The sequence below is a fragment of the Stegodyphus dumicola genome, chromosome X1, assembly GCF_044657685.1.
Source record: "Stegodyphus dumicola isolate Sdum_Otavi_A_Nest chromosome X1, ASM4465768v1".
NCBI classification, from domain to species: domain Eukaryota; kingdom Metazoa; phylum Arthropoda; class Arachnida; order Araneae; family Eresidae; genus Stegodyphus; species Stegodyphus dumicola.
Genome location: NC_140780.1, coordinates 140,634,292 through 141,787,724, shown reverse-complemented (window position 1 = coordinate 141,787,724; position 1,153,433 = coordinate 140,634,292). Strand labels below are relative to the sequence as shown.

The 1,153,433-nt window shown below is 32.6% G+C and overlaps 1 protein-coding gene and 1 long non-coding RNA gene across 3 annotated transcripts; both read left to right on the top strand.

The window, feature by feature from the left end:
- The first annotated feature begins 203,857 nt into the window (after nt 1-203,857).
- Nucleotides 203,858-1,061,605, top strand: LOC118196261 (carbonic anhydrase-related protein 10-like). Of its 2 annotated transcripts, XM_085807265.1 has the most exons (10): nt 203,858-204,322; nt 662,047-662,094; nt 887,460-887,596; nt 895,962-896,150; nt 900,878-900,973; nt 919,121-919,187; nt 947,288-947,442; nt 1,025,732-1,025,863; nt 1,041,514-1,041,553; nt 1,057,220-1,061,605. In XM_085807265.1, exons 1-10 carry the CDS (start codon nt 204,268-204,270, stop codon nt 1,057,249-1,057,251), a joined length of 951 nt encoding a protein of 316 aa, XP_085663391.1. In that variant the 5' UTR covers nt 203,858-204,267; the 3' UTR covers nt 1,057,252-1,061,605. The 2 variants fall into 2 exon arrangements, with proteins under 2 accessions (XP_085663391.1, XP_085663393.1); XM_085807267.1 differs by lacking the exon at nt 900,878-900,973.
- Nucleotides 370,206-381,993, top strand: LOC146993281 (uncharacterized). The gene is made up of 2 exons (XR_015038804.1): nt 370,206-370,246; nt 381,833-381,993. It is a non-coding gene; the product is annotated as an uncharacterized LOC146993281 (long non-coding RNA).
- Nucleotides 1,061,606-1,153,433: the final 91,828 nt, after the last annotated feature.

Sequence of the window (1,153,433 nt, the reverse complement as noted above, 5' to 3'; positions counted from 1 at the left end):
CACCGTCGGAATTAAATACTGGAGAGCTTCAATACAGAAAGTGAACGGCGTGCAAAAATTCATATATCATTCATATTAATCCAGTACAAAAATTCGTATATACTTCATATTAATCGATTATTGTGTTCATGATACAGGTTGGTGCTCAGACTTCTTCTCATATGATCGAAAAAATAGTCTTAAGGAAACAATAGCATTACTATGAAATATTGTAATCTATAATTATGCCATACTTAATTGTATAATATTGAAAAACATTAAATTTTTTTTATTGATTGCAAATTGCAGTTTCATTACTTGTCGTTTGGTATCCATTCTTTCAAACACTGTGTAATTCTCGTTTTTTTAAATATTGTCGTTATGTATGTCTATTAGATTATCTCAATAAATGAAAGTTGGAAATTAGGTTTTGTTCTTTGTTAAATTTAAGTATATAGTGTGCTTACTTTAATAAGTAAGTCATTTAAGTTTATTATATTCATAATTTAAGTATATTCATTAAGTATATTCTTCGCTTACATTTTATCTGCTTGTGATAACAAAAAAATTCATAATAAAAATAAAATGGGACAGTCCTATATCTCCTGATCTACTGGGCCGATTGACAAAATTCAAACTGCGTTCTTCATGTCTCGAAAGCGCGACTTAGGATATATATTAGATTTATATATAGCACTATTCTAACATAGGTATTTTGACACAAAATCGGACCTTTTTCTGAATTAACATACCAATTTTTTTACATATTTCAATTCTACGACTCAAATTACGCCTAAATATGAAATTTTGTAAATTTTGGAGCAAAATTTACGGAGAAATTCACAAATTTATGTTGGCACTTTTTTGTCAGTTTGCGCCAAGAATAGTTCACTTGGCGAACTTCTTAATATATGGCAACCTAGTTTCCTTTCCCGTGAAAGGAAAAAAAGTCACCATCGTTCCTTTTTTCCAAATAATGTTCTTTATATTATATTTTTAATTATAACTTATTAAGTAATTTTTTCTTTTTCGAATTTCATTTTAATTGTTTAAGTTGCACTTTTTTTTTTTTTTTTTTTTTTTTCCGAATAACTGTTTTAAAAATTTCTATTTACCTATTCGAACTGCGTAAATAAAGGTGCAACGTTTATTCTTTTTCAAATAGTTTTCTTTATATATTTTTTCGTCATAGTTATTATTTTAGGTAATTTTTAAATTTTTATACTTTTATTTTAATTGGTTGTGTTGCATTGTCTCTTCAGATAATTGTTTTAAAATTTTCTATTTATTCCTTCGAATTGAGCATTTTTAATATATTTATTATTATAAATTTTCCAGAATTTGATTTTATTTATTTGAATTGCGTTTCTTTCGGAGGAATACTTTGTAACCCGGACTACGATGCGTTTGAAAACTGCATATATTAAAAGAGAAAATACAGTAAAGCACAATTAACACGTCTTTCAATGTTCCGTTCAGAAAAGATATATATAAATAAGAGAGATGTATAACCGACATTTTAACTTAGGATGAATTGCATACACTGCTTTAAACAGTTTTATCATTGTGCCCATTGCTTTACACAATTTTATCCTACATTTGGCTTCTTAAATATTATTCACATTTTAGTCAAATATTTTATTTTTGAAATCGTAAGAATCAAATATCATAAGATTAAAAAGTTTTAAATTAAAAAAAATACAAATACTAAATTTTACCCAAAAATTTATTTTTTCTTCTCTTTTTCTTCAGGCATTCTACTTTATTCTTGCTCTTTTTCTTTAGGCATTCCGCAACTATATTAAAAAGCATCCAAATTTTCGGAATATCTTGATATTTTTACAATCATTTTAAATAAAGTTATCGCCTTCCATTTCATAAAGGCCCACACACGGCCGAGCGGTAAAGTCGCTGAACACTGGTAGTTCACTCCGGGGTTCGAATCCCGGTAAACGGGCTGGTTGCATGAGCGTTTTCGTGGATTTTCTCATGTGTACCGTGTATGCCAGCTGGTTTCCCTTAGAAAGTTCTTCACAAAGGCATCCTTCCTTTTCCAAAGCCCTGCTTTGACGTAACTTAATAATCCAATTCAATCCATTTCATCAATATTTGGTCAGAGCCTTTATCAGTCTTTAGAGGCTAAACATTTTGAAGGTATGAGATGAAAGGAAAGACTGGTTTCATAAAGAGGTTTTGGTTTATTTAATTATGACAAAGCACACTAGGGCTATCTGCCTAAGGGGAGGAATGCCTTCGTGGAGGACTTTTTAAAGTAAACTGGCTCACATACACGTTACAAATGGGGAAAACCACGAAAATGCCCATGCAGCCAGCCCGTTCGCGCGATTCGGACCTCGGACTGAACTACCAGCGTTCAGCGACTTTACCGCTCGGCCGCTGTTTCATCAGGAAGGAAAAAAAAAAAAAAAAAAAAAAAAAAAAAACGTCTTTAGGTGACATCCACATACATCACTCGATAAACTCCTGAATATTCAAATAATTCGAATGAGAAAATCATGGGACTCTCAATTTATGATACGATATGATGTTCTATAACGTAATTTAAATTTATACAACCATATAGTCTAAAACCAGTCGCTCTTCACTTTAATCTGCAATGATATCGTTTTTGTCTTTTCTGTTAACCACAAGCTCAATTGATGGTATTTGCTGGTGTACACGTTCAAGTGCTTTTTCTTTAAGCACCTAAATTCTTTGAAATATCCTGAAAGTATATTCAAAAGCGTCCAACTTTTTGAAACATCTTGGTATGTCTGACAGCCAAATTTCCCTGCAAATTTTTGCTTACTTTTCTCCCTAATTTTTTTCTTTCCTTCTACAGTTATTTTCAGTGCACACACAAGAAAATTAAGATTTTTCGATTGCTAGACTTCCATAAATTTTGCATTCTTGTCAATTTTTAAAAATATCAATTACATGAATTGCGTTTCAGCTGAAGACAGCTTTTCATTTTCTAGTCATTTTAACTATAAATAAAGTTTAAAGCGAAGTCCAAAGGATAAATATTTTAATTAAAAAATTTTTGCTAAATGACAAAGAAATAAAACAGTCCAGCAGGGTTTATTCTGTACCACCGAGTAACCCGATTCTTATATCAGCTGAAACAATCTAAATCATATTAAAGATCATGTTTTTTTATACAATCTATAACGCGAGAGAAAAATTAGCTTCTTAAAAAAAACATTCTTTCTAAGAGGATTAATATAAAAGATTATATTTATATATATATTTTTAAAGCTGGGACTTGAACCAAACTGTCAAATTTTTAAAGTTTAATTTACATGGTGGTTATAATTAAAGTTCCAATTTGAAATGGCCATAAAAGGAAAATTACCGTACCAAATGTTATCAAACTTGGGAATCGTGTAAAGGAGGTTACGAGAATTTATTTTCCGCGGAAAATAAAGAGTTCAAAAACTCACCACCAGGGGGAAAATGGCGCTGTATACAAGATTGATAAATGAAATAAGACACGAAAACATCTGTTTAAAATATGTTTAATATTTTCCGAAACGTGTTACAAAGCATGTTCAATGTAGCGTCCAGCATTTTCCGAAAGCAAGTTAAATCCTGTTACTGCATTCTCAACAGCAGCTCTTAGCATATCAGGAGGAATGTTACGGATACGTCAGTGTATCACATTTTTCATTTCTGCCAAATTATTTAGATTATCACCATAAACAGTGCTTTTGAGAAAACCCCATAGCTAAAAGCCACAGAGGTTGAGGACTGGTGGGAAGAGGGGAAGTGTTGGCGGTTATAACAGTAGCTGTCATTCAACACTAAACAGTGTGGAATGACTGCTATGCAATCGAATGCAGTAGGAGAATGCAATGGAACTAGATATATAACATGAGGGATTTCTTTGGCCCAAATCGATTAAAAGCGTTCTGAATCAGTATCTTTATGTTTTAGGGCCAAATTCAGGCTTCAAAAATTACAAATTAGCGATCTGTAAGAAAATGATTTCCAGATTGTACGGACTTGTGCGAGTGATTTGCGATCTCACATTTTCTAATCGCTAATTCGTGGTTTTCACGGATGAATTTCTCACTTACACGGATGGCGCACTCAACGTTTATCGAATTTAACGCCTTTAAATGGTAATTTGCTTACTTCAAAGTTTCTTAAGGGTCATATTAAACCCGTGTAACAAAAGGTTAAGTTAGATTCCGACCCATATTTCTATTAACAATATTGCATACAGCGCCATTTTCCCCCTGGTGGTGAGGTTTCGAACTTCCTTTTTTTCCCGGAAAATAAATTCCTATGACCTCCTTTACACGATTACCAAGCTTGATAACATTTGATCCAGTAATTTTCGTTTTCTGACCGTTTAAATGTAACACTTTAATTATAACCACTCCGTATATTATTAAATTTTCATTTGAAGCTATGCGTTATATGTATACCATACGTAAATTTTTCGCTTTTATGGAAAAATAAAGAATCAAAGCAAATATACTTAGGATAATGGACCAAAACTGAAAAAATTTCTCCTTCCTTCGAAAATAAAATTTTGAAATTCGACCTTGAATTTATTGGGTTATCGAAATATTTAATTTGACTTATCTTCTAAGTCCTAGTTCCGACAAGAATTCCGTCAAAAATTCCGAATTACTTAAGCTGAAGTAAAAGATTTAGTATATATTCACTGTATGTTAGTAAAGTAATCAGAGTGTAATAAAAAAGATTATAGAATTTACGCTGATGCAACATTTTGTCTGACTGCACAACATGTAATGGAAGAGAAGGCTTGTAGAGATTTGTTTTTGACATGCCTCTAAAAGTAGATGTCATACTCCTTTTGTCTCTTCAATATCAAAAAACTTTCCTTTGAGAGGCAACTTTAGTTTTTGGGAAAGAAAAAAAATCACAAGAAGACAAATTTGAAAAACATGCAGGACGATTGAGTACACATACTTATTTTCGGAACACAAGCGGTTCTCCGACTGGTTATTGAATAATGAAAAGACGCATTGTCATGCAATACAAAACATTTGGAATACGTTGTCTGACTGAAAACGTAAGATTAAAAGTCATCCGCTTAATTCACAACCATTTACAAGTCAACTACTGGGGCAATTGCAGAATCGTTTTGATCCTGAGCTTCTAAGACAAACCTTATATCACTGGATTTAAACACTTCTTTAATCTTCCGAGAACGTTCCTTCTTTAGCTCATATTCCAAGAATATTAAGTGAATACAATTATTGCAAAAGAAATTGAATATTCATTTGCACTACGGCTTGGTAGTTTATTAACGAGTTAACAAAACTTAAATTCTGCTTTTTGTGTCTAAGTATACAACAATATTTTAAATATTTACAAAGGAAATATTAAATTGGAGATTTAATTGAAGCCTCACCAGTTGCCTAGCATTTGAAGATTGTTAAATACTAATTGTTTGTTGCGAAGTCTAACCCAGGCTGCATGGTTGGTTTCGTAGTTTTCTAGGCTCTCTTTACAAAGGTTCTCTATGAAAGCATCTTAACCAAATAGCTCCCATGTTCTCTCTATGTTCAAATAACCAACTAACCTAGTTTAAGCGCGATTTCCAAATGAAGTTACTAGCAAAACCCGAATACTCATTAAAAATCATGTAGCTTGCCAATCGGAAGTAACATGAAAGATGCGGCGCCAGTACTTGACTTGCTGTTACGGTACGCTGTTTCTAAATTTAGAGGGTCGTTCCTTAATTAAATAGCCCACCAGCGGCCGAGCGGCAAAGCCGCTGAACACTGGTAGTTCGGTCTGAAGTTCGAATCCCGCGAACGGGCTGGCTGCTTGGGCGTTTTCGTGGTTTTCCCCATGTGTAACGTGTATACGAGCCAGTTCACCTTAGAAAGTCTTCCACGAAGGCATCCCTCCCTTTAGGCTTATAGCCCTCGTGTGCTTTGCCATCATTAAATAATCCAATCCAATCCTTAATTAAATATAATTGATTTGTAACTTCTACTAGAGCTGACGGTAAAAATTGAAGTGCAAATAAATAATATCGTGCGCAATCTTGATTAATATAAAATTTAAAATTTTGCATAGAAAAATATTTGCATTCAGAGAGAAAGTTTTTTGAAATATTTGCAATTACTTTATAAGAAGGATTATTAATAACCGCAATGATTACTTATTATATTACTGATGATTAGGATTCAGTTCTTGACAATTACATTCTAAATTTGAATTTTAAGGATATAATGAAAATACGCTGCGAACAAAAATACATTTTAGGATAAAAAATGAGTTGGTTTTTTTATGTGTTAAAACTTCTTAAATTAATTTAATAAACATCGTATCCTCGTTGTTAATTGAATCCAGAATGTTGTGTGTCGTTTATATAATTATTCTTACTTGTCCACAGAAGCTGCTGACTTATCCAGCCATTATATAGCTGCAGATCATTTCTACATAACCATTGAACTTCCACTAATTCAGTCTGTAGAGGGTTGTATGTTTATATCATAATTTGACTTATATAAATGATTATTCTAAATCTTATGTTTCTATAAAAATATACTGTGCTTTAAAAATATGGATGGTAGTATCTGCCGCTCTTTCAGCCACTTCAAAAGCAACAGTTTGTTTAGAAATAAATTATGCAGTTAATGTCATAAAATTCAAATAAACATTAAACGAAAATTCTCAGTTTTAGACAATTGGATTTAAACGAATTAAAGTAGCAGACGATAAAACTCCGAAGGTAAAAATTTACTCTTAGAAAAATGTACTCTTATTTTTTTTAAAAAAGGAAGAAAGAGAGAAATTTAAAAAAAATTTAAAAAATTTTAATAATACCATCTATAATTAAAAAAAATAGCTTTTCATATAATATTAATAAATATTTATTACGCCTTATTGAGGGGAAAAAATTCATATAATTAATTCTCCGTAAAATTTTACTTGAAATTTAAGGTTAAAAATAGCTGTGGCAATTCAGTGTAACAAAAATCCATAGACCACATTTGGCGTTATTATCGCTCAAAAAAAAGATGCCAAATTTCAAAACGCGAAAATATGTAAATTCGTGTATATCTTAGAAAATTTTGAATAAAAAAGTCTAATTTTTTGCAGATATGCTTAAAAATACACCTACTTTATGATGATGGTAAAAATTTTATAGGTTATAATTCAAAATTTTTTCGAAAAATTTATAAAAATTATTTAAAAATAGAAATTTAAAAAATGGGTAAATTTCATTTGGAATGAACCTAAATTTCGAAATGTGAGAGAAAAAATCAAAAAAGTTTAATAAAAAAAGAGATATTAATAGATATTTGCGAAATTCAATTAACATTGAGGAACTAAAATTTTGAGAGCTAATATTTTAAAAACTAGTCGTACGATTTTTACAAAACTTGGTATTCTGCCATAATTTGAGTCGTAGAATCGAAATATGGAAAAAAATTGGTATGTTATTTCAGAAAAAGTCCGATTTTGTGTCAAAATACCTATGTTAGAATAGTGCTATATATAAATCTAATATATATCCTAAGTCGCGCTTTCGAGACATGAAAAACGCAGTTTGAATTTTGTCGATCGGCCCAGTAGAACGGGAGATATAGCACTGTCCCATTTTTTTTTTTTTTTTGAGCAGTGTACATTTACATATCGAAAGAAATGGTGTCAAGAAACATCAGCATTACTAATAAATACTGAAATCCATAATTTTGCTTACTGTTTAAAAAACACAAATATTTTTTTATGAATTGGAAATTTTAGTTCTGTTACCTTCCTTCTGCTATTTATACTTTCAAACACTGCTAGTTCAGTCTTTTTCTTAAATAGTGCTGTCATGTATGTTGTTTGTTAGGTTATTATTTCATTTTAGATATGAATATGGGACATTTTTTTTGGTTATTAGGTTTAGATATATTTTTGTATGAAATACTTTTAATCACATTTATTAACTACTTTCTCATTGTTTTATTTGGATATCTCGGAGATATAGAAGTTAATATTTATATTTTTACAATAAAACGCGAATAAATTTATACTTGAGTTCAGGTAAAATACTGATTAAGAACCGCTTCCTAATTTATCATGACGGACAATTTTCAATATCTCTGAGATTTAACAGAAATAAATGTGATAATGCTGTTATTATCAGAAACGCTCTTTTTTTACCCACATATATATCTTTACTTATATTTATGTCTAATTGAGTTTTAGTTACTTAAAACCTACTATTAATGTTATATATTTATAATAACCACTTTCATAATTACTCTCACTTAAGGGAAAAATGATGAAATCTTAAATAATTGTAACTTAGAATTTTAGTTACTTAAAAAATATAGTTTAAAGTACTGAAAATAATTAAAGCTATTATTAGTTATGCATATTTAATCTAAAGAGAAATTTAAAAACTATAGTTAACATAAGGTACTGAAAACAATTAAAGCTATTATTAATTATGCATATTTAGTCTAAAGAGAAAAAATTGTATTATCTTCTGGTTTTCAGGAAATGATAAAATATTTAAACTTTAGATAAATATAAGGAATACAAAATTAAAAAAAAGAAAAAATATTAATTATTAAGCTTATTTTTCTGCATAAATCAATATGTAACACAGGGACATAATAACGACATTTTCACAACTGTTGCAAAAAGGTGGAATTTTGCGAACATTTAGGCGTCGTTAAGACGTGGTGATACGATGCTTTCAGAAACAAAATATTACCTGCGAAAGACGTAATAACGATGTCTATGCGACAAAAACATCATCTGCAAAGACGTAATAAAGACGTTTTTGCGACGGTTGCAAAACAGTGGAGTTTCGCGGACATCTGGGTGTCTTAAAGACGACATATTGCAACGTTTTTGGAACGACATCTGCGACGCGTTTTTCAACGTCGTTACGACGATGCTGTGCTACTTGGGTTCTTAGTGAGTATTTGATTTACTACGCCTTTCGACTCGTAAACTGTACAAAGTTTCTCCCGAGGTTAGCAGACGAACACTGTTAAGCGGATGCCATACAAAAGCAACCAACATTATAGTAATATTGTACTCTCTCATATTTTTTTTTTTTTTTCTGAGCGCACCACAGATATAGCGGTAAAGTTATTAAACTTTAGTAGTTCGACCTCGGCTCGAATCCCGGCATACGGGTTGCCCGCATAGGGTGTTTCAAGGTTTTTGCCACGTGTAATAATTTATCCTCATCTAATTAAAGTTAATAAAAAATTATTCTAAAATTTAATTTGAAATAAAATAAAAAGCATACAGCCTGCAAAAAATAATAAAATTAAAAAAAAGCCTTAAAGAAATTTGAAAAAGAATTATTTATGATTTTTTTTTTTTAAATTTAAATGCAAAATAGAACAGTTTGTTCCCTTTGTAAAATATTAACATGATTTTGGGTTTCGGCATTTGTATTGCTTCCTGTACTTTTATAATTTGTCAAATGAAAATTTTTAATTTAAATTTTATTCATTTAAAGCATTTTTCCTTTTGACGTTTTAAATTTATTTTCTCTTTTTAATACTGAAACTTCAACTCTCAACTTCGGAAGAAAGTGCTATCATAGTTTGAATATATTGCTATTATAGTTTGAAAAAGCCCAAAATATCTTATATTTATTTCTCTGTGTAACACACATTTTAATTTCATACTATTTGAGTGCAGTTTCAAATGGTGAAAAATTAAAATGCTAGAATATGCTCAGATTTTTTTATAATATTTGAAATAACTCTGAATATTTGAAACATTTTTAAATGATTAGTTTTGCAAAAGTTGAAAACAGTTTCGTACATATTCGATATGTTATTAATCCCAGTTATTAAAAAGTCAAAATTTTAGGACATTATTTATTGAGTTACTACTCTACTTTCCTGAAACATAATGCACAAGCGACTTTTAATTAATTAATTTATTGACTTTTACTTAAATCTTAAGTCTCAGTACTCCAAACTCTCTATGAATTGCCATTTGCGGTGTCTTCTAAAATAATGTTTTTTCCCTCCCGCAGATTTTGCTAACTTTTCTATTTGGTGTTTGGGAATTTAATATTAAATTTGAAATAGTTTTTTGAAAAGTTACACGTAATATTACACTAACGTATTTATTTTATAACCCTTAACAATATTTGAAATAAACAAATACTTATAGCCTTTTTTAGGTGATGGTTCTTTAATGCTTATTTTAGAATCAATTTATCATTCAATAGAAAATAATGATATCAAGCCTCTGACAAAACACCACACTTAGCAGTTAGTTACTGTGTTCGAGAAATATTTTTCTTTTTTCCAATGGCAGATTACATGAATACAATGAGCAATTACAAATGTAACCCAGTCCATTAATCTATACAAGACCGGATGGGGTGGACTTTTTATTATGGAGTCACCTAATAGGTGGGTTACCATCGCCTTTCCTATGAAAGGACGGGCAGTTTCAACCATGCCTTCTCCGGGATTCGAACCCACGCCCTTCGGCATTGCAGTCAGCTTGCCTGACCAACATGCCGACTCGGCGGCGTGCTCAAGAAATCTATCGGTATAAAACACGGGATGAACCAGAAAATCTGTGGTGCCGGAGTGCCGAGAGTGTTGTTCTTTAAATTTTTGGGAAAGTTCCTCGAAAACGTGAGATCAAATACAATTCTTCTGGTTTGAATGATTAAAATTTGATTGTTATTTTAACCCATGAAGCTGTGCGAATGAAATGTCGACATGGACATAATAATAATACAAGTAAATACCAGAAGGATTTCTTTTCTTGATTGTTTGAAATGAGATTTTATAAAGTTATTTCATTATTTAAATTGAAATCTTAAGACATTAAATTTCTATGCTTTTGATGATATGTAAAAGTTTCTGCTCTTTGGAAAGGAATACAAAATTGTCGTCCCTGCTTTCAGTCAAATATTTGACAAATATAATTTGTTGTTGTGATTTATCTCACTTGTGTGACAGCAACATCAGAACAAGCCCACGAATTTCATCGCAACAAGGAATGCAAGACTGAACCTGTCGTTGGCAAGACCCTTAAAGGATCATACAGGCGACAGTACGATTTTGCTCAATTCCATCCGCAGTTTTAAAGAAGAGCATCCCAGGGGACGGTCCGAGGGTCTCTCACACCTCTTCCCCTACGTACTTTCGGCTCGCCGCATATTTAGAATACCCCATGCCGCACATACACTACACATTTACAAACATCCACGTCTTCTCCGCGATTCGAGCAAGACCCTTAGGTACTGCTGTCAGAGTAACTAACCACTATCTCGGTTGGACGGCCCATAAATATAATTTAAAGAGCTGAATGGAATTGGATGAGGTCTTTCAGTTTACAAATTATGAGTCTATGAACGATACAATGTTTGTATTCGTGTAGGATTTTGTTATAATTACGAGAGTTCGATGTCACTGTAGATGGCAAGCATGCAGGCAGGAAATTTAGAGAAACATCTGTAGTAAAACATATGTTAAAGAATTGGAAAACGCTGAAAAATCATTGTTTGGCATCAAATAAAACTTAAGAACTCCTTCGTTTGAGCAACTTTTATGTGAAAACACAGGTTTCAATTAGAGGATAAATCAAAATGCTTTCTTTCTGCATAGAACAGAGAGTTAGTAAAAACTGTCAGTGATTTTAAAATGAACACTGCTGTTTTTTTAGTATAATTAAAGGACTTAATTAAAAAGCAAAAAGAGCAAATATTTCCTGTTTTCATTTTGTACCAATTTTTTTTTCTGCCTCTTTCTGTTTTTTCACCCCTCATTAAAACAAGTTTTTTTTCCTTTTTTTAATTAAACACTAATTTCTTTTTAGATTCTCGAGATTTTTCGAAACGGAATTTCGAATCTTGGGAAATAAATTAATTATTTATTTAAAATTTCTAAATCTCGAGAAAGGAAAACTTCGGGAGAACTTAATCTCACTATGGTAGGAAACAGGAATAGCGAAAATGCGAACATGCTCGGCTATCTTCCATGTGGTTAAAATCTGTCCATGTACCTCTTTTTTTTTTTTTAATCTGCTGAAATGTTGCAAAATTTGATCTACGACCTACTGCATGAAAAACAATGATAATCCTTCTTATTTCGTTTAATTTCAAACATTTTTCATTCAGCAACTTCTGTAGTGTTTAACAAGGATGTTATTATTATAATTTTTAACTGATGAATGAATAGATAGTTTATGCTATGCATGTAATTCGTAACCAAGTTTATAATAATTACTTTTTTATATTCTCTTCTAATAACTAAACAAGTAATAATTTTTTAAAAAGTGCTCAATGAATGACTATTATCAACCGGGTAATCAATTAATAGTCTCAGTTAAGGTAATAAAATGGAAGGATTTTTTGCATACATAGCTGCATTTCCAGTAACGACCTGATAAATACCTTTTGGCTAAATTTCGCGTACGATTGATGTAGAAATAGAATATACAGACAAAATATCAGAGTATAGTTTAATATAAAATTCAGGAGATCTCTTAATGTTAATTAGTACATCAACTAAATTATTAATTTAAGTTACTGTGGAAACGCAGTCCCACAAGCAAGTACAAATGTACAATATTTGTACAAATAATGTACAAATGTACAAGTACAATATTTTGTGAGAGTAACTTTAACTGCAACTTGTGAGAAGTAAATTAAAATATTACAAAACAAAATTAAGTGTCCTTGAGTTTACAGCAATTAGCTAGAACCTATGATAGAACTGGGTACAGTATAAGTAGTTTTTTGAAGGCTGTAACTCCTTTAATTTGGATAACCTAACCTAAATCATGACGAACTCACCCATTTGGATTAATGTCCTGTAAAATCTCTCAATCTAGCAACGGCTTTGATGGAAGGCAAGCGGGACGACCGTTATACAACCAAACGTCGGTTACTGCAACACATACAGCTATGATTCTTTCTCTCACTTTATGCATTTTCATTCGTCAAACAAATCTGCATAATCTCCGAACGAGACGAAACTAGGCACAAAGAAATGATGCAAATTAAACTTTTAGTTAAACGCAAATGGAGTAACCCTTACTGGAAAATACTTTGGTGTACAAATCCTCAAAAAGTCTTTATGAAAAGCTAACTCTAACTTTTTGATTCCAATTAGATTGTAGCCTTGCGACAAATTCGAAGTTTAGCTCGTTGTCCTTCCACATCCTTCCAGTTAGACGTAGAAGGAAGAAACGTCATGTTTCATTTTACTACAGCACATTAATTCTACTGCAAGCTACTTATATAAAATCTTCCCTGACCTTCTCTGTGACCGTTGTGTTTGTGCTGAAGACACTGAGGTGTACATATTGTGGTTTGTGTGCAACTATTCCTAATTCACTTTATATAGCATAGTAAAACTGAGCAGCTAATCTCAGTACAACTTAATGCTGCATACTATTGAAATGCCTCAAAACAAGCAAAATTTTACTTAATGAGTGTTTGTCGTGTCTCACCCTCTATATTTTCACCCTTCCGGAGTATCTTGAGGTCTTTTGGTCCTACAGACTGTTTCATCGACGTCTGTATTGTCTTAAGCTAAATTTTCGTGGACCGGATTTGGAACCGGAGTGCTAGACTTATTTCTTATCATGGTCTACGAATGGTAGATACGCTCGCTTTGGCCACCGCACCTGCATCTCGTCTCTGGCCTGCTTCCGCTTTTATCCACAGCCTTGTTACCCAACGTTTTTTCACCATTGGCACTTGCATTTTGTGAACTCCCGCCAGACCTTACAGTTAGCCTATAAGCCGTTTTTCCTAAATTTCCTTCTCGGGGACGCCTTGCTGCCATTGCCCTATTACCGCGATTTATCCGATTCTTACGATACGTTTGACTATGATTCTCGACTCCTAATACCTTTCGTCTTTTTGCCACTGGAACCTGTCCACTGACATCTTGCTGCTCATTTTTCTTATTGCCATTTGCAATGTATGTTTTACTTTTAAATATCTTGTCCCTAATTTTTATATCAGCATCTCTGCACCTTTTATCGTAACACAAAATTTGCTTCACTCTAGCCTTACCGCCCGGGGCTAGACGCAGAGGACTCTGGGAAGCTATTCGCTAGGATCTGTACTGGGTAGTCTCGGCCACGGGGTATACAAATTACGAACCTAGTGATTATAAAGGCCCCAGAAAGATCACCTATTAGTCGGCCTATGAGTATACCACGTCTAGAGATCTAGTAGCCAGGGGTGGCGTCTTGGGCGTCCTGGGTGGCGACCTGGAGCTGGCGCCTCGGGTACGCTGGGTGATGTCCTTGAAAGACGGGCAGCCCGTGCTACTGGCAGGTAGCATCATTGACAGCGATCAGTGTTGCAAAAGCGATGCGCCTTTCTCTCCATGGTGCGAGGGCAGGGGTTAAACCCCTGTGCCTGGTAAGGCAGGGCGAGGGAACTCATACTGTCATTCACTTGACCAAATGAGGAATCTCTATATTTTTGTTATGTTACCCTGACCTTGCCCGACGTTTTGAATGCCTCAGTAGTAAACGTTTGAATACTTTTCTGTTTAATTCCACCTCTCTTTCATGAATACAAAATAACTTATCTAAGGGTGTCATGACATTTTTGCCTCAAAATATTTGCTAATGTTTTATCAATCGTATCGTATTTAGCTGACAACAATGCGTATCCAAATTTTTCATTGGATATGGGCAATGCAAATTCTTCAATGTGAGCACTCCAGCTGTTGTGATACTTTTTAACACAACAGCGAATTATCTGAACTATTTTTTTTATTCACGCCCTCAGAGATATCGAATTGAGAACTGTACGAAGCCATTTTCAAAAGTTTTTAAAAATATTACTGACAAATTGAGGTCCATTATACGATATTATTTTCAGTGAAGTCTCGAACTCTAAAATTTTCTTTTATAAAAGTGCATCCGAACAGCATTAACTAATACGTGATTCTATAGTATTACTTTCCTCCATTTTTAAGAACGATCTAGGATCACTAACGGAAAACGCGCTTTATTAAGTTGGCTTCTTGGATAAGGGCTTAAAAAATCTATATCGAGAATTCCATTTAGAAACCTAGATCTTGCGCTATTGAAATAGTCGGAATGTGCAAAATTTACATGTTTATACATCTAGCATGTGACATAGCTCTGGACATACCAGTAGTTTGTTGTAACATAGGGAAGGGAAACAGCCTCCCGAACCCTTTCTATTGTCTTCCGCGCAGCCGGATCCGCCGAAATCAAGATACCATGTAATTCGCTCAATACTTCTAATCTCGAAACAGCTGGATCTTAATTCTATATTATCATTCACATTTTTCTTATGACATAGAATTTCGTCAATAACTTGATAATGTTTAGTTCTACCCTTAGCTGCTACCTCCTCTATTTTCTTGACATTCTCTTGATCCTTTCAGTGCGCATAGATTTCCCGATACTGGTTTTATGTTCTTATTGTACAAATTTCTTTAATGTATTCAGCTTGAATCACTTGCCCCGTTATACAACTTGAATAGTATATAATTTAGGAAAAAAAGGAAATCAGTTAATAGATAAATAATCAACAATCCATTATGATGCAGAAAGCTGAGCATCCCTCCATTACGTGGTTTTTCAAAATGGTAGGAAATGGAGCAAGATGAGGAAATATGAATAGTTTTTGTGGATTTTATGACAGGTCTAGATATGTATTTTTTGTTTTAATTTGTAATTTCTTTTGAAGATTTCGATCATTCTGACGACATTTCTTTCCTTCAATTATTGTTCAAAGCAAATATTAATCCCTCTAACCGTTTCCATACTTCGTTCAAGTTCTGAATCATAAAATATTTATGAATAGTCGCTATAGAAAGAATATGAGGGTTCTATTTCATCTTTAGGGTCAGAAATAGAAACGCTGACTCTTTGCAAAGAAATCAGTAAACTAACAAAGCTCTGTTAAGTAACTGGAATACCACAAACAGTATGTTGTGATGAATCATGTAAAAATTCTGATTAAGTTTCAATTAATATAAAGCAGGAAATTAAAGTCCTGTTAATTCATTATCTATGAATGACTCATAATAAATCCTGTTATGAGACATAGTATTAGTTGGATTATAGTTGTTATTGTGAAGAAATTCAGTTACTCTTTAAAGTTATCCCTCAGTAGTTCAGTAAAATATATCAAAGCAACTCATCTTTTTACCAGAAAAATATAATATCCAGTCCTGTGAAAGATTTTTTACCACTCCTTTCGATTTGTGCATTAAACCGTAAAAAATGTCTTGCTTCCTTATCTCGTGTAGAATTTACGTAGATTTTTAAATAATGTTAATAAACTTTAGCTCTAATTAAATTTAATATCTACTTTTGAATTTATTTTAATGCAGAGCTTTCCTGTCTTGGAGGGTTCTGTTAATTCAAGTGACAGTTGATATTTGGGTTGCGGCAGTATCTGAGGGTTTTTATTCGGCAGTTCCGATTCTGAACTCACTCAAAGAGTCAGAGTTTGTTATAGTTCAAACTCGACTAAAAACAGTGCGTTTAAGAATAATTAATCCTCACACGCGATCAAACAAATAAGAAAAGGAACCTAACCCAGATAACCGTATTACAAGGGTGAAGATAGCTTCGCTTTGCTAGCTTAGGAGATGAATTCTATGCTGCGAACTGAAGTAGAAAAATCATGATCGCAACGTAGTACAGAGAACTGGTTACTGCTTTAAAACTGAAAATTTGATGATCTGCGTGTGTCCGAGTAAGTGAAGTCTTGCTGATGGCTGTGATGAGGGTTCTTAGTGCCCACTTACACGTACTGCGATGTGCGACATCTTCTCAAATTGCCTTATTTGCCATTTACTGTGTCGTTAGCCTATAACTTCTTCTTACTTAATGCCGTTTTCAACATATTTTTGACGTTAGACGTAGTGATTTGAGAAGTGATGGTGTATTTAAAGAGGATATGAATAAGAACAATACCGCTGAGCGAAGTGGAAATGTTGTTATTGTTACTTTAAATTTCTGTTTAAAAGCTAAGAAAAAGAGAAATGCAATTTATTTTTAAAAATAATTTAAAATTTATGAATCCTATAACACGTTACATCACCTAAACAATTTATCTAAAACATATTTAACTGATAACTTATAAATGTGTGTTTATTTACACACATTTTTATAAATTTGTAGTACTGGCTAGAGTCGAAATTTGAAAAAAAAAAAAAAAAAAAAAAAAAGTGTCTAAATAAAGATTGGAATCCTAACCAACTTGCATTGATCATGAAAATAATGACTTTGTATGACATTTATATAATACGACGAACGTGTTGCTATTATAAGGTTTTAGATTAATTACCTAGTTTTAGTTCACATTTGTGTTTTCCCTTCGGTTCTTTTACTTCCACTCAATCATCGCCCGCAGAGTATTTAAATGGTAAGAGAGTTTAAGGAGTATGTAGTTAAAGAAAGAATCAAGAAAACGCGGGCTATCGGCTAGATATGCAACAATTCAGGTTTTTGCGGTGTATAAGTGTTGAATTTTCTCGGAATCTGAATGTATTTAGTAAGATGAATTTGTTTCATATTGGTAAAGATTCAAACAGCAGTAAGTGGACATTGTTCACAAACATATACGCGCGCGCGCACACACACACACAAAAAAAAAAAGAAAAAAAAAAAAAAAAAAAGGTTTGACAAATTTTCAGAACGTAAATATGTGATTTTTATTTGAAATCTTGCAAGAATAAGTGGCAATTTGAGTTGAATTTTGGGTTGTTTTGTATTTTTTCAGAGAAGGGAGAACGTTTAACGTTTTCGATTTAATTTATACTCTATTTTTTTGTCTCGTCAACATCGCAGCTGCAGAATATAAAAGCATAACTGTATCAGTAATTCTTGGATTCTAACCATTTAATTTAATAGAACTAGTTTTAACTAACTTTTGAAGTCATTTATAACCCCACATACCAATTTGAGAAAAATAAAGCACATTCATTGATACAACAATTAAACTTTAAAGAACAAACTGCAGGCGCAGTCTTGCACTCCTTGCCGCAATGAATTTCGTGGGTTTGTTCTGATGTTACTGTCAGACAAATGAGATAATTCACAACCAAAACAAGATACGTTGAGAAAAAGCATGCACTAGAATATTTCTGACAATGTAATATTACATCCAAGCGTCCTGGGCTGTCTAGCTGTTAGTAAAAATTCACTATTAGTCCAATATCTAGGCTGCAGGTTCAACCTTTCATAAGCTTAGTCGGTTTTATGTGTTTTCCGGTCTTTTTCGGCGATGAGAAACTAAGAAACCGACGGTTGCCCCTTCACGACGAATTGTTCCCTAGCAAGCATTCGGCCGTTTGGGGGCAGGGTGATATTATAGCCCTTGTCACATAGTAGAGATGAAAATTCCATATATTTTAACCGCATCTAAGGCCTCATGTTGAAATTTTGTTAGATGTGTTGGTAAGTGTTTCAGGATAATTCCTTGTCAGGAGATAAGTTTAGATGCTTTGACTGAGAAAGATTATTGATATCAAACCAACTCACAACTTACATTCAAGATTTGAAACAGGTCTTTAATTTTACCTTATTAGGGAGATAATTTAGGTGAGAGATTTAATTGGGACATGTGCTTACTATTTGCTGTCTCTATCTAATTTAATTTACTTTATTCTAAGTTAAATTCTTAAACTGAAGTTGATTAAAATATAACTTTCAGAATCATGTTAAGTGCAATCGTTCTACTGAAGCGAAATGTTAATTTTTTTTTGTAACCGTTATCCATAAGTAAGATTTTTTTTTCACATTTAAACCTTAACTCCTGCTGTTTATATTTTATATAGGAATTGATTATTTTCTGCATTAAGTCAAACAAAATAATATCAAATAATACTTTACATATTTTGCTACGATATGAAAAATAAGCTTTCTGTTTAATTCATGATGATTATACGAGTAAGAAAAGGAGAAGAACAGTAAATGACCTCATACTGCGTTAAAAGTAATTTTATTGGATTAAAAGGTTATTCTATTGATTAAAAGTAATTCTATTGGATTAAAAGGTTATTCTGTTGGTTAAAAGTAATTCTATTGGTTTTGATCCTCAAAGATACAATAGATTATTGATGTTTCAAGGAAAAGTTTTCCACCCTATTTTCTGTTACTCAGAATTAGACTTAAAAGACTAACGAGTGTGTTCTTACAGCTATACAGATCATTATATCATATAAATTGGAACCTGCAATATTTGTACTGCTGATTGTCTTACGTACAGACATAGCATTACAAAACAGAAGAAGCTTCTTGTAATGAAAATATTTCTCCCAAAATAATAGAGTCGAAGTTGAAATGAAGTATTTCCTAAGAATCAATTACCGATATGTAGACAAGTATAAAAAACTAAGAATTACTTTTGAAAACAAAGTGTGTGAAATATGAAGTTTAATTTTAAGAAATTATACCATTCGTCTGGTCGTCCTTTCGTGGTGTAATAAGTAGCATCTCCAGCTAGTAAGTAGAAGATATGTGGCTTATATCTGGTGACTGCACAGCTAAAGTTTCATTCTTCTTGCTTTAAAAAAATGATGTTTCTACAGTAGCGAGCAAACTAAAAATATGATGGACTCTACCACTGGATCTCTTGCCTTTCTCTCTAGCTACACACTTTATGTGGGGGCCAATATAGAAATCATCGCCTTTCACCCTTCCGTACGCAAAGCCGTGAGTGATGGGATTAGTTAATACGTTCAACTAGTATCCAAGATCCATTGTTCGACTTCCGGCGCCACCCTAATCGGTATACCGCTTAGCGACGCTGACAGTCATATCGTTCTGCTCGGGTTGGGAGTCTGAAAGAAGGCATAGATGTTTGTATGTGCATAATGTCTACGCAGCATGAGAGCACTTAAAATACTAGTGATTCGAAGAATGTCTGGAATAGTTTGATGGGAGACCATCTGATCCGCTCTCCCGTATAATTAATTAAAAAAAGGCCGTTAAAAACACTGACTGCCGCACCGATCGGCCTGGGTTTGAATCCCGAATAAGGCACGGATATTTGTAAGCGTATAGTATTTGCGCGGCAAGAAGTCACTCAAGTTACAAAAACAGCCCAAAGTCCTCTGTGGTTGGAGGTAGGGAAAGACGAGTAGAAGACCCTCAGGTCCACCCGGTGTGTTCTTCATCGAATTTTGGGGGGAAATTTATCTGTCCGACTAATGATGAAATTCTGATGTCCTGCTTACTTCTTTCCCGTGTTTCCTGTTTAGAAAAAAAGTTACCTAATGCATCTATAGAACTTTTGATTCATTTATAAATTCGCAGCGCGTACTAAGAAAGGATCTGATGAAGGGAAACAGAAGAACACTTTTAGCGCCATCATCCATTCATCATTTTCTTTTATGTTCATTTCCATAATACAATTCTAACTTAATGGAACAGAATGTAAATTAAATATACATTAAATGTGTAAAGCTCTTTGTTTCTTTCTTTTCTTAAGTTATGCAAAAGAGAAGAGCATGTCTAAGAAGACATCTGTATTAACTTGGTTTATATTTATTTTAACTAACATTTATTTTAAGCTATCTTTCCTGTCAAGCCTTTACTTTTCCCTAGAATTGCCAATGCCAGAGTATGTAAATCGTAGTAGAACGCGCAGAGTATTCAAATTTTAGCAGAAGTAAGTTGAGTTTAAATAGAAGGGAAACGAGATTGTAAGTGTGCTTCTTGAATCGCGAGCGTGAAGGTTGCTAGGTAGAAATTTAAGAACCGCGCGTTTCGTCCTGTGTGCCTATTTCGGCAGTTCGTTGAATCTTTCAACTTCTTAAACAGTAAGTTTGTTGAATCTCAGCTGTATCTTAGAACGCGATTAAGTTAGTTACGATTATAGAGCCTCGTAGGTAGTGACTTCGTTATTTATTCATCCTGTCATTTATTTTTAGTAGTACTTTTCTATTTGGTTTAACCGCCGGGTCGGCGTAGTTTGTGAGCGTCAAGTGAACGCAACTGTGATTTCTAAAGTTAAATAAAAAGGGATTTAAACCTTTCTTACGAGTTTGTATAATTTACAGTTCATAGCAGTCACTACTACTGTTGCTGGCAAGTTGGGGCCACGCAACATAATAAACTTAGGAAAGTGAAACTTTAATTTTTAGAACGTAATTTAATAATATTCGTCTGAATTCGTTAATCACTGATAAGAAATTTTCATAATTTAAAAAATATTTCAGAAATCTGGTATCACATAAAATTTTATGATGAACGGCACGCAATCTCTTTTAAGATTTCAAAAGACTAATCAGTATTCTGTGATTACGCATTAGAACGTTAAGTACAATAAAGTCTAGCGTAGAGAATCATCGAATCTTAGAAAATCATTCGATTATTTTTTTCTGAAATCTTAATTCATTATCCAGTGTTAATCAAATTTCAGATCTTAATTTTCAGAAAACTGCGAAAAGCAATTACTTTACAAAATGTTACTATTAGTAGTATTTAACTCCTTGCAAAATTACGAAAAAATAACTAGTACTTCGTGTATGAACAGAGCGATTGTAGCTACTTATAATTTTTTTTTCTGTGAAAGAAAAAATTATAAGTAGCTACAAAAGAAAAGAAAAGAAAGGAAAAGAAAAAAAAAAAAAGAGTTCCATCATTAATTTTATTTATGTTCTCCCCGTTAAAAGATAATCTGCATTAGATATGAAATTCTTTAAATTATAAAAAATAATCTGCATTAGATATGAAATTCTTTAAATTATAAAAAATAATCTGCATTAGATATGAAATTCTTTGAATTATAAAAAATAATCTGCATTAGATATGAAATTCTTTAAATTATAATTAATGATTTTTAATTACAAAAAATTTCATTATTTTTCTTGTCCTGTAGAAATTAATTAAATTGCGTCTTAAAATCTTATATTTTTTTCATGAAAATAATGAATGATTTTCTTTAAATTTCCATAACATGAAAACAATTATATTTTTGACATTATATATTATATTTCACTATTGTGATAATATACAAAGCCAGTAACAACTTAAGTATCATTTGAAAGCTTTCTACTGTAATCTGATTAAAAAAGAACTCCGTAGCTCTATTACCTATCATAAAATTAAAACTATGGCGAATATCCTGCAAAGACGTTTCACTGCAACTCATCGAAGACTTAAAATAACTACGAATATATTTTACAACACATTTTCCAACCTAAAACTAATCACAAAACCTAAATTTCACTAAACGCCAGTCAAATCTCCATTTATAGCTAACGTCACCAGAAATTACATGAAAGAAATAGACTGCCGTTTTACTAAAATACTTAAAAAGTTCTCTACTTTATTAAAGATGCACAAATGGAAAACCATAATTCCAACTGGATAATAAGTAATAACGAACCGATACTAGAAGCGCTTCGCACTTTAAGGATTAAAAATATTTTCTGTTACGACTTTGAGAATTTATAGACGGCTCTTCCGTTATAAGAAGGTTTTGACAGTCTTCTAATTCTGCCAGATTTTTTTCCACAAATTATTACGTTTATATTCAAAGAAGAATGACTGCTTTATTCAAAACGTACTCTTTTTAACAACTACATTGCATTTAATAATGCTTTTTCTACACAAATCAACGGTATCCCGATGGGAACTAGCACAATTTCAGCGATTTGTAATTTGTACCTTTTCTCCAAGGAGCTTCATTTCCAACAAGAGTTATCTCAAGCACAGCGTTCATATTACTCTAATATTTACAGATACATCGATGATATTATTGCAATCAACAACTTCAATAAAATAGAATACAATCACATTTATCCTCCATGTTTTAAACTCAATAAAACTAACTTTTAACAAGGATATATTAATTACCTAGATGTGCAAATTATCAATTTTAAAGATATCAAAATTTATGACAAAAGAAGAGATTTTGATTTCACTACTGTAAAATTCATCCATTGGCATTCCAATATTTCCAAAAGAGTAATACTTAATACCATACATACTCAACTCCTTAGAATAAAAAATATTTGCAACAATGTCGATTATTTACAAGAAGAAACACTTAATCAAAATTCCTTAGAAAATAAAATACCTCTATTCAAAATTTCTATAACTCTAAAGAAAGCTGGTATTAACTACTTTTTTAAAATTTCTCATCTAAAGTGATATGATAATTATTACTTAAACCTTAATCAGAGGTAATAGTTGGATGACTACGATAAGAAATTTAGTGTAAATATGTACACTGCTCAAAAAAAAAAAGGGGGGGGTCAGTTTTATATCTCCCGTTCTACTGGGCCGATTGACGAAATTCAAATTGCGTTCTTCATGTCTCGAAAGCGCGACTTAGGATATATATTAGATTTATATATAGCTCTACTCTAACATAGTTATTTTGACACGAAATGGGACTTTTTCTGAAATAACATACCAATGTTTTTCCATATTTCGATTCTACGACTCAAATTATGCCTAAATATTAAATTTTGTAAAATTGGTGAGAAATTTACGGAGAAATTCAACAATTTATGTTGGCGCTTTTTATTCAGTTTGCACCAAAATTAGTTCACTTGGCGAACTTCTTAGTATATGGCAACCTATTTTCATTTCCATTTTACATAGTGCGTGAGAGGAAAAAAAGACCCAATCCTTCTTTCTTTCAAATAATGTTCTTTATATTATATTTTTAATTATAATTGTTATTAATTTTAAGCATTTTTTTTTCTTTTTCGAATTTCATTTTAATTGTTTAAGTTGCATGGTTTCTTTCGAATAACTATTTTAAAAATTTCTATTTACTCATTCGAACTGCGTAGTTTAAATCAAAGGTGCATCGTTTATTTATTTATTTATTTTTTTGAATAGTTTTCTTTATACTGTATTTTTAGTCATAGATACTATTTTAGGTAATTTTTAAATTTTTAGACTTTTATTTTAACTGTTAGTGTTGCATTGTCTCTTCAGATAATTATTTTGAAATTTTCTATTTATTCATTCGAACTGAGCATTTTAAATATATTTATTAATATAAATTTTCCATAATTTGATTTTATTTATTTGAATTGCGTTTCTTTCGGAAGAATACCTTTTTGTAACCCAGACTACGATGTGTTTGAAAACTGCATATATTAAAAGAGAAAATACAGTAAAACACAGTTAACACGTCTTTCAATGTTCCGTTCAGAAAAGATATATATAAATAAGAGAGATGTATAACCGACATTTTAACTTAGGATGAATTGCACACACTGCTTTAAACAGTTTTATCATTGTGCCCATTGCTTTATACAGTTTTATCCTACATTTGGTTTCTTAAAATGTTATTCATATTTTAATCAAATATTTTATTTTTGAAATCGCAAGAATCAAATATCATAAGATTAAAAAGTTTTAAATTAAAAAAAATACAAATACTAAATTTTAAGCAAAAATGTATTTTTTCTTCACTTTTTCTTCAGATATACTGCTTCATTCTTTCTTTTTTTTCTTTAGGCATTATGCAAGTATATTAAAAAACATCCAACTTTTCGAAACATCTTGATATTTCTGATAATTATTTTAAATAAAGTTATCGCCTTACATTTCATAAAACCCACAAACGGCCGAGCGGTAAAGTCGCTGAACACTGGTAGTTCACTCCGGGGTTCGAATCCCGGTAAACGGGCTGGTTGCATGAGCGTTTTCGTGGATTTTCTCATGTGTAACGTGTATGCCAACTGGTTTCCCTTAGAAAATTCTTCACGAAGGCATCCTTCCTTTTAGGCAGATAGCCCTGCTTTGCCGTAACTTAATAATCCAATTTATCAGTATTTGGTCAGAGCCTTTATCAGTCTTTAGCAGCTAAGCATTTTGAACGTATGAGATGAAAGGAAAGACTGGTTTCATCAAGAGGTTTTGGTTTATTTAATTATGATAAAGCACACTAGGGCTATCTGCCTAAGGGGAGGGATGCCTTCGTGGAGGACTTTCTAAGGGAAACTGGCTCGTATACACGTTACACATGGGGAATACCACGAAAACGAGCAGCCAGCCCGTTCGCGAGATTCAAACCGCGGATCGAACTACCAATGTTCAGCGACTTTATCGCTCGGCCGCTGTTTCATCAGGAGGGGAAAAAAAAACGTCTTTAGGTGACATCCACATACATCACTGGATAAACTCCTGAATCTTCAAATAATTCGACTGAGAAATCAAGGGATTCTCAGTTTATGATACGATATGATTCCAAGAATGGAAAACATTTCATTCTAATATTTGTAGCAACAATTTGGCGCCCCCTGGATGCTGCGCCTGGGGACAGATGTCCCCCCCTTGACCCACCCAAGCTACGCCACTGGGCCCAGCCCTGCATAAAAATCGTAGTATCTAAAATACCACGTTACTGCAGTTCATGTATCACGAAACATTTTAACATTGATTGACTCTAAGCGAGCTGCAATCACATTGGTCCAGCTGGCGACTGCTCTTCAGAGAAAAATGGTTCAGTTATGAAACTAGCTGTCATTCTACACCAAAGGGTGGGGAATGATTTCTGTGCAATGTAATGCAATGGAACTAGGTAGATAACATGAGAGATTTTTCTTTTGACTAAATCGATTAAAAGCGTTTTGAATCGGTATCTTCATATTTTAGGGCCGAATTCATGTTTCAAAAATTACAAATTAGCGATCTGTAAGAAAACGATTTCCAGATTCTACGCACTTGTGCGAGTGATTTGCGATTTCACATTTTCTAACTGCTAATTCGTGGTTTTCACAATTGAATTTCTCCCTTACACGAATGGCGCACTCGACTTTTATCGAATTTAACGCCTTTAAATCGTAATTTGCTTACTTCAAAGTTTCTTAAGGATATACAACATATTAAACCCGTGTAACACAAGGTTAAGTTAGATTCCGACCCATATTTCGTTTAACAATATTGCATACAGCGCCATTTCTTCCCTGGTGGTGTGGTTTCGAACTTTCTTTTTTTCGCGGAAAATAAATTCCCATGACCTCCTTTACACGGTTACCAAGTTTGATAACATTTGATCCAGTAGTTTTCCTTTTATGACCGTTTTAAAGTGGAACTTTAATTATAACCACCCTGTGTATTATTAAATTTTAATTTCAAGCTATGCGCTATATGTATACCATGCGTAAGATTTTCGCTTTTATGGAAAAAATAAAGAATCAAAGCAAATATACTTAGGATATTAGACCAAAACTGAAAAAATTTCCCCTCCCTCCGAAAATAAAATATTGAAAGTTCGACCATGAATTTATTGAATTATAAAAATATTCAATTTGACTTATCTGCCAAGTCCTAGTTCCGACAACAATTCCGTCAAAAATTCCGAATTACGGAAGCTGAAGTAAAAGGTTTAGTATATATTCACTGTATGTTAATATAGTAATCAGAGTGTAATAAAAATAGATTATAGAATTTACGCTGATGCAACGTTTTGTCTGAATGCACAACATGTAATGGAAGAGAAGGCTTGTAGAGATCTGTTTTAACATGCCGCTAAAAGTAGATGTCATACTCCTTTTGTCTCTTCAATGTCAAAAAAAACTTTCCTTTGAGAGGTAACTTTAGTTTTGGGAAAGAAAAAAAATCACAAGAAGACAAATTTGAAGATCATGCAGGACGATTGAGTACACATACTTATTCTCGGAACACAAGCGGTTCTCCGATTGGTTATTGCATAATGAAAAGATGCATTGTCATGCAATACAAAACATTTGGAATACGCTTTCTGACTGACTAAAGTAAGATTAAAAGTCATCTGCTTAATTCACAGTCATTTACAAGTCAACTACTCGGGCAATTGCAGAATCGTTTTGATCCTGAGCTTGTAAGACAAACTTAATATCACTGGATATAAACACTTCTTTAATCTTCCGAGAACATTCCTTCTTTAGCTCATATTCCAAGAATATTAAGTGAATACAATTACTGCAAAAGAAATTGATTATTCATTTGCACTACGGCTTGGTAGTTTACTTGTAGCTTGGAGTTAACAAAACTTAAATTCTGCTTTTTACTTAAATTCTGTCTAAGAATACAACAATATTTAAAACTTAAATTCTGTCTAAGAATGCAACAATATTTTAAATATTTACAAATAAAATATTAAATTGGAGATTTAATTGGAGCCTCACCAGTTGCCTAGCATTTGAAGATTGTTAAATGCTAATTGTTTGTTGCGAAGTCTAACCCAGGCTTTTGCATGGTTGGTTTTCGTAGTTTTTTAGGTTATCTTTATAAAGGTTTTCTATGATAGCATCTTAACCAAATAGCTCCCACGTTCTTTCTATGTTCAAATAACCAACTAATCTAGTTTAAGCGTGATTTCCAAGTGAAGGTACTAGCAAAACTCGAATACTCATTAAAAATCATGTAGCTTGCCAATCGGGAGTAACATGAAAGATACGGCGCCAATAATTGAATTGCTGTTAACGGTACGCTGTTTTCAAACTTAGATGGTCATTCCTTAATTATGTAAGGTGAGTGAGTGAGCGCCACCAAGGAAGACCACTGACCTGGCCTTAGCCTCACAGTGTGTTATCTTCCTGGCAGAAACCATCTACTCTCTGCTCCATCCTGCTCCGGGAACGCAGCCGAATAGACGGCTAAGAGCCTCATAAAGTCTACATATACCCCCATAACACAAGACATCCTCAGGATATCCTATTTAAGTCGCAATCTCCTGGGAAGCAGTTAGGATATCCTGAGGATGTTGATTCTCAGATATCCTGAGGACTTCTTAAGTCAACATCCTGAGGATATCCTATTCAAGTCTCAATGTCCCGGGATATATGAAGATCTCCTCAGGATGTTGATTTTCAGATATCCTGAGGACATCGTAAATCAACATCTTAAGGATGTCCTGTTCAAGTCGTAATGTCCCGGGATATATGAAGATCTCCTGAGAATGTTGTTTCTCAGATATCTTCAGTACTTACTTTTTATGGAAGCTCATATCTGAAACTATTAAAGTAACCTTGTACCACACGCAAGTCATGTTATAAGAATCGAAATCTTACTCTATGCATTACCTATTCTGCATATGAAAATTTAATTGTTATGCTTACACTGGATTTCGTCTTGTATATATTGGCTGTAAATATTAAGTAATAATATTTTCAAATTTTTGTTGTTGTTTCACAGTGCCTATTGATCAGAGAACTTTCTTACAAGTTATAGGCACGTGTTTTCATTCGTTTTTGAGTTTTATATTGAAAGTGTGTTTACGATTAAATTCTAATTGCTACATAATATATTTTGTAAACATTATTTTAGATACTTTTCTAATATCTTTGAACACAAATATTATGTACGTTACAGGTTAACTCAGAAAATCTTTTACGAAGACATTTATCCTATGAACAGATGGGCATGATGTGCATCCATGCCTTATATGGCATTCGAACTTGAGCTCTTCTGTACGGCAATCGGTCAATATAATCACTTACCCGTCTCTGAGGCACTAATCAGAAATATCAAGTTATAAACGTATTCTATTAAATCCGTCGATAGTTCTTAGCATAGAAATAACTATACTTTGAAACTGCAAAAGAAAAAAAAATACTTTTTGATCTGTTACACTATTATATTAGTAATGAATGATGTTTAGTGCTGTGCAGTAATAAGTAACAATATTTTTTTTTTTTTTTTTTTTAACAAACGAAATTTTAGTTTACAGACGCAGTTAAAAACTAGTCTGTACGAGGTTTAACTTGCTTTAATTTGAATTTATAAACAGAAGAATAATTTTATTGGGCTAAAAAATTCATTGCAGTTTCTTCGTTCATTTTCTGGTAAGTTCTTTAATAATGAGAATTAGTTTTTCAAAGCAACTGAGGTAAGAAGTAACTTATTTTTTACCTCTCTGTAATAGGAAAATAAGGTTTGAGAATGGAAAGAACTAACATTAAGTTCTTACTCTCCTCAAACCTCACTTTGCTACCTCTTTAACCATACAAATATTCGGTCTCTGCTAAACAAAGCGAGAAAAAAATATACCCAGCGCTCTGCAGTCTTATACGTTATGCCGACAATGCTACATGACTCCTCATAATTTAACAATAATTGCTGCTTTATTAATTTATTTGTAACATCCAGAAAATGCAGTAAACACGTTTCTTCAAGGTATATAACACAAAGTTAAATGTTGTTATGAAAACTCAAAATTAGATAACGGATTAAATAGATGTTCAAACTTTAAATTAAAATGATTTAATTTTTAAATTAAACGCGTTCTTTAAACTCAGCAGTTTTATTACTTTATTTTATACTATAAATAACAATTGAAGTTGAAAATCTTAAAGTTTTGATCATCATTATCATTGGTCGTAAAACCGCTTTTCAAATTTTCTTTGCTTTTGAGAAACCGAGCTCTGCTCAGAATGTAACACCTCTGAGCACTTTTTCTGTAGCCGATGCCCCAAGAAGATTTCTCTTTTGTTAACGTGGCAGATTTATGTGTCAGACCTTCCCTTCTTTTGTATCCCCCTACAAGGGAAACATCCCTTCACATCCCTTCCCCCTTCACAACAAAGTCGCAAAACGCCCCCAACGGTTTTAATTGCTCCGCAATAGTGATATCCTTGAAGAACCCCACAAAGTGGAAAGTACACGTACTTACTTTCTGATTTCCAGAATTCAGTTATTCTGCTAAACGTTAATAGCCGTCGTTCCAAATTCTCTTTCAGTTACGAACTGACTTGCTGACGCTTGCAAGCGTTACATTGACAGAGTGTGAAAAGTAAGTTTCTAAATGTTTCCTTTATTCTACAAAAATGATTAGAAATAAAAAAAAATTATCTCAGATATCTAAAAGACGGATTTACAGCAGAATAAATCAACGTATATTATCGGATTCGTCAGAAGATGAAGTAGTATTTAATTATGAAAAAGGACTGTGTCGAATTTTCGCGCTAGCAAATATTCTTTAAGTTCCATTTCAAACTGTGATTCGGAATATGAACTTTTATGTCTCAAGAAGAACTGACTGATGACGATTACCAAAACGATTATCCCATTTTAAGGAATATTCCAAATATAGGACTAATAAATATTCCGTTAGACTTTATGTTCCTTGTGTGCTTAGGAGTAGTACAAAAAATCATTACTATTAGGATAGGCGGAGGCACCTTACAAGCACGATTACCACATAAAAATGTTGAACTAATTTTTTTTTTTAAATGACCAGTTTTTAAAGCCTTATGTACCAATTGAATTTGCAAGAAAACCAAAGAACCAACTCAAAGAATTGAAACGCTGAAAAGCTACAGAATACCGTCAGTTTTTACTGTACACTAGCCCACTTTTTTTTTTTTTTTTTTTTTTTTTATTTAACAAAAAGCTACATGATCATTTTTTACTACTTCATATTTCGATTAGACTCTTATGTAAAATACAGAATCAGACGGCAATTGAAGAATACGCACAATCTCTATTAAAATTCTTCGTAGTAAATTTTGGGCTTTATTATGAAAAACAGTATATTGCTCATAATGTTCACGGCCTACTGCATATTTGCGAAGATGTAAAAATGTTTGGGCCGTTAGATAATTACAGTGCATTTAAATTTGAAAGCTATATATCTTCTATTAAAAAATTGATTAGAAAATCTTCCGCTCCATTACAGCAAATAGCAAGACGAACTCATGAACTGTTTAATCATATTGTAGCCATGAATAATGATTCAATTAACATAACCGACTTAAGTTCAGAATTTCAAAATTTACAAACATCTGGTCCACTACTTAAAGGTTATTAAATGCTTAATTTTATTATTGAATTTTGAATACAAATTAACTGAAGTCAGAACTGAATTTGTAGAATAATTTAATTATTAATATATCGAAGAATTCAGTTTTGGGCTATTGAATGGTTAAAAATGATCGAAAGATTTTTAATACTTTAAAGCAAAATTTTCTCTTATAATATTTTGTATTAATAATTCATTTCAAGTCTCTTGCTCAGTTTTAGATATATTTACAAATTATTAAATAAATTGAAATTCAAATTAGAAAATAAATTGTATAAATATTCTTAACATTTCTTATTTTTCCATAGTAACCACAGATGGAGGACCTGAGACTGTCTGTGGAAAATAAGCAAGTTTCAGGTTATCACAACACCTTCACACACTTTCACTGGAATATAAAGAAGATTTCTGGGGATATACTGGATGTAACATTAAGCAGTTGAGAGTATGTATTTAAGAGGTTAAAGGGATATTGTAACTAGTATTTCAAATCCTGATAACATCCCATACGCTATCGGTGGGACCTAGATAGGATGTCCTAAGGATATACTGGGATGTGACATTAAGCACTAGGGAGGATGAGTTTAGGAGGAAACTGGGTTATTACGGGATGTCCTGAGGATGTAGTAAGTAGGACTTTAAATCCTAATAACATCCCATACGCTGTCGATGGGACATAGATAGGATGTTTTTAGGATATAATGGGATGTGTTTAGGAGGTTAGTGGGATATCCCGGGATGTCCTGAGGATGTAGTAAGTAGGAGTTCATATCCTAATAACATCCCACACGCTGTCAATGGGACTTAGTTAGGATGTCCTGAGGATATCCCGGGATGTGACATTAAGCACTCGGGAGGAGGTGTTTAGGAGGTTCGCGGGATATTCCGGGATGTCCTGAGGATGTGCGCATATCCCGCGAGCAACATCCTCGGGATATCCTAAGGATGTTTTTGTGCTATGTGGGTAAGCTTGGATGTTGTTGTACGGGGAAAGAGTATCCTGTTAGGAACTACTTAAAATTAAGCAAAGAAGCAATCAAAATACTGTTAAGAATCGCTGTTAGAATAGACTTCTGTCTATTATTAGACTATACTTGTGTTAGATAAAGTAAAGATAGGAGGACTCTGCCTGAAAAATTAACTGCCGTGGATTTTCTGGACTTGCTAAATGTCTACATGCGGGTGCTTATCCTGACACAACTGTCATATATTTATGGGGCTTTTGTGAATCGTTGGTCCTGCATGGTGGAAGGTTGTAACCTATTAAATTATTGCACATAGTAAACTTTAAAAAAAATAAAAAATAAAAAAAAAATAAATGGAGAGATTAAAAGATGATTAAAAAAATCCTAGCGCCCAAACATAATTTAACTCAGTTTACTTTCCATGTGCCTGACTCTTATGTAAGAACATTTAAAAGAATGTGTACCTGTTATCACTAAGATAACAAATTCCTGCATAATTTAGTTCTTTGCGCATACTAAAACTGTAGTTGTTTTACAAATTGAACCATTCACCTACATTTTCTTTCGTAGTACTTGCAGACAGGATAATACATACATAAGTACAAAACTGAATATTAAAGTGAAAAACTAACATGATACTGAGTACAGAAATACAGAAAGCTGATCCCTAATGCCTGCATACATAAATAACACTTAAAAATGCATACATAATACATGAAAACTAAAAAGAATTCTGATAAGCATAATACATAAAACTGATCATTAAGTAATGCTATGTAGTCTAAATCCTAGCCAAGTACGAACTGACCTTCATAGTACATGCAGAGAAGGAATAAATACAGACTTGAGTACTTTAAAGTGAACTTAAACTGAAAAGTACAGCACCATACTCAGTAAAGCTGATATCTGATTCCAAACACTTGAATACATAATGCTGATACATAATTACAAAGAGAAACTTACCTACATTAATTCCATAGTTAGTTTTATCACCTTAGAACATGCACATAATTTATACAAAACATAATTAAGTACGTAATGCTGATCACTAGGAAAGAGATTCAAACTTGCAATTGATCACATAAATACAGATATTTCTTCCCTAAAATTTACATAAAAAGTTGAATATTTATTAAAATTAAGAAGGCAAAAATGCCATACCAATAATAATATCATTCATAAACTTAAGTTGAGGTGATAACATAAGTTGACCTTGCGCTTCTTGAACCTATTTATCACAAACTTGTAATTTAAATACACGATTAGTAAGTGTAGGAAAAACTCATTGCTGTTGAAGATTTTACTGCCACGATCTGGTCTTGCGAGTCCTAGACCTGTACATTAATTGCAAAAGTAAAAATTTTAAAGAATATAGGCAGGTTGTTGCCATAGTCCTAATTATCTGAGTTAGTCTTGGGTTGAGAGGTTCGAGGTGTGTGCCCAGATTGATTTAGTGTGATTTATACATTTTATGATTCAGAGCGGTAAGCGCTTGATCATTTCTATTTGGGGACACTTATCGTCGTATTAGAGAATACTTTCTCTGACAATGGCTGATAACCGCTTGTAGCTTTTTATTTGCTGTTTTGTTTGTTCTCATATTTGCCGCCCATTGTGACCAGTAAGCTTGACTTGGCTTTCTTATATGGTACTGTGCCGTGTTTGTGCAGTGGAAGACGTAGTGGTCTGGATCCCTCACCTCTCCACATTGACATCTTTCTGTGTCACTCAGGCTGAATCTATGCAGATAGGTCAGGAATGGGCCATGACCTGTATAAAACTGTGTCTGACTACCACTATTGCAATTTAACTCTAGCGTTGTTTTTGGAAAGAACATATATGTTCTCCTTCCTGTATCTGCTGTGTCCCATCTGGCTTGCCATCTGTCTATCAGTTGTTTTAGAGTGATCTTTTTGAGATGAGACCTAGGTAATTTATCTGGCAGTTCTGTTCTTGAGACCTCCTTTGCCGCTTCTTTTGCCAGGGTGTCTGCTTCCTCATTGCTTTCAATGCCCACGTGAGCCGGAACCCACGCGAGGCATGGCCTTTCTGATGGTAGAAGACTGAAGAGGATTTTTCTAAGTCCTTGGACATACTGGCTTCTGCTTTTGTAACCTTTGATTGCGTCAAGGCTAGAGGCAGAGTCACTGTAAATAGTAATGTGGGTAAGTCTGTTCCTCTTCACATAATTAATTGCTGCTTTAACCCGCGAGCACACGCACCGATCCGACGAACACGAGAACACGCGCCGGGTATGTCATACCCGAATAAAAAAATTGTAAATAAAAATTTGCCGAAAAAAATTAATCGGATTTTTAAAAGAAATTAAAATGTAAAACCAAGTTAATACTTCATTTTAGACAAAATAGGAAACAATAAGGTGAGGAAAAATTATTTACTTACAATTTTTTTAACATTGTTTACAAAATGAGGTTATATGTTCCATACATATACTTTTGCTACAATTTTCACAAATGAATCTAGTCTTTCTATCTTGTAGGGTTTATATTTATTTTAACTAACATTTATTTTAAGTTTAAACTATCTTTCCTGTCAAGCCTTACTTTCCCCTGGAACTGCCAATGCCAGAATATGTAAATTTTAGTAGAACGCGCAAGGATTCAAATTATCAGCGGAAGTATTATGATTTAAATAGAAGGAAACGAGTTCGGTGTGATATTCTTACTTAGCGAGCGCGGAGGTAGTTAGCGAGAATTTGAAGGACCCCGCGTTTCGGCCTATGTGCTTGGCGGGAAGTAGTGTTAATCGTTCCAGTGAGCTTCAAGTCTGCTGAATTAGCAGCGGTATTGTAAAACGCGGTGAGTTACTTATTTTAGAGAGCCTCGTAGTTAGAATCTTGTCTTTAGTTTCTTTTCAGGTTATTATTTTTATTTGACTGCCGAGTTGGCACCGTCTGTAAGCGTCAAGAGGACGCAATTGTAATTTATTACGTTGAATAAAAAGGGACTTAAACCCTTTACAAGACTCTGTGTTTTATACAGCTTTCACAGTCACCTCTTGGTTGCGTGCAAGTTGGAGGCGCGCAACGTTATATTGGCGCCCGAACAATTATCGAACTGAAATGGCCGAAAACTGGATGGAAGCCGCTGGACAACACCAAGAAATGACAAGTCAGTTAGAAGGATTTGGATACCTGGTCCAGACTTTGAGAGCGTCAATCAAGCCAAACGTCTATTTCGACGGAAAAAATTCGGTGTCGGTATTTCTAGAAGGTCTAGAAAACCACTTTCAGCTCTACCCTGTGCCTGAAAGACAAAAAGTTGCCATCGCCACATCAGCACTAAGAGGACAGGCCGCGCTATGGTGGAAAACATAGGCAAATTTTTACTAGGTGAATTTGGAAGCCAGACATATACATTTGAAAATTTCAAAAAATCGTTAGTAAAGGCCTTCCCCATAGTGAAAGATCGCGCACGGCTAGAAGCCGAGCTATATAGTTTCTATCAACGGGATACAGCAGAATTGACGGACTTTATTCTACGAAAAATCAAGCGCTGGGATGGCTACATAAATGAATTAGCTTATGCTTTAAGAACGGCACATCATGATACTACGGGAAAAACTCCAGCAGAATTATTTTTAGGCAGAAAGTTAATTACGCCTTTAGATAAATTATTCTTTGTGCAACAAAGAGAGCAGGAGTTTAAACAAAAAGATGTGCAAAAGTTGATTGATCAGGCGCTTAAAACCTCGGATACGGCAAGAAATAGGCAGAAACTATATTACGATAGAAAACGCCGTGAAGCAGATTTTAAAGTTGGGGATAAAGTATTGAAGCGGAAATTTTCTTTATCAAGTGCCCCAGACAATTTTATAGCAAAGCTAGCTCCAAAGTTTGAAGGCCCCTATGTAATTCAGGAAATCAAAGGAGTAGTCTTATATCTTAAGAACGAGAGAGGGGAAATCTGTAAAGCAAGTCCCGACCAGGTGAAAAAATACTATAATCCAAATGATTTTGAAATCCATAAAAGTTTCTTGCAGGACTCAAGTCTAAACGAAATAGAAGGTCCAGAGACAACAACAACTATTCCACCACCCAAGAAACAGAGAACTGAAGAGAGACCTAGCACTTCTACAACCCGGACGTCGGTATCAAAAAGAAAAAATAATTTTCAAACTCCAGCGTTTAAGAAAAACAAAAATACAGATGCACCGGGTAAAGAAACCGTGGTAAAGAGAAAAACACCACCTACAAAGGATAGCAGGAGAAATTACACATCAAGGAGAACGCGCACACGGCCACAGAGTCAGGTGCCAGCAAGGCCGCCGTTCCGGAAACTGAAACGCCAACAGGAGGCACAAAAATACGAGGAACAGAAGAAATTCAAGAAGGACTCCAGACCGGAGGACGTCAAGACCAGCCGTCCCAGGGAGAAACGGAAAGGCCAACAACCAGACGATTACTCCGTCAAGAGGCCAGCATGTAGAGGACGCAAAAGAAAAAGTCAGGTGGACGACACTCGGAGGGCAGTAAGGAGAAGATTAACATCCCTGAAACCTCTAACTTGGGACCAGTTCTGCCAAAAACGAATGACGGAGTTTCAAGCATCGAAAACTCAAAGATAAGTTAAAACCTTCTATAATTTTTTTTTCTCTTTTGTTCCGAAATGTTATGCATAAGTACGAAGTTCTATGTTTTGACGAAAGTCAATATGTCTCGGTTGAGACTTAGTTTTGTTTTACTTTATTTAGCTAAGGCAAAAGTATTATTTTCTTTAAGTGTAAAAGCTAAAAACAAGCATTTTCTGTTGGTCGAAAGACTAATTCTGTTATGTTAAAGCCAAAATTTGGCCGAAGATAAAAATAACTTCGTATTCTTGTACTAATAAGAATTTTAGTTTCAGTGCCGCCAGCTTGGCGAAGAATGAGTAAAGTAAAAATTTATTTTCTCTTATTCATTTTATGGTAAATTGTAAAAAGCATATGTATTAAAATTTTGTAAATGTATGTAAATACTTGAATGTTATGTAAAAGTAGAATTTAGTCTAGAAGCATAAAATTGTAGATGCTAAAAGTGAATGCTTAAAAGCAATGAAGTCAAAATTTAAGTATTACATTGTAGATAAACTCATGCTTTAGAGCGAAAGCCTGCATGTTTAAAGATGAATGAGGGGGAAGTTAGAATGAATGTGTTTTGTAGGGTTCTCCACCTACATTTGAATTTTTAAGACTATTAAAGTAGCTCATTGAGTTGTAGAATGTCGAGTAAGGTGTGTCTATTTGGTCGTTGAATTCTAACAAATCATGGTGGTTAGGGGAAGTGTTGTAAGACTAAAACACGAATATTTCCGTTTGACACCACACACGGTGGAGAGCCAGGGTAAAGTTAAATTAATGCTTGAAAAATTGAATGAATGTGAAGTAAGCAATAAATAAGAAAAACGAATCGTTTAAAAACAAAAATTTATTGTGTCAAGAAAGTGTAAATTATAATGTATGTAGAAAGATACTGATACTTATTCCTTCCAGATGCTGGAAGGAAAGACCAAGATTGATTGATGAAGTCCAGGAAAAGTTGCTGTAAGAAGAGAGCTTTGTAACGATCAACAGAATTTTAGTATACAAATGGTTACATAAGATATTCTTTTTTTTGTGTAAACGAGGTTCTCGCCAATTAGTTCAGAATTAGAGAAACTTACAACAGGTCGTTTGTAGGACCTGCTTCCAAGTTTTCCAAATTCTGGCAGCGGCAAATGTAGGGTTTATATTTATTTTAACTAACATTTATTTTAAGTTTAAACTATCTTTCCTGTCAAGCCTTACTTTCCCTGGAACTGCCAATGCCAGAATATGTAAATTTGAGTAGAACGCGCAAGGATTCAAATTATCAGCGGAAGTATTATGATTTAAATAGAAGGAAACGAGTTCGGTGTGATATTCTTACTTAGCGAGCGCGGAGGTAGTTAGCGAGAATTTGAAGGACCCCGCGTTTCGGCCTATGTGCTTGGCGGGAAGTAGTGTTAATCGTTCCAGTGAGCTTCAAGTCTGCTGAATTAGCAGCGGTATTGTAAAACGCGGTGAGTTAGTTATTTTAGAGAGCCTCGTAGTTAGAATCTTGTCTTTAGTTTCTTTTCAGGTTATTATTTTTATTTGACTGCCGAGTTGGCACCGTCTGTAAGCGTCAAGAGGACGCAATTGTAATTTATTACGTTGAATAAAAAGGGACTTAAACCCTTTACAAGACTCTGTGTTTTATACATTTTTCACAGTCACCTCTTGGTTGCGTGCAAGTTGGAGGCGCGCAACGTTATAATCTTTTTACTTGGAGCACTCTGTACACCTCTTGTAAGTCATTTTAGGTTTTTTGGAGGGCGGTCCATTGTTAACATGTTCATCGGTGGTCAGTGTTCGTCCAGAATCAGGAACCACAGATGCTCGTCGTCGTTCATTTCGAACATTTTCTATTAGCTGCATCCCTAAGGCTTTGAGAAAAGTACACTTCCCGTTCACGTGTGAAATTTTCTCGTATTGAATAAATATAAATATCTGTATTGTCAACTACATGTTTTAACAGATATTCATCGATAAGCAATGACAAGGACTATAAAGGTGTTGAGACGTCTTTAGAATACTTTGTATTTCCAGAGAGTTTAGTTATAATATTTTGGCGCCAATTCTAACATTAGTCTGGAATTTATTTTTGTTCCATTTTACTCCATTTTTTTCCCAACATAGAACTCATTGCTACATTCCAGAGTTTCATTTTCTGTTTCTGTATCTGAATCACTACTGTATATGGATGAATCATTATTACTAATTCTATTCTTCGTCATCAACATCTTCCTCTTCTTCACTAAATGAATCCTCAGCAGAAGAAACTGTTTCAAGGAGATTTCTCAATCTTTTCATCGTAAGGAATATACGGCGCCATGCTTACAACTCAAGAAAAACTTATACTAAAAGCTTGAAAACGAGAAGGGCGAAGTTACTCACTGAGAAACGCCAGTACACGCGCGGGTATGACATGCCCGAACAATGCTGGTCCTAAAAAACCGTTGCACTTGCCACCTCAGGAATTTCCCCCATTTAAGTATGTGACCTTGAACTCAGCTACACTAAGTTTCGTCCTTTTATGAAAGAATGGGCGAGAAATATAGAAAAAGAAAAATGTACATGGGTATGACATACCCGCCGAGTGTGCTCGCGGGTTAAGTGCTGCCAGCTCAGCTTGGAATACTGAGTTCCTACTGCCAAGTCTTCTTTTCCATTTATACACAACTGTATTACCTTTTAGAACGCAGAAGGCACTGCCAGTACCCGTCTCGGTTTTTGAGCCATCTGTAAATATAGCTGTGTGATTATCTTTTGGTGTCACATAGTGGCCTAGAATACACTTTTTTAGATGTGTTTCAGCCGGATGTCCTTGCGTCACTGGCTTGTGTTTTTCAAAGTCTTCAGCAAAGTGGTGTTGTTCCCATAGAACTCCATCCTCACCTAGCCTTAACACTCTTGCAATTAACGACTCCCTTTCCGCTTGCAGGTCTAGCGGAGGAATTCCTGCTAGAACCTGCAGAGCTGTCGTTGAAGTAGTTCTGTAGTCCTTGCAGATGAGCAAGAGTTGCAGCCTTTGCATGGACAGGAGTAATCTACGCATGCTTACGTTGAGTGTATTTCCCCAGATCGCTACGCCGTAGAGAACAATGCTTTCTGTTATTGCTTGGTACCACCTCTTAAGCACCCATGGTGGTGCTCCCCACTGCAGTCCTGTTGTGCGTAACATTGTGTTTGTGAGTGCGATACATCTTTTCCTGAGTTCTTTTAAGTGGGGAATCCAAGAGAGATTATTGTTGAGGATAAATCCTAGGTATTTTATGTTTGGAGAGCATTTTATTGAGCTACCGTTGAGTCTAATGGTAGGATTTCTTTTCATTACTCTTTTACGCCCTATAAATAGTGTTGTGTAGAGAATTGTCTGATCGCGTTATAAAAACTAGGTGAATGATTTTCTGATTTAAGAAAATTTTAATTTTAATTGATTTTGAATTATTTATTTTAATGCTTTAATTTTGGGGAAAAACAGATGCTTCTAAGAATATTATTTAGTTTCAATGAATATTATTTATTTTCCTTTTATTTGCAATTTTTGTCCAAGCTTTGATTCATTGTGAAAAGAAGCAGGGAAAGGAGGCGATTTTGCTAAGTCATGATTTCGCGCGCTTTGTCCTTTAGAATGTTCTAGAAGAAATTTCATTGTGCAATTGACCTTAGGACAGGAAGTACGTGACAGAAGGGTCAGAGGTTGCCACTTAACCTTCGATGTAAGTCATTCAGGTTTGGCGATCGGGGGGGTCCGGTTGTTGGCTAACTGAAATAGGGCGCGCATGCGCGATCACCCTTATTTCCTCATTCAGGGGTTGAAACGCAAATTTTGCCCAAATTCAGGGGGCGGTAATTGAAGCCATTGTGGGAGCCCGCGTTTGTGAAGGAGACTAAGAAAATTCGAGTTTGAATCACTTACTTTCTAGACTTACTGTGTCGGCTTACTTACCTTCGACTAAGGCTGTAACTTCGAGCTTGCTCTTGGGTTGAGCGATAGAAAAAGAGATGTAATTTCTCGTGAGACGTGTTTTCCGGCGGGGAGCGGCAAATATGCTCCACGGCCGCGTTTTGGCTAAGAGGCGAGATTGAAGATGGACGAGTTTTACTGAAATATTTAAAGAGACTTTTTGCCCGACTTTCGAAGGTGAGGTGAGAGTTAAGCTTCTGGTGATGAATAAAGGAGGCTAGTTATCCATCCAGTTCAAACGCAAATTTTGGCCAAATTCAGGCGGCGATAATTGAAGCCATTGTGGGAGCCCGCGTTTGTGAAGGAGACTAAGAAAATTCGAGTTTGAATCACTTACTTTCTAGACTTACTGTGTGAACTTACTCTTAAGACTTACTTTTGAAACTTGCTCTTGTGTTGAGCGATAGAAAGGAGGAGATGTAATTGACGGCGTGAGATGTGTTTCCGGCGGGAAGCGGCAAATATGCTCCCCGGCCGCGCTTTGGCTAAGAGGCGAGATTGATGAGTGGGCGAGTTTTACTGAAATATTTAAAGAGACTTTTTGGCCCGACTTTCGAAGGTGAGAGGTGTGAGCTAAGTTTCTGGTGATGAAATAAGGAGGATAGTTAACCATCCAGTTGTGCTTTCGACAGTGAACGTCAGTTATGCTATCCAGCCGCTGATTTTGCTTTATGCCATTATCTAAAAAGCCGAGGACAAGGTCCTTCGGTCTTATATGAGAAATACCTCGCTTCATAGTCTATGATGTCCTGTTGTAGCAGGAAGACCAGGCAGACAGCCGTGCTGGGCAGCAGTGCTCTTGTTTTCCAGAGTGAAAATGCTTCGTCGTTAGAAAAACCAGTTACCGGCCGTGTGTGTTTCGCCAATAGTGCCAGGACAGGACGATGTCCTCTTAATCTTCGATTTGTAACCGAGGGTCAGTGCCGTCGACGTCAGCTTGGTATTAGGATACGAGTTCTCCACTTCAAGATGTCCACCCAAGATAAGTCTTTTTCTGTGTTTGAAGGTTTCAGAAACTTCCTTGGAATTTAAAAACAACTTCGAATCTTTACATTAATTCTAAAGGACTAAATTGCCTCCCTTTTCCCCTTCTTAATTTACCGAGACAAACTTGAAGGTCCTCATAGGAAATAGGTTGTAAAAATATAATTTGTTTGTGTAATCTTCCTTAGAACAGATGTTGAATTGCAGATAATATGTTTCCTTTAACCTCTTAGAAGTTACTGCACGGGTACCTGTTAAATTAAAAGAGTTATGTAATGGATTTGCAAATCATGGATTTTAATGTAACAAAAAGGAAAATGATCAACTGAAGAATTTACCTGTGTCTAAAATATGAAAATTGAACTGTAACTAAAATAAAAAATTTAAGTCTCTGATTAGGATAAGATTTAATTTTAATTGTTGAGGAATTTGAATAAACTTGTATTTAATCTGGAACCTATTACTTATGTTTCCTTTATATCTTTTATGTGTTTTTCTCATATATATATAGATTGATTTACATCTTGTTTATTCGATCCTCTCACGGCACGGTCCCGGATGCATTTTCACAACGCAATGTACAAATATTTCACTTATACGATCACTAAAAATGTGCAAATTAGCTAACTCTTAAGAGTTTAGTTCTCAGTAGATATTTAGTTAGTTACGGTTTCACCTGTCGGTTTCTGCATTAGTTTCCTCCCTAAGAGGAAGTAGTAACACAGCATTGGTGCCCTGATATCACGGCACGGTAAAGAAACAGAACATTCGTGGCCGTGAACTCAACAATAGCATGGTAGTTTTTTCTGCTGAGATCGTAAGTTTATGTGTTTGTGCCCACTCTAAGAACCTATTTAGTGCATTTTGTGTAATTTTCTCGATATTCTTTCTTCCCGAAGTTACTAGAAGGAAATCATCCGCAAAAGCTTGCAAATGTACTCCGCTCTCCATCTCAAAAATTTGGAACGCTGAATTAGCTACTAGGTTCCACAGGGTTGGCCCTAGACAGGAACCCTGGGGACAGCCTCTCTCCAGTTTATTCTGGATTATTCCATTGTTTGTAGTTACTTGAACTTGTCTTCAAGGTAGCTCCTTATCAACTTTAAGATATGAATTGGGCAGTTGATTGAATCTAATTCTTTTGTTACATCAGGCGACCAGACATTATCGAAGGCTCCCTTTATTGAAATAGATATTACTATTGAGTGATTGTCTTCCTATCTGTACTTTTTCAGCACTTTCAGGAGATCTGCTACTACCTGTTCCGTAGATATTCCTTCACGGAAGCCATACTGTTTTTTATTAATTACTGAACTTTATTCAGGAAATAATTTAGCCTCATTAGAATGATTTTTTCTAGAACTTTGCTAATTGTGGGAAGGAGACTTACCGGGCGGTAGGAGGTCGGATCCGAGGGATCTTTCCCCTTTTTGTGAAACAGAGCGATCTCTGCCAGCTTCATATCTTTCGGAAAGTGCCCTACTTTCCAGCATGCTTATTATATAAAGTATTTCTCCCACTTTCCCCCACAATTATGTAAGTTATTTCTCCCACTTTCATAGCGTCCTTCGTGGTGTAGTAGTTCTGCACGCTGAGCCGGTACTCCAGAGGTCCGTGGTTCGATTCCCGGCGAAGGCGTTTGCTATTTTTCATCTTGTCTGCTTTCAAAAAAGTACCTTATGTCTCTACAATTAAATGTAACTTATTTATAACTTCTACTAGAGCTGACGGTAAGAATTGAAGTGGAAATAAACAATATCGTGTACAATCTTGGTTAATTTAAAATTAGAAATATTTGCATAGAAAAATATTTGCATTCAGACAGAAAACTTTTTGAAATATTTACAATTACTTTATAAGAAGGATTTATTAATAACCGTAATAATTACTTATTATATTACTGATGATTAGAATTCAGTTCTTGAGAATTACATTCTAAATTAGAATTTTAAGGATATAATGGAAAGACGCTAAGCATAAAAATACATTTTAGGTTAAAAAATGAGTTGAATTTTTTATGTTTAAAAACTTCTTAAATTCATTTAATAAACATCGTACCTTCGTTGTTAATTGAATCCAGAATGTTGTGTGTCGTTTATATAATTATTCTTACTTGTCCACAGAACATGATGACTTATTCAGCCATTAAGTAGCTGCAGATCATTTCTACATAATCATTGAACTTCCATTAATTCGGTCTCTAGAGGGTTGTATGTTTATATCGTAATTTGACTTTTATAAAAATGATTATTCTAAATCTTATGTTTCTATAAAAATATACTGTCCTTTAATTATATGGATGATAGTATCAGCCGTTCTTTGAGCCACTTCATAAGCAGCAGCTTGTTTAGAAATAAATTATGCTGTTAATGTCATAAAATATTTTCATAAAATTCAAATAAACATCAAACGAAAGTTCTTAGTTTTAGACAATTTGATTTAAACGAAGTTAAAGTAAAGTAGCAGACGATAAAACGCCGAAGATAAAAATTTACTCTTACAAATATTTTTTTTTAAAAAAAAGGAAGAAAAAGAGAAATTAAAAAAAAATAGTTAAAAATTTGAATAATATCATTTATAATTTAAAAAAATAGCTTTTCATATAGTATTAATAAATATTTATTACGCATCATTGAGGGGAAAAATTTCATATAATTAATTCTTCGTAAAATTTTATTTGAAATGTAAGGTTAAAAATAGCTGTGGCAATTCACTGTAACAAAAATCCATATACCACATTTGGCGTTATTATCGCTCAAAAAAAATATGCCAAATTTCAAAACGCGAAAATATGTAAATTCGTGTATATCTTAGAAAATTTTGAATAAAATGTCTAATTTTTTGCAGGTATGCTTAGAAATACACTTACTTTAAGATGATGGTAAAAATTTTATAGGTTATAATACAAAATTTTTTTCGAAAAATTTAAAAAAATTATTTAAAAATAGAAATTTAAGAAATAAAACACAAAAAATGGGTAAATTTTATTTAGAATGAACCTAAACTTCGAAATGTGATAGGAAAAATCAAAAAGTTTAATAAAAAAAAGAGATATTAATAAATATTTTCCAAATTCAATTAACATTGAGGAGCTAAAATTTTGAGAGCTAATATTTTAAAAACTACTCTTACGATTTTTACAAAACTTGGCATTCTGGCATAATTTGAGTCGTAGAATCGAAATATGAAAAGTTGGTGTATTTAATTATAGCAAAGCACACTAGGGCTATCTGCCTAAGGGGAGGGATGCCTTCGTGGAGGACTTTCTAAGGGAAACTGGCTCGTATACACGTTACACATGGGGAAAACCACGAAAACGCCCATACAGCCAGCCCGTTCGCGGGATTCGAACCTCGGACCGAACTACCAGTGTTCAGCGACTTTACCGCTCGGCCGCTGGTGGGCCTTCGAAATACGGAAAAAAAAAGTGGTATGTTATTTCAGAAAAAGTCCGATTTTGTGTCAAAATACCTATGTTAGAATAGTGCTATATATAAATTATATATATATTCTAAGTCGCGCTTTCGAGACATGAGAAACGCAGTTTGAATTTTGTCAATCGGCCCTTGTAAATTTAATAACTGACAAATCTTCTAGCTTTTACTAAAAGAAATGGGGCTTCTAGTTTCAAAGACTTATTGTACCTGGATTACGTGAAGACTTTTATTTTTCATAACATACATTTTTCCTTTTCCTCAACTTTGTGCCAGGACTGCTTTCGCATTTTAAGATTTTACAGAAGACAGCATCTTTTAGAAGTTTCTTACGCCGCCATTTTGGAGTCAACGATCACCCTCCTCGTACGTAATAATTGTTTCGAACCGCACCTACGTTTGGCACCTCCACACACAAAGTTTAACAGGATAGGACATTTTGAACACATGCTTAAATACTTAGTTCTGCTATTGGACACTTTGAACCTTATTGCATACTTTTTCCAAGAACTACAATTTTTTGCTTCTCTAGAGCAGCTTTGAATTCTACAAAGAACTTAGTTTGGTCGTTTGAAGAATTCAGTAAATTTTCGTTTAGAAGATTGGCTTAAGATTTCAGTAAGTTTGCGTTTCTTACAATTTTTGTTTCTAAATAGGTTTTCAGGTTTTAACTGATTTAGGGTCAAATTTGATTTTATTATTTAAAGAAATCTCCATGAAAAGTTTTTCGTCTTCTTGGCATTAAAAGTTTAGTTTAGCATAATCGGGGACCACCCGATTTTTGAGTGTTGTTTAAATGAGAATTTGGCTTAAAGTATGTATGATTTGCTCTTTATTTGTATTCGTTTTGTTCTTTATTTGTATTTGTTTTACTATTTATTTGTATTTGTTTTGCTGTTTATTTGCATTTGCTTTTGAATTTAGGATTTGCATATAATAGTTTTAGACCAGTTTGTTTTGTATGAATGATCATTCTACATAATGTAAAGTTTTATGGTTTTTATATTTTAAGTAGTCAATTTGGCCCAACGCTATGTTTTATTTTTTTTCCAAGTATTTTGAAGGAGTGTAGAGAAAATTCTGGTACATTTGAGATTCAATTTTTCAGTTTTATAGGAATTTTAATGTCTTAAATGAAACTTTAGTTGATTCATTTTTTGGTTTTTGATCTCAAATGAACCAGGAGAAAGAAACACGTTTTCGAAATATATTAATCGACTTTAATTCATTTTTCCCTGATGACTTCTGAATTGGAGTTTCAGTAAAAAGTTTTATCTTGTATATTTTTTTCCTATTTTGCATTTATGTTTTTTGAGTTTGTACTACTATGAATTCTTATTTTAATTTTGATTTGTTTAGATATTGTGTTAAACCTCTTATACATGGTGACAATTATTAATATTCTTGAGGAATTACCTTGCGTTGACTCCAATTTACTTTTAAAAATGTACTAGAATGTTACTAGGTTCTTTACACATATTTTTTAACAATGTTCATGACATCAGAATTATAAATACTATAAAATAAACAATTAAAAATACCAAAACAAATAAATAATGCACTTTAAATTTCAAATTGGGAGTATACTATAAATAAAAAATTATAAATAAGAATAATTTTAGGAAACAGTACGTATTTAAATTGTAGTCTATAAAGCATGTGTGGATTATGCTAGTAGACTTTCACATGCGTGGGGGGGGGTGAGGCAATATCTGACTTCTCCTCTGAAGACTCGTTCACAAATAAAGGGGAAAATTTATGATAAGAATATTGTATGAAAGTTGGAAGGAGTTGAATAGCCTTATTAATTTCTGTAGTGCCTTTCTTAAGAAAATAATTGCCTAACTTTGCCTAAACAAGTTATTATTTTTCTTTCGAAAGTAAATAAGACATGATAATCGCCGCACACACACTAACAAAAATCGCTGCTTTCTCCGAAATTCGAACCGGGGCATTTCGGTATGGCAGACACCATCACTAAGTACTACCCCGTCCGGGCGGCTAGTTATAAGTTTCTGGTACATAGTACAAAGTCTCTGGCATAACAGATAACTAAACTTTCCTTTTCATGAGCGCTGTTTTACAATCTGTTAGGTTTTTTGAGGCAGGATATATGAGAAACCCCACTGTATTTTAGGTGGTATTCGAATCAGGAATCTTCCAATTTCTGAGCTTATAAGGTATTTCCTTGCGTCCTTCGTGGTGCAGTGGTTCTGCACGCTGGGCTGGTATTCCAGAGGTCCGTGGTTCGATTCCCGGCGAAGGCGGTTGCTAATTTTTCATCTCGCTGGCTTCCAAAAAAGAATCCTAATGCCTCTACAGTGGCACCCGAACTAAAAGGGTTGTGGGTGATGATTCTCCACACCCAGGATTTGGCGACTAGGTTCTCTAAAACTCTAGTCGCCCTTTTAAAAGGGGAGTACATAAAGTATTTCTCCCACTTTCCTAGCGTCCTTCGACCGGTATTCCAGAGGTCCGTGGTTCGATTCCCGGCGAAGGCGGTTGCTAATTTTTCATCTCGCTGGCTTCAAAAAAAAAGAATCCAAATGTCTCTACAAGCTTGCTAAGTTCATACGCATGATAACATGCGTGGAGAAGTGCGTTAGTTTTGTATTAACATAGCTGAATTACTATGTACTCGAAAGAAAAGTTTAGAATGATTTACTTTTTGTGAAATTGTAGGTCTTAGTGTACAAACAGAAGTTTTCCTTATAAGATTAGTTATCTATTATGTCAGTTTAGCGTAACTTTTCTAATCTTTTTAGGACTATAGGAAACTTTTAACAGATCATGCCTCCCTTTTTTCTCTGTAAGCTCAATACAGGGAAAATTAATAAGGTTTAGTTTCATTTTCAAAAATTCTCTTAAAGGATTTCCACGTTTTATATTGAGAATCATTCTTTAGAAATGCCAAAGTGTGATATATGACGTTCTTCCATAATTCTTTCGAGAGCCTCCAGAAAGAAATGGACCTTTTCCGGGAACTCGTTTTCAGTATTCATTACCTCATCCTCTACCGCGCCATGTGTAAGAGAGTGTCTCAGTAGGTGTTGCTTCGTGATTAGCTTCTGTTAGCATCACTCGGTTTGATTAGCTCTCTCCTAACAAAATATTTTATCATTCATTATTTCTTTGTTTCATTTAAATAGAAATTGATGGCAGTATATTTTAACAGGTGCGTTTCCACTTTGAACTATTGTGTAGCTTTTCTGTACGAAGGAAAATGTATGGGGAAGTACAAGTGTCTGAATAATAATCGGTGCTCTGATGTTGATTATGATCCTCATGTCTAAAACTTGAACGGTAATTAAGATAAATTAAAATTAACAAGAACTGGTCAATAGTTTTGGAAAAAAAAATTTTTTTTTGAAATCCTAAGCCTTTTAACTAATTTACACAGGGAAAAGAAACATTTGCGAAATATGCTCAGGATTTTACCAAAGATTACAGTATTAAATATCGCTTGAATGATTGATTTTAAATACAAGGTTTAAGAGATGAATTAAATAAAGAAGGCTCTTCAGACTGTGGCAGTTTTGCTCATGCGACGTATTTCTTTAAACTAGTTAAGTTATGTTAAGTTTCTCTGTAGGCTTCTGAAAGAAAATTACTAAAATTGCATTTTAACGTTAGAAGCAATTTCATATAAAAGAGTAGGATTCAAATTTTTATTTGCAGAAAAGCTGAAATTTGTAATTATTACATCTAATAAATTCAGATTTTATGCGATATTTAAAAATGAATACTTTATAAATTTCTTTCAACAGGTGAAAATGATTTAAACTATACCATTTTGGAAAAGTTTTTCCCAGAATCAGTTTTACACAGAAATTTTAAATACATTTAGTAGAATATGAAGTTAATGACTAGACCTTTATATCAAGAACACTAAGAACAAGAAAGTTTTCTATCAAGAACACTTTTATAAAAATCAAAATCTCATATATTTTTATTAAAAGGCATTACAGAAGAAAAATTCATTTGATACATTTTTTGATCTGTAACAATGCGCTTTCTACAAATTGTTCAGGTACAATAGTCTTGAATTACCCTACATAAGTATATTTATGAATAATAAAACTTTATGCGATGTTAAAATACTTATTAACAAGAATACAACGAAACATGCGCAGTGTAAATTGAACTAAATATCGTAGAGAAGGTACAATACTGCTGCGTACACAAGGTATAATATTAAAAAAAATAGTTATCTCAAAGATCTCTAAGGGAAATATACGAGAAGTCTATAGACATGACCTTAAAAAATTAGCAAAATTACGCTTTAATTCGCTTCTGACTTTGCACAAAAGCCGTATTTTAAGATATTTTTACTGAATGTAGGCACAGAGTGCTTACGTTCTTATAGGTCCTCTGACATTCCTGCAAGACAGACACACCCTAAAACTTATCTTTCACATAGTCTGAAGAATATTATTGTAATATATATTTCATATAGTCTGCTAAATTCACATGACCAAATCATCCATCAACATAAGCGGAGAAAAGTCAAAATCCATGAAGATAATCACGAAGGGAAATAGCTTCAACTAAAGCAAGAAATAACAAAGACATCAAGTGCAACATGAAATTCTACTTTAAGTAATGTGGAAATAGCAAATGCTACAATAATACTGCGAAAATCCATTAATAATAATAACAAAGGCAATTGTCACATGTGTTTCGCATTTGCCAAATATGACAACTTTGCGGCATATAACCTGATTTGTAGTTTACGCTATACTATGATGAAATGACATAATAGGATTCTTCTCTGATGCAAACAAAGCAAATTTTATGGCTAAGTTCTTGATTTCTGAAACTTGTAAAAATATGAATGAATTCTAAAGGAATTTTGATTTTAATTACTTACGAATTTAGTAAGTTGTCGAAAGTAGTTTTATCATTTACCTTGTCACCTAAAGTTATGACATAATAATTTTGTTTCTGCATTTCCGAAAATTTAATGTATAGTACAGGCTAGCTGTATCTTATAACTAGACAATCAAAGAAACTTGTTTTTCAGTACGCTATGGTATTATTGTCAGACAGCTAATATTGGGATTAGAAGCACAGACACTCACTCCCAACTCGAATCAATTTATTTATGAAATAAGGTAGATGGATGTGATTTTCTATGTTTAATTTTTAGTCTAAAGGGGCTTTGTTCCTGAAGGACTATTGTTTCCGTTTTGCGATTTTGCGTTGAATTACTATAAATGTCCGTTTCACTTTTCATACTGTGGCCACCAAATATTAGAGCCTTGCATTATATTTGAAGAATTAAATAATGAAAAATCTGCATAAACGTATATCTATTTCTCGTATTATGACAAAACAACGGTACATAGAGCCATCGAATTTTGAATGACGTAACCCTCCTACGAATATGGGGATGTGGACGACCAAATTTGAAATTTGGAATTTGTTTTATTATCGATTTCATATTTCGTAAAACTTTAACGAATTTTGAGTAACAAACTCAACGATTTAAAAGCGAGTAATTGCAACACTCTACATCGGGGGGGGGGCAGGAACCTTTTTATCTCGAGCGGACGCGGAACTGTGTATCGGAAATTCTAAAGATATTCTCATTTTAAAATTATTTTGCGACATTGCTACTGAACTGAATTTTATGGTTTACGTGCAAAGAACATGATATTTAATAAATAAAGGTAACACACAAAACGTTAAAAAAACGCCCTTTTGGACGTAATTTAAAATCTGAAACCTTTCAGGGTTTTTTTTTTTTTTTTTTTTTTTTGAGTACATTTAAGAAATCATAAAGTTTTCAGAATATTTGTATAACTTGGCGAAAGTTGAGATAAGATTATTCTCGCATTCTGTATCTTTCTAGGTTACACTTTAGACAAAGTTATTCTAGTTGACAGCTTAGATTTTTGTGAGCTTGTCAGCTAGGGTCATGCTATTCGTCAAGCAGTATGTAACTGGTATTTTACCTTTACTGGCATTGATAATATCAAATAAAAATAAAGTATTTCAGCAAAATTAATAAGTAAAAATACAAGTAGATTTTGGAAATTTGTATGAAAGAATAAGTATTTTGTGCACAAGAATATTTCTTTCAAAATTTCTTTTATATACAATAATAACTATGTAAGTAAATACATTCATTATTCAGCAAAGGTATATAAAACGTCTAATTGTTTAAAACAGTATTAAAATTTGTATTTCAAGTTTCAGAATAAAGGTAACATTTTAAATACTACCTCCGAGAGGTAAAAAGATGCAATTTTTATTCGCTTAGCTTTCTTTTCTGGAAAAAAAGCTAAGCTTCAGGTAAATTTAAAAAAAAATCTAAGTCTTGTAGCGTACACTCACACCTGTTTTTGTACGGTCTTTCTTTTGTACGATTATGCGGTCCTTATTCACTTTGTAAAACCAGGTTTGAGGGCAGCTATAGAAAATAGATTTCGCAATACAATTAAAAAGTATTTTTTATGCAGTGAATGGGGACTACGTAATCGCACAAAAACAGGTTCCAGTGTACTGGGAGCAGGGTTATTCTGGGGATTTTAGTTCCAAATTTGCTTCAAAAACCTCATGAGTTGAAACATACGTTAAGTCTAAATTTTAAATAAATTATCAGGATAAATATCTTCAGCCTTAAATTATGACGTCATACATCGTTTGCATCTGAGTGAACTTTCAACTGTAAGTGGTTTCGCCAGAGCTTTGGAATCTCTTAAGTTTCAGAGATAGTATTAATTTATACGCTTTGAATGCTTAATCTTCAAATTTTAGAACTGAATTTTCATTAAATGTGCACATAGTTTTACCCCTCCAATATTTTGGATAGATGAATGAAGATGCTATATAATTCGCTAATGATTGCTCTAATTTCTGAAACTGCCTTGTTATTGACTCTTAGAATTATGGATGGGAATATTCTTTCTAGAAATTCAGAAATTTTTGAACTTCGTAAAATCCAAGTATTATTGATGTTCACTTATAAACAACAGAAACTGGATGATTATTCAAGAATTACTTCCTCCCCGTTAAACTGGAGGATACAAATCAAAGCACAGGAAATGCCATTCGTCCTTATATCATCTAATTCTATCAAGTCAATAAATAAACTGGTGCAATCATGTCACAACCAGAAATCGTTCCATAGATATGAAAGATTAATGTAAGTTTCTGATTAAGGGGATGTTGCTTCATCAAAGATTTATGATACTTTAAATTGGAGTTATGATTTTGCGGACAAAGTTCGTTCGCATTTGCAACCAAAGTGATTGATAATATTGACGCAATCATTTGTAATGTATTCGACTCATTTGAGTGCTATTCAGCTTTAGCCGTTCATCTTCAATTTCACATAAATCGAAATCAAACAATTTCATAAGCAAAGAATTGGTGTTTTTGTAAGTTTGGTGTAGGTTATTTTAAGTATTTTATAAAGTCTATTTTCTATAAGAATGCTATCACGCAACATTTGTTTAGCAGTTTTTTACTCGCCAATTCTAAGAAGTTCAACGGCAATTTTGCGACCAGTACTTCTTTACGTTTATGTGTTCTAAGCCCATGGTCTGAAACAGGTGGTCTCTAAAGAAATTTAAAGTAGCCTGCAAATTTGTCTATCTACTTGTGCATTTTAAATTCGGTGCCAAATTTTCCAGATGGATATGGCTATTGAAACAATAACTAAAGTTTTTTCATAAACGACTTTTGAATCAGCGAGTTTGTTGCAGTGCTTGAAGATATTAAATTATTTAATATAACGAGGGATAGAGATTATTTAGTATGACGATGTAAGGTGACATTGACATTGAAAAGCTGTATCAAAAAAGGTTTTTGATTAATATGTAGAGACATCAAGTATTTTTTGGAATCAGGAAAGATGAAAAATTAGCAACGCCTTCGCCGAGAATCGAACCGCGGACCTCTCAGTTACGAGCTAAGCGTGCAGACCACTACACCACGAAGGCTCGTTAAGAAGGCGGAAGAAATACCTTATAAATAAATGAAATGAAATTTTCATGGCACATGAATAAACTATCGAAGAGCTAGGTAATGATACTTTAATTACGGATTTAGCACCTCTTTTGGATTTAAGAGAACATTTAAATATATATCATTGACATGTATGCTTGTATTAAAACTTCTAAAGTTAAATTGCATTTGCGAGAAACACAACATGAATTAAAATGTTTGGTACCTCTCCTATATCTTAAATCCTGCCCTACTAAATGAAATGAAAAATATGAAAAAAAATAGCACTTTTACATCAAGAGTTTGAAGGTAGATGTACTGATTTTAATAATTTGCAGTGAAATTTTATAATATTTTCATACAGCAAAAACGAACGTGAATAATGCACCAGAAAATCTACAAATGAAGCTAATTAATTTACCAGTGTAATACGAATCTTATTCAAGGATTTAAAGGATGCGGAAAATACAGATTTGGTTAACTTTTAATGATACTAATCAAAAGACTCTCAGTTACAAATTTTTATAATAAAAATAATCGCCTTGTTTTAAAATGCAGTTATATATAAACAGTGTTTTTAGCAATTAAAAATTAATAAATCTGAGAAGAAAAAAATAGACTGACAGATAAACGTCTTCAATTCGTGATGAAAATAGTTTCTAGTAATTTTTCTCCAAGGCTACAAATTTTATCAGAATCGTATGCCATCAACTACCAAAGTGTAGTAAGAAATAAAAGTTTATACTTGGTTGAAAACAAATACATGCATATTTTTTCTGCATGTTTCGAAGAAAAATTTAATAAATAAAAGAAAGAGGTGTTTCAGTACTTATTCTGACGTTCTGTCCATCTTAGAACGTTTTAGCTAGGAGTTTGGGGAAATTTCGTAAAATTCACTTATTTTTAGTAAGTCATTTAGTGATTAATATGTCATATCAGAATATTTGAAATAATTGTCAGTTTGAAAATATAACATTTAGCTGTCAGTACGTTTGAACTGTAGAGTGTAACCAAGAGAATTTGCAGGTACCAAAATTTAACTTTCAGATAGAAAATAACTATATTTTTTAATTTTCTCCTTTTTTTATTATGATTATTGTTTAATATGTTTTGATAAATATCTGCTATGGATAAGGCGCCTAAAAATAGAAAAAGAATTTAACGGAACGAAATAATCTCATATATTTAGCGACACAGAGAAGGAAAAAATTATAAGTTTGATAAACAAACAGCAGGTATAGAGAAAGACTTTGTAGAATATAAGAACTAATATTCTTGAAATAATGTATCAATTAAAATCTGTTTGAGAAAAATTAAATTAAAGAATAAAATTTTCAAATATGTGATCAACTTAAGCGCAGCGCAGTGTACTAATACACTTGTCACGTGTGATATCAGGTTATGAAGGGGTGATATCCAAAATCGAGCCAAGATAAATTTTAACCTTAGAGGTAAAATGCGCCAATGCGCAGCCGCTATATACCGCCGCTATTAAATTATCTGTACCTGTATACCTTTATATTAAATAAAGTTAATTATACTAAATCATACCGTAAATTTTAGGATTTTTTTAAATATAACTTTATGTATACGGAAAATTAATACGAATAATAATTTGTAATATGTAAAAGTACCTTTCTGATAAATAGAAAATAACGCTGAAATAATATAGATTATTACTCTAATTAACATAAGTATTAGATTAATATAAAACTTTTTTATAATTTATTGTTTTCCCAAACAAGAGAAAATTGACAATAATCTTTTTAAAAATTTACTCGATAATTTAATTTATGTTTAATACAGAAAATGGCGATATTTAAAAGTTTTCAGGTCAAGAGAAGATTTTCCTCAATTTTTGGCATTATAAAATTTTCTAAACTTCTTTCATCTTAACATTAGAAGTTGGAAACTTTAAAAGTACTCTTAGCGTTATTTACCAATTCAGATATGCTTGAATAAAACGTATTCCTGAATTATCTTAAACAAATCTGATTTTGCTTCAGCGACCAGAGTTATTTAAATAGCTTTGGTTTTAAAACTAGATATTCGTGATAAAATATCTGGATCATTTACATCGTTTGGGCAATTACGCGCTAAGTTAAAAACTGCTCCCTTTTACAATACTTAAATCAAATTACATTAATTTTTCACTTAGTAGAAACAGAAAATCGGAAGCTATATCGTTTAATTTCTTTACCTCCAGTTTTGTGGTGATACTAAGTATCTATCTGTTATTTCATTTATGCAATGAAAAAATATTTTCTGCAAATTTTTGCAAATTCAATTTCTGTAATTCTTTTATCAATTAATTCTTTACACCTGGATTTATTAAGCTTTCCTTTTTTTCCCTCTTTATATTCTGTTTATATACTTATCTCAGAGTTTATTTATAATTTTTTAAGGGTATTGGTTCTTATTTTCAATAAAAAAAGCGATATTCCTTCTATTATGTTTAAGTCAGTATGACAAAGCATACGAGGGCTATCTGTCTAAGAGGTAAAATACCTTCTTGTAGGGAGTTTCTGAGGGAAACTGATTTCTACTTACGTTGCAGTGGGAAATCACGAAAGAATCTACGCAACCAACTCATTTTCTGGGATTGGATTTTAAGTCAATTCCTACAGTTTACGGACGTACAGGTTTATGTATCTTTAATTATATTTGAATGCAAGCTTTTATTTACCTGTGCTTTGCCTTGCAATACCAAATTCTTCAAAAAGAAGCGAAAATTACATACGTAGGTATGTGTGTATGCATATACACTGTGGGAAAAAAAAAAAAAAAAAAAAAAAAAAGAGGAAGGTTCTATATGTATAAAGAGGTTCTATACAGTTTATATCTCCCGTTCTTATGGGCCGATTGACGAAATTCAAGTTGCGTTTTTCATGTTTCAAAAGCGCAACTTAGAATATGTATTAGATTTATATATAGCTTTGTTATAACATAGATATTTTGACACAAAATTGGATTTTTTTTCTGAAATAACATGCCATTTTTTTTTCAATATTTCGATTCTACGACTCAAATTATGCCTAATTTTGTAATTTTTGGTGAGAAATTTATGGAGAAATTTAAAAATTTATCTTGGCAAATTTTTTTCAGTTTGCGGCAAGAAAAATTCACTTGGCGAACTTCTTAGATTAAAGCAACTTATTTTCCTTTCCTTTTTCTTCATTGTCCACGAGCGAAAAAAAAGTCATCGTTCATACTTTCAAATAATTTTAACAAAGTGCATAAACCACATTTTCATTATTATCATTTATAAAAAATTCGCCAAATTTCAAAACGCGCCAAAATGTAAATTTACGTATATCTTAGGAAAATTTGAATAAAAGACTCTAATTTTTTGCAGGTATGCTTATAAGTACATCTGCTTTAAGATGATGGTAAAACGTTTATAGGTATTTTTTGTAATTTGAGGTAAATATCTAGAATTAATATTTAGGAAACTTAAGTCTTTAGCTACCATTTTATAACAACCTGTGTGTTCTGTTCATTATATTTTCTTCCAGATGCTTTCAAAGCTGTAATATGCAGCAAGAGAGAAAAATAAATTTATAGTTATTAAATTTAAACTTATTTCTCTTAAATGGAAATGCATTTTATCAGATTTCTCTAGCTGATGTTGATCATTTTGAAAAACAGGATTATCACAATCTTTCTGATTTGATTTTTAATATATTTTTCTGGCAGTGGTACAAAGGAACAAAAACAACAGTAAAACGTCAACAACAATACAAATAACAACTTTGTAAAGCTTACTAAACATTGCTACAATTCGAATAATCACAACTTCCATTGGTGGCAAAAATAGTCCTTAGAATTATTTCTAACTATTACGATTGTCACTTGCCTTTGAATTTGATATTTAAATATTATAAATATATTTATATTTAAAGGAAGGTGATTTAACCCTACCGTAGTTCCCGTACCTTGTGCAAGGTTAAACTTTAAAAACGAAATGCTTACGGCATTGCTATTAATATTAGAAGTTCTCAGTAATAAAATTTTGATATAATGTCTATACAATGTTTTGGATACACTTCGCCGACGAGGCTAAACTCAGAATGCTTCATAACCGTTGTTTTAAATATAGCGCACTGAATAGCAGTCTAGCCCACTGAATAACTGCATGGGCAAATTGGAGTTTATCTGTGAATTCGTGTTTCATTCCTTGTGCTAAAAACAACACTTCCGTTTCATGCATCCGTTTCATTTTACTGCAGTCACACTCTAAATCTATAAATTCTAATTGAAGTTTAGGTGGAACACTTCCAACGTCTACTGAAAATGGCGAGGAGAACATTCTGAAAAAATTTCATTTTCGCGAAAATCGGAAAATCTTCTTTTGAAGTCCTTTTTCAAATTCGAAATGCATTATACATAATTATTTGAATTTCATGTTGTAGAAATGACCTTCACACACTGCATCAATTTTGGAAAGTGAGTGGAATTCTTATTTAGCAACTGACTTTCCAACAGGATTAACTTTGTCTCAAAAGCTTTCACAAAGTAATAAAAATTATGAACAAGTAGATCTTTTCCCAGTAAGCGGCAGTTCAATTCATTGAGATGACCTGTAATATCGGCAAGAAATGAAAAGTATCTCAACCATTTCTCATCACTGAACTCGTGAATAGATTTCTCTTTAGATTCCATGAAATGTTGAACTTCACTCTTCAAAGAAAACAGACGCTGAAGCATCTTTTCTCGGCTCAACCAACGTACTTCCGCGTAATACACAACATGGCCATATTCAGCTTCCAAATCACTCAAGAACTGTTGAAATTTTCTTCCATTAATTCCTTTTACAACAACATTCATCACATGTTCAAAGTTTGAGAAGGACTTCTTGCGCAAATTTTCTTGGTGGATGATGCAGTGGAAAGTCATCATAGTATTATTTCTACTTGTCTTCACATCACATTGGAATAATGTTGTTACTCCTATTATCTCCAGTCACAGATTTAGCTCCATCCGTGGTTATAGGAGATATATTACTGAAGTTTAATTCACATTTATCCAAAGTTTGTGTCAGACTCGAGTACAAATCTCTTCCTCGTGTTGTACCTTTAAGTGCAACAACACTGGCTAATTCCTCTGCAATTGTCTCTATCAACGCCACTTATAAAAATGGCTACTTGTGCAGTATCTGTTGCATATGTTGATTCATCCATCGCTACAGAATAAAACTCAAATATTTGCATTTGGGTTTTAATTTACTGAACATATCTGTTGCGAGATCCTCTCTGCGTCTCGCTACTGTCACGCCAGACAAGCTAATATTCGATATGACTTAAGCATGTGATTGACAAAGTATATCAACTGCACTCTGAAGACATTCTTTTGCAAATTATCCATAATCAAAGGTTTCTCCAGGCTTTTTTCTGCTATCATGTAACTAACACGAACACTATTTTCAGATTCTTTATTCGCTGTGGTGAAGAAAGTCTGCTGAAAATTTAGTTTTGATTTTAATTCACTCACCTTATCACTTCGAAAATGACCTTCCAATGCAAAATATTTCTCACTGTGCTTAGTATCATAATATCTCTTAATGTTGTATTCCTTCATCACAGCTACACTGTCACTGCAAATAAAGCAAAAATTCTCCATTTTTAGAAAGTTCTATCTCAAATAATATCAGGCATGTCAATAAAATGTTTTAAATATCAAGAATAAGAGAAAAAAATTTCTTTTTACCACAAAAAGATGAAAAGGCAATTTTTCTTGAAAACAAAATTTCTTAAAATTCTTCAACTTTTCTTAAATTCAAACGGGGGGGGGGCACTAAAATGCCTTCAGCGGGCCACTCATGGGCCACGGGTTGAAGACCCCTAGCTTAAAGGAAGCCTCCCAGCTTAATGCAATTGTTAAACTGAGTGAGTATTATAAAAACGGAATGGTTCTCAAGTGTACCATTTGGATAAAAAGCCTCAAGTGACGTACATATTTGATCATTCTAGTTCTAATTTACTTTTAATGAATTATAGAAACACCGTATATATTGAAAAAATCCAATTTGATTTGAATGCTTCCACATTTACATTCTTTATCTAATATAATTGCAAGAAAGTAGCACATTTTATATCACTGCAAAAAGAGCATACTGAAGATAAAGATTCTTGATAAGTATGTTCTGTTTGTGAAAACTGCTTCTCAATTCTATCTATCTAAGAATCCCATTCAGGTGATCCCTGGTGCCCATTCAGATATTTGACAAAAATTTAAAAATAACTAAAAAAGGGGTATATTCACACAATGTAAGGTATTGTGTAATAAATATTTGATTTATTAATGAAGAAAATCAATTTATACTTTTTTATTATTGAAAAATTAAGTACTAATATAAAAGTTCGTTATAAATAGTTATACATATGAATTTAAGAAGCAATAAATTTACAGCTGGAAATTTTTAATAATATTTAATAACTATTTCATTCTAACTTTACGCGTGAAAAGTTACAAAAATAACCATGAATTTGGAAGAAGAAAACGTAGACGGAGAAACGTGTTTCGTCCATTACGAGCGCAATATAATTTCAGCAAAATAAATAGGTGAGAAACGTAGTTTTAATTCTAAGAAACTCCACTGTAATTAAAATTCTCTCTTTATTGAAAATAAAATAGAAAAAAAAAAATAAGCGTCGGAGGTGAAAACACAAGAATTCACTTAACGATGTACAACAGGAGTGGGTACCCACATTTATGTTGCGGAAAGGAAACACTTAACAAAAAAAGCAAGTTAGTGGAATGTTATAAGGTATACAAGCCAAGCTAATTGAATAAACTCAATTGCCACAGAAATGCCAGTATATTTAAATGGGATGCCTGATATTCAAATCCGGATAAAACATGCAAGCATGTAACAAGAAAATAAAAGAAATATGTTAAGTATAATTATTGTCAACTTGACAGATTTCTTTTCCCTAGAATATTATTTGAGAATTTATGGACGAATTTAAAAGATGGGCTCATAATATATCTTATACAAAATAATTTATTTTCTAGCTGATTTTTGAATATAAAGTAGTTTGAAAATAAAGTAGTTTAGTTATAATTCTATTCAAATAGATTTACTCATCAGCATACTTATATATATATATATATATATATATATATATCATATATTTTACATATATATATATATACATATATATATAATATAAAAAAAGGACGGCTTTGCTCTATGCGAACCAGCAACCTTTAATTAACTTTCTGCAATTCAGGATCTTCCCCCTAGACCAGTACTTTCCAGAACATTCGAGCTTATTACGTAACCGTTTATAGGATCTTATTTGAGATATATGTTAAGATTGTACAAATTCAAATACCAAATTACTTCTGCATATTTTAATACTTATAAACGACTGAATAAACATTTATTGGTCAAAATAATCTAAAGTCCTACATGATTTGAAATTAACGAGCTTCGAGAAACTATTAATTATGAAAATGAAAAAGGAACCTGAATGGTATAGTTTCTATTGCCATAATACCCTAATCATGGCAATAGAAACTTTGCATATAAAAAACCGGGTGTTACTAAATTTAAAAAAATAACATTTATAGCTTTCTAAAGTTAAGACACAATAACACGCCGAATAAATACTAATTCAGAAGTCAAACAACATTGCGGTTTTGCAGCTGAAGATGATGGTTCGGAACCATCGAAACTAGTCCTGTGAAAATTTTGTAGGTATAACGCTGATTTTTGTTGTTTGACTTCTGAATTAGCTTTCTAAAGGTTAAAAAGAAGTTGTAGAGTCTTTTAGGATTTTTTGCAGTCAGGAAACAGAAAGAACTGAGCAACGTCCTCCGCGAGATTCGAACTCTGGACCTTTAGATGCTAACCGGTGTATATTTAACACGTGGAGGCACTCGTTAAAGAGGGAGAAAAACCTTACATTCTCTCCCACTTAACTCTCTGACCGGCCCGAGTTTTCACTAAGAAATCACATACTTTCCGAAACTACCCTGAGAAAGATTTATTTCTTGATTCTAATTCAAAATGTCTCCTGTTACCTTATACCTAGACTTATGTACTTTTAATACATTACCTTAATTTCTTGGATATGTTGTAAGATGCACGTATACATACGTTCTTACAGGCATCACAAAATGTATTCTAGATCTGGCGGGCCAGCGGGTTAAAAAGTGAATAAGGTGTATGGGACCCAATCACCAAATCATCGTATTAACGAATTATCGTATATCCCATTTTTTAGTTCGGGCGCCAACTGTAGAATCTTTTAGAATTATTTGGAGTCAAGAAACAGAAGAAACTGAGCAACACCCTCGCCGGGATACGAGCTCCGGATTTTCTGATGCCAGTTGGAAGTTATACACTACAAAGGCAACGAGGTAAGAAAGAAAATTCTTAGAAAGTAGATTCCGTTATAAAAGGATTACAAAATTTTAGCAATGCAATTAATGCGCATTTCAGGTAAATTTCTTACCTAAAAATAAGATCTAGATTCCATACAGATGCAATAACAGATACCAGTGGATGTAATCCTTGTCTAATAAATGACATTTGAAGCTGAATTCCAGAAAATGAAAATTTCAAATATAAAGTTTAAAAGTTTAAATAAAAATTAACGGAGGCATTCAGACTTTCTCCATATTTTAAATATTACTTTTAATAACCCTTATTTTTTATCTCACAGTTGACTCATTGTTTACAAAGTAACTGCTCTGCCCATGAAACTGTGTTAGAGATAGGGTCTTAATATATTTCTTACTGATTAGTCTTTTTTGTTAATATCATGTCTCAAAAGATACAAGTAGCTATCCAACTGTAAAATAGAAAGCTGTTTTAAACTGAAATTATTGAAACATTTTCAAAGCGTATTTTCAAACTCAGATTAGCGTATTGCACAATGTACATAAAATATCCTGTTTTGTTACTTCTTTTGTTGCGAAGTAATGTTTTCAGTGACAAATACTTTAAAGACAATATTTCGCAACTAATGCCTTCGAGTTACAAATTTTATAAGATTTTCAAACACATTATGCCCGAACTAACTGATGTCGCAATTTAAATTTCTTTCACCATCTTTTCAACAGTTATTAGAAACTCATTGTTACATATTTCCCAATCACTGCATTTCATAGTAATGCTAGACAGAAATAAGGTATTGAAATATGTCCTTAATTAGGTGTAGATTTTAATGGAGATATTAAAATAAAGCTCTTGCATAAAGTTAATTCAGAATGTAAAAGCAATGAAATAGAAAAAACATGTTTTTAAAGATATCTCAGAGTTATTGAAATATAGTCTTGTAAGCATATATTTATTTAAAAAAATACACTTGCTTATTTATTTTGTTATTAAGAGGTCTTTCTTCTATTTAAAGTTCTCCGCTGTTGATTATTCAGGAATACTTCATTGCAACATAACCAGTTTAACGATATTCACAACTCTTCATGCGTACCTTTCATCTTTACGTTATTTTATCGTCATATAAAAAATTTAGGTCACTAAGAATTACTTTTTAATAACCATTATCTATTTTTAAAAAAACTGTACTGGTATAAACCCTTTAAATAATAATATTCTTCAAATATCTGCTTCAGATGTTCAAATAAATTTATAACCAATCATAGAAATTTAATACCTTTGACGAAACAAAACATTATAGAACTTGCATTACTATTTTACACAGTAGCCTCATCTGAAATGTCTGTGTAGAGGGATACGCTGTCTAGACAAATAACGATTTAACGTTTCTTAAAAAAAATAATCTCACGCTAATAGTGGAATAAGTTTGGTCTATAAATCAACCCTTCAGAAAATGACACTAAATATATAAAAAGAGAACACAACAGAAATCAGACAGCATAGTCAAGAAATTGTTTATTTTTATCTAAACTTTCTAGTTGTGCTACATATTCGTAAGTCTCAGCCAACTTTATCTGCAAAGAAATCTAATTTCTATCACTGCCAGTAGCAACTATAGACCATCTGTTTCTGACATTATTCTTCAAGTGGTGCTAAAAGTCATTGAGATGACAGGAGATTTCGTTAGGAAACCGTGACAACAGAAAATAGACTGAAGGACGGCCCCAAGGTTTTCTAAAGTCTTAGACTTCGGCAGCTGCACCTACAATGAGGTAAGAAGGATCATTCTTCTGAAATAAAAGAGCACTGTTAGGCGAAGAAGGCAAAAAATAACCTATGCTATCCACGTTATTGAGCTATTGTCTTCTGCGCAGAATGTTAATGAGCGATTTTTGTACTATTATTGCACTTATTGCAGGTGTCTCTCGAGGTCTTAACCTGCCTTGTGATCTTTTATAGGATATAAAGTAAAGGCATCGCGAGAGAGTGAACTGAGGAAAAAGAACTGAGGAAATGGTTTTTTCTCCAGAATTGGCTGTTACACTATTATGTTCCTTTTTATATTTCCAGAATATTTCCACGCTTTGAATTGTATTTATTTACTTGCCCATGATTTTTTTTCAGTAGAATTATGCCAACTTTCCTCGTAATAAGAGAAATCAATTCAGAATTAATATAAGTCTGGGGGTGGGAGGAAATTGCTCTTATTAGCTTAATTTTGATAAATATGATTTTTTCCCTCCAGAAAATACATCCATCACTACCTTTTTTTTTTTTTTTTTTTTTTTTTTTTGGTGACATCTCTACGTACTGATAGAATAAAGAACACTTTTTTCTAAAAGGGTTTATAAAATGGATTTAAAATGTATTCAAAAGCGATGTTTTCGTGACATCTGAACATATGTATCTATGTATGGATGCATGTATTATATACGTATGTATCTGGCATAACTCAAAAAAGATTAGATGTAGAACTTTGAAATTTTGTATATGGGACTGCTATAACATCCTTCTTCCTGCATTTTCCATTCAGCCATGATGACTAAACACTTAAAATATTATGTATATGTATATATTTAAAGGCATTTATTTTTGCAATCATTTGCCTTAGTCATATATTTCCAATTACAGGATTGTTTGAAATGACGAAAATATTCATGTTTTGGCAAGTCAAAAGTTTTTAAAAATTAATTTTGAATAAATAATGAAATCTAAATTTTAATGCGGTCTCCTGGCTCCTATACTTTTATTTAGATGAGTTTTATACTCGTTATGAAAAAATAAAATTAGAAGAAGTTTGACACCCGTATGAAAGAATTTGACGGGGTATTTCATTTCAGATTTTGCAGTTTTTGATCTTGTTTTCACTTTGCCTTGAGTGATCGTCTAAGTAAGTTAGAATAATTCGAGGAAATAAATTTCAATCAAGTGCAGGAAAATATGTGTATAATTTAATTCAAAAAATTACCGTGATTGGCCTTAGGGTATTAAACTAAATTCACTAGTAAAATCTCACAATAGTTGCAGCTAGTAGCAAAGTGATGATCTGTGATCCGTGAGGGGGTCATGCATTTTTCACATCGGACATTTTTTTGTTCCGAAAACTGAAGGTGAACTTAATCTTCAACAGAGCAAGTCCTGTTGTGCATGCATTCGCGTTAATGTACTACTTTAACGTGAATGCATGCACATCAGTAGTAGATATGTAGCGTCACCTACAAATTGACATTTGTAGAAAATAAAAAATGCAGAATACTGCGTAGAAAAACGTTTCAGATGTGAGGTTTTAAATTTGAATTATCAACTAAATTAGTTAAATGAGAAACTCAATAAAATGAAACACTTTGCTTGAAGGCGTTTTGAATGCTTTGATCAAGGAAAAACTGAAAGAATACTTGAGAACGCAACAACAGTGGAAGATTTGTTACTATCTTTATTTGTTCCAAGTTTTCTGATCTTTCACGCGCTTTTTCAAATCAGTCTTGCTTTTAACGATACACATCAAACTGCTACGGCAAAAGAGATTAACAGTTTCGAAGAATTCAGTTTCTTCCAGATTATTTAAACACTCATTCCACAGCATTAACAGAAGAAACCTAACATATGGATGCTTGTTCATATATGTGTGGCACGGAGGCACTTAGCATACTAGCAAACCGAAAGTCCTTTTGAAAGGTTTTGCTGGTAGGTAAAAGAGGAGTAACGTTCTTGATGATGAGACTGCTAAATGACTGATAGGTATTGAACATTACTGACGAATGCATCAAATTCCATGCGTCCGAACATTTGAAGCAACAAGAACATATTTTATTCTCAGAATTGTTTTATAGCTTAATGAAGTTTTTCGTAATGCGAATATAATCAGATTTAAATCCTAGTGCCTGCTTAATTGAATTTGCAGAAAAAAAAAAAAAATTATTCACACCATAGGTGGCATTAGTTTTTAGCTTTCCTTTTTGTCCGCGTCACTTTTCAAATAAAAGGAAGTAATCACCAAATATTTTCGCCATGTAATATTTTTAAAGAAATAATATAGCGAATATTTAAAAAGGAATGAAAAAAGTATGGAAACACAAATAAAAGAATGTTGCTAGCAAAAGTACCGTTCTGTGTTAATTTTAAGGAAATAATACAGCGAATATATGAAAAAAGTGCGTAGAAACACTTAACACTGAATCGGAAATTCTAAAGATATGTTCTTTTGAAATTTTTTTTTAATTCTACTGTTGAATTCTTTTGGTGTAAGTGCGAAGAAAGAGGTGTGTAATAAATAAAGTTATAAAGACAAAAAGTTAACAATAAAAAGATTAAACAAAATGAGTAATCGTATGATTAAGAAAACTTAGATATAATGAGCCGAGAAAGACTGAAAAAAGAATTAATGACAACACTTAAAAATGTATCGGCAATTTCAAACATATGTTGCTTTTAAACATTTTGTGATATTTTTTTGAATTTTTGTAGCATAAGTGTGAATAAAGCAGCGTTTAACAGTATAGTTAAAAAGAGGAAGAAACAAATGTGTTAAGAGGAGTAAGTCTCCTCAGTTTGGCAAAACTGCAAATTCAGCAAGAGCATCAAAACCCTTAACAAACCCTCTGGCGCGATGTTAAAATCTGAACTACTTAAGAGATTTATATAATTATAAGATTTTATACAAATATTCTTTATAAAACACTACAAAATGACACGTAGCTCTACAATTTCATATAACTCACGTTTCTCAAAACATCCAATTCATTTAATAGCAGTCTACAAAAATTCAATTTATATTCCGGTTATACGTGTATACAAATAAAATATAGCGGACATAAGAAAACTAAAATGGGTTGTAATTTGCCATGAAGGCGCTCGAAGTTAATAAAAGTGCAACAAAAATTCGGATACGGTTTCACTCTAAATTAATAAGTCAAAGGGTAAGTCTTATTGGTTAAGTACAACTTATGAAACGGTTATGGGCCAGCTGTCGCCTATGTGTTCAAAAAATACGGAGTATTGAAATTTGTGACTCAAGCCAACATTAAAGACAAAGTGCATTTCTTCTAATCCCTTAAGTCATTGTTTTACTTTCTCTAGAGAGATTCTAGTCTTTTACTTTAATATTATATAGTAAAAAAGTTTAGGATTTAAAACTGAGTAATATTTTTTTTTCCATTTTGAGCATACAGTTTTTTTTCCATCATTAAATTAGCCAACTGTGCATGCAATTTGTTGTGGTTCAGAGAAATTTAGAACTGGCAGATTACAAAATGGTATTTGACTCTATCATGATAAAAAGAAACTTATTTCATAAGGAGAATTATGAAGAAATTGCTTTTCTCATACTAAATATATTATATTCCTCTGTGATGGTTTTATAATTTTTCGAGAACGCTGCAATATTTACTTAAATGTTTGAGCAGTCGTAATGTTTAAACAAACCTGCTCATAATGCATAATTCCCACTGAAGTGATGTTTCAAATTTGTAAGTGAATATTCAGCGTCATTATTTGGTTCACACTAGCCTCTCATTTCTTCCGCATTTCCAAATATTTTGCTTCCTAAATGAAATGTGACTAATCCATTTTATGTATTCAAATAAAGACTTTATTTTTATGATAAGTTTGCTTAAAGGGACGTACTTTAGTTTCGCTTGCATTTCTACTTATCTTAGTAAATCTAAAAGCAATAGCTTCAGTGTTCATTCCTAACAAACACTGCATAACACTTATATAAAGAATAGTAAGCTGATAGAGTTCTAGGCGTCATTTTTAAAATATTAATATTTTGGAACTACAAATCACTTGATTTTGAAGTTATCAGAGATCAAAGCTCATATGTATCTAATTGCAACCTGGAAAATTCAAATACATATTCAGAGATAGGTATCTGATATGTAAGTGTTAAAATATAGTAAACCAATATTAAATTATTTCAAACAGTTTCATCTCAGAGCCGACATCGATCCACTTTTCACTTTGCATTTCAATACATAGATGTTTTCTTTCTACGACATGGATTAATGTAAGATCCTGTGAAAGTTATTAAACTTTAAGAGTAATGCAACTAGTAACTGAGCTATAATTGCAATAAACGTTATTAATTGTAATATGTTTACCATTCTTACTGTTTATTAGCACGTAGTAACCATACTACACAGGAATAATTTAATAATAATTCAGCACATTATTATACATAATGAAAGCTAGTCACTGTAAAATTCAGCTATTATTCTTAACAAAATTAAACAATTTAGTAGTTACTGCTGCTTTCTTGTTGTAAATACACTGCAGTCATACTGTGCCACTACTTTTTAAATACAAAATATTGCTTTAAAAAACTGAAATATATCTTAAACTTTCAAAATTTGAATTTGAAAAGAAACAGTCTTAAAAGTAGAATATATGCAGCTCATGCAGAAATTTCTTTAAAGAAGTATATTATAAGTGCAGTAACAAACTCTTTTGATATAAGTTCTTACTTTTGCGAAAATTTCCAGCTTACTAGAGGTTCTGGATTAAGATGAAGGTTTATGTATTCAATTATTCTCTTTTTTTAAAAAAAAGCGTGTAAATATTTTTATTTAGGAATACCTGAAGTATTTAAAAAAAAAAAAAAAAAACCTGTGATGGAAAATAGCTTAAAATGCTTGCGAAAGGAGTTAGAATTTAAATCACAAGAATACTGTATTTATATTATATAAAATACTTACGCATGGTTGCTTTTATTTTATAAATAAAATGGAAAAATGGCTAATAATATTTACATTTTATAACCAAACTATTAGATTAAAATATTTCATTCCTGAGTTATATTGCTTAAATTTGACATTTTTTAATTAATAAATTAAATGATTTTATTTCTGCCATTTAACTAAGAGCTTGAATAACTATCTAAGCTAATGTAAAATAAATTATTTAAACGGCTGTTTCTATAAGCTTTTTAATATACATGACCGATTTGTATTGCTGCGTTAAAAAACATTTCCTTATAACATAACTTCGCTAGCTATGTTTCATTTATTGGGTTAGTTTAATGAATTAAATAACTGCGTAATCATATTTGAAGGAAAAAAAATGGCCTGAAACTTTCGTAGAAATATAATCAAACATTAAGAATAAATTTTTAAATCTTTATAAAATAGTATCTTTTTATTTATTTATGTATTTGTTACCTTGCGGTTTTACACACCATACACAATACACCTATATTTACAACTATATCAAGGTGCTTTAGTTCAATTATATTAAATAATATGCTTAGTAGATGAAGGTTGTTATAACGTAGTCCAGGGAGATTCACTTTCGCGATTTGGAAATATACAATTTTTTTGCGCTTGTTCTTCCGACACGTGTGGAAAGAAATATAAGAGGAAGGATGCTTCAGATTCTAATTTCAAGCACTGTAAAGTAGCTGGCTAAAAATTTGCGTGTGGAAGGTGTCGTTAAGAATGCGTTTAACAGATATTGAAAAACAGGTGTGATTAGGCGAATAGAAGCAGGACAGGCATTAACAGAAATCTCTAAAAAGATTAAAGTAATCAAAAGATCGTGATATAAATCTGGAAATAGTTTGATGATGTACGGACATGTTAGGAGATGTATGAAGACATTTGGATCCAGGTCGAAAACGTGCCACATCAGACTTTCGGAATCGTTATTAGACAGCGATTGGTTAATAAAATAGACAGCTGATATCAGCTCAAATTGCAAGAGAGTTTGCTGCAGTTACAAGAGCTCGACTATCCATGTATATCGCTAGTGACGGGGCGGCATAAGAGAGGGTTATATGAAAAGAGACCCTTTGCAATGTGTCTTACAGCCCTGGTTGCAAAATGCTTCTAAATGCAATGGTGAGATCATCATGATAGGAATACCACGGACTGCAGCGCAGTTCTCTTTACCGATGAGTCTTGTTTTTACTTGAAGAATAATTCCAGACGTGTTGAGTAATTCCAGACTATAGGGGGTGAAACACGCAATAAACCTGAAACCATCACTGGAAGGCATTGGTGCTAAGGTGGTTAAATCATGATCATGAAGGAATCATTTGGATTTCCAGCACTGACCTACAGACTGTTGTCAGTTGCACTGGCAAAAATTATATGTCTCACCAAATCTCCTCACTTAATTAACAAAATTTTAATTTTAGAGTTTAAACATTTCAGCTTTTATAGAAACTGCACAATTTTACCTTTTATTTGTTTTTGGATTCCGTATTTGTTAGTGGCTTTTGGATTTCCATGTTACTTTTACAATTTACTGTTTAAAAAAAAAATCAGTTTTCCTGTTGATCAAAGAATTTATAATTGGGTTCTGATGTTATACTGTGTAATTAATTTCAAGTCATGTTGGTACAGATTATATTTTAGAGAATTAATTTTTAAAAAAATATAAATTTTTTCATTATAATATTTTAGTTTCTTATTGGCGTTTTATTTTACATTAATTTATTAACGCTTAATTTACTTTAATTTAATTAAATTTGCTTAAATTACTGAACTTTAATGTTACTACATAATTTTTAATTTCTTCCTGATTTATTTTTAATGAATTAGCTTTGATTCTGATCTAGGTATAATCCCAAAACGGGCCTGTACTGAAAGTTCTTTCAGCAGCTCCGCGAAAAAGACCAAAGAATTTTTAACAATTATTTTATTATTTAATATTGTGTGAACTTCATTATATTTGTTTCTGATTTTGTTTTGATTTTTAAAACTTCGTTTTTCTCTTTTTAATACGTTTGCCACTACGAAAAGATTTTAATTTTGTGTTTGTTATCTCTCAGTTTCTCAGTTTTTAAGTATACATAACAAAAGTCCTTATCCGGACTTTACCCTATACTCCCTCCCGGGGTCGAAACAGAGAACTCTGCAAAACTACTGGCTAGGATCTGTACCTCGGCAGTCTCGGCCAAGGGGGTATAATATCACGAACTTTGCGGTTGGTGTGACGCGCTGCCCGCGTAGTACTGACGGGAGCAATTAACGTTCAGTCAAGTCCATCAGGGTATTCAGGTAACGCCTTCGCCGAGAGCATGAAGAGGTGACCCCTCGTGCCCGGCCTAATAAGCCGAGCATTTTTGGAGTTATCTCGTCTGTGGCTAAGAGCCGGTGTGAAACCCAGTTCTCCAGACATAAGTGAATTAGTTCAAAACTCCTAAGTTGAATTCGATAAAAGGGCTGTGGCTAAGTTTTGGAGTTTGTCGCCCAGTACTCCAGCCCAACGAGAGCGTTCATTTGTGACTCACCTGCTGTTGACCTGCCACCTGCCTAATATGGGGGAATCTCAGTAAGGCGATAACAGTTCCCTCAGTTGCGTAACTGATCGTAGGAGAGGTGTATACATTTTGATTGATATTAACTATACTATGTCCACTTTACATCGGTCCTTATAAACTTACATAGCTAAAACTTTTGTACTCCTTTTTTAAAAAAAAAACTTTGATTGCTGTACGACGAAAAACGAGCGAAATCTGAAATGTTTGGAGGTCAGTTTTAATTTACGTTGACGGGGTCAGGTAATAAATAAATTAGACTAGTTCGAGTTTGATTTTCCCCCTTAATACCCGTTCAATTATATTCTATTGTGATTTACTGCTCTTTTTATTTCTAATTTTGTTACATTTGCTATGCCGAAAGAATTATCACCCGAGTTATTTATGTGTTTTCAAAGTTTAAATTTACGTTATTAAAAGTCTCATGAAATTTTATTACTTTAGAATCGTAATCTCGAGAATCATAAAAAAATTCAGTCAAGTTCAAATATTTTGCATGCAAATAATATTAGAGTTGGCTACGTGCCAATACCGAAGTCTGCCAACGAATTGTATTTTGTGAATAGAATCACTCTTTTGAACAAAAATTATATTGATAAATATTTTTAAAGATAATCTGCATACAAATGCTTGTCACCTAAACCCTTAGTATCAGAAACATTTCTCTAAAGGACATTTTATTTTTAGCTACATACAAATACACGTATTTTGCTGTTGAACTTATATACGGCTTCTAAATATGATTTCAGATTTCCGATACCCTGATCAAATGTTATTACGGGAGTCAAACGTTTTGCATTTTTTTAATAATAAGTATAAAATGTTTCTAAACGTAATACCGGAAGAACATGCGAAAAGTTATTTTTTTTTATTTTTACACAATTGATTTATTTAAATTTTAAAATGCTAAAACATGAATCTTTGCGCCATTCAAAACATTTTTTGTAACTGAAAGTACATACTTTTGCGGATGCGATGTACATATATATATATATATATATGTGTGTGTGTGTGTGTGTGTGTGTGTGTGTATTAGAATGTGTCATATAAGTAACCTAGCAATTATTAATGTTCATAAATTATTAATGTTCATTTTTACTATATTATAATGCATTTTTGGATTACTTTTAGGATGCTGTTTGATTCTTTTAGAATTTAAATTTAAATTGCAATTTAGAATTGTTTCTTATTTTTAGGATTCAAATCTTTGCGATACAAACAATTTATGTAGGATTATTGCTTCTGGCATATCGCTGAAGGGCTATCTGCCGTAATAGGAAGGCCTTTGTGGAAGACTTTCTCGAGCGAAACTAAATAAAAAAAACGAAATATTGTTTGCTTCTATTTTTTCATATAAAACAAATTACAGCATATTTAAAGCATTTTTATTAGAAGTTTCTTAAGGCAATAAGAATATATATTAAACAATGATTACTAAGGATCCACAAACGAGTAAGCGTTACATTTGTTTACAGAATTCTCTCGAAAGTTCCTCAAAATTATTCAACAGGCAAATTGCTTGTTAAAATACGTAATCTTACTTGGCTCAAATAATTAGAGAAGCTCACCCTTTTTTTAACAATCGTTTAACATGTTTGATCATGTTCGTTTTATTTAATCCCATGTGAAATGTGTATCTTCCATTTGTTGCAGCTGAATATTTTAAAATAACGCCAGATAAAAATAGGTCTTTTAAAAACTCAAATAGTCTCGTCTTTCGCAGTTTACATCTATTTTTAAACGCATGTAACTTGCCATCTGCCTAGCAAAAAGTTTTGTTCAAACGAAGTTCGCAGGTGTTAAAACAAAGGCAAGAGCGTTTAAGATAATCTTCCCACCCTGACAAAACGGACCCACCCATTTCAGTATGTATTCGGCAATGTGATTACATATGCTTCGCAAAAGCAATGGAAGACAGAAAGTGAGAGAGAAAAAAGGATGTCATGTCGGCTCTTTTCTGGCGTTTATTATGGGCCTTGAAGACAAAGATTCTTGACTTAAAAGCACCCTTGGGTTGTTTGAGGGCTTTTCACCTCTGCTTATTGAACTCCAGAAAGTATCTCCGTTTCTATAATAACAAGAAAAGAAACGTTTTCTCACACAGTTGAATTTCGAGGAATAAAGAAACTGCAATAATGAATACGTATAGGAAACGACTTTTATTTCGTCACAATGACATATTATTGCAGGGAAACATAGTTCAAAGCATTCAAACGTATAGTTAATGTGGCTGATGTATCTTCTGTAAAATGAGCCGAATTGTTTTCTTGAATGCTGTGCTTAAGTGTTATCCGAAGAACTTTTGTTTTCTTTTATTGAACCGTTATGATACGACCATTTTACAAAGGGAGTAACGAAAAATTTCCGAGGTTGTGAAGAAAACGGTTTTAGAAAGAAAAATTATTGGTAGTGTTTTAATTCATGCAAGAAAAAAAAATATTCGGTTACTGCGTTATTTCGTTGCGGTGAAAGAAATTTAAAATTCTCTTTTTTTCCAGTAACTGAATACTTAATACCTTATATTAGAAGCTAAATTTTCACTCTGCTCAACTTTCTTTTTATCTCTTTTTATTGAGCCATTGAGCCATAGAAATTATCGTAGCTTCTTTTAACGCTAAAAATTGAAAATTTCTGTACTGTTGTGAAACTTCAGGATTTGAAGAATAAGTAAAGTAATAATGAAGTCATACAGAGAAAGAAATTTTAATTTCACTCTTAATAAATTTGGCTATAGGAAAATGTTATTTATAAATTTGAGGTATCTGATTTTATTATAAGTTTCTAAAACATTTGGAATGTAAATTGAATTAGGGAGTGTATTGCAAAAGTTTAACTTTTATTTGTACGAAACTGTGGTGTACGTTGCGAGTAAAACCAAAGAATTTAACACGTTTTTTTTTAAAATCTGATATTACCCTCCTTGCAAAAGTTTTACAGTGCTGCAACCATTTACTAAATCTAACAGCATTATTATAGTTAAATCCCTTTTCTTTAAAAATCACGTGTTCAGGAAATAATCACCTATTTCTTTTCCTTTGTAAGTTTTCTATTATTTTTCATTAACCACTTATTTATAATTTCATCATTTATCATCACTTCCCTTGCTACGCCGGAGAGAAGTTGCAAGCCAAATTATAGTTTAAAATTAGTTGTGTAGTCTGTGACTAACTACTATGCTTAGTTAAAGTCTTGAATTTAGTTGTTACTTTAAGTTGCATCAACAAAAGTGGTGACTGATCAGTGAAAGCTAAAGATCAGTGAAAGATCATCGAGATATGCAAGTTCATTTGACTTATTAGTAAATGAAAAGAGGTTTCCTAAAATTGTGATTTTTAATGTTTCTGGTTATGATTTAATCTGGAATGGGGCTGAAAAATGACATTTTTTATAAATCCGTGGCTTCGGGCAGAAAGAGCGATACCCCAGGTAAAGAAAATTGGGAACCTTAATAAGGTTATTCTCCCGCTTTCCTGCCATGCCTTCGTGGCGTAGTGATTCTGCACTCTGGACCGGTATTCCAGAGATCCGTGGTTCGATTCCCGACGAACGAAGGCGGTTGCGAATTTTTCATCTTGCCTGCTTCCAAAAAATCCTAATGTCTCTACAGTGGCGCCCGAACTAAAAGGGTGTTGGATGAGGATTTTCCACACCCAGGAATTGGCGACTAGATTCCCTAAAACCCTAGTCGCCCTTTAACAAGGGGAGTATATAAGGTTATTCTCCCGCTTTCCTAGCATGCCTTCGTGGTGTAGTGGTTCTGCACACTGGGTCGGTATTCCATAGGTCGTGGTTCGAATTCCCGGCAATGGCGGTTGCTAATTTTTCATCTCTCCGGCTTTAAAAATAATAACCTAATGTCCCTACAACTTATTAATATTTTGATTAATGCAGCGACCAGTAAAAATAACTACCCTATTAAATGGCGTCTGTTCTGCTGTTATGGGTACGAGCAGCCAATTGTTAATTCAGACTTCTTTTCATTTTTAGGGTATTTCCGCCTGACAAAAACGGGCCACTTATATATTGTTAACTGCGAAAAACTTCAAATTTTTGGAACACATGTATGTTGCATTTTAAAATATGAAATATCTTTTGACAAATAACTTCTTCTTTTATAATTTTTGGTATAACTTCGCATTCGAAAAAATGGAATATGTTTTGCAATTCAATTTTCAGTTAGTAAAATCCTGCATCAAATTTGTGAAAAATATAGGATGCCTGCTTTCCCAATGACAGAAAAGGCTTTAATAAGCTAAAAATTATTTCCTCAAAAACTATTTTGCCCAGAGGTTTATTAAGGTTTCCTCTTTTTGTAACTGATAAAATAAAAAGATAGGAAAAAGATACTATCAGATTCTCATAGTGAAGGACTTTTTTTAAAAATTGAAACATAAAGGCAGCAAATCTGTGTGACACTCTTTCCTAATTTAAATAAAAAACTAATTTAAATGAGCGTAACTAAAGAATATAATGTGTATTTGAAAGGTAACAGATGTTTGATGTAAGCAATTAAAAGTTTTATGATAAATTGATTAATCGCCTTTTGACAGCAATTTAAATAGTTTAAATAATTAGGGTAAGGTTACTATCGATAGGCCGGCTCCTGCGTTTAGCCGCCTCCTTTATTTTGTAGTTATTGACAGCATGCGTTATGTGTAGCAGTCACATAAGTAGCTTATAATCTTAATGATAATAGTTTTACTTTGTTTCATATTATTTCAGTACTTTTATTTCTATTTTTTGGTTTATTATTTATGTATTATTTAGTTTGTTATTTTATTGGTTTATTATTTATTTATTATTTAGTTTGTTATTTTATTGGTTTATTATTTATTTATTATTTAGTTTATTATTTTATTAGTTTTATTTTTATTTTTGTAACATTATTTGATTTTATTAAATAATATCTCTAATTTGTTTTAATTTTCTCGTAATTTAAAAAAATACTCCACTAATAACTCTGCTCATTAACTTTTCATTACTCTTGGTAAAATTTGGCATTTTTTTTCAAATATTAATAAAATTTCACATTCTTTTGTTTTATTTGAAATCTAGCAGGACATCAAGGACCACTTATGATCCGAGCGGGTGATACATTGAGAAAAGTTGATCTAAAATAACTGATTGTAAATTGAAAGAAATTACATTTATAATTATTTCTCCTGATCTTTGTATTATTACTGAAGATCCCTCCTTGCACTTTAATTTCTAATATTTATTCATTTGCACATATAATTAGCTTCAAATACAAAATCCAGTTGCTCAGTGATTTATTGAATATTTAGTCACGAAGGATAATCCGTTTAAAAATTTTATAAGATAACAACTCGCTAATGAATTTTACTCTGACCTAGAGTTATAAATTGTCGATGCGATACCTTAAGCATTTTTAACAACTTGTTATTTCATTAATTGAAATTATATTAGAGTAACTGTAAATAATTTCCAACTGTGCAACATTTCGGGATTACAGTACCGATCCTCATTTAAAATGGTAAAAGCTATCAAGAAAGCAGAAAAGGCACATGCTGTTTTACCTAGTGTACCTCTAATCTTATTGAATGGTGCTACGAACATATATTCGTGTGTAAAATTAAGATAATTTGTAAATCATATCTATTTTTCGAAAAGTATTGAACCAAAGGTACTAATAGTTCCGCCGAAGAATATGCAAATATTCCGCGTCTACTTTATAAGCGTACACTTGTGTGTCAGTAGAGCTGTGACTGTGGAGGGGATATAAGCGCACGAGGGTTTTCGGTGATTTGTCTGATCGTACTCCGCGATAATCAGTGTATTTCTCCCAAGAGCTGGGTTTATTTAGTCAAGTATAAGGTAAAATGAATAGCTATGAAAGTATGAATGTTGGAAGGAGATGGATTAAATAGATTGGAGGCAGGCCAGTCAGAAGCGCAGGTGGCTATAAAGCTCAGTGTAACGCCCAGTGTCATCTGAAGTTTGTGAAAGCAGTTTCAAGACACTGGATCCAAGACCTGGACAAGTTCAACCAAGATCCAAAACAACAAATGAGGATCGTTATTTGACACTTTCGGGCGGGGACACAGAACTACCTCAGCTTCACAGCTCTCACTTGAGCTGTATGTTGCTATTGGAAATGTAAATCGAGAAGTCTATAGTTGCCCGAAGGCTTCATAAGGTAAGGTTGTATGCTTGAAGAGCGTGCTCACTGCAGCACATAAGAAAGTGCGTTCAGCTTGGTGCACATAACATGCGGCTTGGACCAGACTCCAGTGAAGCACCGTGCCTTTTACAGATAAGTCGAGATTCAGCCTGAATCCTGATTCTCGATGTTACCTGTATCTAGAATACTATACTATTTCTCCCTCATCAGGAAGAAGGATCCTTACGGTGGTGGAGGTGTAATGGTATGGGCAGACGTTAGACGGCCGTAAACCGCTGCATGTGTTTGAAAAAGCCTTCCTGATTACTACAGGTAAAAAGAATAGATCTTAGAGCCCTTTGCTCTACTTTTCAGGCCATTTTTCCTGGGTTCCTGTTAATGGACGGCAACGCTTTTCCACATAGGTTTTAGTTGATCGGCAGTTACCTGGAAAGTGACGAGGATGGATTCACCGCATGAATTAGCAAACCAGATCTCCTGACCTTAGAGATGTATAGCGTATCTGGGAAGCTCTTGGAAAATTAATTTCATCTCGCTATCCCTCTCCGAGAAGCATCCTGAATTTGAAATCCACCCTACTGCAGGAATGGGATTAAAAGCCCAGAGTCTCCGCAACAGTTTCCTGTCCAGTTTACCGACATACTCCGCGACCTGTCTGACTGGTGAGAGGGGATCATGCCTCATATTATATTCATTTTCAATTCAAAATCACAACGTATATTTTGGACTTCCTGCATTGTGTACTTTACTATAATCATGGATACATAAAAGGAGTTTTGAAACGTACATCTCTTTCTCTGTTATAAATGTATAGTCATACAAAATGTCATTAAAATCTGTCCATTAGTGCTTCAGGAATTTGACGTAATGGGCAAATTCTCTTAATTTTGCCCATGAGTGTATTTAGTAATAAATGCACCGGATAGAAAAGAACATATCTTATGGCCCAGTTTTTTTAATGACTTATTTAACTAAATGTGATTAATTATATCAGAAGAATAAGCTAATATCTTCTGTTGAAAAACAGTGATTAATTGACAATCTATTTAAAAAAGTGTTTGGGTTTGGTACATAGAATTGTAGTTCCTCCGTAAAATGCTCTTTTGTCTCTCGCTTGTTTTAGTGTTAAGAGTAAAGAAAGAAATCCTAGTCCTGTTCTTGAAAACCCTGCATTATTCAGCACTTTAAATGAAACGTTTTGTATTTATAAAAACCACTATGTCATATATTTTTAATTTTCTTTCAGAAAACTCAGTTGACAATTACAATCAGAATCAGAGAAAAAAACTTGAAACCGAAACAAATGTTTTATTTTCTCTTTGAAAAAAATGAGTTAAAATTTGTATGTCGTGGGACCGTACTTTGCCGAATATCGCAACAGCGATTATTTATTTATAGTTAAAGTAAATAACTTCATTAAATTAAATATGTGATTCAGAGATAAATTACATGAAAATTTTTTTAAAATTCGAAAACTGTTTCATTTCGTAAAATGATGCAAATATCTAGCTAGTTCAATTTTCTTGAGATTTGAAAAACGGCTTCTACTGATACAAACTTTAGCCATTCCCAGTCAAACTATTTTTACGATCTAGTCTTTTCTAAAGTATGCTACTTTTAATGGTCTTTATAATAATAACAGCTGAAAAGAAATAACATTGGAATTAATTTAGAGATTATTAAAAGTAATGCAGACTGGCTGTATGTTTATTGCTTAGTAATTATAATATAATCTAGAAATTAAAATAAGTATTAAAGTCTAAATTTACAAATTTAGAATTTCATCTTTAAAACATTGTTTTGCATTTGATATTAATATTATAGATCAATTATAAATAACAGTTAATAACAATGAAATTAAAATATATGATAATTAAAAAGCGGCACATAATTGCTATTTTTCCAGACACGAAAAGAAAATTATGATGCATAGAATTTTAAGTTTTCTATTTTTATTATAAATTTAAAAGAAATGAATTATACATATCTTTTTGCTCATGTGATATATCTGGTTCTGATGAAATTTCTAAAGCATCTCTATGAAACGATAGGCAGATAATCCACGTTTGGTTTGTGGTAATAAAAAAAAAAAAACAAGCCAAACAGTGAAACGAAAAACTGCAGTCGCCCTCAGGTTCATTTAACAATCAACATTTAAAAGCACCTCTGCTGCTCTGTGACTTCAAATGCTAGGAAGATGTTTCACACATATTATATAGAAAGAAGAAAAGAAATACTCAAAGCTTTCTAGAAGCGCAAGGTATGCATTTTAAAGAGAAATCCGAAATTTTTATTTCAGAACCATCTCAGTAGAAATTCCGATTAACTCTTTTCTCTCTACATATGCTAGATCCCACGCTATGTTTGTATCATTCTTACCAGGAAACTGGAAGTTGCGAAAAACTAGACCTTCCTGTTCTAGTTGTCGAAACAAAGAGTATAATTCAACTCTCTTATGTACTCTACAAAACTTCTGCTGCAATAACTCCCTTTTTGAATTCGTAAGCACCGGTTAAAAACAGAACAATTACAGAACTTAAGTAACTGTATTAATAGAAATTTTTCTTCTCAATGGAAGCGGAAACGAAAGCTCTCCCTTTTGCCCAAGAATTATGCAAACATTTCTTTAAGAACTTTCAATTACCAATTTAAAATGCTGTTAACAGCAATTTGTTCTTGAAATCTTGAAGTAGAATAAAAAAAAGTTAAGCTTATGAGCTATTTGAGGAATTAGCCTTAGTTCGTAAAATAGAAAAAGCAAAAGTAAAAACAATTTTTACTTTAAAATTTAATCACACTACTGCCAGACAGATGAAAGCCTCAGATGAAATTGAAGAATAAAAGTGTGTGAATAAAAGTGGAAATATTTTTATCTTAATATAAATGCACGAAAATATATTAAAATAATTAACGTATAATAAATAAAAATGAAAAAATATTGTTTCAACTTTTTGTTCAATTTTCTTCGTAATTACATTGCAGAGATATTACGTTATTTTGAAGCAAGAGATCTGAAATTGAGCAATGCCCTCACCGAGACTCGAACCTGGACCTCTCGAATACAGGTCGAGTGTGCTACCGTTACACTACGAAGCCATGCAAAAAGCAGGGAGAAAATACCATATATACGTTCTCTTTTTAATGAGCGACTGAGGATTAGGGAATCCATTCGCCAAATCCTGGTACTGAAGAATCATCATCCACCACCTTTTAGTTCGGGCGCAACTGTGGAGACATTAGATTATTCTGAAGTAAGAGACATGAAAAATGAGCAGTGGCCTCACAGGGACTCGAACCTGGATTTCTCGCATATGCGCCGAGTGTGCTACAGTTACACCACGAAGGCATGCAGATAGGAGAAAGAAGATACCTTATAACATATTTAGTTGCAAGTAGGAAAACAGGTTATGTTTTATTAAGTAACTAATACATTATAAGACATCCTCTGTTGCCAGTTGCTGACAAGAGATTCAATAGTAGCATACCTAAATCAATAGATTTATAAGGTATTTTCTCTCTCCTTCCAGCATTCTTTTGTGGTGTAACGGTAGCACACTCGGCGCGTATTAGAGATATCCAGGTTCGAGTCTCAGAGAAGGCATTGTACACTTTTTTAATTTCCTGCTTCAAAATAACCTAATGACTCTACAGCTTCTTCAAGCGGAATACCTCAACGTATGCAAAATCAAAAGGTATGCAGCGTTTTCTACATGCCTTTTCAAAACAGGAATTTTTTTTCTAATTTTCATTGAAGTTTGTTAATTTTGTTTTATTTTTCATTATTTTGAAAAGTCATGAAGGATAGGGTTTACACAGTTTTTTGACTCAATTTGTCATTATTAATTACTTACGCTTCGTTCTTTTCTGAATTACGTAAAGCTCGAGCTGTGCATTCAGAAACGCAACTGATAAACGTTAATTGCATGTCCATCGTGCAACTCTTTATGAGACACAGCACGATACACCATTTTTCTTATGAATGAGTTTTTACATGTATCCGTTATTGTGTATTCATTTTTGCCATATTCAGTTCTTCATTTGCTTCACATTCCGACGGTTATTTTGCTATCGGCTTAAGCGTATATTTCCAGCTGTTAAAATAGTTCTTAAACTGCTTTATTTACATTCGTTTATGACATTTCTCGTTCTACGAAAAAATCTATTTATCTATCTAGCTTTACATATGCATGTGTGTGTTTATGCATGGTTATTGAAATAAGATTTATAATTACGAGTTGCAAATTGCAGAGTAGACCAACTAACCTTAGAATTAAGTTACAATTAGGTATTAAGCAATTGTTTACCGCTGTAGAAAGGAAGATACAGGTACTGCTAATTTTCATCCGTATGCTACCAAAAAGGGTTCTTTGCTGGCAATAAGGTGCAGATATAGAATCTGACAACCGTTTGTCACACTCTATGCTGCTGATTTCAAAGAATTATTTCTTTTTAGTTGCAAGTCCATAAAAAAAGAGTGAGACAGATTGCATGCATTCATACTTAAAAGATATTTGTTGAACGTACGGGCTAGATAGCATGTAAAGTGTATATAAATCCAGTTACTTGCGCGCAAGGCCTTGTAAATTTCTTGATGTTGAGCACCAAATGCCTGTACGGTGTTTTACTGACTATGCGCTGCAGCGAGAGTAAATATTTCTCAGACTCTGAGGTAATGTTTTCTCCACCTAGGCCGCGCAGATATACTATGACTAGAACTGATGACGAGGATCATGAATCCTCTCCAACAATTCGAAACACCTATATTAAGATCCATCCTACAATACACTTTATACTGCTTTATTTTTTCCTGCTTTTATATGTTTTAACTCATCTCCGAAAATTTAGCAGTTACACACAACTGTAAAACGACTATTATTTTTAACTGCAGTGATAGTATTTTTTATAATAATTCATATTTTTTGTTCTTTTCTTGGTGTCCCAAATAACTAATTTTAAGTGAATCACCAGTCATTTGTTGGTTTATCTCATATTTCATTACTCTGTAGTTTTATTGACCAGTATATCCATATGTAGATAAAAAAGAGGAAATAAGTACCTGTATAGTTTTATTAGAAGTTTTCACTTACGCTAACCGTAAGGGATCTAAAATAATGTGCTGATTTTTCTTAAGACATTGGAAGACTTGTAGAACTTTTTTAGGAAAGGGGTCTCTACATATGACAAGTGAGAGCATGTCCGGACACCCGGGCGGCTTACAAGGACTATTTGGTACAGTCCGGAATACGCAAATGTACACCGAAAGAACTCTCTCACGCCTTCGGAAACGCAGGACTTAATAGAAACTTTTGCAGATACTGTACACTGAAATTTGAGAATCCTCTACCGATTCTGAAACATTTTACACTTATATCTTTACACAATACAGTAATTTTATTCTGATTCATACACTGCAGCTTTTACCTAAATATTATGCACTGATAATTAAACATTTACACTGATGATACGCTGATACACATACAGATTCTACTCTGGTGGGCATATTATAGACATAAAATGCAATGGTGAGTTTTATGAGCACATGTGTTTAAAAAACTGGGGGTACAGTGATACGATAACGTCTGTTTTGCACTGATGCGTACATTATTGCATCTCTATAAATCCTACACTGATATGTTTTCACTGTTTTTAAGCATTTTATACTGATTTTGGTGTTACGCATATATAGTCTACGCTATAAACATAAATTACCCTAATGTCTTTTATGTGCACATAGATTAAGACAGAAAAGTGTCTCTACAGTTAAATATGCATACCTAAACTTGCCGATATATATTGTCTAAGAATTAATAACGGTAAATTGGTCTATAACAGTAATCTCAAACCAGTATCCCCCGAAGAAATTTTATGCTGCTCCCGAAGACCTTTCAATATATATGTTGCAAAAACGGCGTTGAACATTTATATATTTATATATTTATTTATTTGAACATATATATATTTATTTTAAATCTTTTACATTATTTCCCTTTCTATTAAAAGCGAACACGATTAACGAACTCGAAAATCTATAAATCGAGACAATTAATTTACATTGTGATATAAATCTTATTCAAGACTTTTTGATTAACTTTTATTCGTAATTTCATTCATACTAGGTTGTTAAAAATAAATAAGCTCAGTTATGAATTTTGACACTAAGAATAATCACTTTGTATGGGAATACCTTTGCATGTGAACAAGCTTTTTTCACTGTTGAAAATTACGAAGGAAAAAAAACGCAGATTGTCAGATGAACATCTACATTCCATGATGAAGATACATTCTATCCAAGGCTACAAACTTTATCAGAATCGAAAGGCCATCCAGTCTCAAGCAATAGTAAGAAAGGAAGAGTTTGAAATTATTTTCATACCAACATATGCATTTTTATTTATGCGTCGAATAATAATTTAATGAATAAGAGAAAGAGACTAGGTTTTTTTTTATTTATTCTCAAGTTCTGCACCAGTTTGTAAATTTTCCCTCAAAATTTATTAAGTTCTCATAACGTTGTTTGCTTTTAGTTTAAATTAAAGTAAGTTATTTAATGATTAACAAACACGTTAAAAATATTTGAAAGAAATGTCAATCAAAGACTTTAGCATTTAGTGTCAATATATCTGAATTACAGAAAATCCAAAAAAATAACTTACAGGCACCAAATTTTACATTTCAGATAAAAATTACATAAAAATTTGAATTTTTTTGTTATATTATATAACTTCTAGAGTTATTTTTTTAAATTTCTTTTTGAACGTGATCATCTATTACAATGTAAAATTTACATCTTTTGATTCACATACCTGCACTGACTATTACAGATGAAAATTCTTTTATGTTATTTAAACGTCAGATCTCAGCCTGTAAAATACAAACAAATTTCATATAGCTGAAGTTAAATGCGGAAGATAGAGTTTACTGCTTATTATTTCTTTAATCTCTACAAAATGGAGAAGTAAGTAATTTTTCCATTTTTCAAATTTTATTTTGATAATTATGTTCTGATACTCATGATATGTATACAACTGTTTCTTAACAGTTAACGTCTAGCTTATTATGTAATTCTGCTTCCACATACATTACAGGATTATTTAATCGCAAAACTTAGTAAATTTCTGCATGACGTTTTAAGTGAGGTATGCCTGAAAAGAGACTGAGAGAACTGTAGATTCCACAGATCTTTGGTCTTCATACTGTGTTCCGAGGAACCCCGGGGTTCCGCGAGTCAATTCCCAGGGTTCCACGATTCAAAATAAAAATTAGAAAAGAAAATTATAAAGCACTCCCATTAGATGACTAGTGCTTATTAATTAAAAATATGTAAATAAGTAGATATGTAGATAGTGTTATAGATTAGTTTTAAAACTTAACACGTTTCAAACAGAAGACGTGCAATGCTGTGCAAAACTAAACAGTTTACTTATGGAAAATGAATTAATTTAGATGACATTATTAACAATTGTACAACAGAGCACCTTTTTTCTATTTAAGAAAAATTTAAAAGATTACTTTCCAGAAGCAAAAACTATGTATAACTGGAAGATAATCCGTTCGATTAATACGATAAGGAAACAACCTATCTGCAGATTTGTAAATAATACCTAGAAATTTCTCAACATAACATTATAACTATAAACATTTTAACGCCGTTTGGAACAACGTATTTTAGTAAAAAAACTTTCTCAATTTATGTGGCCACGAATTAAATGCAGAATATGAAATGCGATTGCAGATAGACTAGTTTGTGTAAATAAATGCAAGCAGAGCCCCAAACCAAATATGAATACACTCTTAGACAGAAAAACGACGCACCAAGGAGTTATCCAAATGGGACGAAAATCAGTAGAAGTGATGTACACGTACACAAAAACAAATGATTACAGTTTGAGAAAAACTGGATGAGTTATTGAAGTGATAGAGCTTCACAAAGTGAAAAAGTCAGTAACGCGTTTGTCTACCTCTGGCCTTTATGAAAGCAGTTATTCGGCTTGGCATCGATTGATAGAGGTTGCGGATTGAGGGATATCGCGCCAAATTCTGTCCAACTGGCACGTTAGATAGAGCTGGTTCGAGGGACCTGCCCATAATGCTGCAAATGTACTCAATAGGAGAGAGATCCGGCGATCTTGCTGGCCAAGGTAATGTTCGGCAAGCAGTAGAAACATGTGCAGTGGGGGGGCGGGCATTATCTTGTTGAAATGAAAGCCCAGGGTGGCGTGACATGAAGCGCAACACAACGGGCCTTAAAACTTCGACGACGTATCGCTGTGCTGTAAGGTTACGACGGAGGACAACCAAAGGAGTCCTACTATGAAATGAAATGGCACCCCAGACCATCACTGCAACCGGGCTTGATGTTGTACAGAGGTGAATGGTAGTCGGCGCAAAGGGCGCCGTGACCTCAGCCCCCTTTCTGTGAGCCGTCTATGAATGGTCCTTGCGGTCACTGAAGCACTAGTTGCATGTACAATCGATGATAATGATGCATCGGGGGCTGTGAGTGCCGATCTGACAATTGCTTGGTCTTCACGTTCTGTCGTTTCTCTAGGCCTACCGCTTCCTTCTTGACGCTGTGTGCTGCCATGGTTCACCCATTCCTGCAAACATCGTCTAATTAGTGACATCGCTCCTGCTCAAATGTCGAGCTATTCGCCGATGAGACCAACCGGCTTCTTTGAGTCCAACTACACGACCTCTCTCAAATTCTGACATCTGCGCATATCTTTCGCGCACCTGTATGCGACGCATAGCTACTGTCTACTAGAGTACACAGAATGAAATTCGTGAAGAATTTATGACCTGGAATCGTAATTTCTCCTCTTAAATATCCTGCCAATTGCGCAGATCAGAGGCGCTGTAGCGACAACCGTTCATTCATTGGCAGCGAAAATGTAAAATTTTTCATTTTCTGTCGAAACCTGTATTCATATCAATTTGTCTCCAATTTGCTTTATATTTTCTCGTCTTTTTTTTTTTTTTTTTTTTTTTTTTTTTTTTTTTTTGTCTAAGAGTGTATAATGCAAGGGTAGGTGAAACCTGGAGCACGTGATAATGCTATTAATAGTAAATTACACTAATTTTATGTTAAAATACTTTAATAAAAATACAATGCTTTTAATTATTTTTACATAAAGTACCTGTAATAATACTTTAAATATTATTTTATGATTTATTTTTCTAATGATGGGATGGGAGTCCCTGAAAATACCTTACATTTCTAAGAGCTCCTTGAATCGACAGAGTTTGAAGACTACTTGCCACTGTCTATTAGCAAAGATCGAGATTCCGAAACTGAGCGAGCCGAGTGCAGTCGAGTTGAAATTACATAATAAAAGATTCCTAGCCCCATTCACAAGTACGCTAAGCAACCCATTTTTTTAATAGATCGTAAATGCACTGATTACTTTTTTGGAAAATGAGTACCGTAACAATACTGCTTAAGAGCACTTTCATTAGTAAAATTGCATACCATATTCCTAGCGTACTTCCCCTATTTTTTCACCAATTTATCACCCGAAAATCTAAAGGAGAAAATTATGCAAATAATTAAATTATCGACCGATGCGTTTACCATGAGAATATAAGAAACGAAAACTAATCATGGATAAACTACGGGTTACTGTCACAATATTATTTCTTTAAAAGAAACCTGCACTAGATTAAGAATATAGAGTAATATGAGTATTAGAGTAACCTTAAGATATCTTCATTTCTATAAATACTTCTCTGTAACTTGAATCTCTAACTTCACTTAACTTGTGTCTAATGTAAAGATAAAGACAGCGCGCGACAGCGGGCTTTTACTCTGCATAAGACAAAAGACTGTCTGGAACAACAAAAGGATGAGAAGAAGAATCGAGATGGTAGAATGGGATATTTCACTTAGCCGCCATCAGTCAGCGAAGAAAGATGTAATGAATGAAAATAGACATGCAATGTGAAAAAAAAAGTTGGATCAGTAAGGTAGTAAGTACTTCAAATAATTAACAAAATGTTAGGTAAGAATATCTGAAAGATATTTGTGTTTTTTCTTTAGGAAAAGGTGAGCATCGCAAAGAACTGATACAGCTGTTTGGATGTAATGGCACAGAAAGGAAAAATTTGTTGCAAGTTTTTGGACATAATTTTGTATAGTATCAATTTGAAGATCTCTGTGAATATATGAATTTGGGATGAACCAGGGTGCATTAATTATTTCACGAAGGGTTTTATTTTGAATAACTTGGATCTTTTTCATGTGGGTTTTAGTGGGGTGTCCCCATACCGGACTGGCGTAAAGTAGGTCTTATAAAACAATGGTCTTGTATAAAATATTGGTTTTTACACAGTTTCGTGTAAATGTTGCCGAAAAGTGATTTTTTTTGTGAAGTGTGACTCCGAGATACTTCACTTGATCCGTCCACTTAATATCGTCGTCAAAGAAGATGGGTTTAAGGCGGCAGGAAGTTTGTTTGTCCTTTTCAGAAAATAATGGCTTTGTTTTTGTCAGTGTTAACAGCAGTTCTCCACAGCGTCATCCAGTTTTCAAGAAGCTCCAAGTAGTTTTGTAGAAACATTTTTACAGTATTGATTGTTGAAGCTTGAGTTAGGATAGCGGTATCGTCGGCAAATAAGGCGATAGTAATATGAGATTCTTTTGGAATATCTTGAGTATAAATATTGTAAAGAAAAGGAGAGAGAACGGAGCTTTGAGGGATACCTGCAGTAATATTTCTTGTACTTGAGAGGGTGTTTCCAATTTTGACAGAAAAAGTGCGATTTCTGAGGTAAGAGGCAATAAGTCGAATAAAGTGGTTCGGAAAATTTAGCTGAATTAGTTTGAATATAAGTTCTTGGTGCCACACTCTGTCAAAGGCTTTGGCAATATCTAAGAAAATTGCGCTGGTAGGAAATTTGCAATTGAATCCATCAGTAATGTAATTGATAATGCGGAGAAGCTGATGATTGGTGCTGTGCAGATGTCTGAATCCAAATTGTTCATCAGGTGTATAAGAGCTAGGAGGCATGATTCGATTAATATATAAAACAGAATAATTTTTTCAGCAATTTTATAAATTTGACTAAGTAAACTGATAGGCCGATAATTTTGAGGCAACTTAGAACTTTGATGAGGCTTAGGAAAGAGAACAACAACTGCATATTTCCATACTTTTGAGAAGTAAGAGAACTTGATAACTGAGTTAATTATTTTAGTAAGGCACGTAATTGCATTAATGGAAAGATGCTTGAGTGCTTTGGAAGAAATGCCATTACATCCAGCAGCTTTTTTAGTTTTTAAAGAGCTAATAAAATCCGCTGGAGAAGCGAGAAAGGTGAAATTAAGTGGTGCAGGGCTATTAAGGAAAGAAGATACTGTGCTATTGACTTTGGTGATATGATCATTATCATATGGGGAAGCATTGGGAGTAAAGGTATCTTCAAGAATCTCAGCGAAAGTATTGGCTTTATCTTCATCAGAGTAAACAAGTCCATTGTAACCATGAAGTGGAGGAATCTGCTTGAAAGGCTTTTTGAATTTACGAGCAATGTCATAGAGGGAATTCGTCAAAGAAGTCCACCGTTGAGATTTCAATTTCCTGATATCTTTTTAATGGTTCTTTGAAGAGCGTTTATGTGAGCTTTAATTCTTGGGTCTCTAGTAGATTGCCATAATTTCCGGATTGCCATAATTTCTGGATTTTTATATTTAATATTTTGCCTGATGTTATTCGGAAGAGGAAGAAAATGATGATTACTGATGAATTTATTGGTAGCAGAACTTAAAGCTTGTTCAACACTGTTGGCAAAGTTTTGAATTTCTGTGTCTTAGGCTTCTTCACCGCTAATGCAAGGATTTCCTGGTATATTTTCAGTCAGAATTTGAGAATATTTATTCCAATTAGTAATTTCAACGCTGCGACCTAATACAGGACGGAAGCAGTTGATATTAATTTCAAGCAAGATACGATTATGATCAGAAGATAAAGCAGAAATAACAGAATAACAATTGTAACCGAGGTTATTTGAAAGAAAAAAGTCAATGATGGAGGAGCTATGGCAACCAAAATGTGTTGGTTCATCAGGAGCATGTATAACATAATTTTTATCTTGGATCAAATTGAAAATTTCAGTGCCTTTCCTATTGCTTGCACCAAGATTGCAACATTGATGTTTCGCATTAAAATCACCACCTACAAGAGAGGGATAATTAGAGTCCAAAAGATGTTCAATTTCAGACATAATTGGTCTATGATTCGGTGGAATATAAATATTGGAGAGTATGAATTTTTTAAATTCAATTTCAATAGAATTACTCTCAAAAGAAGTAGATTGGTTTTGTTTAAGTTGATGCTGTATACTCCTCTTAACGAAAGTAATAATTCCACCTTCTCACCCTGTAGTTATATCAGATCTGAAAGTAGCATAATTTGCATAAAGTACTTTGTTTGCAGGTTGTAAGTGAGTCTCTTGTATTAACAGAACATCCGGTTCTAATTCAAGAATAAGATCGCCCAATTCATCCTTTTTGTTATTTAAGCCATTTGCAATCTAGAAAATTATTTTAAAGCTTCTCATTTTGACGTTTTTAGGCATATTAAATGTAACTGCAGATTTTATCAATGATATTAAATATGATGCCGTTTTTGTCAATAGCAGATTTTTGTTTTTTAAATTTATTTTAGGCCTTCGGTTATTGTAGTCCATATAGTTTTTAAATATCCAAGATTGAAAATTTCTGAGAACGAATTATTTGCTTCTTGGGGTTCAGCGACGTGCGCATTTTGATTATTTTCTGGATTTGTGCTGAGAGGAGGGAAATTTTCTTTATGCAGATTGCATGGATTTTAAATCTGATTTCTGATAGGCTGGGAGTAAATTTAGATCTATTTTGTTGAGGTCTTGCTGGGCACTGAGAGAAACTTGCCGAATGTGTCTCTTTGCAGTGATAACACGTTGCAGGTTTATTCTTGTCAACACGACAATTTTTAGATTCATGGTTATCTCCACAACGTACGCAAACCCAGTCTCTAGTACACACAAACGAACCATGGAAACATTGCTGACAAACAACAGCTTTTGTCACGTTATCCACTACAATGGGTGAGACTTTATTTCTATTACAAGATTGTCTTTCTGTTGATTGTTTTTTTTCTGATGGTTTCTTTTTCTTTATTTTTGGATGTAGAAGCACTTGTACCTTGCTGACTGATAGTTGGTTCCACATTATCCACAGGTTCTTCAAGTTGCATGGTATCATCATTTGATTCCAAGTGTTTAAATTTATTTTTAATTTTCAAATTACTGTCTTCATTTTCACTATCTGAAGAGTCGGTAGATCGTTTATGATGTCCTTTTCTTTGTTTAGAAATTTTAAGCTCGTTGATAGTTTGAGCAGCTTGTGCATTTTCTTGTTCACGAAGTTGATTAATTGCTTTTGCAAATAAAAGATGAAGCTCGTTTGTAGTCTCAGATGGACGTTCAGAAGATGTTTATTTCAGAGCATTTTCGATATTAATGACAATATGTCTGGTTGAAGTGGCATCATTAGATAGAGTAATTTTATTACTCAAATATCAGTTGCGGTTTAGAAATCATAATTGTGGAATTGTTGTTGGAAGTATCAGGTGACATAGTAGAGGTGTTCATGTTCGCTGCATGCGTAAACGCAGAACCTATCTTAACAGAAGATCTGACATCCCTAGATATCATACGCACATATGAAAATGAGAGAGCTAAAAGAAACTGGAAGCTATTAAAAACCCTGAATCTTTTCTATAGACTTACAAAAGCAAGGAAGAGATCTAGCGAGTTATGCTTGCCGGTTTACAGGCACAGCAGCTGTAATCCAAACGTAGAACGGCAGGTATGATGCTGATATCCCCCAGTCGTATAAACGCAGGTGTGCGCTGAATCATCCTCAAGGGAGCAGCAAGCGATACAAAAAGCAAACTCCTCGAATGACAGTAACTTGAATTTCATTCGTTCTTATTGCTGTCTCTGCCGCATCAAATCATCGATAAATAACTAGAGAAGGTGAATCTGCAGCTGACTCATAGACTATACAGCAGTTCGTGTTTGCTTCGCTGTAATTGGTCGGTTCTTGTATTTACGCTGGCCAAAATTTCAGCAATTAGAAGTGACATTCTTTTATCTGATGCAGAGTAAAAGCGCGCTGTCCCTCTCTTTCCATTCGACAGAAGTCAAGTCAAGTCAAGTCAGAAGTGAAAAGGCCGGCGCGACCTTGGTAGGCAGTTTTCGAGGGTTTGTGTTTATTGGTAAGACGAAAACAATCACTACAATCCAATTTTAAGTTTAGGAAAAGTCGTTCCCTGAAAGAATTGAGGAAGCAGAAAATTGCGCGAATATTTTTTTAATTTTTAAAACCTGGTGCTAGAAGAAGCTAATGGGGATGATACCCGAAGAAATACGGTATTTATTTAAAAATGAATTTTCTTTTGTCTCACTTCCAAATCAAATTTACATCAGCTAATAAAAGTGGAAGTAGGTTAACTTTATTTTAAAATAAGTATTAAATAACAAGTTATTGTTATATGGCAGATATATTAGAACAAAAGACTGTAGCGACAATCTAACTGATAATGCAAATCTATACAACATGCATTTATTTTAGAGCCTTTCTATTTCCTGAAGAAATTGTGAGAATTCGGGATTTTGAAACAGTTCATCTAAATCTACCTCTTAATATGAAATGAAAATCTTTGGTTGCGATCATTTTCTAATTATCATGCCAACATAGCAAGGCAAGTTAGAAAAATAAAAACCCTTGCAATGAGCTCTGTTTGTTCTTTGAGGACACCAGGTCCTGCTAGCTAGAAAGATTTCACTCAACATGTTGCTTACAGAAACTGCTGTTCCCATTACAGACATTACATCATTGGCATTTTGCTGGAAAAATAAAAGGAACTATAGTTAATATAACATAAATAAATAAATTGTCAAGAGTGTAATAACATCAAGTAGCAGAAGAAGATCCCTGCCAACATCATGTTTGTCCGCAACTGGATTATTTGACAACGGAAAAACACATTAGATATATTTTCTTATCAGGAGAGATGCCTTCATGAAAGACTCTAAAGAGAATTTGGCTTACGTTACACATGACGGAAACGTTATCCTTCTAATTTGCTCAGTCATCGCTAACAAACCCCGGACTGAGCTACTAGAGTTTTATGAGCATCGAGATACTGTCTCTCTCAATTTTCCATAGCAAAGACTCATTTTCAAGAATGATGCCATTTAACGTACATGAAAGCCACAAGTTTTGATTTAATTAGCTGCTTCTCTTGGTTAAGACACTGTCAGTTTTCAACACGAAGTAAATTTCCAGTCTTCGCTACATTATTCTGCTGCGGCTATCTGTGCGTATGCTTTAGAAAGAGAGCCAAAACTTTAGGCGCATTTAATACTATATGTTCACAATCAAAACAAGGAAGAAAAGTATCTTAAATATTGAAGTTCTTACATATAAATGTTCCTATGTATAAAAGAATCTTATATATAAATGTTCTTATGTATAAATGAATCTTATACATAAATGTTCTTATGTATAAATGAATTATGTGTAACTGAATATAAATATATCTTATGTATAAATGAATATGAAGGAGAATCTGTTGCTACTTTTACTACGGTTTAATAACAAAAAACATAATCATCTCTTAACTCCACGTTACGGCTTCACGGTAAGGAGCCTAAACATTATTATGAGTATCCACAGTACGGCTAACAGCGAGCGAATCTCAATAATTTCATTCTCGCAACTCTCGGCATTATGGTTAGGTGATACCCGAACTTAATTGAACCGATTATGGCATTAAAGCCACTAAAATCTTCTGTAAGCTAATCTGAATCAAGCCCATTTATCGGAATAGGACTCAGCGATCTTTTGATCAATCAGAATTGGCTATCAGTATTGTCCTGACAGAAATGATATCGGTATAATCTCCGCACCTTATTGTCATGAACTCTAGGTTAGCATGAAAAGGTTCCGCTCCCCTCTCTGAAGACTTTATTAAAGAAAAGATATTAGACGAAAAACAGAATCTTGCAAAATTAACAACAAAAGCCAATGTTCATTGTCTCAGTGACCTTTTAGCAGAAAATAAGAGGGGGAAAGCTGAGATCAGTATATCATTAATGAAACGGAGAAGGGATATTTCGGATGTTGAACGACACGCCTTTTAGAAGGGGATGAAAAAAGAAAGAATGAAATGCGACATCCACTCTTGTAAGCTGCTTCTATTCTTTCTCTCTCTGTTTTTTTTTTTCTAATGGTTTTTAGAAGTTGCGATAATGTACTAGAGCTTGAAACTGCTTGGAACACATCTGATAGCCTTTGTGAGATGCCTAATAAAGTCAAATTAAAGAACTTCGATTCTTTGAGAAGTTTCCAGATTTTTTAAACAATCAATTTCTTCTAATTATTGTCTTTCGTTTTTAGTTTTTGTAACAATTTTTATTCATTTTGATTCTGTATAACAATTTCCTTTCATTTTGATTTATTATCGCAAGTTCTTTCATTTTGATTTGTTGTTATAACTGCGTTTCATTTGCTTCTGAAAGTTTTATAAATATTCCAAGTCAATTAAATTATATTCAAAACAGTTTGCTTTATATGGTGAACATCTAACAAATATTAACAGATGTAAAGTTGCAAAACAAAATTCTGTTTTGCTTCGAAAGCAAGCTTGCTGAATTTTATATGATTCTATTCGATTATATTATATTTTTACATAAAGTTTTTGAATTTGCGTTGTAACCACATACATAATTCACTTACGATTTGTGACACAAAGTTAAGTCCTCTTCTAAGAACTTAAGTTAATTTAGAAAACAAACTATTTTCAAAGATCAATAAATATTTCTATCTAAGGAATTTTCTGCTACGTTTTTCAGTCGATAAATGACATTTATTGCTTCTGAAATTTTGAATGTAACTTTATGTGACATAATCATTTATTCCCTTCCACCGAAAACAAAAGAAATCAACAAAGCATTAGTAAGGTTATAAGGTATTTCTCCCACTTCCCTAGCGTGCCTTCTTGGTGTAACGGTAGCACGCTGGGCCGGTATTCCAGAGGTCCGTGGTTCGATTCCCGGCGAAGGCGGTTGCTATTTTTCATCTTTTCTGCCTCAAAAAAATCCTAATGACTCTACAAGGTAATTCTCATTTTGAGAATGAGGAGATTAGTAATACATAAAAATTCGTATGATATCACTATAGAGTTATTTAATTAGTCCATAGGCGCTGTTATTCATGAGCTGTAATTTTGAAGAATCGGCATTAATTTATCGCTAAAATAATTAATTCAAAAAGAAATAATGCAGCATTTTCTCTGGTATTAAAATATTTGAGTACTGATATTTTGATATAAATGCTATTTAATTTTTCATAATAATTGCATAAAAGTACAGAAGCAAATGCGTACTCAATGTATGTCCTTTACAATGTTAAATCCTGGATCTGTGATGAGAGTCAGGTCACTTATAGGCGATTTATTGCTTGTAGCATCTAAAGTAACTGTAACACAAGAGAAGGTTTAAAATTATCTTTATGTTAGGTCCAAGAGAAGGTTTAAAATTATCTTTATGTTAGGTCATCAGCCTAACAATTACTCTATTTGAGTAATAATAAAAATTGTCAGGGCAGCTTGTGGGAATAAAAAAAAGCATTAAATTAAAATTTAAGACATTAAAATATGAGATTTATAAGACAAACTGTGCCTGCAAACTTTATTTCAGCCCTCAATTTACGCAAGCAGTTACGACTAATAAAGCTAAAACTGATTTAAGTAATTCAGAGGATGGAAGAAATAGTACAGAATCGAACAGCAACAGGTATGTATTATCTAGAACGAGCTCTTTCTAGCACAAACACTGTCGGGAACTCTGTACTTAAATATACTAGCTAAATTGCATCCTCGTGGGAGCGGAAGAAAGCAGAAGTGACACTAAAGGCAAAATGACAAGACAACTAGTTAATAAATATAAAACTCTACAAATGATACTAGCCGAATATCATTAAAATATTGCATAAGTAAACATTAAAGGTTTTATTAAATTACTCGTCTTTCCGGGAGGACCTAATCTGGACCTCTTGTTGGAATCCCTCCTAGATGACATCTACTGCTTCTTTCACACTCTCGTGTAGAGCATATTAAACAATTTCCAGATTTCCAGAAATGATCTGTCGTTATATGAATGATATAGACCAATGTGGTCCAACCTTTAGATATCTGAGGGCCAATCAAACGTTAGTATAGGAGAGTGAGGGCCAGAGACATTAAAGGAAGAAAATGAATTACATATAAATCACTATTTAATATATAACTTTATTTTACAGTTTAGAAGTCAATGTAATAATTGGCACTGCTTTTTTCATACAAGTTTATCAATGTTCCCTGCAATTTCAGTAGAGCAAAGTCACAGGCTCGATTTCAGTGAAGCACTTTCAATGCGATTTCTCGTTTTTATTTAATTTGTTTGAATACCGAAAAAGCACTTTCACACAAATATGTATTGCCAAACAGCGATAACATCTGCAAAGAGAATTTATTGCGGTTTGGGAAAACGTTCTTTAAAAAATCAGTTTCCAAAAAAGTTCAACGACATCACACACTTTTTAGTCTGGTAGAATGGATCTGCCTGAAGATTACAAATTTCCATTTGAAGGTCACAAGACACCTCACTTACTTCAGTCTCCATGGGGTTGTTTAACAATGAAAGTTTTTTTTAGGAGTCAAAATCCAGGAATCTGTCCTAGAATTCTTTCTTGATTCATTAATTCATGAAACATGCTAAAATTTGTGTCATTTTCTTTTTTCAGCCGCTGACAAAATGGGAAGTGTGCCGTATTATTTACCTTCAGTGCAATTTGCATTACCTTCAGTTTTTTGCGAAAGCCTTCAATATTTCCATAAAGCTGGGATATACTTTGTTTTCTGCCTTTAGTTTCAAGTTTAAAGCATTTAGATGGGATGTTAAATCTGTCAGAAAAACAAGATTATTTAAAAACTGGATTTCTTCCAATTTTTCTTGATACTCATGCTCGATGAGTACAATAAAATGTGACCATACTCAGCATTCAACCTGTCCACAAGTACAATAAATGCTCTGTGTCTCTAGACCTTTCCTTCCCCTTATTAAATTTACAATATTTACAACAGTTTTCATTGTCTCACTGAGCCTTACAATTTTTTTCACAGAGAGACGGATAATGCAGGGGAAAAACAATCTATTCCTTTTTCTTTCCACAGTCCTACTAACCCAGTTCTATGACCAACCATTGCTTTAGCTCTATCTGTTGCAATGCCAGAGCACTTCCCGAAACCTCTATTTAGAAATGGCATTATCCAGTGCATATATCAGTACTCTTGGTGCTAGTTTCTAATGATTTTAACTCCAGCAGTTCTTTATGAATTTCAAATTCTTTATTTATTGCTTTGACAAAGATAAGGAGCTGGCTGATGGCGCCTATATCTGTATGAGCTAGAGAGTAAAATTCACATTTTCCCGAAATGCCCTTGAGAGTACGTCACTGCCCACATCATTAATTCTTCTTTTTACTGTCTGATGTGAAAAGGACACTATTTCAAAATTTCTAGCTATCTTATTATGTCTAAATGAAGATGCCATTTTTATAGTATATCTTTTAATAAACTCATCATTCCTTAAAAACATTTTACTTCATAATTTTTACTTATAATTGCTTTTTACTTTACAGTTTATTCTGTTTATTAAAGCAATAAGAAGGGTATTTTGTTTTTCTAAATGTTTAACTAACATTTTGTTTCCAGTAAGAAGGGCAAGTGCCAACAAAATGAATAAGAGGGTCGTGAGTTGGAACACGCTGATATAGACTATTACGTATAGTGTTAAGAATAATTTAATTCACGATGTTATTCTCCTTTTTGACAGCTTTAATAAGGACAGTTTTTAAACTAGCAGATAGTTGTTCAAATGTTTTGAGCAAAGAACTTTGTCAAAGTTTCGGATGAATCATTAGTAAATTATTTTGGAAAGCTTCTTGAATTCTTAAAAAACAGTATAATCAGTATAAGGCTATAAAGTCCTCAAAGCGTGTTTGATAAAAGAGAAAATTAGTGCTACTTGTGACTGATCTGTGATTATGAAGGAGTTCGATTATCAAATATTGGAAAGCTTTCGTGTAAAAATATAAAAAGTCCAATAATGAGCCAGTACCGTACTTTAACCTTGAGTAGTAACACATTTTCTTGCATAAAAGAGGTCCAGCCAAAAGAAGCTCAAAATGCAATGCCAAATTAATACTGATTTTCTAAATTCTTTGAGACTCAAAACCTAAACTCACAGCAAATTAAAATATAAATGCTGCAGTAAGCAAAGGAGAATAAAGAATTATGAAATATTTTCATAACAGTAAAATATTTTAATTTATATTTTGATAGCGTCTCAAAACATTCGAATTTTAAGTTATTTTGAAGTTAACTAATTTATTTCCTTAAACATAATCTGCATTTCACTTACTTTTAGTATGCCTTATTCTGCACATTGCCTGCTATTTACAGTGTTTACATACATATAGCATAGCTTTTTGGATACCTTGTTGAATAATAAGTTTAGCATTCTAGAGTGCGGTATAATAATCTGGAGCTTTAAAATTATGTTGCCTATTTAATTTGAATTTCGTCACACTGTATTAAATACGTCTGCAGTTTTTACATTGTCAAGTTTTCTGAATTTTACTACTTCCAGTTTGCTGGAGAGACGAGAATAGTAGATGTTTGATGATGAGATTCTGAGATGGTTGTGTACGTCTTGGGACGTATGCTTTCATCCATCCCAGCAGCAAACTACAAGCTGAGTGTAAGAGTCATTATTTGAGTTACAAATAGGCACGTCATTATGTTTGTTCTAGTGTTGTCCTCTGGAAGATAGAACTGGCTTCTTCTTTGGGACGAACCAGAGTGATGATCCGCTTTCCTTAGTTCAATTTTCAGCTGTGGGATCGCTTATGAGAGACAGATAAATTTAGCAAACGACATGGTGCAAGGACTGGTAGAGACTATATTGCAATATGCGTTTGTACAGCAACAGAAGCTATTCTCGTATAAGCTGTTTCAGACTTAACTGTAGATCCTTTCATTGTTGCGCTGAAGTGGTTTGCCGTACGTCGAGGCGTAGCCCGACGACGCATTTTTAGCAATTATGCGACTAACGCTATGAGAGGTTAAGTTAATTGAATATAACAAAGCATACGAGAGCTGTCTTACTATGGACTGGAATGCCTTCCTGGAGGACATTATCATGGGAACTGGTACGTATTTACATTACACATGGGAAAAAACACGCAAACTAGTCTTGAAGCCAGCCCCTTTAGGTGAGGTCTAACACTAATCGAATCCCTTAGTTTTCATCGGTTTCAACAATTCGGCCCTTAATGGGCCCTGGAGCGAAGTGAAAATTACAGAAAGTTGAAATGGCTTTGAAAGAAGTAATCAAGACAGAAGAATTCAATTGCTTTCTTACACATTTTCCTATTCTGTGATACCTGTCTTTCCACATTTCGGCGGTATATTGGAAAGCGGAATTAAATCAGTAAAATTCATCTCTGAAGAGATATAGAAGAGAGATCAGTTGCATTCGAACAATCGGTTATTTTGCTTTCGGAAATATATAAAAGCTATATTGACTTCAAGATCTCTAACCCGTCTTATTTCTGAGGCAACTAGTTTAGATGTACTAGCTCTTTCTTATTTTATTTTGGAGAAATTATTACTAGTGTTTCTAAAAGTGGTTATAACGGTCATCATTAAGACCTTCGCTCCATGGGATCTTTGTTGTAGAAAATAAAATATGAATTTGGACGTGATGGCACAGGAAACGCTTTCACAGTGTCTTTTGCTGTATATTCAAGACATGATGGATACTTTCATATCGTTAAGGTTCAGACAGCGGAATCTTTATTTCAGCTTTCGGTGAACAAATTAATCCTCTTGCGTAGGTTTTAAAAATGCAGTTGTTGAGACAGGGAGTGATAGTTTTTGCTGCCGAGATCTGAGTTTTCATCCTTCTCAGAAAAGACTGCAAGCTGAGTTAAAACCTCATTACTTGCATTACAAATAACCATGTCAGTCTGGCTATTCAGTTGTTCTGGAACATCTGCTGACTTGTATTTCGGAATGCGCTATGCTGCTGACTTTCTTTGGTTTGAATTTCTAATTCAGATGCATTCATGACAGAAAATGTTAACTTCCACTAGTAGTGTGGAAAAAGAAAATCACATGGATTTGAAACCTGTCTAAGTTTAATAGGAATAAATTCAAAACCATTTAAGCAATACCGTATTGAATGTTCTAAAATATTACTTGTTTGAAACATATAATAGATTAAGTCCGCTTGATAAGTATTGATTTGCCTTTTAAATCTATCAAATTTTAAATCTATCCAAATCAAAATTTTATTTTTTATTATTTATTTATTTAACACTCATACACAGAGAATACTTATATTAACGTACTTTCCGATTATTTAATTAAATTATCTCACAAAATTTACCGCCATATTTTTACTCTAATTCATTTAAGGTTTTTTATGAATTAGAGTATAAACATGGCGGTAAATTTGTGGTTTCATAAGATATCTTCTAGATTTCTTTCACAAAGTGACGAATACATTCTATTAAGATTTTTCAGGTTACAGTGTGTAATTCGTTTATTGTTTTCTAAACTGTTCGGTATCATTCTTTTTTCTGATCTCTCAATTAGAAGGCATTAACGGCAGCGTCCTTTACAGCAACTAAATTTTACCAATAAAAACCTGGATTTTCCTTCCATTAATTTTATAATGGTATCAGTATTATATGAGTACAAATTCGTAAATAGAATTTGCAGCTTTTAGATTAGCCTTGATGAGAACTATAAGCTTTTGCTGCATGGGTTGTATTTAAGTTAGATTGTCAGTGGCATTTGGAGATCTAATTTCCAAAATTCAGCATAATTTTAATTTAATATTTTATGAAAGAGAAATATTTACAAAAAATATATTTCTCTTAAGTTTTTATAACATAATCGGACGTGGTTTAGATTAAGACACGAGATAAGCAGATAGTAAGTAATCCTTTCCTAATCTTATATATATATATATATATATATATATTTCAGTCGCTTTTAGTTTTCATAAATGAAATTCGGAAAACGCATTAAAAGTGTACATATCATAAATGACTGCTTGGAATTCACCTTATTGTCTTCTGCAATATTATAGCAATTTGATTCTATGCACATCTGTAAGATTCCTTTCCTAACGATGGCTTCCCTTAAATGCAATTTCCGTATCGTCTCCCGATTGAAATGGCTGTCCCGGTTTGGAAGAGGGGGGGGGGAAGAACATCTCTTGCTAAATGAGAGCCAAAAGGAGAGCCACGAGAACCGAAGCGGCTATTCTAAGGGACTATCGAATATAAATTAACTGATAATGGGAGAAATATTATGTTGGGATGTTATGATGTGGTAATTGTTACAGGAATTTATGCAGAGCATTACCATTCACGATGGGGAACCTTTGAAGTTCCTATCATGAGGAATTTGCTATCTGAAACGTCATTGCTCAGGTTATCATAAACATTTTCAATAAAAGTCTGCAGAATGTCATGAATGAATGTTCTCAAGCTGAAATTAATGAAAATTTGCAGTAAAATATGCTTCATTTATGTTACATCGCTTTTCAGAGTGTTACTGAATAGCGCAGTTACGTATTCAGAATTTTAAACGATATTTTTGAATTCATTCTTCAGCATTTTCAGGAAAATGGATATTGTACAATTTATTATGTCAAATTTTTGAGAGAAATATTGCAGAATCATCATAAATTCTTATAAGTATTTAATGGCGTTTAGTTGCTAACTCGTTCAAAAGCTTTGTGAACTATTAATTTCAAATTTTATTTGTATATTCGTAATATCACTTGAATACTATTCATTGAGGCTGTACGTATTCTGAGTACTTTTTCTTTGAAATGTTCTTTGATTAAAAAATTGAGCCATAATAAGTGTACAGCTGAGTTTGTTTATTATAGCTGTTAAAAGGTTGTGCAGATTATTTTTCAGAATTAAATTCTTGGAATTACCGTATATGTAAATTCACTTTCAACAAGTGTCGTTCATTATTATTTAAACTGAATAATACTTATTTAAACTACTGAAACGATACTTATTTAAACTGAATTTCTTTAATGAAACACCTCTCAAAACCTTTGCTGCCATCTTAACAGCTCAGATTCTGCGTTAGAATTTTTTAATAGTAGAATTTTATTCAAAACCTTTACACTTCTCACTGCTGTCTTTCTCAGAGAATTGCACAGTTTAAAATAAATTTCCTTTTGAATTTATTTCTTTTATTTTTAGGAATGCTTTTCTTCTACTCTTAAATTTAATTTATTATTTTCGTCAAATGCGATATTTTGCAATCTAGATAAAAATTTGCACCTAACTATTGAGCATTTCCTCATTCGGTCTAATTTTGTAATCATCATTTCACCATCATTTGTTCAATGCAATACATCTTTTCATTCTTTGATAATTTAACCATATATATATATATATATATATATTCTCCGCAGAAAATACTGTTTAATTGTAAAGCATCACGTGATGCAAGCGTTTATTGCTACTTAAATTAATATAATACGCTTTGAAAAATCAATAGTTTTAAAGCGAAAGAGAACAATTATGCAGATACTCTCAAGATTTGAGAATATGGATAAAGAAAATTTACAGTTTAAAACTCATACAAGTGATTATTCTACATCAGTTAGCTCTTTCACTATTTGTTGTTTGTTTGGTAAATCTAATTTCACTTTCTGGTTAAAATATGTTTCTCCCCGTTGTTCTTTGAAGACCTTAAATTTTTATACATTTCCACTTGTAGTTGGTTCTAGTAAATTTACGGTACAGATATTCATACTGAAATATGCAGCAAAGATAAGAACGTATTAGTGTATTACCTATTCAAGGTATAACCAGTGGGTCTCTCTTTCGGGCATTAAGAAAGAATTTCCGTTTTAATAAAATTTAAGGAACTTTGCTTGAGTATTAAACTCATTCTATTAGAAAGACTTTCCTAAAGCTCAGACTTCTTCTAATATCTTTATAGCTCAAGTTTTTTTATACAGTTAAGCACAAGAGATCCCATTTTTGAAGTTATTAAGCATTAAGAACTCACTCGATATGTATTCTAAGCTTCTTCGTCAGCAGTGACATGGAGTAAACGCTTTTAGGAAATTGTGACGCCTATTATAAATAATGTCAAACATTTGATTATTTGAATCGAAGAATCTATGAATTTAGTTGCTGTAACAATTAACCTTTCGTTATCTGTCAACATCAGACAGTGGAAGATTTACAGAAAGCACTGCCTAAGTCAGCATTTGTTGGAAATTATTTTGAAACTATGATATTTTCATAAGTCAGATTACCGTCATTTATAAATATGCCGTTACAAATTTTAAGAAACCTTTTTTAAAATCTTCCTACTCAGTTTCATCACATATTGTCTGATAATTTTAAAACTTCGACTGAATGTTCAAAAAGGAACACTAACTGAAAGCACGGATTTATAAAATATCTTGCTGCTTTACATTTGAAACTTAATAATAATAATAATAAATCATATGGTATTCCGAAAACGTCGTTTCTCAAAAAGATACGCGCTAGTTTGTAGTCACATTTTTTCGAGTACATTACCTTCAAGTACCATTAAGTGGCTGCATTTATTAATACGTGGAGTTGTGTATTCTTATGTTACTCTAAGAATCAATCACCTGTCATGTATCATGCTTTAAGACTTCCTAAAATTTTGCCGAGGATATAAATGCTTGAAATTTTCATGACTGATTGCAGCTTATTAGAGATATACAAGTTGATACGCTGTTATAAGCTGGTATCACTCGCAATTTCAAACATAATTATGATGGAAGCCATTCTGAAATGCTGTTGCCAAACTTTATATTAATTACTTTGTTGAAATTTCGTTTGGTGGCAATTGTTTATTGGCGATTGTTATTGAGTAAAGATTCGGATTGCCAAAAGGGTAAACCAACAGGTCAGAAATTAACGAAAAATATCCTGTTTTTCTAAGAATATTTTAAATGTATAACGCAGCAGCATTTGCCAATTACTCTATCAATACATACTGGCGGACTTCCAGCTTCATATGGCTTGTAGTATGCCTATTTAATACTATACTCTCTTCTTCCATCCTTCTTTCTTTCTGTATATAAATGTATGGAATTATATCAATTAAAATAGATTATTACTAAAAGAGATTTTCGTGTTAGAAACTGCCCATTAAAGACAGTTGTGATGCAAATAAACTCGGCTTCTTCGTTATCTTTTTATATAGTAACAAATGCAATCAAATTAAAAAAGTATATACTTTTTATAAAGAAATTAATCATGGTCGCTGTATTGAAGGAAGAGGCTTTGGAGCAATTCAATAAAACTGTGAAATAATTATTATCAGGTGATTTCTCTGTATAAGCATCTCTGCTAATTAATACAATTATTGCAGACATTCAGGGGGCTAGATTAAGGCCATTACAAACTCATTTTATAACGTATACTCGCACAGACACGCAGCTTGACGAGCTAAAAGTCTAAAAGAGTAAAATTTCATATATTTATTAAGTGTTGTTTGAAATCTGGGGACAGACAGCGTTATTGGAGTGTAATGTAAATTTTTTGTAATTCTAGAGTTTTCTCGTAAAAGGTGGTTCATTAGCACTAATATAATTTTTTTTATAAATAATCAAGGCAAATAGGAATTTTTGGCCTTTTTAACTATATCTGTATATGATATTTGATGCGGCATGTTTGGACAAATTGACAAATATCGCAGAAAGATGGATAGTTTACTATGGAAGTGTTGTAAATGAATTTTCCCTTATTGAGCTATTAAAAGATTTACTATTCAATGGCTTCAAAACTATGGATAAAATCCACTAAGTCTTCCCTTACTTTTTTGTTAATTTTTATGTATATATATATTTATTTCAATATCCCGACTTACCCGAGCTCGAAGATTCGTGGTTCCTGATTTTTCTAATTTTATTTTACACATTTAAGCTTGAATTTAAAACTAATGATAATTTAGAAGGTGCATGTAAACAAAAAATACTCTGCTTGTATATTAAAATTAATTCTAGAGAAATATTTTATGTTGAATGCTCTAAAATAGCACGCCCCTCTTCAAAACCTGCACTTAAGTTTTAACTGCGTTAATTGACAAAGCAAACACAGGTATAGTCACTGTTTCATTCTCGGGTACTGAAAAAGCAAAAAACGACATTCTTTATTTCTTCTTTATATTCGGCTATATTATTGATTCTTCAAAATAGTTTGTTAAATTTTATGAAGCCATTGCCTTCGAAATAACACTATTTCTATGTATGAGTTTTTTAATACTCTCTTGTATTGATACGTATGAAACATACATTCTTTGTTTTACACCTTTCTTTTAAACAAGTATTTTTAGCCCTTGGCCCAGTTTAATTAAAACAGGGCCAAGGACAAGAGTGTGAATACACTGTACAGCTGATTATTGGAAAAAAAATAACTAAATCAAGCATTGTAAGGTTTAGCCATAAAACTAACATACACCTTTACATGGCAATATTATTGCTTAAATTATAAAATTTAATTATTTCATTTGAGTTATGTATTTTTATCCGGTTTCGTTTATGAATCAAATGTAATAAATATGAGAAAAAAATGTCTATTATTTAATCTTGATATTGATTTATTTAGTACTAAGTTTTACACGGCTTATAATTTTAAGTTTGTACTGAAATACTATTTTCCACTTTGAATTCTTTTGTGGAAGTATTTTTGAAATACTCAGAAAAACAAAATGTACAAAGTAGTAACAGCATCATATCCTATAATTCTGGATTGTAACCGAACCAATAATTTTGTTAAAGATTCTGCAATTAGAATGACGTTTTCAATTTCCACTTTCTTTCTATCTTGTTTGAACTAAGCTCAACAGTGGCCGAGCGGTAAAATCGCTTAACACATGGTCCGAGGTTCGAATCCCGCGAACGGGCTGGCTGCATGGGCGTTTTCGTAGTTTTCCCCATGTGTACTAACGTGTATACGAGCCAGTTTCCCCTAGAAAGTCCTCCACGAAGGCATCCCTCCTCTTAGGCAGATAACCCTCGAGGCTTTGCCATAATCACACACACACTTGTTTGAACTAAATCTTCAGTAACTATCACATGCTTTATTTATGCTCGTAGTTCCTCAGTTTCGAAATATATCGAATCTAACTGTTAAATGCCATAGTGTTACACCTTAGTTTAATTAATGTTTTAATTAAATTTTTGGAAACTGATTTGCATCATCTATCATAATAAATGACCATGTAGTTGTGTTTACAAAAGAATTTTCAATTTATCAAAGCATGCCGATATGAATATAATGGTCACCACTCTATTTTTATATGTATATTATTGGTTTCTTTTTCTTTCTTTTTTCTTTCTTTCTTTTTTTTTTTAAGTTTTCAAAACAGATTTAGTGCAGTGTTCACTGGAGTACAGTAAACTTAGCCTACCATTAATGGCAGCTGTTTAGGAAGTAAAGGAGAAAGAAATGATCATGCTAAATGCCAATAACGAAATGAAGAATGATGACCTTGTTACAAAAAGACCTATATGGAAATGCAAAATGGAAAACAACAAGAAATGAATTTGCTATATCGAAATACCGAAGGGAAGAAAATGAAGAAGTGAGGGGGTTTTAAGAATTAATTAAATTTTAATGTTTCGTATGTTTTCACTCACATTACCCATCATTTGTACTTCATCATTGTTCAGTTAGAAATCTAGAGATTGATAACAACGAATTTAAATAAATGAAAGAACAAGCAGGAAAAATTTTTCAGCGGTACTCTTCGAACTGTAAATTGCAATGCCTTACTTTGTTTTGAATGGAAATTGAAGTTTCTATGTTCTAGCATCATATATAAAGGGCTTTATATGTGTGCGTGTGCCATAATTATTAATTTCATCGTGAAAACTATCAAAGAGAGTTCAGGCTCTTAGTTCGCTAGGGGTTAGTATTAACACTACTTGCCGTTTGCAAGAAACAAACATTTTCAATCACTATTACAGAAAGCCACGCAGCGTTTTATATAAACTGCGAAATTTGCTGGAACAGAACCGGAGAAATTAAAAATGACGATTACAACGCAGCTTGTAATTTAAAATAACCGGCAGCTCAATCCAAGTTTTTCTTAAAGGCAGTGAATGTTTATTCAGTATTAAACCGACAAAGAAATACTGATTGTTGTTTTCTTTTCTTTTCATCCCTCCAAGACCAGTAGGACTGGTTTTGTATGGCAACAGCATGAATTCGCGCCTTATCCCTTTTTACATTCACGGCGGCTACTTTAATAAATTTGAGCTGCAAACACCAAACAACCAACAAACAAAACGCTTAAGTCTTTTCAATGTCTCTCTGATTTCGAACGGAAAGTTTTGATAATCCATCGTGTCATCATAAGCAAATAAATCTAATACTGTCTTCAGAAGGAACGCTCACACGTGTTGTTTTGATTCTGATACATTATATGTATGAAAAATGATTGTGTTTGATCCGCTTATAAAAGCACTGAATCGCCGCAGATATCAGCAGCTAATTAAATGCGTAATAATGAAATGTTTCTTAAAAAAAAAAGATTCTTTTAATTAATTTCAAATCTAGTAGATGTAAAAGGCGCACACATTTTTCAATCAGGCAAAATTTGCACTTCAATTGTTATTGGCTTTGTAGATGTATTTGGAGTGGGACGCTTTTCTTCAATGATTAAAAATAATTCCACGTTTAATTATTAAAAATAATTCCACGTAATAATTCCATGTTTAAGTTATTTATTGCGTCAAAAATTCAGAATTAGAGAGCTAAATTTAATGTACTGCACAAACACGAATTGGAGGTTCTGCATATCAAATAGCATTAGCATTGTGCGAATTAAAGAAGTACATTGATTTAACAAAACATGTAAAGCTTGAAAGAAAGCTTGTTCATTCTAGCAAGATGGCAGTAGAATCTAAATTATTCATTTACTGTACATTCCTACCTCAACCTCCATAAATATCTGAAACTAACTATTTAACACTGTTCGCAAAATTCACGTATTTCTCTAAAAAGGGAGCAACAAGATAATCCATCCACACTATCATTAAGTGATGTAAATTCTAAAGGAGTTTACACGTATAGTTAGTTATCCACACATCATTTGTTTTCTCCTCACGTTTTACTTTATACTTCCCCAGCTATAAAACTGGCCATCTCTATCAAGATCTCCTTCACATTCAACTCTTACTAGGACTCTAAATATCAGTCTAAGTTGAAGAAGATTAAATCCTGGCATGTCTTATGCATGTTTGAGGTATAATAACACGTTTCAAAGGTTACACCATTTAAGTGGGAAGCACGTAGAGAGCTGGAATAGACCTTCAGAATTTTACTAAGTGCAGTTTTCGTATCTTTTCTGTTGGAAGCTATGCCCGTAGGATTCTAGTAATTTTGAAAGAGCTTAGGTATAAAATAACTAAAGGACTCTCTATTGAAGAGTTTTTAGATGATGATTTAATAAACTGTAAATTACGGGGAATGAAGTGAAATATTTTAAATGAAGATGGGTACACTTTAGAAAGTAGTAACTGATGAGGTTACTAACAGTAAATGTTACCTTAAATGAAACCTTTCAAGATATTTTTTAATACATCTTGATTAAAATGTGATTGCCATTAAATGTTCTGGCAATTTCGAATAAACTGCTAAACAAAATTTAAAGCAGTTAAAAATAGATTCATTAATAAATGTTTCTACTGAGATATGAAATGTTTAACAGGTGTGTAACAAGCGGTTCTCTTGTAGATGTGTTTTTTATTATTGTGTTAAATTCAAGAAGCCCATATTTGATTTCTATACTGTACACTCTATGTAGTATGTTCTTTTAAATTCAAAACATGTGTCATATTTATCTTGTTTTTATGTGACAGATTTATATCTCATTATATTCTCATTTAATTTCCACTCTGCTGTTGTCTTGAAAAGTAAAAGTAAGTAAAGTCATGAAAAGCTGAAGAGTTTCAAACTAGAAGTTGCAGGAGACTGTAATATAAGAGAGAAAACATGATAAACATTTTGATAAACATAATAAATTTGAGTACAGTAATACGAAAATAAAAATAGGAAATTTAAGTATTAACCTTTGAATCTTAAACGGGGTAAGCATGAATATCAGAAAATAATACACATAATCCTTCTATTACGTGTACATAATAATAAATGAATGTAAAATACGTAAGGAAATACATGCAGGTTTTAACCTCAAATTAATCCTAACGCCTTTTCCCACGCTACGTAATGTGATTACCTCATTAAATAGATACTTGAGCTAAGTTTTAAGCATTTAGAATGGAGCTTCGGAAGCTAGCATAGCTAAATGTTATTTAAGCACAAAAGTACGTAAAATTCTCTTTTTTGACAAGATGCTGTTAATTATCTATTGTTTGAATGATTTTAATTTATTTATGCAATCATCTAAAGTAGACTTCAGAGCTGCGGTGCATGATAGACCGTAATATAGAAATATGGTTTTTCTAAAGCCCTCTAATCGTCCAGGCCGTATATATCCGTCCAAAAATACTTTTTAAGGCCTTTAAGTATATATACGTACATCTTGAAATATATATCCAAGAAATTAAGATGGTATGTTAAAAGGAAACCAATCTATTTATACAAAGACTTATACTAGGTATTACAGTCAAGAAAATATTTCTTCCTCATGGTAGCTTTTGGAAATATGGAATTTAAGGGTCAAAGTATTAGTCGGTTAGAGGTTTTAAAGCTGTAAACAGATTTTTCATTTAAAAGTAATTATCAGTATCAATAAAATATATTAACATAATAATATGTATGGCTAACTAATTTTAAATATCATAATTTTTCAGTTATCGAGGGATTCTAATTTTTTATTTTTATTATTTCTTTCTTTATATTTTTTAAGTCACCACTGTACTGTTTACCTTATGAGTATATGATAGCAAACGGAAATTTCTTCTCATAAATTGTACAGAGGGTAATTATACATTTTAAAATAATTTAGAGGCCGTTTAATTAATCATTAAAACTCAAAGAGTATCTTGTAAATATTCGAGCTGATAGCTGTTTTTCTGAACTACAAATCTGCATCGTGATTTCCGTCAAAGAACGGTTTTCATAAAATTTACCAGGGGTACTGATTTCCATTTTTTTCAGTTGATTTTCGCTTGAAAAGGGTATATGTATGCAGTACCCGTATAAGTCATCAGTTTTTCAAAGAATGCGGTGGTTTCGAAGTATGATTTGTTGCTTTGGCTTGGTGGTTTCATTCTTTTAAACACTGGCAAATTCTTCAATGAATATCGGACATGAAACATTCTCTTGATAGTATACTGGAATGATTTTAATACATTTTCTACTCTTTTTATTTTTAATTTTCCGTTGTAAGAAGGTTGTTTGACAATCATAAATCTTTGCAGACTTCCTTTGCATTGACAGAAAGCGGTTTGTATAAACTTTCGCTTCGTTTTAGATAACAAATTTACATTTTATTGATGCACTCAGTTACGTTCATCAAGGATCACAATGTATTCCCATATCTTCAATTCACGTAAACTACATACTCATCAATACTATAGTTAAATCAAGAGCAACTATGTTCAATTTCATTAATTCAAAACCTCACAAACACCAGAAAAGAAATATTCATATTTCAATCAATCATTTCTCCAAAAATAATTAAAAAAAGTTTAAATACATTTCTGGCACCCAAAATCTTTTAAATTTATCCAAAAAACATTCAAATAATTATATTAAGTGTGTAGTACATTACATTAAAGAACCTGCTGTGAAACCCTGTACTCATAAAAAATAACAATAACTCCAAGTTAAGTTTCCATGTTTCCTTAAAAGCGTTACGGCTGAAAAACACGGACTGACTGGACAGACCAACAATTAAAATAACTCAAAATAAACAAATGAAACATGAAATATACAAATCAAACACATTTATTAAATTCCTAGAATATCATAAATTCAGATACCTGGATTAACTGATCAGTTCCCTACAAAATTAACCTAAAGATGTATTTTGCAACATATGTCATTCTGCAATATAACGTACACTCATTATTCATATTAAACACACGTTTAAAATTTTTTGAAAAATTCCGCAACTTGCAAATTGAGTTGGTGAAACAGATCTTTTTTTTTTTTTTTTCCAATCGCAGATTGTGAACAATTACAAATGTAACTCAGTGAATTAATCTACATAAGGCCGGATGTGGTGGTCTCTTTATTATGGAGGCACCTAATAGGTGGGCCACCATCGCCTTTCCTATGAAGGGCGGACAGCTACAACCATGCCTTCTCCGGAATTCGAACCCAGGCCCTTCGGCATTGCAGTCAGCTTCCCTGACTACCATACCGACTGGGCGGCGTGAAACAGATCTTTAATCCTTCATTTACAGAACTTAAAATACCTGGTCATTACTTAACATTTTCTAATCGCTTGATTTACCTGTGCATTAAAATAAATGATTATTAGTTCACTATGGAACTAGAGAAGACAGAAGAAAAAATAAATCATCACTCACAGGAGAGTCCATTCTGCACACTAACTGCCGGAAAAGGGGTGAAGACCTTTTTTAAAACTAACTGCCGGAACAGGGATAAGTTCGTTCTTCAGTAACATATTTCTGTGTGGAATGTCTATGTGTTAGGAACCACAGGGGCCGGATAGTAAAAACAGATACTTCTATCTGGAATGTTTATGTGTCTGGAACCACAGGTTCCGGATACTAATAACAAATACTTCTATCTGGAATTTCCATGTGTCAGAAAACGCAGGTGTCGGATATTAATGACAAATACTTCAGTCTAAATCGTCCATGTGTCAGGAACCACAGGTGCTGGATACTAATAACAATACTTGTATCTGGAATACCTGTGTACAAAATATACAAATACCTATGTCAGGAATAGTCACTTCGGGAATGTCAATTTTTCGGTTTTGAGAGAGATTATCCGGAGATTTGGGTAAAGAGGGAAAATCTGTGTTAAATTTTAGTAAAATGCTCTTTACATCACGTACTAAATTTTTAATCATCTCGCAGTAAAATGCTCTTTGCAGCTCGCACAATGTTTTTAGAAATCTCTCAGAAAAATGTTCCTTTCATCTCGCACAAAATGTTTAATCATCTCACAGAAAAATGTTCTTTGCATCTCGCACAAAATTTTTAATCATCTCGCAGAAAAATGTTCTTTGCATCTAGCACAAAATTTTTAATCATCTCGCATGAAAATGCACCTTCTGGAGTATAGAAAACGCAGCTAAAGCCCGCTTGTTCAGGCTGTCTGCAGCAGGGCAAACGCCCCTTCCGATCCCTTTAAACGAAACTTCACAACTCCAAAACTCCAAGGTATCTGATTTAAGCACTTGTACAAGCCACGAAGAAAATTCGATTTCTCCACTTACAAAATTCTACAGGCCGAAAATATACGTATAAAATTAAACTTGACCAACCCGAGAATTTCTCTTTTTATTTTGTTGATAAAACTTAACTCTCTTCAACAAATAGAAATGCAGACGCTGCACATAGAATAGTGTAATCGCCATTGCCTAGAAGTTGGACCTTCTCTACGTGGAAGAGATGCATGTTTTCTGCACACAGAACCTCCCACACCATTTTGTGTCGAATACCCAGTTCTGTTGCAAATGATCGTGTACTGGTTAACAGGGACAGGGCAATAATTTGCGATACTCAGTTTTTTGTTTCAGGTGTACACACACTGATTTCTTGACCTTTTTATTTGGAAGGGTCCCATCTCCCGCAACCGCCGTTCGATGTTCGTGAAGGTGGTATGATACGGACAACGCCTGGTCGCATCTTGGCACTCTCTAGAGCTCTTGATATTGCTCTCTATTAGGGGTACATTGCCACCTGCTCGGCAGTAAATCAGACGCATATCCACATATTCTTCGTTCGTGAAACCTGACATATTTTTTCCGAACTAAATTTAACAAACACCAATTCTGCAATGCCCACAAGGAATACTGGCTCGCTGCTTTTATTTTTCTCATACGCATAGGAAATTTTCATACGAAACGGTTTCTGCTCCTAATCCTTGCGTTTGTTTGGCCAGTCCTTTAGTCAGGCTCATTGTCCTCTTGATATTTATTTTTGCGATTTTCACCCATTAAATATAGTTTGGAACCCCGTGGTCTTTGGTAATTTTTCATCTACTTAATACCTACTATCATCCCTCTGAATTTGTCAGTCAAATCCGGAATTATCTTTCATATAGTCAAATTCGGAAATATCTTTTATATAGTCAAATTCGGAAATATCTTTTATACAGCCTTGGCCAGTGATGAGCACGTGACGTTCTCCGCAGAAACAAACCTTAGAGACATCATTGTATTAAGCTGATCCAGGTCTGCGACCTGAATAATGTAAAGGCAACTTGCCTATGCATATATTGTATACAGTTACTTTTCCTTATTCTTTTTTTATTATATTACTAACAGCTTATAATTTTAACTAACATAACATCTTCAGTGTGAGTTGGTTCTATACTATCAAAACACGACTAATGTATTAAAGCGCATTTAAATAAAAGAAGGTTGAAAAGCAGCCAGAAGATTCTAGTCTAATGACCAGGATGATATGTCCGACCTTGTAATTAACTATTATTATATAGCCTTACTGGTTAAGTTGCTGTAGGAAGTTACATTTTGCGCAAATTTAAATCCTCTATTTTATTGTAGGGCCTGGAATGCAAATTTGCGTAACCGGTGTGTACAATGTTATTCTCAAGGTAATGGAGGTATTACTCAACTGTAGAATTCTTATAAAACTGTATCTCTTTGATTATTAGGGAAAGCGCAGGAAGTCTGGCTAGACCGCTGAAAGTGTCATCGAGATATGATGCTAATTGTTTAATAGATTGACGGATATTACCACAATGGACTGCTTAATTAATGCATGCATTTTTAACATTTAATGCAAAGTAAAATTCATCGTCATTGTTCTTGGCTCATATTCCCTTAAATTTAATCCTGCAGGAAGTAAAATGACTGCCGAGAATTAAAGAGGGCGGCAGAAGCACGCTTAATTCTCCTATCTCTCTATGCAATACTTTGATCTACGTTTCTATTACTAGTGCTATACAAAGAAAATAAAAATTAAAGGCAGCTATGAAATGGAAAGACATAAATTCTTGAAAACAATTTATACATTGTGAGAAAAAGGATTCCTTCAGAAAAAACTATTTACATTTTAAGTTTTCTGACTAGATGTTTTAGAGTTGAAAGATTCTGCTACTTCTGAATTTGATATAAGAAAATGCGAGTTAAAATTGTGCTTCATGAAGTTCAATGAGTTTGTAGCTTTTTGTTTTATTAATAAAGAAAACACTTGTTTCTGATATTTCTCATCTGAATTAAAACATTGTTTCTTTAATATGAGTGAAGACACTTTTAACGTATTGAAGATGGAACAAAAGAGAAAAAATTATTTTCTAACCAAAAAAAAAAAAAAAAAAAAAAAAAAAAAATGCTGAGATATTAATAAATTTGTTAATTCTGAAGGATTTTTTTTTACCGGAATACATGTTACATTTTCATACGTATATGATGAAACGCAGAGTCTCGTTACTGCAGTACAGTAAAGAGGCATTGAAATTACTGAAAATGTTAAATAGGTGTTTCGTAAAGAAAACTTGTTATTCAACTTTGTCATTAATAATATAAACATCTTTAATGAAAAATTCTTGTCTAACGGCATGCAAGTTTTTCTCAACAATTTTAGATCTGATTACAATTAAATGATTGAGTTGTTACGACGATGTTTTTATTTCTCTTCCAATTTTAATAATTTTCCCAGAAATTTCATTGTATTGTATAACTTTCATTGTATTCGCTTAGTAGTAATAAAATATAGATAATTTTTTTAGAGATGAAAATTTAAGAATCGTCATAAAAATACCCACCTTAATATTTTCTCTTTATTTTAATATTCTTATTCTTTCTTTTTATATTCATTGTCTAAAAGAAGTTTTGATTATTTATTACAGAATAGAAATGTTTAATAATGCCTAGAAAAGATTTGAATTATTTTGCGGGATGTATCCATATGTCTGTAAGTGTTTGAGAGTATTCTGAGTTAACGCTTAAAAAACGTAAGTAGAGGAAAACGTACGAACGTAAACTGCAAACATATTCTTAAACTATGAAATTGCTTTAACATTTCCGAAAATTTAAAAAATAATAAAGAATAAAAAGAATAAAAAAAATCTTCATCTGATCATATTTTGAATACGAGTTTCCGAAATTAACGGATATATTAAATGTATATAATTATTATTTGAAACTAATTAAACTGTACCTTTCAAAATGTGAATGTCATTTTTAAAACTCTGTCGTCATAAATACTTAAAATGTGAAAATAACCGCTTTATAAGGTAATCAACAATCGTTTAGCAATTTAGCTTATTGCGTTCGCAAATTTCAATGTGCTATCTATAAACTCTGCTTTTACTATTCATATTAAGAAAACAATATTTTACCACAAATGGAATCCCTTACATTCACTGTCTAAAAGAATTATTATGACCGCAAATATCAAGGGCTTACCTTAATATGATACAAGTGTTTTTATCTACAGAATTAATTTACATATTTTGATACGTCAATTAAAACCAGAAATAAGGTTACATTAAATATTTGAATTTATAGATACAATTAATTAAATCACAGTACTTTATATTCGCATATTATTGCTTTATCCAATTGTATCCTAGGCTGCTACAAAATACGCAGCTATAAAATTTTCGAGCACGGAACTATTGCAGTTGTTTGAAAGCAGAGAAACGGACTCAGAAACCAAGCCTCCTAAAACCATATTTATTTTTATAAGATGCTTTGCGACGAAAGTCTATGGGGAGAGTTAGAAAGAGGTACTTTAGAAAAATTGGTTCATCTTTTGGAACTAAGCAACATATTTTACACGTGACATTTTGAGTGTTGAGTATTATCGCCTACTGTTAGGGGGCTGGCTATAACTGCTACTTTGGTATAGTTTCAAAGAAACGAATTCTTCAGGGAAAAACATTTATTTGTATACTTGCTTACTTTAATCGTACGTTATTGGGATATCCATTATATGCTACTGAAAATGAGAAAAATCGAAACAAATCAGATGAGTTGATGCATAGATTAATATAGTTTTAGGATCTTTGCTTATGAAATCAAGCATTAGTTCAAACATTTAAGGAATGCTACATGCTTATTTTTAAGAATGTTATTGCGCATATATGATTTTATTGTGTACGCGCGTGTGGATGTGTGTGATTGTACAGAAGAGGTTGGCAGCTAATTTAGATATTTCATCTACGTATTTAAATCTTCTCTTATTATTAATTACATGTATTGCATTTCCCATGTTATTATGTTGAGTGCTACAATGGCTTTATAATTTTACACTATTTCACTACATGAACGCTCATTTTGAATGTACATTAAGTACACTAATACGTATTGCATATTGTTAAATTCTACTAGGCATTAGAATCATTACACAATTAAGTCATGTCTACAATTGCCTGGAATTTCGAGGTTACATGCCATTATACAATTCAGAAAAGACTTGCCAATATAACAATATATATATATATATATATATATATATATGTGTGTGTGTGTGTGTGTGTGTGTGTGTGTATGTATGTATGCATATGATTCGTTAATGTGAAATGACTGTGAAACCAAAAACATGACAATACTCTGAGCATTAGAGAAAGTAAAAAAGCTAATGCTCGAAAGCAGTTCATTTTTAAAAATTCCTTAACCTGAAACTTTTTTGTTTAGTTCAAAATCTGTTCAAAAGGCAATCGATTCATAGTCTAAAGAATGAAAGAAACTAGCAGCTTATTTCTTTAAAAGCATATCATGTGTACGTGTAATACGGGTTTTAAACTACCATTAGGCTGGGAGAGTGCACTGAAAAATGACTTCTTTGTTACCTATATCGTAACTTTAAAAGCATATTTTAGATAATCTCTAAACATTCCTTTGAACTAAGTTGCAGCTTTTGTACTAAATAAATCAAGCCCATTTATGAAGAACGATAATAATTCTTTTCCTTGAAAATCCTAAAATATGGAAACAATTCTAAATATAGAAGAAATATTAAGCCACAATAGTTCTGACTTTAAACATGTTTTAGTGTTGATGCCAAACAGTTATTAATTTAGTGATTGTTACCTAAAATACATAAGCATTTATATAATATTTATTACAAATAAAAAATGGCAGTGCGTTTGCTATGTATTACTTTCGCAGCACTGAGAAATATCCTCCAAATACACTACGAGATATTTCTGATTAATGACTATTTATGTTTCTTCCTTTGAATTTGACAGACTTCTTCAAAATCGTTTTATTAAGCTATATAAACCACTAGGCGTGTTTGGTCAAGAAACATGACAGATCAACTGTATCCTCGTCGTGATTCAAATTACGTATCTTTAGTTGCTAGCTTGACGTGCTAAACATTTACATCGCGAAAGCACCGCGCAAGGAATGTGGCAAATTTTTACAAAGCAAGCGAAAAAGTTAAACAACAATAATTTCTTTTATTTGTGGTTTCAAAAGAAGTTTTGTTGATTTTCCATTTCCAAACCTGAGGCGTAGTTTTTCATTTTATCTCTTTTCCTCTCTCCAAAAAATGTCTGCGTACTACTTCATACAGCTAATGTTTTATTAAAGTAGCATTCTGAAACAGAAATGATATATTGCTTCGTTAAGGTACTTTCACTTGCTTTCGACGTGAATATTTTTTTCACAAATCTAAGCAAAGTTGAAGATTGCAAAATTCGGTTCGATTATCATCTTGTGGTTTGAAAGAAGTAATCATTCAAAGAATGTGCAATAATTTTACCAAAGAAATAAACTTTTTGATCACGTGTATTAATTAAAAAATGTGATTTAAAACGCTTAACGCTGTCTGAGATCTATTCTAAAGAAGATAAATGTAGTATGTTAACTTGTATAAGAAATATGTCTAAAGTAACAACTTCACATTTTCTGAGAATTTAGAAGAAAATAATTTTCAAGCCAACTTAAAAAGAAATAAAAAAGCAATAATTCAAGGGAATTCAGAAAAACCTTTAATATGAAATTGAGAAAATGACATAACTCTCATCGGATTCGTTGCCATAACACAGTTTTGAATTACACTGCATTATGAGAATTTGGAACTTATTGATTTATAAATTAATCTTCGCAAAATTTCTAGGATTTTGTTTAGCCTTCCTGTAAGTCTGCCTTGCATTTTGACAGTCTGACGTGCTCAGAAATCTGTGTAGTAATACTGACTTGAATCAGTGTCTCTTAGAAATCGTTTCACTCATGTTCTCTCTCTGGGCAGAAAACCTTCACGACCTTTGGCACATAATTAATGACCCATTAATATTCGTATTTCGGTTAACGTTACTAAATTTCTTTCCTTAAGCAGTTAGATAATTTCAGAGCTGTCATACTGCTTTCCTCTTATAAAGCCTGGGGGCCGCTAGAGAATTATAAATGAATATGCAGTGCAAAAACTTAATTAGTAATCCATTACATTGTAGATGGGTAAGTGCCCTGTAGTAATTTATGGGAAGCAAATCGTGCTTTATTATTATATTTAAAATTTTATTTGAAATTGAAGCTGGTATTTTATGTATGCAGCAATGTACATATCTTTTATGTTTGGAAGTTTCTCCACTATATTTTCCTTTTTTAGCATAAAATATTATCAAATGATTATTACAAACCTAAATCAAGGTATATAATACGCACTTTGAATGATAATCTTAAGTAAATAGTTTTTGATTGCTGTATATATCTATGTTCTTTCAGTAATTTAATGAGAAGAAATTTATTTTAATATTTTTAAGTAAATTTTTGAAATATGTGTTATACTCAAAACGCTCTTAAAATTATATCATTTATTTTTATCGGTACTACAATTAAGAAATCTCAGCGAAGAATTTCATAAAATATTTTGTTTATATTATCTGTAACATTTTTACATTGTAAAGTAAAACATTCTCGTTCTTGATATTTCTCCCATAAGTGAAAACAATAAGGAAGTGAAATATTAAGCATGCTACTTACCAACCGAATGAATTACATAATTCTAAACATGGGGACATGCATAGAAATTCTAATCTCTAACCGAACCATCTGTTTTTTGCATAGTTTTGTGCTATGATTACAGCCTTATTTCGAGGAAGAATCTGTTGTATCGAATCGACATATTTCATTGAAGAATATCGATAATACGATATGAATCCTGAACACTATTTCTTCCTTTTTAGTGCAAAGCTTGCCAGCTCATGTCGTTATAAACATTATTGATAGTGGCATATTGTATTATCGATATTCATGGATTTTAGACATATGTCTTTGGGGAACCACTGCAATCGTTTGAATGCGTAATACACATTTTGATTGTCTGTCTGTTATTTCAACAATTATTGGTCAAATTCGGAGACATAAATCTTAATCGAAAACTGCTATTCATATTTGTTTTTGGGTGAAATTCGTTAATTATGTAACTAAAACATTTGTAAAAGAGTAGTTTAATAAGCGGAGATAAATTATGCAAACTAGAATTTAATTGACACTGAACTTGATCTTACTCTGAACTATCGGATAGATCATTTGCGAAAATCTGAAGCAAGAAGAAATCAACAAAATAAAACTTTTATGTAGTAAATTTCCCACAGCCAAGGAAAAATATATATTTATATATATACTCCGCTTACGGTATATACTCCGGTTTACGTTGCAGCGTTTGACGCTGATTCGTTATAATGCCTTTTAAAAATAAATTCATGAAAATTCAAAATTTCATATTTTTCGTATCAGAAAGCAAGGAATTGCTACTTTTTAAATAGAATATTTAAAAAACATACCTCTGTAGAATTGAATTGCACATTATTAGGCCACGGATACGATACGAGCGATGAGAGGATGAAAGGTATTGCGATGAGCGGTGATTTTTGCTGGCTACTACAGAGTACGTTTCCGCAGTAGTTTCCAACACCTGGTATCTCACCGCTCATCATTGGTTTCGTTTATTTGATTACGGCAAAGCCTCAAGTGCTCTCTGCCTAAGGGAAAGGATGCCTTCGAAAAGGACTTTCTAAGGGAAACTGGCTTGTATAGACGTTACACATGATGAAATCCACGAAAACGCCCATGCAGCCAGTCCGTTCGCGGTATTCGAACCTCGGACGAACTACCAGTGTTCAGCAACTTTAACGCTCTGGCCGCTGGTGGGCTCCTCTCTGCTCATCCCCTTTCATGGCTTGGTTTCAGCTAAAAGACTTTTTTTTTTTTTTTTTTTTTTTTTTTTTTTTTACATAGTAAGCCGCTTCGGCGATTTGTGGATGATTTTCCGTCTTCATGGCAAAAAATGGAAAAAGTATTTTTTATTCGTTACGTTACGTTACTTGAGGTAGATTCTTCTAATAAGAGATTAGGTTAGGTTATTTAATTACGGCAAGGGCTCGAGGGCTATCTGCCTGCGGGGAGGGATGTCTTCGTGGAGGAATTTCTAAGGGAAACTGGCTCGTATACACGTTACTCATGGGGAAAAACACGACTTCTTATAAGAAGAAAGCTTTTTCATCGGAAGTAAACCTGGAAGTGATATGTCAATTCAGCGACAAACTGACTTCATCAAATAAGTGAGCAAAGAATGTGATATAATGCAGAAACTCTGTTTTCGAAGAGACGGAATGACAGTTCAACATTTGGATCGGTCTCAAAACACAAGATAAGATTCCCTTATTTTAAACCATTATGGCAAAAGCGAAAAGAGTTTTTTTTACCTTTTATACAAGATAAAGCGGGTAGCACAACCGAATATTTTAGTTATAGTCCAGGATGGTCTGCGAAGCAACTTCACAATTTGAAGATTACCAGAGAAGCAGCTTGTGCTGAGAGTCACACTGTAGAGTCATTAGGTTTTTCCGAAACAGGAGAGGTGAAAAATGAGCAATGCCCTCGCCGAGATTCTAACTTGGAACTCTAAAATACGCGCCGAGTGTGCTGCCGTTACACCAGAAAGGCATGCCTGAAGGAGGGAGAAAATACTTTATATAGCCCCCTTTTAAAGAGCAAAACGGGATTAGGGCACCCAATAGTCAAATCTTGGTGGAGAAGAATCATCATCCACCACATTTTAGTTCGGGTGCTACTGTAGAGACATTAGGATATTTTAAGCAAAAGACATGAAAAATGAGCAACGCCTTCGGTGAGACTCGAACCTGGACCTATAGAATGCGCGCCGAGTGTGCTAACCGTTACACCACAGAGGCATGATGGAAGGAAGGAGAAAATATAACACTGCGGAAGAATTTCCACAAATTTTGAAGAAAATTATTAGTGATGGTAACTTTTCACCGCAAGTTTTGTTTAATATGGAAGAAACTGGTTTATTTCGGAAGAGAATAAAATTCGTACAGGAAGAGAATAAAATTCTTACATATATTTCACGAGACGAAAAACGTATTCCTGAATTTAAAGCATCAAATGACAGACTCACCTTGCTTTTAGGATGTAATACAAAAAGTGTATTTAAACCCAAGCCTTTACCTGTATATCATTCTGAAACACCATGGCCATTAAAAGGAATGGCCAAATTAACACTTTCCGTGATTTGGTGATCGAACAAAAGAGCTTGGCTTGCTACGGAAATATTTTAAAACTGGTTTATGAACACATGTTGTTCGTCGGTAACGCAGTTACCATGAAAACAATATTAATTCAAAAGGCCTTTCTTTTCATGGATAACGCTCCTAGCCAACCCCCCTCCAAATCTCTCTAAACTTGTATTCTAGTGAAAGTTGTCTATCTGCCGCGAATACAGCCTGTGGATCAAGGTGTGATATCCAACTTTAAAGCGTACTGCTTTTGCGACCAACATTTTAACATTTAATTGACAAAACTGATTCTAAGGAAGTAAACGCAGTACAATTTTGGAAAAATTAACTTAGATGTTTAATGTAATATGAAGCTTATATGGAGTAAAATGACTTCATACTGTATGAATAAAGTTTAGAAAGGCGTTTGGCAAGAAATTTGTGAAAATGTTGGTGAAACTATGGAGAAAAATTAAATCGTTACTGCAATTAAGGCTTTGGCTCATGAAGCAGGAAATGAACGAAGTTGATAAAAAAGATGTTGAGAATTTGCTGGAATCTCATGAAGAAACTTATAAAATGAAGAGCTGAAAGATTTGTTGTTATTGTTGTGGCTTATCTCACTTGTCTAAAAGTAATATCAGGACAAGCCCACGGAGTGAAAATTTGCGCCTGTCATTGGCATGAGCCTTGAGCACCATACAGGTGACGATACGACTTTGTTCAGTTCAGCCCCCAATTTTGATGGAGATCACCCCAAAGCGATGCGTCCGAGAGACTTCCATCTTCCCCTACCATCAATTTCTCGAGAGGACTTTCGGCTTGTCTCATATTTAGAGTGCCCCCATGCTGTACAGACACTATATATATTTACAAACATGAATACCTTCTCCTGGATTCGAACTCGGGCCCTTCGGTACAACAATCAGCGTCGCTAATCGCTATCCTTTTGGGCGGCACTGACTGAATACATCAGAAAGCAGCTTATGTTTTAATAATTTTTAAAAGTTGTTGTAAAGAAAAACGGAAATATTTATCAGCATACTTATTAAAGTATAACATTGTAACTCATACGAAAGTAATGGATGAGTTTCTGAAGAGTGATCCAAATCATTCTTCAGATCGCATTTTAAAGTCAAGATGACGAGTTCTACACCCATTTGTTGTTATGAAGAAATGCTGACTCAAAGGCAACATACAAAAAGCAATAAACTTTGCATAGTTTCTTTATAAAAAATAATATTTATAATATACATATATATGTATATAATGTACCAACCCCGCCTATTTTTAAATCTGATATATGTAACCTATAATGAATAATGTAATTAATAAAATTAATATCTTACTTTAATTTATTTATGATTTAAAAGGAGGTATTTAACTACTAAATACTGTTCTTACTCTTGCATTTTTTTATTTAAAATGCTTGAAATGGCAATAAAAAAACTTATTGACCCCTTTTACGTTTAATTCGCTTAGAAATCTTTCATTTTCAGGTGTTTAAAAATGTAAGCAACCGTGCTAGTGAATATGTATATGTTTTATGTAACATAAAAAATATATATAAAGCAAAATTCTAACTACAATTTGCAATATTCTCTTAACTATCATTTGAATTTGGCATTTCTTCTTTCTGTTAAAAAATAGTAAATGCTGATAACAAACCTCCGTGGACTAAGTCATTTCTAGATTAATCCACATCGTAAGACTTTTACGCAATAGTGACGTTTTGTGAAACCAAATGTCATCAAGCCAATAATAACTTTAGAGAATTATTAATTAGCCAATCAAATGATATCGGAATCGAAATTTTTTCACGCTGAATTATGATTTCACCTTGAACACATAGCAGTAATGTTTTCTGCTCCTCCGCCTGACTAGACTGCTGTTTGCTATCTTGGAAAGTGCGAAAAGTTCCTACACAGTCGGATGTACTGCGACTAGCTTATTTATGTTAGCTTTAAACCTGTGTGTTAACCAAAATAAAAAGGAATATTTAAATTGCAAGTTTCTTCTTCGACGTGTACTTCAACAATTGCCAGACTATTACAAGGAATAAACAAGGATGAGAGTGCCTGTGCTACGCCTAGAAATTTTGATTAGGTCTGCTAATCATTGGGAGACACATACCTTATGTCAAATATTCTAATTTCCAATAACAAAAAGTTCCTATCATCGCTCTGTTCTGGATGCTAAAAATATTAACAATTTAAGAAATTATATTAGTTGTAACAAAATTGGCTACGAGTAAATGTAATTTAATATTAGGGTGAATGAATATTAAGCTATTAGTTAGACTTTTACGCAATAGTGACGCAATAGACTTTTACGCAATAATTAGACTTTTACGCAATAGTGACGTTTTGTGAAACCAAATGTCATCAAGCCAATAATAACTTTAGAGAATTATTAATTAGCCAATCAAATGATATCGGAATCGAAATTTTTTCACGCTGAATTATGATTTCACCTTGAACACATAGCAGTAATGTTTTCTGCTCCTCCGCCTGACTAGACTGCTGTTTGCTATCTTGGAAAGTGCGAAAAGTTCCTACACAGTCGGATGTACTGCGACTAGCTTATTTATGTTAGCTTTAAACCTGTGTGTTAACCAAAATAAAAAGGAATATTTAAATTGCAAGTTTCTTCTTCGACGTGTACTTCAACAATTGCCAGACTATTACAAGGAATAAACAAGGATGAGAGTGCCTGTGCTACGCCTAGAAATTTTGATTAGGTCTGCTAATCATTGGGAGACACATACCTTATGTCAAATATTCTAATTTCCAATAACAAAAAGTTCCTATCATCGCTCTGTTCTGGATGCTAAAAATATTAACAATTTAAGAAATTATATTAGTTGTAACAAAATTGGCTACGAGTAAATGTAATTTAATATTAGGGTGAATGAATATTAAGCTATTAGTTATTGTATGTTAAGTATAGAGTATGTTGAGGGAGGACTACTAGTTCAGGAACATATGCCTATTTTTACCTCTGTGCATTTGTTCCTATCGTTTGATATTAGGAAAAGCTGAAGGCTATCATTTTATGATAGAGTATAATTTTTTAATACATGGAAATATTATTTTATTATTATTGTAACGGACTGTTTTAGTGCATTTAGTGCAGTTTACAAACCTTATGTAGGGAACGGATGCGTTTTATAGGTAACTGCCGAGCACATCTTTAACAACTGGTGAATTAACATATTAGTCAGTTAATGGGGACATGGACCAATTAGTTAATTTTTGAAGAATATTGCGGAAATCCAATTTACTAAAATAATGAATTAGAAATGAATTAGAAATGAAATAAAATAACAATGAAATCTTTCAAAATTTAATTTAGAAGTATTCAAAAATTAGTGTTGTAAATTTTTTATATTTGTTGTATTTTATCAAGATTAATAAATGATATATCAAAGCTTTTCTTTCTGATATTCTATGAAAGCAAAAGCCTCTTCTAAAGCATTATGATTATATGACTCTAAGAAACAAGCGTTTTATCAGATTCGACTGAAATATTTAAATCTGAATAAGACTCTAAAAAATACTTTTGAGAAAATAGAACGTTTTCCATACTGGGCTTATTTCTTAATAGAACTCTAAAAAATCACATTACTTCTAAACAATATAGTGCTCGATATTTATGTTTTGCAATATTTAAAAAGTTATTCAACTGATGTATTGAACTATAGATAAGAATCTAAAAATGACTTTCGAAAAAAAAAAAGAACGTTTTCTATTTTCGACTCAAATCTTAATAGAACTATAAAAATTACATTAATTCTCACAAATATAGTGCTCAAGATTTATATTCTATAGTATTGAAAAAGTGTAGAGACATTAGGATTTTTTGGAAGCAGGCAAGATGAAAAAAAAGGAACCGCCTTAGCCTGGAATCAAACCACGGCCCAGCGTGCAGAAATACTACAACACGAAGGCACGCTAAGAAAGTGGGAGAAATACCTTATAAAAGTAGTAAAAATTATGTTTTGTATTTTACATATTATGTTCCTCTCATTTTGTTGCTCTGATACATTTTCTGTAAAAAACAAGTTTCTCTTGCCACGTCTTTTTCTCTTTATAGGGTATATGTAACATAAAAAACACGTAAAAGAAAATTTGAAACTGTAATTTGCACTAGTCTCTTAATTCTTAATTTTAATTCGGGTAATTCCCCCTTCTGATCTGAAAATAGTAATTGCTTGTAATATACCTCTCTGAACTGCGCCATTTTTAGGTTAATACATATTATATGGCTTTTGCATAATGCTAATGACGTTTTGCGAACTAAACCCTGTCTAGCCAAAAATAATTTGGCAATAAAATTCGTATCATTTGATTGATTGGGTAATTCTATATCATTTGATTGACAATTATTTACACCACGTGGTGTAAGCTAGTTAAATGATGTCTAACTCATTCTAAATTAAGATTTTGTCTTGGGTACATTGCGGTTGCTTTCTGCTTTTCGGCTTAGCAAGACTGATGTTTGTTATCTTTCCAGACGTAAAAGCTCTTAAGCAGATTGCAGAAAATTCTTTATGTTGGCCTTTTGCGCAACCAAAATAAAAGGAATATTTAAATTTGCCACGACTACAATATTTTTCGTCAAAGTATGCCTCAATATCTATCTTCAAATATGACCAACTAATTACATGTATTTATTGATTAGTTAGTTATTTAAATTGTCGCAAGGATTTTCTATTTAATGGTTTTTGTGTTTCAGTCTTTTTTAGCCCGGGTGTTAATGTGACGGGCAGCTATGACCCTACAATGAGTGGGTTTAACTAATTAATAATTTTTATACCAACTGAAATGCTGGCTAGCATCAATGAAAATATCGACAGTTTGCTTTATACTTAACTGTGAAAAAGAATTCTAAAGTGTTCCTATATTTTTTTTGCACTTTAGCATTATGCACTGTCTTAAGAAGAGAAAACATTGTAACAGTTTAGAAACAGGGGGTATTCACCAAGATATAATAAGAACGTAGAACTTTATATGAATGTTTTCTTTAAATATTTAAAAACATATCATAAAAAATGGCGTTTTGTTTCTAACATTTTTGGCTGCTTCTTGAAAAAGAACATGATGAGTTTCAGTTTGTTTTTGTATTTAATCAGTTAGTTAAATTTTTATTAAATTATCGCTTATTATTTATTCATCCACTTCCAAATTTAATACACCGGATTATGCACTATGATGTCTTCATTTGATTTTAGTGCTTTATTCAATTTTCTTTAATATTACACTACAGCTTGCTAAAACGTTATATTTGCATAAAATTTAAATTTTTATGGACATTAATTCCTCATCAATCGCTCATTATTTAATCAATTTAATTTTTATATATTTATTTTTCACTTTCTTTTCTGTAAGCAAAAAAAAAAAATGTAAATGGACTTTAAAGGCAAAAATCTAGCGTTACCGCTGCTAAGATTGTAAATTTAAATTTACTTATTAATTTTTTACTTATGATTACCTCAGGAAAGGAAGAACAAAAAATATTGTAAATTTAATATATAAAAAAAAATTCAGAAGTTTGAGTTTAAATCTTTGAAATAACATGTAAAAGTCGTAGTGGTATTTTATAACTGGAAAAATGAAAAGAACGTAAAGTAAAAAAAATCAGCTGTACACATTAAAATAAAGTAATACAGATTAAAATAAAAATAAATTAATGTAATTATCGCTAATATTGTGGAAAAAAGCTGACTTATCAAGGGTAATTAGCTCTTTTCCGAAAAACCCACAAATTACTAATTTAAGTACATTTTTTACATCTTAGATTTTTGCAAATTTCAAAGAACACGTTAAAGCATACGCAGGGGACGAAAACGATCATTCCCTAATTATTGTAGATTTTTCGGAAAAGGGCCAATTTTCCCTGATAAGTTAGCTTTTTTACACAAAATTAGCAATAATTAAATTGTATTATTTTTATGTTAAAATATTTAATTTTATCTTGGTTTGTAAACTGTACTTTAAGTTTTTTGACTTTTCCAGTTTTAAAATATCACTAGGACATTTACATGCATTTCAAGAGTTTAATCTCTGACCTAATTATACATTTAAATTACAATATTTTTCCCTTGCTTTCCTAAAATAATCATAAAATTATTAATTAGCTCTCCAATATATATGCATATATAATATATATTTTTTTTTCCAATGTCAGGTTCTAGCCATTATACTCATTGACCACTACTAAGGCCCGAAGCGGTGGGCACAATCTTCTATATATGTACGTATATACTATATAATTTGTTATTGAATTTTAACTTAGGATCGACAACAACAGTTTAATACTGCAATTTAGTTCATGTTTCATAACAGCAATTTAATCTTTCAGTTTATTTCTGTGCTGATCTTTAGATTTAAATGATGTTTTAAGCGCATCAAGGCGATAGTTATTTGTTTTTGATTAAAACAAGTTACTGCTTTTGCATTAAGTTTTTTGCTTTTATATGTCAGCATGCTCACAAGAAATACATACAAATATATGCTGCAGTAATGTTACTCGTATACTATACAGAGAATCGGATGATTGGACAGCATGAATATACGTACATGCATGCACGTCTCTTCCTAACGATTTGCGGTCATTGCATTTAAAATCATTTCCTGCCTTGTATGCAGTGACCAATACCATCTTCTAAAAGGTAAATCTACAATTGACATACACATACAGATCCTCCAAAATACCTTCATTTCGTCAATTGTGATTGAATTTATTTTTTCTAAGATTTTGTAACCTGCATCGAATGGATTCACATGTCAGATGTTCTAGAAATTCCTTGCCGAACACAGTTTTAAACATTTCCAGTGATGTTTCGGCTTGACAAGCAGTACCTTTGAGTTTCAATTCACTCTTTTCGGTAAAGTGTTGAGGAAGATCTTTATCTACCCATTACCAAGGAATTTTCCTTTTCTCCTGCAAACAAGATTTCTTGTTTTGCGCAGGTGATTTTATAAGTGAAATTTCTGTTTTTTCATTTATTTTCTGACTCATCATCAGAGTCATCATGGAAGAATATCGGTATGTATTCCTTTTCCTCGTCACCACTTTCCAAATGTTCGTCATCATTGCTAAGAGGAAATCCTCATTCATGATCTTCTCAGTTTCATCTGCACTCAAAAACATTTTCCGTTTGAGATTTCTAATAAAATGTGAACTAAAATTAGAGATACCTTTGTTTTTTTATCTTTGTTGTGTTGTTTTAATAGCATGCTTAAATCAAATTAATTATTTAAAATAAAGTGTTGCAGCCAAGAGACCCCACCCTGTTTGAAGCTTGGAATTTTTGCAAAATTCCTCTTGTCATAATGTCATAAAAAGTGTTATATTTAGTTTATGATGTCCATTACAGCAGACAGAGTAAAATTAGCTTGTATCTATGACGTCTACTGTACTGGACAAACGAAAAATCCCCTCTTATTTCAATAAAAATTAGCTTCTCAACAATTTTTTCAAACTCATATTTAAAATAATATGTCCAAAATTACTAATAATGAATAAAAGATGGGAGTGTAAGAAATTGTAAGCCATATTACATAATGTTTACCATAAGAAAGCTTACTAACCTGAAAGTAGAAGCCATTTTCCAAAGAGCAATGCTTTGCTTAGTGATGCTATGCTGCCATCTATGATTGATAGTTGAAAAGTTCTAATTATATAGAATAAATAAACGCAGGAATGGAATCTGTTAAAGCATTTACAGAAGAGTAAAAAAATTAAACTTTTGTCTACTAGAGTGGACATGATGCAAGAAAGGGAGAAAATCTTTCAGCAACTCAAAAAGGAAAACTAGTGTAAGCAGCTAGTAGCCGGAAGCACACAAAATGAGGCTTCATTTTATTTCTCATCGTTTTTGCTCCTAACCCTTCCCAACACGATTTCAGGTCTTTTTATAATCTTTTAATTATTAAAGTAAACTATTCTTTCGGAAGACTAATATGACGGAATTATGTACAGTATCATCATTTTCATTTTTACAAAGACAACATAATAAGTTAATTATTTAAAGATTTTGTGTGATTGATACCTATAATCAATACTAAAAATTCCAAATTTTACGATGTTACAACAGAAAGATCAGAATTAAAAGCAATACATTTCATTCAAGCGAGATTATTTGTAAAAAATCAAAATTTTGGATATGGCGTCTTCTGAGGAATATTCGGAGACTAAATATTTTTAATTATTATTATGTTTGTTCGTTATAATGCTTATTTATTGTTTTAAAAGTAAATTAACATTACAACACGCAAAACGAAAATTCAGTTAATGTTTCTTGATGATCTCAATAATATTAATTGATAATGACTGATTGAACAATTAAATTATAACGCTTTTAGGGAACATTAATGCAGTTACAATTACATTTCATAAGCAGGTTGGGAATAATATGTAGTAGAAAGAAAAGAAATCTGAATTATTTGGCGTTTCTCTTGGTCACGAAGGTTATAGAATTTTGTGAGAAGTATTTCATTTATTTTCTAAACGTAACAATTTTCAGCTTCAATTTTTAGCATGTGCTTTTATCTCACACGATTATTATGTTTTCTTTACGTAAGTTGTTAAAAGGAAAGCATATTCAGTTTTCTCTTAACCATGCGTATAACTAATATTCGAAATCTAGTGAAAAAAAATTTAAGGCGAGATAAAAAGCTCCAAACAAACAGTTTTATTTTTTGCGTGTTGTAATGTTAATTTACTTTTAAAACAATAAATAAGCATTATAACGAACAAACATAATAATAATTAACAATTTTGAGTCTCCGAATATTCCTCAGAAGACGCCATATCCAAAATTTTGATTTTTTACAATTAATCTCGCTTGAATGAAATGTATTGCTTTTAATTCTGATCTTTCTGTTGCATGTGTAACATTTTTGGTTTTATTTTTAGAAAACTGATTATTAGATTTATAAATTTAGAACCAATATTTAACAAAATAAAGCCTATGTAATGGTTCTTTCGAACACTATGAGCATATAATAGAAGCCAAACAAAACATTTAAAAGTTTAGAAATTTGTATTTTAGAGAATGATGTGTAATAAAGCAGTTGGGGCAGAGACTGATAAAATTACAGATTTTTTTATGTAAACATTTCAACTCCAATTATATTTATTAAAGAGCACATTATAATTCTGAATTTGTATCTCAGCATTTGAGCGGTTACCATCAAAATCATTGTTAGCCTGATCTTTTGGGAAACATTTCCATTTCCAATTTGCAAGAAAGACAAGCACTGAAATTTTAGGACACTCGAGTTGTATAAAGCATCATCCGATATTAATTTTCTTGAAAAACTTCAAAATTGAAAAAAATTCAGTAAGAAACTTTCACTGTTAGCATGCATGGTATTCATATATTGAGTGGCCACATACCTCTACATATAAGTACACAATACTGGGTGTTATATATTTTAGAATGATACAAAGCATCTGTCATAATTCTACGTTCAATTATGCTGCAAAACATGTATGATTCTTTGAAGATCTACCTACTTAAGTACTTACTCGGTATGTAACTTTCATTTATTGTAAAATAACCTATAGGTGAACTAAAATTGCAGTGTCCACGTAACTGGATTTCAGCTGTATAATTCTCATCTATATGTGAATGCACTGATTTAAAAGCGAAACGGTGTGAACTATTAAGATATTTTTAGACAAACTAACAGTACCATCACTGCTAAAATTCCTGTTATAGTTTTGACAAGGATAAACGTAAGAATTAAATAAGAATTAAAATAAATGAAATAAATCAGAATAAAAAACAAGTAATAATCACCATTTATGAAATTGGTCAATAGTATGCTTCATACATATTTTATTCTGATTTTTTATACATTTTGTATCCCGATTATAAAACTGATGTTATTTTTCTTGTATACCTCAGTTATTTTGTATTATGAAATTATTTTTCTGCATAATAACGGTTATTGTTTCATGCTCTCATGCGATCTCTAGCTGATGTATAGGTTTTTTTTTATTAGTGTATATATTTAACTCATTATCAATTTCAAAGTAAAAAAAAAAAAAGTTGAATTTTGTTGGACACTGTATACATTTACAAATCAAAAGTTCAACATTTAACAAAAATTAGCAGTTTGCTTGTTAAATGGAAGTGAAAGGGTGTCTCTTACTAAATTTTATCCGCTTATTGCGAATTTTTTAATAAAACTCTAAATTCTAACACTCAGGATACTTGGGTAATTGGATGAAGAAAGGTAACGATTAATACGGGAAAATGTAATTCCCTGTAAATATAATAAGATAAATAGTAATAATGTGATATAAAAATTGAATTTTTTTTAATCCGCCTGTACGTTCCGTCGTTTAAAAATAGTGGACTGTAAATTGACTTGATATTCCATCAGTGTAGATCCCAAGAAACCTCAGAGTCATAATGTTGACCGAAACTTCTTTATTGGCTTTCAAACATTAAGTTGGTTGAGGAACGGCAAAGACCACATTGAAACCTCCGACTTCAATAGCGGCTTACCAAGCAAACTCAGAAGAACCTCTGCTTAGTTGAAACTCCAGTAATTCACAGCAACCTCAAAGCTCTAAACGCGAGCTTTTAAAATCCTAACAAATTTGCGTCTGCGCCGTTCCTCGGTACAAAGAAAGAAATGCAATTTGCATAACATCAAACACCGCCTACAAAAGTATATCAGAATTAATAGTTACGTATCTAAGTAAAATCACTGTTTGCCAGAGTTTTCTTAAGAATAAGTAAGCCAGTGTTATGTCCTTAAGTATCAAATTAAAATATGGGCTTCTGGTACTTTTGAGTCAGGACATCGTAGATAATACAATAATCGAATTCCATTCGGGCATTTTTGCGAAGATTTTAGTACTTGAATTAATATATTTGATAATTAATGCCATCATTTGTATACCGTGCAATTAATCTCAGGCAGTAATTTGAGATGATAATAATCTTACTATGTGGATGTTAAACCTAATTTTCACATTGTGACTCGTACAGCCATGTATTTTTGTACACATTTTGGGCCTCAATATGTCAGTTAACAGAACTTAATTTTTGCTCTTATTTATAGGGCATTTAGACGTTGTATAATTTTATGATGAGTAAACTGAAGTATAAATAGTAAGCAAGCGTAGTTAAAAGCATAAAATAACGTTTACGAAACAAAAACCCTTTTTTTTACGATTTACGGAAAACAGAGTGTTATCCTACTTTAGAAGCCATTAAATACTTTCAAATGTTTTAAAAGTAGGATAAAAATAGAATGCTAGATTACATAAAATTAAAACACGTTATTGTATTTTTCACGTATTTAAATATCAAAAAAAAAAGTTTGCTTTCCCTATCACATCTAAACTGCTTGCTAATTAGTTCCTGAAAGAATAATATCAGAGTTCTACTTGTGATCTTATGAAGCATAATATTTCAAAACACACCATCTTATTCAGCATCAGAAACACTGCAGTTAATTATTAGTTATAAAAGTGCAATTACCTATCACTAATATTGCAGCTATGACTGCAGTTTTATAGTATTAAAGGAAAGTACGAAAATATAGTTATTATTGACTTTGTATCGACAAATTAGGAGCTATGAACTAGCGTCAGATTCAAAGTTCCCTTTTTAGAGGAAATCTGCAGCTGAGGTACCAGAAATCTATACACCTTTTTGGCTTTACTTTCTCTTTGAAATATTCTCTGAATGTCCCCTAGTTCTTTCTTTTCTTTTTTCTTTCTTTCTGTCTTTTTTTTTTTTTTTTTTTTTTGTTTCCATCATTCTAAAGACGGCTTTCATGCAAGCACGGCTGTGCAAAGGAGTGGGAAGAAACAAAATAAAATAGAGGGGTATTAGGTTTCACTTAATACCTTTTATGCTCCGGAAATGGGAAATTTCAACTTTCCAATTTCTGACTTCCTCTACTACAAATTTCCACTTCGAATGAGGAATTCATTTCATGTTTCCTGCTCTTTCAAATGGGAGATGGAAAGAAGAATTTTTTTTTTTTTTTTTTTTTTTTTTTTTTTTTGCCTGAATTTGGTTTTCAGTACTGATTCTTTGACTACGTTAAAACAATAAGCACTTCTTTTCACACAGTGCTACATGAAACTGAAAGGAGGACTGAAAACGAGTAACTCTCCTGTTTTATGAATGAAGGAAAAAAAAGTATTTTGATGCTGTAAAATATTAGAACCCATATTTTGTCTAATTCTACGAAGTTCTGTATCACTTTGTAGAGACATTAAGATTTTTTTGAAAGCCAGAGAGATGAACCACGGACCTCTGGAATACCGGCAGAACTACTACACCACGAAAGCACGCTAGAAGGCGGGAGAAATTCCTTATATACTCCCCCTTTTGAAGGGCGACTGGGATTTTTAGGGGAACCAGTCACCAAATCTTAGGTGTGGAGAATCCTCATCCAACAAACTTTTAGATCGGGCGCAAGTGTAGAGACATTAGGATTTCTTTTTTTGGAAGCAAGAGAGATGAAAAATGAGCAATCGCCTTCGCCGGGAATCGAACCACGGACCTCTGAAATACCGGCTCAGTGTGCTGACCACTACATCACGAAGGCACACTAGAAGGCGAGAGAAATACCTTATAACCTGATGAATAATTATTGATATCATACAAATTCCGTGGAGAAATATTTCAAGTATTTAGTTCTTAAAACTATATCTTTTTAATCTCCTTTCGGTCGTACATAGAAAACAAGAGTGCACATGTCTAAATTAAGGCTATTTTCTTATCCGTTTTAAACATTTTCTCGTAACTCACGTTCAGTAATCATTTAATGAAATACAGTGGCTGGCGTATGAGGTATATGGAAAATAGTTTACATGGAATAATGAATCATACATGGTTACAATGAATCATATCTTTACATGGAATTCTAGGATAACAAAGGGAATGCATACAACATAGATTGCAAATGTTCACAAAACAAGAAATTGGAAATAAAATCGCCAGAATCAGACTTTTGAAAGTCTTCAAGAGTTTTTAAAAATTTATCGAAAATGTATAATGGGTATAGCATTTAGATAACATTTAAAAAATTTAGATAACATTTGGAACTTGTAATAACATTTGGAACGAATAACACTCGATCTCCGATATCTCAAGAATATTAACAAGTCATGTTTCTTCTTTGTAAAATTTCGTTCATTTACTTTTTGTGATTATTCATTATTGTACTGATCAATAAATGTATTTGATATGGCACTACTTATAAAAAATAACTTCTTTTAGCACTTTTTGTTGCTAAAAGAAAAAAATAAAATTATTAATATTATATATTGTTGCCAAGCTCAGAAAGTTATCTTAACATAAAACTCTAGTAATAATTTCAGAATTCATAATATTAAGAATTAATCTCTAAACATAAAAACTGCAAACTAATAACATAAGCATCTCAAGAAAGTTTCGTATAATTTGATCCATTCCTTTTTCTCAGCATATCTGAGCAAAATAGATTTATTGCTCTTATTTATGGTATTAACGGTAACTCTAATTTAAGAGTGTTATCTGGCTATCCAACCTAAGAACGTCTGTGTATTTATAAAACAAAAACTAGAAATGAGATAATTGTATTTGGAATACATGGAACTTACATCGTGCGCTTTTATCTTCTCGGCAGTAGTTTTTATTACTGGAAATATCTCCTTCTTTAGCTGGGCCTCAGTAGAAGGTGAAATGATAAAATTCACAGTCCAAAATAATCCAGACACCTTGCAAAGTGTAAGTCACCGAGGATTCTATTGTCGATAGAAAGCGATCTTATTTGGGTATTTTCATTTCATTTCCCAAGAATATTGTAAATATGAAGCATTGTTCTTTGAAAGTCCTACTGGAAAGATAAAACGATTTGAAACAATTAATTTGCTTCTTATTTTGCTGTAAATAATTGCCATTCATCACAGATATTCTGTGATGAATAGCTTACTACTAAGTAAAAAAGCACATGAACTCTTGATTAATATTCATTTTTTTTACAGCGATAATCGACTTTCTGTGTTGAATAGTTAGCTCCAAGTAAAACACCAAATAAGCTCATCTAGAATTACATCTCATTTTTAACACTGCATCTTGACAACAAATATTCTGCGCAGGAAAGACTGCTTTAGAATTTTTCAGTTCCGATTTTCTGTGATGAGTATTGGCTTCTATGTAAGAAAGCATGTATATACCTTTGATTATATTTCATATCAACACTTTTATAGTAGATTTCATTTGAAGTCTAGATTTTGAGTCCAATTATTATCTTAATTGGTTTCAAATTCAATAATAACTGAAAAGACTGTTGATTATTCGTTTCAAATTGGCTTCCTGAGTATTAGACAGACTGGATTTGTGAATTTTTTCTAGAGTAATGTGAATATCAGGCGTTTTCCTTAAAATGATTTCCTCCTAATCATTCCGCACTGGGCAGATAACCATTGACAGTTTTGTCGCTATAATGACGTTAACTAAGACAGCGGTAAACATTAGATTATATTTTATTCTCTTTAACGTGTTTATATGTTTTAAACTGCTTTTGTGATAAGGTTTTAAACACGTTTCAGTTATTCGTTTAGTTGAATCTCTGACATTCCCCCTAATAAATCAAATAACGCTATTAATAATAGTCTCAAATAAATTGAATTAATGTATGCTAAGGAAGAAGAGTTCGAAATTTAATATTAAAAGATAATTACCTCAATTATATTCAAGAACTTCTATCAATCATATAGTTTTTTATTCGAAACTTGCTGGTGTTTGAATAAGAAATTCTTTTCTGCTAATGTAATAAGGTTTTCTTAATAGATCCCATTACAGATAACTCAAAAACGAGTCGAAACCTCCTTTAAGAACTGCATGTAGCCAGTACCTAAATTCATGAAGTGTGCGTCTGTTTAACAACAATTTCAGGAATTCGTTAAAAATGTGGTGAACTATGAACTGTTACACTCATAATTTATATCATAAGCAAAATACAATAAGGTGTATAACATATGAGTTCTAGCCGATGCTTGCTTAATTTCTTAGGCAACATTAACAATAAGTCATTGCAATAAATATTATTAACATCATCCTTAATTATAAGGGCTGCTTTTGAACTTTCGTCTTAGATTACGAGAGAAATTGAACAGTTATTTGAGGAATTTGATTCAAAGAACATCAAGAAACTTTTAAGTTTTAGGTTCATTAGGTTATTTTGAATCAGGAATGTGAAAAATGTGCAATGCTCTCGCGGGGCTTGAACCTGGACCTCTTGAATACGCGTCTAGTGTGCTATCGTTATACTACGAAGGCATGCTGGAGGGAGGGAGAAAATACCTTATAAGATAAGTTATAGGAATGATTTTGAAAGACATAAAAAATTCTGTAGAAACTTTATGTGCACTGAATTAAAAATTTCTAAAAATAGAAAAATTTTCAAGTAAGGTTTGATTTAATTGGTATAAAATTTCCACAGTTAATTTCCAACGCGGAATACCTTGGTATTAAACGCAGATGACTGCAGAATTTTTAAATTATCACCAAAATAATAATTCGATCGTTTTACGTTTCGAGGCTTGCTGAGATAATTTGTGTCTTACGTACTTTGAAGATTACTCGGCATTTAGGAAGAGGTATTCTTTAGGGAAAAAAGTGTATATTTAGACGCAACATTTAGGAAACATTTGTTTTTCTATACTGTATTTTATTGCTATACGGTTTGTCTTTAGAAACGGAGAACGCTGAACTCTTGAGTTTTCCCCCATTATATCTACACTGGTGTGCAAAAATTAAGGACGAAGTCGAAGAATTAGTATATCAGCTGAACGAAGAGGCAGAGTGGACAGAAAGACCAATCAGGAGATTAAGTAAGGTGATGTACGGTAGCACATGCGCAGATATGCAGGTAAGACGTAATGGGGGAGTGTCTGAGTAGTATAAAGCATGTTGTCGGTGTAAGATCAGTATTTCTGGCAAAGAGATTGCACGCCGTATAGCAGTTAAAATCACACCGAGTTGCTGCCTCAGCGAGAAATGGCGAATAATCAATCTCTTAGACAACATTTGGATGCTTTTACCAGAGGTCGAATCATTGGGAAGTTGGAGGAAGGCCGCAGTGTGACAAGTGTGGCTGCAGAGTTCGGAATTGCTCACAGCATCGTTTCACGACTTGGAGACAATTTCAAACTACAGGAACAGCTATCCGGGGAGTTTAGTAGTGGTCGTCCACGAGGAACCATACCCGCAGATGACCGGTATATTGCCTTACAGGCCAGAAGAAAAAGGCGGCAGACAGCGGGAGAAATCGCTAGACACACGACACAGGCGACTGGACGACCGATATCGCGTTTTACCGTGGCCAGAAGACTGCACGGTGGTGGTCAGTTTGCACGACGCCCTGTACGGTGTGTACCTCTAACGCCTGCCCATCGGAGAAGGCGTTCTCTGTGGTGCCGGGAACACCGGAATTGGAGAGACAATGAATGGGGACGAGTACTTTTTACAAATGAGAGCAGATTCAGTCTGAGTAGCGATTCTCATCGCATACTCATCTGGAGAGCGGGGAAGCCGCAATCATCCCTCGAACATCATTGAGAGGGACAGGTATGGAGGTGGCGGTGTTCTCGTTTGGGGAGGCATCATGCTTGGTAGTCGTACAGACCTTCACATCTGCGACGCAGGTTCAGTCAACGGGACCCGTTATTGTAACGAGATTCTTCTTCCATATATGCGTCTTTTTAGAGGCACTATGGGTCCGCAGTTCCTTTTCATGGACGACAATGCACCATGTCATCGCACAGTAGCTGCCGAACAGCTCTTAGAGAGTGAGGATATTGAACGTATGGATTGGCCGGCACGATCTCCGGATCTCAATCCCATCGAGCATGTATGGGATTTTCTAGGCAGACGCTTGGCAGCTCGTACTTTACCACCAGTAACGATTCCGGAGCTTCGATTGGCGCTGCAAAACGAATGGGCAGCAATGCCTCAACAACTCATTGACACCCTCATTCTCAGCATGGGCAGACGCTGTGAAACCTGCCTAGCAGTCAGGGGAGATCATATCCCCTATTAAAGACCGGATATTTCTTGCTGGACACCCATCACAGGGATGTTTCGGCCTTCAGTCGCATTGCGCTCCATGCTACTTTTTCAATAAAGCTTCTTTTTATCCCTCTGATTTCTCTTTTAGTAAGTGTTGCTTACATTACTCATGTCCTTACGTATTGGGGATCTTACGGTATTAAATGTGTTGATTTGGAAAGCTTTTGTACAAAGTTATATTGAAAAAACCGTCTCGTCCTTAATTTTTGCACACCAGTGTAGTATAAGAACTAAATCACGATTAGTAATTTCATAGTTTTTAATGAATTTCATTAGTCAGCTATTTTACATATTCCTTGAAGATGTAAAACTGAATTAGGCTCCTGAAGTCTATAATAACAAGTGTCAAGATATTTTAATGTTAACCAATTAATGTCCACACAGAATGCGCCAATTTCACGTTTTTTTAACCTGCAAAGTATTTTGCGTTACAATTGTAAATGATTATGTTTTTATTTCGCATGTACCATTTTTGCAATTTCCTGTTGCAGTGCAATCCACTTTATTAGAAGGCTCTTCATTTTAAACACTTGACATTAGGAACACATTTATTTGCTTTTTTGCTCTAAAGTAACCTTTGATATCTTAAAATGAATGCATCTACTGAAAATGCTTAAAAAAAAAAAAAAAAAAAAAAAAGAATGCATGACAAACGTCGAAGCGTATAACTTTTCTTCAATTGTAGCAATTCATAGGAGCTAGATGCAACCGGAAGTTAGCAGAATCCGGAAGCTCTGCAGAAGCAAACTGAAATGTCAGCTATGTTGAGTTGAAGTATTGGTTTTGTAAATCTTGTTGATTTTTTTTAAACTACGCCTCTTTTTTTTTTTTTTTTTTTTTTCCTTTTTTTCACGTCGTTCACGTCTCAGAGCTGGAAAGTTAATTAAACGAATTACAAACGAAATAAATGTTTTTTTAAAGAGCGCGCTTAATTTTCTTAAAGTAAATAATTTTTGCACTCGCACATTTTATTTCTTCTTTCTTTTTTACGTGATCCTCTTTTCCGTCCTTTGGCATTCAGATATCAAATACCAATGTAATGAAAATACAGAAGGTATTCTACGGTCGTTGTGTAAAAACTTTTAATTAAAAGTTTGCTGCGGTGTGAGAGCAAGAATCTGAGCCAAATGCTTAAAAAATTTAAAATGTCGGTGCAAATATTTTCAGATGAATGCTCTGACATTGAAATCTTGCTATCCTCGAAGTAGCTAATTCTTATTAAAGTTGTTCTCATAGTAATATGAATGCTTTTGAAATATACGAGTATATCAAGAGTTTTCACTCAAAATCAGGTATTTTAACATCTCCAAGGATGTAGAGTCATTAGGTTAATTGGAAGCAGGAAGAAGTGAAAAGTGAGCAACGCCTTCGCCAGGAATCGAAACACGGACCTCTGGAATACAAGCCCTGCGTGCTGACCACTACACTACAGAGGCCTGCTAAGAAGGCGAGAGAAATACCTTTTAAATGCCTGGGCAAAATATTTATCATAACACAAATTAATGAAGACCTGACAAATATTTCTCAAAATTGCTATTATATGTTATAGAAGACTATTACAGACATTAGGCTTATGGAAATAAACTAAACATTTGGAGTAAAACATATTTTCTTTATTATGTCCTGTTTCTGTAAAAATGCAAATAATTCAAGTGTACAAGAAATAAAACATGCAAGTTTTAAAGAAATAATTAAACAAAATGTTAGTCTGTATGATAAGTACTAAATTTTCTGTAAATTTCCCAGGGTGTATCCTTACTAAATTTTTTAGTTCATATACGAAAATAATTCTTATCTGCATCACAAGCCATTGAGGTAAGTTATCTGCGTACCTTGTTGACTCCGAACAACATTTCAAGTTGATATATTTTGTAGAGCAAAAGTCCAGATTTGATGTCTAAACGATTTCAGTGTATAATTTGTAGAGAACGATAAAGAATAACGATCAGCACTCTCAATTCATTTTTGCTAACCTAGGACACGCAAAAATCGAGAGATGTTTTCAGAAATCAGGAGAATTTTCTCAATGACGACAATTTTTTAAAATAATAAAAGTATGTGGAAAGAAATAATATTTTTAATAATGAATTAATTTTAACTAGTAGCTAATAATATCTAAAAGTTCAATATTATTTCTTAAACGCAAAAAAGGCAAAAATACTTACGTGTAAACAAACAGTTTTATCACTTGTACTCCGTGCCCCCCCCAAAAAAATAAATAAATAAATAAATAAATAATAATAATGATAATAATAATAATAATAATAATAATAATAATAATGGAACAGTTTTATATCTCCCGTTCGCGTAATGGCAGACCGCACATTGAGTTGAACAGTGTTAAGCGAATTTCGCTTACATGATGGTGTACCTTTGGCGCGGGGAGAAATATTGGCGACTAAGCAACCCTACGTTAGCTTATTCGTGATCTCCATGGCTGTCGAGTGTGTTCGAGTGATGTTTAAAATTGCAATGTTGTGGAACTTTGCTTATTAGTTATTTTAACGTCCATGCCGATTGCACTTGCTTATTTTTCTAATATATGTTTCATTTTAATTTGTCAATAACAGTGCATTTAATATTTGTTAACATATGTTCGTAATAATTCGTTATTTAAATGTAATTTGTTTACATGTTATAATTCAGTAATTGTAAACTGGAGTATCTCTCTTAGTTTGTTAGCGTATATTCGCGCTTTTATTTTCTCATTTCAAAGAATTTAATAACTAGCATTAAAGAACTGTAAAATTTCTTCAGTGTTATTTGCAAGCACTTGTTATATTCCTCAGTGTTTCTTTATGTATGTACGAATGGAGCGTATGGTAAATCCTGAATTGTTTTTATTGCTTAAAATTATAATGAATAAATTTTCAACTAAGGAATGTGCAGAATTTCATAAGTATTATATTTTACATTTTGAATGTAAACACTGCTTCACATTACTTCGCAATAATTTCAGCTTTCTAGTTGTTTGTGCAGTACAGCAAAAAATAGTATTTTAACACAGTAATTAATTTACATTTACATTATATTCTACGAAGATTTAAACGCCAGATTTGTTTACAATTAGATGGCGATACATCTACCGTATACCGTATTTATCTTCTTTTCAAATCGCACCAACATAGTAATTACGCCAAATTGTTTTCTGGGCATGCGCAGTATGCCACATTCGTTTAACACTGTTCAACTCAATGTGCGGTCTGCCATTACGTCTCCCGTTCTAATGGGCCGATTGACGAAATTCAACTTGCATTTTTCATACCGCGAAACGACTTAGGATATGTATTAGATTTATATATAGCATTATTCTAATAGAGGTATTTTGACACAAAATCGGACTTTTTCTGAAATGACATGCCATTTTTTTCCATATTTCGATTCTACGACTCAAATTATGCCAAACTGCCATGTTTTGTGAAAAGTCGCAAGAGTACTCTAAAAAAAATAGCTCTCAAAATTATAGCTCCTCAATGTTAATTGAATTTGATTTATATTTATTAATATTCTTTTTATATTTAACTTACTTGATTCTTCCTTTCATATTTCAAAATTTAGGTTCATTCCGAATAAAATTCGCCCATTTTTTATGATTTATATTAAAAAATTTGTATTTTAAAATAATTTTTATAATTTTTTTGAAAACCATTTGAATTATAACTTCTAAAATTTTTGCCATCATTTTAAAGTAGATGTATTTCTAAGCATACCTGAAAAAAGTTAGAGCTTTTTTATTCAAAATTTCTTAAGATGTACGTGAATTTACATTTTATAGCGTTTTAGAATTTGCCATATTTATTATAAGCGATAATAACGGAAATGTGGTGTACACACTTTGTTTAAATTAATAGGGGGACCGAAAAGTAATGTTGCTTTCTTACATTAAATTCAAACGAATGCATTTTTAACACGTTTTTATTTTTAATCAATAATATAACCACCCTCGTAATCAACAACCTTTTGCCATCTAGTGCGCAGATTTTCAATCCCGGACTGATAAAAATCAATTGGTTTTTGAGTAAAATATCTCGAGAGGACATTTTGGACATCATCCAAATTTTAAAATTTTTTGCCACTAAAAAAATATTGTAGGGATCCGAATAAATGGAAATCCATCGGGATGTAAACCCTTTTTAACCCCTATTAAAACTGCCTTTTGAGTTCTGGATTATCATATAGGACTTGTGTTTTTGTCTCCACTAATCAAACGATCAAAAAACGGTTCTGTATGGTGCCGTTGAAGCAATACGTTGCATGTGATGGATAGTTTGGCTTTGTTCTTTTCGGACAGATTATGGGGGACTTAAACACCTGCTTTGCTTATTTTCTCATTCTGCTTTAACTGTTCTTGGATGGTCGACCAAGGTTGGTTAAGAATGTTTGACATTTGTTTGACAATGGATTTGCTTCCACTTCTGCCCTTAGCATGTTGTTGTCGACATGCGCAGAAACGACATTACTTTCCGGTCCCCCTATTATTTGGAAGTGTGAAACGATGACCTTCCCCCAGCCCCGCTCGTGCACAAAGAAAAAAGGCAAAGGAAAACAGGTTGTTATAAATTAAGAAGTTCGCCAAGTGAATTATTCTAGGTGCAAACTTAAAAAAATTCTCCAAGATAAATTTTTAACTTCTCCATAAATTTCTCATCAAAAATTTAATATCTAGGCATAATTTGAGTCGTAGAACAGAAATGTGGAAAAAAACGGGTACGTTATTTCAGAAAAAGTCCGATTTTGTGTTAAATTACTGAAGTTAGAACAATTGCTATGTATAAATCTTATATATATCTTGTCGTGCTTTCGATACATGGAAAACGAAATTTGAATTTCGTCAATCGACCCAGTAGAACACGAGATATAGAACTGTTCCCCCTTTTTCTTGCGTAATGCATCTTCCAATAATAAAAAAATAATTTAATGAATTTCCCTAATCATTAAATAATACTTTAATTAAGAATATCTAATGGTTGCAAAATGAAGCGTACAGGAAGGTAAAAAAACTTTGTAAGACCTGAAGGCAAAAATGTTAATATTCGTTCTTCACAAGATTAATATACAATAATCGGAAAATATGCCTCCTGTCAAGCGATTTTTTATTTTGGTAGAAATTTGTATTGAGAGAATGTTATGCTTATATTTTGTAGTATTATTTTGAGAAATGCCATCTGCTTACAGGTGCCGAAATTACTTAATTTTTCTCACACCTATTTTCAAGAGTGGAAGTAGTAATTACTTCTCCATTTACTTAACGTATTATGTAACTTTCAACAGAACCTTTTATCTTAACTTTAGAAGCATATACTTCTTTCTTAAAAAATCTAAGAGTTGGTTCCGCTGGTCGAGGATTTTAGATAATTCGGATTTTTTTTCTTATTTCAATATTGTGCAGCTGTTGGAATTTTTTCCCTTTTTCCTTCCTTTTAGCAATTTTTCCAAGATAATGATAAATATAAAAAATATGTTCATTCACACTTATTGGCAAAGAAGCTGACCCTTTTCAACTGCTAAATTTAAGAGGTGCATTTAAAATTCGCAAATATGAATTTTCTTTTTTTTAACATGCCTGTAATATCAATCTTCAAGTCTACCATTCCTGGTGCATTATCAGCAATAAGCGCTAAGCAGTTTTCCTGAAGAAAATGCAATTTCTTTTTAGCTGTGCTTTATATTAAATTCTATCGAATCTCCTTTCAAAGTGGAGACAGAAAGTAAACAACGGTCAATTTCTAAAGACTGGATTAAAAAAAAAAAAAAAAAAAAAAAAAAAAAAAAAATTGGATACAGTTTTGCATCGGTATTATTGCTTCCATGCGTAGGGGGTAGAGTGGAACTGTTTTAATGCAATCAATGATTGAAGATTTATTTTTCAAACCTCCAAAATTAGGCAAACGTGGCGACCATTTGGCGGCATTTGCATCCAGTCCCTGTATCACCGTAATAGGTATTGTAATCAAATATCTGTAATTGATTTCATTATGTAGCTGTAACCGTGATTCGGCCCTCACATGCCTTCTAGTAATTTTAAAGTAGAAAGTACTAGAAATATCTCGGCGGCCTGGTGAAAACTGTATAGAGACGGAAAGAGCATTGAAAAGTTGTATGACTATTTTTATGGAAAGTTCCAGAACTCTGAAGTGTTCCTTTCGATGAAATAAGTCTTATCAACCTATCCTCGGAGATGCTTGCATTCAATCTACTATGAACGCGTACGCACGCAACAGTATTAAAAGATGGATGGAAAAACAATTTTATAGAAGCTAATCACATTGCATGCTTAATTATAATAAACCATAACATTATTTTAAAATTTTCTTTTCATGAAAGCCCTTAAAAATGTTTACTAATAAATGGAAGGATTCAGTAGTCTCGGATATTATCCTAAAACTTTAATAAAAGGGAAAGATTTAGAGCACGAGAGACATAATCTGCTGTTATTGAGAAAAATTTCAAACTAAGTATGGAGATCCATATATTGTAAAAATAGAACTAGATGAAGAAGAAAAAGTGTTCTTTCTTATGGAAAAATTTCCGATAATACAATCAAGAAAATTAATCAGAGAAATTGCATATTCAATTATAAAGGTATGGTAGATGGAGAATAACCGTAGGATTTAGGAAAACTTTAGAATATCATTATATATTCATGCCATTTTTAATACTTAAGATATTTGTGTATTTTCATAGAAAGCATACTTTTTTATGCCATTTTATTCCAAAACTTAAAATTTTTTTTATTAATTTTTGCCCCTCCTCATGACAGGGGTGTCATGATAGAAATCTTCAGAAAGTACATTATATTTATTAACTTTTTGGTATAATTTGATAGTTATTTTTTATTCCAAAGACTTGACATTTTTCCTCGAAATTTTTTAGAGTCTGTCATATGTAAAATGCATACATTTTTACGTAAATTCTTTCATTTTGTTAATACTTATATTTTATCCCAAGAAATTTCAGATTTTTGTGTAATTTTAGAGCATTTTTCATATCTAAAAATATATAAAAAACATATATATTTCGTTAAGATAACTTGAAAAATAGAGTCATTCAGGTTTTTGACAAAGTAGTCTAGAAAATTCATTTTGACTCTATCTCACGTGATATTTTCATCTTAGGCCAAGAGACTACTGAGAAAATTTCGGAACAGTCTCAGAATAGATATTAACAACTTATGCATATTGTGATGTAAAGGGCAAGTGGGTAATCTTTTTAATATAAATGAATTTTAAATGTTTTTTTGTGAAGTATTTTTGTTAATTAATTTGTAAATGTGAAGTCTTCTGTTAACTATTTTGTAAAAGTTCAGTGGTCCTAAATTGTGTGTGATAAATATAAAGCTAGCAATTGATAATGATTTGAAGCAAAGTAAAAGCCAGCATAGTGAATTTTAGTGCTCATAATTGAAGGTGTGCACTCAAGTTCATTAGTAAATGTCTACTATAAGATTTATTGAAAATTAAGCTTAGAACATTAGGTACAATCTTGATGTGTCTAAGTTATTAACACGTAACGTTTTGGCTAGCAAGATTTTAGATTTCCGTTAGTTGTTGAAAATTCTGAGCATTTTTACACACGCTTGTATAAATCACAATGCTGGAGAACAGGGATCAGAAATTGAGTTAAAGGAAACAAAAGATTTAAACCTTTTTTTTTTTTTTTTTTTTTTTTTTTTTTGGAAAAGGGCTAGTTGAAATGTATAAATGTTAAATAACTGCTTACTCTACTATTTTTTCTTCTAGATGCCTGGAAAGAGATGAATTTTTAATAAATTGAGATGACATGAAGTTATTTACAATGAAATTGAAATATCTGTTAAAATTAAATTTAGTTTTAGCCATTTAACTTCTTGATTATAAAAGTTTTCTCACGTTATAGGTTTAGAATTTAAAATGCAAGCAATATCGTTAAAGACCTCCGCTGAGATTATTTAATTTCTGGTGGAGGGAAATGCCAAGAATTTTATGTTAATTAACTAGTTATTTGTTATTTCAGTTTTTATTATAATTTCTCGTTTCCATGCTCCTCACTAAAATGCAAATGAGTACTAAGTATTTAAAGTGAGTTTCTTTGAATTTGAGACAGACAGTGTTTCTGGCCTCGCGTGCACTCATCGTGGCTAGTTTCCTGCCAGCTATGATAGTTGTAATTATTCGGCTTTATGCTCCCTTACTGCTGCCTCATTAATTCTACACTGCGGCAGAGTTTTATGATCCAGCTTTTTATAGTATTTAATGTGTAGTCATTGACTACTTTTCAGTGTGGGAATTAATCTATTCTACTCTACTTTATTCTGCATCCCCACGAGTTGTGGAAATTGTAGCACACGAGCGCGCCTTTGTGTTATTAATTCTGTTTAAATAAAACGGTTATTTTAACCTTCGTAAGACTTCGTTGTTGTCGGACATAACGAATAATTCGCTTTGCGTTTATTATAGTTATTATACTAAAATAACATTACCAGATCAAGAGTAACCCTATATATACAAGAAACTGCGTAGGTCACCTTGTAAAGGGAACTGAACATTGTTATAATGAACTTTGAAAAGACAGAATAGCATATAAAAAAGTGCATGGCAACGTTTAACACTATATCCGGAATTCTAATAATATACTGCTGTTAAAGCTTTGAAAATTTTGTGATTTTATTGTTGAGTTTTATATAGCGGAAGTGCGAAAAATATGACATTTAATTATAAAAATGAAAAGACAGAAAAGGTTATGCCAGCAGGTCTAAGTCCGAGAGTAGACAGATAAACTGCGAGTACAACGAGAGCATTAGAAAAGTTTAACAAACCCCATGGTTCCTTTGCATGATTTCCGTTGCAAAAAACATGAAGTTAAGCTGATGACTTGACTACTATATTGCATTCTCACATTTTGTACAGGAGAGAAAAAAAGTAAGACATGTAATTAACGAAGAATCACATTTATCGAGAATTCTACTTGTTTTCCCTCAGTCTCGATTATGAAAGAGCGTATTCATATTGGGAAACGTAAAATGACATTTAACAGATTCCTTGAAATTTTAAAATCTAAATATTTGTGAAATTGCACTAAAATGTACTTAAAATGTTTTAACGAAATTAATAGTGCTTAAAACGGGAATTTGGAATATCTGATCAAACAACAAACTTTCATACTTATCTTTGAATCAGAAATAGGTAATGAAATCTTTTTTTTTTTTTTTTTTTTTCTGTGAACGAAATATTTTATTTGTTAAGTTGATAAATTCATCCTCACTGCCCAGAACCTAAAACTTTTGCTAAGCAATAAACATCGTTCATGTATAAAATGATGCAATTATTTGCAGTTAAAAGTAGGAAAATATATTTTAAGCTTGCGCGCATCAAAATGCTTTGCCTTTCCAGGAATTGAAGTAATTTTATGCACAGAAAGGTTTTAGAAATGTTTTAAAATAAAATTATATTAAATGGTTCTTCACAGACCTATGATTTCGAGTTAAGCTATAGGTTGATTAAAGTATGTATTCATAATATGGTATTATTTTTGACTTGACATCATTTAGTTAAACTTTACAAAATTTAAATATTTACAAGAGTTCGTTTTGAAGAATGTTTCAATTTGCAAATCGTTACTTATCCTACTGGTTTTTGAGCGAAAAAATATTTTATAACATGCAAAATTATTTCTAAAGAAAAAAATTAAAAAATACGTGAGTTATAACTTTTTTACCGGACTAACTGCAGCATTTCTACAAATGATAATTGAAAGCAAGACCTTCTAAACTTAGATTTTTCTGACTTAGAATATATCTTTTAGCTTTACAATCTAAAAGTTACCTTCGGTACTTCTCTTTATAAAAACATCTGCACACTGTTCCAGAAAAGTTTGATTAAAATGATATATCCGGGAAATGTGATCTTGTGTAGACGGATATTTTTAATCAGCTAATTCGGCTGTAGAAAAATATTTTATTGATATTTTATCAGAAAGAGCCTGGATAAAAATGTAAGTTTCTATTATTTTTACTGCAGGTATCACGCGACCAAAATTAAAGGAGTCTAATGCTTATTTTACTCGTACTGATTTAATAAATTAAAATTGCGGGACTACGAGCAGTTGCTGGTATCACAGAAATGGTTAGTGAATCCCAATGATCTTTAATAAATTATAAAACGTCTAAAGTTGGATATTCCATGTCCGTTATATAGAGCTGAAATTAGAAATTCGTTGTGCATTAATATATCCGAATATGGAATAACAGAAAATGGATTTTCATTTTTCAAGTGTTGAGATGAAACTGGGAAACTATTTAATAAAGATTATAACTAACTTCAATCACTTGAACTAGGAAAGCATTATTTGAGAATTTATTCGCTATCAGAAATTCTATCAATAGTTATGTGTCCACACTCGAAAGACGCTCAAAGTTTGTGGAATAGTTTTGAAATATTTTAGTCTCCGTAACATTTGCACTAATTATTCTAATTAGTAAATAATCATTTTCAAATTACATATAAAGTGATTTTAACAAGTTTTCTTTCCGCTAAAATATGTACTATTATATATATAGCTTTAAGGCTTATACAAAGAGTAATAAATGCATAAATGCTAATCATAGTCCATCATCACATATGCCGTAATTGTTAATTTTAATTTTAAAAGAGATTCTGTAAGTAGATGACTCTGCTTTACTATTGAACTATATTTATAGAATGACAAGTATATGAATGCATGCGAAGATTAAGTTGCTGAATCCTGAGCTTTAGACTTTCTATCAAGAACACTTAAGGATTTGAATGCTATCTGCTCTTGCATTCAGGTCTAGCTTTGATATTAAATCCCTTACTAAAGCGAATGTCTCAGTATCCAATTGTGAGAACTGCTTCCGCATTCAAACTTTATTGGAGAACGCAACATATCCAATAAGATTAGATTTAGCGCTTAAGGTGGTTTTCCCAATTATTACAGACCTTCTGATATAGACAAGGTCTAAGATTTACAGTCCTTGTAGCAAGAGGATAGAAAGCTCTGCACTCGTACGTTATGTTTAGAGTACGGTATAGTTTTCTCTCTCGAGGGAATAATACGAATTGTGGTACTGCTGAAACGTGCATAATTTCAGAACATGTATTCACTTGTTATGCTGATAGGTTCTTACTAGAGAAACGGTGGGTTTTAAGTAGTGATTTATTGTTGAGGATCTGCTGTGACGCCATAGAATCATATTTAGTGTACCCTCAAAGATAAATTTAATTGCCTTTACATATTGATTTGTATACTTCTGTCTTCTGTATAATTGTATGCTTGTGTATTGCACATTATTTTAACTTTTGAGTACATATATAAAATTTCATCTTTAATAACGAAAACGGTGAATTTTTTAAATGTTAACAAATCTGTTTTAGCCCTAACCTTAATATCATGTTTTATTTTAAATCATCCTTCACTACTAAAAATTTTCCTTTCATATACAAAATGAGTATTATTTAAGTTAACGGTCATTATAGAGATAATTTAACTATTTCATGGCGAAAGGGTTTCTATTCAAAGTAGCAAAACAAAGAGAAATTTAATTATCAAAGATTTTACATGCTGCTTAATCATTATGAACATGTCCATTAAACATTAGTTTCCTTCAGTAGTTTTACAGTTTTGAATAGCAAATAATACAGTAGATAAACAGAAAGAATCAACCTATAGATTCACACGTATAAACGTGAAAGTGATAGTTGATTGCAGTCTCATCGGAACTTTGTGTACCTTTCTAGAAATCTATTAATTGCTGCTGCTAGTTACCTCTTGTTTTCCATCAAGCATTTAAATTTTATGGCTCAGCTATATAATGTTCTGCTGCAAGAGCTAGTCGTAACAAAAGCGATTCGATAATGTTGAATAAGTTCAAAAGAAACAGCCAGCAATCAACAAAAAATTTCAAAACATTCTTTCAGCAACCGTTAAAAATATTCACTAAGAAAGGTCAGTTAACTTCAGCGATTTCTTTCAATGCGTGTCTTAGAAAATTTTGAGTGGTACAATTATAAATTGCTGTAGTGTTTGATAAACAAATCTGTTCAATCTAGCTTAAACGTTATTTATAATTTACAATAATTTTATAGTTTTACTATTTGCTAATTTCAGAATGTCTTTGATAAGATCATAAAAAGTGCTTCGTGCATCATGTTAAAAACTTTGAATCATTGAAACGTATCAGCTTAGTATTTCAAAGCATATCCAAAATAAATTTTGCATGTATTTTGAAAAAGCTCCGAATTAAATAATGGTACTGACTATGCATAAATGATGTATATCTAAATGAGTGTTAAATAAATCTAACACTATCCTCAGAATGCATGAATTTCAAAGAAAACAGCAAACATAGATATCGCTATAACCAGCTGAAATGCTACAAAACACTTAGTATGAAATTGAATATCGACTGGATATTTTGCGTGCCACAAATGGAGCTCATGCGGAAATTACGTCATGTTTAAAATTTTGTTGCGTAAAACTGTTTTAAATTGCCTTTCCAAGAAAACAATAAACATCTACGGACTTCATTTTGTACTTTTTTTCAGACATGAAATGCGCTCAGTAATATTGGACCACCATGTTTACTAGTATGAGTGCTTTGTTTTTACAGTGATGTTTTGAAATCACAGTACGTTTTTCAATTCTTTTTACCATGTTTTGTAAATCGATTATTATCTTCTCATTGTGTTCACCACAATGAGTTCACCAACGATGTTTCCAAGTGATAGTTTACTATAAAATAGATCAAAATTCGGAAACGTATGTCTTTTTTCCATTGCTTAATGGTATTTTTTTTTGCTCATATGCGATAATAAAGCTTTAAACACTTAAATTTGTTACATATCAGAAACAACAGGCAGTCAGTCTTGCGCAATTGCAAAATTCCGTAGTTTGTTTTTTGCAGTAACCAGTGTATGCACAAGCTTAATACTGTAATGTAATTTTTTTTATTTTTTGAGTAGAGATAATTATATCTAATTATATTAAATGCTCAAACAAAGGGAGAAATATTTTTAAAAAAACTTCAAAGTAAGTATTAAACATTATATTCTTAGTTATTCTTCATAACGCAGGAAAAAAAATCCGCAACCATAAAATCATTCAATTAGGATTTGTGTTGACACATCTGTCGTTTTGAAGCCCCCAAGTTGCGTTCAAAACACATTTTTTTAATATTTCTTCTCTGCATATTTCCCGATCAATTTATACTGTGACAAAATTCCAAATTTACTGAAAAATACGTTATTTTGATTGAAAGTCTCCTCTTGACCTAATAAGCTACTATATGGTCAGTAACAGCACTTGAAAAATAGTCTGTATCATAAATTTAACGTATATGGTTTTGTTTATATTGGTTTGAGGAGCACCAACATTTCCGAAATACAGTTTCTGAAATCCAGCCTTTCAATGCGATATCGAAGCACATTGGAGACCATAACACGTAATCAATGCTACTCAGAAATTTACTAAAATATGAAAAGTAGTGAATCAACTAGTATTTTTACAAGGCATTCCTTGCTCTGACTTGGCATCCCTTGCTCAAAACAGAGTGATAATTCATGTAAAAATAATGCGGACTTCATCAAACATGCCCACGTTATCAGCACATTGTCAGGGTTTCAGGAATATTTTTAAGTAAAATTCATTTAATAAAAGATTGTGCTAAACAGCCAATTCTAGTTTAGGAACTGCCAAATATAGGACAATAGCTTAACCCCTTCGCGCCGACTGTCACGTCTACGTGCCAGCAACGAACACACTCACCTCCCGGCCGACACGCAGGCGTGCCAGAGAATTTTCCCGTTCACTACCGACTGTCACGTATTTGTGCCAGCGTCCTAGAACGTTTGAAAAACTATAATTTCTGCCACAAGATGGCACTGTATGTCCATATGGTTTCAGATACATGTACATTAGACCTTCTACTCGAAATGAGAGAAGCATGACTCACATACACGTGTTTTTGATTATATAAACAAACGGGGAAATAAATGTTTCCGAATGGCGTGATTTATGACGTCTCTTTAAATCGCACTTTATTCGCACGTGGTAGTTGTTTACTGTAAAAAGAGAAGTTTTATTTGCGCTAAAGCTTTGGGTATTTCGGTTTGCAGTTCAGTTTCTAGAAAATAATTAGATCTTTTTAGACGTGAATTCTTTCTGTTTTTACCGTTGCAATGTCGAAGCGTCGAAAATGTTTAACAGAGCATGAAATAGCAGACATGATGCAAAATAGTTCAGATATTGATTCTGAAATTCTGATATTCTGATATTGATTCTGAAAGATTAACTGAAAGACATTTTCCAAAACTTTGTTCAGAAGAGACTGATAAGAAAATGAGACGACGATGCTTCGTTTGTTCACATTCCCGGAAAAATCCTCCAAAACGGCAAATGAGTTATTACGAGTGCAAGGAATGTAACGTAGGACTGTGTGTAGATCCCTGTTTTCAAATTTTTCATACGAAAAGAGAATTTTAAATAATATATTTAGTTTTTCAGATGTATAATGTTAAAAGTCATAAAATGTGTAAAATATGCATTTAAACAAGAAATAAGGTAATTAAAGTATATAGTATAAAAATACCTATAAAACATAAGCCGTTTAAATACTCTATAGAGCATTATTAAACAATGCGTTGATACTTCGGAAATTTCATGGATTTAGGCTTAGTAGCAAAAAAGCCCCCGGCCCTGGACAGACGCTCGCGTAAGACCCTGCCGCGTAAGCGCTCGTTTGCGCTACCCGGCGCGAAGGGGTTCTTAACAAAGGTCACTGAGTAATCTATGGAAACAGTGGAATTTATTTTTAGACTATGAAATTAATTTTTTTGTAAAGAACATACGTTTTCAAATATCTAATAACAGAGGCTTAGAGTTACGGCAGCTGTTCGAAATCGATTAACTGCGCAAAATATAGAGCATCGTCAACTACTCCATTAAATGTCTCTCTTGCAAAATCAGTGGAAACATTGTTTTTACTTCTACAATGCGCAAAAAGGACTGCAGCCTGTTCAAGACGGAACTCTTAAACTCGCGTCAAAGAAGAGAATTGTTAAACTGAGTACCAATGCATTTTAACTGGAGAGGGAAGTAACGGAGATGAGCGTTTTTCATGATTGAGGCACTTTCTCGCCTTCTTAAAGTGCGACTGGGCTATCAGATTCCACTGAAGAACTAACTGTTCAACATATTTTAGTTCAGGAGCCTTTTGTATAGCCATTATATATTTAATAGAGCATAAAACATGAAAAAACAGCAATGCGCTCGCTGGACTAGAATTCTGGACCTCCCATTTGCTATCCGGATGGGCTTCCAATCACACTGCGAAGGCACGTGGTAAGTAAAAAGAAAATTTTGACACATTATTTAAATCTTTATGCGTGATTTAATAAGTCCTACTGCCAGGGAAAAGAATGATTTAAATACTTTCGATAAAGAATATCAGATTTTTATTTGAAGTGAAGTTTCAATAGAGTTTTGCTATATTATCTAGACCAGTAGTTCTCAATCTATTGACTAACGCGTACCATCTAAACAAAAAATGAAACCGTTTTGTACTACCATTACATTTTACAATGATTATTTTTCAATTTCTCAGAACAAATATTAAAAAAAAAAATACACTGGTGAAATAAATTAAGAGAATTTTCATATTTGATCTACGATCTCCAGAACTACTGGACAGATTTCAATAAAATTTGGTGTGAATATAGGTTGATATATTAAAAACAAAATAAACATCCAACAGTTACAATAGACAGACATGTTCGTGTGTAACACTCCTGGGAGTCTGAAGGTCTGAAACAGAGGTTGCAGAAGACACAAAAGAAATGAGTTAATAGGGGGTATGGTCTCCTCTTACAGCCATACAGGCCTTGCAGCGTGATGTCATACTGGAAATAAGCCAGTTTATCAGTGTCTGTGGCGATTGGTCCCACTCATTCAGCAACGCTGTTTTCAGTTCCTGGATGGTTCCCTGAGGGGGGTTGCGACTTGCAATTGCCCTCCCCAGAGCGTCCCAGACATGCTTTATAGGGTTGAGGTCTGAAGACCGGGCTGGCCAATCCATCCGGCGACTATCTCACTCTCGAGAAATTCGTCGACCAGATGAGCTCTACGTGGCCTCGCGTTATCGTCCTGTAAGATGAACTCGGGGCCCACTGTACCCCGGAAAAGGCTAACATAGGGCTCCAAGACATCATCCCTATACCTCACACCAATCACACAGCCTCTGTCAAAGACGTGGAGAGTCGTGCGGCTATCCAACATGATGCCTGCCCAGATCATTACACCGCCATATTTGTTGATTTCGCACACATTGGAGGGTAGGTAGCGGGTCGCTGGCTCTCTCCATATGAAAGTACGGCAAGTATCCTTGTTTAGGTTAGAACGGGACTCGTTGGGGAACAGAAAGGTTGTCCATTGCTCCGTACTCCAATCACTATGCTGCCTGCACCATGCTGATCGGACTCTCCTGTCCGTAGACGTGAGCGGAACGCAAACAGCCGGTCTTCTGGCAAACAACCCTCTCTCATTCAGTCTTTTGGAAACAGTCACCCTTGTTACACGTGTTCCTGTGGCTGCATACAGGTCCCGAGAGACCTGAAAAGCTGTATACCCTCTGTTGCGCATCGCTAAAATGGACAAATAGCGATCTTCTCTGGCCGTCTTGGCTCTTGGACGACCTTGCCCAGGCTTTCTCTCGATGGATCCAGTATCCTGAAACTATTTCCATATGTTACGCACGATGCTGTGTGTTACATTAAACTCTCTCCATATCTGGACTTGCGATTGGCCTGCCTCAAGCCTCCCCAGAATTCGCCACCTCATTCCATCATCTAAACGTTGGTGGTTACTAATTTTTACTGTTCCGATGAGAATTTAACCGATTGCTGCAAGATAACACCAAGAAATTCGCCGAAGTGTGCTAGCGAACGCAATTCTTCTTACCCTCCACGCGCTTATAAAGCCTGTTTTTCTGTTGGCTGCGCCTACACACACGTGTACTCTTACGTATTTGCCGTACAAGATTGCCATTTTTATCTAGAAGCAGTGGTTTTTCCTTCATGCAATTCGATAAAATATGCAAATTATCTTAATTTATTTCACCAGTGTATATTTTGCCATTTGCACAACCTATTCACTATTTGTTTAAATATGCACATATAAAAAATATTAGATTAAACATTGGTTACCATTTTAATTATCAAAATTTAAGTTATAATACCTTCACTGCGCAAAATATAGAGCATCGTCCCCGACTCCATTAAATGTCTCTTCTGCAGTTCTAAAATTCCTGCAATTCTAAAATTTAGTGCTAAATTTGGATCTGTTTAAAAGTGATCAATTTCCTTATATCTGGTTTTATTTCACTTAGTTTTAACCCTAAATTACATTGCTGGCCATTAAAATTGTAACATCAGAAAGGAATGAACTGATGAACGTCAAAATCACATTAAAGGAAGACGAATTTGAGATATGAAAACGATTAGTATTTCAGCGCATTTAGACGACGCAGTAGGGAGAAACGCCATCTGAAGCACTGCATAAAAGAAAAGTTGTGTAGTGGATTTCTTATGTGCTTTGTAAGGTTGGGGTTTGCTCAAAATATCGTGTTATGCCTCGAATAAGAAGAGGAAACTAGCTTACTAGCAGGTTTCGAAATTCGGTAGAGGTAGGATCTTTGCCTATCGAAAGTGTGGATTATCGTTCCGTAATATCGCCGGTCGCACTGGTCGACATCTAAACACTGTTATGTGAATATGGAATCAATGGGTTGCTGAGTTTCATACTGAACAAAATCTCAACGTCCTCCCATGACTAACGCCAGAATGGTAAGTCCTGCAAAACCTTACGATCACATCACGGACCATTAGTCAGGAAATGGGCATGTTTGCAGCACGCCCGGTATCAGCTCGTAAGGTGCGTCGAAGCTCCGTAAGGTTTGCAGCAGCGTGTTCAATCAGAAGGGTGACTATTATTTCGTCTTCCCTTGACAATGCAGCATAAAGAGAGACGGCGCACGACAAAGCTGGGTACAGGAGTGGCACAATGTCGCCTTTTCAAACGAGTCCCGGTTACGTGCAGTATTCTGATGGCCGTATACGTGTCTGGAGTGTCCGAGGAGACCGTACGTCACCTGCTTGCCTTTGATATCGGCATAGGGGCCCTGTACCTGGTGTGATGGTTTGGGAAGCTATTGGGTACACGATACGCACATCTCTAGTACGGATCGACGGTAATTTGAACGCAGATGGGTACATTTCTGACATTTTTAGTCCGATAGTTGTACCTTATTTTCGAGCCTCCAAACGTCATGTTCCAGCAAGATAATGAAAGACCACATGTTGGACATTGTGTTCTGACATTCCTCGATAGTCAGGGTCATAAACATGGGCACAGCCCCAGCCCACCTAGCTGACAAAGTCGGCTTTATGGCTCGATAGACAGGGTATTCGATTGCTGTCCTGGCCTGCACGATCTCCAGATCTGTCACCCATTGAAAACATCTGTTCACAGGTTGCTGAGAGACTGGCCCTCCACCCCTCTCCAGCTAATACAGTTCATGAAGTGTGGCATAGACTTGGAGCAGCACGGAATGAGTTGCCTATTTCTGTCATCCAAGCCCAGTTTGATTCCATGCCTATTGGGGTAAGGGTTGTTTTAGCTGCCAGGGCTGGCAGCTGTTTCCATTAATTCCGCACCCTTGTAATCCTCCAAAATGCTTTCATATTTAATCATTTTGTCTTTATGCCATACAGTTTACGTGCAATAAATATCTTTTTGTATTTCCTTTCCTTCATGGGGTTCCAATTTTAATGGCCAGCAGTGTAGGATCCAATTTTAATTCTGTTCTGGATTAATTTTTTGTTAATATAACATGAAAAAAACTCCTTGTTCATATAAATAAGTTCTGCAAAAAGGCAATAAAAATGTAATAGCTTTTTATTTGAAATTACTTAATTTTTTTTTTTTTTTCTATTCAGCCATAATTAGCAGGTGTGTTATTTTTAAAATCTTCCGTTAGATTTCGATCACAAGAAATTTCTGTCAATAATTCTTTACTTCACGAGATAAAATTCTAGGTACATTTGAACAAAATTGATTTCTAATTCAATTTTAGTTTTCATAATCCTCGGGAAAATACATATTAAAATTATTTATCGACGGACGGAAAACAATGATTTTTAATGTCTGAGGATAATTCTTCTTTTATTTTCAAATTATTATTGGTTAGAAAACTTTTTAAAAGTGGTAAAAAGCTTGAAATATTATTATCCAATTCTTGAATTATTAGCTTAAGTTTTTTTTTTCATTGCATTTATGTTTTCTCCAATAGTAAACAAATTAAAAATTTATTCTTGTAATCCTAAATTTAATTCATTTAACTTTCCGAAAATATCATCTAAATATGCTAAACGCGCCAACCATAATTCACTAAATAAACATTTTTGCAATTTAAATTTTGAATCACAGAGGAAAATTTGAATTTCTCATCGAAGTTCAAAAAGACGATTTAAGACTTTCCCTCTGAATAACCATCTTACTTAGGAATATAAACAAAAGCATTTCTTGTTCATTGCCTATCTCTTGGCATAATATCGCAAATATCTTGAATTTAAAGCTCGGCTTTTAATAAAATTAACAATTTTCACAGCTTGTATCAAAACTATTTTTAGGTTTTCGGGGATTGTTTTGTCTACTAAAGCTTCGCGATGAATATTTGATAGTTAGAACAAAATATAGGGCTTTATATTACAACTGTCTTAAATATTCTTTTGAATATTGTTTCTACATATGTTATTCTTTCATAAAATTGTTTTCCATAGATTTCTATATTCTTTATGGAAGAAGAAGCTTTCTAAGTCTTTCTATAACTCGCTGTAATTACAAAGATATTATCATTCATCTTTACCGACAGACACATGCAGTATCCTCTATGTTTTACTCTGCCTGTCAGATAACTGCAGAAATGTGCTTTATATACTTTACAATTTACTTGCATGAGCATTAAAAGATTTCCTTCATTATTTCTCTATTTACTGGCCTTTTCTGGATACATTCTACTAGAACAGTACTTTGATTTAAGGTACAAACACGCACATTAACACAATTATATTTTGTTTAAGTAATATTCCCAGGTTAAATAAAACAGACAAATGTGGACTTCAAATATTTACAGTGAGTTATCCGTTTGGAAAGTGCAACATATTGTAATATGATTTTCCTATCCAAGGAAAAACCTGAGGAAAAAAAAACAGGTAAGAGTGACTTTTAGTTAATGTGTTCTTTTAGAACATAAAATTTAAATACCGGATTTTCTAAAAGGTAAAGCCAGTGTAAATTGGAATGAAATAGAGAATCGTGTGATTCGAGCGGATTATCTCCGATTCAGAGGGAAAAAGAGAAAAATTAGATTTTGTCTCAATATTTAATAAGCCGAAACACATACATCCGAGAACGAAAGAATGTTTTTCTCAGTTGTAGAACAAATGAAAATTTTAAAAAGTATGTATTTCTTCGTTTACGTGTCATGTTATTTACTTAAGATTCATCAGCTTCCATTAGTAATTTAATATTGTTTAAAAGGGGTTTATTCATAATTTATTTAATAATTTATTTTTAATTTCTTAACTTAGCCTTCTGCTTAATCACTTTGTAGAAAATAGTAGCATTTGGTGAAATGTTTGCATTAGGAAAAGAGCATTTAAATTTTTAAAACGTGCTCGAGTATTCTCCTTTGAATTCAATAAACATTTAACACAACTTTTTAAAGTGTTTTCTTAAATGAATATTAGACAAGCGATAGAATAAATAGTATGATTTAATTAAAATTTAATCTCATCTGTAAGCATACGGTCTACCTCAAAATAGGCAATATATTATTCAGTCCTACGCAATATATGCAAATATACCGTATTACTGAAGTTAGGTACATTTATTAAATATCATTTAAATCGTGTACATTAGAGGCTGCGCGCAATAATTCCAAGATCATGGACAAAATTTGCTTAAATAGAATAAAGAACAAGCAATTCATTTTTTATTATAAAAGTGGTAATTATATTAAATTTTATATTCGCACTGACTAGAACAAACACGGGAAACTTTCATTTAGAAAATTCTTAAGAGACACAACTCTAACGAAGAAAATCTTTCCATTGACAACAGTCCTTGCACTTTCTGCACTCAGTAACCAAATTGCCTCGACTATCATAAAGTTACTAAAATTCTTACTTCTAAGGCATAGGACAATATTGGAATACTCTCGAAACATTAATACTGGAATTATGTTCGGTGAGTATGTTTTTCATAATATGTACTCAAGTTAGTGTTTCAATTGGATTTTGGTGCAAAATATTTAAATTTTACATTTTACCTGAAATGTAAAATGCAAAGTGAACTTTAAATTTATTAGTTTATATTTATAAAATATTTCCTCAAGTATTCTCAAAACAATCTAATAATTGTTAGTACACATGAGTACTTAAAATTACTGCAAATTTGTAGTGGGAAGTACTCTTTAAATATTTTCATCATTTTCCATCTCCTTTGCCCGTAATCTTTAATATGAATTCCTGAATCACCATTTGTGTGAAAGTTAAACTACTGCTTCTTCCTAGTGAAAAGCATGGGCAAATATAGAATATTAAATGAGTTAGGCAGTTTCTTACGGCCTAATATGCTCTAAAATAGTTTCGGGTCTTTTAAAGCTGTTATTATTAAATGTATTTTAAGGTAAAGTAATTAAGTAATACATATAATTTTTTGGATAATATATGCGAGATCTTCGTGAGTAATTGGTTTTCATTAAGATTCTATATGCATTATATGAAGTGGACTGAAAGAGCTTTTATTTAATTCTGTCGCTTAAGACGATTATGTGTGTATAACTATGAAACCATAGTCCATGTCAATGACTGCGTAAATCAATCGTTACTGTTATCCGATTTGGGCTTCTGAAAGCGCTTGAGGGACACATAACAAAATCGATGTTCTCCTAAGGTCAGTGTGTTACGTGACCTTATGTGTACTTGGACATACAGCAAGCTTTTTTTGCTTACTCAAATCGAGCAAACGGAAATGAAATATACTAGTATTAACATGTACCTGCTTTTAACAAGATCGAGCACAGTCTCACTTTGTGAATCATCTGCAGGATTTCTAAGACGATGGATTCCATGTGCATTATTCCAAAATAATGTGCAGGATTTGCATTTGTTTTCAAGGTCGTGAATTTGTTGTGGACTTGTTCCATGGCGTCAACAGTCCCTCTCCTTACCCCACTAGATTTATTTCCACAAGCTGCTTGCTAAAAACAACATAGCGAAAGCCGCTTGCTGAAAGCCCACAAGCTGCTTGCTGAAAGCAACATACTAGTTTACAATGATAGCGTTGATAGCTCGAGAACAAGTCGCAAAGAGCAAATGCAAGCTTTACATTTAATGTCTTGCCAGAGTACGGACTGAAAATGAATAATGCTACTTCTGTCGTGCTACTAATCATATACATGTTGAAACTTATTAATTTTGCATGGCAGCTTTGTGTGTTAATTAGATGCACTTTGCGCCTATTTCAGTTATGCGTGCTTCTAAGAGACTTCATGAAATCCAGAGGCTCATTCTCATGAATCCCGTTCCTGATGAACTGCAGACATTCAAATGTTCATTCAAATGTCTAGTGAAATACATTTGTCGAGACTTAGGTTAACTGAAGCAATAGAAGTGAAAAATGAGCATTGCCCTCGTCGAGACTCGAGCCACAGACCTCTCGAATTCGCATCGAGCGCGCTGACCACTACACTACGAAGGCATGCTAAGAAGGCGGGATAAATACCTTATATACTTTCCCTTTTAAAGGGTGACTGGTTATTAGGGGACAAATTAGCTAAATCCGGGCGTTGGAGAATCATCATCCACCACATTTTTTAGTTAGGGCGCCACTGTAGAGACATTAGGTTATTTGGAAGCAAGAGAGAGGAAAAATGAGCAATGCCCTCGCCAGGACTTGAACCACGGACCTCTCGAATTCGCGTCGAGCGTGCTGACCACTACACTACGAAGACATGCTAAGAAGGCGGGAGAAATACGTTATACACTATGAAAACTGATAAGTATGCCAAGACTTATCATCAGAAATTTTAATCTACTGCCAATGTTTTTTGTAAAATTTAATTATTGTCATTGTTGCTGAAAAATACTAAATTATTTAGCAATAATTCATAACAATAAACAGTGTAAATTGTTTTTTGCTAAATAGTTAAGTGTATTTTTATGCCATCATTTACATTTTTTTTTATCTTTTATCGGCATTTGTAACTGATATAATTTGAAATATATTTAGTTTATGATATGTTAAACTGGCATTTTCTGCTACACGGGAATTAAAGACTAGTTTCTAGCATTATACGTTGTGTACAGAGGTAAGAAATCGTTTCTTTTGTTTCATAATATATCCAGTTTATAAATAAGTGCCGCATCATAAAATTTTTAAAAAGAGTTTCTAATGCTTTACTTTACATATGTGTATTACCAATGCAATTTCAATTATGATATCTTTCATATTTGTTTAGTTATTATGCTTGGAGTTTCAAAGCGGAAATTTCCTCGCATTTGATGGTTTTTGGATGGAAATATATCGGAAGAGAATGTTTTCTTTTACAAAGAACAGTATTAGTTATTTGGCAACAAAAGGGCATTGTCTATTGACATTTTTCATAACAAAATGTTGAACAACATATCTGATAATAATTATTTTGAATCTTATTACTAGCATATAACATACAAATAATATTGCATTAATGTATGTTTATATACATGTACACATATGCATATTAAAATGATTTTATATATTTTCCATTGTAGGAAAATTTTACATAAAGAAATGTTTTTATGTATTTTGCTCTGAAATAAATTAAACATATTGTTGCGTGCCTACGGGTTCGCGACGAAATGAATGCACAAGTCCGATGAAAAATGAACAAAAATTTATTATTATCACAAAATGCTTAAATTTCCTCAGATATTCGTACAGTATTACAATATCTCACAGTAGATATCTTTTAATTACTCAAATGTTCAACAGAACTTAATTCAAAACAGCTAAAAAAAGCTAATCCGCGAATTCGCTACAGTCAACAAGAGCAGTTTTCAAAGCAAACTCTTAAAACAACAACTAACTTAATATAGCTTTCTTAATATAAGCTTAATATAGGCTTTTCTAAATGCGCAAGAATTTTCTGGAACTTTCTCGAAATCAAAAGAGATATTTATTTATTAAATGTTAAATGCACGTGCTCTTGCATTTTTAATTTTCCGGCTTAGCTTTCCTTTAATATTCGTCACGCGTTGCACTGCATGGGGAATAAAACAATTTAATTTATAATTCAACTAACATTAGCTATTTAAATACCAAATCCGTAACACTGCCCCCTTCCCAAGGACTGCACGTTCCGGGCTGTACAATCCCTGGACAGGAAGCCAAACTTACAACTAAGGCACAAATACAATAATAAGCATTACATTACAATAATAAACAACATGAACAATAAATGCAAAAAATAAAACAAATCAAATACTGTTAAATACAAATACAAATTAAATACTAAATACACATTTAGAAACAAAAAGGACCATGGTCTTACACTATTTACAATTATTTACACTAAGTACTATGGCCATAGTAATGAACTAACCTGTCGTAATGAACGACTTTAGGTTTAGAGTTCGAAGACTTACGGATCCGAACCACGACGTCATTCAGCCTGTTTAGGACTGTGTACGGACCATCCCAAGGTGACTGTAATTTCGGAGAGTCCCTTCCGTCGAGTCGGATTCCACAACCCCACCATGTCTCCTTCGTGAAATTGATGTTCAGGAGCTCTTGTGTCGTATCGGGTCTTCATCTTCTCCGTCACCAAGTTGACTCTCTCTCGTGCAAAGTTGTGCATCACTTCAAACCGGACCTGAAGATCTTGAATATATTCCTCAGGCGATGAAGGAGCATCCGGAAGGCGACCAAACAAGAGATCACAAGGCAGGCGAAGGTCACGACCGAAGAGCATCTGAGATGGAGAGTAGGCGATAGTCTGGTGTTTCTCTCCGACCCTAGTATGATTTCGACAGCTTTCTGAGTAGGGTCTTTTACATGAGACGTCGGCGTTGCCAGGCGATGATCCCTTTTGAAGATGGATCGTCATGTCCTCAGATGCTGAGAACAGCTTATTGTTTTTGAAGTCTAAGGAAAAGATATATTTCCTTAAAAAGTCCAATCCGAGTATACTAACTCCGAGTATAATCCGAGTATAATATTCGAGTATAATCCGTAACAATATTTGCCATCTGATTAAAACTATGCACTTTTTAAAAATGGGATTATTTTTTGCCATTGGTATTTTTCACATTAATATTTGTAAAAAGAATTTTGCTTATTGGATATAAATGCTTTGGTGTACTGCACCTTCATGATTTGCATATTAAACTAGAAAGAAAATTTATTTTAAACATAAATTAGTTATTTATGTGTTGAAAACACATATCATATTATTATGTATTTGTCCGAACCCTAGATTTTTGTATTTTGAAAGTACTCTCCTAACTAAAAAAGAATCATTCGTGTCATCATCCGTGTTTGACGAACACGGATGGTGACACGGATCAAACGAAATTGATAATTTACTCAAGGAATGTAAAAGTAATATCAGGGTTTTATTTCAAATATTTCTTTTTAATTAATTTATTTAAAAATTTGTGCTTTAAATATTTTCAGATTTTCTTTGATAGGTCTATTATGAAGCTACACATGCACTACAAATTCTAGTGTTTATAAGTTTAGAAACTGCCATAATGTTAATTTTTTAAAATACAATAAGAAAAATTTTAAAGTCTTGTAAAACTCAAGCTATTGTAAGATATTAAAATACATCCTCAAAAGTAAACTGCATCTAGATTAAACATTTTGAAGAAAATCTAATAAAGCTCATATTTCCCGTTTAGTGTTTGGTAGCCCGTATTTGGTAGCTGGTGCACATTAAATCTTACTTCATTATTTTATATTATAATTTTTATTGTATGTTTATTTTTTTTAAAGTAGTTTTAGGTTGCCAACTAATAACGAAATTGGTTACAATTTATGCTATAAACTGGGCATTCTAAATTTGAATTTCCTGAAAATAGTGTGTATTAATGCCAGTATTATTAGCTACATACGATATGATAAATAGGAATTCTATTTTCGGTGCTTATAAAGGAAATCTAAAAGATTTATCAGAAAGCATATTTAAAGTTTGCTGCTGAAGATTTTGTAAATCAGTTTATAAGAAAGAACATGCTAATTAATCTGAATTTTATAAATTGCATATTTAATTTTATACGATTTTTATATTAATTAAAAATATTTTTCATAATTAAAGATCAATTTTAATTTGTAAACTATGACTAGAAGATTTCTGATTTAGGAACTTTCTCGTGGATTTTGGACTTAATAAATTTTTTATAGAAAATCTGAAACGCTGGACTACTCTGGAGTTTGTAATAACGTTTAATGTCACGTAACAGCGGCATTAAAACTTTTTCTTTCGCACTAAAATTCAGTAAAGATTACTCAATTAAATTCAATTAAAGGTTATTCATGCACATTAAAATTAACAGAAAGAATCCTTCTGTAGTATTGGTGTTAGAAAGATTTAGGAAAGTACTGCAAAGAGGAAAAACATAATTGGAAATGTTAATTAAGACTGTTATTTATATAATATAATATGTGAATATAAGTTGCAGAAATTAACAACAAAAACTGTGGAATTCGAATATTTTTGTTTTTCAAATGAATATTTTCTATGTACCATTAACTTATGAAAATCTGGTGCATTTCAAAATGACACAAATTGACAATTTATATAAAGTTCGCATAGAAGAAGGTAATTAAAATAAAGAATGCTGCAGGTAATTTATATTGTGAGAAAACGCGAGCGAAATGGACAGTGAATTCAAATAACAGTTAAAATATAGTGCTTGATGAAATGAAAAATATTTAAAACTTAACATGTAAAAGCAAAGCAATGCTTGTTCAGCGGAAACAGATTAGGATATTTTGATATTCTTTGATTTATCAGATGAATATTTTGATATAAATATGTAAACAAACTTCAAATTTAGAATGTATATTAATTTACAGAATTTTTGTTTCATATCAGATTGTTGAAAGAAAGAGAATTCATGCAAAATATGTTTCCTAAACTTTATAAGGTATTTCTCTCGCCTTCGTGGTGTAGTGGTCTGCACGCTCAGCGCGTTATTGAGAGGTCCGCGGTTCGATTCCCAGCGAAGGCGTTGCTGATTTTTCATCTTTCCTGCTTCCTAAATACCTATTGTCTCTACAGTTGCTCCCAAACTAAAAGGGTGTTGGATGATGATTTTCCTTACCCAGGATTTGGCGATTGGGTCCCCTAAAACCCCAGTCGCTCTTTAAGAAGGGGAGTATATAAGGTATTTCTCCCGCCTTCTTAGCGAGCCTTCGTGGTGTAGTGGTGTGCACGCTCAGCGCGTAATTCAGAGGAACGCGGTTTGATTCCGGGCGAAGTCGTTGCATATTTTTCATCTTGCCTGCTCCCAAAAAATAACCTAATGTCTCTGCAAATTAATAAGGTTTTGTTATACACAAATAATTAAAATCAAGTACTAAAACGTTCTTCATAATAATGCTTAAATTGTATGCAGAAAGATCTGAATATGACTGAAATCCATTATTTTATTAAGTCTTTCCTATCTAATTAATAGTTTGTTAAAATTTGTAATTTTATAATAAATTTGCATTTTTATTCAGATATTTGGAGTAACCAGGAAGTAGATACATATCATAATTTAGAAAAAAAAGTGAATTAAAAATTAAATAATATTTTATTAAACACAAAATTTACGAAAACGGACTATATTTACAAAAATTTATGGAAATGGACTGTCGTTACAAAAACCTCGTCAAGATGAGCTTTCAATAATCTCGAAAAAGTAATTTACAGGTTTAATAATGTATTAGTTTTGTAGTTTACTGTTTTAACACGCGTAAGTCGCAAATGAGATAGATTCAGTAAGGCGCCATCAAAACGTCGCTATAGGACGTCATATCTTACGTTTCTACGACGAGAATGTGGCTTGCAAAGACGCGAAATCGACGGCTTAGCATAAGAAGAAATGAAGGTAAAAATGTCAAATCGATGTCTTTGCGACTATCGCAAAAGCGCGGAATTTCGCGGACATCTTGGCATCTTAAAGAAGACATAATGCGACGTCTTTGCAACATCATGAGTGACGAGATTGCTTTGTCATTGCGACGTCATCGTGTTACTTGGATCGTTTTACTAATTTTAAAAATGCATTAAATTCAGATATACATCTATTACTATAACATTCTATGAGTAACAGCAAATTTTTAGTCTTCAAACTGCGTTTCTGTTTATTATTTGAGTATTTCTGTGGTAGATATGCTTGAGAAATCTCTGAAAGTTGTAAAGTAAAAAGGAATAACTGGATGACCTTCACACACATTTTAAAGAAAAAAATTGAAAAATTTCTGGGGGGGGTGATTAAAGTTTTCTCTAACAATGGCTGATTTCATGTGGTAGCATTACCAGTATTTTTTCAGTTGCCCGATTTTTATTTAAGGATTTCTTTTTTGGGAGAAAGCTTCCTTTCGGCAGCAGAAAACAAAAAGTTTAAGTAGAGAAAGACTAATTTTTTTCTTCTCTGAAACTATGAAACTATGCTTGATAAAGCAAAACATTTCAAAGAAAAAAATCTTACACAAAAGAGTTTGTAACTTAGTTATCACCATATATGCATAGAGGCGGAAATATACATGGTGCACTTTTGACTAACGAGTTTCCGCCCTATACCATTTTTAAATTCATCAATGGTAGTAAATGAATATCGTGACTGACCCACGGATAATTAAGAAAAAGCAGTTCATACTTTGCTTAAGTGTGAAATATATTTTGCTTAAGTGACTTCCTCTGAAATACTTCGAATAATGCACAAAATTTCAGTAAATTCATTTTATCTCTGGAGAAAAAAATTAATTATCAAAGTTTAACTGTGCCACTCATGCACTCATGGGTGTTTGTTTATTAAAACCTTAGATGCGCAAATGCGTTTTCCTGCAGTCGAGAATATTTAGACGGGAGTATGCATAACAAAATTTCGTAACAAGCGGTAATACAAATTTAGCATTCTACCAAGAAGTTAATGAAGTGCTCTGTGCTAAACAGAAGCAGAAGCTTCATTTGTATGAATTGTATAACTTTGTCAGTTCCTGTAAATTAAGTGTAATCAAGGCTTTTACGAAGATATCAAAGTGAAATGCGACCACCTATAAATTTAATGGTCTTGGTGAATACATGGCAACAACTCCCAGTAACTCACTGAGTCGATGCCAAGGAAGTTACATGACCACTACCAAAGCAGAAAGCAATTTTATCAAATAACAGGCGAGTAGTTACAATCAGTGTATAATAGCACGGCGTCAAATGATTATTACGTACATATCTTAACGAGGGCAATATTAACATTCACAACGTATTAGTACTGCATCCCAGCTTTCCATAAATTTCTCTTATAATTAACTACATCCAGAACCAAAATATATAAACAGTGTTTTCAAACTAAATATTTTGAATTATACAGCAAATTTAAACTAAATGATGTACTAATAGATATATCGAAACTATGAATCGGATAAGTCCGTTGACGGTAGAAGTTCACGTGTGTGTTTACTCACCTATTCTTGATACTGCGCCGTGTACCTAAACTAATTGGATACAAGCTCGGTGATTTCATTGAATGAATTTCGAAACTCATTACGCGTGAGAATTACGCATCTTCTATGATTTGCATCAATATAAATTGAGGAATATGCCTTGAATATAATTTAATGTATTCAATGCAGATTTGGAGAGATTTAGTGTATTCAGGACCTATCGTCGATATCGCTGTACTCAAAACAAGAATTCTTAATTGCGCGAATAAAAAATAATGACTGTATTTTTACGTGCGCAGTCAAAAGTGTGTTTCATAACTGGTTGATAAAACCCATAATATATTACTCCAAATGATTAAATATCTAACCTAATTCATTAGCATACAAACAAGTCTGGATATACTTGCTTATATATTTAATGATCAAAAACATTTCACTTTAATAATAACATTAGAATATTGTAGAGTAATTAGGTTATATCGGTGCTGGAACGTGAAAAATGTGCAATACCCTTACCGAGATTCGAACGCCTGATTGCGCGTGAAGCATGCTTCCAGTTACACCACGAAGGACGGAAAAAATGCCTTACATACTCCCCGTTTTAAGGAACACATTCTCTAAATCATTGTAATGACAAATTACCGTTGTTTTTTAGTTCGAGTGCCACTGTAAAACATTTTAGAATTTTTGGATGTCAGGGAACTGTTGAAATTCGCAATGGTCCCTCCATGATTTTGAATTCCGGACCTCCTGAATTCTCGTTGAGCATACTTCTACTTATACTACGAAGGCTACTTATACTAAAAAGTGGAAGAAAATACCTTATATATTCCTCCTGTTGAAAGGCGGCTGACAAACTACCGTCCACCACCTTTTAATTCGGGCGCCACTGTAGAGTCTTTTAAAATTTTTTCGAAGTCAGGAAACTGAAGAAATCCTCAATGCCCTCACGGAAATTCAAACTCTGGACATCCCGAATACGTGTAGAGCATGCTTCCACTAACACCACGATGGCATTCGGAAAGGGGGAGAAAACATCTTGCAAGGTATTCTTTTAACGTCCAAGTATCATTTAAAGGAAATACACATATTTTTTTACTTTACTATCAAAACCCATTTCACAATGCAAATATTCTGGCAAAATCAAGGATTTAATAGTAAGATTAAAAAATAAATAAAATATAACAATTAGACAAAGATAAACAGAAACATTTGTTTGAATGCATAAGTATTAGGGAAAGGAAAACGAAGAAAGACGCAGTTTATAGCCTTACAAAGATTTATTCGATTTTAATGTTGAAGGAAAACAAATATTTGTTACGATAAGACCGTTTTTAATAATAAAACTTGCTCTCATTCCAGTTTTAGAGCTTGGCGAGGGAAATGCACTTGGTACTGTAATTCATTAAATTCATGATCTAGACCAATAGCTAGTAAAGTAATTTTTGAACCTTGGTGTAAATTTAATTCAGAGGAAATTTAAAGTTTTCTGTAAACTGATGTTTATAATTGTACTCCCAATTAAAACATTCCAGCCGAACATTTACATACAAAAATTTAACTAATCTGTCCTTGTACACATTCAAATTGTTTAAGAATTGTAGTATGGGTTTGGAAGACTTTTAGGTATTCTTTGGAACGTCTAAAATACTTAAGAGACTATATTTGCACCCACTGTTTAGTATGCTATATTATTACTTTTAACTGTGACAGTTAAAAGTATTTAGTAAGATAGTTTCTTACTTTCTCATGTTTAAGTTCATTCAGTTTTCTATAGTAGAAATATGTTTAAAGTTTTAATTCTTATTGTGATTAATCTCTTATAGGTTTTCTTAAATTTGTGTAGATTTATGAGGCATAAACTTCCCGATTATAATATTCCAGACCTACGGCTTATTTCTTATGCGAAGCTTACGTCATGCTCTATTGGAAGGAAGGTTCTCTTTGATTAAAACCCAAGGAATTTTATTGCAGTAGAGAAGCTTTATAATAGAAAGAGCACTGCACATCATTCATTTTTCCTGACGTAAGTTTACGGATTTGAGGACCATGGGGTCTATGAATTTGGTAATTCTTGCTTGCTCATAGGAAGACGAGTTTTTAATTTTTTGGAGATTGCGGAATTTCTCTTTATAAGAAGAGTACGCTGTTTTCTAAACCTTTTGTGGAGGTTTTGCTATCCAGCTATATGTGAAGACTCTTCCTACGGTATTCCTTAATGTCAAGAATCTACGTCACGGAAACAAGCTTTTTCTTTCTTTTTCGCTTGGATTCATTTTGATATTTCTGCATTCCGATATTTTTTCGCTCTCAGACCTTGACTCTGCCGTGAAATTTGATCAATTCTGCTTTTCATCACCGCTCCGATAGCATCCTTTTCTGTTTCAGGGAATGTTCAAGAAATTCAGATGTTACAAGGAAAATCCGTAATTCAGATCAGGATTGTTCATGTTATCAGGTTCAATGTTTCTTCTAACTTTCTTCGGAAACATACAATGACCTGACTAGAACAGAGAGCTTACTAAAGCTATGTTCACTAATTGTAGTAAGTGGACAGGATACAGACGAAGGGTATACAAAACCCTTTATTTTTTTCTTTATATACAATGACTTCCGTACTTCGGAATACAATGACCCTCCACTCGGGGTCTAACTTAAAAGATATCAAAATAAAACTAAACTCTAATTTAACTTTAGAATAAGATTGGCCTTATAATAACAGAAAGCGTATGTAGCACAGAGACTGTGAACACTACAATACGTTTAATTTATCAAGAGGATTAAAACCTCTGGCCTGGAAGGCAAAGTAGCAACTGCGTAACTTCTAAGGTAAGCGGCCTGCTTCGAACTCACGGCTTCCTCTCTTCTGCTTGGCAAAAAGGCCACACTTAAATACTTGGCGTTCGCCAGACAACTTTGCATAAACTCCTTCACGCTTATAATTCTGGCCGGAAGTAGAAAATAAGAAGTGATAGTAAAGATTTAAAATAAAATAAACGTTAGTAAAACTTAAGATCCTTACATACTTCCCGCCAGAGTTAATTAGTTTGAAACTGAGGTCTAAAACGACCTTGTTGAAAACTTTTAGCTCTAGAAACTAACGCGAGGCCAAACTTTTACAAACATAACTTAGCTAGAAACTAGAAAATTTTAAAAGAAAGAAATTTGTTACAATAGCAGCTCCCGGAATATACAACAATCTTTTTTCTTTTTCATCTGTACTGCATCAAAACAGGAGCTTTATTCAATTCTGGTTCCTTCCAGAGATCTGGAAGGAAAACTAGTTTAATGAAATGTTACAGAATGACATTGTAAATAACATATAGAATATACTTTTCTTAACATTCTTATTTCATTCATGACTATTTTAATTATCTCTCCCCGTGCTCTCTGACATGTGTTGTAAAAACACCAAACACGAATGTGTTTCTGTCTATGTGTTCAACACTTCCTCCTACAATCAAAACACTAACGTGTTAAAATTCAACATACGAGACCTCTTAACACACCCTAATTTCAACTCTAGACCCTGAGGTACTATTCTGAAAGTGGCTAACTCTAAAGTGTAGCGTCAGAGAGCCTAACTACATCATTCAACCTTTAACACATATTCAGCATGATTTAATCTTTACAGTCACACGAATAACAAAATTTTTTAACATTACTTTCACTTTTACCATATCACGGTATTTCTAAACATTCAAAATAACAGTTCACATGTATACAAGAACATATGAAGATGCCGTTAATTTTACACATTTGAAAACATACATTAGTAGTACATTGTTAACTTCTATTCTTTTCAAAGCAAGTGCCAATTCTTTCTACATTGAAATAATACTACATTTCAAAAAGTCTTTCAGACTAAAACTTCTTTCTTGTTAGAATGTTTTAAATAAAATTTATACAATTTAAGTCTTTATACAACGCTATTATACATCAACTTTAGTTTTACGCGCGAGTAATTGAAAAACATAATAAGAAAATCGGTCACAACTCATTTCTCGCCCTTTTGGCGATAAAGGTAGACCTCGCATGAGGTAAAACTTCTTCAAATCTGCCACTTGCAGTAAGAATGAAAGATTAACTTAAGTTTGTAAAGTAACACAAAATTTTACTTATCTTTGTAATATTCAGACATCCTTTTCTGGGCCCAGTCTTTAAAGGTGCTGCAGACCGTTGCTTGGTTGATCCTCCTTCTTGTACGGGCTCGCCCTTCAGTGCTTTCCTCTGGAAGCTTCCGTTTTTCACCACTACGGCCACCCTTGAACATCTTCCTTCTGTCCTCTGCTTGTGGTCTTGGCCGCTTGAAGGCAGCTGGTCTTGGTGGAACCGGGAAACTTCTGTCGTGATCCTGCTTGGACCTCGTTGTTGGCCGTTCAAATTTTTCTTGTACTTTTTCCTCCGCCGCTGATGGCCCTTCCGCAGTTCGGCGACTTTTGCTGCGGAGAGTTCTGTCGGATGAGTCAATCTTCCGTTTCACAGCCGGGTTATAGTTGCCGTCCTTTCTCCCGGTCTTTTCCACATACGTCGTCCTTCTCCCTTCTTCATTCTGGGGGTGTTCGTGAACTCTGTTTTTTGGACGGTGGAACGACTTCTTTTTCTTTGTACCTTCAATTTTTCCGCGGGGCAATTTTCTTTTCACTTGCTTCTGTCTCTCATTGGCTTGCCCTTGTACTTGTCGTTTTCCCACCTCTGGAACTTGTACCTGCGGTGTCTGCCGTACCGGATCCTGCAAAAGATCTGAAAAGATTTGCATTTTATTACGGTCATAGAATGGTTTTATCTGGTCAATGTTTGCGGAACAGGTTTCGCCATTTCTTGCCTTTAATACTACAACAGCGTGAGTTATTTTTTCTATAACATATGGTCCTTCAAAGCGTGGGAAAAATTTGGCAGTTTTATCTTCTGGTGCTGAAGAAAGTGAATGCTTAATTTTTAGTACTTCATCCCCTACTTTATAAGTTACTCCCCGTCGTTTCAAATCATAATAGAGCTTCTGTTTTCTTTGTGCTACTTCCGTATTCTTCTTTGCTTCCTTAATTAGTTTTTCTATATCACCCATTTTAAATTCTGGGGCTCTTTGTTGCACATAAAATAATTTATCTAACGGTGTTATAATCTTTCTGCCTAGAAATAACTCAGCAGGAGTTTTGCCCGTTGTATCATGTTTTGCGGTCCTAAGGGCGAAAGCAAATTCATTGACATAGTTATCCCAGCTTTTATGAAAATTTTTAACATAACTACGGATAATTTTCACTATATTTCTGTTGACCCGTTCCGCTATATTTGATTGCGGCCGATACGGGACCATTTTTAAATGACGTATGCCCAGTTTTTGGCACATGTCTTCAAATATATTACTTACAAATTGAGGACCATTATCCGATATAACTTTTAGGGGCGCCCCGTATTTTAAAATATATTTATTTAAAATAGAATCGGTAACTAATTTCGCGGAGGCTCGTTTTAAGGGAACAATTTCGGTCCATTTACTAAAATGATCAACTATAACAAGGAGATAGCGACTTTTGTTTAACTGACTTTTTGGGAAAGGGCCCAATAAATCGATACCGATTATTTCATTTGGAAATTCGGATTTAATACTATTTAGAAACCCGGCCGGGCGGAAATTAATATAATTAACGGCTTGACATGTTGGGCAGGACTGGACATACGCCCTTGTTAACTTTTGCAGTTCAGGAAAGTAGACTGCCTCGCGTACGCGTTGAGTAGTTTTTCGAATACCAGCATGAGAAGCTAAAGGGCTGTCATGGAGCTCTTGCAGGATATTTAATCTAAGACTAGCTGGGATAACAGGTCGAAATTCGTTGTTGGAATTCGTAGTTTTTGTATAAAATAATAGATTATCTATTAGTTCGTAATGGGCCGCCCTATTTCTTATCGCCACAATATCTTGGTGGCTAAAATTTTCAGGATCCTTCAAATACTCATAAATACTTCCAAACTCAGGATCCTTACCCAGTTCGGTTATTACAGTTTCTCGGGAATTTATTGTACACGCTGTCAGCATTGCAACTTTTACGGTATTACCCTGTTCGTCTAATTTAATTCGTGACAGGGCATCTGCTACGATATTTTCCTTTCCGGGGGTATGCTTGATTACCAGATTATATTCTTGCAGCTTGAGTGCCCATCTTATTAACCTTGGGGATAAATTTTTTCCAGAGTACAATCTAGTTACCGCCGCATGATCAGAATATACTGTTATCGGCGCCTTTCCAAAATAGACTCGGAACTTTTGCACTGCTAACAGAACTGCAAGTGCCTCTCTCTCGGTCGCGGAATAGTTTCTTTGTGTTTGATTTAAAGTTCGGCTAAAAAATGCTACTGGCTGCTGATTTTGCGAAAGTACCGCTCCTACCGCATAATCCGAAGCATCCGCTGAAATTTCTAAATTTTCATCCTTTTCAGGAAATTTCAACACAGGGGCTTGCGTTAATGCTTGTTTTAATTTTTCGAAAGCACTATTGGCTTCGGCCGTCCACGAGAATCTTGCCTTTTTCCTTTTTAATTTTAACAATGGCTCAGCGATAGCCGCAAAATCTTTTATAAAGGACCTATAATATGAACAAAGTCCTAGAAAAGAAGAGAGCTTCTTTGCCGTGTTTGGAGTCGGATACTTTTGTACAGCGATTATTTTTGATTCATCTGTCTCGATCCCTTTTTGCGATATTTTGTAACCTAAATATTTTAATTCAGGGGCTGCAAATTTGCATTTTTCGACATTAACTTTTAGACCGGCCTCATTTAATAAAGAAAACACCTGTCTTAAATCCTGTACATGTTGGTCTAGATTATCACTAGTAATAATGATATCGTCTAAATAGATAAATGTGGACTTTCCGAGAACAGGTCTTAACACAATGTCCATGCATCGCTGAAATGTTGCTGGGGCGCCTGAAAGGCCAAACGGCATTCGCAAAAATGCATAAGTGCCAGACTTGGTTATAAAAGCAGTCTTAGGCACGTCCTCAGGCCTGATCCCTATTTGAAAATAACCATTCGTTAAGTCTAAAGTTGTCATAAATTTGGTTGATTTTATGTTCCTTAAAATTTCTTCTATAATCGGTAACGGATATACCGGATATTTCGTTATGGAATTTAATTTACGGTAATCAATAGCGAATCTCCACCTTTTTGGATGCTCCAAAGGATAATCATTATTTTTCTTACATAAAACCACCGGACTAGCATAACTACTTGAGATAGGCGTTACGATCTTTTTACGTAGCATATCGGTAATATGCCATTCTATAATTTTTTCCTTATTCTTATCATACCGGTATGGTTTTTGACGAACCGGCAATGCATCTCCGGTGTCAATACTATGGTTAGTAACCTGGGTAAATCCTGGAATATCACTAAATAAGGAAGCAAATTCACTTACCACTTGTCGGATTCTATCTTGCTCGTCATTAGGCAGGTGGTCGAGATTTACCCTTGGCGGTTCAACCTTTTCTACACGCACTGGCTTCATCGTCAGCTTAAGAGACGCTTCATTAAAATCCAGTGTAGCTTGTGCGTCTGAAAGAAAGTCTATTCCTAGTATTAAGTGTGCTTGCAAATTCTTTACTATAAAAAACATCACCTTTACTTGTTCGTCCTTGATACGGATGTACAAAGGTACTTTACCTACGCACTTACATTGTTCTCCTTGCGCCGCTAATACTGTTGTATTATCCGCATTATATATGCGGTATTTGCGAAAATACTTTCTAAAAAAGACTTCTGCCACACAGGAACACTGCGCGCCGGTATCCAGGAGTGCGGTGGCCGGGATATTATTTACCAAGACTTCAATCTTCGGAAGAGTTAAATTTTTCACCATTACTGTATTTAACTTGTAGGAAGAGGGGTTTTCGTGGCCTTCGGATTTCCGCACCCTCTCGTCAGCAGAAATCCGTTTTAGTTTAAATTATTTTTTCTTTCGGTGCTTTCCTTCTTTCTCCACTGGCCTTGAGACTTTTTTCCTGGGTTGCTATTGAACTGTCGACGTTCGCCGGCTGTTTTTGAATGCTCGGGTTTCCTTGCCCACTGATTCGCTTTTTCTCCGTAGCCATGTGCTTGAGTTTGCTGTAGTCTTGGCGTACCAAATTGGTTTCGCTGTTGATATTGGCGTCTTCTTTCGACGTCCGCCGTTCTTCTACTTTCAAACTGGATTGCTAGCTCAAATAATTTTTCCAGTGTAGTCGGATTTCTCAATTCAATAAAGTCTTGCACTTGGGGTAGTAACCTCGGCAAAATCACTTGAATTATTTCAGGATCCGGACGGTTTCCATACAAGAGCTTGAAAACGTGAATTTTTCTTAAAATAAACCTGGAGAGGTTTTCCATTCTTTGTTGATATATACTGAAAAGTTCTGTTTCTAATTTCGCACGATCCCTTACAACAGGGAAGGCTTTTAGTAGGGCAGTCTTGAAATTTTCGTAGGTATAGGTGGGACTTCCTGCTTGACCCAAGAGACTTCTGCCGATACATTTGAACCAGTTAAGCGCTTGGCCCCTCAAAGCGCTGGTAGCTAAGGTAACTTTTTGAAACTCGTGCACGGGGTAGAGCATGAAGTGGTCATCCAATTTTTCCAAAAAACTGGTTACCTGTGAGTTTCCATTAAACGTTGCTTCTGGTTTTATCGAAGCGCGCATGGTCTGGACAATATACCCAAATCCTTCCAGGGCGGCAGCTGGCATTTCTGGATTCTGAGCTGTTTCTGCAGGCAGCACAGGTTCTTCTTGAAACTCGGCCATGGTTATTCTTCGTCGGGCGCCACTATCAGGTTCAATGTTTCTTCTAACTTTCTTCGGAAACATACAATGACCTGACTAGAACAGAGAGCTTACTAAAGCTATGTTCACTAATTGTAGTAAGTGGACAGGATACAGACGAAGGGTATACAAAACCCTTTATTTTTTTCTTTATATACAATGACTTCCGTACTTCGGAATACAATGACCCTCCACTCGGGGTCTAACTTAAAAGATATCAAAATAAAACTAAACTCTAATTTAACTTTAGAATAAGATTGGCCTTATAATAACAGAAAGCGTATGTAGCACAGAGACTGTGAACACTACAATACGTTTAATTTATCAAGAGGATTAAAACCTCTGGCCTGGAAGGCAAAGTAGCAACTGCGTAACTTCTAAGGTAAGCGGCCTGCTTCGAACTCACGGCTTCCTCTCTTCTGCTTGGCAAAAAGGCCACACTTAAATACTTGGCGTTCGCCAGACAACTTTGCATAAACTCCTTCACGCTTATAATTCTGGCCGGAAGTAGAAAATAAGAAGTGATAGTAAAGATTTAAAATAAAATAAACGTTAGTAAAACTTAAGATCCTTACAATGTTACAAGATATCCTATCGAAAGAAATTGTCAAGTAGCTTACGAGTTGCTTAAGCACTGGATGAAGAAGGGAGGACAAGGTAATTGTGAATGTAACATATGAGCGAGCTGCATGTAATGTTAAACCATTAATTTTAAAGCATATACCACTGTTCGTAATGTATGTATTAACATCTAAATTATTACCAATTTATTAATCATTAGTTAGATGTACAAGATATTTCTCCCGCCTTCTTAGCATGCTTTCGTGGTGTAATGGTCAGCACGCTCGGTGTGCATTCGAGAGGTCCCTGGTTCGAGTCTCGGCGAGGGCACTGCATATTTTTCATCTCTCCTGTTACAAAATAATCTAATGTCATTACAGTGGCACTCGAATTAAAAAAGGTGATGGTGGATGATGATTCTCCACCACCAGGATTTTGCGATTGGGCTTCCTAATCCCCAGTCGCCCTTTAAAAGGGAGAGTTTATAAAGCATTTCTCCCGTCTTTTTAACATGTCTTCGTGGGGTAATGGTCAGCACGCTCGGGGCGTATTTGAGAGGTCTGTGGTTCGAGCGCGGCGAGGGCTTTGCACATTCTTCATCTCTACTACTTTAAAAAAATACCTAATGTCTCTACAGGTTTTCTCAATAAACAATTTCGTTTCTAGATTTCAGTCTTTCTTGTCTTCTGTCATATCAATGATCAGCAAATTGCTAACATTTTGTAGGTGGCGAAAATTTCCTAATTAGGTCAAAGAGACAATTGAACTATCAAGACAAATTGATATATGCAGCGCTACAGCGAAACCTAACTTTTACTTCAAGTAAATCTATCATGCAAAGTAATTATTTCAAACTCTTACTAAAAGGTATTCTAATAAATCTTGACGAATTTTAATCTTAAAGTTATATCTTCTTAAAGGTTTTCGTTCTTTTATTTCTTTCCTATCACACAACTCTAACTATAATAATTTCCTAAAGAAATTTTCCTGGTTATCTATTTGCAACGTTTTGGATCCCCTTCGAGTATGCATCACTTTTACCTTTGGCTTAGAAAGTACACATTTCTAGGTATTTTGTTATACTCCAAGAAATTGCATTGAGTACTAACGCTCTCTCAGGATGTAAAATTTTAGCCATCCCGACAGGAACTGTATTTCATGTAGTATTATTTTCATTCTCAAGAGATGCTGAAGAACATGCTGCTGAGTAATGGAATACGTTTAAAAATTATATGCGTTATGCGTTATAAAGCTTCTTTCTGATGCTAAATTGCGCTATTGAGCTTTGAATATTTAAAATAATAACTTACTTACTATTAGTTGAATTTATTCTAGCGAGGTGAGAAAGACAGGAAATTATAAATAAGAAAGTGATTCAGCCGCAGTTCTTGGGGGGAAAAGGATTATTAATTGTTAGATTGTTACAATATTCTACAATTTAATTCTCAGTTCTGTTAGAGACGCAAGTACCTACTTTAATGTCTTCCAATACATTATCATCTTTCTTTTTTTGTTACCCAAATAAACTCCTAATCTTTCATGATTCCTTATGAAACAAGCAAGTCTTTCACAGCATTTTAAATGTAACCTTGTAGGCAGCTATAAAACGGACAAGCTAGGTTACCTTCTTAATCTCTTTTACGCACATGTAAAACTAAAAAATGTCTGAATTTTTTTATTCAGACATCTGAATAATGTCTAAAAGATTTAGTGAATTATTCCTCATGGAATGCAAATCAATGTTTTTATATCAATCATAAATTGATTACAGTACACATAAATCTTCAAGAAAAGAATCTGTTATTTGATTTCTTGGGTCATTTACCTTTTTGACTTAATTTTTTTCTTACAGTTTATGTGAGCCTTCAGGCTCCGTGTCATTTTTAAGATAAGACACCATGCTTTAGGATATCAGGATTAATGCAAGAACATCTTCTGCAATTATTTAGAGCAGCACTCGCAGGTGCCGTACAAGGGCTGCATCGGGAGTTTGTTGAATTTATATTCTACATAGCCTTTGACATCATTAGTTAATAAAATCAAACGGGCATTTAAATATGATACATTAATACAACAAAAACAAATGAAACACATAATACAAATTACATATATGAATATTATACAAAATTATACTTTATAACAAAAAATACTGTTGCAATACGTGAAACATGGAATACAAAATGCTGTGTTCACAGGGTACAATATGCTATTATTCATTAAATACATTTTTCATAGTCTGTCGCACATTATATTAAGGGCAATAATTCTTTAAATGTTATTCCGTACTGGATTCGACGTGAATTATATATGATGGAGTTTGTATTAAGAACAGTTAATGCTATAAAGTATTCGATTAGGATTACTGTAGCGTTACCTAGAGTATGGATTAAAAGGTGCTACACTCAATGTGTGCAGAAATCCTATATACAGTACATATGATATACACTATATGCTTCTTCCATTACAGGTATTTGTGTGCCGTCATGATAGTCAGTAATACTGAAAGTACTACATCTATTTGTCTGAACGTACAGATGCCAAAGCAAAAAAAAATTTTCACACGGATTCGGGAAAGATATAAATGAATATTTCCGTTGAAATATGATAGCCGAAATTTTTCATGATTACAATATTCCCTTTACTTCGTACAAGGAAGTAATAAAGCTTTTATTCTTTATTTTTAAATCACAATTACATTTTAATTAAATTTTCATCATTCGCAGAGTTTAATTACAAACAGCTAGAGATTTTGATATCAATAAGTCAGTAAGTTATAAATGAATAGATGATATTTGAAGTTAATAAGGGAAAGGCCGGACCAATTAAGCATAGACCATGCGGGCAAAATATAAGAGGGTATCACATAGAAAGTACTTCAAGGTCTTTTACAGCAAATCTGACTTGCATAAAAGGCGGCTTCATGTACATGAGTTTGGTATTTTCCTAAATGTTCCACACATTTTCTTTTAGAGCATAAGGGGAAGGTGTGCTCTAAAATCATAATTTGCTTTCAGAGCAAAGTAAAAATTTAGAACTAACAATAATGCATTTTTTTAAAAAATAAAACATTTATTAGCTTCAGAAGTAAATTTTTAAGGGAGGAATGATCTATATTCGGATTGTTACTTTATGTTATTTTATCGTTCCATTTATTTTCGTTTCAAATCCATCAAACGTCCTCACGAATTTGAGGAATGTTTCACACTTTATTTATTCGCTTGATTGAAAGTTGAATTTGCCCGAAAATTTAATATATTCCCGTCATAGGAATCTTAAAATTATATGAAAGATATAAGAAATTGTTATGCTTGCCCATGTAGCGCTCATGCTAAATTTAGAAAGGGTAAAAAACACATAATCGCAAAGATCTGACAACCTTGTAATTGAACGATATCGAATTTCTCTTAAACCAGCGAGCATTCCGGATGCATGTCTATTGACACAAATTGTGAGGCTTGTTGCACCTCTTTGTCAGAAAAGAAACTGGCGTTTCTCAATAAATTGCGTCTTTTTTACTGCTTCCTCCTTTGTTAGGAATTATTTTAGTCCTTGTTTAAACTTCTCAGCGCTTTAAGCCGTGCTATTTTCTACTCTTTCAGATGCTGTATGATACGTTTGAGAAAAAAAAAATATTTGGCAACTTCAAGGCTAGAATCAATAGTACATCGTTTTAGAAAATGTGCGGGATAAATACTTTTTTTTCTTAGGACGGAAACAAAGAAGTTATTCTTTCCGGGAAAGAATCTTTGCTTATAGTGATAAACTATTTTCTAAGAACTAGAAATAAAGGTTGTGATATATATTGAGTAAAATTTAATTTTATTGGCTTTTTGCTTGGAGAAGAAATAATCTGAAGTTATTCTTTCCGTTACCTAAAGAGGAAACAAAGATGTCTTTTGCACATTTTTGGCTTCAAAACAAAATCTTCATTTCCTTTCTTTCAATTGGAAGCCGTAGATCATGCTTTAGAAATTACTTTTAGAAGTCTGCATTAAATTACAAAAGTAATTTATGTTTTTAATGTCATGCCAGGTTTATAGTTAAATGGTGTAGAAGTTTACGATATATGTCTGTATACAGATAGTGTATAGCAGGATTTGCGAGGGTTACATACCACCGTGTAAGCACAACATTTGCGAAAAAGTGTTGTAAGTTCCACTTCAGTGTTACAAATGTTTGCAGCTCGTAAATGCAGTTATATAAATTTTAGTAGCAATATATGCCCCCAATGCAAAGCCAGGCTTATAAAGAATAGCAGAAGTCTCTAAATATTTGAAAAGAAATTTCGTATTCAGACAATTGATAGTATAATATATATATGTGTGTGTGTGTGTGTGTATGCAGTTTACTTCTTGATTCTAAATCTTTGAATATGACAAGGAAGGAAGAAATGGTTGTGGATTGTTTATTTCGTACGTACATCTTTCTTTGAATAAGCAATATAACTTCAATTAGTTTCATTAATTTTACTGTACTTATATATAGGTTAATTATAGAGTACTTTTAAGCAAAATTTCAGTTTTGACCGTTGGTGTGGCTTAATGATGTTATTAACAATGCTTCGTAGTCTATTTGGTTTGTATTTATTACAATTTGATACTTAACAATGAAGCATATAACTCTTATTTAAATTATTAAATAATGATAAGTGTTTTTCGTATAAACATAAAGCTTTAATAAAACTTTAGTTCGATTTTAATTTCAATGTGCAATTTACATACAAACAATGATGTGCTTGTCTAATTTTTTCAAGCTAAGATTTTTAGCACAGATACTAGTTTAGCTAGAGAAATCAGACATTTACTGAATGTACAATGAGTGAAAGAAATATTATATATTTTGTTTCTTAACATCTTCATAAACTCTACACAAAACATTATAAATTCTGTATAGTATATCATCGTTAATATTTCTTAGTGTCCACCACGCTAATAAAATGAAGTTCAATAAATGGATGCAGAATTTAAATGTGTGTATTTGAAAATGAAAAGATCATAGAATAAAATCAGCATAAATAATGTATTAAAAGTAAGAATGAATAATGCTACTTAGGTTTTAGGAAAGAATTCCACACCATTTAGGAGATTTTTCGAGATTTCTAATGTAAATAATTCGCATTACTCTAATCAGATATTTTTGGATGAGGGCATAGGAACTATAATTATGTTTCTAGAAATGGCTGTTAAGTATCCCGTTTATGTAGATTGACTTACGAAATGATAAACTACATATTGTTATTATACGAATTTTAGACGAGGTTAAAAATCCACCTAAGAGCATTTTAAGTGCCTTGATATGAATCTTCGGTCCCTGGTATTGGTTAATATATAAATATTGGCATTACTTCGCAATAACACTAATGTATCACAGATTATTTTCACAGAAGAAATTAAATTCATGCGTTAATAATATCATTCTTCCTGTGATTGTTTTCCCTTTATTTAGAAGTTTAATGCACCTTCCCATATCCTCATGTTTCATGAATTTATGTACAAGGTAATAAGTCATCCATCAGAAGTAAAACCGTTATTTATTTCCAATAAATCGTATTGCTTACGCTAAGCCTATTTTTATTCTTCGCGCAAGTCAAAATCCTACCCATCCGCATACCTTTTCTCTATTGGGAGTTTTCTAAATCACATTAAATTATAGTTCCTGCGTTACACCTGGTGTTATTAGGGAAGCCGATTTGCTTGCGATGCCTCCACTGCTCATGAGAGCACAGACATTCTTACATTGTGAACTGTCCAACGCAATTAGATATCGGAAAACGTTGGGAACAACGGTTATCTTCAATAAACGTTCGCAAGATTGGTTACTTCTTTGATTTTTTCTTTAACGCCGCTCCACTATGTTAAATGGCAGACTCATATTACAAAAGTAAATTTCCGAGTTTCTTTCATCTGGGAGTTCAGTATTACATAAAATTAGCACTTTTTTAAAAGGAATATATATAATGATTAAGTAGAATTAAGTAAAGGGTAATTTCTGGACGCAAACTAAGAAAACATTCACCATGATTGAACTATCAGTTAAAATGATCGCACAATTAGCTAGATTTTACAGTCAAGAAAATTAAATGAATTACTTTAATAAGCATGTTTTGTTGCAAAATAACAACGAAAGAATTGACCCCCCTTTGTTTAATCCATATTTAATATTATTTAATTATTATTCAATTTGGTTTAATCTTTGTTTAGTTCTTTCGTTAAGTCTCAAAATGTATATAGAGCTTTAAAGTTGGATTTATTCTCTACTTTTGAATTATGCCATTCTCATTTCCATAAATTTCATATCGTATGGAGTTTTACGCTCTCGTTTATAGGATTCATTAGAGAATCATGGGCTTACTAGCAACAGCTGATGAAGAATAAATCAAATGATCTAAATGTAGGATGCTGCCTCGCAAATTAGAATCCAAACTGAAAATGCTCATTACTTCGGAAAAGACGGGAGAACGTTATGCTCCTTTTAGCCACTTGTGCTATTTGTATAATTTATTTTCAAGTCAATAAAGTAAGCGTAACAAAAGTGTATAACCAGAATATTTGTCTTTTGTATTCTGTGGGCATGTAATGAATCTAAATAAAATGATCATTTGCAAAAATGCATTTAGCATATGAATTTGGTATATGTGAGTGCACAGATTGTTTAGGAGTTATGATAACATGTCATACTACTTTTGAACCCTCTTTTGTAGCAAGAAAAGAAAGTTAAGAGAAAAAGCTGCTTATATTTACATTTTTCTACCTAATAGCCTCTATCCTTCCTTAATCTGCTTTTATTTTCATTGTCATTCAAACCTCGTATCATCTAATAATTTCTTACTCATACTTACATATTTGTCAACATTATTAATATATATCGGCTTATCTCTATCTCCTTATGCATTTGTTATCTGTAACTGTCAACTTCAAGTTATATTCAAGTTCAAAACGTTTTTAGTAGCTTTGAAAGCCACCATCGTTCTTTCAAAATAATCTCTTTAAGTGGGAAAACCTCCTACATGGTTTTTCATTTCTTCCACAAAGGCATAAAACTACGTATCAGAGCTCTGGATTAAAATGTGTGTCGCCAGCGTATAATTATAATTTGTCCATATTATTGCTTCTGGACCTACTGTAAATGTTTAAGCATCAATACATGCGACACTGATTATTAAGTTATCAATGGAGATGACTTTTAATAAACGTAAAATACCAACCCTATTCTTGGTAGATGACAAAGTACCCTCCCAAGCGTTTTATTACGTCACTATATAAAGAGAAAAATCCAAGATTACAGAGAGTTGATAACCTCTCAAAAGGCTGAATAATGCAAAAGAATAAATGAAAGTTTGAAAATCAAGATGTGTTATATTGGTTTCCGCTAATTTTATCTACAGGAAGCTGCATAAGTGTTGTTTACTTAGGAATAGAGACTCTTTATGGACGATTGTTACAGAAAATTGGATCGTATTTGCAATTATGGTTAAAATCACTGAAGCAAGCAGTCCATTCTCTTATAGAATAAGAATCCTGTACGGGAAAAAAACGCCCAGTGTTTTGTCTCATATAAAATTCCCAGTAGCTTGAGATGAGCTTCTGAAATAAATCATCCGAGATGAAAATATTAATATTCAGGTAACAAGTTTGGTTTATTTAATTATGACAAAGCACGCTACGGCCTAAGGGAAGGGATGCCTTTGTGAAGCCTTTTTTAAGGAAACTGACTCGTATCCACTTGCACACGAGAAAAAACTGCGAAAACACCTATGTAGCTAGCCCATTCGTCTGTCATTGAACACATGTCGAACTATCAGTATTCAGCGATTTTACCGCTCAGCCACTGATGGGCCTATTCAGGTAATAGTTTGTAATAAAACATGAGATTCAGTTTTGTAATAGACTGTAAAACAGCAATAGAGATAAATGCATATCTATTAAATTTATTAAACTGTAAGTGGATGTCTGTTGTGATAGACAGGATTTCCTTAAAGGCTTTATAGGAGATAAGGATCTACTACATGATAAAAAACAAAGTCTTTCTCATGCAATCAGGATATTTCTTTGGAAAAAGACAGAATAAAATTGAGTCTTCTTTAGCATTTTGAATTTAATATAATGGTAATTTTAATTTAAAATTGTAAGTGGATGAGTGTGAGATTCTACCTTTAAATGAGAAAACGAGTAAATTCAACAGAAGTTTATAATAAGTTAAGCTGGTTTCCCTTTGCAAACCTGTCCGGTCTTTTGTTTTTTGTACGAAGTTATAATTCTGGAAGACAGGAAAATGATAGGAAGTTTGGGGTTATTAGGAACTTGGAATAAGTCACCATCTACAGCAAGTTTTTAAATCGATCTTGTTTTCTCACTACGCTATATTCCTATAAACTCTAAAACATACTATTTATAATAGCAAACTCAAAAGAAATTTGATTTAAACGCATATGTTTTATGTGATTCCTGACCTCAAATCTCGTTCAAATATTTCGTTAAAAAGAAATATTTGATTTTATTTTTTCTCTATTTTTCCGAAAGATTTCAGCCGAAAATCGATAACAGAAGAGACACAATCAATACTCTTGCATCTTCGTGCGATAAAGACAGAAAGAAATGAAACCTTCTTAGAATGACTTCGAAAACAAAGTCCCGTTCGGCAATAAAGTGAGTGAAAGACAGCGACCCATACATGCATTTTTGAGTCTTAAATGCTATTTTTTATAATCTACGGATACTTGGTTTCCAAATCAATAAGCTTTGAGAGCATGGAATTTAACATTTTTTCTTTTAATCACGTGCATATTTGATTTCTCTTATGAATAATCTTATTAATTATCAACTTTATTGCTACTAATTAGAAGACTCTTAAAACTATATTTTTTGTTTGTTTTCATGGAGAAGAACATAAGGGTAATTGTATTTTTTAAGGCTCTAATATTACTACAAAAGAGAATGTCGGAGGGAAAATTTCTCCCTAGTTTTCAGTACCTTTAACTAATTTTTTACTCTTTTCTTTTCTTATATTTTCTTTTCCAAGCTACTAATGTAAGCCAGAAAATTACAGAAATTGAATTCTCTTGCAAAATATTTATCAAAATTTCCGCTTTTTTCCTTCTTGTGAAGTTATTAACCAAGATACATGAAAATACTAGACCCAGTGGAGTAAAATGCGAGTCTCAAAATACATTTGGGAAAACTTTGAATATTCATGACCCTTCAATGATAATTTATTTTTAAACATATTTACTGAATATATTATACGCTCCTTAACAGCATTACCTTAATTTAATGAATTTAATGCCCTACTCTCTATCAAAAAGTATAAATGGTTAGACCAATTAATAATTAAGATCACTTAAACAAATTTCGTAAAGGAGGATATTGTCTGTATTGTAAAGTTGTCTAATCTCTATTTCTATTAACACATTTTCAAATTATGCTTGTGATAATTACCTATATTTTTCAAAGCGTTGTAATCTGTATAGCTTGAATTATTCATAAGCTGAAATTTTAAAAAATATGTATCGTAAAATTAGACAGAAACATAGAAAACAAAATAAACTACGAGTATATAGAACGGACACCACTAATTATGTGACTACGGTAAAGCACTTAATGGACATCTGCATAAGGGAAAGAGTGTGGATAATCTTTGTGGAGTACTTTCTGAATGAAATTGCCCAACATTCACGCTATAAAAATTATATAGAGTTTACAGTAATGATAGTTCAAGTTAAATGATAAATCCTCTGTTCAATCTTACTTTGAATTTATGTTTCATAATTATCAAAATTATGTAAAAATACTGTCTTTCATCCAAAAAAGTGCTTTTCATCTTAATTGACTTTAAAAACCAAATAACCCTTTTGTAACTATATATGTTTTCTCAAAATTCTTTTTTACTCTTGAAAGAATACTTTATTTTTTCAAAAATATCAGTATTACATTACAAATATAACTATTTTAAATGGGATTAGTTATTAGTCATAACTAATGAACAAAAATAAAGCAGTTAGTCTCTGAATAAAAATCTGAAAATTATTTTAGAGCTGAATTCCCTTTCTTTGATATATACTAATTAATATAAATTATTTAATTTTAATATACTACTAGAATTTGAAGGCAATTAATTTTATATCTAATGTATAAAAAGCACGCAAAATATACTGAAATTTGCCATACTTTGATATTTCGCATATATCATAGCATCTTGAGTTGAGATATTTAAAAAAAAATGTTGAACTGCTTGATCTTAAATGAAAATGAATTCTCTTTGTACCATGGGCCAAAACCAGCTATTTTAAGACATGAAATCACCATAATATAAATCAGATCATTATCTGGGGCACCAAAGTTATCTGCACTTATATTCTGAATGAGGACACTTATCTAAATTGCATTTGAAGTATAATGCACTAGCCGGCACTAAAACGGTCCCCACCTACAAAATTTTGAAAGCCAGCCGCATGATTGATTTACTTGCATCAAACAATTTACATCAATGATTTCAAAAGGTTATGGATTGAAAAATGTCTTATAGTATAAGGCAAAATAGTGAGGAAGGAAATCGACTAATTTGCGAATGTTATTATAGGAAATGTATCAACATGCTTTATGGATTTTTGCTGCGTATCACTTTATCGATTACTGCTGGTAGGTTATGAAGAGGCAGAAGATATTGCAGGATGATAAAGTGAGTAAAGTTTTTATTATGATATAGAAATTCAGTTAACAATATAAATTGAAAATAATCTTGCTCAAGTCTAACTGCTAATAACAGTAATTAAGGTGATAGTTTCCATAATTCATGATTTTCCTCACTATGGCCCTGGAGGTAAATCCTGTATTCGTTTCATACTCCCTGTCATTGTCAGCCTGCTACACACGTTGAAAATTTTATTCATGACGCCTAAATATGGATGTGGTTTGTAAGTGACGACGATGCCGTGCGATTTTGACTGCGAGAAGATGCTTGCTTTACAGATTGCTCCACTATAAGTGATCTAGACAATACGATTCGGTCAGTAAAATGTAATTCAAGGAACTATAGCCATTCAGGGAAATCCGAGACGCAAAACTTTATTAATGGGTGTTTTTAGCGACTTTCCCCTAAACTGCATATTTAAACAAAGGTCACTTAATGCATGAAATTTCTTCAACAACTGGGAATCTTATTTAAATATGTTTTAATTTTAAACAAGTATGTTTTTTATTTAATTGCTCAATCAATCGATCAATGAACGCAAAGTTTCTACATTTGGGCACAAACATGTATCCTTCTCATTTCGGCTTCAGGATTGATAAAAATATTAATTAAAAAAATTTGATACAAAACAAATCCACAATTTTAGATTAATGCTTGCATTAAAACAAATATTTTCTATTTTTTTCTCTCGAAATCAAATATACTGCTATTTGGTAAGACCCATTATCTAGTAAGCTTCGAACTGTGATATTAGGGTTACAGCCGAAAACATCGCGGACGAAAACGTCGCGGAGAAAACAACGCAAGGCGAAAATGTCGTGGTACAAGACATCGTGGGAGAAATTAAGCAAAGCGAAAACCATCGCAGTTCTAAAACGTCGTGGTACAAAATACCGTCGTCAAAAATAAAGCTGTTAAAAAACTTCGCAGCTTAAAAACATCGTCGTCTAAAAAACCGTGATAAAAATAAAGTACCTACAAATCATCGCATGACGATGACATCGCAGACATGCGATTTTCAGGCTTTAATAATTCTAAATGAATATTTGCGTGATGATTTGTGAGCGCAAGATGGAAAGAAGGGTAACTGTTACTTTCATATTTTTATTAACTAATAAATTTTTAAGAAACAGAACAAGAAATAATTTTCACTATAAGAGTATCAGATTAACAATAGTGAAGAAAATAATCGCATAATTAACTTAGCAATTTTTTATATAAAAAGTCATACAGTGATTTATCTTCCTTTTTCTATTCTCTTTACTTCCTTGTACGAAGTAAACAGGAAGTATTGTAATCACGAAAAATTTCGGGTATCATATTTCGACGAAAATATCCATTTTGACCGCTATCGAATCAATTTAACGATGTTTTTGCGTTGTAGCTGTACGTAAGGACAGAATAAAGGACGTATCTCGCATAACTAAAAAACAAGTAGCCGCAGAACGTTAAAATTTTGTACATAGGACTGCTATAACATGACGATGTGCACCTCCCATATTGATTGTAATCGGCCGTATTAAAAGTATATATATCCACTCTGTTACTTGGCTCAGTGTCCTCAGTTTCTTTATTCTTATATGTTTGTAAATTGTGCATTTTTTTCTTTAAAAATGATTGAATTATGTTGCTCTCGTTCAGATTTTTATGCCTTTAGTTAACTTGCATGCAATAATTGTGGAATCGTCAGCAATTTAAAAGTTTTTTAAGTGCGGCTAAGCTTAATTTCTGATTACCATGGCAGCCATGTTTGTTTACATTTGAAACTTAGCAGAATAGTGGATTTGTTGCCAATCTAGAGAAACTAAACTTCGAAATAACAAAGTAACGTCTTCTTTTATTATTGCGAATTAAATTATGCTTAATTCATTTTGGAATTAACATTTAAATTACTAGCTTCTTTTGGCGTAAAAACTGTAATTTCAATTGTAAAAAATTTTTTTAATTGTTTTAACTGTATTTGGTGTTTTATATTTTTCTATATCTTTCAAATTTTAATGAAAATATTTTGAATTTTTATGTATTTTTGCATTGCCGCGAAATGAGAACTGAATTAATTAGTAGCGCATGCGCATTAAGTAAGCGGCGCTGAAGCGTCTGCGAAAAACTTTTCTTTTTTTTTATTATTTCTTTTATACATCGTTTTAGATTTATTATAGTATTTGAATAGAACTTGGGGTAATTCTTCAGATGATATAATTTTTGTGCACTCTGAATTATAAAATGAATGTTAATGCTGTTAAGTGAACGTAGCGCCGAAGTGTCGCTATAAATAAATATAGTGAATTTTAAAGAGTGGATTTATTCTATTGTGGTTTATGCGCTATCGACGAAGTAGAATTAATTCAAAATTCATTAACTGTTAATTCAATATGTTTAAATGAAATGCAAGAAAATTGCGTATAATTTAATATTCCGTACAAGTAAGTCATGTGGCGTACAAGTCAGATATTTTAGATTATACCTTTTATGAAAAATTACTATTAAAACTTTATAAAAATTATTTATTAATTTCCTTTGTTAGTTAACTATGTCAGTTTAAAGTTCTATTGAGTGCTATAAGTCGCATTAATTTTCTATGCTTAAGTTTCCATTTTACATTCTCGACAAATATTTATTAGTTAATAAAAAATATGAAAGTAAAAATTATCCTTTACACCTTGAGCTCACAAACCACTATACGAGTATAATTTTACAATTATTAAAGCCCGAAAAACGCATGTCTGCGATGTTATCGGCATGCTATGATTTGTAGGTACTTTATTTTTGACCACGATATTTCCGACGACGATGTTTTTAAACTGCGAAGTTTCTGAATCGCTTTATTTTCGACGATGATATTTGGTACCACAATGTTTTAGAACTGCGATATTTTCTCTTTGCTTTATTTTCTCCGACAATGTTTTCTTCCACGACGTTTTCGCCTAGCGTTGTTTTCTCCGCGATGGTTTTGACTCAATGTTTTAGGCGGACATCGATATTAGACCAACTTTTCTTTATTCGGTGCATTCGAACAACTAGAGGTCTATTGCAGGGCCGACACAGCAACTAGACAGTAACGAAACTCGTTATTCCTTTCGGTGGCCGATAATGTGTGAAAAACTCACTTGCTGGACTTGTACTCTTTCCTTATGCAATACAAATGAATTCTGGTTGTTTCTATGGGCACCTGGAAGCTTTGGACAAGTTCATCATTCATTTTTGCGGCATTCCTGTTCTATGGATGCCTTCTGGATCTTATCATTACCATATGACAGATATTTTGTTCTGCAAAAGAAGGGTGAGCACATAGAAAAATTGTGTCCATAAGGCAATGTCTGTAAATGCTGTGATGATGATGATGATGATGCAGCCAACGTTCCTGCAGCTCCACAATTTCGTTAGGATGTAGTGATACACTAAAATAATAAAGATTTCGTGACTCCTTGTAAGATCCATGTAAATGTCTTAGACGGATTTACATATATAAACCATAGGTACACACTTTGTAACTCAAAACCTAAAAAAAAGGTCCACCGGTTGTCAAAAAGATGAAGTGATTAAGTGATAGGAGTTGGTATTGGCAGGCATTCCTACCAAACTGGCTAGTTGTGCGGAAATTTCCTTGGTTTTCCTACGCATGTTGTAAATATGAAACGACACCTCTTTAAAAGGGGGATCAGAAATGCCATCCTCCCAAAGCTGATAGCCCTTGACTGCTTTATCATAAATAAATTGTTATTATAAACTGAAATCATAAAAGAATGTTCACAAACTGCTGGAACTGGGCAAATTAAATTTTAAAGAAATGCAAATTATTTTAAATTTTGGATGTGTGTTAGTTTTACGAAATCAATTTAAAGTTGTTAGGAAAAAAAATCTACTGTTTTCTTATAGTAAGCCAAAACATCAAAAAGAGTTTGTTCTTAGCCTTAACCAAGAGTCGTATAGATTCTTTTGTTTTTGGAATGGCATTATTTGGACCTCTAGAAACATTTCGCCAGCCTTCATCATTAGCTAAAGGTTTCTAAGCGCAGTCTTTTTCTATCCGCCATAGTTTTATTTATTTCCGAAACCCATTTCAGTAAGGGACCAAAAGAGAGCTACGTTAGCATTCTTTTACTTGAAGAATCAATAGTGCCCTGTTTTGTTTAGAATTGTATCTGATCTTTGGTCATTTTATCAAAAGAAATGGAAAACTTTCATTTCAATGGACGTAAAACGGTATTATTCCTAAAGGTTTTAAACTATCAGTGATTATATAACAATATGTAAATGTGCAAAATATAAACTTTGTGTGAAACTTTTGGGACAATTACAGTAAAGCGTATGAGAAATTATTTGCATAAAAATTTAAGAAATATATGTCATGGAAATTAAATTTGGTTTTAGTGGCAGATTTATGAAATAGACACCACATCTTGCTTGAAAATTTGGGGGTCTCTTCTTCTTAATACGATACTTTTCTATTGTTTTCTAAAAATTAATTAATAATGAAAGATCCTCCCTAGATCGCGGGGTTCTAGGAACTGCAACATGTACAACCTCATAAATCTACCTCTGTTTGGCTTAAGACTTATGTTAAAAAGTGTGAAATTATTTCGGAACCATTCACCAACAGACTATGAAATAGTAAGGCTTTCTCCTATCTTCTGAAACAGGAATCAGCCACAGCTTTTGTTTAGTAAACAAATATATTTTGATATCGAATGGATGGAATTTTCTTTTAATTCATTACCCTGCGAATTCAATGCAATGATAAAAATGTTAATGTGAATTTTTAATGAACAATTGTTAAAAGACTTTTCAATCAAATTTTACAGCTTTAGTTTTATCTAAATTCAGAATTTTTGAAGTTTTTCGAATATTCTAGCGATTTCTTCTTATCTCTGATATAAGACATATCGCAATATTATAGAAACTTTTAAATGAATAGTATATTATAGAATTTTTTAAATGTAATTTTACAGTACTGACATGATGATTGCTCTTGCCTTTGAGTGTTAAATGCTTTCCCTTCGAATTTTAAATTGAAATTTTATATTAAAATTCACTTAGGAGAATTTTTATCTAAATTAATGTATTAATTTGAACCTTATATAACTTAGTAATAAGCAGCAAAAAATAAGAATAACTATTCAAAAAGAGAAAAAATTTCTCAATGGATAAGAAGAGCATCTATAGATTAATGTTCTCCTCATTTACTTGACCCATAATGCTTAAATTAAATGCAAACGTTTCACATATCCTAAGAACTACGAGGTATATTTCAAACTGATGGCCTTTATTTTTAGTAATGAATGTAGATCATTGAAATTTATAAAATACCGACTTGTCTCACAAATCGCTACAAGTTCTTACTCCAACCCTTCAAATATTCTGGCTTCTTTTCTCTCCAAATAGCAGCACAAATTCGCGATTAGCTAGAAATCTTTTCTCTCCAAACAGCAGCACGAATGCGTGATTAGCTAGAAATCTTTTCTTCGCCAAATAGCAGTACGAATGCGTGATTAGCTAGAAATCTAGAATAAAACGAGATTAATCCTCTGAATGGCCCGACATTTTGTATTTGCTTACGAATGTTCTTCTTCGTTTGGTGGTTCAAATATCATATTTTAAACAATTTGAATTTTGTTTGGATTAGTTAAACTTCTCAGTTTATCAGGTACATTCAGAAATTAATTTTTTGAAGAATGTAATATTACCAAATCGTATAGCTAAAACATGAAAATAAGCGTGTCAAAGTAAAGTGAAGTAAAAAAAAAATATTTCTACTCGAGTGCGGCATGGTAAATACTAGCACCTAACTCAGCCACAGTCAGACTGTAGATTATTGATGCACAGTTAAATGTAGAATTAAGAGAATGTTCTACTTACTTTTTATATTTTTATTAATTTTCATGTTTTTATAATCTCTTTTTTATAGCAAGATTTAAAGGGAATTAATTTAAAACAAAAAGTGTCAGTAAAAAGAGTTATGTAAGGAAATAATTTATATCTGTACCCGAGTTGTTCAGTAAATGCACGTCACAAATATTTCGATACTGATCACAAATATTTCGATATAATCTGATAACAGTTGCTTTTCACTCTTGCTTCTTTTAGCTAAATTAAATTTTAGAATATTATTAGATAGTCTGAAGATAAAAAATTTATGAATACTACTATTCATGAGTTAATTTCTTAAAAATAATCCTTGAATACTAGGATTCATCAATACGCAGTATGAGAAAGAATTAACTAATTAATCTGAAATAGCAGTTCGAGAAAAAATAAATTAAATAATTCGGAAAATTATTTATGAGAGCTATTAGAGGACTTAAATCCAGCTACAATTTAAGTAATATTTCCTCGAAAAATTAGAACACTACTAACTGACTAACCGAAGGTTATTTTTTATCAAAACAACAATTACTGAAATGCAGTATTATAGGTTCAAAAACATTTGGAAAGTTACCTTATTCCAAAACGGGCTGCTTTCGTGTCTAAATAAATGCACTCTATTGATTTTAGATGCTATAAATTAGTTTCAGAAGTTTAAATATAACAGACGTAATTTAACTTGTTGAATATAAACATCCTAATTAAGTAAAACTTTTGTATGTAAAAGGTAGACTGGAATTCCGGTAATACAAAGTGACACTAGAGAATTGATAGCTCCAAGGCGAAAGTTTATGATCAACAATTACTAATGCTTACGTTAGCTTTGTAATCTACAAAATTGTTTAGTAAGTTTGTAGACTCATTAGGATTTTTTGAAGCAGGGGAGGGGAAAAAGGAGCAATGCCCTCTCCAGGACTCGAACCTGAACCTCTCAAATACGCGTCGAGTATGCTACCGTTACACCACAAAGGCGTGCTAGAAGGAGGGCGAAAATACCTTATATGCTTATTAAATGGCAGCAGAATACAGTTGAACTCTCCTATCCCGGTTTTGCAATAAGTTGTGCTTATATTGTGTCCTGTAGAAGATTACTAAGTCAGCAGGTTTCATTTATATAAAGGACATTACGATTTCGTTATTTTTACCATTATTATCAGAAATAAAATTTTCGTACATAAGCCCTTTAAAATAATTCTAAACACATAAAACTTGTATATAATTATCGTAAGCCCTATAATCACTCAAAGATTTTTTAGTTGAAATTCGGAAGATTGTTAGTAACATACAGATATTTAAAATCAAATATAGCCTTTCGATGAATTAAGCTCTAATTTTCAAGTTGGTAAAAATAGGGCCACATTTTATACCTCGAAATCAAAGACAGTTTCCTAAATACTTTGAGTATATTACAGAATACATTAACCTGAAGAGGTAGTAAGGAAATTCAATAATTTTAACGTAAAGTCAAAAATTCTGTTCTTAATTTGTTAAAATATATTGTATTTTTACATACAAAAATTTTAAATAAATTTTAAATTACCATGGTAATAGTTCTGTTTAATCTGTCTTTTAATTTGAAACTGTCTACATTTCTATTCATATTTTCAAATATGTCCATATATAATTCTTTACATGCCTACTAACTTCTAACATCTTTTCTCTAATGCCATTTAAGTGTTCATATCGACTAATATATTTGTATCAATTTTTTCCTTTTTCTAGAACAATATAGTTGTTACCAATGAATTGAAGCAGTATATATTTTAAGGTATAGAAAAATTTTAAAAGAATGCACAACATTATGGGATCCAATATAAGCTACATAAGTCGATTTTTCCGTTTAAAATATTCTTCCGAAAATCATCCTTATCTCGTAGACACAATGTAACACTTCTCCTTCACTCTTGACATTTTAATTTGAAAGAAAAATAATTATTTAGTTTTATCGCAAGACAACTTGAAAAGAGCAAGGTTGACTTACATGCGAAGCTGTTTCATACTCTGTCCAATGTAATACATCCACTTTAATAAGAAGGGAAAAGTATTATTTGAATCGAAAAACTGAGCAATACTTAACAGACACTTCTTTTCAAATATGAAAGCGTGAAATAACAGAACAGTTTTGTAATACAAGTAGATGATTAAATGGCAAAATAAAATGTAATCTGATAACAGTTGCTTTTCACTCTTGCTTCTTTTAGCTAAATTAAATTTTAGAATATTATTAGATAGTCTAAAGATAAAAAATTTATGAATGCTACTATTCATGAGTTAATTTCTTAAAAATAATCCTTGAATACTAGGATTCATGAATACGCAGTATGAGAAAGAATTAACTAATTAATCTGAAATAGCAGTTCGAGAAAAAATAAATTAAATAATTCGGAAAATTATTTATGAGAGCTATTAGAGGACTTAAATCCAGCTACAATTTAAGTAATATTTCCTCGAAAAATTAGAACACTACTAACTGACTAACCGAAGGTTATTTTTTATCAAAACAACAATTACTGAAATGCAGTATTATAGGTTCAAAAACATTTGGAAAGTTACCTTATTCTAAAACGGGCTGCTTTCGTGTCTAAATAAATGCACTCTATTGATTTTAGATGCTATAAATTAGTTTCAGAAGTTTAAATATAACAGACGTAATTTAACTTGTTGAATATAAACATCCTAATTAAGTAAAACTTTTGTATGTAAAAGGTAGACTGGAATTCCGGTAATACAAAGTGACACTAGAGAATTGATAGCTCCAAGGCGAAAGTTTATGATCAACAATTACTAATGCTTACGTTAGCTTTGTAATCTACAAAATTGTTTAGTAAGTTTGTAGACTCATTAGGATTTTTTGAAGCAGGGGAGGGGAAAAAGGAGCAATGCCCTCTCCAGGACTCGAACCTGAACCTCTCAAATACGCGTCGAGTATGCTACCGTTACACCACAAAGGCGTGCTAGAAGGAGGGCGAAAATACCTTATATGCTTATTAAATGGCAGCAGAATACAGTTGAACTCTCCTATCCCGGTTTTGCAATAAGTTGTGCTTATATTGTGTCCTGTAGAAGATTACTAAGTCAGCAGGTTTCATTTATATAAAGGACATTACGATTTCGTTATTTTTACCATTACTATCAGAAATAAAATTTTCGTACATAAGCCCTTTAAAATAATTTTAAACACATAAAACTTGTATATAATTATCGTAAGCCCTATAATCACTCAAAGATTTTTTAGTTGAAATTCGGAAGATTGTTAGTAACATACAGATATTTAAAATCAAATATAGCCTTTCGATGAATTAAGCTCTAATTTTCAAGTTGGTAAAAATAGGGCCACATTTTATACCTCGAAATCAAAGACAGTTTCCTAAATACTTTGAGTATATTACAGAATACATTAACCTGAAGAGGTAGTAAGGAAATTCAATAATTTTAACGTAAAGTCAAAAATTCTGTTCTTAATTTGTTAAAATATATTGTATTTTTACATACAAAAATTTTAAATAAATTTTAAATTACCATGGTAATAGTTCTGTTTAATCTGTCTTTTAATTTGAAACTGTCTACATTTCTATTCATATTTTCAAATATGTCCATATATAATTCTTTACATGCCTACTAACTTCTAACATCTTTTCTCTAATGCCATTTAAGTGTTCATATCGACTAATATATTTGTATTAATTTTTTCCTTTTTCTAGAACAATATAGTTGTTACCAATGAATTGAAGCAGTATATATTTTAAGGTATAGAAAAATTTTAAAAGAATGCACAACATTATGGGATCGAATATGAGCTACATAAGTCGATTTTTCCGTTTAAAATATTCTTCCGAAAATCATCCTTATCTCGTAGACACAATGTAACTCTTCTCCTTCACTCTTGACATTTTAATTTGAAAGAAAAATAATTATTTAGTTTTATCGCAAGACAACTTGAAAAGAGCAAGGTTGACTTACATGCGAAGCTGTTTCATACTCTGTCCAATGTAATACATCCACTTTAATAAGAAGGGAAAAGTTTTATTTGAATCGAAAAACTGAGCAATACTTAACAGACACTTCTTTTCAAATATGAAAGCGTGAAATAACAGAACAGTTTTGTAATACAAGTAGATGATTAAATGGCAAAATAAAATGTAATCTGATAACAGTTGCTTTTCACTCTTGCTTCTTTTAGCTAAATTAAATTTTAGAATATTATTAGATAGTCTGAAGATAAAAAATTTATGAATACTACTATTCATGAGTTAATTTCTTAAAAATAATCCTTGAATACTAGGATTCATCAATACGCAGTATGAGAAAGAATTAAATAATTAATCTGAAATAGCAGTTCGAGAAAAAATAAATTAAATAATTCGGAAAATTATTTATGAGAGCTATTAGAGGACTTAAATCCAGCTACAATTTAAGTAATATTTCCTCGAAAAATTAGAACACTACTAACTGACTAACCGAAGGTTATTTTTTATCAAAACAACAATTACTGAAATGCAGTATTATAGGTTCAAAAACATTTGGAAAGTTACCTTATTCCAAAACGGGCTGCTTTCGTGTCTAAATAAATGCACTCTATTGATTTTAGATGCTATAAATTAGTTTCAGAAGTTTAAATATAACAGACGTAATTTAACTTGTTGAATATAAACATCCTAATTAAGTAAAACTTTTGTATGTAAAAGGTAGACTGGAATTCCGGTAATACAAAGTGACACTAGAGAATTGATAGCTCCAAGGCGAAAGTTTATGATCAACAATTACTAATGCTTACGTTAGCTTTGTAATCTACAAAATTGTTTAGTAAGTTTGTAGACTCATTAGGATTTTTTGAAGCAGGGGAGGGGAAAAAGGAGCAATGCCCTCTCCAGGACTCGAACCTGAACCTCTCAAATACGCGTCGAGTATGCTACCGTTACACCACAAAGGCGTGCTAGAAGGAGGGCGAAAATACCTTATATGCTTATTAAATGGCAGCAGAATACAGTTGAACTCTCCTATCCCGGTTTTGCAATAAGTTGTGCTTATATTGTGTCCTGTAGAAGATTACTAAGTCAGCAGGTTTCATTTATATAAAGGACATTACGATTTCGTTATTTTTACCATTACTATCAGAAATAAAATTTTCGTACATAAGCCCTTTAAAATAATTCTAAACACATAAAACTTGTATATAATTATCGTAAGCCCTATAATCACTCAAAGATTTTTTAGTTGAAATTCGGAAGATTGTTAGTAACATACAGATATTTAAAATCAAATATAGCCTTTCGATGAATTAAGCTCTAATTTTCAAGTTGGTAAAAATAGGGCCACATTTTATACCTCGAAATCAAAGACAGTTTCCTAAATACTTTGAGTATATTACAGAATACATTAACCTGAAGAGGTAGTAAGGAAATTCAATAATTTTAACGTAAAGTCAAAAATTCTGTTCTTAATTTGTTAAAATATATTGTATTTTTACATACAAAAATTTTAAATAAATTTTAAATTACCATGGTAATAGTTCTGTTTAATCTGTCTTTTAATTTGAAACTGTCTACATTTCTATTCATATTTTCAAATATGTCCATATATAATTCTTTACATGCCTACTAACTTCTAACATCTTTTCTCTAATGCCATTTAAGTGTTCATATCGACTAATATATTTGTATCAATTTTTTCCTTTTTCTAGAACAATATAGTTGTTACCAATGAATTGAAGCAGTATATATTTTAAGGTATAGAAAAATTTTAAAAGAATGCACAACATTATGGGATCGAATATGAGCTACATAAGTCGATTTTTCCGTTTAAAATATTCTTCCGAAAATCATCCTTATCTCGTAGACACAATGTAACTCTTCTCCTTCACTCTTGACATTTTAATTTGAAAGAAAAATAATTATTTAGTTTTATCGCAAGACAACTTGAAAAGAGCAAGGTTGACTTACATGCGAAGCTGTTTCATACTCTGTCCAATGTAATACATCCACTTTAATAAGAAGGGAAAAGTATTATTTGAATCGAAAAACTGAGCAATACTTAACAGACACTTCTTTTCAAATATGAAAGCGTGAAATAACAGAACAGTTTTGTAATACAAGTAGATGATTAAATGGCAAAATAAAATGTAATCTGATAACAGTTGCTTTTCACTCTTGCTTCTTTTAGCTAAATTAAATTTTAGAATATTATTAGATAGTCTGAAGATAAAAAATTTATGAATACTACTATTCATGAGTTAATTTCTTAAAAATAATCCTTGAATACTAGGATTCATGAATACGCAGTATGAGAAAGAATTAACTAATTAATCTGAAATAGCAGTTCGAGAAAAAATAAATTAAATAATTCGGAAAATTATTTATGAGAGCTATTAGAGGACTTAAATCCAGCTACAATTTAAGTAATATTTCCTCGAAAAATTAGAACACTACTAACTGACTAACCGAAGGTTATTTTTTATCAAAACAACAATTACTGAAATGCAGTATTATAGGTTCAAAAACATTTGGAAAGTTACCTTATTCCAAAACGGGCTGCTTTCGTGTCTAAATAAATGCACTCTATTGATTTTAGATGCTATAAATTAGTTTCAGAAGTTTAAATATAACAGACGTAATTTAACTTGTTGAATATAAACATCCTAATTAAGTAAAACTTTTGTATGTAAAAGGTAGACTGGAATTCCGGTAATACAAAGTGACACTAGAGAATTGATAGCTCCAAGGCGAAAGTTTATGATCAACAATTACTAATGCTTACGTTAGCTTTGTAATCTACAAAATTGTTTAGTAAGTTTGTAGACTCATTAGGATTTTTTGAAGCAGGGGAGGGGAAAAAGGAGCAATGCCCTCTCCAGGACTCGAACCTGAACCTCTCAAATACGCGTCGAGTATGCTACCGTTACACCACAAAGGCGTGCTAGAAGGAGGGCGAAAATACCTTATATGCTTATTAAATGGCAGCAGAATACAGTTGAACTCTCCTATCCCGGTTTTGCAATAAGTTGTGCTTATATTGTGTCCTGTAGAAGATTACTAAGTCAGCAGGTTTCATTTATATAAAGGACATTACGATTTCGTTATTTTTACCATTACTATCAGAAATAAAATTTTCGTACATAAGCCCTTTAAAATAATTTTAAACACATAAAACTTGTATATAATTATCGTAAGCCCTATAATCACTCAAAGATTTTTTAGTTGAAATTCGGAAGATTGTTAGTAACATACAGATATTTAAAATCAAATATAGCCTTTCGATGAATTAAGCTCTAATTTTCAAGTTGGTAAAAATAGGGCCACATTTTATACCTCGAAATCAAAGACAGTTTCCTAAATACTTTGAGTATATTACAGAATACATTAACCTGAAGAGGTAGTAAGGAAATTCAATAATTTTAACGTAAAGTCAAAAATTCTGTTCTTAATTTGTTAAAATATATTGTATTTTTACATACAAAAATTTTAAATAAATTTTAAATTACCATGGTAATAGTTCTGTTTAATCTGTCTTTTAATTTGAAACTGTCTACATTTCTATTCATATTTTCAAATATGTCCATATATAATTCTTTACATGCCTACTAACTTCTAACATCTTTTCTCTAATGCCATTTAAGTGTTCATATCGACTAATATATTTGTATCAATTTTTTCCTTTTTCTAGAACAATATAGTTGTTACCAATGAATTGAAGCAGTATATATTTTAAGGTATAGAAAAATTTTAAAAGAATGCACAACATTATGGGATCGAATATGAGCTACATAAGTCGATTTTTCCGTTTAAAATATTCTTCCGAAAATCATCCTTATCTCGTAGACACAATGTAACTCTTCTCCTTCACTCTTGACATTTTAATTTGAAAGAAAAATAATTATTTAGTTTTATCGCAAGACAACTTGAAAAGAGCAAGGTTGACTTACATGCGAAGCTGTTTCATACTCTGTCCAATGTAATACATCCACTTTAATAAGAAGGGAAAAGTATTATTTGAATCGAAAAACTGAGCAATACTTAACAGACACTTCTTTTCAAATATGAAAGCGTGAAATAACAGAACAGTTTTGTAATACAAGTAGATGATTAAATGGCAAAATAAAATGTAATCTGATAACAGTTGCTTTTCACTCTTGCTTCTTTTAGCTAAATTAAATTTTAGAATATTATTAGATAGTCTGAAGATAAAAAATTTATGAATACTACTATTCATGAGTTAATTTCTTAAAAATAATCCTTGAATACTAGGATTCATGAATACGCAGTATGAGAAAGAATTAACTAATTAATCTGAAATAGCAGTTCGAGAAAAAATAAATTAAATAATTCGGAAAATTATTTATGAGAGCTATTAGAGGACTTAAATCCAGCTACAATTTAAGTAATATTTCCTCGAAAAATTAGAACACTACTAACTGACTAACCGAAGGTTATTTTTTATCAAAACAACAATTACTGAAATGCAGTATTATAGGTTCAAAAACATTTGGAAAGTTACCTTATTCCAAAACGGGCTGCTTTCGTGTCTAAATAAATGCACTCTATTGATTTTAGATGCTATAAATTAGTTTCAGAAGTTTAAATATAACAGACGTAATTTAACTTGTTGAATATAAACATCCTAATTAAGTAAAACTTTTGTATGTAAAAGGTAGACTGGAATTCCGGTAATACAAAGTGACACTAGAGAATTGATAGCTCCAAGGCGAAAGTTTATGATCAACAATTACTAATGCTTACGTTAGCTTTGTAATCTACAAAATTGTTTAGTAAGTTTGTAGACTCATTAGGATTTTTTGAAGCAGGGGAGGGGAAAAAGGAGCAATGCCCTCTCCAGGACTCGAACCTGAACCTCTCAAATACGCGTCGAGTATGCTACCGTTACACCACAAAGGCGTGCTAGAAGGAGGGCGAAAATACCTTATATGCTTATTAAATGGCAGCAGAATACAGTTGAACTCTCCTATCCCGGTTTTGCAATAAGTTGTGCTTATATTGTGTCCTGTAGAAGATTACTAAGTCAGCAGGTTTCATTTATATAAAGGACATTACGATTTCGTTATTTTTACCATTACTATCAGAAATAAAATTTTCGTACATAAGCCCTTTAAAATAATTTTAAACACATAAAACTTGTATATAATTATCGTAAGCCCTATAATCACTCAAAGATTTTTTAGTTGAAATTCGGAAGATTGTTAGTAACATACAGATATTTAAAATCAAATATAGCCTTTCGATGAATTAAGCTCTAATTTTCAAGTTGGTAAAAATAGGGCCACATTTTATACCTCGAAATCAAAGACAGTTTCCTAAATACTTTGAGTATATTACAGAATACATTAACCTGAAGAGGTAGTAAGGAAATTCAATAATTTTAACGTAAAGTCAAAAATTCTGTTCTTAATTTGTTAAAATATATTGTATTTTTACATACAAAAATTTTAAATAAATTTTAAATTACCATGGTAATAGTTCTGTTTAATCTGTCTTTTAATTTGAAACTGTCTACATTTCTATTCATATTTTCAAATATGTCCATATATAATTCTTTACATGCCTACTAACTTCTAACATCTTTTCTCTAATGCCATTTAAGTGTTCATATCGACTAATATATTTGTATCAATTTTTTCCTTTTTCTAGAACAATATAGTTGTTACCAATGAATTGAAGCAGTATATATTTTAAGGTATAGAAAAATTTTAAAAGAATGCACAACATTATGGGATCGAATATGAGCTACATAAGTCGATTTTTCCGTTTAAAATATTCTTCCGAAAATCATCCTTATCTCGTAGACACAATGTAACTCTTCTCCTTCACTCTTGACATTTTAATTTGAAAGAAAAATAATTATTTAGTTTTATCGCAAGACAACTTGAAAAGAGCAAGGTTGACTTACATGCGAAGCTGTTTCATACTCTGTCCAATGTAATACATCCACTTTAATAAGAAGGGAAAAGTATTATTTGAATCGAAAAACTGAGCAATACTTAACAGACACTTCTTTTCAAATATGAAAGCGTGAAATAACAGAACAGTTTTGTAATACAAGTAGATGATTAAATGGCAAAATAAAATGTAATCTGATAACAGTTGCTTTTCACTCTTGCTTCTTTTAGCTAAATTAAATTTTAGAATATTATTAGATAGTCTGAAGATAAAAAATTTATGAATACTACTATTCATGAGTTAATTTCTTAAAAATAATCCTTGAATACTAGGATTCATCAATACGCAGTATGAGAAAGAATTAACTAATTAATCTGAAATAGCAGTTCGAGAAAAAATAAATTAAATAATTCGGAAAATTATTTATGAGAGCTATTAGAGGACTTAAATCCAGCTACAATTTAAGTAATATTTCCTCGAAAAATTAGAACACTACTAACTGACTAACCGAAGGTTATTTTTTATCAAAACAACAATTACTGAAATGCAGTATTATAGGTTCAAAAACATTTGGAAAGTTACCTTATTCCAAAACGGGCTGCTTTCGTGTCTAAATAAATGCACTCTATTGATTTTAGATGCTATAAATTAGTTTCAGAAGTTTAAATATAACAGACGTAATTTAACTTGTTGAATATAAACATCCTAATTAAGTAAAACTTTTAGAATACTTGAAAAGTCTTCATCGTTCACAATTTGACCCATACTTATAAACAGTACATAAGATGACAAGAAATACAACATTAATATGTAAGACTGAAGATACAAAACACGAGGTGTCACTGTGATGGATTATGCGTGGTTGATATTCGCTCATTATGTATGATATCGTTTATGTCTCTTTGATTAATGCTGGCACATGCATTTTCCCAAATACTTGTTATTCAAATGGATATAAATTTAAAAGTTTAGAGCATGTTAAGTAATTGAATGAATAATACGAAATATTTGATTAATAAGAGTTGCAAGCTTGCGCAAAGCGAGTCTAAAAAGATTGTAACTTTTCGAAAGAGAAAGCTCTTGCGCAGGGCAATCGCTGTCGAAGAGGGCGCTAGAATCAATAGGTCCAGAGATGTAAAGCAGCTCACGTAAAGAGTACCGTCTCATTCGGAAGCGAGAAAGCATCGGCGCATGTTTTTCTTGAACACTAGGGAGGGTTCTCTTTTCTCCTCATGTTTAAAAAAAAGTGCATTAACTGTGTGAAATCTTTATTTTAAGTCTCAGTTTTCCCAAACATTTCGAAATAAGACAGTGTCAAAACTTTATCTTCAGTTTTCCACATAAGTGAAAGTTCCTGAGAGACCATGAAAGTACTGTTTGAGAAGTTTCTCATGCCTTTGCCCCACGTTCAGGCCAATTAGTTGAGAAACTCGAAATCATGTGTAAAGTTGTTGGCAAAAAATGTGTAGGCATGAGTTGGTGTCCAATATAACTTGACCGGTATTTTTATATTTATTTAGAAGGCATACACATTTCTTAGCGCAACCAAACTTTAATACTACTTTTGCCGTAATTTTTAAAGGATGGCAAAGCTACGATTGTTAAATTCTCTCCTGATTTTGATCGCTCATACAATAGGTAAGTTCATAAATTTGCCTGTCTTTTTAGTGCTTAATTGAGTTTTATGTGAAAACGCCTTTTAGCATATATTGTAAGAACGGAACCGAGTGGCTATAGTGAAAACCATGGCATTGTAAATTATGAAACTGACATAGAAAGTACATTTTATCTCACTATAGGGATGATTAGAAAAATTTCGGAAAACATATACTAAAAGACAAAATTGTTCCAAATTTTGAAAATTAGGTTTGACGAGTAGTTTATTCCACTAAAATATTAATAACATTTTATGACATAATCCAAATCCTTAGTGTCTACATGAGTGAATGTGGGTTTTTATTAGTTCTCCAGTATATGCTCCTTGACACGAAAACCTTCGAACTTATCTTGCCTAGCACTTGCGCATGGAATTAACAACGTTATGGTTAAAGTAATAAATTGCTTTGCATTCAAAATGGAAAATTCGCAGTGAAGAGCAGAGTGTAAAAACGACTGGAACATTCAGAATAATTCATACTTTATATCTTTATTCTATTACTAAACGTTTAAAAGAACTAATACGGTGTTACATTTAATATTGAAAGGTGGGGAAAATGTGCGCGATAAGTAAAGAGATTATTCCTTTATAAAAAGCGTAAGCGTTAAACTGATGTCTTGTATAAACTATGTCTTGTACAACGGATAAATCTTCTATGATTTGTCCGTTGTAGTAGTCCGTTGTAGTTCGTGAAATGTAGAATTTAAAAGTCGTGGAATTCAGATTTAGATCCACAAATACATATACTAGATTATGAGTTGTTTTAACTAATATGATATTATGTGCTAGGTTTTCTTATTACTTTGTTTCTTGATTTAATTCATCTCTTTTAATTAAAACCTCTTTCACAATACTATTAAATTGTTCAAAATGTGTATAAAAATTCCTCATCTATAGTATTAATTTCATGCTTAATTTCACTTGACGTTAATTTCATAAATTAACTCATATTTAAAATGCATTATATAAGCATCGCATCATTTCCATTCGATATTTCGATTGTAAGGACATTGGACTCTTGTCGGCAATTGTCTTCAATTGTAATATTTTAGTTAACAATTTTCCGAATCCTACTAAAATGTAATTTTTGTTTCCCATATCGCATGTGAATAACACATTCGAGCAAGGGCAATGTTTATTTAAACCTTTCCGCGTAGTTTTTTCTAGAGTTTATAAATCAATCTTTGTTTAATTTTTATTTGGAATTTCTTAATGCAGAGTTATTTCTTTTTAAATCATTCCTTAACTTCCATAACATAAGCATACCTAATCATCACTTTGGTAGTATTGTGAGTATGAATGGAATACAATATTCTCTTTAAAATTTATTGATGTTATGAAGATTTCAGAAATGTCTCTAGAGATTTGCTCCTTGACAAAAGACAATACAGGTAATGTTTTGCCTTTTTATTGCGTGCATTTTGAATCGCGTGTTCCGCAGTTCATCACAATATAATAAAACTTTCCTTTCTTCTTCGTCAAAGCCATTATAGCAAAACATGTGTGTTTGGTAACACACGTAATGCTAGCTTATGTGTATTAGTGCAAATGTAGTCTGTTTTCAGTAATTCTCATTTTCCTGAGAAATTTAGGGAAGATAACAGAATAATATGTCATTTTCCATAATATTTAAAATTTTACAACATTTTCCACTTTTAAAAATTATACTAAGTAAATTTGAAATCAAAGGAATCTCTATCCCCAAAATGATGAAATTATTATGAGGAATCTGAAGGAGGTAAACGTGATCATTCATAAAACCGATTTAAAATCAGCTATCGGTTATATTTAAAATTAAACAGTAATATGAACTCGATATCTTTAATTCTAAAATGTATAATAAAACAGGAATATCTGAAGAATTATTTGCTTCATACTCTTAGAACCTACACCTTCTAGTGACAAATTCATCTCCATAGTAGACTGCAATCGAAACAAAGTGGCATTTGCGGTACGTGGTAACATAACTTTACGCTACTAATAATGGTGTATTATTTTAAATATAATACAATATTGCAACAATTTCCTTTTTGGCAGAAGAGATATTCTATACCTTCGACCACAATGCCGATGTTAATTCCCTTCTGAAAATATCTGAAGCGGACGAAATGAAATATCGAGAAAAAACTAATTTAAACTTTCTATAAACTTACCTAAATACGTAAAATAAAATATTTTTCAAGTAAAGAAGACTCTTTGCTTTGAAAAAGGAAAATCCTTCAATTTAAAAATTTTTGTTAGCTTATATTTTTTTATAACGGTAAATATAATTTATTTCTCCGTAAAATCTTTAGTATGAAGCCAATAATTGTCATCAAAATTCCCAAGAGATTCTCTCTTTAAATTTTATAATCTACATTCATTCTTTGTTATAGACCCGCGAATTTTCAATTTCAAAATCAAACAAAGCAAAATACAAATTTTTCAGTAACACGTTATGAATGACCTGCTCTAAAAATTACAAAGGAATTAACATTTTTTTTGGTAAAAATCTTACCAAAAATGTGATTGTAAAAATAATTATTGTTTTTGAAATTTACATCGTATATTAAAATTTGCTTAGACCTTTTTTAATCAGCTCTGCGGGTTTACATTGGCATAGGAACTGACGAAAACAAGATAAATGAATGAAATTACTAGAAATACATTTCTCGAATTATAAAATTCACGCAATGTACAAAAGATGTTCCTTAATCTTATTATATACCACTACATTTGAGCTAATATAAAAACACAACTTTTTTTAAATTATCGGAAAATTGAAAACCGTATAACTTTGGAAAAAGTTTTTTGATAATTATATACTATAGTTATCAAAAAAATTTTTCCAAAGAAATAGATAAAGCTTTTAAAATAATATTTGAAATTCAATGATAAAATCATTTTTCTTTAAAGAATTTAGGGGCTGTTTACTTAGTTTACTAGCTTTGATGCTATTTAATGACATATGGAGAAATCTTTTTTTTTTCTGCTTCATAGTTTGCTTTCTATATATTTATATTACATAGCATAAAACGGTTATGGTATTCTAAAGAGTTGAAGTGTAGACACTAGTTTTAATATCTGCAAATATAAACTCGAATATTCCTATTTCCCTATTTCATTTATGATGAAAAATGTAAAAATATCTTGGGTTATAAAAAGTTCGCGGATATGCAGTAAATTTTACGAAGTGAATATTTTACGAGCAATAATCTGATTGAGAGCACCACGGAACGAATTAAACATTTTTCTGATGCACAGAATACACTTTAAGCGTAGAAGTTACAAAAACATGTTTTTCGAAATCTTTAATGACAATTAATGATATACTTTGTTAAATGCTACTTCTTAAAGGAAGGGCTTGAAACGGAGTCTTCTAGATAAACACACAAATAAATTTAACATTTTGTTTCCCCTACAAATTGGTTTCTTGTGTAGGTCATGCAATAACGTGAACAGCGGTCATCTCTGCAAAAATATTTATTCATATGGTAGTAAAGTTTTTATTGTTGGTATAAAAGAGAAAATAATTATATTTTTCATGATTGAATTATTAGAAGTTCCGTTTATAAAGTCACTAAAATAATTATATGAAAATAATTATACCAAATTTCTAATGCCTTGAAGACATTTTCTTTGCGTATTAAATTAGGTTGGTGAGGTGACAGATATTAAATCATAGGACTTTTTCTGACAGTAACGTTTTTTTAAAATTGTAATGTGTTAGACTAGTCATGCTTGAGTGAACTGGAACTTCTACCTTTCGATCTGAGTATCTGTACACTAACATAGGATCTGCGACTTTGGCAGGATCAGCTTATGTCTAGTCGAATACAAAAGTCTTAGATTAAACACAGTTATATTTTTACACAACCATATAGAGAAACTCATAACGCATTCAAAGAAAGAAAAGGGCAAAATATACTGGGTAGTACCTATCTAAATGTCAGTTTAAATTCCGTAGCGGAACACGGGAAGAATCAACTCTGCCCTCATCAGAATTCGAACCCCGGTTTTTCAACTTACCAAATGGACGTGATAACTATTTACAATGCAAGGTTTATATTATTTAACACATTTTGATTATGTTCAAATTATTTCTGTTGCTGCCCCTAGAATTATTTAGATGGGTTTTAAAGAGGAGTAAGAATCCAAATTATGGCATCGTTATTAGCCTTAAAACAAGTCTTCGGCTTGTACCCGAAGCAAACGGTAATTCTCTTAGATGGTGAGTTGCTGCTACGCATAACTTGTGAACTAGCTATGCTAGGGTATAAATTAGTTTGTGAACTAATTATAAATAATTAGCATTAAATATTAGCCTAATATAAACTCGAATACTCCTATTTCCCTATTTCATTTATGATAAAAAATGTAAAAATATCTTGGGTTATAAGAAGTAGCCACTTCTACCCCCCCCAGAAGAGGAAGTAAAGCTGTGTTAACCCTTTGCACTCGAGAAGTGACTCTCACTCACCATGTGATTTGATGCCGCAGCTCGAGAGGTGACTCTCACTCACCATGTGATTTGATGCCGCAACTCGAGAGGGGACTCTCGCTCACCACTTGGTTTGATGCAGAAACTCGATGCGAGGCAATAACTGTTTACGTTTAGTTTCTTCGAAGCGGGTGTCTACGCTCTTTCTGTATAATCTTATGAAGTGTAAAATTATACCTCTTAAATGGCGATCTTATCTATCAGAAAGTCTGTTCTCAGGGAAATGAACTCTGAAAAGGCATAAAACGATATATTATTATAAGATTGTTATTATTATGCCATGACAAGCCGGGCATGCACCTTGGGAAATGTTACATTAAATATAATACACAGAAAAATTACAGTTACTAATATTTAAGAAATTATGTTTGTAAAGGTGTAATGATTCCAAAAAGCTGCGAAACGTCTTGAGTTGATGGTGCTCCGCGGGATAAAGGCCTCGAGTGCATAGGGCTAAGTTTGTTCTGCACTCCAAACTGAAGTTTACAATAAATGCTAGTTTTTTTTTATTTGCTATTGTACATCTGTGTTCAGTTAGCATTCTGAGATTGTGGTAAAAACCAAAACTCTTTTGCAGGCTTAAATGTTAGACTGATGCAGATTAAGCAAAAGTAAGTTTAACTTTATGGAACTACGAAAGCATGCAAGGAGAACTGTGATAATTCCTTATAACGTTACTTTAGGTTATAAACTAAAAAGCACAAGAAAATGCCCTGGTAGTTTACACATATAATAACTTTAAGCTAACGAAAAGTTTTCAGAATAACTACAGAAAATATCTCTAAACTTAACTAAAGAGCTTTAGTTAAAACTGTTGTCAGTTTGATCATTAACAAAAATTATGACTTGTTATACAGTTGGATCTTTCCCTAATTTTTCTTTAGTTCTTTCACAGTGTTTCAATGTTTTCTGTAAACTCACAGATCATCCCGTGTATGAATCCCAGAAAACAGGTTGCTGCAAGTGACTGTTGTTACCATATAACATGAAAACAATGTAATAATCTTCATACTATCCTCTCCGAAGGCATTTCTTGTAAGACAGGTAGCCACTGTGTGCTTTGTCATAAACAACTAACTATTTACTGAATTCATACGGCACTACGTAAATAACAACTTGATGGATTTTCAGTGGCTCACTAGCTATATATTATATAAGCTAGCTTATATAATATATAGCTAGTGAGGCAAAAATTCTCAGATTTCTCTAGTCGAGATTTGTGAAGGCGAATGATTTCAACATCAATATTCCTGTTGAAAATAGCAATATACTTGTAGAGCGGCTGGAGGTTTTGGAAACACCCTTTAATTTAAAACTGTATGAAAACAGACAGAAAAGACACACTAAATATTATTCTAAAATCAAATGTCTTGTCATTATTGGACAGCCAGAATGAGTACCTGAACCAGAATTGATAAGTGCATGTACAGATGGTTCTAGAATAAATAATGTTGTTACACGTGTATATTTCAAAATGTTTTGACAGTATGCTCTAGTGGGTCAACATTTTTAAAACTTTGGTGCAGAAGTTCATGCGGTCTTTTTGGCTGTGTCTAATTTGAAATCAAGAATTGAGTTTTTTACAAACGCCGTCATTCGTGCTGATTAGAAGTCAGCCATAGAGGCACTAGATCTTCAACACCTCATTGAGGCTTTTCTTGTGTCAAAAATAAAACGAGATATGAGGAAACTAAATAGGAACGGTAAAATAGTAAAATTTCAGTGGCTACCATTCCATGTAGATATTGATGGTAATGAAAAAGCAGGTCTCTTGGCAAAAGAGAACGGTATTATCTCTTGAACAGAGCTTCATTCCTTTGGATTCCCTTAGGAGAAGTATTCGAGAAAATATTATTTCAGCGTACAACACAGAACTATCAATTAAATCGAAGAGTAATAACTCTGGGAGAGTAGCAGGAATGATTGGAATGAGTAACTGCCACGTACAGAGGCGGTGGCGAATTTCAGACACGGCACAACTGGTTAGCCGGACGTCTCAGCAGAACAAGCATACTAACTGATAGCCAAGGCCCTATCTGTAAAACAGACACTATGAATAAGCAACACTTGCTTGTCTGATCGGAACTTGACCCGAAGTTAAACAACCCTTGAACCCAGGACTTGACCCTAAGTGAAGTTCTCCAGATGTACTGAATGGCCATTCACTTAGATTATTCATTGTTTCCCATATGCCATATGATTTCTGAAGCTTCAGATAAAAAATTAAAAACGCTTCTAAATTAATGCTTTCAGAAAAAGACGATTTTTAAAGGTATTATTATCTGTCTTAGCTTTTGCTGTAAATTCACATGACTTACTCACTTGGGGCAAATATAATGAATTAAGAAATCAGGAAAATGTTTCAATATCCTTTTCATTACCGTTAATGAGATCATCAGATAAGATATATATTTATGTACATTAATATGTACATTATTGTAGTTTAATGCTTATTATGGTATTTAATGTTAATATGTTTCTAAACTAAACCTAAAATTAAATAATATTAGAGTTAATCAATTTATCAAGTCAATTAAATGTTGTGTTATAAAAGTGGGAAACTTTAAAACTATTTTCCATAAATGGTCATAATTTCTATTTTAGATATATTCATTGCTTTCTCTGTACATTAAGTGTTTTTGCTCAATCTACATTTCAGTCTAATCTAACATTCTCTCCTTAAACTTTGTCGCATATTTAAATTTAATTAAGGAATCATTAAGAACAAAAACAATGAAAATTTCAACAACTGAAATCAAGAAACAAAAACGAATATTAAGTTGGCAACTAATTTATTCTTTTTATTTTCTGTTTGTACTGAATCTTATATTTTCATTTTCGTCCTCATTTTATTCTGAAAATATAATTGTGGCTAATATACATATAACTCATTAAGGCTATGAAGTACCTTTGCATTCAATTTTCCATACACATTTGCGTATTCTACCGTTAATACTTAATTAAGTTAGTAATTAATGCCATTATTAATATTTTATTTCAATTAGTATAATTATTTTGCGTATTTCTTCTGTAAAATTACTATAAAGGTTTCTCCGCATTTCATGTGATATGTAAATTATGTGATTTATGTTTGTCAATGTTGAATATGTACATTATGTTTATTCATATTTTCAGAAATTTTGAAGCATTATGATTTTTTTTACAAAATTCTTTTTTATGTGTCGTACAGAAATCAAAAGTAGTGATTGATATAAAAATATAGGTATAATATTAGCATGCCATTTCTTTCTATAAGACTTTTTGAAATAACGTAAAAAAGTTATTACATGTCGCCGTAAAGTCTAAATCTGAAGTAATCCCATATATCCGACTATTTTCAAGGAGGAACAATAACTTTACCTCTTCCTCAATAATTGGAAATTTTTATTGCTGCTCCTTATCGTTCAAGACGAAATCGTTTGGCGAAACTTACATAATTAAAAAATATATATTTTGCAGTTACGTTTGTGATATAGGAGTTTTTAAATGGTAATGGTTTCAAACTAATATCCAGCGCATATTTGAGAAGAATGAAATAATATTTGAAATTCGTTTGGTTTAACTTACGTGTAAATTAAATAGAACTGGTTCAATGTTTTACTGAAATATATCTAGGTTACTTTAAGAAATAAATATGTGTTCAAGTAAAACGTCAGAAGCTTCTTTATCTCCATAAAGCAGTTTTCATAGTATACTTGAAACTTTAAATCTCATTTTCAAATAAATTATTATTTTTACTTTACAGATTCGAATCACCAGTTAAAATCATTTAAATAATAATGGAATGAAAATGACAATGTTGTACAGCAGTCCCTGGTGTAATTTAGCAATTTCAAATAAAATGTAATTTTCAGACATCTTTAATATTTCTTGACAAATACAGTTAAAATCAAAGGTTCAGAAATATTGCGAAATATTATGAAAGCACTGCATTGAAGTAACCTTTTCAATAAGTGATAATAACCTGGAAAGTTTTAATGTTTTAGCCTCCCTCCACGACAGCTAATTCCGATTAATTCTTACGCTTTATCTAAGGATTTGAAATGATTTACAGTCTACTGCAAGCAATAGTAATTTTCTGAATTTTAGTCTTATAATGATAAGGTTAAATGCGTTAGTCAAGTGAATAAAATGTGGATTTCGATTTGAGGATTCAATAATAGTGTACTGCAAAGTATGAGATAGATATATGATGTTTGCAAATGATGTTTATTAACTGTATTATAAAAACACTTTACGTAACACTAAAGCTTTAATCTCGAGTATTGAATCAGTGAAGATAAGCATTCAGATAAGTATTGCAGATAATTAAAGTCGAACACAACTGATAATTTCACAAATAAGTGTGCAACGAAATCTAAATTCAATGCGCAAGTTCTGTATTATGCTAAATTGTGAAAATATAACTTAAGCACTAAGCATTTTGTAATTATTTATTTATTTATTTTGTGCGAGTAAAAAATGGGAGAATTCTCTACCCGGATTAAGAAAGCATGAAATTAACGCAATAATAAAATTCCAATTGGAATAACAAACAATTTGGGTTTTAAATTTTAACGCGCTCGCTTTATTTATCAATGATACTATAAGACAGCGGTTCTCAACCTTTTGACTATCGTATACCATCTAAAAAAATTTTAAAATCCTTTGTACCACCACTACATTTTACAATCATTATTTTTCAATTTCTCAAAAAAATTCTTAAAAATATACTTTGCTATTTGCACAGCCTATTGGCTATTTGTATTAAAAGTGCACACATAAAAACATATTAGACTAAAAATTAGTTACCATCTTATTTATCAGAATTTAAGTTATAATAGTTTAATTATAAATTTAGTGTAAAATTTGGGCTGTTTAATATATATCCATTTCTTTGTCTGGTCTTATTTCACTAAGTTTTAACCGCAAGTTAAGATCCGCTTTTAATTTTGTTTTGTATTTATTTTTCAAATATAACCTGGAAGAAAATCTTTATTCACACAAATAGGTTGTATAAAATAACAAAGTGCAGAAAAGGAAATAAAAATTTAATAGTTTTATTATAGATGCCTTTAAATTCTTTTTTCGGTTCATCCAAAAGTTAACGAGTAGGTTATTTTTGGAATCTTCAGTTAGTGTTCTATCACAGAAAATTTCTACCAATTGTACTTTTTCTTCACCAGAGTTTTAAATTTAATAGTTAAAAATACTTTGTTTCTTTGGTACCATTTATTCTTCTCTGGTGTACTACCAGTGGTACGCGTACCACTGGTTGAGAATAGCTGCTATAAGGTATTGCTCTCGCCTTCTAGCATGCCTTCGTGGTATAATTGGAAACATACTCGACGCATATTCAAAAGGTCCGTTCTTCGATTCCCGGCATTGCTAATTTTTCGCGTCTTCCAGCTTCTAAATAACCTAATGTCTCTACAATACAAAAATATTTGTTGTAGAAATGGTGCATAGGTATATTTTTCTATTGAAATCTCAAAATGTTTGCGTGTATTCGATTACCATGTAAGCACAGTAGAGCTTTCACGACTATATTTAAAATAATTAGGAATATAAATTAATGTTTTCTTAATACTTGATAAAATATTCTATTAAAGGAGAATTGCCAACTGACAGCCCACGCAGTGATATTCCATTAACTTTTAAACCTTCTTTTCAGTCCTCGGTTATCTTGGTTACAGTGGCTTAAATCAAACTATGTAGTTTATTTGCAAATTAATTCAGTTATTACAAAAAAGCAAACTTAAAATTTACTGCTCTTTGTAAGTTTTGTGTCCATTAAGAATTCACTTTTCAATGGATGTAAACTGTTTTAAGAAATCAATAAGATTTTCCTTTTTTTCTTGGTAAAAATCTCACGATATCACATTACGCATTAAGCTGTTTTAGAGCTTTTGCGAAAATGAAAAATTGAAAAATCTTTTGTCAATCAGCAAAATATGAGCAGCGTTCAGAGTATGTAGATAATGCAAGCTGTCATTACTCGAGAGATATCAGATATTTTTGCCATTAGACTGAGTTGCTTCTTTTGAATACGCCAGATTAAAGATTTCTAGAAATGCTATGTAGAAGTTATTTAACCATTTTTCGCATCGCCCTATGTTAATAATCTTTGAAATAGAATACATACATTCGATTCAATTAACGTAATTGCATGCGATTCCTCTAATAAGCAAAGATACAATTTAAACTTCAAAAATATTAATTTCATAAGGAATTACTTAATATTCAAGACCTGTATTTATTTGTCCTTCAAAATTTGGGATCAAATGTTTTAAATCGTTCTTTAACACTACTACGTCTCTTCAACTAACAGATAATTTTCATTAATTGAGAACATTCAAAATCTTTGACGTGAAAATACTGTTAAGCAGAGATATAAGTTCCAAATTTTGAAATCTTGGAAAATATTGAGTCTGTCAAAATACTGCATCACTTTTCTTGCATAAAAAACAAGGTAATTTACAACCAGATGCATAATGAAAAGTTTTAGAAATAAATATTACTCAAATAAGTTTTTTTTTGTTTGAAGTCTCTTGCCAAATAAGCTCGAAATCCTTTACATCTACTTCTAACTTATTAACTGAAAACGTCCATCTATTTGAACTGGGATCAGATGCCACTTTGAAGAATGACTTTCGGGAAAAACATGTTGCTGACTTTAGTGCAGAGGTCCATAAGGAATTCTCAAACCTAGAAAACAAAGCCATAAAATATTTGATGTTTCTTGCAACGACCTGCTTCTGAGAGGTAAAATTTAGGTGCGGTGGATGTGATCGGGGAAAAGCTAGAAGTCAATCATAGTATAATTTTCGTTACAAAATGTTGATTACAAAATGTACTTTAATTTTTATAATTCATTACTTGGTGTAAGAAAATATTTTGCAATATATCCGTTTTAAAACAAATGAGCTAATAGAAGAAAATATGTGGCGACATAATTACTGCTAAAAATATGTGCAAATTATCTCTGAATATAATGCATTAATAATGTCCTTTAAATGAATTATTATACCTGAGTGCTTTACATAAATTAGCCTTATGTATATTACACATGAGAGAATAAGCTACTGAACGAAAAGAGATTTAAATTTGTAGGAAATTATTGCATTCTGTGGCATGTGTTCTCGTGCTGTAGGTGTCCGCCGATAACATCGCGGCAAAAACATCGCAGACGAAAACGTCGCGGAGAAAACAACGGAAGGCGAAAACGTCGTGCTACAAAACATCGTGGGAGAAAACACGCAAAGAGAAAACATCGCAGTTCTAAAACATCGTGGTACAAAATATCGTCATCGAAAATAAAGCGGTTCAAAAACTTCGCAGTTTAAAAACATCGTCGTCGAAAATATCTTGGTAAAAAATAAAGTATCTACAAATCATCGCATGACGATAACATCGCAGACATGCTTTATTTTTTTCAGGCTTTAATAGTAATTGTAAATGGATATTCCTATAATGATTGAGCGTAAGATGGAAAGAAGGATAATTTTTACTTTCATATTTTTTATTAACTAATACATTTTTGCTGATAAAGTAAGAAGGAAACTTAAGGGGTCACACGACCCTTGAATGAGTCGAAAGATGAATTTTTTTACCTTTTTTCAATCTTGTGCAACTTTTTTAATTCTTATCAAAAATACTCAATATTTTGTTCATTATTAATTTAATGTCTATTCTTTAATTAAATGTACTTGAAATTTGAAAATTATAATAAAAATTGTAAAAACAAATGTTAAATTATAAGACATTTTTCACATCTAATTAATCTGTACGCACACTGCGCGCACATGTACAAGAAATGTTTTGTACCAAAATGTTTAATTTTTCTTTTTTTATGCAGAAGAATGTTTGAGAATATAACTGAACTAAAAATATTACACAATTCATGCATTTTTAATTTTTTTATGATATATATATTAAATATAATTTTTTTGCTATATTTTGATTTTTACATACCTTATAAAATTGAAACATTTCATTAAAATACCAAAATTTTAGTTTAATTAATTTAGTGTAACATGATAATACTATGGTACAAATTTCAGAAAGATACATTAAAAAGTTTTTGAAATATCATGCGCGACGCATTAAAAAAATACGTTTTGAGATAAAGACCTGTAAAGTTTGCATCGCTATAAAAATGAGTAACATTGTGACTTAATGAGTCTTAACTCGTACTATTTGGTATCTAATTTGTATTTTATGCTTTTTGTTTGTGTTTTGAATAAAGTTAATGACAGAATGTATATTTATAATAAGGAAACTGCATCTGAAAAACAATTAACAATGCATTGTTTAATGAAAGTGATGACACAGTCAACCGTTATCAAGGATACATTATTGCAGATAAAGATATATTTTTCATATACATGAAAGAGAATGCAATGTGCAAACTGTGTTATAAACCTATAAATATTTCTGAGAATAAAAATATATTAATAATCAGTTTCTTGAACAAGATGTTTAAATTTTTGTCAACACACATAACTTATCACAAAATACTGTTATTTATAATATTTATATACACAAATTAAAAACCTCCAGGTTCATACATTATTCCTTCTTGATCAATTTTCTGATGTTCTAAACTTGTTTTGGATCTTTTCCTTGCTTTTCGTGCTTCTATAGTGTTTTGCATTGCTCTCTTCTTAGCAGTATTTACACGTTTCATATCACTGCGAAGTTGAGATTTTATTGCATTTATACCTGGATGGATACCCATTTGCCTCATGACAGATAGCCTACCCTTTTTGCCCATGTTAAATAAAATTGCTGCTTCATATACAGCAATTTCTGCAATTCGTTTCCCAGATCCAGAAGTTTTCGGACACATCTGCCATATGAGGGAATTAAAAGATTCATTCGGATTCTGAGTGAAGCTATCAAGGCATCGTTTCAAAAGATCTGGACTTGAAAAAGCTTTAAAAACAGGTTTTATAACATCCATGACTGAAGATGGCAAAGTCACTTTATGATGAAATTTACCCACTGAGCCATTTGAAACTGCTTGTTGATATTTACACCATGAGTCTGCACCAGCAGGACAAAATGTATGTAACGGTTCAGCATCAGTTTATCTCGTATGAAAATAAACTGCCCAAATACCCTTACGCATTTCATCAACTGACAAAGCATTTGAGCGAATTGCATTTCCATAATACTGAGTCAGCCTATTTATCATGGTGTCTGTCAGTCGTCCTTTGCCTGATAAAGGTTTACCGTCCTCCAACTTTTTACATCTATAGTCTTGTTTTAGCTTTCTCAGTCGAGTTCCCATTCTTTTTTGTACGTGACCAACACATTCAAGTTTTGAAACAGTTTTATCATCATATGGTTTGCTGTCACGTATAGCAGGGAATGTTCTAGAATCACCATCACCAATATAATTAATATATTTGAGACCTCTTTCAGCTTCTGATCTGTGAAAAATTTTTATCATACCATCGACTTCCATTTTTCCTGAAGAACCGATATGATTTTTCTGACAATTTGGCAAATGTTTCATTTGCCACTCTTCGAAAGCTTTCCCAGATTTTTTTGCTTTCCATAGATCACATCCTTTACAAGTGGACGAGAAAACTTCAACATCTAAAACCTTCCCTGTTTCAGCACCTATTACAGAACATACTCCAATATGTGAAGTATGTCCTCTCGTTTTCCATGTTCCATCACCACTTACGGTGACAGAATTTGATGCAGTTTTGCATACCTCTTCTTCTGCAGCAATTTTCATACTTTGAATGGCGACAGTTTTTGAAGCTGTATTTATATGTTTGCAGATTTTGTCATAAGCATTCTGTGTCACAGGTTTACCTAGATCCATTACACCACAAAATGTTTCCAGAGGTTCCACACCTTGACCAATGCATCCCATAGCATAAACAATTCGTCTGTTTAATTCAGGAACATTTTTGTGTTCACCAATCAACTTTGAATTATTGAATTCTGTTTTAAAACTACACTTTTCACATTTCACAGAAATTGTTGAAAATAATCCAAAGGGTTTTCTCTCAGAAATATTGACAGAATTACAGCACAATTTGCACAGTACATTCTCTTTCAAAAATGTAAACAATATGTCTTTATCCATAATTATATAGCCATGAAAACGATTCATAATGTCAGTATCACTTTCATTAAATAATGCATTGTTAAGCTTTTTCTCGGATGCACTTTTTACATGTTCAATTTGAGTATTATGGTCATCACCTGATGAAACCAAGCTTTTATCAGAAAGTTCAGATCTGATATTCGTGTAGCGGTTGCCGTGGAAGCGACGTTTTTTAGCTCGCTTCCCAGAAGTTCTTTTATTATTTGCCATCACAAATATAATATATAAATATACTTATTATTGCAGCAAAAAGACTAACGCATCAAAAATTCAATATACACCAAATAAATGCTGCAAACGTCAATACAACTTTGCAGAATCAAACAACGTAGTAATAGCTTACGGAAACACGATGTAAACATTCAGAATAAGTATTAAGTTGAGTAGAATCATTGCTACTGATTGCTGACGAAATAAAAATAAGACTTGTAGGCTAGAATGTAGCAACACTCAGTTATATAACGGCTATGACAGCTGTGAGCAAATGACGTGTCCCTTTAAATGTTTATTTACATACGTGATGAAGGTTTCTCGTGTCAGTGACCTTTACGTTTTTAATGATATCTCCTAAACTACACGGAATATTTTAACACGGTTTTTTTTAAAGTGCGCAGAAATGTTCAAACTAAAACATATATGTTTTTCAAAAAATCGATATTTTTGAAGATTTAAAGGTCGTGAGACCCCTTAAGCATAGAAAAGTAATGCAACTTGTAGCACTTAACAGAATTTTAAAACGACATAGTTAACTAACAAAGGTAATTAATAAATTACTTAAGCTTTTACTAGTAATTTTTCATGAAAAGTGTAATCTAAAAAAAGCCTGAAAAAAATAAAGCATGTCTGCGATGTTATCGTCATGCGATGATTTGTAGATACTTTATTTTTTACCACGATATTTTCGAAGACGATGTTTTCAAACTGCGAAGTTTTTGAACGGCTTTATTTTCGACGACGATATTTTGTACCACGATGTTTTAGACCTTCGATGTTTTCTCTTTGCGATGTTTTCTTCCACGATGTTTTGTAGCACGACGTTTTCGCCTTGCGTTGTTTTCTCCGCGACGTTTTCGTCCGCGATGTTTTTGCCGCGATGTTTTCAGCTGTAACCCGTGCTGTAAGAGATCATCCATTTAGAAAATGGAATATCCGTCGTTCGAATTCCGGCAAAAGAAGTTGTGTTTCCAGGTTTCTTGCTCCGAAATTACTATTGGTTTCTACAGGGTTGCCCAGAATAAAATGTTACGGATGATAATTCGTCACCACGTAGATTTGGTCAACTGCGTCTCAATCCTTTCCGCAGTCGCCTTTTAAAGTGGTCCAGAATTGTCGCCGCTTTGAGTAATCTAGGGATGTAAATTATAGAGTCATTAGATTTTTTTTGAAGCAGGAGAAGTAAAAAATGAGCAATGTCTTCGCCGGCTTTAGAACCTGGACCTCTCGAATACGGGTCGAGTGGGCTACCGTTACACCATGAAGGCGTTGCTGGAAGGAAGGATAAAATACCATATATACTCCCCCTTTAAAAAGGGATTAGAAAACCCAATCCTGGTGGTGACGGGTTATCTTCTACCACCTTTTAGTTTGAGTTCCACTGTAGAGTTATTATTTTTTTGAAGCAGGAGCAGTGAAAAATGAGCAATGCTGTTCCCGGGAGTCGAATCTGGACCTCTCGAATACGCGCCAAGTGTGCTACCGTTACACAACGAATGCATGCTGTAAAGAGTGAGAAAAAACCTTATAAAGTGATTCGCAGATCCTATTAGTAGTTGGAAGTAGCTAGGAGATACACTTCCTTCAATCGGAGAGCTGGTATTACTCAGTATTAATACATTATGAGATTAATAGTTAAGTAATAATAATTTATGAAATAAACACTAAAAGTAATTTGTTGCAGATATGCAGTACTGATAAAGTTTTTATAGAAACTTTTCAATGTTTCAACACAGGAAACAGGAAAAATCAACTATTCGCACTTAGAATTTTCTGCTGATCTCTAAGATTCGAACTAAGAATATTCCAGTTGCTAGATGGATTAGCTTACCACTTACTAGTAATTTGATATTACGTAATGTATCTAACAAGGAGCTTACTTCGAATAGCTTCCATATTTAAGTTTAATAGAGGGTTTTTTTGGGGGGTTAAAAGTTTTGTTAACCCTTTGAGGGGCGGTGGTCGCGCCCTGAAACCACCAGTTTTCGAAGTTTTTTCCGCTCTTGTTTCCAAACTGTTTGAGTGAAAACCGATTGATTACTTATCTTTTACCTCTAAATAACGCAAAATTACTGCAGAACTATACATTTTTAAGTCCTAGTATTTTAAATCGGATGCCTTTTAAAATGCATTTTCAGTGAGACAAAAATAACTTCCTTTTATTTATATTAATAACTTAAAATTTAACATTTTTTTTTATCGCACATCATTATTTCTATCATAAACAATAAAAATACAGCAATAATTAAACTGCATATATAAACAACCTGTGTATATTTATGGTATTTCCTTTGTGGTTTCAGGGCGCGACCACTGCCCCACTAGAGCATTGCGTTACAATGCTGACATTCCCCTAGAGGGTCGGTGGTCGCGCCCTGAAACTACTGCTCTTTATAGTAATGTTTGCTGCTTTGAAATAGAAGTGTTTATTTTCACCCTGATATAGATAAGAGGTTTTGAAATCACAGAGTTATTGTATTACCAAACAATACATGCACCTGCCCCCATAAAATATTTTTCGTTCCAGAGATTTTTCTCTGCTTTCAACATACTTGCTCTCTATGCTAGTACTGTGATTTTCTAAATTATTTTGTGTGGTTCCAAAAAATTGCAAATTTATTTTTCAATAATTAAAAATAGAAATCGCACAAAAATTTAATTAAATTTAAAATGTTTTGCCAATATTTTATTTTCTACTGTTGAGATTCAAAATGCATCGCAAAGGGTTAGAAATGGCTGATGCATTAGCGTTACTTGAAGAATTACCTTCAGATCCAGAATCAGTGGTCTCTGAGGATGAAAGTGAAGGAGAAGGAAATACTCCTTTACCTCCTTCCCTCCTGCTTATGGAAATATAGAAGATGAAAGTGATGATTAGTCAGAAAATGATGATATAAATTTACCAGGTCCTTCCAGAATTGCAGATGTAACATGGAATAAAATGCAGAATGTAGTGAAATCCATTCCCGAATTTTCTGAGGATTATCCCCCAACTGACGAAATTACCTCTATGGAAGATGCAAAACCCATGGATATATTTATGGCTTTTATCCATCTATTTATCCCAATTTTCATATTCTGTACGTTCTTATGTTTTCACTACTGCAGAAAAATTACATAAATTATAATTTTTTTTCTGTTGATATACTTTGTAAAATAAAGTAAAAAATTTATATTTGATGCAATTTTTAAATGCAGTTTTTTTTTTATTCGCAAATTTCGTCATTCATTGGAAATCCGTACGGAAAAAGGTAAGTTGTTTTTTCCTACTAACTCAGTAAGTTTCGAAGTCCTAGACGCGCGCTGGTTTCACAGCGAAACCACCACCCACAGATTAATGGGAGGGAGTAGATTTTTTTAATTCGTATATTATTTGTCTCTAGGATCATAATATTCGATTTCTAGTGTTTTTAGTTTAAAAAATTTTAAAAATAATATAGCGCGCGTCAAAGGGTTAACTCTTGAATTAAAATCTGTTACTGAAATAAGGTATTTGGAGAAGTTTAACTAAGTTCTTCCATTTAGGTATACCATAAAGTAAGACAAGTGGGTAAATGTCAGAATCTTTAAATACGTATGTTAACTAACATTTTATAAGTATACATATGCACACTGCGATAAAAACAATAGTCCCTCAGAGACAAAGCCCCTTTGGACTAAAAACTGACAATTCTGTAGCTACCGTTCTACTAGGACGATTGACGAAATTCAAATTGCGTTTTTCATGTCTAGAAAGCGACACTTAGGATATATGTTAGAGTTATGTATAGTATTGTGCTAATATAGGCATTTTGACACAAAATCGGACTTCTTCTGAAATAACATGCTAGTTTGTTCTCTTATTTCGATTCTACGACTCAAATGAATTCATTTATTTATTTATATTAATTTTGTAAAATTTGGTGAGAAATTTACGAAGAAATTAAAAAGATTAGCTTGATGCATTTTTTTTTTCAGTTTGCACCAAGAATATTTCACTTGGCGAACTTCTTAATATATTGCAACATATTTTCCTTTCCCATTTTACAATGCTCATGAGCGGAAAAAAAAAGGTAACATCATTCCCACTTCCACATAATTTTAACAAAGTGCCTAAACCAGATTTCATCGTGTTATCGGTTTCAACAAATATTCCAAATTTCAAAACGCGCCAATATATAAGTTCACGTATATCTTTGGAAATTTTGAAAAAAAAACCTCTAATTTTTTTGCAGGCATGCTTAGAAATACATCTACTTTAAGATGATGGTAAAAATTTTATATATTATAATTCAAATGTTTTTCAAAAAATATATAAAATTTATTTAAAAATATAAATTTTAAAGATAAACCATAAAAAATGGGCAAATTGTATTTGGATTGAACCTAAATTTCAAAATGCGAAAGGAGGAATCAAATAAGTTTAATAAAAAAAGAGAGATTAATAACTATGTACCAAATTCAATTAACATTGAGGAGCTAAAATTTTGAAAGATAATTTTTTAAAAACTACTCTTGCGATTTTTACAAAACTTGGCAGTTTGACATAACTTCAGTCGTAGAACCGAAATATGAAAAACAATTGTCATGTCATTTCAGAAAACGTCCGATTTTGTGTAAAAATACCTATATTAGCATAATGTTATATATAAATCTAATACGTATCCTAAGTCGATAAGATAGCGCTCTCGAGAAATGAAAAGCCCAAGTTGAATTTCGTCAATCGGCCTACTAGAACGGGATGTATAGAACTGCCCCTTTTTTTTTCCACAGTGTACCTATACAAAAACCCGTATTGTAGGTATTGTTTATTGTAAAATAATAATTAGAAAAATATTAGAAAGAATTAATTAGAAAGAAAAAGAAATTTCTAAGTTTTTTCATCTTTCAATTACATGAAGCAACTCTTTCAAATCCTCATTTGCATTAAAAACCATTCATTTAAAATTAATTTGTTTTCATGACACTACAAGTAGTTTTCTTTAGTACAATAGCAAAGATGAAAACTCTGTCGAGCTATTGTTCTCTTTTAGAGATCTACGTGATTCGACAAACTTCTGCAAAATTCTGCATGTAAAAATAATAAGACCTCCACATACACAAAAAAAGTAAGAGTGTGGATTATAGTAATCAGAATAAAAATAATGTTATGATGATAAAAATAATCTTATAACCTGCTGTTTTGTTGCTCTTTAGTTGTTCATTTTAGCATTATACTAGATAATTATTTTCTTTTTTCTTACATAATTAGGTATTTTATGGCTTTAGTGTATTTATTATAATTGTAGAGTAATTCGCTGTAATATAAAGCACTTCTTAATCTTAAGGTTTTAATGAAAATTTATATATAGATTTTTTTCGCATCAGCTTCTTGTCATTGAATCCCAATGCACTGCAAGTTTGAGAACTACTGAAAAATAACCGTTCACCAATACCTAAAGCTCATTGAAATGACGTCTTTTTTAACTTCAATCGACAATTAATCAAGTGCAAGGAATATTACTTTAGCCCCAGCAATTTTTTCTCTAGCAAAGTGAAGCTATGGGCAGATACATAAAAAAATATTATTTCTGTGAAGAAGATTTTCTTTCTTAAGCAATAGTCTTGCAACATCAGCTTCTTTTCTCTTTAGATGTGTATCATGTACAACTTATTGTATTGATATTCAAATCTAAAGATAGACCAAAAGTACTAAAATGAATGTAAACGGAATCTAAAGGAGCATTTTGTGAAGTTTAAAGTTTTCTTTTACAGTTTTGTTTTCTATCTAAAATTCAACATACGTCCTTTTGTCCCAATCCGTATACTTTGCTGTATAAGCATAGTAACTAACTAGATGCTTTAAAAATACGTGCAGATCGGACTTAGTAAATACCGTTTTATCTTGCTTTTATATGTGAACGTAAAATGGCTTTGAAATATGCTTATTAATTTAAAACAGATTAAAATTTAAGAGAATACTGTACTTATTTTCTAGTAAGATGTTTCAGAAAAGTCATTGAGTTCTGTGCATAGTAATGAATATTTTGTGTTAGTTCTTGTTTTGATGCAAGAAAAATTATTTGCCTCTTTAGAACTGATGTACTACTGTTAACATAAGTTGTCATTAAAACATAAGCTTTTCATCCAGCATTACTTATACAGTTTTTTTTTCTGTGTAAAATACTTAAAGTCACAGATATTAATATCATGTAATGAAAGTGTTCAGAATTTGAGAATTTAGAAAAATACAGGATTTAAAAAGTAGTCGTTTATCGGATAATATTTCATTAACCCTTACGCTTGATCAATGATCAGAGACCATAAAATTGTGTTCGAATCCGTTCATTGATCTTATATCGACAGCTAGATGAGTGACACATAACTTGTAATTCAGGGGCATCTCGCACCTCTTAGAATTGCCGTGATCCCTAGGGAGAATATAGGATTATTTTGACTATATCAAAGCATGCGAGGGATCTCTACCTAAGAAAAAGGCTGCCGTTGGGGAAACCTACTTAAGGTAAACGTCATTATATGCATATGGAAAATCACGATAGCAGCAAAACAGTCAGCAAGTTCGAGAATAGTTTGTCCCAGACATCAATCAAATAACCAAGAAAGTTCGTGCGAGTTTTGGGAACAGTTACGTTTGAGGCGTTAGTGTGCTCAAATTGATTCTGATAACGTCACATGTTTACATTCATTTCAAATCTTATTCAGTGCATCCCAGATTTCTCTATTGGTCTTATAGAAAATGGAATTTTCGAAAAAACATGCCACTGGAAAAGAAGATTTTGAAGCCTATCCTGCTTTACGAATAAAATTTCGAAAACAAAGCTGAAGAGGATGCTAGAAGAGTATGACTCGCGTTTGGAAAGGCAAAGTGAGTGAATGGACTGTTCAAAAGTGGTTCAGCTGATTTTCTTGGGATGGCTTGAAAACTAAGCAAGTGGGTTGGTTCCTCGTACCCTGCCCTATAAAAACAAGCTCCAACGGTTGAACATCTGCTTTTCGTTGCTGCCGTGCCAAAATAAAGATTCATTCCTGGACAAGTCTTGACATGTGACAAAAAATTGATAAGGTTTCATAACCTTAAGCTCGAACATTATTTGTCGACTTCTGGTTTGGTCTCATTAACCGCTAAACTGGAAATTCGCCAAAAGAAGGTAATGCTGAGTGTTTGGTGTACCAGCGTTGGCATTGTCCACTATGATTATTTAGAAAGAGGAAAAACCATAACAGCCGAGGTCTATTCGTCACAACTGCAAATAGTTTCCCATGCACTGCGCCAGAAACAGCCAGCACTAGTCATCAGAAGAGGAGTTCCCCTTCTCCACGATAATGTCAAACCTTCATACGGCTAAAGCGCCGATGGATCATCAAAATACTCGGTTAGGAAGTACTGCTTCAGCTACCCTATTCCCCGGGTATCGCCCACATTGGACTATTCTATGTTTTTGGCCATGCATAACCACCTGCGGGAACAGAAAATTTTTCTTTCAGAATAGGCATTTGTAAGCTTGACTTTTGTTGGGAACATGCAGTTAAAGCCAATGGTATATACTTCGAAGAATAAAATGAGTGTTTAAGAATTTAGTGTGCCGTTTTTGATGAGCGACGAAAACAGCAAGAAGAACTTTCTTGATTTACATAATAGAACTACTGGTTATCGCAATTTTGCCGTTCATGTTCTACCTTGAGTCAGAGCCAATATTTTATGAAAATAGTTTTAAGTTATGGAGTCGTTAGCTGTACGGCATAGTTCAAAGAAACTGTTTGAGATGAATTTCAAAACAAAAATCCTAAGTTTGAACCAAAACAGGACATTTCTGAAAATTTTTCAAGAATGCCGGGAGTTTTTGCACTATTAAATGACTGAATATTCGTTCATCATAGCAATAGTTATTTCTTTCAGCATCACTAGAAGGTTCAAACGCTACTACTAATTAATGTTTGTTTCTTTAACAGCTAGATAGGGCTAAACAGCTCTAATAGCTAGATAGGGAAGAAATTCTGTCCTGTCTTTCCTTTAAAATTAATTCTTGAGTAACTTTGTAAAAAGATTTACTTGGAGCTCAGAATTTGCCAGGTGAAAACTATGAAGATACATATCTTTAAATCTTTTTTTAAATAATGCTACAGAGAGATCAAATATTATATTGTCACTTTCGTATCATTCAAGGGTGTTCATAGTTTAATGAAAATCGGTTACCTCCGAAGCCATTTGTTTTTAATTAAGAAATTCAGTTCTTAAGATTTAACTCCTTAATTTTGATCAGTGTTTTAAACGAGAGATGTAATTTTTAAATGCACATATTTTTAATACTTTTAACGTAACGAAACGCATTTTGTAAGTAGTAGGTTTTTAACAAACAGCAATTTCGTTTTCATACTTTAAAAACGTGTGATTGAGTCCTGAAAGTTAAGAAGTGTTAGGTTTATTTTAAGTTATTCTGATACCCTTGAAAGGTATGTCTTCTGGGAGATATATAGAAAGTTTAGCTAGGATATTTCTATTTATTCTCTAAACACCAGGTTTATGGATATCGCGTGCAGTAAATTATTTATTTCACATTCTAAACTTTTCAATCATACCATTCGATACAATATTCTGTTATGAAAAGAAAGATTCTGTTTTAAGAGGTTAAGAGGTTCATTAGTAAGATGAAATATCTAAAAGCTGTAATGACACATAATTTAAACACCATTGTCACTTGATGCACTGCATTAAATACATAAGATACTCATTGGAATTTTTGCTGGAAAGACAATTTATAACAGCTTTCAAACAAAGACAAATACTTTTTATTAAGCACTAATTTTCTCAAGTCACTTACTTCCCAATAAAACCTTCTTACAAAAGAGAAGAGAAAGAATGTATAAAAAAAACAGTTGACTGCTTTCCAATTTGCCTCACGTATCCCTCACAAACCTCAAGAGAGAGGACCCAAGTACTAAGAAGGAGAGAGAAAAGGGAAGTAAAAATAATAAATAAATAAGTTAAGCATCATGTACCACTCTGTTAAGACGGACTAAAAGACGTGTACCGCTTGTCTGAAAGAATCTGCTAGTAGATGTTGATGTACCAAAGATGTAATTGAATTTATGGATGATGAAATGAAGTGAAACAGAAACTGAGTATCTTAAAAAAACGTTTTGGCATCAATTCTATCAGGAAATGCATTTTGCTTTAAAATTTCTATAAAACACTTTTCTAATAAGGTTTTAAATATAATTTGTCACTTCGCTAGTTACGCCATGAAACCGAGGCGTAAGCTGTTCGATTTCGAAAATGTGATCAGGAATTCCTTCCGCATCGCATCCACCTTATCGCCGTAGCATAAAAAATCCAGTAAATCGCTTATTAAAGAATTAAAGAACAAATGAAGTCACATTTTCTTCTAAATTTCCTAATGAGCTTATAAGGTAGTTCTCCCGCCTTCTTAGCTTGCCTTCGTGGTATAGTGGTCTGCACGCTGGGCGCGTATTGCAGAGGTCCTTGGCTCGATTCCCGGCGAGGGCAATGCTCATTTTTCACATCTCCTGCTTCCAAAAAATAACCAAATGTCTCTACAAGCTACATAAAATCGAAATATTTAAACACTTTAAATTTAAATTTCACTGAATTCTTTCTGGCCAATTTTTAAGATATTGGCCATTAAAAATGCACTTAACGATCACATTATATGACATTTAGCAATAATACCGAATTCATGTTGACTGTCTTAGAATACAAGAATATTTTTGGGAGCCATTTAAGAGAAATTAGTAAATAATTTAAAACGGCTGAAAGATTTCAGAATAAATATTTTGTAACGGTAAACTGGCATCCGAAGAAATAATGATGTGGTCTAAAGTTCTCTAATAAGTTATTTACTTCCCTTGGGTTATTATGAATCAGAATCAAATATCGTGGGAGATAAATTTGCTTTTGCACGAAAATACATGAACGTGAAAATAATTTTAAAAGATATTTTTTAATACAGTACGTTGTCATGTTTGTTGTTTAGCATACTTGCTAATATTTGTCGTATAGATTTCCACACATTTTATGCTTGCAAATGTTTATTGTGACCTGAAAAGTGTTAATGCGATATGAATTATTTCGACGAAATAGACTTGAGTAAATTCTACAGCTGTGAAACAGTATGTAGAGTGTTTCTGGCTGCAAAGGATTTGTGATTTTCCTCATGTGTAAATGGAATGAAAAAGAGTTTTCACTGGAAAATCTTCCATGAAGACATCTCTACTACAAAACAGATTGCCCTTGCGTGATCTGCCATAATCAACTAGCCATACTATTTTTTGTTTAAGTAATAATTTACAAATTTTTAATTTACAAATTTTTGTTTAAGTAAAAAATTAAAATCGATGCCAAAAATGTAAGAAATAATTGACTTCGATCATTTCCTACATTTTAGGCCTAGAAGTCATATTGAGTCTGCATGTACTACATTTTGTTGCACTATAATGTGCATGTATATGACAGATAAATTTTTAGCTAAATCATAGTTCTATCTACGTATCGTAAAGCAGAAAGTGATACTGGAGATGAATTCAAGAAAAACGAAAATATTTATTACGTAGGTTTAAATTCAACTAAAAACAGCATAATAAAAGATGCTAAATCTAAAATTTTATATTTAAATTTAATCTATAGTTAATGCGGTTCCAAAAATAATCAAAATAACTTCACTTTAAACCAAGAGAAGAGTCTTTGCTTTCGAGATTATTCACTAATTGATTCAAACTGAAAAAAATATTATTCATTTCACAAATGGAAAAGTTAATAAATGCTCAAAATGTTTTCCTTAATTTAGTAGCTCACAACGTGCAATACAGTATAAATATTTTGCCAGCAAAAGAAACTTAAAAGCTTTGATTGTTAGCTAAATTTACCTCCTACTCTCCCGCACTGCAAAAACAAAAGCAGGAGGAATTTACTTTCGTGTTTACTGCATAATTATTTGTCGCTATGAACACATAGATCCTGCAGAAATAAAATGAAAGTATACGCGTAATGTAAATTCAAGTTTATAAGGTACTTCTCTCTCCTTCTTAACTTGCCTTCGTGGTATAGTGGTCAGCACACTCGACGCGAATTTGAGAGGTCTGTGGTTCGAGACCCGGCAACGGTATTGCTCATTTTTCACATCTCCTGCTTCGAAATAACCTAATGAATCCACAGTGGCTTCCGAACTAAATGGTGGTGAATGATGATTCTTCACCGCCAGGATTTGGTGATTGGGTCCCCTAAACCCCAGTCACCCTTTAAAAGGTATATAAGGTATTTCTCCCGCCTTCTTAGCATGCTTTCATGGTGTAGGGGTTAGCGCGCTCGACGAGAATTTTAAACTATATAAGGTACTTTAGTAACCCTTTAAAAAGTATATAAGATATTTATCCCGCCTTCTTAGCATGCTTTCGTAGAGTAGTGGTCAGCGCGCTCGACGCGAATTCGAGAGGTCCATGGCTCGAGTCCCCCGAGGGTAGTGCTCATTTTTCACATCCCCTTCTTCGAAATAACCTAATGACTCTACCAAATGATTACTACAAATAATAACGAGTCCATGACATAAATAACTCAAAAAACTGGAGAGTCTTTAAGTTGCGATTAACAAAAAAGCTACCATATAAATTTTCGTTCTTTTTTATGCTAAGTATGTCTTGAAATTGTAATTTATCATTTCAGTGCAATATTGTGTAATGTTTTTAAGGATGTTTTCTATCATGCTTTCAGTGTCATATCTGAACAATTATTTTCTTTATTATTTTGTTGAAGTTTCACTTATTACAAATAATGCGATCATGCCGAAAACACATAAATATCTTCAATTTATATGCATCGAAATAAAACATAAGCAAACAAATATCTAGAGGCCTAGCCTTCGTAGATAACATCATTTTCCTTAAATAAATCTAAGTCTATTTTAATTTTTATTCACATGCCCCAATGGGATTTATATTCAATTTTACTTTATTCTGCATCAGATGGTCGTTCATGAATGGGAGGGTAAGTTTATGATACGGACGGACATCAACATCGTATTTATGTAATAATATTTTATCAGTCTTGGATGAACTGGAAGCAACTGAAACTGCACTGTTAAATAAAACACAGTTTAAGGTTTCGATCCTACGAAGTAAATGTTATTCTTACGATTAAATAAGTTTATTCTTATCACATAAAGGTAAATTTTTAAGATATATATATTATCAATACAAATAAATAAAATTCTCTTTTCAGTTTATAAGCTTGTATGCAAGATTAGGTTAAAAAAGGAGATGTTAACTTCGTAGTGTCATTGGGTTACATAGATGCTGGCACGTGAAAAATGTGCAAAGCTCCCTGAACTCGAAACCTGAACCTCTCGATTACGGATCGAGCATGCATCTAGCTACACCACGAAGCATTCGGAAAGGAGGCAGAAAATATCTTATAACTTTAATTCTTTTAGATTTTACGGTACTTTTGAGTCAGCTGGTGATTGACGTTCCTCTAAGCGAATTGTTATCACTGGGGCTAAATACTTTCATGCTTAGTATATAAAGATAAATTTAAGATATATATTTTATAACTAAAATAGATAAAATTATATTCTTAGTTTGTAAACGTTAATGTAACCTTAAATTAATAAAAGTAAAAAGAAACTTTAATCCTTTTACACACATACCTACTGAAAACTTTTCAGTAATCGAGCCTCTTCTATTTCTCACTTAAGAGACCTTTGTTCTTGTCCAAGGCATTTATACATTACGAATTTATAATTCAGAAGCTTTCGTTTTGCACGTTTCTTCATTTGCGTAAAAAATGGAATAAAATTAACGAGTTTTCTTTAGAGCTTTTCTAAGATTGAATAGAAAAATACTGAAATATTTAAAAGCAAGTAAATGCGGAACTGGGCAAAAAATGAGTGTTATTTTTTTTAATCTCAACTAAGTTAACGGCATTTAAATTATTTGAGCGATGCTGTCTTCTCTTAGAATATAAAGAGAGCTAAACATGAGACAAAAGAGAAGATGTGAGTTCCCAATTAAACAATGGTTTTGAAATAAAGGAAAATATCCAGCTAATAATTAATGAAAGCGTAGTGTGTAATGATTTTAGAAAGTTGTATCCTTAGTTGCATTAGGTCGTTTCATGAATTTTTGTAAAGATAGAAGAAATTAATTTTCTTCCTTTTTCCTAAGAATCAAATGCAACTGAAGTGTTTTGAAGGGTAATTTATGTATGAGATCACCCTTTTAGTTCGGGCGCCACTGTAGGGACATTAGGTATTTTGGAAGCAGTAAAGATGAAAACTTAACAACGCCTTCGACGGGAATCGAACCACGGACCTCTGGAATACCGGCAGAACCACTACACTACGAAGGCACGCTAGAAAGGCGGGAGAAATACCTTATAGTCAAATACCATTTTCAGAAGAATTATATTTTGAAGAAGAGACATTCATACTCCACTGTATCACAAGTATGGCGAGAATCAGTGGCCAGGCTAGTCATCTGTAAAAGTATAGTGTTTCCCTGAAGTCTGGTCCAAGGTGATGTTTTCTGCGCCATGCTTAACGCGCTCTCTTGTGAGCTGCAGGGAGAAGGGTACAAACAGCGGGTCTTCTGGCAAAGCACACTAGCGCTATCTGCCTGAGGGAAGGGATGCCTTCGTGGAGGACTTTCTAAAGTAAACTGGCTCGTATACACGTTTCATATGGGGAAAACCACGAAAACGCCCATGCAGCGAGCCAGCTTATCTGGAATGGAACCCAGATCGGAACTACCAGCGTTCAGCGACACCGCTCGGCCGCTGGTGAGCCCAGCTCACGTGAAAGCTGGAAAGCTGTAGCAATTCTGTATTGCTGCGCTGAATGTGCCAAATAAAAATCCTCATTCGTCGTTGTGGATTTTCATCGATTTTATCCAGTTTTTCTCAATATCAATCAGGTGTCCTGAAACGTTTTTCTCAAATTGCGGAAGGTACTGGGCGTTATACTGAGCTCTATAGCCACCGGCGCCTTGTGTTTGGCCTGGCTTCCCTATGCCGACAATTACACATCCCATTCCGTCATCCATTATTTCGTGGTTATTCGTATACCTTCATACTTTAAAAAATTTACCCAACTCTTGGGAGAAACAACGGTGAATGTTATGAAAGCCTACCGAGCGCACAAATAGTACGCTTATATCCCCTCCTGAATCACAGCTCGACAGATATGCAAGTGCATGCCTGCGTATTTCCGAAGGTAAAGTTAATACCTTTAGTTAATTTTCGTAAAAACAGACATAGTTTGCAAATTCTCTTAATTTTTCACATAATTGTATATGCCACTCAAACTTTATTTTATTCTGTCTAACTCACAGTATTTTATTTCGTCTCAATACCATATTAGTAAAAGAAGCTAAAAATGATTTTTAACTTTTTATATTCGTAGGTTGGGGCAAAAGTCATGGCAACTATTTTTTTCCTTGAAGATACCAGTCCGGTTGAAAAATATGATATATACAGACGAAAGGACAAGATCTTAACTACATGTGTGGACAATGAATAGCACTGAAATATCGTAACACACGAATTTATTGCGGTAGTATAGAGGGCAATATAGCCTTCACCTTGGAAAAGAATGATAACACAATACACATAAAGTTGACATGACAAACCTGGGTCTAAAGACCCTCAATCTAGTTCCCTGCTACTGTCACCACACGCTGCCAACGATGTGGGAGGCGCTAAATACCATCAGCCAGCATTTGCCGCACCATGTGTGAATCGGGTCATCTGTTGGCGCACATCATTAGCAATGTCCTCTCGTATTGCAAACCGCCTACCACATACTGATTCCTTAATCTTGGGAATGAGATCAAAGTCACAGGGCGAAAGGTCAGGAGAGCACGGTGGGTGCTCCAATTCTTCCCATCCCCAACGTCGGAGTAGCTGCCGTACACACTCTGCTTTATGTGGTCTTGCATTGTCGTGCAGCATTATTGCACTGTCCACAAGATCCGGACGTTTATCCCGAATGCCACGTCGTACCTGTCGCACCAGAAAGTCCCTCTAGTACTGTGCGGTCACTGTTCTGCCATGAGGAACAAAATGGCAAATAATGACACCCCTGACGCCATACGCGACGATCACCATCAATTTGACTGAGGAAGGATTCTGACGCTAGCTCATTACGCCATATCCTGTGGACAGTGCGTTCATCGATGCCACTTGCCCTCTTTAACTGCAGTAATGCCCATTGTCTGTCTTCATCCATGATGTGCTCGATGACGGCCCGTGCCAAGTCGGTCCGCACACTCACCGGTCGTCCCGAACGTTGCTCACCACTGGTTAACACACTTCCTTGCTGAAACTTTCCTACCCACCGTGCTACTGTACGATATGGTAGGGCATTATTCCCAAGGGCTTCTACTAATTCACTGTGACATTCCATCGCATTTTTCCCTCGGAGAACGGCTATTTTGATGTAAGCGCTATGCTCAATACGGGTTACCTCCATCTCGCACGGCACTCACCAACTGACTGATTTCAGAGCCCTCGCTACCACAGAGCCAGCTATCACAAAGCCATCTGTTGTTCTGCATACACACTATGCCTGCAGAACTTCCACACGACACATATACGTTTTATGATCCGATCACATATCTAAAAGGAAAAAAATAGTTGCCATGACTTTTGCCCCAACCCTCGTATGTATGTAACTAGATATAAAATTCAATACAAGAAATTCTACACTTAATGTTCCCCTCATATGAATGGATGGTATAAAATTATGCCTTCCGCTTTGCTTGAGTATTTAAATTGAAATAACAAAATTATCAAAAAATTAGATATTCCCAAAATTATGCAATTAAATATTAAATTTGTGGCATCGTTTCGAACTAAGAACATGTCAAATGATAATAAATGCGTCTTCAACTAATTACCAGTTTCGTCAAAAAAATGTAGTAGATTTCGTCAACAGGATAGTGCTGGAAGATAAAACAAGAGATGTAAAATTCATCTGAAAGGAGTGTGTATGCTGTAGATACTAAGGACTAGCGTTTTAGTTTAGGTGGTTTAAAATGTTACTTTCTTATAATGAAATCCCATTGACAAGTATTGCGAACAAGATACTATTTCAACGCATTTACTGTGGCTTACATAGACGAGGTGGATTCAGTTTCGGAACTTATATATCGTGATAAAAAAAGGATTACGAAAATGTCCTCGGCTTTACATAGGGGCTTTAGTATCGAGAGAAACAAAAATAGCTGGTCAGAATTTCATTTTGTGAAACTGAGGAGAAAAGCTTTAACACTTTAAGTATGTGTTAAGACGAAATAAAACAGAGTTTGAAATGTATATCTTCATGGGCTCAACCAATGTAAATAAAACAGAAAAACCGAGAAATCCCTTTATCTAGAAAACATCTCAACAATTTATGGATTACTGTGTGAATTACGGAATATTGGCCTTTACGTTACCCAGCGTTTCTTTGAGCAAGATTTATTCTGAGACTATATATTCCGAAAATGTTGGACGTTTTATTCTGATGAATATGTGAAAATTACTTATATTGTCGCCATCGCCTTTTTTTGAACTGGGAATTTATTTATCAGAAGATTAAGTACTTAATGTATTTAATGCAAAATATAACAGGCAGGTAAGTTTATCTGATATTGAAAATACGGGAAAATAACAACCCCCCGCCCGAAAAACAAAATTAAAATAGTAAAAACACCAAAATACAATGCCCTAAATGAAGCATAGCTGTAAAGGCAAGCCTCCACGTGAGATACTAACTGAAACCGGCACTGATCACGAGGCGAGTTTGAAGGACGAAACCGGTTTCTCGCTCTCTTCTGCTGCTGGAGTTCATCGAGGTAGGACGCTTTTTTGGGCTGTCCTGGCCGAGTCCTCACTTTCCGAAATGTCTTTTTCCCTGGCTGCCGTTACAAAAGAAAAAATTAAATCTACTAAGGTTGAGAACCTAAATACTTGGAATAAATTAAATAATCAATAATCGTAATTTTTCAGTTCATGTTATGGACTTAAGATAAGGTGTGTGATCTAAGTTCATTGCTACACATTTGATGTGAATTGAAATATTTTGAATATATATTTTCAGACATATGTAATATATTTAACTTATAAGTACATTTCAATAATATAACATTGGAGTGCAGTGATATTGATAAGTATATAGGTGTATCTAAATACAGATTTAAAAAATGTCTGATCTATCCATTTTGTTGTCATATTTGTGGTAAAAAATATGTTGAAGCATATGATAATTAAGAATTGATCAAAGTTTGTTATTCTCATTGATAATTGCAAAAATTATGCATATTTGATAAATGATTGATGCACATTACAATTTAGCATTAAGTACTGATAAAAATGATGTATATTTTAATGTGTTAAAATTGAATATTCTTTAAGTGAAAGATATAGCAATATAAGTAATTATCAGTAGTTAAGCTCATCTATGCCAAAATCTAAGGTAAAATCAACTACTATAATGACTACTTCCTTAGCTTCTGCTCTGCCTACTTTTAGTGGTAATGTCTCTGAAAATGTTAACTTCTTTTTAGATCAGATAAATAGTGTGGCACAGGTTGAAAAATGGCCAGATGAGAAAAAGTTAATTATTCTAAAAATCAATTGTCGGGATAAAGCTCTAGGATTCTTGGTCAATGACCCACGGGCAGCTAAAGAGAACAATTTTGATAATTTAGAAAAACTACTAAAAGAGAAATTTGCTCAAGTTGAACCTTTTCAGGTTATTCAACAAATTTTTCAAATATATCTCAAAAATGTAATCAATCAGTCAGAGAATTAGCTGAAGAGATAACGACTGCAGCCACAAAATACATTAATGAAGATTCAGTTGAAAATCCCGGCCTACACAGATTAAAAGAAAATATGAAACTCACAAAATTTTTTGAAGCTCTTAGAGCTGATATCAGAATAGAGGTTAAAAAGTTAGGTCCTTCTTCATTTGATAAGGCTGTAGAACTAGCTAGTAATGTAGAAAATGCTATATATGATCAAAAGATTTACCTTAACAGCATTAATGTTGAGCAAAATTTAAAAATTAATACTTTGCTTAAAGAAAAAATTGAACAAAATAAAATAATTCAAGAGTTAAAAGACAACATTAATGAATTATCTCAAAATATGCAGGTAAATTCCTCACATGCAAAAATTAATCAGAGTGCTTCTACATCTCAAAATATGAACAGATTTGATAATGTATCTTGTCATATATGTAGTAAAAGACACTTAACAACAGAATGTTGGTATTTTCCTAAGCATAATAGGCAGAATTATCCTAGCAGAACTTTCAGAGGTCAGAGAGGTTTTCATAATAATTGGCGCAGGCTTTATCATCCGTACAGAGGCAATAATCAGCATAAAAGAGTGTATAACAATCATTTAAACTAATTAAGGGTTCTTGCCAGAAATATGATACTAAATTTAGACCCCTTGCAAGAATCCATAAAGACTGGGGGCATAAAAAATATTTCAACAGACAAAATACATATAAAAAAATTATTGTAAGAAACAGCAATCAATTAGTAGAAAATAAGAGTAAAAAAAATAGAAATACTACCAAATTGTTAATGTCTTGTAACTCTGAAAATTCTAATTATCTGCCAATAATTAAAGTTAAAATTGGTTCTCACACTTATGAAGCTCTTCTTGATACAGGTGCTAATTTGTCTTTGGTTCAACCAGCTGTTATTGAAGAGATTAAACAGTTCTCTAAGGTTGAATTTGTTTCTCGTATGGTCAGAATAAAGACTATTGAAGACTCTTCTATTCCTTATATGTCTGCAGTTAACTTGAAATTCAAAATTCAAAATAAATGGTTTACTAATTTATTTTATGTTACTCAAAACAATTGGAATTCCACATATCAGATGATTCTAGGGTATGACTTTATTCAATGTAACAGAATTTTGTTAGCTAGTGTAAATAAGAAACTCATAATTGATAACACTCATCTAAATTTTGAAGAAAATTCTCCTAATAAAACAGTAACGAACTCAGTTAAAAATGCAAAAAAGAAAAATCACAATTTAAATGCAGTAAGAATGGTTTCTAACATAACTATCATGCCAAGTCAATCTCAGATAATTTCCTTGGTTGTACCTGAAGCCTTAAAACAATTTAAAGAAATTTTACTTTGTCCAAAGACATCAAAAAATAGATTTCACATCAATGAATCTCTGCACACAGTTGGTCTTTATAACCATATTCAGGCTATCATTGAAAATAATACCAATGAAAAATTAATCTTAAGGAAGAATTCTGTTATAGGAACTGCTGCATCATTCCATTTTGAAGATATTGTCAATCCAAAAAGTCATGAAACACTACAAATCAATACACTAAATCTGCAAGAAGTAATTAATCTCAGAAAAGAAGAATTGAATGTATCAGATTTTAAACTAGATCATTTAAATGAAAAAGCAAAAAGTGAAATGATAGAATTGTGAATGAATAACTATGCTGTATTTTCAAAATCTTATAACACTTTAGGTTCCACTGATAAAGTTGTACCAGAATTTAAACTTCTTCATAATTTTCCGATTCAGACTAGACCTTATCCCATTCCTAAAATTGCTAAACAGTATGCACAATAAGAAATTGTAAAATTATTAGAGGCTGGCATAATTTAACCATCTTCTTCTAGTTATAGTTTTCCTGTTATATTTGTCAGAAAAAAGAGTTTACCTGGTGAGGATAAAAACACACCAAAATTCCGTATGGTTGTAGACTATCGTCTATTAAACAGCATTACAGAATCATATAAAATTTGCTTACCAAAAATCTCTGAAATTTTGCACAACATTGCTAGCAGGAATTTATACTGTGTACTTGACTCGAAATCAGCTTTTTTCCAAATTAAATTACAAGATTCTGATAAAGAAAAGTTGGCATTTTGTACCGAACTTGGTAATTTTCCTCCTTGGAGACTTCCCTTTGGTTCACGCAATAGTACTTCTTATTTCCACACACTAATTTCAAAATGTTTAAATGACATTAAAGGTAGTACTGTTCAATTTTTTCTGGATGATATCATTGTTGCTGCTGATAGTGTATCTGAATTGAAAGTAATTCTTCAAAAGGTTTTTGATAGGTTAAAAGCATTTAATTTGACTTTGGACCCAGCTAAAGTGCAATTATGTAAATCTGAAATAACGTATTTAGGTTTTAACATTTCCAAAGCAGGTTTTTCTCCTTCTGAAGACAATATAGCAAAGGTTTCAAAATTTCCTATTCCTAAAGATGTTAAACAGGTTCAAGCTTTTCTTGGTATGATGAATTATTTTTGACATTTAATCCACAATTTTGCTGAGATCACTCAGTCAATAGTACACTTGACTAAAAGAAATGTACCCTTTGTTTGGAATCAAGATTGTCAAGATGCTTTTGATTTATTGCAATCAATAATGTTGGAAAAGCCAACTATCAGAAACATTAATGATAATCATGAAATATTTTTAATCACTGATGCTTCTAAAGTAGCTATTTGTGGGATTCTTTTGCAAAAAATTGATGACAAATTCTTTCCTGTAGAATTTTAGTCGAAACTACTTACTCCTGCTGAGTCTAGGTATCCATCTATTAGACGTGAGCTTTATGCGATATTTTCATCTGTGAAACATTTTCATGAACATTTATATGGTAAAAAATTCACTATTCTAACTGATGCTAAACCTCTCACTTTTCATATGCAATTGGATAAGCAACCTGATATTGTTGCTAGATGGTTATTGTATTTACAAGATTTCGATTATACTTTAAACCACATACCTGGTTTTTCTAATCCTGCTGATTTTCTTTCGAGAGTTACTGAAGAAACTCATAATGTAAACAACATCAACTTATTTCAACCAAAGAATAATCAATTAAATATCCAAAACATAGTAAATCACCAAAAAGATGATAAAACCATTAAAGATATAATAAGCAAAATTAACAGTAATGATTCTGAGACATGTAGCAAATATTTTATTGATCAGAAACATGGAGTAGTAATGATTAAGTTAAAACCTAAAGCACATCATTTAAAAACAAGGCATTTAGAAAACAAAATTCTACTTCCAAATTGTTTAGTAAAACCTTGTCTAGAGATTGCTCATGCTCCACATTTTGGTACAAATAAGACTTATGAATTCGTAAAAAAGAAATATTTCTGAAAGGGCATGTTTTTGGACACAAAAAAAGTTTGTGAAAATTGTCAAAAATGTTTGGAAAATAAACCCAAATCTTCTAGAACAGTTACAAGTAATATAAAGAAATCTAATTTGGCTCTTGGAGAGATGTTAGCAATTGACATTGTAGGTAAATTACCCAGGTCACACGATGGTAAATTTTTCATTTTAACTATTATTGATCATTATTCGAGATATTTAGAAGCTATTCCTTTGACCAATATCACTTCTGCAACAATCATTAAATGTATGAATCTGTAGTTTCCTAAATTTGGTATACTAAAAATAATATTAACTGAAAACGGGTCAAATTTTTGTTCGGCTGAATTTGAGAATTTTTTAAAAGAATTAAATATTGAACACAGGAAAAGTTCCATTTATTACCCACAATCTAATGGGATCGTAGAAAGAGTTCACAGAACTATGAAAGAAAGCATAGCTTCTTTATCTAATAAGGTTTTTGAATGGTCAGATAGATTGGCAGTTTTTAAACTGTATTACAACAATTCAAAGCACATAGCCACAGATTTCACTCCTGCACAGTTATTTTTTGGTCGAGAACTTAATACACCTTTAGACACAAATAATGAACCAGTTGTAGCAGACAATCCTTCACAGTACTTGTTGCGTCAAAAAGAACACATTAAAGCTACGAGAGAATTAGTGAAACAAAATGAAGAGAAGTATTTTCAGAATCAAGATGAAGTTGTAAAAGTTAAAGAAAGGCCTAAATTTAACATTGGGGATGAAGTATTTTTAAAAGCTTTACAACCACCTCATGTTTTACAGCCAAAATACACTGGTCCTTTCAAAGTCTTAAAAATTTTTGAAATGAAAATTATTTGATTCAAAATATCACTGACAACAAAACTCAAAAAATTCATTGTAGTAAGTTATTTAAAAGAGTTCCTCTGAGGTCTAATTTAACAAATTAATAGCATTGTTTTCATCAAGCTTGTTTTTCTTGTTCACTAAATAAGAAAAAATTCACACAAATTTTGTGTTTGATATGAATGTAGTGGATTTAATTCCAATTAATTATTTTTTTTTAGAGTTTCTTGGTTAGTACGGATGTAGGTTGGCCACCTTCATTTTACGTTTGGTCAATTGCAGGCTGGTCCGGGTTGATTAAGTCATGGAATTTCAAATAATAATAATAATAATAATAAGGGATAGAGAGAAAGAAAAAATTTCGAGAATACTTAGTGATTATTACAGGTATCTAGCTAGTAATGAAAATTTGCTATTTTAATAATTTGAGTAATTTGGAATAAATAAGTAGTAAAAGAGAATTGTAATATAATCATTCTTAGACATTTACAAAGTATGAGAAAATTGATAATATGCAAAAAAGTTAATAAAAATGTTATGGTGTAAAAACAAATTATCAAAAGATTGATAAAAATGATATGATGTTAAAAATTGTTAAAAGAATTGATAAAATGATACAATATTAAAAAATTGTTAAGTAAGATATTGTGAGTAAGAATTGTTAACAATGAAAGATTGCATGTAATGTGAGATTCACTATGTTTCAAATATAATGTGTTCACGGATTCTAGTGAAGTTGTATGCTACTTGTATGTGACACATGTATTATATGTATTAGTTCTTAGTTAATTTTAATTTTAATTCGCATGTGTAGCAGCTTACCCCAGAAAATATTTTTTTTTCATATTTATGCCAGACAATGATATGTTGATAATTTAATATTTGACCATATGTGAATTATGCCAGACAGGTATATTTAATTACGCTACTTATGATGAGTTCTAGTGTATGCCAGACAGGTATATTTAATTAAGCTATTTATGATGAGTTATAGTGTAGGCCAGACAGGTATGTGATTGAGTTTACATGTGCTATTTCATATGTGTGCCAGATCTTACAGTTTGAAGTCACGTGAATTCTAGTTATACCTAGTTACTTCTACAATTAGTGGTGCCTCATCAAGATTGTGACATTGTGAACTGTACTGTGTCATTTTTCTTCTTTGATCGGAGGGAATGTGAAGGCAAGCCTCCACGTGAGATGCTAACTGCAACCGGCACTGATCACGAGGCGAGTTTGAAGGACGAAACCGGTTTCTCGCTCTCTTCTGCTGCTGGAGTTCATCGAGGTAGGACGCTTTTTTGGGCTGTCCTGGCCGAGTCCTCACTTTCCGAGATGTCTTTTTCCCTGGCTGCGTGAGTTAACCATTTTTCATCTTTGGATTCCCATCGAATTAAATCCATATTAAAAGAACTCTTTTGGTTAATTGCCTGAAAGGTACCGTTGCAAGAACCATCCTCTGATAATGTTTTGTTACGGAAAACATTTTGCGCAGAATTTCATCGAACTCTTGTTCGTCCCAGGAAGTCAGACAGCCACGTGCTAATTCTTGAGGTATAAGTTTCCGAACTGTAATTGCATTTAAATTAATTTCATCAAAAACGTAAGCAACTTGAATGTAGCTAACTCTACTGAAATGTGCGATTCATGTAAGGACAGTATTTTCGCGGATTAATTAGGATTCCTCTGGACTTCGTCTGTTACTCACGAGCAGCTTCATGTGCGCCTTGTATTAGTTGTTTTATGTCTGGCAATGTGATATTTTTTATATATATATCTTTTACGGTCTGGCTAACTAATAAATTGTGAATTGTTTCAACGAGTCAATGTTGTCATTTTGGGGTAAGTTAAATTTTATTTTTTATTTCCTAGTTCACACATCTTGCCCTTAGTCCTTTCCAAGCATATTACAGGTTATTGCGGCACAATAACAACAAAAAAATATAACATTTATTAACAAACTCAAATATAACATTTGGTACCGTGACCTTCGGAATTTGGTGCCGAGATTTGCCGTATAACAATAGCCTAGTATGAAACTTGCACTAAAATGTTTTTAATGATATTCTTTAATAATCGAATGCAGTGAAACAGGGTACAGATGGCATTAATACGGTTTACTTAGACAATTGTTTCAAAAGTATTTACTCTTTTCTTGTTCAGATTTTTCCAATTTTACTTCTGGAATTATCTGCATTTTGTTTATCACAAGAAGTGCAACGGCATATTGGCTCTGAATTGCACTTGCATACTTTTAATTTGTAAAATTTCTTAGTTTGCGAAGGGAGAACTTCCTTATTCACATTTCGTAGCTTTTCGAGCATATAAATACATCGATACGCAGTTTCATTAATTATACATTACTCAAGTATTTATGTCGTCTTGTAAATGTTTGGGTACCAACTTTCACTATTATTTTATTTTAACTTATTTGTTTTTTACAATTTCGCTAACAGTTTCGGTAGGTAATGCATAAATCTAACCAGCCAGTTGCACATTAATGTGAACAATATAAAAACAGTTTCCTACGGAAAGAACAAATGAGCCTCTTAATTTTTCAGCGTTAGGTTCAAACACGCGTTGTATTCATCATCATAGCACATATATTACTGATATTAACAATGTCTTGGAATTTATTTCTCAAAAATTAATATAATTCGTGGTCTAAAAACCTCGTTTAGTTGAAACCGAAAATGGTACTTTCCGCAGAAAACTTGTTGAATATCACACGGATTTAAAATACTACAAAATAATCTAAACCCGTAATTTCTGCTAATTGTTAAAATACTTTAAATGGGAATTCGTGAAACGTGTGTCCGTGCTTCAATATAGGTGCAAAGTAATTCACTGTGTTTCAGACTAGCAGTTTCACAATATATAAACCAGTAAGATTTAGAATTATTTTAGCAACATTCCTTTAATTCAACAGAAGATTTATTAAAATTTTGCAAAAATGAGATCATTTTAAATTTACAGTAATTAATGTATGTAAAGTTTAGAGTACCCATACACTGACGTAACCTAAAGCAAAAACGTGTGCATAGGCACTGGCGTCTCCAATACTTACGCATAATTCTTTACTTTTACTACATTCTCAATATATTATTTCTTGCTTCTCGAAAGGTTTCTCAGTAACTGAAAGTTTCCATTGGAAGTCGTTATACGGTAAATATTTTTAAAACTGACTAACCAAATTCTTTGACAAATAACGGGCGATAATTTAAATGATTGCCTAACTACACCTTAAGTTAATTACTTTGCTGCAGAAGTTATCAGGTTCAGTGTTCCGCCTTACTTGCTTTGGGAACATTCAAGAACCTGACTTGGAACAGGGAGCTTACTAAAGCTATGTTCAATAAATGTGGGAAGTAGACAAGATACACAGGAAGGGTATACGAAACCCTTTATTTTTCACTCTTTACAATAATTTCCGGACTTCGGAATACAGAGACCAACCACTTGTGGTCTGAACGTAAGAATATAAAAATATTAACTAAACTCTAACTTAACTTTGGAGTAACAAACAAGGGCCTCCGAGAAGATTGGCCGTATATTAACAGGAAGCCGTATGTAGTACAGAGAACTGTTAACACTACAATACGTTTAAAATTATCAAGAGGATTAAACCTCTGGCCTGGAAGGCAACCAGCAACCGAGTAAAACTGCTAAGGCAAGCGGCCTGCTTCTACTAACTCCTTCCTCTCTCTTGCTTGGCAAAAAGCCACAACTTAAGTACTTGGCGTTCGCCAACAAATTTGCATAAATAAGTTAAAGCTTTTAATTCTGGCCGGAAGTAGAAAATAAGAAGTGATAGTAAAGATTTAAAATAAAATAAACGTTAGTAAAACTTAAGATCCTTACAAAGTAAGATCAGTAGACTGCAGCAACATGGTTTCAGAATTGCTTTCAAAACCTCTGCATGACTAAACGCATTTTGATAACTTGTATTAAACTCATGGTTACAGTTTAAAAAACGAATTAAATTTCTTGACAATTTAGTCATGCGATCCGTTTTAATAAAGCATTACGAAATTTAATATTTTGGATGGACCGCGTAAGAAACCACATGTCGAAAAATATCATGTTACCCAAATTCAAAAATAAAAGTAAATAAAACATCTTATGCAATCAAAAGTATCTGAGGTAATTTTATCTTAATTATTTTAAGCAATATTCTGCGTTTAGTTAACTTTTAGTAAAAGACATTTGGCAATCATAAAATGTTCCAAATTCAAGATTTTGAATGGACCTGAGTTTAATTCATTACTACATACGTAATGTAGCCTAAATGATGTGTAAATACGCCGATGTATGAATTGTAATACGTTTCATAACTCTGTATTAACTGTTCCAGAGATTAAAAGATTAGTTATTTTTGAAAACTTTTTATACTTTCAAACATTATCTTAAATATTCTACAGTGAAATCTTATATTAATTCTAATGTTAGAGCTTCATTTTTGCTATTTGTAATGATTAATGATAGGACAAATTAATACACACAACGTAATATAAATATGCAATTGAAAAGTATTCTTCCACAAGAAATTTGCGTAACTGTTTTGTTTATACATCATCATGTCTTTTCCTAAAAGCTAAATCTAGCTTACACCTTTAAATAACAATTCGAGTGAAGGAAATTTTACAACAGAAGAAAGGGTAACTACTTTGATTTGAAGAATAAAATAAAAAAAGGGGTTGAATTTACCTTTCTCAAACCTAAACCTCTATAATTAATAAAAACGGCGTTTAAAAGTAGAATTCAAAATTTAGCTACAATACTGTTTGATTAAATTTAATATATTAAAGTTTATTACCTTTTCAATTAAATTTATAACGGTTTATTTTGAACATAAAATAAACGAGTTTTATTAATTATAAGCAAAACATTTTAATGCTCACGTAGTTGCTGTTTCTTTACTTGTTTTCATTATTTCATAGTATTTTTTCAGTATTATTTTACTTAGTTTCTACATCTTTTGTAATCAATAGAACATTTTAATTATTTCTATACGCTATGTTAAAAAATGGCTGTTAAATTTTTTTAAAAATATCTTCTCTCAACTAAACGATATTATAAAGGAGATAAATTGCTTAATACATTACGCAATAATTACATCTTTAATAAAAAAGAACTAGCTCTTTCTTGTGAAAAAAAGGTGGTATTAATTCTTTTGTGTATCCAATTAAAACCCAAGTCATTACACTAAAGACTATTATTACAATTTTTCTAAAGCATTGCTTTCCGTGTTATTTAATAATGTAGGTATCTTTTGGTAGGATACGTTTTTCTTTATAACATGAGTCAACTAAATACTCGACACAATATTTTTTTCCATGTTGATTATGGCACTTTGACGTGAAAATTTTCATTGTTGCTTAAACGCAGATTTTATATAAGTAAGTTATGGTAAGTTACATATAATAGTATCAGTTTCTTTATTACTTTTGAAATCCATCTTTTTTTGCATGTTGCTTTCTTGACCTTATACTTCAACATATCATAATTAATTGAATTATTATTGCTTCCTTGACCTTATATTTTAATTTGTGAAGGTAAGAGAAGCTCGTAATAAAGATTCGTAGAAAAATTTAGTGAGACATGTGTGAAATTAAAAAATTTCTACAATTTTGCGGAAGGATATCACGTGACTAAATCTGCTGGAGTTTGAAAGCTTACATTATTCCATTTTTTGTTAATTTAGAAATAGTTACATATGGCCGGCCGTTAAAAAAACATTAAGTGGTGCTTTCATTTTAAATTTATTTGCAATGTCTGACATAAATAAAAAAATAACGAAACGACCGGTGTCGTCTATATAAATATAAACATATATATATATATATTAATATATGTATATATATATATATATATATATATATTAACACAGTTAGATGCTTAGGTAGGTCTAATAAATTTCCTGATCACGCTCGTGTTGTTGCATTAACTACATATTTAGTTGCAAAATGAAGAGATTATCTCGATTCTCGGTATCGAATTTACTGGACAAAACGAAGCTGCAGGTATACTTGGAAAGCGAAGGCTGATATTTTTTATATTACCAAAAATAGACTCCTAACCTCAGTACCCTAGAGTTTGAAGAAATGTTTTCCTGCATAATGATGCACCGATTTCGTAAAATGACAGACCCTATTTTTAGATTTAATGGTTCTCAGGAATCATGTTATTTGAGCCAAGTTATTCGATGAAAGTTAGGAACATTGCGTATTGTTTTTCTGATCTATGAATTCAAACTTTATTTCTGAACGCAAACGTTCCTTGAAATCCACTAAAAATTTATTTATAGAAGTCCAGTTCTTAGAAAATTTCTAGTTTTCTTATAGTATCCTGAAATTTTAGATATAATAAGAGTTCTTCCCTTTATTTTGTTATATGAGAGAAGAAACACTTAACAAAATACTTTCCTAGAATTCCTATTATTATCTTATAAAAACGATGCAGCCTTAAAAGAATCCAGTTTTTGTAGTACACCAAATCATTTATTTCACATTTTTCATATAACCAAAAATAGAGTTCATTTTTCATGAGCTCACTTTTCTCTAATACAATACATTACCGCCGATGGTTACTGAAATTACACAATTCTAAAATTATAAGTTACTCCCACTAGCGCAATTCATTAGTTATATGCCTAGAGAGCACCTCTCTTGAAATATTTAGCCAAATCATATTAAAAATTATTCTTACAGTCAGCAAAAGAATTATATTAGTACAAAAGATGTTTCTAAAATGTGCTACAGTAGAGAACAGCTTGGAAAATTATGTTACCCTTTTATTACTTTATAGTAATGATTGTTTTGTAGTGTAATTTTCTACTTAGACTCTAAAATTAATAACTGTTTGCCAAGATATTTTCATTAATTTATTTTCTCAAACACGTATATGGTTGCTCGATTTATATTTGCGTCGTTAAATGATGTTTAATATATCCATGTCACTCTAGCACTATTTTGTATACGGATAACTGGAGAAACGTGAGAACTTCATAGGATTTGGATTGAAGAAAATTTAAGATATGTTAAGTAAATATATAATGTTAAGTAAATATTATACTTTATTTAATTTCTTATGCATATATTACATTTATACATATATATAACACATATTAAATATATTTATGAATATGCATTGATAATTTAGAGATGGATGACATAGAACATGATGTAGCTTCTGCAATAGGAATTACTTACAGCTGGTTCTGCATTTCTTTGTTCTTGAAAACGCACTATTGACAAAAACAGCTAAATTGGAGCAATTTTCTCACCTGGTATTGAACAATTATATCTGTACTTTTCATATTTTGTAATATATACTTGGGTGAAGAATTAAGAGAATTTTCAAATTATGTCTATTTTGACGAAACGTATTTAAGCAAAGGTACTAATTATGCCACCGAAGAATTTTGCAGATATTGAGTCGAATACGAAAGCGTACGCGTGCTTGTGGAGGTGATATAAACGCAAGGCTCGATTTCGATGATTTTTGTGTTCGTACTCCTTCACGATATTCGCCTGGTTCTTGCAATGATTGTGTTGAATTTAAAAGGTATTAGATAAAGTGTGTAGTCAGGAAGATATGGATGACGGAATTAGATGGCGATCTGTCAGTAGTCTGGAGGAAGGAGATTTACAAGCCCAGCTGCCTGCAGAGCTCCGGGTAATACCCAGTGTCGTCAGCAGCTTGTAGAAACAATTTCAAGAAACTGGATCCCTGACAATGTCGAATAAGTTTCACAACGACGAACAAGGTTCGTTATTTGGCACTTTCAGCACGGCGACACAGGACTGCTGCAGCTCTCACGTGAGGTTATGTTGCCACTGGAACACTAGTTTCACAGTATACATTTTTCTAAAGGTTTAATGAGATGTTGTTAATATACCAGAAGACCCGCTGTTTGTGCCTCGCCTCCTTGCATCACTCAAAAAGAGTACGTTTTGCATGGCGCAGACAACAAGAATCTTGGACCAGATTTCAGGAGAGCATTGTGGATTTTACAGATGAATCAAGATTCAGCCTGGACACTGATTTTCGGGGTACCTGTATCTGGAAAGAGGCTGAAACACTATGTCATTCCTTTCTCACCAAGGAAATGGAAAACTACGGTGCTGGATATGTAATGGTTTGAGCAGACATTATGTTGAACGGTTGCTTTTCAGGAGTGCAGTTTGTCCTGGATTCCTGTTAATGGACGACAACTCTTGCCCATATAGGGCTCAGCTGGTGGACAGTTACCTAGAAAATGAGAAAACTAACAGCGTGGATTGACCAGCCAGTTATCCTAATCTTAACTCTATAGAGCATGCCTGGGACGCTTTGGAGAGGGAAATTTCATCTCGGCATCCTCCTCCGAGAATAATACCGGATTAAAAAACTGCCTTGCTGCAGAAGTGGAACCGACTGCCGTAGGGATACTAAAGCAGCCTGTCCAGTAGTCATTCGCTTTGCGTGACCTATCTGGCTGTGAGAGTCAACTATACCCCATATTATACTCATTTTCAGTTCCATATCGCATAGTAAATTTTGTATATCCCTGCTCTATCAGCTTTAGTAAAAATTAAACGTTAATTAAATGAGCTTTGAAAGTCTTTCTCTGTTTTTAATATATATTCATACCAATTTTCATTTAAGTCTTTCAATTAGGTTTTCAGAAATTCGACATGATGTTTAAGTTTTCTTAATTTTGTCAACGAGGGCATTCCAATTAAGGAATTTAAGAGGCGGATTTTATGTTAGCAGAAAGCAAGAGAAGAAATGCGTAGTTTCTAGTATGGATGCTCGTGAAGTTGTAGTTCTACTATATTTTGATTAACTAAAAAAATTAATTTTGTTATGAGTTAGAATAATTTTTAATTTAAAAATGCACATGCACCGTGAGAGTAATTTAATAATATGACCGGGGTTTACTTTGAAATAGCGCAGTCCATTTATCATAAGCATGCTCATATTTTTAGGAGAGAAGATTGAAAAGAACCAAATTAAGTATAAGACTTCAGAGAAAATTATTAATTTATTTTTCATGCTCTGTGTCTTTTATATATATGCAGCGTGATTCTAAAGCCTCTGATAAAAATGCAAATGTAAGTACACGGCACCGAAATTAGTTGATTTTGTAAGCAGTGTGTGTGTGCAGAAATGAAGCATGTAAGTGCTTGTTCTTAGGACGCTATGAACAGTAGGGAATTTAGGACCAGTAAAGTCAAACGATACAAAGCAATGAACCGATTTTTACTACAAATGCTCAAAGCTCTTATCACCAAAAAATAATTCAAAATTGACTAATGTGTCATATGGTGGGCGTAGTTTAACAACATTTCAGGCATTTAAGGCTATATTTCCAGCAGCAGTTGACAGCCTGGCCATTAGATATTCATCGGACGTAATGGAACTTCCGTACTTTATGCTGTTAATGTGTTCCCAGAAAAGATATCAGCGCGTGACAGATCTGGTGACCATGGTGGGCAGGGCACAGGTTCGCACCTTTCGATTCCATAGGGGACGTTAGAATCTTCCAGGTAATTTATTGCTTTAGGACTGAAGTGAGACCGCATTCGAGAGTAGAATCCCGGACCTTCGATAAGGTAGGCAACGTCACTAATCGTTATCCTGTCTGCACAGCCCCTGCTGTTTCCTCTACCAGTAATCGTTTTCTATACACCATCTGAGTAGCTGTACTGTTTCTGTCCGCAACCCCAGAGGTAAAATGATTATCGGCCAGTTATCGTTTCGTGTAGTGATGAACATCGGTCGAAATCCGTATGGGGAATAAGATTAAAGCCAGCGGACCACATTTACTTACCTGTTGCAACAGCGCCCTTTCTTAAATCAATGTGCCATTTCCTCACACACACATTATTATAAAATCGGCTTGCTTTATCTCTTCTATCTGAATTTAGGTTTTTGCCAAACATTTCATAATCACCCTGTAAATAAGATAAAAAAAGACTATATATAATACAATTTTATATATATATATATATTGAAAAAGAAAACATAAAGCTAACTATATATATATATATATATATATATATATATATATACTATGTATGTATGGTGTTTTTCTCCAATGAAAAGGAATACATATGTTTCCACACCATACATTAAACTGATTAATTAAATAGTAATAACTTATTTTAACTTATATTCTTTGTTTCAATTACCAAATTATTCAGAGTACTGGGCCTTAGTGCACAATAACAAAGTCTTCTGAGGATTATAGTCATTTCTTAAATATCCGAAATAATTTTATTTCCAGTGGATATGTCTTTTATTTTAAAACTGAAAACCATATTTATTAATAAATAATGGTAAAAATTATCCTATTATCAACAATGCTGTTAGCATATCTTTCTTTCACCAGTTCCAAAATATGTATATTTAACTTTTGAAAGTAAAGTTTGCTTTGCATTTGTTTGTTAGAATCATTAATAAAACAGCATATAGGCCTCAAGTCTGGAGATTATTTTATAATGCTGAATGCACTTGGAGAGCTTTCCTTGAAATGCAAAAGGCAAAGCTTTTCCTAGTCTTGTCATATCTGTTTATTTATATAATTGTACAGTATTTATATAATGGTATAGTAAAATGCTTCAAAAGAATCATTCTTTACTCAAAACTTGCATATCGCAAAAGAAGTATACTCGTGGTAAATATTTAGCATAAAATCTTCCAACGAAAGGAAAATAAATGGTAACACGGAAGATGTTATTTTAAAAATAATTATCGAAAGGCTCAACTAACCGCGAAAAAAAATCTGTCTTTAAAATACTAATTAAAACTAGCTCTTGCAAACTGATCCAAATAAGCCTAAGGCTAAAAGGAGCTCCCTCAGTGTTTAAAATATGTATTTTTTCTCCGCTGTCAGAAAGTTTTAAAGCAAGAACTTTCGGTTATGTTATATGCAAATATTACAAGCGTAATTTCTTAACTAGCATAATTTAATTTAAACACTTGGTTTATTTTCGTTTTTACCTAAATCAATGTGAGTTCTTTCGCTTCGCTAATGTATCGGAAACAGTTTTGGACAATATATACACTATACTTCGTGCTGGCTTTGAAAGCGGAAACTTTCATTTTCATCTAAAACTTTAATTTAAATTAATTTTACTTCCTCATAAATTAATATTTTTCTTCTTTAAGTTGCTAAAGGAATTTATAGTTTCTAAATTTTAATTGAAACAACTTAAAGAATTTACAATTAAATTACCTCCTATGATTAAATAGCTGTAATTACTATTTCTGGAATCACAAAAATCAATTATACAGTTTTTAGTAGTGAACCGTTTTTGTAACAACATGTCTAAAACTGAGATTTGTAAAATATCACGTAAATTAATTTTATAGTATCGTGTCCTAAACAAAAGACAGAAAGAATCTATTTAATTTTTCAAAAGTATAGTGGGAAAATTATGATACCAAATATATGAAGATCATGAACTTAATTTTTCGATTCATTTTTATACCACGCTTTTTAAAATCAGGACATTAAGGCACAGCATTAAAATATTTGCATTAAAAATCATATGATCACTAATTTTATCTGAGTTCCTATAAAACGTAATAACGAGTTGCTGAAATCAATAAAATATGATTAAGAAAAACTGAAATACGAAAGAAAATATCATGAACATAAGAAGTCGTTAACCTTCAGGTAAAGCAATGTACAACAGGCCTATCAAACTCAGTATCACTTCCAGGCAGACCAAACAGCTATCACTGCACAATACTGCAGGCCTCAGGGAAAAGAAAACCATTTTTATGCTTAATGGTTTACTTAAAAAATAAATAAATACATACAATACCACCTAATACTGTAATCCTTTTAAAATGGAAAGGAACATAAGGAAATAAAGTAGTAGACGGATATCTATTGCTTCTTTCTCGACACCTGGTATCTATTGCCTGTATTATTTTTCAGATGTTTATAGATTTGCTGCTCGTATAGGCAATTTTTAGAACAAAAGTAGGATGAATGCTTGTTAACATGGATAGCCGCAAGGACCTCGAATCCGAACGAAAACATGGATGTATGTAAGCGTACAATGTCTGTGCTGCAAGGGAGCACTCAAACTACACAATTGTCCGACATCCTCCTGAGAGGTTAATGGAAGGGGAATAAAGCTAGGAAGCTTTCGAATCCAGCCTTCCTGGAATTTCCTCGTCAAAATTTCGATGATTCGTCATGGGGCTTAAGCTTAGCAAGCCCTGCCGAAACTTAATATGGCTACATGGGTGCACAGGTGGCCACCTTGCTTCAATCTGTACATCTGATAGTCTTCAATCTGTATAAATCCAGATATCGGCGGGTACTAGTTCCTTTTCATAAATCAAAATCATTACTCTTACTGATACGTACTACGAACATGATAATTACATACGATGCAAATTTTCGCGCTTCTAGAAACAGCACAGGTTTTTTTTGTAAAATTCGCGAATACTCAATTCACTGAATATTTGTTGAGCTGATATGAATTTATGTTAATTCCATCTGTATAAACGGGCTCTACGTCGTTTGAAACAAAAGTTGAAAACAAGAACAGCTCATCATCTGATAACATAGAACATTTCTTCGATTGCAGTCTTCAATCGCTGAAGCTTCTCGGCATACATTTTGTAGAACACAGTATCCCTTTTGCTACTTATATAACCCAAATTTATTTATTCTCTTAGTGAACCGAGGGCGGCAGTCGCGAGTTTGGCATGCATGATGCAGAGTGAGACTTTTATTCTGAATAAGAAAAATAGAGAAAGCACATACTGTTATTTCAGAGAGTTGGGGAAAATACATAACGCTCCATAACGGAAAACGCGTTAGTGGTGAAGAGTAATAGAACTGAATCAACGTTTAAAGAGAAAAAAAAAACGAATACAAGTGAGAAATAGGAGCCCTGCAAGAACTGAAACAACATGAAAAGAGGCAAATCAAGTCGGAGAAACCCTCTGAAGAGTAAATCGCAAAAACCAAAAGCAGCAACATCAACGAAGATGCAAACTGAGATTGGGAAAGGAAGAATAGTTGAAACAAAACAAACCTCAGATAATGTCTAGGGGGGGGAAGTAAGGTCTATTGAACAGCAAAACAATAGAAGAACGTAATAAAGAAGAAGCTAGTGAGCAGAAAGAGGAGAGTAAAAATATTTTGAAATTGCATGTAATATATTTAAAGTTCTGTACATGCATAAAATTACTTGTCACACATATTAGAAGATTCCCAGTACTAAGAAAAAGGAAATTGAATTTTTCTGATAGACAAGCCCAAAGATTTCCCGAATTTAAGACGTATTTAATGAGGCAAAGACTGTAAGCACTTCTCATCCAACCGCTTTGTACTTTTTATGTGTATCCTCTGGACACATCTGACCTGCGTACCTTTTCTAGAGGTCTGAACTTCAGATTGATATCGCCTTACTCAAGGCTGTGAAAAGTGAATTCAAGATATGTATTGAATTTAACGATAAAATGGCTCTTGGAGGATAAGATGAAACATCAGCAGATAACTTTTGCTGGGAAGTGCAAGAAATGAACAGGCTAAGATATCCTTTGAAAGCGGGTACACGTTTTTGTCTGTTGAGTCAGAAGTATATAGTGAATTAGAATTTATAACATGAATTAGTTGGGGAAAACAAAGTCTTGAAGCATGCACTTTTATGAGAGGTGGAGTTACCATGTTCAGGCATCTATATACCTGTAGGCATGCGCAGATTTCCTGAAGATTTGTGAGGTGGATTCACGGTGGATGGGTTTCTCTAGTTATAATAATGACAACAACGTCAACTAGATTCTTCTCGCAAAATTTGACATTAAAATTAGTGCACGAAGTGATCATGTTTCCAGGAATCGGACTAGTACAAATAACTTGCCACTGTGTTTGAGTGTCATGGTAATGACCTAAATGTACCTAAGAAAACGGCCCTGGTCCCTTTCTTACGTAGGGAAGTGGAAATTAATTCAGAAGGATAACAAATGTGGTCCCACATAGGTACATCACATGGTCACACATTAAGGTATTTCTTCCGCCGTCTTAGAATGCCTTCTTGGTGTAGTGGTCAGCAAACTCGGCGCGTATTCGAGAGGTCCGTAGTTCGATTCCCAGCGAGGGCACTGCTCATATTTCATGACACCTGCTTCGAAATAACCTACTGTCTGTACAGTGGCGCCCGAACTATAAAAAAGGTGGTGGATGATGATTCTCCACCACCAGGATTTGGTGATTGGGTCTCCTAAACCCCAGTCGCCCTTTAAAATGGGGAGTATATAAGGTATTTCTCCTGCTTTCTTAACATGCCTTCGTGGTGTAGTGGTCAGCACTCTCAACGCGTAGTAGAGCTGTCCGTGGTTCGAGTCCCGGCGAGGTCATTGCTCATTTTTAATGACATCTGCTTCGAAATAACCTATCTCTACAAGCACGAGCTCGGCAAATGGAGTAATAGCAAAAGACACTAGAATATAAATGAACAGAAACATCATGCTGTACAAAACGCCCTCTTATCATCGATTTCAAATTAAGGGTAACAATTTACTAGATTTCTTTTAGTTCAGTTTTAGACCATTTTTGGAACTGTTTCAATTAAGCTGGTGAGTTATTTGAAGACTTGTTCCCTGTCGTCGAAGAACATTGAAGATTTGCACTGGAATCCGATATAAATGTGTACTGAAATTTCAACTGGGGTTCGATCCCAGGTGAACGAGCTGGCGTCATTGATTTTTGCAAGCTTTCCCATATGTAAGTTGAACGCTAGCCAATTTGCCTTAGAAAGCCCACCGCGAAAGCATTCTTTACCGTAAGCCTGGTACACTTTGTCATATTGAAATAACATAACGTTTTCTTAGTTTAATATTCATGTTATGTATATTTAATGCGTACTTAACGTTTGGAAAGTAGTGTACTTTGTAAAATACATTTTGTTGTGTAGAATATTAATAATGATTTTTCAGGACTTGTAAATGGAAAACCAACAAAATTTATAAAAGCAAACCAACAAAATTGTTCTCATATATTCAGAAATACAAATTTATATTTCAAACGTATGTTTAAAATACATTGAAATCTTTATCGGCTAAATCGCATTACAAAAATTAACGTTTTAATATCTGAGATGATTAGACCCGTGAAAAACATTTTGAAAAAATGTGATACCTAGTCGATGAAATGATTTCAGAAATTAAATTAGTAATGTGGATAGTGTAAATATAAGAAATCCCAACTGATTACGAATTATGTGTGTGTGTGTGTATTTAATTATGGCAAAGCACACGAGGGCTATCTGCCTAAGGGGAGGGATGCCTTTCTTGGAGGACTTTCTAAGGGAAACTGGCTCGTATACACGTTACACATGGGGAAAACCACGAAAACGCTCATTCAGCCAGCCCGTTCGCGGGATTCGAACCTCGGACCGAACTACCAGTGTTCAGCGACTTTACCGCTCGGCCGCTGGTGGGCGATTACGAATTATGAAATATATATATATATATATATATAGGAAGAAGGCTTTTCGTTTCCTGAGTATCAATTGTGATGAAACATTAAGCATTTAACAGGTGCGGTTAATAGAGGAATCCAACTCAGATCGAAGCAAATGTTTTTAACCGTACAGTTTTAATTCTCGTTTTCCTGAGAAAAGGTGTGAAGACTAAAAATGTGAAGATTTGATTAATTTAGATCATTAAAATATTTGTTTACTTATACAATTTATATCGGATCTATGGATATGACCACAGTGATAAATAGGTCTATATTTTAAACTAACAAAAACTCATTTTGAAGAAAAAGCTAAGTAACCCCAACTTTGTCATTAAGTAATGGAAAAAGGCTTGTAATTTTCTGGATATCAGTTGTGGTAAAGCATTTAAAAACTTCAGGTAATTTGAAAAACACCTACGCAGACGAAACATTGTTAACGGTAACGATTTTAATCTCGCCTTTCTGGAAAACATCTTAAAGGCTGAAAACTTGAAGATTTACTTAATTTATGCTGTTAAAATATTTATTTATATACACCATTTTACCCGATCTACCCATCCGACAACAGTGATATATAGGTCTATATTTTAAAGCAACAAATATTATTTTTAAAGGAAATAGTTTACAAAGCAATACAATTTTAAAAAATACAGTTTATGTTAACTAAATGCTGTTAAACTGTTACAGAAAATAAGTGCTTTCTTTTGCAATTAGAAATTTTACGAACAAACTGCTGTAATGCACATTTACGTTTAAGCATTCTGTCTCTAGAAATTCTAGCTTTTAAAGTATCCATAAAAGGCATGATACACAATAAAAGGGCACTTCATTTAACGTTTATTGAATGGCTGGCTGTTTATGATAGTAATTAAATTAATCACTTCATTTACGACTTCAGGTTTGAAGAGGATCTTACTCTGCATCAATATAAGCAAACGTTTCAGAATTTTTAGACCCTGATACATTTAGATAATAACTGATTTTCATAATTAGGAACACCATAAAAGGAGCTTTATAATTGATCATTAAGCCCGAAAACAAAAACTTTTCTACTACGGAATAAGCGAAAGGTAATTATACTAAATATGAAATGATATTTATCGTTAATTTAACTTAAATTTTACAGTAATCAGAGGCCCGGTTTCCTTTATATAAGGGAAATGTACGATTCTTATAATACTGAAATTAGCATTCTGAGGAAACAATAAATACACTGATAAACTGCAAAAGTGTTAAGCTTAGCTGTTTAGTACTGATTCATGGAAACCATTTTGCAGGTTCCTTGTGGACATTTGCATATTCCATTTCTTGAGAATATTAGACTAAGCTTAGAAAATAACAGACATTTTTAAAAACATGTAAAAAACATTCATCTGGGAAAAATAATATACTATAGTTCTTCACGCATTTAATGTTTTTCGAAATTCGGAGCTTATACGAAATTTAGTCGTTTAATTACCATTTCTCTCCATACATTTAAATTTATCGCACTGGATTGGGAAACTTACCCGAAATGCAATATTTTCTCTACAGTGTTCTACGTTTTGCTTAAAAATAAAAGTATATAAATTGTGTACTCTCTAAAATTACAGAGCTTTTAGAAAGACATATACATCTAATGCGGACCACTGAGATATGTCATGCCTAAATTATTGTCATGCTCTATTATTGTCATGCCCTAAAGCCGAGCACAACAGGAATTTTCGAGCAAAGTAACAACGCAAAATGTGGCAAAATCTAAACTACAATAAAAACTGTTATAGACCTTCAGATGAAAGTAGTCGTTTGAAAGTTAAACTTGTGTAAAGTTGAGGGTATCAAATTCATAATATTTGGTATCATAATATATCAAGAAATTTAATATCATAATCATAATTCATAAACTTGAACACTGCATTTTAATTGAGGTTTTCATTTATTTTTATAGATTTCTTTTTCTTTTTATGATTGAAATTTATTTTCATCTATATATTCCTTATGAAAACAGCAATAAAATCTACTGCCTTTGTTACATTTAGTCAGTTACCATCTTCGAGTAAGTAAGCAGAAATATTAGTTAGTGTGTACTAATGCCACGGATGCTTTTCAATTGATGCTACATCACTATGTTTTAAAGGATTCATTACTACTCCGTTTTATCCCCTTCCGACTTCACCTACCCCTAAATGGTTAGTCAAAACTCCTGAACATATATATGGATTCACCACTGGCTTGGAATTTTCGCAAGAAAGTCTGACGATAAGTGAGTTTTCGCCGTTTATCTTGTTTTCATACAAATATGATCTTTTCAAATTATAAAGTCTTTCACAAAAACAAGTAATTTTAGTACAGATAACTTAAAACAATTCGGTATCTAATTTGTTCTAATTAAAGATTTTGATATCTGAGCTTTTTATACATATTTGAATTAAGAGCGTTTGAAACAGCTTCCCGTTGCAAATTAGAAGGTTTGGTTTGGTTTGGTTTATTTAGTTATGGCAAAGCACGCAAGGGATATCTGCTTAAGAGAAGGAATACCCTCGTGAAGAACTTTCTAAGGGAAACATACACGTTACACATGGAGAAAACAACGAAAACGCCCGTGCAGCCAGCCCGTTCGCCAGGATTCGAACCTAAGTCGGAACTACCAATGTTAAGCGACCTTACCACTCGGTCGCTGGTGGGCCAATTGCAAGGTACAATCAGCACGGAAAAAAATGGAACTGTTCTATATCTCCCGTTCTACTGGGCCGATTGATGAAATTTAACTTGCGTTTTACATGTCTCGAACACCACCACATCACGAAAGCATGTCAAGAAGTCGGGAGAAATGACTTATACTGTTATAAGACGTAGGTTTCGACAACTAACTCAAATAAGATATTTATTTATTTAATCAGGCAGTGTAATTCTTTCTTAACCTGTACTTAAAATTCTTCATAGAATTTCATTCTCCCCGACCGACAGAGCGTTCCTTTGACATTTATCAGAACAAAAATCGAATCAGAATATGTCAAGGTAAAGAAATATACTAACCACACTTGAAAGTAGACTTTTTTTTGACAGTTTTCTAACAGATTCTGCGGAGAAGAATTATTACCAAGTGACAACTATCCGAACATTATTCTCTGACATACATTCTCTTAAACGGATGACTAAAGAGTACAAAGGACCTAATGGTGACATAGCTGATTTAAAGTAACATGCATTATAATAATATAATCCGTAAGCGAACTATTTCTAGATCTGTATTCGAAGTGGAAGGACTTGTATTAAACTAGATGATTAATGAGCTAGGATTAAGGAATAAAAAAGTAAAGAAAATTATGCCATTTGCGCATAAGCACCTATATATCGAATTCTGTCTGCTACTATTCTTTTTCCAATAGCTTAAATTTATTTTTGTTCTGGGCATGTGTCCAAAATTTTACCTCTATTCTTCGTACGTATTCATTAGAGGTTTGATCTATTAGCTATGTCACTTACTCAGTTTTATGGAAACTCAGATACTCAAAGGTATATATTCAGCACTCTGAATATCACTCTGTGAAAGCATCTTTTTCCTAAATTTAGGAAACTAATGCCTAGTTTCTTTAGCGTTCGTTAGCGAAATTACATGATATCCAATTTTTACTTCAGTGCCGAATGATTCAAATAAATATAAAATTCAAATTCAAATAAATATAAAATTCAAATAAATGTGCGTGAATTATTAGAAATATATACGTTTGATATTTACTATGTATTTGCAACTGAAAATCATATGTGCAGAGGTTAAAAAACAAAATAATGTATAAGCATTTTCCTGTGGTTATGTAAACATGCAAGCATGTCTGGTATCTGACATATTTACTCTGTCCTTCAGTGTGATGTATGGGACCTTGTAATGAGACGCAATGGCATTCTGATATGTTTACATACGAATGGAATAAATATATCATTACATCATGATGTCTCATTGCGAGATTTGCTATATATACAAGACTAAAAGGAGAAGAAACATTATATATGTTAGCATAATATTATCATGCCTTAGAACAGGATTGTTAGCATATTATAAGAAACTTCCCATTTGATTTCTAAATGAAACATCAGATTACAATTGATCTTTGTGATTTAGAATTTCAGATGCTAGATATCTAGAGCGCTTGCAATGATTTAAAAAAAAATTACCATCGCATATTGAGGATTAGGGAAACAGGGGAAAAAACAGACAGTTAGATTGGAAAATGTTGTACATGGTTCACAAAAATGAAATTCAACTCTTTTTGTATTTATATCATGCTTATACGTGTCTTCGGTTTTGGATTGTAAAATACGCGAATTATTTTCGTGATACTTTCTGTCACTCACAAAATTATTAAATTAGTAAATTATAACTCTTCAGGCATTAAATAATGCATAACATGTATACATTAAGCTGATTACAAAACGGGATCTATAATGCTAATGGCGACGTCTAATAAAAACTTTTATTTCATTTAGTGTTCACTATTTTTTAAAATTTCAGTAAGATATTTTGCTGAATGTAATCAGATATTTAAAAAAAAACAGTCAAAATCTGATTTAGTTTTTCAGCCTTCTTATTTTTTAAATTTTTTGAAGATTTGATTAATTGCTTTGTATCATTTAAAGTAAATGATAAAAAGACTTCATTCTCCTTATACTTTCAATTAAATTTTTATACTGTTATTTCGCTTTTTTCTTACGCTTGTAGATATCAGAGGTTTCTAGCACAGAATGCCAATTAGAAGAGTTCTTTTTATCAAGAAGGAAATTTCCATTAATTTATATGTTTCAAATTTCTTGGAATAATTTTTCCAAACTTGTTAACTAGTGAAAGTCAAAATAGAGAGTTAAAGTTAAATGTGATAGTACTATTGACTATCTTTGGGGGAAAAATAATAAGAAGAAGAAACATTATCTCACTTTTATGCGAAAAAATATAATTTCAGTAGTTGTCTAAATCAGATTCTATTGTTATCATTGTTGCTTAATTTTAGTGAATGAGAATTTTATTAAAGTTAGCATGTTTTGAATACTTCACATTTCGAATTCATGTAATTTTTAGTTTCAAAACCTACATATTATAGACCAAAAATTACTGACGTCCTTCCACTAGTGTAGCTAATAGAGCATGCTGCTGGCCATTAAAATTTACAACAGAAAGTTGGGTGTGTTTAATTATGGCACAAGAGGGCTACCTGCCTAAGGAGAGGAATGCCTTCGTAGAGAGAATTTAAGACGAAATGTATCTAAAAGAGCATCGAAGAGCTCTTCGTAGAGAATACCTTCTACTTTCTAAGAGGAACTGGCTCATATACACGTTACACATCGGGAAAACCATGGAACACCCATGCAGCCAGCCTGTTCCGAGATTCCAACCTCTACCCGAACTACCAGTGTTCAGCGACTTCAACAGCCGTTACAACATAAAATGGAAAATGCGATCCTCATTTAGTAGAGGTATCATCGGACCATGAGCTGTAGAAAAGTATAAGCTAAATAGAAAATTAAGATAAATTTAAATATAATTAAACTAATATCGATCTCCTTTGGCTAATTGAAAGGCTCAGGGAAGTAGTTATGATTGCTGCTGTAAATTTAAAAGCTAAATGTTTTCTGCTGCGAAAATGGCAATAATTTGAGAACTCATTATTGGCGACGGAGAGTGAACTTGCTAAGACTTACCAAGGGCTGCTTCTAATTTTTTGTCGTTTTTGTCGTCTCTCAGTTTCCTGCACGTTTATGGATTTTGTTTTGCCAAGACGAGATTTTATATATTAAATATGAACAACACACCTTTTTGGAAGAATATTAATGATACACTATATATTCTTCGACAAAGCGTCTTATTTAACAGAAAACTAGGTATCTCTTACGAAGAGTTTAATGTGTCACTTCGATAAATAATAATTAAAAAATTGTTTATATTTTCTAGTTCAGTTATAGACATTAGAGCTAAAGAAAGTATAATACCTGAAACAAACTCATCTGAAATTTTGTTTTCTTGTATAAATAAATATCTCAGCAAAAAGCAACGTTTATATTAACATATTTCATTTCAATTGTACGCGTTCTCAAAATATACTCGATAAAATGTCTCGCATATTAACATTGCCTGAATAATAAAAGCTCAACAGGAATTCAACAAATCATACTTTAATGTCTGTGGTATAACTTTTATACGGTTCGTATTATTAAGATCAAACATAATGCTCTGCCTCTAACGAGAGACAAATTTCATTTCTATTTCAACCCAAATGTTAAATTCTGACTTCGAGTAAACTGCTCTTTCAACGACCTTACCTCATTTTAACGATTCCCAGATTACCGTGAAGTGGAACTAATGATGGGATCTTTAGCAACCGTAACAACCTATTAGCCCCTTCAGAGTTCTGCAAACATTGAAAATACGTAGGGTTGTAAATTGCGAGATTCTTTTATGAAATGCTATAAATATGACACTTTGAATATTAGGTAGCATTGTAATTAACTGAATATTTGCTGCATAGTGAGCATTTTTGAGCTTATGTCTAACAAATGCTCTTACAAGGATTAAATCTGGCGTTAATAATTTGTTTCAGAGTGTATACTAATAAATGAGTATTAAAATGATAACTTACCGCAAGTATAATTATATGAAATCATTCATTCAAAAAACTATTCTTTCCTGCAAGTAATTTGGTCTTCTTCTGTTATTGGGACCGGGTTCAGAAATTTATGTATGCCTGTGCGTATATATGTATGTGTATATACACACATATATTCGCAGGATATATCAACAGATACATCCATTTTTGGGTGCATGCATATATGCATTTCTGAATCTGGTCCTGATAACAGTATTTTAACTTTAAAATAAGTTTATGTAAAGTGTGAAATATAAATGAAAAATTCAATCGAAGTTATTAATTTTAATTTCAGTTCGGTTTCTAATTTTAATTTGAGCCCACCAGCGGCCGAGCGGTAAAGTCGCTAAACACTGGTAGTTCGGTCCGAGGTTCGAATCCCGCGAACGGGCTGGCTGCATGGGTGTTTTCGTGGTTTTCCCCGTGTGTAACGTGTATACGAGCCAGTTTCCCTTAGAAAGTCCTCCAAGACGTCATCCCTCCCCTTAGGCAGATAGCCCTCGAGGCTTTACCATAATCACACACACACACACTCTAATTTTAATTTACATGCAAAAATGCATTAATCTATTTTTCATTATGTTTGGAATAAATGCATAAGCATTATTATAAATGTAACATTTGCACTCTCAGAGGAAGCGTAAAACATTCAAATATGCTGAGGAGCCGATATCTATGGAAAATGAAAGCAATTCTGTTTGTTTATTACTGTATTAATAGAGGTAAAAGTAGTTCTTTCGGCTTAATCTTTAGAAGACATTAGCTTGGAGACTGTGGTCTCGGAATCCAGTTCAAACTGCATGGGGATCGAATGGACGATATGAAAGCAGTTGACGGGCCGAAATTTTTTCCAAAATGGAAACGTTTTTTAATTAAACAAATTAACCAAATTTTATTTATTAAATATTTATCAAAATATACTTAAGCAGCAATAATAATGACGAAAAGTAAAAACTCCAATTTATATTTAGTTTCTAAAGGTTCTAAAGGTTATATTTAGTTTAATTGTAAAATCTAAAGGTTAGTATCTGCATTGAAAATCTGATGGTTACGCTTGGTAATTTAAATGTAGTGACAGCTAAATATTCAATTTTTAGACAGAAATGTATTTTAAATAATTATAATGTATTAAATAATGTATAAATACGAGTATATTAATAATAATAATAATAATAATAATTAATAAAAACTAAATTCATTTTTAACTTAAAAGTAAATAAATTACAAAAATTTTCCAAGTCGGAGAAAACTTGAAAATAAATAATTATATATATGTATTATATATATGTAATGTAATATGTTTAATTATTAATGTAATTATATATATGTAATATATGTGTGTAAGATAAAAATATGTAAATCAGCTTTATAATTTATTTTATTAATGGCTTCTTAATGATGTCTCATTTCTAATTTGGGTATTTCATTTCTCTATTTTAAAAATAGCAACATTTCTGGATTGCGCAATTTCTAGATTAATCTATGCTACAAAGCTTGCGTAACGCTGATGACGTAGTTAATTGGGAACATAAACTCCGAAAACGGAAACCTTTCTAACTTACATCAAAACCTTTCTCTTAACAGACTAACATACTGGATAGACGTGTACTTCGCTTCAACCTTTGTTGATGCCTGGGGGGGCTATTATGCTATGCTTTCTTCCTATCGCAATAATATCACAAATGTAAATGTTATAGAAATAGTCACGATTAGAGTTCCAAATGAATTGTGACCATATATGTGAATTTAAATATAATGAAATTTATTCCGCGTCGACAGTCAAGTTACCTAATCACTAAGGATTTAAAATTCTACCCAATTAGAATTCTTCCACTGCAATATGCTATCTACGTACTTCGCTATCATATATCTACGCCATCCGTATTTCTGAATTTCTGCGTTTCAGTGTTCCTAAATCAGTCCTTATAAATTTTGTTTTCATTACGCACACACACACATATATATATGTAAATAATTATTACGTCCTTTCTTTTTCACTACAAATTTCATCTACAGCACCTGATATTGTTTCAATTTTGATAAAGTTTGTAACCATGCAGAAAATTTGTTGATACTATCTTCATTCCAAACTGCACATTGTCCAGTGTTGTTAATGTTTTGGGGCTTACTAATTTTCAAATCCCCCAAAACACTTTTCGCATACAAATGTACTCGCAACAAAGCAACTATTCTTATTGCAAAAATAATGACTGAGCGCATTTATTTTCTGACAAGGGCGAGCAAATTTAACTAAATATGTATTTTAAGATTTCTGAATATCTTTTTGTCATATTATAAATTAATTAGCTGCACTTGTAGATTTTCTGTGGCGTACTCAGGTTTATTTTTCATGATAATGAACATAACGAAAATTTAAACTCCAAGTCATTAAAAATCTCAAACCTTCCTTCAAATCTTTGTAATTATAATGCCCAGTATATGTAATCAAGAGCCGTCGGTTTGAGAGCACCGTCCAAAATTATACAATTTACCATATCCATCAAAACGAAGCCTCATACAAAAGCAGAGAACTCCAAAACATGTAACCGTATTGAAGCATTTCAAGCGTTACAATAAGACAAACGAGAAGTTTTCCGTGAATTGGTGTTTTAAAGATATTACACGTGGCATAAACATGGAAATTCCATGCAGTCATCTCGTTCACCTTCAGTGAAATGGCCCACCAGCGGCCGAGCGGTAAAGTCGCTGAACACTGGTAGTTCGGTCCGAGGTTCGAATCCCGCGAACGGGCTGGCTGCATGGGCGTTTTCGTGGTTTTCCCCATGTGTAACGTATATACGAGCCAGTTTCCCTTAGAAAGTCCTCCACGAAGGCATCCCTCTCCTTAGGCAGATAGCCCTAGTGCGCTTTGCCAAAAATTAAATAAACCAAACCAAAAAAACCTTCAGTAAAATCGTGGAGAAATCATGATTGGAAGCTAGAGTTCAACAAATGAATCCACCTGACTGCAGATCGAATCTAAAGCTAAAAGGAAAAGCTTTTTTATATACTTCGTTGACAAAAATATTGCATCATTTAACATAAATGTCGGTATAACATGTAACAAACACCGTTTATTATTTAAAGTGTATTACAGAGAATAATTTATAGTAAATAATACTTAAAAAAACGACAATATTACGTATGCATTTCAATTTCTCTTAAAATATGAAAAATAAGTTAGATCACTTTAATGTATCTGGACGAAGAATCGTGTACAAAAAAAACAAAATGGCTATAAGTATGACTTTCTTCAGAAAATAAATAATACATAAATAAATAAAATGCCCTTGAGTCCGCTGTCCTCAGCCGAATTATTTCCAATCGAGAGCGGTTACATGATCTAAAAGAGACATAAGGTACAATTTACGCTCAAATAATTTATTGTAAGGAAAATCCTATTTCCATCTAGCGAGTACTGAAATAGTTGTAATGTAATTTAAAATCTGGCGATATTGAAGAAAAGGAAGAAGATATGAATGGATAGGAAATAAGCTAGAAAGAACTAGGAATAAGGAACGAAGGGAGTCTCTCCGAACGTTTATTCAGTGGAAGATCCTTGCTTCTGGCTCAAAATTGCTTCTTGCTGCGCAAGAACTTTTCACATGATATATGCAAATTGATATCGTGTTCTGAAGTTGGGGTGAGAGTTAGTCACGAAGAGTGATATAAGCTGAAGGTTTCTTAGCATTTTCTTTCTTGCCAATGATTATTCGAAGACAAAGATTCCAAAATAAAGTGAGAGACAATTTCAATTCTAATGGAGATGAATGCAAAACTAATCTGAAGAATGGTGAAAACGGCGACGGAGATGTGTTTTTATATACAAACTTTTCGTTTTTAAGAAGAATAAATGTCTTGGTTGTAAACGGAAAGCTAGCTTCTAAGAAAATAATTGAGCTAAAACCATTTAGCACGTATTATATTCTGTTATTAAACGATTCACAAAATGCCTGAAAACGGAAGAAATTTTCGAATATTAAATTAGAATCGCATTATAAAATGTAATCTTAATCATTTGTTTAATTAATTAATTAATCAAATTTGTCTAAGATTTCTATTGTCGAAGTTTTGTAAAAATTCTGTTACATATTATATTCATTTGTAAATGTTGGATTTAGGAAATACGTTATCATAATTTATAAATTAAAACTTGTATCAAACTATGCAAATTTTTTGAATTTCACGTTTGATTTCAAAATTGTTATTATTCATTTTACTTTGAAATTTTAAAACGTTTTATTCATAAAAGAGAGTTCATAATCGACAAAATCATTTCTTTGTAAAGGCTTTCCTTCTACTATTTGAAATTATTTTTACTTTTGCTGTCTGGATTTAGCTGTGAAAATGTATAGTGCGTGTACAGAGTATCCTAACGAAACGTATAACTAGACCGAACTTCAGGTATAATGCTGCTTTTATTAATTTATATCTAACATAGATCTACATATCTGCACTGTGGCAAGTATAAGTATAAAAGTATATTCTCATTAAAGAAGGGAATGAAAGTGGGCTTTGACCCTAAACGCACAACTCAGTTCTTTTTAACATATATTGGTATGTGTCCTAAAGTAAAGTTCAGGAAATTTTGCATTTCCTGTTGAGATGTTAAGATGTTAAACGATCCTTTAGCCCTCCTCATAAAAAAATCACAAACTGAGAAGTCTAGGCATCGAGGAGGCTATCGTTTTCATTCACAACACAAATAATTCATAAACTGGGTATCTCTAATAATATAAATGCAAATCAAATTAAAATTCGTTTTGTTTTTCTTTGGGTATACCTTTATTTATAATACCTTGTATTACAGCTAATGAAGCTGCATTATTTACAGACTACATCAGATATAGTTTTATTTTGGTGGAACGGGATAATTGTTCAAGTTATTAGCGATAAGGAGAGTATTGTAAGACTACAAGTCCATGGTGTCAAAACAGCTGCCCACCAAGATCCGCGAATGGACTGGCCTTATGGAGGTTTCCGTTGCTTTCCCCACATGTAACGTGGGCAGGGGTTTTCTCACAATATTTTCCACAATGGCATTCTTTCTCTTAGGCAGATCATAGTGTATTTTACCAGTATCTAATAAGGCCAAATCCAGTCGACGAAATCTTGTAACCTTAACGAGTACATGTGTAGCTCTTGGGACCTAATGCATATACAGGCAGCATTATAATGGCTCTTGGACTCAAAGTCTACCCTCATTATCAGTATTGAAATTGATCTAACTTCTGATTCATCTCAGGCAGGACTAGTTGTGAATGCACTCCACAGCATTCGAATGTGCAATCATCAGTATGTTGAAAAATCTCTGCAAGTCCAACCTATTCTCTCTCTATCGTTTTCCATGTATTACAGTTATTTACTCAATTCCTTAGGTTATTTGTAATTGCTTTCATTTTAGTTCATATTTTTGACAACAGGAATTTTTATTATTTGTAGCAATATCGGTAATGAGGAATTAGAATTCACTCAGCTGTCTATCATTATATGTTGTTAATCCTTTCATTCAATTTTTGCAATAGTTTCTTATATATTTTAGGATAAAAATAATTTTGTGTATGTATATGTATACTTTACTAACTCTCGCTTTATGAAAGATTTGTCAGGATAAACAATTTTTCTAGTCTCAGCCGTAAAATCTAGTTTGATGTATAAGCCCTGTCCACGACGTTCCAAGATTTGCTTGCTGCTTAAAACAGAGTTTCTGGAAGATTAGTTACACATCTAAAAGTACCTTGAAAGTTTTCCCTTTTCCTGAGAAACATGATAGGGATTTTGCCTATCCGTGCTTTCAGTATCGTAGTTACATTTTAAAGCATATGATGAGTTACCATGGGCACCGTTGTGAAGAAATGTATAAATTACTTGTCAAGTATGCATTTTATATTAATGCAAAGAAAGTTGACGTTGCACAAACGCAATGTACTGCATCTCTAGTCGATAATTTGTAGGTACAAAGTGTATTTGTGGAATGTTTAGGCCAGGAAATATCATTCTATTCAGACCGGTATTACACCTGCGCTTCGTTCTTGTATTTTCTGCTTGCAGTAGTTAGGTCTACTGCTTTATATCGCGTAAAGCGCAGTATTTCGTGTTTATGATAAATGACACGTAGTTAAACTACGAGGACGGAAACAAAGTACGTTGTTTCCACGGTGCGATGAATTTAAATGTAATATTGTGCTAACTCTTCTTTGATAATAAAGCCAGATTTATTTTTTAAAGCATTTGGATTCTGAAAATGTACTAATCTAAAAATTGGTGTAACGGCTTTGACAATACCTTTCTCCCATACCATATTTTATACCTACATTTTTATTCTTTCTGTATTCTTTTTTTCTTTGCTTTTGTGAATTTTGTATTTTTTTTTAAACTGTATTCCCTTTTTTCTGGTTTTTCCTGTCTCTTTTACAAGCGAGAAAAGTAATAAATAGAAAACATGTGTATGAACAAAAAATGTGGGAGAGATAGAATGTGAGACCTGCACCTTAAATATTCCATGTGTAATGATGATATAAACGCTCTTCAGAATTCTCAGAGTTTAATTTTAGAATACCTTTTTACTAATTATTGCCCTTAATAATATACGTTGCATGTATCTGATTTTGTAGAGAGGGTTAGTTTATATTTAATATATGACTACGATTTAAAATGAATATGATGCGAATTTGTTCAAAGGTAACATAAATTATTCTATAAGGTACGTAAGATATAATACACATAATTCGTAATTTAACTGCCTTCCGAATCTTTGTTGTAAGATTGAAATTTAATGCAAATTTAATCATTTAATTTAACATCACCAAGAGATGAAACTTGACATTAAGAGGGTTTCTATAACTTGTAAGGATCTTAAGTTTTACTAACGTTTATTTTATTTTAAATCTTTACTATCACTTCTCATTTTCTACTTTTCCGGCCAGAATTAAAAGCGTTAACTTATTTATGCAAAATTTGTCTGGCGAACGCCAAGTACTTAAGTTGTGGCTTTTTGCCAAGCGAGAGAGAGGAAGAAGTTAGTCGAAGCAGGCCGCTTGCCTTAGAAGTTTTACTCGGTTGCTGTTTGCCTTCCAGGCCTGAGGGTTAATCCTCGTGATAATTTTAAACGTATTGTAGTGTTAACAGTTCTCTGTACTACATACGGCTTCCTGTTAATATCCGGCCAATCTTACACGTAGGCCCTTGTTGATTATTCCAAATTTAAGTTAGAGTTTAGTTATATTTTTATATTCTTCGTTCAGACCACAAGTAGTTGGTCTCTGTATTCCGAAGTACGGAAATTATTGTAAAGAGTTAAAAATAAAGGGTTTTGTATACCCTTCCTGTGTATCTTGTCTACTTCCCACAGTTATTGAACATAGCTTTAGTAAGCTCTCTGTTCCGAGTCAGGTCCTTGCATGTTCCCAAAAAAGTAAGGCGGAACATTGAACCTGATAAACTGAACGTTTTAATATGTCGTATATTCACACAATAAAACTATAAAAGTGTGTATTTGAAATAACTATACGGCAAATATGCGTTGAGAAAAATTTAGAAAAGGTGAAAAAAACCTGAATGTTACAAGACATTCACGAAGGAAAAATTGAAAATTAAAGCAAAATATGAAAGGAAAGAACGCGTAGAAAATCTGTTAATATATGAGTGAATAAAATGTGTTCAGATTTAATGGCATCATAGCTTTATACGTCATTTGTCGTATGCCCTGCAAGGATATAGTCAACTTCACTTTTTCCAAATAAAATAATGCAGGTGGTGCAAGATTACAGTGCCGAATGAATCATCTGTTTCGTATGATTTTCACATCGTCCTTCACATTGACAGATAATTTGTATTTCGAAGTGATTTCTGCAGCCGTGCATTCATTATTCGGAGAAATCTCTCTTGAATTCAATAATATTTTACCCTACGGCCTGGAATAAAATCATTTAACAAGTTTGTTTCTCTAATTAAGTAGACCAATGTATTTATTAATCCTTAATTGTTTATATATATAAATTCAAAGTTACACATGTCATCATTATACGTATAGCTAACATAAAATCATTGTTATAAAAATGGCAAAATGTTAATGGATAAAATGATGTGTGAATATATCTTATTTTTTTAAATATCTAAGAAAATACTGTTGTGCAGTTTAATAATAATAAAGACAGTTTCTAATTGAAAATCTTATACCACAAAAGAACTGTTCTTACACAAAATATGCCTTTGCATAAAGTCTATTCAAACATTTTAATAAATAAATAAAATAAATTTCTTGCTTTGAAAGAAAAAAAATGCCGAGGGATATCGGAAAAAAGTTTTCTCGCTATACGTATCGGGAAAATATTTATTTACTATGAAGCTGTTAGTTATTTGACAGCTAAAGTCAACAAGAAGAAATGAAACAATGGGAAATCATTATACCAATGGAAAGAATATTCATTTCCAATTGGCTTGGCTGCAGAACTGCGATTTGTAAGCTAAGGTATTTAGCTAAGTTTATGTGAATGGCAAAACTACTCAGAATAATAAAATTTAGAGGAAATTAATCATTTAAAATACATCTCTTCTTACACTAAGTTGGATTCATATAATAATAAATTATAAAAATTCTATAATCCTTTTTATGCACAGAAATTAAAAATACGAAGTCACTGATATAAAATGACACTATATATTTTGCTTGTGCCCACCAGATGGTATAGTGATTAGAGGAACCTACTGTGATACCGCAAAGCCCGGGTTCGAATCCCAGAGTAGGTCTTTAGTAGAGGGCAAAGCCTAAGTCGGCTAAGTGTCCGCCAATGGGGGAAAACAATTTTTTGACAATAAATGGGATCAAATTCAGAAGTCAAACAACAAAAATCAGCGTTATGTTTTCAAAATATTTTGTTGTTTGACTTCTGAATTAGTATTTGTTCGGCGTGTTAGTGTGCCTTAATTAAATGGGATCAAGTAAACGTTGTCGAAATCTAAGTGTAAGCCACTTTAAAAGTGAATTCAAAAACGAGGGGAGGGGAGTTAGTTTTTATTTTTTAAATGATAAATTTATTAAAAATATAATTAAAAAGGTGATATTTTCAAAAGAAAAGATTTAAATATAAAATGCATGTAAAATTAGGTAACATAACATTTCATTATATCCGCTCTCGGCATGAAAATGACCCATTTTTCTTTGATACGGTAACATATTGTTAAGAAAAATAATCATAAGGCACTTCAATGCAATAGTGACTACCCTGGAGAAATTATGCCGCGAAATACAATAAATATTAATGATATTTTATCTCGCAACAAATGTGATTTTATGCAATTAAAATGCACTTATTTTTTTCACAGATTAAATACATAATTTGAATTACCAATAAACGGTTTCTTACTTATTTTAATGAATTGTATTATTGTAAAATATTTTCCTCGCTTTAATTTATAATATTTAATATCACCGCATGTATTATTATTTTTACAGAGGAGCATTGAACATTTCTTTGCTGCAAAATGGATCAATAAATCTTATAGTTGTTAAAATAAATTCAGTATAGAATTTAGCCACAATTCTCATATGAAATATGTTTAGTCATTACAATTATTATCACAATTCAGCCAAAAACGTCAATGAATAGAGAAATTATTATCAATATTCATATTTGTACTGATACACATCAAGTGTCATTAATAGAATTAAATTATACATTATGCTGCCTTCCATTTCATTCATGTCACAAGTATTAACTCAAATCTTCTTAAAGGAAGGGATGCCTTCGTGAGGAACTTCCTAAGAACACTTTGCTTGTATTCATGTTACGCATGATAAAATCAGAGAAAATGCTCACTCAGACATCCTGTTCTTTGGGTCATGCAAATACCTTTTTAGCCACCCAATGGACGTATACCGCGTTTAGAAGAAAGTTATTGTCCGAGACCGCGTCATGAATGGCATTTCAAAAAGTTAAGTAAACCCCAATTTGTATCTGCTTTGACAAGGACCAAAGTTAAAAGTTTTATTTTAACAGATTTCATTTTGATAGCTGTGAATCGAAATATTGTTAAATGGGAGCGATCTTTTAATTTTATACTTTTCTCTTTAGTTTCAAAATATAAAATAAGGACTATCTAAAGTTCATGTGTGTAAATTTTATTTTAGCCCAACGTAACTGTGTTGTGATAAATCACTGTTATTTGCTGATGTACCTCCTGACCCGTTAGGTAAACAGAAACTTAAATATAAAATTATAATGTTACATAATGTTAACATTCGCAGTATTAGTTGATATAATATTATAATAAACTAATAATTTCCAAGACATTAGGAAAAATAGAGGTATACTAATACATTTTAACCAATTGAAGATAAATCGTGCAATCAACTTCCCTTTTAAGCATTGGGGCTAAGTAATTATAAAACATGTACAAATAAAAAATTTCGCTCTTGCTGTCTGAGCTCTTTATGATGAGATCTTTAAAAATTTAGTTAAATTGATATTAGCTCTTTGATAATCAGCCCAGAGTGAGAAAATTGAAAACTATTCACTGAAAGATATTCACTGATTAATGGGAAGTAAATTAATATTTTTAAAAAGGTTGTAGGAATATATTCAGGACAATTAATACAGAAAATTTCATAATATTGAAAATTAATAAAATTAGATAGTGCTGTAAAAGTTTAAGCAACTTAATAGTATGATGAGTGACAGATAATTGCATCTGATCTCCTGAAGGAATTTAAATTTAAGTATAGAATGCAACCCTTGTATGTCATCTTTGTTGAAATAAGTATTAGTGTCTCCCAAAGGATATTATAGATACTATGCCAAGCACTACCGCAATTAGTATTTACTAGTAACCTGTGGGAACTATCCTCAGTTTTGAAAGTATAGCGCTAGAATATGTGAAAATATATGCCTACATATGTGAAATACGTGGAAGAGATAATTCTTTTCTTAATGAGTTGAAAGGAATTTATTGAACCTATTTTCATTTTCTTAAGCAATTTTGTCTCTTCATGTATAATTCAACGTCTGAATAAAATGTGAAGACAGTTTCGAACTAATGGGGTTTTTCGAACTAATGGGGATCATAAGAACATAACCTTATGACATGGTATGAGGATAATCAGAAGCATAGCTTATATTTGCAATTTCATATCATTAAGCATAAAATAATGAAACGTTTATACAGTTGACGTAAGTAGAACGATAATTTGAACTACTTTCTTCCACTTATACGTTGATTCCTATCAGTATATATATCAGAAAAATATTAAAGATAATTGTGCAAAGACTAGCAAACAAGATATATGTAGCCAATAAATCTAGAAAATATTAATAAAGTTATATATATCATGAATGCGCAAAATGCATATAAAAGTTTATATTCCGTTATGATGCAAAATTTTATAATGGCACGAAATATATAAACATTTGTCATAAAGCGTTAACATCTGTTAAGATACAATAACACGCCAAACAAATATGAATTTAGAAGTCAAACAGCACAAATCAGAGTTGTATATTCAAATTTTCACAGGACTAGTTTCGATGGTTTTACCGAACCTTCACCCTCAGCTGCAAAAGCGCAAATGAACGAGATAAAATGTAATGATTAGATAAGATAAGAAAGCCTGGACAGGAGATAAGCTACTGGCGCCATCTGTTGATGAACCAGAACTAAAACATAATTTCTTTAAAGGTCGAAGGCAAAGATGGATTGGAATTAGTGTTGTTGACTAGAACAGAAAGATTTTTTTTGGAATGTGAAATGCCTCTAGAAAATCAAGTTCACCAATGGAAGTGTTTTTGAATAATTTTGGCAGCAGAAAAATTGAAATTTTAAGGCTCTCTTAGTTTGGCCAATGTAAATTAAAACACACTGGCAAGGAATACTGTAAATGCCCCAGGAATTCATATCCAGAATGGGGATCTTGAGTATGGAACTCGGAATTTTATTGATGGAAGAATAAATGACCCGAAAGTTAAATTTCTGTAAAATACGTGGATTTTGAAAGAGACCTCGCAATTGCAACGAATTACAGTGCAAAACGGTAATGTAAGAGATTTTCCCTTAAAAAATATCTTTTCTCGAGCTTATTTCCTTGTAAAAGTTCTACATGTAATATATTACACCGTGTCCACAAATTCCTTTCCTGGCCTTGATTTCGCAACCACTGGTCGTAGACCTGTACTTCCGATTAACAAAACCTTTTTAAATAAGACAAATATTCATGTGTCTACATTTATTTATGTTAAACAAGTTACTTTTTTACATATTCCTTAGATACATACTCATTTTTATGGAACTTTCGTACTCGTTATAAAAGATAAGTGTTATATCTGTTATACCTCAAATTTTACCAAGATATTTGATACCAAAGTCAGACATGGCCTGCAGATAAAATGAAGGGCGATATGTTTGCATTTTCACATGCCTAATAATAAAATATCAGTTTAGAAAAAAGTTTTTTTCTTTCTTTTTCTTATGTTAAGGTATTAAATGGCGAGCTAACTCAGAGTTTCGTGAAAATAAAGTTATCAGTGTAAGCATTTTCACAATGGGGATCTTATTCAGAGAAACTTAGAGAATTCCCGTTTTAGAAAACACTGACATATTTTAGTATTGGGGCATAGATAACTCGTAATATTTTTTACATTAAGTAAAAGAAAAATTAAAAACCTGAAAGCTTTTATATTACGCCCAAAGGAGCGTTTTTTTAATGTTTTTTGTGTTACCCTTATACATTAAATATCATGTTCTTCGACCATAAAATTCAATTCAACAGCAATATCGCAAAATAAGTTTTTAAAAAAACATATCTTTAGAATTTCCGATACACAGACTCGCGCGCTTGAGATAAAAATGTTTTTTTTTTTTTCATACAGTGTTGCTATTGTTGTTCCCTTTGAAATCGTTGAGTATCTTAATCAAAAACTCATAAATTCTTTAAAAAATATGAAGTACATATTAAAACAAATTCCCAATTTGGGCTTCCAGATACCCGTATTCGGGTGGAGAAGTACGTTATTCAAAATTTGATGGCTCAGGGTGCTGTTGTTTTATCACAATGCGAGAAACATACATACATTTATGCAGATTCTTCATACTTAAATTTCTTTAAATATAATATACAGGGCAAACCATTTGCAATTTAACGACTTTCTGTACGATTACCATATTAAATTCTAAAGCATTAAAACTTCATGAGAATATTTATGACTGAATTTAAAAATTACTTGGGGAAAAATTCTTTCGGCATACCAAATGAAAAAATATATAAATTAAAAGTACTATTAAGTCACAAAATAATATAATTTAATGGTATTTAAGGGTAAAAATCAACATCAAATTACTCTAATTTTTGACCCTTTAATAGCAATTAAGAAGAAAGTCAAAAGTCACATGTTTTAAAACAAATATCTCGGTCAATTTTTATTTTGTGTTAGCCAAAGATTTTGCTTTTTATATTTTATAATAGGTATAATAGGTGTATTTTATAATGGGTGCATTTTCCTAGATATACAGGAAAAGGAGGAACGTATAAAAAGTTAGATATTTTATTTTATGAGAAATTAACTTATTATAATTAAAAAGTATCAAAACATGAATCTTTCCTTCATCTAAAACATTTTTGATATTGTAAATATATGTTAACGACCACCGGTTGCTAAAATAAGGGCCAGCTATGGACTTTTACAGGCACGGTGTACCTAACGTACAAAGTAAGTATTAATCAATTTTTAAGTTATTAATAAGGCTTCTGGTCAACAGCGAACTATTAACGCTTCAAGTTTTCAAGAAGTCGAAAAATGGTATTAACGGTTTAGTTTCCCTAACTTATTTAACTGTAATGGATACATAGGCTAAAATATGTTTTAAGCATGTATTTGGGAAGAAATGCTTTATGAAACATTATTTCCGAAATTAGCTATTCATTATAACGAGACTTACTAATTTAAACATCTTGTTGAACAACTGCATCAATATGATCTTTATGCAATTTTCAGCATATTTTATAACCGGTGTTAATTTAAGCCAAATATTACGACAAATTACTTCGACGTATGTTACATTATAAATATTTAAGTTAATCTTGTTCGGGTTGTTGCAAGGTTGTGTGCCATTTTAAATTAGTAGGAAACACCTAGTAGTAGGAAGGAATTTTTGACTAGTTAGTAAGAAGTTAAAATTTCGAAAGCCGATGTTAGGAAAGCTTTTAAACGTTCAAGTTTCATATGAAACATCCTTAAATTAATGCGAACCTATGCATGCTGGTAAAGTGGATCTTAATAAAACTTTTCCACTTAGAATTAGTTCATGGACTTAAGTGTGACACCTTGGGAGAAGCAAGTATCTTGAAGGGATTTAAAATAAGTGTAAAATTGGAAAATTATGCTCAAGAAAATTTATGAGAAAGTGCATCTTCCACAGTTTAATAATGCAAACACCACCTGGAATTAATAAAAGTTTGATGGTTTTTCATGTTTAAAAATTTAACAGTTATTAGAGAAGTTTAGCCTTTGCCATGCGGTAAGTTCGCAGAAATAAATGTCTTAACACCTAGTGTTTTAAAATTTGTTGTGAATCATTCTTTCAAGCATGATATACCTAATAGAAAAAGAAAGAAATCTTTTAATTGAAAACTAAGTACAATTTTCGGTGTTGAGCTTAAATCATTTGCACTGAACAAGCTTTCAAATAGAAATACACAACTTCTTAATGAAAACAATTTTTAATTATCGGAAGAAAAAATGTCTGTTGTAAGTTAGACTGGAATTTGATATCCTGAACAGCTCAGCAGGCTTATAAATTAACCGAAAGTTAATTAAGATTAACTTTGAGATATATAATAGCATTAAAACAGAAATTCCCAATGCTTTTCATTCATCTACTCCTTTTAATTGGCGCCCACCAGCGGCCGAGCGGTAAAGTCGCTGAACACTGGTAGTTCGGTTCGAGGTTTGAATCCCGCGAACGGGCTGGCTGCATGGGTGTTTTCGTGGTTTTACCCATGTGTAACGTGTACATGAGCCAGTTTCCCTCAGAAAGTCCTCCACGAAGCCATCCCTCACCTTAGGCAAATAGCCCTAGTGTGCTTTGCCATAATTAAAAATACAAATAAACCTTTTAAGTGAATGGCTTTCTTCATCGACCTCCTTACATTTTTCTCTCTAATATGCTGCATACAACATCATCATCTACATATATAAAATTAACAGTTTGTATGTGTGTGTGTGTCTTTCGTTCTTGCTGCACGTAAGCTAATAGGTCCAGGGCTACGAAATTTAGTACATAGATGCATCTAGACAAGAGTCAGAGAACCACGAAGCGATGTTTTCAAAATTCGAGTGAGATTTTTTTTTAATTTTATGTTTTTTGATGAAATCGCATAAAATCCATAATTCAACAGTAACAATGACACGCAGCCATTGTTGCTGATATCAGCACTGTATCCACTCGGAAAAAAGGTTTAATTATTTACTATTAAAAATAATGAATGATTTTTCTGTTACTATTATTTTTAATTTTACAAATAAAAACAGCGTTTCTGAAACCAAATCACAGATTCTAACTACAGAAAACTTCGATTTTAACAAATGTGACAGCTGCGCTGATGTATTGAAGCACTTTTTTCATAATTGGGAAAAAAAGTTGCTAAATTTCATTTTTAAATCATCTCGTTCAAAAGTACTCAAATCTGTTCTTTGTTTTACATTCTAATTTTGTGTACTTCTTTCTTTATATTTGTTTTGAAGTTTTAGTTTTTGATATTGCAGTTCTTGTATAAAATGTTATACATTTTTAAAATATCATTGATTTAAATTTAATAATATTAAGTAATTTTAGCGTATTTTTCAGTTATATTTATTTTATTTTATTCATTCCTTACTACGTGATACGGCCTTAAGTAAATAAACAATGATGTATTTATATTTTTTAATTATATTAATAAATGATTTAATTAATATTTTCTTCATTATAACGATGCAGTGCCGGTGAATATTCGGTTATCTATCCCCAGTAGACTCTTTGATAATCACTAACCCTTTTTAAAATTTCATCTACTCCCAAGAGGTCAATATGACACCTTGAGGAAGTTGAGAGCTTCTGCATTATGAGGTGAAACAAAGTAAATTGGCGGTTGTATTCTGCCCTAACATTGTCTTGGGTTTTGGCCTTGAGCGACCGTTAATTGATTTCAGAATTTTAACTATAAAAACACAATTCTTTTATCCTTTTATTCAAAACAAAAGTGGGGTTATAAAATTCATAGGACCAAATATACTATAAAATTGTTCATTTAAATATGGAAATAAAAGCTTACTTCAAAACTACACTACTTCTAGTGGCAAATTACGTTACTGCTTTGATTAGGTAGCAATGATATTTACTTGTTGAAGAGGTCACTTGCTCTACCTCTATTCTACATCAAATATTACGGCTTAAGACTCAGAAATATTTTATTTTTCTCTTGTAACCATATAAGTAAGTCTATATTAATTTAAAACATCACTCATGCTTCCAGTGAAAGATAATAGATGCTAATTATTGATTCAAAATTCTTTTCAGGAAACTGACCTCGCATGAAAAAGCAAATGATTGCGAAGTTTGCAGGCAATTTATGGTAGTGTAAGGAATGTACGAGTTATAATAAATTCATAAACAATTGTTATAGAAATAATTTTCTAATTAGTATACATTTTGCTTTATGTGTATTTTTTAGCTTTCTGCGGTAACGAAAGTGTGAAATTATTTAAATTTGCATGTAACTGCAATCTATTGATTTTCTCCCTAATGGCGAATTAGTTATTCTTAAAATTGCTTATTTTTATAAATAACTGCTTTGAAGTTTGGTTACAGCGAGAATTTTAAAACTTACTGAAACTTCTATACTTTTAATGAATTCTTTTTTAAAAATTTTTTTAGGATACATTTCTTAAAAGATGTAATCTTCTTTCTTTAACAGCTCATTCAGTTTTCTTTGATTATTTAGGTAATCACTCTTCTTTCTATGCACCCAATGATATATATATATATACACACACACACATATATATATACATATGTGCCTGTACTAGTTCGTATATATCTGTACTAGTGTTTTGTCACAATAATAAGCGTTAAAGAATCTCGTTTAATATTGTAAAGATATTTTTCTGCTTATATGTATATCCGTCTATGTATGAAGTGTTAAAATCAGTTAGTTCATTCAGTTCAGTCATCCATAAAATTCGGAAAATATAACCTGTATAAGTTTTGAAAAGCAATTTAAAGATTTTTAAATGATTATATTATGACTTAAATCAAATTTTAAATAACATGAAGGTAAAATTTACGTCAAAATGAAAATTGAACTTAAATTATTTTAAAGACGAGCCTAATAAATCACCAGCAAAATGTTATTTTTTTTACAATTTATAATAACCTTCTAACTTAATAATAAAAAATTAATCACTTCACAGACATATTAGGAAAATTGCATGTTATTTAAAATGCATTTTTCTTTAAAACATTTTCTTGTCTTTTACTGTTTTCTCTGTCAGTATTTTCTAAGATAAAAATAAAAGAGGGAAAAGTAGAAAAATATTTCAAGAATCAGTGCATTTTAGTGCATTTGGTTTTTGAAGAAAGATGTTGCTTTTTGCTCGACAAACAATGATTCTTCCTAGTTCTAAGATTTGTAGAAGGCTGCGTAGTGAGCGTTGAATAAATATTTTTATTGGTATATGAATAAATCTTTGCTTTGTTAGATGGTTGTCTAACTCAAATGAAAGTTCTATTACGATGTTTGTTACAAAATATATTGAAGTAGCTCTTCTGCGAAATGCTGTAAGAGTTGATAGGAAGTGCACTGTGAATTATATAGTAAATTAATGCTATTGTAGTTTAAGAAGTAAAATTACCAAATGTTTCATGTAATTAGGACCGTTTAGCTTATTTCTTAAATAAGATGTTAAGCTGAGATTCTTAAATAACTGTATTTAACGAAAGGAACGTAAAATTACGGAGCAGTACTTTGCATGAAACGTGAACATTACCTGAGTCCTTTCCCGTTTATGTTAGCTGTTCATTTTTTGATTTTACGCTCTGGGAATGATGGTTATACTCGTTTAACGACTGTAACTGTCATTACTTTTTCAAATAAATAAAGACACGGGACAGATGTATCCCATCGTGTTTTCTTCCTCTTCGTGCCTATGTTTGCGTGTGTGTTTGCGCTTACGGGATGGAGTGAATGTATGTTTAGCAAAGTGTAGCATTCGTAATGGACACACCAAAGTGTTTTTGGTCCATAAGGAATTAACAATCATTGGAAAATTTACAATTTTAATAAAAGTATAGAACACAGTTTCAGACATTCAATGATTCTAGAGACTGCAGCTGTAAAGTTTTACAAGAATACCCATTTAGTAAGAACAAGAGCAATAGTTTTGTCTCGTTGCTACTTCCTGTGCTTTAATGTCGGTATTGAGATTTTTGTAGTTTTTAAAGCTTTCAAATAATTCTCTTAAAAGGGGCCTAACTGAACTGATCGCTTTTCTTCCACATTGCCTTTAGAGTTCTAAAATGTTAATTCTTTTAAAGCTTGAAGTGTTGACTATTTAAAATCAATTGAATGTCATCTTATCTGGTGAAGAGGAGGTATTAAATTTCATGGTTTGAGGGAATACTGTGGAAAAGACTTCATTGAGTGGAAGCAGAGTCCCAATATGTGATGAAGGCGATCTGGATTCTACAACTAATGTCGGACATGTTATTACACGTTTTTTGGGCAAATTCAGAAACAAGTTAAACGGAAACTAGAAAGGTAACTAAAGTTTGCTTTGACAATGTCACTGAATATTTAAGAGATATCAACGACTTAACTGCTAATCAGAATCTCTAATCCATTGAAGATGATATAATATGTTTAAAACTTGAGAGACTGCAGTCTCAGATAAGTAAAATTAAAGGAAAGTGCTTCGAAGGCGAAACGAAAATTCTGAATTTATTTGTAAAAAGCGTATAATGCAGAACATTAAAAATATAACACATGAAATAATTTACCTAAAAGAAACCGTTGTTAATAAGTTCATGAACTTGGCAGTCAACGAAAACGATGTATTTGAACAAAATATTAGAATCATCGAGTGCAGGCACCTGAAGTTACACGTTTAGAAGAAAAAGGCAAACGAAATCTGAAAGGTAGAGTAAAAATTAGAAGAAAGTGCTGTAGTTTTCCAAGAATGATCGTTTACGGCGTTTCACGCTATGTGGACAACGGAAACCATGGCCACGGCTCTAAAGATTAAAAATTTACACACAGAAAGAACACCGAAGAATTTTGATTTACTATAACGGAAGGTTTACTTGAGATACACTGGGCAACAAAAGTGTAACTCTGAGTATTATGTTCGATAATATCATTATCAAAATAATCATGTGTGGAAATTGAGAGTGGAGCTGTAGGCTAAAAAAACCATTAAAATGTAATAAAGAAATTAGGTACAATGCAGAGAAGCTAGAGTCTGTCAGACTGTTTCAATTGAAAATTTTGCATGCTCGCCGGTGCTCCACTTCTCTCATTGCACTTTAAATATTTTTATAAGAAATTATTGATTTCCGATGGCTAACTAAATAACATTCAGTTTATTGACTATCCGACTAATAAGGGGCTATTTGATAGTATGGAAGAAAATTGTCACATCCAACAAAAATATGTGTTATATATTTCTCTACATTATTTCTTGGAATCGGTGAAACGGATATTTATGCTGAGAACTCCGCATAAAAATTTCTACTGACAAAGAGGGACTTGTACCTATTCGCCTTCAAAATCTATGATCTTAAAAATCTACGCTCAGTAAATAGTTGCTTTTTTGCCTATTTTTAAGTATGAGATGGGTATTGGCTGAGAATCTATAGTATAGTTTTATGGCTTGGAAGTCAATAGTAAACATTATATGCTTCAAAACATAAACTCTGTATGTCAAGTCGAAGTAACTGCAATACACTGTCCTCTTTATTGGATCCCCGCTTGTTTTAATGTTAAACATAGAATAAATATATATAAGGATGCACTGTTGGCATTCTTTCGGCAGTACCATTGAAATTACTTTATAAATTTCAGTAAAAAAAAATTAAAATATTAAGCAAAAGGCATAACTTAAAATTGCATTGTATTATAGCTCATGTTAAATTTTACTCCAATGAGAGATCTGAGGCACTGGAAGTTTTGGATATGGACGTTTAATTAATATTATTCCAAGATTAAAAAGAAAAAAAAAATTAACAGGAATTAAAAACGACATTATTAAAAAATGGCTTCGATGATGGATCCATGAGGCTGTCCGAGAAAAACAGGAATTATTTGAAATTCATACCAGTTTTGGCAAGAATGTGAAAATATATAAGGATATTGATTTATGCTTAATGGCTTACTTAAATATGTTTCCCCTTCAAGTTTTCTTTGTGTAAATAATGTAATATATACACTAATCCAGAAGTCAAACAACAAAAATCAGCGTTATATTTTCAAAATTTTCACAGGACTAGTTTCGATGGTTTTACCGAACCACCATCCTCAGCTGCAAACCCGCAAATGAACAAGATAGGAAATAGTGACTAGATAAGATAAGAAAGCCTGGGCAAGAATGAGTAAGTGGCGCCATCTGTTGGTGAAGCCAGAACTAAACATAATTTTTTAAAGGCCAAAGGCAAAGATGGATTGGAATTAAGATCATTAACCGGAACAGAAAGATTTTTTTGAATGTGAAATGCCACTAGAAAATCCAGTTCCCCAATGGAAGATGTTTTTTGAATAATTTTGGCAGCAGAAAAACTGAAAGTGTGATTTTCGGACAAACAATGTTGAGCAACAGAAGACTTCTGTGTTTCCTTTTTTCTAACATATGCCCCATGTTCCTTGACGCGAAAGTTTAAGGCTCTCTTAGTTTGGCCAATGTAAATTAAACCACACTGGCAAGGAATCCTATAAATACCCCAAGAATTCATATCCAGAATGGGGTCCTTGAGTATGGAACACGGAATTTTATTGATGGGAGAATAAACAACCCGAAAGTTAAATTTCTGCAAAATATGTGCAACTTTATAGCTAATTGATGGAAAGAAGGGAATTACAACAGAATTTTTATAATCTCCTAAAACAAGAGTGTGCCTTTTAGTGTGTTGAGATGAGAATTTTTTAACTGCTTGATTAATAATGTTGGGTGGAAAGCCCCTGTCAATAGCTATTGCTTTTAAATAATTTAGTTCTTCTTCATCAAGGGCTAGTTTGGAACAGCAATCTTAAAGAGTACGGAAAACATAGGAATAAAATGAAGCTAACTTTTGTTTAGTCGGATGATATGATTTAAAGTGTGGTGGAAGGCCAACCGATGAAGGTTTACGGTAAACCGTAGTACTGAAGTTGAATGTGTTACGTGTGACCATAATGTCGAGAAACGGAAGAGAATTGCAAGTCTCAAGTTCAAAAAGTGAACTGAATAGCAGGATCAATAGAATTCATTGTTGAAAGAACTTTATTTAAATCATCTTTATTACCTTCAAACAGGGTAAAAGTATCGTCTACGTAGCGGAACCATGCCGGGAAGTTTAAAGTTTCAAACAATTTTGATTCATAATAATGCATGTAGATATCAGCCAGGATGGGACTGAGGGGGCTTCCCATGGCTAATCCCTCAGTTTGCTTGTAATATTTATATTGGAAAACAAAATGTGTTTGTTTCAAACAGAGTTGAGTGAGAGAAATTAGCTCATCAATTTCGATGCAAGAGAAATGAAATTCGCGAAGTCTGGTTTCTAGACATCTTATGCACCCTCCACTGGAACATTGGTGAATAATGATTTTTCATCAAAAAAACCATGAGTAAATTTCTAGGAGAAATGTTTTAACCTTTTTTACAAGCTCTATTGAATATTTTATGGTGTAAATGTTATTGTCTAATAGAGTTGAAGACCTAGAAACTAAATATTTAGCTAAGGAGCCTCGTATCATTATTCACCAATGTTCCAGTGGAGGGTGCATTAAGATGTCTAGAAACCACACTTCGCGAATTGCATTTCTCTTGTATCGAAATTGATGAGCTAATTTCTCTCACTCAACTCTGTTTGAAACAAACACATTTTGTTTTCCAATATAAATATTACAAGCAAACTGAGGGATTAGCCATGGGAAGCCCCCTCAGTCCCATCCTGGCTGATATCTACATGCATTATTATGAATCAAAATTGTTTGAAACTTTAAACTTCCCGGCATGGTTCCGCTACGTAGACGATACTTTTACCCTGTTTGAAGGTAATAAAGATGATTTAAATAAAGTTCTTTCAACAATGAATTCTATTGATCCTGCTATTCAGTTCACTTTTTGAACTTGAGACTTGCAATTCTCTTCCGTTTCTCGACATTATGGTCACACGTAACACATTCAACTTCAGTACTACGGTTTACCGTAAACCTTCATCGGTTGGCCTTCCACCACACTTTAAATCATATCATCCGACTAAACAAAAGTTAGCTTCATTTTATTCCTATGTTTTCCGTACTCTTTAAGATTGCTGTTCCAAACTAGCCCTTGATGAAGAACTAAATTATTTAAAAGCAATAGCTATTGACAGGGGCTTTTCACCCAACATTATTAATCAAGCAGTTAAAAAATTTTCATCTCAACACGCTAAAAGGCACACTCTTGTTTTAGAAGATTATAAAAATTCTGTTGTCATTCCCTTCTTTTCATCAATTATCTATAAAGTTGCACATATTTTGCAGAAATTTAACTTTCGGGTTGTTTATTCTCCCATCAATAAAATTCCGTGTTCCATACTCAAGGACCCCATTCTGGATATGAATTCTTGGGGTATTTATAGGATTCCTTGCCAGTGTGGTTTAATTTACATTGGCCAAACTAAGAGAGCCTTAAACTTTCGCGTCAAGGAACATGGGGCATCTGTTAGAAAAAAGGAAACACAGAAGTCTTCTGTTGCTCAACATTGTTTGTCCGAAAATCACACTTTCAGTTTTTCTGCTGCCAAAATTATTCAAAAAACATCTTCCATTGGGGAACTGGATTTTCTAGTGGCATTTCACATTCAAAAAAATCTTTCTGTTCCGGTTAATGATCTTAATTCCAATCCATCTTTGCCTTTGGCCTTTAAAAAATTATGTTTAGTTCTGGTTTCACTAAGAGATGGCGCCACTTGCTCATTCTTGCCCAGACTTTCTTATCTTATCTAGTCACTATTTCCTATCTTGTTCATTTGCGGTTTTGCAGCTGAGGATGGTGGTTCGGTAAAACCATCGAAACTAGTCCTGTGAAAATTTTGAAAATATAACGTTGATTTTTGTTGTTTGACTTCTGAATTAGTATTTATTCGGCGTGTTATTGTGTCTTAATGTAATATATGTTGGAGACAGCAGACACTGCGATGAGTCATGTCTCTTAACGTAGTTTAGCAGTTATTTTTAATTTACAATATATATTGATTTATTTGCATCTTTAGATGTTTTTTCATGTATTATTTCATGTTATTATTTTAATCCGTTTTTGTTACTCGCTTTCTGCCATCGTAGTAACAAAATTTTAGGTTAATTAAATTTTAGGCATTTTACATCCCCTTACAGTTTCTGTAATATGTATAGGAAGTATGGCTAGCTTTTGTTTGTTGTAGCAAGAGGCATCACAAATACTTCCTTGGCTAAACATAGATTAGGTTAAGTGCACCGGAAACGTAGTCCTTGAATCAAATTAAGTCATTCACAGGTAGTTATTAACTTTATTATTTCGCCATCAAATTCATCGCAAAACAATTTACTGCTTTTCTTAAGGATGGAAGAGCAAACTTGCTTGAAAGTTTGCAGTCTCCACGTAGATTCCCTACTTGGAAATCTTACATAATATGAATACTGCTTGATGTTGTCAGCTTATTATGAAACATTCCATGAAGAAACATGAGTAATACAGTATAAAAGTACTAGTATTACAACCAGAAATACAATTCAAGGAGAAATCTCCAGTCAAATGAGCTAGCGTGCAACTGAGGTGATTAATATAAGTCTGATTAATGCAAAGTGATTAATGATTATTAATAGGTACTGGACAAAATATTTAAATATTTCAGATAACTGTTACTTAAAAAGTGATAAAAATTGAAACATCTGAAAGGAAAGCATAAAGCTCTTTAAAGAAGATGACAGACAAAAAATGTAAAATATTATACGCAGCAAAAGTAACAAAATTATAAAATTAAAATATATAATGAAACTTACAGTTGGAAATACTTTAAAATAAATTTAATTTTCAGCTAAACAACACTCGGACTCCTATTTATCTATCTAATAAGAGAACTCAGGTATATCTATCAACCTGCCTATCTACCTGTCTGTTTGTTTGCCTGATAACAATTTAATCCAATAATGGTCATAAATATAGAAATTAAATCACATGATAAGTCTTGATTCTTTTACAACATTTAAAACTTATAGTATTCGATGCAAAGTCTGTAAAAACTATATTACTTAAAAGTTTACTGCAAAATTGACACCGTTTCTGAAAACCAAATCATACTCAGAAATACGTGAAACTGCTTTTGTACTAACATTATGCACTACATTCTTACTATCGAAATAGAGTTTCTTAAATGTAGGCATATGTTGTCTGTAGTATATATTTTAAAATAAGCTTATTTTGTCAAACTAAAATATTCTTAAAAAATTCTGTGATTCAAACGTGATAGCGCAAGATCGTCCCACAAATCGTTTTGTTCCAGTAAATAAAAATAAGCACTTGATTTCTAGATTATTTTTCTTTAAAATTCCAAGTTACGTCTCTAACGTAGTTTGCTTACAAGGATGAAATTTTATTATCAGGAAATTGGATATTTTGAAATTTTTTTTAATTCTTTAATATTTTTACTCTGAGTTTTATTTTAAAAAATCATACGCTGGGCGCAACGCTTTTCTTAATGTAAAATGCCATTTAATATTGAACTTAGTAGCAAAAATATGTATTGACTAGGCGAGAAGCATCATACTTGGTGAAAGTGATATAAAATGAAACGCAATAAAGCTGTCAAGAGTTTCATGCTTATTTCTTCAGTAGAACAGCTCTCGAAAAATGATAACTGAGATTAAAAATGACTTTTTCGCTATTCATAGTACTTGTTTCGTACATATCAAAATACTTCTAAACGTTTATTGAGATGTAAACAAAGAAAAATATTAATAGAAAATTCCTGTAATTATCTTTACTTTTTTAAAAGAAAGGTTGTAATAGTATAGCGATCTATAAAGTTATTTTTTTTTTAATGTAACTCGGTTTTAAAATGTAATTATTGTGCGAAAAATTAGAAACGCAAGTACTTTACAGTATTATAGGTATTTAAGTAATATATTTTTACTCTCTGAGTTACAGGTATATAGTTTAAGTATTATTGCGCATTCTTCAGTTCGTGCTTCTATAGTGAAAAGTAGTTAGCACATCCAGCTAGCAACTGAGAGATCTGTGGTTCGAATCTTCGGAAAGGCACAGTTTACTCTTCACTTATATATATATATATATATAGATATAGATATAGATAAAGATAAATAGATAAATAGATACAGTGAAGATAGAAGCTGAACCATAAATAAAAGAAGCTTGCAGTCGTGGTAGATTTAAATACTTTTTTTATTTAATTGACATCTGGAGCCACAAATGTCTCGGCTTACAAATTGTACCTGTCCCATAATTTTAAGCTTGATACTGTTGCCGTCAGATGGGAGCGGTGCGGCAACGTCTAACTAGCAAGAGATGTAGAAAACAAATGCGATGTGTTCGAGGTGAATCTTAGTTCAGTGTGAATTAGTCGATATCGATATCATTTGATTTGCTAAAATTAATAACGCTGTAAAATCATTATTCGTTGTTTGAGACGCAAAACCATCTCAACCACGACATTTATTTAAAAATTACATAATATCTAATTTTGAAATAGAGTCTTATTGGTTTAGTGTAAGCAAGTACTACTTTTAGATAATAAAGGGGAATTTAGATAAGAAAGGGGAACCAATTTAAATTGGTTTATGATAAGAAAATATTACTTTTAGATAAGAAATAGGGAATAATCAGTTGAAATATAGAGTTAAGTGGTTTTTTGCAACTTAAAGTTAGAATTTTTTATTTGCATATATGTGTAAACTAAAGTATATTACAGAGAAAATGTGTCAGATCAGATTATACACTCCTGTAATTTAAAAAGTAAATCATACTAATACAGCGAATTTTAAAATATTAAAACTCTGGCATTGGTATTCTGATAATATCATACTCCTTTAATATTTACAAGTTAAGATATTAAATGCTAAGAACTTGAGAAATGAAATATGTGTTAATCCTGTACTAACGCTCGTTCTTGTGCAAATACAAATGAAACATTCACCAGGAGTTAGCACTTCAAGCAGGAAGAAATCAGAATTATTGCGTCCTGGGGCTAAGTTATCACAATTGTCTCTATAATCTCCAATTATCATACATTATTTAAAGTAGCTTAATTTGCATTTTTTATGGAGTGGACAAAATGGCAGAAGATCAAGAAAGGTTCAGCTTGTTAATTAAAATAAAACTTAAACGTTCGCTCTTTTTTATCGAAATTTCCCTAGCTTACTTTTAACTGTAAGCTGCATTTCTATTTTGCATAAGAGTATACAAAACATGTAAATAAAAACCTTGTTGTCTGAAAGCGTCAGACTACAGTTTAACACTTCAAAGAAGACGTTTAGTATTAAGAAAGGATGACATGCTTTTTGTTTGAAAGTGTTTCAAAAATTTTAAAAATGTCAAAAACTATAAAAATATTCCGCTTATTTTCTGTAATATAAAATAATATCTAATCCTGGCAAATGGAGAAGATAAATTTTGTACTGCTGAATAGAGTTAAAATTTGGCTTAAAATGAATTTCAATAGAAACTTATTTTTATTTATGAAACGCATAGTATAAACAACATTTGCTCCAAAATATTGTTAAGAATTCCAGCTAATATCACTTTTTCAAATTAATAATTTATTTTGTATTGAGTGATGCACATTTATAACATTGAATATAAATGAATCATTGTATACAATGTCGTTTGACAAGAACATCTATTCGTCGTGAAATAATATTTGTCGCAAACTCTAACCAATAGACACCTCAAAGAAGTTTTCATCAAAGTATTTAATAAACGTTGAAGATTGCACTATTTAATATATTTACTCTTTAATTTTCATTTTTGATTTCATTTTATGTCCGTTTTATTTTCCTGCAGCTTTATAGTAGTTTAGGAATGTTATAAATATTTATAGAATTATTGCCGTTGTTTGAAAAGTTCTAAATTGAAAACACATATAGTGATGAATTTTAAGGTAATCTCTTGAAAAAGGAAAAAATAATAAAGTGACTCGTAGTTATTACTACAAAATTTTGATCTGTAAGCATTACTATAAGACTTGGAACATCCTGCTGTTTAAGTTATTAACCTGCTATAACTAGTCGGTTTATGTTTCTAATTAATTCTTTTCTTCACTAATCTTACAAGAAAATCACGCTTTTTCAATTATCTGTAAACACCACGTTTAGTATTTAAGGAGACAATGAATAATAATTACAGAAAAAGGTTTTGTAACTCTATACACATGCAATTTCTTTTCAGGAAACATTAAATATTCAATAAATTTAATGCTTTGAAAAATTTAATATTTGAGAAACATTAATTTAAAATGCATTACGATGATATGCATTTTAAGATTAAAGCATTGTCAAGAAACAGTAAATGTATCAATAAATGTTTAAAAATATGTTTGATGAATCTTTTATGAACGCTTACTTACAAGTCTTATAAATAAATAAATGCTAGAACTTTATTTATGAAATCTTGCTAAAAATTGATCCCAGTGAAGGATTCTGAAATAAATGGAGCCAAAGTCTTTGTTCTTAAGTAATTCTTGAGCCCTTAGCACAAAAATAAATATTCAGACGGCTGCTATTACTAAAAAATTTGACTTTGTAAAGAAAAATGCGCTGTCGTTTCTTCCCAATTGATAAATTTGTAGGTTGTTTAACTTTTTTTACCAGTTATCTATCAAGAAATGCAGCCCAGACGTTTAGTGAATAACGGAGCCCATTAGGATACCAAAGAGCCCAAACTCAAATCTCGGAGAAGCTGTGGCTGTAACTGTCCGTCCCTTCATAGGAGGTAACGTTGGCCCACTTATTAGGTGCTTCCATAATAAAGTGGAGATCACTTCGGTACTTAATAGTGACCTAAGTTAGCCTAAGTCGGCTAAGCGCCTGCTGATGGGGGAGGGGGGGATTTGGTAATCTTGGGTGGCTAGCATTTATCTGTATGAAGCAATATAACAAGATGCAAATGCTATCAAAACCTACATGTGCAAATAATCAAATAACTGGACAGCATATTCAGCTGTGTTAGCATACACGGAAATTTAAGTTTCAGAGAGGCTTCCAAAATTCACCTAGAGTGCCATTAAAAATTTATATAGGTAACTTCTGAGTAATGTAGTCGAAAATGATGGCAATCTTTAGTCAATATGTAATTAAAACTAATAAACAAATATAAAGCTATAAACGGTATTATTTACATTCTATTTCTTCTCTTCTTCTGTTAGATCATAACGAAAGTGACAACTTCGACCAAAATCATGTTTAACGTGCATTCTTGAATATTTATTTGGATATTCCATTACAAAACGTATCGTATCCACCATTGTAGACAACTAAATATTTAATTTCATTAAATATTGCTTTATTTTATGCTCTTACAATTTAGGTAATATTGAATAATAATGAACCTTGAAATGTTATGAAGGAACGACTTTTAATAGAAGATGACGAACCATTTACTAGTGCAGCGCAGAAAGAATTCGAGTGCAGCAAAGATAAATGTGTAGAATATGGTTAATTAGGTTTAACCTAATTAGCAACTCTGATGTTGCAAATTAGCTCTTAAAGAGAGTTTTAATGCCGTTTTTGTCACAATGGAACCATGTATGCTGATTATCTCAGAATGTGTGCTCTGAAAACATTTGTTAATTGGAAGACATAAGTTTTCTCATTTTCATTTCACATAAAAGTTTTCTGAGTTGTATGAGAAGGCACTGTAATGAATGTGATTGGTCATTTTGGTTTTGAACTGATATTTAAATTTATAAGCTATATGGCAAATACGATTGTTCCTTATCGTCCTAAATTAATGTAAATATTCCAGGTATACGCTGAATATGACTTTTTTGGACCGAATTTGCTTTTGCAAAACGTATTTTACGAAAACATGAGCTTGTATTGTCCCTGGCTTACAAACATAATTTTACTGTATTTAAATATTTTCTTAAATAGATTATATATTTTTTGCTATCGATAATTAAAGTCACCTTAAAATTACTATAACATTTATGCGTGCATTTTCGGACCTGCAAGCATTTCTATATAAAAATAAAAATTCTAAACAGAACAGCGTTATATGCTAATTCAAAACGAAAGTAATTTTGTATGGAGAACTTACTGCTTTTTATTAAGTAAACGACACATTTACTTTCAGGTTTTAACAACCGATTTATTGGATAATTCTTTGTCCGATAGATTTCATAATATAAATTGATTATAATCCTGATACTTGAAGCATTAAAAACAATTCTCAGAATGTTGTAAACAACTAAGATATTGGCTTATATTATTTTCTTATTGGTAATATTAACCTGAATTCTTATTTTTATTACTATGTTTATTCTGAGACCCAGAATTTCAAAGCTACAGTTAACGTTATAGAGTTCTAGTTAATTCACTTGTCCTTGGCAAATAGAACTTCCAAGAAGAGTTTAGCGAATATTCGCTGGTTTTCTTATAACTATCAAGACAAGTTCGAGGTTGGGTTAAAATACCCTTTTATTCACTTAAAGGAGTATTTGACAAACGGCCTCTCTCGGGCTCACAAGAAAGCCTCATTTTGGGCTTTAATTTAAGATAGAAAATAAGGAAATAAATTAATTCTAACTAAAATTAGCATAGCTGTACAGGAATAACTAGCCAAATTGGCTCGTAATTAAACCTCACCAGAGAATACTGACAGCCACGTAAGACCAAACTTAGTAAGATAGGCTTAACACTTTGCGGCACAGTGTGTCCGGTCTGGACACACCTAAAAATTTCCTTCTGCACGCACAGAAAAATTGAATGAAAAAGGATTTATAGGTTACTATAGCTCACTCTGAACCTTCTTTATTTATAGTAGATGGCAACTCAACACAAATCAGTCCATATATTTTAGCCATGTTTAGTTTTTTAAGACCCTCATTTTCAAAGAAATCTTCCAGATTTTTTTTAGAGTATAAAAGGAACTGTTTGAAAAGAAATTTCTATGCTATTTATTTGGTTGTATACTAATGTCCTTATTCTATATTAGCTTTAAATCTTGCCTAAAATCAAATGGCGAACCCTAGGTGTGCCTACACCGGGCTCACCGATAATCTAGGACAACTGAGAGTCTGTATTCTTTGTTTCGCCGAATCTCATCGTTCAGTTCATTGACAACAATGCTCGTTTCAGCACTCTTTTCGAAGCTCTATTCCAATCAGTGTGCCCACTTTGGGCACACCCACAGAATTAAACGATAAGTGCTATCTTCACAAAATTTTACTTGTGTACTCCTCTAGGCCTAATTAGACTGCCTACCTTTTTTTTTTTTTTTTTTTAATCAAAATTCCAGTTTTAAACGGTAGCGTACGGGAAAGAGTTAAAGCAACGAATGTGGGCTGAAGGTAGAACACGCTCTACTGAGAACTTCTCAGCTCTTCTCCGAAGTGACTGAACTTCCCATTAAATACTGGTTCTGCCTCATTTAGGTAAAACGCGATACTGAAAATTCATTCTGGTACGGAGTTGTAGCTGGGATACAAGAATTTAAAAGTAAGGGTTTCAAAATTAAAAATAACTGTTAGAAAATTAAAATAATCCTTAGAACATTCTTTCCTGACATTAAGTTATTATAATATACTATTTTAATCCCTTATTTCCATTATCGTTACTCTCTTTATTGATATGCATTATGGACGTAAGCAGGTTACAATTATTATTTCATAAAATGTTTTGCATATCAGTTGATTTAATAATACAGTATATGAATGAGAAAAGAAATGAAGGCATTAGAGATAAGTTTTCATGACTTAAGGCAATCTCGAATTATTGCAAATGTCTCATGAAACAGTTTAGGGAAAGTTTTCTGTTTAAGTCGCCTTAAATATTCAGTTCATAGTGTTTCAACCAGTGCTATAATTGGTTTTTATATATCTTTATATTTTTTATCTGTCTGTGTATGGTCAAATGTTAGCAGTGGAAGCAGGAGAAATTTTATTTAAAAATCTTAATCGTAATTTTAGGCTCCTTTTAGTTTATGACTTAAGTCGAGAAAAACATTTCGAAAGCAAAATGTAAATGCCCCTGGCCTTTAAGATTGCTTATTGTTCTTAAATTGCTCATATTTTTCTGTTGTAACTCTTTAATTGTTTACATTTACTTTACATACGGAGAGTAAACAATGAAAATATGCATGTAACCAGTTTGCTTATGTAGTGACTGAACTTAGACAAGAATAGCATCATTCAACAATTCGGTTGAGAATTTGATTTTCAGAACTTCGAACAATTCGGTTATTAATGTTAAATCAGTTTACGGTAGTTTGTCCGCAATGTGATGAGAATATCCACATCCAATAAATCCTTAACTTGATTTTCAGACTACATGGGTCGAGAGGAAAATGCTGATAATTTGACCTGTATTTGGCTACAGAATATTTAACTAATGAATTTAGAAGAGTTTCGTGATTTATGACAATTGCAAAGTAAATACAAGACACTTTCTATTGGAAAATCCTCCACGAAATTCTTCACCTTAAGTCGCGAGGGTCTGGATTCTTGACACAATCTGGCCATGTTATAAATCTTGCTTAACTTGAGTTTGAATCGCATAAGAAATATGGTTTATCAGTCCGATTAACTTGCTTAAAGCTTAATATTTTAACGTACTCAAATGGCTCAAGCGATATGAAAGAATTTTTTACCATTTAAAATAAAAAAGTGGAAACTCATTTTGACATTACTCGGTTAATTTAAATCCTCATTAATTATTAATCTGTTTCGTCGTATTCATATCTTATAAAAATATTTTCTTACTAACTCTGTTTCAACCATGAATCTCATTAATGAAGTCATTAGTTACATCCAGGGAAAAATTGACTAAGTAGTTATTTGTTTTGAGGAGAACCTCAGTAAAATAATTATACTCAACGTCTGAATGAAAAAAGATATCATAAAAGAATTGAGTTTTCATTGAAAGCGAAGCACTGAGTGTTGTTTAAACTGCGAAGTAAAAACAATTCATAATACTAGATCCGATTTAAATTTCCACGCATATTTTTATTAGCCGAACATCCAGTTGAAGGAGTTCAAAGATGTAAAGCGTTAAGAAAATAAAATGCTTCTTGTTACGGTTTTCATCGAAGCATGAAGAAGGGGAAAAAAGCACTAACGCACGGAAAAATGACGAACATTAGCAGATGTTACAACTCAATGCAGTTTTTCTACCTCTGGATTTAACGAGAGTTAGCTAAAAGTGGGGAGGAATAAAATTTAATTCTATTCTGCAGAAGTCTGACGCCATGAACAGAAGTGACTATACAAAAAAAATCATTAATTTTTCATTTGAGAAATTCGATTTTTTTCTCCCCTTTTCTACTTAATTTTATTTTCTCGTTCTGTCGATGAAGCATTCAAGTCAAGTTCATTAACGAAACATTTTTTAGTTCGGCAATAGTTAAACATCGTTGATTTATTTACACTTATTATGCATTTTTAAATAAGAAATGAAATTAGGAGTTCTTTTATTTAAGTATTTTTCGGATTTTGCGCTAGATTATTCGTGTGCCAATTATAATTTCTCAAGTTTCCGATGAATTTCCAAAGATTAAATAAATACGCATTTTGTATTCGTTAAAGCGTTTATGCTCATCTAAAAATGCTACTGAAAGTTTTAAAAATAAAAACATTTTACGAGCACATGTTTTGTGGTAAACATACATGCTGCTTATACTTCCTGTATAACTCAAAATTCATGAGACTGTAAAGGCTATTTGATCTCTTTCATTAATCATGTAGTACAGATAATTTATTTCCTAAATGCTTGACCTAATACCTTCCTAAAGTTTTCTTTGGACTTTATAACGAGTAAGATATATTCCATGTTGCAAATTAGACTGTCATGTCAGTTTACTCATACTATAATTTTTGAATCTTTTGTTTCCTACATCAGCACAATATTCCTTGATATGAAGCATAATTGCGATACTGAATCACAAACACAAAAAATAGCATAACACGCAGACCATTAATATTGGCAAATTATCTACATATAGTTAGTTCATACACTTATTTTGAAACGGAAATACTTAGTGTTTTGCTTTTATTACTTACAAAGTACCTTTACATATCATAAATTTTTATAACTTTCTCGGTGAATGCGTACATTTTCATCATAAAACAGAAAAGATTTTCATACACAAAGAAAGTAAAAAAAGAGCAGCAGTTTCTTAGCCTGAAATGGGTTCCTTCTTCATAGCAAGAAGTCACAAAAAGGCATTTTTTTTTTCCAGTGAGAAAGATAAATTTACAAATTCTCAAGCATAAAGAGTGACACACCAAAATTAAAAATAGTCGGTGCATAATTTATGGCTCGTTTGATTGACTAATACTTGCTAATTAAATAACAAAACAAGCAAATGCGTACAAAACTGTAATAGCTATTTACAGTCTCACAGCTTTGAAAATAGCGTCGGTGAGAGCGAATATGAGAATGAATCTCATTTAGAGTCAGTTTATGATTAATTTTCAGACCTATTTCCTGGTAATTGTAAAATTAAAAGATGCACATATTTTTTAAATTTTTTAAGACTTATTTATCGTGAACAAAATGCACGCCATTTTTTAATCCGAATTTCTACGAAATGCGCAGGAACTTTGATACGAACGTGATTATGCAGGGTTTATACTGCGGCAGCACTACTTCCCTGCAACCTGTGATGTCTCCACAATGGGCATGGTGATGAGGTTTACATGAGTAGATCCGAAGATGGGATATCAGTATTCAAAAGAAAGAAAAGGACCCAAAAACATGGCTTGGGGAAGTGAAGAATCTGCTGGAGATCTTGGAAAAGACCAGTACTTTCAAAAGTCGTTACCCACTGAATATGAAATTGACGATCTGCGGATCTAGAGATCTATGCTGTATCCGTTCGGTACTCTATTGATGCTCGATTCATGTGAAAATATGAAGTGCCTAAGAAGCAGATCAGGAACTTGTGTGGAGAAAGCGTCCAAAGTCCGACGTGTGATGAAATAGTTTTAGCTGTTTTGACTTAACATATTAAAGACATGAGCTGTGAAGGGCCGAGCAAAGTAGTCGTCATCGATTACTACATAGTTCAGCACGTCAGAAAAATCAGCAAAGTGGTTATGAATGGATTTTTGATAGAAACTTTCGTTCAATTTGTTGAGGTGGGTTTTAACGTAGTCGATGTTCAGATCTCTATGAAGATTTTTGTTCCTGATAAAGTAAGGTGCTCCAGTAATTAGCCGTAAAAATTGATTTTGGATGGTTTGCAGTTTTTTAATTTCGTTGCGTTTTGCATTTGCCCAGACAGGTAGTTAGCTTGCAATTTAACATTGATAATTGTCCTCTTAAACAAATTTTTTGTACAGTTTATTTTCAAAGATTCCCGAGCTATGAAACCTTTTTTATATTTTTTCGGTTTCATATTCAGGTTACGAATCCGCTTTAGTTGCTGCTTTCACTTGCGTTTAAATTATTTCATATGTGGACATGGCCTCTTCTCTCCTATTAATCCGAATTCTTCCTCAGACAATTGCATTGCATCAAAAGGGACTCATCAAAGCATTACCTCTTCTCGTGTACCTCAACGAATGTATATCATAGTGTCAGACCAATTACGAATGAGCTCGAGTTTTGGAGGCATCTAATACTGCAAAATTTCATAATACGTTCATCAACATTGCAAAGTATATTTCGAAAAATGACCGAGACAAACATGAACGATAAATGCCATCAAGCAAGTCCTTACCTTAAAGAATGTGCTCATAAAAGGGCGAAGACCTTGTAGATTGTTACTTTGTATTAGTAACGCCTTAGGATAATACCTGTATTACTCTATACTCAGTTCCCAGTGGCCCGAATACTTTTTTCCCATCTTGTTCTATTTTCTCTTACATAGACATTCTACCATAGATTAAAGGCTTGTCGAACACCAGTAGACTTAAAATTAGGTGTTAACCACTAAGCTGACATGTGTGAATACAAAAGTACAATCCTTAAAGTTATTAAATCTGCTTTGGCAAAAAAAATGTCTTATTTTTGTATAAACAACAACACATAAACATTGCAAAATTATAATCTGTAACATTTTATTTTGTATTAACTAAAACCTTTAATGGAATTTAAGTAATGGTGTCGGTTCCCACTTCTGTATTTACATGGAAGGGATCTTAAAATACCGAAAGAAAATAATCATCACCCAAAGCTTAAAAGCACCTAAATGTCTACCATAAAATGCTTTGACAGGATAATAAATTATAACTCTTCTAACAGCTTTTGAAGACTTTACCACATCCTGTCTAGGAAGTTATTTCAAAAAGTAACGACCGTGCTTTTAATCTTCCCCCTTTTCGAAAACATAATTTTTAAATCGTTCCGAATTTATTGTCAGAAGGAATTTTATATAGGACTATCTCAGATAATGATACCAACACTGATTTTTTATCCACCTAAAACTGATTTTCAAAGGATAAGCAAAAGGAAAACATCTTTTCGTTTAGATCAAGAGGTGTCTTAACTTTCCTTCTGGGCAATTTATAAGAGACATGGTTGGCATACCCACGAGGCTTTCGCTGCTTCGATCGCAGAGAGTTAGTGACAAACACGAAATGCCGCTAAAATGTGATAATCAGAGAGAAAGGAGGTATGTGGTAAAGAGGGATGCTAGTTAGACTTACAAATTCAAAGAAAGAATATGGCTTTCCATAAATTTCAACCTTGGTAGAATTTGAAATTCTAGAGGTAGAGAATTAAAAAAAATGCATAAATTTGAAATAAAATCCAATGCAAAATATTACGATATTTGACCAAATTAATAATGGATAAAATATGCACTAATTATCCACCTGAGAAAAGAGATACCTTTGTAGAGGACTTAAGGGAAATTATTCGAATTTACTCTACACAGGAGGAAAATACACTACACAGGAGGAATAGTTACACTATTCGCCGTTATTCGGATTAGAAAACTTTGGTTAATGATTTCATTCATTCAGTCATTGGGGTAGCTTGAATTTAAATAATCACTAGCTTAAAATATAACACTAGTTTAGTAAAGCCTTGATGTATTTCACTCACGAAAAAGTCAACTTTCTGTGGTTTCTTCATACATAGACGTACAACTTTTTTTTATATATTTTACTTCTGGATGAGTTCCTCTTATGTCGTTCTGCTGCAGAAATTCATTAAATTCCGATAAGAATTTGGTGCTGAAATCAACGAATGAACATGGTTATTTGACATGACGAAATCAATAAAAGAGCTCTAGATCTTCATGACAAGGAAAAATCAAAGAATCTTATACATATACATATGCATATACATCATAGTTCCGTGGTCACTAGTTTTGATATTGTAAATGAGACTGAATTTTGTTTTTACGCCTTTACCTTTTTAAGCCCCCAAAATCCAATCCAATTAAAGTTTCCTTTATACTATCTCCAATAAGCAAATCGAAAAACGGAAACAAATCGAGTTGAACTGACAGTAGTTCAGCTTTAATATTATTTTTCTAATTTATTTTATTATAAAAATCCTTTTTTCTCCGCTCTATATGACTTTAAATTTATAATTATTTACCTTTGATGAGATTCTCTTCAACGACAAACCTCTCTTCTCTTTATGTTGCAGCATCTAACATATAGAAAACTACTGTATTTTTCTTTCTTTCTTTCTTTCTTTCTTTTTTTTTTTTTTTTTTCATTTATTGCACTTATCCCTAATGGAAAACACTTGTTCTGTGGTTTATTGTGAAACCGTAATAAAGCATGTTTTAAGTAACAACTGAAATATTACTAGCGATAAATCTTTTTTCAATAATTTTCTAATTTAATAGTGTTACGGATTTGGTATTTAAATAGCTAATGTTGGTTGAATTATAAATTAAATTGTTTTATTCCCCGTACAATGCAGCGCGTGACCAATATTAAAAGAAAGCTAAGCCGGAAAATTTTAAAAATATAAAAGCACGTGCATTTAACATTTAAATAAATATCTCTTTCGAGAAAGTACCAAAAAATTCTCGCTAAAATTTAAAAAGCTTATATAAGCGCATGAAAACTTCTCAATTCGTTATTTAGTTAGTTGTTGTTTTGAGAGTTTGTTTAGAAAACTGCTCTTGTTGACTGTAGCGAAGTCGCGGATTAGCTTTCTTTAGCTGTTTTGAATTAAGTTCTGTTGAACGTTTGATTAGTTAAAAGATAACTATTGCGAGATATTTGTAATACTGTACGAATATCTGAGAAAATTTAAGTATTTTGTTTTATTTATTTGTGATAATAATAAATCTTATTAATTTTTCATCGGACTTGTGCATTCAATTCATAACGAACCCGTACGCACGCAGCAATTTGTTAAACATATGAGCAGCTTCTCAAACGTTGCCTACTACCCTAATGTTTTATTAGTACATTTTCATATTTCCGTGGCTATTATTCATCCTGGAAGAAGAACAAAAATGCATTTTTTACTTCCTTGTAAGAAATAAAACAGAAGTATTGAAATCGCGAACATTTTTGAGTATCATATTTCAACGAAAATATACATTTTGAACGCTATCGAATTCAAATTAACAATGTTTGCGTGACATCTGTACGTAAGGACAGAATAAAGGACTCTTTTCCCAAAAGAATTATAAAACTGACTTAAAATGGATTCAGAAGAGATTTTTTAGTGGCGTCTGTACGTACGCACGTATGTTTGTATCTCGCGTAACTCAAAAACGAGTAGCCTCAGAACATTGAAATTTTGTATATAGTACTGCTATAACATGTAGATGTGTACTTCCTATTTTGGTTGCAATTGGCCCCACCGAAAGTATGCAAATATATGTATATACGAATTATTCACTCTGTTACTCGGCTCAGTGAGCTCAGTTTCTTTATTCTTATATGTTTGTACATAGTACAATTTTTGCTTTACAAATGATTGAAGTATGTTGTTCTTATCTTCTGGTTAAGGTTTTCATGCCTTTAGTTAACCTGCATGTTATAATTGTAGAATTATCAACAATTTAAAAGTTTTTTTAAGTGCGGCTAAGCCTAATTTTTGGTTACCATTGCAGCCATATTTGTTCGCATTTGAAACTTAGCAGAATAGAATTGAATTTGTTGCCAATCTAGAAAAACTAAGCTTCGCAACAAAAAATTAACGTTTTCATTTAGTATTGCAAATTAAATTATGCGTAATCCATTCTGGAATTATCATTTAAATTATTAAATTATCCCATATATTGACTCAGCATAGCGTCCACAAGAAATTAAGTTAGGTTCGACTCCTTCAGTGTCTTTTTGCCGAGTGAGACCAAAGTGAGTGAGCCGAGTGAGACTTTCTGTTGTGTAGTGGCTTAAGGGAACACCATACACAAATTAAATTTTCCGCAATCTAACCTATAAAGTACATTGCGTTGTGAGATAAATGGAACAACCCTTATTTGTAATCAAAACTAGTGAAAGTCATGTGTAATAATACATAGCAAGTAAAATATACAAATGTTATCCAATGAAATGCATGGAATTTATTCATCAATTCGAGTTCATCTAAATCATTTAAAATATTAAAAATATTCTATGGATTTAAAAAAAAGCTTACTCCTGGGAGAATAGAAATGTATAAAGAAAATGTAATTGCACATCATAGCCTTATTCAGTTTAATACTATCTTCGAACTCACTTATATCTATTATCTCAAATTTTCTTCATTACATGTATTTATAAAAGGTTAGCAGAATTAAAATATTAACCATCATATTGCACATTTAAAATAGTGACAAGGTTTATTGCAACTATTGCATTAAATTAAAATTAATATTGCACCAGAGATATGACATCAGAGCCGGTGTGATAACCACTCCACCGGTAAGCAAGTTACAATTTAGTAATTTAATCTATTTCAAATCAAATTAAATAATAATTAGAATATCCATTAGCGAAATTTTAGATGTTTAACCTCTCACTACTCCCCTTCACTAACTTTAGAAATATCAAAATTTGATCTGTAAAACATTTAACGAGTATTAAAAAAAAAAAAAAAAAAAAAAAAAAAAAAAATTAGCTACACCTTAAGGAAAATCAACGTTTAAAAGCCCTGCTACTCTTGAAGAAATTAAGCTATTAAGCTAGAGTTATAATTTTAACAAATTTAAAGAAGTAGTAAATCAAATAAGAGTAATTTTCTCCACTTAGCTGGAAAGTGTTTGGCACGGAGATAGCGAGCAGTCCATCTACTTTAGCCTAACTCCGCTTCCGGTAGGATCTGCTGGAAAACTGGACGAAACTTCTAGCTTCAGAGAAGATGGAACAGGAGAACCGGACGGTAGGAAGAACAAGTAGAACTGGAAACCGGACATCTGGAGTAACTACAGCAGATAGAATAAATAGAGCTGGAAACCAGACATCGTGTTGACTACAGCGAATAGATAAAGGACGGGCCTCTCATTCCCAAGAGAAGTGGCACATCTTGACATTTTAATGAAGTGGTAGCAACAGAATTTTAACATGGAGATATATTTCACAATCGGTGAGTGCTATCAAAGAGTAAATAACTTTTAGAAGCATCGTGATACTTTAACGGGTGACCAATCCCTTTCCGATTAGGTCACTAAAGAGGCTATCACTTCTAGGGACGCGTGCGGCTATGCGGGAAATTCCAAGAAACGAGATTCTAGTAGCACTGCTTTAAGCGGGAGGCTTCCGAGAAATGTTTCGTCTAGCTAGTCTCAGCTATGAGCAACATTTTGAAACTTTCCCGAAAATGCTCCGTCTGGAGACGTGTTCCTCGTATGTTCAACTAATCAGGCGAAAGTTCTGCATCTGAAGGATCACGGGCAACTTTCAACATGACGATAGCTCTCACTGTGAAGTCATGGACGGTGGAAATAGAAGCCGCTTTAATTATTGTTGTTTTATTGTAATGCCTGAGTCATTTTAAAAATGTTTATGTATTCATTAAATATATAATCGTGGAAATTTCAGAGTTGACAGTATTTTACGACGTTCTTGCAGTTCAGATTTGTTTACAAATTGTTCGTCGCCAAAAAATCGCCAAATTTGTCGTATTTCGTGCTGATCGTGTATTATCACTGTTATATAATAGAATTTTATTTCTTAAATTTAAGATAAATAATTTTTTAAAGTCCGTTTGTATATGAGCGGCTTTTCTCCTAATTGCTTATCTTTTAAATTGTTAATTGCATAATCAGTGACACATTTTCAACAGCATAAAAAATAAAAGCATGATTTATGTAATAATGAGAATACTCATTACATTTGTCTATTATTTTCATGTTATTAATGAAATACATTTTGAATTATAAATAAATAGGAAACTATACTTTTATTGTAAATGCTACATATTGAAACATTGGAAATTTATGGATTTATTATTATGTATGATGAAAAACATTTGTATATACATTCATTAATATAAATTTTATTCATTACATTAATACTTATAAATATATATCAACAACTTCTAAACCATTGCATCTCTCTATCTGTATGTAAATATATGACTTATTAGATGTGTTCATATGTATATATATATATATATATGTATGAATACAAAAATGAACATTGCCAAAAAGTTTATTTGAAGTTACTTCTAATTCGTATAACGATCATGTAATTGGCAGCAACTGTAGTCATCAGTTCTTTGCAAATTAATATGGATATGTAATAATCAGTTGAAAAATAATTTATGAGCATTTGAGTACTAAAGAGTGTACACATTTTGTTTTTGGGTTAATTCATAATTATACCATATGTATGATCTACGTAATATAAGCATGACTAATAAATAATAGGAAATGTAACAGCTGCGCATTTATAACATTTGATTACTTAAAACAGTGCACGACTGTTTATCACCTTCATGTGTATTTATATAATGAATTGTACTTTCCAATTATGTTCACGGGCCTACTAGTGGCCGAAGTGTCGTTGAACACTGGTAGTTCTGTCTGAGGTTAGAATGCCGCGAACGGGCTGGTTGCATGGCCGTTTTCTTGGTTTTCCCCCATTTGTAACTGGTATACGAGCCACTTTTAAAAAATCTTCTACAAAGGGATTGCTCCTGTTAGTCAGATATCCCTCGAGGCTTTACCGTAATCACATAAAACAAACTCATTATTTCTAGAGTTGGTATAATTAATGTGTTTTAGGTATATTCCGAGTGTTCTATGGGACAGTAAATAACTCGCTCATGTTTGATTGCTCATGTATTCATATATTTTATTTAATCTTCATTTTTCTGAATAATATCTGCTGGCTGTGAGGATGTAAATATCCAGCCATATAGATTTTTGTCGTAGAACGTATTTTTTTTGGGGGGAGGAGGGTGTATGTTTGTTTATATTTATGGACAGAACAGTAATTATGAGCCATAAAGTTAGTCAAGAAAATGCTTTCACCAGGTCACAGATTTTCCAGTGAGCCATCAAATATTCATTGGAATGCAGACATCAGGAAAGACACATAAGTAATGTCTGATAAATAGACTTCTCCAGCACACGTTTTAAAATAGTCTTAGCGTATACAGAATTTGGCTATTACTGATGCAATTGATTGCTATAACCAGAAGTGTGTTTATCTGTTACTTGAAGTGCCAGAGTGGAGATCAAAGGGGTTAACTTGATGCAATTACCTTTCTATTTTCTTCCATAACTAACAATAAAGTTTAAAACGAAAAGAGTGTGAGCGATACAAAACAACACGAAGAAGCAAACGTCACTTGAAAGGAAACGTCAACGGCCAATCTGAGCGATAACTGATTTTTGTTTGGCTTTCAGCCTGTTAACCAAGTGGTAACTTGATTTCGCGGAAGAGCGATTCTCAGAACTGTTCCTCCAAACGTTCTATTCCGGCAACAAATATCGTATGTGATAACAGCATAAAGACAGACCGTTCAACGAGATCCACCGCATTATAATTTTCTACCGCTACGAGACGCGGTGTAACGAGGACTCAGGGTCGAAGAGAGAGAGCAGCGGAGTTCAGCAAAAAATGTCCTTCACCAAAGACTTCACTCAGAAACATCCTCGTTTTATTAGGCAAGTTTACCACCGTCGCCCATACATGCTCGAAATTGTGACAAAATTAGTTTTTTCAACCACCGCCTTACGCGCTGTAAAATTTCTTCTTTTTCCAGGGCGTTAAATTAACCACAAATTTATGCCTTGCCAGTTCAAAACGATCTGCGAAGGCCGAATTGGCAAAGCTATTCACCCCACCCGCAGGACCAGATGTAACTCTGACCTTGTCTTCTTATCAGTGAAAAGACAGTCAAATTCTTGCTCAAAACTGTGTTTTTGCATGCTCCTTTCCCCAAATGCAAAAATGGCCCGAAATTGCAAAACTTAGTTAAATAATTTAATGTATCTTAAAATCAGTTGTAGCTACAGACGTGAAAGTAATTTTAACTTGAGGAGCTAATTTTTCTGCTTCCAGTGGTATAAGTTATGAATAGGTAAATTTAAGTTAAGTAGTATAAAATCAAGAATATTACGTAGAAAAAACACTTATTTTCATTGTCTTGTCAGCGCGTTCGCCGAATAGCGAGTGGAATGGAGCAATTCTTAAGTACCAAAAACCCCAATTAAAGTTAAACAAATTCACAGACTGATTAAAATCCCACGTTGCATAGCATAATTTAGAATATAAATAAATTAATTTTTAATAAGTCATAAATTAATTACTTAATAGACTTTCGCTACACAATACTTCAGGTTTCTGCACCGAAAGATCTGCCTTCTTGCAACGCTGGCCAAATTGCTTGTTTTTTCGTAGAAACTGTAATTTAATTATAAAAAAATTTGTTTTCAATTTTTTAACTGTATTTAGTGTTTTATGTTTATCTATATCTTTCAATTTTTAATATAGATACTTTGTGGTTTTATGTATTTTTGCCTTGTCGCAAAGTGAGAACTGAATTAATTGAATGAGAAATATATCTCTAATGGAATTCGAGGAAATAATTTTAAATGAAACAGGAAAAAGTGCATATAGTGTAATATTCCTTACAAGGAAGTCACGTCATCAGATTTTTTAATTAAGAAATTGCGCTAAGCCAACTTTGTGTATGCTTGCCTAGAGGAACACTAATTGGAATGCCAGACTGTTTTGCAGCTTCTAATGAATCGATGCTATGAATTTTGAATCTGTTTTGGAAGCTGTTGCATGGAATATCAGATCAGTGTATTCTAAACCCATTCTACGGTAGATTTGCAGACAATGCTGCAAAAATTAAAATTTACAATTCCTCTGGAGACTCTCCAAAATCATGTAGATTATTTGGCTTGACATGTGCAAGAGTTATTCACATGCGAAGGAAACTAATACGCTACAGAAGGTAAATCAGCAAACCTTTTATAGTCATTTAGTATATTAATACAGCAATTCAATTTTACTGTTTGGCATTCTGAAGAGGTTTAGAAAGAAATAAGATATAAAGATTTAGAGCAGAAACGTATACTTCTGGGCCAGAAAACCCAAAAGGGGCCAATATAAAGTTTTAGAGGTGATAATAGCGCGTTACCTGAATAAAAAAAAAAACATTCAACGGAACAATAGAGGTGAAAATTTTCCTTTTGGGTAACGGAAAATACCATACAGAATCTCATGCCTATGAACTTATTTTGTACAAACGTATATATATACACTTTGCTGCTTGACTCCCGATAGTAACACAGTTGCTATACTCACTTCGAAACACACCAAGTTACAGATAATTCTAAACTGTAAACCAATTCCAAGATGCTTCGGTTAATATAATTTCATTTCAATATTATTTTTAAATTTACATTAGAAATGCTTTCAAAAAATGAAAAATAATCTGATTTGTACACCGCATAACTACCTTGTACGGCCTATTTAATTATACATACTTTTTGCTGTACTTTATTTAAAATATTTCCTCGAATTATTCTAACTTAATTAACCTATCCCACAAAGCAACTTGAAAATGACATCAAAAACTGCAAATTTTGAATTTAAATATCCCGGTCAATTTTTGTCGTATGGAAGTCAAATTTCTCGTAATTTTATTTTTTCATAACGAGTATAAAACTTTAGCAAATATAAGTAAAGGAATCAGGAGATCGTATTGAGAGTTTGATTTCATTATTCGCCGAAAAGTAATTTTTTTTTAATTTCACATTGCCAAAGGATGAATATTTTCGTCATTTAAAACACTTACGTAATTGGAAGTATATGACTACCGCCGACGGTTGTGAAAATAAAGGCCGAGTAAACACATTTAAGCCGGATAAGGTGTTGGAAATATATATCTATGTTTGATGCTGCCGATTGAAAAAAAAAAAAAAAAAAAAGGGAGGGGCCCTACTAGATATTATAACAGTACTTTATATAAAATTTCAACATTCTACAGCTAACCGTTTTTGAATTATGGGAGATATTTGCATACATACATAGATACGTGTTTACATACATAGATACGTGCATACATACATATGTACGAAGTCACGAAACATACATATTACAGACATCGCAAAAAAAGTCCCTTTTGAATCAATTTTAAATCTATTTTATAATCCGTTTTGGAAAAATGAGTTCTTTATTCTGTCCGAACGGACAGATGTCAAACAAACAAAATTGTCTAAATGAATTCGGAAATGGTCAAAATGGATATTTCCTTTGAAATATGATACCCTAAATTTTTTATGATTATAATACCTTCTTTACTTCTTACAAGGAACTAAAAATGTTGCTATTTTTTAACTAACTATAGTTCAAAACTTATAATGAAAACATATTTTGTTAATGACATATTTCAGACTTCTATATCGCACTTTATATTTATAATGAAATGTTGCTTTAATCGTACTTTTTGACTAAACACTGAAAATCTTAGTTTTCTCTTCAAACTTGTGGTTTATTTCCAGAAAGATAAGAAACAGATAATACTTTCTGCACCATAAAACTTTTGCATATTATGCAAATCTTGCATTACCAATTGCTGCAGAGCTTCCACGCAATTCAGTTTTTCTAATAAATTTCAGATCTCTTACAATATTCGAAAAGTATTTGTAATACTCGTATTAATAAGATAAAAAAAGTTTTCAGATAATCTGTGATAAATCAAAGGAAAAACATGCATATCAATGTAGTGTAGTGCATGTAATCCATGTAAATACTCAATGTAGTGCAAGTAATACTTATTTAAATCACTGCTACGTTTCATCACGCTCTAGAATTTTATAAGCCTTACATTTTACATAAGTAAATCCACAATCTACATCACAGCACCCAAAGTGATGTTTTGAGAAAGGAATGAAACTTTAAATTCGCATTGAAGAAATTCGGTACTTTTAGAAAAATGAACTTCACTCTGTGAGCTTTTTTGTTCTTAACGTATTTCACGAAACATTTTTAATCTTTTGCTGTCACAATCTTGCACAGTCATTAATTTCTTGGAAGTCAAAGATCTTTAGAAACCTCCAGAAGACAGTATTCCCAAACGAACAAGCCCGCAAGTGTCCAAGCGTGCATGAATTGTAATGACATCCCGTAAATCACAAGCTCAAATGATCTAATGTTTTATCCGCTTTTTGGTTTGGAGTCTGTCGATGTTTTGCCCATACAACAAAGTAATTAGTTTCCGACTGGATCTAGGATCATTAAATTAAGCGCTTCTGATAACACGTGACACACTAGATAGAAAAATTGCGTTTTAAATCTGTTGCAAGGAAGCCAGTTTTTCTGTAATTTTGTGTTTAGTTTCTTTTATTTTATATAGCACAATTTCATGTAAATATATTTCAATACTTTCAATTTGTGTCTGGGATGTTTATGTATCATATTCTACATTATTCATTATGCTTTAGATCGAAAATATTTGAGTGCCTTTTGAAAAGACTATTAGAAATTTTCTTATTATGTTGAAATATTTTTATCGTTTAATCTATCATACTATTTGAATTATTATACTGCTAAGTGAGATCTTTATACAGCTGGGTGGTTTGATCAAATTTCTGTGGAAATTAAAGGCAGCAAAGTTCAAAGAGGAACATATCAATAAGATATAATAAAAGAGCTTCTGCTTATGATAAAAACATTTGCAGGTAAGTGTTACGGGTTATAACCGAATTTCTGATCTCTACTCCCTAATATTTGACTTGATCAAGACAGTAAGTAATTAGGTTCAGAGTTTGGGTTCAGGAAATGAATTTTATCATAATAGCGCATAACTGATACCGCAGATTTTGCAGCCATCTATCTCATTCTCTTTTTCTGAAACCATAAAAGATTCATTTCGTATATTTTCCCATAAACACGTTGTCTTCTACTATGCGTTAAGAAAACGGTTGGAGAAACGGATTTTTGCACTGAATCACCTCGAATATATTTTGTATAATTAAAACGAAACAAAGTCTATTATTTTATCTAAATTGACTATAATCTTAATTTTAGGTAGATGGATTTACCAAACCATGATGTAGATGTACTTAGCATTCATGAGATCTCAGGAAAACAATTGTGAGTCACAAACCATTATTAGTATGCAATAAACTATAAAAATTGCAGTTTCCAATTTATAAAACGTCAGCTCTGTTATTATATATTCAGGTTACTTTTCTCTCTGCTATGCCTATCAGATCAGAGCACACTCTGAATTCTATTGAGAAGCAGTCTTGAAATTAGAATAAAGATTGTATTCATATAGCATTTCGTGAAAACGTAAGATGATTTAAAATGTCAGTTGGAATTGCATACAAATTTTTGATTTTATGTAGTATGATTATATCGATGTAGATGTTTTCATGTATAATACAATTTTTAAGAACAATTCTGCGGATGTCTTCTGTGAATATATTTCTTTCAAAGGCGGATACTGAAATAATAAATCACACTGATTAATGTTTGAATAAAAGGTCAGTTTTAGGAAAAACTGTGTTAAATGCATTATAATTTCTCTAAAAATATCTTGGCAGAGAAATTTCTGACTTTTTAAATAACAGTATCTCTCACTCATACTACAAGCAAGATGAGAAGAATAAGAACTCTCGTACAATCGAGTATTTGTTTTAACAGACGAGCTTGCGTTATAAAGCGAAACTATAAATGAAGAAAAATTAAGATTTCTGTTGTTGCCATCGCATCTATCAGCTGTAATGATTTTGTTATTAGAATTTCAGTACAAGTAAATTAAAGTAGAAATGAAAGTAGACGCATGCTTACATATATTCATGCCGTTTCATCTGTATGCCATAAAACTTTCTTTGCAATAAAAAACTTTCGTTTACGTATTTGAATTCAGCAGCGAAAATGCTGTCAGGTTCACATGTTTTGTTTCTTCCGCCCTTCCGGAAAAAGGGGAATTTTCACACTTAATTTAATTGGAGCCGCTTATTCTACAGTATTCATTAACTCAATGCAAATCAAAATTTTCCGAAAGTTAAGTCAATGCCCAAATTTAAATCTCGGTCAATGCCAAAATTAAAATGGTCATCTAAGTCAATGCCAGGATTTAATTAATACGTAAAACTAATTTCTTAAATATATAATTGATTTACTAATATTTATAATTAATTTACGATTTTTATTGGTAAATAATAGCATATTTTAGATGTACAAATTTTAACATGAGTAAAAATTTAAATAGTAAAATATTTTAAATTATTTAAGCTATTTCTTTGCCAGCTAATTTCCCAACTCAGATAATTAAAGTGTCCAATAAAGCGATGAAAAAGAAAGACGCATGTATCCGAAATCAAAGTATACTTATTGCATTATTAATTCATGTATGAGAAACGAATTACAAAAAATGTTTTAGCCCATCTACACTTCTATGTAAGTGATATTTATATCTTGAGCTACATCTAAGCGATACTCTATCTCATTCTGTACATTCAAAAGCGTCACTTTTATGACAATATGGCATTTGATTTAAGTCTTATTAACAGTTATAGTTATGTTAATTCTATCATTTGTACCTTGTTTCTTCACATATTTTCTTATTCCAGAGGTCTGCTCAAATTTTATGACACGCAGCGCAGATAAAAATGAGAAGGAAATCGTAACTGATATGATTCCTGAATAAAGGTCGGCCATTAGTGCTGCTGCGTGTCCGAGTAGAAGAGGCCTGACATTATCATGGATGATAAACGTAGAATGCTAGTTGTGGTTTTTTTTTCTGTCCTACTAAATTAGGCATTCAACAAGAAGCTGAATGCCTGGTTTTATTACTATAAGTGGAAAACAGACAAGTTTTGAGAAATTAAGTTTTATGATAAAATTTATATTTTGTGTTGGATCTTGCGTTATTATTAGTATTAAGGAATGGTTATAACTCGTCAACACACAGAGGTAACTAATGGTTAGCAGTTAGGTACAAATAGTTCAATTAAATAGTTAAACTCTTTTATTTATTATAACTCTTGTCTACCGTCTTCGTATTTCGGGTGCGTAGATCTGCAACATCAGCTACAGGCTTTCTAAAGTTATTATATCGGTTTTACATCACTCTTTCTTGCGAAGAAAACTTTTTGAGTTCTTCATTCCAGCTATATAATCTACAATGCAATAAAAGCATTGATTTTTTATTGTATATATCATTCGTTTTCAACATCCTTTCCCACGTACACAGCATACTTCTATTATTTTGACAGAATTATTCAATTTTATGTGAAATTTTTCAATATATAAAGTATTCCAACGTTTATGAAGATGCGTTGAGATTATTGTGGCTATTAATAATTTTAATCAAGCTGTAGGCTACAACATTTTCCTATTTTAAATAAAGTCAAAAGCTAAAAAAATATTCTTGATTATATGGATATTAAATTAAAGAGTATAAAGCAATGAAAGTGTTCAAGAGAAGGATATTTAATTCCTTTATTAATTAAATGTGTTCGCTGCAATTCAAAAGTCTCCATACGAGCAAATTTAAATTAAATATTTTACTAAGGTATTAGAAAAAAAATATACAGTTCCAATTACTCAGAAAATTAAAATTCTAATTGGTGTACTAAACAGCAACAAAATAAATCTTAACTTCATAGCTATAAATTTTCACAATTTCACTTCTGGATAAACCTTTCCTTTTATATATAAGAGACAATATCTGTTTAAACAGTTTAACTCAGCAAAATCAACTTTAGACTGTCGGTGGTTTCATGAAACATACTTTTTTGTATTTTTAGAAGAGCATGACACAGACCTTTCTCTTTTCAAAAAACGTAGTGTTTTGCATATTTCTTTTAAAATTTCATCATTGTAATTAAGGAATTAATAGAAAACATATAAAGCAAAAGCACTAGTGGCTTTATTTATCAAGCAAAATGGAAAACAGAAGATTTAAGAATATGAGAATTAAGAATTTTAAACACTTTTGTAGGAATGGCCTTGAATTAAGATTTTAATCAATGCGAATACGGTTAGATTCTAATAAATTGAGAATATAAAAATCTCTTCTGCTAACTATGTTTTTATTAATTATTAGTTATTGTTATAAAATATTATTAATTATTATATACTAATTACTATTATTTATTATTAATAATAATTATTCATTATTATTTTTATTTATTTATTATTTTATTTACTATGACCTTTTTTATTAATTTTAACAGAACTAAATTTAAAAAAGATATTAAAGGAGTAAAAGTGAGAAGCGATAGGATGACTTGTTTTTTTTACTTACTTCTGGGAAAGTTCGAATCCCGCAAACGGGCTGGCTGCATGGGCGTTTTCGTGGTTTTCCCCATGTGTAACGTGTATACGAGCCAGTTTCCCTTAGAAAGTCCTCCACGAAGGCATCCCTCTCCTTAGGCAGATAGCCCTAGTGTGCTTTGCCGTAATCTCAATAAACAATAAAACTAAACTTCTGGAAAGATTTTTGCTTTTTATTGCGAACTTTTAGAATAGTTTCACCGTTTATATTAAAGCTCACTTACACGATGTGTTCCAAATTCCCTAATAATCAAAATCATAAGTGATTTGCTCAAGTATTGAGATTTTAAATGTACTAATTTGAAAAAAAAATAACATGGAAGTTGATTTTGACAAGGAATTAGGCCAATTTTACAATTAAATGAAGTGTTAAACTGAATAACAATATCACTGAAATTGTTTCCAATGGGAGAATATTTTACAGTGCTAAGCAGAGTTTCGATTTGCCAACAGTGGACAGAAAGTAATTTCTGTCAGCGTCGAATGCTTTTAAATAATTGAGTTGTGCAAAAAAAGAAGTGTAATGTTTTTAATTATTTTTATTTTATCTATCCCCCATAACACAAGACATCCTCAGGATATCCTATTTAAGTCGCATTGTCCCGGGAAGCAGTTAGGATATCCTGAGGATGTTGATTCTCAGATATCCTGAGGACGTCTTAAGTCAACATCCTGAGGATATCCTATTCAAGTCTCAATGTCCCGGGATATATGAAGATCTCCTCAGGATGTTGATTTTCAGATATCCTGAGGACTTCGTAAATCAACATCTTAAGGATGTCCTGTTCAAGTCGTAATGTCCCGGGATATATGAAGATCTCCTGAGGATGTTGTTTCTCAGATATCTTCAGTACTTACTTTTTATGGAAGCTCATATCTGAAAATATTAAAGTAACCTTGTACCACACGCAAGTCATGTTATAAGAATCGAAATCTTACTCTATGGATTACCTATTCTGCATATGAAAGTTTAATTGTTATGCTTACACTGGTTTTCGTCTTGTATATGTTGGCTGTAAGTATTAAGTAATAATATTTTCAAATTTTTGTTGTTGTTTCACAGTGCCTATTGATCAGAGTACTTTCTTACAAATTATAGGCACGTGTTTTCATCCGTTTTGAGTTTCATATTGAAAGTGTGTTTACGATTAAATTCTAATTGCTACATAATATATTTTGTAAACATTATTTTAGATACTTTTCTAATATCTTTGAACACAAATATTATTTACGTTACAGGTTAACTCAGAAAATCTTTTACGAAGACATTTATCCTATGAACAGATGGGCATGATGTGCATCCATGCCTTATATGGCATTCGAACTTGAGCCCTTCTGTACGGCAATCAGTCACTATAATCACTTAGCCGTCTCTGAGGCACTAATCAGAAATATCAAGTTATAAAAGTATTCTACTAAATTCATCGATAGTTCTTAGCATAGAAATAACTATACTTTGAAACTGCAAAAGAAAAAAATACTTTTTGATCTGTTACACTATTATATTAGTAATGAATGATGTTTAGTGCTGTGCAGTAATAAGTAACAATATATTTTTTTTTTTTTAACAAACGAAATTTTAGTTTATAGACGCAGTTAAAAACTAGTCTGTACGAGGTTTAACTTGCTTTAATTTGAATTTATAAACAGAAGAATAATTTTATTGGGATAAAAATTCATTGCAGTTTCTTCGTTCATTTTCTAGTAAGTTATTTAATAATGAGAATTAGTCTTTCAAAGCGACTGAGGTAAGAAGTAACTTATTTTTTACCTCTCTGTAATAGGAAAATAAGGTTTGAGAATGGGAAGAACTAACATTAAGTTCTCTCCTCAAACCTCACTTTGCTACCTCTTCAACCATACAAATATTCGGTCTCTGCTAAACAAAGCGAGAAAAAAATATACCCAGCGCTCTGCAGTCTTATACGTTATGCCGACAATGCTACATGACTCCTCATAATTTAACAATAATTGCTGCTTTATTAATTTATTTGTAACATCCAGAAAATGCAGTAAACACGTTTCTTCAAGGTGTATAATACAAAGTTAAATGTTGTTATGAAAACTCAAAATTAGATAACGGATTGAATAGATGTTCAAACTTTAAATTAAAATGATTTAATTTTTAAATTAAACGCGTTCTTTAAACTCAGCAGTTTTATTACTTTATTTTATACTATAAATAACAATTGAAGTTGAAAATCTTAATGTTTCGATTCCATCATTATCATTGTCCGTAAAACTGCTTCTCAAATTTTCTTTGCTTTTGAGAAACCGAGCTCCGCTCAGAATGTAACACCTCTGAGCACTTTTTCTGTAGCCGATGCCCCAAGAAGATTTCTCTTTTGTTAACGTGGCATATTTATGTGTCAGACTTTCCCTTCTTTTGCATCCCCCTACAAGGGAAACATCCCTTCACGACATCCCTTCACAACAAAGGACGCAGAACGCCCCCAACGGTTTTAATTGCTCCGTAATAGTGATATCCTTGAAGAACCCCACAAAGTGGAAAGTACACGTACTTACTTTCTGATTTCCAGAATTCAGCTATTCTGCTAAACGTTAATAGCTGTAGTTCCAAATTCTCTTTCAGTTACGAATTGACTTGCTGACGCTTGCAAGCGTTACATTGACAGAGTGTGAAAAGTAAGTTTCTAAATGTTTCTTTTATTCTACAAAAATGATCAGAACTAAAAAAAAAAATATCTCAAATATCTAAAAGACGGATTTACAGCAGAATAAATCAACGTATATTATCGGATTCGTCAGAAGATGAAGTAGTATTTAATTATGAAAAAGGACTGTGTCGAATTTTCGCGCTAGCAAATATTCTTTAAGTTCCATTTCAAACTGACTGATGACGATTACCAAAACGATTATCCCATTTTAAGGAATATTCAAATATAGGACTAATAAATATTCCATTAGATTTTATGTCCCTTGTGTGCTTAGGAGTTCAAAACCTTTATAAAAATCATATGCCAAATACCTAATTCAGGGATGGAGTTGGCTTCTGAAGGCATTATAAATAAAAGTGAAATAAATACATTGAGAATAATCCCACATAGCACAAAAACATCCTTGGGATATGCTTTTTAAATGCTTTTTAAACTTATCGCACTTAAGTTTTAGGAGTATTAGCAGTTTGCAGTAAGCATTAAACTTTTAGTAAATGCTTTTAAATACCAAAGATAGGTACAGCAGTGTAACTTAAGAGCAATTATTTCTTCAGTGTTACCTAACAGAAGAAATATAGATGAATAAAAATATAGATGAATAATTTATTTGACAGTAATAAAATTGAAATGGTACGCAGATATAACATTAATAGAGAACATATAATAACAAAAAAGTTATGGTAAACGCAATAGGCTTTTTCGGAAATCCTTCAACTGGTAAATAACCCGAAACAAAAACTGAAGAAAATAATAGATTGACTTCTGTATAATATAATAAAAGTTCTAAAATTATTTTCTGTACCTAATGAGGAAGAATAGTAAATTATTCAGTGGAACAGTATTGAATTATAACGGAAATGTGAATTTCATTAGAAATTTAAAAAGCATCACTCAACAAATAAATCACAGCAGGCATGACTAAGCCCTCAGATAAATATGTTGCATTAACATGATAACTATAAATTGTATTAAAATATTAAAAATTACTATTAACATGTATAATACGCATAGTTAAAAAGTTATGTCTTTGCTTTTCTGATATCTGCATTATAATAATTTAAAGCAGTGGCGATGTGCGGAATCCCTCAGGAAAATTTATGGATTTAAATTGTGTTAGTTTTAATGATATATAGACACATTATTTTACAGAGAAATACTACAGAAAAAGATTATTTTAAATTTACAAATTAGTAATTTCCTCAAACAGCAAAATATAAAAATGAAACTTAAAGAATTCCTTATATATAATTTTGAAAATTATTTAACTACGTTATTAAAAAGTAAAATTTCGAAATTCATTTTGTCTTAGAAATAGTAATAAAATAATTAAATGGAACTAATTTTTCAGCCGCCAAATATATATCATTATCATTTCATGATAATCATCAACTAGTGATATACCTGTAACAGAAAAATTATTCAAGTTTTCGTGCCTATAAAAATATGAATTTTAATTAATTTAACCCAAATGTGATTTGAAATAATTTAAAATTGCGTGTATAAAGTCCAACAAATTTTTATTTTCAAAATGATTTTCAAATAATCCGAATTTAACCTTGTTGTAAGATATGGTTTTACGTATATTATTCATTAAAACCTAGTTGTTTAGCGATATACAATCATGGGCAGGAGAAAGTTTCCACGTGATGTTCGTTTTATTTTTGTAGTGGGAATGTATTTCAGATGGGCTTAAATCAGTAGAATTGGGTGTAGCGAGATCACAACCTATCCTTGCAAGATCGTCAGCTATTTCATTACCATACACCCCAACATGGGACGATATCCACTGCAGATATATTGATATACGCTGTCCAAGCTAAAAAAGTTTGGATATGATATTCTGACCAGTTTTATCCATCATCTTAGGCCAGTTTTTAAGGTATTGAATGGAGGTTCGACTGTCTGCCAGAATCCATATAATGTCACTAGTCGAACAGAAAGCATAATCAAGTGCTCTCCTGATGACGATAAGTTTCTATTTGAAGACGGAGTAATGATCAGAGTTTCTGATGCTGCATCTGATATCTCCTTTAGAGGTGTTACTATAAATAACATTCCCTGTTCTACCCTTATCTGATCTCCTTCTATCTGTATATATCCCAAAGGCCTGGACAGGAATATCATTTATAATTTCAAGAGTCATTTGCTTGAGGAGTTCCGGGTGATGTTTGCCCTTGACAGTATTAGTCGACAATTTCTCACGGATGTTAACATGATTAAATGAAGCATCTGGAGCATAACGGCTAAAAGGTATATATGTTTCAACATTAAAACTGATAAAATCCGAATTCCACACATAACTAAGTGGGCTGTCTCGCTTTAAGCGTTTATTGCTTGTCCAATCTAAAATAAAAGCTGAGGTCACGTTATAAGGACCGAAACTCCTGAGCTTGTTAAAGTACTTTTAGGAATTCGCCTTAAAACGCATTGCCAAAGGCTGAATGTAACTATTTCTAAGGCCAGTGATAATTCTCGCCGCACTAAGATGTACTCTCTCCATTTGCAGAGACATTAGGTATTTTTTGAAAGTAGGAGAGATGAAAAAGGAGCAATGCCCTCTCCGGGATTCGAACCACGGACTTCTCGAATACGCATTGAGCGTGCTGGACACTGCACCACGAAGGCATGCTAAGAAGGCGGGAGAAATACCTTATATATTCCCCCCTTTTAAAGGACGACTGGGGTTTGAGGGAACCCAATTGCCAAATGGTGGTGAAAAATCATCATTCACCACCTTTTTTCAGTTCGGGCGCCGCTGTAGAGATAGTATGTATTTTTTGAAAGCAGGAGAGATGAAAAATTAACGATGCCTTAGCCGGGAAACAAACCACGGAACTCTCGAATACGCTTCGAGCGTGCTGACCACTACACCACGAAGGCATGCTAAGAAGGCGGGGGAAATACCTTATACTGTATCCTCAAGTTAGTAGTTGAGGACAATTGAAAGATTTGGTAACCATATTCAAGGACAGGGCGGACTAGGGTGATGTAGGTTATTCTGAGGGTAGAGGCACCAGAACCCCTGTCTCTACCGACATATACTTCATGATCCGAAGTCTTTTTCTTACTTTATCATTCAATTTGTTGATATATTGCTTCCGTCTAAAATGTGTAATTGAACAATATTTCTGTAAAGCAGAAACAGACAGTTCATAAGGAGGTTAGTCACTTTGTTAACTTCAATAACATTTCATTCAGGTCTAATCTTAATCCGAAATAAAGACTTAAAATCTGAAAGGTTTCATTCAGTCGCCCAAAAGTTAAATAATTTTAAGCTAATTTAAGCTAATTGTTAAAATATTTTAAGCTCACTAAGTTCGCAGTCTACATATCTGCTGTTATACTCACTCCTACTAACCATTTTTTTTTTGTCTTTTTAGCTTTATTATTAAGAAGTTCTTCGCACTTAAGCCATGTACAGTTCAACAGCAAAATTATAAAAAATTTGAAAGCAGCATAGAAGTAGACGTTTAGAATTCCCGATGCAACGTTAAGTGTTGGCATACACTTTTTTTTTTTTTTTTTTTTTTTTGTTCAGTCTTTCCTCAGTTCATCATATCAATGTTCAGTTTTCTTACTAACATGGCTTTACAAAATTTTCTTTTTTTGTCATTTTATTATTAACGTTTTGTTTGTATACTTTATTTAATAAATACCAAATTCTTGGAGCTTTCGCACATAAAATTCGATTTAGCAGTAAAATCACAAAATATGTTTAAAAATAGCATATATTTAGGATTTCGGATGGACAGGCTTACGCGCTGAAGATAAAAATGTTTTATTCTACACTGTTGCCACTGCTCTCTTTGAAATCGTTGAGTCAAAAATTCGTTAAAGATTCACAAAATATGAAATATAATAAAACAAATTCGACATTCCAAATTAAGGCTTCCAGGTACCCATTTTCTGGTGAAGAACTGCGTTATTCAAAATTTGATGGCTCTACGTACCGTTGTTTTTCACAATTCGAGAAAAATGCATACATTAATGCAAATTCATCATTATGTAATTTCTTTAAATATAATACAGGATGATAATATTTGGTGGCAACAATTTGAAAAATGATACGCCGTTTATAGTGATTCAACACAAAATGCCGTTTCGAGACTGATACTCCATTCGGGACTAACGCCCCTTTTGGGCTAAAAATAGCTGTGCTTGAATCCAAATCTGAATCCAAATTAAATCTGAAGCTGATTAAGGAAATCAAACTGTTGTCACTGACTGTACATGCATTCATAGAGCGCCGACATTTTTTTTTAATTTGGCGCCATATTTTACTGTCCCACTTGATTATTCCAAATTTAAAAGTAATTTTAAATAATTGTTTAGCTTTCTAGCTCATTACAAAATTGCTAATAGTAAATAATGTTAATTTTCTAAAATTAATGTCCGTCCTAGTATTCAAGAAACAAGCATTTTTGTTAGCCCCTGATTTCTAATGTGGAAATATATATTATATAAATATTTAGTTATTAGACTGCTATTGAACAATATCGACTCTGCACAACATTCCTTTGTTTTGTCATTTACTTAACAGAGTCTCGCTTTCTTCTGCATCACTTTCGTAGCATCCATTAAATCAAGATTCTTGTGAATAAATAAGCGAATTTTCGTTATACCTAGATAAACACCAGAACGTAAGAAAGATGTTAAAGACCCTTTTACTAAGAACTCAATATAGTTGAACAGAAGGCACTTCTTGCGCTTACAAAACCAGCCAGCATTTATGATGCCACACCAAAATAAGGAATTTCAAATTAAACAAAATCTATGTCGTAAACCTAGCCAAAAATTATACAGAAATAATTAACACTAAATTTGGCTCAAACCTATACCGTTGTGACAAGCACTTTTGGGAAAAATAAACCAACGTAGAAGACAGACTGCTATCGCAGAATTTTAACTAGAACCGTGGTCCTTCAACAGGTGGAACACGCTCTGACTAACCCTTTAAATGCTTATATGTGTAAAAACTCCCTTTAAATGATATCTCTTTCTACCTCATTTAAACACGCGCGAATAAAATTTATGTTCTGGCAGGAGAACGGAAGCGGAGAAACGATTGTATAAATACTGAATATAAAATAACTGTTTAATGAAAATAAATAAATATTTTTATAACTTATGTCTCTAAATCATGCAGCTATAGTCAAGTTTGATGGTTTCAAAATGCTTACCTTGAATATTCCCCTTTTGATGGCAAGAAAAAGGATTTAACGCAGATTTTGTCAGTTAAGCATGCCACAGATATTACGCATTGTACAGATTACGCATTCTACAGAAACGGCATTCCTGTCATTTCAGTTCAATCATATTCCTTGCCTTTCCTTGAACGTTATGAAAAGCATGCGATAAATTTATTTTGAGCAGTTTAGTGAAAAGCTTTTTATTTTTACCTTCCTTCTACTGTCAAATCTTTTCCCAAAACAAGACAGAAAATGGCTTCTTTCTAATTTCAAGTTTTTAACGCACTTTTAATGTTCATTCTTCGCAGTCTTTACTTAGTCAGTTTGATTATTTGAAAGCCATTCCTACTCACAGAGGATTCTTTCGTTCTATTATTTTGAGAATTCATAGAAAATGTGCTTTGTACCTTTACAAACAACATTCTTCCATTAAAAATCAAACAAATAAACTTGCTGCATCCCGTTCTACTATGAGATTACTTAAAAAATTCCTAGAATCCACCTAAGTTTAAATAAAAAAAATATTTTCTCTTTCATTAGCAACATTCAATGATTGTTTTATGTATTATTTGATTTCTTTGTAAATTTAGTACTACAGCAAGAAAAATGTTTTTTTTTTTTTTTTTTTTTTTTTTTTTTTTTTTTTTTTTTACTGTAGTTTACTTCACATTGATCAAACTTAGGAGGCTTTAAAATGTCTGCTTAAAGAGCATCATTCTCCCGTTAGAAAGATAGAAATTAATAATATATCTTCCATTGCTATTCATGTTTACTTCTTTAATCATCCTTTCAACTTTACTTGTATTAAAATAAGGAAGAAAAATGTTTTGGGTTACAGAATTTTATTTACATTAAACCATTTGCATTCATAAAAGGAAATTTAATAACTCGGATAAATGGTTCTTTGCAACACGCAAAGTGATTCAGGGATTTTTATGTTTGAATTTTTGAAGTTTGTCTTTTCAAGAGATAAAACTGAAGTATGCTTTATGTATTTATAAGAACAATTAATACGTGGCTTATATATGTAGAATTTGACTTAATTCACAGCATGAGAGCACGAAGTAATATTTAAATGGTTTATTTAATAGAAAGAAATAAAAGTAATTAAGAAAAGTATATAAAGATGAAGTTAACGGTATGCAGGATTAACATAATGATGCACCAACAGTCCTTTTATAAACTCTTGAAGACGTGTGAGCCGTCTCTCACGTCTGCCCTCCACTCTTGACCAGGTCTCAGCGCTGTCTGGGATGATTCTTACTGCGCTGGGCTGTGATGGTATACTGATGACGTCATAATCCTGGTATTCTAATTCAGCATTGGACGTTGATGACTCCCACAGCTTCGGCCAGCCTGAAGAGGCATCGTCCTCGATGTCTGTTGAATGGACATCACTATCATGTACCTGCAAAGATAAATAAAAAAACAAAAAAAGAAAAAAAGAAAAAGAGAGTATCAGGTCCTTAGGTTTTGAGCTGATACAAGCATTAAATCAATTTGACCATGGCTTCATATGGTCAGCCGCAGTAGATGTCAAATTTGGTCCTTCATGGCATCCTACTTTCTCGACTTCATATCTGTCATTTGATCGAACAGCTATGATTTTATACGGTCCATGAAATTTAGGTCGTAGTTTCAAACCAGTCCCATATTGAGTTCTTTGAATGGCTACCAAGTCGCCAATCTTGTACAGTTTCGGTTTCTTACGTTTCTTGTTGAATTGTTTTCGATTCTCTTCTTGAATCCTCAAAATGTTGTTTTTCGCATCTTCTCTCATTTCATCACGTTGTTGCATCAATTGCTTTAAATATTCTTCATTGAATATTTCACTAATTCTCAAATCTTCTTTATTCTTCATTTTCGTGCCTATGAGAAGCTCAAACGGTGAATATTTCGTACTTCTCGTAGTTGTACTGTTGATTATACTCTGAACATCTGGAACATACTTAAACCATTTCGTTGAATCTTCATGTGATAATTTTGACAAAACAGGAATCAAAATTCTATGAATTCGCTCAATATGTCCGTTACCTCTTGGAATACCAGTAGTAATTTTGACATGTTCTATTCCTTCTTCAGTACAATACGCTGAAAATTCTTTCGTTGTAAAGGCACTACCTCGATCTGAAATGATTCTGGTTGGATTTCCAAATACAGTCTGTTGTTGCTTCAATTTTGAAATAACTTCTTGCGTAGTTGGTGATTTCACTGGATAGAACCAAGTAAATTTCGTAAAAGCGTCGACAACAGTTAGAATGTGTTGGTATCTCTTGTTCGTCGATGGAAGAGGTCCAATAAAGTCGATATGATACGTACTCAAGGGAACGTTTTCTTTCGGTACAGGATGAAGAAATCCTTCTGCTTTTCCTTGCTTCTTGTTGTACAGTATACATTCTATACAGTTAGCAATTACTTTTTCAACTTTACATTTCAGTCTGGGAATATAGAATTCTTGCTCTACAGCATTCACAGTTTTATCTACAGCAAAGTGACCTTTTTTATGTACCTTCTGTATGATTTCGTTCTGTAAGGATTATGGCACTACTAGAAGATCTTTACCATTTTCAAATTTGTACAAAATATCATTTCTCACGAAGAATCCATTTTCTTTTCCCTTCTCAACTAAATTCTTGATTAATTTCACATGTTCATCTTCACTCTGTTCTTGTACTAACCGAATCTTCTCAGTTACATCGGATGTGTATGATGTTAAAATTAGAGCGTTTCTACTTAGAGCATCAGCATGTTTCATTTGGCTTCCTGAACGATGTACAATTTCGTAATCGAATTCTTCAATAAACATTGCCCATCTCGCAAATTTAGGAGTTAAATCTTTCTTATCTAAAGTTTTCTGAAAAGCGCTACAATCAGTTACAATTTTGAATTTAGTCCCTAACAAATAGTTTCGAAATTTCTTCAGAGCTTCTATTACTGCAAGGGCTTCTAATTCGTAACTACAGAGTTTCTGTTGCTGCGGTGAAGTCTTCTTACTCATATACTGGATTGGGTGATAATTACCATCATCAGACAATTGGAGTAATACCGCACCAAAGCCTTGACTACTAGCATCGGTATGGAGTTCTAATGGATATCCTTGCCTAAATATGTATAGAACAGGTGCCTGAGAGAGAATTTCTTTCAATCTGCAAAAAGCTTCCTGTTGTTCGGAATCGAACTTAAAACCAATACCTTTTCTAAGCAAGTCGCTAAGAGGTTTAACTATTTTAGCATACTGAGGAATGAATTTACGAAAATATCCCGTTAGTCCTAAAAAGCTTTGTAGTTGTTTACAGTTACGCGGTTGTGGAAAGTTTCGAACAGCAACAGTTTTGGAAGGTGATGGTCGAATAGTTCCGTTTTCAATTACATGTCCCAAAACTTCAATTTTACGTTTTAAGAATTGGCACTTTTTGAAATTTATTTGTAATCCATACTCGGAAGCAGTTTTGAGTACTCTTTCTAATTTGTCTAAACATTCAACTTCATCATTAGCCGGTATGACTATATCATCCATATAAATAATTAATACACCTTCATTTAACAAGTCACGAAATATTGAATAAATATATCTTTGAAAAACATTTGGACTAATACATAAACCAAAAGGAGCTTTAAGAAATTCGTAAATACCATTATGTGTTACAAATGCGGTATATTTGGTGCAATTTTCATCTATGTCTACATGGAAAAAGCCATTTTTCAAATCTAGTGTCGTGAAGACTTTTGACTGTTCTAAGCGATCAAGTACTTCCGGAATTAAAGGCAGTGGAAATTTGTCTTTAATAATCTTCTTATTCAATTTCCGATAATATATACATAAACGTTTCGAATTATTACGCTTGTTACACAAAACAATAGGCGCCGAATAATTAGAATTGCTAGGCTTTATTATGCCCTCTTTCAACCATTCCTTAATTTGATCGTCAACAATTTTTTGTTCCGCGAAAGACATGTATCTTCTATTTTGACAGACAGGAGTATCATCGCATAAATTTATTTGCATCTTGAAGTCAGATTGTCTATTTTTCCGAGGCTGGTACGAATTAATTAAATTACACAGTCTTTCTTTATGTTCTGCATTCGAAATATGCGATAAATCAATCTCGTTGACAGAAATAGCATTCACCAGATGTGAAAGGTAATTAAACGTCGAGCTACTTCCGCTTTCGGGACTTTTGTTTACATTAACAGAGACGCCAGACGATTGCGAAGGATCATAAACGTTCTTCAATGAGACAGCAATATTCAAATTTCCCATAACGCAACGCACGTTAGAATTTCGAGATGACTCAGCAGTTATCAAGTTTACATTACTTTTATTCCGATGAGAAATTATTTGAAGGCCATTCTCGGTAAAAGAGAAGTTAAACTGACTCAATACATCCAAACCTAATACAATTTGATTACATAATGACTTAACAACATAAATTTTCGTACGCAGTGAAAAACTATCAACTGAAATATCAGAAATGAAGTTTATGGCTCCGTACCAGTGGCCGAACGGTTAAAGACTGCTAAGTATTGGTAGTTCGTCTCGGCATCGAGCCCGCGCGAACGATCTGCCTTCAGGATTGGTTTCCGTGCTTTTCTCTCGTGTGTAATGTGAACACCAGCCAGGGTTTTCTAGACATCCCTCCTTTTAGACAGATATCCCTCGTGTACTTTGGCCATACACAAATAGCCTAATATTAATTTTATGCGTAACTTTCTTTTAACTATTTAATTGGAGAATACCGATCAGATTTTAAATTATTATTACGCATTGGATTTAAAGTTTAAAAGACTAGAGGTTTCGAGAGATGGAAACTAAATTACATTTCTATAGAGACTATCATATATGGAGGAAAAGGATCAGGAACGTCATTAATTCTGCCATTACCAGCACTCGAATAACCAATCTTATGGTGTCCTATTGGTTGTGCTTACACTACACACAATAAGCTCTTGCGTGAGGAATGCAATAGTTCCCTATAACGTTTGGATTAAATAATTTTTAAACAGCTTTACTTTAACTAGTTGAAGTAGTATCAAAAAGAGTTAGCAATGAGTTATCGCGGTAACAGAGAAAAATAACACCGTAAAAATATTTTTAATGCGCTATAAAGGAATATGATGAGATCGTTAAGTAGCATTTATTAGATTCATCTGTCAAAGCCCATGTTTACCTAGACAACAATGCCTCTAAAACTTTTCCTTCTTAAAAGCTTGAGATTTAACTCTGGTGCTCGAAAAAGTTCTAAATTGCTTTGCACTTTCTTTTTATAAAGACTTTACGTGAAGCTCAATGTCCTCTAAAAGAGCGGCTGGTTCAACGTCTCGGCAAATGCAAATAAGTACGAAAGAAAAGCCATTTATAAAACGGTCAGAATCTCTAGCATTTAAATCGCTCGCTCAATTGGTAATGTATGAGAGTGTAAACTCGACTCCCATAAAATACAACCATTTCTTTCCAGAAATCTTCATCACCCCTTATTTGATATTTTCGTTGGCGTAGATTAGTTTCTTACAAGACACCTGCGATCGGTATTTTGGGAGTAGTGATTATCTGTAATGTGAACTGGTATTTTTTTCTTATGAGTTTTTATTTTTAGGTTAGATTTTTTGTATGTAAGAGATCGAATTCGCCTTCATGCAGCTGAGGTTCTTGAAGAAATCAAGGTATGGAAAGCATAACATTTTGATAAATGCTTTATCGCCAAATATTTGCATGAAATTCGCATTATATGTTTATTCATTTTTTCCGGAAACTTTTATTTCACTGATTCGTTCTCTGAATCATTCTAATATTCCAATATTGATATATTTTTATTAGAAGAGGGATATACATTATAATTTTGAAATTTTGATATCGAACCATTCTGTTTTTATGTTTTTCTTTATGGTTGGTTATTGTAATAAAAGTCTTTAATTCGTATGGAATTTTAAAATTAGAGTTTTGATTAAAGTCTTATCTTTACCATGTCTAAAATTTTGTGTTATTATTTTTTTATACCAATTGTTTTTATGGATGCATTATATCCGTATTATGTGAATGTATCTGACCAATGCATGCATATGTATAGCATAGAATTTTTATGCAAATGAATAAAATTTTGTATTCAAGATATTCACCAAACGTTTAGATAGCCATATGAATTTGGAAGAAATATATTATTCTGTTTAAATATATTCATTTTTAGAAAGCATGTTTTGTTTCCTGGGAGCGATTAACAAACTATAAAACTTCTTATGAAAGCCGCTCCTCCTGTAATTCTTTTCATTGAAGTAGATAGCATTGAGGAGAATTACTTTAATATTTTGTTATGTTTTAAACAAAAATTGCATTTCACCTTTCTTTTTATTTTGTTGCCATACTTTCAATTTATTTAGCGAGAAATAAAAAATAAGCTTAATTTTAAACCACGGTCTGTCTCTCTCTTTTATTTCTGCAGAAACTGAGATAAAGAAAAGAACCGAAATAATTCTTACTGATTTTATTACAAAGCTTACTAAATTAAATTAAAGATGTGAGATCAAAAGAATGCAATTAATTTGCTTAAGAATTTAATTGCATTAGTTTGCTCTAGTATATGATCACGTTTACGATAAATAAAAGAACATCTTATTCACGAGATATCATGCCTTTCAAATGTGGTGGGGTCCCTGTAAACAGGTTTCCCGTACTCTGCAAGTTAGCTTTAGTATTTCAATTAGTCCATAGGCATCTAACCAATATTAGATGCCGATGAGAATGTAAGATTGTGGTTCAGTGCATATTTTTCGACGAAAGGCATTAAAAAATATAATTAAAGTTGTTTCTTGCTTTCAGTTTTATATTTTGCCCACCAAGGCCGAGTGGTAAGAGCCGCTTAACACTAGTAGTTCGGTCCGCGGCTCGAGTACCGGTGAACGGGCTGGATGCATGGGCGTTTTTGTTTTTTCCCTATGTGTAATGGGGATACGAGCCAGTTACCCATAAAATTCCCTTCACGGGCATCCCTCTTTTTCTGTGTTGTGTCAAATGGCGGAGCACATAGCGAATAAAAATACATTACATTTAAAATAAAAATTATGTTTTACAGGAGTCCGCCGAAGACATCACACAGGCGTAAACGTCACAGAGAAAACAACGCGAGGGGAAAACATTAACTATATAATATTTTATTACGTATTTCTATATTTCCTTACTAATCAAACAGAGAAAGGAACTTCTTAGTGGTCGTAAAAATTAATGCATACAGATTTTGTACACTACTTAGAACGATTCTGAATAAATATGAAGAAATGATTTCATTCATTTTTCTAGTATTTTAAAATGATCTATGAAGGAACACAAAAATGAACATCCTTCATTTTAGATACTTCGAATGTAAACAGATATGAAGTTCTTAAGCAAGTAATATTAAGTTGGAATAACTTAGTGATGTGCAGTTATATTTCGAACTGTTTGCTCACGAAAATGTAAATGTTTATTATAATAATAAGCTCGTCTAATACCAGCGATCTGCAGCAACGTAAGCAAAATCCTTTATTCTTGATATACACCATTTAACGCTTACTTGCAAAATTTTCAAAAAGGGAAGCCCATGCTTTTTTTGCAGCTTATACTAAAGCACATGTTTAATCAGATCATTATCAGAGCAACAAAATGATATAAGTGGCCAATCATATACTACTTTTGCACAGATATTTTATACTGGTATCCCTGATATTGGGTTTAAGAAGAAATTAATTACTTCAGCAATTTTTAATACGAAGCCGAGGCGCTGTTTTATCAAGAAATCGTAGTTTCGACTCATTTTGAGCACTTAATAACTAACTAGACCAGCTCCTAAAAGACATTATTACTTTCAGATGCTAATATCGGATGAAAACGCAAATTTTTCTTGAATTGCTGAAGTTCTATTAATCTACGTTGTCTTTTGGGACAATGTAGATTAACACTTCAATACAAGTTTTTTGAAAGAAATATTTTATTTTATCGATATTAAATCCATTTGCTAAGAACATAGTTCTTGAAGTGCACGTTTTTGTCACCTCGTATTATCATGCATTTATGGACGTCAGATATAATTTGTAGGTTACGTAAGAATTATGAAAAATAGTGAATATTTATAACCGATTTAGCATCCTTCATATTTAGAGAATGACATTTAGATTCTGTCATACTTTTAAGTGCCCACCAGCGGCCGAGCGGTAAAGTGGCTGAACACTGGTAGTTCGGTCCGAGGTTCGAATCGCGAACGGGCTGGCTACATGGGTGCTTTCGTGGTTTTTCCCATGTGTAACGTGTATACGAGCCAGTTCCCTTAGAAAGTCCTCCACGAAGGCATCCCCCCTTAGGCAGATAGCCCTAGTGTGCTTTGCCATAATTAAATACACACACATACGTTTAAGTTCAAAGTATAAACGATATTTAAATAATATTTGAAATATGCCTTCAGGCAACTAGAAGAATGCACGAAAATATTTCATATAGTGATATAATTCCTGTATATTTAAGACTAAGCTCGACATAAATTTTAATAACTGGAAGATGGTGTATTTAACTATGGCAAAGCACACGAGGGCTATCTGCCTAAAGGGAGGGATGCCTTTCGTGGATGACTTTCTAAGGGAAACTGGCTCGTATACACGTTACACATGGGGAAAACCACGAAAACGCCCATGCAGCCAGCCCGTTCGCGGGATTCGAACCTCAGACCGAACTACCAGTGTTCAGCGTCTTTACCGCTCGGCCGCTGGTGGGCTAATAACTGGAAGAAAATACTTTATGATAATTTGTATCGTGTCTGAAGTATTAAATTTCTGATAATTGGAATAATTTTCAACAACTTAAGACTCATCTATAAAGTGATGCACAGAAATAATTATAAAAATGATTCTTTATACTTAAAACTAGGAAACTTTTCTGAAATCTAAAATATCGGAAAGAGAATGTGTAGAAAATTGCCAACTAATGTTTTAAAAACTTTGGAAAGGATACAATTATAAACAACATTTTTAACTAATATTGATAGAATTCAATGAATGTATAATCTATGTCAAGGATAATATTTACATGAATACAGGTTGACGTGGTATTCTTATACTTATATTCTCTTTCAAATATTTGAAATTCCTGAATTTTATTTTTATACGCATTAAAATATTTATGTCTGTTTAGAAAATTTTAATAAGTATTTCAGATTAATATACGGGGGAAAAATAGGAAATATTTAAAAACTGTCAAAGGCAATAACAGCTTTTTTACAAGACGTAAAGCTCACAAGCAAACAAATAAATATATAAATTATACTTATTCTCTTTAAAATAATATTAAAAAAAAACTTTCTCAGTTTTTATACGTATTTTCTTTCTTTTTTTTAAGCATATGATTCAGGATATTTAAAATATCCAGAAGAAATACAAGTAAAATTTATTGATTCGTGTAATCTCCCCACAAGCATTTCTGTTTTTTAATATCTGTGTTTAACCGAATGAAAAGTGTATTTCATGTATACGTTCTTTTGTGATGATATAAACGAAAAAAATCTGTTTCATATAAAATGCCTAAAAATAGCTGTTAAAAAACTTAATGCATATGTTTCTTGCCCATTGCTAAGAAAATGATGCTACGCTGATGTGTACGTAGAAATTTCGAATTTTTGGTCAATTTGTCACATTTACACAAAATCTATGAAACTGAATGTTTTAAAATCGTATATATATATATATATATATATATATATTGCCAAGAAATGAGAAGTCAAAACAGGGATTGAACAGTCTAACAGGAAGTACATGCATTAAAAAAAAAAAAAAAAAAAAAAAAAAAAAAAAACTCTATAAAATACCATAACAAAAATGATACAAAATTCCGGAAAATTTTTTGGTCTTTTTCAAGAGGTAGACGAAGAGCCACGTTCCTGAATTATATGTGTTTGAATCTAAATTCATGAAATAATTCAAAAGAAATTTCAAAAAAAAAAAAAAAAAAAAAAAAAAAGGAAATAATTTAGATTAATTTTAGCATAAAAATCCATTATTTTTTTATTTACTGATAAAAATTGCAATTTATTTATTTAATTATGCCAAAGCACTTAACGGATATCTCCCTAAAGGGTAGGGATACCTTCGTGGAGGGCTATCTAAAGGAAACTGGCTCGTACACATTGCACATGAGGAAAACCACGAAAACACCCACGCAGCCAGCCCGTTCGCCGGGATTCGAACCTCAAACCGAATTATCATTATTCAGCGATTTTATATCTCGGCCGCAGGTGGTCTTTAAAAACCGAAATAAATTAAATTAGCTTCTAAAATGAATTAGTTTCATAAAACGAATTAGTTAATTAAATGAATTTATTTAAAATTTGGCTTTAAAATTTATTTACTTTTGCTTTACTACAGTTGTTTTTGAATTACAACATTTTTAGCAGTTTTGCATTTTCTTTGGTTTAACATTTATTTAAAATATTTATTTAGCCCATCTCTTTTAATTTGCCCAGTCAATTTTCTAGTTTCTAATTTTGAGAATTCTTATTTTATATTGTTTATTTTTACAATGGTATTTGTTTAGGGTCACGTTGAAGCAGATTATATCTTGATCAATAAATGCAAATAAAAAAAAATGCATTTTATTTTATTTAATTTCATTCTTTGTCCGTAAAAAGTTTTTAATGGCCTTAAATTTTAATTTAATTTTTCTATTTATTTATTATTTTGAACGTTCATTTGTATTATTTCATTAATTTATAATCATTTGATCTAATTCAAAAACGAGACTCCGTTAAATATTTTGCTGCTTCTTGTAAAAGACCAACGAATTTTGAACAATTTTTATACTATTTTTGTTATGTTATGTTTTAGAGTTTATTTTTTTCGTGTCAGTTTTGATATATGTACTTCCTCTTAAGCCCCATTTTATTTAGTTATTATTTTTGATATCTTAATTATTACGCAACATTCTGCGAGACTTTATAAAATTTATGATCTCAATTCTGAAATTTCCAAACTTTTGTTTATGTTTGTATATATTAAAGAAGGTAATATTTTTGGTCAATTTCCTAGAAAAATTATTTATTTATGTGCAGATGCAGCAATAATTAATTACAATAAAATATTTCAATGTATAACAATTTTTATACTATTTTAATTTAATAGTATAAAAATTACATTTATACCCTTTTTCAATGTATAAATTTGATTCAACTAACATTTATAACGTTCGATTTTTGAAGAAAACCTTTAAAACTTTTTGATACTTGTGAATTAATAATCTTTTATTAGCGAAGTAAACCTCAATTTATATTTTATCACACTTCCATAATGTTATCTAAACGTTTTCAGCGTCTATCAAATTCGTTGCGTCTGAGAGTCCACATCAAGTTTGAAGTGTACAGCGTCGTAGCATTGAATACAATTATTAAGTATAGAACGCTAGAGGGACTAAAAAAATCACATATTATACATAATCATATATATATAATTCTTTGATTATACTACAGGACACTACTACGTATAGTACACTAGATGATTTTACTTTTTATCTTTCGTCTACGTTTATTTAGTGGATTTTAAATTAAATGTATATATTTTAAATGAGCTGTGTGAAACATTTAGTATTATTTTTGAGCGCAAACATTATTGTTCTGACACATTTCACATCAAAAATGTCGATAACACCTCAAAGTTATAGCTGTGTATTCTCTTACTTTAGCATATGTACTGCAAAGCTATTTGTCCACTTCTGGATTACCTCGTAACACTAATTCGGAAGATAGCTGGGCTTTCTAATTCGCTAAAATCATTTAATCTTCTTCCGCAGAGAGATGAGGACATATGTTTCGGTAGTACATAAAGAGAGGGTCATAACGACATCGAAGTGCTTAATTTAAAGAAACAAATTATAATTATAACATGCAGATAGCCTCACTATGTATATGGAATTTATGAATCAATTTTATCCGTGGCAAAATCTTAATTCCCTTTTTTAAAATGATAGAAAATCATTCATTTACTTTGAATTGGAAATTTATTTGAAAGCAGACAGTTACCGCAGTTATCAAAAGGAAAACAAGTGTGGTTTAAAAACCATCTTAGGGAAATATTCACGGGATCATATTTAATTCAGTTAATTACAATAATTTAAATCAAACAACACGTATGATTAAATTCAAGGCATTAAACTTAAGATTGTATATTAAATAAAGCTTCAAGTAACCATAATATGTAAAATATTTACATCTAAAAAGGTGATGTAAAAATAGTTTTACTTTATTTTAGTTGAAAATAATACTAATAATAATAACAGAAAGAGCGTTAAATTTAAAATTATATAAATGACGCGTACAGTGGATGCAGTCTAGTCAGTGAAATCATGATAATAAAGTTGATTCTTAAGAAAAATATGATTCTTTTCCTTTTCTCAGTCGTTTAAATTCAGCATGTTTCATTATATGGCAAGTATTACACCCATGGGGATTTTAAAGCTTTTTCGAGTCTAACTATGCAACTGAAACTCTAAACCCCTCATACATAAACATAAATGAGAGTGATAATTGTTAGAAATTAAAAATTTTTGAATTGGCATTAATTTATACTTTTAGTTCTCAATTACAACACATAAATAATAGCAAGGAAAAGACAGAACACTGTTGATACGTAATACCCAGATAGGATAGATCGCCGATCCATATTGAAGAGGAAGAAATCTGATTTCGTAGTATGCTAATAATGTTGAGATCGTAATATCTAAGAAACTTGGCAGTCGAGGTGGTTTTAATTCCGTTTTTATTTTCCAGTGGACGTTTGTGACCACAGTTCACTTGGCGCTCTAGTTGTGCCTATTCAAGAACATTTACATTTTTGAAATTGCTGCAATAGGTACAGAGCAGAATGAAACAGCATCTAAGCAGTGCAAGAGGCAAAAGCTGAAGTGCGCAGTTATGGATGATGGAAGGATATGAAGAGAAAAGTTTGGGTTTGAGTTAAAAAGTTTCAATACATCATCAGCGTGCGTGCGCAGGCCATGCGAAATGGAATGATCTAGAAATGACGCAATCCAGGGAAGTTATTACGATTTTTAAAACAGAGAAAGAGACTGTTAGTTTAAATTATATATTGATTTACATATATTTTATCTTACATATCCCTCCTTCAAAGAGAAAATGGCTTGGCGACAGAAAACCTTTTTAGGAAAAACATTACAGAATTAGGGAAACAAGAGAAATGCAATATTGGAAAAAAATGATAAAATTTGATATAAATAATTTTTTAAAATAAAAATTCTTGTAACTATCCTTTTAACAATAAATTCAAATTGAAATTTCTGTTGAAATTTAATAGTCTTCAAGTGTAAAAACACTGTAAGGAATGTCCCAATTTTTTCAAGAAATACTGGAAAAATTCTCAGTTCTCTAAAATATTTGCTTGACTATCATAATCATAATATTTGGCAGCCCTTATCTTGAACTTCTTTCATAAAAATTGATGTTGCCAATATAAAAACAAAATTTTCTTTTATAGATTCATGAAATTTGAATTAATTATTTATAAAATATTCCACATTTTCTTAATTGTAAAGCAATGTAAAAAGGAATTTAGAACGTAATACATAGTAAGTAAAAAATTCAGTGCAATAACAAAATAAACTTCGATAAAAATAGGCAAATCTTCTACAAAGCAAATCAGCGTAACAACTTGCTGATGGTTGTGGGATGCATAAATACAATTACACATAGAAGCCTCTTCCTTAATAAAGGTAACTGGCCTCTAGTATTGTATAATTATCAAAGTTTATATCTATAACTTTGTAGATACATTAGGTATTTTTTGGAAGCAAAAAAGATGAAAAATATGCAACGCCTTCGCTGGGAATCGAACCGCGGACCTCTCAATTACGCGCTGAGCGTGCAGACCACTACACCACGAAGGCTCGCTAAAAAGGCGGGAGAAATACCTTGCAACTGATGACCATACAAATCTTCAAACAATTTTAATAAAATGAAACACAAATATACAAAAATTAAAGATATATTAAATTCTACACTACCCTACAATAATAAAATGGAGCATGTAATTTTGTAAATATAAAATAAGAAAATAAATTTCTTAATTATATCCGTTTAGGGAAGGCTTTTAAAACTTTTCAAATATAAATATTTCAAACACATCCATTAACATTGCAGAGCCCACCAGCGGCCGAGCGGTAAAGTCGCTGAACACTGGTAGTTCGGTCCGAGGTTCGAATCCCGCGAACGGGCTGGCTGCATGGGTGTTTTCGTGGTTTTCCCCATGTGTAACGTGTATACGAGCCAGTTTCCCTTAGAAAGTCCTCCACGAAGGCATCCCTCCCCTTAGGCAGATAGCCCTAGTGCGCTTTGCCATAATTAAATACACAACCATTAACATTGCAAAAAATTTCAAAATTTTATAATGTAATTAAATTTTCATTTGAAACATCATTTGAAATAGCATTGTAATTTTTAATTTACTTATTTGTACAAACTGGAAGACCCCACAGCTGTTCCCTATTACACACATATCCAGCTATTTGGGAAGTTACTTGGAAAGGCTTCCGTTCCTTTTATAAAGAAGTCTTTGTGAACTAACTGCATTATAACACTCCAGTTATAAAAAAGAATAAATAAATAAAATTTAATAAAAACCTTCACACTCCATTATACCAAATAAAAGGGGGGGAGCCTTCAAAGTTTATCTGAACATATTTTGAACCGTAAATTTTAAAATCAGTTAACATAATTCCATACTACTTATGATTCCTATAATATTACTCAAAACACTATTTGTTTACCATATTTCATACTAATGGTTTCAAAATTATTTCATAGCACTTAAAAATTCTTATCAGCAGTTCAAAATTTTCAACATAAATTAAAAAATATAATTACCTAACTTAATTATTTATAGGAAAGAATATTATTCTTTCCTATAAATAATTTAAATAGCCTAAAATTCATTACTTAATTTGCTCATACATACTTACGAAAAATTAGAAAAATTAATAAACAAGAATTCCACATTATTGCAAAACAGCACAATCAAATTGCAGAAATTTTAAGCAAAATTGAAATGAAAAGTATAGAATCCGCAGTATATTAAATAATTTTGTCTCGTTCTTGAGTTAAATTCACACGAAAATAACACTTTTTGTGTCTATTCAAGAACATTTACATTTTTGATATTGTTTTAATAGGTACAGCACTTTTAGAATGTTCTTTTTTGAAAATAATCTTGCCAGTGCATCAAGCTTTCAAGCTAAAAGTGTCAAGCGCATTTTAGGCTTTTTTTAAGCAATGTTAAGTGCGAAAAATGAAGTTCTTGAAAGTAATGTTAATTGCAATTTTAAATTATTGTGAACTGTGAAAAATGTAGGCATAGTTTCTTTTTTGTTCGTAAAAAGAAGCTCTTACTATATTCTTGTCCATACATAATATATTAAATCGTTCCATGTTCAAGTCTACACTGTATTTTATTGTTCGGTTTACATTTTTGTAATAAATTTTCAGTAATTTACATTTTACAACCCACATAAGTTTAGCGCAATAAACATAAACAAATTTGGACTAAATATTTATGTATTAATGAAAGGCTGTTCTTCTACACTAATCAGAAATTACTTTGTCATCATGACTGCTCAAAATATGCTGATTCTAAAGCTTTCGCTTCCTTAAGACGTGATGTTAATATATTAACAGCGTAAAATCATAATAAAAGTTTTTACGTTTTTAGTTTTTCCCTATTTTAAATACTATTAAAATTAAACTTTTAATTAGATTCATGTTTTTATTCTAACACACATATATTTGTTTCAAATTTAATATTTTGTTAATTACTGTTTATAATGAGCCTGTGGATGATTTCAGCGATTTGTTAACAGCATTCATTTTACTTAAATGTATTCCGCGAACACATGTTAATAAACAAATACAAAGTGCATCCAGTTTCTTAAAACATGAAGGCTCTTCTCAAAAAACTATTTTTTCAAATTCATAAAAGGATAGTCCACTGTTTAATGTTGTTTTGAAGCTAACATAATTCCCTTTTAAAAGCTGCTTGTGTAGACCATTTTATGCCTGACAAGAGTGTTACAGTTAAACGTTACAGTTGTTGTACAGTTTTCCTAACGTGTTCCATCGGTGCGTAGATGCAGAGCGAAAAACCATAAAAGTTCTTAGACAATATCAAAATTAAATAAATAAAATGCTCTATTGAATGTTTGAAGAGAAACTCCTTTTCTTTTCCTCTCGTTATTTTAAAATATTATATCTTCACTATTCAGAAACCATTTTGCAAAAGCAAAAACGAAGTTAAAATATTTTCGTAAAAAGTGAAACACATGTAAGTTTATCGATTAAGATTATCTAGATTAGATACGTATATCTATGTAATTACAAATATATATCAGTACGGTTTGAAAATAGGGAATGTGAACCCTGCTATCTTAATTCTGTATTATATCTGGATAAGGGAAGAATTTTCCGTAAGGACTATTCGTTTTCAATAGTTCTGACTCTGATATAAGCACAACTCTGCATTTTATTAAATCAAGCGAAGGACTTTTTAGATAGATTTTACATCAGAGATGCTCTAGAATGCTCTTTAGAAGTTTAACTCATAAATAATAGGCTGGCAAAAACTTTTATTTAATAAAAAGTAAAATAGCCTCCGAATTTTATTTTCGAGTGAATTTGCTCATCGCTACAAAGGTGTTTAAAAGTACAATTATATGAAATGCGCTGTATGAACCAGTTTCTGTTCTGAAAAGAATCGAATTCTACTTCGAACAAAATTCGTTTTAGAATGAAACCTATCGATAGGAAGGAAGAAATTATTTCCTTTATTTGCCGAATGGCGAAAAATTTTACATTATTCGCGCTCCGTGGAATGAATGACAGCTTGCTGAACAACTAATTTGCTTTCATTTCACCAACTGCTTTCATCACGGAATCAAGCACGCGGGTCACGTGATTTAGTGTGCTCTCCAGCAACCACTTGCCCACTAACGACACGTCTGGTCACGTCGGGACAAGCGCAAGGTACATCAGTTTTCTGATTGGAGAGCTGTAATTCAATGCAATTGAAAGCAAGGGAAGAACAATGAAGGGAGGCGGAAGGGTGGGTTTTTCAAAACGTCTAGACTTCTTACTCCTTCCCGCTCGCTCTAATTACCTTAATTGAACTTGCAAGAGCGGTTCAAGAGTATTTTATTCCTTGGAGAAACTGTACTGATAGAAGAACGACAACAGGATATTAAATGCGTTTCTGCATAGTTGTTAATAACTGTAATCTCATTCAGCGTCGAGTAATTATCTAATGAATCAATCTAATAACTAGTAATATAAATGGTGAGAGACAGATGCAATTAATAATATTCGGTTTTCTTTTTCTCAGAAGGAATATGACAGATTCCTTAAACATAAAAAAAAAAAAAGAGAAAGTGCTCGCATTGAAATTTCCAGCCTGATACAAAATGCATTTAAATCAACATTTGTTTCCCAACAATTAGTACTGTTTCATAAATTAACTTTGTTCTTTAGAACATCTTTTAATAATTACACGTATTTACCTTTGAAATATATAGTAAAATAAATTTCGAAGTACTTTCACTGAAAAGCCAATGTTGATCTTATGGCCTTTTCTTTTCACAAATGTCATTCCAAATTGTCATTTATAATCACTAGCTCTAAACAAGTGTTTCATGTAAAATATTATAATATGTATTCCTCAAAAAATTATATTTATAGATGAAAAAATTGAGTCATAATATTGACATTAAAAATTTAGTATGAAAACCGTTTCGTTTCAGAAATATAGAGAACTAGAATGTAAAATATTTGTTTTAAATTTTTCAAAAGGATATATAGTTAAAACCTTCAGCTAAAAATCATATCATAAATGGAACATTTTACTTTAAATATTTTACATTTCCGACATAAAACTAGTAGTTTTTTCCCTTGGATTACATCAAGTTTCAGTACAGTTGCTATCGCTCAACTTCCTACTATCTAATTATATCTAAAATTAATTTTTATAGATTCTTCAAATACAAATGTGATAGTTATAATTCTTTAACTTCTTCAAATTTCATTATAGTAGTTATTGAGTAATTTGTTTTTCACTAGTGAAAGATGACTGAAGTCATTTGGCATTAACTAATTGGATTCTTTTCCTTTAAGGTATTTCATTCATTAGACTACCATTTCTTTCTTCCAAAAAGAACATAGATATTATTTGTTTTTCTCAAAGTCAGTTAGCTAAATATAATACCACAAAAAATATGGAATATAATTTTCTCTGAATGTGCCATGAATATTTCTGTTTTTAGACTTTTAAAGCCTTTTTCAAGGTTTTATATTCGATTTTAATTATTTTAAGCAAGATTTTATTAGAAAAAGGAATGTTCAAAATACATTTTTTAGTTACTTTTACCGTCAAGAAGAAATCGAGTTTGTCAGCACTTCATAGATATTTGCTAACAGAAGAACTTATCTCAGTTATAAAAATACTAATTTAGGCACAGTTTTTTTTCGTCTTTTTACTAATTAAAAATATTTTCCATGCAGCATCTTTTTAGTAACAGAATATCCCAGATACTCTTTTGAAGTGTATGAAATGAATGCATCTTTTTACATCATGAACTTTTGTTAGCAGTAAAAAACTTACAAATAGTTGAAAGAAATTTATTTTTTGACTTTTCTGCATGCACCATATAACACGCGGAATCAAAAGATTTCGAAGCAAAATACCATGTCCTTTTAAGGAATAAAAATCCAGCAGAAAATATTAATTACAAACTGCTTTTCAGCCGCGTAGCATATATTTGCTTTTTGGTCTATTAATTCAATTTAACTCCCTTTTTATTAAGAAAATTGATAGGTGAAGGTTTTAATTTTTGATGCACGAATATGATAAAGTTAATTTAAAAACAGTGTGTAATGAATAATATATTATATTGATTCAGGTAATAACCATGTTTTTATTAAAACTCAGTGTCTAGAATAGGTGAAAAAACAGCATGCGGGTCCAAACTTTAAAAAAAAAACGGGTACAAACTTTAAAAGTATCTCAACTGTAATTGTCATTATTTTTCATCAAAACAATTGTGTGGTTTTGCTAAGGAATAGTAAAAAAAAAAAAGAATAAAACTGGCACAAGTGTTTCTTTTCATGATTTTCTCACTTTTATTCGTTTACTTAAGCGATATATGTCTAACAAAATAGCGCAAATAATTTTTACGTTTTGGACAAATATGCACCTATGACAGGAAGCTCATACGTTTCTCAACATACACTTGAACATACACTTGAAATACATACATAAAATATTTCTACAAGAATAACGCCATTGAAAGGAAAATTTTTTGAGTCACTGCAGCACACTGCTCGCATCAACTAACGTACTCTGCAAGGTATACAGATGCTTCCTTGGCCACCGTTCTTGTCTGATCTCTCACCAGTCGAACACATTTGGTATGTGATTGAACGCCATTTTCAGATCTTGTCGTTGCCGCATTCAGAAAACGAACTATGGCAAGTGATTGACAAGGAATGGAGAGCCAGTCTTCAGGACACCATCCGTAGTCTCTCTGATTCTGTACCTGAACATCTTGCTTCGTGTATTACCGTCCAAGTTGGTCAAACAACCCACTGAACCGATGCTGTTCTCGCTCCGTATTATGCATATCATTTCTAAATAAAGATCACTTATTGTTCATTGCTGTCTCTCTCTGCTTGCCGAGTTTCTTCCCTTTCTGGCGACTCCTCCTTGGTGTTGCATTTTCAATGTTGGGGATTGTATGATGTCAGGGTGCCTGGTTACTTTTCACACATTATCTTCACTCCAGTAGTCAACAGCAAAAGTATCTACTTTCTCAAGCATACTGTATATGCCCGATGTTAAAGTCTAATAGTGAATTCATTATGGCTAGGTACTAGACAGCTATTAGCTTATGAGGATAAAAACGTTCATAATGTTTTTAAGAGAAAATAATTGTCTTTGTGTTGCATATTTGGCAAACCCGAAAACGTGACGTAGTGGCCCTGTTCATCTCCCTAAATCTCATCTCCCTATCCCCTATCTTCTCCCCTCCTGAGAAAAACTACTAACATTCTTTCAGTGTTAGTCAGTCGTCAACTTGTTGTCGACAAGAGTATGATTCCCTTTATAACGTAGTAAGGTTATTTTATTATACAAAGCAATAGCTATCTGCCTATATATCCCTAGGGTAGGATCTCAATGCAGTCCGTGCGAGAATCGGGAGGATGTTGCTCTAGACAATTGCGGATACCAAACGTCACCCGATTAGTCATATAAAGCCGCCGGGTGTCCGGCCCCGCATTCAACTGTCACCTGCCTAAGGAGATGGATGCTTTTGTGTAGGGCTTTTTAAGGGACACTGACTCTTGTTCACTTTACACATGGACAAAACCCACCAAAAACAACCATGCAGCAATCAAGTTCGCTTGGGATCAAACTCCGGTTAAACTGCCAGTATCCAACGGTTTTAACCATTTAGCCACTGGTGGGGTTCCATTATTATCTATATATACATAAAAGAAAGAGTCTGTGTGTGTGTTTGTCGTTCGTGCTACGCGTAAGCCAATAGACCCAGGGCTACGAAATTTGGTACATAGAGTGCATCTAGACAAAAGTCAATGCACCTCGAAGCGATTTTTTTTTAATTCGAAAGAGTTTTTTTTTAATTCGAAAGAGTTTTTTTTTAATTTCATGTTTTTTTATGATATTACATCAAATCGATATTTCTCTCTCATTATAACAGCAACAATGGTACGCTGCCAGACCTCTAAAATATCATCCCAGCGTGCAGAACCACCACTAAACCACGAAAGCACGCTAGGAAGATGGGAGAAATACCTTATAAATTAATAGTTTTAAGGGATATTGCTTATTTCATTGTAATTTTTTATATGTAATGCATTTTTATTGAATTTTGTGTTTTTGTGACTTTTCTTTTATAAAGTTGTTTTGCAGAGTAAAATTATGTGCAGTTTTTTAATTTAATGCTTGGTGTTCCCTTTAGTCATTTTTCCGGTACCTTTAAAAGCCAGACGAAGGCTGGCTGCGCAGAGGCTTGTAAATTAATTAAACATCAGATCGCCATACATTGTACTTATCATTTGAAGAATGTATGTAGAAATGTATAATATGAATAATAATTCAATTTGATAGCACAATACTGTAAAAATCCGAAAAGAAAATTAGTCGTTAAGGCTTAAGATGTAGTTGGACCGCAAAGAATGAGAAAAGATAAAAAAATCAATTGCTTTTATTAAAGCAAATTGCAACATATTACAATGAATTATTACTACACCTAACAGATGATACTTTTGAAATTTTATTCAGTACTAATTTTTACTTAATTTAGAGCAATAAATTCTTAATATTTATCACCTGGCAATTCTAAATTACCACGTGATTTACAGCAGTGCTTTTAGCTACTACTCAACAACAAAAAACATCTACATTAGTTATTAGGAGAGTTACGAATCAAACGGAAACGAACTGATTCTGAAAATATTCTATGTTTTGTGATAACAACGCTTTTCATACCAATATTTCTTGTCCTTTTTCGTAATCTTTTTCCATTTGATTTATTTTTCCAGTCCTATTTTTAGCGACATATTTTCGTATATTTTTTTCGCGTAGATTTTTTCTGCTTCTTAAATATATCCGAATCAGATTTTCAAAGAAAAAATCTTTGAAAGCTTTCATTGGCAAAGAAGCCAATATAATTCCGCGTTTTTTATCTTAACCAATATTAAGAAACTAAGCTAATTTTTTCTGTGTTCTTTGATTGCTCATTGATATTTCCTTGTAAAACTGGAAATTAAGCTTCGTTTGCTTAATAAGAAATGTGGTGCTATTGTTTCGTCCGATACAGTCTAGACAGCTTAGCAATACATGTTCAAATATTTTTATAACAATGATGGCGAATAAAAAAACCATGAAAAACTCACTGGAGTTAAAAATTTCGAGCAAGCAACACATAAGTTTTATGTATATTCCTTAATCTATAAAGCAAATCATTTACACATTATTTTAATGAAGATCTTTGCGATGAGCATCAAAATCTGTTTGATAAGAAATTTATTGGATTTGTTACTTTTACGTTTAAAAGTTCCTGTATCTCTTCATTCCTTTAGTCAAACCCTAAATCTGCAGCTATTTAAATAATATTTTCTTTTTTCGATTGCTTTTATTTATTGTATTCTAAGGGATAAATAAATCGAATATTTCCGTTAGATCGAATAAGGTTTATTTTAAATAAATAATGAAAATTTATGTAAACAGGAAGCTAGATAAAATCATTGTGTTGGCGTAATAAATTGCAGCCAACAAGCATTTCCTGCTGTTAAGATAATTACTAAGATTTTCAAAGAAATAGCTACAACTGGATTATCTGCATCTTTATATATATTTATATGGCGCTCACCGAATCCACTCCTCTCGGTCTTGGTATAGTTTTCGGACTTAGAGATGAGATACGTATATTTTGAATTATACTTCATTAACTGACTAATACTATTGAAAATACGAGGTGTGGGATTACGTCCATAACAGATATAAACTAGTTTTTGAAATATTAATTACAGTGCTTAATTTCACGGCAATCTTGAAGTATGCTAAAAGCTAGTATTAAAGATTATCAATTAAATATCATTATTTTAGCATGTTCTCTACTGCGATACTATCTTGATATCTAAGGTGAAGATATTTCATCAAGACATTCTCATTTTTGTTAAACAGAGAAAAATTTTGCGTAAGCATATTACGTATATTTGTACGTTTTTCCACACTTTTAGTATTACTTTTAACTTTAAATATGTAACGCTATTTTTTATCATATACTAGCTACTTATCGCTATACTTTTTCCGAAATAACAATGAAAATATCAAAGAATATTTCGATAGTATTTTATAATTTAAAAAGTTATGAAGGTAATCAAAAATATTTTATCTGCATTCCAATTTTGTTTACCATTAGTTTATATTGGAAACCCAAAATCAAACTCAAAACATCAGTCATAAACCTTACAGGCTGAATGATAGAGTAAAGTAAAAGCTCAACTAATCTTCTCTTTTCTCTCAAATATTAGACGTGTTGAACTCTTTCCCAAGAGAGCAAAAAATAGCTGAAGAAGTGCCTCTTTCAAGTATTATTTTGATCTCTTTATTGATTTGGAGAAACTTAGAACTCTAAATTACATTATTACCCTAGGGATTATACACAGTAGCTTGCGAAATTTTAGTACATGATAGCTTTAAACAAAAGTAAAGAAAATTCATGCTTCGTTTGAAGCAGCTTATTCAGTTTACTATGAAATGCCTTCAGATAAATATGAGAATGTTTTGGACATTGCCTCTCAGCTTCGGAAGAATATGTGAATTATTTTGCGTATGACCAAAACAGGATCTATTATGGAAAACTAGTATACACTGCTGCTTATTATTTCGAGACAGGAAAAAAAGCATTTCAGTTAAATGAAATTAATATACATAGATTATGTGAGGACATATAAATCTAGTAATAATCATTAACAAATGAGTGCATATGCAAATCATGTACATCATATAAAAAAGGAGATAAAGGAGCTTCTGTTAAGAAATAAATAGTGTTTGTTTGCATTCTAGTGCAAACATGGCTTAAATTACGGCTCATCGAAGGACAGTCTTACACACAATCGTATTGTACGTACGTCTGCCCTTCGATGTCAGTACGTATTTGATCAACGTCATCCGTCTTATTGTCGTATTGGTTTCCAACTTTACTTGCGGGAGAATTGTGGGATATCGAGATGACTGTTTACTCTTCCGAGAGAATTTGGTTCATGCTGGACAAATGTGCCCATTAGGGGATCCATGGTTCTATATAAGACTCAAAAGTCTTGTCTAACAACCGAAAGTGACATGACATTTTATATTTACTTGCCAACGAACGATTCCACCTGCAGCACCATGGCAATAGTATCTATGTTCGGTGGTGTACTGGTATTGGCTCAGTGTAAAGGAAATCCTAGTACGTATTCGCCTGAGCGTAATTTCATACAGCCCATTGAGTTACAATGTTAGATGAATATCGCTAACTGCACTTGAGCTTATCGTTGTGCCTTAGCACAAGAAGCATGAACGGGACAATCAATGTTTTTCTGTTGTTCTCGGGATATTATCATACCATATATGCTTGTTATTCGCATGAAATTTTGTGTAGGTGTTAATTACATAAAATACTCTCTAATCAATAAATCTGTGAAGAAACACTCCACTTAGCACGAGGCTGCACGTCACCGTTATTGTTGTAAGATCAAGGCTTTGGTACTGTGATTATGGAATCAACAGTAAGACGGAAAAGAAAGAACGAGTTGTCAGTAAGTTAGTGGAATATTGGCTGGACGTGACAGACATTTAGCATTAGAACATTTCGAGAGTGTTCGCTTACGGCAGTTATGAGGAGATACGCAACATCTAACAATGCTTGGAGGACGATAGTCTTTTACGCCTTCCATTGCCAGCACGTCATTGAAATCTGCAGCTTGAATAAACATATCTGGTCTCTGTTTGTTCAAAAATTAGCAAACACCTCTTAGACAGTTTCTGCTTACTTGAAAAAAAGCTTGGCAACTGCACGGATATACATACCCCAAATACACAGCTAATGTATTTTTCTAGCTATGATGGGCAGCTAGGCAGCTCATATAGGGCAGCTAGGTAGCTATTTAAATACTCATTTTAATTTGGTATGTCCATTCCTATTTTAAAAATAGCACTTTCTTATAGTAAGTCTCACTAAACTGAGTCATTTCAAAACTAACAGCCGTCTTATAAGACCGGAGCGAGCATTCTGCTGTCATTTGTTAGTTGAGCGTGGATACTGAGATATCTCTGTGTTATCTTTACTCTTTAAATGCGCTTTGAATTGCGTTGTGTTCAACATTCTTAGCAGTTAGCAGTGTAACTATTGATTATACTGTGTGATACTGTGAAGAGTTATACCACTCTTTTTGTGGAAAGCTACAGAACTGTGAAGTATTTCTTTTGTCAAAATAAATTTTATCAAGCTATCATCAATTCTGTGTGCATTCAATCTATTACAAACCTGTACGCACGCAACAATATTAAGGATTAAGGAAATTATATAATTATAATGCAATTGATTATGGATAACAAATTTAAATGTGAAATGTATAGAAAAAGGTTTTTGAAATTACTGTGTATTAATATTGAATTATTAATAATTGTATGTTAACTTTAAAGTACGCAGAGAGAATAGAGGTTCAGAGACAGAGGACAATTTTTACCTCTGTATAATAGTTCCTTTTACTCTCCTCATGCGAGATAAAATTGGAGGCTATTATTTTGCGATAGAGAATACTTTTTTAATATGGAATCTTTTTAAATAATGGAATATTTTTAGTTTACATTATGTAAGGAATAGATGCCTTTAAAAGTAACTGCCGAACACCCCCCTTGTCAACTGGTACATTTAACAGATCTGTCAGCCAAAGTAGATACCTCAGATAGTTGGATATCTTTAATTCTGAATCACAACCAGAATTTGTCCAATTTTGTCTAAAATAAGGAAATTAGGAATGAAAAGTAAAAGTGAAACCATAATTTCAGTAAGAATGTTACAGTGTATATGAGGTTAAAATATAATTCATGTATATGGAAACTGGTTTCATAAATGTTTAATATTTGTTGTAATTAATCAAGATGATTAGTGGTTATGTAAATATTTTTATTTGTGATAATATGTGAGAACAAAAGCTTTTCTTGAAGAATTATAATTATGTGAAATTTAAATTACAAAGACGTATTGAAAATTTTAAAAGGACCCTCAAATTTACTTTTAAAAACAAAACCTTTTACAAACTGGACTTAACATTTTACTATCACTCTAAAACTTTTCTTTAAAAATCATTTATTCTGAAATACATCGTGTCAAAGATCATGTTCATTATTTTAAAAAGTAACATTTAGTACAAAATTTCATGATTTATATTTCGCACATTATATTTTTCTTATGCTGCTCTACTGCTGTTTTTATCAGAAAAGCTCTTCTGTTGCCAAGCCTTTTTTTCTTTGTAATAAAAGTATGTAAATTAAAATTATTTTAAATATGTACTTTTTATACTAATCCGATTCGCCCACGAACTTTGAACTGCCCGTCAAGTCCACGAAACCCTAAATTCGAAGCAATACTTGATAACCTAGTATGGATTCTTATAACATTTTCCACGCTCAGTGAACAACGAAACGAGATCAAAATCAAGTCATAGAAACTGCTTCGGTTTTGAAATTTTATTGCTCATAAATTTTCGTCGTCGATCATGTCTTTTACTATTTACCAGTCAATCAAATCATGCGAAATAAATTTTTCCAGACTAAATCGCTTGAATCATCTTAATTTCCGTAAAGTATTTATGTGGTGCAAATTATGGAAACTTTATGCAGTGCAATTATGTAGGAATATGTCCATGAGGAAACGAAGAAAATGTTTTATTACTTCTCAGGTTTTGTTCCTTTTTTATTTGTATTAAAAGAAACACGTAGATGAATTTTCAGACAAAATTCAAAACTGCACTAACATATTACTTTCTTTTCTAAAAACATTATAACAAAAACCGAGCGCACACTTCTAAAGTTTCTGTTTCCCTTGCTACTCTTAAACAAAGTTACATGAAAGTTAATGTTTTTCACATCATAGTTAGTGGTCATGTTAACTATAAGCATTCCTAAGACAAAAATGTTCTTTCCTTACCTTAGCAGCCATAAAAACTCAGACGCAACATTTACGTTCATAGCTTTTCATCTTTCTGCTAACTAATTTTTCCTTCATACAATCTACCTTGGAAAAATAAGAGAAGAAAAGCTTCTTTAATATTCTGCACAGCCACTTCGAAGGATCTGCATATTTTATAGCAATCCTAGACGTAGGAGAAGTCGAATATGTTGAGGTTGCTCCAACGATAGGAGGACTTCGTTAGCGTTTGCCTCCACTGCAGCACGTCTACGCATATTCAGCTCTCGATGTGAATGCTTTCAGTCAGGAATTTTATCTAGCATTATTTCCGTTTCATATAAGAATGTATATTTAGCATTTGTTATTTAACGGCTATTTTTGTTAAGTGATAAAGTAGTATATAATGTTTTAATTCTTTGCAATTTTTAGTCTTTCATTCTTTAAGAGAGATAACTTAAGAGAGATTTCGTTTAAGAGAACATAGATTCTTTTACAACTTATGGCCTTAAAAATTAAATTCTATATCAAACGTCTTTCATCGAAAATTTACGAAAGAGTTTTTCAGGTTGCAGAATTAAAATTTTAAAGTTTGAATGAGTAGCTTATTCAGTATTTGAAAGCTGTGTATTCTTTCAGCCTACGGTGCCCATGCGTCTGTCAGAAATATAAAGTGGATTCCATTAAAACTAAAAATATTGTTTATTCTGCTAAAATAGATCGATAAATGCATTTTATTTGAAAAGAAAAGTGATATAGCGTAAATAATATGTAAAGTTCTTTATAAAATTAGAATAGCTGAAGTATGCGAAATTAACCAGTGACCCCACTGCTACATTCTGTAAACGTGTGTGCATACAATTCAAAAAGATAAACTCGTATGTATACAATTTGCCGCCAGAATCTCCTACGGAAGCACGAAGATCATTTGAAAGAAGAGTGGACCTAAACGAACCTTTTAGCCGCTCATCATGTGAAGGTTGTAGCTGATCAGGCTGAGCAAAAAAAAATAGTTCTACATCGAGATGTATTCGCATGTATTTCAATGTGTTTAAACGAAAAGCGAGATGTTGTTTATATTACTTATAATGTTACTTTCTACGTAAATTAGACCAGCTGTGGTCAACCCTTAGAACTTCACGGACTACTACATATATAATTTTATATTTGGCGGACCGCTAATATGAATTTAAAAAAAAAAAGTTAAATACATTTAGACAATAATAATCAGCAAACTACACATATTTCGTTCACACTGAAAAATTACATGAAAAATGCAAAAATCTTACCTGCTTGTACAGAAAGCTTCACATTTCCATATCACTGAAAAGGAACTTCACAAAAAGCAAGAACAAATCGGAAAAAGTAATATAAACAACATTTTCAATATCAATAACATGATAGTGTTATGCCACCAATTTTTAATTATTGTAAACATAACAATCATCTCTTACTCAGCAATGGCGCCATCGATCAACGGTTAGACAAAACAAAAACGGAAACTTCCAGTGATGCAATTATAAACAAGAATGCAGATGGTTCTCATAAAAATCCATCAAGTTGCCCATTGATACGGAGATAAATTGTGTTATTAACGACTACAATAGCATATATTTGTAATTCAAAAGGACAGAGAATTCCATTTCGCGCTAATATTGTTAACAGCAGCATATACATGGATGCCAACTCTCACTTTCAAATGTCGCTAGATACACCTGCAAAAGTAGCTAAAAAATCGCTAAATTCAGAAGGAATTTCGCTAAAAGTAGTAGCTAAAATTTAAAAAATAGTATGATCTATATTCCATAACAGGTTTTGTTCTCGTTATTTTTTTAAGCTGAATCTTCATAAAATTATAAATAATGTCCCAATTTTTCTGTGGGCCAGCAAAAAGTTATCACGGACCACCAGTGGTTCGTGGACCATCGGTTGGCGACCACTGATTTAGACAATTTTGATTTCATTTGTGGAACAGTATACTGACCTTGGATTTTACTCATTTATGTCCATATGCTAAACTTCTCTTTACAGTTAGAAAGCGCAGTAGAGGCTTAAATTTAAGAATGCTATTACCTATTAATACGTGTTTCTGAAAAACCATATTCTTCTTATATGCGCAACGTAACTTATAAAAATATGTCAGGGTGGTTAATGACTTATTTCGCAGTTATCACTTCAAAAGAAAATGTATTTTTTATTTAAATTGACCTGGAGTTATTTAGATAGTGTTATTTAGATCGCCTTCCTTCCAGAACTCATTAGAAATATCAAGCTCACATATATAAAGCCGTGTTCACTCAAAAGCCTTTAATTCATAAGTATCATCAAAATACAAGGTCGACTTAAGTATATGTAAGGTTCAACAGCAATAATAATAATAAAAGCTGCAATAGTAACAAAAACAACAATAGTGATGAAAGTATTATTAAAAAGGACTTACTTAAAGGTATAACTTGAAAAGATATCAGAAGCTAAATAATTTCTTATTAAAATATTTGTAAAATTTTCTCAGGGATGCGCAGTGACTAGCACACCAATACGTAGAACACGTTCTTAAACACGTTACATTTGATTTGTGAAATTTCATTTTGCTATGCAGGGCTCAGGTGTTTCATCCTTAAAATTAAACTGCACATTTAAGTATTACGTTTCTTTACAGAGTATAAAATGAAAGAGTAAAATTGGTAGTTTTAACCAAAATCAGATTTTATATACTACTTTTCAATGAAGTCCTTTAAGTTTCTTTCACACAGTTGAATCTATCTTCCTTTCAGTGAGGTACTATGTATTGTTTTCACATACTATTCTCTTGTCATCATCTGTCATGCATTATTTTGTTTTGTTCTGCTGGTGCAGCGTACGTGATGTCTAGTCATGACACGTATAGGTGTGTGAGTACATGCAAATGTTTAAAAAGGGGTTTACTATGAATGATCATAATGAAAGTATAAGAGACAGCTGTAAAAAGTGTTCTTAAAGATAAAATGCATTAGTATTTGAATTAATTCTACACGAAAACCACTTCTGCAAAGACTGCAAACCATCGTTTCTAATCTACACACAACAGACAACAGCTATTTCTTTCATTTGTTAATGCTCAAGTGCTATATGGAGGTAGTAAATTATGCAAGGTAAACTAGCTAAATGAAGCAAAACTTTGAGATCGTTTACATGCAATAGATAGAACTTTAAGCAAAGAATTCATCATAAAAGCGTGCTCAAAGAATTTCCATATGACATGGAAGTAAATGGAGAAGACGAACTGAACAGCATTTTAGCCGATGACAAACGTGCTAAAATTTTGAAGAAGAGTTCCGGGTAAAACTCATTCTTATTCTATTCACAAATGATTGATACACTTTAAATATAAATATCACTGCTATATGAAACTGAACGAATCGTAAAAGAAAGGTTGCAACAACATTGTTCCTGCGTGAGATACTATTTCAAGAAACGCCCCCGTTTGATCTATAATTTCATAGGTAGTTCTTAGACTTGTATTAAAATCCTCTCAAGGCCTTTTGAATATTTTTAATGGAGTACATAAATGAAAAATCTCTAATAATAGTAGCTTCGTCGGAAAGAGATTTCTAAGATCAAGAGAAATTCTGCGATATCGCAGTAATTCAAAGTCTCGGCATAAAATACACATCCTCAGAATTTTCATAATGACGTGTAATAAATTACATATTCTTACTTAATTTACACCTCAATAAATTGCTAATATATAATGACTATAACTTCAGTATAATCGATAATTTATTTATACCTGAAAATATCCACGGTTTCCGATTTACTATATATGGAAAGTAGAATATCGTGCCTGTAATATATATATACATGGGTAATTGTCAAGTATATTTTGTGAACGAATAAAATCAAAGTGTTACTTCATTTATGACAAAGTTTACAAAAGCTATCTGCTTAGGAAGGGAATATCTTCTTGGAGGACCTTTTAATGGAAACTGGATCGTATAATATCAAAGAGTAAGCAAATTTTCAACGAATGAGATAGTAGATCGAAAGACTACATATATAATAATTATTACAGCCACATGTTCTACTGAAATTACCCCACATATGAAATAAAATGTTGATTTTCTAAAGTTTTCGAAAGTGGAAGAATATGTAAGAAAACATAATGCACTTCATTTGTTGGTATTGAACTTTATGCAAAAATATTTCATCTGACTTCTCATTAGTGTCTTTTATTAATTTTGCTATGAAAACAATATTGGGGTACTTATGTATTAACGCAATCACCTTAGCAGAAGTCGCCAAATTTTTAGAATGTGTCCAAGTCTGGCAAGCATGAGTAGACCATTCTTTCGGCAGTCATGCACGTAATAATTCTTCATGGAAGCAAAACTACGATTTCCGTATGCGTTCTTTTTTGTTACATTCCAAGTTCCAACGATCTTTATAAACAAATCGTGATATTTTTGCCTTAAATTTAGTTTTAAATATAATCTTGTGGAATTTGCCAATAACGGAAGAAAGTGCCTGCAGGTATGCAAAATTCTGCTGAAACGTTGCTAAAGGGAACAAAGAGGAAATGTGTTTCCTAAATAGCAGCTGTTGCCAAGAGTTGAACGAAGGCGAGCCTCTGGAATTCTTTGATTTTAAAGCAAAACTAAATTGCTGTACACTTCGGGAGAAGAACACCGAATAACTAATTACAGAAAAATTCGGAGAAGATTGTGTTTTATTCCTTTAATGTATCACGTAAACCTTACTCAATAATTCAAATTTGTATTTTTAATTGCTGAAGTGACTTTTTTCCATATGTTGATAATATTTACCTGCTTAAGATAAGTATCGACAGTTTCAGAATCTTTCTAAAAAAAGGACTTGCACTCTATAAAATACTTTTACATTTTCATTAATAAAAAATCGTCAAATGACGCCAAAGTGGTTGCATTAATACGTAAATACCATTTTAGTTTATTTTAAAGCAATATATGTATGCAAGTGTGATAATCATAGAGTGATCTATCAAATTTTTCAGTGCGGGTTAAAGGGTAGTTTTCCATTGTCACATTTAAAGAATTATTACTAGAATGAGAGGTGATACTTCAGAAAACATTGTATTAACAAAGCATGCTCATAGAAATTGCTAAAAAGACCTTCTGCCAACTACAATGCAGGCTTCACACCTGCGGGATGGGGATTGAAGCACATTTGCGAAGACACCGGGCATTTCCCGAATATCGCCGACAGTAACGGAAATTCCTGGGGAGTAGATCCATATTGGCTTCAGTGGGGCACTGGTAGATTAGGCTTTTTATATGGCCTGACAGGAAAAAATCCAAACACGAGAGATCCGGTGATCTTGGTGGCCAAGCTATGAGACCATCTCGACCATCGCACTGGAAATTTTGTGGTTCGCATAACCAGCAATCCATGATATAAAATGCCGTTGGGTGCGAGGACCGACCACTTTTTTATTATTTATTTACAATGCCACTTAGCGGCTCGGCATTTGCGTTCCGACCATATATTCTATGACGAATATTGCTCGTATAGCCGCCTTCTATCACCCCCTAAAGCTTTGTTCACTTGTTCAGCTTCGCTCTGTAAATATATGTATTCTAATGTTTAATACAACTAAGATTTACTCATCATGACTGCGTTTTGTAACTGTAGCTGTAAGGTCATTTGCTGCATTATATTTCTAGTTTATTTTACGCGTAATTCATATTTATTTACAAACTAAACAGTCTTTTAAACGTTTAAGACTGAATACGTTATGAATGAAAATCGTTAAGATAAAAGTAATATAAACATTAAATTTATGAAAGGTGTATAAAATGCAATCTCTTATTATAATTTATTATTCCTGTAATAAATAATGTTATAAATAATGTATAATTATATAAATCACGTTAGCATTTCGAAAAAAAATATGGAGTGATTTTTTAAAAAACTCACATCGCGTGATAAAAAGATGGAAAAAGTGTTTTATGTATATAACTGAAAATTAAAATTTAAAATATATGCTTCCTAGATGCTTAAATGTTTCTGTAATGTTCTTAAAAGTTACAGAAGTTATTTAGAAGTAAAACTCCATGCAAGTTTCATTCCAATGCAGCTCATTCAATGATCTTAGAGGATGTACACACTAGCTACCTACTTTCCTAAATGGTTTCATTAAAGTTCAATCAGATTATTGCTTGGTGATCGAACGGGTTAACCCATTTGCTGAATTACGTGATCTGTAGCTTCTCTAGGCAAATTGTTATTATTATCTATTAAAAATAAATCATATGTGACGACAGCAAGTAGTCTCACATACTGATGAAGGCTTCCATTCTGACACATCATAGTAAATTCAGAAATCCAACAGCAAGGGCATGAAGATCAGTATGCGCACTAAAGGTAATTCTTACTTAAAGCAGAATACAATCCTTTCCGTAAACATCTTTATTGAGATATCTGGGTTGGTTGTACAGTGCTGCTTTCCTCACTCTAGACAAAGACATAATTAATGTTATGTAGAAGTTTCGGCACCAAGGTTAAATAGCTTTACTTCAAGGTACCATTGTTAAATAAGAAACTACTTGCCGTGAAAGGTTTCTACTTCCTCTTAGGGAGGAAACTAAACTCTTAAGAATTTTTGCTAATTACCCAAACTTTTAGTGATCGTATAGTGAAACGGTAAAGCATTTTGCGTTGTGAAAAAATGCATCCCGGGACCGCGCCGTGAGAGGATCGAAAACATAAGAAAAACATATACAAGATATAGAGGAAAAACATATTAAATATATAAAGAAAACATACTGTAATAGGTTTCCATAAATCAGAAAATCATTCACATAGTTTTTATAACGCTATCAGACAAATTCTCTACACAACATTTCCTTTCCCCTAAGGAATTAAATTTTGGTTTACCAAAATTTAGAAGACAGACACTTCTTGAAATACCATGACTCATACTGTGCAATAAGGCTAATGGATAACATAATGTAACAATATTTCACACGACCCCTTGGTAACAGTGACGTTACTGACACATTAAATTTCAAGTCCAAAATGTGCAAGTAAAACAACAAGATTAATCAAAGCAATTACTAATTAAAATACTCAAGGAAGATCATCAAAAACATCAATTAAATCACTTAATTAATTAAACCTAGAAATACTCAGAACACATACAAAAATAAAAATAAAAAATAAGGCGTTAATCACAACCAAAATATGTCTAAGATCAAGTATTCAATAATTTTATGACAAAAAGAATTTCTCCTCTTTTTTTTTTTTTCAGTTCATTACATCATACTAGTGTTGCAGTCTCTGTGTGGCCACATTTCTGAACGTTTATTTATCTATTCATTCTTTTTCAGTCCATTAATGTAAACAATTTCACCTGAGGTCGAGCACATTCTACTATTGTGATAATTTCTGCTGAGCACAATCATGGAGTACATTAAATGAGTACGGAGTTGTTAATGCAAGCGAGGGAAAACCCTGTAGTTAGAAATCATTGTGTTAGCAACTCCCCCCTGCAGCCTTCAACGCGAGAAACTGAAAGCAACAACCCCGTAATGTAAGAACTCAGCACCACAATAGCTTTAGTAGAGAAACTTGACCTTAAAAGAAACCAGATTTCACCCTCCTACGTCTCACCTTCGACCGAGGAAGAACAATCACTCTTTCAAAGTTGAAGAAGACTTTATCTTTCAATTTTTCCCTTACGATAGATAAGCCACTGAATGTGTTCGGATACACACACCCGAAGAAAGAAATAATCTAATCCAATTGTTCACACCAAAAAAAAATGAAATAAATAAAAATAAGATAATTAACGCGCCGCAGATACATAAAATACATTCCTGAGAAAATAAACACACTAATAATTCAAACAATTCCAAATAAAATATGTCACATGAACGTATTCAAACAAAGAGTAAAGACCCCCCTAAGTACTACGAAATTGAATAACTTCCAGGAATGAATCCCAAACAATCACGTCTAAGAACAGAAGCCGCCTGATCAGGGCCAAGCATTAGAAAAGAAAAGAACGTTACAACACAAGGAACCTCGGAACCAGCCGAAAATACCCCACACAAAAAAAATCAGAAAGATAACGTGATTGCCCAAAAATTCAATCCAACCAAAATCAATTCCGAAAATAGCATCCAGAATACGCTGTGCAAATACCAATTAAAATTTTATCCAAAACACACAAAAATAATACTAATACAACCCAATGCATATACAAAATAACGTTTGGCCAAAATTTACAAACAGATACTACCAAGATACACATATACACATAAAATGAAAATACAATTAAACTGTAAAAATTTCGTACATAATTCAGATGAGCAATGAGATCAGCGCTACTTAAAAAAAAATTTAAACTGCATAACCTAGACAAATACACAAATAGTCATTACGTTAAACCATATCAAGTCAAAAAATTTCACTGTAATTCAAATCAAGCCAAAAAAAAATAAAATCAACCAGCAAAAGTGAAGTGTCGCTAAAAAATTCAAATCTCAAGATAAACACTAGTGAGTAACAACACCAAATTTAAGTCCCCTTAGTAAGACAACACCAAAAAAAATTCAGTAATTCTAAAAATCCATTAGGTTCAAAAAAAAAAAAAAAAAAAAAATTCAACTAGTCAAAGAAATCAATCAAAGCACGTTACTAGAACAATAAATAAAATATCACAAATCAAAAAGTGTTCAAAACAAACCCCTCAATTTTAGGCAAAAACTGAGATCTATACTGCATCAGACTCTTCCAAAACGTTGTATGGTAACCTAAGTAGCAGCCTTCAGCAACACCCAAACAAAAGAAACAAAGTAACTCTTTACCGCGTCCATGTAAGCTGAGAAAAGTGCTGTATTATAAATGACAGACTCAAACTTTTACGTATCAAGCAAACCTCCAGACACGTTGAAAGAGAACATAAGATCTCTAATCTCGGAAAGAAAAGTGCGCTGACTGAAACGTTACAATTCTGAACCAACACAATGAAAGAGATACAACAATAGTTTTCTCAGATAACAAGTTCCTGTTTGTCCCGGTGTAAGAGGTCAAGTGCCACCATGAAGTGCAAGTATTTACAAGAAAACGAGCTTTCAGGACATTACAACTTCACGCAAGACCTAACTGCAAGCAACAAATGCAAAGTTCTCAAAAGTGCTAAACTAAAAAAAAAAAAAAAAAAAAAAAAAAATACTCCTAACTCGTAACTCAAAAATCCCTAAAAATCACACAAATGAAATCCATAACTCAGATTCTACTATTTTCCTATGACCACAGAAATCTCAATTCTTCCACAGAAACTAAACATCAGAGAACTTACATTTTACGGACCTTGGCAGAAACCACCAAAACAAAACAAAACCTGATACAACTATCTTGATACTACCAATTCAAATACAAAACTTAAGCCAAAACAAGAATTAACCCCAAATTCAGCAACAAGTCCAACCAAGAAAGAAAATTCAATAACTCAAATCAAATCTATTACGATTCACTAGCAAATTCAAGACAAACTACTTGTAATCAACAGAAAATTCCCACACATGAGTACAGAGCAAAAGTAACTAATCTTCTCAACTTATTTCAAAAATTTCATAAAACCAATTCCCGTTGTCACCAAAATTCTCATTAAAATTCACTTTCTACAATTCACAAGACTAACTCAATTTCTACTGTTTAAACAATTCTCACCTGACAACTTTTCACAAACTTAAAACTCAGAAGATAACTAATCTCAATTACTCTGACTCATTTAACTAATCAGAACTTCCCTCAAGCTGAAGAATTCAATCCAAAAAACAAAATTAAATATGCAAACATCACTATTGCTGATCTCAGGCAAAAATTCAAATCTAACCCATGTTAACCTTAAAACAGAATTTGGCAATTGAAAAACAATCTACAATTTTTACTCATTCATTTGTATCATTATGCCTTCAGAACTTATAAAATTCATTGCTCAATACTAAATTAAATTTTCTAACACATTACACAATATACTGGAATCATATCAAAACAGTGTAATCAAAAAAATAATAAGATACTTGGTAAACTAGATAATCATGAAAACATTACATACATTTCACAAAACATTATTCAATCAATTCAAAAAAAAAATCAAAATTTCTCTAACGTTACCCCTCACAATTGCACATTTCACAAGATTCTGGGTTAAATAATTAGCAAAAACACAAAAAAAATTTCTAGCTACGCATAGCTATGGCTTGTCTCATTCAGTAAAATAATTAGAGTCTTTAATCTCTTTCTCTTAGAAGTGCTCATAAAATGAGTCCAGTTTTTAAAAACAAGCACTCGAAACTTTATACAAGGATACACAAATAGCTTAGGATTATCGTGAAATAATTCATTTTCCATCTTGTATCAGAAATCAGAAATCAAAAATAACATCCAGAAAACACTCAAGGATTTTCAACAGTAAAAATGTACAGTACCTATTCTGCTACATTAAAATATATTTTTTTCTAATTTTAAAGTTCAATTCTGTTTGCCTAACGTTAAAGTCCAAAATTCCTGAAATTCATACAAATTCTCAAAATTTATCCTCTAGTATTAACAAATAAGCAAACACAAATCAAAAACTAATTAATCCTAGCACATAGACTTAACTCCTTCATTAAAACAGTAAATTACTAAAAATAGGTAAATTCAAAATCAATTTCACACACCTTCTCAGAACATAATACTTTTGTACTAGTAAACAACCTACCATGCACAGTATGAAATCATCGAATCACACCTACCAAAACACTAACTTTTTAGTTAATTTTATACCAAAACAATTTATCTAACCTTAAATTCAATTCTTAAATTAAATTAGAGAATTAATATCCTGCAGTAACCAGTAAGCAAACATAATTCAAATCAAAACCTTAATTAGTCCTCACACATAAAATTTAACACCTTCTTAAAACAGTAAGTTATACAAAATAAATAAATTCAAAAAAATCAATTACTGATTCGATCCTTCACTAAGCAGAGGTCACGGCACCAATGTTATGTTTTTGCCGTGAGAGGTTTCTACTTCTTCTTAGGGAGGAAACTAAACTCTTAAGAATTTTTGCTAATTACCCAAACTTTTAGTGATCGTATAGTGAAACGGTAAAGCATTTTGCGTTGTGAAAAAATGCATCCCGGGACCGCGCCGTGAGAGGATCGAAAACATAAGAAAAACATATACAAGATATAGAGGAAAAACATATTAAATATATAAAGAAAACATACTGTAATAGGTTTCCATAAATCAGAAAATCATTCACATAGTTTTTATAACGCTATCAGACAAATTCTCTACACAACATTAACTCATCTCTAAACATTCCTGATGTCCACTGTTCAGTGTACGTTTTCTTGGCAAACATGATCAATGCTTCTGTGTAAACAAGTCTAGGGAATATATAAACAAGTATAATGGTAGGCTTCAGCCTGTTCGCACAAATTCCGGAGAAACGCAACCGCAAATATTTTCATTTCGGCAAAGTGGATATTAAAATTGAAATATACTGTATATTTACGCACTTTATTGCCACTTAGTTTTAATGCAATTGCTCACCAAGGCCGAGAAACTGTTTTTAAAATTTTTAAATCCTCCCAATGAAAAATATTTCTGGAAATATAAGTACTTGTACGTGAAACCTTCTCCCCAGATGTGGAACATATGCCTTTCGTCCTGCTATTATAAATGATCGACAGATTTAGGTTTAAGTAGGCGGAACACCAAAATTTCACATTTGATCTTACAGCTATAGTCCTATACTAACTGTGCAGGAGAACACCCCTGGTGGTTCCGACCATCCCGGGCGTTTTGGACTGCCGGAAAATCTCCCATTCCTCTTTCGATACTACCAAACCACTCGAGAGGGCATTTGACTCTCCAGTATTTTAAGTACCCCAATGCCGCACATACACTTACAAACGCCTATGCCTTCATCGGGGTTCTAATCCGGCTGCCAACATCGCTAGCCGTTATACCGATCAGAACGGCTAAAATGGTCGACAACTATTTGAGATCATTTTGTGGTTTCTTTCCAGTTTTCAAGTCCCTTTAGGCTAGAAAGTGATCAGCATGAAGGGTTGTAGCCAACAGACGGCCCGAGATTGCCGTTATTGAATTTACAGACTGCTTACGAACCTCATTCGGCAGACTCTCACTAGCACTATGGCTAACAATTTTCATCTTGCCTACGAAATGCTCATATCATTCCAGCTCATTATCATAGTGAATCAAGTAAAAGATAATTCTCTCACACATTGTACTAATTAGTAAATCAGACCCAATGTTTCAAAATCTATCACGCCGTTTTCAGAATCAAGGAATTTATACTCATAAATATTACGGAGGCATCCATCTCCTAAAATTAGCGCTGCCTTTACAGAAACAGTTGGTGATCACCTAGATTTACGTACATTTTTTCTCAAATGGATTTATTGTGTCAACCGTATATCCTCATTTTACATTTTTAATGCTATATAGAGAAAAAAAGGCCTGTATTTATTATTTTTTGTCTTTTAATTGCTTTAAAAGTAATCCTGATTTTTGGACTTATGACTGATAAGATTATTGATCATAAGACTTCAAAATGTCAATCTATATGCGCTTTCATAAGTACCAGTAATTATAGCTTTATTATCAAAAACGCTATATTTAATTATGCTTAAACAAGAAATAAACATTAAAATTTCCTCTAAAGCAAAAGCGGTGCCTTAGAACTTCACAACACTATTAGTTCCAGAATAAGAGAAGCCTCAAAACACCAGTAATTCCTGAAATGCAATAAAACAGTAAGCTCATTTGTTAAGGGACTAAAAATTAAGAGTGTGCAGTTCAAACAAAAATATGGAATCCATGAAGTAAGCAAATATAAGAACTATTGCTAAAGGAAATTGCCTAATCTGGCTTTTCTCGTCAGGTGACAAAATCCATTGACTGTCATTGACATGTTATTGAGCAGAAGCAAAATATCATAGATTGGTAATGATGAATCACATAATGTTAATTTAAAATTCTATTTTTCGCTTTACATTTGTCTTCAGTGGAATAGAAGACACTGCTTAAAGCAGCTCTTATTAATACAAAACAGCTTTCGCGGTGTCTTTCTCTTTATGTTAATTTCTTGACAACACAACAAGCCTTTTACGGTTTACATTATTTATGGAACACGAAATTTTTGTTAAAATCCTATACGTGAACGTGCTTCTAAAATAAGTATTCCAAATAACTATGGAGAAACACAATCGTAGAAGGGAGCTTGCGTTTCTGTTTAATTTTTATCTTAATCTGTTTTGACAAGACTTAAGACAAAATATCTCTAACCAATTACATAAGTCCATTTGTTCAGATTAAATTGTTGCTTGAAAGACTTACATCTAAACCCTTATACCGTTCTATTAACTTAATGCAAGTAATTGTTCCTGGAGTGGCAATGCTATAAACGGAGGAAAATGCGACATGAGGAAAAAAAAAGAAAGAAAACAACCTAGCTGCAGCTGAGTTCTTGGTACAGTTCGATGTGTAATTTCGATAATGCTTCATAAAGAGGCTTGAAGTAGCACAGAATGACTTTCTGCTAATTACGAAGCACTTGCAATTCAACTGGAGAAGGTGAAAGCAACAATAGTTATTCGAACATCGAAGAACTTAGCTAATAGGACAGAAGACTCCCAGAAATCATACGTTTACCAAATCTCCAGATTATCAGTCACAATAATTTATTCTTTCCCAAACGCATTGATATATAATGGCAATGAATAAATTGCTGGGAAGCCTCTTCCGGTTTTTTCCAGTTAACTAAATTAAAAAAAAAAGAATTAACTTCGTGTATGAGAAACAAAAAAAAAATGCTCACGTCAATGGGCTTCTTTTTCTTTCATCTATGCTATTGGATTCATAACAGGTATCTTTGAGCTTTCATCAGATATGAGAGATGTGTGGACAACATCATGTGAACATCACAGATAGTGACTAGTGGATAAGTTAACTAACGTTAGTGGATAAGAAATTACAAAAGAACTTAACGACAGGTACACTTGTCGTTCAGTTAAATATTTGGATACGGTATACTGTCTTGTATTTAATTATGCCAGTTAACTAGAACATTTTAAATTTCGCCATAATTATTACTGAATTGAATAAATTCACATATTTATGATTTTGTTTGTTTGTGGCTTATCCAACTCGATTGACAGTTATATATTATCAGGTCTTTGACATAAGAGCAAGCCCACAAAATTCCTCGTTGCAAAGGGGCCAAGATTGCGTCTGTCGTTGGCAAGAGGCCTTGGGCACCTTACAGGAGACAGTTCGACTTTTTTCATTTCCGGCCCCAGTGTTGAAGAAGAGCAACCCTGGGGTAGGGTTTCGGCTCCCCCCTTTACCACCAACCTCTTGAGAGGACTTTCGGCTCGCCGCATATTTAGAATGGCCACATGCCGAACAGACACTTTACATTTACCAACTTCTCCGGTATTCGAGCGCTCGCCCTTCGGTACGGCAGTCAGCGTCGCTAACAGCCATCCCGGTTCGGCGGCCCCCATTTTTATTAAAGAAAATTAACATATGTCATTGATTTAGATATGGAATTTCGAAAGTTAATAGGTGTGTTTATGCAGCATTTTTAAGAAAATTTCTATTAATACTCTTAACAATTTAAGTAGTTCGTAAAGTGCATAAAATTGTTTGGGATAATTTGTAATATTTCATAACTAATGCATATTGATCACAGTTTAAGGTATACCTTTTCACTACCTCACGAAGAACCACAAAACAGTACAAAAGCTGCGACACTTTGCAACAATATATATTTATCGGTAATAATAACTGAGAAAAGAATTTTATTTGTCGGTGTGAGAAATTAAATTCTTTGGCTTAAAACGTTTTTGGTGATAAAAGATTTATCATATAGCCGAAATTTGCAAATAATGAAGTTTGAATTAGTTGTCAAAGAATATTGTATAGATTATTAAGAACAATTTGTAAAAGATCTCTAAAATAGAATCATGGAATTATGCCAAGGTTACTGCCGTAATGGAACATGCAATAAATAATAATTTTGGTTCCTGCATGATTAACTGATAGAAAGGATGAAGTAAATGTCAATTTATTGTGTTTCGAGGCTATTATATATAAACGAGGAAAAATAATATAAACATTTCAAATTGAAACTAATTTTATTACTCCTAGTAAAATAAAATCACTAATGAGCATGTGGCAGATAAAGTAAAAAAAAATAGAATTCCCTATTTTTAACACATAACACGAACACCAAGATTATTGTACTTTGAAAAGCATAGTAAAACACTTAACACAAATAATTATTACGAACCCAGGAATAATTTGTTAGAGGTCACATACAGAAATTATAAATCGGAATTTCATGAATTTAAATTTTTAAAAGAAACAGATAGATTAATTCAATACGCTAAACAATGAGGTTATGTATTATGCCATAAAACTGTTGTCTGCTTGAGAGTTAAAATACGTATAAAATTCTTTAGATTTAGGTGGAACGTTTAAATAGTTTTGTGGATGTGGATTGTAAACTCTAATTTCAAACTTTTCTTCTTTTCTTTAATATATGTTCTATTTGTGACTAAAAATATGACATTTATATATTAAATAACATTCGGTAATAAATGAATTTTTGTTACAAAATATTTAAAATTCCAAAATTAATAATCTAGAAAATAGTCTAAAGCTTTTCATTTCTAATTTATGCGCTTAATGTATCAAGACATTCTCTTTTACAGAATAATCCAAACGCGTAAATTTCACAAAGGAAATCGGTAATAAAATAATATTTTAGTCATAAAAAGTTTTGAACTCTCAAGTATAATAATCATGAAAATACCCTGAATTTATTTTTACTCTATTCTATGCACCAATTTATTTTTATATACTAAAAAATTAATTCCTTTTTCAAGAATAAGGCAAAAGTGTTAATTTCACAAACGTACATGGTTTATGACCTGTGGTTATCTAGTGCACTTTTACTGAAATTTTATTTCATGTGCTTCATTCACTTTACTTGTTTTATGACTTTAAGAAATATTTAACTTCAGACTTGATTCGATACTTAAAGCTTGCATGCACGGATGAAAAGTTACAAGGCATTATATACACTTAAGTTAAGTTATAATAAGAAACATTTATATCCTTCATATTCGTAGATTTATTTTAACAAAGATCGAAAGCAGTTCTTTGTTACGCTTCAGCCTCATCTAGATTTCTTTTGCGTAACGCAGTCACGCGAGGTGCAAAGGAACTGCTAATCATCCTAATGTTAACACTATCACGAAATCGGTGTGTAAGGATGTCCTTGCTTCAATATTAATGTCATTAATTTTTTTTTCGCTTTAACTGATTGATACTTGGTGACGGACATGACAGATAGGAAATTTCCCCCCTGTGATTGCACATACAATGCATTTATTTCTTTGAAGAAGTAGGCTTAGAATAATGAGATATTCTTGAATGATCGATTCACTAATCTGTCACAATGTCATATATTTTGATATAGTTACGTAAATATTACTGAAGAACGCCAGTTATTCATCTCTAGGTAATTGTAAACCTGGATAATTTTTTTTTTAGTTTTCTCTCTGATTTAAATGATATAAAAGAGTAATATAGTCAAATACATATTTTATAACATGATTAAATTAGTTCAAATAAATCTGAATGAACAGTAGAAGAAAAGAGACATGGTAAAATCATCAGTAATAAGTTAGCTTCAAATTCTAAATAAGGGTTTTAAATTTTGAACTGCATTGTTAAATGTATTATTTTACACTACCTAAAAGTAGCAGATTTATTTTCATTGAACGGAAATATAACTTGTGCTTTGTTTTATGGAAATAAAAAATATTTTATCCCTTCATTTCTGTGAGGGAAAAAAAATAAAGTAAAATTAAACGATTTTGTTTCAATTGCTGTTGAAAGACATCTGCGTGTTTAAGCATATATATATATATATATATATATATATATATATATATATGTATAATTATATCATTTTATTAAAAATAGTGCTTTTTGTATTTTGTTTTACTCAATTAAATGTTTCATTCTTTTACCTCTTTCTTAATTTCAGTATTTATAACTTTATTTTAATTAATTGAAATTACTTCTTCGATAATATTAACAATTGACTCTGAATCAATGAATTTTTAATAATTTAATATTAATTGATTCACCGTGTGCACTCAAACATAAGCTTTTCTCGATAATAAACCCCTGCTTACATTTTAGGATAAATTTCCGAAATAAAATGTAGATGAATATTTGCTGAGATTATGGCTCTGATTAGAATTGATTTGTGTCTGTTTGGAATTGAAGGAAAACTACTTAATTAAATGCATTATTTTGTTGTGGTAAAGAAAGAAATTTAGGAAGCATTAATGATACATCATTACCTATTTGTTTTTTGGCATACATGAAGCAAACATAGTGAATATAGACCAAAAGTGAAAGTTCTCAACTAGAAGTTAGCTGTTTTATATATACAGTTGCTACCTGTGTTTTATTTAGCATTTAATCAGTATAATCATTCTGCGCAGTATAATAATTAAACTCTTTCTGTCATTCTGCAGTTTCATTTATCAAAATACCGGAATATAAAAGCTCCCAAATTTTAGAACTGAAAGTACTGTAAAATAGGACATCTTATTTTTGAATAAATATGTAAAATAGTATGCATGAAAAATTAGCACTCTTTCATTATATTCTTGCATTATGTTAAATCTGTGCGCAGAAATATGTATCAAATTATCTGGATTTTTCAAATATCCGGCTAGGTTCTGATCTCCGATGGTCCAAATATTTGGAGCTCTTAGAATGAGGAGAAAAGAAGAGATGCTTTTCATTTTAAATTAATTCACACACGTGATTAATTTTTTAGAATTTTTGTTATCGAATTCTCTTAGTGAATTGCAAAAACATATACCTGCTTTTCTTTATTCATTACATTTGAGAACAAGAAAAGCCATCCACTATCGTTTTTAGTTTGGTGGCATAGTCAACTGATTACGAAAGCTACAAAATCGCACGGCTTGAAATGGCTTAATATGAGAAAGCGTGCAAGGGCCACATTTTTGTGAGATGGCATACTTTCGTGCAGATAATTATAAAGGAAACTGTTTCTTGCTTTTATTTAGTTGATATTTTGAGTTTTATATATTATTTTTTATGGTTTAGTAGTCTTTTTTCTGAAGCATTCAAATACTTTATAGCATATATTAACAGTAATTACTTCTACGCTTAACTCCATTTTGGCTTGTGAACAGATTTATAAATTCGCCATGTATTCGGATAACCATTGAAATATGCTTCATATGTATGTGTTATACATATATATACTCACACAACATGTCCCTGAAATTTCATGTATCATAAATAATCAGTTAAACTGTAAGGTAGTAAGACTCTTTGGTTATAATTTAAAAGAGATATCAATCATTTTCATTATTATGACTTTCAACGATTTGTTACGAGTTTAACGACTGTCCAGCTGGCAATTACGCTAACTAAAGCATGGAAAAACATTACCTGTGACACATTGGTAGACCTATATGAATCGATACCAAATACCATTTTTAAACTTATATAGTGCTGAGGTGGTCAGATATATTCCACTTCTTTCCCTCTCCAGTTTAAGTTATCTAACTTATATTGCTTTAGATTAGTGGTTTATTTATTATTCTACTACTGTATCAGCAAATCCTTTCAAACGTTTTTACGTCTCATAAATTTATCTAATATTGTAAGTATATAATCTAAAACTAATATGAAAAACGCACACAGCGAATTAAGAAGGCATTTGTCGAAACTTTATTTTGTATTCTTTAGGATAATGAAATGTGACTTGTAACTTTTGGCGTGGTAACTGGAACACTGGATGCCATAGTATAGGGACCCTGACACTAATCGTGGACGTGGAGAAGGCTAAGTGAATTCGTCCTTGCTCCTCCTTGCGGACTTCTTGCCATTGTATCCCAGTGACGAGTTTTGGACAACACTCTCTATCATGAGACGGTTGAAAAGCCGGCCATTCCCGAAAAATGCTTGAGGAGCAAGTTTCCGGCTGTTTGGACGGGGAAGGAGGCATTATTATAATATATAGTACAGAAATAAGATTAGAGTTTCAATAGAAACATGAAAGTATTTAAAAATATAATTTTCTACTTAATATAATTTACATAAACTGTGAATAGATCTTATGTTTTAAAATTTATTAAAATGTTAAGTTTATACGACTGAAAAGTTAATAATGAATACAAATTTTTATTTGCTAAACCCGCATACATTTCAGTTAAGAAATATTCGGAGTGATATTTTTTGCATAAAGCTATGTTGTGATTTTCATAGGAAAGATCAAAGAAATCAGGAGCAAGTTTACAGGCTGTGAATGGCAGAATTATTTAAATTGATTTCTAAATCAGAAGTGTTCAAATATATGCATGTCTTTGAAATCCAATAACAGGTATAAAGCAAAAATCGAGGAATTTCGGAGGAAATAGCGAATGTAGAACATATTGCTAATCACTTCAGCCTCAAACAACAACAGGTTAATTAATTTTGTTTACTGAATAATGCAAATTAGAGGAAAACTATTCAACCGTAAAATGTGCCACCCACATGGAATGCATCATGAGATAACTAAGCAAAGAATGTCTGCAACTTCTGGAGGGCATTCAAATACACGAGAATAGAATATTCAAAGTTCTCTAGCCTGAAGTTTAATCATATCCGACCACACAAACTTTGGTATAGGATTAATTTTTAATCTAAATAAAGAATTTTCATACGGGTAATCACAAAACTTCACGCTAGTTCTGCCTAGCAAATGATTACGATTGCCATGGATATTCTGACATTTATTGGGTTAAGCTAAAAACTTCTCTATTTGTAATTAAATACGTCGATATCAGCTGATTGTAGAAAACTCTAGAATCATAACTTTTCGCCTCTGTTAAGTGGATATGCTAATTATCCAAATCTTTGTTTTAAAGTTTATGATAAATTAAAACATCTCTTGTAAACTAAATTATTTATGCAAATGAATTTGATAGAGAAGTAGAAGGAATGATGCATTTCATAAACATTTGGGGCAAAATACATTCTTCTTTCTTCTCTTCATTAAACTTATAATGCTCAGTGACAATTTTGTATACCCATTTCATACTGGAAACAATGCATTTTAATTCTCTTAAAACAAAAAAAAAAAAAAAAATTTTTTTGAAAATATAATGCTTAAGATTTTAGAAATGTCTTTAAAGACAACATTGACAAATATTCATATTCATCTATATTATACTTAAATATTATTATCTAAAATATATGTGCAATGTATTCTGGCGAGCTGTTGTAACTGAATGAGCAGAATCGTAATAGGTGTCTACTATGAGATATAATCGCAACTGCTCACTGTAGTTTTAGATATTTTCGTAATGACTCTTTCAAGTTCAAATATCAGGTCATCAGACTCTTCAATGAAATTTTTGTCCTGAAAATTTCACACAATGTTTTAGCGATTTCATCGTCATATTTTTCTATAATTTTATAGCACCTAACATTAATTTCAGTACCTTAGTAATTTGTGTTTTCATATCAATTTTGAAATCGATCGAGAGGTTCAGTAATTTCTATTATTTCTCTGGACAAAGTTTAAAACTGCACAATAAAATAAACCTTTTTGTATTTTTGAGCAAGCTCATTTAGCGTCTTAAAGCTCATTTAGCGTCGATTATCTGCAAATATAGAGAATATCTTAAGAGAAACGAAAGTTGCTCGTGAGTCCTTATTATTGCAGTACTGACTTATGTAAAGCATAGGGATTTATAGCACATTACTTAACAATCGAACAATTGATTTTTTAATCATTTCTTAACATGTTAAACTTAAATTTAGTATATTTTTCTCAATATATGGCTTTCTTAGAGCTTGAGAAATTTATCTGATTGCAGAATAGGGATGCATCTGGTTTGCTGGAATAAAACGGAGTTGTTTCATTAGCATTTTAAATATCCATACAAAATCCCTGATGTTATATACATTTTATGCATGGAGAACCTCTGTAATTTAGTACATTTTTTAGAGGTATGATATTTTCGTAGCTTGGAGTTTTCAAAAGTGATATCATATTTCTTCACAACACGTTTCTAAAATTGGAGCAACGTAGTTGAAGACAATAGTAATATCTCAGGATGAGATCTAATAGAATGTTAGTTTATGGTTTTTCCTTAACTGATCTTCATCGAATTATAGCTTAAACATTCTCTCCCTAGAATATTTTACAAACGGAATTTGCAGGATGGAATTATGAGGCCATGAATGAACGTAGCGAAAGTTAGCAGCATTGGCTTAACTTGATTATTGTGAAAATTTATTTGCATAACTTAACTGTTTCAGATATTCAATGCATACTTTAAAATTTAAAAAGTAAAAAATTACTTTTAAGAGTGTTAGGAAAAATACGTGCGAATAATCTTAGACATTAGGATGAAATTGTTGGTTTTTCGGATTTTAAATCCATAAAGCATTTGGTTGCTTCCAGATAGAACGGCAAAGCTTCCAGCCGTTTTCGACGCAGAAATTTTAAATGTAAATATTGAATAAATATGAAACTAATTTTTATTCAGATATATTGAACATCATTTACAGAAATAAAATTTTAATCTTTTATGATTACAAATTACTTAAATATAAAATAACAGATTACTATTACTTTTAAAACTTTTCTTACCATTATTTGTTTTTCAATTTTCAGACAGATCTTTCCTTTTTGCGTTTATAATATACCTAAAATGGAATGAGCATTCCAAATTTATACGCATTTTAGAGTACTTATAGAAAAGTAGTTCATAATGTAAATATATGTACTTCTCTGAAATGACCAAATAAAAGGCGATCATTTTAGCAAATACTATTACATAAAAATTATACCGAAGGAGAAATATTTTTCATAAAAATCCAAAGAATTTACTTATTTTCTTTGCCAATATCATTTTAGGTCGGTAGAAATTCTTACAGCTTTATTCACATTTAAGTGCTATATGCACTGTAAAAAAAAAGTTCGCTCTTTACAGGCAAAAGTTTTGTAAAGTTACAGAAATCAAAAAGTTACACAAGAATTTCCTGTAATGGTAACAGGTTGAAAGCAAACTGTGGCTGGTACAGCTAATTTGCCTGTAACATTACAGATAATGTTTCAGTAGCCGCGCGGAAGAATCACGTGACTGACTGGAAATCAGCCAATCAGAAGAAAAGTGTTTGAAAGCTAGTTGCAGAAAAAAACATGGCTGAATGCATGTTGGTTGTATAGCGCAGGTAAGTAAGAAAATGTTTACAATTACGTTTGAAATATTTTTTGTTCATTTTATGCAGATTATTCTCATGCACTTTGCACTGTTATATGTAGTGAGTAAGTATTTAAACGTTTAAGCTTTGCGATTAATTAATATCAGTGTTCGTAATGAGTTGAAAGAGTGCAGAATATTTATTCCAAATGCAGATTTAATAGTAGTATTTTGTCATTGCGCATCCGATAAATTACGCCTTAAATTGCCCGTATTATTATTTATAACTAATTATTCCAAAATTTAATCACTGTTGTGGTATTTAATTGAAACGGTAATGTGGTTGTTGAAAACAAAATTAATCATGTTAGCGTTCGTTTGTAATCGTCTGACCAAAGAACGTTTGACATCTTTTTCCCGGCAGGCCTTGCGAGAAAAGTTTATGTAAACATTTAGAATTCTGAATGTAATGTATATATTTTTTTTGCTTACTAGGTTTAGTTTATTCTTTTTCTAGGATTGCCTAATTAATTATACTTGGTTTATAATTCAGTCTAATATGTTTATATACGAGTGTGTTATGAAGTAAAATTACAAAAACTTGAACAATGCGGTTTATTCTTTAGTGTAATAATATTATTTTTTCAATGGTATTAATTTCTTACGAATATGTTATAATTCCAAAATGAAGTAATTATATTGATTAAAAATATGTCGCATCATACTTTTCGTAATGTTTTGGTTTACTAACTAGATGCAACTTAATTATTCCATATATTTTAATATACCAATATCAACAGGGAAAAGATGGAAATGACCTAAAATATTTTTCTAAAAATTCGTTAAACTAGTTATAAAAGAAAACTAAAATTTTGTACATTATTTCCAAAAATATTCCATTAATATTTTATAAGTTACAAAATTTATTATATTGTATATATAACTTTAAACATTTAATGTAGAATTTATGTTGATTTTATTTTGCCCAATTTTAATACAGTTTTGAAGTATGATAGTCTTGTTACTAGGATAGCATGAATCTGCTAATACAAGTTTAATATATTTCTTGACCAATGTTTCTCTTATTCATGTAATATAATATATAAATCATAAAATAAGTTTTTTTAAATAAATTATGATTGTATATTAGAATTTAACACAATTCTGTATCTGTATGTTAGTATTAAAAATAAAATAATAATAAATTTTTAATGAAGCATTGATTTTAGGATTAACAACTGTAAATATATATATATATACTCACACATGAATAAATGGAAATGCAAGTTACTTTTCCTTACAAAGCCGTCCATGAATATATACTTCCCTTTAGACTGATAGCCTTTGCATGCTTTGCCATATTCTATCAATCCAAATGATGCAAATATGCAGAAAATTTTACTTTCTTTGAAAGTTAATGCAGGAAATAAAATTCAGTGCATTTGTAAACTACATTAGTTCTCTTATAGCTTGGTATTTAATTGTCCAATGATTTAGTAGTCCAAACTAATGCAGAATTCAGATATTGTTCAAATAAAAGAAAATTAATAAGGTCTGATTGTTAGACGTATATATGAAGATTTATTTTTTTAAATATTATTTTAATTCAACTAAATTAATTTCAAATTTAAGTAAGTATTCATGCCTTTCAGTAGCATTATTTTTGGAAATCTTAAATTAAATAACTGAATGCAATATTTTTTGTTAATAAAAGAAAAGCAATGTTATGAAAGACTAGCGAAGTGGATTTGCAAGTTCTAATTACGAAAGGTCCCATGCTCTAAGGAGTCATTTTTAAAAATACTTAATTAAAAAAAAGTATTTAACGTAAAACTTCCAGCTTCACACATGTGCAATATTAATTCTATATATTTTATCTCATTTTATTGATTAATTTCATAGCATTTCGTGTGACACTAGTAGAAATTATTTATTAAATTTTATGCAGTTTCTGATCTACGTTTTGATTTTGTTATTAATTACGTTAGGTTACATAAGATTTAAAATTATGTAAGGTACAAAAACCTTCTGCATCTATTAATATATGCTGAAGTGAATGAAATTATGCCAGTGAAATTTTTTAAAATCAAAAACAAATTTCTGTGGAAAATTAAAGTTATAAATTCTAAATGCAAACAAAGGAGTGAATTTGAAAATTATCAAATAAGCCAAAGTGTTGGTAATTTTTGCAGTTTTGCAGAAGAATTTTTATACTGTGCAGAATGGGAATATGATGTTTGGTTTTGTTAGTACAGTCAAAAGTCGTTAATCCGGACTCGTTGGGACTTCGGCTATTCCGGATTATCAATTTTTCCGGATTACAGATCATCAGTTTAAATCTGATAAGATGGCATGCAGAAATTTTAAAATTAAAAATATGAAACCGTAATTTATGAAATAAAGAACAAATATGATCTAAAGGGTATCAAAATTTACAAAAAAAAAAAAAAAAAAAAAAAAAAAAGCTTTATATTTATTTGTTTACTTTATTAAACATTTCTTTCAATGTAAGTTGTTTAAGTTGCTTCGTTTTATGTGATAATACGTTCTCTTTAATTCTATAAACAGCCATAATTTCTTCTTCAGTTACAACGTTCCGCTGTTGAAGTCCTATAATTGCTGTGTCGAGAATACCGACTAATTTGTCAATCGAAATTTTTTCGTTTTCAATAACCTCTGTATCACTTTCTTCACTATCGGAAGCGAATTATATTGACGAGGAATTTGATTTAAATCATAAACAAGACGGAGTACATCGAGATGAAATACTACATTTAGTAAGGAATTATAAGCCAAATAAAATAAAAACATCTGCCCTGAAGATAAGGATTGCTGACAGATGAACATCCAATACATTGCGCGCCGCAGCGTTCCCCCCCCCCGCCGCCGCACAGTAGCGTGAAATTGATAAACAGCAGATTTCTGAATGGTTAGATAAACAAAGGATTATGCCTTTATCCATTTTTTTGCAACAATTCCACTTTTTGTTTAATGGACTTCGAAACATGCTTTCGCTTTGTAGATCCTTTACATATTAGTAAATATATATCGGAAATTCTATTTGACATAATTGAAAGTTCAAGCTTACTTTTATAAAATTGCTCTAACAGTCTTCAAAAAATAATAAGCCGGATCTAATTCGAAGATTAAGGAACAACGCAATCTGTAACATTAATTGAATTAGATAATTTTAGCTTAGCTTATACCGTCCGTTATACATTAAACGCACATGTGTAAACGTATTATGCGCATGCGCACACGCATATTCGCAGCCGTAAAAGTCTTACGCGCATGCCTCAACGCGACGCATGCGCAGAAAGTTTGTAGCTTTGAGGTCCGGATTATAGATCAAACTGAAGTATTGCAACTTAAACACGTAATTTAGCTTAAAATTTATTTGAACTTAATTTTCTAATTTATTTTGATCATGTATATTTCATGTGTCATAAGTCTTTAAAATGAACTTAATTCTTATCCTATTTATTAACACAAATTTTTTAAAGAAGAAAAAGTCACATTTGTTTTGCTTAGTTGCCCACGAAAATTTAAAAAAAAAAAAAATATTTGCATAATTATCCCGCTTTTAATGCATTTAGGAAATGAATATCCCAAGATTTTAAAATGGATTTATCGACATAATGATATATAGAGAGGAGTTATGTTTACTTGCAGACTTTTTTCCTCCTTTTTACTAATACTATAGTATGAAAATCAAGGGAGAAATTAAGCAATAATTTAATTTTGAAGGATGTGATTACAGTAAGACCATAACCAATCAAAAATATTCATGAATGAACTACTGGTAACTATCATAGTATTATTTTATAAAAGAAACCTACATTCCAATAAGAATGTTTAGTAACATTAACATTTCAGTATCTGATAATAATAATCTTCATTCCTACTTCCCTATACCTTGAATTTCATTCTTATTATTGCCCAATGCTATTCCCTAGACCTCAAAGCATTTAATGCATCTGGAACTGCAATTTGTGCCGTCTTCTACAGCATGTAATCACCACTCCGTTTGTACTACCACGAGCAATGATCTTCAAAATTACCATATTGCGTTGCATATTCCATCCCACCCAGCTTTAGAACCAGATTTTGAAAATTAAAAAAAATATTTGCATAATTTTGCCCCTTTTAATGCATTTAGAAAATGAATATCCCAAGATTTTAAAATGGATTTATCGACATACTGATTGTTTTCGTCATACTAACAAAGGCAAACTTTAGTACACTAAAGGCCCCGTTGAATCTTTCTCTTCTAACTGTTGAATATTATGTCAGCCTAATACAAAAAATGATCTATGATAGTGAAAGGAAATACCAACTGCCATTCACTGTGCAATTTTGCCATATCAGCTGCATATTCATCTTCTCTAATTATTTATGTATGATCTGAGGCTTAAGGAATTGCAAGAACAACAATGAGAATGAGAGAAATTCAAATTATAAAGAAATGAGATAACTTATTGATGTTGCAATTATGTGTATTCATATTGAAATAGAGGTTTCTTTTAAAGAAATAATATTGTGATAGTAGTAGTTTATACATGATTACTTTTCATTTGTTATATTCCTACTGTGACTGTGTCCTTTGGAAATTAAATTATTCGTTTAATTTTTCCCTCTCAATTTTCGGAAGATAAAATTAGTAAAAATAAGTGGGAATATAGCATCAAGAGCATTAGATATCCCCATTTTCTTGAAGCTGTTCACTATTATTGTTTCATAAATAATAGGCCATGTGACGAACCTGCATTTATCCATGGCGGCCCGTAGAGCAATCACAAAACATCCGATGGTTCAGTTTTCTAATGCTATTTATTATTCGTTATATTTACATATTTACAACTGTCCTATTGTTAGGTGGACTACCTTCACAGAAATCATGTTGCCTAATCAAACGACATTTCGTTTCTACTTACATGCGTTGCCAAGCAGCGCCCTCTACTTCTCTCTTTACAACACTCCCCACCTGTGAACTCTTTAAGTTCACACAAACCGAATACAAAATAAACCATAATTTCTAAATCAAACACAACATTTGAATACTATATAAACTACATCAAATTACAAATAACAATTAAGTAATGTTTAAACACGTTAAATCAACTTATAAAGTAATTACTAAATAAAAAACATTATACTAAATCAAAATTCGCAAGAATTATATAAACTAAACTACATTTAGCAACAATTAATAAAGATACTCTGAAGATGACATAAGTGCAAACAACAAATCAGATTATTACACTGTAACTCTTTACTACTAATTATGCACTTCAAGGTTGTACAGCAATTGTACTGGTCTCTTTACATTACCTGTTTGAGTTTTAATGAAACAAGAACGAACCTGACCATCTCTGCCAGGATAAGTTTCTATTATCTTACCTAGTGTCCACAAATTCCTAGGTAGACGGTCGTCATGTACAAGGACTACATCATTAACATTAAACTGACCAGACACTTTAGTAGGTGGACATAAATTCACAGATCTTAAAGAAAGCAAGTAATCCTTCCTCCACCTATTCCAAAAGTGGTTTAACAAGGTTTGTTGATGTTTATACCTTTTGATCAAGGAATGTCTATACCCAATCAAGTCTTCTCTGCAGACTCTTGTAACTGGAAGAGAAAGTAAACGTTTACCAATTAAAAAATGAGCAGGAGTTAGCGGTGAGGGTTCTGAAGGGTCATTGTACACATACGTTATGGGTCTTGAATTAATTATGGCTTCGATTTCTACGAAGACTGTTTCTAGCTCATTCAAAGAGAGACTAGAACGTCCAACTATTTTCCTTAAACAAGTTTTGATCGTTTTAAAATGCCTTTCCCAGAACCCTCCCCACCATGCTCCTTTTTCCACAATAAACTTCCATGTTATACCGTGGGAAGAAAACAAATTTTGTACAGATGGATGTTGAATACACTTCCAAATTTTTCGCAACTCGAGATCAGCACATTTGAATGTCTTGGCATTGTCCGAATATATCGTTGAGCACAATCCAATAAATAAATAAACCTGCGAAACGCAAGCATGAAATTCTCCACGCTCATAGAAGGGACAAGTTCTAGATGTAAAGCTCGAGTTGTAGCACATGTAAACAAAAGCAGATAATGTTTATTCTTGCTGTCCTTTGTAAAAAAGGGACCAGCATAATCCAGCCCTGTTACAGAAAATGGAGATGATTGAAGAACACGATCAGGTGGTAAAGGAGCGGTTTCCTGTGTACCGGCACGCACCTTGTATCGTTTACACAAAAAGCACTTACTTAACGTGGACTTGACGAATTGGCGTCCTTTTATGATCCAGAACTTTTCTCTAATATCAGCTAAGGTAGCTTCGACTCCAGCATGAAACAATTTGTTATGAGACTCAAAAATTACTAGTTCACTGTATCTATCCTTATAAGGTAACAGCCATGGGTGTTTTTCTTCGAAAGCAAAGTCGGAAAATTGAAGTCTGCCCTTTAAACGCAGAAGATCATGGGTATCCAATTCTGCGTTAAGTGAATAAATCGACGATGTCTTTTCTAAGCATTTTCCACTTGATAGATCTAGAATCTCTTTCGCAAAGTATTTTCGCTGTGTAACTTTTACCCAATAGAGCTCAGCTCGCGAAATCTCAACAGAGCTTAATGGACCTTTGACTTTCACTGAATTTCGTTTTATATTGTTGGTAAACCGCATAACATAAGCCGTAATTTGATACACCTTCAGCAGCCTGCTGAATCGCGTTAACTCTAGTAATGCCGAAGATTCTACGTCTTGAACAGAAACATGAAGAGATGTTTGCACCCTTGCTTCGTTCTGAACGCTCTCCTCGTCGATGTTGGTCTGTTGATTTACTGGCCAAACACTTTCAGGTTGAGACAGCCAGCTAGGTCCCTGTAACCAAAGGGAACTTCTCACAAGATTAAAGGCATTTTCTCCTCGAGATAAAAGGTCAGCAGGGTTTTCACTCCCACTGCAGTGAAACCAGCATTCAGGATCCGTGAGTGACTGAATATCAGAAACTCGGTTTGATACAAAGGGTTTCCAGTTTCTTGCACATCCCTTTATCCAGTAGATAGTTATTTGGCTATCACTCCAAAGAAACTTTTGATGACACAGTTCAGGAAACAGCTTTGTCAAATACATAGACAATTTGGCGGCTACTAAAGCAGCCATCAACTCCAAACGAGGTAAAGTCATAGTCTTGAGTGGAGCTACGCGACCCTTTGCGGTAATGAAACTGGTGCAAATAATGTTTTCTGAATCAAGGTATCTAAAGTATGCTACTGCGCCGTACGCTTTAGGGCTAGCGTCAGCAAATACATGAAGACTAACATTAGATTTTTCACTACTACCAAAATATTTTCTCGGAAGAGAAAAATCCTCCAACACCTGTAATTCAGCTTGCCAGCGACTCCAGTCCTTAACTATTTCTAATGGAAGCGTATCATCCCAGTCCACACCTAATGTCCAAATTTTTTGTAACAGAATTTTCATTTTCATCACAAAGGGTTGAAACACACCAATTGGATCGTAAACTTTGGCCATCATTTGGAGAATAGTCCTTTTTGTGGCCTCAGCACTGTCATGGGATAAATTTCCTAAAAATTCGCAATTCAACTTGATCTTATCTGCTTCAGAGTTCCAGATCATGCCCAAAAATTTTGACTCTTTAGCTGGTTCTATGTTATAACCTTTTCCAATCCACCAGGAATTAAGTTCCTCGGAATTTGACCTTAATTTTCTCAAATTCATCTCAGCGTCTTTAAAAATCTTAACCGCGTCTGAGGATAATCGACATGCATCTTCAATAGTGTCTGCACCGTAGTATAAATCGTCTACATATAACGAGGAATCTAACATATCATAACTTTCTGGATTTGTGCTTTTATATTTTTTAATGTGGAATTTTATCGTCATCGCTAAAATTGCTGGACTACAGCAAAGTCCAAATGGAAGACGTTTAAACCTTAAAACTTTATATTTTTCCTCACTATTCCCGAACCATAGAAATTTTAAATATTCCCTATCCTTTTCTAAGATTCCTATCATTAAAAAGGCCTTAGCTAAATCTCCGCTGAAAGCAATTTCATATTTCCGAAATTTTAAAATTATGTCCAAAACCACGGGGATCAAGCTAGGTCCAATGTCTAAAAAATCATTTAAGGACTTTACACCTTTAGTTCTAGAAGAGCTCGCGTCGTAAACAATCCTACACCTTGTGGTTTCCTTAGGTTTTATTATTTCCCTGTGCGGCATAAAATACGATGCCTCCGTTATTTCCTGTGAACACTTCTCAACTATACCCTCCTTCATTTGCTCTTCAATTACAGATTTATACTGCTGATAAATCTCATGATTTCTAATAAGTCTATTTTTAAGACTTTCAAATCGTCTTAATGCTACTCCGAAATTATTTTCTAATTGCCCTGCTTCCGATTTCCATACTAAACTGACATAGTACCTATTACCTTCTACCCGTATTTCCTTTTCAAAGCTTTGAATCATTTCTCTCACCTCGTTAGAAATCGCTGAATCATCGGTAAGGCCCATCAAATCTAAAGTCCATAACGATCTCAATGAATCAGTTACGCAAGAAGAAAGGTTTACTATTGCCGTGTTTTGAGATACTATTTCGCTCTCTTTATCTTGAAGGCCAACTGGGACCCATCCAAACATAGTAGAAATCGCATAAATTTCCTTTCCTAATTGAATCTTTTCCCCCCTTACCATCTTCCAGTAATAATCCACACCTATTAGAATTCCAACGCTTCTTTTACATAAACAAGCGATTCGCAATCCGCACTCATACATCATTTTTAGTGTTTGTTTTGACGGCGTGGTCATACGCGCAGCCGTTATGGCGTCAGTGACGAGACAGCTGATTTTTATTTTGTTCTTTTGCTTCGCATCTGAAACACAGAATTCGACAACCTTATATGTTTTAGGTACTGCGTATTTCATTCCGAAAGAATAAATAGACAATGTTTCTTCTCCAACAAATTTTAAGTTTAATTTCTTAACTACACTAATATGAACAAAACTTCGTGTAGCACCACAATCGAAAATTAAATTAGTTAACTCTGACTTTCCGTCATAATGAGCTAACACTGAACAGGTTTGCAATAAAGCATTTTTATTCAATGATTCATCACATGGAACAACAGAAAGCGTGTGTTCTTTCGGGGAGTTCTGTGTTTCACCTACTGAATTGTCTCGCGAGCTTTCGCACAATTCTTTTATGTTTTGATTTGAAGCCGTTCGCGCTTTGTTACGATTTGAACTACTCGTACATAGTGACTCATGATGCGACTTAAACCCGCATTTTAAGCAGTTAGTTTTATTTCTGCACGATTTCCAAATGTTATATTTTCGAAAACAAATAAAGCATCTATTTTCAGTACGTAACTTACACAATTTTTCTTTAATGCTTTTATCACAAGAAAATGAATTATGGGACTTTTCGCAGAAGATGCATGCACGAATATCAACAGCATTGAAACTGGCAGCCGTAGGTACATTTCTGTGAATTTTTTTATAATCAGACTTAGCATGTTCGAAACGTGGAGGCAAGGCATTTCTTTTATCTCGCGTCAATAAACTCGACGCTTCACGACATTCAATTTCTCGCTTTATGAAGTCCAACAAGTCAGATACATTAATTTCTTCATTTGGGTTTTTCCGTCGATTAAATTCCAGAACGAACTCTTCTGGAATAGCTTTTACCAAAACAGGTATTAATAACTGACCAAATGAACCTTTCGTAACTCCTTGCGCTTCCAAATTCCGAACTGCAATTTCGATTTCATCATATAACCTACGTAAAGCTTTAATATTATCTGAATTCCTTACTGGTTCTAAATTTAACAGTTTGTTCATGAATTGACTAATTATTATTTCTTTTTTCCCGAATCTATCCTTTAAAGTTTTTATACTCTCATCGTAATTTTTTTGCATTTAATTCTAATGAAGATACTACATTACTCGCGGCACCTGTAAGTAATGTTTTCAAGTATGCGAATTTTTCTATCTTACTAAGACTTTCGTTTTTGTCTATAGTGCTTTCGTAACTGTTCCAAAACTCCGTAAATTTTTCAGGATCACCTGAATATTTCTCTAAAACTAGTTTTGGAAGTTTTACCGTAGTTTGTACATTTTGCAGTCTAACCAAGTTTTGTTCAGGATCTTTAATACTTATTTTATCCTCTTCCAACATTCGATTAATTCGTTTAATAGCTCGAGAACATTTTTCCTGATATTCCTCAGAACTAACTACATCCGCTTCTAGAGAATCTATCTCAATTACGGAATGAATTGCCTCGTCTAATTCTTTCAAATTACTTTTCTTTTCTATTAATAATTCATGCACTTCGCATAATTCATTTGTATCTTTCTTTGCTAAGCTATCCTCGACTTTCTTTAATAGTTTAGATACTACCGTTCTCAATGCGGTTCTCTTTCGTTTTAATCTATCTAGTTCTGCCATTATTTCGCGTTAATACACAAATGTACCCAAGACTGCAAATTATCAAAATTCAAATCAAACACGTTCAAAATTTAATAATAATCATGCTCTTACCTAGGGCATGGTCTGGACACATACTTTCTCGTGAAGTTCACTTTAACAAATCCAAACATTTCCGTAAGATGCACCATTGTGACGAACCTGCATTTATCCATGGCGGCCCGTAGAGCAATCACAAAACATCCGATGGTTCAGTTTTCTAATGCTATTTATTATTCGTTATATTTACATATTTACAACTGCCCTATTGTTAGGTGGACTACCTTCACAGAAATCATGTTGCCTAATCAAACGACATTTCGTTTCTACTTACATGCGTTGCGCTACTGCCAAGCAGCGCCCTCTACTTCTCTCTTTACAACAGGCCATGCATCCAAAATCCACTAGCAAATCAGTTAGTAAGATGAAAACGACCACTATGCAGACGAAAAATTTAGGGTAACTTGTTTTGTGAGCGCCTTAAGAGAGACAAACATTACCTAAATCATTAAAACAATTTCAGAATCCTGTTGCTAAAAGAAAGCTTGGGGGAAAATGTTGTCCGAGTCCCAGTGATTCGTTTGACCAATATGTAATATTGTTTTAGAAATTTAAGGTAATAAATATAATATTTTTCGAATGCTAAAACAGTTCGGGAAATTTATTCAAGTTCTAAATTCTGAATATAAGTATACTGTATATTATATTTAATAACTATGGTGGCTTCATTTATGAAAAGATTTGCATATTGGCTGTTTTTGTACAATGAACCTTCTCTAAGCTAGCTATGCTTGATTCCTGAAGATTTTGATCTTTAATGATATTGGGCATCTTAGAGAAGTTATGTTTACTAATTAGTTATTTTATGAGGAATGCTGGTTAAATTTAAAAAGTGATTGACTGAGGTAGCTTGTAGTAATGAGACGGTTCACTGTAATGCAATTTTTTAAAGTATTTAAGCTGTTCCTGATTACTTAAGATATTATAAAGAAATATGATTAAAAGTGTTATATGAGCACATGTTTAAAACATCTATTAAAATAATTTTTATAAGCTTTTTAAGAGCATGATTATGATTATGATTTTAAAGGGAATGTTTTTTTCTTTATTTAGGAGACATGGTTTACAAAGAAGGGGAAAAACCATTCATTTTTTCCAAGCAGTCGAAACGAATTTTTATGAAATGTTATATTGTGTTATTTTTTAATTAATTCTTTTTTTAAGGTTTTATGTAAAGTTTATGAATTAAGTAATAAATTATTTTTACTTCTGTATTTTAATTAGCATATTATTTGCTTCATAATGTTTCACAATAAAATTATGAATTCAATAAACTTCATAATTAACATGCTGTAATATATATATAGAGAGAGAGCATAAAGTTTGTTTTCTGTTGTCACATGTATATTTCACAATTTTGTATGCAAATCTCGAAATTTATAATAACTAAGAATACTTTTTAGTATCACTTTCTAAATGGTAATTATTAAGCTTAGTTTTATTACATATCACGTTTGTAAAAAATTATAGGTAAAATTAAAATGCATTAAATTTTAAGTTAAACTGAAGTATTAATTTTTGAAACAAAAAGGCATAATTGTATTAAGCATCAAGAATTGTAATGGAAGCAAGGCTTTAAAAATGGCAATGGTGAAGGTGAAGGCAATGGTGAAGTTTTATGCTTATTCAAAAAGCATAAAACTTCACCAACTGACCTTAATTATGCTTATTCAAAAAGCATGATATTAGGTTTTTAATGAAAGACTTCTATCTGTTAATTCAAAGGAAATTATTTGTAGGTAGGGTAAAAACGTTATGCAGTTGCCATCTATTACTTCAAACAATAGCAGACTGTTGTCAAACACTGAGTGCAGATAAGAATAAAAAGGTTAGTTGGACGTTGTAATTCAAGCTTATGAACAAAATTTTGAATTCCTTGTAGTAACAAAATAAAATTCATTGCTATGTTGAATTCTTTAATTTACTGAAAATGTCATTTTTTAGAAGGAGAGAATATAATATTTTTGAAACATACAGAACAGCTGTTCTGAGTTCTTCATAGAAATATTTCACAAAATGTCTTTTATTGTAATAATATGATCATATCAACATGCAACACGTTTACTCATATAAGTTAAATCTAAAGGAACATGTGTCTATTTTAACTAAAATTACTAAAAAGAAAGTTCTAGAACATATCTTAATAATTGACACTAAAACATGCAAATAAAGCATACTGTTTTTTTTCAGCTATTTTACAGGCCAAATATAAATTCCAGATGACTTTCCATTATTTTATGTAAAGGATATACATGTAATTTAATGTAAGGAATAGCATATCAATTTGAACTTAATTATCAAATTAAGCTCATATCGATTATTAATCAAAATGATATATATACCTACAGATATCATTGCTTTATATGCATTTCAATGTATTTTATTATAATAAGCATTATTTTAGACCAAAAATCTATTACTTTTATAGACATATCCTTTAGTATTTCATCTAAATAAATTTAGTATTTCATGAAATATTTCTAAATTTCTTTAGTATTTCATGAAAAATATATTCTACACACATAATTACTTAGTGGGATATTAGAAGGAAATAATCTGAAACCTTTACAGATACAACCATTGGAATTTTACGTAAGAAAAGTATCTTCTACTCACATAATAACGTGCTGTAATAATACAAGCAAATAACCTGTAACGGTTACAGATATATCTGTTGAGATCTTACATGAGAAAAACATGTTCTTTTTACATAATTATTTGATGTAATATTACACGCAAATAATCTGTAACCATTACAGATATATCGTTTGGGATTTTACATGAGAAAAATATGTTCTACTTACATAACTATATGCTGTGATATTACAAGAAAAAGATCTGTAACCATTACAGGCAAAACTCTTGTAAAGTTACAAAGAAAACACCTGTTGCTGTTACTCAAATAACTCATGGCATCCCAGTTTCCATGAGTTTTCTTAGTAACCTTACAGATTTTTTTTTACAGTGTGGGCTAAAAGTCTTAGGAATGAAGTCTTGGAGTTTATGATATATGTATAAGAATTTGTTGGGATTCCTTTGATTCTGACCGATGTTTTGTTGCGATAATTCTTCAAATAACTATCAAGTTTCTGAGGTACACGCTTATTCTTGGATCCAAGTGTAGTTTGGAGGACGAAAAGTAGCCGCAGCATTTATACTATAATCTGATGAAAAGTTTTCTTTATAGAAATAAAATTTTATACATACTGTTATGAAATTTTATAATAATCAGCATGTTATGGAATTAATACTCAGTTTAATATTTATGTTCTTCCCATATAAAAATAATGCTTTTTAGGAAACAGAACTATTCAATTTTAACTCTGTAATAAATATACTGATTGTATACGAAAGCGTTTGTATAAAGATGTTGCCCAAATTAAAATTTCGTTTTGTATAAAGATGCTGCCCAAATTAAATTATACGTTTTTCATGCTTTTTTCATTCTTCCGTTTCTTTGTAGAAGTAGAGAATAAGTAAGATTAGAACATTTATTTGACTTAAAATGTGGTTTTTTTCTATTCTTTTTTTCTTTTTTAATAATAAAATATTTCATAAGGAAGATAAAGTATTGAAGAAAAGAATAAATGAATTACTAACACAATTTATTGCATTAATCACTCGATTAACATACTTTTCCTAAAACCGAAAATATGTCATATTTTTAAAGGTATTATAGAAATTCTTATTATGGCATAATCTTACATGCGTATAAAATTAGCTTAAATAAAATTTTATATACCGGAATGTGCCATTTAAGTTGAAAGTTTGAACTTCTTAAAATTTTGAATATGGAATGATTTCTATAAAAGAAAGAAGACATTCCTTGTGGTTGGTCAATGCATTTGCGGCATATAAAACAAACATACTTGCTATTCACATGTGTGATATTATTTGTTTGAATGAAATATGATAATATAAAAAGCAGTTTCAGATTGTTCAAATTATGTAAGAATAATACGTAACTTCTGAAGTAAAATTCTACGAAACTACCCATAAAATAGCTTTATTACATTATATTAAATACTAAAGTCCTCTTTAAGCTTTCAAAAGCTTCAAAAGCCAGTGAAATGTGAAGTATAATTTTGCATTTGTGGGATGTTTCTTGAATTACAAAAATCAACTGAAGATAAAGATAAGATACCTGGAAAGAGATAAGCACCTAGACTATCATGCATAGAAATGTTTCCGTCTATTAACGACTGAAATTATTTCTGCAGTGGATTTAAAGTTTATATCTGACATTTTTTACTAACGTATCATTTCATCAAATAGGCACTGTGTTTATCTTATATTTGCTTTGTGTGTTTTTAAATCACTAAAATCTCAAAATTATGAACCTATCTTTAAATAAGAAAGTGTAACTGATAGAATCTAATTACGAAAGTTGAGACTGCTTGCTCGTAAATTTGAGAAGATCCTCATAAATTCCATTAGGATAATCGAGAATATGGGTGTATGCGATCCAGGCACGCAAGACAAAAATATACAAGCAGTAAAATAATAAAAGGAGCTAAATTATCGTATTATTACTCAGAAACTGAAATAGAAAGTAAAAATAAAAAATTGCTGTGTATAGGCAATTCTAGGCTTTGTTTACTTACTATATCATTTTAGAAAATTGCATCAAAAGATTTAGAATTTATGACTGTTCTGAAAATTCATCTCATGAACCATGAAAGACGTAATTCCTTCACGACGTTATATCTTTAGAAGAGGATAAATATCTTCAATTTTTATGGAAGCTTTCCCACTGAAAACATCTGCTGCCGCATCATTTATCGAGATTCGCCTAAGGCATCATTCTCAGATGCCAATGGCAGAAAGACAATTGTGTGCCATTCCATTTACATAAGGAACGCTTTAAAGCTATAGGCAATCGGTTTCCCCCTTTATCATGCAAAAAGGAATTCAGTTTAAAATTTTGGATAGGAATTATCATTTTTATCCTAAATAAAATGATAAGCACGTAGTAGCGCTTCAAAAACGTTCAACATTTAATAAAGAATGGAAAATATCAGAATTCTTAATCATATACTTAATTCTGATTTATAAATTTATATGCTCTTTTGTTTTTATTTGAGCAAGACTTATAACTGATATATAAAAGTATTGCAATATTTAACGAAAACGATTTTAGTTTCCGGACTAATAATTTTGCTTTAAAGTGGAAAGAAATTTACAGATAAAAGCTGTAGCATATAAATTTATGGAAGGATGCGCCATACATGGACAGTAGGATCATATTCCACTGCTCAACCTACTTAAGTGCTATCTTACACATACGTATGGTCGCAATAGCATAATTTTGAGATTTAAAATGGAATTGTCCCTATTTTTAGAGATGAAAATTTAAAATGCTGTTACCCTTGAAAACCCTAATCTACAAAGCCTCGATTCTTGAAGTATGTTTCTAACTTTTCATTCGAGCATCAAAACTTCGGATTTGCTAGAAAAGGAAACCAAATAAATAAACGATGAAATTTTAATCTTACATAACATATGGAGAAGCAAAAATGATAACGGCTTCTCATCAGTAAAAACGGTTTCTCATCATCAGGAATAAATCATTTTAGGTGAGCACTTTGCTTCTGTCACTTTGGATTGAGGTATTTCTCATACATAAATGTAGTGATATATTTTGAACAAAGTAAGAGAAAACGAAAATATAAATTTAATGACTTAATGTCTGAATATGCTTGGATAGTAAATTTTGTTTAATAAATTCAGCAAAATAATCAAGGACTATTTACTTAAACGGATGGCTGTTTTGCGAGGAAAATTGATTTATATATACATTAATTTTGGGAAAAGGCATGGAAGAGCGCACGCAGTCTGCTCGTTCGCTAACATTGCAACGCAGGTCCAACTACTCGTATCAGTACTCATCCGTTTTAACTCCTCGAACACTGATGAGTTCTTAAAGAAGAATACATTCTTTTCGTAACACACACAGATACCAAGATGCACGTGCACACGAAAGAAATAATTTAGTCTCAATTTAAAATTTTTTATTATTAAACTTAATTATTATTTCATTAAATCAAATTCATTATTTTTCACTTAAAAATTCAAGTGTTCTTACTATTAATAAGTATAAATTACACAGTCTTGAAGTATGCTTCTTGAAGATGTTTCTAACGTTCTGATCGATGATATAAAATATGAGATCGCTAATAAAAATTACCAAATTAATAAACGATGAAACTTTATCATCTTATAACGTATGTAGAGTCATTAGGAACTTTTCTGGAAGCAGGAAAGATGAAAAATATGCAACGCCTTCGCCGGGAATCGAACCACGGACCTCTGGAATACGCGCCCAGTGTGCAGATCACCACACAAAGAAAGCGGGAGAAATACCTTATATACTCCCCCTTTTAAAGGGCGACTTGAGTTTTTAGGGACCTAGTCGCCAAATCCTGGGTATGAAGAATCATCATCCAACACCCTTTTAGTTCGATCGCCACTGTAGAGTCATTAGGATTTTTTTGGGAAGCAGGAAAGATGAATAATATGCAACGCTTTCGCCGGGAATCGAACCACGGACCGCTGGAATACGCGCCCAGGGAGCAGACCACCGCACCACGAAGGCAAGCCAAGAAGGCGGGAGAAATACCTTATATGTGTTATATATATTCTTGTAACATTACTGTTATACATAGTATATTCTTGTAAGTATTGGATTAATGTTTTATAAACAAACGATATTATTGAAAATCATCTAAACTTACAGAAATATCAAGGAAAATGCCTTTTTGAATAGTTTTAGCTACAGAAAGTAACTATCAATATAACAAGAAGCAACGGAAAACATTTTAATGTCAGGAGGTATATTCAGCCGTAGGAAACAAGGAAAATCAGTACTGCCGTTGCTGGGAATCAAATTCCGAGCCTTCGGATTTCTAGCCAGACGTGCTTCCAATTAAATCACGAAAGTAGGTAGTAATGAAGAAGAAAATTCCTTACTATCTTGTGTATTTAGGAAGAGATGTAGCTTTTTGTTTTGCAATTCGGAAGAAATTATCGTAGAAGAGTGGACATAATTCCACTCAACACCATATTAAAAACTAATTAAAATTAGAATAGAGGTAACTTTACTTTACCCAAGAGGGACTTTTTAGTTATTTAAGAAAGTTTCATCACTCTAAGCGTCAGTTAACATTTCTATTTCTTTTACAAAAGTTGATAAATAACAATAGTCAGACGAGTACAGTAAAGATAATTAAAGAGAATCCTGCTGAAAGGTTTATAAAAATCTTAACTATTTGATAAACTACTATTATGAAATCCTTCAATTATGGGAAACTGATTATCAGGTGCAGAGCAACAAAAATTAAAGACTCTGAGTTCGAAAAGGGAAAAATAAATCAAAGAAATTTGCTTCGACAGTAGCAGTTTCTTTCAAGCACTTCCACTTCCCATTTAAGTATACAAGATTAAAAATCGTAAGATAAATTGAAAGATTTGAAAAATGCAAAAGTCTATTAGCTTTCCAAAAGATTTTAGAGACTAATTTCAAGTTCAGAAAAGTACTAATCGTATTATTCATTTTTTCTTTATTTTTGAATAATGATGTAAAGGAGTTTGAAATTTAGTTTTTAGCTTTAGAGGTAAATGGAGTGAAAACACTTAATAAACGTGGCAATAACTCTTAAACGCCGAATGGTAATTTAAATGAAAAGAACAAAAAATATTTCTTAATTTTTAGTAGATCGTTTTAGTCACGTAATTTATTTTTTAAAGTACTTTTCTGTACTTTTTTGGGTTTGTGTACGCCTTTATTCTCATATGTTACACAATAGTCAATAAAAACAAGAAACAATTCTTAAGAAAAATTTTACCGACCATTACCGTATTTAAGCAGAGGCACTTCTGCACTTCCATCGACTTGGAATTGAGCAAATAGCCTTTAAGAAATAAGTTAAACACTTTCCTTGAATAAAATTCCCATTTCGTAAATAGTTGCAAAAATGGGAAAAATTTTATACATTAGTAATATAAACATTAAATATAAATTTATCGTTTTATTATAGCTAGTTATGTAGTTAATTGTTAAAATCATATGCATAGATAAAGACATTTGCAACGTAGTATGTTTCTGCACATTGAAAGGGAAAAACTGAACGTAATAACAGTTTATTGAACTCTTAAATCATTGTTATGGCTACTCAAAAGTTAAACTAATTATGAAATGAAAACAGAAATTTAGAAAAAGATGAATCATGCCTTGATTATAAAAGTTGAAACGATATTCCTCAAATTAAATTATTAAAGACAAATAGTTCAAATAAGGATTTCTAACATTTTATACAATTTACGTACACCTAGATAATAAGTGAAACCGACTATAGCATGATGGACGAAAAGCTGTATGTTATCGGCATTTGTTAATAAGTTAATCATTGCCCTTGGCATTGTACTTTGGCCGATATGCAAAATGCATGTAATTTTCCACAATGCAGAATCAGTTGTTCCTTCAGGCCAAATGATAATTGGTATGCTCACTCAACTTTAAATCGTCTTCTAAGTAATAAAATGGCCACGAGAACTGCTTGCCTTCTTGGCTTTTCAGTTGCAAAGCTCTATCTATCTTCTTTTCAATTAGCTACGGCCGAGTGCTCTGGGGAAATTGTTATAAAGTTAATAAAGATTTCCGTCACAGAGACAGATATTGTAAAAGTATCTAAAGTAGAATGCAAAATATTCCGATTAAGAATGAAAAGACTGGAGATTGGAAAATCGAAAGTTTGAAAAGGCATTGGAGATCTGGGCTCCGCCTTAACGTCGATTAATAAATTGTTTGATCAAGAATAACTTAGCTTAAGTAGTTTATGAAAGCCTCACGTTTTTAACACATAGATATTCTGTGTTCTTTGTTAGAATGAAGTAAATAATTTAATTCAGAAGTTAAAATGCTGGAGGCAATATATTCTATAAGAAAGTTTACGGAATCTTTATTGTTTTATCTGCTACGAAAAAATATGTTTTGTTTAAATGGAATATTTTTGTTACAACTGTTATTCAAGCATGCATAATTTATAAGTTTAAAGTCATTTCTTATTAAACCGGAGTTCACGAAAAACCAGCTGAATGTAGGTTCCAAATAAACATGGAACTTTTACTAACCACTAAACGCTTTTCAAATTATAATTCGATTACTGTGAAGTAACAAAACGATACATTAGCCTATTTGATTCGAATGCTTTAGTCTGCAAATATGCACATTTTCATAGAAAATATAAGCATTGTGGGATACACAAACAAAACTGTCCTTTTAAATACCTTGAAATTACACTTGATCAATTGCATTCCAAAACGCAAGTTGTATGTTGAGCCTTTGGTTAATACGTTACAAATTTTCCTTAAATATAATTCAATGAAGATTATGGTGGGTCCTATTTTAGTTTTCTAACAAAAATACGGACTTTAAATCCAAAGTGAAATTCTGTATGCTTATTGCTAGGTACATCTTTAAGCGCTCATTAGGATAAACATTAGGTAGACAGCGTAGCTACACGTTTAGGTCTTGCCTTGTTCTCTGACTGTTCAAAGTGTTAAATGTCAAACGCATAATTACACTTGGTCCCATAGAGGGCCGAGCGGCTAAGGCCGCTTAATACTGATAGCTTGAGCTGGCTCTTGTTCGATTCCTGGACAATCACTTGGCTGTTTTGTGATTTTTGCCATGCGTAACGTGAATACGAGCTCTTTTTTCTTAGAAATTCCTCCACGAAGGCTTCCATTCTTTTAGACAGATAGCCCTTCTGGCTTTGCCATAGTCAAATAATCTAACTAGCATATTTACACATGACGCTGAAAACTGTAACTGTTTGGTACTGGTGCTATTAAGTCCCGAAACTTTATACGTTGCAGCGTATTGCTTGGTATCCCACATTTATAAATCAAGTAATCAATAATCACGCATTATTTACCGCCAAACCTAGTTTATTAAGCATTAAGATACTTTCTGTTGTATAACTCTTATACAATTTCTTTTGCCGAATTCATGTTCTGGATTTAAACACTTTTCAATTTGGTACCTACTAGTAATGTGAGGTGCTAAAAGTATGACTAAAATAAAAAAAAAAAAAAAAAAAAACGAATGTAAAGCATGTTAATACACAAATAGACTTAATACACAAATTTAATGTTTTTTCAAGTCTTGACGTAATTTATGGCAGATAAGTGTACGATTCTGTATTCATTATAATAATTCTATCCTAAATGAATACTGTTGGCGTAACTTTTCCAAACTTCCTAAAATCTTTATTGAAATAGCGCGAAACAAATTTTGAATGTAATCTGTATTCAAATACTCCCCTTGCAGAATGAGAAGACGGATGATACAACACCTATGGAGAACAACGACCTAAATTAATATCTTGTTTTCCTTAAAAATGCATGATAAAAGAACTGTTTTCGCCGAGCTTAAGTATTACGTTATCACTTGAGTGCTTCACAAAGTTCAAGACACCATAGATAAGTACAGATTTTAAATAAAAATCAGAGTTTCATAATTAGGCAGCTCACTTTTACAAATTAACCACATCAACCTGAAAATTATTTTTCAATTTTAAAGTTTTTAAGAACTCAGTAACGTATTTGTGGAAAGGCACTTGGTAAGATCAACAGACGATATTTTATAACTAGTATTTTTAAATTCTTGAGAAAATTTATGACACGCAAGTATAAATTAAAAATGGTATTATGAAAAAGTATTCTTGGATAAATTGCTATTACCCGAGAGTTTAAGAACACTAATCATAAAATGATTGGTAGTTCTAACAGTTTACAAGCATGCAGACTCTAGACAAAAACAGCCATGGTGGAGTAATTTGTGAAAGATTATCCAATTTTAGAGATGATAAGAAGTTTTAAGGGAATTTCGACTGTAGATTTTTTTAAGTTACCAGAAATTTTTTAACATTATATGTTTCCCTTTTGTTGATGTCATTAGATTATTCAAGTTTTCCTTTAAAAAAGTGAAAACAACTTCATACTACAAACGAAGGCACCAATTTAAAGAATTGCGAAATGTATGGGAACGGAATTTTCGCCACAGAGCCGTTGAACACGTTATGAAACCGCGATTAATTTCGCTTTACCTTTTGCAGCGATTTTTATGTACATGTATGCTTCTGTATTTGTATCGAAATTTTAGATAAATATAAGTAAAAAGTAGTGCGGATATCATCATGCTATTATCATTGAATGTTTAGCATATATCGAATGATGAAACAGAACATCTATATTCTATTGGTTTCTATTTTCCCTGAAGATTTTGCTTTGATGAATCAATATTAATTTCTCGTGTAAAATTATTACATATTTATAATATGAATATAAGGACTGCCACTCTACTTATTTTGCTTGCCTTGAGTATCGAATACGTTTGTCAAATACTGGATATTTGCGGGTCATGTAACTGCTTAAAATTATGACAACTTCATATTTATAATTAAAATGATATCACAAATTTAACGTTTTAATCTAAAAAAAGGGAAATAATAAAATTTTGCTGTACGGAAATGAACATGTTTGTTTCTTCTTAATAACTCAGATCTTTTTAGGGAATCTCAAGTAAAATAATTACTTGACAAGATATCATAGCAGTACATATGTATATTATCATTTCTAGCACATGATTTTTTGCAATTAAATAACTCTTTGTAATAAATCAAGTTCAACTTTCCACCTTTGTGTTCTTTTCTCGAGAAGTCTGAAATACGCAAAAACAAGTAATTAGATGTAGAAAAGTAGGAAAATTATTCAAGTCGTCCAAGTATTTATTGTAATGATAAATTAATTTTCATTTGCACAACATTGGCTGAAACAATGAAGCTTGAAGCCTTCAGAAGCTTGAAGTATATTGATAATATTCTGTATCGATGAAATACATTTGTTTCTTGTGTCAAATCTTATTTCATTTAATTCAAAAATTACAAGACGCATAAGTAGTTGAAAGAGGTATTTATTTTTTTTTGGGGGGGGGACAAGGTGTTCATGAAACATTTTCTGGGATCTGTATAGTGATGTCCATGTTTACAATACTACGAAAAACAAGGAAATTCGAAGTCATATACTTTTGTTTCAATTTCTGTTATCTTCTACTTGAGGAATATTAAGAAATCAGCAATTTGTGTAACTACGATGGCGCACTGATTTCTGCATTATGCAGATTGGGGTCGTTGGAGGTGGCCTTGGGATTTATCGTTTCATTAGGTTTCAGCGAGTTGCCAAATTTCCTGTCATACCCTTGGATTATCTGTTGTATGCACGTTGTTGTGTAACCATGCACAAGATAAAGTAGGTGACAGGTCTGGTGAAGCGAGATAAAATAAAGAAGTGGAATATTGGTTGCTATCTAGAAATTAGTGAATGATGCGTACCACATGCAATCGCAAATTACGTTTCTGGTAATTCTCTAACACCTAAAAAATATAATGATGATTTTTCGAGCGAATTGAAAATGTGTTCCGCGTACAAGGGAAACGAGAATCCAGAGACTTCTCATAACACAATTGCAGAGGCCAGACCGGTACGGCGATAGGTAATGCAGAAATCATTGAGTCTGGTCTTTGTACCTCCAAACAGAGAACACTAGATACAGAAAACGGGTAGCGACATTCTCCCCTTAAATGCAACTTTAGATGTATGTGTTTCAATGGTAGCCGAAATAAAGTGCGCCTTGTAGGAATTCTCTGACGGTATAGACGGCAACCAGTTGTACCTATGGAGCTAATTTCTCTGAAATGTACTATAATTCTAGAGTGGGACATTGTGATAATTCTGTACGATCCGTAATATACCTGCACCGAATATCACTTACACGAATTGCATTTAGTTGTATCAAGATTTTTTCACTTATCCAGCGAGACAAGATACCAAGTCGAATAAATCCAGATGGCAATGAATTATAATCCAATACTGTTTAGTTATGACGGTATTGTAGAATTGTTGACCTTTTTTACAATTTTCCCGAGCTAAGGAACGTGAGAAATCAATTATCCCCCTACCTGGAATTGAAACACGGGTATACTAATCGCTTACACCACGCGAGTAAGCAGAGGTGGAATTCGATAATTTCCTCCAGTATGACAGGGCTAATTAAACGTTTCAAGCCGATAAATTCATTTCTTCTCTTCATTAGCATTTTGTGCAGTTACTGCAGTTTCACTGAAATGAGTTTTAAGTAGGCTAAAAATTGCTCTGTACTTCCAAGTCATTTCAATTCAATTTCATTTTCATTCCTTTATAGTTCAGTTTATTTCTTGAATATTTGTGGTATGATGTTTTCTCTGTATATCTTTCTATTTTTAAAATGAAACTAGTTTAAATAGAAAATTAATTTTATTTTTTTATGTAGAAATTGTATTTTTCTTTTACTCATTCATTAAAATTTGCTTAGATAACTGAATAATATCATGTTGATTTAAATCTGAGATTCTTAACATTCTCTTTTTTTCCTCTTATTTTAGACATATTGAATTGATGAAAAAATTAATGAAAATAGTTGAATTCATTGAAATAGCAATATTTGTTTTTCGATCGAAAGAATGTTTAAAAGCAAAGCATTGGAACGGAACGTTAAAAAACTACAAACTATATAAAATTCTATTAAAATTCTTCCGTACCTCTACCGATGTGACATTTCACACCTTTTAAATGCTTTTCTTCTAAAACGAATAGCGCACATTATGTTGTAAACGTCAAGTGCAAATCAAGAAATTGTGTCGCAATGAAAATTGATTCATCGAAACTTATTCGTAAAATTTAAATTGCGACATTTATTTCTTAGTTTTAATATGCGACTTCCTTCATTTATTAAATAATTTTTACTTCAGACATGAAATAGAAAATTGTAAATTTGACGATTATTACTTGAACTCCCTGTATATTTTACCTACTTGTCTTAAAAGTTGTAGAAATTTCAGTTCAGTACCTTTATGACAGGACTGTATAAATTTTTTCTAAAGTATCAATGGCTATTCTATTTAATAATATCAAAAGAAATGCATTTGATTTAAAGAATAAATTTAGAAAGAAAGAGAGAAATGAATGTCATGAGGTGAACGTTGCAAGCAAGGCTTTCATTTGATTGAATATGTCTTATTCCCACCTCCCAACATAGAGAGCATTAAAGTATCTAGATGGTACCACATCAGCTATCGAAAAGTGCTATCCTTCTCCAAGATGATCATTGCCTTGGTGGCTGCAAAGAAATAATATGTGAGGAAAGATGCTATCTTTAAAAAGAAGAGAAAACCCTTCCGATTGCGAGGATGAGCGAGAATAAATCAATGATCCAATGTCGGTCGTTGGATGAAGGATATTGGACATTAATGATGTACATGAAAAATTATAAGGAATAAGTGAAGGCACGTTCCTCTTCAAGCATCGAAGGTGAAATGGCTTTAAGTCGGAGAAAATTAGGATATTTTAATAGCGTTATTGAGGTAAAATTTAAATCCAGCTTTTAGTTCTAAATAACTGTAGTATCATCGGTACTATTTGCGTATTCTTCTCCGATGTGTTTTAAAGAAGATTGCAAATTACATCATATATACCTATATTTATTGATATTTTAAAAATACTCAAACAGCTGCTGCAATACGGAAATAATCAAACGAGATTTTCCCCTAGGTTTACCTTGGTATCTATGTACATCTACAGTATCGTATGGCGTTTAAATATGTGGGTAAAATTTTCAAGAAAAAAGGTAAGAATTCAGCTGAAAAATAATCTAGAGTTATATCCCATGAAGTTTTGGAAAATGCCTGAAACGCGATACGAAGTTTATTATTCAGGAAAAGAGCAAATACCGAAGCAAAGAATAAATTTTCAATAAAATAACTTATATCCTCCGCCTGGCAGATCAACCATTCGTAAACTATTCAAAACAGCAATCTTTTAAATTTGCCATGATACAGTAAGTTTTAGAAAAATAAAATGCATCAAAACAGTAGATTCTTTAAAATATTTGATTAATATTGTAATTTTCTCATAAGAAGAAGAAAGAGCTAGTCATATTTTCTCAGCTAAAAGTATTACAGTTAAAATCTAATTTGAAACTGAATACGTAAATTTTTTAATAATTACAATCTGTTTTAAGAACCTTTGAGGTAATTGCTACTTGCTTGCCAAATTAAAAAAAATTCTAGAGTCCTTATTTTTTTATGTCAGGAAACTGAAGAAATCTGCAATTTGCCCCACTGGGACTCGAACCTGAAGCCCACGAATACGCGCCGAGCGTAATACTGTTACACTACGAAGGCATGCTGAAAAAGAGGGAGAAAATGCCTTATATCCTTCCCCTTTTAAAGGGCGACTGGGGATTAGGGGACCCAATCTGTAAATCCTGGTGGTGACAAATTATTGTCTACCAACTTTTAAGTTGGGCGCCTAAAATGTGATACGTGAAATAAATGAAATTAGCATCCTCTGTGAGCACCTTAGATTCTTTAAAAATTATTTCATTTCTTGTATCTGTTGCTAATCCTTAGATCTTAATCGTAATACGTTACTTAGGGATTTCAAATTGCTTTCCTGTGCATGAGAAAGTTCTCTAAGTGAGCGATATTACTGCAGAAGAATAAAACTATTCTGCATTGTAAATAAAAGAATTTCTTTGCTTTACTAAGGTGTTGTTTCATTGGAGTCGTGTACAATGAATTATCACTATAATTTCCATGCGTGTGTGCGTCTCCTTATCTGGTATAAAAAGATTATTGTCTATCAGAATTCACAATAGTGTCTTCTAGTCTGTAGACTATGATTTGACTCTAATTGCCACCTTTTGAAATTTCTGCTAAAATATTCTAAAAATGCTTTTCCAAATGTGCAATTTAATAATTTGAGAACGAATCTCTTAAAAGGAAAACTATACATGCAGTATGTTACCCATAATTCTCTGTTCCTTAATATTTCGTGTAAACACGTATCAAAACCTTATATGTCAAAAAATTTTAATATTTTACAGTAATCAGTAAATTAGCGCTCATCTTATTTAAAAAGCGGGAACATTTGAAAGTATCTTCTTTCTTAAATGGTTAATTCTGAAAATTGTAGCCATAAATAAAGCCATTTGATGTGAGTATTTTGCTGACAACAAGATACTAATTTTAACTGATTGAATCTGTTGTAGTTTAAATGCAACTTAACGCCCTTAATTATAACGTTAACAGGATGGTTATATGCTATTTTGATAACATAAAATATTTAAATTTAATGTGGTATTTATGTAAGATGTTTGATTGAAAACAGCTGAATTTCTATCTAAGATAGTATAGCACTATATTATTTACTGTAGCACGATCGCTTCTTAACACTGAACTACGCTCTTAAAGCTTTATATTCATGCAATAAAAGGTTATGTTGATTTTGAAATTCCAACTCTTGTGCTGAAATGTTTGCAATCTTGGAAAGTGCAATTCCTTAAAAAGAGAATCTAACATATTCTGCAACAGGAAAAGAAAGACACTCCACGCTCATAGACAAACTGAAAACCTCTAAACGCATCTGGTTTCTTCATTCACTGTGAATGCGTTCTTAAGTTCAAATAGTTGAACGCAGAGCGTATGGGAAAAAATCCATTCAGAAATTCCAAGCAAGCTACTAGAAGCTCCCATAATCCTTTGAAAAAATAGTTTGAAGTGCATTTCATATTTTACACTCAAAACGAAATATGCATGAAAACAAGTCGTTCGGGGGAAGTTTGATTTCACCAATAGATGCATGAATAGAGCAAGAGAGATAAAAAAATATTCAATTTTAGCCTAAGTATATGATACTACTGAGAACTCTACCTTTTCTTACGAGAAAACAAATGAATGTTTTGATGCTCAGCGTCATACAAATTGCCTTTAACCTTCTTTTAAATGTATGGGTTGAAGCTACTCGTTTCTATATTATTAATATGTACAGGAATGTGCGAAAATTACAATGAATATTTTCAATGAAATTCCGCAATAATTGCGCAAGTCTGGATATGACAGTTGCAACATAATTATTTATTGAAATATTTGCTGCAACAATGCTGAGGATGTTAAATACTTAAAAATACCACCTTATATCAACAGCTTATTACATTCCGATATATATGCATGTAAGAAAAAGAATATGTAAAAGATTAAATTAGCAGCGAAAATTAATTCCCTTCTGTATTCTAAAAATAGCAACATCTATTTGCACTGCGTCATTTCGAGAAAAATCTATGTCATATGACTGTTACGTAATTCTGATAATGTAAATTTAATTAAAACTCAAGCAGCCAATAATAATTTTACAGCAATATTAACTATCTAATCAAAATGCTTTGAAAACCAAAACTAACTCAGTTTGACTTCAGATTTCATCCTGAACATTGCGCACTTGCTTTCACCGCTTTGGCTTAGCTGTACTGTTGCCTGTCTGCTGCTTCTTTCTTTCTGCAAAATTATAAAAATGTGGGCCTTTTAGAACAGTCGCATTTAATGTGCCGATTTGTGTGTAACCGCAACATTTTTGCTAAAATAAGAAATAAAGATATAAATCTGCATTCGCCTCCAATTTCCTGGTCATTGCTTCTGAGCCTGAATATATTACATGTATATATATATATATATATATCACACTGGGAAATATTCACTATGAAATCTAAGGAAAAATACGGGATGTTAGGTTTAATGTTTGACATCAATTTATCTTACATTAATGTTGCTGAAAGACACACTGAGAAACTACTAAGGCATGTATTAGAAAAGTGTGATAAATATCAAAAATGAAATACATATCTATGTTTAGAGTAGAATAATGAATATGAATTAAATGCTACTTCTCAAGAATTTTTGCTTCATTTTTACACATTAAAGAGTTGCTGAAAGAAAATTTAACTGCCATTAGAACTGTAAGAAAAATTAAGCTATGCTGTCGGTAGAGTTCTTCATTATTTTTAATTCTAATTCACAAAACAGTAAAAACAGATAGATGACTTATTATCCTGTCATACATTCTACAAGTAGCATAAACTTTGACGAATGTTTAAAATAAACTTGTTTATTAACATGTCAGACTGAGGGTTACATAAGCTATACGTTAAAATACAAATATAAAACGACAACATCCGGGAAAAGTAAAACCAAGGTCCAGCCAGAATAAAATACTAAGTACAAAGCAATATAAGTACAAGTAAATATGAGCAGTTCCAAGCACAGTAAGTACACATACTAAGCACGTGGACTCTTCAGCTTTAGCTCGCGTCTTATTTCAGGAAGCAGTATGGGCTAATGACGCTAATGCCGATAAATCAATTCATTTGAAGTGGGATGTAACAGAGCAGTCGGGCAGCGAGAGCTTCGAAAAGCTCTCCTCCAAACTCAGGAATTCTGTACTTATAAACATTAACTAATTTGAATCCTGGGGGAAACAGACGAAACGACAACTGATAATATTCACATAACAATAAAATAAGTGGTTTATTAGCAAAAACATTTAGTTGCTTCCACCAGAATTTAACTAATTCGAAAAAACAAAAACTCTTAATAAACTTGAAAGAGAATTTTAAATTCTACACTAGTTAGGAGCCAAAACATTTACACAGTATTCAACTCTTTGCATAATTGCAGAATAATAATTTAAATTGCGTCTCATAAATCCCTTTCAGCTTTTCTGGAAGCAAAAATATATTAGGTAGGAGTAGAAATAATACATTTAACAGATTCACATACTTAGATTCTATGCACATATATTTCGGTATTTATCTAAGCATTTAAATATTACTTCCAGTTCTTCAACTTCGTGAGTGTGTGAAACAGCCGTTTCTTCAGAGCTAATGCTTTTTCAGTGTCTACGCACCTTCAGTTTAATTTCTAATATATTTCATTTTCACTAAATATTTCATTGCATGTATACATCATATGCTGTTCACAAATTCCGTAAGGTAAGTCAAGATTGTCAAAACATTTACCATCTTAAGAAAACTCAGGTTTGAGGCCATAATCGTTGTGATAACACACAAAACAAACTTTACGTTTTAGTTTAAATTTTCAAAGAAAAGAAGAATATAGATGTTATTTAAAATCAAAAAATTTCATTTGAGGTAAAACTTCACGACTATATATAAAAATATATAGCATACAAAAACATAGTATAGTAAGCATATGGAAATATATAGAAAGAGAGTAAACACACACACACACACACATATACATAGTAAACATACGAAAATATTTAAAGTTTATTGAATAGAAAAGAAAGGAATTTTCATTTATCTCAGTATTGTAGCTCTGCAACATTTTGCTGTTACGCTGAGCATTCAGGTTCTCGAGGAATTCAACCTATTCAGCCATCTTAAATTCGCAACACGGAGGTTGTCTTCCTACATCGTTATGTTCCTCTTTTCACTGCATTTTCTTAGTTTTTGAAGTTTGCTCGCGTAATCTGTTGTACCTTCGTAAATTCTGACAATCCTAAAGCTGTTTCCATCGCTTTCTCATGAACTCTGCTTGGCTCAGTTGGCTTGTTCTTCGTTGAATCCTTCCATATCCTTGATGAACTTCTGCTAATGACTAAGCTGTTTGTATATTGGGCGCTGTACAGCCCCACTGTCAATATACGCTTCGCTTCCTTTCTCATTAGATCACTTTACTGCTCCGCTTTGCCATGTGTCCTCGGACTTTCCCGTATCATTGAAGCGGTAGTCTGGTTTCCCTTCGAAGATTCCTCTATCCTATTCCGTTTCCTGTTTCCTACGTTTCATGATATTATGTTGTATTCTTGTCCAGGTGCGCTTCGAAGGTATATTTGCACTCGTTGTTTGATATCGGTGTGGGTTAGCCTCCTCGCTGGTATAGTGGTTACTGGAGCTAACTGCCGTACTGATGGACTTAGATTCGAATTCCAGAGGAGAAATGGTTATTTGTAAGTTTAAAGTGTCTATGAGGCAAGGGGGATTCAAAATATGCGACCAGCGCCGAATCTTCTCGAAAGAGAAAGAAGGGAATGAGACTCTCTTGCCCCTTGCTCCTGAAAATTGGGGTGGAATTGCAGTTAGCAACGTGGGACTATACCTGTACGACTGATGGTGAATATCTGGTGTCTCGCCTACTTCTATCTTGAACTGTTCCTTCGATTGACTAATTACATATCGGCGAGGCCAACTCTATACCAGTCTGTTCCTAGAATTTGCAAATACATTACCGCAGCTATTACATGTGCAGTTAAGAACCGTACTTTGAATTCGGGCAGAAAGCTGGACAATGGTCAAGATAAAGATCACTTAATTTTCAACACTTTATGCCCATCATAAAAGTTTTCCTCACACCCTTTATTATTGTAATATGACTTTTTCTTGGCTTGAGCTTTATCCGAATCACTGTTTGCCTCATCTTATAACTTTTGAGTTTGTTTTGAGTCTTCTTAAACTTTCTTCTTTCTTTGGAAATGTTTTCATCCATTTAAAAAAGTGCTCAACTATTATAAGCAAAATGATGCTTTTATTTATCGTACTTATAGGCTACGGTCCCAATAAATCAATTTTGACTATTTCATTGAATAAACTTAATTTTGTGCTATTTAGGTACCCGATCGAGCTCTAATATTACTAACTAATTGGCATATTTCACAGGACTTGATATACTGCGTTAAAAACTTTTGCAATGGAGGGAAATAAAATGATTCTGACACCTTTTGTTCTTATGCCTAGATGATCTGATAATGGCGGACATGTAACTGATTTAAAACAAATTATCTTAGGGAGCTGGGATTACCGGTTTAATTCTGTGTTTTTGTTTATGTCCTTGGAGTGAAATAAAATATTCATTGGTTGTCCCATAATTATTTGCTCTGTTTCTTATGCCTGCAATATAAGGGGTGCCCAAAATTATCGGGATCCTATAAACCAGGAGAAATATTTCCAAACTCGGGATCCGCCTTCACAGTAATTGCCATCTCTTACAAATCTAAAGTTTTTAGAATTAGCATGGCATAGTATTTATTTTCCTTCACCAGCAGTCGTCCAGTCATCAGCATTTTACTCAAAGCCAGTTTCGCTCAGAAAGATCTCTCCGAAAGCATCTCTTCTAATACGCAGTTAAACGTAGTGTGATTTAACCTATTCAAATAAATACAGAAATAAATACTTAAGAAAAGGGATATAGGTAAACAGGTACGTAGTTCACTATCAGACCTATCACGTTGCTCATTTAGTATGCCATGAAGCTCGGACATCATTTTGAGCAAGCCTCTGTTGGAAATCTTTCATCACAGAAAGCAGATATTTGATCAACCAATCTTTGCTCCGCTCTTTAAAGGGCTTTGAAAGTTTTCAGCTACATAAATGATTACTTTGATAAATAATACTAAGTAAAATTTACATCTTCTGTTTCCGATTACCTTTAGAGACGCAACCTAAAATTTGTAAGTTTATTGACAGAAAAGTCACTAAGTTTCGTATTTTCCAGTTTTCCCATTGAGTTTTTGAGATCTAGGGAATTATTTTTTTGTTTTCAGTCCTTTACCGAAGCTTAGCTGTTACACCTGGAATATATCTTTCAAGTACTTATATTTTACCAAAACAAATGGGTCGATGAATTTATTGCCGGAATGAAGAAAACACAGTTCCCCCGCAACTGACTAAATATGAGCATGAATGTGGTTCAATTAAGTACAAACCGATGCCTACCTGCACACCGGATAATATTGAAAATATATTCATAAACGTATGGGCTAAATCTTTGAAACTCCTTCTTACGAACCGAACTTTCGTCGTCTACCTTTATGAATTACTTTGAAAATTAATTTCATTTTTATTTTTCAGCTTTTGAGAAAATTTGATTTGACGCAAACGAAAAAGCGCAAACACTTGAAACGCCTACAAAATTATAGCTATGTAATGTTGCGGTGTAGCAAGTTTTATGAAAATCCGGTTACCTGATCGTAAATGAATTAAAGATAAGATGCATGGTAAAGGCAGTACGTATTTCAGGTGCTGCTATAAACACACCACATGAAATCCGTCACAGTAGAATGGTAAATCTTTTCGAAAGAATAAAATTTTGTTTTATATTCCCCACGTAGTTCACTAGTTTCAGCGAAAGATTTAGGGGAAAATATTTCTTTTCATTCATTTTAGTATCTGATCCTAAACAACTTGGCTAACTGTATGTTGTCCACCATATAAACATATAATCCTTAAATAAAGACACTTATTAAATTACTTTATTTAAAGTAATGTTGCAAACTTTAAGAAAATTAATTATTTTCCTTTGTCGTTTGGGTTAAAATAATAAAAGTAAAACATAGTAAGACATACTACTTTTGTATTCGGATTTAGTGTGCACAATTAAATTGGAAACATGAAGCATATAGTTTTTATGTTATCAAAGCGAATGTAGTACAATTACAAGAAATAAATGGAATTCATTTGTCAAGAAATTTGTCCAATGGAATGGTATGCTAATCATTCTACTATGTATCATATTTTTGTACGTAAAAGAGTTTTTCGCTTACAGCTACATTGCTATTAAAATAGCCGTGGATCAACTGCGACGAAACCGTGTATCATAAGAAGGCTAGACACACGCAAAATACAGCACGCTAAAACTCTTTCAAAAATTAAGAATCATTTTTCACTGGTTTACGCTAAGGTGCAAACGCTCAGATTAGGATAATGAGAAATAATTTATGAGATTTCGTGCTTTGTGGAGTGAATAAAGTAAAGCATTTCATTTCTTTTTAGAAAGCAACGTATGACTGAAATAATAGGATTTCATGTACATCTCGCTGTAGCAAGCCGTATGCAGATGATAGAAACTACCCGTTCAGGAGCCTTAGTTGTGTTATTTATGACTGGCTAAGAATTATTTAGATGAAATGACGCGTGAATTCAAAAACTGCAACTTTAAGCTTGTTCGTTAAAACATGAATATTTTCTAGTTATTCATTAACGAATTGCTCACTTCAAAAAATTTCGAATGTGGCACGCATCAAAAGTTTGAGCATGAGAAAATTTCGGACAAACGAAAGAACAGAATAAACCAATCTATCTATGGAACTGGAAAAGAATTAAATGAATTAATGTACTAGAAGTATCATTATATATGATAAAATTTCATTGTTTGAAAGTGTAAAAGAGAACGTTACAGTATCTGGAAAACGTATTCAATCATAGGGTAAATAATATTTTGTTACAGCTTTTACTGGCTAATTTGAAACTTATAATAGCTTATGTTACTTCTCTGTTATCATTTAAAAACTGCAAAACATTTTTCTAATACTTCGTTTCTTTCACTAAAGTGTCACGATAATGTACAAAATGTTCTAAAGTATCTAATTATTACTTAAACATCTAATCCTCCAACTGATTCCTGTTTAAATAAGAGAAGGAGAATAAGTTATGAATGTGAAGAATAAGTTAAAAAATCAGGCACATTTCATTACTTTGTTATTAATTCAGTCTTTTACTTTTGAACTAAATTCTACAAGGAAAATTCGATTTTACTTACTCTGTTTCTCCAAATTTTGAGTAATTATAAAAGACTTTAAAATGGGGGTTTAGGGGAAGCCCACTTTCTCAAAAAATCCCGAAAACCGAGACTAAAGTTCTAAATAACATTCATTTTTTTTCATTTCAGATAGTTATCACATGGCTTGGATTTGACAGTTATATTCTGTCATCAATATTGAAAATAATTTTGTTTCAGCAATATGCACCCATGCGTTACATTTCTTACAGTTCATGTTAGTCCGAGACATTGCCTTTTCTTCATCAATTTCCTCTATTTCATCATTTATCAAATGGTTGACATACTTAAAGCAATCCTTTTTTTTTTTTTTTTTTTTTTTTTTTTTTTTTTTTTGCTTTTTCTGAGACGTGGTTCCAAGACATACAAAGCAAATGCAACGTATCAAGAAAGCTAGTTTTTCTTTCTAATTCGCTTGCACTTACATCATATTATCCATGATATAAAGGACTCTAATACTCATTTCACGGCAATAATATTCTTTCATCGTTCTAATAATTCATTGATCACATGGTTGAATCAGAGTTGTGATACTTGCTGAAAACTCTATAACTTCTGAGTGCGTTAGAGATACATTTACTTTATGCTATGTGCCTTTATCAATAAGAAGAAAGATACTATTTTTCAGTTAATTATTTCAATTCAAAAGCCTTTCATTAAAAATTACTGACACCTCTCTTCCACACCTTGTTTTTATCTGTAATCCACTGATAAAATCTTTACACTTTTAAATCATCGGGGAATTTTGTAAGATTACTAACATTGCTTTTTTTTGTTTTTTACTCCACATATTGATGAAACATAAAACAGCTGCAAGATATTAGTCATATTACAACTTTCTGAATTTTCAGTTTTAAATAAATGTGCATATTTTAGCACATTTATTTATTTATACACGTTTCACTATACTATAGACATGTTTAGTCTGCATTACAAAATTTTTCAGAACAGTGGTTTGCAGATAATATAGGCCATTCATTTAACAACCATGTTCCTGCACGCTGTAAATCGACATAATTTTCTTCTCTAATTATGCATCTGCAAACAATGGTTTCTTCCAGTGCCTAAATCATTCCAGTGCTATTGACTGATTTTTGGGAGTTGATCATTCAGTTTTACAAACTGGCTTTATCATTTAGAGTCAGGTCATTACGCTTTTAAATACTCTCCATAACTTTAAAATGATAAAAATAGAGTAAAAAAGATTGCAACTGAAAACAATAACTAAAAGTGACTAAATAAAATAAAATATTAGCTCTTCCTACAACAGAACATTAATAAAAATGAAAATTCTCAAAATATAGTGAAGAGATATTTTGGCTTGTTAAAGTAAGATTTATTAAATTCCAATTACGTTAAACTGATTATTCCAGCAGAGAATATTAAAACTCGGAAACTGCAGATGTGAGGAGAACACTCCAATGTAAAATTTAAAATTAGTCGAATAGGTTTGGTTTATGTTATTATGGCAAAGCCTCAAGTGCTATCTGCCTTAAGGGATGGATGCCTTCGTGGAGGACGTTTAAGGGGAACTTGATTGTATACACCTTACACACGGGAAAAATCACGAAAACGCCCATCTAGCCATCACTTTTGCGGGATTCAAACATCGGAAAGAATTACCAGTGTTCAGCGACTCTACCGCTCGGCTGCTGGTGGGACAAATTAGCTGAATAAGACAATCTTAATCTGGCATTTTTTTCCTTAAAGCTAATTTTTTTTCATTAGGGGAAAAACAACCTCTGCAGAGATTGTTGTGCTCCCAAAGAGAACGGACCTGTCTGAGCGCTTTCGAAATCAGGATAATTATCCATAATATATGCCAAAGTAAGTTTGCGTTTTAGCTTAATTTAAATTATTGACTCGTATTGAGATCAAATCCAAGCCCCTTGGCGACTTAACCACTTACTGAGCAAAATTTCTTACGACTACTTTATTTTGACACAAGGCAACTTTGTCAGCTCCGTGATCTAATGTCGGAAGGCACATGACATAAAAATTCCAGACGTGGGCATCTCGAAAGAGAAATCAAAGGGATAGGGAAGATGAAAAAAGGAAAAGGTGGGTGATCAGAAGATCGAAAAGTCAACAATGAGAATCTGAGAAACTTTCCAATAAGGACTAGACAAAGAACAAAATAGTGAAATACAGAAACATGTGACATGATACAATTTACAAGATACATAATATAAGATACAAATTATTCAAAAACAGGATACAATACAAATCCAGGACGCATTAATAATGAAATTCTTGCATGAGCGAATAAACAACTATTCAAAGTGAAATCTAGAAATACCATTTATGGAAGTACGACCACTGAGGAAAATTAAGTCACAAAATTCTGATCACCGTCAATGATAATGTAAGTAGCAAAGAGATTGATTGTTCTGTCTTCATGTAGCACTTCTTAGTTAAACACTTGAGTAATTTACAAAGTCACATCAGATGGCCTTGTGTTGAAAAACTTTTCATTTGTTCTTCTTATGTAGTCAGCTATAGTCTAGATTTTTAAGTCTCTGTGTAATAGCTCGTTGCGGACTAGTTCATCAGCACCAGTAATAATACGTAAGAAATTATTGTGGACCACTTGAAGTTGATGAATTTGTGTTTTTGTAGCCGTGTTCCAAGCTGGAGCTGCATAGCAGAGGATAGGGCGGGTACACGGAGTATATATATGCCTCTTTGTACGTAAACTAAAACTGGAGCATTTTCCGATTTGTTCATAATGCCAATTCCTTTATTTCTTAGAATTTTGGTATGACCAAGTAAGTTTCCAATTTACGATTATGCCAAGATACTTAGACTGATTTACTATGGGAGCAGCCTCTTGAAAGAGCAATAATTCTTTATGGTTTGTCTTCTTTCTGGTTTTACTAAGAATAAGGAATTGTGATTTACATACATTTATTTTCGCTCTCCAATTGTGCACCTATGTAGACATGTAGAGACATTAGTTGTTTTTTTTTTTTGAAGCAGGGGAAATGAAAAAATTTGCAACGCCTTCTCCGGGAATCGAACCGCAGACCTCTGGAATACGCACCTAGCGTGCAGACCACCCCACCAGGAAGGCATGCGAAAAGGCGGAGAAATACCTTATAGATATAATTTTACGATTTGGAATTAGATTGGTTGACTTTGATAGATTTAATAGCACTTACCGTACTATTGGCGTAGCAGGCGAGTAATGAGTAGTTTCCCAATCCTGGATGTGGAAAGTCCGAGATGTAAAACAGGTATAGCACCGGCCAAAGGATGCTTCCTCGGAGGATACTTGAGCGAATAGGTTTGGAAATTAAATTTTCGTTGGCCTGAGTGACGAAAAAAGTTCGATGCTGGAGTAAACAGTAGATAAGATGGAACATTTATTTGTGTATACCTAGGTTGATGAGTTTGAAGATGATTATATCCCCTTTTAATATACCTCATATACTTCCCCTTTTTAAGGGTGGCTGGTGATTAGGGTAATAACGATTACCGGTGATTAGGGTAATTAAAGGTTGGTAATAAGTTTTTTGTTTGAACTTTGCCTTTTCTCACTATGAGAGTTATGATCGTCATCATCATCTTGGGTGAAAATTCACATTATTTGGTGATAATCTGCTCTCAAGATTCTTCTTAGCCAGTGAAGGTTCTCTACAAGTTGGTCTTAAAAAACACGCACTTCTTTATCACAGTTTTTGTATGCAATTTATGCCTCTCAGAATGCAGTGACTGCAGTTTAGCATGAAATATCTTCTGAATATCAGCAAGCTTTATTTCTCTTCAGAATATCAGTAAATTCTGTTTCATATAATGAAATAGTTTTATCTTCGTTCGACTTCATTTCCAATTCGTATCACTGTCTGAGCGTATCCACTAACTTTTGATCATAATTTTCTATGATACTTATAACAATATCAGCTATTTCAGTTGTCTGCATTATCCATAATTCTGAAAGTTCTTTCTCGGAAATAGTTGTGCTGAAACCACGTTCTTCCTCCAAACTGATTTTCTGATTCAGCAGTATTCAACATATTTATAAATTGGCGTTTTCTTTCACCTTTTAAGTCCTTAGAAGTATCTTCAAATTTTCATTTTTCCTACTTAAGCTGATTAATTTCAAACTACTTATATTGATTATGTGACTCTACGGAATTCAATTTCTTAGCTAATTTTGCTGATAACTCATCGTAACTATTACTTAAGCTGTTTAATTCAGTGCACCCGGGTACCGGAAATATTTTTCTACAGCTTGTCATCATTAATCATACAGGAAATACCGTTACGCAATTCTCTGTTCGCAATGGGAGATAAATCTGTCTTACCTTTCTCCACATCTGCTGAAATAAAACATAATTCAGACTGGGGCCTTATATTTTCTGTGGTATCTTTTTCACTGTAAAATAATCAGTCTATTGGTACATATACTCACGATTATTAATAATAATAAATTAGGTTTAATGAAACACGTAAAGGTTGCAGATCCATTTTGAAGGATGCATGCGAATATAAGCACCTGTCCGCCCTATTAACTTACATTTCAGAAAAGACCAGATACTTCTAGCGGCTCTTAGTTCATGTTTTCATGAGCCTAACTGGCTAATTCCACAGCGGCGACGTTTGTATGTTCCGCGATCACTCGCTCCCAGCATCCATGGCGGCAATAGCAACGTCTTCTATTAGTTAAGAAAAGAACACACTTTCAAATTTATAAAAGAAGGAACTATTCACAGAAATAAAAAATGTTGGTTTTAGGAAAGTCAGAGGAATGGCTTAATATTGAGAAAATAGATAGCACATAGCTGAATGTAAAAAACTGCGTAACAGTAATAAATGAAAGGAAGTGAAAAGAATACCAGCAAGCCTTCCAAGCTAGCCTAAGATCAAATATATTAATTTTCTTAAATCTTAAATTGTTGAAAGCAAAAAAGTTAATTCATTTATTGAAAATAATTTTTAATAGATAACGAGTAGACTAAATTTCTCATAATTTGACTAAGAATGATGCCTGAATTTTCAAAATACTGCTTTCATAAATTTTAATTAGGACTGCTGATTTAGAAAAAAGATTCAATAAATGAAATTTCTTCCATATAAACTTTTTACCCATGTTTAAAGCTTAAAATATCCTAATCTTCTTTTAAAACTCTGTTAAGGTCTTAAAAATGTCCTACCCTATTATCGAATCCATGTTCATTCTTAAACTGCTAACCTGAAACATTTATATGTTTCAACGTTGTATTTATAGCGTATTCAATTTTCCATCTCATGATTACAAGTACTTCCAAACGTCTTTTATCTAAATATTCATGAAAATGAATAAAATTCGCTTCCAAATGAATAAAATGAATAAAATTCGCTTCCAAATGAATAAAATGAATAAAATTCGCTTATTTTGAGGAATTATTCAACTATTCCCTTTTCTCTATAGTAGAAACCATCTTACAATAAATATTCTATTTAAATTTGTAAGACTAAAATCTTCTGATCGAGCGCAAATTTGATAATCAGTTAATCATCATGTCTTAAGAAAATTGTTAGCAATCCTTATGCCTATTTTTAAAAGCTATTTAAATACTTTTCTCATTTTTTCACTCAACTGTCGCTTTGAAAGAAAGACATAACTAATTATTCAGAAAATCTGTCTAATTATCAAGTTAATATTATGATAAATGAATATTCGGAGTTTTCTTAATTCATTATTTGAACAGCTGACAAACCGACTTTGCCTTCCACCCAAATTGCAATTAATTTATCATAGCCGGCTTTTCTTTACGTAATCCATTGTTGAATCATCTGCTTTATTATATCAAATCTATCATTATAATGAAATGTCTGACGTTGTAATGTTAAGAGTAAAGATACTGTCTAAATAATTTTTTCTCAGATGGTTTCCCCCGATTAAAGAAACGTAAAAAAGTATCCTTTTTATTTAAAGTCTTAAAGAATACTTAAAAGAGTAATGGCAAAGCTGTTAGTAAAATCTGTTATTTTTGATCTTAAAAAACCATAGATTGATTAAAGTAATCTTTATTTAACTAACAACCGTGTACTTTGACAGCAGAATGAAACATTTTAAATCCTCCGTTGTTTAATCTTGCTTTAGAATATCTGTGAAATATGAATGGCAGTTGAGGTTTGGGGATTTTATGGAATTTCAGTTGAAATATAAACCTTATTTTTCTGTATTTGAGAAATCGTATTAATGTTTAAAGATACCAACTTGCCAATTATTTGAGTGCCACTGTAAATCTATTTGCGGTCAACACGTAATGTATGCAGAGCTACACAGAGACTGTGGCTTCATTTGATGACTACTATGCAGCCGTGATAAAGGATCTTGCGGATAGAAAATATCCGAGCTACTAGACTTGCCTCGTTTCAGCACCGAACGGTAGATGGCAGTGCTTGCGCAGATCGTAATTTGTGCATTGCTGTGAGAAGTTGTTTGGTATGAAAATCAAGGGAACTCTCTTGTCGACATATTGTTCAGCATAAGCAACATTTTATTAGTTGTCATTGATAGCGCTCTAGCATTAATTTAGTAAACATTATGATTGGCAGTAATATCAGTCATAATGATTCGGATGTTGTACCTGCGATAAGAAGCAGAAACTACTAGAAAAAGTTACTGAAGCTTGCAGAGCTAAAGATTGTAGAACGAAAAATTTTATGGAGATAGTTACCTTTTGAACCGCGTGTTGTAAATACTTTTTAAAAGTTTTTACTAATTAATTTATCGGGAACAGGAAAGCTTTACCTGACATTCAAAAGGTAAATATTTCCTTTTTAACTAAAAAGATAATACTAATGTAAGTAAGCGTGCATTTGGCTCACTTTATGGATCACTACAACTAAAGTTAGACGCCTGATGGATATTTTCCATATAAATGAGTTCCATCAAGATACAAAAACTGAAAAGATACTCCTATAAAACACATAGCAGGAGTCAAGAAGTATTCTGGGATTCACCATTACTTTCAGTCATATCCTCTAAGATCATTCAGTCTACAGCAAAATTAAATTAAAAATTTTGTCTCAGTTACATAAATAAAATTTTGCATTATGATTCAGTTAACCCGCAAACTGGCAATGGTATTAAATGTGCGGAACTGGAGACCGAAACTAAACCTCTTTCCCTAATAATTACTGTAAGAGCAGAAGAACGTTGCTTTATCAAAAGAAAAAAAAAAAAAAAAAAAATCTAGGTTTTTATTAGATAACGTTTTAAATGTGATGATATTATTTGAACATCACTTAATTTTAAGGTTAATTGGATTATAATGGTCACTTTGTTTCATGACCTATCTCAGAAGTTGACGCTGATGTTGCTGAGAATGTATGTTGTATTTATTAAAATATCTAAAATTTACAATATCTAATCTACAAGTTATTACAATCTGCTCAATATTCTAAATAGCAATGTTAGAGGTTTAGTTTGTATTATTTCATACGTAATGTCATTTGTTTATCCCTATTGTTTTTTTGAATTTAAAGTTTTTGCAATGTTTCATTTCAATTAAGTAATCAAGAATGCCAACAATAAAATTTTATTTTACCTAAAACTATTATTCAATAAATGCAGATTTAGTTAGGTCCAAATTGTATTTTAATCTTTAACTAAATACACTGCTGGCAGTCAACATTGCTACACCAGGAAGGAAAGCAAATAACGGTATGTTATTTATTTTACATCTACAGTATAAGGGGAGGAAGACATGATTAAATTTTCAGATAGTACGCAGCTTGAAGAATTCAGTACATAGAGTCGCCACCTCAAGCAGTAACAACGACTATAATCCAGCTGCGTATCGAATCGAATTGAACTTCGAGAAAAATGCGAGTACTTCATGCGGCTCCAATTGTATGCTAGAATTTATGAATTGTAATAGCTGGCGAGTAGTGGCAATCCAGTTGCTCGGTAATCCTTGACCAGATTTTCTCAGTGGTTAAGAGATCTGGCGAACGTCCTGGCCAGGTCAGCAGTTGAATATCCTCTGTATCGAAAAACGTTATGATAGGACGGGTACGGGCAACATGGGATCTTGTCCAAAGACTGCTTCATGCGGGCCTCAAAGATAAGTGTACACAGTTGGGACACATGACCGAACTAATCTCGGGCACAGCACTGGTATTCCAAAATGTCATTTTTTTAGTGCATTTGTATTGTTATACCCGAATATATATCGTGAGAAGTTTATTTCGGCTTCAATTCAACAGATGGTAGCACTTTACTGAAGGTTTCAAAGGATAGAGGTTAAAGGTCAAAGTAAGCGGCATTTTTTTGATTTTTTTATTGCAAGGCAAACATTTCATTTTTGGAATAAAAAAATTGACAATTTATGCACCCACATCATCAAAATTACTTCACAGTTAAAAGGTTAACATGTCAGAAATGTAGCGGCGGCTGTCTGCATTACCGGCTATGCGAGCAAGAGGCGACCGGGATTTCCACCCGATGGTACCACATACCAGCATGCCAAGGGTCCGTATGACAATGACAAATGCAAGCTGGCAACTTTCATTTTGCTCGAGGCCTCCATACACAGATGCGTCCGAGTTAGAAAATACATTATTCTTAAACAACGATTAAGAAATCAAATCACAAGTTTAAGAACTGTTCATATTTCTATTATGATAGTACTGTCTAGTCGATCTGGTCCTATAGCCTCATTGCCATTCAGCCTTTTTATTAGGTTAACCCTTTCAGAGTGAGAGAAAGGCTTGCTTGTGAAGTTACGGTGCCTGAATATAATTTCTCAGTGGATATAATTTGTCTGAATATAATTTGTCTTGCTTATTTTCTAATTGCTACATGACAAGAGGCATAAATATATGAGCTATCTCTTAAGAACATATTCTTAAGAATAATACTCACTGTTGCGTCACCTAAACGGGAAAATGATTAGTGACTCGGACTGCTGTACCGAAGCATCCGGGTTCGAATCGCGGAGATGATATAGATGAAATTTGTCCATCTCCTGTATAGAAAGCAACAGTGGCCCATCTGTTAAGGGCCTCTATAATAAAGAGACCACCACTTCCTGCCTTAGTAGTGGCCAACGCCTATAAAAGGGTACATTCCGTTATTCATTGTTGCAGTGTGTGAAGGGTTTGTGATGTGCCCCTGTATATTGCGTTATTTCGTATTTTGAAGGCTATAGTAAATTTCGCTGTTGTATTTGTGCAAGAGCTCCACCAGGCCTGTTTCTTTGCATCTAGAATTACCAATTTATATTCGGCACTTTCCTTTTTTAGAAGCATACAATACTACTGTCGTAGTTCTTCGTCACCGACTGGCCTGACGCTTGTATGCATTAAGCTTTTCTTTATGGATGCTAAGTTCCTCTGTCAATCAAGCGGGTGGATTTTTAATCGGAGCTTTTTGCAGTTTGTAAGCGCATTGCTGCCTGCTCTTATGCATTGTATAGGAGTTTTTGTGGCTTCACCGAGAGCGGCTGGAGTATGAACGACAGCTATCTGTAGAGTGAGCCTGTCTTCTGCTTTTTTAAGGTGTTTGTAAAGCTTAGAATGGCCCCCAAATTTGGCCTTAAATCTGTGTTTTTAGTGTTCAACTGTGTTATAACTGATTATGAAAGTTATGTATTTGTGGTCAGTTTTTGAAATTGTATCAAAGATTTCTCATCTGTTTACAATTTTTCCAGGTCTCTAGGAAATAGCGTGACGTCTCGTCAGCCTGTTGCTCGTAATGTTTCGAAAGTTAGTGAGGCATGTCTTGAGCTATGAAAGACTAGTCTATTGGGATATGTAACCTGGAGATGTTCAGCGCTTTTTATATATATATTCAATAGTTCGCTTCCAGACAAAACTTCTCGCGTTGGCGAAATTCCAGTTATATTCCTCCAATTTATATTCCTACAGCCTTCACTTATTTTTGAATGCTGTCAGGCAAAATACGCTTGACTGTCCCATGACATTAGATACGGGCATCAGTTGCTCAATTTTATTGCTTTCTTGTAAAATACGAAGAATAGGAGTCTTAAGATTTCGGCGGATTGTCTCATGTGTTAGAAAATTTAAATATGACAATAATTAAATAAAGCAGTTAAAGTGTTTAATTTCGTGAAATCCCGTTTTCTGTTATAAAAATTCCAACAGTTTACACTAATATTTGTTTTATTTGTACCATTTTTATAACAATGCATCAAAGGGAGTTAGTAAAGAAGTTTAAATCATATAAAGCATATTCTTTATCCTTAGTACCTTAAATTTTAGATTCTTTAGTTGCCAATTTCTACATTTCTTAAATTTAATATGGTTTTCAGGACTATATTGAGGGGAATAATTTTTTCCTCAGTAAACTTAAAATCTATATTTTATTTTGATGTAATCAAATAATGGTATTATCGTCATGATTGCTTACACTAAATTTATATTTTAAGCTATTTCAATAATTTAATAATGCTCACGTCTTGAGCTTTAACTTATATTGTATATTTTCTGTAGTTTAATATTAATGACATTATTAACGAACTTTAATAAAAAAGTTTAAAGACTTTTTCCCTTCAGTGTATTGTCTCAAAAGATTTTATATCATAGGAAACAGGCAAATTGTAGATATGTCTCTTTTCAATAGTAGAACAGTTATTTCCTTACATTAACCCGCGGGAAGGCGCGTGGGGTGTATTATACCCCACCCGTACATAAAAGTGGAATATTTCTAACTTGAGAAACTGAAATTCTGTGCTGCATTCAGTAGCTGAGTTTCTAGTTGTGGTTGACTTTCAGAACCACTTTTTCTTTGTTTGTGTGTTTCAGAAAAATATTTATCGGTATTTTGTTGGAACTGGGGTATGACACACCCCACGCGCCTGTCCGCGTAAGTGTTTTTCTGAAGGAATATTTAGTTCAGAAATTTAATTCTAAAGTGTAACATTAAATATTTCTACTCGCAAGTGATTTTAAAGTACTTGACATTAAATTCTAGAAAATTTCTAACCGCGTTATGGTAAAGGTAAAAAGAATGACTCCCTATGAATTGGAGATGCAACGCCTGTGAGATTTATTAGAAATATTTGAAAGCGAGGAAGATTACATTTCGGAAACTGAAGATGAAACTAGGAATATTTTCTACACTGTTTCGGTTTCGAAAAAGATAAAACATTAATTCCTAATGTTCCTAAAAAAGGAAAAACTGTTCTTATGCTTTCAACATTATATAACGATCATACTATAGATGATACTATTGGAGAAAATAAAACGTCAGGAATTACATGTTTTTATAATATGATTAAAGGAGCAGTGGATATGGATGATGAAATGTCAGCCAATTATTCAATTGCCAGAATAACAAGGCAGAATAACAAGGAGGTTAGAGATGCAATGAATCTTAGAGGCATGATGTTTATTTTTTTATATTTTCATTTATCTTAATTTTAACTCTAAGGTTATTTTGGAAATTAATTTTTTTCAAACCCAATTATTATTCCCGTATTTATAATACACGAGAACAAGGGAACAAGGAAAACAGCTTTAAAACTAAATAAAACTATTTTTATCGTATTTTAAATATTGGGGTATGTGATACCCCACGCGCCCACTCTAGTAACTTTTCTTGGTGCGACTTCCGCCGGGTTAACTACACAAGCAGAAGTCTTAGTTGCTTAGCGATAACTTTTGTGGAAGACTTTTCACGTGATCACTAACGCACCTGCAAGGAAAAATCGACTTCGAAAAATCCCTTAGAAACCACAGGACTTAAAATTTAGAGTAAAATTGCTTCGTTTACTAATTTGAAGATACCATAGGCAGGGAAAGGTATTCTGAAATGTGATAGAAAATTAGAGAATATTTTTTGTTAACAAATTAGTGATTAGAAAGGAATTGAAAAGAAAAATATGTTATACATAATTTTTCTCTTAAATGTAAATTTTTTCTTGAATTAAACTGTGAAAACTTTTCCAAAATTAAAAGCTATAATGCTTTTGCATAAAAGCGAAACATTAGAAACAAAGAAAAATCTGAGTGTTTATTGTAATATGAAAAACTCATTTATAAATGAGTAATCACATATTTATGCTATAATAAAAAAACATTTTTCAAAAATTAAAAGTAATTTAATTGTAAAATACTCATAAGCTTAAAAATAGGGACTCTAAAACACTTTCATCAAAAATCATATTGGGAAACAAAAAGTTTGCTTTGTCTTAAAAACTCCATGCTGAGAATAACATAAAGTAATAAAACAATTAATGTTATGAAGCAACGTGTACGTTTCAGCAAACGTGATTGAAACGCACGAATAATGCAAATTGTGCTGTGCATTATTAAAATCGTTAGAGAGTTATGGAGAAATTACAGAAATTATCAACAAGAGTACCACAAATTATGTCGTAATTAACGAGTTGATCTTCTGAAGGAGGTTTCTGGGCGATATCAGTTTCATAGGGAAATCTGGGGCAGGAACTGCCATTAATCATTGCAGAGTAAGCGAATGATTTGCAGCATTGTTCGACAAAGTATAGCCGTTAGTTGTTCTCGCTTACTCTAGAAGTACAAATTGGCTATAAATTTGTCTTCAACCTCGCGACTATTTATTCACTAGATTTATGAGCTACGTAGGCATAGCAGCTGCACGGAATTTTACTAGTACTTAAATCTTCTGGAAGAGATTTGTTAACTTTTGTTTCCTTGTATAGTAATTTACTATTTATACAAACTCATATTTTAATTGACGTATGGGTGCAAGGTTTACGCATATTATTCTTTAACTAGCAATGATTTAAGAACTGCACTTAGTGTTAGTTAAAGTATACGTTTTACAAAATTTCGAATACGAATTTTATATGTATGATATTTTCATTCTGATTCTTCATAAATTATTTTAATCACGTTGAATTTTTTTAAATCTCAGTATCCACCGCATTACTGGGAAACTGTCGAAACCTTGAATTGCAGTAAAAGGTATTCCTCTAAGTGATAAAATATATTTTAAATTTAGTTTTCCTGTATTGTAATAGTACTTGAGAGTAATGGAGTTTGTCTAATATGTAACTACACGTAAGCTATGAAGTTCAAAGCACAAAGTTTGGGTGAGAAGTAAACTATGCATGGTTTTGAATTTTTACTTGTTATTAGTCTTGCTATCCCAGAAGTACGGGGTACCATTATGGTAGCAAGGCCACTCTAAATATGCTTTAAAAGTATTAAAGTTTTTTAAGGAATTAAACTCAATTAAATGCCCGGATGTTTTAAACGTAAAATTGAACTATATGATCTTCAGTGTTTTTTCAAGAAGCTGTAAAAGTTATTGTTATTTAGAAGTTTGACGTTTAAAGAAAATGATTGGAAATAAACTTGGTAAATGAGGGCACACATTGTGTATTGGGAATGGAGAGGTTTTATTTTTTTCATATTCTTTCCCCAAGCAAAAGCAACTTTCGTTTTTTCACTTTTTGTTTTCTTTTATTTAGAAATGATTCCCTGAAAGCCTTGGATAAATTTCGCTACAGAAATTTTGTTAGCGTTAGTCAGCATTAGTTAATTCAAAATTGTTGCTACATTTATTTTATCAACACTGTTTCCAGAGTTTGTTTTGGCTTGGGGCCTATATCATTCTTTATTTCTTTTCGTATTTGAATTTTATTTTTCTTCCGTATAACCTGGATTTTCCTCCTTAATAATTCCTCCGGGGGCGAAATATAAACTCTAGAATTTGTAAATCATTCCGGATATATTTGAGATTATTTTTTAGAAGTCAGAAGAAATTCCCAACCGAAATTTTTAAATCGCATCATATCTATTGCTTTTAAATATCGATAGCGTTTAAAAAGCAGTCCACTGCATTTAAAAACAAAAGTTTAAATGGAATAGCATATAGTTGTTTACGTTGCAAAGATTGATGCTTATTGGAAGTGAAAGAGACATATAAAATCGGAGATCCAGCACCTGAATAACAGACGCGTTCAGAGTGTAAAATCTTTCAAATAACAACGTGAAAATATGTGCTTACATTTATTATTTTAATTCGTTTTGCAAGCGATTATGCTACAAATCTTAAGTTTTTAAATCAGATAAAAAAGACTTAAGGGGTTATGTCTGATTTTTCTCTACTGAGCAATTTTCCTCCCCTCCTTAGTCAGAATCCAAAACAAATAGTTCGAATAGTCTACTAAGATCAAATTAACTTTACAGCAAATTTTAAACATTGCTGTAAAATGAATATTGATTATTTGAATCGAATATGTTTGCAGAGTGGTGTATAGGAATCGCAGACTAAAATTGTAGATTAGATACTATACTGAACTCAATAAATGAAATATTTAATTAGGAATGAGATAAATTGGGCCCTCTGTAATTTCAATACGGTGTTAAGGGTTTGTATGCATAGTTAACTTTAAAAAAAATCTAACTCTTTCTATTCCCAAATGATTCTTGCTCAACAGTTAAGTGAAAACTTTGAAAGCAGAGATAAGAACGATGTAAAAGATAGCAAGAATTGCAAATGACACATTTTCAACAGAACTTGCTTATGTATCTAGTTGAGCATTATCTTCTCAATTACACCTGCATTAAGCGAAAGCAGTTCTGCAAATGGCGCAATAGGTTTTGCATGGAAGCTGGTGAGCTCTTCAATGTGTACTTTTATTTTGTGTTTCTAAGTTTATTTAAATTATAATTTTCTGTCTTAAGTATAATTAAAGTAACATTCTATTTAGCGTGAATTAGTACTTTGGATTTGCAGTAAAATCGTAAAAAGCGTTTCTGCGTTGTTGTAGATACGTCTAATTAGGTCGCCCAACCGGGATAGTGCTTAGCGAAGCTGACTGCCATACCGAAGGGTCCGGATTCGAATCCCGGAGAAGGAGTCGATGTTTGTAAATGTATATTTTTTGTGAGGCATGGCTGAACTCTAAATATGCGGCGAGCGGAAAGTCCTCCAAAGAGGTAGGTGGTAATGTAAGAGGTGTGGGAGACTCTCGGATCGTCGTTCCGGATACTCTCTTTCAAAACTGACGACGGAACTGAGCAAAGTCGTACTATCACATGTATGGTGCTCAAGGCTTTTGCCAACGACAGGCGTAATCTTGCATTCCTTACCACGATGAATATTGTGGGCTTCTTCTGGTGTTACTGTCATACAATTGATATAAATCACAGTAACAACAGCAGAGCCTAATTAAGCTTAATGTGTATTTTGCATCAACTCTGAGCTTTTAGATTGAAGGACTTTGGTTAACAGTTTTCCCGAGTTTTATAACACGTTGGTAAAAGAAGTCCCGCCTGCTTTAGGTGTGTCGTTTGCTAGAGTCTATTTGTTTGCTGCTGATTTGTGGATTTTAATTTAACCTCATTTTAATGTTTTTTGAAGACATAATCACATGGTCACGCACCGGCCCTCGTGCATGGTGGAGGGATCATATGGGATATCTCTTCAAAATATATTCATGGGATATCATCCATATGACATGAGATATCTCTTCAAAATGTGAATTTTTATGAAACATATACGAAAGTATCTATAAGGGCAAATCATACTGAAACTAAAATTACGAATGATGTGGCAAAAAAAACTGCAAGATGCATCAATTCTTCTAATATTTCCTAAAACAGCAAACAAGGAACTCAGCAACCAAGAAGAAATTGAAAACGACTCGCTGATGAAACTTAGGGGTGAAAATTAATGGAATAACAAAACTTGAAAACGAGGCAATGTACTAACTCGGAAGTTACACAAAAGATAAATGCTGCTTTAGACAAAGACAACAGATTGAAAGAAAAATACAGCATCAAAATTACTCAAAAAAGGGCTCCCAAATGTGCAATGACTAGTACTTCTCACAATACAACAGAAGTGCATAATTTAATAACAGCGAGTTTCCGGATATAAGCCCGAGGCATTTAGGTCTCATTTAAACTGCATGGCAAACAAAACAGTGCAACCAAATGGATCATCGAACGTACCTTTTCCGCTTACCGCATGCTTAAGGAAACAGGATAACAGAATATTAAAGAAAAACGGAATATTTTTCAACAGATGGAGAGACCACAGAATTAATGAATTTACTGGCATAAGGCGTTGCTTTAAATGCCAACACCCTGAGCCGTACGTAATTGCCTTTTAGAATTTACTGTGCATTCTGTGGTTGTAAAAATGACATTAAAAAGTGTAAAGCCGAAACACAACTATGCATTAAATGTAAGCTATACAATGATGCAAACAAATGTGATGTTAACACCCAACATGCTTCATACGCACCAAATTGCTAAACATACCTTCAATAAATGCAAAAATGTAAAGCAAGAACAGATCGTGGATAGAAAAGCTTAAAGATGTCAAAAAGAAGAAATGATTTCTGTCACTTTCATCTAAATCTCCCAGCCATCACGGTAGTAACAAATTCCCAAATAGCATATATTTATACCTTCAATACCACATATTCCCTTAAGAGAAGCACAACAAACCGCAAATTACCAGAATCAATTGATGACACTGTTCCATCAGCTTAAAACCTGAACATATCAACATATCAAAAAATCACAGCTTAAAACCTGAACACATCAACATTCTACAGATCAATTCAACAAGAGCCAAAACAAATTTTCTGAACAACTCAACGAATTCATTGAAAACAACTATCGTGATAAAACAACTACATTATTTGTGCAACAGAGGAAACTAGGGAAAGTTTTAGAAACAGCCATTGCAGAAAAAATTTGTCATCTCATCGAATGAAATAATATCATCAACCAGAACCAGTATGGTTTCTGACTCCTAAAATCAACACTATTCTGAATCTTAAATGCTCAACATATTACTCACCCCTTAAAAATGTCCAACCAGCATTCATCTACCTCCTACATGAACTTCAAGGCATTCGTTTTCATGTTGTGCCATGTATCCTAGAAGCATAAGGAACCATAAAATGTCCAAATATAATTTACATGATAATAAAAATCTCTCTCTAAAATAAATCGAGCATTATCAAAATTTACAGCCTGCTAACTGAATGCAAACAGTTCAGATTGTGTCCAGAGGTATCTTGCTTTAGTGCAGTCCCACAAAACATTGCATTCAACAAAATTTATTTCATATAAATGGAAAAAAAAATAATCCAAGATGATTGCATTTGCAGACTATGTAGCCTTTCTTGTAAAAGGACATTCAAGGGATATTCTGGAGCGCAACTGTTATGATACCCTTTCAAAAGTCTCTAATCTCAGCAATAAACAAAAGCTAATAACTTCGGAATTTAATCTAATCACCTCGGAAAAATGATTAAGCTAAATTAAAGCTAAATGATTGAGCTAATGAACTGAGGAAAAATGATTGAGCTGTTTTAAGCTAATCACCTCGGAATCCAAAATTTGTCTAACTGGGTAAAACTTTGCAAAGCTACATTTGCATGAAAATCACTAATTAAAATAGCTAAGGAAATGAAATTTTTAGGATTACTATTAGAATCTAGTTCTCCTGGATACCAATTCTTAGCAATACAACCACCTCTTGGTTATCAAAATCTGGAAGAGGAAAAAATGTTTCAGGGAGGAGAAGAAAAGTTTTTTCTTTTTAAGTCGCAAGTGAAACAAAAAATCCGCCTCCTTAATCTCATTTAAATGTATTTCTTGAACTGCAGGAGCAAGCAACTCTCGCAAATACTTGTACATTTTTTTCTACCACATGAAATCTTTGTTGCCATAAATTAATCTGGAAATCTATACAATCTCAATCCCGGATATGATGACTAAATAACTATGATGGTGTTTAATCCCATGATAGATTGAAGTAAGTTCACTTGCTGATATATTGTCTTCTTAGATTGAAGATTTCTTCACGAAAAAGTTTGAAACCGATTACAAAAAATCCCTATTCAATATTATCGGTTGGTGTTTCCTGCTTTGGGAATGTACAGTTATAGCTCTAACACCTTCGTACTTAATGTTAACCGTTTTCAGACATAACCTACATTCTCTATTAAAGTTATCTCTCTTCATAAGCCAATCAAATTGAGTTAACCACTTGTCTTGAAAGGAAGTCGAATATTTTTCTTCTTTTGTGACACTTATTCACTTGCAGAATCAGAATAGTTTTTTTTTTTTTTCCCACGAGAGGTTATTATGAAAGCATTTAAATAATTTCAAAATACGTTGTAATGTATTTTGCAGTAATTTACAAAACAGACAATCTTCTTAGTAGAACATAAATTTTATTTCTAGTTCTCGGTGATAGACAAATTTTATACAATTCTTAAGTGGCAAAATTTTAATACTACTCCTAGCTGTAAAATCTTCAGAATACTAATCTTTTTTTAAAACAATATCTCTCGTTGCTGAGTAACGGATTGATACAAATATGGCGTTGCCACTTCAACAATAATTATATTTATTTATTAAATAACAAGATATTACAACCTCTCCCCCCTCCAGATAAACTTTAATTTATATTTTTATAAATTAAAGTTTACAGTTTTTTTTTTTTCAAAACAACAATATTAGCACAATACAGAGTTGAAATACAAGATATAACATAATAACATACACTGAGGAAGAGAGGAAGGAACAAAATATTTTTTTTTATCTGTACAGAGAAACAAATTATTTAATCAGGCCAGGGAGTACGACTTAATACGTCTACATTTTTATGGTTTTTACCACTTCGATGAAGGATCGTGTAATTGTAGGGTTGTATTACTAGTGCCCATCTCATAAGTCGTGGATTTAGACTCACATTATTTTTGAGCCAAACTAAGGGATTATGATCGGTTATGATGAGGAATTTAGTATGCCCGTCTAAATAACATTGAAATTTCTTTACAGCAAATATTTTGGCGGCGCATTCCTTTTCTGTGGTAGAGTACTTTTTTTCAGTTTCTGTAAACTTCTTACTGTGCTAGCAAGCCGGCATCTACCTTCAGACTATCGCTTCAAGAATCGTCATCGTATCGTCCAAGCCTTTGGTGGCAGTTGTTGGACCGGTTTTTTTCCTCTTTGCTGCTGGGAGTTCAAGGGTGAAGGACGGGCTTCGGCCTGTCTCTTCACGGACTGTCTCTTCACCTACAGCCGTGTCTTGAGGCACGTTTAACTTTCCTGAAAAGTCCGATAACTGTAATTTTTTTTATTGAATATCTTCATTCTTTATGCAGCTGCTGAAAATTCATCCTGGGTAGAATGAAGATTTAAAACAAGAATTTTAACGATCTCATTGTGCAATTTGAGACTCATCCATTGTCTATCGCCACGTGGTGACTGCTCCAAATTACTTCACTGGTAGAAGCTTCAAAATCAAAAGAAATTTCAAGATAAGTATATTCCGGGTCTACATATTTCTTCGATTCCAGATATTTCGTGATCTATAGAAAGTGATGCAAATGGATAGTGCTCTGTAGTATATCGATAAACGAATGGACGCTCTGTATTTATAGTAGGACTATAGTTATGATCTGATATTTAATTTTCTTGTTTATTTGTGTGAGCTCAGCAATAAAATATTTTGATAGGAAAGATAAATAGTAGATGAATAACTTGGATTTTCTTCTTCAACTATCACAACGTCTGGGGTAAGTACTTTGTTTTGCTATCCTCTGTGGGTCACATATTTTATCCCTATCATTCGGGTTATTGCGGAAACAACGTGATGTACTCTTAATCATTGTTATAACTTCATCGCTGATAAAATTGATATTCAAAATTTTGGTTATCACTTATACACCTGAATAATTGTATTAAATATTTCTCATAGCTTACAGAAATTAACACATTTTTCATTACATAAGAAATTAAAATATATAAGCATTTTTACCACATAGAAATATTTTTTACTGCATATCTCTTCTCAATAATATTTTTCACAACATATGGTGCCGTGACAAAAGAAATAACTTAAAATCATTTAGTTCAGGTTGAGAATTCAAATAAAATGTGTGACCTATAGTATATTTGCTACACATATGATTTATATTGTTGAAAATTTATGATAAATGATAGGTAATATGCCATAAAAGAGTAATTCTATTTTGGATAATTCAAAAACTCAATTTCATATGTATTGTTATATATATGTGCATATTTAAAGAAAGTTTTAAGATATTTGAATCAAAAGCTGATTTCAGTAATTTCATTGGATTGTGGTATGTAATGATAAAATAATGTTCAGCAGTATTAGAATCCAGAAGTGTTAATGGTCAATGTACTTATATTGCATCACTAATTTGATATATGCATGGTTAAAGTTACAGGAGATCCTAATTAATTACTAGATAAAAAAAAATTACCTTAACTTTGCTATCTACTCTTATATGCATGTTTGGTAAATGTATATGTAAATTATCAGAGAGATTGCTAAGTGTTTGTGTAAAATAATGTAGATCTCAATAACATTAAAATAGAAATAGCAGATTGTAAGGTAATGCAACATAAGTAACTATATTTCTTCATCCATGTCAAAGCTTAAAGGTAGATCTAACACTGGTATGGCAACTTCCCTAGCTTCTGCTCTGCCCACATTTAGTGGCAACTTATCTGAAAATGTAAATTTCTTTCTTGATCAAATAAATAGTGTTGCTAAATTAGAAAAATGGTCAGAGGAAAAGAAAATAATCATTCTGAAAATAAACTGTAGGGATAAAGCTCTAGATTTCCTAATTAATGATCCAAGAGTGGCTAAGGAAAATAAATTTGAAAATTTAGAAAAATTATTAAAGAATAAATTTGCACGAGTTGAATCCTTTCAGGACATTCTACAGCAATTCTCAAACATTTCTCAAAAGTGTAACCAATCTGTTAGGGAATTAGCTGACGAAATTACTACAACAGCGACAAAATACATAAATAAGATTAGGTTGAGGATTCTAGTTTACATAAATTAAAAGAGAAAATGAAGCTCACTAAATTTCTTGAGGCCCTCAGAACAGACATTAGGATTGAAGTTAAGAAATTAGGTCCATCTTCCTTTGATAAGGCTGCAGAATTGGCAAGTAATATAGAAAATGCATTAAATGATGAGAAAACATATTTGAACAGTACAAATGTTGAGCAAAATTTAGAGATTAATAATCTTCTCAAAGAAAGACTTGAACAGAATAAAATTATTCAGGAGCTAACAGATAAAGTAAATCAACTTTCTCAAAATAAGCCTACAAACACATCTTATACAAGAATAAATCACAATGCTTCTACATCTCAAAATTCTAGCAACTTTAATAGTGTATCTTGTCATATATGTAGCAAAAGACACTTAACAACAGATTGTTGGTATTTTCCTAGGCAAGACCAGCATAATTATAGAAACAACACATTCAGGGGACACAGACAATTTCGAAACACTTGGCGGAGGAACTATCATCCTTACAGAAATAATAGTCAATACAAAAAAGGTCAGAATAAGCATTTAAACTAGCTAAGGATTCTTGCCAGATATATTACAACAAAAATTTTAGACCCCTTGCAGGAATCCGCAGAGACTGGGGTTATAAAGAACACCTGTATAGACATCATAATCCAAAAAAGATCCAAAGTAACAGCAATAATGTCCAACACAAGTTTGCAAAAAATAAAAGATGTAATAATAGAAACTGAACCAAATTGTTGATGTCTTGTAACTCAGAAAATTCTAATTATCTGCCAATAATCAAACTTAAAATTGGTTCTCAGACTTATGAGGCTCTTCTTGATACTGGTGCTAATTTATCTTTAGTCCAAGCAGATGATATTGAGGAAATTAAACAATTCACTAAAGTTGAATTTGTTTCTCGGATGGTAAGAATAAAAACTATTGAAGATTCATGCATCCCTTACAAGTCTGCAGTTAATTTAAAATTCAAAATTCAAAGTAAATGGTTCACTAATTTATTTTATGTCACCCAAAACAATTGGAATTCTACTTATCAGATAATCCTAGGTTATGACTTCATTCAAAGTAACAAACTTTTGTTAGATTCCATAAATAAGAAACTCATAGTAGATAATACTCATTTGGACTTTGAAGAAAATTATCCCAATAAAAAATTAAGCAACTCAGTTAATGTATCAGGTTCAATGTTTCTTCTAACCTTCTTCGGAAACATACAATGACCTGACTAGAACAGAGAGCTTACTAAAGCTATGTTCACTAATTGTAGTAAGTAGACAGGATACAGACGAAGGGTATACAAAACCCTTTATTTTTTCTTTATATACAATGACTTCCGTACTTCGGAATACAATGACCCTCCACTCGGGGTCTAACTTAAAAGATATCAAAATAAAACTAAACTCTAATTTAACTTTAGAATAAGATTGGCCTTATAATAACAGAAAGCGTATGTAGCACAGAGACTGTGAACACTACAATACGTTTAATTTATCAAGAGGATTAAAACCTCTGGCCTGGAAGGCAAAGTAGCAACTGCGTAACTTCTAAGGTAAGCGGCCTGCTTCGAACTCACGGCTTCCTCTCTTCTGCTTGGCAAAAAGGCCACACTTAAATACTTGGCGTTCGCCAGACAACTTTGCATAAACTCCTTCACGCTTATAATTCTGGCCGGAAGTAGAAAATAAGAAGTGATAGTAAAGATTTAAAATAAAAATGAACGTTAGTAAAACTTAAGATCCTTACATACTTCCCGCCAGAGTTAATTAGTTTGAAACTGAGGTCTAAAACGACCTTGTTGAAAACTTTTAGCTCTAGAAACTAACGCGAGGCCAAACTTTTACAATCATAACTTAGCTAGAAACTAGAAAATTTTAAAAGAAAGAAATTTGTTACAATAGCAGCTCCCGGAATATACAACAATCTTTTTTTCTTTTTCATCTGTACTGCATCAAAACAGGAGCTTTATTCAATTCTGGTTCCTTCCAGAGATCTGGAAGGAAAACTAGTTTAATGAAATGTTACAGAATGACATTGCAAATAACATATAGAATATACTTTTCTTAACATTCTTATTTCATTCATGACTATTTTAATTATCTCTCCCCGTGCTCTCTGACATGTGTTGTAAAAACACCAAACACGAATGTGTTTCTGTCTATGTGTTCAACACTTCCTCCTACAATCAAAACACTAACGTGTTAAAATTCAACATACGAGACCTCTTAACACACCCTAATTTCAACTCTAGACCCTGAGGTACTATTCTGAAAGTGGCTAACTCTAAAGTGTAGCGTCAGAGAGCCTAACTACATCATTCAACCTTTAACACATATTCACCATGATTTAAACTTTACAGTCACACGAATAACAAATTTTTAACATTACTTTCACTTTTACCATATCACGGTATTTCTAAACATTCAAAATAACAGTTCACATGTATACAAGAACATATCAAGATGCCGTTAATTTTACACATTTGAAAACATACACATTAGTAGTACATTGTTAACTTCTATTCTTTTCAAAGCAAGTGCCAATTCTTTCTACATTGAAATAATACTACATTTCAAAAAGTCTTTCAGACTAAAACTTCTTTCTTGTTAGAATGTTTTAAATAAAATTTATACAATAACTTTTACAATATTTAAGTCTTTACACAACGCTATTATACATCAACTTTAGTTTTACGCGCGAGTAATTGAAAAACATAATAAGAAAATCGGTCACAACTCATTTCTCGCCCTTTTGGCGATAAAGGTAGACCTCGCATGAGGTAAAACTTCTTGAAATCTGCCACTTGCAGTAAGAATGAAAGATTAACTTAAGTTTGTAAAGTAACATAAAATTTTATTTATCTTTGTAATATTCAGACATCCTTTTCTGGGCCCAGTCTTTAAAGGTGCTGCAGACCGTAGCTTGGTTGATCCTCCTTCTTGTACGGGCTCGCCCTTCAGTGCTTTCCTCTGGAAGCTTCCGTTTTTCACCACTACGGCCACCCTTGAACATCTTCCTTCTGTCCTCTGCTTGTGGTCTTGGCCGTTTGAAGGCAGCTGGTCTTGGTGGAACCGGGAAACTTCTGTCGTGATCCTGCTTGGACCTCGTTGTTGGCCGTTCAAATTTTTCTTGTACTTTTTCCTCCGCCGCTGATGGCCCTTCCGCAGTTCGGCGACTTTTGCTGCGGAGAGTTCTGTCGGATGAGTCAATCTTCCGTTTCACAGCCGGGTTATAGTTGCCGTCCTTTCTCCCGGTCTTTTCCACATACGTCGTCCTTCTCCCTTCTTCATTCTGGGGGTGTTCGTGAACTCTGTTTTTTGGACGGTGGAACGGCTTCTTTTTCTTTGTACCTTCAATTTTTCCGCGGGGCAATTTTCTTTTCACTTGCTTCTGTCTCTCATTGGCTTGCCCTTGTACTTGTCGTTTTCCCACCTCTGGAACTTGTACCTGCGGTGTCTGCCGTACCGGATCCTGCAAAAGATCTGAAAAGATTTGCATTTTATTACGGTCATAGAATGGTTTTATCTGGTCAATGTTTGCGGAACAGGTTTCACCATTTCTTGCCTTTAACACTACTACAGCGTGAGTTATTTTTTCTATAACATATGGTCCTTCAAAGCGTGGAAAAAATTTGGCAGTTTTATCTTCTGGTGCTGAAGAAAGTGAATGCTTAATTTTTAGTTCTTCATCCCCTACTTTATAAGTTACTCCCCGTCGTTTCAAGTGATAATACAATTTTTGTTTTCTTTGTGCTACTTCCGTATTCTTTTTTGCTTCTTTTATTAGTTTTTCTATATCACCCATTTTAAATTCTGGGGCTCTTTGTTGCACATAAAATAGTTTATCTAACGGTGTTATAACCTTTCTGCCTAGAAATAACTCAGCAGGAGTTTTGCCCGTTGTATCATGTTTTGCGGTCCTAAGGGCGAAAGCAAATTCATTGACATAGTTATCCCAGCTTTTATGAAAATTTTTAACATAACTACGGATAATTTTCACTATATTTCTGTTGACCCGTTCCGCTATATTTGATTGCGGCCGATACGGGACCATTTTTAAATGAAGTATGCCCAGTTTTTGGCACATGTCTTCAAATATATTACTTACAAATTGAGGACCATTATCCGATATAACTTTTAGGGGCGCCCCGTATTTTAAAATATATTTATTTAAAATAGAATCGGTAACTAATTTCGCGGAGGCTCGTTTTAAGGGAACAATTTCGGTCCATTTACTAAAATGATCAACTATAACAAGGAGATAGCGACTTTTGTTTAACTGACTTTTTGGGAAAGGGCCCAATAAATCGATGCCGATTATTTCATTTGGAAATTCGGATTTAATACTATTTAGAAACCCGGCCGGGCGGAAATTAATATAATTAAAGGCTTGACATGTTGGGCAGGACTGGACATACGCCCTTGTTAACTTTTGCAGTTCAGGAAAGTAGACTGCCTCGCGTACGCGTTGAGTAGTTTTTTGAATACCAGCATGAGAAGCTAAAGGGCTGTCATGGAGCTCTTGCAGGATATTTAATCTAAGACTAGCTGGGATAACAGGTCGAAATTCGTTGTTGGAATTCGTAGTTTTTGTATAAAGTAATAGACCATCTATTAGTTCGTAATGGGCCGCCCTATTTCTTATCGCCACAATATCTTGGTGGCTAAAATTTTCAGGATCCTTCAAATACTCATAAATACTTCCAAACTCAGGATCCTTACCCAGTTCGGTTATTACAGTTTCTCGGGAATTTATTGTACACGCTGTCAGCATTGCAACTTTTACGGTATTACCCTGTTCGTCTAATTTAATTCGTGACAGGGCATCTGCTACGATATTTTCCTTTCCGGGGGTATGCTTGATTACCAGATTATATTCTTGCAGCTTGAGTGCCCATCTTATTAACCTTGGGGATAAATTTTTTCCAGAGTACAATCTAGTTACCGCCGCATGATCAGAATATACTGTTATCGGCGCCTTTCCAAAATAGACTCGGAACTTTTGCACTGCTAACAGAACTGCAAGTGCCTCTCTCTCGGTCGCGGAATAGTTTCTTTGTGTTTGATTTAAAGTTCGGCTAAAAAATGCTACTGGCTGCTGATTTTGCGAAAGTACCGCTCCTACCGCATAATCCGAAGCATCCGCTGAAATTTCTAAATTTTCATCCTTTTCAGGAAATTTCAACACAGGGGCTTGCGTTAATGCTTGTTTTAATTTTTCGAAAGCACTATTGGCTTCGGCCGTCCACGAGAATCTTGCCTTTTTCCTTTTTAATTTTAACAATGGCTCAGCGATAGCCGCAAAATCTTTTATAAAGGACCTATAACATGAACAAAGTCCTAGAAAAGAAGAGAGCTTCTTTGCCGTGTTTGGAGTCGGATACTTTTGTACAGCGATTATTTTTGATTCATCTGTCTCGATCCCTTTTTGCGATATTTTGTAACCTAAATATTTTAATTCAGGGGCTGCAAATTTGCATTTTTCGACATTAACTTTTAGACCGGCCTCATTTAATAAAGAAAACACCTGTCTTAAATCCTGTACATGTTGGTCTAGATTATCACTAGTAATAATGATATCGTCTAAATAGATAAATGTGGACTTTCCAAGAACAGGTCTTAACACAATGTCCATGCATCGCTGAAATGTTGCTGGGGCGCCTGAAAGGCCAAACGGCATTCGCAAAAATGCATAAGTGCCAGACTTGGTTATAAAAGCAGTCTTAGGCACGTCCTCAGGCCTGATCCCTATTTGAAAATAACCATTCGTTAAGTCTAAAGTTGTCATAAATTTGGTTGATTTTATGTTCCTTAAAATTTCTTCTATAATCGGTAACGGATATACCGGATATTTCGTTATGGAATTTAATTTACGGTAATCAATAGCGAATCTCCACCTTTTTGGATGCTCCAAAGGATAATCATTATTTTTCTTACATAAAACCACCGGACTAGCATAACTACTTGAGATAGGCGTTACGATCTTTTTACGTAGCATATCGGTAATATGCCATTCTATAATTTTTTCCTTATTCTTATCATACCGGTATGGTTTTTGACGAACCGGCAATGCATCTCCGGTGTCAATACTATGGTTAGTAACCTGGGTAAATCCTGGAATATCACTAAATAAGGAAGCAAATTCACTTACCACTTGTCGGATTCTATCTTGCTCGTCATTAGGCAGGTGGTCGAGATTTAACCTTGGCGGTTCAACCTTTTCTACACGCACTGGTTTCATCGTCAGCTTAAGAGACGCTTCATTAAAATCCAGTGTAGCTTGTGCGTCTGAAAGAAAGTCTATTCCTAGTATTAAGTGTGCTTGCAAATTCTTTACTATAAAAAACATCACCTTTACTTGTTCGTCCTTGATACGGATGTACAAAGGTACTTTACCTACGCACTTACATTGTTCTCCTTGCGCCGCTAATACTGTTGTATTATCCGCATTATATATGCGGTATTTGCGAAAATACTTTCTAAAAAAGACTTCTGCCACACAGGAACACTGCGCGCCGGTATCCAGGAGTGCGGTGGCCGGGATATTATTTACCAAGACTTCAATCTTCGGAAGAGTTAAATTTTTCACCATTACTGTATTTAACTTGTAGGAAGAGGGGTTTTCGTGGCCTTCGGATTTCCGCACCCTCTCGTCAGCAGAAATCCGTTTTAGTTTAAATTATTTTTCCTTTCGGTGCTTTCCTTCTTTCTCCACTGGCCTTGAGACTTTTTTCCTGGGTTGCTATTGAACTGTCGACGTTCGCCGTCTGTTTTTGAATGCTCGGGTTTCCTTGCCCACTGATTCGCTTTTTCTCCGTAGCCATGTGCTTGAGTTTGCTGTAGTCTTGGCGTACCAAATTGGTTTCGCTGTTGATATTGGCGTCTTCTTTCGACGTCCGCCGTTCTTCTACTTTCAAACTGGATTGCTAGCTCAAATAATTTTTCCAGTGTAGTCGGATTTCTCAATTCAATAAAGTCTTGCACTTGGGGTAGTAACCTCGGCAAAATCACTTGAATTATTTCAGGATCCGGACGGTTTCCATACAAGAGCTTGAAAACGTGAATTTTTCTTAAAATAAAACTCGAGATGTTTTCGATTCTTTGTTGATATATACTGAAAAGTTCTGTTTCTAATTTCGCACGATCCCTTACAACAGGGAAGGCTTTTAGTAGGGCAGTCTTGAAATTTTCGTAGGTATAGGTGGGACTTCCTGCTTGACCCAAGAGACTTCTGCCGATACATTTGAACCAGTTAAGCGCTTGGCCCCTCAAAGCGCTGGTAGCTAAGGTAACTTTTTGAAACTCGTGCACGGGGTAGTGCATGAAGTGGTCATCCAATTTTTCCAAAAAACTGGTTACCTGTGAGTTTCCATTAAACGTTGCTTCTGGTTTCATCGAAGCGCGCATGGTCTGGACGATGTACCCAAATCCTTCCAGGGCGGCAGCTGGCATTTCTGGATTCTGAGCCGTTTCTGCAGGCAGCACAGGTTCTTCTTGAAATTCGGCCATGGTTATTCTTCGTCGGGCGCCACTATCAGGTTCAATGTTTCTTCTAACCTTCTTCGGAAACATACAATGACCTGACTAGAACAGAGAGCTTACTAAAGCTATGTTCACTAATTGTAGTAAGTAGACAGGATACAGACGAAGGGTATACAAAAGCCTTTATTTTTTCTTTATATACAATGACTTCCGTACTTCGGAATACAATGACCCTCCACTCGGGGTCTAACTTAAAAGATATCAAAATAAAACTAAACTCTAATTTAACTTTAGAATAAGATTGGCCTTATAATAACAGAAAGCGTATGTAGCACAGAGACTGTGAACACTACAATACGTTTAATTTATCAAGAGGATTAAAACCTCTGGCCTGGAAGGCAAAGTAGCAACTGCGTAACTTCTAAGGTAAGCGGCCTGCTTCGAACTCACGGCTTCCTCTCTTCTGCTTGGCAAAAAGGCCACACTTAAATACTTGGCGTTCACCAGACAACTTTGCATAAACTCCTTCACGCTTATAATTCTGGCCGGAAGTAGAAAATAAGAAGTGATAGTAAAGATTTAAAATAAAATAAACGTTAGTAAAACTTAAGATCCTTACAAATGTAAGAAGAAAAAATTGTAATTTAAACTCATTAAGAATGGTTTCTAATATAACTGTCCAGCCAGGTCAATCTCAAATCATTTCTTTAGCTGTTCCTGAAGCTTTAAAACAATTTAAAGAAATTTTGCTTTCTCCAAAGCCATCAAAAAATAAGTTCCATATCAATGAATCTTTACATATAGTTGATTGTCACAACCATATTCAAACTATTGTTGAAAACAACACCAATGAGAAATTAATTTTTAGGAAGAATTCTGTTATTGGAACTGCTGTGCCATTTCACTTTGAGGATATTGTTAGTCCCAAAAATCATGAGACTTTACAAATCAACACACTAAATCTGCAAGAAGTAATTAAACTTAGAAAAGAGGAATTAAATGTATCAGACTTTAAACTAGATCATTTAAATGAACAAGAAAAAAATTAAATGATAGAATTGCTAATGAATAACTATGCTGTGTTTTCAAAATCATATAATACTTTAGGATCTACTGATAAAGTTGTACCAGAATTTAAACTTCTTCACAATTTCCCAATTCAAACTAGACCTTACCCTATTCCTAAAATTGCAAAACAGTATGCTCAACAAGAAATTGCAAAATTATTAGAAGCAGGCATAATAGAACCCTCTTCTTCAAGTTATAGTTTTCCTGTAATATTTGTTAGGAAAAAGAATTTACCTGGTGAAGATAAAAATGCACCAAAATTTCGTATGGTTGTAGATTATCGTCTATTAAACTGTATCACAGAATCATACAAAATTTGTTTACCAAAAATTTCTGAGATTTTGCATAACATTGCTGGTAGGAAATTGTATTGTGTACTGGATTTGAAGTCAGCCTTTTTCCAGATCAATTTGCAGGCCTCTGATAAAGAAAAGTTGGCATTTTGCACCGAACTGGGTAATTTTCATCCTTGTAGACTTCCCTTTGGAGCTCGCAATAGCACTTCTTATTTCCATACATTAATTTCAAAATGTTTAAATGACATTAAAGGTAGTAATGTTCAATTTTTTCTAGACGACATTATTATTGCAGCTGATAGTATGAGTGAGTTAAAAGTAATTCTTCAAAAAGTGTTTGACAGATTTAAATCATTTAATTTAACTCTAGATCCAGCTAAAGTGCAGCTCTGTAAATCTGAAATAACTTATTTAGGTTTCAATATTTCACAAGCAGGTTTTTCTCCTTCTGAAGAAAATATTTCAAAGGTTACAAGATTTCCTATTCCAAAGGATGTAAAACAAGTTCAGGCTTTTCTTGGCATGATGAACTATTTTAGACATTTAATCCATAATTTTGCTGAGATCACTCAGCCAATAGTACACTTAACTAAAAGACATGTTCCCTTTGTTTGGAATCAAGACTGCCAAGATGCTTTTGATAAATTACAATCAATAATGTTGGACAAACCAACTATAAGGAACATTGATGATAATCATGAGATATTTTTGATCACTGATGCTTCTAAAGTAGCTATGTGTGGTATTCTGTTACAAAAGATTGATGATAAATTCTTTCCTGTAGAATTTTATTCGAAACTTCTCACTCCTGCTGAGTCTAGATACCCATCGATCAGGCGTGAGCTTTATGCTATTTTTTTCTTCCGTCAAGCATTTTTATGAACATTTATATGGCAAAAAATTTACTATTTTAACTGATGCTAGACCACTCACTTTTCATATGCAGCTGGATAAGCAGCCTGACATTGTTGCCAGATGGTTGTTGTATTTACAAGATTTTGATTACTCTCTAAAACATATACCTGGTTTTTCAAATCCTGCAGATTTTCTTTCTAGAGTTCCTGAAGCATCTCATAGTGTAAACAATATCAACTTATTTCATTCAGATAATACTCAGTTAAGCATCCAAAATATAGTTAATCACCAAAGAAATGACAAACATATTAAAGATATCTTAAGCCAAATTAACAATAATAAAGCTGATATTTGTGGAAAATATTTTATTGATAAAAAAAATGGTGTAGTGATGATAAAAATAAGACCTAGAGCGCATCATTTAAAGACAAGGCATTTAGAAAATAAAATTCTACTTCCAAATTCTTTAGTAAAACCTTGTTTAGAGATTGATCATGCTCCGCATTTTGGTACTAGTAAAACTTATGAATTCATTAAGAAAAAGTATTTCTGGAAGGGCATGTTTTTAGATACAAAAAACGTTTTTGAAAAATGTCAACAGTGTTTGGAGAATAAACCAAAGTCATGTAAAACAATTACAAGCAATATAAAAAAATCTGATTTAGCACCTGGAGAAATGTTAGCAATTGACATTGTGGGTAAATTGCCCAGATCACATGATGGCAAATTTTTCATTCTAACTATTATTGATCATTATTCAAGATATTTAGAAGCTATTCCTCTGTCAAATATTACATCTGCTACAATAATAAGGTGTATGAATCTTTATTTTTCAAAATTTGGTATTCCAAAAGTAATTTTATCTGATAATGCTTCAAATTTTTGTTCAGCTGAATTTGAAAAATTTCTAATAGATCTCAATATTGAACACCGAAAAAGCTCCATTTATTATCCACAGTCTAATGGAATCATAGAAAGAGTTCATCGAACTATGAAAGAAAGCATAGCTTCTTTATCCAATAAGGTAATCGAATGGTCAGATAGATTAGCTTTTTTCAAACTATATTACAACAATTCTAAACACATAGTGACAGGTTTTACTCCCGCACAGTTATTTTTTGGGCGAGAACTCAATACACCTCTAGATACAAATAATGAACCGGCAACGGTAGATAATCCTTCACAATACTTGTTACGTCAGAGAGAACACATTAAAGCAACTAGAGAATTAGTGAAACAAAACGAAGAAAAATATTTTTAGTCTCAAAATAAAGTTGTTAAAGGCAGAGAACCACCAAAATTTAATATTGGAGATGAGGTATTTTTAAAGGCTTTACAACCACCTCATGCTTTTCAGCCAAAATTCAATGGACCTTTCAAGATAATAAAAATTTTTCGAAATAAAAACTACTTAATTCAAAACATCGAAGACCACAAAACTACAAAAATTCATTGTAGCAAATTATTTAAAAGAGTTGATCCAAGGTTCAATTTGATTAATTAAGAACATTTATTTCATCGAGCTTGTTTTTCTTGTTCACTAAGTTAAAAAAAAAATAAATAAATAGAAGACATACACACATTTGTAAGTGTTAGGAAATTAGTGGATTTATTTCCAACAAAAGAAATTTTTTGAGATTTCATGATTAGTTTGGGTGTCGGTTGGCCACCTTCACTCATACGTTTTGGTTGGCTGCAGGCTGGTCCGGGTTGACTAATGTCATGGAATTCAAAAAAAAAAAAAAAAAAAAAAAAATATGCTGTACACTTAGTGATCATTACAAGTAACGAGCTAGACATGAAAATTGTGCTACTAAAAGAAGCTTGAGTAGTAAAATATATATACATATATAACAATAATAAAAAGAGGAAGAAGAAAATTAATGTGTTAAACAAAATGAAATTGTAGAGTAATTGGTCTAGATGTATTTAGTAATTTCAAGTGCTAATTGATGTCATCCAGAAGAATTTATAGAATCTGTATAATTAGAAACTTGTCAAAAAATTATCATTAATGCAGAGTTTTGTTTAACAGTGAAAATGTATGAATGTAAAAATAGGTATTAGCTTACAATTTCCATTTACAAAGAGAAAATTGTAACTTGACTACAGATTATAATGAAAGTGTATGCTGTAACTATATGAGTAACTTGTATGATACGTATTAGTTATTAATTTTTGATTGTACTTCATATGTGTAGCACTTATCCCAGACAGTGAAATTATGATAAAATAATTTTTTACTATTTTTCATTTGATTTAACTATTATACCAGATCATACTTGTAATGAGTGTTGTGCATCAGTAAATTTATCGTGCAATGAACTGTGTTTCGGTGAAATTTATCATACAGTGTTCAGCGTCACTGAAGTGCATCTATCATGCAGTGTTCATGCGGTGATCTGTGCTTTTTCTTTGGCCGGAGGGAATGTGCTACCAAGCCGGCATCTACCTTCAGACTATCGCTTCAAGAATCGTCATCGTATCGTCCAAGCCTTTGGTGGCAGTTGTTGGACCGGTTTTTTTCCTCTTTGCTGCTGGGAGTTCAAGGGTGAAGGACGGGCTTCGGCCTGTCTCTTCACGGACTGTCTCTTCACCTACAGCCGTGTCTTGAGGCATGTTTAACTTTCCTGAAAAGTCCGATAACTGTAATTTTTTCATTGAATATCTTCATTCTTTATGCAGCTGCTGAAAATTCATCCTGGGTGGAATGAAGATTTAAAACAAGAATTTTAACGATCTCATTGTGCAATTTGAGACTCATCCATTGTCTATCGCCACGTGGTGACTGCTCCAAATTACTTCACTGGTAGAAGCTTCAAAATCAAAAGAAATTTCAAGATAAGTATATTCCGGGTCTACATATTTCTTCGATTCCAGATATTTCGTGATCTATAGAAAGTGATGCAAACGGATAGTGCTCTGTAGTATATCGATAAACGAATGGACGCTCTGTATTTATAGTAGGACTATAGTTATGATCTGATATTTAATTTTCTTGTTTATTTGTGTGAGCTCAGCAATAAAATATTTTGATAGGAAAGATAAATAGTAGATGAATAACTTGTATTTTCTTCTTCAACTATCACAACGTCTGGGGTAAGTACTTTATTTTGCTATCCTCTGTGGGTCACATATTTTATCCCTATCATTCGGGTTATTGCGGAAACAACGTGATGTACTCTTAATCATTGTTATAACTTCATCGCTGATAAAATTGATATTCAAAATTTTGGTTATCACTTATACACCTGAATAATTGTATTAAATATTTCTCATAGCTTACAGAAATTAACACATTTTTCATTACATAAGAAATTAAAATATATAAGCATTTTTACCACATACAAATATTTTTTACTGCATATCTCTTCTCAATAATATTTTTCACAACACTTACTGAGGTATAATACTGGATGTTCATTGTCTCGTTCATCTTTTTGAGCTAAAATGACACCCATACCAGAGTCTGAAACATCAGTTTGCAAAATAAACTCCTTATTGAAATCAGGTGAGTTTGACAGAGGCTTTTGTGGCAGTTTTTCTTCTTCAGCAACTTGCTCTTGTCTGTTTAGTTTCTTTAAAAACTTCTCCTTGACTTGCATCTCAACTCCAGAACTTGACAATTCATCTGGAACTTTTAACTGAGAATCGTTTAATTTTTGTCAGTTCTTTCTTTTCAGATAGTTTTTGCTTGTTGCGAGATGAACCTTTGTTCTTATCTGTTACTTGCATTCTCATTGAATGTGGCAACTTCGAGTATCCTCTATCATGTTTATGCCTCTTTGCTAAGCTTTCTGAAGCGAGTTTATATTCTGAATGTATTTTTAATTTCTCAGCTTTAGAAGCACCTTCATGAGTTCTTTTATCAGAAGTTCTTTGATCTTCTGTTAAAAAACTGTCAAACACATCTTTGCTTTTTGGAGAAGAAGGAACTGGGGAACTTGTAGAGGAATAATCATACACATGATCCACAGAGGATGAATCACCAGGTAAATAAGGTGAGTCAACTTCCATATAAAGAACTTCAGTTTTATCATCAAGAGATGAACGCTTAGATTGTTTGTCAGATTTCTGTGAAGCATTGATAGAAGCCTGACTTTTAGGAGGGTGAGTATTGAGCAAATTACCCTGAGTTTTAGCACTATTATTTGTTTTGTTCTGAATCAAAGTTGTGTAGTTCTGCATTTGATCCCTATATTTTTCAGGAATAACAATTACTTCCCTTTCATTTCCATTTTCATCTAATTTCTTTTTCTCCTTTACTTTGAAATAATTTCCGAAATTTTCACTTTTAGCTTCGCTAAGCATTGAGGTTAGATCTCTGTTTTGATGCTGAGATTCAATTAATTCCTTTGAATTAGCATTAATTATTTTCTTAATTTCCTTGTCTTTCTCATCAGACTCAATAACATCTTCGTCAGACTCAATAACAGACAGTTCTTTTTTTTTTCCCATTTCGGTGTCTCTACTTTGATCTCCTTCTCGAGATCGTTTTACTTGAGATCGTGTCAAAACCGAATTTATCCTTTCTAAATTTAAGAACTGTTTATCTTTGAACAACTGAGCAGTTTTGTTACCCAATACATATCTGACAGGATCATTTGTAACAGCAGCTGCCTTTGTTTTTATATGACCAAGTTCACAATTAATTTCAACTTCAGCTAACGGTAGACACACTAAATGGTCATTTAAGAGATATTGTACCCAGACATGTTCTCCATTCATTTTCGCTTCATCTACGTATTTTCGAGAAATAACATCTACTGTGGCTCCTGTGTCTCGAAGAATAGGAATTTCATACCCATTAACTAAACCGTGAATTGTATACATCTTTAATAAATCATCATTCGAAAATACGCAATTTATCTTTTCATTTGGTTTTAAGCGAGGGCACTGAGGCTTAAAATGTTCGTGTGACCCACACTCGAAACAGCGTGGTCGATATCTTTTGTCGTATAAATTTTCTTGGTTTTTTGTTTTGGAACTGATTTCTTTGCCGATGATCTTTCTGGTATTTTGAATCATCCCATTTATCAGAATGCTTAAAATGAGGCGGATGCTCTATTGTTTTCGCAAAATTATCGGAACGAGGTTTAAATGATCCTTTGTTAAATCTCTCAGTTTGACTGGCAGAAAATTTCGGTGTTATTGTTTTTCTGACATCTTCAAAATTTTCAATTTTCTTAACCATCTCAGTAGGTGAAATGATGGTTGTCCATTGATCCATAAAATGTTCTTTGAAATCAGGAGAAGTACGCTTTTTTATTTGATTAACCAGCATGAGATCTTTTAGCTGTTCAAAAGTTTTAATGTTTAATCCGTTAAGCCATCCTTCTAAATAATTCTTTAATTCATAGTAGAAATCATACCAAGTACTTTCAGTAGATTTTTGGTGTTTATTAAATAGTTGTCGAAATTTTTCCGCACTCAATTTAAATCGTTGTAACAGTAAAGTTTTTACATATTCATACTTTTTCGCTTCCTCTTCTGGTTCTCTAGCAATAAGCTGAACAATGTCAGGAGGCAGTAATGAAATAAGTTGAGTCACTTGATTTTCAGCAGGTATATTCATTATTTTAGCTTGACGCTCAAATAACACCAGGAATAAACTTATTTCATCTTCTTTAGGGTTGAAACGTGGCATGACATCGTGAATTCTGATTTTTAAAGGCTGCTCAGGTAACTGCGTAGTTTCTGCCGGCTGTGCTGTGGCAGCCATTGCTTCCAGCTGAAGTTTCTGTAGCTCAAAGTCTCTAATTCGCTCTTCTCTTTCAAGCTCTTCTTTTCTTTCTTCTCTTTCGCGTTCCCTTTCTCTTTCTTCTCTTTCGCGTTCCTTTTCTCTTTCTTCTCTTTCGCGTTCCTTTTCTCTTTCTCTTTCTTTTCTTTCGCATTCTTCTTTTCGTTCCCTTTCTTCTCTAATTGCAGCCAGTAGTTCTCGAGTAAACTCCTCATCATAATCGGGACTTTCAGTAATCAGTTTATGCAACTGAGCAATCTTAAATTCAGGTTTCACGGTTAAACCTAACTCTTCTGCTAGTACTTTTAAATCCTGTTTTTTACTCCTAGCTAAGAATGACATGTTGACACAAGTTACTTTTAATAGGCTTCCTTTTGAAATTCAATCTAAAAGCTCGTACTTGTATTAAAAATATATAATTTCTGGCGAGATTTAATTTCTCGAATACGAAATTCACACTAACCAATTGGAGAGAATTATTTAAACAACTTTGCCAGGTTGGCAAAAAAATACTATAGTACTATAATACTACGTCGGGTTGACGTTTTAACTCACTATTCACAAGCCTCGTTAGCTATAACTATATAAACACTTTTGCCAGTTAGGCAATTACCCACGTCAGTTTGACGATTTTACTATCTATCTCCACGCCTCGTTGGCGATAACAAAAACAATTTTTGCCAGTTTGGCAATACAACTTTTAGAATATACAATCTGTAATACGTCGGGATGACGTTACTATCTACCACACGCCTGGATGGCGAGAACTTTGCCAATTCTGCAGTATAATCAATTCACTCTACGTCAGTTTGACGTTAGTACTTATTTTCACGCGCCTGCTTGGCAACAAATTCAAAAACTCAGCTAGCAGTTCTTTTTTTTTTTTTTTTTTTTTTTTTTTTTATAAATGCCGGGATGGCTTACACATATCAATTATCAACATAAAATTTCAATACAAATAAAGTAAAGCATAAATAATAATTTCAAAATACTTCTTTACCACGAATATCAATTATAAATTTAAGCTGAATAATTTTGGGGTCAGTTATTTTAAACAAAATCTTACACGATAAACTATAATTCTGAAATAAAGTATTAAAATTCAATAAAAGCTTTTTTAAGAAAACCAAAAGTTAATCTTATCTTCAGAGATCAGCAGTATCCTATTTTTGACAGTTTTTGCTCGGACGCAAGTTACAGAAGCACAGAAGATAACCTTTGAATGATCCGCTTCAAATCTGGCTTTATAACGGCAGACTTCTTACATCCATTTCTCCTTGAAATAAAAAAACTTGGCAATTGGTATTAGCAAACTTGTTCTAAAAAATTCAGCAAATTTCTGGGATTAGGAGACCAGCACCATCGAAATTGATAATTGCACTCCTAATTTCCAGTATCTCGGTGGAACCTCCAATTTATTAAGACTGTAATGTATTTTGCAGTAATTTACAAAACAGACAATCTTCTTAATAGAACATAAATTTTATTTCTAGTTCTCGGTGATAGACAAATTTTATACAATTCTTAAGTGGCAAAATTTTAATACTACTCCTAGCTGTAAAATCTTCAGAATACTAATCTTTCTTTAAAACAATATCTCTCGTTGCTGAGTAACGGTTTGATACAAATATGGCGTTGCCACTTCAACAATAATTATATTTATTTATTAAATAACAAGATATTACAACGTACTTGTTCGTAGACAGTTAGCTAATTGCAAACTAAATGAAAGAATGAATTCGTAAGGCACTTACTCACCGCTCACCGTAGATCGCTGCTGTAAAGAACATGTGTTATAGATGTTCTTTGGCTGCTGTGCGTGGTTGTGTGTTTTTTGATGCTCTTAACGATGTCGTTTCGTGCGCGTTGTATCGTTATTTTCTAGAAATTTTATAGAGTAATATTTATTTTAAATTCTTTCCCTGAGCCGGGAGATTTTAATTTTCAGTTCTCAGTTCCGGGAGAATTCCGGGAGAGGTGGGTACCTTAAATACAAGTAAAAGAAACTCAAGATATCCTGTGATCCTGTGATCTCAAGGTATCCTCAAGATGGTGCTTTACAGAGCAGCCATTTGGGCATACCCAATGAACGCATGCAAACGAAGAACACTGGCTTCAATCCAACGACCATTTCTCCTCCAAAAATAGCAAAATGGTTTCGTACAACATCAGCTACCTTTTTATGTGTATTAACGTGATTTCCCCCACTGTACATTCGAGCAGAAGAGGAAGCTGACTCGGGAAACAGTATACAATTAAAAGAACTGTTATACATTAATGATGCAGAAATGAACCCATTACATTATGAATTTCCAAGAAACCCATACTTGCGGCACCCAGCATCATATTAGAATATCAAATCTGATATCAAAGCAGGAATTCATGCAGTAATCAAATACTCAATGTCCTGTACAAACGGTTCGAAAATTAACAACGAATTGGGGAGCGCCCGTGTTATCCTAATTTCAGAACTTCAAGAAGAAATTTGTAAAGGCCACAAGTGTGAATATAGCGGAATACTCCGTGCCAAGCTGACGGGTATAAAACTAGAAATTATTTGGACAACACAACGGGACGTCAGTTTGATTGTTATATTTTCGGACAGTCAAGCAGCGATTTGCTTAGTTGCAGATTACAGAAATAGATCTCCAATTCTTCAAGAGGTTCACAATTTAGAACTGATAAGCTCCAAAGCTAAAATAGTAATAAATTTATGAAAGCCCATGCTGGTCAAGCATATAATTATAAAGCACATTTTCTTTCCAAAGCAACGGAACAGAATGTATCACTACCTACAATAGAAGTACTACTCCCAAGTATACATACGCAAGAACTCCTTAAGCTCAAGAACTCTTGAAATCTGAAAAAATAAATGGAATGAAGCGCAAGAAGGAAGAAGAGTATACAAGATAATATATAAGTCTCCCTCGTATGATCACATCTCATATATTTTCTTAACAAATCTATACATAGTGGGAAATGGCCTTTTTTCCATACACTATTTTACTCGAAATCTATGAGAAACAGATAAATGCTTATCTCGGAAAAGGGGACACACTGAACATTATATATGTAGCAGTGAACTCACAAACGAAACCCACAGCAAAATCAGGCAGACAATCCCACAAGAATAGCCTCTGGAATCACATCAGATATATCTTAAGTGATATATCCATCAGATATATCCAACCAAGATAAAAAATCTCGAAAGTTATGATGCAGTTCATGGCATATGATGGAACAGAAATACGCCAAAACTAATGAAATGAAATATTTATATATTTATCTAAGGATCCTCTATGAAACAAATAAAAAATTTTACCTATCAACAATAAAGTATAAAAACACCTCAAGTCATTATAAAAATACCAATTTCTATTTCAAACTGAAATAACTGAAGGAATTCAAAGTGAAATAATTGGTATATAAAGAAACACAGAACGCATGACTAAGACCGGTAACATGGAGGAACCGTTCAGTAAGATTAAAGGTGAGAACTGCATACTGTGTCGTGGATTCCTCACTGAGCTGGTTCCCGAGGTAAAGTGCTATGCGCCCCGTGATAGATGTTGTCCTAGTACAGTAGTGCGACGGGAACAGTACCCGTAAATCCGTGGACGAAGCTGGTACTCCGTCTACTTTTCCCTGTCCCTGCATCAAGTAACTAACATGAGTTTCAATAAAACAAGAATTTTGCTCAGCAAAAGTAGACAACAGTTTTACCACATCCTTTCAAGCAAAAATTATGCGTAAGTTAAATTGTTTATATCTTTCATATTTTTTAATGTTATATTTGACAACTACAAAATTAATGCCACACATTTTAAACTTCAGAGCATTTCAGAATACGTTCTGTCTTAAAAGCTTCCTGCTCCAAAGCTCTGACTTATTAACTATTTGTGAAATGTAGATAAATGCGCTTTTAATAAGACCCTAATGTACTCGAAATGCGAAAGAAACTGGCATGAGTCTTCCGATGCCTATCGTTCTCAATTCCATTATTTAAAGTGTCAAGCAGAAAATGCAAGAGTCATAAACACAACTGGATTTCTAAAATATGCTTAAAGTATGTAATTCAGTGTAAAATTTGAATTGATAATGAATCATATTTAATTCATCTCTAAGAAATTGAATAAATACTTTTGTATAAGTTATTGTTAAGCATGATAATAACTGACCTGGAGTATAAAATTTGAGTCCTCAATTACGAATGAGTATAAAAGATGAAATACCATATAGGAGGGTTTCATTTAAGTCTAGCATTTTAATTCTAAAATTAGCATAAATGGTGCTATGATTACCTTTTCTAGAATGTAAAATAGTGTGTTTGGGGTTTTCTTCATTCGTTACATTCAGAGTTACAAAGTAAAACGTGTTGTTGAATTTATGAAGTTCTTTAGCTTTCTAAATTTGCATATACACAGCACATTTGGATAATAAATGCAATTAATGGCTTACTAAGATGAAATATTTTGCTTCCCAATGCTTTTATAAAAGAAGCAATTAGGTGGAGACCATTCCCAACCATTTTAAGATGATGATATGAGGAATTAACATAGCTCTTTTTCGTTATTTTTTTTAGTTAAAGTATCATTTTATCTCTTTTCTCTATATTTCCGTTTTAGTAGCTATTGGGGAAATCTCCCTCCTTTGCTTGTATTAGGAATAGAGTCATTCACATCAGTAAACGTTGTTTTCAATTTAGGAAAAGGATAATTCTTTAGTAAATCTTATAAGTCTTGACTTATAAGTCTTGACTTTATCAGTCTTATAAGTCTTGACTTTAGAAGTACAATTCTTAATGAATAGCACTAGAGAAGGGAAAGGATACTTTAATTATTTAACCGCTCGAAACGAAAGATTTTAAGACAGTTTTTCTATTCATTTTTTGGCGTCATTTACAGGTTTTCTTATTTGCCTATTCAAAGCGTGATTTGTTAGTCCAGGAGAAAGCTTTACTGAGCTCAACAATTTTCCATATGATTTAAAGCAAGCCAAACTACCATATATTCTGCATAGAGTAAAATAATAGTTTATGTTGAAATGTATACAATCCAAAGTAAAGTGCTCCAAGAAATTCAGGGAAAAACTGAAAAAATGAAACAGCGCATGTTAAAACGCTCAACATGCAACAGTGCGTAAAAAATTGCTAATGATCCTGATATCCATAAAGCACTTTTTTCATTTCTAACCAAATTGTTGCGCATTTTTAATACATTTAATCTGTGGTAAATATCGTTGCGAGCGTAGGGTTCGTAATAGATTGAATGCACAAAGAATTAATTATAGAATTTTTCCATTTTCATTTTACCAAAAGAAACACTTGACATTTACAGAACTTTTCATAAAAATACTCATATAGCTCTTCACAGTATTACATAATACAATCAGGGATTACACTTCAAACTACTCAGAACGCTAAACGCAACGCAGTGCAAAGCGCATCTAAAAGGCGAAGCTCTCGTTGACATATCAGTTCTCTGAATTCAGATCTGAAATAATAACTATTACTCCGAAACTTAATGATTTGTTGCTTTCGTGTGTATTCTGCTGTACAGCTGGAATTTATCCTTCTCTTACGACTTAACTTAAGGAATCTCACGTGGGCCTCACTCTTGCTGGTGTTTCACTACTGAATCACCACTACTCCGAAATTGATGCTTTCCCCGGTCTTATATAAGTTTCTCTTGGCCGCCGAGAGATTTCTAGTACCTTTCACTTCTCAAAATTCCTGGAAGGTATATGGGACCAGATACGGTTACAGCTACATATAGCATAAATTACAGTTATTCAGTTACAATATTCATTGCAGTTATACAGGAACAAGACCAAAAAGTCTCCAAACGGTCGCCTAGTTTGGCAATTTTAGGCGATTTCTTGCCAAAATTGAAGACAAAAATTAGTCGCCCAAACAATAACCAGCTTGGCGATATCTCTCTAATTTAGCGAAATATTCATTTACTCGGTCTTAAATAGACTTGTCCCTGCAAAGGTACCATTATTTAGATTTTCACCGAACGCTATATACCAAAATAAAAATCACTAAAATTCTTTACGTAAGTACAAAATTCGTATCAATATTTACCTTTTGCGTCTACTTACATTTCACAAACGCATGCGCGTTCTCAAGGTTTAAGCAAATGATTGATTATGAGTAATTTGCTAATGTATATATCATTCTTGCATTACACATTCTTATGGAACTTTGTCATTTCAAAAGCGTTTTGCGAGATATTCCTTATCTTTTACTTGGACTGGAGCAGCAAAGCTTGATAATCTTGCTTTTACCGATTTTATATTACCGTAGAAAGGATGTCGCAAAATGCGTTTAAGATACAGCAAAACACTTGAGTGAACGGATTGTGTATTTAAAGCTATGAGACAGTCTGAGTTGTCTGAACCTTATTAAAGCATAATCATAATACTGATAACAGCGGACACAGTTTCGTAACTCGATTTTTTTAACCTCAATTCTCTAATGGACTCCTTCCTTATTCCCCGCTCACACAACAGACTCAGTTCTTATTCTTGTTAAATAATGGACCTATCCTTATGTTGTTAAACGTTTTCGTACAGAGAGTCACATATATAGCAGTTTGTATTTGGATGCTTTATTCATCTAAAAGGTTTTTTTAGAGGTAGTGTTATAAGACAGCCAATCGATTTTTCTAACTAACCGATTTGCATATACACTCGAAAATTGTTTAGGAAATACAATAATAAAAATATTGTTTCCCAAAATTATTTACTCTATAAAAATGAAGTTGTACCAAATCAAACAAAATAAAATCGTAAAATTATTAAGTAAACTTATAAGGTATTTCTCCCGCCTTCTTAGCATGCCTCCGTGGTGTGGTGGTCCGCACGCTGAGCGCGTATTCCAGAGGTTCGTCGTTCGATTCCGGGCTAAGGCGCCAATATAAAGTATTTATCCTGCCTTCTTAGCATGCCTTCGTGATGTGGTGGTCTGTACGCTAGGCGCGTTTTCCAGATGTCCGTGGTTCGATTCCCGACGAAGGCGTTGCTCATTTTTCATGTCTCCTGCTTCCAAAAAAAAATACCTAATGTCTGCAATTGGCGCCCCAACTAAAAAAGGATTATGGATAATGATTCTTCACCCGCCCCCAGGATTTGGTGATTTGTTCCCCTAAAATACCAGTCGCCCCCCGCCTTCTTAGCATGCCTTCGTGGTGTGGTGGTCTGCACGCTAGGCTCGATTTCAGAGGCCCGTGGTTCGAGTCCCGGCGAAGGCGTTGCTCATTTTACATGAATCCTGCTTCCGAAAAAATACCTAATGTCTCTGCAAACTTTATGCAATAAAATTATTTTCGATAGATAAAATCAAAATGTAAGAACGTGACATATGTACTTTATAATTTAGCCAAAAATCAGTGAATTGTGACGAATAAGAATTAAAAATAAGAATCTCAATATCTGTAAAATTCACGAGAATTTTCTGTGATAACTTTTGGTTCTTAATCAGCGCAAATTTCTGTAAGTTGCATTGGGATAACTATACTTAAAATATTTTTCATTGACACAGCCAGAATTTATTATATGACTTAGGATTTTATTTTGCAGTTTCCACATTTACTTTCATAGTGTTTTAAACGAAATGTATGGAACAATTCAACATTTGGTGTTGATGTTATAATGAAAATAGTTTTTCTCAAGGATTTTAATTATATTTATGTAATCATTCGAAGTTTTAATATTACAATAGAATAATTTTCTTCATTCTTCTGCAGCATTATAATATGACAAGGAATTTTAAACTGATGCCTGTTATGAAAAATAAATATACTTCTATTTCTAAGTTAAAAAAACTATTATGCTGTTCAAACAAAATTACGGTAAAAAAGGTCAAAAGATTGACAATGAAGGAATCATTCGACAATCTGCTATTTTACTCTTAGCTTACATTGTTAAGGTTTATTTAGGAATAAATTATTCAGCTACAGCAGACGGCTGGTCATTCTTCAAGAAAATGCATTTCATTCGGTCTTTATTTTTCATTCAATATGACTGAAATAGACAACTGGCATGAGAAGAGCAACATCATATCACGCGATGAGACGTATTGCGATCTTCGATCGGAAAATGTTAAGCGTATTTGCTTAATAACGTTTTTGATGATAATACTTAGCTACATTCAGAAACTCTGCGCACACTATATTACTTTCAAATGAATGGCTTTTTACTGGCAAAAGTATAATTTACTTTTTCAAGTTACATAATGGTATACTATTATTTCTAAAGCATACAGCAAACCTGTGAAAGAATCCGAAGGTATTTTTATTACTACAATTGTGTTTAAAGGTTTGTTAAAGGAAAGCAGATTATGTTTCCATTTCTAATTTCAGTATTTACATTTCAGAATAATTTAAATATTCTGCTTCAAAAATTTCATGTTACTTATGTTTTCTCTGTACAGTATGAGTGAAATCCAAAGTGCGTTAAAGATAAAAGAACATTTCTCACTTGTGTTTCCATTGCCTAATTCCAGCAATACGTTTTTGAGACGAAAGGAGCTACAGAAAATTTCAGGAAGAACGGTCATTGGCAAAATGTTGAGAATTTAACTTGCTATAAATAACTACTAAGTAGTATTTTTAGTGGAAAAAAGGCAATGGCAGCTAAAAAATTTCTAATATATCTGATTAGTAATGGTTCACTCAGGTTTTCGATATCAGGCATAATGAAATTTTTGAAGACATTTATACTGTTTCTCGATTACTGGACTAGTTTGCAATTTCTTGATCAATTTAGAAACATTTTTAAAGTCATTTACCATTGTAATGACTCAAATGGATTAACTTTTCAGAATGAATGATCTCACTATATCTAGAGTCAATATTATCATGGTGTAAAATCCCCTATATTTATAAAATGTAGGTGTATACGTATGTGAGTGCTATCATTTATCATTTTGAAGAAAATTTCTGCAAAGCATTTATTTAAAATTCTGCCAATCCAATTATGTCCGATGTCAATTCAATTGATATCGAACAATAAATTGTTTTTTGACATTTTGAGACATTTGAAAAAATTTTGATAAAGATTACTTTGCTAATATATGGATACTTGTGTTCCAAATCTCTATTGTTTCATCTTTGTTTGTGAAACGCACTAAAAAACATTTTTAACTCTCTTCCATAAACTTTTATTTTCTTCTGTTAAATGTTATTAAATTATGTGATTCGGATAATCGCTCAGTTCTTATGTTTATAGGAGAAATTACAATTTTGCAAGGCATTAACAAGGGGACATATGACAGTGGTTTCTTTTTAAATTATACATACCTTGTAATTTCTTTCGATCGAAATTCATTCTCTGAGTATAATCTAAGGTGTCATGCCTAGATTTGTTTTCCCCGATTAATTTCTTCGACCGATACGTCAATAAGGTATCAACACCAGAACTTAAATTTATTATGGTATAAGTAAATGAAATTAAAATATGCAATTTGAAACAACATCCTTTAACCGATTTTAGCTTAATAACTTTAAAAAATATAAAATGTTTTTCGAATCGTGACTGTAGGAAGCGCTGCGGTAGAAAAAAAAATGTGAAGAGTGACTTGAACAAAGAAAATTTGAAAATATAAATACATACGAATGCGTGAAAAAAAACCTGCTTAATACTAAGAATTTAACCTAACTTCATATTTCGGTGAGCATGGGGTGTTTTCGTGGTTTTTCTCATATGTCGCTGAACATGAGAAATTCCTGCTTGAAGACATCTTTCTCATAAGCCCAATAGATCTTCACATTTTTCGCAATTTTTCTCTATTGCTAGATGATAATTCTCTGCCTCTCATTACCAAAACTCGAAAAATGCACAAATACTTATTTACATTTAGATTATTTTTAATGTTTCTTATAAATTAAACAAGAAAATGCTGAAAAATGACAAAACTTAAATTAAAAGTATTTTTTATATTCATAAACTAAACCTTGGCCTACCAGCTGACGAGCAGTAAAAGCACCTGAACACTGGTAGTTCGGTACAGGTTGGAGCCTCGGGGGAACGGCCTGGCTGCTTGGGTGTTTCCCCATGGGTAACACAGACACGAGCCAGTTTTCCTTAAAAATATTCTTCCTTTGCATGTAGGTCCTAATGGCGAATCACATAATAAATAAGTAATAAATAATAAACTAAATGCTTAACTAGTATATAAAAGGATGCTTTGTTTCCCTCGGAGATTATGGATTCGAAAACGTTTCGAACCCCTGCGTTGGACAAATAGCACTAGTGTGCTTTGCCATAGTCATCTAATCCAATCCAAACTCTAAAATATATAAAACAAAAGCATTATTTCGAAGAAACGAATACAATGCAAAATCAAATAATAACTAACGTAATATAAAGATCCGCTTTAAGAAAATTTATGGGAAATGGTGTGTCTTTAATACTCATATTCATATAGAATGTGTGTGTGAGTGATTATGGCAAAGCCTCGAGGGCTATCTGCCTAAGGGGAGGGATGCCTTCGTGGAGGACTTTCTAAGAGAAACTGGCTCGTATGCACGTTATACATGGGGAAAACCACGAAAACGCCCATGCAGCCAGCCCGTTCGCGGGATTCGAACCTCGGACCGAACTACCAGTGTTCAGCGACCGCTCGGCCGCTGGTGGGCCCATATGGAATGAATTACGTGAATGTATATTCTTTAGAGTACTTGGTTTCTATGTAAAAGTTCAATAGTTACTACTTCTTTAATATATATCGAATGAACGTTTATATAAGTACAGCAAATATTCATAATTACAACAAAGTCCTTCATGAACTAAACATTATAAATAAGAAGAATGCTGAATGTCCCTACAAAATCTGGCAAATAAGTTTGTTTGCTAGAAAGTTCGTAATTCCCAAAATTTTGTCATATCAAAAAAGAACAGAGATGTATCACTGTAAACTTAAAATTAGGCAAAGTAGCAGTCATATTTCGGAGATTTTAGCAAACCATTTCGAGGGTAATCAAACACATTCTCTCTTCTTCAGGTCTCTTTGGTACCTGGAGAAGTGGCTGTCCCTCAAAATCAATAGAGATTTACTTAAAATCTACGCCAAAATAAGGATTTTGGTTTTTATAATTTTAAATACATGTTATATAAGTTAAATAATGGTGATCCTATTACAGTTGGTTTCTATGTAGTAAAGAGAATCATGTCTATTGTTTTGTTGTGAAAGAGAAATAAAAAAAAAAATATCCAGTCTTACGAAGTGCAGAAAGAGCATTTAAGTTACTTGCCGAGATTCTCCCGAAATTATCTAAAAAGAGTAATATCTCTCTAAAATTTGAGAATTTGAAGTGTCATAATTCGTCTTTTTTAATGCGCAAGAAAATGCATCTCAAAATTATCTCAAGACGAATATTCAAAGTTATTGAGAATCATTTTATTTCTTTTTGATACATTTATAAAGATTGGGTGATCCTACTGACTACAATCACCGCCTTATCAGGGGGTAGAATTAATGACGGTAAGTGATTTTTGCTTTGGTTAAAATGTAATTTTGGTGAGCTACATATGAGTTAGCCATCCTTCATTATTATTTATTGTCGTATATATATATATAGGAATTATTTTTAAAGTTATTTTATATGGGAGTTATTTATATCTAGAGTTATTTTTCTGGAATCTAACGTATAAATGGGCATGAAACAAGAATGTGCAATTCAATTTCTATTACTCGCTCCGCCATTACGAATTAATTTTAATGCAAACAGAATTTTGATAGATTAACTACTTGTATATTCATTTGTGAAAAAAAGACAATTTAATTCTATGCTGTATGATACCTTCCTCCTGTAATGTTTCTTGATGCAACGCAGTTTCAAATATCACACATATGTTGCACATGCAAATTACCATTTTCCGCAATAGTACGTTTAACAGAAAAACGACTATTCTTTGGGGGTTAAGGTCTTGAATAACTGATCTAAAAATTAATTTCTTAGCTGCTTGGCAACGAATGAAATTGCTAAGAATAGATAAAACCGTCTCGTCAATAGATAAAACCGCTTATTCACTTGTCTTCTCTCCCCGCCTTATATTTTTCTCCAATCTTGATTTTACTTTTCTTTCAAAATGCGCTAAATAAACATCACTCTTTGTTTCATTCCTTTTTATGCGTTTCACTTTGATAAATGGATAAGGCAAGCAGAAAGAGAAAACTTTACAGCATGCATTGAAAAACTTGAAGTAACCGATCGAGTGAAAAGATTTTTGGAAAGACAGCTAGAGTTTGGAAGATTGAGGAATCAAAACTGAGCAGTATAGAGTGTTTTCGAAATAACTTAAAATATATACTACTTAAAAATCAACAGGAGTATGAAACTTCGGACACAATGATTAATATGCTTGAAACTAAAACGTGTATTCCACTAAAGCTCTGCAATTATCCTCGATCAAATGTTTAATTTATATATTATCACTATAAATATAAATTCTAAATAGCTGATAGTTTCGTAAAAGCTTTTAAAAGATTAGTTTTAATAAAGCATACAAAAGTGTATTACGTGCGTACCAAGAACATAAATAAAGGCACAAGTGTACGGGAGGAGATAACGATTTTACATATGCTTGCATATTTAATTTATTGTTGTGTATAATTGATTCGGTGAAAATGATAAAAACTAGTTTAACCATTTTAATGAGTAAATAAATTTTAAAATATTTCATCCATAACTATAGCTATCTAATTAATAATTAAATCATCACTTGCTACTTTACGCAAACAGTTGGATTTTAGGAAACCTTTCATTTTTAGTGGAACAACTACTTACTTACAACTTCACTCCTGCGTTTTAACAAGGAAACAATGCATAAAGATGAGAAAACGTACGCAACACCCTACACTAGATTCGTAGTATATATGAGCGGCAATTTAGTATATTAAAAAAATAATACATTTATTAAACTACTGCTTCATGTAATTAACGCAGTAATCTTGTAGTCATAAAACTAATGTATGTTAAGAATACTTTAAGGTAACATCTGCCTTTTGTATCACATCTAAAGAGCGCGTGATGTTCTTTCGCCAATTCTCTAATAGTGCCTTTTTCCTCTTTCGAGAAAGGAACTTCTATAGATACGGACCATTCGCAGAATTAATGTATCCCCTCTGACATCACCTTCTTTCTACTAAGCCTGAGCAAACTACTAGCAGAGACTAAATGCATCCCCATGGGAGGTTGCAGCCTTTTCCTGCTTGCTTTGCCTAATTCCGTAGCCACCAATTTCAGCATCCTTACACTATACGCTACTCCAACTGGAAGCGCCTCATTTGACTTTAATGGTTTGAGCTGAAACACTACTAAGATAAAAATCTAGAATCCGCTAAAAGAATACCTTGACGCAAGTCTTAGTGAGAGGAGCCACCTTTGCCCACCGCTGGGTTACCTGCGTCTTATTTAGAGTAATAGCTAGTACGTTTCGATTTCACAACATTAGACATTTATCAAAATGCCAGAGTTTCTCATTATTCTTCATTTATTTTGACAAACAGAAGTTGTAATTACATATACGTCGAAAAATGCTTCACTCTTTACACTCAGCTTTATGTTTTATAAGAATGTTATGCTGCTTAAACGCGAGAATTCTGTACAGCCACTTTGTAAAAAAATTCCCTTGAGTTGATACATTGAATTTCTTGTTGTATACAAAGTGGTTTCCATATTATAAGTTTCTTATAAATCTTTTAAAATTACGTTTAAGTAAAAATGGTCCTGGATTTAATCGCTAAGATTATATTTGGTTCATTAATTTTTATCCATTGTGTTATGTTTATTACTACAGTTCGTCAGTAGCTGAGTGGATGAAGCCTTCAAGCCCTCGTTACTCGTTCTAAGACTGATTACTGACTATTAAACGGAATGATGAAAGTTTCGAGTTCTTAGGAAAGTAGGGGGTTTTTCTTATACAGGGTGTGGCAGGGAAACTTCCTTATTTGAAACGCGCGCCATCTAGCGATATTTATTCCGAAAAGGATGGGGTGGCGCTCATTGAAAAGAGCAGTATCTAAAGTTTTATGTCATGTAGGTTTAGTACCGATCATGCAGTGGACAAGAGAGGAGCGCGCGTTCTTCGTGGAGTCATACTTTTCAACGTACTGCATTTTCATCCATATAAATTGCCAGTAGTGCAAAAACTTAATCCACGCGATTTACTTTCATGAAAAAATGCATGCAAAGCCGTTCTTGACAATACGCCTCATAATGCTCTTGCGTTCTTTAGCGATGAGGCTCATTTTCGTCTTTCCGGTTGCAGCATGCATTAAGCAAAACATGCGATAAGGTGTCGCACAAATCCCCGAGAATTTCATAAGCAGCCCTTCCGTATAGAACGTGTGACTGTTTGGTATGCATTGTCCAGAATAGGCTTCATTCGACCATGATTGTTTGAAGAACATTTCTCTGGACTCCTTATCTCTTTACGAGGCGATTGTCAGTGGCCAGCGTGCTCACCTGATTTAGTCCCCTGTGAATTCTTTTTGTGGGGCTATCGGAAATCTATAACGTCCAAAGACCCTGGCTCAACTGAAGAACAATATTCAAGCTGCTATTGAAAACATACCCGTTGATATGCTGGTAAAAGTGGAAAGAAACTTCAAAACTCGGCTCTCGTGTAGAATTGGGTGCCCTTTCGATAAGCGACAATTTTTTTTTTTTTTAAATTTTGGCGATGAAACCTCACTTCTGGTTACCATGATAGTTTTAACTTTGTTTTAGCTTCCTGATTTTATTTAAATGGTAATAGACTGATGTGTACATGGACAAATTTAAGGCAGTGCGCAATGCCTAGTTTGCGCAATTCCAGGATGTTTTTAAGTGAAAACAGATCGATGTGTGCATGGACACAGAGCTTGTGCAATTCTTTGACTTCTTATTTTGGTCTTGTGTAGCGGCCATCTGGAGATTGTGTGTGCCTTCCTGGCGCCGATCTTGGCGTCAAGAAAGAATCGCCAAAAATACAAGGGGCACCTAATTGTAAGCTTTTACCCCATACTCGACTATCTCAATGCATTATGCAGAACGGAGGCCACCTTAATCATATTATTTTTAAGCCATAATAAAAAAAAAAAAACTTTAAATGTCTATCTATAACTTGGGAAAAATTAAACTGATATCGCTTATACTATTTGTGTTATTCATTTTTAAAGTAAGGTAGTTTCCCTGCCGCACCCTGTACAATGTAAAAATAAATTTTCTTTTCTTCAGAAACTCCTACAACTCCATCACTACTAGGTAGGTAGAACTATGGTATTAACCATAATTAATAACCATAATTAATTAACCACCAAATATTTTATATCTATACTTCAAATGCCTTGATTTAAAGTCTTCCAACATATATTAATTAGTGTAGGCGAAATGTAGTTGTTATGAAGTGTGTAGGTACCGAACCAATAAAGTAAAAAATATGGATTAATGGATTATATTGTAAATAACATATAATTAATATGTGTAGGTAATATCGTATCCATGTAAGATTGTAAGCTCAAACAAAATGAGCTTTTTCTCGCCTTTTGCAGAATTTTTTTTAGTTTGGTACTTCAAATTGCTCAACATCTTCGAGCAATATGCAGACATTTTAATACTTGTTTTCGAATATATTCAGTTTTTTTAATTGTTACCACAATTAAAACTGAATTAAGTTCAGAAGCGATATGCTCATTTAAAAAATTCGTAGACGCAACATAAAATTATGAAATATCAGCCAATTAGTTCGTCTAGTCAATTATTAGCAATTTTATTTCTTCATTTGATAAATGGGCTTAGCTAATTCCTTAGAGCAGATAATTAGTTTATTAAAGATGGTTTGGTTTGGTTTATTTAATTACGGTAAAGCACACTAGGGCTATCTGCCTAAGGGGAGAGATGCCTTCGTGGAGGACTTTCTAAAAGAAACTAGCTCGTTTACACGTTACACATGGGGAAAACCACGAAAACGCCCATGCAGCCAGCCCGTTTGCGGGATTCGAACCTCGGACCGAAGTACCAGTGTTCAGCGACTTTACCGCTCGAATTTATTAAAGGAAACTTAACAAGGGAAAAAAGTTTATGTTTTCTTTTGTTCTTAAATCTAAATGTCTCTAGAACTACAGGTACATAAATGAGTATATATTTACTTCATTGAGAATGTTTATAAAATGTTTCCAGAATCACTAGAAACATTTCATAAATTTGTTGATCTAATTCAATTCTAGGAACTTACTAAAAGTTATTTTCCCAGTTAAGAATAAAAAATTAGAAAAAAAATTTCGAACGTAATTTAACATGATATATATCATCAAACATTTTAACTTTACTTTTCCTGAATTACCTCACTCACGATATTTCAAGCATTTGATTTTGAAGTCTAAAATAGAACTTTATATTTTAGTTTAGCAGTTAAAAGTTTAATAAACAACTTTTATTAAAGCCCTGAGCGGGAGCCGTTCTTTAAACAATTTTCAAAAATTTCCCTTCATTTTCTCAAAGAATAACTCTAGCTTTCTCCGAAAAGTCTTCTAATCTCAAGAAAACATCAAACAAAGCCTAAGTGTTCTATGTATGCTTGCAAAAGAATTCATTTCAAGAAATGGCGCTGTTAGGCACGTAATTAAAATATGAAGCTCTTCGAGGATCAAGGAAGGCTAAAACTGAGATTAGCGTCTAATAATCTTCCCAGAATCTCAGAAAAGCTTCCATTCCCTTTTGTTCAAAACCACAGAAACGTTTCGAAGAATACTTTGTTTAACTTTTAACTTATGAAAAGCTTCTGGGAAATATTAAAATTCGGTGAATTTTTCAAAACTTTCAGACTTATTTAAATCAACTTAAATCAACGCTTTTATAAAAAAAAATAAGATTTTGTTTATGTTAATTGTATAAGAAGTCTTTTACAAATAACCATCTTTTATTGGTCTAAAAGTAAGATAAATGCTTGTGTCAGTTCTATAATATGAAGCTTTTAAAACTCAATGATAGTTGCAAATCAAATTATAGCTGCAAAGCAAGTGAGTTGCAGAACAGTTAATCGAATATTCTGCTATCATATTTCAAAAAATCTCCAGGAAAAGCTTAAAATGTAGAAGGTTAACAGAAAGTACTGTTGTGAATGGAGAAATTATAACATTTTATACATGAAAGATAATAAGTATAATATAATGAAAGATAATATAATATACATGAAATATAATAAGTATAATAATAAATTTTGAGAATAGTAGCCAACTTAGTAAACTACCACTTCCAGATAGTCGTTTGTAAATAAAATCTAATTTGGTTATGAATTTCATGATTCAATGTTAATTATAAACACTACTCATTTTTGATTATTCTATTCTCCTATACAATTGGCCATAATAACTATACGTGCTCATGTAGATATCCATTCACATGCCTTGATTTGAAAATACCACCTGGATTTGAGTATGTATACTCTAATCGTATAACGTTTCGGTTATGCAAATTAGTGACTTAACGATCACAAAATATTCAAAAGCAGCATACCTTTAAATTTCCGATAGAGTGTTAAGTTTTGGCATATATTTCGTTTTCAGACTTTTCTCAATTTATGATATAAATATTCAGTTTTTTGAAACATCATCATTTTTTATTTGTCAGTTTAGATGTATTTATTAAACATCTCTCTTTTCACTTATACCGCGTAAAATTCAAGAAAATATCACAAACCTTTAAAATCAGCATATATTTAGAATCCAATAGAGTGTTAGCCGTAAGTGAAGCCATCATTATTTTTATATTCGTTATATTATTTATGTTTGCTATAACATTTCTTTTAAAACAATTTATAGAGATAATATTTGGCTACAGCATCCTTTTATTTGAAAAGTGATGTGACAGAAAGTGAAACGAACTCAAAAGTTAAGATTGAGGCAAATACATTTAATTGCGTCATAGCGAGAGCTCGTCTTCATAATGAACTTATTCTCATTTCATTTAGCATAATTCTAAGAATATATTTAATAATTATAAATGTAATATGTTGTTCTCAATCACATACGTACTTTAAACACAAAATTTGAGAAGTTTTGTATCATCTCTCAATATTTTTTTTACGAACTTTTGTTGTGTTTCAAGTAAAGTATTACTTCCGTTTTATTTATTTTAGCACAAACCTAATTTATTGTTTGCCACTGATATGTAAGTCTTAAATAGTAAAACTGAAAAAAAATTGGATTATATTTTAATACATATTTCCATTAAAAACTGTTATATTCAAATAAAGTATCACTTTCGGTTTTCCATCAAAGACTATTATGAACTTGAAATACCACTCCTGGTTGTTTAAGCTAATTAACTCTTCATATGAATGTAGAAAGCATGCAGTAATAATCATAAAGCTTTATATGAATTTAGAAAGCATTCAGAAAACAGAAATTTTGGGAAGTTTTATGTAAGTATTAGATATTGGACGAAAAACTTGTTACACAGATAGGTCATTGTAAAAATAGGTAAAATCATGTTGTGGGGACCCTAACTGATAGCTACTCACTGACTATCGAATTTTGTCACCGAAAACATTACTTCCTTTACCAGCGTATATACAAGTTGGCGGGGAAAGAAAAATGTGCTAAACAAGTAGTTTCCATTTTAGATTGTTTAGCATAATATTTATTTCGTTGTTTAAAGTATTCTCATAAGCCAATATCCATTTAAAACCGCTTTTAAAAATGCATTAAAAATGTCATATAAGTTAATATTTGGCGCAACTATTTCATATAATATAACGTATTAAAATATAGCTAAAAATGTGGAAATGTAAATACAAAAATGCATTCCAGAGAGAACTGCTGATCAGATCAATGGAACGCATCTACTATTTAATGGGCCAACTTAAAATAATATAGCGTATGTGCGTCATTTATAGCTCTCTTATTTTCTCTTCAGTTTGTCTTGCATAAGCTTGTGAAAGCTGAACTTTATGAGATCCCAATAATAATGAGCCTAAAACAGATTACATTGTCAAGATCGCTGTGTGGAATTACTTGCGAACTCCAAATAACTGTGACATTTTCAGGTTTTTAGGTAGCTTATAGAGCAAAAGCAATCTGCGTGAACGGAAATAAAGACGATGGTTTGAATCCCTAGGTCACTGCCGTAATATCCCATTAAGGGAAAAAAATGAAAGAAAAAAAAAGAAAGAAAGGTTTGGTGTGGTGTGGTGTGGTCCTTCCACTAAGTTGTTTCATTTCACCGAGATGCATCTTGTAAAAGTAGGACGTGTGGGTATGAAGGTCATACCCGATAGAATTGAGCAAGTAAAGAGTTTACGTTTGTTTGTCATAATCGCAGCCTCGAGTTTCAATCTTACTCGAGTTGGTTGTTTGCTTTAGGTAAGCAGTGGTTAAGAATAGTTTGTGCTGTGGAAAGAAAATATTTGATTCAAATCCTACCTGGAGAAGAGCATATTCAGATAATTTACTTACGAAACCAGAGGAAATTGCATCATTTTCGTAAAGACTTAAGGTTTGTCTATCCTTATTGTTAAGACAATAACTGCATTACTTCATTGCCATTGATAAATTTATATGTGCTATGATTATGTTTTAATATGCTTCAAATAAGCTAGAAAGCTCTTTCAAATGTTTTCATTCACATACTTGTTTGGAGATTATTATAAATAGAACAAGGGTCATGCTTACATGAGTCCGTTGCACATTACTTTGAATAATTTAACTACATCGAAATAAGAAATAGTACAGTTCATGTTTTAAGGCAGCTTAAGTATTAATAATGAACAAGTTAAGTGCTTGCTGACATTTATGTCAAATAAAATGCCTCAGCGTATTTCGAAAAACTACGAGAAATCACTGGTTGTAAATAAGGTGAGGGTATAAGTTTCTCTTGACATTTATTGAGATTTTTCATTTGAATTCGGATTAAAGTAAGCATTAAACTTTGTCTCCTAAGTAAACAGTGTTAGCAAAAAAGTATACTTGATAAATTTATTAAAATATAATCAATTAAAAATTTAGAAAATATAATCATTAGATAACTTCGATAATATACTTTTTTCTTAGGTTTGTTATTTATGAATGGATAAAAAATCTTTCAGTGTAGGTCATCGTAATACGCAAAATTTCTTAACGTATGTGGATTTATGCAAGATTTTCCAGTAGTTCCTAACTTCGTTTTAAGTAGATAGAAATATCTGCCATACCAAATACATTAAAAAGATTTATGAACAATAAACTACGACCTCTGGCTGTTCCGCAAATAAAATGAAACTTGAGCATTTCCGTAATTGTAACTATTCTACAAATAATTATCACTTCATCCATACGTTCCATAAAACAGTTAGGAAGAGATAATTATTTCCAAACCTAATGGCTGGGATCAGTTAGGGAATCCATTTATGTGATATTTATTTAAGTTTATCTCGTCTTGCATCGCTGATTACCCGAAAACATGTCATCAGGGCCTGACATGTCAAACGAAGTAACGAAAAAATAATGCAAGTTTGACATCGCAGTAAATCTTTTTTCGGATTGAATTTCTTTCCCAGCTAAATCCTTTATCATAAAGTACATGAACGTACAAGCTGACTTTTTGCCCTTCATATGAATTCTTCTTTCGAATAACTAATTTAGTCAGTTACCCACCCTTCTTTTATAACGTTAATTTTCTTTATCATTGCTTGTTTCTTTACTAATTACTGTCTTTTGAATAGAAATCTATGAAAAAAAAGAGAAGAGAGGTTAAAGGTTCCAAATAATTGTCAATCACAAATATTGATTTTGATTGCATTTACGAAAATTCGAATCTGCAGAACACTTAAACAATTTTCTTGAAAATGATTGTGTCGTTTTAAATAGAGCAACTTCAAAGTTACATAACTATGATGAGTATGCATTCTCTTTTATCGATGGCGCTATTGCTGAGTAAGCAATGATTATTATGTTTACAATAATTAAAAATTAGTGGCATAACACTATCAGTTTACTGATATTGCTTTACGTTTGCCAATTTGTTCTTGGTTTTCGTGAAGTTCCTTTTCAGTGATATGGAAATGTGAAGCGTTCTATACAAGAAGGTAAGATTTTTGTACTTTTCATGTGATTTTTCAGTGTGAGCGAAATATGTGTAGTTTGCTGATTATTATTGTATAAATGTATCTACGTTTTTTTTTCTAATTCATATTAGTGGTTCGCCAAATATAAAATTATATATATGTAGTGGTCCGTGAAGTTCTAAGGGTTGACGACAGCTGCTTAGAAGGAAAAACGTTTGGCAGAACCCTTCGCCGGCGAGCTAAATTGCAAGAATAGAAAAGCTGCAGAAAAAGCTATTGAAAATCTGTAGAAAAGCTGACGGTCAGTCTACGTTTCTAAATATTATCTGAAAAAGTCAACATCTAGAAGCTATTAAGCAAATTTGCATCTTGGTAAAAGTTAACAAAAGTAGAAGCTATAGAAAAACCAAAGTTATAACATAACTGGATTATTCTAAATAAAACTCGTTTTTTAATTACTCATTTTACATTTGTTCATGACAAAAGTTTATGATGTGATAGTGCTTCTTTGAAAATTTGTCACTTACAACTGAATAAATCTATAGAAAACTTATAGCGAATTATCTTACACATCGCAAATATCAGCATCGTCTTGGAAAATTTGTTTCCGAATCGGTTGATCTCAGAGATTTCTACTCTATAAGGAATGTTAGTTCAGTGCAATGCTCGATAGCTTGTTTTGATATAATTATTCTCTTGACACAGTGATTGACACTTATGAAAGGAGTAAAGAATTTCCATGGTACGATAAATTTTAAATGAAAATATATAGAGATAAGTAATAGTCTCAATGGAACCATTCTGAATTTTTGGTGCTTTACTATAGTGTCTAAGTAAAAGTAACTTCACAGTTTTAAAGAAATAGCTTTATTCATTTCAGTAGTAAAATAGGTATTATCTACATTATTATAAATGATTAAGTGAAGCATGCAGGTTTGTATTGTTCGCTACTTTAGCCATCATTTCATTTTTACTTTCTTCTCAAAGGGTTACAAAAAGAGATAATTAATAACTGCAGATGGATACAATAAATAATGTTTTATAAAAATATTAGCATATTCTTGTTCTGATATTATGTTTCCGAGGCAAGTCGATAATGTTCGATCTATTTTTTAAGTTGACTTTCCTTTCCTACTGTCTATTGTTTAACACCTTTTTGCAGAACTATTCAACATATTTTTTTTTATTTAGATAGATTTTAATATTTATTTTTCATACTTAATGTAATCAAAGGAATACAACCACTATTTAAGTGACTATAATTACACGTATTATAATATACGAATATATTATGTTCTTGTATACAGAAGCCACATTTCAGATATAAACTTGTTTAAAAATCAGCCTTAATTAACTTTTGGTTTCATAGAAAACCTTATCGGTTGCAAAGAAGAAAGAAAGAAAGGTCTTCATCAATATAAGGTTATTTCAGTTTCATTTTTAATGAACGGAAAGCGGATTTTCAAATATGTGTTGTAAGTTTTGCTGCTTATGACAAGATCTACGAATGTTCAGAAAATGTAGGACAGAGTTCATCATTAGCAGCAAATAAGTTTGTTTAATAAATTTTGAATTTTGTAACTCTGACAGAAATTAAAATGATCAATATGGTTTCTGAAGGCATTATTAAGCATTGTTTGTGATAAATTAATTTCATAGAATGCAGCAATCTTTTCCGAAGTAGTGTTATTAGTCTTGCTCAAGAGTAAAATAATGGTAACGCCATAGCTTCTTGACACCTATTTTCGTTTTCTCAGTTAGTTATATCCTGTATGCATTTTATTTAAAGTGAATAAATTTCAAATTACTTAGATATTTTCAGTTACACTGTGCCTATGTACCCTGAAACTACAATTAGTTAAGAGACAAGAGCACACTAATGTAAAAAATGTTTTCATAATCAATATGCGATTTGATTTCAGTTTGCTGACTTGCTGATTCATATCTGAAGAGAAATTATTTAGACATTGAATCGCAAGGATTTAAATCGTTTCAAAGGTAACATTGATAACTGAAATTCTTATAAATTAAATGATGCACAATTTATAGTGTTTCTTGTAGATCCGTCAAAAACAGTCCTAGAGTAATACGAAGTATTAGAAAGAAATTTTGATTCGATATTAGCATTAATATTATATTTTAATTTGTATCTCACAAGCATTGAGTTTCAAAAAAAAAAAAGAAGGCTTAGGCCGCATTAAAGGAAATTTGAACTTAAATGCAAAAATCTCTATCTAGCCTCCAGTTTTCGTTTTGAGCCGGCTGCGACAGGCTTGGCCCGAATTCGTATCCCGGAGAAGTCATGGACGTTTGTAAGCGTATAGTGTCTTTCTGGCACAGAACTATTCAAAATACTGTCTAGCAGAAAGTCCTCTCAACAGGGTGAGCTTAAAGAAAGATGAGGTAGGAGGCATTCAGTTCTGCTCCGCCCTGGGGGATTTCTATCAAAATTGGTACACAGCTAGCGAAACTGTGCGTTGCATTGTCCTCACTGAATTTTACAGCCAAGAAATAATGACAAAAGCGGAAAGGACATTTTATAAAGAAGATTAAAAAACTGGAACAAGATCTTGAATTACATAACAAGAATATGAACAAGCGTTTCAACTTTGAGTTTCATGTTAAAAATTTCTCATAAGAATGATTGGCGTTCAAATAAAAGTGGCTGAGAATAAAATAAGTATAAATCTGAATTGGACTGATATGTTTATATCTTTTCACTGACTTTCTCTAGAGTTGAACTGTGTATGCGTTTATCGCATTAGATATATTAAACCATCGATTTACTAATTGATGATTGTAAAATGCCTAGATTCTCCTTGAAATGATAGACGATGGGTTCCGAAGCTATCTTTTATTAGCTAAAAAGCATTTAGAATGGCCTGAATGTTTTCACTTTGTCCAAACAAATCTCAGACCATACGCATTTTACTTTAACTTTAAAAGCACAAAACAAATATTCTCTCCCTCACACCTGAAAATTCGGGAAAGCAAACCCCCCCCCCGAAAAAAAAAAAAAGAATGACTAACGGAAAAATGACTAAAAAAAGAATTATAATTTGTTTTATTACGTTCTCAATTTAGGAAGGTATACAGTAATTAGGTTATTTTTGACGCAGGAGACATAAAAATTGAGCAATGCACTCTCCGAGACGCGAAACGGGACCTCTAGAATACGTGCCGAAAGTGCTATCGTTACACTAAGAAGGGATGCTGGAAGAAGACAGTAAACACCTTATAAAGGCTTACTGCTTATGCATTCTTTAGCTTTCGATATGCGTGCAGGGACCTGTGAATTTAGTACAGTATATAGAAAAAAAATATATCTCTCAATTCTTTGCTACTGTCTTTTGGTCAAAATATTCCAAAAAAATCTGTCTATATATTGGTAAATATAACTTCTGTGCCAAATCTCAAGTAGCACAGCAATGTCGTCACGACGTTACAAACTCGTCCCGGATGTCGTTGCAAAAACGTTGCAATATGTCGTCTTTACGACGCCCAGATGAACGTGAACATCCACTGTTTTGCAACTGTTGCAAAGATGTCTTTATTACGTCTTTGCAGATGAGGTTTTGTCGCATAGACGTCGTTATTGCGTCTTTCGCAGGTGATATTTTGGTTGTGAAAGCATCGTATCACGACGTCTTAAAGACGCCTAAATGTTCGCCAAATTCCACCTTTTTGCAACTTTTGTGAAAATTTCGTTATTATGGCCTTGTGTTACATATTGATTTATGCAGAAACATAAGCTTAATAATTAATATATTTTTCTTCTTTTTTAAATGCTTGTATTCCTTGTATTTTTCTAAAGTTTAAATATTTTATCATTTTCTTAAAACCAGAACATAATACAATTTTTTCTCTTCAGACTAAATATGCATAATTAATAATAGCTTTAATTATTTTCAGTACTTTAAACTATATTTTTAAATAACTTAAATTAAGTTACGATTACTTAAAATTTAATCAATTTTTCCTTAAGTGATAGTATTTATGAAAGTGGTTATTATAAATATATAACATTAATAGTATGTTTTAAGTAAGTAAAACTCAATTAGTCATAAATAAAAGTAAAGATATATATGTGAGTTAAAAAAAAAAAAAAAAAAAAAAAAAAAAAAACCGTTTCTGATAACAGCATTATCACATTTATTTCTGTTAAATAAAGACATCGAAAATTGCCCCTGTCATGATAAATTAGGAAGCGGTTCTTAAGGTAACATAATTAGTGTTTGTTACCGCTGCAAAGACGTATTTGTTAACTCAAGTATAAATAATTTTATTCGCGTTTCTCAGTAAAAAATATAACCATTAACTTCTATATCTCAAAGATATGCAAATGAAAGACAGTATAAAGTAGTTAATAAATGTGATAAAAAATATACCTAAATCTAATAACTTCTCATATTCATATCTAAAATGAGATAATAACCTAACAAGCAACATGCATAACAGGACTATTTAAGAAAAAACATGAACTACTAGTGTTTGAAAGTATAAATAGCAGAAGGAAGGTAACAGAACTAAAATTTCCAATTAATAAAGAACTATTTGTGTTTTTTAAATATTAAGCAATTAAAAGTGCAATAATTATGGATTGCAGTATTTACTAGCAGTGCTTATGTTTCTTACCACCATTTCTTTCGATCATATGTTAATGTATTTAATTATTTTTAGTTTCTACATTTTAGAATAGTGGTAGATTACAATGATTATTTCATGCACTTTTTATAATCAATAACTTTTCCTTATTGTTACTGTACAGAAATAATTGAAATAATATAGTACACGACAGTAAGCTAAGTACATTAAAGTAAGCTCTTCGTTAAATAGCACACGATGAAACTTTTCGTTTCTATTTATTATGAATTCCTTTGTTATCACAAGCACATAAAAAGTAAGCGAAAAAATAGAATATACTTAAATTTAATAAAGAACAAATCCAAATTTCCAACATTCATTTATTGAGATAATCTAATAGACATACATAACGGCAATATTTAAATAAACGCGGATTACACAGTGTTTGAAAGAATAGATACCAAATGACAAGTAATAAAACTGCAATTTTCAATCAATAAAAAACATTTAGTCTTTTTTAATATTACACAATTAAATATCGCATAATTATAGATTACAATATTTCATAGAAATGCTAATGTTTCCTTAACACTAGTTTTTCGATCATACATTTCATACACAGTTTAAAATCATTCACCTTTTCTGCATACTGAACAAAAGACAATATACTATAGAATGCGCATTATTATTAATTTTAATAATTAATTAATTGCTTATGTACATATATCTAATTCATCTTCAGCAGTCATATTAAGTACTGGTACCAGTCCAATAATATCTTTGTATTTTGAAAATAATGAACATACCATAACAGTTTGAATTGTTGTTGCTTCTGTATTGATTGAATTTTAAGCATACCAGAAAGTGGCCTACCGTTGCATGTTATTTTTGGTTTTATACGAATTAATTCTGAAAGCCAACTTTTTAATATGAACACAATAATCGATTAATATGAATGATATGCGATATAGCACTTATAATGTTATAACCGAAGCACAAAACTAGTAAATTTATCCAAAAAATGCACTGCTGGAACCACATCGATTGGAGACAGACACTATTTCCATAGAGGCACTATTTCACAAACCACAGAAACACTATTTCACGAACACTATATTCCACAGATCACTATAGACCACAGAGACACTATTTCATGAACACTAGATTCAGGATAGCAGATATTCACACACAAAATAAGCACAAATTCAGCATTCTCACGATAATTTCACTTGCTAAAGGCAGTTGAAGTAAATAGATACAGAACAATGAGAAGATCCACAATGCGTTCTTTGATTCACAGTGCATTATATTTACTTTTAATATAAGCAATATTATTTATATCAGCCATTGCTTGATGCAATTTCAAACATGAAGTAAGTCTTTTCAAATGCCTTACAGATGGCATCTTTAACCAATGACTTGAAAGAGCTGCTAGAATCTGAATTAATTGCGGAGCGTTTCAAATTTGGCAGCTAGCCAAAACGCGCAAACCTCGAGATGTTCCAAGACTTAGAAGAGAGGGCTAGCTCATAGAGCTTTTCCCCCTGAAGCAGAAAGTGAGAAGTGAAGACGTAGCCATGATGACACTCAGCGCGCCAATATAATTCACAGCTTGGAAATTAGCGTTTTCGAACCAGCGTTTAAAATGAGCTGTGTGTGAAAGATAGCTATAATTTGAAAGGGGCAATGTTACTGCTTTATGCATTTTAGACTGAACCATTAAAAAATTTAATAATGCTTACTCAATTTTAAAATAATAGATAAAATGTGCTACTCTTTTAACATTAAGTTCCGTGTTTTTTTTTTTTTTTTTTTATTTTTATTTGCAAGTTTTCTTTATTTAATGCACGTTTATTTCTAATCATTTCTTTATTTGCATGCTAACTGAGAGAATTTTTATACTGTTTCTAAGATAACTATAATAGCAGCTATTTAAATTTACTCAAAAATGGTGGTGTATTTAATTATGGCAAAGCACACTAGGGCTATCTGCCTAAGGGGAGGGATGCCTTCGTGGAGGACTTTCTAAGGGAAACTGGCTCGTATACACGTTACACATGGGGAAAACCACGAAAACACCCATGCAGCCAGCCCGTTCACGGGATTCGAACCTCGGACCGAACTACCAGTGTTTAGCGACTTTACCGCTCGGCCGCTGGTGGGCAAATTTACTCAAAAAACAACTTTACATTGACATAGGTTTAAACATATATGACATATATGGCAACATTTCTGCTAACCTACGTTTGATTTTTTGCCTAATTGTAAATTTTACATTGTTATAATTCTCTTCCGATTCAATATAATAGATATTTTTTAAATAATTTTGTAATTTATACTTATATCTATATTACAATTAAATATATGTATATAAGATTGTTACCTTAATTTTCACATAATAGCTTTATTCAGAGTACCTAAAACAGTTATTTAATTTTTCAAAAGTGCGAGTAAATGAAGCAGGTCTTTTTATGCCAAATACTTTGATGTTTTATACTATTATATTTTATCTAGAATGCTAATCTAGCACAAAATCTAATCAATAATTAGTTACAAAGGATACAATAAGAATAACTTTAACAAGTACTTAACAAAATTAGTTTGTTAAATACTTGTTATTCTCGTTGGTACTATTTTGGTACTATTCATAATACCGAAGATATTATCGATTAACTCATAGAAGTCAGATGCTTTCTGATTTCCTGTGGGGTAGAGTATACCTTTTGCGGTACTTTTTGAAAAAAAGTGTTTTCTCTGGAGAGAATTTTTGTTTCTCGTTTCCCTTGACCATTAAATAATTTGGTTTTAGTTTGTGACACAATTTGATTTCTTCTCAATCTCTATTTAAAACCTCTTTAATAATATCAAAATTTAAAACAGTTACATCTTCTAAAACAAATTCTCTATCTAAAACGCGGTTTCTCAGTAATTTGAGGCAGAGCGCGAAATGAGACTTCTGATTAAAACAAACTGCACATTTTGAAAAGAACCAACTTAGTCCAGTTTAGAGTCATAGCAGAGTTTTCAATCTATATGCATTTCGTCGAAACTGAGAACGCATATTTTTTCTACAGAATACAAATATTCGCCTCTTTCCTTCTTTAGAGTAAGAACATTACTTTAAATTCTTGGACTACACTAAAATTTAGAAAACACTATAAAAAATAAAATAAACACCATTTCTTTAATTTGATAATACTAGGTAAAGATATTCCAATTTTTTTTCTTAATTTTTTTTCTTTCCAAAAATCATAGCTTTAATAAGATGAAAAGAGCTCTTATGACAATGCAACGTGAAATATTTTCACTAGTCCACCTGATTTTTTTCTTTTTCAGTAATGCATTAATCTGCGTCTTTATAAAAATAGGCTTTAGACATTTTTCCAAATTCTCCGATTTGTGCTCCCCCCCCCCAATTTCGCTATTTGAGATTTTAATTTCTGATAACAATTTCTGTCTAGATGTCATCCACCTTCTTTGTCGCTGAACAAACATTCTAAAATTTTTCTTTTCTCTATTTTTCAATACTTTAATACAATTTAATACAATTTTCTGAGGATATTATTTTGTTCTTCAAATTATCAATGCATTCTTGTTTATCCTTAAACATTCAGGATGATCTACATTTTCATTGAGTTTTATTTCAAAATCATTAAAATTTGATTTATTATTGTCATCATAATTTACTTTCGGCACAGCATTCCATTTCAACAGTTTCTTTTTGTGGCTATCCAAACAAGCGATTTTTCATAGATCTTCACATTAATAGAATCTTCTCTTTGACATTTGTGTAGCCATTCTTTCGTCAAAAGCAAACTCTCATTTGGATTCTTTGGTCCTATGAAATAAAATATCTCATCCTTTCATACTTCTGTAAGTGCTACGGCACGTTACTGCAGCGCAAAAAGCCATATTACGTAAATCATACTTTACAATATAGAATTTAAAATAAAAACTGACTAAAATTACATATATATAAATTATTTTAAATATATACATTATTAGAAAACAGATATATGTATATATATATATATATATATATATATATATATATATATATATATTATTATTAAAATTAATTTGGGATATGTAACCTCTAGAAAATCGTCTCGCAGCTCAATGAAACTACTGTTTTAAACGCGGGAAATCAGGACAGGTGGCATCACAGTGACGTCAGATTATTGCCTGTTACATCCCCCCCATTAGGCTCGCGTCGGCGAGGAGTCGAACAAAGGAATGAGCTAGCCCTTCTATTTATCCCTGAGATGTTCGTTATATAAGGCATCCAGTAAAATAGTGTACAGGTCTGCTTCTCCTTCCTCCATATATATTGGACAGCCGTGAATTCGTCCTTACTTCAAAACTAAGAAATAAAGTCATATTTCAGTAGTGAAATAGTTGCTAACACGTGATTTGCATTGATTTCGGAAATATGATTTTTTTAGTATATAAAATGCATAATCTAATAATTTACTTTATATATTAGTTTCATTTTTAAATATTTTGCTATAGTATTTATGAAGAATATTTTATGTATTAATTATTTTAACAAAATTTTAAACAATTATTTAGCACGTATTTTTAGTACTAAATAAATTTAATAAATCAAGAATATTTATATTAAATTTACATTTCATTAGATGAATCTACCTTAGATTAATACATTTAGATGAAATAAAGTAATGAAACATCGCAAAGTAAATCTTATGCGGACTTCAGATTCTTGAAAGTGCAGATTTAGTCTCTTTTCATTCTAAAAACAATGCTGATGAACTGAAAAAAAAAATGCTAAAACGACCACGTCTAAAAGCGGTCATATCATGACATTTCAGCGACGTCGGCAAATTGCCAAGATGCAACGGCAAATATTTTGCGTCTTCGCAACGTTGTAAAGACATCGTAAAAGTTACCACAACCACTTTGCAACCTCTCGGACCAGTTTGCAACGTCGTGTGCTATTTGGGATAAGGTTTTCAGATTTTGAAACCTCGGGGGTCTGTTGTAGAGCGGTATTTTTAAAGATAAGTTTAAAAGTAAAATTACTCTCAAAATGTACTTACATACTAAAAATAATCAGATTATTGTGAATACTCTGAGGTACAATGCATTACATATAATTTTGTTGCAAATATTCAATATTATTCAATGTTATGCCTTCAGTTAGACAATGTATTTAAAAGTATACATTTAATTCATAAAAATGTGAAAAATGACTTTAAAATAAATTAAAATGTTAACAAGAAAAAATGTTAAGTCTATTTTGAAAGGAATTACTTACGCGGGTTAATTATATTTAAATTCAATTCCATTCTATCTGTTTGAACATCTTCTGATGCAGATTAAAGAAAATAAAAATAGCATTGCGTTTTCTGATGAAATACGACTTCAATTTAGGACGAGTTTAAGTTATAGCTACTAGAATAACTTTCTCCTGCTTATTTAGCTATTCGACACCTCGTACACGTTTGTGAATATCCTTCCCTATAGCCTATTATCATAAATTTACAGGCATGCAAAGTTGTTGACGTAGTATATATTACTAAGGGTCAGATATCAAACATCTTGTACTCATTCTAAATAATATTATAGCCCAAGTAGATTACATTTTATCGATTATTAATTCTATATTTCTGAGACAAAATACATGCATTTAATCCAGAAATATTAACTACTTAAAAACTAAATTTCTGCTATCATTCTGTCCGTTTGACTGGCTGTAAAGACTAAAGTCACTTGTAAACGTTATAATTAGCACGTTCCTCTGCAATTAAATTTGCAACTCGAAGAGGAAATTTAAAATATGTTTATTATTAAGTAGGAACCACATGTACCGAGGTAATATAATACCGAGATTTCAGGCTCTGCGATTAACAATCTGCCAAGAATTATATAGAGATTTTTACAAACTTTCTAGGTGCTTCTTGATATTTTGCAATCAAATCAATAATTTTGTGAGAAGTAGGTGTTTAAAAACATTCAAAGGAGAGATAGCAAAATTTCCATATAGCTGTATAAAAATAATTAGACATTAGAGGCTTCAAGAGCATTTTAATTAGGAAAGCTGCCGATTTCTCAGGAATTAAATTATTTTAAACCATAATTTCAGGTGATATCACATCGAGAATTTGAAGTATTTTAAACTTTTTCTAGTCTTAATATTATTACGAAATGTCCACGCGCGGTGAGATAGTTTCCCAAACAGGATTGCAACATTTGGAAAGAAATGGCAAATTTGGCGATATTTGGAGACAAAATTGGGATATGCCATAGATGCATGGAGAACCTTCTGGAACGAATTCTTACTGTTTTAGCTTAGAATGTTCTCGAATGCAACCCAAAAGTTATATAAACACTGCTGATACGCGGAGTGCCGAGTTCATCGAGTTGATAGTCAGTCAGTGAGTGCCTAGTCGAGTCAGTTTATAGGCAGTGAGCCAGTGTCTCGTAATCTAGTGCCGAGTTGGTCGTCGAGTGCACCGAGAAAGTCTCTTAGTGTATCGCGAGTTAGTGCATAGTCGAGTTTTATCTTAGAGTGTGTTGAGCTCCGAGAACGACCGAACCGAGTCGGGAGCTGTACTCTAGTGTATCGTCGAGTGCATCGCGAGTTGTAGCGTGGAGTCTCGAGAGTACGTAGAGTTCCGAGAACCACCGAGGAGAGTCGGGAGCTGTCGGAGTCGGAGCAGTCGGAAGCTGCTCTGCCGTGAAGCTGTCTTCACTGTTATAGCCTAGTAGTCTGAAGGCTGTGTCTCTGATTTTTTTCAGCTTGTTTTTAATAGCTCTTCAACGACTGTAAACCTGATTTTGGAGTTATCTTGAGTAATACTGGCTAATAAATTGTGTTTCGATTCTTCATCATGTGTCGTCGTGACTCACCCCAAATCAACGAACCCGTACGTAAAAGAAAAACGTAACAATATTTAAGTTTAAATTTTAACATCATTATGGAATTGTTAACATTAAGTAGATATTAGTATGATAAGAATAATTTTTAAAACATCGTGTTTTTAAAGCCACTTGCATACAAAACCTGTATTCCTTCATGTTTTTAAAAACTCATGTATTCAAAGGTACATATTTGAATTCGTGTACAATGGAGGATTCACCTGCATTTTGAAAATTAATCATGAATCAAACACAGAGCTACCTGAACAGCTTTCTCTGCAAGATTAAATCATCTTTATCGTTAATCCAAAAAATAAACAAAAATATCACATATTGTGTCAATTTGGATGGTGAATACTTTTTTCAGAGGGATAACATACAACTGAACATTAGAGCGTTAAATAAGCTTAATTAAGCCAAATTTTTAAAAATAAGATATTAATTCAACTTTATATGGCAGCCTTGAAACTCATAAACGAAATATGATGCAAGCGATGCTTTTAGTCATATAATAAGTTATGTAAAAATAATGAAGTGAGGTATAAAATTGAACAAATGATTGTTTTGATTAATTTCTTGAAGAAACTGGCAAATTGTGATGACTTGAAAAATTTTCTACATACGTTGCATAGCGAAAGCTACCATACAAACTACCATAGAAACATCACAAACATTATTATTATTATAAGCATAAAAACAGTGCAATTATTATTATTATTATAAACATATAAACATACAAACATTACAGCATTTTTTCAGACAAATATTATTAACCTACCATACAAAACATTAAAAGATAATAAAACTGATATCCAAATTACAGTTGTATAGTTAAGAATTCATGCAGGCTTCAGTTACAAGTTTCAGAAATTTAGCAATACTATAAAAAAATCAGAATTATGTAAAATGTAATATGTAAAATGTAAAGACATAAGTAAAATGAGTATTACCTGAGAGTTTTAGTACTACTGTTAATAACAAGAGAGGGATTTTTAAATCGAATTAAAAGTATATGAGAGAAATCTAATTTATTATGATAAAAGGAAAATATGAAAAAGTGTTGACGTATTGTTAAGAATGAAAATTAAGTAGCAATAAATTTAAATGATTTATAAATGTGAAATTCTTTGTAGCTTTTATTGTTCAGTTACCAAACCGAATTTACCATTGGATAGATGGATTAGATATTTGTGGATAAACAAGAAAATATTGGAAAATGATGAATTAAACTTGGCAGTAAGTGTTAAAATAGTTTTAAATTAACTTTATGAAAACAACAATTAGTCACCTTTTTGCTTTTATTTTAAAATATTTAGAACAAAATCAAACATGCGTAAAATGATTCATAAAAATCAACGGCGGAAAAGATTTTATTCACAAAGCTATGTTCTTTAAATTGCTCATTACCTTTTCTTGATTAGTTTCCAAGGATTTGTCTACATGTAATATATTTTTATGCATTAAATTAAGAATAGCAATTTATTGTTTCTTTATCAGATATAGTCTTAGCAGATGAATCATTTTAATCTTAAGTATTTGTGAGTGAATAAGTGCTTTCCTGATCAATCATCTTTAGAGTACGTTTATGCTGTACATATAGTTGCAGTTTAGGCCTTATAACAAACAAATAAAAATTTAAACAGTGTTTAAATAATAATTTTATTTTTAAATGCATTTAGCATTATTTGCAGTCTCATTTATTCTCAAGGTTACCCCATTTAACGAAAATTTAGTCTTTCATTTGAAAAGGCTTTGCACAGTTTTGTCCATATATATAAGGCGCATAATACTACCTATAGTTTGCCGTCAAATTCAAAACACAGTAATTAAAAGTCAGAGGACAAAGCGTTATTTTGAATACCATATTTTTATGCTATTAAAAATAATGCTATAAACTTTGCTAAACAACTATGCATATATTTATACTTAAATCTAAAACTGAATAATCAATGCACTGTTACTAACAGAAACAATCATAGAAGCCTACACAGATTCACTAGTAGAATTAAGCTTGTGCATTTTTCCAACACTCGAATGAGTTCTCGATTTCGAGCTTTATAAAAGTAGCTTCAATAATTGTTCGAAATTACAATTCCATTCCTTTTAATACATTGAGGATCAATTACTCTCAGTATAAATAATTTTTCATTCAGAAATCAAATGAAAACAATGGCTGAGAATGAAAGAAATAATTACATAATTTTAGATGCATTCATGCACTAAAAATCAAATTGCTTTTTACGAGGCAATGTCCAATTAATAACAGTGAGGACAGCTTTTATAAATTACGCATTTAACGACAGCATTTTTAAACTCATTGTTAACAATAAATACTGATACCTCGACGTTCTTAACTGAGGTAATGAACCTTGAGAATTAAAATTAATAGAACAAAATGTATGTCACTAATAATCTGCTTAAAATGTAACTTTATAAGCTATTGATTTTTTGCATTCTTTAATTATACTGCTATTATTTATATTTTGTATCTTTACTTTTAATACAGTTACACTTAACCGTTTTATTATTATTTAGTTTGTCTTTTAATTTCGCTATAACACTTTTAAAAATATGACAAATCTAAATCGCTAAAATTCAAGCATGCTCAAGTACAATAAATCCCATTTTATTCGTCTTTCAAGGAATCATTCGAAAAAGACTTGTAAATGGGGGACATATAATCAAACTTTTTGTGTATGATTTGATATAGAGGGTGTTTATAAATGAATGGTGCAGTTTTAAAAATTAATAATAAGTCGATATAAATAACACCGTACCCGCAGTGAACCCTATACCTTAAACATTCTCAACTGTCCAAGTTTCTCATGCGCTACCTGTTGTTTGCTAGTCATTACTTACAGCGTTAGTTTCCAAGATGGTGCCGCAACAGAAAAAGGCTTTCTGTGTGCTTCCGTTTTAAGATGTCCAGATCTATGGTTCCAGTGCAGAAGGAGTTTTGTGCTCCCTGTGCGCTGTCTCGCAAAAAAGTGCAAGTTCCATTTTTCTTCGAACAAGAAACTGTGATTGATGACTCATGTCTAGACATGTTGCACACCTGGTTGTACTATTTCTGAACCAATTATGGTGATTACATTTTGCAACTGGACGGTGCTCCGCCCCATTTTCATTGTCTTAATCGTCTTTTTAACCAAAGCTGGATTGGATGTGCTGCAGCAGCAGACAACAATCTTCTCCTCTGGCCAGCCGCCCACCAGCGGTCGAGCGGTAAAGTCGCTGGTAGTTCGGTCGGTCCGAGGTTCAAATCCCGCAAACGGGCTGGCTGCATGGGCGTTTTCGTGGTTTTCCCCATGTGTAACGAGTATACGAGACAGTGTAACTTAGAAAGTCCTCCATGAAGGTTTCCCTTCCCTTAGGCAGATAGCCCTAGTGTGCTTTCCTATAATTAAATAAACCAAACCAAACCTCTGGTCAGCCCATTCTCCGAATTCAACACCATGTGATTTCTTTCTTTATGAGTTTGTTAAAGATCTAGTTTATGTACCGCCAATCCCCATGTCTCTTGAGGAAGTATGTGAGAAAATAAAGCATGCACTACAGACCGTCATGGCGAATATGCTACCTCGGGTATAGGAGCTTAAAAGAGTCATAGGAAAAATTTGATTACTATGTAGGTGTGTGTTGTGTGACCAAAGATGCACACATTGAAGGATTATGACGACTGCATTAAAAACGTGCACAGTTGTTGCTGCGTATATTGTAAGTTTTGCCCATATAAAGTAATACATCGATTTAATATTAATTTTTAAAACTGTACCATTCATTGATAAACACCCAGTATATATATTTTAACTGTAGGATTTTTGTGGTATTGTTTTATCACTGTTGTTATAAAAATTTTAATTTTTAATTTTTATTTTCAGTTTCCGTGCAATATTATCTAAATTTTTAAAAAGGTAAAATGCATTATTTTTTAAGTAGGTGGAACACAAACTGTATTATATCCAACTTAAAAGTGAGTACAACGATATAATGTTTTCAATAGTTCGCCTGCAGTCCTTCAATAAATAACATATTTACTGGTTGGTGTTCTGTTGCCTTGTCTTGCGTTTCATAAAACTGACTGTGGTCATAATTCGCCCGGTGTTGACCGAGAGGTGATGGCGCCCCTTTGGATCACCTCTATTTGTTGAAGCATTTCAGTACTATGTAAAGGGCTTCAAATAGCCTAGATCAGAAAGTATCTTCTCCCTAACATACTGTCATTCGGGACTTTGCAAAACGGTGACACTTACAATTTATCAATGCGAAAGTCTCTTCGAGACACTGAACGAAGAGGAAAGAAAAATACAACATTCTTGGATTCCGTGTCTTGAGGTACCTTTAGTTTAGGATGGAGCTTAAGCAGTGAGCACTCATGTGCTATCTTTATTGAAATAACTCAATCATGTTCCCTCTATAAGTGCATCTAGAAGCATTTTCCTTCAATGAAATCAAGGATTCGTCACGAAAATAGTTCTGAGAAAGAAGATTATATAGAAAAATTTAATGTAATTTTTATCTATTATTGCGTTATCATACTTCTCAGTCTGTAGTTAATTTTGATGCAAAGTCCTAATTTCTTAAGAGGGAGATAATGTCTAATTTATCTGCTTAACAAACGCGTAAAAATATTTCATGGACGTACTTAGAAGTTACTTTAAGGTACCCTGAAAATAGTAGTAGTAATGTGTCAAAAAATTGAATAAAATAATTATAAAATTTTCATCTGTTTCATTGCCTCATCTGTCTTTTGACATTATCCACTTGGAAATGAATTGTTTATTTTAATTAAAATCATGGCATCAAGTGTCTTATTTTTGAGATTCATTTACTTTTCTATTGCAGGGGATATTAAATACACTCAGCTGTTTCAAATTATGGTACATTTTGTTTTATAGGAGTTTATTTCACAAAAGTTTTAGTTAAATTGAAATAGTGAATTTCAAAGTACATATTTTGCAAATTTTATTTTAAAAAGTGATAAGTAGCTGTTTTAGAATAGATATTCAATGATAAATAAAAGCAAAATTAATCCCACTTTGAATACTGGGATTTAGACAAAATAAATATTTTGAAGGAATACTTTAAAGAAACCCGAATCGCAAAATCCCAGCGGATGTGATTAAAAATTTTAAAAATCGCAAACTAAATCTTTAACACTGATGTAGCGCAAAATGTTTCTACTAATAATGTTTCTACTACTTTAATTTTAAAATGCCTAGTTAATTTCAATTTTAAATAATGTATTTAGTTAAAGAATAATATATTTAGTTAAACAGAATACAGTCATTAAGTGTGATGTTTGCTTTTTTGTCGTTCATGTTCAACAAATATTAAGTAGGTAATCATGTAACAAATGAACGTCATTTCATAAAGTAAGAGGGAAAAAATAAAGTGCTCGTTAATATTTTACCCTTTTTTAAAGTCTCATCAAGTATTTCTAAGAAGTAATGCACGTTGAAACAATTCTTAGTTTAGTTCGGGTGTTCAAATTTTTTGTGTATTGTCTAGGGAAATTTCATAGAGTAATGGGGAAAAAGTAAACAATTCCTTTGCAAAATTGCTCCATGGCTATTCCAGCTGCATAAAAAGTTTCCAAACAAGTTTTCGGTATTCTAATTCTTTTCTCGATGATGTGAATGGAATTAGGCAAGGTGAGGGACTCTAAATGACTAAAAACGCTTTGAAAAATTTACGAAAATTATTTTATTGATTACATACTTTCATACATTAATATTTTTGGTAAGAAATGTTGTAAATTGAGTGCGATTAAGAAAACAGAAAGCTGTATTCTTTATTTTCACTAAGAGTTAAATTTCGCCAAATTATTTAAATATTCTAAAACTCAAATATTCTGAGATGAAAATCATATTGAAAGTAATATGGTTATAAAATGTTGCATTTATATTTCATAAGTTAGTTTTTACTAATAGAACAAAGGTTTATTTATAACGTAAACTAACACTGTTATTCTTCAAATTTAGTAAGATACTTTTAAAATCAGAAACAATATTGGATGAATTTTTTGTTGTTGCTTAAATTACGAAAGACATACATTCATTCAAATTTTATAGTACACTTTAAGATGAAGAGATGAGTAAAATCATATAAATGACAGGAAGATGGTAAATTAACATAAGTGAAACCTTTTGCTGAATTTCAAATGAGTTTAAAATTTGTAAATATAACCTACTTTTTAATTATATCTTTTATTATAAAATAGAAGTATTATGCTCATTTTATTTTTAAATAAATGATAAATAACAATACAATAGTTTTGTATCTGAAGGCGTAAAGTAGCTCAAATCTAAAATATCTAAGAGAGCATGATTTGAACACTCAGGCATGTTAGACTGTCAATTAAGTTGCAAAAACTTCGAGTACAAAGAATTCATATTCGCATTCAGTAAAACAGAGAACATGGAAATGAAAAGTCTCAGTTTGTCAACACTACTATTGTTTTGGTCTCCCTCTAGTTATAAAATAAAATTTTTATTTAGTAACATAATATGAATATTTAGATATAAAGGCGAAGGCTTCGATAACTCGTATTTAAAATATTTGAAGTGCGGAGTAGGTGGCTAAATTTATTTAAGTGAGTTAAGAAACGAAATGTTCTTGGCCGGGCCTACGTACTCAAATGGTATCTTCAAATGCAAAGAAGGCACTTGATCGTGGGCTAAGCACTGAAAAATTATTTGTAGCGACGGACGTATTTACCTATTCTAAAAATGTATATTTTATAGTACTTCGTGTTCGATCATTATTATTCGTATTTAAATGCTAATTATGGTTACCGAATAAATGCAATTTATGTATTAATGTAGTCTTTCTTAAAGAAAAACTGATTGGCAACAATGTATATAGTATATATATATACTCGTACATAACTTTGGCAACAGCAAAATATTGTTGTGGAACTGTTTTCGGTGGCGAAGATGTAGCTTATGACCTCTCAAAAAAATTAAAAGGCTTTCCGACTGAATGAGTAATATGTTCTAGAGTAATATATTTATCCATGTCAGAGAGTTTATTATTCATGTATATGTCAACTGTAACATGTCTTCGAAATCAGAATATGGGATGTCTTTCTATGACATGTAATAAATGTAAAGAACTATCTATGTAGAATGTAAGAATGTAAAGACTGTAAGAACATAAAGACTAAAAGATGTAATGTAAGAATGTAAATACTAATCTAAGAATGTAAACACCATCGAATAAGTACATACGTACACATTCAGAAAGCTACGAAAAAACTTATGCATGCATTGTAAATTCCACCAAGAATAGAAACCATAATAGAAAACAAGTTGTCTTTATTCATTAGCTTTATATAATTTACAGATATGCGATATCTACTGAATCTCAAGTTTTGGCATGCATGCACGAATGCACGAATATACAGTTAACATCCAAGATGACATCTGTCCTAGATCGAGTCATGCCGAACTCAATGTCACCCCATAACTACAAAATATTACATAAAGCAAAATGTATCCACTTCATAATACATAATAAACATCAAAAGAACATATAAACATAAAAAAGTGCATAATAAACATCAAAAGCACACATTACATAAAGCAAAGTACACAATACTTAATGCAAAATAATAATACAAAATACATAAAATTACATAAATTGTGCCTGAAGATGTATACTTTTCTTAGAGGTCACAATTTTTACTGAAGATGAGAATTTCTGGCATATGTGGAAGCGCAGTTAAATAATAGCTTTTTCAGACCTAAACTGGGCAACTTCATCATAGAACGTATTCTCTGTACAAACCGTCCAGTGTTCAGGAGCCGGTAATTTGAGATGGTGTTCCTGAGTAAACGGACATTCAAATATGTAGTGACCAGGGCTGATAAAGCCCGCTACAGTCAGTCTGCGTCACTATACTCAAATTGGCTTACATAGGAAAGGAGCAGTGACATGTTAGAAACTGAGTGATAGTTGGTTTATCAGTTGGCAGTTCAGTCTTAAGTTTGGCATTCATCCACTGGGTACGCCTGCTGTAGCAGTTGAATCTCAGTGTTCCTGCTACTGTACAAAAGAATATTTGTGGGTGAAATGTTTCAGAAATATGACTGGAAGTGAAACGGGATGTTCCAGAAGGGATGGATCATTGGCCGCATTCTTTGTCACGGTATCTGCCTCCTCATTTCCCGGAAAACCAGGGTGAGCCAGGACTCAGCGCATAGTAAGCCTCTTACGGGCTGGACACTTAAAGCAGTGCTTTAGGTATCTGTATAATTAGTGTTCACTTTAATCTCCGTTAGTAATCGCAGGAAGGCTAGGTGTAAGTTGGGCTTTCACTTTTCATTCACTCGGGATAACTCTTGCATTTTATAAATTCTTTATTATTACAATAAATATATACATATATATATATCATTACAGAACATTCTTAACCTTAATCACATTCTCTTGCTTCCCGATTCTCGATTGCTATCGTGCGCCCCTATCGGTGGCTTTTCTACAATGCTATCTATCGGCTGATAACACTAGCATGTAGCATTATTGAAAGTCGGTCTGAAATAAATATTAAACGTTTTAATCAATTAAAATTCTCTTAAATTATTTTAAAATGCAAATTATATAAAAAATGGCTAAAACAAGAGAAGAAATCACGTACGCTGCTAGACAGTTTTAAATAAAACATTTCTATGTCTGTTCAAATTTCAAATTATAATTTCTGACAAAATGAATTAAAAAACAAATTGGTATTATGAATACTGATTATAAAAATATCTTAGACAAACATTTAAATTAATTTATACATTAAAATTGTTTTGCACGTGTTTTACAGAGCAAAACAATGGAAAAAATAATTCTGCTTACACCTTATGATTTTTCTCCAAGTATTTTCTGCCATATTATATTTTAAATAAAAGTTTCTATTTTATATTGATATTCACCAAATGAATAGTAATTGGTTTAATTTAATATGAATATGTTTACTGCTTGTTTACTATTATATAATTAATGGAACCAAGGATGGGCTTTTGCAAAATATTAAAAATAAATCATATTGGAAATGAAAGTGTAATTGAAATAATACTTACATATAAATATGCTTAATTGTTTTCAGGAACTAATACATTAATTGAAAAATCGATTCTTAAAGTTATGAAGATCATTCTAACAATGAAATTTAAAGTTATTATAAAAACATTGAGAATAGCAGAAAAAAAATGATTTAGTTGTGAAAATTTTCTTTACAAAATTCAAATAAAAAAATTAACTGGCAAATATATTTTCAGCTTAAATTTTTTTTTAACGAAACCGTTTAATAATACTCATAAAAATGGGACGAAAGTTCTTAAATAAAAGTATAATGAAAATTGCCGAGTCTCCATAAAAGAGCCCTTTTAGGAAACATTTAAAATCTGAGTCTACTTCAGATTTTATTTTTTTTATTGTGATGAATTCTTACTTTATTTTCTTCAGTCTTTATGACTTTACCATATCCGTTTACAGGTTTTAACAAGATGACCAACCACGTTTTTTTTTTTGTAATTTTAACTATATTATCAAATATCACTTTCGTCGAATTTACGCCACATTTATTTCAACAGCAAAATCCCCAAACGTTTAAGCAAAGCACATGCTAAGGCTTCTCAATACAATATTAAGTGTTGCCATTATATTTTAAGGATTTACTGACTTCATCATATCAATGTTTAGTTTTATCAGTAAAATGATTACACAACTTTTTTGTGTGTTTATTATTAACTTGTGTTTTTAACTTTATTTATTATATATCACTTTCTTTGAACTTACGCCACATAAAATTCAACAGCAAATTCTCAAAATATTTAGAAACAGAATATCTTTAAAATTCGCGGTAGAGAGGGAAGTGTTTCAATACGTTTTACAATATTCGCGTATTATTTAAGAATAATATTTCTTATACTATTTGGTAGCAATTTTCTTTTATTAGTATTGCCATACATTTTTGTAATATTCACTGTATTAGCTGCTTAAAAGTAATGCATGGCGACAATATTTGGTGGCAACAACTTTTTATTTAAAACATTGAGGCGGATAAAAAAAAATGAGATACATGACTGACAGAACCTCCGTTGTTAAAAAATAAAATAAAAAAACAAATCTTTACGTTTGGAGACAAATTAATATATATGCAAAAAAATCCCCAGGTTTTAATTGTTACACAGAAATAGGAAATTGTAAATAATTGTTAAGAACCGTTAACACATCATAAGCATTCTTTGCTTAGGAAAAACACATGAACATTAACAGGAATTTTAAGAAATTAATTAAAGAATTAATTTAACTTAGTATTGAGGAATTTATCAAATAATAATTTTGATGAAAAAATAATACTATCAAGGCTTTGCTCAGCTAAAACATCGGAAACGCGTGCTGACTTATTTTCATATGAAGGAAAAAAAAAACATTTTGAGTGTTTTATGCTTAATTAACTCTGTTTACAAGCTGAATACAGAATGCATATTGTAAATGCATTCTATTTATGTGGATGCTATTTAACATTTAAAAATCAGCATAATAGTATCCTTTAAAAATACCTCAATTGTTAATTTCACTAGATAACAAATTCCCATTATATCCTGAAGCCCATGAAATTGCATGATTTCTATTGCCTATCAGAAAATATAGAATTTCAATCCCTAACAGCTATTTCATATTAAATTATAATTATTTGGCAGCAATCGGATTATCTGAGTGTTTGGATTAATTTCTATATTTAGTCGTTTCCTCTAGTTTCGTTAAATACGATACATACTATCAAAAGCGTTACTATTTATGGAAACTTCAGTAAATGTTTTATGTGTTTTATAAATATTTTAAGATATTTGGTGTACTTTCGCTGCGAAACAGCATAATCCTGCTTCTGAAATATAATAATTTTAACGATATATTATATAGCTGTAGAAAATTCTTATTTGGCTTAAGCATGCAAGTAATCTGATTTTAACTTAAAAATACATGGACAGATATTGAAAACGAACATTTTATATACATAGGACTACAGCTTTGAAATTAGTTTTAAAATTTTACAATGGGAAGGAAATCAGAATGAATGGTACGTGTTTTTTATGACCTAAAATTAAAGACAACCCTTTGTAATACATCTGTAAGAATAGCTTTGGTTCCATTAACGTATTTTTGGGTTATGGACATAAATTTCGCAATTTAATTATTCACCAAACTTTACATAAAATTATCATATTTTTACATTCTTATATCAATATGTGCTATGTTCTGCGTCGTTTTTCTATTTTCAAAGTATTTTGAGATCTTTAGGTACATAAGTATTTTATATGATTGCTAATAAGTAACTTTTTAGAAAAGCAATTCTTAGTTTCCTTGAGGAAATTGAAATTAAATCATATTTTTGCTCCTAAATATTATTTTGTAGGACACGAGACTTTTATTACAGTTCATTAAGCGTATCCTTCGCAATTTCTGAGGAATGCTTCGTTAGATTTGATAGAACAAAGCATAACGAGACTATCGGATTAAGGGGGAAAAGCTGTATTCGTGAAAGATATTTTAAGAGGCATTAGATTGTATTCACTTAGATGACAGAGAAAACCAAAAAATCTTCAATGCAAACAGACCGTAGGCCAGAACTCAAGACGAATTTCCAGTATTCAGATCTTCTACAATCCACTGGCAGGTTAATACTTCAAGAATGGAAGACTGAAAACATAGGAAAAACTGATAATTTTGATCAGCGTATCTGTTTTAGATGTTTTGAAACAGAACTCTGAATTTTCTCAAGCAATTTAAAAGCATTGATATTCTACTAATTATGCGAAATAATTAAATTGCAAGACAGTTCCAAATTTTCCTCGCAACAGCTATTATTGGTACAGTAAATGTTTTTATCTCCAGTCTGCACAGAAGTGCCCATATGCAAGACTTCTAATGCGCTGTATGTTCTTGTAGTTTTCTTTTTTCTGGTATTGGCGGGAGGTTCTTAAATTGGTGCTATCTGCATCGTCAGTGTAACCCAAATGACAGAAACCGAATTGCTTCCAGTGATGAGGCAATCTTAGTTTAAATTCTGGCCCTAACATGTTTTAGTCTAAAGATAACCTCAAACACCTTACGTTTCTCAGAATGGTCCTAAAAGGCCGAGTTTTCATGGCCATAGTTTGAATTTCTAAGGAGAAATCGTGATTACTGGCCGCTTCGATCCATAATATTTACAGCAGAGACCATGTTATTGGCCAGAGATGTGCCCTGCTGAAATCTTTCATTTTCAAAGACATATCGTTACAGGTATGTAGCACCAGATACTATATTAGTGGAGGACAACTAGAAATCGAAAACCTCCCAGTGGTAACACGCCAAGCAACTCCCAACAGGCAGTTTTTAGGAGCTGAAATTGGCCCTTCTAGTGCAGTGTGTACCTAAAAGTCAGTTCTAATAGTCTTATATACTCTTTGCTGCTTTTGTTTAGATAATGGCGATACTATATCTTTTTTTTTTTTTCTTTTAAGACGTGCTCTGCCCTTAGGCACTACACGGAAAGAGAGGGATGCCTCGTGGAGGTCTTTTTAAGGGAAACTGGCTCGTATCCACGTTACACATGGGGAAAACCACGAAAACGCACATGCAGCCAGCCCGTTCGCCGGGACTCGAACCCCGGACCGAACTACCAGTGTTCAGCGGCTTTTACCGCTCGGCCCCTGGTGAGCCTGATACTATATCCTAGTTAAAATCTTGTACACATTTTCTCGACAGAATTATAGCGTAAAAATATGAGTCACTTAAATAGCTTGTTATAAATTTTAATGTGTATGCTAAAATACCGAATATGCCCACTTATTTATCTATATAACTTTAATTTTCATTCTTAATTTAGCTATTATTTAAAATATTCAAGAATTGAAATCCTTATTCTAACATGACTGTAATGTTATTATAGTTTATTATACCAAGCTACTACAGTTTTGCATCATATGTCGACGCAGAAAGGACTTAATGAAAACTTAAAAGGAATTGCAACTTAACTTGAATTTAGTTTAGTTTCAGGTAGCTTGTCCTGGGAGTTTCCGCACTACAATGAGAATGCAAATAAATTTTTCATAGAAGCTCCCCATGAAGGCTCTTCTATCCAGAGAGAGAGCATTTAAATCATTTGTAGTTCTAAATTAACCTAACCAGATTAAATGTTAAAAATATTAAATTCTCATCTGCTCATCTATCTAGCTCATCTGCTCAATTTTTACTAAAAATTCGTTGTATTTCCTTTAAATGAGTAAATAAATTCAATTTATCCTCCAGTCGACGGTAATAGGGATATTCTTGAATCTGCTGCAGGTTCCGGTCTGCATTGCTGCATGGATTTAATATGATATATTTTCACGAAAAACACTAATCTTATATTTTACCACCCCCCCCATCCACCCCGGAATTGGGAAAATTACCTTTCCTTTAGCATTTCTAAGGGAAGATCTGTGCAATTTACTCCAGCTGTTGATGTTTTATGTTAACTGCTTTTTAATAAGAAATGTAATATTTTTTTTTAGAGAGAGACAAGACAGGACACTAAAAATGGGATTCGGAGATGCTTTACTAATGAACACTAACAAATAAAATTCTTCGTCTACATTTAAGTACACGTTATAGCATGCTTTTAATCTGCTAATTTTTGAGGTTGCGAACTCAGTTCTAAACTTTACGAACAATGAGAAATAATTTTGTCCTTTACCATGACAACCGAAGTAACACTACTGTTGCGAGCTACGGGTTCATCACTTCAAATAAGCAGGAAAAAATTGATAATTTAATGTAATTAAAAACAATACATAGCATGTAAATAGTTGTAAATAATGTAAGAAGAAGGCAAAAACTATGAAAATTCTCTTTAACTCATGAGAAATATAATAATTTTCCGATATCGCTCCCAGAGCAAACTCTAAAACGCAATTAAGCCTATCTTTGAACGCAGTCTGTCTGTAATTACTCTGATTAAATGATTCTGGCTATCGTAGCCGTATTCATGTAGTGCTGCCAGGGCTTCCGAAAATTTCAGGAAAAAACGCTCCTACTACTTCAAAAACGCATTTCCTCAAACTTCTCCAAGCTGGCAAGAAATTACCAAATGTTATCGACTTGGAGAGAAAACTGTCGCCAAAGGTATACAGGAGAGCTTTTACCCATACCCTGGGTTCTGCTTAAGTTTTCGTTTCCAATCACGAAGGAAACCATATTAGATAAAGACTAATGTATAAAATGTATAAAACATTTAAATACTTTGTGCCTTTTTAAATATATTTTAAAATTTTATTAAATTATATTTATGTATTTCTTAAATGCATAAAATAATATGGTGGTCTATAATAAATAGTCTCAAGAAAAAAATGCGTATTTTAGAATTGATGCAGAATGATGAAATGTTTAGATATTTATCAGCATATAGGTTACCAGTTTGAGAAACAAATTTAAAATGAAACATACGGACACATAATTAAAACAAGAGCAATAGACATGCTAAGCATTTGCGGTTCTTTATGAAAGTTTATTAGACTTATTCAAATATAGTTTTGTACCATGTAATAAAAATGGTTTCTTAATAGAATTTCGCTACTTATTTCGATATAAAAGGCTACTTTTTCAGAATGTCTATCTTTTTAATGATATGAGAGATAGTAATAGCAAATTAATTAAATGAAATTATTCTTCCAAACGAATACTAATGTTTGCCTTGATGTTTGCTATTAAATTCAAATGAACAAAAATTTGGCAAAATTTAGCCCTTACGTTTAAATTTTATTATAATAAAATTAAAACTCTAATTATTATAATAATTATAATAACGATAATTATTATAATAAAATTAAGCCGAGACGTATGATAAAAATTTCTCGGTAAGCATTCTCATCATTTCTTATATACTTATTCTTTGAATAAAAAAGATCTGTATATTTCAGCAGTGTACGTAACCTGTGAAATATAGGGTTTTTGAAATGATTTAGAATGCATAAATTAAGATTTGTCTGCTTTCTGAAATATGGAAAATTTCTGTTTAACTCAAAGTTTTCAGTTTTAGTTTAATTATAAATTCCAATTACATAACCCATCCTTCTAGATTGATGAATTATTATTAGATTTCGAGTTAAAATTCAAAAGAAGATTGAATATTAAAGGTTGACCCTAGACAATTTTGAAATTTAAGACATAACACACAGACGCAGTTGTATCTGAAAAGAATAAAACGCGGTTGTAACTGTTAAACTGAAGTAACTAAACTTCAGTCTAATTCTGATTACATTTGAAGAGCTCTAAAGTATCTAATTAAAACTAAAGAGAGAAACTTTATTTTCGATATAGTTTCATTTGTAATGCAGTTCATTAATCAATTAAAAATCGCGAAATATTAAATTTTCATCTGAATTTTAGACTTAAAACAACTTGCATTTATGTAACTAAGTATGAGTTACATATTTACGGATGTGTGTGTGTGTGTGTGTGTGATTATGGCAAAGCCTCGAGGGCTATCTGCCTAAGGGGAGGGATGCTTTCGTGGAGGACTTTCTAAGGGAAACTGGCTCGAATACACGTTACACACGGGGAAAACCACGAAAACGCCCATACAGCCAGCTCGTTCGCGGTATTCAAACCTCGGACCGAACTACCAGTGTTCAGCGACTTTACCGCTCGGTATAACTACAGTATACCTCAGTTATCGCTTAATGTAAGAGATATTTTCTAAGTAATTTGAAACAAAAAGAAATGTTGCAGATTACTAGAAATCAAATAACTCTACAAAACAGCTATCCGGACTTCTTACTTAAACAAAACTTTGTTTAATAAAATGTGTCATTAAAATACCGCTCTTTGTGAAATGTTATCTCATGAAGCGCTCTATTAGTTGATTATTTGTTCGAAACTCAGCTGCTGTATGATTGTAATAGATTGCTAGGAAGAAATCCAAAATACTCGTGTACGATAGTTAAGATCTACTTTCTAATTCATTTCAAAGTATTGCAAAGAAATGCAGCAAAAGAAACATAAAGAAATCTTCCTGAATTTGTAGTTCTACATTTAATGATTCAGCTAAATGTGTGCAAACTTTGAGATGGGTAGCTTCCATAAAGGCAAATCAGAATCACATAGCGATGAAGACTGGAATCGCATCTTAAAATTTAAGCAATGTTTTACAAGAAATATAACGGGAGCTATAAAGAACTGACAAAAGTAAAAGTAAGTGTGAAATAGATCCTAGATTCTTGAATTAAATGAAATTTATAAGGTAAGAGGTGTGCTAAAGTTCACAAGCATTTCAAATACAAATACTCCCGTTTTCATAACAGTTAGTGCCAAAAACTGCTCATTTCTTTAGAAAGGAATATTATACAGTCATTTACTTACTTAAAACCTAATAAGAGTCATAACAATGACTAAAATCTTAAATATCAAATTCACCAAATTTTTCTAGCATGCAGTTTAAAGTCTTCATCCCATATAATTCCAGAATGTTGAAAATGAATCCAAAAATCATAATTATACACTTCTGACAAGATATAACTATAATGATGTTTACTAGTTTCTACAATTTCATCTGTCACCTAACCTCAATAGTGTTTAGTGACTCTGACTGCCGTATCGAAGGACTCAATTTTGAATCCCAGAGAAGGCATGACTGTTTATAATTGTATAGTGTCTGTGCGGCATGGGGCTACTCTAAATATGCGGCGAGCCGAGTTGAAAGCCCTCTCAAGAAGTCGGTGGTAGAGTAAGAGGGGAGAGACTCTCGGAGCCGTCCCCCGGGGGGCTCCTTTTCAAAATTGGTGGCGGAACTGAGTAAAGTCTTACTGTCACCTGTACGGTAACCAAGGTTAAACGACAAACGCAATCTTATCTTCTTGCTACGATGGATTTCGCGGGCTTGCTCTGATATCAGACAACTGAGATTAGTCTAGCAATAAAAACAACAGCTTAATTTCTTCTACAGATGTAAAAGATAAGAACATAAGCTGAAGCCAAAGTTTAAAGAAATAATTTTTTTAACATTTTAAATCTTATTGCGTTGAATAAAATAGTATTGAAGATAATATCTGTTTACGTGCTACATAAGTCAGATGGTGTACAAAAAATATTTTAGTCTTTCAAAACAAATCTGCGTGTGTTAAAGAAGTTTAAATTTTATTTTTATTCTTTCAACTGCATTGTACCTGCTAATGAAGCTTGCATTCTTGTCATGTTTCTGGCCGCGCATTTTATTCCAGTGTTTTAAACGTATCCTTATTTTGAAATCAATTTGTAACTTCACAAGTATGCTCAAAACATGACACTGTGAAGCATTCTTATGAAATCATATACCAATTTCTTTATCTAGTGCTTTATTTAATGTATTTGTTTGTTATAATAGTATTTACGACAAAATTGAACTAAGTATTTTATTTATTAAATTTAGTGATTTAATAAAGTTGAGTTATTATCTCTCTATTTTAAAACTTAACAAATAATTGAAAATGAATACCAGCTTATATTTATACTTAAGTTAAAAAATATATTATTTACTTTTCAGCTGTACTTTTGGTATTCGAAAGCATCACTTGAGAAATACATGGAAAACACACGCAGATTTAATACTAATACACCATTTAATTTATGGAATTATTAAATTCACTATTAGTAACTAAATCGCATGCAACTATGTTGTGAGTTAGTTGTAAACTTGAATCAAGTGAATGGAATGAAATTTTGATCAAATTCTTAAGCTGCTGTCAGAATGCTTCAAGTTTCAGATCGATAAGAAGGCTCGCAGACCATAATAGCCTTTACTGAAACAACTTAATGTGGCATTTAGGGTACAGGAACAAGCCACAAAATACCTCTTAATGCATTATCTTCCGGTTCACTTAAGTGCTACGCTATGTTACGAACCAATAGGAACCGACGTCATTTATAATTCATTCACAGGAAATTGGAATTAATGGACCAAAAGGAAACATCACAGATAAATCTAATCAGTTACGGGTCTGGCTGAGAATACGAAAGGATGCTTTAATTCTTGTTTCGACATATGTGCGATTAGAGAATAATTGGTTCAATCAACGCAACGAAAAATTAATTTCTAAGATTTCTGAAAATTCCGAGAAATTGCGCGTTAAGAGTACTACGTAAAGCTCTCATTCATTGAAATTCATTTCTCTCAATCTCACTTAACATACCACGTGGGTATGAAATAAAAGGAAAGTTTTAATTAACAAAGAGGTTTTTAGTGTTCAACTACAATATCTGAGAAATCTTCTAAGCCGTGCGACGTTCTGAATCTGCATCCTGTTCATACTTCTGTGAATTCTCTGCTACTTCTTTCCTTTACATCAGCATTAACATTTATGGATTAATTAAGACATATTAAATTGTTTGAAGTACCATGATATACGCACACGTACATATTCGCGCATACATTTGTATAGATGCGTTTACAAGCACATACGTAACATAATCCTTAATTTTAGAATCTAAGTCCTTTTCATGCTTGAAGATTACCAAGTGTCAATATGCAACTTAGCTTTATTTGTTTTCTACATTTTTCTGGCATTGTCATTTAATTGCACAAAACCATATCTTGTTTCGAGTATGGAAATTGCAAAATGGATATTAATGGCAAAATGATTACCCTCTTGTACAATAGATTACAACCTTGTAAAAGTAATTATATCTCTTGATATTTCATTTGTAGGTTTTGCTGTTAATTTTAAAAGTCATTTATTTGATGCAATATGGAGATGACTTTTTTCCAAGCAGAACGAATTTTATACGCTATTTTGCAACATATAAATTTGACTATGATGTCATTTTTCTCACACTCTTGCTTCGTGATTGTCACATTTTATTAACCTCCTCCAATTTTTAATTCAGACAAGCAGCCATTTCATTTCGTTTGGTAAAGGTTTCCAACTTGTCAAAGCCAGGTTAACAAGCAGAAAATCCTTGTCTTGTTCGCGAATATTTGCAAAGTTTTTTTTAGATACTTTAACAATTTTCCGTAAGAATGCTTTAGTAGTGTTTAATGATCAAAATTCGTTCTGCTTCGGGAAAACTCATCTACTTCTTGCACCAAGCAAGTGTTTTCTAACGTTAATAACATAAATTGCAATGAAATTTGAAGAGATATGTCACTTATAACAATATAGGAAAGCCATGCATTAAATAAATTTACTGACAATATACTTTTCGGAACTTCCACAGTTTCTGAAATTTTGATGTGCGCGAATTTTACATCACCCTGTATAATACGTATTATTGTTTAAATCTTTTTCCATATATAGATTCTTCTAATAAGACTAGGTTAAATAATACTGTTAGTTATTCGATATCTGTTACGAGCTTTGCTTTATATTAAAGCTATTCTAGATCGCGTATGAAATAATTCTTCAATTACTTGAAAAATTCATCAAAAACTAACTGAAATCCCACCTTCCTATCTTTATTAAGAGCGAAACGAGACATACAATCATTCTTTCTGCTATAAATTTATATGTGATGGGCGTGTCCTTTCTTAAAAATCTAATTTTTCTGAATACATGATTTCTGGTATTTTAAATAGATTTTTGAAGTTAAAGTATAGTGTTCAAATTACGAATCACGATTACATTCTCCTCTGATTTAAGAAACGGATAAACGACTTTTGAATTTGAACATTATAAGGTACAAAATAAGAATATATTTGGCCCACTTAATGAAACTTGAGTTTTAAGTACATTTTCGGCAAACTGTGCGAACGTAAGTAAATAGGGAAGAGGTACTCTGGTGATAAAAACAACTGAAAAACCCATAAGGCGTAAGAATACGTCCACAGCTTGAACATTTTAAAAGCATGGAGAGAATAAGGTGTTTATATTGCAATTAAACTGTATTTCCAAAGACCGTTAAATAAGGTATACATAAATGTGACGTAGTAATTTTCTCAAATACTGATGTTACACCGAAATTCAATCCTCTATGCCACTGATTCATTATGTGCGGTTTCCAGAACAGTAGTTTAAATATCAAAGTTTAAATGCAAAAGGCAGTAACATAATAAAATAATACATCTGTTCAAATTTGAATATACCTGCCGATAGCAATTATGAATACGAGCGTACGCATTTTGGATTGGTGTAAACTTAAACACGGGGTAAAGAAATATGAAAATTGTAAACTTAAACACGGGGTAAAGAAATATGAAAATTGTAAACTTAAACACGGGGTAAAGAAATATGAAAATTGTAAACTTAAACACAGGGTAAAGAAATATGAAAATTGTCCTTGCAGTGGAAAATTTGTGTCTTGTCTTAAATTACAAATTATTCTTTAGAATGTCTTTTTAACCTATATTATTTTTGGATGGGTGTAAAATTCACGAGAAGGACGTGCAGTGCTGCTAAGTGGTAAGACAGTAGCTGGCTCATTTCTTCTTCAGTATCTAAGTGTGGGGAAAAGAATAATTTTGCTTCTGTCATTCATTGAAACAGTACTTAATGTAATACATAGTACTGGCAATACATTTCTTTATTACTTTGTCGAACATTGAATGTTAGACTAAAAAGACCTTTACTTTTGTAAAGTATGTTAGTGTCTTTTGGTATGAAAGTAATGTAGTTAAAAATTATTTAATTTTGGTAATACCTTATTAACAAGACAAAGATCTTAATTAAAAAAAATTCCCGGTTTGCTGTGCTCTGGTTTAGTGCTTTAACTTAATTGTGAAAGCCTCGTTGTATACATTGGAACACGAGGACCTCAACCTTACTGCGTGTTATTTGTACATTAAACTCTTTTATCAATCAGGCTAACTAAAATTTATAAAATTAAATTAAATCACAGATATATTCTTGAAACTCTGTTATGTTTTAATACTGCATTTCTTTCATACTTTCTAATTATATTTACTGATATACACGTAATTGTCTGTCTTATGAAACCTTTAAAGTAAATGATGTTTCTTGAATTTGAGGAAAAACAAATGAATAAATAACTTATTTACATGTTTCCCCAGTATGTCTTTTCTAATTTTTAAAATATATTTTGCATAGCTTAGATAAATTCTTTCTTACATTAAATTTGATTGTGTAATTTTTCGCAGAATTTGAGATGGCCGACAACAATATTCAACAACATTCATTCAATTACAACAATATTCTTATAAATTCATGATAATTTAATGCTATTATTTTAATACTATCCCATAGCGTATTAATCGAATCATCTAAATCTAAATGTCTAACAAAGACAATTCCATTATAATATTAATGAATCATCTTCGAATCCATTTCGAACAAAATTTGTTCAGATCATGAATAGGCTGAAATGAATGACCTTCTATCCAATTTTGAGATCGCCTTTCATCAGCAATGTCAAGTGCGGAGCATCAGCAGTGACTAATTAAATGGTCGATTATGTTTTATTCAACCATTTAAAGTTTTGTATTATTAGTACGTAAAACCTTAAGATATCTCAGCAAAAATTATTAATAATAACGCACAATTTTCAAACTTCTATTTCTTACGGCTCTGTTTGAAGATATATTACGTCTCTTTATATAATGTTATCTCCAACGTGCGAAATATGTTATTAAAATTAAGTGAAAATGTTTGCTTGTTAAACTGTTGTTTCCTATACCGTTGTGCTCAAATGGTAGTAAAATTATGTTATTCATTCTGCGTATGTTATCAATCTTTAAATATAGTTTATATAAATTGATATTATTAATACAACTATAAATATTGCGTGAATAAGAAAAATCATGAAAACATATATCATTCAATGATAGAGAAGATTCCGAATGATGGTTACTTATTGAGCGGGAACTGAACAAAAGGAAACCAAGGAAAAACATTCAGAATATAAGCTGACATTTTCGAAGTACATATTGAGCCGGCCTATCCAGAAATTGGCAAAAATAGCCCTGTAGTTTGATGAGTAATAGGGTGGCCGCTCTTGCTTTGACACACCGGAAAAAGATGCAGCCATTCAGGACGGTTGCATTCAATGGAGCGAAAGGGGCATATCTACCCTTGTCTGCTGTAAGGTATGGTGTTCCCGTAATTGCCCATGTTGCTGCCCCCCCTCCACATAATATGACATAAAGATACATTTTGGGCAACCAACTGTGAACCTTATAGGTTTCGAGATTGATGCGCAACCAGCTTACTCTTCTCCCTATATATAGGATTCTTGCTACCGTTTCCTTTTTTTCATGTAGAACGCATGTGATGCTACAGTAATATCCAATAATGCTTTTTTACTTTCCAAAAAACTTTTTTGATAAATATTATGTTTAGTTCTTTATTGATATACTAAATCAATAAATGTTTTAGGAATACATTCTCACGGAGAAAGAAACGCTATGTTTTTCAAGGTAAAAAAATCTGATATAATTTAAACAAAAGAGTATTGCGCGATTAAAAAAAAATATTAAATTGTTAAGCAAGTATTTGTGACAAATTAAGCTAGCTATTTATGAGAAAGATGTATTCTTACTTTATTTTTTATACATTAAGGAAGATAATTCAGTTCAATTCTAACCATACTATGCAGCTATATTAGTCTCAATTCTCAATTTTTCTGAGTATCAATTTTATGTCCATATAAATTTTGCTTCCGTATAACCTTTAAAATAAAATGATGTTACGATAAAATATATTACTTTTAAAATTGATGTAGAGAATATAAAAAAGTGTATGATAACGTTGCAATCAAAAAATCTAAAGATATGCTGTTTTTATATACTTTGTGGTTTTGTTATTATATGTTATTGTGCTAATATGAGAAAAGTTATGTTTAGTAAATAAAGAAGACAAAAAGGGAATAATAAAAAGACAGAAAAAGTTGCGTAAGTCATCTTACTAAGAAAACTGAACATTGATATGGAGAACTGAGAAAAGTCTTAAAAAAGAAGGATGGCAAACTTTAAGACTGTATCATTAGTACTATATACTATACGCTGCGTTTAAACATTTTTGTGATTTTACTGTAGAAATTTATGTAGTATAAGTGCATAGGGAGAAAAAGGAATATTTGATAGTAAAGTTACAGAAAAAAGTTAGTAGACCAATGAGCAGATTACTAAACTGCGAGCTCAAGGATAGCATAACAATCCTTAATACACCCTCTGGTGCAAAGTTAAAATCAGAATCCTTCAAATTTTATTTTTATTTTTAGAGCGTTTTTTAATTCGATATATAAATTTAAGTAAAAATTTAATATCTAAGGCAGGATCCTAAGTAAAGAAATCATTCTCGGTACATAACTTACAAACGAAAGATCTGCAAGAAATAGTTTCTCAAATAGTTAAATAGGGTTTAATTTAAGTATCTAATTGTATTATATTTCTGCATAATACATCATTCTTTTTTCTTAGTTTGATGCATTTACTTTAAAATTAGATTACTTAGTTTCATAGTTATTTTGAATTTTACATTTTTCCCTTCTGTCATAAATATGCAGTTCAATTTATGCAACAATTTAATTGAATTTTCTAAGCAGATTTTAAATAAAATATGTTCTTGAAATTCAATTTCATAAATCAAAAGATTTCTTACATTTTGAGAAAGATAATTTTTATATCATGTATTAATTTAATAGTACATTAGATATATATTTATATAAACATAAGTTTAAAAAATAAACATTTTTTGTTAACTTTTATGAATTACGTGCATATATTCTAATTAGTTATTATTGATTAAAATGAACAGTCAAAACTAAAGTATGTTTGCAATAAAATATTCTCTGCGGCGTTGAAAACAACTGACACCCAAATGGCAATGACTTTATTCAACTTGTCACATAGTATAAAAATATTTTTTCATTAGAAATCTGCTTTTAAATACCAAACTTAAAATTAACAACTTTAGTCATTACTTCATTATTCTGGAAAATAGAGAAGCAGAACAACGAATACATTTTCAGATAAAAAATAAAATTATTAAGTTTCCACCTAAATAAAGATTATCGAAAAAAAAACGAATTTTCCTATACGTATTGTTACGAAATGTAAAGGCACGGAGAGATGGCTTCCCCGCAAAGCAGTTTTAGGGTTGCTATAAAATGGCAAGGGAAGGCAGGGTTGCCACATTTGGCGATAAATCGTCCATTTAGCGACAAAATTGGCGATATACCATGGACGGTTGGAGAACCTTCTGGAACGAATTCTTACCGGCTTAGCCCAGAATGTTATCGAACACAAGCCGAAAGCTATGTAAACCCTGCTAGTCCGGAGAAAGTCAGTGTGTGCTTCATCAAGAGGAAGAGTGTGTGTGCCTCGTTTAGAGTGCGAGATAGTACTATTGAGAGTGTGTCTCGTCTAGCGAGTCAGTCCGTGCGGAGTCGATCGAGTTGACAGCCGGGCAGCGAGTACCGAGTGGGTCGTCGAGTTCACCGAAAGAGTCTCGTAGCGTATCGCGGTTAGTGCATCGTCGAGAGAGCGTATTGAGCTCCGAAAACGACTGAACCGAAGAGTCAGGAGCTGTGCTTTGTGTGTCGTCGAGTGCATCGCGAGTTGTAGCTTGGAGAGTCTCAAGAGTACGTGGAGTTCCGAGAACGACCAAGCAGAGTCGCTAGCTGTACTCAAGTACTTTGCCGTGAAGCCGTCTCCATCGTGATAGCCTGATAACCTGGAGGCTGTGTCGCTGATCGTGTCAGCATGTTTATAGTAGATCTTTGACGACTGTAAAATGTGACTTTGGAACTGTCCTGATCAGTATTGGCTAAATAAATAGTGTTATTGGATACTTCATCAAGTGTCGTCGTTATTCACTCCAAATCCACACAAGCCTCGTACGAGCGTGAAGGAAGAAAATAACGTAACAAATTGTGTCAGAAGAAAAAAAACGCAACAGTATTAATTAAAACTGCTCTTGTTTAAGACAGATACGCTTTCTTCTCAGAAACATACTGAAGTTTATTGAACTTCTTTAAAACGAACTTATAAATTTTGCAAATCATTCGTCTTTAAGCAGCATTATTTGTACCTTGTGCAGGCAATGGATTCTATACAGATGCAAAATTTGGAGGAAAAAATTATATCGAAGTAAGCCATAAAAAGCGATTTGTTAGTGTGATAGTAGGAAAGCCATCTACCCTAACCTAGGCTCCCGGCTCGAATTCTGTAGAAGCACGGTTGTTTCTAAATGTGTGGTGTCTGCGTGACATGAACGCACATAAAATACTGTGAAGCCGAAAGTTCTCTTATTTCTGGTTCATCAAGCGAAAATTCTTCCTCGGCACTGGGAAGAAGCTGGATTTGCTTCTACTACCACCTACCTATAAGTTGCTCAAGGTTTAAACCAACATTAAGGAAGCGTCCTTGCGTCTAGGCCCCGATAAATCTCATGATCTTGATCTGGCATATCAAGAAAATCAAGTCAAATCAAGATGATTGTGAACTACAGTGAAGGTGGATCAAAAAGTAAAGCATTAAACTGTGTTAAATTCTTAAAGCTTTAAACAGTTTTTTATTGACAGCAATGCCTAGAAATTTGATCACAATACAGTTAAGTTTTCCTTTCCTCGAGGGTTATGGGAGACAACATGCAGGGACAGTTGTATGTCTTTGCATGACATTCTCCACCCCAAAATTAATTATTAATAACTCGAACGGGAAATTAGCACATGTGTTCTATGCTTTATTTATTTTATACAGGATTTTTACGATAAAACTAAGGGGAGGGAGTAAAAAATCTAAATATAGAGAATCTTTTTCATAGTAATGGATATATACAGGTAATAAAGATTTATTAATTATAACAAGGCAAATTTATTAATTATAACATTTAGCAAGGTAAACAGACACGACTGTTCTTAGATAGCCTAGTTTACTCTGTAATGAATAATCAGAATAAGGGGAAATAATAATAAAACTGTGATGATAATATATATATATATATATATATATATATATATGTATACATCTATAAATCTTTTCTTTCTTAACTTTTAGAGTCACTTCATCATAATTAGAGGTGTTGCGAGTGCAACTTTTACATTTATTTAAGAATTTCAGGCTCGAGAGTCACAGAAAATAATTTTAAATATAGAGCCGAAGCATAATATTTAAAGTTACATCTATCAGGAGTATTTTACCAGCGTCATAAAATGCGTTTCCTGGCAGGTTCGTAATTAACTGACCTCACTCCTCTCAGGTGGCAATTGTAAAATTATTGTAATAATATAATATGCAATTCAGCTAATTTTATGCAGATATTATTTATATTTATTCACATCACCTTCAATGTAAATAGTACAAAGTGACTTTCGTAGATGTTTGTGAATTAACACTTTTGCGAAAATTAACACTAAAAGAATTACCAGTGTTTTGTAATTGTTTATAAATGATTAACGTACAGATGTCTGAACATATTTTATGCATTTATGTTGTAAAAATTCAAGTTATGATGATGATTTCACTCAGTACAGAATATGCTTTCTTGGTTAAATAATCTTCTGAGAATTGAAATTTTAGATTTTTCACAATTTTAGATTTTGCGGCTGTACTTCGATACTACATGGAACTGTGGTTTTACATATACCTTCTCACCGATCTCTATGGCTTTCCTCAGTTTAATTTTTATTTAAATTCCTTAACTTTTCTAATAAAAATCGGATCATTTGCTTAAACCACCGAATCCCTCATTTTAAATATCTAATTCTTTTGTAAATATTAATTATAGCTCTCAAACATAGTAATCTTATATTATGCATCCATTGAAAAAACATGATTAAAGTGATTTTTTTAAAAAAAAAAAAATTCTTTATTGGCGGGCTGTATCCGTTTATAATGTTTGACACAGCTGAGGCCGGAAACAGTGGTCTCTTTATTATAGAGGCGCCTAATTAGGTGGGCCATTGTTGGCTCCTGTGAAGGGATAGACAGATTACATGTATGCCATCTTCGGGATTCAAGACGGAGTACTTCGGTACGGCAGTCAGAGTCACTAACCACATTCCCATCTGGACGGCATTGAGGTGAATTTAGATAAACTACTTTTTATCCTTTTATCTAAGTTTTAATTCTATACTCGTCAACTTGGTACCTTTAGCATAATTAACTACCCGTCATAATTGCTCTGAAAAATCAAGTCACGATGGTAAGTTACCTACATACTTATTTAGCTGAAGGAAAATTTCAAAGATTTAGAGTTTAAAAGCTTAACTTTGACATTTTAATTTTATATTAAAAATTAAACATTCATATGGAAATCTTGAAAAGCACATTTTTTTTTTTAAATTAGATGAATTTCAAAAAGAATTTCGTATTTGGCTGCCGAAAAACTTTAAAATATATAAAAATGAGGAGTTTCAACTAAACCTTGTGAATGCAGTGAATTTCTAGTTTAATATAGAAAAACAAAACTGCATACTCATAATGATTTCTTGCGTATTATAATAGTAGGATTTAATTTCTGTGTTAAAGTGCAAATAATCATAGTACTGGATGTCTCCTGTCATTTCGAGAGATTAAACATGGGCATATTTTGTTGTTTTCCTGTAAATTGTTGGATAGATATTTCAAGAGAAAGTATTTCTCTCCAGTCACAACAATAACTTCAAACGTGCGGCACATCAACGGCCGAGCTTGGTCTCTGAACACTGGTAGCTCTGTCTGACATTTGAATCCCTGGGATCGAACTGGCTGTATAGGCGCTCTCGTGGCTTTCCGTGTGGCGTGTATACGAGAAGTATAACGTGTGTACGAGATATTTTCCCTTAGGCTCATATCACACGGCGTTTGTTTCACACGAACAACTGTTTCCGACAATTTTTCTACTTGGTTTTCTATTGAAGGAAAGACATGAGACTTTTTCCTTCCCTTTCGAAAAAATTGCAAGTTGTTCGTTTTTAACAATCAGCTATCAGCTTGTTTGTAATGGGGAACCAGTTTCCCCTGTGTTAGCCCCAAAGCGATGTATGGTGATTGGCTGTTGTGACAAAGTAGAAAAATTGTTCCAAACAGTTGTTCTTCCGAAACAAACCGACGTGTGATAGCAGCCTTAGAAAGCTCTCTACGAAGACATCTCTCCCCTTAAGCAGATAACCCTCGAGTTGTTTGCCATACTTGGATGAACCGAATCAAACCAGCTTCAAATATGCAATCAGCTGGGGATTAAATGCTTTCTTTGTATTTATTATGCAACAAAAGTAAAAAAAAAAAGTTATGAAATGATAAAGCATTTTTCAATAGATTAAAAATATTAAATTACTAATATTTTAAAATTCTTCTCATTTTAAGCAAGTCTCGATTTAGTGAATGCTGACATTTATAAATAGTGTATTCACTTTGCTTGTTTCATGAACTATGGTATTCGATATTACATGTAACAAGCATTATAAATATTTCATGAGAAATGTGACACAAACATTAATTTCTTTCAGATAATAATTGAGTCACGCATTAAACGCATCTGCTTATAAAAGCATATTTTTATGTATGGTGGATGACATACAAGCGCTTAACAAACAAATGAACTATTAAAATGCACTCTTGGATACTACTGAACTACTCGCTAATTCATTAATAACCACTTATTGTCATTTTGGGGTTTTCAGTCTCTAACTAGAAAATATATTTAATATATTTAGACGATAAAAATAATGCCTTGGTTCAAGTTTGTGTCATTAATCATACCTTCTAAAACAGTAAATACAACACAAATTAAAATAAGCATAAATTTATTTACGCATTCTGTTTAGTTACTCTAGTTGCCTGAAAAAATAATCACCGGTCTTCAGAAACATCGGAAGAATCTTTAATTAATGATCTCAGTTGATACTGAATACACTTTACCACTCGTCATCACATTTTTCAATGTTATTCCTCTGAGACAAAGCATTTAAAAAAAGAGAATGAGTTTATTATTTTTCTGTTAAGTACCTGAAATGCTTTAATGGAAATATTACCTTTTATGGTAATTCTTATCATGGATTAGTTTGCTGAAGGGAATAAATGTCTGTTTTTGAGACCATAACTATAGTTAGGAACATTTATATAGTTTTGTGAAGAAAGCCATTTTATTTCTCTAAGTTTAGAATGACTAATAAAATTACGAAACAAAAATTTCTGTATCTGAAGTTCTAATATTTAAATGACACATAAATGCAAAAAGCGAAAAACGAATATTTAGCCTATTTCCTAGGCTTACTTATTGGGTTCTGTTTCACCTAAATTTCATCTTCGTCTTTCAGTGCATAACATATAAGGTATTAGTTTAAGATCTCTCTCTTTGTTAACTGTGTGGGATAGACCACCTGATCCTTCTTTTATTATGCTCATCTATGTCTAAGTAATTTCCCTGTAGTACCTTTGCTTATAAGAAAGTAAAGGATTTCAAAAGCTCCACTGAAATATATATAAATATGTGTGTAAGAGCGTGCAGCATTTTGTGCCTGTATTATATTTCTTCATGCAGGACATTTGCTCACACATTCGTGACCTCTGTAAAAAGCTTTAGATTACATTTTCAGAGAAATTCGTGTAGCAAAGTGTATGTACCTAAGAGAGGTATAATATTTAAAAAGTCGCAATCATGTTTGGTGAATTACATTTAAGTTGCTTTATTTATACAGAGTAAGAGCACTTTCTGGCAAATGTCTGAATTCTCCAGTTACTTTACAGCTGTTTCTCTTTGCACTATGTTTTGCAAAAGAAACAGCAAAAAGATTAAAAAAAGTATTCGATACAGAGATGAGTCGTACATCGGACAGTTGGAAATACATTCGAACGCAGTATTTATACCTTTGGGAGTAGTGTCCCTTCAAAACGAAGGTTCTAAAAAGATTTTTTAAGGAACCTGAACTCTCTCGGGAAGCTTAAGAAATGACAGCTGCTATGAACACTTTTGGCATATTTGGGTTTCCTCTGTGGATATCCCAAGCAGGCCACTTGGGATTTTCTCGCCCTATTTTTCTGTCACAGACATTTTATTTATTTCTTCCTCTATTTCTTATCGTATTTTTCAAAAATCTTCATTCTTTTGTCACTAGTATAAGTCTATCAAAAGCAGCAATATATTCTAACCGAAAAATAAGTTACAACAATACATCAAATATTTCTAGATATGACTCACAGACGATATATATCCATGAAAGGTTCCTTAGCTTTAAATTCACAAATGGTATTTAGGAATAAACCCTTTTTGTTAGGACTTTCAAAATTTGGTCAAAAGTACAAAACACGATTTTGCCGACTGAAAGCTTATGAATGATCATTTTCTTTTGAAAAGTTCTCTTAATTTCGGACCGTTACTTAGTGATTTCTCTTCATAATCTGTCTAACATTCTCGTAACAATTATTTGCATTGTCACTATGCTTACTAAAGCGTTTCATAAGTCAAACGATTTAAAGTAATTTTATAGCTTTATAACTTGTATATAATATATTCGAAACCGTTTGAAAATGTTGAAATCAGTTTCATTATATTTAAAATGTGTCTGATGCAAACATTAATCAAAATGAAATGTTTTATAGATTTTTACCAATAGTTAGCTCTAATTAAGAATACTACATTTATTCTTACTTGATTATCCCAATTAACTACAGTATTATCATTGACATTTGATTACTTAATTTAAATGTGATTATGTTTATTTTCTTAATATCTAATTTGACATTAAATATTACATGATCTCTTATTTGATTTCTCAGCTCAAAATAATTTATTGCAATAGTTTATAACTTGATTACATATTTTGAAATTAATTGTTATGTTGAGGACATATTACATTACTTTGCATTAAAGTACAACTTTTATTCTGCTCCATCAAGGGGAAACATGTCTTTTATATTCAAAGGACTTATATGATTTGCACGACCAACTTAGATTTAAACAAAATCTCTTTTTTTTTTACTATACAATATTTTGGGAAAAAGACCTTTTTCTATTAAAGTTAACTAGTTTGCAAAAGCTTTCTGAAACATTGCAACAAATTCAACTAAAGTATGTTGATTTTCTCATCGCTATTTATAATTTACTTTACAACCATTTTTATGGTTAAAGTTCACAAAATAATACTAGCTTTCAAGATACTGAATTTGTTTATGTAGCTCAACTTTACAAAAGAAAGGTTTCATTCATATTTTTAGAAGTAATATGAAAAGGGTGATAAAAATCTAATAATAATTAATCGGGGAACTAATATCAAAGATTCTAATATCTAAAATTTTAGAATTTCTTGAATCCAACTAACTGTAGAAGATTTTGAAATGTTTACATTTCCTTTTTTCTGCATCTGCATTTTAATACAGAATATTTTATTACATTCCTAGTATAGTATAATTAAAGTCTGGGAATGCAGAACAGCACAGTGAAACCGATAGAAATTAACGTTTTTCTTTCAAACATGTTCTCTAGCAAAATTCAAATTCAAATTTAATTGTGCTGTTTAATTTAAAGGATTACAAAATATCATTTTAATTTCCTAATGTATATGGATATGTCGTAATGTAAATGTTTACTTCCAAATTTTATTTCCTATAGAAAGTTACCTAAAAACATTTCCGATCATTTCAGTTTTTTTCGTACTTGGAGAATGTTTACATTGCAAGCACTTGCCAACAATCTTTTGAATTATTGCGCAATGTTCCTTTTATTCTCAAGCTGCTTCCAATTAAAAATAGAAAGCTATAAGAACTTAATCTAAGACTAAATATGTTTAAATGTAATATTTGCAATAATTTCCTCGCATGTAATATGTTTACAAATTCATGCACTGTCTTTCAGTTACATATTTGAAATGTTCTGGAACACAGATGAAATCAATTTTTTCCCAAAGTTTAGAACGATATAGCGTTTTATTTTAAGCATGATTTATTATAATAGTTAAAAAACCAATGTAATGTTTTCTAAGTACTATTTTCATAAAAACTCTGAATAAAATTTTGTAACAGTATTTAGGTAAATGTAGATAAAATATAATGAAACGAAATTGTTGGTTGAGTTGAAAATACCTGTTTAAAATATACCTGCTTATATACGAAGGAATAACTAACTCGTTTCCCAACAATTTAACTCTCGGTAAAAAGTGTTTCCATGGCGTTGAAATATTCTCGGTTTACATTTGCTTTCACGCATTACTTCTAAAAGTTTCAATCTTTCTTTCGAACTTAGGAGTTTAGAAAAATTAACTCGTAATACTGTGATGCATTTAGAAGTAACAGCTTCCAAAAAATTATGTATCATTATTACACTCAAGTAACTATGGTTATTTGAAGAATGGTTCTAATGATTTATTTAATTGTTTAGCAGAACATCATAGTTATTTATGGTAGAGTTTTGATTTTAACATTCACTAAAATTGAGCGCATTTATTTGAGTAGACATGCGTAGAGAATTAGAGGCATTTGACAAAAATTATAACAGTACTATATTTAAAGAAAATTTAAATGATGAAACCTGTATATTTCAATCGTTGAAATAAATACCTGGTGGAATAAGAAGATGCGTAATAATGCGTATTTTACTTCAAAACTGTTAATATTTAAATGATTTACACTCTATTTTAATCTATGCCTGTGCTAACATATATATTTAATGCAGATGAAGTTTATTATTATTTAAATAATAGAAATTTGATATGTTCATATTACGAAATAATGATTCTATTTGTAATATGATCATATTAATAATTCAAAACGTTTTCAGCTTTATTTAGATTTATAAAAGATCCTATTTACCCAAAACCATAAATCTAAATGTGTAACTGTGTGAAAAGCAAATTTTACTGGATAAATTTGGCAAACTGTTCATTTGACAATGAAAATTAATGTAGGGTCCTCTCCGCACTAATTTATTGTTGTGGGTGAGTTTAATGTATTTTGAGCGTACCGTTAGACAGATACTCAGAAACGAGTGATGCATTTTCTTGCGACTACTCCATATTCAATAATAATAGTATTATGATACCATAAATGTTTAAAGGCCTTCCTTAAGGCCTGTTGACAACACCATATGAGTAAGACTGATTGAAGTCCTAAAAGGGTAAATGGCTCAAATGATTTAGTTAAACATCTAAAATGTACAGCCTAAAGTGAGGTGAGTCATATTGTTAATCAATTATGATGTTCTAATAACAAAAATAAAAAAGTACGAGTAAATAAATAAATGATATAAAAGATTTTAAAAAGTAAACTTTTACACAGATTGCGATAAGTTCATTTTACTCCAAATAGAGCAATAAATTTTGTAGTAATATTAAATGATCAAAATAAATGAATAAAGTTTTAAAATCAAACAAAAAATTCTTATATACAATGAGGATAAAATTTTATGGATTTTGCAAATTTGGATTTGGTTTCTTTAATTGTGGCAATGCATTCGAGGGATTGTGGCAATGCCTAAGGGATTTTATGCCATCGCGGAAGCTATTTTAAGGGAAACTGGCTCGTATGCAAATGGCATATGGGGATTCGAACCCAGGACCAAAATACCAGTGTTCAAGGACATTAACGTCCGGCTTTACCATCTGGCTTTACCGTAGAAATGATGTAAATAATTATTAAATGTGAAAGGAAGTCCAATTCACCAATTGAAGAAAGATTTGCTAATTAATACGTAAAATCTAAACCAAAATTGTGGTTAAATGACCATTATTGTCAGAAGTCGAAAATTTGTCTATATTTCGAATAGTTCTCCTTTTGAGACATAGGATTCGTGTAATTTGTTGCTCCTTTGCTTTTGCTAACATAAGACAAACAAAATTGACATCAAATGATATAAATTTCGTTAAAGTAAGATATACAGCGAATTTTATTTATTACAGGAAAATGACCTGTAATTTTGAACATAAGAAATATTGAAGCAATTCTGTCACTGATTGAAGATTAAAACAGAAAAGAAACCAAATTTTATATCTAATAACAGAACGCCTTTTATGATGGCAAGAATTTTTTTTTTTAAATCCTTAACAACTGCGAGATAAGTCTCTGTCAATAATTTGTTGTAGATAGTTAGAATGTCACCGAAAGGAAGGGGTTTACTAACCTTAGTTTAAAAGGTTTGGTTTATTTGATTGCGGCAAAGCAGGCGAAGGCTATCTGCCTAAGGGAAGGGATGCTTTCGTGAAGGACTTTCTAAGGAAGACTGGCTCGTATACACATTACACATGGACTCAGTTTCAAAAATTAACTAAAGCTGGATCAATTGAATCTATAATGAATAAAATATTTTAAAATATTCTTTATGATTAATAAAAAGTGCGAAAGTTTCATCAGGAGAACGAAATATTTAGTTTTATGTTCATCTTAAATATCATCGGAAAAAGGGATTTTATTATAATTTTTATCACTTTTTGCATGTGCAAATGATTTAAAATAATAGAGAATTACGAGTTAATAATAAATTAATTAGAGTTTAACGATTTACAAATTACAAATATAACGAGGTTTAGCAATAAAGGGTCTAATAAACAATGGCAATAAAGGTTTAAAGGCAAAGGGTTTGGCAATAAACTTGCGCCAGGTACCCTACCCTTATGACAATGCCAAAGCAAGAAGTAACGTTCGTTGTCCTGGGTGCTTCCTCGCATCGGTACGTCGACCGTGATGCTATGAGCAAAACCAGGATTCAGAGCAACAATTCTGAAATGATGGCATGGTGCAACGTGTGTGTTAATGCCATTATTTGTTGCACCATTGTAGGTGAATTTGACTGTGCTGTAACATCAAGGGAAGCCGAAACAATGGTCGTCGTGCTGACAGTCGGTGGTGCTACGGACGTCGTCACATTATCTGTGCGGACATTTGTCGTCCTGCACACAAGCGAAGTTTCTGACTCAGGGTGAGTAACGTGAATGTACGGTATCTCACGGTCGAAGGAACGATATGTGTGTTCTCTCGGGCATTAGTTCAAATGCGATTTTCGCATGAGAAACACGCTGTGTAGTATTTTCATTTAGAGAAAATGTGGATGGCGTTACTCATACCTGATTTGTGCGCATGCGCTGGAATGCTAATCAATTGCATATCTCAGCATGTAGTAACTTCCATGCAAACTTGGTATTTGTTGTGTGTTTCCTTCATGGTGTGGAAATTTTAATGACCAGTTTATTAGACAAAGCTATAATGTTTAATTGAGCCAAAAGCTTATTACCGGAAATATATAGCCTCTGAATTAATAAATAATAAACCTGTGAAGTTAGCCTGTGAATAAATAAATAATAAACCGGTATCCAAAATGGCAAATTTTTCACTTTTTAGGAAAAGGTGCTTTAAATTTCTTATCCATCTTTTACAGAGTTTTGGGCAGTTTATTAAAGTATGTGACTTTTATTAATGAAGAAAATTCAGTAACATAAGCACATCCAGAAAATACACTATATCTATCGCAGCAAAGCTGCTTTAAAACGTAAATGTGTCTCTAAACGATTGTGGAACATATTTGGATCTTGACGGCTATTTCTACATTAGAAGATATAAAGAAATCACCAATTATTTTTTACACAGTTAAAGGTAATATTTAAATATAATATTTTTCTTGTAAAATTACCTCGAGTCATATTTTGTTGTCACCAGCTCATAGCTACCTCTATTCATTTTCAATACTCAGCATATCGAAAATACATACGTGATTAGTAATATATGTCTTGCGAAATTCAGTGGCACGCCAAAATACTAATCACTAATAGATTTCCAAATGCAGAATTTAATGCATGAATCATTACACAATATGGACCTCTGCTGAATCAGTCAGCTTGTATAATGACTTAATTATCCATGTCCGCATGTTATATGACTTAATTATCCAACGTTTATCCTCTGCAATATTATTTACATGATACTTAGCTTAGATAGTAAATTTGTATCAAGACTTACAATGAAAGAGCGCTGAAATGTTTACAAATTATTTATTCTGTTTTATGAAGTTGTTTCATTTTCATAAAATTTAAAATTCTTTTTTCAAACATTTACAGAAATGAAACAGGTTGATCTACAATAAAATAGTAATTACTGCATTGTATCAATTTGTTTAATTTTATAAATCCTTGCACACTATGAAAACTTACGTACAGGATACTCGAAACATGAGATATTCAAGAAATATATATTAATTCAGTCAGCTTTTCATGCCTTTAACAAAATTAATTTGACACCAGTTTTGAAAAATCAGGGAGCTGCTGGAAAACAGATTTTTTTATTTAAGTTAATCCTTTTATGGTGAGTAATATTCGGTATTAAATTTGTAGTTGGCTCCTTGAAATAGTTCTCTAAGCACAAATTTCCAAAGTTTTCTCTAAAAGATACGGGACTGTGCGCTTATCAAAGGATAAATACCCTCAGTTACAAATTTTTGCAATCAAAATAATCGCTTTTTTGGAAATACATTTATTAAGCCAATAGGTTTTTCATTACTTGAAAATTAATAAGTCTGAAAAAAGAACCACGTTGACCAATGAACATATACAATGCGTGATAATAATAGTTCCTAGTAACTTTTCTAAAAAGAACCACGTTGACCAATGAACATATACAATGCGTGATAATAATAGTTCCTAGTAACTTTTCTACAAGGTTAAAAAATTTATAAAACTCGAAACGCCATGATGCGCTGTAGTAGAAAAGTTGAAGTAAACTGTATGAGTCAAAGAAATATTTAACAAATAAAAGAAAGACAGGTTGTCCTAATTTATTCTCAAATTTCATCCCGTTTCAGAAATTTTCATAATTTGTTCATTTTTAGTTTAAGTAATTTATTAGTGGTTAATTGACCATGTTAGAATTATTTAAAATAAATGTCAATCTGAAAATTAATATTTAGCTATCAAGACGTTTCAATTACAAAGTGTAATCTAAAGAAATTTCATGCAGATACCAAACTTTGGATTTGAGATAGAAAATAAATGCAAATAGAATTTTTTTCCTTTTGCATCATTAATATTACTGTTAAAACTTAGTGTAAAAATTTGTTTTGTTAAAAAAGAAAATTTTCATATTTAAAAAAAATCGGTCCTTTAGTAGCTCCCATTTGTGCATGCAATCTGAGTTTGACACCACAGTCATATACTTCAATTATGCAGTTTAGAGATGCTTTCCTAACTGTTTAAGGCACACTAGCGGCCTAGCGGCAAAGACTTTAAAAATTAGTTTTCCAATCCGTGGTTCGAACCCTAACTAACGGGCTGGCTGCATAGACGTTTTCGTGTTTTTCCTCATGTATAACGTGAATGTGAGCCAGTTTCCCTTAGAAAGCCCTCCATGGAAGCATCCCTTCCCTTAGGCAGTTAGCCCCCGAATGCTTTGCCATAATCATATAAACCAACGTAATTGGGTCCACCAGCAGCCGAACGATAAAACTGCTGAACACTGGTAATTCCGACCTGGGCTTCGATCCAGATGAACGGAATGGCTGCATAGGCATTTTCGTGGTTTTTCCTGTGAGTAACGTGCAAATGAGTGAGATATCCTTCGAAACTGCTCCACGAAGGCATACCTCCCGTAGGCAAATAACCCAAGTGTGCTTTGCCACAGTAAACTAAACCAAACCAACCGTTCTAATTGTTTAAAAATAGTGAATTTCTCACTCGAAAATAAATAGAGACCTTTGTGTTTTAATTCTTAATAAAGCGTAATAATTCTTTAGTATACTGATTGTATTAAAATATGATGTTTTGCACTTACTTGATAATGTTTTACCGTTACTTACATTGATATAATGGTGTTCGTGTGAACTACCTCACCTAGCTAAGTACATTTCTTATATGTGACGTATCATAAGATTGGGTTAGGTTATCTGAATACGACAATGCACAAGAAGGCTATCTGCCGAAAGAAAAGGGTGTTTTCGTGTAGAACGCTCTAAGGGAAATTTGCTCGTATTCATGTTGCACACGAGGAAAACCACGAAATAAAAACTTGTAGCCGATCTCTTTGCCTGTGATTGAACTGCGAATCGAACCCCGTTCATAATACTACGAATCGAACTCAGCTCGAATTCGCAGTATTAAACCACTAGGCCCCTAGCGATCTCTGACATAACTTACTTAAAACAAGATTAAAGGAATATATTTTCCTTAATATAAAATTTTATAAGTACTACAAGTCCTTTAATAATAATGCTTTCGTGTATTGTCACTTAGCTAACAGAATTAGATTTGTGGAAGGGAATCTGATGTTAGCTTATTGATACAAACTAACTGTTAGCTAGATGCACTAAGCTAGCTTACTGAAGCAGCATGTAAATGTGCAATTTTCATATAAAATATATTATATACATGAAATATTTGTTTTTTGCAAATCCATTGAAATTAAGTTTGGCTCTTGTGCAGAATTATTATGGAAGTGTAGAGAGAAAAAAAATGACACATTGTTTGACAGTATCCATCAGCGTGAATGTCTCAGTTTTGTTTTTCAGAAGTTTTGAAATGTTACATGCGTTAAAATAAAAATAAACAAAAATTCTGAAAGGTTTCAGATTTTAAATTACGTCCAAAGGTTTTTTTTTTACATTTTGTATGTTACCTTTATTTATTAAATATCATGTTCTTCGCACTTAAACCATAAAATTCAGTTCAAGAGCAATATCCCAAAATAATTTTAAATTGAACATATCTTTAGAATTTCCGATACAGAGTCTCTGTTATTTCTATAATCCATAGTTCTATTTTTGAGAGCTTTCGATTTGTATATTCGATTCAAATCACTACTTCAATTAAGTCTTAATGACTACACACATCTTTTATATTACAATATATACATTATTAATTAATTACATTATTAATTAATTATTATTATTACGAGATTAGTTTCAAATCAAAAGATGGGGATTATCCCCCCTTCGTATCAAATTCTATCAAGAAAAATCGAGTGAGCGACCGCTCTCTTCCAAGTTCGATTTTCGACTCCTCGTTGCCACTGGCCGAAGAGAAACTTTCGCTCATTTCGCGCTCGAGTTGTAACAGTCTCACAAGCTGGAGATAAAAATGTTTTTCCTGTACAACGTTGTCATTGCCCGCTTTAAAATCCTCGAGTTAGTTAATCAAAAATTCGTTAAAGCTTTACAAAATATGTAATCGGTAATAAAACAAATTCCATGCCCATATTAGCAATATGATTACTTTATTCAAAATTTGATGGCTGTAGGTACCGTTGTTTTATCACAATGCGAGAAACATACATACATTTATGCAGATTCTTCATTATTTAATTTCTTCAAATGTAATACAGGGCGATAATATTTGGTGGCAACAGTTTGAAAAGTGAAACCGACATTCAGAGTGATTCGACGCAAAATCGTAAAATGAAAATAATTGTCCTTCAGGGACAAAGCTCTTTTGGACTAAAAATTAAAAAAAGTATTCTTTTTGGATAGTTTATGAATATTTTAAACTCAAGCATCAGAAAGAAATATGATAACTAGTTTTAATTTTTAATTATTTAGGGCCTCTTAAACATGTATGATATATGAATTAAAATTTAACTAACATAATAGTCATAACCATTTACTGCTCTCTATCAAATGACATTAAGGGCACTCGGTACCTTTTGAATGATTTTTTTTTATTTAAGAACTTTCATCTACTTTTTATGAATAATATTAAATTGTTTTATGAGACAAAATGGTTTTAAGGTGAAAAATGTGTTTTGCTATTAATTTTTGTTTAATTTTATTTTTTTTAAACAATTCAACAATTAAAAATGATTTCTTCTTCTACAATTTTCAATATTTTCGCTTCAAATATTTTATTGTATTTATAATAGTGATTTTAATAACTTTACGGATCGATTTTTGTAATTAATGAATTAGTTTCTGACAAAAAAATAAAAACCACATTTTTATATAAAAACTGTATAAAAATATGATTTCAGTGACATTTTCACTTTCAATAATTTTTCTTTTCACTACTTTTCAAAACCCATCCTTGATTCTATTTAGTATATAATTTTAAATAAGCAGTAAAATTATTAAATAATTTGGTCCATAGCTGAACAAGTTTTAGGAGTCTTAAGTAAAAGAATATATTGACAAATTGCAAACTGAGAAAACGCAGTTTAAAGAATGTAAACTGTCTGAATGGTCATTAAATTATTTCTAATTTCTTAAAAATTTTATTACTGAATTTCAATATATATATATATATATAATAAAACTTAGTAATATGAACATAAATTACAAGTTTTGGCTTAAAATCTTATCTGGCTAGAAATATTGCAAAAAAACATAAAATGCAAGTAGAATTATTCTTTACCTATTTTTATTATTTAAAGTACACTCAAATCAATTTTAATACATGAATTAATTATAACATATTTTCTAAAACGCTTACAATCATTATTAATAATATTAATTTGTCGTTTTATTCTTTTTTTTTTCAAAAAGCAAAATTTGAAATTTTTACAGACATAAAATACTTAAAACCACTCAATATTTAAAACCACTCAGCAACTTATGTGATTTCTTCTCTTATTTTTAATTTTTACAGACATAAAATACTTTATTTAAAACCACTCAGCAACTTATGTGATTTCTTCTCTTATTTTAGCCATTTGTTCTCGTATATAAATTGCATTTTAAGTTAATATATTTGCATTTTAATTAATTAAAGAGTTTAATGTTAGTTCAATATTTCAATAATGCTACAGTCAGAAACTTGATCCCTTTCATTACACCACCTCTTTCTGTTCGTGTCTAATCACAGATAATTTAAATTTTTAAATAAGACAAAGTTGACTGGTAATAATACACATAAAATTATTTGCTGAGCTCAGTAGAAATATATAAACTTGCCAGTTTAAAGGTGAAAAAAAATTCCAACTTTAATTTGTATTTATATAAATCAGTATATACACATAAAGAGTTTTTTAATAGCTGGAGTCATATTTAATTACACTCCTTTTCATTTGCACTGATTTTACTGAAAAAAATTAAGAAGTAAAAAAAAAAAAAAAATAAAATAAAATAAACACTGAGGGGGTGTGGCATTTAAAGGGGCGTCAAAAGTTTTATAAACCATTTTATAGCATTTATTATTGTCAGATCATTTCAAAATTTCTCTTCAGTGTAGTAAGGGTATTAAGGTACTTTTCCAGCAAAAAAGTAAAAAATCGGTAATTTCATTGATTTTGGAGTACCGAGTCCCCTTAATTTTAATAAACTTTAAAGAAATAGATTCATATTGTTGTTCGTAATCTCTCCCGCTTTAGGCATTGCACATAGGTTAAGGTTTGCATCTGAAACGCTCGTAGCAAATGGTCTCATTAACTGAGTTTCGGAGTCAACAAATGACCTTAACAATAGTTTCTGGCTCAGGATTTCACTTAAAACATTATCTGCATACGTTTTCTAATTAAACCTAATGCTTCTATTTTAACCATAAAACATTACTTCTAAAAAACTGTTTTTACTTAATAAGTCTTTAACCGTAGAAATCTCAGGGCGCGTGTGTTCATATTCGATATCATTGCAGTTAAACAAACAAAATAGTTTAGAATTTTGATATAAGTTGTGAATTATTCCAAAACAATGAATTATGCCCATACATGGTTAATAGCTAAGTTCTGAGAAGTACAAATAAGATGTGTGTTTCAAACAAACATAAACGAGTTCAAACTAGAAATTTGCTTCACACCAGTTATGATGTTAATGCCCAGAAATGAACGAAGATATCCGTGAAATTCAACTCTCAATAGTATTAGAACAACCTTACTTAATCAACTGCGTTTGCTGTACTAGATAATCAATAGTGCAATCGAAATGGCACGGTGAGCTGATCTCTGGGGATGTATAAATTAACACCAGAAATCCGAATACCAGCAGTTACTACATGATGAGTTCAAAAATGTGAACGAGGAAATAAGTTGTTAAACGTACAGAAAAGGGCTATCTATCTCGGGTTAACTGTAAATTTCCTAAAATAGCTTTTTCTCCTTTGCAATTAATTGTGGAAACTTAAAGCTAATTAACTTATTAAAATTTATTTCATAGGTGTTTCTAGAAATGTAGTTAGGGCAGGTACTTATATAGTTAAATATAGATGAATCACTGATAATTTCGAAACCTTAGAAATGAAAACAAAAGTAGATAATATTGTTTTTAGGGCAGATTTTAGATTTATATTGGGCATGTATTTAAGATACTGTACTTTAAATTTTTGATTAACGTACTCTGTCCGAAATATGCAAAGGAAAGGTAATTTTGTTATGCAAAATGCTCAGTTGAAATGTGATTGATATAAAACTCAAGCTGAAACATTTGAAAATGAAAAGAATACGAGACAAAATTAGATATTGTAATTGACTTTGAACTACGTTAATTGAATATGTAATGTGTTTAAAAGTAAGTTAACATCAGACCAAAATAAAATACAAACATTTTTAATAATGGACCAAAAATGTAAGAGCGATATAAAATGTATAAATATCGCTATGTTGCCCTGTTTACAATATGTAGTGTAATAATATCTTTAAGAAGTATCATACGTAATTTTAAAAGAAATAATTTGAAGAAGAGAATATTATAATTTTTTTAATTTCTTTTTTTTTTCAAATAAAAATGTGAAACTTAATGTTTGATGAATTTACGCATGCTAAAAGAAACCTTGCCAGAAAAGAAGTAAAAATTATTAAAAGAACTTGCCAGGCTTTAAAAGTTATACTCTTTTAATTATCATTTTTCTGTGGCTAAGTTATACTCTTTTTACTTAGCATTTTCCTGTGGCTGGAACATGTATGTCCCACGCATTCACTACATTAAGCAAGTCTAAGAAAATTAGTTTATTGTTGAGATTTAACATTTATTACTTAATGCCGAGCAGGAAATGGCAGACCCTGTTTATTCATTTTTCTGTTCCTTGTTGATTGAACAGTTGACTAAGTGGCTTCACTGATTAAAAAATTAGTTTCTATAGCCTCCTGAAAAGGTTAATTTAATAATAAAATGATAAAAGCTTAATTTGGAGTCAACAAAAAGTATTGGTTAGTTTAGTATAGCTATAAGTATTTTCATCTGGTTTAACATCATCGACAAAATCACATGTATTTGTATTACACGATCTCACATTTATTAAACTTTTATGATAGAAACGTGTTTTATGTTACAAACATATTCTGATAATATTAAATAAATCTCACTATCTAAAGGGAAACCAAAGAAAATAGTCGCTGCTAGATAAATTGTTATGTTAAAAATTTCGACACCAAGGTTAAATAGTTTTACTTCTAGGTACCATGTTATATCTGAAATTCCTATATTGTTAATTGTTAAATATGAAACTACTTGCCGTAAAAGGCAGAAATCGTATAGTGAAACGTGTACAGCATTTTTGCGTTGTGAAAAAAATGCATTCCGGGACCGCGCCGTGAGAGGATCGAAAACATAAAACATATACAAGATATAAAGGAAAAGTTCATATTAAATATATAAAGAAAACATACTGTAAGAGGTTCCAGATTAAATATCAGTTTATTCAATTACAACACAATAAGAAAAATCTTAACCTCATCTGAGAGTCTTTTCATTTAAATTCATAAAAAAACTTAAGGTTTGTCTGGTGATTTGAAAGAAAGGAAAGGGAAACAATTTAAGGCCTGAGAGTTAAATTTTAGATTTGACGTTGTTTTTTTTTCTGCTAAGGACGTTTTTGAAAAGCTTGCCTAAAGTTCAAACACACCAAAAAAAAAAATAAAACTTATCTTGAAGGGACATCTTGAAGCGGAGGACTCTTATCTTATCCCGCGTTGATGTCGGCCGGGCTCATCTTGACACTGGTTCTAAAAATGTAGACTCCACTTCACTACTGTAGAACAGAAACAGGAGCACTGCTGCCCAGGACGGCTATCCGCTTGGTCCTGAAAGTCCTATGTCAACACGCAGGTAACGCGTTCAAATTTCGCCGGTCAGAAACGTTGTTGCTAGGAAATTACGGCTCGCCTGTTCTTACTCATCCCAAGAGCAAGCTTCACGGGTAACGTCCCAAGTAAGTTCCAGAGTAACATCCACAAGTCCAGCCAACCAGTAAGTGCGCGAGTCCAAAAGTAAGAGTGTCCAGAGTCTCGCCTCTTAACCAAAACGCGGCCGGGGAGCATATTTGCCGCTCCCCGCCGGAAAACACCTCTCGGAGTCACTTACATTTTTGTCCAGCAAGCCCGAAAATCAGCGAGTCAGTCAGAGAGTCAGCCAAAAAGTCAGTGTGTCCAACTCAAATTTCCTTCTTCTCCTTGACCAAACGGGCTCCCACTATGGCTTCACTTATCGCCCCCTTAATTATGGCAAAATCTTCGTTTTCAACTCCAGAATGCGGAAATAAGGGTGATCGCGCATGCGCGCCCTTCTTCACTTAGCCAACAACCGGACCCTCAATCGCCAAAAACCTGAATGACTTATATTGAAAGACAAGTAGCAACCTTTGACCTTTCCGTCACGTACTTTCCTCTCTTAAGGTCAACTAACAATGAAAATTCTTTCTCGAACATTCTAAAGCGCGCGAAATCATGACTTGGCGAAAATTGCCTCCCTTTCCCTGCTTCTTTCACAATGAATAAAAGTTTGTACAAGATTTACAAATAAAAGAAAATAAATAATATTCATTTAAACTAAATAATATTTCCAGAAGCATCTGTTTTTTCCCCAAAATTAAAGCCTTAAAATAAATAATTCAGAATCAAAATAAAATTTAAATTTCCATAAATCATAAAATCATTCACCTAATTTTTATAACGCTATCCGGTAATTTCTCTACATAACATTCCTTTCCCCTAAGGAATTAAATTTTGGTTTACCAAAATTTAGCAGACAGACACTTCTTGAAATACCATGACTCATATTGTGCAATAAGGCTAAAGGATAACATAATGTAACAATATTTCACACGACTCCTTGGTAACAGTGACGTTACTGACACATTAAATTTCAAGTCCAAAATGTGCAAGTAAAACAACAAGATTAATCAAAGCAATTACTAATTAAAATACTCAAAGAAAATCATCAAAAATAATTAATCAAAAAAATCAATTAAATCACTTAATTAATTACATAGAAATATTCAGAACACATACAAAAATAAAAATAAAAATAAGGCGCTAATCACCAACAAAATATGTCTAAGATCAATCAATAATGACAAAAAGAATTTCTCTTTTTTTTTTTTTCAGTTCATTACATCACACTAGTGTTGCAGTCTCTGTGTGGCCACATTTCTGAACGTTTATTTATCTATTCATTCCTTTTCAGTCCATTAATGTAAACAATTTCACCTGAGGTCGAACACATTCTACTATTGCGACAATTTCTGCTGAGCACAATCATGGAGTACATTAAATGAGTACGGAGTTGTCAATGCAAGCGAGGGAAAACCCTGTAGTTAGAAATCATTGTGTTAACAACTCCCCCCTGCAGCCTTCAACGCGAGAAAATGAAAGCAACCAACCCCGGAATGTGAACTCAGCACCACAATACTCCTTAGTAGAGGAACTTGACCTTAAAAGAAACCAGATTTCACCCTCCTACGTCTCACCTTCGACCAAGGAAGAACAATCACTCTTTCAAAGTTGAAGAAGACTTTATCTTTCAATTTTTCCCTTACGATAGATAAGCCACTGAATGTGTTCGAATACACACACCTGAAGAAAGAAATAATCTAATCCAATTGTTCACACCAAAAAAAAAATTAAATAAATAAAAATAAGATAAGTAACGCGCCGCAGATACATAAAATAAATTCCTGAGAAAATAACACACCAATAATTCAAACAATTCCAAATAAAATATGTCACATGAACGTATTCAAATAAGAAGTAAAGACCCCTAAGTACTACGAAATTGAATAACTTCTAAGATTGAATCCCAAACAGTCACGTCTAAGAACAGAAGCGGCCTGATCAGGGCCAAGCATTAGAAAAGAAAAGAACGTTACAACACAAGGAACCTCGGAACCAGCCGAAAATACCCCACACAAAGATCAGAAAGAAGGAAAACGTGATTGTCCAAAAATTCAATCCAACCAAAATCAATTCCGAGAATGAACATAACGAATACGCTGTGCAAATACCAATTAGAATTTTATCCAAAACACACAAAAATAATAGTAATAATACAACCTAATGTATATACAAAATGACGTTTGGCCAATAATTACAAACAGATACTACCAAGATACACATATAGACATAAAATGAAAATACAATTAAACTGTAAAAATTTCGTACATAATTCAAATGAGCAATGAGATCAGCGATACTTAAAAAAAATTTAAACTGCAATACCTAAACAAATACACAAATAGTCATTATGTTAAACCATATCAAGTCAAAAAATATTTCACTGTAATTCAAATCAAGCCAAAAAAAAAAAATCAACCAGCAAGAGTGAAGTGTCACTAAAAAAAAATTCAAACTTCAAGATAAACACTAGTGAGTAACAACACCATATTTAAGCCCCTTATTAAGACAACAAAAATTTCAGTAATTCTAAAAATTCATTAGGTCCACAAAAAAAAATTTCAACTAGTCAAAGAAATCAATCAAAGCTGGACTGAAGCACGTTACTAGAACACTAAATAAAATATCACAAATCAAAAAAAGTGTTCAAAACAAACCCCCAATTTAGGCAAAAACTGAGATCTATTCTGCATCAGACTTTTTCAAAACGTTGTATAGTAACCTAAGCAATAGCTTTCAGCACACCTCCACCCAAACAAAAGAAACAAAGTAACTCTTTACCGCGTCCATGTAAGCTGAGAAAAGCGCTGTATTATAAATGACAGACCCAAACTTTACGTATCAAGCAAACCCCCAGACACTTTGAAAGAGAACATAAGATCTCCTATCTCGGAAAGAAAAGTGCGCTGACTGAAACGTTACAATCCTGAACCAACACAATGAAAAAGATACAACAATAGTTTTCTCAGATAACAAGTTCCTGTTTCTCCCGGTGTAAGAGGTCAAGTGCCACCATATGAAGTGCAAGTATTTACAAGAAAACGAGCTTTCAGGACATTACAACTTCACGCAAGACCTAACTGCAAGCAACAAATGCAAAGTTCTCAAAAGTGCTAAACTAAAAAAAATACTCATAACTCGTAACTCAAAATCCCTAAAAATCACACAAATGAAATCCATAACTCAAATTCTACTATTTTCCTATGACCACAGAAATCTCAATTCTTCCACAGAAACTAAACATCAGAGAACTTACATTTTACGGACCTTGGCAGAAACCACCAAAACAAAACAAAAACCTGATACAACTATCTTGATACTACCAATTCAAATACAAAACTTAAGCCAAAACAAGAATTAACCCCAAATTCAGCAACAAGAAAGAAAATTCAATAACTCAGATAAAATCTATTACGATTCACTAGCAAATTCAAGACAAACTACTTGTAATCAACAGAAAATTCCCACACATGAGTACAGAGCATAAGTAACTAATCTTCTCAAACTTATTTCAAACATTTTCACAAACCAAATTCCCGTTGTCACCAAAATTCTCATTAAAATTCACTTTCTACAATTCACCAGACTAACTCTATTTCTACTGTTTAAACAATTCTCACATGACAACTCTTCACAAACTTAAACTCAGAAGATAACTAATCTCAATTACTCTGACTCATTAACTAATTAGAACTTCACTCAAGCTGAAGAATTCAATCCAAAAAAAAATTTAAATATGCAAACATCACTATTGGCTGATCTCAGGCAAAAATTCAAATCTAACCCGTGTTAATTTTAAAACAGAATTTTGCAATTGAAAAACAATCTTGAATTTTTCTAACTCATTCATTTGTATCATTATGCCTTAAGAACTTATAAAATTCATTGCTCAATACTAAATTAAATTTTCTAACACCTTACACAATATACTGGAATCATAATAAAACATTGTAAATCAAAAAGCAATAATATACTACGCTAGAGAATCATGAAAACATTACATACATTTCACAAAATATTATTCAATTAAGTCAAAAAAATCAAAATTTCTCTAACGTTACCCCTCACAATTACACATTTCACAAGATTCTAGGTTAAATAATTAGCAAAAACACACACACAAAAAAAAAAAAAAAAAATTTTCTAGCTACGCATAGCTATGGCTTGTCTCATTCAGTAAAATAATTAGAGTCTTTAATCTCTTTCTCTTAGAAGTGCTCAAAAAATGAGTCCAGTTTTTAAAGACAAGCACTCAAAACTTTATACAAGGATACACAAATAGCATAGGATTATCGTGAAATAATTCATTTTCCATCTTGTATCAGAAATCAGAAATCAAAAGTATACATCCAGAAAACACTCAAGGATTTTCTACAGTAAAAATATACAGTATCTATTCTCCTACATTAAAAATATATATTTTTCCTAACTTTAAAGTTCAATTCTGTGTGCCTAACGTTAAATCCAAAATTCCTGAAATTCACACACATTTTCAAACTTTATCACTCTCGTATTAACAAATAAGCAAACACAAATCAAAAAACTCTAATTAATCCTAGCACCTAAAATTTAACACCTTCTTAAAACAGTAAGTTATACGAAATAAATAAATTCACAAAATCAGTTACTGATTCGATCCTTCACTAAGCAGAGGTCACGGCACCAATGTTATGATGAAGAAGTTTCGTGAGAGGACCGAATAAACACACAAAAAAAATATATATAACTTATGTGTTAAGTGGACATCTTGAAGTGGAGGAGAGCTCATATCTTAGCTCTATCCTTACGTCACTTGGCAAATCCGCAAGCCAGAAACTCGAACGGCACGACAATAAATTACATCAGCTATACCGTCAAATCTTACGCCTGCTACTGGTTTCCATAGAAGAAAATTATTCCCACTGGAAGCAAGAGAACAGCTTACACCGCACGGCTGTCTGCCTAGACTCTCAGCTCCACCAAGGAAAGCGTAGACAATTAAGCTAGGCATTTTAGAGAACGGCTAACGCAGGCTTCCAGTTGTCTAAGGTGACATAATTCCTTCTGTTTTCAAGTCGGAGTTCAGAGGACATCGTCCTGACTTTTGCCGATACAGATAGAGACCCAAGTCTCTGTTAATTTTTTTGTTATTCGCTCAACAGTTTTTTTTCTTCGCATTTTTGAGAAAACCCGCGGCCGGGGAGCATAATTGCCGCTCCCCGCCGGAAGCACTGCTCGATGCCGACTAAATCTTTTCCTTTCTCCTTCGCAACACCCACAAGTTTTTTCTCAGTCTCCGTCAACAAGTCCGTCAAGCCCGAAAGTCAGAATGCGGAAATAAGGGTGATTGCGCATGCGCGCCCTTCTTCACTTAGCCAACAACCGGACCCTCAATCGCCAAAAACCTGAATGACTTACATTGAAAGACAAGTAGCAACCTTTGACCTTTCCGTCACGTACTTTCCTCTCTTAAGGTCAACTAACAATGAAAATTCTTTCTCGAACATTCTAAAGCGCGCGAAATCATGACTTGGCGAAAATTGCCTCCCTTTCCCTGCTTCTTTCACAATGAATAAAAGTTTGTACAAGATTTACAAATAAAAGAAAATAAATAATATTCATTTAAACTAAATAATATTTCCAGAAGCATCTGTTTTTTCCCCAAAATTAAAGCCTTAAAATAAATAATTCAGAATCAAAATAAAATTTAAATTTCCATAAATCATAAAATCATTCACCTAATTTTTATAACGCTATCCGGTAATTTCTCTACATAACAAAATTGAGTTGTTGAAAACTCATTTTGTCATCCGATTTTACGAGATCCTTGGCAGATTCTGAACCAACCTGTCAATCTTCGACATTTACGAGATTTCCTGACCCTGAAATAAATTAATTCTGCCTTACATATGCTTAACAAAAGCTCTTAATGTTATGGATTAAATCTACAGTAGACCATTGATTGAAATTAATTCAATCATTTCTTAATAAGTCAAATTTTCGATTTCTTAAACTGCTTTCTTTTTACTTTGTCCGGTTTCCGCCTATCGGAATTTGACTACAGTTAGTTGAAATTGCTAAAATTCAGAGCGCTTTCGGAACACTTTTTTGACAGTAATTACCTATTACAAACTGCTTTAAATAACTATTCTTTTTAATTAACTTATTGAAGCACAGATTTGCGAAGAAGAAAATATCTTATTATTTTTAATGAATAATTATGTTACCTAAATTTAAATGAGTAACATAAGACAATTTCAATTAAAAATTAGAGAACAACATATTTGATTAATAAGCTTGGATTTTCATGAAATACGGTTTTTATGTTTTGAGTTTCCAAACTCTTATTCTCACAATATCTAAATTTATGAATTGAATGTAAAAATGGCTATATATATATAAATCTGATAATTCTATATAAAATTGGTTGGTTTGGTTTGGTTTGTTTCATTATGGCAAAGCATTCTAGGGGTATCTATCTAAAGCAGGCATGCCTTCATGGAGAACTTTCAAAGGGAAACTAGCTCGTATACGTATGTAAGATTGAAAATTTCTAATTTAGAAATATAAATAGTTATATATGAACCTGTTGTATATTATATAACTGCTTTGCATTGACAATATATTAAATTACCATAGTTAGCATCATATTTATGTCATCATTGTTATTAAAAATTATACATTTTAGTATCGTTTAAATGTTTTTAGAAAGATGAAAATTTATGGAAAAATTCTATATTTTTAAAACTTTCATTAAAATCTATCAAATCCACCTTTATATTAGTAATTTATGCTCGAAATGATACATCAAAATCACCTTCATAAGTTATTTTTATCATCTTTAAAAAAAGAATGGTAAAATATTGGGATCTTTCTTTTCTTTTAATTCCTTAGATAAAAAATCGTATTCGTATACTTCGATATTTCTCTGTACCAGAGTTTGAATTCATTACGAACTCTAAAAGTAATAAGAAAATTCCGGCTCATCGGATAATACAATTTTTTTTTTCGAAATGCATTTATATTTGGCATACTGTCTTGGGAATAGTTCCTGTTTTGAAGCTTTTCCTTTGCATGTGACGTGATGGTAAGACTGTGAAGATATAATGAGTTTTATGACATACTTTGTTTCCAAAATATTTAACTATTATGCTGATGAAATGGAGAAAGCAAGGTAAGATTATTATTTCATATTCAAAGACTACTGTAGAATTCATGATTACTTTCATATTCTTCCTTTAAAAGTATTTGGCGCATTCGACCCCCCCCCCGGAGAAAAAGAAATAATCTTATAAGAAATTGTTTCAAAAATACATTTTGGATTTCAAAACTTGTTATTTTTCCTTTTTTATGAAAAAGATTATGTCTAGATAGTATTTTGTATGCAACTAAATGATCTATTTACAAATTTAAAAAAAAGTAGTACTGCGTAAATTAACAAATCTACTAAGATGATTTTTGTGAGATTAGGTGTTCAAAATTCTTAAATCCTAACCTGTTAACAAGAACATATAAAAAGTAATGATGTGCAAAATTTTATTTTTAATTATATCATAAATTAAGACTAGTTACGTCATACGCATGTCAAAGAAAATGATATTTTGTAACGTTATTTTAGTGTGTTGCTTTAAGGGCAAATCGCTTTAAATTTCCTTTTTAATTTTATGGAGAAAGATGATTCGCCGCATAATTTCTGTTACAAGTATTTAATTATTTAATATCAAGGAAACTTTGGAAGAATATATGAGAAAATTCTATAAAATTAAGAGAAAAACAAGGTTCATATTAAAATTTTTATAATTAAAAGTTTATATGCTTTCCTTGTCTGGCATATAATAATTTTGTCTTATTATTACTAAAGTATATTACACTATAATTATTTTATTATGTATTAAAGTATGAGGAAAGTATAATAAATAGATTCAATGTACAGGTAAAACTAATTGAATACCCACAGTTGATTTTTTAAATAGCTGTCTTATTTTTAAATCTTTTTAATAACTTGTTAAAAGGAAGCAATTTTGGAAAGAAGATAAACAATAACATACATTTCGTGCAAATTTCATACTCAAATAATATGAACGTTGAACTGTTTAATAGTCATTGCTTCACCTTATAAACTTCATATACTGGTCTAATCGGTGTTAAGGTATTTGAAAAATTACAAACTTCGCTAGAGAATAAAGCAGAAGCTATTAAAATTTCATGATCTCAGAAGTGAAATCTTTAACTTTATGTAGACATTTTGCTATACGTCTATGCAAAGCAATAGGTTAACAGGACCTCACTTCAACAGATGAAATAGACCCAGACTATACATATGTACACCTCGCAAGCAAAAAATGAGATAGTTCTATAACTCCTTTTCTACTGGGCCGATTGACGAAATTTAACTTGCGTTTTTCATGTCCTGAAAGAGCGATTTAAGATATTTATTAGATTTATAAATAGCTCTGTTCTAACGTAGGTATTAAGACAAAAAAATCGAACATTTTCTGAAATTAACTATGATTTTCCACATTTCGAGTCTACGCATCAAATTATGCCTAAATATTAAATTTTGTAAAATTTGATGAGAAACTGGCCAGAAATTTTGAAATTTGTCTTGGCGCACTTTTATCAATTTGCGTCAAGAATAATTCACTTAGCAAAATTATAATTTTATGGTAACCAATAACCCTTTCCTTTGCACTGTACACGAGCGGAATAAAAGGTGCATTGTCCCTTCTTTCAAATAATTTTAACAAAATGCCTAAAACATATTTGGCGTTATTATTGCTTATAACAAATGTGCCAAATTCCAAAATGAACTACTATATAAATTCACGTGTATCTTCGGAATTTTAAATAAAAGTTATATTTTTTCAGATATGCCTAGAAATAAATCTACGTTAAGATGATGGCAACATTTTATAGCTTATAATTCATAACGTTTTCGAAAAAATTATAAATATTACTAAAAACACAAATTTTGAAAACAAACAAGATATCTAGAAACAATAAACAAACAAAATAGCTGTGAATATTTTTGGACTTAATCTAAATTTCGGACTGGGAAAAAAAGGTATCCAATAAGTTTAATATAAAAATATATTAATAAATGTATACCATATTCAATTAACACTGAGGAGCTAAAATTTTGAGACTACTCATGCGATTTTTAGAAAATTTGACATTTTATCATAATTTAAATTATACAACGAAATGTGAAAAAAATAGGTATGTCATTTAAGAAAAAGTCCGGTTTTGTGTCAAAATACCTACATTAGAAACATGCTATATATAAATCTGATATATACATCTTAAGCCCGATTTCAAAACATGAAAAATGTAATCTAAATTTCGTCCATCGGCCCATTAGAGCAGGAGGTATAGGACAATCCCATTTTTTTCTTGTTGAAGGCCTACATACACTTAATATAATGAGACTGTCAAAGAAAAACGTATCTTAATTGTAAAATTGAACTAGAAAATACAAGAAAGAATCAAATGCATGTATATTTCCTACTTGCGTTACCATGTCTTAACCTAATTCTCTAGTTACTGTTAAACTTAATCTCAGACTTGGTGCTTCCGACTGCTGATGACAAAGACTCCTGTTTTGTGTACTTAATAGTCTCCTCCTGATTTCTAACAAAGAGCACGGGTGTCACATAAGTTGCTTATGTAGTAGGAGCAGAAAGCAATAGAAATAGAGAACAAAATGCATTAATCATTATTAATGTAAGTTAGGGAAATAGCATGCCAGTTCAGTTTATTTCCGATTAAATCCTATTAAACGTTTTACGGACCAATCTTTGCATTAAAAATCAGTCAAAAATTTATCCCATGTTTTCGCTGAGTTTTAAAGTTTCTGAGAGCTTGCAAGACTATCTGATTGTTTCTTATTCTTGTACAGCAGTATTCCGCATTTGGTAGAACCCTGCTTTTTTAATGAACTGATATGAATATTTTAATGAATATTTGATAATATCTCAAAATACGTACAAGTCCTGTAAAATCAAGGAGAATTTATGTTAAACTTTGTCTAATTTTAAAATCGCTGCACTATTTTACATGCGGTCTTTATTTTATTAATAAATATTAAAATAAACTGTTGTTACTTCATTGCTAAATTCGAAGGAAAATCAATCTGCTGGATGGGCATTATAAACGAAACGAGTATCTTAGGCCTAAAATAAACCAGAAAAATTATTTTTAATTGCAGGAAGAATATTTTTGTAATGCGAATCTCTCCATGAGAAAAGTTTGACGTCAAAAATCCTGCTACCCCGTTTAAAAAAATTCTGAAAGAAAGTACTTTAACTAATTTGGAAATGGTAGCAGGATTACAGCCAGTTCCGTGATTTACCTTGCTCAGAAATATATTATATAGCAGTACTGCTAGTAACAATAAGAAAGCAGAAAATGTTAGTCGTACCTGCTTGGCCGTACAATATTGAAGTTATTTCACAGTGTTGAGCAGAGGTGATGATATTAAGGGTGAAAAGATCTAATTCATAATAAAATGTTATAATAAAAACTGCGTGCGATGCCAATATGTTAGACATTTCTTTTATTTTATTTCCTTATTTATCAGTTTTAGACTTGAAATGAAGCTACACATCGACTATATATATAATGGCTATATATATCTCAGCACGTGCTTTTGAACTAATTAATACATAATAACAAGGTATCCACTTAAGTCCGGTATCACTCGTTGGCGGAGTTACCGTATCCAAAACAGTACGAGATAGGAAGAAAAAATTAATTATAAAGTTGTAGAGGCCCATCAATTTAGTACGAAAAAATACTTTGTGAATATGATTGCTAAAAACAGAACACTGAAAACGCACATTTGTTCCTGCGTGATTTCCGAAACTGTGAAGTCACTTGAACGAAAGGAAAAGAGGTTATCTTTCGAACGAAAAAGAGCCCGCATCGCGGCACATTGGTATCGTTAGTAATTCACAATCGAGAGAACTGTGATTCAAACCCCGCCAGATGCATGCTTGTATTGATTACCTTTAGAAATAGAATAAACAACATGCAGATAGGGCCAATCGTGTCGCAAAACGCATCAACTCAACGCAGCTTTAGCATGGTATGTGAAATTTGGTCATAATGACAATGGTCTATGAAGTGTCACACCTGTTTGCCTGAGACAATTATAAAAGCGATATCTCCTCTGGGTTGTATGTTGATGTTCATGGCCATGGAGCGATTTCCAAAAAAATATTATTGTGGGATGGTTCTTATTTACGGTGAATGTGGGCGCAAGGCACAATCGGCAGCGCAACAAGTGTCTAGCTGTATCGGCGACCTTATTCCTGCAGCCCTGCATCTTTCACACAAAACCATCCTACAGGTTGTAAAACGTTTAAGGGAGACAGGCTGCGTAACTAGTCGAGTTCGATCTAGCAGAGCAACTAAGGTAAGGCGGAAAGTACAACCGGAATATAGATTAACATACGCCCTTACATATCCCAACAACAACAGCACAAGAGACATAAGTGAAAACTGTGGTCTCTCAAAAAATCGTACTTCGAAAATCTGAATGAGATGCTAATTCATACAGGCTAATGCCTCATCAGGCATTACTAGGTAGGGATGCCGAGAAACGCTTTGCATGGTGCAACTTCGTTATGAACCAGATAGAGATACAGGCAGTATTCCTGGCGGATATAGTATGGACGAATGAAGCATGCTTTTTGCTGAATGAAATATACAATAGGCAAAAATGGTGTGCTGGAGGCGGTTATTATAGTTTATAATGCGAACAAATGAAATCCTTTAGCATATTTACAGGATATAAAAGTTCATTAATCTAATGCAGCATGAAGAAGTTTTATTTGATGAAGATCTAGGTCGTAGAAAGAGAGTCGTTGCATAACATTTTTTAAAATTCAGGATACTGATATTTATCTTTAATTAGAAACCTTTAAAATGCCAGGACATCAGTTTGCGGAAATTATATGTGATTATCCTCAGTTAAGGGGCATTACAAAAGTAATAATTAGTAGTTCTCTGTTCCCCACATATACAGATGTTGTAGTCTGGCATATTTTCTGCGTAGAAAGGGTGGGGAAGGGTCCATGTCGTGTTATATCGTAATTTAATGAAGGATTCGAGTATAGAGATGCGAAATTTTTATTGGGAAATTATATGTATGTCTTCCCTGTGAAGCATTATTTCTCAAATCTTAACAATATTTTGAATCAAGTTGGTGTAGTCGGTATTTGAAATCTGAACGAGGCCATGGAAGGATGCTTTCACTACCATCTTGATTTAGAGCTGTTTCTTTGGCAAATTCATCTGCTTGATCATTACCAAAATGGCCACTGTGCTCATTGATCTAAAAGAATTTATGTCGGAAACAAATGGAGAAGAAGATAAGGGGTCGTTAATCACTAAAATAAATTCTTGGGAGTTATATCTTGTGGCAAATTCGTTGACATTTTTGACGGTGGCTATTTCAATGGCTTCTTCTAAGGCAGACAATTCAGCCTGGAAAACACTATTTTTATTATAGAGACGACCTTTTCATTTCATAATATTTGAAGGAGTATTTTGAAAATAGTCTGCTGAACTATATTTTCCTTCAGGTTTTGATCCATCAGTAAATGCAACTAGAGGTGAACTACTTTAAGTTTTGTCAGATATGTGGAATTTTATTTTGTTGAAGCGATGTATTGGATGAATAAGATTGGGATTTTTTTTTCATAATTGAATGGTAGAAAGGATTGATTGCTAAATTCTGAAGCTTGGACTTTCATGCAGATTCTTCCCATTTCAATTAACTATATAGAGACATTAGGTTAATTTTCAAAGCAGGAGTGAGGAAAACTGAGCAACGCCTTCGTCGGGAATCGAACCACGGACCTCTGGAATACGCGCTCAGTGTACTCACCACTACACTACGAAGGCATGCTGAAAAGGCGGGAAAAATACCTTATAACTATATATACAAAAAACATTTTTTAATCTTAGTAAATTCTAGATTTTGTCAAACAAAATTCGCTTTCTAAGTTGAAATTAAGAACGTTCATGGAATGCAGTTGCAACTAATTAATGTAATTGCTTTATTTTTTAGCTTAAAATAGATAGATCTCTATTCAGAACAAAACCGTGTAGAGTCATTAGGTTTTTTTTTTTTTTTTTTTTGAATCATTACGTTTTTATTTTCTTTTACGTTTCTATTTGAAAATGCGCAATGCCCTCGCCAGGACTCACAACCTAGACCTCTCGAATACGCATAGAGTATGCTTGCAGTTATACCACAAAGGCATGCGGGAAGGAAGAAGAAAATGTCTCATAATTGAAATGATAATTCTTGTTTCATTCCCTGATGCAAACTGATTGTTCACTGATTTGCAACAGAATTGTCACATGATCGGATCTTGGTTGAAAGAATTTATGATTATTTCAATGGAAAAATTATAGGGAAATACCGTTATCAACCTCTTGGGTTACCTTATCTTTTGCTCCATCAATATAATTTTGTCTTTGCTGCTGGTATGCTGTGTGCACAGATAAGGTTATTTTATGAAATCTTTACATTGAAGCCAAAGCAAAGCATTACTATACGACATTTCTTGAAAGAAATCCGTATAGTAATATATGGTTCTTTTATTACGGACACTCATACAATAGAAATGATTCCATTATGAATACTAGCTCAAAATGTTATACATAATAGAAGTATAAAAGCTCATATTATAGATGCTCATATAAAGAAATGCATATACGTTGCCAAGGTCAGAAGCAAAAACCCCAAACAAAAATTTAACCAAAGATTTGAATGGAAAAGCATACTTTCTGCTTTATGAAATTTTATTCCATAATATGTCCGTATTTGAAATATTCAAAATGAAACAAAATTACTGTTGAGGAATATAAAAAATGCCCTTATGAACCTTTATCATCAAAATTAAAATTAATACAGCCCATTAACACAATAATTGCTTAATTTCTGTAGACGTAAGCCACAGTTTTTTATAAATATTGCACCAAATGACAACGAGTTGATTTATAAGCTTTTTTGCAGAGGTTTAAAATCTAAATGGCTTGCGTTCTTAAATATATTACTAATGCTTTCATGCTTAATTCTTTATGTTTAAAGCTAGAAAATGTATTCTTGCAAAAATACTAGAATATCATACTAAATTGTTCAGCAGTTTACTAATAACTAGGCGACTTCCATATAGTAGATTTTTTAAAAGTTTTAAGAAAATTTTAAAAGCAAATAAAAATTCTGATTGAATTCTTTACACAAAAAAAAAAAAAAAAAAAAAAAAAAAAACAGTTTTTCTTTAAAAAGGTTTCATGAAATGGTGAAAATTTGCTCCGCGAATAATTAAGCCTAAGAAATTCCGTTAGTCATAAGCAAAATAAATGAAAAGTATTCAGAAGTCAGGTAATCTTTTTTTGGGGTCAATTTATTCGACACCATAAAAAATATTCGAAGTATTCTCTTTTGTAAAGAGGCAGCAGCATAGGTAAAATTCAAGTTTTCTATCAAAAATCTCTTGAATCTCTTCGTCATTAGCTATAAAATAAATGTCGCTTCTGTTTTGCTATTATATAAAAGACGTCAAAAGAAAAGAAAATTAACGAGAATCACAGAAACCAGTTCAAGTGAGTGTTTTGCATGTTTCGCGTGTAACAACTTGCATTTTAAATGCACGCCATGTAGCCGGAGGAAATGTTCGCAATTTTAAACTCTTATGAGTTCTTTCTGTTTTTCAAAGAAATCTGCTATTTTTTAGATTATGAGAGTCATAATCTAAGACTGCCAAAATTGGTTTTGCAGTGTCTCTGCATTTTTATTTATGCATAACTTCCATTTCCTATTTATTACTTCTATAACGCTAAGGAAAATTATAATTTTTATCTCGAATGGTTTTATTGAAGTATTCCTCAATATTTAAGCTGCGCTGAGTTTTATATCTTTACACAATCATATTTCCTGAAGTAATTATGGAGTTTCATAATTCTTTATGCACAATATTTAATTTGATTCGAATTTGTAAACGTTAATTTTCACTTTTAAAATTAATTTAGTGTTTTTAGTAATTATTGTTAGCCTAATGACAAAACTTGGGTTATTAAAATCTTCAGGAGGATAACAACCGGCAAAATTCATACTCTGACGTTTATCTAAAATGCTGAATAAATTTAGAAGAAAAATAGTTTTTTTCCCTTCAGGAGAAAATTATTTTTTCATTTAATTTCATAATGTAGAAATCATAATTTTGTCTTTTAAAACAATTTAGGTACGTATGAATTTATACCATGCCTTTTCAATCCACTTTAACAATCATCAGTCGTATTAACAGAGCTTTGAAGTTCCACAGATGTAAGTTATTAATTCACCAAATGATAATTGCTTGATCTCTTCTACTTTTTTAGTTTTCTTCAGCCAAAAATATAATAATAGTGAAGAAAAGAGTTAAAGCAGAAAATATATTTTAAAATTTTGTTTCCGTGACAATTTAATGGATTCTAAGGTTTCTCTCTTTTCCTCGATTTTTTTCAGTGATTTAGAAAAAAATTGATTTTTTGTAAAATTTGTATAGGATAAATTCAGGTAGTGGACATCTATTTGGAGAACTGCAAATGCGTAAAAATTGAAAATCAAGTTAAGTAAAATTACAGTCTACTTCAAGTCTGGGCAAACACAGACCTGCGAGCAGTAACTACATTTCTTACAAAGCATATTTTTTTTGTCTCCTGAAGCCGTTTAAAAAAAATACATTTGAACTTATAACACATTTTGAATCAGTCAGTGCTTTAATTATTTTATAGTACTTCCAGTTCCATTCAAATCAAGATAAAATTTCGTAGATGATAGATCATGTTTTATTAAAATTTTCATTAACAAAATTAGGCAAATTTTGAAAATTTGTAACAGTTCTGAACGAAGTATGTGATCTCCAAATTTTTTCGTGATTTCCATTCAGTAGAAATTGATAATGCAACTTGTAGTGCACTATTGATGCAACTTAAAGTTACACTCTACAACTTAAAGTTGTAGAGTGTAACATTAAGTTGCATCAATATTTGTTCAACTTAAAGTTGTAGATTTGCAGCGCGATACTGATTTAAGAAATATATTTAATCATGAAGAATTCTGCAAATTTTATAATAGTCTTAATTCGGAGAATTTTGATAAATCTAAATTTTTCACTCTAGAAATATTGGCCGCTTTTTACCAATCTACGTATGTGAACAAACATTTTATATCATGAATCTCAATAAAAACGTTTTTCTACAATGAAACATCACCGATGATCCTTTACTTATAGTTTTTGAAAACTCCAACGCATCAAATTAAAAATTCAAATGGGAAAAGATGTTAACAACAAGCATTATTTAAAAGTCTAAAAAAACAACTTAATTTTGCTTAGATTTAGAATAAAATTCAATCAGGTTCTAGAGTGATCACTTTCAAGTTCTCCTTTTTCATTACTCAAACCATTTTTGTTACGAATTAAATGCATTCCTTAGAATTCAGCTAGTGTTAGTCTGGAATTACTGTTAGAACTAAGGTTTTCTGATAATAATACTAATTTATATCTAAAAATACTCTTTTACGTGCGGACAAACGTTTATCTTAATCACAAGTCTGGCACTTCAACCCAAACATTTGCGCAGGCCTTGTTCTATCTTAAGTATCATTTTGGATTTTGTCTGTGGTTTTCCCATGTGTAACGTGTATACGGGCCAGTTTTCCTTAGAAAGTCCTCTACGAAGGCATCTTCCCCTTAGACAGATATCCCTAGAGACTTTGCTGTAATCACGTAAACCAAACTAAAACTAAACGGATTTTGTCCAACTCCCAGGAGCTTAAGCATTATATGTGTTACCTTCCTTCTGTAAATAATTGCTAATAAGAAAAATATTTTGTAGAGACATTAGGTTATTTGGAAGCAAGAGACTTGAAAAATGAGCAACACCTTCGCCGGGAATCGGAACCACGGACCTCTGGAATACGCGCCCGGCGTGCAGACTACCACATCACGAAGGCGTGCTACGAAGGCAGGAGGAATAGCTTATAATTTGTCCAAACGGTGCTAGCTAAGAGCAGCGAAATGTGCATAAATCTCAGAGAATTCGAATTTATACATAACGTGACATCTAAACTTTATGACGACAAATCCACATTGTAAAGACTTGTCATTTCTTCCTCTAATCATAAATACGTTGCTGTTGTTGTGGCTACCTCACTTTTTTGACTCAACAAGACTACGAAGCTTATCGTGAAAAATTGCATATGTCGTTGTCATGAGCCTTAAGCACTGTGCAGGTGACAGTACGATTGAGCCATGGTTCCAATTTTGAAAGAGAGTACTGAGAGGCTTCCACTCTTCTTCACCTACAACAAAGCCACTCGAGAGGACTTTTGGCTCGCCGTATATTTTCAGTGATTCCATGCCACATAGACGCCTCTATATTACAAACATCCATGCCTTCTTTGGAATTCAAACTAGGACCCTGTTTGATATGCTTTTAGATTCTAATACACAACTTCCCTCTGCCTACTTTATTAAATACAGAAACAAAACAAAGAAAACATTTCATCAATTTTATATTGAATTGGAAAAATATATCTACAAACAATTGCTGTATATTTCCGTGTATAAGGCAAGAAATGTTTTCGTACGGAAGTCTGTGATCGGCTTCTGTAGAAATTCAAAATAATTTAGAAATAATTCGATCTCAAATTTGAGTAATTGAACAAATGTCAGTAGTTGAAATTATTTCAGAGAATGTTATTTCTATTTCATTTAATCTCTACTATATGGTAATCGAATACCAAACCATCCGAGAGACTTGCCATCTATTTCCTCCCGTGCTCAAAGGCACTATACATATACAGATGTCCATGATTTCTCAGGGATTAGAATCTTGAGTCCTTCGGTACAGCAGTCACTTCGGTCACTAACCACTATCTCGTCTGGGCGCCTTTGAACTCATCTTCAGCTTGTTTAATGGATCTTGATGAGACAAAGGACTAATTATTCAAACCTTTGGCGGTGTACACCTGAACTTACCAGCGAAATTTTATAATTATACTATGTTTTCAGTTTTGGCTGAATGTTTTCCAGGAAAATCGTACTTGTTGGCGTATATTTAGAAATATACGGAACTTACTTTTCTTTCATATTATGAATTTCTGTCCTTTATGTTTTATACTAAATAAGTAAATACCTTTAATATTACGTTATTATTGGAACTGCTAAATTTAGAAGATTAAGTTAATTTTGTTGTACTCCATTGTAACACAAATACAGGTTATTAAGGCAGACCAGTTAGAATTTTCTCTGTAAAGCTTCTAAGGTTTAAAAAAATAGTAGTTAGAGCAATTTGCGACCTTTTTATTTCACAGAAAAAGGAAAAAGGAAGGAGAGGAATCTCCTATGCATATCAAGTATCTTCAACGTATATGTGCCAAAAAAAAAATCAGTTAAATTGTGAGTCAAGAGTACTGTCCGCCTATGTTAAAAATTGTCTTGAAATTATTAAATGATTATATTCCTTCTGAATTGTAAATATTAAACATTTATTGATGGAGGAAAAATTTTTCATAGATTAAACAAAATAACAAAATGTACAATAAAATGTTATAAATCATTTTCTATCATATTCCTATACTCTAGGCACAAGCATTCATTATGTCCTTTGTTGAGAAATTTTACTGTGTAAGTCTAAAAGATGCTAGTAAATTTGGCTACTGTACACGGAAGCTTGTGTCTAGATTTGTTGGAGAACTTTCCATCTTTCAAACGGAGAACAAAAGAATTCAATCACATATCTTTCACCTAAACAGAACACCTTACATTTCATTGATTGTTTGGGTTGTGTTATTCCAGACTAAACGAATCCATTTTGTAACTCCCACAAAGCTTAGAGTTTACCTTATCAGACTTCGATTCTTGAGTACTTTGAAAATACTGATTTGCAGCGAAATAATTCAGTATCTAGTACATCTAAAAGAATAAATCACAGCAGTAGCTACAAGATTTACTGAGCAAGTTTTTTCCCAAATGAGAACCGATATTGAGCATCATTTTGCCTCGTTTATAATGGTACCTATATAGAATATCAATATTAATAATAACTTCCAATAAAAGTCATTTCCTTGTTGAATATCAATATTAATAATAATTTCCAACAGAAGCTGTTGAAAATTGTGTGTCGGCTACCCTCGTTTAGTATCATTTAGAATATCTGTTCAAACCAATTTTTCTGACAAACTCTCATTTATTCTATCTAGTTATTCGAATACACTTTGCAGCCTGCGATAAAGTTAGGCTAAACATTTTGCTCTATGCGACTGGCATTCATCGATCTAAATTTCATAAGCCTAAATCCTAAATAAGCATTTTATATTTATTCTCTTTTGCTTAAACATGTTCAAGACAGTCCTTAAAGACAGTCCTTTAAATTCCAAGACAGTGACTGTGAAGAAAGCAAAGTGGAGCAAATGCAAATAGCTAACCGTCTGCTTTGTGGTGAATTCTTAAATCATTATAAACATTAAAAATATTTCGAAAATTCTTTTGTAATTGAAAACTAATATATTTCTAAGATAAATGAAACTGATAATTTATTCCACGGATGGGGAAAGAGACTTTATTCGAGTTCGAATTTGTAGCTTTTGAAATGAATAAAACATAATTCGAGAGAAACAACAAGAGGCAGAGATACTTAACGGAAGTTTAAAATTTTTAAGATTAACAAAAGACGAATATAAAGAAAGCCGTTATTAAAATAAAGCTTCAAACATACATGAACAAAAGAATTTCGAATCCTTAGACTCTGTGTTATTGCACAATTTTATTTATAGATTCAAACTAAAAAGACATTTGTTGAATTGTATGATACAATTACTTAAAATAATGTTTTCTTTTTAAGTATTATACTTACGAATAAGAAAACTAGCCCTTCGACTCCGAGGTTCGAAATAATTTGCGATAAGGATTCTTTGCTTCTTATCTGCTTACGACCTTACTTTCCGTAGTAAAAAGAAACCACAATACATTACATGGGAAAGGGAACATAGAAAATAACTTGCCATCAGGATGAATCTTAAGATGTTATTTTATTATAAGCTTTATTTTATGTTTAAATTTTCTCTCTGTATATAAATACGCGTAGACATACTAATTATCATCATAACTTTAAATGTTTAACATGTCTTTGGAATTCATAAATGATTATGAAAACCTGATAAAATTGAAAATTGTTAGAAACATGTAGCGAAAAATAGAATCCGAAGTATGAGAAATGACCTTTCCTTTTTTTTTATAAATTCCAGCAGACACTTTTTTTGTCTAAAAAGAAACAAAGTTTGTGATTCATTGAGGAAGATATTTGAAATGTTAAAACTAAAAATGTAACATTCCTCATTTTTTTCCTCAGCTTGAAAACAAGTACTTTCAATAATTAAAATAAATTTCAATAATTAAATTTCAAAAATGCTTCATGTGGAAGCTTTGAATTGATGAGAATCAATTTAACGTTATAAATCTGCAAGCATTTTATTAGAAAAAAGTTTTTTCTTTATTCCCACGAAGCATTTCATGCGATAAGGAGGAAGAGCAGACTGAAACGTCCATCTTTACGAGGTTTACATTTGGTTATTTATTTATTGTTACTGGTTGATTGCTGCTTTAAACTAAAAGAATCTTAAACCTAGAATAGATAATCTCATTAATTAAAATATAAAATGTTTCAACGAAACATTTACATCAAAAGCCTCATATAAACCAAAGATATCCTAATCATACTTTGGACTTACTTCTACACACATACATTTAATATTTGGATTTGTAGATAATGATCATTCTTTAAGGGCTAAATCCTTTTTCATCTTCCCTTCTTCAAGGGGAACGAGAAAGAGACCACATAAAACAGGAATAATTAAGCTCCACCCAAGGGTGTGCTGAGGTGGGTTTCCTCATGAGTAAATAGAAATGCGAGTTAGGACGTAAAACAGAGCAATTAGAATAGAACGGACTCAGCCTAGTTCATGCGGGCACAATCTTAAATGTTATTTAGTTATTCCTAATGTTCTTATGACGAAGAAACGTAATATTTCTCATTTTATAGAATCTTGGGTTAAAATAGTAAGTATTAAAATTTGAAAGGAGAATGAAACTGATCGATGGAAACTTGAGTTCTTTTAACATTATAACCAGGTAAATTAATATCCGCCTAAAACGGCGATAAAGGTTATTTAGGCCGCTCTCAAAATGCTTTTAATTTCGTTATATTTCTCCCGCCTTCCTAGAGTGGTGTAGTGGTCAGCACACTGAGCCGATATTTCAGAGGTCCGCGGTTCGGCTTCCGGCGAAGGCGTGTGCTAATTTTTCATCTTGCCTGCCTCAAAAGAAAAAAAAAAAAAAAAAAAAAAAAAAGAAAGAAAGAAAGAAAAAAAAAAAAAAACTAATGTCTCTACATCGTGATTAAAACAATATAAACGTGTTCCTCATGTCTCTTAAGTATAAAACTCAAATATACACTACTGAAAGCGCATTAAAATCTACCTTCATATTATTTAAATGATTAATCATTATGATGATCATAATAAAAAATCTGATGTGTACACCACATGACTTTCTTGTACGGAATATTAAATTATACGCATTTTTTCTTGCATTTCATTTAACTTATTAGATTGAATTAAACCTACTTCGCAGACAGCGCATAAACTACAATAGAATAAATTCATTCTTTAAAATTCACTTTGTTTACCATAGCGACACTCTGGCACTAGGTTTACTTAACAGTATTATATTTCGTTCATATTATAACTCAGAATGCACAAAATTTATATCATTTAAAGAATTATCTAATCGTTGCTACATGTTCTATTCAAATACTATAACAAAGCTAGAACGACGTATAAAAGAAATTAAGCAAACAAAACGAAAAAGAAACAGTTTTTCACAGACGATTGAGTATTTCTCATTCAATTAATTCAGTTTTCACTTCGCGACAAGTCAAAAATACATAAAAACTCAAAATATCTGTATTAAAAATTACGAAGTAAATCTTAAATACTTATTTCCTCGAAAAAATTCCAGAAAGGATTAAGCATGATTTAATTCGCAATAATAAATGAAGGCGTTATTTTTGTGTTGCGAAGCTTAGTCTCTCTAGATTGGCAACAAATCTACAATTCTGCTGTTTCAAATGTAAACAAATATGTCCGCCATGTTATTTAAAACTTAACCGCACTTAAACAGCTTTTAAATTGTTGATAATTGTACAAATATTGCTTCCAGAATTACGAAAGGCATAAAAACTTTAACCGGAAGATAAAAACAAAATAATTCAATCATTTTTAAAGCAAAAAATGTACAATTTACAAACATATAAGAATAAAGAAACTGAGATCACTGAGCCGTGTAACAAAGTGGATATATTTATAAATATATTTATATACGTTTGGCACGGCCGATTGAAACCAAAATACGAGGTGCACATCTACATGTTATAGTAGTCTTATATACAAAATTTCAACGTTCTGAGGCTACTCGTTATTGAGTTATGCGAGATACGTACGTACGCACGCACGCCCGTACGTACATACGTTCGTACAGACGCCACGAAAAATTCTCTTCAGAATTCATTTTAAAGCAGTTTTTAGTTTTTTTTTTTTTGGAGGAAAAGAGTCTTTTATTCTGTCCCTACTTATAGATATCACGCAAAAACATCGTTAAATTGCATTCGAAAGCGGTCAAAGTGGATATTTTCGTTGAAATATGCTGCCTGAAGCTTTTCGCGATTACAATACCTCCTTTTTACTTCGTACAAGGAAGTAAAAATAAATGAAAATATAAGAAATTATTTCATTAAAATATTAAAATAAAATGCAATCACATGAGAAAAAATAGTAATGTAAAACCGTAATAATGTGTTTTAACACTTTTAAATTCGGAGATTTCATAAAAAAAGTTAGGCAGTCTAATTAGGCCTAGACGAGTACTTAAGTAAAATTTTGTGAAGATAGCACTTATCGTTTTAATTCTGTGGGTGTGCCCAAAGTGGCACAATGATCGAAAAGATCTTGGAAAAGAGTGCTGAAACGAGCATTGTTGTCAATGAACTGACCGATGAGATGCGGAGAAACAAAGAATAGAGACTCTCAGTTGTCCTAGATTATCGGTGAGCCCGGTCTGGGTACACCTAGGGTTCACCGTTTGATTTTAGGCAAGATTTCAAAGTAAAAATTTAAAACTAGTATAGAATAAGGAGGTTAGCATACAGCCAAAAAATAACAGAGAAATTCTTTTTCAAACAATTCCTTTTATACCCTAAAATGTCTGGAAGGTTTCTTTGAAGAATGAAAGTCTTAAAAAACTAAACATGGCTAAAATATAAAGACTGGTTTGTGTTGAGCTGCGATCTACTATAAATAAAGAAGGTTCAGAGTAACCTATGGTAACCTATAAATTCCTTTTCACTCAATTTTTCTGTGCGTACAAGAGGAAATTTTTAGATGTGTCCAGACCGGACACACTGTATCGCAAAGGGTTAACTCTCCGACCTCAGGTACAAAAATTGGAATTGAAAATTTGACTTTTAGTCTGTTTTGTATATTCTACAACTAATTTCAAGTCATGTCGAAGCAGGTTAGCTTGATGATTAATTGCAGGTTTTATATTAAGTTTTAAAAATTCAATATTTTAAACTTCTTAAATTTCAATAGCTTAAAATTTTCTAATTTTTATTCTTTCAATTTACAGAATTCTTTGATTAATTTCGAAATACGCTGATGTAATTCAGAAATATGACTTCGTTGATAATACTTTTGGCTGTTTGTTGGCAAAGCCCAAAGAGTTATGAACTATTATTTAATCTTTTTAATTTTATGTTATTTTTTATTTATGTATTGATTTTCTGTTGTTTCAGTTTTGTTTTCCATCTTTGTTATTCGTTGTTTTGATTTGCTTCTTTCTGTTAGAGAGTTCATCATTTTATATTTACAGTGATCCTATATATATGTGTGTGTGTGTGTGTACATATATATATGTATATATATACATATAAAGATCGCATAAGATAAAAAAATATCTAAATATTTGAGTATTATATTAATAGCACGATCACTTTGACAGCTGTCGCAGTTTAGGGCATAGATGTTTAGAAGCAACATTATTTATTTTGAAATTATGCCTGCTTTATGTTTGGGTAATTTTAGACAAAGTCATTAAATTTCACTTTAAAGGTCAAATGTAATATGCTGTGGAAGATACAAGGATATGAAGTTTCAAAACGGTAAATTCGACCACTGCCGCAGTTCTAATGTTTAGGATTCATACCTAATTCATACCTACTCTTTCTTTTTTGTAAAATTTAACATTTAGTAAATCAAGTAAGTTTAAGTAATAAGTCAAGTAAGTAAATAATGTTTAAGAAACAGGTGTGTTTAATTCAGCTCAAAATATCCACTATAGATAAGTAAATTTATTTACATCATCTAGGTTCAGAGCATCGAAACATATGGATTGTGCATGTAGAAGAAATCGTAACATAGCCTTCATTAAGACCACGATTTAAACCAAATTCATGAAACTCAAAATTATGTGAAAATCTGGTTTTCTCTAGTGTATCACGATATATAATGGCATGCATGTATAAGGTTAAACACCTCAGCGATTTCCTTCGAATCTCAGAGTCTTGTGTTGCTCGTTCACTAGATCAAAATCCTCAGTGGAGGCTTTGGAAAATGCCATTAAATTCTAGGCGAGTTGAAAAGACAAGTAGAATTTTCTTTAATAAAATCTTTTATTAATTAAATGAAACCTTTCTTTTAATAATTAAACAAGACATTAAATTTAACTGAGTTTTTATGTGCCCTACCAAGAAAAATTTAATAAATTATTTTAAGAGTTGTTTGGATAAATTAATTAAAAATAGAAATAAGCCTTAGTTTTCCCAACTCTATGCTTGACCAGATAAAATAAGAAGAGTTAATTCTTTTTTAATGGGACCGTTTATCTCAAGAATAAATTTTACATTTGTATTAATATGATGAATTAATTTATCTATAGCAGGAAGTCTTTTCAAAGCTTCCTTAATAATTGTTATACCTCGATTACATAAGCGAAAACAATTCAAATTTGCTATGGTTGGCTATTTGGTGCACTTCCCAGTAAAAGCAACGTTTTGATTTATCTGAATACTAATATGTTCTTAGACCGTTAGAAAAGTTGTAAGTAGAACCAGCATTCAGAAATTTAATTCTAAGACTATATTTATTTCTGTAACTATATTCAGTGACTAAATTATTTCTATAGCTACTTAAATCCGAAAACTCTACCATTGTTCTAAATACATAAAGCTGTAATACACCTTCATGTATGCAATAATCATCATTCACCTATAACGTTTTCATTACTTCAGTATTTTTTAGTTATCTTTTGCAGATACATATCTCCTTCAATATTTACCTATATCAGCAAATTCTAGTTTTTTCTCGATGTAATCATCTATAATGTATTCATCTACACTTCAATTCATATACACTACAATTAATTTACAAATATTTTAAAAACTCATTAATACCGCAACACACATACTACGTATCAGTCAGTTTTATCATAATCTGTATCTATAGGTACTCTGGAAGAGGAAAGAGATAGAGAGTGAACTTAAAAAGAGAGGTGCTATAATGAAAACTGTATGTATGATTATTTATTCTTAATTAATAATTATAAATAAATGTAAAAAATAAAGGAAACAGAAGTTTTCAACCGTTTTCGCTGCACCGAGATCTGCTTCGCAAATTACTACTAGCTAACGATCTCCGTTTTGAAGACCCGTTCATACAGTGCCTGTATATATTTGTCTGCCAAAATAAAGTGAGTGTCCTACCTTTACATCGAATGACCTGGAGCTAAAAAAAATCTATCAAGTATAATAAATATAGTAGACTTATTTATATAATTTGCTGAAAATTCAAGAACGAGAAATAATAGCGTTAATAAATTGTTTTTGTGAAGTGGCTTCAAACTCTGGAGGCTGGAGGCATTATTCATTTTTTAATTATTTATAATTAAACCATTTTGTTGATTATTTTATCGTCTCTCTGAAACAAATTAAACCTTATAAAACAGGGATTAGAACACAGTAATTTTAAATGGATATCAGATAGATTAAATTCTAAAAGTAAAATATTAAGTAAAATATTATTTTTTCATTTTTATGTACCCTTAATTTAAATATAAAATGTTAATGAGCTTTAATTTGATGTTAATTAAATTTAATTTTATCGAATTAATGTTAACTGAGTTTAAAGCAGGAAAAAACTAAGCACGTTTCGAGAATGGTAATTTAGTTTTCTTCTTCAGTAGTTAAGCGTGAAATGTTAATGACGCAAAATGTAAAGAATGAAAGAGAACAAATATGATCATAATTAAAGCCTTTTCTCTAGGAAAAAAGGAAAATAAGATAAGTTTTATGAAACGTTTCCTTTTAAAACAGGAGGATAATTAGGATGAATCATTAAAATAAGACAGGAAAAATCTGAGCATTTCTTACATCCAGTTGAGGAAGAAAGATCATTTAATATTCTCGAACGCGTTTAGACACATTGCATTTAAATGAACGTCATTACAGGAAGGCTTTCTTTAAATTTATTATAATCAGATGGGATTACAGAAATAAATGAAATTTGGTACTTTTTTCCCACTATAGATTACTCCTGATTTGATAATTTGAGGGAATTAGAAACTAGGGTTTAAAAGAGGGAAATTTGCATTGTCCTTGATATAAATGTGAGCATGAAAGACCACGAGCAATCTATAACAGTGATTTGGATATCAGTTGTAAATTTTATCGTAAGTTTGTAAGGCATATTTTGTGTTGATGAACCATTTTTTAATGATTTAGATCTGCACTGTAACGCCTTTTTCGTTAGCTCTCACCAGAATGCAGATGAGGTACAACTATTTTGAATGTTTTAGAGCTAAAGCTTTTTGCAGCGATACTCGCAGTTTGTATTTACCCTAACTTTTGTAAGTCAGTATTCCTGCATTAGTCTTTTTTCCAGCCGAAGTTAAATCGTGCTATTAAAAGTTTTGAAATAACGACTAGTTAGGGAAATTTTTGTAGTTTCAGGCTACGAAATCATTTTGAAAAGTAAATTCAATTTTCTGTTATTTAATACCCACAAGGGGCGAATTTTATTGTACAAGTTGTGTCTTCTCTTAAGTTCACGCTTAAACACTTGGCAGTCTAGTAGTGTCTAAAGATCTTTGAAATTAGACTTATACGTGTAGGAACTTATACGTAATTTATATTTTTTTTTTAGTTTGACTGATTTATGTATTGTATCTCTTCTAAGCTTAAAATAGAGAAGCATTCGCTTCGCCAGCAATGTGTATAAAATGCTGAGATAGGAAAAGATATACCGGCAGTAGGTATGTAGCTAACTACACCGATTATACTATGCCTCTTCTGATTTCAATATACACAAGTATTCGCTTTAGAAAGAGTATTTGTAAAATCTGAGATATTAGAGACGCTTTGGTGGAAGGTATACAGTTAACAATTTAACAGCAAGCCTCGAACAAGAATGTATTTAGCAAAGCTGGGCTAGCTAGTATTGCATTCTAGATTCGGGAAATCGAGAATGCATAATGTATTAGATTTTAGGATAAGAAGACGAACAAAGAAACGCCTGAGAGGTAAGCTTTCCTCTATAGTTTGTACAAGCTAAATAATGCTGTTTCGTAATAACCACAGATTGGTTGTGCATTTATAATAACCGAAAAGAATATTATTGCGATTTATCATTATATTTCTAGAAGTAACATTTTTGCTTGAAAATATATTAATTTACCTTGAAGCTATATTTCATGATCTTTAAAAATGCAATCAGTTTTATTTAATTATATGTTTCTGCTGTAACCAATTAATTAAGGTCGGATCAGTGATAATTCATCATTATTCTTAATCATCATAGTAATCTTATTGAGCGATCAGATTTAGCATGATTCTAGGCTGAAAGTGTTACGTAGTTAAATAATATAGTTTAATGATCCGTTTCGTAGTGATTATATGTAAACTGTTAAAGAAACCATATTTATACCGCAGTAAGATACTACCCATTTCATCAAAGAAAAGTTTTTTTAAAAAGCGTTTAATTTGTGTAAAAACTTCGCTTTTCATTTAAATAAACAAAACATAAAGAAGTATTTAGATAGTTTACACCAATTTTAAACATTTATACCCAAATAAAAATAATTAAGCACATTAAGAATTACAGTTATCTCGCATATTCGCGTTAGATTTTATAAACAGTTTTGTAATTTATTGAGTATATTTTGCAGTACCATTTGAATTCATTATTCCTGAATTGTAATTTAAGCATTTTCAGGACACATTAATAATTATCTTGATCCTTCGAAAGGAACGCTATCTAAACAACATTTTCAGTTGATTCAGCAATGACCATGTCTAAAGCCGTACAAAAGTCAGGAAAGTGCTAGAAACGTCACGCAAATTTCACTCGCTAAGCCCTCGCTGTTCCATCAACGGCTATGAGCGAACGAACAGTTTTCTTTTAACTATAATGTGGTTGAAAATGCTTGCTGCAGGAGGGTTTCGAGCTCATGATCCTGTGTAAAGAAAGAGCGAATTCAGTTTAAAATTAGTAGCAAGATTTCTTGTATGGGGTGGTCGATGATCCCGACATTACCTTTTTGACTGGCTAATGACGTCACACTCCCATTTTCGGAAGCCTGCCGCAGATAACTCACATACGTGGAGCAAATAATACGTGCAGCAATCAGTATGCTGTTTAAGCATATAAATTGAGTACACAAGCATAAAAGTGAGAGTTTCTAACATCTTGATATCCATTCCTTCTACGCTTCAAGTTTTACCATACCGCCAGTATCGTGTTTGTGTATAGGTTATGGGTTTATAATTATGTTCTATGTTTTTATTCGCATGTTGTAAATAATTTAAAGTGTCATTTAATGACCTTGATTTTAAGACCGCTTTGAAATATGTAAATCCATCAGTAGGGCTTAAATGGCTTCAGTTTTACCTTAGGGAATCAATTGTAATACCGTCGGCGCAAAATCATATACAGCGTAAACGTGTCTCCATTTACCTTAAAAAGCTCTCTACGAAAAAATCTCTGTCAGTATGCAAATAACCCTAATTTTGTTCATAATGATTCACTCGGGTCAGAAAAGACTAGCAAAAATATATATTATCAGCTTTTAAATTTTACACTTTTTTGGGGCATGCTTACATATGAAAACAAAATAACAATCTAAATTTTGAACACCGCTGCTTTTAAATCCGCAAAACAAAAACAGAGTTAGGAAGCAAGTTTTCATAATCTAGAATTAAATACACAGCTTTGTTTCTATTCTCAAACATTCGCTTCTCTTTCCATGCGAAATGCTCGAAAATCGACAAATTATTAATGTTTCAATCAGGTTTACAGTTTGCTTCTATTCCTACTCTAGTTCCAATTGGCAATCCATTGTTATTTGCGAACAACATCAAAACAAGCTGTCCCGTGATTGATCTGCAAAATATAAATGATGTTTAAACTAGTTGAAAGCGGATCTAAACAAACCCGGCTGATCTTCATTATAAAATGGAAAGTTAAATTCTACTTTCAAGTCTCTTCTCGTAATTTAGAATGCTAATTTGGTTGGATCAAAGCCGAATTCTTGAAAGATCCACTTCTCTTCATCAGGTTCATATTGGAAATCCACTCTCAAAGAGTTCAAAAGATTTCCGCTCAAAAAGGTCTTCTCTCACATACGCCTACATAAGAGATTTTAGTGGCTTGACTCAATTGGCTAAAGAAAGATTAAAGTAAATGATTTATTCTTAAATAAATTCCGAAAATAAGCATTTTGGTGAAAAATGAGTGTTTAGAAATATAAATGTCCTTTTCTTTACTCCAGCATGTGCAAATGGCAGATAAAGAAAGCATTTAGATAATCAAGCTTCTATATTAAGGAGACATATGTGTATGTTTTATTCATAATATTGCATATTCGTCTGATTTTAAAATTAAATGCGAACTTGTAATACTATAAGTACTTTTATTTAAAATAGTGTGTGAATATTGAAGCATCGCATGTTTATAAGAAACCAGGAACTAAACTAATATATAAGATGAAAATTTGTTTTGCAAGTTATGATATTCGGAATCGATTTGCAAAGAAAAGTTTTCTTTCGTTACAAAATACTGAAATTAAAAACATGTCCATTAGCAAACAGGAAGTCGGGACTTTGAATGGCCGGAACAGAAACGTTAATTATTCATCTTTCCTGGTTTAAAATATTAAAAAAAATTATTAATTTAAAAAAATCTGAAATGTTTCAGATTCCAACATCGCACTGCAAGGTTTGTTAAATTTTTTTATTCTCTTGCTGAGCTCGAAGTTCACCAACCTGCTCTTCGCTACATACACAACTTCTTTGTCTTTTTAACTTTACTATTAAACATCGCTTTCTTTATCTTTACATCATGTAGTAGTTAACAGTAAAATCCAAAAATTTTTAAAAGCAGCATAGTTTTAGAATTCCCGATAGAGGGCCTTACATTTTTATACTGTGTATTGACATACATTTGTCTGTTTCGTTCAGTCTTTTCTCATTTTGCCATATCAATGCTCATTTTTCTTAGTAAGATGATTTACATTATTTTTTTATTTCTTTTATTATTAACTTTTTGTCTTTTTAACGTTACTTATCAAACATCACTTTCTTCATGCCGTACCCCATGTAAAATTCAGCAGCAAAATCACACAGCATATCTTTAAAATTCCCGATAGATTGTTAAGTGTTGCCATACATTTTTTATATACGCTGTATTATTCCTTTAAATAGTTACCTAAGGTGGTAACATCCTTTTATTTGAAAAATGATACGGACATAAAAGGGATGCTGATACAAAAATGATACCGGTAAAACAATGAGGTTTGAGACTAATAGTACCTCTAGTGATAAAAGAAGGGGTAATCTAAAAGACTTTAAAATATGCACTCGAACTATAACATGATGGACGATAACTTGTCACCTCCTGGATTTGGAGAATACGTTTCCTCCTCTCCAGTCTCTCTTTCAGTGGGTGAGAATGTAAGGAATTTTCCTCTTCCATGCTTCAAGATATTACAGGAAATAAGTTCGGCTGGCAATCGGAAGATCCGGAGCTCATATTCCGGCTAGGGTATTGATGATTTTTCATGTTTCCTACTTCAAAATAAGCTTAATGACTCTACAGTCTTAAGGAATAAGACAGAAATTTTCTGCCAATATAATGTTTCGCAACGAGTTCTCGTTTGAATCCTTAATAATGCATATTTTTTTTAATTGCTAAAGGTTGTAACTATTAATCGCGCAGGCATGTTAAATTTATTTTTGGTGTGGTCAAAGCTGGTCTGTGTACCATTATAGTCAATGCTGGTCAATGTACTATTTTCTCTACGTATTGTCTATAAGCATCTTTTTTATGCTTCAAAGTGCCCATTTAATTATTTTCAGACTTGGAAAGCACTAAATGGGGAGGCAATCAACCATTTATTCTTAAAAATACCCTTCATCTGAAATTATTTTTTTAATCTTTTCGAAAAGACTACAGCAAAAATAACAGGTTAATACTCATTACAGGCTACAAGAGCAGTACAGGTTGAAGCGGTTTGCTTGGGGGTCAAAATCTTAGATTCCCTTCTAGGAGCAGAAAATTTCTGAACGTATCAGCAACTTCATTTTATTTACTCCTGTTTTTTCTTTCTTTTCTGATTTATTTTTGTTTAGTTTTTGTTTTCCGATTTATCAACTCTTTCGAAATGGAAAGACGATACTTTATTTTGTTTTGAAAACTGAATAAAATTTTTTTCTTTCCTAGAAGGGGAATTCAATCTGGTAAACTTTAATTTTTTATTCTGCTTTCTTAACGGAAGATACTTATTCCGATATTTTTTTCTTTACTTTTGCTTTTCTAAGGTAATTTTGATTTTATCTTGCCCACACACAATTCTCACATTTCCTTATATAAAATTAATTCATATACAGGGTGTGTCAGAAATATGGATAAAAGTTCAAAATTAATCATATATTATAGAAGAAAACGGTATGTAGCTAACAGGGCGTTAGATATGTGGCGGTAAGTTACAATTAAAGCATGGGCGTAATATCTGGATTATTATGAGATCGGGAGACTGTTGAGATATTATTTTAACGTAGCACTTTTGTCATAGAGTATGAGAAAAACAGAAATGAGTTACTCATAACGGGAAAAGTCCAGAAAAGAAAATTTCCTGGTATGGACTAACTTGAGTCCATATACAGTAACACTGCTGCTGGTTCTGAGAAAATGCATTAATAGCCCACATAAAAAGGCAAGAAAGTGTTTCTAGTTGTGATTATTATGCACTGTTCTTGAGCTTGAAGGCTTATTTTCATCTTTTACTTTTCAAAGGCATTATTTTACTTTCCGTAGGCGTAAAGCTATTATTTTTCTTCCTCAACCTGTGCGTTAGTCCGTCCTTAAATTATATTCAAAACTTGATTAAGAATATAAATGTTTTTCCTTTCTAAATGAAGAGTCGTTTCTTCTTACTCTATAGCATTTTGTGAACTTAAAAAAATTAAGGAATGTAATGCCAGATATATATGTTGCACAATTTTGCTTTGTTTGAATTAGAAACTTTCTTTCCTTCACTCTAAGCGTGTCCCAATAAATTAATGACTTTTAACTGATGACTTGTCATTAACCTGTTATTTCAGAAATAACTTAATTTAAAACCATAATATTGAGTTACTCTAGGTCTAAGTAGAGGTTATTCAATATAATTTTTATCGTCGTATTTGTATGCTTTATTGCAATGCAAATGCTTTCTTGTCTTAATGAAGACAATTACAATTGACAACATTAATCAAACTGCTTTTATGTCGCTTAAAGGACGTTAATTAATAAGTCTAAAAGTGATTACAATAAACAAACAATAGAGAATAAAATAATCTCAAATGATAAGAATATCCATCATTATCGTTGTCGCATAATCAATATTTTTATTGAAGAATTAGATTTTGAAGTTAAACAAATCATGGGAATTTCACTGTTTGAACGTAAAGAATGAAATATCAATTTCATTGCGTCACAATCATATATAAGTCTTTTAATACACATACACGTTTATGTGGATTTTAATGCATAAAATAATTTTTTAGCGTATAACGTTTTTTTTTTAACTTTTCCATACTTCATGTTCAAGCCTATACTGAATAATATCTGCATAGTTGCATACTATGCAAAATTATCAATATTTGCATAGTATTTCACTTGCTGTGAGGTCTTAATAATATGCAGTTTGAATATAAACATTGTTGTAAACTTCCGAGTTTGATTTACGCTCGGTTTTAAAATATATGCAATGTATGCTTATATTTTAAGGCTTAAGTGTTTTGCAGACTACGCAAAAATATTTTATGTGTTTGAATCTGCTTTTTTAATTCTTTTAGATTTATTTCTTACTGCTTAGAACTACGATTAAAAATAATTTATAATGCCCCTATTCTTAATAGTAAAAATGCTTTAAAAGCCCTGACTGAATTTTGATGCGTTACCTTTATTGAATTCGCGTATATTACTTGCTTTTACTGAAGTAGTTCAGGAATTTCCTTTTATCTCATAAAATTATAAGCAATGTGAACTAAAATTATATTACCACACACTTTTATTTTGAATAAAAAAGTGCAATCATTAAAGCAAAGTATCTTTCCTGTTGCCGCATTACAGCGCTCACCACCACTGTTTTCGGCTTTTGTAATTTAAACACAATTCTATCCGCCCCTTCTTTCTTTAAATGCCTTCCTCTGTGGTCTGAATAACTATTCACGTAATTTCTGCTCTTTCATATTACGGAAGTTTCCTTGTTCCAAGATGTCTTTTCGTCATCGTGTTTCTTACTTAACTACAGACTAGTTGGCTACAAGCGAAGACAAGCAGTATATTCGACAAGGCAATCTAAGAGAATCTCTTATTAAAAGCAGAATATAAAAGGAATAGTAATGACAATATGATACTATTCTTGTTACTTTCAGCATCACACGAGGACCTTAAGAAAGACAGTTTTGTAATTTTGTCTCGCCCTTTGTATTGCATTCATAGCGGTTTCAAAGGTTACGGCAGAGGCAATTTATGACTTCACATTTCCAGCTGTTAACGCTTGCGGGGAAGAAAGAACATTTGCCACGTTACTTCCCTTTTGAAATGAAATATATTTGAACGGAATTATGTTCCTTAACAGCCGGATACGACGGATGTTAAAGTAGTTTCGTTTCTGTTTTGCTTAAAACAACAATTACGATGAAGTTTTGGTTAAATGCTACGTATCATGTTAGTAATATCTGTATAGTTCCTTACAGCAAAGTTTTAATTTAAAAATATCGCAGAGATGCTAGAATGAAACTACTTTTTTTATGAAAGTACCTTTCATGAGAAAAGTTAAAGTATTTTTCTCAATTACGCAGTTAGAAATATGCATTGTATTTTCTGTGGACTTAGGAATGCCTTAGAATGAGTATTAAAAATGAATGAAATGAGCATTATGAAAATTTACTGAATAATACTTCGGATTCTTTAAAGGAGGCTTTATAAGTTCAGAGAAATGTTTAAAGCTGAAGTTAAACTCAATTGCTTTCTAATTGCAGTGATTTAATAATAAGAATAGAGATTAAAAACTATTGCTGTTAGAATGCCTTTTTCTGTATAAAATTTAAGTAATGCATATTTTGTAGAAAATACCATTTTTCATACTTTTATTCATGCAGCTTTCCAAATGGTCTTTATATGGCATACCATCCACCTTTTCCATTCTCCATACAATTTAAATAAAAAATAAAGAATTACATTTCAAGATCTCCATCGCTTATTACCACGTTTTTTGAGGTGCAATGGTCGCTTATGAGATTATTTAATGAAGAATATAAAGCTGAATGTCAGAAAAGCCTTTAGTCTTTCTCAAAATGATTCTTATCCAGATAGGTTCATCATATTCGATTAAGACAGAATGAAGTACGCTTTTTGATTTCTAAATTTTCAAATTATAATTTTTGCCCTCATTGGTTGCTTCCTTCGTTCTAGGTTTCATAAGAATATTTTGGCTAAGACTGAAAATTTCGCTGACTTAAAAATTCATATTACATGATACCATTAAACTTCAACTTTTGCATCGATAGTCTATGTAAAACTATTACCTTTCTTTGAATACAAATGAGGTATTTTTAATTGTTCTCTTTCTCTCATCCCGTATATATGTATATAAAGAAAAGAGATTCGGAAAAGAATAACATTCGATTGCCAAGCTTGCTTCTAGAGAAAAAAGGTTTTTCTGCTAAAGGGTTAATTTTAGAAAAGTATCACGTTCATTAGTCAGCTGTATACTTTTACTAATTACATTTAAGAGCAAAGTACTAAAATTTTCTATCTATTAGATAATTAGATATTAGTATTTAAAAGTACAGGAATATTATCCTTTTCTACCAAAATAGAGAATATGAGTTAAACGCGACGAAATAAGGCATTTATGAAGAAAGAAATGTAATGAAAACGCAATATTTATTTATCTAAAAATATAATATTCATTATATTTAAAATTATTAATTACAGTTATTAATGTTTATAATTATATTTATCAATTATCAATTACGTTTAAAATGTAATATTGATAAGAATCACTGTGCGGAATCTGACATATTGTGGTAAGAAACACTAAGTTACGATTCCTATTTAAGTGACTAATTTACTATGTCTGGATAAGCAAACAGAAATGTATGAAGGGTGTTAAGATCCTTTTATTTGAAACTAAGAAAGGTGAACAGCACACCTGATGTTAAAAAATCGGCCAGCGTTTATAGCGTTAACTCAAAAATAGAATTTTAAATTGAACTAAATCTAAGTAAATATTAACCGAAGGCTACGCAGAGAAATTTGCGCGAGTTGGCGCTTAACCCATTAACCGCCAAAACTACAAGGAATGTTTCTTTTCTCATGAAAATAATAACAAATATTAAATTAAGCATTTATAACTTAAAGTTACATTGAAAATAAAAAAAAATGCTCTTACCTGTGGAAAACGCGAGTGTTGCGTTCGCGCAACGTCAGCGGAGTAAGACTACGGATGTTTAGTGAGTAGGATTGTACTCGTGTGATGTTTCTTTTGAGTGGAGCGCAGGATTACTTTTTAGCTGTATAACGTTTTATAAATCTACAAACCACTTTACTTGTAATTAATTTAATATTAAACATACAGTGTATTTCTTTTATAAATACAGATTATTTCATTTGAAAGATTCAAGCATGAAAAGCTTGATTACAATCATGATGTAAAGCTACATTACATACTTTGCATCTATAAACAGTCTGGCTATGGTACTCTTTACAACAAAGTCTTTTGTTATCAACGGACTTTACGATAAAATGTCTACCATCTCCATTCAATGGTTTTTGAATGCTGAATTTACTAGGTCTTCCTGTTGCTGATCTATTTCTGGCTAATTCTACACTCTCAATAGGAGTTTGCAAAAGGAATAATGCATTCTCGCGTCTGAAATCTAAAAGAGACTTTATATTTCCAGTAGTAAAAAGTGGTGATATTTGGTAAGTTTAGATACGGTCTCACCTTATGTAATTTATCAGTATTGTCAATTTGACTATTGTCAAATGCAATTCTGCTTCATATTCCTGTACTGCAAACGTGATATCAATTCTCGTACAACAGGAACAGAAATGTCCTTATCAAAAGACCAATACATTTTTCTTGAGGTAAAAAATGATATCCTGTAAGCAATAATATTCCAATAAATCTTCTCATATAGGCTTCAGATGCAATAAAATCTGTTTTTTTTTTTTTTTTTTTTTTTCTGAACGTATATATATTTGTCTGTTCAACGAGAACTGAGTAAATGTCTAAACCAAAAAGAAAATCGAAGATCTGTGCACTAGTTTTACCTTGTGTTTTGTCTTTTATAATTTCTCTTCTATCTCTTTCTTCATGTTCTTCTTGAGACATAACTAACAATTCCTTTTTTATCCACTTCAAGATTTCAGTCTTCTGCTTTTTAAACTTTTTAGTATGACTGTAAGTGCTTTTAGAAGGCTGAAACTTACTTCTTACGAGAATTTCAACTTCCCCAGCAGTATCATTTGGTAAAATAACATTATCATTATTTAAAACATTGATATTCCTTTCTTCTTCGTCATTAGCCTCTGCAATTTCTGGGGGAACAACAACAATATCAGTTTCATTCTGGTCATTATTAACATTATCATCATCTGTTTCTTCATGAAAAAATCTTTGAAGAGCTTCTTCTAATGTAAGATACCTCGTTCTAGGCATTTTTAAACAACCAGAACAAGAATTAGAACATCGAATGGAATGAGTAAAAAAGGAGATTAACTACCCGTTTCCTGCTGACGTTGCGTCAACGCAACACCTGTTTTTCCTTGCTTCCCAACACAAATATAAACATCTGACTGATGTAATGTTCTGATAAACGGAGACCTTGACTAAAAATAGATCACTCATAAAGACAGCGATTCTTTCGTTAAATATTTTCAGCAAAAATACCCAGTCGAAAATTTTGCTTAAATTTTGCTTAAAGTATGAGATTAATTATTATAAACAAAATGATTGTTAAAGGCAAATATGTTTTCACAGAAATAATCTTCATAATATTCCCTACACAAAATCATCTGCTGGTATAAAATATCTTAGGTAGTTATATTTATATACGCGTTTATTTTGACCGTTGCGTCAACGCAACACCAGCGGCTAGGGTTAAGCCTATACCGGCGTGACAGCACGATCAGCAAGAATAAAGCAACGCCGTAAGACAGGAATGCTTATCGCAGAATAACAACTAGTAACCTGGCCTTCAGCACGAGATAGAACAGTTTCAAACGGGAAGACGGAAGTGACAGTACAGATTCGTAGTATAAAATAGCTGGTTAATTAACATAAATAAACCTTACAATTAAAACTAACTAACTAGATGATTTTCATAAATCTTTTGCAAAGAAATAATGATAAGTTTTATGTCTCGTGTTTACTTGATAAAACTTCAAGATAAATTGAGTTACAGTCATTTAAGACGCTGGCGTTTGTAGGCAGTGAGTGGAATAAAGATACTATTCCTTAAATATTATTTTTTCTACACTCAACGACAGGAAAACATTATATAAAGTGACATAAATATTTTATGCCACTATTTTATTTAATTAATTTTGGCTTTATAAATAGATTGCGCAAATATTTTTCAAATGGTTTTCTTGCTTCAATTCGCCATATTTTCGAGAACCTTTTTTTCCAGTCACCCATTTACATGGATGTATAATTAGTTAATTAGTTACTAGAAAAGGAGTCCATGACGAATTGTAAAAGGTACAATGATTTGTAAGTCAGAAGTTACATAAAAATTCTATAAATCCTGCAAAAAATTATAAATAGGAGCCGAGTAGCTATGAAAAAAAAAATTAAAAAATAAATCCATTATATGTTACTGCATGGGGCCAAACAAGGCCTAGTAATATAACTAAGTCCTGAGATTTTATGTGAAAAGAAAATGTATTGATTAGAAGTTCTTCAATAGCATGTTGCTATTGGATGAATTAAAAATAAGAAAGCAGAAGAAAAGGAAAAGGAAAAATCTGATGTGTACACCACAAGACTTCCTTGTACGAAATATTAAATTATACGCATTTTTCTTGAATTTCATTTAAACTTATTGGATTGAATTAAATCTACTTCGCCGACAGCGCATAAACCACAATAGAATAAATGCATTCTTTAAAATTCACTCAGTATTTGTTTACCATAGCGACATTCTAGAGCTAGATTCACTTAACAGTATTATATTTCGTTCATATTATAACTCATAATGCACAAAATTTATATCATTTAAAGAATAGAATTATCTAATCGTTGCCACATGTTCTATTCAAATACTATAATACAGCTAGAATGATCTATAAAAGAAATTAAGCAAACAAAACAAAAAAGAAACTGTTTTTCACAGATGATTGAGTATTTCTCATTCAATTAATTCAGTTCTCACTTCGCGAGAAGGCAAAAGTACATAAAAACTCAAAATATCTATATTAAAAATTTCGAAGTAAATTTTAATATAGATATTTATAAATTTTACTATAGATATTCTAGAAAGGATTAAGCATGATTTAATTGGCAATAATAAATGACGGCGTTATCTTTGTTGTTGCGAAGCTAAGTTACTCTAGATTGGCAACAAATCCACTAGTCTGCTGTTTCAAATGTAAGCAATCAATGGCCGCCGTCAAAAGAAAAGACTTAGCGGCACTTAAACAACTTTAAATTATTGATAATTCTAAAATATTGCACACAGCTTTACTAAAGGCATAAAAACCTTAATCGGAAGATAAAAACAACATAATTCAATCATTTTTTTAAAGCAAAAAATGTACAATTTACAAACATATAAGAGTAAAGAAACTGAGATTACTGAGTCAGGTAACAGAGTGGATATATATATAAATATATTTATATACGTTTGGTGCGGCCAATTGCAACCAAAATACGAGGTGCATATCTACATGTTATATCAGTCCTATATACAAAATTTCATCGTTCTGAGGCTACTCGTATCAGGGTCAATGTTCCTTCTTACCTTCTTCGGGAACATACAAGGACCTGACTCGTTACAGAGAGCTTACTAAAGCTATGTTCACTAATTGTGGTAAGTAGACAGGATACAGACGAAGGGTATACAAAACCCTTTATTTTTCTCTATATGCAATAACTTCCGTACTTCGGAATACACCGACCCGCTACTCGGGGTCTAACGTAAAAGTATAAAAATAAAACTAAACTCTAATTTAACTTTAGAATAATAAACGTGGAAGATTGGCCTTATATTAACAGGAAGGCGTATGTAGTACAGATAACTGAGAACACTACAATACGTTTAAAAGTTATCAAGAGGACTAAAACCTCTGGCCTGGAAGGCAACAAGCAACTGCGTAACTTCTAAGGTAAGCGGCCTGCTTCGAACTTACTGCTTCCTCTCTCTCGCTTGGCAAAAAGCCACAACTTAAATACTTGGCGTTCGCCAGACAAACTTTGCATAAAAACCTTAACGCTTATAATTCTGGCCGGAAGTAGAAAATAAGAAGTGATAGTAAAGATTCAAAATAAAAATGAACGTTAGTAAAACTTAAGATCCTTACATACTTCCCGCCAGAGTTAATTAGTTTGAAACTGAGGTCTAAAACGACCTTGTTGAAAACTTTTAGCTCTAGAATCTAACGCGAGGCCAATCTTTTACAAACATACTTCGCTAGAAACTAGAAATTTAAAAGAAAGAAATTTGTTTTTTTTTTTTTACAATAGCAGCTCCCAGGATATACAACAATTTTTTTTCATCTGTACTGCATCTAAACAGGAGCTTTTATTCAATTCTGGTTCCTTCCAGAGATCTGGAAGGAAAACTAGTTTAATGAAATGTTACACAATGAAATGGCAAGTAACATATACAATTATACTTCTCTTAACATTCTTATTTCATTCATGACTATTTTAATTATCTCTCCCCGTGCTCTCTGACATGTGTTGTAAAAGAAAACCAAACACGAATGTGTTTCTGTCTACGTGTTCCACACTTCCTCCTACAATCAAAACACTAACGTGTTAAAATTCAACATAACAAGACCTCTTAACACACCTTAATTTCAACTCTAAACCCTGAGGTACTATTCTAAAAGTGGCTAACTCTAAAGTGTAGCGTCAGAGAGCCTAACTACATCATTCAACCTTTAACACATATTCGCCATGCTTTAGTCTTTTTACAGTCACACGAATAAAAAAAAATTAACATTCACTTTTACCATATCACGGTATTTCTTAACATTTAAAAATAACAGTTCACATTGTATATAAGAACATATCAACATGCCGTTAATTTTACACATTTGAAAACATACATTAGTAGTACATTGTTAACTTCTATTCTTTTCAAAGCAAGTGCCAATTCTTTCTACATTGAAATAATACACTTCAAAAAGTCTTTCAGACTAAAACTTCTCTCTTGCTAGAATGTTTTAAATAACATTTATACAATAACTTTTTTTTTTCAATATTTAAGTCTTTACACAACGTTATTATACATCAACTTTAGTTTTACGCGCGAGTAATTTAAAAACATAATACGAAAATCGGTAACAACTCATTTCTCGCCCTTTTGGCGATAAAGGTAGACCTCGCATGAGGTAAAACTTCTTGAAATCTGCCACTTGCAGTAAGAATGAAAGATTAACTTAAGTTTGCAAAGTAACATAAAATTTTACTTTTCTTTGTGATATTCGGACATCCTTTTCTGGGCCCAGTCTTTAAAGGTATTGCAGATAGTTGTGTGATTTATCCTCCTTCTTGTACGGGCTCGCCCTTCAGTGCTTTCCTCTGGAAGCTTCCTTTTTTCACCAGTTCGGTCACCCTTGAATACCTTCTTTTTCTCCTCTGCTTGTGGTCTTGGCCGTTTGATGCCAGCTGGTCTTGGCGGAACCGGGAAACTTCTGTCGTGTTCCTGCTTGGACCTCGTTGTTGGCCGTTCAAATTTTCCTTGTAACTTTTCCTCCGCCGCTGATGGCCCTTCCGCAGTTCGGCTACATTTACTGCGGAGAGTCCTGTCGGATGAGTCGATCTTCCGTTTTAGAGCCGGGTTATAGTTGCCGTCATTTCTCCTGGTTGTCTTCACATACATCGTCCTTCTCCCTTCTTCATTCTGGGGGTGTTCGTGAACTCTCTTTTCTGGACGGTGGAACGGCTTCTTTTTCTTGCTACCTTCAATTTTTCCGCGGGGCAATTTTCTTTTCACTTGCTCCTGCTTCTTATTGGCTTGCCCTTGTACTTGTCGTTTTTCCACCTCTGGAGCTTGTGCCTGCGGTGTCTGCCGTGCCGGATCCTGCAAAAGATCTGAAAATATTTGCATTTTATTACGATCGAAGTAGGGCTTGATTTGATCAATGTTTGCGGGACAGGTTTCACCATTTCTGGCTTTTAACACTACTACAGCGTGAGTTATTTTTTCTATAACATATGGTCCTTCAAATCGTGGAAAAAATTTGGCAGTTTTATCTTCTGGTGCTGAAGAAAGTGAATGCTTAATTTTTAAAACTTCATCCCCTACTTTATAAGTTACTCCCCGTCGTTTCAAATCATAATAGAGCTTCTGTTTTCTTTGTGCTACTTCCGTATTCTTTTTTGCTTCTTTTATTAGTTTTTCTATATCACCCATTTTAAATTCTGGGGCTCTTTGTTGCACATAAAATAATTTATCTAACGGTGTTATAATCTTTCTGCCTATAAATAACTCAGCAGGAGTTTTGCCCGTTGTATCATGTTTTGCGGTCCTAAGGGCGAAAGCAAATTCATTGACATAGTTATCCCAGCTTTTATGAAAATTTTTAACATAACTACGGATAATTTTCACTATATTTCTATTGACCCGTTCCGCTATATTTGATTGCGGCCGATACGGGACCATTTTTAAATGACGTATGCCCAGTTTTTGGCACATGTCTTCAAATATATTACTTACAAATTGAGGACCATTATCCGATATAACTTTTAGGGGCGCCCCGTATTTTAAAATATACTTATTTAAAATAGAATCAGTAACTAATTTCGCGGAGGCTCGTTTTAAGGGAACAATTTCGGTCCATTTACTAAAATGATCAACTATAACAAGGAGATAGCGACTTTTGTTTAACTGACTTTTTGGGAAAGGGCCCAATAAATCGATGCCGATTATTTCATTTGGAAATTCGGATTTAATACTATTTAGAAACCCGGTCGGGCGGAAATTAATATAATTAACAAGGTCGGGCGGAAATTAATAAATATGACATGTTGGGCAGGACTGGACATACGCCCTTGTTAACTTTTGCAGTTCAGGAAAGTAGACTGCCTCGCGTACGCGTTGGATAGTTTTTCGAATACCAGCATGAGAAGCTAAAGGGCTGTCATGGAGCTCTTGCAGGATATTTAATCTAAGACTAGCTGGGATAACAGGTCGAAATTCGTTGTTGGAATTCGTAGTTTTTGTATAAAATAATAGACCATCTATTAGTTCGTAATGGGCCGCCCTATTTCTTATCGCCACAATATCTTGGTGGCTAAAATTTTCAGGATCCTTCAAATACTCATAAATGCTTCCAAACTCAGGATCCTTACCCAGTTCGGTTAATACAGTTTCTCGGGAATTTATTGTACATGCTGTAAGCATTGCCACCTTTACGGTATTTCCTTGTTCGTCTATTTTAATTCTTGATAGGGCATCTGCTACGATATTTTCCTTTCCAGGGGTATGCTTAATTACCAGATTATATTCTTGTAGCTTGAGTGCCCATCTTATTAACCTGGGGGATAAATTTTTCCCTGAGTACAATCTAGTTACCGCCGCATGATCAGTGTACACTGTTATCGGCGCCTTTCCAAAATAGACTCGGAACTTTTGCACTGCTAACAGAACTGCAAGTGCCTCTCTCTCGGTCGCGGGATAGTTTCTTTGTGTTTGATTTAAAGTTCGGCTAAAAAATGCCACGGGCTGCTGATTTTGCGAAAGTACCGCTCCTACCGCATAATCCGAAGCATCCGCTGAAATTTCTAAATTATCATCCTTTTCAGGAAATTTCAACACAGGGGCTTGCGTTAATGCTTGTTTTAATTTTTCGAAAGCACTATTGGCTTCGGCCGTCCACGAGAATCTTGCCTTTTTCCTTTTTAATTTTAACAATGGCTCAGCAATAGCTGCAAAATTTTTTATAAACGACCTATAATATGAAGAAAGTCCTAGAAAAGAAGAGAGCTTCTTTGCCGTGTTTGGAGTCGGATACTTTTGTACAGCGATTATTTTTTATTCATCTGTCTCGATCCTTTTTTGAGATATTTTGTAACCTAAATATTTTAATTCAGGGGCTGCAAATTTGCACTTTTCGACATTAACTTTTAGACCGGCCTCATTTAATAAAGAAAACACCTGTCTTAAATCCTGTACATGTTGGTCGAGATTATCACTAGTAATAATGATATCGTCTAAATAGATAAATGTGGACTTTCCAAGAACAGGTCTTAACACAATGTCCATGCATCGCTGAAATGTTGCCGGGGCCCCTGAAAGGCCAAACGGCATACGCAAAAATGCATAAGTGCCAGACTTGGTTATAAAAGCAGTCTTAGGCACGTCCTCAGGCCTCACCCCTATTTGAAAATAACCAGTCGTTAAGTCTAAAGTCGTCATAAATTTGGTTGATTTTATGTTCCTTAGAATTTCTTCTATAATCGGTAACGGATATACCGGATATTTAGTTATGGAGTTTAATTTACGGTAATCAATAGCGAATGCCCATCTTTTTGGATGCGTCAAGGGATAGTCATTATTTTTTTTACATAAAACCACCGGGCTAGCATAACTACTTGAGATGGGCGTTATGATCTTTTTACTTAGCATATCGGTAATATGCCATTCTATAATTTTTTCCTTATTCTTATCATACCGGTATGGTTTTTGACGAACTGGCATTGCATCTTCGGTGTCAATACTATGGTTAGTAACCTGAGTAAATCCTGGAATATTACTAAATAACGAAGTAAATTCACTTACCACTTGTCGGATTCTTCCTTGCTCGTCATTAGGGAGGTGGTCAAGTTTTAACATCGGCGGTTCAGCGTTTTCTGTACGAACTGGTTTCATTGTCAGTTTAAGGGACGCTTCATTAAAATCCAGCGTAGCTTGTGCTTCTGAAAGAAAATCTATTCCTAAAATTAAATGTGCTTGCAGATTCTTTACTATAAAAAACATCAACTTTACTTGTTCGTCCTTGATACGGATATAAAAACGTACTTTACCACTTACGTCCTTGATACGGATATACAAAGGCACTTACATTTTTCTCCTTGCGCCGCTAACACTGTCGTATTATCCGCATTATATATGCGGTATTTGCGAAAATACTTCCTAAAAAACTCTTCTGCCACACAGGAACACTGCGCGCCGGTATCCAGGAGTGCGGTGGCTGGGATATTATTCACCAAGACTTCAATCTTCGGAAGAGTCAAATTTTTCACCATTACTGTATTTAACTTGTAGGAAGAGGGGTTTTCGTGGCCTTCGGATTTCCGCACCCTCTCGTCAGCAGAAATCCGTTTTAGTTTAAATTATTTTTCCTTTCCGTGCTTTCCTTCTTTTTCCACTGGCCTTGAGACTTTTTTCCTGGGTTGCTATTGAACTGTCGACGTTCGCCGGCTGTTTTTGAATGCTCGGGTTTCCTTGCCCACTGATTCGCTTTTTCTCCGTAGCCATGTGCTTGAGTTTGCTGTAGTCTTGGCGTACCAAATTGGTTTCGCTGTTGATTCTGGCGTCTTCTTTCGACGTCCGCCGTTCTTCTACTTTCAAACTGGATTGCTAGCTCAAATAACTTTTCCAGTGTAGTCGGATTTCTTAATTCAATAAAGTCTTGCACTTGGGGTAGTAACCTCGGCAAAATCACTTGAATTATTTCAGGATCCGGACGGTTTCCATACAAGAGCTTGAAAACGTGAAATTTTCTTAAAATAAAGCTCGAGAGGTTTTCGATTCTTTGTTGATATATACTGAAAAGTTCCGTTTCTAATTTCGCACGATCCCTTACAACAGGGAAGGATTTTAGTAGGGCAGTTTTGAAATTTTCGTAAGTATAGGTGGGACTTCCTGCTTGACCCAAGAGACTTCTGCCTATACATTTGAACCAGTTAAGCGCTTGGCCCCTCAAAGCGCTGGTAGCTAAGGTAACTTTTTGAAACTCGTGCACGGGGTAGAGCATGAAGTGGTCATCCAATTTTTCCAAAAAAACTGGTTACCGGTGAATTTCCATTAAATGTTGCTTCTGGTTTCATCGAAGCGCGCATGGTCTGGACGATGTAACCAAATCCTTCCAGGGCGGCAGCTGGCATTTCTGGATTCTGAGCCGTTTCTGCAGGCAGCACAGGTTCTTCTTGAAACTCGGCCATGGTTATTCTTCTTCGTTGGGCGCCACTATCAGGGTCAATGTTCCTTCTTACCTTCTTCAGGAACATACAAGGACCTGACTCGGAACAGAGAGCTTACTAAAGCTATGTTCACTAATTGTGGTAAGTAGACAGGATACAGACGAAGGGTATACAAAACCCTTTATTTTTCTCTATATACAATAACTTCCGTACTTCGGAATACACCGACCCGCTACTCGGGGTCTAACGTAAAAGTATAAAAATAAAACTAAACTCTAATTTAACTTTAGAATAATAAACGTGGAAGATTGGCCTTATATTAACAGGAAGGCGTATGTAGTACAGATAACTGAGAACACTACAATACGTTTAAAAGTTATCAAGAGGATTAAAACCTCTGGCATGGAAGGCAACAAGCAACTGCGTAACTTCTAAGGTAAGCGGCCTGCTTCGAACTCACTGCTTCCTCTCTCTCGCTTGGCAAAATGCCACAACTTAAATACTTGGCGTTCGCCAGACAAACTTTGCATAAAAACCTTAACGCTTATAATTCTGGCCGGAAGTAGAAAATAAGAAGTGATAGTAAAGATTCAAAATAAAAATAAACGTTAGTAAAACTTAAGATCCTTACACTCGTTTTTGAGTTATGCGAGATACGTACGCACGTACGTACATACGTTCGTACACACGCCACGAAAAATTCTCTTCAGAATTCATTTTAAAGCAGTTTTATAATTTTTTGGGAGGAAACGAGTCTTTTATTCTGTCCTTACGTACAGATATCACGCAAAAACATCGTTAAATTGCATTCGATAGCGGTCAAAATGGATATTTTCTTTGAAATATGCTGCGTGAAACTTTTCGCGATTACAATACTTCATTTGTACTTCGTACAAGGAAGTAAGAAAGGGAAATTTTAAGCTTTATCGGGAAGGGGTAATAAGGGAAGTTCTATTGCATGACTAAATATCTTTAAAGTACTAGTCATATAGACGTGGTGCTAAATTTTCAGATACTTGGGCCCCCTTTGTGAGCCTAGAAATCAGAAAAAATTAAGTAAAATAGCTAGGATATCCATAATAATTGACTTCTTTTTTCTGAAAAGACAAATAATTATTCTACTTATATAATGTTAACAATTTAATCTAATAAACTCTTAAATCTATGTCTAATAAATTATGAGGAAGCTATTAATTTATATTATACCCTGTCAAATGATGTAGAGTCTAGAAAAAAAGAGTAATAGATACCTCTAAAAGGTTTTATAATAAGAGAGATATGCGAAGTGGTGAAAGCATGAATGTTGGAGCAGAGACCAATAATCAGTTTTCACTATAATCAGATCAACTTAAAAGAATACTTTTAAGGATTCTCTAAATTCTCTTTGCGCGTTATAATCATCTTTGGTTTTTGCGCCATAATCACTCACTCACTCACTCTAAATTCTCTTAACACCAATTAATGATCTTTTAAATTTTGAGTTACTTGTTGAGAAATCTTATCTTCAAACTGAATTTAGAATTAGCAACTTCATTCATTCTGATTCATATGCGTTAGAAATGTCAATACCTTGTAAGATCTACTAAGGCCCATTATTGATAGTGGCTAGCATAGAAACACCACGGGTCCGGGGATCGGTGCCCGGTTTGGGCAAGGTTGACGTAGCCTTTCATCTCTGAAGTGGGTCGAGAAAATGAACACCAAATTCGCTTGGGGACTAATAGCCTGGGGTCCTGCGACAAGCTAACCACTTGTCCAGGCTAAGATGCACAAGCAACCCGGAGCCCACGGTCTGAAAAGCAGATATCAGGGCACTGACGGCAATGGTTCTCTATGGACTGTTTGTGCCGCCGAGTTTAATTTAGTTTAGAATTTTTAGCTTTCATTTTGGTTTCTTAGAGTTTAGTTAGATCTACTTTTCTTAGTTAGCATAAACTGCTACTAAACCTACTTCACAGAATATTATTGCTAAGACTAGAAGATGAATACAGCATGAAAAGCGTGTAACAGACCTTTTTATTGAACTCGATTATTTGCAGATGGCACAGTTTTTGTGCTTACATATTCACTATCCACTTGCGGCGATAAATTTAAAAATAATGGTAAACTAAATTTAAAGATAAGTTAATAGTTTAAGCCTACATAAATTAATTTAATCTATCAGGTTTACTCAGAAACCTACATCGGCGTGATATTAAACTTAGGCGGCAAGAATGCGAAGCTGAGACTCAGAATTCAAACTGCTTGTAGAAACAACAACGTGCTCATTCAGTAGCGAAAGACGCTTTGACTAACTTTATCGCTTCTTCAGTTTAAATACACTCTCGTTTATCCTAACTCATTTACAGCCCGGCGAGGAAACGTGAGAGAAACAAAAAAATGACAGAAAAGGCTAACAAATTAAAATAACTCTTAGTAAAAATCATATAAACCTCACAAACTTTTTTCAGTTCTTTCGTTTGATATGATCATTTTTTCTACGTTTTGCTGTATTTGAAACAATTTGTTTAATTAACAAATCTTAAAGTTTGGCCTAAAATATTTTAAAGACTTTCTATCATTTCTCTTTGAGACTTAAAAAGCTTAAATTTGTTGTTCATTCCGAATATTAGAAGCTCACATTCCTAGTATTATAGCATTCTATAGCGATATTCCACTGAGGAAGAAACTATGAGTAATGAAATTCAAATTTTTTAAGAAATCCTTTTAATGTTTTGAACATTTCTTGAAACTATATTGCCTTATTTAGTTTTTGAAATTTTTAGCTTTCATTTTGGTTTCTTTTGGCACCTTTAGGTTTTGTAGTTTAAATTTTAATATTTTGTAACGCATTTTGTTACAAAAGAATGATGAAAATAAATTATTATCACATTTAGCTCTAATGTATAACACAAGGTTTAACATAATTTATCATTAATTAACATGCAAAATTAGATGAAAATGTTGTTTATAAACATGAAGTAACTGATTAGATACGTGGCTCTATAAAACTGAATTAAACTAGTTAATTCCTTTAAAAAGCAGACAGTAAAGTATTAACTAAATGGTTGAAGAAATGTTATTCATTGCCTCTCTGATGCTTCAAACAAATTGAGGAACTTGAATAATATGAATACTGCTTAAAAATTTAGGTTGGACTTTAGGTTTTAAAATAAATTCATTTATTTTAAAATCGTGTGTGGTAGGCGTTTGCAAGGATATTCATAATATGATCTTCGATGATTTTACAGACTTTGAGCGAAATGGGGGAATCCACGTTCGCGCTTTCCCTTATCTGACGAAGATAATAATCTATAATTAGAAACTGATGGCTTGTCTAAGGTCAGGCAAAACATCATCTGTAATCAAAATCGTGATTTCGCGTCTTCATAAATTCTGTTTCATTAATTTAGGCAACTACGTAATTCAGGAATGGTGTAGAGAAATAAAGATAAAAATAAATAGGGAACTCAAAATAAAATCATAAAAATTTTCGGAAAATTTTAGAAATTTTACATTGCCGTAAACGCAAAAATGATAACACAATCAAAATTCAGAATAAATACTGCCCTCTAATCTTTAAAGTATGTCTTAATGGGAATCAAAACCCTCTACGTAGACCGTGAAATGCTTTTTTCTCCGCTAATTTCTAACAATGCCTGTACTGGTCTAAGAACTCCTGTAAAGAAAGCGGCTGTCAAGAAGGTACTGTTTCTTTTATCCTACTTTAATCTTTAACGTGTGTCTTGATGGAAATCAAAACCCTCTACGTAGACCGTGAAATGCTTTTTTTCTCCGCAAATTTCTAACAATGCCTGTACTGGTCTAAGAACTCCTGTAAAGAATGTGGCTGTCAAGAAGGTACTGTTTCGTTTATCCTACTTTAAAGCTAAGCCGAAAAATAATATATGCTTTACTATTCTTGATAGTTTTCGTATTATCCAGACAGAAATATTATTCTCAATTAAATGCGGTTTAGTCTGTCATACACCTTTAGAAATGACTTATACGCAGTAGAATCCGCACTTAGTTTGAGGGAACAGATACCTAGATAAATTAAGTTATACTTCAAGTTATTTGAGTTTTTCTGGCTTTTTACTAGCATTATTTGGCTTGAAATCAAAATTTTAATGTGCCACCCTTGTCTCTAACGTCATGTTCCTTTAAATTCCTATATGCCCAGAGAAAAAGAACCAAAGCAATTGGTGGGAGATCGAATTTCCCTGTCAAATGCATTCACAAAACCATATCTTTCTTATTTTTAATACGGTAGCTTATCAAGAACGTTCACACACACACTTGCTATAAACGTTTCAGAGACCGTAATGCCTCTTTCATCTAAATAGGAACGTTAGATATATGTGCCTAATAAATCGAAGGGAGTCTGTCATGGTAAAGAGAGAGTATTCTGATAAGAAGCACTAGCAGCGTTTATTTAGATAGCAATAAAATAGCAGCATTTGCGTTAGAAAAGAAACGCATAAAATACGTTATTTGAAGTGTGCTCGATGGAGCTGCAAAATGAATATATGAAATTTTTTCGTATTTTGTATACTTGCAGATATGTATAAAATCATTTCCTCTCCTTCCTCTTGTGAAGTGGTATTATATTGATTACGCTATCTTGTAAACCTTAGGATGTCTCATAAGGAATTTTATTAAGCGACAGTTTCTTGGCGACTCAATGGTTTTTATTGAATAGCATAAGGTTTGTACCAAGAAAGTCTATTAGATCCTAGTTCTTCTTGAAATGTAATATGCTGTCTTAACAGCAAATGATTGATGCAAGAATTTAATTTTAATGCCTCTTAAAATAGGATTATATGCTTTTATATTTTTCATAAAGTTACTGTATTTTTAATGTGAAGTGCTTCACATTAAAGGCGTGTTTTTCTAATTATTGCACTTTATTTTCAATATTACCTAATATAAACTATGAGCATTATTTAATGACACTTACATCCACAAACATCATTTAAATATATGCGAATTATCAATGTATAGAGTTGCGTTTTCTTTGGTAGCATAAATTAAGCCGAAACTTCTAACTGACTTATTGTTATGTCTGGAAAGAACTGCAAAGACTTAAGAAGGTTTAGCAAGCCTTTTTATTAAATCATAACTTGGAACATAAAACGCACTTCTCGCGCCTGACAAGCTTGCGACAAGATAACTTAAAGTAATAATCCAATTTAAATTAAAACTAAATCTAGTAGTTAAGAAGTACATAAATTAGTTAACACGGAGGTGCCTCAAATTTTCTTACCGGCGGAACAATTTAACTGTCGGCAACAATAATGCAAAACAGAAGAATTATTATCCTTCAGAGCTAAAGAGAACATGGCTTCGAGAGGCAAAGAAACGTTGTGTCATAAATCCGAAAACCTCAGCTTAAGTACTCATAACCTGATTTACCTTGTGGTGAGGAAATGGAATGGAGAAGTGACAGTATCGGCTCAAATTATAAATAACTGGTTTTATACAACAATAATAATCCTATAAATGCATTACAAACTTTTGATTTGGAGACAATTACTGCTTTAGAAAGAAACTGCAACCTGAAAACGTCAGATTACAGAAGAATTATCATAAAAATTTCAAAAAGAATGAAAAATAAAAAATAAAAAATAAAAATGAGAGGAGGGGGGTAATTGTGGAATTTTCTGAAATTTAATTGCAAGGAAGCTGCAGATGCAAGTAAAAATTATTGACTGCATATATTATAAATAAACATATTTTGAATTACATCTGTTAGACATATTATCAGAGTCAAATAAAAACCTTAGGCTACTAAGAAGTATGTTTTTTGTTTTTGATCGCTCAGTTTTTTTAAACACTAAAACCTGAGCTATTTAGATTGACACTTGATAGATAAGCATTCGTCGGAAATGGCCGATTCCATGGGTTTTTAATCGGCTCATCACCAAAAATCATCTTCAGCAGCTGAAAATGATGGTTTGGTTAAACCATCGAAACTAGTCCTGTGAAAATTTGAAAATATAACGCTGATTTTTGTTGTTCTGAATTAATATTTGTTCGGCGTGTTATTGTATCTTAACTATTTCAAATGTTTGCATACAGCAAAAATAACTACACATATTGTTCCTTCTCCGAAATATGAGCCTCGGCCGAAGGCTATGGCAGCCCCTTCCATTATTCCAAACAGGGCGGCGCAGGGAGAAAGGTGCCGTAAAATTCGGATTAAACATGTTAATAAAAATAATACAAAACTTAGAAATATATGTATAAGATTACTTTGCTGAATCTGAACCCTTTTTAAGAAAACAAGTAGTTGTTCTTTTAACTGATGCCCAGAGTAAACGTCAACTGTAATTAATATTACTTTCAATTTATAACTTTATATGTGTAACATTGCTGTGCTTAGTTTAAAGCCTTCTTAAGAATAAAGTTAGTTTCAATGTTAATTAATGTCCGGGGTAAAAGTCAACTATAATAGATAGTTATATCAATTTATAATTTTACATATATAACATTGTTATGCTTAGTTTGAACCCTTCTTAAAAACACAGTTATTTGCTATGTTAATTGATACCCGGGGTAAAGGTAAACTGCAATAAATATTAATTTAAGTTTATAATTGTATCTGTATATATTGCTGGGCTCAGTCTGAACCCTTCTTAAAAATATAGTTAGTTACTATAATAATTGATGCCCGGGGTAAAAGTCAACTATAATAATTATTTACTTCAGTTTTTATATTCTCTAAATTATGAATAATTGTTATTAAATGAATTCAGACACGCTTTATACAAAACTGAGTTTTTTGAAATAAATAATTTTTATTAAAATAACACATATTTCTCAAGTGCGTAAGTAAAACATAGGAAGAAGTAGTTATAAATGTAGGATAAAATTCTTCTAAGAAACTAAACTTTATTGAATTCGAGGAAAAAGGTTCTTTCTTTTAAAATATCCTATGTACTTATAGTTTTGAAAAAATAGTTCGAGAACTGCAAAAGCACAGGAATGTGAATTTTTATCAATGCTTTGCACCCCAGTAACAATTACAGCATTCGATATGGAAATAAGTAGTTTAATATTGATTTCGGTGCTTTCAGAAAAGACTGGAAATCCATGAACGGATCTGGATCTAATTATTTCTTATTTAATGATAGGTCTGCGTGAATTAAATTGTCAAACACATATCAAGCCTTGAAATTTATCGGAAAATAAATTACATGAATGATTACATTGTGTTTTTATATCCTTTTGTTAACAGCGAGACAAGCATTTAATTTTTTTGACTTCCTGCGTCATAAAAAATACCCCAAATTAATGCTTCAGCATTTTTTGGAGAATGCAGCCAAGCATTCTCCAGAAAATGACATTCTGTTAGAAATATGATCTTGGGGAAGAAAAATTGAGCGACATTTTTTTAATCGTTCATTGAGATGTTTAATATCCTGAGAAGAATTGGTCAATTTGTTTTGAAAGAACTATCAATCACACAAAATTCAAAACGAAAAGAACAAGTTCCAAAGAGTAATAAAATAAACATTAATTACATACTAAAACTTAAGTTTAATAGAAAAATATTTAACCTATTATTTAAGAAACAAAAAGTGTACAAAAACTCTGTTTATGAATTGTAACAAATTTTTAAGGTATGTAAATTTTAATTAAATTCAAGATAATGTATCTATTAATAAGAAAAAGGCAATCCTATTTCTTTTTATCAAAAGAACGTTAAACGTAGTGTTACGTAGGAAATACACACAGACATATATACATGTATTATATATATATATATATATATATATGTATATACCATAGTAGAATTCTTGTAATCTGTCTACGATTTTTAACTTTTTATAGTGAATTGTAATAAATAAAATGCTGAAACGGGCTGCAATTTTTTTGTACCTGAAATAATTTTGTACCCTTATTTTATACAAAAAAAAAAAAAAAAAAAAAAAAACGGAATTTATGAAATGCGAATGCAGCCTTCTTTAACATAGAGCTATGAGTGCGAAGTAGAGGCTAATATTTATTCCCTAATAATTAATGCAATAAAATTCCTCATAACTGACACCGAATTACCCGCAGTATCAAAATAACGCCATTTTAAGGCCTAAATTTAAAAACCGAATTTTAGAACGATGAGATACAAAATGTGTAATAGACTAACCTTTTGAAGATTTAAGTGTAGAAATCACTTAGATTGTGCTTCTGTTATCCAACGTAACAAGCCTTACTCAACCAATGAATTCTACAAAATATAAAGGCGAACTATCCGTTCTTTTCTATGCGTCGATATGTGAACATTAAAGGTAGTGTTCGTAAACATTCAAAAACAATGCATATTGAAAGACGCCATATATATTTTAGTTCTTGCTTGGAAAATGTAAAGAACATAAGGTCATTGTTGGAGTAAACTGCAGCTTATGATCATGCTCGTGGATGACGTAGAGTGACGAAGATTCTCTTGCCTTAAACTAAGTCTAGCGCTCGTATCTGACATCTTATATTTAGTTATATGTTCAGAGAAAGTAAATGTTAGCGAAGAGGACGTACAGGCTTGAATGGATGCAGTTGATTCTGTTCCCGTCACCCTTTCTCATGATGATGTTGTAATAATAGCAGATGTATTGGAAAAGGAGAAACATGATGATGACGAGTTGGTGGGAAGATGAAGACGGCAAGCAGAGTAAGAAAGTTAAGTGGAAAGAAGTGATGAATGGCAGACATTCATAAAATTTGCCAAGAAATGTTCATGTGTGTCCGTGCATCTACATCCGTAATAAGGCATTGATCATTTAACATAAGGTGTAGTGTGTTATGCGTGAAACTTTTCACATGCTACTTGCAAGTAATTTTTATCATAAAAAATCACTTTGTGGACACCCTAGATAAATTTTGCTGCTAAATATTTTTCGTGTATATATATATATACTGCAATACAACATTCCATTTTCATTGATGGGGAATAACAAAAATTATCCCATAATGATTTAAAAGGAGAGTGAAAGTTAAAAGATTACATTGAGACTCCACAGCAAAACTCTTTAAAAACATTATTGTTTGTGGTGTGCAAAATTAAGTGGCCATATTTAAAGAAAATATTATATATTTACCGTAACTATTGTCGAAACATTTCGAAATGATCAGCAATTGTTGGATTGAGAATGCTGATGGATTTCACATCAAATCATCGTTCTCCATATTGGTTCTCCATATGAAAATTAATTTGCAGAAAGAGCATGTTTTGGTTGTAAAAATATTTAGAGAAAGAATATTTGGGGTGGGGAGGTATTCGCAAAAACAGGCCTTGCGAATAGGTACCAAATGATCCCATAGACATATCAGGCCTTACAATTAGTGATTATATCGCGTGCTGCTCTATTAAAAAATAATTTCAAAAAGATGTCCCGATTTTCTCTAAATGATTAAATGTCCGATTACTCATGTGATTAGGGGTATATTTTATAGGATGCTACTTAAATAGAAATTTTTTGGAAAATTACTCTGTGCCTTACATTTGAAATCAATAAAATTTTTCTGCAAAACTGACGTCCAAGGCCTGAGTGAAACTGAATAGACTTAATTACCTATTGTAGCATTTAAATTGTTATCCTTTACTTTCTATCACATTATTGCAGGCTCCTAGCATATTCTATGATCTATAAATATTTTACTTAAATCATAGAATGTTTGTCAAATTTATTAACAAATCTCGAATTTCATCTGTAACTTTCATTAAATAGTCTGGAAAACCGGGCTCTTTGGTGTTGATTGATTTGGTTCTGTAGAGCAATGATAGTCTCTACTAAAACAAAATTCAGGTCATTCAAGTTTTAAAAACTTCTTCTTGCTATGATATCAGAATTTTGGAATTTTTCTTCAAAGAAATTGTTACAACATTTTATCACATAAATTAAATCTTGAAGATGAATGAGATTGTTTGATACACATGTATTTAATTTTTTTTAAAGTACAATAATCATTACGAATTATAAATATGATTCAAAATTGTGATTTAATACTTAATTAAAATATTTGTATTTAAAATTTTTACTTATGGACTTAAACTGTATACTTAAAATATTTTTAAAAAACTAAGCTATATTTCTAACTTTAAATGTTACATATCTACAATAGCGTAAATTATTTTTGAATAATTAATTCATACTTTTCTTATGAACCTTAAAATGAAACAGGAAGGTAAAATTTCGTATTTCAAGAACTTTGAATAAAAAGTAATTTCGGTGAATGACACTAAATAACGTAAATCTCTTTTTTTGGTAAGAAATATATTTTAATATCCATAGTACCCAACATTAATATCAAATTTAAAGAAAGGGTAAATGTATTATGAGAGTATTCAGCCACTTTCCTTTCAGAGATGCATTTATGAGGATAAGCCATAAACTACTTAAAATTGCATTCATTTTTTTCGGCATAAATGATTTAATAAGTAGTTCTATTTTAAAATATGACTTTCAAAATTAATTTAATGGAAGATATTAAACTGACTAAATATATAAAATAAATTTTCCAATAAATCACAGTTATTGAAGTATGCAGTTTTAACATTTGGCTAGTTTTCCAGAAAATTAATCGTATATTCTTAAAAAAAACCGTCTATAATGGATTAAATATAATGCATTTATCTATAGGAATACCAAAACAATTTCATAAATACCTACATTTAAATGATTTATAAATGTTCATTGGCGACATTTATTTCGTTCTCTTTTAAGATTAACACAGAACACAGAGAAAACACATGAATGCAATTTATTTCATTTTGTTCGTAAAGAACGTTTTATTTTAACTAGAGTTTTTGGGATAAATATTTAAATTAAGGCAAAAATGCAAGCATCCTATGGGAAGAAGGGAGAAAAAGGTTTTTTATTGGAAACTTTGAAGCTATCGATATGTTAATATCCGCATATTTTGAGCAGAATACTTACAGAATACCCCCCCAATTTAAAAATAGCTTTCGGAACAAAGAGTTAATCAATTGCAATTAAAGCTAAAAGTGTTGCTTATTTAAAGTTCACAAACTGCATAACGAAAAATCTCCTCTGAATGACTATTAAAAAAAATTATTTCATTTATTCCTCATTTTATTGCATTGTGTTGACATTTTATTCTCTTTCCATTATGTTGCTTTTTATCCCCCCCCCGATTTCAATTAAACGCAAAAGAAAATTACTTCCCTCCAAAGAGTAATGTCGAGTAAATATAGCTAGTTTAATTTTTTGTTAAATATCGCCTTTTGTCCTGCAATTAATTTCATTAATTACAATAATGATATTGAGTGCTAAATGTACTTTTAAATAAATTTTACTGATAGTTTAATCATAATGTTGAGCTGACAGTCCTAACTATTAATAAAAAAAAGTTTAGTATTATTTATGCTTCATTGGAGCATGCACAAATGGGTTTTTACAAAAAGTTCACGTTTAGTAAAAGAATTCAAGATTATGTATAGAACTTTATTTCAGAACATACGCCACTGTGTCCTATATAGTACTGATTCAAAATCTTCGATGAGTTACAAGTCTTAATGAATTAACTTGTAATTCATTAAATGAGAAATACTTGTCAAAGGTACTTTGAAACGCATACATAATGTTTCTCGAAAGCAAAAATTATTATTTCATAATCTATTTTTTACGTTCTGAATGTCAATATTCAGAGTTTTTTATGCATACTGTAAGCTTTATTTTACTCGATACCATAAAATGTATATTTTATCAACAGCTCCGTTACATTGCTATAAACTTTGCTAAGATATTATCTATTTGCAAAACTTCAAGAAAAATGAGTTTCGATGAAGTATGTAAACATATTTTAAGGATTAATACAAATGATAGAGTAATCGCATAATATTAAATAAGACTTAATGTATTGTTAATTTGTAGATCTGAATATTGTTGTTGTCTAATCTCGCTTGTCTGACATCAGAGCAAGTCCACGAAATTCATCGTGGCAAGGAGGCAAGATTTCGCCTGTCGTTGTTTGGGCACTATACAGTTGATAGTACGACTTTGTTCAGTTTCGCCCCAATTTTAAAGCATAACACCCCGGGGGACGGGTCATAGGGTCTTCCACTCCTCCTCTCCTACCACAACTTCATGAGAGAACTTTCGGCTCGCCGCATACTTAAAGTACCTTCATGATGCATAGACACTATATATTTACAAACATCTCTTCTACGGAATTCGAGCCTAGAACCTTCGGTACAGCAGGCAACGTCACTAACCCCTATCCCGGTTGGGCAGCGGATGTGAGGATTTTAATAGTAACCTGAAGTTTAAACTGAGTTGAATTATTGGTTTATTTTTTATTATCAATTATTTTTCAGATACTGCAGTTCCAGGTATTGCTGAGGCCATGCAAATAGAATGTTAGAGCGTAAAATATTTTATTTTCGAAGTTGCTTTAAACTACCAGAGTATTTCTAAAGGCTGCCTGTAGTTTAGAAATATTGAAAGCTGAATCTAGCAGTGGAGGACTGACAACTATTTCTATCCTTGCAAGAAGCAGTATATTTAATAAGCCAACAAGAAATAGATATATAATAACAAATCACAATGTAATTAGAATTTGCTAATAAAGCGCAATACTAGCTTGTCGTGCTTAAGGAAGAGACACAGTTTCCGAGCTATTTCAAGAACAAATACATAGTTTTTTTTTATTATTTTTTTTTATTATTTTTCTTCTTGCTATGTACCATTTAAATGAGACTCTGCGTTCATCTCAAATGATCTATAATATGCGAAGCCATCGGACCCCATCACTCTGTCTCTAGGAATGATCGTTATTTAAATTAGGTGTCGGAGAATAATTTTACGCTCACTATCCTAGTTTATTTTTATATGCGCAGTTTCCTTTGTTACGTTTAATATTTTTGGTATACTTGCTTCTCAACCATATCTATATTTGTTACATGAATTTAGCCATCTAGTTCCTTAATTAACTATCTTTTATCTCATGTTAAGTTTTAGTTAATGAACATATAAAGTTCTACTTAACCTAATTATCTCACTATTTTGGTTTTATTATTACTTCCACTTTTATCGACTCCAGAATGAAAATTAGTTAATGCACATATGGGCAGAGTTTTTGAGTTAGAGAGAGAATATTTGACGTCTGTCGCTGTAGTTTCGCAAGTTGCATAACTGTCGGGAATATTTAGAGCCCGAATTAAAGCTTATTTAAGCGTCTGAAAATTCTGATTTAATTCTGAAAGTCTGTCTACATTTCCCACGGGTAGTGGATTTTGAGTTTCTGTTATTGCATTAGTTTTTACAACTGGCAAGATGACGTGTTAAACCTTCATTTGAGTGTCTGCTTACCATTCTTAGAGAGCTCGATGGGCAATAAGTCAGCTGTCTGTTTTTATGTTTCGATAAATTGGCATCTAAAGTTGTGTAAAATCTTTGACATTTATTAAATAAAGTAAAAAAGAAGAGAATGTTTACCTAAACAGGTTTTAATGAAATACACAGTGATAGATAGTTTTCAAAAATTTTCAGCTCTAATCAAAAATACATATTTCTTTTTAAGTTGTTTTTGCTTCCTGTTATCGCTAATGTTCGAATTTAAGCCTATTTTAAAATTTTACATCGGATGTCATTAATATGTAAACGTGTGCCTTTAAGTTATTGCTTTCGAACGTCATTCAGCAAAAACAAGTTTGATGCGTACGATTTCTTCAGAATGAAATAATGTGATTTATGGATTTCTTATTGTCTTCTTATTTAAATCAAAGGTATCAGCATAATATTTCAGAAACTCTCCTATAGACTTTTGGCTTCATGCATTTGATTAGCAGAATGTAGGCCTTTAAAAAGCCACAACCGTTTAAAATAGTCTTTAATTTTTTATGTGTTTTCCCATTTGCCTTACACCATTTAATTGCAACGTAAAATAAGTTTGTCTAAATTAAAGCTCATTCAAATTTTATTTAGTGTGTGTGTGTGTTTGATTATGGTAAAGCCTCGAGGGCTGTCTGCCTAAGGGGAGGGATGCCTTCGTGGAGGATTTTCTAAGGGAAACTGGCTCGTATATACCAAGTTTTATTTAGGTATAACTTTATATATATATAACAGTTGCAAGAAACTTCCAGTTCTTCATATGCGGAACTACTCACTGCTATATCTTCGATATTTTGGTAGCTCCTTTTGCAAGAAACCATAATGATTTTGAAATCACCGTCATTTACACTACACTGAGTTAAATGTCTATTTGCAAAGATTTCCTTTAATTATATGACCATTTATAGAAAATTATTTTTCATTTTGCTTTAAATTATATATCAGAAATCTATTTGCTTACGCTTTTATGAAACTTGAACTTGAACAGTCATTCATTTAGTTTCATTTAGTTCTCGCAGTGCATTAATTTAGTTTTGGAATATTTCTGGCTACATTAACAAGATTATTGTTTTATTTCTACCTGTTATTTAGTCTCTCTATTTAGAGTATTTAGCGTTTTGCTTAAACTTGACTTGTAATGCATATTTTCTCAGGAACGAATTTGCGGCTGCGAACTAAGAAAAAAAAAAAAAAAAAAAACACTTTTGTAAAAATGTTTTGCAACGGGAACTCTTGCGGCAGCATTTTCCATTTTCAGAGCAAGAGTGACACCCCGTAGATTTTTACTTAGTATGCAGATCGGGAAAACTGAAAGATGTTGAGTAAACAAACATTTCATGAGAAAAATCAGCTCAGGTTGAAAATACTGGGATTCTGCATCAACAAAAAACGCTACGTTCACTAAAAAGAGAACGTTTGTGTCTGATAGAAAATATCACGTCTGATATCAAATAACAAAGATCATATAAAGTACGTATGAGGCCACTTTCAAATGAAATATAAGAAACTGAGACTTCTGAGAAACCGCTTCTGAAAAAACGATCCTAGAAAGAAAAAAAAAGTATATAACATTAGATTGCAGCTCTTTGGATTTAATTCTCTAGAATATTTATATTTTTAATATCTGAATGAAGTAGATATTCCTTACTATATGTTGATTGAAAAGTAATTTCCTTGGAATGCCCTCTCGACAAGAAAGCTGAATGCATTGTAAATTCATTTCATTAAAGATGGTTTTTAACTGCATTTTCAAATTCCAGGAAAATTTCAATGATAAATATAAAAGGATATGGGCAACTGTGACTTTTAATTCATTGTTTATCGGTTCCTTTTTTAAAAAATAATGAATATAATGAATGTTGCTATATGATTTTAGACAGAAACCTTTATCACGGTTTAAACGTTTAGACACATTAAATATAACATAAAACATTTTTAAGGAAAAATGTAATTTTTATATGCAAAACAGAAAAATCATATATCATTTTTATGCAAAACAGAAAAATCATATATCATTTATATGCAAAACAGAAAAATCATATATCATATATATGCAAAACAGAAAAATCATACATCATTTATATGCAAAACAGAAAAATCATATATCATATATATGCAAAACAGAAAAATCCTATATCATTTATATGCAAAACAGAAAAATTATATATCCTTTATATGCAAAACAGAAAAATCATATATCATTTATATGCAAAAAAGAATAATCGGACTTAGATAAGTCATTTTATTTCCTTTGCATGCTTATAACTGGATACTGCGCTCCTTTTCGTCCATATTAAAAGCATTCGTTAGAAATTCTCCAATTGCTTATAATATCTTATTTACTATATTGTTCTGTATTATTCTTTTAGAGATTTTTCAAATCGTTGATGCAGCTGCATTTATCCTCTTACACAATTAATTCGTCTGGTTTGCTTTGAAAAATTTAACTTGTAAGAATTTTTACTTATAATTCCCACTTTATGAATTTATTAGATATTATTTTGCAACGACTTGTTTTTGCATATGTTTAATTTTAAAAGAAACAAATTATTTTGCTTGTAAGAGTTTAATTGCAATCTAAGGGCATTTTGTTCATGCGTTGGTTTGTTTCAGAAACTTATGTTAAGGTTTTTTATTACTATAACTTATGTTATCATTTGAAGTGTAAATAAGAATAGTACTCATAAAATCACGAACTATCTGCTCAAAATACTTACTGCTCGAAAATGCGTATCAGTAAATTAGCGCCATAACCATAGCCATTTGCATTAATATTAGTAGCAATAAACACTTCAATATTTCTAAAAGATGCTTATTTATGCATTTAGAAAATGCCTTTTAAATCTGCACTTTTCAAAAAATCAGAAAAATATTAAATTGTTCGCAGTTAAGTTGACAATTAACTGATCTCAGTTCACAATTAACTGACGGATACATTTAATTTTCTTAGGTTGCTGGCATTCGCTAGGAAGGCAATGAAGACACTAGAAAGAATGCATAGTTTGATAAATGATACGTTCGTGCTATAATCTTAATTTCTCTGATGATGGTGTACCAAAAAAATTTACAAGCAAATGCTCGAATTCATTATTTGAGAAAGAAATATATTTTATTTGGTACCAGCGCTATCCAACAAGTTTCTCAATTAACATATGCTCAAAATGTAGTTTGTTCCTTGTTTTCAGGCTAATATGAACAGTTTCGAGGCATTTCATGAAGAAAAACTGACCAGAGTAAAAATTCCCATTTTGTCATGGTGCGAGCAAAGTTGCTCAGAAGCAAAATTCTCAGCTTTTTATAAAAAACATAAATATCGAAGAGCATGTAAGTATGTTATACGCACCTTGTGTAGTCAATATGTTCACTCGAAAATTTTTCCTGCACCTTTTCTATTTCAAACAAGCAAAGAGTTAAAAAAAAGAAAGTATAAATTTTAAAAAAATCAGTAAAATACTTTATAAAAATTCTGAATGTTTTAAATTTTTTCCTTAATCGGTCATCAAAGAAAATAGTATATTGAGCGACTAAATTCAAAAAGAGTTAATTCTAATATTTACTTTAACACATATACAAAATGCTACTGATGTTCATAAAAATATAATAAAGTAATTTGGAAGAAATCATGGATAAAATTCTTTACTCCAAAAAATGCGAATGATTAAAAAATCCTAATATATCTGACAAAATAAGAATTGATTAACACTTTAGTTTGAAAGATCTAACAAATAATTTCTTGAAGAATAATACAGAATTTCTAAGCACTTCGCGTCTGAAAGGCTTTCAATGGTTATATGCATTGGATTGTAAAGCTAATTAAATGACTTTCGTTAAGGAAACGATAATGATACTCTAATTAATTTTAACTTTAACAGACTAATAAATTTATCTTGAAAACTAAGGAAATAATTTATTTACGCCATTCTCACATAAAATATATAAAGTAATTTCGTTATCTCTGTCGTAGATGTGGAATAAAGTTTTTGATTTCTGAGACAAGTAACAAAAAATGCTTCTTTAAAATGTTATTATTAATCTTACTAATAAAATAAAACTCGCTTCAGTTAAATTTTTCTTAATAAATCACTTTCTAATTAATCAAGTTTATGTTTCTACCTTCAATTTCATCCGTTAAATTTTTTCTAACGCAAGTTATTAAATTTACTCTTGCAAAATAAGCAGCAGTTAGAATTACGGCATTCATACTTGTATTTTTGAAATAAGGCGCATTTTTGCATTTGCTAAATAAATTAATATAATTTAGAGAAAATGAAATTTTTAAGCATTATTTTAGTTTTTCTAAAAACATAATTATATCATCAAGAAAACATTTTTTAATATTCTTTTAAATTACTCAGTTAAGGAGTTAAAATATTAAACTTTGGAATTTTTACCCCAGTTAAGTAAAAACTTTATTTTTTGCTGAACCGTCATAATTTTTATGCTTAGATGAATGATGCTTTCAAAAAAAAATTAATAAAAAAACCGTATCATTATTTACTACACAAGTGACTAATTATCTATTGCTATTCGTGTTTTTTTTTTTTTTTTTTTTTAAATTCAGGGCATTTAAATTCATTTCTTCCCATTGCCCATTAGACATTTTTAAGTAGTAAACTTTTGCTTGCTATTAGCTATCCTAAACAACAGCTTTACTGTCTGAAACAGCTTGTCAAAACTTTCTCTCAAAACTACTTTGCTTTCAATAAATGTATTTCATTTTTTAAATTATTAGAATTTTTACAACAGATGCAACAGAGTAAGCATAAATCTACCGAAAAATAAATATACAAAGTTTTATCCTGGTAAGTATTCTTTTAAGATTGAAATTTTTTTTACCGTTTGCGGGCTTTGTATGTATCCGTCTCAACCTGAAAGAAAGAATTCCAGACAATTAACTAACTGGATAGACTCATGTATTTCATGATAAAGTGATTTATAAAAATATTTAATTTTAAAATGTGTGTGTCATTTTTTTTTTTTTTTTTATGTACTACACTTTGGAGAAATAGCTGATTTATATTTTCACAGCTTTAGAGACAAAATACATTTTAGCTATCTGTCATTTATACATATGCATAATAAATTATACTTATAGATTTTTCTTAATGGAATTTGATTAACAAATCTGTTTAACACTTAAGGTAGTGCGATAAAATTTAGTTCATTAATTCTTCCTTTATCCGATATCAGATGACAGCAGTTCGGTCCAGCAGTCACTTCTAAAGATCGAAACCCGCATTACTTACTCCTTTTCCTTGGCGAAATTAGCTCTTAAAATATTCAGAAACTGCAGTTCAGGATCACGTATTTAAAGGTCACTAGACTACCAAAGTGATTCTCTAGTGACTAGCGCCAAGTTTGAAGGAAAAGTACTCTTCAAACAGATTAACGGCAAATTAAGCTTTGGTTTTAACAAAGCTGTAATAGGTGAATTAAGTAACTGCTATATTTCCCTCATCTGTTTTTTTAAAGTTGAAGTTTTGCTTGTGCTTTTGAAGTATATATATTTTCACGAATTCCAAAGAATATGAATAAATATTATAAAATAATTAACATAAATTAAGATGTAGCATGTGTGGCTGCTCTCGGTGGCATTCTGATGGTTTGGTTTGGTTTTTTTAATTATGGCAAAGCACACTAGGGCTATCTGCCTAAGGGGAGGGATGCCTTCGTGGAGGACTTTCTAAGGGAAACTGGCTCCTATACACGGCATTCTGATGTGAGCTTTCCCATTTGTCATTAAAATCATGAAAATATTAAAAATCTATCAAACTTTTACCTCTTTCACGGGTGACAAAATTACTTCAGCTTTAAATGCTGGATAAATTTGAGATTATAAGATGATTATTAAAATTTAAATAATCCTATAGGATTAAATGTAATTTCCATCGTAAATAAATAATGTAATGGTATCAGCAATTTAATAAGATCAAATCTTTGTGAATACTAGTCACAGATTTGTCGATATATTCTTCGTTACAATAAAGTAAGATGGCCGACTCACTACTCCTGAAATGTCCATAAAACATAAAATAAGCATTGCAATGAAACCATCTTAATGACTTCAGACCCAACCATGACTTCACACTTGACATAAAGCTGATTTGCGAAATATATTTCATAAAATAACGGAAATATGTAAGTTCATAAACTGGGAATTCCTTTAATGCAGGACAATTCTGAAAAAAGTAAAGAATTAAATTTTGAAACCACAGAAAATACATTTCTTCGTGCTTCAATACATATCCGTTCAACCTTATATAAAATTTAATGCACAAAGTTATAGCTGACAGATCAATTCAATTAACTATTATATCTAAACTGTTTATAAACAATATACCTCTACGAAATCATTTATGAGTAAAAAAAAAAAAGGATAAATGTTTTAAAATCTTCTAAACTGTATTAACGTTTTATTAGAATTTTGAAATTTAATTTATATCACGCTTTGCAGTGTAACATAAATCACGGAACAAATATGATTCTAATTCTAGCGCAAATGTCTGATCATACCTTGTAATATCAGAGATTATAATAAAATCAGAACCGCGAAGTTAAAGGCATAACACATTTATTTCTGGACTAACCCTTCAGTAGTTGGGAGATTAAGCAATTCTTTCTTCCTAAAATGCGCGCGATGTTTGTTAGTTCAGCACGCGCGCTTGTCAATTTTACATGAGCACGCGCGTGTCGTATTTTTTACGACATACGTTATTTTACCGTTTTTGGCACGAAAAACGACAGAAATGAGCGAATATTGATAATACATTGTTAAGAAATAAAATATTAATCTTATTATTGCAAAATACAAATGATATCACATTCAAATATAAGTAAATTATTTTTAAGTTCTTATGTTAGTGAGATGGAAATGCAATGATGTATTTCATTACAGAATATTTTTAATTTATTATTTAATAATTGTATTTTAAAATCGAAGCTAATTTTAATATTCATCAAAGGCAAGTATAGATAAATAAAAAAGGAAAACACCAAGGTAGGGAAAAAGTAAGTTTAGCATTACTTCTGCAAGGAAATTTACTTCTTACCGGTTACAAAAACGCACATTAAACTAAATTTAATATTTTTATTTATTTCTAATAAATAGAAATAAAAGAAAAAAAGAAATGGAAATCGCTATTGTTCACCCATCCAAAGGTTTCCTTGTCTTCATCAGATAATTCTTGAAAAATACGAGCAAAATCCGCTGGTTGCACATATTTTTTGCCATGAAAACTGATATAAAATTCACAGAGCCAAATCTATTCAAATTAAACTAATACACGGCAATTAATAACATAAAATTGCAAAATATTTTCCGAATTTTCACCCACGAACACGCGCGTGTCGTAACTTTTACAAAAAAGCTGCCACGTAGCACAAATGCCCACTAAAAAAATGTCAAATGACTTCCTGTTGGCACATTCCATGGTGTGGGGAAGGGTAGAAAGGAGGAATAGGAATGACATTCAGACGTCTCAGCTTCCATATGCGAAAATGTGCATTGAAAACTGAATTTGTCCTAAATTTTGCGTATACGCGCATGCTGGAAGGTTAAGTTTGCAGTGCGAGTTGTGTTCATTTGCTTCCTTTGTGTTGCGTTACTAGAATGCGATCTGGCCTTGCTGATGCGAATGTGGGAACGGCGGTTTTTTGCGTTCCACATATTTTTATAATCAGCTCGATTTCGTGAGCTTCTTGCGTAAGGAAGAAAAGATGCTAATGCTTTATAACACTAAAAATACTAACAAATACATAATTTTAATTATTAATTATTGCTTTGGCTATTAAAGAAGCTAGATCACAAATTGGTCTTATAACAGCGTCCAGAAAACAAAACGTCTGCATCTGCTGGGAGAGGATCAAATCGAACCTTCCGTGCAGAGCGGGTGACTGTTTGTTCTGTAATATTGCTCGAGCTTTCAGAAGGCTTAGAGTTAGAAGAAGGCATAAGATTGGGTGATGCATTTTAAACTGGAGGAGCGAAGGCTGGATGAACAGTTCCAGGTGGACACGGGCAATCATCAGCCAAGAAGAATGCAGGCTTAACACTAATTGTGGAGGTCCTGTTATGGATAGAGATGCTGAAATGCTTTGCTGTTTCCGAAAGCACTTGATAAGGACCGTCATAAAGTGCTTGGAGCAGTTTTTGAACGCCATCTTGTCGAAGGAAGACATAGGTGCAGGTTTGAAGATCCGGATGGACGAACGTTTTTGATACATCATGGGATGTTGCTGGTTTAGGTGATAACCGTTTCACGTAATTGGCTAAGAAATTCTAATGGTTCAAATTCGTTGGTTACCACAGGATCTAAGAAATCGGCAGAAAGTGTAAGGAGTTAGCCATACACCATTTCTGCCAGCGTGCACTGAAGATCTCACTTAAAGTCAGACCTAAGTCCCAGAGGAACTAGAGGCGAGAATTCGGTCCAACGACGGTTGCTGTGGCATTTTAGGGTTCGCTTAAGGGAGCGATGAAAGCGTTCAACAAGTGCATTAGTAGCAGGATGATATGGAGACGAGGGGGTGCGCTTTGTTTCTAGTACAGGCGTCAGCGAAAGAAGAAACGCTGATTCGAACTGCCGTCCTCAGCCAGTGGTGATGATGATTTCCCAAAACGTCAAATCTAGCATTCGATAAATGTGCGGGCAACAGTCTGGGCGGAAATGTCAGCCAAAGGAATGGCTTCCGGCCAACGTGTAAATCGGTCAATACAATTAAGCAGATAAGTTGCAACATTGGAAGGCGGAACAACGCCAACCAAGTCAAGATATACACTGCGAAAAAAAATTATAAAAATTTGAAAGCTTTCAGATTTTACATTACGCCCAAAGGGGCGTAATGTAAACGTTTTTTTTATTGTTTTGTGTGTTACTTTTATTTATTAAATATCATGTTCTTCGCACTTGAACCATAAAAATCCAGTTCAAGAGTACTATCGCAAAATAATTTTAAATTGAGCATATCTTTTGAATTTCCGATACACAGTCTCGCGCCCTGGAGATAAAAATTTTTCTTCTATACAACGTTGCCATTGCACGCTTTGAAATCGTTGCGATTGTTAATCAATAATTCGTTAAAGTTTAAAGAAAATATGAAATAGATAATAAAACAAATTCCAAATTAAGGCTTCCAGATGCCCATATTCGGGTGGAAACGTACGTTATTCAAAATGTGATGGCACTAGGTACCGTTGTTTTATCACAATGCGAGAAACATGCATACATTCATGCAGATTCTTCATTATTTAATTTCTTTAAATATAATACAGGGCGATAATATTTGGTGACAACAATTTAAAAAGTGAACCGACATTTCAACGCAAAATGTCAAAAGGAAATTAATACCCCTAATGGACAATTTGCCCCTTTTGGACTAAAAAATGAGACAGTGATATATCTCCCGTTCTACTAAGCTGACTGATGAAATTCAAATTGCTTTTTTTCATGTCTCGAAATCGCGACTTAGAATATATATATTAGATTTATACATAGTAATTACTTTAACATAGGTATTTTGACGCAAAATCGGACTTTTTCTGAAATGACATGAGAATGTTTTTTTCATATTTCGATTCTGCTACTCAAATTATGCCTAAATATTCAATTTTCTAATTCTTGGTGAGAAATTTATGCAGAAATTAAAACTACCTTAGCGAATGTTTTTTCAGTTTCAGCCAAGAATAATTCTCATGGCGAACATCTTAATATATGGCAACCTATCTTCCTTTCCTTTCCATTGTGCAGGAGCGGAAAACAAGCCACTTCGTTCCTGCTTTCAAATAATTTTAACAAGGTTGCGTAAACCGCATTTTTTTTATTATCACTTTCTACAAATATGCCAAATTTCAAAACGCCTCAGTATCTAAATTCACGTATTCACTTACATTTTGCAGGTATGCTTATAAATACATCTACTTTAAGACGAAGGTAAAATTTTTGCGAATTTTAATTGGAATGTACTTAAATTTCGATATGTGAAAGAAAGAATCAAACAAGTTTAATAAAAAAAGAGATATTAATAAATATATATAACATTCAATTAACATTGAATAGGTAAACATTTGAGACCTAATTTTTTACCCAAGTTGAATTTCGTCAATCGGCCCAGTAGAACGGGAAATATAGAACTGTTTTTTTTTTTTTTTTTTTTTTTTTTTTTTTTGCGTAGTGTACATGGTTGAACCGTTGTGTTGTGGACAGAAAAGTCTGAAGTGGACTTTTAGTATGTCTGCTAAATTTAGGCGTAACATAAGGTCTGATCCGCTTATCACTCGTATCACAGGTTATTTGCAAATCAGGGGTGATTTTAGTGGTTGTAACGTCAGTGAACAAATAGAATCACGGAGAAGAGATTTGAGTTCGTCGTCTATTGTTTGTCGACTGCAAGAACTGCAAAATCAATGGGACCTTAGGCGTCGATTCTTTGGATGCGGATGTTGTATGTCTGCCGAGTCTGCTTGGTCTGCCCAAGTACGCATTTTTCAGGGTTTAGCTTTAAACCATGGTCACGTAAACGGGAGAAAACTTCATTTAAGTGCCTAGTGTGTTCGTCTTGATCCTTGGAGGCGATTAATGTATTATATAAATAGGCTACACAGCAGTCTAAACCGTTTTTTCAATATCATCAGGATGCACTGGTATCTGATGATATGCGGGGCAAGGTCGTGTGTCGGAAAGATGTTTTTTCTATAAAATACTGTGTACACTTTAGGATGTAAGGCACCGGGTAGCGGTCGGACACAGTGATTGTATTGAGGCGACGATAATCATCACAGGGTCGCCACTGCCTTTTTTACCATATCGAAAGGACCGACTCATGGACAATTGGATGGCAGAATAACACCGTGAGACATGAGGAATTCGAATTCTTGTCGTGCGGCTTGGAGCATATCGGCAGACAGACTCCGCGGCTTACCAAAAACTGGTGGTCCTTTAGTCTCAATAAAATGATAAACTACGAGGTTTTGAGGTTTTGACTGGGTTGCGAAGGGCTGGTGAGCTCCGGATACTGAGAAAGAATATGTGAGAATTTGAAATCCTTAAAATGGATAGCTAATTTAGATCGTATTTGGCTATAATCAGAAATTGTACCACAAGATGTCAACTGGGTCTTTTTTGTCGACCAGCCAATAGTTCTGGGCATCAATTAGCAAATCGGAATGCTTTATAAAGTCTATTCCGATAATTGGTTGTTTCATATCAGCAACTACGAAATACCAAGTCAAAAGACGATTTAACCGAAAATCGAAAGTAAGTCTCTTGCTACCAAAGATCGAAGTTTGGCTACCATTTGTTCCATACAAAACTAGTTTGTCTGACTTTATTGAGTGAGGCGGGTATCGTCTAGAAAAGACTGAAATGTCGGCGCTAGTATCTATAAGAAAGTGCAACTTGGATTTGGGGTCTGCTAAGAGGATGCGGTTAATAAGGTGACCGCTAACGTGGCCAGGGGGCGAACGTCGTTTTAGTTTTCCCGTTGTTTATACGTGCAAGGGGGTTATATTTTCTTGCTTTATCCCCTAATCTGCTTTGACAGAAGCAATAATCGTTATTACGACGCTGAGAATTACTTCGTGGAGGGCTGCGTCTGCTAGGTTTCCTCTTGCAACTTCGAGAATTATTATGGTGTCTGTTAACCGATGCTTTTAGGTCATTAGCCCGTTTGGTCATGTCGGCTATTTTTTGTTCCAAAGAAGTACCGCTGGGATCTGATGTGCTAACATTGCTTAAGGTAGAGGACGTGGATAACTCATGTATTTTATCCGTCATGGCTGCGAGATTTGAAAGGTTTTCATCTTAGAGCCACCAATATTGTTTGTGTATTAGTTTGGACTTATTAAAACAAAGTGACTTTAATAAGGGATCACCTGCATTGTCACCAGCTAGCGCACGTATTCGTGTGACGAGTTGAGAGGGGCGTTGGTCGCCGATATCAAGTCCCTGAAGTAATTTTTGAATTTTAGCAGATTGGACTTCAACAATTCAGTGGACTTCAACAAGGCATTTTTGAGGCTATCATATTTATTTGTATCCGGAGGACTAAGTATTATATCGGAAACAGAGTTAAGGACTTCAGAGTCGATTGCCGCTTTGACGTAATTGAATTTTGTGAGATCCTCCTTAATATCAGCAAGATCAAACTGTGATTCCAGCTGCATAAACCATAGCGCCGGATTGTTCTTCCAAAGCGGTGGTGGTTTTACCGCCACATGACATGTGAAATTTGTTCGGATGTACTGTCTTGCTAGAGAAACATGATAAAGGAATTGATCAATATACAATAGAGAAAATTCCGGTAAAGGGAAAATGACACAAGAATAAAATATGAAAATGAATAGCTTACATGAATATCACACGTATAATACTCAGAATTCCACTAGTGGTGAGAAAATGTAACAAGCGGGAAAAAGCAAAATTGGTATAATGTTGTTAATAGAAACATAAATCATTTGCATAAAATAAAAGTAATGGAAGAAAAATAATTATTTAAAACTCAACGACATAGCTCAGTTACACACGTAATTATAAATATTATTTACAGTCCATAGCGATTAGAAAGGAAATTTGTAACCCATTTCGTAGGAAGCGGAGAGCGTAAGAGCAAATAAACCAAGTAGCTGTCTACGTTGTAAGTGACTTGTGCGAGGCAGTTTCAGTTTGGACCCACTTTGTGGGTCAACCAGTTGTGGGAACTGCTGTTGCTTGTGTTCGACATATTTTTATTATCAGATCGATTGCGTGAGCTTCTTGTGTGAGGAAAAAAAGATGCTAATGCCTTATAACATAATTTACTGACAAATACATAATTTTAATTATCAATTATTGCTTTGGCTATTTAAGAAGCTAGATCACATATCGGTTTCATAATGGTGTCCAGAAAACAGAAGGTTCTCTAAAATGTCCCAGAATGCACTTCGATTGATGAAGAAATCAAGTTTCGGATAGTTTCATCTGCTGGGGGAAAAGGAAACGATTCCTCACAACTATCAAAAGGTTAAAATACAATGAAAACTGTTAACAATCAAAATCATTAAAGAAATTTCTTTAACACATTATCGCCTAGCACCGCTTATTGATGACCCTTTCCCACTAGGCGAACAGCTATTTCATGATGCAAAAGTCTTCTCTTTGTTCGACGTGCCCGCCATTTTATACTAACACACAATAGATTGTTTGACCTTATGACGTAAGCTTTGGCTGGAAAGAACATTTCTGAATATATAAGCCAAGTGTTTTTTTTTCCCTGAAACCACGTGCCTGCTGATATTCTAACTACGCAGACGCACGCGGAAAATGAGAATTAGCTGTTTTTACAGCACCTTCCTAGTAAGAAACATTTTTAGGGAAGAGAGTCCTTCCAAATTCGGTAATCATTCGTCAGAGAATTCGCTGTCCTTACGATCTTGTCCTCGTTACCGATCTCATCCTTGTTTAAAATATAACGAAGCGTATGCTTTAATACGTACTCTCAAATACTAAAAATGAAGGAAGAGTAATAATTTTTATCAAATTTCAGGAATGAGCTTTACATGATTTAACCCAAATATTCGCCTGGACATTATAAAGAGAAAGTGAATCAGTTATGTGTAATATTTGTTAAATAATAAACAAGTTAAAATAATGTTGGCCAATTTTCATTAGTTCCCCCCTCCTCTGTGGTTGTATTACGTCAGCGATATAAATTATTGCTTGAGAACTGCTAATAAAATCGAGTTTCGTCACTATTAATGATAGAAACCGTTTGACGGAATGAGATACATAAATTTAATACAGGTCATGGACTATTGCTGTTATGCAAAGTGACACAGATATCGCCGTAAGATAAAACAGATAACAAAAGAAGTAAAGATGATCGTTGCAACTGCTTTCAACATTAATGAAAAATGCTTATTCTGCTCGAAATAAAGGCAGAAATGAGTCCGTCAGTATTGACTCTTAGCCTTCACACCGCATATTTGGCAATAGTTACTTATCATGTCCATTAAACTATTGAAGATAACTTTACGGATTCCCTCCTATTCCTTCTCTACTCTCAGGACGATTTTGAGCTCCTTTAGTGTTCGAGGATGATTCTGTCTTTATGCAGTACGGTTTTACTGAGCATTCTACGCGTGCTATCTATGTGGACAATTACCAGTAATTTGTCCCGGGTTAGAACCCAGGTGAACTGACGTAATTTTCCCTAAGTGTAAGATAACTAGGAACAACCTTTCTTTGGAGAGTCCTTCATCAACGCATTCTTTCCCTCGAGTTGATTGTGTGCTCTTCCATATTAATCCAACCTAAACGGATATTAGAAGCTTAAATTTGGTAAATGGCTGTACGGAGCCATAATTTAGTTAGAAATACTCCTATCGATTCCATATGCACCAAAGTATTCTTTTCTTGATGGTTGCCTAATAATGGAATGCGTGAAACAGGCTTCCTACATATTTGCAAACTTTAGTTAATGTCCAAAATGTTTCTCGCAGACACGCTTATGTTGGTAGAGTTGGAAAGGTCTTCGACTATCTGGTTAGGAGTAACATTTCTGTTCCTTTTCGCCATTAGGACGATATGCCTATCCTCTTGAGGTGTATTAGTCCTCCGGTTACAGCCGAAAACATCGCGGCAAAAACATCGCAGACGAAAATGTCGCGGAGAAAACAACGCAAGGCGAAAACGTCGTGCTACAAAACATCGTGGGAGAAAACATCGCAAAGAGAAAACATCGCAGTTCTAAAACATGGTGGTACAAAACATCGTCCTCGAAAATAAAGCGGTTCAAAAACATCGCAGTTTAAAAACATCGTCGTCGAAAATATCGTGGTAAAAAATAAAGTATCTACAAATCATCGCATGACGATAACATCGCAGACATGCTTTTTTCAGGCATGCTTTAATAAGTGTAAATGGATATTCCCATAATGATTTGTGAGCGCAAGATGGAAAGAAGAATAATTTTTACTTTCATATTTTTTATTAATTAATAAATTTTTGCTGAGAAAATAAAAAGGAAACTTAAGCATAAAAAATTAATGCAACTTATAGCACTTAATATAATTTTAAACCGACATAGTTAACTAACAAAGGCCATTAATAAATCATTTTTATAAAGTTTTTACTGGTAATATTTCATGAAAAGTATAATCTATAAGTTACATTTAATTTTCTATGCTTAAGTTTCCTTCTTACGTTTTCAGCAAAAATTTATTAGTTAATAAAATATGTGAAAGTAAAATTTATCCTTCTTTACACCTTGCGCTCACAAATCATTATGGGAATATCCATTTACAATTATTAAAACCTGAAAAAAGCATGTCTGCGATATTATCGTCATGCGATGATTTGTAGATACTTTATTTTTTACCACGATATTTTCGACGACGATGTTTTTAAACTGCGATGTTTTTGAACCGCTTTATTTTCTACGACGATGTTTTGTACCACGATGTTTTAGAACTGCGATGTTTTCTCTTTGCGATGTTTTCTCCCACGATGTTTTGTAGCACGACGTTTTCACCTTGCGTTGTTTTCTCCGCGACGTTTTCGTCGACGATGTTTTTGCCGCGATGTTATCGGCGGACACCAGTCCTCCTACGGTATGCAATATTATTTCTTATATCGCTTCCCCTTTCGGGAGCATTCTTCAACAGGGAGATTTATGACTTTTTGATACGCCTATTGCTACGACAAGGTGAATGTCACGCTATGCCTCGAGACGTTCAACTGCACAACCACGATCCTGCGCACTCCGGTGAAGTCTTTGGATATTCTGCAGTCAAGCCATAGAAATATAAAATTTACAGCAATATTTTCAGATACCTGCTTCGTGATTTTCGTCTCAGATGTTACTGCTTGCAATTACGAGCAAGAAAATAATGTGGGTGTACTACATTTTGAACAGATAAGAAGTCTTGGCTACAATGCCCTGCACGCTTATTTTCTTATGCCTAAGCGGCTGTCTGGAACGAAAATTTGCATAAATCAGTTGTTCCTCAGAAACTCTCAAGCAGTGTACAATCATTAATAACACCTTTAGAAAATTCAAGCGCTGTACACAATATTTTAACTACGTGACTTTTAAATAATAATAATTATGCTGCACATGTTTTATAGCAAAAATGATGTAATTCACCTTATAGAAACGGCATTAATAAATTATTACCATCTAAACAGCACAATGGTATACTAAGTAATTACTAAAAATTTTTCATTAATTCTAAGTAATACATATTCCCATTTAGGCTGTTGTTCAAATGACAAACGTATATTCATTGCTTTATTCTTTGAAATGTTATATTTCATAATTACACCTTGACAAGATCGTACCGGAAAAGTTACTAAAGACATATGTAAGACATTTTCTTAAATACCTTTTTCAATGCAAGTTGTTGCTTAGAATCTTCATAATACTTAGTAATGTTCTGTTTACTCGAAACCTGCCAGATTTGTTTTCCAATTGATTTAATTTGTGTTTTCAAAACACATATTATTTATGCTTCACTCAAAGTTAAACTTTTATAATCATCCAAATAGTAGATGTTTTTAGTGTTTGGTAATGTAGTACTTTTTTGAGATTACGCTGTTCCCGGTTGCTCTTTTGATATGTGTTTTCATGTCGATTATAAAAGCGTTCTGTAAATCTAAAACTTGAATTTTAACTACAGAAAGAATAAAGAAATTAAATCATCAATTTTGCAACCTTTGTCCTTTATAAAATTTATTATATTCTACTTATGACATATTATTTTATTATTTTTAATATTATTATTATAAATTTTATTATAATATTTTACTTCATAAAACTTAATTTAGCTTTTAAGCATTGTCTCTTTTTTTAACTTTTAAAAAGTCAGTTTTGGAACTTTTGTCTGTTTAGTTTTCAAAACAAAAATCCGTTTTATAAAATTTTTTTGTCTTTGATAAAATTTGCAATGTAAGTTTCCTTTCTCGTTAAAATGCTCTTTTAAGATATGAAAATGAGAAGCTCATTGTATGAAAAATCTTGCTTCTGAATTATTGTAAAAGATTTTCATTTTTATCTCGTACCTTAGCTTAATTTTCATTAATTAAAAGAAAAAAATGAATTATTCGCTTGTAAATATCTCGAACAGGTGACGCAATAAGGCAAAGCCCCGTGATTTGATCATTTATTACTAAATCTAAGTTATAAGACGTTATAAACAAAAAATTCTGTTAGTAAAATACTTATGCATTTCAATTTACAAAGGCCTTATTAATGCAACAATGAACCTCTGTGAATGGGCATGACAAAAGTATACCTAGCGAGGAAATTTTCTGTGTAATTCTAAATGAGGGCAGAAGTATTTTGCGACATTATTCGAACATCAAATCGATAAAAGTTCTTCAGAATTAAAAAAAAATATTAAATTTAGTATTAAAAATTCAAGCAAAAATTACAAAGCGCTTTATCTGCTGACTCAGTGTGAGATTCCTTCGGGAAAATGAAGGATTTCAGTAAAAGCAGTTTTATAACTCCTGGAGATGTGGTGTACGTATATCTAAGATAAGAATATAAAAGTCTCTTTCGTAGATGCGCGTAAATGAAACAATTTTCGTGGATTTTGTTGAAGCTACTATAAATCCTACAGTGCTGTTCTTGTATTATCAGGGGACTTTATTATAGAGACTAATATAAACTGCATTTCTCCGAGTGGAAACTTTTTGTTCTCTGCGTGAAGTTTATTTTCTTACAGCTAGCATAAATCACCTTCCTTGTGATAAAAATTTTCTTAATGCCCCTAGTGTTTTAATAATTTATAGTTTAAAGCTATTTTAGAGTATTTATATTAGCGATTATATTGTAGGCAATATTTTTCTTTCTACAGTACTTTGTGTGATATATTATTTCATAGTGAATTAGTGAAAGCTGACAAACACCACGAAACAATGAGTGTGGAACAAGAGGCTGTTAACGTACAAGATTATAGTAAAATGATTTGGGCTTTTAATTATTAATACACATTAGCACTGATTACATAATTGTAATTTTCAGGGATTATTTTCACATATATAATTGAATATGAGCATCAAGTAAGTTTTTAGCGAGCTGAATAAAATTCACTTAAGTATAATTTTATTAATTGTTTGTTAAAAGTTTGTTCAGTTTTGGAAAATAAAGTATATGGTACATATAAATATATTGTCTATTATCTATTATCTATTATTATTCTATTATCATTTTAAAATTAACTGTAATCTCGTTTTTGTGATTTAAAGATAATCATATGTTAATATTTCAAATATAATGCGTTTCTCTCGAAGAGCAAAAGATTATATCTTTTATATTAAACATTAACCATATATATTCCATGAAGTGATATCAATTTTTAATCCTGTTTTTTGCTCATGGAGCGAAAGTGGAAGAATTATGTTCTTAGTGTGAGAATATATTACCTGGAATAAAACGATTTAAATCACGAAATAAAGATGGCTTTCACTGATATTTTCGCAATGAAATACTTTATAACTCCACAAGGGGCAATAAAATACAAGATGCTAGGTTGAGTTCATCTACGGGGAGAAATGTATCTTCGAACTAAAAAATGGGTATTTAGCAGACAGACTTTTCATCCCATCATCATACCTGTAAAGTGGTTAAAAATTAAAGCTCCCGTGCATTAAAAAATCAAAGCAAGATTAAAATAGGGATACTTATCTCATGAACATTGACTTGCATTTCCGTACTCTCTCATAATATTTAAAATAATGTTGTTTCTAAGGAATAAAATAGTATATGGACTTTGCTCAGCAATCCAATGCTGTTAGTCAGTAAAAATGTATAAAATTTTAAAGCTGCAATACGGTCCCTTTAAATTCTTATAATTCCCTCATCATCATGTATCAGTATGTTAAACAAGGAATTTTATTATTTACTTTCCCATTCTCTTTGGACTAACAGCACGAATTAGGTAAATATGATACAGCTCTTGAATGAAACGCATTCCGTTGTTAGGAATTTAGTGCTGTAAACAATTTCATAATAGGGGGTCTAAATTATTTTTAGTGTAAAACGGAAGTGCTCGTTCTAAATGTGTTCAGAAAATAATTGTTGCCAAATGATTACCTTTCGTCGAAAATGGGACTGTTACATTAAAGGTTTAATATAAATTTACGTTATAATCCCCTAGTATATTTTTTGTTGTCCTAAATGTATTGCATAATGGAACATACTTTGACCGTGTTTGGCGCGATTTCTTTTTAAACATGCATGTATCCAAGACAAAAAGAGCAATTAACCTCATTTGATATATTTTTTTCATTTTAAAATACAACTTTCATTTTTAAATACAACCAAAGGAACGCCCTTCTAAAATGGTCAATACAACTCCTACGTTACCTATTCCACTTAAAGTTTACTTATTTTTATCATCTTACCTTTAAGTTTCTTATAATTAGACTGTCAAGCCAATATTTTTAGATATTAGAAGATAAAAGGAATGCTTTTATATTAATATAAAAGTGTAGGTTGAGATATTGAAATTTTGTTGAGCTACCATTTAAGCGATTACAAGTATGTCAGAATTAATTTCCGTGACGAAATTATAATAGAACTAATGCTCTGTAAGACGATACATTCCATCAATTAAATACGATAGATTTGCTAATTCCAAATTATGGAAATTTCAAAATTTATTTCACATTATCCATATTTAATGAAGGTAAAATCTTTTGCAATAATTTAAGACTGCAGTTTTACTTTTGGTAATTAATACAAGATTAAAATGTTACGTTAGGCTAAGATAGGAAATTTCGAGAGTTGTTGCACAATATCCACGTTTAATGATGTTAAAATCTTTTGTAATAGTTTAAGACTATAATTTTAGTTCTGGTAATTAATAATTACCAGTTAATTTGTTTCCTCAATAAAACTCACTGAAATTGAAACTTTCCGTGGTTACTTCTTTTGTAGCGCTGATTGCTAGCGGTCACTTTGACTGGAGAGGATGGGGGAGGAATATATGCTTTTTACTGAAAACTGAAGGTACTTGTTCCTAACGCTTGGGTTAATCTTATATTGAGGCTTTGAGGACAACGAGTGATGGATTTCTCATCTCGAGGTAACTTTGGCGAATTAGAGAAAGGAAGGATTAATGCTAGCCAAAAAAAAAAGTGAAGAACATTTTTCTTTTTTATTTCAAATTCCAGTTATTCGCCAGACTTTTCTAACGTTTTTTCTTTATTTAAAATTCCAATTATTCTCCAAACTATTGGAATGAGTTTACTATGAAGTAAAAGATGACATAATAAATCCTACTTTTACTTACAGAAATACCCATGGTACTCTCTAGCATAACCTTAGAATTCTTGCATATTTATTTCGTCAACATTCTTTAGATTCTGATGCATAAGTAGTTTGAATGTTTTAAGAAATAATTATATGTTGTGTTCTCTGTATTATACAATTCGAGGTATAGTGAAGTACCAAGTTGTATTACTGTTACGTGTGCCTACTACGTAAGCAAGTCAAAAATTATCTACATTTTTTTCATAACTTTTCTTACATTGCGCACTTTGCCTTCTGTCCTCGCATATTTCATTGTCATACTATTGTGGTAATGCTGTGAAAGTTTGATCTTAATTCCTCCATTTTTCTTCTTTCTGTTGCAGATATATCATGGAGGCTTCATTAAAAGTTTGCATCAAAGAGGAACAACGAGTAGTGGCCCGATTCCTTTGGTCGGAGGGTGTCAAAGGTTCAGGCATGAATAGGCGAATTACTATAGATTAGGTAGCATCTGCTTTGAACATCAATCATGGCTCTCCCCATCAAATCATCCACGACGAGCTCGGTTTTCATAAAGTCTGTCCACGGTGGGTACCAAAAAAACTTACTGCAGAACACAAGCTTACTTGTGTTAGGGTCTGTCAACGCTTTGTCAAAACACAGTTTTACGTGATAGTGCACTTTTTCCATATTTCGATGATAGTCTGCGATGAATGTCCTTTGACACTCTCCGACCAGAGGAATCGGATCACTTCTCGTTGTTCCTCTTTATTGCAAACTTTTAATGGAGCAGCCATAATATATCTGCAACAGAAGGAAGAAAAATGGAGGAATTAAGATCAAACTTTCACAGCATTACCACAACAGTATAACAATAAAATATGCAAGGACAAAAGACAATGTGCGAAATGTAAGAAAAGGTATGACAAAAGTGTAGATAATGTTTGACTTGCCCTCGTATAAATTCTGTTGAAATATTTCGATATGTCGTCAGTATGGGTTAGCCTCATGCGAATTCATTATGCCAGCTGAGCCCAACTGTACCGCAAATAATATTATATTGAATATAAAAAAAACAGATGGTTAAAAAACAACTGCATTTTCGGCTATTGTAATAATATTATATTAATGATACATTATAATTTATTTCTCTTTGAGTAGCTATTTGGGTAACATATTGTATCGCACAAATAGTTCAATCCCCTATTCAACAGCAGTACGCTTCGAAATATTTTGATAACTACATGTAGCATGCCTTATATCACCTGCAGATTTCCAGCAGATCAACGGGGATCACATACCTGCATCAGAAACCAAGGACAGGTTCGAAAATGTGCAAGAAAGTCAATGAGGATAATGAATGTCGAGCTATTATATAATAGTGATGATCGGTTTGACATATGCTTTAAAGAAGCAATAAGCCATATCCCCTTATCGCACATTTAAAGCTCAAAAGGCTTGTCGAATTATATTAATCTGAGCAGTATTGCTTCAAGTACGTTATTAATCGTCTCAAAAGTACTGAAGGTAAACTCTGGAGAAATCTTTATCTGGCTGTCAAAGCAGTTGAGGGCTCAGAAAAATATAATAACGGACTTCACTCGTTGCCTTAGCCCCATGGTTTGTCTTATGCCCCATAACTCAGGATATTAATGCTTTGTAGCAGTTGAATTTGAAATAAGGCAATTTTGAAACGAAAAGACCTCTTTGTCAACTGACAGGTGTGCTAGCAATTGCACTGTCAGAAGCTGATAAATTCCAGTTCCTGATAAATTCCACGTAATCATGAGATTCGCGTAATTTCTTCAGGCCTATTTGATTTCACTATGGAAAGACTGTTTATTTACAACTTTAGTTTTAAATGTTGGTTTCAGTTTACATATTTACGTTATGTTTCTTATTGTTATTTGAATAAATATATCTATCCATTTATTTACTATTTTGCATCCGTATTTGTTTTTCTATCCCTGTACAAGTAGAAAAAACTAGTTTGATCTATATTGATATAGTAGGGAGATAATCTGGAAGAGGCGAATTCTGGAATTATACTTAATAAAACGAGAATATATTAGAACATTAAAACTTGTCACAATTATAAAAATACAGTTTAATGATAAAGTTTCTTCGTCTAACCAGTGAATGAATGCTTACAAAATACCGGAATAAATTAATAACACTGTTATAGACCATTTATATATGGACCAAAAAAGGGTACTAAAGCATATAAAGCTTGTATATTGGTGATCTTGGCAATGTACGGCCATGACATTGACGCAGAAATACTAAAGTTAATTATTTTAATAGGTATATTACTCAGGTTCATTTGAAGTTTTATACTGTAAACAACATTGTACCTTAAAACCTTGAATCTAAAGCTCACATACGGACTACTCTGATTTGCTGCTAAAAACATAAGTTCCCAATCCGGAAGAAAGCAAGCAATGGATTTGGTACCTTTCATACAGAATGGAGCATTTCCTGTATTGAGCCATTTTTTTCTTAATTATTAAGACTGATTAATTCACTTAGTTATTTCCCGTTAATGTAAAATTAATTCTTCGAGATACCACCTATTTTCATAGCCGGTGTAAAAAAGTCCTATCCCAAGGCATGCTGTCAAAAATATCTTAATTTGTCTTCAGGCAATGTTCTGTACTGACGGCAGCCACTTTTCAGTATTAATTAAATTAAAATATTGTATGGGTTGTATTTATATAACTCAGGAATGAAGACAAATATAGTTTGAATATTACACTGCACATTTCCTTTAATTAAAAGTACCTTACTATATGACATATTAATTTAAATAAAAAATTATAAATGTTTACTTATTTATAGGTCGCCTTGTTGTTAAGTAATGACCAGTTAATCTGTTTGTATGCATGTTTCTCGCATTGAGGAAAAGCGGAAGCTTAGCGCCGCCAAGGGTTCAACACAATTAGTCATCCTCTCGAGTATGTACACCTCAAACACCGAATTCCTTGTAGAATAACTGGATTATTTTGAAGCAGGAGACAAGAAAATGTGCAATGCTCTCGCTGGGACTCTGATTCTGGACTTCTCCAATACGCGTCGAATAAGCTTCCAATTACACCTCGAAGGCATACAGAAAGAAGGGCAAAAATACCTTATATCTCTTTGACTAAATTTATATATTAAGCAAAATTTATGACATTTTGATTAACATATCTGCCTATTTAAAAGAGAAGTGTTGCCACTCGACGAAATCTAAAACATTTATGTTTCAAATTTAATCGGAAAACTGAATGATTTAACAGAAATGCATTACCACTACCGAAATAAAATATTTTCTTCTTCCACGCGACAGTATGTTACCATTCCGCAAAACATAATATATTTCATTTTTTTCTCAGATTTATTCAGTCTGTTGTTGATTAACAAACCAAACGATTTAATAACAATAAATTTTTATTTCATCCGTAATATTATTTATTACTAGGTGGACTCATGAAATTACCCTATATGGACTCCTTAAAGCATTATATATAAATTATCGCATTAGGTGGAAGTGCATTCTTTGGCATTAAATGTACCTAAATTTATTATTAGTTTTATGCATTATTAATAATATTTAACAATGATTTTACCTGGAACATTGTGTTCAGTGAAGTGTTTAATTCACTTTTGATCAGTGGATTTATTTTGTTAGCTTTACTGTTTATTGTTCCACAAAGTTTTAGATATGTAGTAAAATAAAAATAATAAAATAAAGATCCACATTATTTTAATATTTATTAACATTATTTATTTTTCGTTTAATTTTATTTAATCTTACCGCTAGGTCTTAAAATGTACATATAACTTCAAGTTTGAGCTTTTTTCTATACTTTTGCAACTCTCTCATTCTCATTCCTATACAGTTCATACCACAGAGTGTTTCACACTTTTGCTTATTCGATTCGTTAGAGAATCAGGGAAGCTTATTAGCATACAGGGTGTTTCAAAACTCAAGGGCAAAAATTTAAGGGATAATAGAAAACATCTGAACAAGCATTTTTTATCGTTCAATGCCTGGGCGAAGAACAAGCGGTGAACCGCTATAATTCATCCGCTACTGTCACATGAAAGGATGAAACACAATAGAAAGAAAATGTGATAGAGTTTAGTCCATTAGTTACATTTCGGGTTAGTACATGAAATGTATAATATTTCCCGGGTTAGTCATGCAAGTTGTTTACTGCGCAAAAGTAAAGTCTTGTGAATTTCAAAAAGAAACCTTTTCATTATTTGTAATAAAGGTATTAATGTATTAATTATTGACAGCATTAAGTATTAATGATAATAAATCATGCTTGTATTATGAATTTACGTGGATGGTAACATTTTATAAGATTTATATTAGGGTTACCACTACGCAAACTAATTTTTAAAAGTCCTATGTTCTTTGAGTTTTTACATCAACATCAACGGTGAATGTTTCAATGGTTTCTCAACGGAACACGATAAAATTGTCAATAGCATCCCCTTAGTCGCCCAAGCAAAGTTCAGGCAGAATAATCGTCATATCTTCTGATTTCGAGTCATTACCAGTAAAACGTAGCAACAGATTTTCAAAATGAAAAGAGAAATTAAATTTTGTAAACATAATGAAATGGGTTATTTAGCTTTTTCACAATTTTAAAAGCCCTTTAATTGTTGCTTAGGGTAATGGTCCCATCAGCAGATATATGTTTTTTCTTGAGCATTTTAGTGTGTTCAGCTAACTTTCTTTGAAACCATGTAGGCAGTTTTGAAAATTTTAAAGCAAATGTAATTTCACAGTTACATTATTTAAAAAGAGAAAACAATCAGAAGAAGTTTTAGACAATTATTCTAATTTTTTTTCATCTACATTTCTCGTACCACTTCGATAAAAATCATTGCAAAATACGTAGATGAAGACAAGAAGTTACGTTGTTTGGTCTTTATACAGGCTTTCACATCCTTATTTTCTCAAGCAATACCCATTTAGTTATACTACAAACGTTCCTTAAAACACGTTAATTTAATTTTCAAGTGCCTCATTGGGTCTCTGAATATTTTGCTGACCTTAGAAACAAATCATGAACGCTTGCTTAGTACCAAATCAAAGGTTTATCATTAAGAATAATGAAAGCAGAGCACATTTATGACCTTATGTTCAGGTAAATTATGTACGCTATTTGTTTTCAAATGAGCTAGGTCTGATGGGGAAATTCCCAACATCTTATTTATCTTAATTTCGTTTCCGAAGGTTTGTTTCTCACACCTTAACTATCGAAACATATGGCTGTCTATCAATACAAAATCTGGGTTACTCAAAACATTAGGCACCCTAATTTTAATAATATGCATCGTATCGTCAATTTGTTCAATTTGTTTTGTTTTGTATAAACTGAATAGTAGCGTGACGTGGGAGTACATCAGCGTATGTTTCAGAGAGTTCTTGTAGTTACTAATAGATTAAGTTGGTGAGGGGCACGAACAAATGCTAAATTATTACCGTATGTAAATCCCAGCAATCAATAAATGTCAATTTATGCAGTAGAATCTTGTTCTGCCAGAGTTACAGGAAGTTCACTATACTTCAATCAAGTTCACAAGTTCCACGAAGGTTTAGAAGCACCATTCTTCATTCCAGGATCGAGCCAAGTATCGGTATTATAACAAGACAGAAGGTAAACAAATGCTTCTGACGCATATAACCAGTAGGCATATTGATAATTTCTGAAGCTTGCTTCCCTAAACCAACTGCATAGGCCCACAAAAATGCTTTCAATCCTTAGGGTCTTTGAAAACTCATGAACATTTATAAAAGTGCCGCTGCTGTCAACAACCGATCTGAAGAAACCGATTTAGTGTCGAATTTACCATCACATATATAGAAGTTGCATTTAACCTGAATTCATTTTTATGTTACTTCCTAAGCTTTCATTATATTACCCTATAGCAGAAATTTCCAGCTCATTCCAGAGAAGATACTTTTCACTGATTTTTTAAACAGTAAGAACTTTACGAAAAGTCTAATACAAGGTGGCCAAAATAAACCTGGCCGGGAAAATGTGGATAATTCTGATACTAAATTTACTCCTCTAAATGAACAGAAGAATTGCTCTTTACAAGAAATGTTGTAATGGGCAGTGTTGACATCGATGCAGAACTGTGATCGATTTACCAAACGGTGAGACAAGCCTAACAACTCTCCCGGGATACGAATTGTATTGCTGATCTCTGAATGAATACGATTGGGCTGAACATAAATTTCCCAGAACAGTTTTTCGCATGACAGTGAGCAAACGGTGTTTGATAGTGAGCAAACGGTGTTTGATAGTGAGCAAACGGTGTTTGATAGTGAAACGGTGTTTGATACCATTTTGTGCTGCATTTAACTGATCACTAAATACGTTTGCACCTCGTTGTTGTCACTTGTCTGTTTATTCTCCTTTCACACCCAATTTCCGATTATCTCGGTGCTATTCAGATATATTATCACGAAACGTATCCTAAACAGATCTGGAAGACAGTTTATGGGCCAATTTTAGTTTGGCCATCCTGTATATTCTCATTTAAGTAGTCAAAATCTAAATCTGATATGCTTGATTTCAAACGTTAACTGCAAAGGCCTGTTACGCAATGCATTTAGGATGATTTAATTCCTACTCTCAGCTACTGCATTTAAAGAACTTTTATTCCCGTTTATTTTCTCATACTACAGTAATTTCAAATCTGTGTCTACATAATGACATCAGTAGCTTATATTCGTTACCAAGAATCTGATTTTGAAAATTAGAGCCCCATGTTGTAAAATCAACAGCTACGTACTGTACTGTAAAGATGTTTTTAATTCTTGCATTAGATCTTCTTATTTAAACATAGTCTCAGTTGAAGGACCATTTAATGCACAGAATTATCAGATCAGACGAAAGGGTCATTGTGGGGAACCTCTAATGAATGCTATCTGTTACATTTGAAAAAAAGTACATGTTACCTTTTTTCAGCGAGTAGGTAAGCGTTAAAATGTTATAAAGGAAAGTTAGAACACTTTAAATTAGTGTTAAAAATAACAAAACCATGAAAGTTACTTTTTAGTAAATAGTATATTGCAAAAACGGTATAATTTATTCTGAATTCTAAGAAGTATTCTATATCGAAATATCAGTTTCTGACAACACTAAAAAATTCGATATTCGAGATCCTTAAATTGACATATTGCAAAGCACCGTAAGAAAGAGTCACACATACGTATTTTCTGCTTATCGTAAAATGAAATTTAATCAGTTCTCAACTAATGCAAGGTATTACAAAGAAATTCTATAAAAACAATGATAAACTCTTCAGTTGTTCTATTTTGAAAATTTATATATTGTTCTATGTCTTTGCGAGAAAATAATGTGCCCGCAAAATCCATATGCCATCATGAATTATTTTATTTCACGTGGCCACGATCGTCGTGGTATTCGAAAACATAGCGTGACAGCTGTAGTAGAAATCTACTTTCGATGACCTTCCGATCTACAAAGAATCATTTCACTATCAAATAAATATCAATACAAATGTTTTCCGTTTCGATAAATGCGAATTCTTCTGCATTCAGTCACTGGTAAAATAGAATTTTCAGTGAAATTAGTTATTCACCTTGTATTCAGGCAAGGAATTGCTTTTCTGGTGTTCTCTGTCTACAAAGATACTTATGTCTAATTATGCACATTTATGTAAGGCAAGCTTTCATGTCTATGATATGCATCTATATACCAAATGCATTCATATTTTCGTTATAATACGAAATTTGAAACCAGAATATATTTTACTTTATTTAACTCTGAGTTATTTAGCAAGAGCTTTAGTAAAATCAAGCTTTTCATTTCTACTCATTATCCTATTCAGTTTTACCAAGATTCATATATTGGGATTAGTTGTGTAATTTTAAGTCAAAGTAAATATAAACATTTCAAGCAAATTTTTACAGGTGAAACGAACTTCCATCTTTTCAAAAGCGATAACCATTGATGAAATTTATGCAGAGAAGTGTGACTTAAATTGATAAAGAATGAATTAATCAATATAAAATGCGAACATTGTACGTGACTGAATATAGTTTTGGCTCTATTTAATATGCAGGCTGATTATAATTAAAGTTCCGCTTTGAAATTGTCATAAAAGGAAAATTACTGGAACAAATATTATCAAATTTGGTAATTGTGTAAAGGAATTCATGGGAATTTATTTTCCGCGGGGGGGGAGGAAGTTCAAAAACTCACTACTAGGGGCACCACGAAGGCATGCTAAGAAGGAGGTAGAAATAAATACTTTATATACTTGATTTTTATTCAGGACGTGGCACATCGCACATTAGTACATGTGTCACACAGTTACTTTTAGGTAACATTTCACGAATAAACGGATTATAGGCTGACACTTCCTCACTTCTTGGCCACACCGGTCACCAGACCTAAACTTCTGTGACTTTGGGGTATGGGGTTATCTCAAAAACACTGTTTATAGTGATAATTTAAACAATCTGGAGGTACTGAAAGATGCGATATGCCGACATGTCCCCTTTTAAAAGGCGACTGGGGTTTTAGAGGACCCAATCGTCAAATCCTGGTGGGAAGAATCATTATTCACCACCGTTTTTAGTTCGGGCGCCACTACAGAGACATTAGGTTATTTGGAAGCATGGTACATGAAAAATGAGCAATGCCCTCGCCGGAACTCAAATACGCGTCGAGCGTGCTGACCACTACACCATGAAGGCATGCTAAGAAGGCAGGAGAAATACCTTATAATCTGTCCAAAAATGTTCCATAGCCAATGTTCGTTCACTACCATCCCTACAAGGAATTCCAAAGCGAAAGATATATTCTCTTGCGGCAGAATTGTTAAACTCAAGTTCTTGAACATGTTTGATTTTGTAAGGGTAGAACTGCAGCACTTTGCGGGCATTTTTAAACGACTGAAACTATTTTATACGATTAAAAGTGTTTAAAACTGGTATTTTCATGTTTTAGGGCCGAATTCAAGCTTCAGAAATCGCAAATTAGCGATCTGTAAAAAAATGATTTCCGGAATGCGCACACTTTTGCGAGTGATATGCGATCTCACATTTTCTAATTGCTAATTCGTGGTTTTCACTAATGGATTTCTCCTTTACATGCATGGCGCACTCGACTTTTATCACCTTTAACACTTTTAAATGGTAATATTGTTTAGGTCACTATTTTTAAGGGTATACAACATGTTGAACCCGTGAGGCAGCTTCAATAATCTATTCTTCTTCCTCTATTCCAACAATATGGCAAGGAAAATTATCTCCAGAAAATTCCGTTTATCAAGCTGAGCTGTCAGCAATTCAATCTGCAGTAAATAAAGCTATATCAAATAATTTCAGGACAATAGCTATCTATTCAGACAGTCAATCTGCATTATATGCCCTGAAGGACAGAAACAATAAGAACCAACTGGTTCAGGATATTCAAAATACAATAAGTGCCCACACAGAAATCCAGTTTATCCTCAATTGGGTGAAAGCCCACAACGGAAACGACGGCAAAGAGGCAGCTGACCTCCTTGCAAAGGATGCAACAACTAACATCAACAGTGAGGTAATTCATGTCCCGTGGCCCAAGTCCCATTTAAAATTTACACTGAATGCAATTGTCGACTCAAAGTGGCAAGAAGAATGGGACTCTGCATTGCAAGGCAGAAGAGTCCACAATTTTTTCTCAAAAACTGACAAAGAGGCACTACACTATGACCTTGTTCTGAATCAGTATATCACAGGGCACGGTCCTTTCCCCACCTACTTCCATGACAGAAGTATGTGCCCCACGGATCTCTGCATATGTGGCGGAAGGGGTGACCCTGATCATTACATTTTTGACTGTAATCTAACAGACGGCAAACATCTGATCAAGCCTAACAACAATCTAATACCATTTAAGAAATATGCAATAAAGAACAGACACCTTAGGGCTAAAATCAGAGACGTTCTTATACATATCCAAAGACTCGGACTGGATATTTGTCATATCTAATGCTTATTCATTTCTTTGTGTTACTAAACCATATTTGTCTTTTTTATTTTACTTTATTTTATTTATATATTTTTTATTCTTTTTATTTTTCATTATTTATTTTATTTGTTTTATTTATTATTTATTATTTTTTTATTTTATTTTAATGTTCCAACAGTTTCATTTATCTACGCAATGCTGATGGACGGGAGCTCCAAAGACTTGCTTATTACACCTTCCGCCTTAGAAAAGACATTCATTCTTACATTTATGCTTTTGAAAGCATCGGTTGTTAAACTTTTCAAGGACAGTCTTTTCTCAATATGATTTGTGTACACTATTAATACCAGAACTCAGTTATCTCAGAAAGTCCTCTCAAGTGGTTGATGGTAAAAAGAAGAGGGGCGGGAGAACCTCGGACCACCACCCGGGGTGTTCTCCCTCAAAATTGGGGTGGAAAGTTTAACAGTTAGCTAGGTTCAGCAATACCTCAATTACCTGTTGTACTACGGATATGCTGGCCTAGCTTCTACCTGTACCTGTAACCAAAATATTAAAAGATTAAGTTAGATTTCGACCCTTATTTCGTTTAAAAATATTGCATACAGCGCCACTTACGTGATGGTGGATTTTCAGCAACGATGAGGTTTTGAACTTTCTTTTTTTCGTGGAAAATAAATTTCCATGACCTTCTTTACACCATTTATCAAGTTTGATAACATTTGGTCCAGTAGTAGTTTTCCTTTTATGACCATTTCAAAGTGTAACTTTAATTATACCACCCTGTATATTGTTTAAGACGCTGCTGTTCTATACCAGGAAAAAAACAAATTATTTATTCAAAACCCATGTTTACCCTTTGAGTTCTGTAATATATATTCAGGAGCATCTAGGGGGAAAATGAATTAGTGATTTAATTACGTATAAAATTAAAATTGCTGGGCATCGCCTTTTCATTAATTTCCAAAAGAGAATTAGTTCATTTCATTAAATCCTTCACATATTAAAAATGCCAAATTTTTAATCAAACGATTTAATTTCGGTTCAAACTTTAAGCGAATTGCAGTGTTGTAACAGACTTATAGTTATCACTGAAGTCAATAGAAATAACAGTAATAATTAGTACGATTTATATTCATTATTTGATATGATGTAAGGAACTTTTTCCCTTCTGGCCGCTTGTCTTCGTGGGGTGATTTAGAATCATGTCCAGCCAGCAAGCAGAAGGCCCAGAGTTCGAATTCTGGTAAGGGCATCATTCATTTCTTCGGTTTCATAGCTTCTAAAAAACCTAATAATGCTACAGTGAGACATAAACTAAAAGGTGGTGGAAGATAATTCATCGCTACCAGAATATAGTGATTGGGCTCCAATCTTCAGAGTCACTCTTAAAGTCAAAAAGAGTATAAAGTATTGTATCCCATCTCGCAGCGTGCCTTCTTGGTGTAATTGAAAAGACGCCCGGTTAGCTTTCGGGAAGTTTGGAGTTCGAATCCAGAGAAGGGTATTTCTCGTATTTTCAGTTTCCGGGCTTTTAAAAATCCTGATGATTTTATAACGTAAGTATACGTAACATTTCGAGAGCTTCGAATCTAGCATTTCAGGAATGCAATGTTCTAATTAATGTAATTTAACAAATATACGTTTTAAACGAGAATTTCTTAAAAATGATATTCACGTACTGTTTTCAGTCGTTATACTGCACAATGTTTGGTAAATAAATCTTTTATGTCGATTGAATGCTTTTTTTCTCTATGCATCTTCAAGCTGTTTATATTATACATATAATAAATAAGCCGCTATATATAGTTACAAATTAACGGACAATTCACCTATGTAAAATAATTTCTACTAATTTTTAAACATTCTTGAAATACTCTGCAGTATATCTGTATATATTATTGTCTAAGCTAAAGTCGTAAAATGAGCTAAAATTGTAATGCCATGTCGTTTAGTACTGTTGTTATTTTGAGACTTTTTGTTAGTAAAAAGCTTCTGTAAAACGAACTTGTTTTTGTGCCGCTATAAAATTACATATATTTTAAAGATACTTAATTTTAAAAAAGCCTTTAGAGTGCATTTATGTATGAAATCTGTTCTAGGAATTCTAAGCTTTATTTTATTAATTTACAGTATCTTACAACAAATTCCACAGTAAACTTTACCAAACAGCTTTTAAATTTACTGTTTTTTTATAATAATTCTATTTTTAGTAGATCATTTTCTTAAACACCATGAGTTTTAAAATAGAAATTTCCATCATGAGCTTTGTGACACGCAATCAACGTTTCAAAAGCTCCGAAAGGTTGAAAAATAATTTTCCTCTCAATAACCTAGGAACAAATCATCCCTAGTACTTAAACACCAGCCCTGATGTTCATACTAAGTTTTTCACACGCCAACTTACCGTCAGCGAAACTCAATTAATTTTTTTTTCCTTCCATCTTAAGAGCACTTTCTTCTTTCTTTCAACTCGACTCTTTTTAAGCCAAACAAAGAAGTTATACTTAATTACAATCCCTGTTTTCAAGGGAATAGGAAAGCAAAGAACAAACACTTGCCCAAGGTTCAGTTATAATATGACATAGATAATTAAGTTTCTTCCATTTATTTCATTATTGATTCTTTCATTATAAATTAAATAAGCACTTGAATGCTCTCCCTGTTTTACCTTAGATCATGAACGGATGTAATTCTTTAAGATGGATAATCTTAATACATTTTTAAAGAATTTGTAAAAGCCCTAAATATTAAAGCTATGCAATTTAAATTGCAATATTAAGGAAACAATGCAGTAATGACATGCGACAGAAAAAAATAATACTTTTAATGTAAGTTATTATTATTATTATTTTTGCTTTTAATCAATATATTATACCTGTTTTTACCTGCCCATGAATACTGTCTGAAAGCATTTTTCACAGTACAGCCCGAAGACAGCAATGCGAAAATTTTACTGTATAATTTTATCCAGAACTATAAGAAATATCACATTCAAATCTTAGCACATTAGAAGAAGTTGAGAATAATGTGGGTTTTAATTTGAAGCTACTAACAGGATTTATTTGTGTTAATTTGAGATTCAAATAGAATAGATTAACTTATTTATTATAGCAAAAACTACACTAAAGCTATATACCTGAGGGAAAGGGATAACTTCGTGGCAGAGATTTGATGGGAAAATGATCCATATTCGCGTTACACATGGAGAAGACTACGGAACATTTCGTGTAGCCAACCCATTCACCGCGATTTGAAACCGGATGGAACTACCCGTTTTCAGCGGTCTTATCGATCAGCCGCTGATAGGTTGTTTTTGTTTGAGGAATTGAGGAACGTAATTGAAATACATGAATATAAAAATTTAACATTTATAATGAATTTTAATTGTTTTAATCCAATTTAGCCGCCCAGACGGCATAGGGGTTAGGGGAGCTTGGCTGCGATATCGAAAGGCCTGGGATCGAATCCCGGTGAAACTATAGATGTAATTGTCCATTCCTTCATAGGAGGTGAAGGTGACTCACCTAGTAGGTGCCTCGATATTAAAGAGACCACCACATCTGGCCTTAGGAGTGACCGATGTCGACATAGGCAAGTGCCCGCCATTGAAAAGAAATTGTTTTAATTTATGGAATTCAGTGTTTTTTTGTTTTGTTTTGTTTTGTTTTGTTTGTTTACATGCTTTAAAGAATATCGTAATACTAGCTCTACCCACCTGTTTGAAAAAATACTACACTTCTGTGAAGAAATTTTAAAATAACGTCTTTTTCGTATGGCCAATGATTTATGTATCAACTTGACAGATAAAAGATTTGCTAAGCATGTGCATGTCTTTCGAAACATTGTGGAAGCACCCTAAATTTTGTACATAATTTATTGAATGAAAAATTACGCATGATTTAGTAGGCAGAATTTTTCAGTTTCTTCTTTATTTCATTTATAATTTTATTGCATAGAATACAATATTAAAGAATATAACATATCTTGATACCCCAACCTCCGATGAAACTGACATGGAAAATGAAAAATCAATTTATGATTTAATTAAAAAATATTTTAAAACTTTCATTTTGCATTTCTCGAGTTTTTGAAGTTATTCTATATGTACGTAATACATCATTATTTATAGAAAAAGGTTTATTATCACAACACAAGAGACTCTACTCACTATTATAGCTAATTTAAGTTTATTTGCATGTATAAAAACGATTCATTTAAAAATGAAGCTTTTGAAGAAGAACAAAACCTGGTTTTTATTTCAGCGGCCATCGTGGTCAGCGTCTTCCACTGCACAAGCGTCTACGTAGTACAGAAATAATCATAGTTCCATGTTCATTTCGTACACAATTTGATTATACTATATCGTCATTTGTCCTCAGACGACAGTAGCAAACAGTGAAATTTAACGAATCAAATAGTATATTGCAATATACTAAGGAAACGATGAAAATATTAAACCTACTAAGCAATAGGAGAAAATACTGAAATGTTTACCTCAAAATTAAAATTGTAATGAATCTATGAGTGTTCTAATAACAGAACCTAAGGAAAAATCAAAGTTAGTAAACAATATCAGCAAAAATTTTGCTTTAGATGATGATCGTGATTAGTTCGCATGAAAAAGCGTCCATGAAATACATGGTTGAATGAAAAACATTCTCATAAGAAACATGGTTCAAACACCCACAAAACACATGATTAAAAAATATATGTTTTGAAGATCTAGTACAGAATTTCATAAACCTAACACAAGTGCTTCTTTTCATAGGTCAATAGTAGAAACTGCATTTTTCGACAGCATAAATGTCATTTGTATAGGCTTGGATGTTTGCTTTAGACCTTGCCCATGTTGTATACGTTTGATCGCCACTATGTCATGAATGTGGAATTTACGGGAGCCTTTACGTCTTAAAATGTGGCTTGTAATTTCAAACATTGTTTTTTAGCTTTCATTCGAAGATCATCGTAGGGCCTCTATAACTGTCATGGTTATCAGATATCATTTCAGGTCCAAACGTGAGTTCGAATAAAGATGAAATGATGCTGTGTGGATATATTTAATTAATCATTTGCTATATTTTACCAAAATGTGTGTACCGTTCGTTGGTAACAATTATGAACGAATTTAATCTCTCAATTTGTTCATTGGCACGAGGCAATCCAGCAGTAATTTTAATGTGCTGTATATTGTTTTTGTTCAATAATCTTCATAAGGATTACGAAAATCATAGTCTTTTTATTTTCTAGTTTAGTTTCTACTTGAACTCTGTCAGTAGATTTTGTTTGGTAAAGCCACGCAAACTTTGTAAATAAATCAATAATAGCAAATATGCACTTAAATTTTTATGTGTACTCGCCAGTTGTCTTAAATGATCAATGTGATATGTAAGCAGTGAAATCTCTTGTTTGGATATAGGATGCAGTGTATTTTCTTGCTTATCACATTTCCAATTGACTATAATGTGCAAGGATTACAATTCACAGTAGAATTATCTTTCTTCTCTTTAAATAAAGCAAAATGTCCACGAAAATATATCCGTTTGCATTGATTCTGGAACAACATGTAATTCGTTACAATCTGCAAATTTATAAAGTACTATAAAGTAGTATATAACCATTCTGCTTTACAACATGAAGCCCTTCAGCGTATTTTTAAATCAGGTTATCTTGAGTCATTGCTATAACAGATATCCTTAGGGAGTCGACATGTTTCAATCGTGTTCCCGTATTATATTCTGTTTCCTAGTGGAAATTTTCTAACATTAATGCCCAACTTGCATTTAAATCTTTCTTGCTCATTGTCATTTTGAAGGCATTATAGTCAGTAACAACTTAGAAGTGTTTGTCTAAAAAAACTAGATACTTTCAAAATTGAATTACAACTACGACTTCAACTTCATAACTGGTAGATATCGTTTCGGCATAAGACGTGTTTGCTTATAGAGTGAAGAGAAGTTAGCAATTGTTATGGGATCTTTGCATTTAAACACATCACGGCCATGAATACTGGCATCAGTATGTATTTTCATATCGCTTCTTTGATTATAGATACTGAATACGAGTTTGTCATATAACAACTGTTCAATTAATAATAACAGCTGTTTCAAGAGGAGATGGGTACAGTTTACTATTTTCGATGACGACCAAGAAATTCGATTCTGCGACTTAAAAACTTGATATTTCTCAAAATTAATTTTATATTCAGAAGCAATTCAGAAAGCTGACTTTAAACGCTAAATGAATTCATCTTTATCTTTAGCTTAAATTGTACCATCTAAATACTGCAAGATTAGATCCTGGGACACTGAATTTACACGTATTTGAAATATAAAAGGTGAGATAAAGGTGCACATATAATTGATACTTTATATCATGTGTGACAAACGAAGTGTAATGCCGGCTATTTTTGATAACATTAACATGGAAGAACCGATGATAGCGAAAGTAAGAGCATTTTGTAGTTTATCTAGTAAATCTTGTATTAAGAATAAGAGTTACCGATTTGTAACTAACTGCTTACTTAATCTGCCCTAATATATATGATGAGGAGGGAAGGAGAGGTGAGGCTCTAGAGGTTTTTCCTTTTAACTGGCTTGACGGAGTGAGACACCATCCCTTATTTATCAAAACATTCAGTGGTTGCATTACGATTTTTAGGTTTTGACACGATCGTCGGTACATATTTTAGAATAGCATTGTAAGAATAAGTATAAATATATCTTAGTTTTCTGAAATATTTCAGACCGCTAACCATATGAAAATTTACTTTTTAAAACAACATTTCTTTATAAATGGATTAAAATGCTGTTTTTTTTTTTTTTTTTTTTGTGTGTGTGTGTGTGTGTGTGCTCAGAATACATATAATTTGATTGAAATGTTTTCTCAAGTTTTTCATTAATTACACCAAAGTTTTCTCAAGTTTTTCATTAATTACACCAAAAAGAAATTTTAAGGTAATTTGATTTCATTTGGTTGACAATTGCAAAAATTTAAATCAAAATTTATTGTATTATTAAAATAAAATCACGCTCATTATTTCTTATCTGTTTACAGAATCATTTTCCGAAACCTCTTCTAAAAAATGAGATGATTTTTAGCTTTTATTAGATATCATTTAATTCAAAATTTCATATTCACACTATAATTAATACTCACTGTGTTTGTTCAAATCAGAGCACTTTCTGTTTTAATAGTGAAAAATCTTAACTATTACTGCTGATTTCTTATTTCAATAAAAATTACTTTTTATGGAAGTTTAGGTAGGGGATAGGGAGGAAATGAGATTTATTAATATTCTTTAAGACTTGCAGTGGAATTATTATAAAATATTAGGAGATTATTGTGTTAATATTTATAAAAAAATTTCGGAACCTTGTGCTAAACAAGACATAGTTTAAAAATTCTATTTTACAACTCTATTAATTACGTATCTCATATATTATACATTTTAAAACCTTAAAATTGTTTTTCCATTATGAATAGTCCCTACTTAAATAATTTATAAATATATCTTTCAACACTACTTTTAATTTATTATTTCAGTTAAATATTCAGTTCATTATATAAAGTATTTAATAAATATATTTCTTGATATTAACATTCACAAGAGTATATCAATGAATAAATATTTTATTTTCAGGTAAATTTATAAATTAATTGAGCAAATATCTATACACTGTTTAATCAAAAGAAAATACGTATTTCTTAAACTTACATAAACAAATTCTCATATACATTTAAACGTTTCATTTTCGATGTGTAAAAATCTTTATCTTTTGTACATTCACTTTATGCTTCCAGTAAGGTAATTTAAAATCATTTAGCATATATCAGAAATTTTACGTAAGAAATGTATATTAAAACTTAATAGAAATTACATGCATTATTTTTGAGAAATATCAATAAAAATGTACTTTTAATTCATGGTTCTTAAATTCTTCTTGTCTTCACTAGTAATCGAGAGGTGAAAGATTGAAAAATGGTAGCTCGAACCCGGAGAATGGGATGCATAATTTATGTTACGTCATGAATTTGTCACAAAAAAAGACAGTAAAAGAAAGTGTCTTAATACAATCTTTATTTACATCATCCTGTTCTGAAGTTTACTTAGTTTAATTAGATGAGATAGTCTCACATATAAGATGATCCTATAATTTCAAAATTGTTTTTCAAGGAGGTAGATTAGATGGGGATAGGTTATTCAGATATAGCATGCGTACTAAGGCTATCTGCTAAAGATGTGTAGGGGGAAGAAGTCTTTCATACAGGACTTTCGAGGAAAACTGGCTCATATTCAGGATACACACGGGAAAATTCACGAAAGCCAATCACGCAGCCAGACGGTTACCCTAGGATCAAATCCGAGCCAAACATCCAGTATTCAGTGGTCTTAACCACTCGTCGGCTGATGGGGATTCAAGGAAATAAAAGACGTACATTTAAGGAACTAATCACATGAAAGACCTTTCATAGCTTTAGGTTTGAAAAGGACTGTAATCAAAGAGTTAAATCTTATATCATGTGATAAGTCTAAATAAATGTGTTTGAATGTAAAATTTAAAATATATGAGATAAATTATCACAATGCTCCTTTTGAAATTTATTTGCGATCACGTGTTTTTCCCCTGGATGGGAATTTTAAGCCTAATAACAATAAAACAATACTAATATCAGAAACACTACTGCTGCTAATAATGATTATGATAATAGTAATAATAATAATAACGAATTTTAAAAATACGATAAAACTCTAAAAATGAAGTATATTCTGGCCGGTATGGTACAAAAGATAGTATTAAAGCAAAAGTTAAATGAATGAAAAATAGGTACTTAATGTAGTACTGTACAGAATCATTAGAAATTTTAGAAGCCAGGAAACCAAAGAAATGATGCCCTTACCGTGATCAGCTCCGAACTTCCGAACCCCTAGCCGGATGTGCTTCTAGTACTGCTACGAAGGCAATTAAGGTGGGAGAAAAACCTTACAATATATTTTGAAAGATATTGATATATTTCATTAGCAGTGATGCAAACGAAAAATGCATTAAGTGATTACTCGCTTACAATATGATATGTGGAAATTATAGGTTTATATTCTCTTGTACTTGCATTTATTTTCAAATCATAATTTTCAAAATTTATGCTTCTTAATATTAAATTTCAGTTTACCTGTTTTTAATAACTGCTTATCAGAACTGTTTATTACATTATTTTTCATCTGCGTTTGTTCTGGAGCTGTATTCAAACGCTGTGCTTAAAAGTGCATTTAATGGGATTCATTGTTCTAATGAACAAAAGCCTTTTGAAAACATAAGTTGGTCTTGCCTACTTAAACTCCTATTTGCTTAGAAAATAAGATGATGATGTGATAAATTCTAGAAAGCTTTAGTGAAGGATGAATCAACGTTATCGTTCACTCTTGATTAAGTAAAAGTAATAGTTTAAGCATTCTGCATTAAACTTTAAGGATAAATTACTCTGGTACCCACAGTAAAACTAAAATAAATCTTATAAGAGTAAGCACTCCGTGAAAGATCAAGATGGAAGTTTGAAAGAATGAGAACAACATGTGATGCCATTGATCATCTGGCTTATCAATCAACCTGTCCGTAGCATGAGCTTGTCGGTTAAGCTCCGCCCCGTTAAAAATTTCCAATTTAACTACCGCATTTCGGAAGATGCGGGGAAAAAAATTCAGAAGTCAAAAAGAATGAATTTAAAAGAATTAAGCAAATTTTACTTACCAGATCCAAAGAAGAACTTCCGTAGTTTTTAGAATCTTTTAAAATCTCTTGAAAGTAAAAATACTGTTTAAAAATGTATAAAAAAGATCCTTGAGTTTTTTTGTTTTAATTTAGTTTGTGTCATATATTTCGTGTTTCAAATTTAATGTCAGATTTTCTGAATTGCATATAGATTATCCTTGTTACTATGTTTGTAAGTAAAGATTGTTAATTAAATAGAAATAACAGTTTCTGGTTAAAAGTATTGCTACTTAAAAAATCGCTTCTATGTCGCAAATATAATTTTACGTTTGGTTATAAACAAATTTGTACTCACTAATTCTAATTTTGCTTTTAATGCATTTGCTCTTTAATTCACTTTGATATGATAAAGTAACTATCATTAATGGCACACTCTGACAAAAAGTTTTTGTAGAGATAAATCTTCTACACTGACTGTCTTTGGGAATCTTAAACATTACTTTTTACACCGCCCGTTGCAAAATGAAAATAAATGTTAAAGTACATACCCCCCCCTCAAGATTTAGAGTTTTAGTTTCACCCTGATCTCCCTGATCTTGCAATTTCTGTTAAGCTTTAGGCTAATAAATGATGCAGATAAAATAAAATCCCTCACAGCACTGGCTCCTAAGCAAAAACATGAATAAAATGTAAAGAAACTGTATGCTATCTTGAATGTTCAAACTTGCAGGTAAGCTTCAAACAATGATTTTACGAATAATAAATATTATTTTTATTTTGTTGAAATTCTTGCTGTGCTATATTTATATGTAAATTAATTTTTTAGACATTTTAATATTTCAGGTAAAATGCCTTTGGGCAAAACATTATGTACTGTGTATTCTTAAATCCACAGAAATAATGTTTCAAGGAAATATATACGTAACTTCTTGATTCTGCTTTTAAAATTAAAACTGACCAATAGGTTGATAAGCATTCCACTATTTAAAACTATCATGATGTTGGATTATAATATCCGCTGTTTAAGGAGACCGAAATACCTTAGAAACCGAGATTTTAGTCAAAAAACTATTTTTTCTTACGCTCGATGAAAGTCTTATTTCTTATGTTTCCAAAACTGTTTGAATTTTGTTCCTACGTTCATTTAAACCGGAGTTATGATACTTAATTTGACACCTTGTCCTCGAAACGCATACCAGAAGTGCACAAGACGTAAATATTTAAAAGGACGAATTGAGTGTGTCAGAGTTGTTTACTTTTATCTTCGAGGCTTAAAACTTTATCTTATTGCATTTTTAAGACTAAAAAGTATTTTTATGATGGCAACAAAACAAAGTTCTAACATATTTTCATGCTGTGTGTTATGACTTCACTAATGCATTTTCGCTCGTGTTTTGATTCTGTGTTTGCATTGCTGATAAGCACATTATTTATTTATTACTGAATAATATTCATTAAATTTTACAGGTATAAATAGATAGTGGTATAGGTTAGGTATAGATATGGTAAATTAGCTGTAAATATTGGTTATTACACAACAAACGAGTATGAAAGGTTTGATGTTAACCGTATCGACAATGCAAAACGACATTCCATGATTTGGATTTAAAAAGCAGAGAAACTTTTACAGCTGCGAGAAAGCAAATGTAAATTCTGAAAATCAAGAGGACATTAGTTGTAAATCAGGAGAATTTTAAGTTTACAAACTGATCAAAACAGGTAATCGAGTGTTTGAATTCTTTAAATGTGTTTATCTCGTTTTTCATTTTCGCGTTTTAATGCTAACATGAAACACAGTATCTCTAAAAATTATGATTGAAATCTTATGCAAATTGGTATACATGTTTGAAACACTTCATGTAAGGAGATAGACTATTTACTGATTGCTAAATGCATTTTTAATACAGTTATTATGTGTTAAACATGAATTTTAATGAGAAAATATGCTTTTTCTTTGTTATATTACACCTTCTAGCTTAAAAATTTTTTTAAATAACTTCTTAGCTTTAAAATAATAGTCTACCTCCTTCAGAATATCATTATAATGAGTTTGCATTTTACAAAATATGAAAATATGGTATACTTTTTTTTAACACAGTGTTTCTAATTTGTTGTAAATATTGCTTTTTTTGCTTGTTTTCTTACTTTACTCCAAAAATACAAAATTAATGGACATTATATAACTCAGATTCTTCATTTTTTTCATCATTAAATACTTAAAAAGCAAAATTAAAGGCACAAACTTAAAAATTAAAAAAAAGTGTTGGAAGGTATACAGCCCCCGTAACTTAGAGCTTGGCTTCTCCTGACGCATGCATAGTTCGCCGTTACAGAGGCGCACTGTGATGACGTCATCGCGCTCTTTGCTGTATATATTTATACATATATATAGAGAGAGAGACTTAAAGAATCTAAAATTAAAAGTAAATTAAAGCAAGGCAATTCCTCAATAATATTAATAATTGTAATCGTGTAAAAGATGTTTAACACAGTATAAAAAACAAATCAAAATTAAAGTAAGAATTCATAGTAGTACAAACTCCAAAAAGAAAAATAAAATTACAAAAAAGGAAAAAATATACAATATAATAAAAATATAAATTAATCTCCTTTTACTGAAACTCCAGTTCAGAACTCCTGAGGGGAAATGTTGATTAATGTTATAATACCCTTGGGCTCAGTTTTTCTTCACATGATTTCATCGCTACTTTTTCTGATACACACTTATCCGAGGCATGTGACTTAAGAGCAGAATGTTAAAATGACCGAGCACATTATTGACAGTTCTGGAAGAATTATTTTCATATTATACATATATATATATATCAGAATTCTAATGCCAAAATTAAAATTTAATGACATGAAGTATCATTGTTTATATTATAAATTCATGAACGCTGCCTAGCGCATACAATAATTCTTCTTGATAATGCTACTACAAAAAATTCTTTTTTTTAATTTCTCATAATTTGATACCTTGCTGAAATTCTTTTTTCCTTAATTTCTCATAATTTGATACTTTTCTGAAATTGGTATTTTACAATAACTCCTAAGAATCTAAATAAATTTATGCAATTAATCCTTTTCTCGTATTGTTTAATGCATCCTTGATTAACATTACTTTTTAATTTCAAAATAAACAATAAATCTAATACCACTATTTATTACTTCGGATTTTAAACAAATTGTGCATACTCACGATATAAATCATTAGTTAGAATAACACACGGTGCACTTAAAAAAAATAACAACTTAACCCCCCAAATATTTTTCATATAAAGAAAATATGTAAGGGGTAACGAAAGCAAATGTTGTCCTATCTCTCACATTTTTTAGGATATTTTTCAGAAGAAGAATCGAACAAATTTGTTCAACAAACCTAGTCATGCATATTAGATGTAAATGAACTTAACGCAAACGAAGATAATGACTCATTAATATTACCACCAAAGTTTTTGCCTAACTCCTGACCAAGAAAGTCTCACTATGTCAACCAATACGGTCGTTCAGATAAGCACGCTTGATAAATGAATTTTACTTGGGTCGATATCCCGGGAGATTTCGATGGTGCTATCGATTGACCAAGTACGCAATTTACCTCCACCGCAGAAAATGCATTTATTCAAGAATTTAATCCACCATAATCAATTTTATTATTATTAAAGAGAGTTTATTTCGCATGAGAACTTTCTAAGTATAAAAATTTAAAAGATGTTATAAAATGCTATAGTGTTTGCACGGTTTCCGTAAACACGAGATATAAAGTATCTTGAGAAATAATTTGATACGAAGAACGACGATCAGTACAAAGGTATTATAATGATTTTACTTGTAAGCTTTATTCGATCAACGAAAGTTTAGAATTAGCTGTTTGCAAAAAAATTAATTTCGGAAGGCATATATTGTCTTTCACGTAATATTTAACAATATCTAAAGTTCGATGCACTTTATGTTTAAAATAAAGATTAAAAGTGACGTTTTGTTTTAATTTTATATTTATTTTTTAAGAAAATGCGTCGTCACTTTTAAGAAAACTTCAAGCTTTTGCTAGATGTAAATTATTTTGAAGTTTTTGATTCGAATTTATAAGGAAAAACAAATTCTTAAGAAAGAAACTCATTTGCATGGTTATGAAAAAATATTGCAAGTGAAACAGAATTCATCGTATATGTCAGTTATTAAGTTCGGTTTATGTGACTTTGGATATTACTCTGTTCTGTATTTTTCATTTAAATTGCATAGCAGACGCAAATATTAAACATTAGAACATATTCGTGTTTGCCCTGGAATGTCGATATAGTATTTTAGTGAGATAGAAACATCCTTAGTTGATTTTAAAATGGTGCTTATAATGAATTGGATTTTCTTATGACGTTTCATAACGTTTCAAATTTTGTCTGATTTAGTAAGAAAACTTATTACAGAAATCTCTAAGATGAGTGCGAAAAATCACTTATTCTACAATCTACGTATACTACTTTTTAATAAAACTGCTTAGCTTGAAAACACGGCTGATATAGGCTATTTTGCATATCATTGTATCACATACAGTATAATGTTGAAAAAAATACAACAAACAACTGTTCAATACATTTAATAGGTTTAACACAGCTAGAGTCTGTACACAAGGGAAAAAGGTGATTGGAGCTCTTAAGATTACCCGGATTAGTATCCTCTGTTGCAGCTATGCTTTTATGGTACAAAAGATCTCATTCACCTTCAAGACATCGAAAAAGAGATTAATATATTATGTTAAAAATCAGTAAGAACATGTATTGTTCAGGCTATTATAATAATAAAAAATTAAAAAAATAAAAAATAAACAGGTAGCTTAATGGTACCTTTTCTCTGTTGCTGTTTTTATTGTATATTGTAGACCGAACACTGAATGGCTTCTTGTGGTTTCTCTCATTAAAGCTTAAGATGTGGAATAAATCTTCTGTGTCTTTCCCCTTCTGAGCTTACATAAAATATAATACCATTTGGCACATTTTTCTGCATATTATTCAATATGATAATTATAGCACATTTCTCTTTCTTCTACGATATAAAGCCTAGTGAGCGGAAACATAGTGTGCATCTACTGCTGCTAGTTTTCTCCACGTTTCCCATTAAATTTTATAGCACTTGCATGGATATGCTGTTGCTTACTTTTTTATGAGTATGTATGTACGCACGTTTTTCTTATTCAAATACATTTCTTAGGAGAGGTGTTTTCTGCAAAGGAGCATAATAATTATAGTCGTGGGTTCAAAAAATAGTACATCTCTGAATCAGACCCTCAGATGCCAGAATAAAAAAATTTCAGATTAGAAAAAGATTAAGGGAATGGAGAAATATATATGTATATATATATATATATGTGTGTGTGTGTGTGTAGGATAAAGAGAAATGTAATTCAGCTTTATAATTTAATTTAGTAATAGTCTTTTAATTGTTCTTTTTTAATTTGGCTATTTTCTCTTGATTCTGAAAACAATAACAATTTGGACTGATTCATTTCTAGATTATTCTATGTCACAAAGTTTGCGTAACGCTGATGACGTAGTTATTTCGGAAAATAAATCTGTGAACTGAAACCTTTCTAACGTAAACCCAAAACCTCCCTCTTTGGTGACCTGCTATATTGGATAATTGCTTACTTTTAGCCTCACCGTCTGTGTTTCTTGGAAGCAGCTGTGCTCTATTCCTATCGCAATAGTATTCAAAAATGTAAATCTTTTTGAATAGGCACGATTGGAATGCCAAGTGCATCCTGGCCGCAAATGTTTTATTTACATAAAAATAGAATGTAATCCTCCTCGACTTCTTCTTCTTCAGTATGGATCTACGTTTTACGCCTAACTACAATGCTACTTTTCTACCTCTCAGTCTTCCTATATTAGTACTTCTAAATTTTGCTTTTATTACATATATATGTAATAATATGAAAAGTTTAACATGAATTGATGTAAGAAAGTTTATTGTGGAGATGTTGAAGATTTTGATCCACAATGAAGAACAAACTTGTCAACCGAGGCACACCAAATATTGACATTTGCGGCCACAGTTCACTTGGCTCTCTTATCATGTTTCTTTTAAATATACATTTTTCATAGCTTTGTGGTAAGAAGAGAAGCAGCAAGCAGCAGTCTATCTAAGCCGATGTGCAGAAAGCAAAGCGTAGTTATCTAATATGGTAGCTTATTCGGGAAAATGTTTCGGTTCTAGAACTTTTGAGTTCCAAATTAATTACGTCATTATTATGATGGATTAATTTAGAAATGAAGCAGTCCAGAAATGCTATTATTATTATAGAACAGAGAGGGAAAGTGCCCAAATTAATATGAAAACTTAAAGGGCTATTGTTAATTTAAGTTGCAATTTTGATTTACATATATCTACATACATATGTTTAATTCAGAGATGATCTGTTTTTAGTTACATTTGTAAAAGTTCCCAATATCAAAATGTAAAAGATCTGACATTCTTAGAGAACAAGGGGTACTTAAGATCACTGAATCGACTAAGATATCAACCAACAAGATTCCTGTTTGACCAAGTGTAGTTAACCCATGAGCTTGATAATTGCGGAACAGCTCGGAATGGAAATATGCATCAGAATAAAAAATGTTTATATATAGAATAGAATGAATTTTTACCACTTACTATTCAATAGCTTAGAATACGAATTTAGTAAATTACTTGTTTCGAAACTCGAATACTTCAGAAAAACAGGCCCATACAAAATAATAATAATAATAATAATAATAATAATAAATAAGAATGAAATTGTTTAAATTGCCTAAAAAGAGTAATACAGTTATCACAAAGAAACAATGAGATTGTGAAGCGAAATATGTATAGAGGTTTGAAGCTAGGTATTGTGGAAATACTTCATAATGCCTTTTCCTTGACTCCAACTAGGAACTTTTGAATTACTTGATCCCTATGCTGTACATCACACCACAAGATACGAAGGGAGTAACGCCTTAAATCACAACATTACCTTCTACTCACACAATCTAAGACAATTCGAGAAGCAGGACGAACCTCCTCCAATCAATTTTAGTTTTGTAAAGATTTGCAGCCAACTACTTGTACTTAGGGCTTCAATGTATAGAGCCACAGGAGTCTTAAAACGACGTATCACAGGAAATATATATAACATATTTTGTCCATAAACTTGTGTTCAGTTTTCATTTGCAATTCAAGTAATTAAATGTTAATTATGTAATTATAATTCTTTTTACTCTATCTGTTTAATTTAAAATCGTTTCAGAGTGAAACAATTTGTAGAATAATTACAAAAAGAATATTGTTCGATGTATTGATTTTACAATTATGAATTGTAACTCGAACTAAATAGCAACCCCACAAATATTGTTTGGATTTAACTTTAATGCCAATAGGTCTTTGAAAAATGCATCATAAGTTTTCGATATTTTTCATGATTGATAACTCACTCAGTTTTCCAACTGTAATTTTAAGAAAGCAAATCTTAAGCATCGCTGACGAATAGATATTTCAAGTCTTAAAATAAAAAAAATAATTAAAAATAATTTTGTACAATAGATTTTTATTTAAAATGGTAAAAAATAATAATGAACGAAAAGCAGGAAAATAATTTAGCATATAGTTTAATTTGAATAAGAGGTTAAATAATTCTCTTTACAAAATTCACCTATAATTATGTACCATGTATATAAAAGTATCTGTACTTAAATACCGAAATCGAAAATCGAATTAAAGGGCAATTACTTTTATTAAAACAAAAAAACTTACATAGTACATATATACATGTTTTACATTTCTGTAGAGTCATCAGGTTATTTTGAAGCAGGAGATATGAAAAACGAGCAATGTCCTCGCCGGGATTCGAACCTGGACCTCTCGATTACGCGCCGAGTGCGCTATCTTTACACCACGAAGGCATGCAGAAAGGCGGATGAAAATACCTTATATACTTCCCCTTTTAAATGGCGACTGGATATTATGGTACCCAATCGCCAAATCTTGGTGGTAAAGAATAATTCACTACCTTTCAGTTCTGGCGCCACTGTAGAGCCATTAGGTTATTCTGAAATAAGACATGTGAAAAATGTGCAAAACCCTCACCGCTGCTATCGTTACACCACGAAGGCATGCAGAAAAGAGGGAGAAAATACCTTATATTTCAACTACATATTTATCTCGAAAATCAGTTAGTAAGCCTAATTACAAGCGGATTTTTATTTCGTTGTGATCACATTCAGAAAAGATTCTAACCATTATTTCCTTAGCAAATTTGCGGTAACTGTATTCCCACAGAAAATTCAATCTCTGTTTATTTTATTGCAGGAAAATACCACAAGCACGAATTTTAAAATCGAGTTTAAGGCAAAAAGTAATCATAATGCTTCTATAAAAGGCGTTATAACTTCTAAAAATGCAAAACGAATGCATACTAAAATGACGATGTTAGAAATTGAATGTATAATATTGACGATGTAGTATTGAATATTTGATGGGGTGCCTGAGTAATTCGTTATGCGCGTGGTTAACAGAGTTTCGCGACTTCTGCTAATGTGGTTGTGATAATACGTAAGTATCAAAACATATTTATATGATGCGTTAGAGCTCATTGCAAATAATTCTAGGCGAATAGATCCTGCGGTTTTTGAGGTAAATAAAATGAATTGAATTTTATAAATGCAAAATCTCTCTATAAAATGGGGGCATCATTTAGAAAATGGCAGACTTCTGTAGTAAGCATAGCGGGGGCTGGAAAGTCTTTTGGGATTTTAACGATATCATAACCTTGAAACTATGTTTCCGAGCGATGCCGAAAAAAAATATTAATTATTTTCTTTTCTACATCATACTGTAGCATATTTCTTTCTAATTGTAAAAAGCATCCAGTTCGTATCTTTCAATCATTCTAATTTTAAAAGAGGGCGAAATGTGTGCTTTATAATACTTTAAAATTTCAAATTTTGCAATCGATACATTTTTAGATGTTAAAGTTTTAAAATTATAGACGTCAAGTAATCGACGAAACTGAGATAAATATTTTGTCAAAACATCATAATTTAGCTTGAAACATTCACACAAATATCATTTAAAACTTTAACTTCTACTCTATTCGATGAAGCAAACAGTAAACCTTGAGACTTTTAATTTCGTCGTTAAATGAATAAACGAAAATACGCGTGAAAAAATCATTTAATTTTTTTTTATTTTAAGTTCTAAATTGAGTGTGTGTGATTATAGCAAAGCCTCGAGGGCTATCTGCCGAAGGGGAGGGATGCCTTTGTGGAGGACTTTCTAAGTGAAACTGGCTCGTATACACTTTACACATGGGAAAAACTACGAAAACGCCCATGCAGCCAGCCCATTCGCGGGATTCGAACCTCGGACCGAACTACCAGTGTTCAGCGAGTTTACAGCTCGGCCGCTGGTGGGCCCGCAGTTCTAAATTGAACTCGATAGCTTATCAGAAAGTAGTTTGAAAATCGATGGCAAACTTTTGACCGTAGTTAAAAATAATAATTTTAGCTACTATTTACTATTTTCTTCTTTGATGCTTATGAATACTGAGCCCTACTAAAGTCATTTATGACATTTGTATAAAATCATTGAGTATAGTACCTGATACAGGAAATAGAGACGTTGCTAAAATAACCGGAAATAGACCTGATTTGATAGATAATCAAGCAATTAAATATGGATATGGATAGATAATCAAGCAATTAAAAATTGATTTAAATTTCAAAAATGCACTTGATAAGATACTTAGATATACAGGGCAGAGAAACATGTTGCTGCTTCTTGTCGAGAAATATATTCTTAAACACTTTGTTGGATCGAACCAATGAATGTTTGAATTGCGTCCTGTGGTATTGGGCACCAAGCATTGTTGACGAGAACCCACAGTTGTAGAATATATTCAGCTGATGTCCAATCATATTTCGCAAATGCTCAGCTGTCTAGAGATCAGACGTGCAGTGTGGACATTCATGCTTTGCAATGCATTCGGGCTGTGGGGCGGGATGTTATCTTATGGAAAAATAGCTCTTGATATGCCCTGAAGATGAGAAAAAAGATGAGGCTAGAGGACATTTTAAGTACAACTGCGTTAACATGCACTATAGATGATTTAATGTTAGTACTAACCCATTAACCGCCGAAACTACAAGGACTGTTTCTTTTCTCATGAAAATAATAACAAATATTAAATTAAGCATTTATAACATAAATTTACATTGAAAATTAAAAAAATGTTCTTACCTGTGGAAAAAGCGAGTGTTGCGTTCGCGCAGCGTCAGTGGAATAAGACTACGAATGTTGAGTGAATAGGATTGTACTCGTGTGATGTTTCTTTTGAGTGGAGCGCAGGATTACTTTTTAGCTGTATAACGTTCTACAAATCACTTTACTTGTAATTAATTTAATATTAAAATATACATTGTATTACTTTTACAAATACAGATTATTTCATTTGAAAGATTCAAGCATGAAAAGCTTGATTACAATCATGATGTAAAGCTACATTACATACTTTTCTATAAATAGTCTGGCTATGGTACTCTTTACAACAAAATGTTTTGTTATCAACGGACTTTACGATAAAATGTCTACCATCTCCATGCAATGGTTTTTGAATGCTGAATTTACTAGGTCTTCCTGCTTCTGATTTATTTTTGACTAATTCTATACTCTCAATAGGAGTTTGCAAAAGAAGAAATGCATTCTCGCGTCTGAAATCTAAAAGAGACTAAGATCTAAAAGAAATCTAAAATATTTCCAGTAGTAAAAAGTGGTGATATTTGGTAAGTTTAGATACGGTCTCACCTTATATAATTTACCAGTATTGTCAATTTGACTATTGTCAAATGCAAATTCTGCTTCATATTCCTGTACTGCAAACGTGATATCAATTCTCGTACAACAGGAACAGAAATGTCCTTATCAAAAGACCAATACATTTTTCTTGAGGTAAAAAATGATATCCTGTAAGCAATAATATTCCAATAAATCTTCTCATATAGGCTTCAGATGCAATAAAATCTGGTGGGTTTTTTTTTTTTTTTTTTTTTTTTTTTTTTCTGAACGTATATATATTTGTCTGTTCAACGAGAAGAGAGTAAATGTCTAAACCAAAAAGAAAATCGAAGATCTGTGCACTAGTTTTACCTTGTGTTTTGTCTTTTATAATTTCTCTTCTATCTCTTTTTTCATGTTCTTCCTGAGACATAACTAACAATTCCTTTTTTATCCACTTCAAGATTTCAGTCTTCCGCTTTTTAAACTTTTTAGTATGACTATAACTGATTTTAGAAGGCTGAAACTTACTTCTTACGTGAATTTCAACTTCCCCAGCAGTATCATTTGGTAAAATATCATTATCATTATTTAAAACATTGCCATTCCTTTCTTCTTCGTAATTAGACTTTGCAATTTCTGGGAGAACAACAACAATATCAGTTTCATTCTGGTCATTATTAACATTATCATCATCTGTTTCTTCATCAAAAAATCTTTGAAGAGCTTCTTCTAATGTAAGATACCTCGTTCTAGACATTTTTAAACAACCAGAACATGAACAGAACATCGAAAGGAATGAGTGAAAAAGGAGATTGACTACCCGTTTCCTGCTGACGTTGCGTCAACGCAACACCTGTTTTCCCTTCCTTCCCAACACAAATATAAACATCTGACTGATGTAATGTTCTGATAAACGGTGACCTTGACTAAAAATAGATTATTCATAAAAACGGCGATTCTTTCGTTAAATATTTTCGGCAAAAATATCCGGTCGAAAATTTTGCTTAAATTTTGCTTAAAGTATGAGATTTATTATTATAAACAAAATGATTGTTGAGGGCAAATATTTTTTTACGGAAATATTCTTCATAATATTCCCTACACAAAACCGTCTGCTGATATAAAATATCTTAGGTAGTTATATTTATATACGCATTTATTTTGATCGTTGCGTCAACGCAACACCAGCGGCTAATGGGCTAAAGCACTCAAACCATTATTCTGCACTGACGACTGCGTTTCGCTCGGAAATCGTCGGAAGATCTATCATGTAGTCACGTTGTCTTCAAACAAAAATGGAGTGAAAGCTTTTCCTTTAAAAATTAGATCTCATGCATGTAGTAAAGTCTCAATTTATCAGCTATGCTTAACGTACAAAATATTTCGCAAATTAGAACTGAGCTTCGGTTGCCGAAATCTTTCTAAATATTTGAACATTAAACCAATCACTTCAAGTAGACATACAGACACTTTATATTAAGGCTATGAAAACATATCAACATTAAACCAACATTAAACCAACATTAAACCAATCACTTCATATTTTTATTTCAATATAGATTTATTCAATATAGATTTTGTACATAAGCACATTTTCCTATCGTGTCGTTTTTTGCATTCGTGTCTTAACCCGTCACTTTAGACGTCACTTTACCCGTCACTTTATAATATTGCTTTTGAATCGAAAGACAATTTTAATTAGATTTTAACTATAGTCTTCGTAAATGCCTCCGCCCGTGTTTCAAAATGTTTTAATGAAAAGATGCTATCGATTTATGCGTGTGTAATAAAGTACTATTCTTCCAATCGGCAGGTATCCTTAATAAAATCCAATTCAAAGCATAATAGCGTAATAATTCAAAGACTTGTCTCATAATAAAGAATAAACCGAAAATTAAAAAATAAGTTTACTATCTCATTGTGTAAATGCAAGAACTTTTCAGCTAGTGCTTTTTAAGACAATAGCGCCTACATCCAAAAATATGTTTTTGCGAATCAAAATACACTACGAAAAAGGCTCATTGTTCTGCGTCGATCGCCGGGAAAACTGACACATTGTCCAATCGCCGGGAAAACTAAAACGATCCTTGAAAAGGGGTTACAGCGTACGGCGAAGATGGAAGGAAAATCTCACCCAACTCATTAAAAAAAAAAAAAAAAAAATATCACGAGTCGGTTCTTGTGTTTTCAGGCTACTTTTCCTGAATAAACCATCCGTTCCCTATCGTCCTGAAGATCTTCAGATGAATATGAAGACCCTGATTTATCCCTATAGAAAAGTCATATAACAGTAATAAAATGCCAACTTCTAAAATAGGAAAGAAACTAAAAGTCTTACCCCAGGCAAGGGACAGAACTATAGTTTTAGAGAGGTCAGCGAGAGTTATTGCCAATGCTGATTTAAAGGATATGAGAACTTTGACTAGAAATGCTACATCAAATATTATTGATTGCAGCAAGATCAGGAGAGGAAAGCGAAACCTCGAAGCGATCTTGTGACGAAAATTAAAGACTAACTCTTATACGCAGTGTATGTATGATGTTTATTTCAGTAACCGGAAGGATAAATCTTAGAATCTGGATATGCAGCCATTTCTTCGTGGTGAGTTCTGCTTAGTTTTTAATTAAAAAAAAAAATAAAAACTAGTTACAAATTGTACTTTATAATATATGATTTTCGATTGGAATTACTGAGGGTGGTAGTTTAGATAAATATAAATCTACAAACCCAAACAGCAGCTAATCACGATGCCTTACGAACCTCATACGCTGTAAAATATTTAAGAGAATACAGTAGCATTTACAAGCTTTTTCACATTTTCAAACTGATAGTAAAACGCTTAGTTGCATTAAATTGCAACAACCATTTTAAACCATAATTTAGGAAAAAAAAACATGTATTACCAAGGTTATTTAAGTAAATTTTAAAATGATTTAAAAATTCAATTTTTAAAATTTGATACTGCAGTTTTGACATATTTTTGTTCAATATTTTCTTGTACATTGTAGAGACATTAGGTTATTTTTATGCGGGAGACAGGAAAAATGAGCAATGCCCTCGCCGAGACTCGAACCACTGACCTATCGATACGCGCCGAGTGTCCTGACCATTACACCACGAAGGCATGCTAAGAAAGTGGGAGAAATACCTTATATATCTCCCTTTTAAAGAGCCACTGGGGATTATGGGACCCAATCGCCAAATCCTGTTGGTGGAGGATCTTCCACCAACTTTTTTTGTTCGGGCGGCACTGTAGAGACATTAGGTTATTTTTATGTAGGAGATATGAAAAATGAGCTATGCCCTCGCCTGGACTCGAGACGCGCCGAATGTTCTGGCCATTACGCCACGAAGGCAAGCTAAGAAGGCGGGGAAAATACCTTAAAACATTACTTGAAAACTACTATACGAAATTTTGCATGTCGCAGAAAAAGGCATTAAATATGTACAATAATTCATATTTTAAACATTTAAAATGCTATTATATTCGTATTCTTTGCTAATACTTTAAAGCATCAGCTTGAATATGTAGACGAAATAAATTGTGTTTAAGTGAATAAACACTTGAAAACCCGAATAATATTTGATACCAATATGCAAATTAATAAAGGAACATTTTTGGATTTTAGGCAAAATAATAAAAATATATAAAAACGCATTTTCCGAAGTTATCCATGATGTGTGATTAATTGGAACAAGCAATGGAGAGGAATCGAAATAACGAGGCATTTCGTAAACAAAGCATATTAGAAAGCTTTGCGTTATAATTTAATTGAAATTATTTGCAAATGCATAAATTTCGCCATTATTAATCAAGTAAGATGAAGAGATTTTCTTTTCAAGTATCCGTTACACGGATAATGCAGAATGTTTTTCATTTTTCATGTTTAACTTTTCTTTCTGCTTTTTTTTTTTTCCTTTTTCATTTCCTGCTCTTTTTTCGATTATTCAAACTCGAATGTTAGAATTCAAATATTTGTTACTATCATATTATAAAACAAATTAATAGAGAGTTTTAACAGTCTGAAGTGAAAATATACTTATTATGTAGAAATATTAATGGAATTTCTTATTAAAATTATTTATTCTTTTATTTATTCTTATTAAAATTTGAAAATAAAAAAGAGATGGTTAATTTTTAGATAAAGCATTTTTAAATTCTTAATACATTTATATGTAATTATACCTGAAAAATGAGTTTACTGAAAATCTTGTGCTTGAATTTCACTTAATATCACTTTACAATTACAATATTTTTACCTAATTTCTGATTATTGGAGTCATTATAATCTATACTATTTTATTATGTCCTTTAAAGGCAGATACCTTTTTGGCTGATTCTAAGAACGATAATTACACAGATATTCGCAATGTCTTGGTTTTCTTAATATGGCACGAGAGCATCTGCCTAAGAGAGGAAGGTTTAGTTATTTACGTCACAGATGAGGGCAGCCACGAAAATATCTCTGCAGCGAGCTCTCTCGCTTGAACTCGAATCCAAGTCGAAATAATCGTGTTATATATTGCTCTTATTCACTCAGCTAATAGTGGATCACACAGTGTTAGCTGCAGCAATTCCGTTTACTGTGCTACACCAAATATAAATGCTGCAAATGCCGTTTTGCCCAAATAATTGTATTTTTACCCGATTATATTTCTAGCCTAATTACGAAAACCTTGTATTAGGTGAAGAATTTTAACTGGAAGAGGCTTGAAGATTGTCCTATTATAAATGAGATTGCACATACAGATTCTAACTCTGATAACACCTGAATCTCTAGCATAAAAACTGAGTAGTTTTTTTTCGGGGGGGGGGAAGGTTTGAATTTAGACTTTCAGTTTCCGAGATCATAAAGCCTAAAATATTAATCACCCGCTTATTGAAAACATAATCCTAAATTTTTCAATTGTTTGCTGTGTGTGCTGACCTCTACATCACAAGAACACATAGGAGAAAAGTTTTAAAATAGCCAAATATAGGTTTTCTGAATATAGGTTTCTAACTTTCTATCCATTATTTTGCATCTAAATTTAATTTCTTAAATCAAATTATTAGCATTTTATCATTGGTAATCAATCAGGAGTGTTTTCCAGGTTAATATTTTATTTCGCGTTCACTTACTACTGTTTTTTAAATTATAATTAAAAATGTCTCTCTAATAATTTAAATAAAATTTCTTAAAATGGAAATATATCTTTTATTTTTTACTGAATTTATATTAAAATCATATCTCTTCTTCATCCACGTCCATATTAAATTTGTTAAAAGTTTTACTTTTTGGTAAATGTGACCATTTTTAGAGTTCTTTTTAACCATTTTGAAAACAGTTAGCTAATTTTAAATTTTTTGACATACTTTTAAAGGTTTAAAATACAAGGAGACCTAGTACTTGCTTTTAAATTTCAAAATTTAAGGTTGTAGGATTTTCTACTGTGTAATTCTAAGTTACTGTTGGAAGTGAAGAATCTTAAGAATTAGTAAGCGAATAATCGCTTGAGTTCGTGTGACAGGAAACAGCAAGATAGAAGAATCCTTTATTATTTCAATCAAGTGTAACAGAACTCCGCTTTGTACTTGCACAATAAAGCCGACACTTAAGAAATTTAAAAGACTAAGAATTAAACTAAACTAATCTTAACTAAAGAGATATAGCAATCAAGATTCTAACAGAGTTGGCCCCTTAACGTTAATTGACTGCGAAGCTATCAAAGGCCTAAAGTAAGGCCGAGCGTAATAATAGCTTATGAGAGAGTAGCCTAAAAAGGCGCACGCGTGCGGCTACAAGTGTGCGGCTTCAAAGGTATCAAAAAAATAAAATTAATTTTTTAATAGAACCTTCGAATAATATGTATTCAAATCTGCCTTTCATATGTTCATATCTGGTTGCCAGACTTTCGTATCGAGTATTATTTATATACCATCGACGTTTATTTTCTTTTACAGATACTTCCAGTGTTTCTTATACTACGCGCAAGCCCAAAACGAGCGACATTTTATCGTTCGTGGAGAAATATGTACTTGAGATAAATATAGCGTGCTAATTATTTTTAAAACTTAGACTAAAACTTTAAAAAAACAGCCTGTCCTAAACAATAAATACTTAATACCTACTGTAGCAAGACCTTTTATAGAAAGCTTTTACACATAGGAGCAACGCGTAACTGAAGGATGGATGAAAGGGACTTAACACTGCCCAAGCAATTTCAATTGAGTAGGAATTAGTGTACGGGAATTTGAGCAGGGATTATGTGCACTACGAACTGATGCAGCAATCGCAACACCATGGCACGCTTATGCCCATGTTATTCAGTTTCTGCAACAGATTATTCCATTCCTCCTCCATAGCAGTATTTAAGGCTTGTGAGGCACAGGGCTACGAGTTACAAATCGCCTCTTCATAATAACATTTATGTACTCTGTGAAGCTCAGGTATAGAGATCAAGCACAGCGGTTGATTCGACGAATATGCTCCTTATTCGCGAGGAGCCACTATTCTGTTTCGACGAGGCACGGAATTATTATCTTTAAAAAAGATGTACTTTGCCAGTGTCACCATAGAGTAAATGAACATGGCATTCAAAAACCACTGGACACTCCATCATCCAAACACCACCACACAGAAGTTTCGTGTTTCATATATTTTTTTCATACACGCAGCAAAGAATGTATTGATGAATGTGCACTTCGCTCATAAAGCAGGAATGTTTTTATCGCTATTCTGTTGATGCCCTAAGACAGTGGTCTTAAACTCAAACTGCAGAATATAAAATTAGCTGACGGGTTCATTTTTTTCTTTGTTTGTTTGAGTTTTTAACTAAATTTTAAATGTTGTTTACTAAATACTTATTAAACATACAATAGCGGAAATAATAATGGCATAAAGGAAGCCGTAGATTAATGTTTTTGCAGACTTATCAATTTTTTAAATAATGCAGAGACGTAGCATATGGATGTTTTTTGTATTGAGAACAATTAAACCTCAAGTAATGCTAGTAAAAAGTAGTTTCTCTAGTAAAACGAATATATGTTTTATCTTTGATTCTATAAGAATTGACTGCATTATCATTCATGATAATAAAAATTAGAGCTATTAGTAGCGTAATTTTTGGACAATTGGTAATCTAATAAAAACCTTAGTAAAGTGTAACTATTATTAGTTTAAACAATATATCGTGTGAGAAAATTTTGCCTTAACTTAAACATTTATTTTTTTCATTTTATATTCAAAAGGCAATTTAGTAAAAGTTATCAATCATAGTTTGTAAAATGCGACTTCATAATAAAGTAATTAAAATCCTACAGAAAGAAATGCGGGATATTCTTGTCCCTTGAAATGCATTGATTTCAAATTTGACAATTATTAAATTTCAAGCTAACTCGCGCGTATTGTATCTAACACTTATTTTATTAACATAATTGAAAAAAAAATATTAATTTAGTTTGCGACAGGAAACCATACATCTTTACTCATCTTCAATATAAATGCAATTGTTCGCAACTTTAACTAAAAACTGAACTTTATCTAGATTTACTAAATTTTCGTTAGACAATATATTGCTTATTTTCATGCTTTTATCAACATTTATGGTAGCGTAAAATTTATTGTAATTTGAATTTTGGAATATTTTATTAGTAAATTATATTTTACTTCACCTTAAAAGTAGACTTTTATGTTGCATATGATATTTATGCACATTATGTATTTTAGGAATTTTGTCATTGCTATATATTTTATTTGGTTATTTCCAGCACCACGGAAGACATTTTTCAGATGTACTTAATTTGTTCCTTCAGCATATGATGAATTTTATATGAGATTTTCACAAGAGCTGCAAATAAAACCTCCTCCCGTTGGCAAATTAATAATGGGTCTTTACGCATCATCTCTCAATGAACTGACAATTATAAATTTATTTCATTTCGGCTTACCCTTTGATAACACCTAGCGCTACTTCATTGGCTGAGCAAAATTGTCACAATTAATTCTTGCAAGCTTGGGACTATAAAGCGAGAATTAGAGCGCTGCATTAAAACTACAATATCAGAAAGCATCTTTTCTTGCTTTGTATCTGTTCTAAATGTAGCTGAGAAATATTACTATACGTTCAGGTGCAATGCAGAGACTGCTAGATTTAAAAGTGCTTTCGAGCAAAGATGCTGTTACTTATAATAACTCAACAGTACTCGGTAAAGAATTACATAAGTAATGCGTTCCATTATTGTAAAACAAAGCATTTCGCCTTTTCCAGAACATTCTTGTAAGTTATGTATAAATTTTGTTTATGTGACAAAACATAAAATGATGCCTTGATAATTTTGAATGCAATTGATTCACGGAGTGAAAGTCGTGCTAACTTAATTTAGAAACTGAATATTGCTTAAAAATGATACATTTTGAATACAGACCGAAATCAATCATGGCATAAGTGTTGCTAAGGTAAGTAATATCTGGCAAATTAATCCTTGCTAAGAAAATTTAAAAGAAAATTAGAAAAGCTAGGCATTAGACAGCTAGCTGCTTAAAATACAGTATTTTACAAATTAAAAAAGTGAAAGAGAGGGAGACAGGGGAGTAAAAGAAGCACCATGGAGAAAATAACTGTTTTCATTGAAATTAAATATGCGTAAATCTTATACCATGGTAATAAAATGATTAAGTTAGGTTAGATATAAGCGCAGGGTATCACCTGTTATTTACCCTGAGTAAATAGGTAAAGGCTCCTTACACAAGCAATCCATATTAACAACGCCTTCTTGGGGCTCACGGTGCCGATCTGGTGTCGAGGTGCTACTGTTGTCTGGTGCAACTGACATCGCAAGCTCTGCCACCTCTGGTTGTCCAATCTTATGTCCGAAACTGCAGTATTGTTGAAACACTTATAGAACATCGTTTATAGTCAATGGTTACGTAGCTGTCACGTGATTGATATTACAACATAGCAAACGTGTCAAATTGAAAGTTTGTTGTCTACAGTTTTATACAGGTCATTGGTTATTTAACGACGTTGAACATAGATAAATAACAGTTCGTACCATTTTTTCCGTAAACTGATTCTTGAATGAAAAACCTAAAACCCTGCAAAAAAATTTCATTTTCATTTGACACAATCTATTTACAAGATTTCCTTGTGAATCTATAATGGTAGTCGATATTGAATTTGCTTTCTCTTTTAATTTGGAAAACCGTATTGCCATCAACCAGACATTTATAGAGAAATCGAGCATTTTGATGAGAAAAAGTGGACATCTGTAAAACTAAACTTGGTTCGTCCAAGACTTCGAAAAGACTTCGAAACTTTACATTCGTAGCTGCTTATCTATTCAAAATATTTATTCTACAATATTTATTGTTATAATCTTCATCTTCTAGAAAAAGTGTTGATGAGGGTAGAGACAGAATTGGTAGAAACAATTCACAGTTTACACTGACTGCAAGTCTTAGCAGTAAAACAATTTATGATAAGAAAAAAAATGTTTTAAAATCTTTTCAATTTCTATTCCGCATAAAACCTGAGAAATTTCCTAATAATTGAATAAGTATTTTCGAAGAAGATAACGTCCTCTTTTTATCATTGGTACTAACTCTGCACCGATTGCGAAAACTTGTGTAGTATTGGAATACAAAATAAATGGTAACATGAAACCTAAAGTGTAATGTTCGCATTGGAAACTCAGAATTAAAAATAATATATTAGCAATTGTCATAAAATAATAAATGATGTAAATAGCTTTCATGAAAATTTATATGCGTTATTAAATACTTTTAAGCTTCAAAACGAAGATTTATTTTTAAATGTTATAAAACAGCTATTCGTGTATTTTAAACTATTAGTAATGAAGATAGTGATAAGCACAAAGCTGTAGCATTCATAATAGAACAACATTCAAATCTTGTTCACAAAAAGGAAGGTATTCGCTATTCATCATGTATATATATATTCTTCGCTATTTAATATACTCTTTGTCTTAACGCACATAAATGTTTTATAAGTGTAAGAAATACAGAGTGAGGATGGCTCCGAATCTTCTAAAAATTTCGTTTAAGTAATTTTGCAATAGTTTTTCAGTGAATGATTATGGATTATTCTTGATTGACTTAATATGTGATAATTTTGAAGTTAGTATTCAAAGTTTAAAACGGCGTAGATTATGTTACGTTTACTATGAAAAACAACTGCAATGTTTCGAATAAGTGATGCTTGAATGAAAACAAATCTTTGAGTATCAAGTTGCTGCAATAAACGTTTTTATGTATCATGTAATATTTGCTGTGTTACAGATTTGTTTATCAAGTACATGTAATGCAATAAAATGCGAATTATTTGAAAGAAACTTAAAATTTAAAAATGAATTTATAGTAATTCATTAGAAAACTATTAGTTCCACCAGAAATTCAATAGATAAATATTAGTATTTGTCTTAAATTCGATAGCATAAAAGGAAACATGTTCTATTAATAGACTGTTCATGTCGATAATGGGAAAGAGAGATTTTGAACAAGCGAAAAAGTCTTATTTCTAACTTATACAGCATTAACTAGGTGTGAACACGTTTTTTTTCCCTTTACACGTTACCAGTGACGTCATGATCTCAATGCCAAGGCCTTGTTTTTGGGTGGTGACGGTCACACACAACCAGCATAATTGGTTGTGTCTGCAGGGAACTGCAAAGCCAACGACAAGAAAAGATTAACCACCCACAATTGCTACCTGTTTCATTAGATGTTAGTTGCACAGTAGAAATACTCGCTATGATGACCGAAGTTAACACTCATTCAACTTGAAAAAATAATCATTTGTATACTTAGTATGAAGAAATTTGCATAAAAAATTTCGAGTTGATCGGATTATTTTTTGTGTGCTTCTTTTCTTTATCAAAAGAATGTATACACTAAACAACATATTGTGATGCACCAGAAATCGCATTATCATAAGGTTATCTTGTAAACAGATAGTAGACATCCCCCGAAATTTAGCTCCTTTGAGCATGCTTCAGTTTCTAGTAGAAAATGCGATATTATTTCTTTCAAAATGGTTGGTGATACATAAGCTAAACATCAAGAGACTATGAAATCCTGAAATCTGGAAGAGACTCGTAGTATTGACATAGCATTTTTACACAAGGATAAAATATAAATGTTGAAATTCTGTTATTATTTTTGACAGCATTTTCATCAGTGTACGGATATCAATGAAAGTCCTGAGCTACGGAAATAATTTGTCATCATTATGGTTATAAAAAGAAATTGTATACGATTTCAAATGTAAAGTGATATAAAATATTATTTGTGTCATTCCTTTTGGGAATTCTCGTAAATATAGCGAAAGTGGAATCAAATCACGGAAAATAAGCTGGTTTCAAAAGCAAAAAGACTTCATTCTCTGCCTCCTTCACCCACACAGAAAATTCTCTCATTCAGCAAAGTAAAAAAATAAATTAAAAATTGGTAAAGCTATTCACTTTCATTAAAAGAACCTGTGTTTGAGCAATGTAAGGAAATAAATATTTTACAGTAATTTAGTTTGATTACTTATTAATTGTAATTTAATTTAATTACATTGCTGAAATTTCTAAGATTTCAGAACATTCAAAAAGATCATATGTGGAACGTTATTGAGTAATATAAATTTAAAGTACAATTATTAACAATCTTGAATTTGATTTTGGTTAGTAAAATATGCTCATTGATTTGGTTTATTTAATTATAACGAATCTCACGAGGGCTGCCACCCTAGAGGAAGGATGCTTTCGCAGAGGACTTGCTAAGGGAAACTGGCTCGTAAACAGGTTACACGTGGGAAAAACTACGAAAACATGCAGCCAACCGTTCGCCTGGAATCGAACTCCCGTCGGAACTACCAGTGTTCAGTGACTTTACCGCTCGGCCGCTCTTGGGCTAAAAGCTGCTGTATTACTGTAAATGGACAATCCAAAAGTTATAGACTAATACACTTGTTTATTTGAAATAGTGGTATGCACTATTTCAAATCTTATCTTAGGACTAACTCTTGCTATCTTAATATACATTCGTGTGCAAAATGAAGAGAATTTGCAAATTACGTCTATTTTCACGAAACCTATTGAAGCTACTAATTATATCGAAGGATTATGCAAATATTCAGACTCAAATACAAAGCATAGAAGTGGGTGTTCGCGGAGATCTGTTTGTGGAAATCATGTAAACGGGTGAGAGGTTTTCGACGATTTGCGTGCTCGTACTCCTTCATTTGTTATGTTTCTCGCATGAGTTAGTAAGTTTTACAAGTTACCTGCAGTTTGTAGAACAATTATAGGATGTTGGATCCATATCGAGAAGACCTGGACAAGTCGACCCCGATTTACAATGACGAATGCGGATCTTTATTTGGTACTTTCAAAGCTGAGATATCTGACTGCTACAGCCTCACAGCTAACATGAGTTTCATTGTCTACAATTACCTAAAGTCTACATTAGATAGGGCTGTATGTCAGAAGACCGGTGTAAAAGAGATAATAAAAAATAACTTTTTTTCCTTTGTCTAACATCTGTTGCCAACCAGCTGCCAGATTATCGAAAGCTCAAGTGATGATGTAAACAGCAGAATTTAAACATCCAATACCATTTTTTGAAAACGTTTTATAATCTAATGCGCTTGCAAGCCTGAAATACGAACTAAAATTTAAAATATATATATATATATATATATATATATATATTGTTTCTTTATGAAACTTAGAAGAATTAGACTAATGCGATAAAAGCTATATCATTTATGAAAAATGTTCCAGATAAAACTTGCAAATGCTTTTCAACCACGTTACTTTAAATAAAAAAAGATAGCTAAGTCAGAGGTATTGGAAAGGAAGCATTATTTAGAGGTTCCTGACCCTATTGTGTTTTCTAAAGCTCCAAAACAATGTGACCTCCATAATAGCACTGTTGTGAGAACCTGAAAAATATTAAATGTAGGCGTTCATAAATAATGTAACATACATAAAAAAATAAAGAAAAGGCTGGTATAAGAGTAGCTGTATTATTAATTGGGAAGAAGAGCACAGGTCGGTTATTGACAGGCGAGTAGGAAGACGAAGATGGAAGGTTTCATATGCAACAATGGTGCTAAGATGATGTAATGACGATGGTATTATATTAGTAATAGAATTTTATTGCTGTGCATTATAAAGTATAATCTCATCTTTTTTTTTTTTTTTTTTTTTTTTTTAGCTGCGGATAAATTTTGCTTCTGATTCCTACAAGTAATTGCTTCCGACTGAAAGATGCGCAAAAGCACTTATTTAAAGCTAGAAGGACTAAATTAATTTTAAACCTCATTTGCTTTATAAAATTTAAATGAATAGCTGAAGCATATCAGACAGCAAATATTTTAAATGTGCGTAACAAATCTGAAAATCTATATTTCTAATGATATATTTATAGCATGAAGACTCTGACACTTATCTAAACTAGATAATTAATTACATAAAAACTTCTCCAGGAGAAAAGGTATCCAAATATCTTTTCTTTCCAACATCTAATGGCAGCTGAAGCTATCCTTACTCAAACAGTTCGTCTGCATTTCAAGTCAATCAGTCTTACTGGAGATATTATTTCTTGTATTTTAGATACTCACTTGAAAACTCACTTTAAAAAGGATTTTTGTATAAGTACAAGGGCTATAGCAAAGAAACCTTTAAAAATGAATTGCCAAACGAATAAAACTCAAAATCTGATTTGTTAAAGTATCTTCCAAGGATTAATTTTCACAATGGCGGGCTGTAGCCGTTTAGAGACGTTGGTCACTACTAAGGCCGCCGGAAGCTTTGATCGCTTTATTATGAAAGCACCTAATATATTTGTCACCATTATCTCCTATGAAGACACAGACAAATTGCATCAATGTACGCTAGATATACTTCTGACTTTCAACAAAAGACTGAGAAGCAATCTCTGAGTGGATTTTGCTTTCACTATTTCTGATGAAACCGGAAAGAAATTTTCTTACGAACTTTAGAGAGAAAACGAAAATTCCATTTCAGAATTTTAATGTATATATCCTGACAATTTCTGATTACAAAGGATTTTTAACAATAACTCGCACAATAACGGAATGACAGCCATTATGTCATCAGTAAAAACAAAGTAAATCAGCCGTTTACTTAAACAAAATTTAAGTGAGCAGTTAAATGTTGTGATATCATAATGACTATATATTTTGTTTACGTAGCTTATAATGTATATCTCCCACCTTCTTAGCATGCCTTCGTGATGTAAAGATCAGCACACTCGACGCATATCGGAAGGTCCAAGATTCTAGTCCCAGCCAGGACATTGCACATTTTTCATGTCTCCTGCTTCGAAATAACCTAATGTCTCTACAATGTCTCCCGACCTAAAAAAGGTGGTGGATGATGATTCTCCACCACCAGGATTTGGGGATTGGGTTCCCTAATCCCCAGTCGCCCTTTTAAAGAGTAAGAACGTAAGGTATTTGTCCCGCCTTCTTAGCATGCCTTCGTCGTGTAATTATCAGCACACTCGGCGCGTATTCGAGAGGTCCGAGGTTCGAGTCCCGGTGAGGGCATTGCTTATTTTTCACATCTCCTGCTTCTAAATAACCTAATGTCTCTACAAGCTGAAAAAGGTAGTCTTATTGTGTTTCTTGAAAGTGTAAAATTCTGAAAATCAATTCAAAAAGAGTGCTACAATTTATTTCTAATTAGGGAGCTGTAGTGAACAGAAGCTTAATATCAAATGTGAACGGAATAGCTCCTTCAAAGGAAACAATATTAATTTCGTTGAGGTTTTACTGAATAATATTCTGCGTATCTAAAACAATTTGCGTAAATGTGTAGAAAATAATAATTTGATTTGAATTTAAATAATTTTCCATCAAGAGAAGTCTACAATTTTTAAAATATTTTTTTACGTTTCATTCTCTTCTAGCAACTTTTCTCGTAAACTTTGAACAGATTAAAGTATTTTGAACAAGAAGAAATGCGATTATTTTAAACGTATTTTAATTTCAAAGCTTAAATTTTAATTAAGAAATAACTGAACAAAGAAAGTCATGACTGTCAAAACACAAAATGATTAACAGCAACATACTTGTTTTCGAATATTTCCATTAAATTTTAGGGAAGTTGGGTGATGACAGTTCATGAACTGAATTTTGGGATTTGCTTCTTTGTTTTCAGCGCTACTTTACTACCAGTTTTCCACTGAAAATTCTCTTTGTCAGTAAGAGATAAATCTACCATTGAGAATTTTCCCACGCATACTATTATACTTTTTATTTAGTGGTTTTCTTTATTTATTAATCGTGTGAAATGAGGACATATCTAACAATGAGAAGAGATTTAACTTTCTTGTTGGGGAAGGAATTCTTAATTAATTAAATAAAATGTTGTCATATAGCTCCATTTTTAGATTCCATTTCTTTATTTTTAATTCACAGAAGAATTAATTAATAAATTAAATTTGTAGCAAACAAAATGAATTTAATTTATAAAGGAATTTAAGAGCATTAAAGTAAATATTACTCAGCATTAAATCCCGTGAATTCTAAATATTTTAATCAGTTATTCCCTGAGTGTAATATAAATAAATGTCATTTGATCATTTTTTTAGCTTTTCTCAGGTATGGTAGTTAATTTTTATAAAACGTAGTAACCAAATAATTTTCAGTGTTTCGAATAAATGATTTAGATTTTAAAATGGAAACAATATAAAAAACAGGGATAGAGTATAAATTTAAGTAATTTATTATACGCCATATTAAAGCCCACACATTTACGTAAAAATTTATTAACGCTTAATTAAAACTGAATTTTTCTTTTAATTACATATTTCTTCCTCGTTTCTTTAGTTACGAACTGTATAGTTCAATGTATATTCATGACTCTATGTAATGGTCAAGACTGGTCAACTTCTACATATACAATACAAAGCACGTTATGAATCATATAATTTAATTCTAGCTATGAAAACATGATTTTAAAATAAGACAGGTGGACGTGCAACTTAGGCCAGTACCACAAGTGACTGAGGTAAGAACAGCCCTTGTACAGTCCACCCTACTTCAGTAACCCCTCGAATCGACTTCAATAAGGGCTTGTCGTGTATTTTGAGTTCCCTCTCGCCGAACAGATATTATACTTTTACGAACATCCATACCTTCTCTGAGATTCGAATCCGGGCTTATCGGTACTGTAGTAAGCATCACTAATCACTAAACTGTTTGGGCGGCATGTGTCAAACCAAATCTGTAAAAAAACATCAGACAGCAAATTTTTGGCACAAAAATATTTCACTAGAATTTTACTAACGCCTAATTTAATAACCTTAATTTTAGTTAGAATATAAATTCCGAAAATTAAGGCAGTGTCTGTAGGCTAAACAATTACAGCCGATATAGAATCTGTTTAAATTAAGGAAGTTATCTAGATTTTGTATCTAGCCTATTTAACAATGTCATTCAGTAAGCATTTTAAAATTAAATTACATGAGACTATTGAATTTAAATAAAGAATTACGGTAGTCATTTAAATGATAGCTTCTGAAATTCATAGCGAAAATCTGACTGGAATGATGTATGCAGTACAGAAAAAGCACTTATTGAAGTCTTTTAATATTTGAAAAAAAATCGAAAATCTAGTTATGAACATCATGTATAAATATTAATGAGAATATTATGACATAATGAATAGTTCAGCCTTAATGTACACATTTAGTTACATTAAAAAATCTCTTAATTGAGAAATGGTCTTAATTTACTTAAATTTGAAGAATACCTACCAAACTATCGCGTTTCTAGCAGCAAAATATCTAATATTTCTCAAAAGCATGTTTCGCTGTAATCGCTATTGAAAGTTAAAACGAATTAAAATGTTACGTTTAACAGTTTTTATTTTTATTTTTATTTTTTATTTTTGCAGCATTTATTAGATAATTTTTAATTTAGTTTCTTAAGCGCAATTACACATATAACAACATGATGCAAAACGTTAGACACTAAAATTATAGAATTTCACTGATGTGTATTTTCGAGGCAGAAATACTTGTTGGTATTTTCGTGAAATAGCCATATCCAATAATAACAACTACGTATTGATGTAACATCACAACGATAGTAGTTACGTGATGATGCAATACCGGTTACGCAATGAAACAATAGTCTTGCACAGTGAAAAGTGCACTTTCCGGGAAATTATTTTTTGAAACGTTTCCACTTAGGAAAATAAACCACTTTTAATTCATTTCTATTTAATAACTATTGCAAGTAATTAACATACATATAATTAATAGTGATTAATCAATTAGGAAAATAAAGTACTTTTAATTCATTTCTATACAGTAACTATTGAAAGTAGTTAACATACATATAATTAATAATAATTAATCACGATTTCTTCATCATGAAATAGAATTTTTGCATGTACGTGTAAGTGATATAACCATATTTGGTATTTAAAGTGATACTTCTGCTGTCTGGGTTATATTTGTATTTTAAGAAATTTGCTATAATAAAATCAAGATCATCTCTCACGAAATATTCATATTATACCGAATGAATCATTTGGAAATGGGCACGTGAAAGGAAACTATTCTTTAATTATCAAATAATCAATAATGCTATTCCAAGAGATTTAGAAAAATAAACAAATTTCAGTTTTGTTTAAGTGTGCTTAGATAGCGAAGAAAACATTATGTTTGTATTATAATCTCAGAGCTCATGTAGCAAATAAAAAAAAGTAAAAATACGTTGCTCTCATATGAAAAATCAAGAAATTATAGAAATTTATAGTTTCTTCTATTTCATATCAAAGCTATTATTTGAAAAAAAAAACAGTAAAAAATTTTTGAAAACCACAGGCTTAGAAATTAATTAGTATAGATTAAATTAATTATTAGTATAAAATTCAGGAATGCAAAAATTTAATTCTCTTTCCTTAAAAGATTATTTGATTGTTACGACTTATCGCAGTGCCCGGCATGTCTTTACGTGGCGTAAGTGGTTCCATTTCAAGCTAGCAATTAGAAAACTACAGGTTGAACTTGTTGGAGTTCAATAGAGTTTTCACATTTCCCAGTTCCGAAATATCTAATAGCCTTTACGAATTTATGAAAGGTTTAAGCAAAAGGAATGTTAGTTAATATCTATGGCAATACAGATGAATAAAGATAAAATATTTTGAGCTTAGACATTAAGCCTCTCTCAGTAATAACAGAAGACTAGAATTGCAGAAAAAATGTATTACTAAGAAATTTCATACATCGATTAAACTAAAAAAATAACTTGAAAAAAAACCTCTTTACAAATTCTTGATTGTAATCCATAAAGCATTTTAAAGTCTTAGATTAAAGCCAAAATTTGTTTAAATACGCTTGAAAGCAATCAAAGACTGCTTAAAGACAAAGGAAGAGAGAGAATGTAAGGATAGTTAAACGTTTTTGTTACCTGAATTCGTAATTCTATTTCATGTTAGGTCACATTTATATAATTTTATTTTGGCAAAGATAACAGGAATAAATTGTTAGACAACATTTGGACGTGAAAGGTCCTTTATTTTAATCTAGAAACTGTATTTTTAATTCCGTTCTCATTAAACCAAGAGTAATAGAGGATTTTATTTGAACATATTAAGTCAAAGGTAACAGTTAACATCAAACACTTGTGGTTGTAGGATATTTTTTATAATTAAGGATACAAAGTAAGGAATTATGGATGCCAAATTCTACTCAATATATATTAAATTAAAAGTGTGTTTTGAAATTATAGATTTTTAGTTCTTTCAGATTTAATCAATCTGCTATTAATTAATAAAACTGAGCAGTTTAAAAGCAACAAATGCACATTTTAATTACGTAAATATAATTAAAAAAATAAGTAAAAAAACAGCCTTAGTTTTACATATATTTTGAATAAAATTATCCATTTCGATAATGATCAGATACAGATCCCTCTTCTTTAGAAGAAGGGAAGATCACATATATTTTGCTGATATATTGCTGATATCACATATATATTTTATTTATTCTAATGAACAAGGTCATGTGCCTGATCTCCCTAGAAATCGATACGATACAGTTATGTTTGTAGAGTTATTATGTTATTTTGAAGCAGAAAGATATGAAAAATGTGCAATGACCTCGCCAGGACACGAACCTGAAGCTCTCGAATACGCGCCAAGTATGTTACCATTACACCACGAAGGTATGCAGAAAGGACGGAGAAAGCATCTTATATAACCCCCCTTTTAAAGGATGACTCTGAATTAAGGGACCCAATCGCCAAATCTTAGTAGTGAAAAAGCATCAACCACCACCTTTTTTTAGTTATGTAGAATCATTACGCATTTTGAAGCAGAAGACGTGAAAAGTGTGCAATGCCTTCGCCCGTGACTAGTACCTGGACCTCTCGAATATGCCTCGAGTGTGCTACTGTTACACCACGAAAGCATGCAGAAATGAAAGAGGAAACGCCTTATAAGTTCAAGATTCATGGCCAAATAAGTTTGACATTTTGGTTAATTTTAAATTTTTACGCTTTCGACATTAAATTTAGGTATTTTTATTATGTAGAAAATTTGTATCAACTGAAATACATTTAATTTATTATATATTGAACTTGTAATTTTTATTTTATAAGAAATGTTTCTGATGGCATGTATTATGTAACTGGTATAGAATCTTTAATTTAATGATATTATGCATTTTAAATTTTTACTATTTCTTTTCAGCTTTTTTTAACTTTTTAATGGCAGACCTGTTTTAAGATGTTTTGAAATTTTCAAATTGTAGTATTTATTTTATTTAATTTTATTTTGAATTTTACTTTGATTTGCATTCCTTCATGTTTCAAGAACAATGCTCTTTTTTTGGCATTATTATTTGGATTTTTTTAAAAAACTTCTCCACATTTGCTTCATCAGCATATAACAGTAATTAAGCAATTGATATAAACTGCTATTTGTATTAAATATCATATCAGCTAGAGTCATGTAAACTTCTTCAGAAATTTTGAGACACATGTCCTATAAATTGCAGCAAAATAGTGTAAGACCAGCTGTTGTAAGAACTAATCAATAGTATTTATTATTCATTATTTACATGACTGTTTGAATCTCGTTTTATAGCAATTCTTTCTTTATGAAAGGGCTTTCCAGATAAATGAGAGTGTGCATATATTAATAATATTCAGCCTGCATATATGCCTCTTTTGAGCTTAAAAACTAGTTAGAATACATACAACTAATGAGAAGAATGCATGCATCTTTAAGTATATGTCATAATTTGCATGTTTATATAAAGAATACGCAGTATAAGCATTTTGCTTTAAAATTTAGTGAATATTATATTATTTTAGATTCTGAAATTTGGATTTCCCTTCATTAAAAGCTTTTCATCTGCTAATTAGCTTATATAGTTTACATTTAAATCATATTTGCTGTTTTATCATCCAAGTTTTCCCATGATTTATAGGCATTTTTATAATTACCAGATTGCAAGTATATTTTTATTTAAATAATTTGAAAATTTACAAATAATTTATTAAAAACAAAAGTAAATCAAATTTACAAAGTTTTTACAAAACCTTTGTAAATTTGATAGTTTGTATCCAACCATCGAATGCCAAGATTATAAATTTTTTCATAAATAAAAAACTGTATTTTGATATCACTGGGTGAAAAATATCGAATTAATTACTTTTGAGTTAAAATGAAACTCTTATATTTTATATCGGTGTCAATTAGCATCTTTGGTACTTCCTTTTTTAAATATGTTTCGTTGAATACAATATGGACATGAGTTAAATTTAGGTATTCCAAAGCACATGAAAAAACCATTTATAATTTTACTTTGTAGGATTCTCCACTGTGTAATTCTCAAATAAAAGTGAAGAATCTTAAGAACTAGAAAGCGAATAATCGCTTGAGTTCGTGAGACAATAAGTAAACTTGGGAAGGGTTAAAAGACCCTTTATTATAGGGAAAGGGTTAAAGGACCCTTTATCTCTTAAATAAGATTTAACAGAACTCTCTCTTTTAGTTGTACAATAAAGCCGACACTTGGGCTTGAACTTAAGAGACTAAGAATCAAACTAAACTAATCTCAACTAAAGAGATATAGCCGAAGCTATCAACATTCCAACAGAGTTGGCCCCTGATTTCGAAGATTCTGAACGCTAACTGATTTCGAAGCTATCAAGGGCCTAAAGTACGGCCGAGCGTAATAATAGCTTACGAGAGAGTAGCCTAAAAAGGCGCACGCGTGCGGCTAGAATATCTGGTATCTCTAAGACAGAACTTCGCGGTTAAATACCGCTCTTCCTCATTAGCATTCAAACGTGATTCTAAAACTACGTTCTGGCCGGAAGTGGTACGTTAAAATTAAGAATCGATAGGAAAGGAAGTTTAACTCAAAACGTAACTGTTAATAAAATTAACCTAATTCTTACTACTTAATGAAAGTGTATTGAATTTGAATCGATTCTAGCAGAGCACGAGAAAGTTCTTTGCCTGGGGCACTTTCTAGTGGAAACTGGCTTGCATTTATGCTACACTGAAATAAACCCACGAAAACTCTAATGCAGCTTGTCCGTTCACGGAGATCTGAACCATCAAGATAACCAGCGTTCTCGAATATTAATGCTCGGCTGTTGCTCGGATAATCAAGGTGCCAATAATGTATTTTGTAGCCAAAACATATTACTATCCTTCCTTATTTTAAAAAGTGAGGTGCCTTAAAAATGCACTTTTAAGTCACCCATGTTATAGTGAAAGTGAATTGCTCCTCACTGAACCCTCGAATGTTTGCATCGCGTAAGAAATTACGGATGTCTTTGTTTATCAGTGAAATTCAAAAAATAGCTTGACGCGTTTTACTCAGGAAGATATACTTATAAACAGCAGATCAAGATTTCGAAGAACAGAAAATTTAAAGTCTGCTAAAGGTAAATATATACAGTCGTATGCATGCATGTACATGCAAATTCAGGAAGAAATTATTTGCATTTGTAAGTACCTGTGATTTATGGATGCATGTTGCGCAATGTTATATTTAAAAACTCATTCTGAGATTTTCGATTGTTAACTTGCATTTATATCTTTCCGCGAAATTTTACAGAATGGGTCTCAAGATCGAATGGTCTGCATTGCATAGCATCACTGCGCATTATTTCCTAAATATATTTTGTGATTTTGGCTATTCTCGCCTAATAGTATCAGAAACCGCGGCATATCGAGCGGCTTTGTAAAAGAGGAGTGCAGCTTAAAAACAGCGAACTCCTCTTTGAATTTGAGTTGCAAGTAAACTTAAGCTAAGCAAATATTTTTGGTTAGTCATCTCAAGATAAATTCCTATTTTTATTATAATTCTCGTTTTTATCTCTCACCAACCTGTATGCATAGGTGAGACACATGATGGTTTTGGACAAAAGTTTGATAGTTTGTTTTCAATGGATAAGTACGAATTAGAGTTCCTACATAACTTGCTTATTATTTTTCACAATGTCTAACTGCGCATATGTGCGGGACAATGTTTTTGGCTTACACTTCCAAAAATTTATATTTTCCACATACAAAGTTTATGCGTTCTCAGAAAGAACTGATAAGATTTTGGGTCAAATTGGTCAACCGAAAGTGGTATTTTGAATTAAGCCCATGACAGTTTTTTTTATGAAAACCTGTATTAAAATATAAAGCAAAGCCTTTCACGTTCAGTATTTAAGGCCCTTATATCACCAGGAACAATATATTAGATTTTGACTAAAACTAATAAACCAAAATTGGTACGTACTTTATCTGAAGCACCGAACAGATTTTCGTGAAAACTTACATTATTATATAATCCATAACTTCTTATTATTATATAATCATGACTGAGAACAATAGATTAGATTTTGACTATATATGATAAACCAGAAGTGGTACTTCGCTTGGAAATCTTAACGGATTTTAGTGGGAAAATATAGAATAACTATAATAAGAGTGTACTTTAAAATAATGCAGCACATATTAAGACTTTTTCTATTATACATAGATGTGATATTTATTTATGTCAAAACTTAGAAAAGAATGTTTTTGAAACAGCGCTTCATTCTCAGAATTTAAAATACTTATAATGCAGGCATGTTGCCAAAATATGCACTTGCTATTCTCCAACTCTATTGATAACGGCAAGGCATAAAAGCAAATAGTAAATCTGAAAACACTTATTGCTTTACTTTTTACTGATCTGGAACTCACGCTATTAAAAAAATAATGAGCACTGTTTATTGAAGCCTAAATATTGCGGGGATACCTGCATATGAGAATGAATTTGCATTTGCTGATACATGAGAAACAGGACAGAAAAAAATTAAATTATGAGATTGGTTTCATAATGTTTAATTTAAATGTATTGTAAGCATTTACTTTTATTTTATTAAAACCTAATTAAGTTTCATGTTATTCAACTGTCCAATAAAATACAATCTCTCATTAAGAAACCTTCATTATGTTAACATAAAATCGAAAAACCAGTTTTTACAAATGGCTAGTTACACCTAATAAAACATATCCTAAAATTTCGTATTATAGACCTTTCTATTTATTGAAACAGCAAATTCGATCCTGTTTACAAAAACGGTCAATCGGTGGAATCCTTTGCTCATTGCTATTTAAAACATAAAATTCGCGGGAGAGCGTTTTGTTGGCCACATCGGGCTTTATCTTCTTTATTTTTTATTTATACTGTAAATGGTGCTTAAATTAAAAAAAAAATCTAGGCAAGATAAAATATGTAAAAATCATTTTGACAAGAAAACTTAATGAGCCATATTTAAATTCACAAAGAGCCAATACTTATTTCTGTGGTAGAATAAAAATTGATTCGAGGTATACTTCAGATTGGTTGACTGCAAGAAAGCTTTTCTGACTACATAAATATTTGATAAGTGTACTAAAGTAGTCTTTTTCTTGAGCTAAAGTACAAGTTACAAGTGCGCTTTTTCTAATTAAAATGTATAATATAAGTCTGCTTCACCTTCATAACGTTAAATGAAAAAGAAACATTTTGGAATATCACTTTTTCTTGTAAATTTTGAATGCACGACATGGCACTTGGTTTTGAACTTTCTTGCTAATTAAAAAAAAAAACTGTGGCTTCGAGCAAATAAATAAATAATTAAGACTGGTAATGCTGAAGTATAGGCATACATGTTTCCATAATTCTAAATTTATTGCATATAGTGTGTATATATCTAACAGAAAAAAAATTCCGTGATTGATGTGAATATATTTTTGAGTTAATCCAATGGTAACGAGCCAATTGAGCTCTTGTGTAAGAAAATCTCTGATGCGGATTTTGCTCTTAGAAGAGTAGAATGGAAGCGCGAAGTATTTTATAGCTTTTTTTTTTCACTTATTTAAAAAATAAGCTCACTTTCATTTAATAAGGAGTTGATATTCTAACCCAATAATATTATTTCTGAAATTTTGTTCCAAGTACCTAACATCAAACTATGTCTAACATTTCCTCGATGATTTTTGAAAGTATTGTAGGAAAGCTGGTTATCACAAATGATATTTTAAAATTTATGATGCACAATTTACCGATAATAACACGAAGACAATATGATATCTGTATTATTTAGAATTTCATAAATTAACTCTTTCGAAAGGTTTAATAAAGTTATAGCATCTCGCATAAAATGTTTGAAAGAAAGATTTGGTTTAGTTGATTATGGAAAGGCAAACTAGAGCTATCTGCCTAAGGGATTACCTTCGTGGAGGTTTTTCTAAGGAAAACTGGCTCTTATACACGTTTACACATGAGGAAAACCACGAAAACGACCATGCAGCCAGGCCATTTGCCTAAAATCGAGCTGAAGTCGGAACTACCAGTGTTCAGTGATTTTAGCGCTCCGTCGCTTGTGGGCCTGTTTGAAAGAAACTGAGAATGTATTTTGAAAGGTATATAGATTTATAAAATCCGGATTTCGGTTGGATGCTGGACACTGGACATGTTCGTTTGGGTGTGCACATACATAAAACAATATAGTCAGATGTTTAAGTTCTGTTTTCAGATCAGGGTTTTATTTCTGGATTTTGGAGTTTTTGGTTGGGTAAGTATGAACTTTCAGGAATCATCGGTATTGTTCAACTGTGCTAACGAAACCAGTAGCCCGCTTCTGATGATTTCTGTTTGAAGATGGGCACTAGAATAATTACTGAATTTCGATATTATTGAATAACTTGTATAACCTGATTAGACTCTCCTTAATATTTCAACCATTTCCATATCAAATTCGGTGTTACCTTCCTTTTTTCCCAGGTAACAAAAATTAATTCTTAAAAGATTGGTAAAATGTGTCTTCTTTGTGCAACTGATAGCAGATCTAGCTGCAAATCGAAAGGTCTGGAATTTGAATACCGGCGAGAGCACTGCTGATTTTCGCGTCTTTTGCTTCAAATGCCTAATGAACCGTACAACTTTATGATGCAAAATTTGTGTTTTAGAACTGCAGCTTTGAATAATTCATATTAGACATATAGTGATACGATTTTGTCATTTTATAAATGTACTTGTTAAATTTTTGTAATACTGTTAACCATATTAAGGGTTGAAATTCTAGTAAGAATATGAAGTAAATCGTACAAATAATTTCAAGTAAGAATAAGAATTATCTCTCATTGCTAATACTAAATAAAACTGCTTGATTTAGGTTTCCTCTCAACATACTTTTTTTTATTTTAGAAACAAAATGTGGATTATACATGCAAATAAATCAAGTATTTATTTCTAACTGACAAATTCAGCAAAATTTGAGGTAACGCGAAAATTTTCGTATAAGTGAATGTTTTATTAATATTAGAAGCTGTGTCTAAAATGCTTTCTTCCAACAGATATTTCAATTTACACATTTTTAAGGTCTAAATTTTGACGTTTGCATTTTTAATTGAAAAGTTTATATTCCTCCCAAAATCAAATCTTTTCATTAGATATATACATTTCATAGTAAAAAATTACTTTCGTTATGTATTTTCTTTTGTTCTTGTATTTATGCTGATACCGTTTTTTACTGTCAAGCTGTATTTTCAAGCAAAATGTCCCTGAAATATGCTTTCAAAGGAATTTAATTGAAATATTCCATTTAGCTCAGCATTATATAAGCATACATTAAATAATTTAAGAAATTATACAAATTCCAGCGAATAAAATTTGCTACCGGAAATAAGCTTTCTTTAAGTTACGCAATCCGAAATCAGCCAAAATAGTTCTCCCGTAAAGTTCAATTTGCTGCAACTCCAAACATTAGAAAAAGATGCTTGTAAATAAGGAACAGAGACAGAACTTGTCAAATATATGGCCTCACATTTTACACATTACTACTAGAGGGAAGCAGACGCGAGAAGCAATCTCACATTTCCCCTTTGAATATAAATAAGCCTCAGACATAATCTAAGTCTCTCTTGAAACTGTGCTCTGAGTTCTGAAGACGGTGTAAATTCTGATCTCTATTCGCATTTGAATCGATTCATGGCAGAAAATGATCCGATTGGCTTAAGTGTTTAGAGTGAAGGGGACGAAAATGGCCGAAAAGCGCTGTAGCAAGTGTAATGCAGTTTACCTTACAAATAACGTTTTCCAATAAGGCCGTGACTGCATAGATTGAAGATGATGTCAAAGTTGACTATACCGATAAGTCGATTTAATGGGTAGACTCTCTTAAATTGTGTATTTCTTCATGGATTTTTACGCATAAATTAGTTTAATATATTATAGTTTATGAATTAATCTTTCATAACCATTGGGTATCTAATTACCGTCAAATTGACACTTATATTACATAAGTGACCATTGAGAATACTGAATGCCTCTACCCTAAATTAAAATAGCTTGTCATTAAATGCATTTTTCAGACTTATGTAAGCAGTTTAAAACCATTTAACTTTTACCAAATGAGCTTCAAAAGTCATCATTAATTAAGTACACTACTCCGCCAAGATGACATCTCCGTCATAAGTCGAGCTAGGCGGAAATGCATGTCATCCCTGTGGAAAATTTTTGTTGGGAGATAGTATATACAAAATAATATAAAAAATCACATGAACAGATTTTGCAGAACACTTCATAGCAACGGTACTTCAAAATTAAAATATGAACATCATTATCGTTAATTATAGTTATTTTTTATATTTTATATTAGCACACACTTCTACGTAATGTTTTAATCAGAGCTTTATCATCTATCATGCTTCCTATAAATATTTACCTAACATCAAGACATAACAAAGAAAAGCATCAGAAACTAACATATAAACGTACTTTAAAGAACTCTCAGATACAGAAGAGCTATGACATGCAATGCAAATTGTAAGTAAAATCCAAGTCATGCAAAATACATAAAATTAAATGTACGGTGCGCGAGGAGTATTTCGTGATTAATAAAAGGATATGCATATTTCTTACAGACCAACGTTTTTAACTGAACATATATATATATGGAAGCTCAGTAAATAATAGATCTCCCAGTCCTAAATTGTGCAACTTTATCAACTTTGACAATCCAGTCTTTTCGTAGCGCCATCAACAGCATTATCCGTATACATAAAGAAGTTCTTGAAAGTTCAGTCCATAAGAGGCCTATTTGGTGCTGGGTGTCTGTTCGCATGGTATTCTGGTAAATAAGCAAGGAGATTGTGGTGTTGTTGGCGTAACCGCCTAAAAGTAACGATACTAAGAGTATCAAATACAAATGAATTCCGCGCAAATAGTTAAACTAAAATTTAGTGGTTAGTACATTGCATGATCTTTACTAATAAGAATAAAATGACTTACTCAATAAGGCATGCATGAGTCGGTAACCCTCTTTTTCTAATCTCACATTTATTTTATCAAACACATTTTCTGGATTAAATATGGAACATTTATCACATACATATAAAATATCAAAATATCATAGCGCAGTCTTATTACACACGTGCAAGCTCTTCTTTTTTCACACTCACATTTTTTAACACACTTATCATCATGTGGTGACCCATCGCTGGTCAAACACATCTTGGAGTCGAACACCTATTGATAATCTGCTTGAGCTTTTTTTTTTTTTTTTTTTAATGTTATTCACGGCAGCAGGACGTAGTGAGTCTCAAACCAAGCATTTTCCTCTAGCTCTTAACTCTGCTTCTTTCTATGCATAATACGACGACATTCCACGTGAAAATATGCAGGAACAATGGCGAGAGCTGAGTGCGTGGCCCGAAGGCCCACACACTCGTTAACACGACGTCAGGCAGAAAGAAAGAGAAGGGACAAACCAGTCCTTCCAGTTTTTATACACTTCGACGCACGTGGTAGCGCGATAACGATTCAAGAATCGATGATTACATAGTGTTCACTGTGAGAATTCTGTGTTCTCACATTCCCTCCGCCGAAGAAAAAAATTGTCCCATCACTGGACAAATGAGATCCCTCTCTGCTGGATACACTTGAACATTCGTCTGCATTACATACACATTTCACACCAATCTTTACATCACTTGCAAAGGCACTGCACTTTATCATTTCGTTCGCACTATATATACATTCCACATTACTTGAACACAGTTGAGCTTTCGTATGCACTATACAGACATATTTCACATTAATATTATTTTATTATTTATTAACATATTTCACATTAATATTGCTAAAGAAATATTATGAATCGAATTTTCAGGAAGTGTGATACTTGAAGAAAGAAAAACGAATGCTTCATAAAGATCTCAATTTAGAAAAAATGAAGATAGAACATTAAAATTATTTAAAGTAGTGGAAACTGAATTATTTGTTGTTACGGTTGACTTTCCATATAAAACATTTAGACCGGGGATTTTTCTGTAACTCGCAATATTTGATCACTTTTAAGCCCCAGGGACAATTGACGGCAAGAGAGATAAAGTTGATATGAAACATTAAATCTAATTAATTGAGTTTTAAAAGTTGTATCGAACACCAGCAACTCACTTCAGAATCGAAGTGCTGGCCATACCTGTTATGGCGCCGTATTAACTCACATGTTAAAAGGTCGGCGCAAATGAGACTTTTTTGATAGTGAAATTCAATAATCGAAAGTTAAGTATATTTGAAATGGTAAAAGGTGTGTGAAATTTAACCATTGTTTAATAGATTGTACAAAGCACACGAAGTCTATATACATCATAAAGCACGCATTCCGACAGAAAAATTTAAAAGGCAAATTATCAATACTTATATTATATGTGAAAACTGGCTCGCATTACACATATGGAGAAACAAAAAACCAACTATCAGCTATATGCAGCCAGCCTCTTCTTCTGGTAATGGACCCGTGTGGAAATCAAGGCATTCAGCGGTCTTAACCGTTTTGCCATTAGTGGGGAGAATACGTAAGAAGAGCCTTATTCTTCTACACGCTTGCAAGAGAGCTGAATTTCCAGCAAATTCCCGCTGTTGAACAATCTTTTTACTATTCCATTACTACAAGCGTAGAAATTATTATTTAGCCGCTGGGGACAAATTTCAAAATCTGCAGTATCTCCAAGTTGAAAAATGCAAATTTTACTTTGCATAAGGATTACAAGGGATTAATTATTCATAAACTACGTTAGAGAAAAATGGTAGTTAGTATTAAAGAGCTGATAATAATATTACATGTATGTAGCATTTCTTTCTTTAGAAACATTTCTCTTTCTTTAGAGGCCCACCAGCGGCCGAGCGGTAAAGACGCTGAACACTGGTAGTTCGGTCTGAGGTTCGAATCCCGCGAACGGGCTGGCTGCATGGGCGTTTTCGTGGTTTTCCCCATGTGTAACGTGTATACGAGCCAGTTTCCCTTAGAAAGTCCTCCACGAAAGGCATCCCTCCCTTTAGGCAGATAGCCCTCGTGTGCTTTGCCATAATTAAATACACACACCACTTTCTTTAGAGATGAGTGAAAATATATTTAAAAATAGATTTACTAAAAATAAAAATTTAGCTTCAGAAAGGAATATATCGGTCGAATTTGAAAAAAAAAATAACAAAGAAAGTTTAGTGAATCAGAATGATGAAAAATTAGCCTTTCAAGAAAATGTTCTTCATTGTACAGCTGAATAATATGAATGTTTGAAAAATTAAATGCGATATCTTCTGATATGCAGTTTCTAACTGGTGAAGAAACGATTCCATTCAAATGTTTAAAAACCTAGAAGTTCAGAAATACTTCAAAAATAAAACTAAAACTACAGAATAAAAACTTCAGGTAATCCTTACTAATATTATAATTGCAAATGTGAGTTTGTTTGTGTGTTTGTTTGTTACGCTTTTACAGCTTAATTACTGAACCTATCATCATGAAATTGTCAAGAAGTATTTTTGATATATTAGAAAAGGTTATAGGCTATAAAATGTCCTCGTACGACTTTAATTAGACGAGATTTTAATTAAAAACTGCTTTTTCCCTACAATTTTCAGTCACTTTGTTGGATTTTTTTCTATTAAAGGGATTTAACTACGCGCCAAGTTATATTTTCACAAATAGCTAGAAAACGGCGGTTAGTTGAATTTCGAGACACATATACCCTCATTACGACAATTCGTCAGAATCCATCGACACTATTTTCATCTTCGTACGACTTCAATCAGTTGAGATATTAATTAAAAACGCTGAAAACGCTAATTTGAATGCGACTCAATAGCGCCATTAGGGATTTTTTCTTAGGTCTTCCCGTGTGGGCCCAATAAATTGGTGATAAAAATTATAACTTTTGATCTAATTATCCGAATTTCTCGAAATTTAGAAACTTTTGTCTCTCTCTGAATGATAGGAACAATGTAGGTGTAACTGTTTCTGTCGCTTAATTATTTCCAGCTCAATCACAGATGAAACAATAATCCGCTTGCTATTTGTTAACTCTTTGTTGACAGGCGATTCAAAAGCGACGGAGGGGGGGGAACTGCTATCCGGTCGAAAGTTGGGTTGGCGAAAAGGTCAAAGTTCACGGATTTACACGTGGAAAATCATTTTAAAACTAATAACTTCTAATTAACTTATTGACTTGAAACTATTATCAACATTTCGACTTTTGTGATATAGTATTTAATGTTTTGTTTCGTATTTTTAAAGGTCTATTCATTCGTGTTGTATATTTCTGTTATTGTTGCTTGAAAAATTGCATTTACATTTTACTGTGTGCGATAAAAACTATTGTTTTATCATTTTAAGGCGCTCGAATGTTCTTCATTTCTAAAAATAACTCTTAGCTCAAAAGTAAATACAAAATATCCTCGGCGTATAGGTATTGAAGAAGGGCAGTATTTACTGAAATTTTACGCGGAGTGTATTTTTAAAATTCACGCGAAGTTGAAACTTATTTAAGGATATCAACGCGAGCGAAGCCGCGGGTAAAGCTAGTTGTGATATAATTTTAAATATGGTGATATAATTTTAAATAGTTACTACAGTTGAACGTAAAAATTAACAGATACATTTAACTTTAGTAACACACCATGTCCAGAATAAAAATTATGTAAGCTGAATTTTTGCGATACCTTTGTTCCTACACTTGTCTTTAGGAATATTTTATGCTAATTATCAGAAATAATATACAAGACGTGCGACTAGCGTACGACAAAATTTAACGTATGTTACATATTTTTAGCATTTATAAACTCGGCATTCAAGTTATAATAGTATCACACACTATTAAACCACCTAAACATGAAATAACAAACACTATAATACACATTAGTAAATCATAAAAAATATCATTTAATGACATTTCAGGGGGAAAAAGAATCTGAATTATTTTGATTTATTTATTACCTCTCAAGATAAGTTGAAAATAATATCAAGCATTCCAAATTTTTAAATTAAATATCTTGGTCATGTATTTCATAAATGAGTCCATTTTCTTCTTTCTTAATTTTTTACGATAAGTATAAAATTTTCGTAAATACAGGTAAATCGAGCTGGGGACCTCCTAAAAAGTTAGATTTTGAAAATTTTTTAAACTAAAATTGCTAAAACATAAATATCTGCGTCATTACTTACTTTTTTTTTTTTTTTTTTTGTAAATGGAAGTATATGTGTGCGATCAAAGGTTTTTAAAAATAAATGCCGCGTAGAGACTTGGTGGATAAGTTGTAATAAGGGGCGTCCTTTTAGACTTGTTCTTTAGATAAACAAATATTTACTCATTAATTTTATGATACAAAAGATAAATACTTTCTTTTGTTTCAGATATTATTGAATACTTTATTTTAATTTTAGAAGAATAATGAATTTTTGTAGGTAAGTTATAAAAAAACATACTGAGAGAAATACAAGAACATTCAGATTAGTCTGCGCTCGTGATTCTTTTCTTTCGTTACTTACATTGTTGTTTTTTCTTTCGTATTATATTACTGATTTCGTCTTTATCTCTTGCGATATTTAAACCTAATAAAACTTTCCTTCCCGCGCAATTTTCTGAATGAGGTTTTTTTAAGAAAATGGAGAAATAATATTTACATGCTTCTTCGTTGTCAAGTTTCTGAGCTATTAGTAAATCGGTTTGTTGCTGCTTACCTAAGAAACCCCTTTTTTAATGGAAGGTTTAAATATTTTTTCCGCTATTTATTAGAAATCTTCAATATAGCATCAAATGCCAGTCATTGCGAGGTTAGGATTTTGTCAAAATCGAAAGAATTACATTTTTGGTATCGCATAGGAGAAGTAGTTTATAACGTTGCTCTCATCGAAAACGGCTAATTTTTTATTTCATTTATTTAAGTAGCCCATATGCCTCATCAGATATTTTGACACTGAGCTACTTGGTTTTCACAAACTTATTCATAATTTTCGAATGGTATTATTTTGCTAGACTGAGAGCGTATTTTTTCTACACAATGAACCTCATAATTTTACATTTTAATGTGATTTAGTAAGTTAAAAGTTTTCGCTTTATTGTTTATTTTGTACTATATGCGCAATTTTATTAAAAGCTTGATTTAATACTCTAATAATTAATTACTGTATACGTATTATATGCATGATAATAACTGTAATTTGAAATGCACGCAATAAGTTCTCAAATATAGGTAGTTTCGTAAGGAATGAACATATTTCATATTTCACTTTCTATGAACATATTTCATTCTATTGTTTCACGCACTGCATAATTTGTCATACATCATTTGAAAGGCGAAAAAATTATCTCTTGGTTATAATATACGTTTAGTAAACTAAATTAATATATGTGGTACTGTAAGTAATTTTTCTCTTTTCTTAGCTGGTGCTTTCGTGGTGTAACCGGAAGCATGTCTAACTTACGGTCTCAATTCGAGCATACCACAGTTCGAATCTTGCCGAGTGCAATAACTGGCTTTTTTATGTTTCTTGCCTCCAAAACAATTTTAAATCGTTCTACACGTGGTTCTCGAACTAAAGAGTTGTGGACGATAATTCGTCACCAAGTAGACTGGGTCCTCACCTCCCCAGTCCTCCTTTAAGTGAAGAAGATTGTTAGGAATTTTTCTCCTTCCTTTGCGCTTTCTTGATGTAGCTGGAAGCACATATGAGTAGCAGTTGGAAGGTCCGGAGTTCGAATCCTAGAGAAGACATTGTTCATTTGTCATGTTTTCTGCTCTGACAGAATTCCTAATAGACTCTACAGTATGAACGGAATTATTCTTCAATTCGGGATCACTTAACTTGCACAAGATGAGTGTTTGCTGCGATCTTGAACTGCCAGATATTCAGACCTAAATGTCATGTGACATATTTTCTCAAGGAACACGTTATGGGACACCTTTTAATATATAGTATTGACATTTCTTCCGTATCAGCCTTATTACAAAACTGAAGACCTATTTTCTGTATTTTAGTAGGGCATTCTACAATGTTTGGGCAAATAGAACGCAAGCAATGTGAATTATCTGTGCATGTTGACTTAAGATGAGCATATAGAATGCCTGCCACAGCAAACCTTTGTCTTTGCCCTACCATGTATGCACATCATGTGTTTTAATAACATAAGAAGGAACAAAAACAGTGTTTGAAAGATGGTAATATTTTCTCCTCGACTTTTTTAATAAAACTATTTCATTTAATGTTGAAAATACTTTAATTAAGTTATCTTATGAAATGGAAGACTATAACGCATTTTGTTTTTATCAATAATATTTGAGTAAACAAAGCCGTGAAGAGCAAAGCTAAATGCAAACAAAAATACGTATATGGGGGGGATATGTGCTTTTGAGGCTAATTAAGATGTCAATATTTTTTTTTATTTTCCTTTCTCTGTTAGAAACAGAATACGATCAAAGCATTTTAGGTCTCCTCATGTACCGAAACGAATCGACTTATAATGAAGTTCTTTTACACTGTGACAGATTATAAACATTAGCAGCTTTAAAAAATACGAATGTACTCATCGATGGCGTTTTAGTTAACGCTCCATTGTATCTCATATACGTTCAGTAAGTGTAAGCCTCGTAAATGAAATTTTTAAAGCATTTTTTTTTTACTCGTGGGAACTTAAACATTCGCAAACTTCAGGTGGCTTAAATTTAGTTTCTTAGTAAAATAGCCAATTGAATGAAGTTTATGAAGCTTGTACGTAAGTTGTACAAACATTAGGCTTTCTGCGAGCAGAAATCATATAATTTTAACTATGTTATGATCTCGAACCGAACCCGAAATATTCAGTTTCTAGGTGGACGAGCTGATTATTATATCGCAAGGACCCATGGAAAAGCCGTTTTTCATTCCTTGCAATGTGGGCCCACCAGCGGCCGAGCGGTAAAGTCGCTGAGCACTGGTAGTTCGGTCCTTGGTTCGAATCCCGCGAACGGGCGGGCTGCATGGGTGTTTTCGTGGTTTTCCCCATGTGTAACGTGTATACGAGCCAGTTTCCCTTAGAAAGTCCTCCACGAAGGCATCCCTCCCCTTAGGCAGATAACCCTAGTGTGCTTTGCCATAATTAAATACACCACACCACCATTTCTTACAATGTACTGAGACAATTGTCCGAAATTAAAAATTATTTTTGTTAATTTAGAAATAAATTTAGCATTAGATTTTATTTAATTTTCACATTCTTCAATACATTAATTGAAGCAATATGTCGCCGAATAGTTTGTATTATAATATATGTTATCTTCATTTTGCCATTTTTATTACAGGTGTGGATAGCAGCTGGGAAGAATGGTGGACATACGACGGTATATCAGGTCAGTAATTGCATTTGAAATTTAATTTGCATATTTATTTGACTCTATCCACTATGAATTCAATTGACTCATTTTTAATTAACAAACTTTGAAGATACATAAATGTAACACATTTGTAGGCCATACAGTTATAAGTTGTATAATCTCAAGCAAGCGATTATATAAACACGCTTTTGCGTCCACAAAAGCATACTATTATAATACAACAAGTTTTAGTAATGCTAAACAAGTATAATTAGTCCATTTTCTTTTATCTGCAATGATATATTAATAAAGAAAAAATACTTTTCAGAGAAGAGATAGAAGAATAATCAATAACAAGAGGCGAGAATGCTTAAATTTTAATGGAAACATTGTGCAAGTTGAATGTAATTTCGCATAATTTCAAAAGAACATTCGGTTACCATTTGTCAAGGTTTACTGAAATCCGTAAATCTGCTGATAGTAAAATAAATTATGCTGGCTAGAACTCCGTAAGCTTGTTCTATTCCAAACAAACCCCTTTACCATAATCAAACGTAAGGAATAATAAACAACTCAGACTTGTTTTTATCTCAAGCACAAATCAACAAAGTGCCAAACCATATACGATTTTGAAATCTGACTCCCAACTTAATTTCTTTACATATAGTTAATCATCACACTTTCGTCTTCATTTAACCAGCCGAAGAATTTCGAAAGCAAAATTATTTAAATATTGATAAGAATATTCTATAAAATTCCGATTATCTATGTCAGCTTAATACACTTGAGTTTTTGGCTATAGAAAAAAACAAATTTGAATTTTTTAAAATTCAGCATGGTAAATGCAGCAGTAAAGTTTTTTTTTAAATGTGTAAATAAACTTTGTGACAAAAAATACACTATATTTATAAAATAATATGTTTAAAGAAAGGAATTCATTATATTTTTGATGTTATTTAATTTTTCTACGCACGCATCAATACTCTCTTGTTATCGAAATGCAGATTTTGAACCTGCAAATGTTTCGTTTTAGATTAAATGTTACTTTTGTATCTTCCGTTGCTTTTAAAATTAATTTTGAGTTTCTATGGTTAACGCAAGTTATTTGTCCATAGCCTTTCGTACATTGATTTTCAGAATAAATATACTTAGTAGGTGGTTAGTTCCCAACGAAGAACAAGCTTTTAACATCGACAGCAAATTTGAATACCCCCTGTAAAGATTCTGGTATTAAAAATCGAATATATATTGACAAAGAGATAAAAAATCAGAAGAATGTTCTATTTCATAAATGAAAAATTTCAATTCTAGCTCATTTTGTAAGCATCTGTTATTAATCCAACAGCATGCGTGCTCAAAATAATGATAAAATGATAAAATTAGCGTTTGGATTAAAATTAGGGAAAATTTTTACAATTCTGCGCATTTTTCAAGTACAAACTATTTCCGTAGAAGAGACAGAAATTTTGTCTTACTTTCTAATTTTTTTGTAATTTCAGTAATAATCACAAACTCAAAGTGAACATTTAAACTTTAAAGAAAAAATACTTATGAACGAGAACTGTAAAATGTATTACGCAGAACTCTAAAAATATACGAGAACGAAATCTCCACAGCTTGCTGGAAATTCAGAATAAAACACTGAAGTCCAAAGATGAAATGCAATTAGTAGGCGCCTAAATAAGCTTTATTTCGGCCATGTATATTCTAAAAGTAAATGTGGCTTGGCGAAGGTAAAGTTGATAAGTAAGTTCAAGCAATAGGGAAGCGTAACAGAATAACGGTCAGCGATAGCTTTCAAAGGCTCTCGCTCTCTCTCTCAAACTTACTAATTCACATTCTGGTTGGAGCTGGCAAAAGTAGAAAGTATAGTAAAAACAAATGAAAAGATAACTGGCTTTATTAACATAAATGCCTATAAAATGACCTACTGAGGTTTTTGCAGACATTTCATTTATTTATTTAACTATATTTTGTTTCAAGCATATCACCGTGAAACCTATTTGGAAAGTAATTTGAATGATCAATATGCAAAATTTGTATAAAATATTTTATGCATATTTACTAAACAGCTCTTTATTACCTTTAAACAAAATTCTTTATAAGTATCCCTTCATCAAACTATGTCCCTTCCCCCACTGGCGTTACATTCTTTTAATATTAGCGAATGAAAAGTATAATAGTTTTGAATTGAATTAATTTCGATTCAATAATTTTTAAAGTATTATTTTATTCGTAATTTGTGTATAATCCATAAAATTCTCTAATTCGCCCAACCTTTGGTTTCAAAGTTGTGTGGATTATCAGAGTCCTATTTTGTACTAAATTGAAGCTGTTTTGCTTCCAGTTTCCTCCTCATATAAATATGATTCTTGGTGAAAAAAATAAATTTAAAATAAATTTTATTGATTTGTATTGTTTATTTCAATTACACAATTAAATTTTTCCTGTATGATGTGCCATCACATGTAGGTATTTTTGAAGGCATACACCAAGATAGTACTTACTCTGAAATCACCCCTTGAAGTTATGTACACTTGTTTTAATATTTTACTATGGCAGTAGCGTATTTGGGGCCACAATAACATAGACCCGGCTCCTATGGCCAGAAAGGGTAGCTTATGCTGTCCCGGACAGTTGTGGCTTAGATCATTCGAGTGGGCTAGCGCAGCGGCCTGATTCAACGGTGTCTATAGGCTGTCTCCTTCCTTGGTGGTGTCCGAGACTCGAGATGATGGACGAGAGCCGCTACCATCAAGATAGATGAGGTTTGTCCTCTGAATCGAAACAAACTTGTGACGTTAAGGTTAAGGACCCTGAGCAATAACTCCCACAATGACATTCCCGGAAACTTTCTCTGCAATCTTTGTCTACCCCACATATAAATAGCTTCCTGTCTCTTAACGCTGTTATACATACTGCATGCGTTCCCGTTAATAAAAATTCCCGTAAATTTAATTAGTTTTATTAACACTTTTGCATTATTCAATGCTTTTTCAAGTTAATTGCTTAGCGATACATTTTCGTTTCTTTATGATTTCGTGTGAAATTCTGTTATCACCATTAGGCCTTCCCGGTGTATTTTTCCTGAAAGCAAGTGAAATTATGATAATGGTCCTCGTGTGAGAGTCCACAGCTTTCTGTCTAATAAAATTTTCAAGAAACGGAAAAGCCAAGCCATTTAAAAAATTTCATTTTCAAGGAAAGCCATACCTTGGAGCAATTTTAAATTAACGAAAACTTTAAAAGTTTGAGAACTTTATTTCAAAGAGGAAGATATTGAGATAGAGGCAAGTGCATATGATCCAGCCTCTGGAAAGAAAATAAGTGCACCTGTAGAGACATTAGGTTATTTCGAAGCGGGAGAGATGAAAAATGTGCAATGCCCTGGCCGGGACTCGAACCACGGATCTCTCGAAAACGTGCCGAGTGTGCTGACCACTACACCACGAAGGCATGCTAAGAAGGCGGGAGACATACCTTACATATTTCCCCTTTCAAAGGGCAACTGGGGATTAGGGGACCCATTCGCCAAATCCTGGTGGTGGAGAATCATCAGCCATCACCATTTGTTTTTAGCTCAGGCGCCACTGTAGAGACATTCGGTTATTTCGAAGCAGGAGAGATGCAAAATGAGCAATGCCATCTCGGGGACTCGAACTACGGACCTTTTGAATACCTTTTGACCTTTTGTTAAAGATATTAGAAACCTCCCAGAAATACTAGAAGTGTACAGTTTCTTTTAATATCTGTAGCTCGAAAACGTTCAGTCAGTTTCGGATACAATTTTGGAAATATTGGGCATTCTTAAATTGAATGATCAAGTCTAAGAAACCATTATTAATTTTTTGGCCGAATAAGTTTCACTTTTCTCGGGCAATAAAATTAAACGGCGATACTCACCAGAAATGTTAATATTTTTAATTTTATTGCATTCCGTATCGCCATATGCATACAAGTTTTTACGATATTCGGGAAATATAAATCTTCACCATACAGCAGCAGTTCGAAACATTTGTACGCATTTAAATGCAAGTCCCTTTGAAGAGCAATTTGAAGTAAACTTCCTTCATTATGCGAGAGAGAAATTTGTGGAACTTTAACCCCACGAAAAAATTGTTTCCCTAATGGTGGATGAAATTCTTATTAAACCATATTTTTCAGAGGAGGCAATATTGTTGGCTCTGCTTTTAACACTAAGGATACAAAGGAACAATAATTCACTCAATCGTAAAGCTATTTCTTATTTCTGAAATCCACCGAAACTGAGCTTCGTTTAACTTCATCCAGTGAAAAACAGAAGCACTCTTATTTTATGTAATTGATGCAGTACATGTATTAAAATTCTTCCGAAATAACTGGATGAATCAGAAAAACTTAAATCAGTTTTTTCAATACCCATATTTAGAGAAATTTGAAAATAATGTTATTATGAAAACTGCACCTTTTTATACTCTCGGAAAATTATATGAAGCTGAAAAGAATAATTTAGTTACTGTAAACGGGAATTATAAATAAAAGAAACTGAGTTATGCTTAGTTTATGAGTCGAGATGGCAACATCAGAATAAAAAGATGTTCTAAGATCTGACTAAAGTTATGTAAAGATCGTGAATTATAAATAAAGGAAACAGAGTTATGCTTTGACGTAATGGCAACATCCGAAAATGTTATAAAGATCTCATTTGTTCTTGTAGTTTTTATTAAGCTGGTGAAGTTATATGTTTGTGTTTCAAAAGTCTAAATAAAATTTATTAATGTTATCAAAGATGGCTTTTTATTGACAGGAACCGGATTTTCACTCCATTGAAATAAGGTGCGGGACGATGAAATTTCATCTCAGTATGAAACGAATAGAAACAGGAAAGTTTCATTGTTATATTTAATCGCTCTTTGACTTTTCAATATTTTAACCCATTGAATTTACAGAGGCAGAATGTTAAATTCATGCTGCAAGTCCATAAATAGGTCCATAAATAGGGGTCCATAAACTTCTTGTTCCTAAGAACACATTTTAGAATATCGGTTGGACGGCGGGCACCATTTACTTTTTTAAAGGTCACTTCATAGTTGGATAGAGTTAATAATACATGCACATAAAAAATAGATCGGTCGCATTTTGCTTTGTTCTGGTATCTGTGTAGGATGCAATTTTTATTTCATTAGAAATAAGAAAACTTTCAGATACAATTTTATTAAAAACTAAAACATTTTTATTGTGGTCGTACACGTTAAACGATCGGCGGGCGCCATGGTACCCGCGGGCAAGGAACTCCTGCCTTAGTAGAACTAGAAGAAAAAGAATCTGAAATTTGCCAAAGAAACTGAAAATTTTATTAAAATAATTGATGTGTGATGGTGCGTTATAAATGTAAAATGTCCCCATAAATGAATACGACTAAGAAATGAAAATATGAATCCATTGACTAATTTGCCTGACGATGAAAATATGAAGTTCTTAAGTAAATTTTTGAATTCGCTGGATGTTTGGAAAAGTACGGAATGCGCTACAGGGGATTTTATGAAAGAAACTCATCTTGCTCTAACACACACAACATGCTTTGTTGGAAACGAAGCAGTATTATATCGAAGAACTGAAAATTAAATATTTTCTCTGGAAAAATGCAAACTAATTCTTTAGAAGAGAGATTCGGAAAGTACAGATTTTTAGCTGAATGTCAATATCATGTATCAATGAAGCAAATATTTGAATGGGAGTCCAAACTCAAATTACAAAACACTTTTTCATTGAGATCTGCAACTTTAGGTCAAATTACTGTTGATGAGTTTAATGCGGTGTCTTCATGTGAAAAGGAAGACAAAGTAATTAATTACCTGAATACTTATGTGTAATCAATGAGGCTATTTTATGTATCGAAAGTGTAATATCAGTCTCATTATACCTTACAGGATACTGTGTTAATGCCATATGCAAAAAACAGAAATGTCCATCAAGTATGCAGTGGTTTTTAGTTGATAAAGAACTGATATGCCAAGATGCATATGATTTTATTTCAAGCTGGGGCAGAGGATGTTTAAAGTATCCTTACCCAGATATTGTGAATATTATTGTGCATTATAGTATAGAAGTTCAAAAACTTCTTTCTGAGATATACGAAACATAATTTTTAAAAGTTCAAAATCAACGAAATTCTGTGGTAACTTTGAATTTTCCATTATAAATAGGGTAGAATTATTTAATCCAATTGATATGTGTGAGTCAGCTCATACTGCAGAATATTGTGTCAACAAATTTTGTGGGTGTGCGTAAATATTTTAGTGAAGAATTTCTTTTGTAAAAAAATTATAACTATAGAAAACCCTGTTTAAAAAAACCTACAAACACTGCAGAAAGAAAATATTTAAAATAAAGTATTTATATTTTAGAAAATATTACATTGCATTTCAAAAATATCAACTATTTTATTAAATACTGCACATTTATTTGTAAGCTTCTTGTTGGCTTTTATAATTTTTCTATTTTTATTCATTATGATTTATGGGCTAAATTTATATTTACTTTTGACACCTTGTATCAGTTACTAATACTACTAACATAAACATATTACATCATGCCTTGTAGCAGTTTAATAAGACTACTAACATAAAAATTTTCAGCAAAATTTGTGATTAATTATTTTAATTTGAAACTTTAATTTTATATGAAATAACTGTACTAAGAAGTTAAAGTGTAACATTTGTTTCATTATATTGTTGCGTGCGTACGGGTTCATTATGAAATGAATGCACAAGTCCGATAAAAAAAATGAACAAAAATTTATTATTATCACAACAAAAATGCTTAAATTTTCTCAAATTATCACGCAGTATTACAATATCTCACAGTAGTTTTCTTTTAACTACTCAAATGTCCAATAGAACGTAATTCAAAACAGCTAAAGAACGCTAATCCGCGAATTCGCTACAATCAACAACAGAAGTTTTCTAAACAACAACAAACTAAGCAGCAACTACTACAAACTGAGATGTTTTCCTCCTTTTATAAGATTTTAAAATCACGCGCTAGAATTTTCCAGTACTTTCTCGAAATCAAAAAGAGATATTTATTTATTTAATGCACGCGCTCTTGTATTTTCAATTTTCCGGCTTAGCTTTCTTTTAATATTCGTCACGCGCTGCACTGCGCGAGAAATAAAACCATTTAATTTATAATTGAAATAGCATTAGCTTTTTAAATAACAAATTCGTAACACTGCCCCCTTCCCAAGGACTGCACGTCCCGGGCAGTACAATCCCTGGACAGGAAGCTAAACTTACAACTGTGGCATAAATGCATTAATAAGCATTACATTACAATAATAAACAACATGAACAATAAATGCAACAAATCAAATGCTATCAAATACAAATCAAATACACATTTAAAAACAAAATGGACCATGGTCTTATACTATTTACAATTATTTACATTATGTATTATGGCCATAGTAATGAGCTAACCTGTCGTAATGAACGACTTTAGGTTTAGAGTTCGAAGACTTACAAATCCGAACCACGACGTCATTCAGCCTGTTTAGGACTGTGTACGGCCCATCCCAAGGTGACTGTAATTTCGGACAAAGTCCTTTCCGTCGAGTCGGATTCCACAACCACACCTTGTCTCCTTCGTGGAATTGATGTTCAGTAGCTCTTGTGTCGTATCGGGTCTTCATCTTCTCCGTCGCCAAGTTGACTCGCTCTCGTGCAAAATTGTGCATCACTTCAAACCGGGCCTGGAGATCTTGAATATATTCCTCAGACGATGAAGGAGCATCCGGAGGGCGGCCAAACAATAGATCACAAGGCAGACGAAGGTCACGACCGAAGAGCATCTGTGATGGAGAATAGCCGGTAGTCTCGTGGACAGCACTGCGGTAAGCCAGTAAAAAGAGTGGTAATTTCTTCTCCCAGTCCTGTTGGTTTCTGGAAACCACTAATGAGAGGTTATTAAGGATGGTTCGATTGAACCTCTCTACCATGCCGTCCGACTGGGAATGCAATGGCGTCGTTTGAGTTTTGTCAATGCCAAGTAGTTTGCATAGTTCTTTGATTACTGCCGAGGCAAAATTCCTTCCCTGATCGGAATGTAACTGAAGAGGCACTCCGAACCTGGAAATCCAGTGCTGTATCATTACCTCAGCTACTGTGACTGCCTCTTGATCAGGAATAGGATAAGCTTCAGGCCACTTGGTGAAGTAATCAATGACAACGAGTATGTATTTGTTGCCATCAGCAGTTCGTGGCAGAGGTCCCAGGATGTCAAAGGCGATACGTTCAAAAGGCGCACCTACGTTGTAACGTTGCAGTCTGCCTCGGCTGCGTTTCCTCGGTCCTTTCCGACCTGCACAGGCATCGCAAGATCGGCACCACTTTTGCACGTCATTCTTTGCATTATTCCAGTAAAAGCGCTCACGAACTCTCTGTAAGGTCTTCATAATTCCAAAGTGACCTCCTGTAGGGCTGTTATGTAGTTCTTTGAGGACATCAGGAATCCGGGATCTTGGAAGTATCAGTTGCCATCGGAACGTCTTCCCATCATCCGACTCGAATTTCCGGTATAAGACGCCGTTTCGAATGTGAAGTGAATCCCAGAGTGCCCAGTATTGTTTTGTTGTAGGACTACAGATAGAAATGTCCTGCCATGTAGGTTTTCTGTTTGATGACTCTATTAAATCAAGTATGGGTTTAATGTCGCGGTCTTCCAGCTGGTCTTTCCTGACTTCATCATCACTCCGCGGGTCTCGATCAGCCGATGTTGATGTTGTAATTTGTCTTGCGACCGGAGTCAGCAGCTCGTATTTCGCTTCCACCCTGGAACAATACCGGCAGCTTTCTTGGCAAGGTCTTCTAGACAGGGCGTCGACGTTTCCGTGTGATGATCCCTTACGATGACGGATAGTGATGTCATATTCTTGGAGTCTCTGTATCCACCTGGCTATTTGACCCTCAGGATTTTTGAAATTTAAAAGCCAGGCCAATGAGGCATGGTCCGTGCGGAGGAGGAATTTTCTCCCGTATAGATAATGATGGAAATGTTCTACAGCTTTGAATATGGCGAGCAACTCTTTCCTTGTGACACAGTAATTCCTCTCCGGTTTAGACAGGCACTTGCTCCAGTAAGCTACTACACGTTCTTGGCCGTCTATTTCTTGGGACAAAACAGCACCGACACTTTCATTGCTCGCGTCGGTGTCGAGAATAAATGGTCTGTCGAACTGAGGATACGTCAGGATTGGAGCATATGTTAAAGCTTCCTTTAAGTTGTTAAATGAATCCTCGCATTCCTTTGTCCACAAGAAGCTTTGCTTGCTTTCTGTCAGCTTGTGAAGTGGTCTTGCGATGGAAGAAAAGTTCTTTACGAATCTCCTATAGTAGGTGCAAAGCCCTAGGAAGCTTCTCAGCTGATGGACATTTTCGGGACGCGTCCAGGATTTAATCGCTGATACCTTTTCTGGATCCGTGCGCACACCTTCTGCAGAGATGACATGTCCCAGGTAAGTCACTTCCTTTCGAAACAATTTGCATTTAGCGGGAGTCAGCTTCAGATTGGCCTCTTTCAGTTTCTGAAGCACCTTTCTAAGATTTTCTAGATGCTCTTCAAAACTCTTTCCGACGATGATGATATCGTCCAGGTATATCAGACAGGCTTCGTAGGAAAGGCCTTTCAAAACAGTCTCCATAAGACGTTCGAATGTTGCCGGCGCATTACACAGTCCAAACGGCATCACTTTGAATTGCCAAAGTCCTTGTCCCGTAGTAAATGCCGCCTTTTCTCGGTCATCAGGATGGATTTCTACCTGCCAATACCCACTCTTTAAATCAAGTGTTGAGAACCACTTGCTTCCAGAAAGAGTGTCTAGAATATCATCAATTCTAGGAAGAGGGTAACTGTCTTTCTTCGTAACCTCATTCAACCTCATTACAATTGTGCCCTGAACTCTCCAATAATAGCATTAGGCTGATTATAAAGATTACCTCGACCGCTTAGTCCAAGTTTTAAATTTAATTACCTCTCTTTATCTTTACAGATTGCACATTTTCATTACTCTTTGAAAGAATGATTAATTTCAATTCTGTGCCACCATTGTATGTAAAATATTACTTAGAGCTTGCTGGTTTATAAAAATGTCTTTACGATATTTTTAAACATTAGCACAATGATGCATTATAAGGATATAATGCAATATTTATCATACTGGATAATAATGTGGATAGAAGTATTTTCCTTATAGGAAACATTCTGCGTCTTTGGAAAGTGTTTGCAATTAATATTAATGTTAAAATTTAAGTTTGAGAGCATGATTATCAGTTTCACATTACGTAAGAAACGAAGGAATCTAAGAAGTCATTAGTACTTCTGTCTTGATTAAAATTACGAAAGCGTAAAAGTAAAGATTTATATAGTAAAATACTCACCCACAATGAAGGTAATATTGTGCAAAATGTTAAGAAAGGAATGAAAGTATTCAAGATGGTATGGTTTTATGAAGGTAAACAAACCAGAAACAGAACACGTAAGTTAATTAAAATCTTATTTATCCTTATAATGTTAAACATCTAAAACTCTTTCACATAATAAAGGTGTCTAACTGCTTAACTGAACTATTCGTTGCACTTAAAGGCTACCTTGAAAAGTTGCTCAACAGGTTGGTGAGTTATCACCTCTCCTTAACTCTTACTGTGTAGAAACATTAGGTAATTTTTGAAAGCAGGAGAACGAGCAACGCCTTTGCCAGTAATCGAACCACGGACCTTTCGAATACGCGCCGAGCGTGCTGACCACTACACTACGAAGGCATGCTAAAAAGACGGGAGAAATACCTTATAACTGTAGTTTAAAATCTAAGAGTTAACGTGCAACAGCGTAAACAGCGTTACACGTTAACCTTCTGTTCTAATGGATAGTTCTTTAGGCAAGCAAGCAAAATTGTATTAATAACCAATGGTTACGATTTCATCCAAATTTACGCCGCTTGCCATATAATCTGCATACCTCTATGAGCAATCTGTAATATTCTCGAAAGTGATAGAAGATATGAGGAAACAAAGTAAGAAGAAAGAAATCAATATGAAGCTAGCCATTATTAAAATTTTTATCAATTGTCACATTCGCACCTTCCAAGGGAAAAAAATAAACGGAAAGAATGTGAAAAAGAAGGTTTTGGAATTTCTTCTCAAGGGTCTTTTTATGACATTTACCCCTATCCCAGTTCTGTACCAGGACTGTTATATTGTAGTGGATGTTCTGGCCTAGAATTGAGTCATTTGTTTAGATGTAAAAAGCCGATCATCCGAATAAATGAACGTTGGTCCCGTTCGTTATGTCGAGAGTAATTGTGTTTTCAATCCGAAAAAAGTAATGATGTAGCTTCGTGCAGTTGTGTGATAATCCGCCATTTAGTTCAAAGCCTTACATGTATAATGTGATTGAGGAAAAGATAACTGAAGAACATGTTAAGAAAAATGTTAAAGATAGTAATTATCAAGAAGGGCCAGTGTAAAATGCGTAAATCTGCAGTACTACAATTTGTGAGAGCGCCAGCGTCCAGAATTCTACTCATAAAGAAAGTCATTTAACCTTGAGCAACAGAGTGGTAAAAGCTCATAAACTGTAGAATTTCGGTCCGAGATTCGACTCCGGCGAACGGGTTGGCCTACCGAGCGGAAAAAGCCGCTGAATACTAGTAGTTCGACCAGGATTCGACTCCCGACGAACTTGTGGGCTAAATGGCATCTTAATGTTTTCGCATATGTAACATAGATACGAAGCAGTTTCTCTTAAAAAGTCCTCCACAGGCATCTATCCCTTTCCGCGTAGTGCCTAATGGCGAAGCACGCAATAAGCTTAAAAAAGGGGGAGGTCTCAGTTTTAGATCTCAAAGTTAACAACTCAGGTTTTTCAGGAATACACTACAGTAAAAAATAGCTGATAATATTCCATAGAGAGGTAGTTAAAAATTTGTAAACAATAACGAGATTTAGCCATTTGGCGAACTTCATTATTCTTAAAATTAAGATTGAAGATTTGCAAAGTTGCTGAGCTGATCGATCTAGTCAACGAAAATATAAAATAACGAACGAAGAGATAAAACATGAAGAAAACATATTTTATCTGCCAATACACAGTAACTTTAAAGTTTAAATAGAGCTTTTGAAATTTAATTCTTGAAAAAATTGCATCACAGTGCAAGAAATGCTGGAAATCATTTCACTGTAGAAAGTTGTCTCGCATTTTAGCCATTTCGGAGCGATGCAAACAGTATAATACTTTACGTGAAAGTTGTTGTTGACTGATGCTCACTTGTCTGACCTATAGTCAGCCCAAGCCCACAAAATACCTCGTGGCAAGGAACGCAAAATTACGCCTGTCTTTGGCAATAGCCTTGAGCACCATACATGTGACAGTACGATTTTGCTCAATTCCGACCCCAAAATTTTTTTAGAGAGCTCCCGGGGGTACGGTCCGAGGGTCTTCCACCCCTCTTCCCCTACCATTAACCTCTCGAGAGGACTTTCGGCTCGCCGCATGTTTAGTGTGCCTCCATGTTGCACTACGCTATACATTTACAGACATTCATGCCTTCTCCAAGATTCATACACTGGCTCTTCGGCACAGCAGTCAGCGAAGTGAAACTAAATAATCTGGTAACAGATTGAATGCGTAATACAGAAGAAAGGCAGTAAAAATGATGAAACTTAAAAACACGAAAATTTGTCACTAAGTAAGCGCAATGAAACTGTCAGATCAAATTTAAATAAAATACCTAATAAATAAGTTTTAATAATTAAACTATACTTTCAATTTATTTCTAAAATAACCGTATAGGGATATATCTGGAATATCCAATATACATTAAACAAATATTTTGAAAAGATGAAAAAATATATTTAATATATTATTATATTTTTTGTACCTTGAAGGAAAGTTTGTCTTTGGTGATTTTATGAGGAAGTAGAATTAATTACTTTATTTTCTTTCAGAATCCTGTTAGAGTTCAAGTTAAGAAAGAACGAAGTTTTGTCGGTAAAAAGGGATTAATAGGTTATGATAAAACACTGAAATTTTTGGAAATATATATATTTTTAAAAATATATTTATTTTAAAATATATAAATAAATATATACATTAAAAAACTAGAAATACTTTTGCCCATAAATATAGTTACATAATGTTATAAAATATTAATTGCTACATCAGTGTGAATACGAAACTGGAAATCTGCAAATCTACTATATTTAGCGATATAGCGCTGGTTTGGAGATTTCAGGGAAATTCAAAATTTCAAAAAGTTTGTTACTGAGGATAACGTTCGTCAGAAAATTCGCCATTGGTGATAAAACATTGCACTTTTAGAATTTTTGGGGTTATTTATAGATTAGTAAAAGCTAATATTTTAGTTAATATATTTCTAGAAGAGAAGATTCATAACATTTTTTTTTCTCAAAAATTGAGAGTTCAAGGCTGGAAGAATATTTTTGTCATAATCACTGGTTACCATTTTCCTCTAATATAATTTTTACTTATTTCCTCAAAACTTAACGCTGATTGCCGCATAACCCTCTGGAATGAGCGTAAATAATGTGAAACAAGAAAAGACACCATAAAGAAAGACATCAACATAATGCTTCTTGTCAATAGAACTTAAACCAAATATTTCAATTTTATTTGTTGAATTTTATCGTTTCATACAAATCTCATCTAATGTAATTTATAACATATACAACTTATGAGAAAGAATCAATTTTGAAATATTTTTAATATTTTAATTTACCGTGTCAGTCCTTTTCCACATTAAGAATAAATGTAAATCAGGGAAAACCTAATAAAATATTATATTTTTAAATTCAATAAAGAGAAAGTTTTAAAGGTGGCAAAATACGTGCATTGTAAAATACAGAACATATTGATAGATATTTTAAAATAGGATACTGCCAATGTAATAAGAATTATTATTTAATTAAATAAAGTCTTTAAATTTAAAAAAAATTACGCAGGTTACTGCTTGAAGGCAATAAAGTTACACAGTGAAGACTTGTTCTGGTGCAGTTTTAATACCAGGAAATAACTAAAGGCTGGCCTGTAGTCACCACAATGCTATAATTGTATATTCCTATCTGCTTCATACGTTACTGATGTAAAATTCATTACCTAAGTGTCACTGCATGTAACAGATCAACATGCTGCCTTTTATATGGATGGTTATGTGTGAATAGGACTGCGAAATTATTTGTCTCTTGAATCTTGAAAACTTGATTTACTTGCAACAAGGCCGAAATGTCCTGATTGCCGTAAGTAAGTGCGACAGGTTTTGGTCTCCTCTGTTGAATGACCTTCAAAGTTGTTTGGTAGTAATCCGACAAAAGCGAATTGTGAAGCAATTCATGTTCTAATCTTTGGTGCAAGATTAATACGTAATAATTATTGGCGATTTCAATCTTGTCATGTTATTTGATTCACATCACTCCATTATAAGGAGATGCTCACACTTTTTGAGATTTCAAGGATTTAAATTTGAGTATACATATTATTGTAAAATATTTCCTTTATTTACTTTAACTGAAAGTTTCTAAAATAGATCTATATTAAAAACGTGTAAGGACGAAATTTCTTACTTAGTTACATCTTGTGCGAAATTGGGTAACTAAGTAAGAAAGTTGGATCCTTTGTAAATAACTTATTCCAAATGGTCTTGTAAGTAAATACAAGTGGTGACTTTTAAAACTGCACGTCTGTACACGAAATAGTTATCTAAATCTTATGCAATAGTTACTGAGCAATTATTACTTTTTGGAAACATGCTTAACTTAAAATTGCATCTTATTATAATACACTAGTGACTAACAGAAAATCCGAAAATTTGTTTCTGTTCACTAAACAGAAGAAAAGATATAATTCAGACATTTTACTAGAGTTATTGGAGACCATTATCAACTATACATGTACCGATAATAAACTGATAATTTGGCATTTGGAACTGTTATGCGAAATATCAATTAGTTGCCAAATTGTAAGTACTCATCAACACACATATGCCGTCGATTCCGCATAAAGTTTCTGTCGACTGATGATTAACCTCTTATGTGCTAAGTGGATGATTATACTGGTCTTGCAATCACGTACTCTGATGCAGTGTGAGAATTATCATAATCTAATCAAGGATTTATTAGCTACCATTAGGAAGTTACCAATCGCGATGTCAAGAGAGATTGAAATAGGGTTGGCTAGCTGTTATTCATCTCTTACATCAAACTCTCTATGCAAACCTGCATTTAAATACCCTTGTATTTCAAGCATACAATTTATCAGTGGAATAATAAACTACGGTTTCCAATAGAAAGTTTATATCATCTCAACTAAGCGTCCTATTGAAGGTATTATTGTTATTTCATTTTGATGAATTATTCAGAAAAGTTAGTAAAGACACTCTTGCGAATGTAGGAATATAGGTACGCGTAATATATGCTTTTACTTTTCTAAGGACAATTGATTTTGTAAGCATAAACTCTATTTATCTGTAACTGGCATAAATATAAATACAGGGAGACACAGAGGAGCGTACTCATTTTTAAATGAACATTACATAGTTACTACAAAACCAATTGTATTACTGTGTTGCAAAAAGTGTGTGAAATAATGCCGCTTATTTTACATTTATTTAAATTACTATGAATTCGTATTCGATAGCCACTGCTTGTTTATGTACGGTTTATATGTTAGAAATGGTGTACCAGTGATTGTAACTCAGAGATTATTCTGTAGGCACTTCAATATAGGGCGGCATGGAGGAGTTCAAATAATCGAAACCAACATTAAAATGTTTCGAACCATAATATCTGTAATTCCAAAATCAAGAGCAGCATTTCTCCATAGTTCTCGGCATTTTGTTTCGGGCGACTCAATAGCATTATACTTGGGATAGGAATCGGGTAGAAGGATTTAGAAAAGAGATCTTAAATTCCATCCATATAAGACTGTATGGATCAATCACTGGTAACAGATTATGGCCAACTGGTAGATTTAGTCGTACGGATGGACAACATCTTCAAGATGCTATTATTTTCTATGTAACACAAATAACAGTCTCATCTACACCTATTTAAATCTCAGCCATAAGGCTTCTATATCACTCTCTACAATTTCTATGTTGTAGAGAATAAAAATTTCAGTTCCGATAGCTTTATTCCTCATTAGAGATCGCAGAACTGGATGTCAGGCTGATCTGAAGGAAATTAAAATAAGATAGTATTTGCAAAAACTGACAATTTCAGAAAAGGTCCTTTCAATATTTAATAAGGCAAATGTATATTTGATATGGCTTACACTGTGAGAAAAAGGATTGTGAAAAGAATGTATACCAGAAATTTTAAAACTATATATATATATATTGTATGATCTTAAATTCACTTAGTTCGAAAACAAGGTTTTCTAATACTTGCGCAATAGCTGCAAAGTAAGATAATAATAATTTATTTACTAAAGAAATATTGATTATATTATTGAGTGATTATGTGCTGGTGATGAGCATCTACGTAAGTATTGTAAATTGGTATTTTACAATGTTATTCTGCTGACTCATCTATTTCATGATGGTTAGTAAGCAAGTTGCTTAACGTTTTTTAATATTTAAATGCTACTATTGGTATGAAGTCTACAGCTGGAAAGTAAACTTTACAATCGTTGAAGATTCTAGAGAATCGAATATTGTCAAACTGCGGATGCATAAAATTGTCTTTAAAATAAATTTTGTGTAGAGTCAGACAATTAGAAAGTCTGAATTTACAAAATCGAGAACCATGTCTTTAATAATTTGTATTTCGTCGTAGTTTTCATGAATGATTTTTTTTCCAGTTTTATAAGGAATTTAATTGTACAAGAGTGTAACCAGTTGAGAAGTTTCTTGGGGAAATTTTCAGAATAAAAAAAAAAAAAAAAAAAAAAAAAAAAATTTCAATTGTTTTTTCAATGTAATTGTATCCAAAGTGGGTAAAAATCTCGGATTATTTAGTTTGCTTCCTCTTTTGCCTTTTTGCGTTTTGTTGCTGTAAAGCTTAAATTGGCTGAAAATGGATTTATTGGAAGGATCTCTATGACTATGTATATAAGTGTTAAGTCCATAGGGAGAAGGTGAACGTTATTTTAGTATATAGAGTGATTCCTGGAAAATTTGTTCTTTGTGATTGGGTATTATGTCTAAGATCTGAAATATATATATATATCAAAATTATCAGCAATGACAAACCCTGAAGCTTCGCTTTGCATACGGAAAATCAGGTACTATCTCTTCCTTCGTCGAAACTAGTTTCTGTGACCATGCCACATGCTCTTTCAAAGTTCTTCTTTTAAATATGTAGAGTTCACATCTTAATTAACTTAATTTATCTAACTCTACTAAGATTGCCCGTACAGTTATCGCACCGTCTATGGAAATAACAATTAAATCAGAAGAGAGTATAAACGAATTGTAAATAATAATGCAAAGTGTGCAACTGTATATATTTCATGCACATACTGTTAAATTCAGCTTGTGCAGCTACAGACTTTCAGCATACTTTCGCATTGTTACAATTGATTGTATATCGGTTACTATGTATTTTAATCATAGAGTTTTAAAATTTTCTTTTCAAGTCTTAAGCAATTTATACTAATATTGAATTTTATTTTAAATTAAAACTGCTGACAAGCACAAAATGACAGAATAGATAAAAGCGACACATACCCCTTATTCGTAGTACGTTTTCATCACAGGGAAAGAAACTTCTTTATAATAATGTTCTTTACATTAATTAAATGACCGTTTCCTCGAGCATGTATAAAACATCTAAAACGGTATTCTTAAATATAATAAACTTTGAAATAAAGCCATTTACGCACCAAACATTATCCTTTTAATAGCAAAAGATCATTTAAAATCCCCACCAATAGCCATATCGTCAAGAAACTTCTACCTCTTAATCTTTTAACAAAAGAAAAAAATAACAATAAAAAACTCTTCTTCCACAGTCTCTTGAGTCTCTTTCTACCAATCGAGAAAAAACACTGGAAAAGAACGGGCCGACCTTTCCTTAATGACCCTTAGGAATGAGACTTATTAAACTTTAATACTACACCATAACTTTTTTTTCGAACCTATCCAAGACCTAACCGCGTTTAGAATTTAATAGGTCTCTATGTTCTTCGTGGGTTACAGATAAAACAGAGTAAGAAAATATTCTGAAGGATATGTAAGAAGCCGAACACGAATTTCGGACTTCAAGAAGAAGTTTTATTTTTTCAGGACTCACTTTCTTATTCTATGGAACTTTCCACTATTTAAAAAAATTGACCGGTGTAGTCATTTTCTTAGAAAGCTCTTTAAAATTTTCGACTTGCTGTCTCCCTAAAACACCAATGGAATAATAAAGACATTGTAAAGGAAATGACTGTTTCCTTATGGTCTGATAAACGTATTAAATTAACGATAAACGAAATTAAAATGGCTAAAAATTACAAAATCTATATGTGCGCAATTTTTGAATGTTTAGAGGCCAAATATCTAATTCTTTCCTAACATCAATCCAGCACGATTAATTTAAGGACAATCTGCTATATCTATATCATGACTGAGAGTACTGCATCAAAAGTTTAATCATATTGAACCTATTCGTAAAAATTTTAATATGCAAGATGTTTTCTAGGGGGTAACACTGAATTAGTTTTCCAGAGACATTAATGAGGGTTTAATTTGTAAAGTGAAACTAAACCCATTAACTGCCAATTTGTTCCTCTCAATTTACAATTATTTCTGGATATCTAAATTTACTTCTGGATGTCTAAATTTATTTCTGGGTGTGTAGATTGACACAAAGACTAGAAATTGGAATATAAATGGAATGGAATCTGCCATGAGCCCCAAATGGGCATCGACATTTAAGTAGTCCTCACCGGAAAATAAAATTCACATTGGCAATTAATAGTTAGTAAATATATTTTAAAGCCATTAGAGAACACAACAGTACACAGGAGTTGGAAATGATGCACATAATAGTATGACATACCGCATTTTGAAAACGTTGAAATCTTTAAACTCACAAAACTTTTACTTCTTCTCACAAAATAATACTCTCCAGCTCACTCATTTAACAACTACTACTCAACAGTTCGTGCAAAAGTTTGAGAAAGGTTTAAACAACAATGTAAAAAAGTAACCATTGTTGCAACCTAATTATAGTTACTAAACTTCCATTACTAAGAGAAATCCCCAAGTGGGGATCATGGCAGTTAATAGGTTAACCCAAACTTTCCTTTTTTCTTTAATGAGTTTCTGGACGGTATTTACCAGACCAGATGAATTATTGTTCAAAAGAAATCTTAAAATGTTAATTATGATGCGCTTAAAGATATAATAACAGAAAATTTCGTTTCAAACATCTGGCAATAAACATGGACTGATATACGAGCAACACGGGACAGGACAGGAACAAGTGTATAGAATCATTAAGTTTCTTTGATGCTAGAGACATGAAAAATGTGCAGTGCCCTTGCCGGGACACGAAAGTTCTACCGTTATACCACTAAGGCATGCAGAAAGAAGGGAGAAACTAACTTATAAGTGTCGCAGCACCCCTGGTAAAATTGGTGTAGCTCTATAACACTAACTGTCTAGAGCAACTCAAATTCGCAGGAACCGCAAGCATCCTTCGTCGGGAGTTTTATTAAATTCACTCTTTGAAGACCATAACGGGACACACGTCATTCAAACGACCATAACCACCCAAAACAAAAAAATTTGGATATTTCTTTCTTCCCTCCTCTAAGGTATGCAGTTGCAGGTACAGTTTCCCCAAATGCATTGTATCAGTTTATTGCAGATAGCTTGCCTAAAACGATTTATTTGTGGTTTCTTATCTTTACTTCTTAGAAGTAGAAAGCATGTCATTTGAAATCTTCACGTTTCTTTGTGCGCTAATGCATGAGGGGGAAGAGGAAATTGCTGTAACTATTGAAAACCATTTCGGGCGGTTCGACATTTTAACATACAGGTTAGCGGAGGCTTTCAAAGCGTTAAAAAAGGGAAGAAGAAGGAAAAAAGGGGGAAGTTACAGTGTTTTATACTTACTTCCTGAATCATGTTTCAGGGATTTTACTCTTTGACCTATGGAAGATATATAAGAAATAACGGTATATAAAACGTTTCAACAGTATTTTAACAATGTGAATTGGAGGTACAGATAATTGGTAGCATATTGACAGATGATGTTATTTACAAAAGTGTCAGGAATGGTATTCTGGAATGGCACGGACTTTCGAGCATTTATGGCTTTAATGTGGTACTGAGTCTTGCGATAATCAAGAATGTCTTGAATTCAGTGCCAGTGTCTGAGAGATGCCTAAAGTAGTTGCTCTTTGTCAGAATGTAGTGCGTCATGTAGCGGTCTGAATCGCCCTTTTCTCTACATACACACGTATCTGAAGTTGTGTTTATTTTATGGAAGTAGGTGGGGAAAGGGCTGATCCGAAGACGTACCAAGAGAAGTAATGGGAAGTCATAAGAATAACACATGGAACAGCCTAAGAACAAGGCCTTGTAATTTACAGGTTTATTCTAATTTTTCCAAGATTTACAATTCAATCAGTTGGCAGGCGAGCTTAGATGCATAATTCTTTCATAACATGTCTTCTGTAATAAAAAACATTAACTGCTGTCAAAAACAATTAGAAGAACATAAATACAGTTTTTCTTATCTCTATTAGCTTGTTATACTGTTGATTTCTTTGAGAAACATATTTTAAAATAAAACCCAAATATCAGCGAATAATCCATGAATGTCTAAAACTGTTAATGTTTTTCCACTGTATCTTAATGAGAAGTGAACAACATAACCGAAAGAACAGAGCATTTAAATCAGAACTGTAATTTTCGGTACTGAAGAAGAAATTGAAATAAATTTCAAGTTTCAAGTTTAAAATCTTAAAATTAAATAATTTTAATACCTAACAATAATTTCATACCTTTCTTTTTGCACTAAAAATGTTTTCTGTTTATTTTCGAATTACAGATTTATGTGGCATACTCTTTAAAAAAAGACTTCTCTTTCGTTAAGTATGTGAATAAGAAATACTAATGCAATAGTGTCTTACACCAAATATTTAGGTTTACATAAAAGGATTACCTTCCAAAATTTATGCCTATCATATGAGAAAGATATTAAGCAAAAATAGCACAGATTGAGATATTAGTTTCAAGAGGAATTCGAGCCCTGAAATTTCACTTAACTTTTCTGAACTATCCCCACCTGTCGCAGTAAACATATTAGTCAAGCGCAAGACTTATTCGTTAAACAGTCAACTAAAGCTATCTGTCTAGCTTCTCTTGGCTTATTCCGGTCCAATTAAACTTTAGGCAACACTTACTCCCAGTAGCCGATCTGTTAATGGGTAGGAAAATCGAGAAATTCCGCTCACAAAAGGTGTTTCTAAACTTTAAAAGGCTTCATTTATTGACCGTAGAATACTTATTTTTCTTTGGTGCAAGCCTCAATTCACTCGAAAGCGAAGTTCAAATTAGCAGTCTGATAATGACAGAGCTCACTCCGCAACTCGAGAACTGTGGGAATGCTTTCGTTTTGTCCGAGATTAATTAGTTGATTCTGGAGAAGATATTTTGAGGAAGTTTCATTACCTTGTTTCAATTCACAGTTCAACGGCGGGCGGCAGTTTTAAATGACAGCAAAATCACAGCGCATAAGTCATACTGACACTCTTTAAAAGGGGAAGGAAATATCTTATTAAAAGTTTCTGAAAAGTTCAGAGACATTTTAAGCTTCTAAGGTATTTGAAATACCATTTCAAAGATTTTCAATTCATTACTAGGAAAAATACGAATTCCTTTGCAACGATAGATAACATGTTGAGAAAAGTATGGAAAGCTATTATTAAAGACTAGTTTTAAACCCAAAATAGTTAATTAAAATAGTCATGTCTCTAAAACAGATAAAATCTTATTATTAACTGTTTGTGGTTTTATGCATTTGAAAATCGATAGCTAAAATCTACTAATTTTTTTAAAGACAATGTCACTTAAAGGCAAATTTATGGAAGTTTTTATTTCTAGAATAAAAATAAAAAAGGCTCTGGACGTAGCTTTACGGTTTTTTAAATTTACTTTTAACTTTGACTTTTTTGCGGTTGATTTTGCTTTTAAAGACATTTTTTGCATCTTTAATTTTCTACAAAATAGATATTACAAAAGCATTTTCCTATTTTTGTAACTAGTAAAGTGTATACGTTAGGGCGATTAAACTTAGCTACTGATGTGGTTTTCAATACAAAAAAGTTACCGCGAATCTAATGTTAAAGAATCCACCAAACATTAAATTGAACAGAATTTTCTCTACCTGCGTAGTTACATTCCACTGTTGTGTTTAGATTCTCGCGAACGGGCTGGCTGCATGGGCGTTTTCTTGGCTTTTCCTATGCGTAATGTGTATAAGAGAGAGTTTCCGGTAGAAAGTCCTCGACGAGAGGCAATCCTCCTCTTGGGCAGAGAGCCGACGAGACTATGTCGTAATTACATAAACCAAACCTAACTACACACGTGCAGAACTGCTGTAATTAGAATGTTGTTCACACTTTATACCGAAATCTCTTACGTATAGGAAAGCCTTCCGACAGGGCATTCATTAGCAAAACGGGACTTATCTCACTTTAAAGTTTGTAAAGAAATGACCGCACTTGACCTATACACATGGAATTCAACCTTTAATGAGTAAAGATTAACTCATATTTGCATATATATATATATATGAGTGTGTGTGTGTGTGATGATTTGTATTCATAGTAGAATTCAATTAAGCATTAATGGAATGAATTTGCGCAGCATGCATCCCAAAGAAAATCTACGGAGTTCTCCCAGCAGTGTAGTTGTGGCTAAGGTTTTCGCAGCATAAAATATGAAATAATTGTAAAATTAGGTAAAAATTGCAAAAGTTTTTGATTAAATTCTTTAATTCTTAAATATAATATTATGGCTTGTATTGTTTATTTTACACTACTGGAGAAAAACAATAATATAGAGCCTTTGCTAATATAATTATTATATAAACAATTATGCTGAAATATAAAAGTATTTTATGAGGGAATGTACGAGATTTATGACTGACATTTTATGACAGGACGGAAAAAATTTTGAAGTTATGTCTCTTTCCTTTTCTAAGCACTTAGAAAACCTTTCTACAGAGAAAACTATAATCCCTGTATTCCATTCACTTTAAAAAGGATGAGGGAAAAAGTGAAAACGCTTGCAACATTTTTATAACACTTTGACTAAATTGCTCAAGCATTTTCATTATTTTTATCTTGCTGCATAGCCAGAAAGGAGCCAAACTTTTTATGTCGATGGCTATTCATAAAGAGAATATGTACCTTCAATTAAAATGATGTTGACACTGTGCTATCATTTGAAACTGCAAAGGAGAAAATCTCAAAAAGAAGCCGCGTTAAGAAAATTTTAAAATTTTAAATAACAAATTATTATGATACATATGCATAACGTTCTTCACATTAAACACTTCAAGATATCGAGATTAGTCTTCTTTACAAGGTGAATATTATCCTTGGTTTAAAGATATATCTTAGATTATTTATAACTTTTCTATACCTAAGTGTGAAGTCGGGCATTTTCAGAATGCATTTAATGATATTACTTGTATTTAAAATTATGTCTAACAGCTATGTCATTCTTGCATTTCAGAATGATGTTAAATAAAAAAATGTTTCCAGTTAATGTAAAATAATGCTTCTTTACAATATTTCATTGTTGTGCTTTATTTTCAATTTTATTTGCATATTTTTAGCTATTTCACTCACAGTCGTTTCTGAAGCTGGTTGGATTTCATATTTGATTCTAAGATGTAGTTCCTTTTTATGGCCTCAAAAAAGCTTTTTTTTATAATGAATCTATTTTTATATATTACAAAAAATTTTATAAATACATTTTGAACTGAAATTATATTGACTAACTTGAAAATTCGAAAAAGTTTACAGATTATAAGAAATGGTGAGTCCAGAAATAAGGATATTAGAATCTCTTATTCACTCGCAGGAAATTAATTTTCTGTTGGAGACTTCATTAAATAATTTAAGACCTTCTAAGCAGATGGATATTAAAATTTGCTCTACTTTCCTTAAATTTGCACTGACATAACGCCTAATGAAAACAAGGAAGGAATGACAACGTTTCCGAAGAAAATAAAGCCTCTTCAAAGAAAACGAGACTTGGGAGATATTGCTTGTTTCAGAGTTACTTTTTCGGTTGCTATGGAAACAAACTCGGAATTAGGCAGTTATATTTCTTTTCTGTTTTATGGTTACGTTATTTCTTTCCGAATCAGGCGCTCACATACTGTTGCTAGCTGTTCCGTAGCATCAACCATGAAAACGAAATTAGTAATATAAAAGAAAGAAAAGTTTGAAATTTTTTTATTCATATTTATTGTGGTAATTAAGCACGTTTTGTCGGATAGTAAAATCAAATAAGTAAATTTGTGAGACTACTTATTTTTTTTTACACATTACACGCTCATATTTTTTTGGCTTTGCTTAAAGCATTTTTTTATCTTTTTTTCCTTTTTTTAACTCTTTTATCCATTCTGAAACATTAAAAATGTTAAGCGTTATAAAAAGAAAATGTTATCCTACTGAAAATGAACATCTTTGAAACCCCGATTGTTATTTTTCTTTGATGTGTTCATTAATAACAAAGTAACGAGTTTAGAATTATCTTCATGGCAATATTCTTACAAATGGTAGCTCTAACTTTTCACATTTCACGGAAACTCAAAAAAGGGAGAAAACATATTATCACTTAGCAATTTATCTCACACTGGATTACTGTATTTACAATTGACTGTTCAATCACTGTGGCACATAAGCAAATGTCCGCATTGTAAGGCACATTGTGACAAGCTTTGTGGCGCATCAGTAATATTTGATATTTATCAATGATCCTTATTACTTTCTTATTGTGTATAACAGATTTTCTGAATGGCTGAAATTATATGTACTAAGATGAAACTGAGTTACGTGAAACAAGTGCAATTCTCCTGATTATAAAATTAATAAATGTTTGGTTTTCTCTGTGCTTATAAGTGAGAGAAAAATAGCACACCTAAGCTGTCTAACTTTGATGTCAGATTTTTAGAAAATTCATTATTCATATGACTTCTCACTTACTTGGTTAAGTTCTGGTAAACTAAACTGAAAATTTTATCTTTATAGCTTGATATATTACAGATCTGGATTCTGGAGTTCTAAATTCTATGTCATATTAGAATTAAGATGCTTAAACTAATAGAGTTTTAGTTCTAATCTAGAGAACACTTGAATAATACTGCTATTGGACAGAATAAAAAGCTTAGCTGATTTCCTTCTTTCTCTCTGGATGAGCTGTGTCTGAAAATTTTCCAACTTTAATGACAATTAGGTACAGCAGCTCGTAGTAAACATTGTCCATTGAAGCTTTTGGACCAATTTATGCTTGCATTCGTGTATTAGTAGACTGAGTAAGTAGTCAAACAGCTGAATTGACCCCGGGTCAGCAGTTTAGTTATCTTAAATTTATTAGTAAAAAAAAAAAAAAACTGCCATTGGTCGCTTTGGAATCCTCGAGTTTGTTAATCGAAATTTCGTTAAAGTTTTACAAAATATGAAATCGATAATAAAACAAATTCCAAATTTCAAATTTGGGCCTCCAGACACCCATATTCGCAGGAGGATTACGTCATTCAAAATTCGATGGCACTAGGTACCGTTGTTTTATCACAATACGAGAAACATGCATATATTCATGCAGATTTTTCATTATTTAATTTCTTCAAATATAATGCAGGACTCTTAACATTTGGTGGCAACAGTTTGAAAAGTGAAACGGACATTTATAGTGATTCGACGCAAAATCGCAAAACGAAAACAATAGTCCTTCAGGGACAAAGCCCCTTTGGACTGAAAATGGCTGTTAAGAAGAGAATTACAATGTAATTAGCTATCTGTTTTGACAAAGCTGTGAAAACATTCAAATTAGATACGATTGTTGTTCTGCCGCCTGGATGGTATAGTGTTTAGGAAAGTTGACCTGAAGACCCCGTATTCGAATCCCAGAAAAGGCATGGATGTTTATAAGCGTATAGTGTCTGTGCGGGAACAAGGTACTTAAAATACATGATAGCCGAAATTTTCTCAAGAGGATGATGGCATTTAAAGAGGAGTTGCAGACCCTTGGACGGCACCCCAAAGAATTCATTCCGAGGTAGAACTTTAGCAAGTTATCAAAGCTTTCTTGTATGTGCTGGTGCCGGATTTTCTTCAGTCTTTACTTGTAGCCGCTTAGTACTTGCGTTCAATTTATATTAAACCAATTATTGAAAGACTTAAGTGATTTCTGAATAATAGCACAGACTCATTTGCGATTCCTTATTATTTTGACTACAGAGACGAGAACTGCTTTTAAATTTGTCATTAAGTTTGATTTTAGAATAAGTTGGTTCAGTTCGAGAGCCAGCTGATTTAAGAAAGGAATATTGGATGAAAGGCGCTTGACGATTTACTGATTAAACATTTAAAAATAAGTAGTTGAACAACTAGTTTCCTTATAGTTGTAATGGTATGTTTACTATAAATTGTCTTTGTTGGCTGAGTCTAACTCGATTTAGAATAAGGAAAGCAAATTGGCAATAGTAGCAGATAAAAGAGATATAAAGTTAGGAATAGAAAAGGAAAATCAATAAGTCTTTCACTGTTTTGTATATAAGGAGTGCTGCTACGAATTCAGAAGCATTTCGTGAGCTTTATAGTGTGTCAATAACATGATCTCACTGGAATCAAACATTAACGAATCGTCTCATTATTTTGACCGAAGAATACTCATATTATTTTCCTTCTCTTACTAATAAACGATAATACAATAATAATTTTTTTCCTTTTTTAGTCTTATGTTCATTCTCAAAATTATGTAATATTTGACATAGCTATAGCTTTTCCTCATTTTTCTTTTTGAGAAAATGTTCGATAATTACTAGAACTAATAAAAATGATGAATAATTTGATTAAATAAATGCAAAGTATTTTAAGAATTAATAATTTATGTTAAATTCCGAATACTAAGAACCTAAGATTGTGCAAATTACTTCAGATTGTATGTATGGATTTTCAAAAATACGCTTAAGTTCTATTCAAATTAAACTATCAATATTTTGATGAAGTTTCTTATCACATGTTAACAACGAGGAAAATCGAAACAAACTGTTTCATTAAACTTTCTTCAGATATTAAAAAATTAATATTTAATATTCCTCCTTTCCTTTTTTTTGCAATGAAATATCGAGTTTTAGGAATCGATTCTTTAATTGGTTAATTTTCAGTTGTAAGCTAAATTAACCAATTAACATTTTATATTAGACCGCCTTTTCAAGCTGCCATCTTTGTCATCGCAATATTTAAGATATCAAATATTTTGCTGCTGTCTTTGCCATTATTTGCAACTAGGTAGTGCGTTGTTAATTTCTTACCAAGGAAAGCAAATATAAACGTGTTAGTATTTGCATACACAGGGCGACTTTTTACCTTGTGTATAAAATGGCGGAGCATTGATTTCATAAAGCCTATGCAACAAAATTTTTATAAATACCGTGGGACGGAATAAACGTAACCGCGATAGAGGCAGTTATTGGGGGACTACTAAAACGTCTGCGCGGAAAAGCAGACATTCGACAACTGCCCGACAGAAAGCAGAATGAAAGGTTTCACAAATGCGGAGTTAGCAGATATACATCTAGCATATGGAGTTGGTGACTGTAATGGGAGAGTCGCTTTGCGCTTGTAGTGGGAGCAATACACGATGAGGCGTATTAGAATAGTGTTGAAGGAGAAACATTACTTCTGTGATAGCATTTCGGACACTAGGTAGAAACCCAGTGTTCAAGTTCATATAAAAAGCAGGTGAAGTTTAAAATGTAAGTAGCTAGGTTAGAGGCTGTGAGGCGGGATGAGGATGGTAAACATGATAATCAATTTATAGCAATATGAAATGAGTGCGGGAGATAGAAGAAATGACGTGACAGGCTTAGTGGTCGCAGTTCAAATGAACGAAGTGCCATGAATCGGAGACGAAAAGCGCAGACCCCTGAAATCGAAGAGGTGGTACTTCACTATATAGAAAACATTCCTCTTGCCAATATACGACCAATCACTACTCACTTCGATCTTCGATCTCACTTCGATCTCAATTCAACATCTAGGCGAACCAAAATTCGAGCCAATTATATCCATACTGTGAGTAGCACGTACAACAGCTGCAGCCTGATCACTATTCATAGCGTTGTGCATTTACTAATGGTATCTGCAGAAAAGAGGAGCGGACACCGACCACTAAACTATGACATTTGGACAACAGTGGATCAGGCTTGGTATTTCCATTTAGTGGTCTGCACTATCGCCAGACCTATTCTTCCAGTATTTTTTCTGCTGCCACATAAAAGTTCTGATTTAAGATAAACTCACAGATATTGAGAAGTAACACTTGTCGATCTCATCTGAGTGGGCGTCCTAGAGACTCCTGCGCTATTTCAAAATTTCCAGTTCCATGCGGCGCCGATGTCAGGCTGGAACTGGTGGCCAAATCTTCAGATACCGAATGTCACACTTCTTAATAATGCATTTATTTAACATTGCACAATAAAATAATGTTCTTTGCTTACGTATTGTTCTTTTGTTTCTCATGTCATCCGTGCACTTACGAATGACGTTTGGCGTTTCCGACCCTACATTTCTATCTAATTCCGATGTGGTTTTGAGTAATCTAACCCTTCTGTAAGTTTGTACAACGCAGTAGAGAATCACACTTCAGTTTGGAGTAGGAACCTAAATTTGTAATAGGAACGTAAACTGTACATAATTATTGGTTTTAAGAAATTTTGCATAAACTCTGCATCTTGTGAAGTAACAACAGTTTTAGTTTGCATTTATTTGAAATCTGAGTATCTGCTAAGATATTATTTTCAGTGAATGTTTAATTATTATTATTCTTATATGTGGGACTTTTTAATATAATTGAGTTAGGCTTTGTAACGGAAGTAATGCACCTAAAATGGGCTAATTCTGTCTTGTCAATTGAAGAAATTTAGAAATAATATAAAAATCTACAGTTTACAAATTATATACAAGAAGCTGAATATTACGCGTCCACTCAGAGCTGCGTTTCTGGAAGAATTTGTAACAAAAACTATATATTTAGGTTGCACACGGGAAAGCCATGGAAAATCTGAATAGCGATCGCATGCATTAATCGAGTGTTGAGAAGAAATAAAAAATGAGTTCTATTCCGCTGTTTCTCTGTCGCTACATGACATTTTAAACAATTAGAAGTGAACAATTAATACTGGTTTTATTTTTTATCAGAAATAAATTATGATAGCTACATAATGTTAAAATGCCTCATGGAAATATTTCCTTGTATTACGTTTTACGTTTACATACAAAAATCTTTTAACGAAACTGGTAATGAATTTTAGAAACTTCAATACGAATTAAAATACGCAAGTGAATGAAAAGTAGGGAATGACGGGGATTAAATAAAAAGAAAATGGGCAAACTTTGATTAGGAGTTCTAAACAGCCACTTCTTATTCCTACTGTGTATTATGCAATTTCTAGTACAATTTATATCATTATATTACATTAATTTTTACAAATATTCTAACAGAGGGAAGAATGAAAAAATGAATAACAGTTAAATAAAGTAGAAGATTCATATCTGCATTTTAATTATAGCATTCAATATCATTAATTGTTATATTAAAATAATGACAAATTAGGAAAAAATCCTAAATTTCTTTCATTCTTCATCGAATTGCGTCATCTCACTAGTTAAACGCTGAAAGCAAAACATTTGAAGTAGATGAATTATGACATCGCATAAAACGTGTTTAAGAGAATGGTCTTTAGTTCACTTTCTAAATGTGAACAAATAAACTTAAAATAATCATTTCGTGGGATTGACTTCTAGACGATGTTTGCTAAACAAATTGAGGTGTAGAGTTACTTTGTTGTGGGCTAAAGTTTGTTAGATATAGCACAACGGCTAGATATGAATACTTGTAACAATATCTGCTTATGAAGCAGCTTATGAAGTCTAACGAAATTTAATTTTCATTCCCTTTATTTAAAGTTTCAACTAACGAAAATACAGATGAATGAAGTATAACGAAATTTCATTTTTAATTCACTTTATTAAAATGTCAAATAAGGAAAATATACAGTTACGGCTATGGAGGAAAAGGTTCGTTACATGTAAATAACTCTATAAAGGGCCGAAGTTCCAAGATGAAGTTCATTTTAAATAATTAATTTTTCTCTTCATCTACAGTCATTAAAAGTGTGTTGTATGAATTTAAGCTTAGCTTAATTATATCTGATCTTTTTTTTAATCTACCGATTACTGAAAATCTACTGATCAGTTTGACCTTTCTTAATATCTACTGATTATAGTAAGTTTTTTTGACTCTATTGATGATTTCGGAAGACAATTCACTAAAAAACCCGTTAATATTCGCCGCCAGCTTAACAGTGAAGGCGATCACGTAAGCTGCACAATGATACGCTGGATTTAAGGATATCTGGGGCCTTCTAGCGTCAATTTGTTAAAGCTTTGCATCAATTTTTATATTATAATTATAACCCATAATAAATAATCTGCGAGTAAAAGAATAACTTATTTACAATTGTAGTAGTCTTAAATCCATATAAAATTTTGTCTCAAAAGGGAAAGATGACCTTTAATGGATTAACTACATGAAGGAGAAGAACATCAACTCCCATTTGTGGTAACGATTGCTTACAAAAGCTATTTGAAATGTTGGAGTATTATTCTGTAGTTTTTTTTTTTTTTTTTTTTTTTTTTTACCTTTCGCAAAAGAAATCTACTAAAGTCTCACTTTATGTCATAATTAGTAGGATTAAGTGGACATTCAAGCAATATGCAAAGACAATTTTTCTTGCAACTTTCTAAAGACTAGATACCACAGAGTAGAGCAGAAATAATTAGGCGATTTAACTATACCTCTGTATGTGGCATTTTGCAGCACATATCGCTGAGTAAAAAAAAGGATCAAAAAGGAAATGTCTGCAAATGCAGTGAATTTAGTAAGGATAGTCATGGATAACGTAAGACAATGTGCACAAATGTGGATTATCTCAACTGGAGCTCGCCTGAGTTACCTTATCTTCAAAGTGTAAACCAGTTCATAGCCTTAACTTATCATAAAACATTAGTCTGAAGAACATCGATAGGAATGAATTTTACAGAAAATTGTTGTAAATTATTAAAAAAAATGTGTCGCATTTCCTGTATCCCCTGATAATACCTCACGAAACTCATTTTCGTCTAATCCGTTAAGTCAACAATGAGAACTTCGGATATCAGGCAGCAGAGTACCCATGCATGTTGCAACAGAAGCCAATGGTTATCATTCGAGAAATGTTTCTGCAACACGTCACCTCTCGTTTGGACATTTTGAATGGTCTTCATGCTTATCTGATTTATCAGCATGGGATTTTTTTCCCACGGGATAGTCTGTAGGATACGTCCATGCCCACAGACCTCGTAATATACAGAAGCTGAAAGATTGCATCGAAAAGGAAATGTCTGCAATTGCAGTGAATTGAGTAAGGATAGTCATGGATAACGTAAGACAATGTGCACAAATGTGATTATCTCAACTGGAGCTCACCTGAGTTACCTTATCTTCAAAGTGTGACTTGATTTTCCATGTTTTTGCGATTGTTCAATTAGTTATTATTAACTGCTCAATTTAAGTGTTTATTTTAAAATTATTAGTCGTCTTATTATTTCTGCTTAGACTGTATTATCAAAGTAATTCGTGAAGTTGATTTATATGGAGAAAATCAACTATCAAGTATCATTCTAGTAATAATCCTGAAAGAAACCATTAAATCATTGTTTTCATATCTGTCTGAACTGTCACTTCTTTATGTGGAGGATATATTTCTTACATGTGAAAACTGAAACCAGGAAACGTATACAAATGATACTTTGGATTCATATGTTGGAGATATTAAGAAAATAGCCACTTTACAAACCGATAGCTCTTGTTCTTATCGATCTAACTCAATATATCTGTACTGTTAACAGAAGACATGAGTACATACCAGATGACCAGTTCTATTTGGATTTTAGTTTATTGAATGGTTTCAGTAAATTTCGCCAAAATGCTTTATAAAACTAATTTTGTTTTTCCTATTCTTTATTTTCCATAATTTTAGAGACAGATAAATTTATTAAGATTTTTATGAAATGTAAGAAATATTTACCGTTATTAGAAGTTAATATATTGTATTTACATATAAAATGGGAAAAAATTAGATATATTTATTGCATTATAAATAGTATAATTCGCGAAAAAGCTGAAGTTGAAATTTGAGTAGTAATCTGCATGATACATACATGATAGAAATGCAATAAAATTACTTGAAATACTACAACGTTTCTACTTACGCTTTTTCTGCGTAGCATTTCAGAATGCGAAACACCGTTCTTTTGAAGAGGTTCCTGACAATATGCATTTTCCAATAAAGATAGGAAAAAATTGAGTCTTTTTAAGTTTTCAGGTGCATATCGATCTTTCTCTCGTTATTTTAAAAGGGTTTGAGTTTCAAAATTTGTTCAAAAAAGATTTGATGGAGATTGTGATAAGATTTCGCTTTCTTTTGTCGAAAATATTTTAAAATATTATAAAGATGGTAGTTACAGTACTCCTTCATTGTGCATTTATGCGAAAAATAAATTAAGTTGAGAGTTCATCTACTTAATACTCATTTTTAATATAATGTTACTTTCTTTCGTTTAACATTTCACATTGTTTCATTGAACGTCCATATTGGAAGAAGATTACTTAAAGTATCTGAATATCAGGTATAAAAAGCGAAATTTGCTTGCTTATGGGGAAAGAAAAAAAAAAAAAAAAAAACCATATTTCCCTAAAAAAAGTTACTTTAAATAGAAAGAGATTCACATCTCTTCTGTAACACCCAAATTAATTAAAAGAAGTTGAGATTAATGCAATGCGTTGTTGAGATTAAGTAATGTGAGGCTTTCTCATCTGAATCTAGGGTTCAGATAAGAAATCATAGACTCCCGTTCTCATTAGTAACATAAACTGCGAGAACTCTACCAAGACGTAAACGAATTATCGCTATGACTTGGAAATTACTATAGAGGCTTGAAGGGGTTAAAAAGATCATTTCATTAAATAAATGTCAGCAGAAGGTATGTCTTGTGCTTACAAAATCACCAGGATTTATGGCTTAACTCAGACGCAAGACAACTGAAATTAAACTAAGTTAACTGAAGGTAGCCCAGAGGCTACGCAGACAGAAAGCGCGCAGTTTGGCTCAGACCTCATTTTGGCGTGACAAGCTTAATGGCGAGAGTAATGCCAAGCCGTAAATAAACTGCTTTCAAAAGAATCAAATAGCAGGCGGAGCACGCTCTATTTCTCCCCTCTAAACCCATTATTTTTATACTGTCTCTTTTCTATCTCATTTGAATGCGCGCGAATTACTAATTTGCATTATGACAGGAAAATGGAAGGCGGGAAAGACAGAAAAGCTAATTAACATAAAATAACTGGTTAACAAAAATAAATGAATACTCTACAAAATATAAACTTCATAATCTTAGCTTGGAGAAAGAAAAGCAAGTAAATTTTTATTTATATTCTATAGATAATACTAACTGATATAAGCTTTCAATAATATCTCACCTCTCTCAATTTTATTAAAGATGATTATTATGATAATTAATTATAAAAAATGTAACAAATAGACGGATTTTAATTTGAAAATATGTATGCTGTATATTGCGATGATACGCTTACAGCTAAGTCTATTTGCAGTTGTCCCAGCTGGGTTGGTCTATAATGTGCCTATAAACAGGTAAACGAGTTTTATAACGCCGTGAAAAGTAAAATGGCTAAAAGGAAAATTCTTCATTTACTAACTATTAAGCAGTTGACGTAGTTTATATTTCTAAAGTTTAATAATTTGAACCAAATGTAAAAATATGAAATGTTTTTGTTGATAATCTTCGTGTGCTATATATGATATTCAATTAAAAAAATAAGCAGTATTTAGACAACCATAAGAAAAAGAAATTTCTTGCATCTCTTTTTAAAGTCCTCTAAAAAAACTAAAATGTTTGAAAACGTAAGTTGCAACTGTATCTAACACCTAACAAAATTCCGCAACAAGAATAATTCTTGTATAGGATAAAGTTCATGAATATGCCTTTGCGATTTGAACTTTTTAACTCTACCGAAATTTATCGTAAGATTACAAAGATGTATATGAGACAAATGTCATATCAAGCCATAGTCAAACGGTGCAAGCAGTTCGAATGCGGTCGCACAGACTTAATGGAGGTTTGTCGGCAAGGAAATCCGCCAACATCGATTAAATATTGCGCTGCAGCTTAATGAAACGATTCAGAGAAATCTTAGACGATATAGTCTCGGAAATTGCACAGGAGTCAGTGCTGGGTTGGGCAGCCATTTGCTAATGATGAACAAACGCAAACAGAGTTTCTACTCTGTATCCATGACTGATGAACAGATTTCTAGAACATTTAGTTGAACGTTTAGATACGTGGACTACCTGATTATTCTAATAAATTTGTGATGTACATGTCATATTATATCGTAACGCACAACTAAATGCAATTTCCTGGACGTACAAGATCTAAGCGTCACTTTCATTGTCACACCCCATCGTCATAACGAATTATTTTTTAACTTTGTATTTTATGTTACAGAAATTTAATATGTAGTTTATGTTCCGAAAACCTGCGAGTGGTAAACAATCGTTATAAGATAATATAGATTTCACTATCAATTAAAAAGAAGGAAGGAAGTTACATAAAGCTTTATTTGGAAAATCCTTGAAATCACTTGTCATTTGCCCGAAATAGCTATTAATAGAATTTTAATTCCCTTACATTTTTTAATTTTTATTAAAAAGTGCTAAACTTAAAAACGTATAATGTCATTTTTTTTCATTAATTTCTTACCATCAAATTATTTTCATTAATTTGATGCTAACAAATTAATGAAAAAATGACATTATACATTTTTATTTTAGGTATATACATTAAGAAATCATTAAATGAGGGACGAGCTTTCTTATAAATTTTAAAAATGGATGAAAAGTGAGAATGCATATTAATGCATATAAAAAAGTTGATAACTACATATTTTTAACTTAAAAAGTTCTAAAATAGAAGTAAAATCCAAGAAAAAATATTTTATTGACAACCTACTTTTATTGAACATAATTTGACAATGGGAAATTTTTAAAACATATTAATTTAGGTTTGAATTACCTAAAACCTTATTGTTCCATTTAGATAAAAATTTAAGACTTAAATGCTAATGCTTTTCAACATTAACTTGATCCAGTGCAGTATTAAATATTGCATAAACAAACATCTTTCATAATTTTTAATAAGATTTGATTTCAAGCTCTTTAGAAAAGCACGTTTTCTAAACTTAATGTCTATTAAGGTAAATTTGAATCAATCCATGCATTTACACACAAATCAGTGTTTACACAATATTTCCCTGGAATATTCTTATAATGTAAACTAAATAAAATATAACACAAAAATCATAGAAAAAATTCGTTAAAATTTAACAAAACGAATATACATCATTGTACTCTATAAAGCAAATTTCTAAACTCCATAAAATTATCACAACCTTCCATTAATACTTTAAAATGCCCTATTCATTAGAAAATTTATCAAATTTCATTATCAAAAGACAAAATTATTATATCAATGTTTAAAGCAACAATGTTTAAATGTTTACACCTTTATATATAAAAGGTATGAATGTGTAAATATCTCTACACACTTAGTACGACAAATGCGCTTAGCTATCAATGTGAAACTAATTACTTCGCTTTAATAGAAACATAATAGTTGAAAAAAGTGTATAAGAATCTGGAAACTTAATAAAATCAAATTCTTATAATTTATTTCAGCTCTATGCTTAATGAGAATTCCATAGGACGATTCTATGCTTGCATTACGTTCGTGAGCCTCAATAGTATTTTCGCGATGTAATGTTATTGATTTTCTTTTTCACAATCTCGTTGTCAACGAGGAAAATCTTTCTTTAATGTAAGCGAAGCATTGTTTCCATGAAAAATGCTTTAATATGACAATGTATGACAAGAGAGTTTACATTTAATGAGGAAGTCAGAATATTTTACTTACATGAAAATCGAGATATTATTAAGATACTCGATGTTCGAACTAGTAAATGAAAATTAGTTTCATTTGAGTGCAGAAACCGGATACGAATTGAATTAAAAATTACTGTATCAAAATAATTGCAACATGAATGCAAAGAAGATTTCACTAAATCTTCTACAAAGAAGTAGCTTCTGTTAAACAAAACAACTTTTGTGTGTTTGAAGTAGTCAACAAACAATTAAAATTTTGCTGCCAAATAATGTTACTTATGTGATTTTAGAAATAAGATGCACGTCGAGTTGACCACTAAATATTTTTAACATCCGAACATTCGTAGTGCCAAATCTAAATAAAACCTATCGACGGATTTTGGACTTACAAACAGCAGCATCGAAACAGTGCTGGTTCTTTCCAGATTTTCGGTTTTCTCATTTTGCTTCAAGCCGTAGCCCCATATGTGAGTCAATTTCATACATAAAGCAGCACATTCGTGCTGTATTTAAACAGATAGACTTTTCAAGCTCTTTTGAATAAAAATAAACAAAATTCTAAGCGAAAATCTTTGACCTCAACAGTCTTTCATTGACACCGCGGCAAAATATAAACCTGTTTTCGAAAATTGCAACACCATGAAATCAAGTGATTATCACTTCAGAATGATAGCTCATGCCTGGGCGGAGTAACTCTTTCCGAGATATCGTGTTAGTCAGCCATATAAATAGAGGTTAATAGTGGAATGTTAAAAGCAGTGTTTCGTAAGAAGTCATAATACCATGTCAACGATAAAAATACTAGTGTTTAAATTACGTTACTTGAAAAGGGGTAAATAATAAGCCTGAGAGAAGAAAGAGTTTTCTATCGTGAAATCGCAGCTCATATGAACAAAATGCTTCGTCAGCGATGGGTGTAGGGAAGCAATAAGTTAAGAGTACCGGATATGTTATAAAACTGACGATGGACCACGAAATCTGCGTTAGCGCCAATGAATGGTACCTAATTCGCAGGACAGTGTCTGGCCTTTCCGTTTTATCTCTGTAGTTGGTACAACGTTGGAATACTTTTGCAGGTTGCCATTGTGAGCTTCAGTAGCTCGACGGCGTTTGCTGCGCGATGTACTGTGAGCATGCATTTCTCTACGTAGGATTTCCCTGCCTCAAAATCATTGAAACCTGTGGCTAGAATACGTTCATTAACACAGCCACTGGCATGCTAATTAGCAACATATTGTCTTTCTTGACGAATCTTGTTTCTGTGTGGAATACAATGCTGGTTGAATACTCGTTAGACGCTTTTAAGGGTTAATGTTCTGGAGTGTAATTTCCAGCGTCATGCTTTACAATCTCCAGGCGTGATAGTCTGGGGCGCCACTGAATACGATAGACTATTTCATCTGTTAAGAAGTAAAGGTACTTTCATCGGTAATCGCCACATAGGAGCTGTTGAGGATAACTCGCTTTCGTACCGCAACAAACGCGAATCAGCTTTGGATTCGGAGAGAAGCAATATTGGATGCTATCCCTCAGATACTGATATGCATGCTTTAAACAGGCTATTAAGGCGCTGAAAATCGTTACCTTTAGCGCAGATATAAAGGAAATTGCAAGTTATAATAAGTAGCAACTCTGTATTTAACATTAATTTTTTTCAGCTTGAATATGAAAAGAAACCTGATAATTTCAGGAGTAGTAAAACTATCCGGTAAGGTAATTGTTAAAGCATTTATATAAAGCAGAGTAACACAGCGTCCTCAAGTTTAATCTTTTATACAGCGATTGCATGCTGGTGGAGAAAATCGTAATGGCGCGCCAGTGCGCCTAAGCTCGCCCTTTGGAGAACATTATATTCAGTTTCATTATGCAAAGATAACGGATTCTTGTATTAAATATACATTCGAAACCTGTTTGATTCAATTTCACGACGAGTTGGAGTTCTTATTGAAGAGCTTGGAGGCTTCATCCAATACTGATTTTAGACATTCAATATTCTTTTATTACTTTGTAAATTAATCAAGCTTATGTTTCACGCATGTATAATAAATTGCATTCATTTCTGATGACCGTGTTGTACTTTATTTCATGCCCAAGGGTATACATCCCTGAAGAAAATGGAACTTAATTTTGTTCTACATTTATTTACTACTGTATTTAAGAAAGATATTTTCGCATTGATGAATTATAATAGTTATTGACCGACTCCTAAAAATAGTAAATAATAAATAAGAAAAAGCTAAATAATATATTATAATGCATATATATTTTTACGAGGGATAGATGCATTGGTTGATACTAATGTGTTGAAAATTTATATTCTAGCACACGCTAAAAATTTGGGTTTGACCTTATAACGTTTGATGTGTTTTCCAGTCATTCAGTTGTTAAATGTTAAATGAATTATCAGTAAGTCTAAAATAATAACTGAAACTTTAGAAGTGTGTAGAAGACCCTTTATTTAAAATGTTATAAGAATAGAAGGCACATTTGGTGGTTACAACTCAGCCAACCACTTGTGGCGAGATAACTTAAAGCACAATAAATTCAAACGTAAAATTTTAATTTAATAAAGTAAAAGGTAATAATTGCCACTTCCTTGAATCTTGTTGTTTTACCAGAGACATGGTTAATTCAAATAAGCTTGTAGCCTTCGGCTACAAGCTTATTTGAATTAAAATAATTCATCATTTAGCACGAAGTTTGCTCAAAACGTAACCGGCGTGGATATTCAGCTATCACCAATTGTAATGCAACTACAAATCTTATTTACTCTAGCAACTTGTTATTGTTGTTGCAAGGGGTGAAACCCCAAGCCCCCGGGACAAAACAAGTTCATCAGGCCATAATAGGGGCCAACCCGCCAAACAATAACGGAGAACAGAAAGCCAACCATGTTCCATCAAATTATCCAATCAAATCAAAATCCCTATCGCTCCTCTATTCTGATTCGTTCTCATTATAATTTCTTCAGCTACTTCTTTAAATTTCTCATAGCTTTCGAAACCCTCATTTATATCAAACTGGTGTCTCTGGTAAAACAACAAGATTCAAGGAAGTGGCAATTATTACCTTTTACTTTACAAAATTGACAGTTTTCATTTTCTTGAAGACCAAATCTCTAGCAACTTAGTTACGTGGCCTCGAGAGGCTGAACATTATGTCCTACAATCTAAGAACCTCAGATTAAATACATACAAATTAATTTTCTTTCTGGTGGGAAAACGGGAGGGAGAAGGGACAGTAAAGATCCAAAACATAAAATAACTAGTTAATTAACGTAAAGGAAATTTACAACCTTGTTAGTTTAGATACTGCGGTATTTAAATATCAAGATCGTAAGATTATAAGGCATCATTCATTATCGTACATTCTTCTGGTCGTTGGTGTTTTAAATATATTAATTAATTGTTTAATGTTAAACATCTGGGACACTGTATGCATAGCTATTCGTAATGCGTATGTTGTAGCATGATTATTTTTTTAATTTTATATACAGCCATGTGATAAAAATTATAAACCTATGATAAAGAAAGACATCACTAAATTTGCAACAGTAATGTTTAAAATATTCTCACATTTGTCTTGAAATTTATCTTTCATTCGTGCAGCCGCTGCTACACGAGCGTAGCTCACTATAGTATGAAATTAGAACTCTCAAGAGGACAACAATTGAGTGAGATTAGCATATTATAAGAGATAGGAATTACAATCTAACATACAAATCTGGAGTTGAGATATAGCTGATCAGTTCCTTTGAGAATAGGATAAACGGAGTGAATGTATTAGTTGATCCATGTAAATCAAGAGATAGTGGATATCAATGAGGGATTAACTGTAGCTTGTATTTGATAAATGGTTGCTTAAAAGCTACGGTTGTGGAACTAGAAATGAGATTCCTAATTGATTGCTTCTGACATTTCTCTATTTCATATTTCACGAAATTGAGGTTATTTGATGCAAAGCAATGCATAGCAGCTATTCGTTTAAATGAGAGATGTTCTTCACAAATTACAAGTATTTTATTAGATGAGGGGCTATCTTACGCATTTACAGCGAAGAACCATTACCTAATGACTACCTCCCGCTTAGAGAAATAAACGCGTTTGCAGAATAGATACGTTTAATATCAGAGGAATATATATGTAAATTAAAATTATAACTTAAATTAGCAATAATCTCTTAATTCTTCATTTTAATTTGGTATTTCCCCTCTCAATTTAAAAGATAGTAATAATGTTTTCTGGACTGCAACATTTCTAATCCATCACATGACATTTACGTTACGACGATGACGAATTTCAAAATTTAAATATACAATTTTGTTTCCTTATTAAATTGGATTTTGCAAATTTAGCACTATTTTATGAAAATAATTCAAGTTTAATATGTCAAAAGATTTCATTTTTCATAATTATGTTTAGTACAATTAATTACCAAATTGAAAAACTTGTAATTATTTGATTTAGGGAAGGTGGTTAAATCTTAACAGGATTACTATGTATCTGAATTACAGTTAAAATTTTTGAATTAATATTAGGAATTTTGAAATTATTTTAAGAATGATGTTATTGTTTAAACATTTGAATTTTAATAATTTAATATTTATTTTAAGAATAATCTAAATGTAAAAAATGAATCAGGTAATTTTAAAAAAACTGGAACATAAAATGAATAATTGTGTTTTGAATATAATGTAGGAAATATGAAATGTTTTGATATTAAATATTATTATAATCAATATAGAAATTCGTAATATTCAAAAACTTATTGATTGTGACATTTTATAACACTTATCTAATTAAAACATGAAATAATTTGAAATGGTAAATGGTAATTAATTAATTTAATTAATGGTTATAATTAAGTAATAATTGTACAAATTTATAAATAACTGTCTATAAATATAGAAAATGTTGAAGAAATACTGGTTCACAAATAGAAGCCTGTTTTCACTGCATAATTGCTCCTTTTATCCTCTTCATGCAATATAAACTTTTAAGGCTCCAACCTTATGAAAAATGCAACTTTTTAATATAGAATTACTACATTTTTATATACAATGGAACGTTTTAAGGCAGATCACAAAGGCCAGTTTCCTTATATTACGAACGGAAACTCTTTTAAGTAATCGTCTATACATCCCTTGGCTATTGATGCAAAAGACACTATTTAGCCAAAGTGGATATTCCCAGTTGATGGATATGCTTGTATTTGGAGAAAGCTATGTGATCTTCCAGCTTTTATAAAATAAGAAAATTAGGAATGCAATAATCACAGTTGCAGCTGAGATTCGAATGCCGGAACTTCCAAATAACGAGCCCAGTATGCTTCTATTTACACCACGAAGACATGCGCAAAGGGAGGAGAAAATGCCTTAAAAGCCATTATTTCAGTAACACTATTATAAATAATGTTAAAATGCAATCTTATACTAATACAATTTAGTTACGTTATGAAATTTTCTAGTTTGTTGAGATTATATAAACTAAATATTGGGAGTAAATAATTATTATATTCGTAATATTGTTTGAAAAGCTTTGAAAATCTTTCCCTGAACAAATAAGATCTAAAACACAAAACTGTTTCGACTGAAAATTTAATACTAATCTAAAATATTATCAAAGTTTATATTTTGCAATTATATAAATAACTATTTTAGTCAAAATTTTATTATTTGTATTTAGCGCTTTATCTCTAAAAAGGCTTTTCTGTCCAAAAGTATTTTTCTCTTTGAAAGGGGAAATGTAAGACAAAAATATGCAAATCAAAATTACAACTTAAATTAAGAATATTGATTCTTGATTCTAATTTGGGTATTTCAACTCATTTTTCTATAAACCTTGATAACTGTTTCTGGACTGCGTTATTTCTGGATTACGACTTTTACACAACGATGATGACACAGCTAATTCGGAACTTGAACCAAAATCGTTTTCTTAATAAGCTGTCATACAGGATAATTACGTATTTTGCTTTCTGCACCTCGGCTTAGATTCGAATGAGTCTAAAATCAAACTGAAGAAAACTAAACAAATGTACTTTTAATGGATTATAACAGCTGACTCTCACATTGGGCATATGGACAACTTCATGATGAGAGAAACCTGTGAATAGCCGAGTTAGAATTTTTTCTAAGTTATGAAAATTATCAATTTAGCTTAGAGCGAATGAGACTGAGTAACTGTGTCTCTAATTCTATCAACCCATGGATAAACCAGAAACTTTAGACAGAATTTCTAAAAGATCATAGTAATATCTTCATACAACCCATGCCTTGAATACATGTGTAATGCTGCTATTTATGAGTGGATACAAAGCTTCCTATTAAAATACTTCTGCATCAGAAAAATTTAGTGTATATTTCATGATATACGACATATTAAACATTTTTGATTTTTCAAAACTGAAAATTAGTTAAAACTCAATTATACATTTTTAACCAACTTGTTTCTTTTCGGGAATTTAATTCCGTGTAAAATTAACATTTTAACCTTAAAAACTCTCACTTGCTTGTATTTAAAGGTTAAAAGATTACTTATATAAATACTGAGAAACTAAAAATGCTCGAACCTCCGAGAAATCGAATATAATGAGTATGGAGTCAAACTGGCGATGAAAGGATATTTGAAAGCATAGTCTAGTGTACGTTTCCATTAATTTGGAAACATCTTGATACAACAAGTAGAGTTACCAACTAGTGAAATAAATATTTCATGAATATTTTGTTCCAATTTCCTTTCTTGTAAAATCGAAAATCGGATTTTAAGTATGCAAGATATATCTTTAAGCATGCAAAGTAGTTAGTGTGCTCAAAAGGAAAAAGAGTTTTAAGTCATTTCGGTAAAGTACAATGCACGTAAGTTAAAAGTTTGATGGTGAAATATAATTACAAAATGCGTCCCTTTAACACTATTGTTATTCGGCTCTTCAGATAGGAAAACCATAGTTTAAATTTGCATAACAGCTTTCCACTCTCATTCCGCATTCAAAATATGAAAATTCACAGATATTGTCACAAACGATTTATGATCTGTATTTGATATCTATTGTGCTCTATATGATTGTGGTCTCTGTTTGTCATCCTAAATACCCGTTCACTGAATCCCCTTTCAAAGCAGTTTCCATTATTTGTCTTCTTAAATATAGACATTGGATCGCATTGTCATACTGCAGGGTGAACAGATCATGTCTTTTCTTGTCGGCGTATAGATGGATAAATGCAGGCCCTTTCACTAGATATTCGGCTGACCAGATGTACAATTATCTCTAAAAGATACTTATTATCGTTTACCATGTGACAGTTACTCTCTAGAGACACCTATTATCTTTTCCGATAAATGTATGCCCAAATGTGTTTGCAAATTATGTGAGTCTTACTGAACAAATATCCATACTTGAGAAGAAATTAACCGATTCAGACTAGTGTTATAAGTAATCTGATATTTTCATTAAACCATTCTATGTTGTAATATTACAAAAATTACACCCATATTGTCATTTTACTCAAGCTTAGATAACATTAAGAAATGCATAATAAGTTAAACTGACAACAGAAACTCCAGTATTTTATTTCTTAATATCCTTACGCTACGAGGGCATTTATCATGCACACAACTCAGCAAGTTCTGCTATCTTACTATGCATAGCTCTTTTAATTTGTTACACAGCAGTCTTTGCAAGTTGCCAGTTTTTGGAAGAATTGTCATTCGAAGCGACAAAATATCGTAGTATTATTGTATGGTATTTTCTTCCTCATTATCGCGTGTGCTTTCGTGGTGCAATTGGAAGCACGTCAGTCTAGTATTAAGAAGATGCAGATACTGGTGAAGGCTATGCTCATGTTTTAAGTTTCCTGCTCCGAAAACCTTAATGACTTTTTAATGTAATGCTACTTATTAATTTATATCTTTATCTCATCTTTACTAACCTTTCTAATAGATGCAATTTATAATTCACCTGATTTGTGTGGTTTATATTCTATATTTTCATTAATTTTTATGAAAATCCGAAACAGGATTTTAGACGGTAAGGGATATTTTTAAAGCCATATATTGCATCCTTTAGTAAAGAACAATCGCTCTACCATCAAGATTTTTGCAATTACTTTAATTATGTAAACGAGAAAGTAAATACGAATTAAGAACTTATATATTATCACATTTAACTTCCTATTAAATGTGATTCATTTCAAATATGAGTTTTATACTCGCGTAATGAACTTCTTGCGCAGAGATAAGAGAATAGTTTGACGTAGTAGTTCTTTCAATAAGCGAAGTCAAATTAGTACGCTACATACAGTGATAGTTTTCTAGTAACAAAAGTGATAATTTAAAAGAAGGGTAAATTTTAAAAATATTTTATTCATTTAAAAGAACATACTAGATGGCAAATTAATAAAAGTATCATAAAACCTTAGTGCCAGTTTTAATCAGGAATTAAAAATTTAAGTATAATTTCAAAATTTTGCACTGTATTATTTTTACAGTATTTTTGCTTTAAATGAAACTTAAGTTTCGGTAAATCAATATTAAGTATAACAACTTTATAAAGTATTTTCACTCATCTTTCTCGCATATCTTTATAGTATGATTGGAAGCGTACTTGATGCGTATTCGAGAAGTCCAGGGTTCGAGTCCCAGCCAGGACAACGCGCATTTTTCACATCACCTGCTTCAAAATAGCCTAATGACTCTGCAACTTAATTAGCGGTATAATAAATTTAAGCTTTGGAAGCGATACTAAACATTTCGGATATTCAAACTTGCTAAGGTAATAGCAGAAAATATTTTTTAAAAGTAGTTTGAATATAAGGCTAAGTGAGAGTAACCGAGCTAGTAGGTAAACTAACCTCACAAAAACAAAAACAGTACTGCTGTTTTCTAAGGCTTCTTACTTATTTTTCATGCTTGCTATTCATTTGTGAAGATATTTGCGCTAGCATGTTATGATAAAGATTAGTACTCAATTCAGAAAACACAGAAAATAACTAAGTCTTCTTTTATTATGAAGTCTCATTAATAATTCGTTTCTAAATTGTCCAAATTGAGCAATTTTTTTACCATTATAAATCTTTCAGAATGTTAACGATAGAGTAATGGGAAAAAGAAATAACGAATAGAAACAAATAACGTCAGAGGTTTTTATTCGAGAGAAGCAATTTTCAAGCCCATTCTCACGGAAACAGTATTCATTGATCGAAATGCTACAGTTTCCAGGGAATAAGAAGCATGCATTTTAAACAAATCGATAGCCTTTCGAATACGCAGCAATAAGAATGGTTTCAAAGGAAACTGTATTGATGAATTTGGAATTTAAAACAAGTTTGGAGTTTGTATGTTAGCAGACTAACATATACATAAGAATCAAAACATCAGAGAAAGGCATTCAATAATTTTCCTATAGTCTATATATAAAATATTTCTCCTGTTAAGACCTTACAGGGCAATTTCAAGTGATAGATTTTGAAGTGATAGTTATTTCTAGTATTTGAATTTAATGGTAAGAAACGTCTTTGAGAATACGTAATGAGATATTCGACATTTGCATCAAGATGAGGATATGTCTGAATGTAAAAGGACGTTTGTGGACATAAAATTAAAATTGCTGATAAAAATGTTTTTTTTTTTTTTTTTTTTTTTTTTTCATTGTAAAATCATTAGGTTATTTTGAAGCTGGAAACGGGTGCAACACCATTGCCTGGACTCAAACGCGGAACCTCTCGAATACGTATCGAGTATATTTCTAATTACACCATCGGACCACTCTCACGAAATCACCAGAAATAATGTAGAGTTAGCTACAACCATTCGTTACTATTCCAAACTTCTGTATTGGGCTCTTTCCGACGATGCTTAGCGCCCGATAGCGTATCCCTGGCTCTCGCAACATCATTGTCCTTCTGGAATCGTCCTACATGTTGGAGCAAGACTCATTTGTAAAGACTACGTAGCCCCATTGCTCTGGTGTCCAACTGCGAAGTTCACGGGCCCATTTCATCTACGCTATGACATGCGATGGAGACAAAGGAACACAAGCCACCGGTAGTCGGACGGAGAGTGCACTTTCAAGCAGTCGATGCAAAACAGTTTGGCAGAATATGGGCGCCTTGCAGCAGCGGAGAGATCGGACGCGAAATATCACGGCATCCAGACCCGCATCGGACCGCAAGAATTTCGATCCCTTTCATAACGATTCCATAGCCTACTGATGACACTACGATGCACATTCAGCTCTCTTGTAACAGCGGATTGTTTTGCATTCCCTTGCAGTGTTCCCCCCCCCCGCGGCAGCCATCTAATGCAGTTGTTCGTGCAAATGGTGTCTTCAGGTCATGCTTTCCGTTTTGGCTGCCTCGGATTACATGAAACTATCGCTGCTTGCGAACGAAAGTATAAGTTTGGCATGTTCTTTTTTTTAAGGCGTTGTGGTGGGATTGGTTTATTTGCTAATTTTGCTTTCCCATTTGCATTCCTGCTATGTAAACTCTCCCTCATATGTAAACTGCATGTTTTAATTATTCCCCTTTTTTACATTCGTATATTTTCTTTTATCGTTTTTTTTTTTTTTTTTTTTTTTTTTTTTTTTAGCACGAGTGTAATAACAAATAACTAAAATCAATAAGATACTTTCACAGAAATTTACGCTACATAAGGTGTTTCTTGAAATATTTTTTTGACATATATTATTTGCATGAACTGCATAGATTAAGACTATTACCACAGATTTTGAACGAGTTTAAAGAATATTTTTAGATAAACAGAATAATGGGATATCTCTCAAGAATCTTTGGGGTTTTTAAATTGTACCCATGAGTATAGTTTAACTTAAAGATTTATTAGCTGTTGCTTAAATCAATTTAGGTAATGTGAGTAATACCATAATACTTGTTAAAGTAGAAATAATGAATTTAATAAGTTTCAATTTCATGTATGATAAGAATAAATTTAATTTTATTAACATCAATTTCTGAACTCTAAGCATATTTTAATACAGTGAAGCATATTTTAATACAGTGAAGCATATTTTAATACAGTGAAGTTTCTTTAATGCTCGCATTAACAGCTTAAGTGTAATAGCAAGCCTATTTTCAACATGAGGGTGCAGAAACAAAGAAACAAACATGTTTTGTTTTCAGAATATAGATGCTACAGCCAAATTGAATTATAATAAGAAGCAATGCTTTTTCTAAGTATATTCCTTCTTCATTAAAATTCCAGTAATCTCAATTATGTCTTTAACGTTGTGTTACTCGCAAAAGAAGGTGTCTCGTTTTCCACTCAAATTGTACCTAAGTGTTGAGAACCTTAAAATTAATATATTTTAAATTTCATTCACTTCTTTTAATGTCTTTCGGTTGGTGCAAACATCAACAACTTGATTAATAATGTTACATCACTTCAAATGATAAGTCTACAGTTCATAACAAGGTGAAGGCAATTTTAATCTATATTATTAATTCTTTTAACTTTAAATAATTTTAATACAGAAAAATTGAAAATAGAATGAGGAATAGAATGTATAAAAATATTTATTACTTTAAATCAAAGCTAAATGAGTTATTGCTACACACCCAAGTGGGCTAATGGTGCTCGCAGCAAATAGGAAATCTTACGTAATATGAGTACTGCTGAGAAATTTAGGATACGTGTTTCACATTAATTTCTAAATAGTCGAGCTAGACATTAATAAAGGTATTCATTTTTAGGTTTTTAATAATTATGCAAAGTTTTAGCGAAACTGGCGAGTTTAAAGTCGTGCTCTCTCTTTGTCAGTTTTTCATTTCGTGCATTGGTGATCAAATTTCAAAAAACAAATTTTCGAAAGGTTGTTCGCATTTAATTTGGATTTTGTTGAAAACAGGTATTTTTTCGACTTGAATTCTGCAGCTAAACGATTCCATAAAAGAGCTGAATTATTAAAGTCTGTAAACAAATTTATTCATAAATTTATTCATTATATTTTATTCTTATAATACATACTAAAGCTGTATTTAAAGAATATTCAATAAGTTTAAGCATAAATATTCTCAGAGGAAAAGAAGCAGCAGAATTCACAAAGAAGAAGAAGCAACATTAAAGAATTTGAAAAATGACAATTCTGATGAGTTGTAACAAATACCCCGATAGTAGAAGCACACTTTAATACCACTTCAGTCCAGCTTAAGTGGATTTAAAGTAAAAGTATTACTGGTTGAACAACATAGCATATAAGTAAAAAATAGTAATCAAAATGTTAGAACAGCAAGTACGGTCTAATTAATATGTATAATGGAAATTAAAATGAATTAATATAGTAATGTCTTAAACGCACTTATGGTTAAAGGACAGAGTCGTTTAATAAAACATTTCCTCTTGTATTATGTCATGATTCTTGAAACTGTTTTCTTAATGAATTTTTAAGGTTTCATCACTGATTTAGAAAAAAAAAAAAAAAACGTATAACTTTTTCTTCAAGCTCTTGATATGCATTAATTTAGAAAATCGAAAATCATAAGCTATCTGAAACAGTTCACGCACTCAAGCCGTTATGTGACAAAACATTTCAAGCCGTAATCCGTGCCGAAGAGAAAAAGCCCGCAGATGCAATCTCAGCATTCAAATGGGTAATAAGATAATTTTTTTCTGAACACAGAGCAAGCTTAATTTTCTTTCCTTCAAGCATTTCTTTTTGTGACCGTAAATAATAAATCTTTATAAAACAGCCTTTGAAAGGATAATGGATGCCACTCCATCTGGTAAAAATACATAAATAAAAGTAGTTTTATTTCAGTAAAAGTTCTCTGAAATTAGCGTCTGTATATTTGAAAGAGATTTACGATCTTGAAAGTCTCTATTTTATAATCATAATATTAGAGGTAATTAAATATCTAGAGGCATGGACCTAGGTCTGACTAATCTCCCAGGGCGATTAAATTTACCCACTGTTTGAGGGGCTACCTTTTCATGAATTTAGAGTAATCGATTTTGAAATAACGGTAAAAGAGACTAATTTTGAGAACAAATGTGGCATTTATTGATTGCAAAAATGTTTGAGGAAAGCATTCTTCATATATTGAATGACGGAAAAAAATCCCAGTATCAAGAGAAAAATTATATAGAGTAATGAAATTTGGGCAATCATTTGCTTAGGTAACCTATTTAATTAATTAAATTTTCAAGATTACAGGTTAATACAAGCGGGAGAAGAGCTATTTCAAGTGTGAAATGCTGGTACATTAATAATAGGTGTAATCGCCAGAATTTTGAATGCAAGCATGCAAAACGTGCATGCATTATGTTGTACAGGTACCGGATGCCAGTTTGTGGGATGGAGTTCCATGCTGTTGCATTTGGTTGATGTCGGCGAATACAAGGGCGGTTAATGCTGATTTGTGAATGACGTTGAAGATGTCGTCCAATGTTTTCTCATAACGTACTGCATTGGAGAAAGATATGCTGACCTAGCAGGCCAAAGCAACGTGTCGAAAGTCTTTAGACAATACTGGGTTACAACAGTAGTATGAAGGCGCGCGTTATCCTGTTGGAAAACACCCCCTTGAGTTCTGTTCATGAATGCCGGCAGAATAAGTTCAATCACCAGACTGACGCATAAATTTCCAGTCAGGGTGCGTGGGAAAACCACGAAAGTGCTCTTGCATTCATACGAAATTGCTCCGCAGACCATAACTCCAAGTGTAATTCTAGTCTATCTATCTCGCAGACAGGTTGCTTGCAGGCGCTCATCTGACTTTCTTCTAACCAACACATGTCCATCACTGGAACGATGTCAGACCAACTTTCACCAGAAAACACAACAGATCTCCACTCTATCGTCCAATAATCTCTAACAGCGGAAAGCACACTACAGGGCGGTTGGCTCGGAGCTGTCCTTCAAGTAACCGATTTGAAACATTTTGTTGTGTCACTGTGGAGCCAAATGAAGTTCGAATTTCTGTTGCAGACGCAGTACGATGCGCCACAGCTATGTGCCGAACACGGCGGTCTTCCCTCTCAGTAGTGCGACGTGGCCGCCCGAAATCCGGTTTGCTTGAGCCAGTATCTTCCCTTGAACACTACTGACAACCATCATGCACAGCAGATATATTCCTGCGAAGTCTTTATCCAGTATCGCGAATGAAAATCCCCCTTCTCATAGGTTATTATCACCTATTACACGGCCTCGTTGAAACTCACTGAGCTGTTGATAATGGCTTCTTAAAGTCATACTTTACTGACATCAACTCACTAAGTCAAATCTCAATGATAAATAACGCTCAAGAAGTTCACAGCGCGTATTTAAAACAAACGTGATTCGAATTTTCATCTTGATGCTATTAGCGCCACACTTATGCGCCTAGCACGAAATATGAATAGACATCATCTTTCAGATGTATTAACATGCCTACCAAATTTCGATTATCTATCACAACTCCTTCCTGGTGTTGGGATTTCAAAATTCTGGAATTATCTTACGATGATCTCTCAAAGCACATTTTTTAATATTTATGCATTCTCTCACAATACTGTCGTGGTTCCTTTTCTTTCTCCTTTACTTCAGCATATGATACAGAATGAAAGGGTCGTCAAAATTTCTAATGAAGTGAGAAACTGACCACGTCAAATAGTACACAGCACTTGAAATTTCAAGTTTACTTTGAAACTGTAATAGTATTACTTGATTAGTATGGCACTCATAAAAAGCAATAAGCTTAGTGTCTGTTGACAAGGATCACTTCAAACCAAAAATCTGCTTGAGTTCTTTGTAACATTTTGTAAGAAACTGGAGTTTAGAAGTCTGGAGAAGAGTCAGTAATTAATTTAATGAGAAAAGTAATAATTTTATCCTTAACTGAGATAATAATCATCAGCTGATCGAGTGTATTTGCCTCTGTTCTTGAATTTTTAGTCATACAAGAATATCAAATAAAAGTGAGATAATTATTAATCAGAACCTTTGCTAAACACAGCCTAAGCAACTTCAACTTCTCTGGGTGAATTTAGACCACCAATATGCAATGATAATAAGTTAAACTTATTGTTGCTATATGCAATACCTCCTAAGGCACTTGTATTCTTCATGTTCGTAAATGAGGCGAATACCTTTATGCTAATTCTGCCTACTTATTCATGGCTCTAATTGGATTCTTAAAACTTTTCGGATGATTTTTCCTCCATAAGCATTAACGTAAAGCTAGTCTTTTGATAAATGTATTCAGCACTGATATATAATGTGTTTACTAAATGCAGAGTTTTAAACATGACACGTAGATCAAAAGGCGCAGTCATAAAAAATTAGTGTTGTAGAGTTGTAGAGTGTTAGTCTTTGAAGCAGGAGATGTTAAAAATATGCAGTGTTCTCGCCAGGATTTCCTGGTCCTCTTGAATGCGCGTCCCTGGTCCTCTAGACGCGTCGAAAAATATGTTATATGGCTCCTTTTTTAAAAGGCGGCTGGGGATGAGGAGAACCAGTCGGCAAATTATGGTGGTGACGAATTAGCGTCCGCCACATTTTAGTTCGGCGCTGATGTATAGTCGTGAGGTTTTATTTTTTTTTTAAAGCAGGAGATGAGAAAAATGGGCAATGCTCTTGCCAAGATTTGAAACCAGGACCCTTCGAATACGCGTCAAATATGCTTCCAATTACCTCACAAAACATGCGGAAAGAAGGGAGAAAATAATTTATAGTGTTTAAGCAAATAAGATGCGAACTGAAGGAATGAATTTAAAGGCTCTAAAGGGGAAGAAAATAATGTAAAATGTACTTTGAAGGGTTTTGATGACTAAGATGTGAGAAACGTATATGTTGATAATAGGAGTGACAACGGTAAAGAAAGTGATAATGTAACATTTGAGACAGCTTTTTTAGACAGCGTTTTAGATGTGAGTACTCTGGTAAGCGTGGAAAATTCGAAAAATTCTTTATACGTACTTTTGGTGGTGGTGGTGTATTTAATTATGGTAAAGCTCACTAGAGCTATCTGCCTAAGGGGAGGGATGCCTTTCGTGGAGGACTTACTAAGGGAATCTGGCTCGTATACACGTTACACATGGGGAAAACCACGAAAACGCCCATGCAGCCAGCCCGTTCGCGGGATTCGAACCTCGGACCGAACTACCAGCGTTCAGCGACTTTACCGCTCGGCCGCTTGCGAGCCCATACGTACTTTTGGAATTAGTAGTTTAGAACTTTTAAACTGATAACCTAAAGACAAAAATATCTTGCTTGCTAAATTTTTAATATGCAGTTGTTCAAATTATTCTAATCAAATATGTTTTACTACATAAACAGCATTATTGATGAATATGTGGACTCCGTTTGCGCAAAATTATAAAATATGAAGAGAAAATAATATATGTTAATTTTTAAAATATTTCCTTTCTTTAATTTTAAGGTCAGCTATTATTTAAATATATCCATTTAATTTATTTGTTTACTAATACAAATTCTAGCGAATGATTACCCATTTCTCAGAGAAGCATTGATAACTAGAAAATATGAAAGGAAGAATACAATAAAAATTATTTCTTTTTTAAAATCAAATATAAATTATAAAAAAATAGACATTCCTGCCAACTCAAACATTTAACCTGCTATAACTGGAAATTCTACTTAAAATGGTAGCTGCTAGATTATCAGTGCTTCTCTTTCAAATTGTAGGATTTTATATCCAGCAAGCCTTGCAAATGGACCAGTTTATTTGAGAAATAAATATCATATCAAGCATTTGGGGCTGATTATATACATATACTTATAAAACGTGTAGAAAATGTCATATTTAGTATAAATCAAAACGTTTCTGGTTTCCTGGAGTATATGTCAATAAACTTCCCAAGTTAGGTGGGGATCAAATGTGAGGTGGTACTTAATAGCTAGCCAAATTCAATGAGAATGCTGTTCTGTCTGTTATGCTATAACCATGTACTGCGATGTCTAGATGACGATTACCTGTGTCCGTGCACGATCATTTTCAATAGTATTTATTTTCATATACTTGAAGTAATGAGACTTTTACTTCTTATAAATATTTAAGCTATTATATCAGTTTCTCTTTTCTGCAATTTAAACATAAATCCTTTGGCAAGTACAAACAAAGATTACTTGAATTAAAGGTAACTAAAATGGAAAAATATTGAAGAGAATTAGCATTTCCAGTTCAAATACATTATTGGTGTGATAGACATGTATATCTTTTAAATACTGACCGGCTTCGATCCTACGCGTTATTTAGCAAAATAAGTAATATTTTTAATATTAATATGTTGTTTTTCATATATGACTAGACACACTTCAAAATGTTATTAATTTGATCAGCGGAAGTGTTGAAAGTTGACTACGTACGCGTAAAACAGAAGTATAACTCTGCTAATCGGGTCTACTTAAATTCATTAAAATGTAATTAGACAAATAATGCCCTTTAAAACAATGTAAAAACTTTAAACTGTATCTCATGATCAGAAAAGTTTATGAAAAATTATGGTATAGAAGAACGAAAAATGTTAATGCTTTTTATTCCTGTAAGGTTTCAAACATGACTTGTTTATGCTGTCAACTCACATCTCTTGTACCCTATTTATGTTGTCGACTTATATCACTTGTACTTTGTTTACGTTGTCGACTTACATGTCTTGTACCTTGATACAGAATAAGTACAGTAGAAATGGCTGTCGGAAAAGCAGCATAAACAGAGCAGCTGAATCTGGGATTAAATTCAGATGGAGCCTGATGGTACCCGGCTCCGATATATCTCAATATTTGAATTAAATCGTCAGCTAAAAATAAGATGAGCTCAGAGATTTTAATTTATTATTTGACAATTTGTCATCCATTTGTTTTAATGAAATATTTTTTCTGAACATTTAATTAAATTTAATCACTTATTATTTGTTATCTTATTTCATTTACGTTCTCTGTCGGTCTTCCATAGGCATCTGACCTTTATAATTTTAGAGATTAAACCTTGACACAATAAAACATGCATAATAAAAGGCTTTTTTCACGTAATAGTATAGCTTGCTGTTCTTACACGTATTCGTTACAACTGAAAATGTGTGTATTCATTCTAACCAATGCTTACATGTGTTTGTTAGCCTAGTACGGTAAAAAATAACATAATTTTTTTAATAATTGTACATTTGCTTGTAGTTTTTCATAAAAAACCTTTTACCTAACTATGCAAAATTTATATAAATTTCATGCATTAAATTTATAATAATCTTTTTTTTTTACTTTAGATATAAGAATTACATTTCATTTTCAAATTATCATCATTAAATAATCTGGTTTAAAACCCTGAATATATGATCGTTAAGCTGTTAACGTCAGGTACAGAATTCCGCCATGCATCGCTGATTTTGAACATTAACGATTCTCGGCTGATTCTTCCCCACTGCATCTCTTTCTTTCAGGTTTTGTTAAAATAATTTTAATGGCAGAATAAAATTATAAATGAATGAATCAAATCTCTTAAAAACAAAAATAAGGACCAAAGTATCGGCAGCAGAAATAATCAAAATACCTTAATATTCTTTACTATGAAAGTATCTCGTTACATTAAATGAACACAGACGATCCTAATCCTATCAAAGCATTGCTTCTCTAATCCTTTGACTTTATGAACGTCGAAAAATAGCCCAATAGGGGATTAGAAGGATTAAAAACTCATCAGTACACTTTAATGTGATCGGACGGGTTAAATGATGCGGACCCCATTTTCTTGATTTGCGTCAATATTATAATAAAGAAACATAAAGCATTCATTTCCGCTTGTAACTATATTTAGCAAATCCGACTTCCCTTCCCCCAAGTTATTTAATGATGTTTTCATTCAATGTAGTTCACATTTTGTTCCTTAATCTTTTTAGTTATTAAGAAGGAAAAAGACGAAACTTTATTTAATGCGAGGGTGTTATTTTTCTATATCGATCTTTTCTTTACAGATCTAAATTTAAGCTTGCAGGTTTAGCTGATGAATTTTAATCTCCTAAGAACCAAGTACTTCTTATACGTAAAAGCATGAATTTTGATATTTCTTATTAAAATACTATAAGGTTCAAAACTAGTGTTTTGTTGTTCTAACATCTCGTGTAATTTTCATTTGCATTAAAAATATTTAATCGTATGTCTAGACTGCAAATTTATTAGTCTGTGCCTATGATTAAAAATTAATTCGGTAAATATTAATTTTGCTTTTTAATATAGTATTACTTCCCAAGTTTACTTTTTGAAGTATTTTATGTAAATTTGTTTTAACAGCAGACAAGTGCAAATGCTGAGGCGTTGGAATGTGAACGCAATGAGGATTTTATATTAATTAAGTTATACTTGTCCTATTAAGAACTCTGGTGTGCACATTGTGCTATAAAATACCTCAGCTAGTAGTCAGATAATAAGATTGTCTGGCGATCTTAATTGGGGCTGGGGAAGGGCTGTTGAAAAATAAAAAGGACGAAAGGAAATGAGAAATATTTAATTAAAAAATTCTTCCGCTTGGGCTCCAAAGGATATAATTAAAAACAATTAGCATAAAAGCGATATTTAAAAACATTTTAAGAGATTATTCAATCTGAGGATGATTGTGTAGGGTGGTAATATTCAAACATTTAACTTCCAAATAACAAATGCCCGTTTTAGTACCTTACACAAGCATTCTCAGATAGGACAGTCTCTTAAATGTTTTTAATACCGCTTTTACACTAATTGTTTTAATTATACATATTTTATTTAATTATATATATATATATATGTGTGTGTGTGTAAGATTAAAAATATGTAAATCAAAGCAATAATTCCTTCTCTTTGTTCTAAAAATAGTAATGCTTTTTCTGTATTGCGTCACTTCTAGGTCAATCGTATGATATGATTTTCAAGACGCTGATGACGTAGCAAATTTGGAACTTTAACCGTAGCTTTCTCTTAATAGGCTGCCATACTGGGTAACTGCGTACATTTGTTTCCAGTATTCTTGCTGTTAAGGCTCTGGAGTGCTGTGTTCTTCCTATCGCAATAGTATAAAAAAAAAGCAAATGCTCTTGAATAGGCACAATTACACTGCCAGGTAAATTGTGGCCGTAAATGATAATTGAAAGAAACATGCATGCTTCTTCTACAATATTCATGAATATTTAATTCGCCTCAACTGTCAAGTTTCCTGCTCATTACAGATTCAACATTCTACTTTCTATGCTATCAGTGCTTCTACATCATTGCATCTAAGTCTATTGCTTCATTTGTAACGTAGATACAAATTTGTTCTCTTTGAAACGTAGATATTATATATATATATGTGTGTGTGTTTGTGTATATATATATATATATGTATGTATGTATATATACAACATATATATGTATATATATATATATATAATATATACATACATACATATATAATATATACATACATATGATATATATATATATATATATATATATATATATATATATATATATATAACATATATATACATATATACACTCATGTCCATAAATTAAGGATAATGCAAAATCAGACAAAGGAAGTTAGAAGCAAAACAAATTTGACTTATTTGTAAAGCTTATTTATTAAACAAAAGGTAAAGAGCAAAAAAAGATGCTATGTGTTTGATATTATTAAAAAATTAGCGCTTTTTTCTCCCTGGAGCAAATTACAAAAAAAAAAAAAAAAAAAAAAAAAAAGCCTATTTACAAAAAACCAATATTACATATTTGGTAAGATTGTTAATATATTGTATGCCTCCCAGACGATGCAATACAGTCCGTACAACGCCTAGGCATGCTGAGTATCAAATTATCGATCTGATCTTGGGGGATATTACACCACTCAAAACGCAATGCTCTCCAAAGTAGTTCCGGTAGACATGTAAAAGGGGGTTGACGGGCTGCAACTCGTCGGCCAAGCATATCCCACACGTGCTCTACTGGATTCAAGTCCGGTGAGAATGCTGGACAGTCCATACGGGTGATATCCTCCGATTGAAGGCATTCGCTTACGATGTTTGCACGATGAGGACGGGCGTTGTAATCCGTACATGTTGCTCCAGAATGATGTCCCGATAGATTTGGCTTGTCATGGTTCCAATTTGAACATGCAGGTCAGTTCTGGTACCCAGAATAATTCCATCCCAAACGAGCACTCCTGCACCGCCGTAACGGTGTCGTTCAATGATGTTTTCTTGGTAGTAACGGGTACCTAGAGCTCTCCATATGAAAGTCCGGCGAGAATCAGACTGCAAGCTAAACCTGGACTCGTCGGAAAACATCACACAAGCCCACTGTTGCGGTCTCCACAATGCATGCTGTCTACTCCAGGCTAACCGCAGGCGACAGTGAGTTGCAGTAAGTGAAACGCATCTGATAGGTCTACGAGCATATAGACCAATCTGCCCTAAGCGTCTGTACACGGTTTGCCTTGAAATTGTCGTACTAGTGGCTGAAGAGAGCTGACGAGACAGGTCTGAGGCTGTGCTCCGCCTGTTTCTTTTGGCAGTAACTGCCAAATACCGGTCCTCATTCGGCGTTGTAACTCTGGGGCGATCTGTGCTGTAACGTCTACTCACATTTTCATCATCTTGGAATCGTTGCCAAAGCCTAGAGATGATACTCTGGGCAATTCCAAGTTCGTCTGATACTTCCAGTTGGGTACGCCCACATTCCAGACGGCCGATAATTATACCACGTAAAAAAATATCCAAATGCGTCCTTTGTGTCATAACTATTCGGTTATTGCACTGAAATGCTTATAAAGCGCCTGCGAACAATTTTACTTCTTTGCCTGTATTCCTTATATATCACTCTCTTACACTCTCGTCATTGTGACGTACCATCGGTGTCATCTGGTTACTTCCTGAAATTTGCATATGATTCTTGAAGATGTGTGTAGTGATTTTACAGGTGATATATTTATTTTAGAGTTCGATTTCCGCGTGACTCCGAATTATCCTTAATTTATGGACATGAGTATATATATAAACAGAAACGCAATATAAGGCTTGACAGTTGTTCAGAAAAATTCTGATTTTCCACATTTTCACTCAAACACATTATTACAAACCGTGCGTTATTTAGGAACTGTAAAATGATTTGCTACGTTAAGATCACTTTGTGTTTTTCTTTACTTATTAGCTGTAGAAAACTTTCGATATGTAAATTTTCTTTTAATGAAAACTTTTGTAGAAGCTGACATTATCTTACCTCCTGTGCTAGTTTATATACACAGACCAAAACTAAAATTGACCTTAATTTGTTTTTCAACATAAGGTAATATCATTATTTGTAAGGTAGATATATTGAGCTGTATATTTAAAGATTTCGAATAAACTATTTGAAATGTCAGTGAAAGCTCGAATAAACGTTGTAAATAATAAATTTATTCATTAAATAATCATAGAAATGACAAGTTTTTATGTATGATTGTAAAATACATATTTACATAGTGCAGTACTCTAGCTTAAATTGCCTCATGAACGATTATATCATTCATTTTAAAACTGCATTGTTTGTTATATTATTAATATTGTATTATTACAATCAACAATAATAACAATAGGAGATGACATCTTTTTATTTTAAATTTCGTCATCAACTACGAGTATTACCTCTTATCTCTCATAAATTCTGCAAGAAATTAAATTTTTTAATTACTTTGCACGAATGAGTAAATTAAGTAGCATTTTCTTTTAAAAAATTTGATATGTAGCGGTTTTGTGCATTGGTATCAGCAACACCTGAAATACGAAAATACATGTTTATACTTTCTTTTTCTACAGTACGGTATTTTGGGAATTCATAAAACAATGTAGTTCATAACGAAAGGAATTTAAATGAAAATTATTAAACCTCATATCTAGTAAAATTATTTTCTGGGCATTCCGAAATCAGGTCCTCAGTTTCATCTATGTCAATGAACGCGAAATTAGCAATGTTACATGAATAAATTAATTAGTTCTATACGCCTAACCTAAACATTTTTTAATACTACTTTCAAAGTATGGATTTCAGAATGTAAGATATTAGCAGAGATCCGTTAGATAACATGTTGTATTATTTTTTATCTTTTGACGAGCCCTGACTTGTAGAACCGAGTATTCTTGCATTTATATGACCTGTAAGTGAATTACTTTAAAAAAATGTTTTTTAGAAACTTTCCTAAATTTAACTTGTTTAATTTTACCAATTAATTCCATGATAATATTAGCTCACCAGGGGCCAAGCAGTAAAGTCGATGAACACTGATATTCCGACCCGTGTTCGAATTCAGGCCAATGGGCTGGCTGCATGAGCGTTTTCGTTGTTTTCCTCATGTGTAACGTGTATACGAGCCAATTTTCCTTAGGAAGTCTTCAACTAAGGCAACCCTTTCCTTCGAATCTAATTTTCGTAGTTTGTAGAGATGTTACCGTGAAAGACCGAAATTGGAGAATGTCGACTTTCACCGGAGAATGTCAACATTCACCAAATGCGTTGGTGAAAGATCGAATATTGCATTACATTCTTGTACATTCGGACCCTCACCGGTGTATGTGGACAATCACAGATATGCTCTGGTGTAGGTCGAAAAGAGAGGAGTATATGTACGTGCTGTCATTGCAAAAGGAAGTGTTACACAAATAAATGCAGTTGTAAAAGCAAGGACCTCTTGTGCATTTCAAAGTGCCCTAATAGTTTAAGTGTTGCAGTAAATAAGATTAGAATCGCATAATTTAGTAAGTTTTTAACTTCTATTATTTTTCTTTCTCATTTTGAATGTACTGTGTGTTTTAAGTTCTCGTTTTAAGTCTCAAGTGCGTTTTTTCGAGACTGAATTACGGAGAAGAAAATATAATATTCTTATATGTTCAACATTCACCATTAGCACATGGTGAATGTCGACATTTACCGGTATAAGTCAGAAATAAGAGTATTTGGAAAATATTTCGGACATGCATCAAGCGACTATGTGAATGTTGACATTCACCGGTGAAAGTCGACATTCTCCAGATTTCGGTGTTTCACCGTAACAGAGACATTAGGTTATTTTGATACGCGAGACATGAAAAAATGAGCAATGCCCTCACCGGGACTAGAACCCTAGACCTTTCGAATACGTGCTGAGCCTCCTGAACGTTACAACCTGAAGGCATGGCGAAAGGAGAGAGAAAATACCTCATATACTCCCCCTTTTAAAGGGATACTGGGGATTAGAGGACCCAGTCGCCAAATCCTAAAGGTGAAGAATCATCATCCACCAACTTTTTAGTTCGGGCGCCACTGTAGAGACATTAGGTTATTTTGATGCTGGAAGATGTGAAAAATTAGCAATGCCCTCCCCGAGACTTGAACCTGGACATCTCGAATATGCGCCTGGACCTCTCGAATTCGTCGTGTAGTGTGCTGACCACAACACCACGAAAGCGGGAGAAATACCTTATAAGTTATGCAAAATAATTGAGCTCAGTGGTACAATATAAGCTTCGAAGCCTCAGCTACTAATGCAGTTCAGGAAAGCTACAGGCTCTTAAAGGTAACGTTTTCCAGTAATATACATTATAACGTATTTCTCCCAATTCCCTAGCGTGCCTTCGTGGCGTAACGGTAGCACGCTGGGCCGGTATTCCAGAGGTCCTTGGTTCGGTTCCCGGCGAAGGCGGTTGCATATTTTTCATCTTTTCTGCTTCCAATTAACCTAATGACTCTACAAGTGGTGCCCGAACTAAAAGGGTTGTGGATGATGATTCTCCGCACCCAAGATTTTCCGACTAGGTCCCCTAAAACCCTTGTCGCCCTTTAAAAAGGGGAGTATATAAGGTATTTCTCCCACTTCCCTAGCGTGCCTTCGTGGTGTAACGGTAGCACGCTGGGCCTGTATTCCAGAGGTCCGTGGTTCGATACCCGACGTAGTCGGTTGCTAATTTTTCCTCTCTCCGGCCTCGAATTAACCTAATGTCTCTACAAGATAATGTTTACCTAACACAGCATGTAACATGATAAGCGTGTGTATTATGAGGTTGATTGTCATGAAACCTTACTGATACACTGTAGTTACATGAAAATGCAGATATCATTACTAATGAGCGAAATTTAGCTACAGTAGAAAGTTTTTATTCAAAGCAGCTTGCAAATTTAACGCTTGGAAAGTATTATAACTACGATGCTTTCATTTGGCGCACGCGCTTTTAAAGAGAAGCATGCAATTATAATGGTGTATACACGCTTAAATGTTATTGAATTAAGGGTAAACATTATTATGCAACTATCACGTTGCTGTTGTCTCATGTGAAGACTCTTCTATAGCTAAATGCATAGCCCTAAGGAGCTGTTAAAAGTAACATGATGGCTTAAAGTAAACTATTTCAAGGATTTTAGAACAAAAACAGTGAGTGTTTAAAGCTTTTCTACTACCTGGAAATGAAACCTATCTAGCAAATGGCGGCCATGTTTTCAAGATAAAGACATCCTACTAATTTTTGAAATGTACTTTTTTATATGACATTGTATAAATGGCCTTTTAAGTAATAATACATAACAATCATCGAAGAAATGCGAGGTCATCGTCAAATATGAGTTCTAATGTATAACTGCTGACATATATAACGTGTCGTAGATGGGAAACACAGTTAAATCTTAACAAAGGATGTGTAACATTAAAAAATTTTAATTAAATATATGTGTATTTTGTACTTTGATACATTGGGATCTCAGCCTCGTAATGAACAGAAAATATATTAATATTTAAACAAAATGTAAAATATGAAACCCAATAGATTCATCTTATTCTTAGCTTTTGTTACAAATTTATGAAACTTGATTAAAGCAATTATGTTAAGATCAAGCTTGAAGTATTTAATCAGTTGTAGATTTGCCTGTGAAAATGCTCAGCTTTAATAAGTATTGTATTTTTTATTGTTATACAGCATGCATATTTATGAATTTTTAACACACAGTGAGAAGAATTAAATTTAAAAATAAATTTAACTGTTTAAGTTCATGGCGGTTCACTGAAGGCACTGATAATTTCTTATGGCAAAGTTTGGGATCTTTGGTACTTGTAACCATGCATCCTCACTGTATCTATGTACATAGATTTTCTGATCAAGTATTTACATCTTTTCATCATTTTCTGCTGAGTGGAGGGACATGAAGTAAGTCATCCATCCAAGTTGGCTACCACATAATTTGAGGAGCATTCCACCGAATTATCCTCATTGTAACTGTAACCGAATAGACCTGTTATAAAATCTCGTTAAACAGCTTGTAATACTTGTTGTAATACTTTGAAAAAAAGTTCGCAAATTAGACACCCATCACCAGCATCCTTAAATGCTGTATAGGAAAGATTAGAAGTTTTGCAAATTATATTTCCGTAGACGTGTTGAATCTATGCCTCATCTTATGACAGCCATTATTAAGTCCAAAGACCAGCAATTAGTTACTAATCAAACCCTGAGTTAATAGCCATTCCATGCATTATATAGATGTTAAAGGTGCTGGAAAATGTTAATGGTTATATATTATCTTTTTTTACTTAATTTAAAAACAAATGCCGTCATTTATACTCTGTACCACGTTCGTCCTCTCATTAAAGGGCTTAAAAAGCGTTGAATAATGTCTGGGCTATTTTAATACTTGTCGAAAATGTAAACTACTTACCATGCTAGCGTCTGAGTACCACGTGACATATGTTTAACTGACTATAAGCTTTAATACGAATTCATTAAATTTATACACTGCTGTCCATCGAAAATGCAGCACAAAGAAGGACAAGATATATCAAATCCAAATTTATTTCAGAGATTACACATAGTATCAATGTTTAATACATTTGAAATACAGCCTGCTTTGAGAAGAGGAGGACGGAAAACCGATAATATATGTTGTCTTCACATTTGTCAATAACCGCTGCTACACGGCGTGGCATTGTGTTGTTGGCAGCCCATTCTGTCTCCACACATATCCAAAATTTATCAGAGGTACATGCAAGTGCGGCATGCCGAAATAATGCGTTCTATAATCATCAACCAGACATATTCGATGGGCGATAGATCTGGAGAACGGAAAGGTCAGGACAACAATGCATTATGATGAACTAGAAAGAAAGCTTAAACATTGCGTGTAACGGGTGATCGCGTACTGTGCTGCTGAAATGTGGCCGTAAGCAAGCCGTGAAAGTAAGGAAGAGTAACAGGCTGTAAAACCTCAACAGATATAGAGTTGGCTGGTAAGTGTACCGATAATGCATACTGGGGGATAGGGGAGGGGAATACAATAGAACCTCACACCTTAACACCGGGTTCAGGACCAGTATGATAATGCATAACACAATAGTCGAGCAGCCTCTGTCCACGGTATCTCTAAACTATAATCCGACCATTACGGTACTGCAGGGAGAAGCTTGATTCGTCCGAAAACACACTGTCGTGCAATTCCGACGTCCATTTCTATCGTTCAATGCCTCATTGCAAACGTAAAAACCTGTGGTTAAAAGTTCAAGGTAAGCGAAGCCATGGTTGAGTAGCGGAGAGTCTATTGTACTGTAAATGACGTCCAATTGTTCATGCAAACACCAATTGATGTGTTACAGACTGCATTCTTTGTGATATGGTTGCGGTTGTGGCAGTGCTTTTCATTAGTGTCATGCGCGCAGTATGCCATTTTTCCCATGCAGTGGTGTGACAAGGCGGTTGCATTTGCTCCTGTCTGTCAGTTGTTACCTCCTGTATTCATCGATTCCATATTCACATGACTGTTGTTTGGCTACCATACGATTCAATGATGGAGTTCCCTTAGGGATAACCCGCAATCTCTGTAATTAATGATTCTGACTCGTTCAAACTCAAAAACGCGTTCGAATGATGTTCGTGTTCGAATAATGCTAAAGAATCACACTGAAGCTGTACCTACGAAAAATCTCACGAGAGAACAATTCATGTTATTCAAATCGCAATCTTTCTTCCCTTTACATGCGTACTGTAAGGAGAGCTGCAGTCGTCCATGATGTGCGCGGGGGCTGAAATCTTAATCATTTGCATATTCTATTGTGGTATACACATGATGCAAGTGTCATGCTGTTTGGGCACTTCCTCCATGGTACTGCATTTAAGATGGCTAGCAGTTTAATTATCGTCATACTATTCATTTTAACGGGCTTACTACTATTAAGCATCGTGTTAAAAGAAGATATTCTTTTGACTTTTTAAGGTTGACTTTTTAAGGTTTGACTTTTTCTTCTTTTGACTTGTTACTGTTTTTCCCAACACAGTAACAAGAAATTTAGAAAGAAAGATGTTGTGTTAATACCTCAAGTGAAGTAATTAAACAGCGATACAAGCCTAGGCAAGAAATGTATGGATGAGAATTATTCTCATTGCATTGCTCATCCTTCTCTTTAGGTTCAATATAAAGTGATACATTTAAAAATGAAAGATAAAAAGCAAAATAATTTGACTGAAAGTTTGTCATCATAAACACACCACATATATCTGCTTTCAAAGTACCAATACAGTTTCAGTGAAAAATTACCTTTTTTAAACTAATCCGAGCTGTATCCAGTCATGTAACCAAACGTATACAGCTCACACGAAATAAATTAAATAGACGTTAAAAGTTTTACATGATGTAGAATAAAATATAAAGAATTACTCATGAAACAAATTTCTATTTTTAAAATACGTTCATATACATGACTATTTACTATTTTAAGTGTATAGGCTATTATAAAACATAAATATACCTTGCAGAAAGGAACAGGAAATGTTATTTAAAAAATTATATTTAGAAAATATGAGCATAAACTAAAATCTCTTATCTCTTAAATATTATCTTAAGAAAGTTATCTCCTTAAACAATGTACAGATGCTAACATACTAGGACACATTATTTTTTTTAAGGTTTTACTTAAATCACTTTAATACAAAATTTAAAGTTTCTAAATACCAAGTCATTAATACAAGACATCGTAAATGAAATAACAAAGGAGTGTTATTTTTAAAAAATTATTCTTTAGTGTTAGGATAATAAACATTCTTCTATTGAATGAAAATGAGTTTTGATTTTCTCCGGTTCTTTGTTCTCGCTTTTTTATAGAAAATGATGAGTGTACGACTTAAAAATTGAAAAAAAATTAAATAATGAATGTGTTCGTTAACTTGCTCTCTTTTTATAAGCCATTAGGTTAACGGGTGAGAGCTTCATTTTCAATGGATTTTGCTGGCAAAATTAAAAATAATGTAGTAATTAGTGTCCAAATTATTCCTTATTTATGTTTAAAATTGTTCAAAAATAGCTTTTAATATTTTTAGCGCAAATTTATATTTAAAAAATAACTAAAAATTTAAGTGTGAAAAGCAAGGCATTTGCAAATAAATAGAGATAAATATAACGAAAAAAACTACTGCATGCAGTTAAGATGCTTTTCTTACATATTCGTAAATGTAAATCAGTTCATAAAGTTGGGGGAGAAACAACCTTATATTAACATGGATTTTATCTGAAACTCTCTTCCTTTCGAGAGTAATTAACAAAATTCCCTCTTCCTTAGAAGAGGAAAAATATGCAAGAAAGTTGGATCGAAAATCCAAATAACTGGGAAAGCCAAATGAATATGCAAAGTGGAAGATGAAATAAACGTAACACTATCTGTGAGGAAAAACCAAGTTAAAATGAAATATCAGAGCTAAGACATCAGAATTTTGTGAGTTCAGGGAAACATTGGGCAATTTAACTAAAGTGTCACTAAAGTAATATAAGTAATGCTATTTAACTAAAGTGGATTCACTTTTGTAAATTTATGAGTGTTAAAGATATTAACAAAATTTTGTCTCGCCAACTAAATAAAACTTTTACAGATTCTATTAGAAGACGTAAGGTATCACTGTCTTGAATCTTCTATTACTCGACGTTAAGTTTATCATCGTCTTATATATATAAAGAATATGACTTCTTATATGTACAGTGAGTGAATTAAGAAAATTGAAGTGAAAATTTAATAAACAAATAAAAAATTAAAAATAACTTGTACTTTTCTTAATTGTACGGTTTTACAATATTTAAACGTTAACTGCTAGAAACGTTCGGAAGACTTATTGCCCCCCTTAACTTCTAAACTTCAGTGAAATAAACTCAAATGAAAGTTTAAACTAAATATTTTAGTTACTTGTCAACCTGATGATTACATAAACTAAACATTAACTGAAAATCAAATCTGTCGGAAAATTTAGAACTAATGCTGAAGCAAAATTTAATAATAAACTAACTCGCGTCCGCTAAACTCTCGCTCAGCCCTCTGTCTCATGAAACAATTATGACTTGCAAAACTATACTTGATTTAAATAATTCAGACGCAGAGAGATGTAATCGAGAGATCTAATGAGAGTTTGCTGTTAGCCAGTGAGAGCTACCAGCTAACTCTCAAACTCAAGAAAACTTTGCTTACGTAATTTTTATCCTGGCAAGAGAGACGAAAGTACAGACCATATAATAACTGGCAAAATATCAAATTTCACATTTCATAAAATGAGATTAACTCCTATTCACTACAAGCAAAACTTACATTTCATAAACTCGGAGAAATGTAGCAATAATAAAATCTATGCCATCTCGCAAAACAAATTAATTCTTTAAAGTGCCCCAGATTTTCTTTCCTTCTAAGGAGCTATCTCCTTAGCTTTTTCCTTGTGCAATAAAGCATATTTTTAGGAGTTTGTTGAGATATGGCAGCTCAAATTTTTTGTCCATGTTTAGTTACACGAGACTTAGTCAAAGCTCTTCTGAAAGCTTTGAGTAACATTTCTTATTTCAGAGAATCTGAATAATTGCATATAATTAAAGGTATATTCATTTTTCACTCAGAATCTGATGAGTATTCAATGTTTTCAATATGTTACAAACTCAGGTTAAATCATAAGTTGCGTATTTTGTCCCTAATATCGTTTTTGTATTTTGTCTATACCAAAATAAACGTTGTATACTAATTATACTAGAAAGAGAAAAGCATATAGAATATTGCTATAAATACCTGTAAATAATTAAACCACATGTGTAATAACTTAAAATGGGATAATCGTTGTGGTAATCGTCATCAGTCAGTTCTTCTTGAGACATAAAAATCGGTATTTTGATGTAGTACACCAACGGATCCTGGAAAACGTATCCTGTTGTTAACATAAGTTATAAAGTATTTCTCCCACCTTCTTGGCGTGTTTTTGTGGTGTGGTGATCTGCACACTGGGCCGGAATTCCAGAGGTCCGCGGTTCAATTCCCGGCAAAGGCGGCTGCTAATTTTTCATCTTGCCTGCTTCCAAAATAAATCCTAGTGTCTCCGCAGTGGCGCCCGAACTAAAAGGGTGGTGGATAATGATTTTTCCCACCCAGGATTTGGCGATTGTGTACCCTAAAAACCCCTGTCGCCCTTTAAAAGGGGGAGTATTAAAAGTTTAAAAGGGGAAGTAAAAGGGGCACCTTCTTGGCGTGCCTTCGTGGTGTGGTGGTCTGCATACTGGGCCGGTATTGCGGTGGTCTGCACATTGGGCCGGTATTCCGGTGGTCTGCATACTGGGCAGATATTCCAGAGGTCCGCTGTTCGATTCTCGACGAAGGCTTTGTTAATTTTTCTTCTTTCCTGCTTCCAAAAATTGCCTTATGTCTCTACTACTTAACAACAATATTGCACTTCGAACAACTTCAATATCCAGTAGGACCTATAATACACAAAATATATGATTTTGCTGACGCGTCACATATAATATATTTCCCAGAAAATTTCATTTTATTTTCATTTCCGAAGTTAATACCTTCATTAGATAATTTCATAATTTCGTCCTTAAATTCTTTTAAAAATTTATAATCTTTTGGTTTTGAACTGCTATAGTAAGCACCCACGATAAATGCAATTCTAGTAGAAATAATATTCACCAAAGTCGGGCAGAGCAAATTATTATTTGATTTGAAATATGGATAAACCATCAATATTTATTGCTATTTCTATACACGATAACTGAGGCTAAATTTGAAGGCTACGCAGTTTTTAATTTGATTTTTAAAGCAGAATTTCATTTCCCTTTTCTGTTCGAATGAAATAGATTCAGTACCTGTCTTACCTACTTCAAAACAAGCGTTATAGGTCTAAGTGCAAGGTATATGAGTTTCATATTCGAAATCACAGTGTGAAATCGAACTTAAAGAATATTTTCTAGCGCCAAAATTCGACAAAGGCTTTTTTTTTACATAATTAAATGCTACTTCATCTTCTGACGAATCCTATAATATATGTTGATTTATTCTCCTATAAATCCGTCTTTCAGATATATAAGATAATTTTTTTAGTTGTGATCATTTTTGTAGAATAAAGGGAAAATTTTAAAACTTACTTTTCGCACTCTCTCAATGTAACTCGGTTTGTGAAGTTAGTTCTTAACTGGAACAGAATTTGGAACGACGGTAATTCTTCAGCAGAATAGCTGAATTCTAGAAATCAGAAAGTAAATACGTGTACTTTTCCACTTTGTGCGGTTTTGCAAGGATATCACTATTACTGAGCAATTAACACCGTTGGTGGCATTCTGCGTCCTTTGTCGTGAAGGGATGTTTCCCTTGTACAGGGATACAAAGAAGGGAAAGTCTGACACATAAATCTACCCCGTTAACAAAAGAGAAATCTTCTTGGGGCATCGGCTACAGAAGAAGTGCTTAGAGGTGTTAACATTCTGAGCAGAGCTCGGTTTCTCAAAAGCAAAGAAAAGTTGCGCTGCAGTTTTAAGAAAATTGATAGTAATGGAAATAAAGATTTGAGATTTTCAACTTCAATTGTTATTTATAGTATAAAATGAAGTGATAAAATTGCTGAGTTTAAAGAACACGTTTAATTTAAAAATTAAATCTTTGAAATTTAAAGTTTGAACATCTATTTAATCCGTAATCTAATTTTGAGTTTTCATAACAGCATTTAACTTTGTGTTATTTCCCTTGAAGAAACGTGTTTACTGCATTTTCTGGAGGTTACAAATAAATTAATATAGTAATTATTGTTAAATTATGAGGAGTTATGTAGCGTTGCCGGCATAACGTATACGATTGGAGAGTGCTGGATATATTTTTTTCACGCTTTGTTTAGCAAAGACCGGATATTTGTATGGTTAAAGAGCTCTCTGAGTTTTGTGAGGTTTGAGGAGGTTAAGAACTTAATGTTATTTCTTCCCATTCTTAAACCTCATTTTCCTATAACAGAGAGGTAAAAAATAAATTACTTCTTACCTCAGTCGCTTTGAAAGATTACTTCTCATTAGAACTTACCAGAAAATGAACGAAGAAACTGCAATGAATTTTTTAGCTCAATAAAATTATTCTTTTGTTTATAAATTCAAATTAAAGCAAGTTAAACCTCGTACAGACTAGTTTTTAACTGCGACTGTAAACTAAAATTTCGTGGGTTAAATAAAATTCTTTTTACTTATTACTGCACAGCAATAAACATCATTCATTACTAATATAGTAGTGTAAGAGATCAAAAAGTATTTTTTTATTTGCACTTTCAAAGTATAGTTATTTCTATTTTAAGAACTAGCTAATGGGACTATTTTGGGATCTAAATCCTTTCAGTAATAATTTTTGCTCTAAAATCTTCGATGAATTTAATAGGATACTTTTATAACTTGATTAAATAAGTGCATGGTTCAGCCATGCCTTAATACCCCGCATTGCGCCATATTTCCAAGTAACTTAATGCGACATTATTTCTAATTAGTGCCGCAGAGACGGGAAAGTGGTTAGTGACTGACTTCCGTACCGAAGGGCCCAAGTTTGAACGCCGGAAAATGCAGTGGATGTAAATTGTCTGTACCCTCACAGGAGGCAACAATGGTCCATCTATTACCCTCATAATAAAATGATCACCGCTTCCGGCCTAAGTAGTGGCCTTTGCCTCTAACGGCTAGTACCGGCCATAAGAAATTTAAAAAAAAAAATGATTAGCCTGATTTAAGGATCTGTGGCAAAGCACTAGAGGGCAGTCTAACAAAGGAAAGGAATGTCTTTACTAACGACGCTGCCTTTTTAAGAGAGATTGGCTCGTTTATACGCTATACATGAAAAATGGGAAAAACATTACAAATCTCATGTAGCCTGTTCGTTCCCCAGGATCTGAATCCTGTCAAACTACCAGAGTTTAGCGGTTTCATTCTCTGCAGCCTTAAGGATTATTTACTTAAAGCATAGTACATCATGCCCCTTTGTTCATATGATAAATGTCTTCGTGAAAGATTTTCTGAGCGAACCTGTAACGTAAATAATATTTGGGTTCAAAGATATTAGCAAAATATCTAAAACAATGTTTACAAAATATATTATGTAGCAATTAGAATTTAATCTTAAACACACTTTGAATATGAAACTCAAAACGACTGAAAACACGCGCCTATAATTTCTAAGAAAGTGCTCTGATCACTAGGCACTGTGAAACAACAACAAAAAATTGAAAATATTTTTGAGTTTTACTTACAGCCAACATATACAAGGCAAAAATAAGTGTAAGCATAACAATTAAATTTTTATATGCAGAGTAAGATTTCGATTCTTATAATTTGACTTGCGTGTGGTACAAGGTCACTTTACTATAATATTTTCAGATATCACCTTCCATAAGAAGTAAGCGCTGAAGATATCCCAGAAACAACATCCTCAGGAGATCTTCATATATCCCGGGACATTGCGACTTGAACAGGATATCCTTAAGATGTTGATTTACGAAGTCCTCAGGATATCTGAAAATCAACATCCTCAGGAGATCTTCATATATCCCGAGACATTGAGACTTGAACAGGATATCCTCAGGATGTTGACTTGAGTAGTCCTCAGGATATCTGAGAATCAGCATCCTCAGGATATCCTAACTGTTTCCCGGGAAATTGTGACTTAAATAGGATGTCTTTGTTATTGGGGAAGGTATTTCTCCTTGCTTCTTAGCAGGCCTTCGTAGTGAGTGTAAGCACGTTCAGCGCGTATTCAAGAGGCCTGTGTTTCGACTTCCGGCGAGGTCGTTACACATTTTTCATCTCTCCTGCTTTCAAATAAATCCCTAATGTCTCCACAAAGTAACTTGATTAAAGATAAATTTTGATGTTTTTAATTGGAGTCAATTAAAAAATTAGGATATTTACTGCTTTAATTGCAAATTTAAGTCATACATGAGCTTTCACAATTCACTCAGATTTGTTCAACGCACCAGTTTATTAAAGCCTTACCTCCACCTACTAAATTGCTCCCACTTTTCGGATTTTCAGTTCTTGGCCTACCTCTCAATTTAGATTATTCTCGGTGGCAACTTAACCTCCACCAAATTGCCAGTTGTAGAAAAAGTGGTTGGGATATAAAGTAGAGATACAAGATTTGTACTTTTTTATTTGGTCTTATTTCTACTTAATTTGTTGATTTTAATTCAGTTCTAAGCGCCATCTTTGACACTTTTTTCCATTTTTGCTTAAAAAATTATTCAATATTTGTTAATCATTTGACATTTATACCAGATTTTACTTTGAAATTTGAGATACCAAAAATCATTCTACTATTTTTGGTAGAATGTTTACTTTTTTAATTCTTTTTTTTAATTAAGCTATTTTGAATGTAGCGTTATAACAAACAAATTTAAAATAGTCAATTTTTAATTATTCTTTTCCCCTTTGGATTAAAACAAGTGCATTTTTTACAGCATAAATTCAGAAATATGTCTAAGATTTTATTCGGTGAAGTCTGTCACCCCTGAAGAACAGCTTGTTTGAATCACACTAGCCTATCCTTATTGAATGTTTAGTTTTGTTAACCTCATTAATTTTTGCACTTAAATTAATTACTCATTAAGAAATTCAGTAATGTTTAGTATGAATTATTTCAATTTATATCTCAATTTCACCAATTTATTCTTCAGTTCTAAGAATTATATTAAACCTTTCGTACGGAATAATTTATTTTATTCATTAATTTTATGTTTATATCTTCATGTGAGGTTTTTTTTTTTTTTTTTAATTTTAAATTTTTAGGAAGTTTTGAGAACTATATTTGGAATTTACTTTTCCTGCTGCAAGTGCGCACATTAAGAAAAGTATACGAGTATGTATGAAATTCACATACAATTTTTTCATCGCCCTTTACACACACATACGTACACTAACACACACACACACACATATATTATATACAAAAAGAAGAGATTTATAAGTTATGACAAAAATTTAAATTCAATTCATATTCAATTTGCAATAAAGTTTTGTAAATAAAGTATTCTGCTAAAGGAATAAACCTCTGTGGAAAAAATAAGAAAACGATTTCAGTTTTGAAATAAAATGCAATCATAGATGTGAAAATATGAAATTTAATGCAATAAAGGAAGAACTTACATCTCCGGGTACATCAAATTTTACACTAACTGGCAGATGTATCGGAATACAGCAATATTTTGATTCAGTTAGTCAAGCTGAGGGATCCGACAATCCCTCAGTCAAGCTGAAGAATTGTTGGAAATCCAAACAAGAAGTAGCTATAATTCTTCAGAATTCTACCGGAGGTTTTGCAGGGTAACATCATGAGACTTCAAGAAGCTAATAATTGTAAAAGTCTATAAAAACTGCAATTCAGTATCGATAAATATAATCTAGGTAATTGAAACAATCAGACTAAACAGAGTTTAAATAAACGATTTAAATATTACATACATTGCTGTTGTATAGCCTTCCGAAACAAATATTTTCTTTGCCTCAATAGTAATTTATACTTTTTAAAATTTTAATCGAAAAGCAAAATCTTTTACCAGGGAGCTAGGACATATATGTCCGGCACGTTTACTACTTGAAATGTCTCGAGAAATTTCAGTAAATTACGGAGATTTAAAATTTGTACTTTAATATGGAGCAGAAAGTGTAAGACTCTTAAATGTGTTTTCTGCTTCTTCAGCTCCTGCTTCTCTCAGCTATAAAAATAGCTGACTAAATGGCCCTAATAGTACATAAAAAGGCAATCCCTGTAGCTCTTGGGAAAGGTTAAAGGAGAATTATCATATTTTCTGCGATATCATAATGTTTCCAATAGACAAGCAGGAAATTTCAAAGACAATTTTTCATTTTTATTTAAAAAATTCAAATTTTTATATACGAAACAATCTGTATAATCTGCTCCAGAGCTAATTTTGAAGAAATTATGCGCTTTCAATCATTATTTTGAAACTAGTTTGTAAATCAAATGTGTTCCATTTTGTTTCCATTCCAAACTGAAATCATGTATCTTGAGTTACAAGGAGTTGACAAAAAATTATCCTGAGCTTAGATGCTAATTTTGAAACAGCTCAAATCAAAAATTCCTTGTTAGTATCAAAGTAAAGTCATATAAAACAGCAAATAAAAATTTTGAAAAAAATAACGTGTTCGAAATGTGTTTGGTTCTGGGAAGTATAGTTTAAATCATTACATTTGAGCAAGCTGTAACTTTTCAATGATTCAGCTGTTTCCAAAATGAGTAAATACAAGTCATCGTACAGAGCAATTTCTCATTCAAAAAAAAAAAAAAAAAAAAAAAAAAAAAGAGAGAGAGAGAGAGAGAGAAAGAAAGAAATAAAAAAGTCCGATGAACAAACGAAAATTGGTTTCATCCAACAACACTGTAAAAAAAGGGGGTAGAGGAGAAAGAATTCTTTCAATCAAGATACGACCAATCCACACGTACACTATACTTAGATACTGAATACGGTAAAGAAAAAGTCTCAGTAGACTAGTCTCGTCTGAGAGTGACTCAGGCGAAGTCTCCCTTGGGAACCAAAGGAGTAGTTCGTCATGGCCGAAAGACTTCTAACCTGCTCGTTTGCCTTTGATCACAGAAAATTCAATTACTCCATTTTCTACATCTATGTCGAAACTTAAGGATGGTACAATGGTTTGGTTAATTTGTATGATAGGTTAAAAGTAGATGCTTTTAGGATGCAGGGCCAAGAACGTTAACACATTTCAGTTAAATCTTCTTCAGTTCAAGAAGGAATTTCTTAGTTTTAAGAAATAATTCTTTCTTGAATCTGCTCGAAATAAATTAAATTTTATTATGAATTTCTTCCAGAAGAAGATTTGAGACTTCATATCTCTTCAAAACATAAAATAAGCATTTACATAAGCAAAAATGAGAGATTTACATCGAACGCACTACATCGCTATCTCTACGCTATCTTTTACAATAGCTATACTCAATGATTTGCATTAAAAATGCCAATTATTTTTCAGCTTTTGGACATATTCATTTTTAATGAAAATACATTTTAATGGCATCTTTTAAATACTGATTTCTGAGAAACGCAATGTTAAAATGATATTTTTAAATAAGACATTTCAAAGAAAAATTGCAAAAGGCAATTTTTTATGAATGATAGCCATTTTGATAAGTGGATATAAATATATGTTTAGGACTTTTAAAAAATTAGAATAGAACGAGGATATATATACATACTTAGGAATTTTAAACAGTTTATGTTATATAAGAACTTATGATCTAAGTAAAACTGCTTAAAACGCATCTTATTTCTACTTAAGAAGTTACGTTTTTCAATTACATAGTTTAGGACTTTTGTACAAATCATTCTGGTTTTTACTTCTTTAACCCTTTTCTCTCGCATGATGCTGAAACTCAACTGCGTTTCATTGTTACTAGCATTTTCTTCTTTTGTGGTATTTTTTTTTTTTTTTTTTTTTTTTTTTTTTTTTTCAGTAAGCTGCAAAACACTGTGGCCATTGTAGATCTCGGATTACAAAAATCATAACAGTTTACTTTAAACGCGCAAAAATTCTTTGATTAATTCTGAAACATTTTAACTGTAATCAAAGATAACTTTGTTTAATATAAATAATTAGAGTTTAAACTTTTACATTTTTTAATTTGAGTGTTTTCTTTAAATAAAATGCTTTTCATTTAAAAAGCTACTCTTTCTTATTTATAGCCACATCTACATCGAAATAAGTACATAAATGTTCAAGAAAGTTTAAGTTTTGCATTTTCCGTCAACTTTTCTAAACTTCCAATACGTTAGAAATGCCATAGCTTAATATTTCCCCCATTTTATCAGTTACCCAAGTAGCACAGCAACGTCGTAATGACGTTGCAAACTCGTCGTGGATTTCAAAAACGTTGCTATATGTCGTCTTTAAGACGGCCAGATGTTCGTGAACATCCACTGTTTTGCAACCGTTGCAAAGACGTCTTTATTACGTCTTTTCAGATGAGGATTTTGTTGCATAGACGTTGTTATTGCGTCTTTCGCAGGTGATATTTTGGTTGTGAAAGCATCGTATCACGACGTCTGAAAGACGCCTAAATGTTCTCCAAATTCTACCTTTTTGCAACAGTTGTGAATATGTGGTTATTATGTCCTTGTGTTACATATTGATTTGTGCAGAAAAATAAGCTTAATAATTAATATATTTTTCTTCTTTTTTAAAATATTTTATTCCTTGTATTTATCTAAAGTTTAAGTATTTTATCATTTCCTGAAAACCAGAAGATAATTCAATTTTTTCTCTTTAGACTAAATGTGCATAATTAATAATAGCTTTAATTATTTTCAGTACATTAAGCTATATTTTTTAAATAACTTAAATTCTAAGTTACGATTATTTCAGATTTCATCATTTTTTTTTCCTTAAGTGAGAGTAATTATGAAAGTGGTTATTATGAATATATAACATTAATATTAGGCTTTAAGTAGGCTTTAAGTAAATAAAACTCAATTAGACATAAATAAAAGTAAAGATACATATGTGGGTAAAAAAAAGAGCGTTTAGGATAACAGCATTATCACATTTCTTTTAAATCTCAGAGGCATTGAAAACCGTCCCTGTCATGATAAATTAGGAGGTGGTTCTTAAGGTAACATAATCAGTATTTTACCTGAAGTCAAGTATAAATTTATTCGCTTTTCACAGTAAAAAAATATAACTATTAACTTCTATATCTCCAAGATATGCAAATGAAAGTATAAAGTAGTTAATAAATGTGATCAAAAAGATTTCATACAAAAATTTCATATGGATTGCAGTATTTACTAGTAATGCTGATGTTTAACACCATTTCTTTCGATCATAAGTAAATGTATTTACCTATTTTTAGTTTCTGCATTTTAGAATAGTGCTAGATTACAATGATCATTTCAGGCACTTTAATAATACCTTTCCTTTTGATACTACTTTTGATATACCGAGTTTGGCGCAAGCCAAAATAACGAGTTAAAGAATTGCACAAAATCGGTATCCATGTACCGCCAAAAATCGCCAAGTTTCGCCAAGGGGTACCCTAAACTATACTTTTACCATATATATTATATTTTATGCAACATATGATATAATTGATTCCTTTATATTTTTTCATGCAAAATAACGACTTATCACATTTCACAATTAATTGCTTTCTTTTCCGCTTCAGAAGTTTTTCAAAATTTCTTTGCAAATTATTTATTTTTCGTATTTTGCATTTTATTGACATTTTTTAATCATTGTTTCTTTCTGTCCCAAGACTTGATTTCTTCGTTTACGCAGTATTTAAAATAGGTACAATGAAACCTGTATCACTATGTATTTACAGAATGCTATAGTTTAGTTGCATGTATCTGGATGTAGCCCTTTTTACTGTGCTAATTACATTGTTAATGACGCAAGATAAGAAAAGTTATAGTATTTGGTAGCACAGTTTCTGGTCGATTCAATTATAGTTAGTTTCCTACTGCAAATAAGGAAGTAATAGAGTGATATAATACATATTTTTAAACATAACATGAAAAAATGAAATAAATTTTCAAAGATAATATCATTTTTGAAAAACTGTCTCAACTATTATTTCTGCTACTTTTAAAAATATTTCTGGATAAAGAGTAAAATCTACTAATTTTATATCAGAACTACATCCTTAAGAGTTCTAAACTGATGACTAATGGATACAAATATAATGACTCTTGATTAATAACCTTCAAAACAGTTTTGAAGAATCTTTCCCTCAAGCCTAGGAATTAATTAAATCCCGGGATATACAAAATATGTGCATATGAATTTTATCGCGTTAAGCTGCTGAAGATTACCATTTAATGCTGTGATTTAGGAAGGCTTGAGAAGATTTACATTAAACATTTATTAATCAATCGTTTGGAAGGGATAATACATATTACAATTCTTACTTTAATTTACTAGATGATTACTTTATAATGCTTTTTATGAAAACCTATAACGAAGAATATTTCAATGACTGTTCCATTAGCAATTTATGCTCAATATCTGAAGTTCTTTCAAGGAAATATTAAGCTTGAAAAATGCAGTTTTTATATAACATCATTTTTATATCAAGCTGGCTTGGAAGGCTGTTAACTTAACTGAGACAAATCTTTATCGATTTAAAATCTTTCGCTTGAAAGCCATTTCTAAGTGAACCGTTATCGTTTTAGGTTTCTTATGTTCTACGATGCCATATCCAATTGAGATATTTATCTGCTTACTATTTTTCATCTTCATTATATGAAGTCAAACTTACCAAAATTTACCTATTACGACTTACAAATAATCCCAATTGATCAAGCATTAAATAAGACATGCTACGAAAGGTTTTTCATTCTTATACGCACAATACATCAATAGTTGCTTAAATATGTTTTGTAAAACAATTACTCTCATTTCTACTTAACTTGATTTCTACTCAACATTTCAAATCATATTTTATACGAGACTGTATTTATTTATATCGTATAATCAAATAATTTCAAATGCGTAGATGAAAGCAGTGGCACCAGGTTAATCCTGTCCTGACTTTTATAAATATGTAATGATTTCAAATCCGTAGATGAAAGCAGTGGACCTTCCAACAGATTACGATACTGCGCAGATGACCGAGAAGACCGTAGTGGCTTGAAGGGGAATTCAGATGAATAGTTACCTTTTTTATTTTATCCATTCTTTAAACGATGTGAGAGTAGTTGAAATAAACTGCACTGAAATTCCACGCCTGTAGGGTCGAAAATCGGCTGCGCCATATTATTGTAATGGAACTGTGGTTTGAAGGTGGCAGAGTGGAAAGCATGATGACGCAATTTAGCACAACATATCTTGAAAAATCACAATCTTTATTTTTTCCATGCATATCAAATCATCCTTTTTCAGACAAGATATTTCTTAATAATATTTGAATAGAATAACTCCCATTTTGAAGTACGACGTCATCTTAAGCAAGCAAGCGGCAGCGGCATAGATGAAATCCGGCTTACCAGCAGGAGAGCTAACGCGGAAAAGAGGAAAGGTTATAGTACTTTCATAGCAAGAAGGCTGAAGTTTCAGTTCACAGTTTTGGTTTAGAGTTAATTTGATTGGACGAGAGGCATCTGCATTAAAACGTTACATAAGATAGAAAAGTCTGGAACCTGTGAGAAGAGATGAATTTAGGGGCAGATTACCGAATTTAGAATGTTCATTTTGAGGTCGTCAATTATTTTTTTGAAACAGCTATCATATTTTGTTATATTTTACATATCCCCCCTTCAAAAGAAAAGTTGGGTGAGCAGGATGGAAGAACAAGAGCAGCAAATGTGAAAGATATAATTTTGAAAATACAAACATACTATGAAAATACAAGCATACTAACTTTTAAACAAAAAAATATTGTCATAAAATTTTGACCGATATTTTGAATCAATTTTGACATTTCACTGAATGTCATAAAATTTTGAATTCAATAATAATTTTAGACACTGTACTCTTTTAAAACAATTGCACATTTTAGTGTTCTGAGATATGAATGTCCAATGAAATTTTGTAAAGTTCTTGAAAATATTTCTATTATAATACAAATTAAGATGCCAGCTTTCATGTTATTTAATTATGTTTTTAGGGAAGGTATTTTAATATATAAAAATTTTGTAACCCATCACTCATAAACACAATTTCAAATTTTTCACTATTATTAAGACATTTAAAATTTATTTATTCGTTACAAAACTTGAAGACTCCACAACTTTATCTAAATACTAGCATTTGCATCACATTGGTTTATCAGTTGAGCAAACTGGTGTTTAATATTCTTCACCAGTGGCCAAAAAATTTGCCAAATTAGCAGTTACTGTAGAAAAGGCCCCTTCCATATGTAAGATAAAATTATATGAATCAGAATTATAATAAAACTATAAACATTAATTCTTCCTCTCTCTTCTAAAATCGTAATAACTTCTCTGCATTGCGTCATTTCTGGATCACTCTATGGCCCGCGCAGCTTTGATGACGTAATAATTGGGAACTGAAACTGCCGTTGTAAACCAAAACTTTCCTTCATAACTACGCACTTCAGCTTTTGCTCTCTACTCTCCTAAGATGTAATTTCGCTGGCTTGCTTTCTATCTCAACAATATCAAAAATGTAAATCTTCTGTGGAAAGGCACGACTAGAGTGCCGAAGTGATTGTGGCCACAAATATCAGTTGCCAATAAAAATGGAATTAAAACTGCCTCGACTGCCAAGTTCTTTAGATATTACCAAGTTAGCATTACTAGTATACTACGCAATCAGTCTTCTTCAGTATGGGTCTAATCACGCATCTACAGTGTTCCGTCTCTTCCTTTGCTTTTATTATGACACATATATATATATATATAAAGAAAGAAATTTAGAACTAATTTTCCCCCAAACTAAAAATTTTAATTTAATTGAACTTCATAACAGCGTATAAATGTAGAATAAGATTATTTTAAAATGTAAAAAGTAAAATTAACCATCATAAGGAAAACCAGAAAAGAATATAAAAGAATAACAAAGAAGAAGAATCCAATCAACTTTAATGTCGTCAGGAGGAAGTATGTCGAACTTAATTACAGTTCCAAAACAAAATCCTTACTTTTCTGTGTCCTAAATGAGCTGATGAACCTTTTCAAAGTATTTTTTAATCTTAATAGTTCCCCCCAAAATGCTGGTCCTCCTGTGATTTTTCCAAGCAAATATCGTTCTTGTCTAGGAATGAGTTTGGAATATTGTATTATAGAATAATTACTTGCATTTTATGAACTAAGACAAGGAAGCACATTAGCAACTCTTTTTATTAGGAAATCTTAGAGTTACATATTGTCAGATAAAACATCCATTAATTTTAGAAAATATTATTTATATAAAAGGAAAATCATGACAGTTAAGTTTTTGAATATGGCCAAGTACATGAAGGTGGAGCACATTATGGAGAAGTATGCCTTTATGGAGGACGTTCTAAGGAAACCTGGCTCATATTTACATCACACACAAGGAGAAAACCACAAAATTAAACGTGCAATCAACCGTTTTGTCCTGGGTTGGAACTTTAGCCGAGCTGTCAGTTTTCATTCGTTGAAAAACATACTTTAAACTTCTTACTCTAAAACAGTCTAGAGCGTCATAAAAATATAACAGAAGCTACCAAAGTTTTTTAAAAATACACAACTTTCAATTAGATAATCACACATTATAATGATTAAAACAAAGAAAGAAAGAAACTTTGGATATGAGTTACGAAATGATCATTAAAGTTCCTTAGAAACTAATCTTAGAGAAATGCGATTTTATAAGATCAGTATTTTATTATCATAGGTACCAATACGTATTATATTACATAACATTTCATTTATCATTCTTTTATTTTCATTTCAATTATTATTTTCTTTTCATTTGCTGATTTTGCTACTGACCTTAATTGTTTATGAAATCTGGTTCTTCATATTCGGACAAGATTTTTAAGTTTCGTAACTTGGCAATTTTATTTATACATTTGCTCTGTGATGCATTCTCGTTTACAGTACTCTAATTTTCGACATTGGTTTGCAAATTATCGTTTTATTATGTTCTTAACCAGAAATTCAGAATATTTTCTCATCTTATATCAGAGTTCAGGTTTCACAGCTTAGAGGTTTTTATTTGAATCATTCGAGAAAGAGATCAATTAAAAATTGTGGTTATAAAAATCGAAAACCGGAAAATTTCCGTTCCGCAAAGTTTTTCTAGACCCCCAATTAAAAAACTAAGCGGAATTTTTTCTACTTCTAATTACTAATTTATAAATTAAAGATATTTATCTGACAATGATAAAATAAGTTTAGTTGCGAATATTCTGGGTTCGTTTCTAGTTTAGAAATATTATTCAAGCTGAAATTTCGACACGGAATTTCAGGTGATGAAATTGATTGTTTATTAGAAATTGTTTTAATTTAAGGTTCACTCAAATTAATCAACGAACTGTAATGCCAATTATGACTTCGTTAAGGGTAATTACAACGTTTTGAGAAAGGTAATCAAAGAAACGAAATGTAAAAGCGTTGATACAAATTTTTAATGTAAATGACCTTAAAATACAGCGTAAAATGAAAGTAAATTTTTGGTCCTCTCTTCAGAGAAAAAATTTGATAACTTATTCCCCTAAAAAGACTTTTAAACTAGATTACTAAATCCATGATCAAGCTGTCCTGTTATTACATTAAGTGCAATTCAGATGTACTTGACCACTTCCATACGTCTGGAACTTAAATGCATCATGTGAAAAATATATGATTTATTTAAAATAAAATACAATTTACAATATTTTTACAATTAAGTTACATTTAATTACAATATTTTATTTACAATAAAATGCTTTCATTGCTGTTAAAAGCAGACCAGTGTCATCGTACATAAAACAATGAACGCTCTCAGTTCTTTACTCGCATAACGTTGAGCTGTTTATTGGTATAGCTGCATGAAGTTTCTTATGATCAGAATTAATCTGATTGTTATGTAAAAATTCAATTCAGTTAGAATAAATAGATGTTATTTTTATTTTAAACAGAAGGGTATCCAAATATCAAGTTATGTTAAATTAAGACAAATGGGTGACGGAGGCTAAATGAACGTTTGAATTTCATAGTTAAATTAATTAAGTGATACTATTATTCAAGGCTAACAATAATTTATTATAAACTAATATATTCGCTCAGTTTAGATTCTGGAATACTTTAAATCATAAGTATCTTATATAAATTGGAAAATATATTCGTATAGTGTATTTTCTTAAGTGAATAAAAAAAAGTGATCTGGTTTAGTGTAAAAAAAGTATATTCCATTTTTTTGGCCCTCTAGACTTCCAGAATCAAGCGTTATTATTAAATGCACACAGTTATATTTATTAACCATTAATTGTTAGATGTACATTAAATATCAGGTGACCTTAAATTCTACAACTAATTATAAGATCAAAGGAAAAAGTATACCTTATCAAACCACTCAAGTTATATTATAAGGTATTTCTCCCGCCTTTCTAGCGTGCCTTCGTGGTATAGTGGTTCTGCACGCTGGGCCGATATTCCAGAGGTCCGTGATTCGATTCCCGGCGAAGGCGGTTTGCTGATGTTCCAAAAAAAAAAAGTCCTAATGTCTCTACAATATGAACCTCACAAACTGATTATAATAAAAACATATTATCATTTTCCTGTTTTGAGAAGTTCTGTGTCTTTAAATATCCTTTAATTCATTCATCTTCTCTTCCACAGAATATTTTTAAGGTCAGAAGAACGAAATTACTGGTTACAGGAAAGTAATATCAGAAGAATCATGTTTGCGATTCAATATGTCAGTTATGGGGATTAATGCAGTTATGGACCTGACAAGAAAATCACCCCCCCCCTCTCAGTCCTGGTACTGAAAACGAAAGTCATGTCATAAAAGCTCAGAAACATCCAGCTCGGGAAGTTCGTTCGTTCACAGGAGCTATTAATCATCCTGCTGGTAGCTGAAGACATCGAAAATGATACAAACACATCCAAAAAGCACTGCTTTAATGTACACATAAAATAAAAGTCCCGGTATAATCCTACTGTCAGTGGCTCGTGGATACAAGCATGATGTAAGCGTGTAAGACCAGCATTCTTCTTCATCTAGATAACTAGTTTCTAGCAGATGTCAATGCAAAAACTCGCTACCTCAAATATGAACAGTCCTCATAAGATCGGTAATCTTGGTGGTGGTCACAAAACAGCAGCTGTCGCGGAGGTGTGTTTGCTCAATCGCACATCATTTTTTAATTTCTGTATGTTCTTCGCTGTTGTCCTTTTCTTTTCACATCCACGCAACAGCCTCCAACGAACGCACACTCATGGATTTTCGCGTTTAGCTGAGTAGAGGACCTCTAAACCTGAGAAACTTAACAAAACTTCACCAAATATTAATAAATATATGCTAATAAAGTAAAGTATGCAAAGGAAGGTCGTCAGGCATTAAAAATGATAATTTAATTAATTTAGTTATAATTAACGTTATGCTAAAATTTAATTAATTTAGCTAGAATTGGGATTATGATAAAAAAATCTAATTAATTTTTAATACATGTAAAGGTACGGCGAGCTGAAAACCTGACGGGACAAACTAATAGGGAAGTTCTATATCGCTCTACCGTAAAACCACAGATTCTTTCACGGGAGCTAATATTCTCGAGGGCTGAATTCCATATTCCATGTAAGTTCATTTTCTCGAGAATTATTCTTTGTTTAAAACGGAAAGATCCGTTGTTTGCCAGAAAAGAAACCAAAAAGTCAGAATTCTAGAATTTTCTCTATGTTGTTTCGGTCAACTATTGAAACTTTAATATATTCTGAGAAAAATTATTAAATCATAAAACTCAAATTCAAATTTATAGTTTATTTATGTGAACATTTAGTTCTTTTTATAATCCTCATAAGCATAACCTTTTTTCAGATTTATTTAATTAGTCAGAAATAAGCTTTTCAACATAAAATATTCTTAAATAACAACCTGAATATAACAGAACCGAAAGTTAGAATTAAATAAATTGAGCTCATGCTGAGTCTTACACAAAGCTTATTGAAAAACATCTAATTAAGAAAAACAAATAAATAATTTGTTCTTAAATAAATCTTCTTACAAGAACTAATTAATTGCATGACTTGTATTAGCTGATATGTAAATAATTTTATTCTTTATGAATATAAAAAAGAATTTACGAAAACTTGAAATCTTAGAAGATTTGATTTTTGCATTAAATTCCAAATGTGATTAGAGCTAACTTAAATTGGTGGTTCAATTAACAGTGAATTAGGTGTTATGTCATTAAGTGTTGTAAAATAACCATTTTAATGACATAACGCATGATTCACATTTTATCATTAATTAATTTCTTTATCGTAATAACCAGTAAAACTACGTCGGAAGAACGCTTGCCTTCAACTGCTATTGGAAACTGAATTAAGAAATTGGTATTTTATATGTGGTAAAATAATTAAATGTGTAAGCCTAGAATGTAGTAAAGAGCAAAGTTTCGAATCTTTGGAAGTTAAGGAAACCAGCATTACTTAATTTAACTTAATGCTGCTGAGTAAATATGTAAGTATCAAGCATCACAGTCCGGGTTTCTTATGCATCAATTTAACATTTAAAATAGCACTTTATTATAAAAGTTTCAGCTGGCTTTTAAACAAGTTTTTACTTCTCGAATTTCCTATTCAAAATAGGAAGAGGGATATTTGGAAGTGTTACTGACATTCTTTTTAATTGATCGTTATTACTTGAATTCAAATGAGTAGAAATGTCAGTATTTTGATTTAGGTTAGTAGAACTGGTTTCACTAACTTCAAGCTTTTTAGACTTACCTCTGAATTTTGAAGCTTTTCAGCTAGCTACCATGAAATGTTTTCAGGTTCTTCAAAATAGCTGACAACTTTTATTTCAGCGAGAACTTTGTAATATACCTCCTTCAGGACTTCGAATTTATTTTTATGTTTCAAAATCCAATCCAGCTGAGCATGCAGTTCGACAATATTGTTATCTTCACTTCTAGGAATTAACTTCAGCTGCTCCTTTATGCTACCGCGTTTGGTTAAGCGTTGTAATGACTTTTTAGTATTCATTGTTCTCAAGATTGAAACCGTTTAATTTAATGCACTCCGGGTCGCTAGGGCCAACTGTACGGAGGTGCCTATCTGTTAAGGAATAAGTAAGAACTTTTGTCTTGAGCAGAATTAGAACCGTACTGACTCGTTCTTGCCTCTAGAGAGCATACATAGACCAAGTTGGCGGAGGCGTTAGAACATACATTATGTAATAGAGCACATACCTTTGGTTTCTGACTGGCAGTTAACCACGATACCGTCAGAAGCAGGATGAATAAAAAAAGTCCGCACTAAGGCCGTTTTTTTTGTCTAATTAAAAATTTTACATAGCAGCCTTTCTGTTCTAGTTAGATACGTTGTAGGTGTTATGAATGCTTTGTGGGCTTTTGCACATTTTAATGGATGAATTGAGATCGTAAGAAGTAGCTAAACGAAGCGAACCAATTACTCGAAATTTAGATAACTGCATACCAGTAAAAGACTTAATAAATATTTTTACCTATGCCATAGGCAGTATGTCCTTACGGAATTGTTGAATGGAAGAAAAATGAAATTTAACTGCGGATTTTTTTAACCATAAATGCATAATTTACTTAATTAATTGTAACACATAGTAAGCGTTATCTACTTTTCGCTTCTAATTCTGTGAATGACCGTGAATTATGAAATATAAGATTGAGGATATGCTTCTTAACATTGGAATAGTTTCAAAATAATAAACTGAATTTGAACTAATTTTTTCTCAGGAGTATTTTTGTGGACCTTTATGCTTATAGTCCCTTTTTAACAACGTGAAAAGTTGTCTTAAAATGCAGAAAAATATTTCATCAACTCAATAGTTGCTTTTTACTCATTTTGAAGAAATTTTATGATGTAATTAAATATGTATCTTGACATTATTTTGAAATGTACAGGAAATGGTGTCTCAAAAAGAATGAGTCAAGTATGTCATAAATTTTCTGCAGAACTAAATTTAAATTTTATGTATAACCTTTTTTCCCATGGCGTGTGCACGCTCGCGCCCGGGAATTTGATGTGCCTTTGCTGGTGTTGAATACTGTTTTCTTATAAAAACAAAACAATATTATCTTATATTTTATAAAGGGGTATCCATTATGTATCCATAGTGAAACAGCTTACAATTTAGAAGATTCATTTTACCTTTGATTTGATCATTTAGATTCGTATGAGATCGAATTGTTTGTATGTGACAAAGAACATTAGGGTTATCTGCCTAACGGAAGGAATGCCTTCATGGAACACTACCTAGGAAAAACCGCGAAAATGATTGTGCAGTCCGCCGGTTCATTGGGGTGTGAATTTGATTCGAAGTGTCAGTGTTCAGCAGTGCTATTCTCTCGAGCACTGGTGAGCTTTGTTTAGGGTTTGTGTAGTGAAGTAAAATAAATTAAATATAACGACAATATTGTATATTTGATATCTTGGTGACTCTATCTGCTGAAGTTTCCCATTTTCACCCCTACCAAATGTACTAGTGTAATAAATCCCCTAATGTAAATAAATCCTTCTAAATGTTTTGCTGTCATTCCCATATTTCTTTCAAGATTACTTTCGTTAATAAATGCCTGTTTTCATCTGTGACGCTGTGACTTGCAAAATGTAAATATACTTGCTTACTTTCAGGAGAAGGATATATTGTAGCGTAACTCTATTTTTCCAATGTCTGTACTAGCTATAACGAATTTTGTTTCAGAGGTATATTTCCGTATGCTTTGAAAATTAAGAGAAAGAGATACCGTTATTTCCTCATAACAAATAATTTGGAACTGGCATGTTAAATAATTAAATAAGGGATACATTATCACTTCCATAGGCAAATTTTAAGTAAATATGCATAACTGCTTTTCAAGTTAAAGCAAGCAGACTTACTTCATCAATACTTTGAAACAATTCTGCATGTTACTTAAATGTCATTTTTGCAATGTTTAACCTTTCTTGGAATAATATTCAGTTCCAGCTTTCCTTAAATGTTTCATATTCTAATGTGTCAAAGACACAAACTAAACAGACAGCTGCATGTCTTTTGCCTGAAAGCAAAGCTTTCATTTATTTCGAACTTAAATAAACTAGAATGCAAATAACTTTTCTTCTTCATTCGCTGAGTCTGAAACTTCAGAAATTTTAACTCACGCTAGTTAAAAGCACGCAGTGAAAATTTATGGTAATCAGTAAAAAAGTAAATATTTTCTGTTGTACATTCCATCTGCGAATAGCATTATTGGCCAGAAAATTAATGACACATTGATGATGATTTAAAGTTCCATTTGCTCTCACTTAGAAGCAAGCATATTTCGTGATGACACTTTTAAATAGTTAGCAGAATTTAATTTAATTTCCCTTTGCACATATTAAAACTTGTAAAGAATGGTATTGAAAATAATTACTGGAAATGATATATACTTATGTTTATTTAGTGCTAATTTATTTAGTTTATTTGGTGTAATTTAAGAATCTAATAGTTATCCCCTTGCCATGTAATACATTCATTTTGATCTCTGTTCTGGTTTTAGATTAAAAGACTTTAGATTTCAGTGTAAAAAATTTTCCATTAATCTAATAACAACAGGTACACGTTACTCTCCTAGCACTATATTTAACAACAATGTTATAAATTGTTTCAAATTAATGAACACTTAGTAAATTATCTTATTGAATTTACTTAATCTTTCTGAAAACATGCATGGCTACTACAAAAGGAGCAATCAAAATATTGCAGAATATTGATTGCTAAGTATCATCCTATTTATTTATTGGAGAAGATTTATCAGGTTCAATGTTTCTTCTAACCTTCTTCGGAAACATACAATGACCTGACTAGAACAGAGAGCTTACTAAAGCTATGTTCACTAATTGTAGTAAGTAGACAGGATACAGACGAAGGGTATACAAAAGCCTTTATTTTTTCTTTATATACAATGACTTCCGTACTTCGGAATACAATGACCCTCCACTCGGGGTCTAACTTAAAAGATATCAAAATAAAACTAAACTCTAATTTAACTTTAGAATAAGATTGGCCTTATAATAACAGAAAGCGTATGTAGCACAGAGACTGTGAACACTACAATACGTTTAATTTATCAAGAGGATTAAAACCTCTGGCCTGGAAGGCAAAGTAGCAACTGCGTAACTTCTAAGGTAAGCGGCCTGCTTCGAACTCACGGCTTCCTCTCTTCTGCTTGGCAAAAAGGCCACACTTAAATACTTGGCGTTCGCCAGACAACTTTGCATAAACTCCTTCACGCTTATAATTCTGGCCGGAAGTAGAAAATAAGAAGTGATAGTAAAGATTTAAAATAAAATAAACGTTAGTAAAACTTAAGATCCTTACATACTTCCCGCCAGAGTTAATTAGTTTGAAACTGAGGTCTAAAACGACCTTGTTGAAAACTTTTAGCTCTAGAAACTAACGCGAGGCCAAACTTTTACAAACATAACTTAGCTAGAAACTAGAAAATTTTAAAAGAAAGAAATTTGTTACAATAGCAGCTCCCGGAATATACAACAATCTTTTTTCTTTTTCATCTGTACTGCATCAAAACAGGAGCTTTATTCAATTCTGGTTCCTTCCAGAGATCTGGAAGGAAAACTAGTTTAATGAAATGTTACAGAATGACATTGCAAATAACATATAGAATATACTTTTCTTAACATTCTTATTTCATTCATGACTATTTTAATTATCTCTCCCCGTGCTCTCTGACATGTGTTGTAAAAACACCAAACACGAATGTGTTTCTGTCTATGTGTTCAACACTTCCTCCTACAATCAAAACACTAACGTGTTAAAATTCAACATACGAGACCTCTTAACACACCCTAATTTCAACTCTAGACCCTGAGGTACTATTCTGAAAGTGGCTAACTCTAAAGTGTAGCGTCAGAGAGCCTAACTACATCATTCAACCTTTAACACATATTCACCATGATTTAATCTTTACAGTCACACGAATAACAAATTTTTTAACATTACTTTCACTTTTACCATATCACGTTATTTCTAAACATTCAAAATAACAGTTCACATGTATACAAGAACATATCAAGATGCCGTTAATTTTCCACATTTGAAAACATACATTAGTAGTACATTGTTAACTTCTATTCTTTTCAAAGCAAGTGTCAATTCTTTCTACATTGAAATAATACTACATTTCAAAAAGTCTTTCAGACTAAAACTTCTTTCTTGTTAGAATGTTTTAAATAAAATTTATACAATAACTTTTTACAATATTTAAGTCTTTATACAACGCTATTATACATCAACTTTAGTTTTACGCGCGAGTAATTGAAAAACATAATAAGAAAATCGGTCACAACTCATTTCTCGCCCTTTTGGCGATAAAGGTAGACCTCGCATGAGGTAAAACTTCTTCAAATCTGCCACTTGCAGTAAGAATGAAAGATTAACTTAAGTTTGTAAAGTAACACAAAATTTTACTTATCTTTGTAATATTCAGACATCCTTTTCTGGGCCCAGTCTTTAAAGGTGCTGCAAACCGTAGCTTGGTTGATCCTCCTTCTTGTACGGGCTCGCCCTTCAGTGCTTTCCTCTGGAAGCTTCCGTTTTTCACCACTACGGCCACCCTTGAACATCTTCCTTCTGTCCTCTGCTTGTGGTCTTGGCCGTTTGAAGGCAGCTGGTCTTGGTGGAACCGGGAAACTTCTGTCGTGATCCTGCTTGGACCTCGTTGTTGGCCGTTCAAATTTTTCTTGTACTTTTTCCTCCGCCGCTGATGGCCCTTCCGCAGTTCGGCGACTTTTGCTGCGGAGAGTTCTGTCGGATGAGTCAATCTTCCGTTTCACAGCCGGGTTATAGTTGCCGTCCTTTCTCCCGGTCTTTTCCACATACGTCGTCCTTCTCCCTTCTTCATTCTGGGGGTGTTCGTGAACTCTGTTTTTTGGACGGTGGAACGGCTTCTTTTTCTTTGTACCTTCAATTTTTCCGCGGGGCAATTTTCTTTTCACTTGCTTCTGTCTCTCATTGGCTTGCCCTTGTACTTGTCGTTTTCCCACCTCTGGAACTTGTACCTGCGGTGTCTGCCGTACCGGATCCTGCAAAAGATCACTTGTCGGATTCTATCTTGCTCGTCATTAGGCAGGTGGTCGAGATTTACCCTTGGCGGTTCAACCTTTTCTACACGCACTGGTTTCATCGTCAGTTTAAGAGACGCTTCATTAAAATCCAGTGTAGCTTGTGCGTCTGAAAGAAAGTCTATTCCTAGTATTAAGTGTGCTTGCAAATTCTTTACTATAAAAAACATCACCTTTACTTGTTCGTCCTTGATACGGATGTACAAAGGTACTTTACCTACGCACTTACATTGTTCTCCTTGCGCCGCTAATACTGTTGTATTATCCGCATTATATATGCGGTATTTGCGAAAATACTTTCTAAAAAAGACTTCTGCCACACAGGAACACTGCGCGCCGGTATCCAGGAGTGCGGTGGCCGGGATATTATTTACCAAGACTTCAATCTTCGGAAGAGTTAAATTTTTCACCATTACTGTATTTAACTTGTAGGAAGAGGGGTTTTCGTGGCCTTCGGATTTCCGCACCCTCTCGTCAGCAGAAATCCGTTTTAGTTTAAATTATTTTTCCTTTCGGTGCTTTCCTTCTTTCTCCACTGGCCTTGAGACTTTTTTCCTGGGTTGCTATTGAACTGTCGACGTTCGCCGGCTGTTTTTGAATGCTCGGGTTTCCTTGCCCACTGATTCGCTTTTTCTCCGTAGCCATGTGCTTGAGTTTGCTGTAGTCTTGGCGTACCAAATTGGTTTCGCTGTTGATATTGGCGTTTTCTTTCGACGTCCGCCGTTCTTCTACTTTCAAACTGGATTGCTAGCTCAAATAATTTTTCCAGTGTAGTCGGATTTCTCAATTCAATAAAGTCTTGCACTTGGGGTAGTAACCTCGGCAAAATCACTTGAATTATTTCAGGATCCGGACGGTTTCCATACAAGAGCTTGAAAACGTGAATTTTTCTTAAAATAAACCTGGAGAGGTTTTCCATTCTTTGTTGATATATACTGAAAAGTTCTGTTTCTAATTTCGCACGATCCCTTACAACAGGGAAGGCTTTTAGTAGGGCAGTCTTGAAATTTTCGTAGGTATAGGTGAGACTTCCTGCTTGACCCAAGAGACTTCTGCCGATACATTTGAACCAGTTAAGCGCTTGGCCCCTCAAAGCGCTGGTAGCTAAGGTAACTTTTTGAAACTCGTGCACGGGGTAGAGCATGAAGTGGTCATCCAATTTTTCCAAAAAACTGGTTACCTGTGAGTTTCCATTAAACGTTGCTTCCGGTTTCATCGAAGCGCGCATGGTCTGGACAATATACCCAAATCCTTCCAGGGCGGCAGCTGGCATTTCTGGATTCTGAGCTGTTTCTGCAGGCAGCACAGGTTCTTCTTGAAACTCGGCCATGGTTATTCTTCGTCGGGCGCCACTATCAGGTTCAATGTTTCTTCTAACCTTCTTCGGAAACATACAATGACCTGACTAGAACAGAGAGCTTACTAAAGCTATGTTCACTAATTGTAGTAAGTAGACAGGATACAGACGAAGGGTATACAAAACCCTTTATTTTTTTCTTTATATACAATGACTTCCGTACTTCGGAATACAATGACCCTCCACTCGGGGTCTAACTTAAAAGATATCAAAATAAAACTAAACTCTAATTTAACTTTAGAATAAGATTGGCCTTATAATAACAGAAAGCGTATGTAGCACAGAGACTGTGAACACTACAATACGTTTAATTTATCAAGAGGATTAAAACCTCTGGCCTGGAAGGCAAAGTAGCAACTGCGTAACTTCTAAGGTAAGCGGCCTGCTTCGAACTCACGGCTTCCTCTCTTCTGCTTGGCAAAAAGGCCACACTTAAATACTTGGCGTTCGCCAGACAACTTTGCATAAACTCCTTCACGCTTATAATTCTGGCCGGAAGTAGAAAATAAGAAGTGATAGTAAAGATTTAAAATAAAATAAACGTTAGTAAAACTTAAGATCCTTACAGATTATACAACAAGAAATTTAAGTATAGAAACTGCTTCTTTATCTGCAGAAGTGCAAATGACGAAAGAGATGCCGGTGGTAAGATAATAGGTGATGGGATTGAGAGGAATGAAATCAAGATACTGGCGACATCTCTTGCTGAAAAATGAAAACAACTGAGAGAAAATTTCCATAAAAGCTGGGGGTAAAGTTGAACTGGAGTTGGAATAGTTAATTAGAAATGAAAGATTTTTATGATTGCGAAACGCCTCTATAAAATCTAATTAGCGAACTGAATAATTTTGGCTGCAGAAAATGCGAAAAAAGGTTTTCTGACCAACAGTGTCGGGCAGCAGGGAATTTATGTGTTTCGTTTTTCTCAACATTTGCTTCATGTTCCCCATGTGACATTTTAAGGCTTTCTTAATTTGACCAAAGTAAATCAGGGTTCGTACGGTCATTAAGAGTCCCTAAAAGTCCTTAGATTTTTGGAAACAATTTTTCCTCCTTTAAAGTTTTTAATTTCAAAATCAGCAGAAGGTCCTTAATTTTAATCAACTGAAATTTCTACCTTATTTATGACGGCCATTTTAAGGGTGAATTAGCATTTTGAGGGAGTATATTTTTCAATTCACTGACAAATATGTATCTGATGAGTTGTTGTTTGAATTTGTTTCTACCTTTGTTATAAGCGATTTGATAATAGAGTTGCTGGGCTTGAAGTGAAGCATAAACATTTCAAAATTGATTTTGCTAATCAAAAGCGTATAAACAAATTTTCCCTTTTGGAAATGTAAATTATTTTATAAAACGGCTCTAAATTCGGCGATTTATCAACATTTTGAAGATTTTGAGATAATTTCTATAAAACGTTTAATTTGGAGATTTGTGAATTTTTCAAAGTCTCTTTTTAAACATAACATTGATAAATTTCATTAAAATTCTGATAATATATTAAAATTTTATTTAAGAAATAGCATTAAAATTAAAAATTTTTATTTTTTCCTGCCATATTATAAAGTGTCATTGCTTTCTATTTTGCCGACTTATGATTAGAATGTATTGAATCTGAAAAATAAATAACAAATGTTGTAAAAAACAGTTTCCATTTCTTAGAAAAAGCAAAATAGCTACTGTAATTATTTTAAAATGCCTACTTTTTTTCCATGGTAATTTTTCACGTGTTACTGTCTCAGAATAGTGAAAATTCTGAGAATGTATATCAGTGTTCTCTATAAAATTCATTTTATGCTTTTCTTCCTTGAATTTGGTTTTCAAAAGAAGTCTAGCATTTTGCTGTTACAGAACTAGTAGGGATAATTTTTCTTCTGGATTTTATCTCTGGATTTCACCTCAAATGTTTGGAAGTATTTAAAGGCACGATTTATAGACCTGAGATTCCAGAAAATTCCAGAAAAATGTGACAAAATGAAAAATGTCTTAACGGTACTAACATGTAATAGATGTATCTGACAGGATGTTTGTCATGAATTTCTTACTTATTGGAGAATTTTTGGAAGAACAAAGAAAGCATAAATATTTGAATTTACTACATCTGATCTTAGAAGACTATCTCTTATCACCTTTATCTTCCTTTTATTTTCATCTCCTTTTCACTAGACACAAGCATAGAAAATATCAAAAATGTTTCTGATCTATCAAATGGACAGGCATCTACAGAAAGGAATTTTTCTATTAATAAAGAAATTGAAAACTGACAATTTAGAAGATTCATCTTATGTGTCTCAGTGAGTCATACACAGGCCTGGTACCAGGTATTTTTCCATCTAATGCAATCTCTGTGAGTCCTAAATTCTGCTGACCAGTGCCTGTCCTAAATTCTAAAAGTTTTTTCATCCCTAGATTTTGTTGCTCTGTGCGTTGCTAAATTCTAGAAATTCTGGTACACCAGCTCTGGTACAGACCTTGACCATATAGTATTTCATTTTTATTCTCAATGTTTATATTGCTAAAGGAATAAAATTAGCAGTTTCTTCTGAACATTCTAAATACATGAAGATTTTTTAAATATCAGAAATTTTTAGTTAAATCCAAGAATTCTGAAATGAGGGGAAACTTAATGAGGAAGAACTGAATACATACAGAGAAGGAAAATCATTCTTCAAAGCTATATTGTTGAGACATTGAAAAGTTAGGGGAAGAAGCAGAAACTAGTGTAGACACTGATTGCTTACTTAAACAAATTTCGTTTAGTTTAAAAAAAGCTGCTTAACCCATATTTCCTCATCGTCCTAAAAATAGGAAAGCACATATAAATGGTCTTTGTGAAATATATTAATTCAAATTAAAGACGATTTATTATTTAAGAGTCATTTAACTATACATTTGTTTTTATCACCAATTAGAGCTAATTTAGATATTTTTATTAATTTTTGAAAATGGGGATTTTTGCAGATTTTGTTGCTTATGTTTCAATGTACAAGTTTATTAAAATTTTGAGCTCCAAGGAAAACATACATATAAATTAACTGAAATAATATTCCATTCTTTTATACCAGTAAAAGACATTATCAAAAATTTTTACCTAAAGATAAATTTCTCTTGCATTTTTAACTGTCCTAAAAATAGAACGACGGTAAAATCCACCACTACTAAATTTCCATCAGTTTGCCTTTCTTTCTCTGTTACATTCCAAACATTGTTAGCCTACAACTAACCTAGGCACTTTAGTCTAGCTAGCAGGTGCACATCACGTAAATGACAGGAGTTTGAAATGTGGGGGAAGGGGTTGAGCAAATGTTACAAACATTGACTCATGAAGTCAGTTTGTATTATGAAATGCATCGGAGTAGACTAAATGTCTCCTGTTTTTGCATGCTTGAATTTTGGAGAAGAATAAAAATCTAAAGACATAAAAGAAGAAACAAACTAAGGAAATCGTGAATGAGCCATTATCCTATACAATTGTCCAGAATTTGCTGTCAATATCACAAACCCTGAGATATATAAGGGATTTATATGGTTAATTTCTTTACATGAACAATTTATCCTTTCTTGTAATTAAAACTTCTTCGCTACAGGTACTGTTAGATAACATAAAATATCTAAATGCCCACTTATACCCTCTAAAGCAAAATCAAAAATGGAACGCTGCTCCATTTTTGATAAACTGCTCCATAGCAGTTTTGCTTTAAAAACAAAGTTTTAGCCGCTCGATGGAATGGCAGTCGTTTTGTTTCAGTAATGTCCAGTTTCGAAGCAATAAAAAGTGTATCATCCGTAGAAAAGAGTAAAAGGTGACAGAAAATAGATAAAGATACTAATGTTCATTGCTTCCTACAATAAATATAAAAACGGAGTTGACCTATTTGATAAACATGCAGCAGCTTATGTTACTCCAATTCAAGGAAAGAAAGAGTAATGGCCTTTATTTGTTAATGCGTTTGAGTTGCTTATGGAAGCTGAAACAGTTATTTAGTGATAATAATCTGAGCCTGATTGATTTCTGAAGACACATTAACAGTTGCCTATTTGGAACTTTCTATTCCAAGAAAACCATCTTGCAGAAAACAGGGTGTTCAACAGGTTAATGAAGATTTTCTAAAGCTTCAAAAGGAATATGTTATTGTGAAAACCCGCAAAATAAACAAAGAAGATGCCAGATAAAAACTTGCACAGCAGAACTAACAACTATGTGTGTAAAAAATGTAACGTTGGACTGTGCTTAAGATGCTTTTTCTCATTCCACTTAAGTAAGAATAATTAGCAGTGGATTATACCGTTATCCTAGTTTTAGGACATTCTGTATTGATCAAACTAATAAAAATTTGGTAAAGTTTTTGATTTTGAATGTATACATAGACATAGAGAAACACATGTTTAAGAATTTATAAAAAAGTATTAATTTTATCAGTGTTTGTTATGATGTGGGTTAAAGAGAAGGAAACTGATATAAATCAGCCAAAATGCCTAGGAAGTTTACAAATTAAAAAGACGCAAATATTTTCTTGCGTGTTGCTGCTGCAAAATATAAATATTTTTAAAATAGCTTTTAATGTATAATTATCCTATTATCGTTTAAGATTCAGTTGCGTAAATTACATGTGTTTTAAACTGTGAAATAAAATGAAATAAATAAATAACTAAAATTTTATAGTGGCCATGCAAATCTATAATGAGTAAGGGTATCTAATTACCTAATTTAATTACATGCAACTAACTGTTCGCTCTTAAATGTTATCTCTGAATGATAAACCAAATCAATGCTTTTCACTAATCCTTACTATGGTCACAAGGTACAAAACAGAAATGCAAAAGTTAATGTAAAATTGTATTCTTTACAGCTGGTGAGACTTAAGATATTACAAAACAACTTATCATCTAGTGTTTTAGTGGCTTGCTGGAACCTCAAAGTATATTAACTGGTTTACAACTCCAGCAACTCTGCGCGAAGCTACGACATCAATTACATCAGAGATACACAGCGTAACTAACTTTCAACACTTGTCAACCGTACCGATATCAGGCATTGTTATGATCAGCAGGTCTCTTTAAGAAAGCAGCAGGTGTAGCAACACCTAAGCTTCTGTTATTATTCATGCTGATGATGACTCTCTATCTCTGTACCGTTTGACATAAAATATTCTTACTGTTTACTAAACCTTTAGATTGAGCAAGTAAGTGACAAAACGAGACATGAAAGAAAAAATCAACATAAAGCTAACAGTTTGTATAACATAAATGAAATACATATAATCTTCTTTAAAATATGTCCAAATTTAGAAGTGTAATATATTTAATGCTGCTTGAAAAAATGTTTTCAAAGTTGATTTTATTCTAAAAGTAGTTTTACGATTATGTTTAATAATAATGCATCTTATTTACAGATCTGTTTTATTCTTAGGATGATATTACAAAGGTGACGTTCAGGCACAGATAATATCTTTAATTTGCTTTATTCAATTCCCATTTTCTGATAGGTCCTTAATTTTTTTCATTAATTGTCCTTAAAAGTACATAATTTACATGTTCAAAAATGTGTAAGAACCCTGTTAATTAAACAACATTGGCAAAGAATCATATAAATACCCCGGGAGTTAATATTCGTCCTTAAGTGGAAGTGGGAGGTCCTTAATTGTGTAACTGCGAATTTTACTCTCAGAAGAAAAAAACAACCTGAAAGTCGAAGTTCTGTAAAATACGTGCAGTTTTATAGCTAATTGATGAAAAGAAAGAAATGACAATTCTAAAAGGAAAGATTACAGAATTCTTATAATCTCCTAAAACGAAAGTTCCTACTGATGTGGTGAGCTGAGAAATTTTTAACCGCTTAGTCAGCAATGTTAGGTGATGCCCCCTAGTAATTTAGTTCTTGATCAAGAGCCGATTTGGAGAAGCAAGCCTGAAATGCACGAAACACGAAGGAATAAAATGAAGCTAACTTCTGCTTAGTCGAATGACATGATTTGAAATTGGGTGGAAAGCAAACAGGTGAAGGTTTACGGTAAACAGTAGTACTGAAGCTGAATATGTTGTGTGTGACCAAGATGTCGAGGAAAAGAGGAGAATTAGATGTCTTAAGTTCAACGTGAACTGAATGGCAGGATCAATGGAATTTATTACTGAACGGACTTTATTTAAATAATCTCTGTTACTATCTAACATGATAAAGGTATCGTACATAGGGGAACCACGCAGAGAAGTTTAAAATTCCGAGTAATTTATATTCATAATGATGCATATAGATATCAACAAGGATAAGACTAAGAGGGCTTCCCATAATTAATCCCTAAATTTGCTTATAATGCTTTTTGTGGAAAACGAATTGTGTTTATTTCAGACAGAGTTAAGTATGGGAAATTAATTCATCAGTCGTTTTAACTCATATCATTTTATATATTCAGACAGTCCCATGGAAAAGAAAGATTACTTAAGATCTCATAGAAAACAGTGAAAGATACATTAACCTATGATTGCGCTATTGGATCTTTTAAGTAGCCATCCTAGAAGGTAAGTCTCATTCTTAGAATGCCTCTCTGATTTAGATGAATATATGTAATTAGGCAGCTAATAATAGTCTATATGCTGGATATTAAACTGCCTCTTTCTACCTCATTATTGAAAGAGAAAATAGAAAACATAGAATATTAGGGAATTGACAGAACTTTAACGTGAACTGCAAATTTACTCTTTTTTTCTTAAAATCGCTTCATTTACAGAAAGTAGGTTCACGACATCCACTGACGAAAAGGTAGTAGAGATTTTTATGTTTCTAACATTATAGTTTAATATGGTATTTGGTTATACATATGTATTATGTTTCTACATAAACATGTAAGTTTCCAATTCTCTAACGAATTGAATAAGTGAAAGCATGAAACTCGCTACGGTATGAATTGCATGGGAATGAGAATCGAGGATTAAAGAGTAAGGAATAAGTGCATCTTTAAAGTCGTATTATAAGGTATTTTTCCCACTTTCCTAGCGTCCTTCGTGGTGTAGTGGTTCTGCACGCTGGGCCGGTATTCCAGAGGTCCGTGGTTCGATTCCCGGCGAAGGCGTTTGCTATTTTTCCTCTTGTCTGCTTTCAAAAAATACCTAATGTCTCTACAGTATAATTTTGAGACTTGTCTACATCATTAAATTTAATTTAATAATTAATAAAGGAAGGCTAAACCAACAAGGATCAGTCATTTTATTGTTTAATTTTACAGTACAACTGAAATTTTGCTCAGCTATGAATAATAAAGTTAGAAAAATACATCAACTGATAAAATTAAACGAATACTTCAGTGTAAAGAATTTTCCGGCAAAAACATTGCTAAACATGTATAAACATTAATGAGCTGAGTTCGTCCACCCCATAAAGATTTTCTCATTGTCATTTCCAATATAAGATCAAAGGAAGTCATCAAGATATTGTCAAACTGGGAAAACAATAATTTTTCTCGACATTATCTGAGCAAAATAAGAAACACTGATACCGACCAAATATCTTAAATCGTGGACTATCAAAATCCTTTCATCCACGTGCAGAAGTCCAATATATTGTGTACGAAATCGTTATATGCCAGCGGCTCTTCTATTGTCTTTATTTAGTCCTTAAAGCTTGCTTTATACATTGAGCGAATCATTTGAATGAAATGTATGCAGTAACAAACAGTAAAAGAAAGTAATAATAATTTTAGTTATGAGAATTAAAGCAAAATTCCAGATGTCGCAAGTTTATGGAAATCATTACTGGGAAATTATTGGAACTTCTTTCTAGAAAAATATAAAATACAAATGCATAAACATTACAAACCATAAACTTACAAACAAAGAAAACATTAAGACTTATTTTAAAACAAAACACTGAGACTTATTTTAAAACAAAATAAAAAGTTACCAAACCGTTGTATCAAACTTAGTGTACTTTTTGCTCATATCCAAGAGATTAATATTACATTGTTTTATATATTATTATTATATGATTTTTATAGTTTATGCTTTCTAACAGCTTATTTGAAGAAAATATTTCAACTTTTCAATTCACTTCTCAAATCAAGTTTAATAAAATTTACTGGTGATTACCAGAAGTTGATCGGAGAATTTTGTATTCTGAGATAAAATTCAAAATTTCTCTAACTTATCTATGAAGAGTTTTACAGAAATTAAAATAAGCATATATCTTTGATAGCTTCTAAATGATTTTTAAGTCAACAAAGGATATAAACCTGATATTTCTTTAAAGATATCAATTAAAATTTCCCATAAAGATGAATTTTAAAAAAGTATAAAATTAGAGGAAACTTATGCTTAAATTCTGTACTGAAACCAAAAATAGTGTAATAGCAGTGTTACAAGATTTATCGGGGGACCCAGATTTATGACTCTCATCGTAAACTAATATTTAAAATGCAGAGCGGATGAAGAATCTTGTAGATTTTAGATTAACAGTGAAACACCTTTTTAAATATCAATTTAGGGGACAAGTAATGATGAAATTTAAATTAAACAATGCAACTATTTTGCCATGCAGCGCTTTATTTATCACCTGTAAGACAACGAAAAATCCAGGTGTGGGACGTTTAAGGGAGGTATTTAACATGTCGATCCGCTTTCGCCTCATTATATATCGTTCGCAACCCAAAATTTCATTGATGTCGTAGACCATAATGATCATCTTACTTGTGAAGCACTACCTTCTTTTAAAATATATCGATTCATTATCTTCCTGAGTGCAATATACTGATGATTCAAAGCTTTTCAAGATATTGTTAACCACAAACTACCATAAATACAACCTTTCTAAGCTAAAGTCTAACATTAGATATCAGTAGTTAGTGATACTATTACCATTAATGTCACTCAAAATGTAGTACATTGACCCTAAAAATATCTAATACTTACTTTTATCTGAATGACGTACCTTATTTTCATTTTATTGGACAGATTAGGCCCAGGTAAAATCGAAGAAAGATTGTTATTCAAACAAAATCGCGAGGTTGGAGAATAGATTTCAACTTGTATGTCCAAGAATTAGCATGCCATGTTTAAAAATCAGAGCTGCTAATATTGGTCACTTTAGAAATGAAAAGATGCTGCCAGGCATGCATGATTAAAATGTTGGCTTTTTTTCTCAAGCAATAATTCCATGAAACTTTTATCTGTTCTTTGGTTGTACCTTCAGTACTGTATCTTAATTGCTCAGTGTGAACTTTATCTAATATTGCGCCACCAACACATCTTCTCGCTGTTTTCAATGCTTCCGCAAATTTTCTATTCAATGCTTTACTTCCGGAAGTAAAGAGAAAAATATTGCATTGATGGAAATAAATAAATGCAATTGATAAGCGCAACTATTGCATTAATTCTAACAGATAAATAAATTTAACTTTACATATTATGCTTAAATTTTAATTTCAATCTTTCAAGGAGCTTCAGAAGCTAGAAACTTACAGAAAGAAAACATATTTAATTCTCTTACAGGAAAAGAAGATCTTTCATCAAAAGGCACTTAAAAGACTTGTATTAAGACATTTCTAGATTAAAAATTGAAACAAAAATTAAGACATTATCCACGTATTTATTATTGTATATAGAAATGGAACAATAAAAGTGTGGCTTAACTATTTTCCCGAACTACCGAACGAAAATGTGTTATAATAACTTTAAGATCGCAATGGAAGTAATTAACTTCATTTTGCAGAAAATTAATACGAGCATATTTGTATTAATTTTCTAATTTCTGGCAATGAAAAGGAAAAGAAAAACTTGTGTTAGTGAATAATGTGCAGTTTAAAAACATAAACTACGCTTAAGTAAGAAAACTGTTATCAGCAAGTTATATATTAAGATAAGCTCTCAATTATTTTCAGAATTTCATAATTCCTTTACATTCGCAATGTAATGTTATATGCTGCCACCAAAGGTGTCAAATAAATTGCTATAATCAATCAAGAATATTTTATCAGATAAAACAAATATCTTTTAGATGTATGAAACACTTTTATTTTTACTTTTTATTTTATTTAAAGATGCAAATTCTTGTGGCCTCCTATGTTTCAATAGTTCAGAGATTTACGATACAGAATTAAAATGCGAAATTAAATTTTTTAATCTTACGTTAAATCAGAAGCAAATACATAGAATCTAAAAAAGGATCCTCTAAAATCACAGGGAAAATTTTATGTATTAAATAATTAAGATATTCAAGGAGTCCTTCATAGGTTTTTAACTTTTTTATAATATTTCATATAGTTTTTATATTTCATAATTTTTTCATTTGTAAAACTACTCTGAGAAAATTACTTTAGGTGAATTTGCGGTGTAAATATTTAATGTGTGTATTTCCTTCCTTTATTTAAATACCAATTTAATAAAACTATTCTTAACCATTGCTATTGTTTAATAGTAGACACCAAACTAATTATGAATGTAATAGCCTTGTGAACAAATATTTAACAAGAACAGCGTAAAAAGAACAATATAATAATTTGTGTCATAAAATTAATATCAGCCTGAAACCTACGCGAAATTATTATATTATCCACTAAACTCAGTATAAACACTCCAAATTTCAATTACATGCAAAAAGGACTTGAAACTTAAATCACAATAAACCACACATTGAATACCTGTCTTCATTTTGCTTCAATATCATACATCACACAGCTTACATGCACTTTAATACTTCCATTCAATTGTATGACGAAGCTGTTCACAATATACCATTCAATAAAGCCTGTTTTAATCTAAGCTATTCATAATAATCTTCAGTTTTAAATCAAATATTGTTCAATAAAAACATAATAAAAATCTTAAGTACCATTCAAGCAAAGGAAATAATTTGAGCTGAAAACGAACGTGTTTTAATTACGAAAAAATTCCCTCTTATTATCACTGGAAATGTATTAATAATTCTAATTAATTTCAGAATTAGCGTTTATTGCACGAAACATATATATATATATATTTAATTTTCGGGAAGTAGATGGCAGTTTTTTTAAACTTTTTTTTTCAGGAATTAATGAAGTGGAATCTGTTGCAAGTCCGATCACATTATTTCGTAATAAATTTAACAGAGGAAATTTTTTCCCTAACATTTCCATTGACAAACTTCTAAATTAAAAATTATCTTAAGAAATGGAAATAAATCATCAAATAAATACTAATGCAACAGATGACTAGGAACTAAAGATTAAAACAAATGGATTTAATGAGTCGAAAAAAAATATCTGTAAAACTTCTTTTCAAGCTCACTGATTTAAATGCTGGAGAAAAGGGGAAAAAAACATATTTAAGTTTCATGAAGCTGTAATTAATAACTGAATTTTTTTCGTCTTAATTTAAAAATAAGACTCATAACTGACAAACAAGTATTAATTTTTATTAAATTTATTTTTTGTAACTAAATTTACTGATGGACACCATTTTGAAGTTATTATGAAATTTACTGTCAAGAGTCTTACCAGTCCTGCTAGGATATTATAAATCACACTAATTTCGAAGCATGTATTAAATTAATCCTAGGATAAATTAATCACACGATGGTTAAAATACATATACATGATTCCTCAAAAAGAGAATCTAAGATGCATTTTTAGAATATATTTCATGTGTACTAAAAGTTTTTAATGATTCTGGGGTATTGGGGAAATATTCCAGATAGTCTTTTATTTATTTTTGATAGAAGGGTTTATCCCAATTCATACCTAATGTACAAAAGTTTTGTAGTAAGATTTTCAGTAATTATGCTACAATGTAGTTTCTCCCTCCTTCCAGCATGCCTTCGTGATGTAACGGTAACACAGTCGACGTGTATTTGAAAGGACCACGTTTGAGTCTCGTTGAAGGCACTGAGCAGTTTTCAACAATTAGCTCCTGTTTCAAAATAAACTAATGACTGTACAGTGGCGCCCAAACTAAAATTCGTTACCACCAGTGGCAATAATTCGTTACCACCAGAATTCGTGGGCAATAATTCGTTACCACCAGAATTTGGTGACTGATTCCCCTAATCAGCAGTCGCCCTTTAAAAGACGGATTATATAAGATATTTTCTTTCCCCTTCCAACGCGAGTTCGTGATGTAACGGTAGCACACTCGGTGACTATTCGAGAGGTCCAATTCGAGTCTCGGCGATGGCACTGCACATTTTTACATCTCCTGCTTCAAAATAATCTAATGACTGTACAATGCTCTTAAAGTTTTAGGATCATTTGTATATTACTAGATTATTATCATTATTGTTATGTCCTCTTTCCGACAGATAGTACATTTCCGTTAGATAGTACGACAGATAGTACATTCCGTTGGTATACAATTCCGTTTGATTCATTTCCGTGAATTCACTAAATAACTCAAACTTTGATTCACTAAAGTCCCAGTGTAACTTTAGTACTACTTTTGGATAATACACGCATTTGTAGACAATTCATGCAACTTCATTTTCACTTTCACAAGTTTAATTTTCCACCCCCTAGCTCTCCAGCATATGCGTGTACTGAAATCTTTAAACGCAAGTAAAAGTGGGGTGTTTAAATAACAACTTCTCCCTCTGATCGACAACCTACATTTTAATAATCTCAGGCACGTGTTTCTTATTACCACCCATATTTAAAATTAAAAATTATAATATTTATCTCTATATCAATTCTAACAAGCCAGCGGCCGTCCTACACCTTCGGACTCTAGCAGCAGCAGAAGCAGAAATTGGTTGTTGGAATCTTTTTTCACCTTTTCATTCGGCGGTCGCAGTTAACACACCTGAGGCTTAAAAATGTGAAGGCTTGTCTGCATACTTATAAGATCCTCAAACCTACCAGGATAACTAAGTCAATCTGTTAGAATGCCAAAACTAGTTTTTAGATTCTGACTCATATACTGTAAACGATTTTCCAGCATGATGATCCCCATAAAGACACAACAGAGCAGAAGGAAATACGAACTAGTATTGAACATTATTATAGTTCGTCGATTGCTGATTCTGAGCCTCTTCCAACAAGTAAGTAACTAAATGACGTAATCAAAACTCTCAATCCGAGTAAAGTCGCAGGTCCGGATGGGCTTGATAACGGCATTCTCAGAACTATGCATAACACGCGTCCGGCAATAATTTTCTCCTATTTACAGGCATGCTGGAGAATTCGCCACTTTCCAAAGGGCACAAAAATAGCAAAAGTTGCCATTTTCCTAAAGGGAAATAAAGATTTAAACAAAGTTGCTTCTTATAGGCCCATCTGCCTGCTTTCAGTCATGGGAAAAATACTCCAAAGAATAGTGCTTCAAAGACTGAATTTTTATATCCATGCTAATAAACTCATAAATAGTAGGCAATATGGCTTTATGGCAGGAAAGTCAGTGGATCACGCACTGAATCACCTACGGAACACGGTACTTAGAAACAAGCAGAATAAACTGCATACTGTTGTCATCAGCATAGACATTCAAGGTGCCTTCGATTCGTTGTGGTGGCAGGATTTTTTGAAATGTCTCAAAGATATCAATTGCCCCAAAACTTTATTTGATTCGATCTACAGCTACGTGAATGAAAGACGAATTCAAGCTACGGAGGCGTTCACATGCAAAAGGTGACGAAAGGCTGCCCTTAGGGTTCCTGCCTATGTCCACTTCTGTGAAACACGGTGGCAGTTACGGCGCTCAATTTGTTTGATGATGATGAAATATCAGAAATAATAGCGTATGCTGACGACTTCTTGATTATTTCAAACGGTCACAGTCGTAAAAGTTACGAGGGTAATTCCCAAAAAGCTTTAGACAAAATAGTCCGCTGGGCCAGTTTCAGGAGCAAAAACAAAAGGAATGCTAATTAGCACAGGAAAAAGGCACGATCGTACCCCGTGCGTAAACCTTCATGGCAGAAACATACAATTCGTAAGTCATTTCCGCTACTTGGGTATGATTATAGACTACAGATTTCCCTGGCTCCCTTACATCAAGGATCTTAAAGAAAGGCTGCATAAATAGTCTTAATACAATGCGGAGAAAAGCTACTGCTAGCTCAGGTGTCTCCTCTCAAATGCTCAAGATATGGTATGCAACAGTTGCTGAACGCATAGCTTTTCATGGCGTTTCCATATGGGGCGTCAATGTTACGATTAACATGCAACATGCATTGAACTCCGCGCAAAGACCATTTCTTCTGGGCATCTGCAGAATATTCCGTACCTCTCCAACAACTGCATTAAATGTATTGGCAGGGCTTCCGCTCCTGTACTTGATAGTACAGAGCGAGAGTGTTGTGGTGTGAGTGATCAGACTAAAAGAAGACGCTACTGTTTGGAGAAAGACTTATGTATCGTCGGACTACGAGAATCATATTGCCCATATCCTTCCCACGAAGCAGACTTCGACATAGAAGCAAAATGTAATCCTCCAAGTGCATTACAATTCTCAGCCGTCTATACTGATGGCTCCAAAGGAGAACTCGGGGCCGTCAGTGCCTGGTGTGCAATGCACGGTGACCACATACACCATTCCTGGGTTAAAAAGCTTCATCCCAGTAACTCGGTGTTTCAGGCAGAACTTACAGCCCTAAAGGCAGCTCTGAACCTTACCGCTACCAATGGCAGGTATAAAGCACTATACACAGATTTAATGTCAATCTTGCAGGCCATTCAGGGCAGCGGCAGTGGACATTATCATGTCAGAGACATACAAAAACTATTAATTTCAATTCCTGCAAGTCTAATGCCCAAGCTTCAATGGGTTCCAGCCCATACCGGGAATTAAAGAAAATGAAGCAGCAGATATGATTGCGAAAGTCGCAGCCAATGAACCCCACGTGAGTAGCATTTGTGTGCCCCTTCCGCACTCACATCTGAAAACAACTCTAAAAGGTGAACTAATGAAGCAATGGCAAAATTACTGGGAGGCAAGCACTACAGGAAGAAGATTTTATAATTTCCAACCAAAAGTTAACCATAATTTAAATAGCACCTCACACGATATCTGACAAGGCATGGCCCATATATGTCCTATCTTCACAGATTTCGCCTAAGAGACAGTGACCAATGTATTTGTGGCAGTACTGGTGATGCAAATCACTATCTGTTTGATTGCCCGCACACAGCGAATTCACATTTAAAAAGACCAGATGCAATCAATATGCCGGCATGGTTCAAGAACACAATTAAGAATAAATATGCACTCAGCCGCATTAGAGACTGCTCTACCATTGCTAAAAGTATTGCTGACAGCCTGGAGTGACTTCTGTTCTTGGACACCGTGCCGTCAGCAGCCCGCTCTGTACATATACTAATTTACTTAATGTCTTGTTTTTTGTTTTGTTTGGTTTTGCCTTGTTTTGTTTTTAATTATGTTTAATTTTTTTAATAATCCAGAACTCTTTTAACGTATCCCACAGTTTTTAATGTATTTGTTCATCTTTATATGTGTACCTGATTATATAGTATATCCTTAACATAACTGTATGCCTAACATGTACCATAATAGTGTATGCCTAACATGCACCATAATAAGTGTTCCCCTTAGTCTCAGCAGTCTCCATCATGCACCTTTTTTCCATGTTCTGATGCTTATTTCAATGTTCCTTGTTTAGCGTGGTCAATTGCAGGAGGACAAAGTACTAAGCTCTTTATTTATATTTATTTATGCATTTATTTTTAATTCCATCGACGAGATCCAACAGGCTGAAAAGTAACTAACCCAGTGGGCCAGCTGTTCCGTCGATGGCGAAAAGAAAGAAAGTGGAATGCAAAAGATTACTGTTAAATAGTCAGCAAAATATAAAAGTGTGATTTTGAAAGCGGAAGAAAATAAAGGATCCTTCAGGTGAAAAATCGTATTTTAATGTAAACCGAATAATATTTATAGGAAATTCACTAGTGCCATAAAGTATACTTACTAGTTATATGTTTTAAAGAAGAAATAATAAGTATTACCTAACTTTTTCAGCTGTCTAAGAAAGCGTGTGACCACCTAGAATTTGTAAGATGGCTTCACACATGAGGAAAGGCAGTTTGCAACTGAAGGAGCACCAACGGAGGTTGTCCTAGAGTAGCAACATGTCTAGACTAATGTGTTCTAAGCATGTTCTTTGGGAATGAAATTCGAGGAACATGCCCTGCCATTCCATGCTCACTGTCATTTCTTCTTCAAGCATCTGAATCACAAGTTCCGCTCGATACATCGGGCGTTGCCATGTATAAAAGAGCCTAAATCGCCGATAGAAACTCAATGAGACACCACCAAGGATACAAAACTTCCTTTCACCGTTGTGTAATAGGGACTCCTTTCGGGTGCTATACAGGTTAGTACTTCCACATAAGCTTATCGCTGTCCAAACAAGCACAAAGCCTCGAGTAAAATGTAGCATTTCTTTGATATTCTCCTAACTGCCATGTGTATTACATCCTCTAGATACCTCAGAAATTCGCCTATTATCCGTCTCTAGATGAATCTGAACTCACCTGACAGGAGTACTTGGCTGCATCCTTCGAGTCCTCATTCATACTGTTCTCTAGCCCGTCCCTAACGGCCCAGATATCCGGTGTTTTACATAACCAATATATGCGATAAATGAGCAAAAGAGAAGGACATCAACCATTTCTCAGATTTGATATTACCAATCTAGTTGCAAGAACAGCTGGAAGCGAATCAACTTATCACACTTAGCATAATGGCTGAATGTGGTAATTGCACAATTAATCGATTATGGGTCAAAGTTTTAGTAAAGGACTCTGTCGTTAAGTTCCGATACAGGAAAGCCTATATTTACGGTTAGTGTACAAGTTTCATTCGTGCACGAAGATGACGGGCATTACACTTGACTCATATGCAGTCACTTTTTGTAGAAGACAAAAGTAACAGCAGGACTCGCCTGTTTATAAAGACGTTTCATTTTTTTTTCTTTTATTCTAGCGATCATTTAATTGGCAGTCGCTGAACATAATAGGAGAAGACAGTGAAACAGGCTACACAACTATCTGAAATGAGCAAAGGACTGGCATATTTCTCAAACAGACAGTGCATATCTCTATGCTGACAAGTGGAGACTTCTGCGTTCTATCCGTTACTGACGATATCTTGGAATCTCAAATTTTGTGCCTTTTTGTAGATAATACAATCTAAAAGTTTACGATACAAATTGGAATTTTTCGCTCACTTGCTCTTCATTAATGAGACAATCACTTAAAATGTACTTGTGAGCGCATGCAATTATAAGCCCCATCACTTTATTTAAACATGATTGAGAACGTGTAACAAGTTCTAGACATACATAGTGTTACTTTGAAAGTGTAATTTTATACATTTGCATAAAAATTCTGTACATTTGTATAGAATTCTACACATTTGTGTAACATACCTATGCTAAGAGATAAAAGAAAGTAGAGAAATCATAAATACTATAAAGTAATCAGTGAATTGATGCTATGATGATAAATAAATATAATGATAAATATTGAAAAAATGGTAAATATTGGCATAATTGCTTGTATCTACCTTCTAATATGTATAAGTTCATTAGAAATTAAGCATGCCATTTTTGGATGTTTTTCAAGTGAAATGATTTGATGTAAACATTACTATCTAATGTGAGATAATACTTATATACTGCGTTTAGTACTGTATTTCATGCAAAATTGCTGTATAATAGTGTATTCAACGATGATTGGTATCTGAAAAAATAAGTACTTTAAATTGTAATAATTTATTGAAATTAAATTTCAGAACCATTTTTTATTATTGCGCTATATGAAACGAGACATGATTTCATGTTTTGGATTCAGAAATGAAATTTAGTTTTTCCCTGGTCTATGAAATATCAGTTTTCTTTTCTCAGCAGGGGAAATTACATAAAATCCCTTGCATATAGCAAAGGAACGAGTTTCTCTCTTACTGTAGATCACGGAATATATGCGAGGGCGGCATTTTTCGTAGTTGCGATATGCAGCCTGAGTTGAATCTAGAGTTTCATTACTTCAGTGATATATTCTTTTCTCCCTGAGGAATCAATAACTGCTAAGAAATACAAGACAAGTTAGCCGATATTATGTGTAGAAAACAAATAGGTACGCGATGCAAGATAATTTTATTTTATCCCTGGAGCTGTGTGTGTTATGACACCCAATGAAATATGCTGTCTATCCTCGTCTTCATTTGATGTGTATATTATGCAAAAACAAGTATACTCATATACTTTGAAGGATATGTCAGATACAATAATACGCCCAAATCTTCTACAACATGAGTGACAACATGAATGTGTTTACCACTAAAAGTCGAAAATGATAAGTCAAGCGTAATCGTGAAATGTATTAAAGAACTTTGAGTACTCTAAAAATACTAGAAAAATATAGCAGCAGGATTTATGTTACAAATCACGGTCAAATTGCTTGTTTATATTTGAAAGTTTTGAAAATATTAGTTTTCAAAACATAATTCTTTTTTTAATCAGTCAATTTTCTAAATTTTAAGTGAAAGCGTCTGAGAAATTAAAAGCATATTTCCATGACTAATTTAATTAATTCCATGGTTTTAACATAATATTCACATAGAGTTCTTAATTTAACTTTGGTTAACTTCTAAATTTATTGTTTATAAAATGAAAAGTTTTGTCTTTATTGATATAGAAATAAATTCCAAGTTTGTCTTTTTCTTTGATACAGGCGAACGAATTTTTCTAATAAGAATATATTTATTCGTTCAAAATTGTGTTATCTTTAATATGTTAGAAGTGCAATAAACTTTTAATTTTAAAACTGTAATTAGCTTTTAGTGTAATTAGATTTTTAGTGTAATAGCTTTTACTATGTAAAATATAATTAGAAAATGTAATATACTAAATTTGATTAATTATATTTTAAGGAGCTAGTTATTCTGCTGAGATTAAAATTGTCTTGAATATGATTCGTAGCGATGAGACAATACGTTCAATAATTTCATATACTACATAAACTTCTTAAGAAACAGTTCAAATTATCATTTTGAGATTTTTTGAAACATATGAAAAATACACTGTGTTGAAATGTAAATAGCGCAATCAACATTTAAGAAGTATATTCGTATTGTTTATTGTGCATTGGTGGATACGATTTACTTCAAAAATATTCAAAAATATTTCTATGTTGTGTTATTACTCTGATTTAAGCACCATTCTCATTTCCCGAAACAAATCTCATTTTTTATAAAATTTACTGCGGAAATGTCTCCATTTCCGTTGGACATCAGCTGTATGAGAGAATATTCGTCCCTTTAGTGCAACTTTTGATTTTGGAAGTAAATTATATAGAGATAAATCAGTTTAATGGAAGGGATGATCGTATGCATGAGAATACATTTTTGGTCAGTAAGTGTTTCATAAGCGACTATTGTGGCTCCTCATATGAATCACAAACATTCCAGAAGTCTTTATCGTGCTCCGAGCAACAGTTGAAATTAGCTTTTTTCTCGATTAATCTATAATTCTTCCACTATCACTATCACACTTCATTTTTTGTTAAGCCATATCGCCTCTCGAACTAATGCTAACTTAGTATTAGCTTTGTCATTGCTTTTTTTCTCTAGCTGCCAGCTTCTGTGATCAACCATCAAATATTCTCTTCTCTCTTTGAATTTATCATATCACTAAAACATATTAAACTATTTAATGCTATTTGAACCATATGCCACTTTCAAGTGAACTAGTATTATTGAAAGTAGTACCTGCCTTTCGATTTCCACAAAACATTTCATGTTAATGAAATGATTTGGGTTTCCATTGTCCATTTTAGTTCCAGAATTCCTGCAGTATAAACTTACTTACGAATATCTATCTAGCAGACGCATCTGCCAGTGTGAAATGTATTTCCTTATCAGCTGAAGAATGCTGTTGTGTTACCCAGCTCCGTTCCAGTTTTGATGCCAAACACTCCAGAGATCGAGATCGAGGGCCTTCCTTCCCTCTTTCTCTACCATCTAACCACCCGAGAGGACTTCAGGCTGCCAGGATATTTTTAGTGACCCATACCAGTAAGAAAGTATACGTTTATAAAAATGCATACATCCTTTGTAGTATAAAGCCCGAGCCCAACGATTCATACTGCTACTAGAAGCACCAACCACTACACCGATCACAGCACTCGCAACATTATGTGAAAATCGCGAATGACTACGTCATTTCGATTCAAATATACAGCGGGGATATTGTATGACCATTCAGAGAATTAAACTTTGATACTTTATAGAGCTATTTTCTATGTTTAAGACTGAAAGTTAGTTCATAATTAATAAGCAAACAAAGATGATTTCAAAAGTACTTCACAGCATGATACAGATAATGAAGAGAACAATAAATTTTACATATATAATCTGAAAAAGCGGAAGCTAATTCATAGTCAAAAACTGTAAAAAAATAGTAAAGAATTAATCGATCCTTAACTCTTTGCCAAATCACCAGGAATTTACTTTGAAACAAGTCTCAGGAAAATGTCTCAGTATAAATTCCACTGTGGAAACAAAACACGAACTGAAATAATAATTGTTTTTCTTCAAATATGGAGACAATTGTTGGTTTAATAAGGATTTCACAAATTTAGTTGTATATCAACCAATTAAATGGTATAAAAATAAGTGCCACTGTTTATGAATTATGAGATATAAATCTAAATGCTTATTATTATTTTATTTCTTTATCGTTACTTCTAACTAATTAATCAAGGTAAAACAAAATTGCTTACCTTATTCCAATGGGTTCGGCCAGGGCCAATGGGCTGAAGTTCCTCTGTGCTGTGCATCTGCAAAATCTTGAGAGGGATAATCCATAAATGATAAACTTTCTTAACACAAACATATTTAATGAAGACGCAAACGGTTACAGAATATTTACATAATGAAAGGTTTAAATGTTCGCACGACGCAGCGTGCGACTTCTCAGTTCCGAGTTCTCCTGATCTCTAGCGAGAGTTCATAGTTCGAGATGACGTCACTCAGCCATCGGATTTCAGCAAGAGTTGAGTTGCAACATCCTCCCGCCCGGAAGGACAATTGCCGTAATTGTCCTTATTACATTCCAGCTCCACCGGATATAGTAATTGCACTGGTCTTTTAATCGTATGTCCATTGGGCAAGCGGACAGCACAGGCTGTCACCTTGCCATCTCTCCCAGGAAAGACTTCCATTATGATGCCCATCTTCCACATCAGCCGTGGAATTTTATCTTCATGCACTAATACAATAGTTCCTTTCTTCAAACAGGTTCCTGTTTTCGCCAATTTGGAATGATGAGCAGATTTTAAATTCATCAAATAATCCTGCCTTCATTTTCGCCAGATTCTTTCTACCAGTATCTGTTGATGTCTAAATCGACGTGTAAGACTCTATTTTGTTGAAGTTAATTTAGAGCTTCCTTGTGGCAATGATAGTAATCGTCTTCCTATTAAGAAGTGACCAGGGGTCAAAGATTCTGGCTCTCCTAGATCCGAGTATGTAAATGTCAAAGGTCTGGAGTTCAATATAGCTTCCACTTCTGTTATGACTGTCTCTAATTCCCTGAATGTCAAGGATGATTTTCCTAAGATTCTCTTCAGAAGTGCTTTAAGAGACTGAACCATACGCTCCCAAAAGCCTCTCCATTTTCACCTCTAGTTAGTAAACCAGCTGGATTATGTTCACCAGGCGTATATCTCCAGTTCAAGACATCTGAATTCTTCTGTATTTCCTTCATTCTGTCCTGAAAGAATGGTTTCCACCTTTTCACATCACTTCTAATCCAATGTAACGTTATACTAGAATCAGTCCACATATATACAATTAAATCAATGTCCCGAAGTTTCTTTTGAATGTAATTTGACAAGCGCGAGCCTATCAAAGCACCCATCAATTCCAATCTGGGAAGTGATAATTTTTTCAAAGGTGCTACTCGTGATTTTGATGTAATGAAACTTGTATGAATGACTCCATTTTTCGAATACCGAAAATACAGAACAGCCCCATAGGCCTTCTGACTCGCATCTGTGAAACAGTGTAACTGTAAACCATCCTTTATATCCCTTTTCCCAGCACCTGCAAACTGATGTCTTGGTATTTCCAAACTAGAAATATGAGCTAATTCATCACACCAGCTTTGCCAATTCTTTCTGAGATTTTTTGGTATTTCAGTGTCCCATGCTATCTTTTGTTCCCATAAATCTTGTAATAAAATCCAAGCTCGAATGGTGTATGGATTTAAAAACTCCAGTGGATCAAAGAAACGTCCTACAAATCTCAAGATTTCTCTTTTAGTTGGTACGTTATCTATCCTTTTAGCATCTTTTACCAACTCTTCAATTTCTATCAAAAATGTATCATTTGACCTATTCCATATGTATCCCAATACTTTAGGCCCACCAACGGCCGAGCGGTAAAGTCGCTGAACACTGGTAGTTCGGTCCGAGGTTCGAATCCCGCGAACGGGCTGGCTGCATGGGTGTTTTCGTGGTTTTCCCCATGTGTAACGTGTATACGAGCCAGTTTCCCTTAGAAAGTCCTCCACGAAAGGCATCCCTCCTCTTAGGCAGATAGCCCTAGTGTGCTTTGCCATAATTAAATACACCACACCACACCACCCAATACTTTAGAACAAGTCGAATCGTGTGAAAAACTTCTTCATTCCATACCCTTTGTAAATTCGTTTCATTCGTTTTCCACTTCCGCATGTTAAATCCACCTTCTTTCAGTATGCGTTTAATATGTTCCGATTCCTCGAATGCTTCTGATTCTTCATCTGCTCCAGCGATTAAATCGTCAACATACATATTTTCAGTTAGCATGGAAAATACGTTCGGATACTGTAACTTGTATTTGTCAACATGTACATTAAGAGTTGCTCTGAGAAGAAACGGACTAGATGTTGCTCCAAAAATTACCCTTGTCATACGAAGAGCCTTTATTTTGGTTCCATTTAATTCACCATCGTTCCATAGAAACTTGACTGCGTTTCTGTCTTCATCAGCAAGGGAAATCTGCAAGAATGCTTGTTCGATGTCAGCTGTAAACGCAATTCGATTTTGACGGAACTTAAGGAGCAATTCCAGTATGTCTGGACACATCTTAGGACCTGAATGTAAACAGTCATTTAATGACAAACAATTCTCCGCATGTGACGAAGCGTCAAAAACCACACGGAGTTTTGTAGTTTCCTTGTTTTCTCTTATAACGGCTTGATGCGGCATAAAATACGTTTTTGGTCCAATTTCAATGTTAGTCTCTTCGGCGATTCCTTCTTTTAAGTACCTATCAATTACTTCGCGATATCTGTCATAGAACTGTTGATTATTCTGAAATCTACGACTTAAACTCTTAAATCTAATTTTAGCAATCTCCAGATTATCTCCTAGCTCATTTGAATTATGATTCCAAGGAAGGCGCACAATATAACGATTGTTTTCAAACTTCACAGATCTTTTGAAATTATCGAAAACTAAATTATCTTCTAATTCGAGTTCCTTATCCGAATCATAATTTATCCCCAGAGAATCGAGCTCCCAGAGATTCTTCAGCAACCTAGACAGCGATTCATTCTGTGTATCTTTATTATTATGAACCACAACCTTCATAGTATTCACATTACTTGGGAAAATTCCGTAAGCCCGTTCTGTTCCGCTAGTGGTGCAACCCAATTTTGTTTCAACCGCTACTAAGGAATTAGACAGTCTGTGAACCTTACCCGTAACTATTTTCCAATAAAAATCCGCTCCTATCAGTAAAGAAATTTTCGGCGGTTTATTCCCTGGTCCCCATTCATCGGAAAGTTGTATACCCTGTTTTTTAATAAGATTAACTATTTCATTTCTAGGGGAATGAATATGTGATCCATTAATGACAGGAATAATTAAAGCTTCTATTTTGATTTCATATCGATTCTTCGAATTACGCAAAATGAGCCTGGTTTTTTTAACATTCTGCGCTTCAGACGTCGTGCAGCCAAAAGAGAATATTTTTATTTTTTCTTCTCCAATAACGGGAAGTTTTAATTTTTTACAGATGTCCTCTCTAATAAATGTTCGCTGCGATCCTAAATCAAACAACAAGCGAACGCTTTGCTGGCGCCAATTGCCTGTGTTTATAATTTCAGCTCGTGCTGTCAGAAGAAATGAGTTATTTGCTGTTGCACAATCGGAAACAGAAGAGACTACTGCCCTTTGGACGGGACTCTTGTCTGACGCATTCGTTTCGTCAGAGTGTATCAATGTATGATGTCGCCGATCGCAAATACCACAAGTTAGTTTCGATTTGCTCATCCTAGCTAAATGGCGTCTTTTGAGGCATCTGAAACAAAATCCACTTCGCATTAACGCTTCCCATTTCTCTGGCACAGTTTTTTGACATGATTCTGCCGTATGATTTTCAAAACAGAATAAACAGCTATTAGATAGTGATGTGTTTAACGCTGCCGCTGAAGGAATTCTACCCTTATTATAATCCCGATTTCTTTTGCTGTCTCGAAAACGTTCTCCAAACTGCCGCTTATTTTCAAAATGGGATTTCTTTTCAGTGACTTCAGAATCTGTTAGCTTAATTAAAAATCCTGTACGTTCTCGACTTTCTATTTCTTTTCTTAGAAAATGGAGCAAATTCATAAATTTTGTCTGATTATCATCTTCATACTTCCTATTAAATTCTAGTGCTAAATCATTCGGAATCACCTTTATTAATATCGGATATAATAAGGTACTGTACGAATCCGGTAAAATATTACACGATTCTAATCCTCTAATTTGTACTTCACAACGATCATATAATTTTGGAAGTGCTGTCACATCGCCAGACCTTTTAACCGGAGTCAGAGTTAATAAATTGTTCATATGGGTATCTATTATTAGTTCTTTGCGTCCGAAGCGATCTTTTAATATTTTCACAGCCTTCTCGTAATTCTCCGCTGTTAATGTCAACCCTTGTATTGCAGTTTCTGCATCGGAAGTAAGAATTGACTTTAAATAGTTAAATTTATCTACGGCATGTAGACTTTCGGTTTCGTGTACAGCTGTCTCAAATCGTGCCTAAAACCCGGGCCAACTGCACACGTCCTTTCCCGAAATGTTTCCAGTGCCAATTTGGGGAGTTTAATTTTGTTCTGCGATTCAGTGACATTTCCATATGAAGTAGAATTAGCGCTATGTGGATTAGTATCTAAATATCTTTTCGCGCGTAATTTCCAAATAATAATTTTACTTTTATACTCTTCTCTAGACATTATCTCATCTTCTAAATTTGTTACATCAATTAAAGTTTCAATACCATTATCCGCTAAGATTAGTTCTTCTTCTTTACTAATTAACTGAGCAACCGTTTCTCCAATTACATTTTATCCCCCTCATTATCAATTTCTGTTTCTATTTTATTTATTAGCCTCGTAACTACTGCTCTTATAGCAGATCGTTTCTTTTTTAATTTTTCTAAATCCATGTTTTTGCTTAAGAAAAATCTATTAAATTTCAGTTCAGATTCAACCCTATGGCCCCACGTTGTGGCGCCACATTATTATTATTTTATATTCTTTATCTTACTTCTAACTAATTAATCAAGGCAAAACAAAATTGCTTACCTTGTTCCAATGGGTTCGGCCAGGGTCAATGGGCTGAAGTTCCTCTGTGCTGTGCATCTGCAAAATCTTGAGAGGGATAATCCATAAATGATAAACTTTCTTAACACAAACATATTTAATGAAGACGCAAACGGTTACAGAATATTTACATAATGAAAGGTTTAAATGTTCGCACGACTCAGCGTGCGACTTCTCAGTTCCGAGTTCTCGTGATCTCTAGCGAGAGTTCATAGTTCGAGATGACGTCACTCAGCCATCGGATCTCAGCAAGAGTTGAGTTGCAACAATGCTTTCATGGAAAAAAGATTTTGAACCATTCGCGGGCATCTTTTGAGAACATTCTTCAAAGAAAATTTTAAAAGAAGAGATAAGTTCTTCAGAACAGAAAGCACACGAAATGAGTCTATTAAGATGCAGTCAAGTCTTCCTCGAAAAACTACTTAAATGGAGAAGGAAAAATTAATCATTCGGCGACTTGAATTTTTCAAGCACTAAATCAGTACTTCGAATAGCATAGAAATCGTATGTAATTTTAAATTTCCTACAAAAGTGTCACGAGAAATGTTACAGCAAACTTAATCTTGATTAGTTTTAAATTCATCTAATCTTATTGTATTTTGGGACAGAATCCATTATTTCTTAATGCTTTAGAATTTACTTAATGCAATACTTTATGATTATAACTGCCACGCCATTGAATATATTTATTTAGTAATATGTCATTTGATTGTTTTTAAGGATAAATGCATAGACGGACTAAATTTTTTACTTCCATTTCACTTAAAACCTTTATTAAAAGTGCATATGCACTTTTCTTGGAATTTTGCTAAAACATATTTCCAGTAAAATCGTTTCAGGTGTCACTCTGGTTTTAATACCAACAAACCCAGTTTTGTTTTGAAATTGTAGAAAATAAGGAATTATGTAAAGAGCTCTTTTATTAAGCAGTTAATATTCAATCTGTTATATACTTTGAATTTCGTGAGCCCGAGTTTCTTTATTAAGAGCATTTTTTGTTCTGTTTATTTTTGTGCTTAACACTTTTTTCGGATGTCCTAAGCTTAATATTTAGCTTTTTTCAGGTTTTATCCTTTGTTAATTATAAGTATTTTGAAGTAAAAATCATGATATAAAAATATCGTAATCATAACAGTATATGCTTTCAAAAATTTGTATCTGTTTTAAAATTTTATAGATTTGGGGCTTTAGAAGAAAAAGAACTTTTTAGAAGTGTTAAAATTTGATTCTTAACAACTTTAAGTAAATATGATGCGTTAATACCCGTTTCAGTTCATTCCCAAATTGCCATTTCTTTTTTGTAATTTCAATAAGTATTCTTGAAGAAATATGAATGCATTATCGAACTTAATATTCAGCTTTTTATGAATTTTAAATATTGAATTTCGTATATTTTGAAACTGCGTTCAGTTAATTAATACGAATATTCCTTTGTAGCATGCACTTAAAAGTAATCTAATCTATTGCTAAAAATAAATGGGTTTTTTCCCCCTCAAATATTTTTCTAAGCTTATGTGATTCGTTTTAGTTAAATATAACTTATTCTTTATGCAGGAAATATAAAAATCACTCTTGAGTATTATATTTATAAAATGATCATTTAAATCTTAATCAGTCTATATATTACTCAAAAGATAATTTATTAATTTTTACGAGTAAAAATCTTATTAATAGAGAAATGTGAATCTGTGGCTGATAAATGTATAAAATACGCTATAAATTTAAAATAATTTCAAAGCTTTATTTTCGCCTCTTCGCTATTTCCTATCATCAAAAAAGAAAGGAGGTAACCTCAAAAAAAGACTTTGCCGTCATGAACTCCATTATATCTTCCAAACGACCATCTTTGATACGAAACCAGACTTTCACACAATCAGCAGATTCTCTGCTTTTAGCACATTTTCTAGGTATAATGGTGTAACAAAGATAGTCGTAATGATAAAGACCTGTGCACTTCGGAACAAGTCTTTGAAAATACATAGTTATCAAAGCTAGATAGCATCATATTTGGCCATCTTGTATGAAAACTGACCTTGCAGAATAGTAATATTACTGTGTGATTTAGAAGAAACTTGGGCTACCATCTCCACTCCCTTATCATTCTCTAAAGTAGAGAGTACAATAGACGAGTAATAATATTGCTTGTAACATGGGGTGACACAAAACTGGTTCTTTCTTTCATTGCGTTTATGAGAAAAATAATGCACAATACAACATTTAAGGAGTTTTAGAATCGCATTTTAGAGTTTTAGAATGTTTTTTGTAACACTAAATATGTTCTTATTATTCCCCCTTCCAAAATGTATTGCCATAAAATTCATAAGAAATCAATTGCGAATAATCATAATTCATAATTTAATTTGTGGATTATTACTGCATCAAAGTTTTTATGTACAAACAGTCTCTGTATCGAAAGTTAAATGTTGTCATGAATGTTAAATGTTGTAATTTAAATAAACCCTTATTTTGCCTTGAAACATTTAATAAAGAAAATTAATACAACTTCTAAATATTAAAATCAATTTGTTGATTTTGAAAAACAAAATATTGTAGTTTCTCCTGCATTGAAAATGAATACCGTTCTTTTTGTTCCAAAATTTTTATTTTCATTAAAGAAATTTTGGGAGGTAATGTGCATGTGTTTTCACAACTGACTATAAATGTATTAGGAAATTGTGAATTAGGAATATCATTCAAAGAAACAGTGTTAAAAGAGAAAACTTTGTGCATTTAAAATCTTTTCATTAGGTGTTATGCTGATAATATTTTAACCACTTTCTTTCGTTTCATGTTAGCAGTAATAGCTTGATTTTTCAAAGTAAATTGTAGTTTCTCCTTTAATACTTATCAAAATATTATTTTTCGTGTTAGAAATCTATATATTAAGAGACATATATAATAATTATATTTTGATGTTTCAGCAAAACTCTTAACATACACCATATTATGAGCATTAGTTTTTCCTTTTAAGCGTAAAAAATTATGACATTTTTTCAATACTTGTGTAAAAAATGATACTAATTTCTGTTAGCTCCTTACTCGCATCAGCATAACAGAATATTTTGATTGTTGAAAAGTCTAGAAACGCTTTATGCTACATGATGTCATAAATATACAGCATTCATTAAGAATACTAAACGAAACGTATTATGAGTAACAAGTTACTCAGCAATAAACTCGAGCAAGGCATGGAATAAGTTTAAGCTTAAAGATCTTGTACAAGATAAACGACTAAAACTATTTTCTCAATTTTTTGCATGGTACTACTTGGCTTCAATGTATTTAGCATAATGATCAGTTAACCATTCGATCATAGCAGCAAATAAAATATTTTGCATCAGCTTTAAAGGCACTCCTAAACGGAAGCCTTTAAATAGTCATCATTGCAATAATATTTAACATGCAAATGCTGCAACAGTTTTGAAAAAACAAAATGTCACTTAGGTGAAATCGGATGAATACGGAAGATGAAATAAAACAATTTTTTTTTAAATTTAGCAATCGACATTGTTAAATATATATTTGAGAACCTGGAACATTTATTTTCTAGAATACTTTAGTTCAAAAGCAACAGTTTTCTGTTCAGTTTGTCACAGCGGTTTACGTTTGAATGAAATGTCGAATAAATCAAGAATGTAGCACAATAAACATCTGTGACTAGTAGAGTGTAATGCAATAAGATGTCGTATTTTTGTGTTTTATTATGGACAGCAGTTTTCGAGAATATTCTACCTAATAATTCTGATGTCAACATTCCGGGCGCCCGACTGGCGCAGACCTTCGACATCCCCAGCTTTGTCTGTGGTGCATTTTTAACTGATTCAACACTGATACCCTTTCCGTAACCGCATATGAATCAGTCACTCATTATTTTACATCACATATTCTTCGATTTCATAGCACATCTCTTCATTGGTCCGTCCACACTGCGGATTAGTCTGAAATCATCTTGGAGTGAGCTTTTGACAGCAGCATAAACTGAAACCGTGTCACCACAAACTGCACACATGCGTTTTTTAATATTTGATAGCATCATGTCTTCTTTTGTCAAGAATTTATACATTGTATGATTTTGCATGTTTTTGATATTAACAAACACGCCTGACTGACATAATTTAAGAATCCTTCAAGAATCAAATAACTTCCTTTCTCTTTTATACTCCCCAAAGCTGATGACATCATTTTCAAGATATTCCGTCATTCCACAATTAATACACCATAACAAGGCTTAGTGCTTACGGAATGCCCCTCGAGTTAATAGTGGAACATATAATGAAGCGTTTTAAGTGAATTAAAAAATAGATGTCTGCATACCTAAATAAATAGTGATACAAAGGTTCGGAATTTATATTAGTCTCGCAAACGTTTCAAAATGTTATGGTCTTGGTTCTATGTTAAATGATTCAAAAATTAGTTTTGAAATAAATTTTCATAAGAAATCAGAATGTATGAATGCTTCGATTGTTTTGTATGCTTTATTTTATTTCCTTATTATTCAAAGAATTATGGCATTTTAATTTCGTAAGGGCTTTTGAAACCAATTGATATCATAACTGATGAATTATTTATCAGTCTTTTTATACATGTGTTTCATTGGCGTCTTGAACGTGGCGAGCATTATTTGATATTACTCGTAAATGTGTCAAATGTTTATTTTGACGAATATTATTTATGTCGTTTTTTTTTTCCTTCGGTGTTACCTTTTCGAAGCATATTGCTTTTTAGAGGGAAGAATATGACAGGATATATAAAAGCAACCACTTTCACTTTTTTATTATTTGCCCATATATTCTTTGCGTTGAAGAAGTATAAAATTAATTTATAGGTTTCATACCATATTTGTGCCTTACAAATACAAAAGTTATAACAATATGTGTAAAGAAGAAGCAATGTAACTGTAAGTTCAAAAGTCTTCGAAATATTTTTGATTTTCCATTAACCATTTCCCAATTGTGTAGCACGAAAGTAACAAGGAACTCAAAGAAAGTAAGCCATTGTGTTAATGTACTACTGGTTGTTTAAAGCTCAGTAAACCAGGTATTACAATCCTTTGCGAAGCCATGAAAATGTGTAATCCTCTTATTATTGAGTTAGGTAAAAATAGTTTTGATTTTATATAAGAAGTAAATTTAAAGACTAGATAATAACAAATACACAATATATATATATATATATAATTAGTTACAATTTCCTAAAGACAGACATTTTATCTGTTACAAAATTTAAATACGAGTATATATTCACTGTTACTCTTAAACCGCTTCTTTCTTTCCCTAATAGAAAATAAATAAATTTTTTACATCAGTTAAAATTATGGGACTGACCTTAAAATAAAGCATTATATAGCCTGTATCAGCACAGCGCTTATAAACTTTCAGGAGAGACGGAGTATACCTAGACGATGGAAATCTAATAGCAATGCATAGTTGGAAACGCTTTCCTGGCGCAGTAGTAACGACACAAAACGCAAAAAAGTAAGACACAAACAGTGAGGCAAAACATGTTTTATTAGGTTTAGTACAGCAGAAACCTACAAATAAGAACAAAACAAACAACGATCATCATTAAATATGGTGTTCGAAATTATGACCGCGGACCGTGATGCAGGCCTCACCTCTGACACATGGAAAATTGCATGCAAGATGCATGATTCAACGGTTCCTGCATCACTGTCCGGGTCATAATTTCGAACACCTTCTTTGATGATGATCGTTGTCTCTTTATATTGTTTTTTTCTTTTTTTTTTCTCTTTGTACTCTGAATAATAAACATGTTATCTCATCCTGTTCATGTCCTTTCTTTCTTGAGTTTTGTGTCGTCACTACCGCGCTAGGTAAGCGTTTCCGACCATGCATTCCTATGTAATTTCCCATCGTCTAGGTGTACTCTATCTCTCCTGAAAGTTTGTGACCGCTTCATTCAAAGTCTCTCCAAATCTGTAAACCAAAACACGAGCGCCCTTGTTTGGCCATGTACAGCCTTTTTCATGTCTCAATAAACTCTCGACGCAACCTCTTGGGGCTCCAGAGAGTTGTTGCCGCTAGATAGGGGAGGGCGTGGAACATACGCCTGTTTACCTATGTTAGGCACCAGGCGTCCCCGTCCTCCGTAACCTGTAAGCTGTACTGATACACCCTGTATATAATCAGCCCGTAAAGTTATATATCCATAATATATAGGAATAATAAATTTTGCATGCCAAATGTCCTTTAAAGTAAACTGTGGATGTAACATGGGTTTTTTAATCAAAAGCGTGTTCAACGACTTGTGAAAAATACATGTGTTATACTTGAAAACAGAACTTTAAAGAAACATTAGTGTTCTTAATTTCCTCTTTAATTTTCCTAGAATACTTCATTGCATTATCATTAATTTATTAAAGATATGATCAACGGCAATTTTCTCATTTCACTGCATAAAAATATTAATTTTCCTAATGAATACATATTAGTTTATTTTTTAATATAATCAACAGTGTCAGTTTTCGTAATGAATAGTACTGCATTAAATGATATAATATAAAGCTTCCGATAACTGTTAAAGTGAGGAAATTTTCAAATATCTGTTTCCTCTAATCTTCCATCAAAAATAAATTGCATCATTTTGCTTCCGGTTTAATTACAGATCAATAAGTGACACAAGAGCAGCTTAACACAGAAAATTCAGAATTCCCCCCTTTCTAATATAGTGTCTAAATTAAAGAAATACATCTGTATTAATATCTTTAATCTAATTCGCTTACCTGAGACTTGAATTTACATTTCTCAGTATAACTATCGATTTTTAAATAATATTTAATATTTTTCTTAACTCAAATTTTTCTAGTTTAATTTTTTGTTTTAAGCACTTCAAACGGTATGTAGATAATTCTCAAAATATTCAAAGTTTTAAAGATAAATACAGATAATTTAAATATTTCATATTTCATAAATTTAATTATTAAATCATAATTAAGTGTGAAAGATTTACCAGACAGACAGAATACATAGTACAAGGTTAATAAAGATCTTATGTTTAGTATGAGAGAGAGAGGGAAACTGTGCCGACAACATATTTTTTTTCCCCTTCAATATTTTGACGAGAGATCTGCAGCAAACATAAGAAATATACCCATTTAATTTTATATTGATAATAAAGACTATTTGAATCAAGATATTCTGTAAAATCACAAAATTATACTACAGGTGGTTTGGAGAATATTTGCGTCTCCTAGCTGAGATTAAATATTTCAGCATTCAAAAGATAAGCCCCGAAAAGATCATAATTTAAAATTGCTTCCTTTGATCATTTTTTAAATGATCAAAGGAAGCAATTTTAAACACTTAAACAGCTTTTATGAGAAATAAGATAAGAAATACGCTTTTCTTTATATTAATATGCAAACAGCAATTTAATAATATATAAATTCACTGTAAAATGTTGAATTGTTTACATTCCTACTTCTCATTTGTTGTATCGGCATCACTTGAGATTTTAATCTCATAATTATAATTTAAAGGAACGTCTTTCAGGGCAAAATGTGCACAATGTAGGAAATGATACACTGGGCTCTTATTATAAATTGTTAGAAGCATTTCTAATGCAATTATCATTATCGAAACCATCTGTGTGTAATACGTTTAATAAACATTTCAGTTCTGGGAAGATAAATGAGCTAAATAATTTCACGTTGGATACTTGAATCATTTGAAGTGCTTTGTTAATTCATAGCGTTTACAATTATGACATTTAAAGGAATGCCTGGATTTCATTGCGCATGGTGTAATTAAATTATGAATTTGAAGATATAGAACGGATACAAATACATAAAGTCCTTTCCTGGCGAATCACAATAACTCGTTATTTTTTAGTGATTTCTTTCTCTTAATGAGAACAAAATAATGATTTGGAGCTATTTCCTAAGGAAGTGTTCTTTGTTTTCTTCTTACATACTTCTGAATTGGAGACCTATCTGGTGATAACAGTAGCGATAAAACTCTTTCCTAGATAAGTAGCAAACATCTTACTGTGTTGTTGCATACTAAAATATATTTTAAACTTTGAAAAATGTCAAGATCTTCATGAGGTTAATAACCCCTTATCTACGAATAATAATATAAACTATTTTTAAAACTCTTGCATGGGTAAGTTAGTTTATGCTTGAAAATATATAATGATGTATATTCGAATATCATGTAAAGGTTAACTCCAAAAACATTAGTTATAAAAGCGTAAAGATATTTTCATTCTGTACTTCCGTTATGTATATGCTCATTTACAGAAATTTGGAAACCATAAAATGTTGAGTTGTATGCATCAGGAAATTCTGTTTGTATTATGTGAACTAATTGGTTTTTGCATATTGCTAGACTTAATTACTTATTACTCACACATTGTTCACATTACTTTACTGTACACGCAAGGCATTAAATTTTCTTCGTCTAAATGTTTGGTATCAAAACTCAAGCAGATATCCCACATTGGTTGCCTTACTCATCTTTTACGCATTCTAACAAGAAAATTAAATAAATGTCTCAATACATACTTACAGCTACTTTGCAGAAATATTTATTTTAAATATCAGAACTCAAATACGGAAATGGAGAGAAATTTTCTCGTAGCTACATAATATATAAGTTATATAACCAAAGTTTCAGTGTTGTGTGGTTTATTTGCTTTCTTTTTATCTGATGTAAATTTTAAGACTTGATATTTGTCTGTGCTAAACGAATTTCATCTCTTCCAATAATTACTGCAGCTTACTTAGTTCGTAGTGCAACTATGTAGAGTAACCTTTGCATTATGTATAAATAACTAAGCACAAGTATTAAGTATCATCAAATTCACAAGATATTCATCACAACTAAGCCAGGTAAGTAACAAATTCATCTAAATCAAAGGAATAGTTTCCTATCTCTAGAACAATACTAATCTTAAATCTTTACTGAGTGGTAAGGCGTGTCTTTCCTGAAAATTCCGTGTGGGTGGGGCTAAAAGGAAGAATCATTAAGAAGTAACTAGTCCTAAGCCCAAGAGTATAGGTTCTGGACTAGGATCAAAAGTTAAATGAGACACTACTCACGGTTTTCCTGCAGAAATGGTTGTAATTGCTATCTCCTGATTAATTACTGAGTCATTTACTTATTATGTACCTTAACATAGCCTAAAAGAAATTCTTCTATTTTGTTTTATTTTTCTAACACGAATTAACAACCTCGAAGACTTTAGAGATCTCAATTAAGTATACTATCGAAGTTTACTTACTAGCTAAATGTAACGATACTTATAAAAAATGGGTTAGATAAATATTGTACAGAGGTTTTACAAATATAAACTAAAAGAAAACTTGTTAAACTTGTTATTGTAATTTTTAGAATAAAAATCACACAATCTCTTAATGGGAAAAATATGTACAAAAATAATGCATCATTCTATAATTTTTATATTGCTTAATAGCAATAGGCTAATTAGATTTGGTTAGTTACTACGTTAAATAAAAATATATTTTAATAAAGTACAGAACGCAATTTTACGTATAAATGCTTTGAGGGCTTTGTAGTTCCTACTGCGTTTGAGAAGCAGTTACGAGTTGATTCAGAAAGATATAAATGAAGTGAAGCACTTCATGAATCTATCAGGTAATTTGGTTTACACAAATGATTCGTTATTTATAGAATACAAATGATGCTTTTTATTCAATAACTAAAAGTGAAGAATGTTTCTTTATCAAATTTATCACCAAATAACTTCTTTTTTATATCAAGGATTAAAATAATAAAATGTAACGATGAAATATTGTTTTGAACTATTGAACGTTTTCGAATATTTATAGCTCTAATGATAAAAGACTTGAACTCAATTTTGATATCATTAAGTAGATAACTCAGTATTCTTCTCAGCCGTAACTTTTATTTAGTACTATGAAAGTTAATATATAAGCTTTTAATTAACGTAATTTCTGAATCATATCTGAAAACAATATGCCACATTGCGTGTATAAGTACGATAATGTTATTAAAATAAGGCATGTACATGGCTCGTACAGAGAAAGTGACCTTTGATAATACATTGTATATTATCAATTGTACTGGTTTTCAATTTATTATCAGGTTTTCTCGAATATGAGCAAGAGTTAGTTTATATAACAGCATAAATACGTTCAAATTATTATTCTGTTTTTGCCATCGTTTCAAAATTTTCAGCAAACAAATTATGCAAGAAATATTTTCATTTCCATCTAAGCCACTATCAGACTCATACTGCCGCATCTATTCTTATTATTACTCTACATCACTTGCGGGTGATAAAATATCTTCCTAAATTTAGTGTGAAATTTGCCATTTGAATTTATTTAATTTTAGTATAAAACTCTTTTTAAATGTTAAATGATGTTCCTCGCTAATGTCTGACGGGAAATGATAAGTAATTTAGATTTCTTTAAATCTGCTTTGTGCATCTTTCCTTGTTGAATAATTAAAGTACAGTTCCACTTTGAGAAAACGTAGAAGGGGCAGAAAGAAAAATTCAATTATATTCTTTCTCAATGCAAATTTTAGTTGTTTTTGATAAGTTTATAAAATCTACATTATTTTATTAGTAATCTCTTCTTTAAACGAAGATTTATGCATATTAAAAACAGTTTTCTAAATTTATGTATATAATAAATTGTTCTAATTGCGTTTCAACTCAAAATTATGAGAACTTCACACTCAAGAAATTTAAATACTTCAATATTTCCCCAAATGTGGAGGATTTTTTTATATTCATTTTCATAAAAATTATGCGCATAAATTAAATATATTAAATAAAAGCATATATTAAATCAAACGAGTTGTTTATGACTGAAATATAGTCAAACGATAGTGGTCAATTTAAAATGTATGTAGAAAGGTTATGTGTTCTGCTATTAAAGGATGCGAAATTACTGAAATATTGAAAATTGCTTTGCGAATGATTAGAATAGTATTTTTTTTTCTATTTTGCTCAATATTTTCCTCACAAATGGAAAGACATATTTTCCAGAATCATTTAATCTACAAATGAAAAAGTGAATTGTGATTCAAGTGAATTGGATTTTCTCTGCTGTACGAAACTACGCTTAAGTTAATCTCTCTCGTTAAAAATATTCATTGATGTTACAATCCGTTTAGGTTCTTTTTTATTTCTTCATAAATTAAAGACAAGTAACAAGTCAGAATGCTACCGGAAAGTTTCAGAAACAAAATACGCCGGAAATTGGGCGGGTTATGGAAGAGCCGGATGTTAACGTAGACAGTACTGGGCAACCGTAGCTATGTGCACCAGGAATTATCTGGCTGGAATACCACACTTAGAATCCTGACCAGAAATTTGAGCAAATGAAACCACAGAGTGCAATTCACATGCCGCTGGACAGTCAAAGGTCCGCATAGCGCAACTACAAAGAATCGTCTGTGGAAGAGGTCGTCACTGGGAGGAGTAATCGCATGATAGCTAAGTTGATATAAAGCCGTTGACAGTTACAAACATAAGTGGGGGGAGACAGAAGTTGTTCACTATTGGTGAACAAGTGTAGCCCAGACGTACTAGCTGTTAAGCTACACCCCAGTTTTGATACAGAACACACCGAGAGGCGATCGATGAATTCTCACCCTTCTTCCGCTTACCACGATTATTCGAGAGGAATTTCGGCTTTCCTTGTACTTTGAGTTCCCTCTTGCCGCACAGACATCATATATTTACAAATTTCCAGGATTTGTCCAGGATTCAAATTCGGGCCCATCGGTATGGAAGTTAGCATCGTTAGCGACTCTTCAGTTTGAGAAGAGAACTTCCAACCCCGAACGCGATGATATTTTCTTTAAAGGACAGACTACACGTCGTCAGTCTGTGATTTTCCTTTCTGCTCTGCACTGGTACTCTACAAATGAAGCCGCTGATCGCCCACTATTAAAGACCGCTTTCGTCATGGGTGCTGCGGCATATAATCGTTTCTCTGAGGTGTCTAGGAATGATTCTTGGTTACACAACAACTTATTCACACGCCTATGTGGTAGATTATGGTACACGCGCCTATGCTGCGGGATCATGGTCTTCTATAATTCTTGTCCAAGATGCTTCAGCACAGCGGTTACAAACTTTCAGGAGAGATAGAGTACACGTAGATGATGGAAAATCACATAGCAATGCATGGTTGGAAACTCTTTCCTGGCGTGGTAGAGACAACGCAAAACGTAAGAAAGGAACGGCACGAACAGGATGGGTGAGAAAACATGTTTATTATGCTTATTATAGCAGAAATCATGAAAAACATATAGAGATCGTAATCAAAGAAGGTATTTTAAATTACGACCACGGATCGTGATGCAGGCTTCACATCTCCGGCGTATGGAAGATGTGATGTTCTGGGAAATAACCGGGCGTAACTCGGATCTCCCCAGCAGCTGCCACGATGTGTGCAACAAGTTCTTCAGCACTGTTAATGGGGGTTTCGTTTACCAGTATCTACACCCAGAGGAAGTAGTTAGTGTAAGTAAGTTTTGGCGATCCTTGCTGGCTGACGCGCCAGACCACCTCGCTGATCCAATGTTGAGGATACGTTGCATTCAGGTGGAGGTGCACATCAAGGATGAAATGGAAGTGGGGTCCCATTATGCTGAAACCAAACTGCAGAACATGCTTTCTCTCCTAGATTGCAAATGTTTTCTCACACAACTGGAAACATTAGATCAAGTTTTCACTCCACAACTAGAGCATGTTTTCTCACACAACTTTGCCTAGTGACAATGTTGATAAAACTGTATTGATAGTTCCGTAGGGTTAGAACCTTAGCGAATGAGCTTGCTGAGTGGCTGTTTTCCTCATTTTTGCCATGTGCAACGAAAATACTAGTCATTTTTGTCGCAAAGGTCTCCTCAGAAAGTACTTCTGCCTTAATGCTAACTCTACTTAGTGTGCTTGGTCTCATTTAGTAAACAGGAGCCTAACGGCAATTTATTCAATCTTTCTCTGGTTATAACTCAAGAAACCAATCTCCAGCTAGCTAGTAAAATAACTGTTTATCTCTTGCTGACATTTTGGTGGGTTACTTATATATATTTTTTAAATAGCATTTTCTTGAATATTAAACAAACTAAATGAAAGCAGTGCAGTAAAATTTAGTGAAGCCAATTAAATTAAATCTTTAAAATTAAAATAATCCATTAAAGGTGGTTACTAAAAGTAGATATTTTTTGTACCTGTCGCATAATTAGATAATTTTATCTCTCAGTTTATATTCTTATTTCAGTCCGTCCAAACCCCTTTCAAGGCTAGGGTTTTAGTCATTATCTTTTAAACTAATAAAACACTTCCTTCTTCTATTCTTCGAGGATTCATAATCCTTGTTCTAATAATACACTTGTGCTAAAAAAATAAGCAACAAACCCTAAAAGAAAAGGTACGAGCGTGTAAATGGGAATTAAACTACACAATTTACATATGAGGCATAGGTTGCATCGTCGATTACAAATAGGCAACCAAAATTAGCATAAAACACAATTCCCTATCACACCATACCGTCTTAAAAAGGGCACGCATTACCTATGCTTCACTTCACAAGCAGAGATATTTCCATGTAATCCGAAGTAAGCAAAGCGGAAAGCATGAGCCGAAGACACCATTTGCAAGATAAAATGGGTTGGATGGCTGTTGCAAGCAGGTGCAGGACAACCCGCTGTTGCGAGAGTGCTGAATGTGCATTGTTGTGTCATGAATAGGCTGTGAAATCGTTACTAAAGGGATTAAAACTCATGTAGAAGACGTGGATCTGGACGCTGGAGGATTACCACACCGACAGATGATCGCTTCCTGTTTATATGTACAAGAGGCCGTTGAAAGCTAACTGCACGATGGCTGACATCACATCTATCTGCTGCTGCAGGGCTCATATCCCGCCAAACTGTGTCGTATCGACTGCATGAAGGTGGACTGTACGCCAGGCAACCTGTGGTTTGTGTTCCCTTGTCCTCTTTGCATGTCAAAGCGCAGCTGAATTGGACCCGTGAATATCGCAGTTGGAGACCTGAGCAGTGGGGCCATATACTCGTTACGGATGAGTAACGATTTAACATCCAGAAGGATTCCCGAAGGACAATGTTATGGCAAGAGCCAGGGATACGCTATCGGGCTCCAAACATCGTCGAAAGAGATAATTATAGAGGAGAAGGCTTACTTGCATAAATTGGGATAGCAACAAAGGACCTCACCGACGTCTATATGATACCTAGTGGTTCCGTCACAGCCGTCGTATATCGCAAGGAAATTCTAGACCCTCTTGTGCGTCATTTTAACTCTGCACTGGGAACCAACGCGAAATTTATGAACGATAACGCCCACCCGAATACAGCTCGAGTTGTGCGGAGTTATCTGGAGCGTGTTACCACTCCACAACTGCCGTATCCTGCTAGATCAAAGGACCACAATCCTATAGAGCATGTGTAGGACATATTGGGAAGACCGATAGCAAGTCGCAGTGCCCTCCACCAGCTCCGACATGCATTACTATAATCAGCCCTACTGACCCAACAAGCGATCAGCGAAGCTATTTCCAGCTTCTCTCATCATTATGGAGCAAGTATTTCAACAACTTTCAATCATACCCGTTATTAGCATCATGTTTCCATGATGCTTTCTTCCTACCCATTTGGTCTTTCACGATGTGATGATCGTAAAACATATGTTTTGTATGTCTTTTCCTTGTTGTTTGCTATGAGATCTAGTAATGCCTTTCCTACCTTTCGGGTCAATTTCACGCGGTGTCCGCAGATAACATCGCGGCAAAAACATCGCGGACGAAAACGTCGCGGAGTAAACAACGCAAGGCGAAAACGTCGTGGTAGAAAACATCGCAAAAAGAAAACATCGCAGTTCTAAAACATCGTGATACAAAACATCGTCGTCGAAAATAAAGCTGTTCAAAAACTTCGCAGTTTAAAAACATCGTCGTCGAAAATATTCTTTTGAAAAATAATGTATCTACAAATCATCGCATGACGATAACATCACAGACATGCTTTTTTCAGGTTTTTAATAATTATAAATGGATATTCCCATAATGAGTTAGGAGCGCAAGATGTAAAGAATTATAATTTTTACCTCACATTTTTTTTATTAACTAATAAAGTTTTGCTGAAAAAGTAAGAAGGAAACATAAGCATAGAAAATTAAATGCAACTTATAGATTATACTTCTCATGAAAAATTACCAGTAAAAACTTTATAAAATGATTTATTAATGGCCTTTGTTAGTTAACTATGTCTTTTTAAAATTTTATTAAGCGTTATAAGTTGCATTAATTTTCTATGCTTAAGTTTCCTTCTTATTTTCTCAGCAAAAACTTATTAGTTAATAAAAAATATGAAAGTAAAAATGCTATGCTAAAGCCTGAATAAAGCATGTCTGCGATGTTATCGTCATGCGATGATTTGTAGATACTTTATTTTTTATTCAATAATGCGATGATTTGTAGATACTTTATTTTTATTCGATAATGAGATGATATGTAGATACTTTATTTTTTATTCAATAATGCGATAATTTGTAGATACTGAATAAAGCATGTCTGCGATGTTATCGTCATGCGATGATTTGTAGATACTTTATTTTTTTACCACGATATTTTCGACGACGATGTTTTTAAACTGAGAAGTTTTTGAACAGCTTTATTTTTGACGGCGATGTTTTAGAAGTGCGATGTTTACTCCCACGATATTTTGTAGCGCGACGTTTTCGCCTTGCGTTGTTTTCTCCTCGACGTTTTTTTCCGCGATGTTTTTGTCTGTAACCATTTCACCAGATATCCATTAAATAATTTTTGTTTCATTCCGTGTTTTGCCTTTTTTTTTTTTTTTTTTTTAGCAGGAGTGTAGATTGTTATTAAAGAGGTAGTTAAATACGTAAGCAACTTCCTTTCATTCATTCTACGTTTGATGAGACTAGACTACATAATTTAATATTACATTTAAAAAAATTATTTTGGAATATATTACTCTTTGATTGCTGAATGTGAAAAGAAAATAACTTTATTCTTTTCTTTTATGAAGCAAGGTCTGATTGCAGTTAGTGTTAACACTTATTTATTAATATGACACCAAAAATACATTTTTATTAGATAAGTGTTGTTAAACTCTTTGCTCTGCCCTTATTTTATTTGCAGCAAAGTTGTTTTTGTTGTTCCTTGCTATGTTATTCCTCGGTATATGCAAATATAAAAATATCCAGATATAAATTTGTAAAGCGAAAGTTTACATTGATTCACTAGCCTATGGGCTTTTCTTTGTTGAATATCTTTAACCACATATATATACGTACATATATACGTATATATATAAATCAACAGTTCTTTTGTTGCCAAATGTTGATATGATATAATGATATTATCTAAGGAGGCATAAGTTTCCATTTCAATTCTTTCATGACAAGCACATGTAAGCTTGCAAGCAATATTAATTTTAGTCAAGCTAATATTAATTTTTGTCAGATAAAAATACTTTAGTCACATTTAGTACTTTAATAATTTTAGTCAGATAAAAATACTTTCATAAGAGTTAAATTTTCACATTGACCCCTTTTCATCAACAATTTCGTAAAAGGTTTCTCAAGATTCAATTTTATATAAAATTATATAAAAGAATTTGCTTTTTTATGGTATTATTTTGAAAGTTTCCATGTTTTCCGTTATTATCTGGCTCCTTTAGTCAAAATAAGAACTAAAGATTGAGCGTGCTTTACCAAAGTGACACAAATTCGTTTATGCCTTTAGTTAAAAAGTCTGCGGCTCTTCCTTGAAGGCAGATTTCTCGACACATTCGTCTTGAAAGCAGTGTTCGCCCTTAAAATATCAAAACCCGGAAGAAATTAAAATCATTTAATTAGAGATGCGAGAGAGAGAGAGAGAAGCGAATCAAGGAGAAGAGCATCACTAAGATTCAGGTTCTCAAGTTTAATTTTTCAAACCATTTTTTCACTGTAGCTGAATATCAGTTTGAAATGCCAAAACTTGGAAGCTTTCAAGACTAACAAGCTCTTTGCCTAAAGTGGCCCACCAAGTGGGCGAGTGTTTGGGATTGCTAAATACCGGTAGTTCGATATGAATTTGAACCCAGGCAAACAGACCTTGATGCGCTTATGTTTTCCTGATTTCCTTCGCGTGTAGAATGATTATCAGCCAGTTGCCCTGAGACAGACCTCCACGGAGGCGCCCCTCCTTTAAAAAGATAGTAGTTGCGTGATTTGTATGTTCAAATAATCTATCATAACTTAATTTTAATGCAACATTATTTTGCTAATAACCTGAAGAAATGTTCTTACGTGCCAGGGTTTTTGTTTCCATTATTTATAATTCACTGTCTAATTCAAATGCAAAACACAGAAAATGGCTTACTATTATATTAGCCGAAAAGCATATAGAGCATTTTAAAGATTAGAGATGATGTAGAGACATTATGTATTTTTTGAAAGCAGAAGAGATGAAAAATGTGGAATGACCTCGCCGGGACTCGAATCACAGCCTCTCGAATACGAGCCGGGTGTTCTGACCGTTACACCACAAAGGCATGGTAAAAGTGCGGGAGAAATACGTTATAGACACCCCCTTTTAAAATGCGACTGGGAATTATGGGACCCAGTCGTCCAATGGGTGGAGAATCATCGCCCGCCACCATTTTTAGTTCGGGCGCTACTGTAAAGACATTAGGTATATTTTTTTTTAAAGCAGAAGGGATAAAAAATGAGCAATGCCCTGCCGGGATTCGAACCACGTACCTTTTGATTACGCATCGAGTGCGCTGACCATTACACCAGGAAGACATGCTAAGAAGGTGGGAGAAATACCTCGTAATGTAAGTAATGTCTTACACGCGCAAAGGCATACTTGTTCTCACTATGTAAAACAGCTGCTTTGATACTTTATTATAGCAAAGAAAAAAGGTATAGAAATAGGTAGCTATTTAAAATTTATAAAAATAGCAAATTAATAATGAGTGCTTATATAACCGGTTCTGTGCATTAAAATTCCTTAGTAATTAATTTAAATTGTGCTTATATAAAATAGCAGATAGTAACTTATGTAGTATGTGAAGGAAAGACATTATTTATGATGAAATGACATAATTAAAGCCATTTTCTCAATCCAGTGTTTAAAATAATATTAAAAGCAGCTAAATGTTTAAAAAATTACCTTTTAATCATAGAACTGTGTAATTAGGATAGCTAGATCGTAATTAATCTTAAATTTATATGACACGACATTTGATTAATTTTGTTATAGGCAATCCAACATTTAAACAGATGGGAATGTTTAAATATATTTATTTAATTAAACAGCTTAAGATATCTAAAGGCACCTTAATTTTTTTAATGTTGCAACAGAGACAAGTATCATATTCTTGGTCTAACCAATTAACTTCATATTTTCTCCAATAACTTTTTTCATAATGAAAATGAAATTTGTGTACAATTTCAGTACCACTGCTTTCTTTCCTTCTTTTTCCGTTTTCGCACCTTTTTAAAAATAATCAAAATCATTATTATGTTTTCGCTAGGGTTGGAATGAAAATCAGAAAATCCAAAATCACGCAACTGATCCAGTCTTAGAAGAGCATCTATTTTTCAATGCTGAGAACAGATGTTAAATAACAGCATAACATAATATTAAACAAACTACATAATATTAAACAAATTACACAATATTAAACAAGTGTAACCATAAATACCAGGCAAAGTGTAAAAAAGATATACAAATGGGGAAAATCTCGCAGTGCCTAAACCTAAACAATATAGGAATGATTCGGGGTTTTGTACACTAAGTTACTAGAACAGGATCCAATAAATCAATTAACTTTTGTGGTCAGTTGGGGCTACTTTTAGCATTTTTTTACCATTACGAGATAGCGAAAATGTCCTTATCTCTCATGGATATGTCGAATGAGCCACCTGGTCTATTAGGGACACTGGGAGTTGAAGCACAGAGCTTTCGTGTCTCGGCACATTGTTCATTCCCTTGCGTATCAGTCTTATTTGTTTCTGGTACTTGGCTAGTTTAAGACTAGGTTTTTAGCCTATCTCCAACAGACAACAGCTTTCTTCTCCTTCCTGGATAAACTTATAAAAGTGTACCCATCAAACTTATCGACTTGTATACTTCATTGCTCATCAAACTTGTATACTTCATGTTTCTGTAAAACTCATTTTCCTTTCAGCATTGTAAGCAGTAGGAATTTAGACTCGAAAATTAACAGACTTTTTTTCCCTTAGAAATTTTGCGACAGTATGGTAATGGTTTCTTGTCACAGTACTTCTAATTTTCTAATTTGTATTCTTAGATGCGCAGAAGAGATGAACATCATATCAAAGCAAATTATTTTAAATAAGTAACACATTTCACTGAAGAGAGAAAGTAAGCTGCAAAATAGATTGTTTAAACTCAGTAAGTTATTAATGCATTTTTATTTTAAATGTAATACAAGCAATATTATCTGTAGCTTGTTTAAATCGAAATTATTTTGGAAAACTTCCAAAGGCATTATATTCCAAGCTATTTGTGCGTTTAACAAATTGTTTCATTTTTTTGGAACGCGAATATATTTATAAAGAATCGAATATATTTTTAAATACCTGATTTTATACAATTTAAATCAGGTAAAATAATTTTGTTTGGAAAAAAATATCGTACACCCACCGATGCCTTAATGTGATGTAATTGATCACCACAGCTGGAAATTTGGAAGATCAGTGGCTCAAATCCCGGCGAGGGCGCTGTTGGTTTTAAACATTTCGTCCAACAAATTTCTTAACAACATTTATAATGGTGCCCGAACTAAAATGTGGTGGACGAACCACCTGAATGCTTTAGATTGGAGTGGGAGAGAATATAAGAAATTATGACATTATGAAAGCAGTTTGTACATCCAGCTGGCAAATTCGAAGACCTGTGGCTCGAGTCCTGGCAAGGACGTTTCTGATTTTAAACATCCCTCGCTTTGGAAAGCCTAATAGCCTTTGCATTACTTGATAGATGAAAGAGAAGCAATACTTTAAAATACGTTACAACTCAGTCTTAACTGTCTGTTCATTTTAATTGAAGCTCATTGAACTTCAAGAGATTACCTGGTTCATCTTTCCAGTTTGAGGGACCTATTGATTGAGATATTTAAAAGTACAGGAAGCGGCAGGGAAACTTCTTTATTTGAAACGCGCGCCATCTAGCGACATTTCTTCTCAGAAGGGTGGGGTGACGCTCATTGAAAAGAGCGGTATCTAAAGTTTTATGTCACGTAGGTTTAGTACCGATCATGCAGTGGACGAGAGAGGAGCGCGCGTTCTCCGTGGAGTCGTACTTTTCAACGTACTGCATTTTCATCCATATAAATTGGCAGTGGTGCAAAAACTTAATCCAAGCGATTTTTCTTTCACGAAAAATTGCATGCAAAGCCGTTCTCAACAATATGCCTCATGATGTCCTTGTGTTCTTTTGCGACGAGGCTTATTTTCATCTTTCCGGTTGCAGCATGCATTAAGCAAAACATGCGATAATGGAGTGGCACGAAGCCCCGAGAATTTCATGAGCAGCCCCTCCATACAGTACGTGTGACTGTTTGGTGTGCATTGTCCAGGATAGGCATCATTGGACCATGATTTTTGAAGAACATTTCCCTGGAAGCCTTATATCCTTACGAGGCGATTGTCAGTGGCCAGCGTGCTCGACTGATTTAGCCCCGTGTGATTTCTTTTTGTGGGGTTATCTGAAATCTCTAACGTCCAAAGACCTTGGCTGAACTGACGAACAATATTCAACCTGCTATCGACAACATACCCGTTGATATGCTGGTAAAAGTGGAAAGAAACTTCAAAACTGGACTATCTCAATGCATTGACCAGAACGGAGGCCACCTTAATGATATTATTTTGAAAACGTAATAAAAAAATCTGTAAGTGTCTCTCTACATTTTGGAAAAAAATTAAACTGATGTCGGTTATACTATTTGTGTTATTCATTTTTAAAATAAGGTAGTTTCCCTACCGCACCTTGTATTTTTGTAATGTCGTCCTCTACGGTTAAATTATACCTAAGTTTATATTCCTCATTTACAACTATTCTTTTTGCACACTTTGAATTTCCTAATTAGAATATAATTTCTTTAGTAAGATTATTTAAAAACCAAAGTACTGAACGTTTTGAAAATTAAATCAAATTATGAACAATTTACGAGCTGTGAAAGTGCTGAAATGGACTCAAACACGCAAATATATATGTTTGTAGAGCATTTGGGGTATCATTAAATCTTATTGCAAAGTATTGCCTTTTGTAGAAATAGGAAAAATTTTTATTAATACTATCCCATGGGCTACAAAGAAATCATTACCTGAAATATTCTCATTTATACCTAAGTTTATATTCCTCATTTACAACTATTCTTTTTGCACACTTTGAATTTCCTAATTAGAATATAATTTCTTTAGTAAGATTATTTAAAAACCAAAGTACTGAACGTTTTGAAAATTAAATCAAATTATGAACAATTTACGAGCTGTGAAAGTGCTGAAATGGACTCAAACACGCAAATATATATGTTTGTAGAGCATTTGGGGTATCATTAAATCTTATTGCAAAGTATTGCCTTTTGTAGAAATAGGAAAAATTTTTATTAATACTATCCCATGGGCTACAAAGAAATCATTACCTGAAATATTCTCATTTATACAGATATTTTCTTGTCTGAAACCTTTTCTGGAAGCGAACTCTTTTTTCATTTGGAAAGTATTTCTTCTCATGAATAAAGAAATCTTACTTTCAAAGCATCGTTTTGCAAAGAATGGCAGTTTGTATCAGTGAAATCGTACAGGAATTTAAAATTGAATATTAAGCTTAAACAATTTTATTGGATCCTTTTCTAAGATTTTGTCTAAATTATTTTATATTTCGACACACATTAAAATAACTAATCGTCAAGCTGTTATTTGCAATGAAAGTTTAAATTTTAAAAACATACGGCCTTTTTTTAGACATTTTTAGACAAGTCTTAGTCTTCAAATTTTTAAGCGATTTTTTGTGATGCAGTGAATAATGCAGCGAGATTAAACATTAATTCGTCAGATATTCATAAATCATACATAAATACACTTGGAAATATACCGCCTTAGTTATATTAAAATAAAAGTTTCGTGTTAATGATGCAGATATAACTCATACCATTAATATCAGTCTTAGAATTTGCATGGTTATTTTATTGATTTTTCAGATTTCAGTTTCAGTTTCGGTACCAGTTTTAAACTTATAATTACAAAGCGACATTTTTATTTGATTCCTTGCTAAGACACAATCAGTATTAATTTTTAAACAAAAAGTAAGTACAAAGTAAAGTAAAAGTCCCTGTTACGTTCTTTTTTAATTGCATTGCTCCACATAAAATATAATTTGAAAATTATCAAAGAGCTAATTAATATGAAGTGATTTACAATTGCAATTCATTAGTAAATTAAAACTGTGGAACATTCTTTTGTATGTGCATTTTATTTATTCTAACAATATTCTCATGCGTTTATATTATCAGGCTATACGTAGTTCTCTATGTGTGCAATTACTGCAAAGAAATGGATTAGTTATTCAAAATATCAAAGGGAAAATAATAAAAAAGTTATGTTTACAGGAAATTAAATTATATTCCTTCTCTCTGTGCATAGTTTGACCCAAAATGATCTACTAATTTTAAGCGAAATTAAATTTGCAACCTAATGAGCATAATGTGAAAACTTCGTACAGGATAGCGCTCGATCTTATTGACCGGGAAGACATATTTAATGTTTTGAAAGACATTTTTAATAACAAAATAGTTGCGCTGGATTATCAAAAGCAGGGAACTAGGACAGGCAGGCCTGCATATCCCCAGATCTCAATTTAGGCAATTTTTTATCGGGGTATCTGAAAAGCAGGGTGTACCAAAGCAACCTACTGTCATTGCAGGATCTAAAAGTATTCACACCAGCAATGAAAATCCGCTGCTCCAACAAGCATACCGTAACGAGCAGTGTCAAACTGTTGACTGAGAGTGCACAAGATTCGTTCAGGATCAGAGAATATATAGTGAACATATTGCTCTACAAAACAGCTTGAGACGTCGACTTCAATTATACTGAGTGTCATTTGTATGCCCCTTTCTTAAAGATTAAATCTAAATATGTCACTGCTTCGTTTATCGAAAATATACTATAAAACTTTCATTTTATTTTATTATAGTCTTTAAATTCCGACTCTCAATTTGATAATTTATATTCTTTTCCTGAACTAATAATGTGTATATAATTAAGCTTTTGGATTAAATTTACTAAATTACTTACTGTCATATTAAACGAATATAATGCTATCGTCTTAACAACAATCTTTGATAATAGCTGAAAATAAAGTCCATTTATGAATATTTTTTCCCTTTCTTTTAAACCAATCGAATTCATGTGGTTGGAATCCTTGCATTAATGAAAATATTCTAATTTAAATGTTATCTTTCATTTTGTTTCCGGGTTGTTTCACTATAGCTTTCTTTAGCAAGATGTTATTTCACTTTTTTCTTTAAGATCTACTGCGATATTAAGTATGCTTGTGGCTATATAAATGTGAATGTGGCTATATAAACTAAATGCATCACTAATGTGCGTATGTAAATAACATTAACGGAATTATATGTGTGCTTGCGTGCGTGAGTGCTTGGGTAAGAAATTTAGCAGAAAATTATTTTTCGTTCAGCTAAATATATCTTTTTTCCTCATGTATTTAAATTTCGTTTACGTTAAAGGATATTTTAAAAAAGTAATTTTTTTTTTATTTTTAGAGCAAGCTATGACATAAATAAACTACATAAGATTCGTTTAAAATGCAGCTAGAGAAACGTGCCAAAAATCTTTATTTTCCAGTGCTTTTCTTTGAGTGGAGTTAAATTTTTATGAAATAACATGCTCTAGGAGAAACCGAACTTCATTTATTTTATTGCTTCCTTTATGTCAGCGCGCTGCTCTGATAAGAGATAGCCACTTCATGTCCCAACGACTCGCTTGAATTCTGTCGTTCAGATTAAATCCCCCCAGCGATTCGTTCCAAGACAGGTTGATACGAGGATCTTCACAGTAAAGATGTCTTTTAGGATGATTATTTTGGCTTCTTCTACTTCTTTGGGTTGAAGATAAGGTAAATCACGGTGTATAGAAGTGCCTTTCAAAATTTATCTCCGACTGTATTTCCAAAACTAAATTTTTGTGGATATCACGCAAAATTTGATCAAATATCATTTAAAAAAACACAAATTGATATTTGTGATATTTAAATTATCGACCTATTAAATACATTTCTTAAAATAACGTAATAGTTTCATATAAAATGTCTTAGCATCCCAAAACTAAAAAAAATATTTAAACATTGATTTCTTTAACGGCTTTTCATCAACATCATAAGATAATGCCTGATTCTTTCTGAATAAATCTATTTTTTCTACATACGGCTCATCAATTTATATTTAGTGAAAGCATTTGGCCTTGCAAATTACATAAATGTTGTTGTGTTGCGTGTTGTTGTGACTTATCTCACTTTTCCGACTGTAAAACATGAAGAAGCTTTGGCAAAGACTGCAAGATTGCGTCTCGTTGGCAAGAGCCTTGAGCACCATACAGGTTACAGTGTTAGTTTTTCCAGTTCCGCCCCTCGTTTCGATGGAGAGCACCCGGGTCGGACAGGTCCGAGTATCTCCCATCCCTCCTTCCCTACCACCATTTTCTCGAGAGGACTTTCGGCTCGCAGCATGTTTAGAGTGTCCCCATGCCGCGTAGACACTATATATTTACAAACGTCCATGCCGTCTCCGAAATTCGAGCCCGGGTCCTTCGATACGGCAGTCAGCGTCACCAACTGCTATCTCGGCTGGGCAGCTTACAAAAATGTTATTTTTATAAAGTCCAGTAGTTATAGATCTGCTTATCAGCCCTATGTTACATCAATAATCATTGTAAAATTGCATTAAAAAGTATGACAAACTTCTTATTACCATTACTTTCTAAGCACAACCATTATCCTTTAAGTTCCTGAGTTTTCATTTACAGTTACGCTTTGCAGATTTGGTCTAATAAATTTATATTGAATTTTTGTATAATCTAATTTAAATTGAACGAGTCTAACTAGACTTAATGTAGTTTTGTGATTATGGTTACGTAACTACGTTAAATTTGGATAAATTATTTTGGAAAATCAAGCGATGGAGAACATCTGGACAAAGCATCCTAAGACAATGTATTAGACTCTTAAATATGTACAAGACAGTTTACATTGCACAAAATGTTACCGGTATTAATGCTTTTATCTTTTGAAAGTTCAAAAAATGCAGTTAACATTCAGTTCATTTGTTAGATATTTGCAAACACATTATTATCGCTGAACGTTTTCTAAGTATCTTTAGTCGAAATATGTATTTCATCGTAAAGTTTTCGTGATAAATGTTATCGTTTTTATGCACTTTATATAACTTATACACTTATACATTTTATCAGTACACTATAGTATTTCTCATTGCTGAGTATACAACTGCATTTTAAATTTGATCATATAACTGAAGAGGCAAAGTTATAATGCCTGTTTTCTAGTAAGTAATTTGATCTATAAACATTAATGAGCTGACAAAATTTTATGCTATTAGTCTTGAAATTTATAAATTCTTATTGAATATTAAGGATTTGTTCTGCGTTTAGTCTGAACATGAATAGAACTAACTTGATCTAACATCAAGATATATTTTTAAATAACTGATCAAGAAATAATTTGACAATATCGTAAGCTAATGACACCATGAACGGCGGCTGTCTATTATGCAAAATAATTTCTATAGTGAATTATTTTAGGCAACGATATGCAGTGATATATGTTCTTATGTTTAAAGCAAGCAAACAAGCAAACGGAAATTACTTTAAGCACTCTAATGATGTTTATAGACATTAGGTGAGTATTTGTTTATATGTGTAAATTTAATCCTTGATAAAAGATAATTGCATGTAAGTTGAATGTTCTCGTGGTTTTTATTTCATAAGTAGCTACCATGAGACTATTTACACTGGTGTGCAAAAATTAAGAACGAGACGGTTTCTTTCAATATAACTTTGTACAAAAGCTTTCCAAATAACACATTTAACACCGTAAGATCCCCAATACGTAAGGACATGAGTAATGTAAGCAACACTTACTAAAAGAGAAATCAGAGGGATAAAAAGAAGCTTTATTGAAAAAGTAGCATGGAGCGCAATGCGACTGAAGGCCGAAACATCCCTGTGATGGGTGTCCAGCAAGAAATATCCGGTCTTTAATAGGGGATATGATCTCCCCTGACTGCTAGGCAGGTTTCACAGCGTCTGCCCATGCTGAGAATGAGGGTGTCAATGAGTTGTTGAGGCATTGCTGCCCATTCGTTTTGCAGCGCCAATCGAAGCTCCGGAATCGTTACTGGTGGTAAGGTACGAGCTACCAAGCGTCTGCCTAGAAAATCCCATACATGCTCGATGGGATTGAGATCCGGAGATCGTGCCGGCCATTCCATACGTTCAATATCCTCACTCTCTAAGAGCTGTTTGGCAGCTACTGTGCGACGACATGGTGCATTGTCGTCCATGAAAAGGAACTGCGGCCCCATAGCGCCTCTAAAAAGACGCACATATGGAAGAGGAATCTCGTTACAATAACGGGTCCCGTTGACTGAACCTGCGTCGAAGATGTGAAGGTCTGTACGACTACCAAGCATGATGCCTCCCCAAACGAGAACACCGCCACCTCCATACCTGTCCCTCTCAATGATGTTCGAGGGATGATTGCGGCTTCCCAGCTCTCTCCAGATGAGTATGCGATGAGAATCGCTACTCAGACTGAATCTGCTCATCTGTAAAGAGTACTCGTCCCCATCCATTGTCTCTCCAATTCCGGTGTTCCCGGCACCACAGAGAACGCCTTCTCCAATGGGCAGGCGTTAGAGGTACACACCGTGCAGGGCATCGTGCAAACAGACCACCACCGTACAGTCTTCTGGCCATGGTAAAACGCGATATTGGTCGTCCAGTCGTGTGTTTAGCGATTTCTCCCGCTGTCTGCCGCCTGTTTCTTCTGGCCTGTAAGGCAATATACCGGTCATCTGCGGGTGTGGTTCCTCGTGGACGACCACTACTAAACCCCCGGATAGCTGTTCCTGTAGTTTGAAATTGTCTCCAAGTCGTGAAACGATGCTGTGAGCAATTCCAAACTCTGCAGCAACACTTGTCACACTGCGGCCTTCCTTCAACTTCCCAATGATTCGACCTCGGGTAATAGCATCCAGATGTCGTCTAACAGATTGATTATTCGCCATTTCTCGCTGAGGCAGCAACTCGGTGTGATTTTAACTGCTATACGGCGTGCAATCTCTTTGTCAGAAATACTGATGTTACATCGACAACATGCTTTATACTACTCAGACACTCCCCCATTACGTCTTGCCTGCATATCTGCGCATGTGCTACCGTACATCACCTTACTTAATCTCCTGATTGGTCTTTCTGTCCGCTCTGCCTCTTCGTTCAGCTGATATACTAATTTTTCGACTTCGTCCTTAATTTTTGCACACCAGTGTATGTATCCACTAGAGTAGTAGCTGCATCGGAATATATACACCTTCTCTCATCTGTAAATTCAAAATTTGCATTAATCTGCATATCCCTTTGTTGTTATCCCGTTACCAAATGTAATTATGCCCGGTTCTTACTATTCTTAGCCTGGCAGAGTTAAAATTGATGATATTGTCATAGATAATTCTAAATAAGCGTTTGATTCGAGGAAACATTCTTCGTCTGGGAAAATGGAGTTCCGAAATTTTTGGCTAGAATATATACTTTGACAGATATTTTCGCTACTTGTTGTTCGTCACTAGTTGTTGATTATAGTCACTTATATGTTCATATTAAAGCTACATATTTGTATTTTATTGAATTAGTAGGAGACGTTTTTAATAAGAAATGAACAATAAATTTGAGGCCAGTTTAGACTTCTTTATAACATAAAAGGTGTATTTGGTGTATGGTGTATTTAATTATGACAAAGCACACTAGGGCTATCTGCCTAAGGGAAGGAATGCCTTCGTTGAGGACTTTCTAAGGGAAATTGGCTCGTATACACGTTACAAATGGGGAAAACCGCGAAAACACCCATGCAGCCAGCCCGTTCGCGGGATTCGAACCTCGTACCGAACTATCAGTGTCCAGCGACTTACCGCTCGTGGGCTAACAGAAAAGGAAGAATGTATGTTAATCAATCCTTAGTCTTTTGCTGAATCACCCACCACATTGACAAATATATCATTAGATGAGACGCATCATTTTCGATATAAAAATACATCTGGGACGAAAAGTGTGGAAAACCATCTTTTCCTATTTAAAGTTAATATGATGAGTTTCCAGATAGCTTAATCACCACTTTATGTATAATCCTTTTCAAGCTTACTTTTATATGCTTCCATGAATAGCAATGCACATGTCATCTACAGCTACTTTTGCATTTTTTCTAGACAGAAGGTCATATTTCTTTCCATTAGAGGCTATTTAAAGTTTGTTTTTATGTGCACGTTCTGAAATAAAGAGAATGAACACTCTTTACATTAGTAATTGCTAGTTAAACGGAACAATCCTATTTAGTTTTTCGCCACGCCTCGCAACAGCAGAAAATGTTGCTTAATTGCTCCGGGCACGAAATGTGAGAAAAGAGAGCAGAAAGACAGTGAATGGAGCTTCCGAAGATTGAAAAAAAAAAGTGGTTTAGGCGACCAAACCGGAAAAGAACGTTAATTCTCACTGTGTTTATTACCCGAAGTAAAAATTAGTGCATTGTACTGTCAGTTGTTTTAATGGACTAAGTTGAGTTTGTTGTGAGTAGAAGATTGGGATAAGTCTATTTGTAAAGCTCTACATTGAAAAGCCATTTCATTCGTAATTTTTATAACAGTAATGTCATTAATATTCCTAATGGATATTAAGAAACCCTATCATTTTCATTTGTTTAATGCATTTCGGTTTCAATATTTTGAAATTGCGATTGAATGCAAATGAGCAACAAAATGAAAGAGAAAAGTAACACTTGAACTATGTTTGTTATCATACAGATTATTTCAGTACTTCGATAAGTTTAATAACACCAGTTTTTATTGTTTTGTCTATCTGACAAGGAAACCATAGTCTTAAAAGTGTAAAACTGTTCATTAGTAATTGCTGTTCATATAATTAATAAATATAATAACAAGTGTGCTTTTTGTGCTTGAATTGCAGCAGGCTATAAATATATGTTATTCTGAAATATATCGGAATAAATATATTGTATTATTTCTGTAAAATTCGATTAATTAAGTTTCGTACACTTTCTGCTTGCTTAGTATTAATATTTCTAAGCACAGTATGCATAGAATGCATCTACTGAAGTTTTAATTGCATTGCTAGCAAGGTATGATTTTGTCTTCTAATGAAAGTATATCCTGCTGTACTTAAATATTTGTGTTCGAAAAGTAACTTTAGTTTGAGGTGCACAGGCTTTAGATAGCAGGAATTTAGATTAAATGTATACCTGAAAATCTTGTACCTTACCTGGAAATTCATATTTCTGTCTTAATTTGCATCATTATTTGAGTAATATTTACTGCCTCGAGTGCATTGTCCCTGTGATTCTTTCCTTTTGTAAACTGATGAAAAGGCATGCTTTGATAGCCATCTAAAATGGCCTCATCTACACCGATGACTGCCTTTGCTTATTGATGAAATTGTATCTTCAGAGTTTTACATTTAATACGGGAAATAAGCGGAAGTTGCGGAGTGTCAGATTAAGACAATACGGAAGTTTTGAGATACAGGAGACATTTTCTTTTGAGAGAAATTCCTATATGACTTCACTACAATATCTACACTTACGGTAGAGAAGTTTCCCTCTGAAACGGCTTACAGTTGATCACTTCCAATAAAACGCTCCTAAAGGTCATACAGGTACACTAGGTATACAGACTGAAGAATTCTAGAGTTTGTTACCAGAAATAGTATATTATAAATGGTAGAACTTTCTTTTTATAACCGAAAAGCAGAAGATCCGTCTCTGTTTGAAAATAACAATCAGTTTGTTCTATAATAATGTATTTATTTTTAAAAACTGATTATCTAAGATTTAACTACATTTATATGAGAAATAACAGATCATGACAACACAATTCTTGTAAAGGGTTAACATTACCTTCATCAAATGAGCATGATTTACTTGAAAGCTAAAAACTAACGAACTTATTGCTGCAGCTGAATGTAATTAATGTATGCACTTAATTTCACACATATATGTACAAATAATAATCTCCATGATTTAAAAATATTAGGCAAAATTAATTAAAATTACGTTCAGACAAATGAAACGCTTTCAGCTAATAACCTAACAGAAAATGTAGAGTAACACTAGTTTAGATCGTAGTAAAAAATCAAGATTTTAGGTTTCAGAAATACTTACTTCTGTTTTTCATGATATTCAAAACGTATTTTTATTTAAAAATATTATTATTTTCTAGTTTTATAAGTCAAATGGAAACATTCAACAAAATAAAATTTTGAAATTCCAGCAGCTAATTTACTAGATTTAGGGAGAAACACTTTTTAAGATAAAAATAAAAGTTGTGTGGAATCCGAAAATGCGTATTCGTGTTACCTTAAATGCAGGAAAAGTAAAAATAATGAAATGTTTTGAATATTTCAAATATTTATTCACTACATGTCATTTAGATATTTGAAAGTTTACGACGCGTTTTCAGTGAAAAGATAGATTAAGTATTTATTCAAAGCAAAGCACCCACGAAGTATTTGCTAGTTCGATTCAACTTTCACCTAAGTGTGATGAAAAGAATAAGAACATGAAATGCAAATTTATATTTATAGTGTATTAGCACAACAATATAATAATTGTTTACTCGAAGAAAACTCGATAAAATAGACATAAACATAATGATTAGCGTAATGTCAAACATTTAACACAAAGTGAAAACTTTGCAAAAATTAGACAATTTGATAGATATAGAATAACTTTTTACAAAAACATTTTGCATGTAATAGTAACATTAATTTCCTCTTTGAGGGAAACTCGAAAAGAAATTCACTTGTTATCTTCCTATTAAGCATTAGAATTATATGCATAAGCGAAATGAAGTTGCTTCAAGTTTATAATAAAACCGCCAAATTTACATTCAAAGTATAACATTAAACACAGCTATTCAAATCTAGCAGAAAAGCGTTTTATACGAACAAAGGACACATCAATATTTTATGAAAGACGAAATATTTATTAGATAATTTTTATTTATCATTGCTTTCATTTGAATATTTTTAGCCGAGTTTCGCGAACGAATAGCAACAATGATACAGTCAATAGCTTCCAATAAATGAAGCTGTTTCGAAAGCGCAACAGGAATAATGACTCTGCATATCATTTTTTTTATTCTAAACATAACTCTGTAACACACGAAACCAATGAACAAAACAAAGTAAAGCTGACACTGAGCTGCAAATCTTCCTAGCTCAGGCAAAATGTGTTCAATCAAATAAAGTGCATCTACAGTCATTTACAAACGACATTTTTAATACAGCATTACTTATTTATGATGCCCTTTTAGTGTAAAATCAGCGAACTGTTCCAGTGTGCAATTTAGACTCGGCGTTTACAAAGAGAAAGTGCTTCAACACAGGTTGAAAAGAATGAAATAGTTCATCTCTTCGGTAGTTCTCCTGGGATGGAGAAAGTAATAATATACCTACGGTTAGCGCTGCGAAATGCTTTTTTTTTTTTTTTTTGTTTTTGTTTGTTGTTTTGTTTCTATAGTGATGTAGCAAACTTAAATATACAAAGAGAAAATAACACAGAATATCGTTTCGTAAGAATAAATCTATAATAAAATTATACGTTTATACGGTTAATAGTTTATTAATACTTCCTAGAGCTACCACATTCAAATCACCGCGACGAATGAAAACAACATAAATAACTTACTTTTCATGTAAATTAGCTTTTTTAAAGTATTAATAGAAGACTTTCCAAACAAAAATAATTAAATCACGGAAAGAAAATTTTGGACTGAAATCTCTTGTATTGCTCATGATTAGAGATACTAAAAAAGTTTTCTCTCAATATAGTAATTAAACGCGAATTCTCTGAATATAGTTTAGATTCCTTTCTGAGTAAATATGATAAAGAAAGAAACATTTTTCAGCTTTTCCCTTTTAACGAAGTTAATACTTATTCTGTAGAATATGTGTATGCATGAAAGAAGTTTTCTAAACTCAAAAGAAAATAAAAAAGCATTTTAACAACTCTCTTGAAGTATTATAAAATTTCTGACTTTTCCAAAGTGCTTTAGACATTACGAAAATTTAGATCAATTTTTGGTATATCGTGATAAATCAAAGGAATTTTTAAAACGTTCTAAAACAAATAAATAAAAGATAATTTATGTTTGGAAGTACATATGTATTTTTTTCTATTGTGTTTTACGAAACTCAGAATTAAACTATTTAGTTTGAAATATGCTTAATAAATTAAACTAAGCAAAAGCCTTGAATAAAAGATTCCGAACAGTGTTATATCGAATATTTGAAGGCACTGCAGCCAAGCGGCTAAGTGGCTACAGCATTAAACACTACAGCAGCATCAGTGGCCAAGTGGCTACAGTAGAAAACACTTTTTGTTCACATCGAATTAATTTACCGGCGGCAAGACGATTTTATCGCTTTCCACATGTATAAGTCTAATGTGAAGTAGCTTCCTTTAGAAAATCTGCCACCACACTTATCTTTCCCTGAACAAGGAGCCCCATATTGCTTTCTCATAATTTAATATCCAATCAATCAGTACTCTCATAATCAACAACAAGACGTTCAGTGTAATTTAACGGCGTTCAGTGTATTTAACGGCACCGTATAGTTTCTTTAACTGCTATGTTTGCATTTTTAATTATCTTTCTTCCGCTCAAGTTTAGTCCACTAGCAGCCGAGCGTTAGCACAATATGTTTTAGACTTCTCTATGACCTAAACCCAGACCCGCCGTGCCTAAGCACGATAACGTGACGTCACAGCTGAAGACCGGTTATTATTAGATGGCCCGTCACTCATCCCTTTCGGTTCTCAATTGTTTACTTACTTCCCTCTTATTTCATTCACTATTCATAATTTTCAATTTATAACAAAATTTTTAATGGGTTACTAAAACATAAATCTCAGGTGTAATTCCAGAGAAATTTATTCGGTTTCTATATATTCTAAAATGTGGGAAATAAAACTTGTTGAAAAATAAAATATCCTGTATAATTCTATTTTTCTTTTCTTACATATGACTAAGAAAACAAAAAGAAAACTAAGAAGAGCTAAATAAATCTAAACTACGATTTTTTGTTCAATGTATTTGAAAGAACTGAAATTTTGCTAATAAAATATATATATTTCTAATTAATTGACAATATGATTAAAACTGATCTTTAAATTTCGCATTGTCACTTCTGACCATTTTATTTCAAATTTGATGGTTGATTATTTTTTCGCAAGTAATAAAGAATTATTTTCGATTAAAAAAATTGTATACTTTAGAAAACAAAATTACATTATTTTCAATCACTTAGAAATTAGAACAATATTGCATTTTATAATTAATAATCAACAGCAATTTTTATTAAGGGAATATATTGAGTTTTGTGACAAATAAATGAGTATCTAAATGTAAATAGCATGAATGAATGTAAAGTAATATGAGCAACTTTTATCAATAACCCTCCCCCAAAGTAAAAGAAACATATTTTAAAACAGTTCCCGTGGTCACATGAAATACAGAAATTAATAAATATTCATTTTTTAATCTGTTTTCATTAAAACTGAGAGGAATACATTCCATTTATATAAATTTGTCCAGATGTTAGAATTAACTTCTGTGTAACAGAATTGAAGTTTGTGCACTTCAGCCATACACACCAACTAAATAAATATAAACCTCAAAGCTTTCAACATTTGAGAGTTCACATATTGATGTTTATGTAGCAATTGGTAGTCTTAAAGTGAAATATTATAATGGAATATAATTCAGATTTTCTCTTTTTCTGCTTGCATAACATACAGATGTGTATAAACAGAGGCAGGACAAGTGTACAGGCGCTTCCCTCAGATAGAAGGTTCGACAAATTAACTATGGAAATTTAGTACTGAATTTTAAAAAAGAAATTATGATTTTTAACTTTCAACTTTGGAATACAGCAAAGAATATGAAAATAGTTTTGTGTAATAAACAATTCACCTGCATTAAAAGAAGAATTTATAATATTAATTTATTCTCAAAAGGCGTATGGGTTTACTACTGTATACTGTAAGTAGTATACTGAAGTTAATTTACACTTGTACAAGCTGCAAAATTATAGTTGGGGAAAAAATATCACACCGCCGACATCAATAATTCTCTACTTTGTCTCCCATTAATTTGCACTGATTTTACTTTGACATAGCATGCAAGTCCATTAAACTGAGCATAGACAGCGATGCAATTGCCGACAATGTTTTGCAGCCTAACTCATAAAGCCTAACCCAATGCTATTCCAATGGGAAGCTAAACAAGAGTGATTGAAATTGAAATGTGACCAATATTGGCCTTTGATTTAATTTTTATGCAGGATTTGTCAATCACGTGCATGTTTCGAGGTCTGTCTTCTTGCATTCATATTCAGCTTGTGAGGGAACTGTACAGTTTTCTATTTACAGTTATTTTTTGAAACATACATGCATTGGGATTAAACGAAATGGTACATTAATTTTGTCTCACTCACTGGAATGTCAATTTATAAAGTAAGATATAACTTCTGTTACAGCTAGTTGCCAGTTATTTAAAGTAAAATCAAAAACGAATTTTTCAGTTTTAAAGAAATAAAAAAAAAAAAAAAAAAGTACAAAATTTTGAATGCCTTTGGAGGATTTAAGACAAACTGTTCTGGCTAATTCTAACATTAATGATTTGGACACAAAAGAGCATGTCTTGAAAAAGTCTAGCTTCATTCGTTGATTCTAAGGTGCCCGTTATAAAACATATTGAAAATGTATATTTCTTACAAAAGAAAATTTTAAAAGTATAGTTTCGGAAAGACTGAAACGTGAAGAGAGATAAACAAATGAAGCCGTGAACTATTGATTCAAGACTTGAAAAAAGAATTAAAACATCGAAATCAGTTAGAGCAGAGATGACAAGTCACTTCATTCCGGTGAATAAAAGTTTGTAGCTAACTTCTATCTTTTTCGTTAAATGTAATACATTTAAGTACTCTGGGTTACAATGCGGAAAAAAATAGATAAAACATGAAGCATCATTAAATCCCGTTAATTTTAAAATTGCATTTAAATTTAAGACACATCATTGATTTTAAAATAATTCTAAAAAGCGATAAAAATATTTTTGGGTTGTTTTAGAAAAGGCAAATAGTTTAAACATGAAAATGGCGTCACGTTCGCGTTAATGTTACAATCTACCAAGGGTTATGGATGTAAATTAAGCATTGTCATGGAAATTGAAGAGCCAATAAATTAATTGTAGCAGATATAATTTTCATTCGGCCATGGAAACCTTTTAGACACGGTTTTCTCCCTATATAGCATAAATTAATTGATTTAATAGATTTTTTAAAAACAAACTGTTAGTTTTGCTTTGTTATAATCAAGAGAAATTTAATTTTAAATATTCTTAAAAGGTGAGTGCAATAATTTTTAAAATAGTTACATTGCTTTTTATACTATTTCAATGTGTTTTTCCATTTATCGAAAAGAATATTTTTGAGTTAATGTCAAAGAAAAATCGTAAATCATTATATATGTTTAATTTTTTGGAACACATACAGGTATAATTAAATATTTTTGTAAAAATTATGGTATGATGACTATGAATTATTTCTTTAAATGAGTATAAAAGTGCGCGGATATAATTAATTTGTTTTCAATGTATGTATATATACATATATATATATATATATATATATATATATACACATGTATATATATAGAAAGAGAGAGCCTTGTATATAAAGGCGCGCGCTTACTTTTCTCAAGTTAAAAGATAGGTAGGCATGGCTCTGTATATATATATATATATATATACATACAACATTATATATATGTGTGTGTGTGTGTGTAAAGGCTCAGTATAGTTAGCATTAGTGTAGTTATTATTAGGCAACAGTGTAATTGGTGTATATACATGCAAGTATATTTATATATATACATATATATATGTATACTAGTCATTACATTTGCATCCATTATGAGAAGACTTTTTAATGAATTTTATCAAAAGAAAAGTTCTGATCATTTCTAATTTTAGTTTCCTCCTCTGTGATTGTTTTGCTGTCTCATTAAATTTTCGTGTTATATTCAAGAAGTATTTTTATTTTGATTGCATACATATTTAACATTTTTTGAAAATAATGTATTACATTTTATCTTTAATTTTTAATTTTTATTTAATTTTTAATTATAGTTTTTATTATTTTAGATCTGCATTTTCGTTCATAATGTCGGATGAGCCTTTCATAAAACTCCAGCACTTTTAATTTAAAAATTTACCAGTGAACGCAAGAACACGAATTTTCAGGAGGAGAACACAGTAAAAATATGCAAACTCTAAACTTTATCGTAGACGTACATGCTCGAGACGGCAGAGATGCTTCTCGCTCCTTCATACGTAGGTCTTCTATTTGTGACGTTACTGATAAATTTACCGCTCGTTATTCGTTCTTGTTTGAGATAGTGCGGTTCAGGCCGCTAACACTTCTAGTTCGAACTGGGTTCAAATCCCTGGGATGGAGGGCTGTCTTGCATGTAGTTTTTATTTTTTCCCATGTAATCTGCTTTTCCATAAACCCCTTTTCTGCCTCTTTTCTAACACCAGAACAGAAACATGGCATTTTTTTTTCATTACAACATTCAATAGTTCTTCTTTAGCACTTTATAAACTCACGACACAAATTTTATTTGAATGTTTTATGCTCAAGATATATATAGTATATCAATATAAAAACGAATAAATATTCTACACAGACGAGCGCATGCAAACTTGAACTCTATTTACGTTGTATCTTATGTCGTCCAGACGGGAAAATGGTTACTGACTGTGACTACAGTACCGAAAGTTCCCGGTTATAATCTTGGAGAAGGCAGGGATGTAAATTATCTGCCTCTTCCTACGAGATAACGGGGTCGCCTAATTAGATGCCTCCATAGTAAAATGACCACCGCTCCTGGACTTAGTAGTAGCCAAAGCCTAAAATGGCTAGTGCTTAAAATATGCATGTTATAGACTAAATTTAGACATTTCATGAATCACAGTTTTATATATATAAAGGTAAACAGAATCTGTGCAGATACTATTATCTGTAAACACAACTGTATGAATAATACAAACCGTTTTAAATGTGGGAACGAAATCGTTGGAGATGAACCATAGATAAGATCCCCCCTTCAACTTTAAATGTTACTTTCCTTTTGCGAACAGTTTGCTTCAACTCCTAAAAATAGTATTTCGATGACATGAAGAAACGTTGTAAAATTGTATGAACACCACAGGAGAATATTTTGAAGAAGATAAATGAAGTTCAGTAATCTTTTTCGCATTTATAAGAAATTTTTCGGTTAGTTTATGGGCGCACTTTGTATTTAAGACTAGTATATACTATTATTAAATAATACTATAAGACACTTGTAGTGCTCGGTACGCCCTAACATTTTCATCATATCATCGAACTGTTAGTTCTAGAACGTTTTAGAACTGAAGAAGAAAGTGTTATAACGTCACACTCTAATATCCAGCTTCGTATCTTAGAACTCTTTAGGATCATTTCATTCTAAGTGGACAAGTATCATACGACTTCTGATTGAACAGCCATTACAGAGTCAACTGAATTTATATCTATAGACAGCAGATACATATTTGAAAACAGGTAAAAACTAGTATCACCATTGGTTTTAATTTTACTTAGAACACTTATTTTACTAACACATGGTTGTACCGGCGCCAAACTCTTTGTTTCAAAGATTGTGTCATATTTATGTTAATATTTATCAGGAGTAAAATTATAATCCAGTTCTCCATCTTATCAAATAAAAAAATTAAGAGCAAATTTTGTCTTTCGTTTCATTCATGTAATTTTCAGAGCATATCTTAAAATGGAGTCTTCCCTTTTTGGAAAGTATATGAACTTTAAAGTTATTAAATTCTAATAAACAACATTTATTGCTCCATAAAATTTTACAAATTTTGCCTTAATAATGAAATATAATTAAAATGATTTTCCTTGCAGTAAAACACCTTCACGTTTTGAATATAGGCTTTCCACGTGTATAAACATGACAGAATTATGTTACCTATTAAATATACTATTAAATATACAAGAAGATTAAAAGCGTTGTTGAGCATTTCTGCTAATAATTTTAATTATTTTTTTTTTATCTTTCTTCTTCGCAACTGTGATTTGTGTTCTTTAATTTGGACTAAATTTAAAGTAATATTAAGTACACCTGTTAGCATTTCGTGAAGTATTAAAATGCTTGATTTCAATTTAAGCTGCCTTCAAAGTGTGCGCGATGACTAGCTTTCGATTTTTAACGAGATCGGTGAGGTAACGAAATGTAGCCGGAAATTGAAGCACCTTCCGTGAATTGCAACTTAATTCTGGCTGTAAATGAGCTCAGAGATAGTAAGATTGGATGAAAACACGGTATGCATGCTGGAAACAACTCCGCACTAACAAAAAAAAAAAAAAAAATCCTTGCTCATACAGGAAGATTTAACTCTAATGAACCTTTCCCTAAACTTTGTTACCGTTAGAATTGGAACTGTAGTCGTAACTGGTAGCGCCAATCAATATAAAGCCGGTTTGAACGGTTTCTGGTGCAGTTTTAACAGCAGAGCAGAACTAGGTGGGTTGCTTCTAGAAACCCTCTCAACGATGAAATTCCCACCTATCATCCAATACTAGATCATCCATTTAGTAACCCGTCTTCCCAGCTTTGGAGGTGAGGATCACAAATTGGATCATCGAATCGATCTTAGCAGACTTGGTTTTTGCTGCTACGAGCGAAATTCTGGCAATGCATTGCAAATTTTTTTTTTTTTTTTTATTACTCGCTGTTTTTTTGCATTACCTTTTGCCACTTTTTCGTTTTCTTTCGCGAGGCAAAGAAAGAAACTTAGTCTTGCCTTACTCTATGCTACAGTCGGCTATTCTGAGCTGGCAAAAGTTGCAGAATACCGTGTAATGTAGGCTGCAGAAATTTGATATTCCATTTTGGCCTTCTGAATGTTGAATGCACCGTTGCCTACTGTTTTTAAATTCAGACTTTCCCTACTATTCACTGTCAGTTTATTCTTCTTATATTTGATTCTTATGTATATGCTATTCTGAATAGAGTTTGGTCACGAATTCTGCCAAACGAATCGACTGGAGTGTTGTTCTAGGTTTTATTCGAATGTTTAGCGACTATATATTTTAATAAAAAATTGACGCCTCATCAGAATATAATGTTTATTTTAAGTTTTTTTTTTATTATTATTATTATTTTTTTTATTTTTTAGAAAATGTAGGATCCGTTTCAGGTCTAAAAATGAAGGGTTATATGTTTATTTTTTTCAGTAGAAAGTTCTTTTTAAAAATAATTTCATGACTTCATGTATAAAATTCATTAGCAACCCTTAAAACGTTCACTACATTTCTACGCGTGACTTAACTGCATTTATATAAGTAAAGAAACACGTGCATTATTCATTACTTACATATACTCTAGAGCCATCAGGTTATTTTGAAGCAAGAGACATGAAAAGTCCGCGAGTTCCCTCGCGGAATTCGAATCCTGGACCTCTGGAATACCTGTCGAGTATGCTTCCAGTTGCACTACGAAGGTATGCTAAAATGAGGGAGAAATAACTTACAATACACACTACATATTACATTTATTATAGGGTAATTTCAGTGCATAAAGAGTAATGTTTTGTGAATTGCAATTTTGAATGATCAGTTTGAAATTTAATAAATCTAATGAAAAATTAGCACTAACAGCCGAGTAAAATATATGGAGACTTGTATTATAGCTAATTTGATATTTAATTATAGATTATGTGGTAATAAATTTTCATTTTTCGGAGTAAAAATTAGTGCTAATTCTAGCATAAATTGAACATTTGGAATTGCAAAACTACGAAATATATGCAGTCTTGTACTACGGTTGGTTTACTCTTCTGATATTTAATCATCGGTTACGTGTTAATAAATTTTCATTTTCCAGCGGAAAAATTTAGTCCGACTTCTAGCACAAATTGAACATTTAGAATTCTAAATCTGTGAAGAATTCTAAAAACATTTATTATATTTTGAATAGAAATTCTTTTATCCGTGACTTAAATTTTTAATACATGGACGAAACGAAATTAATCCATAATTAATCCATTCAATTAAAGTAAAATTTCTTTGACCAGTTCCGCTTTTCTCCCTCCTCAGAGATCAAAAGGTTACAATGTATATTAATTCCATTATCAAATTTAATAAATTACATTATTCCTTATGTGATAAAAGTTGTACGCTTTATTTCTATTTATGTCAGATAAAGTGAAGATAGCGTTCTTTGCAGATACCAATCAAATTGAAGAATATCATTTGAGTAGCGCAAAATCTTACATAGTCTAGGTTTGTTAGTAATTACTAAACGGTTAACTAATAATTAATTTACCTTGTCGATTCATATATCGGTATAGATCTATTAAATTTGAATTTAGGATTGATACTGAAATATCTTTCCTTCCGTTCTTTACAAAACAGCCAACATTTTCAAATAATATTTTTTTAATTAGAAAATTCGAAAGGCAAATTATAGTGATGTTCTCCTTTAGATTTTAGTAGCTGAAATTTGCATTTTATTTAAGAAATACCAAGACAGGATTGGCAAACTAGTGGCTGAGCGGTAAAGTCACTGAACACTGGTAGTTCAATCCTGGGAAGCGTAATGTCTGCATGGACGTTTTCGCGGTTTTCCCCATGTGTAACGTGTATACGAGACAGTTTCTCTTAGGAAGTGTTCCACGAAGGCATTCCTCTACTTAGGCAGATAGCTATCGAGGGATTTGCCGTAATGAAATAAACCAAACCAAACAAAGACATGACTCACAGAGTGTCTGGTTCATCGCCTAGATCTTAAACGCCAGCAAGATTAGTACACTTGATAAATTTTTAATCGTATGTTTACGAAAACAGTTGCATAGAATTAGCATTTTACCATTTGTATCATTTAGCCTCCATATTTTGACAGAGTACAATGAATTATATTTTAAAGGAATGTTTGTATGACTGTATAATCGATAATGTGGTTAAGAGTACTTTTTAAGGCACACGGGCTCATATTTAAATTACACATGGGAAAGCCTAATTCTGAAGAGAAAAATAGTGATAGAAGTACATTAGACAACTTTGCGGACCTTAGCAAATTCTCATTAATTTGTTGAAGAGATAGTTTATTTCAGTCTTTCATATATTGAAAAAAAAATCACTATAGTGAGAGACGGCAAATGCTTCAGTTATGTAATAGTTTTTCATTGATTTCTCTGTTTTGAGTAGCTTACTCTGCAATATAGGGCTTCCAAGACGAAACGCGCTAATATAAACTATTTATTCTGAAGATAGGCCCACCAGCGGCCGAGCGGTATAGACGCTGAACACTGGTAGTTCGGTCTGAGGTTCGAATCCCGCGAACGAGCTGGCTGCATGGGCGTTTTCGTGGTTTTCCCCATGTGTAACGTGTATACGAGCCAGTTTCCCTTAGAAAGTCCTCCACGAAAGGCATCCCTCCCTTTAGGCAGATAGCCCTCGTGTGCTTTGCCATAATTAAATACATCAACATCATTATTCTGAAGATAATAAACAACCCAGACAATTTTATTAGGTACGGGGTTAAAGATTAGCTGTGTAAAAACATTTATTTATATTTTGAATAGAAATTCTTTTATCCGTGACTTAAATTTTTAATACATGGACGAAACGAAATTAATCCATAATTAATCCATTCAATTAAAGTAAAATTTCTTTGACCAGTTCCGCTTTTCTCCCTCCTCAGAGATCAAAAGGTTACAATGTATATTAATTCCATTATCAAATTTAATAAATTACATTATTCCTTATGTGATAAAAGTTGTACGCTTTGTTTCTATTTATGTCAGATAAAGTGAAGATAGCGTTCTTTGCAGATACCAATCAAATTGAAGAATATCATTTGAGTAGCGCAAAATCTTACATAGTCTAGGTTTGTTAGTAATTACTAAACGGATAACTAATAATTAATTTACCTTGTCGATTCATATATCGGTATAGATCTATTAAATTTGAATTTAGGATTGATACTGAATTTTCTTTCCTTCCGTTCTTTACAAAACAGCCAACATTTTCAAATAATATTTTATTAATTAGAAAATTCGAAAGGCAAATTATAGTGATGTTCTCCTTTAGATTTTAGTAGCTGAAATTTGCATTTAATTTAAGAAATACCAAGACAGGATTGGCAACCTAGTGGCTGAGCGGTAAAGTCGCTGAACACTGATAGTTCAATCCTGGGAAGCGTACTGTCTGCATGGACGTTTTCGCGGTTTTCCCCATGTGTAACGTGTATACGAGACAGTTTCTCTTAGGAAGTGTTCCACGAAGGCATTCCTCTACTTAGGCAGATAGCTATCGAGGGATTTGCCGTAATGAAATAAACCAAACCAAACAAAGACATGACTCACAGAGTGTCTGGTTCATCGCCTAGATCTTAAACGCCAGCAAGATTAGTACACTTGATAAATTTTTAATCGTATGTTTACGAAAACAGTTGCATAGAATTAGCATTTTACCATTTGTATCATTTAGCCTCCATATTTTGACAGAGTACAATAAATTATATTTTAAAGGAATGTTTGTATGACTGTATAATCGATAATGTGGTTAAGAGTACTTTTTAAGGAACACGGGCTCATATTTAAATTACACATGGGAAAGCCTAATTCTGAAGAGAAAAATAGTGATAGAAGTACATTAGACAACTTTGCGGACCTTAGCAAATTCTCATTAATTTGTTGAAGAGATAGTTTATTTCAGTCTTTCATATATTGAAAAAAAATCACTATAGTGAGAGACGGCAAATGCTTCAGTTATGTAATAGTTTTTCATTGATTTCTCTGTTTTGAGTAGCTCACTCTGCAATATAGGGCTTCCAAGACGAAACGCCCTAATATAAATTATTTATTCTGAAGATAATAAACAACCCAGACAATATTATTAGGTACGGGGTTAAAGATTAGCTGTGTAAATTTATATTAATAATATTCTACAGAGTTCGTTTTGAGTGTAATTAATTTTTATTTAATTCTTATTGGATATACTAAAAAAAACCGAAAAAATTGAAAATATGAGAAAAACTGAAAAATGGCTCCCGAAAAAGAACAAACTGCGTGGTGGTATGCAGAAGTAGGGTCCATTATTGCAGTTCAACGACGTTTCCGTGCAGAGTACCACAGAAACGTTCTCGATGCTAAGAGAATTGTAAGCAACAATTATTATTGGTCATAATAACTACAACTACTTCTACTAGATAATAACTACTACTTTCATTTCACCTATAGTTTCAGTTTTAGTTTCGAAGTGTTGTCATGGTTGAAATTAGCAAGGAGTTAGCGAGCGCTACAAAGAATAATAAAGATGTTATATATAAAAAAAATGATACTTGCTTTTGTTTTTTGCCCTTTAAATTATTATAAAAAAGAACTTTGCAAACAACTACATTCTTGGTGACCTCGTAATTATTGATAAAGATGTCAAAAAGCGAAGAATCGGCGACTAAAGAAAAAATAGCACGGGTAAGTGTGAAAATACCTCCCATTTGGGCTGAAAAGACAGAGATATGGTTTTACCAAATAGAAGTACAGTTTTCTATTTGTGGAATATGTGCCGAGGAAACTAAATTCAATTACTTAGTTTCGCAATTGGAAGCAAAACGTTTTGAAAGTTTGGAAGATATTATAAGTGATAATAGCAAAACCAAATATATTGCTGCTAAAGAACGTCTATTGAACACTTTTAAAGAAAGTGAAAACAAACGTTTACAAAGACTGCTATCAGGCATAGACTTGGGATATAGTAAACCTAGTCAACTTTTACAAAAAATGCGAAATCTTGCTACTGAATGGCATTTCGAATAAAGTTCTTAAAACACTATTTCTGCAGAAAATGCCAGATTCTGTGCACAATATTTTAATCGTTAGTGATGAAGAAATCGAAAAACTGGCTCTAATGGCCGAGTGCATCATCGAAATGCAACCGAAACAAGAACTATACTGTGCCAGCAGTATTGTTTCTCCAGGAGCAGATGCTATTGCTGAATTACCGACAACAAATTACAACTCTGGATAATAAACTCGAAAAACTAACTGTCACAAGGAATTTTCGTCCTCGCTATAGAATTAGCAGTCGATCATCTAATGATCGAAGTAAGTCTCGCAGCCGTAATGACCCTAATGGCAAGTACTGTTATTTCCACTTTCGTTTTCGGGAAAAGTGTTGTCCTGATAGATGAAAAGCCCCCTGTGCATGGAAAAACTATAAATTATATTCTGCAAATAATACAGAAATCGTCGCTTTTGGTATAGAAGTTTTAATTCTTGATCTTGGTTTACGCCGAGAATTTAAATTCCCATTTATTGTACCAAAACTTAGTAAACCCATATTAGGTGCAGATGTTTTAAATAAGTTCAATTTATTGATTAATATAAAGCCCAAAAGGTTAATTGCTGGTGTAACGAACCTTGCAGTTTATGGTGACATCTCACCCATCTCCATTAATGAAAGTGTAAATACAACGGGCAGCTTATGTAAATATTCTGATTTATTTGCTATGTATCCTAGTATAACAAAACCAAATATTCTTATTTCTACTGTAAAACATAATGTGAAACATCATATTATAACTAAAGGACAACCTGTAAATTGTAAAGCAAAAGAATTAAACCCTAAACGGTTGGAAATAGCTAAAAGATAATTCAAATATATGCTAGACAATAACATCATTAGTCCTTCCAGTTCAGAATGGGCAAGTCCCCTACACATAGTGACAAAGAAAGACGGTTCTTTCCACCCGTGTGGGGATTACAGAAGACTGAATGATTTAACTATACTTGATCGTTATCCCATTCCTCGAATTCAAGATTTTCAACATATTTTAACGCATAAAACTATATTTTCTAAAATTGATATCTTTAAGGCATATTTTTACATTTCAGTAGCAGACGAAGATAAAGAAAAAACTGCCATCATCACACCTTTTGGTCTTTACCAATTCAATGTTATGAATTTTGGTCTCAAAAATACGCCCGAAACCTTTCAGAGGTTCATCAATGAAGTTTTTTATGGCCTAGACTTCGTGTTTCCGTATTTGGATGATGTGTTGATTGCCTCTTCTTGCGAGGAAGAACATTGTTTACATCTTAAAACAGTTTCCCAGCATTTAGATAAATATGGTCTCCGAATTAATATTAGCAAATCAGTTTTGGGAGTACCTGTAATAGACTTTTTGGGTTATCAAATACCCGCTGAAGGGTCAAAACCTCTACCTCAAAAAATTAAAGCTATCATAGAATATTTATTGCCAGAAACTATACACGAACTTCGTTCCTTCTTACGAATGATCAATTTCTATCGTAATTACATAAAAAAGGCCACAAAAGCTCAAGCTCCTCTTCATGACCTTTTTGGACCAATGAATCCAAGAAAAGTTTTGAAAAATGTAAACAAGATATTGCTCAAGTAGCGTTGATGGCATACCCCGAATTTGAATTAGCCTCAGGCACTTCTCACAGATGCATCAGATTTGGCTTTTGGGTCAGATATTCAACAAAAAGAACCAAATGGACGGAAACCTATTGCATTTTTTTGAAAAATGCTTAATGATGCCCAGAAAAATTATAGCGCTTACGATCGCGAGCTTTTGGGTATATATTTATCCGTTGAACATTTTAAACATTTACTTGAAGGCAGCGATTTTATTATATATACGGATCATAAACCCTTAACATTTTCTTTTAAGCACAATAATAACAAAGCCTCTCCCAGACAAACAAGACAGCTACAATATATCTCACAATTTTCTACTAACCTACGCCATATAATTGGTCAAAACAATGTGGTTGCAGACAGCCTATTCAGAATTGAAGACGTCGATTCACTTTTTGATTTTGACCTGATAGCAGATGCACAAATTAATGATGATGAACTGCAACAGTTGAAATTACATTCCAAATCACTGCATATTAAACAGCATCAATTACCATCAGGATAACCCTTATATTGCGATATATTTTAATATCAGACCATTCATACCTAAAACTTTTCGGATGAAAATATTTAATGCAATTCATGGTTTAGCTCACCCTGGAATCCTTAGTACTGTAAAAGAGATTACTAAAAGATTCATTTGGGCGGACATAAAAAAAGTTGTTAAACAGTGGGCCCAAACTTGTATCGATTGTCAGGAAAATAAAATAACTAAACATACAAAATCAGAATATCTCAAAAACAAGCACCAGACGAAAGATTTAGTGTCGTGCACATTGATTTAATTCGGTCTTATTCACTTTCTAATGGATACACTTATTCTTTGACATGTATTGATCGGTTTACCTCATGGATGGGAGTGGTACCGTTATCAAATATCACAGCAGAAAGTATAGCAAGAGCCTTTTATTAACATTGGCTAACACGATTTGGTGTACATTCTTATGTTATTACTGACAGAGGAACTTCATTCATTTCAGAACTGTTTCGAAATTTGGCCTCGCTATGTAGAGTAAAAGTAAACCATACAGCTTCTTACCATCCTCAGAGTAATGTTGAACGTCTACACCGTACTTTAAAAACAGCTATTAGATGTCACAACTCTTTTCATTGGACAAAAACATTACCAACAGTTCTTATGGGTTTGCGAGCTGCTCTACATGAGGACTGTAAGTATACAATAGCTGAAATGTTTTATGGCAAAACTATTAAATTACCTGGCGAATTTTTTGAAGAATCAAACATGCCAATATCTAATGATAATTTTGTAAGTAATCTTCGAAATCAGGTGGCTTTCTTAAAGCCCTATCAATCCAAATCCAAATGTAAACAAAAGATTTTCATCCCAAAAGATTTGTACACATTCTCGCATGCGTTTCGGCGGGTTGACAGAGTAAAAATGAACCTTTGGAGACCCCATATGAAGGACCCTTTTGGTACTGCAAAGAACCCCAAAAGAGTTTCTTCTATAAATTAAAAATAAAGAAGTTAGTATCTCTGTGGATAGTTTAAAACCAGCTTATGCGTTGCAACCTAATGAACTTTTGTCTCCAACTTCAAAAAGTGATCATACATCTGTGCCAAGTAAGCAAACATCTGTGCCAAGTCAGCAACTAGAACAACCTAAGATATCAACACGCTGTGGAAGACAAGTAAAACTTTCAGTTCGTTTCAATGACGTTATCGACTCTTCTTTGAACTTATAACTTTTTCATATTAATTTAAAACTTAACTATGTTTTTCTTTGTGTATATAATTTCAATTTATATATTTGTATCAGTGTTATTTGTATAGATAATTGTATCTTCTCTCCCACCATGTTTTCTGAGTAACGTAACTTTGTTACTGGCAACAATTATTATTGGTCATAATAACTTACAACTACTTCTACTAGATAATTACTACTACTTTCACTTCACCTATAGTTTCAGTTTTAGTTTCGAAGTATTGTCATAGCTGAAATCAGCAAGAATTTAGCGAGCGCTACAACAAATAGTAAAGATGTTATATATGGAAAAAAATTATTCTTGCTTTTGTTTTTTGCCGTTTAAATTATTATAAAAAAGAACTTTGCGAGCAACTACAGAAACTAGGCGTTTAAAGCAGCGTTTCAATAGACAGGCTCTGTTGCTAAGAGGCCTTGTGACGGACCATCAAGACACTAGAGGAGATTGCTAATCGCATATTAGATACGTTTGCAAGAAGACTTAAAAAATTCGTTCGCATGACGTCACGTAAGCTTGGTGTTCCAAAATCAACTATCCACGATGTGCTACACAAAAGCCTAAAGCTTCATGCATACAATGTGCAGCTGTTAATGAGGTGAAAAGCGATAAACCGAAACGAGCAACGTTTGCTGAAGACATTCTTCAGCGCTAAAGGATCTCAAGATGTTAAATGATACCTGGATAAAATTTGAGTCTTCATTAGATATCCGTGCAACTCGTGGGGCTTACAAAGAGAAAGTGACTCAAGTTTTAAAAAAAATCATGAATCTGAATAATCTCATGAATCTTCTTAAATATGAAGTGATGTTACAAAACTGTTACTGGAATTTCAATATAATAATTAATTTGCGAAGTTTACCATTCCAAGAAGTTTCACATGATTAATTCAATGAAGCATTTTCAAATTTATGTTGAAAATGCTCATTCGTTTCAACTAAAGAGAAACATATTTATTTTTAAACATCAAGCGATAAAGTGGCAATAGTAAATAGCAGATACACGTAAAGTATGAAACACGTAACAATGAACGTTTTCTTAAAAAATCTAAAAGTATTTAGTGCTTGTACCTAATAATCTTCTCAAAAGATTTGAAATAGTTCGTAGGAGGGAATTTCATGTAGATAAATTAAATGAAATGCAATAAACCAGGGAAATAATCTAGTATCTAGATATCTATGAATACATGCATATTTTTAAGTATTTAATAACAATAAACAAACAAAAGCATGAATAACTCCTTTAGTTTGTAAAATGCAATTATCGTTGTGATAATGTCGTCTTATGCAATGCAAAAGTATGCATATAATAAATTTGGGTATAAGGATTTAGCTTATTACAAAGTATCACCTAAATTAGTGTGAGCTTAATTAAGCGGATTGTTTAAATATGCAGTCATTTAAAAATTGAATTTAATACTTAGAATTATTATGATACTACTGATCTTATATGCATATTGTATTAACTATGTGTATCTATGAGGAATGATATTCTCAAAAAAAAGGAAAGCAATTTGTTATTCAAAAATCACACACATGGAATTTTCTCTCTGTTAAGCATACAGAATTTTAAAATATTTTCGATTGCGTACTTCACAGATAGCTTAAAATTACCATTTTCAGTGGTAAGGATTATGTTAATTTTATTAACAGTTACATTTTGAGTTAAACTTCTTTCCTGTCAAATTCTTAACTTCAACTTACTACTTCCGGCCTGAACGTAGTTTTAGAATCACGTCTGAATACACAACGAGGAGGAGCGGTATTTAAACCGCGAAGTTCTTCGGTCTTAGCGAGAGAGAATCAGAGATTCTGATTAATGCACGTCGTCCTTTTTTGCTACTCTCTCTCAAAGCTGTTATTACGCTCGATCGTACTCAGGCCCTTGATAGCTTCGCAGTCAATTAGCGTTAAGGGGCCAACTCGGTTAGAATCCTGATAGCTTCGGCTATATTTCTTTATTTTAGATTAGTTTTAGTTCAAGCCTCTTCAGTTCAAGCTCAAGTGTCGGCTTTTATTGTACACTCCAAGACGGAATTCTGTTAAATCTTATTTGAATAATAAATGGTTATTTACCCTTCCATCTTGTTGTTTCTTGTCACACGAACTCAAGCGATTATTCGCTTATCAGTTCTTAAGAGTCTTCACGTTCAAATGTAACGTAATATTTACAAAGTAAAGAACTCTATACAGTTATTATTAAATTATTGTTTATTGCATTATTCAGTTACGGAAAAGCATTCGGCTACTAGAAAGTTAAAATAGAAATGTGTAAGTTAAAACAAAAAACGTTGCGTCATGACCTCTAGTATCCTGTTTATGAAACATTATCTCTGTTCCCAAGTTAAAAAGCAAACAGAAAACTTTCGGAAAACATATATAAAACTTTAGGATATACCATATATATTTAAAGAAATATCTACAAAAGCCTCCAATGAATTGAGAGCAGAAATCTAACAATCTTGCTATCACGCTTTGAGTCCGATTCTCGATGGCAAAACGGAAAGGCTTAAGGTGTGTTACCCTGTTTTTCCCATGTGAAATGCTATTAAAATCATTTTCTCATAGAATGCATCAAATATATTTTAAGTACTATGAAACATTGCATGTATATGTACATGTACATACATATACATATATAGTATCATTCAATGCATAAAAAATATAGAAACGAAAAGAAACGATATTTTAATGAAGAGAACAAGCGCTTGCGATGCACTTAAAATATGTGTGTTGTTTTAAAATAATTCACCAAAATAGGCACATAAAAAAATAAACAGAGTAATAACAGAATAAAAAAATAAATCGACAGCAGTTGACGGCTGTGCGTGGAAAAAGAGATGATATGGTCAGTACAAGGGGAAAGAACAAAAAATTCTTTCAGCGTATATCATAATGTCCATCATTCTTCTTTTTTTCTAGCCCGAGGAAAATACAGAAAGGGGAATCTGCTTGAGAAATGTATTGCTGCGAAGACATGCCGTGTATACCAGGTGTTCAATGATGATTCGTAGATTTCTTTTTATATCTGCAATTCCCCGATTCTTTTTCTCTTTTGGAGTGGAGTGTTTAGGATGGGTTGTTCCGTGTAGCCCAGATCGCAATTGGTATACGATTTGGCCTAAGGCTGTAGCATGAATGACGCGAGTTAGACATGCCCTTTTCGATTTTCGCCGGTTCAGTTGTATATTCCTCTGGAAGATGCTACTGTCTTATCATCAAGACAGTCTCGCAAAATTTTCCTGACATACGGCATCAATCCCTCCCTCCTGCGCCCTACCGTTCATTCAATTGCCAAAGGCGGGTAAGATATTAAATTGCAGAGTCGGCATTTTTGAAAACAGTAACTGAGCTAAATCCCTGTTTCTGAAAGCTTTTTCTTAGTTCCTTTAGGTTTATTGACATTTATAGAGTTCTGAAAAATTACATAATCTTTGCTCAATTATTATATTTAAGCTAAAGCTTAAAGTTTATTTATAATTTTGTAAGGTCTAGGGACTAATTAAAAAGCCTGGCTTCCAAGATTTGATAATATTCTGGTAATGTAACATAAGTATGACATACGGTATGAGGGCATTATATGTACATATTTAAAAATTTTTAGGAAAGTATTTTTCATCTTCTGTTGGGAAGCAAAACCAATAAAGGGAAATAATATTTAAATTAATTTGTTTAGGCAAGACTTGGCTCAGTTCTTTCCAGACCATAATCGAATTTTCAAGCTGTCACGTTTGAAGAAAATTAATTACTCCACATTACCACCCGAACTAAAATAAGAGGGACTGCAATTCGTGATGAATTTGATTTGGCCAACTAGATATAGCCTCTTTTCAACAGGCATAATTTAGATGTGAAGGTTGTGCAAAGAATTAAAGGATGCTCTCAGCGGTCGAAGCTTAAAACAACTAAAAGCTGTTCATTCAATCGGCGTTCTAGTCTCGAAGAACGGCCTGGCTGCACGAGAGTTTTCGTGATGTTCCTATGCGTAATGCAAGCCACGCTGCCTAAGATAGCCCTTCACAAAGGCATCCCTCTCTTACGCAGATAGCTGTCTTGGAGAGCCTTGTGTAATCCCCAGCGACCGCGCAACTGAATATTCAACACTTCCTCTTCAGAAAACTCAATGACATTAGGTAATGATGATTTATTTAATTTTGGAAAACACTCGAAGGCTATCTAGCTAAGGGGAGGAATGTCTTCGTGGAGAACTTTCTAAGGAAACCTGGCTCTTATACATGTTACACATGGTACATTAGGTAATGAATTCAAATTGTTAAAATTAGAGAAAATGTATCATATTGTGATACCACCTTATCAGACAGTATAATACGTACATATGAAACATAATGTATGTATGAATCTTAAAATATATACGTATGCGTAATATATAACATTAAAAACGAACGAGAAAGTGCTTAAAAATTCAGCTTTCTAGATTTCTCAATGTTGTAGGCATATATATATATATATATATATATATATATGTACATATGTATATATATAACCACATTTACTTGTATTTCCCGGCCCCCTTTTTAAATTTATTTAAGGGCTTTGCAACAGGGGAAGGGGCGAAAATGTGCATTGTGACCAAAAGCGTATTGTGACTATGATAAGCATAGCACATTAAGAAGCGCACATATGGTTACACTAAATTACATTATATATTTCAAAAGATTTACCTCTTTCGATAAAATTATTTTTTACTTACACAAAGTATTTTTTCTATTTGTACATGCAATTTATTTTATTGCCCTAAATCAGAAGTTTCTAAATAATGTGAGATCATATGGAGGAAATTGTTGTTGGAGAAATATGCAAGTAATGTGGAATACGGTAAAAGAAAAAAATTAAATAAAAATTCTAATTTTATTTGCAATAGTTCCTTAGCTTTCTAATTTAATTATATATAAGATAAAAAATATTTAACTTATAATTATAAATTAAAATTTTCAATAGACTTGTAAGGATCTTAAGTTTTACTAACGTTTATTTTATTTTAAATCTCTACTATCACTTCTTATTTTCTACTTCCGGCCAGAATTATAAGCGTGAAGGAGTTTATGCAAAGTTGTCTGGCGAACGCCAAGTATTTAAGTGTGGCCTTTTTGCCAAGAGTGAGAGAGGAAGCAGTGAGTTCGAAGCAGGCCGCTTACCTTAGAAGTTACGCAGTTGCTATTTGCCTTCCAGGCCAGAGGTTTTAATCCTCTTGATAAATTAAACGTATTGTAGTGTTCACAGTCTCTGTGCTACATACGCTTCCTGTTATTATAAGGCCAATCTTATTCTAAAGTTAAATTAGAGTTTAGTTTTATTTTTTATATCTTTTACGTTAGACCCCGAGTGGAGGGTCATTGTATTCCGAAGTACGGAAGTCATTGTATATAAAGAAAAATAAAGGGTTTTGTATACCCTTCGTCTGTATCCTGTCTACTTACTACAATTAGTGAACATAGCTTTAGTAAGCTCTCTGTTCTAGTCAGGTCATTGTATGTTTCCGAAGAAGGTTAGAAGAAACATTGAACCTGATAGTGGCGCCCGACGAAGAATAACCATGGCCGAGTTTCAAGAAGAACCTGTGCTGCCTGCAGAAACGGCTCAGAATCCAGAAATGCCAGCTGCCGCCCTGGAAGGATTTGGGTACATCGTCCAGACCATGCGTGCTTCGATGAAACCAGAAGCAACATTTAACGGAAACTCACCGGTAACCAGTTTTTTGGAAAAATTGGATGACCACTTCATGCTCTACCCCGTGCACGAGTTTCAGAAAGTTACCTTAGCTACCAGCGCTTTGAGGGGCCAAGCGCTTAACTGGTTCAAATGTATCGGCAGAAGACTCTTGGGTCAAGCAGGAAGTCCCACCTATACTTACGAAAATTTGAAGACTGCCCTACTAAACGCCTTCCCTGTTGTAAGGGATCGTGCGAAATTAGAAACAGAACTTTTCAGTATATATCAACAAAGAATGGAAAACCTCTCGAGCTTTATTTTAGGAAAAATTCACGTTTTCAAGCTCTTGTATGGAAACCGTCCGGATCCTGAAATAATTCAAGTGATTTTGCCGAGGTTACTACCCCAAGTGCAAGACTTTATTGAATTGAGAAATCCGACTACACTGGAAAAATTATTTGAGCTAGCAATGCAGTTTGAAAGTAGAAGAACGGCGGACGTCGAAAGAAGACGCCAATATCAACAGCGAAACCAATTTGGTACGCCAAGACTACAGCAAACTCAAGCACATGGCTACGGAGAAAAAGCGAATCAGTGGGCAAGGAAACCCGAGCATTCAAAAACAGCCGGCGAACGTCGACAGTTCAATAGCAACCCAGGGAAAAAGTCTCAAGGCCAGTGGAGAAAGAAGGAAAGCACGGAAAGGAAAAATAATTTAAACTAAAACGGATTTCTGCTGACGAGAGGGTGCGGAAATCCGAAGGCCACGAAAACCCCTCTTCCTACAAGTTAAATACAGTAATGGTGAAAAATTTAACTCTTCCGAAGATTGAAGTCTTGGTAAATAATATCCCGGCCACCGCACTCCTGGATACCGGCGCGCAGTGTTCCTGTGTGGCAAAAGTCTTTTTTAGAAAGTATTTTCGCAAATACCGCATATATAATGCGGATAATACAACAGTATTAGCGGCGCAAGGAGAAAAATGTAAGTGCGTAGGTAAAGTACCTTTGTATATCCGTATCAAGGACGAACAAATAAAGGTGATGTTTTTTATAGTAAAGAATCTGCAAGCACATTTAATCTTAGGGATAGATTTTCTTTCAGACGGACAAGCAACACTGGATTTTAATGAAGCGTCCCTTAAGCTGACAATGAAACCAGTGCGTGTAGAAAAGGTTGAACCGCCAAGGTTAAATCTTGACCACCTGTCTAATGACGAGCAAGATAGAATCCGACAAGTGGTAAGTGAATTTGCTTCGTTATTTAGTGATATTCCAGGATTTACTCAGGTTACTAAGTCTGGCACTTATGCATTTTTGCGTATGCCGTTTGGTCTTTCAGGGGCCCCGGCAACATTTCAGCGATGCATGGACATTGTGTTAAGACCTGTTCTTGGAAAGTCCACATTTATCTATTTAGACGATATCATTATTACTAGTGATAAGCTCGACCAACATGTACAGGATGTAAGACAGGTGTTTTCTTTATTAAATGAGGCCGGTCTAAAAGTTAATGTCGAAAAGTGCAAATTTGCAGCCCCTGAATTAAAATATTTAGGTTACAAAATATCTCAAAAAGGGATCGAGACGGATGAATCAAAAATAATCGCTGTACAAAAGTATCCGACTCCAAACACGGCAAAGAAGCTCTCTTCTTTTCTAGGACTTTGTTCATATTATAGGTCCTTTATAAAAGATTTTGCGGCTATCGCTGAGCCATTGTTAAAATTAAAAAGGAAAAAGGCAAGATTCTCGTGGACGGCCGAAGCCAATAGTGCTTTCGAAAAATTAAAACAAGCATTAACGCAAGCGCCTGTGTTGAAATTTCCTGAAAAGGATGAAAATTTAGAAATTTCAACGGATGCTTCGGATTATGCGGTAGGAGCGGTACTTTCGCAAAATCAGCAGCCCGTGGCATTTTTTAGCCGAACTTTAAATCAAACACAAAGAAACTATTCCGCGACCGAGAGAGAGGCACTTGCAGTTCTGTTAGCAGTGCAAAAGTTCCGAGTCTATTTTGGAAAGGCGCCGATAACAGTATATTCTGATCATGCGGCGGTAACTAGATTGTACTCAGGGAAAAATTTATTCCCAAGGTTAGTAAGATGGGCACTCAAGCTGCAAGAATATAATCTGGTAATCAAGCATACCCCCGGAAAGGAAAATATCGTAGCAGATGCCCTATCACGAATTAAATTAGACGAACAGGGTAATACCGTAAAAGTTGCAATGCTGACAGCGTGTACAATAAATTCCCGAGAAACTGTAATAACCGAACTGGGTAAGGATTCTGAGTTTGGAAGTATTTATGAGTATTTGAAGGATCCTGAAAATTTTAGCCACCAAGATATTGTGGCGATAAGAAATAGGGCGGCCCATTACGAACTAATAGATGGTCTATTACTTTATACAAAAACTACGAATTCCAACAACGAATTTCGACCTGTTATCCCAGCTAGTCTTAGATTAAATATCCTACAAGAGCTCCATGACAGCCCTTTAGCTTCTCATGCTGGTATTCGAAAAACTATCCAACGCGTACGCGAGGCAGTCTACTTTCCTGAACTGCAAAAGTTAACAAGGGCGTATGTCCAGTCCTGCCCAACATGTCAAGCCGTTAATTATATTAATTTCCGCCCGGCCGGGTTTCTAAATAGTATTAAATCCGAATTTCCAAATGAAATAATCGGCATCGATTTATTGGGCCCTTTCCCAAAAAGTCAGTTAAATAAAAATCGCTATCTCCTTGTTATGGTTGATCATTTTAGTAAATGGACCGAAATTGTTCCCTTAAAACGAGCCTCCGTGAAATTAGTTACTGATTCTATTTTACATAAATATATTTTAAAATACGGGGCGCCCCTAAAAGTTATATCGGATAATGGTCCTCAATTTGTAAGTAATATATTTGAAGACATGTGCCAAAAACTGGGCATACGTCATTTAAAAATGGTCCCGTATCGGCCGCAATCAAATATAGCGGAACGGGTCAACAGAAATATAGTGAAAATTATCCGTAGTTATGTTAAAAATTTTCATAAAAGCTGGGATAACTATGTCAATGAATTTGCTTTCGCCCTTAGGACCGCAAAACATGATACAACGGGCAAAACTCCTGCTGAGTTATTTCTAGGCAGAAAGGTTATAACACCGTTAGATAAACTATTTTATGTGCAACAAAGAGCCCCAGAATTTAAAATGGGTGATATAGAAAAACTAATAAAAGAAGCAAAAAAGAATACGGAAGTAGCACAAAGAAAACAGAAGTTATACTATGATCTGAAACGACGGGGAGTAACTTATAAAGTAGGGGATGAAGTTTTAAAAATTAAGCATTCACTTTCTTCAGCACCAGAAGATAAAACTGCCAAATTTTTTCCACGCTTTGAAGGACCATATGTTATAGAAAAAATAACTCACGCTGTTGTAGTGTTAAAGACAAGAAATGGTGAAACCTGTTCCGCAAATATTGATCAAATTAAACCCTACTTCGATCGTAATAAAATGAAAATCTTTTCAGATCTTTTGCAGGATCCGGTACGGCAGACACCGCAGGTACAAGTTCCAGAGGTGGGAAAACGACAAGTACAAGGGCAAGCCAATGAGAGACAGAAGCAAGTGAAAAGAAAATTGCCCCGCGGAAAAACTGAAGGTAAAAAGAAAGAGAAGCCGTTCCACCGTCCAGAAAACAGTTCACGAACACCCCCAGAATGAAGAAGGGAGAAGGACGACGTATGTGGAAAGGACCGGGAGAAAGGACGGCAACTATAACCCGGCTGTGAAACGGAAGATTGACTCATCCGACAGAACTCTCCGCAGCAAAAGTCGCCGAACTGCGGAAGGGCCATCAGCGGCGGAGGAAAAAGTACAAGAAAAATTTGAACGGCCAACAACGAGGTCCAAGCAGGATCACGACAGAAGTTTCCCGGTTCCACCAAGACCAGCTGCCTTCAAACGGCCAAGACCACAAGCAGAGGACAGAAGGAAGATGTTCAAGGGTGGCCGTAGTGGTGAAAAACGGAAGCTTCCAGAGGAAAGCACTGAAGGGCGAGCCCGTACAAGAAGGAGGATCAACCAAGCTACTATCTTCTATACCTTTAAAGACTGGGCCCAGAAAAGGATGTCTGAATATTACAAAGATAAGTAAAATTTTATATTACTTTACAAACTTAAGTTAATCTTTCATTCTTACTGCAAGTGGCAGATTTCAAGAAGTTTTACCTCATGCGAGGTCTACCTTTATCGCCAAAAGGGCGAGAAATGAGTTGCGACCGATTTTCTTATTATGTTTTTCAATTACTCGCGCGTAAAACTAAAGTTGATGTATAATAGCGTTGTATAAAGACTTAAATATTGTAAAAAGTTATTGTATAAATTTTATTTAAAACATTCTAACAAGAAAGAAGTTTTAGTCTGAAAGACTTTTTGAAATGTAGTATTATTTCAATGTAGAAAGAATTGACACTTGCTTTGAAAAGAATAGAAGTTAACAATGTACTACTAATGTATGTTTTCAAATGTGGAAAATTAACGGCATCTTGATATGTTCTTGTATACATGTGAACTGTTATTTTGAATGTTTAGAAATAACGTGATATGGTAAAAGTGAAAGTAATGTTAAAAAATTTGTTATTCGTGTGACTGTAAAGATTAAATCATGGTGAATATGTGTTAAAGGTTGAATGATGTAGTTAGGCTCTCTGACGCTACACTTTAGAGTTAGCCACTTTCAGAATAGTACCTCAGGGTCTAGAGTTGAAATTAGGGTGTGTTAAGAGGTCTCGTATGTTGAATTTTAACACGTTAGTGTTTTGATTGTAGGAGGAAGTGTTGAACACATAGACAGAAACACATTCGTGTTTGGTGTTTTTACAACACATGTCAGAGAGCACGGGGAGAGATAATTAAAATAGTCATGAATGAAATAAGAATGTTAAGAAAAGTATATTCTATATGTTATTTGCAATGTCATTCTGTAACATTTCATTAAACTAGTTTTCCTTCCAGATCTCTGGAAGGAACCAGAATTGAATAAAGCTCCTGTTTTGATGCAGTACAGATGAAAAAGAAAAAAGATTGTTGTATATTCCGGGAGCTGCTATTGTAACAAATTTCTTTCTTTTAAAATTTTCTAGTTTCTAGCTAAGTTATGTTTGTAAAAGTTTGGCCTCGCGTTAGTTTCTAGAGCTAAAAGTTTTCAACAAGGTCGTTTTAGACCTCAGTTTCAAACTAATTAACTCTGGCGGGAAGTATGTAAGGATCTTAAGTTTTACTAACGTTTATTTTATTTTAAATCTTTACTATCACTTCTTATTTTCTACTTCCGGCCAGAATTATAAGCGTGAAGGAGTTTATGCAAAGTTGTCTGGCGAACGCCAAGTATTTAAGTGTGGCCTTTTTGCCAAGCAGAAGAGAGGAAGCCGTGAGTTCGAAGCAGGCCGCTTACCTTAGAAGTTACGCAGTTGCTACTTTGCCTTCCAGGCCAGAGGTTTTAATCCTCTTGATAAATTAAACGTATTGTAGTGTTCACAGTCTCTGTGCTACATACGCTTCCTGTTATTATAAGGCCAATCTTATTCTAAAGTTAAATTAGAGTTTAGTTTTATTTTTTATATCTTTTACGTTAGACCCCGAGTGGAGGGTCATTGTATTCCGAAGTACGGAAGTCATTGTATATAAAGAAAAATAAAGGGTTTTGTATACCCTTCGTCTGTATCCTGTCTACTTACTACAATTAGTGAACATAGCTTTAGTAAGCTCTCTGTTCTAGTCAGGTCATTGTATGTTTCCGAAGAAGGTTAGAAGAAACATTGAACCTGATAGACTCTTAACTTTCTAATTTAATTAGATGTTACCTCATTAGGTCCTCTGCATCAGGGGTCTCCAAACGTTCTAGCTCATGGGCCGAATTCATTCTTTCACGAATCTTCGAGTGCCAATATCTAATTAGTTACTCATGGTGATGTAATTATGATGAATTGCATAGACATGTTTTAAACCAGAGAGAGATGTTTAGAATCGGAACACTATGATATTACGAAGATCATTTTTTAAAGTTTTTTTGGCAGTTTCAATTAACACAAATTCCTTAAAACTATTTAAACTTTTGCAAAAATATTCCTGTCTCAGAATAGCAGAGATTTCTTTGGTTTTTGCAGAATAACTTTACCGCTTCTTTATAACGATTTTTGAAAACATTTTGTTTACATATTGACTAGATGCAAACTTTCGTTTATAAATGCTGTCCACAATATTCAGGCCAGATGTTAGTTTTGATAGAAAACACAGGTTTATAATTGGAAATTGTAACTTTTTATTAATTCATAAAGATACAGTATAGGGTTATTTATGGAGCAGAATATCGGGTAAATGGCCTCCACGGCTTTGGTAACGCATACGCATAAATTTGTTGAAATTTCCCATGATCGTTTTGTATAAATATGGATGAATTTCGTTGAAACAGAGCTCAGTTTCCTCGTTCTAGGCGTGAGTAGTCATAGGCTAGTTGGTATAAAATTAAGACTTGAAAACCCCCAAAGAGAAAAAGTCTGGTGCTAAATCTTGATCTAGACGACCAATTCTGATAACCAAAGCGAAAAATACGAGGGCAAGAAAGGACTCAGGAGGTAATTGAATGTTTCTCGAGCTGTACGGCAGGCGAGACAGTTTTGTTGAAACGACATATCATCCACATCCATATCTTTCAGTTTAGCACACAAAATCTAGATTATCATGTCGTGGTAACGAGCACCACTAAATTTTATTGCCTGACCAGCTTTATTTTCGAAGCTATCTGCTAAATTTTAGTAAAAGCTGAGTTTTAAATTCTAAACTAAGATTTTTCTAAAAAACATTTTTTGAACTGTGCGAGGGGGGATGACAAATAACAAATAAAATATGTAGAGGAAGGAATTATTTTATGAAATGGAAACGGTGCAAAGCAAAACTGAATTTTAACTTAAAATTTCAGGAATAGATATGAAATTATAGAAAGGGAACATTAATTATTTAAATTATGTAAAAGTGATTTAAGTGACTTGTAGTACCCAGTTAGTATAAATTACAAGTTTCCAAACTGAGGGGAATAAAAAACTCGAAAAGAAATGACAAAAAGCCTAAATTTGTTATACGGAAGGAAAATATATCTAAGATTGATAAAGGGATATAAAAACACAATTATACAAAAGCAATTAAAAAGTTAATAAATTATATCCGACAAAATAATCCGTATATCAATAAATTTTGAAGAATCCCTAGTTAGATGAATCCGCATGCAGGATGCAGGGGGATAGTGCAGTGAAATGGGAAAAGGCAAGCTGAATGATGTGAGTGTTACTTAGTAAAATGCAAAATAAATATGCAAGAAAATGCGTTAACTTGCATAAGTGTTTGGAATTAGAAGTGTTTGGAAATTTAGAAGAACATTCATTGGGAGTAACGTAGAGTTGAAGCGTAATTGCTATAAAATAAAACTTTCTTTAATAAAAATTAAAACAAGAAATTAATTTTTTTAAATGTCAAAAAATGAATGTATTGCAAATAATTAAAATAATTTAAATAAATTACTAAGGGAAATTCAAAGCGAATTTTTTGATGAAGTTGTTAGGTATAAATTTTAAACTGAGTAGATAATAAGTAGAGATGCATTTTTTATTACTGAATTTTAAAATTGTTTATATTTTGGGGGAATAGAATAAAGCCGTGAAAAGGAAATTAGTATGCAACAGTAAAAGGCTTTCATCTGTTTGGCGTATTTACAATTTATGTATGATTTTTACAATTATTAAACATCCCTGTAAAAGCGGGAAAAGCGGTTTTAAAGTTTCTTATTATTTTACATGTCCTAATTAGTATGTAACAGCAGAATGGATTTACCTATTTGGCGTGTAACAAGTCTGGAACAAAAATGGCAATTTATTAGTATCAGAGATAGAAGGACTGAATACATATCGTATATGTTATCACTGTTATGTTTATTGCTAAGAATCAAAGTAAATACACCCACAACAGGCTTAAGTATTACTTATCATAATTATAAACCTATCATATATCGTATCATATATCAAGTAACAAAATAATTAAAACAATATATTATGCAAATTTTGGAGTTGTAAATTGAGGAGTTGAATTTCTCTATGTATGAATTCAATGTCAGTTCAAATATTCGTAATTCTTAGAATTTGGTTGAGTATTGCGTTATCAATTTATTTTTCAGAGATATATGAACTATAGCGGATAAAACTATCTAGCGGATATCTCTAGCGGATATTTTGTTGATATAAAATTAAACAGTCTTGTTTTATTAAATTAAACAGCTGAGGATTTTAATGTTTTATGTTAATTTCCCATTAATTTCGGAACAGTTGATAGTAGATATGTACTTCAAGTTACAAAAATGTTTTAAATGATACTATATGTTTTTAAATTAAAGAAATCAATTTTGTAAACAAAATGAAAGCTTACTTTTTCCATGCTGTCTTGGTCCCTACGGTTATATATAGTGATACTTTATAGATACTGTGTATTTGAGGTCCATGAGCTGAAAATGGAATGAGGTACTTAATTTAAAATTTTAGGGTTTTTAATAAATCTTATTCCTGAAAACTGGATTTATGACACTCCGTTAGAGGTCGAGTGAAAAATAAATTAAGATTAATTGAGCTGCTTCTAACTCCATTTAATGTAATTCAATGATATATATTTTTCACTTACTAATGAGCAATTGTTCTTAATTTATTATTTTGCTACAAGTGGTATACTAAAAGAAATTTCACACAAGTATTTTAGGGTTTCTAACTCTAGAACTATATTATTAATGTTATCATAGAATTTTATTACTTTAGGATGATAATCTAATAATCGTACAAAAATTCTTTAAATTAGAAATGTTATTAATTTGAATTTATACAAATAATTGCGCGAGTTGGCTGTGTAACGATACCGAAGCTTGCCAGCTTTTTCCAGAACTCGAGTTCTATAAGAATCTTGGCAAAAGACTTCCCTTCTTGAAAACATTTGTAATGGTAATTTTTTACACAACAATCTGACTTCAAATATTCGGCAGTTTATGTTGTGAATATCTTCTCACATGATATTTTATTTTTAGTTACCTACAGATGCAAACGTTTCGCTCTTCAACTCATGCCCGGGACCTAATTATGATCTGGAACTTAAAATTTAAGTTCTTTGCTCAAAATGTTGTAGTATGGGAATCACGCGTTTTGTATTTTGCTTTCACAATCCCTATAAAATTTTAACAAGTACAGCGATCACGAAAATGTATAAAAAAATTAATTCCGTAACTTCTGAAAAACTGACTTTTTTTAATTTAAAAATGTCAAAACATGAATATTTGTGTCATTTAAAACATTTTTGGAAGTAGAAGTATATGTCTGGGCACAATAGTTGAGAATTAAAAACCGTATAAAGACGACTTTTGTGGACACGTATATATATATAGAGATGATTCCAATGTGTGTGTCATATTATTATGTGTAGAACACTATAACATACTAAGTCATATGCAATAGGTACTACTAAACATCATCACTGTGTAATAGAAAATGTTCATGTTTTAGCTAATATGGATTTTGGAAGATGTGTGAATATGTTCAATATCAGTAAACATTTTATCAACCAATACTGTGTCAATCACATTAAATAACAATTGGTGAAATCAAGTAACAATTTGTGCGATGTGAATCCAAATTAAACCCAGTATAATAGTATGTTAGTTCAAAGTAGAAATTTAAATAAAATTAATTACAATACAAAAGTAAGTAAAATCAAACTAACTTTTATTCATGATGATACTATTAAGAAAACAAGCTACATTTTAAATTGGTGGTGACTGGTCATCTAATTATCTGAAGAAACAACGGAAAAAAATTTGGTAAAACATACCTTCTTTAACGTATATAACTTTTCACAGTTCACGGATAGGGCCCATCATACAAAATTTGGATACTTGATACAGGTGCAAAACTAAGACAGGATAACTATCACGAGGCAGGGAATTATAACTATACGTTGAAAAATATATATTTAAGAAGAAAGGAAAAAATATGAGATAAAATTAGTCAAATGCAACTGTTTCGGAGGCCAGGCTTGCCTCTTTTTTGCCGCTTCCAATCGGTAGGACACCGGTCTTCCCAAATCCACAGGCCATTATTAAGTCAGGAAATAATCAAGAATTATGGATTCAGTACGCCTTTCTTCTGTGTAGGCTGTTTAAACGTTCGTCGCATCCTCGTCTCCGAAGCTGCTGGCCTCCACGCTGTACCGTAGAAGTATCATCGTTAGTTTCTCTTCGAACGTCTACATGAATTTTTGTTTTCGTCTTCTCGTCTCAACTGCGCAGCCACTTTGGTACCTGGCGAGATCGGAAGAACGCCAAGCCCAACATAGAAATCTTCACGGGAAGGGGTTCCCGACTACCAGAAGACTCCAACCATCGCGATTCAACAATGCGGCCCTCAAGGCCACTCCGCTAGGTCAACCTTCTCTCTGCTGATATAAAAGGGGGAAAGCACTAGCCTCGCCTCGGGGTGCAACTCCAACATTGCGAGCATCATATCCGACGAGCATCATTTTTATGGGACTTTTCACTCCCATAAAAATGTCTCCCCATAGAACATTTCCCTGCTAGAAATGTCACAGCAAACAGGGTCTTGTTCAAGTAAAAACTCCAGATGGTGCAGTCATCAGAACATGTGTTAAAACGGTTGGCGTAAGAATTTCCTGGGTGCAGAAATCACCAGATAAGGAATTCTGAGAAACAAAATTCTCAGCCGACAACTTTGGATGTGAAAATTTTTCAGAACCAGTGAATAGTTTTTCAACACCCTAAACAAATAAATTTAGGACATTAAAAATTAAAATATTACTTAATTAATATTTTAATTAAGTAATGTAGCAATTAAATTCATTAAAATGTCAACACAATACAAATTGTTTCTTCAGCAGAAATTAAGTATACACACCCATTATTCAGAACGAGTTTCAATTGCAATTGCTTTACCTTACCACCAGTCAGAAAATATAAATTCAATAAACTTCAATAGAAAGAGGGGTAAAATTAAGTTACCTCAATTAAAATTAAAATTAAACACACCAAAAGTGCAGCAACAAGGCTTTAAAATAATTAAAGTTAAACAACCTTAAGGGTCAAAAACAAAAAGTACAAAACCAAGTAAACTTAAGAATCTGAACTCAAGTTAAATTAAACAACTTCAACTTAAGAAAACTTTTAAAGCAACCAGACCTAAATTTAAAGTTTACAAAAAGTTACAGTTTAAATTTACAACCAACTTTAAACAACTAAAGCAAAAATTAATAACTTGAATTACTGGTCAAAACTGAATTAAGTAAGCAAATAACTTAAAGCTTGAAAATAATAACAATTAATACATAACATGTGTGTGTGTAAATTTATATAGAAATACAAATAATTTTTTTTAAAACGAAACTTTATAATCCTTCCAAGAATTTTCGCGCTTTATGCCGCAGAAAATTTATCAGTAAATATATATGTAAAGAAATTTAAAAGCAATTTTTCACAAAGACCAAAAACTGAAATTCATAAGCAGTAATTTTTTTAAAATCCTATAAATGTAAGAGAGAATAATTTAACAAATTTTAAAATTAAAATTCTTCAAAAACGAAAATAAAAGAAGGTGGATTCAATCAATTTCAGTGCCACGTCATCAGGAGAAGGAAGCATTAAAATCAAATAAAATCTCTGTGTCCAGAATCAGGTGATTCCAATGTATTTTAATTCTAATAGTTCGCCTGAAAATTCAGGCATGCATATATATATATACTTAAAATTTTTCTATATCAGCTAGAACGTAATGCATAAATTTTAAAAGAAAAGGAAAAATTTAGGAAAGAAAAACTTTACTTCAAGGAATAAAAGACAAAAAAAAAAAAAAAAAAAAAAAAAAAAAAAAATTAAAAAAAATCTAAATGTTGCATATTTCGTATCATGTAACAGTATAATCATGTTTCTGAACTAGGCGAAGGAAAATTTTAGGTATTGAAAAGTTAAATTTAAATTCAAACCAATCATTTTCTATGACATTGCTAATTGTTCATTTACGTAATCCATTCCTATATGGCTAGAAAAAAACCAGTATCTACCGTAATTACAGTTGACCACAGTAAAAAAACTTTAAACAAATTGACCGTGGTAAAGAGAAAAGTAATGAAATTAAATAAATTAACTAATTAAGAGAAATAAATTAATTAGCAAACTAATTACAATCTGTAGAATAAAAATAATAAGTGGAAAAATTTTGCAAGTTGCATTCATTGTAGAAAGAATCCAGATTACAAGTAACAAATTTAATAAATTCTTCAAAGTTAAATAAATATTGTTATTGCATGATACATCGAATGAATTCCGATTTAGGTAATAGTTACGGCAAAGCAAACATGGGTTAAAAATATTCTCGAGAATTTTTGTTTTTTAATTAAACGTAGCTTAATGTGTTTACAAATTATCTTATGTAACAGGAATTTTATATAACAAGAACTACTGAATGAGTTTTACAGAATAATAATTACGATAAAAGCTCCTTAAAAATAGCTACTAATTACTGTAATTGAAAAGCAATTAAGAATGATATAAAATCTTTGGTTTCATCAATGGTCTTTTAAGGTAGCGGAGGGCATTTTAGCAAATGAGCATCCAATGAACATGATACATTTGTAGAAAACGATTTGAAATCGAAATAATTACACAGAACTCGTATCAATAAAACCAGCAGTTATACTCTCAAACGTTTAGGAACTTTGAATATGCGCATTACTTTATATGACTTCATCAACATAATGGTAGCTATAACCTCTATACACAACGATTATCAGATGCGAAGACAATTAAGCTGACTTCGCCAGCAGCGTCAATCAGCGGGCGATTATATGTGAGCCACTGTGCTGAAAGCTTATTGAACATCATTAGAATATTGGTTGCCTTGGTGACTATGTAGGCTTGCCAATTATCAAAAGCCATATCAAAATGTTATGTATTACTAAAGGATTCTGAGTGCATCCATTGAATTCGTTGACACCGGTGATTGTTAATATATTCTCTATATGTATGTTTGTTTACTCAATAATATTGCCATCAGATCGATGGAATAGCTTTCTTCGGACATAAATGTTGCCGCCATTATACATCTTGTTACAATCTGTCGTTCTCCTGTTGCATTCCCTTAGACGCATTAAATTATGGAGCGGCGTTGCATTACAATGGGGATACAAGTGCCAGAATGTCCCCTACATATATAGAGGCATTCATCATAAATATATTATAATATTTTGGCTCTCAAGATTAGTGGCGTGGTTGACAATGCCTCCGAATACAAATTTACGGGGATTTGAAATAATCTGAGATCTATGTCGCAAATTTACTGTGACACTAATTGCCATTTGGAGAGAAAAATATGCAAGCCACATGATAGGAAGAAATAGATAAATAAAAGCAAATGTTCCTGTAGTTTAATCAACATGATAATCCGCTGTAAGGAAAACATTTAAAAGCCAATTCTGAAAGAAAGAAAGCATTTTCAGGAATTTAATCGCAATATTCACATTTTGTTTGAAGTTTTATTCATAACTTTTAATCTTCATAATATTTTCATATATTTCATAGTTTTTAATCTTAAATATAGTTTTACCTATTGTTAGAAATCTGTGACGAGGTTTTGAACATCAAAATAGAACAATTAATTTGTTTTATCAATAGACGTCATAAATAGATTTCTTAATAATCTGATGTATTTTGCAATAACACAACTAAGGGATTTTTATTACACTGTCATTTGTTTAGCGTAGTTTCATTGAAGAATAAGTCAAAATAAATATGAAGTCTTTATATAAAAAGTAACGTTTTGCTTAAGTAGAACAAAATTTAAATCACCCAGATAAAAATCCAAAATTTAAAACACACACAAAATCTTCACAGATATTTAAAACTGAAATGCTGAAAAAACTTACATCAATTATAAACATCTTTAGCTTACCTTATAGAGACATTAGGATAATTTGAGGCCGGAGAGATAAAAAATTAGCAAAGCCTTCGCCGGGAATCGAACCACGGACCTCTCAATTACGCGCTGAACGTGCAGACCACTACACCACGAAGGTTTGCTAAGAAAGTGGGAGAAATAGCTTATATATTTTCCCTTTTTTAAAGGGAGACTGGGGTTTTTAGGAGACCCATTCGCCAAATCCTGGGTGTAGAGAACCATCATCCAACACCCTTTTATTTCGGGCGCCACTGTAAAGAGATTAGGTTAATTCGAGGCCGCAGAGATGAAAAAGTAGCAACGCCTTCGCAGACCTATCAATTACGCGCAGAGCGTGCAGACCACTACACCACGGAGGCTCGCTAAGAAGGTGGGAGAAATATCTTATAACCTACTAGGCAATAATTGCAGGAGCACTTCGGCAGACGAAATGTAACACACCTAAAAGACATAAAGTTGAATGACTGAGACTCTGGCTCAGGTATAAAGCATAACTAAATAAAATACAAGGCATAGGTTGAATATTCTTTCACTAATATATAGCTTGGCGAAAGTTCGATTTCTACTTTCCAGGTTCATTATGCAAAAGAGAAACTTATTTCTTCTATTATAATCCAATACGAAGTGTTATTTTAAGGCATTGGTCACAAGTATACTATGAAAGAGACTAAAGTAAAACTGCAATAGGGGGATATGAGATAATAGGTGGACTATTTATTCTCTAGTAAAACAAGAGGTATGCGTTTTATTGCGATAAAGAACACACAATAGCAAATCCATACTTAGGTACAGGGTATACAATAGGTGGTCAGTAGTGACCTTTAGATATATACTATTTCAGACTCTAGCTCTCTCAGACTATACATGAGACTTATCGCTAGTTAGGCGGACATGATTGATCGAAGGAAAGTGACTGCAGCGCCTTTAGCGGAAAATTAAGGAAGTTATCAAATTTAACTTTGCAATGAAGTGAGATAAGAGAAAATTGGTTTTAAAATTATATAGTCTTCAGACTATGCTATAAATCTGAATTCAGATTTTAACTAACGCGCCATAATTACAAGTTACACGTCATCTAAAATAAATTGGTTACAGAATGTATATATTTAATATAAATATGATTACTAATAAATGCTTAGTTTGATCATATTTTCGCCATTTGTAGTGAATAGTCTGCTTATCCATAATTTTTATAGACGCTTAAGTATTAAATGAACGTGCTTTTCTCACTGCCTTCATGCTAAAATTTGAAAATGGAAAGGTATATTTAAAAAAGGGTTCCCTAAACCAGGGGTTCCATTTATGTTGTGTGTAATATATTACAGATAAGAAAAAAACTTTAAATACATCAGAAATAAATTATTATTTTAGAAGGAGTTGATTCGGTTTAAGGAGAGGTTCAAGGAAAGAGTTAATCCCTGCTTTAAGCTTTACTTGAATATCCTACATTTGTTAAATACTTTACTTGAATATCTTACATCAATTTTAAAAAATGGTATGTAACCATTTAACCATTTTCTTTTTTCTCGCTTGATATCAGAAAGGGGGCAGAGGTTCTGCCTATCATTTGTAATTAGATAAAGTGCAGCCTTTCCTTTCGCCTCTGTATAGCATACCAAAAGTACAAATATTTTACCATTCAATATTATTTCATGATGCTCTGAAAAAATGTTTATTAGGATGGTGATTCATTAGAAAATATGTGAAAATTGAAGCGCATTTAACTGTTTCCATATCAGCTGGAGATGTCGAAGTCAGTTGTTAAGTCAGCACAGCGTGTTACTAAAAATATTCCTTGAAACCTAACATCTGACTGTGAAGAAAATTTGAAACTTAAAATATGTGAAATCATTATAAAAAGCTACTGGTTCACTGCTTATTAATAAATATTCAGTTTTAGTTCAAATACGTGATGATCTTTTAAACGGTCTAAAATTATAGTTATTGTAAGGAATTAACAACTAAAGATATATACGTAAATACATATATATGGAATAATATAGTTCGAGAGATCTAATACGTAGATCCATAATTGAACAGTAATTTAACAGCTTAGGCAGATTAAATATTCATTTTTACTTCCTTGTACGAAGGAAGCACCGTAACCGAGAAAAATTTCACGTATCATATTTCAACGAAAATATCCATTTCAATCGCTCTCGAAACCATCTGAAAGATGTTTTTGCGTGAAATATGTATGTATGGATATAATAAAGTATTACCTTTGACAAAAAAAGATTGCGAAATGGATTCAGAAGAGAATTTTCTCTTGACATTTGTACGTACGTACGTAGGTACGCATAACTCAACGAGTAGCCGTAGAAGTTTGAAATTTTCTATTTGGGACTGCTATAACATGTAGTTGTGCGTCTCCCTTTTTCGTTGCAATCGGCTGCACCAGTCGTATATAAGGATATAATATACTCAATATTACATTAGTCAAAAAATATTTTATTACTTTGCAGCTATTGCGCAAATATTAGGATATTTATTTCGATATATTAACGTATTTCAATTAATTCAATCTTATATATATATATATATATATTTCCACTCTGTTACGGTGAGCTTAGACTTTCATTCTTATATGCTGGTGAATTGCGCATTTTTTGCTTCAAAAGTGATTCAGTTATATAGTTTTTATGTTCCGGTTAAGGGTTTTTATGCTTTTTGTCAATCTGCATGCAATAATTGTAGAAATATCAACAATTTAAATTATTAAGTGGCGAGTTAAGCCTAACGAACCACCATTTGTTTACATTCAAAACTCAGTAGAATAGTGATTTAAGTCAGTATCTGCACCTTCATTGTCCTTTTGCCGAGTGAGAACAAAGGTAAATTTTCACCGTGTTTTGTGCACCGAAAAGTCTGTCTTCTTTCCCGCTGACCGATTTGCTTGTTTTTGAATAGAAACTCAAAATTTACAATTTTAATTGTAAAAATTGCTTTTTTAGCTGTTTTAATTGCATTTGATGTTTAGTTTTTCTGTATTTTACAATTTTTAATCAAGATGTTTTGAGTTTTTATGTATTATTTCTTTGATTCGAAGTGAGAACCATCGTTTTGTAAAATTACCATCGTTTTGTAAAATTCATATGACATGCATTAAGCTAGAAATGATGCAGTGTAGAAGAAAAATGATTTAAACAATTGTTATTTTTAGAATAGTGAGGGGAAATACCCAAATTGAAATGAAGAATTATAGGCTTACTGTTAATTTAAGTTATAATTTTGATTTGCATGTTTTACATCATCTACTCGTCACTTTGTGAAGACCTTTAAAACTTAGATTAATTTTCTAAGTATCCCTTGCAAAATGCAGTTCTTGCTGATAAAAAGTAATTTCTAATTCCCTTAGTTACCAAACATTATATTCCATATAATAGACCGAGGGTTAAAGATACAGTATTTTGTTGTAGAATGTTTTAAAAATATCTTCAACGACTGTCATTTGAGATTTCCTGTTTGTTCACTGGAAAATTTAGTGTGAGATTATCAGCAAATTAACTGAATCTATAAATACATCGTTGTTACTTTGCGTAATTCTAAAAGGAAATTGTTAGCTATTTTTAAACTAAACTGCTTTAAATAGATCTCATTCAAGATTTTTTTGTTAGACTTATGGGTAAGACTTGAGTTGGTCTACCAGCAACAAGTAGGTGAAATAACTAAATGCTAGTAATTTGGTCCTAGTTCAGATTTTACCGAATGGCATAACTGCATAGGTTTCCTTAGCCCTCCCCATATGTGACGTAAGCATGAACAGTCTCTTTTTCCATGTTAGGTTATTTGAATTATGACAAACCACGCGAGTGCTATCTACCTGGAAGGAGGAAGGATTTTGTGAGGGATTAAAGGAAAACTGGACTGTATCACGTTGCACATAGAAAAAAGCACGAAAACTGTTAGAAAGTCACCTCATTCACAGAGATCTGAACTCAACTCGAACTTTCCGTGTTAAGCGATTTTATCGCTCGGTCGAAAAGTCCTCCAAAAGGCATTTTTTGTTTAGGCAAATAGTTTTCTATTCAAAATATGAAATGATGTGACAAAAGGAATTATTAACTATAATTATGATGCATGTGCATGTTTTTCGTATTAGGATATTTTTAAGAGTACTATTTGTTATTTATTCTGAACTATATTCAACATCTCATATTCAGCATCATGGTAACATTTAAAATTTCTTTTAAAAGCTGTTAAACCCTATGTGCCAGATATCTCGAATAGTTTTAATGGTAACATTCAAAATTTCTTCTAAAAGCTGTTAAAACTAATATGAGCCAGACATCTCTAACAGCTTGAATGATTGAACAAAAAAGGCAGTAATTAGAAACCTCTGGTTTGAAGCCGTGCAATTTCAGATATAATGTACACTAAGGTCCACAATATAATAAAGGAATATAAATAAAACAAAACTACCAAATAATAAAAAACTGTGTTGTTGGTTTATAAATCTCTTTTTCCAAAGAAAGGGATTTAGTAAAAATCATCATAAACCAATGAGTATAAATAAACTCAAAACAAAAAAATACACCCATCTTTTAACGAAGAGAATTGCTCACAGTAAATCTAGCACTTTTAGTTTTCAGTTGAAAAGCTAACTCATCGATTCAATCCGCAAATTATGCCCCTAGAGGTTATCTAAATTTTTTCCCAAACACTTCAACTTGCTATCGTCAATAACTTCACGTGACAACTGCTTAACCGATCAATGAGATAAACTGCGTTTAAGAATGAACTTATAGAGTTTTCTAAATGCGTAAAGCTATGTCCCATTTTAATAATAATAAAGTTGTTGCCGAATATAAAGTAACTTTATGCTTCTGCAAGGTCAAAAAATACAAATACTTTACGTTTGATTTTTAAAAGGTAAGCTACACTCATGTCCATAAATTAAGGATAATGCAAAATCAGGCAAAGGAAGAGATAGAAGCAAAACAAATTTGACTTATTTGTAAAGCTTATTTATTAAACAAAAGGTAAAGAGCAAACAAAGATGCTATATGTGTGATATTATTAAAAAAAATTAGCGATTTTTTCTCCCTGGAGCAAATTACAAAAAAAAAAAAAAAAAAAAAAAAAAAAAACCTATATACCAAAAAAAAAAAAAAATATTACATGGTTGGCATGATTGTTAATACATTATATGTCTCCCAGACGATGCAATACAGTCCGTACAACACCTAGGCATGCTGAGTATCAAATTATCGATCTCATCTTGGGGGATATTACACCAATCAAAAGGCAATGCTCTCCGAAGTTCCGGTAGACATGTAGGAGGAGGTTGACGGGCTGCAACTCGTCGGCCAAACATGTCCCACACGTGCTCTACTGGATTCAAGTCCGGTGAGAATGCTGGCCGGTCCATACGGGTGATATCCTCCGATTGAAGGCATTTGCTTCCGATGTTTGCACGGTGAGGACGGGCATTGTCATCCATAAACACAAATTGTGCGCCCATGGCGCCCCGAAACAAACGTACATGTTGTTCCAGAATGACGTCCCGATAGATTTGGCTTGTCATGGTTCCAATTTGAACATGCAGGTCAGTTCTGGTACGCAGAATAATTCCACCCCAAACGAGCACTCCTGCACCGCCGTAACGGTGTCGTTCAATGATGTTTTCTTGGTAGTAACGGGTACCTAGAGCTCTCCATATGAAAGTCCGGCGAGAATCAGACTGCAAGCTAAACCTGGACTCGTCGGAAAACATCACACAAGCCCACTGTTGCGGTCTCCACAATGCATGCTCTCTACTCCAGGCTAACCGCAGGCGACAGTGAGTTGCAGTAAGTGGAACGCATCTGATAGGTCTACGAGCATATAGACCAATCTGCCCTAAGCGTCTGTACACGGTCTGCCTTGAAATTGTCGTACCAGTGGCTGAAGAGAGCTGACGAGACAGGTCTGAGGCTGCGCTCCGCCTGTTTCTTTTAGCAGTAACTGCCAAATACCGGTCCTCCTTCGGCGATCTAACTCTGGGGCGACCTGTGCTGTAATGTCTACTCACATTACCATCATCTTGGAATCGTTGCCAAAGCCTGGAGATGACACTCTGGGCAATTCCAAGTTCGTCTGATACTTCCAGTTGGGTACGCCCACATTCCCTACGGCCGATAATTCTACCACGTAAAAAATCATCCAAATGCGTCCTTTCTGTCATAACTATTCGGTTATTGCACTGAAATGCTTATAAAGCGCCTGCGAACAATTTTACTTCTTTGCCTGTATTCCTTATATATCACTCTCGTCATTGTGACGTATCATCGGTGTCATTTGGTTACTTCCTGAAATTTGCATATGGTTCTTGAAGATGTGTGTAGTGATTTTACAGGTGATGTGTTTATTTTAGAGTTCGATTTCCGCGTGACTCCGAATTATCCTTAATTTATGGATATGAGTGTAGTTCGATTTAGTTGTTTTCCATTGTAATGAGACAAAACAAACGAATTTATTCCCACAGCTAAATGGATGGCTCAGATGGTATTATTATATTATGCTGCAAGACGTGTTATCTAAGTGGGAAGCTATCCACGCACACTATCCAAACAGAGAGAAACAGAAATCAGGAATCGGAGAATCAGAGTTCGCAGGAAAATTGAGAATTTACTTCCAAGTATAAGTATATAGATGAAATTCTTGCCTTCATAATAGAGGGTTGGGCCTTGTAAGTGCTAAAATTTCTCAGTTTTGAAATCAATTACAGGCGTATGTAGTTCCAGGTACTTATAATTTTTAAGTTGGAATTTTACAATAATATTAGAATATTTACAGTATTATTTAACAAATACACTTTTGTTAGTATTGGAGTACAGAATTTTAAAGAGTTTATATAAGTATTGTTTACAGTGCTGCTTATACATTCCTTACCGTTTATACAGTTAATACAGATTATACTGTTCATATGCAGCCTTTAATATGTTTTAATCTTTTCTTTTTAATCTCTTTGAATCACGGCGCGACTGACGTCCTCGGATGGCTTGAATTGTTTGACGATTGATTGCTTCGGACGTGTTCTACCCGTTGCAATGAGAACTCATTTGAACCCTTTTGATTTTATGTGTTCGTTTACAGGCGTCCCTGATGGTATCTACGAGTTTATCAGAAACGCTGTCCAAATCCTCCAGTGTTATGATGGAGATAATTTCTTCTAAAGGTTTTACCTTCTTCTTACGTTTTACCTGCTTAAGAAAAGTATGCTTAAGTAAAGGATTTTCTAAGCGGAAAATTACTCCCATTCATTTTACACATACAGAGAACAAAGGCCCGTTGAACGGAACCGGAATATTGGACGAATTGCCGTTGTTCAGTAGTCACAGACATTTGGACACTGATGGATTCGTTTTTTTCATATTTTACAAAAATGTTAGAAAGAAATGCTATGATATATGTGTAACAAATTGTAGGCAAATTACTTTTCTCTGCGTCCGATGCTTATAGTGTGATATAAGTGACGATAAATGAAATTTCCTCTCTATGATATTTATATAATTAAAACTGAAAAAACATTTTGCTATGACATTTGTATAATAAAATTAAAATTAATTTATATATATATTCGCTCATGTTATCCCTGTTTTATTTTATATTATTATTATTATATTACTTCAACATGATAAGTTTTCATTATTTTATACTATGTTTAGCATAAAAAGAAAAAAAGAATATTAAATTGTAATTTAATTGAATCTCATTCAAATCACTAAGGTTACTTAGTAGAAATTAACAGCTCGATAATAAACTGAGACTCTCATAGAAAGAAAAATTCTTTCCGCAACTCCTGAATAGAACACTGATAAATAAATCCAGCCACATACGTTTGGATCTGATTCACTAAACTAATTCTAGTCCCAGTTCATCTATACTTTGCTTGTAGCCAATCTTCTGAGAAAGAAACCGGTAGGAAAAAAAAATTGGCCGCAAACCACCATCATAAATGAAATACAAGCAATACACAACTTTCTGAAATAACTTCCTTGTTTTTCTTCGACATGAGTTGCAGGCAAAGATTTGCGTTAAGCCAACTAGCTTTTTGGTAGTCATCTAACTATATTTTCATGCATTCTTAAACTATAATGTTTATCATTCAGCATTAAGAAGTCGTACATTGTTTATAATCATACGTCTTTGTATTTGCAATTTTATGCTTAATTGTATGCATAAAAGTGTATACGTTTTTTGCATTTAAATTGAAAAAAAATCCGAGTACACATTTTTGCTTTTAAATTAAAATATATGCATATACAAAAACTTCGAGTGAACTTGCGAGTGCTTTTTATGATTTAAAATTATCATTTACGTTTTATTCCAAGAAACTGAATTTTCATTTTTTTGCAAAACGAAAAAAATGCATTATTAATTACTTAAAAACAATTCTCCAAACAATTAAAAACAGATAAGATGTGCTAATTTTTATTTTGGTATATAATCGTAATCTCATTAACTTAAAGTGAGCAGAAAAAAATATTTTCACTCTCAGGTTATTTTTTAAAATATAAGCAGTTTCTAATTTGTAAATAGACGTGTTCAAGTTCTCTGCTGAATAATAAATGCTTTCTTTTCTCTTTAAAATAAAATATTTTAATAATTATCTATTTAAGCTATTTTTCTGCTCCCATTATTGTTTAATATATACATCATTTTTAGAAAAAAGGGTTGAATATTCTGAATGTTTATTTGTTTATATTCAACATTTAGCAAAACCAAGATGTCGTTTTGATTATTTAATTTTATAGATTATCTTTTAAAGCAAGTTGTAACTGTTTTGGGATAAAGTAAAAGAATCTATTTGAAAACATGCTGGTTACATTTTCTCAAGTTCTACATTTTCTTTCAAAGTGCTAATTTAATTTAGTAAGTAAGGGAATCTTCTGCTAAATAATCGCAGTAAAGCTGAAATGGTAAAAATTATTCAGCTGAATTAAAGAAAGAATTTGTAATATTAATTTTTCCTAAAGTTTTTCCAAGTTTCACAGTACTGTTTACCTGTGTTCTAACTTTAAAGTTTATTGTTGGAATTAAAGTATTGAATTAATTTACACATATTGTAATTAGCCGCATATACTCAACTTCCCTGAAAAGCACTACGCTGTCGACTACATCCCTTTGGTTTTTAACTGTAAATAATTTGCCATAATAAGCTTTCAGAATTCACTAAACTGACTATAGACGGCAAGGCAACTGCCTGTAGTTTGTTGCAGGCTCCTGGTTGTTAACAACGGGAGTCTAAAAAATGTAGTGTTTAAAATGAAACATACACCATATTATTTTGGGCTTTTTGCTTCACTTTCTGTGTAAAATGTTCCCTTGAACAAGGCGCATGGTTAGAGATTTTGTCCTGTCATACTTTCCTCCGGAACTGTATAGTTGGTTTTGTTCACAGTTATTTCTAGAAAAGTTACACATATTGCTAGACAGTGATATCAAAGAAAATGTTTTGAAGCATTTGATTCTAAGGTAACTGATATAAAATATGTTAAAAAATTCTATTCTTTTGAAAGAAATTTTCAGAGTGAACAAATTGGGAAATCAGTAATATCTTTTAAAAAGAAAGATGCAAGTTTTTTATTAATATAGTGTAAGAAATCCTTTATTTATATGTGTTAAAAGCGAAGAAATGTAAAATTCGTTGCACTTAATAGAACTCGAACCAGCAAGTTACTAGCCAATACTTTTGGCTGTAACTCAAAATAGAAATATAAAATTTAAACTAAGTTAAATAATCAGCTTAAGCTGCACAGAGGTAATTAACTCGACCTGGTTGTTAGCGCTAGCACCGATGTAGACAAACCTGCAATCAATATGCACGGCCGTAAAATAGCAAGCTTTAAATATCAGAGAAACAACATTTCGAAAGGAAGAACACACTCTGCCTGAAGTAATTCGTACTCCAACTTAAATAGTACCTTTGTACCTTAGTTTGCATAACGCGCGAAACTGAAATATCATTCTGGGAGGAAATGGATATGAGGGAAAATAGAAAAGGTAATTAACTGAACAAAACTTGGTTAATTTAAAACTAAATAAGTATTTACAAGCTATTTTAACTGGCTTCGAAATTTGTGACAAGTTATAATATCTGCTTTAACTTCCGAAAGGTCACAAGCAGTACGTGAGTAGCTCTTCACATGTCGGGAAACGTAAATATATTTTAACGGACGCAATAAAACAACTTAAACACGTAGAATAAAATTTGTTTACATATATATCCGAAATAAGGTGTACAGAACATCTTGAACTGAATTACAAGTTATCACGGTAAGAGGTAAAGAGAGAGAGAAAGAAAAAGATAAGAAACGAATTAGTATAGACTATTTCTTTGGAGAAATATCTTCACAAAAACATCCTTATGAAACAGAGCAATCATAAAGTAGCTCTCGATAAAAATACTCGTATTGCATCAAAACTCGTTTTATTTGCATTTGAAAGGGTTTTCATTTTTTTTTTTTTTACCTTCCTGTATTTTTATACATAACAGGAGTGTTGGGCAATGACAAAGTGCTTTTCACCAACATATTTATTTAATTATTCATTAAACAAATTACATTCTTCGTTAAAATGATGGCCCATTCATTTCAAGTATTCATTGTTGCAAGATTGCATCTAATTTCATTTTACTTACATTTCGAAGTGGTTCAAAGATGTATTTCCTGTATTTCTAGTCCTATGGATAACTAGAATGTTAAGGAGGAATAAAAGTGGTTCACTTTTTTCATCAATTTTATTTATTCAATTACCTGTTAGACAACTTAAATTCTTCCACTACTACGAGCTCTCGCTCATTTCAAACATTCATTGTTGCATTAGAAAGATATTTGTCCCACAAAACATATTCAAAATGAATTTTTAGTGAATCATTTTATTGTGTTCATTTTTATGTGAATTTAATAAGCAATTAGATAGGCTTTTTAGATTAGTCTTTAATTTAAAATTAGTTTTTCATAGTTGTTGAGCATTACATTTGAAAAAAAGCAATTATAATTGCTAAAAGCAGTAACGAAAGAAGCAGTTTTCAGTACTCATTGAAAAACAAATATACACCGTGCTCACAAAAGTTTTTACTCGGACTTTATTTTGGCAACCGTTGGTTATATACATATAGTTTCACTTGCAGAATTGTTTTAACTGACGCAAATAGTCATATTTTGGCACTATAAATTTCCCAAAAAAAGTTTTGTAAAAATTACAAAAACCTAATTTTTATATTTTCTTCCTATCTCTATGCTTATATTTAGGAAAATATTATACTCGTATAAACATAAAAATAGAATGTTTGATTTCTGTACAACAATAATTGACCTAAGATTTTAATTTTAAAATATGCTATTTTTAAGGATTTTACAGCTCTAGAAAATCAAATTGTCGCTCGCGTTGACGTATTAGTTAAAAAATAAATTAAAATAAACCAAGATTATTTTTTCTTCTATTTAAAGTTATTCAGTGATGTACCTTGCGAACGTGTAACATTCATTCATTTTTAATTTTTATAGTTAATAACAGTTTACTCTGTGTCAAGAATGAAACGCTGAATAGACCATTTACTTTTACAGTACTTAAATTGGCGAGAAGCGCACGTAAATGAAATTAAAAATATTATTGGGCTATTAATGTCCCGCTGAAAGATCTGTCAACTGTGTGATTTCAGCATGATAATGCCCCAGAATAGAAATTCCTGAGGGCTACGTATTTTTCTCAGAAGTACATTTGGAACTAATATTATTGGATTGGGGGGGGGTCTAGGGGAATAGCTGACATGATCACCTAACTTAAATCCACTAGATGTTTTTCTCTGGGGCTTTTGTAAAAGATATTGAAGAGAATTGTAAGTTGCATAGGCAGGCTCAACCGTATATTAGAGGCGAGTTCGTCTGTAGCACCAGTTATGTTAAGAGAGTTCAACATTTTATTTTCTGGGCATATGTGTAGCAGCTGAGAGTAGGTCTCTTGAACAAATATTATAATAAATTTTTCCAATTAGTGAAATCTGTGTGTTGCCTTAGAATTTTTCATTTTATCATTATTTTTAGTTATAAATGGGTTTGCTTCAGTTAATATTAGCACAAACCGTGTTTTATAGTCATGAATTATTTATTTACTTTCTGCTTTTGTTATTGTGCACTTCAAATCACAGAACATTATAAGACAGATTTTTTTCCTGATACCTTTACTATCTGATCTTACACTAGTTCAGAATTTTTTTTTATGAGTTTCTAAAATACAACATTTTGATTACTGATTATTGAAAAAAAACATAGTTCTATCTCTAATTTTTGTATCCTGTGTTAAAAATTAAGGTCACATTAAAAATTTTGTATTGATCAAACCTCTTTACGACATTCTGCATATAACTGTTCATCACTTATTTCATTAATATCAAATACCTTTTCCTAAGCTAATATTTTATCTTTCGTTACATTCAAATTTAAATATTGCTGTCTGGGATTTGTACACTATCCCTGAGGTTTTAAGTAGAGCTATCTGAAACTTGAAAATTAAATAGCTTGTTCAATTTTTGTCGTACGTGAGCCACACATTTCATATTTTATATTTCATCATGAGTGTAACATTTTCCTAAACTTTAATATATGGTACGGGGGAGTACTTTTTTAATTTAAAAATGCCCAAATTAGAATATTTGCTCTTTTGAAACATTTTTTAATTGAAAGAATGTGTCTACTACCAACGATTGCGAAAATAAAGGCCAGGTAATGAACTTGTGTGAACATGGCGTATATTTTTAGAAGCTTCATGTTAGATTGGTAAACATTTATACATAATAAAATAATATTAATTTACTGACAATTCAAACGGTAATTTTAATTAAGGTAATATTTTACAATTTTGCTTTATAAATTGTTTACTGATAACAAAAAATTTGTAGAAAAATTTTAGTAAAGTAAGTATCATATTAATAATGCTAATACCGTTTAAATAAACAAATTCTAAAACAAATACAATCAAAAGTAATAAAACTGAAAGCTTTCAGATTTTACATTACGCATAAAGGGGCATTTTCTTTAACGTTTTGTGTGTTACCTTTATTTATTAAATATAATGTTCTTCGCACTTAAACCATAAAATTCAATTCAACAGCAATATCGCAAAAGAATTTTAAAATGAGCATATCTTTAAAATTTCCGATACATAGTCTCGCGCGCTGGATATTTTTTTTTCCCGTACGGTGTTGTTATGCCTCGCTTTGAAATCGTTGAGCTTGTTAATCAAAAATTCTTGAATATCTGGCAAAATCTGAAATAGATAATAAAACAAATTCCAAATTAGGGCTTCCAGATGCCCATATTCGGTGATGGAAAACGTTATTCAAACTTTGATGTCTCTAGGTACCTTTGTTTTATCACAATGCGAGAAACATACCTAAATTTATGCAATTCTTCATCATTTAATTTCTTTAAATAGAATATAGGGCTGTTATATTTGCTGGCAACAGTTTGAAAAGTGAATCAACGCAGAAAGTGAATCGACGCAAAATGTCAAAACGAAATTAATATCCCTTCTGGGCTATCGACCTTTGGGCTAATAAATAACGCAAAGATGATAACAAGACATCCTTAACTTTTCTTTTCTTAAAAATCTGTAAAATACAAGCGAACGAAAACTTAAAAAATAGAGGCAAAAGACGTACATATGATTAAATTTAATGATTCATAGTTCTCAGTCATTTAATTGTTTATTTTTTTCCTATTATGTTTCGAAAAATATGTCCCTTGATTCTCACTTGATTCAAGCTATTATTTTACTCTTCAAATAAAGTATTTAGCTCAGTTTATAAGTATGCTATCTGAATACTGGAAGAAGGAGGATTTAATGTACATTGATAATATCTAAGGACTATAAGGACTATAAACTTCACATTAGGCAGCATTAAATCTTACGTCAGAAACACACAAATTAATAATATTCCATACCTGATTCTTGCTTTTCCCTTCATCATTCTTCTAATTTTTAACCGCTAAAATTACAAAGAAACGAAGGCCTTTTTCTTTTCTTCCTCTTGTGTTACGTTCAACGCACCGGTCTGATAAACTAAAGGTCCTGAGTTCGACTCCAAGGAAAACCGTAGTTAATTTTTAAACAAAACCTTTCATTGTCTAGCTTTCGAGTTTTATTCGTAATCATAACAATAAATTTGTTTTTCAATTCCGTTTTCTTCTATAAGTTGCCTAATTGTCTTCATTCAAGGTTAAAGAACAGACTTAATGATCTTGCATAAAATATTTTGCTGAATAAGACAGAAATTCGTGTCATCTCTCATTCGATGTGCCTTTATTCTTTATAATCTGAAAATACAGTCAAACAAAGAACGAAATTTACCTATTAATTAAATAATGGAGTTAAGATAAGTGGAATTATTAAAGCTCAGTATACGTTACTAATTATGAAATCATACAGGCTCCAATTTAATTTCAATCCATCTATTAATGTTATTAATTAATCATTTCCGCAGATACTTAAACAAGAGCCGTAGAAAAATAAAAGCTCATTATAAGTTATGAAAATAAATTTTTTGCATTGCTGTATTTTGTTCATGTCTATTTTTTTCACCAAGATGATTTATTAGGATAATTTAGATTAACTGATTATGACAAAGCACTTGGGGGCTATCAGCCTAAGGGAGAGTTTGCCTTAGATTCTTGTGGAAGTATCTAAGGCAGAGTTTCTCAATCTGCGTTCCGCCAACCAGAGGTAGTACTCGAAGTCTATTCTTTACGATCTGCCTAGATTTCCAAAAAAGACAAACATTATAATTATAATTAACTGTGTATATCATAGATGAAAATCTTAACGTTTGGAAACAACACAAAATAATCTTTCATTACATTTACTTTCAAGAATAGGTATAGCCGGTTACCCTATTTACGGGCTTCCCATTCTAATTTTAGCAACAAAACATGGGTTTTAAAGCCCTATAGTGTTTCCTGCATACATCCTAATATGAAAAAGCTTTATGCGCAGGAATGGAAGGTGGTGGTCTCATCTGGGCAGCCAACGTGCATGAAAGTGCCGGCACCTTTGCTCGTGTTCCCTTAGACACAGGTGTGCCAAGCACCACTATGAATTTCAATTTACTCCATAAAAAAAAATTAAAAAGACCGAGCTTCATCAAGGTGGCAGAACCTTCATCAAAGTGGCCCATGTGAAGATCTTTTTTAGAGAATGGTCACTGAAATTTATAAATGTGTCGGGATCTTTAAGACATCTTTGGAATGGTGGGGCACAGGAAATTTCTGTTTCTCTTTTATGAAATAAAGAACTAGATCGAACAGCTATGAATCTGGGATAAGGGAACAACGCAAGCACATTCATAATATTAATGTGAGTGCCAACATTTATTTAATTTTTTGTTCATAATGTAGAAATTATGTAAATTGTAATAACCTTTATCATTAAAAACGAATGTAAATTTTCTTCTACTAATTCAATACTAATGTAAAAGAAAGCTAATTTTAATTTGAAAATAAATTCTTTCTAATTCGGCAAAAGTAAGGTACTGCGCGTGACATTCAAATTTATGAAAGTGGTCCCCATTTTTATAGATTAGAGAGTTTGAGAGACACTGGTCTTACGTATACTACCTCGTAACAAAATCACTGAAACACCCATGCAGATGCACCATTGCATTATAGAACAATATTTTAAAACTGCGGTTTTAAATGCTTCGTCTTAAATTTGAGACTTGACATTTAATTTAATATGGTATATTTATATCCACTCGTTTATTTCAAGTGGCTTAGTTTTTTTCTTTTTTAATATTTTCAGAAAAAGTGTGGTAAATAAAATGAACTCCAGTACAACAAATTTTAATACTTTGAAGGATTTAATACTTCTAAAGGAGAAAATAATTCGAGATATACATGCAAAGTACATTGAATTTTAGGCTGAAAATTGGAAATCGAAATACTTCGTTGCACACATATTTTGTAATAGTCAGGCTTTACTGCACATACTAGTTCGCAAGTCTGCGTAATATTTATTTGCCTAAATACCAGAAACGATAAACGCAAATAATTCATTTTAATTTAATTTTTTAACAAAGTGGGAAATTGCGCTGTTTTCTTCATTAATTATTGGGTTGTTTGGAAAGTAATTTCGTTTTTTTGGGGGGAACATGAAAGACAATTTTCGTATAATGAATAAATATTGTATTAAATTATATATTGGCCATTCTGGTCCAACACCTTTTGCCATCTTTCTGGCAGTAACATGATTCCCCGCTCATCAAAGTTTAGTCCTTGCTGGCAAAAAACTGATTCAGGTGGTTTTTGACATCTTCATTTGAGGTAAAGGTTTTACCATCCAAAAAATTTTGCAGGGACTGGAACAAATAATAATCGGAAGGCGCCAGATCTGTAGAATATGGGGGGTGTTGCAGTATGTCCCATTCAAGCTGTAAAAGCTTTTGGCGAGTGACCAAACTTGTATGAGGTCTCGCATTATCCTGGTGGAACACTACACCCTGCCTGTTGGTTAATTCTGGCCTCTTCTGTTTAAGTGCATCATTCAATTTGTCCAGCTGATGACAGTAGACCGGTAAAAGCTCAAAAAATAACCATTCCTTTGAAATCCCACCAAACGGACAGCATCACCGTTTTTTGGTGAATGTTGGCTTTTGAAACGCTTTGAGCCGGTTCATCTTTTCTGCTCCATGACCTCTTGCGTTTCACATTGTTGAATACAACCCATTTTTCGTCCCCAGTAATAATCCGCTTCAAAAATGGATCATTTTGCTGACGTTTGAGGAGCGAATCACACACGTCAACGCGACGACACAAATTTCGCTCCGTAAGAACATGGGGCACCCACACATCGAGCTTCGAGGTTAAGGCCAGGCCTTTCAAGTGGCCATAAACAGTCGAATTCGACAAATTTAACCTCTTACCGATCTCTCGTGTGGTTATTCGCCGATTTGCATCAACTAATGCCTTTATCGCATCTTTGTCAGCTTCGACCGGCCTTCCAGACCGTGGTGCATCTTCGACATCAAAATTGCCGGATCGAAACTTTGCAAACCAGTTCTGGCACTGGCGTACTGTTAACATGCCTTCTCCATACACATCCGTCAATTTTTTCCTCGCTTGGACAGCATTTTTACCTTTTCTGAAGTAAAAAAGTAAAATATGATGAAAATGCTGCTTATTGCTCTCCATATTTAAAAGGGCACCAACTAAAAACTACTGCGTAGAATTAACAGAACGTTTTCACACACAAGCCTTGTAATATCAGCTCTCAAGACATATAATGGTTATGCGGCTTAAGTGTGAAGTTGGTTTCGAAAAAATGTAATTAAGTCCTCTGACGGGAAAAAACGAAATTACTTTCCGAACAACCCAATATTTTAACAGAATGAAAGCAAATAAGAAAGCATACATTAAATTCAGTTATTTTCTTTCTGGCATTAAGATGACTTTAATACATCATGTGTCAAAGAATTTAGATGTAACTGTCAAACTGAAGGCAAATGTGAAATTGTTGAGAATTAAAAAACGTTAACGAGCCGTAATAATTCATATTTTACAAGTCCCCGCTTACTTACTCATTTTGAATGGTCATAAATTATTCCTCAACGTATGTTAGATCAGTGTCGGATACCATTTTAATAATAAAATAAAAATAGGTATAACTCATTTAAGTTGTATTATGTATAATTTATGTATTATTTATATTCCATTTAGACATCGTTTTCCTCTCTCAGTCCTTTAAAGGAAATAGACATTTACATATATGTTTTGTATTAAATTACGTGAAAAACCTTAGCCAAGTAATTTGGCATTTTTCCAAAATATTACACACACACTTACCCGCAATTACCTGAGTGTTTGTGATCAAATTTGCAAACGTTTTTTAATATTTAAGTCTTAATTTTACATATTAAATAATTTTACGATTAGGAAGTACTCTTCCGCGAAATATGTGCATAAAAATTGGTTCCCAAGAGTTTGAAATAATGTAAATATGTCTTTCCTTTAATCAGCATCCTTTGTGAAGAAGCGCTTCTCCTGCAATTTGAATCTTTCTACAAATCCAGTATAATAATAACCGATATCTTTTGTTTAACATTAGAATTGCGTAATCGTTTCTGTATTTTAAGAGATCATTATACATTGTGTCTCAAATATCGTTTACGTGCTGGCCTATCAGACCATGACGAACAAGTTTCACATAGGAAGTTGCTTCCGAAAATCATCCCGTGCGGTGCTAGCAACGTGTTCGACACGCGAAGAAACGGAGCCCAAATCGGAGTTACCATGATTTTCTCTTTAAAAAATTCTCCTAATGGTAGAGATGAAGGAAATAACCCTGATTACAGGGTTATTTCTTCAGGCTTAATTCCTTCAGGCCATTGCAATGCTTGTTTCACAACATCGACGAATGGGTTCATGGATTCTTTGAAATTGGCCAGATGTCTCATGGACACACGCTGCCCCTTTTACTAGTCTGACGATGAAATCTATGTCAAATATTACGAGTGGCCATGTGACTGGTCTGGATATGACGACCCAGTGATGAGGATATGTTTTATAGAGATTGTCTCGGACACTGATGCTGAAATGTGTGAGCGCCCAACCGTGCTGAAAACACATATGTTGGCTTGGTGCAGTTAGAAATTTGGTAATACCTCTTCTAAAAATACGATACGTACGCCCTTCAAGGTGTTGAGACATTGTGTAAAGATCATTTAAAATGTCTCCCATAATACCAGGATACACGTTTATAGTGAAGCGGTCTGATTTTCATGAGCAGGTGTACTTCTGGGATTGACATGCACCCACACATGCAAGTTGTGCAAGTTCAGAACACTGTCCCCTGAAAACTGACTGAGAACAATACTTTTGCAAAGCATATTAAAAATTTATTATACTAAAGTTTTTAAACATTAAAGAAATAATACATATATTGTTTTAGAATTCATTGCACTGCACAAAAAAAAAATTGGTTTTCTTGTCGGTTTCTTTGATACAAGATACGTTTTTATATGGAAATTGTGGTGCTAAATAAGAAAACAACAATGAAATTCAAAATTTAGTTACGATTTATTATTAATATTTTAGATATATTTCTAAGCACACATTATTTATAAAAACATTATTTGAAAGTTCATTTCTAACACTAATAAAGTTTTCGTTTTGCCACCCAGTGATACACTACTTCTCTCAGAAGTGTCCAAAAATAATCAGCAAGCATGGAAATGCTCCATTTCCCCCGATATCTTTTCGCCATTTCTGCAATATCCTAGTGAAAGCGCTCACCGTGTTGATCACTAACCGCACCGCAGTTCTTCGGGAAAAAGTCTAGGTGGTAATAAAGGAAATGTATTTTCAAAACATGTTGAAACCTAGTTTCTTACACTATAACAACAGTTCCTCTAAGGATTCAGTGCAGTTTTCAGACCTCTTGTTTCCTAGGAAATTAGCAGCTATTCGTCGAAAATTTATCGAAGCAGTTTTCTCGTTCCCTGTTAAAACATTTTCAAAACATTTGTCCTTGAAGAGATTTCGGATTTGTGGCCCAACAAAAATGTCTTTCTTTATTTTTGCTTCTCTTAGCCTATGAAATGTTTGAAGATATTGAGATGCCGGGTCATTCTTATCCATCGCTTTCACATAATTCTTCATTAGACCTAATTTTATGTGCAGTGGTGATAGTAGTATCTTCGTTGAGTCAATCAATGGCACATGCTTCCCGTTCTTTTGTCCTAGTTCCAAGGACTGTTCTAAGGCCATTTTTTATTTTTAAAATGATCTGATCTTACCCGACTATCCCATTCACACAAAAAACAGCAGAATTTCATTTATCTTTGCTGCAAACCTAGTGAAAGAGCACTACTTTTAAATTTGCACGCACTTGTCATTTATAGTTTTCGTATTTGATACACGCGATCAAATTTTCATGTGATTCTTTTATATGAACAGCGTGAACAAGAGGAATCGACGGTACATTGTTTCCGATGTGTCGCAGAACTGCTTTTAAGCTTAATGTTGAATCATCGACGAACAATCTCCATTATTCCGACTTATTATTCATATCGAGAGCTCCGAATAACCTATTTACGTCCTTGCAAAAATTCAAAGCACTTTCAGTGTCGAAGAATGGCTTCAAACCTATTTGATGACCACGAAAATGAGTTATCACCATACCGTTTTCCAAAAGATCCCACTACTTTAATCTTGACACTAAGGCCCATATCACACACGCATTTGTTTCAGATGAACAGCTCTTTCGGACAATTTTTATTCCTGATTTACTATGGAAAGAAAGACGCGCGATTTTTTCCTTCCTTTCGAAAATTGTTAGGAAGTTGTTCGTTTTCAGCCAATAAGCTATCAGCTTGTTTGTAAGAGAACCAGTTTCCCCTGTGTTAATCCCAAAGCGATCTGCGGTGACTGGCTGTTGTGACAAAGCAGAAAAATTGTTCCAGTTTTTCTTTCGAAACAAACGGATGTGTGATAGTAGCCTAACAGTTCCACCTTATTTTTTGGCGAATCTAGATCTCTCATTAGATCATTTAATTCGGCTTGATGCATCATGTGAGGCTAAGACGTTGACGGAATGTTTATGACATGACAAACTTCAGTACCTTTCCGATTCCAAGTCAGAGGTATAGGTTTCCTGAGGTTTTGGAAATAGTAAATTATCACTGTGGGGTACTGTTTGTATGGCAGCTAGTATATTTGGATACATTGTAATGAACTTAGTTTTCTTCGACACACCCCTTCCCTGTTCTACAGGAGACACCATGCAGAAGTACAATCATTCACATCATCATCATCTCACGTCTCTCTCCACACCATTAGGACCGTAAAGGACTGTATTTGTTTGTGATTTGACTAGTTTCTCAGTTTCTCAGACCAGAAGCGCACGAATTGCAGCAGATATATGGGACCTAGGACTTCTCTTGAGCTTCCACTTTGTAGCCAAAATAAAAATTCTTTATAAGCCTTTTTAATCATGGGAGTCAAGTTTCGGCTATGTAACGCAAAAGTCAACTAACCACAAATTTAACAGAACCTGATCGCGTTATTTACACATTTACTATGCATCTTGCTTGATCGCTGCTTTACAATTGACTAAATGAGTACTATGCAACAATCTGTGCAGATTACGTCATCCTTCGAGAGTAAATATAGAGAGGATACATTCATATATCAGAGATATTTTGCGAATAAGTGCTAATCCGTAGTTCTTCGAATCGTGAACTAATAAACAGTTTTAATGATTATTTTCGTGTTCAGCAGATCAAAACTGATAAGTATTAGTTGTTTTATCTCTTATACATTTTATCTGTATACCAAAGTTATTTGTGTGATAATCAAAGCCATAGAAAAAGTATCATTTTCTCTGAAAAAGTCTAATACCATGATTTGTTGTACCTTTAATGAATTACATCGCGAGTCATTAATATAAAAGGTATAATATATTATTTATTTGATATAAAATAGCAATAAATAAAATAAGCTGGAAATAAAATAGTAAAAAATATCTGTAATTGGATAGTAATTAGATGTAAATTATACTGGGAATAATTGTAACTGAAATTATCTAAATATTCCTGCGTAGTTCGAATTAGGGACATCTGAATTTTCAGTATTGTGATTATTGCATAATATAGGTGTATTTTAGTTTCTGTGATCAGGAACACCAGCTTAAATTCATCATGGATGGTTGGCCACCGTTACCTCCTATGAAGAAACAAAGGAATTACATCCATGCCTTCTGCGGGATTCGAACCTGCGCCCTTTGGTACGGTAGTCAGAATTACTAACAACGTTGCCGTCTGGGCAGCTTATGGTTAGAAATATATTATTTAGTTTATGCATAGAGAATATTATGTAATTTATATATCGGGGCAAGAGACGTGAAAAACATGCACTGCCCTTACCGGGACTCGAACTCCGGATCTTTCGACATCTGACCAAACGTACTTTCCAATAATTCCACGATGACACATGATAAAAAGAGAGAAAAGCTCTAACATTATGTGCTGTGAATTAAAATCTAGTTAAGATATAAACACAAATCATAGATTATAAAAATCAGTTCTAACGAAAACAAAGCGGTTTACTATTTTTTTTTTAGGGAGGAATAACATATTCACTTATAATTTCTTTTTGTTTTCATATTTCCGTTTCCATCCAGTGGAAAACAGGTGAGTGTGATTTGTGTAGCGGAGAGCAATTTAGTCTGTTCCTTATTGGTCTGGATAATTATTTAAGTTTACTTTTTAAGAGAAGTTTCTTAATGGTCTCGAAGTCCCAAACATAAACACAGGCATCAGGTTTTCAAATGCAAAGGAAACATTAGTTCTGGCACTTAGGAAATAACGATAACCCAGGTAATATCACTGCGGCTCGGCAAATTATTCCCTTTAACGCCAGTATGGTACGGTAGTGCAATTCGGTGAAGCAAAGAAATGAGGCATACCGCAGGAACCGACAGCACTGACGATACTTGAAACAGTAGCCCACTTTGATACAGCCCTACCTAGTATAACTAGCTACTGAATGCTTAGTATCTCTCTTTTTCATCTTCGTCATATTCGTCAGGTTCCTTAAATATTTCCAAATTGTGATGTAAAGTAATGCCATCTAAGTTCAAATAAGACAAAATGCATGATTGTGATAATATGACGAATTGCCTGCGACCTTATGACTACCTAATGGGAACCGAGTTAATATCGCCTGAATTATTTACTTAATTTTTCTTCTTCACACTTATAACCTTCTGCCATCATTAAAAGAAGAAGTTAAATTATTAATTTGTAGAGATTTTTCGAGTTTTCCTCTAATTCGATACGGAAAAAGAGTCATATTTTTTATCTTCGAAAAATTGCTTTAAACCAGATACCCATCATAAATGTATCAAGAGAGAGATCACACACTAGCTATTTATACTAAATAGGTGCATAAAGTATAGCTAAGCTGCTATTGGTTAATTTTAGGTTGTTATGTAACATGAAAAGATCTAGAATTTGGGAAAACAGATGAACTTAGGGGGAAGAACACCAAATTTAGAATAATTAATTTTGAGGTAGCCAATCGTTTCGACCGTTAGCCATCGTATTTTGTTATATCTTAGATATATATATAATATATATGTGTGTGTGTGTGTTAATCAAAGACTTAAATTAATAATTTAATTAATTAATATAGGTATCAGATACGTATGAGGATCCTCTTTTACATTACACCTTTCCATTTTCACGTTTTACATTACGTACGGCTTGTCACTTTGTCATTAAGAAGTGCTTGATTACCATTTGTATTTTTACAGGGTTTTTAAGGAATACCTCTTTTGATTTAGGTCATAAGCTTTATACATTACCTTGCTTATAATAACTAATCTATTAAAGATTGTGTTGTATTGCTTTGCAACATTTTTAAAAACCTTTGTTTAAATAGTACCCTTATTAAGACACAATAACACGCCGAATAATATTAATTCAGAAGTCAAACAACAAAAATCAGCGTTATATTTACAAAATTTTCACATGACTAGTTTCGATGGTTTTACCGAACCACCATCCTCAGCTGCGAAACCGCAAATGAACAAGATAGGAAATAATGATTAGATAAGATAAGAAAGCCTGAACAAGAATAAGCAAGTGGCGCCATCTGTTGGTGAAACCTGAACTAAAACATAATTTCTTTAAAGGCCGAAGGCAAAGTTGGATTGGAATTAGGATCGTTAACTAGAACAGAAAGATTTTTATGGATGTGAAATGCCTCTAGAAAACCCAGTTCTCCAATGGAAGATGTTTTTTGAATAATTTTGGCAGCAGAAAAATTGAAAGGATTTTCGGACCAACAATGTTGAGCAACAGAAGACTTCTGTGTTTCCTTTTTTCTAACGTATGCCTCATGATTCTTGACGAGAAATTTTAAGGCTCTCTTAGTTTTGCCAATGTAAAATAAACCACACTGGCAAGGAATCCTATAAATACCCCAGGAATTCATATCCGGAATGGGTCCTTGAGTATGGAACTCGGAATTTTATTGATGGGAGAATAAACTACCCGAAAGTTAAATTTCTGCAAAATATGTGCAACTTTATAGCTAATTGATGGTAAGAAGGAAATGACAACAGAATTTTTATAATCTCCTAAAACAAGAGTTTGCCTTTTAGTGTGTTGAGATGAGAATTTTTTAACTGCTTGATTAATAATGTTGGGTGATAAGCCCCTGTCAATAGCTATTGCTTTTAAATAATTTAGTTCTTCATCAAGGGCTAGTTTGGAGGAGCAAACTTGAAGAGCACGGAAAACATAGGAATAAAATGAAGCTAACTTTTGTTTAGTCGGATGACATGATTTGAAGTGTGGTGGAAGGTAAACCGATGAAGGTTTACGGTAAACCGTAGTACTGAAGTTGGATGTGTTACGTGTGACCAGAATGTAGAGAAACGGGAGAGAATTGCAAGTCTCAAGTTCCAAAGTGAACTGAGTAGCAGGATCAATAGAATTCATTGTTGAAAGAACTTTATTTAAATCATCTTTATTACCTTCAAACAGGGTAAATGTATCGTCTACGTAGCGGAACTATCCCGGAAAGTTTAAAGTTTCAAACAATTTTGATTCATAATAATGCATGCAGATATCAGCCAGGATGGGACTGAGGGGGATTCCCATGGAAAATTTTGCAAATATAACGCTGATTTTTGTTGTTTGACTTCTGAATTAGTACCCTTATGTTATCTGAATCAATGATTAAAGGGATGTTACAATAACATATTTTTAACATTAAATATCTCAAGACCCTTGGCAGATCGAATAAGCCACTTCTGAACATTCTCTTAATAACTTTAAACACTTCAACTGAAATATCAAGCATCTTAGCCTGTTAGTTTTATGTACAACACATTAATTATGTAGCGCACACATTTTGGATCGGCTGTATAGCTAGAAATGCTTTTATTGCTAAATGGTCTGAAAGAAACATCGTAACTTCCTGGTGATTAACTGTACTTATTAAATGATAGATTCTGAAACCATATAATCGATTTCGTATCATGGTAGAAAATATGCTGAACTTTAAAGGCGTCATAATATTTTGATTCCATAAATCGCTTTTAACACGATAGCGCTGAGCAATTAAGTTAAACCTGGTGCTACTAAATTTCTAAAAATGTTTATGAAATTGTTTTTCTCAGATACAACACTTAACATTTCTAAGAACTAGTAATTTATACTTACTTAATTTCAAATTAATCAATAATTTTTGGCAAAAATATGTAAAAACTTAAAAAAGAATTTTTGATATTACATTAATAATTTCACTTGGCATTCTGTGAAATTTGCATGCTAGTGTTTCCCTATGAACTAATTATATCTCAGTTCGGAAAAACCCGAGGAAGTCTTATGAAGATTTTCAATAAATCTTTTTATTTAAGCATTACGCCCAACAGCGGCCGACCTACTAAGTCACTGAACACTAGTAGTTTGGTATGAGGTTCGAATCCCGCGACCGGACGGTCTGCATTGGTGTTCTCGCGGTTTCCCTTAGAAAGTCCTCCACGAAGCCATTCCTTGCATTAGGCAGATAGCCCTCGAGACTTTGCCATGATTAAATAAACCAAACTGAGGTTCGAATCCGAGAAAGGGCAGGCTAAATGGGCTTTTTCGTGGTTTTCCCCATGTGTAACGTGTACACGATCCAGTTCCCTTTAGAAAATCCTCCACGAATACATCTCTCTCCATAGGCAGATAGCCTTCGCGGCATTGCCGTAATTAAATAAACCAAAACCAAACCTAATTAAAAAATACTGATTCTTTTTAATCTTCGCCGCACTGCTTCATCCTCAGCGGCTTTGGCCTTTCCCAGCGTAAATTTTGCCTTGGTCGTTAGTTGTTTCCACGTTATTGTGTGCTTTCTGCCTGTCTTGTCAGGCGACTTTTATCTTTTTTGGCAGTCTTTCTTTTTCAAATAACCTGTGTCTCTTCCTCGGATGGGCGCTCCATCTCCCAGAGGCGTAACCCTGGATTTGAATCTTCCGTAACTTCTTTGATTTTCTTTGCCTCCTTGTCCCCTCCTTTGTAGCTCTTACATAAACACGTTATTCATTATTACTATTAGTGCTGTTATTACAGCTACTGTTAATGCTATGTATACATGCTAGCAATGTATGTTATAAATAAGGTCATTAAAATCTAATTTTACTTTTAAAAATTCGGAACCGGCAATTTTGTTTTAATAACCATTGCTTTAAATCATTTTTTTAATTTCTCACCATCAGTTCACTTAAAATTTTGTTAATAATTATAAAAAATTACATAGAATTTTACTAAAGATGGCACAACCTGTGCGTGTAATCAAAGTTCTGCAACTTTCGGTTATTAAAATAACATAAATCTGAACTGGCAATTAAAAAAGGTATCGTAGCCTGAGACTGCACAAATTTGAGCTGACTAGCCTAGTTCAAAGATTAGTAGCCCAACTTAACTTCGGCTGGCAAATGGTTATGTCGGAATATTAATTGACAGGGCCAGGCGATAGAAAATAATGCTGCAAGCGTAGCTGTCAAAAGCTCTATCTCTAGAACACTCAAAATCCTTAACTCATTTGCATCCTGGGCAGGGCTAACGAAAATGAGAAGTAACAGTACAGAGCCAGGTCATAAAAAGTGGTTAATTATTAACATAAATAACTTAGTTTCCTCTCCATAATTTAAACTATTAAACTCCAGAATGAAATGATTCAAAATATAAGGTCATTAAGACCTTATATTTTCTAGATTTATAAATTTTTATTTCTATATTTATAAATTTTCTACAATGAAGGTCATTAAGACCTTCATTGTAGAAATTTTATTTTTAAAACTAACACTTAAACCGAGCTAACTTAATCTCATTACTAACGCTAAATTTACGTTGATCATTTCTCAAACAAATTTCATTCAAGACTTTTTAATTATCTCATCCGTCCTTCCTGATTCCTTGACGGAAAAATACTTTAGCAAAAACATACTTTTGATAACACAGTAAGTAAGTAATAGAATAACCTTTTAAATTTAAGGTATTAAATCCCCTTTTGCGATTTAGATTTGATCCCATTAATATCTTTTTTCACTCCTTTCCTCAGCTTTTTGTTGGGTGAAAAAGTATGTAACATTTGTTGTAGTATAGCATCTTCACCCCCCTAAATGAATTCCCACATGGTTAGAATAATTTGACACACGGGACTTCAACGGAACTCTATTTTGGACTAAGCTAACATAACATACCCAAGCAAAATTCTTAGAAAATAGATTAAATTCATGAACAAAAACGTTTTTTAGCTTTGCTTAACAACTTAAATATCCTCTCAACTCCGAGCAACTTCGTACGCATAGCAGAAAATAAAACATATACTTGCACAAATATAGTAAATTTTTACTTATTATTTTCTTCATAGGGTTATCAGCGATTCTTTCTGCTAAAACTTTCGTTTCATGATGGGTAGCCTATTCTGTGACATGGAAACTTTCTTCGGGGCTGGTGGTCATCCTGATCCTCTGTGGGCCTCTTAAGCTTTTCTGCACTATCTTTGGAACCGGGTTGATTTTCTTTGTCCTTCAGTGTACTATGGCGGCTCGGTCCTCTTCGTCAGAACATTTTGTTGGGGTTGCTAGTTTCCACTGTCTAGACTTACCTCTTTTCTTTCCTGGCCGTTCATTCTCTTTAATCTTATTTTCAGCTACCTTGGCGTTTTCCTACCTAAATTTTGGCGTGAGTCGTTACTTGTTTCCACGTTGTGTGCTCCTGCTTGTGTTGTCTTCCAATTTTTTTCTTTTTGGACAGTCCTGCTTTTTCAAACAAAATTTGTCTCTTACTATGATGGGCTCTATATCTCCCAGATGCTTAAACTTCTATCTGAACCTTTCGTAACTTCTTTGATTTTCTTTGCCTTCATGTCCCTTCCTTTGTAGCTTTCGTATAAATCATGTTATTCATTATTACTATTGTCATTGCTGTTAGTGTTGTTATTGTTAATGCTGTTATAAATAAGGTCATTGAAAACTCATTTTATTTTAAAAAATTCAGCAACGGTAATCTTGTTTTCCAAGGCGATCTTTTACTGACCATCGCTTAAAATCATTTTTTAATTCTCAACATTAGTTCACTTATAAGTGAATTAATAATTATAAGTGAAATGATGTTCCATGGAATGCTTTAAATAAGTCAGAGAAATTGAAGTCTATGTGCTGGAATATAGGAACTTGTTGATTTATTTCGAAAAATATTTCTCTTTTTTTTTTTTTTTTTTTTTTTTTTGTATGTAGCGTTATAGTATTTAGTATAGCATACTGTAATACTAATCCATATATTAAGTTCTGTTTTCCTTCATCTTCTTTACAATCGTATCCATAATCTTATAAATTTCTTAAAATAAAAATGACATTATTGTTTTCTCCTTCTCATACATTGTCATACTTAAGCATATCCATATCAAAATAAAACAACACTTATTCGCTCATTTATCCTTTTCACGAGAAACTTTTGTTCAGTGTATAATTTTTGTTTATTGTACGGCAATAACTCCTTAAGTTTCGAAATTTCGGCTAACTGCATTAATTTCTAATTACATCATTGTATTATTCAAGTAATGTATTTCTGAATCAAAGTGCTTATTTAAATACTCTTTTAAAAAAAAACGTAAATGTAATATCCTCAATTTCTGAACTTTGTATAATAAATCTCATTATCTTCGTTTTCATTTTCTTGTGAAGAACGATAATGAGCATAGCATGCGTATAATCGAATCTATATATAAATTTACACCAATTAATCCTGAATATTGTTATTAAACATAAAATAAAATGAGTAAATGAGTAAAATGAAAGATTTTATGCATAAAAGCTAAATAAAAATCAGCAAAAAGCCATTACTTCTTGCATACTATAATTTTAAAATGAAAAGAGAGAAAATTAACCTTAAAAAAGTAATTCTTGTTACTAACTCAAATGGCTAGATAAAATTCAAGACTCACATCCGAAATTAAAGACTAAAAGAAAGACTTAAAAGACGAAATTAAAGACTTAAAGACTGAGGACAAGAGGAAGCATATTACAGTAAAGATATACATAAAGAACAAGAAAATAAGCAGCAAAACTATTACAGCAGAGAAAAGAAACTTAAGGAACCAAAATACTTTTTTTTATGTACATTTTCACAGGATTTTTGCCCCTTCGTTACTTAAGTTCTTTAGATTTTAAGCTTTGTTTGGATTTTCTTCTTAATTACTTTTTCATATCTACCTTTCTGCTTTCGATACTGTCAGTTTCTAACTTTTAATAACTTCACTTTTTATTCCGAATTTCATATTTAGTTGGCACTGTTAGTGTGTTTTCGTCGTTTCTTTTTCTTATATAACCAATTTTATTTCCTTAGCTGAAGCTAAAGTCATTTAAAAACACACTGTATATATATATACATCTGTCCTTTCATCTACAAATATAAGCTAAATGAATAAAACGTAAAGGAAGTTAAAAATGTTCTTGGATTAAAAAAAACCTTAAAGCTACAGTCAATTTATCGGCAACAATAAAAATATTAAAATTATAGTTTCTCCGAAATCAACCAGAATTCGATAGTCCAAAGAATAAAAGAGAAAAAATAATTAGTTGATCTCAAGAAAGCCTAAAACCTAATAACGTGCTAAAAGCTGCAGTAATGTTTGTGGCGGTAATATAGTAAACGTTGTAAATTCAATATCTAAATTCGAACTTTTTCCACAAAAACAAAAAATAATAATCCAGCACAATAAAAATATAAGTAATGTAACGTAACTCTGCAGAGCACGATAAATAAATCAGAATACAAAATAGAAATAAAACAAAGCAAACTAAAACTACATGAGATGTTAAATTTATCTTAACATCTTCTTCGGGGTGCCGTGAGAAGTGAAGCAAATTTCCATATTTCTACGTAGGCCAAATGAAATTTTTAATAGTTAAATCAATAAATAAGTAAATCAAATAATGTTAAATTGTGCATTAAGTAGCCCATCCCCTACATGGCTATGGGAGTGAGAGGAATCAAAATTCCGGATCATGTATATAAAGTCCATCCGTAAGCTTTCTTTTTATCTTATATCTTTAATGTATCATTAAGTTTATCGAATTTTCGAGGAGTATATTGTTATTTACTTATAAATACATTATTATAGATATATGCAAAAAATGAAGGAATGCCTTTAAAAATTCGAAAATGGTTTCTTTTTTAAATTTTTAAACAAACTTGCTTTAATGCGATTTAAACTGAAGTGCACAAAATGTTATATACAACTATATTTAGGTTTTTTCAAGTAAGCTTGGAGTGAAAGTATTTAAATATAATTTAATGTTCGAAATCCATGGCAAGAGAATCCAAAAGTCAATTTTTGCAAATGAAATACTATATATCAATGTTTCTCAGTTAAGTAAAATTGATCGGCTAGATATCAGACTGGAGACATACATACTTAACTAGATAAATACAAACATATATACGTATATAAGAAACATGATTACTTTTGCTTTTATTTTCATTAAGTGGTAGCTATTAAGCTAAACTTTATAATTGCCTTTTGCGTTTTCATTGGGGACAGTTGGACTCACGAGACAATAGCCCTAATCTTTTCTGAAAAAGTCTTCTCTGTAGCAACTCCAAACAAAATCAATGTCTTTCAGTTTGGGAACCGAAACGACGAGTGCAGCCGGACCACAGAATCTCCTTTCTTCATTAGAAAACTGCAAAACACGATCTGACATTCTCCGTTCCAGAAACCTTCAGATAAAAATATGTTAACCTCCCCAATTGAAAATTGATTCCTTTAGAAAATTAAAGTGATTAAAGTGAACTTAATTTTAAACCCCCCCCCTGTTCAACTAATCAGACTGCGTGTCGTCCCCTATTGGAAACTCAACTCTATGTGGAAGTTATAAAGTTTATTGTTAGTGCCGCCCAGACGGTATAGTGGTTAGGCGAGCCTGACTGCGATATCAAAGGGCCCAGGTTCTAATCCCGGAGACAACATGAATGCAAAATTGTCTGTCCCTTCATAGGCGGTAACGGTGGCCGACTATTAGGTGCCTCCACAAAAAAAATGGCCATCTCTTCGGGTCTTAGTAGTGGCTAATGCCATTATAGACAAGTGCCCGCCATTTGAAAAAAATATGTTTCTTGTTAGTTACCAAAAATGTTTCTTGTTAGTTTTGCGCAAAAGAAAGTCACTATCCTGTCTTTAATTGCTGGAAAGACATTATTATGTTTCCAGTTAAGAAATATTCCGTATTTTACTTCCGTTCTGACCACACACTGCACTTTCAAGAACGTAAAGCTTAAAAAGTTATTATTCCCTTAATTTAATTGGCCACTAATGCGAAAACTGTTTTTCTCGAGCAGTTGCAGTTAAGGCCGACATCCGTTCAAGCATTGACCAAAAAAAAAAATTATCACCTCTATTTTCTTTTCCCAAATTGCTGCTGGAAGACTCTCCTTCTTAATTATTTCTTTTAGACTCACCCTAAATTGAGCTGAAAAGCAACAAAGATTTTTATTGCTTTTATTAACGAATTAAAGATTTATATTAGCTTATACGTTTGAATTGCTTTATATTACCTACGTTAAACTTAACACATAACATACCAGCTAGCAAGTGAATGGTCTTGATTTCAATTTCCGATGAAAGCACGATTAGACTTTAGAGCTTCTGCTCACAAACTATATTTATCACATTGCAATTTAATCCAAATTCAACGGGAACAGAAAATAACTGACCTCAACTTTGGTCTACCTGACTGTGTCTCTCCTGTTGCCGTCAGTTGCATTGCAAGTGCAAGAAATATATAGAATTGAGTACCTTTCTCTAGGTTCTTCTAGGTTAACATAATCAGTTAACAAATCACGATGTCTTGAATTTAATTCCCTGCAATTAACTGGTTGATTTCTTTTAAGATGTTTACTTCGAGTATCCTAATAACCTTACAGCATAACTGAAGATTTGGAGGTAAGATTCAGAAGTATACATTAATCTGAAGAATCTGGATAATTTATATTGGTTTAATTTAAATTGATCTGATATACCTTTTTTTTAAAACATCTGTATGAAGATTTAAGTTTTTAAGCATTAGTCGAAGATTGAACTAACATACAAGTATATTAATGCTACTGAAGAAAAGAAACATTTTGAATTGTTTTAATATAACATTAATGGATGATTCAACCAAATACAAGATAAGCGAAAAGTGTTCTGTTTATTAACATACATTACTCAGTTAGCAATCTTCATGATAAAATAGTCAATATATGGTAATGGGATGTGTCAGCTTGACAGTTAATGATTGGTACAATAAAACAGTGTATAATCCTTCAAATCAAATAAAAATGCTGTAAATTTCAAAATATGACTGAATGTAATGAAAATCTAATGAAACTGAATCTTGATGTCACAATGCTGGTACTTAAATTATTTTGTTTAAAAATTTTAGAAAGCCATTGTTGAAGAATGTCATATGTTAAATAATTTTTAAAAGTTAATTTGGAAGACTTAAAAATAAAAATATAACTATAAAGGCTTATACATTAATCTACGTACTGCTAAAACTGCGCAACTAAAATTTTTATTGCATTGAATATAATAAAACATTTATTTGACAAAAACATGTAAACTTCTAAATATAAATGTAATTAATTTGCGATGTGTTTTTGAATTGTATTTGGAATACCGTTTAGTTTTACATTATGTTGCTAGCAACATAACAATAATTTGATGTAAATTAAAGACGAATTTGAAGGAATTTGCTTTAGCATTTCCACTAACATTACTCATAAGCATTTTAACTGCTTTTTTAAGTAATTATTTACTAATAATTTGTTACCAGCTTAGAAATATTAGGAGATAACAATTTCACTATAATTGCTAATTGGCAGATAACGGACTTTTTTTATACTCATATTATGTATCCTTATTCTAAAGCATTAAAAGATAAAGATTCTAAGCTTTTCGGATTTAATAGTTCGTTGGCGCGTTTTAGTCGAAAGCAAATTTTTCTGGTCCATCAGATTAGCGTTATCTCGTCGTTTGGAGATTGCTACACGCGTAAATGGATCTGAGACCTTGCGTGCCAAAGAAATTTCAAAAAGAAAATTTTATTTTGTTGGATGAGGGTAATCCTTTTGCTTTCTTGTAACAAACCTTATCAGTGGCTCTCCTTCAAATGTCTGAAAGCATTCTGAAGTTTAAGTAAAATAACAACAAGGATAAAACGTGTGGAGATATTCCCTGGCTTAGTATATTTGCAAGACTAGGCAAAGAAACAATTTTAAAATCTTGAGCTAATTGATAAGTGAAGTTACGTTAAAAGCTATTTATGCAGAAATAATAATAGGAAACGAAACATCAGACTTGCAACGAAGTTATTTGATACGTTTTCTAATAATAATTTCAGCAATGTCCAAAAAAAGAAAATACTGTATTTCAACGCATTTATTTTTGTAAGAAATTTACATATTTTATAAATATAATATGGCATAAAAGTTACAGTCTAGCTTCTTTTATAAACTAAATTTATTTTCGTAATAAAAAAAATTGCATCTATCTTTCGTTTTCTTATCTCAACACAGGATATTATTTATTGCATGTTCGTCTTGCAGTACAGCTTAGACCGCTGCCAATTCAGTGTGGTAAATTACATCTTACACGCAATGTTTGTCATGGATGAGTATCCACAGCACGCAAGTATCCTGTAGAATTTGGAGCAAGCAGTTACTTTTAAGAAACACGACAGTCTTCAATTTATGATCGTTTTTATACATTTGCAAAACTTTTTGAATACAGTCAAACAAGTTATAAGAAGAAACGTGGAGGCTAAAAAGTATTTAAACAAATTCTAATGACTATTTATTTTATTAAATTAAGTTGCATTACTTCCATATTAATATCCTACACTCATCGAAAGAACGAAAATACTAAATTACTACAAATGACGATCTTTCGCATTATATAAACGTACTCTCGTTCATTCGAAATCGCAGCGATTAAAAAACTTACAAAGAAACGAATGAGTTCTGGAATTATTCTTATCTTCTTGACTTCAGCGTTTGTTCAAATTTAAAGGAATTTCGAATTATTCAAGTCAGAGTTTAATTATAATTATTACTGCATCTGTTGCCTCACTGAATTCTTAAACTATATTTTGATCAAATTAATTTTAATAAAATCATCCATACTAGTAAATTCCTATTTCCTATTTTCAAATTAATGCTGGAATTTGCTTTTTAACACCGTTTGAAAAACATTCTATTACGAAAACACCGAACAATAATTAATTGAAATAAATTATAAATCTTCCAATTATAATGAAAAAACTATTATAAAAAATTAGACTGACAAAAAATTAAAATTTTCAAATAAATCTAATTATATAGATATAAAAAATCATGTAATCTTTATGTCCTTCCGAATTTTCATAAAATGCAAGTTAAATTCAGTTTTATCAGTCAGTACAATAAAAGCCGACACTTGGGCTTGAACTTAAGAGGCTAAGAATTAAACTAATCTAAACTAAAGAGGTTAACTAAAACTAATCTAAACTAAAGAGATATGGCCGAAGCTATCAAGATTCTAACCGAGTTGGCCCCTTAACGTTAATAGACTGCGAAGCTATTAAGGGCCGAGCATAATAATAGCTTACGAGAGAGTAGCCTAAAAAGGCGGACGCGTGCAGACAGAATACCTGGTAACTCTCTCACTAAGACCGACGAACTTCGCGGTTAAATACCGCTCTTCTTCATTATGTATTCAAACGTGATTCTAAAACTATGTTCTGGCCGAAAGTAGTAAGTTGAAGTTAAGAATCAACAACAAAGGAACTTTAACTTAAAATTTAACTGTTAATAAAATTAACATAATCCTTACAACCTAAACTAAACTAAACTCAACAGTTCTAGTTGGCCATAGCCTGCAGTGTCCTGATATCTGCGGCCCCGAGGTGCATGAGCATATGCCCTAAACAAGTGGTCAGCTTGGTCGCAGGTTTTATTTCAAAAGAAGTATGCGGAGTTTAAGCGAGCATAGGATTATAATAAGTTTCGTAAAATGCTTAAATATATTTTTGTTTAAGAGATTCCTAAGATCAAGGGCTGTCAAAGCACCAACAAAACGGTACTGACTAATTTTCGGATCAATCAAACGAAAGCAATAACTCTATAAAAACTGACCACGATTGCGATAAGTTTTTTTTAAAGTTTGATTTTAAAAATTTTAAACAAGCAAATTATGCAATGCTTGGAATTATACGACTAAATACTCATTATATGACCGGAAATTTTTTTTATCTAATTTATTTTTACTGTTCTGTTGAAGAAAGATAATTGATAATCTAAATTAGTGAAGAAAAGGCTATTTAATATCATGCATGCATTTGTTGGAATACAAAATATTGTAGAATTTGTGCGAGAAATTTTACCAGAGAACTTACGTAACAAAACATCAACCTATCAGGTTCGCTGATTTTATTTACGAGTTCTTTTATGAGGAATTTATGCGGAGGAATTACATTAGTAAGAATGTAGAATATAAGAAATAAACATTCTTATATTCTAAATTCTCATTAATTTTGTTACTGAGTTTAACTCCTAGCCAAGAGCTTCTTCCTTTCTGCTAAATAATTCCGTTGCTTACACTATAACATAAAAGTTGTAGAAACAGATTTATAATTTTTTAATATTTTGCACTAGTTATGAATTATTACTAATAATGTATACAGCGTCATATTCTAATAGTAATAAAGTACTTCCTCGATTTGTATTGGTTCCTATAGTTTCTTATCTTTTCAAACAATCCAATACAAAATTTAATTTTACACTGGCGAAATTTCTTGCAGTTTGATTCGAAAATATTTTATATTTAGTATCTACTACACTATCATGTACCATACATAATATTGATTTAAACTGTTAATTCAGTTGATAATAAACCTTTAAATGTGAAAATTATGTCTTTTGTGTAAAATTAAATTTCTTCAGAAGTTTTCGTGGTATGGTCTGACGTGTTACTTTGCTTGAATATTTACTATAAATTGTGTGGATATTAATTATTTCTTCAAATTTTAAGATTTTAAAAGTGATGTAAACAAAATGTTTTGAAAGCATAAAAAAGTACGATTTAAATTTTAAAGTATTATTCGAACCGAACTGCCTTTGGAAATGCCGAATTGCTTCGATGCATTTAATATATTTTATACAATTAATTTGTGTTACAAAAATGCATTTTCAGCTGTCTTTAAAACAGTAATATGTTTTTAACTGACAGCTGCAACAATCAACATCCAATGCGTTTAGAATGCCCTTTTTTTTTAAATCTGGAGAAGTTAATTTTGTTCATTTGCTGAAGCCGTTTTTTATGATGCGTTTTCACACCACTTAAAATCAATCTTGTTTCTATGCGCCTTTTGCAATTAATTACTGTTGTTATTTTGCGGTAAGTTTGTACGAAGCAAGTATAAAAATTTGAAAATCTCTTGAGTTCTACTTCAGTTTGTGATTTATGTTTTGAAAATCTTCAATACTTTCGAAGTAATCCTATCTGCATTAAATGCGCGCTTTCAGTGGCATCATTTGCGTGATTAATTTCAAAGTCATGAAAGAGACGTTTAAATTACGTACTTGACTCTGTAAAACTATTCAAAGAGCTTTAGTTAAATCCCGTATTTTATTTCGTAGCGGGAGACCAAAGACATAACTTGAAAACTCTCAGAGGAAAATATCAATTATGGTAACTACAGTCTTTCCATTAATCTAGAGCTGTGGGATTTATTAAAGTTGCAGTCAATCTTAATTACACAACAGGATGCTGGGTAATCAAAGCTGTTAATTATAGTTGCAACCCAAACGACTATGCATTTGACGCAAAGTAGTGATGAAGTCATTATACGTAATTGATTGTTCTGTAAACCATACCTTAAAAAAAATTATCGAAAATATAATTTATTTTAAATAAACCTTTCATTTTCTGAAGTTAAGATATTTATGTAAAGTGCAACTGCTCAAAGCGATCAATTAATCAATCTATGTCTCCGTTTTTTATTCTTTTTTAGAAGTGTTTCATTTGCTCTGGAACGGAAATATTTAAAATTTTTTGGTAATTAATTCAGTAAACAAACGATTTTCGAAACAAATTTCTGGCTCAAAATAATTGCCATATGTATATATAAAAGAAATTAAGATAATTGTATATGTTTAATTTATTTTAAAGGATAATTTGTTCTAAAGCAACAAAATTAATCAATATTTTGTGAAAAATTTCTTTAAAAGCTTTAAAACCTCTTGAAGAAAAAAAAAAACCAATAGCGGACGTATTGAATTCTTACCACATAACTCGATGAAACTCAAATACTGCCTATTTATTTTTAATTTGTTTTTGATTTTATTGCTTAAATGTTTGCTGAATATAGTACTTTAAACTTAGCAAAATGGCCTTTTACTACGACTTTTCACATTGTTTTCAGGTTAAGGCTATACTGGAATTGAGTTATTACAGAAAAGCCACATTTTATTAATTCACAAATTTTTTTATTTGTCCTTCTTAAAATTTTGCCTTGTTTTGTATAATTACAGAAATAAGCCTTTGTTTTAATTAGATTGATTAAGGTGATTTAAGTACGTCAATTATGTTAACATTTATTTCTTTTACTTTTCATTTTATTCATTACGGATTTATCATTTATTAATTTCGTCGAGACATATTTAATAAAGTTAATTTTTATATATATTTATGGGTTTCTTAAAGACGTTTCAAAGATTAAAAACAATATTTTCATTATGTATGCAAATACAGATGAGATGTAGTATAAATGTAGATGAGTGGAGAAACCGTGCAGATAATTTTACATTCGCCATGTGAGTCCGCACCTCGGTAGCAAACTGTACGTCATCAAAGTACATAGTAGTTTTCGTGTCTTATCACGGAATTACAGAGGAATTTCTAACAGAGGTACGCAGTATAGCTTTGCTTGAAACTTGGCAAATCTGGTTTAGAAACTTTACAATTGTCAGCTTATTAGTATGATGCTTCGTTTGCATACAACGCAACACACGATCAGAACGGCGTTCCGATTTAACGAAATGAACAATCTGATCATACAGGTACAAGTAATCGGGTAGTTGAGAAAAAGAGTTGCGCGTGGCTGGCGTAAAATAGCAAATCCATGGTTTCTTCATTACATACCAAATTGCGCACCGTTACCTGTCTGAGAATTTTGACTGTAAGAATATAATAAACTTCTCCGTCTATCGTACAGCTCTGATTTGACTCCATGGGATGTCTTTTGTTTCCCAAGCTAATAATATTCAACTTAAATGACATCATTTTGATACAGCCGATCGAATCTTTAGGCAGCTGTTACGAGGCATTTGAACACCATCTAAAATACATATTATTTCTTCCACTGCTGTGACTAGAAGAAACTCTCTGCTCTCTAAAAAGGCATTTATAAGGCATAATAAGGCATCTATTTTGGGCGAGTCAAAATGAAATTATATGTAACTTCAAAGAATTTATAATTACACGATTTTCATTCCTTTTAAGACAGACCATGCATGTTAAGTTTAAATTAGTCAAAACTCAATGCATTTGGATGAAGCATTGTTGCGCATTTATTTAAGAAAGCTACCGACATACGAAATATTTTTATTATACATATTTTGATGTATTTATAATTTTAAAAAATGATTTCTGCATATTTATTACGCTCAAATAATTCAGGTAAAAATTTCATTATATACTTTACTATTATTATTGTTATTATTATTTTCTTACTTAATTCATGTTCCGTAATATCATTCTTTTATGAGAAGGAAGCATATATTCCATTTGGACTATTTTTTTCCCTTTTCAAAAAAGGTGGTAAAACTGTGTTCAATATTATTTTAATATGCATCTAGTCTTATAAATCAGTAAAGAAACTGGCAACAAAAAATAAGAAAAATTATAAAGTTAATTATTTAAGTGTTGCGCTTTTATCCTACTTGTTACAAGTTTATATATTTATTCGTAAATATTTGTCTGCTTTGCATTGTTTGCTTTACCTAAATTATGAATATCATACTTTATTCACCATAATTTGTCAATCGCAATTTTATATTTTTAAAAGCTTATTTGTTATGATATTAAATGACGTTTAGGCTGCAGTTGGTTACAGAGCTTAGTTCTGAGGGGTTGCAGATGAAAACATTGCAGCAAAAGCATCGTAAGCATCGCGGAGAAAACAATGCAAGGAGAAAACGTAGTCGTAAGAAACTTTCTGGGGGAAAGTTCGCAGTTTTAAAATATCATTGTACATCATCGTATTGTATCGTAATAAGAAGTAAGGTACTTTCAGATCATCGTATGATGATAACATCGCAAAGGCGTTTTCTGACTAAAAAAAAAAAAAAAAAAAAAATGTGAATTTTTGCGCCACGATTTATGAGGAAAAAAATGAATAAGTAATATTGTTACCTCTATATTTCATATCTTGAGATGAACTCATAAATTTTAACGGGAAGAGAAACAAAAGAAGAAAACTTAAACATTAAAAATCCTCGAAATCAGTAAATATTAATGCTACGTCTAGCAGTTAATAGGAGGATTTTAAACTTATGCATCTTCCTTTTTTTAATCTTTTTAATACAAGAGTTTTTATGAAAATGTGCTACTATGTCTTTATAAAAGATGTTAATTAAATAATGAGTTTAAAAACTAGCAACATAAGCTTAAAGTTCTATTAACCGTTAAATGTACAGATTTTAGGGCTCAACTTTCCTTCTTGCTTTTTCAGTAAGCATTTATTAATTAATACAGACAAAAAATATATGAAATACAGACGTAAAGAAAATAATTTACTTCTTCTGTTCCTAGGTCATTATGCAAAATTTCTCTTAAATATTTTATATTCAGAAAACGCATTTCTGCGTTGGTTTCATCATAGGATGGTTAACAGGTATTTATATTTTTACTACAACATTATGTAAGAAGATATTTTAAAACTGAGAAGTTTCCACGCCACTTTATATTCTGTCACTTTTTATGCCACAATATTTCAGAAATGGGATGTGTTTTTCATGATTACTTTTCTTCCATGATGCTTAGTACTACGGCGGTTTCTCTATGTGTTGAGATCACCAGCGGCCGAACGGTAAAGTCTCTGAACACTGGTAGTTCACTCCGAGGTTTGATTTTCGGAGAATGGGCTGTATGTAACGTGAATAATAGCCAGTTTTTCCTAGAAATTCCTCCACGAAGGCATTCGTCCCCTTGGACAGATAGCCCTCGAGTGCTTTGCCACAATCAGATAACCAAACCACATTCCCTTGTATGGTTTTCTCCTCTGAGTTTTCGTCCGCGTTGTTTGTGCCGAGATGTTTCCAGTAGACACATTACATTACAGTTTATTTTAAGGTTATTTTTAATTTAAAGATAACTGTCAAAGTTTAATTAGTTGAACATATATCTATCTTACTTTCATTAAAATTACTTTCGATCTAAAATTAAATTATTCTTAAACCCAAACATAACTCTAAACTCATACATTGAAAATGTTCTCATTATATTAAAAAGTGCAATCACCTTCGTTGTGCTGAAATATGAAAATTTATTTGAAGCACAGAAGTGTCATCCATTTTAGCTGCTTGATTTTTTAGAACGAGATAGAAAATATTCGTTAAAAATATCCGACAAATTGCATAAATTGGTTGCATATATTTTTAAATATGTTTTGTTAATACGATATATGATATTATGGCATGTTTCGCTTAGTCACATATAGCTCTAAAAACTAAATATAATGAGTGTCACTGCATTCATTACAAAATAAATAAATAATATTTTAAAATCCATGTTGAATCACAGGTGTTCTTTAAAAGATAAATGCATCTGTGAAAGTGCTTTTGTATGTATCATTACATGTTTCACATTTTTGTTTTACGTCTATAGGTCCTGACTACTGGGGTTTGCTCAATCCCGAATGGAAACTGTGCAACAGAGGTCGAAGGCAATCGCCAGTGGACATTCAGCCTTCTATACTCCTATACGATCCTGGAATGGCTAAAATAGAAGTGGATAAACACAAGGTATACTCTGCTACTCTACAGAGAAGAATCTTTTAGGGCAGGGTCTTCCCAGTGTTTGTTCCTGACCCTCAGCAAACTTCTCTCTTAGAGATTAAGAGTTGTTCAAACATTTTCCTCAGACGGAAAAGCTTATCTGTGTGAGAGAGGAATTAGAGAAAATAGTAGCTTCTATTCTACGTAATGTCGATCACCGCACCCAGTAAATTCTGAATCACGAACTTCATTATTGAAATTCTGTTCATATTTTGATTCACATTTCCAATCTTTTTGAGTATATTGGAATTCCAACTCATCATATTATAAATCGTCAGCTCTTCAAAGGGCCAAGAACGAATATCGCAAATGTCGTTATTTTTTTTTTGTGGATTGAAAACATTTTGTAAATTGTGGATTCGGGTTTTGTTTCCTCGCTTGCATTCTTTAAACTTCCAGCACAACTAAATTTAACGTCTATCATTTAATAATTATTTTTTGGTCCGCCTTTTTTTCATCTCCTTTTACATTTTATTTTCGTTTCTTTCCTTTTTATTATTTTGAAATTTGTTCTTCATGCTTTTATTTTTAGAGCAATTTTGTACTTTAACAGATCTCCCTTTCAATTTTGAGTTCGAAACTTTTCTTGAAATGAGCAAATCTAAATATGAATGTGCTTGTGAGAACAATAATTAAAAGAAAATGCTGATACTAATTATATAAATACTTACGCTAAAATTACCTATATCTCACAGTAAAATATTCAATAATATTGCTTTAAATGCTTCTGTCAATGAAACAGCTATAGTATTTTCTGATCGTTTCTTACACAGATCAGTTTATACATTTAGTTATATGATTGTGTACATATATAAGATATTTTATAAGATATATAAAAGTTTCAACATCATTAATTGTATCTTGTAGTATATTCAAATGTCAAAAATTGGTTTTGCGAATTTCGGTCTTTCTTTTCAGTTGCAAATAAGATAAATTTTGTTGCAGGTAATAATAATAGAACTTCTGTTTTGCATGAAGAGTAATGCCATCCTTTATTCGGAATATACTATACAACGACCAACTCATAGACAGATTGTTAAAACTTAATGCTTTACTTATACAGGAAATCAGGTTCCTTCAATCAGATTGTCTTATTATAGTTTGCGTTAGTGTTTCGTATTCATTTTACATTTTATGCTCACTTTTTGTTACTTTAAGTGGAATATGACTTATTAAAATAGCATTCTTAGTGTTCAGGCACATATAGGTTTATTAAGACACCAACTTGAGAAAAACCAAGTAGTCTGCGTTTAATTTTGAAATGGAAATAAATGCTTGTAATTTGTTTTAATAAATGCGGTTATTTACAAGAAACTTTGCAATAAATATGTGTTTTCCATCTGCGGATTTGTTATTTCCTGAATTTCATGAGCTATTTTTATTATTAAAGAATTTTTTTTTAAATAATATAATCTGATATGTGAAAAATAAGGAAATTCTTTATCGATTAATTAATTCTGCTCTTTACGTAACACTAGATCGCACTGACAATATCACAAGAACACGCCGAATAAATACTAATTCAGAAGTCAAACAACAAAATTCAGCGTTATATTTTCAAAATTTTCACAGGACTAGTTTCGATGGTTTTACCGAACCACCATCCTCAGCTGCAAAACCGCAAATGAACAAGATAGAAAATAATGATTAGATATGATTAGATAAGATAAGAAAGCCTGGACAAGAAGCTATTGACAGGGGCTTTTCACCCAACATTATTAATCAAGCAGTTAAAAAATTCTCATCTCAACACACTAAAAGACGCACTCTTGTTTTAGGAGATTAAAAAACTTCTGTTGTCATTGCCTTCTTTTCATAAGTTAGCTATAAAGTTGCACATATTTTACAGAAATTTAACTTTCAGGTTGTTTATTCTCCCATCAATAAAATTCCGAATTCCATACTCAAGGACCCCATTCCGGATATGAATTCCTGGGGTATTTATAGGATTCCTTGCCAGTGTGGTTTAATTTACATTGGCCAAACTAAGAGAGCCTTAAAATTTCGCGTCAAGGAACATGAGGCATATGTTAGAAAAAAAGAAACACAGAAGTCTTCTATTGCTCAACATTGTTGGTCCGAAAATTACACTTTCAATTTTTCTGCTGCCAAAATTATTCAAAAAACATCCTCCATTGGAGAACTGGATTTTCTAGAGGCATTTCACATTCAAAAAAATCTTTCTGTTCTAGTTAACGATCCTAATTCCAATCCATCTTTGCCTTCGGCCTTTAAAGAAATTATGTTTTAGTTCTGGTTTCACCAACAGATGGCTCCACTTGCTTATTCTTGCCCAGGCTTTCTTATCTTATCTAATCATTATTTCCTATCTTGTTCATTTGCGCTTTTGCAGCTGAGGATGGTGTTTCGGTAAAACCATCGAAACTATTCCTGCGAAAATTTTGAAAATATAACGCTGATTTTTGTTGTTTGACTTCTGAATTAGATGTTCATTTATTATGCATAACGAAAGGGAAAAAAACCTGTTATTTAAACACCTGCAAAGAAACAGTTGCCCATATCTTCATTCGTTTTCTTTGCTAACCAATATGGGCAGCTTAGGTAGTATTTCTAAGAAAATGAAAAGCTAAAATATTTTAGAAATCAGCATAATGACTATCTCACCAATGAGAACACTGAAAGAACTGCTTTATTTCCCCCATGACACGTAGTTTCCATTCCTTGGGTTGTTTGTGGAAATTATCAGATAATACACATAAAATCTTAAAAATGATATCTAGTCAGAAAAGTGGAATCATAACCTTAAAAGCACTGTCTAATTATAATAATTAAATTAATCTCTAAAATTTGAGAAAGAATGCCAGTGCAAAACCAGTGACTGATATGGGTTATGTGGAATGGTAGATAAAGCATTGCGACATTTGAGTTTTACTGATCCACCCTGAGTATAGATTAATGATCTGAGCGTTTTTTTGCATTCATTTACCCTCTCATCATATTTTAAATCATTTATAACTTAAAAGCATAAAAAAGTTTATAATTTAAATATCCAAGCGTAAATTTTTATCAAGTACATTTGAACAACAAAAGCAACAGCAGTTTCAGGTTTATTTAATTATGCACCCATAATGCTTCTTTTTTGAGCTAATATCGATGAAAGTAAGCGTTGTAAGTGAAAAATATATTTCTTAAGAAATGCTTCATTAGTAAACTTGAGAGAATAGATGAGAAGTGAAAGTTTTAATTTGTGTTATTTTAAGGATAATTTCTCTAATATTCTGAGCTTCTTGGAATATAATATCATACATTTATTAAAAAATTCTTAAAACCGTTTCCTAAATGCTCTATTTACATTTAAAACGTAAGATGCTTATAATCGGATAAAATATACCTCACTGTGAATTCGAAGATTTTGAAAAAAATTTGCTTTTAGCAAATATCTTTTATTTTGATGGGTGTTTTATATTCAAGATAAATACATTTTATTCGCTATAAGTTATTTTATACTATTAATAAAGTCACAAAATATTTTACACTAAACATTGTTTAATTTCGTCAAGCGTTATTGACTGGATATTTGGTACACTGCCATGTGGCACAATTTATCAATTTATTGGTCCATTTATCTCGTTTGAAGGTTACTGATCCCTCTTCGTAATTTTCTTTGAACTAGGCTGAGTACAAATTCTCTGCGCATTTTCTTTTGAAAGATATTCAATTTTCAAAATTCAGATACATGTAAGGAATTTAAAATTACAATAAGAATGTATTAAACGCTTGGTGCATTTTTATCATTGAATATACCTTAGCAGAATTTGCTGATTCCGAGATTGCAGCGGTAGTCGATTCTAATATTGTTACTTTATTACGAAGCTTTTCATTTCCCTGTTTAGATAAAGTCTTAAACGCGTTATTAATTCTTTTGAGGTGTACATTTCCCAACTGATTCCAAATGCCATACACTACACTTTTTTAACAAAGAATTGTTGAAGTACGTTTGATACTTTGTTTATTTATTATTTTTTTTTGTTACATAGTTAGAAGGTTTACTGGTATTTTTATTTTCCATTGTTTTATGTGCTATATTTTATATGTATTTTACGACAATTTTGTTAGAATGCACGAATCTGAAAATTGTAATATTTTAGATATAAAATTTTAAAAATATTTAATAAAATGTGATTCAAGTTTTAATTAGCAAATAGATATGCACAGACATAGAAGGTTAAAGACATTTGTAACAAAACGTATCCCATGTTTTGCACTCAAAGTTTAAAAACATTTACACGCTTTAGGGAGTACTTCATGATATCTGTCAATACAGACTGTTAAAAAATTATATTTACTGTTTTAGCATAAATTTGTAAATTAATAATAAATAGTTTCACAATTTTCTTATTCTAAAGCTTGAACAAAAATACTTATCGCACTTTTACATAAATTTATAGTAATTCGAGTTTTCTGAAAATATTAAGTTTGAGTTTTTTTTAATTTTTTAAATTGAACTATTCTATATACCTTCTCTTTTATATACACAACATTAATATGCAAAGTAGAAAACCAATAGAAAGCGTTTTAAACATTCTACTTAATATTTTATAAAATTTATATGTTGAATCAAAATACAGTTTTCTAGCTGAATCATACATTTATTAAGTAACAAAAAAATGAGAAATAAAATATCCTCATTTTTTCTTGCTCTTAAAATCCTTCGCTCATTCCTTACAACAGCAAGGTAGATGTTTGCTTTCCATCTTTTTAATAGCATCCTTTCTTCGCCATCAAATGTAGGCGGAACATTTTCTTCAATCACCACCATGTGGATTATATAACATTGGGCAACGGTTATTCACGTAGTCTATCAAAAAATCCAAATATAGATATTTCAAGAAAAAAGTTTTTATCATAACATAAAATCCAGAATTTTAGGCTTGGATCTTTATATTTGCCATAAATATCCAAGAAATATCAAGAAGTGTATGCTCGCTTCCAAGAAATGTCGAGAAGAGCTCCAGAAATGCTCAAAATAGCAATTCTATTTAGCTGTTCAACAGATTTTAAGATACCCTTTTATTCGAGTAATATTTTGTTGAATATGTGATAACCAAAACCTCGCAGTCCATATGGCATTTTCTAATGTTTTTAAAGTGTCATATTTCAGTTTCTGGAACATATTTTCTTACAAATGATTCCCCACAAGGAGCTATCTGTTTCATAGGCTTTTGAGCTTTTTCGTATAACAGTTTTATGTATAATGTTCTTTTTAAATTCTTTAATTACGCAACTTTTCGTTATTCTTTATACTGTAATAACTAATATACTTTTTTTAGTTAAAGACTGTTGTAGATTTACGGAGATCGTCACAGTCAATTTTTTGTTTTGTTTTTGGTTTCAGTCAAAGTTTTAAACCAACTTATGAAATTCCATTTCCTTGTATTCTGGCATAATTAATTTATTGAATCCTACTAGAATGATGGTAAGCAGTAACCGGATGTCTAGACCTTCAATCAGAACTTTGGTGGTAAAATGTAAGCAGTATAGTGTAAAATAACATAAAAAAATCATGTTTGACAATTTCATATATTTCAGAATTTCCATTGAAACTAAATAATTATGCCACATACTAAATTGACTTATTTCAAAATTACTTTTATAATGGGAAAGTGCAGAGTTTTTTAATCATGTATAGAAAAATACTTTTATAGTTAATAATAATATTTTTATAGTTAATAATTATTTCTAGGTATTGTTAAGCCATCTTTATTTTTAGTGATATTTAACTGAAGCTATTTTTTAAATATTTAATAGTTACGTGTTTTTAGTTTTTCACAAAACGATGACTCTAGTGAATATAGAGTATGAAAGTTAATTTTAGAATGTTTTTATCGAAATCTGTGCTGCGGATTATGTGGTGACTAAAGGAGGTTGACTGCCAATCTCATACTGAGGATGAAATCTGAGTTACTGAGGTTAAGTATTTGAGTGTTTTCACTGCCAGCAATGACTGATGGCCTGGACTGAGATCACATTTAATCACATTTAAAGAAAATGTTACATTTTTACATCGAGATGGCTTACATCATTTCCATTATTCTTAATACATTTATATGGTTTTTCATCAATGGGGGGGGAACTTATATATATATTGACTAGAACATTCTTCAGAATAGTCCTAAGTGAAGTTTTAAAAAATAAAAACTTAAAAAAGCAAAGAGACGAATCTGCGCCTGATGCTAGATTGAAATTTATAAAAATAAAAACTAAAAAGTCGGAACGAATATGAATACAATCCTGCTCTTTCTATATGAAAGTATAACCTTTCTTCTCTGGGTAAATGTTACCAAATTGAATAAACGCAAATTAATGATATTTTCGAAAGCGGAATCTTTAAATGTGAATTGCAATGTGAAAGAGAAAACATTTTTAAAAATTACAGAACATTATACATAAAAAACAAAATATTATTTATTAATCTCCTCTGTTTAACACTTCAAACAGAACTTGTCGAGGCAGAAGTGTTTTGAAACCTTAAACCAAGTTGATTAATGAGTTTCAAAATGCATGTTTCGTTCCTCTAAGTCATTTGAGACTCAAAACCACATATAAGTATCAGTATCAATCATTCATTTTAAAACAAAATTCTAAAAGTTCTCAATTGTCCAGGTCTTTTCCCTACATCCATTCGTACTCAAATTAGACCAATAGTTATGTACGAATGCTATTTTAAAAATTACAGAACATTATACATAAAAAACCAATTTTTTTTTATTAATCTCCTCTGTTTAACGCTTCAAACAGAACTTGTCAAGGCAAAAGTGTTTAGAAGCCTTACACCAAGCTGATTAATGAGTTCCGAATACATGCTTCGTTCCTCTAAGTCATTTGAGACTCAAAACCGCATTTAAGTATCAATCTTTCATTTTAAAATAAAATTCCAAAAATTCTCAATTGTCCAGGTCTTTTCCCTACATCCATTCGTACTCAAATTAGACCAATAGTTATTAAAAAAATTGTAAAAAAAAAACATACAAAAAACCTAAGAAAGTCTAAAACAAACTATTAATTACTCAAATTAAATTAAATCAAAAAGAATATACTCTAAATCAAGAATTAATGAATAAATTTGTTAACCAAACTTGAAAAATAAATTGTTCAGTCGAATTATATAAAGTCTAATAATAGGGCTGGCTCAATTATTCAAAAAATTAACTTTTTTTTGAAATTTGAAAATTTATTCCTAAGATTATGTTTTCACTATTTACAACGTGCAGTTACTGTATCAAATGTCCTCAGTGCACGTTTTAAACTCATTTTCATACATACATGCCTTTCACTTATAATGCAGATGTTACAATCCAATTCACACTACATTCATGGCTTCTATTTATCTAAAGAGATGCCGGTTAGACCGTACCATAGCATAACTGTATGAGTACGCAGTATTAAATATACGTTTTGTATATAAGCTGCGGAATATTAACTTTTGGGTAAAACGATCATTATTCAGAGTAAAACACAGGTCCTGATCAAGGCTTCCCCGCATACAGCACAACAGTTTTACAATCAATGCTCTGCATTGAGTACACATACAATAGTTTATCGATACATTCAGGAACATGTATTACAATACATACACTCGATTATATTGTAATGTTGTCCATCTTTCAATAATAGTATTATAATAAACCTATATACATATGGTAGTATACAGTCACGAAGATACAAGAAATCATGAGAAAGATACATATTTACGTACACTAGTGCCGTAATGCAGATAGTTTCAATCCTTAGGATAATATTTACATATTTTGTGGCTTACTAGTTAAAGTATTGCTATTAAACTTTAAAACATGCATAGTACATACTAGCCTACATACTTACTTTAGTATATACTTAACACAGCAATGCACACATAAGAAATTGAGGGTGAGGATATTAGTCGAATATTAATTCACTGTTTATACCATATCAAATACTTTTAAGAATAGGCATAATGAGAATTTATCTCCAATTTTGAACCACATGAAACCTTTCCAGCAAGAGCTTGTGTGAAATTAAATCGAATATAATTAAATATAAAATCTGATTTCAGAAGTCAGCAATGACGTCATAAATATGAAAAATAAATTACTTTAGAAAATTACTTGATAACGTTCAAGATTATTGGTAAGTTATTCTATATAATAATGTCTATATAATAATGTCCATCATTGTTCTCAGTAACAGTTGTTCTTCTCTATTTTAGATATTTTCAGTCTTAAGCATTTAAGTAGTATTTTCATACGAAATGATTGTATTTCGAGTGAAAGCAAACCGATTTGATTAATACTGCAGTTTCATGCATAATAGCTGAATATTTTGTCTTGTTTAGGTGAATGGAACCCTGAAGAACACGGGACATAGCGTTCGGTTCCGACTGGACCGTGACAGTCCTATAGTATCGGTGAACGGAGGACCTTTATCTTATAAGTATCGGGTGCACGAAATTTTACTACATTACGGAAGAACCGATGACAAGGGATCGGAACATACAATTTCTGGTCATGCATTTCCGGCAGAGGTAAGTGCTTTTCTCATAACTTTTAACGATTATTCTCTTAGAGAACTGAATTAAATTAAAAGCTCACTTTCACATTGAAAAGAGTGGAAATACAAATTTACCGATTTTTATGAAATTGTAGAGAAAATTTCCGGTACATGTTTTTATTAATGAAATGGTTATGCTCATAAAGCGGTTATTTAACCATACGTAGATCAAACATTTAGATTTCGGCCTTAAAGTAATTTCAAGTTTCTCTGCATCTCAGTGAACTAAAACTTTGTTGCGGAACTTATATATGATAAATAATGTAAGCGCATTTCTTAAAAATATTGTAAAATTTTTCTGTTTTATTTAATTAGTGCACATTAGATATAAATAAATACATTATGATAACTGAATTTCACTTGCATCGTTGCTTAACATTTAATTTCAGTGGTACCGTAATTGAAATCAAATTGTTAATAACGAAGCTTTATTTTAAAAATTTGTTTTATTGTAGCGGAGTTCAGTCTATTTACTTTACATTTGAAACATACTTTCTTATGTAGGCCCTTGATTCTTATGTTTCATACTTTATAAGGCACTGGCGTCAGATTTAGATAAGAAATTGACTAAACTGTATCCTTTATGTTGCATTTAAAATCTAATAAACAACACACATTAATACTGAATGTTTTCCTAGGAATAATATTCTAAGAGCGCAAAAGTACTGCAAGTCTCAAAAAATGCAAATTCTGTTTCTTTTATGGTTAGAAACTAAATTAAAGGGAATGGTAACATGTGAATTATGATAATAGGCTAGGTTAGGTTATTTAATTACGGCAAAGCCTCGAGGGCTATCTGCCTAAAGGGAGGGATGTCTTCGTGGATAAGTTTCTAAGGAACACTGGCTCGTATACACGTTACACATGGGGAAAACCACGAAAACACCAATGCAGCCAACCCGTTCGCGGGATTCTAATCTCGGACCGAACTACCAGTGATCAGCGACTTAACCGCTCCGCCGCTGGTGGGCGAATTATGGTAATAAAGAAGAACATAAATTAATTTTACATGAAATTACTTCATTTGGTTTTAAGATTTATACGCATAAATGTTTTACAGGAAATACTTAATAAATAGAACGTATAATAAACTCCCAAAGTCAGGTTATAATTATCCTGAAAGGTAATTATACTTGATATAATTAGGAAAATGCTTATGTCCTCTAATTATTAATATCTATTTTAAGAAATCTGCTAATGTGAAGTTGCCATATTTTTTTCTAATTTAAGGCTTGCAAATCCAAATTTATTTTACGCGCTCCTTATATATATATTTAATTTATTTTCATGTTTACTCACTCTAAGAGTTTTATATATGAAGACTGGGTAATTGTATTCTGCATCTGAAACTCACTGTTCTATGTTCTATATTATATTAAAGAAATCTAAAATTAATAAAATCTAAAATTTTGAATAAAATTCGGCAATAGATATAAAAATGGGGGGAATATTAAAAATGGACTAAGAATAATTGTCAAAAAGGTGAAAGTGGGTGTTGCGCAATGAATGCACTTGTATATCAGCAATTTTCTGAGGACATTACTTTAGCTGTAACTAATAATTTATCGTAGGGTTAAAAACCTTTCCAAAAATAAAAGTTTGGATGCTACAAAAGTACAATAACTTGGTTAATTAGATTAGAAATACTTTTACAGCTTTTGAAAGAAAATCATTTAGAACATTTCAGAATGTTGAGAGAAAGCACAAGAGGAACAGTACGATTAAAATTTTACTTTGGATCAAAAACTGCTTAAACGTTGACTCCACTTTAAAGGCTAAAATTTTATAACACTACGCAAACGGAATGTTAGCACATGTGCAGGAATTTTTTTTCACCTTTTCAGGGATTTCTTCGAGCTTATACGTAAAATTACCAACTATCTCATCTAACAGCTTCTAAGGGCTCTGTTTGTTTTCATTATCAGTTATTTTGTGCTGCTGTTATAATGATTTCCTCGTCATATTTAAGCATAACAGTTTGGATCTCTTTGCATTTTCTGAAAGGTATCTTTTTCTCTTCACATTTGTTTGCATCAATAAAATAATCTAATCATGAACTTAGTTTTATTTTAATAAATGTAATAACACATTGATCATGATATTCCTCGGAAAAGAATTTCGGCAATATTTTATTAAAAACAATTGGACATTATTATTTGAAAATTATTCTGTAACCTTCTCACATTTCAGCAGATAGCATTTTGAGATATTTGTATTTTAATATCTTTTTAACATAGAACATGTACATTTTTTACTCTTTACATCTCTAAATATTTTTCATTGTGGTTTCCTGGCTTACGGATCATGCATACATGACCATATACGCATTCTGTACTCTCATATACACGTTCTTCAACAGAGTACTACGAATCTTATAAATCATTCTTAATACCGAAATAATAAACTCTCTGGATTTATCAACAGAATTTTATGTACTTCGATAAGATTATGCTCTATTAAAGACAGTTTACGGAAATAACACACGGCGTTATTTACTTTGCGGCACATTCATAACATAAGTATTGCAAATGTTATGTAGAAGTCTGGTTCTCGGTACACAGTTTTTACTAAAAACAGAGTATGATTTGTGAGTCTTTGTTTAAAAGTGATAAATCATTAAAAATATTTATAAGTAAGTATACATTTTTAAACTATCTTTTTTCTTAAGAATAAGATACCTGCATTTTCTTAGCTGTTTGATGCGACTGCAGGTAAGTTTAGCTCTCATATTCTTCAACCTTAGGCAATACTCTAATATTTGTAAGCAAATATGTTGAAATGTAGATATAAAAATAACTGTTCTTTATCACTAGACTAATATTAAATAGATTTATTTACATAAATAACTGCACATTAACGGAATTTTTTTTAAAGTCCATCTGACCTTGAGACATCTGTTTAACAAAGGTAGGTAAAAAGAACCATTTTTCATATACGAAACACAAGTATGCACAGCTTTATTAGTATACGTGCTAATAAATTTAACTCTTTCGCATCAGCAGAGGCCAAAATCTGTTTCTATCAAACATGTGAAGCATGCTTATATGAATGTTTTGTTGGAATGGATTTCCTTCCCCCATGCTAAATAGAATGCTACGGCGTTAAAAATAACCTATTAAGTGAAACGATTATTTTTGTCTTGGGGATCTTTGTGGGATTTCATCCAATTTGTGCAGTTTCCTCTTAGGACAGTATTGTAAATGTGAAAAATCATTATCTAAACATTGAAATTAACAAAGGAGAGGGAAGGTGCATTCAAAGAAAACAGCTACTTTAATTTGCTTCAAAAGAATGACTGGCATGCCATTTAGTATCTTCCGAAAAAAATTACCCATGCACTAACGTGATAGAAGAAAGAACCAGATAGAAAAATGGAAGCAGGCATTCGGGTGACTTGCCGATGTCTGAATGCTCGGGCGTTTCCAGCGACCTCGATAAGAAAGAGTTAAATATTCGTAAATATTATGCAGTATTAAAAGACGCTATGATCAGTAAAATACGATATCCTTATTATGCAGCTCATCAAGCACAGTATAACAATATTTCAAAAGCAAATCACTTTTCCATAACTTACCGCATCAAGCAATTAAAGGCTATATAGGTGACAGACTTAAAATATTGACAAATAATTCACCACCAGAAGCATATATATAATATATATATATATATATATATATATAGGGGAATGTAATGCAAGCTTATTCCTGATTATATACATATTTTTGTTTTACTAAAATTCAGAGGGCTAACATCTTTAGTTAGTTAGTCAAATAATTAACATTAGTTAATCAAATAATACAAAACCATTAGTAACATTAATTAATCAAAATTAGTTAATCAAATAATACACTTATTGTTGTATACTGATTAAATGTAAACAGTTTCTAGTTTCAATCTGAATGTATTCACTACATAGAATAATTAACATTAGGGAAGTTTTAGTAATAACTTATAGTATGTTTTGATTATTTTAAAATTCTACTCAATTGGTAATAATTGTAATTAATTTCTATCATTGTTTACATGTTACTACTCTATTAACATGGATTTTTATTATTTCCCTCATTCCCAAAAGAATATTGTTCTTTCACTGATTTTTGTTTCATGAAACTTCTAGTATAGTGCGACTAATGTATATACATGTATTAAATTAACTTGTATTCATTAGCGTTTAAAAGAAAAGCATACATTTAAATGTGCAAACAAACACTGAAATCGTTAAATTCTCTGTTACTCATGATTATTAAATTCTTTATGTTTTGTGAAAGGCTTCAAATCCAAAACAATAATGCCCATAATTTTCAAGTTTTTGTGAAAGACACATGCAGCCATTATTCTCTAAAGAACTTTCTATGTCCAAAAACCCACTGTGATGTTTAATTAGAAATATTTTGTGTAATCGATTTTACTATATTGGGATTGGATGTATTAAAATAGATTAATGAAATAGGTTAATGAATTTTATAATTACAGCTATTGAGTACTTCTCTTATTATAGTGTTGCAAAATAATTTATAATTATAAAATAATGGTAATAAAATCTAATGCCATTCCGTACAATAGATTTCACTTGACAGATAATAATTCAAAATAATTATAAGAATTTCCTGCTCTAATAGTTAAGTATTGAAGTTTATAATACATAAAATATTTAAACTAAAGACTTCAGGCAGATTCTAATGTAGCTTTATTCTATTACAGCTGCAGGTTATAGGTTACAATAATCAGTTATACGACAACATGACTGAGGCTTTACCCAAAACGCAAGGAGTAGTTGGAGTAGCGGTAATGGTTCAGGTAGGTAAATCACTATGCATATTTAATTGCTTCTGTAATTTGAATGAAAGTCAAATGTGAAGATATTACTGTATATAGAATATATAATACTTATTTTGTTAAACTAAATTTCATCAATTTTATTGGAATAATTTTTACATCATGTCCTAATAAGAAAAATTCATGAATTGTATTTAAGTTCTTGACAATTTTCTCACAGTTTGTTATTCATATCAGAAACGCCGTCGGTGTGGCTTGTGGGAAGAAAATATTAACTCTAGCTTTTTAATAGGAATTTTAAAAATTGTAATTTACTGTAAAGAATTTTGTAGATTTCTTAACAAATATTTAGAGAGTAATTAAATTTAAGATATAAATGCTACTGCTGAAGGATATGTTGCGATGTTCTTTCATATTTTAGTTATGTGTGGGGAATTTAAAGTTTAGAATTTGGGCAAAGAATATGATAAGCTTATTTTTACTTAAAGTTTAAATAAGGATGATCATGAAATAAACTAATATTCTGAAATAAAAGCTGCGTAAAAAAGCCAAAAGGAAAATTAATGAAAATTAAACTCTTTGGCTATATGTCAACTGTAAAACCACATATAACGCAGTTTGTTGAAATAAGTCATGAATAATGTGATAGTTTCTAAATATAACTGTATTATTTCAGTTTTCTAACATGGTAGCAAGAAGTAAAAAAAAATCAACGGCAGTTTTGGAGAAAGGAAGGAATTTTAAATTTTCCTTCTGCTAAATAATATGGGTTATTTTGGTTCAAATCAAGACAATATTATTCATATTTTCGATACAGCTGAAATTTATATTGATGTAGTCATAAGAGAAGAGGGAGATATCTTTCTAATTAGATATATAACTGCAGTGTGCCACAGAAGTACCAGCATGAACAGGTTATATATCTGAATTGAAAATTTATGCAAAAAAAAAGAAAAAAGATATTTCAGAAGGAAAAGAGTTTTTTTCCCCCTTAGTTCTGAGGAAATATAACGTAAATGTAAGAAATCACAGAAAAAGAGTAGCGAATGTAAAAGACGATATAAATAGCTAGTTCCTCAACGAAATGTATTTAAACAACAGGGAAATATGCGAGGAAAATGCTCTCAAAATTGCAACATGTGTTTAAAATTCAGTTTATAATGTTACCAACTTTGCAGATTAAAATTTATAAATAGATTTTGGGGAGACTGGTATTTGCTTATATGTATTCTCTGTTTTTGTATGCATATGTTTTTGTGCGTGTATGTAAATAAATGTATATAGGGTTTCCCCTACGTTTTTGGAACTAAGCTCTAGTTCATTACCTAAACCTTTAAGCAACGCTAACGCCTAGAGACAAGTCTTGACATGTTTATTCAGCTATCCTGTGCAATAGTGTTTACGCAGTTTTGCAACACGGTTTTAGTAACCATGGAAGAAGAAAAGAGGAATCATTTTCTTTTTGTGGAAATTTCTGAAGTTGTTCAACGGCTGCGAGGAGTTTTCTGTTCCAACTTTTGCTCCCAGAATTGAAAAACTTTTACTGGGTGTTTGAGTTTATAAGGTATGTTTTCCCTCCTTTCCGTGTACTTTCCGGTGTAATTGAAATCCTACTCTACGCGTATTCGAGAGGTCCAGGGTCGAGTTCCGGCGAGGACATTGCACATTTTTCACCTCTCCTGCTTTAAAGAAGCCTAATTTTTCTACAGGTGGCGCCCGAACTAAACGGTGGTGGACGATAATTCGTCACCACCAGGAACTGGCGGCTGGGTACCCTAATCTCCAGTCTCCATGTAGAAGGAAGAGTATATAAGGTATTTTCTCTCTCCCTTCTGCATTCCTTCGCGGTGTAATTGGAAGTATATCCGACGCGTACTCGAGAGATTCCGAGTTCGATTCCTGGGAAAATTATTGCGCATTTTCCACGTCGCCTGCTTCAAGAAAAAATTACCTAATGACTATAATTTAATCACGCCAAAAACAGATGGACTGGAGAGACACCGAAAGATTCTTTGTAGACAGTTTAAAACATTATTTTTTCGTTGGGATAAAAATGTTTAATAAATCAAGGATTATGCTGAAAATTGTATTGTAATATTGATGGAAATTGACCTAATATGGAAATTACACCTAAATTTCTAGAACGTTAGAAGCATCTGTCGTATGTATGTGGGAAATAAGTTTTCCTAACATTTCTGGATTTAAACATGTATTTCAGTTTAATATGTCTATTCAGTTTGTTTCCTCACGTTAGTGCTTAAACTCTCTGCATATAAGGGAAAATCCATACAGTTATCTATTTCGGTATATATATACCGAAATATACCGAAAATCGGTATATATATATATACCTATTTCGGTATATAATACCGAAATAATAACATAAAATTTTTTTTCGGTATATATATACCGAAATAGGTCTGTATATATATATATATATATATATACAGACCTATTTCAGAGACAGAGATATTTCGGAATATATATATATATATATATATATATATATTCCGAAATATTTCTAGCCTGTATACCGAATTGCTTGTGGTTCTTATTATTTTTAATATGATATTTTGTTTTATTTTTCTAATATGTAATGAGATAGTTTACACTTTATTTTACTTACATTTTAACTTTTAAATTCCAATCAAGTTAAGCATTCATCTTTAGATTTTTCTTTCTTATTTTTCCTACATTCTATGTTTTTACATCTTATATTGCAATTGGATATTTACTATGTGTTTACACTCATTTGCATAGGAACGAAGTATCACTTTACACGTAAGCTCTAGCTTGAAGAATTACTTTTTAATTTTATTTTCAAACTTTGCAGCTCCATGCGCAAAATTCTTGACCTCACAAACACTCGTAAGAAATCGTAAGAAACACAGGTAGGCGCCCCGTTTCCTACGCTGTTTTCTTTGTATAGCTATGTAATACCCTGTCCATAAAAAGTAATTTCGAAGGTAAGTTCACATAGACAATATTTTTTAAGCATTATTGATTTATTAAATAAGTAAACGATTACTGTTTACTTGAAAATAAGTGAAGATCATATAAGGTAATCTTGGCTTTATTTGCATATTTTTTTTTTTTTTTTTTTTTTTTTTACATTTTCCTGAGAACCATTCTTCTGCCTCTAGCGTCTTTTTTGCAATTCTTGATTGCTGTTTAACAAGCGTATTTTATTCTGTTGGTGTGTAAATTTAAGTTCAGTTAGTAACATATTATGGTTAGGTTCAAAAATTTATCTATACAATTATTTCTTTTTGAACTAATTCTAAAAGACGTCATTGTTTGCGAACATAGTTCAGCTACTACCATGCTGTAAAAAGAAACTAAAATGGCATATGTTATTAATCGTGAAGGTTAACATAATTCATATTTAATTTCGCGAGTAACAAAGCAGGAGGTGCGTTTCTTTGCTATTAATAATTATAGAAATATTTGCTGCCATTTAGCCTAGAAATATTTGAATAACGCTTATTCAGTATTAAGAAAAATGTCATAAAATTTGTATAAACTGAAACTTTTTGGTTATAAAGAGATTTTAAAGTTATAATTATTTTTATTACATAATGAATTATTGAATTAGTACATTAATCAGGGAATTTAATTTTTGAGAAAGAAGACCGATTATGAAATTCAAAATGTTATTGCCGATTCTTAAGGTTACAAAAATTCCAGGAAAGATATAATTGTAACGAAATCGACAATTCGAATATTGCAAAATACTCTTACAAGAAATAGGTTACCTTAGATATGCCTTCCAGCCGCCTTTTGTGATCCTTGTCATACTGCAGTTTGAGAAGATTTAAACTAGACGAGCCCGTCTCTGCTTCTTACCACTGGTCAACGTCGGACCTCATGACTGTTCATCATCTTCAACTGAGACAAATATTTTAATTTATTCACAAGTTAAATTTAAAGTATCATATCCTTCTACTTCTTGAATTCTGTCACAAAATAATTTTCCAATCCAGTTGCTTATGCAAATTTCAGTTAAGCACAAATGGGGTTATAAACTGTGCGCTGCCTGAGATAACCACACAGTGTCAAAGCGTCGAAGAAAGAAGTTCTCGCTTTACTTAGGTAAGGCTATTGTTAGCGCTGTAGTATTCAACTTGTCATGGAGGAAGGAAAAGCATTCCAGGAGAAATTCTTAGATACGGGCGTTTTCGATGTTTGGGGAATTGAGATTTTGCCCTCTCTCGATGCGAAAGAGTTAAGATAATGTGGGAAGGGACCATGGCCAGTGTAGAATTGAGTTTGTGCTCCGTTGTATGTATTTAACTGAGCATGTAACTTTCGGAAAGAACTTGTAGGTTCTCCTCCCTGTGCTTTCCCTTTCCCATCTTTTCTGCCATTCTTGTAAAAGGCTATTGAGCGTGATTTTTTTTAAATAGGACTGTGGAACACTTACTGCGTTTTCCAATCTACTGGAGTCATTGGCTGCAGATTTCGCAAGCACGTCCGCCGCTTCGTTGCCAGTGATACCCACATGAGCTCGAACCCAGATCAGAATAGGTCTGTCATCTGGTGGGATACTTAGAAGAATTTTCTGAGTATCTTGCACCAAAGGACTCCTCGAATGGACTCCAAACTTGAGGCAGAGTCGCTATATATGTTGACCTTTATTCCTAATTGATAGTTTGCCAAATTGATGGCTGCTTTTAATGCAAGAAGCTCTGCCTGAAAGACGGTATTTTTGTCTGCCAGTCGTCTTTCCCAAGTTTTAACCACTTCTCCTTCTTGGAGTACACAGTAGGTGCAACCTGTGTCTTTCCCCGTTTTTGAGCCATCTGTATAAATAGCTAATGCTTTCTCATTTGGCGGGGTGTATTGCATGTGTATTGTGTGCGATAAATCTGTATCTGCAGGGTGTCCAAGCACGTCTGGCTTGCGCTTCTCATAGTTTGTGTGGAAGAATGTCTTTTGCCACAGAGAGACGTTATTTTCCAGGCGCAATGTCCTTACTAATAGTGATTCTCTGTCCACTAAAAGGTCCAGTGAAGGGATACCCGCGAGCACTTGCAGTGCCGCAGTTGGGGATACTCTATAACCTTTGCATATGATCAAATTTGCATTCTTTGTATGGTGAGAAGCTGCCTCCTTATATGGTCAGTAAGCTTCCTTCCCCATATGGCAGCCCTATATAATATGATCTTTTCTGAGATTGTTCTGTACCAGGTTTGAGCATAGTGATTGGAGTGCCCCAATGAGGTCCTGTTGTTCTAACCATGGGATTACTAAGCTGATTTATTTTCTGATTAAGCTCTTTAATATGAGGTACCCAGGAAAGCCTATTGTTAATTATAATACCTAGATACTTAAGGTCAGTGACCTCTTTTATAGAGACTCAGTTTAGCTTAATGTTGGGATTCCTATTTCGCGCTCTATGCCTATATATAAACAGTTGTTTAGTTTTATCTGCTGAGATATTTAATTTGTGCTGATTTGCCCAGCTTGTAAAAGTATTGATTGCGTTTTGTGCCTTTAACCTAATGTCCGTGCTATCAGAAATGACCATTAAAAAGTCCGTCCGCGTACGCCTGGATACCCACTCCTTGCTGTTGGTCATAGAGCGCAAAGGCTGTGTTTCCTACAAGATTCCAAAGTGTAGGTCCCAAGCAGGAACCCTGGGGACAGCCTCTTTCCAACTTGACTTTGAGTACATCATTGTCCGTTGTAACCTGTATCCAACGATCCTGCACGTACCTGCGTATAAGATTCAGGATTTCCTTTGGGCATTTGATGATGTCTAGGCATTCTACTACGTCTGGCCACTACAACGAGTCGAATGCCCCTTTGATGTCCAACAAAATAACCAGTGTGTCCAAATTGTTCTCTTTGCTCTGCTGTATGTTATCTAGCAGTTGTTTTAAGGCATTGTCTGTGGACTTTCCTGCGCAGAAGCCATAGTGTTTTTCGTTTATAGACTTGTTCCTGTACATGTGGAAATTAAGGCGTTGTAGAATTACTTTTTCTAAAATCTTACTGACTGAAGGCAGTAAGCTTGTACGCCTATATGATGCCGGGTCTGACGTGTCTTCAGTTTCTCATCTACAGTTTACGATGATGCTGAATGTAGGCGATTGCTGAGTCATGACTTAAAGTGATCTTTGCTGAAAGGAGGTTTATTTGTGATAAAGCAATTATTGCTAATGACTTTAAATCTTTGCTTTGGGTAAGTGTAAATTTTTCTTAAGTCTGTAAGAACAATCCAGTTGTCTGCTTTGGTCAACTAGTCAGAAATTTGCACAGTATAAAAGAAATTTTACCTACTGTGAATTTGTGTTTCAAAGATTGAGATTTTTTCTTTGTGCACTATATTTAATTTTAAGTAGAATATATTATAAGGAATAAACTTTCTTTGAAACTTTTGCAGGTGTCAGTGGATGGTCAAGGATGATCAGATCAAAGAGTATTTTATTTATGAAGTGACCTATATATCTGCCACTATACCATTTATTTTTGGCGTCAAGGCCCCATAACTGTAGCTGCAGATTCAAATTTTTGCCCCTTTCTTGTTTATATATACATATTGTTTTGAGTGTATGCGCACAGAACAACCATAATTAGACCACTTATATTAAGTACTATACGCAGCTGATCTAAAAGTCGGATTGTTACTAGTTTGGGCACGGAAAAACCTGAGGCTTAAGAAATAAGATTCCGTTAAAAACAACTAATTAAACAGGTGCATTTTCTGAAATTTATTTGTAATACAGTTATCCGTAATGTACAGAAATAAAGGCAAGCATTTATTCCTATATTTTTGGTTATTGATTTGTTTGCTTGTATTCTTAATGTTTATGAAATGTGTTGAGATATAGTAACCCCTATGGTTCACCTTTTGAATTTTTCTCCACAAGATCGGTACTCAATTCCCAGTTTCTTTTCTGTTTCTGAACTCGGTGACAATCCGATCATTATATTACGTTGCAGAACACTTTGCTAATATTAAATGTAAATACGGCTATTCTTTATGTTTACTTTAAATTTTAAGAATGTAGATAGGAATTTGTTTTCCTTTTCTGCATTTGATTTCAATGGATATTTTAATTAGCGATATCTTCAACTTTAACGCTAGTACAATTCAGTTAATTGAACACGGAAAGTCCCCAGCTATTTCATCCGGATTTTAAATCACTCCCATGGTTCTTTCCGTCCGTTTTATGCTTGTTTCTTTCTTTTGCTTTTTTTAATTTCGGAGTAAATCTTTTCTGTCGTGGTTTCGAGATAACCTGCTGCTTTTGCATACTTTTCAGTTTTTTTTTTTTTTTATTAATGTCTTTACTTAACGATACTGCTGCAGACTACTTGCTGTGCAAAGGATTTAAAGGCGTAGATTCTTTTGTAACATTGGGGAACTTTTTTCAAAAATTTTTAAGAGTTATATAAAACTTGTTTCTATTTTCCTATAAAATTCCCTGCTACGAAAATTTTTGATACGCGTTTTCTTTTAATTAATTTCTACATTCATTTAACCAATCCTTTAGAGTTCAGATAATTTTTGTTAAGACTCTTTGTTTTCTAAAGCTGCCTCCAACAGCGAAAGCCGATATCAAAATCTACTATATTCATTTTCTATTTAAGAAGACTTTTTCTAATGTATGCTAAAAGTTAGTTTATTTGTCTAAGTCAATTTAAATTGTTTTAATTAATTCAAAGCCGTTCTAATGTTAACAAAAATACAGAGAATGTTTGGTGAAAAAGGTGAATTCTGGAACTCACTTAGAGCTCTACTGAAAGTGGCTGCAATAAGTAAAATTGAAAAATCATGCAATTTGAGACCACTAATAGAAATGTTTTAAATGCCGAACTCCAGTCAACACTTTATATTCCGTTAAAAATTTAAACTAAGCAGAACCAACACTGTTTCATCTTCTTCGAAAAAGTATAAGGTATTTCTCCCAGTTCCCTAGCGTGCCTTCGTGGTGTAGTGGTTCTGCACGCTGGGCCGGTATTCCAGCGGTCCGTGGTTCGATTCCCGGCGAAGGCGGTTGCTAATTTTTCATCTCTCTGACTTCCAAAAAATCCTAATGTCTCTACAGTGGCGCTCGAGCTAAACGGGTTGCGGATGGTGATTCTGCACACTCAGGAATTGGCTACTAGGTCCCCTAAAACCCTAGTCGCCCTTTAAAAAGGGGAGTATATAAGGTATTTCTCCCACTTCCCTAGCGTGCCTTCGTGGTGTAACGGTAGCACGCTGGGCCGGTATTCCAGAGGTCCGTGGTTCGATTCCCGGCGAAGGCAGTTGCATATTTTTCATCTTTTCTGCTTCCAATTAACCTAATGACTCTACAAAGGAACCACATAATACGTACAAATAATATATCAGCTCTTCTTTAACTCATGAAAGAAGTCTTGGGTTTGCCTTTCAATTCAAGTTTCTGTGAAGAAAGAAATTTTGCTTAGTGGCATTTCACTAAATTTGTAATACTCTGATGCTCTTCTAATTTATAATTATGAGTAGCATTTGCATGTGTTCTTGTGTTCTAATATTTAAATAGCAGAAAATGCAAATGCAATTTAATTAATAGACTTTCCAAAAGTTACTTGTTCTGTGCAACAACAGAAATTAATTTTCACTAAAAATAATTTAATAGTCAAAGTTGATACACTTTTAAGAAAGGTGACTGACTCAAGTATTAATATAAAGTTAATAAATAATAAAAAACAGTTTAACACATTCGAGTACACATGCTTCAAGAGCGTCATAGCTTCTTATTATGATTAAACATTTTACTCCTAAACATAACATTTAATTTTGAATTTTATTTCATTTAAAGATAAATTATGGAAAAATTTAAAGTGGCAAATAGTTTTAATTTTTTTAAAATTTTTTTTCAAATTTTTTAAAATTTTTTTCGCATGTTTATTTTTTTCTTCGTAAATCAAAGTAAAATTATTAAATATTTACCACGTGCACCTAGCAAGTGAAAAATCCGTCTTTCGTATCCCGACAATATCACAGAAGACCTTAAATGTGTTCCGTACTAAAACGTCCATTAGTACATACAACTGCAACCAGACTAAAATATATTATATTTCACCGCAACTACCTGGATCTGGTCAACTGACACGTATGCCTTTCTCTTAGTCGCTCTTTGAGTGCGGGGGGGGGAATGTAACAAGTTTTAGCAAGCTCACCCGCGTGCAAATACTAAATTAATCAGAGTGTTTATCTATTTATTTAGAAGCTGACAGTTGTAGTACATAATGTTTTCCAAAGAAATGAAATCATCATTGGAATTTCATGCAATAACATTATCACTACATACAAGTAATAATTCCTATAATAATGCAATTAAAATGAGTAATCTTTTGAATGTTTGAATTCTTACATTCTATTTTTATATTTCATGTTATATTTTGTTTTCGAACACAAATCGAGCGCAGAGCAATCGAAAGTAAAAAAGTCAACTACGTTAATAATCATATTTGTGAAGTTTTACATAGAATTTATATAGAAGGAATTACAGGTATTTCAACATGATGCTTTAGGTATCGTACTACTATTAGTGAGTCTATCCTGCTAGCAGAACGGAAACCTTGGGTTAAATTCCGTCATAGTAAATATTTATTTATTTTTTCACAATGTTTTCCTCTAGGAGGCAAAACAGTTCTAGAATGCCACAGAACTAAAAAATGGTTGAATTTTTTTGTAATTAGGTTTTAGGTTTAGTCATTAGGTTTTAGGCGCAGAAAAGGGAAAAATATGCACATGTTCTTACCTAAATTGAAGCTCTAGACCTCAAGATTGCTAGCTGGACATGCTTACAATTAATCCATGAAGGTATGTGTGTGTGTGTATGTGTGTATTTAATTATGGCAAAGCGCACTAGGGCTATCTGCCTAAGAGGAGGGATGCCTTTCGTGGAGGACTTTCTAAGGGAAACTGGCTCGTATACACGTTACACATGGGGAAAACCACGAAAACACCCATGCAGCCAGCCCGTTCGCGGGATTCGAACCTCGGACCGAACTACCAGCGTTCAGCGACTTTACCGCTCGGCCGCTGGTGGGCCCATGAAGGTAAACGGCAAGGAAAAAATAAAATACCTTACATGTTTAGCTATCAAAGATTTGTTGATTTCTTCTTTGAGAACGTAAGATTTATGTTTTTGAAAGTGAAATTTCAATCCTATTTTGGTTGGGTCGAATAAAACTCAGATTATAAATATAGCTCCAAAAGTATAATTCCTAAGCAACTGAAATCAGAAGGAAGGTTAACTTATTATGTGGCAAAGAACAGGAAGTCTTTTTGCTTAAGGGGAATGATGAATTTGTGGAGGATCTTTTAAAGGAAACTGTCTTGTATTAGCGTTACACATCGGAAAAACTACAAAACTGAATCATAATGCCAGCCCCTTTGCTTGGCATCGAACCCGGCTAACTCCTAGTACTCAGCGGATTTAATCACTCAGCCACTCGTGGAGTGAGAGAATCTTTAAGTAGTAAAAAATAAATTTTACTGACAAGTGAGAAAATTGACTGAAAGTTCTCTTTCTGGATGATGGCAGTTTTGTACCTGGTATTAAAATGAAAAGGAATGATGAAAAAGTTATTAATTGTTATCTCTAACAGTGGAGTGTCATTCTGTTTGTTTAAAATTATTATCCATAATTGTGAAAAACCGTGAGTATAAACCTGTTTCGAAGAACTGAGTTCATATTAAAGAAAAGACTCCGAAGAAGACATTTTGAGATATGGATATACGCAAAAGTATAAAGAAGCCATTTTTTGTTTAGCAAAGCTACATGAAATGATGTGGAGAGGCAAAAAAACAATGAACTACAGATGTAGGGTTTCCCTTATTTTGCATAACACATTTATTTTAAGTTTGATACCTTTCCTGAACTCCTCAACTTCCCCTCGCATTTTCTCTCCAGATGTAAAATTAAAGTTAAGTGAAGTGAGTATTTAAACGTGTGAATCTCTGAGTTTTTTCAGAGGTGTTTTCGCTAGCCAGCGCACGTTTCGTTGCTATCTCGCTGTTACGCTAGTAAGCTTCTTGGCCATTCTGGATTCGTCACACCTGATAGATTTTTGTTAAGTCAACCAGTTAGGCGCAACTTAACGTGCTAATCCAGAACTATTTTATTTTAGATGTTGACTTAAATTACATTCTACGTTTCAGATTCCCCGCAAATTTACGGCGCCATTGTGAAGCACAAATATCGTGCCTTTCTGTTAATTATTTCAATTTAAAAAAGGGTTTTTTCCCTTTTCTTCTGTGCTGGTAATTTTTTAGCGCCTCGGCGAGAATTCGCCAGGTTCATTGTAGGATCTAATTTAAATTATGTGGAACAGCAGAGACAGATCTTACATACTGATGAAATTAATTCTTTGCAGGTAACTGGAACACCAAGGAAAGCAAGAGAGTTATGAGATTTAATTTCAATCGTGAAATGGATGGATGGATAAATCGAATTCATAACAGATAAAATCTTGTTTAAATCCTCTTTATTGTCCTCAAAAAGCTCTAATGTCTCATAAATGCAACTAATCCAGACGCAGAAAGTAGGTTATTTAAAATAGAGCATGCAAATGTCAAAATGTATTGGACTGATGATATTACCCATAGCTATTTTTTTGAAACAGTAGTTATTTTATCAAAAGAAGTCGTGGTTCAAAGAAATTTTAGTAAAAGAAATTAACCCCTCATTTCCGAATGAGTGAAATGGGATGCCTGAAGTCTGTTTTCAAGAAAATGTAATACTCGTTTAGCTAAAATGCTGACACACAGTAATTTAACATCAAATGAAGCCTCAACTAAGCGCCGCGGAGAAATCTTTTTAATTTTATTGACGACTTTAAAATAATATTTTATAGTGTAAATATCGCGAGAAAATAATGGGGAAAATCTAGAACCGAAATGTTGTTCCTAAGGCTGTTCCTGAATTAGAAACTTCAAAGCGGAAGCAAAGTCCAGTTTTGTAAACTTTGGGAGGTGTATAAAATCTAGCATAGTTAGCAATACGTGAAATGAGATGGCTGGAAGCTCCTTTTCGTTTTACCCTTTTGGTGAGCTGAATTTCTTTGAAACATTTCGCTTTGACAAAAGTTTATCTTTTTAGTTAATGACATTAACCCAATACAGTTCTTCCTTTTTATTTCAAAATTTTAATGCCTTCGATTTTTATTAGCATATTTCTCGATAGGTAGCGTTATATTCCTTTTTCCTTTGAACCTTACCTTGCTCACAGTATAAATAGTTGCGTTCCACCGTGCTTATGCTTCTGAAGAAGAGGAAGTTGTAACTGATAGCCCTCGAAATCGACAGAGTTTTGTTCAATGTTCTACATCAAACTAAAGGTGTGTTTTTGCCTAAATACTTCCCATTCTCAATCTGGCAGCATGGTTATATCCTCCATCCCCGTTAACAAATTAGATGGGGTGGGGGAAGATCGTTACAGCAATAGCATATCTGGCCAATATGCTAATATCTAAGTAAGATAGCTCTCAAATCGCTGATGGAAGAAAAGAATGGTTGTGTTAGGAGGAATAATTCTTGCCTTTAAAATTCTTTCTTCCCATGAACATTTGTGGTGTATAGGACAGCATTTTAAACTAATGAAAAAAATTTGGATTCAGTTCTCATACAGACCAATGCTCATTTTACCGAGACTTGTTTACAATCTCAATGACTACAAACCCCAGTCTATTGTTGGCGGCACAGTTATTAAAAATATAAATAAAATAAAATAAAGTACTAATTATTACGTATACTTTCAATATTTATTACCGACATTTAATGTTACATTTTTAAATAATAATTTATACAAGCTTTAGAGATTCCATAATATTGTTTTGATCTTTTATTTCTCGGATTTTGTTCTACATTATCAACAGTTTTGGGCTAAAACATTATTTGACTCTTCGTCATGTTTATTAATTCGATACTTTTTGTCTGCTATTTTTTGGTTTTGGTATTAATTTAATTTTGGGATTTTTATCCACTTTTACTTCATATTTTCTTTCCCTCACATTAACGGCATTAGAGAAAAAAGTTGCTTCCTTTAAAAACATCTAACCCTTATTTTGTAATCTTAGAAACGCAGCATTTTAATTAATGATTCCATTAATATACATGAATATTTCTAGTTTGTTCGTGAATAATAGGTGAAACATCTAACAAAAGATGCTGAAATTAAAGGCGAACTATAAATGCGTTTAAATTAATGATTGTGTTTAATTAATGTTATATTATTATCCATATTGTTAGATTATGAAAGTTCCAAAATTAATGCTCCACAGCATTTATATGAACTTGAATATATTGAAAGTTTCAGATATATTCATGATCCAGTTGTTAATACTACTATAAGCAACGTGTATCCTCTGGAACTTATTAAATGTCACATTTGGAGATTTTATTGTGATAACTTATTAGAATATATCATGTGAAGTGTATAACTGTTCAAGCGAATCGCGATTCGCACTCATAAATTCACTGGTCTCATAAATTTGTATTCATTAGCAGAAGTACTAATTATGCAATTAGCAGTAAAACTTCATTTGAATAGACCAAAGTAGGTGTTGTGAAATACCATCATTTTACTGAAAAGTGCAAATGCTAGTTTAATAAAAGCAATAGTAAGGAAAATGATTTCCTATAGCTGACCAGCTTGTAAATCTCATTATTCAGTGTCATGGAGGTGTAGATAGCAGCACACGTTTCTGGGAAAAGTTCTGAGATTTAGAGCCTTTGATGATTTACGTTAAATTCACATTTGCGCGTGTTTTTGTCCTTGCATTTGTGGGACAAAGCATTTGTGTGTGTGTATAAAGCATTTGAGGACAAGAAGTGAATAATCACATGTGTTGTAAGTACTACAGAGACAGGGAAAAGGGTATAAAGGTTCATTCAACTCAAAGTTAACAGAAGGCCCCACCCGTGTTTACAAATATAGCCTGCAATTATGACTTGAATAAAAGATAAGTAATTTAACATAACTCAGTAAGTTGGCCTAACAGCTACAGAATTAAAGTAACGCGGAAGCTGCCTCTGACCTGAAGGTCGGCGTAGTAAGCTTAATGGCGAGAACAACGCAACGCCGCAGAATACTACTCTCAGTAAAATCGAAATTATCAGAGTGGTTGCAGCAGGCAGAACACGCTTAATTCTACCCTCTAAATACTATCATCTTTCTGCCTCATTTGAATATCACGCGAGCTAGAAATTCACATTCTGTCAGGAAAATGGACATGAAGAGGATAGGAAAGTTCATTAACAGAAAATAACTGGTTAAAAACTAAACAAGACCTTACATAGTGAAAGATTAGTTCTTGGATTAAAATATTATGCCACACTAATTACATTGTGTCTAAAAAGAGCAACATGGTTTTAAAATGATGGAAATTACGCAGCTATTAATTGCTTCATCTAGGCATATGTTCATGAGCCGTGGGAACTGCAAAACAGTATTACGCATGGGATGTTCTCAAAGTAGCATTACAAAGAAGACGCCAAAAATTTAAACAACTTTTAATTTTAAATTAAGCTAAAAAGCGACCTTAGATTGGCAAAACGTTGCAAGATAACTAGGAGGATTTCCAAGTCAATCAGACGTAGTTTCATTATCTTCAGGTACGAATTTACCTTTAATTCTGAAGACGAGGACACTATGTTTGTTATGATTTTAATCCATAAAGTTTTATTCAAAATCTACGCCTAAGAGAAATTTTCTACCCAATTTTAAATTCTGCACTGGCAAGTTTCTTTTCTAGTTCAACTAGATTTTAACATAATCGTAGATAATAAAGAATGGTACACCGATGGGTCAGGAATTCTTTAGTATAATCTAACTAGACCGTTGTTGTCGCAAAATCTACTGTAGTTGTAGTTATAACTGCATTTAAGTTGATTCTATAATTTTTTGAAGGGCATGCGAATGTAAGAAATGCGTGCTGTGCCCATAAAATGGGAGAGTAACTTTCCTCATAGAAAAAGGCACTGAAATTGCGGTTCGGGGATAAATATCCAAAGATTTAACGCAGGGCATAATAATTTGAGATCATATATTCCTTCAAAATCATTACCGGCATTATTCGGCTAACGCAGCTCGCATACCCTGACTTTCCTCCTCATTCTCGAGATATTATATTCGTCATTGAACTTGACGCTAATGCCATTTTTATATTTAGTGGTGTTAAATAGGACATTCTTCCACTTCCTTAGATGCTGAATGCATACTGAACGGAATATTCTTTTTATTTGACTCTCATTTTATTAACAATTTGAAATTATATATAAGTTCATCGAATGGAAAGAGCCCTGGTTAAGAAAATCATATGAGAGAAAATATTTATTATTAGTTCATTCTTCGGTGACTTGACAAGTATTTAGACAGTAATTGGTCTCATTCCATGCTGTTTCAACGTTTGTGTATCTCTAGAAACTACATCTGTTATCAAAGTTTTTTAGTGCTTGAGGTTATTCATCTTGATTTGATAGATTATATTTATAACGTAAGGCAACAAAACAAAAGCATTGATTTCGAAGCAGAAAGAAAGGTTATATGAAAAGGATCAACAGGAGTCACAATGGCGTTGAGAGATCATTAGAAATAAGGCCAAAAGTGAAGCGGACGTAACAGCTCCCAAATATTTGTCAAGACTTGTAAAGAATACTGAAGTTAGAAATGATATTTAATTGAATATGATAATTGTATTTCATGCCCAAAATAATAATGATATATCCTCGAAACAAAAGAAAATTTTTATATAAATTTTGAAAAGATCTGAGCTCATAACCAGCAGCGTTTCATCGCTTGCATGTCCTTTTCGGCCTTTAGTTTCACGGGCTTGTGCCATTTTATTCGTTCCTATGACATCCGTCGTTTATTCCCTACGGGTAAAAAATACGTTTTCGTGATTCGCTCTAATTTGCATCAATTGGCAAAAATTTACGTTTAAACCAAATTTATTTGAGTTTTACATATTACATTTTCGAGATGGTACCTGCATCTTATTTAAACAAAAAAGAGAGATAAAAAATGTAAAATGAGTAAAAGAAAAATGAAATATTAAAACATTTACCGTTGAAGAAGCCATAGTATCACTGCAGTTCTGATTTAGTTTTAAGTTAAAACTTGCGACTCTGTTCCGGTGATTGAACTTTTCATGGTGTTCCCTGGGTGTAATGCAAATGTATCCCAGTTTCTCTATGAAACTATCTCTGCCTTCACACAGATTATCCTCCTTTTTTATTTTGTTGTAACTAAAATACTTCTCAAATTCCTAGTCTAAAATGACTATCTGCTTATCAACTTTCATCGTACGCAGGCACACACCCATATGAATAATTCGTAAATAGTGTTGTTCAATTTACTGATACAAACTATATACTGGATCTACGCTAGCATCTGCAATATAACTGTTACGTAATACTTAAAAATTCCCAGGTCTCTTTGTTGTATTTCGTTATAACAAATTAATTTTTGCATATAAAACATATTTTAGAAAATAGAATAAAATTTTCAATATTTTTATCTCTGATGTCTGAGAATAGAGCAAAGTTTTTACTTTAATATGTAAATTTATTCCCAGTGAATTTTTTTTGCTTCCTAATAACAGCTACCATCGGTACAAAATCTATCTCTGCTCTCCGATATAAATTTTTTGCTCAGTTTCGTTCAATTTATTTTTATTTTAGCGAAAGCAAAAGAGCTTGAGTTTATCTTAGAGTTTTGCCGTCCTAAAACTAAAAGAGAGTACGTATGGGATTTTACGATCAATTTGCATACGTAAGTGGTAAGAAAATTTGTAATTACTAGGCAAGGGGAGAAAAAATATTTTAATGTATACCAAACACTAGTTTCCGATTATGTTGATTCTGGAATTTCAACATCCTTTGTCTTTCGAAAAGATCGCCTATTATACAAAAACTGCAAAATTGTTTTATCTCGCTCCACTTTTACGGCCCATTTCGCTTTCGTTTTCATTTTTCATTAAGTCTTTTAAATCTTTTTCCTGTAGAATTTCTGAAGAGCTGAAATTTTGCTGCAGCTAACGGACGTCTGAGCTAGCTAATTAGCTTCGAAGCCAAAATGATTGGCTTGCTCAGAAAGATGAGATTACCTGTTAAATGCTAATTCTCTTTCCTTTCATGTGAAACTCTATATCCTGGATAGTATTTAGTTCAGCATAGTTACTTTTAATTCTCTATATTTAATGCGATTAGTCAAGTATCTAATGGAAGCAAAATCATGGAATAATTTAAAAAACATAATAACATTCTTTTACTCAATTAAATTTTTCAGAGTTTGATGAATATAGAGGTATAAAAGTGATCCGAGTAATGAATGAGAACTGCTCTAAGATCGTTTTGACAGTTCAGCCTCTGAATCATATAAAAAAATTACGTATAAAAAAAGTGTTAGAAAACAAAATCTCATGCACGTTTGATTTTGGAAAGCGTAATAATCTGAAAGGAAATTCCAAGGAATTTCAGATGTGAGTTTGGATTTGACTTTGCAATCGTGTGAAGTTGAATCATTATTAGAAATAAAATTTTGTGGAAATTACTCTATATTTAGAGAATTATGTGAACTTTTAAATTAATATGAAACGGTCATTTATTTCTCCATTTCTGGCACCATTTTATTAGGATATCAAAATTGGAATAATTTCTAAATTTAATATTTTTGCAATATTATATATATATATATATGTACATATACTGAAATATGAGATGAATAAATTAATTCTAAATTCAAATTATTTTATTCGAAAATAGTACTCACGTGCATATAGAACATACGTACTTTCAAATTGTTTAATAATCATAGTTCCTCTGCAAGTCTTGCATCTGAATACATCAGTCGCGAGAAAAATATGCTCAGATCGTGAAATTAAGCTTAATAATTCTACAAAGTTTCTTTAATATTTGATCTTTAGTTGATCTAAATGTAAATTACTTTGCAAAAATAATAATTAACCTTAATTTTTATGTTAAATATAAAACATTTAACATTTGCTCGAAACTTACTCTTTTATACTCTACTCTTTTACTACCTTACTCTTTTATAAAAATAAACACGCTTTATGCTTTCTTTTTAGATTCTCTGTTACATTGCATAATAAAATCAATGAATAGCATGTAGGATCGTCGCTTATACACATAGATGCCTCATGCTTTTTTTTTTTTTTTTTCAGATATCAAATGTTTCAAGCCCAGATCTGCGTTTGCTCACGTCTCATCTTGATAAAATTATCCATAAAGGTAAGTAAGAAAATATATTATTTCAAATCATGCACATATATTAGATTGGGTACATTACTTGACTAGGCAAAGTGTGAAAGGAACACCTTCTGAACACCATTTCAATTTTGACGAAGAATATCCCAAGGAATCCCAGAGCCTCGGGATTAATACAAGAGTAAAAAATATATTTTTCTATATACGCGCATGTCTGCATCTGAGATGAAAAAATAACTTACATAAGAAAAATTTAATATGGGTATGGATATGGAGAAGTGTGGCGGACACCCCTTGATTAACCATTGGCAATGTGGGTGCTGTCCAGCCACACTAGATATCCAGATAATTACACCCCACAGGACTTAGAGGAGATCCTGCCAGGCGTTGCTTGCAATGCTTTATATTTTACCACACCGCGGGCACTGCCTTTCTTTTTCCCTTTAAATATGCATTGATGTTTCCACGGTTGGTGCTTTTCGCACTTACATGCTATGGAGGACAGATCCAGGTCTGCTTACATATATTGTTTTAAGTAATAGCTTTGTTATATTATTCTAGGCTGTGTTGCATAGCTCAGTGCCTCTTGTCGACAGGAAGTTCATTATAACTATGATTTTTTTCGAAGATGGTTGTTCTTGGTAGCGTATCTAATAAAGGGAGTCACTTCACTTTCTGAACTCGGGATTTTTAGATGATGTTCAACTGTGAGGGGGGCATTTGAACAGATAATGTTCGAGACAGCGTTTTTCTCCACATATACAGTGATCTGATGTTGCTAGTTCCTTGCATAAAAGCACGTGGGAAAAGGGGCATGCCCTGATAAGACCACGTTATTTCTCTCGTTATTAAACTGGGTTCCTACTTTTGTTGGTCACTACTGGTTGTTCCTACTTTTGGGAACATCTGATAAGTCCTTCTTGTTCGACGTTGTCCCACCAGCTCTGCCATTCAGCTTTAGATTTGCTGCTTATGATATTTTAAGGTGCGTGCCAGGGAATGGTACTGATAAATTTTGTGCATTTTGACTCCTAGCTGCTTCTTTGGCTAGGAAGAAAAAATTAATCGTGTAAACTTAGCTATAATTTTCATAAAGTGCAGATGAAAGTCGTTCTTAAAGTGCTTAGAGCAGGGTTTCTCAACCGGTGGTACGCAAGAGAAAAATAGGTGGTACGCAAAGAAGCAAAGTATTTTTAACTATTAAACTCAAAATTAAAACCCCAGCATCTTGATTGAGTTTTCACTCATAAACTTATGCGATCTGGGCTTTGTTCAAGGTCAATACAAAGCCCAGATCGCATAAATTTTCGCTTAGGAAGAGGCGAAAGATCTGTCTGCATGGCAGTTTTCATGATTTTTCCGTGTTGTACGTTTTACAAATATTCTTTTACTCGTAGACATAACAAAATTTGCCATAAATGTTGTTTTTAAAAGGTGTGATAGAAATGGATGGTGTATTTAATAGGAAATAAAAATAAGTTCCTGTAAAAAAGATAAGCATATCTCATTAATTCTCTTAGAGTTTTTCTTTTTATTAGCATGTCAGCACTTTATGTCGGCATCTTCGGGCTCATATTGCTCTATTTTCAATGAGACACATTTTTTTTTTACGTCGGTTTGCTGTCTCTAACAGCAGGTATTTTTTTTTTTTTTGTTGCTTTGTATTCCTTACTTTTTTACACGATTTGAGGATTTTGAGGATACCGTAGTCTGTTTTTGAAGAACTCATAATATACTCTGCATTTAAATATTTGTGAAAAATAATAAAACAAACCTAGATTTTTCAAAATGGAAAAATGGCTAGGATTGGCTAAGCGAAAAAGTGACGATTCACAGGTGGTGGATCCAGGACAGTCTGCTAGCAATAAAAATACTGAAAAGAAAAAAAAATGTTTCTAGAAAATATAATGAAAGTTATTTATGATTTGGATTTACTTGGATTGGAAATGAAAATAAGTACAGTTTCTTAAATTATAGTGAACAGAAATACAGTTCAATAGTTAAGAGCAATACGGCAGTGTAGATTCAACAAAAAATTATGATGAATTAAAGATAAGATATTATAAAAGAACAAATGGTCTAAAATTAATTAATACACATACAGAATACACAATTTTAATGTAAATTAAAACAAGAAGTTCCACATGTATCAGATTTATACTATGTCCCGTAACAAAATTAACGCCATTGTACAAGGGGAGATTTTAAATCAAATAGCATTGCAAAGGTTTGTATTGTATAACTAGGAAGGGAAAAGCGGAAAAATGTGACGGATGGGTATTGTTTTGGTTACAGCCTCATCTTTGAAATGGAGCTGAAAAGCACTCAATCAGTTTACGCGTTTGTGCTATTTTCTAATGACACTTAATGGTGTAATATGAAATTAGCTATAAGAAACTTAATTCAGTATCAAAAGTATTCATTGCAAATCATATCTCCAGGCTTATAATAACGGGCTTAATCTTAACGTGTGAAATTAAAGATATTTTAAAACCAAGGATGACATGGTACACGTGCTAAGCCCATGGAATATGTGTAATTAAGACCATTTATTAAGACCATTATTAAGAAATAGCGAAAATCCGATACTGCATGTAAAACAAAATAGTTATATTTCGATAATAGGCGAAAGTTTCAAATTCAAGTAAAGAAATGCTATAATTTATTTGTCGTAACTTGTGCTCAAAATTGACCACTCTATTTTAACAATTTCCGTGCTAATTTAGAAGTCAAACAACAAAACTCAGCCTAATATTTGCAAATTTTCACAGGACTAGTTTCCATGGATTTACTTAACCATCATCTTCAGCTTCCAAAGCGCAAATGAACGAGATAAGATACAGCGATTAGATAAGAATGGCTAGACATGCGTTAAGCTACCGGCGCAATCTATTGATGAAACGAGAACTAAAACATAATTTCCTTAACGGCTGAAGGCAAAAATGAATTGGAATGAAGTTCGTTAACTAGAACAGAAAGAATTTTTGAATATAAAACATCTCTAGAAAATCTAATTCACCAAGAAGAAGAGGTTTTTTTTTAATAATTTTGGCTGCAGAAAAATTGAATTTTTGCATAATGTAATATTTTGCATATCAATTTTGCACTACTGTCGAACGTTTTCAATAGAAACTGAATATTCAGATTTATCACTATCTTCAGAGGAATCCGAGAAATTCTTATCAGTTTCGCTATAACTATCTTCAATACACTTGAAATCAGAGTCAGAACTACTATCAGTGTCGGAAATATCGTCAGGAATCTAGGTTATATCACTCGCGAAACGCTTCCTGCCAAAACATCTCTGAGCTCTGAAAAGCGCGCGCAAAATGCATTATTACGTATTTTTGTATATTTGGCAGAAATGTGGACAACTAACGGAATCTGTTAGTCAGCATCTCAATAAACAATTAAACCACAGAAAAGCCGAAAGGAAACCTTGAACGAGGAAAGAACGAGTTGCACAGTTAAATAAACGGCAAAAATTCATCCCCGTGGAAACCGCGGGTTGCACAAATTTTTTACGTTGCCTACTTTTACGTTGCCTGTGGAAATCGCGGGATGCGCAGCGAGAGGGTTAATGTGTTCTAGCTAATCTATTCTAGTTAATGACCCTAATTCCAATCAATCTTTGCCTTCAGCTTTTAAGGAAATTATATTTTAGTTCTCATTTCATCAACAGATGGCGCCAGTAGCTTAAATCCTGTCCAGCCAATCATATATCTATCTTATCTAATCACTATATCTTATTTCGTTCGTTTGCGCTTTGGCAACTGAGGGTGATGGTTCGGTAAAACCACCGAAACTAGTTCTGTGAAAATTTGCAAATATTGCGCTTATTTTTGCTATTTGATTAATACTCGTGCGGCGTGTTATTTTATCTTATCATTTCAACGCTATTTCATTTAATTAGTACTATTCTCTTCAAGCAGATAAGTGATATAGAAATTTTGCATTCAGCCTGCCAGGACTACTATTCCTTCTAATTGTCTTTGCAAACATAACTGGAGTCCTGAGTAGGAACAGGCAGTTTACTAAAAACTATGTTCGTGCCTGAGTAGACCACCACTTACCACATCCAACGAATGATAGAACACTTTACTATCGTTTCATAATCAAACACCCGCTAGCTATAAGGAGTACCTGCGCAGTTGTACAGCAAATCAACGCCCTAGGGCAAGACATTTGCGAGCCACAATAGCATGGTACTGCAGACAATGTACTCAACGATTAGGTATTTGCAGTATGTACACATTCTGTAAGCGCCACATTCAATTTCGAGCCTCATGTAATCATCTGCTTTCAATAGCCAGCAACGTGCAGAAATAATGTTACTGTGTAAAGCACTGGGCACCCAATGGAATGATGTGTTATCGTAAATCGAAATATATAATATCCGTACAATGCACGAATGTAGTGTATGCAACGAAATATGTAAATCATGCGACAGAAGCCCCTAATGAAAGTATGTACATTATGTATTATGGGTACTGAGCATATTTCCGCACAGCGCTTCTGCTTTACGCACACCTTACTATGTCTCATATGTTTCTTCTGTGTGCAATATTTGCATTTATGTGCTCTACGTGTTTCCATATGTATTCTATGTGTCATGATATGTATTCTCGTGTGTGTTTTTATGTCTTTATGTTACGTAATTACGAGTGTGTTTTTATGCTTTTACGTTTAATTTTGTATATCTATGTGTTTCAGCTTATATGTGTGTTTTAGTGTTTTAATGCTATCCTTTATATTCTTTTTAAATTACTTTGTGTTATTAACAACGTCCTATGTAAAATCTACTTGAAATCTAGCCCCTGTATGGCCATGTAAACTCCCGGTGCAGCCTTACGGGGCTCCAGCGAGTTGCTTCTTCGAGATAGTGGAGGACGTGGTACATATGCCTGTTTACTTATGTTATACGCCAGGCGTCCCCGTCCTCCGTCACCTGCCTGAGTAGAAGATATTACAAATGTAGGTAGGGCAAAATTACCCTTTTTGTCCAACAGCGTACAGCCGATCCCGCATTTAGGGATACAGAGACCAGCCCTTATGCTCTGAACCTTAAAAAATAAGTAGAAAATAACTTAATTAAATAGGAACTAAACTCAGATACTTTACAAATACTAGTAACGCGAAGATTGGCTTTTTAAACTCTACGTATGTGGTAAGCAAAATGCGGGAAACTACAATACGTTTTCAAGTATCAAAGCGAACTAAGTTCTGGCTTCAAAGGCAGACAGGAACTGACTGAAAAGGGCGCGCGAGATGAGGTAGCGAGAAGTCTCTCTCTCTCTCACACTCTTGGCTAAAAGCCACAACTTAAAATACTTAACAGTTTGCAAGCTCAGTTTACATAACCAAATCTGTTTCACGTTTATTCTGGCCGGAAATAGAGAATAAGGGAGGATAGCAAAGTTTTAAAATAAAATAAACGTTTGTAAGACTGAAAAATCCTTACAAGCCTCTTTTATACTCTTCGTAACTGCGCTTTTGAATTAGAATCACATTTGAAAAACTTTCTTACCGGCTCATATTAGTTTTTGTCTACGAGTTATTTGATCTTTCCGGAAGCAGGATTAACTGGGTATTAAAATTTTAATTCCGATTTAGTGCTCATTGCACTCGTTCAGTTTGTAAATGAATAATGTACAAAATGAAATAAACTTAGCAAAGATCAGAGAAAACTACTAACATCCATGCACTGAACAATAATAGGTGTTTATTAATGAAACCCCTTTGCAAACAATATTTTAGAAAGTAACAATTTTATTTAACTACAATTCATACGGGCAATGTACAGAAATCATTGATGCTGTTAAGAAGAATTCACGAAGGGCGGTAAGACATTTTTCCATTGTGTGAATTATCGACGACTGCTGTCCATGAAAGTTTTGATGGTTGGCTTTGAAAAAAATGGTGAATATTCACCTCTATATTTGAATAAAAACTTTAACTCTCTAGCTTTTATCCTTCCTTCAATATCATGTGAAACCACTGTGCCCACACTTTGTGATATACTAGGTCTTTCACAGTCTTCTGTGCTAGCCAGTAAGTAACTCGTGATGAATTGATCCGCTACGGATCGAATGCTGAAGACTAATTCACGTCTACGCGGTCCCACGTTGCGGTGGAAAGCGGTAGCCAATCAGAAATGAGATCAAAAGCAGTATTTTCTGGATGGTTGCAGACAGCAAGAATAATCCAACTTCAATTTTATGAAGACGGTGGGAATTGACTCATCTTCAGTTTGACGCTTGTTGCGTCAGTTTCAGGTATCTCATTTCAAATGCCCATTTTTTTGCCAAAGTTTTTTAAATGAATATGCTTTCAAATATTCTGCATGAGAAAAATGTAAAACAAAATAGTACTCTACCTCATTTTACATGTTAATAAAAATTTTATATTATATATAAAAATGTGTAACTAATACATAATTAAATTAATTAGTTATAAGAAAATGCTCGGGTTTATTAAAGTATAATAAACCATAATAATGAACCATAATTATCAACCATAAATAGAATATGGTTGATTACTTTTACACAGAAGTCTAAAGCAATAGATTGTTGCTAGAAATTAATGATAAATTTCGAAATAGTACATTTGGATTTTACTTAAAATCCATACTAATTTATGATTGCTTTGTTACCTAATATTAAAAATTTAATGTGTCCTTAGATTAATCTAACTAGTGACTTGTAAGAAGACAGTTCCATGTGTTTTAAATGGTTCCAGGTTTGTTTACCTCAAAATGTGTGACAGTTTTTCTCTCAAATTTTCTAAAAAATCAAGCCAGAGGTTTAACCTCGATGACAATTTTCATTTCCTTGAAGAATACTTGCAAGCGCTTTGGCTGATTTATTAATTGTGAAATTCAGTTTTCAAAACAGAAGCATATTTTAATTAAAATGTTAAAAAATTTCCTTTCTGTATTTTTTACTCTACTTGCGTTTTTAAGTGTGATGTTTGGTAACCCTATAAAACTTGCGTGTATTATAACACAATCTAATATTTTAATTCTATTAATTAAATAATTTTATAAAGGTAATCACACACATAATGCAAGAAATTTTATAAGCGATGTTTTAGCGCACGGAACATTCACTCTTTTCAGTTAAATTATTTGCATCTCCTCGCTGCAGTCATCTCATACTGGTGTATCCCACACCTTCTGGTTCTGCTTCTACGTAAGCAAGAATTAATTATTTATGCAGAAATTGGAACCGCAGGAAGCCTAATTATAGCACGAAAATACAAGAATTCGCTCAAGTTTTCAGATATGAATAGCCATCTAGTTCACGCATATGACAACCTTTTAAACAAATGTTTCTGCTGTGCGCGAATTGATTTAAGCAGAAAGATTTTTATCCGCTTTTCAAATCACACAAAGCTTGATGCATCTGTTCGCATAAATACCCTCATTCACAAACGCATGCTCTGCAGCAACAACATGTTTTTGGCTATGGTGAGAATAAATACTTCTTCGTTCAAGTTCTTACCTAAACTTTCTTTCCTAGTTCACCAATGTTGTTCTCGAAACGCATGAGTCGCCATATACTTCCTTCATCCGAAGCACTTCAGCACTTTCAGCACAGTGGAACAGTGTGAGAGAAATTTGATTTTGTTTAGATGCGTTGTGTATGCCCAACTTTCGACGCGTATTCCTTCAGAAGCAAAGATCATGACCTCATTATTTATACTATATATGACAAAGAACATATGTCATGACTACAGTTACACATTTGTTTCGTCACAACATATTGCATTTATGGTCAGCAAAGAAGTTTCAGTTGATCACACCTAACATACGAAGTTTGATTTCAGCCACGGACCACCAGCGGCCGAGTAGTAAAGTTGCTGAACACTGGCAGTTCGGTCTGAGGTTCGAATCCCGTGAATGGGTTGGCTGCATGGGCTTTTTCTTGGTTTTCTCCACGTGTGACGTGTATACGGGCCGGTTTCCCCTAAAACGTCTTCCACGAAGGCATCCGTCTCTTTAGGCAGCCTCGAGTGCTTTGCCGTAGTCAAATAAACCAAAACAAACATTGATTTTAGGCATAAATGAATGGCTAGTATGTTTTGTGAACATTATTCATGCTCTCTTAGAAAGCGCTCCGCGATGAGTATCCACGACGAATCGAGAATTTCTCGTGCCGAGACACTTCTAGATATATCTGTTTTAATGATCTTGTAATTGTTCATCCCCTACCTACTATGCATTCGGGAGATAATATCTTATCAAAAATAATTTAAATTTCGAAACACTAAGAGTGATGACTTAATTAAAACGCAAATTAAAACTCTTTGAAATGCAATTGTATCTTTAATTCTTGCGTCAAAATTAATTATTTAACATCAGCAGAGGAGCGCGTATACTTAATTATGTCTTCAAATTTGAAATTCTATTGAAAAACTTTTAATTCGTAAAAAACAAGAACACAATATCGTAGTACATCTTAAAAGGGCTATTGTTTGTTAACCTGAGATCAATAAAACATGCAAGTTCAAAGCAATTTTATTGAAAAAAGTAATCAAATACAACAAATAAATGCCAGCGTGTCCAGGCATATTTGTTATTGAAGCTACAATAATATCGCCATAAGAAAAGAACTCTGTGAGAGAATTATTTCCTGTATTATGCGGAGGAGCTTTTTTTGCACCTTTTTTCCCCTTCTTTAACGCAGCCTTTCCAGCTGCACGAAAAAGAAAATCACATTAGGCTTGTTTCGTTGAACATTCGTATTTAATTAAATGAATTAGCGCTTATTTTTGAATCCGTTTGTTCTTCCACCATGGATTTCGGAATGTATTAGTGCTTCTGAATCCAAATTTCCTTTTATTTTCTTTCTTTTGCTTTTTATGAAATGCAGTAATAAAATTGATTCTTCTGCCAAGCGACACTGAAATGTTTAATTTCGTTATTTTTCTGTTTGAAAAATAATCAGTAAAATGAATAAACTTTCATAAAAATAAAGTCATTCTATCAGATAAATTTATTAAGACAATAAATAGTGAACCTTTTGCCTCCTCAACATGGATAAATTTGAAGTGTTCTCGATAGCTTAGCAATTTATTTCGGTATTTGCATAGAATGAAGTAAACATATTTCAAATGATGGTAATTTAAAATGTAGAAAAAATTAAATTAGATAAATATGACAGGCACGTCAAAATAGGCTCTCGTTTAAATTGTTTAATAATTGGAAGAATGGTAGTTTCTATAGCAATTGAATTTGCATTTTTAAGCGCATCACCAGAAAATGCCCACTAATGCAATTTTCAAGCGTTTGGAAGTTTGCTTCAGTCATTATTGAAGCGTTACACAAAAGGTTTGAAGTTACTCATCTTTATTTTTTAAAACCAGCAGTTTAAGTTTTGTTTTTTGTAATAATGTAACAGAAGCGTGAAAAAATTAATATCTGGAATAATAATAGCTAGGAAAATGCTAGTTAGATCTTGTAAATCATGATTATGATTTTTTTCCATTCCTAAGAAAACATGAGTTGTCTGTCTCAGGATAAATGCGTTGTTGGAGGACATTCTGAGAAAAGTCGTCGGTTTTCTTTTAGTTTATAAGGTATTTCTCCCGCCTTCCTAGCGTGCCTTCATGGTGTAGTGGTTCTGCACGCTGGGCCGATGTTCCAGAGGTCCGTGGTTCGATTCCCGGCGAAGGCTTTTGCTAATTTTTTTCATCTCTCCGGCTTTTCCAATTAACCTAATGTCTCTACAAGTTAACTAACTATCGTATAATTTTAACTGTTTTGTACTAATGCTTTTTGGGTCTGGTGGAAGTCTTCTGGTGGCTTACTTTTTAGGTTTGTGTGCTCTTTGGTTCTGGTGGCTCTTTTTGTACTTTGGCTGCTATGTACTATACTATTTGATTCCAGTGGATGTTGATGAATACAGCCAATATCTAGCAGAACGTAAATTATTTCAGAGTATATATAAAAGTTAGCTTTGAAATTTGTCAGAGAGCGTTCAGCATTTTAATTTTGCTTTGACTTGCTCGGAATTTCAGTGCTTGAATTTGCTTGAAGTGTCATTAGCCTCCTCTCTTAGCGAAACAAGTGATAAAAGTTAGTTATGCATTCACCGATGTTTGAAATTTGTATCTTCTGATGCTAGCTAGATACGTACCACTTACAATAAAAAGGCACTCGGTGGGGATGGCAAACATTTATAATATTCTCCATCCACATAAAGGGATACTGGGAAAAGAGGACGCTCAGTCACCAAATCAAGGTGGTGAAGAATTGTAGAAGCGACAGGTTTTTTTTTCCCCCAGAATCAAAACAGATGAAATATCAGGAATGCCCTATCTGGAATTCGAACTGTAGAACTTCCGACTACGATTTAGAATTTCTACCACTTACGAAGGCACCTGGGAAAGACAAAAATTCTATTTAAGCTTGACGGCAAAGATTTGCTTGCTGAAACTCTTCGCTAGGGATTAGTTGCAGAGAGCCAAGGTCGCTGAAAGTGTGAATTATATTTGATTTAACTTGTATTTGTGTTGATAAACTACTTTTCTACCTGAAAGTCAGTGAGTTTTTGCTTGTAAATTTCAGTTTGCATAGTCAACAAGTTCACATGTCTTTATTTTACTTTTACTATGGTACTGATCTTCTAGCTAGGAAAACTCAAGGGGAACGATATGTCGTTTGACAGTCTTTTACGGTTTTTTGGATGAGCTCGTACTCGCTGATTTAATAGCATAACCTTGCAAAGATGATCTGCATTTAGCTACATATCGGAACCAAACTCCGAAGGACTTTCAGCTGCTTAGTTTCGGTCATAATACTTTGACGAAATTATTAATACTTTAATGATTATAACAACTCAGTTACTAGCGAATAATTTAAAGAAAGTATATTCTTTTAGCAGTCCTGAAATTAACAGAAATGATTTCATTAACAAATAAATAATATTTTGAACAAAATACGCAGTATTTGATCCTGAACATTGCTTTCATCATCTAATGTATCCATACTTAATATTATACATACACTAAACGACATGGTCTAGAATGCAAATATTTAACAACATACATATTGTTATTTACATATTTGATGGCTCTAGCATTACAACTGTCCGCATATTTCCAATTTTTTAAATGTCACACATTCTTAAATAAATCGATTTTGAAAATATATTTCACAAATTTTGTTCAAGTGGTTTACCATTAAGCATCTTCATAGCATTTATTTGTATGGTTTATTACAATACAAGAAATTCTTCTTAATTCAGCAACGCTTTAATATCATAAAAGAATCATTGCGTATAGTGCTGTCATGTCAGCTCCCTTTTACTTCGTTTAAAAAATTTTCTACATTAGATAAATTGTAACAGTAGCCACCAATTAGCATATTTGGACATAAAAGAGTTCAAATTTGCATATCTAAGAAATAATTTTCTTTTAGCGCATTTTGTCTGTCACTGTTAAAATAATTCAGTCAATTTTCGTCCACAACTTCAGCACCTGTGTGCAAACTTACAGGGTTACCTAAAAGTATTTATTTTCTCGAATTTACTTCCTTGATGAATTAAATCAAAAAATTGTAAACTGGTTTCAGGGAAGAGCATACGTTTGATATAAATGTAGTATAATTACGCTAGTACCAGGTTATTTCTAGATTGTGTACCTATGCATAGCACTTTTCTCACTACAACAGATTTCAATATACTTCGATATTTCAAACTATATTTCGGCCCCTCAAATTATACGAACGATACCTAAACAGACCATTATCAAATTGAAATGTTATTTAGCAAAAGGAATTCGAAAAGATTAATATCCTTAATTTTAGTTATAATTAGGAGGTCTGTTACCTTTCCGGTCTTTAGTCCATAAGAAAGATATTAACATCTTATTGCATGCCTTTAATATTACCATATTGCTGTGTGCAGTATTCACGCTGGTATAACCACTTAAAATAACAGTCACGAATGTCAATAATCAATAATCAGCATCAATTCCCTGATGCCAACAAAATTTTGAACAAGAGAAACATAGATTTTTTTTTCTGAATTTTAAAACTTTACAAAACTTTACAGCATTTCATTATTTCGAAAGTCAATTATTTTGAGTTTTAACTAGAAGAGGCACGACGCCATGTCCCAAAACTAAATACTGAAGATTTTACATTCTAATAAATGTAATGCTTCAATTTTAATTTTACTGATATTTTAAAACTAGAAGAACATTTATTACAACATTTAGCAATAGGAAATGGAAATGTTTTTTTCTTGAACGTTTCTTGTTTTTTTTTTTTTTTTTTTTTTTCTTTCGCAACATTCTTCTATTCACATAGCCAATTATGAGATCGTTTTCGTTACTGCAGTCTTTTCTATCTTTGCAAAATGTTTTTTACTAGTAAAGGACTAGTTTAAGCTACAAAAAATTAATATTTCTTATAATCGTTAATATTGCATCATGCGTCATTTCGTTTTGCTTTTATGGGGAGAGAGGGCAGTTAGTAAATAAAAGTTACTTGAAGTTTCCGAATAATTAATATGGGCAATTACAAGAAAAGAACGGATATCCAATAACTTCACCTAAGCCAACAATGTGAAATTTAATAATTTAAAATATGCCACATAAATTATGCCGAATAGAATGTGTCACATTTTGAATTATTTCATAGCCAGTTATAAAATTGTTTCACGTGATAACATTCCTATGTAATGTAATCTATTGATTAACGGATAAATATGTGCCCAAAATAATTAGAAGAGAATTAGTTAATAAGAAATATCCTGTTCTGTGTGTTAAAAGCGAGTACTGTTTCGTTCTCAATTCTATGCTTCCTCATTAGCCGTTGAGTATTGAACTGTCCAATATATTTCTGACGTTTAGATCTAAAATGGTTACAGTAAATAACCAGACATCAAAGCCTGGGAATTTCTAGGAAATAAACTATAACGTATATACTTCTTTCTAAAACAGCCCTTTAAGTATAGTCATAAATACGATATAATATGTATGTACCCATCTATCTATGTAGTGTACATAAATAATTAAGTATGTGAATGTATATAAGGAAAAGGAATATGATCTATACACTATATAACACACTTTTCAAAATGTTTCTATGTATCTAAGATTTGAGAATATAAGCATTGAGAAAGCTATTTTAGAAGGCAAAGACATGATTTTCTAATAAACTAAATATTTAATTATAACTAAGGGATATGTCGTTTTTTACAATTTAAAAATGTTCGTGCCAAAATATGTTCTTTATTTCATTTTATTATTCTTCCATTAGCCGAACAAAGGGACTAAATTCTGTTTTGGGTGAATTATGTAATTTATAAGCCATTTTTGTGCGTTTTTAAGCATTGATAAAGCATTTATTTTCCCTTAATACTGAAAAGAATTAATAGATTCATTCCTACAAATTTTATTACTTTAAACATAAATTTTTATTATGTTTTAAACCAAGATTTATTGATATAGCCAAAGCCGAAGGATTAATAAATCCCCCTTAGAAAGCTCAAATAAAATAAGATTAAATTCAAAAATTAAATTCTTTAGAGGCATAGCATAACTCATTCAAGCGTAGTAAGTTTAAGGATGCTAACATTTGTTTTTTATCGCAAAATAACCTTACAAATAAAAAAACAGTTCAGGAAGAAACTTCGTAAGAAAGTAAACTAATGTTTTTTTTTTAGTTACAAATAAAATATTAACTAAATTCAGCTCTTCAAGCTACTGCAGTTATACATATTTAGTTATTATTTTTGATATAACAGTTTAAAATATAATTTCAATTATTTCAAATGACAAAGCACAACTGTCATTAACAATATAAATAATTTACTTTAAGTGCTATTAGCATAAATTTTACTGGGAAATCTCTTCTGTTGTGTATAAGTATAGGCAAAATTTACGCACTTCAGGAATATAACTCGATTAATAAACTTTGAAAGTATTCAAATATTTGCGAATTATTAGTATAAATAATGTACACTGCGGGAAAAAATAGAACAGTTCTATATCTCACGTTCTACTGGGCCAATTGACGAAATTAAAATTGCATTTTTCAAGTCTCGAAAGCGCGACTTAGGATATATATTACATTTACATATAGCGTCATATTTAACATAGGTATTTTGACACGAAATCGGACTTTTCTGAAATGACATGCCATTTTTTTCCATATTTCGATTGTACGACTCAAATTATGCCTAAATATTAAATTGTGTGCTAAATTTACGGAGAAATTCAATAATTTATCGTTTTGCGATTTTGCGTTGAAAACTTTAAAAGGCTGTATCACTTTTCAAATCGTCGCCTCCAAATACTATCGCCCTGTATTATATTTGAAGAAATTAAATAATGAAGAATATGCATAAATGCATGTATGTTTCTCGCATTGTGATAAAGCAACTGTACCTAGAGCCATGCAATTCTGAATGACGTAATCCTACTGCGAATATGGGCATCTGAAAGCCCAAATTTGAAATTTGGAATTTGTTTTATTATCGATTTCATATTTTGTAAAACTCTAATGAATTTTTGATTAATAAACTCAACGATTTAAAAGCGGGCCATGGCAACACTCTGCGAAAAAAAAAAAAAAAAAAGAAACTTTTTATCTCCAGCGCGCGGAACTGTGTATCGGAAATTCTAAAGATATGCTCATTTAAAAATTATTTTGCGACATTCCTGTTGAACTGAATTTTATGGTTTAAGTTCAAAGATCATTATGATATTTAATAAATAAAGGTAACACACAAAACGTTAAAAAAAACTGCTTTTTGGACTTAATTTAAAATCTGAACCTTTTCAGACATTTTTTCCCTTTTTCTTTTTTTCATTGTAGACGAGCGGAAAAAAAAGTAACCGTTCATTCTTTCAAATACTTTTTAACAAAGTGCATATATCATATTTTCGTTATTATTGCTTAAAATAAATACGCCCAATTTCAAAACGCGCCAAAATGTAAACTCACGTATATCTTAGGACATTTTGAATAAAAAAACTCTAATTTTTTGCAGGTATGCTTAGAAATGCATCTACTTTAAGATTATGGTAAAAATTTGATAGGTCATAAAGAAACTGTTTTTGAAAAATTATAAAAAATATGCAAAAATAAAAATTTTAAAAATAAATCATAAAAAATATACGAATTATATTTGGATTAAGCCTAAATTTCCAATTCTGGAAGAAGGAATAAATTAAGTTTAATAAAAAAGAGATATTAATAAATATACTATATCAAATTCAATTAATGTTAAGGAGTTAATTTTTAAAAAATCTGCTTTAGCGATATTTACAAAACTTGGCAGTGTGGCATAATTTGAGTCGTAGAATCGAAACATCCAGAAAAAGTCCGATTTTATGTCAAAATACGTATATTAGAACAATGTTATATATAAATCTAATATATACCCTAATTCGCGCTTTCGAGACATGAAAAACGCAAGTTTCATGTTACGGTCGATGTAATTCAATTTATTGCAAAGTGTGAATAAAATTCAACTAATAATATTTAAAGTTATTGTTAGCGTGTAAGCCAAAACAAAATAACGGTAGATTTCCTAAATTAGAGAATGAACGATACGCCAAATTTGTCAAGATGCCAAAAAATTCTATACCGCTTTTTATAATAAGAGGTATGAATCTTAAAATATTTCAACTTCATAAATAATTCAAAAACTTTCTGAATAAAAAAGTTAACATGTTCTCTTTAAATCTCTCTCATGTTTCTCTTAAGGCAAGTTTTCAGGAACTTTCCTTTTTACAGTTCTCTCTAAGAGAGGATCTGAAAGTTCTACCACAGGTAGAAAGAATTTCAAATTATAATTCCAAATTAAGATCATGTCATCATCGTATTCTCCTGAAAGGCTATTGATTAGACCTAATCGTATATGTTTCTGTTCTGAGAAGGGGTTGCCTAAAGCCACATGCTTTGATTGCCTCATGCTTGCTCCTGGTTTGCCTCATTATTCTTTGCAATGCAAGCATTTTAATTTAGGAACCTTGTTTTAGTTCGAAAGCCTTCTTTTATCTCCCCCAATGTGGTGAATCCTCAGTTGTTTCTGTTCTAGATATCTAACATTGTAATAAGTAGAATATACCTGACGTGGATCTAGAATACCAGATTTTTCCATTTATGTGTGTTGCTCCAAAGAGCTCCTTCTCACCTCGTGAGACAAAAAATGTAGTGGTATAATCTCAGCAGGAAAGTTTCATGGTTGAGATTTTTTTCGGAAACAAAGACGTTTCCCAGCAAAAATCTCAAGCTGAAAAATTTCTTTGTTCATTAAAGAGGGAAAAACGAAACAAAATTTTTCTTCAAGATTTTACGATGAAATTTGCTGACTGTAAAGGACAAAATGTCAGATATAATGATGAAGGTGGTTTTATACCAGATGACATTCTGCTGGGGTGAAGTTTTAATGTGTTTTATTTGGGACAGCCTTTTCTTGGCTTGTGCATTAGGGTAAATGAATATGCAATTATTTGATTTCGGTTGATGAATCAGGCTAAAGGAATACACAATGATTTAATTCTGTTTATAGTGTCATTTCAATTTTTCTTTCCGTTTTCGGCCGTTCTGTTGCCTTGAATTCTTCGGATCAGATGGGATAAATAAAGCATGACATAAAATTCTTTCAAATTATGAAATTAAAATAACCGTATTTTACGTATGAGTCACAATCATAACCTATTTCTATATCCTGCTCTCAAAAGGCAAATTATTTACAAGGCTTGTGATTATCATTCGTGCTAAAAATTTAATTTCAGTCAGTGTTGTCTTTACCATGAATTTTGCTTCGTAAATGGAACCTAATTTACTTACATCAATTGGCGCATGATAGACATCTACAGCTATAAGTTCAATGATGCCTTTAACATGAATATTGTTTTGTAATTGGGACATAATTTATTTGCACCAGTTAATACATGATACAATTTTGCAGCTTACAGGTAAAAGTAAAAACCGTACTTCTTTACTTGAACTTCTTTAATTTACAACCAATGATAAGACGCCATTTAATGGCTAAATGAGTTAGGTTGATAGCAATTGCTTTGCTTGCTAAAATGTCACGCATGCGTCTGTACTGAAATTAATAAATGGTATTACTTTCGTTGATCTCAGTGTAAGGTAAAAAGTCAAATCTATTCCCTAGTGGAGGAGGAGAACATTAAAAACACGACACATTTGTTGAGTTATGAGGTATTTCTCCCGCTTTCTTAGCATGCCTTCGTAGTATAGTGGTCTGCACGCTGGGCACGTATTCTAGTGGCCCTTGGTTCGATTCCCGACGAAGGTGTTGCACATTTTTCATCACTCCTGCTTTCAAAAAATGTCTAATGACTCTACAGTGGCGTCCCAACTAAAAGAGTGGTGGATGATGATTCTCCCATCCAGGATTTTGCGATTGGGTCTCCTAAAAAAACCAGTTACTTATTAAAAGGAGGAGTATGTAAGATATTTCTCCCGCTTTCGTAGTGTAGTGGTTTACAAGATGGGCGCGTATTCCGGAGGTCCGTGGCTCGATTCCTGGCGAAGGCGTTGCTCATTTTTCATCACTCCTGGTTCCAAAAAAATCCTATCGACTCTACAAAGTTAAAAGCTCCATTAGGCGATTTGTAAGTTTATTTTAAATTGTTTGTCATATTATATAATCACACATGTATATACATTCATGGAAAGAGGAATCAACCTTAATTTATATGGGAAACATGGTTGAGCAGTTAAGGACACCCCTCCAAAAAGTTATCAAATTGTTCATTCCATATAATATATGGAACCTAAAACAACATTTAAAGCAAAAATATCACAAAAGATACTCAATCCGAATAAATAAAAGTTAACGTATACAGTAGAGTTTCGGCTTATAAAGTTTCAAAGATAGAGAAAAATTTTCATATGGCCGCAGCGACAAAAGGGAATCAACTTTTAACCAACTGAGATTAAGGTAGAGAGAAACGCTGGAAATTACGATGCATGAGAGTGAGGGAATCATATCCATCAGGTTATCACATCTGTTGTTTTTATATGTCTAACCCAATCTTTAAATTTCAAAAGATTTATTATTTATTTTTATGAGTGTAAAGTTTTGAGATACGGAAGCACGTTTGACTTCTTAAATTAACAATATTTATAGCTCACATTTCTTCAGCGGCAATCAAAACCTTTCAAAACTGCTCTAATCTGCATGCTCACTTTTAACTGAAATTGTACTTTTCTTCCGTGCATTTAAGAACGCTTTCGCTTTTCCCTTAAAAATGAAATTGTTTTCAGAATAATTGCTAGATAATTGTGATTATAATTTAATCGAATACGAGCCCAACTACAATATTTTCTGTCAATTCAAAAGCAGTCGTTTTGGTATGCCCTTTTTTTACCTTTTTACCTTAACTCTAGTGAGATAGTGATTTGTAAAACAATGAGAGAAATTTGTTTTTTGACAATATCTTTCTTTAGAATTGTAAAGCAAATCATATAGCAAAATCTCTCCTATGGGAACCACGACTATTGAAAACACTTATAAACACTAAATAAATCCCTTAATTTGTTACTACACCCAAATGCTCTTTATAACTGTAAAGTTGTCATACATTATGACTTCTTTAAAAAAAAAATCCGTAATAGTAATGTTGACGGTTTAATTCACTACGATGAAGTCTGCTGTAAGGTTCCTATAGTTGATCTTAGTCTTAATTAGCGTGAGCTACATCATCGATGGTTGTAACGCTAATTATAATTAGTCATAGACATAGGTAGCAGCAGTATGTAACATTCGCTGTAACATCTTATCTATTGAATTATAACAGCATAATAAATTACCGCTAGAAAATTAATATAATGAGATGTAATGTTCATTCCTGGAATATATGTATACAAACACACTATATTAAATTACGGAATAAAGTCGACAGACAATCTTCTTTGCATCTGATTTTATGCGCTAACTGCTTGCACCAAATTTCCTTTGTCAAATGTTTTATTTAACAAGGACCTTTTCTTGCTCTGAAAGTTTTCCGATCGAAACGCAGACGCAATATTTATTTTGTTTTTGCGAAATGAACATGTTTTCTCCTGCCAAATCTTTCACTGCGGACTTTCCGAGAGGAATGTTTGATACTACTCTTCACAAACAAAAACAGTTACTTTCATTCTCGGAAAAAGGCTTTAGCAACTGTCTCAAAACTGATTAAAACTAGATAAGTTACCCTACCTACCATATTGCTATCGTATTGTTCGCTCAATCTGTTTTAAGCAAGAAAGAAGTTTTACAAGGTTTCAGTAAATGTCATAAAGCTGAAGGAAACTTTAATTGATAGTCGAGCACTAAAGATATCTTTCTTCAAATAATATTACCATTTTTTTCAAATATAAATCCTTCCAATTTAAATGTTCTTGAATTCAATGGTTGCATTTTATTCGCTTTTAAAAGGATTCCTCACTATCAAGGCAGAAATCTTTCTTCTTAAATCCTAGTAAGATTCAGGTGAATCTTCGCTGACGTTCCTATTCTCATGTTCAGAGAAAAGACGCCTAGCTGTAGGTTGCCTTGAAACAGATGTTCACTTTCGTTTTCGCTTCAAGTTGGGCCCATTTACAAATTGCAAAGTAAAGGCTAGGAAAACATATTTTTCAAAGAAGAAAAACTCAATTTGTAATAAACGGTAGCAAATTTTAAATTATCTTGATCACTGTCGACTCAGCAGGCAGATTACTTTAAACGAAAAAGCTTAAAGCTATATAGGATTTTTTAAAACCGAGATACTTAATCTGCATATTTAGATAAAGAGATACTTTAAGGTAGTTAAACCCAAAATATACTTATCGAAACATACTGATATTTTGCGTTAGTGTTCATTTCCGTCTGTGAGAATACATCTAAAGATATACGTTTGTACAATATAATACATTACCCAAACACTTATTAATTATAAACAACTGCTTCTTCTGTCATTTTGATTCAAAGGATCAATTTGAAAATAACACAAACCGGAAAAATAAGATGTTTGTTTTTCTGTTTGGCTGCATTAGGATTTTCGTCACTAATGAAGACAAAACTGACCAACGAAGTACACATTCGAAGCTCCTTATGAGCATTTTATTTTATCAACAAATGTTATCTATTTTAAAGGGAAAAAATGGAAAATAATCCTCTTTTGTAGCGCTTTCCCTTTGAAATTTATGGTCCTTTGCTTCACTAATTGAAATATCAGGTTTTAAATATGTACATATTTTGACTAACCTGCATTTATGCGCAATGGTTTATTGTGTAACAATATGAAAAGTCTCGACAGAATTATTTTTTATTCGGTTGTTGAAACAGTAATTTAGTAGTAGAGCTTGGCTTCTTTCTCCTACCACATAGATTCAAATATCTGTGTTTGCTCAGATATTTATGCATATTTTAATTAGTGATCATGTCTCATAATATATATATATATATTGAGATAAACCGTTGAAAACATACTTTTAATTGGATTCCTTCATTATTTTAAAGGAATGGTTAATGAAATGAATATATAAGTAAAAAGCTTTCATTAAAATCTTTCTATTTGTTTCTTACAGTTAATACCCACTACAGCGAATCCAGTTTATATAGAAGCGCCGGACACAGTGAACGAACATTTTGGTCCCGTCCATTTCCTATATATTTAATGTTATTTTATATGGTTATAGAAAACTTCGAAATGCATGAAAATTGGATATGGCAAGGTTTATGGTTATCTTCGAGTACAAAAATTAGTTATGCAGATTTATTTAACATCGGTGGGCTGAAGAGTTTTAACATCATTTGAACAATATCACTGTGCACAACAGATGCAAAATACCGTTCTAGAATTTATGTTAGTGTTAGTGCTTGGAACATCAATGCTTTAAGCGGCTAGAGCTCCAGCTGCATGTGTGTTACTACAAAGTGTCCTTGTAAGGTAGAATGCAGATAGCTCTTGTATTTTACAATATTACAATAATCAACCAACATTTTATGAAGTAGAAAACCAGAGACTTTGGGCTGCTTTGTGGATTACTGTTCTTTAGACTAGGTAATGCTTTCGTCGAAGAATAAATAAAATTAATTTCAGCTAGTATCAAGAGTTTGTCACTTCTACAAGTGCTATGTGAAATTTATATTACAGCCACTACAATGCATTTACACTTTGAAGACGCAAATCATATTTATAGTTTTCATAACGTTTTCAAGAGTTTTTGTAAGTTTTAACTAAAGTATTACTAACCCTAAAAATCTTCTAAGTTTATCATAATAGGATCTATGTTCCTTCCTTGTTAGGTAATCGGGAAACGTTTTACTGTTTCTTTACTCTTCATCCTTACTATTCTGTGTGTTCTACAATGAAGGCAATATGCAGTATGTGTAACACCCTACTTCTTAAAAAAGCAGTATAAACTTACTTTAGGGCATGGGTAGCCAACTTCTGTACATACATGATTTAAGGCATTTTCTTAAAAATGTATCAAGATATACCTGCTAAAACTCTGGACATTTACCGTATTCAAACTAGTGTCTTTTGCAGTCATAAATGACTATCGGGGAGGGGGTTTTAAACCAACATGATATTTTATAAGTAATGTTTATTAATTAAAAAAAAGCCACAGAAAAAATATAGATTAAACTTTATTTTATTACATTTTCATTAATGGGAAGTCTGCGCTGCATGACTTCAACCAAGCGTTCATAATTTGGCGTGTATCCAGGCAAAGATAATAATAATGCATCAGGTAGGTTCTGAATTATGACAGTGATTGGAATGGCCTTTACTGATTGACATATTTAAACATGTCTTCCGCAGGTTGTCTGGTTTGTATGGTTAAATCAGTTTACACAGTTATAATTTCACTTCTAATGTTTCTACCATACTCAATATTAAATTTTCTAGAAAAAATTTCGACATTACGTTTTACACTTAACTTTTTTAAAGGAAGACAAAGATACTTCACAATAACTTTAACATTTTTAAAATGATGACATTTGACTTCAAAGTCTTCAATGGACTTTATAATTTCTAAAACTGGTGGATTTTTGGACGGAAACAATAAAAAACAGGAAAAAAGTAAAGAAAAAAAAAACGAAAAGGAGAGGGAGGGCAAGGGAACTTTTGACCGTGGATGTCGGAGGAGACGGTCAGATTTTTCGGCGAGAGGACCGTCACCATTTTATTTGTTATGCAGAGATTGTTTTCTCGTCCGCCGGGGACAGTGCCGGACTTACATATCAATGAGTGTACCTATATTATATAATAATCAGAAATTGTTTTCTTTATTAAAGTTTATTACTAAACAAAAAAAATAAAAATTGTCATCTATGAGTCGATCGAAATAAACATGTGTGAAAGAAACGAACCCTGCACTGCAGATAATACAATAATCCTTGTTTCCATCTATATGACTACGCCATCTACAGCATTTGGTATCTGGGAAATCTCAAAAGCCTACTACTGCTTGAAAAGTGTAAAATGATTCCTGTTTCCTATAAAGTTCATTATGAGGTATGAATAGAATCAGAAAATTATGAAGAAGCGCTCTGAAAGCGAAAAGTAGATCATTTGTCTCAAAATTGAAAAATTCTGGTTTTGAATGATAACTGAAGTACACAAATACAAACAAGATGTCGAGCACTTTGAATGAAATAAAATCGTTTTCTTTCCCCCAAATGCAACTTCGATCTTGAACCAGTGAACCAATGCGTCATTAGGACCTTGACATGTCGTTAGAAAAAGCAGATAGTTTTAAACATTTTGGAGTGTTACGATAATTAACTCCAACATCATGCATCCGTAAATTGCACACGAAATATCTTTGCAATTTACAAATGATCCTTCGTATAGAAACGTAAAAAATGAATGTAAAATATTCAAAAAAGTGTCTGAAAACAGTTGACGTACACATATAATTTTATATTTTAATTTACTTAAAATATATATAAAATTTAGATTTTGACTCATATGATTCGTCGCACCTTTTTCGTAGAATTTAAGTATAAATTTTGTATATTTCATGAATTTACGTATATTATTGGTTAAAATGTACGTATATTTGCAGAATATGCGTAAATTTTCTGCAAGTTTTAACTTCGTAAGGAAGTATCTTTTTTAGCAAAAATTTACACAAATCTCTTTCATTTTTTACTGCACACAATTGTGTGTTTTGGGTAGTTTACATAAAGCTTGCCTATTTTAGACTTCACAAACATTTAAGCACAGAAAATTTTATAATACTAAATGCAAAACTGACAAAGGTTAATTTTTTGAGGGAAAATACTAAGAACTGCAAATAAAGAAAATACATTTTATTTTCATAATTAAATAGAAGCTATATTATTTAATTCTTGGCATATGACAAACTTGTCAAGGACAGTAGACAAATTTTTAGAGCAAATAATTCTTAACAATTAGACTATTTTAATAATGCCTTTTTTATATTTAAGAATTCCTTGTTACTCTTTTCCTGTTTAATATAAGTTATGTTTCAAGAAAAATTTAATGTTAAAACATTTGATTACAAGCGTTATCAGCATCAAAAAAAATTATAAGCATACAATGTATGTGCAAAACAATAAAATCTTCTAATTTATTAAATTAGTATCCTATGTTATTAATAGAATGAAATCTAGGAAATAAATGCCAAAATTACCCTATGTTGTTAAATGCTATCATTCTTTTATCAGTTCGTACTTAATATGTCGCTGCTTTTTTTCTGAGAATAGAGCCTTTTTATTCTGGGAAAACAGAACATTAAAAATGCTTCCGTATTAAAAAAATCGAATGTGGGATTAATGGAGCAATAAATAATGCATAAAAGAGTCTGATACGTCTGTTAATTTAAAAACAAATCATTCGGCGCACGAAAGGAATAAATAAAAATGCTTGACTATAATATCTCCAAATTAAGAATGAGCGTATTATTTCTGAGAAAATAATTACTTCAGGTTTGCTAAATATATAATTTTTTTAAACATTAGTAAATATAAACAAAATAAAATAGTTTAATACATTTTATACTATTTTCTAAGCACATAATTAACGCTATTTTTTGATTGCATGAACTTTTTCATTTTCTCAGCATTATAATATTACAGCTTTTATTAAAATATAAAATTAATTAGGGTGTGACATTAATAATGTGTTCAAAGTTTCCCTCTTACTTTTTCTTGTTCGAAGGAAAAATACCATCAAATATAAAGTGGGGAAAAATAGATATTCTGAATTTATAAATTTTTATATTTGATTAGAAATTATAATTTGATTATAAATTTTGTTTAAGGTTTTCAAAATCCGCTTGGTATTTATTAAAGTAATGAACAAAAAAGCAATTTGATGTAAGTAGGTTTTTTTTTAGTATTTTCGGATTCGTATAATATCTTAAAAGTAACATGTCGAAAATACGATAAAACGTTGACAATATTTTCAATTGTTTTTAAATAGTATAATTTTCTGAAAATAACGTATAGTAGATACCATACCCTTACTTCACGAAAATTATACTTAAATATTTGGAGGTGTGCTGTCTGGGAAGCATATTATAACTTGCTTGACGAAATTCCCACTCTAGAAGCCTTAGCATCCGAAATTATTTTCGTTATGGCGGTCAAGCAGGGAGAAGGAGACGATGAAAGAAGGATCTGCTTACCAGTAAATACCTGGGGAAAATGGACGCTTTGTTTGTTTTCAGAATTTACAGAATGTAATATAGAGGTTTCACAAACATGAAATGTTGATTGTTATTCTTTGCGAAAGTACGAGTGATTAACATGTTATGACAGATGCTAGGAAACCAGTATAGTGTTTAGGGAAGCCTGACTGCAATGCCGAAGGACTCGGGTTCGAATCCCGGAGAAGGCATGGATGCCAAATTGTCTGTCCCTTCAGAGGAGGTAACGGTGGCCGCCAGTTAGGTGCCTCCACAATAAAATGGCCACCACTTCTGGCCTTAGTAGTGGCCAGTGTCGTTGTAGGCAAGTTCCCGTCATTGGGGGAAAAATAACAGATGTTAAAAAGAGAAACGTTGGCGTCGAATGGTCTTCTGATGCCAATGAAACTGTTAAATAAACACAGCACATGAGAAGCGAATTCAGTGTCATTACAGATGTTAAAGCTTCAATCGTTAATAAACGTTTATTCATAAAAACTCAAAAACCGAAAATGGTAGAGTCTTTCCAGTTTTTGGACTAAACATGGATTAAATTTTCTTGTAATCTAAATCATTTCAGCTTCAAATTACAGATTATTTCTGTACTAAAAATGTTTTAAATGTTAGGGCTATATTCTTAATATTGTTTGCAATTCGTTTTTTTTCTTTTTCATATTTTTATGGATAAAAAGATTAATTACAATGTTAAATGTTTATTTTTGAGATGTATAATTTCAGGGAGGAGTGTAAATGATGATTTTAATTTATGTAATATATTAATATATTACGTAAACTTAATCTAGTACTTTACATACTATTTTCCGAGAATTGTTTTTTCTTATCGCCTTGGATATACAGGACCAAACTTTCGGTCTAAAGGGACTATTGCCTGTCATGCGCGAGAGGTATTAAACGGGTCAAAGGGCCAATGTGTTTTGCAAGCTACAGTTCCGTCATGCTTGCTCTTATCATATGAAAATTTGTAAAATATTCATAAATAAAGTAAGGTTTAATTGTTAAATTATTTTGAGCACAACTATTACATAAATTAAAAATAAAGTGTAATTTGCGCTCGATTGTTATTGTTCTGCGTTTTTAATATAATTTTATGTGGGTGTCTTTAAGACCCTTGAATAAGAACTCCATCTAAGCACAAGAATTCATTAAGTTGCTATTTACAATAGGATGGTTAAGATATGTAAAGGGTACATGGAAATTTGCTTTTGGAAGAAGTAGACAAGTTAGTGAAGCATTTCAATAACATAGACCACTTTCTCGTGGACTACTTATTTGAACTGTGACTGCTTATTTGAACAACAGCCTAACCAGAAATGATTCAGGTCCCTCTACTTATATCAACATCTTCATCCTTCGCAAGCGCCTTTCGGCTACAACACTTTGTTTCTCTTTTTACGGGACGAAACGCGCTATCTACGGCGGGCATGGTCTCAGTATCCAAAGCGATGACTCTGGCGTCATCTGTCAGCGAAGACGATAAACACTCCCATATCTGGTGCAGCATCTGAAAACTATTAAAAGGGAAAAAAATAGAAACAAACTAAAAAAAAAAAAAAAAAAAAAAATGGAAACTGTAAGTCCGTGACTGAGTTCATGCGGTGTTAAATGGTTGCCCAGGGCTTTTGTTGCATCGTTCGGTTTAAGCTTCTTTCTCTTCTTCTTAAATTGCTTCCTAATCTCTTCTTGTAATTTCAAGATGTTTCTTTAAGCATCACATCTCATGTCATCAGTATCTGAAACTTCAATGTCACTGTTGTAATTGCCTTTTCTTAGTCAAATTTCTGCACTTGTGTTTATCCATCTGAAGTACGAAATGTATTAACATCATTATCGTTATCTTCCTTTGTAATTGAGCGTCTTTGGCTTCTGAAAACTGACCGCCTTTCTACTATTGGTCATAAGGAATTTTTGCTTGATCTACAAGGTATTTTCCCCCTTTTTCTCAGCATGCATTCGTGCTGTAATTAGAAGCATACTCGAAGTATTCGAGAGGCCCAGGATTAGAATCTTGGCGAGGACACTGCACGTTTTTCATAACTCCTGTATAAAAAAAAAAAAAAAAAAAAAAAAAAAAAACTAATGACTCTACATATATTTTTCTTTTCTTCTCACTATGTGATTTATTACCTTCTTTCCAGGCACTGAAGGTTCCCTAGAGGTTGAATGTGTATTTCTTTTTCTCGAACTTCTTTTTCATCAGATTTTGAACATGACTGTTTCCCATGTGAACGAGATGATTTCAATTTACCATTCAGTTCCTTTTGAATATCAACAAGCTTTGTTTCGTACAATAAAACAATTTCATTTCTGCTTGATTTCATTTTCAATTCGTGCTAACTTGTGCACATAATCTTCTCTAATACGCATTACAATATCAGATATTCCATTATCTTCACTATCTCTGATTCTGGAAGTTCTTTCTCGAGAACAGTTGTTTTGAAACTTTATAAGTTTCAGACTTTATAAGTGATTTTCTATTTCAGTAATTCTTAATAAATTCATACCAAATTTTCTTTCATCTTCTAAATCCTTAGCATTATCTTCAAAGTTCCGTTATTCTGACGAATGCGGATTAATTTTAAACTGAAAATCAGCAATCGAAAGCGGTGACGTTATTTGTCGGCGGAGGCGTGCGTAAACTCTCATGTGCATACTGGATCATCACAAACTGCATACACTGAATCCGAAAGTACACGGACGCGGCTACGTTTGTTTTTAGTATTCTAAAATTAAGCTTTTCGCTTTTACTGAAAATCTAACTGTCAAAGACCCAACGCTTCAAAAGAAAAAAAAAATCTCGCTGATTTCTGCTTTCAGTCTTCGCCATTATGCAAAGAAATCCAGCTAATTAAGTGTTCAGCATTTAAAATTTCTGCAATTCGCTACCAGGTCGCACAAGACAATGATCCTAACTGTAAATGAAATAAAATGATGGAAGTATCTGCAACCACCTACTTTAAATCTACATCTAATTTTCATCTCTAATAGAGCTGAGAAAAAGAGAAAAAATAAAATATATGATTTTAAATTTCATTTCTCGATATTGATAAGGGAAAACATTATTTAAACTTGGGTATAATAATAAGTAAACTGTTAATTTATCTATTCTGTGAAACTAAACATAAAAACAGCAGAAAAGAAAAGAAACGAAATCGAAAAGAAACGAAATACTGGTAATTTATTATTTTTCATGAAGTTCTGATATTTTAAACTAATTTCACTCAATGGTTTGTTAAATCAAATTATCCCATTTACATATTATTCTCAAAATTAGAATCTCTGTTCGAAAGCCGTGTTGAACTAGTGACATCCCGTTATAACTCCTTACAGCTAATAAAAATGAGATTATTATATGTTTATAGTATGATTACTTTTACCCTAATTTTCAATTAAATTATTCCTTTTCATTAAAGTTGACCTCATCTCAACAATTAACGAATATAATTTTCTCTTTAAAAATATCATCCGTATTTTATTTCAGGACAAATGGTGAATATAACGCACATATCAGTTCAAGGCTTATTGCCAGACACAAGCCAGTTTATGACTTATGAAGGATCCACGACGATGCCAGGATGCCACGAAACTGTTACATGGATTGTTCTCAATAAGCCTATATATATAACAAAAGCTGAGGTAAGACATTTCCTTGACCATTCTAATCTATCTTCATACATTGTGTAGCGTGCGTACGGGTTCGTTATGAAATGAATGCACAAGTCCGATGGAAAAAAAAAAAAAAAATGTCAGGAAAAAAAAAAAAAAAAAAAATGCTTAAACTTTTCCAGAGAAAATCGCACAATATCTCAGTATCTCACAATAGTTATCTTTTAACTACTCAAATGTTCACCAGAACTTAATTTAAAACAGCTAGAGAAAGCTAATCCACGAATTCGCTACAGTCAACAAGAGCAGTTTTCTAAACAAACTCTTAAAACAACCAACTAACTGAATTGAGAGGTTTTCCTTCTTTTTATAAACTTTTTAAATCACGCGCGAGATTTTTCTAGCAATTTCTCGAAATCAAAAAGAGATAATTTTTTATTAAATTTTAAATGCACGTGCTCTTGTACTTTTAATTTTCCGGCTTAACTTTCTTTTAATATTCGTCACGCGCTGCATTGCACGGGGAATAAAACAATTTTATTCATAGTTCTAATAACATTAACTATTTAAATACCAAATTCGTAACACTGCCCCCTTCCCAAGGACTGCACGTCCCAGGCAGTATAATCCCTGGACAGGAAGCCAAACTTACAACTAAGGCATAAATGCAATAATAAACATTACATTACAATATCAAGCAACATAAACAATAAATGCAACAACTAACTTAAACAAATCAAATGCTATCAAATACTAAATACAAGTCAGATCCAATACACATCTAGAAATAAAAAAGGACCATGGCCTTACACTATTTACAATTATTTACATTGCGTACTATGGCCATAGTAATGAGCTAACCTGTAGTAATGAACGACTTTAGGTTTGGAGTTCGGTGACTTACGGATCCGAACCACAACGTCATTCAGCCTATTTATTTTATTTTTCCTTATCGTTATCGTTATTGTTAATTACAATTCTAACTAAACTAACAAGGTAAAACAAAATTGCTTACCTTGTCCCAATGGGTTCTGCCAGGGCCACTGGTTGAAATTGATCTTCTCTGTGCATCTCTATCAGCAAAATCTTGAAGGGAATAATCCATAAATGATAAATACATTCTTTACACAAATATATTTAAGGAAGACGCAAACGGGTTACAGAATATTTACATAATGAAAAGTGTTTAAATGTGGCACGACGCAGTGTGTGACTTCTCCGATCCGAGATCTCGTGCGATCTCTGAGCGAGAGTTCATAGTTCGAGGTGACGTTACTCAGCCATCGGATCTCAGCAAGAGTTGAGTTGCAACACAGCCTGTTTAGGACTGTGTACGGACCATCCCAAGGTGACTGTAGTTTAGGACTGAGTCTTTTCCGTCGAGTCGGATTCCACAACCACACCTTGTCTCCTTCGTGGAATTGATGTCCAGTAGCTCTTGTGTCGTATTGGGCCTTCATCTTCTCCGTAGCCAAGTTGACTCGCTCTCGTGCAAAGTTTTACATCACTTCAAACCGGCCCTCGACATCTTGAATATATTCTTCAGGCGATGAAGGAGCATCCGGAGGGCGACCAAACAAGAGATCACAAGGCAGACGAACAGCATCTGTGATAAGGAATAGCCGGTAGTCTCGTGGACAGCACTGTGGTAAGCCAGTAAAAACAGTGATAATTTCTTGTCCCAGTCTTGTTGGTTTCTGGAAACCATTAATGAGAGGTTATTAAGGATGGTTCGGTTGAACCTCTCTACCATGCCGTCCGACTGGGGATGTAATGGCATCGTTTGGGTTTTGTCAGTGCCGAGTAGTTTGCATAGTTCTTCGATTAATGCAGAGGTAAAATTCCTTCCCTGATCGGAATGTAACTGAAGAGGCATTCCGAACCTGGAAATCCAGTGATGTATCATTACCTCAACTACTGTGACAGACTCTTGATCAGGAATAGGATACGCTTCAGGCCACTTGGTGAAGTAATCAATGACAACGAGTATGTATTTTTTGCCATCGGCAGTTCTTGGCAGAGGTCCCAAGATGTCAAAGGCGATACGCTCAAAAGGTGCTCCTAGATTGTAACGTTGCATCTTGCCTCGGCTGCGTCTCTTCGGTCCTTTCCGACCTCCACAAGCATTGCAAGATCGGCAACACTTTTGCACGTCATCCTTTGCATTATTCCAGTAAAAGCGCTCATGAACTCTCGGCAAGGTCTTCATTATTCCAAAGTGACCTTCTGTAGCGCTCTTATGTAGTTCTTTAAGGACATCAGGAATCCCGTATTTTGGAAGCATCAGTTGCCATCGGAAAGTCCTCCCATCATTCGATTCGAATTTCAGCTATAAAACGTCGTTTCGAATGTGAAGGGAATCCCAGAGTGCCCAGTATGGTTTTGTTGTACGACTATAGGTAGAAATATCCTGCCAGGTAGGTTTCTGTTCGATGACTCCATTAAATCAATTATGGGTTTAATGTCACAGTCTTCCTGCTGGTCTTTGCTGATTTCATCATTACTCCATGGGTCTCGGTCAACCGATGTTGATGTTGTAATTTGTCTTTCGACCGAACTCAGCAGCTCGTATTTCGCTTCCACCCTGGAACAATATCGGCAGCTTTCTGGGCAAGGGTTTCTAGACAGGGCGTCGGCGTTTCCGTGTGATGATCCCTTACGATGACGGATAGGGATGTCATATTCCTGGAGTCTCTGTATCCACCTGGCTATTTGAACCTCAGGATTCTTGAAATTTAAAAGTCAGGCCAATAATACATGATCAGTGAGGAGTAGGAATTTTCTACCGTATAGATAACGATGGAAATGTTCTACGGCTTTGACTATGGCGAGCAACTCTTTCCTGGTTACACAGTAATTCCTCCCCGGTTTAGACAGGCACTTGCTCCAGTAAGCCACTACACGTTCTTTGCCGTCTATTTCTTGGGACAAAACAGCACCGACACTTTCATTGCTCTCTTTCGTGTTGAGAATAAATGGTCTGTCGAGCTGAGGATTCATCAGGATTGGAGCAGATGTTAAAGCTTCCTCTAAGTTGTTATACGCATCCTCGCATTCTTTGGTCCACAAGAATTTTTGCTTGTCCTCTGTCAGGTTGTGAAGGGGTCTTGCGATGGAAAGAAAGTCCTTCACAATTCTCCTATAGTAGGTGCAAAGCCCTAAGAAGCTTCTCAGCTGATGGACATTTTCGGAACGTGTCCAGGATTTAACAGCTGACACCTTTCCATGATCCGTGCTCACACTTTCTGCAGAGAGGACATAGCCCAGGTAAATCACTTTCTGTCTGAATAATTTGCATTTAGCGGGACTCAACTTTAGATTGGCTTCCTTCAGTTTTTGAAGCACCTTTCTAAGATTTTCTAGATGTTCTTCAAAAGTCTTTCCGACGATGATGATATCATCCAGGTATATCAGACTCGCTTCGTAGGAAAGACCTTTCAAAACAATCTCCATTAGGCGCTCGAATGTAGCCGGCGCATTGCAGAGTCCTTGAACTGCCAAAGTCCTTGTCTTGTAGTAAATGCGGTCTTTTCTCGGTCATCAGGATGTATTTCTACCTTCCAATACACACTCTTTAGATCAAGTTTTCAAGTGTTGAGAACCACTTGCTTCCAGAGAGTGTGTCCAGACTGTTGTCATTTCTAAGAAGAGGTAAACTTCTAGGAAGAGGTAAAGTCAGCGCAAAATCTTGTTGAGATGTCTTTCTTTCTGACAATAACGTTGAGAGATTCCCATGGACTTGCTGAAGGCTCGATTGCATCGCCTTCTTCCATATACTTTAAAAATGTTCGTACCTCTTCCTGTTTAGCAATCGGTAGACGTATTGAATGTTTCTTGACCGGGGGATGATCGCCGGTATCGATTCGCCGGTATCGATTTTATGTTGTGTCAAACTGGTTCGACTCATGTCAGAAGACAAGCGGGAGAAAACACCTTGAAGATCTTAAATGACACCTGATTCCTCTCTTCATCTTTTAATTTCGCATTCTGCAGTAACTCTGATGTAATGCTTTCTGAAGACACGGATTCTGGTGAGTTACTCTTTTGTTTAATATTGGTCACTGGAGTACATGCTGCAACCACTTCACCTTTCTTAATAACTTTCGTTTTCTCAGTTGCATTGGTAACTCTCACCGGGATAACGATCCTCGAAAAGTCGGCGAGTGCTGAGGCTACTAGTACTCCTTTCATGCTATTACAGTTCTTGGAATATTCTATGATGCCGCAGCGGAAATTTCTGTTTTCGGCTATGGATCCAGGAAGTAAGATTTATGTTCTTGCCAGTATTGGGATATTGTCTTGTGCTATGATTTTATGGACAGATTTAACTTCATTAATTCCAATTAACATCATTAATTCCAAATAACGCTATGTCCTCAGATGCAGAATGCAATTCGTTATTTTTAAAGCCCAAGGAAAAAGTGTATCTGCTTAGAAAGTCTAATCCGAGTATGTAAAATTCTGTAATATCTGCCACATATGCTGTGTAATGGTAAGCGGCACTTCCAAACGTGATGTTAACGTTTATTTTCCCGTCGATGTCGATCTTCTCAGCGGACATAGTCTGGAAGGTAACGCAGACCGGCTTCCAGATAAGTTTGCTTGTCATTTGTTGAGCCAAATCTTTTCGGATCATGGTAACGTTGGCTCCTGTATCTATCATCATATTGCAGGGAACTCCATTAATATGTCCTATTATGAAACGTCCATTATTGCCGCCTGTCACTACAGAAATCTGAAGCGCTTTAAACTGGGGCTTTTCATTATCTGGCAACCTCCTCCCCGCGTACTTTTCCTGCTGCTTGCTAGGAGCGGTCTTATCATCCGTGCCCTGAGGTGTTCTGCAGTTTTGTCGTATGTGCCCTTCAGCACCGCAGTTTCAGCATTTTATGGTCGGTTTTTTGTCACCAAAACTTCGTCTCAAGGCATTCAGTTGTCTAGTTAAATCGTCTAGACGACTGTCATTTTCTGTGGCGACGGGAGCAGAACACCTGTCATCAATTTGTTGTTGGACAACAGAAACTCTTCCTTCTATTCGTTGCTCCACAGCAGAAACTCTTTCTTCTATTTGATCTTTTACAGAGGAATATCTATAATCGATTTGTTGTTCTACGGCCGAAACTACCTCTTCTATTTGTTCTTTGACAGAAGAAACATTTTCTTCAATTTGTCCAACTTTGTTTTCAATCACGTGTATTCTACCTTCCATAGTTTCAAATTTATTTTCTATTATGTAGGTAATTTCTCTTTGCATCTCTTCTTGTCCTGTTTCTATCTTTTTTTTTTGTCCTGCTTCAATCATTACCTGACTAGATATCATCTCCTCTTTAATGGATTTAATCTCTTCTTTAATGGAGTCTTTCATCTCTTCTTTAAATGCAGCAAAGGCTGCCAAGAATTGCCTTAACTGTTCTTCCATCGCTCTTGTGATTGGCATTTGGTATCCCACTTCTGACACTAAACATTGTTGCCTGCGTACGGGTTCGTTATGAAATTAATGTACAATTCCGACGAAAAATGAACAAAATTTATTATCGTCAGAACAAATAAAATGTTTTAACTTCTCCAGAGAAAATGCTACAATATCTCAAATATCTAACATTAGTTATCTTTTAACTACTCAAGCTTTCAATAGAACTTAATTCAAAACAGCTAGAGAAACCTAATACGCGAATTCGCTACAGTCAACAAGAACAGTTTTCTAAACAAACTCTTAAATTAACCAACTAACTAAATTGAGAGTTTTTCTCTTTTCTATAAACTTTTTAAATCACGCGCAAGACTTTTATAGCAATTTCTAGAAATCAAAAAGAGATATTTATTTATTAAATATTAAATGCACATGCTCTAGTATTTTTAATTTTCTGGCTTAGCTTTTTTTTTAATATTCGTCACGCGCTGCACTGCATGGGGAATAATACAATTTTATTCATAATTCTACTAATATTAACTATTTAAATACCAAATCCGTAACAATTGCAAAAACATCTTGGAGAATATTATAGAATTTTAAGGGGTATCAGAAACCTCTATACCGACAATATTAAATTGGCCATTTTCGATGTACCTTTTCTCAAAATCTGCTGTAGATACAAGCTTGAAACTTTTTTTGTAATTAAAGTATACCTATCTGATTATACTGAAATGAGCTATTGAAGCATTTTGAATTTTAGAGTAAATTACAGAATATTTTGTTAGGCATAGTAAAATTTAGCACTTTTCTCACACAAAAAAATTTAATTTTTTTTTCTAGGTTTATTACAAAAGGCTCATTTCAGTAAATATAAGAAAACCTAATAAATAAGCCATAAAGAGTTTAGATACCTGTGAGCAGTTGTTTCTGAGAAAAGGTACATCGAGTATAAAAAAAATCACGTTTGGAGAAAAACGCGATTTTATGTAAAAATCCTCATTGATCAAAGCAGTAGATGACAAATTAAAACTAGATTTTTTTTACAGTTCTAATTTTCATAGAGATTAAAGAATGGTATTTTTAGAAAGATAAAAGTGTAGAGAATTTGAAAATGCAAAAATTCGAAATCACAATTTTTTGAAGATTTTGGGGTTCCAACACCCCTTAAATGAATGAAAAAAATATGGGTCCAAAGCTTTTTAAATAAAATAATTTTAGAAACTAATCCTTCCATGGCTGTCGGAAATTTCCGAATTATCAAATTTCTTCAGGATTTAATAATTATGCTTGTAAGGTCCCTCACTTGAAATTCTAAGTTAATGTTGGAAGTGAAGAACCTAAGAACTGATAAGCGAATAATCGCTAGAGTTCGAAGACAGGAAACAACAAGAGAGAAGGGTAAATAACCCTTTATTAATTCGATAAGATTTAACAAAATTCCGCCTGGGAGTGTACAAATAAAGTCCGCACTTTGGACTTGAACTTAAAAGACTAAGAATTAAACTAAAACTAAGATTAACTAATTAAGTATAGCCAAAGATATCAAGGTTCAATGAGAGTTGGCCCCTTAACTTATTTTACTACGAAGCTTAGCAAGGGCCCACCAGCGGCCGAGCGGTAAAAGCCGCTGAACACTGGTAGTTCGTTCCGGGGTTCGAGTCCCGGCGAACGGGCTGGCTGCATGGGCGTTTTCGTGGTTTTCCCTATGTGTAACGTGGATACGAGCCAGTTTCCCTTAAAAAGACCTCCACGGGGCATCCCTCCCTTTCCGTGTAGTGCCTAAGGGCGGAGCACGTAATAAATAAAAAAAAGCTTAGCAAGGGCCTGAGTACGGCGGGGCGTAAAACAGCTTTGAGAGAGAGAGCGGCCAAAAAGGCAGACGCGCGTAGTTCAGAAACTCTGTTTCTCTCTCTGTCTCAGTAAGTAACTTCGTGGTTTAAATACCGCTCCTTCTCATTAAATATTCAGCAAATTCCAAAACTACGTTCTGGCCGAAAGTAGTAAGTTGAAGTTAAGAATTTGACAGGAAAGGAACTTTAACTTAAAATTTAACTGTTAATAAAATTAACATAATTCTTACATGCTGTTTAAAATATTGCGAATAGGTGTGTGTTAGAATAGAAGTTAAGTATCTGAAAAGTTCATTCTTTCAGTAGGTAAGTACATATGGAAATTTTCAAAACTTTGCATATAAAATTTCCTTGCATGGAAATTTTGAAAATCTGCCACGTTTTTGCTTTCATGCAAAAGTTTAAATTCAAAAGTCAGAATATCATTCACAAATTTATACAAGTGAAATGTAGTTTAAATTTTCTGTTCGAGTTGTTAAATTTTGCATTAGTTCATATTGTCACATCTTTTACGCATTATAGGGAACATGCCTAAACGTTTATTAAAAACAGTACGAATTACATCTTCACCTAAGAACTACTAATTCTATAATTTACTTTTTTCCTTTGATCGGAAATCTTGGTTTAGATTCGAAACCCTTTATCAAACCCATAATCTCGCTTCCAGATGCCAAACGCTTTAAACGCCAGTCGTCTATATTCACGTATTATGTTAATCTTCCCACTGTAAATTCTAATCCCATTTTTAATATATTAATGTTAATCATTTGGAGTATCAGATAAAGTATTAAAGTATAATTTTTCTTGTTAAAATTATCTATATCTTCTGCCCCTCAAATAATTAATTCTACTGAAAAAGCGTTCAAATTCAATAAAATTTAAAAATCACAGAAAGATACAATCCGCCAAGTAATTACTCATAAAGTTCATTTTACTAATATGTCGTTCGTTTAGAATCTTGCCTAAAGGAAAGATATGTTTTGGAGAAAATTCATTCTAATCCGAACATTAGAATTTCCACAGCTGATAAAGGTAGGCAGACCGTTGTCATGGACAAACACATATATATATTGATAAAATCACGAAACTGATAAATAATCTTCTCGATCCCTAAATATCCTTAAACTTCTGAAATAGCTAAAGCAGCTGAAGCAGCAGTAATAGCTAAATCAGTTATTAAGCCTGTAAGGTTTCCTTCGTTTCCGCATGCTTTCGTGGTGTAACTGGAAGCAAGCTTCATGCATATTCGGAAGGTCCTGAGTTGGAATAACCTCGTGGGCAGTGCGGAATTTTTCAGCTTCTTGGCTTCGAAAATTCTAAAAGACTCTACAAGTGGAGCCCGAACTAAAAAGTGATGTATGATAATTAGTCACCACTAGGATTTGGCGAATGGTTCCCCTAATCTCCAGTCGGCCTTTAAAAAGGGAAGCACATAAGGTATTTTCTCCTTCCTTCTGACATCGTGGTGTAACAGGAAACATGCTCGATGCATAATAGGGAAGTCCGTTGTTTGAACCCTGGCGAGGCCAGTGCAGATTTCTTCGGTTTCCTGATATCAATATAACCTAATGGTCCAAAACGTTTTCTCATATAGTATACTCCCAACTCAGTTTACAAAATTGTTCATTCCACCTGTTGATAACTGTGCCATATTTTACGCTTTCCATAAAATTCACAAAACTGGAATTCCTTTCCACCCTGTAATTTTCAACAGCCTCGTAACCTTTCGAAAATATTAAGTATTTACAATTTGTCCTTAAATTTTTAATAGTATTTACATTGTGGAAATACGTTTGAATTCGTCGATAAACAAAGACATTTTTCCACAGCGATCATGTGCGATTTCTTTTGATGTTACACCACGGTTTACTAGCGATTTACTTGAGGCAAGATTAACATATCTTGGAACTAGACTTCGAGAATCCATATCACATGTACTAAAAATGAGGAATTAATTCCTATCACTAAAGCTTCTTTAAATCTAACTTTCTCCATTTTACAAAATATTTCAAAAACGCCAAATAGAAGGCCTAGATATGGATCATCCCGGCAGTCCAGTACCTGCAAACATTTAAGTGCATTATTTTGAGGTAAACACTAGTTGAAAAACGATATTTTCGACACTGGGTTCGCTACGTGGATGACCTATTCGTGACCTTTGATGGTAATAGAGAATATTCAACTCATATTTTATCTGCCATGAGTTCGATTGTTCCAGCCATCCGGTCAAGCTTTTGAAATTGAATCTGACGAATATCCTCCTTTCTTTAATATACTCATAATCCCCGGTGAATCGGATTCCAACGCCACTGTTCACGGTAAACGTTTTTGCTCGTTTTCCTCTTCATGCTAATGCCCATGTTGTTTGCCTCATCATATCACTACCACATCATATAATACTAAGCTAAAAATAGTTTCATTTTACTCTTACATATATCGTCGTCTCAAAGGTCGTTCTTCAGCATCTTTGATTTCTTAGGAATTCAACTACACTCGTGTGCAAAATTAAGAAAATTTGCAAATTATTAATATTTTCAGGAAAAGCGTTGAACCAAACGTACTAATGATGCTGCTGCAAGCATTCAGAGTTGAATACGTGAGCATACCCGTAGGTGTCTGCAGAGCTGTGATTGGGGAGTGGATATAATCCTAAGAGGGGTTTTCGGCAATTTGTGTGCTCGTTCTTCTTCACGACATTCACCGTCTTTGTCGCAAAATTCCGGTAAATTTTACAATGGTTTATGTAAACTAGCCATGGATGGCGGAATGAGATAGAGAATTGTTAAGAGATTGGAGGCAGGCCAGTCACAAGCGCAGGTACATGCAGAGTTCAATGTAGCACCCAATGAGGTTAGAAATTTTGGCAGAATCAGTTTCAGGACATTGGATCAAAATCGAAAAGACTTAAATTTTAGCACTTTCAATGAGGCGGCACAGGTTTACTACACCATAACAGCACTCCCGTTAGATATATGTTGCCACTGGAACCTAAAGTTTGCACGAAGGCTTCATGAGATAGAGCTGTATGCCAGAAGACCGGCTGTATGCGTCCCGCTAACTGCGACACATGAGAGAGGGTGTTTAGCATAGCACAGGCAACATGCGCCTTTGACCAAGCTTCAGTGTACCACGCTGGGTTTTATAGATATGTCACGATTCAGCCTCGACACTGATTCTCGGCATACCTGTATCTTGAAAGAGCCTGGAAATCGATACCTTTCCTCCTTCATAAGGAAAAAGGATCATTACAGCGGTGGAACTGTAATGGTTTAGGAAGGATGGAACTGTAATGGTCCAGGTAATGGAACTGTAATGGTCCAGGTAATGGAACTGTAATGGTCCAGGTTTATGAATCTTTGGACGATTGCATACTCCTGCACGTGTTTGACAAAGGTTCCTGACTGCTCTGAAGTATAGAGAAGAAAACGTAGAGTACTTTGTTTGACTTTCCAAGGACGGAGTTCCAATTAATAGACGAGTACCTGAAAAGTGAAGATATTCGCCGATTGAATTGCTCATCCAGATCTACTGATCATAAACCTATACAGTATGTCTGGGACGCTCTTCTAAGAGCAATATTATCTTTCCATCGGCCTCCAGAACCAACCCAGAGCTGAAATCTGCCTTGCTGTAGGAGAGGAAATGACTGCCACAGAGACTCCTTAACTGCCTCCTGTCCGGTATGCCGTCACTCTGCGAGACCTGTCTGGCTGTGAGAGGGGAATGTACCTCATATGCGTTCATAATTCGTTTTCAGGTCTATATCGCGAATTCGATTTTGGACATCCCTGCACTATGAGCTTTACTGTTTATCATCCTTACATGAAATGACCATTAAATGGTACATATCTTTCGCTACGTTACCTTCGGTACATCTTTATAAACATATATTCCTAGCGAATTTTATTTTCCCTTAGTTTTCCGAAATTCGACATATGAAATTCTCTTAATTTTGCATATGAATGTATTTGAATTCATTTGCCATTGGTAGGCTTTCTTCCATGGCCATTGAAGCTTTCAAAACCTCTTCATCTCGTCATCAAGAAAGACATTCTGTTCTTATAAATAGCAGTAATAACTTTCATTTATTTCTTTCATTGTTGTCATTCCATTTATATCTTCTATCCGATACAAAATTCCAAAAATTCTCTAGAAATCCAACTTTCAGGTTATTTCTCATTTATCAGTAAAATTCATTATTAAATTCTTAAAGACTCCATCTCTGGCTTTCATTCTTTGAGAATTCATAACATATCTCTTTAGTATGGTTTGAGAAGAATCGGCGAAGCTAAAAGAACTTTAGAATTTCGCGTCATATAACACGAATCTTGAGTCCGAAACATAAAACTAAATGAATATTCCATAGTTAATCATAGTTGGAATCTTACTTACAATTTTAGCATTCGGTGTGCTAAAATTATCTATAAGCTTCTTCAGTTGGTCTATTTGATATCCTTGAAGATTTTCAGATTCACAAAAGGTTATTTTCTTCTTTAGTTAATGGCATTAATTCCAATCCACTCCTTCCTAACGCTTTTAAAATTCTAATATCTTAATTTCCCTTGTTTTATTACTTTTCTCTGGAAAACAGGCGCTATTTTTCGTGTTCCAATTGCTTCATCTATTGTTTTTAATTTAAATACTGTCCTCGCTCTTCTTTAATTTGTTTGCTGCTGAAGAAGAGGGACTTTTTTCTGATCTTCCTGGATGTCGATAGTGTTTTATTTAATTGCTAGGTCAAAAAATGATGGTGCTTTGCTTAAGTTTAATCCGTATATTCTGTAACAAAATGCGTATAATTTTGCATAAAATTATGGCATTGCATTTTGAATCAGATTTTTTATCTGATAGAACCCTGATATTGTATAAGCAAAAATCAGCAAAAAGTTTCCATTTGTGATAATTCTAAGATCATTTAACAAAGGATACTTTTTGCAGTCCTTGTTATCGCAAGTGTTTCTGTGAAATAAATGCACAATCTCTTGATTAAGTCTTTTCGGAATAATTTCTAAAAAAAGTTAAAGAATGTCTACGTAGGATCAATTTACGATGAACTTATGCCGTAGCAATTTTTTTCCTACTATTTACCTTCACCAATTTGAACAGTATATTTTAAATATAAAATTTTGTTTTCTATACCTTTAATTTCTGGAGAACTAATTCTTCAACTAGCAGGCATATCACAATTATTCAGCTTTAAAATGCTTCAGCTGTTAAATTAGTCTATTAAAGAAGATTGTTGGAATTTCTTATTAATCGTATGATTTTTATTCCTCGTAAATATTTTCTTAAATTTTAGAAGTTTTAATGATAAAATCTTTCAAATTTTTGATAACCTGAAGGTTTTAGACAGCATTTTTTATTCTATTTATTTATTTTTTGTTATTTCTATTATTCAACGGAATGTTTCATTTTAAAACTCTAAAAAGTAGGAAAAGTCGTTCATTTATTTTTGATGAGCTGTGCTGATTAGTGACAAACTTTTTTTAAGCTCGCACAATTTTTAAAACACATTTTAAAAAATTATACTAAATTTTCGGTCATTTGAAATACCTTATTCATAATTGTTGTTACGTCTCAAGAAGGCTGAGCGAACATAGTTTTGTACAATTTCATTTAGAATGTTTCGTAAGTCCATATTCTTCGAATTTCTGTTTGGTCAACTGCTTTGATCTTCCTTTTATTGCAAAACATTTCTGTGCCTAACATTTGATAAATTAGGGCAAACAGTAACCGACTGAAAGAAAACTGCATGCATTAAGGGGACTCGTACACCTTAAACCCCTCATGAACTTCGAATATGTGACTATTGCAAGAATTGGGATATTTTATTTATTTTAAAAGAAATTACTTCCAACTTTTTACAGCTGACTGCATAATATAGCTGCTTTGAAAACTAATAGCCAGAAAGTTTGTGTTGCCACAAATATTTTTGTAATTTAATCCTCTTTGTGACAAAATATTTCGCCGTGTTTCCACCTTGCGTGCATGATATTTTAAAAATGGCTAATGGTACATACTTGAAATTTGATGGAATTCATTATATGGGCACTATTTTCTAACTGAACCAACAATCTGATGAATATTTTAATATTGAAAAAATTTATGGGCGAAAATATTAAAAATGTTTTTAATAAAATACATTTTATAAACTCAACTCAAAATAAAATAAAAATTTAACATAAAATTTTTAGAATTTTAGGTTCACAGTAGTTTCCAATTGTTATAAAAGCTATATATTAAATATGGAATTAAATTGTGAAACAGAATGTTTTAAACTGTGCGCGCAAGTTGAAAACATGACGAAAAATGTTGTCACAAAGCGGATTAAATTATAAAAATATTTGTGGCAACACAAACTTTCTAATTACTATTTCAGAAAGCAGCTATATTATGTAGTTAGCTGTAAAAAGTTGGTAGTAATTGCTTATAAAATAAATAAGTTATCCCAATTCTTGCAACAGTCACCTATTCGAACATCTTATGGGTTTTAAAGTGTATGAGTCCTCTTAATCGATTATAAAACCTATAATGGCAATTGCAATTTTGTCAGTCATTCTAAATACATGATATAAAAATAAGAACATTTCTTATCAACATTTCTACGCATCAAACTAAGATTTGCATCTATATTCTTTTCTATTTCCTGCTGTTGAATAAAATACAAATGAAGAAAGATTCTGGAATCTGAATTCACCAAAATTCCTCATATGCGCAAAATATGAAAGCGTAGAAATACAATATACCAAATTTATGATTCATAGTAAATCAATGAAAGAGTAATTAAAAATTCTTATTTCGTTTCCAAATTATATAATGTTTTGCTTCAAAACACTGTATGATGTGTTATCTGAAAAGAAGCTATAAATTAATTTTCATTAACACAATATTTTGCTATTAAAAATTCGTAAATAACTGTAATATTTAGGTGTTAAAAATTTGTAAAAGTTATCATTATTAAATTCATTTATCTAACACATAATAACTTTATAAAATTATACCTAGTTTGAAATAATTCCGTACACAATTTTACAGTTGTATGCTTCAATTCACGCTTCTGCTTTTAAATGGTAACGAGGCAATTTTGGTCAGTTCAGTTAACATAACAATAATGCTCTTCCGAACGTTCTCTCCATTTCTCCTCCGCAAGAGATTCAAGAGGATCTGCGCATGTAAATCTTCCTTACAGGTCACTGGTAACCAGCCTTCTGTAAACTGTTTGATGATACGCAGTCATAATCTAATCCAAGGAGAGATAAATTGCTAGCTGGCATATACTGAGTTTCTCTTTGTTGTCTCAACGTACTAAATTGAACCGCCGCTGTGTGCTAAACTTGTCTGCTTTTCTGAACATTTTCAGTCACTGTATTTTCCAGGATATCTTGAGATGATAAGTCCATTTTTTGTTTTATGCAACTCTTCCAACAGTAGATGCAGGAAAGTTATTGTCATCCAGCCAACGGAATACAGTTCTTGAGATTTCTTTCAAATGGTCATTCAAATAATCACCCAAAGAATTGCTATGCATGCGATTCCTTCCCAAAGGAAACACTCAAAGGAAAAGTATGTCATATGAAGTAAAAAACGTTTCCAAATGAAATCGTAACTGATTTCGCATTTGACGTACCTTTAAAAACTCCAGTTTTTGTGACCCTCTGACTAAAGTTCCAACAGATGAATTCCATTTTGTGATCCATTACAATGCTTAAAAGATTTTGATATCACTGAAATGATCATCTTGTTTATTTTAAATTCAAGGGCAAATATCTATTAACTTCTTTAAATAGTCAGTCAAATGGCTATAAACGTCCTGCCATATCAAATCATTATATTCTTTCGTCTTATTTCATATAAAGGGCTAATTATGTGTTTATATTTCACACAAATAAACTGTTATCCTTGAGTAATATTTATAAAAGCGTTCGAGGAACACTAATGATTTGTTCATTTTCACAATCAAACGTAAAATTTAATTTATTAATTTAAAATCTTTGTGTGTAACTTGAGATTAAATTGAAAAATTGTATGTGCTATTTTTATTTACTCTGCTTGAACTTGTGAGGCAGAAACAATCGTGAGATGAAATATAAAGTACTGATATAATAGCGACCTACACTAATTATGAATAGTTAATGATTTACGTGTTTTTATAGTCAAATATAAGCTAATATTTACTGAGCTGGAAAACCTTTATAACCTTTATGTCTACAAGTTACAGCTACATGTGAAAAATTTATCTGCTGCGTTTTTTTTTTTTTTTTTTTTGTTGTTGTTGTTTGCGAACCAGAAGGGCATCAGAGTTGACCGTTAAAACATTAAAACATGTACGTAATGATGACCGTGTACACTTATTAGGCGTTTGTATGGAGCAGGAAGCCTGAAAATTATCCCTTGCCCAAATTCAAAGTCCGGATCTTCCGACTGCTAGAGGCGGCCGGGCTACCATTTACTCCACGACGGCACGCAGGTAATAAGGTGTTTCCTTATGTTCTCCCTTAGCTAAATGTCGACTTGGGAGAGGGAAAACAGACAGAGTGGCAAACTCAGGTAATGTTGATTTATTCGTCCATCATATTTTAGTCGGTTACCTTGTAATGTTGCGCGCTTCCAACCTGCACGCAACAATAGTGGTGACTGCTATGAAGTGGAAAGTATACAAAGTCCTGAGAAGGGTTTAAATCCATTTTTATTCAACTTTAGAAATTACAGATGCGTGCTCTTGACGCTCATAAACTACGCCGACCCGGCGGTAAAATAAAAATAAGAAACTTGTAGAGTTGCGCGCCTCCAACCTGCACGCAACCAAGAGGTGACTGTTGAAACTGGAAAATAGACAGAGTCTTGCTAAGGGTTTAAGTCACTTTTTATTCAACTTAAGAAATTACAATTGCGTGCTCTTGACGCTCACAAACTACGCCGACCCGGCGGTAAAATAAAAATAAGAACCTGAAAAGAAATAATAACAAGACTCTAACTACGAGGCTCTCTAAAAGTAACTAACCTCACCGCGTTTTACAATACCGCTGCTAATTCGGCAAACTTTGAATATCACGTTGAACGATTAACAATTCTCCGAGGCAAGCACACAGGCCGAAACGCGGGGTTCTTCAATTTTTGGCTCACTACCTCCGCGCTCGTGAAGTAAGAACAGCACACCTCGAACTCGTTTCCTTTCTATTTAACTCAGAATACTTCCGCTGATAATTTGAATCCTTGCGCGTTCTACTAAAATTTACATACTCTGGCATTGGCAGTTCCAGGGGAAAGTAAGGCTTGACAGGAAAGATAGTTTAAACTTAAAATAAATGTTAGTTCAAATAAATATAAACCCTACATTTGCCGCTGCCAGAATTTGGAAAACTTGGAAGCAGGTCCTACAAACGACCTGTTGTAAAGTTTCTATACTTCTGAACTAACTCTCAAGAGCCTCGTTTACACAAAAAAAATCTTATGTAACAAAATGTATACTAAATTTCTGTCGATACTTATATAAATACCTCTTCTTACAGCAACTTTTCCTGGACTTCATCAATCAATCTTGTTCTTTTCCTTCCAGCATCTGGAAGGAATAAGTATCAGTATCTTTCTAAATACATTATAATTTACACTTTCTTGACACTGAATAAATTTTTGTTTTTTAAACGATTCGTTTTTCTTAGTTATTGCTTAATTCACATTCATTCAATTTTTCAAGCATTAATTTAACTTTACCCTGGCTCTCCACCATGTGTGGTGTCAAACGGGAATATTCGTGTTTTAGTCTTACAACATTCCCCTAACCACCATGATTTGTTAGAATTCAACGACCAAATAGACACACCTTACTCGACATTCTACAACTCGATGAGCTACTTTAACATTCTTAAAAATTCAAGTGTAGGTGGAGAACCCTACAAAACACATTCATTCTAACTTCCCCCTCATTCATCTTTAGACATGCAGGCTTTCGCTCTAAAGCATGACTTTATCTACAGTTTAATACTTAAATTTTGAATTCATTGCTTTTGAGCATTTTACTTTTAGCATCTAAAATTTTATGCTTCTAGACTAAATTCTACTTTTACATAAATTTTAAGTATTTACGTATATTTACAAAATTTTAATACATATGATTTTTACAATTTACCATAAAATGAATAAGAGAAAATAAATTTTTACTTTACTCATTCTTCGCCAAGCTGGCGGCACTGAAACTAAAATTCTTATTAATACAAGAATACGAAGTTATTTTTATCTTCGGGCAAATTTTGGCTTTAACATAACAGAATTAGTCTTTCGACCAACAGAAAATGCTTTTTCTTAGATTTGTACTTAAAGAAAATAATACTTTTGCCTTAGCTAAATAAAGTAAAACAAAACTAAGTCTCAACCGAGACATACTGACTTTCGTCAAAACACAGAACTTCGTACTTATGCATAACATTTCGGAACAAAAGAAAAAATTTTATAGAAGATTTTAACTTATCTTTGAGTTTTCGATGATTGAAACTCCGTCATTCTTTTCTGGCAGAATAGTTCCCACGTTATAGGTTTCATGGACGTCAATCTTCTCTTTACTGACCTCCGAGTGTCGTCCACATTAGTTTTTCTCTTGCGTCCTCTGCATGCTGGCCTCTTGGCGGAGTAATCGTCGGGTTGCTGTCTTTTTCGTTTTTCTCTTGGACGGCTGGTGGTGTGGTGTATTTAATTATGGCAAAGCACACTAGGGCTATCTGCCTAAGGGGAGGGATGCCTTTCGTGGAGGACTTTCTAAGGGAAACTGGCTCGTATACACGTTACACATGGGGAAAACCACGAAAACGCCCATGCAGCCAGCCCGTTCGCGGGATTCGAACCTCGGACCGAACTACCAGTGTTCAGCGACTTTACCGCTCGGCCGCTGGTGGGCCTTGGACGGCTGGTCTTGACGTCCTCCGGTCTGGAGTCCTTCTTAAATTACTTTTGTTGTTCCTGGTATTTTCGTTCCTCCTGCTGTCTTTTCAGTTTCCGGAACGGCGGCCTTGCTTGCACCTGACTCTCTGGCCCTGGGAGCGTTCTCCTTGATGTATAATTTCTCCTGCGATACGTTGTAGGTGGTGTTTTCCTCTTTACCAAGGTTTCTTTACGCGGTGGCTTTTCATTCTTGTTTTTCTTAAATGCTGGAGTCTGAAAGTTTTCACTTTTTCTTTTTGGTACCGTCGTCTGGGGTGTAGAAGGGTTAGGTCTCTCTTCAGTTCTCTGCTTCTTGGGAGGTGGAACAGTTGTCGTTATTTCTGGACCTTCTACTTCTTTTACGGTTGAGTCCTGCAAGAAACTTTTAAGGATTTTAAAATCATTTGGATTATAGTATTTTTTCACCTGGTCTGGACTTGCTTTACAGATCTCCCCTCTCTCGTTCTTAAGGTACAATACGACTCCTTTGATTTCCTGAATTACATAGGGGGCCTTCAAATTTTGGAGCTAACTTTGCAGTAAAATTGTCTGGGGCACTTGATAAAGATAATTTCCGCTTCAATACTTTATCCCCAACTTTAAAATCTGCTTCACGGCGTTTTCTATCGTAATACACTTTTTGCTTATTTCTTGCCGTATCCGAGCTTTTAAGCGCCTGATCAATAAGTTTTTGCACACCTTTCTCTTTAAACTCTTGCTGTCTTTGTTGCACAAAGAATAATTTATCTAAAGGCGTAACTAACTTTCGGCCTAAAAATAATTCTGCTGGAGTTTTTCCCGTAGTATCGTGATTTGCCGTTCTTAAAGCATAAGCTAATTCATTTATGTTGCCATCCCAGCGCTTGTGATGTGTGCTAACGTAACTGCGAATTATTTTTAGGATGTTTTTATTCACTCTTTCTGCTATGTTTGCCTGTGGTCTATACGGAACCATTTTGATATGGCGTATGCCAAGTCCAGTGCATATGTTTTCAAATATTTGACTAATGAATTGTTTTCCGTTATCGCTAATGACTTTTATCGGTGCACCGTATTTTAGAATGTATCTGTGTAAGAATGCATCTGCGACTGTTTTGGCTGACGCGCGTTTAAGTGGAACAATTTCTGTCCATTTTGAAAAATGATCTACTATTACTAAAAGAAAACGATTTTTATTTAACTCGCTCTGGGGGAAGGGACCAAGAAGATCTATGCCTAAAATTTCATTCGGAAATGTAGCGCGAATGCTATTTAAGTACCCGGCCGGGCTGTAATTAATATCATTTATTAACTGACATTGATTGCAGGACCTGACATACGCAGTTACTATTTTGTATAATTGCGGGAAATATAGCGCCTCGCGTACCATTTTAAAGTCTTTCTGACCCCTAAATGACCCGCTGTTTTCGCGTCGTGTAATTCCTTCAAAATGCTTAATCGAAGCGAGGCTGGGATGACTGGTTTGTACTCGAGATTTTCGTTTGTTGTTTTCGTATAAAATAATAAATTTTTATTTCTTAGTTTTCTGCTCTATTTCTTATCGCATCGATATCTGTGTGCTCAAAGCTTTCGGGGTCTTTCAAATATGCATAGATATTTCCAAATTCAGGATCAGCTTTCAGTTCAATGATAATCGTATCTCTAGAATCTAATATTTTTGAAGTCAACACAGTGCATTTAAGTTCATTTCCTTCATCGTCCAGTTTTATACGAGAAAGTGCGTCAGCTACATTGTTTTCCTTACCCGGTTTATATTTTATTATTAGATTATATTCTTGGAGTTTTAAAGCCCATCTTATTAACCTGGGCGTTAGGTTTTTCCCCGAGTAAAGTCTACCAACAGCCGCATGATCCGAAAAGACTGTTACTGGCGCTTTGCCGAAATAAACTCGAAATTTGTGTACAGCCATTAATACGGCTAATGTTTCTCTCTCTGTAGCTGTATAATTTCTTTGTGTTTGATTCAACGTTTTACTAAAAATGCCAGAGGATGGCTATTTTGCATAAGAACCGCACCCACCGCATAGTCCGACGCATCTGCTGCAATTTCCAGGTTTTCGTCCCCCTCCGGGAATTTCAAAACAGGGGCATTAATGAGCACTTCTTTTAATCTTTCAAATGCGGTATTTGCTTCTGCTGTCCACGTGAATTTACTTTTCTTTCTTTTAATTACTAACAGGGGTTCAACAATATTAGCGAAATCTTTTATGAATGACCGATAATAAGAACATAACCCAAGGAAAGAAGAAAGTTTCTTGGCGGTGTTGGGAGGTGGGAAATTCTTGATTGCTTTTATTTTTGAATCTTGAGTTTCTATACCATTTTGCGAAATTTTATAACCGAGATATTTAAGTTCTTTAGTTGCGAACTTGCATTTTGAGGCGTTAATTGTAAGACCGGCCTCTTTTAATAATTTAAAAACTTCTTCTAGATCTTTAATGTGTTGTTCCAACGTACTACTCGTTATAATTATATCATCTAGATAGATTAAAGTCGATTTTCCTAGGACAGGCTTTAGAGCAATGTCCATAGCTCTCTGGAATGTTGATGGGGCCCCACACAACCCAAAGGCCGTGCGTAAAAATGCATAAGTGCCCGATTTTGTTATAAACGCGGTTTTATGTATGTCTTCGGGTCTCATAGCTATTTGATAGTAGCCAGACGTTAAGTCGAAAGTAGTCATGTATCTAGTAGATTTAATGTTTCTAATAATTTCCTCTATAACCGGCAAAGGGTAAACTGGGAATTTAGTAATACTATTTAGTTTTCTGTAATCGATAGCAAACCTCCAAGCCCTTTTATCCGAAGGAGGAAACTCGCTCTTTTTTGTACATAGTACGACTGGACTCGCGTACTCACTATTTAGGGGCGTTATTAATTTATTCTTTAACATCTCCTGAATATGTTCTTCGATGATTACGTCTTTTTGTTTGTCATAACGATATGGTTTAGTCCTACAAGGTTTTTCGGCAGTTAATTGTATCTGATGCGTAACTATTTGGCAACTACCAGGCTTTTCTGAAAACAAGTTAGAAAAATTACTCACCACTTGCTGGATGGCTTGACTTTCATGGTCATTCAGATGGCTAAGGTCCACTTGCGGTTTCTCCACAGGTTCCACCACGCTCTGGTCCATCTCCAGCACAACGGAACTGTCTTGAAAATTCAATTTGGCCCTCGCGGCCTTTAAAAAGTCCATACCTAAAATAAGAGGATTTTGCAGATTCTTCACTACAAAAATTAATACTTTGAGGCTTTCCTCTTTTACCTGTATGTTTAATGATAATTTCCCGATGCAGTGACAGGTTTTTCCTTGCGCCGCTATAATTTCGGTATTTTTGATTTTAAATAATCGTAGACTATAAAAATTCTTTTTGAAGAATGTTTCGCTCATAAAATTTCCTTCTGCTCCTGTATCGATGAGGGCTTTTACTGGTACATCGCCAGCCCCAGGACTTGTATAATTGGTAGATGTGAGTTCTTTACGATGACCGTATTTAAATGTCTTTTTGAGGGTTTTTTTAAACCTTCCGGGATCTGGACCCTCGCTTTCACAGGCCCCTCTACTCGTTTAAAGCTTTCCTTTCAAGTTCTGCCTTCTGGGTACGCGGATGTTTGTTTTCGAATTTTCTTTTTGGGCCTTGACCTTCGAGGTTCGATGAGTTAGCTTGATAGCTCTTTCCCCCATAAGAACGGTTTGCATTTCTGGTTTGCTCATTTGAAAATTTCCTTCGGGTACTTTGAGAATACGATGCAACTCTAGCTTTTTACGCTATTCTGCGATTTTGAAATTTCACCGCCAATTCGAAGAGCTCCTGCAATGTGCTTGGGTTTCTAATTTCGAAGTAGTCTTGAACAGCAGGTAACAATCTTGGTAAGATTATTTCAATAATCTCCGCGTCGGGTTTCTTCCCATACAGCATATCCGTCAGCTTAATTTTTCGTAGAATAAAGTCCGTCAACTCTTCTATATCCCGTTGATAGAAACTATGTAGTTCGGCTTCCAGCCTTGCTCGATCTTTCACTATGGGGAAGGCTTTTACTAACGATTTTTTGAAATTTTCAAATGTATACGTCTGGCTTCCAAATTCCCCTAATAAAAATTTGCCTATATTCTTCCACCATAGCGCGGCCTGTCCTCTTAGTGCAGATGTGGCGATGGCAACGTTTTGTCTTTCAGGAACAGGGTACAGCTGAAAGTGATTTTCTAGGCCATCTAGATATATCGCCACCGAATTTTTTCCGTCGAAATTGACGTTTGGCTTGATTGACGCTCTCTAAGTCTGGACCAGGTATCCAAATCCTTCCAATTGGCTTGCCATTTCTTGGTGTTGTCCCGCGGCTTCCATCCGATTTTCGGCTATTTCAGTTCGATAAGTGTTCGGGCGCCAATGTAGAGTTGCGCGCCTCCAACCTGCACGCAACCAAGAGGTGACTGTTGAAACTGGAAAATAGACAGAGTCTTGCTAAGGGTTTAAGTCCCTTTTTATTCAACTTAAGAAATTACAATTGCGTGCTCTTGACGCTCACAAACTACGCCGTCCCGGCGGTAAAATAAAAATAAGAACCTGAAAAGAAATAATAACAAGACTCTAACTACGAGGCTCTTTAAAAGTAACTAACCTCACCGCGTTTTACAATACCGCTGCTAATTCAGCAAACTTTGAATATCACGTTGAACGATTAACAATTCTCCGAGGCAAGCACACAGGCCGAAACGCGTGGTTCTTCAATTTCTAACTAGCCACCTCCACGCTCGTGAAGCAACAAAGCACACTTTCGAACTCGTTTCCCTTCTATTTAACTCCTTCTATTTATCTCTAGCACAATAGAACTGTCCTGAAAATTCAGTTTGGCCTTCGCGGCTTTTATAAACTCCATACCTAAAATAAGTGGATGTTGCAAATTTTTTACTACAAAAATTAATACTTTAAGGCTGTCATTTTGGACCTGTATCTTTAAAGATATTTTTAAGATACATTGACAAGTTTGTCCTTGTGCTGCTATGATTTCTGTGTTTTTATTTTTAAATAATCGAAACCTATTTAAGTTCTTCTTAAAAAAATATCACTCATAAAATTACCTTCTGCTCCTGTATCGATGAGGGCTTCTACTGGTACATCGCCAACCAGGACTTGTATAGTTGGTAACTGTGAGTTCTTTACGATGACCGTATTTAAGTGTCTTCTTGAGGGTTTTTTTAAAACTTGCGGGGTCTGGACCCTCGCTTTCACAGGCCCCTCTACTCGTTTAAAGCTTTCCTTTCAACTTCTGCCTTCTGGGTACGCGGACGGTTTTTTTCAAATTTCCTTTTTGGGCCTTGACCTTCGAGCTTCGATGAGTTAGCTTGATAGCTCTTTTCCCCATAAGAGCGGTTTGCATTTCTGGTCTGCTCATTTGAAGATTGCCTTCGGATACTTTGAGAATACGATGCAACTCTAGCTTTTTCCGCTATTCTGCGATTTTGAAATTTCACCGCCAATTCGAAGAGCTCCTGCAATGTGCTTGGGTTTCTAATTTCGAAGTAGTCTTGAACAGCAGGTAACAATCTTGGTAAGATTATTTCAATAATCTCCGCGTCGGGTTTCTTCCCATACAGCATATCCGTCAGCTTAATTTTTCGTAGAATAAAGTCCGTCAACTCTTCTATATTCCGTTGGTAAAAACTATATAGTTCGGCTTCCAGCCTTACTCGATCTTCCACTATGGGGAAGGTCTTTAATAACGAATTTTGAAATTTTCAAATGTATATGTCTGGCCTCCGAATTCCTCTAATAAAAATTTGCCTATATTCTTCCACCATAGCGCGGCCTGTCCTCTTAGTGCAGATGTGGGGATGGCAACTTTTTGTCTTTCAGGCACAGGGTAGAGCTGGAAGTGATTGTCGAGGCTTTCTAGAAATATCGCCACCGAATTTTTTCCGTCGAAATTGACGTTTGGCTTAATTGACGCTCTCATCGTCTGGACCAGGTATCCAAATCCTTCCAATTGGCTTGCCATTTCTTGTTGTTGTCCAGCAACTTCCATCCAATTTTCGGCCATTTCAGTTCGACAAGTGTTCGGGCGCCAATGTAATGTTGCGCGCTTCCAACCTGCACGCAACAATAGTGGTGACTGCTGAGAAATGGAAAGTAGACAAAGTCTTGAGAAGGGTTTAAGTCCCTTTTTATTCAACTTTAGAAATTACAAATGCGTGCTCTTGACGCTCACAAACTACGCCGACCCGGCGGTAAAATAAAAATAAGAAACTGAAAAGAGATAATAACAAGTGACTAACTACGAGGCTCTCTAAACGTAACTAACCTCACCGCGTTCTAAGATACCGCTGATAATTCAGCAAACTTCTGAATATTACGTTGAACGATTAACAAACTGCCGAGGCAAGCACACAGGCCGAAACGCGTGGTTCTTCATTTTCTAACTAGCCACCTCCACGCTCGTGAAGCAAGAAAGCACACTTTCGAACTCGTTTCCCTTCTATTTAACTCAGATTCAATTGTCAATAAAATAAATATAAACAATCAATTCAATAAAATAAATATAAACTCTATAACCTGAAGGAACCAGGAAAAATTAGCTGTGCTCTCACTGGGAATCGAACTTCGCATCTTTCGACTTCTAGGTGGACGCGCTATCATTTAGATCAGAGATTTCGCACCGCGGAATGCGAAACCTGGTGAACAAAACTCTTTTAGATTTACTTTTAAAATTCACCTCTACAGGATTCAAGGTATGAAAAAGTATTTGTAATGCTTTCAGCACACAGTAATTATCATTATAAATTTAAAACTTTTTTTCTCACACTTTAAATGTAAATGAAAGGGCACAACATACAACAGTTAATTCCGAAGTAAGAACTTGCTAACATTAATTTTTCGTTGCCTCAATTATGTGAATTGAAATAGTTTGGTTGCACATAAACATTTCCTTAAAAGTGAATAAGCTACCAAAAATGAGAGAATCAAAGATTCTTATAAAGTATAAAATGTTTTTTCAGTGCATTCCAAGATAATGTCTGCCATTCTGTAAGAAACTATAACAATGGACTGCTAGTGATATTCATCATATTTCAGGAGAAAAACCATGAATCAAAACGTTCAGTTTATTATGAGATATTTAATACATTCTTAACTCATAATATGTTGAAATAGTCGTATGTTTAGTATACAGTTTTGTGAATTTTTTCTATGCTTTCTTTCAGTTTCATTCAGAAAAATCTGTTTTAATGAAATAAATGTTTTAGTTATGTTAAAAGTTACATCTTAATTTTAATAAAGAATGCATATTATGTTTTTTAAATTAAGTAATTTGAATAGATGTAAAGTATTTAAACCGAAATTTAAGTATTCAGAGCAATATTAATTAAAAATATAATGTGTTCAAGTATGTGGCATTTATAATTTTTTTAAATTAAACTGATCATGATTTATCTGAAGAAAAGTTATTCAAAATAACTTCGAGATAAGCAGAATTTTGCTGTAGGAACAAATTATCAAAGGTATAAATTTCTATTTCTGAAGATATAAATAATTTAAATTCTCAACAAAGCTAAACTGCAAGTGATAAATTTCATAAAACGGAGAAAGCCTGTAAATAGATCTACAGACACATAAGTTCGGTTCTACAGGTAGATTTACGGTACATATAATTAGTCTTTCGGGCAAATAGCAGAAGCGCAATTTAATCAAACGCTTTGTTGTTTGAAATCTCTAACATTATTATACCTTCTTCTTTCATTCTGCATTAATTATTTTTTTTTTTCTCTTGAGATGGAGCGTGACTTGATTCGGAAATAAGAGAAGCTTAAAGAAACTCAGTTTGGAAATAACGAAAATGCATTAAAGTATTAAGCTATTTTAATACATTTGAAGTTCAGTTAAAAGGAAATTATATGTGTTTGAAATCAGTTACCCCAATTATTAAGATTTCGCATTTCAGTATCAAAAACTCAGAATATTGCGAATGTTTTGTTTTTAAGAAATAAGCATACACTGTATTTGTATCTGAATGCATCGTTTATGAGAAAAACTCAAAAACATAAGTTTTAATTGAAGCTTAATCCTCCTGCTGCAATACTGTTACAGAGTTTAAATCAATTGCCTAGGAAAAAGGCTAGCACCAGAAGCGCCAACGACAGTCAAATTGACTGCTCAGTGAATTAAACGTATATGTCAAAATGCGAATGCTTTTATAATACTTTTAACTACTTTTAATGATAGCTATTTAGGAACTTTGAAGAACAACAGATCATTTTTTTAAAAAATAGGATTTTATTTTTATTATTTTTTGTAGTAAATTTCCACTTGCCCTTAATAAAACACATTTTATAGCTTTCCGCACTTTTTACACAAAACAACTTTTTCAGTACTGGAAATTTATTTTCCACACACATAATATGAACATTATTAACCCATATTATTTGTTTTGTTGTTGTTACGAAGTCCAATTTGGCACTAACATCTTTTCTTCGAGTTTATTGCTAGACGGAGATTTCCTGAGGCCATCATGTGCTTCTTTTTTTGTTCAAATGAAGCTCTCTTAACTCCTCTGCTAATTGAAAGAGGAAGCTACGCATTGTAATATTTTTACCACTCAATTTCTTTTAAGAGAACGTAGGCATTGTTCCTGTTAAATCCAGCATAATATAAAAGGCATGCGCAGGCCATCTATATGAAGCAGCTCGATCGGAATATTTACGCATCATCTGGTCAACGATATCAACTCCACATTTGGTTCTGTAGTAGAATTCAACTGTTTCTGGAAGTTTCTTCTGGTTTTGTGAGTATACATTTACACTCGAATATAAGATACTTAGTAGTTGGACATTTTTATTTCTTTTATTTATAGACCGTCAGTGTATTCTACCACTCTTTAACAAAACTGCTTCAAATAGCTGGCTTTTTGACTCCTTTATTTCATGCGGAATTTCTTATTGCTATGTTCTTACCTTACCCTCAAAACTTATATTCTTCATTTTAAGTCTTTTAGCTAATGTATAGGTATTTTCACACTCCTTTCTGCATGCCTTCGCGGTGTAACGATAGCACACTCGACGTGCATTCGAGAGTTCTAGGTTCCAGTCCTCGCGAAAGCATTGCACATTTTTCACGTCTTCTGCTTCAAAAAGCTCTAAAATGCACCTGAATTAAAGGTCATCATCGACCACCCGAAATTGGTCGATGATGGTTCTTCACCACCAGGGTTTGGCGACTGGGTTCCCTAATCCCCAACTGCCTTTTAAAAGGGGGCGCGTACATAAAGTATTTTCAACCTCCTTTCTGCATCCCTTCATGGTGTAACGGAAGCACAATCAGAGCGTATTCAAGAGGTCCGGGTTCGAGTTCCGCTGAGAGTATTGCACATTTTTCATGTCTCCTGCTTCAAAATAACCTAATGACTCTACAAATGATAGTGACGGGAAATAATTGTCCCTTGTCAATTTTGTACCTGAATTTAAAAATAATTTTCCTCGGTTAAATTTGTACCTGAATTCAGATGAGGACTAAGAAGATGCATTATTTATTACATTTTCAGGATGATTTTCAGTTTCACTTCTCGATGGATCTTTTCTCAGATATGAAAAAGCATTGCTCATAAACTTCCAATCTACATCGACTAGTATTAAAAATTGAATACTGAATTTTTCTGGTTTATTCGTCATATACTATTATAGAGCCCTAATTTTTCTCAAGTCAAACAATAGGTATTTCATAATATGTCGAAAATGTTTGTGAGAGATTGTTTCTCGAAAAAAAGGAGGACCTCGTGTATTAGTCCACAAAAAGTCGTAATGTATATCATTGCAACCATATGCTACTCTTGTGTTAATAATAGCAATAAAAGCATCACGCTGTTCTAAAGATATGGTCCAATTTTCTTCATTGTTCAAAATTGCCTCTGCTTCTGTGCATTTCTTTACATAGCGTAACACTGACTCATCCACAAACAACCTCCAAACACTCGACACATTGTCCCCGACATTTCTTTTTGCATATGATGTTGGAACCGACATTTTTTTAAACATATTTTGGGCTCCATATTTCCCAGCTATCGTGTGTGAAGCAGATGTTACAGTCCACGAGGTTTCATTTTTCAAGACTCTTTCAAGACTTTTTAAGACTTTCAAGACTATGCAGATCCTTCTTCGTTATTTTGAAAAAGACATCCTGTCTCACGTGAGTATCCTGAGTAAGATAAATGATGTTTTGTCTTTGATCCTCTAGATTGTCCATGAAGTAATTGAGAAATTGCCAAAAAATACATAAATAAAATATTTCTTACCTGTTTCAGCGGATGTGGATGCCGCAATTACTGATGAAAAAATATTTGTTGCCGATTTGTTGCTGAAATATTTGTTGCCGCAATTACTGATGACAAAATGTTTGTTTTAAAATCCGATAGGCTGAATACTTTGGCTCAGAGATTGCTCTTTCGGGCAGTCTTCAGAATCACAAGAAGTAGTTTTTCCTTCAAAGTACCATCATCAATTCTAAGTTCTTCAAAATCAGATTCATTTTCCGATAAATACTGTAAAAGCTGTACATTTCTTCTGGACTAAGATACTGCGGTCTTCGAGCTACTATTAGAGTGCGCTTGAAAGAATGAAACGCCATGAAACATAAACGGAATCGACTATTGCACACTAAATGACTATGACATTTCTCCAAAAAGGGGTTGAAAGGAAGGTAGGGAAGGAATGAAATGAATATGTTGGGAGGATATTTTTTCCAAGAAAAGGTGTTTTCTGAGGAAATTACAAGACGAATGTACCCAGTTTTACTAGCAGTCAATAAGCGCTTCTAAGTATAACTAAAAATATCTTCTTCAATTTTAATTTCATTCGATTCATGTTTGGTACCAATAATTTTCGAAGTTCTTTAGGAGAATTCGAAAAATGTAGCTTCTTAACATGAAGGGATTTTCAAGATTCTTAGGTCAAATATTGAAGATATTTTGGCACATATATTAATCGGTCTTTTGTAAATTTTCTAATGACATTACAGCAGTAATTGTCAGTTGAAAGTGCTGAAATATGTCGAGAATTATGGGAAGATAAAATAGCGTAGGAGTTGAAATTAATGAATAAACTAGCGATAAATTGACTTTACGCATTTCTTTTTTGTCAACCGAATATTATTGAGGCAAAATGTAAACAAAGTAATGAAAAACAGATATAATAAGAATAATGATTTTTTTCAGTTAACTTAGAATAATTTTGTGCAAGGGTTTCGTCTTAGAGCACGCGTTGCATGATTCTCATAATTATAAATATAAATTTTGAAAAATGAGTTTGTGGAGTCAATAGCTTTTTTTAGAAGCAGGAAACATGAAAAATGTGCAATGCCCTCGTACGGATTTAAATTTCGGACCTTCCCGGTGCTAGCCGGGCGTGCTTCCAATTACACTACAAAGACGCGATAAAGAAGAAGGAAATACCTTGCAAATTACTATTTTTCAACCAAATCGTATAATAATATACTTCTTAAACATTTTATTGATTATTTAATATGTGCAAAGTTTTGCAATGTATCAGGAATTTTATTTAGCATCGTAAATTTAAAACAAAACGAATTGCGCATTGTCATTGTCTTTTTTCTTGCTGCCTCTAAACAAATGTGCATATGTTATTGAGTAACAGAGTTTCAAACATTCCGTTGACGAATTACTTTTCAGAAGAGCGAAAATGAATTACTCTCTATGCGCTTTCCTCCCAAACGTGACAAACTAGTCGAAATTCGCGCTGCTGCACACGGCGGCGCTATCGCATTCTGTTGAAAGAGTGTATTTGCTGTTTAGCATTGAAATTAGAGCGCTTTTTCATTATTTTTTTGATTAGAGAAAGGCGAGTTTGCTGTTTCGAGCTTAACGCTGCACAGTATATTTAATTAAGGATAGCTTATGTTAGAGATTCTTTCAATATGGAAATTTATTAAATGTAAAAATTAAGTGACGTATCACTTCTAGAAACCTGAAGACTGGAAATGAAACAGAAGTGCTCTTAAAGAACCTATTCAACAAATGTTTACTTTTTGCTTTAATCTTTCCCTGAAAATGACAATTTCCTAAAACTGGTATGTCTTAAAAGACATGAGCAGTAAACAGGAAAATAAAAACACGACCTTTTTTTTACTATGCAGTACAAGAAAAGAAATTAATACTTCATGAATTGAAAGAAAGTTTTGTTTTGGCCTAGTCAGATCTTTGATATTTAAAGAAAAAATGCGTGAACCAAAGATGGATTCCGAAATTCCATGTTATCATCAATATTTCTTATTATGAGTTAAGAGATTCAAAATATCCTTATAATCGGGACTTAAATTCAGCCGGCGTCTGCTTAACTATGTTCTGCTCAAGAAAAAGGGGGAGACAGTTCTACATCTACCGTTTTATTCGGCCGATTGACGAAATTTAATTTGCGTTTTTCATATCTGAAAAGTACAACTTAGGATATATATTAGATTTATATATGTGGCATTGTTCTAAGATAGGTATTTTGATGCAAAATCGGATTTTTTCTGAGATCATCCATTGATTTTTCCCATATTTTGATTCTACACCTAAAATTATGGCTAAATATTAAATTCTGTAAAAATTAGTGAGAAACTTACCGAGAAATTTAAAAATGTATCTTGGCGTGTTTTTCGTTCGCCCCAAGAATAAGTCACTTGACAAAATTCTCAATTTACAGTAAATTATGTTCCTTTCCTTTTCTCATTGCGCACGAGCAAGGAAATAAGTGCACCGTTCATTCTTTCAAATAATTATAACAAAGTGCGTAAAGTACGTTTGGCGTTATTATCGCTTATAACAACCAATATATCAAATTTGGAAACGCGCCTATATATAAATTCCCATATATCTTTGGAAATTTTGGATAAAAAACTCTCATTTTTGCAGGTATATCTAGAAATAAATCTGCTTTAATGTGATAGTAAAATTTTTATAGGTTATAACTAAAAATGTTTTCAGAAAATTTATGAAAATTACTAAAAGATGTAAATTTAAAAACAAGTCAGAAAATAGCTGCGAACTTTATGTGGATTAACCTTAAATTTCGAACTGTGAAAGAAGGAATAAAGTAAGTTTAATAAAAAAGAGATATTAATAAATATATACCAAATTCAATTAATACTGAGGAGCCACGATATTCAGAGCTAATTTTTTAAAAACTACTCATGCAAATTCTGCAAAATTTGGTACTTCGGCATAATTTGAGTCGTAAAATCGAAAAATGGAACAAAAATAGGTATTTGAGAAAAAGTCCAGTTTTATGCCAGAATACATATGTTAGAGCAATGCTATATATAAATATAATACATAAACTATTTCGCGTTTTTGAGACATTAAAAACGCAAGTCAAAGTTCGTCAATCCAGACGAATGAGAGATATAGAACTGTCCCAGTTTGGGGGGTAAGGGCGGAGCAAGGTCTATATCGTAATTTTTGAGTGAAATCCTATTTCCATTCAGAGTGCAACAGAGCTCGAAATATGGCGAGCTGTGGTACTTCACTGTGCATTCCAGTTGCAATAGTTCCGTTCGTAAAGCAACATTAAATTTAGTAGGTAGTGAAACTGTTATGGATAGTTGATATTGAATGAAATACTTTGTTTTCCCTGAGAAGAGCAAAATGTGAAAATTTGAGCAGCTGAAGAAGTAATTCCTGCCTTTGAAAGTGAGAATCCAGTCAGAAAGGTGAAGTTTTGTGGGCTGAACTCAAATGGTCGTAATGACTTCAAACGGATTAGAAGCAAATACAAAAATGCAGTTTGATTGCAATGCGAAAACTACTATTCAAACTAACTTAACCTCGACATTCTAATATGTTTCTATTAATTTGCTTACATTGCATTTGTTGTATTATTTCAGTTAGATTTTTATGACATTTTTAAAATTATTATTATTTTTCTGATTTTTACTTGATTTTATATTTTAATTTACTATTTACTTACTTATCATTAATTTACCTTAATTCGTTAACACATTTATGCTTTTATATTTTATTTCATTTTAGTTATTATATATTTATAATTTTCCTCTTAATATTTCATTCTTTTTTGATCGTCGTTCTTGACAGCTTTCTTTAGATCTTTAGCATTTCCAATTTAACAAGAACTGACTGTAATACTGAAGATGTTAAGAGACCATTCGAGCGATTAAGAAGCTATCTCCAGTTTAATAAGCAAATAGAAATATATGTAAAATTTTTAATAAATGTTGCCAATAAGGAATAAAACCAAAACTCGATTGATGAATTATGTAAATTGTTTCTCTAATGAGACGTTGTCATTTACAGTCATTGATCATTCTACTAATACCACAAATAGGAAACGCTATTATATAAAACTGGTAAATTTAAATAAGTAAAGAAGTAACCACTATCTAGCATAAACATTACTGTTCAAAATGATATTATATATCCAATAACTAATATGAATTAAATTAAAAGAACGCAATAATTTCTCAGTTTGCTTCAATCGAATAGCTAGTTATTGAATATACAAAAAAAAAAAAAAAAAAAAAAAAAAAAAAAAAATTCTCAAAGCGGAATGTGCATGTCCGAAACAGAAAAGTATTTAGAAAATTAATACGTAAAAACTATGATTAACTTCTCCAGTGCTAACCTCCATTCGTTTATATAAATTTAAAAAAATTTGATTCGAAGCACCGTGCCCTTTACGGCAAATCAGGATACTCCCCGGCCTGTAAACTGCATATTTTTAAGGAGATATGATTCACCTTTTCAAACACTGCTAGAATCGATGTAAGAATTATTTCAATAGGAAGTAAATTTTCTATTATATTTAAGCAGCAGGAATGTCTGAAAATATTTTGCACTTTAGAACAGTGAAGAGAAGGAAATTTGTCATTTCACAAAGGTTTACAATTGAAAAGGTAATGGAGTATTAAACATAAGCTGTTTCGTTAGAGTCTACAAACATCGTAATTTATAAACACTGGAAACATTAATTACGACTTCAATTCTAATAATGTAAATTTATTTTCTTTCCTTCATATATTCCGAAACCTTGATGTAAAAGAAAGTATTGCAAGGAAAAGGAAATGCTTCATTGATTTAATATACGTTTGCATATTAATTTAAGGTTTATATTTTAAACAATTCTGGGGAATATCTTTCAGATTAACATTGCTAAAATTGCGAGAAATTTGAATATACAAATAAATCATTGCTTTGCAGCAATTATGCTGCCTCAAAATCGAAAACTATGCGAGCATGCATCATTAAAAACTCCTGGTCCCAAAGGGTTAAAATTCTCCGCGTTAGTTCGTTTAGACTGACAAATATTAAATGCCTATTTGAAATGGAGAACAAATTCTCACTTGTTTGGCCTCAGAAGTGATTACCAAATGATTAACATTACAATGCATGCATGAAAGTTGCATTAACCAAGAGCAACATAGCCTGAATTTTTAATTAAGTGTAAATTGCTATAATATGCGGGCAGTTCCAAAATTAATTTATAATCTATGATGCAGTTGACGCTTGCAATTGACTCGAAAATGGAAATACAGAAAAGAGGCAACTCTCGTGGGTGTAATCTAGAATTGAATCCAGTTCACATTAATCTTTGGTCTCTCATCAGTTTGCAACCGCGCTTATCTCCTGTAGTATAATCTTTCGCCGCCAGGGGGTTAGAAAAGTACACATTTCAACGTCTTTATTTCAGAATAATCTACATAACGTTTGGAAAGGGATTTGGTACTTATATTTCTAAATTTACCCTTGGATAAAGGCTCATAGAAACTTCACATTTAACTTTAAAATAGATCTCCTTATACTCCTAGGCGTTCCAGGCTATCAAATGGTACTGGAATATTGTTGAAATATTTACTCGTCACACATTTTTAATAAAATTAAAGGACCAGCAACATACACAAAATTGGAATTGCATTTTAAAATATATTTTCATATCAAGTTTCATCCAAGAGAAGAAGAGAGCTTCGACTCAAAAGTACAGACTAGATTGAACTATCTGGATTTTAGCATACCACCCAGCCTAAGGAGCGGACGCCTTCATGGAGGACGTTTTAAGAAAAACTGGTTAGTGTTCACTAGTTAATATTGTGAAAATTCAGAAAAACCCCATTCAACTAGTGCATTCATTGAGCTTTAGCCCGGTTCTGACTACCAGTGTTCAATGGCCTAATGCTCGGCCACTAGTGGATTTTTAAGGGTATGTATGATGAATTTAGCGAAATGCATCCCTCCTTGCGTCTAGCAAAAAATTTTTGAAATTACAATTTAATTAAATCAAAGTAAAAAATATGAATATAATAACAAATCAGATCGAAAACGTATCTTTGAACCAGATCAAAATACATTCTATTTTGAATCAGATTAAAAAGGTATCTCAGTATTACAGGGGTAGTTCAGTATTCTATTGATCTTATATGCAGTTTATTTATAACTATGAATCAATTACTCATTATCATTACTCATACATTTTGCACTCAAGCTGCGTTTAATACTATACTATATGCAAAAACATATTAATTAGCTTCCTTTTCACTAAATCCTCTCACTGAACCGAATAGAATACGCTTGAAGGACTTCTTATGTTCAAAAACTGCCATGAATTCAATTATTTATTAGTTGTTGTTATTAATAACAAGTTGGGGACAATTTATTATTATTAGAAGCTAAAGACTTGAAAAATGAGCATTGCCTCGAGGAGACTCGAATCCTGGACCCCTCGATTTCTGGTCATGTAGGCTTCAGATTACATCATGAAGGCGGGTGGAAAGGAGGAAGAAAGGAAATCACCGCATATGCGGTCAGGCCGTAAATTTACAATCCCTTTTTTTCAGGGGGAGAACTGACAAGGAGGGGCAATCTCGCTCGGGATCTTGAGAAAAATGTGGGGGTTGTTTAAACATCTAACTTCTCTACATTCAGTTTTATACAGAGGAGAATACAAATTGAATTCTTATAATGAATGCAATTTTGTACAAAAAAAAATGTATTACTTAACGATAAACTGTAAGATAAATAACATCTTTTTTTCTAAAGCCATAGGTGTAGAAAGACAGATATTTGTTACACGAATGAATTTGTAGTAAATATTGAGTTTTTCGTTTCGAATGCTATGTTTCATGTATGCGAAGTAGTTGAGTATGTGAGATAATAGTCATAACCGAATGGCTTTCAACCTTTTCACGTCTAAAAAGGACTGTTTTTCAATTACATTGTGGTCGCTGCTTTTTGGTTAATTTTCTAATGACATATAAACAATAACTGTTTTTATTTGAGACTTATGAATAAAATAACGCAAACTAGACTGCAGAAAATACTTCAGAATGAAGTTAAATAATACTAAAAAATACATTATTGATGCACTTTTGCTTTTTATGTGTAGTAGTATTAATTACTACTATAATCCTTAAATGGAATCCTTAAATTATATATATCTATATATAGGTATATATAAATGGAACCAAATTTAGAACAGAGTATAAAATATCAAAGAAAAATATCTTTATTATACAATGTTCATTACCATACGTGTATTTGCGTAATATCAATATAAATAGTTAGTTAGGTTTCGTACATATATAATTTATACTACTTGATAAGTATACATAAAATATAGCAGTTTTTAAGCTACTTATTTATATATCTATTGTTTGGTCTGGTTTGTTTGATTATATCAAAGCATTCGAAGGTTATTTGATTAAGGGTAAGGGTGCCTCGTGGAGAACTTTCTAAGCAAAACTGACTCTTATGCACGTTACACGTGGGCAAAACCTCGTAAACGCGAATATAGCCATCCCCGTTAAAATTATTATTTAGAAATGCGCTTATAATGGTTTTTATATTTACGAAAGTTACTTCCCGTTAACTCAGACTCACTGTATTCAAGTCGATTCCGCCTATCGATCAAAACTAATGTATTCCTAAGACGCCTCTGTATGGCCATGTACAATTACGTAAAATTCTTCAATAAACTCCCAAGGTGGCCTCATGAGGCTCCTGGGAGTTGCTGCCACTAGACAGGGGAGGGCGCGGGACATATGCCTGTTTACCTCTGTTAAACATCAGGCGTCCCCGTCCTCCGTCACCTGTCACACCTGTATTCAAGTCGATGGGACCAATTGAATGGAAAGATCGATTTGTTAATTCATTTCCAAGTTTCAAATCGGATGAATGGACTCGCCAAAAAAATGGACGGTCACTGAACTACAGTGAGCTATGAAAATTTTAACAAAGGTTTCTTACTTTATCTTATGAAAACAAAATATCAGAATCTAATTAAATGTTTCACTTATTAGAAAAATAGAAAATCTAAATATTTGTGAATAAAAAGAAATTGTCTTTAAAAAAAATAAAATTTAAATGAAAAAAATAAAAGAATTACAAAATATTGCAGAAATTACGTAAAATAGCGAATAAACTTATTCGGCACAAGCTCGCTAAATGTAAAACAGATTGTACAGTCAGAAAGCTCGTCTTGTCACAGAAATATACTGTTCATCGGGTTTAAAGGTTATTCAGACTAACGTGCGAAGTTCAGTGAGTAACATGTTTTTTTTTTTTTTTTTTTTTTTTTTTTTTTTTTTTTTTTTTTAATGTATAAACTAGCCAAAAAAAAAGGGGAGAGCACTTGACAATTAGATGCAGATTTAACAGATGGATTGAAGGAACCCTACTACAACCTACCACTTTGTGTAAGCATTTTCGTGGATTTCCTTAAGGTATGTAAATATGAGCCCATTTTCCCTAGAAAATTCTCCATGAAATCATGCCTAGCCAACCCTCATATGTTTTGCCATATTCAACACAAAATCATTCTTAAGATGATTAATTAATAAATTTTATGTTAGATGCTATGAAGCTTTTCAAAAACTAGGATACTTTCCATAAACAATTAGTATTAATAAGCGCTGTTCAACTGGAATTGGGTTGGATTATTTGTTTATAGCAGTGCTTTTCAGCCGACTTACATGTACCTGTATGTACTGCTCAGAGGGGAGTGGAAGGAAATTCCTGCACGAAAACATTGTAATAATGAAATGTTAATAAACAAATAAATATAGCTTTTCATATCCTATGTAATTTGTCTCCATTCTGATACCATGTGCATCCTTAAACACATTACTGACTTACAGTGAAGAACAGAGAACTCTAGCTCCATTGAAGATTTTATTTCTGATATACTGATACTGAATGAGACCTAAAAACACTTTTCTTTTCAAATATATCTCCCCTTATGATCCCTGACACAGCCGTTTACTTTACCCTTCCGTAATTAACGTCAGTCTCCTGCTCTTGACCGCATTTGCAAAGCCACCGAAGAGAAAGTATCTTATATACTCCCCTTTTAAGCGGTGATTGGGGATCAGGGGGCCCAATCACCAGATTCTCAATTATGAATTATCATCCACCACCTTTTAGTTCGGGCGCCACTTATAGAATCATTAGGTGTTTTTGAAGCAGGAGTCGTGAAAAATGTGCAGTGACCTTGTTGGGACTCGAACACTAAACCTCTCAAATATGCTTCAAGTATGCTTCCAATTACACTACGAAGGCGTGCGAGGTGGGAGAAAACACCTTATAAAGTTAATTAAAAATAAATAAAAATTAAACATAAAATTTAACATTTGAAACGTGAGTGAACTAGAATAAAATATATGTTAAGGATGAATACTGAAAAGTAAAAATGTGTAAATTAATTATGAAATCGCCTCTTGAGGAAGCATTATATTTGTTTTAAAGTAATACTCATGTTTCATGCCTAAATGAATACTATTTCGTAACAGATGCAGCAAACGAGGAGACGAATATGAGATTTGAGGTACAAAATAGCCATTTATATTTTATGTTGCTGTTCTTCATGAAAAGAAGATATCAGATTTACAAATAAAAGATATTATTTATGACTAACGTTGATACTGTTTATGCAACTATGGCTAATTAGCTATTTTCGATGTTTGATGGCTACACTGAGGTTCGATTTTATTCGTTCTGAGCTAAGGAAATAGAAATTGCATTAAAACTGAAAAAAAAAAAAAAAAGAAAAAAGAATAATTAAAAAAATTTTAAAAAAATAGAGAGAGAGAGGTACTGGTGTTTATTGAATGCCATTATTTTGCAAACAGTGTAAGGATTATTTCAGGTAATACATTATTTTTATGTTAATTCTTTCCTGCTCCTTATATTTTTCTGTCAAACATCGCTAGAATGTTGAGTGTAAACAGATGGTGAATTTGTAATTTAGGCAAAGATCTATAGAAACTCAACACTAATGCTTTTTAAGAATAATCGCAGTAGAAAAACTACGCTCGGAAATAAGAAGAGTGACCTGCGCTGAAGTTGCTATAAATTAAGGTAAACCTTTGTTTTTGGCATTAAATTTAACTTTCTTTCCACTTCACTTTTAAATTGATTATATATATATAGCGCCAGAGAACAGAGCTCAGACCTGGGCAGTTGCCGTTACACGATTAACTCTCCAACTCTAGAAGCTATACACGAGGCAGGGATTGACTCAGGGCAGTACTGTTTAGGGCATGGAGGTAGGAAAGGCAGGAGGGACCATTCCGCGCTAGAAGTGAAGCACTGCTTTGAAGCTTGGGTCACCAGACGGGGTGTTCTTTGTTTACATTCAGAAGCTCGCTTGACAAGATTCTGATATTATTTCGACACATGACAGTTCCATAGAAATCGAAAAAGGGACACTCTCGCATGAAAGAAACATTCATAGTGTAATGGATAATAGCAATTTGTATAGTTTACTGACATTTCTGCAAAAATCACATCTCGGTTATTTTTCGATAACTAACAACAGCGATTTTGATTATGAATTTGTTTTATAAAATTCTAAGCTGTTGCACTACAAAAATATAGATTTTAAGAAAATTGCTAAAAGAGATCTTCCAAAATTTATTTTCTAGATGATTTGAAAAGTTTGAAACTTGATGGCTAAATGTAAATATAAAATTATGTATGTTAAAATATTTGTAATTAGGCACATAGGTCAGATTAAGTTTTTATTAAATAGAGTAACGCATGCAAGGGCTATCTGCCTAAAGAGAGAGATAGATGCCGTCGTGGAGGAATTTTGAAGAAAAACTGACCTTTGAGTGGGTATTAAAAATAATACTTATAATTTTCATTCAAATTATATTCATATATATTTTTTATGTAAAACTTTCGGGTGTATGCTAAATTAGTGTAAATTACTTTACACGAAAAATATAGTGAATGCACAGAAATTAAAGATTTACACATGCCGGAAATGATAAATAGGAAATATGTATGGGTATTTATGCATGTGCTTGCAAAAAGCATATATCTGCGTTTGACAAAATACTTAAATATTCATTAAATTATTTATAAATGTATTTGAAATGAAGAATTTATTCACTTATAAACAACTGTGAAAGTACTGTGAAGAAATCTAATGATTAAATGTATCTAATTTATAATGATTATAAATGTTATCTAAATATATAATAACCTTAATATTGAATTGTAAACATAAATTGAAATCCTGTTGACAAATACGTTATGAAACTATTTAAGCAAGAATTGTTCGTATTGGAAAGCAATCTGTTAAAAGGTATTGTAAAGTAAATGCTATGAGATGCGCACTTAAGAACGTAATAAAGAGTTTTGGAATATGTATTGTTGAAATGAAGAGTAAAAAAAAATCTGATAAGTATAATTAAAAGAATTATTCCCTTTACATTTTATAATAACTCAGTTACAAGTTTTAAATAATACTTAAAAAAAAAAAAAAAAAAAAAAAAAAAAAAAAAAAAAAAAAAAAACTTATTTTATTCCCTTTCAGAAATGTTCAGAGAAAGTCAAATACTATTTAATACCTATTTAATTATTAGGAATTAGCGAAATACTTATTTAAAGTATTTCGCTAATTCCTAATAATTCTCTAATTTAAAAATGAACCGAATAGAGCATTAATTATAAATTGACTTACATTTTTCGATTTAAAAGAAGCCAAAAAATCATGTCATATTTAAGAAAGTATTTTAGGAAGAAGCTCTATAAATAGAAAAGAAATAATGCATAATTTTAATATTAATAATACAATAAACTTTGATCTTAATTTTTGTACCTTAACCGAATAAAATCGAATTACCTTAATTTTTTTTCTAATGTAATTAACGAAAACTTGTGAAAATATTTCATTCAAATTAAACCATTCTGAGAAACTGTCCTGTGAAAAGTATAGCATTTAATTCCGTTCAGAATGAAATGTTGTTTAAAAATATGTTGTTTTCACATACTTAGGACTCTGAAGTGTTGTAGAAAAAGAAAATATATACATTTATATGTATATTTGCGACGTAATTACACAATATTTACACCCGAACGCGTCAAATCCCATAGAACTCAATGGTAAATGACCCAATGTTTTGGTCACCACGTAGGGATCGCCGGTGCTTCAGAGCAGGGTACGGAGAAACTTGTTTAGGGCGACTCCATCTTACTTCCTACCTCCATGGTTTAGGGTGTCATAACCATGTTCCTACCTCCATGGTCATAACAAAGGGTCATTGAAAGCTGCAAACAGAAATCGCGGATTACATCCGCACCACTGGGAGTAATAAGAATAATGTCGCGAAGATGCCAACGCCTTGGGGTACCCAATCCGAAGACGGCAGACTGAAATCACAACCCAAAGGCGAACCGGGACACCAAACCGGTCACCTTGAATACGAAGAAAGAATTGATTTACCACACGTGCCCTCAGGGAGACGATAGCAAATTTCGGTATTTCATTCACAGTGTCAGGGCAACCAGGCGCCAAACGGTCACCATAAGCAGTCGCTAAAGCTAAAACCGCATCAAACTCCCGAGTCCACCGACGGGGACGCTTCCTCTACGACACGCGTGTAGCACTCGATTGGCGACAACTGCAGCTAAGCTGAATTTAGCAGTAAAGTTGTTAGTATTTTTACTTTATATAACTTTATGAGCACTTTATGTTATGGATTGTTCTCTAACGGCTGAACGCATCAGTCATTTAGCGTTTACCAGGGTGCATTGCAGGTGCTTGTCAGGTATTACGCCTGCGAGAAAGACAGAGTTCTACAAACATCCATTCCTTATCGAGTCTAAAAATATGCCAGTTGGCACAGCTAAGGACCATATTGAGCAGATTGGCCTGAAGTTATTTCTTAGGTTGCACATATTTAATTACTTTCATTTTTAAAACCTCCGTCAAGTAGTGCTGGATACGTTTTCTTAAATTTTAACGTACCTACAAGACGCAGTTTTGATAAACGTTTTAGTTAAGATATCTTTTTGTGTTCTTGGAAGCTTAAAACTTCAGCGCAATTAAACTGAAACAGTATCTCGGTTCAACAGATCACTAAAATTATAAATTAAATAATTAAAATAATAAATGGATCTTTATATGAATTCTTTGCTAACATATTAAAGAAAAATTGTCCTTATGATATGTTTTATTGAAAATGAGGTAATAATTGTTCAGACCATATTTTCAAATGTTCACTTGAAGAAAGGCATAATTATTTTTTCTTTCTGCCTTTTGTTAAATTTTTGTCTGCTTTATAGCATTTTCTCTTTAGTCTCAATAATTAGCTCCATTGTATATAATGCTAAATATTCTATACCTGTAATCTCTATTCCTCTACGCAGATTTTAATTAAAATTATGTTATTCTCGCATGTATATATTATACATAGATTTGGCTATCATTTTATTGTTTATACAGTCCATATCTATTCTACGCGAATCCGATGAATAGATTATTATGACATTCATACATACTGCAAGTTTCATTTAATATCACATGTCGTCGTCTTGAATTTAATTAATTTTCTGGCTGCCAAATAGCAACTCTTATACTGCGATGTAAGCTTAGTTTGAGAGTGCTCTTTGTATGGTTTTAGTTGTTTTCACCTTCAACTTCTCTTTAAGGAAAACTTATCTATTGACAAAATAAACGCTGAAAAACGCTGATAAAGCTTAGTGAATAAGAAAAGAAATTTTAATTAGTTAAACTGCAATATTATTAATTACACAATCAGTAACGACATTCTACAGATGAAATCTTATCACTATTAACTTGAGTGCCTCATTTCTACCCCAAAATGTTAACTATATTTCTGTGCAACTTCAGTTGATATTAAACGCTTCCATCTTTCATTTCCATTTTGATTTAAGAACATGATTTTTTACTGGATTTTCGGGGAAGATGGTCTGTAGGTAGCTTAATCATCTGTTCACAGAGAGAGTGCCTTTATATAAAACTGTAGTGTCATTTAACTAAAATATTGACCTTAGACAGATATTCCGAGTTACTAGTAAATTTCAAAAAATAAGATAAGGGAGTTTATTGAAAAATTTTCAGCATTATGTAGAAGGGCTATTTAAATTGTAGGGTTTATATTTATTTTAACTAACATTTATTTTAAGCTATCTTTCCTGTCAAGCTTTTACTTTTCCCTAGAATTGCCAATGCCAGAGTATGTAAATCGTAGTAGAACGCGCAGATTATTCAAATTTTAGCAGAAGTAAATTGAGTTTAAATAGAAGGGAAACGAGATTGTAAGTGTGCTTCTTGAATCGCGAGCGTGAAGGTTGCTAGGTAGAAAGTTTAAGAACCGCGCGTTTCGGCCTGTGTGCCTATTTCGGCAGTTCGTTGAATCTTTCAACTTCTTAAACAGTAAGTTTGCTGAATCTCAGCTGTATCTTAGAACGCGGTTAAGTTAGTTACGATTATAGAGCCTCGTAGGTAGTGATCTCGTTATTTATTCATCCTGTCATTTATTTTTAGTTGTACTTTTCTATTTTGTTAAACCAGCGGGTCGGCGTAGTTTGTGAGCGTCAAGTGAACGCAGCTGTATTTCTAAAGTGGAATAAAAAGGGATTTAAACCGTTCTTACGAGTTTGTGTAATTTACAGTTCAAAGCAGTCATTACCACTGTTGCTGACAAGTTGGGGCCTCGCAACATTATAAAATATAAAATAAGTGCTTACTTAATCCCTGTAGTCCAGAAAGTACTGTTACTTAATTGTTTATTTGCTTCAAAAGTACGAAAAGCTCCATTTATTTAAGTACAAAATTTGCGTAAATTTTTGAGAGCAAGTTTCATGATGAAAGTAACTTTTCTCTACGCAGTAAGTAGTATTTGAGATACTTTGCTTTATAAGTTTAGTATTTGTTAAGGTTTCGGTTAGATTTAGAGAGTTCCAAAACAAAATTACCCAATGATATATGGTTTTGTACATGGTTAAATAACGTAGTTTTACATAATAGTCGATTCCATAAATCAATCAGTAGATTACTAATATCTTCGGGGAATTCAATGGTAAATTTATTAAACTTTTGGTATTTATTTAATTAAAACATAATGAAGATTTTGCTAATTAAGACCTTTGTTTTCTTGGGAATAAATCAAAAGTACATTATACTGATATAGATTGGAGCCATATTGTTGAAATAAGTTTTATCAAATTCTTTACTTTATTTTGAAAGTCTTTGGTAGTGGAAATGCATGTTTAAGTATGATATTTTAGCGGCTAATCTGTATACCTGTCAAGCATCTTAAGATTAAACTAGCTAGCTGGGCTATGAGAAGAGATACCTTTGCGGAGGACTTTCTAAAGAGAAACTGACTCTTATATACGTTATACGTTGAGAAAAAGCACGAAAACACCCATGCATTCAGTACGTTCGTGGGATTCAAACCTCGGACCGAACTACCAGTATTCAGCGAATTTACCACTCGCCTGCTGATGGGCTTATCGCATAGAAACATATATATATGCGTGCCCACAAAGTACAATAGTACTATGGCTTGAAATAAAATTTTGATAGAGATAGATGTTAAAGATGACGTATGATGCGCATATTAGATGAAAAATGATGACTACATCAACAAACAGAAGCTTTGCTATCAGGGGATTTAGAATACCACCTCAACTCAGTAGAGCGTTTTGTCCCAACAAACAGTTATCACATGATGGGCAACACCTTCTAAAAGAAACCACTTTTCTGAGAATACATTGAGTATTCATAGAAGTTAATGGCAATATCAACAGTGTCTGGAACAAAATTGTCCACCTAATATTCTTCATTACATGAACTTTCCTCTTAATTCATGCAGGATGCACATGGTACCCCAACAACAGTAAGCAGTTATCGTGGCTGGATTCATTATTTGATGAAATAATTATTAGATTAGGTGTAGATAATCTAATAATTATTTCATTCACTGATTATGTAAATAGAATTTGTCTAATTCCCAGATTTTAATACTTGGGATTTCAAATAAACTAAAAAGGGTTCATTATTGCATTTAAAACCAAAATCTATACTATTATATTTGCAGAAGACAAATATTTTCCAACTGTCAATTTTTGTCTAATTTTTGCAATAAATTAATGTAAAATAAATGTTATTTAATAGGTAGCATTATTGCAGTGTTCCTCTCTTTTTATCTAATAACTAAGTGTGGAGGAACCTAGTGAACAGCTAAGTGAATAACCGCTTAAGTTCAGTAACAGAAACGTAAAACTCGAGAAGGGTTAATTACCCTTTGGGCCCGTCAATAGCTCAGTAAAACTCATAATTAAATAAATCACTTTACACAAAAACTCAAAAATGCACTGTATACTAAAATTTATTAATTACTCAAAAAGCCTAATAGTTAGTTCACATCTCTCGGCGGCGTCTCAGAACACACTCAAAACTCAATACAAGTGGCTGCAAGGTGGCGCTATAAAAACATCAGCGTCATCGTTTTAGAACACAAATATTACATATTTTTCACAGATGGCACCTCTGGCGTCAACATCCAGCCCGGCCTTGAATGTTACATTCAAAAATAAATTTAGAACACAAGTTATAAAATACAAACACAACACTGCAAGATAATAATAATGATGGTTATACAATTATACAAATTAAAACTTGATAATTAACTATAAATAAAATTTAAGTAACTGAAACTTTTTCATTAACAAAAGGCAAAGGTACAATTTTTGTCATTGGCCTTTTATAGGTTCCGTTTTTATCTTTTAAGTGTCACAACTCGAATAATATTATCTTGACCTGGATGGGTATTAATAATTCGTGCTAAATGCCACTTTAAAGGAGAGTAATTATCCGAATCTTTTACTAAAACTAAATCTCCTTCCTTCATTTCTACATTTCCTTTATACCATTTAAGTCTATTTAAAGTTTGTTTAAATATTCAGACGACTATTTTTTCCAAAAATTTTGATTTAATTTCTGAACCATTTGCCATCTAGTTATCCGATTTATAGGAATCTCTGTAAAATTAGGTGTCAATGCCTCTACATCATTTGGATCATTTGATATGGGACAAAGAGGGCGAGAATTAAGTACAGATTCAATTTGAACAATTAGAGTAAAAAAATCTCCATAAGTTAGAATTGTTTTTCCCACCACACGTTTCAAGTGATATTTAAGGGATTTGACACTAGCTTCCCATAAACCTCCAAAGTGAGGAGTAGAGGGAAGATTAAAATGCCAATTTATGCTTTTAGTAGCCAAATAACCTTTGATTTCTTCCTCACTTTTGTCCTTAAATAAAGATTTTAAATTCGCTCTTAATTCTCTATGAGCACCCACAAAATTTCTGAAATTATCTGAGGGTTTACCTCGCCTGGCAATAAAGCGTTTAAGTGCTGCTATAAATGCTGCACTTGTTAAATCATTTACAATTTCAAAGTGCAAGGCCTTCGTAGTGAAACATACAAAAACTTTTCTTACCTGTTTACTTCTACCTACAAAATTATTTTACCACAAATCGACCACAGAAATAGAGTCCTGTTTTAGCAAAAACGCTTGATATGGTCACTCTCGTAGATGGTAAATCAGCCATCTGTTGCTGCACAGACCTAGAATTTACCTTTTTACAAATCATACAATTAAATATAATTTTTCTAATTACATTTCTTGCAGAAATAATCCAAAATTTACTCCTTATAAGTGATAGGGTTGTTTCAGCACCTGCATGAAAATATAGAACATGAAAATGATTAATCACAATTACAGTAAAATTATGTTTAGTTGGCAGAATCATAGGATGTTTCCTCATTTCACTTAAGTCACTGTTTTTCAGTCTGCCACGCACTCTGAGTACTCCATCATGATCTAAAAATGGACACAAATTCAATAGTTTACTACTATTAGGAATAGGAGCATCCTTTTCTAAGCACTGGATTTCCGTCACAAATGAAGTCCTTTGAACGCTTTTCACAATACACAATAACGCACTAGAAAGTTCACTGGTTGTCAACGTTCCGCGTGTAGCATGCAATGGATGCCTGAAAATAGATATATTATGCAAGAATCTGTTTCACCAAGCCACTACTCTTAGCAATTTGTTGTAAGATGAACAATTATTGATGACATCTAATGGCTCATAAGTGTTAATAAGTACACATATTTCACTTACTGCTGGTGGTTTTAATTCGCGAAGATACAGCTCTTCGGACTCTTTAGGGATATCATATTAGCATAGTCATCACAGGTTGAAGAAGAAATGGGAGACCACGCCACCACAGTTCACACAGTTGAAGTTTGACCGGATCAGCACCTCTTGATATGAGATCCGCAGGGTTCTGTTTAGATAAGACGTGATGCCACTGTCTCACCTCCGTCATTTCTTGAACCACCGCAACTCGATTAGCAACAAACTTTTTCATACAACAGGGCTCCTTTTTCAGCCGAGCCAAGACTATCGAAGAGTCGCTCCAGAAAAATACATTATTCACATTAAGTTTCAGAGGAGATATTACTCGAGTCATTAACTTCGCAAGCAATACAGCTGCGCGTAACTCAAATCTTGGTATGGTAACTTGCTTTATAGGAGAAACTTTTGATTTACTTATTACCACTTCATTCGCGCACTGAAATGTGTATTCATCATCAACGTTAACTGCAAGCTCCGGATTGTTGCTACACCATTTGTGCAGAGTCATAGTTGCACTTTTTAAAACCTCAATTAATTCACGCTGTAGCTCTTTTGCAGAACTCAATGAACTGGATCCTGTTAGAACATCATCCATGTAAAAATCACTTTGTAGAACTGTAGCTGCTAATGGAAAATTTGTGAACTCATCTATAGCAAGCTGACGTAATGTTCTCATGGCTAAAAAAAGTGCACTTACTTGCCATAGGTGACCGTGTTCAACTCAAAAGTTTTAACTGGACCATTAATTGACTCTTTCCACAAAATTCTCTGTAGCTGCCCTTGAGTAGGATGAATCGATATCATTCGGTACATCTTTTTGATATCCGCTATAAAAGCATAAATATGTTTTCGGAAACGTACCATAATTGAAAACAAGTCCTCTTGAATTACACCACCATTATACTGAATTGAATTCAGTGAATTACCTTTTGACGTTGCAGTTGAAGCATTGAACAATACTCTCAAATGTGTCGAACTTTTCTCAGGGCGATAAATACCAAGGTGTGGAATATAATATTTCCCCTTTTGCTCATCTTCATCTTTCACTTCACTCATGTGACCTAGTTCACTGTATTCATATAGAAAAATCAGAGTACAATAATAAGTAATTTTCATCCCTACTTAAACGAGTTCACAACGAGTTCAATCTCTTAAGCGCGATTTGTTTCGAATTCTCTAAACACATTGGATCTTCCTTAAACGGTATCTTGACTACATATTTTCCAGTTTCAGTCCTGTAATAGTTTTTGAGAAAATGCTTTTCACAAATTTCTGCTTCTTTACTCTTAGAAATCTCAGACTCTCTTTCTACATTTTTGATTTCCCAAAATTCTCTTACTGCTCTTTCTAACTCCAAATTATCTGTAATAACCCCACAATGTAATTTACTTTCCCCTTTAGCAGGAAGAGTCCCACTTACAACATAGCCGAAAACACTATTTTGTAATCTTAAATTTCAATCCTGAAGGTAAATTTGACCTGGTTTTAAAAGCTCATAGAAATGTTCTGCACCTATCAGAAATTTAATTGGGCCTGACTCAAAAAATGTGTCATCTGATAAATTGATATTATCTAAAGATGAAACATTAATTTCAAGAGGCCTAGAGGACGTATATTCTGTTATTTTAGGAACCACAAAATTTTAACTTAAATCGAAACTCTTGTCTCTATTTAAAATAGTTGCACTAACTCTAGATTTTATATTCAAAGACAAATTATTTATTCCTGAAACAGAAATGTTAGTCTTTTCTCCCTTTAATTGAAGCAAATCTGCTAACCTTTTGCTCATAAAATTTGAATTAGCGCCGACATCTAACAAACCTCTAACCTTAAAAAAGTTACCCGATGCATCTTTAATTAAACAAACAAAAATGCTGAGTAAGAGAGCTTTTAATTCATTCGCAAGATTGCAAGTTGTTGATAATAAATTTTGATCAGTACTCGTTTTAGCTTGCAGAGGTTCAAATGTTGGAAACGAAGCGTCCAAATTCGAAGGAATACTTTTATTTTCATGACTCAGCACGTGCGCAACTTTGTCTTTGTTTATTTTTTGTTCGCAAGGAAAATGAAGAGTCACGTGATGTTTCTTTTTGAAAATACCGCAAGAGAATTTATTGCTGCAATTAATCACTTTATGATTTCCTAAACAGTTGAAACATAGCTGTTTCGATTTCACTAGCCCAAGTCTGTTTTATTTAAGTTAACTATTAAGTAAGTTAACTGTCATGTTTTTATAAACAGGGCATTTGTACAAAGGATGAATTTCATTGCATGATAAAATACATTTCGAATTTTTTATTTCAGTTAGAAAAACCTTTGACATATTTTAGGATAACTGTTTTTATTACTCAACCTAGAATTATCCACTACCGGTTTTCCCTTTGATGTATAATATAAATCTATCTCCTTTGCCAATTCTACAGGTTTAAACCAAGAATTTCCTTGCCTTACATTTATAAAACACATAACCTTTTTATCAAGTGTTTGACATATTTTATCAGAAACCATTAATTGTTTTAATGTTTCAAAGTCATTTACCTTTCTCAGTTTCAAATAATAATCCAGCTCGTGGTCAATCTAGACGCGAACTGCACATAAGTTTCATTCGTCATTCGTTGTGTCTTCCTAAAATTTTCTAAACAAATTTGGGGAAATGGTTCGAATTCTCTTAGCACTATTTCTTTAACCTTCGAATAATCTCCTAATTTGTCGTCTTTAATGTATGTAATAACATTTGTGGCTTTATCTCCCAACAAATTTAGAAGAATTTCCGATTTAAATTTCTCTGGAACACTTTTTAAAATGAACGCCCTTTCTAACGATGAAAAGAAATAACCCCAACCTTCCGGTCTAATCGGAATTTTAGTTCTTAATGTGCGTATACTTTAAATAAGACAGTCAAGATATTCTACATTTTCTCTTTTCTCATATTCTACGATGTTTACACTCTTTGATTCTGCTCGCAATTTCGCGAGTTCTAGTTCCGATTTCGCTCGTTCCGTTTTCAATTTCTCAAGTTCGAGCAATCGGCTCTCGTCACTTTTCCTTTCGTCGATAATATTATTAGCTATACCTTAAACTAATACAGGATCCTTCTTATAGCTTTCAATGTTTCTAATTATATCAGTTAAATCTGATATAGTTTTCGCTTCTGAAATGTCTAAATTCAGCTCTACAGCAATACGCTGATAATCTTTTTTTTTTTTGCACTTTTAAACATTTTGAATCTACTTTTTCAATTACGCAGTTATTACTATTAAGGCCACGTACCTTCTATTTAAGAGTAATTCACAAGTTTTCTTCCATAACACTTGTCTTCCGACACGCATTCGAGCTCCAGCTCGTTAAGGACCAACAATGGGCCCGTCAATAGCTCAGTAAAACTCATAATTAAATAAATCACTTTGCACAAAAACTCAGAAATGGACTGTATACTAAAATTTATTAATTACTCAAAAAGTCGTATAGTTAGTTCACATCTCTCGACGGCGTCTCAGAACACACTCAAAACTCAATACAAGTGGCCGCAAGGTGGCGCTATAAAAAACATCAGCGTCATCGTTTTAGAACACAAATATTACATATTTTTTTACAGATGGCGCCTCTGGCGTCAACACCCTTTATTGCTCAATATAAAGATTAACAGATATACCCTTTCTCAGGACGTTCAACAAAGCCTCCACTTGGGCTTAAATTCAAAATTATAAGTAACAAGAACTTAGCTAATGACTAACTAAAGAGATTTAGCCGAAGCTAACACAGATCTAAGTAGTTAGCCCCTAAATATCTAATAGCTAGCGCAGCTATCAAGGGCCCGCACTACGGTCGAGCATAGTAACAGCTTAGAGAGACGTATCCAAAAGGCATACGCACGCTAGTCATAAATTCTGCTTCTCTCTCTCGAAGTCAGTGGAACTTTGGCTTAAATATTTTTATTTGCATTAAACGCGACTCTTAAAATCACATTCTGGTAAGGAATTTGTAAACTGAAATTAGGAGAGATAGGAAAGGAGTTTTAACTTAAAAATTACTGTTTTAAACTTAGGATAAATGATTGTTAAGAGAAGTAATTTAAGATTATGTCAGAAGTTTACTATTAGGTTTCGAGAACCTACGTAGTTATCAGTTCTATGCAGTACTAAAAACACTAAAAACAGACCTAAATAGCGGAATAACATAGCACAAAAGAACGGAATGACGAAATAAAACTTTAGTAAAAGGCAAATTTGAGCAAAACGCCCAAGAATCAAACAAATGCACTTAATATGTCAAAATTAGATTTGAAATTTTTTCTTTGTGTTTAATCTGGGCAGATTTAAGATATCTGTGACAGCGCTTGAATGCTGAAAACGAGTTACTTTGCTGTTTGATTTAATGATACAGAGAATATCTGAAACAGTTTATTTAATGTGCTCTTCAAAAGAGGGGAGGTGTTAGAAATGGAAAGAAAATCACAAACGTTTTGATTTGACTACTCGTACAGAAAACAAAACTGATTTTACTTAGCAGATTTCCAGAAATAATAAAAAGACAGTATTTACTCAGTTGGAAAAATTAATGCCATTTGGGAAAATAGTTCAAAGAAAAGGTTCCCTACTCTATACCTTTAGTACGTTATCTTTATAAATTATTATTATAGTTAATACCTATTAATACTCATTAACAGCATTTCCTTAGATACGTTGGTATGCAAGAAATTGTACTCTAAATCAGCAATTTAATTTATAACGCGTTATTTCTATTCCAGTTGAATAAAATGTTATAACATTCTAGATATAATCTCAGATCTAGAAAGTCTGACTATTCTGTTGGTGATCTCACATATATCTGTCAGGAATTATTTGCCGTCAAAGTTTATTGGAGTCATTAAATCAGCAATTATTGTAGTTATAAAAGTCACCTAGGGTTGAAATAAGGAAAACTTCGTCAGCTAAGTTGAAGTTTATTTACAATTTAAATTAAAGTATACCCAACAACGCGCAGCGGGAATCAATAGGATTGCATATTAAGGAGTAAAATTGTTCAAGAAAATGAATTTTACGTAAAATACCGACTAATATCAGTTCGCTTAATTTGTTTACAACTAAAATTCTGAATATGAAAAAATAAAAGTGTAACTGTAAATTTCCAAAAATGATAGTCTTTGAGGTTTAATAACCGCGAATATTGTAAGATATTAATTTGAGCAAATACCTCTTTATTCATTTAACTGCGAAAGTTGAGGAACTAATTTTTAAAGTTTAATTTTCTCATTTTTTGCCATACTTTTATTATTTGAAAAACTCATTTGTGATTTACTTTACCTCATGCATATTGTCAATATCCTTAGATGTTGCTGTTCACAAATACCCGTTCTATATGTACATGTAACTAATTCGTTTTGGGGCTGAAAAGCAAACCCTGTATTTCTCGGCATCTAATACGTCCGAAATTCCTATGGAAAATTACTGAGGAAACTTCTCACTGATAAAATTTCTGCGTGCAGTAAGATAAATTATGGATTTAATAATCATAGATGATATGTGGAAGATTACGAAAGCCCTCCAGGCTTTGCCGTAATCAAATAAACTAAACCAAATCAGTGCAGTAGTTCAATCTGCCTATACCTGTATGAGCTACCGCTAGCTTCAGTTTGCAATTAAATATTATGGTCTGCCCCGTGCCATAAAAATAGTATCGAAGTGCGAAAAATTAATCTTATATATATATATATATATTATTAGAAAATGGTTTTCATGCATCATCTCCAAGAAATAGAAATTTGATTAACACATTGGATTATTGGAGTAAATTTTTTGTCAGTATTTTAAAGCGCAAAATTATTACGCGATTTATGTGTTTAACGTAATTATAAGTTTTGATATATATATGTAAGTATAGTATAACGTGTATATATGTATGCACACATATGTAGTTTGAGTAAATTCGGAAAAAGTAATCCTGATTATCCTATCTAAGGAAAAAGCATAGTGAAGAAATGATAGTAGTAAAAATAAGTAAGCCTTTTGTACGGGAATCTTGAACAAGTTAAAACCAAAGTTAAACCCTTGTGGGTGAGCTTAAGATTAAAAATTAAAATTCATAAAAGCAGTAGTGAAAACTGAATACATGAGGCACTGTCATCATCAAACTATTCTCTCAAACACAAGATGCAGTTGAATCAACTGCCTTTATTTGACAGTGTAACCAAATAATATTTAAAATGGACTCTCGATGAGGCGTCTTGCGCCCTCAAGGAAGATGCTAGCTCTACAAATGCTTTTCATTGAAGTAAATATTTTCCATTAATGTAAAGTTGATTGATGACTGTTGTAAAAATGCAGACAAATAGTAAATTTTAGATGTTTGGTGAATATTAACAGAGCACAGATGTTAACATTAATATACTTGAAAGATTAGTGGTTTAAATCAGGAATCTTACTTGAAATTTACATGCGAAGGCAGACTTTAAACAGATCAACGGTAATAAAATATACTAAGGAATCAGAAATTTTTCTTTGGTAAATGATTTTCCTACGGTATTTTGAAGCTATACACTTTTACTTCCTTTTAGTTTCTGAATAGACAATATAAGCGAATGAGGAATTCAGGAAGAAGAATAGCTTCGGATAAAAGACCTACGTACCTAAGAGTGTTATACATCTTTATCTGATACTAACATGCTTCCTTATAATCACTATTTATCTTCAGACATCACATTAGTTGTGTTTTGTTATAAAAGGGTGTATTTATTCATTTTAAACTCGTTCAAGAAAGATTTATTCATTTTAAACATCCTCTCAGAAAATGATATCCCTAACTATTCCACTCCGTGTAAGTTCTTTGAATTACCATAGCGTTAAGAGGTATTTTACTTCCTCATAAAAGTTAAGTGCTTTGCCACAGCTGAAAGTAACTATGCACAGCGTAATAAATTTAGCTATTTATAAGCGAATATTTTAATACAAAACTAGGATTTAATGCTTCGCCTACTTTATTCCTAAATAAAGTCTCTTAAAATGTACTTCTTTACGCGGTAGGTTTCCTGAATTATGGATAACTATTTATAAAGCTTTCAAAATAAAATGTTTTTCTATACTAAACGAGGAAATGCATAAATTCGTAAGAACATCCTTCATTTCCGAGTGAAATGGAATAAACAAAAACAAAACAAAACAAAATAATGTTTCAGTGAAACATTTTATATACAAATATGCTTACATACACAATGAAACAGGTAGCGGGAATAGTGTCATCTGGCCTTTTCAACGCATTATTTGAATTCGTTTGCTTTTATTCGATTTTATATGCACGCATTTTTCGAGAAAACGTATCCGAAAATGTTTATTTTGCATTGAGAAGAAGCGTAGGTCATATTTAAATTAGTCTATGACAGCTTTTAGTATGTCTAATAAAACTAAAATTGTATTCTTATTTTCATTTGCTGATACATTGCTTGACGAAGCTTTAAAGTACGACTGAGTTTTTCAGAAGGTTTTTCAATCCGATATGTGCTGAAATTTCATTAAGGGAAGGAAACCGTCTATTAAAAATAATTTAAACGATGCCTTGATTAGTCATAAGATTCTTTACATTATATGCAAAATAAATTTACAAGTTACATCAACATGTAAAGCATAGATTAAAAAATGTTTAAAAGTGTCTGTTAAAATAATAAAAATAAGATGGAAAATGTCAACTCATAACAACGTTCTTAGTTGAAAACAGGTACATTTAAATTAATTTTATGAAAAAGAAAGAGCACCAAATTTTATTTAGATTATCATTTCTTCTTAATTCTCATTCAATTTGACTCATTAATATTTTTTAAGATTTAATACATATAGGTCAACTTCTAGAATATATTAAAAGTGAACTATAAATGTGAAATAATTTTAATCATTACTTACTTGAATATGGAATATAGTAGGTGTAGTCATATTTTCTTCTTTGTACGAAGAAAAGGAAGTATTGTAATCGGGAAAGATTTCGAATATCAAATTTTAAAGAAAATATTCATTTTGACCTTTCTCGAATTCGTTTCAACGATTTTTTTGTGCGACATGTTATAGAATAAAGGAATCTTTTTTTACCCCAAAACGGATTGTAAAATGGATTTTAATTGAATTCAGAAGGGATCTTATTCGTGACCCGTCTGTACGTGCATATGTATATGTATGTATATATCTCGCATCAACGAACGATCAGCCGTAGAACGTTGAAATTTTGTATATCGGACTTTTCATAGTTGATCACCTCCTTTTTTTTGTTGCAATCGTTATTTGTTGCACCCAAACGTACATATATATTTACCCACTCTCTTTCCTGGCTCTGTGAGCTGTTTTTTTACGCTTGTATGCTAGTAAATTTTTCATTTTTCGCTTTAAAAGTGGTTAAATTAGTTTCGATTAAGATTTTCATGCCTTTAATTCATCTGCATGCAACAATTTTAGAATTCTCAACAATTAAAAGTGTTGTAAGGATCTTAAGTTTTACTAACGTTTATTTTATTTTAAATCTTTACTTTCACTTCTTATTTTCTACTTCCGGCCAGAATTAAAAGCTTTAACTTATTTATGCAAATTTGTCTGGCGAACGCCAAGTACTTAAGTTGTGGCTTTTTGCCAAGAAAGGAGAGGAAGGAGTTAGTAGAAGCAGGCCGCTTGCCTTATCAGTTTTACTCGGTTGCTGGTTGCCTTCCAGACCAGAGGTTTAATCCTCTTGATAATTTTAAACGTATTGTAGTGTTAACAGTTCTCTGTACTACATACGGCTTCCTGTTAACATACGGCCAATCTTCTCGGAGACCCTTGTTTGTTATTCCAAAGTTAAGTTAGAGTTTAGTTAATATTTTTATATTCTTACGTTCAGACCACAAGTGGTTGGTCTCTGTATTCCGAAGTCCGGAATTCATTGTAAAGAGTGAAAAATAAAGGGTTTCGTATACCCTTCCTGTGTATCTTGTCTACTTCCCACATTTATTGAACATAGCTTTAGTAAGCTCCCTGTTCCGAGTCAGGTTTGTGAATGTTCCCCAAGCAAGTAAGGCGGAACATTGAACCTGATAGTGTAAGTTATAAATCAGGCCTAACGTGTCAGCTATTTGTTTGCATTTGAAACTTTAAGTAGTATAATGAATTAAATCAGTTGGTGCACCAGCTTAAGTGTGTTTTTCCAGTGAGACCAAAAGTAACTTAAAATTTTTGTGCACCGAGAATTCTGTTTTTGTGCCCATTGGCTGAATTGTTCTTTTTTTGCGTGTTTTAGATTTTCCTATATTTTGTCATTTTTAATGAAGATGTTTTGAATTTTATGTATTTTTGCCCTGAAGTGAGAACTGCATTGATTAAATATGAAATATATCTCTAACAAACTTCCAGTAAATAAGTTTAAATGAAGTGCAGCAAAAAATGCGTACAATTTTTAATAAGTTGTCCAAGGAAGTCATCTGGTGTCCACATCACACTTTTCTAGGGAGATGAAACAGGTTGAAATAAAATGATACTAAAACCTAATTGCATTTCTCATTGAAGTAATAAGAAAGATATGTCAACCAATAAGCTTCCTCTCGTATTTTCTGATTTTATGAACTTACTGCGAACAGTTATATATATCGAAAACTTAAGAAATTTTAAATAATTGCCTTTGAATAGTCTAATAAAATCTAAATTCAAAGTTGTCTACATATAATAAATTTGGATGTTTCAAGAAATAAATTACATATATAGACACCTAACTATCGCATTTTACCCTATTTGTTTATAATTTACCTGTTTGTCCAGCTCCATAAGGCAAGGCTTGAAAATTTTAAACAGTAGGAAGTACGAATCCAGTTTGCAATATTCAAAGGTACAAGAAAAAGGTAACTCTAGTCTCTTTCAAATATCCTAATCAATTGTTCTCTAAAAGTTCAAGAAAATTGTAAAGACTCTTTTAAAGTACTGTAAACGTTTCTGAATACTATTCTAATACTTTGGAATTTTTTCCAGTTTATTTAGCAAAACATATTTTCAAGTTATGAGCGTTATTCGTAGGCAACATTTGATGTGATTTATATGCTTTAGATTGATTTTACAATAGCCATATTTATATTTATCTTACATTGCTTAGCTCCCTTCTTCTCTGTTACATTTGGTAATTTTATGTTACTTCTCTAGTTGCATCATATTTTTCGATTCTTCTGTAAAGTAGTTTATACATTTTCCAGATTTAGAATTTATACAATCATTTCTAAGGCTGTATTACAGTTTTCATATGTGCCTAGAAGTCTGGCCTGTGATTTAAAGACTTTTCAGTATAATAAAGGAGAAACTTAAATGCAAACGGAAATTTTAAAAGACTTTATTTAGATATCGCAATAATTTAACAATAAAGGTCAAACTGAAGCAAAAAAGTTTAATTTTGCTTATTTTGTAAACTTTAACATGAGATATTTTAGTGACTGTGGTAGTTTTCTGGGTTTATATGATATTTAGGGTTATTGTTCACACTATTGTAACTTCTGGTTTGGTTACTGTTTTTCTTCCTTTTTTTTCTTTCCTTACTTTTGGTTTTTTTCTTTAAATTTCTGAAATATGTTGGTTATTGCTAAAAAAAGTCACAAAGATAGTTTTTAAAATTTCAGCAATAAAACTATAACTACTATTTGTTTCACCATAATTACAACTGATCAAAAGAAAAAGGATGAGAAAATCCTATAAGCAATAATAAAAGCAACATGGAAAAACAAATAGATAAATGTATTAAAGAATAAAGGAAAAATGGTTAACCTACGATGAAAACTTTTTAGAGAATTGATGAAGTTTTAACCATCTCAGGCGTTAGTGGTTTGGCCCAGAAGTTTCAAAGTTCCCCAAAATATCATGAGTAAGCGATATTTACTTGATTATAATTCGAAAATGACCCTCTCCCTTTGTACATTGACTCCTTTCCTTCCAATATACATCCAAAATGAAATCGAGTGGATAAGAATCTAGCAGAACGTTTCACGTGTAATGAATAGGAATGAATATAAGTAATGAATAGGAATATATGTAACGAATAGGAATAAATAATAGGCCATCCTTCGATACAGAGCCTTTACTCCTGCCTTTAGATAAAATGAAGGGAAAGAACTGGAAAAATTAAAATATAATGTATAGTTAATTTTAAATTTAATCTAAATGTTTTGCTTACTTGTACAGATAAAGGTAAGAGCAGAGTAAGAATTTAAACAACGATGCTATTCAATCAATAATTCCAATGTTATTTAATCAATAACTTATGTTCTGTATGAAACATATTCTGTCATGGATATGATTTATATTTATGTGGATCTACCTTGCAGAAAGAGCTTAGTATGCATTAAAACTTGTGAAAGGTAATTACATGAATGTTTATTATTTTGGTATTTAGTTTATTACAACGAAAAACGAGATTTTGAACAGCCTCGTCTTAAAACTCATCCACCTATGAAGATAGTCAGTTATTCACAAAAGTTTGCATTACTCCATCAGTATAATAGACTGGTTAGCTTCGAAATCAGGTGAACGAGATGGTTGGTTTTCTTGGATTTCTTCAATGTACACATTGACGTAAGTACACGTCAAATTTCCTCAGAAAGGCCTCCACGAAGGCATTCCTTTCCGTAAGAAGATAATCCTCCTGTGTTTTGACTTATTCATATAAATATAACCACCAGTGTCTTGACCTTCCTTGAACAGTCTGACTGATTTGAATGCTACCTTACAATTCACATATCTAGCAATGAATACCCGCTGCTTTCATGTATTTTGCTGTTCAGACGCGATGCCTGATAGTATTTCACAGTTGGTGCGAAGCTCGATTTTCATAAACATCTTAACCTTTCATTACGAAGGGAACAGGCCAATGACATGAATGGAAGTGTGTCAAATTCTGCGTAAAGAACCCCGGGAAATGCGTAGTCTCAGGCATGGGCGAAATTCCTAAATTATTCAAAAACGGGCTTTACTAAAAAATAACTTATTCGTATATACTTAATACGAGCTTTAGATAATAAACCTAAGCAATTTTTTCTATTGAATGGTATCGATATTTTGTGCTCAGGTACTAATAACGCATATTTTGTCGCTTATTGATAGTTGCAAACTGTTCTTCTCTGTTTTTAACATTTCTTTTATTTGCATTCTGTAGTGACACAGTTCACCAGAGCTGACCATATTAAAAATCTTTCTTTCTTTTGGTTAGGTTTAAATTACCAAATTTAGCCATTACCAAAATTGACATTCTGTTCTTGCCAAATTTTGTTACTTTATAGAGCGATTAGATGTTTGTCATAACAGGAAAAACAAAAACAAAAAATCATGTTTTTCATGTTTCTTGCTAGCAGTCGAAATTGGGGGTCGAAAATTTCTCGCTGAATTTTGTTTGCCAGCCGCTCGTGCTATCAGTTACAAAGGAAGGCAAGCGCCAAGAAAGGATAAATTCCTTATAGGTTTACATATCTTCGGATTCGGGTTTATTTTGTAAATTATTTATTTTATAACTTTTGTCTGTTTGTCTGTTTGTTTGTATTTTTCTTTGTTGATTGGTTTTAGTTCATAAAGGGATCAAACATTCACTTTGATGTACCGGATGTCGTATCTTGCAATACATTTTATCGCCAATGCTATATATCGTTGTGATGCTGCTCCTTCTCGCATTATAAAAACAAGGTGTTTGCTTAAATCAGCCATGAGAGCAATTTATAAGAAAAAGACAGTCAGAAAAAGAACTGTTTACAAACAATGTTGTTTCTTTAGGATCTTTGATGCAGTATGAGATGGTAATTTTCCTTGAATGAATCACTCTTTCATTTTATAGGAACTCAAATTTAGATGTGTGAATAATTCATACGAAAAGTTGTGTTTTATATTTTTATTTGAATTCTTGATACAATTCACTGGTATTATCTTTCAGGTAGACGTATTTGCATAATTTACGTGAAATAATAACTGATAGCTTAAGAAATGACATAAGTGGGCACTGTTCTGTTATCAAGACAGGATTCAGAAATGTATGCATGTATGCACATGTGTATGTGTGTGCGCATATGTGTATACGTACACGAACACATATATTCATGCGTATATATAGACATGCATACATGAACACGTACATTCATGCAGTCATACATTTCGGAATCCGCTCCTGATAACAGAACAGTACCCAAAAGCAGTATTAAAAGTATCGAAATCAACATCGTGTTTTTCTTAAATATATATTATCTTGTTTGTTTATTTGATTTGGTTTGGTTTACTTGATTGTGGCAAAGCACACTAGGGCTATCCGCCTAAAGCGAGGGAAGCTATCGTGAAGGCATTTCAAAGGAAAAAAATGGCTAGTATCCACATTACACATGGAGAAAACCTGTCCTTTAGTCGAGCTCAGGCTTGCAGTGTTTAGCGAATTCAAGCTGTCGGTGGGTCGAAATCATCTTGTTATTCATATGCGAAATCTGGATGTTTGTAATAAGAGGTGTAATATTGTTTTCAGGTTAACAATATTAGATTTAATATTATGAATTACTGGTTTATTTTATCGTGCTGCAGTTTTATGTATTAAACTGAATGAGCAGAGTACTGAGCTTCTGATTTTTAACAATACAATACAAATCAAGTTTTATTTTGGTCCTTACTTTGGCGATTAATTTATGTATTTTCAATGAAATTTCGAAAATGTGGCACAGGCAAAAATAAGTTAAAACTAAGTAATTTGTTCACTATCGAGTAGGAAATAATTAACTTCTCAGACTCTTTTAATATTCCTAATCAGAGCTTGACATATAGGTCTCAGCAGCTGATGCTTGAAGTTAATGAAACGAAACATTTTTCGCTTCTCTTTAGTCCAATTATAGCAATTATCTAATTCTACCGTATTAGTATTGAGAAATTTATTTTACATTGTATAAAGTATGCGACGAATTGTCAGTCTTAATCTTATACAGCGCAGTTAGCTTTCTGATGTTTGTTACACTTCGAGACTGATAAATGCAGTTTTCTTATAAAGCTTGGCATATCTGTCTCTTGTGTTATAGAGAAGATTGTAAAGTAATAGATTTCTTGTATTATGTTTCTTGAACGCTGTAACTTTAGACCCTGATTCATGTTTGTATTTCGCTATTTTCCGAAGAGCTATGAGATTATTCATATAGTATTCTTGAGCACATTACCTTCTGGTTTTAAGTAGATACTTGATCTGTGTATTACAGGCTGTAATATAGTAGTAGCAGCATTAATATATGTGATTAGCCATTTAAAATGCTTTGAATGTGCATTTTTCTGCTGTGCAGCTTTATACGTAATAGCAAAAAAAAAAAAAAAAAAATGATTCGTAGTTTAGTATGATATAAAGTGTATATGAGAAACGAATTTGGTGTGAATCAGAAATGTAATATATATGTAACTGCATTATTATAATTCATATTTAACTTATATTATTATAATTCAGGGTGTTTCGAAAAATCATGGGCAAACATTTAAGGAATGCTAGAAAACATCTAAACAAGTAATGCATGGGCGGAGAGCAAGCGGTGAACTGCTAAACGGAGCTGTAATGGAAAGCATAAAGCGCTACATTTCTAGTGTGATTTCAGAAGGCATATTGACGTACAGTAAAAGGAATGCATGTATTCCGACTGAACGGCAGAACATACTTCACATTTGTATAATAGGTATTGCCAGAATTACTTCAACCTGTTGCAGCCAACATACAAGCACGTATGTGGTTCCAGTACGACGGCCCACCACTCCATTTCAGCTTGGATGTGAGGAGCGCTTTAGACGCTAAATTCCCAGGGCGGTGGATTGGTCGGGGTGGGCTCACACTTTGGTAACCACGTTCACCCGATCTCCCCTGTCTGGATATTTTCCTGTGGAGTCATTTGAAACATCTCGTCTACGAAACGCCATCGACTCCGACAAGACCTAGTTCCCAGGAACCCAGGATCTCTGCTGTTGCCGCCGCCGCCCGAGAAATGCCGTGTGTTTCTGAAAAAGTGCACGTAACAGGTGTAATACTTACACTACCGGCAGACGGTCGCTCTTTTGAACAGCTTCTGTAATTCTGGCATTAAAATGATTTAGTATCTTCATTATCCGTTTGGTGTTTCGTTCTTCCATGTGACAGTAACCGACACCTCAGAGCGGTTCATCGCTTACTCTCCGCCCATACAATGTTCGGTGAAAATTGCTTGTTTAGATGTTTTCTATCACCCATTAAATTTTTGGCCATGAGTTTTGAAACACCTTGTGTATCAAACTGTGCTTCCTTCGTTTGTAGAGCTGGAAGTGACATTTTCTTCTTTGATTTGAAACTCAGAGCAAACACATAATACATTAAATGTTTACAGTTGCTCTTTATTTGTTTTATTTAGTAATACGACCGCATAAGTCTTTCGCCGATTGTTTTTTCCCCGCTGAATCTATTTCTGTATGCTTTCAAGAGTCCAGATGTAAGTTTTGGCATCAGTTTACTGACCTGTTAAAGTTACAGAATACTTTGAAAGAGCTAACATTAATTAGCTTACATTAATTGTAATCAGCTAACATTAATTATAATCACCCAATATATCTATATTTTGTATGATCTTGAATTTAGTTTTTTCCACCGAAAAATAATCTTTTCAAAATATTTTGTAGATTTCATAAATATTAGATGATCATAATATAAAAAATGGCCATGGGACTTTTAGCTCTCTTTAGAGTTCCAAATCTGCGTTGATAGAAGTAGATAAATTAGCAGCTTTCTTTAGACAAAAGAGTTCATTAATAGTACAATATCTAGTAGTATTTAAATATTTGTCATTGTCTGACATTTTTTAATTTGTCTTAGAAGCATCAGATTAATGCAAATTAAGCCATGATAAATTTTATTATAGCATATATTAAAAATCATTATTTAATAAAAGCTTCGTACTTTATTAAAATGAAAAGACATATACAGTTTCAATTTATAACTATCATATATATTATTTTAGAAACGAATATTTTATAAATATTTATTTTTTATCATGAGCTTCTTTATAAATGGGAATTTGAGGACTATGCCAATGAAAACTGTAGTTTCCTTTCTGACCAAAAGATATGAAAACTTTTAATATCTAATACCGCTTTTGAATTAAAATAAGGAACTTTGTGAACAAAGCTATTTCTCAGTAATTTTACTGGAAATATATGGGCTATATAAAAGCGACCAAAGGGAAAAATATATGGTGTATTTTAAGGCTGAAATTTAAAACTATTATATTATTTCGCATATCTCTGCAGAAAATGAATTTTTCAAAATTTAGCTTGGAAAATAAATTTAAATTTCTTTTTCTCCCTTTTACAATAAAGAAACTTATTCACGCAGAAAAGAAGTTAATAGAAACTTTTGCTGGACGTAAAAGAGCAAGAACGGAGGAAAATAATGATGATTACTTTTTTCCCCTGAAACTTAAAGTCATGGAATGCTCAGAATGTTTAAGATTTATTCGAAATTATTAACTAATATAAACTATATTTTATTTTTCCTGCATTTCTGAATAATTTTAGATAGAATTCATAAAATGTCGAGATCTAAAGAAAGAAATTTTATCATCATTTGAACGGGAAACACATTTTTTCACTATAATGTCTACTGATAGTGCACAGCAATCTGCATTTTGACATAACTCTTGGATTGTGTCGTAAACGTGAGCATTCGGAGTTTTTTCAACTCGCTTTAAAGTTAAAAACCTTTTTTTAAATTATTTTAAGAAAAATGATTAAAACAATTAAACTCTTTTTTATCAAGATAATTTTTACTGTAATTGCGTTATGGTGCTGAAAGATTGCCTACTTTCCGCAATTTAGTCTCTGAATTCATAGCGATGTTAGATGATTCTGATTGTTGATAGACGTTGATGTGCAAAATCAAGCAACGAATTCCATTCAAACGCCTTTCTGTAACAATGGAATGATGAGTTTTAACAATTGCCGCTGGTTATCCTGTAGTAGATACACATAGATTGGTTGGAAACCTCCAGTTCTAAAATTTTCTAAGCACACTGTGTACATCTTATTTTAAACAGAGAGATTAAAATAAAAATAATATACTCTTATTATTTAAGATTTTGTTAAAACTATTAGTTCTTTTGTTTTAAAAATCGGCAGTTGAAATGGGAAACATAGCTCCTACATTTAAAATGAACAGATTGTAATCAATTTATGTTTTTCCTAGCAAAAGTCCGAAAGAAGAGCAAAGATTGATAACGTGTAATGAGATGCATTTATGCAATATCAGCCGATTCTTAAAGGATTTGTATCTGGTAAACAGCTACAAATTAAAACGTGTATACGAGCCAGTTTCCCTTAAAAAGTCCTCCACGAAGGCAAAAATCCCGTTAGGCAGATAGTCGTAGTGTGTTTTGCAACAATAAACTAAACCAAACCAAATCATCTACAAATTAAAACTCTTCCTTCTATGGGGCTTTACTGCTACTAGTATCCTGTAGTGCAAATTGTGGAAAATCATGCTAGAAAGCTGAAGGAATCAGGCTCAATGCTTGTCGAAGTTGCAGTTCATGTTTTAACATTTTTTGCTCTAAGAAGATAAGTATCCGTTCTAAACTGGAGGATGAGAATTCATCATGAACACAATATATCTCCCAATCGCATTTTGAAAGAAGGATTGTAAGAAATTAAAGTTATTACTCTCAGGTCCACAATTCTTTAGGTTGGCGCATTCGCAATTTGTATGCAATGTTACTTCAATAAGTTTTCAGTAATAATAAGTGAATTTCATACTTTGTCTAAAATTTATATCTCATTATGGGCGAAATTCATTTAAATCGAGTAATTTCGATGCAATTTTTAGCGCTAACTTTACAGGTCGCAGAACAGCAATTTTTGTTTTTGAAAAAGTTCTTCTTAAATTAAAAATCAGCTTACTAACCAGGATTTTTTTTCCATTTTTGTAAAGGCTGTGAAAAAAACGTTAAGCTATATTTATTTTAATTAAAAGTTGACAAGTGATCAATAGCAGTCGGAAGCATATCTTATTCAGCTCCTAAACGGGGATTCTGGGTTTGGCCTTCCTTTCAAGAAATATTTAGCCTTTGTGTCTCTTCGAAAGACTGTGTAATAGACCTTTGTAATAATGCAGAAAAAGTTTTAGTCTTCTATTATTCTTCTAAAAATTCTTTAATTATAATTTCATTTTGGTGGGTAAACTTAATTCGCAAACTACAGTATTATAATAAAGTACCTTTCATGCTATGTATTTTGATTAAACATTAGCTACATACCGTAGGTGGAAACTTTTAGATATGAATTTTGAAATTAGAAATTTAACGTTCATATTAATACACCCATCCCCAGGGGTAATTCGTTTTAGGAAGCACCGAGAATAATAGTAAATGCTATGAAGAATAGGATATCAAAGTAACATTATACAAATTCTATGAAGTTTAATTAATACATTTGACACAGTAAGATAGTATCAATATTAATATACAATATTCTAACATCATATCATATAATATCTTCATAAACAAAAGTGTAAAATTTTTGTCTCCGAAATGCTTGCTTTCTCACTCATAGAAAAGGCATCACGGATCCTCTGACGTTTAGAAACATCCGTAGCAACACTAGTTTAATGCTTAGAAGAGATTGTGCCTGAAATAAACAATTTTGGAGTATGATTACCAGAAACAGAACTTCGTTAAGGAGAACAGTAAGATTGTTAAGCACAGCTCAGCGAAAGTTTACTTGAAAAATGTGTGTATGTGTGGTAAGGGCAGTTTTGATCACTGACAGATCTGTTGTCCTACTGATATGTTTATAGCATGCATGGTGGAAAATTTTATTAAGAAAAGTGCAATTCTGAGAAGCCCGACATTTAATTTGAGAGTTTACATGATCTTTCAAAGATGACAGTTTTCATCCCTCTCCTCATTTAATTATATCCGCTAGGAAAGTGTATCCTGCACATGCATATAAGCTGCAATGACTGTGGGAATATAGGGCTTAGTTTGCTTCATTGGCAGTGTTTTACATTTGGCTATAGGTGGATCATCACTTGGCGCACATTTTGAGATTTCAAAGGACTTTTCCTCTCAGTTATAAAACTGTAGATATGGTTGTGTAACTTTATTTAACGTTGGAATAGGAAGAGACCGAAATAAGGATAACAAATGTTTATTTACCCTTATTTTGCACTCGAGCTTTTTGCACACACTTTGAATACATAAATGGTATTAAATGTAATATGCATACTAATTTTTCGCTTGGAAAAGTATGCTAGATAACATTTTCAACAGTCGTTAAGAATGGTGAGATGACAGATAGGCTTAAACGCGTCATAGAATTTCCAGAAGTGTCCCAATATGTAGAGATTATCTTAGAACCTAATTTAGGTTATTAAGAAAACCTTTTTCCATCAGTTTATTTATGTAGATGATAATACTTATCTTGATTCAGTTGTGTTGTTGAATGTTTTTTGGGAATGAGTGCATTTAAGTGCTGGGTTACTATTCCCAGACTTTAGCCCCAGACAGGTACGCGTGACATTTGATTTCAAACTGATTACTTCTAAGTTTTATCAACCTTGTAAAAGTTACATAGTTAAGCTGGTGAACTTAATTTTGCGTTTAATTATGAATATTTGATGTTTCTACACTATTATCTTCAGTGAGATATCAAAAAAAAAATTCTACTCTTGACTTTTTATTCATAACTATCAGTTATTCAAAATTTTCAGCTATATGGAATTCATTTTTTCTTTACCAGATTATGAAATAAAAACATGCAATATTATAATTTCATTACGTAGTAAAAACCTTTGCCTAGTTTTGTAGATAGAAGAGATTATATATACAGGGTGTTTGTAAAATGTCTAAAAAATAAAAGAAGAGTGACCTCATCAACAAAAATTATACTTACCATGGAACATTGGCTTGTATATCCCGAGCTTTAAGCGTAAAACTTAAAGCTCAGGTTAAAGTTTTATCAGGGATAAAAGATAATTAAGGAAATCAAGTTGCAGATTCTCATGCAGATGAGAGAGAGTCTCAATTGCTTAGAGTGACATTCAGAGTTGCACTTGCACAGCTTATTCCTGTGCAAAGGAAAGACAAATGCACCCTCTCATAAACTCCAGTCACGATGTTTTCGTCTGCTGGAACAACGCGTCTCGTGACACGGTCTTCCACATGTCCCAGGTGTCTCGTACACCAGTGACTTTATGTGCTGCCATAAGTTGGATGGGTTTAGGTCAGAGGACAAGCCACATGTTTACCTCCTCTAATCCTCTGTGCAGAATATGTGAAATTAAACAAACCTCGGAAAGCGGTGGTAAATTGAGTTTACATTAAATGTTAAATTCCTGCCAATACATTGATATAGCTGTATTAGAAAACTAAATTTAATAATTTTTAAAACTCGCCCTTTGAGTATGTTAATTTGCCAAATTCTGTATGTCACTTTGTTATGGTAACATTTTACTCTGTGTTGTGACAACAGTTATAACTGAATTAAATCTACCTGGAAGTCTGAAGTAAAACTAAAGTCTCCAAGAATTAAAGGAATAGCATGGCGCGAGTGAAGAAGTCTCAATTTCAAAAATAGCCCATCACCTCTTCCATTAAAACTCAGTAATTTGTTCTAACGGCTCCATGTTGGGGTTAATTCTAATGATAATTATTGTGCTGTGGTGCTTCGCGTGCGATTTTATGTTAAAATTTCTGGTGCCCCGCGTACTTCTATCTACCTCCTATCTATCAGTATTGGGGCAATTAACAATGTTTAATAACGCTGCTCAACATTCTAATCTGCATTGTTGAAGCAGTTAGTGAAAATTTCTCCAAAGCAAGTTCTTTCATTTTCTGTGTCCATACACTTTGTTTTCGCATTTTATCTATCTCTCTTTGAAGGAGTGAACGAGCCGGGTTCACCCAGTCTTTCTTATCAACACTAGCAAAGGAAGAATGCTATGGAATGCGAGATATAAGAAATTGTTTACAGGCTGAGCTTCGAGTTCTTTCTCATTTGCTGGACGATACATGAAATGCATATTTACCAATTTCTCATACGTATAATTCACCATGGATTTCATAAGAGTGTTTTGGACTATGCTCTCATGGTAATAATATGAAGTATTCAAGATGCCACGCTGTTAAAAAGTAGCGTTTGTTTCGGCTGGCTTCATATTGAACCTTGATGACGTAATCTGCTAAAACTGTTGATATTGCTTCTCTCCATAGGAAGTTTACGAACGGCAAATGCTTGGCGTGATGTTCTTCGGATATGCTGCTTCTCAGAAAAGGAGAAATGACGCCAAAAGTGACAACTGAACACTCATATTGAACAAATTTCAAAATCATTCTTTTCTGATACACTAAGCGGAATGCAGCTCTACATTTTAATGCAAGTATTGTTTGTCTTGATAGGAATTATAAGCCCTCTTATTTTTTGAACAGTTTACGGACACCCTTTATAATGTGTTACTTAGATGGAAACAAAAATAATAATAATAATGCTTCGTTTCATTCGTAGCACTCAGTCATGAGCATTGTCGATATTATGATGCTGTAAAACTAGACTCATTTTAAAATTTTGCTATGTTTACTGTTAACTTGGTGTTTATAACAAAGCAAACGACGGAAAAGTTACTAAGTGGCAATGAATGCAGTCAGTAATGGATGGAAAATTTTTCTTGAGTAAGTAATGAGTAAGATTATCACCCCTTTCAGAACCTTAATGTAAAAAGCAAGGGAAAATATTTACTGAGAAGTAGCTCCATATCATGGCATTCAAACTGAGTCATGAGGAACGAAAATATTAATTTCTAAATACTTTCAATCAGTGATGAATGCTTAGCTGTTAACGTTCAGGCTGTTGTCTTGAGTAACGTCCGTTAAATCAAAGAAAATAGGATATTATGTAATTCTTTAGAAAAGCCATGTAAAAGAACATAAAAAAGTTATACTTGTTTTAATGAGCTTTCTTATCGACGTATTTTGAAAACTATTTTACAACTTATTATTAATTTACTACTTTTTAACTAAGCGGTAACCTATTTTGCCCAGGCAAATGATTCCAGATATTCATAAGAAATTAATATACAGTATTGGACAAATGATCAGAATCAAATAAAAAGAATTTAAAATTATTTAATTTATTTTTCTAATGCAACTGCTATTTCAATGTATTGACAGGAATTTTACATTTAATGTGAAAATCTTTAGAATTTATGAGCATTTTGTTACGTTTAGGCACTCATTTATTTAAGTGTTTGTATACTGTGTCACTGTTATGCCACTGTGTAACATTTCGATAAATATTTAGACTCTTTTATTCCACATTTCTTTTATGTTTATAAGCCTTTAATAATTAATTTATTCTTAAAATTCATTGATGTTATTTTTCTATTTCAAAAACATAATTTCTCCAATTTCCTTTGTATTCTTGATTATTCATTTAAATTATAAGGTATTTCTCCCACCTTCTTAATATTATGTCTTCGTGGTGTATTATGTCTTCGTGGTGTAGTGGACCAACCGCGGGCGCGTATTTGAGAGGTCCGCGGTTCGATTCCCGGCGAAGGCGTTGCTAATTTTTCATTTCTCCGGCTTTTCCAATTAAACTAATGTCTCTACAAAATAATCTGTCAGTTTTGTATTTCCAAGTCTGGGTATGATCGACGTTTATGAACAATGCTTTAGGAAAAAGATTCATACATATTTTACTAAAACTGAATTTTTCAACAGTTTTCCTCTGATTAGTCTTATTTTCATTAAAAAGAGTTGGAAAACCTTCAATTTTGCGAAGTTAAAGATAATTTTAATCCCAGAGAAAAATAAGTAAAAACTTAGGAGTAAATAATACGTAACAGATAAAATTAAATTAAACATGTAACAGAATAAATAACATATTAAAGCAAATTAAAAATTCAATGGAAAAATAACATGTAGAAAAAAGACTTCATCTCAATTTCTACACAAATTAACTTGTCTAGGAAAACTCGCAGAAACCAAGAAAAATAGAATTATACAGTAGCGTTTTTCAAATAATATAATAAAACATAACTATTGATTAAATGTTTTCATTATTAATTTAAAAACATGAGAATGATTATATATTTTAAAATTATTATCGATTCATAATTAAAGTAATACTATTAATAGCAAAAAAGTTTTATAAAAATTTTTAATTTTTGTATTGAGATATATAATTTGTCCAAGTCTGTAAATGAATCCATGTTTCAAATGTGAACTGCTTGTACTCGAATAATCTTTTATTACAGAAAACGTAATTGAAGCGTTATTTGAAGAGTTAATAGAAAACTTTTATGACGACATATGTATATTTTACTTCGGATTTTGAAGGAATATATACATGAATTACTATACTACGAAAATCTAAATGTAACAGCAGCCAAAAAAGTAAATGCATTAAAGAAAGAAAAACTATTCCCTTTCATAGCAAACGTCCCACTGAAAGAAAGAGAAGACGGGCTGAAAAATATTGCCGTATAACGAACTTGATCTCTCATTATGGACCTTACGTGAATATTATTAAAACATTAAACGCACAGCTAAATTTGTTTTGCTTTCTCTTTAAGCGTTTTCTTTAATAGCCGTGTTTCATCGTTATATTGATATAACAGATCTTTACAACCTTTTTATGTTTAATAAGTTTTTTTCACATAAAATTTACGCAAAAGGGCAGCAGTAATGCATAACAAAGAAAACTAACAAATGAGTGTTCAAGTAAACACATTTCATAGTATTATATTTTGCCAGCAAATATCCCTTGATCAAGAATATGGTGACGTCCATAGGAAAGATTCATCTGTTGTAAAGGAAAAGATCGCAAAGGCTTCACGTATAATTTAAACTTGAAAGACCTTCTGAAAAAGTGGAAAATTGTAAGGCCACAAACAAATTGCGGTATCTAAATCAAACGGAGGTGAAAATAGTGGCAGGTCTATTTAATGACACTGGCAATGTCATTTATCACTTTGAAACCATCTTGAAACCAATTAAGAAATTAATCCCTTTACAATGCTTTTCAAACAGTAGACGCCTCTACGAAGGCATCCCTCCCCTTAGGCAGATAGCCCTCGTGTGCTTTGCTATAATTAAATACACCACACCATCAAACAGTAGACGTCTAAATAATCCAAAAGAGGAGGAAGGTCAAGGATAACTATAAGTCTTTCATCTTCATCGGGACTCGACTGTTAAGAATGTGTACATAATATCTGTATAGCTAATAATTAATACTTAGTAAATTGCTAGCATTTCTAACTTAGTAAATTTCTAACATTGAAAATGTCTTTAGTAATCTCTGAATTTTGTAATCTATTTAGAGATTTTTCAAAGATCTTAAAGAACGACCAAAGTTTTCGTATACTGACACTTGAAAAAATATATCGAGCACCATTCGGGAATAATGTGTTAATTCGGAATAATTTATGTAAAAATTCGAATGTACTTTTATATAAGAAAATGTTTTACGACACGTCTTCTTCTTGAAATCCCTGTAATCTGAACCAGATAAGATCTAGAAGTTAATTTGCATTTATGACTTCCAACAAATTAGCACGCTCCAACAGATATTCACGCACCAAGGGAACACAACTAAATTTACGATTATGTTAGTTACACAACTAACTTTGCAACACGTTGTACTGGAGAGTATTTATAGCATAACGCATTTGCAACTTGTAAATAACACTACAGGAAAGGTTTCTTCTTGTAATGTGGTAATTGGATCATCAAATTCTGTGCCAAATATCTCTAAAATTTTATCAATATTACGGTAAAATTGTATCAGCATTTCCGAGAGATTTAGTGACAATTAGAATTACCAAAAGTGCTTTTGGGCAACTTGTAGTTAATCTGACAACGCTTCAGTGATCGGTTGCACTGAAGGAGATCTGGAAATTTATAACTCCTGTCCCCAAAGTTATTATAAGCAGGCTGCGATGTAGCTGAAGAAAAATGACTGAGAATTTTTAATCAGTATTTATTTATTTACCACAAACTACGTCATTAAAATTTACATTCCGGCAGAAAACTAAAATCAGGACGGAAAAGAAGATCAAACTAAAAATAATTGGTTAGAATAAAATATAGTCTTTACAGCATTTCAAATCCTATTTATTTTAGCTTGTATTTTAATACATTTTGCTCTACTTGTTTTTGAACAAAAATTGAAGGAGTTTTTCCTTTATTTGAGGTTTGATACGGTTAACTGGAAATTTCTTAATGATACTCTAGTTAGCCACATTATGTCTTATTAATTACTATATATTGATGTCCATACCGTGTTCTAATGTTAATAAAAAATAGATTTAAGGGTGTGTGAAATATTTCAGTTCGACAGTATCTAAAAAGCCATGGAAACGCTGATGCCCTGTTAAATAGAAAATAATTAATATATTTAAATGATATTCTGTGCTCATTTCCCAATTCAGTATCTTATTTGTAGAGCATTTAACATAGAATTCTTAATAAAAAGATAATCTCACTAATATAGGAAATGACTGGTAATTTATTATGCAAATTTCGCTATCCGATTCCAAAGATTGGAGTAGGTTCGAGATTTAAAACTCACAATGTAGTAAATGGTGGAAGGAGAAGCAATCATGAACTTGGCAACTGAAAGCATGTCTTGAAGTGGTCTTACTTAATGCTAGTGACCTTACTTAAACAGCGCAAATATATTACAAAAGAAAGGAAAGATGCATTATTTCAAAAATAAATCATTTTGTTGAAAATAAAAATATAAGTTCTTTGGAAGGTAACAAATTTAATATAAATCGAGACGCATTGTCTTCTTTATGATAGTTTCGCTCGCATTAAGTAAAATTGAATAGCCTGAAGCATGAAAACGAAATATACTGACTGCTGTCTAAAAGCATACCTGAAATTCAATATTAAGTAAACTGACAATAAACTTCATGATCTAATAATAAATGATATAATAATTGCCATCATTTCTCTGATCTGCGCCTGAATACTGTAAACAATTTATCTTCATTCGCTTTCAACAAATGTAAGCGCTAAATGGTGGTAATGTCTGCATTTCAGAAGGTTACTTAGATTTATTGCTAAGCCAAATCTCAGAGAAGCTGCAGTATGCTGAAATATGGGCAATCATGCATCTAGATATTTAATACCAAAGAGCACAACTTAAGAGTAATTCTTTCCTGAAAGCTGTGTTCGAAGATGGATTTTAGAAACATGAACTTAAATAAAAAATTCATACGAGTTAAAAAGAATGCTTAAAAATTTTAAAGTTAACTGCGATTTCAACGAGTCATGGATGCTAAAAATTATGAGTATCTAGCGGCTAAACTAATTTATAGTATATATAGAAAAGGGGAAACTAGGAGCCAGTCAAATATCAGTGACATGCAATGTTTTATGCATGCATATTATGAATCTGTAAATGTATTTAACTGTATTAGAAAGATTTTAGGTCCTACTTCTAAATTACTATTTTCTTTCAGATATTCTTTAATAGATATGTTAATTTCATGTTACAGCCGTGAATTAAAAGAATTTCATTAGAATCTTCCAATTTCCTTATTTGTAATCATTTAGCTGTAAATGTCTTTTTTTTACCTACTTTGAATCTTGCATAAATGGTTGAGATCGTACATGAAAGAGTATACAGTCCTACAGTTTGCGTGGTATTTATACTTATTATAATTACAAATACTTACCTATATATGCAATTATATTTTTTTTTTAAAAGTATTGGGATTGTGACATTGTCTATGACATTTGCTTTCAAAATTTCCAGCTTGCGAAGACTAAAGGTCAGTATTATCAAATATCTGCATCAAATTTTCTAAGCAGGGAAAATTATATTTAGTGATGACTTCGTTTTTATGTTGTTATTTGCAAATAATGTTCTCATAATTTTACTGCAAATATTTGACTCCTCCGTAATAAGCAGTTCTTCAAAAAGAAGGCATATAAAGCAGAATTTGTTTGATTGCTTTAACTTAGCTAAAATTTAATTAAGGTTTTCCCTGTCTACTTTTCAGTTTCATTGTTATAATATCTTAGATTAAATAAGCATTTTCTTCTTTTCTGGTTTTTGAATGCATATTTAAAATGATCTGCATATTTTGCTTGAAGCTGTAATATGTACTAAATGCTATAGATTTTTTTCTTTGCATGTTAAGGATTTGCAAATGGTATTTATTTCATATTTATAGATTTACAGTTTTTCTGTGCTTTAATGTTTGTTTGATGCTCTCAAAATATATATCAATGAATATATTCTTTCTGATACGTTCAAGCAGGCAATATACATAGATTGGATTAGTTGGATTATAACTAAGCAGCTAGAGCTATCTTGGCTAGGTAGAGAGAGAAATAACTTATTGGAAGACATTTTAAGGGAAACGGAATAGTATTGATCTTGCACTTGAGGAAAACAACGAAACATTCCTGCAACCAGCTGTTTCGCCAGATTTGGGTAGAATTACCAGTGTTCAGCGATTCTATTGTTTGATTGCTGGTGGGCTTGTGTGCAATATTTATAACTGTGTATTAATACTGTAGAGGTGTCCTGGTAATACATTATTACAAACAAAATTTTCCCTCCACAAAATGTGTTCCATTTTATAATGAATGTATCACTCATCATTCTTATTTTTTCATGTATAACTAAATGCAGACTGACTGAAAGCTTGTGCAATTAGTACATGTATTTTGCGGACATATACTGCATTACTATTTTTTAATCACTACTAAAATTGAAGTTATTTCAAAATTACATACAAGACTTAAATTCATATATGATTAGGAAAGTTATTTTTATGAAAAGAAAATACAAGTAATCTTTACATTTTTCATATATTTTTGACGCATCATCTACTTAAAGGTATTTTATTTAATTCTTATTTATTTACTCTTAATATCTTACAGAACGTAATTCTTTTATCACCTGCTTATTTAGTTTTTAGGAATTATTGAAAATTCAGTCTTAAGAAAAATGCAACTGAGTATTACAAAGAAGTAATAGTCATCATGTCTGAATCCAGGAAAACACGGATCGTTCATTTATTTCGGTTACACTTCTGTAAGTGATCGGGTATGTCGTGAAGATGAGCGTAATCTCCCTCTCTCAGGGGAGACAGAAATATGAAGGCATCTCAGCTCCCGATGAAAGATAACGCTCCTCCATTTTATCCTTTTCTTTTTGTTTCGTCTTGTAAGAATCCAGGAAAAATCAAATTTGTCTGTCAGGGATTTCGCGTTGCTGCTGGATAATAATGCTGGGCGTGAGTTCGCCCTCTCCCTCGAGATGTAATGTATTTATATTATTAATTCTTTGACATGTATTGGACAATTAAAAAATAACGCAAATTCTCATTCTATTCATAAAAGAATATTTGGACTTTAAATACTAATCAAATTAATAACTAATTAGATTTTTCAGAGGAATTCATTTTATTCGGATAAATTAAGTTTTTTTTTTTTTACTAAAGCATTCACCACTTATGTAAAGAATACTACTAAAAATTATGAATACTGCTTCCTGAGCTGCACCGAAAATGGCATTTAAAAGCATTCGATGATTCGCTTTCTAAATTTGCGTCATGAGTAAATAGTTCTAACACCACACTGATCAGAATTATGGTGAAAGGTATGAAACCTGTTTCCTAAAAAAAATTGTATTTAAGGCATTTGTTTAATAAAACTTAATTAATTAACTTTTTAATTAACTAATCACTTTCATAAAACCGTAGCTTATACAAGTAACTAACAGAACGCTCTGCTTTGTAAATGCTTTCTTAACTAAAATTAAAAAGAAATTTTCACATTTCTGAAATTATTGTATCTCACAGTACATATATTTTAAAGTTTTCATTAATATTCTTTCAAATCAGTGAGGAAAGATAATATATTACGGCACTGAAACAAGAATATCAATATCCTTTAAAAATGTTTCGCGACATTTATTATAAAAAACATGTTTTTATTATTAGACCTTCCAATTTAATCAAATCTGTTCACCATAATACAATGCAAACAGAACAAAAGTGTGACTTGTGTATTGAGTCAAAGAAAATTAAATTCCAATTCCCAACAGTAATTAGCGGTAAAAGTATTAAATGAGATCTTCATTCACAGAGATGAAATTTAAAATGAGCAGTCACATTTGAAAAGAGCAATTTCAAGCTGCTTTGTTGAAATATTACTTTATTTAACTAAGCACTACAAGAAAACAATTTGAAATTCATCACTTGAATGAGGAATATAGTTATTTGATGATAAAAGTACAATGCGGTACAATTTAAAAAGTGCTGAAGTTTAGGAATGCATCTGTGCATTTGTAATTACTAACAATATAAAAACTACATCGGTAATTAAAATATTTTATAAGTTTCAATTACAAGAAAAATTCCATTTTATTTTTTTATCTAGAGATATAAAATATGCTGCTTGGAGAGGAAAGGATCCTTAAAATGCTACAGTCTATTTGAAACATCTGTTCTGTTGAGAATGTTTAAGATATTCAAAGAGAAAAATGAATTCTGTGTCAAAATAGCCCCCATACCTAAAAATATTTCAATAATAGTAAACATTCACATGAGAAAATAGGCGACAAAAATGAATAAATTATTAAAATTTAATAGCGAACAATAATTTATTGAGAAAACGTAGACCTAGAAATGTTACATATTAACATGACGTCCAGCTGCCTCTTACCGAAATGCATGAGTATATTCAATGCTCATTTTACAATAGCTCTATACAGGCTTGTAAATTTGTCCTAAGGATTTGCTGAGAATTATTTTAGAAGTGTTTGGCAACGTCACGCAAACTGCGTGACTACAACTGCCATTCTAACGAAATCATTGACAGCAAGCAGCCTCTGGAGACACTCGACGTATGCGGACAGGCTTTATGTTGTTGAATAGATTGTCCCAAACCAGCGCGACAACACTGGCAATAAAGTAGGGTCCAAATAAAATTTATAAAGGCACATGCCTATAAAGTACTTCCAAATGAGCAACTGAAGTTCTCCAATATTGTAGATAACGATACATGAACTAGAAATGTAGAATGTGAAGGAAATACGATCGAATCTTAAGACGAACTTCAAGAGACCAGAAAATTGTTTCGCTATAACTGATCCGATAAGAAAACGATTTACTTCATGTAAACCAACTCACGAAACTTACTGTCACATTTACCAAAAGAAGTGAATAATTAAACTAATTTAAGAATTTTTTTTAAAAATTTAATTGCAGTTATGTTACACGCATTGCTAGACCATCATGCTGAAAACAGTTTCGGATGACTGATTCTATAAGAATTTGCCAAGAATTTTTTATCGTTAACATTGCATCAAGTGGTAAATTACAATTCTCCAAAATGCTAAAAATGTACTGCTTCCTGTAAATGTTAAACTCCTGATCCTGAACACACTGATCACATTGGGACATAGAATGCAGAATTGAAGTTACACTCGGAAGTAAGAAAATGAGAGAAGAATGCGTTTCAAGTTTCCTAGATCTGTGTCTGTAGTATAGTTGTTAACCAAGGATAGACTATTTTGCTTTATTAAAGTAAAAACGTTAAAATGTTTCAGGCCTCTTTGTCTCTATATATGCATGTTTTATTATCAAAGATATTAAATTATCTTCCTGACTGTGCCTAATGTATATCTTCTTATAGACCAATAGTGGCGAATTTGTTAAGATAACTGATCACTTGAACACTAACAGTTTGTCATGGATTCAGTTTTCGGCAGACAGACTGTACGAATTTTCCGTGGGGTTTTATAAATGAATACAATGTCATTTTCATTATTAAGTTCTCTACGAAGACATCCCTCCTATGGCAGATAAATATAGCTTAATTTGTCATAATCAATTAATCTATAATTTGTGCAGTGTGAAATTAAATTTAACTGAGAAATGAGCCTAATCGCATAGATATCTGAACTGCTAATCCAAATTGAAAGTCAAATTAACAATTAATAATTCATTTTCAAAAAAAGAAAAAAAAAAGAACTTACCATGGCACATAAATTAAATATCTCTAGTCTTTAACAAAACATTTAAGAAAATTATATTCACTTGGTCACAATGGCGACATGTGCAGGTATACGAGAAAAATTAACTTTCAACATTTAAAACATGCAAGTTGCCTATTAAATTTGCTGTATCTTTCTGATCTGAGCGAATATTATCCCAATAGACAAGAAATGTACGGTACGTTTTATCTCAAATGTAACTCTTAATAAAAGGGAAAATATTTTTCATAAATCAGCCAATGAAGCACTGTCTCAGAGTATAAAGGAGAAGCTATTTAACAGCTCGTGAAAGTACAATAAGAATACGTATGTAAGATGAATTAAATCATGACAATGCATATAGGACTAATTTACTACTTAGTGATTTAGACATCAGCCACTGTCTAGAGTCCTTTTGAGATGATTGTGTGGCAATTCTACATAATAACAGACGTAAAGTTTGGAAAATATTATTTAATTTCTACAGGAGATAGAATCTGCTAAGAGTAACCGTAAATCTTGACATTCCCTCATATGAATATTTTTCGCAATAATTCGAAATACTTATTTGGAACTAGCTTCAGAAATTTGTATTAACAATCAATAATGATTACTATGTTTCTACAAATTATATAACTCTTAATGGACTTAACGTTTTCACTAAGTAGAAACGTAACTTGATGTTTATTTTCATTTCAGATATTTCTACTACGCCGTCTGATGCAAGGGGACGAACTGCATCCCAAAACTATCCTTGCTAATAATTATCGCCCTCCTCAGCCTCTCTACAACCGTTCCGTCCGAACAAATGTGTTTAACCATGACATCGGGGTAAGTTACTGCTGAAATCGGCTTTTAAGGAGCCATTTTATTGCATTTTACCGTCACCCTGCCATTTTTATCACCCTTTTAAATGAACTTTAACAAAGGTTACGCAGCTTTTGTTGAAGAAAGGAAAGAAAATGTAAGCGGTGAACTAAAACAAATGGTGATATATTTATCAATTTATTCTCTTCTGAGGGTAACACTGAAAATTTCAAATCTCACGAAGAATACTCGTATTTCTTCATTATTATGCTGATGCTACGTTTTAAATATAATAATGAATACAGAAAGCATGAAACTTACATTTAAGGACATGCAAAATTTTATTTACAGGAAAAATTATCTTTCTTCTTTAAAGAAATGTTGCATTAAGAATTGGATCTCTGAGTACACCACAACAAAGATTGAAAATAATTGTTAAACGAATAGAATATTCATATTAATTTCTGCATTTAGTATATTTTGTTGTTTCAGTCTTTCATCCAGTTGTCATTCATTAGAAACATTAGTATGCATTTTGAAGAAAAAGCTTCAAAATGTGGAATATTTCCTGCCCGAGGTTTTGTTTTTCGATAGAAAGACCTTTTATTGCAAACAGAATATTAAATATCTCGGAGCGGAAAGCAGGAAAAGAGTTCACTCTAACCAGTGAAGTGATGACAAGCTCTCGTCAAATACATTTTTATTTTCGGTGCCACTGGTGAGATCTTAGAGTTTTTCGGAGCAGGGAAGCATGAATAATCAACCATACCTTCGCCAGGATTTGAACCGTGGGTCTTCCAACTGGTAACTGGATGTGCTAAGTACTTATGCTTTTAAGATCACTAGCTGCGCAATACGACAAATTTGTATAGTTCCACTCGACGTGATATAAATTATTGCGTTTCAAACTACGGGTTTTCCCCATTGTCATCAAGCTATTAATAACCAAAAATGAGAAGTACTAAAAAAATCTGAAATTTTGTAGTATAATTGAGATTAACTGCAGAGGATTTCAGCTATAGAAATTTAGTGCTACATTTCGAAAACTTCTATCTTTAGAAGAGAAAATAAGCACCTAATTGCGCCTTGCAAAACATTGTGCTAGTGCACTTTACATCAATAGTTAAAAGAATTAATTGTGTTTAAATGAGAGTTGTAGCTATTGCACAACTTAAGAGTTCGCCCATTAAAATATTTACAGATTGGTTTTATATCGTTTTCATTATTAATACATAAATTTAAAAATTTTTAATGTAATTTGTATACTTTTTAAAAATACAATTACTTCTGTGTGACTCATATCTTCATCAGACCATTTCAGTAATAATAGTTACATTAATCAACAGTTGCCTGACCATTGATGAACCTCTGCCGATTTATACCTCGTATTGAGAAATTCGCGAAACTTTTGTCTTCCGTCGAAAAACTAAGATTCTACAGATAATCTGTGAGTAAATCCACTTTCTAAAAATTGATCTTTCAACTGTGTCTGGTTTAAATCACTTTCAGTAAGTACAAAAGGGTAAAGTGAAATAAGAAAAAACTCAGGGAATACAGAATGTTGGAGAATTTGCATATTCTGTAGAAAATCGTGTACGTTATTATGTAGGAAAAAATAAACAAGGTTTCAGTGTAGAGACATTAGGATATTTTTGGAAGTAAGCAAGATGAGAATTGAGCAACGCCTTCCCCGCTAATCGAAACGCGAACCTCTGGAATACGCTCCCAGCGTGCAGACCACCACACCACGAAGGCATTCCAAGAAGTTCTGAGAAATACCTTATACACTCCCCTTTTTAAAGGGCGACTAGGGTTTTTAGAGGACCCATTTGCAAATCCTGGGTTCGGAGAATCATCATCCACCACCCTTTTAGTTCGGGCGCGACTGTAGAGACATTAGGATATTTTTGGAAGCAGGCAAGATGAAAAATGAACAACGCCTTCGCCGCGAATCGAACCGCGGACATCTGGAACACGCGCCCAGCGTGCAGACCACTACACCACGAAGGCATGCCAAGAAGGTGGGAGAAATACCTTTAGCATTTAACATCCGATGGACTCTGCAGTTTTATATCTGCAGATTCGACAGAAATCGCTGATCAAATTAATTAATCACGACCGTCATAAAAAGGCGCTATAGAACGGTAAAATTAGTTACAGAAACTGCTTCGCTAGAATTCATTTAACTAATTTAACCTATTAATGTCACTCATTTAACCTATTTAGAAGTCATAACAAAATCAATTAAGAAAGCTCATGAAAACTTTTAATGAAATAGGAAAGAATTTACTAAGGGATAATTTTCTTCTCATTTGTAAAAATCATTGAACTTATTTTAAGAAAATAAATCTTAATTTAATCTTAGATAGCAGACATTATGCATAATGTAGCTTTTGTAGAAGAACTTTTAAAGTTTTGAGCGTAATGCGTGTAGTATACACACGCACACACGCACATATATATATATATATATATATATATATATATATATACGTAATGATATTTTTAAATCAGCTGATTAAATTAAATTCTAATCATATTCCTTAATAATGTGTTGGCGATTCTCTACCTAAATTGCATCCCTGTTGCTAAAGTTTGGCGAAATCCTTTCTTTATTATAAATTATATTAACCTGTTGGCGCCCGCCAAATCGCCAAATTCATAAATCTGTCATATTACATAAAGTCCTTAAGAACACTCCTGATGAGAAGATAGCGTCACCTCGTGATTTCAATTAATACCGCTGATTGGATGAGCAACATGACGCACACATATCTATAAATAGGGCTTCTCCTCGAGGTACAGGAGGACGACAAACTCTGCTTCTGGATTCGAAAGTGTGACTGTTGCTGTTATACTCCCACAATTTGGTACCATCCATTTTACGGCTATTTATAATCCACCACGAAATCGACTTTCTGAAAATATGTTAAAAAACTTACTTTCTGAAGATCAGCAAGTTGTTATTGCCGGAGACATGAATGCTAAGCACCTCGAATGGGGATGTCGTCGTTCTAACACCAATGGACGTATTATGCATAATTTTATCTGTAATCATCCTGTCGCATTACATGTACCTTCTGAAGCCACTTATCGTCCTGCCTCCTCAAATCTCTCGGACATCTTGGATATTATCCTTACAAATACTTCTATCCCTATTTCCTTGGAAGTCAAGGCATAACTTACATCTGATTATGTACCTGTCATTGCCTCCCTTGGAGCTTCTAAAGAAGACTCTCCTATTACCAGAAATAATACTGACTGGATTACTTTTCACAATATCTTAATCGAACATCCTCCTATTTTCACTTCACTTTCTACCAAACAGGATATCGATTTTTCCATTCAAATCTTCACTGACAGTATACTGAAAGCTTTCAGATATGCTACAGTTACCATTCAATTAACTAACAATAATATTCGACTCCCTCGCAGTATCAGAGACATTATCAAAGAAAGAAACCGATTGCTGAAGCTTTGGCACCGTAACTGGGACCCTCCCCTTAAAAGAGAAATCAATATTTTTAATAGAAGATTAAAGAAGCTTATAACTGATTTTAAAAAGGAAACAAGAGAAGTTTTTATATCTAAATTTAATATTAATGATGGTTCTTTGTGGAAGTAACTTCAAAATCTTAAATGAAGTAGTATTAACAATAGACCTATTCATACGGATACTAAAATTGCCTACTCACTTAAAGATAAAGTTGATATTTTCCCTGAATACCTGGAAAAGCAGTTTACTCCTAATATGCAGCCCATGAATCAGACCTTTAAAGATGTTCTGGAAAACTATGTGTATTCCTGGCTTCATTCTTCTTCGGCTCATAACATCCCAAGGCTTACTTCTCCTATGGAAATTACTAATATTATTAGACATCTCAACATCAAAAAAAGCTCCTGGAACTGATCAAATTACTAATAAAATGCTTCGTAACTTACCTAGAAGTCTTATCAGTAAATTCGTTAGTATTCTCAACGCTTGTCTTATTCTCAACTATTTCCCTGATCCTTGGAAGCAGGTCAAGATCTTTCTTCTTCCCAAGCCGGGTAAAGATGTGACCAAGCCTGATGGCTATCGTCCAATTAGTTTGTTATCCAGCCTTGGTAAGATTTATGAAAGACTTATTCTCACAAGATTGGAACCTTTTCTTCACCTGCTACCTAATGATCAGTACCGATTCAGAAAAAACCTCAGTACTACTCGGCAACTAGCAAGAATTGTAGAATTTGTGGGATATGCATTCCATAACAAGCAAAGTGTTGCGCTCCTTATGCTAGACGTGGCAAAAGCCTTTGACCGCGTCTGGCATGAGGGGCTCGTTTTCAAGCTTATCAATTTGGGACTTCCTAGAGAACTCATTCTTTTGATCTTATCCTTTTTGCTGACCGCACTTTCTTCGTCGTTCAAGGAAATGAAAAATCCAATTCAAGACCTATAAGATCCAGCGTCCCACAAGGAAGTATTCTCGGTCCAGTGTTATATCTTTTCTACATATCAGATTTTCCTCACTCTGGTTTCTACAATTAGTCTCTGTTAGCATGCTATGCCGAAGATATGGCGATTGCAATTAAATCCATCCAAGCTAATCATGCAATAGACAAAATGGAAAATTACCTCTATGCCGTAGAAGACTGGTGCACAAATTGGCGCGTAAAAGTCAATGCTAGCAAGTGACAACTTTTAATTCTTAGCAAAACTAAGAAAAGCATTGCTTTTAAAGATCTCTACCTTTTTCAGGAAGCTGTTCCTCTGGTCACAAAGGCCAAATACTTAGGAATTATTTTGAACCAAAGGCTCACATGGTCTAACCACATTAATAGTGTCAAGAGCAAAGCCATGGGCATAATATGCAGATTTCTCCCGGTAATTGGAAAATATTCAAACCTTAGCTTGCATACCAAAAAACATACATATACCACTTGCATTCGACCTATACTTTGTTATGCTGCTCCTGCTTGGAACACGGTCACTCAAACTCAACTGCATCAATTACAAGTAGTGCAAAACAAATTTCTGCGCATTATTACTGATTCACACTATCTTCCGCAATAAATTTTTACACAGAGACTTAAAACTTGAGACGATTCCAGATTACATCAGAAAATCTAATGAAAAATTATTCAACAAAGCTGTGCAATGTGACTTTGTTAATTACTCTCAAGTCTTTAATTGTGAAGTTCTCTTCGAAGATAGAAGCGTCAAACCACTTGCAGCTCACACCTTCATGGGAGGAGACGATAAATTTTTCACTTAGCTCCTCAATCGGTAGCTGTTTATACTTAAAATGCATCTGATTTTGATTGACGTTCTTCTGTAGCTTGAATATTATTCTTGGAGATTGATAAAACTAATGTTGTGAGATTTTTCGCATTGTGGTGATATAGTAGTGTTGTAAATAGATTGCTTAGGTTGTTGTTGAGTTGATGTAGTGTATTGCGTTGAATAGTTTTATTAAAATTGTGTTGTATAGTTGTATTGTATTGTGTTGTATTTAGCACTATTGATTGAGGTTGTTTAGTTGTATTTGAATTTGTCATTGTAACTATTGCTGTAGTGTATCCTCTCATATTGTTGCCAATGATTTGCATTGTCTTGGGTCCTCCTTGAAAGCTATGATCGCTCGTCACGTTTTGCGAACTTGCCCGATTGGATTGTCTTGCTTCTTTTGGTACTTCTCTTCGGTAGCTGTTTATACTTAAAATACATCTGATTTTGATTGACGTTCTTCTGTAGCTTGAATATTATTCTTGGAGATTGATAAAACTAATGTTGTGAGATTTTTCGCATTGTGGTGATATAGTAGTGTTGTAAATAGTTTGCTTAGGTTGTTGTTGAGTTGATGTAGTGTATTGCGTTGAATAGTTGTATTAAAATTGTGTTGTATAGTTGTATTGTATTGTGTTGTATTTAGCACTATTGATTGAGGTTGTTTAGTTGTATTTGAATTTGTCATTGTAACTATTGCTGTAGTGTATCCTCTCATATTGTTACCATTGATTTGCATTGTCTTGGGTCCTCCTTGAAAGCTATGATCGCTCGTCACGTTTTGCGAACTTGTCCGATTGGATTGTCTTGCTCCTTTTGGTACTTCTCTTCTTCCCCTTTTCTCCGTTTTCTCATCTGAGATTTTCTCCACGTCCGGATTTCTTTATGTCAAGTGCCCTTGGGCTTTGATTCTGGAAACGGCAACATTGCTCTTCGCAATAGCGCTGTCAATTATGGAGTAAGTCTAAGGTACAGGATGAACGCTTGTGAGATGGATGCTGAAATAAAAGTATCATTTTATATTCCAAAATTTGTCTCATTCCTGATGCCCCGGCTGCACAACACAAATAATGTATGTGAAATTACATTTCATATGTATGTGATAAAGTCAAACTCAGAAACCAGCAAGAAATTTGATGGAGTAGACGTGTTGATCCATAATGAATAGGAAATTGAAGGCGAAGACAGATTAGATCTTCATTTTTTATTTCAGCAAACATGTTACGGCCACAAACAAGTTGGCACATTAAATGTGACTACTCCAAAGAGTTTACATTTTTGATAGATTTACAGTAAAAAGGAAGGAGCTGACAGACTGCAGTCAAGCTAGGCGAAAGCGTTGAAAAAAAGTTTGTTATGTTCAGGGTGAAATCTTAATTCAGACTGAGTTAGTTTTGATTCTTATTGCAGTTTCATTGGATTGTTAATATTACTGTAAAATTACTATTGTTTGTTTGAGTTTTAGTTTCATTTACATCATCAGAATTGCGTAAGAATCATATGACATGGATTAATCTCGAAATGACTCAGTGCAAATAGAGGTTACTTTTTTTAGAATACAGAAGGGAATTTAAGCTGCTAACTTAAAATTTTACTACAAATATATATATATATATATATATATATATATCAGGATTTTTTTCTTTTTCTTTACTTGTGTCATTTTTCTACAAACACTTGCTTTTCAATTTTCGCGCAAAATTGTTTGATTTATTTTCATTCCAGTGTATTAGAGTTTGAAGAGATTTATCAATAAGCATGATCAAACTTGCTTATTCATAACCCCTAAAATAGAAATTGCTCAAATATCCCCATTATTTATATTTGAAATTATCGAAAACTAACTAGTAGCACGTAGAATCTTTATGTTTTATTCGCTGCAGGAAAAATCAGCACTGTACTTTCTTAGATTCAAAATCCGGATCTCACGGCTGGTAACCAGACGTGCTTCCATTTACAAGCTGAAAGCACACAGTGAAGAGGGAGAAATTTCCTCACAAGCTTTTCTCTGTTATATGAGGAGGCAGTTCTGAGTCGTCCTAGTTGAAGTTCACAACTTTACACCAAGCAAATTTGAACCCTTAGGGAAGGAAATTCCCTTTCGATGGTAAAATGCATCCATAGATTACATAAGAGATTTTTTGAGTCATAAAGAGAAAGATAATTATGAAAACCTAACCAGAAAAGGCTACCCGTGTCCTGGATAGTGCATTATGCCCTAGTGAAGAAAAGCTGGCGGATTTGGATTGCTATTCCAAACGTAGATCTTTAGACTGGCAACTTATAACGTCGAACACTAGCGGTTAAGAATAGCTCCCACTGAAATTATTCTTGACAGGAAAAGAAACTGAGCTGGACAGAAGGGAGAATTGTAAAAAATTCACTGATTTAAATTGCATTTTTTCCTGATTACGTTTAAGCTCAGGTTCACTTTACAAAAACTCTGAAAAGATAATCAGCTCTCATAAAAAAAATCGAGTATGCATTTTAGCTCCATAGCAGCTACCTGGGCTGGAGTATTTCTGTGAAAAATAGAAAAAGAACTGTGCTACTATGACATTAAAAACTCAGTGTCGCCCAGATTTGACACATGATTTCCATCTATAAGCATATTTTGGATATGCTTTTAATCGGAATTTAAAATGCGAAAGAAATTTTTGGGACTCTGTAATATCGAGAAACAGATGGAAAATATATGTCCTTCCAATATAATGCATAGCCAGTTGATTAGAAATACAGAAATATTATTCTTCGATGACAAGGAAAACAAGGCTTTGCTAAGGTGAACCGATTTATCTCAATGCAGAAATGACTTGTAGTATTATTATAGCTTCTGCTATGTTGTGAATACTTCAGTCTTAAATAATATCTACTTCTGCATTTTTATTCATCCAAATAAAATTATGTATTTTAACTCTCGTGGTAAAATTTCACAATATTTCGATTGGCTATAAGTTTTCTTGAGCGACAGTATTTTGCACACGCTTTTATAAGTCATTAAAGTATTTCAGTCTTTAAATTCTTCGTCCTGGAAAATATACGTTCTTGATCCGGAAAATGTATGTTATTTGTCTTCTTCTATGCTAGTTAAACCCTCAAAGATAGCAAACCACGACAAAGTTTGAAGCAAATTTTAGCTTATTGAAGAACATATTATGTAATGATTTAATTGCTATGGAGATGTTCTGATCCATTCTCTTACTCTTATCATTCTACCATAAAAAGCTTTCCTTCTCATTCATTTAATAATCACATATTAGAACCCCTTTTCCTTCCCTAAATTAGCCCAAAAGAAAGTGTGTTTCCAATTATACATCTCTTTTATAGGGGTTAGAACAATAAGAGTAAATGTGAAGGAAAGGAAACTGAAATATCTCACCTTGTTAGGAAAACAAATAGGCTATCGAAAGTCGATAAATTATCAAACAAATAGATTCATAATTATTAAAAATATATTGGTTACTGATCCTGAAAAAAATTAAGAATCGGTAGTTGGTTGGAAATCATCGATTTAGTATTAATCAGTATTCGTTATGCTCGGTTTCCCAATGTTTCCCGTTCCAAAAGATTCTCAGTTAATTCTCAACCCCCTTTGATTTACTCGACTTAATGTTAAAGAAATGCTTGACAATTAAACTGTAAATGAACTGAAAAAGGCGCTTGTTTCTTGCTCGCTTTGATAAAGTCTGTCTCTAGGATAATCTGACCTTATTCGTGATTGCGCAAGTTAACTAATTGAAAACTAATTAATTTTATTGCGTACCTGAAGGTGGCTTTATTCATAAAAAATCATGCTACTATTAATTTCTTTCCTTTGAAAAATAAATGAAAAGAAGAAAAAGAAGGAGTCTTTAGATTTCAGCTAGCTTTTGTATATATTTACGAAAGAAAATAAATAGAAAAAATTATTTTACATTCTCTCTTTTTTTAGGCTTTTGTTCTCCTTACAAAGCTCTCAAAATGTTTGAATAGCTTAACGAGCTTGTAATGAACTTTTAACTTTAAGAACTTTTTTTGTAGTGCAAAAGAAGAAAAAAGGGAAGAATGAAGAGAATTTTTTTTTCTAGAACTGTACATATGTGAGAGTTGTTCACCTTTAGTGAATCACTGATAATATTACTCTTAATTAATACACGCTGCGGTGATTTCTTTCAAACGTTCATCTTCATCTCTACACTTAAAAAAATATCCGTGGTGCAATTCTAGTATTTATTTGTGGTTCAATGAGATGGCAATTTAGTTACATTTATAGCTAGATCTATTAATTGTGAGCAATTGTGTTTAATAAGATGACGTTAGCTTTTACCTCAGAGTTGTGCATTTTTAGTCAGCATACTTGCTTGTACTTGTCTTAAATGATGTGCACTGTAAGTATGCATATTTCTTTTTCTTTCCATCTCTCATTCAAACATTTAGAAGTTGTTGGCATGGAGATACATGAAGTAGTTGCATTAAAGATATTAGCAGTCGTAATGACCGATTTAAACATTTCTTTATTCTTAAAAAGCACATTCTTAATATGAATTACACATACTATACTAATGCGCACATTCTGTATGTTTACACTTGTTCAATTAATTTCGATGAAGTAAAAATAAAGTAGCAACGCAGAGCAAGAAAATTGCCCGAACGGAAGCGATAGACAGAATGCATCGTGTCCTATTCAGATTGCTTTAGTTCTGGATAAGCTTCATTTTGGTTGGCTAATTAATAACATTCTAAATTTAATATTGGGTGAAGCTTTATATAAATGCGTGCGCCATTATCGTTATGCAGGAATTTTATAACATGGATTAATTTTGAAATGATCCAGTTTGGAGAGATTTATTTTAAGAAGAGAAAGGGAAAATCTCCAAATTCAGACACAGAGTTAACGGATTATTAATATTTTATATATAACAGAAATTGAGCGTGAAATATAACTTCTTAGATAAACAGCGTATTCCGTATTCACAGCAAACGTTGCCAGTTAGGACTGGGTCTGTGTAAAATTTGCGAAATAGATTATCAGGTTCAATGTTCCTTCTAACCTTCTTCGGGAACATACAAGGACCTGACTAGGAACAGAGAGCTTACTAAAGCTATGTTCACTAACTGTAGTAAGTAGACAGGATACAGACGAAGGGTATACAAAACCCTTTATTTTTCTCTATATACAATAACTTCCGTACTTCGGAATACAATGACCCGCCACTCGGTGTCTAACGTAAAAGTATAAAAATAAAACTAAACTCTAATTTAACTTTAGAATGATACACGTGGAAGATTGGCCTTATAATAACAGGAAGCGTATGTAGCACAGAGACTGTGAACACTACAATACGTTTAATTTATAAAGAGGATTAAAACCTCTGGCCTGGAAGGCAAACAGCAACTGCGTAACCTCTAAGGTAAGCGGCCTGCTTCGAACTCACTGCTTCCTCTCTTTCGCTTGGCAAAAAGGCCACACTTAAACACTTGGCGTTCGCCAGACAAACTTTGCATAAAAACCTTCACGCTTATAATTCTGGCCGGAAGTAGAAAATAAGAAATGATAGTAAAGATTTAAAATAAAATAAACGTTAGTAAAACTTAAGATCCTTACAAGATAAGAGAAAAAAATAATATTTCTGAGACTAGAATTCACTTGCGCGCAGAAACCTTTTATTAAGTGTTTAGCAAGGATTTTAAGTACATTTGTTTCGTAAAATTTCGAAACGGTGTCTAAAACTTTTGCGTAATAGCATGATGTCGCCAAATTTTTTTGCGCACGTTACGAATGGGTTTGCTATGGATTTGCTTGAAATTTCATGCTTGCGTAAACAATTTTAGATTGGTGGAAATGACAGTTAAAAAGTTGTTTCTTTGCGTTTTGGGTAGTACATCGTCCAATATCCAGTGTCTAGCATTGCTGCTCAAAAGCAATACCTTAACTGTCGGTGCAACGGCTGCGACTACTGGGAGAAAGCCAGTGGCCAGTGTATAACACAACTGTGACTTGATGGCTGCACGTAAAACATGTCCATGAAAAATTCATGACTTTCATTTGCTCACAAAAATAAAGCTAATTTGTGATAATTTGTGAAAGAACAGGAAACACACTAATCAGTAAAATAATACTGTCGAATAACACGTCCTTAATCATGGTAGTGAGATGGTATAAACTAGAGCTTCTCTGGTATATCGCAACGTTCTGTATATGTTCCTTAGATGGGGGCATATAGGTAAGGTTACTATACTACAAGGTTTGCTCTTCTGAACCAAGGTCAACCAGCGTGATCCAGAAATAAAAGTCCTTGGCTCGTACGTCTGGGCAAAAGGTACTTCACTGTTTAAAAGAAGCCTCGGAGAGAGAAATGTTTGACCTTAAAAGAGCATAACTGTTTCTTGTCTACTGAAATACAGCTAAATTCTACATTTAAACTTTCTACCCGAAGTACCTTGGGAATCACCATAAACAGCTCCTTTAGATGGTTCACACACTAAATCAAGTAAAAGGCTCATGATGAAGCTTCAGCCACTGCTCTCAAAATTCTCAGGGCTTCCTTTCTCTGGGAACGAAGAAAAGAATTTACATTTCCATCATCAGGCTAATTTTCACATACACCTCTGCACCATGGGCTGTAAGAAAGGATAAAGATATCTAAGCAGCATAGGTTATCCAATACATATTTCTACGGCTCCTACAAAATACACATGCTTTATCAGAAACGAAAGTTTGCATACGGACTTAAGAATCAAGTATATTAATGATCACCTGGAAGTCATAACTGACAACTTCTTTCGGAAAGCAATAACCAACGACTTTGCCAGTTTCCCCCAAATTCCCCAAATGCGAAATACTTCCGGTGGATTATCTACTTAGGCCGTTTGCAACACATTTAATCAGAAAATAAAATTTGATACAAATACCATAGTCAACATACCTTGACTTAGTTGTCAAAATTGCAGTCTTCTAAATTTTATATGACAGTCCTTTGCAGTTCGTCGCCCACTTCCCATGTCATGCTCTTGGGTCTATGAGGTTTAAGTGTGTCCGCCGAAAATATCACGTCAAAAACATCGCGAACGAAAACTTCGCGGAAAAAACAACGCAAGACGAAAACGCCGTGGCACAAAACATCGTGTGAGAAAGAAAAGCAAAGAGAAAACATCGCAGTTCTAAAACATCGTGGTACAAAATATCGTCGTCGAATATAAAGCGGTTCAAAAACTTCGCAGTTTAAAAACATCGTCGTCGAAAATATCGTAGTAAAAAATAAAGTACATATCGTGGTAAAAAATAAAGTACATCATCGCATGACGATAACATCGCAGGCATGCGTTTTTCATGCTTTCATAATTGTGAAAAGATATTCGCATAATGATTTGTGAGCGTGCGATGGAAAGAAGGATAATTTTTACTTTCATATTTTTTATTAACTAATAAATATCTGTTGAAAATGTAAAATGGAAACTTAAGCATAGAAAATTAATGCAACTTATAGCACTTAATAGAATCTTAAACTGACATAGTTAACTAACAAAGGTCATTAATAAATTATTTTTATAAAATTTACTTGTAATTTTTCATGAAAAGTATAATATAAAATGGATTAGAAAAAGGAAGATAAGTAACTGCATGCCCTTATCTACAGTCGTGTGCAAAAGACCACACATGGAAAAATCAGATTTATTGGAATTCCGCAACATAAATATATGCTATAAATGAAAAAAATAGACTTTCAAGGTTATTGAATTATAGTCAGTATTTTTTCGGACCTCCTTTATTTTTTCTAACCCTGCTGCAATCCTTTTAGGCATGCTATGAACAAGAGACTGGCAGTAAGCTTGATAAATCTCTATACATCACAGATGCTTTATTGCTTCAACAAGTTCTGTAGCATTGGATGGTAGCTTCTCCGCGACTTTATGTTTCACAATACACCTCAGATTCTCTATGGGATTCAAATCTGGGCTGTTAGCTGGCCAATCAAGCACTTGGATTTGAGTAGCAATAAGATAGCCCTTAACATTCCTTGCCCTGTGGCACGGAGCCTCATCATGCATGAAAAATGAACATCTGTGAGCATCCAAGTGAAGCTTCAACTTGTCACGTAACAAATTAAGGTACCACCTGGCGTTCATAGTGGTTTTAGGTGGCAGGGAATATACTGCAATACCAGACGCAGACATTGCACCCCATATCATCTGGCTTGGAAGGTATTTCACTGTTGTAATCGTGCATCTATCATCATATCTTTTTCCAAATGAGCGACGAATACATGTAGCAAGTGCAGAAAATTGCTGCACACTTGACTCACCGGAATATAACACTGTATTCCTCTGGTGTTCGGTCCAATTCTGATATTGCCTGGAGAAAGTCAGTCGTTCCTTTTTCATATTTTGAGTAAGTCGAGTTTCCTTGCAGGTTTATACGAAAATACACCATAATCTTTAGTCAAACGTCTTGAAATGGTACTCAAACTTACGTTGGTACTCTCTGCAGCCAGAGCAGCTCTAATTTCATTGCAGGAGGTTGTTGGAGTGATCACCCTTCTTATCCTACGATCATCACCTGCACAAGTTTTTCTTGGACGACCGCTTCTTTTAAGATCCATATAATTTGCCGAAATTTTGAATCTACTGATAGATTGTTGCACGTCTGTCTTGCTGACATTTACCTTGAAACTTATTTCATGTTCAGAAAAGAAAACTTCATGCAGGCCACTATTTTTGGCCGTTTTTGAGCCGTAAGTGAAGGATTTTTACCCATTAGAAGAATTATACAACAGCACTGTGTACGCAAAATCCAATAACGAACCACTGATAAACGACACCACGTTATAGCAGAAGAAAGCGTTTGATGCAATCAACGCATGAGATAACGCAATCACGAGTGAAAATGGTGCAATTTGTTAAAATACAGGAAAACGGCTACTGGTCTTAAACGTTTGCACGTGGCTGTATAAAAAAATTGCTATGTTAATATTATGAGATTATTTTCTTCAGTTTTGTTAATCTGATACTCTTTATAGTGAAAATTTACTCTTTTTCTGCTTAAATTTCTTGTTTTCTGTTTTATAAATTTATTAGTTAATAAAAATATGAAAGTAAAAATTATCCTTCTTTCCAATCTTGCGCTCACAGATCATTATGCGAATATCCAATTACAAATATTAAAGCCTGAAAACGCATGTCTGCGAGTTATCGTAATGCGATGAATTGTAGATACTTTATTTTTTACCACGACATTTTCGACAACGGTGTTTTTAAACTGCTAAGTTTTTGAACCGCTTTATTTTCATCGACGATATTTTGCACCACGATGTTTTCTCTTTGTTTTAGTTTCTCCTACGATGTTTTGTGCCACAGCGTTTTCGCCTTGCGTTGTTTTCTATGCGGCGTTTTCGTCCGCGATGTTTTCGGCTGTAACCGGTTTAAGGGAGGCTCAGATGTTGAGAGACTGAGGTTTGGGACTCTGAAATTAATAACATACTACGGGGAAGAGCTGCTAAGTTGTAGCGACTGAATGCTTGTTAAGTTACGAGTGTCGGAGTATCATTAAACTCTGTGTGAAATATTATGTCTCAATTCGTGAAGGTTTTCTGCTGAAGAAGTAATATGTTGTCCGACTCATGGCATACTGAATACTGGAACACCATCGATAGCAAAGTTAACGAACAAACATTGATAGCAGAGTTATTAAGCAAAGCATTGGTTAGTACTTCTTCCGAATCTCAGTCTTAATTGAAATCCTTAGAATGCCTTCCGCTATTGCTCATAACCGTCTAACCATTCTTGATTCTAACCGTCTAACCATTCTTGATGCTACTCAGAAGCTGAAATAATTTTTGCACAATGGCAACTATTATCTTTCACTGATCTTTATCAGATTATTAAATAGATAAAACCCATTCATCATCGAATAGTATTAGTGTCAGTGAAGGCTATATCAAATTTAATTAATCAAAATGATCAGTTCATGTTGTAGAGACATTAGGTATTTTTTGGAAGCAAGCAAGATGAAAAATTAGCAAACGCCTTTGCCGGGAATCGAACCAAGGACCTCTGGAATACCGGCCCAGCGTGCAGAACCACTACACCATTAAGGCACGCTAGGAAAGCGGGAGAAATACCTTACAATGCAATTGGTGCCTTCTCAGAAGAGGTGTGAGTGAGGTACATCCTAAAAGACTTTATAAGTTTAAATCACATTACTTAAACATTCTTTTCTTTTAGAAAACGTCCTTTTACTATTGGCTATTAGCTCACTACATCTTTTGAGTGAACAAACTTCAAAATCGCGATTTTGTTTCTATGATATTGAATGACATGATGAACTTTAACGATGATGAAATTACCTAATTTAACAATTGAAAAATTAACTTTCAATCAAATAAATTTTATGTATGCTATATTTCAGTTATTTTGTTTACCTTTTCAGGACAACAAGTGTTTTGATTCAAGGAAATTGTTTTATAGAGGTAAGCAAAATATTTTGTTTAAATATTAGCAACAAGAAAAAGAATAAGTTAAGCTAAATTATGATAATATTTTTTAGCATTATAACTGCCTTTTTTTCATAGCAACTATGCTTCTAAATTTTTAGAAAGTTCTGCTTTTCATAGTTCATCTTAAAAATATTTCTTCACATGTTAAAATTATTTTGTGTAATCCCCAAAAGAAAATTTCTTTTGCATATTTTAGTATACAAAAGAATTCGAAACTGTAAAATATTTACAAATTTATGTTTTTCTGTTTTCATGATAATGTGAGTTTATATATATTGGCAGAAATTAAGCGTTTCAGGAAAAACGCAGTGTCTTTTACATACAAATTTCAGAAAGATGTCTCATGTTGCTAATAAATGAATGTAAGATTTTAATGCATAGAACACATGTATATTTTTAACAGGCATATATTTAATGTATAGGACGAGAGAATGTTCATGCATAGAACGGACATTTCGGAATTTATAGTAGCATTTTCATGTCATGATTTAACCTATGCAGCAAAAAGGGTTTTGTCACTATTAGTTATTCTAATCTAAATTTAAATGGATAGCATAGAAAACTGTAATTTTGCAATACAAATTGTGTACTGAGGTTTAAGGAAGCTTTCTATATTAATAAATTCGCTTTTCTTAGAGATCACGTAATTATAATTTTTTCATTTTAATTTTTATATTGTCCTCCGCAGTAGTTTAACTCATACTGTGAAAAATTTATTATTTTCTTATATCTTGTCATCCGTTAAATTTAGCCGATCTTCGCTGGTAAACCCTATATATCTAGGAAAATAAAACAAAAATAAAAATCAGACTATAATAAAATAATAAAATAATAGTAATAATAATAACAACAATAAAAAATCAACAACAACGACGACGACAAAAACAACAAAACAATAATAATAATAGTAATAATAATAATAGCAACAACAACTCAACAACAATAATTATAATAACTAATTTTAAAACGTGCATAAAGTCGCAATAGTATAAAATAGCTAATAAAGATTTAAATTTTGTTTATCTAAACAAAAAAAAAAATATTTATTAATGTAAACCTTCTTCACACACAGGCAGTCTGACATAACGTTACAAAATGTGATAATGGGTGGTGTGAATTAAAGATTAATAAATGTAAAATCTAATAAATTGCTGGCCTGATCTACAGATCGCATTGTGGACACAATAACCCATAAATGCTTACAATTATGCAGATAGAAATGTGTGATCTAAAAGAGAAATATGAAATCAAAGTAACTTACCCTAAAGGATGACAATTCAAATAACACAAATCAATTAATATTTATTATATCTTTGACATCATTAAATTTTGAATAAGTATTAGCATAAATTAAGCAATTATCGGCCAGACAGACGAATATCAATCCTACAATTTTGAATCCGAGCATCCAGTACGAGTTATGTGTTCTACTCAAATCAAAGTAGATCTCACTCCATCAACGTGAAACTAAGTCTCGGCGAGAAACAACAGTCAAAATTTAACGGTAGAAATTGAGTTAGCTCGCTATACCAATATATTTTTCGAAGAAGAACAAGACGAATTCTTAAATCATCAGGAAAGATTAAAGCACGTGCATACGAAGATTTCTCGAAGTTTTAAAGTTGTCGAACATCATTAATTTTCGGCAGGTGTTAGTTATATTGATCTGTTTAGTTAAATCTTCAATTCCAATTTTTTACTAGACGGAATACCATGGCTCTACATCCAGCAACAAAGATGGCAGTCAAAAAAGCCACATGCATCAGCCGGGGCGAGGACAGCCAGAGCCGTTCTACACCTTCAGACCCCAGCAGCAGCTGAAGGAGAAACCGGTTGTAGCAATCAATTTCGCCTTGTCATTCCGCGGTCGCAGTTAGTACACCTGACGCTGAATAAATGTGGAGGCTTGCCTGCACATATACAGCCCCACACACAAATAAAAATTTGGGAAAACGCGTAAACAAAAATTAAAATACTATATTAAAATTAAAATACATTTCAAGAAGGAAAATATTTAAGTGTGGGAAACAATACATAATATTTACACTAAAAATTACAAAATGTTAGTGACGAAGTAAAGACTAACGTCATATGACAATAATATTCTTAAATTTTGTATATTTCTAAAATAAAAAGGAAGAGACAATGTGAAAATGAAAATAACGAACGTCAAAAATGTATCGCATAAGACAGAGTATGTATAAAAAAATGATTTCTATTTTGCTTTTTCTATTTATTTTTTTTTAAACGTAAATATGCTATTTTAAAGACAAACATAAAAGATCTATGCTCATTCCTTCCAGTAATTCTGCTATCAAAGTTCAAAATTTTTCATATAACACCACCTTCGTTTTTCGATATTTATGCTTCAACAAATGTTTCCCAGTTTTAGGGATAGTTATTCTGAATATTGTGTTTGCTCTTGTCTAGCCTCATATTATGAGTACGGAAAAAAGTCTCAAATAGCTTGAGAATTATGGGTCCGATTTTACATGGAAATATTATTTTGCAGCGTTTTTTTTTTTTTTTTTTTTTTAAATAATGCAACGATTTTTGTGTGTGTGATTTCATTTCTTACTTGAAAATCTATATGCAGTAGTAGTTCTAAAAATAATAACAGTAGGAATGTATTAAAATGCTGTTTCCCAAAAAAATATTTTCTATTATACTGGTATAAGTATTATATATACTGGTATAAGTCTTAAATGACGTTGAAACTAATTCGCTGTCAAATACTGCACTTACCATAATAAAGTTTTAGGTTTGCTATTGTTTAGTTTTACGCTTCCTGACGTTTACAAGATGAAAATCTTATATTTTGAAGACATGAAGATCCTAAATTATATGTATCAAATATATATAATATGAGAAAAATTCCACATATTCGAATTTCAATTATTAAAAATAAATTTTAACTTTTTGCTCTTAATTATTATTATTATTTTTTTTTTTTTTGCTCGTATACTTAAGCTTGTCCTTAAACTGCCGCACCTTAGCACTTTTTTAAAGTAAGTCCTTAAAAGCATCACGTCTAGAATAATAATGATAAAAAGAGAGCAATTTAAATATATCTCTTCAGGGTAAAACACATGACAAAATTAATACATTTCAGTGCATAAAGAAATTTTCACTCAAAAAGAACTTCCTGATATTTTGCACGTAAGGAAAGAAAAAAAATCTATAAAATAGAAGCAAGTATATATGCATACTGATAGTTAAATGCGATAGAAATTTAGCGAAACATGAAAAGACTGTCACTTTCTGGGAAAATCATTTATTTAAAAAAAGAGCGAGAGAGAGACTGTGAAGATGAAAAATCAATAAAATGAGTTGTAGCTCGCAACTGAAAAATTCTCCTGATAAGTTCCTTTAGACATCTTACTTTTAACGTTTTTTCAGAACTTTTTAGATTGACAGAAACTGTGGTGAGTGATTTATTAGTAATTTTCAGAAGGATGCAGATGCTGCTTAAGCAGACTTGGGTTGTCAAATGATTGACTGGTTGATTTAACTAAACTGTCGAGAAAGTGATAAAGAATTCTCTTTCTCTGACCCATATAATTTAAACTTTCAGCTTTATAAATGTATTAAAAGATTGCAAATACTTAGACTAATATTTAATAAGAAGAAGTTTTCAACGCGGATGTAATTTTTTTTTTTAATTATAAGCGCTATTTTTATTTGCGATCTATAATGTGTAAGAAGTGAATAAAAGGCTCCCGATCAATATCTCTAATGTTCCCTTGTGTAATGTTTTCTGGTTGAGCCAATATGAAGACGGTCATCGTCAATAATGAATCCATCGTATTCAGGAAAGCGAATGGAAAGCTTAACCAACATATTAAGAGTACGCTGTTGTCGTATCTATTCAAAATATATCATTTTGCAGTTATTGGTTCTGCAATATTATTTTAACTGTGTAAGACTTAAACGGGTGCATATGCTTAATTGCAGCTTGGATTATAAATCCTATATTCCTAATGTACGAAACTGAGCGTCCTCATATTGGTAGGCTAGTAGTAGAAGCCATAGCAACGCAGAAGTACCTTTAAATTTGTTTTACCAAATAAGATGAGTACCTAAACTCTGACTACAGATCCTTCGTATTAAATAAATGCAATATAAACAGTCAAAGCAAAAAAAAATGAACATCAAACAAAAGTAAAATTCAGCCAAATGACAATAGTCAAAACCAAAATGGGAAGTAACAAAAGTCAGGCTTGCATTAAACTTTCAAAGGAAAATCAGAACTAACAATACTTAAGGCTTTGCTGAGTATCGCTAGTTCTGTTCTAGAGTATGGCTGTTTCTGAGTATTGCTAGTTCGTTACTGTTGATGGTTTGAAAACCATCAACAGTATTGTTATGATGTGTAAGTTCTTTTGAACAACTTGTATTTTTATATAAATTGAATAAAACGTACTTCAACTTACTTATTTACCATTTCGTTTACTCGTAATGAATTTGCTAGCCATGACAAAATAGCAGAAACACAGTTAACTAATTGCGTCAAAGCGCAAGTCGCTACCTCGAAGGCGGCACAATAGCAAATTTATATATCTTTGGCTTTTCTGTCTTAAAAATTTTCGTATGTTTTGCACTTTATTTATTTTTGCTCTTTTCCATTTTGTTGCCGTTATAAGTAATGTAAAGCTGCTGATTATTATTAATATTTTTTCTGGCATATGGCGTAATTTTTCTGGTATTTGGCCTTTTGTTTACAGTGCAAGAGCGAATGCTCTGGTACTGAATATTATTACATCCCGCTTAAGTTGTTTATTACTTATAAAATTCGTTACCTTTTATTAAGAGTAGCCTTAAAAGTATTTCTAAGTTGTTTTGAAATGCTATTATTTTTATTATTATTGTTACCATTCTTTTGAGTTATATAGAGTATATATATATATCTATACATATTTGCATGCATATATCTGTATGCATATTTGCGCACACACACAGAAAAAAAAGATTATACAATACTGGAATGTTTTCTGAGAACCGAATTTAAAGAAAAACATACAGAAACTATTAAATTTTAGAACAAAATAAATTCATATTGATAGCTAAAAATATATTGAAAACATTTTTGAAAATATTTTTAGAAACTTAAAACTACGAAAATGTAAATTAATTATGCATATTTTAATGTTGAAAATCGATTCGTGAAGGTGTCATAATTTTAAACATTAAAATCTGAACAATTAAAGAAAACTGAAAGCACGTCTCGTTCCACTTGATGTTTTGAGCAATTTCACTTTATATTTTCTTTAAATTCAATGTAATATATATATAGTATATATATAGTATGCACGTCTTATTAATTTAAAATTACTTACATTGCATACATAGTGGCAAAGCATTATTCGAGCATTAATAGCATGGCGAATTCGTAGGCAATTATTAAAATTCATTTTAGTCAGACGTTTGCACATTTTACATTACTGAATTATGAGGTCAAGAAAAGTTATTATGTGTTTAGTAATCTGATGCAGAGCTTTTCAGCAATATATAGATATTGTTGTATTTACAACAGCCATATCTGTTAAAATGTCTATTAGAAACCAGCAAAACATTTCACTGATACGGGTGGAAGTTTATACAAATTGTTACCGTTTTTTTACTGATTACAACAGAAAACTATTCATATCAATGCGACCAAAGCATGAAATGTGATGTCAGTAGAACTTCAGTCAGCTTCTAAGGTTTGTCTATGTTTTCTTTCACTGGCATAAATAGTAAACAAAAAGACCAATGGAAAAATTGAACTTCTGTCAGCAAAGCAAGCTTACTTGGTATACGAGTTGACTAATGCTTTTTCTTTCTAATTATTTTTACAATTAGAGCTATTCAGTTTTGTAACAAATATTAATCTATAAAGTTAATAAAACGTATGTGCTTTTCCATGCTTATATTTTCTAATTTTTTGGTTCAAAATGATAATCGATATTTATATAACAAGTAGCAGTAAGTTCTTTAACTTTTGATTTGCAATTTATTATGAAATGTGTTGAAAGAGATACTAAAATAATTTTACATGTATTTATGCCATGATTATATATTTCATTATTTGTTTGTGGAAAACTTGATTTTGGATGTAAGTCACAATGTTTAGCAGCTTACATGATTATTTTGTGACATATACATATTTCAAAGCAAAAATATTTTTTTAAATTAATTTTATTCTGTTTGAAGAAATGCTGAATACGTTTGTTTTATTTTGTTTGTAGTTTTAGTTTGTGCTGTAAATAAATTATAATGTATATTTACAATTGCATGAATTACAAGTGCAATACCATTTGATGGAAAAGTATTTATAATTGATAAGAGAAAACCTCCACGGATAATATTGTCCCAGTTTTAATGTAAATATTAATACATAGTTTAAAGTGCTCCTAAAATGTATATAATACTTAACATATAACATAAAGGGAATCAGAAAATGAAAATTTATGTAAAATAATAAATCTGAACAAAAGTAATATATATATATATATATATAAAGATATAGATATAGATATATAGAGTATCCATAAAAGGTTATATGTGGATTTTATTTTCTCAGCCGTTGGCTGTATTTCCGAGTGCATAATTTTTTTTCAAATGATACAGTTATTTTATTTGACCTTTATAAATTTAACAGTTACATACATGTAGGTGCACATAGATAGAACTATTATCTCACTTCTGAAATTCAATGAACACATATATTCACTAGCGTTATCAAAGGTTATATCTTGTAGTCATCAGGAATTTTATCGAAGCGGGAAACATGAAACGATGTGCATTGCCCTCATGGAGATTCGAACTTCTTCCTCCGGACTGCCAGCTGGACGTGCTTCCAATTGCATCACAAAGGCAGGTAATAAGGAAGGAGAAAATACCTGACAGTCTCATTCAGAAATTTAAAATCAAGTAATTCAAGGAAGTATTCAAAATTATATCCAACTTGCTTTCAATAGAGGCATTAAAATAACAATATATTCTAAGAACCGAACTTGAAATCTGAGGCTAAGTGGTTTCATGAACATAATCATAATCCTACCTTTTATGATGCCATGATAAGATTCCTCACAATGCGTTTATATTAAAAAGAGGCTTATAGAGAGTATTTATGCTTACTGTCATTTCTTTGTGTCTTATAGAATGACTTTTTTTCACGCTCAGGAGTAGTGAAGTTTAGAGAAACATTATATTTCATTATTTTCACACAGGTTACCATAAATCACGGAGTGACTAAAGTGTGGCAGCTGGTTAGTTGAGAAATAAAAAATATGAATGCATTTTCTCAAATTTGGGGCTATAGAAAAAAAATAAACTTTTGCCTTTCTTTTCCCAGTCAAACATTCATAAAATCACTGATTCATCAAACTTATCTGATGTGGTTTTCTCTTACAAACTCATATGATTTTAAATTCATAAAGCACCCACAGAATTTAATGAATAAATAAGTAATAATATCTTCATTTCTTTTGATAATATCACAGACTAGTAAATATTTCATATGCTTCTTTTTGGCGATGTTAAAAATGCAGAATATAAACGCTTTTCGTATTACGTAGCTTGTATAGAAAAGCAATGCTAAAATTTAAATATTAAAACTCCTTAGTATAAATTCCTGGAGTCTAAACGAGATAATCATTTTTCTACTTAATTACTATATATTTACTAATTAAAGTACCGATCTTTGAATTGAACTCAGTGTAAAAAATAAAACATCAGATATCGGTAATAGTCCACAGAAAAAATAAAAATAAATAAATAATAACCCTAAGATGCTTAAATTTTATATCCCTTCTACAATTTCAATTTGACCTAACATGTGTAACATTGAAAGTAAATATAGTGTTACGGATTTGGTATTTAAATAGTTAATGTTAGTTGAATTGTAAATTAAATGATTTTATTTCCCGCGCCGTGCAGCGCGTGACGAATATTAAAAGAAAGCTAAGCCGGAAAACTGAAAATACAAGAGCGCGTGCATTTAATATTTAATAAATATCTCTTTTTGATTTCGAGAAAGTTCTCGCGCGCGATTTAAAAATCTTATAAAAGGAAAAAAATCTCTCAATTCAGTTAGTCGATGATATTAGCTAGTTTGTTGTTGTTTTAAGAGTTTGTTTAGAAAACTGCTGTTGTTGATTGTAGCGAATTCGCGGATTAGCTTTCTTTAGCTGTTTTGAATTAACTTCTGTTGAACGGTTGAGTAGCTAAAAGGTAACAACTGTGAGATATTGTAAAACTGAAAGAATATCTGAGGGAATTAAAGCATTTTGTGATAATAATAAATTTTTGTTCGTTTTTCATCGAACTTGTGCATTTATTTCGTAACGAATCCGTACGCACGCAAAAATATTTTCATATTAAATTGTTGAGTCATATAATTAAACTGAGAGATTCTGCTTCACAAATAATAGTTTTTCTTATAAAGTTTATTTAACAAGGTAATAGCGTGCATTTTTTTGTACTCTTCACTTCTTTCTTTTCAGATATAAAGCGGTAAACTTAATAGTAACAGCATTTTAATGCTGTTAATAACTTAATAAAGCTAATATACTTTATAAATGCAATTAGAAATGTTTAAACGTGTCTATAATATAGTGTTACGAAATGTCCAGGCGCGGTCAGATAGCTTTCCCACAAAGCAGGTTTAGGGTTGGCATAAAATTCCAAAGGAAGGCAGGGTTGCCACATTTGGTGAGATATCGCCTATTTGGCGAAAGTGGCGATATACCATGTACGGATGGAGAACCTTCTGAAACGAATTCTTACCAGTTTAGCCTCCTACATACAAAGCCACGGCACGGCTGACACTACGTCACTAAAGTCGTCCTTATTTACAGACAGCATGGTTGCAAATGAAGCCACTTATCGCTGTTATTCCCTTAAGACGAGAGAAAATGAAACGTAGTTCCCCCTTGCAGAAGGCTTATATCATTTGGTTTTAAATAAATAAATATGAATTTCCGATTTGCCCTTCATCGACTGCATTTTCTAATTTCAAATACGTATCTTAACTTTTCTTAAATAATTTTACACTTAAAATAATGGAACAGAAATTGATTTAACATACTTCAGATGGTGGTAATAAAATACATGTTTAAGATCTGGCTGTTGCTGGTTTGTTTTTTGACTATATATTTTACTAAATATCCTCTTCCTTAATCAAAAGGCAACAATAATGCATAATGACAAGTTAACAGTTGATTAAAACTAAAAATCCATAATCCTAAATTTATTAATCATGTTTTATTTTTGCAATATCAGTTTTCAACAACATTTGCTATTTACACATATTTGTTTAGTAATTTTCCGGTTTTGATCTTGTTCACTTTACTGTAGGATTGAATTTCGTAACATATAATAAACCTGGAGTATGATTTGAATACTATTTTTGAGCATATATTGGTATTTATTCAGTGTTAATTTTCAATATAGGCGCAAAATATTCCATACATTTAAGCTTTTTCAATTAGATTCCTATTTTTTAAGAATATGTAATTGCATCTTTCTCAATAACAAAAAAGGGAAATTGCAAAAATTCAACAAACTTTACACTTGTTTGGAATTCAAAATTCTCAAGTTTCATTCTAATCATTTAATGTCTGTAACATCCCTTTTGTTTAATACGTACATATATAACTTTCTTGTAACTAGTAAATTTTTGTTCCTAAAAATCATTTAATTGTCTTATCTAAGAATTTTTTAGCAAATGATAAATATGAAGTTGTATAATTGATATGCACTTACTGGAATTCTTTATCAGGATAATCAGCAGAAACTTTTAAAGCTTTTTAAACAAAATAACTACGGTGAAACACTATTCAATTTATATGTTTGTTTTCTTTTACTTATAATTCTTAATTTTTAACGTATTTTTTTTCAATTAGTAAAATTTAGAACATTGCATCGTTAGCATTAATTTCCTGTTTACATGATCTATGAGCAAAATGCATTCTCAAATGCTCCTAGAATATAATAGGGTATTGCATACATTCAACTGTAAAAATAAAAAAATATATATATAAAAGGTATAATGAGTCTTAATCTAAATCAGAGTAATTAATAATATACCAAACAGTTAGATATTTAAATTTAAAACAACTTTAAATCAACGTCTTTAATATTGATACATTTTGTATGCTTAACTAATAAATCAAAATTATATGAACATTATAAGATAGGTGGATTTTATGTTGAATACTTATTGAGAAATGGATTCATTTTATAATCACTTTAAAATGCAACATAAGCTCTGTATTACATAAATGAGAATTCCTGCAAGATTAATGAATAACAGACCAATGTACATGTTAAAAAATCTCGATGGTCCTATGGAAATATAAATTAAAGAGTTCATTAATAATTCTCATTCATAATGTGAATAAAAGGAATTTCAGCCTATTAAATAAATACATAACCATGCTTGTATGGAAAGCAAGGAAACGATAATATAAAAGTTCGTTTTATTTGCTTTGGTTGAATGCGATAGAATCTTAGTATGTTATTTCCCTTGCAGTCGGAATTTTTTGGTTAACATTTTCAAGTCACTTATGTTTCAATAACATTAATCTTTCAGGAATTTTCTAATTTAAAAATGGAATGCATGTTTACCTTTGAATGTTTGGTAGGCTGGAATCGATCTAGTCGTTTGCAGTTCCAAATCCATTTCTTTTTGAGCTCTTCTTCCGCAGGAAAACTAAATACGGCCACCTTCAGGCCATTCTTGTAGTTTCCTTTGCATGTTGCAACACAGCATTTGTATGGCATAGTAAAAAAAAATAATAATAATTCGCAAATGTAAAATATTCACACTACCAGAGCACGAGGCAGGTGTTGACAAAGTGGAGAGACGACTTTCGTGACATCAGAGCGTTCAAGCAACCCTAGAGCCTTGGTTTTGTATGTAGGAGGTATGGTTTAGCCCAGAGTGTTCTCGAACACAAGCCGAAAGCTATATAAACCCTGCTGGCCAGCAGTTAGTACCGAATGTGTGCCTCGAGAGTGCGAGTTAGTGAGTGTGCCCTCGTCTAGCGAGCTGATAGTCAGTCATTGAGCGAGTGTCTCGAAGTCTAGCGCCGAGTTGGTTGTCGAGTGCATCGAAGAGTCTCTTAGTGTGTTTCGGTTAGTGAATCGTCAAGAGAGCGTGTTGAGCTCCGGGAACGACTGAATCAAAGAGTCAGGAGCCATGCTCTGTGTGTCGTCGAGTGCATCGCGAGTTGTAGCGTAGAGTCTTGAGAGTACGTGGAGTTTCGAGAACGATCGAGCAGAGTCGGGAGCTGTACTCTGGTGCTTTGCAGTGAAGCTGTCTCCACCGTTATAGCCTGATAACCTGAAGGCTGTGTCGCTGATTGTGTCAGAGTGTTTACAGTAGTTCTTCGACGACTGTATTGTGATTTTGGAGGTGTTCTGATTATTACTGGCTAAATAAAGTGTGTTTCGATAATCCATCAAGTGCTGTCGTCGTTAATCACTCCAAATCTACACGAACCCCGTACGAACGTGAAAGACGAAAATAACGTAACAACTGGTGTCAGAAAAAAAACGCAACGATATTTTACAGTGCCTATAATATTCTTAGGACACTTAAACATCATTTTTATTACTTTAATTTTACGTCACAAACATTGGACAAAGAGCATAAATAATACTGTACTCACAAAAGCGTTATTATATGGTCAAAAAACGATTTTCGTAGTAACGATAAAGCAAAAATGGTAGATGTAATATTTATTCTGTATGATTTCTAGCTATGAATTTCAAATTCATGGGAAAAAACGATAATAGAGCTGGTAAAAATAAATTCATTCAGAATCCTAAGAGACGATAATAAACCTCCAAATACAGGACTGCAAAGCATTTAAAAACTTAAATATAATTTCTTTTTTTTTTATTTTATATGCAGCTCGAAACAAAATTGAAATAAATTACGCGCTTCAGAAGGCACGCAAGCATACGTCCATAAAATCCAGAAAGAAATGAATTTATATCAAGGACGAAATGCTACAGGGTGCTCTTGGGTACATAATCATAAAAGAGGAAAAAAAGATTTCTAATAAACGAATAAAAGAATACCGAAAATGGAAAAATAAAATATCAACAAAACATGTATTCCAATATCCAGTAGCTTGCAGAAGAGCATGCAGAAGAACGATATGTGTCAATCAATTGGAACCAGCTGTTACTTGTGCGTCAGAAGAAGTCGTGCTATGCGCTTAGTTTATGATATTCAAGTTATTGTTTGGTCCAGCTTCGTGCTTTTACTTTCAGAATGCCCATTTCATTTGAATAATGGATTTCGGGAAGGTAGTATATAGGGGCAAACTTTCTAAGCCGCATAATATAATTTTATTATGAAATTCGAAGTCTGCATATCGTGTTTTTTAAGTGTAAGAAACAGGTCTGGTGGTTGAAGAATTCGGTAACCTTATAAACTTTCCTAGCTGTCAAAATTATCGGAGTATTAAAAAGATATTACACATCGTAGTAGTGAAGTGAATGATGTTTTATTCTTAAAATTAACGGTTATTTAGCTCCTAGTTAATTCTCCGTGACTTCTGAATGTATTGTACTGGCTCAAATATACGGCAATGATTTTTGTTCATAAAATGTACTAGTTCCTAGTCAATTCTTCATGGCTTCCGAATATATTTTACTCTCTCAAATATAGGACAAGGACTTTTGCCCAGAAAATGTACTAGTTACTCCTTAATTCTCCACGACTTAATCTATTGTATCGCTTCAAATATTAGACAACGATTTTTGCTCATAAAATGTACTTCTGAAAATTATACCTATCTTATCAATGCAGATTAAAATTCAAAATTTGTATTAAAGCAGTTGTAGAACTATTCGCTCTGTTTTGAAGCAGGGAAGGCGAAACGTCAATTGTACCCTCGCATGGATTTGAACTATGGGATGTTCTGATTTTGCCTTACTTGCTACTATTTACACCATAAGAGCATGCATTATTCAAGCCAATAAACCTAATACCTTTATTACTTATCTGTTACAATTATTAAGTTTAAATCTCTCTTATATGCTTATCTTAAGTTCAGATTGTGATAGTTTGATTATTTATTAATCTTTACTAAAGAAAACTTTCAATGTAAGTACATATCTTTCGTATAAGCCTTCATACGAGGCCTTAGTATGCGCAAGACTCTTTTCTTCTGTCTTTTGCAAAGCATCTACAAAAGTGATTAGTCATCTTTTATGGGAAGAAGTTTTATTTCCGAGCTGACACGGGTAATCTCAAGAGCAGCTAAAAGCAAGGATTTAAGGAATTTAAGATAAAGGAATTAGTTACATTAATAATTTTAAAAATCGGTATCTTGCGATTTAACCTGTTATGTTATTTTTTTTTGGTTCTTACTTAATCTCTTACAGCGTTTAAAACCTAATATTTCATATCAATAATGATTGCTAGTATAAGATTTATTCCCCAAAATATGGTTAGTTTGGCGAAAGAGCCTCTGTTAATGAGCGCATTGTGCTTGAAAGGCACAAGCTTCGTAGAAATCTTTCTCATAAGCAGATGTTTTCTTAAAGTAATCAGTTCCTCAATTAGACTATTATTATTCGGTTATCAATCTTGGAATTAACCGCTTTTTAGATTGCATCTTGCATTTTGTTTATGTTAACGTCCTTCAGCCGTATGCTTCTATGGTTTTACGTCTCATTATCTGAAGCATCTTTCTATCGCATATGCTACTCAAATACGCTCTATATTTTTATTTCATCTTCACCATGTGCCACTTTTAATACTTCCAACAGTTCACTTCGTTCACCAGCCAGCGAGTGCTCGAACCCGCTGAACTGTTACAGCTTCACCCAAATTTATATCCTGGCCAACAGGATGGCTGCATATGGTTTTGTGGTTTTTGTCATGTATAACGTAAACACGAGTCCGTTTACTATAAAAAGCTTTCCATGAAGGAATTATCTAACAGGCAGGTAGCCCTTGTGCATGTTTTGCAGTATTTGTATATAGTACAGCTTTTTTCATTTTTCGTGCAAATGCTGAAAGCTGCTCTGAATTACGATTGCCCATTTTTAAGCCGAAACTATCATACAGGCATTTATTACCTTCTCAATAATTAAATACTGCTTGCTTCTATCAGTTAGAAATTTATGCACATATCAGTTTCAGAGACCTTCAAGCACGGAAAACCACAATATTTTAGCCCTGAAAAAGTAAGAAACCTGAAGTTTGCATTGCGATTATTTGGTTGCAAGACATATATGAAAGAAAACATCAGTACAACAGCTGATAAGATAATTAAAATGTGTCGTTTGGTTCATATGAATACGAAAAAGCATGCGAGGGCTAAAGGTGATATTCCTGCTCGGAGAAATTTTTAAGAAGAACTGGTTCTTATTCACATTATACATATGAAAAAACAAAGCCGATGCGGTTATCCCATTTTCAGGTATTTGAACTCTGGTTGAAAAACTAGCGCTTAGCGACTTTCCACTTAGTCAATCATGAACTGTAAATTACCTGAAATGGACGTGAGATATAATATAAACTCCTTATAAAACGTAAATAACACTGACGACAATCTAAGTTTGAATGTTGCTTAGTTTTACAATTCTGTTTCGCGGTACTTTACTTACATCTTGTAATTATTACACCGAATCTATAACTTTAAGTAAAATGCCTTTAAAGGAACAAAACTTGCCCAAGTTTAAAATTCCTTGTATGTCGTTTTATTATATTTTCTTAACTAAATTTATCGAAATAATACATTAAAGAAACTAACTTTATGTTATTTTTAAAATTATCTTCATAATGAAACAAAAATACCCAGATATTTCCCCCTATTTGGCTTAGATTTTCCAATAAAATAAAATATGTGCATGAATTTATTCAAACTTTTGCATCCATATAAATTACGCACACTATTTTTGTAGAATTACATTATATACTTTTTCACTTTTAAAATATACAGAAAATATGCTGCCCAACCGGGATAGCGGTTAGTGACTTTGATTGCAGTACTGAAGGTCCTGGTTCTGAATCCTGGAGAAGCCATCGATGTTTGTAAATGTATAGTGTATGCACCACATGAGGGCACTCTAAAGATGTGGTGAACCGAAATTCCTCTCAAGAGGTTGCTGGAAGGGAAAAATGAGTGGGAAAACCTCGGACCGGTCCTCCCCGGGTGGTCTCTTTCAAAACTAACGGCGAAATTGAACAAATTCTTAGTGTTACCTGTATGGTGCCCAAGGCTCTTGCCAGCGACTGGCGCAATATTGCCTCCTTGCCACGATGAATTTCATGGGCTTGTTCTTATATTAGGCATGAGAGATTACTCATAACAACAACACACTACAAGATATAAAGCGTTCTCATATTAGAACTAAAAGTATATTCATATATAGTACCCTAATAAATATTTTGCTATTCCAACTGGGAATAGAGCCACGATACAGATAATTTCTACATTTACTTTCTACTGATTAAACATATTAAAATTTAAATGAGCCTATTTTTGCGATTCTTAAAATGAGAACTCTTTTATATTATTTGTTTATTTATCTAGATATTCTGCGTATTTTATTTAATATGTAATACTCATTGTTCTTTATTTTTACATGCAATTCTATTCTTTTAATGTGAATTTCTCTTAATTCTAGGTAACGTTGGCATGGTGAACTGGATCGAATGAAGATAACCGGCTCTAAATTGCGCAAATTTACAAGAAATTACAGAAATTATTGACGGATTATTAGATGTACATTACCTGCATATCAGTGTATCCTATAAAGAGTTTATGTGCATGAGCCACCAAAGAATTCAAAACATAAGTTTTTCTTGCAACAGAGCGACCACTTTTTATCTGTCTCATTAAAGTTCTTCTAGTATTTATATGAAGAAAAGCATTTTTCAGTAAGACTATAAGATTTTGATTATGAAGGCAGGTTCCTCATATAAAATAATTCATGAGATTTATTAGAATCGGAAACAATTACCGAATTAAAAAAGAACTTCGGGACAGTTATATGTTATTTATAGACTTATCTCAGCAAATTTTGTATAATTCATAATCTTGATTAGTTTTATAACTCTTTCGACTGAATGCCAATACACAAAGTACATCCGCTAAGTAGCATACAATTGGTAAATGACATCTTTTATGAAAGTTTTGAGGTATTACTTTGCATTTCTAAACTCAAACTTTCAGAATATCGTAAGAAAATCTAAGAAAGTTATTGATGTTTCTATTTCGGATACGTGAGTGGGCTTTTGAATGCATCAATCATCATAGCAAATATATTTGTAGGTGTAACAAAAATATTTATAGATGTTATGTCGTTAAGAAATCTCCAAATCCGATGTCTACATTGCAATTCTTATCCGTTTTCGACTGAGGCACAAATGTGAGTTGATGTTAAATTTCATGGTATAAATATTTATTGTGAGAAAGACATAAGAAGTGTTTGCTTCTGTCTGATATGAAATGAACAGAGAGGAGAGGAAAAAATTATACTGATACTCTTATAAAGTATAGTAATTATGAATCTAAAGGATTTATCTTCAAGATTATATAATATTGAATACCTTTAAAGGCACAGTTTTAAAAAGCATTAAAGTAAAATTTGTGATAAATAATGTGAATAGGAAGTTACGCAAAAAATGTATTAAAAACAGTTTTGCCATGTTTCTACTGCAAAACGCACATGTTTTTAATCATTATCTTGGACTTACCTCTGCGCATTTCATATCAAAAAGTTAAATATTTTAATGCACATATATCTCATATACAAGACAAAAAGTACCATGAGTTACTTTTCTAATGATGGAAGTATTAGCTGAAAGCATTTCTATTACCATATCTTGATATGAGAGATTATCACATATCGTTGTGCAAAAAAGTATTGTGGTGTGTTCGACTGTTCGTTTGTACTATTTCCAGTAGTTAAAATTGTGAGAATGTTTGAAGATTTTTCGTTTCGTTTTTGGAAATGCTAACTGTATTTATAACATTATATTTAGGTATCCGATTGAAAAAACAATGTATTACCATGAGTACGTGACTGATGTTTTCTGAAAGGAATTATTTTAAGCAAAATCATAAATATTCAACTAATTTATCAACCTGGTACATGCATGAAATTACATAATAAACACTACAAAACATACAAATAATGAATATACAGCCAAATCCACTTAAGAAGTTTCCGTTTTTAAAGTAAGTATAAATTAAAGTTTGTAAAACAGCTTCTCAAGCAACTGCACTCTTTCTAATGGAAGAGACTTTATGATTCAGAATTGAAATTTTTCATTTTTTGGTTATTATGTTTTAAGTTAAGAACTTTTAGTAGCTTAAAAAATAACGATGTTCAAATTTCAGGTGTGAAAACTACATGCCTACTATAACAGAATAGATGAAATTACTTAAGTATCTTTTCTTCACCGAAAACTTTACACTGAATTTCAAATTACAAACTAATTCCGATTTTAAATTTCAGCATGAGTGAGCCAATTTTGAAACACTGTCTCAAAATTTAAAAACTATAGAAGAAAAACATGTCTTTCAACTTCGCTCGGTGTCAGTTTGAGAGACTTTTTCCACTTATTTAGTTTCCACACTCTTTTTCAAATAAACATGAACATGAATATTCAAAGTTTTCTTCATCTGCGTTCACTCTGAAATTCAAAATGAAATTTTAATTTTACGAAATCAACTTCCACCATATGCACTGACACTCCTTCAATTTAGATTTCAAATTCGCTTTTGAAATTTGCATGTTTTAGCAAATTCTTATTCCTGTTTTAGAGTTATTTATCTCATGAAAGATACTACAATCAATTAAGAACTGGTGTCTGTTTTAATTTTCGATTATACTTTTCAACTTTTGCAAAACATTTCCGACAAAATGCTTTTAAAACATTCATTTTATCCAACATGTTTTAAAATTTCTAAAATATTTTGCATAGCTTCCAGGCTTATTTATTTCTTCTCCCATTAAATGCAGCATTTTAATATTTTTGCAAGAAATTATTCTTATTTTTTCATCTATAATTAGATAGAGCTATTTAAATTCTTTCTTATTAACGACGATTAGTGTAATTATTGTTCTTTGCGTCTGACACAACCAGTTTTCTCTTTGCGAAAATGTCTTGCTTGAATTTTACAGTAATAACGCCACAAGCATTTCATTGCATTTTGTGAGATTTTAACCTGTGTAAAAATATACTTTTCTAAGAATAATATCAATCTAATTTTCCTGTCTTATAATAATAAACATTTCCTACAGCATATATTTAATTCTGGTGATATTAAGGTTCTGTCAGTGAGGTTTTTAACAAACGTGCAATATTTGTCTTATTATTACATTTGAAAGCTAGGCGTGCCGTTTTAGGAGGCTTTTATCACTTTATAAGATTTCATGTAAATCTTGCAATTAGCAACAAGAAGTTATATTGTGAGAAATACCTAATCACAAAATTCTTCAGAATAACTTCTAAAATGAAAACATAGCTAAGTTCATAAAAAAAGGATAAATTAACTTTTCTTAATTTTTAATATAAGGCCTTAACAAGGTTTGACAATAAAACATAAATGAATCATATTTATATAAACACCCCTAATTAAGGTGTAAAAATTGAAATGGGAAACTTTGCATCAAATTGTAACAAAGAAATTTTTAATAATTAAAATATGTGTAAGAATTATTAATCTGACTCAAATCACATAATAATTTGTGATATAATAGTGCTAAAGCTTTTAAAATTTTGTATTATTTGTAATTTTAAAATTTGTAATGTATTGATTTAGTAATAGTAATGACTGAAAAGTAAAAAAAAAATGTTAAATAGATAGAAATGATTTTGCAAAAGGCATATTAAATCTGTTATATACCTTCCACTTATTTTCAAACGGAAGAACGAATAAATTATTTAGTTAATTTTTAAATGCAGTATTTATTGATAATTGCGTTTAAATTAAGATAATATTGTTTAATTAATGTACATTCCAGTTATTTTACGTTAATGTTGTACTCTCTAATGCTTTCTACATTATTTTGTTTAAATTCGCGCAATTTATTAAATAGTTTTAGAATATTTTAATAGTTCTCATCTGAACAGATTTACAAGTCAATTAAAAACTGAGCATCTTGTAAACTGAATGTACGAATGCGAAATATATGAAATATATCAACAGCATATCAATAATATTTTTGACATTAAAATGAGTGAGCAAATAAAATGAGGAGCTTCTAAATGAATTGTCATAGGATTCTGAGACAGAAGAAAGGAACCAATAATTTATTATTTTTCAAGTTGAACGGAAATTTAAAAAGTGCAGCCATTTCAGTCCATAAAATTTTCAAAGAGGGGATGGATTTTTAATGGAGGCATTAGCAAAAGAAGCGAAAATTTTACCCTCTTTGTAATGTTTCAATCCATTATCAGTATCTTCAATTGCATCCATGTTTCAATGAACCGCAGTACTTACAAAGTGCTTCTGTTTAAAATGAAAGATATATCTTTGGCTATCCAGTAAAATAAAACTTTTTCTCTTGTTCTTATCGAGTATATACCTGCACAAAAGCAAGAAGAGGAAAGAAAGAATAATCAGTGGTTTCCTGCTTCGCAACCTATTAAAGGAGAAATGCATTCTGATCTGCGAATTCTTTTCAGTGGGAAACGTCTCTAATTTTCTAGCGTTCATTAATTTAAAATCAGCACAATTAATTATTGTTTCAGTGCCCTGACAGTTTGGTGATACAGTGTGTTACATCAAACTAACGGTCAGGGTATCTACTGATTTATTTTATATAAAGATAAAGTATAATGTCTCCTGATTTGTTTACGTTAAAACCTGTATTCGTCACATCATGGAAATTAACAACATTGTTATTTATTTAATGTTCTAAAGATAGGCAAGAATAATATATTCTTCAATACTCACAATTGAAGAATACTATTGCCAAATCACAATTTTGAGCTCTTGTACATGTATGCTTTGTATCACATGTTAGTGTATTGAGTAATAAAGTACCGTGTGCAGTATATGTAATGTTCTACTTTTTTCACAGTAATTTCGCTCACACATTACACTCAGAATATAACATGTTGAGGATAAATAAATTTAAATCCTACTTATGCTATTTTAAAAATATAGTTAATGGTTAATATATACAAAGGAAATTTTAACTGTAATTTTCAAAAGACATTTTATAAAATAAGCTTATGTATTTTAAAACAAAAATTGCTACATGTTTCTTCCATAAATAAAAGCATAGATTACTTGAATTGTTGCATTTTTGACACTTAAAAAAAATTTAAAATGTTTACTTATTCCTATATAATTCTGTATGTAATACTGAATTCTACACTGATTTCTGTCTATTGTAGTACACATTCCTGGTACGAAAAGCATTATGATTAAAATCTTAAACTTTTGCGAACGTGAAAGGAATAGCACATGTGAAGTGTTGGCCCAACTTTACAAATTTATGAACACGCATGTACACAGGGTACCATTTTTCACAGGGATAAATTTAAGTAAAAAAGTAAAATGCATTATTAGGTGTAACATAGAAGGCATTTAGACAAGCGTTTTATGTACATTCGCTTCTTTTAAATCATGAAGAATATTCATCTTGAATCTATGCTTTTTCTTTAACCTTGATGTTTTCTAGTAGGCATTAAAAATTAGCAGTTGCTTTTCCTCTTTAATATTTGTTGTAAATTAATAACTATAAATTATATGTTGTTTATTTTTGCTTAAACATTAATCAGAATCTGCTGTGGTAGTGATTCTGCTAGGAGTTATAATGAAGAAATAAATTATTTTCAGAAATCTTTCTTTTCCAAAAACGGGGCGGGGAGACAAAACATTTCCGTTTCAATAGTAGATTACTATGAATATAAATCCTACGCTTGCTTTCATTAAATTGCCGAATATTTCAACTAAATGGCCATACCAGAGACAAGAATATTACATATAAAATTTAGGATTAAAGTAAGGGATTCAACATAAGAAATTTATAGCCATTGCCGCGTCTTTATTTTAAAACTTTAAATGCAAGATAATATTTTAGCTCCTCTAGTTCGCATTGGGAAACTGGCAGAAAGGAGTGGTAAAATCGTGTGTAAAAAATGTGATAAGGCTTTTTGTCACATTTTTTCACACATGATTTTTGTCTTCTGTGTTATTTTTCGGTTTGCCGAAAAATAACACAGAGGACAGAAATCATTCAAGAAAGCGTACGGACCACCTAATGCCGAGCGCAGATGTTCGCGAAGTGACACTCCACTTTCGTCAAAATACTTACAAAAATGTGAGTCAAAAACAGGGGGGAAGTTCTATGTATTTCTCTTTCAAGCTCGCCGATCGATTAAATTCAATTCACGTTTTTCATGTCTCGAAACATGCCTTCGAGTTTATATTAGTTTCACATATAGTAGTGTTCTAACATACACATTTGGGCACAAAGTCAGTGTTATAAAAGTATACTGCGGTATAACATACGCATCTGAGCACAAAAAATTTTTCTTAAATGGCATGCAGATATTTTTCCATGTTTCGATTTAATGTCTCAAGTTATGCTAAAGTGCCAAGTTTTCATAAAAGTACACGAATAGCTTAGCACTTAATTAAATTTTAGTTCAGCAGTGTTAATTTAGGTTTATACTTAGGGATATCGGGTTTTAGGGAAAATAAATAAATAAATAAATTATGTTATTTATTTTTTTATTTTTTAATAATATGAAATCCACATTAATTTCCATAAATTTTCTTAATTTAATTTTAAAATATTTTTTTTTTAAATTTCAAAAAATTGCAAACTATAACCTGCAAAATTTCTACACAATGGTAAAGTAAATAATTTTAAGCATATTTCAAAAAATGAAATCATTTATTTTTAAATTTCGAAAGTAATTGCAAATGTAACAATTAAAGTGTTTAGAATTCGCAGTGTTTAGTGATGATCTCAGAATTCGGACTCTTAGATGCTTTTCATACTAATTTTATTTCTTTTTTTCTTTTTCGGTGATTCAACGAAATCCAATAAACCAATTTATACTTAATTATTTAGTTAAAAACATCGCATAAACAATGTTACAAAAAATAAAATTGTATTAAAAGTTTTAAGAATATTATCTAAGCAAAAATGATAATTGATTAAGCTTGAAAGTAGAAATTTCGTTTACTTCCATTAACATAATATAGCTGCATCTTACTCACTTATCCTTTAAATCAGCACGTTTCTTACTTGAACATATTTTCACTTGCATTTATTTAATTTTTGCTTTGATTATTTAATTGCTGCGCGACGCGCTAGCCATTATAGTTACAACTAGGTTTACAAAATTACACATTCTTTACATTAAACACACATTTACATTAACACAGTTGAAAAACACTATATGTATATACAAGTATTTTCAAAAACGTACTAAACCATAGTGATAGAAAAGGCATTATATACTGAAGTCTGCTACAAGATATGTGATCAAACAGTTAGCTACCAAAGTGATTCAAACAGAAATTTTAATTGTTTACTATGTGAGAAATAAGGAAACGTAGAAAAAATATCTATACATCATTATATCTTGTACTTCTTTTTAACAAAATTTTGTAACTAGTATATTTGCATACCATAAATATGGGAAACGGAAACCGCATGTATACTTTAGACCAGAGTTTCTTAAACTTTTTTTCTGTGGCTACCCCTTTTTATCACTGAGATTTTTTGACGACCTCAGGACCCCCTAATTTTTAGGAAAATTTTGTGGGACCCCATAAGCATTGCGCAAATCCGACACATGCATGAGTTAAACTGATAATTGTTTCACTTGTATTGTAATATAATATTGCAATTTTAGGTTATTAACTTTAGTTTCTAATTTTAAGACATAGAACAATCTGAAAATTTTCAGTAAGTAACAGACGAAATGACAACGTCACGTGCAAAGCAAGCAAAATGAACGTTTATATTATAAAAAGCATGCGTAGGAACGTTTTCGTTTTTTAATTTATCTGTATTGTCTTATATTTATCTATTTTCAGATTCATTGTGTAAAAATATTTGGTAATTGTAAAATTATTATAATGAGTTAAAGAAATATCAAAACTGCTAAAATTTTTGGCTACCTCTGCTGCAGGTTCCGCGACCCACAGTTTAAGAAATTTTACAAAGTTAAGAAATAATGGTCATTTTTACAGATGGTCATCTCAGGGAGGTGAACAGTGTACGAAATGTGCATTTTCGCTGTCAGCACGTCTATAGTTTCCTTTTTGCTTTATTTTATATTATATATATGAAAGGGCTATTTAAAAAGTGTTTTGTGAACTGCGACAGCTATTCTCATTCGTTTAAAATCTGCTTTTCACACGTATTAATATTTTTCCCGGAAACTTACATATTTTTATTAAATTCTAAAGTTTAAATCTTTGGTATGTTCGACGATCGAAGAACTAAACTAAGAAAATCTGCAAGGGAATTGTTTTCGAGATAATTCTCTAAATATTTTTCTCACACCTTGACCACTTTTAAAACATGTAGCTTAAATAAATTTAGTATTTTTTGAAAATTATGAGGTATTACTATCTAAAATGTGGATTTGTAGCCAAAGACTTCATGTCCCGAAAGATTTTAACCGTGGTCATTCTTTGAAGAAACTAGGGAAAAAAGCAGGTTTAATAGTTTGGAGCGATTTTGAAAATTATTAAATCATTTCAGCTCGGTTTTGGATCAAATTATGTATGTTAGAGAGCAGTGCTATGCGCAGGTATAAATCTAAAACATATCTTAACTCACACTTTAAGAACATGAAAAATTGAAATTAAATTTTGCCGATTGGCCAGCTGGGAGAAAACAAAATAGAACTATCTTTTTTCTTTATACTTATTTTTGTTTTTTATATTATTTTTACTTGCTGTTCTTTGCTGCTACTGCTAGTTATCTTTTGAATACTACTCTTGCATTACGTAAGTGATAAACGTTATATTAACTAGGGTGAGCTTCTTCAGAGAGAATGTGATTTAGGCGACCTATTTCGGTCTTTCTTTCGAACAGCAGTTCCAATTCTTTAACAGTAATAAATAGTAAACTGATGTTACAAACTTGGTTAAATGTCTTCAGTGATATATTAAAATGAAACAGTTAAAAGGAAAAGGACGCGCACTTACTGACAAACTTTGTAAATAAAGTGCATGAGCAGTTCAGAAAAAATAAAAAAGAGAAAATCAGCCATTTAACTTCGAGCAATAAGAACAAGACCCGAAATTTTCTCTTGAGATGACTTCTTTCACCCGAAAAGATTACCTTGTTTCTGTAAAATTGGAGTTAGACCTGTTTTACAACCCTGGATAAATAAAAAGGCTTATGGCTATTAATGTTTCCGTCAAAATTTTAATGTCTCAACTTACCGTTAGATATCACTATGAATTTTGTAAAGAAATATTTTATCTACTTACTTTCAGATATATCAAGTTATCATGGTTACCGTATTTGTTACAAGGTAGAATGCTTCTTTTCTTGCAATGAAATCATAAACTCAGATTTCATTCGTAGCTTAAGTCATACATTTACAGGTGATTAAGATAAGGAGGAGAGACAAGGATTTTCTTCCCTTGATACTTAATATTATTGATACAGGCTCATTCAGAAGAAAAATGAGAGAGTAACGGCGTACCCGTTCTAGGGTAACCAAGTACAATAGACTCCCGATTATTGTAATGCTGGTGATGACGCAGAAAGCAGTTAAAAACACAACGGAGAGGAAGAATTAATATTATATGCAATATTACAATGACGTCTCTGCAACTCGGTGAGCCAATCCCCAGTTAATCGCAAATCGAGTGCAGATGTTAAAACATAATTATTTTAACTGAACCTTTTGTTTTCGTTTTCCCATATGTCGAATTAATTTAATCACAGCATTTGATGGCTGGTATTAAGACTTGATAAATATCTATACAGTCGAGATGGAAAATGTTTGCATTAACTCGTTTCCAGAACGGAAGCTAAACTTCATAATACTGAGTTTTGCTGTCGAGATGTTGAGAAAAAGAAGTACAAAAGATCAAAAAGTATAAAACTGAGCACATAAATTGAGTAAAATAATGAAAACTACAATAAATATCATTTTTATAATAACTAAGTATCAAAATGATATAACTTCTTCTGTGTTGTAAATATCATTATTAATCCAAATCAAGTAAAGCTCAAGACTTGCAATGATGCAAGCTTAGTCATTCATTAACTTGTATCATACGGTAACGGAAGATTTGGGTTTGGTGACTATAGGTAATATGTGAAAAGGCACATTCTAACGTATAAAGAATATTATAAGTATATATTTGTCCACTTTGTGCAAAAATAAGAAATTTTCTACAAACTAAATCTCCCCTTTAAGGGCATGAAAGCATTTTGGGGTTATTTATTCTGCATTCCTTTCCGTACCCTTCGATTTCCTTATGCAGTTTTTCCTGAGTTTCAAAAGAGGGTTAGAAAAGTTTTAGAATTTGGAAACTTTTTCTTTCCACTTTTCCCGTTTTTGAAACGAGTGAGGCACTTTCAAGCTGTTTTAAATTGGAAAAGATCTATTTCAAGCAATTTTTCAGTTATTTTTCTTCAGAAGTTATTTGAATTGCTTGAAAAACCTTTGCTGCAACACGGAGCCATTTTTTTACGTCCAACGAAATATTTACGTGCTAAACTAAGGATAGGATTACGTTGATTTCGTAATACTTGACAGATGAAAACCTATGTGTAGAAATTCTTTGATTAAAGCTAATAGCGAAATTCAACTGTTGAGGACAAAAATACAGAAAGAGAGAGAAAAATTAATTGCATTGCAAAATTAGTTACATAGCGTGGCTATTGCTGAAAAAAACGTGACATTTAATCAAGCGTTATCGTATTATTAAGTTAGTAAAGTTTTTTAACAAATTATTTAAACTCTTGCTCTTATTGAAAATTCTATAATGACTAAAGTATTTAGCCGTAATTTTTAGAGGAATTTTGTTGTTTCTCCGAACATTGTTTTTTTATCTTACAGCCTACTTTGGCGATAAAACATTTCCATTTATCTTGAAAGTTTTTCCTTCTGCTAATTTTCTAATATTTTCTGCGACTGACCTGAGAAACTCTCCGTTCGTTCTTTGGCGGTAATCTATTGAACACGTAAATTTTGGCCTGTATTTGGGGCATTATTAGACGCAAAATAATCTGAATAATTCGTTATCTGGGCATTTCCCGTACATTAAATTAATAAATGGGATTTTTCTTAAAATAAATTCTTTCACCTCCTCGACCTTATTTTGATACTTGCCGTATAATTCAGCTTTTAACTTTGCTGTATCTTTGATAACGGGAATGCGTTTACAAATGAGGCTTTCAATCTTTCAAACGTATATATGTCACTGCCTATTTCTCCTAATAAACATTTACCGGTCCATTTGTATCAGCTAAAATGCTGCCCTCGCGAGACGGTAGTCTCTATGGTTCTTCTTTGAACAGCAAAACAGCTTCTTTGGGGCTGGGTACAGCAAAAGGACATTGTACAACTGTTCCAAAAGTTAGTGATCGATGTTCTACCATCGAATGTCAGTGCGGGGTTCAAGGAAGCCCGTATTGTAGCCACTAAAAAGCCAAATCCAACCATTGGGTTTTCTGGGACCGGTAGGATTTGCGACGTTAGTGGAGCCAGAGAGAAGGTGGACTGATCTTGGTCCATTTATCCTCATTTAATCTGTCCCCAAATGTGGAATCTAGCTCTCTTAGCTAACATAAAATGTAATTAGATCTACCTAAGCGTTATTCCTTACGAATTCTCGCACAATCTTGAAGAGGAACACATCCATGGAAAGGGTGTAAAAGACCCTGTTACTGAACACAAGATAATTTACAGAAAGCACGGACTTAATGCCTACAAACACCGACCACTTGCGGTGAAAACTCAGTTATGTAATCCTAAATTTAAAGGTAAAAATAGTAGAAGACCACACAATTCAATTTAATCTAAGAGCTTGATTGATAATCTACATCGTCAGGATAATAATTCGGCTGCAAGCAGACATTCAAGGTGAACAGCTGGAGGGAATAGCAACGTTTGGCGAAATCACGTTCCGACTAAACCCTTTCACTACATCCGTTTAAATACACTCTTTCAGTCTAGCTAACTTACAATACTGGCGACGAAACGCGAGAGGAATAAGAGAAGACAGAGAAGTTTTACAAATTAAAATAACTATTGGTAAAAATAAATTAAACTCTATATGGTGATATCTTGTTTCCATGGTAATTTCACAGCTCGACATCCCTCTGTTATTTTCTTGAAATTGCCGAAACCTTTCAAAATTTCTGTATTATTTCGCGGACATTTCTCTACTGTATTATTTCTTTCTTGAGAAAGCTTAATGCTAAAGATCTCTGAATCCTAAAATCATTTAACATCTTCTTATATTTTATGCTTGACAATTGATGAATTAACATTATGAATGACGAAAGAAGGGGAAACAGTAGTTTTTGAACGAGATCCGCTGATATGAGAACCAAAGAAACAAAGGCACCATGGCACGCGTTTCCGTTAATTTGACAGGTGGCTCAGAGTTGACAACACTATAATAAAAATATAGAATAATCAACACTTGAATATGTATGTTCTGCGACGTGTCATAGCAAGGCTGAATTTTTGTTTACGAACATGAATTGCAATATATAGCGTTGCAGTAGGAGGATGATATGTATAAGTGTTTCCTGCTTCCATATTACTTTAGGGGTGACTGTAGATTGATTCCAAATGCCGGTTAGTACAATGTTCTCCCAACGTCTGTTTTGTGCAGTACTTGAGGAAGACTCAAATGTTCTAACTTCGAATTTATTCGAACCAATAGCTTGCAATTTTAATATGTCTGCTAGACGTGAATGATCAAATTTCGACTGGCTTCTCCCATTTAAAATGTATCGAGTTAATTTAATAACGCCTGCTGCACAAGTAATGTAGATTCATGCAGTTTGTAAATGAGTAAAGTTATCAAATATGCCAATTTGATTAGTAAAATATCGACAGGAATTGGAAAGTAACTGGATTTTTACAGATTGAAACATGGTACTTCTTTTCGCATTCAATGCAGAAAGACTTTTCTTTACGGGCGCAGCTATTAAAATTACATGTCCTCGAGTAGCAAACACGAAACACCTACCAGCATTCATTAGTTTTTGAACACACGTATCAATGTCAGTTGTAGTTTCACAGTTTTTAAGCCAGTGTTCATTGGTATCACAGAATGGGAAAAACGATGAAGGATTCGTTGAGAGATTTTGAGTTTCAGAATGAATACTTAGAGATGCTATAGAAGAATTACATATGTAATCTATTGGTTTCTCACTTCTCATCTTTTGAGCAGTAAATTTTCCTTCTACTCCTTCTGCGAGAAATTGCTAAAGTGCGATAATTTCCGCTTCCGAATCTTCTACACGTGTGATAAGGAAACGCGAGCAAAATTTTGGGTGTTTATTAACGCCCAAAACTTTATCCTGACCGTATGCTTCAATATTTTCTCTTAAAGCAGTTAAAACCAGCAAGCTTGGGTTGCACTCAATGAAAACTACTGTAGGTGATAAATGTTGATCCGTCGTAATATTTTCAAAACAATCGAAGTGAGGATTTTATCATCATATTTGTTAATAAAAAAATTTATAGTTTCGTAAATGTTTCTTTCGTTCATATTTTAAATAAAAGCGCAAAACTACGTGTTTATAGATGGCTGAAAGGGTTCGATTATAGGCTATAGAAAACTTAAATTGCTCCCCAAAACTTCGAAACTGTTCTACATCCCCAGCGAATGGTTCAAGTTTAACTGTCGATACTTTCACAGTATAGGAATGAGAGCAAATTAGATACCGGAGTGTTATTAGTTTGGTTTGGTTTATTAGTTACGGCAAAGCACACTAGGGCTATCTAAGGGAAGGGATGCCTTCGTGGAGGACGTTCTAAGGGAAACAAGCTCGTATGCACGTTACACATGGGGAAAACCACGAAAATGTCCATGCAGCCAGACTGTTCGTGGGATTCGAACCTCGGACCGAACGACCAGTGTTCAGCGACTTTATCGCTCTGCCGCTGGTGGGCCCTGGAGTGTTATTAGAAGTTACAGGTATGGCATTTTACATAGCTTTAATACGTGCTTTAAAAATAGCCAGTTTGAGCTGTTTTCATATTCTTCACACTATAAAATAAAATTTTCATATTCATCATTGGAGAATTAATTGGGATGACTATTATCCTATAATTTCATTTCACTTAACAAATCAGAACGTTTGTAACAAAATTATTCTAAAACATCATTATTCAATCTTTGGAGCTATCATTACTAGCGTTTGTCAATTCCGTAACAAAGCGAGTAATATTTGCGCTAATAGTCTTTAGTTTTCATTTAAGAAGCGTAATATCACCATAGAGTCCCCTTGGAACGGAATTTCAAATGCATAAGTAAGGAAACAAAATTATTAACGATATTATTAAAGCAAATGAAACCGCACTCTCCTCTAATTCAAGATAACACAAGCGCAAATGTTCAGACTTCTGCATCTATTAAATTTCGGCACCAAATATTGCGTTTACATACACATTTAATTTCATTCTTCAACATACAACGGCTTAAAACATAAACATATTATTTTTATGCTTTCTGTTGCCAGATTCTGAAGCTCAATGAATTCCGGCTCGTACGAAATTCGTGACAGACGTCATGCGCAACACTGTCAACAGCCCGATCAAATTTTTACTAAATATTGCATCAGCAAAGAACTGCTGTGCCACTATTTAGCCCTCTGATTTCCGTCTTTACATTTCCCAGCTTCTTTGCAACCTCTATTATATTTAAATCAATGTAATTTTATTCATTTCTTAATAAGACATTCCTATACGTTCCTTAACAGCAATACACGTTTCGAAAGTAATCTTGAGAAAAAAATTGCTTATCATTAATAAAATATATTAACGGTTAAAAGCAATTAGGTTGCGAGAAAATTTATCAAACAGTCTCGGAAATAGTAATTCATCAAGTGAAAAAAGAACAAAATTAAAGTACATCTTTCTAAAATTTAATCAAGGCTTAAAATTCTGTATAATTCATTAATCATTGATTTTAAAATGAGCTCTACAGAACACATAAATTTAGCAATTTTAACTCAGCGTATTCTTTAGCATAACTCTCTCAAGTTATTTCAGAAACATTTAATTATATGTTTTGAAAATAAACTTGTTAGTGTAAAAGAAAATGTATATTTTTATAATGACAGCTTGATATTACAGAATCACGTACCTCGAAGGATACTGAAATTTCATTTTTGAAACCCTATCGATATGTTGCGGTTACATTTTCAATAATAAAAGAAAAATTAACCATTTTTCTTCAGGAAAATTATTTAGGAAAATATAGTTGCAAACACGTTTGATGTAAATACAGAAAAGAACACCAAAGAAATGAGGATACATGTTGATTTTTATTTTTAGTATAGTGCTGCTATAACTCATAAAACAATTCCAGTTGTGTTAAGAACTGACAGGAAAAAAAAATCTTCCTGAAATTTTTACTTAACTTTAGGTTTCAGGACGTCATTGAGATTTTAACCAAAACGTTGATATTTTAATATCATTTCGATTTCATAGTTTTGAATCTAAACTTAATGTTGTAAACGTATGAAAGATATAGTATACAAAGCAGTATTCGAAGATTTTTAATCTCTTTCAACCTAGCATCTACCAAAATTCTAGTTCTAAACATTAGCGAATTCTGATTCTTGAGGGCATTGTTGACGAAACTAATGTCCTAAAAACTTTATTGTTCCTTTCCCTAAAAACTTTATTATGCTTATCTTGAAATTAATTTTACTGAGCTACGATGGAGTTAAAAATAACATGTACGTTGCACCATGCTTCCTGAAAACAAGTATCAAATATACCTGCTCTGAAAGTAATTCGATGTTATTTTTTATTCAGGTAATAAGATTATCCTTGCTGGAAGCTTGGAGTAATGGATTTTTTTTTTCGGGAATCCATTACTCTCTAAAACTGAGATAAAGAACACAAAACTATTATAAAACGGACATACCTGCTAAGCATCTCTTAAACGTAATTCTAAAAGAAATTTTATGGACTTATAATGCATCAACTTTATTAATTTAGATCATTGATAAAAATATTACATAGCAGTTTCTTCGTGGAAAATACCATTTACATAAATATTTAATGGCGAGATTTCATTTTCGTCATGATTAAATATACTTAAGTGACTTATGTCTAAAATATTATTCCTTGTGAAGGAGAATTTTCCTTAATGCAAGCATAATTCATGTTAAAGTATAATAATTACTTTCAATGTGTGGACTTTGTAACGAGACCTCCTCAATGATTATCTTTATTATATGTGAAGAAAAATCCTCCGAGTAAAGAAACATTTTATCAAAGTAAAATTTTCTATAGCGGCTACATCCTTAAGTAAATCACATCTGAAAATGATCAGCATTTCTTAGAATTTAAATAAATATCGAAATTAAAAATTATCATACAAATATAAATATTTGTTTTAATAATTATAATATCATAATTAGATCAACACAATATACTAGGTGACCCAAAAGTCCAAAACCATTTGAAAATTCACTTATTTACGGAAAAATGTAGGTAGAGAGATAAAAATTGTCACACATGCTTGAAATGGCATGGGGTTTTGTTGAAAGCAAAACAAAAATGCAAAAAAAGGCCACCATATGGAGCTGGGCAGCAAAATATCAGTGATTCCGCATGAGAATCGCATATAAAATTAGTTGTAGTGAGACAGGGAGGCAGTCCCTTCATGACTTAGTCACTTTTCTATCCTCGCCTTCGGGTGCTAGTCACGGTCTAACTCTCAGCGCATTAAAGTTGGCGGGAAAATTAAAATAATCATGTTGTATGCTATTGATTTAGAAAGATAGGTATACTTCGAATAATGAGCAATTTTTTATGACCAAGATTATTGAAAATGTTCTTAACTCTTAGTTTGAAATAATTACAAAAATAGCAAGCCGTAGTTAAATATGTTTCTAGTTTTTTCTTATTGTTTCTAAAAAGAAAATACTTTTACACTTTATTTGTTTTATCGAATTCAGAAGATGTCTACAAAATTCAAAATGATGAAGCCATAATATTAATACATATTATTTTAATTATCTAGTTTTATATTAAATTTCAAAATTTTACAAGTCTTCGCAAATATATAAAATCAGTAGGAAACTGAACTCATTTTTCCACATTCAGCATCTGTAAAATACGTGAAGACAACAGTTAATAAAATGAACATTATCAAAATGTTAATGATACGAAAAATTATATATATATATATATATATATATATATATTCCTTTTTTAATTTCAACAATATCAAGTTAAATGTTAAATATTAAATTCAAATTTTGAAAGAAAACCTAGCATAACCAAGTTTTATAGGAGTAGTACATAATGTAGCAAGTGAATTTAACCTTTATTCTACAATAAATTACATTCTGGTATAATTTGTTCCTTTTGATAAAAATGCAAACTGCTTAACAACAAAAAGTTTTTTCTCTCAAATAGAGTGGATATGAAACATTCGTCTTTATTTAATGTTACGAATTATATTATAAAAAATAATTAATAGTATGCTCTAAAATATCTCATATATTATGCGTATTTTAACATTAATTCCTCTGTTGTTTTATTTTTTGCATATTTTAGATGCTTATTTAAAGATTATTTAATAATAAGACCAGACGTATCATCCTCAATAGCTAAGAAGGGACAGCTTCATTAATGGTGCCATCTTTATGCAAGTCGGCTACTGTTTGAAACGCAGAAATTTTGTGAGAAATTTGAAAGTGCCTTTGCGAAAAGGTTTTTCTACCTTTATGAAGACCAAATTGTGACTTATAGAAAAGAAAGCAACCTTTATAAGTTTGCTACCTAGGTAGCAGCTTTTTGAATTAATTTGTTTCTCTATACAGATTAGCAAAATAAATTTAAAAAATGTATTTACACTACGGACATAAAGTTACACAGCAAGAAGATAGCTTTTTGTATATATTAGAAATTAATCTGCGTAAGTATGCAAAGACCTTTATAACATGGTACAATAATGAAAATGTTCATTGTAATATTGTGACATTTTGAACATCGGTTGACTCAAATAAAAGTACTACCATCATTATGAAGCATTTCTTCAAGAATAGTGAATGGTATTTAAACGACACCATTTGCTATTCTATGCTCTTCCTCACAACAGTTATTAAATCCTTAATTACATATAATAATTTCTGAGATATGTATTTTTATAAGACTGAAATTGCATTTTACATTTAATAGGTAATATTTTTCACAAGATAGCATTACTTTGATACAGAAAGATCCATTAAATCAAGCTAAGTTTGTAGAAAAGAAATGAACAAGTTTTTAAAAAAGGAATGATCTTTTTTACTTCATTTGATAGTAATTAAATGTTAATAAATTATTTTAAAATACATTAATTGAGCTATTGAACAAAGCCAAAGTGAAACATTTTGTTTAGCATCATGATCATTTTATGAAAAACATTCAGTTAACATGCAGTTCTATATATTACGGAAATTTATGAATAGGAAATATATTGTTCAACTTAATTTTCAGACAAGCAAATGTTTTCTGTTGGCCTATAATCGGCCAATAGATATATAATTGGCCTATAATGCATTATAAGAAACAGGAGAATACCTTATGCATACTTTGGTTTACAATTCTGTCTAAACATGTCATGTTTAAGTTTTAGTGGTATCAGAGTTAGAGTTAGTTTAATTAAATGCAAGGAGAGGTAGGTACTAAATTAGCAACATGAACAATAGCATATATTGCTTTGAAAAGATCTAGAATGAAATATGATAGAAATATGTAACATCTTCATTTACTAAAATAATTTAAGGATAAACAACTTAATGCAAATCAAAAGATGTTTAAAAATGCAATGGTTAAAAGCATAGAAACTACCATTCATTTTCAGTTTCATGTTAAAATTCGCTTAAGAGGGGAACTGAGTTCTTGTTTTGTCAAAAATATTAGTGTGAAATTACAATAACATTTTACACCCAACATGTGCCGGAACAGCTTGCTTAAAAACTTAACTTATGAGGTTACACATAATATACCTTTTAAGACAAAAACCTTTTAAGACAACTATCATTTTCCTAGAATCAATCTGCGTTGAATCAGCCAAAAGATAAGGAATATCAACTTCTCCCTCGATATCCTCCATCATGAGATTTACAACCTCAGGGCACTGATGATAAGGTTCAATCAAATTCCCCTGAGAAATGGTGTCACTGTTATTGCTTACCCGGAATCTCTACGGTATGGTTGGTTTCAGAACTCATACTAGTTACTTTCTAATCTTTCGCATTTTCCAAGCACAAGGACTTCAGTATCCTTTCCAAAATGGAATGCAACCTTTCGACAGAGTTGCTTTGAGGGTGACAAACAGAAGAATGATACACTTTAATTCCAAACTTACTAAAAAACTCAGTTGTAAGTTCACTGGTAAAAGATCTAGCCCAATCACACTGAATTTCCTTAGGGTAACCTGATCTAGAAAAGATTTGTATCAAGGCTTGAATCACACTTTTAGAGCTTAAATTCTGTGCAGGAATGGCATCTAGATATTTGGAAACAACACAAATTGACGTAATTAAGTATTTATTTTCATGTGAACTAGGGATCAGAGGTCCTACTGCATTAATATTTAATCTGCAATACACTTCTGATATAACAGCCACAATCTTCATTGGGGCTTTCTTTTTATCCCTATTGTGACCTACACGTTGACAAATATAAATTCTTCAATTTTCTGGTAACAGTTTGGCCAGAAATAGTCTGTCAAATTCTATCCTTGGTTTTTGTTATCCGTAAATGACCAGAGATTTCAAGACATTCATAAGGAATTGCGCATCGATATATGCGATATATGGTAATACTATAATTGCTAAAGCCTTTTCGGAAAAAATTTTAAAAAATGAAAAAAGAGTGTTTTCATTCGCCATTTTTGTTAACAAAGGAAATGAATTTTTTGAAAAAAAAAATGTGTTCTTTTGCATAAAATTGAGTGAAACTGGAAAATAAACTCATGTCCCTATGATTCATGCTTTTTGGAATAAATCTATGACACTGTCAAAAAGCCTTTTCGGAAATGCTATGCTAAATGCTAAATGCTATGCTAAAGCATGCTAAATGCTATGCTAAAGCCTTTTCGGAAAAAATTTTAAAAAATGAAAAAAGAGTGTTTTCATTCGCCATTTTTGTTAACAAAGGAAATGAATTTTTTGAAAAAAAAATGTGTTCTTTTGCATAAAATTGAGTGAAACTGGAAAATAAACTCATGTCCCTATGATTCATGCTTTTTGGAATAAATCTATGACACTGTCAAAAATTGTTGAGGAGCATAAACGTTTTAAAGAAGGCCAAATATTTCAGCAAACGTCCTCACCGGACGGATATCATCATCAGTAAATGATGTTAAACGAGAGGAAGTTGCTATAATTATCGAAGACAATCAAAAAGCAGTCTTTGAGAGAGAGAGAGAGAAATATCGAATGAAAAATACAGAGAAATTGGTCTGAAATGTAGAAGCAAGCATGAATTGTAAACTGTTCCACAACCACCATGTTAACCAGACGTATTTCGTTTTCTCCATCTGAGAAATTATTGAAATTTTGCGAGAAGTACATTTAGATGTACCAAAAAATGAATACCAAGCAACTTTCGATAGCTAGAGTAGTAAGTTAGAAGTTAGGGTGATTGCTTTCTTATATACGGAACGAGTCAGATATGCCGATAAGAAAATATCCGAAATATTAGTGACTAGTACTAATATAAGTCTTAAGGTATCTGCCTACGTTAAAAAAACGATTTCGGCGAAAAAATTCGATTTTTTTTTTATTGCCCAATTTGAAAGGTCAATTTTGTAGGATTCCGAAAATGGTTCATTTTTACGTTTGTGATAATTAGAAGAGAAGGTATAGCCAATTAGCTGCACTGGAAGTGAAAGCAGAAAGACCGGAAGTGCCATTTAAAAGGCTCAACTTAAAGGTAAACAATGTTGTTATCCGTGTTTTTTTTTAACTGTTTGTGTGTAAAATTGTGCTAAAACATTTCATTTTAATTCTGGGTACTTTTTTTTGTTTCTGGCAATAATTATTTGCCTTAATTCTTTGAACTGGGACTGACAACATTGCGGTTTTTTTAACTGGGTTTGGCAACATTGCGATTAGGTATAAAGACTATGTTGCTGGGTGCATATATAGCCGTTTTAATTTTAATTCAGGGTATCTTGGATTACTTCCTGTGTTTGAACATTTAGGCATATCAATTGAACAAGAAATGATTAAAAATTACTTTGGAATTGATAACGAAAGAATAAAGAACTCGAAAATTCATTCGACGCTCATTTCGAAAATAGCCAGAAAAAAATTAAAATCAAATAGGAAATCAAAATTATTTAAGTATAAAGATATGGAGGGTGTGATGTACAAATGTGGAGAATTTTAAGTGTGTAAATACAACAGAACAGTTTTTCGGTTAATGTGAAATCTTTAAACTAATTTTTCTAGTGTATTTACATACAAGAAATGTAATTACTCAAAATGTTCTAAAGATATCTCTATTAAATTTCACTAAAGTGTTTTATATATTATTTATTAGGTATTTCTATAAGTATTTCTATATAAAACGATAAGAAATATTTTACAAAAAACTGTGTTTTTTCATGTAATTACACATATTTTAGTAAATTTTAGAAATATCATATACATTTTAGTTCATAACACAGATAAGTGTTGTAGTAGTATACAGTATAAAAAAAATTGAAATATATGCTGTGAGAAAAAATATACGGCATTTAACGTAAGTGTTAAATTCTCCTAAAAATTTGCATAAAATTGCATATATTTCAAAAATTTATAAAAATATTCCTAAAAATATACCTATTTTCATGATTTGATATCATATTTTGACTAAATAAATATATATTTCATCAGAATTCTATGTTTTTAAAAACAAGTGCTCCGAACGTAGGCAGATACCTTAACGTTGTAATTTAAATATTCATCAAGGAGCTAAGCAATGCAGTTTTAAACTGAGAAAAGTAAAGAATTTTAATATAAATTAGTTAAACTACTAACTGGTTTAAGAAGAAACTCTTTCAAGTAATAAAAAATCTGATGTGTACACCCCATGACTTCCTTGTACGGAATATTAAATTATACGCATTTTTTCTTGCATTGCACTTAAACATATTGGATTGAATTAAATCTACTTCGTCGATAGCGCATAAACCACAATAGAATAAATGCACTCTTTAAAGTTCACTATCTCTGTTTACCATACCGACACTCTGGCGCTAGGTTCACTTAACAGCGTTATATTTCCTCCATGTTATAACTCAGAAAGCACAAAATTTATATCATTTGAAGAATTATCTAATCGTTGCCACATGTTCTGTTCAAATACTATAATAAATCTAAAACAATGTATAAAAGAAATTAAGCAAACAAAACAAAAAAGAAACCGTTTTACACAGACGATTCACTATTTCTCATTCAATTAATTCAATTCTCAGTTCTCGACAAGGCAAAAATATATAAAAAGTCAAAATAGCTATATTAAAAATTACGAAGTAAATCTTAAACACTTAGTTCCTCGAAAAAATTCCAGAAATGATTAAGCATGATTTAGTTCGCAATGAGATACATTCCGCAAGAGAAGAAGAGGAAAAATGTGGTCACGTGGTTTAATAACAAGAACATCCGCATGTGATATGTTTACAATGGAGTGAATAGCAGATATTCCGCTGAAATTAATTGATTTTTGGAATTTAGAAATTTATGGCTATTGCCAGAAATTAAAAGACACGTTTGGAAATAATTTCTCTTTCCTTGATGTCAACAAGAAGGGTCTTTTGTTATTCAAGGAAAAACATGTGAACAATATTTGTTTCAAAGTAATGCTGAATATCACGGTACTTATAACAAGCTGTGTTAAGGCCGAAATGAAGAAATCAATTAATTATGAAACATCTCTGCAAATTTCTGCAGAAAACGAGGTAAGATTTATAATTGATGCTTATCAATATTAATAATGTTTTCATTAAGAGAATTAAGTGTATATCAGTTAATTGAAAACTATTCCAGAGACCTTGAATAACGTTTTCTAAACTTTTAAATGTAAGTGTAATAACAGTACATTCATAGTTCATGAATAGTTGTTCTAAATTACTGAAATAGCCGAATTCGTGAAAGATCTGTTTATCTGAAAGAACATAAATACAAAGCCAATTTTCTCTTAATAATATTAAATAGCTTCATAGAATATTTTATGCAGCTAAAATTTTATTAATTTCATCAGGATAAGTTATAAAATTTAATTGGTGTAATCGATTTTTAATGAATGCACATAAATATCCGAATGTTAATTTTTTAATACCTTCCATTGTTGATATAAGGATACCAACAGCTGTAATATTAGAAGCATCAGTAATACTGAAACATTTTAATTAAAAGGATGCTTTTATAAGAATTTCTAATTAATTCTAAATTTTCATGGAAGATTGCTGAGTTTGTTTAGTTTAAATATTAAATTAGCATGTAAATAACTTTAGTCCTTGAAATCCAGTGGTTGTGTTAATCAATAGTTTGAGATAACATGTCCGTTAGGTATTGTGCATTAGAATTACACTACTATATTTCCTATGGCAGATCTTTTCAATAAATACACTTGAAAATCTTTTTGAGCTACATTATTTTAAAATAAAAAATTCTGCACATAAATTATGTAACTTACAAGATTAAAAATAACTTCAGATTTATTTTTTGAATATTCAAAATGTATTATGAAAAATTATTAGTTTTACAGCTAGTACTGCAGTGAACTCAGTTGCACAAATCTCTATATTTTTCTTTTTGACATTTATATTATAGTATACAAAATGTGTTAATTTGTAGTATATACTATCAATAGGATAATAGTCAGTTGCTAAAAATTAATTGTTAATTGTATAAAATTATATATTAATTTTGAACTGCGCAGAACATTGGCATCGTTATTCTTACATGATTTAAGAGCCAACTGCATTTACAGTTGTCCGGAAATTTCATTATTACGATTTTCAGAAACCCACTATTTATATTTACTGTTCTGCTTGTTAGGCTGATAAAATTATGACTTAAAAATATTTGTAGTAATTTTCTTTTCAGTGTAGAAGAGCAATCTACATAAACATGATTTTATGTAGCCATTTTTACATTTTTTTATAAATGAATTAATTATCAGATCAAGGAAAGAATTCATAAATAAATATTAATAATCAAAACGTGGTAAAGCAGCCAACAAAAGAGTATCATAAAGATAACAATAACATATAAGATTTACCAAAATTATACTAACCAAATGAATGAACAATAAATTAATGGATGAAATAATAATTAAAAATGAAATACAAATTTCATAACTAATTAAAATAAACAAAGTTTCCAAATTTTCAACACATCTACCACAGCACAAGCTCGTTTGTTTACATTAGCAGTTCTTACATCACTTGACCTCCGACGTCACCGGAATGTATCTCATAATAAATGAAGGTGTTACCTTTGTTGTTGCGAAGCTTAGTCTCTCAAATTGGCAACAAATCTACTATTCTGCTGTTTCAAATGTAAACAAATATGTTTTTTAAAAATTAGGCTTAATCGCACTTAAACAGCTTTTAAATTGTTCATAATTGTACAAATATTGCTTGCAGATTTCCTAAAGGCATAAAAACCTTAACCGGAAGATAAAAACATAATTAAATCATTTTTAAAGCAAAAAATGCAAAATTTACAAGCATGTAAGAGTAAAGAACTGAGATCACTGAGACGGGTAACAGAATGGATACATATATATGTATATATATATATGTATATATATATATTTATATACGTTTGGTGAGGCCGATTGCAACCAAAATACGAGGTGCACATCTACATGTTATAGCAGTCCTATATACAAAATTTCAACGTTCTGAGGCTACTCGTTTTTGAGTTATGCGAAAGATACACATACGTACGCAGAGACGACACGAAAAATTCTCTTCAGAATTCATTTAAAACTAGTTTTACAATTTTTTTGGGGGAAAAGAGTCCTTTATCCTGTCCTTACGTACAGAAAGACGCGAATGTGACAATCAAAATCGCAATATCAACCTTGTATTTAGCGTACGTATTTTAAAACAATCGATTTCGAGGGCAGCTAAAGGTCCCTCCTCATCAGGAGAACGAAATTACTAGAAAGAGGAAAAAAGAAGAAAAATAAAGCATCGGCAAAAGAGTCTCAGAAACACGTGGTCATTATCAACACTGCACGTGGTCGTAACCGGATTTTGAATCAGAGTTACACTGGCCGCCTACTTTTACTGAGCCAAGCTATCTGATCAAACACATAAGCACTGCACATTCACGCACCAAGTCTGAACCTCGAACCTGGTGCGTGAAGGTGCAGTTGCGCCTAGTTTCCTATTTTTTTGACTTCACGGATTTTTTTTTTTTTTTTTTTTTTTGTTTGTTTTAATCTATGTGTTATATGTTTGATCAGATAGCCTGGCTCAGTAAAAGTATGCGGCCAGTGTAACTCTGATTCAAAATTCGGTTACGACCACGTGCAGTACTGATAACGACCACGTGTTTCTGAGACTCCTTTGTCGATGCTTTATTTTTCTTCTTTTTTTTTCCCCTTTCTAGTAATTTCATTCTCCTGATGAGGAGGGACCTTTAGCTGCCCTCGAAATCGATTGAGTGCTTTAAAATATGTACCCTAATACAAGGTTGTTATTGCGATTTTGATTGCATATGCATTTTGAGATATGGCAATGAGATTAAACGAAATTAGATGCTAAAAATGTTATATTAAGTAAGAAAATAAACGATGGTGGATCAAATACTTTATTTGTAAATTTACAACATTACTTAATGCAACAATGAGCAGTAAAGTTACAAAATAAATCAAGTCATGACATTAATCGATAACTTCACTGTACATGATGTTTCGGATAGGAACATTGTTAAACATAAGTAAACATTGACCAGCTGAGTGCGTTCATGTCATTACACATTTCGTTTCTCTTCGTCTTTTCCTATATAAAGTCTATACTTTCGATACATGTAGAATATAGGAAATGATGCTTAAATCTTCGAATGTATACAGGCCGTATAAATATTTAATGTTATGTCTTTTACACGACCTTTTGATATTTTTTCTTTAATCATTATCTTAATTAAATGCACAAAAGCTGCTGAAGTAATTATCTAACTTTAGAAACTCAACTTATTCATCGCTTCAAGTATAAAGCCACAGAATAGCTTCACTGGAATTCCAGTAGACGCAAAATCTTTGCAATTTAGGAGGTTCTGACGATAACAAGCTGTTACTAACAAAGGTGCTATAAAGCCTAGTTTTGTTCAGGCACTAGTTAGCATTTTCCCACTATCAACACTTGTCACTGCTACAGAATGCTCCTTGCAAAATATGAGCGGATATTTTCGTTTCTCATTTAGGGAATTAATGTTAGTGACAAAGGCATAATTTATGATTCTTTGCCTAATATATATCTTTCGAAACCACGGCTTTGTTTCTGGTCCCGTTTCCATTCATCCAAACAATATTTTTAGTACAGCGACTTTATAATACATTTGTGACTATTCTGAAATTCGCTGCAGAATATTTTATCTTGGTAATCATAAATAAACAATAGATTTATAGGAAAAATCCAAATTTTATGTGAAAATTACTCCCACACATTCATCGCATCCAAAACACGTGTAACTGTAATTAATAGTGACTCCTACTAAATTTCATCCCTAATGCCGTGATATTTACTCTATGAAATGTTATGCAATCAGAATATTTGTCGATGAAAAGCTTTATTTACAACTGATACACGATTAATCGGTGATATAAACAAAAGAACCCAACAAAGCAAATTTTCGAAAAGTTCGGACCTTTTGATAGATAAATCCGGGAATATCACTACTTCAAGAATTCAGAAATGAAATAAAATCAATCTCAGCGCAATTTAGAATATCATCTTTCTGAAAGAACAGTGTTAACTACCACAGACCTTAAGATGTTAAAGGAAGTTATTGTGAATTTTTTAGAAACAGCTCGAAAAACTTAGCAAAGTGTCACCTCGAAAGACTTTTTTATCAAAGAATATCGGTAGTCAATGAAATTTTCTGAAATGTTTTGAAAGTTTTCTTAAATCGTTTTATATATAAATTAAAATATAAATATTAAAAATTAGTTTTAAATGCTTTTAGAGATTTCGTCATAAAAATTAATTCAACGAATTTCACATAATTAAAGTAATAAATATGTGTAAAATAGTCATTTTGATTCAAATAAAGGATGCACTTACGTATCTCAGAAATAGGATGTTTATTTCTTGAAAAGAAATGAAAGAAAAATAGAAGAAACAAAAAAAAAATAATAATAATAATAATAATATAATGCGATGTATATGCACTTAGGAAATTTTGCTTTAGTTGGAATTTCATTGTTTATAATTTCATTTCCAAGAAAAATTTTCAAAAGTTTATTTTCAACATCATAAACAAAAGAAATCTTGAAAAATGTCTTCTACTTGAAAATTTTGCTTTTGGCATAGGAAAAAAAATATCATTCCTGTGAACGTTTTCGTAAGATGCCTATTCTAACATAACATGTAACACTTTAAGTGATGATACTTTTGAAATAATCTTCTAAAGCGGACCCAATTCTTTTAATTGCAATTTTTTTTTACTTATGTAAAGAAGCACAAAACATACTGCACAAGAGCATAAAGCATAATACAGGGTGACAATTGTTGAACTGTATGGAATGAAACCGTCATAACGTCTGAACGATTTGTGTGATGAAGTTCCTATTTCGTGGTTAGCCTCAGGGCATGATGGGAGCTAGTTTTCAAGTGAAAATATCACGGTACAGCTTGCCTGAGCGAAAAGCGCTTGTGGAGGCCTATTATGAGAGCAATAAATGCCTGATTGCTGCTCAAAGGAAGTTTGCGACCGATTACAAGCTGAAGGCAATAGGTCTAAGTCTGCTAATAGTCAAGAATTTGATTCGCAAGTCTGAGAGAACTGGTAGTGTTTGTGATGACAGTGTTGGCAATGTCGGTAGACAGACAAATTAAAAAACGCCTGAAAACATCGAGAAGACACGTGCTGTGTTTCAAATCAGTCCAAAAAATCGATCACAGAAGCTGCACAACAAATGGGAATCAACCGGGAGACCCTGTGACAAATTGTTGTTGAAGAATCTGCGTTTCGCCAACACTATTGTCGAGAGAATTGAAGAACAGGATTTTGATGTTAATATGGTTTGGTTTAGCGAAGAATCCCACTTACATTTGGATGGGTTCGTCAATAAGCAAAATTGGCGCATTTGGGGAAGTGAGAATCCGCATTTCACAATCGAGAAGTTTCTCCGCCCTCAACGGGTGAATGTGTGGTGTGTATTGTCCAGTCACGGAATAATAGGTGCGTTATTCGTTGATGTCAAGATGACTACTGAATGATACGTGAAGGTTTGGAAAATGATTTTCTCCCCAATATTCAAAGTACCTCTGATTTCGCCAAGATGTGCTTCATGCGAGATGGAGCTCGACCACATCGGACCAAAAGAGTGTTTGATGTCGTGGAGGAGCACTTTGGGGAGCACATTCTGGCTCTGGGGTACCCAGACGTGACTGGAATGGGACTCGCTTAGTCGCAATATTCTTCGTATCTGAACATGTGTGACTCATTTTTGTGGGGCTATATTAAAGACAAACCGAATATCCGAAATAACTCCTAATCCATTGTACCGAAATAATTGTGTGCGTCCATTGTGTACTGAAATCACACCAAATCCATTGCTGAGCTGAAAACTGCCATTCAGGAGATCATCGGGATTCAGCATCCATGTTCTGACACTTCAGCGGATCATGAAGAATTTTGTTATTCGTCTGTGCCACGTCATAACCAAAGATGAAGAACAGGCATATCGAACATTTCATAACCTAAATCCGAATATTTGTAGTGACGTTTACATGTTGATTAAAGTTTCTACACTCAGTAGTTTTTAAATACTTTACTGTTTATTTCATATAGTTCAATAATTGCCACCCTGTATAAACATTCCGCTTTTAGTCTAATAATTTCAAGAAGGTCTAAAAATTTAAAAAAATCTGATGTGTGCACCACATGACTTCTTTGTACGGAATATTAAATTATACGCATCTTTTCTTGCATTTCATTTAAACTTATTGGATTGAATTAAATCTACTTTGTCGATAGCGCATAAACCACAATAGAATAAATGCACTCTTTAAAGTTCACTATCTCTGTTTACCATACCGACACTCTGGCGCTAGGTTCACTTAACAGCGTTATATTTCGTCCATGTTATAAGTCAGAAAGCACAAAATTTATATCATTTGAAGAATTATCTAATCGTTGCCACATGTTCTATTCAAATACTATAATAAATCTAAAACAATGTATAAAAGAAATTAAGCAAACAAAACAAAAAAGAAACCGTTTTACACAGACGATTCACTATTTCTCATTCAATTAATTCTCACTTCTCGACAAGGCAAAAATACATAAAAAGTCAAAATAGCTATATTAAAAATTACGAAGTAAATCTTAAACACTTAGTTCCTCGAAAAAATTCCAGAATGGATTAAGCATGATTTAATTCGCAATAATAAAAGAAGGAGTTATTTTTGTTATTGCGAAGGTTACTTTCTCTAGATTGGAAACAAATCTACTATTCTGCTGTTTCAAATGTAAACATGGAATGGTCGCTGTTTATGTACGCACTAATGTACACTAATCGAATCAACGAATGGCGCTGCCTATGCATCAAACTATGAATCTAACGACGTATCTAAATGCCACATCTAAATTTCTGCAAGGGGTGGTTCAGCTATAATTCTATGATCAAATACTCAATCTAGTTTTAAAAGGATTTATTAAAATACTAAAATTAATCTAATCTAGAATCTAGAATCGAATCTAATATTACATCTCATGAGCACCGTTCTAGCTGCGTCATAACAGATCAAAAGTCAAATTCTCACTGTTGCCATTCCGAGGCAGAGAAAAGTTTGTTTCTAATCAAACCGGAACATCGGCATAGTGAAAGTTTCTAGTCAAACCGGAACAGCCGCCATGGAAAAAAATATAGACATATTTTTCTAAAGGCATAAAACCCTTAACTGGAAGATAAGAGCAACATAATTCAATCATTTTTAAAGCAAAAATTGCACAATTTACAAACATAAAAATAAAGAAACTGAGATCGCTGATCCGAGTAACACAGTACATATATATATATACATATATTTATAAACCTTTGGCGCGGCCGATTGAAACCAAAATACGAGGTGCACATCTACATGTTATAGGAGTCTTATATACAAAATTTTAACGTTCTGAGGCTACTCGTTTTTGAGTTATGCGAGAGACATAAGTACGTACGCACAGACGCCACGAAAAATTCTCTTCAGAATTCATTTAAAATTTTACAATTTTTTTGGGGAAAAGAGTCCTTTATCCTGTCCTTACGTACAGATGTCATGCAAAAACATCGTTAAATTGAATTTGATAGCTGTGAAAATGGATATTTGCGTTGAAATATGATGCCTGAAATTTTTACGATTACAATACTTCCTTTTTACTTCGTACAAGGAATTAAAAAAAAGACAAAATCTTTTTAAGAGATAAGAAAACATAACAGATCATTTTCCAGCAATATTAATACCTCCCATATTAAGAAAAAGCCAGAAAAGAACAAAGAAAAACAGTTCTTTATAAATTCGTCAAATAATAAAAATATAGCAAATACAGTATTTCTTCTGATATAACTTTCCTCTAAACAAATGATGTTTAATTAATATTATTCATAAAACTTTTATTAGGTTTTTCTAAGTTCTTAAAGTAAAATTATTCTAAAGAAAAACTATGCCAGATTATATTCTTCATTATAAATAAACCAATCGTAAACATCCCATTTGTAATGCTGTTAATTCTCTTCAACAATAATAACAGTACTAATAAGAATATTAATCAATGACATCCACGTTTAAAATTTATTTCTTTAGGAGTAGAACAAAAGAATAAATTGCTTAACCAGGAGTTATTTAGGAGTTATCAAGCCACAGAAAGGGGGAAAAAAAAGATAATATCTTAACGTATAAATTTGAAATTATATCTTTCAAGCATAATATTTTAATTAATGCTTTAAATTGCGATATCTGAGTTTTCTCATTGACATCAAATAAAAGGCTGGTCTATAATAAATAGCGAATTTTAAATTCTATTGCTAATCCCAATAGTTAAGAAGAACCTCTGTTTTCAAAGGTGAACATGTGTCGTTCTTCTTCAGGAGCAAAATGTGACAACATTGTAGAGTCATTAGACATTTTTTTAAAGCAGAGCATGTGAAAAAGGCGCACTGTCCTCGCCAGCACTCGGACCTCTCGAATACGCGCCGAGTGTGCTATCGTTATATCACGAAGACATGCTAGAAAAAGAGGGAAAATATCTTACATACTTCCACTTTTGATGGGCGACTAGGTATTAGGGAAAACAGTCGCCAAGTCCTGGTGATTACGAATCGTTGTTCACCACATTTTAGTTCGGGCGCCATTTGTAGAGTCACAGGAGATGTGAAAAACAATGTACTGCTGTCGCTGGGACTCGAACCTAGGCCTCTAGAATACACGCCGAATTCGCTACCGTTACATCACGGAGGAAGGAGGGAGAAAATACCTTATAACATAACAGGATACATTTGTGCTCACCAATAGGACTAAAATGTTTCCTTGGAATATATTTAATATTTTTTATAAAAAACTAAGTAATTTCTTCATTTTCCAAATTTGATTTATAATTAAGGTAACTGAAGTTCTTAACCTCTGTACTTGTGAATGCTATTATATATTATTTATTTTAACCGCGTAATTTTTTGTGAAATCATAAATTCAATATTTTGCTGATTGTTCTTTAATCAAATGTTTCAAATTTAATTTTTCACGTAATTCCTTAAAAATACTGTTTTAAATAAGAAATAAGGATTTTAAGACTGTCGGATAAAAAGCATAAACAAAAGAAAATGGATGCTACATTGTTCCAATTAACACGCTCAAGGCTTTTCCTTTTAATTTATTCTTTATAACTGTTAAATCTAATGTATACTTTAATACATTAGGACTAGAATATTAAAACTGGAAACTAAATCTTTAAAATCATTTAGAGTTAATAAAATCTCCATCCAATAGCAAATCACCGCAATCTAAGCTATTTTATCTCCTTCCGAAGACGCAAAATAAATGGAAGAAAACCCACACACGCAGTTCGCTGCTTTGAGATAGCATGGCTCTGAGCAATTACAAGACTGGAGATAATCGTTTCTCCTAAGCTCTAAGAAACCGAATGAGCAAGAGCTATGTTGGACAGTCATGCTCTTAAGATTGAAGAATGACCCGTTGCCCTGTGACAGGGCTCCCTAGGCTTGTTAAAATCCTGCCTTCTTTTTTTCCTTTTCTGGCGGAACTTTATCAGGATTATCAGAGTTCGAGATAGTGGAATAGTGGACTCCTCCTTCAAAAGAAGAATTATGTTTTGATATTCAAGAATAAAAACGAATAATCAGGTATGGAATATTTTCGAAATCTATTTTCGTTAAACCTCTTATATTTATGAACAGATATTTTCCCTCTTTGCCTTCCTGGAAAAACAGAATTTTTTAAACCAGATTCTATGAGCTGCATTCCATTTTATGCTGCATATAAAAATCACAAAATAAATGTATTTAATATAAAATGCAATTTTATGTTGCATTTTGTGTTTCGTGGTCCTATGAATAATAATCGGAGAAAAGTGATTCGCTTTTAATCTGATCATGAATGCATATTAGTTAGCAATGGCAATAACGATAAAGTACTTTGATCTGCATTTAAGTTACATATTATAAGTGAACATGCATTATATCCTGCATATAATTGTGATATGTAGAATATTAAAACTCTTATGAAATTTCCTCTTACAAAACTAAAGAGGAAAAAAGGTTATACATAAATCATTAGTAATGTAATGAACATACAGATGCCTCACTTACTCTTCCATGGAAATTAAGTTTGCTTTTCTTGACAATCAATAATACCTAATATGAAATAAGAACGTCACACGTTATAACTCTAGTGCCATTCATGGCACCAAGTTGTATAAATTATTAACTTGTAGCATGATGTAAAAGCGATTTCTTCATGCTCTTAAGTACTTTATCAATACACATAGATCTTTGATTCTGTAGGTGATAGTACATTTTACTTGTACACAATCAAACCAAGTTGCCAGTACAAATCTGAAGTATTTTTATAACAAATATTTTAATAATAATTTCTGATTTTTGCGTATATTGCTTCGTGATTATCGGACAGCATATCTTTTATTAAGATTATGCATATTAAAATTTGCCACATCAATTAGTTAAAAATGTAAAGAAACGGAAAATCAGTGATTACGGTATTGAACAGTACTAACAATGTTGCTTTTATTTTGCCTTCATTAAATGTTATCAAACTGAATTACTCTGGAACCCAGTACTAAATTCCAAACAATGGATACTTCAGTAAACTGCAAGGTAAATTCCTAAATTAGGTAAATTTTTACTCTACAAATGAATTCCTTACCTCATGTTGAATGTTTCTTCCTACTGAGCTGCAATTGAAGTTTATTCCTTATATTACAGTAAACCAGGGGCTAGACAGCTGTTCCGCTGTGAACTGTCAGCTTTTATTACCTATACTATGGAAAAGTAGATTAAATAATACAACATATACAGATTTGTCTGTCCAACACAAAATCACATGCCAAATACACATTCATAATCTTACACCTTTTCTATAAAATCACACATAACAAATCATATAACAGAATTTGCGCAGATTTTTGAATAAAGTGATAGAACAGAGCACATAGAAAGAGGGTCCTAAATGTGCAATCTTAACTCAAAGTCCTTCAGATCCTATTATACATATAAGCGAGTTATATAAAATGTGGTCTGAAAATGTATGGCAATAGGTCCATTAAAGTAATATAATTAATAATGGGACCGAAAGTCTTAAATTAACTGTACAATGTAAAAGACTTGTTATCTGTCATTTAAAACATTGGTTGCAGATAGCTTCTTATATAGTACCTAATGAATACTAAATTTCATAAATTTCTGAGCTCAAATAAAATTCTAGGCATGTAAGAGTCTCTACTAATCTATTAGGTGCTAGGAGTGGGACAATTAGTCAAGTGAATTTAGGAGAGATTGTGCTACTGGAATAAACTTAAAAGGATTTTTTAAACTATAGAAATTAATGCTTAGATAATGCAAGAGAACGTGCAGTATGGAATATAGCTTTTTATCTTCTAAAATTTGTAAGAATCAAGCTTGAAGTTGCTTCTTTGCACATTTCTTAAAGTGCAAGTAAGTAGCGATAAAATTTATTTTATACTTACATTCAAATAAATAGTGATCTATCGTCAAAGGAGTAACCCATTATTTTCTTTTAAGTTTCTAGTTGTATTTTAATGAATAAGGTCCAGCACTTAAAAACGAATCAGCGTTTGCACTGGAAAACATCCAGATATCAGCAGCGGAGGTCGAAGTGCTCTGTGACTTCCGGGATAATGTCTGTTTTCTACACGGAAGACTTCGGGCATCGCAAGTACCACCCCTCATGAATAGACGTTGACATGAGAGAGGGACAACAAAGCAAGTCAATCATAACATCTTCCTCCGAAAAAAAATTATTAAATAAAAAGCAGGTAAGCTGTTCTCACCAGAATTTATCCAACACATTTTTATGTTTTTTAAATGACAAAACCATGTATCAAATATTCCTTGTGTCAATTTATGTACTAAATGAAATACTTTATATAATCATCGTATCATCGTGCTCGTATAATCATCGATTGCAAAATCTGTTGGAATTTAAATAAAAAAGCGCGAAAATTCTGAATATTTTAACACCATTTACTTTAAAACGAGGGGAATAATAACTACAACTCTGAAAGAGGTGCTAAGCGCTTTAAACATTTATGAATCTCTACTAAAACATTATTTTTTAGGCAGTTGACACATTTTTGCTCTTCTTTACACTCTTTTATTGCTATTTTGTATCTATTTCATATAAATTGCTAAATATCCTCCCCCATTATAACCTGACTCTTTGAAGAGATTTTACAGAAGTCCCATTTCCCAAATAAATCCATTATTTATGAATCGGATGCTGAAAGTATCCGAAAAAGATACAAATTTGGATTTTAAGTGTTCCGCATCTGTCATTGTGTCAGAATCACCTGAAACTATCTTATTTACTTTACTTAGCCATGTACCGAATGATACTGAACTCTTTTTGCAATATAAGATAGAAGTTTAAACTGAATTTTCTTTTGACAGTTCGGTGAAAATGATACTCCATTCTAGATGTACCTAAAGAAAACCTTTTATCAAAAAGGATTGGGAAGAATAAAAGAAAGAAAGATATTGTAGATAAAATGTATAAGTAAGTGGCAATCAGAGTGGTGGAATATGCACAAGAATTTTGTTATTATTTGCTTTCTGTCAACGTTTAGCAATTTGCTCATTCATCATATTTCATTACTCAGAATATATTCTACTCTGTATTTTTAATATAAGCAGCATCTATCACTGCCCTTATCCATTGCATACTGAACATTTTTGATGCAATATGTCCTATACGTAGTAATACTCTTTTATATAGAACATTTGTTTACTTATTGTCGTTCTGTGCGGTAAAGTAAAATGTAAAAAGTATATAATGTTATTATAAGGCATCAGGGACTATTTTCATGATGTAACTGAACGCATAGTTCGGTTTTCACATTAATCGTTAAAATAAAAGTAGCAAATAAAAGACTTAAGTTGTCAGAAATAACATAACTGTTTCATGGGTAAAGGAGGAACATTAAAATCACAACAAGCTATGCACTTTTCGTATTCTATTATGCAGATTATGGAATTGTTTGGTGATTACTTTGTTAAATTTGTCATCAGAAATCACTGGCAACAGAAATCTCACTATTCGTGAGAAGTTAAAAGGAGTTCTTTGCTGTAGGGAGGTAATAGTCAGCATACCGATCAAACAACTTACAGTCCTCGAGTTTGACTTCGGTCAAAGGCACGGCCAGTGTTTTAAGAGCTCCTTTATCCCAAACTTATCTCATCCCTGCAATTTTACTAATTTGGAATTCAACTGTACATAACATTGTGACTGACAATACTGCAGTCAACAAATATGCATTCTGAAAAGCAAAGGCCAACCAGCTCCAGAGTGGATAAAACTGCTTAGCCAGGGAAAATTCGTCTCGGGTTTGTAACTAGGTAAACAACTTTAGTGTATGAGCGCTTTCCTAGTTTTTTCCCATGAGTAAGGCCAGCCAGTTTTTACCAGAAAGTCCTTCACGAAGACATCCCAGCTTAGAATGTTAGCCTTCGTCGGTTTTGCAGTATCCGAGTAGACTATTTGAAAAGCAAAGTAAAGAGTTTTAAGTTCTTAATGAGTTTTCTCATAATTTGTTTACTAATTTCCAGTCGCCGCAATTTGAAACAGTCTCATATCAATACGCGCACTGAACGTTTAATAGGCACAGGGAATTACGTTCTTTATTACCTGTGATCTGAGGGTTTGATCTGATGAAAACTTTACTTAATTTTACGGTACTTCCGCAGTATTCTTGTTGGATATTTTTCCTTCTCTTGTCCACATATGAGGGAGTGAGAGTTTATTATCAATGCGGTTTGTTCAAATGCTCTGATTTTCAAATCATAATAGCTTCATACAAGACTGCTTATATTCATATCCCCTTATAAGAAACCATATATTAAACCTAGACCTTCTGGTAATAGATTTAGCAAACATTGATCTTGTTTTGCTGCTTGAGAAATAGCTATGCAATCATCTTTTGTGTCATTTATTCTACATGTCATGTCGTAATAGGACATAATCTGGTCCACATTTGTTGCTTATTGTTGACCTTTTTATCTTTAAGATAAAACGTTGTTTGTCTAATACGCTCAATTATAAATTGACCTTCAATACATTTACCAACCGCATTTTCTTGGGCGCATGATAATACATACTTTAATTCAAAGATTTTAACACCAATCTCCTATATTCCATCTGCCTTCTTTTCTTGTCATAGTTACATTTCTGCATCCAGCTTGCCATATCCCAGCTTTTTAATGCCTGGTTAATATTTTTTGAATGTCTTAAATTTTAAATTCCACTTTTCCAGAAATAATTCAGAAGACGTTTCTCCAGTTGTATCATGTTTAGCTGATCTAAGCTCAAACGCTAGTTCATTGACACATTCATTCCAGCCATTACGGTAATTTTTCACGTAAGTTCAAATAATTTTTACAATATTTTTATTTACTCGTTTCGCTGTACTAACTAGACTGCGAACAATACAGGATCATCTTTAAATGCCGTACGCCAAGCCCTGCGCATACGTTTTCAAAACGTTGGCTTACAAATCGCTTCCCAGTATCTGTAATTACGTTTAGTAAGGCCCCCTTTTTCAATGCATATTTATTTTAAAATGAATCAGAAACAATTTTTAGGAGTTTATTTGAGGGGAGCTATCTTTACCCACATAGAAAAATAGTCTTCGATTAGGAGCATTTATATATTTTTATTTCTTTGACTTCGCGGATGTGACCCCAATAAGTCGATTCCGACCAATTTATTAGGATAGGTGGTCTCAATGCTATTTAAATACTGGCAGGGCTATAATTAATATCGTTAACTAGTTGACACATTTGGCATGACCTGACATACGCATTCAAAATTTTCTGAAAATGCGGAAAATGTACCCCCTCGCTGATTGTTTGAAGCGTCTTTCTAATTTCCAAATGACTTGAAATAGATGAATGATGCAATTCATGCAAAATACTTAGTAAACTAGCTGGACTAACTGATCTTAACTCATAGTTCTCATTATGCTTCAATGACCGTATATTAAAAATTTTCAGGGTCATTGAGAAAAGCATAAATATTTTAAAACTCGGAATGTGCTTTCATTTCAGCAATAATTGCATTTCGTGAATCAATTATCTCTAAAGTCAATATAGCGCATTTCACTGTGTTCCTCTCTTCATCTAGCTTTATTCTAGATAACGCACCAGCAACAACATTTTCTTCTCCCGGAGTATGTTTAATAATTAAATTATACTGTTGCAATTTAGGGACCCACCTTATAAGTCATGGGGATACGTTTTTGCCTGAATACAAGCGCTTGACAGTAGCATGATCTGAGTACACCGTTATAGGCGCTTTTCCAAAATATACACGAAATTTTTGAACTCCTAATAGCAGAGCTAATGGTTCCCATTCTGTGGCCGTATAGTTTGTTTGTGATGGGCTTAAAGTTTTGCTGATGTACGCCACTGGTTGACCGTTTTGAGAGATAACGGCGCCAACTGCATAGTATGAAGTATCTACGGTGATTTCCAAGGTATCATCTCCCTTCAGGAATTTCAACACCGGAGCTTGAATTAGTGCCTGTTTAAACTGTTCGAATGCCGTGTTAGCATCTGTATTCTAATCTGTAGCATAGAAAAAAAACCTATTTTTCTCTTTAAAATCAGTAAATATTCAAAACTTTTTCTCGAAGTCCATTATAAACTATTTATAATAAGAACAAATGCCTAGAAACAATGATAATTTCTTTTCCGTGTTCGAAGGCGGATAATTTTCAATGGATATTATTTTCGAATTCACAGTTTCAGTACCTTTCGCGGAAATTGTATACACTAGGTAACGAAGTTCTTTTGCGTCGAAAGAGTCTTTCCAATATGCACGCGAGACATATGCCTGTTTATTTCTGTTAAACACCAGGCGTCCCTGTCTCCGTCACTTGTCACCTGTGTCTGCGTTATCAAGTCTGAAGATAATGTCCAGAATATGCGCAACTACTTCTGTGCTAGTTGCTGCTCCGTAACTTATTGTGGTCGTACAATTAGAAGGAGCAAACATCTTACCATGCGCGATACGGAAGACAGTTCCGAACTTATTCGCAGTATTCATACAATGCTCTTTCCAATGAAACTTCGCTTTTGTGTGTGTGTGTGTATGTGATTATGGCAAAGCCTCAAGGGCTATCTGCCTAAAGGGAGGGATGCCTTCGGGGAGGACTTTCTAAGGGTAACGAGCTCGTATGCACTTTACACATGGGGAAAACCCCGAAAATATCCATGCAGCCAGCCCGTTCGAACCTCGGACCGAACTACCAGTGTTCAGGGACTTTACCGCTCGGCCGCTGATGGGCAAACTTCGCTCTTTCAAGCTGTCTATTGTAAGCAACTCTGTGCTTTCGAAAACACTTCTTAGTATAATAGCTGTTATTATTTCCAATAATGACCATATTTGATACTGATCATAACACATTCTGGTTTTCAACGTGCCCCAAATTTTAATATGCTCTATTTTGTACATGTTGGTGTTTCAATTTTAATAGCTAGTACTATATTTATTTTATTTAAATTATTTTGTCAACTATGCACTGCACGTTAATAATTCCTACATTGACAAATGTTATGCAGGGAGATTTTAAATTTAAAATAAATATCTTTCTGTGGTTATTAAATACAAAGATATGCCCGCTGTCCTCTTCGGTGTACTGGTTTAGCGTTGCTGTTTGCAGTATCGTTTAGCACGGGGAAAATCACACAGAGGGATTAGCTTTTTGTATGCGTATAGTGCCTTTGCAGCATGCAGGTAGCTTACAATTCAAGGCGAGCCGAAAGTCCTCTGAAGTGGTGTAATGGTAGGGTAAGATACGTAGCAACCAATACATGCCCTACTCCTTGTAGCTAAATGCTTTAAAAGAACTAATAGAAGTGGCATGGGAAATTTCTTTTACAATTTAATATTTCCACACTCCATATTTTTAAGGTTTTTTTTTTTAATTCTATTTTAATTTGTTAATAATACAAAAAATATTTTGCTGATAATAAAACGACCATAACTTAATTTTTATAATGAGAGCTACTTTATTGTTATAGTTCGTGAATTATTTTGTTGTTGATAGCGTGGGGCAGATAAGACTTGTACATCTAACCTTCAGTATTACAATTAAAAGCAACAAATTCAATACGAAATCAACACTAACGTTTAGAATTTCTTTTCTCTTGTTCCCTTTGGTAACAAGTAATTTACACAGAAACATATCTGAAAGTCTATTGCATTACTTAAGAATCATGCTTTGTAGATAAAACCTAATTCTAAATTAAGAGGTAACAAGTATTTTTAAAACAAATAGCATTAGTTAAACACAGTTGACAGATACTATCTAGGAACACGAAACAGCACAAAACAGCCATTTAGTGTATAAAGTTGAATTCCGAAAAATTGATGTGCTGAGATTTTTGACAAATGACTTCAAAAATGACGACAACAAACAACTTCAATTTTAATAATTGATTGTACGATTTAACATCTGTGTTGAGGTCTCAGTTATCTGCCGAAATTTATATGCCCTGATGTTTCTTGTTTTAACATAACTAAATAAAACATGTTTAGTAAGAACAGTGTCCCATAAACAGACTGATTAAATCAAAATCTAAAACACACCTGCTGTTATAAAAAATCGTAATGTTTATCAAAGACTAAACATAAATTACTCTTCTCAAAAATAATTTGTAAACGTTGTAAAAAAACTGAATTAGGTATTAATTTTTTTCTTTTAATAATTGTCATAATTTTTGTAACAAAATCTTAAAGTTTATAGGAACTGAAGCTGTTTAGAATAGTTCTGAACTGTCTCTCAGATCGAAATGTTTTGAAATCAATATTCGTTACAGTAATTAAGAATCATGATTTGTTTTCTAAGAATTCAAAAGATAATAAATGTTATTAAAACTGTTTCATGTGTTCCAATGTAACCTATAAAACATGAAGTGGATCAAAACAGATATTTGATGTCTACAGATTTGAATTCGGAAAGCCTGATGTGTTAAGACATTTGTAACAATTTATTTCATGATTTGAAACCTACATTGAGATTCCAAAACTTTCGCGAAAACTGAACCTCCTGATTTTTCTGCTTTCGTTAAACTAAAGAATACATGACTCATTTTTGTTGTTACGAAAATTGTTAATATTTTAACAAGGACTTTTTTGGCTACTAACAAATTGCAAGCATTTTAAAAAGTTTAAAATACGTTTAAAATATTCTGATTGTAATATTTGGAATAAAATTAATTATTGTTTATAGAAGTTTGCACGTTTTAGAATAGCACGAAGGTGGCTCGTAGCGCAAGATTTTTGAAAAACAATATATTTAAATTATTGCACTGAATATAGTGAGGTCGTACTCCATTTAAAAGCTTACGTTACAATCTCATTTTGTTCCTTTAAAAAACAAAATTAAGGTTAATGTCTGTCAGATATTTTGATTTCAATTATTATTTCAATGGCAGATTTTATTCATCCTTTTACAGCTTCCCTCGGCATGTTTTCTGCCTTGGGAAGAACTGGGGATTCAGGGAGAAAGAGAGAAAACTGTTACCTCCAGGTAGATATATTGATTAAATAACCTCTTACCTATATAATCTATGTCTTGCGGCTTCACATTATGTGAAGAAGATAACAAGTTTGGATTTAAGATAAGAAAAGGGAAGTGTAGTAAAGTATAAGCGAAATGGGGAAAATGACCTCTTAGAAAAATCTTTATTTATATAGCCACCATTCGAAAATGAAAGTTATCACTCAAAGAAGATATTCTGGTTATACATGACTAAACTTTCAAAAGGAAGAAAGAAGGGCATTATTTTATTCGTCTTTTTTGAACGCGCAATATTTTATCACTTTATGAACAGTTTTGGTAAATTACACAGTTCAGCTTAAATTTTCTTCGTTAATAGTATAACATAAGGGAGTGAATGTTTCCGGAAATATGGTATTTGCATTCATTCACTTTTTGTTTAGCTTTACACATCAAAGAAATCTGCTGCTCAGAATTTTGATTAAATTAATGCAGTATGGCACAAATCATATGTAAGGCACAAACTCAAAAGATGGAATCAATGGTAATGTGTAATTGTATGATAAAGAAAGCAAAAAATATTTGAAAATCATGTAATAATAGAGTAAAAGTTTGTGATAAATTAGCAGTAGCAAAACGGCATTTTTCTCTAACACAAAAGGCCCTCCTTTTGATGGGTTGAATTGAAATCAATTGTAATAGGTTTAACGTCTTTCTTTATAAACTAGGTTTCAGCAACTTAAGTTTAGATTGATTTCTCCCAAACAAACATTAAAGCATAACATATTTGAACATACAATTTTATGAGCCTAAGTAATGAGATTCAAAAGTAATGAGTAATGAGAAGTTAAGTAATGAGGTTAAGTTAAAGGAAAGCAATGTTAGCACTATGACTTATAATCTAAGCTAAATGCGAAATAATATTTATACAGCTATATTCATTTGAGGCTAAATATATAGAAATCGCACAGTGTTATCACTGGAAAAAATACAATTAATATTAAGTTTTTTTATTCATGAAGCTTTAAAAAGTTATATTTACGTTTTACATGCTACAGTAAGTGTTAATTATATTTTTACTGTTTTTCCATATTTTCGCCAAACTGATCTCTTGCATTCGTATGCAGTTGCATATATCTGCAGTTAAGTTTATTTTCAAATTTAACATAGTACATTTAATTTTGATTCTTGACCAGAATCCTGAGGAACAGAGCATGTAATATAGTATTTCGGAATCACATAGGTTTCTTTCATCTTTTGCATTTTAACTTTGTGAAAATTCCCATCATTTGCGTGATTCACTTGGACGAAAATAAATCACGCAAAAGCTACCCAGCAAACCACATTCGGTTTACCCACTAAAAAGACTGAAATAGTAATTCTCTTCATGTATCCTTTCTCGTCACTGATCACTTGATAAAGCAAACAGAGCTTTCCAAATGAATGATTAACTACCGGAAACAGAAGAGAAGCCCTATATAAGTATTTATTTATAAAATAGCAATTATATTTTTTAAACATTTTTGCTTATTTTTAATAATGCCGTCAAAATGACTGCCGTAGATTGAATAGATATAGAATACTGTTCCGTAATAATAAATACATATTTATCTCGGTCTGAAGCCAACTCAACGGTTTAAACCGCTTATCATAACAGAATAAAGTTTTTTAAAGATGGGTATACATGTTTTAGGAAGGTAAAGATAGGTATACAAGTTAGGAAATGTCATAAAACGTGAACAGACATGAGCCACAAATAACGATTTATTAATCAACAGTAAATCTGATGCAGTAAAAAATGACGGCAGTTATCTTTCTAGTGTTAAGAAATTCTGTACAAATAATAAATTTCGATTTTGACAGAGAGTTAAGTGCTTTGATTAGACGTTCAGTACTTTCTCCGCTTAAGAGAAAAACAGAAGAATGTTCGCAGTAAATTAATCCCATTTTCTTTAAACTCTGATTATAGTTATACAGAATAGGTATATTGGAGAGGAGTGAAAAGGCACAAAAGTTTTTGTTTACCCTAATTTATTTGTCTATGTGTGGAAAATTTACTCCCTGTCACAAATAGAAATTTAACAAAATATGACGTCCGTATGACGAAGTTTTTTGACTGTTAATTTGGCCTTAAAATACATAATTATCAAAAATATCGAGCTCATTCATTCTAACTGTAAACCACTCATCAAGCAATGCAGCTATCAACTGTTTTGTATTTTTTAAATAAAAAATATTAAGAATTTACCACGCGAAGATGGCTGCATATCAAATTATTTCCAATCATCAATAAAACACCCTACACTAATATTAAGTCTTATTCTTTAATTTTCGTTACACGATCATATCGAGTTTTAGCTCATGATCCTGGTGTGATCCAAAATACTCGATTTTTCTATTGTTTTTGCTAAAAATCTCCATATCATTTAAAGCAGCATTGAAAATAACTGTCATTGACCAATCTCAAAATTCAGTTTAGTCACATGTCTTGTATAAATATTTTAATTTCATTCACAATGGAGTATCTAGAGATTTTCTTATTTTTGTAGATTTATTTTCCTCTCTGTCTATACTTGAAGCACTTGGCGATGAAGAAGAATGGATAATATGTTCAGAAGAAGTGGAGAAAAAAGACGAAAACTCCTTCGTGCTAGTCCTTCTTTCTTAAAACTGGAGGTGCTTGAATTCTTTCTTCCGTCTTGGTCTTATGCTGCAACTCCTCAAGAAATTTCAGCTTCTTAAGAATTTGTGTAGATTTCAGTACATTGTCCCAATGAATATATTCTTTAATGTTCTTTGATGATTATAAAATTTCTGTCGGCTGCAGCTGCTTTTGTCTTTCAGGCATAAATTGCAAAATCTTTGCATATATGCAAGGAAATAACAAAAGATTTTCTTTCTTGGCTTAATTTGACGAGATGACTATCTGAATTACAGAGCCGTGCTGAAACATATTTTCACCTATGGAAAGGAAGTAAATACATGCCCCCTATTTATTCCATTCAAACTAAATATATTTCCACACTTTTGTATTTAACAAATATAATAATTTAATATCATAATTTTTAATCACCAATTTGCATAGTCAGAAAATGATAGATACACTGATAAATGATTTAAGATACATAAATGAAAAATTAAAAAAAAATGTTTCGATAAAAAATAGCAAACTTCGTTCGGTTCAGTTATTTATGGCAAAGCACACCGAAGATATTTGCCGAAATTCGATGCTTTCGTGGAGAACGTTCTGACGGAAACTGTCTCGTTACACATATGGAAACAACAAAAACGCCCATGCAGCCAGCCCGTTCGTTCACCGGGCATTCGAACCCCAGACTGAATTACCAGTTCTCTGCGACTTTAGCGCTCGACCCCTTGTGGGCCATAATAAACAATTAGCAGACAACATCAAAAATACTGCAAATCACAATACAATCAATGCATAAAGTACTACCCACATTTCAAGGCATTTTCAAGTAATTTTTTAACATTCTTTTTTTGTAATTTTCTTGCTTTGAATGAAGCAAAATAGTCAATTTTCCATTATTTGAAATACGGCGAAGACATAATTAATATTTCACGTTTCTCGCTCTGAAAAACTTGTTGCTCTATATTCTCATTTTAGCGATAGTGATTGGCATTATTGAATAGGTTCTCAACGCAGTTTAGGACTTCAAATGATATTGAACTAAACTGCATTCAGCAGTTCCATTTAAAAGATCTAATCATAATTTAGTATCTAGAATTAAAAATATGGCATGGTTTTTAAAGCTAGTGATCAGAGATAAAATTTCTCGGGCATTTTTTGTTGTTTTTATAAGTTGCTTTTATTTAAATATCTAAATCAAATGACATTAATTTTTCACCAGATGGAAATTTTAAATAGGAAGAAGATACCTTGATTAATTTTTAAATTTTAGTTCTGAGATTAAAGCAATATCCCTCCTCTTATTTCTATCATGAAAAAATATTTTTTTAAAATTTAATGCCTTTATCAATTTGTTCTTTACAGTTTGATTTATTAAAACTTTTTACCGTGCTTTTTCGTTTCTCTTAAAATTTCTTTGATGTATTCATCTTTAATGCTAAATGTTAATTTTACCTTGGAATATATTCTCTCATTTTCTGTAAAGAAAGACATAATCCTTGAATTACGCTTGATTGTTTAATTCAGTATGGTTAAGCATATAAGGCTTTCACAGAAACATTCTACATTGCACATGGAACAGTCTTCGAAAACACACTTGCAGCAAACCCATTCTCATGGATGCGAACGTAACAAAAGAGTTGTTGCCAATTAATCCATTTATTAGTTTATTAGTTTATAATTTCAGTTTGTATAGCTTTACTTTTTGTAGCTTTATTCATAGTTTTTGTTTATGATTCCAAAGCTTTATTTATTTCTTTTTGCAATATTAACTTCCATGCAGATAAATTACAAAATTTAAAATTGATTTGCTTCAACAGGCTATGGATTTCAGCCTATTGCAATGATTTATCATTTGATGCCTTACATAAATTGGATGCATTAATGTAAATAATAAGTAATAACAATGAACTGAAAATTATACAAAGGAGTTAATGATTTCCTTGTATTCCTTTAGATTTAAATAAATATAAATCCAAAACAATTAAATATTTTTTTTATTTGGTTTGTTTAACTGTCTACAAAAAGGCCCGCTAGTGCCATCTGCTTAAGAGAGGGCAAATCTTCGTGGGGGGTATTCCAAGCAAAATTGACTGGCATTTACGACACATGAATAAATATGAAAATGCTCATTCAGCCTGCTTATTTGCAGAGGTTTAAACCTTGTTCGAATTACCAATGCTTGTAGTTTTATTCATTCAGCCATTGGTGGTCTTAATCGTTATCAAACATTTTTTCTTAATTTGGTTTCTGTCTTAATAAAAATTAATAAACAAGTTAATTAAGAAAATCTATCCGCCTATTTTTAGTACAGTTACTTTTTCAAATGAACGCACTTATTAATGATCAATAGTTACCGGTATTACGGACAGCCTGATATTGGCGAAAATTATTACTTTTGCAGTTTCTGATATTAGTTACTATAGAATTAGACTTTTTTTTTATTTTAGAGCGGATTGCCTTAGTTATTCCTAAAAAAAAATAAAAATAAAGTCTTAAGCTTTTTCATTCATACTAAGCAATTTAAGAATAACCCACAATAAAGAGAAATATCTTATCTTATCTCTTCACATTCCAGTCTTGACAGAAAATTAAACTATATCTCCGTTTTCTAAAGTTGTCTATCTGATGTATGAATCTGCAAAATTTGTCTGTCTGATATATGAATAAGTACAAATGCTAGAACTTGTACAGTTCTGAGAGAAAATACGTATTCATACATCAGGAGAAAAAACTCGCATTACGACTCTCATCCGTAATTCATCTGTAAACTTTATAAAGGGAGAAGGAGCAGGGCAAGCTTTACACGAAAAACGGAGTACAGAAACTAATGCGGTATATTTCATTTTTAGATATCTCTGCTTAATAGCTTAATGTCATTCCAACAGACTTTTGCATTAAATTTTCTGAAATAAACTCCAGACAACTGCCACGATTTCCATGTTTAGTTCGTGGATTTTAAGAAGTTTGCTATTGGCAGACTTGAATCTGTCTGAACTTTAATGGGATTTCCTGCGATGAAAGCTGCAGTGTCCCTTCTCGGCCTTTTGGCTAAAATCTAAATGTAGTGGAAATTGGCAGTAACAGCGAAAATTCATGTTAATAGGAGACACAGAATACAGGACGAATGATGCTGACAGAATAGCCTTAATAGCTCTTTACCATAAATGTATATTAACGTCATTTCGTAATTCCTACTATAAAGTTTAACATTAGAATGTGCTGTATATAGTCAAGTGAAATAGCAGCAACTTTCAAAATAAATTAATGTCATTAATATATCTAATTTTTCAAGTAATGTTAAAGCATAGTGATTTTCATATTTAAATAAAGATGTTGTATATTACATTATAAGGCATTTCTCCCCGAATTCCTAGCAGGCCTTCGTAGTACAATGGTCAGCACGCTCAACGTGTATTCAAGAGGTCAGTGGTTCGATACCTGGAGAGGGCATTGATAATTTTTCATCTTTCCTGCTTCCGAAAAAAATCCTAAAGTCTCTACAGTGGCGCCCAAACTAAAAGGGTGGTAAATGATGATTCTCCACACCCAGGATTTGGCGATTGGGTCTCCTAAAACCTCAGTCGTCCATTAAAAGGAAGAGTATTTAAGGTATTTCTCCCGCCTTCTTAGCATGTCTTCGTGGTGTAGTGGTCAGCACGCCCGAATCGAATTCGAGAGGTCCGTGGTTCGGGTCCCGGCAAAGGCATTTACGACACATGCGAAGGCATTTACGTCATTTTTCACATCTCCTGCTTCGAAATAACCTAATGTCTCTACAACATTAACATTAAACTGTGTCAAGCTAAGAAACGCCATTTTAACCACAGAGAGAGCTACGAAAAGTGATTAATGGAAATCAGGCAGTTGACACATAGTGGCCAGGTTGAAAATAATTTTAAGACTTATATAATATAGAATTACATATGCTTATAAATTAACGTAAATTATGTTAACAACTTAAATATGATATTTTAAGGCTGTGCTTCTTGATGTGTTTCAGCGTATAAAGTTAAAAATCATAATTTATATTACTAAATGAATTTCAAATTTTGCATTACGGATTTGGCCCCCTACTAGTTGTACAAATGAGACAAGTGCTCCACTTACAACCTGACAAGGTCCGGTTGCAAGTTGGTCCTGGCTCTGCTGAATTGTTAAGTCTGCAATCATTTTAAATTTTTTTCTTAATAATGCAGTACTTGCTATGAAATTCTCTCTTTTATTGTAATATTTGTCTATCCGAAATAACAAAAATGTAACTTTTTACTGTAAAGAGGAAAATTTTCTTATTAAATGAGAAAAGCGGAAATGTGCTAATAGCGTTAAATAACGAGAATGTGTTCTTGTTTAGATTTTATTAAGAACTATTCAGCTTTAATACTTTATCAGCACGTTTGCATTAAGAACTTTTGGTACTCCAAACATGGAGTGCAAGCATCTAGTTGGACCCATCTATTATATAAATTACAAATTAAAACTAATTAAACTTAGCTGTTAAATTAAGACATTATCAAAAACAGCTGATTTAACGCTCTTGCGCAAAACAAAAAAATGGAATACAATAAGAAAATTCTCGGTTACTGGTTTATCCGAAAAAACTGGATCTGCTGGCCTCGAATATCCGTCTCCAAGGACAAATGCAGTTGCCCAGCCTGGGCGGCTTATAAAACTTCATAAGCTAATAAAGCCTCATTTGTAATTGAAATGTTGATTTTTTGCGTAGCCGAGATGTATAATAACAAATATAATATAATTTTAACTAGTAATTCCAAAGTTGGTTTAATATCCCAACTTTGGAATTACTAGTATAATTGTTAATATTTTAAGAAAATTCCGGCAACCAAAGATCAGATCTAATTTAAAAGAAATTACGTATGTTAAGTATGTTTCAATTATGCATCTTTTCCACATATCAATTTCACCAGCTAAGAAATCATTTCAATAATTTCAGTGGAATTAACATTAAATGTATGAATAAAGAGACAGCAACGACTGGTTAAGAAAGATTTAGTTATTTCTCCTTATCTATTATCGGACTTATGCACTGAAACGCAAAATAATATAATCTTCTTAGTTTTGCCTATGTATCAGAGATAATATTGATTATGAATGTTTTAAATTCTCCAAGAAATATATCTTTAAGAACTGAGCAACATCTATATTGATAGTAGTCAGAATCATCTTTGATATGTAATTTTTCTGAATATCCGAGAAATTTTACAACTAAAAACGTTGCATCTAAAACGTTACGTTGCATCTAATTGTATATGTGCCTTCACAATGTTTTACACGCAGTATAGGGAATAGTAGTAATAAGAATATTTAATCCATCTATAATGCACTCTAGATTAATTTATGCGAAACTAAGCCATCCTAATTAATTTGAAGTATGTTTTATGTCCACTTTAATAATTAAATGTAAAATATGTCCTCCGTATTCAATGCTGATATGAATTCTTAATAAACTTTGTACACTTGTAATGTGACTGAACAGTAAAGTATTAAAATTTGGTGTGGGTACCGAAAATATTCTTGACAATTAATAGCATTAATAGCCAGCAAACTATGTTGCAAAATAAATGAATTAACATTAGAAAAAATTTTAACTTATAAATAATGCATGCCAAAGTTAATATAGCATTAAATATTTTTTGATAAAACAACCGGCACTAATACTTTTAAAATTTTGAAAATAATAATTAATCTGTTAATATTCGCTTTCTTTTATTTGCAATTATTTCACTGTTTATTTCTATAATTCTTTTTTCCCTTTTTTATTTCTACCGAAAACAATATCAGGGTGTTTCCGTTTAAAAATATACTTGTAGAGTGATGAGATATTTATCGGAGCATAAACAATGAAAATCAGCGATGCCCTTGTCGGGATTCGAACTTCTGAACTATCGATTCCTAGCGCCGAGTTCATAATAAGAAGGTTATGCAGTAAAGGAGAATGAAAATACTTTACATTTCCCTCCCTCAAATGGTGGTGTGGTGTATTTAATTATGGAAAAGCAAATTAGGGCTATCTGCCTAAGGGGAGGGATGCCTTCGTGGAGGGCTTTCTAAGGGAAACTGACTCGTATATACGTTACACATGGTGAAAACCACGAAAACGCCCATGCAGCCAGCCCGTTCGCGGGATTCGAACCTCGGACCGAACTACCAGTGTTCAGCGACTTTACCGCTCGGCCGCTCGTGGGCCCCCTCAAATGGTAGATAGAGAGGAGGAGATCCAGGCGTCAAACTCAAATGGGGACGATTATTCGTCGGCCACATTTTAGTTTAGGCGTCTTTTGCGGAGTTCTTTATGCACATTATTATATATTTCTGTTTATGCACATAATTTGTTATAAGGGTATAGTTTAGGATCTGGATACATTAGAGGCCAATATTTGGGAGTTGTTTTTTTTTTCGATTCACATTTCATCGTCAACATAAATAAAAGTTCTTCAATATTGTAGTCTAAGGCAATTATGTTATCTGCGACTACCTAATGAGCCGTCTCTGCTGTATCAATATCGGAATGCTAATATAGTTTATTTGAAAAGATTGTTACTAGATTTATCATGTATAATGATTAGTTGGTCAGGATCAGGGAGTGGCAACGGCCCTGATCAGTTTTAGGGAATGTGTTGTGTGTGCTTCATGTTTCTGTCCTTTGAATGAAGTCTAGAGCATGAGAAGAGATGTACCCTTATGTGCTGAATGTATGCTTGGAGTATTTCTGCATCTACTGGTACCACATTTATGGAATTACGACGATTCTGAGGAACGTTATGGTGTTTCACGTGTTTTGCACATAGTGGTATGGCTTCTGTCGAGTGTCCTGCATATAGCATAGTGCGGTGAAATTAAACAATGTTTATTTTGAGAATTGTATTCTGTGTTAAATTTCCCTTACAGCGATATCTAATTTGTGCATATTATTAGTGAAATTATTGAATATCGTCATCGATGCACTTGTTCACATCGTCATCTATGTCGCCAGTTTGTGTGTGTAATTTTACCGATTTTCACAGTCAAACAGCCTTTGGATCTAAACAATCCAAGTTATATTATTTTTCAAAAGATTCTGATTACGGCAGTGTAAGTTTCATTTCTCAGAGGTAAATTTTGACAAAGATAAAGCTAAAAATACGTCTATCGTACAGAAATGATTGACACAACGGCTCTCACAACGAAACGGTTACACTATGCGAAGGGAAAACAAGTGAAATAGACATAAGATACGATACGACTCGATAGACTACGATACACTACTATTAGACTGACGATCAACTCGCTAGACTAAGCACTGACTGACTGACTCTCCGCGTACCAGCAGGGTTTATATACCTTTTGGCTTGCGTTCGAGAACATTCTGGGCAAAACCAGTGAGAATTCGTTCCGGAGGGTTCTCCATCCGGCTATGGCATATCGCCATATGGGCTATTTCGCTCCAAATATGGTAGCCATGCCTTCCCATGCTATTTTCTGGCAACCTTAAAACCGCCTTGCGGGGAAGCTATCTTACCGCAGCTGAACATTTCGTAACAATATGTATAGCTTTAAATTAGTGCTCCATTGTCCTGTTCTGTATTTATAAGTTATCATTAGCTGCTAAAATTTATCATTGTTTTATTCAAAAAAATGTGTAACTGTAAGCCTTACGATATATTGAAGCATCTCCTTCATTTTAGCCAGGTATTATATTTTCATCAAATGTTTGATTAATAAAATATTAAAATAATCAACACACTTTTAAATGTGCTAATACAAATATGCCTTGACATCCATGATATGGATTCTTAATATTAGTTTATCAATAATAAGAATGATATCTAAAGTTACATAATGTTGCTGTTATTAATCTGTTAAACTATTCTTCATATTTATTTCTTCTTATTGTTTCCTTTTTAATTCCAAACAGTCAGAAATAAAAACCCTTTTATAAGTTAGGACTATTCTTTGCTAAGAGGCAGGAAAAGGAAACAGGTAAGCGTAAAGGAAAGATTTTTCATTCATGCATTTTCCCCGTCATGTTCAACACACGCACATGTTCAACACTTCAATTTTTCGTTTTAGATATGAATTCAACAGTCCAAATTTTCCAGCCATTATGTGAAGGCATTGAGCCATGAGACTTGAGTTAGCCGAAGTTTTTTCCTGATTTTAAGACAATGTTTTATTTGACGTGAATTTTATTCTCTAGATAAGGATCATTTCGAAGAACTGCAATTTTCCTTATCCTGGAAATGCAAGCAATAACAAAATTTGTGTTAAAAACAGACCATTAATACATTTAGAGTGAAAACAATCTGAACCTTAGGCTGATTTCAAGATGTAATTTAACTAACAAATCATTTAATATTTATTTTTATGGCAGTCCGAATTTAATGCCCATTTTGCACGAAATTAAACTTCACATGAAAAATGATATTGCACTTTTAAAATGCACGAATATTTTTTTCTAATTTAATGCCTGCAAGGTCTGAAGAGTTTAAGTTTCCGAAGATACCTTTAAGAATTTCAGCATTTTCAGGATTTAAGTATAATGAAAACAATATTTTTCACTTTTTAATTTACATACCTGTTACTTTATGTTTGGAATTCTTACTGTTATTTCTCTCCTTTCGTTTTCCCGCCAGAATACAAATTAGTTCACTTGCATTTAAGTGACAGTTTGAGATTATTAAATCAGAGTGTGTTCTGCCGTTTGGAGGCCATGTTAGTAATTTTGGTATTCTAGAGTTCCTGTCTTCGGCGTTGATACTTTCCGATAGTTTAAATTCCCGCCAATGAAGTCTGAGCCAACTTCTCTATTTAATTGCTTTGTGTAGCCGTTGGCTATTTTCTATTTAAATTTAGTTCTACATTTGAATTTCTGCTTTGAGTTTCTCGCCATAAGAGCTTGCAGACATCGTAAGTATCAGGTGTGCCTTCTGTTCATTTTATTGAGTTTAAAATAAAAGGATAGTTTTCTGTGTTTTTCTGTATTTAAATTTTAGACATAGTGATAAGTCGTTTTTTAGTCTATTAAAAGGTTAAGTCACAATTTACAGTAGTAAAAGCTGGTTTTTATATGCATCCACATATGTATCCAAAGGCAGTTATTTTCGACTGTCTATAAATCAAAAATGATGGGAATTGTGCATTCAAAATTTTAAAATTTTAGAAATAAAGCTTTTGTTGCCTCAGTTTAAAAACTCAGTTTTCTGTATCCGGTATATGATTTAATTTGCATTAAATTTTAGGAAATTTTTTTACATTGATGAAACACATTAAATACTCATGGAAGATATAATATAATGATAAAACATCTTAATAAATATCTGGTAAACTAAAATTTAGCAGCAAATTTCATGTATGCTGAGGTTTAGAACTAGTACAAAAGAATCAATCTCATTTTTCAAACAGCGAGCACTGTAAAAAACGATTTCCAAAATTTAAACTTCCCATTGTGAGTAATGATATAGTCTTCACAACCTAAATTCTAAGTTTTTCAATATTATCGCACATAAAAAGTAAGCTACTTTCATACAGATTATCATACTACCTGAATAGAACTTTTCCCATTTTCGTAATATTTAAGTAAGCGAAATTAAAGTATACAAACTAAATATTTTTAAAGGAATGTAAGCTACAATAAAAACTCATGCCTCTTCTGCGGAGCATGAATATATATATATATATATATGATAAAGAACAGTAGAATAAACCTAGGAATACAAAACTGAGTTAAATTCCAAGATTTAGTTGCTAATAAGTTAGTTCCACTGACTAATTTATCTAATCTATCTTTATTTAATTTTCGAATACGTTTAAATTCAAAGTAAGTATTCATTTGTAAATATTCTGCTGTAATGACAGACAAGTATTGTTTAATTACTTAGAATGCAACATATGCTAGTTGCTTTTCCATTCGATTTCGGTTGACAAAATAATAACAATAAATAACAAATTTAAAACATTATTTAAAATATTACGATTGAAATTTTAATTGCAGATATGACATTGTAAGAAGTCGTAAAAATGATATAAAAAGATATGAGATTATAATTATAAACATGCTGATCTCAGATTATAATCACAAAGATCTGCTTAACGACTTTAAAATTGCTACTTGCTATTTACTGCTCCCGTTAAACTTAATTTGCTATTTTTAAAATTTATGTAGCAGACCTTTATAAGATACTTCCCCAGCCTTCTTAGCATGCACTCGTAGTGTAATGGTCAGCACATTCTGCGTGCATTCGATAGGCCCATGTTCGAGTACCGGTGAGAGCATTGCTCATTTTTCACATCTCCTACTTAAATTAATCTAATGACTCTACAGTGGGACTCGAACTAAAAGGTGGTGGATAATGATTCTTCACCACCAAGATTTTGCGATTAGGTCCCCTAATCCCCAGTCGCCCTTTAAAAAGGGGAGTATATAAGGTATTCTCTCTCTCCTTTTCGGCATTCCTTCATGGTGTAACGGTTAGCACACTCGGCGCGTACTCGAGAGATCTGAGGTTTGCTCGTTTTTCACCTTTCCTACTTCAAAAATACCTAATGTCTCTACAACTTATTTTCTAACGCATTTTTACCTTAGGCAAGGACTTCCATTACATTTTTTTCATACATTGCGGATAATAATTTATTATTTGCTTTCATCGATTGTCGGAAAATTTACAATGAAAACTACTGCGCATCGTATTAAAAATTCTGACATCATGCCTCTTGTAAACAAAATTACCGGGTTTGTTTGGATTCGAGGGCTATCTGCTTAAGGGAAGGGACTCATTCGCTGAGGATTTTCTAAGGAAAACTAGCTCGTATACACATTACACTTGGGAAAACCACGAAAGCGCCCATGCAGACAGCCCGTTCGGCACTATTCGAACCCTGGCCAGAACTACCAGTATTTAGCGACTTCACAGCTCGGCGGCTGATGGACCCTCAAAATTGTTGGACGCATGGTTTCAAAACTGGTTATTAAATATCAGAAGGGATTTTATTAATTTTTCAATAAAATTTATTTTTTAAGAGAGGAAAAAATGCTTCTCTTTGCAATAATGCCGAGGTGAATATGCTTCGTTAATGTTCAGGTAAAGCAGAGGTATAGTGAGCATTTTGCTGTACAGAACAATCCGAAATCCACAAATCGCACCGTGCTTTATTTCGAAGTATAAGAAAATCTCTAAATACGAAAAGATAATGCTTTACAAATTCTTGTCAAAGCGAAAAAAATAGTAACCTCTCTCTACACTAAATAAGATTTTTAATAGACTTTAAAACGTCATGTTTCCCTCTACTATAAGATCGGATGCCTTATCGAACCATTATAATATTGTCGCAATAGAATGACGACTTATGTAATACTGTTGAAACGGTATTACTTGCGTATGAACGATTGAACCAAGATATTCTAGAACATTAAAGGAAGTGATAAAATGGCCAGTTATTTCTAATGAAGGAAACTGTAAAGGTATTTAAGAACATTTTTTATGGTGAAACAGAAATTAGGTACGAAACTATCCATTCAGAATCTGGGTTCATCCAGGTATGACGTGGATATGAGCTTATTTTCCTGAGTAGCATTTCTTCTTTTAGGCAGGTAGCGGTCACGTGCTCGTTCAAATTCTACTAAACAATTGATAACCATTTAGAAACCGCGGAATGTATAGGGTTCATTACATATACAAATGGAAAATGTAAGGCAAATTTGGCCTCTTGTTGCATGAATTTTCATTTAGTATTAATCCTCAAATTGCTGCATTACTAATCTTGCAAAACCAACCGTGTATAGCAATCGCAATATAATAATAAACAGTAAAATACATATTTGATTTGCAGTTCCTCTATCAAGAAGGAAGGTAGTTGGTGCTTGAAGGGAAGTAGAGGGTGTATAATACATTTTTTGCATTTAATGACATTACACAATACATATGCTTCAGACAAAATACTAATGCTTTAAACTTGCATTTAACTACAGAAAGCCTTGTGCGTGCAACCAAATTTCGATACTTGTTAAAAAAAACACAAATTTGAAAATATAATTGAAAACGGATTCCTATTTTAAAACCAAATAATTTGGCATAACTAGGCTTGGCTCAAAACTATTGAGCTCCGGCTAGCAAAATGGCTAATGTCGAAATATTGACATAAGAGCTTGGGGGTGGAATATAAACTGCGAGCGTCACTGCCAAAAGCTTTACCTCTAAAATATTCAAATTATTCGACAAAATTGTCATACCTCATTCCCGTCCATGTAAAGGCTAATGAAAACGAAAAGTTATAGTACAGATTCAAATCAAAGAAATGAGCTAATTAACATAAAATATACATTATAAATGTACAGTGTATTTTGTACAAAGAACTGACATGTAATAGCTGAGTTCCGTTTAAAGAGATTCCTACAACTAGTGTTTTACATAAATGCACCTAAAGAACTCTTAGGAGAAGATATACTGCAGATGATACCTTCTTCACTAAAGAGCAGATGACTAGAATACGGTGAACCGAAAAATGCTCACAGGAAAAACGCCCACAGGAAAAATGCTCACAGAACAATGCTCACAGGTATAAATGCTCACAGGAAAAAGCCCACACAGAAATATGCCCACGTAGAAAAAAGCTCACATGGAAAAATGCTCACTTAGAAATATGCTCACACGGAAAAAAGTTCACATAGATATATGCTCACATGGAAATAAGCCACTGATAAATAAAATACGCAGAAATATCCTTACATTAATCAATCAATAAAATTAATTGATTTGAACACCTACTTGAATTTTTCAAAGAAAAATTATTTAAATTACCAAAACATTACGTATATTATACACATATATATATATAAAAAAATGTATAACTTATGTGTAGATTTAGTTGCTTTATGAGATTAACAAATGGGTCTTTTTGAATTAGGAAAAGAGAGACGGAAGGAAGAAAAATGTAACAGAATATACAGCGAAAAATTATTACAATTTTAATTGTTAAAAACATAAAATAATAGTAACTATAAGTTACACATTTTATAATATAAAAATTTAGAAGAATAAGCAAATAGAAATAACTATTTTATTCAAATTACGTAAAATACCTTGTTATATATATTTTACATAAACTTATAAGGCATTTCTTCCGCTTTTTAGCATGTCTTCGTGGTGTGGTGGTCTGTACGCTGGGCGCGTATTCCAAACGTCCATGGTTCGACTTCCGGCGAAGGATTTGCTCATTTTTCTCATCTTCTGCTTCTAAAATACCTAATGTCTCTATAGTGGCCCGAACTAAAAGGGTGGTGAATGATGATTCTCCACACCCAGGATTTGGCGACTGGGTCCCCTAAAAACCCCAGTCGCCCTTTAAAAGAGGGGTATATGAGGTATTTCTCCCGCCTTACTAGCATGCCTTTGTGGTGTGGCGGTTTGCACGCTGGCCGCGTATTCCAGAGGTCCGTGTTTCGATTCCCGACGAAGGCTTTGCTCATTTTTCACATCTCCTGCTTCCAAAATACATCTCTACAAACTTACTGAATATTAGCTAATATATGTAAATATATAATTTTATCATCGATTTCATCATAGTTTGTTGCATGATTCGCGATTACCAAATGTAAATTTGTATATTTTCTTCTTTTTTTTTTTTTTTTTATTTTTTTTATTTTTTTTTATTTCAATACGCCCTGTATTTACAATAGCTAGTAATAAACGGTGACAGCCTAAATCTTTTTTCTGTCCGTCAAACAAAAACCGCATACTGGAATGGCTGCAATTAAATAATGAATTTAGTACCTTATGAAAGTTTTTGAAATAATTTGTCGTTTTAGGAGATTTTTCGAAGGCTGCTTCATAATGATTCCACACTTCGATTGGAAACTGGGGTCTTCTAGAACGTTTTTGGCTCCAAACTTAAATAACTACATTCAAACATCAATTTCTATAGATACACATCAAAGGTAATATAGCAAAGGTAATAATAATATAGAATGCAAAAATAGGGTAAATAAAAAACAAAAATGAACTTTTGGCAGTTACAAGGGGGGAATGTCATACAGGGGGCAGTGGTATAAAATATTACAGTATATGCAAAATTTTACTATAGTTTTCTTTATTTTCTATACCGCCCCTGAGAAGGTTAATATGAGCATTTGTCCAATATTTTTTCCAAATGATTAAATAATTTTTCTTTAAGAAATTCAAGTAGGTGTATGATGTTTAAATCGATTAATTACTGATTGATTAGTGTAAGGATATTTCTACGTATTTTATTTATCAGTGGGCTTATTTCCATGTGAGCTTATATCTATGTGAGCTTTTTTCCGTGTGAGCATATTTCTAAATGAGCATTTTTCCAGGTGAGCTTTTTTCTGTGTGGGCATATTTCTGTGTGGGCTTTTTTCCTGTGAGCATTTATACCTGTGAGCATTATTCTGAGAGCATTATTCCTGTGACCTTTTTTTCTGTGGGTTTTTTGCCTAGAACCCTAGAATACAAATTTATTGCCTCATAGCTGACTCCCGCTATAAGCAGGTATCTTTATTTTTACAACTGCAAAGCTGTTGTAAGACTTAAGATTCCCAGTAACATAATATTAGTAGTAAATTATTTAGAAAGAGACATTTTAATCAGTTTTCTGCACTCCTGCAGCCAGAACGAGGAGATAATTTAGATCTGATTATGGGTATGCATTGAGAAAAACAATAATCCTAGAGATTCTGAATAAGAGAATATTAAGATTTGATTCTGGTGCGCCATAATAACCCAAAATTAGATAAAAGAAAACGTGTACTTACATATGTTTAGCACCCCCCCCAAAAAAACGCGTAATATACTTACTTGTGAAACACGTATTTATTCGGAATATTTATGCTGTAATAGAAATTTGGATACATATTTGGTCACAAGGAACTTAGACAACGCCCCTCACAAAACAGCATTCGAGAGGTCGTCGTAGAAGAACAAGACACTGAACAAAGTGAAATCTTGAAATATATGTCACTAATTAAATTTCGACATACTTGTAGAATGCTATAGAATTTGGTAGGAATGACAAATGTCCAGCAATTTTTGCTTCAAGTCACGAAATCGACCAGCAGTGCTTGGTCGATCTCGTGACTTAAAGCAAAAATTCCTGAATTGAATTTGCCACTGTATTCAATTCTGAATTTTCGACTTCTTCATCCTAGCAGTGTATGCGGCGGGAAAAAAACATCTTAATAAACGAATGTTAAACACGTTCACATGTATGAAAATAAGTAATTGTATGAAGAAGCACAAGGACTTCCTAATGAAGATTCTGGCTCCGAATCGGTGTGGGACAAAACGTTATTAGACATTTCTTGCACCCTTCATTTAGGGGCCAAGCGCTAAAGTCCCTGAACACTGGTAGTTCCGACCTGGGTTCGATTCCAGGCAAACGGGGTGGCTGCATGAGCGTTTTTGTGGTTTTTCGCATGTGTAACATGTATATGAGCTAGTTTTACTTAGAACGTCATCCACGAAGGCCTCCCATCCTCAGGCAGATAGTCCTCGCGGACTCCGCCGTAATTAAATATACAAAACCAAACCAATATACACGCGTCCTACCGTTACAATTATAGAAGGAAGAGACGTAGGCAACTTCATAACCGGTCTAGTTGTAATCATTTTAGCCAACGTCCGTTGCCACAGTCGAAATAGAATTTCGAGTAAAAAATATGAGGCCTTGCCTTTACAAAATATTTTACCTATTATATGAAATTTTTACACAACTTTCATATACTTAGCAAGTAATAATGATGATCGTATGTTCTACTTTATTATAAGTCTGAAGGCTCTACGCCTCTCCTTCATTCTAAAAATATTTTAAATAAAAACTTTGTAAGGGTTATGTTAATTTTATTAACAGTTAAATTTTAAGTTAAAGTTCCTTTCCTGTCAAATTTTTAATTTCAACTTACCACTTCCGGCCACACAGTTTTAGAATCACGTCTGAATGCTAATGAGGAAGAGCGGTATTCTACCACGACGTTCTACTGTCTTAGTGAGAGAGATACTAGATATTCTGGCTGCACGCGTCCGCCTTTTTAGGCTACCCTGTCGTAAGCTATTATTACACTCGGCCGTACTTTAGGTCCAGAACTGAGTACGAAAAGAGATAAAAGACCACGCGATACAACCCTGTCTGACCAAGAAGATAGAAGGTCCAAGCGCAAGTTCAAAGACCCTGAAGGACGAATGGCCCCACCAGAGCTCAAGAGCAGACTGAAGTTCCAAAACCCGGAGCCGTCCCGCAAAAACCTGAGATTCGTACACAAAGGTGGTGTGGTGTATTTAATTATGGCAAAGCACACTAGGGCTATCTGCCTAAGGGAGGGATGCCTTCGTGGAGGACTTTCTAAGGGCAACTGGCTCGTATACACGTTACACATGGGGAAAACTACGAAAACACCCATGCAGCCAGCCCGTTCGCGGGATTAGAACTTCGGACCGAACTACCAGTGTTCAGCGACTTTACCGCTCGGCCGCTGGTGGGCCCGTACACAAAGGACAGAAGAGGAAAAAAGGAGGGAAGTAAACGGCACGGAGCATCAAAGTTCCAGAAGAAGGTTGAAAGTCATGAAGTATCTCACATTTGAATAATTCTGTCAGATCAGAATGGAGAAGTACAGAAAAGGATAAGTGAGAATTTCTTTGCTTATTTTACTTTGAGGAAAGCTTCAAATTATATCATCTTGTTCTAAGTTGCTAAAGATTTTTAGAAAAGTTAAATTGCAAATAGCGAAAACTTAGTTGTAAACAGTTTGTAAGCATAGATTTTTATGTTCGTAATTTGGCGAGAAGCTACTAGCAGTAAGTACTTTTGTTAAGAACTCGCAAGTTGCGAGAATTAAATAGTGAACAAGTTTAATCGGAAAGACTTTTTGAATACTGAAATCTGTTAACTTAAAGTTAAGATTTCGTGTAAAGACGGTAAATTATAATTAAGCAACTAAGCCGAAGTGTCGGACTTTTGATGTAAAGTGAATTTAAAAGTGATGTGTAAATATCTAAATGTTTATGTTAAATTAGAAAATGTTAAACATGTGTGTTAAAGTGTTATAAATTTAAACTTTTACAAGAGATAAATTTTGACCTCCGTGTAAATGAATTTGTGAAAGAATTGAATGTTTTAGAATACATATATATGTGTGTGTTTAATGTTAGGCTCTTCAGCTAATATTTTAAAGTAAATTTAAGCTTTTCTTGCATAGTACATTAGCAAAGTGTTGGCGTGTAGGGAGTCTTGTGAGCTTTAGTATGTCACATTTAACAATGTTAGATCTTGTGTAGCGGTAGTTTTGTTCGCGGTAACACAACATAAGTACTCTAAGTATATTTCAGAACAATTTCTAGAGAGCACATAAGTTTAAGTATGAATAAAAGTGCGTGAGGGACAAATGAGGTAATAAAGAAGTAATTGGTAAAGAAAACGGAAATTTTGTGTAAAAAAAAGTACTCATGTTATTTCCTTCCAAATAATTTGGAAGGACTCAAAGCCTAAAACTCCTTGATCAAGAAGAAATTGATGTTTGTCGAGAAACTGATGAAAATTTGTAAACTTTTTTAGTGTTAGTCTAGCTTTAGAATTGCTGTAAAGTTGACCCTAAGAACAGAAGCTTAAAGTGAATCTAGTTAATGAAAGAGTTAGAAGTGTATAGTTTAACGTTAGGCAGTTTTTAGACTTTAAAGTCTTAAACAAGGTCGTTTAAAGACCTTCAGCTTTTGACTATTTAAAGTCCGTTGGGAGTTATGTAAGGATTACTTTAAGTTTATTAACAGTTAAATTTTGAGTTAAACTTCCTTTTCTATCGCTTGTTAATTTCAACTTACCACTTCCGGCCACACAGTTTTAGAATCAGGTCTGAATGCTAATGAGGAAGAGCGGTGTTTAACCGCGAAATTCTACTGTCTTAGTGAGAGACATACCAGATATTCTGGCTGCACGCGTCTGCCTTTTTAGGCTACCTTCTCGTAAGCTATTATTACGCTCGGCCGTACTTTAGACCCTTGATAGCTTCGCAGTCAGTTAGCGTTAAGGGGCCAACTCTGTTACAATTTTGATAGCTTCGACTATATCTCTTTAGTTAAGATTGGTTTAGTTTAATTCTTAGTTTCTTAAGTTTAAGTCGAAGTGTCGGTTTTATTACACAACTCCAAGACAGAGTTCTGTTAAATCTTATTTGAATAATAAAGGGTCTTTTAACACTTTCCAAGTTCATTTATTGTCTCACGAACTCAAGGGATTATTCGCTTAATAGTTCTTAGGATTCCTCACTTTTAACTGTAACTTATAATTACACAGTGGGGAATTCTACAACTTTTATGGGTATTTATGGTTGAAAGAGAGGTTTCCGCCGATTGAAATGATTCTATTGATATAGAAGAGTATTTTATTAGCTAGCTATGATGACAACGACATAAATTTCATTGTACTAACCAGAGATTTAGAAACCAGTGAGGAATTAATATTGAATTTAGGCAGAGAGATGAATGTGAAACACAGCATTAAATGATGAAAAGAAAAGATAAAATAATGATGATAGTGAAACAGCAGATTATTTTATTGAAAGGAATAAGTGAACCGGTGGGTAAATCTGTATCATAGACAGCAGTGAAATGACATATTATGAAATTTCTGCTAATTTGCAAATATTAATATACTTAGCTATTGATAATTAGCTTTCTGTAAATTTGGTGATTCCTATTAAGGTATATTATTCGTTATATTATTATATGCAATCCTAAATTTCTTGCAACAGTTGGTAATATTTAGCAGTGCAAGTGGTATGTGTCTATGTCGATGTATCTATCATTTTAGTTTATACATATAATTATTAGCTTTTTCTGGTTACTAGTTGCTTAAATACAAATTTTTAACTTTAATGCACTTAATAATTATTGATTCTTGGTTATTAAACACAATTTTTATTAGGTATAAATAAGTATATATGGATTTTTGAAGCATTTAAGAGATGCATTGCAGGTAACTTTTCCATATTCGCTTTTTTATTCATGAAATATTAAGAGAATATATTCTGCGAAAATGGGAAATTATTAGCATTTGAATGTTATAATAAAATCATAATATTGCTTTTAATACTGCTGAAAGAAATATTAAGGTTAATAATTATTTTTGTTTTCTAAATTATTTTATTTTATGAAAGCAGATTTATAGTATACGTAATAGACACGTGTGAATTTATATAAAAGTATTAACACATTTTCTGTTATGCATTGCACTAGACAAAATGCATCTTGAAGTCAACCATTGTCACAAAACTTTAAATCTTAGATGTTAGTTTGTGTGCCGTTTATTAGAAACGAACCAAAAAAGGTACACAAATTTGCATCTAAGGTTGAAAGCTCCTAAAATACTCAGACTTTCAAGGTAACATTAAACTAAAAGTCTAAAAAATAAGAACACCTGTTTTCTGATTTCTTTCTTGTAACGATTAAGGCTAAATTATCCTTAATTAAACCAACTGATCATTTAATGGTGCGTAATACTTAGCAGCGGAAAACAGTTCTAAATCTCTTAACATGGTATAAAGCAGATGTTATTTCATAGGATGATCTACTTACAAATATTTCTTCGTTAAAACAATTTCCTCATTTTTGTTAAGACATGTTATAAAAATCCATGATACTAAGTTTAGAGTTGCTTGAATATGGAGCTAACTTTTCTTAAGCGTCATAGAACTCTAGTGGCTGAAGAAATATTCGCTTAACGAACCATGAATAAATTAGTCGCTTGTCATAAGTGAAGACAAGCAGACTATTTGGAAGATACTTCTTTTGCTATTTCACTGCTAGAAAACGTAACTTTTAAAAACTGTTGAATGCTAACAGCCGTCGTATTTTTCTACACTCTTTAATGCAAAATCATTTCTTTAGCCTCTTTAGATATCTTGTTTTAGCTTTTCCTGAGTCAAATGTTACACATTATTTAAATACAGTATTTTATGAGGTATAATCCGTTTAATCTTCCGGAATTTAAAATTCGAAAACATAAAACATGCAAAAGTATTAAAAGTCGCACACTCATTATTGAATTATTTGTGCATTGTTACGTTCATTCTCTGCATCATCAATACTTTTAAGCTGCATAAAAGTCATAGACTCATTTTTGTTTATAAGCTATTTCTCTCACTTTCCTAGCATGCCTTCGTGGTGTAGTGGTTCTGCAAGCTTGACCTGTATTCCAGAGGTCCGTGGTTTGATTCCCGGCGAAGGCGATAGATCATTTTTCATCTCTCCGGCTTTTCCAAAAAATATCTAATGTCTCTACATGTTTTTCATATAAACCATATCTTGAAATGAAAGGCATAAACTTTCATAAAAATTTGGCAGTTTTGTCGCTGGACATAGTCCCTCTTAATTTGGGCTGGTGATAATCGCATCCGAAGCCTAGTCAAAGTCGAGTCTTTTGAATTGAGAGATAGGGTTAAGTACCAGAATGATTCTCAGTGACTAAAATTAACTAGAGAGAAAGCAGTTCTTCGCATGCAATGGCCGGGTAATCTCCAGACCACAATCGCCTACAGCAATTTTAGGAAGACGTATCGAAAATCTTATGTTTTCTGAGTTTCGATTTTGGCCTTCTTTAAGACTGGTTATTACTACCACAAAACTTAACAATCTGTTTTAGTTTGATTTCGTCATTACTTACGAAGTCTACATTTTAGCTCGTTGGGATTACATCATCGCCTGTTAGGTAAGTCAATATTGAATTTTTTGACAGTCAAATTGTTAAAACCATAATTCGTAAATTTTGACTGTATAGAACGTCGTCCAAATGGTATGTAGGTTAGTGACGCTCACTGCTGCACCGATGGGCCCAGGCTCGAATTCTGGAGCAAGATTAGATGTTGGTAAGCTTATAGTTCCTGTGTGGCGAGATGGCGCTCAAAATACACAGCAAGCCGAAATTCTTTTTAGAGATTAGTGGTAGGAACAGAGGGATGAAAGACACTCAGACTACCCTGTGCTCCCTGAAAATTGGTGCCGAAGCTTAATATTTAGGTAGGTACAGCAATACATCAATCACCTGTGGTAATCACCTGTTAAAAACTTAATCTGTTAAATTTCTTTAAAATCCGTAAAATATTTCTTATCTTATTATTATTTTTCTTTTTCAGATGGAGTGCATTAGAAATCATGTGATCAAATTGTCCTCTTTGTATTCATTTCTTTGTATCTGAACAAAAGCAAAACACAACATTTAACTTATTTCAGTTTACGTGACAAACCGAAATTTTCTACATTTTCTATTTTTAATATTTTTATATTTAAAATAATTCATTTTATGCGAAAACATTTTAATTAAACAGAATATAAACATTCTAAGTGTTATCATAGTCTCAGCAAATTTCAGACATCCTTAGAAAATTTCATGCGCTTCTTTTTTCATTTTTCCTTTCTAAATTCCAATACTACAATACAAACACGTTTCAATGTGAAAGAATTAGTGTAATAGTAAGAGGTACGAAAGTATAAATAAATAAACAGATTAAAATGTATTCAGCTTCCAAATGTATATATTTGAAAGCTTTTAATCACTGTCTCAAAAGTTTTCGCAGATGGCCTTTACAATATCTCGCGTAATTTTAAGGTCGTTTCACAAAACTAGATGAAACAAGTTTATTTAAATATTAGTAATATTATACACTTTTACGGGTGATACGTATTCTCCTGAGCTGTTTCAGCTGAGAAAAGAAGCGCTAATTGAGTTTATTTAGCTACTAGTACAGAAATTATGTGAATGAGAGAGATTGCATTATTTTTAAAAAGCTACGTGTGCTAAAGCTGAAGCATGAACTTCTTCTTTCGAACTGTTTCCTTAGATAAAATCTTATCTTAGATGTACTGCTATCTTAGAACTGTTTCCATGAATAAACTGTTGTCTTTGTTATATAATTTTATGCATCTATTCTTAGTTTATAGCCCACCAGCGGCCGAGCGGTAAAGTCGCTGAACACTGGTAGTTCGGTCCGAGGTTCGAATCCCGCGAACGGGCTGGCTGCATGGGCGTTTTCGTGGTTTTCCCCATGTGTAACGTGTATACGAGCCAGTTTCCCTTAGAAAGTCCTCCACGAAGGCATCCCTCCTCTTAGGCAGATAGTCCTCGAGGCTTTGCCATAATTACACACACACACACTTAGTTTATATATCTCCAATTTATAAGGAATGGTATTTGAAATATTTCGCTAGAATAAGAATTTGGGTATTCAGTTTACTCAAGAAAAGAAAAAAAAATATTATACATCACGATTATCGTTTTCTCTGCATTTTCTTTTTCTAAAATTGCTATCAGAAAAAAAGATAAATTTTATAAAAAAACATGAAATAATTCGTTTAAAATAAATTGCAAGGAGCACATACAACGAACGAATTCAAGCTAAAAAATGTGAAGTTGACCTTTACTTTATTTATCTTCAAATCTGCCTTAATAAAAGACTACTCAATTTACAAAATGTATTATTAATATTTATGTTTATCAGCAAGATACAAATATACAGTATTAGAAATAAGTTTAAAATTTAATAACTAATAAAATGCTCACGAAGACTTGCTGACGGATATGTAATATCTATCTAGATATCTATATATATATATATTTCTCTTAGTTTAATGTAAGAAAGGCAAACTAACTAAACTTAAAAGGACCTGTGAGGTCAAGACTTTTATGCATTGAGTTTCAAAATTTGAAATAAAATTAAAAAGTAAATTCTTCAAGTTATAGCCTATGAGCTAAAGTGATACTTCGGTTCCTTTGCAAAATAGTATAAACACAAAGTAAAGATCCAATTGTAATTCAAAATGTAAAAACACGATATATATGAAATACTAATTAAGAAAAATAGAAAAAAGATGAAAGCTTAATTTGACTCAAACTTAAAAGTTAATATTATGTAGAATAAAGTGTAAGCTATCTCAAAACATATTAGAAAAACTACAAAACATCATATTAAGAAAACAATAACTACTACAAGCAGCGGTAAATGGAATAATTAGCCTAATTCGAATAGCACCATGGACTTTTCAAGGATAATGCATGGCGAGATTCGAACTCTGCTAAATTCTAGAACGCGTTTCTTCAAAAAGGACATTGAGACTCATAGCCAACAAATTTTTTATTAAAAAAGTCCAAATATTAATTGCATCCAAGTCTCAATTTCCCCGTTTCATTTCTTGACGCGTACGCTGTTAACAAGTATATTATATATTATTAATAAATTATAACGAAAATTAAAATTCAACATGTATTCAATTTGGAATAAAGAGTTAATATACTGAAAATAATTTCTTTACAATTATTTTCAAATTAAATTAATTATTTATGCTGAAGAGAGAATCTTTAAAGAATGAGGATAATGTTTATTTGAATGCAATTTACACTTCTCTGTTACAAGCATCAGAGAAAATTAATTCTTAATGATAGATTTACTAACACTGTTCTGCGTAGTATCTAAGCATGAAGTTTTTTACACTAAATTACATCAAAGAATGCAATCACGGTATTTTTAATTATTTTTTAAACTAAGTTATACTGATAAATATTTTACTAGAAGAGAGTTATTAGAATATACAACTATTCGAAGTTTATGAATATGCATTAAGAAATCTTGAGCTTAGATTTAATTTTTCACTTTCTTTAAATGCAAGTCTCTCAAATGATTAATTTAACGAAATAATAGAATGTGCAAGCTGCACATTTCGAACATACTATAAAATGGAGAAATATGCATAATAATAAGAAGGGGGCATTTATAATAAAACACGTGCAAAAGTAGTTTCTATGATTTTCTTCTCCTTTATATTTTTTTAACTAAAAGGAAAATGCTCCACAAGGAATTAAAATGAAGTATAAATTTTATCTTCTTAGACATTTACGAAGGTATTACAGTGTATTAAAAAAACATCGCCAAAATATTTCACACTAAATCGTGAGCAATGCAAAACATTTAATTCTACCTCGATGTTTGCGAAAATTTTCCATCAATCATGTCTATTCTTAAATACTAAATATTGTACATTTTATTACCTATTGGTGCATTTACAAGCGCATTCCGTCTCTTACTACTTAGGATTAGAACTTCTTTACTGTTAGGATCTATGTTACTACTTAGGACTGATTACATTACCACTACGTATGCCACCCAAACCGGCGTAGTAGGCCCAAACCGTCGTTAACTACCGTGCCGAAGGGCCTGGGTTCGAATCCCGGAAAGGCATGGATGTTTGTGAATGTATAGTTTTGGTGCGGAACTGAGTTAAATCGCAGTGCCACCTGTATGGTTCTCACCTGTGTGGTGCTCACCTGCATGGTCCTATATGGTGCCACTGCCAAAGACAGACGTATCTTGAGCTCCTTGCCACGAGGTATTTTGTGGTCTTGGGCTGACTACAGGTTAGAAAAGTGACCATTAGTAACAACAACTACAACTATTTCGTACTGTTTCGGATTAGAAGACTGTTGCGATGAAACTAAGGACTACAGTTATCTAGTATTTTAAAATAAGATGAGTTTTTATGCAGTTTTGGGATAAGTTCTGTCAGAAATAAAAATTTTGTTCGAGCAGTTAAAGGAGGAAGAAGTTTTGGTATTAATTATCCAAGGTTTAATATCAAGTGTAATACTTTACGTAATTTCAAAATAAATTTTAAGGTAATGATTTCTTTTGGAGGAACTGTGTTCAAATGCTCGTTAAGAGCCTTTTTAAGATTTATTTAGGAAGATAAAATGAATGCATTATCTTTCGCACACATATCATCCCTCTTGACGTATATGATTTAACGCCACAGAAATTTATTGCAGTAGCCTGTTTAGAGTCATTACTTTTTCGGGAGTGGGGAAGCAGGAGACGTGAAAAATGTGCAGTCGCCTTGCCGGTACTCGAACTCTAGACCTCTCGAATACGCAGCGAATATACTTCCAGTTACACCAAGAAGACATGCAGAAAGGAGGGAGAAAATAACTTATAAGCCTTTTAATCATACGTTTGAGTAACCTTTTCTGATTCCTAAGTTAAATTTCCTCTATTAATATGTTAACACATGATAGTTAAGAGCGTTTCTGCATTACCTTAACATTTCATTTAATTTTCTTCGTTGCTTCCAATAACATATATCAAATGATCATAATCGTTGGTTTTACTTATCGAATATTAACATACGTTAGTGAGAAGACTAACTGGGAAATAAAAGCAAAAGGTAAAAAAGTACAAAACAATTCAATTAAAGTTATTTCCATTTAGAGCGATGATAATTTAAGATGATAACCTTTTTGATACAGTAAAGTAAATCAAAAATGTCTTGTCTCTAACGTAATGCAAAAAGTTTATTTGCGCACTTCTTTATGTCTTGATTTCAGAAAACGGTTGCCGTGATATTCCTTCACTAGATCCCTTTCACTTTAAAGCATATTTCCCGCAATTTCATATAGCTGAAGTATAATAATTTTAAAAAGAGATTCCAGGATAATAAGCAGAAACTTTTCTTCATGACACACCACACTATGCATACATTGTGTAGAAAACACTTTGCAGTTTTATTTTAGTTAGGTTTTCCCAAGATTATTTTGGACACAAGTCACAACTTCTTTCTTTCCTTTTTAACTCATTTCTTTTCTTATGTGAATGCGTAGCAAACTTTAAATGTTTGTTTAAATACAACTACTATACTACATTAAGCACGCTAATCAGAACGCCTGTTGTCAGCGGGTTAAAAGGCATTATCACTTTTTTTTATAAAATGCAAAGACAGAAATCTTTTGCATCACGCAAAATTTCAGACATTTAAAATAACTCACGCCATGTTGACGTCTGATTACCAATGTCACGAAAAGGATGATTCCAAAGATTGCAACTTTATGCATTTTCCCTTTTACTCTAAAAGAGCCATAAGCAAATATAAGCACGTCCTCTACCGGCAGGGAGTTATCTGAAATGCAGTCTGAACTTTACAGACTTTCTTTAAATACCTGCGATGAATAGGCATCTAAAAAAAGCCGTCCTTTTTCGCTCATTTTCCTGTGCAAAAATTGATGTCTTCACTTTTTAAAATATCTTTATAATATTTTTAGAAGCTTATATGCATTGACAGATGAATTAAAGAATGTGTAATCGTATATGACATGCAGGAAAAATTTATATATATATATGTATATATATATATATATGTCATAATAAAAGCAAAGGAAAAACGGAACACTGTAGATGCGTAGTTATCCTATATTGAAGAGGAAGTAATCTGATTGCGTCGTAAGCTAATGTGTTGATTTCGTAAATAAAACTTGGCAGTAGAAGCGATTTTAATTCCATTTTTATTTCCAATTGATATTTGTGGCCACAATCACTTGGCACTCTAGTCGTGCCTTTCCACAGAAGATTTACATTTTTGATATTGTTGGGATAGAAAGCAAGCCAGCGAAATCACATCTTAGCAGAGTAAAGAGAAAAGCTGAAGTGCGTCGTTATGAAAGATGGAGGCACGCGAAGAGCAAAGTTTTGGTTTACAAGGACAGTTTCAATTCCATCAGATTACGTCATCAGAGCTGCGCCGATCATAGAGTGATCTAGAAATGACGCAATGCAAAGAAGTTATTACGATTTTAGAATAGAGAGGAAGAATTAATGTTTTATAGTTTAATCTATAATTTTGATTCATATATTTTTATCTTACATATATTCCCCCCCTTCAAAAAGAAAAAGGCGTAGCGACAGAGAAGCCTTTTTAAAGAAAAAGAGTTAAAGCACAAGAAAATTTAAAAAAATATAAATAAATAATAAAATTTTGATCCTGTAAAGTATTATTTATAAATATCATTTTTTTTTTAAATTAGGTTCTTAATTTTTAGAGTCCTATTGAATTTTTCAACATTTCAGTCCAAAAGTCTTTTTGTTTGAGAGTTCACATAATCATAATTCTTCAGGGAAAGTTCTTGTTATCGCAGAATATCACAAAATAAACTTTTACATAATCATTACTTATAATTAAATGTAATGCACATAAATATTTATGATATTAATTTTCATATTGATAAATTATATTTTAATACCATATAATAATAGGAGTAAGCTTCAGAAATTATGGTTTCACCGTTATCATCTTTCATTTACAATTTCTAATTTTACCAAACTGGAAGCCTCGCAATACTTCTAAACAAACATATACATCAATAGGGCTGTCCTCTTGAGCTAACCAGTGTGTTCTCTGCACTGGTGGCCCAGGGTGCCTAGACAGTTACTTGAAAAGGCCTCCGTTCCTCGCATTAAGGTAACTGGCCTTTGAGAACTGCACTAATACATTCCATAATAAAAAAAATATAATAATAATAATATAAAAAATCTACATGCATTCATAAAATGAGAGCCTCCAACATTATCTTGCATGAAGAGGGTAAAAGGAAAAACTGGTACAGAGGTAATTACAGGCCTCTGTTGAAGGAACCAGTACACCCTCATCATACTATACTTAACACACAATAACCCACAAATTTTAACATGCATTTACCATAATTTCATATTACTTATCTGTACTAATTTCACTTATTTTTAACATCTTTATTTTTAGAATAATTATAAAATTCGTATTCAAAATTCTCAACAAAATTTCAAAAACATAAAAACTTATCTTAATATCCTTCCCTATGAATAATTTAAATAGCTTAAAATTCGTTACTTAATTTGCTCACACATAATTATGAAAAATTAGAAAAATCAATGAACAAGAATTTCAGATTTTCCCAAACAAATTGCAGAAATTTTAACCACAGTTGAAATGAAAACTATAGAATCCGCAGCACATTAAATAATTTAGTTCCTGAGCTAGATTCACACGAATAGAATAATTTTTGAGCTGTTGAAAAAGCGGAAGTGGAAATAATTTTCTGTCGCACATACTTGCAAACACTAACTCGGATCGACCTTGAACCCGCTGTAATGCTTAATTCCTAAACGGTAATTCACTGATGATTTAAAGCACTTTTTTTCTAAATATTGTAGAGATCGGCAAAGCAAATTCAATATTCCTTTTCACCAGGCATTCGAACTTCTCAATTTATCGAGAGATCACTTTCAATCTGTAAACACTACGCGTGATTATTATTATTTTTTTTGAAGCACTTGCGCCACAGCAGAAGAATGATCTGTTATTTTTTAAACACTGAAAAAACAAATTTGATGATTCATTTATTTCACATTATCTTGGATTTATCACAAAACGATGATTTGAAGAGCTGAATTAAATTTTCCATTGAGGTTTCAGGCTGCAGGAAACTATCCTGCCGGCTTAATTGTCATAATAAAGCAAAGGAAAAACGGAACACTGTAGATGCGTAGTTATCCTATATTGAAGAGGAAGTAATCTGATTGCGTCGTAAGCTAATGTGTTGACTTCGTAAATAAAATTTGGCAGTAGAAGCGATTTTAATTCCATTTTTATTTCCAATTGATATTTGTGGCCACAATCACTTGGCACTCTAGTCGTGCCTTTCCACAGAAGATTTACATTTTTGATATTGTTGGGATAGAAAGCAAGCCAGCGAAATCACATCTTAGCAGAGTAAAGAGAAAAGCTGAAGTGCGTCGTTATGAAAGATGGAGGCACGCGAAGAGCAAAGTTTTGGTTTACAAGGACAGTTTCAGTTCCATCAGATTACGTCATCAGAGCTGCGCCGATCATAGAGTGATCTAGAAATGACGCAATGCAAAGAAGTTATTACGATTTTAGAATAGAGAGGAAGAATTAATGTTTTATAGTTTAATCTATAATTTTGATTCATATATTTTTATCTTACATATATATATATATATATAAATATATATATATATATATATATATTTATACACTCGTTATAAACTAATCTTTTTTTTTAAATTTAAAAATACTCTTCTTTTAAGTTAGTTATTATAAAAAAAAGTATAAATAAAAATCTAATTAAATATAACAAATGAGTAATTGTTACTTTAGAAGATTCACTGAATGTACAAAAACAATGCGCTTATGTATCTGCTAGTGGTAAAGTTAAATTAGAAGATTTAAAATTTTTGCTTTTGGCCGTTCTAAAAGCAAGCTGTAGCAAGTAGGGATGCCGTTAAGTCGGGAACTGTACATTATTTCTTTAAATTATTTAATATGAACAAAAACATAAAACTGTACTGACGATATCTTTAATTAAAAATAACAGGCAAGTAATTATAGTTTTGCTGAAGAGTTCAGTGTTTTGATCCATACTTAACTTTCATTGTTTGCTTGTTGTGAATAGTAGAATGAACATGTTGAATAATTACATTTCACCATTTTTCAGACATTCTACTTCACCAGTTCATTATATTATTTCCCACAACTATCAAATAATGGAAAATAAAAAACATCGCCTTTAGATGATATAAAACATTTTAAAGCTTTTAAGGAACACCTTGAATTGGAATACAGAGCAATGAAATAAATGTATAATGCACTATCCAGTATGTATATGGTGGAGGTAAAATCAAATTAGAGAATTTAAAATCTGAAATTTCAGCCAACGCAAAAGCGAGTAATCGTAAGTAGATGTTTATCTGTATCTGCATATGAACTGAGTCCGGAAACGTTACTCGAAGACATTAGCAGTAAGAGAAATAAATTAGGAGAAATAAAAAAATACAAAACGACATTAAAATATTATTATTAGTCATATATTTATAGTACAATGCTCACAGGAGATGAAAAAAGTACTTTTACTCGTACAAGCACAAATGCACATATTAGAATGTTGATGTATGCGCCGCAAAACCAGGTGATTCGCGGATTGTAGAATTGCATCAGTGACTGTTGCGACGAGGCTAGGTTAGATCCAACAGGATGTCTTAGATCAGGTTCTGGGTGTAATCCTGAGGTAGAGGAACATATCGACTGATCGCAATAGCCAACTAGTTGGCTAGCAAATGACACCCTCGAAGCTTTTGCAAAAGTTTGTTTTTATATAAGTGTAGTTTCTCCTTATAAGCCAAAGCAAAATTTACAGCTTATGCAGAGATTTTCGATAACTGCATCTATAGTTTATATTTTGCCCGTGAAGTACCTACACTTCATTATATCAGTATGCATTTTAAGACATTTGAAAGTAAGGTACATATTCGATTAGAATGTACATATAATTAGGATTGCATTATTTGATTTAGGCAATACATATAAATTTATCTGTGTAAGCTTCGACTAGCAATTAAACATCTCTAGAGGGGATAAAAACCGGTAGTCTTGGATCATATTTCTTCTACCATTAACCTCTCATGAGGAATTTGGCTTCATATATTTTAAACGTCCTCATGTCAAAAAGAGCAATGCAATTCTAAATACCTATATTTTACTTGTCATTCAATCATGAACATTCAGCGACTCTAGAATGAACCAAACTCAGTCAATTACTATACATTTCGTGGTTGCTATGTATATTTATAAATACAGAATACATTCATTATATATGCCATTTTTATTGAGCTATTTGATAAATTTTGGAGTTAGAAAATTATTATCTTTATTTAGGATGCAAGGAGCTTGTTAGGGATAAAGCTCCTCTATTGGATAGAGATAATTCTTTTAAATGTGTATAATATTTTCTAGGAGCTTTCCCTGAAAATAACAGGCGCATATTATTTTTCAACCATGTGTTTATTGAAGCTTACGTTATGATGGGCCGAACAGTGAAACCAAGATAATCGAATGACGAATGAAAAAGGAAAATAATGACTAAATAAAACATAAGAAACGAAGTTTATGAGATTGTATGATATTTTCTTCCGCTGTTTAGGGTGCCTTCGTGGTGTAACTGGAAAGCATTTTTGGCTGGGAAACGGGAAGCCTGAATTTCGTGTCCCTATGAGAGCATGGTTAATTTTCATACTTTTTTCTTCAAAAAATTTAATGCTCTCTACAAGGAATACCCGAACTAAAATAGCTGATAGGCAGTAATTCATCACCCCCAGCGTTGGCTAATATGCCCTGGCTTCCCCATTCGCTGTTTAAGTAGGGAAGAATTCAAGGTTTTCCTCCTTCCATAACACGTGCCTTTGTTGTGGAGTTCGATAACACATCCGGCTAGCAATAGGTCCTGAATTCAAATCCCGACTATGTTATTGAGGATTTCTTTGGTTTCCTAGTTTCGAAAAAAAATTCTACATGACTCAAAGTAAACTGAAACATTGAGTGACTGAACTGAGTTTGAGTCATGAACTGGTGATGATCCCCTCTTCTCCAGTCACCTTTCAAGCGAGGGAAAATGTAAGGTATTTTCTCTCTCTTTGCCACGTGTCCTTGTGGCGTAATTAGAAGGGAAATATTTTTTCGGCTGAAGAACACCAGACTTATGATTACTAGATGACGAAGAACAGAGAATATTATTATATCGTAAACGAATATTTTTATAGCACGGGAGCAACAGCTTGCTTATATTAACTAAAACAATACAACGAAGAACAAATGTTAGAGATACTGAAGCAACAAGAAGTTCTTAATAAGCATAAATAATCTTTTATTAACGAAAATAAAGTCAGCTTAAAAACTTTTAATTTCATTCTTTTGCAGTTTTATTTTAAAGTGCGTAGTTAGAGGCTTACATGGTGTTTCAAAAATAAAAATCATAAGTTAATTTACGAAACGGAAATAGCGTGCAGATTTACAAAATATTTTGACTTCCATTTAGCTGTTGTAGAGACATTAGGATTTTTTGGAAGCAGGAAAGATGAAAAATTAACAACGCCTTCGCCGGGAATCGAACCACGGACCTCTGGGTTACCGGCCCAGCATGCAGAACCACTACACCACGAAGACATGCTAGGAAGGTGGGAGAAATACCTTATATACTCCTCCTTTTAAAGGGCGACTGGGGTTTTTAGAGGAACCAGTCGCCAACTCCTGGGTGAGGAGAATCATCATTCAACACCCTTTTAGTTCGGGCGCCACTGTAGGGACCTTAGGTATTTTTGGAAGTAGAAATCATGAAAAATTAGCAACGCCTTCGCCGGGTATAGAACCACGGACCTCTGGAATACCGGCACAGTGTGCAAACCACCACACCACGAAGGCACGCCAAGAAGGTGGGAGAAATACCTTATACTGTTATTACATTTATAAAAGTCTAAAGACAAAAGTCATTTCCGAAAACACTAACAAATCTAAATAAATGCCAGAAAAAAATATTCCAGGGATGTTTTACTTTACACTGCAATCTACCTTGTATTTAAATAAAACATCTCATTAAATTAGCTCTAGAGCTATTACATGCTCTAATAAACTTGAGAAATTTAAATAAAAATAATGTAGTTAATGATTCTAGTCATTACTTATTGTGGAAGATTTTAACTAATGTTTTAAGAAACAGAAACTAGGGTAAAGTTAATCAACAACAGTTACCAAAGCAGCAGACTTAGAAAATAAAAATGACGCTTATTGAATTGACGCTTTTAGAATGTCTGAGATAGATTTCGAAAATATCTCAAAGATAATAGAAGTTAGACAAAGAACACGGAATACGATATTCTGTCTTTCCAGGAAAAGAATAGAAAAGAATGTATTTAGCTTCTTGTTGAACAGATATAATTCAATAACAGCTCTGAGAAGCAAACACACATGAAAGGCAGAGAAAACGTCTAGTGCTTTTATGAACAAAATAACCCAACAAGAGACTTAAAATTTAAAAACACGGTGTATGTAGCTTTACAATCAACGCTGCAATGTATTTTTAGAATGTCGAGAGGTATATGTTTCTTGCTCTGAAAACAGAAAATAGGGAATTCCTCGCGGGGAATCGAGCCACAGACGAATACGCGCTCAGCGTGCTGCCTACTACACTACGAAGGCATGCTAAGAAGGCGGGAGAAATACCTTATATCGCTTTTAAGAATATTTTGGTTTTAAATATATTTAATATATAACGCACTGTATTAATTTAGTTTCAAAATAATAGAAATTTTAATTAATGATTTCGTCAATGCCGTTTGCCCATTTTTAGTTTTAATTTGAGTAATATTATATAATAAGTTTCAGGAGGACTATTCTCGAATTTGCGAGGAAGGGAAACGTATGAGTATTTCAATCACAGTATTCAGTACTATCACCAAAAACAAAGTAAAATGAATTATTTCTTTCTCCTAGATGCACAACAACGTTTTCATCATCGATGAAAACCTTACTAAATTATAAAAATATATTCAAATGAAGCCAAACTTTTGATAGAAAAATTTGCAACTCTAAATAAATTAACACGAAAAGCTTCAATTATTGATCAGGTATGTATAAAAGTCCCATTACTTCTTCTAACAACTAAGCTTTATTCAATCCATTCTGAATCTCATTGATACATCACAGGGAATTGGGCAAGACTGAAATATAAGCTCAAATAATCCTTTCATTGTGGATATAATTAGCTTTGTCCGTTACCTCCTGTTATATCCCGTCGACACTAAATCCTTTTCTGGAGAATTTGAGTACTTGAATTCTCCTGTATTCTCCAGCTGATTTTCTTCAAATGAAGAAAATTTTTTCATTGAATTTTGCATTAAATACGTATTTTAAAACACGTACCACCTATAATGCTAACATGAATGTAAATTTCAGTTTAGTAGTTAATGTGAGGAAGTTTTAAGTAAAGAAATAAATTTTTATTTGTCTATTTATATACACACATGGATACAAAATATTTTATCTCTATGAGTTTAGATGCGAAAACAGATCGTTAATGTCAAATGATATATAAAGGCATTCATAAATTCCTTTCAATATGAACTAGCTTTTGGCACATACAGAAGATTTTCATTGAAAAAAACAGATGTTCTAATTCAGTGAAATAGGACATAAGGTTTTTCACATTTTAAATTAAATAATACAGATTATAACTCAAATGTGATGATGAACAAGAATAGAGCTTTGGAATGGTTTTCTTGGTAGCAATGGTACAGCATTCAAACATACTAGCCTAAATGAAACGAAATTTCAGTAACATATGTTTACATAGTGTTAAAATATTTTGAAGGAATTCGATTTTATGTAGGAATAGTGAAGAAATAGTCTTGACATTCCTATAATGAAAATGCATATTATATTCAGCTTAATTTGCTCTTATAAAGCATCTTAAAACTTAAAATATCTTCTACCTTAAGCAAACCACTATTCTGCTTCATCTTTAAATAGTCTAAACTCATACAGGTTTTGTAGCTGGTTATGCTATGAAACATTCGTAGTTGGTTGGTTTAAATGTTCGTCGTTTGTTGGCCTTCGTAGTTGGCTGGCTTAAAACAGAGACCTACAGTGGATCGCATATACAGCTTATCGACATGGTATCAATTAAAAAAGAACAGGTTTTTAAATTCTTGAATATTTCTTCTTGCCCTCCCCCCTAAGTCTAATATCGCGGCTCGCTGTTTGATTTGGTTTATCTGATTACAACAAAGCCTCGAGGGCTATCTGCCAAAGGGGAGGGATGCTTTTGTGGAAGATCTCCTAAGGGAAACTGGATCGTATACACGTTACACGTGGGAAAAGAACAAGAGAACGCCCGTGCATAGCCAGCCCGTTCGCGGGATTCGTACCTCAGACCAAACTGCCAGTGTTCAGAGACTTTACCTCTCGACCTCTGGTGGGCCCATCGCGAGGCTTGAGGACTTTGCGAGTCGTCAAATCTATCATAGTCAAAGATTTTTTTTTTTACTTTCAAAGACATCTGATCATTCATTAAAAGTTTATTTTATTATTTGCAATCTTTTTTGAACCCCAATGCATGTTCATGATTACTTTCTATATACTAAAAGCGCAAATTTTAAATAAAACTCTTTCGACTCCAAACATGATCATATATAGCCCAATTTTCTTCGGGAACAAAATGTTTTATCAAAAATGGGATGAGCAAAGAACAATTTATATCGAAAGTAATGGGCGGAGCGAAGTGAAAATTAACATCATGTAATCTGTGCCTAGTATTATTATAGGAAAATAATAAAGAAACTTTAATACTTAACATGTTAGAATTCTAAGCATGTTAAAAAGAGCTGGATTTGAATGGTAGTATTAACTAAAAACGATATTTTTTGAGGAATGTAATATGTTTTAAAAAACTAATGTAAATATATGTATGTGTATGTAAAAAAAAAATTCAAATCCTCAAACTGAAAAGATTTTATGGATAATTTTCGTAGAGCCAAAGTCCAAGTTATGATTAAGTGCCCGGTTATGATTAGCTATCAGAGATTTATTTATTTCTCTCTCTTTTTTTTAAATCTTTTTTGTTAAGCAGCCTTTATTAGTTTCAAAAATTGCAAATGTGTCATAATTTTTGCGAATTCAAATCCTAAAAGACAGTTTTTAAATAGTATGCCCTCAAAATATAGGAAGTGAAGACTGGACTGAAGAGATTACCAATAGTAAGACTTCAGTTTGGCGACAGTAATTATTTTGGTGCATTTGGCTCAAAAACGTATCGTCCTTTAATTTCTGTCGTTAATTAGAGATTTTAGGCTTTTTCGCATGTTCTTGTATTTTTCTTTAGAACACTGAACTTGTTATTTTTCTTTTTTTCTTTTTCGTTTCTTTACTTACCAAAGTTTTTAAATGCAGTAGCTTTTTTTAGAATTTAATAATGTTGCGTGCGTACGGGTTCGTAACAAATTGAATGCACAAATCCAATTAAAAGTTAATAAAATTTATTATTACCACAACAAATAAAACAAAATGCTTAAATTTCCTCAGATATTCGTACAATACTGCAATATCTCACAGTACTTATCTCCTAAACTACTAAAATGTCCAATAGAACTTAATGCAAAAAAGAGAAAAACTAACCCAATTTCACCGCGAATTCGCTACAGTAAACAACAGCAGTTTTCTAAACAAACTTAAATTTAGATGTTTTGATCCAGCTTTTATGAGCTTTTTAAATGCACGATAAGCTTCTCTTAATTTCTCGAGTTTTCTGGAAAGCAACAGAGTACAATTACGCGATATCTAGTATTTATTAAATGCGGGTGCTCCTGTATTTTTAATTTTTTGGCATAGCTTTCTCTTCAACTAAGTCTCGTGCTGCATTGCACGGGAATATAAAAAAAAATTTATAACTATTCTATTAAAAATAGCAAACTAAATAAATACAAAAACCGTAACAATAATTCCGTTTATTTTTTCATTATTATGATACTCATTTTACACTGTATTATATGGTTTAACATAAATTCCAATAGTATTATCAATATATAACATAAAATATGCCTTACGTAACGAATTTTCTAAAAAACGAAAATCCGGTTATGCTCTATATTTTTTGTTAGACAAATTAGAAGAGAAATCATGAATAATTCTAGGCTGCATATACTGCAAAATCTTCACTTTTCTGAGGAAAAGAAAGAAATGGCATTTTTATTACATTAGAACAAGTAAAACTTAAATGTATTCCCTGTAATCACATTTTATCAAGAAACTTATACTAAACTTCAGTAATTATTCTCATGCATGAATTAAATTTTATTTAACCTAAAGCATCTAAAATAAAGTCTTATTATGTAATAAATATATTAAAAGCTTGAATAACTTAAAAATAAAGTTTCATAAATCTCGACAATTAATAAGTGTTAATTTCAAGTTAAAAACATAGTATATTCTAAATCACAAAATAAAAATTCTTACTTTACTAGGAGTAAATAAGTCTTGCCCTTAAATTTTGATTGAACACATATGATTTCTTAGAAAAAGCAAGCAAGTTATTTCCGCTTTCACTAACAATGTAATACTCCATTTTTAAGGTTTGCCTTATTTCGAATAACAAATTAATTTTACGTTTGATACCTCTCCTAAACTCCTCAACTTCCCCTCATATTTTCTCGCCAGGCTCTAAATTTAAAGTTAAGTGAAATGAGTATTTAAACGGGTAAATTTCTGAGTTTATTCAGAGCGCGTTTCCGCTAGCCAGCTCACGTTTCGTTGCTGTCTCGCTGTTGTGCTAGTAAGCCTGTTGGCCATTTCGGATTATCGTCACGCCTTCGCCAGGTTGATTGTAGAATCTAATTTAGTTTATGTGGAATAATAGACACAGGTCTTATAAGTGGCACTCGAATTTTTCCGAACTCATGGGCGACAACGACGCTGCAGTTAAGCTAGCTCCATCGACATCGCAAACTCCACCGTTGCTTGGTAACATAATGGAAGGTTTCGGCTACCTCGTTGGAACAATGCGGGCCTCCATGAAATCCGCAGTGACATTCGACGGAAGAACGTCGGTCACTGGCTTCCTAGGAAATTTAGAAAATAATTTTTAACTTTATCCTGTTCCCAAAGTCCAGAAACGGGAGGCAGAATTTAAACTAAATGTTATTCAGAAGTTAATTAACGATGCAGTAAAAAATTCATATGTAGCCAGAGAAAAACAAGAGCTCTCTTATAACAAGAAAAGAAGAGACTGTTACTTTAAAATAAGTGACAAAATGTTGAAAAGGTAAAAAAGGTAGCCATAAAGCACGCTCGCATTTGCAGTACACAATGCTGGAGAGCAAGGGGGAGACTCAATGTGTGTAGAAAGATTGAAATGAGTAAATGTACCCCCATGTAGCAAAGTTTGAACTGATTAAAATGTTGAAAGTAGTGGCATTGTAATGTATGATAAAGCGCAGTACTAAACTATTTTCCTTCCAGATACCTGGAAGGAGAAAAGGCAATAAATTCTAAAGAATATATTGTAATTATGTGCCACATTTCGCATCTGTAAAAACCTTAAATTTAGTCAAGATGTAGTTTAAGACTGTAAAGGTTAACTCAAATGTAGATTTAGAATTTAAATATCTTATCTAGGCTTTTAAAGCCTTGCTATGCGATAGTTACATTCTGGCGAGGGAAGATGTAGGGTTTCCCTTTATTTTGCATAGCAAATTAAAATTGATACCTTTCCTGAACTACTCAACTTTCCCTTCCATTTTGTCACCAGGATATAAATTTAAAGTTAAGTGAAGCAAGTATTTAAATGGGTGAATCCCTGAGTTTAATTAGAGCGTGATTTCGCAGGCAGCGCATGTTTCGTTGCTGTCTCGCTGTTAAGCTAGTAAGCCTTTTGGCCATTTTTGATTATCGTCACACCTGTTAGGTTTTTGTTAAGTCAACCTGTTAGGCGTAATTTAGTATTCTAATCCAGCACTATTTTATTTTAGATTTGAATTATATTCGACCTTTTAGTTTCACCGGAAGTTGACGGTGCCATTATAAAGCATGAAGATCGTGCCTCTCTGTTAATCATTTGAATTAAATAAAGGGTTATGTTTCACCCTTCTCTGAGCTGGTAATTTATTCACGCCTGTGCTAGAATTCGCTAGGTTCATTTTAGGATCTAATTTAGTTTATGTGGAATAACAGAGACAAATCTTACAACTTTGAAAAAAAGTTCACTTAGAAATATTTTCACAAATAAATTTACTTAAAAAATATTCACATGTAAATTCACTTACCAAGTGTTTTTATAAACTCAGTCTCTTTCTTTACTAGGTACTGAATATTACAATACATTTGGGAATAATTTATCCTTGAAAACTAGAGAGAAGTCCTTTTGTCTAGAGTGGAAGTTGATGTGTTTCTCACATTTATTTAAATCATTTGGTTTCAATTCTGTACTAAAAAAGACGGATATATCAAAAAGTCTTTCTTTAGAAATAAAACATATATATGTTCACATTGCTAAAAATAGTTCTCATTTCATATAAGCGTACTTTCTTCATGGTTAGAAGTAAATCCTTACAGTAAATAACAAACATTATGTTGTCTCCATCGTTGCTGCTGTATTTCTTTGTTTTGTAGCAATCACGATAGAATGTGTTTCTCGCATCGAATTGCTTCTTGCGCTCTATTATTGTTCAAGAACAAAACTAATCTTCTTTTTCCTTGTGATATTCATTTCTATCAAAGCTTCTTTTTATACTTAATGCCGAAACAGTGTCCACCAAAAACATGATTTATATGAGTAATTTTTTGTGATTTTATCTTATATAACTAGTGGTTCACTGTGCGGAAATTTAAAATGCAATGCGCTTTAAGAAATATCTATGGTTAAGTTGATTCCATGTTAATATTTTAATAACGTAAAACAATGATGTCCCTTTCATTTTCTCTAAAACTCCGTTTCGAGCCTCACATCATATTACCGAATACATAACTGATGATGATGTGACGTTTAATTTGAAAATGAAGAGTGAAGGTATTATTTAGTATTTTCATGCAGTACGAAAGATGGTGCAAAGCGCGTATTCTACAAAACTGCTTCGTATTAGCCCAACTTGAGTCTCAGTCGATTAGAAACCAGAGCATCTCGAATTTTCTAGATAGTAAGTATCTTTTCTTATACAGTATGTAAACATGTTGTTGCTCAGTCCCAGTTGGCATTGCGTAGAGCGTATGAGTTCCGTTGAATTACTACAGTACATTAACTATTAAGAATATGACACTATTGTGAGAAACTGCTCATTCTTTACATTTTGAACAGAGGAACTAACGTAAAAGAATAAACAGTATTTTTCTTTGGTATTAATGGCCTGAATAAACTGAATATGCATCTTACTCCAAACTCAGCTAAAAGTTAGGTGTTTCATAGAATGGCAGGGTTCAGTTTCTGCTACGGTATCTAAATAAAATACCGACACAGAACTGACAGGTGAAACTGTAACAATCCAAATAACTAATTAAAGTTTAACCAAATAGTTATCACAAAAGTAATCATAAAAGTGCTAACAAATTAAACATTTTTGTGATCGTTATTTTTGACAGTAAAATTGCGTTGTGTTTTTATAAAATTACGGTACCGTGCTCAGGTAAAGATCGGATAAAAGATAAATGCAATACATAATGAAAGCATAATATAAATTTCAAATTAACACCATATTTATTAAGTCTTCTCAGGTCAAAAGGAATTTCACATTATTATTATTTATAGATTACCTATTAAATTTTTATGTTAAACTTAATTCATAATTTTATATCAACTAACAAATGTTATTTAGTACTATTCAACACCAGATATTAAGGTAGATGAAGACAGAATATTACACATTTGGAAGAATAATTATTTCAGAAAATTTTACATTATTGGTTATTAATTATTTGGGCTTCAGCCTAAACTTAAGTCTCCTGCAAAAAGGATATAGGAATGAGACGAATTTTCTACAATTCATCCTAATTTTTAATTACAGTCCACTAATGAAATGAATTGTCCTATCACTCTTATTCCAAGGCGCCACCTTGACTCATGGCTAGGCCTAAATTATAAAGCACGTGACAATTTCATCATCGAAGTCTATCCAGGAATCTAAGCAAGTCTTGTCTGGACGAAGCCGCAAAAAGAAATCCGGAACTCGCATGAAATTCACCCGAGAAAAGACGACGTTAGTCCGCTACAATATCTAGCTGCTCCTAGGGGAAACAGTGTGTGGTTCGTTGGGGTCATACAGACCCATATCTTTTAACTTGTACGACTATATATCTCGTTGGTCCAACCGCAGTGGAAAAATAACTTCCGAACTAAACTAGATCACAAGGTCTGTTTAGGAGAAGTTAATCACGGAGAAGAAAAAGCTTCAGGAGGTGTTGATCTATCTGATGATTCGACAAATATATAAAAATAGTAAAATAATGTAGTAATGTAATGTTTAGAGATGAAAATGCAGGGACAGATTAGCATAGATATTACTTATTGCTTACAAAAATTTTACAAACTGTATTAAAATTATATGAATATCATATAAAGGAAATACCGATTTCTAAGTTCATTTTAATCCTAAATCACCATCACGGGTCATGAAGACTGCTTTGATGATGAATATTTTAAAGGGTGTCTGTGGTTGTTTGTATCGTTTTTCACGACGCATTAATATAGAATGGCAGCAGTTTAGTTGGCGGCTTATTTTAGTCCACTCATTTTAGTAAACGAGGGATGGTAACAAGTAGGATAAACCATTGTTATATAATGTGACATTAAAAACATGAATAATTGAATATCAAGGCCTAGAATAGAGAACCAGCTAGTCGCAATGCATTTGTAGAGCTCAGATAATTCTTAAGCATTTTTACTTACAAAACTCCTCCGTTCGTTGATAATAGTTGAGCAATTCCGAAAGAAATTCGCGGTTATATCCTGAATTGAATACTAGAGATGTATTATGGAATAAAGTGAGAAAGTTCCGTTCATATCTTAATTTCTTCTTCCTTAGCAGTAACTGAAACGGAAATCTAAAGTCTTTTTCTCTTAGTGAGAAACTAGGACATATAGACCATTACGCAGAATGTACAAAAGTCTTAGCATCTGTCAGAATTCTGAATATCTGGTATAAAACGTTATATGAAATTAATTAAACAAGGAAACGTTGTATTAAATTCCCATCAATCAAGAACCAAAGAAACCTAATTATTAAAATACATTATAAGAAGTTTTACGCGTGTAGCAGTTAATCCCTTCGGTGAAAATAAGAGTGAATTTATCAAAACTGCAAAGTCCTATTACGAAAAGCATAAGCTGAAAAATTCCTTTAGTTGATTTAAAAGTGGGCTACTTATGGCAATGAGCCGTTTTATGTAAAGGGGATGACATTTTTATGCAAAGTCCCCGTTATCATGAATGTGAAACGATTTATTTCATCTCCTACTTAATAAATTAATCAGTAATTCAAACGAAAATCGAACTTGCTTCAGGTGCCTAGGTATATGGGTGCCCGCACCCTTATGAAGGTTGCTTTCTTCAAGTTAGAGCCTGATCTTATGTACCCTTATGTCAGGACACGCGCCCTTAGGCTGCTTTCAAGTTGAGATTAATCTTCATAAAGATGTCCCTTATGTTAGGGCACATGAGAGATTCCTTCCTTCGAGCAATCTGCATAACAGCGTAGTCACTTTTATGAAACTGTCCCGTTCCCACCAATTACGTACCATAAAAACCAGTACACATCGTATGAGATGTTGAGAGTAAAGCCTCCTTCAGGCGTACAGATAACAACCGTTTACTTAATTGCAGTACCCCTGCTTTTATATATGTCCGGAAATCAATATCCTGTACTGCCACCAGGTAACCCTGTATTGATTGATGAGTTATTTTTGACGTATTTGAAACCGATTTCTGTAAACTTTTATCTTGGTTATAAATTGTAAAAGTAATGAAAAAGGCTTGTTCATAATTTTTAGACTAGTAGGTTTATAATGCATATTACAAATATCTGTATTCGTTAAGATGCTTATTTATAAAGTAATTAAAATATTATTAATTTTCAGTCGTCTTAAAAACTTGTAAATAATATATGATTATATCTCTAGTACAGTGCAAATATTAAAACAAGCAAAAACGTTAATCATAGTATCAACAATTTAAAAAAAAATATTAAAATAAGTTTTTGGAAAAAGCTTTTATTTAAATCTCATAAAATAATTAATGAGCTAAAAGGAGAAAAATAATTTATTGATAAATTTAAAAAGATAGTGGAATATACTTTTAACAATGGTCTTAATAGATTTGGTTATTTAGACGTCCACGCTTTTGTTATTCGTGATACAAAACTGTAAGGAATTCTGTAAAAAAATTTTTTTTTAATGTATTGTCCCCAATATACTGGTATACACTGGTGTGCAAAAATTAAGGAAGGACGAAGTCAAAAAATTAGCATATCAGCTGAACGAAGAGGCAGAGCGGGCAGAAAGACCAATCAGGAGATTAAGTAAGGTGATGTATGGTAGCACATGCGCAGATATGCAGGTAGACGTAATGGGGGAGTGTCGGAGTAGTTTAAAGCATGTTGTCGGTGTAAGATCAGTATTTCTGGCAAAGAGATTGCACGCCGTATAGCAGTTAAAATCACACCGAGTTGCTGCCTCAGCGAGAAATGGCGAATAATCAATCTGTTAGACGACATTTGGATGCTTTTACCCGAGGTCGAATCATTGGGAAATTGGAGGAAGACCGCAGTGTGACAAGTGTGGCTGCAGAGTTCGGAATTGCTCACAGCATCGATTCACGACTTGGAGACAATTTCAAACTACAGGAACAGCTATCCGGGGGTTTAGTAGTGGTCGTCCACGAGGAACCACACCCGCAGATGACCTTTATATTGCCTTACAGGCCAGAAGAAACAGGCGGCAGACAGCGGGAGAAATCGCTAGACACACGACACAGGCGACTGGACGACCGATATCGCGTTTTACCGTGGCCAGAAGACTGCACGGTGGTGGTCTGTTTGCACGACGCTCTGTACGGTGTGTACCTCTAACGCCTGCCCATCGGAGAAGGCGTTCTCTGTGGTGCCGGGAACACCGGAATTGGAGAGACAATGAATGGACACGAGTACTCTTTACAGATGAGAGCAGATTCAGTCTGAGTAGCGATTCTCATCGCATACTCATCTGGAGAGAGCGGGGAAGCCGCAATCATCCCTCGAACATCATTGAAAGAGACAGGTATGGAGGTGGCGGTGTTCTCGTTTGGGGAGGCATCATGCTTGGTAGTCGTACAGACCTTCACATCTTCGACGCAGGTTCAGTCAACGGGACCCGTTATTGTAACGAGATTCTTCTTCCATATGTGCGTCTTTTTAGAGGCGCTATGGGTCCGCAGTTCCTTTTCATGGACGACAATGCACCATGTCATCGCACAGTAGCTGCCGAACAGCTCTTAGAGAGTAAGGATATTAAACGTATGGATTGGCCGGCACGATCTCTGGATCTCAGTCCCATCGAGCATGTATGGGATTTTCTAGGCAGACGCTTGGCAGCTGGTACCTTACCACCAATAACGATTCCGGAGCTTCGATTGGCGCTGCAAGACGAATGGGCAGCAATGCCTCAACAACTCATTGACACCCTCATTCTCAGCATGGACAGACGCTGTGAAACCTGCCTAGCAGTCAGGGGAGATCATATCCCCTATTAAAGACCGGATGTTTCTTGCTGGACACCCATCACAGGGATGTTTCGGCCTTCAGTCGCATTTCGCTCTATGCTACTTTTTCAATAAAGCTTCTTTATATCCCTCTGATTTCTCTTTTAGTAAGTGTTGCTTACATTACTCATGTCCTTACGTATTGGGGATCTTACGGTATTAAATGTGTTGATTTAGAAAGCTTTTGTACAAAGTTATATTGAAAAAACCGTCTCGTCCTTAATTTTTGCACACCAGTGTATGAAAAATTATTTTTTTCTTTAATTCATTCATTATTTCACGAGTTTTAAAGGAAAGCTATTTTTTTAAATCTTTTTAATACTTTTATTTTTATATATTTATTCTCAATGGCATGTTATTAATCAAATTATTCATTTGAAAAACTGGTTTCAATAATGAAAAATCACTTTTCTATTTTCACCTATTCTGTTACGCGAATTGGTCTAAAAAATACAGCGACTATGCCAAAAAATCCGAAATTACGTAAACATCTCATATGAATTACACTACAAAATTTTTCTCCCGTTCTATCTTACAGTGCAAACAATAGAATTATGAGAATTTTAGTTTGTTCATTAAACGAGCCCAGCGTACAGATCACTACGCCACGAAGGCACGCTAAGAAGACGGGAGAAATACCTTATATACTCTCCCTTTTAAACGGGGTGTGGAGAATCATTATCCACCACCTTTTTATAGTTCGGGCGCCACAGTAGGGTCATTAAGAGATTTTTAAAGCAAGTGACTTGAAAAATGAGCAACATCTTCGCCGGAAATCGAACCACGGACCTCTGGAATACGCGCCCAGCATGCAGAGAGCACTACACCACGAAGGCACGCTAAGAAGGCGGGAGAAATACTTTAACACCTTAGCTTATTTTCACTTCGTTTCATAATCTTTGAAACTGTTTGCACTATACAAATGTTTTATGTTAGAATCTTGTATACACAGTTTTTGAATTGTTTCTGCATATATTAATTCCATGTTACATCAGTTATTATTTAATCAAATGTATATCTCCTGAGTGTTTGTTATACTTATTATACCATATCAACAAGGACTCAGTGGCAGAAAATAGAAGACGATGGAATCTCAAAGGAAACCGGAAGTTAGACACAATTCATCACGGTCAATATCTGGGAGGGTGGCCGCAAATGAAAGTTTACTCCTTTGACACTGTGATTTTTGGAATGAACGCTCCGGAATTCTTCTCTCCGGAAGTACTTTGCAGGTGACACTTTTTTTTTATCTAGAACAACAGTGTAATATGGCACGTAAATTAACATAAAAATGTGTTTTGTGTTTCTCATATTTTGTGAAAGGCTTTAAGGCAACGTGAGAAACAGCTGTTCAAAGCAAAAACTGTGCTAAACACCAACAGTAGGATGATTTTTTAAGTTCACGCAAAAAAATTGCTATTAAATATAATAATTGATATATGATTGGATCTATAAGTCTTTTCTTATACTTTTAAAATGAAATGTTAATAAATGTATGGCGTAAACATACTTGTATGACATTTTAAGTCATTACTGATCCATAAACAGCGATTTCAGTTTAAGTTAATACGATAGCAATTTCTTTTCGACGATTTGGTTTTGTAGGTAATTGTCTAAAGTGACGGATTATTTATTTTATATTAAGTTTTGGAACATTTTCCATGCATAGATAAATGATTCCAGAAAGTCCGGAATTTAGTCCACTTATTGCCTCAGATATTATTTACCTAAGCAAAGCTGTGCCTTAGAGAAGGACATTCTAAGAAAAATAGCTCATATTCACGTGCTAAAAGCCAACATGCCATTCACATGCCATGAAAATTCCTCTGTAGCCAGTCCGTCCAACAGAAGGAGACCAGGGTGAAATGTGCATATGCATGATCATTTCTTTTGTTACAGTAATTACTCGTATATTAATAATTACTTCGATGGAGTTTACTATATATTATAAAAAAACTCTAATGTGAACAAAATGTTTGAATAAAAGAGAACTATAAATCTTGGTTAGCGTTAAATCTCACAAGCTTTAATATGCCAAAGTTTTACCCTCACTTGTAAGTATTTCTCTGCGACATTGATCATGCTCCAGAGATCAAGACTATGCCTCCTATCGAAATGTCTTGAAACATTCCATAGTCATAGAAGCACGTCTGGATGGTATAATATAATTAGTGATTTAGTCTATGTCCTTCGCTTACCATACATTTGGCAATTCCGTGCTCATAATTTATGTTAAGTAGATTGCATTGCATATGGGTCTCATGAATCCTTATCTCATTACACCTGTCTGTACCTGCTCAAGCAAATATGTATGCATACATCAATCTGTCCTTATACTTTTACTTAATACATACCTTCTCATTTCTTTATGCAGATGAATGCTTTTATTCTTCTGACATCGAAAACTTTTTTCCTCAAAATGAATTATAAAATTTTGAGAAACTGGAGGAAAATGAATTCAAATATTCGCCTTTATTTGAAGGTATGGGAAACGAAATAAGAACTATTAATTAAACTAAGTTTAAAATTAACATTTTTAGTACATTTTTGGAATAAAACAAAAAAGAAATTATTTTATATGAATATTTCTATCTATTATCATTACATTGTTGCATTATAAAATTGTTATATTTTTTAAGTTAAATGTGAATTATAATTTAATGAATGTAGCATCTCAAGGGTGAGAAATATATTTATATGTGGTCAAAATTCCACCTAGATCAACTAATTAACGTCATTTTGTAAAGCTGTAAGGATCTTAAGTTTTACTAACGTTTATTTTATTTTAAATCTTTACTATCACTTCTTATTTTCTACTTCCGGCCAGAATTAAAAGCTTTAACTTATTTATGCAAATTTGTCTTGCGAACGCCAAGTACTTAACTTCTGGTTTTTTGCCAAGCAAGAGAGAGAGGAAGGAGTGATTAGGAGCAGGCCGCTTGCCATAGCAGTTTTACTCGGTTCCTGGTTGCCTTCAAGGCCAGAGGTTTGATCCTCTTGATAATTTTAAACGTATTGTAGTGTTAGCAGTTCTCTGTACTACATACGGCTTTCTGGTAATATACGGCCAATCTCCAAGTAGGCACTTGTTTATTAATCCAAAGTTAGTTTAGTTAGAGTTTAGTTAATATTTTTATATTCTTACGTTCAGACCACAAGTGGTTGGTCTCTGTATTCCGAAGTCCGGAAATCATTGCAAAGAGAGAAAAATAAAGGATTTCGTATACCCTTCTTGTGTGTATTGTCTGCTTCCCACATTTATTGAACATAGCTTTAGTAAGCTCCCTGTTCCGAGTCAGGTCATTTAATGTTCCCACAGCAAGTAAGGAGGAACATAGAACCCGATAGTGGCGCCCGACGAAGAAGAATAACCATGGCCGGGTTTCAAGAAGAACCTGTGCTGCCTGCAGAAGCGGCTCAGAATCCAGAAATGCCAGCTGCCGCCCTGGAAGGATTTGGTTACATCGTCCAGACCATGCGCGCATCGATGAAACCAGAAGCAACATTTATTGGAAACTCACCGGTAACCAGTTTTTTGGAAAAATTGGATGACCACTGCATGCTGTATCCCGTGCATGAGTTCCAGAAAGTCACCTTAGCTACCAGCGCTTTGAGGGGCCAAGCTCTTAATTGGTTCAAATTGGCAGAAGCCTCTTGGGTCAAGCGGGAAGTCCCACCTATACTTACGAAAATTTCAAGACTGGCTTAGTAAAAGCCTTCACTGTCGTAAGAGATCGTGCAAAATTAGAAACGGAACTTTTCAGCATATATCAGCAACGAATCGAAAATCTTTCCCCCTTTATTTTAAGAAAAATTCACGTCTTCAAACTCTTGTATGGAAACCGTCCGGATCCTGAGATAATTCAAGTGATTTTGCCGAGGTTACTTCCCCAAGTACAAGACTTTATTGAATTAAGGAATCCGACTACACTGGAAAAGTTATTTGAGCTAGCAATCCAGTTTGAAAGTAGAAGAACGGCAGACATTGAAAGAAGACGCCAGTATGAGCAACGAAACCAATTTGGTGCGCCAAGACCCCAGCAAAGTCAAGAACACGGCTACGGAAGCAAAGCGAATCAGTGGGCCAGGAAACCCGAGTATCCAAAAACAACCGGCGAACGTCGACAGTTCAATAGTAATCCAGGAAAAAAGTCTGAAGGCCAGTGGAAAAAGAAGGAAAGCAATGAAAGAAGAAAACAAGATTTAAACTAAAACGGATTTCTGCTGACGGGAGGGTGCGGAAATCCGAAGGCCAAGAAAACCCCTCTTCCTTCAAGTTAAATACAGTGATGGTGAAAAATTTGACTCTTCCAAAGATTGAAGTGTTGGTGAATAACATCCCAGCCACCGCACTCCTGGATACAGGCGCGCAGTGTTCCTGTGTGGCAGAAGATTTTTTTAGGAAGTATTTTCGTAAATACTGCATATATAATTCGGATAATACGACAGTGTTAGCTGCGCAGGGAGAAAGATGCAAGTGCATAGGTAAATTACCGCTATACGTTCGTATCAAGGACGAACAAGGAAAGGTTATGTTTTTTATAGTAAAAAATTTGCAAGCACATATCATCTTAGGGATAGATTTTCTTTCAGAGGCAGAAGCAACGCTGGATTTTAACGAAGCGTCCCTTCAGCTGACGATGAAACCAGTTCGAGAAGAAAAAACAGAACCACCAATGTTAAACCTTGACCACCTGCCTAAGGAAGAGCAACAAAAAATTCGACAAATGGTAAGTGAATTTGCTTCGCTATTAAGTGATATTCCAGGATTTACTCAAGTTACTAACCATAGTATCGACACCGGAGATTCACTGCCAGTTCGCCACAAACCATACCGATATTATAAGTATAAAGAAAAATTATAGAGTGGCACATTAGAGATATGTTACGTAAAAATATCATAACGCCCATCTCAAGTAGTTATGCTAGCCCGGTTGTTTTATGTAAGAAAAACAATGACTATCCAGGAACACATCCAAAAAGGTGGCGTTTTGCGATTGACTATCGTAAATTAAACTCCATGACTAAATATCCGGTATATCCGTTACCTATTATTGAAGAAATTCTAAGGAACATAACTTCTACCAAATACATGACTACTTTAGACTTAACGACTGGTTATTTTCAAATAAGGGTTAGACAGGAAGACGTGCCTGAGACTGCTTTTATAACTAAGTCTGGCACTTATGCATTCCTGCGTATGCCGTTTGGCCTTTCAGGGGCACCGGCAACATTTCAGCGATGTATGGACATTGTGCTAAGGCCTGTTCTTGGAAAGTCTACATTTATCTATTTAGACGATATCATTATTAGTAGTGATAATCTGGACCAACATGTACAGGATTTAAGACAGGTGTTTTCATTATTAAATGAGGCCAGTCTAAAAGTTAATGTCCAAAAGTGCAAATTTGCAGCCCCTGAATCAAAATACTTAGGTTACAAAATATCTCAGAAAGAAATCGAGACAGACGAATCAAAAATAATCGCTGTGCAAAAGTATCCGCCGCCAAATACGGCGAAGAAGCTCTCTTCTTTTCTAGGACTTTGTTCATATTATAGGTCCTTTATAAAAGATTTTGCAGCTATTGCTGAACCATTGTTAAAGTTAAAAAGAAAAAGGCAAGATTCTCGTGGACGGCCGAAGCCAATAGTGCTTTCGAAAAATTAAAGCAAGCATTAACGCAAGCCCCTGTTTTGAAATTTCCTGAAAAGGATGAGAATTTAGAAATTTCAGCGGATGCTTCGGATTATGCGGTAGGAGCGGTACTTTCGCAAAATCAGCAGCCCGTGGCATTTTTTAGTCGAACTTTAAATCAAACACAAAGAAACTATTCCGCGACTGAGAGAGAGGCACTTGCAGTTCTGTTAGCAGTGCAAACGTTCCTAGTCTATTTTGGAAGGACGCCAATAACAGTGTATTCTGATCATGCGGCGGTAACTAGATTGTACTCAGGGAAAAACTTATCCCCAAGGTTAATAAGATGGGCACTCAAGTTACAAGAGTATAATCTGGTAATCAAGCACACCCCCGGAAAGGAAAATATCGTAGCAGATGCCTTTCCCAAAAAGTCAGTTAAATAAAAGTCGGTATCTCCTTGTTATGGTTGATCATTTTAGTAAGTGGACCGAAATTGTTCCCTTAAAACGAGCCTCTGCGAAATTAGTTACTGATTCTATTTTAAATAAATATATTTTAAAATACGGGGCGCCCCTAAAAGTTATATCGGATAATGGTCCTCAATTTGTAAGTAATATATTTGAAGACATGTGCCGAAAACTGGGCATACGTCATTTAAAAATGGTCCCGTATCGGCCGCAATCAAATATAGCGGAACGGGTCAATAGAAATATAGTGAAAATTATCCGTAGTTATGTTAAAAATTTTCATAAAAGCTGGGATAACTATGTCAATGAATTAGCTTTCGCCCTTAGGACCGCAAAACATGATACAACGGGCAAAACTCCTGCTGAGTTATTTTTAGGCAGAAAGATTATAACGCCGTTAGATAAATTATTTTATGTTCAAGAGAGAGCCCCAGAATTTAAAATGGGTGATACAGAAAAATTAATTAAAGAAGAAAAAAGAACACTGAAGTAGCACAGAGAAAACAGAAATTTTATTACGATATGAAACGACGGGGAGTAACTTATAAAGTAGGAGAAGAAGTGTTAAAAATTAAGCATTCACTTTATTCAGCACCAGAAGATAAATCTGCCAAATTTTTTCCACGACTTGAAGGACCATATGTCATAGAAAAAATAACTCAGGCTGTAGTGGTGTTAAGAGCCAGGAATGGTGAAATATGCTCCTCAAACATTGACCAGATAAAACCATTCTATAACCGTAATAAAATGCAAATATTTAAAGATTGTTTGCAGGATCCGGCACGGCAGGCACTGCAGGCACAAGCTCCAGAGGTGGAACAACGGCAATCACAAGGGCAAGCCATTAGGAGGCAGGAGCAATTGAAAAGAAAGTTTCCCCGTTGGAAAATTGAAGGTAACAAGAAAAAGAAGCCGTTCCATCGACCAGAAAAGAGAGAGCACGACCACCCCCAGAATGAAGAAGGGAGAAGTACGACGAATGCAAAGAGAGCCAGGAGAAATAACGGCAACTATAACCCGGCTCCCAAACGGAAGATCTATCCATCGGACAGGAGTCTACGCAGCAAATGCCAACGAATTGATGAAGGAACACCAGCTGCGGAGGCAAAGAAACAAGGAAAATTTGAACGGCCAGCAACGAGATCCAAGCAGGAACGAGAGAGAAGTGTCCCGGTCCCGCCAAGACCAGCTGCCATCAAACGGCCAAGACCACAGGCAGAGGCTAAAAAGAAGGTCTTCAAGGGTGACCGAACTGGAAGGAAAAGAAAGCTCATGGAGGAAGGAACTGAAGGGCGAACCCGCACAAGAAGGAAGATAAACCAAACGCTAGTCTTCGCTACCTTCCAGGACTGGGCAGAAAAAAGAATGTCCGAATATCACAAAGATAAGTAAAACATTATGTTACTTTGAAACCTTAAGTTAATCTTTCACTCTTACTGCAAGTGGCAGAATTCAAGACGTTTTACCTCATGTGAGGTCTATCTTTATCGCCAAAAAGGCGAGAAATGAGTTGCTACCTATTTTGGTATTATGATTTTCAATTACTCGCGAGTAAAACTAAAATTAATGTATAATAGGAATGTGTAAATACTTGAATATTGTAAAAGTTATTGCATAAAATTTTATTTAAAAGATTCTGGCAAGAAAGAAGTTTTAGTCTGAAAGACTTTTGAAATGTAGTAATTCAATGTAGAAGAATTGGCACTTGCTTGGAAAAGAATAGAAGTTAACAATGTACTACTAATGTATGTTTTAAAATGCGTAAAATTAACGGCATGTTAATATGTCCTTATATACAATGTGAACTGTTATTTTAAACGTTAAGAAATACTGTGATATGTTAAAAGTGAAAGTAATGCCAAAAATTTTAATTTATTCGTGTGACTGTAAAAAGAGCAAATTATGGTGAATATGTGTTAAAGGTTGAATGAATGTAGTTAGGCTCTCTGACGCTACACTTCAGAGTTAGCCACTTTCAGAATAGTACCTCAGGGTTTAGAGATGAATATAAGGTGTGTTATGAGATCTTGTTATGTTGAATTTTAACACGTTAGTGTTTTGATTGCACGCGGTAGTGTTGAACACTTGTGCATAAACACGTTCGTGTTTGGTGTTTTCTTTTACAACACGTGTCAGAGAGCACGGGGAGATAATTAAATAAAGTCATGAATGAAATAAGAATGTTAAGAGAAATATAAGTATTCATGTTACTTGCCATTTAATTGTGTAACATTTCATTAAACTAGTTTTCCTTCCAGATCTCTGGAAGGAACCAGATTTCAACTAAGAACTCCTGTTTAGATGCAGTACAGATGAAAAGTAATTGTCCATGGAATTGATAATGTAAAAACGATTTTTTTTTTAAATTTCTAGTTTCTAGTGAGAAATGTTTGTAAAAGATTGGCCTCGCGTTAGATTCTAGAGCTAAAAGTTTTCAACAAGGTCGTTTTAGACCTCAGTTTCAAACTAATTAACTCTGGCGGGAAGTATGTAATGATCTTAAGTTTTACTAACGTTTATTTTATTTTAAATCTTTACTATCACTTCTTATTT

Excerpts from the sequence above, each read along its gene's own strand:
- LOC118196261 (XM_085807265.1), top strand. The coding sequence starts at position 204,268 with ATGGCAAAGCTACGATTGTTAAATTCTCTCCTGATTTTGATCGCTCAT. Across the intron at positions 919,188-947,287 it reads TGATAAAATTATCCATAAAG|GACAAATGGTGAATATAACG; the intron begins GTAAGTAAGAAA and ends ATTTTATTTCAG. Across the intron at positions 947,443-1,025,731 it reads TATATATAACAAAAGCTGAG|ATATTTCTACTACGCCGTCT; the intron begins GTAAGACATTTC and ends TTTTCATTTCAG.